Below are 1,153,433 nucleotides of genomic sequence, written 5' to 3'. Positions count from 1 at the left end.
ATCTGAGCAGTCACTGTCACAGCATCCCAGGGTCCACTGATAACTTTATCTTCCTTATTGGGGCTTTTATTGCCAGTCTATTAGCAATAAATAGACTCCTTCAGACCCTGTCCTTATAATCTGTTGCCAAGAATAAATTCTGGTAGGTGGGATTCCAAAAAGCAGAGCTACTCAGGTGGTCATTATGTTAAAAGTGATGTATTAAAGAAATGCTCGCAGGAAGAGAGTGAGGTTTCCACCGTGAGGCAAGAGGGGCAGGGAGTCCCCGAGTCCACCAGCACTGGGATCTTGCTGTGATGCAAAATTCCCTGCAGAAGCAGTTCCAGTTCAGGGGAGGGCAGTGCTCGGGCTGAGGGGGTGGGGAGACTCTGAGCCAACAGTCAAGAGCAGGAGGAAGGTACACTGGTCCAGTGAAGGAGACCTTGGGAGTGCACGGATAGCATCCTCTATGCCGTATTTCCGGACAGAATTTAAAGCAGTGCTTCCAAAACATAATGCCATGTACTAATAATGTACTAATATTGCACTAATACGGTGCTACTTTGGGGCCCTTTTCCTTCCTTGCTTGTTACTTACTTTGCTCTACTAATCAGCCATCCCTCCCCCACCTATAGGATTTTACTGCATTTTACTCTGTATTCCTCCATGTATTCAACTAAATTATAAGCTTCTGTAGAGCAAAGGATTATATCTTATCTATTTTTACTTTTATGAAGTTAAATTACTCATCTGAAAAAAATCTACAGATTCAGACATGAATGTTGCCCCCACCCCAACTTCTCTTTATTTGGCTGGCAGGGGCCTGGCTGAGACCAGACTCTCTGCTATCAGCCCACATCACCAAAAATGAAGCCTTCTATCTATTGTTCTCTACTCACCCAAAAAGAGTTCATGGTCAATGCTTTCATTCTTCAGTAGGCTTTCTGAGAACATAGAATTTTTAAAAATATCAAAAGGATCCCTCGCTAGATTATCACTATTAATTCACTTAAACCTTCACTTGTAAATGTAAATGATTCCTTTATATTTTTAGGAAAACCAAGAGCACATCAGGAATAGCATCAGAAAGAGCAAAGGTCTGTTGTGACAATAGTGAAAGCAGTGCAAGCAGGACCCACCCAGACACACAGCTGAAGACCCGCAGATTTTCAGAGGGTGTTAATAGTTGAAGGTGAGTGATAAAAAGGGGACTCTCTGTAGACACTTATGCTTAAACAGTGATTGCAGACCTCCATCTTTTGAACATGCAGCAACAACAAAGAACCTGTTGTGGAGGATAACACACCAGTTTCGTAGGCCACCGCCATCAAGGCGATACATCTGGATACCGACACCCACCCTCACCCCCGGAAACTTGAACAGACCAGGGAAAGAGGCTGGGGATTGGAGAAAGAAGACAAATCTACCTGTTCATCCTGGCAGTCAAGGGTCTTAATGTTATACTCTGAGAAACGACATCATTTTTCCTCCCAAATTGGAAACAACTCAGTTACATGTATGTGTTATGACTGAAAACAAACCAATCACTTGTTAAATTAGTAAATCTGAGGGAGCGAGAATATAAACTGCTCTGTGAATTTGATCTGTGAAATTCTAGTAACAAAACGTATTAGCTCAAATGTGCACAGGTTAATGCAAAGAAATCCTGCAGTATTTCAGAAGATTATAGCCTAAAACTACCCCACAATTGCTTTCAATAACATGTTAGAAATGTGATTCTCTGTTCTTAAAGTACGTGATCAGACTATTAACACCTATGCATGAAGAAAATTCTTTTCTGAGGAATCACACAGAAATCATCAGTAAAGCGTTCCACATTATGAGATTATATTTTTGTTTTCTTAATACTTAACGGGCTTCAGGTAAAAGTAGTAAAAATATTTCAATAATCCCCACACTTAAATTTAGGGCATACTATATTTCAAATTAGGTTGCATATCAATACCCTCTATAGAAACATTACATCAAAAGGATATGTTAGCTTTGTAACTTACATTTTTATCATCTGTCAAAGTATCCATGTGCATTTCTTCATTCTCAAGTTTCTTTCTCTTTATATCACATCTTCCAAAATCCTTTTGCTTCTCCAAAATTCTGCTCAAATTTCATTTCATTTCCTTGTGAAACTTTCTGTACTTTCACCAACTTACTCTCAAGAGGGATTGACCAGATTTTCTTCACTGTGTTCATTGTGCTTGCATTATTTTTTTATAGCACCTATAACAAGAGTAAATGCTTACAAACACCATTTACTAACCTGGAATCTGTATGAGTTGGTGATCTCCTAGAGAATAGGTGTCCTTTCTTATTCTGTCTTACCAACAATTTGCACAGTACCAAGAACTTTTGTTTTCATGCTCAATAATTATTTTTTGAATGAGTGAATATATGAATAACTTTTTTTCAGAAATTAATAATTAGCTTTTGTGTTAGTACTCAACAATTATTTTTTTGAATGAATGAACATATGAATAACTTTTGTCAGAAATTAATGAAGGAATATCGAAAGTGCTCCCTATTGCTTGATTTCCAGAGTTCAGGTTTGAGTGTTATTCAGAAGAAGCAAAGTCTTGATACTATGGGAGTATACAAGTGCTGTTTTATGTCCTCTTTTTTGTTATCTTGATCTGAAAAGTCCTAAATTTTCTTTAGTGTCTTCTCAGAAAACTCACTTAAACAAAATTTAATTACATACCAACTGAATAACGACCATGACTCCTGATTTCTACTGGAGGAACTAAAGGAATTAAGTAAATATACTGTCTTCCATAGAATTTAAACTGTTTCAGTAGGCTCTTAGCAAAAATTAAGAATGATGGTTCTTCCTGAAGCAGACTCCACCCATGTCAACTTCACCTCCTCCCAAATTTTAACCAAAAATGTTGTTAGGAAAATGACTTTGGGCCAATTAGAAAATTTCAAATGGTAAGCTCTTGTTTCATGTTTACAAACCCTTGAAATAATTGTCAACATTTATGCTCCAAAATTTCACTGATTTCAAGCTTCAGACATCTTGCGTCTAACTTTCCCATTAGCTAGAAGGTCTGCTGTATCTGAACATGACTAGCCAAGGATGTTGTATAGACTTGTCTTTATGAGGCATCATACATATGGTAAGTCAGCTTTTTAGCAACTTGGGAAGCTTATTAGCAGCTAGGGAAGAAAAGCTAGGTTTTCCATAGGGTTGAGCTCTACAGTGGTGCAGTCAGTTGTAGCTGGTAGGGTTTTGTTACTCTGGAACTGTCCGCACACTTAATTCTTCAAATGAGAAAAGTCTCTTCCTAAGTCTGTAATATAAACATTAGATGTCTGGGAAATTGTATTTCTACTTTAAAGGTACAACTTATCATCAAAATCATATTCGTTGTAAATGTTTTCTTCACAATTTACTTGTCATAAATGTCTATTGTGCTGACAAACTGCAGGGAACAGTGCATGTGTATTCTCACGTACCTATGAATTTGTAAAGAGATGCAGTGACAATAAAGGTAAAAAATATTACGACTTGCAAACCTCCAGATGGTGAAATTTGTTTTGTTGTAATTCCACATTCCAAGGTCTGAACTAAATCCAAACTTCAGAAAGAGGAATACATTATCATTTTATCACACTGTGAGCACCTAACTGACTTGGAATTAGCCTACCATCCAAAGATTTATAGAAAACTGTTGCTTTTGTGTGTGTGAAACTGTTGGGAAAGTGAGTTGGGAAAGATAAGTCAGTATGAGATGGATTTTTTTTTTAGATAGGACACCTTTAAAGAGACGGGAAAAAATTTTGGAAATAGAACAGTTTGAATATACACTGCCTTATACAGTTGTGAGAGGTGAGGTAAGGACAAACACAGTACATACTCATACCCCATTTCAAAATCTAATATTTCTTAAAATTGCCATATTATCTCAGGATGTTCAGCCTTTGCCATTATATGAAAGTAGCCATTATGTCAATCATAACATTATAGATTATGATCAGAGCAACCTGTATTTCAGGAGCATTCATTTTTTTCGTGCATGCATCAGTTCATCCAGCATATATTTATTGTTGCTTATTTTCTGCAAGTCACTGTGATAGGGATTTCTCCTTTCCTTTAAAGTCTTCCATTGGGGTTAATATTTTTAGAATCTCTTTTCTCCATTTTTTTACATTTTAGTTGATGGCTACAAATGGTCCATGACAAAGAATAACAAATAAAACATTGTACATACCAAGTATCATCAATCAGCCTTTCAGTTGCTTACTGTTTATTCAAGAATAATACTTGTATGAAATTTTGTTTATCTTAAAGAGGCCTAAGAAAATTATTTTATTCATATCCTCATTAATACACTCAGTTATCAAAATAATGCCTGCCATTTTGATATTTTAGATTTCAGATTTTTAATCCTAAATAAAATTGGGTGAACCATATGGCAAATGTAACACCTCTCACACACATGAATTCTAAATTTTGCTCACATTTAAACATCTTTTCTATCTGATATTGGCATAAAGACAGACAAACAATCGATAAAACAAAATGGAGAGACCAGAAATAGATTCACATCTATGAGTTCATTTGTTATTTATTTACAAAAGTTGAAAGCAGTCCGATGGGGAAATTGAAGTACTTGGGGAAAACAAATCAAAATAGAAACCTGAATAACTCAGTATCCACATGGGGAAAAAAAAAAAAAAACAAAATGAACCTTTATTTACTAAATGAACAAATGCCTTAGGGTATGTTGCTTCTGTATCAAATGGTAACATGAACCACAATATGGTACAAATGGTCCTGATCAAATTCTCTAAAGAATTAGGAACGTTTCAGTTTTATTAGAAAATCAAATTTTCACATATTAACAACAATATCCACTCTATTTATTGTGTACCTCTCGAGTGTCAGGGACCATGTGAGACATTTTGCATTAAGTATCTTATTTTTTTTATAATATTCCATAAGATAGTGTTAGATTAAGAAATTAGGACTCCTAGTAGCTAAATAACTTGCTCATAGTCACACAAGTAAATGACTGAACATGGATTTAATCTTGGTCGCTCTAAAGCAAATCTCAGGACTTTTTTTCACTAAGTAAAATCTACTATATGTAATGTACTTAAATATACCATGTAACACATTAAGTGATATGACATCACAAGTTTTATTAGTTCAAACTTACATCTAAGTTAGCATAAAAGTCATGGGATTAGCTAGGTACCAGCTCTAAAGATACTGTTCCCTATTTATGCCAGACTAAGTCAACACATTTACTAATATCTGAGAAACAAAAACAGTTTCTCAATAGCAGAGATTTCTCCCCCCCCCCAATAATAGAGAAATATTAAACTTACTGGAACAGAAAATATTCCTTCATTTCATGAAAAGTTAAAATAATTCTACAATAAACATGGCTCAGTTTACTCAATTAAGTTAAAAAACTTGAGTCAGTTTTTACTTAATCAGTTCACTATAGTCATTTTAGGGCGTATTCTGTTTGGGGGGAAGATAACAAACACTTCTGGGAAAAAATGGCTACGTCAGTAATGAAATAATTAAATAACATCATAGGGAGAAAAATGGTCAGCTTGGGCTCCCAGAGTCCCCAGAACTAAATAATTGATCTATGAGTTACATACTTAAAGGAAGAGCAGCAGAAAGTAAGCTGAAATAGCAGTCACTGAGTTTGCATGAATCAGAGAAGAGAGGTGTGAGAGGGCACCAGCTGCTGGAAGCTTAGAGACCATAAACACAGAGAAGCAAACATCAAGTTTTGAAAAAGTATCCAAGTTATTTTGTGCTCTAAACCAAAGAAAAACTCAAAATTACAGTCCTGTCTATCACAGATTCTCAACCCTGGCACTGCTAACATTTAGGTCTGGATAGTTTGTCAGGGAGGGCCACCCTGTACATGGTGGGAAGGTACCAGCACCCCTGACCCCTGATCTCCACGCATTAGACGCCGATGGCTCCCTCCTCCACACTGGGACAACTAAAACTGTCTGCAAACGTTGCTGGTGTGCCCCAGGCGGGGGGAAACCATTCCCAATTTAGAACCACTGATCTGATTCGTTGGCTTGCCTTTCTAAAATTCAAATCGTTTGGAACTAAATCTCATACACCTGTTACTAACACTTAAATTTCTCTCTCTCTACCTCTAGTGAGAAGTTGAGTTTTCTTTGCCTGCTGATACTAATGTTGCTGGACGTGAGCATATGTATATGCTAATATTTTATGTTTATCAGATAATGAAACTAACCGATTAACATTACACCCAGCATCGTCAACTCTAGAGCCACATTGTCCATCCTCTCTGCTAACTTAAAATGAATCATTCTCTTACGATCTTTTTTTTATTGAAATGATGATAGAAAATATTTTTTCTTAAAATGAATATTAACATGTTAACCCTACTCCTGAAATTAAAGATGAGACATGCAGCTGAATATATAATAAAATTACTGTCATCTGAGTAAATTTTGCCCTGTGGTACTAAAATTAAAGACTGTAGTCCTGGAGACTGGGTGATGCATTAAAGGAGGGGGTGCCTCTTGCAGTTTATTCCTTAGAGTGGTCAGTCAATACATATTTAACGAGCATCTACTCTGTGTAATGCATTGTTTCTGAGGAAACAAAGAAGGACTGGCTAGCCAAAATCCTTCACGGAGTTTATGTCCTAGTTGCGGGAGCAAAAAATCAGTTAATAAACAAGTACAGAACAATACAATGCTAAGTTGGTAAGTATTTTGTAGGAAATAAAGCAGGGCGAGGACTAGAGAACTTTACGAGGGATGATCAAGGAAATCCTCTCTCCACAGATGACGCTATAAACAGAACTCTGAATAAAATAAGGGGATGAGCTTCATGGAGAATTGAGAGAAGAGAATTCTAAGCAAAGAAGAAATAAAATACAAAATCTGAAGTCAGAATCAACTTGGCTTATTGAAAAATCATCATAAAACTAGTGTGGTGACATGAAGGAAGTAAACCAGAAACTTATAGTAGGAGGATGTAGGTGGGGAGCTCATGCAGAGCGTGAAGGTGAAGTTAAAATTTGGCTTTCACGCTGAGTGGATAAGAAGACACAGCAAGATCTGAACAGAGGGGTACGTGATCTGATCTACATTTATAAACGATCAGTCTGGCTGCTTTAGAAAAGTGTCTGTAGAAGGAAGAGAAATGAAACAATGAGAATTACTAGGAAGACATTGCAGTTGCATAGGCTCGGGGAAATGGGGCCCGTCTGGATAGAGGAACTAGGGCTGATGAGAAATAAACAGATTCATAAAATATTTTGAAGATGGAACCCACAGAGCTCGCTGAAGAACTGAATACACATGCTCTTAAAAGTATTCAAGAACAACCTAAAGGATTTGGGCTTGAATGACAATGTGAAAATTAGTGTCATTTTCTAAAATGGGAATAGCTGGAGAAGGAGCAGATGTGGGTGTGGGTGCAAGAGGGAGATCAATGTCTTTTCAGACACGTCAAGTTTGAGATGACTTTTAAATATGAAACTAGTACCCGTTTTATCTATAGAGCTAATCAGATATGTTTTTTTATCTTCAATTACCTTTTAGTTACTATTTTTATACCTTTTTTCTTGTAATATTAGGGTTATTACATCAGCTTTCTTACTTACCCCCAATTTATTTATTTCTTATCTTCTAACTGTGCCATTGAAAACATATGTCTTTACTGGTGATTTTTTTAACTAAAGCATTATCTATCTAAGCCTGGGCAGCTCAAAAAATAAAGCTTATGAAAAAAGCAAGGCATGAGTAAATTAAATTTCAGCGGTCTGCTTTTCTCAGGCAACTGGTGAACACTGACAAATATTATTTAAAAACACATAGGTTTAATGTTAAAGTTGAACTTTCAAACTTTAAAAATTATTTAATTATAACAGAGGTTATATGTACAACTTGTGGGATCTCTTCTTGGAAGTATATATTTTGACATGCTAAGAATTCAAGATTGTTCCCTGAATGTTTTAAAAAGCAGTAATTCTAACTTTGAGGATATTTGGGTATGTCAGTTCATTGAAAAAGAAAAAAGATCTGTAAAAAATGGCTTCATAGTAAAAGTACCAGCTATAAATTTTAATATTATTAACTGGTATTCCATATTAGTAACTTTTGCTCCTTTAATTGAAAATTGAACCAAAATCAAAAAGCAGATCTATATTTATAAAGTTTGTCTTGAAGTATTTTACAACAGATGGATGTAAAACTCTTTTTGGAGGTCATCCTTTTTAAGATGATGCTTGAGTTGCAAATATCATCTCAGCAAAGAAAGGCAGTATTTTTTTTTAATTATCCATTGATATCATAGGAATAATTATCTGTTTCTCAGAATAATTATCTGAGCAGATGCTGAAGACATGCCAAGTAAAATAATTGAGAGAAGGGAAAAATCAGAATAATGATGTACTCCTGGTTCTACTGGATATAGTGAGAAGTCTGTATTTATAGAAGCTAGTCCATCAGTGGGAAGTCTGAAGGTAGTTTTATGATCCATAAGACTTAGGGAGAGGGGGATGGGAAGAGTACAGAGATTGCAAAAGGAATAGAAAGACATTGCCCTTTGGGTCAATCCCTGTCTTCTACATTGCTCTGGCTTCTTATTAAAGGAACATTACATTAGTTTGAATACACTTATTTCCAGGCCAGTTATTGTCCCATGGAATTCACTTTCATGATCTTGAAATCAAGAAAATAAAAATATAAATGAAACAAAGTTCTTAATAAGTCAGATAAGTGAATTTTATTGCCTGTAAGCAAGAAAGCGAAATTCTATTATTTCATTATGCTAAAAGAAACATTAGTGACTCCTGGGGTTTAGTAAAAGGACATAGCTTGTTTTACCTCTAGGTCATTTGATAATTTTAAATGACCTGCAGAGACTAAAAGTGTTTTATGCTGTTTTCTATCTCTGTGACAGCAGGATTGGGGAAAGATGATTAAGAACAGCCTTAATGTATGAAAACAACCATAAATTAATATAAAAGAGCAATTTATATTCATATATCAAGAAAGAGCTGACAAAAATATTCTGATTTTTGATATTTAAATGTTGTGATTATAACATTTAAAATTATCAAAATTAACTAAATTCACTACCTCCTTAGGTACTTTGTAAATTTTGAATTTGGCCTTTAATATTGGATTCTGAAAACAGTAAACAGCTAAACTGTGGTCAAATAAAACTTGTAAAACTAGAATATTTACTAAATCTTATGTTAAAACACATGAAATGAATGATGAATTTATCAAAAAGTACAATAATAAAGAAAGCCTTTATAAAAACAGGTCCAAAAAATTCAGTACTCTTTATTTTTCTATAATTGAATTTAAATTCTAACTCTAGCCCTTACTTATCCTAGAAGTTGATGTGAACGAAAAATACCGCAAACCATTTCAGTAAACAAAGAATGCTGAAACCATCAAGTCATCAGCGGCTCCCGCCACCCCCTAGTGAAGACAAGCCTGCAGCCCAGCCTCTGCAGCCACTCACAATGGTGCCCTGAGGGGACTCAGAATAAGAAAGGACAAGATACTGGCCCTACATAGCTAAGTGCTTGTCAAAAGAATGAATTCAATGAGCCCAAATGCTTGCTTCCTCCCATACATAGAAAAGCACTAAATTCTTTAACTTGAGATGCCTGGTTTTCTTTAGATAACAAGTAACCTTTCATTGTTCCAACTACCCGGTCTTTGTTGTAAAGCTCCTCCCCTACCTCTTTGGAGCAGTCCCTCAGAGCGATCTGAGAGTCTGTCATCCAGGCTCGAGTCCTCCCGCCAAATAACACATAACTTTCAACATTTAGGCTGTGCATTTATTTCAGTCAACGTTGAAATGTAACATAATTCTGGTCAGGGCAAATTCTGTGAATCTAATTTTTATATACAGAACATTTTTCGTCAAGTTTCAGGATGCTCTTTGGATTTGAGCTAAGCTCTGGAGGGTTAAAAAGCATCTATGGAGCTCTGGTGCTGATGGGGTGGGGGGGGTGGCAAGGCTTCTAATCCTTAATCATCACTATCTATTATTTTTTAACTATATACCATTCTTGGTAGCCCCAGGTGTCGGCTTCTCCCTCCTTGAGTCCACTAAGACACTCATATCCAGCATCTTTTCTCTGGTTTGTCCTGTCTTTGCATGTGTGACTTCTTCACCTAGACAGTGACACTATTCAGTCAGGCCACCTCTTCTTCGGGCATAATTTAGTCCCTGCAGGCTGGACAAGAGAAACTCACATACCCTTTCCCTCGTCTCCAGAGCATTTAGATTCAGCAACTTAAGAACGAGGAGAAGTTTTTCAGATGTCCCGACAAGAATGTCAAGGCTCCTGGAAACTTCCTCATATCCAGTAACTTCCTACTTACCCAACCAACTCAGGTGGAGTGTGAGAGCCTGACAGTAAGTTTGTTTGTTTGTTTGTTTTGGGTTGTAATGCAAATGCCTGGCATTAAGCTTTTGATTTCAAAGATATCCATCTTAAATAAACAAATTGCCAGCTGGGATGACACACCTACCAGCTAAACAACTAGGTAGGAAACAAGGCCCCCGCCTCCCTTTACTCTCCCACCCATGAAGTTCCCCTTTTAGAAATCCCTGGGCAACCTAGATAACCTCACCCTCATCCCGCTCTAATGTTTAAATTCCCAATGAAGAGTGAACCCACGAAACATTAGGTCCCCATCCATGACCCAATAAAGGCAAAACCCAAGGTACATGCTTTCTCTCTCTACTTGCAACCTCATGGTGTGGCTGCAGGCATGCTGTGTACTCTTCAGTACTTGTGAGTAATAAATCTTGGTTTTTCAAGTTCCCTGATGGTTGTTGCAGAGGTAAATCTTGCAATCGTAATAAAACTCACAAGAGCCAGTCTTACTACAACATTGGCTCCATTCAGGGAATTGTGTATGAGCGCTTGGCACAAGTGGTAGGGGCCAGGTGAGTGCCCAGGCATCCCAGCCCGTAGCATCACTATCAATCAGCTGAGACCAACCAACCGGAAACACCAGGCCTCACTAACTGGTCAGGAGCCCCAGAGACCGCGTCGTGCTCCTTCTTGTCTATGTCCTCCCATCTCCAGACAAGTTAAATTGCATTTACTCTGTGACTCTCCATAGTTTCCAAAATCCCCATAAAAATCCCTTGTCACCAGCAAGAGATGGAGCCGTTCTTTCTCCAAACTTTCTCATGCTGAAGTACCTTGCCGATAATGGTTGAACTCGGATTTTAGTCTCAGGATAAATTTCTACCTTTCTGAATGACAGTTCTAGCAGCTTCAGCAAACCCAGTAGGCTGTCGCAGTAGCTTAAAATAACATTTCACTATATATCATGATTTTGTCAGGTAGGAATTCAAACAGAATTTGGTTCACAATTTTTCTACTAAATGTGCCAGGGACTGGCTGAAGTTGCTCATTATCTCTACCTTTTGGGTGGGCTTATGTGGAGAGTTCAGAAAGAATTCACCCAAATGCCAAACACTTTGGTAGGGACAGCTGGAAAGCTGGACTCAGGTGAGCCTCTCCTTCTTCAGGTAGACTCAGGGCCAATCCACATGGTTTTCCCCCTTGGGAAGATGGTGTTCTTACATGGAGGCTATCTTTGTGTCCAATGTGGATTCTTTTTTGACCCGGGAGTTATTTTGAACGGCTTAATTTCCAAATATTTGGGGACTTTAAAATTATATTCTGTTAAATTTGTTATGTCATTTAATTTGGGTTTATTTCTTCTGTGCTCAAGATATTATCTGTAGGATTTTAACATTTTGGAATTTATAAAGGTTTTCTTTATTGTCCAGAATATGGTATATTCATAGTTAAAAGCTGATTAAATATAATCTATATATAGCTAAAAAGATGCATTCTAAAATTGTTTGGTGCAATGTTCTATATGTACTAATTAATTATGCAGTTAATTCTGTGTTACTTATACCAAACTGGGTTAAAATCAGCAACTATATTTGCTTATTTTTTTCCTTTTAGTTCACTTTTTGCATTATATATATTGGATTACATATACTGAATACAGGGGAATACAAAATAAACATTATTATGTATTACTCTTAGGTTGACATTTTTTTCACTATGAAACTTTCTTCTATCTCTCAACATACTTCTTTCCTTAATGTCTTCTTTGTCTGATATTAATATTGCCATATCAAATACCTGTTAAGAACATAGCAATTTAATTCTTACCTCTGTAACTTCTGGCATCAGTCAAGAGAAGCCTTTCTTTAAATAACTGTGTGATATGAAACAGTTATGATTACTATTTAAACATATTTCTATTAGCTTGAGGGAGTCCTACATTAGGTTTAGTAATATCTATTGAATTATCTTCCTGAATGCTAAAGGAAAATACATTATATGATTATATTTAAATTTAGTAGTGATCACACTAATGCAAATCATTGACTCTCTAAAGTGGCTGCCTATTTTGTTTAAGAAGTGAAAGTTCGAGCATTCTATTGGAACAAGTAAAAATTACTGAATTTAAAAAAAAGTGTTTTCTGCTTCGTAAAGCAGCCATTTGAATGTGAGGCAAAACTTTATATACTACTCAGTATTCGATTTTACTTACTTGTTTCTGTTTCTGCTTGAGTTACACCTGGTTAGAGAACAGTTAAGTTCAGAAAAAAAGGAATAAGAAGATAAGGTTAAGTGAAAGGAATCCACTATTTCTTTGCATGTGGTATTCCTGGAGGTAAAATCAGCAGTCTGAAACTACCGGGCAGATTTAAGGTTTGGTTCACCAAACATTGTTTCGGCCCAGATATACGTATGACTCACACAAATCCTAATTTCTTATGTGTTTAAATATCACTGACTTGAAGGAACTTATAAATCCTGTTAAAAGAATTTATAGTCATTTTGAACAATCATATTTTTTGATAAGAAAACAAACACTAAAATTTAAATTACTCTCAAGTATGGATTCATGATTTTCATTTCTCCTTTGAAACTACTTCTTAAAATCTGAAATGTGAGAATTACTGGAACAAATGATCCATTCTATAAATGCTTTCCTGACACAGCCCAATATTTTAAAATGCAACAATTTTGCAGCCACTACCATCACCACCAGATCTCCATGGATGCTTTTTAACCCTCCAGTGTTTAGCTGAGAAGTAAGTAGCAAAAAAATTAGGTCATTTTTGTAATTTGGAATCATGAAAATATATTACCCCCCAGAAAATGGCAAAACCTGAAAAAAAAGTTATTTTACATGTGAACTTTGTCCTCTAACGGAAGAATCTCATCATCAGGGTCATGAACTGCCACGTTGCACAATTCCAGTGGGGAATATTTATATTGCATTTTGTGTTAATTCCCTGAAGTTGTGTAAAATAGAGGCCCTTCTTAGATTTACTGGGGATATGCCTTTTAACAGGATAATTCTCTTTCAACTTTCAGTGTAACACCATGTGCCTGTCATCTATTCATTCTACATACATTTTGTCACAGGCATATTTAATCATCTATTTCATTATTTATACCCATGAATCATGAGACTATATTTATGTGTAAATATCCACATTGGCATAATTCTTTAAGTTTTTGTGAAGTATGGCTTACCACTTATTTGCACTTTACATAAAAACAAGCATAGCAAAACATGTCTATTTAATGAAAGCTATTTGGTCATGATGCTTAAAAATACTAAAAAGACAAGTTAAATGTTTTGTTTATTTGAATATTAAAATCTATGTAAACACATATTATGATTTGTAAAAAATAGCAAATAGAAAAACTGAAATTATGTAAAATGTATAATGTCATCAGCAACAATAATAACTAAAATCTGCGTCTGTTTACATGTCAGGTCATGTGCTAACATTGATACATGCACTATCTCCTTACATCATCATAACAAATGGATAAAATCAATAAACTCAAAAATCTCATTTTTACATGAGGAAACTGAGGCACAAAAGGTTTTACAAAGGTCATATAGCTAGTAATCAATACATTTGGTATTTGCACTTGGAGAGTCAATCTCCAGAACCCGTGTTCTTATTCACTTTGTTGATTAACCAATATAAGTAGGAAATAGTGGAAGCTCAGGAGAGAGAAGGAATACAGGATATAAGGCTAGTAGGCCAACTCATGGGCAAAATAAAGGGACATTATGCCTAGGGAAGAAAAAATGAACTCCTAAATTTGTAATCCAAGAGAGAAAGTCTTGAGAAAAACTTTAAACTTCAGGATATAATTAGTCTAATTTGTTTCACCAGGATTGAGAGTAAAAGATGGTAGCAGTATACGATTATAAGCTGAATTCATAATGTAGCCTAGGTTTTGTAAGCTTGATAGGAACTGTTTAGAAGATTATCATCAACAATTTACAGCCAATTAAACAATAGAAGTAAAATATGATTATTTAATTTTATGTAAGCAGAATTTTAGTTCAGTTTTAAGCTGTAAACCTGATTCACTCTCACTCATTCCATGCATGAAAGAGACAGGGAAATAAAAATTATTAATCAACTGCATTTTCAAAAATATCCATATTTCAGGGAATCACTGAGCAAATCCATACTGTAGAAGCTGATTTAGAAGGTACAAAAAGTAGGTTTGCATCTGCAATCTAAGCCCTAAATGGCTCTGAGGAGGAGCAAGCCTGTGACTGGGGAAGGGACAGGCATACTCTTGAAGGGAGTTTCCTTACTCTGAGAAACAGGCAAATTGGCTCAGAAACCGATAACCAAGTCCCCTTCTGCCTTTGCTGAACTTCTTGGCAATTCTTAAATCCCTCTCCCAGTTGTCCCCAAACACCCAAAAAAGATGCACATGTTCTTTCTTAGTGAATTAATATAAAACATTCTCAGATGAATGCACTGGATTTGCAGCATATTCAAGCAAAGGAACGCTCACTATCCCCTTCTTCAAATGCAACTCAAAGTCTGTGCAATTCTTCAGGCATTCAATCAAATGTATTAGCATTCTGTAGGTAAAGAAATACCCTCTCTCTAGCCTGACCTCTATTTTCAATCAATTTCAAAGCTGTAAATGACTGAGGCTTGAAATAAATGATTAAATATGCCTGTGACAAAATGTATGTGGAATGAATAGATGACAGGCACATGGTGTTGCACTGAAAGCTGAAAGAGAATTATCCAGTTAAGAGGCATATCCCCAGTAAAGAGGTAATAATCTAAGAAGGGCCTCTATTTTACACAACTTCAGGGAGCAACACAAAATGCAATATAAATATTTTCCACTGGAATTGTGCAACGTGGCAGTTCATGACCCTGATGATGAGATTCTTCCGTTAGAGGACAAAGTTCACATGTAAAATAATTTTTTTTTCAGGTTTTGCCATTTTCTGGGGGGTAATATATTTTCATGATTCCAAATTACAAAAATGACCTAATTTTCCCACTACTTACTTTTCAGTGTTAATGATCTCCATTTTCCTCCCTGCCATCTCCATCTTGCCATCTACTCTGCCTAAACAGGTGCTATAAAACTTTCTAATGCCAACTCATCTCAATTCCTCCATAAAACTCCCTGCTAATTCTATACAATGTTAATTTCATTTGATCCTTGTGAACCTCAGAGTTGAGTTTTCACCATGGGACTATTTTGTCACAAGTAATAAATAGATTACCACTCAATATTGATGGTACCTAGAGATTATCATACATCTAGTATGTATTACTCTTGGACTAAGTTATTGGTACATGGATGCTCACTGAATTTCAGCCTGTACTTTTCCCCAACTGTGTCCTTGTGTTGGAGTTAATTATTAAAAGTCAGTTTTCCTACCCCGCATGCCAGATTACAGGTGAGATTAGAGCCCAAAGCTGAACAATAATTAACTTTGCTGAAGCCTCGTGGCTTTGCACAGGTGGTGTGATTTTCCATAATGGTAAGCAGTTCTTGGTAACCTTCCAAATAAAATGCACTCTTCTCTTGATTTATATAGCAGTTACCTACCTGGAAGAATTAGCAAATCTTAACAGCATTCCAAAAATAATTTTTTCACACATAAAAGTGATATGCATCTTTGGCTCAAATAATTAAAATGGATTTTTATTTACATGATACCTAGTCAGAAATCTAAGAGCCACAACAGAGTTTTCATTACATAACACTTACTATGCATTGAAGGATATCGAAATATCCTAGTCCCTATCCAATAAATGGCAATAGTGCCCCTCCTCCACAGTTTCTGTGACAAAGAATAACACTCCATTCAAACTTCAATATTTCTCTATAAACCCCCACTGAGAACCACATCTGTTAGACTGGAAAGAAGGCAAGAGCCAGATGATAGAGAGCTTGTAATATATGTAAAGGACTTGAGGTTTATCTTTAGGATAATAAGAAACTACTGAAAAAATTTAAGCCAGAGAGCAGTAGCATTTATATTTTAGAAAATATAATTGATCTGCTAAGTACAGAATGAATTAGAGGGTGTTTTCATAGCAAACTGAAGACCTTAAGTCGTCTAGGTGACAGACAATGGTAACTTTGACCAGAATGACTTGAAATAAGCTATTTAGAAATTAGATCATTAAAGATTGGTTCTCAGGGGTATGAAAGGAAAGACATAAAGGATAAATGGCAAATATAGAAAAAACTAGAGAAGAATCTAGAGTTGTCTTATATATCTTATTTTCCCCTCATAATTGAAGCTATGTTATCTCTGAAGATATTTCTATTTTTAAAGATTTTTTCTTGATTTTCTAATTTTCCTTGAAGTTAGCTAAGTCACTAGAAAAAAAGATTTCATATACAAGAATTATCTACACACACATTATTAATAAATTTACCACTTAAAAATTCAAAGTTCTCTTTCATTAATATTTGGGTAGATTTAATTTTTTTCCATAGATTCCATATTAATGGACATTAGCAAGGTCATTACTTTGTATCTCCAAGTATTTGACTCTGGATTTTCTCAGAGCCAACCAAATTATAATACTTAACACATTTAACCTTTTTTAATCAAGTATTCATTTTTTCCTTCTCAGATTCATGCTTCACTTTTACACATATATGATATAAAAATTCAGTTTAGAAGAGGTTAGTAATATAAGTGTTTAGATAGGGTAGAGTTCTTATACCAATATATTTCAAACTTTAGTGTACACTGGAATTACCTGGATTGCTTCTTAAGAACTTACATTTCTGGGCCCCACATTCAGAAATTTTTGTATCATATAGTGAAATTATTTATAGGATGAAAGAATTCCACTTAAGCTAGATATTAATGGACATAAATAAATCTTAACTCTAGAAGCAACTTGGCCAATACTAGTGAATGATAAATCTGTCCAAGGCTATTCCCTTCTAAACATTCACCTGTACAGTACATGACCCCTATCTGCCTATCACAAACCCCAGATGAACAAAGTAACCAGAAGAATTCTTATAGGTCACGTTTCCAAAGATCTCAATGATGGGTGATCTTTGGGACACATGGGACCCACCACCATGTCACTCTGGCATTAGCTGACTAGACCATGCATGTGCAGAATCAGAATTTCTGATTCAGTAAGTCTGGAGGAGAGCTCAGGAATATGATTGATTTCTTTATTTGTTCTTTATTTATTAATGAGCAATTTGGTTAATGTAGGTACTATTAAGATTACGCTCTGAGAAACAGTGCTATAGCCAAGGAATATTTTACCATGCTCTACTCTGTCTCTGGTATGTAGAAAAGAATACAGTTAGTTGTTTCCAAGCCTATAAATATACTAATTCTCTTTATTGTGGAGTAGTCTATATTTTTCCAGGAGCAAAAGTCCATAATATTGGGTGAAAAAGTTCCCTACGTGCTAAAAACTACATAAAATAGCGCAAACTATCTCAGTAAAGTACATGATGATAATGTTTCCTGGGGTTGGATTGGTAGGGTTGGTGGCGGTAAGCTATGGGATGCAAACATCTAACTCAGTGATTATCTGCCTTGGCCATGTATAAAAATCACCTGCGTAATTATAAAACATCCCTATACTCAAGTCACACTCCAGACTATTTAAAAATAAGAATATCTGGAGGTGAGGCCAAGGTATTTTAAAAAATCTTCCAGGTAATTTCAGTGTGTAGCCAAGTTTGAGGACCACTCACTGAATGGAGTGGTCAGTGATTATCCAAAACAGAGTTGCAGTCCAGCTGAGAGGTAAAAGAAGCACGCTTTTCATGTATCCTATTGTGATGGTTAATGTTATGTGTTATCTTGGAGGGAATAAAGGATGCCCAGGTAATTGGTAAAACATTTGTAGGTGTGTCTGTGAGATTTTTCTGGAAGAGATTACCATTTGAATCAATAGACTAAGTAAAGAAGATCAACCCTACCAATGCAGGCAGGCATCATTCAATTAGCTGAGGGGCAAAATAGATTCAAACACAGAGAAAGGGTGAATTTGCTTTCCCTGCCTGCGCTGAGCTGTCCATCTTCTGCTCTCAGACATTGGTACTCCTGGTCTCAGGCCTTTGGATTTGGACTGAATTACATCACCGGCTTTCCTGTTTCTTCAGGTTGCAGACGGTAAATTATGAGGCATCTCGGCCTCCACAATCACATAAGCCAACTCTTATAATTAATTAATTAATACCCTATTGCTCTGTTTCTATGGAGAACCCCAACTAATATGCCCATGAATTTTACATGTGGCCTTCTGAACCAAACGCTAGTGGCCTGGACATCATTTCTATGTCACCTTTCTGATAGCAGTAACCACCTAACATAAATTAATTTTCAGAGTAAAAAACCCATTTTGAAGAACCAGCTTTATGACACTTATAAATGATAAACTTCCTTTCAATATTTATCATTGAATCAAGTTAATCACAATCTTCAATGCATACAAGTCTTTCCATTTCTCCCTGAACCATTATAATCCTCTTAAATTTTTCAATTTTATGGTTCAAGCTGGAAAAGAAAAATTTGCATTTCACTTTTGGCCTTATATAGCCCACCATCTCACAACTAAATGAAAGCAAAAATAGTGTAAGTGGGACCATTTGGAACTAACATAAACACATGGAGTTTTTAATTTTGAAACAGCAATTTAAACTACTTTTAAAAAGAGGTCTTTTTACTGGAGAAATGTATTTGTATTTTTAATTAGACATTTTTTTCCTGATTTTTAATGCCATTTTAAATAGCAAAAGCTCATTGTTTCTGGAACTGAGATCACAGAAAAGAACAGGTACAGAAATATTGCCTGTTTTTTTAAAAAAAGAACAATGCCCTTATAATCCCTTATAATTAGTAGTAATATTTCCGAAATGAGCTAATACTGACAGAAGATACACCTGTGACTTCTCACGGCTATGTCTTAGTAGTAGGGCTGTCATTGCAAATTATCACAAACTGGGTGGCTTAAAATAACGAAAATTGATTCACTCACGGTTTTGGAATCCGGAAGTCTGAAATCAAGATGTTGGAAGGGTTGGTTCTTTCTGGAGTCTGAGAGAGAATCCATTTCACACTTCTCTCCTAACTTCTGGCAGCTGTGGAAATCCTTGGCATTTTTTGGTTTGTGGATGCAACACACCAAGTTTTACATCCGTCTTTATTCACATGGCAGCCACTGTGTTTCTGCATGTCTTATCCTTTTCTGCTCTTATAAGGACACCTGATGTTGAAATAGGGCCCACCATAATACAGAATGATCTCATCTTGGGATCCTTAATTACACCTGAAAATACAGTCACTTTCTGAGGTTCCAAGTAGACAAAGATTTTGGGGAGAACTGTTCAACCCTCCAGAGTAATGATATTTTATCTGTTATTCTTTTTCATATGTATGCATTTCACATATAAATAATTAATTAACTCCATCACAGCAAATTATTTCTTCTCCCCAAAATACTGTACTTAAAAAGAGATAGAAACAAATATTATACCCAACTTTAAACAACCTGGGTTATAGTTCCATATTGGTCATGTTCTAACTGTGTGGTTTGGGAAGTTATAAATGAAACTTAATTTGTCATCTGCAAAAAGAGGATGATAACACCTGCCCCATCTCTTGTATAGAATTGTTGGAATCAAATGAAGTGTGAAAATGATATGAATTAGAAGAGTGCAGCCTACAGACATCTTTAATATTTTTTTCTTAAAACGTATAAAATGAAGGTTAACTTTCCAACTTTTGATTTATTCACCATACTCAGAATGCAACTATTTCAATATAATTTTCTTTGAAATGGGGCAAAAACAAATATGTGTGGAAAGCAATGTGATATACATATTTTCAAATGTTTTAAAATGTCTGTTCCATTTCTACATTGAAAGCAACTTTTTAGGGGGTCATTTCATTAAAACTTTCCAGAGATTTCAACATGACTTTATAGATAAAAAATTTCAATAACTTTTCATATAAATTTTGTAATTACAATATTAAACACTATTGACAGAAATAGATTTGAGGACACACAATTGACTCTTGGTATGCATTCGGTTCAACTGCTGGATGCAGATAGGTGTGGCCATATCTGAAAAGTACTTTAGTTACTAGTTTTGAGAATTTGGGGGATTAATCAGTATGATTTATACAGAGAATGGAGAATGTTAGTTAATGAAGCTACTAGGTTAACTGGAAGTTAGCTAAGGGAGAATTTTTTTACTCAATAATTTCTGGTCCAGGAAATATTTTTTTTCTCTTCCCAAACTTCTGAATTCTTTAACAATTTATCATGCTACCAAATATCATTTTTTGCATTTGTTTTGCTCTTTGTGAGCTACTTTTACATTGTCTACTAGATTAAATGCCTCTTAGGAGAGGAATGGTGTCTTGTTCATCTTTATATTTTTTTCAGCTTCTTGAGACATAGTCCTTATGAGACAGGAAGGGGGCAGGGCACAGCCATTCAAGGAATGATACAGCAATTAACATCAAAATGGTCAAAGATTCAACCCCCAGTAGGCCTTGAGGCTCAAGGTGGTGAGAGATTTGACTTCTAGCACATCTTAAGCTTCATTATATGCTAATTGTAATATATTAACATGGTAAATAACATGCCCACAGGCACCATGGCAGTCCTAAGGGTAGCCATGAAAGGTCAAAGAGTGGGAAATGGCCAACTTCCTGGGAATCCCAGCCCCTTCCCCAGGATAGTTATACTGGTCCTTCCACTTACTAGAACATGAAGCCACTGAGCCCATAAAAACTGGCAACACAGTGCCTTGCCTCGCTGGAGACAGCCCACACTGTCTGGAGTGTGTACCTACTTTTACTCTAATCTGAGCACTCAACCCCCACACCTCGTGGCCTCTCTCTTGCCTTTTGGTATATCTCTCTAAATAAATCTATCTTTACTCAACTGTGGTTGCTCCTGAATTCTTTCCTGCGTGAAGCCAAGGACCCACACTTGGCATGGCACATCCCAGGGGCTCAACCAAAGCCTGGGACACGGACCTCCTCACGCCCCACATCCGTTTTTCCTGCATCACTTATACACACTGAGGTTTGTTGAATGAATGAATGCTGCTTTAAATGAAACAGGAATAGTTTCTTATTAAATAAAACCATATCTATGCTTTGTACTTTTCTGTACCTGGAGCTCCCTTTGGAGAAATTAGGAAATAATTTTGATAAAAATAACTATGTGTAATATATAGCCTAATTTGTTTTTTTTTCCCACCAGGAAAATGTGAGGAAATAAAATTCTATCTATATTTTAGAAAACGTAATTCTCGTATTTTTTTTAAAATTACAAATTTATTGTATTTAAATATCACATGTGTCTTAATTCTCTAGAAATTTGATAAATTTCTACTTAATCTAATAAATTAGATTCTATTAAAAAATCTGTATTTATTTCCAAAGAAGATTTGCATTTTTGTTTTTAAATATATATAAATTCATGGAGAGAGGTCCTTATTGTTAATTAATTTCAGTGTAAACACAAAGCAATTGTCATGCTAAAATAACATTCAGGGTCATTATTAAGAACAATGAATCATGGATTTAAATCATGATGGTTGCTCCCAAGCCAAGGAAATAGGAAAATTATAGAAGACTTTGATCTGCCTTCTGAGAGAACTGCTAAAGCTGGGTTTAAATGATCTAACCCCTCTGTTGTAGCTGTCTTATTGACTGCCATATAGTAAGGGTGTTCAATAGATGTTTCTCAGTTGATTGATTGATTGATTTCAACCTTGGGTGGCTTGGATGAAGGCAAGTTGAATTTAAAACTCTCTTCTTGTCTGAATCAAAACCGACAGTATGGGGCATTACAGAAATGCTAGCTGTTTGTTTAAAATTTCTCAAACCTGAAAATATCAGTAAAATTAGAACTATACCATGTGCAAGAAGAGAAAGGAGTGCTTGCGAGCCTAGTACTGTCAATTTATTTCCACTTCAGTGGAAAACAAGGATGCAGCTACACTCAAAGGGTGATGTCATCTTGGTTCAGTTTTTGCATGCCTTTTTCAGAGATAAGCAGTGAGTATTGCTAACAACACAACACCAAATACTAGAAATACTATCTGAGTGTGTGTATAGATGGATGGTAGAGATATAAATACAGATATTTATATATGAATTCTGTATTTCTTAAAAGTATCAGTAGAGCCCACAAAAATATAGATGTACTTTACAAGGGTGGCAGAGAATAATGACATAAATCACTGAATAACAATTTATTTTCTAGTCATTCCATTTTCTATTCTTTATTTCTTCTAAAAGGTTCTGTAATGCTCACATCAGAAACCAGAGATTTCCTTGGTTGTTAACAGTGTGTTCTTCCTTACTCTATGACAATGAATAACCACATACCACACTTCAGAAAACATATATAATATGATATGCCCATCATATATAATGGTGGCCATTGACAATTAAAAAAAAATTTTACTACAAATAACGTACCCCTGTATATATTCCTACATCTATATTACTCCTCACACACCATTTTAGATTGTTTAAAGTTTCTATCATACTGTTCTTACCACTGTGTGCCAGGACTTAATCTAATTTTTTGTTCACCTTTACAAACCTATCACTGAACATACCGCCAAGTAGTTAATAGGCATTCCTTGGCGTGTGGCTGCATCACTTCAATCTCTGCTTCAATATGCACATTTCCTTTTCCTGTGTATGTGTCTAATGGCCCTCTGCTTCTCTCTTATAAAGACACCCGGAATGCCATTCAGGGCTTATCCAGATAATAGAGGATTATCTTCTCCTTGCAGATCCTAATTTATTTACATCTGCAAAGACACATTTGTTAAATAAGCTAATATCCACAGGTTCCAGGGATCTCACTGGCATGTCATGCTCATTTTTTTTTGAGCTGCCTTTTATCTAATTTTGGTAATGGGGTAATACTACCTTCACAAAATGAGCTGGGAAAATTTTCCTTCTCTTCTGTTTTCTAAAAAATATTGTGTTGAATTGGTGTTAATTCTCCTTTAAATATTTGTTCAAATTATCCAGTGAAATTATCTGAGAGATTTCTGGAAGTTTTAAAAATTATTAATATAATTTCAGATTAGATTCTTTTTTTTTTTTTGAGCAATTAATTTAGTCTGTGTCAAATTTATGTGTAAGAGTTTTTCTGTAGTATTTTCTGTAGTATTTTCCTTATTTTATTTCCTTACGATCTTTCAGATACCTTCCAGGTCTATAATGATATCCAATTTCATTCTGGTATTAGAAATTTGTATCTTTGTGTATATGTGTGTATGCGGTCTGGCTAGAGGTCTGCAAACTTTGTTGATCTTTTTGAAAAATAAATCTTTCTTCCATTAATTTTTTTATTGTTTTATGTTTTAAATATCTTTGATTTTTAAAAAGCTTATCTTTGTTATTTCCTTTCCTCTGCCTGTTATAGGTTTCCTTTATTCTTTTTCTAGATGACTGAGGTGGGAGCTTAGATAGTAGATTTAATATGTTTTCCTTTTTTCTAATGTATGTATTTAGTACCATAATTTCCCCTCTTACTAGTGCTTTAGCTGTTTACCACAAATTTTTAATACTGTATTCCATTTTTCACTTACTTCAGTGTATAGTGTTATTTCCCTTGAGATGTGCTCTGTGACCCATAGGTCATTTAGAAATGTGTTACTTTGCTTCCAAGTGTCAGGTGATTTTCTTGTTATTGTGCCATTAATGATTTCTGATGTTATTCCAATGATTTCTAATGCTGTAATGATTTATAATATGGCCTGTGAATACATTATGCATGATTTCAATTATGCTGTTTGTCAAGGATATTTTTATGACCCAAGATATAGTTTACTTTGGCAGATATTCCATGGGCATTTGAAAAGAAGGTATATTCTGCTGTTGTTGGGTGGAGGGTTCTATAAATATCAGTTGAATCTGTTGGTTAATGATGTTATTGAAATCTTCTATGTTATTTCTTATTTAATGGCCACTAGCTTCTGGCAGGGATGAAAATCCGGGATCTCTACTTGATCATCTCTGATACCACTCTGGCAGAGAGGAGGGAAGCGCCTTGTTAAAACTTGGTTAAGAGTGACGGTCTAGCTAACTTACTTGGCTTTTGCTCTATTTTGCTGCAATAGAGCACTTACATTTTAAAAGCTTTCTGTCTCACGGGGCTTCTCCTTTCTTCATCCTCTGGCTAGACAGACCAAGCTTTTACTCAGGCTTGTTTGTTTGTTTTTTGTTTGCACCTATTGGTGTTTTGGGATTGCCATCTTCCTTAACACACTATCTAGGATATGTGACACAGAAAGAAAACCCAGGCAACTCACCGTCATGTCATCCTTTATGTCCTGAGATTCTCAATCAGTCTCCCTTCTTCTCTACACTTTCCAGAGTCCTTTTATGTCTGTCTTATATATAACTGCCATAGTTTTTATTTCTTAGACTTAGCTAGAATACTCTCTTTGGCAAATGAACTAGCAGATCTGATACATGCCAGTTTAAAGATAAAGCTTTTAGAGCAATCAAATGATTTTACCACCACACTTTTCTTTTTACCATGAGAAGGCAATGTCCAAATAAGAGCTATGCTTTCCTGAATTCAGACAGACGGCAACACAGAGCAAGGCTGCAGCCAATCTGTCACTGTCAATGTACTGTGAATGAAAAGGAAACCTTTTTCTTGTTGTAAGCCAGTGGGAGTTTGGGATTGTTTGTTGTTACAGTACAATCTAGCAAAATCTACTAATTATACCCATGTTAAATAGGCATGACTACATTTTTTTCACATTATCTAAAACTCTCTTTATAATAACTCATTCCAGAATTTTGTTGGCATTTTATGCAAAGCTTAAAATATAGACAACCTGAAAAAAAAATTTATACATTGCGGCAAAAACAAGACATTCACTTTCCAGTTTCTAGATTTTTTTGATACCAATCCCATTTTTCAGTATTTCTCAAACACTGACAACAATACTTCTAAATACAATTTATCTCATACAAAAAGGAAAAAGGAGAAAGTGTAAGATAGAATGGCACTATGTTTGGTGATTTTACACCTAAAGATAGAATTAATTTATACTAACAAATTTAAGATTTTGTAGGTGAGTATATACTGACTTTATATTTTCAGAGTCTGATAAAGGAAATGGCTCCCATGGACCTTCAAAATAAAAATAATAAAAATAACTTTTAAGTAAACTTTTCATGTGATATATCTATGTTGTTGCATTGTAAATGAATGTTCTTTATAAGTATAAATACGAAAATAATCTTTGTTATTTCATTTTTAAACAAAAATGTCCACTCCTAAAAAAAAATGAAATAAATATAAATTACACAGAAAGTAAACTTTTAATGGGAATAATAATGTTATAGGACATGGATAAAATTTTGAGACTGCAAATTGTTGACATGACCAAATCAGAGTCATTTTTGCAATCCAACAGATCAACATTTTTATCTTATTTTTAGTTTGACACTTTCTATAAACATTGACTCCCAAAGTTATATAAACAGAAGTAGAATCTGAGTTCCCAAAGATTATCACATAAAATATGTGTGTTTTCAAGAAATACTAGAATTCAAGACCTTGTACATTGAATGTACATTACATCACTTTCTTTGTCTTCAAGTCAATAGAAGCTGTATCTGGCAAGGTCTCCATTCTTGATATAAAGTATAAGAAAAAAAATATTGGTCATAATTGATACAGAAAGGAGCTCACAGAATAAGGATTCTCTCTGACAGAGCCAGCACACAAATAACAGACAACAGACCCGACCTAGTTGCTCTACGATGTCAGCAGGCTCATCGATTTCACACTGAAGGGATGTGTTATTTTTTTTCGTAGCATACTTCAAAATTCTATGGCCAGTTTTAAAGATTTTAGAGTAGATAATAATTTCTTTATAGAGGTATCACTTTAAAACTCATTTTCTGTCCCAAGTCAAATGTGACCATTTTGACCCAGATCAGTCTGAACATTTTAAACCACAGGGGTTTAGCACCCATTCTGCCAAGGAGCAGTGTTAGGAAAATTAATAAATAAAATGCAACGAAACTCAGACAAAACAGAGGAAAAGTATCTCCTCTGGACTCTGCCTTTCATAACCTGGGCCCTGATAGGAAAAGAGAAAGTATCCATAACAAATGAAAGATTTGGGAAAATCATGAGCTAAAGCTGAATAAGAGAAAAATTCCTCCCCCTTCTTAGAGCACTTTGCAATATTGCCTTTTTTTCCATACGGGTGAGCTACGTGAGAAACCACAGAAGTGTGACCAGTGAAACAAAAAGAAAAGTGTTAGCAAACTGCAAACGCAAACCACACCTAGATACCGCCTCACATCTGATGCATTCACACTCACAGCACCTTCATCTGTAATAGCCAAAAACTGGAAAGACTCCGAAGGGCTTTTAACAGGTAAGTGGACAAACTGTTAGGAAACCAAACAATGTAATACTGATCAGTGATAAAAACAGAATAAACTATTGATGCACACAACAAATCTCACAAAATTACGCTGAGGTCAAAGAAGAATATGTACATCCTGTATGATTACGTTTATATTTTACTTTGGAAAATGCAAACTAACTTACAGTTGCAGAAAGCGGAAAAATGATTCCCTGGATACAGAGTCTGAGGCATGGATAGGGACAAGAGAGAGTGATTAGATCAGGTTACAAGGAAACTGTTAGCGTTAATGGATATATTAACTTGAATATGGTGATGGATGAATATATACATAAGTCAAAATTTATCAAATTAAATACTTTATCTAAGTACAGTTTATTGTCTGGCAAAACCACAAGAAAGTTGATTAAAAACCAAGCCAAATAAGAGTCAAGGTCTATGTTGTCAAAAATAGCAAATAGCAAATTCTTCTGAAGGCCTGAACTTTTTATTGCCCCATTTAAATTCTTTCCATCACTTTGGAATCTTGGGTCTGTGCTCACTTTTTAATTGCCCAAAAATGTTCCTTATAATCTCTACTCATATGTGCTTGCAGCACACTTAAATACAATGTGCAAACCAAATTACTGCAAGAACTCTATCATTTTGTCAATATCACAACATAAAACACAAAATGCAAGCAGGTGGAAAAGGTGTTAATGGGTTTTTAGAAAATATATGTATAAAAATAACCTCAATGCTTTATTATTATCAAGATTATAGAAGTACAAGCATTTATACAGCTGTATCAAAACGCAGTATGTTGTTAATTTACATCTTAACAGTATTGAATATGTTTATGCCTTAGTTTAACCAGCCTAGGAGAATTTCCTAACATTGTTTCTTTTGTTCCACATTCATGTACAGAAATGTACATTTAGAATATTATGTTAAAGTTAAAATTTTCACATAAAGCAAACTAAAATGGCAATTTACTGAATGAAACTATAAAGAATATAAGTCACATGACTCTCCTGAACTACATGGCCAGATAGCTGAGAGTTACTAGAACATATTACCAAAAACTTTCCTGGTAATCAGTCTGTGTGATTTTTTTCATGCCAGGTGACCATGATATTTCAGGAACTATAAGCAGCATTTAGCAGTGAATGTTATGATTACTCCTGTAATGACATTTTTCTTGGCATGCAAAAAATAAAGAATCAAAAACTGCCTGTTGAAAGTAAATATAGCTCCCGTAAGCGCTGGTGGATTTGAGTTAAAAACATTTTTCCTGAACATCTTTATTAAGTGCATTAATATCAGAAATATGTTACTCACTATCAGTAGTGCTTATTCTGTGTCAAGCATTGTTCTCAGTGCTATCTAGATATTGATTCTCTCAATCTTCATAAAAACACCACGAGGTAAATAATACGGTTATTCTAATTTTAATAGATGCAAAACTTTTGGTTTGGGAATTGAGGTTGTTATGGATTGAATTGTGCCCCCTGCCCCAGTTCATGTATTAAAGTCCTAACTCCCAATGCCTCAGAACGTGAACTTATTTCGAAATAGGATTGTTGCAGAAGTAATCAGTTAATTTAACATGAGGTCATACTGGAGGAGGGTGGGCCTCTGATCCAATATGACTGGTATTTTTATAAAAGGGGAAATTTGAAGAAACACACACACACAAGGAGAATGCCATGTGAAGATGAAGGCAAAGATCTGGGTGGTAGAGCAAAAGGCAGACGCCAAGGAATGCCAAAGATTGCCAGCAAACCACCAGGAAGTAAGAGAGAGGCATGGAACAGAGTCACCTCCACAGCCCTCGGAACCAACCCTACCAAAACTTTAATCTCACACTATTATTTCCAAAAACTTTAAGACAGTACTTTCTATTGTTTAAACCTTCCAGCTTGTGGTACTTTGTTCTGACAGCTCTAGTCAGCTAAAGGCGGGGATAGGATCCAGATGTCTGGCTCCAGAGTATGCACTATGCTATGTATTCCCAGCAAGTATTAATGGCACCATAACTCCATGTGAGAAAGGAGAAGGTCTTAGTTCTCAGAAGAGGAAAAATCAGGAGGAATCTGTGGAGCCAGGAATGTGCTGTAGTGCCCATGGTAGGAATCCAAGTGTTCTGGATGAAGGACTGGAGGCCTCGTGCCCCTGGAGATGGAGTAGGAAAAGGAGAGGAAGGAGAGCCTGGTGGAAGTAAGGAAGACTGACCTAGGAGAGGTAAAATCGACTTGCAAACTCTTCGCTTGTTTTTCAGATGTGCCTAAGAGTTTGTGCCTGAATCCTGGTGGGAAAAGAAGTCCAAGAAACAGGTGACAAAACAATATTCATTGCAAAACCAAGAGGATGACTAGAATTACAGCAAATTGCCTCTGTCACAGAATAGCTCTCATAAATAACCTCAAGCGTGTCTGGTTTAAAATTTCAAACCAATTGACCTGCAAAAGTCAATGACCTCCTCAAATACCTTTCATCCGGAAAATAACTTGCTCTGAGAAATTGTGTCCAAAAAAGAAAAAGAAAAAGAAAAAGAAAAAAAAAAAAAGAAGACTGTTAACAAGCAGCGTTGCCAAAAAGAAAGCTAAGCCTAATATAACTCTTCCTGTTGTTGTTTTGTTTGTTGTTTGTTTATTTTGGGTAGAGGACCCACTATATTCTTTCTGGAGGTGTTTGGGATTTTTTTCTTTGCAGGATAAACCAATATCTGATCTCAAAGTTTGCAAGCTCAATTCTGATGGGTTCTTGGGTAATGAACCCACTCGGTTTCACAGCATCGAGTTCAGGAACGTTTTTGCACCAGGCAGTGTGACAGTGGGGAGTTTAGGAATGATGGCTAAGGATGTTGTTCATGGACTGTGACGTTGTAGAGCGTTTAACCCCTAGCTGGATTTATGAAGTTCACAGGGCCCGAGTCAGGTGGTCACTGGCATCCCGTCTGAATTAAGATACATGATGGACCACTCCCAGCTCATGTGACTGTCTGCTCCCAGCTCATGCGACTGTCTGCTCCCAGCTCATGCGACTGTCTGCTCCCAGCTCATGTGACTGTCTGCTCCCAGCTCATGCGACTGTCTGCTCCCAGCTCATGTGACTATCTGCTCCCAGCTCATGTGACTATCTGCTCCCAGATCATGTGACTATCTGTCTAATGCTGGATCTGGCAGGAGACACATGCTTCTAAGAGTTCTGTGTAACCTCTACATGCCAAGACTTTATCATTTGAAACTATGCATTTGTTGGTAAAATGTTGGGAGGACATGACGCTCTTCCCTCTCTCGGAGAATGTTACTGCTTTCTGTGCTGAGCATCCTATTGCAAGACAGAATCCTTCCTTCCATACCCTAAGTTAAGTAAAACCTCTCACTTTTCCATCTGACTGGAATACACACAGTTGTCATATATACACTCTTTATCTAGGAATTAGTGAAATTTCACCAGGATTCATCTATCTATCTATCTATCTATCTATCTATCTATCTATCTATCTATCTATCTATTATCTATCTACCTATCTATCCAACTATTTATCTATCTATCTATCCATGTGTCTATCTTCTTTTATCCTGCTTGGTACTCAGTGGAACCACTCAATTTGAGAATGAATATTATTCTCTAGCTACAGGAAAATTTTATTTCTTTGAATATTGCCTCTACTTCTGTTGGAATTACTCTTAGATGGATCTATTCTTTTTGGATCTTTTTGTATATACCCTCTATATTTTAAATTTTTTAGGTATTTTCCATTTCTTTGATTCTTTTACCACGAGAAATTTCCTGGCTTCAATTACCCAGTTCACTAATTAGCTATCCTTTTGGGCCTATTCTATTATTATTCAGTCATTAATTTAGTTGGTTTTTTTTTCTTGGAGTCTTCATTTTTATTTCCAAGATTTCTATTTAGTTAAATTTGTAGGTGACATATTATTTCAGAGGTTATAAATACATTTTCTTATTCCTCTAACTATATTAATTATATTTTAACTTTCTTATTTTAAGTTTATCCTCATAAATGTTTCCTAAGATAGTAGTCCTTCTACTCATTAAATTTGATGCCACTCTTTCACAGTGTTACTTTAAAAAAATTGGTGATTTATAGATTTTGGCTCATCTTTTTTGAGATTCTCTGATGTGGTCCTGTGATTACAACTTTTTAAGTGTCTTGAGATATTCTTATTCTGAGCTTTAGGAATTAAATTAGTTCAAAGTCAAAATAAACACCTATATATGTTCTTCCTGGAATATAAATAGAAATTATTCATGTTATCAACAGTGTTGATTCTATTCTTCACATTTGAAAATCAATTTCTTAGAAAAGTAGCATAAAGCAAATATAGAAGTCATTTACTTATGTTTGTGGAGCTTTGGCAAGATGAATAAAGGAAAATAGCACAGAGTCACACAGAAAGGTTAAGGAACAGGGAGGGTTTATTGGTGAATGTTGAGGTCAGGTTCTCTAGAAGCAGAGCTAGACATAGAAATTCTGATATTTTGAGAGTGTACTCTCAGGAGAATGGGAGAGAAGGAAGCAGACTAGGACACGGAGAGAAAGTTAAGCAAGGATCTGGTCCTCACTGGAGACTAAATTCATCCTGGTGCCATGAGGACCTCCGAAACACAAACTAAACCTCAGTATTGCTCCTAACCTGAGGCAAGGGGGAGGCGACCTTTTGTAACCCCAAATCACTCATTCTTTAGCCTCCTCCTGACGCAGTAGCAGGGAGTGGCCAGTATAACTATCCATCCAGCCAAGGCATTTCTCTGGAGAGGGATCATCTGTGAATTCTTTGCAGCCAATATTCACAACAGGAATGTTCATGAATTTTTTAGGCTAGGTGTTAAATTGTTAGAAGCTCAAAATCAGCCATGATGTGAGACTTTATACAATAGAAATTGGCAAGTACTACAAGTCAGATTTTTTCCCCCAAAGAGCCATTTTACCTGCACCCCACTGATATGGTGGATGAGTAAAATGGCCCTTGCTAGGGATCTGGGTGGTGCATACAAAATGGCCTATAATCTACCCCTAGCACCCCTCAGACCCACCTCTTCCTCTTCCTAGAGTCTGGTGGGTTACATTCTGAGAAATCTTATTAAAGAAAGATCTGTGGGATGAGCTACAAGTGCTACCTCAGGTTTTAGCCCCAAGGCCTAACAGATATTCACGACCTCCCTTCAGCGTACACTCAAGATTTCCTTTCCCTTCTACAGCACTTCAGTGGAGGTGGGTGGCCTGTGTGGTCACCATGCTCCGATGAGGGTGGTTGCTTTACTTGCTCATTTACAGTTAAAATGGGACATAGGAATAATAAGAGATGCTCCAGCAGATTACCTGGGTACCAAACATATTTCTCCACACCCTCATTATATAGCATCAGTCCTTCCTTTTCATGATATACAGGGACCACTGGTAACTTCTTTCTGTGCTCTGTGGTCTGTTGCCACTACTTTCCCAAAGAGTGGAAGCTATATGTTTAATGGAACTCTTACTTGGGTCTCCTGGAAAAACCCAGGACCTTTAGGCCAACAATGCCTAAATTTAGGGGGTCAGGAGGCACAAACTTCACAAGTGAGTCACTGGAAGTGATGGTAAATGGGGCCATTCCTACATCTATTCCTTGTATTCCACTCCTGGGGACACAACACCCAACAATGTGTAATGGCTATTTGTTGAAGATACATGTCACAGCCTGTGGAAGGTCTAGACTGTCCAGGTCCTTTTGGATTACATTGTAATAGGGGGCAAGAGAATTAACATAGCCCTGGGACAAGACCATTGTCAATTCCATACAAATGCAAGTTATTTCTGATACTCCATCCAGATAGGTATTAAAATGACAGCATTTTTCAGAGAAATATTTTCACCACTTACCCAAGAACATGTTAATAAAGATACCGCACATAGCATAGCAAGAACAGTTGGGGCTTCTACTTGGTTAAGTTATGGTAGTCCATTGTCATCTGCCATTTTCATTCTGGTCTTCATCTGAATGGAGAGTTAAATGTAAATAGAAGCAGAACATTAGCACTGAATCTTAAGGGGCTTTCACTTTAGTTTTTCTACTGCAGTGGATCTTACTCTACTGGTCAACCAATTTGTGAGGTTTACAACTGCTAATTATTTCCATTGTAGTTGTACAATTAGGAACCAGGAAGATGACTACTGAATAGGGCCATGGACTCTGGATCCAGGATTCCACTTATAAACAGACCTCTGATGCCCTAGTCAAGCATGGAGAAAATGATGCCCCCTCTCACCAAAGTCAGAGCCCTGGATGCCATTCTGATCTGCTGCCCTCCTTGCTTCTCAAAGACAAATGCTACCATCAGACTTCATCTAATCTGGGATCCTGTTTTTTTCATTATTATTATGGGGACCAGTTTTATAGTAGCATCTCCTACCATCCTATCCTACAAAGAATAACTGCCACTAAGCTTCTCAGTGAGATTCTGTTGCTCCCCTCATCAACACATTTCTTATTGCTTTGGAGAAGTGAGGAACAAAGACAGCTCCTAGGTGTCCCTGTCTCACATAGTAAACCCTGTCTAGCATTGCTACTTTTCCAAATATTTTTATCCCTTCCTCCACATTCTTCCTTCCAAAGCTATTCTGGAATCTGTATCTAATATGACCATCACCTTTTCTAAGCTCATTAGAGCCATCACAGCAGCATATTAGACTCGATTCCTGCAGCCTTCACTAGGGTGGTAAATTGTGTCATAAGAGTGACACATGCTGACACATTTTCTCTTATGAAGCTTATATTCAATCTCCCCTTCATGCTCCACCCTCCATACGTACTCCTAGGCAATCTTCGCTGGTTACGGCTGTTCTCTTCCACTCTTGCATTACCATACTTCAGTACTTCCAAACTATAGGAAGCATGTTGATATTTAACCCTAATCATGGGTCTGCTGGTCAGGAGGGGAAGTGGAGACACATCCTGAGGAGGACAAGCAATGTCTCCTAAGGCATCTGCACTGGAGTCCTTTACATAATATTCAAACAAGTGATGAGGGTAGTATAACCACTTTTCCAATTGGTGAAACAAATATTTCTGGGGAACCAGAGAGTTCAGGAAAATCTGGGAGCTCAGTACTCCCTAGTTCATCCACTCACGTATCTCCTTCTTTGGTTTGAGGGCCGAACTCCTTCCTTAAGAGAGATTGTTTTTGACAGAGGAAACTTCACTGGGCTGATAATTTCAGCCTTTGAAATTCTGACACTCTTGTAATTAGGTCCTGGGCCTGGTCTTTCGCTGTGTCTGCCCACTGACTGCAGGAGGTAAATGTCCTCTTAAGTTCGGCCAAGGAGGCCCTTTGGCCTTCACACTTTGCTTTATGTATTGTTAATAGATTAATAAATTGGAATCTGTCATGCTATATTTTCAATGAATTAATGGGACTTAGTGACAACCATCGCTCTTGGGTTTACTAAATGTGAAAGTTGAGCACTTGAACGGTTACACCATTATAGGGACTATCAGTAACCCACCTATGATGTGACAAGATCCTTACTGCCCTTTGGAGGGACAAGTGATCTCCCTCCAGAATACTTTTCTTTGAGTCTGCTTCCTAGCACCATTCACAATAGAACATTACAACGTTAACTCAGGTTTCCTAGAAGTAGGTGGAGGTAGAAGTTTTTACAAAGTGATTTGTCGAAGACTGTTCAGAAGAGAAAAGCAAAATAGTGCAGGAAAAAAAAAAGCTAACCAAGATTTCGTGTTGTCCCACAGAGAGTTCTAGAGTATAAATTGTGTCACCAAGTTGGTCTGAAGCAAGGGGTCATCTTTTTTTGTAGTCATTTACTGGATGTTGAACCTTAGGGTGGAAATTATTATAAATTATGTATTTTCCTAGGCAAGGAGAAAGATAAGACCATTAGTATCTAAGACCTGCCGAAGTGAGGTGGGTGCACCAGATTGATGAAATGGATCAGGCTTGGATGTTAACGGTATCTATTGCAGTGAGACTTAAAAGTCGAGGTCAGTGAGCAAGCACAGAAGTTTGTCTGGAGAATATGTTGGACTTGCAGTAGATTTATATAAAGGAAAAGAGATGTTTCTTCTTTTTTGCTTTTCTCTTTTATGGGACCAGAGTGAGGAGCGTTTGTACATAGAGAAGAAAAGCTTTTATTTTTGCATCACTTTCTTCTCTGTAAGCATGCCATGGGTGAGGGAGGGTGTTCTTGCACCCATTAAGGACTGTTTTTTTGTTTGCTATAGTCTTGTGGGACTTGTAGCTGCAGGCTCCTTTGGCTTTAAGAGCCATTTGTTTGGGATGCTTGCCCCTCCTGTAGAAATATTGGGAAACTAGAAGTGCAGTTGAAACTCTCCAATCCTTAGGGAGAAGTTGAGAACTGGGTGTTCCCCCTCTACTGTGCGGTGCTGTGCCGGGGATGGGATTTATGGTGAGAGGTTGTCTCAGCCTGTCCTATAGGCATTTGCTCACTAATCTGATGTATAGGAATCTCTCAGCTAGTTTCTGGATTTCTCTCAGAGGCAATTGCTCCAAGTATCGTGGTATGTTTGGTGCATCCATGTGAGGAAGAAAATTCAGGATCTTCCAAGGTCATTATCTCAGTCTCTCCTTCCTCTCTATAATCTTTTGTAATAGATCCTGAGCTTTGCTCGTATTTTTAGGATTTTTATCTATATTCATAAAACACATTAGTCTATTGTTTTCTTGTGAGATCCTTGTCTGGTTTTGGTATTAGCAACTATAGAATATTTATTTTCAGTTGTTTTATTTCCTTTGGAGAATTTCATTTAAATTATATATAAATTTTATTTGTATTCCAGTTCTCTGGTAATATTTATCATTTTATAATATATGTTTCTAAGTATATCATACATTTTAAATTCTGTGTTTGTTAATGACAATCTCTGGATCATCTCAGTGTCTGTTTTTCAGAAAATTTTAAATGAATACCAGACACTTTGCATAAAAACACTGCAGGTACACTGATTGCTACCTTCTTCAGAGAGCATTTTCTTTAACTGCTGATTAGCAGTTATGAGTGAATGAATCCAGGTAGGGATAGCAAATTAGACAGCGACTTTCAGGAAGTGTTTGTAAAGCCTGGCTTATCTGGGAGACAATCCCAGGTATAGAAGCTGTAGTTTGTAGTGTTACAAAAGAAAAGCTTCTCTTGTACCCTTACCTCAGATTTGTATTTCCTTAGCACCTTGAGACTTCTCAGCTTCAAACTTCCTGCCTAGCTACTCAACCTCTCAGTTTATCTTGTGTCAGTAAAGGGCTGAAGATGGAAAGAAGCTCAGGTTTTCAGAAATCTCTGATCTCCATTTCTATCCAGTTTCTTGAGCTCTCAAATCCTGAATCATGGATAAGCCTGAATTCCAATTTTGTCTTCCTTGACTTAACGAGACTGCTACAAGCTCTGATCAGCTTTGACTCTCAATAGCTATTTTCTGCTCAAATTGTCAGCCCTCAACTACATGGCAGTGCCTCAGCAAAAGCCTGGATAATGAAAGCAGAATGTGATGTCACCAAAACTTCAATGAGTTTAGCTTCTTTTGGAATTTTGGCCTTGGTAGGATTTATTTTAAAAGTTCTACATAACATTTTTCATTTGTACTTAGTCAATGGATAGATCACACAGATTTGAAATGGTATTTGTGATGGCTGAAGTAATTAAATATAAAGATTTGAAAGAGAGTAGTTTTGAAAACGTGGTTGAGGTCGTTGGAATGCACAGACAAGGCAGAAATTATATCGTTGAAGATGGAAATATTCTTCTCCCAATTTAACACACCCCAAAAACCAAAGAAGAAATAAATTTTAGTTATTATGTATAAACATAAACATTTCAAAACATATGCAATTTTTAAATTACAATTTCTGAAAACTGAAGGGACAAATAAAGTTGGGAGGTGAGAATCATCGACAAATTATTTTATTTGTTTTAAAATTAAAATACTGTGTACCTTCATGAAATACTAGTTCACCAAACATGAACAACTTTGCTTTTCCTGTGATTAAGATCCTATTCCAAATTGTAGAGGTTTTTCAGGAACCACCAATCTCATGATACTGCATTAAAGTCATCACGTATGCGAAGCCTGATACATTTGACCATGTGAACAGCCGAGGACGACAGAGCTTCCTCCTTGGGAATCTAGAGATCATGCATGTTTTGCAGTCCTCCAGGTGCCTGCCCTCAGTGAAACATTTGACTAAACAAGCAAACAAGCCAGGAAGAAAGACCAAGGTAGGCATATTTTTAGGAGTATTACATTAATCATAACTAATAAAATCGGGGATTTTTTGTTGTAATATGTTGGATGAGTCTTGGTATACTTCTTCCAATAAAACCAAGGGTTTTTCCCCTCAATTCCATGTAACCTCATGATTTTGTCAAATCCACATAACTCTGCATGGGCAATTCTGTTCAATTCTCAGTATAACTCTTCTTCACCTTTATATATTTTCCCCTTAGAATAGGCATTATAAAGGACTGACTACAGAAGGTGGCAAGAAGACAATCTGATTTATTTTTTTTAACTTTCTTAAGACAATGCCAAGTGGAGAGGAGTTACGGAGTCTGATTTGCAGCCCTCCAAAGACAAGCTCAGTCTAAAATCCTGAATGTGGTCTCTTCCTTAAACCAAGTATCTGTGCTCCTCTGACATGAAAACTGAAGAACTTTGGAGCTGCCCTAGAATCAGTATCTTGCTTTAGTTTCCACAACTTCTCAATGATGCCCTGATACTATATCTAGAATAAGACTGTGTCAATTCTTCTCTCTTATTCTCAAGAATCCAATGTAATCCAAGTAATAAATGATAATGGGTTCCATCTCCTAAACATAATCCCCTTATATATCAGGGTAAACATAAGATAGAAGATCACTTTAGGTTTTTGTCCCCTAAGGTATGGCCATCCTTCCCTACTCCTAGGACATTCCTGAGTTAAAACAAGTTCTCAGACTTTAACTCAACAACTCTGGTCTCAGGTCTGTGTCCATATTAACACACATTAATAATATACAGGGAGTATATATGTGTGGGTGGGGAGGGCTATGTGGGAACTCTGTATTTTCTGCTCAATTCTGCTGTAAACCTGAAACTGCTCTAAAAAATAAAGTCTATTAAAAAATAATAATAGAGACTAATTTCATATTTTTCAAAGCTTATTTCATGGAGTGGTTTTCCCACAAAGTGCTAGTGTTTTTACTGCTTTTATCCTTTTTAACAAAGTTAATTTTGTTTTGCTTTTACTGCAGGAATTATCAAAATTTATACTATGACAAAGAATAGAAAGAAATGCATTCCCTCTCCCTTTCCTTGACTAGAACAATTAACCTCCTTGGACACAAAGCTGGCAATGGTTTAATTGTGAAAGAGGTGAGTGAATAGCAGCTACACTAGCACATTGTCTAGTCTTAAATTGTAGCTCTGCTATAAATCCTCGAATTATTTTATAGGGTCTTCCCACAGGAAGGGAAAGAATCATTATTCAGTGTAATTTAAGAGATGCCTCTCATAGCAGAACAAAAAAAGAGAAATTATGACAGCTAAAGTTACTTAAAAAGCTTTAACCAATGTCCACATCATTGCCTACGGAGAGAAACTTTAGATTCTGAAATATCACAACTGTCCCAATACTCAACTTTTTGTTTGAATTTCTATTTCAATAGCCCAAGAAAAATGGAAAAAAATAACTTTTACTGAAGTTAAATTGTCTATATGGAAAAGCATATATGTGAAAAATAGCTGCAAATATGAAATAAATTAAATTCTCATTTGGAATTGCCTAATGTATAAATAAATAAAGAGTTTTCAAAAATTAGCCATAACAAAGACATTCTCCAACATATATATTATAGAACATGATGAGTTACAGTTAATGTTTATTCATGATCAGGTTTTCTTAGACTACACATAGGGAAAATGAGCTTGTTTCTTTTAAGACTATTAACACATAGATACAAATTACTCACTGAAGCCATGGTGGAAATGCATGATTAATGAGACTTGGTTTCAAATGTTTCCATATAATGATTCCTTTAAGTGAATAGAATGTGGATGGTGGGAGTGTTTTGGTCACAGAGGAAATGAAGGAAATAAGAAGAAAACCATGATCAAAATAACAGGCATTTATCATGCTAAGCTGGTAAAGTTTTGATCAAAAACAAAAACAAAAAATGAAGATGAGAATAATTGACTATATTCCACTTTGCCTTGCTGCATGGGTTATTTTAGCCCTTGAGGTCATTTTGTTCATATCTATTAGAGAAAAGAACCTCTGATTCATTACAGATATATTTATCCAAAAGGTGGAGAATGTGACTGCAGATGAGAAAGCCACTATTAGTGGTCAGAGAATGCTAAATAAAGGATGATGAGTTATTTTATTTTCCGAACTTGACAAATATCACATATGCTCTATTTCTTCCTTTAACGTAGAGTGTGGTGAGACCTCCATTGAGTTTCCCCTAAAAAATAACACTTAATATTCTCTACATTACTGAAGTCTAGTGGTAGCCCTTAGGCATTTTCAAAGCTATGAGCTAACAAAATAGAGACAATACATACTGAGTGTCTTGTATGAACTGCAGTAATAAGAGTATAAATACAACCTATGGCTTAGCTTTCCAAGACAGCACTGGCTTTCCCCACATGCCAGCCTGCAACCATCTCTCTGTCAACAGATTCTAATAGAACTTTTAGACACTTATCAATATTCAACTATATTTCCTATTGACTCAAAATTGCACAGTGATTGATGTCAAATTGATTATAATCTTGTTAACATGATGATATTACTCACTAACCAGCATAATCAAATAAAATGTCAGTGTTTGCCTTTTCTCTCTCTCTCTCTTCCTCTACCCCCTTTATTTTTATTGGTTTTTTAAAGTAAGAGTTGATGAGGTTCTGTGTTTCTACATTGACAAGGAAAATGGGGTATTCCAACATACTATTTTAATTTGATAGTTCCTAAAACTAAACTTTTGCCAAGGTATTTGTGAGCTTGGACAATTTAGTACTGTGAAGTAAGTGACAGATTTCCAATGAAAGTATAAATGTGAAGTTCTGTTGTAAAGCAGGGTATAAATCTGGGGATAAAGATAAAACATGTATTAAGTAGTGATAGAAAGCTTCTGTAAGGTGAATGAAGTAAAAAGTATTCTATCTATTCAGAAAATTGGCTTCAAATCCCAACCCTGCTGCTGGATGTGAGTCTTCAGCAAACCACTACCCTCTCTGTTAAGTTTTTCCATTGACAAAAATGAGGATAATGTGTTTGCCTGACTTACTTTCTTAGTGCTCAGAGGAGGAAATAAATGCAAAGCACTCGGTAAATTCTAAAAAGAAATATAAGCTACAAGTTGTTATGAGCTTTGATTAATGTTTTTGATGAATCAGCTATATTGTTTTCTTGAGCAAAAAGGTCTGAGATACATTAAAAAACTGACATGACAAGTGAGATGAATCTACATATTAAGTGCAGAGAATATCTCAATAAATCAAATGATAAATGTGGAATGATGGAATCTGTTCCAGTGTGACAATTTCTTTCAGACAATATATTTTTTAAAGCAATTTATTACTCTAGATACAAAATGCAGTTGAAACTTTTGACTCATCTGCCTAATTGCATAAGCATACCAGGTTCATGAGGGTGATGTAGTCAGTATAAACATTTTTCATTTCATTTTGTTTCATTTAAGGAAAACTCTTAAACTGTGTTATTTTTCTAAATAAATCTGGACAAAATTGTGGAGACAGTGAAAATAAGATTTAGGTTTCATGTCTTTTTTATTAAAAGTGCTTTAGCCACTTAACAGAAATAAGCAAATCTTTAATTTACCTTAAATATCTCTTCTCAAGTGGAGAAAGATGCTTCTAATAAATAAAATTACTTTTCACTATTATTAAATATTTACAAGTTTTAAAAATAAATTAGTATATTTGAACATTTGGCAGTAAATAAAATTTAGATTTTGTCTTATTCTGTTAATATCAACATTCATTTTATTTACTATTATGTCAGCATGTATGAATTACTTCAAAGCATTATAATTCAACTCAGCAAGAGAAAAACAGAGTAAATTCATTCTACATGGATTCTCAGCTTCACAAGCCTCAAACTTCATTCTTAAACTCCTTCCTAGCTTGCATTTTCCTTGCACAGTTAGAGACTTAGGTAGTATCAATGTTTCCTCAAGCTTGTTCACAGCTGAGTTGTCAATGACCAATTTAATTCCAATGATAAAGTACATGTGCTTTACTATTATTGCTTTCAAAGAATAAAAATAAATGTGTGCTCTCAGTGATATTTTGTCTATCCCAAACCTCAGATTGTGGCTCCAGTACACGTCAGTATGCTAGAATATATCAGAGCACACAAATGCAAAAATGGGATATTGATCTTAAAATATAAGGAACTGAATATTCCCACACTTTTTGATTTATGTGAGATATCCAATGTTGCAAACTGCCTATCTATAATCTGTTCAACACACGGAATCCTATGTAGCTAGAAATGTTGAAGCAGGTGCTTGTTCTACTTGATCAAATATTGGAGGCATGACATTGCAGCACATTTAAAACAAAATGTAAGTTCCATGGTGGAGTGGTCATCCCAGTATATGTAGAGATATCAGGTGTGGAAAGAAGTTCATGTTGTGCTTGCTCTAAAATATTCTTCATTCTGTGATCCTGGCTAATTTGTATACAACATTCAGTTATAAGATGAAATATGTCTTCTGCAGAAAGACTTCTTAAAGGATCTCCTATTTTTTTTCTTAATAACATTTATTATAATCCATAATGCTACATTTGTTTTGGTAGGCATTTTTATACCTGTCTTCAATAAATTGTAAGTTTCATCGATTCAGCCTAATATATATACATGTTCATTGTAGTTCATTCAACTTTTGCAAGAGCCACATACATTCTAATTAGACAATAGATATTTCTCAACAAATAAATGCAGACTTTTAGGGCTATATGGAGCATTTGAGAGGTCTTAACTAGCATCTCACGAGCCAGAGCTAACTCTGGCTACCTCAAGATACAGATACTGACGTTAATAAGTCAAGTTGAAGAATACTGTAGAAGATTTCTAATATTAGATGAGATGTCTGTCTTCTTGTGACTGACAAAGGTTGATTCAGGGTGTGAGAATGTGACCAGCGTATCCTTCTGAAAGGCTGACATTTTATTTGACTTAGCAGACAAAACAGAATACGTCCTTCAAATGCACTGAAAAACGGAGCCCAAGAGAATGATGCCATTCTCATTTAGCCTTGTATTCTGCCCTCTTTTTATCCTTGGAAAAGGAATATTTGAGATTGTAAAAGGATAAGAGTGTATGAGTCTTTGCTGAATTCAAAGGGGCATCTTTAGATTTCCAAGAATAGAAGGCTTCAGCAGAACTTCTTAGAGTATTTATTATTTGTCAGTATCCAAAACCAGCAAACTTCTACCAACTGTATCACTTTGACTTTAATGTAACATAAAAGCTGTTCTGCATGACAGATTACATTGCTGCAACCAATATTATAATTAGGATAGAAGGCAGATACGTTAGATTCACATTTAGGAAAGAGCTACAGAAGATTAATTACAATCTATTAAAATTCTAAGTTCATCACCATTTAAATTTTTTTCACTTGATGCCAGAATGGAAAGATTCCAATACATTGGTGAGATGAATGTAGCATGCGCTGATCTACCAAGCTGAACCCATTCAAACTTAAGGACCCAAATATGTTATAAAGCATTATTACTTGAGATCTAAATCTTAAGCAAGACAGAAATCCAAATTAAAATTGCCAAGGATTATGTGTAGACAGAGAATACAATCAAGAAGAATCTATATAAATAATGCTTTGTCTTTAAGTAGTCCAAAATCACAAAATTATATGATTCATGTTGCCTACTATAGTTTAAGTTGGCTTTTTCTGAATTGATTTTAAGTCATTGAAAGGTATACCTACTTTCATGTGTTTAAACATTCATTTTAGATTAGCTTTTATATTAGCTGTCACATGTCACAATTGAGTGTCATCTGAATCTTCTATCTAATTATGCATGCAAATGCAGAGAGTTCAGCAAGAATATTTTTAATAATATGAGTACTTGATGCCACTTTTTGATTTTTATTAGACTAATTAATTGCATACAATACCATTTGTGATGTAAATTCCAATAACAAGCTGTCAATCATTTAAACATAATATGATAATACATTTTGGTTAATTTTATCCAAGACCACAATCTTAGATTTCAGAGCTCCATTTGCCTTTTCTAAACAGCAGATCAGGGCTCTTTCAAAGGTAATCATGAAAGTCTTCTATGTAAAATAAAACATGATCAAAACAAATGGGGTCAAATATTACTTCCCCATCGAGAGAGCTGTTCTGAAATAAAAACTTTAGCTAAACTTCTCAGGTTAGGTTTTGGAAATTCTGATTAGCTTAATCTATGCAAGCAGAGGACAGGAGGCAAATCAAACCTATTCTGCCCTTCTAAGCTAAATGTACTGCATTACAAACAGCAACAACTATGATGCAAGCACTTCATTACTTTCTTACTATTCTTTAATACTCATAGCCTAATTTATCCTGGAGTTATTATAGCTGGATAATCAGCTAATTAGGAATAGTCATTATCATTTTCATAGGCTTTTTGCGGAGTACTATGTCTGAGTGATTTAATATACATTGCTTTATGAGAACACTGTTGAAAGTAACACACAAACAGGGCCATAGGAAGATGAAAGCAAATGTCATTTCATAATCAGGAAAATCATTTTTTTTTTAACTAGAGTCATGAGTCTGAGTAAAGTCACATATGTTAGCATCAAAGGAATAAAAAAGCACCTTTAATCTTCAAAAACATATTATCTGTATTAATGTATAATTTTCTGATTTCCTACATAATCCTCACTACATGTGCTTTTTGTTTTTGTTTTTGTTAGGACCTTTACTTTTATGCTACATTTATCATGGAAATAGTTATTGAAGAAAGAATTCTAAGTTCTAGAAAAATTTAGTTTGAAATCTGGCTTCACTATACAGCAAGAAGGCAACTTTAGGTAAAATACTTAATAACTCTGCACTCAATAATCTCACTTTAAAATGAGGTAAATAGCTTTTCCTCCGTCTCAGCATGGGTGATTTTAAATTTCAAAGAGAAAACGTGGATCTAAAATACACTCTGTAAATGCACTCTATGCACATTATATCATTTGGCTCACACTCCAAAATTCAGGCGAGTACTGTTTTATATACAAACGTATACGCCATTTATCTGTTAGTATGGTTGGTGTTATCTTAGATCCACAAAGAATTTCCTTAAAGCAGACTCTAATGTGAACATTTTGGTGGAAAATTTAGTAAGAATTAGGTGATAGAGAATGAAAATCACATTTGCTTTATAATTTTGATCTGAGATTTCAAATGTATTTTTCTGGCAGGCAAGAATTTTTAAAAATGAAGATGAACATAAACAATCAAACATCGTGATGTGAATTCAAAAAAATAAACATTCTTGAAGGAAATTGTAGGTGCTACTCCAGCGATCATCACAAACGATGAAAGGCAAGCAGCCTTCTTGCTGCTACGGAGAAGGTTTCAGTGGTCTGTACAGAAGATCAAACCACTCGCACATTCCCTTGAGCCAAAGCCTAATCCAGAGCAAAGCCCTAACTCTCTTCATTCTATGGAGGCTGAGAGAGGCGAGAAAGCTGCAGAAGAGAAGCTTGAAGCCAGCAGAGGTTGCTTCATGAGCTTTAAGGACAGAAGGCAACTCCATAAGATAAAAGTGCAGGGTGAAGCAGCAAGTGCTGATCCAGGAGCTGCGGCAAGTTATCCAGAAGATCCAGCTGAGATCATTAAGGAAGGTGGCTACAGACAAAACAGCATTACGCTGAAAGCAAATGCCATCTAGGACATTCACAGTCAGCAAGAAGTCAATGCCTGGCTTCAAAGCTTCAAAGAACAGGCTGACTCTTATTAGGGGCTAACTTAGCTGGTGACTTCAAGTTGAAATCAATGCTCATTTGCCATTCCAAAAATTCCTAGGGCCCTTAAGAATTATGCTAAATTGACTCTGCCTGTGCCTTTATAAGTGGAACAACAAAGTCTGGATGACAGCACATCTGTTTACAACACGGTACACTAAACATTTTAAGCCCATTTTTGAGAACTACTGCTCAGAAACAAAGATTCCTTTTGAAATATCACTACTCATTGACAATGCCCCTGGTCACCCAAGAGCCCTGATGGAGATGTACAATGAGATTAATGTTGTTTACATGCCTGCAAATACAACACCTATTCTGCAGCCTTCAGATTAAGAAATAATTTCTACTCTCAAGTTATATTCTTTAAGGAATAAATTTTGTAAGGCTATAGCTCCCATGGATGATGATTCCTCTGATAAATCTGGGGAAAGTAAATTGAAAACCTTCTGAAGAGATTGGCCATTCTAGATGTCAATACGAACATTCGTGATTTATGGGAAGAGGTCAAAATTTCAACATAAACAGAAGTTTGAAAGAAGTTGATTCCAAGCCACATAGATGACTTTGAGAGGCTCAAGACTTTAGTGGATGAAGTAACTGCAGATAGAATGAAAACAGCAAGAGAACTAGGATTAGAACTGGAGCCTCAAGATGTGACTGAATTGCTACAATCTCATGATCAAACTTCAATGGATGAGGAGTTACTTCTTATGGATGAGCAAAGAAAGTGGTTTCTTTAGATGGAATCTACTCCTGGTGACAATGCTGTGAAGATTGATAAAATGACAACAAATGATTTAGAATATTAAGTAAATTTAGTTGATACAGCAGAGTTTAAGAGGATTGATTCAAATTTGGAAAGAGGATACTGTGGTTAAAATGTTATCAAACAGCTTTAAGTGCTATAGAGAAATCATACACAGAAGAGTCAATTAATGCAGCAAACATCATTGTTGTCTTATTTTAAGATTTCCACAGCCATCCCAACCTTCAGCAATCATCACCCTGATCAGTCAGAACCATCAACATCAAGGCAAAAACCCCTCAGCAAGAAAATTATCACTCGCTGAAGGTTCAGATGATAGTAAGCATTTTTTGGCAATAAAGTACTTATAAATCAAGGTGTGTACATTGTTTTTTAGACATAGTGTTACTAAAAACTTAATACACTACAGTATAGTGTAAATATGACTTTTATAAACATAACTTTTTGGAAACCAAAAAATCTGTGACTAACTTTATTGTGGTATTCACTTTATTGCAGTGCTCTAAAATCGAACCCGCAATATCTCACAGGTATGCCTCTATGGACTTTATTGTGTTGAGGTAATCTCCTTCTATTTACGAGGGGTTTTTAAAAATGTTTTTATCTTGAAAGGGTGATGAATCTTGTCAAATGCTTTTTCTGCATCAGCTGAAATGATCAAATGATTTTTTTCTTCATTCTGTTAATATGGTATATTACATTGATCGATTTTCATATGTTGAAACATCCTTAGGTTTCAGGAACAAAATCCCACTTGGTCATAGTGTATAATCCTTTCAGTATATTAAGTTCAGTTTACTAGTACTTTGCTGAGAAATTTTTCATCAATATTCATCAAAGTTATTGGTCTATAGATTTCTTGCAGTGTCTTTGCCTGGCTTTGTTATCAAGATAATGCTGGCCTCATCAAGTAAGTTAGTGAGTATTCCCTTCTCTTCTATTTTTTTGGATGAGTTTGAGAAAGATTGACATTAATTCTACTTAAATGCTCAGTAGAAATCTCTGTTGAGGCCCTCTGGTCCTGGGCTTCCTTTTTTGGGGAGGATTTTGATTACTGGTTCAATCTTGTTACTAGTTATTGGTCTGTTCAGATTTCCTTTTTCTTCATGATTCAATCTTGGTAGGTTTAGGTTGTGTGTTTCTAGGAATTTACTCATTTCTTCTACATTGTCTAATTTGTTGGCATATAGTTGTTCATAGTATTCTCTTATAATCATTTTTATTTCTGTGGTACTGGTGGAAATCTCCTGTTTTTCACTTCTGCTTTCAGCTATTTGAGTCTGCTCTCCTTTGTTCTCAGATTCAATCTAGCTATGCATTTGTCAATTTTGTTGATTTTTTTTCCATTTTCTGTTCAATGTATCCCTTCTTTAATATTCATTATTTCCTTTCTTCCACCAGCTTTGGGTTCAGATTGCTCTTTTTCTAGTTCCCTAAGGTGAAAAGATAGATTGTTGGTTTGAGATCTTTCTTCTTATTTAGTGTACACAATTACAGGTATAAACTTTCCTCTTAGAACAGTTTTCACTGCATCTCATAAGTTTAGGTATGCTGTATTTTCATTTTCATTTGTCTCAAGATATTTTCTAATTTCTCTTGTTATTTCTTCTTTGACTTATTGGTTGTTTAATAGTGTGTTGTATAATTCCCACACATTTGTAAAATTTCCCAGTTCTCTTTCTGCTATTACTTTCCAGTTTCATTCCATTGTGATTAGAAAAGATACTTTACATAATTTCAATCTTTTAAAATTTATTAAAATTTGTCTTGTGGCCTAATATGTGCTGTACCCTGGAGAATGTTTCATGAGCACTTGAAAATAATTTATATTCTGGTCTTGTTTGGTGGAGTGTTTTTAACATATATGGGTCCAATTGGTCTATACTGTTATTCAAGTCTGCTATGTTCTCATTGATATTCTATGCAAGTGTTCTGTCCGTTATTAAAAAATGCTGAAGTCTCCTCCTATTATTGTTTAGATATCTGTGTCTATGTCTCTTCAATTCTGTCAAAATTTGCTTCACATATTTAGAGGCTCTGATATTTGGTGCATACGCACTTATAATTGTTTTAGCTTCTTGGTGAATTGGCTCCTTATCATAATACAACATTTTTCTTTGTCGCTTGTAATAGTTTTTGACTTAAAGTCTATTTTGTCTGACATTAGTGTAGCTAACCCTGCTATCTTTTACTTTTTTCCATTCTTTAAATTCAGGCTTTGTGTATCCATGGATCTAAGGTGAGCCTGTCATAGATAGCATTTGGTTGTGTCCTGCTTTTGTTTTTGTTTTTGTTTTTGATCCATTCAGCAACTGATGGCTTTTGATTGTGGAATTTAATCATTTACACTTGAGGAACTTACTGATAGGGAAGTACCTGTAATTGCCATTTTTCTAACTGTTGTGTCTTATGGCTTTTCTGTCCCCCATTTCCTTTCTTACTGCTTTCCTTTGTGTTTATTTGACTATTTTTAGTGACTAGCTATGAGTCCTTTCTCATTTCATTTTGTGTATGCTCTATAGATGTTTTCTTTGTGGTTACCATTCCAATTACATAAAGCATTCTAAAGGTATTACATTCTATTCTAAACTAATGACAATTTCAATCACATACAAAATTTCATTCTTTATAGATTCACCCCCTTCTTAGTTATTGATGTCATCAATTACATCTTTACATATTATGTACCCTATGATCCAGCAATCCCATTCCCAGGCATATATGCAGAGGAAATTCTAATTCAAAAAGGTACATGTACCCCAATGTTAATAGCTGCACTACTTACAATACCCAAGACATGGAAGCAACATAAATGCCCATCAATAGATGACTGGATAAAGAAGTTGTGGTATATATTTATAATGGAATACTAGTTGGCCATAAAAAAAGAATAAAATAATGCCATTTGCAGCAACATGGATAGACCTGGAGATCATCATACTAAGTGAAGTAAGACAGAAAGAGAAAGAAAAATACCATATTATATCATTTATATATGGAATCTAAATAAAAGGGACACAAATGAACTTATTTACAAAATAGAGACAAGCTCACATACATAGAAAACAAACTTATGGTTAGCCGTGGGGAAAGGAGATGAGGAAGGATAAATTGGGAGTTTGGGATTTGCAGATATTAACTATTATATATAAAGTAAATAAACTACAATGTCCTACTGTATACCTTGTAATAACATGTAATAAAAAAGAACATGAAAAGGAATATACATATATATATATATATATATATATGTATAACTGAATCACTATGCTGTATATCAGAACTTAACACATTATAAATCAATTATACTTCAATACAAAAATAAATAAATAAACTAATGATAATTTAAATCATATATAAAAACTTGACTTCTTTATACTTTCCCCCCTTTTTAGTTATTGATGTCACAGATTACATCTTTACATATTGTATACCTGTTAACATAGATATCTAGCTATTTTTGTTTTTGTCATTTAAATTCTATACGATAATTAAAAGTCAATTTATACACCAAAATTAGAATAATGCAGGTTACTACCTTTTGTTCATGTATTTACCTTCGGCTGTGTTGTTTTAATCTTTATTTTCTTTTATTTAATGAATGATGTTCCAGTTCCTACAAGGCTGCATTTTCCTATGTATTCTTATAATAAATTCCCTCTCACTGACATACTCTGAGAACACATTTAGTCCTTGAAAATTGAGTCCAATGAATTAAAATCTTTCTCTAGTTTTTCCCCAACTGACTGGCTTAAAAAACAATGAATGGCATAAATACATAAAAGTTTTATTACTATATAACTGTCATACTGAAAATTAAATTTTGTCCTAATTTTAAAACTTAACCCATTAAAAGCATTACAGGCTTTTGAGAAGGAACTGAAACAGAAAACCACTAGTTTAGACATTTAACTGATAGAAACACCAACAAAATAATCAACATTGACACTTAAAATAGTAAACCTTGGGAAGGGAAAATCCTTGAAATACTACAGGTTTGATGCCTGTTTTCTTCTAGATAAATTTTCTGATAACTGTCAAGATTTGAGCCTGGCCGGGGAAAAAAAAGAGCTAAGAAATACTTTAATCTTAGTGACTAATTTTAGAAATAGAAAATAATAATATACTGTAGAAAATTGGGTGGTAGGGGGAGGTAAATCAACAGAAAAAAATTAACTCTATGCAACTACATTTTTATTTGTAAGTATTAATTTCTGTTTTTATAGTCTCTGAAAAAGAAGAATGCCCTTGGAGCACTGCAATTTGCACAAGTTAATTGGATTTTTTCAATACAGTATTCAGAGGACAGTGTCTTGAAAATAAATTTTTTATTCAGAATAGGCATCTTCAAGTGGAAAATTAAAAGTATGTAATTGAGATATAAAACTGTCATGAATAAATACACAAAAACACCCACAAAAAATTTAATCCTTTTTTGTGAATTTCTACTTTAAAGATGAATATATATGAATTTGAGCTGGACTAGTAGAGTATCTACATGTTTGGTCCAAATATCTAAATTTTTTTTAATTTACAAATTTTGTCATTTTCAGTTGATCTAAAATACACTGAATAGGTCCTGAGATAATTTCATGGAAGTGTAAAATAATTGACTTCTGTGTTTTAGACATGTCTGGGGAAGAATTTAACCTTAATGGAACATAACAACTAAAACTAAAGGGAAAGATTGACATTATACCCAGATTATCTAAGTCTACAGAAATCTCACTATAAATAAAAAGACCTAAATAATTTAAAAGGGTGGAAAATTATACATCATGCTAACACTAATTGTTAAAAAATCCTCTAGTGGCTATATTAATATCAGAAAAAATGAGGTTTTAGATGGGAGTATATTATCATAGATAAGGAAATGTATTTTATAATCATGAAAAATAAACATAACAATCCTAAATGTTTATGCATCTCATAACATAGCTTCAAAACACATGAAGCCAAAACTGACAAAACTGCAGGGTAAATAGATCGAGAATATAGTCAGAGATTTCAGTACCCTTTTTTCAATAATTAATAGGACAGAGAGAAATTCAGTAAGGGTATAAAAGAATTAATCTACAATATGAACAGCTTGACCTAATAGACATTTGTAGCACACATCACCTAACAATGGCAGAATACACATTCTTTACTAGTGCAATGAATCATTTTCTAAGATAAATTATCTTCTGTTCTGGGCCATTAAGCACGCCTCCACAAATTGAAAATGATTCAAGTCCTATGAAATATGTTCTCTGACATCAATGGAATTAAATTACAAATCAATAACAATAGTAAATCTGGAAAATTCCTAAATACTTGGAAACTTAAAAAAATCTATATAATCCATGAGTTAAAAAATTACTGAAATAGAATTGAAAATATTTTGATCTGATTGAAAATGAAAGCACAGCATATCAAAATATGGAGTCCGCAACTAAAGTATTATATACAGAAAAACTTATAGCATCAAACACAGGTATTAGAAAAGAAGAAAGATCAGTAATCCAAATCAGTAACCTTAGGGTAATCTTAGAAACTAGAGAAAGAAAAGCAAATAAAGCCCAAAATAATCAGAATGAAGGAAATGAAATGAGCAGAAGTCAATGAAACAGAACATAAATAACTGTAGAGAAAAATCAGTGAAACCAAAATGTGGTTCTTGCAGAATATCAATAAAATTGATAAAACTCTAGCCATACTAATCCCAAAGTGATGTACAAAGACACAAATAACCAATATCAGGAATGAGAGGTTATCACTCCAGATGCTACAGGTATTAAATAGATAATAAAAGAATGTTATGAACTTCTTTATGATAATAAATTTGACAACTGAGATAAAATGGACAAAGTACTTGAAAGATACAAGCTACCAAAGCTTACTCAAGAAGAAATAAATTACCTGACTAGCCCTATGACTATTAAATAAATTGAATTTATTATATCTTCCTACAAAGAAATTCCAGGCTCAGATGGCTTTGTTGCAGAATTTTACCAAACATTTAGAAATAATACCAATTCTAGACAAACTCTTTCATAAAACTGAGGAGGAGGGAAAACATCTCATTTCATTACAAGAAAAGAAAACTACAGGCCAATACTCACTAGCATAGATAGACTATGCTTAAAATTTTGGCAAAGTAAATCCAACAACATATTAAAAAATGTATTATAAGCAAGAGAGACTTTCCAGGATACAAGATTTTTCTAACATTTAAAAATCAATCAATGTAATTAAAGCACTAAAACTAACAGAAGAAATGATAGAAGAAAATATTTGTGATTTTGGATTAAGCAAAGTATCTTAATTATGACACCCAAAGAATGGTCCATAAAACATAATTTGATAAATTGGATTTTATCGAAATTAAGAATAATTTGGCTATTTAAAAGGATAAAAATATAGGGTAATAGATTATCCCTAGGGTAATAGAGGATAAAATGACAAGAGGTAAAATGACAAGAGGTAAAATGACAAGCTACAGACTTGTTGGGAAATCACGTAACTGATAAAGGACTTATACCAAGAAGGTGTAAATCTAAAAATAAGAAAAATCTAAAATATAAGAGTGAGAATCTAAAAATAAGAACAAATAGCCTATTTTTTAAAAGTGAAAATGACTGTGTAAGCAAAAAGCAGCCACCTGATACCCGGGGAGCATGTCTGGTGCTATCGCCCAAACCCTGGGGTTTGCTAGGAGCTTCCTTTCATTTACAGACAGGTGTTGGTGTTTTTTTTTGAACATAAATAATGTCACAGTTATTCAGATAAATACCCTGTGTGACCAGGACAATGGATCAGGACAAAAGCAACTTAAATCCTCAGACACCTCTGAATGTGGTGAGAAACACAAACATTGCTCAAATCACAAAAATGACTAAACTTCTCCCTGTTGCAGCCAATACATGTGACTACTGCTTCTTTACCAGTTACAGATTTAAACTTGTCTCATTCACCCTGAATTATGTATAAAAATTCTTTAGATACCCAGAGACTTGCCCCTACTTGCCCTTATTTTATTTATTATTAAAAAATAATTACATTAGTGCCCATAAAAATTGTGTTGAGAGATAGTTTGTAAACACAAAATCTCCACATTTTCTTTCTAATTTTATGAAAAATTTGAGAAATTATACATATTACTTAGAGTAGGCTAAACATTAAAAAGTTCAAACGCAACAGACAAATTTCCTACTCACAAACAGACAGGACCATTCAAGATGCTCGTGGCTCTGCCAACATCAAATGGGACCTTTGGATGTCTTGTTGGGTGTTTTTATTATGTCAGCTGAAAGAAAAAAAAAAGTGTGGAAGATCACATATAGGAAATGTTTTGCACCATGCCATGGAGTTCTACATGTCACTTCACTCATATCCTACTGGGTAGAATATTGTTTCATACCCATCTTTAACTGCAAGCAAGTCTGAGAAATGAATCATGCTGTTAACCAAAACTTAGAAGAAATGGGTTGTCCTTATCAACTCAGAACACTAGGTATGCTATGGAATTTTTTTTTAAATTTAACTGTAATATATATGCAGAATTGTACATGAAACATAAGTAAGGTTTAAAAATAGAGTTAAAGGGAATATTTATATCATCACCACCCACCCAAGTTAAAAAACAAAAGCAATGTCGTTATGCCTTCTGTTTATTCCTTCTAACTGCAGCATTCTCCCTTCCCACATAGGTAAACATTACATGGACTCCTACAGTAATGTTTCCTTTGTTTATTTTAAACATGGTAATGCCTATGAATATTCTAAGCAATATAGCTTTGCTCAATTTTGAACTTTACATAAACAGCGTCACATATATATTATTTTATGCTTATTTTTCTCTACATTATTTTTATTTTTAGGAGATTCATGCATATTTTAGTGAGCAGTTGTCATTCACTCATCTGCATCTCTGTGTTCCATGTTATATTAAGAATATAGCCAATTTTACTTCATTCTATTGGTCAACTGTGCCTCTGGTTTGGAACAATTCTAAACAAAGTGGCTACAAACTTTTGTACCTGCATTCTGCTGCATGATGAAAAAGTTTCCCTACCCAGGAAGGGAAGCAATGATCCATATGTTATATTTACATTAAACTTTACTAAATAATGCCGGACTAGTCTTCCAAAGTAGTCGTAACACCATATGCTCCCATAATGGTATGAAAATTACTCTTTCGCCACATCCTTGACAGCAGTATCATTAGGTTTTCTTTTTAATATTTGTAGATCTAGTGAATGTATAATTATACCCTGTGTTGTTTCAGTGTGGACTTCCCTGATTATGTGTATGTTTTCCTGATGATCAGTGAAGATGAGTATCATTTGATATGCTTATGGACCATATGGAGTTCCTTTTTATTCAAGTGCTTATAGAAATGTTCTATGATTTTTCCAGTGGATTTTCTTTTTCTCATTAATGTGCAGGAACCCATTATATATTGTGGGATTTTTTGTCAGTGATACATACTGTGAATATTTTCTCATTCAGTGAAGTGATTTTAACTTATCTTTTAATTTTCTTATAGTGTCTTTTGATGAACAGAATTTTTATTTTTAATGCAGTCAAGCTCATTTATTGCTTAATCAGTAGTAATCTTCTGAGCTCTTTTCCATTCCATTTGATGCTACTGAATTACTCCAGATCTATGGTAATTTTTGACAATGAGTACGGCAAGCCCAACCAACATTTTATTTTCTGAAGTTTGCTGGCTTTGTATTAATTCTTAACTGCCAAAGCTCTTACTCTCAGGCAACACTTTTTGGATTCTTCACAGGCACCTATCAGTAATCTTCCCTGCAACATCATCTGGCACAATTATCCGACTGGTTGCCTATGACTCCTCTCACTGTTCCTTCATAGAGCACTATTCCTTGCCCCAGCGGTTCTGAAATTATGGGTAGGGTCCATTCAAGATGATTCATGCTCAAACATCCAAACACTTTCATAATATTTACTCTAGCCCATGAGAAAATATAGCATTTTTTCTGCCAAACTCTTGAAGGTTGAGTCTTCCCTCTTGTTCTATTATCAGGGGAAGTTTTAACCATTTCTGTCCGTTAGACTTTTCTACTGGGGGTCCAGTCTCAGTTGTAGGCTTCTGTTTCCTCTGAATTCCAGAGGACAGACTTCTCAGAGCCATTCTCTTCAAATCCCTCTTGTCCCATTTGTTTGGAGATGAAGGTCAGGTTGAGGAGTGGGAAAAATGGACACACACCTCTAAACTCATAGCATTCCAAACAAACTCCCCCAAGAAATTCTCACTATCAGTCTTTCTTCTTGGTTAGTCTCTCTCCCCTTATGTAACCTGGAGGTGGGTATAGGGCTGCTGATCTCAGAATCAGTTTAGGGACATTCAGATAATAGATTATCTGGGACTTCTCTTTGGAGCCTCCATCCAACATCTCAAGGCACAAAAGGTCATATTTAGCAGTATGTTTCTCTGTAACATTTGAAATATTTAATCAAAACCATTAACATATTACTTCATATATAGTCAAGTAAAACCAGTTAAGTCTATAAGAGATATTAAGACATAATGTTCAAGATAAACATGTTTAATATAAACATGAAAATATCATATCCTCCAATGTGAACCAGTTCATTTGATTTTAATTACAGAAAAAAACAGGTGACACTCTTTGGCTAACTACATAGCCAGCTATCAAGTAATAGGGAGTATGAAACACTTGACAATCAAAATAGCTTTTGTACAAATGATCTAAAATATCTGTTTTGTAGCACAGCTGTATCATCCAGCCAGATTAAAGTAACTGGAAATCTATGTTTTTCTTAGTGTCATCACTTCTTTACCAGCCAGTTTTCCATCATTCTTCAAATAGGATATGACCCTTTTGTAACCCCATAACTCTGAATATCCCTCTGCCCAAAAGTCTTTTTTTATTCCTTATTTACTACATGTTGAATTTAGATCAACCATAAATGTGATGACTTCTATTAACCACGTCTCAACTCGCTAAAGAAGGGTTATCTACCTTACAGCTGATGTCACAGCCTTAAATTCATTATCTGTTATAGCACATTACAGATCATTAATTATAACAATTTGTTTGTTTCCTGTATTAAACATGAATTATATCCTCCCCAGAGCAAAGCTCCTGGAATATAATTAATTCTTTAATAAATATTTGATAAATAAGTGACAGTATCATATCTCCTCTACTTGAAGGTCAGAGTTAGGGAGACTGATACCAGGTTTTCAGTTCAGCGTCAGGCAGCATAGGACACTTACAGAACCTAAATGTGTGTCAAACCAGAGAATACTGAGGAGTTTGTTATAATCTGTGACTTCAGGTGACAAGGAAGGAAAGATACCTGCAGGTTATACCCAGTGATATGGTTTATTAGTAGATAAAGACAAAAATGTAAGGAAACAAAGAAGACATATCAAGAGCCAAACAGTTCTCATGGAGAAGCAAAGCAATAGGCACTGCTATTTTGGATTCAACAGCAATTGCAGTGGATCAGCAGTAATTTCACTAACTCAGCAGTGGCTCTGGTAACCCAACCCATTTGTCAAGTGGACACCTAGTGCTTACTACTCTAGTGACTTCATGACCCAGCTCCTCTTACCTCTGACTTTTCTAAATCTGCTGCTATATATAGACTTCCTCTGCTTCAACTGTTGGGTTTTCTCTAATCTGCTTCTGCATTGCCTGTGTTCTTTTTGTGTACTTAAACTCTAAATTTTTTAAGATTGTATTTTACTGGATTTCTTCTAATAGGTAGAATACTTTATACCGGGTCACCTTCTATGCTACTGGACTTCTTGCACCTTGCCTGTAGATGGTTCTCTACCACATTATCATTGTTAATTCAGTGTTGGTCAATATAGCAAGATCGTGAGACACTAAGAAGGGTAAATAAAGAAATAAAATGCCTATGCCTGCATGTTTCAGAAAGAATTATTGAGCATAGCATACAAACCTCCTGTAATATCCAGTAGCATGAAGACGTACTAAAAACATCAAGAATAAAAATGCAAACGAGTTCCATGGTCAAGTCCAAAGGGAGTGACTGCACTTGTGTACAATCCAAAGCCAGATCTAAAGACCCAAAATAATTTGGAAACAAGGAAGGATCTGAATAGGAGCAAAATAAAGGGTCATCAAAAATTTAATGGGAGGTAGAAAGAGCACACTTTTACTGATGTCCAGGAACAAAAAGCTTGAGCGTATTAGGCACAAGATTTGAGAAAACTGCGTTTATAGTATAATTTCTGAGTGTTGTGTGTACTCATTACATCTGGGATGTCATTGTTGCTTGATCTCACTTAATAGCTCTAGGAAGTGTATGAGTGTGTGTGTGTGTGTGTGTGTACATATATAGGGAAAGTAAGTTCACATTCATATGTCCAATTCAAATGTAATATTATATATTTAAGGTATTTGGTATTATATTTTTCTTTTACTCTTATGTTAAAGACACTAATTCCTACTCAAATAAAGTTGTTTAGTTAATATGTTTTATCATTAATTTATAGAGTAAAGTTTAAGATTTCTTTGTGGCTCTTCTTTTTCTAAAAATACATTCTCCCTAAGATGTACAGAAATCTGCATTCAAAAGTCACATTAATTATCTTATCTGTAATATTATTGTTAATTATCAATTGTTGCATTGCAGATGACCCCTAAATTAATAGCTTAATAAAAAAAATTTACTTTGCCCATAAATCTACTTGTTTCTTTTCCATGCAGTATCAACTGAGGTGACTCAAAGGACAGCTGGGCACTGAATTCTTATCAAGGCCTGATCACTTCATTTCTGGCTATTGATGTTACCTGAGACACTTACAAGTGGTCTCCGCATTTGTTGCTTGGTTTTCTCATGAAAAGTTTTTTTCATGATGGCTCTTACATGCTGAATTTCTTACATGATGGCTCAGGCCTCTATAGTGCACGTCTGGGGACACAGAGAACTAGATGGAGGTTGTGACAATTCTTACGATTTAGCCCCTTCCTCCATATTCTGTTTGTTAGAAGCAAGTGACTAAGACCAGCTCACATTCAAAAGAAAGGTAATTAGACTCTACATTTTGAAGGCAGGAGTTTCAAAAAATTTTCAAAAATTTGTAAAATTTGTAAACTTGTTTTAAGACAGCTATGTTACCAATCTGATAAAGTTAAATTCATTTCTTTCTACTTTTTTTCAATTTTAGGTTTCCTTTCTTTTGTGCCTTTAATTTCAGTTTTTAAATATAGTGCACAAATATCAAAACTTTATATTTACTCAAAAAATCTTTCTCCCATGACTACACCTTACACCATATTTTACACACTTTTCTTTACAGTTTTCATTTTTGCATAAATAAGAAAACATTTATCTATAAAAATTCCCATTTATCTACTTTTCTTATGCAAAAAATTATATTATATATCATATACCTTTTTGAAGAAGTTATTTATTTCAAGACCAGATTAGGGAAAATACAAGGTAAACCTAGGCCACTGTTGTGCCAAAGCAAGGACGGACTTGGGGACTAATGGGAGAGGGTCAAAAGAAATAAGACACAATAGGGAGGAATCTTTAAGAGCCACATATAAGACAATTTGTGCATCAAGTAATAATAATCATATTAGTAATAATTATAAAATAGTACATAAACAAGAATATTTGCATCCATAGTGGTAGTTATAAAAAGAAAAACTAAAAGTTATAAGCCACCATTATAAGCAACTATCATAACTTTTCTTTTTTGTGAAAATTGGTATAGGAAAATAATTAAGGATTTAGTCACCTTCTGAGACAGAAAGCATTGACAGATACATGTGTAAAGGATGGGCAATGGATATTCAGACAGTGCCCAAAGGATGAAAATTTGCACCAATTACAGTGAGGCAACCTGGCTTATGTACCTACTGGTGAAGTGCTAACATCAACTATATAGGCACTCTTGCCAAAAACATTAACCTGAATCTAATCAAAGCTTTAGTTGTAATTCCTTTCAGAAAAAACATATAGCGGATAGAGAAACAAGTGAGATGATTTCACAAGGAAACCATGCGGCTCATCCAGAATGTGGGACGGTCTAGCCTTATCAGTCATATTTTTTCAAAGTAGTCAATGTCATAATTAACAGAAAATTTGGAGAAATAAAACTAAATGAAATGAATAAAATGTGATTGGGTACTGGTTCAAAACAATACTATATACGACAGTTTGACAAGAAAACAATAGGCAGGATATCAGGAAAGTGCTGATTTCTGTGTCTGTGATAGTGAAAGCATGGTTATGTTAAATGGTCTTATTTTGGAAAATGTGTGTTGGAATCTCAGAAGATGAAAGGTTTTGATTTCTGTAACTAATTTTTAAGGGATCATCAAAATAGATGAGAGAGAGAGAGAGAAAGAATGTTAATAGTCGTCAAATAAGGAAGTGATAGGCAGAGAGAAGTGTATTATATCATTCATTCGTTTTCCTGTATGTTTGAAATTTTGCATAATAAAGTTGAAAGAAAAAAAGGACAAAGTTAAGGAAAAAGGACTAAAGATGCTTCCTATGCCAAATTTTATAAAGATTGTTTTCTGTTATTTAAGACATAGTATCAATTTATACATATGGAAAGAAATAAAAAATATAAAGTTATTGTGATTTTATCATGTCTTACTGAGTTTGAATCATTCCATTAGTCTCTGTAAATATTGAACAGTTGTGGTCTGTTCAAGATGTTGCCAGAATTACGGCATTTATGGCTCTACAATTCTCTGAATTCCTTAGATGAGAGGTGCTATGCAATTGAAATGCATTACTGTAATGGTAATCATCATTATTAACCTTGGATGGTACCTTGTGTTTGAAAGTGCTTGGTAACCATTTTTATTAGTCATTATTAACATATTTTTTAGAGTGCACTTCAGACTGATTAATCATATTTCTGACCTGACTATTCAATTTATGTTCAGGATTTGCCTCTATGCTCAGTTACAATTTATTGTTTTAAGCCTTCCATTTACTTTATAGACCCAGAGATTTTCAAAAGTTATCTCTGAGATCAAAGTACTTTCAAGTAATTCCATTTTGTTCTTTAATGGATTTTTGAAGATAGAGTTATTATTTTTACATGAAGCAATGGTCCTTTAGAGGTTATACAATTCTGTTTGTGAAGAAAATTACCAAATTGTATTCGCATTTTATTCATATCTTTCAAATTCCTTGACTTTTTTGCTATCCTTAAGGTGGTAGATCTAGTTTATTCATTTATTCTTAAGTCCTTGATTATTGCTTTTACACAGTCAAAAAATAAAAGATCTTATCTTTGGTGTGAAAGAGTCAGGTGTGATTCCTAAACCCACCATTACCTGACCGTGCTCTGTTAATCAGCCTTGATGGGTCTCAGCTTTCTTATCAATAAAAAAGAGAAAATCTTTGCTTCATAATTTGTTTTGATTATTTAAGGAAGTATCCATTATAAATTACTGTTACACTATCTAACACATGATAAATGCTTAATAATTAGTGCAAAAACAATTTATCATATTTATAGTTTTTTCGTCCAAATTTGTGATACGGTGATCTTTCTACACTGAAAATGTGAGAATATCACTTTTATTAATTAAGATTAATAAATCCCATTTCTTTTTTGTATACTACAGAAGGTCTCTGTGGTCTTATGTGAAACTCATATCCCACCATTTCTGCACGTAGTCACTTGTTTTCAAAGGATTCTGAACTATATGGAACTAAATAATACTGGCAACCCTCTTGAGCAGTCACCCATTTTTCCTAAGCACTAAATATCTTGTAAAAGCTTTACATGCCAGGTGTACAGAACTGACAAAATGTCCCTTGCAAAACCCTATTTATCCAGCAAAGTTTAACTTAAATATCATCCTTCAGCAATGGCTTTCCCTGGTCATTTCTTTCTTCATTGTGCAATTTAACTCCTTTTTAGCCCTTGAATTTCTTTGAATATGTGTCTCTCTTCTCCTTTCCCACTCTCTTCCCTTGACTAGAGCTCCTCAATGACAATATTATGTCAAACTTAATTCACCAAATGAAGAAGCTGTCAATACCTAAGTTTCTCAGAATTTATCTAAAGGGTATAATTTAAATATCATCACTAGTCTCCAATTGTCTCAAAATATCTGTTTCATTATCATGAGATAATGGTGGTTTTTTCTATGTTACCTAGAATTTCTAATAATGACCCTACTAACTAAGATGAGGGTATTTTCTTATTAGGACCATGCTTAAAAATGTTCTACATGGTGTTGAAAGATCTATTTTATTTTTTACTTTTTTTCCAGTCACAAATTAGTTTATCAGATTAGCTAATTGTGACCTTAGAAGATGTAGAGAAATTTTCTCTGTATTTGGAACAAGTTACAGAGCAAATAATTATTTAATTGGGGGTAAAGAACTATAAGAGAAAATACACTGTGTACAGCAAGCTAAAGGACTCCTCAGGGCTGTGGGTCAATGTTTATAAAAAGCTCATGTTTTTATATTACATAGCGAGTTTTCACTATGTACAGCATAGTGATTACAAGCATGGGCTTTGGAGTAAACTAGTCTAGATTAAATTTCCATGTCTAATGTTTACTAGACCTGTAACTTGAGACAATGTAACTAACATATGATTGTCAGTTTTCTCACCTACAATATGTGTGTAAAAAGACATCATTCTTATATAATTGTTGTGAGAGTTAAATAAGATGTGCAAAGTATTCACCACAGAGGCAGGCACATGGTAAGAGTTCAATCATAGTAGGTATAAGTAATAATATAATTATTCTTATCTCCCCATGAAAAATTTATAAAGCAGGTGTGATTCCTTACAGGTAAGGATATCAAATCTCAAGAAATGTTAATGACTTGCCAATAACGTAAAGCTGATATAAATTGAAGAACATACGATTCAAAAGTAAGCTTTCTGGTTCTCTTCACGCCTTACAAAACCTCATGTTGCTTCTAGCTTGTGAAAGTCTGAGGCAAGGGATGAATGATCATTAGTAGGTTCCCAAGGCCAAGCATCTGAGAAGAGAAGAAAGGGAAGAATAACTCTAAAACAAAGTAAATGTTTCCTGGATGTGCCCTTTCTGGTATTATCTAAACACTGATACAACCTAAAAAACACCACTTGTAGGGCAAAATGTGGGAAGACAAAAAAAACATTAAGTTAATTTTTTCTAATAATTTATGTGTCAGTTAAGAAATAACAAAGCTCAAATAATGTATTAATAGAGTAAATTCAAACTGCAGAGGTAGCATCCCTGAAACTGGTCCTATAAATTGAATAAAAAATTTTGAGTTGACATATAATAAAAGATTTTATGAAAAAAAAATTTTAACCAAATTTCCAAACTGTTATAGGAAAAGAGGAAACAATAAGGGAGAATATTCTAAGGAATGTGACTTTTCTTCCACTTTCTTTTTTACCTTGGACCATTACCATTTTCCTTCCAAACATCTATCTTTATTCACATACTGTCATTTTTCACAGTTGCTTCTTAAGTCCTAGCAACACATGTCCTATTCATTTTATTTTCTTAGCTATGAAGACAGGTGATAAAATCCTTTCAGAAATGGCCAGATCACTCTTTTCAAAAAGAACCAATTACAACAGTCACTTTCAATATACTAGCTAAATACATTTATTGATACTACAGTGTAACAAGAATATTTTGTAGGTGTATAGGTTTCCATTTCAGCTGAGAACATTTAGGCATTGTATAATGAGTAGTTTATTAACTTGCAATGTTTCTTATGATGAAAAAGTAGGAAAATTATTATCTCAAATTTTCAAGTTTGGTAATAAAGAGAAGAGAATAAATTACTTGCCCCCAGTCAAAGCATGAATCAGTAGAGAGCCACTCAGATAATCTCAGATACAGTAAGCCTACAAATAGTGAGAAACCTTAGAAGAAAAATACGAATAATTTGGCATAACCCATCACTCTATTAAATTATGCTAATTGACAACAATTACTTTAACATCCTATTTTAAAGCAAATTGCAAAAATTCTGTGCAATTTACTAATTTCCTTTTCCATCTTCTACCTAGGATTTTGTTGAAGAAAGGAAGAATCCTTTTGCTGCATTCAAAAATGTTGCTCTCTTAACTCCATATTTAATATGGCTTTTGTGAATATTTTCTTTGAGTAATCTTAAATTCAAGTCAATCTGATTAACTGGTTAAATTATCATGTCCCAATCACTCTGCTAAATCCTGAGGACAAAAAGTTTAATAAGGCCTGAATCATTCAGTGAGAATTTTACAATCTCCTGGAGAGAAAAAAAATACGTACATAACAGAAATCAAATGTGTTAAGTATCAGAGACATACAAAATGCCCTAGTTTAAACCTCATTGTCTCTCATCTGGAAAACTGCTGGAATGTAGTAACTGTTCTTCCTGCCTCTGGTCTCCTCCCACCCACCAGCTATTTAATTTCTTTTCCACATTACTGCCAGAATGCTCTATATAGGACAAATTTGATTTTGTTACACTAGACGTAAAGACCTTTGTCGGCTCTCCATTATAAGCAGAACACAGCTCGAGCTCCTTAGCAGGATATAGGAGACTTCCCTAACGTGGGTATCCTCTCTTCCCTCACCTCTATCACCTATTACGAAGTTTTTGGTGGTAGATTACAAGCGTCATACTGCCCTATGTCTTTCCAGCTTCCTCTTTCTGGGATGCCTTTTACATACTTAGCCTAACTCACTGTATTTTCACTCTTCCTTTATGATTCAGTTAAGATTTAGTCTTCTAAGAAATCTTGCCAAATTATGGTTCTTCCTTTGCCTTTTTATAACACATGGTGCCAATCTCTATTTTACCACTTTCCATGGTATTTTTGGTTATGTTACAGGCGAAAGTATAAAATCAACCCCTGTGGTGAGAATGATCCTTTCCCACCCCTTCTAGTGTATCTTCCTGCCCTGCAGATTTAGGTATGTTTATGGATTCAGATTAGGTTCTGCCACACTTTAAGTTGCACTTACATGAAATTTGAAGGCAGATGAAACAGAAACCATCTTTATGTTTCTTTTACTATTTTCTCCTGGCAAGCAAGAAGTTATTATGCAGCAATGTTTCAGTGTCCCAGTCTTTATCTTTGAAGGTGTTGCAATATAGCTTTGGTGGAGGCAAAAGCCAGACTTCACATTTCTGTGTCCAGGTACCAGTTCTATGAAACTGAGATGCAGTTGCAGCGAGATTGAAGTGGCTTCCTGATCTCTGGATCCTAACTACAGCTGAGTGTGTCTCAACCCAGGTGTTCCAGAGCCAGTCTCCCCAGCCCCCACCTTTCTGATCTTGGCAGAAAGAACAGCCCCCTGGAAGATCAGCTGTGTACTTCATCAGTAATCATTTCCCAGCCTTAAGCCCATTCCGCCATCTTTCCAATTACTTTATAAGTACCTGATCCCCTATATTTAATTTCTTTTTTGCATAGACTACCTAGAGCTGTTTCTGTTTCCTGTGCTGTGCCCTGACAATTTTTATAAACGAACTGGTTGCAAACAACAACATATCCTCAAGAAAGGGAAATTTGGATTGATTATCTGGCTACATTAAAGTTAGTGAAGATGAGAGTACAACTGAAGAATGGGTGGTGGTGGTCGAAAGAATGTGACAGAGTAAGTCAGTAACTTAAGTTATTTGGAATGAAACACCTACTGAATATAAGGGCTATTGTTTCCTGGAGTGAAGCCTGACTGACACACTCTTCTCAAGGCAAAGACTGTCATTGCCATCTTACAGCTACAGCTCCTAGCACAGAGCCTGGCCCATAGTCTCACACCATGTAAGTGTATGGGACCGAAATGAATGATACATTCTGCCCAAGTTATTGTAGTACCTCCATGGGTGACTTTATGTTAGACTTTGATATTTAGGCATTTCAGTTACATTTCAGACATAAGAGACAGCATGTTCATAGGAATAAAGGCTCTGAAAGACAAAGCATGCTTGGGAAATAGCAAGTAATTCAGTAACTGTATCAGCAGGCCTTTGAAAGACACAGTGACAGATAATGCAAGACAAATTCTGAAGAAATGTTTCTGAAGAAACAAAATTTTGAAGGACTCAGTGTATCACACTAAATCTCTACTATACATAACAATTTTCAATATTTTTCCCAGAAATCTTTCCCAATGTTTTCTAATTAACTTTTATAAATCTCCTGCTCTGTTATTTCCAATCCCATACTGGGAATAAAATTGTAGTAACAATATTAGACCTGTATTGTTCATTTCAGAGTACTATTTTTCACCTCTTGTCATGATATTTCAATAAATATAAACCAAAACAAAATTTTAAATGATCTGTTTAATCTTAAGATATATCTTATTTAGCAATCATTTATAATTTACTTTTTTAGATAAAATACCTGTATCTATTTTTATTTATCCTTTTGAATTATTAAATCAGAAATGACCACTTAATTCTTGACCATGTTCTTTCTTCACATGTACCTTCAACATGACTATTTTAAAACACAGATAGGGAATCAACTTTCACACATTTTACCTTTTACCTTTTAGTCATAACATAAGCATTTCTACAGACTAGAATATTGATCTAAATTTGAATACATTTTCTTTTTACAAATTAAGATGATTATTTTATAAAAAGATGTAAGAGTGAATATTCTTTTTTCCTACAAACAAAAGTGCAACAAAGCAAGTGAAGTGTTCTAAGTTCCTAGTTTTTCCATATGTAAAATAGTAGATGTAGTAGAAAATGGGACAAGTCTTCATCATTACTGCCTCAAACCAATACTACTCAGAGAAGAAATCTATCACTTGGTTTTCTTTGGATAATAAAATTCACTCTTTAGGTACAGGGCTGATGCAATTTTAATGTGCACTCCCTATAGAATTTATTTCACGCCACTTTCCTCAGTCACTCATTCATTTATTCAGTAAATATCTATTGAGTGCCCACCACGCGCTTGGAAATATCAACAGACAAAACAAAGATCCCTGCCCTGGGAGCTATTATCCTAAGATGGGGAGACATAAAATACATAAAATACATAATAAGATAAAATGTTATTAATCTTAATAACCACTGCCTGGGATTAAGTGACAGCTGTGAAAAGTGCCTTAGTTCTTAGAGATTGAAATATGATATCTCCTCAAACTGTAGATACAATTGCCCTTGAATGCTGAACTATAAATTCAACATATAAATGATATTCATAGTAATAAGCAGATGTACAGAAAAAAGCAGGATGGCTCAGAGCTAGCAGGAATCTAATAAACTTTATATCCTATCAACAGCAGACAACCTTATCAGAGACGACATACCAGGTATTGTGTTAACCACTTTACATGCATTTTATTCTTTAAGAAAACATTTTTACAAAAATAAGTAGGTCCAATTACTATACCCTTTCTACAGGAAAGGAAACAAAAACAGAGAAGATTCCCATACTAAAGAGCTTAAGAAGCGCCTTTATGGGGCTAGAAGCCAGATTATCCTGAAGGTACTAGACTTAACTGTGACTAGAACGCAGTAATATATCTATTAAAAAAAAAACAACTACAACTGTACTAATCATAAAGAGACATTGGGAGCTATGGAGGAAGTTTTAAAAGGTGAAGTAACTATTGCAGTGCACATCTAAATGCTTTTTAGGAGAGAGCAAGCCTTAAACAAGGAAGTGAAAGTTCTATTCTCAAAAACATGCTAATGTATGGATGGTGCCTCAGGCTAATTTGATGTGATGAGAAATATTTGATTCATTTAATTAACTCTATTTGTTCTAATTTGCCTATCAATCAAACTTCTGATTATTATTTGGGGTTCCAAGTTTAATACCAAGAAGGAAGGTATTAGCCATGTCAATGTAAGTTTATTATGTACATACGACACTTATGTTTCCTTTGAAATTTGATTCTAGTTTTAGTCATCCATCTCATGACCATGGCTAGAAACTAATATTATTTCATGAACTTTTTGATATGCAAAGCTCTACGCTAAAATCATTTATGCCTAAATATTTTTTGTCACAAGTATTTATTGAATGAATTTAGTCTGTCAATTATTAAAGAGGTAAACTTCTATACTTAAACTTCACAACAACCTTGCAAGTTAAGAACTATTATTATACTCATTTTGCAGATGAGAAAACTGAAGCGTAAAGGAAACAGCTAATAAATCCATGTACATACAGGGTTAGAACTTATACTCAGGTCTGTCTGATGCCAGAGCCAAAATTATCCCTTTTAAAACCGAAGTGTGCTGGCTAATCATTAGCATAATCATGAACATCTGAGAGTAACATTTTATCAAGTTAGCCATTACTTCACTTGAAGTCCTAAGTTTACCTTGCCTGCTGTGAAACTCTCAAATAGTATCACGAAGCACCAAGTCCTCTTCATTAAACACACAGAATATGGAAAACACTTGTGCTCAAGACAAAACATCTAAGATTATCGGCAATATCACTTTCTTCAAGAGTATTGGCTGTCAAGTGAAAACAATGCTTAAAAAAAAAAGAAAAAATAGAAGAGGAATAACTATAAAATAAGTGCTATCACAGATAATTTTATATTACATTTTAAGGAAAACTACTAATGTACAAAGTATGAACAAATTCTTGACATTTCTGTGATACAAATATGAAATAGAGGTACTTGATTACTTTTTTCTTCTCTCACGCCTAAAAACCCATGTTAAAAAAGGAAAGGTTTTTGTTTTCTTTATTTCTTTGAGTTAATGATTATTCCTAAGGAATGGAGTAGACCATTTATTCGAACATCATGAAAGGATGCTGTTTCTCAACTAGTTTATCCCTGAATGTCAATCCAAATCACTCACAGAAAACAGAGAATCTTAATTTCAGTGTTGAAAACTGTGAAAGGTGTGAGGATCATTAAATCTCAGCTCCCGAATCTATTTGTAAAGTACTGATTGAGGGCTCTAAGTCACAACAAGTCCACACTTCTGCTGAAAGAGGAAGAGATTCATGCATGTTTTGAGATGATACCTCTCTTCATAACACCTATTTCTGGCAAAAGACCTCATCCATGATTTCATCTGGCTTGATAAATTAGCATGCCTCAACCTGTAGAATAGACTGAACTATTATTTTAGATCCAAAACATTTTCATAAGCGTTATTTTTAAAACATTTTTAATTGAGGACTTTCCTAAATTTTAATTTAGAGAAACAAGTAATCAGAAATCATTCAAGGAACAATTGGTGATAAAAAGGCTCACAGAAGGTTGTTTTACTGATTTTCTTTACTTTGTAAGTAAATACTTTCAAGAGTCTAATAACATCAGTAACTGAAAAACAAATCTACCTGCCTTTATCGCCCAAACTGAAATATTCAACATTAAAGTTAGCATGATACACTATCATCATCTTAGCATTTGATACAGTTTTGCAGAGCTTCAGTGAGAAGACTCTAGATTCTGGGTCTATTTTCAGAATTATCTATTAGAGTCGCAAACATCTGATATACCTGATAACCTGTCAATAGTAGCTCAATTTTCACAAAATAGAGGTGAAATGTAAGGAAAGAAACCAACTGGTGCTAGGATCATCCAGGTCTCAAACTCTCCAATATAAACAAGATTAAAATATCTTATCATTCTCCAGTATCATCTTTATCATGAATAAGGAACTATCACAATTGTTACAAATATTTATAATTCTACATTTTTACTTTATTACATATACATTTAAATAAATTCTTATTTTTAATTTACTCTGAATAAGGAGTTTATTAAATTGTCCATTTATAATGACAAAGAAAAAACACTCTATACCATATTATAAAACTTTTGTTGAATGTTTCCTTTATTTCTTGCTCTAATTAAAACTTGGGATGTTCCTTCATAATATTGCTATTCCTTGTCCTCATGAGTGGAAGCGATTTTTCCTTCAACCCCATGCATCCCAACATGTGGATGTTTAGTAGTTGTCCTTGTTCTTCAATGCCATTTCCAAAAACTTCATTTTTCCTTTTTTAATACCAGATTTGAATTTATGTCAGTAAACTCTATCATCTACTAACTCTTGTGTTGTTACCTTTCTAGGTCCATTTCCTCCCATATTGATGACTTTAGCACTTGCCTTTAACATCATTTTGGCAAATTCAGTATTCACATGACTGGTCCATCCAACATCGTGATCATTCATAATATTAACCTCACTTCTACCTCCTTCCTCCACTCCATTTCAGCCTCTCATTTCCATGGTCATATTATTGGCATTTCTTTCACCTATAACTCAACGACTTCTAAAAACACTGACTTTAAACAGCCAGTTCTCTGACACCACTTTCTACTTGAACAGGTTACCTACTCTAGAGCTCTCAGTCTCTCAAGCCATTCTTTGATCTCAATTAACCCTACAACATTATGCCTTTTTTGTCTTAGTTTTTTTTTTAATCTTGTTTATATTACATTATCAATCATTATCATCATATGTTCCTAAGTCTGTAACTGTCATACATCTCAGTCTCAGTTACTTATTGGAACTGCACTCTAGTTTTTTACATTCTCAGTACCTGTCAATACTAGTTGAATTTTCACAAAATAGAAGTAAATGTAAGAAAAAAAAAAAAACAGCTGATTGTGAAGCCTGAACTCAAACACTCCAATATCAAACAGAATTAAAGCATTTTATTACTCTACAATTTTATTTCTATTATGGATAAGAAACTATCATAATGGTTAAAAATATACTCTAAGCAGTGGTGTACACACACCGTGCACATAACTGTTCTGACTGGGCTCCCCTTAAATCCATTGTCCCAAAGTTCAAAAGGTCAGTTGATATTAGTATTCTCTCTTTTCTAGTTTTTAAAACCAGTATTTCATAGCTTCTTTCCCATCTTTCTTACCTCTACCCAACTTTTATCCTCAGATGATGATCTTACTTTTGTTGTATCAGAACAAGTTCTCAGTTGTGAAACTTCATAGAAAAAATAAAATTCATCACATAAGAGTTCTCTGATCTTTTTCCCACCACTGACTATTATTAGCATACCCACTCCTGTACCATGGCTTTCCACCTCACTCATAGTAAAAACCAAAGTTGTAGCGACAGCCTTCAAGGACCTGCATGATCAGACCTCACCCTCTGAATCCTTGACATTCCTGCAGCCTGGAATATTTGGATTTTTGTTTGGTTTATATCCTCAAATTAACTATAGTAATGAAAGAGTCCCTGACCCACCTTATATAACAGCAGCTATCCTGAGGCATGTCGTATCCGTCTTACCCTGACTAATTCTTCTGCAAGTACTCAGCACTACTGATAGCTACTTCTTTGTTTAATTTGTCTGTAGTCCCCCACTCTTTTGTTTGTTTAGTGTCATATCCTAGGCCCAGAAAAATGAATGACATACTGTACTGACAACCACTGGATATACTCAGAGTAACCAACAGAGTCCGACCTTCTGAAACTGCATGACTTTAGGGGCACAATTATTGCCAATATCAAAAACCACACACTGAGAAATTCTTGGAAAAGAGGTAGTCAGACATTCTCTCTGTTTCAGTGGTTGCTACAAGAATCTTGCTTCCCTAAACTTCCACAAATCTTCCTCTAAATGTTATCACTTTTTCAAGTAGAAGACCAATAAATAAAGTCTTCAAGTTTGAAGATTTTACTTAAGGATAAATGCTCTTAAACAATAACTGAATGAGCTTTCCTAGGATTTAGATTTATGTTATACATTTATTTCTCCATCAGGTATTAGTTTCAAAAGTGTTCAGAATGAAACTAGAATCAGTAGATATTAAAGAAAAAGAAAAGAAATATTTTAATTTATTGAACTTTAATTAATAAAAAGATTTATCCTTTTATCAGATAGTTCAGTGAGTTTCACTGTGCTTGACATTTAGAACAGCTCCCTGGCAAATCAACAAAACACTTCAGATGAAAAAATTCATCAGTAAAATTAAAAATATTCAGTAAACAAAACGATTTTGTCAAATATCTTGATAGTCTGTTTACTGATTATATTCTGATTCTCAAATGAAAGTTTCTGAAAAGAAAATTTGTTTTGTCAATGACAAACTATTTGACAGAAATTTTTATTTTGAAAAGTAGTTTATCATACCTTTGTTAAAACTTGAATTTAGAATGAGCAGTAAAACTGCTCAAAATAAATTTTGCTTTATATCTTTGTATTAGGTTCCTGTGATTGTTGTTAAAAATCATCACACACTTGGTGACTTAAAATAACAGAAATTTATTCTTTCACAGTTCCAGAGGCCAGAAGTCTGGAATCAGTACCACTAGAACACAATCAAGGTGTAAGTAGGGGCCCCACTCCCTCTAGGAGCTGGAGAGGAAAATCCTTCCCTTGACTCTTCTAGCTTCTGTTAGCTGCCCAGATTCCTTGTGTCTGATGGTCATTCTCTTACGTCGATGTGCAAACCATTGCTCTGCTCCAAAGGCATACATACATAGCCTGTAAGCTTTCCCAATACTACTCTATAAATTACAATTCAGATTTATAATTTTGGGAAAGAGTTTGGGATGTTTTTAACTTTAATGTAAGTTCTGCTGTTATTAATATCCATTTTAATAATGTATAATACTGTTGGCAATTCAATGCCTTTATTTTTGCAAAACAAATATACGTGGTCTTAAGACGTTGTCCTTTGCTTTACAAATACTAGAGTTGTTTTTGTGATAGCCATGAAGACATAATGGTCAAATCTCCTGCTAAGGGGAACACAATTTACTGGTGATCTCAGTTGCTGCTCCTATGGACCCAAAACTGTGTTTGTGCTGATGCCACACTTCCCAGGGCCTGCTCCCAGGCAATGACTGAGCAGCATAGGAGTAATAATGCTGGCCCTTTTCTATCAAACAGGGAACTGATCAACTAATTTGCCTTCTCACTGGTCTGGCTAACCTTTTCTGGGCACTTGTTATAAGCTAAACTGCATTCTCCATAAATTCATAGTTTTGACCCACAGTACCCCAGAACATGACTGTATTTGGACATAGGGCCTTTAAAGAGATAATTAAGGTGGTCCCTTATCCAATATGACTAGTGCCTCTATAAGAAGAGATTATGACAGAGAGACAGAAGAAAGATCATGTGAAGACATTGGAGGAAGACTGCCATATTCAAGTCAAGAAAAGAGGTCTCAGAAGAAATTAATCTTGTTGACAATTTGATCTTGGATTTCCAGCCTTCAGAACTGTGAAGAAAGAAGTTTGTTGTTTAAGACAGTGAGTCTGTAGTACCTTGTTACATCAGCCCTAAAAATCTAGTACAGAACTATACTGCAGTTCAGTAATCTTCCCAATCCTTCTCTTTCTGTCTCCTCTCCCACAAGTCAGACCTGAACCATGTCTGAAATTTCACCCCAACAGCCTCTGCTCTCTCTCACTTTATTCCTCACAGATTTTTCCCCCAATGTATATTTTGCATAAGTTATTGTATTTTGGTTCTGTTCCTCATTGAAACCAAAATAACACAATCTTCTAACTAAAATAGAGTAAAACATTATTTCTAGTTCCTATAACAGAGACATTAACTTTAACTCATCATTATTCAAGTGTTCTTTTTATAACTCCAATGAAATTCTCATCTTTAGTTCTTCTAAATATTTGTGACAAAAATTATTCTTTATAAATCTGATTAAAAATCATTTTCAGTGTATAAACTTATTTTTGAAGCATTATTTCTCTCAAAAGTCTAAAGAAACTAAAAATCTATTTTTACTTATAAACTTGCATTTATTAGCTGGCATTTTATGATAGCTCCTGTGCTAGTCATCTTTTTTAAAATAACTGAATCAAATGACATTGAATAGCAATAAAAGCATATCTATTCAAGAAACAGTTAAGTTGAACACATGCAAATTTTCAAAGCATTAGCTGAGGGAACAAAAGAAAAAGAACTGAATAACCCCCCCTATATATATGTATATGTAAAAAAGCATAATTATCTGCACATCTGTGTCCAGAGAACTGCCTTTCAATAAAAGAGTAACTATACGAATATAAGATTAATAAATAGTGTATCATTAATTAAAATCAAAATACTCCTAAAGTGGTTAACACTTTACTGTTATTATTATTTATAAAAATTACTAGTGATTTTAAATTTTATAATTTCAAGTAGAAGATATTAATTTAACTAACTTTTTTTATTAATTCCTAAAATGACTTCTTAAAAGATATGTACAATTTTATTATACTCCATTACCAGAGGTATTTAGGGAGATGACTTTTTTTTAAAATTCATTTCAGTGAATTTTTCTATCAAATATGATAAAAATGAATGGGCAATGAGAATCTGAAACTATATCTTTACCTAAAAATATTTATTATAAAAAAATTTGATGTGAAGTTTTCAGTGTTGAGTGCTACAAAGGAAATACAGGAGGCACTAAATCAGTGAACTGAGAAAAGGATGGAAGACATTTTATCGCTACAAATCTTTTAATGCTCTGTAAAATATTTGCCAGTATTGTGTTACTAATGGGAAAATTCAACCAGAAAAATCAGTCTTATAAATATTCTATTTTTAAAATATTTATGCTAGAACAAATTAGAAACTTTGGAAAATAACTTTCCAGCTGTAGATATTGTTTAAGATCATGGAATTTTATTCTTTGAATGAGATTATGACCCTATTGGTACACTTTCAGATTCTTATTTTATTGCAAAAGGTGTAGGTACTAAAAGGGAAGTTTAAAGTGAGCGTAACTTATGCCACATTTACATCCAATATTTATCTAACCAGAAGTTTCTCTCTGCCACCAGATCCCCACGCTTACCTGAAACTACAATGACTACCTTCTGTTCCACTAAGATCCAAAAGACAGATGCACCATTTCATCTTTAAATGCTCTTCTATCAGCTGTTTAGGTCCTTTTCCTTCTCACTATTTAATTTTTTCAATTGTTTCCTTTCTGCTCCTGTTTATTGACTCTTTTCTAACATTTTAAAATGTTCAAGTATCTTTCATTAAAAAAAAAAAAATTTCCTAAATCCTCTCCAAAACCAGTTATCTCCTTTTGTCACAAAATTGCAAAAGAGTAGCACCTACCAGGGATCAGCAAAATTTTTTGTAAAGAGCCAGTGTGTAAATACTGTGAACCATTGGTCTCTATTTCAAATACTCTTCTCTGCCATTGTAGCCTGAAGAGTTATAGATGATAGATAACCAAATGAGGGTAGCTGTGTTCCAAGGAAACTGTATTTATGGACACATATTTGAATACAATATAATTTTCACATTTCACAAGATATTTTTTCAATTTTTTTAAGATCAAAATAAATGGCTTTTCTGTATACTGAATTTCTCAAGCCAAAACTCTATGAGCTACTTCTCTCACAACTCTTCCCATTGATCAGTCAGCAAGTTTGTGTCAAGTATTCCTACAAAAGACTTCCCGAACCCATCTATACCTGTCCGAGCCACTATGTACATCCTAGCGCAAATCCTCATTGTCTCTTATTTCCAACTGTTTTCTCTTGCCCCCATAATCCAATCTTCATTTAGCAATTATAGTGCCTTTTTAAAACATAAATTAGGTTACATCATTCTTTGACTTAAAACTGTCCAGTAGATTCTTATCATATTTAGAATAAAATCAGCATTCTCCGCATTGGCTTACAAAGCCCCAGTGATCTGGCTCCTGTTTACCTCTCTGACTTATTACAGCTCATCTTCTACCATCATCTCATTGTTCTCTGCTACCACACTGGTCTTCTTTCTGTTCCTTTATTATGAAAACTTGCTCCCACCTTAAAGTATCTCTGTTAGCTTTTTCCCTCTCCCTTAAATTATTTCTCCTGATCTTCACATTACTAGCTCCAGGTATCAGCTTAAACATCATCTCTGCATTGGGGTTTGTGTGGCCAAAACCCACCAAGCTAATGTAGCTAACCCTACACTACATAGCACCTACGACTACCAGATATGCTTCTTGTTTACACGTTTAGTTGCTTCCCGGCACACAGGCCAGTATCTAATTTGATTTTACAGTTTATCATCCAAACTAGGACAGCTTGGAAATATAAGAGAAAAATATTACTAGTTATGCTAAGAGAACAGGCATGAAACAAGGTGTCCCACGCCAAGAAAGACAACAATCACTGTACAAAGGCCTGACATAAAGTGGTCTGGCAGCAAATGTTTTAAATGAATAATCTCTCCTGCCCATTTTCTTCAAGAAACTACATATTCTGATAAAAATGAACTTAAATTATTCCAATCATGTTATGGGAAATAAGCAAATAGTGTGTTCTTATATTTATAACTGTAAGCTTTGTTATAATACTAATTATTACATTATAAAGAACAATAGAAAGCAAGATTAAAGAAATTCTTCTTAATCACCAACTCTTTGTCTTATAAAAAGGAAGTCGGCTTTGAAATTGAGATTTTTGGCATACAGAAATTAACTTCATTACAAATAGATAATATTTAATAATGTCATTTGTGCCACTTAAGAATAATATACATAAGTTTTAAGTGCTTAATTTAAACATCTACTCTACTAAAGCTCTAATTATCAATAGATATATTTTAGCTATTTTCTTTGATATGCAATTTAAGTGATTTTTAATTTTTCAATAATACAATACACATTGACCATAAAAATTTTTATGTTCTTTGACTGTAGTGATTTTCCTTTTGTCTTCCATCCTCTAGAGATATATTCTGTTTAAAAATTACATAAAAACTTTGGTCGAGAATTAATTTTACAAAATCATTAATACACCTGAGCAAGGCAAAAACTGAGAAAGTAACCTAGAGGGTTTGTTTTATTTTTCATGATCTGTTTCCTGAATAGGACTGCTGCTTCATTGTTAAATAGCTCAAGTTTCCTATACCTCTCAGTCACCTGTAGATTCACACATTTTTGCACTTTACATTTGTTTCACCCTGGTAGTTATTAAAATTTTAAAACCCAGGTGGTAATAGCCAAGCTCTGTAATTCATGAGATGGAGTTCTTTTTCCTCTTTCAAGTAAGACTGTGATTGAAAAAATACAGTATTTTCACAATTATTTTTCATTATTAATTTACAATTATAACGTAAAGTCATAGTTATATAATATGAAGAAATATGGAATAAATTTTAGAAAAATATTTAACAGTATTTCTAAAACAAATTTAAAAAGTCTTTGTTTTCATGCTAATTTTGCCTGAGTTCTTCATAAAGCAGAGCCTAAGGCATGTGCTTTTGTGTCATTATTTTATTAGGGAGTCCCATCCCAGGAAACAGGAGTGAAGGCCCAGGGGAGTAAGACAGTGGGTGAGGGAAGAATATGTTATTTAGTTGGAGGCCCCCGTGACTGACTGTTCCCTCCTGTGGTACCATCACCCGAATCTGTCATATAAACTGAATTGCAGGCATCTTCATTAAGGGCAAGAAAGAGAATAGACTGTATCCACTAGTTTCCAAATATATGCAGTAATTTCTAAATCTTCTTGGTCAAAGGTTTACCCTATGGACATTTAGTTCTTTGCATGCTTGTTATAGCAGCACCAACAGGGAAACCCTAGTTGGCAGGGATAGGCTCTCAGGCAAGATGCTGAGCAACCTCAAGTGTTAGGTTTTGGTTGAAGCACACACTATGCTGGTCATCACCGCCACAATTGAAATGAGAGACAGGTAAAACCAAGAGGAGACATAATTTTTTCTGGACGTTTTAGAATAGTCAACATTTTATCTTGAAAAATATATTTTGAAAATGCTGAGTAACCAAAGTGACTTTATCTGATATAAACTATATTATAAAACTACAAATTAAGAGTATGTTATTGACATGACATAGGAATTGAATAGAAAGCATAGAAACAGATTCAAGTATAAATATAATTTTAATTCACATGATAAAGAAATTTTCAGGTGCAAGCTAAAAATAGATTATTAAATTGATCATGTTTACAAATAGCTAATCATTCTAAGAAGAATTAGTTTAAGCTTTTAATTTACATCAAAATTAATTTTACATAAATGATAGATTTTAAAATAGGGGAAAAAAGAAACACAAAAGTACTACAGAAAAATTAGAGTAAATATTTGTGATACTGTGATTTATAGTAAGAAATATATATTTGATCTCTTCCCCTGTTTATGGCACAGAGCTCCAAAACCCATAGAGTTTTCTAATAAGTAAGAGCAAAACAACTGGTTTCTGTTACACTAAGGAGGTAAGTTTTGGACAACACTGAGGTGTGGTTGCCAGGAAAACCAACCACATAATTAGAGGGTTAGAAATTTCAGTCTCAATCCAGGAATGGGAGAGAGCCTGGAGGTTGAATCAATCACTGATGGTCCATGATTTGATCAATCATGCCTATGTATAGAAGCCTCCATAGAAACTCACAAGGATGGAGTTTGGAGAGCTTCTGGGTAGTGAGCACATGGAGATGTGGCAAAAGTGATTCACTCCAAGAGGACATGGAAGCTCCATGCCCTTTTTTCATATCTCACCTTATACTTCTATCTGTCTGCTCATGAGTTTTATCCTTTTGTAATAAACCAACGATCTGGTGAGTAAACTGGTCTCCTGAGTCCTCTGAGCCACTCTCACAAATTAACCAAACCTAAGGAAGTTTTCGGAATCTCCAGTCTATAGCCTTGATGAGTCAGAAGCCCAGGTTCTGGAGTTTTGATTGGCATCTGAAGTGGGGGTGGGGACAGTCCTGGAGGACTGAATCCTTAACTTGTGTAATTTGATGCTAATTCTGAGTAGGTAGTTTCAGAATTGAGTTGAATTATAGGACACTCGGCTGGTTCAGAGAATTGCTTGTTGGTGGTGTGGGAACATCCCCCTCCACCACCACCATATGTTGGTATTATGATCAGAATCTAATGATATATAATAACATATATATAAAATATATGTATCTATATATAAAAATTTCAGGAGTGAGAAACAAAACATTAATTGAATGACACAAAAAATTGTTTTTCTCTAATTCAAAAAGATACATGCACCCCAATGTTCACAGCAGCACTATTAACAATGGCCAAGACATGGAATCAACCTAAATGTCCATCAACAAATGACTGGATAAAGAAGTTGAAGTATATTTTTACAATGGAATATTACTCAGCCATAAAAAACAATAAAATAATGCCATTTGCAGCAACATGGATGGACCTGGAGATCATCGTTTTAAGTGAAGTAAGCCAGAAAGAGACAGAAAAATACCGTACGATATCACTTGTATGTGGAATCTAAAAAATGACGCAAATGAACTTATTTACAAAACAGAAACAGACTCACAGACATAGAAAACAAACTTATGATTACGAGGAGGAAAGGGGGGAGTGGAGGGATGAATGGGAGTTTAGGGTTTGCAGATACTAACTACTGTACATAAAATAGTTAAGCAACAAGGTCCTACTGTATATAGCACAAGGAATTATAGTCAATATCTTATAATAGCCTCTAATGAAAAAGAATATGAAAAGGAATAAATGTATATGTATATAACTGAATCACCATGCTGTACACCAGAAATTAAGACAACATTGTAAAACACCTAAGGCAAGTTTGACCAGAGCAGTAGAGCCACATGAATAACAGAGAATAAGGGACTTGCAGAGATTTGACTTCACATAGTTGGTAGAGAATCTGTGTAAGGCTGTTGCTTCTGCATCTGGTGAAAATACTAGAGTTGCTAAAAGTCAACTGAACTAGCAGCTGGAAAGAGTAGCTGCTTTTGAAGTAAGGGAGATCAAGGACAAACAGGAATTAATGAAGACAAAGTGAAACTTGCATACTGCTTTCACCATCTTGATGATGCAGGTGACTTGCATAAACTGACGTCCTAAGCTAGAGTAGCACTTTTACCTAGTTCAGGACTTGGAGAAGCTAAAAGAGGGGATCTCAGGAGGGCCAGATGTGCTATGAGTCTAGGTGCTTCCCCACAACACTAAGGGGAACCAGCAGATCAGAGGCAACATGCAACAGCTGTTGCAGTGCATGACATCCAGCACTGACTGTTAGAAAATAAAGGCTGCTGCTTCACTTATGCTTTCCAAATTTCAAGCAAAAGTTTCCCATAGCTAACCTTAACCTGGCACCATTAAGAAAATGTAATTCTGGGAAATATAGTTCTACCTTAACCAAGGTGGCATAGTGCAAAGTCAAGACACTGTGATAAACTGAATCGCTTGTTTAAGATTAGACTGTTAGTTTGCAAAAGAGTCTAGGTTCTAGAGTAGAACCTAGATCCTCTGATTGCCAGTCTAATATTTGGTTAGCATTACAGATATACTCTAACAAGGTTAAGTATTCATTACATACCCCCTAAAATGTAAAACTACACATTCCTAGAATGTTTGAGAATAGGGCACTTTTCCAAATAAAATATATTCAGAAGTTCACAATGGAGAGAATTATTGATAGATACTTTACCTGTCCATTGGATCATTAGAGAAAAAATACTTTGTATCAGATTGTAACTGCTCAACAACATCAATGTATAGAGAAACATACAAGCCAATATTTTCCCAAAGCATCACATTTTACTTTCCTCTGCTTCACCAATGTATGTTTCACCATAAATTAAAAAAAAGCTTTTTTTAATCTAACTCAAGTAAATATAATATGAAAACATGTTCTTTCATGTGAACAATTTTATATTTTATTGACACAGACTTAATTAAAAAATCATTTTGTAAAGTGTATTTTTTTGGAAAATCGTGTTTAATTCAGAAAGCTTAACTCTGGCATTTAATTTTATTTTGCATCACAATTAGAGGGTAACTTTTTTTCATATATATATATATACACACACACATATACACACACACACACATACATACACACACACACATATAAGTACAAAGAATAATAGCCAAAATAAAATTTTAACTATAAATTTGTTCTCAATCTTAATGTTAAAATTATTTGCAAATACAAAAAAATTTCCCAAATCTCATTGGGGAGAATTGACTTTTATTAAACATAATGACAAAACTTTCGTATTCTTTATGAGATTTAAATAGCTGCCAATGTAAATCCGGTACTCAACTGCTGAAAGTATTCACCTTCAAATCTAAATAACAAATAAATCTGAACATTAGTATTCAGATCACTTATCACCAGCAATTAAGTATGCAGATAAATTAATATGGTTCTCAGTAAGATAATGAAACCTCATTATAATATACATTATATATTTTCAGGGAAAGAGAAATCTGTGAATTTCCGTGAATACTTTTTTCTACATCATTTTTAATTTTATTGCTTATTTAAAGACAAGATTATAATTCTTACAACTTTCAGTCTAAATAAACTCTGGTGTAACCGAATGCTTCATTTTTAGGATATGGTTCTTTGGGGGAAATAACTGAGTACTTACTGTATACCTGGTACTAAGATTACCACATTTTGTTATTTAAGTTTTTATCAACCTAATAAAGTATTTTTTTACTATTGTGTTTTATAGATAAAGAAAGTTAAGCACATTAGAAGTTAAATAATTTGCAAAGTATTGGTATGATGCTGTTAAGAAATTGTCAGAATACTGGACAGAAAAGTTGAAGCAGTGCAATGTGAAAGAACTACTATTTCTAGATATACGAGGTCAGGATAAAATAGAGACAATATGTTCATTGAAAAAAAAGAAAATTGTTCCCTAGTATGTAAAAGAAAGCAATCACATCAGAAATACATTCTACTCAGTAATGACAAAGAGACAGATGACCAAATGAATAGTGCAGATGCTTTTATAGGCTTTATAAAGATGGTCTACATGATAACAAGTGATCACAGTATTAGTATTATCAGAATTATTATGATTATGATTATGGACTTGTTTGAAATAATTTTCTTTCTTTTACTTCTTCCAAACTTAGAGCATCAATAAATATACTGTAGGTGTTCAGCTTCCAGTATGGAGTAGTAAGCACTTAAAAACAAGTCATTTGAAACATAAACTAGATATCTAGCAACTGATTCTAAATTTTAACTGGAGAGACAAAATACCCAGAATAGCCAACACAATATTGAAGGACAAGAACAAATTTAGAGGACCAAGGCTTAAAACTGAACAATAATTAAACAAACAACACAATTAAAAAATGGACCAAAGACCTAAACAGATACCTCACCAAAGAAGATGTCCAATTAAAATTGCGATAGATGTTCATAGAACTTTATTCATAATTGCCAAAACTGGAAGCAACCAAGATGTCTTTCATTAGAAGAATGGATAAATAAACTGTGGTACATGCAGACAATGGAATGCTATTCAGCACTAAAAGCAAAGTAACTTAGAGTCAAACTACTGAAACCACACATATAAAGAAAACTTGAAAGAATTCAGAGAGTGAGTTCTTATTTATCAAATAAAGGGGAAAAAATTAACATGACTATAAAATTCTCATAAGAGATCATAGAAGCAAAGAGAGGGAAATAATATCTTTAAGTGCTGAAATAATAAATTTTCAACCTAGAAATTGATATCAAATGCTTCCTCCATTATTAACATCTCCTACTTGGGTGGTACATTTGTTACAGTTGTTGAACCTACATAATCATCCAAAGTCCATAGTTCATATTATGTTTCACTTTTGGTGCTGTACATTCTTTAAGGTTGGATAAATATGTAAGAGCATGTATCCATCATTATGGTATCAAACAGATTATTTTCACTGTTCTAAAAGTCCTCTGTTCTCTGCTTATTCATCTCTACTTCCTCCCACTGACTCTAGCCCCTGGCAACCCCTGATCTTTTCACTGTCCACATAGTTTTATATTTTCTAGAATGTCATATACTTGGAATCATACAGTGTGTAGCCTTTTCAGACTGACTTCTTTCACTTAGTAATATGAATTTAAAATTCCTTTATGTCTTTTTATGGCTTGATAGCTCATTGATATCAACTGGAGATATTCTTCAAGAATAAAGATAAAATATTGGGAATTCGAGGTTTGCAGATACTAAACAACAAGTTTATACTGTATAGCACAGGGAACTATATTCAATATTTTTTAGTAGCTTATGGTGAAAAAGAATATGAAAACGAATATATGTATGTCCCTATTTGACTGAAGTATCGTGCTGTACACCAGAAATTGACACAACATTGTAAACTGACTATACTTCAATAAAAATATATATTAAAAAAAGAATAAAGATAAAATAAAAACAACTTATGAAGAAGGAAAACTAAAAGATTTGTTGGTAACAGAAGTGAACTATAGGAAATGCTAACGGGCGTTTTTCAGTATAAGACATAGTGATACCAAGGGAACCATTTATCTTTAGGAATGAAGAAGAGCATTAAGAATGACAAATATCTGGAAAAGTATATTTTAAAACAATTTTGTGTCCTAAAGGTTTTTAAATAAAAAGAATTGTTCATGTCTAAGGTAAAAATGCCTTATAGGTATAATACATATGACAACTACAACACAAAGGATAGGGAGGAAAATAAACAGAACTTTATAGTTACCAAGTTTCTACATTTTTCATAAAGTGGCACAATATTAACTCAAAATACTGTGAAAAGATAAGGATAAATATTTTAATCTCAGAGTAGTCCCTAGAAGTAATGCAAAAATATACAGCTAAAAAGACAATATATAAATTTAAACAAATTCCACAATATATTTAAGTAATTTAAATACAAAGATGATTGTTCAAGATAAAAGACATTTTTGTAACATAAGGTACATCAGGAAGACATAATATTCATAAATGTACTTATGCCTAATACTGGAGGCTATAAGTACACAAATACATAATGCAAAAAATGAAAAAGAATTGAAGTCAGAAACAATCATCTCCATACATAAACTAGGAGATTTTAGCATCTTGCTTACAGAAATTAATAGAATACCAATGATAAAAATAATAAGTGAAGACAGAGAATATCTGATATATCTCTATCATCTAGACTTAATTGATCTTTTAAAAAGACTACTCTAAAAAAAATAGGACCCTTACTAAACACCATATACAAAAACTAACTTAAAATGGAGCCATGTCTTAAATGTAAGACCTAAAACTATAAAACTGTTAGAAGAAAACATAGGGCAAAATCTTCATGACACTGAATTCTGCAATGTCGTCTTGGATATGATACCAAGGCACAGGCAATAAAAGGAAAATAGGCAATTGAACTTCATGAAAATTTTTTAAAAACACTATCAAGAGACACTATCAAAGGCAGCCCATAGAATGGGAGACATTTTCAAATCACATGTCTGTCAAGGGATTAATACCCAGAATATACAGGGAATTCCTAAAACTCAACAACAAAAACTGAACAACTCAGTTCAAAAATGAGCAAATGATTAGAATACACATTTCTCAAAAAAAAAAAAAAAATTCAAATGGTCAATAAGTACATGAAGAGATGATTAACATCATTAATCATTAGAGAAATGCAAATCAAAACTACTATGAGATATCTCATACTCCCCAGAATGGCTGCTATCAAAAAAACAAATGAACAAACAGAAACAGAAAATAGTAAGTGTAAGAAAGGATGTAAAGGAATTGGAACACTTACACACTCTTGGTGGGAATTTAAAACGGTATAGCCACTGTGAAAATGGTATGGTGGTTCCTCAAAAAAAATAAAAATAGAATTACCAGATGATCCAACAATTTTACTTCTGGGTATATACTCAGAAGAACTGAGAGCAGAATCTCAATGAGATATTTGTATACTCATGTTAATAGCACCATTATTCATAATAGCTAAAATACAGAAGCAACATGAGTGTCCATCAATAGATGAATGGATAAGAAAATATGATATATACATACAATAGAATATTTTCCAGACTTAAAGAGGAAGGAAATTCTGACATGTGCAACCACATGAATGAACCCTAAGGACATTTTGCTAAATGAAATAGGCCAGTCATGAAAAGACAAATAACAGATTCCGCTTGTAGGTGGCAATTAGAATAGTTAAACCATAGAGACAGAAAGTAGAATGGTGGCTGTCAGGGACTGGAGGGAGAGGAGATGGAGAGTTATTGTGTAATGGGTATAAGGTTTCAGTTTTGCAAAGTGAAAAGAGTTCTGAAGATGGATGGTAATGATGGTTGCACAATATGATTTAAGTTAATGTCACTGAACTGTGCATTCAAAATGGTTAAGATAGATAGTAAAATTTATATTATGTGTATTTTACCACAATTTTTAAAAATTGGAAAAATATACTAGGACATTATAATGAACAACTTTATACCAACATATTTAAAAACCTAAATGAAATTTTAAAATTCTTTGAAAAATGCAAGTTTATAAAATTGACACAAAATAAAGTAGAAAATCATATAGTCCTATATCTATTAAGAAATTATTATTTTCCAGAAACTTTCCCATCAAGAAACCTCTAGGTCTAGATTGTTTCACTGGTAAATTCTATCACAAATTCAAAGAATAAATATTACAAAATTTATATTAAATATTTCAAAAATATAAGGCATGGGAATACTTTTTGTAATTTAAGTCAGTATAATATGATACCAAAATTAGACAGCAATGTTACAGAAAAAAATTTTTAATACAGCCCCAAAAGATATAAAATCAGTCTCAACAAGACATAAAAATGATGATGTATCATAACAAAGTAGGACATTTCCTACAATGCAAAGTACTTTAATATCTGAATATCAGTCGATATAATTCTCCACGTCAATAGGAAAAAAGACAAAGATGTTCAGATCATTTTCATAAGTGAAGAGAAAGGCATTTAATAAAATTCAATTGCCAAAATGATAAAAACTCTCAGCAAACTAGGACTAGAAGGAAGTTATTTAACTTAATAGGGGCATATAAAAAAACTTACAGTTGACATCATATTTAACAGTAAAATACTAATCACCTTTCTCTCAAAAAAAAAAAAGCAAGATGTCTGCACTCATGACTTCTACTCAATATTGTACTGAAAAACAAAACTAGAGCAATAAGGCAAGCAAAACATAACTTAAAATGCAAGGTCATATAGATTACAGAGGAAACTTAAAACTGCATTTGTAAATGACATAATTATTGAATGTAAACCCTAAGGAATCAACAAAGCTATTACGAGAATTAATAAGCAATTTTAGCAAAAAAAGGTTGTAAGATAAAACTTTAATATACAAAAATCAATGTAGGTCTATATTAGCAAATATTTAATTAGTAATAATTGAAGTTAAAATATTACATTTATATTAACTTTTAAAATGGAGACAAAAGCATAAAATTCTTGGGCATAAATATAAGAGATGTGCAAGACCACTTCACTGAAAATTCCAGAACAATAATGGGATTGAAATACTCAGTACTGTTAAAAATGTCCATTTTTACTAACTTGATTTCCAGTATCAGGACAATCTCAACTAAAATGTCAATAGATTTTCTATAGAAAATGACATCACTTAAAAATTTATTTGAAAATACAAGTGACCTAGAATGACCAAAGCAATTTTAAAAGAGAATAAAGTTGAAGAAATCACAATACTGAATTTTCAGACTAACTATAAAGCTACAGTAAACAAGTGGATGCCAAGATGGCAGAGTAGAAGGACACTCTTAGCTCACCGTCTCCCACAAATACACTAAGAGAGACAGTCATGGACCTGCCCATTCATTTAGAACACCTGCTGAACTTTGACAGAACATCGCCTAGTTCAAAAGACAAAATTCTTTACAAAATCTGATACCTTTGAAGACCTGTGCCTCTAAGACAAACAAGCAAGGAGCGGAGATCTGGCTCATCACTAAGGTAAACCCAGGAGCTGCATTTTCAGCAGACCTGTGAGCAAACAGCACATGGGCTCAGCACTGGGGACAGTGGTGACACGACAGTGCACCACAACTCAGGTGTGTGACTGCATAATTACTAAGGTGGACCCTGATGTCTGCGGATCTGCGTTGGTAGCTCTGAGGGCAGAGAATCTGGGGGAAACCAGAGAAGAGTACTGACATTCCCATGGTTCCCGTGGCTAAAGTGGGGACAAGGGCAGGGTCACACGAGTACTTGAAGCACTCCAACCCCTCCTACAAAAACCTGCGCTCAGAAACAGGTCTGGAAGCCTCCATTCCAACAAAAGGGAAACAAATCCCGCCCCTGTCAGGGCTGTGACAACCACAGAATAAAAAAGGAGGTCCTGCTCAACAACCAGGCCAGGCTCTGATCACAACACCAGCCACACCCTCAGTTAAAGGGGTAACAGCCAACACATGGAAGAAAGATGAAGCAACCATCCATGCTAAAACAGACCTTGCAACAAAACTATTAGAGGCACACAGGCTACACAGGAATGCATCCTCTTAAAAAAAAAAAAATAGGAGGAAAAAAAAAAGCCCTTCAGGACCACAGAGGAAAATTGATACTCCTTAATCCATAAAGCCAAAGAGATATAAGTAAAATAAAGAAGCAGAGAAACTACTTCCAATTAAAAGAACAAGAGAACTCCCTTGAAAGAATGATCAATGAAATAGACCTCAACAGTCTACTAGATCATGACTTCAAAAAGGGGATGATAAAAGCACTGAAGGAAATAAGAGAGACAATGAATAAAAATGCAGAATACTATAAAAAGGAAAAAGAAACTATAAAGAGGAGCTAATTACAAACAGAAAACTCAGTGGCTGAGATGAGAGCTGAGCTAAAGGCAGTCAAAAGCAGACTGGATAACGCAGAGGGATGAATATGTAACTTAGATGGGATAACAGATATCACCCAATCAGAACAGCATTCAGAAAAGAAATGGAACATTAGTAATACAAAAAAACTGATTATTTATATCTGCATGGATTCATAAAGCACAGATGAATCTTAATAATGATGACTGAAGGAACTCAATCAGAAAAGAAAGAGTACATAATATATAATTTCAATTTTAGGAAATTCCAGAAAATACAACATAGACCTACAGTGACAGAAAGTAAATCAGTGGTTGTCTGGAGCCAGAGATAGAAGAAGGAACAGGCGATGGGCTTGAGAATGTTTTGAGGTTAATGGTAATGTTCTGTTACCTTGTTTGAGGCGGTGGTTTCTCAGATGTATCTAACTGTCAAAAGTCATTAAATGGTTCACTGTAGTGGATGCAACCTACTGTATGTAAATTATATCACAGCAATGTTGATTAAATGTAAAACTGCATACTGTAAAACCTAAAATATTGAGAACACATAGCATTAAGAATATACACAAAGGTGCTTAAAAGCCCCCCACCCCCAATTAACTTAATCTCTTGATGAATGAACAGAATGAAATATTATATTCATTCACTTGGTAAAAGAATTTAAAATGCCCTTATTTGTCTGCTTACCACAAAGGTTTTATGAAACATCGATACAGAAAGCCAAAGACCACCAAAATCCTCTGCCTTACTTTAATGGAAGTTGTTTTTTCCTTTTAATCACAGAAAGTAGAATGATATGATACAATGAAAAAGATTTGTGATTTTTTTTACCAGAGAGGAATTGGCTGAAGATACAAAGAGTAGAAACTGTTGAGCATGTCACTACAGATTCCTCAGAAATGAGTGTTTAAAGCATAGAATCTAACCCCAAAAGGAATGTAGCAAAAAATGTAAATAAATAAAAACTATTTAAAAAACAAACTCTAAAATACAACACAAAAACAGTTTATGTTGCAAGTATAGCCTATATATTTTTATAGTGGGTATAAATTATACAGATTATAAATCTCTGAAACAATAGAATGCTACATTAAAAGCCTTAAAAATATAAAAGTGTAAAATCATATCCCAGTAAGAAATTTGCTCGTTATTCCATTTTTGCAAAAAAGTATTTTTTCTGTCTTCATTTCTATGTTCTTTTCTTTTCTGAGTATCATTTATTACTGATATTTGAAAAAGTCTGCCTTATGAACAGGCTCAACATTAGCAAGAAGCCACTATTGTCTTTTTGCTCTGGAGGTTGGTGATCTATTTTTTGGTTCTAAAACCTGTTACTTTCAAAGCTATTCAATTGTCAAAGAAGTAATTCTTTGTTCCACTCTGGGATAGAATACCCATGTCTGGTCGTGAATCATTGAAAAGATAACAAAAAAACTCTTCACAGGAAATACAGAAAATGATAGGTTTTATCCAGTACAAAAAAAAATGTATAATTGAGAAAGAGTTTAATTTTTGAAATTTTTCAGCATGGTACTGCTAAAATGCAATATACATAGTGAAGAATTATATACTTTTTGTTAAAATATAATTAATAAGTATACTTGGCATTTGTGTTTTATATTTATATATACTTACATACTATATATTATTCTGTTATAGAAATTTATGAAAACTACGCTTTATATGGTATCATAATAACTAAAGAAAAAACTGACATTTTTAATTAATTTATTTTTAACATTTATATATAGATAACATTGTCCTGGTTAACAAAAATTTATATAGGTAATGGAGATCACTGTAGAGCAAATATTATTTTATTCCATAGAAAAAGACTAATTTAACATGGACTACAAAAATAATAAGTTCAGTTTGGAAGATGGAGAAAATTTAAACCACCTGACTCTAGGAGGTTCTCTTATGGAAGACACACCTCCTTAGCAGAACTATGCTCTGCTAGGCCAGAAAAGGAGGAAAGCACTGAGGTTAAGAGTATTAGATTTGAAATAGATGAATGCATCGTTTGCTAGCTAGGAGACCCTGAGAAAGTATTTTTACTTCCTTGAATGTTGGTTTCCTCCTTTATAGGATGGAAATAACTGTAAGTACCCCATGGCATCTGCAAGGATTCAGTATCATCATATATGAAAGCATTTAGCAGAGTGACTGCCAAGTAGTAAATACTCAGTAAATGACGGCTTTAGTTCAAAAATTATTCTTTCTTCAGAATTGAAAATTGGTTCTAATCCACACCTCTCAAAAACTTTTGAAACTCAAAGTGTCAGAAGGAAGACTCTGGAGCAAGACTTTTTACTAATAAATTATGAACAATTAGGTAGCATTGTATAACCTACTGAAAATAAAACAATGTTTTGAAAACAAATATGTATGTTCAAAAGAAGGAGCCCTTTATTTTACATTTGAAAAATTTTTGAATTTTTTCAATAACTTTATTTCAACAGTTAGAAATAAAACCAACTTTTAGTATATATTCTACTTCCTAATCTAGCTGCATGTTCAGAATGTCTTTCTATGAATTATAGCCCAGTTAGTTATATCAGGTATCATAATGGGAAAATTTGGAGACTATAGATAGGCTATACCTCTAAATGGAAGCATACCATTTGTCTCTGCTTTATATAATTTAATGAATGAATAAGCTTCTTGAAAAGATTTCTTTCATTCTAGAAAGTTTATAACTTTTACTGGGTCTAATGGTATCTTTTTATGAATCATATCATCACTTTTTAGCGACAAGCATTTGCCACTAAATAATATACAGTTATAATTTAAAAATGCCTTATCTCACAGCAAAAAAAAATGTGACAATGAATATATGTATGTTCATGCATAATTGAAAAATTGTGCTCTACACCGGAATTTGACACAACATTGTAAAATGATTATAACTCAATAAAAAAAGGTTTAAAAAAATGCATTATTGCTTCCACATTTTCCTAGAAGCAAACAAAAATACTGGAAATATTTTACCCTTCAATAGGAAAGCTTAAATAAATTACATTATATTTATACTACAGTATCCTATCTAGTCATTAAAAAAGATGAAGTAGAACTATACTTATTGACATGGTTTTAACTCCAAGATAAATATTTGGGTGAAAAAAGTATTTTATAGCATATAACATGTATATAGAGAGATCGATTAGATGACAGATAGATAATAGACAAATAGGATAGATAGATGTAAAAATACATTTTTCTCAGATTTTGTGACAATAGATCCAAAAGCATGAATAAGTTCAGTGACAAAGTGTGTACAGTTTTGGGAAAAGAAAGGCAGATTCATATACACCAGAGTTTTTGTGTGTGTGTGTGTGTATTTGTGTTTTGTATCATCCAATGCCACTTGAACGTGTCCATGAATACACAGAGATTACATAAGCCTTAATGGGAAATCAGGATTTACCATTGGAAGTTGTGTGATCATCACACTTTATCTGAAGAATATTTCACTAGCGTTCTATCTCCATTAAAATTGAATTTTTAGTATTCTAAAACACACTATCATCAATTTTTTGAGCTGGTCCTCTAGCTTGAGAAATGAGGTCTAACACAAATCTGTGGAAAGATTGCCACCCAGATCTAGTTCTCTCCTCCATACTGAATCTGATTATTTTGCTTAAAAATGTAAGCAGTATTTTCTTTCTGAAGTGGTTGTTTCTTTGCATCCAAGCTTTGGGACCTATGTGCGTTTTCTAGACCTCATCTTTATTATCATGAAAACATCAAATAAATTCTTCAAATAATTCTAGCATTTGTCTAGAACAAAAAGTCTTAATGATTCTGTATCTTCAGTGGGTGATTGCCTTAAGCCATTTTTTGTCCCTGAAACAAAGTTCTTTACACTCTGAGATATGTTTGTAAACCTTTACCTCATTGTAAATCGTACCATCAAGGTCCCTGGGAAGCTATCTGAATTATTCTTCTCTGTGTCATGGGCAGATTGTGCCAAAGATATTTTTACTGTAGGCTGTGCACTCTACTAGTATTTTCATTGGCCAAAACTGGACTTGCCAGAGTAATACTCATAATTATCTGAGCTCTGATCATATTTTCTTACATCCACTTGTTTCATGTGGAATTCTCAGGCATTTTCAAGCTTGCCTGTGTATAAAAAAAGGACTGAAAAGGAAAGTGTAGCAAGCTTTTCAACTGTTTACTCACTTTCAAAATTGGTCATCTCATCTTTTGAACACATAATGTAAGTAGGATACATACTATTCTGGAGTGAATTGCATCTCCCCCAAAATTCATGTAATTCATGTGTTGAAGTCCTTAACCTCTAACATTCATATAATATGGTAATATTTGGGGAGGGTAATAAAGAGTTACTTTAATCAAAATGACGTTATTAGTATGGACCCTAAATTCAATATGATGTATGTCCTTAAAAGAAGAGGAAATTTGGACACAGACATAGAAGGAAAATGATACGGAGATACAGAGAGAAGATGGCAAAGTGCAAGCCAAGGAGAGAGGCCTAGAAAGACCCTTCCTTCATGGTCCTAAGAAGGAACCAACTCTGTGGACACTTTGACCTTGGACTCCAAGCCATCAGAACTGTGAGATAACAATTTCTGTTGTTTAACAAACAAACTCATAGAAACAGAGAAAAAGAGACCAGATTAGTGGTTATGAGAGGCAGGTGAAGTTTGAGGAAGGAAGAATTGGGTGAAGGCAGTCAAAAGGTACACATTTTTAGTTTTAAGATAAATAAGTACTAGGGATATAACATACAACATGATAAATATAATTAACTCTGCTCTATGTTATATATAAAAGTTGTTAAGAGAGTAAATCCTAAGAGCTTAATTGGGCTTTTTTTGTTCGTTTCTTTAATTTTGTAGCTATATGAGATGACGGATGTTCACTAAGCTTATTGTGATAAACACATCATGATGTATGTAAATACAAATCATTATGCTATATGCTTTAAACTTATACAATGCTGTATGACAATTATACCTCAATAAAACTGGAAGGAAAAAAACAGAATGTTCATCTTAGATGGTTAGACTTACAGAGGAACAAAAGAACCAGACCAGGGCATGGTAAATGTACAAGAAATATAAAAATGGTGATGGATTTTAGCTCAATATCATGCCAGTCTTTTTATTTGTTTACATTTTCTTTTTATGAAATAGGTAGTAACAATATTTAAAATGAAATATGTAATATCTTGTTAGCAACATTAAGGGAAAAAAAGTTATGTAAGCAAAAAGATGAACTAGAGAACCAATGAAAATTTCTTCCAGATCTGATTCTATGCAAATGGAGGGTTAAGATGAAAGCTTACAGAATTTGAGATAATAAAAATAAAATTTCCTTCCATGTGAAAAAGATTTGTTGTTTAATCTACTTACTATGTGGAACTTGTCATGGCAGTCCTAGAAAACTAACACAGATACTATGTATTTTCAGGACAGGAATGCCAGGGAGTGCTGAGATCTGAGTCAACATTTCGGTTTAATTTGCAGGTAGGTTTGCCATGATCTTCTAGAAGTCTTTTGTTCTCCTAGGTATTCTTTAGTGAAAGCTCACTTCAACCATGGACATATCAGTTGAGTAGTAAAGGCTTGCAAAATTAGACCTACTGTTATTCTTTGCAATTTTTTTTCATCTTTACTTCTAGACAACCAGAGTTTTTCCCTTATCCTCCTTCATAAAAAATTCTTTGTGGTATAGGATTTATGCAGCTCCTTAGTCATTTTTGCTGTTCTCAGTCATGTTACAGGAACAAAATAATAGGATTAACAATTGAAGTAGGATTAACATTTGTAGTGAGCTTCTAAGCAGATGAAGTCTAGTTGATTGACTCAATACTTTGAAAATCAGTTTCAACAAGTGGTGAAGAAATTTAATTTAGTGGAGTCAGTGAGCTGTATGACTTAATGGATAACAGCTTGGGTTATAAATGTTGTAGCCCTTGGCAGCCTATGAACAAGATTCAGCATTTACATAGCAATGAGCTTTACAGGAGAATCTTCCCTCATCTGGTTTATTTTGTGAGCAAGAAATTTCCTTAGGACCCAAAGGGAAACTATTTTGGATTTCTCTGTAAGTTGACCATGTCAAAAGGGTAACTGAACTTTCTCTCTGCAAATTTTTGTAGAGTTTTTGAATTTATGTTGCTCAGTATATGTTAGCCTGAGCTCATGAATGTTCTGTGAGACCCACTCTGAACTGATTACTAGATAAATAGTTAATACATTGTATGGAGCCCTGGCAAGGCAGACAGAGATCCTTTAAATGGTTGAACAAGCCTTTGAGGGAAGGATGCCTTTGTCGGGGCCCCACTTGCACTACACTGATATCCTGGTTTTCAAAAGTTGAAATTTTAATTTTAAAAATAAATTATTTCCAGATCAACCATGTGCAGACCAAACAAAATATTTTTTGTAACCTAGAATCATTTATGAGCTGCTAGTTCACACTCTCTGATTTAGAGGAAATGACAGGTTCTGGAAAGGAAATGCTCTGAATGCTGGCTTTGCCACAGAATATAAATGCTTGGCAAAAGTACCTCAGTTCCATCATGTGGTAAAAGAGAAGTATCTGCTCTATCTATGTCTTAAGCTATTCTGGTTTTTTTTTCTTCTTTTGAGACACAGATAATAATTCTGACCGAATGGAGACAAGGTAAATAATCTTGGGGAGGAAGTGCATCAGAGAACAGCTGAGCTGCTAGTCAATATAAGCACGTGAAAAAAGCATGAGTACTGACACCAACACCAACATTGCGAAAACCGCTTTGATTCTTTGGTAAGGTACACATTGTTTTGTTTGTTTAATCTCCTGATTTTCTGGGAATCATAGTTAATGATGGACTAACCATTTTGTACAATGTTATCCTGCTCCCTAACCCATGGGATTGGTTGAGAGACGGATGCAAGACCACACTGAACTGAAGAGTCCCTTCACCAGGATTCTGGAATTGGGAAAGAACACTTCTCTTGCAGTAAATGTCAGGAGCTGTTAAAGGTTAAGCTCTGGCTTTTAGTCTAATAAGGCCAAAGAGACCAATAAGCAAGGGAAGGGAGAAAAATGAGAGGAATATATGAGTTTGGAGGCAAGTACTGGTGAATAGAGGATCCATGTCACCTCGAAGTCTGCCACAATACCTGGACCCAAGCAGATAGGCAACACATATATAATAAATTAATGGATGATACAAATTAGATAATAAATTTAAATTTTCAATTTTTGGTTTATATCAGCACAACCTTTCCCTCCTGCCTTCTCCTAAAAAAAAAAAAAGAAAAGAAAAAAAAAAAAACCCTCCTGTATAGAACCTACTCTATACGTGTTAGATAAAGTTGACACTGACCCTGCACTGCTATCCATAGGGGAAACCACATGATGCAGGCCAAGTTAACGAGATTTCATCTACCTGTAAAGAGTCCTTCTCATTCAGGGATGGTTCAGGATAGTTTCAGAACACAAACTGTGCCAAGCAGAATCGGGATATTCACTGAGATTTGGTATATGGATAGAGAACTAGAAGGATATTGGTATAGAGCTACAAGAATTAACCTTTACCTATATGTAGATCCAGCTTGGGAATTAAGTCAATGTTGTGTGAAGCTGAACAAAATGATGGAGAAAGAAATTTCTTCATTTGAATCTCTGAATGTAGCCATTTCTAAAGCTGGATTTGTTATCTGGCATGAATCGATAGTTTTTTCTCTCAACTTAAACTAGACTGAGTTGGGTTTCTGTTGTACGCAATAAATGAGACCTTATTATACAAAAAAATATTTTAAGAAACATAGAAAAATCTATATAAATGAAGTTTGTTATTTAATAATTACTTTCCTTTGACTCAAAAAAGTCTCTAGGTAAGATTTCCAAAGTATTCAGAATGTTGAAGTATGTTGTAAAATTTTTCATCCATTACTGTCAGGAGAAAAATTCAAGTATTCGAAACATCAGCCCTGTCTCCTCACAGTCACTCCAAACAACATGCATTCTGCATGCAAAAAAGAGGGGACTTGCTATGAAACTGCAATGTCAAAACAAACATTTATCCCACTCTACCAACCAGATTCTTTTATAAAGAGATTCTAGAGCCATCAAGTGAATTCAAATGCCAATTTCTCCAAGACCATTTATTAATTCAACCTATGAGTCAGTGAACGTTTGTTTGTTCAGTATCTATTGCTGTCTGCTGTGCACTGTACGAAGCTCTGAGGATATAAGCAAGAAGAAACTTAAGTCCTGGCTCCAGGGAACTTACAGTAAAATGAGAAAGGTTTACAAGTAAATAAACAATTGCAATACAGTATAATAAGGACTATAACAGGCGTCTACAGAGTTTGCTTCAGAGGAAAGTGTTTCACTATCCTGCAGTGCAGTGTGCGTGTGTGTGTCTGTGTGTGTGTGTGTGTGTGTTAAATAATGAGCCAGTCTTTCCATGTATAATTTGCTCCATAGTTGTACATTAAAGCATTTCTGTAATTTTTATTCATTCTTGATCACTAAATGATAATATTCTCTAAGGACCTAGAAGGCCAAAGATAACCAGAGAACACAAGTTTATAAAACTGTTTATTCACTAAGCTCCTTTTATTGTCTACTTAAGTTAAAAGTAAGTTGATAGGCTGAGATTCAATAGATTATTTTTAGAATTTTAAGAGTAGTAGAACAAAGATTCAAGATTTAAATGTTGAGTGATTATTTCTACTGTAGAAAGTAAGAAATCATAGTTACTATTACTATCAAATACTACAAATTAGTCTTATTTTTAGAAGGAAATTTTTAAATGTCCTTAAAGTCAACATTTTAAGAAATACACATTTTTCAAACACTATTTTATGTTAATATTAAAATAAATAATAAAAAAATATTAAACAACCCATATGGGAATTAAATGGCAATTAGCAAGTGGAGGAGCAAAGGGGATTTGTTGAAGATCAGTGCCTCACCGGAAAGTCTGTGGATTCCCTGATGTAGTGATGTGGCCTGATGGAGTTAACGTCCAAGATTAAGGCCATCAGTGACCACTGTGTCACAGGCAGTTTCTCCTTCTCCCAAGAGAGATGAAAGAGTTCTTTGCACGCAAGCATGAATGACAGCAAGCATCAGTAAGCCTGGCCTGAGGCCAAGAAAAAAGAAATTGTCCCTCCAAGATGAAGTGGCAGGGAAATTTATACCTCAGAACGTGCCACCTATTTGATTTCTTCATCTGGCAACACTGCTTTAGCAAATTATGATGTTGGAATATGTCCTCCTTGCTAATAGAGTATCAGCGTGCAGAATGTTTAAAACCTGCGAATATGCTGTCTGGGGTACATTCTCACTGCACCTGTCAGAATGCTCCATCTGTTTCATGCCACCACAGGCACTGTCCAGGTCCTCTCCGCTCCCCACACACCACTCCCTTCCTGCCCACGCTACAGTGCTTCCCTTCCCTCACACACCTAGTTAACTCCATACGGCTCTGACAATTCCTCCACATTGTCTTTTTCTGACCATGTAGCTTCTCTACTTGCTATCCTAAAACTATCTTTTAAAAACCCCATTCACTTTAGAATAGCCTCATTAAAGAATTTCAGACAATTTTCTAAATGTATTTTTACATTTAGAAATAGGAAGGAACAGGAATATTAGCTCTAAGAAGTAATGCTTAGAGCTCTCCTATTGCATGCTTCACTAGTGCACAGACCCCAAAAGCTATAAACAAAAACATAAATTGTGTATATAACAAAACACTAATATAAAATAACATGAAAACAGGTATTAGCCTATCTCCCAGAAACTATGTAAAGTGGCTGAACTGCCTCTAAATAGAATGATAGAATTATAACCATGAGCAGTTGTCACTGTCTACAGATAAGAAATACAGAGTTCCATTTTTGACTTTGCCATTGGCAGATCATACACAAGTCAATTAACCTCTGGGAAACGTTATTTGGCATTTTTCTCTTTCACAGTGGTGTTTTGAACATTTGGATGAATATTAATTAGTATAGCTTTGTTTAGTAAGTGTCTACAATCCAAAAAAGAGAGAATAGAAAATACAACAATACATGCCCAGGTGTGATAAATATATTACAGTGTCAATAGCTTTTAAAAGCTATTTATTGATTGCAAAGTTTATTTTAGGTGCTGTTACATGGGGTTTTTTTTTTTTTTTGGTTATTTGCTATTAGAGCAATTCTTTCAAAACTAACTGTATTCTTTATTAACATATCACAGTAAATACTAAAACTGTTATGCAGAATTTGAATAAATATAGCAGGAAAATAAATTTTACCTTAAAAGAATAGGCATTGATTTACCCTTATAGTTAAATACATCTATTGATATAAATTGCTTGGCAGGAAACATATGCTGTGTTTAAAACTGATCTTACATTTGGCAATTTAAACAGAGCTACCCTGAACCTTTTTTCTAGGCTAACTTTTATTCTTCAAAGTTGTAAATGGTTTCTTTCAACATGTACATTCAAGATTACTGGATACAAAAGTAAGTCTTCAGAATTTTATTTTCTTCTACACTAGAATATATAGGGGTTGGGGAAAGATGTTTATTTTAAAATATAAAACTTTAATTAAAGGTGATCGTAAAGCTTTATTTAGGGAAAAATGTAGAATGTTATTCAATGTTGCCACCTTCAGGACAAACTTTAAAGTAGCAGTGAAAAGAGTAAGATTAAAGATATTTTTGCCATGATTAAATGTTCAGTATACAATACTGATGCGAAACTATCTGCTTAGACTTTTTAAGGCATCTGAACATATGACTTCTAAATAAAATTATCATACTCAAATAAATACCTTAAAACTTCAACTAGTGTATGCTTATCCAATAGCCATTCACTATAGATATTTACTTAAGAAACATTGGTTGATTATTAACATGTCTTGGGCACCATACTGGGTATTGAGGATACAAAGATGAGTACAATTTATCAAGTACACTCAGCGAGCCCACATTTTTGAAGGGAGAATCAATACATAAACGGAATATTCCAATAGTGTGATAAATGTTCTGATGGAAATAAGCAGACCGTTAACATAAGAACGTGAGCTGAACACCTCACTCCAGAGGATAAGAAAGCAGCAGCGAGGAAGGTGTGATGAAAGAGACAGCTGAGCTCAGTGTGTTATTAAAATAACTTTGGAACAGTTTAGACTTTTCCTTTTGCTTCTTTCTATTAAAATAAAGGAGAAAAAAGGAATACTCAAAAATAGCACAATTATCGTGTCTACTGGTGTGTATGCAAAATGGAAATTACGTTCACTGAAATAAGTTATTTCATAGCTTTTGTAGCTAGTTTCTTACTGTTTAACTTTCCTGTTGGTAGCCTTTAACTAATTTCCAATAGAGTCTTCTTCGTGGAGCAATGCTGGGGGAAAAAATATGTTGTCATTTCTCTGGCTCGTATTCTAGGTCTGGACCATACACAACTGAATTGAAGGTACTGGGTTGACTGACAGAAACTGTCTTTCTCAAATGCTCCACTAACAGCAAAGAAAAATCCTCCTAAAATGCAGGATGGTGTCAGTATTCCTCTCCATCATGAGAGAAAATTTTGTTCTAATAAAAATCACGACAAGATTTCCATTCCTATTATTCCACTTTCCACATAAATGGCCTCTGAGACAGCCCTTATCTTTAATTGTCACTATTGTTATACATATGTATATATAAGATATGTCTATAAAGCAGCAAAATATTATGGCCTATGAGCCAGTCAAATGTGTTCTACCTGAACATTTGCCGCACCTCCATTATCCAAGGAGGATTTTGATCTTGACTGTAATATTTTCTCCAAAGTGTCATTGAAGGATTTTAAAATAAGAATTATTATCATTACCACTACTTGGAATGGAATTATTTCAGTCAGAGAAGTAGAAAGATGAAGCCAAATGTCAGGAACATCTCACTGTGCTTCCCTTTTTTCTAGAATCTTCCATCTTCAAGTCCTCACTGCCTTAGTTGCTCTTGAAGTTGTCACAGTAAAGATTTATTTTTTGTTTTGTTGTGTTCTATGTTGTACCTAGATTTTTCTCTAGATGTTCTAATTGCATTCTAGGCATGATCAAGGGCAGATGCCCCCTTTGTTTGAAACTACATGATAACTTTTCTATTTTGCCCATTATGTTTTCACTCAGTGGCCATTTTGTTACCAAGACCAAGTTTATATTGTTTGATGCAAGGCAGGTCAATAAATCGAGGGACGAGTTGTTGGGGCAAGGAATAGTGACTTTATTCAGACAGCCAGCAGACTGAGAAGATGGTGGACTAGTGTCCCACAGAACCATCTTGCCCAGATTTGGATGTTAGGTTCTTTTATAGAGCAAAAGGGGGTGAAGAGGTAAGATTAAAAAGGCAATATTTCAAACATGAATGAGGACGGTGCCACACAAACCAAGATGTATGTTCATCCATTTATTACAGAATGCCATATCTTTAAGCATCTTATTTGAGATTGGTGTGATTCCTCAGAGAACAATCTTTAAAACTCTTTGCCTACACTCAAGGATAAGGTAAGACAAGCCAGCTGAGTGTCCTTTATATTCACAGTCAGTATGTAAAATATTATGATAGTTAACTTCCCTGTCTGAAAATGTACCCACAACTTCAAGTATGCATCACAGCCCAAACCCCTAGGTTTATATACTACTTGTTGAACTTTAGTTATTAAAATGTCAGATTTCTGTTAGGATGTGTAAAGTGAGAGAATGTAAGGATCTGACTTTTCAAACAGTATTCACCTTAGTCCTCATATGTTAGCCTGTGTTCAATTCATTTCTAGTTCTACGGTATTGGTTGTCTCAGTTTCTGAGGTCTTTGATTATTCTTCAATGTAAATCAAGATGATTTCACTTTTCCTTATTGCTATTATAGGTTGAATTTATTTTGATGCTAGGTCAATTTGTAATAGGGAAGAGCAAATCTGACCCAATATTAGATCTGTTTCTTTTACTTTAACCCTTGTATTCTATTGCTTTTGCTCCCAGTTAAGAATGTTGCCTATAGTTTGAATTATACAGGATAGCCCATTCTCAAGACTCTGACCTTTAAGGGTATAACACTCTTCTATTCATATAGACACACAAAGTTGCAGAACAGAGGATAACATTTGTCTTGTAAATTTATAGGCACATCCTGATCAGACCTAGGTGGACAGCTGCAAAACCAATCCATTATCACATCCCCTGCAGGGTCTGGCCTGCACCAAGAAGTTTGCAACAAACAGCTCTCCCCTACTCCCCTTTTAATATAAAAGAAGCCTGAATTCTAACTCAGGTAAGACGGTTCGTTGGGACGCTAGCCCACCATCTTTTTGGTGAGCTGTCTCTCTGAATAAAGTCGCCATTCCCTTTCCCAACATTTTGTCTCCTGATTTATCAGCCTGCCATGTGGCGAGCAGAAGGAGTTTTGGACTTGGTAACAAATTAACACTCCTCCATCTATACTTTCTAGATTTCAAAACTTTCCCTGTCCCTATACTTCTGTCCTCATTAATTTGTCTTTTTAAAAACAATGTCTTCATTGTTGTTTTAGTGGAGTTTCAGGAGGATGGAAAATTTGATGTGCTCTCAGGTTATGACCTTCATTTAGAAACGTCTTCTTCATTTTTGCTGCTGGATCTGCTTCTCAGGATCTGGATGTGAATCTGAGATGTGGAATAGACAGCAATCTAAGAGACAGGGTAGAGTTCTTTATTAAAATATTCACAACCCTCTGACCTTAAAACATTTCCTTGGATCCATTTGCCCTCCTTTTAGAATGTGTCCTTTCTCAAATATTAATCTGACCTCTTGTTCAAATAGTCCTTTTGTGAGGATACCCCCCAGACTTGTAAGAGCCTAGGATAAACACAGCTTAGGCTAGAGAAGAGAACCCTGCTTATCTTAACAGAGTGCTGCTATACCCACAATCAGATGATTTTCCAACAGAAAATCATTATTTCATCAAATATTTGCTTACAGTTTTCTGTATGGAAAGCACTGCATGGGTCTTCATAATCCACAGTGTTTCTTCATGTATTAACAAGTGAACAAGTTGCCATAAGGCTAGGGATTAATTAGAGACAACTGCATCTAAGCATTAGTGCCAGAGGGACCTCAGGGACTCGGTGGTCCTCAGTCTGCAGGTGAGAAAACGGAAACAGAGTGGTTTGATGACTCAGAGAGCTACACCCTTACTGCGGATTAATGAAGTGTCCTCGGGGATTTCTCGTCCAGTCAACCCAAACTGAGAGTCAATGGAGTAATTTGGGGAATTTCTACATTAAACTAGAAAATCAATTGCCTATGGTATATTAGCTAGCATCTTGAGTAAAATACAGTCCTTATGTTCAAGTGAGATATCAAATCAATTTTGAACCCACTCCAAATGCCTCGGCCCCCAAGCTGCTGCCGTCAGTAATAGCACAACTCCTCCTGTATCAGCCAGAATGCAAATGCCCACTTTAAAACTACTCATCCTTAGTGAAAATGGCAAAATTTTGACAGTTATGCTATACATTTTACATGCACAGAATTTTACTACAATTTTGTCTGATTGAAGATTTAGATAAGACTATTTGTTCTTTTCTCTTGCAATATCTACATCAATAAGTTTCACACTACATAATACTCATCTGTCTTTTAAAGCTCACCTTCTGGTACTTGGTACATTGCTGGATGACCATGGGGTCAAAGATATGCCACCATTCAAAGAGGTGCCACAAACGGTAGCTTCTTCATTAATGTACAGACAAATGCATGTCATCAGGCAGGAAGATTGTGCAGGATACACTGGTGTTGAGTCGTGAATTTGAATTAGATGATCCCTAGCTCACTTCCAGCTTTAAGTTGTAAGTTTCTCAGAGAATGCTATAGTGTAAATCAATATTTTCAAGCCTGGAAAGAACTTAAGGACACATTCTTCACTGATGCTTCATTAAAATGTCCTTACAGATATATTGCTTTAGCACCTACATCTTTTATTTTACATTATGCCGTCAAAATAAATTTATATTATACCTATGTAACCAATTATACACTATATACCTACACAGCATAAGCATACTCAATAGTAATGCAACTTTAAAGTATGTTTTAGCACACACACAAACATTCTACACATCATATCCATACAAGGAAAAACAAGTTCTTTTTTTCTGAAGTTAGGTTAATAAATAAATGTGATGATGTTTGGGGAAATAGAAGTATCGCGGAGAATGTTTTTTTCACTCTAGGCAACACTGGCATAGAATGAAAAGGCTTCCATTTCTTTGTAAGACAAAATCACTAGCTTTAAAGTAAAGACCATTCCACACTGAGAAGTCAATTCCTTGAGTGCACTCCACAAAGTCAAGCCCTCATGGCTGAGGGGTTGGTAGATTCCAAGTCAGCATGACACGAAGCTTAGTGACCTTTAATTCCACAGACACAAAGAACTTTCACCTGGTCTCCTAACTCCATGGGTTTCAGAAATGAATGCTTGAGTGCCCTTCTTTGTGTCTCAGCTGCAACCAGAGCCATTACTGCCCCTAGAATACAGTTTAAGGCTGATTGGAAAGATAGTAAAAATACCCCAGATGTTTCCATTGTGATAGCTAAGAACCAGATGGCAAGTGGCCTTTAAGTTGCTCTTTGCTGCACTGAAAATTTTGAGGTGTTTGCTGTTATAAAACATCTGCAGAAAAAAATAAAGTATTGTATTTCAGTTTGTGGAGCACAAAATAATCAATCAATAAACAGTGAATTAATTAATTCTCAGGCACAAATTGTCAGCCTAGGCTCTCAGCAGGATAGAGTGCTACTTAGGAGATATGGGCAAAATAAAATAGAATTAATATCACAAAGCAGTTAATTCATTAATTGAGTGGTAGTTGCTCAGTGGAAAAATAAAAAAGAAGCAGTTTGAAAGATTTCCAAAAGGAGGAATATCACTAATGAAGCAAGCAGGGGTGAGAAAATACGAGGGCTTTTTGATGGTTAGAAAAGGGAAGAAAAGTAAAGTGAACAGTCACTATGAGTGGCGAGGACTGTAGTTTCTGTGTGTGGAAACAACACAGGATAAAAGCAAAAAGGAACTGTGAAACTGGATCGCCATGAACGTTGCGGCCACACAAAGGAAACTGGACATCTTTAGGCAGATAGTGTGATTTTCAGAGGAAATCAAAGATTGTCCATGAAAATTTAAGACATAATCAGAGCTTTGTTTTAGGAAGGCCATCCTATTACTGGTATACAGAGAGGACTTGACAGGGGAAGAACAGAAACAGGAAGGCATCTAAAGGCCCTTGCAGCCTCCCAGTTCTCCAGGAGCCAGGGCCAAACCCTGAAACGATTTAAACAGGACTGGTTGTTGGTTAACGGCATTGTGAGGAATTTGTGAAAATTGAAATTGAAGATGGCATTGGGATTTAAAATCGTACTAATTTGGAGAAAAAAATAATTAAAAAAGAAAACTCTTATGAACAGCAGTGGAAAACAGTATTACAGTTTCAAGTTCCGGAGTGTAATTTGAGATTGAATTGCAGCTCCAGTACTAATCAACTTTGTGACCTTAAGTAACTTACAGGATATCTCTGTGCCTCAATTTCCCCATTGTAAAACAGGGCTAATCAAGCACCTACCACAAAGGGATGGGTTGAATACAAAATGAGGCTACATATGCAAATAATATTGCCTTGCACATAATAAATATTAGACACTGGTATTAGTAATGTTATAGAATTTCAAACAAAGGGGATTGATTTTATATATATTGACTTCAGAGTAACTTACTAGTATCAAATGGGCAATTAGAATTGTGGCATTGGCACTCTGGAGGGACGTAGACAAGAGATGTAGAAGGGAGTTATTTAAGCCTATAAACATCTGAAACTCAGACTTAACTAGAGAAAAATTATAGGAGTCTCACTTTCTAGTCTCTGAGATCAAACTTGGACCCATTAGGTGAGTCCCTGGTGCCTTGCAATGCCATATAAACTTATGTATCACCAGGCCATAGTAGATTTGGTATCTAATCCAAGCTTCGCCAGAGTTTTAAAACAAAAATTCAAAATTGGTTTGAGATTGGAGAAATCTTTGAAAATTATAGTCGGCTGTACTGGAGCTCAACAACTAATGACAGTCAAATTTACACATTGTCAAAAGAGGAAGAATATTGTTATTTGAGACCTATACAACTGAAAGTTGCATGTTCATTCTCAGCAACTTTTACAAAAGATAATTAAATACAGGATTATTAATCCTATTTTTTTGTAAAAGCTATTACTAGGAGCCTGCATGGGTTTACTAAGAGAATAAATACCAGAAACATAATTTGAGGTTTTTAATGAAGTTGTCCAAGGAATTTTCAAAGACTTCATAAATTTGAATATGTGAAAGGATTCACCAGAATCCACAAAATGTATTCAGTAAGGCTTTAATATAAAGCAGAGGTTACAGCCCAGCAAGAGAAAGAGAATGCAGGCAGCATTAGAGATCTGAGAGACATCCCACCTGCAAGATCCAAAAGGTTCTTATTAACAGATCCCTCCAGATTGAACCTTCAAGATCTGTGCAATGAATCATGACCTCAGGAGATCTCAGTTTATCAGGAGATACATTCCCATGAGAAATTTCTACTCCTCTCTGGTTATACAGTCAAGCAAGATTGGCAAGTACCAAGTGAAAACAATCAGTAAACAAACTGGTCCTGGGAGTTACCAAAGTAGTTTCAGACTTTCAATTCCAACTGTCCCTATCTCAGTTAAGAATTAAAGCCAGACATCCAAGCATCTCCAAGAATAAGGCTAGAGTTTTCCAGTCCAGTACAAATCAACTCTATCCTACACACAGATCAGAGGAGTTCATATATGTGAACGGTTCTAATTTTAATGAGAAAGTTGTTGTGTCATATGAACTGTTATAAATAAGCAAGACAGAGATAAATAGATGACACTATGATTAGGTTAATTTGTAGTTGGAGGGGTGACCTCCCAAATAATGTAATGTAATGTTAGTTTTCATTTATATTTTCCTTAATGTGAATTACAGAGATCATATTTTTATATGCTTAAGCCATGTTTGTGAATTCTCTCCTCTGTGAATTCTCTACATCTTTTGCAAGGCTGGATGAACTGTAAGAGACAGGTGAGTAAAGAGGTAAGCTGATCCAGGCTGTGAGAAGAGCACAAGTGAAGGCAATGTTTGTATGGTGCAAAAATCACAAATAGGTCTATGTTTTTATAGCATGAAGTGGGAAAAAATGTAGTGGTGGGAAACGAGGCTGGAGAGACTGCTAGGCATCATATCAGGACAGCCTTGTGTCCAAGTTATTAATTTGGACCTTGGATTTGTTTGAGATTTTTAATTATAAGAAACTCCTGACATCCTTTTAAAGTAAGTGTCTCAGGATGCTCCCCTCAGGATTTTAATTCTACAGGATTAATGAAGGGACCATGTGCCTAGGGCAAATAGTGATCTATCTGAAATCAATCCGAAACTCAGTTCCATGAGCCATAATACCAGTGTTTGAGGTTTCTTGTTTGTTTGTTTTTAATGAAATACAAAAGTAGAAGAGAAAAGAACAAGGGGTAAGAATAGAGGGAAAGAGACTGGAGGAGAGGAAAGGGGAAAAGAGAGAAAACTGAAAGAGAAGGGAAAATATCAAGATGCATTGCAAAGTACATGACTTGATTTCGTAAGTATGTTTATACATACAGTGAGCAGGTATTCACGTGGGCTGGTGTTCTAGGTGGGGATGAGAAAATGTAAAATGTGATTTTTGCTCTAAGCCATGGTCAGAAAGTTTGAAAATTACTGCCTTAGGCTAGGAGGTACTGTTGAAGGATTTTAAGCAGATGAATGGCATGATCAGATTGAATTTTAGATTTATCTGTTAAAAAGCCTACAGGGCAGAGAGCCTCTCTTTCAACAAATTGGATGCAGACAAGATCTGCAAGCCTCAGTTGAATATATCTAAAGCAAAGTTCTTTTATTTGACATGCAAATGAATGTGCATATTTTAAAAATAGAAAAATAACAAGTATCCATGAGGATCTTTCTTTATGCAACATTTCATTCACTAATTTACTTGAATATGTATCTAGTACCTACATTATTTCAGGCATGTTCGTAGGTGCTAAAAACACAGTAGTAAATGAAACAAAGTCCCTGCCCTTATTGGGCTTATAGTCTAGTCAGAAGTGCCACACAGTAGTAAACTGTGGCAAATTTTGTTTTCCAAAGATGGCAGCAACAATGCCTCCCAGTCCATATTCTCTTCCAACAACGTCACTTGGATATTTCTCCCATCAAGCAGTAGCATCTATGTCCATTCCCCTTGAAAATGGGCATGCTTTTGTGATTATTTTGGTCAATTAAGTATGCTGGGAAATTCTTTCTTGAGGATTTCCAGCACACTGGAAATGATCAGACTGCCCTGAGGCATCCCTGCTGTGAGGAAGTTCAAACTAGCCATGCTGAGGGTTTGTGTAGAGAGGCCATGTGACAACACGGAATAACGAGAGATACCTTGCCAGCCCCAAGATGCTTCCTCCCCACTCTTCCAGCTGCATCCACTATGCTGCTGCAACTGCATGGGAGACCCACAGCCAGAATGCCCCAGTAGAGCCCTTTCTGAAATCCTGAGAATTAATACATTCAAAACCCTTGTTTGAGCCACTAAGGTTTGGGGTGGTTTGTTAGGCAACAATAGATAAAGGGAACACTGACAAAGAAACATTCTGTTAGTCAAATGGTGATTGAGTTTTAAGAAAAAAATATATAAATAAGGGTAGGGATTGGGGACAAGAAGTAGAGGGAAAGTAGCATACTATGTAAGCTGGTCAGAGAAGGTCTTACTGATAAAGTGATGTTCAGTCAGAGGGAAGAAAGGAGAGGAACAGCCCTATGGCAAGGCAGCCCTAGGGAAGGAGTGTAGCAGAGAGGAAGCAGCAGGTATCAAGCCTGAAGTCCAGAAGGCGTGGTAGTCAAGGAACCCTAGAGCAGAGGGACTGAGAGAGTGGGGAGATGAGGTCATAGAGAAGGGAGAGGATGGGGAAGGAGGAAAAGGAGCCTCAATAATGTAGAGTGCTGTAGGCTGCTTTAAGAATTTTTATTTTTACTCTGGGTGAGATGGGGAGGTTTAGAATGGTTTTGAAAAGAGATGTGATTTTTCTTAAAGGATCTTTCTGGAAGTTAGAAGGAGAGTAAGAGCAAATACAAATTAAAAATAAGAGGCTTAATTCTGTCTGTTGGAAATAAAGGAAAATGTGTTCCCCATCCTTTTCTTAGAGCACTTTTCTTAGAAAACTTGTGATTGTAAGTTCGTTCACTGTCTCTTTGAAATGTATGTAAATCTTTTTAAAATCTAAATAAGCCTCCTGCCAGCTTTACAACCCAAGAATGTCTTTCTCAAGAGCCTGGGAACAGTTTCTTTGAAATGTAATCATCACGAAAGACAGAACCCCTATCTTCCAGTTTCTGCAGGAGGGCAGAAGCCTAACTTTGGCAGGTCCCTTGCTCCAAGTTGTTAAACAACTTCTTGCCAGAAAGATATGAGACTTTTTTTTTTTATCCTCTTTGGGTAAAGCCAATTAGCTAACACAAATGGTCACTCTAAGTACCAGGTAAATTTAGGATGCGTGATGTGTGACAGACGATGCTGTCAAGTCCTCTTACTTGAGAGATAGTTGTTGTTTATCTTGGAAATATGTATGTGATGTCTTGTATTTGCTTGGCTGTATAAAAGGGGAAGATTTCATCTGTCTTTGCAGTCTCCTAGTGGATTGCCTGTGATGTACATCAAACTCTAGTTTAATGATTATTCAATAATAAAATCGTTTTCTTTCTCTTCTACCTTGGTAAAGAGATTTCTGGGCAAGAAGGATATTTTGTTTTTAATTATATATCCCAAACAAGGGCAAGGATAGAAAGAAACTAGTTAAGAGATCGGTGTGGTACTCCAGGAGATAAGTAATGGAGGCTGACAGCATGTGCAGCAGTGGGACTGAAACTTGAGTTTCATGACGGCAAGGGTTTGGTAATTTTCGCAACTAACAGTGAAAGTGTCATGTGGCCAAAGTTATTCTCTCTCTTACTCTTTCATTCATTCAACTATAATTTATCGAGTTCTTTGCTATCTGCCAAATATGAAAGCAGACCCTAACAAATTAAAATAAATGATACATTTGCAAGTCTTTTAAATTTTTTTCTGATTATTCGATTTGCACATCTTTTTAATTCTAGCCTCTCAATTAGTATACAAAATGCAGAGCTGTTTTATTCAAATTATATAGATTTTTGGAGTTTTCTTTTATAGGTTATCAAATTAAAAATAAACTTCACTGTTACGAATAGCATATTCAATACTAAAATGTATAGAACCATATATATGACAATAAAAATGACAATGATATTAAAATAAACAAGATCTAAAAATCTATGTATTAAAGTTTCTGTCCCCTCTTAATAGTATCTTTGGTAACATTTTTTTTTTTTGATTTAGAGAGAGAGATGAAAGAGAAAAGAGAAACGAGTGAAATATCTGGCATGATATGATTTTTCCCAAGGTAGGAAAAAAATAGGAATAGTGGTGATTGCCAGTTTAAGTCTCATCTCTTCTGCCTAATCTTTCTGATATGAATCAGGGCGGGGGTACATGTAGTGAAGTTTTATAAGGGATGAGGGGAATCTGTGCCCATTATTTGGAATTCAGAAAAGTCCAGGCTTTATGTAAAAACAGAATTCCATAAAAAATGAATACTAATAAGAGTATTAAATGAACCTAATTTAAACCAATTGCTATTCAAGAACGACCTGAGCATTTTGTTTAGCACAATGATCACTCCAGAGTCTCTGTGAACACAGTTCATGATTGTTGACAAGTTAAACCTCTTGAAACAAGACAATTTGATATTCTCAGAACAGGAAACTGAAAATATACGAGTTCTTTCCCTGACTTCTGGGCCAGCACTGGGGCCAGCTTTTGGCAGGTCTAATTGTGAGTGATTTTTATTTTCCTAACTGGTTTTTATTTTATTTTCTTAGCATGAAATATATTAAGAAATAGGAATTCTGAAGACAAGCAAAAGTCAACATCTACATAGCTAAACTCAAACCTGAAATAATTCAAAAATGCTATTTTGACCTAGGAAAATCCCCCATGGAGAAAATTAGTTTGAGTTCCTAAATTATTTAGAAGGGCTGTCTACACTATTTGATTCCACTCAATGATTGTTCAACTGCCTGGCTTACGGTGATAGAGCTAAAATAATTATTTCAGTTAAGCACAATGCTTTGGAAAATCAGAATATCTAGGTTCTTGATTTCTAGACATGTAAACTTAGGCAAGTGAGGTATCAGTAAGCTAAGTCTCTCCTCCTCTGCAAACTAGAAATAATGATGTTTTCCCCCATGTAACACTTTTGATATGATTCAAATGGGAGGATGCAGTCTTAAGAACCTTGAAAACAGTAACCTGTTCCTAAAAATAAGGCATAATATTACTTCTGTTATTGAAAATTTTGATTTTAAATTATAAAATAAGATTATAAACATATTAAGGTAATTGTTTTTGTTTTTATATGGCTTTTAGGGATGTCATGGTAATCTATAAAATCACTTAAAATGCCACAATAGCCCAAGTAACAAATAACACTTATTGCTTCTAGACAAAAAAACTGGGTAGATGAAGGTCAGTGTTGATAGGAACAAAGCATGAATTAACAAAAAACATCAGATATATCTTTTATATAATTTGATATTTGTGTATATTGCAAAATAATTACCATAATAAATCTAGTTAACATTTGTCACCATACAAAGTTACAGAATTTTTTCTAGCATTGAGAACTTTTAAGATGTACTCTCTTGGCAACTTTCCAATGTGCAATACAGTATTATTAACTATAGTTGCCATACTGTACATTACAGCCCATGACTTGTTTATTTTATAACTAGAAGCTTGTGCCTGTTGACTCCCTTCACCTATTCACCAACTCCTTACTTCTGGCAAACAACCTGTTCTCTGTATCTATGAGTTTGACTCTTTTTTTCTTGTTATTTTGGAAGTGTTTTTATTTGATTTTTAGATTTCACATGGTATTTATCTTTCTCTGTCTGACTTATTCCACTTAGCATTATGTCCTCAAGTTCTAACCATGTTGTCACAAATGGCAAGATTTCATTCATTGTGTATATACATATATATTCACAAGACCAAACTAGAAAGGTCTTGATGAAGCTTATACTGAACACCCTATTTTAAATTGCAGTTATTCCCAAATCACAGAATATAAAATTTTATTGATATATTTAGTTTATCATGTTAGTCAGGAAGCATCAACTGGAATGCCTTCCAAGAGATTAACACATAAATGTTGACCCTTGTTTTTAAAGAATATCAGGACCTCTCTCTTATGGACACCACAGAATATACACACACAAAATATGCAGAGTTCAAGTACTAAAGCAAATAATGTGTTTCCTTCTAAGGAATAATTCCTAGACAGGAAGATCTCAGCAGGAGCAGGACAAAGACAAAGGATTGTTGGAGTTGTGGGACTCTTACAGGATGCTTAACTTCTCTGGATGTATGTTCCTTATACTGAGAATGAAGAGGCCCAGATGCTCTCTAAAAACCATCCCACCTCGAACAATTTATTATCAACACTTTACCTGCTTAAAAAAATAACATTTTTCTTGTACTAAAAACTATACTTTCTCCAGTAGTTCACATTTTGAATTATTATAGTTAAAATACCCGTGTTATAAACCCTTTCCAACTACTGCCTTAACAGTTTCATTTCCTGATGAGTAGACATTGTTCTATATGCTACCCTCAGAGCACAATGATATGAAAAACACAAATCCCTTAACTTAAAAAGAAATCCTCCCCAATCTTGACAAGATTATGGAAATTAACTGGCAACCTTTTTGTTTCGTCATCTCCAATCTAATTATAAAACTATCCAGAAAGAGGCAGTGAAACATGGAGCAGTAAAGAATTCAATAATCTACTGGGAAAAAAAACATAGTTCTGATAGAAGAGATAAGACACTGAAGAAATGTTCAACACTGAACAACAAAAAACACACTAAAATATATCAAATAGATATATTTGTTTAAATGAGAAAACTAGAGAATGCATGCACAGCAGTCCCCCTTATCCAAGATTTCACTTTCCTTGGTTTCCATTACCTGTGGTCAACCACGGTCTGAAAATATTAAATGAAAAATTCCAGAAATAAACAATTTTAAATTGCACCATCCTGTTCCATCAAGACTGGGATGTGAATCATCTCTTTTTTCAGTGTGCCTCACTCATCAGTCACTTGGTAGACACCTCAGTTATCAGATCCACTGTAAATTTACCACAGTACTTGTGTCCAAGTAACTTCTATTTTACTTAGTAATGGCTCCAAAGCACAAGAGTAGAGAATCCATAAAGTGCTTCCTTTAAGTGAAAAGGTGAAAAAGTTCTTAACTTAGTAAGGAAAGAAAAAAATAATATGCTAAGGTTGCTAAGATCTACAGTAAGAATGAGTCTTCTATCTGTGAAATTGTGAAGTACAAAGAAATTTGCACTAGTTTTGCTATTGTACATCAAACTGCAAAAATGGGCACAGTATGTAACAAGTCCTTATGTAGTAAGTCCTTAGTTAAAGTGGAATAGGCATTAAGTTTGTACAACGAGATATTTTGAGAGAGAGCACATTCATATAACTTTTATTACAGACTATTGTCATAAGCTTTCTATTTAATTGTTATTGGTGTTCATCTCTTTCTGTGCTTAATTTATAAATTAAAGTCTGTCATAGGCATGTGTGTGTAGGAAAAATACATGTATACATAAGATTCGGTACTATCCGAGATTCCAGGCATCCACTGTGGGTCTTGGAAAGTGTTTCCCAGGAATAAGGGAAGACTACTGTAACACTTAACATTTAAAAGTGGGTGCTGGAGTCACAGTCTTCAGGAAAAAAAAAAAGTCATTTGGAAAACCTAGAATAGCAACAAGAATCACTACAGAGAAGCAATTTAAAATAAAAACTTGTAATTTGCCTAACTCAGATTGACTGTATCCTTCAGTTAATTACATACTCTTCAAAATGATAAAATAATGATCTCAGAGTGCCCAAATAATTGAGTGCTCTTGAATTACGTGGAATAAGACGATTACATTCTTTATTCTTTTACCCTCTCCTGAAATTGGTGTAATGCTTTTAAAAAGATATTCACTTGACAGTTCTAAACATGTAAGCCCTCCAATAACCCAGAAAGCAAGTATGGAATGCAAAGGAGAGTCCAACAGCCTCACATCAGCTGTGTGCATGCCGAACACTGCTCGTATTGGACCAGTTGTAAAGTGAGAGTTTCATTCAGCTCACAGGCCATTCAGCCCTTTCTTCATTGCTGGTATATTCAGGGAGGTAGCTGATTAACCACAGATTTGTAAAATCATTGCAGCACAGAAAGAATCTCCAGAGATACGTTCCTTAGCATAATGATAAATTTGCTTCAAGTGTGATGCTTCCTGAGGAATATTAACTAGCTTCACCCAAGTTAATAAAATAAATTGATTATCAGCCCAGTATTCTCAATTTATCTTAAATGGCATATCTCTATTTCCATTTGTTATTTCTGTAGTCTATGAATGACCTAAACATATGGTGTGGGAAATAAAAAAAAAAGAGGCACTCTAATCTGAAAGCTGTTATTCAAGTAACTAGCTTTTTAAAAAAATATATTTTCAAAGGTTTTACATTCAACATCCGCGAGCTACCAGTGAGGCCTAAAAAAGGCAAGAGATATTTGACATTTATAAAAAAAATAAAGATATCATTTGTCTTTATAAACTTCATTTTAAAAATAATACTTAATGTGAAAAAAATTACACAGTTTAGAAAAGCCAAGCACCAAATCCACCAAATCACACATTAGTACTTCCCAGGGGTAAGCGATGTTTGCAGATACTAAAACACGTCCTTGTGATGTGGTCCACATTGCTGCTGGTAAAGCACAGACTGTGGTGGAATTCCATAAAACTTGGGGATGGAGATTCACAGATAACAAAAAGGTTCCATAGTATCAGCCTCCATTTATCACTTAATCCATGCCAGTTGATTAAGGAGTGGGATATGGTACAAGATTTTTATATTTTACCAAAAGCAGGTTAGTACAAACTTGAAGTGGTATTGACAAACACTAAAATAATATTGCAAAGAAATTAATTGTGGTGTCAGTTACATGACTGTATATATTCGTCAAAACTTAACTAACTGTACACTTTAAAACGGTAGATTTTATTGTTTGCAAATTATCTCAATGAAGCTGACTTATGAAAAGCAAAGCAAGCTTTCCTAGATTTTTCTACAAACCAGGAAGTCTTATTTGAATAAAAACATTCATAGGAACAAGTCAAAATTGCCTAAAGTATGGGAAAATTTAGAAATCTGTGAAAGTTAAACAATTTCAGAACAGAAAAAAAAAATGTTTTCTTTCTACACTGAACTGCATACCAAAGAATGGGAAGTTGAAGAAAGAAAGAGCATTTAAAAAAAATAATGGGTGATATTTGAGAATCCTATCTAGGCAAATATAGTTCTAAGTTATCAAATATCAGAATGTCCTGAAGCTTTCGTTTCTTATTATATACACAATTTATGTGAAACATGATGGTAAAAGATTGTCAAAAGTCATCAAGAAGAGTGACAGTGTTAATGCTTTGACCTCTGCAATGGCACTAAAGATTTTAATTGGAAACTACAGCTTTCACGTATAAATCTGAATTTAACAACAGTTCAAATTAAATAATTTAGTAAATGTGATGCTTTTTAAAATCAGCATTTCCCAAAAGCAGGTACCCATGCTTTGTTGTAAGGAATCACCAGGTGGTAAAAATGTCAAGCTCCTTCTTTGTGCATCTTTCCTCAACCCAGTAGGTATTCTTAGCACAGTTGTTTTTTTTTCCCAGAGATATTTTATTGTTTTTCTACTTTTCATCAGGGTTGGGTTGCCATGGCAATAAAGTAGGCTATCTTGCTGGATTTCACCTTTGCTGTCTTGCTTCATACAGTTCTCTCTCCTCAGAGCAAACATGGTGGATGCTGCACACATACAGATGTCTGATTTTGTATTTCCTCCTTGAGTGTGCTTGGCAGCTACTCTCCTGAGACAACTGAAGCAGCACTTCACAAACTGGCATTCATCCTTCTCTCTAATGGCCACCATCATATGTTTCACTTGCTTTGTGATCTCTCTTTTAAGAAGGACACAGTTTCTCTTGAAAGATTTCTTTTTCCCATTGAAAACAGAGGACTTTTAACATTTCAATTAACTTGGTTGTCAGATCAGAATGCCCTGTTTAATACATGCCCTTTTTCAAGTTACCCATCATTAAGATGTAAAAGGAAAAAAAAAAAATGTCAAAAGAGCATAGAGGCTTATCACAAATACAGGTATACTGATTTACTCAGTGTACAAACACATTAACTACAGGTATACTGATTTACTCAGCGTACAAACACAGTAACTTTCAGTCTCTTCTTATTTACATGTAGCAATTATCAATTCTTCCAACTAAATGTAAAACATGATTGCTGACAAAGGATGCATTAGTTTTTGAAGTGGGCTTGCCTCCCTAACCAAAAAATAAAAAATTCTTTCCATATTTCCTACCTATTTATCATTTCTCAAGTTCAATTATACTATATTTATTTGCATCTGATAGCCAGTGATGCCCAATAGTATTTCTTCATCAGGTTATTTTGGTTTGGAATTCCACTTAAAGGAAATTTGTTAGTCCTATTATAGTTCAAAATGTAATTTTTATACAACATTCATAATAGAAATTTCTATGCATTTAAGCAAAATTTGCAAGGCTAAAACTTTGACAATATTTCTAAGATCTTGTAATGTTATTTTCCAATTATATTTAATTATGTGACTATAGATGGCTTTGTCTATATAATTTCTACCACATGATTATTATAGGTCTTACTTTAAATGTTTTAGTGTCCTAAAATTGATGACTTACTTTATTTTGGTAGGCTTTTTTCTTTCCCATCCAAGTGCATAGAGTGTTCTTTCCCTATTTTTAGATAAACAATATTGTGTATTGTGGGAATATAGGATTTTTTTTCCTGCTGGCCGTAATTTCCTTATCCTCCTTTGTCTATTTCCTTTGCAGAATCCTTCTATTCATTTCTTCTATTCATGAAGCATCTCTCCATTATTGTACTCATTGTCAGCTCCCGGAAGAGTCTATGAGCCAGGTTGGCCAAAGATACCATCCACCTGGCCCCAGTGATTGTTTCATGGATGAACATATTCCCAAGGATAGCTAGGAAACTCTTAAAGGAATGATCTCTTTCTGCAAAGAGAATTTAGACATAAAGTAGCTAGCGGCCATCTTGCTCACAGCATGAAGTGCTTCTCTGTAGAATAATGCCAAACAGAGATAAACTGAGCCAAAAGAGAAAGACATGAAGGCAGCTTTATGCATATCTGAAACCAGCTTTATACATAAGTATTTCAAGTGTATATCCTAATATTAGCCTTTTTTTATAGTTTGACTCAAACATCAGGTCTGCAGAGGCCTTACCTGCTCACAGTAACTAAAGAAACATCTCTGAGAACACATCAGTTACTATTTCCCTGCATACTTTCATAATAAGCATAACAATCTGAATTTCTCTTGTTTATTTATTTCACTGTTTACAGTCTCTTTGCCCCACAAGAATATAAGCTCCATCATGGCAGAATCTTTGGGTTGTTCACTGTAATATTTCTAGTGTCTAGTGCCATGCCTACCTTTCAGTAAAAATTTGCTGAATAAATTAATAAATTAATGAAGCTAGTTTCAGTTTCTGTCACAAAAGAACCTGACTAATGCATACTCTATTTTTTCAGGTTATAACAATAACATAGAAATCTAGATATTGATAATTCTATTTCTTAACTTTTATTATAGTATCTTTTTTTTCACATTGTCATGACATCTGTCTTATTTTAGGCACTCAAATGGGTTTTCAAAATAGACTGTTCACAGAATTTCTTAATCCTTAATCTGATCCTTTGTTTCAGTCCACACACTGTTACCAGAGCAATAGATTTAGGAGAAAAGGATTAAGTTAAGTGCATATTTTGAGTGTCAAAAGAGATCCTCCAGTATTGTGGTGCTACAGACAAAACTGTCTCTCCCCTAGCTTCCACATATACATAGGAAGGAATTAAGAGGGATTCAAGAGCTCCATGTACTCTAAATAAAGCCTTCCCTCGGACAAATTCCACATGCCCATTGGCAAGAGTGAACAAGAGACCATATGGAACTTTATGAGCCTTTCCAGACTCACCCCCTTTCTTCCAATTCTCATAGCCTCACCTTCACAGTTTTTGAGACCACCATTTCATTTTTAATTTATCCATTTCAGGACAGGCAATACAAGACATTCAGAACTCTTAGTTCATCATGTATTCTCTGGATACTAAACAACATGATGTCTATAATGGGCAGAGGGGCAACTCTGCCATCCCATCTCCATCCCCAAAATTATTTAAATCAATTTCCTGCTTAATTTTTTCTTCTGTATTTTCTCTTTCCCTTTTATGAGCAAGAATATAAAGTTCCATTTCATCTCCTATGAATTTCTGTAATCCTGCCACTACCCTTCTATAACATGCATAGGTATCAGTCTAAAGTTTGGCCAATCATGGTACATAATTCTTCTTTCTGTAAGAGATGGCCATGTGTAGTATCCAGCATAATGATCTCCCACCAGAGATGTCCATTTCCTCATTTCTGGAACCTGCTAATGTTATGTTATGTGGCAGAGGGAATTAAGGTAGCAGATGGAATTAAGCTTGCTAATACACTGATCTAAAGATAGGGAGATTATTCTGGAACACCTATGTGAGTCCAGTGTAATCACAAAGGTCTTTAAACATGGAAGAAGGAAATAGATGTGTCAGAGCGATGCAATATGAGAAGATTCTGACTGGCCATTGCTGGCTTTGAAAAATTAACTAAGGGGTCATGAGCCAAGGAATGCACGCAGCCTCTGGAAGCTGAAAAAGTCAAGAAAACCTATTTTCCCCTAAAGCCTCCAAAAAGGAATGGAGTCTTACTGACATCTTCATTCTAGGCGATCCATTTCAACTTCTGACCTCCAGAATTGAAAGTAATACATTTGTGTTGTTTTAAGTCACAATGTTTAGATAATTTATTAAAGCAGCCATAGGCAACATTTATTAGAGTTCCTATAAAATATTTTTATATTGATAATGGGAGAGAGGATAAATTTTCTTCAGAAAGATCTCAGGATTCAAGAACTTTATAAGCCTGGAGCCACCAGAAGCACCCCCCTCCTCCTTCCACTACATGAAGAGAATGAAGGTAGCAGATGGAATCGAAAATTCTAAGAATCTAATCAATACAAGGGGGCACATCTAGGAGAGCAAACTCTACTGACATCATTTGTATCCTGGACTCTTCAGTTATGTGACTCAGTGTATTCTTTTTTTATCTTAAGCTCTTTTGGGGGGTTAAATTTTTGTCACCTTTAGCAGAAAGAACCTTATTAAACACCATCTTACAGTTCTTTGACTCTGCCTTTACCTCCTGAAAAATGTCTATACATACTTAAACAGGTAGCACAACCGCCATCCCTTTTTAAGCTTTCCTAGACTCTCACAAGTAGAATTTTTGCCACTTCTGTGTCTACGATAAAGCTTTCCTGCTAAACCTGGCATGTCGTATTTGAGTGACAAGGTGAACTAGGATTTTCCTTATGCTTTCCATGTCCTCACCCTTGAGTCAGAAAAGAAGTTTTGAAAATGATTCTTCATCACAAGAAGGTTTTTTAATATATTTCAGAGAAAAGAGAACATAAGTGATACTTTAATGGTACAAGGCCAGAATCATAGTTCATAAGAAATAAAGCCAATGTCACTTTAATCAGAAGATTATGAATTTTTCAGGGAAATAAAATGAGATATTTGAGAAGGAATTCCATCCATGCTTGACTAGATATGATTGATTTTTGACGGACCAGATTAAAAGTAGCTTTGATAGTAAATCAAATAACTTATCTTGTCTTCCTTGCCCCTCCACAAATCTCTTCATCCATGACACCATAGCTTAGAGCCTGTGCATATATACACGTGTGCGCGTGCACGCACACAGACATCTTCCCAGATAAGCCAGTGAACTAAAATAATCCTCTTCTCCTTTCTGGGAAAATGTAAAAAGACGTTGAGGTATTGTTTTACATGAGAGTTTTTATTATATGAGAAAGGGGAAAGTGTAATAAGGGAACAGTGCTAGGAGGGTGGTGATGGAATAGAGACGTCTGCTGGGTGGTCTCCAAAGCAACCTTTTATTGTTATGAGACCTAGGCAGTGATGACACCTGATTTCCTACCACCTCTCATATCCACACTGTATAGCTTTGAAACAATCTTCCAAATCCCAAATTTCCTTAATGAATAATGAAACTTCAAAAATACCAGGAGCATATTAACTTCATAAAATGAGCTAAAAACAATGGTAGATCAGTTCAGTATATTCGTATGGTTAAGCAACAGATCTCCAGAACTTTTTACAAAACTGAAACATTATACCCACTGAACAATTCTCATTTCCCTCTCCCCCCAGCCCCTGGAAAATACCATTCTACTTTATGTTTCAGTAAGTTTGACTACTTTAGATATCTCATATTTAAAAATTTAAAAACGCATAATCTGACTTATATGTGGAATTTAAAACTCAAACTCATAGAAGCAGAGAGTAAACTGGGGGTTTCCACGGGAGGGGGAGAGGGGTTTGGGGGAGATGCTGGTCAAAGGGTACAAAGATTCAGTTATGCAAATTGAATAAGTTCTGGAAATCTAATGTGCAAAATATGACTATAATTAATAATACTAGATTGTATACCTGAAATTTGCTAAGAGTAAATTTTACATCTCCTCATCACACACACACACACATATATACACACAAAGAACAAAATAGCTAATTATGTGAAGTAATGGCTACGTTAATTACCTTGATTGTGATGATTATTTCACAATGTATACACATATCAAATCATCACATTGGACACCTTATATACATACAATTGTATTTTTAATTGTTTATTATGCCTTAATAGAACTGAAAAAAAAAAGAAAGAAAAAAGTAAAACAGAGACCAGCGCTCTCCTTCTCTCCACCATGTAAGGATGCATCCACCTGCAAGCCAGAAGAGAGACTTCACCAAGGAACTGAATCACCTGACACATTAATCTTGGACTTGCAGCCTCCAGAACTTTGAGAAATACATGTCTGCTACTTAAGAAATAAACCAATAAATACAATACTTTAAATACCCAGCAATGTTAGAAGAAGCAGCCCTCTTACTCCTTTTAAAGTCAGCGAGTGTTGGTAGCATTGCCATCACCGTAGGGTGGAGGGCTTCAGGGAGTGTCCCTCCCTAGCTGACTGCACATTAAGGGATGACGGGTACCTAACCTGTTTGTCAAGGAGCAGCTGGAGAGACACTCAGTTCAATGGGCTTTACAACTTTTCTCCATTTCACCCACAAAGAATATTTATAGATAAATCCTAAGAAAAGGAAGAGTCCTAACACCCAGGGACATTGGTTACACCTCTAATTCCCTTAAAGACTAGAGGCTCCTCAAAGACAAAAAAAAAAAAAAAAAAAAAAAAAAAAAAAAAAAAAAAAAAAAAAAAGACCTCTTATTTATCTGAAACCTAAGGAATTAGTACAGAATCTTAGAGTATTTAAAATTATTTATTAAATAAGTGAATAAATAACTCTTTGATCCTTAGTATTCCCTAAAATTTACCAAGCAATTTAACATAATTATTTCATTTGAATCTCCTGTGAGCCTGAAGAGTAGACACAAATTTTAAAGAGTAAAGAGAGAAAGAAAACTCCGAAGATGTTTAAGGATTCATCTTTCATTCGTCAGGTTAGTAAAGAGCATAACCAGGACAAAAACTCCAATTTTTGGACTCCTTGTCATGACCTTCCACTGTGGACAGTCTTGTTTGAAAATCTCATTTGGCAAGTCAACGAAAGATCTTTTCAAGTCTCTACTTACTTGGTATTGAGTCTTGAGGTTTAAAGTATTTTTATTTCTTTTCACCTTTCTAGTAAGCTTATATTTAATGTACAAAAGAAGGTTTTATTCATATATCTAAAAGTAGACTGTGCCTCCATTCTTGTAGTTTCTACTTAGGGGAAATCTGTATATTCTGTAAAATTAATTTAATAAAATTACTAAATCTACATTTCATAAGTATTATTGCAACATTTCTTGTCTAATTATACCTCAGATTGTATTGTTGTTTACTCTGTAAGTATTAAAAGTAATTTTAAATAAATGTATTCTTGTTTTAAGGATACTAGTTCACATTTTGCCCATCATACGTCAAAACCCCTGCTGCACTTTTCTACAAAGACACTGAATTTCATTAGGGAAAGGAGTAATGATTATATTGCTAAAGGTGCCAAAACACTTGTGGATAGAAAATTCACCTTAACAGACAAAAATGTTGATATTATTTCTGAAGAAATAATACACATGCATGAAAATAAACTTAGAAAAACAAATATGATAGTGTCTGAATAAAAATTGGAAGGATTTAGTCAAAAAAAATTAGGTAGTTTCTATAAATGTATCGCTCATCATGCAACACAAATAAATTAACAAGTTCAAAAGGCAAGAAAAATATAAAGATTTTCCAAAATAATAGAGATTGAATCAAAATAATAGGGTTTGCAAATGCTACAACATCCTTACTCATCTGGCACAATGAAATTAGAGAAAAATATTTTATATAAATTTATATGCATGTACGTATTTTCTACATATACTTAATGGAGACACATATATACTTAATGGAGAATAAATCCAAAGTCAACAAGCACAAAATTTAAAGTGCCATTATGGTACAGATTTCGTGAGGAATACCCAAAAGATAGAAAGAAAATATAGGATCATATCCAAAGGGAAGAAAGATAAGGAGGAAAACTTACTCTAAAATAGATGGGAAAGCAGACTGTTGCAAAGGTGAAAGTACCTGAGGTTCTGAGGATGAAACAAAATCAATCAAGCAAGCAGAAAGAAGAGTTTAAACTAAGCATAATTCATATATTAGGAAATATTTAAGGAGATAATTCATCTATAAAAAAGAATTTCCATAGAAGTATTGGTAATTAAAAGTCCATTATTAAATTGGAAACAATAGTCTAAATAGCAGAATGGACATGGTCGAAAAATAAGTAACTGCATTAGAAATCCACCAAGGGCTCCTCTCAGAATACAGGGCTAAATGCAAATGAGAAGGAAAATATTAGAGAGAAGTCAAAAGAAACAAAGATCAGATCCAGAGGTTCCAACATCTCTCAAAAAATAAGCTCCAAAAGGAGAAAAAAATAAATAAATAAAATAGGGTAAATAATAATAAAAAATTTAATTAAAGTAACATTTTCACTACCAAATGAAGAAATGTGTCTTCAATTAAAAAAATGTATGAAACAACTGTGAAATTTCAAGACACTGTGCCCATCTCAAAAAAAAATTATATCTTAATGGTTTACTCTCTAGTACCTCAGAATATGATTATATTTGGAGATAAGTCTTTTAAAGTGATTAAGTTTAAAGGAGGCCCTTAGGATGAGCCCTAATCTTTCAGGACTGGTATCCTTATATTGCAAAGGAAGAGACACCAGGAGTGCATAGGAAAGGTGACCATCTACTAGACAAGGAGAGAGATCTTCAAAGAAACCAAACCTGCTGAGACTTTGATCTTTGACCTCTCGTCTCCAAAAAATGTGAGAAAATGAATTTCCCTTAAGTCACTCAGTCTGTGGTATATTGCCATGGCAGCCCTAACAGACTAATATACCAAAGATGAAAAAATACTAAAAACAACTTGTAAGAAAGCACAAACAACATAACAAAATAATAATATTAACTTAATATCAGATTTCATTTGTACATCATTTCTACCTTTATTATGGTCATTTAAGGATAATTATTATAATTGCATCCAGAGTCATTTCCCACTTCCCACTCTCCTCAATTCTTCTGTATTCAATTCTCTACTCTATAAAGTTATCTTTTGCAAATAAGATCATGTAATGCCCCATGCTCATAACCTCCAATGGCTTTCCATCACATTCAAAATTAAATTTAAAGAATTTATCATTATCTATAATTTATCTTTTATTGCTCTTTCCCTCCCTTTCGTCCTTTATCCTCTCTAGCCTCATTGACCTTCTTTTCATTTTTGGAAAGTTCACTGCTATCTAACACAGTGATTCCCAACCTTGGCTGAGCATTGAAAGCACCTACAGAGCTATTAAAATATTGATGCCTGGGTTCCACTCCCGAGAGCTTTGAATATAATCAGTTAGGTATGAAGCCTGGGTATCAGGATTCTTTTAAAGCTCTCCAAAGAATAATAATGGTCTTCAGTTTGAGAACCACCACTCTAAGGAACGTTCCATGGTTGCCTCTGTTTAGAATCCATTTGCCCACATTGTCACCTTCTCTTCTCTTTCTTTCATTGAAGGAAGGTCAAACATCAGATCAAATGTTCTCTGGTCAAATGTCATCTCAGAGAGCCTTTCTGACCGTCATATGTAAACCACCTCCACCTCACCCCTCCACGCACACCTTTACTCTTTAAACATTTATTCCACTTCTGTTGTCTTTGTAGTACCTATAACCACCTGACCTGATTTATTACCTTCGCTGTAGACTGAAAATACCACAGAGGAATGGACTCTTTTTTTCCCCCATCATATATTCCCAATGACTGGCACATAGTAAAAACTCACTAAATATTTATTGAATGAATAAATCAGTTAATCAAGTGGACCTTCACCGTTCTGAGCAAAATATTTTTAATGTAAATTTCTAAACCAGCTAAACAGTATTAACCTAGGAAGGAGAGAATTATACAGAGAATCAAAAGCACAAAACAAGATGAGTGGATGATGAAGAAACATGCAAATCAGAAGAGAAAGAGGATGAGGAAGAAACATGTTTACAGTAGTAAATGCTTTTGACATAGCATCAGAAGACTTGGATTCATACAATGTTTCTGAGCCTTGGTATCCTCAGTAATAATAGAGATAATGTTACCTTCTATAAGTGTGTTAATTCCCCTTCCTCCATGGTCACATTAGACTGGTGTAGGAAAAATTTCTGGCACTTCAAGAATTATGTAGTGCTGTTTTTAAGTAAATTTAAAATAAGAGCTTTGAATTAGTCTCCTTGGGCTGCCATAACAAAATACCACAGACTGGGTGGTTTAAAGAACAGAGATTCATTTCTCATGGTTCTAGAGACTGGAAGTGAAACATCAGGGTGACAGCAGGGCTGGTTTCTGTTAAGACTTAACCTCCTTGGCTTGTAGAAAGCTGCATTCTCACTGTGTCTTCACATGCCTTTCCTCTGTGCACACATACTCTGGTGTCTTCCTCTTACAAGAACACAGGCCCTATTGGATTAGCACTCCACCTGATTTAATTCTGATTATCTGATTTATGATCTAATTTAATTCTGATTACCTTTTTTAAATATTATTTAATATTTATTTGATTTCATTCACAAATATTCTGCTAAAGTGTCTCTGTTTGCTTTTTGGCTTTGAAGGGTTTTTGTTCTAGTATTTTTTTCCCTCTTTTTTCAGTTTTATTAGGTAGAATTATTACAGTTTGACTGCACATACACATTATATTGCATATAAATATATATATACAGTATACTGCACTTTTTTTAGTTTACATATATGTACTACACATATGTACTAATTATTGTTTCTAAGAACAGATTAGATCTTTAGCTTTTTGAACTTACATAGTTATCAAAGGAATAAAGCCAACTACAAAATAAGAACCAACAGAATGTGGTAATTTAATCATAAAGGACAGTCAGATATGCTTACACATATTCAAGAAATCAATCATCTTAGTTATAAATAGTAAATACTTCATGTCCTTATTATTATTGTTAGATTCCTCATATAAATGATATATATGGCATTTTTCCCTATTTCATAATATTGGGGGTTAGGGCTTCTACAAATGAATTTGAGGGGAGCTCAATCCACTCTATAATAAGCTTTGATTAAAACATAAATTGAAAGCTTAAAAAGTGCCTTTAATTATGAAGCTGAAAAAGTCATAAATGTCAGCTTTAGACTGATATTTAACAGATGTTTTTAAATGCCAAATATTTTCTTGTTCACTAATGCTTGGCTGTGATGAGTAAAGCAATGTGCTAGCCACTTTTGGTAAAAGCTTGGAAACAAAATTGAAAAATTAAATCTATGAAGAAGATTTTCAGAAACTGGAATGTTTCACAAGCAAGTGCAGGTGATAGGAATTAGCAAATGTAAAGCAGAAACTAGTCCCATTGTGTCTGAAAATGCCTGAAAGAAAAGGAAAGATTTTGAAGTTTAGAAAAAGACAAGTTTAATGCCTTTTTCTGATGAACAGGCAAGGACAGCTTTATTGAGTTAGTTATTTTCTTTTTTAATACCAATTGAGAAATTATGACAGATTCTTATTCATGCACATATCATGGTGGGTGACAATCAAAAAAGGCCTTATGAAGAATCATAAATAATTGTGTTTCTATCTATAGAGATGACAAGCCATAATCCTGTGAGTATTTGCACTGAAAAATTTTTGTCTGTCACTTTCTACAAAATTGGAACTAAATTATGTTGATTTGTGTTAGTCAACAGACTAATATAATAGTATTAGTGAAAGAATATATTGATTGCACAAGTTGCATGTTGGTATCTGTAGACTGAATTTTGCCCACTAGAATGTAAACACCAAGAGAACAAGATTATTTGTCTGTTTTTACTTTATTTGTATTTGCTGTATCCATAGAACCTAAATAAGCATCTGACCCATTTAAGGTGGTTAGTGAATCGGTGTTCAGTGGAATATTGATTTAATTCATGCGGTGCACTATCCATAATAAGATTTTATTATTTTGTAAACATCATTCCAAAGGAAATTAGTAGAACAACTAACAGTGGTGGAGTAGGTGATTTGGCACATGTCGTTGAAAGAGAAAGAAATGTCAGGAAAGTGGGGAAAAACAAACGATAAAATCGAAAGAAAAAGGGAAAAATTCGGTAGCAGCAAATAACGAAATGGAGAATTCCTTGTAAAAATTAGTATGTTGTTAAGGTTGTGGGAGGTGAGGTAAAGGTAAGTGTTAGGAAAACAACCTGACGTTGATACAGAGCTCTCCGCAAGATAGCTCTTGTGTCTTGTATTAGTTATTCGGTTATTAGTTTCCACTTTGTAAGGTTTTTTTCTCTGCTCTAAAACAAATAGAAAAATGACATGATTTACATATAGCCATTTTCCTGGAGCTTAATATCTAGAAGAACAGTGGTAAGAAACGACACTTCTTTTGATAGGATTTAATTAAATAACCTAATCAATGCAAACTGGTATTCATTCATCACATTAATAATTTTAAATTTAATGTTACAGACACATGCTGTTATTTTATATTTTATTATCTCAGGTAATAGAAATATCTATCTTATGTTGATATTGCAATTACTATTAGTAATCAAAATGTGCCACACTAAAGATAAATTTCAGACTCACTGAGTGCCTAGCAAACCTGTTTTCTCCATGGTATATCGTGCACCAAGCACTATGTCCCATAATGCTGTCACCCTGCTCAGCTGCCTGTCTGAACTACTAGACAATCCCATGATGCAGTAATCACATCCCCACTGTGGAACCTGCTTGTGGAAAAGCGATTGTCACACATTATATGCTTAATAACTATGTGATCAAGGAATTGATTGACCATTTTGAGAGTTCTGCTTAATGGGCATGCTGTAGTAAGATTGTGAATAGTAAAACCAATTATACCTTTTCTTTGGAGTGTCTCTAGTCACAGAGAATCCATTATGTGGTTGAAATAATCAAAAAAAAAAGTCAGACTATTAGAATATGAAACACAGATGTTATCATCTCTTTAGATGGATGAAAACCTGAGTTGCCGTCAGGTTATTAGGACTACTATTGCAACATGCTAGTGTTCTGCCCTTCTTGCTGTGCAGCTGAGATGAAAGTTTGTCTTACTTTCCTTTGAATCCTTAAATAATTCACTATTTGCTGAGATCATATGAGTGTGCCTCTGGTCTCTATAACTTGAAAGACCCTAATTAGCAATTGAGATGAACAAATATGAATAAAGTGTTTTATTTAGTTTACTTTATTGTTACATATTTTACTTGATACCATTTTAAACTGTGTATGTATGCTCAGGACTTGGATATTTATTGTCATATAAGTATATTTATCTTGAGATTTCTTTGCACTGTAACAAAGTAGCTCTTGTACTCTTACTGGCCAGCTAAGTGTTTGATACTCTTATAACTAATTGTAGAGCAGTGTCCTGATAGGACATGGTAAGATGCTGTAAATACTTTTACATAAATAATATGATAGGTTTCTATTGGTTGACTTCAGATATTGAAATTTACTAAAATGCCATTAAACATAAGATCTACACTTTGGGATTGCTCAATGGATGATTTATTTTATTACAGGATATTTTTGGTAATTCAGTGATTTACCCACCACACACTCCTTGGAGCAGATGCTTCCTAAATTTCACAATATAGTAAGCAGTGTAACAGAGATTGTCTTGAGTAATTTAAGACTATGCTGTTCTTTCAGATTGACTTTTAATTGGCAGTGGCTAATTAAATTAAATTTGTTTAAATTTAGAGATACCAAACCATATCTCCTTAAATAAAACAATAAATTTCAATATAAGAATAAGAGCATATAGTTTTTACTAGAGTAATACTCTAGTAAAATTACTCTAGTAATTACTCTAGTAATAACTAGAGGTAGTTATTATAGGATCCATTTTAGAGTCATGTTAATACATACTTGGAGAACAAAGTCATACCTTGAGTTAATGACAAACTTGGAATTCAAATGCATCTGACTCCAAAGCCTGGTTCTTAATCATTGATACCTACTACTCACCTTAAAGCTTTTTAAAATATTTCAGAGTTTATAAAAAGAAGAACTCTGTATTGTACTGTATGGAAAGAAGAACCCCCTTTAAAAAGTATCCACTTGGGATTTTTTATCTTGCAGTTTCTTAAAGCAGTGATTATCTGCACAGTTGAAACTATTTAGATGTTGTTAGCTTCTAACTAAATTTTTCCAAATGTAATAGATTTAGTTTTATATTCTTCAGAGCATTAGATTAGCTCTTTAAGAATTTTCTCAAAAAAGTCTTGAAATCTAGAAGTTTAAAAATATTTTGATGATATGCCACTTCCTAAAGATTCACAATGCACATATTTTTAAAAATCAAAGGGTCCTATAATAAGAAAATATTTAATTTTGTTTATCCCAGTACTTCCAATTTTATCTGAGTGTTTTTTTAATTTATTTAAACTTTTAGGTAATATTTTCTTAGAGATATAATAACAAATATATGCATTTATTTAAGGATAAAAAGGAAAGGAAAGAAAGCCCTGGGATAGTTTCCTATGTAAAATGTGATTCTCTAAAACCACATAGCTTTACTTGCAGTTGGATACACTGGATAGAAAAAAAAAAAAGATAGATAGACAGACAGACAGACATCCTTTAAAATCTTTTTATTGAAAACTTCAAAAAATTAAAAATAGTAAGAATGAAACACACAAAAAGATCCTACTCAGATTCTCCATAAGAGAAATTTTCATTTATAAAATCTCCTTTAAATTTTAAAAAATAAGTACAGCTACTTATTTTCAAATGGCAATGTATATAAATTTTCTATTAAGGTTTCATGCAATGACTGATGCATGGATATAAAAGTCACCACTCTGCTTTTAAAATCATATTTTCCTTTCTTATCTAAAATGACATGGATGTGAAATGACCATGTGAGTTAAATTACCAAAGACACTATATACCATAAGTGGGAGAGAGTGTTGTTAAACAACCCGTAAGGATATTTTCCTCTGCAGTTTGTTGCCAGCTCCCATACCCCTCACTACTGCATCTCCTTTTCTGCCCTTTCTCAAATCAATTTATTTCTATGCAAATGCTGGCATCTCTGTATGGAGGATATGTGATAAGAAACCAGACCTTTTCTATAGACAGGCTGCTTATTGAGTAATTCATCCATCGTTTACTCAAGCAGAAAATCTATGACTATCATCATTTATTCATTCACAAGGGTGTTTTCCCACCTGAGGCAAGGACACTATTTTAATTTGGCTTTAGAGCTGGTGGGCACATCTCTGCTCTATTATGGTCAGCAGCCCTGCTTTGCACGTAATGTTTCAGGGGCAGTTTCCCTTTAGAGACTTTTAAATATTCTTTAGTCACAGAATGTCATATATCTCCCATGTTCTCTGATTTACCCAATTCAAGCCATCTTTTTGAAGATACACCCTCCTTGGCTGCTGTAACCCATCTTTATTTTGTTAATCTATATCACACCAGCTGGCACTTAAAAGGTTCAACTTTGTCTTATAATCTTCCTGAAACAGATGCTAAACACCCTGAGCATAGATACTACTTCTAATGTGTATTCTGTTCTCAACTGTACAATATTCTCAGCTCATAACAGATATCCATCAAAGATTTTCTGAGTTGAAATTACTGGAGTTACTAAGATGGATAACTACAGTGAGAGGAGAGTTAGTTTAGTGAGAGGAAAGAACCAAAGTAAAATAGTGAAGATCCGTTAAGTTTATGACGTTACATTATCTCATAAATGTATGACTTCAAAGAGTGAGAATTTCTGGTTGTACCTTCTATTAGGAGCCTAGAAAGTTGTTAAATAAGAGGCTCAGATTAATTAGTAAAATACATTGTATTTCAGTCACGTAGTTCTATGCCTTACAAAAAATATCCTTGTTTTTGTTTTTGTTTTGTTTTGCATCTCAAATTATACTAAGGTTAATGCTGCTTTCAAATCAGTTATTTTTGAAAATGCTCACAACCCAACTCTTCATATGTCTAAAAATAGAATTTCAGAGAGTTGTATTATGTGGTTAAGTGTCATATTTAAAAATAGCAATTTAAACAAGATTATACTGTATACCACAGGGAAATATATACAAGAGCTTGTGGTAGCTCATGGTGAAAAAGAATGTGACAATGAATATATGTATGTTCATGTATAACTGAAAAATTGTGCTCTATACTGGAAATTGACACAACATTGTAAACTGACTATAACTCAATAAAATAAAATTTAAAAAATAGCAATTAAAAAATCTTTTCTGTGTACCCTCAAGCTAAGTCTATAGAGATAAATGAATTACTTACAGTTAAATGCGCAAGCACTATTGTTTATTCCCTAGATATTAAGCTAGGCATTGAGTATGAAGAAGTGAACACAGAGATATGGTCCCATCCTTCTGGAGATTATAATTCTGCAGAGAATATGTATAAAATAACCAATCAAAAAAGACTAAGAAGGAAAGCAAAAAAGGAATATATAAAAAGGAATAAGAAAAAATAATAACCAACAACATAATTGCAAACTATAATAAATCCAGTGAAAGGAGTGTAAGGTGCTGAGAGATTAAATAGAGGAAAACTTTTGGATTATGGTTTTTAAAGAGATTTAATTTAGGAGGTGACATTTAAGCTAAGACTTAATGAGAAAGAACCATTATGTGAATGACAGAACATCCCAAGTGGAAGGGAAAAAAAACATGTTAAAGAGAACCTAAGTCACGAAAGGGTTTTTAGTATATCAAGCAAAGGAGAATAATGAACAGGATAAGGCAGAGAAATCGGCAGAGGCCAAATTGTAACAGGATAATTGGCCAGGAGAAGTACAATGGGGAGCGATTAAAGACTTTCAGGCAGGGAAGGAATAATATTAGTTTAAGTTTTAAAAAGAGAACAGGCTCCTACGTGGAAAGTAATAGAAAGGAACAATCATGGAACATACTTTATTTTCTTGAAAGCTTTCTCCACGGAATGGAGAAAGTGCCAGTGACAGCCATAAGCCCATATACTTGAGATTCAGCATCCATAAATCAAATTCAGAGAAGAGTCAATTATCCCCTCCAGTTCTGACTCTGCTCTAGCACCCAACTACAGCCCCCTCAATGTCATATGATTGGCGTAACAGTGGATTAGAACTCTTGATTTTTTCTCCTTCATTTTCTCCTTTCTTGATTTTCATTGTATCACCCTTTACTCAATTCTCTTCATACTTCGGTGTATTTCTGTTCTTTATTCACTGAGTGCCCTTTGCTGACACCTTAAACATTGGTGGTCTTCCACCTCAACCCACTTTTGTATGCTCATTCTTAGTGCCTTTCTCTGAGTATGGATCTATTTTCACAACTTAAATTTTCTCATATTTAATCAATAAATATTCATGGAATACTACCAAGTACCAGGCATTATTCTAGGCACCATGGATACAAATTAACTAAACATTTATTTAAAGCTGTCTATGCTATCATCTATCTATCTATTTATCTATTTCATCTTTTTATCTGCTGATGATTCTTCAATCTAGATCTCTAGTCCAAAATTCTCTCATAAGAGGTTCTGTCCACTGGGCTTCAGGCTCATATGTCTAACTTCCTGTTACATGTGTCTGCCTAAACATCACACAGACACCGCTTAATTCAAAATGCCCAAACAAAAATGCTTTTTCCTTAAACGTGTTCTTCTTCAACACTTTCCTTCTCAGCAGTTGGCACAGCCATCCATTCAGATACCAGGGAGACATTTCTTTCCTCTCTTTCACTTTTCACCCTTCAATCAGTCACCAATATTTTAAATATGAATTCATTTTGAAGTTAATTCAAACCCCCATCACCTATTCCTGGTCTACTGCTATAATTTCCAGACTTGTCTTCCTGATTCCCGTATCCTTTCCTTTAATCAAACTTCCACACCACTGCCAGAGGGCTCCATCTAAAAAGGCAAATCTGATTACCCCACTCCTCCTCATATAACTATTATTTCATTATAATAATTCAAGTAACTTAGTATGACATAGGCTCTCTAACCACCACCTCCCTCTCCTCTCTACCTCTAGTCTCATTTCTTGCTAACTGTCCTCAAGCATTTTATGTTCAACATTTTCTCTTGACATTGCCTGGGCTTGGGATTTTCTTACTTTCCACCACTACTTCTTTATCTGAAGAACAACTTATTGTGCTTTAAGACAGATTCTTCCAAGAAGGCTATTTTTAAACTTTAAACCTGGGTTAGACACATCTCCTCTGTGTTCCTGTTTATTCATTCATTCCTTCATTCACTTATAACAACCTTTGCTTACTTTTCTGTCTGTTTGTACTTGACCCACGCCTATGTATTATTTTTCTTGATAGGACTTATAAGCCATGAGAGGGAAGAAACCACGTCTTATTTATCTTCCTCTCTATAGCAATAATTTAATGCCTTATACAATATATATTTATTGAGTGAATAACTTACATATTTCCTTTCATACTTAAAATATTTCAAACAACCATTCATATACATTCTATATTATAATTGCAGCATGTATTTGAATAGCACCTTTAAATTTATGAAATGTTTTCACTTTTAATCCAAATCGCTCTTTAAGGGAGCATCAATAGGTTTTGATATTCCCATTTTTAATAACAGGGGAAGCTAAAGTTCAGAGAGATTTATTCAACATCAAACAGTTAATGATATAACTATAACTCTGGACATAATTTTTCCAACAGACCACACTGCCTACTCACTGGAGTGGGGACCCAGCCCCCTTGATCCGTTCTTTATGAAACATGCCTCACACATTTCCTAACCTAGGAGAGCCCACCTAGTGAGAGCAGACACCTCTGTTAAGTGAGCCTGACCTTCACCCTTGAACTCCAGACCTGTATTTTTAGCTACTTTCTTAGGATACCTCTCCCTGGATGTGCCACACCACTTCAAAAGCAACATGTCTACATTAAAATGTATCCTTGCTCTGCGCCCACACACTTTGGCTCTCACCCTCTTTGGCTTCCACCCAAACTACTTTGTCCTCCAGATTTTATGATTTCTGTTAATGCTATTTTGTCTTCAGGATTAATGTTACAGCTGTATCTAGCTATTCATCTCTTGAAAATAAGCCTCTTTACTGATAAATTGTCATTATTTATTGAAAACCTGTCAGGCTATCATTCATCCCTTCAGGGCCTTACTGAACAAAGACAGGTTAGAGAATTAAATATGGCATACTGAAAATAGTACTCGCCCCCTTGCATAATTAGATTTAGGCATAAAAATATTTCAGTGACAACCTAAACAGATAAAAAGGTGAAACTATCTAACAATGAAGAAATTATTTCCACTATTTCAATGACTTTTTAAAGTGAAAAGTAAGTTACTATTATCTTTCATCTTGTTTCTATTTCAGTTAATTTTCTTTATAATGAGGAGGGCAATGATGTCATCTGCTTTATTTCTATTTATTCCTGTTTCTGCTCCATGATTATCAGTTATTTAGCTACACTAATGGAACCAGGGCAAAAAAGATGCCCTTTTGGATTTACCAAGTTTTATAGTAGTAAGATCAGCACTTCCTGCATTCTCAAAATTTTCTTGTTACTTTTAATATCTGTTTGAAACCACTTACTAGATTAAAATGTAATTGTTAAAATAAAATTATTTTTTGAAGACCAGAAAGTTTAAAATAAGTCCAAAATACAAATAAAGTCACCTACTCAGTAAACCACATCTAGATATATACTGTTGTTTAAGTAACGCATAAACTATATTAATTGAATTGGTCTCTGGATTAGATTTTAGAAATGAAATCATAAAATTATTTCAGTGGCTAAAATTGAAAGGAGAAAGCTGAAGATTCTAGGGCAGGGTTTCTCATAACCTGGCTTTGACAGACACTGTGATGTATCTATCGCCCAGATCCCATCCAGGGAAGAACGTGTTGCCTTGGCTATTGGGAGAGCTGTCATCAACACGCTTCAGCCATCAGCCCCTTCAGGGCTTTCTTCACTGCATGGTGGTCTACCACCACTGTTTGCAAGGAAGCTCACATACAATCTGACTGACCAACACAGGAGGGCCCAGTGTTGACAGTACTGAAGGGCCATTCTAACTCCTGAGTGTAATTGCTCCCATACGATTGTGATTGACTAAAGCTTGTTGGTTCTGTGTCACAGCTCAGCTGCTCCCTCTGCCCAATCTTGCACCCTTACCTTCACTTTCCTAGGTATTGTTTTCTAACAAATACCGTGAATGCTAAACTGCTGGCTTCCTCAATCCCAACTCAACCTGGAACACAGAGCTTCAGGGAATCTGCGAGTCCTCTCAATTTATATGCACATCTTTAATTTTATGACTTTTCCTGATAGAGGTTTTCCCCTAGGTGGCCTTTGTATCAAAAAGTATAAGTACCATTGTCCTAGTGTGTTGAAGATCATCTGGTTATCAGGAAAAGATGAAATGTGGTTAGTTTTAGCCTTTAAATTAATTCTAACAAATTCTGCACAATGACTAATGCACACCTATCACCCATTCAATATCACATTATGAATGGGCAAAAATGAAACTAAACCAGTAAATGCTTAAAAGGCAAAGAGCACCCTGCTAAGGTAAAAAGAGAAATGATAAACCTTGAAAAAACAGGTAACTATTTTTTGTGGCCAGGAGACTGTTTCAGGCCATCCTTTTCATTTTTATAATTTTTTAAAAGGACAGATAAAAATCACCAAGGTAATGATACCCTCTGAAAAAACATTTTAAAGGATGGTGATGCACTTTTGAAATTGTGTGCATGAGATCTTGCCTAGAGCCCTGCTGAATATTTTTTTGAATTCGTAAAGAAAGTCCCTCAGGATATTTCACAGTGTGAGGATACACAGCCTCCTTTCCTGACAGGTCATTACTGCATATCATGCTGGGATTGAGTACAGGACTGGTGAGTGGCTTCTCTCCCTGCTTCTTCTGTAAATGTATGTGGGATTCGAGCTTTGGAATCTTAAATGTCCATGAGAGCTCAAAAGGTACCTGGTGATTGACTTGCACGACAGGACCTGGCTGACACAAGAATTGCAGTTGAGTTCAGCAGGATGGCAATCCGAGTCCTTGGCAAAAGTCACACTGTATAAGGTTGACCATCATGTGGCCAAGGCTACCTGCTGCAGTTTTTTATGACTCAGTACTAGGTAAGGTTTTTGTGTTTCTCTTTTTAAATTTGGTAATTAAAATCAATTTCTTCAAAAGGAAAAGTTTAACAGCAAAAGAACATATCCACCAAGTTCTGACCAAAGAATGGAAACCCATATAGGGTAAATGAAACCATAAGGAGGCATATGCTGCGTGTCTAATTAGTCCACAGCCTTCTAAGTTGAGATACATCACAGGAGAGATTGTGCTTGGAGCAAAGCTCCCTCCTTCCTTTAACAATGGGATACTTTCCAATCTTTAAAATATTAAAGTCCCAGAAAATGTTATACCACACAATTCATGATTTCATTTTATATAGTTAAGATATCTCTGGGGAAAAAATATATTTTAAAATTCACATTGTTGTAACCTTTCCTCCTATTATGCTCATCATAAGGAAAATTAAAAAAAACACGAAAAAATGTAAAGAAGTGAAATGAAAACCACTTAGAACTTCACTATACAAGAGAACACAACTCAGACTCTACAGAAAATGCATTACTAAACCCTGAGGTAGCCTAAACCCACTAAAAATATAAAATGTCAAAGAAATTTTGAATTGTTGAAAGCTAACAAAAACTTAGGTTAAATAAATTTTCAAGGAAATTAACCACACGTTTCAGTTGCCTCACATTGTTTTTGTCTGAGTAATACCCAGCAAGCACAGGTAAGCAAAGATAGTTGTTTCAGAGAACTGATTTGAACCGAAGTCAAAAGCTATCATAACTGGGTAACGTAAAAGTTGTAAAGGTTTTGGTGTAAACATTCAAATTGAAAATCAAACCCTACTGACATTTTAGTTATATCTGAAGTTTATTAAAATCTTCGTGGAGCATTTTTACATATACGAGTAATATTTCTTGCCGAGTTTTGGCCCCTAATATTGGTCTGGACAGGTGGGAATATGGGGACTTTGAGTATGTGCCGAAAGCCCATAAGCCTTGAAAAATGATATCCAAAACCTCTATGCCTGTGGTTACATGCTTTATTCCTAATATTAAAGGGGTTTTGTGGGATGTTTTGTTTTGTTTTTGCTTTTTACCATCAGGGGTGGTTTTTATTTATAGAAATTAATATTCAGAAGTTTAATATTGAAACAATCAACCAATTAAATTTACAATTATAAAAGCTTAGTTTATGTTTAAGCCTAAAACTCACTTTACATTCCTTTTCAAGCTCAGTTTATTTACAGGATTAGGAAATTCTCAAATAATTTTAAAGGCCTTTCAATAATTCCTCTTCCCACTTACAATCTTCTTTATAAACATTTTAAGGTAAACCACAGTTAAATTTTTTTTATTTTCTTATATTTTTGTTTTCTGGTTACAATTTCCCAACTGCTAAATACTTCTTATAAAGCTAATAAAGTAAATTTATAAACTAAATTCTCTTAAATATCATTTTTAAAAAACTAGTCAGGTGTCAACCACTGCAACCAAAAAAAAAAAAAAAAAAAAAGTATAAGCCTAAAATGGTGGCTTAATTAGGCATCTTAATTTGAAAACATAGGGTTTTATAATAAAATAATATCATTGACCCCAATGATTCTAGTTGTCCAATTCTCTTTAACACTAAAGGAACCAACAGTAAACAGGCACCTATTTTCCACTAAAGAATATTAATGCTATTCATTTTTAATCTCTTAAATGTTTCTCTATTCAATTTTAAATCTTTCTGGCAATGAAAAATGCTTCGCCCTCCTCTCCCATTAAGAAACTATTATATTGTTCCTCACATTTGGAGGGTTAACTTTCCAAACCTATCACGTTTACAAATAAAGTGTATTTTAGCCATGTCCCTGGATTCATCTACATCTACTCCCAGAAGCCTACAGCTCCCACCTGGCTTGATCTCTTCAGTGGAATTTGTGTGTCCTTTATCCCTGGAGGGCTGCTGTGTGGCCCTTGGCCTGTGGGGGCACGGGAGGCTAGAGCAACCCCGCTGGGCAGCACAGTCAGGACTATTTCTGGGCCCAACCCAAACTGAAGAAATGAACTTGAGGGCCCATCAGGGTCTTGCCAGTAGGGGGACATGGAAGCTAGACTGAGTGGTGGAGGCCAGCTCTCAGCTTCCCTCTGCCCTCAGTCAGCCTCTCTAGGGACAGCTCCAGTTCAAGTCCAGCAGGGGGGAAAAACATAAACCACAGCAACTTATCTCTGGAAATGATGAACATACTTGCTTCCCAGGCCAAAAGATATTTCTGTTTGAACAGATGCTGCATTATTGGGACACTGAAATGATATTACGTTCAATTTGAGATGTTTCTTTGTACTCTACTAGGTCTAATGTACAACGTGTTTCCTCACAAACCAGTATTTCCCATTTCTCTGATGTTGATGCTATAGGAAAAGAAATAACAAAAGACGACTATCAGGATAGCTTTGCCCAGAACAGTCCAGGGTAAGTTTCTCTCCTCCTTGAACAGACTACAAATTCAACACAGGTAGTTTCTAGGAGGGAGGTGGACTCAAAGAGGATAATAACATAATTTTTTAAATTAGGATTTGAGATTCTCAGTTTGGGGTGGCTAATTTCTGGGAATTTTTGACCCTGCAATGTGATAAATTACCCTGAGGATTAAATATAGTATTGGTGGCAGCAGCACTGGCAGAAAACATAAAACTATAGTTTTACTGCTTTTGGAAAGTCTCCTATTAATGGTATCTCTTTTTAAAAAATTTTTTTTTAATTTTTTTGTGGGGGAGGTAATTAGGTTTGTTTGTTTGTTTGTTTGTTTGTTTATTTATTTATTTATTTATTTATTTATTTTTGGAGGTACTGAGGATTTAACCCAGGACCTTGTGCATGCTAAGCTTGTGCTCTACCACTGAGCTATACCCTCTTCCCTATTAATAGCTTCTTATTATCATCATCTTCTAATATAGCATCTCATTTACATATTAAACAGAGAAATTGTCCTCACAAATATGCTTCTACTCATTTTTCTTGAAACATGTCTCTTTTGTTTTGTTTTGTTTCATGCATCTATTTTTGATAGAGAACAGACAAATATTTCTCTTCTACCAGAACAAATAGTCCATACTTAACGACAGATAGCAACTCACAATCCATCTCTGGGTAAAGGAGATGATAAAACCCCATGGAATCTGAACTAACTTGGAAAATATATATCCCTTTTAACAAAGGACCCACCATACAGCTGTAGACAACTCTTCTCATGTTGGAATACAAACTTGACACTACCAGAGATTTGGATCTCTATGTAAAATTGCCCAATATAAATTATAAGTTCAAATTTTCAAAAATCATTATTCAAGCTAAAGCAAACACATCAGTGAGATTTATTAGGTCCCAAGCAACTAGTTTGCCATTGAGTGTCTTTTAATTCAATGAGCTACAACCTTTCTAATATGCATTATCTCAATGCCAGAAGGGTCTGTTTGCCTGTTTGCTAGATTCTATTGTAGACATTTCTGTAAGCTGAGATTTCAGTTTTCATGCTTTTCTGCTAAAACTCAAATAAATCTTCTCTCAGCTAACATAATAAATCATTTAAGCTAATATATTCATTATCAGTAATTGGAATATTCTTCCTTCATTCTCTGAATGACTAATTTTAATTTCCCATTCTTCAATGTCCAGATCAAATATGACCTCCTCTGTGAAGGGTTTCTAACATCAACATTAAACATCTTTTTCTCCTTCTCCCACACTCAGAGACTGTATATCACCTCAACTATGGCATATCGCCATAAAATTAACATGCCCTGATCAACCCACTAGTCCAAGGAGGAGTAAAAATACGTGGCGTGGACCTGAGCTCAACCTCAACTTGGATACAAATCAAAGTGAACTTAGGCAAGATGAGCCTATTCCAGCCAATATGCATAAAAGGTCACTGAGAAAAAATTAGTTTACATATCTCAGCAATTTGTTATGTAGCAGTATTATGGCAATAACTAACTAGTACACATTATCATGATGTTTAAGGTATCTTTTGCAAGCATTGTGTTCCTGAATATGGGAACACTATAAGAAAAATCTAATTTTCAGGGAAGAGAAGGGAAACCAAAAATAATTTTCTCTTAATAATTTTACTTGAAAATACTCTTAGAAGAGATAACTGCCCACTTAGAGCAGATATATGAGTAATCCTTGAAGTCCATGAGATTACTACTTATTGATCTGAAAGAAGTATTTGCGATTACAAAAAATCTGACACTCATTACTCACTTTCCAGATTGAACAAACACCTGTAAAAATATGTAATTCCATTCATTCAATACACATTTTTGAGCCCCATACTAAACACTAAATATAAAGTGAAATAAAAAGATCCAGAAACATGTGGTTGTGGGTAAGAAGGAGATCATGGGTTCAGTTAAGGAACATCCATGAATAGACTTCAAGTAAGCTTTGGCTGTCTATATGCGTTTAAATCACAGAATGTGTCTGGGTATCTGTAGTGGTCAAGTAGTAGCTGAAGGCAAAGGTTGTATTTCATCTTCCAGGAGGAATCTACAGAGGAGAGAGGATACAGCTGAGAATAGAACTCCGAATAACACTAATATTTAAATGTAGGGAAAAAAGAATGAACCCATAAATGTGAGCAAGGACTGGCTATAGAAATGGAAGGAAATTTTAGAATAATTAGTGTCATGAAATCCAAAGAAGGAGAAACTGTCAAATAGGAGTCGTCAACAGTGTCAAATATTTAAGAGAGCATGGCTATAACAAGGGAAAACTTTCACTGAAATTAGGAATTCACAAATGATTTCAATTATTGAAATTTCAAGAGAAAGGCAACAAGCCATGTTACAGTGTGTTGAGGGCTGCATGGGCTGTTTAATAGAAAACACTTTCAGTGGAGACAGTTTTTCTGTAAGCTTGACTATGAATGAAACTGGCATTAAAATGCATCCATCTAATTCTTACTTTGCCCTCACTTGTTCATTAATATTTCATTGCATTATCTTTCTAAAAGCGTCTTGATACATACTTAAAATTTTTATTTTCATTTTATATTTTGTTCCTATATTATATTTTTAAAAGAGTATTTTTATATAGACAATAATAGTTTTTTGGAGAAGTTCCTATAATTATCAGAATCACTCCATATTGAATCATATCCAAAGAACCTCATTCAAATTCCTAGGTCTACACTTGGTAAATATAGGTGCTTAGATAAGTCACCTAAATTTTCTAAGCCTCCATTTCATCTCAGATGAAAAACAGGGCTAATATTTTCCACCTCATTGATCTCATATAAGGATTAGACAAAATATAAAAATCTCATAGGGATGAGCACTAAATAGATAATATATGATGACTGCCATTATCACAGTTCTTATTAATATTAATATAGTGCAAAAACATTATGCAACATTTGCTTGCATTCCAGCGTCAGAGAGTGAATGATTTTCTTTGGTAGGAGTAGGAGTGAAATGACAGCCACCTAGGCCAAAAGCACAGCTGATTGTTTTTTCACATACAGAAAAGTAGGAAAATATAATGAGGAAAATAATTCTTTAATTTGGATAAAAACAGAACAAGTGAACATTTAATTTTAATTACTGAGTTATTTAATAGCAATACAAATGGACAGATAATTCTTCCTATTTGTTAAAATTATTTGCTTTATTAATTGAAAATTCTTTAAAAATTTTATTTGATTGTGGCAAGAACATTTAGCAAGAGATCTGTCATCTTAACAAATTTTCAAGTGACAATATAATACTGTTAATTATAGGGACAATGTTGTACAGCAAATACCTAGAACCTGTTTATCTTGTGTAGCTGAGACTTTATGCCTGTTAATTGGCAGCTCTCATCTTCTCATTCCCTTAGCCTATGGCAAGCACCATTCTGCTCTCTGATTCTATGAGTTTAACTATATTAAACCCTTCCTATAAGCAGAATCAGGCAGAATTTGTTATCCTTGCCCCAGCTTATTTCACTTAGCAAAAAATCTCAATATTCATCCATGTTGTTACATATTACAGAATTTCCTTCATTTTTTAGGTCCAGTAATATTCCATTGCATGTATGTATACTCACTTTCTTTATCTATTCATCCATTCATGGACATATAGGTTGTTCTCACATCTTGGCTATTGTGAATAGTGCTTCAGTGAACATTGTTATGCTAAACATTGGCAAGATCCTAATTTTTTTAGGGAGGTTGGTAATACCCAGGAATAAGACTGTTGAATTATATTTTAGTTCTATTTTTAATTTTTTTGTGAATCACCATATTGTTTTTCATAATGGCTACATCATTTTACATTTCCATCAAGAGCATACAAGGGTTTTAATGCCTTCATGTACTCGCCAAAATTTGTCTTTTTTTTTTTTTAATAATAGCCATCCTAACAGATGTGAAGTGATACATCATTGTGGTTTAGATTTGCATTTCCCGTGATGACTAATGACAGTGAATATTTTTTCATATATACCTGTTGGCCACTTGATGTCTTCTTTGGAGAAATGTCTACTTAAATCTTAGGATTTTTTTTTATTGAATTATAGGAGTTGCTTATATATTTCGGAAATTAACTCATTATCCAATACATGGTTTGTGAATGTTTTCTCTCATTCATTGCCTTTTCACTTTGCTGATCGTTCCCTTTGCTGAGCTTTTTAGTTTGATATAGTCTTACTTTCCTACTTTTGCTTTTGTTAACTGTGATTTTGGTGTCACATCCATGAAATAATTTTATTCTTCTTGGTGGTATTGTAAATGGAATTGAATAGAATGGTTTTCCTAGATTCATTTACAGATAGTTCATTTTTTTAATGTATAACATACAACTGCTTTTTGTATGTTCATTGTTTATCCTGCAACTTTACTGAATTAGTTTATTAGTTCTAACTTTTTGTGTGGGGAGTCTTTAGGTTTTTCTATGTACATGAGCATGTTATCTGCAAACAGGGACAATTTTATTTCTTCTTTTCCAGTTTAGATGATTTTTATTTCTTTTTCTTGCCTAATTGTTAGGCTAGGATTTCTGTTACTATGTTGAATAGAAGTGTCAAAAGTGATCATCCTGATCTTAGAGAAAAAGTTTTCAGTTTTTCACCACTGAGTATATTAGCTTTAAGCTTTTCATATATGGCCTTTATTAATAGAGAATTTTGAAGCACATTTAAGTAATACTTAGAACAAAGGAAAAAACTTGAGATTCTCCTAAATTACTCTCTTATTATTAGTTGTAAACAATTTACATACATTTTTTAATCTAAAAAAATGGAATCTGTCATTGTACTGTTTTTTTCCCCCAAAAGCTAACGCTAGATTTTTAAAAACCTAAATAAGAGGCTCCAGTCCTAATTTAACTAGAGATGGAAATGAAAACTGTGCTCTGCAAAAAGGCTTAAATTATAAAGTTACTAACAGGTGAGCAAATATGAGACAAGCAGTTTTCTGGCATTATTCATTTCAATTCAAAACTATATTAAATGTGCTTTCTAAAACCTTTTAAGTAGCATTTTTTGTATTAAGCATTAATGCCTGCATTTGTTTTCTATTGCTGTATAATGAGTTAGCACAAACTTAGCAGTTTAAAACAATACGTATTTAATAACTCACGGTTTCCATGGGTCAGGAGTCAGGTCAGAGCACAGCTTAACTTGATCTTCAGTTCAGGCTGTTACCAAGCTGAAATCCATGTTATTAGCAGGGCTGCAGTCTCATCAGAGGCTCAGTGAGTTTTAATTTTCAACATACCTACAAAGATGAAAAACATATTCTTTTTAATAGTTGTGATTTTTAGGAATTTATAAACATCTTTCATAAATGTTAAATGTTACAATTATTGTTGTTAATGAGAGAGGAACTTAACAAAACTATCATACTCAAAATCACCAGTTTGAATTTTTTCTTTATTTCTTTATTATTTTATTCTTCAATCATTAAAGTAGTTTTGTTACCACTTTATATTCTCACTCTGATTGCCTACTTTACTTTGAAATTATTCAAGGGACAGAGTTTCCACTATTTCTTGGGAAGCTGTTTGGCACTGTAATAGACCTCACACTTAGGAATTTTTTTCTCCTTATTCTGTCTGATTTTCCCTTTGCCCTGTCTCATCTCATTTCATCTCCACTCTTTCCTGCAATATCCCATTGCAGGTTTTTATCTATTTTCAGTGCACTGTCATCTGCTCATCTGCTTTAGTTCTGCAGCTTATCAAACAGTTTTTTCCCACAGAATCACTTTGCTTTGGAAACCATGTGCCAGGTGTATGGTACTAACTTGCAATACTGCCAGATGAATCTTGTTTAATTTTCTTTTTAGCCTTGCTTTAAATTTATAGAACAACACATATGCAAAATGCATTGAGCAGCAGGAATAAAACACCTTTTTTGCAGAGAAAAATGGAAAAGCACATATATAGCCTGTTTTATTTATACATAAACATGGTGCTGCTCTTCTACAGGTGGTTGTCTGCAGGTGATTACCAGCAGGAAGGCACTAGAAGGTAATGGGAATTAATGCACTCAGTACAGCAGGAAACATTTAGCCTTTTAGATATACTTGAGGAAGGACCTCTCAATGATGGACTTGCAAAGTATGATTCCTAACAGCAAAACAACAGTTCATCACCAGTATTGAGTCAATGTCCCAGTTCATGCACCCAAATACTAAAATCTAACATACATAACTCTATTAAAACCATAAAATTCCCTTTATAAACCTCCAAACACTGGGAAGAGTATTCTTTGGAAGAATGAGACTTTTTTTTGTTTTCATCCAAAACCTACTTTACACAGTATTCGCCTTAGAAAATACCTTTATGCATATACATTTGAATAGCTTTTAAACCTTCAACTTAATAGCCATCTGATATAATTCCTTTTTTGTTTAAAACTTGAATATTTTTAAACCTGACAATAATAACAAAAACCAAATTGTATCTTCTTTCTTACAAAGGCAAGAATTTAAATATAATGCCTAATGCCAAAAATCAGGTTAAGAGGTCAAAATAGAAATATATATATATATTTATACATATAGGGTATATATTTTCTACAATGCTTTGTACTAATTTTATATTTAAGAACATTATAACCAATTTGATTAGGGATACATTATAATAAAATGGAATCTAATAAATTTTCATCGAAGAAAATAAATGTTCTCTGTCATGACTTTGGCAGGTTTTTCATGTCTGTTTAAATACGTACAGTAACTCAGATTCCCTTACTTCACAACACTGTTTCCTACAGTGTTGGGTGGTTCTATTTTTATATCTTATAAAAGTTTTCTTTTTATACAGAATAAACCTGCTTTCGTAGACTATTCATTGACCCTCCTTTCACCTTGGAACTCTTTGTTATATATCTGTTTCTTAAAAATTACCTTCCTACAAATGCTTAAAAATTATTTCAACTAAAGACATGTTCATGTTAAATGTCTACAACCATCTTCAGTAATTTCCATTATGCTCTTCTGCACACAATCTGGTTGGCCATTACCCTGTTCATATGAGTAGAGCTTAAAATCATGCACAGTGGCATAGGCTAAGATTACAGTAGACACTCTTTTATGTTTCCTTTGTTCTGTCAACCACAACTTCATTTTATTCTCATTCTATAAAACTCTTAAGGTAGGTCTTTTGATTATGAAATTCATATTTCACATTTTCATACCCTTTGTGCTGAATTTATCTACTTATTGGTTCTATAACTACCAGTGCCAAGGACGACCCCAGGTGCTGGAGGTGTATCGCTGAGCACAGACACTTGGATCACAATGCCCATATTGTCTCTAGAAACAGTCAGACATTAATCAAATAATCACAGCAACAAGTGTATGATTACAAACTGAGATACGTGCTCGAAAGAGAAAACGCAGCTTATTGCCCACGTATATAGTTACTTTCTTCTCTTATTAGATGTGTCCTATACATCCACTTTGGGGATGTTTTTGAATCTGTAATATTTTATCCAACATATTCATTATCCCTCTTAGCTTTGTGTCATCTGAATATTAATAAGCATATTAACATGTCTTTAGGCAAATCATTTACCCAGATTTAGTTAAATAAAAATAATCACTTCATTTGAAAAATAAAATCAGTTTGAAAATCATTTTCCATATCTAGTTAAATAAATATAATCACATTGTCCCAGCTTTCAGCACAAGGCTATGATGAGGATCAAATGAGATATTTTACCTGAAGGCTCTCTGTGAACTATAAAATGGGATACGATATCAGACATCATTATTATTTTTCTGAGTATATACACCAAAAGCCGAAGAGTTTTGTTTGTGTAATTAAAGCTTCCATTAATCCATTCATCAATAAGCATTAGGTACATTTGTCCAACCAGTTAAAATGTATCCACTTTTGTTAGTATTTGGTCCAAGTTTCTCCATTTTGTCTATAAAGATATCGTGGAAGATAGTCAAATGACTTACTGAAATCAAGATATATACTTCCCTGAATTTTCCATTTCATTACTGCATCAGTCATTCAGTTAGTTGGTTGATCAAAGCAAGTAAACATAATTTTGGGCCTCTTCTTTCACATCCTTCTCAGCAGTATCATAACTTGTTCTCAAAGAATCAATGGGAAAAAATTGCCTGCCAGCTTTTTACTTACTGCACTCTTTCCAAATTTCTGTATTTTATCTAATGTTTTTAAATATGTTATGCAAATGGATAGGCACAGTACATTTTTTCTCCTTTTTAGACTCTTTAAATTTTTCCAATTTCAAAGATAACTCTTCTCTTTTCTTTCATTTAATACTGACTGCAGGTGGATTCTTCTTAACGAGCCAGAGGTGTGGAATCACACTGAGAACATATGAGGATTAAACACAGCTTTCAAATAAACTTTCCTCCATCTAGTTTTTCCTCTTGGAAAAGGGGAGTTATAAAAGGTGATTTTATCCATTTGTAATAAAAATTTATTTTTGATACATTCTATAGCACTTATCACAATAATTAACTCAGCAATTAACATTCTTTGCTGATAAGCATCCCTGGAACAGCAATAAATAGGGAGGGAAAACACCTAACATATTTCAGCAAATGTCAAAGCTCTACTTTTCATTGTCTCACTCAAAACTCAGCTGAAACCATTACACTAATTAGAATGTGTGTGCTCTTTTACCTGGCCAGTAACTACTCTATGTGAGTAAACACCAAACCAAAACGTTGTAAACTAACAACCAACTCCAAATTCCATATTTTATCTAAATTAACATTTGTTAAATTTTTATTTTTAGTACGGCTTGTATACACACAATCACACTTACTGCTTCAAGTGTAATTTTATCACTAGTATAAAAATTCATTCACTCATTCTCTTCCAAAATATTTACTGATTGCCTATGATGTTCCAAGTACTATTTTAGGCACTTGGGATATAGAATTCATTAAACAAACTAGCAAGAAAATAAATAAAAATTGCTTCCCTGATAGAGCTTATATTCTATCAGACAGAAAATTATAAATTAACAAAATGAATTAGAAAAAATATTTTAAAATGATAAATTCTATGGAGAAAAATAGAGCAAGTTGAGGAGACAGAGAACGTCTGAAATGGGAAGGGGCAGGTTGTGATTTTACTTGCTGACAGGATAAAAGGTCACCCTTGATCTCATTAAGAAAGTGACATTTTATCAAAACCTTAAGGCAAAAGAGGGAATTAGTCATGGGGGTGCTGGGTGGAGGAAGCAGCTAGAGCAGAGGCCCTAAGGTGGGGACATCTTCGGCATGAGGAGGAAGACAGTGTGACTGGATCCGGTGGGGAAGAGCAATGAAGGTGGGGTTAGAGACTTAAGGGGAGCAAAGTCACGGAAGGCCTTTTAGAACATTGCAAAAACTTTAGCTTTTACTTTGAGGGGCATGCGGAGTCCAGGCAGAGTTATAAGTAAAGGTTGGATTCATTTTCATTTCTATTGCAAAGGATTACTCTGCCTGAAAACAGATTTAAGTTGGCATTTGTAGATACCGGGGCATGATATTACAGGCTACTGCAATTATCCCGATGAGAGATGGTAATGATTTATATTAGGATAAAAGCAGTAGAGGGGGGTAGTCAGAAGTAGTCACAGTCTAAGTGTTTTAAAATAATTCAAACACAGTAAAAAGTAAAAATAATAGTATAATGAGCCTCATATACCCATCACCAATGAAGAATTACCAAGATTTTGTCATCTTTGGAGGGGGAATGCCAAGACGGCGGAGTAGGACACACAGCTCATCTCCTCCAAGAATACACTGAGAATTATATCTAAAGACCCACTGATTCCCACAGAACACCTACTGAGCTTTGGCAGAACATCTCTTACTTTAAAATACAAGGAGATTCTTCACAAAAACTGATAAAAGAGAAAAAAAAGGAAAAAGGAAATTAGCGCAGGACCCGCCCCATGGCGAGGGAGCAGCAAAGAAGGCAAAGTGCTCACTTCATGCTGGAACGCCCTCTTTCCAGCTGGGAGGTCAGCGGGGACAGAAAGGAAGCTTCTGAGGCTCAGAAGGGAAAACAGAAACCTCTTGGCCACAGAACTGAGAGAAGCCAGAACAAAGGTTCCCTGCGATCCCCAGCCCTGGGTGCGAGCCGGCAAGTGCAGGCCAGGACTGGCTTCTGGAGCTCAGTGAGAAGGCTGGGGAGAGGCACGTGGCCAATTGCATAGAGGCAGCCTGGAGTGTGGTACAGGCTGTGGCTGGAGTGTGTGCAGAACAGAACAGCCTGGGACTCCCATATAAAAGCAACACTGCTAGTGTGCATGGGGGTGAGGAGCGCAACGCAGCCACGGCATAGCCACTATATGTATATAATATAGCCACTATATGTGTGTAATATCTTGTAGTAACCTATAATGAAAAAGAATATGAAAACAAACATATGTATGTTCATATATGACCGAAGTATTGTGCTGTGCACCAGAAATTGACACAACATTGTACACTGACTACACTTCAACAAAAAAGAATACCAAAAACCCATACATTTAAAAAATTTTTTAAAAGAACACTTACAGAAAACTTTTAAGGTACATTGCCATAAAAGGGAGCAGAGAAAGGATTGGTGAATGGAAATGTTAAAGGTCAAGGGAGGATTTTAATGTTAGGTTTTATTTTAATCCAAGTTATATATTCATTTAACTCAAATAGTTAAATAATTCTAAAAGCCTTCACAAAAATGTAACTATCCCCTGCATTTATCACCCCCCATTTCTCAACCATCAGAAACCTTAGAATAAACAATTTTAGCTGATACTTTTGATTTCTTCTTGACTTTTGTATCTTTATTTGTCTTCTTTGTTTGCATTAGACCTTCCTTCTCCACTATTTTCCTTTTCTATTTTCCTCATTTCCCTTTTCTTTCCTTTTCTCCCTCTTCCCTAATCCTATTCTTATTTTCCTTTTCTTTAAACTAAGCTCTACCTTACTTTTTCCTTTTCTTTTTCCTCTTCATTCTCTTCATCCTCCTTTCTTTTTTCTTTTTCCTAGAGAGATGGGGAAAGCTCTCTCTTTTTCTGCTTTCCCTCTTTCTCTCAGATATGGCTAGGCTAAAAAAAAGTATTAAAATGTCATATATATTGCACTTTTTTTGTTGTTTGTTGTTGGCAGGGAGAGGTAATTAGGTTTATGCTTTCTTAACGGAGGAACAAGGGATTGAACCAAGGAGCTCGTGCATATTAAGCATGCACTCTACCACTGAGCTATCCCCTCCAATGCCATGTTACACTTCTTGAATAAGGATTTTTAGGCCAGATTCTTATATTTGTGTCAAGCTAGCCAAACAATTATGGTTCTATTTTTAAGGAGGGAAAATAGGTTTTCTGAAAGTCTCATTAACCTATTTTGTTTTGTTTTTTGTGTGTCAGTATTGTTCAATAAAAATAATGAATAAATGATAAATATAGAATGTATTTCTAATTAGTTTAAATATTTAAAGTCTCTGCGAATAGGATGTCTCTTTTACTTAATTGGTATTTCCTTAAGGTCAACTACTCTGCCTTATTCATGTAATACCCGAGCACCTAATACGGTGCCTGGTAGGTAATAGCTGCCCAAAAACTTTCCTATAACTGTATGTATTAGTAATCCTGGTGTGCAGAGCACAATGCTAGTCCATTGGCAAACTCAAGATGTGTCAATTTAAACACAAGAGTGACACGGTATTTCTTTGACTACCTTCCATGTCAAACCTTGGTCTTCAAAGTAAAATTATTTTTAAGAAAAAAAAAGCACCATTAAACTATATGGCAGATGTTGTTCTTGCGCTCTGGTGCATACTTGATGTGGCATTCACATTTATTCAGTAAAATACGTGCCAGATCCTTATGCTACACTCGGGGGCTAGAAGGAGTAGTTACAAAATAGGGTGACAAATGCTACAAGACAGTAGTTGGAAACAAAGAAGAAGCCACTAATTTTCCTGGAGGAGTCTTCATAGGCTTCAGAGAAGTGGTGACTATGAGGCTGGAAGTGTGAGAGGTGAGAGCCATTTCAATGAGCTGTGACACTCAATGCGATCTTCATAGCAAACAGTTACAAGATAGAGTCATAAGTTTTAGTGAAACAAATAATGTATTCCTTAAATATTTCCTACTTCCTTTGAGTGTACAGTAGAAAGAAATATGGACAGCAGGAAACATGCCATCTAGAGACAAGAGCCATTTAAACTGAGCCCACTCAATGTGGGAACATTTAATTCAGAATCTTCACATAATTTCCTTTTATTTAAACCATTATTAAGAAATATCCTCCAACTTATCACATGTGAATTTTAAGCCTCAGTAGTATTAGGTTTGACACAGACAGAGCACTTCTGGAATTATATTAATTTAGGCAGTAGTACCTGTTAGTGAGCATTTGATTGCCCATAATGCGGAAGGATTTACTCATATTACCCTTTTATTGGCAAATATATTGGGTGAAAATCCCCTGATATTGCTGGTAGTTGTGCATTCCAAATTTTATTGGATTTGTAAGCCATTTTCCTCTGTGTTTAAACTTGTGATATCTTTCTATTAATAGAAAAACCCAGGTGTTAACTGCAAAAGAACATTCACTGTTATGCAGGTGTACCCTAGGCTTGTGTCTCCCATGCTCAATTATAACAAGTGCTTTGATTCCTTTTCAATTTTAATGTTTTGTCTTTTCCAAATCGGTAAATAGAAGAGGATGTATAAAATGATTGCATATTATCTAAGCAAAGATAACCCCTTGACCTCCTGAAGACCAAAATGGCTACATAATAATAAAGACCATAGGCAGATTATGAAATTTTCATTGCCCTAGATAGGTCTTCAAAAATAAGGCAATTGGATTAAAATGAATTGGATACTAAATTTCAAGTAAGAATATATATATAGAATAGAATATACATACATAAAATATTAAGGCTAATTCTAGTTCTGGAACCAGCCAAAACCTCATAAAATCTGTTTTGGTAAATCCTATACAGTAGACTTTTACAGCCCACTGCTAATGTGTAACATCTGATATTTCACAATGGTGGTAGAATCTTTATTCAAAATTAAGGGCCCAAAGTTGTCAAAACCTAAAGCTGCTAGCATTTACCATTTAATGATCATGGTATTAGAAATAGAATTTACTTAACCTTTGAAGTGTCCTTGGACACATATAAATTAAGTTCACAGAAATGTCAATCTTTGGACCTCATGAGAAAACACTGTCTTTCAGGGTGAAACAATAACTGCAAAAAGAAAAGATAACACAGCACAGTTACAAATGGTTGCCTCTTAGTCTTTCTAAGAGTCTTTCTATTATATATATATATAATATATATATATGTAAATTAAAATTTTACATTAGGTTTCGAATGACATGTCTTAATAGCTAACGGTGCTGGTGGTAATTTTTTCCCCAGCCTAAATTTATTTCTCTGTTTCACTGCTCTTTCCCTTGGTATTAGAAGACAGAAACCTGGGAATAGGAGGAGTATCTAGCATGGAAAGTGACTTCAGGGATCATTGGGAAAGTAGGAACTTGAAGATTTGAGGCCATGGACTCAGAAAAATAAGCACACAATAAGGAAAGACATGAGATGTAGATACAACCTTACACCTGTGTATATTTTTAAAGTACATTTCTAAACACATATAGCAAAGTTGTTCATATTTCAAGTAGTACGTATGCAATCAATTTTTCCCCGGTTGTATTTAAGGTACAAGAAAACACTACTTTAGATTCTTGTCCTAGTTCTACCACTAGGTATCCCTGTAAGTTCTGACAAGTAATTAAACCTCTCGGACCCTCTGGTTATTTAGGCTCAGTTCAACTTGGTGAATATGGATGGCTCTCATATTAAGTGCCAGTCCTTGTGTTCAATTCTGAGAATCCAAAGATGGAAATTACCTCTAATTGAGTTATTACAATTCCCAATTCTAATCTCACCCCATTCAATAACTTCTAAATTGTCCACACTGCTCCAAAATGATGTCTTTAAAATGGAAATCTCCTGAAAGGTTTTTAAATGCTTCAGTAACACCATGTGGCCCTCATTTTAAAAAATCTTTAATTTCCTAGAAATGTATACCTGACTTTTTATAGTGGGTCCCTCTTTGCCTCTCATATCCATTTTTCACTCGTCACCAAACCTCAGCCATAATAATCCCCATGCTGTCTCAGAAATGCTTTCTCTATTTTCTGTTCTGTTCCTTTTGTAGCATGTGTACCTCTTTCCACCTAAAACAGCATCCTTTTTATCATTTCATCTTATTCCTAATGTCTGCTATTCCTTCTTACTTCAGTACTTAAGTCTTTCTTCCCTCAGACAGAATCCCCCTCTGATCCCGCTGATGTCTTGTGGAATTTATCAAGCAATACTGTAAATCTCTTTATGGATCTGTTCATCAACTACACTAGAGATCCCAGGGTATTGATTAAGAGTATGAATTATTAAATCAGATTGCCTAGGTTCAAATTCAACCTATTACAATACTGTGTGACCTTATTGAGCAAGTTATTTAACCTCCTCCATCTTCAGTTGTTTTATGCGTGAAATAGGAAATGATGATTAGTACCTAGCTCTTGGGAATGTTATGAGGGTTAAAAAACAAACATAAAACCAAACACATAGAAAATGGAAATCAAATCAATGCATGTAAAATGCTGTACCCAGAGTCTGACACATAGATAAGTGCTTAATAAATGTAATTTATCATTTTATTATTGCTAAGGTTGTCTCATCTCTATATCTCTAATACCTTACACATTATCTGATATAACACATTTACTAGTTCATTAATTAAGTGTATATTTACTATGCACCTCTGTGTCAAGTATTGTGTAATTTCAGAACATATAAATATAAAAAGTAAGTATAGTAACGGAATGAAGGAATGAATGAAAGAATGAACAAAGACAAGTTCTACCCCTAACCAAAAAGAGTATTTGTTGTGTAGCAGGGGGAAAACCATGCAAGTGAAGAAATAACAAAGAGTATGTATCAGTTCTTGTTCAGGGCAGGAAGTTAAATCTTTTTAAAGTGTATCAAGCAGAAAGGAATCCTAATTCAGGGAATCTCTATCTTAGAAAATTGTTGAACTGGCTAGGAATGGAAGTCAGGATTAGCTACTGGATTCCTGAATTTAAGGGCACACCAAAGTTGTAATCCAGGGGAAATCAGGCTGCCCCTGCTGTCAGACTACCTCTCATCCACATAATACTGGTGACTAATGGCTGGGAAGTTGAGTGTGGGGCTCCTCAACTGCCTTTATGCACTCCAGCCTCCACGACTTTGTTTGTCTGCCATGAGCAAAAAGAGCAAGAAGACAACTTTCACCTATCTTTCACTCTCCAAATCATATGATAATGCATTTAGTTAGACCCTGTTGGGCAAGTTTGTGAAATGTAGTTTTTCAACTTCCCAACCTTTCCAAGTACATAATGTCTATGTACTTTGTGGGGAAAATATTTTACTTTTAAAAGTCTGTACTTTAGAATCTATTTTTGATATCCTCATTAAAAAAAAAAAAAAAGTCCCACTATTTCGAACTCAGTAACAGTCACTTCAAAGTCTCACAGAGAATAATATTATTCTCGATCTATCCAGTGGTCCAGTGATGGAGTTATACTCTGAGGATTTTATGAAGCACAGAGTAGGAGCATGTAAACCAGGTCAGGATGGAGGGTGTACATTCAGGAGGACTTTCTGAAAGAAGAGCTATGTGGAGAAGAAAGCAAGGGAGCAGTTAGAATTATATGAATGTGGTCTTCCATTTCAGGTGCTCCCATACAAGAAGAGAACTTCCTGCTGAAGTATTTCTTACTTGGAAGTGATGCATTTGTGAAATGCTAGTAACAAAGTATCAATTTAAAAAACTGGTAAGAACAATTTAGTCTATTCTTACCAAGTACTTATGGGAGTTCTGATTGGATTTCTATGTATTGAGGTCCCTGCAAAGAGATGACTGTGTCTGCCACACTGACCACACACTAGACTTTAAGGAATGATTTGGAATTTTATTAATACAGTCTTTCTTAAAATGTGCTCTCTCTTTAAATTATGCTCAGATAAAACCAGAACTAGAAATTAGAACTTGAAGCTACTGAGGTTCTTCAGTTCTTATTACAAAAATCAAAGCAAATTTTCATCATGGGAAAATTATTAATCTTTTTTTTAGATGTAAGAGGCAACTTTGGGCAGATAAACCTGATTGAATTCATTTAATCTTTGTTATATATGTTGCTGTTAAGTTTTATTGGGAAAGGAGACTTCATCATTTAAAAATGTTTGCTTTCATTTGTATTTGACATAATATTATTAATTGACATTCTGTAGTCTCCAAAGAGCCAAGAAATCCAGTTTTAATTTATCATTAACTGTAGATTTGTTGTAGTGGAGCTATGGTCTACTATAGGAAACAGGTAGGTAATTCATTAAAAGCCAGTTTAATATAGAAAGCAACAAAAGAATTTTCAAAATAATAACCTAGCATTTTGTTCTATCTGGTTAATTTTGAGACAATCTTGGCCCTCTCAGCTCCTGAATTTTATTATCTCCTCAGCCACTATGAAAGGTATGAATGTTATTAGAAATATAACTTATATGTTAAAATTCTAATTGATACCATATCTAAATACATTGGGAATTTTTTTCAAATTAGCATTCAAACATTTGATATTTAAACCATTTTTTTTCTTTGAATCAAGATTCTTTTTCACTTCTCTTTGAACTTTAAGATAGGTTGTTTATGTAAGGTGAGAACTGTGTGTGTGTGTGTGTGTGTGTGTGTGTGTGTATAATTTCAAAACTCCAGTAAGTAAATTTTACCTTTAATTATTAATTTAACTTGGTATCAAGAACTCATGAGAGAGTAAGAAAAGGTTTCTCTTAAAACAATTAAATCTGAAAGTTAGGACATCATCTTGGAGAAGTGAGTTTGTACTAGGAGCTTTTTCTTCAAATTTCTCTCTGGTGGCCATTTGGTATATATAGCAATGTTGTACATAAATATTGATAACCATTTATATTTTTATAAATTATATTAATCCTTGGTGTCTTTCTGAGTTATAAAATGTGCAGTTAGGTCACAACTTTCATTATATAGGTTTACAAAATTGTGCAGATATTATTAAAGCTAATGTCTTATTCATTCATATACCATTATGAAGCTTATATATCCTGATATTTATAGATATATAATAAAATAAACCCATACAAATACCATTTTCCAAGGAATTTCCTAAGAATTTAAGTTTATGTTTTCATTCATGTGATGGACTATTACAGTGTCACTCTCCCCACTGAACTGCAATTCTCAGTATTCATGCCTCTGTATAGTCTCTTTTAACCTGAGTTTAACAAAGAGCCTTGATAAGCTTGCACACACTGGAACTTGTTATTTTGGAACATTTTTCTGAGCCCAGCTTCAAACTGTTAATAAGTAAAGACTAGACTAACCTGGAGGGTGAAACCATTTTGTTGTTTTAGCCCCAGCTAAAGTCCCACTTTAATTAAGCCATGTAACTGATACCCTATATGGCACATGAAGCAAAACAATGGATCAACTGATCTCAGTCAACCCACAGAATCATAAGAAATAATAAGTACTTGTTCTTATAATTCAGTAAGTTTTTAATACTGTTTTTTTTAATCACAGCAATACCTAAGTGAAACAGAAATTGGTGATATATAAAAGCAGGATGCTGGTATCATCATACAAACATAAAATATATGGCATTGGCTTTGGGACTAAGTAGCAAAGGCCTCTTTAGAAAAGTTGTGAGAAAATTGTTATTGGAAACTTGACAACAGTGTACCTAATTTATCTATCGATGGAAAATTAATGAGAACAATGACCTTGGGAACTTGTAAGATAAAACATGTACATAATGAACCTCATGATTCTGGGTAAGGAGATTTTCAGACAGGATGTTGAAAGTGTCAAATGGCTTCTTACAGTTGCCTAAGATATAGTTTTATAGGAAACAGATGAATGAAAGCAGGAACTGTTTGGTTTCAATCAGAGCTTAATAAAATGATTTCCAACACAAGAATGGCTGAGTTAGAATATAGAGTTGATTTTCACCCCCAACTCCTCCACTGGATAAAAGGTCATCAAATTAAGAAAAGACCAGAGGTGAAAATAAAATCTAGGGTACTAACAGTAAACTGTAGCTTCAGAGTAAAGATCAAAACAATGCTATGACTGTTAAGACCCTTTGTTAGAATTAAGAAGGATTCAAGGTGTTTCTTCTCAGACCCTCTCAGCTAGACAAAAAATTCCTAAGATTTTAAGAATGTTGCCTTAAAGCACATTAACCTATATTTCAAAATAGAAAGGGATCTGTCTTGAAAATATATGTCTTTGTGACTTTTGTTTAATGGAATGAACTATATTTGCTATGTAGAAGGCCCACAAAATTGTAAAGGGAATTTTAGTGTTGAGAGTATTATCAGCCTACACTAAGAGGGATGGGGACAGTTCAAAACAATTTGGGCCTTCAGCTTTCTACAGCAGGGAATAGGCTGATAAAGTTACTCAGCTACAAGAAGGGTAATTTTTTTTTTTTTTTTTTTTTTTACTAAAAAGCGGGGTAAAGAGCCCAGAGCGTTGAGCCAAGGGTCTTAGGCAGCCACTCCCAAATAGGATAAGTTAGTCTAATCAAGAAATATTCCCTGCCCCTGGAGCAGGGGAACTGGTGGCATGGACCTGCCTGGATTCCAGAATTTCTACGTGCCTCTACCTTCTCTCCTCTTTCCCAGTGGGAGGGTGTAGCATGATTATCTTCTTTCTGTCTCACCATGGAATTTTTATAGTATTATGGGTATAACTTTGTCATGCTTTCTACTTTTTCTATTTTTAAATAAAACTGTTGGCATATGCAGAGTAAGCTGGATTACTAGAGCAAGTGTCTATATGTTCTAGGTCTTAAAAATCATTCAGTTTCAATTATGTAGTTCTGTGTTTTCCAATGCAGTAGCCACAAGCCACATGACACTACTGAATACTTAAAAATGAAATGGTAGCTGGTATGAGTTGAGATGTGCTGTAAGTGTAAAGTAACCATAGGATTTTGAAGACTTAATAGGAAAAAAAATATAAAGTATCTCATAAATAAGTTTTATATTGATTAGATATTAAAATGATATTTCAATATATTGGGTTAAACAAATTATTATTTAAATTAATTTTACTTTTTTCTTTATATATTTTAAATGTGACTACTAAAACATTTGGAATACATATGTAGTTCACATTATATTTCTATTGGACATCCTGATCTGGCTATTTTAAATAAAAGTTTTGTTAGTTGAGAGAGAGAGAACTCCTTAATTATCCATTTTACCCTGTGAATATAAATACAATCTGAAGTATTGCATTTATTTCTAAAGCTAGACATAAAGTCTAATAATTATATATGTTTTAAGCCATACTAAGTCTAAAATAACAAGTGGTCCAACCAAGCTTTTTGTAATTATAATCTCCAGTCTAGCAGACAGTTCCTAGATTTTTACTCTGAATTGCTCCCTCTAATTTCTAACCTATGCCGATATCATTACATAGACACATGACATACACACATACATAGGTATATATATAAATGAAGGGAAAGGGAAAGCTCTTCCTTACACAAGAATGACAGCTAATAAATGTAGAAGAATTAGAAAAATCATAATTGCTAAACTATTATAATGATTATTTAGGTAAGAATGAATCATTAATGAATACTAAAATGATTGGGTAGAATTTTGGTGAGAAGAAACATATTTAAATAGGTATGCAAAGTGACAAAATATTTATTCATTATAAAGGAAAAAACTAGTAATTTTACAATGGAGAATCCCAGCAAAACACCACCTTAGACAAGTGATCGAAGGTAACTTCAGTAATGAAAGGAATCAGCATCATGTTGTTATGATGTAAAGAAAAACACAGAATCACTTTTTTGATATTCCCTCAAAATGCAAAAATTGAATTTAATCATGAGAAAATAGCAGATGACCCCAAACTAGGAACACTGCAAAAGAACTCGCTTGTACTCTTCAAAATCTTCGAAGTCATAAAGGACAAGAGAAGGCTGAGGAACTATTGAAAGAACCCAAGAGACATCTCAACTACATGCAATATGTGATCCTGGACTAGATCATGAATAGGGAGAAAAAACTTTTTTTTTTTCCTATGAAGTATGTTATTGAGATACTTGGTAAAATGTGAATGGAGTGTGCAAATTTACTGCCAGTATTGGATCAGTGTTGATTTTCAGATTTTAATGATTGTACTGTGGTTACATACAATAGTGTCCTAGACTTTTAGGAAGTATTGAAGCATGCAAGAATAATGGGTAAAATGGCAACTTACTCTTAGTTGGTTCAGATGGTTCACACACACGTACACACACACATTTACACAGAGGCATGCATGAATAGAGAGAGAGACGACAGAGAATGGTAAGATAAATGAGGTAAATTGTTACATTTGACATTTTACCTGGGTGAATTCTTTGTTCTATTTTTGCCTCTTATCTGTAAGTCTAAAATAATTTCACAATAAAGTTTTTAAAACATGTAAGTGACATACGAGGTAAACCTTGGGAAATGCTGACAATTCCTTCTCTGAGACAGGAAAGAAGCTACCTTTGGATGGATAGGAAGCATCTGTTGGTATACAAATATTCTGAAAACTGTTAGAACCCGTGATTTACTTTGCTTAAGCTCCTGCAATGCCCTTAGCTCTCTTCTTGTCTGAGCATATGCAAAGGTAGAAAAAAGATGCTCTTAAAATGCTTTTTCCTTGAGCTAAAAAATGAGAGAAAAGTCCTACTGAGTTTTGCTTTTTGATTAGCCTCAATCATTTCAAACAAGAGGAGCCGTTTCCAAGGCAAATAGCGAGCTCCACAGCCATCCTCACTTCCTTAGTGTTGCCACCTGCGTTTTGCAGGGCTTCTCCACACCCTACTTCACATCTTTTGAAAAGGTTTGTGGAGCATGGGATGAATGTGTAAGCACTCTTGGGAGACTGTCTTTTGCTTACTTTCAGATTTTGCAATCCTGAAACTATTTTACCTTTCTAAAATGTCCTTTCATGCAGAGTTTTTATAAACTCTGAACCAAATACCCAGTTATTTTAACTTTAACTTCAAAGCAATCTATCTTTATTATGATTCCATCACCATAAAATAAAATTGCATCTGGAAACAGAAAATAAAGTAATAGGCATAATAAAGTTATCAACATAACCTCACTAAGCTTTTAATTAGTTCCCTGTTATTTTAAACCAATGACAATCTTCTGTGTGCCCCTTTGAGAATAATTCAATGTTTGTTATTAAATGTTTTATTAAAATGCTTCTCAGTTTCCAGTATTAAGACAAAAGAAACTTATGAAAAATTCTTAGACATATATTAAATTCTAATAAAATAACAAAAATGTCCAGAAACAATTCTAAGTTAGATAATACAAAAATCTGGGTCCAAAAAATAGTTCCTAAAAGAGATAATAAAAGTACTGTGTCTGAGGACTGCTTCTGACACTACCTAGCCTTGTGACGCTGAACAAATCTTTGGTCTCTGAGGCTCAACCATAAAATGAAATGAAAAAAGATTTAATATCTTGATTCATTGCCAAATTAATTTGAAGAGTCTTAAACTTCTTGAAAATGCAATGATCTAATTCTAATTTTTATTTTTAAGGCTCCAAATACTTTAAATGATAAATTCCCAATAGATTATACAAGGCCTTTTCCTAAGCTTTGCTCTTCAAGAAACGACTAATTATCAAACAGCATGATTTTAATGACACAAATGGAATTTTATAATATAGTCTACATATAAAATTTAATAGAAAAAAATGCAGATAACTTACAGTTCAGTTCTGGAAGTACAGTATTCCCAGAGACCTATTTACTAAACGAAACTCTGCTACTGTGATGTTCTCTGTATTGCACAGAATACTATAAACATGCAGAAAATGTCCTTCATTTCTAATTCATTTGAATCACCTTTTTCTCACCTTTATTCAACAGGGGAAAACAAAAATCCAAACCTCTTTAGTCATAATGTTATTTCTTAGTAGATGCAAAAATAGTTTTGACATTTTTACCCCATCAAGGACAAGAACAAATGAATGTTACAGAATTAAAAGAGATTGCCCATACTATATTGTTTTTCCTTGAAACTGTAAAGAAATTGGGTTGTATTTTTAAATGTAGGGGTTTCCTATTGTCAGAGTTTTTTTATTATTAAATTTTTGTTGTAAGATAATTATAAATATGTATGTAGTTATGGAAATAATACAGAGGTCTGTGTACTCATTCTCCAATTTTTCCCAAATATAACATCTTGCAAAATTATAATATCACAACCAGAATATTAACCTTAATATAGTCCAGATACAGAACATTTCTTTCACCACCATGATATCTCATGTTGCTTTTTTATAGCTACATTCAATTCCCTCACTCCTTAATCTTTGGCAACCATTACTCTGTTCTTCATTGCATAATTTTGTCATTTCAAGAATGGCTCATAAATAGCTTTTCTCACTTGGCATACTTCTATGGAAGTTTATCCAGTTTGCTGCCTGTATCAATAGTTTATTGCTTCTTATTGCTAAGTGATAGTCCATGGCATGGGTGTATCACAACTCATTCTGATATTCACCAGTTGAAGGAGACTCTGGGTTGTTTCTAGGTTTTGGCTACTAGAAACAAAACTAATATCAACATTTGTGTACAGTTTTTGTGTGAACTTATGTCCCTATTTCTCTAGGATAAATGCCTAGGTGTGCAATTGCTGGATCATATAATAGTTGAATATTTCATTTTATAGTAACTAACAAACTTCTCAAGAATGGCTGTACTATTTAACATTCTCATCAGCACTGTTTGACTGATCCAGTTTTTTGGTATCATCACCAGCATTTGCTGTTGGCAATATTTATTTTTGCCATTTTTATAGGCATGTAGTGATATCTAATTGTGGCTTTAACATGCATTTCCTTAAAGGATAATGATGTTGAGCTCTTCCTGTGCTTATCTGCCCTCTGTATATCCTCTTGGTGAAATTTCTCTGCATGTCTTTTGCCCATTTTCTAATTGGAGCTTATTTGTTTTGTACTTGAGTTTTAAGTGTTTATTCTACACAATAATCCTTTATTGGATATATGGTTTGTAAATATTTTCTCTCATTCTGTAGCTCATCTTTTCATTCTCTTAACAGGGCCTTTCCAGAGCAAAAAATTTAATTCAAATAAAGCCAAATTTATCAAGTTTTGTTTTTATGAATTGTGCTTTTAATGTTATATCTAAAGACTCAATGCCTACCCTAGAGCCTGAAGATTTGCTTCTAATGCTTTTCTAAAAGTTTTATAGTTTTACATTTTATATTTAGGTCCTTGCTTCATATTGAGACAATTTGCTTTTTTTTCCTTCCTTTCTTCTTTCCTTCCTTCATTCCCTCTTTCCTTCCTTCTCTTTCTTTGCCTATGGATGTTTAATTGCTTCGGCACCACTTGCAGAAAAGGTTATCTTTCCTCCATGCAATTACATTTGCACCTTTGCCAAAGATCGGCTGAGCATATTTGTGTGGTATATTTCTGAATTCTCCATTTTGTTACATTGAATAGACTTTAAATGTGCCTCTTTCCACCAATACCATAGAATATTGATTAATGTACTAATAGAAAGTCTTGAAGTCAGATAGATGATTTGTCCCACTTTATTATTCTTTACTGAGGTAGTTTTCAGAAATTCTAATTCCTTTGCCTTTCCATATAAATTTTTGAATGATGTTGAAAATGTACTGCTGGAATTTTAATAAGAATTGCATTAAACAAATATATCAATTTGGAGAAATTGATATGTTTACTATTTTGAGTCTTGCCACTTTTGAATAGTTTGACTGTCTATTTATTTAGGGTTTTTTTTCTGTTTATTTTATTAGCATTGTGTAGTTTTCAGCATACATGTCCTGAATGTGTTTTGTCAGATTCACGTAAGGTTTTTAAACAAACAATTGTAAATGTATTGTATTCTTAAGTTTATTACCCACTTGTTCACTGTTAGCATATGAAAATACAACTGATTTTTGTATGTTTATCTTATTTCCTGTGGCCTTGCTGAACTCATTTCTAGATGCTTTTTTGGTAGGTTTGTTGGAATTTTCTATGTAGACAATCAAGGTCATCTGCAAATAAGGGCAATTTTATTTCTTCCTTTGTGATCTATATGCTTTTTCTTTTCTTGTCTCATTGCAATAGCTAGAACTTTTAGCACAATTTGGATAAGAGTAGTAAAAGTGGGTATCTTTGCCTTGTTTCTGATTTTAAGGGGAAAGTATTCCATGTTTCACCATTAAGTATGTTAGCTATAAACTTCTGTTGATGATTTTTATCAAGTTGAGGATCTTCCCCTTTGTTTATATTTTCTAAGATTTTTTTTCATGAATTGGTGCTGAATTCTGTCAAATGCCTTTTCCTCATTGATTTGTATGTCTATGTGATTTTTCTTCTTTAGCCCACTTAATGTGTTGTATTACAGTGCTTGATTTTTAAATATTGAATCTGTCTTACAATCTTGAAATAAATCCCACTTGGTCATTATAAATAATGATTTTTATGTATTGCTAAATTGTATTTGCTAATACACTGTTAAGGATTTTTGCATATATATTCATGACAGATATAGGTCTGTAGTTCTCCCATTTTTTGTACTCTTTGTGTCTGGTTTTGGTTTCAGGAATATGACCTTCAAAAAATGAATTGGGAAATATTCCCTCATCTTCTATTTTTTGGAAGAGATTGTGTAGAGTCATTGTGAGTTCTTCTTTAAATATTTATTAGAATTCTTCAGTAAAATCATCTGGTCTTGGAGATTTCTTTTCTTGGAAGCTTTATAATTATGAATTAAATTTTCCTAAACAGTTACTGGGCTATTCAAATTATCTGTTTCTTATTTAGTGAGTTGTAAGTTGTGCTTTTCAAAAATAAGTCTGTGTTGTCTACATTGTCAAACTTGTATGTGCAGGTCTGTTTATAGTATATCCTTATCCTTTGGATGCCTGCAGGGTCTGTTCCATTCTCTATGCCATTCCTGATATTAGTAATTTGTGTCTTTTCTCTTTTTTTGTTGTTTAGTGTTGCTATAATTTACCAATTTTATTGATCTTTTCATGGAACTAGCCTTTTAGTTAATTAATTTCTCTGTTGACATTGATTTTTACTTTTATATTTATTATTTCCTTCTTTTTGCTGGCTTTTCTCTTTTCTCTGCTCTTTTCTAAGTTCTTGAGGTAGACACTTAGGTTATTTAATTGAGAATCTTACTTCTCAGCACTGATTTGGCTTTGTCCCATGAATTTTGATACAACCTATTTTTAATTTCATTCATTTCATTGTATCTTTTAATATATTGTATTTTTTCTATATTCTTTCTGATGTTCTATTTGTTCTATCAGCTATTGAGGGGGTACAGTTTACAACTATATTCACACATTTGTCTCTTTCTCCTTCAGTTATTAGTTTCTGCTTCACATATTTTGCAGAACTATTGTTTGATGCATATGCATTTAAAATCACATATCCTGTTGGCTGATTGACATTCTTATTATATAATATTCCTCTCTGTCTCTTGTAACTTTCTTTGCTCTGATGTTTACTTTATTTGATATAAATATAGCCACTCCTACTTTCCCTTAAGTTTGCATGATATATCTTTATCCAATTTTTTTTTACTTTATAAAACACCCTATAAATTTGTATTTGAAACAGGTTTTTTATAGATAAAACAGAGTTGGGTCATGTTTTTTAATCTATTCTGTCAATTTGTGCTCTGCCTATTCATCTCTCACCACCAGTCCCTAGCAACACCTGATCTTTTGATTGTCTCCATAGCTTTGCCCTTTTCAGAATATCATATAGTTGGAATTGTATAGCCTTCTCAGATTGACTTCTTTCACTCAGTAATATGCATTTAAGCTTCCTCTATGTCTTTTTATTGCTTGATATTTCATTTTCCTTTTTGTGCTACATAATATTTAGTGCTACATATGGTACATATGGATGTACCATAGCTTATTTATTCATTTATCTACTGAGGGCACCTTAGTTGCTTAATTTTTGAGTTAATTTTTGTGAATTTTTTATAAAATCTGTGTCTACATTCACTTTTTGTATGCAGATGTCCATTTGTTCCAGCACCATTTGCTGAAGAGACTATATTTGCCCCATTATATTGCCCTTACTCTTTTGTGAGGATTATTTGAGCACATTTATAGGGATCTATTTCTGGGCTCTCCATTCAGTTCCATTGATCTACTTGTCTACTATTTCCCCAATACCACACTCTCTTGAATACTGCAGCTTTATAGTAACTCTTGAACACAGGTAGTGTCAGTGGTCTAACTTTGTTCTTCTCCTTCAATATTACATTGGGGTCTTTTGCCTCTCCATAAACATTATAATCAGTTTGTCAACATCCACAAAATAAGTTGATGGGATTTTGTTTAAGAATGCATTGTATTTATTGATCAAGCTGGGAAGAACTGATAACGTGGTAATATTGTCTTCCTATCCATGATATCCATAATAAATGGGACACCTCTCCATTTATTTAGTTCTATTATTTTACTCATCAGTTTATAGTTTTCTTCCTATAGATCGTGTACATATATTTTAGGGCTTATACCTAAGTATTGCATTTGGAGGAGTTCTAATGAAAATTATACTATGTTTTCAACATCTTATTTCATTTGTTAATTGTTGGTATATAGGAAAGTGACTGACTTTTGTATATGAACGTTATATCCTGCAACCTCGCTATAATTGCTTACTAGTTCCAGGAGTATTTTTGTCAGTTCTTTCAGATTTTCTGCATGGACAGCTATGTCATCTGTGAACAAAAATGGCTACCTCTTCCTTTCAAATCTGTATACCTTTTATTTCCTTCTCTTGTCTTTTTGTATTATGCAGCACTTTCAGAACAATGTTGAAAAGGAGTGAGGAGACATCTTTGCCTTGTTTCTGATTTTTGTGGAAAAGCTTCTAGTTTCCCATCATTAACTATGATATTACTGTAGGTTTTTTCTAGATATTCTTTACCAAGATGAATAAGTTCTCCTTTATCCCTAATGTACTATAAGTTTTTATCATGAATGGGTGTATGATTTTGCCAAATAATGTTTCTGTGTCTGTTGATATGATAATATGATTTTTATTTTTTAGCCTGTTAATGTAATAAAATTATTAATTAATTTTTGATTATTGAAACAGCCTTGGGTGCCAGGGATAAGTCCTATTTGGTCATGGCATATAATTCTTTTTATACATTGTTGGATTTAATTTGCTAATATTTTGTTTAGGACTTTTTCATCTAAGTTCATGAGACATATTGGTCTGTAGTTTTCTATTCTTTAAATTTTTTCAGGTCCATCTTATAACCCAGAATATTGTCTTATAACCCAGGTGAATGTTCCATGAGCTTAAGAAAAATGTGTATACTGCTGTTATTAGATGCTGTTATTAGATGAAGTAGTCTATAGATGCCAAATATACCCAGTTGGTTGGTGGTATTGTTGAGTTCAACTAGGAATTGATTTTCTGCTTGCTGGATGTGTCCATTTATGATAGAGGAGTATTAAAGGTTCCAATTATGATTGTGGAATTCATTTATTTCTCCTCGGAGTTCTATCAATTTTTGCCTCACATAGTTTGAGCATTCTCTTTTTTCACGTTAGTGTGTTTTAGTTGCTGTTTAAGCATTTTTATCATGGCTACTTTAAAATTTTGTCAGATAATATCTCTGTCATTTCATTGTTGACATCTTTTGACATTCCTTTCTTAATTAAGTTTAGATCTTTATCATTTTTGGTATGATGACTGATTTCTTATTGAAATCTGGACATTTTTGTATTATATTATAAAACTCTGGATTTTATTTAAACCTTCTGGTGTAACTGGTTCTCCCTGACAACACTTGGACAGGGGCAGTGGATGTTCTGCATTGTTACTGGCAAGTGGGAGCGTTTGGGTTGAAGCTGGGTGATAATATATACGGGTTTATTATATTACTTTCTCTATTTTTTGTGTATGCTTGGAAATTTCCATACTAAAATTAAGGAGATGATGAGTAATAATATCTACATTGAAGATATATTTTGTTTATACATATTCACTGGACACTCAATGAATAATAAGTAAATAAAATAACATACAATAAAATATCTATGCCCCCAAAAATTTGCATTGGGATTTTAAGGTGGAGTTCTATAAATTTTTAAGTTATGTTGAGAGCATTAAGTCTATATGGTAAACCTGAGACTTCAAAATATGAAATACCAGCAATGAGAAATAAACTTTGATTTTGCACACAAATTCTCTTGTTCTTTAGTTTAATTTACGTTACCATAATTTTTAAGGGTGGGGGATGTTAGTATGACAACACAATTAAGATGTGTTTAATGCAAAATGAAATTGTCTGCTTTTGGTTTCTTCTTGTTAAAGTTTCATATTTTGGCCTGCCACCTTAAGATATATACTTAAAAATTACAAACTATAGTCTTGAATTTTGGATAAACTCACATTATAAGACACTTATTATTTATTTATACTTTCTCCTGCCCTTCCAAAGCAACAAACTTTCTTCAGGCATGCTTAGGGTCTTTGGAAGAGGTAGATACTAGAAACCAGAAGGTATCTTAGTAATCATGTAATCCAAAGATTTCATTTCACAGATAAAATCATTTAGTACCCATAGAGGATGTGTACGTGATTATTTGCACAACATCCTCTCCCCCAGGTTTCCTGGGAACCACATTTCATCCATTCTATCCACATGATTTCTACTGTCATCTTCTTAATTTATTTCATTTAACCCTTGACCACAGTTGATTGTTCCAGATGCTGGTATCTTTGCAAAGATTGTTAGACTTTGATAAGCTCTAAGTCATAAAATTTTTTGCAGCTGTATTTTCTATCATTTAGGGATAAATTTTTCTTGGCAACAAGAGAGAGGGCTGAAACTGAGAGAAACAGAGAGTCACATCAGGACTCAAGTCTCTGACCCCTGCATCCCTGAACCTCTACCCAATGCTTGTTTATACCATTAGATATCTCAACATACTCCAAATACATTTCTTCTTTTGCTTTGGCTAATCTTAGTATACGTCATCGCAGCACTAATTAGTAGTGCTATGAAGGTTAAGTGACTTATCCGAGGCTTCAAAATCAGTTCAAAAGTTGCTTTAGAAGCCCAATAATAGGCACTAATAAATTATTGTCAAAATCGAATAGACTGCAATATATCATGTTTTCTAGAAATTTTTATGCCTTTTAATATATATTTATGACTATTATTTTGCACTGTCTTTAGAAGAAGTGTCTCAAATAAGAAAACAACATGCTATATTTGTAACCTCTTACACAAGTGGGAAGTACTTACAGTGGAAACAATATTACTTATGGGATTTGCTTTAAAATACTGTAGCACAAAAAGTAGGGGGAGGGGGCAGCAAAGTATAAAACAAGATTAGCCAAATAACAATGGTTGCCAATGCTGAGATGTAGATAAGTGGAATTCATTATACTATTTGCCTTTTTTTGTGCATTTTCATTACAAAAATTTTGAGAAAAAGTATTTTATAATATCTGGCATATTATAGGTTCTCATTGAATACTGGCTATCTCTAGCCTCCCATAGCCCAGTTGGTAAAAAAAAAGGAAGAAATGAGAGCAGCCAAGAAAGGTAGGGATCATACCTGCTAACCTGGATACATCTGCTTTCTAAATTATGAGGGATAGAAAGAATTTCAAAGTTCACATATCTTAATACTAGTTTCAAATTCTATCTACTTTTCCCTTATCTTTCAACATTTAACCATTTCACCATTTGACAATTTCTATGATACATTTTTATTGCATTTTATTTCAATTTCACTTTTTGACTCACTCTTATCACCTGTACTTTAGTACAGTTTAAGTTTATGGGTTTTTCTTCTGAGCAAGTTTGTTGTAGCTAAATTTAAAGAAAACTGGGGAAATTCTCATACTGTTTTCATTGGGGGAAAAGATGTACAAATGCATATGCAGTATATTGTTCCTCAGTGCTTTTTTGCTTTAAAAAAAAATGGAAGAAAAACCCCACGTGCTAACAGTAGGTATCAGTCTAGGATACCATATTATACAACGTAAGGACCACCACTGAGAGCAATACTAGAACTCCATTGATTTCTATTTATGTCTACATTCTTTTTCATTCTGTATACATGTTAAATAAACAGGTATTGCTTTTGTAATTAGAAAAAATGTATACAATATTAGGTGAAGATTTCTACAGCGTATTTCTTAAAAACTTGATTCTAATCTGGGTAGCAAAATAATTTTGTTTGGGATAGAAATTCATCCAGACAGAGCTGGGATGAGATGAAACCATTACAGAGAGGACAGAAACCCATTCTTTTCCTCAAGGAGAGAGAAGGTAAAATTCAATGGAAGCCCATAAGAACGAGCACTTACAGCTGAAGAATTCCTCAAATGCCCAGGAGTGACAATAGATAAAAAGCCTGGCCATGCCACCTGTGAGTTTGCCTATTTCCTGTCTTGGGCTACTATTGCTGTCACCTAAAAATCAAACTGAACTTATGAGCATCCTTTCCAAACCTGGCCCTTTTCAAGTAGAGGGGAAAAAAGGAAGCCAATGACAGCACCCATCTTGCTGCACAAGCCAGAAACTGAGGAAACATCTTGGACAGACATCACTGACAGCTCTCTTTTCCTTATCAAATCCTCCACCAAAGCCTACAGATTTTATTTCTTACACATCTATCTTTAAATCTATTGACCTCTCACTATCACCACTTACTGCTATTCGAATCTAGACCACTATCATTCCTTTCCTAGACCACCAAAATAGATGACTACCTGGTCTTCCTGCATCAACTCCAGCCCTCCCCCACTCTGCAAAACTGAAAAGATAATTTTTCAAAACAAATCTGATCTTGTCACCACTTTCTCACCTTAATACTCTTCATTGTTTTCATAATAAAGACCAAAGTTCTTGAAGTATTCCTCAAGGCTCTGTGTAGCCATATATTGAAGTGACAAAGAAAAGAAACAAATAACTTTATATAAAATGACCTAAATTTTACAAAACTCTCTAAAAAATTACACACATATACAGACACACATGTATAAGTACATATACATACATATATAATGAGGAAATTCTGTTTTATGTATCTATATAACAAGCATATAGAAAGATGTGCAAGGCCATTCGTTACTTAGGGTGGGGACAAAGTGAGAAGGTAAATAAAAGGGAAGAGTTGGTTGAAAAGGAAAGGGGGGAAAGAGAGAAAAGAAGAAATAAGAACAAACTATACTTCTTTTATAAAACAACATTTATATATGACCCCACTTCTACAAATTTATGTTTTGATGTTTTGCTGAAGAATGATCACTAAAATCACTAAATCGTTAACAGTGGTGGTTGTTTGTTGATGAAATTTCATTAATTTTTATTGCCTTTTAGATTAGTTTCCTTTTTTACAATTAGCATTTTATGCATATATAATAAGAAAAAGTTATATTATTTTCATTTTCAAAAAATAAAGTATATGGAGTCTGAAATCAGAATATCTAGATTCTTATCCCAGCTCGCGGTGTGGTATTAGACACGTTGCCATATCATAATGAGTACTGAATCTAATTCCTCCAGTTTGCTCTTCAGTAAAATGGAAATAGTAAATAGTATCATCAGCATGGCATCAGTGAGACAACTGCATCATATAATTCATGTATATCTCAGTACTCCATGTTGAACGTGATCAATAAATCTTAACTATTATCATTACTTTTAAATGGGAGATAATTTTGGTTAAGTGAGAAAAGGCCAACAGAAGTGGCTGTGTGTGGTGAGATGCTGGTACCTGCCAGGCAGAAGGTTAGTTAGATATTCAGACTGGTCTTCATGGTTGTATTAGTTTTCTGTTGCTGCATAATAAATTACCGTAAACAGTGGCTTAACACAATACTCATTTATTACCTCAAGTTATATAAGTGAGAAGTCCAACACGTTGAGACTGGACTCCTTGCTCAGCATCTCAAATCAAAGCTAAACTCAAGGTTTCAGTCAGATTTCATGCATATCGGGAGCTCAGGGATCTCTTCCGAGCTTAAGCAGCTGTGGTAGGATTCAGTTTCTTACAGTAATAGGACTGAGGTCCCTGTTCCCTTGCTGGATCAGTAAAGGACCTCTCTAAGCCCCTAGAGGCTTCCCACATTCCTTGCACATGACTCCCTCCATCCTCAAAGCCATGAATAGTAAATCTCCTTCACATCAAAATCTATCTTCAAGAAGAGCTCAGTGCCTTTTAAGGGCTCCCTGATGTATCAGATTTACCTAGGATTCTGGTTCAAACTCTTGATATATCCATCATGGTATAGGCAGACCTCTATCTAAAGATGGATTTTAAAAGTACATTTAATTTTTCTCTTCATGCCTCTTCTATTTCCCTCTGTCTCTTCTGCTTGTTGAATCCTTCTCATCTAGGAAGATTTTTTCCGTATCTCAGGCTTTAACTGCAAACCACCCCCTCAAATCCGGTACCAACCTATGCCCACCTCTGTCATTGCCATTACCATATTGTACTTAGTTGTTTATTAGTTTGTCACTCAAACTTGTCTTGCTTATCTTTGTTTCCTAAGCACATGGCACAGTATTGGGCACATAACAGGTAGCTGAAATACATAAATGGATTGATGTTGGCTTAAACGGGTTAAGCCACTCTTAATAAGCTGAGTACTCTATTACACTGTGTGTCAGTGGTATTTGAAGCCACAGGAGAGAACAGCAACCCAGGGCAGTCTTTCTGACAGTAATAGGGTCAGAACATTGTTTTTGTTTCTAAAGAAACATGGATATATTATGAAGTAAATTATAAGATATATAATGACAATTAAGTTATATTCTTAGAATTCAAGTTTAGTTTTTTCAAACCATATCCCCACTCTCTGTCCACAGAAGCATGTAGAGAAGATGTTTGGAAGCCCTGCTTGAGGAGGACTAGATTGAAACTCTCTGCTTCACTTTATCTGTACTTTCCTGCACTCACCCCTATGAGAGAACTTTAGCTGTGGCACTCAGCCAGCTATCCCCAGGGGCTAGCATTTGAGAAGTTTGAATTCACTAAATCATCATTCTGAAAATAGTATTATCTCCAGTAAGAAGATTGAATAAGAAGATAGAATGTTTATATGCCTAAGACTAAAGTCAGCCCTAAAATATGATGAATTTACCAAATTAATGCCCCTTGGCAAGTCCCCTTGGTGGCCAAAGCCCAAATATTCTGATTCCTCAAACTTCTACATATTTCTTTTATGTTCTATGTTGCATGTTTCTTATATGTTCTATTGTTTAGAGAAAAACAATGCCAGATATCAAAAAGTTTTAGTCAGAAAGTAAAGCCAGATTTCAGGCATTATCTAGTAATAGCACTCAAAATTCACGTTTAATAAGTATCTACTAAAGTTTGCTTAATGCTATGAAAAAGCAATTATCTCTCTATATCCATGATGTATGAAAATTTATTCATTTATTGAGCAAATATTTATGGCAGACCTATTATGTGTTGAGTGCCTGAGACATTGAGGATACAACAGTAAACAAAACAGTAACCCTGCTCCCATGGAGCTGACAGTCTAGTGAGGGAGACAGGCAACAAGTCTTTATCTGCCAAGTCACGGCACTGGGGTTAATGAGGGAGGAGTAGCCAGGCAAGGGGCTCTCTGACAAGGTGACATTAGTGTAGGAATCTGTATCTGGAGAGTTTTGTTTTTTCTTTTGGTCTTATTTTCTTATCTTCTTCCTCCTTCTTACTTCCAAGTAACTAATAATATGAATATTCAGAGGACTGGCTTATTGCAGATTAATTGCAGAATGTACACCTGCAAGACTGGCATCCTGTCCATGCATGCTAGCGTGACCCAATCATATGTGAAATCCAGGGACAAGTACACAAGCTATTTATCTATGGCTAGCAGGTTCATTCAGGGTTTGAGCTGTGTTTTAATTATTCCTTAAGAACATATAATTTGCTGAGCTTAAAAGCTGTTGTGTTATTCTTTGTAAAACTTTTTACTTTGACACTACTTCTAGCTCTCTTGGTAACTTCAGACAACAAGGTTGTTTCTAATATTATTCTTTTCTCTTTATGTTTGTGAAGGTGACTGTTTGCCTTTAGCAAATGTTTATTCTTATTTGTCTTTCTAGCCTGCTTAATGAGCATCGCCTCTCAACTTTTGGCTTCTGCAGCTCAGATACTTATTCTCAGAGTACTGCTTTCATGTAAAAAAAAAAAAAGTCTATAATTACAACTATAGCTATAGAAACCATGACTATATGTACAGTAAAAATAAGCTTAAATGAATATTTCTCACAAGGATTATAAGAGTGTGTGATGGTATTTTACTTGGTTTCAGTTTCAACTTTGTGCATGTGAGATATACTTTGCTAGTAAGTTCTACCAAACTATCTTTTTTTTTTTCAAAATACCAATTCAGAATCTTAAATCTTTTCTCTTTCCTAAAAATAATAGTAATTACTGACTTGATGGACAACAGTTGATTGTCACACCCTAATAATGACATTTATGGAATTGATTACTTTCTTAAGAAGTCAATTAAGAAATGAAGTCAAAAATAGAAATATTCTGGCCAGAAATATGTCTCCCTGCTTATTTTTTCCCTAAGGGCATTAGATTAATATGTCTAATTCAACCAAAGTTAGATGTTTGAGATGGGAACTTCACAAACCTTGATGGGGGGAAAAAAAACTGCAAAAATTACAGCCAATAGGCAACACTAATCATGGATGCTACTCTTTTAAAGTTTATCTGAGATCTAAGCTTCTTAAGGTGGTATGAAGTATTTTCAAAACATTTCAAATATTTCAAAAGATCATCCAAAAAGAAAAAAAAAATAGGTATAGCTTCATATTTGAAACAGCAGTGCCACCTTGTGACAATCTATCTTAGCATAATTCAGCTCCTTATTTCCTTATTCTCAATCAACTCATATTAAGATACGAAGAGAAAAATAATGCACTTTGATTTCTTTGGGACACTTTAAAATCACTTATTAAAAAGGAAATGTTAATTTTCCTTTATTTATTAACCATCAGACTAACAATCGTCAAAATTTTTAAGCAACCACTATATTTAAAGTATTTTCCTAGGCTTTATAAAAATTTATAAAAGAAGTAGTCCTTGCTCACTGTTCTTGAGAAAGACATAATCAAATAGAAAGACTGACAAAACCAGGCTCAAGAAACAAACATTTGGCAAATAAATTAAATAGCAAAGGATGGCACTTTTCAGAGTACTTCAAACCAGGAAGGCATCCTGGAGAAGAGAGAAAATTTCTGTTCCCACAATTCTTTGTTTAGAATGAAACAAATACTGTAAGAGATGCTACTCAGGAAGGAAATTATCTTTACTTTAGCTCATGTTTTTGTTTTGCTCTATATTCCTACTCCATTTTTCCAGAGGTAAAAGATGTAAAATTTTTAATTTAAATTAAAAATGCAAAAAGGACCAATACAGAGAAATTCTTTTTGTGGTGGAGGCTTACACTAATGGGCACTTTAAAAACTTTCTAATGTTTTTCAGTGCTTTTTTTTTTTCCAGATAGGAAAGAGGGAGTTCTTTTAATCTACTGAATAATTAAATTATTATATAATATGATCTATAAGGAACTGGAAACTAGAATGAGTTTTAGTGCATATGGCTTAATCTGAATCAACAATTAGTATTAAATGCCTAGTAGAGGACAAAAGAAGTAACAAGTGCATTTATCGTCCTGGTGTGCAAGTTACTTTGACAAAATTCTAGCTAATAACAAGAGAAACTTCACATTTCCCTGCCCTAAAATCCAACTCCATTACTCTCCTACTGGTGGAGAGAGGCTAGACTGTTAGCTGGACTACAGAGCCCTAATTCTGGAACACTAAAGAGAGAGGGAAAGGAAGCAAGACAAAGAAAACTATGGCTAGCTCTTATCATCCTCACCCCAGTCAACAGCATTGTAATTTAATCCCTTTCTACAATATCTAATTTGGTAACCAAAACAGCAGTCAGCAAGAGTAAAAGTACAGGAAAATTGGTCAAAAAACTTTTTTTCTTCAAATTTTAAGCTTCTTGAAAACTGAGCATCTTTCTGTTTGCTATGAGCCCATGAAGGCTTAACAATAATAAATATTCATTGGATCAAATTTTTTCTTTCATCAATGCTCTTAATTCTATTTCAAAATTTTTGGAGTCCTTTTATTGCATTGGCAATATGAAATTTAGCTATCAACCCTAAAGATAACTGGGTTGTATCCTCTAATTCTTTTATAGCAAATAGAAATTTTTCAAACTTTCAGTTGTCTTATAATTCATGTCTAATTATAATTTTAAAATAATCTAAAAGGACATTTCCCCCACTAAAGACTGCTAAATATAACACCTTTTCTAAATCCACTGATACTTTAACACAGAAAATTAAAGAGTTTTTCAGAAAACACACAGATTTTCACAGAAAAATGTGATTCAGTGGGAATGAGAGAGATTAAAGAAGAAATTCCTCATTACATAGATTGTGAGAAACCAGAAAAATTTTCCCCTATGTTGATGAGCCACTTTCCCTCTTGATAATAAAAGACATTTATGGGGAAGAAGCAGAAAATATATATATATATCAACTGCGAAGACAGTAAGAATGAATATGAAGGGTGAAGAATTAGGGTTGTTTAGAATCATTTCAATTTGGATTTCCCTGTAATTTATTTGGCTGTCTTTTTAATTGGTTTTCACTTATGAAAGCGAAATATTTAATATTTAGCTCTATTTTGTCAATATGAAAATTCACATGTAAAAAGACAATGTATAAAATGCAAAAGATTAAGGCTAAAATAAAATAAAACCAAAGCTTATTTTTAATGTGTTTTAAGGAAAGAATGAGGGAAATATTTACTTAGCAGTTCAAAATTACCAAAGATTTTAGATTTCTATTTCAAAATTTATCCATGAGCAATCAGATTTGTCACATGTAATCTTTATATATATTTTTGAGGGTGAAAATCATACCAAATGTAGCAACAGAAAGTAAGAGAAAAAATCGGACAAAAATAATACAACCATGTTCTTTAGTCTTGAGTATTTTTTCTTGTGTGAGTACTTAAACATAAAATATTTATGGCATCATATATATTACCTATGATTGGGTTACATAATATATCCAATGTAAGATTAAAGTAAATCAACTTAAAATTAATAATTCTGGACATGTTTATAATGCTAAATAACAGTATAAAATAGTATATAATAATGATGATAGCAAAAATAGCTTTTAATTATTAAATAGTTATTTTTCCATGAATAATGGAATGATATGAATTGAAATCAGCTAAGTAAATGATGAGTCTGAGTCTCATATGTGTCTGAATTATATCCATGCTGGAATCTGACTGGTTAAATCAGTGCTGTCTTTACACATTGCTGACAATCTGCTCTGTCACCTAAAGGGATCCTGTTATGAAATAAAATCCAAAGATATCTTATCTTCTGCTTTTTGTTATTTTTGCATGTCAATATAACTTTAACTAGCTAAAAATCGTAAATATTCACTACCAGTTTAACCCCTAGGATACATTAATGAAATTATATTTTAGATGCATGGCTGCATATTAAATACCTTTTAAATTAAAAGTAGTCATTCATAAACTCCCTACATCTTCTGCCAGAAAATGAAAGCCACTTTCTAAGTAATATAGCAAAGATATTGATAAATAACGATTAGTATGTAAATTTTAAAAGTGAGAATTCAGTGGGAAAGCCTGTGAATGTGTGTATATGTTTATACTTATATAAATATAATGTATGTATATGGACTATGTATTTACAAATTAAAGGGAGAAATGGTGAGGGTAAATTATTTAGAGAAAATACTTTTCTTTGGAAGGTAGCAATGACGTGGAGGGAGGCATGACTGACCAAAGGAAGAGAATAAATTGATGTTCTTTGTAACAATCCATATTTTTCAATATGGGCAAAAAGCCTGTGCACCCTTCACTAGATTTACCAATTTTAGGAATTAGGTAACAAATTCTTACTTAAAATTTTAGACATTAAGCAATAATTTTAACCTAAACATTGACTATTGTTTTGTTAGTTGCAATATTAAATAAAACCCTCTGTCAACCATTTTACAGATCCTCATATGAATTGTCCAAATCTTACTCTGTTTTACTTTATATATTTTAAGTATGCTAAGTTCAGTGCTAAAGGTTGAGAAGAGTATCACAAAAGTTGTTAAAATTTCACCTCTTGTTTGCCCACTGCATATCGCACTTCAGATCACCCTTCTTATCCATTCATTTATTCATCTATTTATTCCTTTAATTTGACAAATAATTACAAAGCACTTACGACTTATAAGACAAAGTACCTAGGTTTGAATGGTGCATCTAATTTACTAGGAAGCCAAACCTAAACAACCAATTACACACTAATTATTTACTACTGTAAAGAGAGAAGGGAAGTGGGGATGGGGTGGGAGGGAGAGAACGAAAAAAACAAGTTCTGCAGAGAGAGAAGCAAGTATGAAGATCCTGATCTGGAAAAATGATGTCCTTTTAAAGTAAACAAGTGAAAGCCAATGGGATTGAAACATAAAAATTGACAGTGTGTGTCATGAAATGAAAAATAACCCGGTCAAGATTATAAACAGCTTTATAGTTGTGCTCTGGGTTTGTGTCTTTACCCTAACAGCAAAGGGAAGAGTTTCAAGCCGTGAATGATATGGCAAATTTGCATTTTTGAAACACATTAATCAATCAAGTCTTAATAAAGACAGCAGGCATCCACTACTTAATCATTAGACTGAAAAGTGAACATCAATGTATGGATAGACACCGACTTAAAAGTCTCTACCTGACACTAACTCAAGATAACATTAGTTAGAACTGTGTAACTCCAGGTTGTATGTGCATAGAACTAAAATGAAATGTCTGGCTCCCATTTTCATGTTTTCCACATTTGTAAGAAAAAGATTAGAGGAGAAAGAAATGGCTTTTGGTTTTCCCTGCCCTCCCTCACCCTCGCAGTGAATAGCTGAAAGTCTGGCTCCCCGGGCCTCCCTTGTGATGACAGGAGGCTCTTGTGGCTCTTGGCCTCCAGAGAGTTTCTTCTGGGAAGCTCACACACTTCTGGTGAGCAGCCTCCAGCAAGTCTCTTCTTCATTTCAGGGTGGGTTGGGGACAGGAGGCGTATGTCTGCAGCAACTGCACCATCTCCACAGAGGAATGAACCTCAGCTTTGAGAGAGGGAGTAAACAGGGAGGGGTATCCTTAAATTTGGAGTTTCTTCACTGCCCAAATTTCTCTCTAACTAGGAGAGGCAGCAGCAGCCTTGTGCAGTTGTTAACCCATTACACTCAGAGCTTACTTTTACTCTGTTCAGTAGTTAACCACTTTTTATCTGGTTAACTATTCTTTATGTTAAATTTAACCTGTTGAAATTTCTTGTATAGTTACTGTCTCCTGACTAGAGCCTAAAGGATATGAGCGCAAAACATAACAAAAACAATAAACAGTCATGGTTTGGAAGACATTTAAAAGTTGGAAAATACAGAGGAAAAAAAGCATTAATACTAACAAGTAGAATTGTAGCAGGTTATTTTTAACTTAAAAATTTCTCTTTTCCTGTATATATACACACACACACATATATTATATTAATTATATTATATATTTAATCATCTGTTTCCTGCTTATTATAAAGTTATTTTTCCAAAGTCGTACATTCTTTGAATCTGTGCTTTTTAATGACTGCATAGTGGGTCACTAGAAAGGTAGATTTCAATTTATTTAATCCACTTTCTCTTGTTCTTTGAAATTTAGTCTGCTTTCAAGTCTCTTAACCTTTAAAGTGATACTTTAAGAAATAACATACATATCTTTACAGTTATACTAACTTATGCTTAGATAATTATTTTTCTCTTATCTATTTCAGTTTGGTAAAGGGTGTTTTAATGATTAATGTGCAGTTTTATATGAGAAAAGGAACTTCATACACTCTGATACCTATTTTTAGTATGGGATTACACCAAATATTTTTTGTTAATTTTATAACCTGAGATATCTAAAATATTATAAAATCTGGTGATTCTAGAATAAGAAATGGCATTCATCAAACTAGTGCCTAAGATGTTGCTCTGTAGCTAATGGAGTTGCTTCTGTTACAGCTTTTCAGTAGTTTTTGTTTTGTTTTGTTGATGTTTGAGCTTTGTCTTTGCTTTCATTTTATATCCAATCTCCCCTATGGCTCACCACCTACATCCCATAGTCACCCAGAAATGGGAAGCCAACATCTATCCATTCTGCATCTTCTGCCGCACTCCATGTAGATCTACCTTCCTAGGCTCTTTGTTTCCTTTTAACTTTTTCAAGCTATAATTTCCTTATCTGAAAAACAAGAGTTTGGGGCTAACAAGATGACAGCCAACATATCTTCCTGCTCTAATGGCCTATGATTTTAGATTCTGCCCTCCCACTGCAATCAATTTCTTACCAAAATTAAACATGAAATCATCTAAAATTCAATAGGTAATACTGAAACCTCTAATTGATCTCTCTGCTACTTATAAAAAATATCTGGCTCTGAAATAAAAAATTCAACCCTGAAAACTCAACACTTTCTTTTTAATTGCATTTTATCTGTAACAAATAATTCCTCTAATTTTTCCTTTTTGTGTGTGTGCAGAGGGTTTATTTGAATGTATCAAATGCTCAAATCTAGATTAGCATCCTATATCTAGGCAAGCAACTTCCTTCTACGCTAACCACTAACTTGTCCAGGTAATAGCAAAAAGTAATTTTGAAAGTCATATTTAGTATAATTGGATATATTCACAGTACAGCTATAAATCTCTTAAAGTGGTTATAAACCATGCAAAACTACTTCCTTATAATAGTTTGTTGAGCATTTAAATGGAAATCAGAGAACTCAACCTATCTATTTCAATTCAGCTAGCGATTTTGCAAGGCTTAAAAATCTAAATGCCACAGCACAGTGAAAACACAAACTATCAAAAATGTATACAATTAAATTAAAATCTATAAAAACTACTTTTTTTCAAACACATAATCTCCTTCTAAACATACATTTCTTTTACAAAATGATGTATACTCAATAATGTCCATATTATGCATATAATCTTCAAATTACTTTAATGTTCTGATTCAATTTAAGGTTTAGATTTCTAAACATGGTTATTTAAAATTATTTACCTTCCCCATATGATTCTCAGGAGGTTTCTAGTTGCACCACTCTACAGATACTACCAGGATCACCAGTGGCAAGTAACCAGTTGTCTGTCCAACATTTCTGCCCCTGTATGTTTCCTATGATTCTTTTTCCTTACTTTAGTTCTTTTGTGTTTGTTACACTGAGTCCTAGTTCTGACCTCCATAGCTATTTCTTATCCCCTTTATAACTCCTTTTTCCAATCTCTCACTTTTTTCATTCCCTTTTCTTCTCTTCCTTTCTTCCCATTCCTCTCTTTGCACTCTGTAAGTAAAACTCCACAGAAGGCCTCAACTACCACTTGTGTATGAAAAATCCAAAATACACACACACAGCAAAGATTCTGATGAGGGGTTAATATCCAAAATATATAAGGAACCCTTACAACTCAGTAGCAAAAAATACATATGACCCAATTAAAAAATGGGCAAAGGACCCAAATAGACATTTTTCAAAAAAAAAAAAGACATACAAATGGCCCATTGGTATATGAGAAGGTGTTCAGCATCACTCATCATGAGGGAAATGCAAATCAATCAAAATCATAATGAGATATCACTTCATACCTATTAGAATATCTATCACCAAAAAGACAAGAGATAACAAATATTCACAAGGATGTGGAGAAAAGGGGACCCTTGTACACTATGTTATATGTAAATTGGTACCACCATTATGGAAAACACTATGGAAGTTCCTCAAAAAATTAAAAATAGAACTACCATTTGATTCAGCAATCCCACTTCTGGGTATATATCTGAAAGAAATAAAGTCAGTATCTTGAATTGATATCTGCACTCTTATGTTCATTGCAGCATTACTTCCTATAGCTAAGATACAGAAACAATCTAAGTGTCCCTCAGTGGATGAATGGATAGAGAAAACATGGTATATCTGTATATGATGAAATACTATTACGTTATTAAAAAAGAAATACTGCCATTTGTAATGACATGATTGAAACTGAAGGACATTATACTAACTGAAATAAGCCATGCAAACAGAAAGAAAGAAAGAAAGAAAGAAAGAAAGAAAGAAAGAAAGAAAGAAAGAAAGGGAGGAAGGGAGGAAGGAAGGAAAAGAAACAGAGTAGAATGGTGGTTGCCAGGGCCTGGGGGTGGTGGGGGAAACGATAAAGTGTTGGTTATAGGGTACACACTTTCAGTTATAAAATGAATAAATTCTGGGGCTGTAATGTACAACATGGTGGCTATACTTAAAATTATACTGTATACTTGAAATTTGCTAAGCGTGTAAATCTTAAACATTTTTTACCATACACACACAAGAGTTAACTATATGAGGTAACAGACCTGTTAAATAACTTAATTTTAGTAATTATTCCTTTGTTTAAGGATCAACACATTCTACTCTCTTCCATGTACCCAACGTTTTTCTATTCCTGGCTTAGTTTGAGAATGGTGATTTAATTAAAGATGCAGTGGGGTCTAAAGCCTTAGTTCACATGATCCTGGACAGGCCTCCAAAATGTGGTCCAGATGTCATCTAGGGCTTGCCTGCCCTGTGACAGCTGGATGAGACTTGATAAAATTCCCAACTCCACTTACTTTGGAAATTCAAAACTGTCAAGATTTCTGTTGATGGAAGAAATGAGTTTATGTCCCCATGGTCATCTCACAATGTTTCACTGGCTTTTCTGACTCTTTCCTCTTCAGTCCCTAATTTTATGTCCTTTCCAAGAAAACAAAATCTCCTTCTTTCTAGTACAGACCTAGAGGACCGTATTTACTCTTGAAGTCTTGTCTGAGAATTTCACGTTCTATCTTTTCAAGATATCTTCTTAAAGAGGAGCATTTTATCCACGAGAGAATTCAGGTGCCAGATGCTGGAATAATATAACTTCTAATAACTGTCTTATTACTCAACTTCTATGATTTGGGAATTTATTTCTTAGCTGTAAAGTAGACTCCATGGAAGGCAGGCCCTTTCAAGCACTTTAAATACCATCTTGCCCAGTATCCTAGACATGGAGAGGAAAATGTCTTTCCCAAGATCACACTACTAGTTAGCATCAGAGCCACACTGTAACTAGAGCCTCTGAATTCTTATTCCAGTGTCCTTTCACTCCACACTGCATTGATATTCCAAATAAATGCAATCATCATTTAGGCAACTTGCTGAAAATTTTTTTTCCATTTAATCAATAGTAAAGATTCAAATTATTTAACAAAATTTTAAACTTACATTGTCCTTTGAATATTGAGATTGATAGTAACTACTCATGGACCAGATATTCTTTGTGAGTTTACACTAGGAAAGTGATTATGTACACTTACAATTTATTACTCTTTCAAATTGTAGTTCAAAATGCCACATAGTAATACAATTGTTAAATTAATCAGTGCTGTTAAGTCAGTTTTTATTTACTTACATTTTAATTCACTATAGGCAAATTTAATTTTATAAAATAAAAAAACATACAGATTTTTAAGTAGAGGGAAAACATCAAAGAGATTAAATTAAATTGGCTTGTATCTACTCAATTTGTAAAAATACATTATTTACTTATTCTTTCTCATCAAGATAAGGTTTTATTAAAATAATAACTATTATTTGTTGCACATTCATTGTGACAGTCACTGTGCCCTATATATTACCCCATTTCTGTAACTTCTCTGTAAGTTAGCTGCTATTTACAACTATTAGCTAGGGGCACTAAGATGCAGAAAAATGAAGTGAATTATCCATAGACATACAACAAATTAGCAGGTATTGAATTCAAGCCTAAATCTGTCTCACCCTAAAACCTACACTTCTCCAGGTGTAGAAATTGATTCTTTATTTGTAATCATCAATATTCTTATACTATTCATTTAAATCTATTTGTATGCAGGTTATTTTTCAGAGGTTGCATGTTGGAATCTAATGAGGAACCACATATTTTTTCAGTTACTCACTCATCAATTAATTCAACAAATATTTATTTAAAGCCTGTCTTGTGTCAGATAGCATGTTAGGTGCTAAAGATTTAACGTATGGTTAGATGTAAATAGGCATCAATAATTATAAAGAAATTCCCTCCTTTTAACACTTTATGAGCTTTCCTCAAATTACATATTTAATAAAATACATAACTTAAAATACTCTTAATGCAATAATAAAATTTGAAAACATTTTTCTAAGCTGTCTGAGGTACTTTCCCCCTTGGTATCCTTGCTGGCTCCTCATTTAAACTTTTTTCCTCCAAAATCTCTGGAATAATGAGAATGCAGCCTTGCCTGACCTATAAATGGACTCACCTTCCCAATTATATTGAACATATTTTCTTAGTTTTTTTGACTGTCCCTAACATACTGGTTCATACTTGCACAGTATTCATCTTTAAGCAACAAAATCTAGGACAGGGGTGACAGGAAGACTCACCCTAATTGGCACTATGTCAGCATTTTTCTAGGTGACATGTAATGATGGCCTTGGCTGCAATAGAAGTGTGGGCATATCTGACCTGGCAGCAGGTGAAGCATTCGCATAGCACAGATGATTTCTCTATCAACAGCCAATATTCCCAGCATAAATCTTTTTTTCTCAAAATGAAGGTGCCATTTAAAAAGGTTAAAACATGTATTAAAAAACAGATTTGACTAATAATCTAACAAGGATGAGCTAAATGATATAAACTTGTTCCAAATTCTTTGAATTTGAATATTCAAAATCTAGTAGAACTTCAGGTAATCTGGTGAAAGATAGAAGATCGAGAGCAACAGACACCTTCGTGGACTTTCTTCAATTTGTGCCTAAATTAGGAGATTTCAGAGAAACCCTTGGTTTGGGGACTGGTCTAGGACCGACACCAGGGACTCCATACTGGCCTGTGCACTCCTTCTATTTCAAAGACAAAATCATATAAATTATTACATGAGACATGTGAGGATCATAAAATCCGTATGAGGATAATTCTAACATACCTTGAAATATTAGCATCACCGTTTTACGGTGTATATGGATAGAGAACACTTGTCTTACATCTCTTCCTGGATGGCCCACTATATTCACCCTCACTGCCTCTAACTCTATCATAGGCCACTACTTATGCTCTTGCTTGTCATCTTCCAGAATTCTTTCAAAGAACGATGCTCCTCCCACTCAACTGGTAGGAAAAGGGACTGGCAGTGCGTGTATTCTCTTGCTCTCAATCTTTATCCCCCCCTGTATATGTCAATCATTACTGAAAGTTGGGAGAGATTAGAGTCAAACATAGGAGAAGAGAAATTCAAGACAGTGAGCTTGATTTTCCCCATAGTCCAAAAAAAAAAAAAAAAAAACACAGAACAGGTAGACCCTTAATACAAAATTTCTGCTTGGATCCAGCTCATTCCTATTAAGCCCATCTTCAAATCTACACTTCTCCAGGAGTGCCTATTTCTTCAAAGTGCCATAGTACAGATCTATAACATTCATCAGTAAAATCCAACTCTGCCTGCCACACTGGTCAAGCTGTACAACACATGTTTTCCCTTATCTCCAACGTGAAGTGGGGCACAGATTCCCCAGGGTTTCCCAAAGTCTGTTTTGCAGTGTGGGGAGACTACAGCAGGACTGCCTACGTTTTTAACCTGGGATGGATCACACAATAGGCAAATTAGTTTACGCTTATGACTTCAGAGAAGCTGAAGTAGGAAAAAAAGAAAAAAAAACATTTTGGAAAAAAATTGTATTTATATATTCAAAAAGAAAAACGCTGAAATATAACACAAAACTCAGAACTTTGTTAGAATTTATAGATAATTTGGTATTTCATTTGTTTCTTTAAAAAAATATTATTACAGAGGAATGTGAGTTCAAAATAGTTTCAGTGGTTAGTGATTCTGAAAGGTTGAATCTAGCATTGGCTCTGGCACTCTAATTCAAGTGACTTTTGATATTTAGAAATGGACATGAAATAAAAAATAAGGTTTCTTCTATTTTTTCTAGGTTATATCTGTTAGGAAAATCTGTCTCTATCTCTTTGTCTTTCTTCCTCTCTATCTTGTAGATAGTAAGTACTAACTTCCAAATTTAGAAGATTACAATTTAGCACTATAATACATCCCTCACACATGCACATTTTCTGTTTCCCATCATCCCAATATGGTTTAATTAATTAAATCCAAATTTATTGTTTTCAATATTATGTCTATGTAAACATTTTTCGTTCTGAGCCAAATACTATGACAGCATTTCATGGCTTTTCTTAGACAAGAGATTTTACTTTTCCAAAAGTTAATTTTTTCTCTATTTTTATATGCTTGGCATTCTTTAAATAACTATTTATATCTTCTCTAACTTCCAAAAGCCCTCTAAACAGCTTTTCAATCAAATTATTCATGTGGTCAAACCTTTCAGATAATATATCAACTTTATTTTATTTTTCTGAAGAGGTATTCTCACAAATCCCACTAATGAAGTGATCTCATATTTACTGTTTTATCTCTAGCCTACTGGAACCCTACTGTCCCTGGCCTTTATTGTTATTACATTGAGAATTCTTTTATCCTGTCTTCTGTATTGGATTTTCTCTACTCAGAAACCCTATTTTCCTCTTTCTGGGTTTAATTACTCATTTTTGTGAGAAAAAAAAAAAGTACCTAGGAGTTAGATGTTTTCAGGTTTTTGCATGTGATAAATATCTATTCTCCCCCACAAATCATGGCTGATGGTATGGCTGTCTACAAAATTCTAAGTTGGAAATCATTTTCCTCAGGATTTTAAAGGTATTGCTCTACTGTGCTCAGGCTTTCAAGGTCACCGTTAATAAGTTTTCTTAAATAGCTCACATGAATTTAGCACTTCCTATGTACCAAGTTTTGTATTAGCCTATTTATTCTATAACATTAAGAAAAGTAATATTATCCCTAATGACAGATGAGGAAACCGAGGTCCAAAGAAATTAAGTAGCTTGTCTCAGGTTACTTAGCAAATAAATTGTGTAGTCAAAATCTGAATCCACACTCTATGCATTGTCTTATACTGACACACTGGTGCTAATCTTATTTTGATCCACCATATGCGAACTAGTCATTCTCTTTCTCTGGAAGTTTTTAGCATCACTGTTTCCCACTCCCCCCTTTAATTCTCTGAAATATTACAATATGCATTGCTCTCAATATTTCCATTTTTAATCTATATACTCATATTCTTGAGCTCATAATTGCCTCTTTCCTGTTTTCTTCAAAATCTTTATAATTAGATGTTGAAATTACTGAAATAACCCTCTAATTTTAAAATCTATTCTATTTTATTTTCTGTCTCTTGCCTTTTTCTTCTATTTCCTGGAAGATTTCCTCAATTTTCCATTCCAACTCTTCTATTGAATTTTTATTGCAGTTAGCACATTTTAATTTCAGTAATCCTACTCACATGTATAAATATATTTTCATTACTTTTCTGTGCCCTAAAACATTCTAGAATTTTCTTTATAGAATCAACTCACACTTTTGTTAGGTTATTTCTTAGGTACCTTACAGTTTTGCTGTTATTGTAAATTATATTTTTTTAATTACTGTTTCCAGTTATGTTTGGTGGTTTTTAAGAATGCCATGGATTTTTGTATTGCTGTCTTTTATTTAGCTTTATTTTCTTTGTTTATAATCATTTAGCATTATCCATATGTAGTTTCCTTTTTGATTATTAATCATTTTATTAGTAGTAGATCTCTTAATCCAGCTAAAGCTTTGTGTGGATGTTAGTTAGGATTTGGTGGCCATGTGAGTCGGGACGGCTTCATTTTGTATAAATTGTTCCAGAACACTTTTTCATCAACCCTTCTGTGTCTGCTCTAAAATAAGGTAACTTATTTTCTTTGTAGTACTTTCACCTCTTTCTCAATATCTTTTCAGAATGAGCAGAGAATCTGCATGGCTTATTATAAAGCTTTTTATGTTATAGCATTCTTTGTGGTATTATGAGAGTGTATTTTATTCCCCCAAACTAACACATAGAATTTCATTAACAAATCAGACACCAGTGAATCAGAGATCCTATTCCAGCATCAGCCTTTTATAATAATTTCAAGATGCAATCAATCAAGATGTTCAGACAAAACAGAGAAAGGCATGAGACATCAGCAGCAGCTCCTCAGGTCCCAGTCGTCCTGCATTGGACAGTAGTCACTGGCTCAGAACGATAGACCAGGTTTCTAAATAACGTTGTGGGGTTACCTCACACAACAGGAGCATTTGAGGTATAAAACATTTCCATCTTTTATCTCAGAGAATTGTATAACATAAAATATCCACTATGCTTCATAGATCCCAGGTTCTTTTTATGATAGGCAATGCTCAGCCAGGAACACTCTATAAAGGGCATTTCAGAGATGAAGTTTCTCCCTCCTAGCATGTATCAGTAGTTCCTTTCCCCAGAAATCCACTTGGCAAGGAGCTTAGACCAGGTCACCTACCTTCTGTTCTTTCTCACAGGGCATCTAACAGTCAAGAGGGTGATTAGATTAGATTGAGGTTAATTGCTTTAATTACTTCTTTACACCACTTAAAGGATTCTGTACAACAGTTATCAAGCTGATCATCAAATATATTCCTTGCTACTACTTGAAAATCCTACTAACTTCTGGAAAAAATGGGTTTTCTTTGTGGCCTTCTTGGTCTCACACTATGGAATAGGGTTTGTGTTTATTTCCAAGGCTCACCACATTCTGGTAGCTCACTGTTCAGATAAGATCTTTCAGGTCAGAGACCACCATACTTCTAAGAAGTCTGGCTGTGCACAAAATCTGTCGGTACTATTTCCTCCATAGTTGAGTCCAGATTCCACTCTATTGGAATTTTTATGCTGGTCCTTATAGTTCACTATTTAGGCTGGAAATCTCATAGTTTTATTAGAGATGAAGGGGATTTTGTTTTCCTATAGTTTCTGTTCTTGTTTTTTCTCTTTTCACTGAGGAGGAAGTTGGAGTGGAAATAACTTTACTCTGTAATCTTCAAAAGAAAATGAAATATTTTTAAAGAACTTCTACTTCTATAATTAAATTTTCTGTGATTTGAAGAAATTTCCTAAAATAAGATTTGCTTTAAACTCATGTGTGTCTGATTTTTCTGTGAAAGAATTATTTTTAAAATTTTAGAATTAACAAAGACCCTATAAACATTGAAAATACGCAAAAAGCTTTTGAAAAGCAAATGGTTACATTTTGTAGTAATTGTTTTGGATTTTGAAAGCATATGATTGATATTGAAAAATATAAGAGTAAATAAAGGAAAAACAGAACTAAACTTTAGATTCACTTTCAACTATTTTAAATCAGTATCTATAGCATCAAATGTTATCTGCAGCAAAAAGGAATTTAATTAATTTCATGAATACACTGAAAATATTGTATTCTACTGTATCTTCTTCTTTTTTCAGTTATTTATATTTTGAATTAACAACAGAATCAGATGCAAAATTCTCTGATGATAAAGGGAGTTACTGGCCAGTTCCACTAAATAATAGGTCCTCCAGAGAAAGGCCATACCTTATCTCTTTACCTCTCATACCTAGCATTTTATCTTTCTGGTGGTAGTCACTCCTCAAGTGATGTGCATTTTACTATCAATAATGTGATAAAAATGTTTAAATAATATTATTTTATTATCATTTTTCTAATTAATTAGTATATGTCAATTAAAATATTAGCATTTTTTCATAACCACCATCTCATTTATTTCCAAGGAATCTAAAGATTCTTTTCAATGAGTCAAAAGAAAACAAACTATTCTCTAGTAGAAAGGGAACAGAAAATTTTCAACAAAATAACACTTGTCCAAAAAAAAGATATATCTCAGTCAAATTAAATTACAAAGAGTATTGACATTGATAGAATACAAGTTCCTAAGATAGAATTGTGCAGAATTCCTAAAGTAACATCCAATTCTTATAATATGTAGCACAAAGAAACAGAGATTCCATTTTCCATGTCGTTGCATCTGCCAAAGCAATCTTTTTTAAGCAAAGTCCAACATCCCTCTTCAATTCAGTATGACATTTTATTCTGAGGTTAACAGTTATTAATAATACCTGCAACCATAGAATATCAGCTACATCAAGACAGTAAGTGTAGAAGGTGATTCTCTGATTTCTGTTCCATCACAGGACCCAAATCTGACCAGATGTAAGATCTTTAAACTTAACCAGTCTACACTGCAGTATCTGAGCAAGCCTCTCAATGACAGTGTTGTACCTTAACATTTTTCCTGACTTAGTTTTCTCTCTCACAGGATCTCATATCAACAAAATTTGAGAACTATACATTGTATCATTGAAAGCAATGTCACTGTGAAAGATTTTGGGTTCAAATAAGATAAAGTAATTTATTAAATGCTAATAATGATCACAGTACTGAGGCAAAGCATATTTTAAAATATAAGCATTGATGCATTTACATTGTATTGCTAACCTTATAAATACATTAGGGTAACTAAATGAAACAACAGGTGAATTCTCAGTAGAATTATTTATATGTAGATAGGGTAGGGGACTTGGAGCAAAAAGTCACTTGGTGCCAAAGTGAGTCCAGATAGTCAAAGAAGGAAGCAAATAATAGATCTAATGATTGAAATAATTCTAACACCTCCCTAATTTCTAACAGTGAGTGATGGAACCATTAATTCTGAAGTGTTTCTGCTTGCCTATAGGGTATACCCCATTCTATTTTAGTGTTTAATCTGTAGTGATGTATTTGTTGTTCTAAGAATAAGATGAGATAAATGGAGTTGTCTCTTAGAATTCAGCCTGTAATTTTAATGCCCATAAAAATCCATGAGTGCAGTCAGAAACATTTTGTGGTGGAATTCTCAACATGACCTGAAGCTGTAATAATAAGAATTTAACCAATAAAGAAAGACTGAAAGGGGCAAGGCTTCTCTCTTTCCCAAGGAATCAAGAAATCTTGAAGAAAGAACTCATTAAGAAAGAAAGGCAAAACTTGATCAAAAGGTTAAGAGAAAGGAGTGATTCTGAGTACTGTAATGCCTCTATCTCTCAGATGGTTTTTGATCATGTTCCCATAGATTGATTGCTAAAGGCTGGAGAAGGAAACTATGCACAAAAACTGAAATTCATTGTGATGCATTTGAATTACAAGGTAACACTGATTTAAGACTTAGACAACATATTGTTGCAGGAAAGAGATTCTTCCCAAACAAAACAAGACTTCTTGGCACGTCAGAGCTCTATTGGTGACTTTGACATGGAAATGTAGCTTCCACAGCTAAGCCTCTTCACAAGGAGAATCCACATCAGCAGGGGTGGGGCTCTCGGTCTGTATTAGTCAAAAGTCAGTTTCACGTGGTAGCTTAACTGGCGTCAAAGAAGTCACATTATAAAGGAGGAAAATGTCAGGTGACAAAAGGTTCTGAAGAATGCAGTCATGTACGACATATGGCATCAAGTCTTCCAGAGAGAGAATTTGGCCGCACTTAGGCTAACAGTTTGCTTATTCTTATGCTCGCCCTTAAAACGGTCAACTGACCTGCCTGACCGGTTGCTGCTCAGTTCCAGGCCCACTGTAAAACTAAAGCTATTGATCTTACTGTTTCTACTTTATTCCAGTAATTGAAAGTAATAATCAGCTTGGGCTCTGAGTCCTTCTCCAAGGAGAAGGTCACAGGACTGTAACCTTACAAAATAGCCTGAATTACCAAGAAGACCACACCTTGAGTGCTTACAAGATAAAGAGATCTAACTGCTCGCCTCTATAGAATTGGCCACCTGGAGGCATCATGTCGCCCTTCCATGTCTTCTAATGAGAAAATGATTCTGCTGCTTGTTATCAATGCTTTATTGTTTGAGCTAAGGCTGTATAACCACCCCACTCCATCCCCGAGGTGGGTTCACAGTTTTGAGGGCACTAGCCTGCTGTGAGTCCCCTTTGCCCACCAAAGCAATAAAATTGCCTCTTTTCTTCTAAGCTCCAAGACCTTGTCTCTGGGTTATTTGGCTCGCCAGGGACAGGGCCGATATTTCGGCAACACTTTGAAGACAAGCCGTAAATGCCACTGTAAACAGGTGTAGTCAGAGTCTGAGACATACAATGAAACCTGTGAATCTTGGGACACATTTTCACTGAGACTATGACATATATATAATATGACTGTATTACAAAGGACATACCTTGAGCTGCCACTGATTGAAGAAAATGGATCAGACATGACCTCAACTCACAGCCTGAAGTCAAGCCCAGGTAAACTTTACAACATGAAGTAGAGCTGTCCCAAATAACCTGCAGACTGGGGAGCAAGCAAAAGAAGTATTTGTTGTTTTAAGCTCCTGAATTCTGAGGTTCTTGATTATGCAGCATCAGTTGAAAACTAAATATTAAACTTTTTACCCTACTTGTAAGTCGCATTCCACTTATTTTCAACATAATATATTGTACAAAAGTGGTATTGTTAAAAATAGTAAGAAAATTTTGACATATAACATCATATTTTTGACATAAAACATTTCCTAATACCCATCAAAACAATTTAACTTTTAAATTTATCAAAAACATTTCCCATATAAGGTATTGAAATTAAAAATAAAAAATACAGTGTTCTAAAGATTTCTTCCTGGACTTGTTTAAATGCAACATATCATGCCCCTGGAGATGCTTTCAAGGTGTCTTGGATAAGGAGGGAGAAGGTGAGGCAAGCAGTCCATCCCCCCACCATCCCACTGCAACTCCAAACAGAGAAGCTTCATTACCAGATTTTTACACATTGATAATTCTACGTAAGGTTTCGATTTGAAAAGGGGCAGGGGAAGGGCTTTTTTCTGCTAAGTTTAAAAACTAAGTTTGTAACCTATTTGACCCACAGTCTTCTTACCTAGAAAATTACAAATTTTCCCCTTACTGCTAAAAGAAATTTATTTATATACATTCTAATTAAATCCAAATATAAATAGCTAAAAATAATAATTATGCTAAATGATACATCATAGAGGAAATACTCCTTTTCTCCACAGCATAAATAATCATATTATAAAAAAAAATAAGTGATTTTCCTATCATGCCTTTAACCATACCTTTACTAGAATATGTTCCACGTTAAAAACTGTCAATTTAAAAACTTATAGCTCCTTGGGAAAGGTACTCTTGAGAGAGGAAATGCAACATTCTATTTTTTGCACTCAAAAGCGTCTAAAACTGTGGGATGTATACATTACTGCTAAGTAGAAAATAAACATCCATGCAAATTTTCAGCTGATGTGTAAGTAGCAGTGATTATGATAGATTCTGACATTCAGAGCATTCTTTAACATTAAGTGAAAAATGACACAGCAGGCAGTGACTGTCACTTGGTGATTAGAAGACTACTCAGAGTCTCCTTACATATCCTACCCCCTCATTATGATATTACTACCACAGCAGTCACACCTCTGAGTTGACATTGTCTCCAGGATATTTTTTAAATAATTATTTAAATTTAATTCAGTTAATATAAACTATATTAAACCACTAACATCTACTAAATTTTGAGGTCGTAAGAAGGGATAAATTTGATTTTCTTTGAAGACTCATTTCCCCTTCTCTTTTGGTAGCTTACTCAGAAGCTGACTACACAGGTCTGAGTGAGCTCAACGGAAGAACAGGTAATACTGGAGGCTGGACTCCAGAAGCCATCTTTTCTAACAAAGCCACTTATTTGCTGTTCCCTCCCCACATTTATGTGACATTGTGCGGACAGGGGTCTCTGCTGCTGAAGCATTTTCTGTGGTCACCCAGTCCAGATGTGCTAGCCAAAACATCACTCGCTGTTTAACAGTGAAATCTCTGGAGCATTAAAAATGTTTGTAACATTCCCCAGCAAACCCTCTTTTACATTTACTTTAATGAAATTAGTATCTCCTTTGAATGACAAACATGTTACTTTTTGAGATTAGTTAACAAAAAGAAAGAGGGAGAGACACCTCCAAGCCTGAAAACTAAGAATTTTTCCATATATTAACTTTAAAATTAAACCTCTATAAAACGAAACTGTATTTTACAGAAAATGTCCTCCTACTCAGAACAATTTCTACTTAGATATTAGTCCTTCATATTTTTCCTCCCTTTTGGGCTTTTTTTATTTTTTAATAAATACAAATTTCTTCTTCTTTCATTGATTTGATAACTTTAGAATAAAAGAAAGTACTTTATACCAAATAATGCTTTTCCTTCTCAAATGAAAACTTTTAAACTTTATTCTCATTGAAGGAGAATTTTGCTGGACATAAATCTCTATTTTAATTTTTTAAATGTATCAATATTCATTATGATATGGGAAAATATTTTATAGCTGGACTTTCTTCTACAAAGCCAGTACTGTTACTAAAACCACCAGTTCCTGGCAGATAGGGGGACTTTATGTAATTTTATAGTACCCTCAAGGTGTCCTCCCTGGACTGACAGTTAAGTCAAGGGATAGTTCTATTATTTTCATCCCCAATGATATAAAAATAGTAAGCAGGAAGAACGCTGTCACTCAAAATCAATTATTTCAGCACATGACAATGGAAGCCTGGAGTGAGGACTGACAAATACAGGTTTATGCAAATCTGAAACATTCAAAGATTGGCAGACCTCTGTGCTAGTGGACTACAGTAGAATTTAGTTTCATTTAAACTACACAGCTGGGGGCTGGTGGGAGGAGGTAAGCAAATTGTAAAGGTAATGTACGCTAAAACCTAATAATTTAATTCTTTATTACTATCCCTATAGTAACTAACATATGATTATCTTGCACAGACAGTGATATCCTTTATACCCAGAAATGCCATTTCTGGTATCAGTATATCAAACTTAATAGGAAAGTCTTGACAGGAAATGTATTTTTCTATCGTTAGTCTCATTCAACCTTTCCAACCCGTTTTTCCACTAGTATTCCTTAAGTCTTCTTCGACAGCCTCACTAATCAACTGATCTATTCACCACCACACAGTCTTTTTCATTCCTTTGTGCCTTTGTAATATCTTTTCTTCTTCCTGGAATACTCCTTCCTCTTTCCTCTCCCTTGCAAATCCTCCTTATCTGTATCAAGAACATTCTTTTCCATAAAGCTTTCTCAGACCATTTCAAAACACGCATAATCTCGCTCCTTTGAACTCAAACAACCTAGTATCCATACTTTATTATGCATAATATATTTTTCTCTATTTGTATTAATGTATCATATAGGTATATTTTGCTTTCCCAACTATACTCATACTTAAACATAGGTAACATGTTTCAAAGTACCTAAAAGAGTGCTGTGCATTTAATAAGTATGTGTTGGATTGATTGATATGAGCTTTCATTGTAACATATAGAATTTACATCATCTATAGATCTTATGACCTAGAACTGAACTAGAAATACTAAACTCAAGACAGATTTTTGTCAGATAACTTTTAACTAATGACACACAGACTGAATATGGCAAGATTTCAAATTAGAGTTGAATGTTATTTTCTGCTTCAATTCCAATGTTTTGTGATTTTCTTTCTTCTTCGAGTTAGATTTTAGGAGAATATCAGGTTGCCAGACCTCAGCATTAAGAATAACAAACATCTTTACTGAGGAGATTAAATATGTATTTATCCAGAAATAATGATTAATATATTATATACAATTTATCATAATACATTAGACTAATAATGTAGATATTATTTTCATTTTATAGGTGAAGAAACTGAGGTTCAAGAGTTATTTCAAAAAATGTCCATTAATTGAATGGATTATGAAAATACAATCATTTTATGACAAAAAAGACCTTTAAAAGTATTAAAAAAAAAAAGAGTTGGTTTGTGCAGATTTGCAATTATAGGGAAATAATAGATATCACCTTTTATTCTAGTGTTAGTGGTGCTTTTTGTACCTAAACCCTTTCAACACACCTATTTCTTCCGAAAAACAAGTGGCTCTTAGCCACACTTCTCTTTTTTTCCCCCCAGAGGTTATGTTCAAGGACAAAAAGAGCAAACAGACTGTGTATTTGCCCATCTGTACAATTTCATGTGAAAGACCTTCAGAGGTCTTTTAATATATCACTTTCCCTTCTGTTTGTTTTTTTTTTAATTATTGTTTTTATTGGCGCTCTTAAATTATTCCTTCTAAAATTTATAACTTTCTGCAGCACACTATAATTTGCATCTGATAAATCTATATTTTTTCCTTTATCTCTAGAATTTTTAGGAGACTTTGCAAAGGGAAACAAGAAAAATTGAATTAAATCACTTAATGAAATTAGCCCTGAGTTAAGACTCTGAAATTGTTTCCAGTCACTTTCAAATTGGAAGAAGGAATTTGTTTTGATATATCCATAAGAACTAAACGAGAATGTTCTAAAAATTTTGGTTTAAATAAAGATTTTTTTCTCACCTTTGCAAAAACCATCTTATTTATCTCTTTATACCACAGAAAGCGATCTCATTAGAGATTTGGTCTATTGAACATAAATGTCTTTTTAGAAGCTTTTATCATATGTTGGTCCAGCATCTAGGTGTGCTTTATTTGGAAGGTGAAAAATTAATAATAATTATTATAATCATAATATTGAGACTACTCTGCAAAGGCATGAGCTAATGTCCCAATCATTCTCTGTGATCAGTCATATTCTATAATAATGTTTGTTGGTTCAGTTTTGAGTTACAAATAAAAGTCTAATCATAAATAATGATTTTTCAACACAAATAGTTACCTTCCATGAGAAGAGAAGTAACTCAGTATTCACAGGCAGGATTACTTCTATAGATAAAAAGAAACATCAAAGGAAGAAACTGTTGACAAGTTATTTCATATGAGAAAAGTATTAGAAAGTACTATGAGCAGCATAAAAATATATTTCAAATTTATTATACCTAGACCATGTGGCATCATTTTGCCTGTCTTAAGAAATTTTGGTTGGTATACTAGGGGTATAGCTTACTAAAAAGCTGACTGCTCTTACGGCTTAAAAATCCTCAAAACAGGATGGAGTTTAGCCAAGGTGCTTGACTTCCCCATGATTTTTTTTTTCTAGTTTTATTGAGGAATAACTGACAAATAAACTGTATGCATTTAGACTGTACAATGTGATGATTTGATATACATAAACACTATGAAATGATTTCCAAAATTAAGTTAGTTAACACATCCGTCACCTCACATTGTCAACTATTTTTTTTTTTTTTGTAAGATCTAGTCTAAGCAAATTTTAAGTATACAATACCATATTATTAACTACAGCCACCTCACTGTAATAGATCCTTGGGACTTACTCATCTTAAAACTGAAGTTTTGTACCCTGTGTCTTACATCTATCCATTTCCCCACCCCTCTGGCCCTGACAACTACTATTTCTACTCTCTTGTTTTTATGAGTTCAACTCTTGTTAATTTAGATACCACATATAACTAATACCACACAATATTTGTCTTTCTCTGTCTGGCTTATTTCACCTAGAAAATGACATTCAAGTTTATATATAACATTATCTTTATCCCTTCACTGCTGACAGAAATTTAGGTTGTTTCCATGTTTCGGCTATTGTGAGTAATACTGCAACGAACAGGAGGGTGCAGATATTAATTCAAGATACTGAGTTCATTTCTTTCTAATATATACCCAGGAGTGGGGTTGTTGGGTCCTATGGTAGTTCTACTTTTAATTTTTTGAGGAAACTCCATACTGTTTTCAGTAATAGTTATACTAATTTACAATCCTACCAACAGTATACCTTTTCCACATCGTTGCCAACATTCGTTATCTCTTGTCTTTTTGATGAGAGACGTCCTAACAGGTGCAAGGTGCTATCTTGTGGTTTTGATTTGCATTTCCCTGACGATGAGTGATGCTGAGCGTCATTTCATGTACCTAGGGACCATTTGTATGTCTTCTTTGAAAAATCCATTCAGGTCCTTTGCCCACTTTAAAATCAGGTTATTTGGGGGTTTTTGCTACTGAGTTGTAAGAGTTCCTTATGTATTTTGAACATTAGCCCGTATCAGATACATGGTTTGCAAATATTTTCTCCCATTCCATTGGATGCATCTTTTTTTATTATTATTTTATTGACTGCTTTTTTGTGGTGCAGAAGCTTTTCAGTTTGATGTCATCCCACTTGTTTTTTTTTTTTTTTTTTTTTTGTCTGTGTTTTTGGTATCATATACATGAAATCATTGCTAAGACCAATATCATGAAAATTTTTCCTGTTTTCTTCTAGTTTTGTGGTATCAGGTTCTACATTTAAGTCTTCAAATTCTTTTCAGTGCTGTAAGACAGGGGTCCAGTTTCATTCTTTTGCATGTAGATATCCAGATTTCCCAGCACCATTCTTTATTCAGTTTTATTAGGTAAAATTGATACAATTTTACTGTACACAAACAATATCTTGCATGTAAATACATATATACAATAGAGGGTACATATTTTTTTAAATTTACATATATGTACTGTTCACTGTTTCTAAGAACAGTTTAGAACTTTAGCTTTTTAAATTTATATAATTATCAAAGGAATAAAGTCAATCACAAAATAAGAATCAACAGAATACAGTAATCCAATCATAAAGGACAGTCAAATGTGCTTACATATATGCAAATAATCAGTCATCTAAGTTATACATAATAAATACTTCATTTGTGTTTTCTTTTAGATTCTGCATATAAACAGTATCATATACCATTTTTCTTTCTCTTTTTGGCTTACTTCACTTAGAATGATGATCTCCAGGTCCATCCATGTTGCTGCAAATGGCATTATTTTATTCTTTTTTTAAGGCTGAGTAGTATTCCAACCATTTCTTAAAGAGATTATCCTTTCCCCATTGATTGGTATTGGCATCCTTGTCAAAGATCATTTGATCATATACGTGAGGGTTTATTTCTAGGCTCTTTATTCTGCTCTGTTGGTCCACATGCCTATTTTTATGCCAATATGATAGTATTCTGATTACTATAGTTCTGAAACTCAGTTTGAAATAAGGAAGCATGATGCCTCCAGCTTTGTTTGTCTTTCTCAAGACTGCTTTGGATATTCAAGGTCTTTTATCATTCTGTATGAATTTTAAAATTTTTTATTTCTGTAAAAAATGCCATTGGAATTTGACAGGGATTGTACTGAACTTGTAGATCACCTTGGGTGGTATGGACATCTTAACAATATTAATTTTTCTAATCCAAGAACATAGGACATCTTTCCACTTATTTATGTCTTCTTCAATTTCTATCATCAATGTCTTACAGTTTTCAGTATACAGAATTTTCACCTCTTTGAATTTTTTGTAAGTATTTTATTACTTTTGGTGCTGTTGTAACTGAGATCGTTTTCTTAATTTCTCTGATAGTTTGATGTTGGTGTATTGAAATACAATTGATTTTTTCATGCTGGTCTTGTATCCTGTAAATTTACTGATTTTGTTTATTACTTCTAACAGATTTTTGGTGGAGTTTCCATATATAAGATCATGTCATCTGCAAACAGAGAAAATTTTACTTCTTTCTTTCTAATTTAAATGCTTTTTTATGTCTTTATCTTGCCTAACTATTCTGGCTAGAATTTCCAATACTGTTTTGAATAGAAATGGTGAGAATGAGCATCCTTGTGTTGTTCCTGATTTTGAAGGAAAAACTTTCAGATTTTCACCTTTGAGTCTGATATTATCTGTGGGCTTGACATATATGACTTTTATTATGCTGAGTTATATTCCCTCTATACTTCATTTCTTGAGAGTTTTTATCATTTGTCAAATATAGCCATATCTCATTCCCTTGTTTTGTTGTGCTTTGCAGATACTGCACTTTTTACAAATTGAAGGTCTGTGACAATCCTTCATTCAGCAAGTCTATAGGCGTCATTTTCCCAACAGCATCTACTCACTTTGTGTCTCTGTGTTACATTTTGGTAATTCTTGCAATATTTCAAACTTTCTCATTATATTTGTTATGATGATCTGTGATCAGTGATCTTGATGTTATTACTGTAAAAAGATTATGAATCACTGAAGGCTCAGATGAGAGCTTCTTTTAGCAATAAAGTATTTGTAATTAAAGAATGTACAGTTTTTAAGACATAATGCTATTCCACACTTAACAGACTGCAGTATAGTATAAAGATAACTTTCACACACACTAGGAAACCAAAAAATTTGTGTGACTCACTTTATTGAGATATTAACATCATTATGGTGATCTGAAACTGAACCCACAATATCTCTGAGGTTTGCCTGTACCTTTTTCTGCTTCTTTTGAGCTCCCATGACATTCACGACCTGAGAAGTCAGGGTAATCAGGAATTATAAATTTTGTAAGAATTGGAGAGAGAATGAGAGGAATATCTCTATTCCAAGAACTCATCTTTACTAATAACTTTCTCCTTCTCAAAAATTGATATATTTTCTTTTCTTCTTCTACTATCTCAATTTATTTAAAAAATAATTACTTAGTTCTCAAATAATAATGTGCCAGACTCTGTCCTGAAACTAACGATTCAATAAAGAGCAAAATCGACAGTGTGCCACAGTATTATGGTGAGTGGTAAGAAGGAAAGTACAGAAAGTCATGACAGTAATAGGGAAAGTAACCTAATCCTGGGTAAATGTCCTTGTAGAAGTAGCCTTTGAACTAAGATTTGAATGATGAGTAGCAGTTAATTAAGAAAACAGGTGAGAAAAGAACCTTCCAAGTAGAAAATGCAGAATTCCCTTGAATTGAACTTAAGGAGATAAAAGAAGCTTGATGATTCTGCGTAACTAAAAGATTAGTATGGCTAGAGAAAAAAAGTTAAAGAGGAGAGTTTTGGGAGATGAGGCTTCAGATACAGTCAGGTCTAATAGTCCTACTAAGAATTTTGGCCTTTTATCCTAAGGTAAGTGGTAATCCATTGACAGGATTTCAGAAAGGTGGTGGTGCTGGTGGTGCTGGTGATAGTTTTCTGAGTTGAAAAAAATCACTCTGGATGCATCGTAGAGAATGGAATGATTATAGAAATGGCTAAAGTAGCCACTGATCCTGCAGTCAGCCTCTCCATAATCAACAGAATGTAAAGTTCTATTAGTTAAGTATCCTAATAGTTAAAATTTCAATAGACATCCTTGATGTTTCATTCTCCTGGACAAGCTCTTTAACCTGTATATAAATATGCTCCCTGTACAAATACTACTATCCCATTATATAATCCCTTTCAAATATCTTTTTTGAAGTTTGCAACCTTATGTCCATAATATTCATCTTCCCTTCCCCTGCTGGGGGTACAGATGTATCTTCATCACTATCTGATTATCATAGACCCCCTACTCCCCTGCTAACTACCAGAAAATTCTTAAAGGGCTTCTGTGGGTACAATCTTACATAAAAGAAAGCATGTAATTCTAATATGTTACAAAACTGCTATAAGGTATTCCCAGCCCTTGGCTTGTGATTAGTCTCCCTGTGTCCATCCTGCAATACATTTGTTATACAGTCTGGCTTTACATTGTGAGTCTGTGGTCTTTTCCTCATAATAATATTGGTAAAATAAGATATTTTAGTCATTTTTAAAAAGGATGACTAGGTAATGGCAGTGGAGAGAAAAAAGAACGTAGTCAAGAAATATTTAGAAGGTAAAATAAGAATGTGGTGCTTGATTGGATCTGGGTGATATAAGACAAGGGAGCTTCAAAGATGAGGCCAGATTTCTGGCTTGCAGAACTGAATAACTGGTGATGCCAGTCACTGAGTTATGGGACTGCTTATAAAGAACGGGAGTTAGCCATACTAAAAACAAGGTTAAGAACATTCCCAAAAAAGTAGGGGCAAACATCCAAAGAAGTCTCCAAGATGAAAAATAACATGGCATATTCAAGAAAATGAAAAAGTCCAGCATGGCTGAGGGTATGGGATTGCCAGGGGAAAAAGCAAATTGAGGTTGGAGAGGTAGGTTCATGCCAGATGTAGTTTTGTAGGTTATTACGAAGAGTTGGGATTTTACTCTAAATGAAATTAAAATTTAATATTTTAGGCATGAAAGTTTATAATTTGACTTAAATGCAATGAATATTACTTTGTGGGTTTTTTAATTAAAATCAACTGAGGAAGTAAAACAATACAAATGGTAGAGATGTTGTTTTTGAACACAGGCAAGAGATAATGATGACCTGGATGAAGATGTGGAAGAGGACACAAAAGAAGTGCAAGAAATAAAGAGACATTTTGAAGGTAAAATTAATACATCATGCTAAGGTTCATGCGAGGAGCTCCGGAAAGTTATTGAGAAGGGGAAAAACCAAGCAAGTACTTTGGGTTTCTAAGTAAGTGTTGAAACAGCAGCAGGGAGTATCAAAGGGCTTTTGAGGAAAAAAATTGAAAGTTACATTTTGGATATGTTAAGTATGAGATCTGTGAAATACTGAAGTAGAGATGTCAAGTATCTGTTGGAAATGAGAGGTTGAAGGCCAGGAAAAGATCTGCATTAGAGATACAGGTCTCCATGCCAAAGGATGTGTTTTAAATCCAGGGAAATAATTGCAATCATTTAGAGGTTAAAGAAAGAAGAGGATCAGATCCAAATGAGCTCTTAGGTCAAACAGAAGCAAAGCCAATAGACAAATCTGAAAAAGAGCAATTAGTGAGAGAGAAGGAAAACAAGGAGAGAGTAGAATCACAGAGGCAAAAGGAAGAAAGGAAGCGAGAGTATCTCACCATATTGAATACTGCTGTGAGCAGAGCAAGATGAGGATAAAGAAGTACATTGTACTGGTAACAAATATTTTTGATTATGTTGACAAGAGCAGATTAAACTAAGTGATGATGGAAACTGGACAGTAAGGAGATGAAAAACGAACTGGTGTTGGGGATGTTAAGACTGTGTGATGAAAACTCAGAAGTCTGACAAGAAAGGGAAAAACCGAGGGTCAGGGATTTCTTAGTTAAAAGATTCTAATGTGGTACATGTAATCTGAGGGGCCTAATCTTGCAGAAAAAGAAAGATTGTTAAATCAAAAGAGAAAGGATAATCTAAGAAATAAAGTCCTCAAAAAGGTAAAAATGGAATGGTATTATTAACACAAGTGGAGGGAATGGACTGTGGTAAAGTGAAGTACACTTTGTTAATTCTGACAGGAGGATAGAAGAAAATGATAATGGCAAGGATAGATAGATTTGGAGGTGAAAAGGGAGAGTTTCCAATTATGGCTTCTATTTCCTTATCCCACCATTAAAAAAAAAAAAAAACAAAACTGAGAGTTTTAAGAAGACCTAGATGGGAGCCTTAATAAATTCCACATTTACAGTCAAGGTGAAGGAGAACGAATAGTTAGAGGATCAGGAAGAAAACCTGGAGTATACGGTGTCATGAAAGCCCTATATATAAACATGTATCCATATAAGGGGTTGAGAGATGCAAAGAAAACCATACAACATCATCACATTAAAGACATGGGAAAGAGAAAGAAAAAGAGTATAGAGAAAGTAGAAGATTCCTCAAAGCTCCACATAATTAAGAATTACAGACTGCATAATTTAAGTTTCTTTTACTTTTTAACTTATTTAACCATGAAAGGGCCTTTTATTGTGAAAACCACCCAAATGTTATGACTTTGTATGGGAATCATCATTAAATCAGTTGCCCCTAACTAAATTGTTAGAAACACCCTATGGAAGAAATACAGACATACATTAGAAATATACAGCTCCCAAATGGTGTTAATAGCAACAAACATATTTTTCAACATGCTTCTCTGAGTTCTTGGAAATTTCTTTGAGAAACAAGTTAATGTGAATCTTCTGAAACACAACAAAATGTTGATTATAATTATCTTATAATTATATATGTGATTTTTTATGCTTTTCTGAGTTTTTCAAGTTGATTACTTACTATAGCTTTTACCAAAAATTAATGAACTATAAGAAGCTATATATTACATATATAAAAGAAAAGAAACACATTTTATTTCTCTGGGTATATGTATTTAATTCAAATTTTATAATTTAGATTCAGCATGAATTGCAATAAATGGATCTTCAGCAGAGTTACTAATAGAAAAATAAGCATTGCCATCACTGGAAACCTGGATTTGAATTCCTGTACAACTATTACCAATTTTATCTCCAGAAATAACATCACAATATGTACCAGCAGGAAGACCAGTTTGCAAAGTTAAAGATAATGACCTGTAAAATAAAATTTAAGATTTAACTTGAATTCACCACAATTAAAAGCAAGAATACAGACTTCCTATGAAAAAAGGTTTAACTTGGGCTGTTGATCTCTAAGCAGTCAAGATCTCAGTTAAAAGAAAACTTAAATACAAAGATCTCTCCAGTAGACGTAACTAGTTTTCTCAGGGCCAAAAATATTCTTATAGAAGATTTAGCAGTTTCCCGGTCAATTGTGAAAATTATCCAAAAAATTAAGGTTGAAGAGTATCAAAGAAGATTTGAGTGAACTGCCTCCCTTAGAGAAAAGTACTTCCTGTGGTAAACAAATATTTTAAATTTGTCCTCATTTGAATTTAAATACTTATTATTTCAAAACTTCCAATTTGATTATTTCTTCAAAAATCTTTTTTTTCAAGAGGTTAAAATAAACTTGGGCAGGAGATAAAAATAATCTCTCATTTCTATGAAGAAGTATATGGTTTTAAAATATAAAGCTATCCAACAAGGACCTATTATAAAGCACAGGGAACTATACTCAATATCTTGCAATAACCTATATTGAAAAAGAATCTGAAAAGAATATATATATATACATGTATAACTGAATCACTTTGCTGTACACCTGAAACTAACATATCATTGTAAATCAACTGTACTTCAATAAGAAAGAAAAAAAGAAGGAAGGAAGGAAAAGAAAGGAAAGAAAGGAAAGAAAGAAAGAAAGAAAGAAAGAAAGAAAGAAAGAAAGGAAGAAAGGAAGGAAGGAAGGAAGGAAGAAAGAAAGGAAGAAAGAAAGGAAGAAAGAAAGGAAGAAAGAAAGGAAGAAAGAAAGAAAGAAAGAAAGAAAGAAAGAAAGAAAGGAAGAAAGAAAAATTTAAAGCTATCTCATAAATTTATTTTGTTTCTCCCGTCTACAAAAGTCAGGGATTAAAGGACTTGCCATGGATTCTTGAGCAAGAAATAGATATCCTTGATTTATTTTTTATCAGTAAAATATAATGTAGGCTAAAGTGAGCTAAGCATGAGTAGAAATTGCACTGAGACATTTCAACTGCCTGCAGAGAGGTCTTCTGAGCTATAGTTCATATGTGAGGGATCAATATACTTGGGGCAGAGGATGTAAGTATGACAAATGAAAAGCTAGTAATAAGAAGCCTTAGAACTAAAGCCCAAAAATCTCCTGAGGAGAATCATTGACCATAAAATACATATTCTTTATACATATACTTTAAAAAGTATTATTTTTCACAGAGAGATAGGAAAGTGAAAAAAGAAGACCAAATAACTAGAATACCAGAGTAGGTGAAAAAAAGAGATAAGAAAAAAGGCATTTCGGTCCTGAGGCAGTATTTTTCCATTATTGAAAAAAAAAAAAAAAAAGGCCTGTAAGACATTCTTCTAGGGATTTCACAACCTTTATATTAATTACTCAATGTATTTTATGTGAGGTGTATATGTAAGCATATACATATGCATCATATCTGCACATGATATGCAAGAGTGCACAAAAAATAACACTACTTAGAACAGAAGCCCTTATAAAGAGAGGAGACCAAAAGAGTAAGGATCATCATTTTTCTTCTGGCCCTTTTCTGATCACTATATTTTGTTAATCCACTGACAAAAGGATTTTTCAGATATGAAAAAAGTAAATGAGCAAGAAGAGAAAAGAATAAACCAAGAACATATTAGTATAAAATATTATTTCTAATTGATATCTACTTACGAGTCATCGTTGTTAAAGACAATGAATCCTTTGTTTCCTCTTCCAAAAGCTACTTGGTTGTTACCATTATCCCACCAGTTTGTAAAAGATTGGCCATCAACTACATTACGGAACATGACCATGTTTCTAAAAACAAAATGGCATATGAAATGCTGATAAATACTTCAACAGTTTAAAATAAAATGTTAAGAAAGTTTATTATAAGGGGATATCTCTAAATAAATATTCCTACCTTATTTGACGCCATCGATGTTCACAGACCCAGTCATTGCCACAAGTAGTATCTGCATTAATAGTAACTTCTTTAGTTACTCCATTAACATTTGGTGGCCCAATCCAATCATTAACATCCTTAATTAGCAAAAAATAATTAATTTTAAAAGTTTATATTTTTAACATTATATGTGTACTTCTTCAGTACACCAAACCCAATCTGTCATATTTGTGTCTTTGTGGTGTCTTCATTTAGAATCCAACTTGTTCAGTATTTTTATTGAATTTATCTTCTCCCTAACTTCCTATTCTCTAGGCCATATTTCAAACAAGGGTATGATTTTTTAAACCTCTTATTTCCAAGGAATTGCAATGATTTGTTAGTATCACTATAGGTAGCGTGGTATCATTGAAATGGCAAGAACCGTAGAGTCAGAAATAGCAGGACTAAAACATAGGTTCTATTACTACTAGCTAAGAAAACTTAGTTAATAGACATAACTTCTCTGTCTTATTTTCCTCTTCTGTATAATGGAGATATTGCTTAGTTGCTACAAAAATTAAACAATGTAAATATAAAAAATGCATTACACATGATAATTGCTAAATGTTAGTTTCATTTTTCTTTTTTGAATAAATGTACATCACAATGTTCTTTACTAAACTGAACAAATTTTTAATATTGTGTTTTTCTGATTGGTACTTTCAAAGGTAAACATAGAAAAAACCGATTATGTCTAGGAAGGGTATCAATGTCTCAAAATCATGTTGTATGATGAATAGTGGATAAAACAAACAGTTGTTAGAATGCAGAAGTCCTGGGAAAGTCTTGGAAATGTTACGGGAAAAGAGGAAATGGACATATGCCATGACTCCTTCCATCAGAAGACCAAGTGTTGGAAATTATAAGAAATTGGCTCAGTATAAAGGGACATAGTATAAATGTTAAAGCTATCTATTCTAAGTATTAAAGCTATCTAACAATAGAATGAATTGTTGTACAAAGTAGTGGACTTCTTAATTTGAAAGGAATCTAGGAGAAACTAGATAAATATATATCTGGTGTGCAGTGAAGAGGATTTCCTACTTCAGGTATAAAGTTGCTGTATGATGCCACATTTGAAATCTTCAGTTTAAAATGAAAACTTTCCACTAATATTCCAAATACCTTAATACTCTTATTTCTCAGTTCCTTTTAAAAATTATTACTCAGATTACTGTCTTTACCATACCTCCCACATTTTTCTCATCTTTAGTGTTCCCAGAATAATCTGCAAATGTCTCTTTTTTAATACATATACTTTCCTTCCTGTTATATTTTCCATATTGACCTTGGCTCAACTAGATAATTCCTTTGCACTCCATAAAACCTTTTTTTAAAAAAAGCATTTAACAAATATTTATATTGCTTGTACTATGGGATGACACTGAAGTTTTTTATTAGTGTTAACTTGTAATCCTCATATCAACTCTATGAAGTAGGTACTTAAGAGAAGTACATGTTTTACTCACTGTATCTTTATTTTTAAGTGACGCTTTTTTTGGTGAGGGAGTATGTTTGTCATATATTAAATAGCTTGCATACTCTTTGTCAACAGAGATCATTAATTTTTATTTTTTCATATCTACGGCATTAAGAGTCCTCCACTAGGTTTACACTTAATAAATATTTAATAAAATAGTGAAAGCAACAGCATCATGTGAAATTAAAACAAAATTAACTTCTTTTTATTGACAAAAAACATATTTTGGACAACACCAAAACTTACTTGTCCATTCTCAAAATATCTTGACCAACGGTAGCTTGACATTACTCGTGTAAATCCATAAGGATGAGCGAGCATAAATCCAACTGCCATTTTGTACAGTCTGCAAGTCACAAAATGATATCATTATAGAAGAAAATAATATTTTTAACATCATTAAAAGGTAGGTTTCAAAACGGGGAACTTTGTTTCTTACCTAGGTTCCCAGAATGAAAGAATAGATGCTCCACCAGCTCCATGCCCTCGCTGATTATCATGGTTATCAACAAAGACAAGAGCTCTGTCAGAAGGCATGAAGCCCCAGCCTTCTCCCCAGTTCCTATGTAAAAAAAAATTTTTAAACACATATATTTATTCTTTCACAATAGCTTTACAGTAGCTTAAATGTGTATTTCTTTCAGTATAGCACCCTCTAATGAAATTCTCTCTCTTAATTAAGTGATTATTCTGTACAGCTTTTTAAATATAAACTATATAGTTATATTATCTACAAATATATTCCAAGTATGTATATATGTAGGAATTACTTGAATTACATTTATGTTACAGGATAAGATTTTTGTTATACAAAATTATTTTAGAAGCTTCAGTATATTACAATTTAGATGGACTTCAGAAGGATCAACATCCATATCGTATTCTACAGAATGGAAAACTGGGTTAAAATGAGACTTCAATATAATATTATTATAATACGAACATTCTAATATTTGAAATTAATTAATTGGTTGTCAGATGTAAATTCCACAGGGTGGCCACATTGTAGGGACTTCATAAATGATAAAATCATTTTAATAATAATCTGGCCTTCACAAATTACATGCAAACATGAGTCAAACCTAGCAGAGTCATATAAAACACAGATTAAAATCTCTAGGTTATGTTTTGGGTTTCTTGAAATATTTCCTTGTGACTGACATTCTAAACAATAATGATGATCAGTTGGAGTTTGGGGAACTATAACACTTATTATTAGGAAATGAATCCTTGAAAGTTATCTAAGTAAGAGGGCTTTAAGAAGATAACTCGTGTTGGAGTAATATCACAAATGAATCTATGAAATGATTCAAAGGATAAACCATATTTCACTTACTTTAAATAAGCCATCTTCTCTCCATCCCACTTGCGTATAACCGTGCCTAGTTTTGCACCATACTTAAATTCTGTCACACGGCCATTTTCATAGTACTCACTGCTTTTAATTGGCTCACTACCCAGATCAATTACCTAGTAGAAATGGAGAAGAAAATATCATTTTAAGTATGAACTTTAATAGCTTTATACTATTTATGTTATATAAAATGCCCAAAGTGGTTTTCCTTATATCAAGATTCTTATTTTAATTTGTTAAAATATACGCTACAAAAGCAACATGATGAAGTGACCTATTGTCCTGTGAGAATACTGACCTTAAATGATAAGAATAGCTCAGACTTATACAGCACTTAATACCTGGCTGACAATATTTCTAAGTGCTTGATAAATATTAACTCTTTAATTCTCCAAAGAAAACAAAGACATAATCATTATCATTAACCCTTTTGATAAATTTTGAAAAAATTATTGCTCAGAGAGGTTAATCAATTTGGCTAAATGAGCATAGCTAATAGTGTTATAGCCAAGATTTAAAGTCAGATAGACTGGCTTAAGACAACTATGTTATTATCTGTCTTTTTTAATGGTCTCTGGGGAGATGATAAATCACACAGAGATGTCTGCAGCCTAGATAAATTCTCTGCACTTGCATAAAAAAACCTCTTGTGACAGAATTAGATGCATGGTCTCTGAATAAAAGGAGGTTAAAGAACACTCTATATAAATGATTCAGCCGTTAACCTACAGAAATTGCATTTTTAATAAAATCTGCCATTTATTTTCTGATGAATTAAATTATATTATTTTATACGCGCATATATGTATTGATGTACCTCCTGGTAAATGAAAGGTTTACTTCCTGCAGGGAACCAGTTTGTGTTTAGATTATTCAGTTGATCCAAAATTGCCTTCATGTCTCCAGGCCACATGTGCTTAGAAGCATCAATTCTGAACCCTGCTACACCAATGTCAATGAGCCGGTTTAGATAGTTAGCAATCGTGGAGCGCACATAATCTTTCTCCAGTGCAAGATCAAGAAGACCAACCAGACGACAATCTCTGACCTATTAAGGTAAAAATTTTGTAAGTGATATATAAAACATCATCATTACCTGAGAATCCATTTGATTATTCATTCACTTACTCATTAGTAGGTATTTCTATAGGGACTTCTTTGCATTGTTGTCTGTGGATATTGGCATTCTAGTATGGACATGCCTTTGAAATATTTTCTAATATAAAAATGGAGAATGAACTCTAATCCAAAAAGAAACATGCACCCTAATGTTCAGAGCAGCACTATACACAATAGTCAAGACATGAAAGCAACCTAAATGTCCATTGACAGATGACTGGATAAAGAAGTTGTGCTCTTATTTGTATAATGGAATACTACTCAGATGCAAAAAAGAATAAAATAGTGCCATTTGTAGCAACATGGACAGACCTAGAGATCGTGATTCTAAGTGAAGTAAACCAGAAAGAGAAAGAAAAATACCACATGCTATCACTCATTTGTGGAATCTTAAAAAAAAAAAAAGGATACTAATGAACTCATCTACAAAACAGAAATAGACTCGCAGACATAGTAAACAATCTTATTGGTTACCAGAGGGAAAAGAGATGGGAAGGGGTAAATTTGGGAGTGTGAGATTTGAAAATGCTAGCCACTATGTATAAAAATAGATCTAAAAAACCAAGTTTCTTTGTACAGCATAGGGAACTATATTGAATATCTTGGAATAACCTTTAATGAAAAAGAATATGAAAATAAATATGTGTAGGTATACGCATGACTGGGACATTCTGCTGTATACCAGAAATTGACATGCTGTAACTGACTGTATCTCAATTAAAAAAAAAATGGAGAATGAGAGAAATAAAGTAGATGAGCTTTTTCATTGGGAAAAATTAAATTGGGAAAATGTTTTAAATACTGATTTGAGATTCTTATTTTTAATAATCGGGCTTGGAATCCTATTCTCCTAAGGAATCTAAACTAATAATTAAAATGGAGATCAATAAGCTACATGTGGATAATTAAAGGTGTAGGTAGTTCTTTTCTTTAATTACCTGATAAGGATCATTATAGCTCTCAATGTCTCCACTTCCAGTTGTACATTTACCATCATTAAAATCCCAACCAGAGTATGGGACTGCTGGAAAATCCCTAGTTCCAGGGTTGAAGTAACTGCCACAAGTACTGCTTGTTCCTGCACTCACACCACTTCCACACATATGATTAATTACAGCGTCCACATAAATATGGACCTGAAAGGCAAAATTTTTATTTCAGTTTGAGTTAGAGAGGTAGAAATTCTTGTATTATTGATTAAAGTTTACAGCATGTTAATAACACTCCAAAATATTTGTTATTTTATAACTTATTTTCCTAGAAAAGCAACAGTCAGGTGTGAAAGGAAATTATTGTGAACTGAAGTCCTATATGCATTCTAGCCACTTGGTCAGATATTTACATATATGATAAATTAAGAGATCTGAAAACTACCATAGCTATGAAAAAATGCAAACAGACTTTTTTTCTGGCAGGAAGTAAGAAGCAATTGAGGCAGGAGAGGTTAATGGTTTTTGAAATTCCTATGGGTCATCTTAAGAAATAAGTAGCCAGCCTCTACTAGCTACTTAGGATCAGAAGGAAAAAAAAAAGTAGATATTGTCTCATTATACTCCTCATCAAAGAGAAAATTATTTACCATCAAAGAAACTACAGGAAGAAAGATCCAGGAATTATGGGTGGAGAAACAAGTCATATAAAAGTTACAGCAAATACTGTAACTGGAATTTCCAATTTCTAAGTAGAAAAATGTTCCCCAGAAATGTATACAGTAGCAAGGGTTAAAAGGTGATACTTTGTTTTATAAGTAAGTTCGTGGCCTTAAACTTTTACTTACATCTTCTTTAGTAGATAAATGGCACATATACAAATATTTACACAAGTTGAACATATGGCAACAATTAAATTTTAGTTTATAGCTAAAGCATAAAGTAAAATTTTTAAGTATATGAAAATCATTCTGCTCAAAAGGAACAAGAGGAGAGAGCAATAATTTTTCTATGTAATATTTTTGAAGGAGGCTTTAATTCACTTACACCAACGTTGTTACATCTAGTCACCATGTCTTTGAATTCATTTTCGTTTCCTGATCTTGTACATAAATTGTAGCTAATTGGTTGGTATCTTTCCCACCAAGGTCTAAAAGGGTCAGTAATTACAGCGTTTTCATTGGGTGGGGAGACCTACAAATAAAACAACCTTAATAAGTATCAAATTATGGCTTACTTTATATAATTGAATATTTTTAGAAATGAATCAATAGTCTAAAATTATTTCTGAATCTTTGTATTTGCAGCTACATTTCTTTACAACCATTTGAAAATATTAACATCATCTTGGAAATGCTGGAAAAAAAAGGATTATATTAGAAACAAAACAAAGTTGCCAACAATTTCAAATGTTTTCTTTCTCAGAAAACTGTTTTAGAGTACTTAATTGTGAAGTAAAATGTTGTCCCAGATTCATAGACACAGATTATAATACTGTTTAATCTAAGTACAGCAAAGTCTGCAATTTATACTATGAACAATACCCACCTGAACACCTCCAAAGCCTTTGGGAGCTAAGTATCGCTCACACTCAAGAGCAATATCAACCCAGCGCCACTCAAACAGATGGACAATAGATGTCCGTCCAGATTCAGTATGTGGGGCATACTGAGCCCAGCAGAACCCAATGGCTGAAAGCAACAGAAAGAACTTCATTTTGCTTTGAAGTTGTCAATGCTCTTTCCAGCAACTATTTATATGCCTGTAAGAAGCATATTTTGCAAAGTAAATGTTAACATGAATAAATACTTTTAGAGAACAAATTGTTTATTCATGATCTGAAAAGAACTATCAATAATAATGTTAAACAGCTGAAGAACATCCATAAATCTCCCAGGAATATCATTTAAATAATCTTTTACAACAGTGTTTTCCCTATTGAGGGAATATTAACCTTTTTAAACATCTGGCATTATATATATATAAAGAGTCCTTAATCATGTATTATTTAACTAGGATTAGATGTTATTTCTGAAGTCCTTCACTAACAGAAGGAAAATAAGAATTAGAGCCAACTGAATTCATAGTCAAAATATTGTCTTAACTATCTATTTGCAAATATTTGTAATGCTTCAATTTCAAAAAGAAACAGGATATTTAATTAGTTCTGTTTCCACCCCAATCAAACTTTTTAGTTATTTAAATTTCTGCATTAAGATTTAAGAAACTATTTGGAAACTGAATGACCATGAATTGAGGAAACAGACCTTCCTGCCCCTCTCCATCAAATCATGTGCTGAATGCTTTGGCTATAGCAATAGGGTATGGCTTTTTTCTCCTTATAGCCAAGTATCTCTTATATTTGATAAAACACTAAATTAATGAATCCACATCCATTCTCTTCCTTAATGTATATGAAGTCTTATTAAAGAGAATAATAGTACAGTTGGAAAAAACTTCATTCATTTGGAAGTATTAACTGAGTGTCAGCTTTTTGCTAAGCACATAGATGATATTCAAGATACAATGATGAACAAGACAGCCAAGATTCTTGTTCTTAAGCAGCTTACATTCTAGTGGAAAGGAAAGAAAATATGTGGGAACATAATAATAATACAATTTAAGACAGCAATAAGAACTAGTATAAAAAAACTGTAATAAAAGAGAAAATGACTTCACTATGAGAGTATTTTAGACTGAATAGTCAGGGAAGGAATCTCTGAGGAAGTGATTTTCAGCTAGAATTTGAAAGACTAGAAGGAGCCAGTTATTTGAAGGTCAGAGAAAGAGCAATCTAGACAGACGAAAGTGCAATAGTAAAAGCCCAAGGTAGGAAAAACTTAGAATACTGAAGTGACACTAAAAAAAGTAAATAAAAGTCAGTGCAACTAAACAATGCGTGATAAACGGGAGAATAAAATGAGATGAGGACAGAGAGGTAGGCCAGATCATTAGGACCTTGTAGAAAACATAATGAAAGAGACAGCCATTGATGCTGAAAGATGGGAGCTAAGAGACTCTGATTTATTTTAAAAGAAAATCATTCTTGCTCTGCTGTGAAGAAGCTGGATTATGGGAAGACAAAAGTGAAGTCAAGGAGATCAGTTAGGCTTTTTCAGTGGTCCAGGAAAGAAGTAAGTTGCTTGGACTAGGGCAATGACAAAATACATTTCAGAGGTGGAAGGGCAATAGGTTTATAGATAGATTAGAACTAAAGAATGAGGAAGAGAAAAATTAAAGAAATATGTATTTGATCATACCATTTGTTGAGATAAGGAAAAATGAGTAAGTAATAGCTTTGTGGAGAGGGTACCAAGAGCACTCTGTGAATCCTAATGCTCTCCTTTGGTCCTTCCTCCAATCAACTTTGTGAACAAATTGTCCTATTTTCTTATTCATTCTGAGCTTCTATAACAAGAATACCATAGGCTGGATGGCTTAAACAAAAATATTTATTTTTCATATTTCTGGAGGTTGGGAAGCCCAAGACTGAAATATCAGCAGATCCAGAGTCTGGTGAGAGGCCCCCTCCAAGTTCACAGACAGCCATCTTCTTCTTGTGTCCTTACATGGTATAGAATAGAGGGTTTTAGTCTCTTTCTCTTCTTACAAGGACACTAATCCCATCATGGGGGCTCCACTCTCATGACTTCACCCTAACCTAATCACTTCCCAAAGGCCCCGTAGCCTAATACCATTCCATTGGGAGTTCAGGTTTCAACATTGGAATTTTTTGGTGGGGTGGAACACAAACATGCAGTCCCTAATGCTTACCCATTGCAAAACTAAAATTTCTTCATATTTTACAATCAATTTTATTCCTCTATGACTTTCAGGTGCTTTCCTTCTCTCTATGGTTTCCTTCCATCATTCTTGAATGCCTAGTAACTACTATTCCTTTCAGATGCAATTGAAAAAACATCTTAAGCTTATCTTGACATTTCCAGGCATAGTTAATAACTTCTCTGTATGATAGTTTTACAGGTTTGACAGGTATTTTGCAAGACACTGGTATAGCTTGGGTCATGTCCACATTGATATTTTAAAAATAAACACTATGTCAGAAATTGTGTAATACAGTCTATTCCAATCCTTGCAAAAACTTGGTATACATAAAGGAACTAATGCTCAGAGAGATTGAATAAATTGTCCAAGCTCCTATAATAAATAACAAAGCCAGAATTGTGATAATCGTCCTACCACAAGTTCATATTCTCTGTATTACATCAATGTTTCTCATAAAATTCTGAAATTGTGATATCCAATAAGCAACACTGTTATTGAACACTTGGAATATGATTAGTCTGAACAGAAATATGCTATATGTGCAAAATACACTCCGAAGTTTGAAGTTAGTGTGAAAAAATGTAAATAATTAATGTGTAATTGTTTACATGTTGAAACATTTTGTGATACATTAGGCTAAATAAAGTTTACTATTAACATTAAATTCCCAGTTTCTTTTTACTTCTTTTAATACAGCTACTAAATTTTTTAAAATTATGTATGTCGTTTTCACTTCTATTGAATAGCACTGTTGTGGTACCTTTCTCATGTTAAGTCAGAGAAAGGACACAGCCATGCAGAAATACAAATAACAATAGTAAAATGAAGGGTATGAGCACTATCTTAAGAGAGTGAGAGAGATGTGTTTAAAGTGCTTTAGTATTTCATTAATAGGAAACTCCTTTGTGATTGATGGGAGTAGAGGAAGGTAAAACTGATTAGAAGAATGGGTTTGATTTTAATGAAAAGAGATAAGGTAAAATGGCTTTAAAAACATATCAATTGTAGGAACTAGGCAAGAGAATAGCAAGAAATCAATATAGTTTTGTAGAACATTAAGTTGGATGTTTCAGTCATAGGACTTAAAGTAGGAAAGTTATATTGGGGGTCTCTCAAAGTCAGGGAGATGAAAGCAGACTTTCTTCTGAGAGCTATGAGAAGTTATGGAAAGTTTTTGTTCATTTGTTTTTAAAAAGGAAAGTAACATGATTAGAGCTTTTGGAGTAGAGCAGATGGGTTGGACGGCAAAGAAAACTGAGGTAGAAACAACTGAAAACTTGTGCAGTAGTAAAACAGAGTAGTGATGAAAATGTGAACTAGGATTTTAGCAGTAAAAATTAAAAATTAGGAGAGTGTGGTAAACTGTAAAAGTAAGTGCCACCCAATGAATGACACTCACCAGTATCCATACCTCTGTGGGATCTCTTCCCTCATAGACTATGGAATTGGCTTATAACTTGTTTTGTCCAAAGGGATGTCAGCAAACCAGACATAAACAGAAGTTTGATTAGCATCTGCACAATGGGTCCTGATGTCTTCAAAATCTGAGACCAGTGTGCTGTGATGGTAATGGGGATATAAGACCACAAAGAGAGATCTCATTGTCTTTAGCCATTCCAACATGTGAGTTGATCTAGCACTAACTGTAGTTGAATGACTGTTCCAGAGCTAAACCAGCAGAATGACCTAGTCAACCCACAGATAAATGAGAAATAAGTTACTATTGTTATTCAGCAATAATTAATTGATAAAAAAGAGATGCAATAGATTTGGTAGAGATAATTCTACAGAAAATGGTAGCTAATCAGATGTAGGGAAGTAGAGAAAAATAATCAAAAAGGACTCTCTGATTTAAAGTTTACTGAGTGGAACTATGACAATGCCATTATCACTCATAGTACACTCTAGAGGCGTATTCGGTTTAGGGAAACTGAAGAGCTACTGTGAGATATACTGAGTTTGAGGTTTAAAAAACATTAGATATGAAGAAAGAAGAAGAGAGATTTTGGCAGTTTTCAACAAAGAAATGCTAGTCAAAAATGGCACACAAAATATTTAACAACCGATTTAGCAGACACCAACCAGTCAGAACAGAGGCCATCCATAAACAACTAGTAAGTACAGGCCAATGCACTCGGGCAGGATTATTAGGCCTGGATAGCTGGAGCTTTGAAAGTTGACAAGGAATCAATAGAGATGTTGAATCAAATGTTACAACTCTGGGCAAAGCCCAGTAGTCTACATGAAGGGGTCAGGTAGAAGGGAGAATATAAAGAGTTACCTTCAAAGTGGGAGAGGAGTTTAATTACACAAGAAGGATTTTCAAAAACAAACAGAAAGGAAAATCTGCAAGGAGGAAAAGAGATTAACTGAATGTAGATGAGTATTAGAAAGAGTATGGGAGAGAAGAGTGACTAGATAGTGGATGATATAGGACTGATGGTGATAAAGAGTTGAGAGTTAGAGAAGAAGGGTATCATTTGAACTTCACACATGATTCAAGGTTCCAAATGTTAAAATGTAATGGTTAAGGACATGACCTTAGGAGTTAGACAAGAGAGATTATAGTTTAAATCTCGACCTTGCCATTTATCAGCTGTGTGATTCTGAAAACTAATCTCTCTAAATTTAACTATGAGCTAGAAAAAATAATATGTACCTTATAATAGAGTTGTTATGATGATTAAATGGATTAACACATATAAAATTGCTATCCTAGTGCATGGATAAGTAAAAGCTCAATATATTTGGTTGCTGTAATCCTGTTGTTATTATTGTATTTTTATTTTTATTTCTGGTACTATTCAAACTGCTATACACCCATGTTCTCTTCCCACTTATACTTTTCATCACTTGGGCATTGCCTTTCAATTCCATTCTCCCCAAGTTCTAATAATACTTTCTACATCTCAGAATTATTTTCATATCCCCTAGAGGAATAGATGGTGATAAGAAGGAACCAGCAATGTTTTCCACCTGCAGTTTTCTCCACATTTTCTTTTCTTTTTCTTTCTCACTCTCTCTTTAAACAGCTTAGAGCTTTTGGCAGACTACATGTTGGTTTTGAAATAACTCATCATTGCCTCATCAGTCATCTCTGAACTATTCTTTAAATAGCAAGTGTTTTTCACAAAATATTTAAAATATTACTAAAATAAAGGATAACTTGCAGACACAACTTAGGGGAATTTTACTAGCATCCAAGCATAGGTAGAGACGTGCAAACATATAATAAGTTTCTACAAAGGATCAGCCATCGTCACATGTTTTCTGAGAAACTTTCTATGAAAAAATATGACATAGGAGAGTCATTAAAACAACTAAAGTATATTTATATTTTGTGAAGTAAAATCTGCAAATACATTCTTGACATCTTTGACATCAATAACAAAACCAAAAAATAAGAAAATGAACTAGTTGTTATGTCTACTTCCCATTATAATTTTCCTAAAAAAGTTCTCCTCAGAGAAGCTATTCATAATTACTAATAGTAATATCAGTGTTCTGTTGCCCACACCTCATATTTCCTGGATTGCCCTAAAAAGAGGAAATTTCTTTTTATTTTGAAGTTATAATGGCTACTATAATGTGCCAAATGAGATGTCTTGGGAAGTCCTAAAAATATTAAATAGAATATTTGATAATATCTTAAAATCAAAGCAATACTCCTTAGGCAGTATTTATATTTGAAGTTTCAATAAAATATATCCAATGTTAAGAAGAAAAAAATTCTGTTAACTCAGACTTATCCATAAGATTACTAGTTACTGATATTCTCAAGCATTTTTTCTCAGTCAGTATTATATGAGACATTTATTTTATTTATTGTCCATAATACGAATGGCATTATAGGGGAAAGGCTCTAACATAAATTCAGGATTTCTCTTAACACATCAAATATCATAAATTTAGACATTAAGCTTAAAGTCTGATTAAACCACACGAATGTCATGACATAAATAAAATAAAGGAGTTCTATTAAAATGTTAAACAAAAAGCAGTAGTCAAGAAACTTCTATCTAATTCTATAGCTTCCTTTATACTTATATAAACCTTAGTTACCTATGTACAATGTCCATCTCCCCTATCCAGAGCAACTTCACCTCTCAGGAAGATATTAATATTTTTACCATAGAAATGAATTAGCACTAACAAAGAAGAGACAAGTTATCTACTCTTGTCATTTGTAACTATCAGCCTAGATGTCTTATAGTTAAATATCTTTATAGCATGTAATAAAAATATCATTAAATATTTTAGTGGAAATACCATCCATGTCACATCTATAGTTGCTATTTTATCACTTATATTTATCTCCAAGTGTTTTTATCTTTTATTTTTTCTATTTTCCCAGTTTTCAATATACTAGAGCATTAGGTAGTAATTATTACTGTAGTATTTGGTCAGGTTAGTGGTTTCTCATACTGAAAAAAAGTCATAACTCTTCTAAATTTGACACTGAATCATGCACAATTTTCTCAAAACAGTATCCCACCACCCCTCCAAAAAAAGAGAAAAAAAAGAAAAGAAAGAAAAAGGAAAAGAAAAATGAACTCGAGCTCAGGATAATAAGTCACATGTGAAGATTAGAGAAATGAAAGCAAAGATAATCAAGTTTGCATACCAGATTTCTGAAATGAGAGAAGTATTTTGAGCCAGGGATCAGACGCACTTCAGACACAAATAGTACGTTTTGTACTGCTGGAAACTGAAATCTGAGTTGTCAACAAGCCTAAAATAGATTGTGAAACTCTAAACTATATCAAAGCACATGACAGAAACCACTTATTTCAAGACAGAAAGGGAGGGGGGAACTATGATACTCAAAAACCATTAAAATAACTTACCACATCAACTTCCTTAGTTCAGCAACCTCTCAAATCCACATTTCAGTCTTTTATATCATAAAACAACAAAATCACACAGTTCTGATTTTGCTTTCTCTTCAATCAGAAAAAAAATGCTGAATGTAGCACTTTAGAGACTTCCTATAATAATACTCTTCCTTTCAATTGGTGTTCTTATGACCCAGTTCTAATTCTCCAAATCTAATTTGTACAGAAAGTCTAGTGTGAGCTCTACAATGACACCAGATTGGCTACTATCACTCCTGTTTCCTGAGCAAACTGACTTCCCTCCCTCAGCTCAGTGTGCGGCCCTGCCAGCTTTTCTAATTACACTGTACCTCTTCAGTTGCTTGCTTTCTGTCTTCCTTTCTCATTCTCAGTATCCTCTCCCAGTCTCGACTAGTCTTTCTTTCCTGAAGCATTTATACCAATGAATGGGAAAAAAAAACCTTTGCTAAAATAAACTTAAAGACACAGATTAGAATATGATTGTGTCAAATTAGTTAAATGAGTGTGACTAGAATGTAAATAAAGTCTCTAAACCAAAAATCTAATTTTGAATCCACGGTTTGCCATCTACTATGTGAATCTTAGAGAAAATATTAAAGTCTATAGATTACATTTAGGTCCTCATTTAGAAAGTGGAAATAATAGTGCTATTGATAAATATGATAAAAATTCAAAAAAATAATTAATAATAACTAATAATATTCATTGAGTCTTACTATGAGCCATTTCCATGTATTATCACTTTGACTCCTCCATAAAAATGCAGGATAGAATCATGATCAGACTCAGTCTTAAAATAAGGAAACTAAGGCACTGGGAAATTAAGTAATGTAACTTGTCCATGAACATATTTTAGTAAATGTTCAGACTGAAACTCAAAGCCAAGCAAACTAACTTTGTAGTGAGCTCTTAGCCACTATTCAGTCTTTTTAATCTCCCTCACTGGGTTGTTATAAAAAAATCAAATAAAAAAATTCTATGTGAAGATATTTTAGAACCTGGAAATTTCTGTTTAGCTAATATTAATATGTTCAGAAGACTGTAAAAGTAGTAAGGGCTATGCTCAAATTTCCTGTTTTTCTAATGTTCACTCTAAATGAAACTAATTTTTCTGTTAGCTTTTATTCCTGATCTCATACTCAACCACAGAATGTACCGTTGTTTATAAATATTGGGTATTCCTCCCTGTAGGTGAAATACATACCTCCGTCCTGCTGAATTCAAGAGTGCCCACATCATTGGCTTTGGCAATGAAATGCAAACAGAAGTAATGCTTTACTTTGGGGGCTTCTGTGATTGTCAAACATGTGTCAAAAAGATGTTTCTGTAACAGACTGTGAAGTGACTAATATAAGGAATCCCCTTGTCAATCTAAGACAAACATGAGAAATAAAGTTGGCTATTGTAAGGCAATGAGAATTTTTAGTACTTTGTTACTGCAGCACGATCTATTCTATTCTGATTGATAAATCATTAAGTTTCCTTAAGCTGTTTGATTCATAAAACATTCTTGTAAGAGATTTTCTTCTCTAGGGATGTAAGAAGTCGAGGGAAGAATAAACTATAAGATCAGAGAATATTACCACTGAGAGAGACTATTGGAATAAACTAGTCCAGTGGTTTCCAGATTTTAAGTACTAACTAAAATTTCAAAAAATTTTATAAAAACATATTTTAATACAAAGTCTTGAAATTTAGCTTTATGAAAACCTTACCATTAATACATTGTTCTCTCTCTCTCTCTCTTTTTTTCTGGTCATTGGAAATCACTTATCTAAATCTATTCTTATTTTATTGATGTAGAAAACAAGACCTAAAACAAGACAAGTAGCATTTACATTAGATAACCACTCTAAAAACTAACAAAACTGACATGACATTAGCCTCATGGTGGTATGTATTGTTCCTTTTTTCTCTCTCCTTTGATTTACAACTAATTGGACATCCATAAACAAACAAAAGTCCTCTGCATTTTATACCAGGACATCTAGGAGATTTCTACCCACCTGTGCATTCAAAATAGGTGGATAGGACTTCATAGGGGGACGCAGATCTAAGAGGGTGAATGAGTCGACCCCACTCCCACTTGCTCCAATTAGAAGAAGGGAACCTGAAAGCACACAACTGGGTGGACACTCATAGGAGACAGAGGATGTGGAGGTCCAGCCAGTCTGATGGGAGAACCCAGAATGCCATTGGAGCAGGATGGAGACAAATTTGGGGGCAGAGAAGGAGGAACCTGCTGAGGCAGCCCCACTTCCCATGAGAAAGTAAGAGTAGCTATTCCTCTGTTAGAGGAGAAGGAAAGCAAAAGCGATGAGTGACAGAGTGCCCAAGATGCACATGGGTTGAGCTGGAGGGTCCCCTTTCTCTCTAGTAGTACCTGGAGTTCTGAGGAGGGATGTCCTCCATGACTGGAGGGAGGAAGAGGAAAGAGTGCAGACAAAACTAGCAAAGGACATTGAAGGATCATGTTTCTTGCTATCTGCTTCAACACTATGGGAATCTCCCACTCTAGGAGCCCCCCACCAGGACATGGCATCTCCACAGTCTCAGTTGCTAAGACCATGCTTCCCTCCATTCTGTTGCCAGCTCTTTTTACACACTCCCAAGTGCAGCCTCAAGAGTCAACTTCTATAGGAGAGAAACCCAAAACTTGAGATATCACGCCACCTTCTGGAAAACAAAAGAACATCTTCTAATTGCCAGCCTGTTGAGCAATAACATAGTAAACAAATCCTTAAGTGTTTACTACTTCAAATGAAAAAGCAGAGGCACAAATTGTCAAGCACTATGAAAAACGAAGGAAATATAGTATCACAAAAAGAAAATAATAATTTTCCAGCAACTGAACTCAAAGGGACAGAATATTAAGATCTGATAAAGAATTCAAAGTGGTTATAATGAAGAAATTCAATAACTTACAATGAAACAAAGACAGCAAGGTGATGAACTCAGGAATAAAATTAATGACCAGAAAAGATTCTTTACCAAAGAAATTGAAATTGTTTTATGAACCGAACAGAAATTCTGGAGCTGAATAAAATGAAAAACTCATTAGAGAGCAGAGGTATCAGGAGAGATTATATGGAAGAAAGAATAAGTAATTGGGAAGATAAGAATTTAGAAATGATTCAATTAGAAGAAGGAATTAGACATACAAGTCCACAAAGATAATAGAACACCCTACTATCTCAATGCAAAAAAAAATCATTTCCAAGACACATTATAATGAAACTGTCAAAAAATCAATGATAAAGAAAGAAACCTAAAAGCAGCCAGTAAAAAAAGAAAGTAATCTACAAAGGAACCCCCACTAGGCTATCAGGAGATTTCTCAGCAAAAATCCTGCATGCCAGGACGGAGTGAAATGACATAGTCAAAGTGTTGAAAAATTAAAAACTGCCAGCCAAGAATACTTTATCTGGCTAAGTTATCCCTCATATATAAAGGAGAAATAAAGGTTTTCCCATACAAACAAAAGCTGAAGCAGTTTACCACACTAGACCTGACTTGCAAGAGATTCTAAAAGAGTTCTTCAAGCTGAAATGAACAGATGCTAGTTGGGACAAAAAGAACTGGAAAACTTATGAAAGACACAAAAACAAAACACAACACTCTGGTAAAGGTAATAAATAACAGCAATTAGAAAACTATAGCTATGTTAGAATGATGTCTTAACCACTCAATTATAGTATAAAGATTAAAGGAAAAAAGCATTAAAAATAATGACACCTACTACAATTTGGTAATGATTTCACAGTATAACAATAGGAAAATTGTGACATCAAAAATACAAAAGGAGCAAAAAGCATGAAAACTTTATGTTGAAAAAGAAAATCTGTTATCAGCATAAAAAGGATTATTTTATTCCTATAATGACGTTTCATGTAAACTTCATGGTAACCACAAAGCAAAAATCTGGAATAGAGTCACAAAACATAAAAAGGGGAGACTGAGAAAACCACTGGGGAAAACCCACCAATTTACAAAGGTAGGCAGAAACAGGGAAAAAGAAACAATACAGATAAAAAGTAAACAGAATGAAAAAATAAGATGTCAGTAATAAGTCTTTACGTATCAGTAATCATTCTAAATGTAAATAGATTGAATTCACCAATCAAAAGGCACAGAGTTGGCTGGAAAAAACAAGACTTGACTATACACTATCTACAGGAGACTTATTTTAGGTCAAAAGACATACATAGGCTCAAAGTGAAGGTATGGAAGATATTCCAAGTAAGCGAAAACCAAAAGAGGGGTTAGCCATACTTAGACAAAATAAACTTCAAGCCAAAAATGGTAACAAGAGACAAAAAAGGTTATTATATGATGACAAAGGGGTCTATACATCAAAAAAGATATTGTAAATATACATGCACCCAACATCAGAGCACTAAACTCTATTAAGCAAATACTAAAAGATCTAAAGTGAGAAACAGACAATAATACAATAGTAGAGGACTTCAGTATAATGCTGTTAGCAATGGTCAACCAGACAGAAAATCAACAAGAAACATTGGATTGAACCATGCTTTAGAACAAGTGGATCTAACAGACATATATAAAACATTCCATCCAATAGCAGCAGAGTATACATTTTTCCCCAGTGCACATGGGACAGTCTCCAGGATAGAACATATGATAGGATACAAAATAAATCCCAGAAGACTGAAATCATACCAACTATCTTTTCTGACCACAATGGTTTGAAACTAGAAATCAACAAGAGAAAAGCTGTGAAGTCTACAAATATGTGGACACTAACAACACATCTCTGAACAACCAATAGGCTGGAGAAGAAATCAAAGGGAAACGAAAACTTAACTTAAAACAAATGAAAACATATCCAAACTTAGAGTATGCAGCAAAAGCAGTTCTGAGAGAAAAGTTCATAGTGATAAATGCAGACATTAAGAAGTCAGAAAAATCACAAATAAAAGTATCTAACTTGACATATCAAGAAACTAGACAAAATTACAAATTAAGCACAATGTTAGCAGAAAGAAGGAAATAATAAATATTAGAGAGAAAATAAATGAAATAGAGACCAGAAAAACAATGAAAGTATCACCAAAACTAAGAGCTGGTTCTTCAAAAAGATTTTTTTTAAAAATGGTAAATCTTTGGCTAGATTAACTAAGAAGAGAAGACTCAAATAAAGTTAGAAAGTAAAAAGGAGACATCAAAACTGATACTACAGAAATAAGCTCCTAAGAAACTATTCTAAACAATTAAACACCAACAAATTAGATAACCTAGAGGAAATGGAAATATTTCTAGAAACACACAACCTATCAAGACTGAATCAGGAAGAAACAGAAAATTGAACAGACCAATAACAAGTAAAGGGATTGAATCAGTAATCAAAACCCTCCAAACACAGAAAACACCTAGACCAGACAGTTTCACTGGCAAATTCTACCAAATATTTTCATAAAAATTACCAATCCTTCTTAAACTCTTCCAGGAAACTGAGAAGGGAGTACTTTCAAACTTATTTCATGAGGACAGCACTACCCTGTTACCAAAGCCAGATAAGGACACCACAAGAAAAGAAAATACAGACAAATATTCCTGGTGAATATAGATATAAAAACTCTCAATGAAATACTAGCAAACTGCATTCAAGAACACATTAAAATAATTATACATTGTGATCAAGTGGGATTTACTCCTGGGAAGCAATTATGGTTCAACACACACACATCAATAAATATAATACTTCACATTAATAAAATGAAAGGTCAATATCTCATAATCATCTCAATAGAAGAAAAAAAAGCTTTTGTCAAAATTCAATATCCTTTCATGATAAAAATCCTCCACAGATGGAGCATAGAAGGAAAATATCTCAACATAATAAAGACCATATATAACAAACACACAGCTAACATTATACTCAATGGAGAAAATGGAAAGCTTTTTCTCCAGGATCAGGAACAAGGCAAAGGTGTCTACTCCTATTACTCTTATTCGATATAGAAGACCTAGCTAGGGCAATTAGACAAGACAAAGACATAAAAGGCATTCAAATCCAAGAAGAAGTAAAATTGTAGCTATTTGCAGATAAGAGTTTGTATATTGAAAATCCTAAAGACTCAACCAAAAACACTATTGGAACTAGTCAACAATTTCAGTAAAGTTGCAAGATACAAAATCAACATACAGAAATCAGTTGTACTTCTACACACTAATGGTGAACCAACTCAAAATGTAAGAAAACTACCCCATTCAATATAGCATTGAAAACAACAAAATATTTAGGAATAATTTTTAACCAAGAAAGTGAAAGATTTGTCCAACAAAAACTAGAAGACTTTGCTGAAACAAACTGAAGACACAAACAAATGGAAAAACATCCTGTGTTCATGAGTCAGAAGAATTAATATTGTTAAAATGTCCATACTGCCCAAAGCCATCTACAGATTCAACACATTCCCCATCAAATACCAATGGCATTCTTTACAGAAATAGAAAAAAAAGTCTTAAAATTGGTATGGAACTACAAAATACCCTGAATGGTGAAAGCAATATTGAGGAAAAAGAACAAACCCAGAGATACCACAATTTCTAATTTTAAACTATACCATAAAGCTGTATTAATAGAAACAGTATGGACCCAGCACAAAAATAGACACTTGGAGAAATGGAACAGAACAGAGAGCCCAGAATTAAAGCCCCTGAATATACAGTCATCTAATATTCCATGGGAGAGCAAAGAATACCTAGTGGAGAAAGGACAGTCTCTTCAACAATTGGTGTTGGGATAACTGGGTAAACACATGCAAAACAATAAAATTGTACCCCAGTGTTACACCCTGTAGGAGTTCAATAAAAGACTGCAATATTTCCATCACACCCCAAAATTCCCTTTGCAGTCAATTCATCTACCCAGACTTGGCCCCTTCACAATCACTCATCAGGTAGCTGTGCTATAGTTTTGTATTTATATATTTTTTCAAAAAATGTAATCACATAATATGTGACTTTGAGTCTGGTTTCTTTCACTGAAACATTTAAGATAAATCCATATTGCCCCATGTATCAATCATTAGTATTTTGTGCAGATGTACTACAATATATGAAGAACACGTGGGTTGTTTCCATTTTGGAAGATGATGAATAAAGTCACTATAAATGTTCACATGCAGGATTTTTGTTCAAATTTTTGAATTGTGGCAAACATATATATCAAAATTTACCATCTTAAGTTTTTAAACGTACAGTTCAGTGTTATTAAATATATTCATAGTATTGTACAACCATCACCATGATTGATCTCCATAGCTGTTTTCGTCTTGTAAAACTGAGATTCTGTACCACTTAAACTCCCCATTCCTCCCTCCACTCTGCCCCTGACAACCACTGTTCTTCTTTATTTTATTTATTTATTTATTTTTTTGTTCTTCTTTATGTCTCTATGATTTTGACTACTGCAAGTGCTTCATATAAATCGAATCATATGGTATTTGTCTTTTTGTAACTGGCTTGTTTCATTTAGCATGTTTACCCCACAAGGATTATCTTTGTTGGAGTATTTCCTTCCTTTTTAAGGCTGAATAATATTCTGTTGTTCACATGCACGTGTTGCTTTTCCATTCATCTGACAATGGATACTTGTATGTCTTCCACCTTTTGGCTTTTGGGAATATTGCTGCTATGAACAGGGGTGTACCAATATTGCTTTGAGATCCTGCTTTCAATTCTTTTGGGTATACACCCAGAAGTGGAATTGCTGGATCATATGGTAATTTTATTTAGTTTTTTTTTAAGGAACTATTTTCAATAGCAGCTATACCATTTTAGATTCCTACCAGCAGTGCACAGAGTTCAGTTTCTCCACATCCTTGCCAACACTAATGAGCATGAGGTTGTATCTCATGTAGTTTTGATTTGCATTTACCTTAAAACTAGTGAAATTGAGCATCATTTCATGTGCTTATGGCTATCTGCTTTGGAGAAAATCTGTTTAAATTCTTTGCCCATTTTTTTCAGTTGAGTTGCTGTTTCATTGTTGTTGTTGTTGTTGTTGTTGTTGTTGTTGAGTTTTAGTAGTTCTCCACATACTTTGGCTATTAATCTCTTATCAGATACATGACTTACAAATATTTTCTCCCATTCTGTAGATGAATTTTTCTATTGATAGTATCTCTTGATGTACAAATTTTAAACATTTTCATGAAGTCCTATTTGTCTAATTTTAGTTTTGTTACTGTGCCTTTGGTGTCATATCCAAGAAACCATTGCCAAATAAAATGTAGTGAATTTTTTTTTTATATTTTCTTCTAAGATCTTATTGTTTTAATTCTTAAATTTAGGTCTTTGTCCATTTTGAGGAAAATTTTGTACATAATGTTAGGTAGGTATTCAAATTCATTCTTTTACATGTAGATACCTGGTTTTTCCAGTAACATTTCTTAAAAAGAATCTTTCCTCATTGAATGGTCTTGGTAATCTTGTCAAAAACCATGACCAATATGTAAATGTTCACTTCTGGACTCTATTCTATTTCATTGGTGTATATGTCTGTTTTTATGACATTACCACTGTTTTGATTACTGTAGATTTGTAGTGGGCTTTTAAATCAGGAAGTGTGAGTACTCCAGTTCTGTTCTTCTTTCAGATTCTTTTTGCTATTTGAGGTCCCTTAAGATTCCATATGAATTTTAGAATGAGATTTTTTATTTCTCAGGAAAGTCAATGGGATTTTGATTGGGATTTCATTGAATCTGTAGATCAGTTTCCATAGTACTGACATTTTAGCACCATTAAGTCTTCCAATTTATGAACGTGGGATGTGTTTCATTTGTTTATTTCTTCTTTAATTTCTTTCAGCAATATTTTGTAGTTTTCATTGTACAAGTCTTTCACTTCCTTGGTTGAGTTAATTCCTAAGTATTTTATTATTTTCCATGCTATTCTAAGTGGAATTGTTATCATAATTTCCTTTTCAGGTTGTTCACTATTAGTCTATTGAAATGCAATGCATTTTTGTATATTGATTTTGTATCCTGCTACTTTGCTAAATTTATTAATTATAAAGTTTCCATGTGTGTGTCTGTGGAAAGTCTTTAGAGTTTTCTAAATAAGATCTTATCTACATCTTAATAGAAAAAAACCAAGTAACCTAAATTAAAAATAGGCAAAAGACCTGAAGAGACTTTTTTCCAAAGAAGACATACAAAAGGGCAACAGGTACATGAAGTGCTCAACTTCATTAATCATCCAAAAAATGTAAAGCAAAACTACAATGAGATCACCTCACACCTGTTAGAACTGCTATCACCAAAAACACAAGAGATAAAAAAATGATAGCTAGAATGTGAAGAAAAGAGAATGCTCGAATACCAAATGTGTTTGAAATGTGAACTGGTAGTCACTATGAAGAATAGTATGGAAGTTACTAAAAAAAAAATTTAAATAGATCTACCAGATGGACCACTAATCCCATTTCTGAGTATATATTCAAAGTAAACAAAACCATTATCTAGAAGAGGTTAAAAAAAACCATTATCTAGCAGAGGTGCCTGTACTCCCATGTTCACTGCAGCATTATTCACAATAGCCAAGGTATGAATCTACAGGGTCATCAACAGGTCAGTGGATCAAGAAAACATGATATATGTATATAAGTATATACACACACACACATATATACCCACACTACATATATATTCCATTGTATGTGTATGAACTTGGAGGGCATTAATCAAACAGAAAAAGACCAAATACTGCATGGTATCATTGTATCACTTAAACGTGGAATTAAAAAAAAAAAGTAAATAAGTTGAGCATATATCCAGAGAATAGAACAGTGGTTGCCAGGTGCTGGGTGGTGGGGGAAATAGAGAAATGTTTGTAAAGGGTACAAACTTTCAGTTATAAAATGAATAAGGTCTGAGGATCTAATGTATAACATAGTGACTATAGTTGGTAACAATGTATTGAATAATTGAAATTTTAAGAGTAGTACTTAAATTTTCTCACCAAAAAAAAAAAAGTGGTATGATGGATATGTTAATCAATGGAGAAATTCCTTTAACAGTGAATGCAGATACCAAATGACCATGCTGTACACTTTAAATTATCTTAGAATTTTATTTGTCAATTTTACTTCAATAAAGCTGAAAAAATCGTATCGTTTGTCAACAGAAACAATTTTACTTCTTCCCTTTCAGTTTGAATGATTTTTATATTTTTCTTGCCTGACTGTTCTGGCTAGAACGTCCAGCACTAAGTTGAGCAGAAGTGGTGAAAGTGGGCGTCATTGACTTGTTTCTGATATTAGAGGGGATGCTTTCAGTCTTTCAGTGTGGAGCATGATGTTCACTGTGGGGTTTTGTATATGAATTTTATTATACTGAGGTAGTTTCCTTCTGTTCCTAGTTTGTTGAATATTTTTCTCCCGAAAGGATGCTGAATTTTGTCAGATGCTTTTCTGTATCCATTCTGGATCCATTAGCAGTTTCTGTTCTTCATTCTGTTAGATTTGATAGATTTTCATGTTAAACCATCCTTGCATTTCAGTAATGGATCACTTGTAGTCATAATGTATAATCCTTTTAATATGTTGCTGAATTTGGTTTGCTGGCATTTTGTTGAGATGTTTTAAATCAGTATTCATAAGGGATATTGGTCTGTAGTTTTCTTTTCTTGTAATGTCTTTGGTTTTGATAGCAGTGTAATGTTGGCCTCATAGAATCAGCCCTGAAGTTTTCCTTCCTCTTCAAATTTGTGAAAGTTTAATAAGAATTGGTGTTAAGTCTTCCTTAAGTGTTTTCTAGAAATTAATAGTGAAGCCATCGGGTTCAGGGCTTATCTGTGTTGGGAGATTTCTGATCACTGATTCAGTCTCCCTACTAGTTATAGGTCTATTCAAATTTCTATTCTTTGTAATTTAGTCTTAGTACATTTGTTTCTAGAAATTTGTCCATTTCATCTAGTATTCTAATTTGTTGTAGAGTACTCTCTTATAATTCTTTTTATTTCCATAAAATCTGTAAAGTCCTCGCATCCATTTCTGATCTTTTCAGAAGTCTTTTCTTCTTCATTCATGTAGCTATAGATTCACCAATTTTGTTGGTTTTTTTTTTTTTTTGAGTAATCAACTTTTGTTTTAATTGAATTTCCTCTACTATGTTTAAATTCTCTGTTTCATTTATATCTACTCTAAGCTTTATTATGTCCTTCCTCTGCTAGTTTGGGTTTAGTTTGCTCTTCTTTTTCTAGTTCTTTAAGTTGTAAAGCTAGCTTGTTGATCTGAAATCTTTGTTTTTTAATGTTAGCGACTGTAACTATAAATTCTTCCCTTAGCACCACTTTGATGGATTCCATAGGTTTCGCATGTTGTTTTTGCTTTTATTTCTAAACATTTTCTAATTTCCCATATGATTTCTTCTCTGACTCAATGGCTGTTCAAGAATATGTTATTTAATTTCAACATTGTTGTTAATTTTCCAGTTTTCCTTCTGTTATTGATTTCTAACTTAATCGCATTATAGCTAGAGAAGATGCTTTGTATACCTCTTTTTGAAAAGATCTATTGAAATTTGTGGCCTGACATATGGCATACTCCAGAAAATATTTCACATACACTTGAGATAAATATGTATGTTGTTATTGGTTAGAGTGTTCTACATGTCTGTTAGATCCAGTTGGTTACTGTGTTAAAGTCCTCTATTTCCTTACTTCTGTTTGATTGTACTATCTATTATCATGATTACAGCCCTGGAGTTTCCAAATATTACTGTAGAATTGTCCACGTCTTCCTTCCTTCAACTCTGTCAGTTTTTGCTTCATATATTTTGATGGTCTGTCAGTAGGTGTGCAAATGTTTATAATTGTTACATGATTTTGCTCTATTGAAACTTTTATTAATATACGTCTTTGTCTCTTATAACCTTTTTTGACTTAAAGTCTATTTTGTTTGATATTAGTATAGCCACCCCTGCTCTCTTTTGGTTACTATTTGCATTGACTACCTTTTTCAATACTTTCACTTTCCATCTATTTTGTCTTTGATCAAATGTCTTTTGTAGACAGTAGATGGTTAGATGAAGTATTATAATCCATTCTCCCTATCTTAGTGTTTAGATTGGAGAGCTTAATTCATTTATACTTAATTACTGAAAAGGAGACTGATTTCTGTCATTTTGCTTGTTTTCTATATGCCTTAAAGCTTTTTGTTGTTGTTTTGTTTTTCTTTTATGTTTGGTTCATTTTTTGTAATAAAATATTTAAGTTACTTTCTCATTTCCGTTTGTGTATATTATGTAGCTCTTTTCCTTGTGGTTACCATAGAGTTTACATTTAACATCCTTAATTATAACGTTCTTACTTAAGTTTATATTAATTTCAGTAACATACAAAAACTGCCTTTACAGTTATGTCTCCAGTCCTTTTGGTTTTTAAAGTCCTCAAAATTACATTTTTTTGTGTCCCTAAACATAATTCTAAATGCATTACTCCCTTCAATTATGTAGAAAACACGTGGAGTTACAGACCAGTTAAAATACTACTAGCTTATAGACTAACAGTCGTCTGTTGTTAAATCATGTAGATAACAAGTATAGTAACATACCACTGTTACAATACTAGCTTTTAAAATTGTTCATGTATTTCCCTTTATTGAAATCTGTATTTCTCCATATGGCTTTGAATTATTGTCTAGTTTCCTCTCATTTGACCCTGGAACAGTCCCTTGAGCATTTCTTGTAGGGCAGGTCTAGCGGTGACAAACTGAGCTTTGTTTATTTGGGAATGTCAATTTCTCCTTCACTTTTGAAAAAATGGTTTTCCCAGATACAGGATTCCGGGTTGAATTTGTATATATTAGTCTACTCCCTCTGGCCTTCCAAGTTTCTGATGAGAAATTTACTGATACTCTTATTGAGAAGCCCTTGTATGTGATAGTTCACTCCTGCCTTTTGTAAGTTTTGTATCTTGATGTGGCTCTTTGAGTCTATCTGCTTGGAATTCATTGAACTTCTTGGCTATTAATATTCACAACTTTCATCAGATTCAGGAAGTTTTCAGCCATTATTTCTTCAAATATTCACTTTCTTTCCCTCTCCTCAGTATCCCATGGTGTGTAGGTTGGTTTGCTTGATGGTTTTCCGTAAGATTCTTAGGCTACGTTCACTTTTCTTTAATCTTTTTGTCAGTTCCTCAGACTTGATCATTTCCATTGTCCTATTTTCTTTGTCTTAAGTTCACTGATTCTTTATTCCATATACTCAAATCTTCCTTGGAATCCCTCTAGTGAATTTTTCATTTCAATTACTGTACTTTTCAGCTCCAGAAATTTTTGGTTTCTTTTCAGATTTGCTACCAATCAATATTTACATTTTATCCATACAGTTTTTCTTTCACTTCCTCCACATTTCTCCACATTTTCTGTTAGTTCCTTGAGCATATTTAGAACAGTTATTTTAAAGTTTTTGTGTAGTATGTCTGCCATTAGGTCTTCTTCAAGGATAAATTTGTTTGTTTTTCTGAATTAGTCATATACTTTCCTGTCCCTTTGTATGCTTTGTAATTTTTGTTGTCGTTGAAAAGTGAACATTTGAATTTAACAATATGGTAACTCTGAAATTCAGATTCTCCCCCTTCCACGGAGTTTACCGGTTTTTTTTTTTTTTTTTAATTGTTGTTGGTTTTTTTTTTTTTTTGATTGCTATATGTCATTTCTGTGCCAAGGATCAGCCTCAGTGTGAAATCTAAGGTCTTCTCAGATTTTTGCACCTTTCCCTGGGATTAGCGGTCAATTTCTAATTTTCCCCATATGTGCAGTTGTTTTTCAATGTCCTAGTTTTTAAGCATGTCTAGCTCCCAAAGGGGAAAAAGAAAAATAAAGAGGGAGGGAAAAATGGAGCTACTGCCCTATTATTCCCCTAGAAGTCACTTAATCAGTGGTTTGGAGGGATGGCTTACAAAAATGAGAGGTACAACACCCTTGGCTGCCAACCTCTTTGCACTTCTGTGATAAAAAGCAGCAATTAATGATTAGAGCATAGATCTAGAGCTTATGGTCCTTTTGCCTGTCTCCCCCCCAGCTATGTGTAAGCTGCTCTAGGATACATACATGGCTGCCTGCCACATGGTTGGGGTTGGGTAGCTGCTACTACACTGAGATGAAACAGCCCTAAATCAACTACAATTTACTGTCCAAGACTTCCCCTGGAAGTTGCAAGCCTTTTAGACACCAGAGTTCCAAAACAGTGGTATCAGACAGAATCTGCCAGTGCAACTGTCTACTGGTAGGGAGATGGATTCCTGGTACTTCCTACTCCATCATCTTGCCAGAATTCTCTTATGTATAGATTTTCATGTGGACATAGTTTTTTTGTTGTTGTTGGTCTTGGATAAATACTTATGTGTCATGGGTAGGTCACACATAAGTGTACGTTTTTAACAAAGTTCTCAAAACTGTTTTGCAAAGCAGGTGTACCATTTTGTACTTTCCCTATCGATGAGAGCTGTACTTGCTCCACATTCTTGACAATTTTTGTTATTAGGATTTATCTTAAGCCATTCCAATAGATGTGTGGTGCCATCTTATTGCGGCTGTATTTAGCATTTGTCTAATGGCTGGTGATGTTGAGCAACATTTCATGAGTTTGCCATCTGTAAATCTTTGGTGAAGTGTCTTCAGATTTATTGTTCATTTCTGGGTTTTCTGATTTGTTTTCTCAAGGTTTTAAGTTTTTTATGTATTCTGGATATACTTTTTCAAATATATGCTTTCCAAAAGCTTTTCCCAGTCTGGCTTGCCTTTTCATTTTTATTCGTGTCTTTTGAATGCAGGATTTTTATTTGGTGAAGTCCAATTTATTTTTTTTAATGGATCAAACTTTTGGTTTTGTATATGAGAACTTGTGTAAGTAAGGTAATACATATTTTCCTATAATTTTTATAGTTTTACATTTTACATTTGGATCTATAATTTATTCTGATTAAGTTTTTGTGTGAGAGAAATATTTTGAGGTTCTTTTTTAGGGGAGTAGGGGTATACAGGTGTCCAATTATCCTAGCCTCTTATATTAAATGACTATCCTTTTTCTACTGAATTGCCTTATTTTTGTCCAAAGTTAATTTACCATACATGTGTGGGTCTATTTCTGGATTTTTCTCTTCCAGTGATCTACATATCTATTCTTCTACCAAATACCAAGATATGTTATTCATTCTAGCTTTATAATGTCATAGAATTATGTAATCAAAGTCATATAATTTTGTTTCGTTTTGATTTTCAAAGTTGTGCTGGCTTCACTAGTTCTGTTCCTTTTTCCGTCAACTTGGCAATATTAACAAAATATCCTGTTAGAATTAATTTGAAATAAATCTATTTAGAAAGAGGTGACATAAAAATCATCTTCTGAAACATGCACACAGCATTTCTCTAATTAGGACTTCAGTTTTTATTTGGTGGGTCTTCAGCATACAAATCTAGTACATATTTTGGTAAATTTATACCTAATTATTCAGATCTGTTGCTATTGCAAATGGTAACTGTAGAAAAAAAAATTCAATGTCTAGTTGCTCATTACTAGTGTATAGAAGTACAACTGATTTCTACATACTTACTTTTAATCTTACAACCTTGTTTACCTCACTTAGTTGCAGGAGCCTTTTAGTTCTTTAGGATTTTCTACATAATCACATCATCTCTGAATAGGAAGTTTTATTTCTTAATTTCTAATCTGTATAGCTTTTTTTCTTTTTCACTTTATGCACTGGCTGTCAATTAGATGTTGAATAGGAGCAGCAAGTGTGCATTTCCATGCCTTGTTTTCCCTTTTCTTAGGGGAAAAACATTTGGCCTTTAACCATTAAGTATTAGGATAGCTAGAGGTTTTGCACTCACTTTTAGCTTAAGGAAGCTCTTTTCTATTCCCAGCTTACTGAGTATTAAGAATGGATGTTTAATTTTGTCAAATGCTTTTCTTTCATTTATTATGATCATATGCTTTTTCTTATTTAGTCTGTTGATAAGGTGAACTACATTTATTGATTTAAGTTTCAATAAACCAACATTTCCCAAGATAAACTTCACTTGATCATGATTTATAATTCTTTTTACATATTGCTTGATTCAACTTACTAATATTTTATTGAGAATTTCTGTATCTATATGCATGAGAAATAGCGGTATATAGTTTTCTTATACCTTATTTTACTATACGGACAGACGTCTGAAAGGAATTCATCTTCTTATGATGTTGGGGAGGGTCTTTTTTCTTTGGAATTAGGCAAGAACTTTTTCAACTGTATTGATGTTATCAGGAACTAGTTCTGTTTCCAATGATATTTTCTACTGTTTTCTGTTTACAAGCTCATTGATTTAAGTTTCATTTTATTATTTCCTTGTTCTGCTTGCTCTGTGTTTAATTTATTCTTCTTAGTTTCTAGTTCCTTAAGGTAGAAGGTTAAATCTGTTATTTTTCTTCTTTTCTAGTGTATGCAAATTCTCTTTAAAAACTTCAGCTGGTTGTATACTCCAAATGTTGATTCTGTATTTTCATTCAAGTATTTTCTAATTCCTCTTAAAATTTTGTTTTGATCTATATATAATTTAGAAGTGTGTTCTAGGAACTCAGATATTTTTCAGATTTTTCTCTTACCATTATCTGGTTTAATCCAGCTAAGATCAGAGAATATACACTGCATGATTTGTGAAAGTTTTGAACTTGTAAATGTTTCATGATACAATCACGTGTCTTCCAAATGATTCAGTTATTTAGTTCTTGGGATGGGGTAGGAAGAAAAATCTTCTTTTTATACATAAGGACAGATACACCGTTCAAAAAAATACATAACAGCATATTGTGGTATTAAAATTTCATGAGGAATGATTAGGAAAATAAGTGTCTAAAAATTCTCCTGGTAGGGAAGAAGGCAAATAATGGCTAAGAAACACTGGACTAGAGATGTTTCATTATTTTATTTTTCATTTAAGATGTGGTATATTAGTCATATTATACAGAAAAAAGGGTAGAAAAAAAAAATAACAGACCCAATATCCCAAGACCCAGATTTAACAGACGTCAAGATTTAGCCAAAATAGGGGGGAGGGTATAGCTCAGTGATTCAAGAGTCTTAATCTCTTAACATTGATTTTGAAGGAATCTCATTTGCACAGCAAATACTTTCCAAATCATCTAAAACAGTAACTTGAATGCTACTGCTTTTTGTTTGGTGGTTTACCTAATCTGGATCATGCTGATTCTGTTCATGTTACTAATACAGCAGGAGGCAGTGCCATGACTAGGGTAGGTTGTAGGGTGAGGTGTACACTCTGAAAGTGTACGCCTCCTTAAATTCTACACCCTAGGAGCCTCCTTCGCTTTATAGTTAGTAGTCACAGACTCTGTAAAAGGCATATATGGAAAACCACCACATGGCAATATGAATTTTATATACTGTATACTGCAGTAAAACATTTGCTTTTGGCTACCTAACTTTGTCTTTGATTTCACAATGTTATGCTTTTCCTTTACAGTACAAGCCCATTCTGAACTCTCATTTCATGTGGTTCACGTGAAACTTTACTTCTTGCCTCAGAGGTGACATATTTGACCCACACTTGGCCAGAGCAAGCAGAATCCCTCCAGCAAAAGGAAAAAGGTACCTATTGTTTAAAGTAACTGAAAAATTCAATGACTAGCTATTAGGGCTTTTGCTATGGGATCAAATTACAAGTATTTACTTCTCCATCTCCACAATTATTTTCCTTTTAAACTCATGGATAATGGCAAAAAGCTATCACCAGGATAACTGTCAGGATAATGGTTAATGGCTCCAGGCAGAGCTCTATGGGGGCAGGTGGGGGCATTTCTGTACAAGCCCTAGAAATCCTTCTAACTGTACTTGTCTGGGTCACATGCTCAGTTTATGAAGTAGTCATGGGGTTTGAATGTGCCTTATCCATAAAGAGGTTAATTACTTGACACCAAAGAAACAACTAAACTTGTTAAATAGTCTCATGTTCCCTATGTGTGGCAAGGAAGCATCTGGGTATCTCAGTGATAATCAAGGTGGAAAGATGACTGAAGTTTTACCTAACCTCAGAACTTTTACATCACCTTTGGAATTCGGGTGAGTTGAGAAGCACCACAACCACTACCATGAGAGCTAAAGTTTACTGAAAACTTGACACACTCTCTCTCTCCCTCTATACACACACACACATATACGTATATATATATACATATACGTATATGTGTGTGTGTGTGTGTGTGTGTGTGTATATATACACCAGACTTGTGTTAAGTATTTTATATTTATCTAATTACCTTTATAACTTTCCAGGGAAACTAATAAAAAGGTAGAGAACTTGCCCAAAGTCATAAAGCAATTAAGCTATAGACATAAGATTTTAATTTAGAACCTATACCTACAAAACCACTGTAACACATTATTTCTCAGTAAACTAGCTGAATTTGTCACTGTGGCAGGATGAGGACTGCAGAGCTTTTTTTTTTTTTTTTTTTTTTTTAATTCTTCTTTTGCATACCTGACAGATTTACACACTCTGGGGAATAATTTTATTTAGCTTTTGGCTCACTACTTCTGCCATAATTCTCGACAGTTTCAAAATCCACTTAGATGATCCTTTCAATATCTGAGTTTCCCTATTTCTTGAATTCATCTCTTTCTATGACTTTGCTTTCACTCAATTACCGTGTTCACAATTTAGTCCACTAATTACTCTAATATTATCAATTTCAGTCCCTTACTCTTATTTTAACCTTCCAAATTTCTAGTTTCTACATCTAGTAAACAACTACAACACACATTCAACCATACTGCAATCTCAATGGATCATACCATTTCCTCACTGTGCCTCAACTCCTTCATCTTCCCACTTTGCTCTTTACCAGATTACTTTCCATGTCCCTCCTTTATAATCATGTCCTTGATTATATCACCTTTTTCGTTCTCTTTGTTGTATCTGCCTGGGAAAATTTCAACTTTGGTTAAATTTGACTCTGTGCCTATAAAATGACAGCACCAAGGCTAAATATAACTTGAGAAAAAAACATAAAACCATGTTGACTGGTCTCTCTTAAATTAACAACTGTGGACTTCAAGTAGGCACTTTAAGTACTATCAAACAATTTCTAAGAGTCTATTCATTCTCTCACTTTCCTAAGTATTTATTTTACATCTTTTCTTTCCTCAATCCAATACATTTTTCCCCAACACTTCTTCCCTCTTCAAGTCCTTGTTTCCTACTTCACTGAGAAAATATAAAGCTTTTATATGCTCCTTTTATATAAACCAAATTACAAATATCTAGACCTATATAATCTGTCCTTCTTTTCATTGCTATTAATGAGTTGTTTACACATCTATCTTAAAAACCAACCCTTCTACTTGTACATCACATCTATGGCTCCAGCAATATTCCCCTCTTGCATTGTTTTATTTTGTTTTGTTTTGTTCTCTACTATATTAGTCCAATTAACATATAAACCTGCTATATCTTCAATCTTTATAAAACAAAATAAAAACAAAAACCTTCTTGATATTATATCCCCTTATTTTAATAGCCCATTTCGCTATTCCCTGAGAGACCTCGACTCCTTAACAGTGTTGTCTTCAGAACTCATCTTTCTTGCATCATCAACAGATCTGACATATTTAATCACCCCTTCCAGAGTCTTTCTCCATTTGGTTCTACCTATTCCTAATCATTCTTCTTTAATGTTTTCTTACCACTTGATAGCTAAACATTAGCATGTTTCAGGGTTTATTTCTCGATTCTTCTAATGCCTATCTTTAAAATTTTAATTTACCTTATTTTCACAAAGCTATGAGTAATGGGGAAGAAGCTGTGATTCACAACATCATTTCAAGAAGACCTAAGTGACTCTAAAGTAAAACTGTTATTATATACCCACAGTAGAATGTCGATCAGAACAAATTAAATAAAACATATCAAAGTTTTCCTACTTACATATACCTGAAATTAATTTCACCAAGGAAGCAGAATAATTTCATGTGGGAAACATACCACTGAATGACATTCTGACAGACTGGCAGGCACAAATATTGAAGACTGAGTTAGGGCAAGGATACAAATTTCCTAACCTGCGAAAAATTCCCCACTACTAAAAAAACCAAATTTATCAACAGCAACAAAACAATCATCAAAATTCATAGCCAAACAAAGTCACTCCTAAAATAATTAGAAGAAATAAGATTACTATTAAAAAAAGAAAAGTATGTTAAATAAGTGACCACATCAGTAGTATCCATGTAAGAATGAAAAAAGCAGTATTTGTAATCATAAAAGAAAATTTATATTTAGTGTTATAAAATTACCTTTATAAGAAATTTTATGTAATTATCAAATTATACTTTCCTTGATTTATGAAACATAAAGAAAAATTAAGAACATATTTTTATTGGAAAGAAAATAATTTATTATATATGAGGAAGATGATTAAAATACTTGTGATATGTCTCTAATAAACTGATTTAAATGCATATAGATTTAATTTTTAAATACACTTTAAAAGCTGTTACGCACAGTTCCATAGTCCAGGTAGTCAATTTCGTCTCCTCAAAGTTGGAAAGCACTTGAAAAATATGGAATTCAAAAGGAACCTAAAACACCATAAAAATTCATTAAAAATAATGAATATATAAAACTACATTAATTTTAAAATAACTAAAAGTTAGAACATTTATATTCAGAAAATTAGTGAATCATGTCAGTACAACAAAATTTTAATTGTCTAAATAAACAGCTTATACAGAAACTGGTAACATTAAAAAAAAAAAAAACACTTTGTGCCTGAAGAAAAAAGCAACAACAATTTCAGTATCTATAACTTTTGGTACTCTTAAAGTGACAATAATTATTAATAGAATTCTGCATTGTTTCATAGTATTAATAGCAGGATTTAAAAGAAAGACACATAGAGGCTCCAATGCTTTCCCTATTTATTTTCCTACTTATAAAAGTTGAGACAGTTAGATTGGTATTTTTGGGTTCACCTTACCATTTTAATCTAACAAAGTAACATCCAAACTGATCAGTCCTTATCATCACTATGGGATCTTTTCAAATTAAATTCTTGATACTGATCCCACAGATTCTGATTTATCAGTTCTAGGATGAGAGTCTAAGGAATGTGTAAAAATCCTCCCTCAGTGGTTCTCAACCTGGTTGCAAAACTTTGGGAACCAAAACTTTGGGAGGTTTGAAATACCTAATATCTATATTGAAATCCAGACCAATTAAATCAAGCTCTGGGGGAGAAATCTAGACATCAGAATATTTTTTAGTTTATTATTATTACAATTATTTTTAATCAGTATTTATTTTTTTAAAGTTCCACAGGTCATTCCATTATGCAGCCAAGATTGAGAACCACTGTTCTGGGTGGTTCTAGTTATCAACTAGTCTGGAAACCACTGCTCTTACATACCTACCAGAATTATTTCTTTCCACTTAATGTGCTACCCTGAGTCAACATTATGTCTTCTCCTCTCTGTTACCCTTTTCTTACTCCTTTTGTTTAGAAAAAGAGAGAGGAAAAAATATTTCTACTTACTATCTCAAAAGACATTTCAATAATAAAATCTCAGATGTAAAGTCTGCCATTCTTATTTGGAATTTACATTTAAATCCAGTTATTTAAACTTTCAACATATGTACTTAAAAAAAAAAAAAAAGCCCTTTCCCCAATCAAATTTTACAACACGTTATATAGAACACCTAAACCACATACATCATGAAACAAAGCAAATATGTCACTGAATTAGATTTAGAAAACACATAAATAGAACAAACAAGACTAAAATATGTGTTAAAGCACATGTATACATTCTCCAAGTAAATAAGTTGACTTGATTCACTAACTTTCCCTGGAAAAATTACATAACCTAAAGGACAGCATAGAAAATTCAGCAGCAAATCTAAAAATCACATAAAAATTTGTTTAATCGATGCAGATAATTTTAGAAATATTTTATTTCAATACATTGTAAAAAAGTATTGCTTAAGCTGGATCCATGGGTAGGGGAGAGACAAAACATTTCTAGGAAAATCAAAAAAACACTGCCCCAAAAAAGGATACAACAAGAAAGGATACACTTTGTATGACAGTGTTACAGCAGTATTTACGCAGGAATGCTTCTAAAGAAGAACAGCAGAATGCAGTTTAATTGTTTTTTCCTCACTTTTCAACTTAAATTTACAAATAAATGACTTTTTAAAACACACACTGAAAATTGTTTATTTTCATCTGTTCTTCTAAGGTATTTGTAAGACTTCTGACTACAGCAGTATGATACTGTACAACAAATACACTCAAATATTCAAGGTGCCTCCCAAAAGAAATAAACACTAAGCAAAATTTTCATATAATTTTTTCAGCTTAACCATCAGTAATTTTGGCCCATTTACTTCATGTTCTTTCAGCATACTAGGGCAGAGAGATTAAGAAAAAAATTTAAAAAGGAATATATATACACTCATCTTTCTTAAATCAAACAATGGGACATAAGCTTTTAAGTTTAAAATGCTTAATTCTACCATTTTAATCACTAAATTACTTAAGTATGAATTAAAATTACTTATTTGAAAAACAAAAGACTTTGCTCCTCAAAAAAAGTATGTATTTGTTAAGTGTGTAATTAGTCATTAGCAAGACAAATTCTCAGGTCCCACCAAGGTTAACCAACTTCTCTTGGCTCAGCAGATACTTTCTCAGTGTTAGTATTAAAAAGTCCAGTGTCTTAGAAAGCCTCTAATCACAGGAAAACTGGGATGATTGGTTACCAAGGCCCTACCCAACACAGACGTACTGAAATCAGAAACTCTGGATGGAGGTTGAGAGGAAACTCAGTAATCTGTTTTAGCAAGCCCTCTAAGTGATTATAATACACATTAAAATTTAAGAACTACTCCTTTACTCTAGGAAGAAAACGTAAATAAAGACTAATAAAGACACTTTGCCCTTAAAAAATTCATTCTACAAACTTAACTTTGACATACAAATGGGCTTTGTTCTGTGGTTATAATTGTGAGGTTTAATGGGCATTAACTGCATAGTTATACATACAAAGACAGAGACACAGGGATGGATCCTTTAAAAACGTTGGGAAATATATGAATTACTATTCTATCAGGCTTTTATCCTTCCTTAATTTTATTCCAAGAAAGTTCTGTCCTTTTTTTATTCTATCTCCACACTTACCTTACTAATTTTTAACATTTTCTTTTTCCATCTTTAGAATCTTGTTTTGGTCGAGCAGATCGAGCAAACTGCTAGTATTTAAAAATTAAGGTTTCCTTCACAAACATGAAAGTAATCTTTCCTATATAATTATCAAGAACATCCTAATTCAGGGTAGGAGGACAGTTTTTAATTTAACTTTATATTTGTCTTCCTACTCTTAGTCATTTGTCGAGTATTTGTTGACTGTCTTCTAGCTGTCCATGATCTGGGAAGAAGTAAAAAAATTTATCTTTTCTTTCATAGTCATTTTTTACACCTGGGCCTTTACTCCTTCATTTACAACAAGATTTATAGTTTGATTCTGCATTAACTGCTGAAAGTAGGATGGTTAAATTGCTGCTGGAAGTAGGATCATTAATTAATGATATATTTTGGTAATTAAAGTCTTCAAACACAAATATGAATTATAATATAATAAAATATAAAATAGTAAAACTACAGCAAGTCCTCTCTTTAATGACACCAAATGTACTTCTGGATACTGTAGTATGCCTAGCATGAGTATGCATATACTTTTAAGCTGTATTAAGTAAAATGTTTAGACTTAGCTGAATTTCAATAACCTCATATTTATTTTCCAATAAAAATCTAAATAACGTCATCTGGCTCAACTAAATATATTTATAACTGAGTATTCTCAAGCTAGAATGCCAGTGGTTGAGATTTCTAAAGGATAATATAAAAATTGGTTTCAATTTTACCCTTACTCCTAAAAACTACAGTTTTGGAACACATTAATTTGAAGGATACAACCACCATAGGTTTTCCAAAAAGAACATATCCATTAGCTTCCTTTAATGCTTTTGCTGCTGCTTTTTCATTTGGAAGTCCAATGAAAGCTTGTCCTTTCATGCGACCTTCTTTCATCAAGCGTATATCAAACCTAGAAAGAGGACAAGAAAGAAAAGAATGGTTTTGACTCAAAGAATGTCAAAGAACTTTGATGAAGTGAATGGGAATGTTGAACAATTTAAAATTTTGCTCTTTCAGAATAAAAATGACTTTACTGTCTGATTAGCACATTAATTACTCAGTCTTTCTAAAATTTTATTTTATATTCTGTTCTAAAATTAAGCAGGCAATGTAAGTGTGATGATGACTATAGAGACTAAGCGACTTCAAGGTCACACAGGTCATAGCTGAAGTTAAAGACAAAAACACAAACCAGATTTCTGTATTCCAAGTGTAGTCCTCTATTATTTCCCAGTGTACTCATTTTTGAACATTTCGGGGGAAAAAACTATACTCAAAACTACTTTAAAAAAGACTGTAATTTACAATTAAAGTATTGCCTACCATTTAGACAGTCTATGAAACTAGCAAAAGCATATAAACTTTAAAAGTATGGAAAAATGCAGTAAAATTTTTTTTCCTAAAAACTTCATATGACTATCCCACAGGAAATAATTACTAATCTATCACTCTGATGTGCACAGCTTTCTTAATATAGAATTATTTTTCTTCTCTAATTCTAGTGGCAGGCAATATTAGAAATAGAATGTATGTAATACATATATGTATGTATCTGTACACATGATATATATACATATACACACACGATACTTATATTTACATATCTATGTGATATACATATAAATTTCATATATTTTTAAAATTTTTACTGTTTTCATTATAATCATGATTCAAAGGCAGCAAGAAGAAAAAGGGCCAGTACTTTGCACGGCCAGCAAAAGAAACTTTTGGTATCCTGTTAAGAGATATCTGTTACTAATGAATAAAAAAAGGACAATTATAAGAGATGATGCTCCTTGTGCACGCCTATCTAAAAGGTACATAGTTCAGGTAAGATTTTAAAAATATTAGTTTTACATGAAGATCCAAGCACAATTAACTAGTTAAGAGTCATTTCTGCTTTACCTTCATTCAAAAGTCTCTCTCTGTATCTTTTCTAATTTTCTTTACTTCTAATTTATATGGCCATGATCATACATACTTTGGAGTTAACTAATTAAAAAATTTTAAAGCACGAAATTCTACCTCCAAACATTAGTTTTATAAATCATTTATGAATCATAAACATAACATAATTTGCAAATATAAATGCTACTCACATTATCCGTTGTGTTTCTGATGAAAAGTCAACATATCTTCCAAAAATAAATTTAAGGTCCTAGAATTTCAACAAGGAACAGATTTATAAGGACATTCAGAAAAAAATATGTAAAATAATAAAACCAATTTATAAATTTCAACTTACCTTTTCTTGAACATGTCTAGCTAAATTCTTTACATAAATTCTACAGTTTGGTTCACCAGGTTCATAACTTCTAAAAACCGAAAGTGTTTCCATTTCTTATATAAAAACAAAACAGAACAGGGATTTAAAATTGACAGCTTCAAATTTTTCAAAGAAAAACTATGACATTCAAATATAATTGTTAAATAGACAAAATAAGAATTATGAAAATAATAAAACCATAAAAATTAATGGCAATGTTACTAACAGGATAAAAATAACCATTAAAAATCTAAATGATAATATGAAAGTAAATTTAAAAATTTCAAGCATCTAGAGTAACTAAAATTTATCTAGTAAAATATTTAGAATTAAAACTCTTTAAAGCTTAACTTTAAGATGAGTTAGTTACTTTATAAAAAAGATTGAAGCAAATTAAGATGTTATCAATTATTTGTGTAATTGTTTTACTTAAAGTCAATCTCCCAAACTACCATGCACCAATATATTCAAATGTAAGATGAAGTACTCAAATGTAATAATCAAGTATTTCAGACAAACTGGGCTTCTGAATCTCTATACAGCTACTCTTATTTAGTGTCAATAGTCTGTTCATTACAACTAGGTATTTTAAGCAAAAATGCTAGTTGCAAGTCTATTTCTCATTATTACAGGAAAAATTACATGTTACGTGTCAATCTAAAACCCCTAAATATTTTCCTAAAATATACTAAAACAGGAAAAATCCATGTTTAGAGATGAAATTCATAAACACAGGCTTTTAATCATCAATAATTAGAACTGTTTTTTTAGACAAACAACTGCTTTGCATACATCTCAGACATGGTATTGTGATGGTTGATCAACTATATCCAGAATAAAGAACTCCAGACTGTGGGTCACACTGAGTTAAGATGTCATATAAAAGTTTCAAGAATGAAAACAAAACATCTTTCTAAGCAAATATAGACTGGAAATATCGTAATGAGAGACACTTTCCTCCCTATAAAGAAGTACATCACCAAAAGCAGTTATTAAAAACATTAACTGAAGACATGTTTTGAAGTATGTGCTTTAATTAAAGTAAACAAAAGGAAAGATTTATTTTGCTTCTGAAGGGCCAAAGGCAGAATTCATGAACTTACCTTCTCTAGAAATTCTTCCCTTTTCCAATTCCCTTCTAGAAATACATTCTGATGGCATCTCATCAGAGTCTTCTTTAACCTCCTCTGCAGTGTTCAAATTTGGTTTTGGAAAGATTTTTCCAAATCCTGTACTGGATGCATCAACTTCAGTAGCAGGTACATCTAAGAGTTAATATTGACATGAGCCATTAAAAATTCCTCCCTTCAAAATAGTTTTTGTTTTCTATTTTAAATTTTTAAGGTATCTTTTAGCACTAAAATTCTTTTGGTGTTTTTCTCAATGCTTTGAAACAGAGGTAAGCAAACTTCTATAAAGGTTCAAATAGTATATATTTTAGGCTTTGCCGGCCATATGGTTTCTGTCATGACTATTCAACTCTGCCACTGTAACATGAAGATGAAAAATAGGACATTTCCATTAGGGATACTGAAAAAAAAAAAAAAAGCCATTATACCTCTCCCCACCAAAAAACCTCAGAAAAACAAAAAAAAGCCCCCTCAACCCAAAAATAACTGTGGTCCTGCAAGAAGTAAGGAAAAACAAGTATTTGCACAATGAATTATTCATTCAATTAGGAAAAGTTAAACACATTGTGAATTTTTAATTTTAGATTTAGCAACATAATGGATTTCACTCAGAAAATATGAATTTTAGCTTTAGCAAAAATTAAATTGGCTTGGGGGAGAAGGTTGGGAAGGATGAGATTAAACATTCACTAGAAAAATTCTAGTGTACTACCTGAAAAAAAAAAAAAACAACAACAAAATCCTAAAAAAGCTGTGAAAAATGGTGCAAATAATATGCCACATTTAGGACTGTAAAAGTCTCCTCCTAATGTAAAAAAAAATTGTACAAACAGATCTCTTGTGGCCTAAAGACATCAATAGAAACACTTTTAAAATTGTTTTCACTGTTACTTCAGCATCACTTTACACTGATGCAGAATGGGATGATTGTGCCCCTCTCATAAAGGTCTAATTTCTTGAGTAAATTAAGCTTAAAAAAAGTTTGTGTCAAAGGCTGATTAACCGTAAGAAAAAAAAATACAAAAAGAAAAATATAAAAATTGAAACAAACAAAAAAGGAGCTATCTGAAAGGACAATGCATTCTAACTAACCATCAAAGAGATAGGAATTAAAACCAGTTAGTCACTCAGTATATTTGCAATACTTACTAGAACTCTATCCTATATTCACACAAGTGCTCAAAGATATATGTACAAAAATGTATATTCCAGTATTTTCTGTAATAATAAAAAATGGAAACAACCTCAACTTCTATCAATAGAACATGATTAAATAAAGATTGATATAACTATACTATGGAATATTATGCAGCCATAAAAAGTAACCTATGATATTTAACAAAAAGAAAGGGAAAATAAAATGTTTTTTTGCAAGTATAGAATAAGATCTGGAAGGACTAACTTCATACCAAATTATTAACAATGGTTATCTCTAAATAGTGAGGAATGGAACAGTGGGGTTTGAGGTGTTAACTTCTGAAAATTTTCAATGCTCCTGTTTTGATTACATTTTCTATTAAGTATTATTTCTGCAGTTTAAAAATTAAGAACAAACAAATGCTATTATAATACAATATCATATTAATGTTTAAAATGAGCAAATAGAATATCTGTAATTTCAATACATTATCCTTAAACTTAAGAATAGTATCTTGGCAAATAATCTTCTATGTCCTTTAAACAAACAAAAAAAATTACATAGAATCTACCACTCACAAGATTCACACTGCTTGTCTTCCTAACCAATAATACACTTATATTAATAAAACAAGAGAACATCGCATTTAACAAGCTATGAAAAATTATCAATACAAAAAACTCTTTTTAGTGTAAACAGCAGCAAAAATCAGGCTAAATTTCACCCTAAAGTTCATTACTAGCAAAAGGTAACAGTGACAATCTTAACCATTAAGCAACAATTTTAGTTATATAAAAAAGTTTAAAATGGGTAATAAGGGTAGAGAGGGTATAGCTCAAGTGGTAGAGAACATGTTTAGCATGCATGAGGTCCTGGTTTCAATCCTCAGTGCCTCCTCTAAGAACAAACAAACAAATAAACCTAATTACCTCCGCCACCAAAAAATAAATAAATAAATAAACAAACAAATAAATAAATAAAATGGGTAATAGAATTGCATATTTTAAATACAGTTCACAAACACTAGAATACTGAAACACATATGAAATTTAATTCTAATACAAAAACCTGATTGAGAAGAATTTTCACATAGCATATTAAAGAACTAAAATATGCTTACCACAATTTTGTTCTTCACAATTTTGTTCCTTTTCTAAATCTTTCTTAAATGCAGCTGGCATGTCGGTAGATATATGGAATTCAATTTTTTTATTACCTACAGGTTGTGGTTGATCAAAAACATCCGAAGGTAATAGCACTGGATGCAAACTGCTGTTTATATAAACAATCATAGCATTACTTCCTAATTGCAAAGAAAATTCTGAGTAAAACATTATTTTGTATTTATTTTAAATTTAAAAAGCTGACACTAATAAAGCGCTCACACTACATGCAATGAACAAAGTAACTTACATTTAATACTTCAATAAATCCTAACAAATGTTCTCATATGAGTATTATTAAATTCCTAGTTAGGTAAGAGGTTAACGGATGTTAAGAAACTGCATAAAATCATTCAGTAAATGACAGAGACAGGACTTTAGGACTACTGACTCTAAACTTCAGGATATTGACCAACATGCAAAAAAGTTAATTCTATGTTTAATATAAGCATTTTCTGCACTGTATTCCATATACTATATATTAAAAAGCTATGCTATCCAATGGAGTAGCCACATGTGACTAATAAGCACTTGAAATGTTGCTGTACTTATGCTCTAAGTACAAAATATACACCAGAGTTTAAGAACTTTGTGTGAAAAAAAGAAATGTAAAACATCTCTGCTTTTTATGTTAATTATATGCTGAAATAATACTTTAGATATAATCAATTAAATAAAATATATTATTAAAATTAATTTCATCTTTTAATATGGCTATTGGAAAATTTAGTTCAGTTTCCATTACAGCTGACTCTTGAAATACTCAAGGACTAGGGCCCCCAACCCTGCAGCAGTCAAAATCCCATATGTAACTTTATAGATGACCCTCCACATCCATGGTTCCTCTATATCCAGTTTCATATCCAGGGATTCAACCAACCTCAGATCATGCAGTACTGCAGTATTCACAGAAAAAAATCTGTTTATAAGTGGACTCACACAGTTCAAACCTATGTTGTTCAAGGGTCAACTGCATTAATTTTTAATTGTTCAGTGCTGCTATAGACATTAAAAGCATGGGACTGTGGTGTCAAGACATATATAGGTGGTTAATATGCACATTATTTTAACATGAAATAATAATTTTAAAAACCCAAAATTTAAAGACCTTTCCTTTAAAAATGTAAAAGATTATTTTAACAAACTTCTTTCTTCATTTATGAAGTTACTTACAAACTCAAGGAAAATTTACCTTATAGAAAAGCTGAATGAATTTTAAATTCCAAGTAATGGCAATTTTCACCTGAGTAAGATATTAAAATACACAGAATTCCATGGCAAATAGGCAAGTGCAATTTCTGTCATAATTTCAAGCATCATGTTAATGCAAAATGTCAGATAATCAGTCAAAAACGGGAAAAAAGGACAATATATTTCAAACAAAATGCCCAACAATGAATACTATTTCTTTGGCAATTTCTCTACTATAACACAAAGTTTAAGACAGTTAATTTATATCTAATAAAATTCTTTCATACCCATAGCCCTGACCGTTACCCCAAATCTGCATATTTCCTGGAAAGTATATCATAATATAACACAGTCTGAAAGAAATTCTTAATTTTCAAAAAATGTCACTGGCATTACAATGGTTCCCTCAACACATTCACACATCATAACCTAGTATTTAAAGGCAGATATCCCCACATTCTTCTAGCTTTTCCTTTCATCATTTCTATTCCTATGCAACAGATTTTCTTACCTCTGGAAACTTTCACATTTTTATTCATGCTGGCTATCCCTTCCCTGCCTAATTTTTGCCTCTTATCCTTCAAGCCCAGTTTAAATGTCTCCTCCCACTTAAAGTCTTTCCAGATTTCTTAATTGGCTGTGACCTTTCTTTTTTTACAACCTTTCATTCTTAGCTGTATCTTTTTCTTACGTCATTTTATTATAAATGCTAATGCAACAGAAATCTGTGCATATGGCTTACTTGCCCCTAAGACTATTAACTCACTATTTGAAAAGATGGCATTAAGCTTTGGAAGTATGCTCCAAATCACAGAATATTTAGCAGAGAACTTATCACACATTCAATAAATATCTAAAAGGGGGCTTCTGTGTGCAAGTCATGTGAACTTTTACCTAGTAGGGTACTTTGAAGTAAAAAAATGTTTGATATTAGGTAATGGAGTTAAGAGAAGCTAACAATTTCATATAAACAAATTGGTGATGTCATTATCAAAACTGTAAATGCAGTATAAGAAAGGAATAATGAAAAGAAAGTAAATGAATTTTGTTTTGGATAATATCTTAAATGCCTATAAGATGCTCTTGAGTATGCAAATAGGAAGCTGGAAATGAAGTCTTTAGATCTCAGGAGGTGAAATCTAGAGATGAAGATTTGGAATCCATTAGCTGCAACAGGTGAAACTATAAAAAATCAATGAGATTAACATAGAATTTAAATATAAGAACAGAAGATGACCATAGACAGGAATACATGAAACACAGTATTTGAAAGAAAAAGAAGCAAGTGATAGAGTGAGTAAAGGCACGAAATAAAGAAAATAGGAAGGAAAAGAGGAAGAAAGGCAGTAAGATGAGAAACAAAAAAGAATGATAATTTAAAATTAATCGTGGACAATTTCAAAACCTGTAGTTGTCAACAGTATCAAGTGCTGATCAACTTTGACAGAATTTTGAATACTGTGAATATGGCAAATAAGAAGTCACTGATAAACCAAGTGGACTGATGACATAAAAGCCAGCCTGAAGAATGATGTGAGTTAAGCAGGTAGACAAAATACATACGGAATCCTTATTTTATAATCCAAAATTACCTGTGTGAAGCAGATGATGGTGTATTCAACATATCCTTTATTTTTCTCTTTTTTCTCACATGGCGCTGCTTTATTGTTTTTGGTCTTTTGGGCTGAAGATTTGCTAGTTCCATTAGTTTGGTCATCCTACATTGGAGGAAGAGAAAGTGAAAAAGATTTCTTTACGTAGAAGCATAGCTATTTACCACTGTTTGTATTAAGCTTAAATTTGAATTTAGGCTTATAAATTATAAAATGATTTGTATGGCATAAGTATAATTTCTAAGCCATCAATTAAGATATAATCAATTTGACAAAAGTTTAAGTTATAGATCTCCTTTCTCAACTTTCACCTTAGTTTGAAGGGATTGGGAATTTACTTAATGGCATTTAGTCAATTTTTAAAGACATGTTTTATTATAAAAATTGTTAATTGCCCAAATGACTGAACTTTGATGCCAAAAGTTCACCATTTATACACTAAATATAATTTATGTAACTTTATTGGCCTTTCCTTGACTGATACCCAACAAACATTATAAACATAGTAAAGTTATTTCAATTCATATTCTAATTATTAAAGAAAGCCTGGACTTAAGTACTTTAATTTAAAAACATTTTGTGCATAATTGTTGAAGAGTACCATTATATAAACAAGATAACTTACTTGAGAAATTTTCAAATACTACACTGAAGTAGCTTATTTTCAAATACTACACTGAAGTAGCTTAATCAGTCAAGGTGTGACAATTAATACCTTGTAAACAACTTATCTCCATTATGAATATGAATAATATTTAAAATAGATCTTGTCTAGGCTTTCTGGTATCTTCCACAGGATCAGATACAGTGCTTCCACAGAGCAGAAGTTCAAAAACTCTCTCCAGAGTTATATTTGTGAAATTTGAAAGCAAAACAAACACAGTAAAATGCAGTGAAAAAGGAGAACGTGGTTAAAATAAGTTTCAAACCTTTTTCCTTAAGCAAGGAAAAATGAAAACATATGCTATAAATTTATAGTCTCTTAACAACCGTGGTTAACCACAAATTTCATGAATAAATCGTTATATGAAACATAGGTTTATATTCATAAACAGCTCACCCAAAATATACTAAGCCTCTATAACAGTACAAGGTATATATTAGGTAAGTAATCAATAAACATTTGCCATATAAGTAAGTAGTAGCATGTTTTATACTATTTCCAGAAGATAATAGAGAGGCATGAAACCAGAGATTTGTTCATGCAAAGGCTTTGTTCTGATGACTCAAGATAAATTAACTGAATAATTCCTCACTACACCCCTAAATGGAAACCTAAATAAGCAAAACAAAAGCAAAAAAAAATGTTTTGGATAATCTACAGAAAGTATTTCTTATTACTATCATTATTCTTATAAAGAAAATACAGAAATTAAGTAATTAACTCATTGCAATACTCTACCTTGTTCTTTATTTAGCAACAAGTTACAAAGTTAGTCTATCAAGAACTGCCAGCCTTCCTAAATGTCTCTATTCAAGACAGATGTTCTATTTGCTCCCATTTTTGTAGCTTCAGTCCCACCTATACTTTTATTTTAACTTTCTGCAGAAGGATAACATATATGGAGCCACTACTTGTGGATATTGACTCAGTAAGAGTCAAATTGCTGTCAATTACTTGCATAAATTGCCCAGGTTCTCTGCTTGGGTTTTGACTCATATTGACCACTCCTTCTGAATCTGGCTGTTTGTGTGCATACATGCCTAAGATTTCCATCATTTGCCTATCCAGGTCTTTTAGGCTAGGGGTTGAAAAATTATAGCCAAAGGACCAAATCTAGCCAGCTGCCTGTTGTTTTTTTTTTTTTTTTCCAAGAGCAAGTTTTGTTGGAAACAGCAACACTCATTCATTTAGGTATCATCTATGGCTGCTGTCCCACTACAACAGAACTCTTTGGCCCTATACAGAAAATGTGTAACAATTCCTGTTCTAGGCTATGCTGTGGATTATATACCTGAACATTGTAAGTCTATTGTTCTTTGTGAAAAACATGGTACTAAGTGGACCCTGAAAAAAAGCTGAAACCAGAAGGCAAAATGTCACCTTGTTCTATCTCATCTAGGAATGTGCAAGTCAAGCGACTCAAATTTTTCATCATTTGGCACATGCCCATGTCTGCAGAAGACCATAAAAGCACTGCAATGATTGATTTTGAGGTTACAAATAAATTGTAAGAAGTAGGCAAATCTGCAAATACAAAATCAACAAATACTGAGGATCAACTGTACACTATAATCGTCAATCCAAAAAAGTACTCATAATACAAAAATTTTCCCTTAGGTCTTGATATCTAGTCTCAGGCCTCTATAGCTATTATGTACGCCTTGAGGGGTTGGGGTGCCAGGGAATGGACAAATTCTAAGGACCCAAATTATGAAAAACTATAAGAAAAATTAAGACAAGCAAGAGAATCTCTTTCCTCTATTCTATGTTTCTTAGAATCTAAGCAAATATTATTTGACATTACAAACCTCTGACGGTCTTCATCATCACTGCTTTCATATTCGGATTCTTTACTAGATAATTCCTCATCTTCATCTGGCAAAGGAGGTTCCTCTGGTGGCTGAGGAGATGCAGGTGGAAGAGGTGCATGTAATGGCATATAATCTTCATACTAATTGAAAAAAAACAAAACAAAAATACTTTGGCAATCTACGATGTTTATAGACTAGAAAACCATTTTCATTCAGATACATGATTCTCAAATATCTCTACCTCACGATCTTCTTTTACACATTCAACACAACTTGAATGAACACCTGACTTGGCAGACTGATCACAGTGATCACAAATCTGTTTCTTCTTCCTTGGCACCTAGCTGGACTAAATTTCCACACCTCCCTTGCAGTTAGATTTCAATTAGGTTTTAGCCAATGGAATGTTAGCATAAAAAACTCCCACTCATATAATCCTCTCTTTCTTCTTGATTTGCAAGCTGCATGGTAATGTCCTCACCAACCTGGGAATGCACAAAGTAAAGATAACTTTGGTCTTCTGAATGACCCAGTAGAGGAGAAAATCATTCCGCCCTGCTTTTGGAATGGAACTGGCACGAGCAAGAAATAACTCATATTGTGTTAAGTGACTAAGATTTGAGTTTTGTTAGTAATAGCTAGCATAATCTTAACTAATATCCCTGCAATGTGCCAGGCAATGAGGTGCTGATGTTACAAAAAAAAATTATGAAGCTAATAGTGTACACATTAGAAAAGCGCCAATACACAATATAAAAGCATTTTTTCTATTTAAATGTTAGCCCTCAAAATAATTTCTCATTGCTGTTATCTAAAAAAGTACTAAGAGTACTACAGCAAAACAATAATTAAAATTATTCAAGAGTAGACATAGCCTATGATCTAAATTATTGATAGATTTGCATAGTACATTCTAATTTAAAAAATCAACCTTTCTTGTCTTCTGCAAATGCAGTATTTTAGCAATAAAATCAGAACAATGAAAATTTTAGACAATTCAGTTGTTAAATGTAACTATCTTACAGGATGGCACAATGTTCGTCAAAGGACCAAACAATAACACTAGCAGAAATGATGGCCTCTATTACCAAAAGCATCTCTTTATTGTTCTGGCTTTCCCCACTTTCAGTTCCCCATTTGACTATTATGTTAACTTTACATTTTTTCTTTATTTTCAATACACATTAGAGGTCACTAACACAATGTGTAAAAATTTAGCATCAATAGTCTCACTTCAGGAAGACAAATTTTGAATCTTAAAAATTTAAGAGCTTTCTTACCATGGGAGGCCGTGCAGTAATTGGTCCAAAAGGTGTGGGCAAATTCATTTTATTCATAAGATGAAGCACCTTAATGAAAGCAGTAAAACATTTAAAATCAAACAGAAAAATGATTGAACTCAAAGATGAAAACTTTGCAGTAACACTATTGATTAACTGAGTGCAAAGGAAGGCCCACCTCTTGCCTTTATAATCCCAGGACAGGGCTAAACTGGTATATCTCAGAAAATTAGCCCTCCTAAAATGCTTGATAATTCTACAAACACTATTATTCTCATTATTAAAAATGTTATGTTCTTACAATGTAAAAGTCTACTGAAATGTTATTTTTCCCCTTACTGTGAAATTATGAAACAAAGAGAAATATAATAAAGTAAATAAACAACATCTATATTTTGCACTTCAAAGAAGTATCTTTTATTGTCAGTACTCTCAAGCATTTACTAAGGGTCCACTATGTCTTTTTCTTTAAGAAAGGATAAGGTGTATGCTGACGTAACAATTACCAGAAATTGTATTTCCCAAATTAGCTTATGTTTTAGTATTTTAAAACTTAAATATGTTAATTTGTTTATGCTATAGTTCATAAAAGCTTTTACTTTAATGTAGTAATTATTTCATTACCTTTTGCAATGGACTGAGTGTTTGTGTTCCCTTCCAAAATTCGTATGTTGAATCCTAACCCCCAATATGATGGTATTAGAAGGTGAGGCGTTAGGGAAGTAATAAAGTCACGATGGTAGAACCCCCATGGATGGGATCAGTGTCCCTTATAAAAAGCACAACAGAAAGCTTTCTGACCCGTTTTCAGCTATGGGAGGATAAAAACAGAAAACGGCCATCTACAACCCAGGAGAGGGCCATCACCAGAGCCTAATCATGCTGGCACACCGATCTTCAACTTCCAGTCTCCATACTGTGAGAAATAATTTTCTATTATTTAAAGTCACCCAGTCTATGGCACTTAGTTACAGCAGCCTGAACTAAGACACCTTTAAAATACTGAAATATCATTGTCTGCAACAATTAGTCTGATTAATACTATCATTTTTTAAAGTATGCAAATTAGTATGAAAAACAACATGTCAAGTTATACCAGTATTTACTTTGAGGAACATTTACTTTGATTCTACTTACCTGTACATAGAACTTAGGCACACTTGCCAAAGCATTTACTATGTTTGCTAGGATTGTGCTTGAAGGTGGTGGGTACATATACTTGAGGCATGAATTTAGAGGAAAAGTCAGCCTAAAAAATATTTTAAATGTTTATTATATTTTAATACATTTCATATCAATAACTCATCTTAGGTAATCTAGAAACATACAAATTGCTCAAATGATTCAATAAATCTAAGAGTACTTTGTTCTTAACAGATCCAAATGAGTACATTTAAAAAGAAACTTGCCTTCTGATTACATTATAGAAAAATATGGCATTTCTTATCAGAGCTTATAACTGAACATTTTAAGGAATCAAATTCAGTGACAAACTCTTAAAGCTCAAAATGTTTAATAAATACATTAAAATATTCATCATGCATAATAAAATATCCTTTGAAAATTATCTTATTTGCATAACCTCCCCTGCCACCCTTTACCCAGTACAAAACCAAAAGAACAGTGAAATACAAACAAAAAATGCTCACCCATGGTTGGGTGCAATTCCATTTTCTACAGTTAAACAACCAAGTTCTTTCTTTTCTTTATCATCTTCCACAGGATCATCAGATCTAAGAGATACAGAATCAAAGTTGATTTTATCTTAAGAAACAAAATTATAAATTGCATACAAAATGGACATACTATCTTTTCAAACATGGCATTATGAAAACAGTTCCACAATAAGTAAAACTTTGAATTATTTCTTAAGCAAATGGAAAAAAATATCTATTCCAGATATATATAAGGCATGGCACATTTTCATTTACTCTTCACATCAACCCTACGAAGATGGTATGATAAATCTCACTGAACAAAAAAAAAAAATTGAAGTTCACATGGTATAAAATAGTGGCACACAAATTTCTTTAATGAACATCAATGAGGGCTCGTTAAAAGTCAGGTTGCTGGGGCCTTGCCCTCCTCCCCACTCTCAACTCTAAATCTCTGATGCATACAAGGACTTTGTATTAGTTACCTTCCCTCCACTTAAAGTTGAATGCTTTTCATTCTACTCTCTTACCACTATACATTGATTAATTCTTAATATTAAATCAACAGTTAGGTTCCTAACACATAATTAGGAACAAATAAATATATTGCTTTTATGTACCAGATTCAGCAGAGATGTAATCATTTACTGTTCCAATTATTTACTTGCTAGTCTGAAAACAATCCAAGAGCAATACAACTAACAATTCAAAACAAACAAACAAACAAAAAACACTCTACAATGTCAGGAAAACCTAACTATCTACATACCTTTTCTTTTTTTCAGTGCCTGAAGAGGGACACGGTGAATGAACTCGATCTTGCTCTTTTGCAAATTCAACAACTAAAGTATGACCTAAAAGTTTCAGCTGATGCAGTCTTGTCAATGCCTTCAGCGGGAAGAGCAAGAGTAAAAAGTTTGATAACTGTGCCAAAAATTATTTGCTAGAGACCATATACAAAAAAATTTATACATGTTTTTCGTTGATGCTGTTAACACTCCCTTGGCTATTTCTTACCCAATTCTAATCTCAGGCTTCCAAAGCCTTTATTACTTATTAAGGGATTGCCTTCTATCACTTAGCAAAAATAAGATCTAGTTAAATCCAACTCTGCTTATACCCAGGTAGCTAAAAATGGTCAGAAAAACAAAAATAATGAATTGAACTGGTCTCACTTCAAATTCACGACCACAACCATCAATCTGAGGGTGAAGCCATGGAGTTATATATTACATTCTTAGTTTATATTTTTCTACCAATCTCTAAGACAATATTTTGTACTTTCTCCTCCTTCCTAACATCACAATAGTCCTATACCATTTTTTTAGCCTAGGACATTACTTTCTACTCTGAGAAAACTACAGCAACTAGTAGAAAACTTCGTATTTCCCACTGTAACTCCCCATCTACCAGCATCTGCATCCACATATTCTACCTTCCATCTATTATCACATACTAACTATCCATGTTTTTATTTAAATCTAGTTGTTTAACTTGTATACTAAATCCCAGCCTCTCTTCTATCACCCTCTGGAATTATACAGGGGGTGTTCTTACCTACATTGCTAATTTTCTGTCCTCTAATAGATCATTCACATCAGTATAAACATACACTCGTTTCTCCCACTCTAAATGTATTTTTTCTTCACCTACTGATCCCACTTACCACTGTCCCCCGACCCTCTTAAAGTACTCTTGCAGTAAAATTCCTCAAGAGTTATCTATATTCTCTCTCTCTTTTTTTTTTTTTATTTTTAAACTTTTTTATTTTGGAATTTTTAAGCACACACAAAGAAGAAAGGAGTATAATGAAACCCCAAGCAGCAGTCATCCAGGTTCAGAAACCATCAACGTGTTGCTGTTTATCTACACCCTCTTCTTCTTTCTCTTGTTCTGCTCACAAAAGCCTGATTTAGGGGAGGGAGTTGGTGCCTCTGAACAAGAAGGATCGATTCCCTTCCTTCAACCCTTGGTAAGGGGGGGGGGGGGGAGGCTGTTGCTTTGGCCCTCCTGAGTCTCAAGGAAAAAGGGGAAAAGCTGGTGTTTCGATGTCGTGAATTATGGGAAAGGGGGGAGGGAGGTGCTGGGTAAGATACAGGTCTAGATACAGGTCTAAAATTCCTCTCTTTCCATTCAATCTCAACCTCACTCGAACCAGGCTTATGCTTCAATCAGTCCACTGATACGGCTTGTCATAAACAATTCTGCACTGCCACAGGAATGGTCAACGCTCAGGCTTCATTTTACTGCATTTAACACAACCACTTCCTCCTTGATAGATGTTCTTTATTTGATGTTTAGACACTATAGTTTTCTGCAGTTTTTTTCCTAGCTCATTGATTTCTGCTCTTCAATCACTTTGCTTACACCATCCCACATTCTTAATGCTGGCATATTCCAGAGGTCTATTAGTGCTCCTCTTTATCTAATCCAGCATCCTAAATTTAAATACCATCTCTGTGCTGATGATTTCCCAATTTATAACTTCAGCCCAAACCTCTGTCCTTAAGTCCAAGGACATATATCCAAACTGCTGGATAGCTCCCCTTAGGTGCCTAACAAATATTTTAAAATCAACACTTCAGAAACTGAATCACTAATCTTCTCTCCCCATCCCCCTTCAAATGTTCTCCATCTGGAGCCTTCCCCATTTCAGTTGATAGTAACTCCCTTCTTTCACTTATTCATGTCAAAAATCTTGGAATCATCCTAACACCTCTTTCCCACATTGCATATCCAAGCCATCACGAAATCCTGTTGGCTTCCACCTTCAAATTATATCCAGACTCTCACTACTTACCATCTCCACTGCTACCACCATGGTCCAAGCAACCATCATCTCTGGACTGAATTACCAGTATAACATTTTAACAAATTTCCCTGTTTCTACGCTTCTCTGCCTTCCGTCTATTTAACACAAAGTGATTCTTCTATATGTTACTGCTTCGCTTACAGTACTCCAGTGGCTTCCAATTTTACTCAAGAGTAAAATCTAGGGCCCTTAAAGATAGACATGATATAGACTCTTACTTCTCTGACCTTGAATGCAATCATCTCCCCTCATGTTTTCTGCTTTAGTCACACTGGCTTCTTTGAACATGACAGGCATGCTCCCAAGAGCCTTTGTTCCAGCTACTCTTACTAAAATGTACTTCCCCCAGATATTCCCTTAGCTAACTTCCTTCAACTCCTTCAAACTGTTGCTCCAACATGACCTTAACTACCTTAACTACGGCTTAACCCTTCCAACCCAGCACTCCTGATCTTACTGCTTTCTTTTTTTCCGTGGCATTTATCATTTTCTAAAATATTATACAATTTACTAAGTTTATTATTTTTGGTCTGTCTCCACTTTTGAGAATGTGAGCTCCAATGAGGGCATAAATTTTTCTTTTATTCACTAATATCCCAAGACCTAAAGCAGCACCTAGCACATAGCAGGCACTTAATATTTTTTGAACAATTGGAATTTAGGCCTTATCTGGAACTACAATTTTATTCTACTATCTTTATGCATCTTTATTTGACTCTATTATACAAAACAAGTTTTTAAAAGTTTCAGTAATTTTCAAGTCCCTAAATCAACTCCAGACCTCTTCACTATCAGTGAACCTTTAAACTGTCTGAAATACAACTGAATTACTTCAACATTCTTCCTCTCAAAATGGATGTCACACACTCTCTTCAAAGTTATGGCTTTTAATTTTTAATGTTAACTAATCTCCCTAGCTCTCTCAGCTACTTAAACATTTCTCTCCTTTTGTTCTAAAAATCTGTCAGTTAAGTACATTCTAGCCTAAAAGCCCTATCACTGCTACTACCTTCTAATTCTTCTCTTCAACACAAACATTTCCCAAAGATAACGACTGGTTCCACGTTCTCTCCTCCAAGTTAACCTTGACTCTAAAACAATGTGGTTTTCATTACCATATTTTAACTATAACTTTTTATGCTAGATTTCAAAGAACCTTTTCTGAAAAAAAGCTTCCTATACTTTAAAAATACTTATAAAATGAATGTCTTCTATAATCCTACCCTCAGAGAAAGACATTTATTACTCAATTTGGTGTATAGCTTTGTCACATTTTATTCTATGCATAAACCAGCATACGTAGTATTAGTTTTCCAAAACTCCAGGGCTGCATTATACATAACGTTTTGTATTTTTATTCATGTACTCTATCTTAGTTACATTCCTTATTAATACATATTCATTTAACATCATTCTCCTACAGCTGTAGTCCAGCTTATGAATATATAATTTAAAGTGTCCCTTCCCCTTATTGAGAATTTGGGTCATTTCTATCATTTAACAATAAAAAGTACTTTACTAACAGACTGTGTTCATTCTTCCTCTTGTGTCATCACAGGATCTTATCTTTTTAAAACTCTCCTCTCTTTGCATTCATTAGAATTTATTTTCTGGTTCTACTTTCTTTTTAACTTCTTCCTCCCAGCCTTCTTTGCTGGCTCGTCTTCCTTTGGGCAACCATATCCATGAAGAAACTCCATTTTAAGCCTTGCCTCAGCTCTAGATCCATATTTTAGTTGTTTTTAAAATATTTCCAAATAGCCCACTGACTCCTCAAAGTTAACAGGTGGCATGTGAATTTATTACCTACCTTTGCAAACATCCTCTGAATCTTGCCCTTCATGTCAGCTAATGTAATAACCCAATAACAAGGCACAAAAATCCTCAAGTATTCCCTCTCTCTGAACCACTACATCTCCAGGGATCCAAAGACCTACAAACACAATCTCTACCAAATGTTTATCTACTTCTTCCTTTGTCTTCTTACTGCTTTATTTCGATCCTTTCTCTTGTCTTGGCCATTATAACATTTCTCTTGTCTTGTTTTTCCATTTGGACTTTCTACCGCTAATCGTTGTCCACATCCAATCTATTTCATGAACTCTACTAGGTATCTTTCACAGATCTATCCATATTATTGGTCAGCTCAAATGTATCAAATGTATCAAACAAAATTCAATCCTTCCCTTCCTCCCCTTCCACTCAAATTTCGACTCAACCTATCTTCCAAGTTCTATTCTATTTCAAATCCTATTTCTATTTCAACCCTTAGTTTTTGCTCCACTTAGAACTTTCCAAGCCCCACAGCTTTATTTTGCATTCTCCAAATCTGGAAGGCCTGTTTTCTTTTGAACTAATCATTAAAGGTCTACCTCAAAAGCTATCTTCTTTGCAAATGATTCCCTAGTGTTTTTTTTTATATATATATATATATATATATGGATTCTCCTTTTAAGACTTAAAACATCATGTCTTGCAACAGTTACAGAGATAGTTATAAATCTCTACATCCTTTAGAATTTGCTTTTAATTACAGATGAGATTACAATCCAATTTTAATTTACATTCTAATTAATCTACTAGTCTTATACCCAAATACCTAAACATTGGGTAAAATCTGCCAACTGACAAACCAAATGTAGCCTATGAGGTTAGGTCTGGAAATACAAACCATTTTCCTTTTAAAAGCTATAGCTTAACATTGTTTCATTTTTGAACTAAGATCAGATAATACAAAATTATAGCAACTTTAAGAGAAAAAAAAAAGTCATACCTTTATAGCTGCTTTTTCATTAGGAAAAGTAGCAAAAGCTGTATGTTTCTGAAAAAGAATTAAGGTACAAATTATTTCAAATATAGTTTCAGTTTCTCATAAGGAAGTCTGATACTATACTAGTTGACAGTGATTTGACACATTAATAAAACACATAAAAGGATGGGAAATCGAGATTATTCAACTGATTACTAATTTCAGTACAATGCTTTTGAATCCGTTTTGGATCAGATTCCTCTGAGATGAAAGGTATGTGGAATTCATATAAAGCTGTGGATATACACACACCATGTTTTACATATATTTTAAAATAGTTCGACACTCCATTAAGTTTAAAAACCCCTACTATACACAGACGATCACCCTTAAATCATCCAAAAAGTAAAAAATATCTTCCATTTATAATACATCTAAAGATCTAAGTTTTCCACTATACAGCCAAATGTAAAGTTTAAGAATGTTCACTCACAGAAAATTACTCCTGAAGTGTACATTCCCTTTGTGCGTTTTCCTTATAATGAAGGTTAAGTGAGAGGAGTCTCTTTTTAAATATAAACTGTTAAAATATTTTTAAACTATCAGAAAAGGAACATAAGTCAAAAGTAATTGAATCATTATGCTAAGAAAGAGTTCTTGTCAATTCTTATTCAAGCATTTACAAGTTGCTTGAGTATACTGCGTAACTAATTTTGTCTAATCTCATCCAAGAGGACATCATTAAGTGTACTCAAACTGAACCACACAGAACATCTGCTGGTATACATGACATTTAGATCAAAACTGGTCTTTCTTCTAACTCAGTAACTCGCAACTCTGGCTGCATATTAGAATCACCTGGGGAGACTTAAACCATTTATGTTTTGCTCCGTCACAGACCATCTTGCAGAAACGTAACATCACCATTACTATTTTAAAGGTGAGAAATCCATATAAAGCATCTTCAAGTATAAAAGAAAATAAATTATGTACATTCCTGTGCTAGAAATTTTAGTAGTCTTAAAATATCGTTCCCTAAAAGATTCCGTCGGGAAATTTTTATAGAACATTTTCATCAAAAATCTAGGAGAAAGCCTGCAACTCGTTTACTCAAGTTACTGACTCCTGTAGTTTCTCCTCTATTTTGATGAATGTCTTAACGCGGGCTTATAAATAAACCAAGATTTTAAAATAGTCCTTTGTTACAAATTTCTGAAAGAACTCAAGTCTAACAGAAATACCTCCAAATTTAGAGGTGTTTTGAGAATCTCAGCATGGGTGGAAAAATGGAATATAACTGAGCTTATTTTCCATCCTTCTGCTTTGCCTTTCTCATTTCCGCTTTTCCGCAGCGCGGCGACGAACCAAGGCTGGAACCAATTAAAGCTCGATTTGGGACGCAAGTTATTTTGATAAGAGGGAAGAGGGGGAAGCCCCCACTACACAAGCGCATTTTCCTCACTCTTTTCCGTCTTCTTCCTTCTGTCAGAACTTCCCCTCCCCGGGTCACCAGCCCAGGGCCTTCCCGGGAGGCTTGGGACCGGCGCGCCCTTACCAGTCGCCCCTTGTCGGACAGGACGCGCACCGACTGTGCCCCGAAGTACTTCAGCAAGTCCTCTTTCTCCTCAGCAGTCAGCTCGGCTGGCAGGTGCCTCACTAAGAGGGTTCGGTCGCCCCGCGGTGGAGAAAGCGAAGCAGAGCTCTGGCATCCTCTGGACATGGGCAGCGGCTGCTCCGGGGCCGCCATTTCCCTCAGAGAACCAGGAAAGCCGTCCTGAAAACTGCGATAATCAACAGAAGCTGAGGTAAATGAGTATTTTTCCACTTCGCGCTAAGGATTCTGGAAAACAAAGAAATAACGCGAGAGATGGTCGCCTTCTCGCGAGACCTGCGCACGGAGGGGTGCTGCCTCTTCGGAAACAAGTTCCTCAGGCCGAATGAAGAGGTTCCACAGAGGTGGGAAAGCACAGTGATTCACATTCCAGGTAGTTGCAGAAAGTGTTAAAACCAAAAATTCCCCTGAGGGAAGCGTGAGGATTTAAAAAGTTGTCAGAGAATGTAAGAGGGATTCCGTCGTGCTTAACGATAGAAGTAACCCAAGGGCAGAAGGAATCACTGCTTCGCATGCGCGAGCGGGAAGCGGGTCTGGGCGTGGCGCCTGGGGGTGTGGAGCTGCGTTCGGCGGGTTCCTCATCCAGGCGGGCAGCGAAAGTGCTCGCGTTGGCTGGCGGGGACTCGGTGCGGGAGTACTGGGTGTGTGCACACAGTCCACATAGCGAAGTCTGGGAGAGCAAGTTCTTCCGCTCAGTAGAGTCCAGGTAGCCAGGCGAACCAGTTTAAAGGAACAACACGTTGAGTTAAAAACGTGTTTTGTTTTCTTGAATCTTCGGACGTTCAGCGGCCTGTTACGTTTTGGCCGTGTTTCGTTTCACAGAATTGACGGCTTCTAGGGAGAGACAGGCTGATATACGTCCCCGCAACAACTCTTAAGGGGTACTTTCTGCTCCCTGTTTTACAGTTGAGTACACTGACGGACGTGTGAGGAAGTTTAAGTCACACAGCTGGTAAATGACAGAGCTGGGATTTGACCCTGCTTATGTGACTGTACACTATTCTGCCCCATTTCTGAGTGGAGTGAGGCAGCCTTATTCCATACAGTGAGGGCCTGAGGAGTCTGGATAGAGGTATTATTTCAGGTACAGCTACTACAGTCTACAGGTTTAAGATGCCTCTTACTGCTCTTTTTATTTACTAAAGATATAGCAGTAAACTATATCAAAACTTTGGCTCCCATGGAAAACTGGTTAGAAATCAGGAGAGGGACAGACATTAATAAAAACTAGGAAAACCACAGGTAATTCCCCCCAGCCCCAAAATGTCATGTATGCATTATCAGATCATGAAGGCCCTGTGGGTTAGTTTGGAGTCTTGATTATCTGAAGACCAATTGGAAACTGACAGAATTTTTTAGTAGAGGGGTCTGTGCATATGTGTATATGTACAAAGTGATTAAATTTTAGATGTGAAAATTTCTCTTTGGTTGCGGTGTAGAAAAATGGAGTAGAAGCAGGAAGACCAGTTGAGCTACTGCAGTAGCCCAGGCAAAACACACTGTTAGAAATAGTTTGTTAACAGATATGGAGAGAATGAACAGGAATTGAGATATACTTTGGAAGTAGAACTGATTGCAGTGAAGAAGGGTAATTACTGATAAATTTGGGGGTTTTGGCTTGAGCCCCAAGCTGCCCACCATCTAGTAAATGATAATGTCATTTACTGAGCATGACAGGAGTGACTAAAGTAGCTAAGTTAGGGACTGGGGGAAGGAGGAACATGTTCAGTTTAAGGTACCTATTCTGTATCCATGTTTCAAGTAGGCAGTTGGTTGTGTTAAGTATGGCATTCTGGAGAAACACCAACACTGGATACATATATAGCATCAACACATATAATATTTATATTCAAGGAATGAGAGTGTAGATGGAGAGGAGGGGGACCAGAATTGATCCATGGGGCATGCCAGTGTTGACAAACAGAGAAGGAAGAACAAGACAATCCTTTCTTGGCACTTACATCCTGGTAGTAAAGACAGACTAAAGCATGCAGGAAAGTAAGTAAATGAATTCCTTTTGGAGAGTAAGTATTTTTGGAAAAAAAAAAAAAAAAAGAGCCAATGTAGAGGTATAAACTGACTGAAGAGGGCATGCTACTTTAAGCACTATCCTTTATACTCTTTTTCCTATGTCTCTTATGGTTAGTTAAATGATTAGCATATAGTAAACATATATAAATATTTGTTCAATAAATGAATGCATGAATGGATTAACTTTAATATTACCACTGCCTCCTATGGTCAAGAATTGTTACATGGGTCATCAAGATAAGTTTAATGGTCTTTATTATAATTGAGACATCACAACTCCTAAGTGAGATAGTAACATGACAGAATTTTATCTCTTTACCTAATTGCTTTTAGTTGTACTCAATTAAATCTGCCATATCCTTCCCTTGACAGTAGGTCAGGCAGATTTCATAAAATGTCTTGGTTACTCTCAGTTACTAACAGTCTGAATTGGTTTCCCCTCTTATCAGGCTTGGCCTGAAGGATAGGAGGAAAATGTAATTTGCTTTCATCTCTCCCCTGTCTAAGTGGAAGTGGTTGTGGCTTGTTCTGAGTTGCACCGTTTTCTTGGTATAGCCCTGAAGATCCCAAACTTTCTGAGCTCATGGTGCCCTTATTGTCTCAGTAATTTTCTCACAGCATCCCTAGGTACCATCTTGTTTCCTGTTACCCCTCGATTTTTAGGAGATATCGCTGTCTGAACTAAGCCTCAGTAAGGCTCAACAATTATTCCATGTATTCCTCTACTTTCCCATCTCCCTTGTTAGGTGGAACCAGTGATTCATTCTGGTCAGTGAGGTGTAGTGAAAAGAACATGTGTTAATTCCAGACTATAGTACAGAAGAGTGGATGTGAAAGCTGTGATCATGGAGGCCGCATATTGACATCAAAGAGCTGTAAGGTCACAGCATAGAATACCCAGTCACCGCATCAGTGACAACTGCCCTACGGAAGTGCTTGACTCCCTCCAAATTGCATAAGTAAGAAATCTTTCATTAAATTTTATTATGTAAATGTTCTAACAGATTAGAGTTAATTAATTTTTTAACCATAGCAAGCGGATTCTATCATTATTAAAAATATACTCTGTGATGGTTCATTTTATGTGTCAATTTACTTGGCCACAGGGAACCCAGATTAAACATTATTTCTGTGTTCCTGTCCCTGAGGGTGTTTCTGGATGAGATTAGCATTTGAATTGGTGAATTCAATAAAGTAGATTGCCTTTCCTATGGGGGGTGGGCATCTACTATCCGCTGAGACTGGAATACAATAAAAGGTGGAGAAAGGAAGAATCACTCTTTTTTTTAATCCATCACTAATTATGCTGAGGCATCTCATCTCATCTTCTTCAACTATCAGACTGGGTTCTACACCAACTCCCCTGGTTCTCAGACTTTTGAACTTGGGCTGCATTAAACCATCAGGTTTCCTGGCTATTCAGCTCAAGATAGCAGATCATGGGACTTTTCAGCCTCCATAATCACATGAGCCAATTCCTCATAATAAATATCCTTTTACTTATACATATTTTTATTATATGTGTATATTATATATTTATATTTTATAAAAGTATGTAAATACAAAGAATATATAAATATATTAATATAAATACATTTAAATATTTTTTTATAAATTATCAATATATAATAAATATCCTTTTATTTGTATTTACTCATATAAAGATTATATAGGTAAATTATATATGTAATATTTATTTTACTCTATTTAAAAATTTTTAATTTGTTACACATATTTTATATTACATATAATATATTCTTCAATATGTTTTTTATCACAGCAGCCAGATTCTGTTAAATCCTCAGAACTTTGCAGTGTCTTGTCTTCTCACTTAGACTAAAAGCTAAAGTTCTTCCTTTGATTTTTAAGAGCTTATATAATCTGGATTCTCCAGTGTATTACTTTTCTGACTTCATCTCTTCTCTTCCCGCCTCATTCACACTCTACAATAGACATACTAAACATCTAGCTGTTCTTGAACTTTTCAGACCCATGATTCAGATCTTTGTACTTGCTAAAACTTTCAAAATGCTTTTCCCACAGATATCTGCATTTTAGCTCCCAAATTTCCTACAAGTGCTCAAAATGTTACCTTTCCTCTAAATTTTTCATTGTTAGTCAGCACCATCTCTGCCTCTTCTGTTCTCTCCTCTGTGTTTCAGCAGGAAACTGAAAAACAGATTTTTTCAGTACTTTTGTTGTGTAATAAACCACCCTCAAACTTGCTGTTAGTACAGCCACCAGCAAAGATTTCCCTTTTCCCAAGGCAGACAGAATTCATGTCTTCATCCCATTTGCTTTTATAGTAAAAATCATTATATATAAATTTTATTATAATTAATTGTGTATGTCATTTTCTTATTACTGGTAAGCTACTTGAAGATAGGCATTGCTATATTCATCTCTGTATCCTTCAAGCATTAACATAGTGGCCTTACAAGTAGATTAATAGTCACTGAATGTTAAAACATGTAAATTAATGTTACTCAACAAGAAATTAAAATATACCCTAGTGGCAACTAGGGATTGCATATTCATTGATTTGCTTGATGACTTTAAGAAACTAGGCTAAATATTTCATTGCAGAATTGTCACAGTGGTCAGAGACAAAATGTCAATATTATTCTGTGTTTCTTATTGAGAGATGACTGTATGTGGATCTTATGGATAGTCATTTGTAGATTTACTTCCTGTATAAAATAAAACATTTTACATATTCATGAAATTTTATCTTGGTTGCATTTGAGGGCAAATTTTTGTCACAAGCTTTCAGAAAAATAATTCTTAACATTTATTTGAATAAAATATAAAGACGCCTTTTAACCCAGCAATTTTGTTTTCAGAATCTATGTTAGATAGCTCGGGTTGCCATAGCAAAATACCATAAACTGAATGGGTTACACAAAAACTTATTTTCTCACACGTCTGGAGGCTGAAAGTCCAAGATCAGAGTGTCAGCATTGTCAGGTTCTGGTGAGAACTCTTTTCCTGGCTTGCTTTCTAGCTGTATCTTCACAAGGTAGAGAGAGAGGGAGAGGGAGACAGAGAGTGAGTGTTCTGGTGTAACTCTTATAAGGACATTAATTCCATCATGAGGGCCCCACCTTCATGATCTTATCTAAACCTGATTACCTCCCAAAGGCCCCATCTACAAATACCATCACATTGGGGGTTAGATCATTAGCATATGAAACTTGAGGGAACATAGTTCAGTCCATAGCAGAATCTATCTTATAGAAATAAAAGCATCTGTATGTGACTAATTGGCTCAATGGCTGAGTTTACTTGAATCTCACGGAACTACCAAAAAAAAACCAAAAAAAAAAAACCTTACAGTTTATTGGATTCCCCTTCCCTGAAATATCCCTTAACTTTCCTACTCATTTTTGATTTTTAAAAGCAAACCATTATTTATCATTAAGATTCACTTTCAGTCCAATTAAAATGCTAATCTCACATCTAAGCTTACACCCTTCTCTAAGGAAACCTATAGTGGGGAAGCTGGCTAATCTTTTCTTTCTGTGTTCCTTCTCCTTCTCCTTCTACTCTGGGAAAAGAGGTAGTTCTCCCTTGGCTGTTGATTTCCTCTTTCCTGGCAGATATCCAAATATATGGGGCACTTTGATAGACTGTTAAAGGACCCTGCAAGATCTCGTCCCATACAGTTTCATGATACTGATGATGTACTTTCTAGCTGACAACTTATGATTCCCCTTCTGTCATGGCTTCTAATCACTTGGAGCCATTCATTGAAGCAAATGACCCTCTTGGTTAGACCCTCCCCACATAGAGACCAGCTATCTCCTACAGTGATTTGCTGGCCTGGATGTCAGTTATTTTCCAGGAAGGCTCAGAGCACTTGTGACTTGCTCACAAGCAGCCTGAGCAAGTGGCGGTTTGTCTCCACTCACCTCTAAGCTCTTCTGCTCTCTTCCTCATTCATCCATTCCCAAGATAGGCATGCTTCTGCTTTACAGCCTTCTTCTTTTTTTTTTTTAATTGAAGTATGGTCAGTTATAATGTATCAATTTCTGGTGTCCAGCACAATGTCCCAGTCATGCATGTATATGTGTGTGTGTGTGTGTGTGTGTGTGTATCTTCATTTTTACATCCTTTTTCATTAAAGGGTTATTATAAGATATTGAATATAGTTCCCTGTGCTATACAGAAGAAATTTGTCTTTTTTAAAATCTATTTTTCTATATAGTAGTTAACATTTGCAAATCTCAAACTCCCAAATTTATCCTTTCCCACCCCCTTTCCCTGGTAACCACAAGATTGTTTACTATGTCTGCATGTCTGTTTCTTTTGTAGATGAGTTCATTAGTGTCCTCTTTTTTTTTTTTTCAGATACCACATATGAGTGATATCATATGGTATTTTTCTTTCTCTTTCTGGCTTATTTTATATAGAACAATGATCTCCAGGTCCATCCATGTTGCTGCAAATGACACAACTTCTTTATCCAGTCATCTGTTGATGGACATTTAGGTTGCTTCCATGTCTTGGCTATTGTATATAGTGCTGCTATGAACATTGGGGTGCATGTGTCTTCTCAAATTAGAGTTCCCTCTGGCTATATGCCCAGGAGTGGGATTGCTGAATCATGATATCTTAAATTGAGCTCTAGCAATTTAGGCAAAACTAGCAATTTTTTTTTAGGGGGGAGGTAATTAGGTTTATTTATTTATTTTTAACAGAGGTCCTGGGGATTGAACCTAGGACCTTGTGCATACTAAGCACACACTCTACCATTGAGCTATACCTTCCCCCCCAAAACTAGCATTTTTAAATTGTGCCCTAATAAATAATAATGTTAAAAGCTATATATAGTGGTGTAAAACTGCAAAAAATCTTTTTTGTTAATTAACTCCAGAGGCATACCATTGAAAAACTTTGTTCCCTAAAATCATAGACTATGAGAAAATTTGCTTTTTGAAATCATGTTAGTGAGATGGGAACATCCCCCTATTTCCTGAGTTATGTGGCCACTTTGAGACAGAGAAGTACCCTTGATTTCCTACCCAAGTTCAAAGATTCAGATAGTGTGTTTTCAGATACAAAATTTCACATTCATTTTAACTTTATAGTTTACAAGGAAGCAGGGCTGTAAGCTCACTTCTTAATCCATCCCGGTTTCTAACACAGCTCTACTTTGCTTTCAGCCTATCAAAGCACTGCTCATTTAAATTTTGCTTAAACTCTACCTTGCTCCCAAACCAGTGAGAACACTGGCTCTTCCTTCCTTAGTTTTGGTGAAATGCTCCTTGGTTCTGCTGACATGGAATCTCTTCCTGCAGCATATTAATAAACATAACTTTGTTTGACTGTGGTTGTGTCACAGTTTGGTGGTCTTTGAGCAGATTTATTAATCATTTCCAAACATTTTCTCTGTGTCCAACACTCTCAAGGACATTTCAAAAGACATACACCAATGACATTGACAGATGGAAACCAGCATGTGACTGGGTTGTTATAGGACCCCCGGAAAGCTGTGTAAGAAAGCGTAGAGAAGAGAATAAATGAAAAAATAAATAGAGATTAATTTTTATTTCTCTAATTCTTTGAATCCCTGCAGTATTTGACTCTAATTCATTTTTCTTGATCCTCATTCAAAAGTGACCTTTCCTTTGATTTCCTGTATACTTTGTACCTTCTGTTATGACACTTACAGTTTCTTTTGTATTATAGTTATTTATGAGTTTGATTTGATTTATTGTTAGACTTCACCGTCATTTCTTCATCATTCTTACCTGGAATGTTGCAATAGCTTCTTAATCAGTTTCTTTATTTTCTGCTCTATATACCTCAGTTTCCTCTCCTCACAGTCACTAGTGTGAACTTTTGAAAAAACATAAATTTGATCATGTTACTTCCCTGTTTGAAACTTTTAATTGGTTTCCCATCCCCAATAAAATAAAATATAAAGTTCTTATCATGTCCGCTAAAGCCTTTCTGGGTACTTCTCTAAGTCTATATCCTACTACTATGCTTCTTGCACACTTCCCTTTGGTCATTCTTGCCACGGTGGGGGTTGGGGATGGTGGGTGGAGGCACCAAAGGAAAAACAGAATTCTTCCTAATGGCCTTTGTGTTTGCTCTCACTTTCTCTAGCGCTCTTCTTGCTGATGCTCACATCCCTCACATGTGTTCAGTCTCTTTTCAGATGTCCTTTCCTCAGAGAGGACTTCACGACTGCTCTGGAAATCGCATGGCCTCCCCACCTACCCATCACTAACTGCTTATCCTGCCTTATTAATTTCTTGATATATAACAACCTAGAAATTATATATTATGCTTATATGTGTGTTTGTGTGTGCATATGTGTTTATGATATAAGCTCCATGAGGTTAGAGTGTTGGTCTTGTCTTTGTATTGTTTGCTTTTATATCTGTAGGCCAAAAATAATACCTAGTACACTGTAGGAGGCCAGTAAATATTTTTTGAATGAATGAATATTGTCCAATTGTAAGTTTTTCTTGCTTGCATTTATCACAGTTTCAGCTCATTCAGAGGCAATTAAAAGCACAGATTTGAGAGTGAAATTACCTGCTCTGCTGTGTGACTTAGGGGAAGTTACTTAACCTCTCTGCCTCAGTTTTCTGATCTGTAAATGAAGATAATACCTTTATTATAGACTTCTTATAAGTATTAAATGAATTAATCTGGCATGAGTCAGTGCTATAGAAGTTGCTATATTTGTTGGTTTTTTTTACATTTAATTGGTGATTATTTGAATAATGTCTGTCTTCCTAGCCTTCAGGGACCATATTAATTTTTCAAACTATTATATATCTACTTCCCAGCTTATAATAGGAACTCTATAAATATTTGCTGGGAAAAAAGAAAAGAAGAAAAGTTTACATTTTGAGACAGTGGATGCATGCATGTTTGTATGCAGTGGATGCAGTCCCATATTATGTAGTTACCAGTCATTGTCACTAGATGGCAAGCTTGTCCTAGGCAAGGCAAATGTTGCTGGCCTTAAGTCCTCATAAACTGAAGAATGAGGACTCAAAGTAGGGAGAAATGTCATATATGTGTTTTTTAGGTTGATGTGATGATAGGAAGATGGAAATTTAAGCACAAAATAAAGACTCTGTATATTTTATTCTGCTTCATTCCATTGTGTGCTCTACCCTTCTGATAAGCTATCTTTTGCATAGTGGTATTTCTGTCCTTCCACTGACCCCTTGTTACTAATAATTTGTTTAAGAAGTGTTTAAAAAGATCTCTTATAGTATTCTTTTTTAACAAGAATTTTCAACCTAAAACCCTTTACCTGCTGTTTCTAAAATCTATTATGATTTTGGCTGAGACATAAGTTTCTCTATATCAATACCCTTTTTTTTTCCTTCTTGCACAAGTATTTTGTCTTTTTTTCTGATTATTGGTCACTCAACATTGATATGAAGGATGTGTCTTTTTTTAAGTTATATAAATTTATTATTTTTATTCCAGTTTAATTGAGATATAATTGACATAAGGCATTGTACAAGTTTATAAGTTTAAGATGTACAGCATAATGATATGACTTACATACATCATGAAATGATTACCACAATAAGTTGAACATCCATCATCTCAGATATAAAATAAAATAAAAAGGGGAGAAGACATTTTTTTCTTGTGATGAAAACTCTCAAGAATTTAATCTCTTGAACAGATTTCACATATAATATGCATCAGTGTTATACATTATATTAATAATTACTAATTAATTGTGTTGTACATTACATCCCTAGTACTTATTTTTATAACTGGAAGTTTGTACCTTTTAACTACCTTCATTTAATTCCCCCTCCTCCCACCCTCCATAGTTAACGAAAAATCTGATCTCTTTTTCTATGAGTTTGTCAAAGTATAATTGACCTCCAATATTATGTTATTCCCTGGTGTACAATATAGTGATTCAATATTTCTGTACACTACAGTGATCACCACAATGGGTCTAGTTACTATCTGTCACTATATAAAGCTACTACGTTACTGTTGACTGTATTCCCCACAACGTTGCCTTTTACTCCTGTGACTCATTTATTTTGTAACTAAAATTTTGTGCCTCTTAATTTTCTTCACGTATTTCACTCCATCCCCTTCCCCTCTGGCAACCCCCTATTTGTGTCTGTGACTCTGTTTCTGTTTTGTAATGTTTGGTCATTTGTTTTGTTTTTTAGATTTCATATACACATAAAATTGAATGATGTTTGTCTTTCTCTATCTGACGTATTTCACTTAGCATAATACCCTCAGTCCATCCATATTGTTGCAAATAACTAGATTTCATTCGTTTTTATGGCTAAGTAATATTCTTGTGTGTGTGTGTGTGTGTGTGTATATCACCTCTTCTTTATCCATTCATCTATTGATGGGCACTAGGTTGCTTCCATATTTTGGCTATTGTGAATAATGCTGCAATGAACATAGGGATACACATATCTTTTTGAATTAGTGTTGTTTTCTTTGGGTTAATACCCAGAGGAGGAATTGCTGGATTGTATAGTAGTTCTGTTTTTAATTTGATGAGGAAACTCCATACTGTTTTCCAGAGTGACTGCACCAGTTTGCATTCCCACCAATAGTGCATAAGGGTTTCCTTTTCTCCACGTTCTGACCAACACTTGTTATATGTTGTCCTTTTGATAATAGCCTTTCTGGCTGGTGTGAGGTAGTATCTCATTGTGGTTTTACTTTTCATTTCCGTGATGATTAGTGATGTTGAGAATCTTTTGACACGTCTCTTGTCTATCTCTGTGTCTTCTCAGGTCCTTTGCCCATTTTTAATAGGTTTTTTTTAAATACTGGATTTTTAAGTTTTTGTGTATTTTGGATACTAACCCCTTGTCATATATATTGTTTGCAAATCTCTTCTCCCATTCAATAAGTTGCCTTTTCATTCTGTTGATAGTTTCCTTCACTGTGCAAAAACTTTTTTCTTTGATATAGTCCATTGTTCATTTTTGCTTTTGTTGCCCTTACCTGAGGAGACATATTCAAAAAAATATTGTTAAGACATGTCAAAGGGTGTACTGCCTATGTTTTCTTCTAGGAACTTTACGGTTTCTGGTCTTACATTTAAGTCTTTAATCTGTTTTGAACTTATTTTTGTATATGGTGTGAGAAGGTAGTCCAGTTTGATTCTTTTGTATGTAGTGGTCCAGTTTTGCCAATACCATTTTTGAGTCCTTCTAAATCTCAGTGTACCATCTTGGGAAAAGAGCAAGTTAGGTTCAATGCTACTGTGCCTGTCTAACTTAACCTTTGTTTAGCAAAATTATCAGTAATCATCTGATAGAAGAGAAAGAAAAAAAAATGTTGATGAGCGTACAAATTAGATAATCAACTTCTAAATGATCAAAATTTTGGATTCTGGAAATTAATTTTATAAATATCAATTAATTAAATTGATTAAATGTATACATATGCATATAAATTTAATTTACCAAAACAAATTCAAAATGTGGGCATGTAAAAATGAATAATAATATTTTAAAAGAGTAGTAATAGTTTTAATTATAATAATATTTAGAAAGTATAATTATTTTATTTTTTTAAAAATTGACTACTGAATAAAGTAGATTTAGAAAAATAATTTATTTCTTAATAATCTTTTTCCTTTTGTGGCCTGTTGTGACATGTTATTGGCCAAAAGAAAGAAACTTTGTTAATTTTCCTTCAAATGCTAGAGATTTTTTTTGCTTTCTTCTCTCTGCTTGATAAGAAAGGTAATTATCTATTGCTTAATTCTCTATTTGATTGGAATGGCTTAAAGTGAAAGGATTAAATAAATTAAGTAAATTAATTAAATTAATTAAATAAATTATTTGTTAACATTTTTTCCAAGTTAATACAGACCTTAATACCATATTTCAAGATGAAGTTTTAGTTGATCTCTTTCTTTAAAAGCAACTATAACTTTATCTTGAAATATAGTATTAGATGGATATAAAAATATATGTAACATCAATGTTATAGAGCCTAATAATAATAATATGAACACTCATGAACCTACTGCCTCATTCTCAAACTAAAACATTCTCTAACAATGATCATTCTACATTGGTAAATTTCCCAGTGTAGAATAATACCAAGTGAGGAAGTTACAGCTGAACTATCCAGGTTGGACTGCAGGACTCTTGGTCCTGCCCCTACAGAGTCTCTTCATGTGCTTGAGATCATTGTTTCCTTCTTGCCTTTATGTAGTGTCTTGACTTGATCTATCCCTTATGAGTAACTGTTCGAATAAGGATAGGCAGACACAAAGATATCACATCTTCATGAAATAGTTTTCAGAGCATTGTCTTTATCCAAATTTAGCAAAGATCTCTTTTCATAAAGGAAACAATAAATGTTAATGTGGCTCCTCTTTTTAAACTGTTCATTCCAGAGTAGGATCTTTGCTTTACCTTTTTATAATCAAAAGGTGTGGTAAAGTAATTGTTCTCCACTTCCAGAAAAGAGGAAAGTCTAGCTTAAAGGTTTCTTCTGCTTCTATCTTATCAAGTTTTAAAAAATTTGACTTATTTTTAGATAGATACTTTAGATAGTTTTAGCTAGATGTTTATTAGTTTATTAAGTGAGAGAAAATATCTATTTTTTAAAATCAAAAACAATGTCTTACCCTCTTCTGGATAATTTTTACAGTGTACCTAACTAATAGAAGTCTGGCATTTAGTCAACATTTGCTAAATGAATGATTGTGGTCAGTCGAATTATTCAGTAATACCTCAAATGAAACGAACTGGAAACCTATTATATGTGAAATAAAGCTTAGCCACCCCTCAAGAAATATTTACAAGAAGTCTCTTAACTCTCACATGGGGAAACTTGCTTCCCACTCTGCCATATCTCAGCTATGAGGTTTGAATTGCCTTACCCCTCTCTACTTCAGGGCAAACTCTTTGGCTTGAAGCAATCATGATCTAGCCACTGAGTTTATTTCAGGGGTGAGCAGAGGTACTGGTCCTGTTAAAGTACACTTCAGGACATTTGCTGTGAATGCCAGGGCAGGTCCTCTCTTCAACACTGAACTCAATGATGTGATTATGAGTGGCCTGGAGATAGCAATTAGAGGGGCATGGCCTGTGATCAGGGCCTCCGAAGCGAGTAGATCCCGAAAATTGATCCTGGTACAGTTTTGTTTCTGACCGGATGATAGATCTACCATTACCTTTTTTTTTTTTTTTAATGTTAGCCAGTATCCCTCCATTTTTGTGTCATCCAGTTTTGTTGCATTTCCTGTCACAACCAAAAGAATTCTAACTGGTTGATTTAGTTTATTTATAGGTGATTTCTTTAGTTCTTTATTCAGATACATATCTTTAGTTTATGAACAACTCTAAAAATCTCCATTTTGTGGTTTGCAAACAAATAGTAGAGAAACCAAAATTTGAAGGGGACATATGGGCAGGCCCACTGCAATTACTTAGCCATTCAATCAGTCAGTGCATGTTTATTAAACTTTTCAGACTAAAAGATTCATGAGTGTAATGGGCCATATCATCCTTTTAATGTCTTCATCCCCAATTCCTATAGTAATTTCTTCCACATTGTAACTGCTCAATTAACATCTAATAAATAAATGAGTAAAATAATTTGGTAGGAAAATCTGGATTATGGTTGCCTGAAATATTTGATAATTGAAGAAAAATAGATTAATGTTTAAGATATGAAGCTACAGATAGGCATATGTGGGTAAAGAAAAATTATTATTAGCTTTGTGATCATAAGGAATTACTTCACTTCTCTGAACCTCATCTGTAAGATTGTGATATAAAGCTCAAGAATTTCTGTAAGGATTTAATGAATTAATGTATATAAACTGCGGGTAAGAGCTCAGTGAATGTTAGCTGTTAATTGTCATTGTATTTCAATTTAATAAAACCAGTCTACAAAATTGAGTTCTATGTTATGTTTAACAAAATTAAAAAAAAAAAACTACCAAATTTGGTCCTGAGAATTTAAGATTTTAATTGATGTATCTATATATTTGTCTTATAAATTAGTTCTGTGAAAGTATAGAAAAATGGCATAAAAATTATAACTAAATACTAAATAAATATCATCATTGTTATCATTATGGACCATGGAATCAGTGAGCATTCCCAATGCTGTAGAAATTAGTGTGGTGTAGAGTAATAATACATATTTATTAATGTTCAAACATATACCACAGTGCCTATCACGATATGGACTAAATATATATTTTAATGTATTTATGTATCTTACATATATTTTTTCATATGTTATATGATAGATAGATAGACAGACAAGTATAGATAGATCAGTATTTTTAAGAAATTAGGTTTTTGGTGTTTTTTTTTTAACATGTGTGGTAGATTGAATTATTTGCTTCAGTTCTTACCCCCTCCCTGTAATCATTTGCCCTGCAGCCTCGATTTCTACCCACACACAGAAAAAGGAGTGCACTTCCTTCCCTATCCCTTGATGTTCAGCTAGATTATGTGACTTGCTCTAACTCAGGAGATTTTAGAAGAGGGAACACTATGTGTTTATGCCCTCAGGCTGTCCCTCCAGCTCTTTGCCATCACCATGAGGAGAATATACCCTGCCTAGCTACTGGCTCCTCGAGGAGAATGAAGAACATGTGAAGCAGAATCACCCAGCAAACCCAAAGTCATGTGAGTAAAATTCCTCTGAGAGGTTTTTTTTTGGCAGTTTTAATGTATCAAAAGATAACTGATAGAGATTAATTCCCTTTTTTTTCCCACGAGGCTTTTTAAGACATCTCTTCCAGGAAATCTTCCCAATATTCTTTCCTTTTCACTAGGCTGAAATAGATGCCTTTCCTCATATTTGTGTATTGTCCTCTCTCTGTCACTGAACTTACTACATTATACTATAATTGCTTTTTATTTTGTTGTAATCTTTCACCAAACTAATTTTCTATAAAGCAGGAGATATATCCTATTTTTTTTTAAAAATCTGTGCCTCATGCATAATAATATCCAAGTAAGTATTTAATAAATAAATTAAATTACAGAAATAAGTCTCGTATGCAAAGTAAAATTGCTTTCACTTTGGAATGGTACAAAAACATCTTATGCTAGATTGACTTAGTGGTCCCAGTTTTTACTTCCTTATAGTAGTAATGTATATCCACACCCTTGCCATGTTTCAAGGTGAGCAGGAGGCACTTCATCAGCCCTTAATTTTGGGCTTCAACTTTGACTAGCAAAGCCTGTGAACTGTTAGCAGACACAAGTGAAGGCCTAAAAAAATAATGCAGCAATTGAGTTCACCCTCCTGAGCTTCTGTTATTATCATGTGAAGAATATGTCCCAGGTGGCCCAGTAGTCCCACTGATCCAAGAAAGATATATAGAGTAGACTTGGACCTAACCTATAACCTTGAGCCAAACTGAGTTTGAATCAGCCTACCACCAACCAGCACTCAGATGTGTGAACAAGAATAAAATGATTGTTGTTTTATAACTCAGTTGTGGACTGGTTTCTGTCAAGTACAATTGTGGCAATAGTTGATACTTATCTCTGAGGAGATTTTTTTTCATGTGACTAGTAAACAAGTAACCCTCACAGTTTATTTTATACCAACAGAGAAATTTTCCAGTGCTAACAAATTTTTGAAATCAATCAAAATGAATCTATGACATAAAGCAAATTCTTATTGACAGAGTTATAACACCATAATAATGCTGGTTAATGATTAATTTCATGTGTCAATTTGTCTGGTCTGTGGTGCCCAAATATGTGATCAAACATTATTTTAGATGTTTCTGTGAGGGTTTTTTAGATGAGATTATTATTTAAATTGTTGAACTTTGAGTAAAGCAGTTTACCCTTCATAATGTGGATGGGCCTCATCCAATCAGTTGAAGTCCTGAATAGAATAAAATAGACCTCCCCTGAGTAGGAGGGCATTCTGCAGCAGAAGACCTTCGACTTGAACTGCAGCATTGCCTCTTCCCGGGGTCTCCTGGCTCTCCGTCCATCCTGTAGGTTGTGAACTTGTCAACCTCTAAAATCAGGTAAGCCAATTTCTTAAAAATCTCTTATATGTACACATCCTATTGCTTCTATCTTGGAGAACTCTGGCTATTACAAGGCATAACCAAAATAGTTACTAGATATGAAGTACATTCATTTCCATTTTCTAGGAGAAACTTCTGCTCCACATAAAGGTAAAGTGATAATTGTGATGATGATGATGATTGCAATATAACTATACAAATTATATTATCAGTCACTTTATTTAAAACCTCACAGTGTTATATTGTTCTTGTTACCAACCATCTGTCTTGGCCCCTATATATTATATTTTAAATTATAAAACAAAACTATTGTGTATAGTGAACTTGTTCATCCATAAATCAAATGATTTACCATGACAAGTAAACAGGAATGTTTACACAGTAATCTTTACCTTAGGTTTGGTCTGCAACCAGTGGAAAATGCCCCCTTGTACTAATGAATAGATTCAGTGAAGCTAGCCAAAGCACCTGCCAAAAATACCTTAAAAAGTTCCTTTTACAGAACCCAAAAAATTAAAAGTGTTCAAAATGTTAATTCAAGGTACTAAGGGAACAAGCAAATACCTTGTGTTAACCAGTGTTTGTATGAAGTGGGAATTCAAATTACTGAGGCTTAATTGTATAAAGATATCTGGGACCTAGCAATAATTTTTGAGTGAGGTGTTTGGATAAGGCACTGCTCAAGTAAATAAATACCTTTCTCTCATTTTTTTATTCAATAAAATACTGTTCTAAGTTTTCCTTTTTTGTGGGAGAAGGGATGCTTTTATAATACATCAAGGAAAACAAGAAATGATGATAGTAAAATAATAGTAATAATAAGGTCAAGCTCTTTACCCACTTTTTCTTGTTTAGTACATAGGACAGCTCTGTGAAGTGGATACTCCCATTCATTCCTCAACCTCCATTCATCTTCCAAATTCAAATGAAATGGTTTTTTTTTAATTGTGAACAATCTATTGAATGCCAGATCAAGTGAATTTCTTTTTTCTTTTTATTTGTTTCTCTGTTGCATTTTAGTGTTTCTGAACACTCTTTGTACAGGAAGATGTCTTTATTAATGTTAGAGTGGAAAAAAAAACATTGGCTTACATATATTTGTAATAGGAAAATTAGAGAATACTAATAGAAAGGAGAAAAAAATCAACAGTAATCCTACTATTCAAGGATGATCACCATTATCATTTCACTGTATATACTTACAGAAATTCTTTGATACACACACACAAACAACTTTCTGGCCCTTTCTTCTTTACTGATTTGCTTGAATCACTCTTCCCTGCTCCTCTGCCTACTTCCTCAAACAGTACTTGTCAGTCTCCTTTACTGGTAGCCTCTTTCTCTCTGAACCCCTTAAATGTGTCTGTTTCCCAAGCATCTGACTATGCTCCTCTCACTATTGACACTCTTACTGAAGTATATTATCTAGGCACATGGTTTCTACTTCTAGCTTCCTATCACAGATTCATCACCTTATTTGCAGCCTTCACTAACAATTTGCTCTCTACTTTTCAAGGCTCCACCCTTCACTTAGTCTCCAAGCCAGGGCCCTTCGCTTTAGATTTTTAATACAGCAGACTCCAATTCTCAGTACTTAATTCTGTATCGGTTATTTGCTGCTTAACAGACCATCTGAAAATTTGGTGACTTAAAACATCAAAAGCTTCTGTGGATCAGTAATTGGGCTAGAGTCAGCTGTGATTCTTATGTGGTTGTAGTCATCTGAATGCTCAACTGGGGAAAGATGGTCTGAGTTAGTGTTATTAGCTTTCTGTTACTACTAAAATAAATTACTATAGATTTAGTGGCTTAAAACACACAAATTTATTAGCTCATAGATCTATAGGTCATAAATCTGATTTGGCTCAGCTGGTTTCTCTGCTCTGGATTTCACAAGGAACAAAATCAATGTGTTGGCTGGCTGAATTCTTATGAGAAGACTCTGAGGAGTATCCACTTCCAAGCTCATTCAGGCTGTTGGGGGAATCTAATTCCTTATGGTTGCAGTCCTCATTTCCTGTCAGCTGGGATTGACCTTAACTCCTAGGGGGATTATTTTCTTCTGTATGTCAGAACCAGTATCAGTGTTTTGAATCCTTCTCGTGCTTAAAATCTCCTGGACTTCCCCTTCTGCCAGTCTCTGACTCATTCTTCTGCTTTTATGTGAAGCTTCAACTGGTCATATGAAAGAAAACATGTAAACTCACAATTGAATTTTGTATTCACAGGGACACAGTTGAAACTTGTACTTTTCTGGCAGATATTCCTCTTCCATTTTTCATAAGAAAGAAAGTATATTAAGATGTTCTGCTGTATTTTATTTCATTTATGCTGTCAAATTATTTTGGTTTCAAGGTACAGAAACCAACTTAAACTAGGTCAACTAAAAAGTTGTTTGTTATAAAGCTGCAGATGTCTCAGGATTTCAAAGAATTAAAATGATTAATGCTAGGCTTTATGGAATCTGGATTTGGGATGTCAGAAACTGATACCACTCTGTTATTTTCAAAAGCCCTATGGACTCTAAAATCTGCCCTACCTTTCTGCCTGTTGCTGAGTTACTCCGTTTCTCTTTATCTATTACTACATTCTTACTCATATAATGCCCACTGCAACCACCAGCACAACTCTAAACTGTGACTGCTCAGCATCTCTTCTTATCAGTAATTCTCTTGATTGTCTGTAGCTTTGGGCTAGATGATTATCCATGGTTGGACGTGAGGAGGAGCGTGAGAAGGTCACAGAAGTCTGCCTTTCAAGCGTCTGTGGTCACGGTAGATTCTAGAAAATTAGTATCTAATAAAGGAAATGATAGACATGTCTACTATACTTGTTTAAAATTCAGTTCTGTTTCTTCATTTAGTAACTGCCATGTATGTTTTCTTATATTTAATAAGATCCCTCAAATATTATGTTTACCAAACAAACACTCTTGGATACCATTCAGTTTATTTAAGATAAGCTCATTTAAGAGCTAATCAGAGCCACATTCAATTAGAATACACCATTTAGTAGCATGCTGAGACAGTTAATGGTTTGTGGTTACAGAGTACAATGTGAAAACTTAATGCTGTACTTTTTAGTAGGATAAAATATGAGGTATAGGCAGTTATACTAATTTTTATATTGAACTATTGCCTAGAAGAATTGTTTAATCACTAGTTTCTAGGACAGTAATATTTAACAAGATAAGCATTTAATTAAATTGAGCTTTTTGATACTCTGCTATCAACTGCAAACTCAATTTAATAGGAAAACTTTCTAATGAGTTCTTTTTAACTATCTCATCTAACCCATTTAAACTAGTTTAGGCACTGTTCCCCCAACTTCTTATAAAATGTCAGAGAGTGGAAAAAGAAATAATATTTCTATTTGTACTTGTTAAAAATACAATATATTATCTATCAAAGATTAATTTATGTTTCTTCTACTTTGTCATAAATGTATATGTAATAGCAATATGAGATAAGTTTCTTACATTTATAGTAATTAATCATTTAGATGGACAATAATATGTTCAATGGAAGTACAGAAATTTCAAACAAAGCTAAATTTGTGTTTAGATCACCTAGATCTTTTATATTAACCACTATAAATCAACACTACTAGACCCTATTCAGGGGAAGCATAAAGAAACAGGATAAATACTCCTTTTGTTACCCCAGAAGGTAAAGACCCCTGTTCTTGTCTTACCTGAAAGATAAGATTTACAGACGGGAGATGGAAGGCATTGTATAGTAAAAAGAGTTTAAAAGATTTATTTTAAAAAGGAAAAGTACACCTCCAAGAATGGGAGGCGAGCTAATCTAAGGGAGAAAAAGTGGCAGTTTTTGTCTCCCCTTTTTCTTATATCCTCATTTAAAGGTGGTCTCTTGATTGACTGACTGACTGCTCTTTTCCCTGGAATGCTTAGTCATGTATGGCCTTTTGCACATGTCCTTCTCAAAATAATGTACAGAAAAACCCATGGCTGGGGCTGGGGCCTAAACCTCAATGTTAATTACAATGCAATGAACATTGGGTAGTGTCAGGTTCAGTCCTTTCTGCTACAGCGCAGTTGTGACTGTCGAGTCCTAACTGGTTTCTTGCTGGCACTCATTTAGAAGAAGTAAAGTCCCTTTATGCTGGAGGTGGGCATAATGTCATCTTTTGGACTATCTTCCCTCTCCTCTACCTATCTGCCCAGTGCCCCCACTTATCTAACTACCTAACACTTTCTTTAAAATGTTTTTAATAAGACTTAGGTTATTCTGAGTTAACGGGCAAGAATTTGTATGTGAGAAAAGAATTGAAAATAATAATAATGGACATTTACTGAGCACTTACCGGTGAATCTCTGATGTGTAAAATATACAGAAGAGATTGTACCAGAGATAAAAATAAAGCATCATTAAAAAAAAGTACTAAAAATGAAATTATAGACCAAATTATAGACCAAAGGAGAATATTCCCCTTTAATTTTTTAAAAACAGAGAATGACTTAGTTTATTAAGAAAGATGATTAAAGATTTCAATCTGAGATTTGTCTTAATCAGAATGATCTTTTTGTTCTGTAATCTCTAGCCTCTATTATCTGTAAGTTGTTTAACTCCTTTAAAAAATATTGATATTTGGCTCGCTCTTTGTGCCTTATTCAAAGAACAAACAGTATTAACGTAGAACTTTAAAAATTGGAACAAAAAATATAAAGGTACAGATTTTAAAAGGGTAAATGTCAAGATCTTAATGGTCACTCTCCAAAAAAGTTTAGTTAATTCCTCTTACACTAGAGAGGCAAAGGTCCAGCTGAATTCTAAACCTAAACTTTGCTTAAGTCTTTTCAGCAGCTTTGATAGGAAAAAACAAAGGACTGATGATGAAATCACACTCTTGAAATTTGCAAAATATTCTTGTACCTCTGCTGTAAGTCTAACGTGCTTCACAGATGTAGGCAGAGCTGGGTACAATCTGGTAGTACATTACAGTCCTTCAAAATGTAGGATAATTAACTAAATTGATAAAAAGAATTGTAGGTTGGTTTTGCAGACTAGTTTTTAGACATTGTTTCTCTTGGTAGCCTTGTGCTGGGGGGGGGCTTGCTATCTCAAACTATGAAGTTTGGAGGAAGTTAAAAATGTTCTTGTTGGGTAAGCAAGGAAAGGGAGGATGAGAAAGCTATGGATAGTACAGCTGGTGGCAGTGAGAGTGTGACAGATATGTTTATGTGATTGGATGAGCAGTGTAGTACATTACCACATTTCATCCAAATGAGGATTCATTTTTTTTTCAAATACTAACATATCTAAAATTAGGATGCACCTAACAAGTGCTGTCGACTGAATGTCAGTTGTTGTCAATTAGTTAATGCCTGCACATATGAAAACTTGGCACAGCTATTTATATTTTACCCACCTTATTGAGTTATATGTATTGTTAGAACTACATGTATTACTATACATTAAACAGTGCAACTGAGCAGGACAGATTACCAAGTCAGTTGAAATAGATAAAACAAATTGTAAAGAAGAGAGAGGCTAGAACAACCAAACTCATGCGTTGCCCAAGATATTGTTAAAGTATTGAAACATCAACTTGTTTAAAAACTTCTTGTGATTTTTGAACAGGACTATTTTACTAACATTTTATTCCTGTGATATATGTTAAAAATCTGTCTAAATAAACATAAAATAATGTTTTCAATAAAAATTAGAAGTCAAGTAGCATTTATCGCCATATAATTCGGAATATTTGCTAACACTGTATCATAAAAGATAGTGGGACATCTTCTAATCAATAGCATCTTAAATTAGATAAATATCATAATTTATTCTGATTTCCATGATGTAATAATACAGTCTTTTAAGCACTTTAAAAAGTCTTACGCCAAAGTTTAAGGATACATAATGTTTAAATATTAAAATACCCGTATATTGGTTGATCCCTTTTTCCATCTGGTATTACAAAAGTATTAGGCTAGGCCTCATTGAATCTTTCTCACGCTATTTGTCCAATACAGAGGGAAAGGAAGAGTGACTTCATTATCATAATCATGGCTGACAGTGATTGAATACCTCCAGTTATTGAGCACTAGGCTGAGTGCTCCTTGTGGGCTACCTCACATAATCCTGACAAAGATCTGTACAAGACATCATTTTAGTACACAAATGAGGAAACTGAAGCGGGGAGAAACTAGGCTCAAAGTCACATACTTAGTATGCAGTGGAGCTGGGATTTGAATTCAGGCAATCTGGCCCTAGAGTCTGCTCTTTACCACTGGCCTGTACTAGGAGGTTGTATTACACAGTGATTAAAGCATAGACACAGAAGACGGATTGGTTGGGCTAAAATTTCCACTCTGCCCCAAAAGTCTGTATGACTTTAGAAAAATGATTCAACCTCTTTGTCTCAATTGTCTCTTCTATAAAATGGTGATGAAAATACTAATAATAGTATCTTCCTCATTAGGATGCTTGAAGGATTAAAAAAGTTAATATATATGAAACATTTAGAGCAGTGTCTGACGATTAGCATTATCTAAATGTTAGCTATTATTATACAATCTCCTTATATTATATTATGATTGGCCAGAAGGGGATTATCTGCCCTGAAAGAAATAACCTATGATCACAGAAAAATCAATCAACTACTTTTTTTATTTCTCTGCTGCCTATATTCATTTTTACCAGAATACTGAGTAGGATGGCTCTTTTCCAGTTGTCCTATTCAATTGAACAATTAGGATTAAGGATCAGCATTTGCTTTAATGAGTTCTTCTATAACAACATTAACCCTACTCTTTAAATTGGTGTTCAGTGGGCCTTTTTTTTTTCTCACTGATGTTAGCAAATTCAAATTTAAAGTCATTGTTATATTCCCTTCTTTTGGAATTAGATATGAGTACTCTAAAGTTTGCTATGGTTAAATGCTCTTTTTCCTAAAGATAAGAATACCAAGAAAGTTTAAAAGGACACCTGAAAAATCACAAGAACAGATTATAAAGGTATAGAGATTATTGTTGAAATGTACTTAATGTACTTTTTTCCAAGAATTATGTTATCATAAACCTAATTGATAGAACCTAGTTATTTGTTTTGGCTCTAAAAATTGCTCATGCTTTAAGATTATTAGAAAATCATGTATTTTAACAGAAGATCACACAATGACACAGATCTGGATTTTAATCTTCATTCTGTTATTAGTTGGATGACTTTGAGCAAATTGTTTAACTTTTCTCAGTTTCTCTTAGTAAGCATTGACTAATGTCTATTTTATAGACCAGTTTGAGACTTGAAAGAGTGATTAGTATAAAATATCTAGTACAGAGGCTCAAATACAGTTGTTAACTCTACTGTTCTCTGATTCACTTCACTTTCTTTACTTCCTTTTTCAAAAAGTAAGGCTACTGCTAGGATGTATGGGACACCAGGAAAATATTTATGGTGTATCTCACTGTAGAAATAGGTAAATTGACTTTAAAAACTACAAAATGCAGGGGACTGTAGGAGGCATGGTAATTTATTAGTGAAGATTTAGAATAGTGTCTAGAGAAGAGGCACGTACATATTCAATTATTGCTAATTACTGCAAATAAAGATTCATCGTAGTTTTCAGGCACTATTCCTTAAGTGTTTAAGTCTGGGAACCTTTTTTTTCAGGGTTTAAGTCTGGGAACCTTTTTTTTCAGGGTTTCATCAAGTGATCTTTTTTCTTCTAATAAATTTTTGGCATTGTATGCCCTACAGCTCACAATCATTAACACAGATATATTCCTGGCTCTTGACAAACATCTTGGCACCATAGTCTCTCTAGTGTTTGGCAAACAAATACTACGTATTAGTCCTAATCCCATTTATGGTATGTCACTACAATCAATTTCAGAAGAAAAGAGAACTAAAATAAATATTTCACAAACAAACTGATAATGCAATATATTGAAGAGTGACAGTACGTTATCCAATGCATTTGCTTTTTACTCAGCTCTGTAACTTAGAACAGAGCCGAGTATACACTGTAGTTCTTCAAGTTCTGTTTCACTATCCCCACCTTTGAACCCAACTCAACTGTTAGCTACTTTTTCAAAATTTCACTTTAATTTCTCTCATAACTTTATAATTATAGCCCTTTCTAATTTTTTATTGCTTACTCTAGAGATTACAGTATGCATCCTTAATTTTATCACAGAATATTTCAAGTTAATATTGTATCACTTCAAATAATAATAAATAATCTTATAACAGTAAGTAATCTTTATTATCTTGTTAGATACTTGATGCTAGTCTATCATATTTTCTGTAAATTTTTTTTTCTAGCTGAAAAAGTTGGCTTTAGTGTGAGAGTTTGTCCAAACAACTTAGTCCTAGTGTTAAAACTACTTTGTGCTTCTGGAATAAACTTAACTTGATCACAATGTTTTATTTTTTCAAATACAATGCAGGATTAAGTTTGGATATATTTTACTTAGAATTTTGGAATGCATGTTTATGAATGCTGTGAACCATTCAACTATTTCTTGTACTGTCCATATTATGTTTTCTTATCAAAGTTTTGTCAGTTTCATAAAGGAAAATGTGAGTGCTTACACTTTTCTGTATAGCTAGAATAGAATTTGTAGAAGATTGTAATTATTTGCTTCTTGAATATTTGACATAATTTGCTGGCCTAATTTTCTGAGCTTGAAGTTTTCTTTATTGGAAGATTTACCAAGATCCAATTTCTTTAATACTCATAGGAAATTTTCTGTTTTCGACTTTTTTTTTTTTTTTTTGGTGTCAGATTCAGTCTACTTTTCTTGAAATTTTGTCTATCCCATCTATTTTTAAAGTTATTGACATGAAATTTATTGTTTTATATTTAGTATAATTTTAACAGGAGTATGTGCAGTTATGTCCCCATTTCATTTCTAATGCTGTTAATTCAAGATGTTGTATATGTATACAATGGAATATTACTCAGCCATAAAAAATAATGAAATAATGCCATTTGCAGCAACATGGGTGGACATAGAGATTAGCATACTAAGTAAGTCAGACAGAGAAAAACAAATATATGATATCACTTATATGTGAAATCTAAAAAAAATTATGCAAATGCACTTACAAAACAGAAACAGACTCACAGACAGAAAACAAATTTATTTTATCAGTGGAGAAAGAGGAGGGAGATGGATAAATTGAGAGTTTGGGATTTGCAGATACTAACTACTACTATATATAAAATAGATAAACAACAAGGTCCAACTACATAGCACAGGAAACTATAGTCAAAATCTTGTAATAGCCTATAGTGAAAAAGAATATGAAAACTATATATATATATATATATCTGAATCACTATGCTGTATGCCAGAAATTAACACAACATTGTAAAATGACTATACTTCAATAAAAAAAATAAAACTTTAAAAATAAAAAATAAAAAAATAAAAAATCATGTCCAAAACCACTTCTTTATGCAATTAGGTAAGTGCTGTATAAGTGCTATTTATAGATATCAACAAATATCTTGTTAAAATTAAATCTATGGGTTATAGAAAAGCTTTTGAATTTTATCAGTTAGCTTTTACTTTTTAGCAAGCTTCCTTAAAGTTAGCCACAAAAAGCAACTATTTATTTGCTTATGAGTCTGAGCTGCCCTCACCTGGGCAGTTCTAGTCTGGACCAGACTTGACTAATCTTGGCAAGATTGGCTCATTTGTCTCTCTATGATCAACTGCTGTGTTGGCTGGGACTGGTTTGCTTATGATGGTATTGGCTAGGAAATCTGGGATGACTGGAGCCCCTCTGTTACAGTCTCTCAGTCCTTCGCCAACTAGTCCTGGCTTGTCAGAATTTGAAGAGCAAGAGAAGAAGCTACACAGCTTCTTGAGGCCAGTGCTTAGAACTCAACAGTTCACCAGCACTTCTGGCATTTTCTTCTGGTCAAAATAAGTCGTAATGCATGCCTAAATTCAAGAGGTGGAAAAATACATTCCAATTTTTGATGGGAAGAATGGAGAAGAACTATGGCCATTTTTAAAATCTACCACACAATGAAAAGTGTGTAAAGAACTTAAATCAGCTATTTATCTCTGATGTCCAAACATTGTGAACAAAAATTTAAAAATTCACTCAACACTTAAATGTTTTGTTCACAAATTTTAATAATAGCTGAAAATAAATTATACCCCTTTAAATAAATTTTCCTGAATGTTGGTATCTATAATTCTTCCAGCCTTTATTAGAGGTTATTAATATAGGAAACTTTTTTATTTCTTATTAGTACTCACCAATAGCATGACGAAGAATAGGATATTGGCTGAAATCAGATCTTGAATCATTTTACCTCTATACTTATTGCAAAAATTTAAGTTCTCTTTTGGAATTGATAAGAACATTTGATAAATGGACCTAAGAAATGTTTAATTAAAAAAATGAAGATTTTGCAGAAACAACTGAGTGTTTAACCTCAGTAGAATTTTGCATAAGCCAAGAAATAAATGGAAATCCTTATGAGATTGAATTGAATATGGATGAATCATTCAGACTTTTTTGGCAGAACTGCAAACTTAGTTCAGATTTAGGTAATTGAAAGCTTTCACAACTGTAGCTTCACCATTCTCTATTTATAATCCTTTACCTATTACAAATACCACATTGGGGGCTTAAAAAATAAAGTTTTAAAGAATGACAACCTACAGAAAAATATGATTACTGCTTGAGCATAATGAAAATATTTTATAGAACATTGCATGTTATTCAAAGTGTACGTATTTAGCTTATTTATAATTTTATCAGCATTGTAAAATCCAAGTGTATATTAATTTATAAACCTATTAAAATTAACTTTATAGATAATAAAACTTCAATTTTATGAGCATTAATATTATTCAAAAATAAATTATAGTGCATTATTTTCTACTAGTTATCCAGCTGTTGAAGAATTGAGTAATGTGAGAGATAATATTCAAAATGGCTGTCTCTGTATCTAGGTTGAAAGGAAGTCATTTAGAAAAATATGGGGTAAGATTATAAAAATTGGAGTGGAGAAAAATTTTCAGTTCAAGAAACAAACAAAGGAAGAGATTAAAAGCATAAAATTTTTAGAGACAGTGAAAGGACTATCCTTCAGAGTATACATATGAAAACTGAGTCTTGGACCTATTTAAGATCATAAAACTAGCAAGTGTCATGTATTGACTGAAACTCAAATTTTATAACTTTAACCCCAGTGTTCTTTCTTCAGTGTCAAATTATAGGAGGAGGAAAGTAAATAAGTTTCAGTGATTTTTAGGAATTACTTCTAATAATAAATGTCAAAAATCTCGAAACACTTACAAATCACTATTTTCCCTGAATATCTACATACTTGTTGGCTCTTAATATAAAAGATGAATCAACTTAATCTCTGTCTCTTCCATGTACATAAACGTAAATGCACACACCCACACACAAGCATACCACCTGAAAATGTTAAAAATGATTTTTCTTTTCTCAGCTTTATTGGGGCAAATAGTTTCCCAAGACATATACTTTGAGTTCATTTTGGAACTTTTTTTTTGTTTAATTTCCACATCACCAAATCCTATTGATCCTACTTCCCTAATAATTCAAAATAATTTTTTCTTAATAGCTGTTGTCCTCTTTCAGGTCTCCTAATGACCTCCCAGTCTGCTTTTGCCCTCTCCCTTGTGCCGTCTCCTTAATTCATCTTTATAACCTGGGCCATACATTCTCGCACAGTATCCAAAATTTCAGCTATACTGTACTGTATGTAAGATCTTTCTGTGCTTGCTCATGCCTCCATGCCTTTGCTTATTCCATCCTCTGTGCCTGCAACTCTCTTCCCCACTTCCACTGCTTCATAAAAACTCAGTCATCCTTTGAAACTTGACTCAGATATGCTTTCTTGTGTTCCACAAATGGCTCCTCCAGTGGACAGTAAGTTATCCTCTCATACATCAGGTGTCCTTATAGGACACTAAGGTTAGATCAAACTATATGACAGGCCCTGAAAGCCCCCATGGCTAAAATAAACAGGTAAACAACAAATGCCCTCTGCAGTGCTATGGATTGGGGGAAAAATACTGGTTAGGGAAGGTAGATCGTGGTTCATTATATTTTGAACAAAGTCTATTTTAGACTCTTTCTATCCCCGTTCCATTTCACTCAAATGTGTTGAATCATATAGATGACAGAAAAATCTCAGTATTGTCAAATCATTCAGTGCTCATCAATATCTTTTCTTTTTGGAAACTTCTGTCACTGTGTAAAACTAAATGTTTTACCCCATGGGCTACTACTCCAGAATAATTTTGAAAAATTATCTATAATTGTAAATGGAACTGTTTTCTTAATTTCTGTTTCTGATAATCCATTATTAGTATATGTAAATGCAGTTGATTTTTGTATATTGGCTTTGTGTCCTGCAACTTTACTGAATTCATTTATTAGTACTGACTTTTTTTTGGTAGTGTCTTTAGGGTTTTCTACATTTAATATCATGTCATGTGCAAATAGTGACAGTTTTACTTCTTCCCTTCCAATTTAGATGCTTTGAATTTCTTTTTATTGCCTAATTTCTCTGGCTAGGAATGAATCTACTTTTCTTAACAATTCTTTTTATCTCAGATTTCAGAAACATTATTCTAAGTAATAGTTTATTGTTAAAAAGCCATATCTTATTACTTTCAAGAGATGCTGCCTAGTTTTATTGGGGACTATTTATAGATCATAACCATATTCTTAAATTACAAAGCTCCTCTGCTTGAGAGTAGGCCTACAGAAGGCAGACAGGTAGGTGTCATTCATCCTAGTGGCATGAAATGGTATACAGTCAGAGTGTAGGATATTGACAAGAAAGTGCTTCAAGTGTTGGGCTGTGGACAGGGAAAATAAACAGAAGCCAGTTAAGCTGAGGGCCCAGTGAGGTAGGAAATAGTGGAGGTTGAAAATACAAAATGGTAAATGTAACTTTAGCAATATTAAAACATTTCCCAGTTCATTTGTACAGAATTATCAAATTTGATACTACAAGCAGGAATATTTCTCTTTTATGGACTTAGAGTATAGTGTCATTTAAAATCAATGAACTAATAACGTTAATAAAATAAAAGTATACATATATTCCTAAAAATAAGGAAGTTTCACAACTACTCATTTGCACTATTGGCTAAAAATGAAGTCCACAGTGAATGAGAAAAAAACATAATGTCAATGCTCTAAGGTAAGATAGATTTATTCTTTTATATCAGCTTTCATGTTCACACAAAAAAAATAGCCGTAATATGTCTTCCTCTTAATTTTCTATAACAGAAAGATTGACAGTAACATACATTTTAAGTTTTTCTGCTTCTAAGCTATCAGAGTTTATTTATTTTTCTTAAATAAATCAGCTATTATTGTCAGGTATTATTTTGTCTTTAATTAGAGTCCTAGATATTTATAAGACATGTTGATTTTTGTGGGGTTAAAGATTTAAAATATAAATTGGCATTGAGAGTTAATACATTTTAAATTTAATATTACAATCATACCACTGTTCTTCACTGAATAAACCTTTGACTTCAGAGCTGCTACCTGGGGATGCTATGTTTTTGTTATCGTTGACCTGTAGAGGTCACTGTTAACAGACAAATGAAAAGCCTTTTGGAATTACAGGTTAATATAGTTAAACCTTAAAATCTGTTTGCCCCAAGTCACTAGAGAGACCATGGCACTACCTCAAATTAAGACATGATAGAAATGCAACATAACTTTAAAATCAGGGTATTTTTAGATAATTATAAAATAAAAGTGGATATTACTACTATTGGATATATGGGTTAGCCAAATCATATGATTTAAAACTTCCCATCTATGCAGTTACTTAAATAGAAAAAAAAGGACCCTGCTAAATTGAGTTATAATAATTTCTTATTTATTTTCTCTAATATTTAATATAAGACTATATGGCAGAGACAGATGGAAACCAGACTTTGGATTTGCTAAACATGAGCTGTATCTTAGAAAGCATAAATTTTACCCCATTAAAAAGAACTGAGGCAATAATTCTAATAAAAAGTTATATAAAGTAATTTTTTTAATGTTTATGTAGTTAGATAGTAATCAGGTGGATATATGTGGGGAAAGATAGTAGGACTAGTCAATAGAGAAACCACCCTTACTGTGCAAATGCCAGTAAAACCCCCTTAAAATGAAGGGAATCTGTCATTTTGTGTAAATTCTCTTCTGCTTCCATAAACACAGCCGTAATCAATTAAAGACCCACTTGTGAAGGAGCCATTGTTTGCGGTTCCATTCAGACATTGCTGAGTTGTCTTTTAGACTGCCCATGCGGAAACCCTGGTAAGGTGATGAGAAAGTTCAAAGCACCTAACTTTTCAGTGTGGATTTTGTTATTGAGACTTCTCTGCATCTTTTTATTCCTTTTAAACACTGGAGTATAGTGTATGTGTTGATTGTTGGTTCTAGAAATGAGAGGAGGCTTCAGAACGTAACAACGAAAATGATCTAATGATGTAATTTCGTGACCTTCAGATTGCAATGCCTCATATTTTAGTTCAAGAGGAATCGGTGTTGAAAATACTTGCTAAGAAAATAAGTAATATAGTTTTATCATATAAAAAAGTCTTTTAGCAGAAAGTGAGAGTGCTTTCTCCAACACTAATAAATCATTCATTCATTTTTGTCATGATTGCCATTTTCTTTTTGTTCTCAATCTCTCTCTTATCCTGTTAATTTAAGCTGGAGAGTATTATGGGCACTAAAGTGGTCAATATTCAGTTTTGGGTGCTGGATTTGGGAGACTGGTGGAACTTCACTAAAGAGGTAAATGTAAAATGTTTCAGAGAGAATTTGGCATAAATGATTTAAAGAATTAAGATGATCAAAAATGACTCAGTATGAATTATTTAATGCTACAGATATGTACTATACTAGAGGGAGTAAGCAGATTATCCTTTTCAGACTTAGGAGTACAAGTTACGCAGTAAATGAAAGTAAATCCTCATATAGCAGGTCTAGGGGATAAGAAAGAAATGCCACAAGGTTAGTGTCAGGACCTCACCTTGTCAGAGTGGGAGTCTGACTTTTGGGTCACCTTTGATTCCTTGCTTTCTAGGCAGAAATGGGCCAAATTTCTTACCTGACTGCCTAAGGAATACTCTGACATAGGTCTGGAGGAAATCACATTCAACTATAGTTAGCTGGGCATTTAAGCTAAATGTAAAGGATTTTGGAATGAAAATCAAGGTATGGAGTGATCCAGTAAGAATATGTTTCCTTTCCTAAGACTTCTTTGCTTTTCATATCAAATGAAGAGAACAACTTTCTTCGGGACTACAACTTAATAAAACTGCTGAGTCTGTCACTCTTATACAAGCACATAGGCCCCTCTCTTCCTTGAGTGATATGTCTGGGGAGGTTATAAGGAAGAGCCTCAGTGCCCAGACCAGCCACTCTACAGATGACTCAGGACACCTTCACTAAATCCATTCATTACCCTGGCCCTAGTGGGAGTTACAAGTGAAGCCTGCCAATTAGATGTTGGTAATGTGGACTCAGCTTTAGGGAATTGGGCAAGACTGCCAGAATTCATTTCTGAACTTTAGCAGCCACAAAAGAGTATTTTTCTGTCATCTGTAACTGATTCAAAACCAGGTCTCAAAAGGACAAGCTTCTTTTTGTGCACCATCTTTCCCAAAGTCCAACGACTAATAATGTTACAACATCAGATTTTTCACAAGATCACAGGAAACATCTGACGAAGGAGAGCAAAGGAAAAAATGCTATCTTTTGACTGGATTAGCTTCTGTTTTCTAATTTTAGAACATTCTCTTTGGAAAATTATTATGTGGTCATTTACCACAAATTAATGGTACTTTATTGTTAAATGAGAGATTAAATCTGTGATGTATCAAGAATCATTAAAAAAAGGTTTCCAGAAGTTGTAGATGTTGAGTAAGGCAATTGATGTCAGTTCATATTCAAAACTTCTTGCACTTGCTTTGAAAACATATTTCCAAAACCCTATCCTGAAACTGTATTGGCATCACTACTTCCTTCTCTGCTAATAAACACACATAAAAGTGAATGCTTTGCTTTCAGGTTCACTGACATTATTATTGTTTTCAAATTTTTTTTTTTTTTTTTTAGTTTTGACAATTTAGTCAATTTGAATGCTTGGGGGATCTTTTAAAATTTTTGAGAGGCAGAGGTCAATATTCTTAATAAGGATTCTGTGAACTTAAATACATTACTAGGAGAATAAACACATTTTGGAAAATTTCCAGGTCATTTTGTAGAAAATACCAGAGAGCTCCAAACAGTAGGAACATTAGTCAGTAAAACTCATATAGTTAGTCCCTGTAAAGCCCAACAAGGAAGATTTGACTTCGTACCTCTGTATCAAGGTTTTTGTTCCCTTTTTAGAACTATGCACTCTTTTGGCTTCTAGTCCTAATTTTACTTTAGAAATTATTTTTAACATGCTTCAGACAGGGGCCTTCTGTCCAGGTCTTGAATATAAGTACTGTATCTTTGTTTTGTATTCTTATACAAATATATTTTATTGGGAACCTATTTCAAAATGCTTGTTAAACATATGAGCTTATTCACATGAATGCACTCAAGTGCTGTAAGTGTAGGGGCAGAAGTTGAAACAGAGGAGTCTATGTCTCGTACCCAAGGCTGCAGCTCACTGAGGAAAGAGGTTGCCTTCATCAGCTCGCTGCCTGTGCACATGCTGCACTATGTACATACTTCTTTCTGCTGTCTCACACACACACGCATGCACACACACACGTACACACACACACACACACACACACACACACCCCTATGATTTAAGGGGAAAAAAACCCACGTTAGTCATAAAGCTCAAGAATTGAAAGTAAGAGAGTAAGGCCAGGATAGTAACTGTTCAGAACTTGAATGAATTGCCAGTTTTCACCAAGTAACTGGCTGGCCTTCTCAGGCAGGCTCCAAATTCCTGTTGAAATGAAGACTTTCTTTCCTGGACTAGGCCTGGCATTCCTGGGAAACAATGGCCCTTTTCAAATAGGCTCTGAAATTTCACAGGTGAAGGGAGAGGGGCAGTCATTTGATCCCACCCACAAGAAGCCTGTTAGTATTTTAAAAAGTGAAGACAGAGCCTATCATGGAGATGCAGGCAAAGCTGGCTAGTGGCTAAGAGCTGCAATCTAGACCCACGGTTCTGCAGATCTCTGTGAAATATGAATCAATGTCAGTGCTCTGTCTTTGACTCACATTGCAACTCATTTTCTAGATTTTCTTAATAGCAGACTACAGAACCACCAAAACAGGGTTTTATTTTGTGTCTTGTTATGGAAGAGCAGTATTCAAGGTTTTTTTTTTTTTCAATTAAGAAATAACATTAGAACTATAAAATAAATGATTCAATTGCTGATGTGTGTGTGTGTGTGAGAGAGATTTGGAAGAGATGCAAGGTAAAAATATTCCATAGATATATAAAGATATACATAGGTAATATATCTGCATACATATTTATATAATACTTTTACCTTGCATTCTTTCCAAATGATTTTAAGTTGGATATAATTATATTATAATTCAATAATTTAAAAAATTTAAGATGTACAGATAAGTTTAGAAGTCTTTTATGAAAGTATAGACCATATCCAGTTTGAAGGAACTTTGGCATATTGATTGCCATACTTACATGTACAATTAATATAGATCAGATAGGAAAGAGAGCTGGGTGGAAGCCATTTAAGGACTGCCCAAGAGGATCAACAGGGATTATTGAAGTTACTTCAATAGTTTGAGATTATGTGAGGGAGACCTCCAGGGAAGTTAGAGGCTGAATGGGGAGTGTCCAGCCAGGAGAATGAAACACCGCAGCTATAGGAACCTTTAAAATCCAAGAAAGCATCCCATAAGAGAAGAAGCCTTGACCATATCAAGCACAGAGAATGTAGCACAATCAGTCAAGGAAAAGTCAATTTATTTTCTTACTTTTTCTGTCACTTTGATTCTGGAGGAATCTGAGAAAGCTGCTAACCAATGAATGAGGAGTGAGACACATGAGGAAAAAAGCAAAGGACTGTTCTCATTATGTTGAGGCAGACAACTTGTAGACCTCGGGAAGATGAGAAGTCTTACTTGGAATACCTATTGAAACATTAATCAATAACCTGGATTGTGTATATCAAAATTATTGAATTGACACAATGTTTTAGGACTTAAAGGGTCATAGGACTGCTTATTGCCTGAGAGTAAACTGGAAAGTAATGGGGCCTAGCCAATATTCTACCCAAGGGCAGGAAGAATTACCCACATTGAATAAATTTTAAAGGGGCATTGGAGATAAAACAGAATTATGATTTTAACTTACCTGACAAGTCTTGTGTTCAATATGCTAATTATATATCTTATAAAATATGCACAAAATTCTGTGCAATACAGATAGTGGATAGACTACTCCTATACCTGCATGAGAGAGCAATGTCCTGTCATGTAAAGATCACTGGATGAGGACTTACTGGAGCATTGTTTTATTCTTACCTCTATCTGCTTTTTCTCTGGGTTGCTTAATGTAAGTTTCACAATGTTTCGTAATTTCAACTTCTTCCCAGGTAAGAATGAGTAAAAATATAATAATGCCATGTGAAATGTCTTTTACTTTTTCTTTCAAATGAGATAATTTAGATCAAATGTGATAATGTAATGAATATATTTTGCATGTTAATTATAATACATATGTAGTATTATATTTGTTAAAAATAATAATGGTCACTCTCAGGGAAAATTATGAATTCAAGCTATTTTGTTAAAGAAAAGATTTTCTTTTTTTTAAGTTTTTTTGAGTTTGAAAGTTTGTGTTCATATGTGTTTCAGACATTTTTGAAACACACACAGTACACACATAACTGTATTTAGGATTTGTCATGTTGTAGTTTGTTTATGTTTTTTGATGGCATCTTAAAATGAGACTTTTTTTGTCTCAAGTTTAAATTGTACAAAGATTGAGAACAAAATAGGTTATAAGTACATACAGTATTAGTGAATATGAATGTTTACATACACACAAACGCAGGTATATATATGTATATAATATATGAAATATATACACATATATGTATAATATATATTGATATATAACATACACAATATATATCATATATATGCTCAGCTATATGTGGGTGTATTTGTGTTTGTATGTCTATATACAGCTGGATGTGTACATTGGACTGTGTATAAGCATGTGTATATAGTTAATTCTTACAATAACCCTATGAAATGTATGCCATTATTTTCTGTATTTTATGCATGAAGGAACTGGGACACAGAAAGTTTAAATAACTTGGCTAAGGTCACACTTACGGTGAATGGTAAAGCCAGGAGCTATACCCCCAACAAAATGGCACCAGAATTTGTTAAGTATACGTTCTGTTCCCACCATGTAAAGAGAAGTACAATACAACTCATGTAGGAATTACAAAGCAACTGATTAAAACTCAGCTTTTGAAAGGTCAGCATTTATGTAAGTGAAGATTAGTAATTCAGCCAGAAATTAGGAAATTGAAAAGAATTGCCAGGGTGGTATTAGTCCCCATAAATGGGAGTAGATGGCTTTCCACTTACTTTATGTCGAGTGAGAGGAATATCAAAAAGGACAGAAGTCGAACTTGATAAGTGCCCTCTGCAGCTTGGGACAGAGACATTTACAAGTGTCTGATTCACATCAAAGAAATCTAACAACAAAGTCTGTTTGTAGTAGCTTATGGAAGTATATTAGAGGATACAGATAGGAATTAAGTTTATTCCTACCAAAAGTGAATTAAAGTTACATGTTTCCTCTGCTTCATGTAATAAAGAGCCTGCTGGAGCTGCCTTAGGCTCACTCTGAGGGTCCTATCTGAAAGGCAGTGTCTGCAAGAGAAAAAGATAGACAATAAGGAGAGGTATCATGATTAACCACTGAAAGGAGGTGCACTTGTCCTTGTCAAGGGAACTGTTGGTATAAGACCTCCGTGTTCAGAGATTTCTGAAGAACCCACAAAGCATTCCCATGCAACTAATATCTTAAATATGGACAGAGGAAACCAATACTAAATTACATTGGTACCAGTCACATAATATCTTTCCTGACACGTATTTTTCCTGGAGGAGTCAGAAACCATGGTTAGCACACCCCTTCCACACTACAGATTGTCTCAGTCATACTACTGTTCTTTCAGTTCCTCAAACGTATCAGGTTTATCTTTGCCTAAGGATTTTTGCATTAACCCTCTTTGCCTGGCATGTTCTTTCCTGTGATGGTTGCAAGACTTTTTCACCTTCTAGTCAGTCATTTGAATATTAGATTGTATCGCTTCAGAGAGGCCTTCACATAAGGCCCTGTGGGTCTTATTTAGGAGATGGCTTTTAATCTAAGTGGGAAATGAAGCCAAAGAATAAAATGATTTTATTAAAAAAATTTTTTCAGTCTGTACAATTTATACAGAGACAGCGGGACCCACCCTGGATTTTAGGCAAGAATTACATGGTGGCTTCTTGCTTGTGCCAATATTTCAGCGTAAATGGAGAGAAACAGGCTGACGATGACAGACACATTTCATGAAGTTGACTTGAGTGGTGAAAGTGGTTAAAGCAGAGAAAGTATATCTATCTTCTAGGAATTTATATTTAGACTGAAGAAATAAGATTTTTCAAATTAAAGATAGTATAGGATACTGTCCTAGAAAGTGCTTTAATAATAAACATTTCAAACAGGAGAAAAATAAGGTAATTGCAAATCTTCTGTTTAATTCAGCAAATTCTATTTTTTCAATATTTATTTTATTATGAATACACAAAGTAGATGCTGTTTTATTCTTTTCTATTTATTGATTTTTCTCCTTAAAATATTAACTGGAAAAATACAGTAATTTTTCTTACCTTCCCTTTGATGATCTTCCTTAGGAATTCTTTTAGCCTACAGAGGGGTTTCATTTACTATAATCTTCCTAATACATTGAGGACTCAAAGACTAATGAACATTTTAGAAGTCACTTAATACAGTACCTTTATTTTAAATACAGGTACAGGTAAGGAAAGGAACACAGAGATTTAGTGATTTGCAAGTGCCAGTAAAAAAAAAAGCCATGGCTAGAGTCAAAATCTCCCACTACTGAGACGATTGTCCTTTCATGTGCTGTGTGATATCATATTGCTTCTTTGCAAATATGACAAATTAATTTTCAGGGGAAGAAGGACTATTGTAGATCTGTGTAACCTTAAACACAAAGTTGGACTTACATTGTTTCAATGCCTTGACCTAATAAGTGACAATAAATGTATCTTTTAATGTTATAAAAACAATTTACAGGTGCTCTAAAATGGGTTTGGGCCCTGTTACAAATATTTGGAGGTGAGAGCACAGGTAAAAATATTCACATGTAATTTATACTTGTATATGACTTAGAAGGGCCCTGAACCCCTGTAGACCATCCCTGCCAGTTATTTGTACTGGCTCCTGCTACTGTCCGATTAGACCTGATAATTGTAAAACACTTTTGATAGTTTGGTGCACTTACAAATTACATTCTTAGTCTCTTTGGGTATAGCAATGAGTCTAGAGAAATAGGGTGCTGTTAATAACTGGAGGAGAAATGACTTCAACCTTTCTCTGTGAGTGACAGCATAGTCTTAATGTTGTGATTTTTCCCATTCCATTACTGAGTAGCCTTGGGTCAAATTGTGTTTTGGAAGGACATAGGGAGTAGTTGGTCTCTGGTAATTTGATTAGGTCATCTCGAGTACAACTGGGCCTTTTAGAGAATGAGCACAGAAGTTCAAGAAAGGATTTTCATTGTAGTTTCTGGTTGTTATATAAATGCAGGCTGTGAGTCCCAGCAAGCTTAAGAGGTCTTTGCCTTCAAGTGGGTTATAATCTAAAAAGAGAGATTAGATCCTATGTAGTATTTTAACATGGTACCATAAAGTGAGCGGGGGGAATTGGGTATTTGCAATTATATTTGTAAAGTGGGTCAGTTTGGACATCAGATTTTTTATGCTTAAGAACCAAATAAGATATTTTGAGCATATATATTCCTAAAAGAACAGAGTTGAAATCTTAAGTCTCTTCATTGCATAGTTTTAGGTTTTGTTTTACAGCTTCTGTTCCTGATTAGTAGTTAAGGAAAGAGAAAAATAAGGCTTAGAATCTACCAGGCCCCTTTCATTTGTATGTGTGGAATAGGTTCTTGCTTCACCGAGCTTGTGTTTTTCTTGGCTTGGTAGTATTTTTATTTAAATAAATGTAGAAATTTAAGAAATATAAAATGTGAGGTTCACTATATTCTATGCAGTTCAAGAAAAAAAGAACTTAAATATCTAGCCATACTTATTCCAAATATTAGCTAAAAAGCTAAATAGCTCTTTACATAGTCAAGTCAGTAAAATAATATTGACAAATTATCCTCTTGAGCTTTTATGTATTACGTGTTTTTTAAAAAAGTGAAAAAATATAGAAATTATAAGATTTTAGAGAAATACTTCATTAGTCTCATCGCTAGTAATCCATTCATTATAAATATATTAAAAAACAATGAATAGTTTCATAGTTATTAAAGCAATTCAAAGATGATAAATAGAAATTATTTCTTGAAAAAAGAACTGCATGCTTAATTTATTTCTTAATCTTAAAAAGAGTAAGTAAAAGTTATTAGACTTCATAAAAGTTATGCTTAAATGTGGCACAATTAGCATAATAGACACTATCAATATTTGACATGTAAAATGTTGTGTATATACTCATCAAAGAAAAATTACTGTCTCTGAGTACATATCTTTGATAGTTTCTAAATTTTTTTTTTTTAACCACATGTGTATGGTTTGAGGAGGAGGTCTGATAGAATAGTTTAAACCACAGCACTTGGAACTGGAGGTACTTGAATTTGAGTCTTACATACACCACTTACTAATTGTGTGACTATCAGTAAAAAGGGGGTAATGATGCTACTCTTTTCTGCTATTGTGAATAGTTTATTTTCATTCAAAACATTGTAGTGGTCCCTTTTTTCTCATTCTAGGGAACAATGATGATAGATGGGCTAAAGTGACAATAAATGTCAACTACAACATGTTTACATTTAAACCAACCCTCTTAAATATTATTTTAAAGTGTAATAATAAATACATATTTAGTAACTTTTTAATTTTAGAGTGGTTTTATATTTACAGAATTATTGCAAAGATAGTACCGAGTTCCCATATACCCTACACAATTTCCCCTATTATTAACATCTTATATTAGTTTTGTACATTTACCATAATTAATCAATCAATATTGATGCATTATTTTTATTAACTAAATTACATACTTCATTCAGATTCCTCAGTTTTCCCCTAATGTTCTTTTTCTGATCCAGGATCCTATCTAGGATATCACATTTCATGTAATTGTCATGTTTCCTTAGTCTCCTGTTGGTTGTGACAGTTTCTCAGATTTTCTTTGTTTTTGATGACCTTGACAGTTTGAAGAATATTGGTATTTTGTAGAATGTCCCACAGTTGGAATTCTGATGTTTTTCTCATATTTTCACTGGGATAATGTTTTCTTGGGAGATCCACAGAGGTAGAGCGTCAGTATCATTATGTCATATTAAGGCTACATACTATCGATCGGACTTACCATTGTTGATCATACCTTGATCACCTGGCTTGAGCCAGGTTTTCAGGCTTCTCCACAAAAAAATTACTTTTTTTCCCCCTCCCTTTCTATGTTGTACTCTTTGGAAGGAGTCACTATGAACAGCCCATATTCAAGGAGTGGGGAGTTATATGCCTCCTCCATGAGGGTGGGGTATCTAAAAGAAATTTTTCAATATAGTAATATATATATACAAATTTTTTTGTTTCTTCTCCATTTGTGTTTTTTTAATCATTTGTATAAGCGTGGACTCATGGATTCTATTTTCATTCTGGATTATAATCCAATACTATTTAATATTATTGTTCAAATTGTTCCAGGATTTGGCCATTGAGACCTCTTCATTTGGCTCCTGTATCCTTTTTGTCATGACATACATCATTGTGATGTTTTATTTTTTAAATACTTTCTAACTTTCTGTACTACAAGATTATGTACACTACAAATTACTCCAGGCTCATCTTGTATATTTCCTGTCCCAGTCCTAGAATCATCCATTTCTCTAAGGATCCCAGTTTCCTTTGTTGGAGAATAGTATTAAAACCCAAGATCTAGGCATTAAGAGTGCTCATTGCTGTTGGGGTGTCTAGACCCTCTCAACTGACAGAGTGAAATATATGTTTGTATATATGTTTGGGTGTGTTTATATACGTGTGTGTGTGTGTGATATACATTAATCCATATGTATCTGTATTAATCAAAACGAGTTCATACTGTCTCTAACTCTAATCCATTATTATGTTGATCACTGTAGTCTTCTCTTCTCATTTATCTATAATCTCCCTCTTCATCACTGAGATGGTTGGCTCCCATCATCGGCCATGCACTTACTTAATTGTTCAATTGCAATGTACATGTATTGTGGTTTCAAAATTGTTAATTTGTACCCTATCGGTAACAACTTCATGAAGTAGAAAACAGTGCTTATGTACAATTCTTTTTGCCTTTTAGACTGTCTCCACTCTTCCTAAAATCTTAAGTTAGTACTACTTTCTGTAGCCCCTCCTCAGTAAAGTTTGTTCATACATTCGAAATACCTTAGATTCTTTTGTAACATTCTGCATTCCATCCTGGGATTCCCAGATCCTCTGAATATTTTTTTTTAATTTTGCAAACATTGAAGTTTATTCTTTTTTGCTGCAAAATTCATCCATTTTATGTGTACAAGTCAATGGCTTTGAGTATATTTATATTGTTGTTCAACCATCAGGACTTTTAAGTCTCAAAAATGCAAAATTCCCTTGCATTGTGAGAATATCTGATGTTTTAGCCTGATCTATATATACATGATTTCTACTTAATGAAAAGGGGAACATAGGCATGCTGAACTTTATGTTTTGGAGCCTTATAGGTTACCCAATTTTGATGGACAGTTCAAAGCACATTGTTACTTGTTCCATGTTCAGTCTTGTCCATGTTCTAATAATAAACCAAAAACTGTCTCTTAAAGGGAGAATAGTTATTTGCTAGAGAAGAAGTTTGCTTCAAAGTCTGAGCTATTATTTTTTTAATATGAATTGCCAAAGGCTCCAATTAGCCAGAGACATTTTGTGTATCACTTACTCTGCCTCATCATAAGGGTCCTGTGATAAAGTAATTTTCTCTGCATCTTGAACAGATGGAGAGAACACATTAGATTTGGTATATAACACCTACTAAAAATATACAAATAGCTCATGTAGCTCAATATCAAAACAACAAACAACCCAATCAAAAAATGGGCAAAAGACCTAAATAGATATTTCTTCAGAGAAGACATACAGGTGGCCAACAGGCATATGAAAATATCCTCAACATCACTAATTATTAGAGAAATGCAAATCAAAACCACAATGAGATATCAACTCACACTGAACAGAATGGCGATCATCAAAAAGTCTACAAATAATAAATGATGGAGAATGGTGGAGAAAAGGGAATCCTCCTACACTGCTGGTGGGAATGTAAATTGGTGTAGCCACTATGGAGAACAATATAGAGGAGTTTCCTTAAAAAATGAAAAAGAGAGTTACCATATGATCCAGCAATCCCACTCCTGGGCATATATCAAGAAGAAACTCTAATTCAGAAAGACATGTGCACCCCAATGTTTATAGCAGCACTATTTACAATAGCCAAGACATGGAAGCAACCTAAATGTCCATCAACAGATGAATGAATAAAGAAGACGTGGTATATGTACATAATGGAGTGTTACTCAGCCATAAAAAATAATGAAATAATGCCATTTGCAGCAACATGGAAGGACCTAGAGATTAGCATACTTTCAAATGAAGTAAGTCAGACAGACAAATATCATTATATCACTTATTTGTGGAATCTAAAGAAATGATCCAAAAGAACACATAAATAAAACAGAAACAGACCTTCAGACATGGAAAAGAAACTTATGGTTACCAAAGGGGAAAGGGGGGAGGGATAAATTTGGAATTTGGGATTAGCCGATCAATGCTACTGTATATAAACTAGATAAACAACAAGGACCTGCTGTATAGCATAGGGAACTATATTCAATATCTTATAATAATCTATAATGGAAAAGAATCTGAAAAAGAATACATATATGTATGTATAACTGAATCACTTTGCTGTACACCTGAAACATTGTAAATCAACTATAATTCAATTAAAAATTAAAATTAAACTACCTCCTAAAAAAACCTCCCAAACAACCTGTTATGTGTTTCAACTCTTTAATAATGTTCTAATGTCCTTGGTGCAGAAATCTACCACTCAAAGAGGAGCACTAGATTATTGGGTCAGTTTTGGAAATGATGGTAGGCCCTGAGTTATGGAAAGAAATGATAAATACATAGCAGCATTGGCCAGGATCACAGTGAAGTTAGAATGTAGCTCTATAATTCACCCCAATTTTCACAGCAGCACTATTTACAAAAGCCAAGACATGGAAACAACCGAAATGTCCATCCACAGATAACTTGATAAAGAAGTAATGGTATATGTATACAATGGGATACTACTCAGCAATAAAAAAGAATAAAATAATGTCATTTATAGCAACGTGGATAGACCTGGAGATCATCATTCTAAGTGAAGTAAGCCAGAAAGAGAAAGAAAAATACCATATGATATCACTTATATGTAGAATCTAAGGGAAAAAAAGACACAAATGAACTTTTTTACAAAGCAGAAACAATCTCACTGATACAGAAAACAAACTTATGGTTACCAGGGAGAAAGGGGATGGGAAGGGGTAAATTGTGAGTTCAAGATTTGTAGATATTAACTAATATATATAATAAACAGCAAGTTTCTTCTGTACAGCACAGGGACCTATGTTCAATATCTACTAGTAACCTATAAGGAAAAAGAATATGAAAACAAATATGTGTGTTTATGTATGACTGAAACATGCTGTATACCAGAAATTGACACATGGTAAACTGACTATACTTCAATTTAAAAGAAAATGTAGCTTTCAATGAGGTCGAGTACAGGCAGCTGTCTCTGGGAAGAGGCTACTAGGCATATGTCTCTGGATGGAGGGAAAATATCTTTATTTTAAAAATTGGACTAATTTGATTTTTTTCCAGGGAGTTTCAGCGACTAATACTTAGGATGAGGTTCAAGAGCTTAAGATGGAAGGAACCTAGTCCTTGATTCCTAGGACTGCATGGAATATTAAAGAAGGAAAGGAAAGGAAGGAAAGGAAAGGAAAGGAGAGAAGAGAGGAGAGGAGGGGAGAGGGAAAGGAAAGGAAAGGAAAGGGAAAGGAAAGGAAAGGGAAAAAAAGAAAGAAAGAAAAAGAAAGGAAGGAAGGAAGGAAGGAAGGAAGGAAGGAAGGAAGGAAGGTTTTAAGATGTTCCTATAACATCATAGAAATATTCCTGCAAAAACCTCTCCTTCATGTTAGAGCTTTAATTGTAGATACTATTTTATACCAATTCATTTGATGGCTCTCTATTTATAATTTGTATCCATTTTTTAGGTTAAATTCTGTACTTTATGTTTTTTTCTGATTAAAAACAAGGAGCCACCAAAGTCAACAAATGTTCACTAAGAAAATGAGAAACTCTCTCTAAAGTAGTTTCTGTTGTGGAGAACCAAATGTGGCCATGTAGAAATACACACACACACACACACATGCATAGTAAGTAAATAGGTAATAAAGTCATAATAACGAATAATATGTGATCTATCCGATTTCAGGTAAAGAATTAGACTAGTTTAGCCATACTGAAAATGTCTGGTAATGAAAAAGTTTTGCCAGAGCAAAAATGAGAGAGTAACTACTTTTTCCATCTTGAAAAGCTATTTTTATTCATGTTCTAGTTAAACCAATCCTGTTAAACTGATCCATTATACGCTAACACTTGTGTGCATTTTAAAAGGGGCTTTCTGTTTTGTCTTTGATAATGAGAATTCCAGGAATGTCCCTGAGGGAAGATATATTTGGCAGGTGGGGCCTCTTGGTATTTCTCAGGTCAGATTGTACCACCTACTCATATGGCCAGTCTTGGGTGCCACTGGAATCTAACTGAGGTATTTTTTCCTAGGTGTAACTCTGGAGTTAAGGGGGAAAAGTCACTTAGAGTTGAAGCCTTCTCTGTTAAGATGACTTTTCCCTGATGATCTGAGAGTTTCTGTTTGTTGTCCCTCAAATCACAATACATGTCAACATATTTGGGTGAAGCTGAGGTGAAGGTAAGGTCCACAAATGCAACTCATCCTACATGTTTAGTTGTAGGATGTTGTCATCCTACATGTTTAATTGATCTAATACTTCCATGGGATTTTTTTTCAGTGTGGCTTGTTAAAAATGGTAATAATAATGTGATGATTAGCTTTGTGCGTAAAGTAGGCTGGGCTATGGGGTGCCCAAATAGTTGGTCAAACATTAGTTGCTATATTGGGTGTTATATCTGTGAGGGTAATAATTGAATAAGATTAACCTTTAAATTGGTAGACTTTGAGTAAAGCAGATTACTCTCCCTAATGTGAGTGAGTTTTATTCAATCAATTGAAGGCCTGAATAAGATAAAAACCACCCTCCCCTGAGCAAGAAAGAATTCTATAGCAGGTGGGCTTTGGCCTTCAACTGGAATATTGGCCTTCCTGGGTCTCTAGCCTGCTCACCTACCCTACAAATGTTGGCTTTGCCAGCCTCCATAATCTTGTAAACTAATTCATTATAATAAATTTACTTATACACCACATATAATGTAATAAATTTACATATCACATATAATATAAAATTATTTTTATATATTGCATATTAGAAATTTATCTATATAGATATATAGATGACTCATACTTAAGTATCACTTTGCATTTAACTTGATGATAGTTACTAAAGTGACTTGCTATATAGTGTCTCATTTAATCTCTACAAAATCCCAATAAGAGAGATAAAAAATGTATTATCAATATCCTGTTTTTACAGATAGGGGAAAAAAAAGACTTGGAGAGGTCATCTGAATTGCTCAAAATGCTACAGTCCATAGGCAAAAGAGACTGGATTTGAATTTAGGACTTCAGACTTCTCGTGTAGTTTTGATTCCAGTAGACTAGCTATTTAGCTGGAGACCTGTTACTAACTCCAGTGTTCAGGTTACACTTCATAAGAATTAAATAAGAATGTGAGGATGGGGGTTAGACATCAGTACTTTTTAATGATTCCCAGGTGATTCCAAAGTTAAGAAACCACTAGATTTTTAAATCACGATTTGGCCTGACAATATTTATTCCTGTTCAGAATATGTTTCTAAGGCACCATTAGCATATATTCTTACTGGTTTCTTACCATGAATTTTATTCACAGAAGTCGTGAACATTATCCCTAAACATAGAAGCATAAAATTAAATGTAATTACTAGGTTTTTATCAGTGAAATCTCATATGCCAGAAATATGTGTAAAATAAATAAGCATTTACAAGTCCTATGAGAACACTGATTAAATTCTTAGCTTCCTAATTGTGTCAACCTAGTTATCAAGAAAAATAAAAATGAAAACAAAAAAACAATTCCTGAAAAAGCTTTATCTTTCTAAGACAAAATTCCTGTTTATTTCCTTTGGGAACTGCTTTCAAAGTTAGCTACTTATCTTCTCTTATTATCATCTTTACTCCTTTTCTGTTTTTTTTTTTTTTTCCAAAGGAAATTTTGCTAATAAGATCAGAGAAAAACAAGCAACTTTTGCTATCAGTGGATATGAAAGACGATTATGGATATCAAATACTCCACTCTGTGCTTTTTTGCAAATCAGGGGTCCAGGAATCCAGGTCTTATTTGGCAGGATTTTCTCTCCCCAGTAGGCCAAGAGAATCCAATTCAGAGTACTCCAGAGGTCTGTCCTTATTGGAACCAGAGACCGGTATCATAATTCTTTTGAGGTAGTCCAAGTGGAAAATTCAAACGTCCAGGTTTCCCATCAGGTATAGCTTTATCAACAGCTAACTTCAAAGCTTCTGGCTCTAGTCAAAGGGGTAAGTGTTTTTTTAAAAGACAATTAAAAAAAAAACCCTTCTTAATGGCTCTGGATGGGTAGACCCTCTGAAAGAGCCAGAAATTGGTAACAAGGAAGATAGAATTCTGTGAGAGCAACTAGAGCAAGTTCATATCTTACAAATAGCCAACCAGAGAGTAATCCCTTAGAGCAATAGTTCAACTGAGTCCTTAGTCATTTCTGGTGGGTTCTTTGAGTATCTGGCCCCTGAAATGGCCAAATACATCTTCCTTACTTCTAAAAAGTAAGGAAATAGCAGTGAGAACTCCCAGATGATTTATAAAAAATGCCTCCCTGACATATCGACTACTTTCAATGAGATTTGGGAAGAGGGGGCATTTTTTCCTTTTCTTTTTTTGCTCGAGTAAATTTGGGCAGGTCAGTTTCATTATTTTTAAGTACAACCAGTAACACTTCAGCATTAAGAAAAACACATCAGTTCAGTAGCAGATAACGCTATTTGATATGTGATAACCTACTATACTAGAAAACCTCAGAGAATATGTTAGGATGACCTGTAAGGGTAAGTCTGCTTTTTAGTATGGGTACAACAAAATTCTCTTGAAAATGATCTAAGATGAATTAGTTTTGTACTATATTCTGCTCTAGGGCGAGCAGGGATTATAGAATTGCCAATGGATTCAGAGTCAAAAAACATGTTTTCTTCTTGGCTCTACTACTAACTGACTGTGAACTTTCAATTCTCTGTGTCTCAATTTCCTCATCTTTTTACAAATGGACAAATGGACAAAAAAAATGACTTTCTCTGTCATACTGCCCTAGGTTAATGCAAGGGTCAAATATGAAAGTTCTTTGCCAAAAATAAAGTCTGAGGCATTATTTTTCATGTAATCTTTCTAAGCATGTACTTTAGCCTTTGTGTAAGAATGTAGAAAATCCACCTGTTGCCTTTGCCATGCTTTTTAAACAATGGTGTGCATACTTTAGAAGATGCATTGTGGCATGCTGTAATGCCACAGGATAAGCACAGCAGACTTTTACACAGTGTCAATATCACATGACTATTTGGGCAGAAGTTTGACACTTTGATAAATAATAAATATGTCCTGTATTAACTATGAGCATACAAATTTCTCTTAAATTTTAAAGCTAACAAATGAGACTTCAAAGTATTTTTAACTAGTGGCAGGTAGCTTCAGGTGTACTCCCAGAACCCTGAGGTACATGTATTTATGTTCCTCTTTGCTAATAGGGAGAACAGTGTGAGGAGACCTAGTACTGCATCAAATTTAAACTCTTCCATTTGATATATGAAGCCTTCTGTAGTATTGGGTCCAATCATCTATTGATTTTCATTTCTATTACATCCTATGACTCAGTGTATGTTCCGACTAGTGTTTCTTCTCCAACATGTTACAGAATGACTTCTGAGATGTATTCAGTATTTCTAAACAGTTTGTTCCATAGTATACTTGCATGGTTCCCCTGAATTAAACTCGCTTTTCCTAGGCACCTAGAAAAGGGAAATAGGCCCATTTATTTTTTGCAGTGTGTGTGTGTGTGTGTGTGTGTGTGTGTGTGTGAAAACTAAAAGATTTAAATGACACCCATTGCTCAGATCCTCCATTATTCTTCCCCGTTTTAAGGTCTGGGCATTCTTCCCCTCATGGTGAAAGTTTTCTGTCTCAGACAATTGTAACATGAGTTTTCTCATATCATGGCTTGTCTGTCAGCATCCTCACCTTCCTTATATGTTAAGAAAAAAGGAGTACAAGAGTACAGATAAGTTTCAGGAAAACTTTCTAACTGGATAGACATTCATCTATGTTGTTGCATATATCAGTAGTTCCTTTTTATTGCTGAATAATAATTCCATTATATGGCTATACATTAATTTGTTATTCACCTGTTGATGGACATTTCATTTGACTCCATTGCTGGGCTATTATGAATGAAGCAGCAATGAATATTCATGAAAACAATGTTTGTAGGATAAATGTTTCACTTCTCTTGGGTAAATAACTTGGAGTGGAATTGGTGGTCAAATTGTAAATTTGTGGATAACTTTAAAAGAATCTCCAGTTTTCCAGAATTTGTTTTACCATTTTGCATTCCCACAATGTATGAGAGTTTTAGCTGTTCCACCTACTTCCCAGCACTTAGTGATATCAGTCTTTTTGGTTGGTGTGTAGTGGTACCTTTTTGTGCTTTTAATTTGTATTTCTCTGATGATGCATGGAGCATCTTTTCATGTGTTTATTAACTATTTGCATATGTTCTTTTGTGAAGTATCCATCACATATTATGTCTACATTTAATTGACTTGTTTGCCTAATTAATAATTTGTTTTATATATACAGATCTTCTTTGACTTACAGTGGGGTGACATCCCAATAAACTCATCATAAGTTGAAAACATTCTAAGTTTTCCATTGAAAGGAAAGTCAATTTAATACACCTACTAAACTTCATCGCTTAACCTAGCCTACCTTGAATGTGCTCAGAACCCTTACAATAGTCTACCGTTGGGCAAAATCAGCACAAAGCCTATTTTATAATAAAGCATTGAACATCTCATGTAGTTTATTGACTATTTTACTGAAAGTAGAAAACAGAATGATTGTATCAGTTGTTTACCCTTTTTATTGTGTGACTGCCTGGGAGCTGTGGCTCACTGCTGCTGCCTGGATCACAGAGGCTATCATTCCTACCATATATGTAAGTCTAACTATTATTAAGTCAGGGACTGTCTGTATATAAATCTAAAGAAGAGAGAAATTTGTTCAGTTCCCTTCCCCTCTCTCCACAACCAAAATGGGTCTTCAGCTATTCACTTGGCCAGAGTTTGCTGCCGTTCCCACAGTGCCTTAGGCTTTTGTTCTGTGGAGAAAAAGGATCCAATTAGGACTTTCTATTGTTCCGCAGTGTAGTCTGTTCCCCTTCCTGAGACCTGCACCACAAATGAGACTCTCTGCAATCTAGCCTTGCCCATATGTTTAGGTATGTGAAGAGTACATGAATGGATGCATACTCCCGTTTCTGGCTCTAAGAGGCTCTATACTCTCACCTTATTCTACACTCACATTTCAGCAATTTGTTACAAATTTGTTTAAATTATTCTTGTCCAATTTTGAATGCCAGCTCCATCTCCTTCCTGTGCTCTGCCTTAGGTAAGCAATGCTTGTATCCTGTCTTTCTTTGAAAGTGCTTGTTTTTCTTCATATTTCAGGCTGTTTGATTGCCCTGTAACTGCAATTTTCTGATAAGTTCAGGAAAAGTTATGATTTAATGGATCATCTGGCATTTTCTAGGTGTTAGGTTGGACACATTTGTTTTCCACTTACTACATACTAAGCAGACACTGCAAATTCCAATTCTAATAGCACTTAAAGGATTTTAAATAACCTGATATACTAAATTTGAGAAGTTAACAAATGTAAGAGAATTTGATTAAACCTGTTTATATCAGTATTTAAATGTTTGGGAAATTTTAATTATAGACTCACAGGAAGTTACAAAAGTAGTAAAGAGAATCTTGTGTACTTTTTACCCAGCTTCCTCAGTGCTTATATTCCACCCAACTGCAGTATAATCTCAGAACCAGTAAATTGACATTGGTACAATACTCTTACCTAGACTACAGACTTTATTGAGATTTTACCAGTTTTTACATATACTCATGCATGTCTGTGTGTGTGTAGTCCTATACAATTTTAGTTTATTTATAGTTTCATGTAACTACAACAACAATACAGAAATTTTTCATACCACAAAGCAACTCCCTTGTTATAGCACCCACCTCCACTATCAGTCTTCTGGCAACCACTAATCTGTTTCCTTCTTGAAAATTTGTTGTTTTCAAGACATTACATTTTGCCATTTCAAGAATGTTATGTAAATGAGATAATATAGTATGTAAATTTTTGATATTGTTTCTGTGCATCCTTATTGCCCATCTGTTCTTACATGCCGTCTACTTCATCCATTAGATCAATTAGCATATTGATCATAGTTGCTTGAAATTCATGGTCTGATGATCAACACCCCTGCCATATCTCAGTCTGATTTTGATGCTCTGTTTCTTCCAACTGTGTTTTTTGCCTTTGAGTGTGTCTTGTAATTTTTTTCTTCATAGCTGGACATGATGTGCTGGGTGAAAGGAACTGCTATAAATGAGCTTTTAGTAATTTGGTGGCAAGGTGTTGGGGGGAGGGGAAGCATTTTATAGTCCCATGATTAAGTGTCAGTCTTTTAGTGAGTCTTTGCCTCTAGGCTGTGAACTTTACAAATGCTTTTCAGTCTCCTGATCCTGGATAGGGAGTCTCAAGGATGCTAGAGTTGGATATTTATCTTCCTCCATGTGGATGACTAAAGCTGATTGGTATGATGTATTCCTTCTCCCAAGTCAGTTAGGCTCTGGCTAGTTTCTCCTAAGGGCAGAACTTAAGGACAGAATGCTCTGGCATATTTTAAAGTGGTTCCTTTCCCCCTCCCTCTTTTGGAAGCACAAGAGGATTTTTCCCCAGTATTCACTATGCGAACTTGGTAGAGATCCAGGATAAAACTCACAAAGTATGGAGGATTCCTGATGCCTGGATCCTTCTGGAGCTTTTAACTCTTGGACTTGTCCACATTGAACTTTCAGTTGCAGTTCAGGTTTTCCTACTCATTCCCAGAGAGGCTGCTGCTCCTGTAAGTTCTGATTCTCTCTGTTCACCTCTGGTTCTCTTCAATTTGCAGGGCAGCATTTGTTGTGAGATCTCACTTCTCTTATAAATCTAAGCAGATTTGCTGATTTTTCAACCTGTTCAGCTTTTAACTTGTTAGGAAAGAGCATTAACGTCTAAGTTTCTTACATGCTGGGCTGGAAACCAGAAGTCCTGGTAACTATCCTTTTTCATGTATGAAAGCCTCTTGGCAGTTAAAAATCTAGCAACATTAAAATGGTGGTATCCATGATGATACTATTATGAAGGCAAAATTTTATTTCTTGAGGAAAGAAATATTGATGAAGAATAATAATTGTGAAGAAAAGTAGAATGCAAACAAAACAAAGTAATTCAATTGCAGTTTTAGGGATCATTCACATTTGATTTGTAATTTTACTTTTCTTGGTAGCCTAACATGTATTTTATTTTTAAAATGTAAATATGCTCCAAAACAATGCTATTGAAAAGAGAACTTTGCATTTCTCTTCTGTTCTTCCATATATTTTGTAGGACGCAATATTTAAATCTTAAATGGCTAGTCCATTCTTTTACACTTCCTCTGTTAGCATCTTTTGTAACTCAGAGATATCTAAGGATGAACTTTCTCAACAGGAGGAGGTTAAAATACGTGAATCACTACAAGTTTTTTTTTTTAGTGATAAAATGGAACCTAGAGAATTGAAATTTTATCCAGTGAAGATGAATTCATATTAAATTAAATAATGTGGAACACTCCAGCAATAGTTCTAAAGTTTAATGTTTTCATCCAAATTTGATGAAAGAAATGATATACTATTTCAAAAGAAATGATACACTATTTCATCAAAATATCAGCATTATTAAGTTCAGTTTTGCAGTTTAAGATAAGTTTACGAAGTTAGAAATACTAGTATTATTTTATATAAAGCAGGAGAAAATTGATGCATATTTATCTTTGTTATATTTGGTATTTAAAGACTTACTAAAAATTAGGCCACATTAAAGATATACCTGTAATTAGATGTCTAAAAATTACAGTATTGAAAAGGAGTATAATATTTTAATTAAAGTAGAATTAAGCACTATTATATTAGTAAATATTACAGATTCAAGAAAATAATAGTTTTGAGTTCACTGAAGATAGTATGTCTAATATATTGAGGAGTACTTACTTATTATAAGTAATTTTCTGGATCTCTATAAGCTGCATTGAGTTCAAGAAGTACTACTTCTTGAGTAATTGTATTACTCTTAATTTTAAAATAAATTGAGGTTTAGAAGGCCCCTAAATTGTCAAATGATAAAGTTTCTCTATTGTGTATATAGAAAGGCTATAAAGTATTTAAAGCTGTATATTTTTTCAGGATTGGTATATATGTTATTTACAAAATATGCTTAAAGCTACTTCTCGAATGTCCCTGTTGATTAGAATAAGCAAATGGTATGTATAAATGAACACCTCTACTAATTCCGTGATTTTTCATTTTCTTTCTGAAAAACTTCTAGCAAATATTACAAAATGATTTTACATTTTTCTTTGTGCTTTTATGTTGAGAACATAAGGAAAAAATAAAATTAGCTTGGTCCACCACAACTATCATCCTTGTAAGCAAATGGGAAAAAGAGCACAAAACCTGAGAAGGCATGGTTCAGAGAAGGAGAAGGTTAGGAAAAGGAGAAAACCATAAAAGCATTGCTCTGGAGACTTGTCTGTAACAGCCTGCCTCAGCAGTTCTGATCCTCAGACACTTAACTGCTTCTCTTCATCTGTAAGGAGAACTGCCTTTCTTCTCTCTTGTAGCTTATATTTAAGTCTTACCCTTCCAGAAGTGCAAGGGAGCATTGACCCTGATTGTTCCCTAATAACTAAGAAATGTCCACACTTCTCAAGCAAAGACTGATAAACACTGTTTTCATGTCTGGTTACCTCCTTGACTGGAATGAAGTCAGCTCTGGTAAAATTGCTTTTTCCCCAGCTGCTGTTCAGTGCAGGTGGTAAAGTAATCGATGTTACTGATGATGACTGACTGACTGCTCTCTGGTGTATCTGAGGGATACCCAATACTACCTATTTTTATGTACAGAGGAGATATTCAAGCCCAGAGCTCAACTTGGTCTAATGTCTGCGACCTAGAATATTTTCAATAGACCCTCTTTGGCTAGTAGGGAGAGGGAAAAATGACGGAGTTATTCTCTTGCTATTTGTTACTCACCTGTGCATGTAATAGTGAAGATTTTATTCAACAGGTTATGATAACTTATGGCAAACTAGTAGCAGGAGCAGTCTCTGATTTTTAAATACAAGCTGTCTAAAACTTTTGGTTACTGATCTTATCTTTCTTTCCTTTTCTATTGTTCTTTTATTGACTTAGAGGTAAACAGATAGAGAATAAGGGTGCCCCAACAGTATGCTTTTAACAGAGTAAAATTAATTCTAGGTAGTCTCATTCTAAGTCACTGTAGAATACAATTTTAATAGACTCTATAAGGAAAAAATATTGACATAGACTCCATAAATAGATGCATTTTTATTTCTAATCGTTTACTCCTATACCCTGAAAGAGAGAGAGAGTGAGTATGTTATTGTTCATTGCCATGTGATCTGCAACATCTGTCCCTGAGACAAGGTTGTACTCTTGCATCATGCCCCATTTACAGTGTGGCTTGATCACATGAGTAGTTCTGACGAGTGGTATATGACTGGAATCGATGTGTGACAACTGTTGACCGGAAGTTGTAAGAATTGTGTGTGGTTCCAACGTTGCTCTTCCTCATCTGTCATAGAAACAAGATGGGGCTATTCTTTCAGCTTGGGTTCTGCAGTGAAGACAATATGAAGCATAGCACAGATGAACTCTGAAGGACAAGTAACATGAGCAAGAAATCAACCTGCATTTGGGCCACAAAGATTTGGGGGCTATTACTGCTTAATAACTTCACAAAAATTATTAGCAAAGTTAATATAAACTCAAAATGGACTAAAGCACTGTTATGAACAATTGGGCCTTTCAAGACATATTCAAACTCTAAGGTAAACTTTTTCTTTTCTTCTTTCTTTTCTTTCTTCATCCATGCTTTGTATTTGTGCACATTCACATATAAAAATTTGGTCATCCATAGTAAAAGCAAATATGTTTCTAATAATTTTAGAACTGATCATTTAAAACACTGCACACTCTTAAGCTGAAACAAAAACTTGGAAAAACCACTGCAGTTAACCTCGAAAAATGAAAGAAACCAACTGAAAAAGTGTAGATGGCATCAATTAGATCATTGAAATTACTATGGCAAGCAAAAGAAAAATTTTAATTTCCTTAGTTTGCTAAGTGTTCAGTTTTATTTTACTCTCTCTTTCTCTCTCCCCTGGTCAGTAAAAAGTGAGAGAAACTTTATGAAATCATTATATTTCATTCTTATCACTAATATACACATGGGAATAAGAATAGTAATGCAACTGATCAAAACTAAAACAACCATACTCTCTGTTCCACGTATTAGAGGAAAATTGATCATTATCCCTGAAATTGATTAACTGGTATCTTCTCAATTATGTTTGTTACCAGTGATATTTCATCCTAGTCAAAGAAGGTTAAAAATTCTTTGCTTAACTAGTTCCATGTTTTTTTAATCAATTCTTTCAGTGCTTAGGATGAGTGTGCATTTCCTGGGCATGCTGAGAACACAGGACTGATTGCCAGCCTATTTACTATTGTGGTTGTCCTAGTCTAGACTAGGTCCACTTTTGAAGTCTGCCAAATACAAACTTGATTAAATCTCAATGCTATGCTTCTTCAAAAAAATATTAATAGTGTTTTCTTTCTGGAGTCATATAAAGCAAAAATTTTTAATTCTCTTGGTATTAATTTATATGCTCTAACATTGTTTTTAATCTTATGTATATTCAATGGGTCATGCAGTTTTAGAAACTAAGGTCATAAATAATAATATCTAATCTCATATTTATTCTAGTGAATCAAAAAGAAAGTAAAATGTTTATAAAGAGTTTCTGTCGTGTTTTTCTATGCCACCTTATTACACTTTCCCTAGTATTCAAAAGATGGTAGTCCTAAGTGCTTAAAATAAATTTGTAACAGGAACTTCCTCTCTCCCTCTCTCTCTCTTTCTCTCTCCCTCTCTTTCTCACACTCTCTGTCATTCTCTCTCTCTCTCTCTCTCTCTCACTCACACACACACACACACACACACACACACACACACACACACACACACACCCTGGTATCTTAGGTTTCTTTGCTGCTGTGGAAACTTAAGAGGAAAAAAAATAAAGCATCCTCTTTCTCCATGTCCACCCCATTCCCTAAAAGTCAGAAATCCTCATTATATTTTTAAACGTCTGAGTTTCCACAAGCAACACATTCAAGAGGGAAATGAACAATATTTTTTTTAGGCTGAAATATCCTAGAGAAGTAGGCAATGTAAATGGTTGTCAGTGAGAGTGAAAGATGTGGCTAGTCCAAAATTATGAAGTTGCATGAGGTTCGCAAAAGGGGCTTTGCGTTTCTGCTTTCTGTGAAAACCTGTGTCCAGATGGCATCTATTACCCCACAATGGGAATGGGATTGAAGATTGCTATGTGCTGCCACATGGGGGCCCATGGAGACGACTGAGGAGATAGGAATGGCTGAGTTTGGTTAAACTCAGAGAGAACCAGTGCCTGAAGGGCAGTCAACCTCATGCTCAGTTGCAGCAATGTGATGCTTAAAGGACTGACGGTAAGGTAGAAATAGTGATGGACTGTTTTTCAGCCATCATATAAATTCAGGATTTTTTTTAATATTTCATGGGGAAAAATCCAATATTAGCTGAATTGAATTTACTGCCAGCAAGTTATGTAGAGCTGTGGAGGATATTTGATTTAGATGAATCAACGTGAAATTTCTTAGATTTGAGTATCATGGGGTAAAATTAATGCCAGTTATATGTGGGAACAAACGGGATTATTAAAAAGTTTTGTGCAACATATATTTATGAGGAAGACTAATTATAACATTTAGAATTGGGTCAGCTAATTTTGAGATACTAGGTATTGCCATGTTGGAGAGCTGATGGATAGTGGGCACTCTCATAAAGCCCTGTGGATTGTGAGATAAGATTAAATGTGAAGGGAGTTTACAGAATATTTTAAGAACTGTGAACAGATATGTAGTGATTGGCAGAATGGTCAGTAAGGGAGGGTAAATTAACCTTTCCAAATTAATTTCTTTGTGATTTTCAAGAGACTACAGAGAAATAGTAGGCATAAGAGAGGATATTTAAGTCCTCTATCTCAGACTCTAAATGATCAAAAATAACCATTTCCGTCTGAGAACACACACTAGCCAATGTCTTCAGTGACCTTGAAAAGTGTTTTTCAAATTGCCCTTTGTGGCACATTAGTGAATTATGAAATCAATTTGAAGAATCACAATCATTGTTTAAAACATCAAATGAAGTAAAATAGAATAAAATGCAAATATCTGATTATATCACGTATGGTATTGTTTTGTTTTTATTATATTTATTTTATATACTATAAATACGTATAACTTTATGTAATGGATCACAATGAAAACAGTATTTCTGACTAAAGTTTAGATCAAATGAGTAGGAGACCTCTGTTATATTTTATGGAAACTTCCATATTCTCTAAAGTTGAATATCATTTACACATGGTCTGAAATGTTATGTCTAGAAGCAGGGAAGACTGCTTTTCCACTGAAGAAAATGATAAACTCTCTTAAACTGAGGATTTTTGAAGAGGATAAAAAAAACTGGGTTGATTGAGAAGACAATGGAAAGAATTCACTGCCAGAGGAGTGGAAATTATCTGAGGTCATGAAACACTAACAGTGATGAAATGGGATGAGAGTCTCAGAGTCTGAGGCTATTTGATTCTCAAAAGTGTCCAGTGCTGTGGCTGACTTTCTGAGTAGCTTAGAGCAAGCTTCTGATCAGGTCAGCTTTTTGAATGCCAGCTAGAGGGCTAGTTAAAAGGTTTCTGAATGTTGATTCTGAGGCTAGACAGTCTGGAGACTTGGCCTTGGTTAGAGGAGGCATAGACCCAGGGAATGTGGCTCAGGCCCAGCGTGAACAGCCACAGGGAGGGCCTGCTCTGAGTAAACTCTCCACTGTGAGCTCCACCTGGTAGAAACTGAACTCCTCCCTCCAACCATTTTCAACTTTAAAAGCTCATTAAAGAAGGGAAGGAAGGGGAAGTGAGCAGTGGTTCACTCCAGGAGAGAGGGAAGTCATGCATAAGAAATGATTTTAGTGACCCAGCTTTGTACTCTACCACCTAGGACAGATGGGGACTTAACATCACAACTGAAGACTTGATTGTTTCATCTTTCTTTAAGCCACCTATGGGTGTGCTTCCATAGGGTCCTTGAGATCCCAGTACTTGGGTGTCTGGACATCCCTTTGTTCACCATTTTGAAGTGGCCTGGGCTGTAACACATAATTGAAGAGTACCGTGAATCTGAATCAAGACTCTACTGTGCAACCACAGACAAGAGAAACATTTCAGTTAGTGGCCTAAGATTTCAAGGAAACATAACAGGCATTTACTTTACTTTGCTGGTAGTGAAGATGGACATTTCAGCAGCAGTAGAGAAAACTTCTAGGGCTTAACAGCAGTAGGAAAAACTTCTAGGGCTGAGCTTGAGATGAGTGCAAAGGTGTTTAAGAGCCACCTCTAAGTCAGACTGAAGCCTCAGGACCCTCCAGATAGATGGTAGTTTTCAGAGTTCTAAACTAGCACCAACATGGCCAAAAGGGAATAGTAAATGTGGTAACGGTCATGGAGTATGAACTGGGCACTTTTCCTGGTTTTCTATCACCAGAGAAGCCTAGAAATTTTGTATGATTCCATTGAGCTATTGTGGTGAGGAAACCCCAAAATCACTTACATTGAATTTCTTCCCAGCTAGATAGGTGGAAACACAAAGCAGATTAGATTTGATTTAAAACAATCATAGAATAGGGAAGTTTCTAAGCCCTAGTCTTGTGGTGTCATATCACATACACACACACACAAATACGTATACAAGAAAAAGATACGTTTAAAATAAAAATTTTTGAATGCCCTTAGTTCTGACGTCAAGTATGTTCATACACATTAGGTTCAGTGTAAACTCTACACTGAAAACTGTGTGAGTTCTTGAGTCAGAGAGCTAGGGCTTTAATCTCAGGGCTACTTATTAACTAAGTGATCTTGGACAACTTGCTTACCTTTCTCACACTTAAAAGTTTCAGTTTCTTGTACTTAAAATGGGAATGTCATCGCCAGTCTTTGTTGTTGATTGCTAAATTTCTTAACAAGTTCTTTGGAATATGGCACTTAATAAATGTTAGGTCTTTAAAATTTTCTAGTTGTTAAAACTAGAGCTATTTTCTTATTGACGGTATGCATTTGACTTTTTAAAATTTACTTTTATAAGTATTTTTAATTGCTTTTATGTGATTTTCTCTCCAAATTGCATTTTGCTCCTGACACTTATTAAATTAGTTTTCAACCCATACACCTGTAGACTTATTTCTTTCACCCATTCCCAACCCTGCAAATTCTATGTCCCAAACCTGACCCAGGGCATATCTAGTAGTTTCTCTCCTTCTGATCCCAATTTTGTGTTTCTTTTAAGTATTGAAATTTTGGGACACAGTCTTACTTCTTGCCTCATGATTTGGACTGAGAATCAAGTTTATACCTTATCTACCACTATATACCCCAACTCATTCTTGACACTGAATCCAGGCTGCCTAATTTATGCATTCAGTAAACAAATAATAAATTGCTTGTCTTTTCTATGCCAGGCTCGGTTGACAATCAGTAGGGAGAAAGAAGAATCCCTGATTTCCACTGACCCATCTATAAATCTTACATTTACATGGTATGGTTCTGTTAGCCAAAAATGTTCCCCTTTTACCTGAACCAGTTTGACTTGTGTTTCTTTCACTTGTAACCCTAAATGTTCTGACTAAAATGGACCAATTTCATCATATACTAAATCCCCACATGCACTAGAGTCCTGTCCTTTATCGATATATTCTACTTACTCCATAGATTTATCTATCCACACCCATGTTCAAACTACGTTGTTGTAATTACTAGTTTCATAATATATTTAAATATGTTACTGAAAGAGTTTTACCTCATTACACATTCAAATTGAATTTTTTGGATGTTTTATGTGTTGATTTTCCAAATGAACTTTAAATTTATTTTAAGTTTTAAAACTAAAGCATAAAAAAGAGTAAGAACAGTGAAATATATATGTTGGATTTTTTTGAGATTATATTAATTTTTATGTTAATTTTGAAAGTTAATCTTTGCAATATTGAATTTGACAATACAAGAGAAAGGTATTTCTTTTCATTTATTCAAGTCTTTATAATAAGTGAATTTTAATATTTCTTCCATACAGTTATATTGATTTCTATATTAGTTTATAATTAAATATTAATATTACTTTCTTCTCTTGTACGTAACATGTTTTCTTGTGTTATACTTCCTAACTGGTTATTATTTGTCTAAATAAAGTTTTTTGATTTTTGTGATATTCTGTATTAAAGAATTCTCACTTAAGTTTTGGTTGTTTTCAGTTTCTTTGTTTAAAGACTGTCACTGCAAGAAATAAAAACTTTATTTTACATTGATTGCATCTTTAAAATGATTTAAAACAATAATGGTGATGATTGTATTATTCTTTACTTCAATATAAATCCTTGTAATATTAAACCATTAAGTATAATGTTTCTGCTTTAAAAAAAAATATGGATGTACAGTTTTTAAATGCATTTTTGTATTATTTTATTTGACCTCCTACTACATGAATGATAATTAATAGTTTTTTATATATTTCCTTTAAATTCTTTTAATCTTTATTTATGATTTTTGCATTAAAGATAATGAGGAAGAATGGCCTACAGTTTCATGCTGAATAATAAATAATTTGGAAAATATTTTTCTTTCTCTATGATATAGAATAACTTAATTGCAGAAATTAACTTTCTTAAAATAAACACAGTTAATAAAATTAACTTTCTTAAAATAAAATGAGTGAAACATTATGCTGTACACCAGAAATTGACACAATACTGTAAACTGACTATACTACATTAAAAATAAATTAATTTAAAAAATTAAACATACTTCATGAAGATAGTAGCATAGAGCTTTTCCTCCATTATTTTGGAAAGAAAGTGTTATTCTATATAACATAAACCCTAAGATTCAAATAAATTTCCCAAAATATAACTAAAACATGAAACTATATAAGAGTAACAGACTATTTGGTTAGGATTTAGTATGTCTAAAACACTGATGTCTGATCTCCAAGCATTTGTATGGGTTGTTAATAATTAGTTGCTTTTTATGCAGAGATATCTTTTCTTCCATTTTAATCACTTTTCTAACTTAAATGGCTAAATTCTGTACAATTTTCATCATCATTTTCTCAAAAAATTGTGTACTAATTGTACAGTATTAGACTAAAACTTGGTCATGTTTAAAGCATGGTGGTGGACAAGACACAATGGCAGAGAAAGGGTAGCACTGAGTATGCCACTGTGTTGCTGCTCTCCGCACTACCCATATTGATGTGTGATTCTGACAGTCTGCCAGTTGTATCTGCATTGCAACTTGAGTCTTTTCCTATGCATCATTTTAATAAAATTGCTTCGTACAGTTTTGAGGATGAAATATAAATATTTGCCATGTAATCACTGACCAGAATCTTTCTATTGAGAGATAAGTACATTCTCTGAAATTTGGATTACAAAACCAAGAGGTTTTATACTGGGAAAACATTAAATAGAAAGTTTTTGGAATATTTATTGTTTACTTATGTGTTTACTTATTGACTGATTGTGTGTTACCTTTCCTAAAGAATTCTCATGTCCACTGATTTCTATGTTACAGCAGATGAATTTCAGAATGTTTATTATTGATAATATTAAGACGTTTTATACTATTTCATGTACTGACGAACATAAGATCCTTAACAACCATACATTAATTATAGAATCTTTAATAACTAACAAATTTCAACTTCATATTTAAATGTTATTAAAAATAATTAAATGTTAGGAGTAAAAAGTAATGATAGGATACAGTCTTTACCTTGGAGGTGGTTTTAGTCAAAAGTAACAGAAACCAAGAACAAAATGGAATTTATTGGTACAGTTTGTTAACTCATGGGGTCTAAAGCCTTAGGAAGTGTTGATACCGTGATGGTTCCAGAAACCTTAGCAGCAGAGATACTGAAACTTCCTTTTGGAACCGAAACGTTAACATGACCCATCTCAACAATTTCTCCATCTATCTTTCAGTTCAGAGTTCTCATTTCCTAGAATTTGGACTAACAGTCTCAGTTTCTGCTATTGCTTTGATATCTGATGGCCACTGTGAGTTGGTTATCTGATAGAAGTGTCACCGTCCTGGGCCTATTCCTGTTAAATGACAATAACCATAGTGAAGGGGAGTTTTAGCTGCATTGATATTCTCCAAAGCTATCATGTTACAATTCTAATCTTTCTAGAATCATTTGGTATATCCAATGTTCCTGATATTAAAATGATTTTTAAGATTTATATTTGTTAAATACTTAGAACTACTTTAGCCATAGGCTTTTCATGACAAATATCCTACTTGAGAATTCTTTATATCTTGAGGAGATGAATTAGAATAATGTAAAACCAGCCACTGGAACGTTTTCACAAGAAAATGCCTTTAAAAATATAATATTAGTAACTGTAAGTGAAAAAAATCAAGTCTACATCTAAAAATATCAAAAAAGCTATTTAAGCTGTGTACAAAGCTTTAGTTTGTGTGATTGCATTCTAATACTGTATCATCATCATTAACCAAAATCTTCATTTCCAGGAGTTAAAGAGCATAATTTTCTTAATCAGTTACTGTGTTAGAGACGAAGAAAAACTTAATGACTTGGTAATGGTGGATTTCTCTTACTAACCTAATATACATATATACATACCTTTTGATGAAGCAGGCCAGCAAGGTTTTGGCTCCTTGCTGACCTCAGGTAAGGTGAGTTTCTAGTTAGTATGGCAAATGTCCAAGATAATGACTAATGGAGCAATCTATTGCTGTACATGTTGTCAAACTTAAAATTCAACTGTGATATTTTAATAATATTTTTAATAAAAATTAAATTACTTAATAAAATTTCGTATTTATCCTTATATTCCATAAGCTTGTTCTATTATGATGGTATTTGACTTTGAAACACTGATTCTGGCTGAGTGTTGATTGTAATCCTCAGACATGTAACAGTTCACCAAAAAGCATGCCCAGTATACTTCTATTATAGGTGAACTCTATAAATAGTGGTTCTAGCAGAGAAGCATGATGACTCACCTGCCTTCTGGAAAAGTGGTCGTCTTTGATTGGGAGGAGTCTTCTTTTGCGTAGCTGCAAGATACACAAAAAGAGATTAGTGAGGAAAGAAGAATATGACCAGTTTACATTATCTAATAACTGATCCTGGGGATTTTTTAGGGTGTTTGAGGTAGATGCTAAATTTACTTTACATGTTTTGGATTACAATAGATTTTTTTCCATCTGCATTTAACAGTTGACATTTTGACTCCTGATTAAGACCCAAAATACATGATATGTAATAATTTTTACTGGGGCTAATAAAACCTACAGCATTAAAAATAATGACATTTTAAAAATTACGTAAAATAATATATATAAAGAGCTTAACAGCTTTCAATTACCTTGATTGTGGAAGATTAGCCTATTGTTAACTGAGAACTACCATTTACATCTTAATTACTACTATTGGCAAATTTGATATTTAAAAAATCATTTGATAGTTGTAAAAACATATTATTATTTGTAGTAACTTACTTCTTAAATGGCATCTATTAAAAATTATTTTGAGTAGTTTATCTGTTTATGTTCTTATGGAGCCAATTATCTTAATTTCCAAACAGAAAAGGGGAACAGTGTATGAAACAGTACAGTGCTTTTTAGTTTGGCCTGAGAGTTACAGGGAGCAGCATGGACAATGGAAGTTCACCTATAGTTCTTCACAATTTACTTTCTTTCAGTTTCCTGAGAATTGTAGTAAGTCCCTCCTTTCCAACATATTTTAAGGAGTAAGTCCTGTGGAGTAATCCACTGATTAACAGAATTCAGCTGTTTCTTCTGCAAGAAGTGACTTAGTTACTGAATTATATCTTACATTTATTAAGGTTTGCTTATGACATATTTTTCTATGCCTTTCTCTAAGCTACAAACTACAGTGATTTATCTTTACTTTAAATTTTATTAGCACTATTAATTTATCTATTTAATGATCATTTATGGCACTTATTATGTAAGTCAGGATTGAGTTGAACTGACAGACACAAACTAAATTAAGCAGAAAAAACTATTCTAGAGAAGGATTCTAATTATCTTTACTTGGGTCATATGCCTAATGCTGAACCAACTATTTTGCCAGATGTATGTGATACCATGATGAGTCTTGACTGGGCTATTTGCCAGATTCAGAAAAGAGGTGTTGAGGGAGAGGTTGACGACTTAAAAATGAGAAAAAGGGAGAAAGTCTTATGTAGCCTGGAATGTAATTTCTATGAGGGTAAAACTTTACTTTTTGTTTTTTATTTACTGTTGTATATTCAATTCTTGGTAAAGTACCTGGCTCAAAATAGATACTTAATAAATATATTGTTGAATGAATGAATGAACAGGCAATAATAGTCCCTAACACAGTTCACTACACTTGTGAAGTACTTTGTTATTTTCTATGGGATACCATATTTGCTTTATTTTCAGGTCAGTGATATGCCAACACATTATTAAATATTGTGACTCTGTTTTGCAAATTCTAATTATCATAAATTGAGTTACTTCATAGTTCTTCAGTATATTTGTTTTCCTAACTGCACCGGAATCTCTTGAGAACAAAGTTGATGTCTTTTGGAGTCCTAGTATAATAAGTAAATGTTAATTAAATTGAATCACGTTTAAATATAAAGGTGATGAAAAGGAAACTTTACTAATCAAATAAAGGGCTAATTTGGTGGAATAAGCACTAGGCTTGGTAAAGCTGTATTTTTGTAGGATCTGATATACTCAGTTTTAAATTCGCTACTTTATTGTGTTTGTCGATTTTACCTTGTAAGTTGTTTCTTCTGTAAGATCTAGAGGTATGCTGGTGAGTTTAAATGAAATTGCCAAAATTGCAAAACACTTGAATAAAGCTGTCTTTTTCATAGGTGATATATTTGTTTTTATTATTTAGATGATTACAGCATATAGTTAAAAAATACAAGTGTTCAAACTTTTTATCACATCTGTTCTTTGAGAATGAGCTGTAGACTGTAAGACATATGCTCCTTTTTCTGTATTTCCTCTAACCTTCATTAACCTCAAGCAAATGAGTATTCAGGTAACATTTGACTTCTATTTATGATGGAACCATGAATTAATTACACATGTGGAGATTAAGTTATGAATGAATTTCTTCATTCAACTTTTTTGTGCCTCTGTACTTGCTAATAACACTGTAATAGTCTACATCTTGGAATATTTTTATAGTAGTGAGATATAATGTAACATTAATGCTAATGAACAGTTATAGTGTATGGTACTAGGTGTAATTTTAAATGTTTATTTTTACTTAAACTGCTCTGTTATGTTCTGCTTTGATTACAAATATTTTCCTAATATTATGAATATTTTGTTCTCAAAAAAATTGAACAGCCTGTTTAAATGGAAATCAAAATCTTTGGGAGGGAGGCCTTGGCAAGTCAGTTATTTTACACAAACAGCTGAATCCGTGGGAGGGGACCACACGAAGCCTGCATCCCCTTTTGAACCCTCAGTAGCATCCTCCAGGGAAAGTCACTGACTGCAGATTGTTTAAATGACAGCAGTAGGGTGCACAGTAACACTGTCCTCAAAGGAAGCATCACCTTATCTGACCTAGTCTTGGAGTAAATCAGGCGCCTGCTTCAGCCAGTTGACGATAATGTCTCCAACCATTTCCATTTGTCAGTATTCAGAGCCATTTGAGGACATCTTTTGTTTGTTTATTAGATCATCAGAGGATATATTTTGTTGAAAACTTAATATGAACTTGGTCTTCAGTTGGACCTTAGCTGCTGATAACATATGACTCTAAGGATTTCTGTAGTTCTGGGATGTGTTGGCTCTTGTAGCATGTGTCAGTTACCCCAATGATGAGATTTCACAATGTGCTCTTACCTGCCTGAGCCATTGGGAAGGTGAAAGGCATCTCTTGGCTTTGCAATAAGTATTTGAAGGATTGCCCTGTTCACTTGATCTTTTGTGAGACATCATTTTTATGGGGTTCTGTTGTTGTTGTTGTTGCTGTTGCTGCTGCTGTTCTTGTGGCTTCTTTTTTTTTTTAACATTTTTTATTGATTTATAATCATTTTACAATGTGTCAAATTCCAGTGTTCAGCACAATTTTTCAGTCATTCATGGACATATAGACACTCATTGTCACATTTCTTGTGGCTTCTTAATTTTAAGAAGTGTGAAGTCCCATTTGTGAAGAGAGCTGTTATGCAGCTTGAAACCTAGGCAGCAGTTACTTTGTTCACTTCATGCAAAATGATTCTCTTGGCGAACTGTTCCAAATGTAAAGAGTTATGAAGAACTCTGGGTTGGTTTTGATTATGCAGCATGTTCAGTTGTGATTCTGTCTGTCTCTTCACTGAAAGATCAGTGGTTAAGCATATGCTGTTAGCTGCCAGAGTCAACACTCATATTTTTCTTTCCATTCTGTGAGAAGAACTTCAAATGTTATTATTCATCAAAGCTTTTACTTCAGCCTGTTGGTCTGGACTAAAAACACACATTATTCCATGTCCTATTAAGAATTCCAGCCTGGAAAGGTCAACAGTTAGGTTTATCACAGTGTTTATGGAGGCGCTGATTATTTACTTAGCACTGTAGAGTAACTGAGGTTTTTTTTGAATTCATAAATTAGAATGTATTACTGTTACAGTAATTAGCAATATAAAGTCATTATGATTTATCCATTAGAGCATGTATTTTTCATGGTTTTTTACTCATATGTCTGTATATAAAAGCAAATCGATGTCCTAAAAAAGTCACAATTATACATTAGTTGGTGAGTAGTAGTTTTCATTTCCCACATTTGTTTTCACTTTTGTTTCAGAACATTTGTTTATATCATATTGAAAGCAGCTTGCACTCCAATAAACAAAAGTAATTTCAAAAAGAAAAAAAAAAAGAAAACTTCTGATTGGCTGTTAATCATGAAGTTCCTACAGTGTCTTATTTAGATTTGCAGAAATAAGTAATATGGAAATACATTTTTTGATAACATAAGTCACAATAGAAATATTTAGAAATACCTGCTTTTTAATTTTGATAGGCTAACATACTGTATCTTTTTCTCATTTCCTTTTATTCAGTAATAAATGAATTTAACAAGGATAGAGATACAGAACAATGTACTATCATACTATCCAGAGTTAGCCAACCTGCAGAGTCTGAGGGATAAGACTGTCTTCACTTCAGACACCAACTGAAAGTCAGAAGTTTTCTAGAACCACCTTCAGTTTTGGTAATTTTTTGGAGAAACTCATAGAACTCAATGAAAACTATTTTGTTCATGGTTCCATCCATAGCAGAGAAAGGAAAAAAAAATCAGCCTAAGGGAAAGAGGCATAAGACAGAGTTTGGGTTGGGTGGGGGGGTTCAAACATGGAGCTTTTCTCTCTATATGGAGTTATGAATCACATTATCTCCTCCTGGCCACAGTGTGTGAAGATATGCACATAGTAATGTCAATCAGAGAAGCTCACCTGAGCCTTTAACATCCAAAGTTTTTACTGTGATTTGATCACATACTGTTTGCATGGCTGACCCTTAGTTTCTAGCTTTCTTGGAAGTCAGGCTAATATCTTTGGTCTATAGTTCTTCCAGAGATTGGAATTTCTACTGCATGGCCCAAAGTCTCTATCATAAATCACACTGTTAGACTGTCTCATGGCCAAAGTTCTTAGGCAAACGAAGAGCAGAATATTCCATGAGTCTGGAGATCCTTTCCCAGTAGCTGAAGGCAAAGGACAGAGCTGTCTTTGGATAAGGTTAATTCTTCACTGCACACATAGATACTGTTCTAATTTTCATTTTGGGTATGAAATGAGGCAGGGCAAATGTAAAAAAATATTTAGAGCAAAAGAGCTAGGGAGCTAGGAAATACTAGTGCCTTCTTAATGTCTTGAATTATAGAATTTAAAGTTAAAGTGGATATTAATAATCAACTAATGGTCCAAACTTTTTTATTCATTTAGAGAAATGAATTGGCTAACGTCACAATGTTCATGGAACAGCAGGGTGTAGTATTCAAATCTCTTTCTTTGTGTCTTTATCTAGGCCTAATTATAACTTTATCCCCACTATCATTCTCTTTGGGGGTAATTTTAAACAATCTATGACTGCTCTGGATGATGTTTTTCTTCTAATGGTTCAAGTCACTGAGGAGTGCATTCATAAATGCTTATAGGGGAAATAATTAGTCTTCTCTATGTAACAAAGACTCCAGGCAGCTTGGAAGTAACAACAACAACAAAAGTGAAGAAATAATTAAAAATAAAGATTGTTAGATCAAGGTCATTGGGGTATAGGATGATGTCTTTATATTTCTATGAAATTCTTTAAATAAATTAATGCTCAATGTCATGTTATATCATTGGCTGAAAGAATCTCTAACACTCAAAAGACACCAGCGTTAGGCAAGCTAAGTTAAAGAATACTTAAAAATCAAAAGGCCATCATTAGGAGACCTGAGTTGTAGTCCCTGTTTTATAAGAATAAGTGTATAATTGTAGTCAAGCTACTTCTCTGAATCTAAGTGACATTAGGAAGAAAAATGAGAGGATTTAACTATGAGTGGCTCTTACTTTTCTGGAGTCATAGAGAGACGCCTTTAAGAATTCAACGCAGCTTTGCATCTTCTCCCTAGGAAAATGCACAGAATCACTTATACACACAATTTTCATCCACCCCCAGTGAGTCCAAAATATTTGACCCACATCCTGTAACCTGGTTTAAGAAATTCTAGGATTTGGTAATTTCCAAAGTTATCTTTCAGGATAAAAATTTGTGATTGTTTTATAACGTGTTACCTCAGAATCATATGTAAAATTCAGTTTTTAAAAATCAAATTGATACATACTGCACAAAATATTCAGTGGTTCTCAAACCTACCCAGAAGTATTGATTCAGAAAGACTGGCATGGGACCCAGAAATATGAGTTTTAGTGAACCTGTTCACCAACCCAGAAGCTCTCTGGAGCCTGTCCTTTTGGGTTTTCATAAAGGCTTCAATGTATAGGCATGATTTTGTCACTTGTCACTGATTCAACCTCCAGCCACTCCCCCATACCTGAGCATGAGGGTGAGGCTAAAACTTCCAGCCTTCTAATCTTAGTTGCTTCCCCTGGTCAACCTTATCCTTAGCGTATCTAGGGGCTTTCTGAAAGTCACCTCGTTAACATAACTCAGATGTAGTTTAAAGGGACTTGTTAGGAATAAGAAAAGACACCTTTATGGCTCTGTGCCAGAAACAAGGATGAAGACCAAATATATGCACATTTCTTACTATAAGTCACAGTGTCACAGGTGTTACTTATTAATTTTCTAGAATGGAATATAAGAAATTAACTTTCTTACATTACCCACCTCCATTTTTTATTTCTCCTTCCTCTATTCTCTCCAAGATATGTATTTGGAGTTAAATAACTTTCTAGTTAAGTATTTAAAATTTATATGTTTATGCCTGTGTATATTATTTACTCTTTCACTCAACAGATATTTATTGGATGCTTGTAATGTATCATACCAATTTTTAGATACTGGAGGTAATGAACAAACCAGACAAAAATCCGTGTACATATTGAAGTTACGTTGTAGTGAAGACAGACAATAAAAATGAACATGATAAATGAACAAATTATACAGTAATTTTGCAGAAAGCAAGTGCTAAGAGACAAGAAAAGAACCAGTTAATAGGGATGGAAGGGTTAAGGATGCCCTGTAATTTGAAATGGGGGTGAGCAGATAGACCTTATTGAGAAGGTGACATATGGCAAATACTTCCAGGAAGTTAGGAGTGAGCCATTCAGAGATCTAGGGAGGGAATGAATGTTCGAGACCAAATGAATCAGGCCAAGACTCTCATGTGGAAGCGTGCCTGGTGTGTTAAAGAGACAGTGTTGGTGGAACAGGAAGACTGAAGGGAGGTAGCCGGAGTTAAGTTTAGAGAGTCAACAAAGGGCCATGTTATATTGGGCCTTGTAGGCCATTTTAAGGACTTCAGCATTTACTCTGAGAGAAATGAAGAGCCTAAGAAGACTTTGAAATATGGATTGATATGTTTTGCTTTATGTATTAATCAGGATTGCTCTAGCTCCTCTATTGATAACAGATCATAGTGGGTGGATTGTTTGAAGGCAGGGTGACAAGTTAAGAGGCAATTATAAGAATCTATGCAAGAGATGGTGATGGCTTGGACCAGTGTGGTTGGGATTTTAAGAAATGGTGAAATTATGGATATATTTTGAAGGAGAGTCAAACTTATGACAATTGATCATGTCGTACATACACCCTTATTTTCCTGGACCTTTTGTTTTAATAATTGCTGCTTTTGTATTAGGTCTTTGGTTTTCTATGTGGCTATAAAAAATTCATGAGAAACTCTGTGCCAAGGGTCGGTCCCTGTCCATAATTGAAATACATCAAATATTCTATTTGAGTGTGATGTGACGTATCCCTCCTGTACCTCTCTATCCTCTTGTTCCAGTTTAGATCGGGTGATCTCTAGGCCTGATACACTGCTATCATCCTGATTTTTCCTTCACTACCAGCTTTTGCTTCTCTAACAGGTTGGGATATTTGTTTTATTGGTGCCATGGCTTTATCTTTCTCTATGTCCATCTTTGTCTAGCTGTGTATCTCTTCCAAGAACAAAATGCACTGGAGGTAAATTTTTGAGACTTTACATATCTGAACTTGTTTTCATTATACCCTCATGAGTCTGACTATTTTTGACTAGTTAATCTAGATGTATGAAGGTTAATTTTATGTGTTAACATGGGCCAGCTATGGTTCATCAAACACCAGTCTAGGTGGTGTTGTGAGTTATTTTTTGCATGTAATTAAGATTTAAATCAATAGTTCTCCTCCGTAATGTGGGTGGACCTCATCCAATCAGTTAAAAGCCTTAGAGCAAAGAGTGAGTTTCCCCAGTGATGAAGGAATTCTCAAGACTGCGACATAGAAACCCTGCCTGAGTTTCCAGCTTTCTGTCCTACAGAATTCAGACCCAAGACTGCTCATCAATTCTTACTTGAATTTTTCAGCCTGCCAGCCTGTCCTGTGGAGTTTGGACTTGCCAGCCCCCACAATTGTGTGAGCTAACTCCTTAAAATAAACACAAATTAATCTCTCTCTCTCTCTCTCTCTCTTTCTTTCTCTCTCTCTCTCTCTATATATATACACACACATACACACACACACACACACACACACACATATATATAAACACACACACATAAATATGTATATATATTTCTCCTAAGAAATTATATTTTATTAAATAGTACTCATAATGAAAACTAGTTTCTAAGAGAACCTTTTCCCCAAACTTTCCTTTTTTTAAGAAACATTTTCCTTAGTTCATGGATGCAACATCTATTTTTTCTTGTGGATAATAATTGTAATTGTACTTAAGCTTTATTCTTATACTTTATTGTTGCTATTTCCTCTAGGTCACTTTATTTTCTTACAGTTTTCGTCTCTGGCTTTCCTATTAGATTCTACCTGTCAATATTTACAAATGGAGACTAAGATTCATACTGAACGTGTGTGTGTGTGCTCAGAATCGAACCTAAGACTGGTGAGCTTTACTATAAAATAATTGGGTAGGGACTTATCTCTTTCTTTAGGAATGACTATATGTCAGTATTTGAAAGTGTTTTCCCTTGGGTCAATTTCCCCAAAAGGGAAACTTTTATTGTCTTAGTGTGGCAATGCTGGCCCTAAGAGAAAGGATGCTGTAGGCTCATTGTCCAGTGATAGATTTTCACTAAGTCCTCCTGGTTTTAAGCCCCCAGCCCTCATTACTGCCTATGGTTTAAAGTTTGAATTACCACTTGTTCAGTCTCATCAGAAAATACATTTTCTGAGGGGTTTTCTGGAAGATGAGGGCTTAGCCACAATTATGTCTGTGTGTGTGTGTAAAAGGAGAGTGGTCCTTACCTGTTTAGAGTAGGATAGCTGATTAAGAGTTCTGACTAATTTTTTTATACAGATTTTCTTCCTGTCATTTTTTCATGTTCAGTTAGACCTGAAACGCTGCCTTCAAATCCATCTGGTAATTAAATTTCTGAAACTTTATTCTTCACTCCTCATTATCAGACTGTGCTCCAGTCTCTTTCACACTCCTTGTTCTTATGGGCAGACACTTAGCTTTTGGCTTTCTTGAGTCTGTTTAGATGGTTATTACTCATTTTTATATTTTCCAGTTTAAAAGACATTATCATTATTTGTGTCTTCTGTTTTAAATTCAAATTGTGTGTTTAATCACCATGTTTTATCAACATTTTATATCTTTCCAAAAGACAAAATGACCATCATTAACTCAGCTATCATAGAAAAATAGTTGATTTTGTTAATAGCAATAGCTATTTAACAGCAATGGATGTTAGGTACATATTTATGACTATTGGTTACTATGAACTTTTACTATAAACTTAATGAGGAAATTTATATTGTTATAGTACATAAAAGTTAGCTAATTTGCATTTGATACTTAAAAGGTATTATTGAAATTGAATTAAAACAATGAGTAAAACACAAAACTTCAGGGGGAAAAGGATATTAAATTATAAATATTTTTTAAAGATTAGCTAGGTATTGTCACTCAATAAAACCATATATACAATTAACAAAACCTGCCATAGTAGAAATGAAAAACTTATCTTCTCTCTTTATACTTTTCTTGTAACTTGTACTTTTACTCTTTTGACACTTCTTATTTTCCTGGATTTCTTTATCAGAAATAATGTTTTACTTTCCCAACTTAATAGTGTATATTTTCACTACATTTTAGATCTCAGCTATATGACGATAATTTTGTAAATCCTGAATTCTCTGTGATTTTTACATATTTAAAGTCTGTTTCATTTAAATTGTTAACTTCCTAGGACATACTATTTCTAATTCTATGCTTTCATGAAGTCACATCTCTATCACTGGCATACAAAATCAGCATTCAATTTTAGGAATTAATTATCTAGTATGTATAGGATACATTTAGGAAAGCAAATCCTCTTGTCCATGTATTGTTAATGCTATTTACTGAAACTAGATATAAATAAGTGTAATGCCTTTTTAAATTGTAAGGGATATTTTAAGACAAAGAAATAATTTTAGACTTTGTACCTCAGTGGGCCAGTGTAATAGTCTGAGTGGCCATTCATTTGCTTTTAGAAACATTAAAGCCCTGCAACATTCTGAATACAGGAGGTCTTTTGTAGTCAATTATAGATAGAGTTATGATGAGATTGGTCATTGCAGTGAAGGAACTAGTACCAACAAATACATCAGCTAGGAGTGGATACATATTTTGCCAAATTTAAAACCAAATATAGCCCTAAAATATAATATTCTACCAGTTGAATTTGTTATTGCCAATTCATAGAAAATTCCTCCTTTTAGAGTAGAGTGCTTTGATGTCTGATATGTTCAGTGCTTTAAAACATCACTTTAAATATTAAAACAAAATACTTAATATGTATGATTAAAACATTTTTAATGATCAGGAATGTGTCTAGGTTTCCAAGCTGTTGAAATAACAGCAGTGGATAATAGTCTAGTGTTTTAAATACATAAATACTATCTTTCATTTCATTTATTTATTGACAGAGAAAGATAATATTTATGTATAGTAAAAAGGCAAGTGAATGAAGCTATAATTTTATTTCATTACTGTTAGTACATCACAACTATTTCTGTCTAAATAGATCTTAATAACTATTATTTAAATATATTATAATGCTTGAATAGAACTATAGATTAGTATGAATAATTTATTATTAGTGAATTGCATCTAGCATAATTTAATTGTAATTGAAAATAATTATACAAGATTTTCCAATATTGCTATTATAATTTCATTTACCACATTTAAGAAAGGATATACATTGTTTTCATCTTTATTTATGAAGGATTCCAATTATGTAGTTCCAGAAAGTAATTGCATTTCATCTTGCACTATAGATTTTTTTTCCAAAAATATAACAAACTTTCTCTAAATCAGAGTCAATTAAGGGTTTAATTCAGTAAATTTTAGGATTTTATCAATAAGTTATTGAAGGAAATAAGTACATTTAGCTTTTATTATATGAGAATAAAAAGATTAGATGTATAGTTTTCATACTTAGATTTCTAGTTAGCAGGTAAAAATCTTATAAAGCAGTGCATCTTAGGGTTCTTCAAAGAAACAGGACCCAACAGGATTTATATAGAGATACATATGAGGATATTTGCTATAGGAATTGGTTCCTATGGTCATATAGGTGGCATAATTCAGTTGAAAGACTTAAGCAGGGGCAAGGAGGAAGGAAGCTGGTGGTGTAAGTTCTGGTTCTGAATTCTAAAGCTTGACCACAGGAGTGCCTGACCTATGGGAGCCACTAAAGATGTATGTCCTAGCTCAAGGAGAGAGAGTGAATTTGCTCTTCTTCTGCATTTTTATTTTGTTCAGGTCCTCAGCAGTTTGGATGATAGTCACCTACTTTGGGAAGGGACATGTACTTTACTCAGTTCACCATTTTAAACATTCATTTCTTCCAGAAACACCCTCACAGATGCATCCAGAGATAATGTTTTACCAAATTCCTGAGAATCCCTTAGCTCTGTCAAGTTGGCACATAAAATTAACCATCACAGAGCACAAGTGATTCTGATAAGCACCAACAATGAAAAATCTGTCTTCACATTTTATTTTACTTAGCATTTCACAGTGCATAGTTAGGCTATTACCTTTTAATTTCATATGCAAATAATACGAGCTGCACCTTTATCATTATATTAGGCTTCATAATGAGTTAAAGAAAATACCCACAAGTTTAATTTTTGTATCACTTCCAATCTTATATCTGAATTATTGGCATGAATCAAGTCAGGCTAAGCATGGGATAGGAAATATGATAGTTAACACCAGAGATTAAATAAGCTAAGCCGTAAGGCATTCTAATGTATCAACAGCAGGGCAACAGAGAGACACCAAGTTGGGGCTTGGCATACTAATTTCTCTATAAAACTGATCTTGGTGGGGGCAGCTTAAAGTCCAAGTAAGAGTTCCCAAAGAAAGTGACAACCTGGACTGGTCTTACTACACAAAAGGATCTGAGCCAATATGAGCACAAGGGCAGTAGTTACAGGTAAGTGATAGCATCCCAAAATCAAATCTTTGGCTTTTTAGAGCAGGACTACAATAGCTTGGATCAAGGAGAACAGGGTTCAGTCTCTATGGAGAGAGATTTGCAAAGGTTTGGGTATGATTATAGCGAAATGCTAATTAGAAATAAAAGTACGTAATCTATAGTTAAGATTGTGTGCTCTGGAGTCAGACCAACTTAAGTTTAAATTCCAGCTTTGCTATGTGAATTTAGGCAAATTACTTGACCAGTCTGTACCATAGTTTCTGACTCTAAAATTTGATATCACAATGCTAATTTTAAGAGATTGATGTAAGGATTAAATGAGATACTGTATTTGAAAACATGTCACACTATAGCCTATCATATTATAATCATCTTATTAATGGCATTTAACATTTTTATTAATTGAAAGTCCAAGCATTTTAAGGAGATATACATGGCAAGGTTTAGGGAAGAGTGACAACTAACTCAGATTTGATGCAATATGCATTTATTGATCATCTCATTTATGCTATGCACCATGTTAAAATATAAAATATAAGAAACAAGACTAAGTGGTTCCTGCCTTCAAAGAACTCATTTCCAGGGAGAGACAGACATATTTTTATGAATAAAGATAGTACTGTGAAATGAATGCTAATAGAGCTATGTACAGAATCCCACAGTAGCACTGAGCATGGATCATCCACTTGTGCCTGGGAAGCCCAGGAAGATTTTGTGAGGAAAGATAGTTAATCAGAGGCTTGCAGGAAGAATTCAGTCTGGATTTTCAAGGCCCTAGAGAATGTGTTTTAGAGCACCCAGATGAATTCCAATCCCATGAATGGCTGGTTTTGAGTTTAAAACATTCTACTCACCACAACCAAGTTTAATGTAAATATTGGGCATCTGAACCCCAAATGGATAGTTGGTATATACTGAGGTATTGAGAGGTGATGGAGAAGAGATGGACTATTTAATCGCCCTCATAATACTGTACTTTAAGGGTGCCATTAAGCTCTGCAATCATATTTATCCCAGTTTTTCAATGTGAGGGTTACAGATCTAACTGTCCTGAGTCTGTGGAGACATACCTTTTCATAAATTCGCAAGGGAAGAGAAAATACTGTTTCATGATTAGTATTGGTGCATTGGCTTCTCCATTAAATTATGTTTGCTAAACCTTGGAGTGTATTTAGGGCATGTTTTGAAATTAGTTGAGAAAAAAAGATACAGAATTTGGCATCCATGGGGTTTTACATTTATGTATTTGATTTTTAAGCAAATTTGCCCTAAAATTTTTTATCTCTAGTGAATTTTAATTTAATTAGTACAAACTATGAAGCTAAAGTGTGGTAGTAGTCACCAGTGAGTGAGCCTCGCCAACAACTTAGCATCTTTATTTCAGCAATGCCTCTCTGTTTTCCATTTTCATGAAATGATAAGAAAAAAATAACTCAGGAGTGTGTGAGTGTGTTTGTGTGTGTGTGTGTGTGTGTGTGCGTGTACTATGTGAGGGAAAGAGAAAGAGAAAAAGGAAAAAATTCTTAATTTTAATGTCAAACTTATCAATCTTTTGCTTTAAAGCTACTTTTATCTTCATTTAAGAAATTCTCCCTTACCCTGAGATCATGAAGAGATTTCCCTCTTATTGTTTCTTGAAAGTTTTGTAATTTTGCTTTCTACATTAAGTCATTAACTTCCCTGGAATTGATTTTTTATGTATGGTAGGTATAAAGTCATGATTCAAGAATCTTCTGTTTAATTGGTGGCTATTTGGAGAGGTTGATCCAAGAGAACACTGGGGCCTGTTGCTGTCCTGGAAATCTCTGCCACATAGCCACAGAACCCAGAATCACTCCCATTGGTACCTAGGCCAGAGTGGACAAATCTTACTAGACGACATTAAATTATAGGCAAGACCTGGATAGACATGGGTTGAAGAGTCAGATTCCAGGAACTCCCAGTAAGCATATCCTGGTCTTTTCCTTGCAGTAATGTAGTCTGTAATTTTACAAAGCTGAATTTTCAGGCTGTACTAATGGTGTTATAATAGGCTTTTACTGTATTTTCTTTAGGATTTTTTCATCTGTGCTCATTAATGAGGTTAGCTTATGATTTTTGTTTCCCATACTATTCTTGTCATTTATTGGTATTGAGATTTTTCTATAATGATGATGATAATAATAAACACTACAAAGTACACAAAACACTTATTATGTGTCAGACTTACCTGAAAGCACTTTGTATGCACTAACTTATTTAATCCTCTTAGCCACTTTATGAGATTGGTCGTATTATTATTACCATTTTATAGAGAAGAAGAGTAATGCACACATCAGTTAAGTAACTTGCCCAGACAGGGATAGAAGACAGTAGAGCCTGGAATTTCTTGTGAAAAATTGCAGTTATGCGTTCCTTTTATATTTGTGGGTTACAACTCTCAAGCTCTTCTTTCTTTGTGTGCAGGTTTATTACAGACTCAATGTATATACTGGTCAAAGGACTATTCAGAATTTCTATTTCTTTTTGATCAGTTTTCTAGAAATGACCATTTCAAATATTTTAATAATATTTTTAATTTGTTTTATCTTTTCAATATCTATACCATCTTCAGTTATGTGCCTCCTCTCATTCTTAATGTGTCATTTTACTATCTGTCATTTTCTTAATGAAGTTTTGGTAGATAGCCTATTTGTTATTAATTTTTCCATTGATGCCTGAGTTTTTTGACATGTGCTTATCAGTTTGCAAGTATATTAGATTTTTTGATTGTTAAAAAACAGTGTTTTCTTCAACTACTGGATGTAGGATTCTATATATGTCCACTATGTCAAACTTGTCTATTGTGATTTTTGTACCTTTTTTTATTCTTTTTTTTTCCTGTTGAATATACAAGTAATGGCAAGAGATATATTAAAGTCTCTTAATATGTCATTGGCTTAATCTGTTTCTCCTAATAGTTCTGTCAGGTTTTGTCCTCATATATTTTGTGGATATGTTGTCTGGTATACTCAAGTTTGTGATTTTTGCTTCACCCTGGTAAATTAAAACTTTTATCATGATGGAGTTTTCCTTTATATACATGTAGTGCTTTTTGCTTTGCAGTTAGTTTGTCTGATGTCAATACAGCTGCACCTGCTTCACTTTTATAAGTATGAACTTGGTATATATTTTATCATTTCTTTACTTTCAAACTTTCTGTGACCTTATGTTTTAGATGTAACTTTTCCAAGTTACATTTATATCTAGATTTAGTTTTTTAATACATTGTGATGGATTTTGACTTGACTGTAGCATTTTATCCATTTTACTTTTTCTATAATCATTAATATTTCTTATTTCCATTATTTTGTCCTTTTAATTTTTCCCAATTTTCCTTTCCTTTATTGTCTTTTCTTGATTTTTGTGAATTGATTTATTTTTTATCTTTCCACATTGGTTTCTTGAGTAAATGGCCATAGATTCTCTTTGGGAATGGGTGAGGGCAATCAGAATACACTTGCATAGCATTTATGGATCCTTCTTCATGAGTACCTGAACTCTTCTACATTCATTGGATTCTGGGTCTGAGAAATGGTTCATATTTAGAGATTGAGCAAGGCTGATCATTTTACTAGAGAAGTTTCCACAGGCTCATGCTCTTCCATATTGGTTGCATAAATTAGTCAGTACACTTTTTGGCTCCTCATCTATCTTGTCTCTAGGAATATCTGGTTTCCACTCAGACCTTCCTACTATTCATGAAAAATATGTTAATCTTGCTTCTGACACTAGTCAATATCACCTGGAGTCTTCTTTCAAAATCCTATTATCTCTATTGATCTTAGGATTCCAGATCTATAACAAGCCTGGCTGTACATGACAGCTAGCACTGAGCTTCTCAACAATGGTGATGCCTTCTCACTTTTATCATTTCAGCAAGTGGGCTCTTTTATGGAACATAGATGGCTGGTGAATTTCTGGTCTCATGCATTTTATCCACTCTAGCATGCCCAATTTTCTTGAGCCTTTTGATCTCTTCTTCCACCATCTGCTATGGTAGTTCTAGTGATTCTACATCACTTAGTGTGGGCCACCACTTTTTCCAAGCTTCCAAGAGCCATCTAAGCAGTATGTAAGCATAGTCTCTTAGAGTTCTTGCCCAAGTGTTTTATCCTGCATTTTAAAAAATTCCTCCCATTTTTAAAAGTTATGCTTTATTCAACTTTACATTTTGTCCTTGATCCAGCACACTCAGTATCTTTTACACATACTGATTTGTTCTATTCTTCCCTTAGCAAGCCTAGTACTTCGCCACCTGAGTAACTTGACCAAAAGGCAAAAGGAAAGAGGGGGTACAGATGCTCCTGTAGGTATGTGTTTTGCAAGACAAAGTTTTCTATATCATCTTGAATATGGAAGATACTAGTCTTTAATTAGGATGAATGAGTTACTTTTGCAGGGTGTTTCAGGGGAATCTGAAGATTCAGTGTATCCATTGTGTCAATTCAGAGAGTTCAGTCCAAATCTCAGTGTCCTACATCTCTCTAATTAGGGGCCTGAATTTGGTTTAAAAGACTAACTGGACTTGGACAATGCAAACCTCTCTTGAATTCTGCTACCCTTATATAATTAAGTTCTAGGCCTCATCCATGGCATTTTTCTTCATTCCCATGACAGGAAATTAGAGATTTTTTATATGATGCCAGCAAGACCCTCAATTCACACTTTACCTTCAACTGGTGTTAATACTGCTTAGCTATTTATTGTCTTTCACTAGTGCATCAGTATTGCCCAGACACACTCACCGGATTCTACAGCTTTTGTACCTAGTGCTCCCACTGCACCTCTCAAATGCCCGTAATACTGAAACAGCTGGTGCACCCCTTCATTTGGTATTCCTTCCCAGATCATCATGGGCAAAAATGTTACAAGTGGCACTGATATGGCATAACGGGAGTCATCAGTTGTCGACTTACCACTGTGACAGTGTTCTCATTGCTAGCCAGCCAATGATGATCCATCTATAAGCCTATTTTAGGATCTGCTTCTTAGGATTACTTCTCATATCAGTTGTCTTATTTTTCTTTCCCAGGATACAGGCTCTGAAATGGAGATTGAACATGAGATATTTATTTTGGAGTGTGGTTTGTTATTTACTTCTACATAATTAAAAAAAAACAATGACTTAAGAAAACTGCCATTTTATTATATCTTATAATCATATTTTTTATTACAATCTTATAAGAGCTTAGCTAAGTGATTCTTCTGCTCCATAAGGAGTTGACAAGAGTCACTTAAGGGTATATTCACTTGGCAGCAGAACTTGTCTGCAGATCACTCACATGCCTGATGTCATGGCAGAGAGTGCTACAAGACTATGTCTAGTTGAATTCCTCTCTCTTTCCATATAATCGCAGGACCTCTTAAATTTTCCGGTCCTCTTACATACTAGGCCTACACTGGCAGTGTTCCTTCTATTGTAGTCTGCTGGTTAAAATAGTCATAGGACAGCTCAGCTTCAAGGGGAAGAAATGTCAAAGAACTTGTGGCCACCTTTAGTCTGTCGCAAATACTCTCAGGAACAAGGCACATTAGGGAAAGGAGAAGTAGGATTTGGCAGAGGGAGAAATTAAACTACAATACATTTGCAGCAAAGGCCTCAATTAACCCCATGGGGAGTTCTGGAGCTTGAATGACCATTTGCAGTTGTCCTGAATTATGGCAGGGAGGTCAATTTGTATATGGCTCCCATGGGCTGGTCATTTGATATGGACTGTCCCTGAAGAGGGAAGGCATGTGACTTTGGTTAAGGAAGCTCCCTTTGGCCTAGGACAATTCTCAAAGAGAAATTCAGTTGTGAGCTATTATCAGCCAACACGTTGCCAACTGAGCACCACTGTTATGAAGGGGCCATCTGGGTGGTACATCACAGCATCCATCATGTATGTCAGGAAATAAATTGAAAAGACCAACAACATTGTTATGGCCTAAATATGTGAATTAAAAACAGCAAATATCAATAGCATTGAAAATTAAAATTAAAAAGGAAACAGTTGAGATAAATACAATGTACACATTTTATAAAAAAGATAAAGATGTTAAAGAAGAGGTGATTCAGTAAAGTATAATTAGTGTCTCTGAAGGCAGATCCCAATCAATGAAACAGAAGATGAGTTCTAAAGTATGTATCAAGATGAAATTAAGAAATAGTTCTGAAGATAAAAAGAGCGCATAGTATGCAAGGAAATTTTGTCACAGGCTGCTGAACATAAAAACATATTCTTTTCAAACTTTTGCATTTCAAAAGTAAAAATAAAATTCTTTATTTCCTGTAAATGCGCATTTGAACTTTCTCATTTTCCTCCAATGTATCTTATAAAAACAAGGCAATTTTTTTAAAATCCTGCAATTTTCTTCTATATTAAAACTAGAAAAGAGACATGCCCCATAGATTTTTTAAGTGTAAAGGCTGCTAAAGGCAACTAAGTTTGGCACAAAACTGAATGGACTGTAAGACAGAATGAGACACATGGGGGAAGGGAAGAAGCTAAATCTTCCACGAGCAACAGGCCTCTGGAAAGGCTAACATGAAACAAGAGTTGTGGTATCTGGAGAGGACAAAGCAGAAACTGAAAGAACAAATGAGTCAAAGTGCAAGAAAGAAATGTATAGAATAGAATAATGGATAAGTGGTGATATGTCTTAGAAAATCCAGTAAAAACACACTCTCTGGAGGAAACTACTTTAATAAATTGACAAAGAAAATCTAGTTTATTCCATAGTAAGAAGAATTGGAGCTTGCCCAGCGTTGACACAAAACTACTAGAAGAAATAAAGTGGGAAAGACTTTCCCAAAGTACACTTCACAGAATGAAAAAGAACAGATGGAAGTTCTGACCAAATACTTTATCATGAACTAAAAGGAAAAAAAAAAAAAAAAAAAACCAAACCAAAACTCTTCTATGAAGTAAAATCCCAAAGTGGAAACTCAATGTTTTAGGGAAAATATAGTGAGAAAACAGAAAATAGTGAAATTTCCTTTGGGAACTAAAGAAAACAGTCGGAAGAGCAACAAAAACAATAACAAAAATACCCCACAGAAATGAAGTCAAAATTGACAGCAGCACAAAGCAACATAGTCTTTGGGGATGATACAGAAAGAGATCTAGAGTGTAGGATGAGGAAAATGACCAAAATAAGATAGAAATACAGTGGAGTTAAAAACAATTAAAGGGAATGGTTAGATACACAAGAAAGGCAAAGGAGATCAAATGCACATAATTGGAGTTCCCCAAGAAGAAAGCCAAAATAATGGAATGGAATATAGAAACATATAATTCAAGAAAACATTTCTGAAATAAAAGAAGGCTTGGATGTACATTTTTGAAAAGACATGTCATATGCCAGGGCAACTTGAACCAGAATGGTCAATAATGACATACATTTTGAAGCATTGGTCCTTAAAGAATCTTTTGCAAATATAAAGCAAACTATCAAGTCCCTTAGAAGAGAAAAAAACAAGTCAACCAGATTTCATGTTTTCCTTATCAGTTTTCAGCATCATGAGACAATGGAGCAATATTTTTATGATAGGCAAAGGAAAATGTATATGCCAAAGATTATATGTCCAGCCAATTTCTGCTTCAAGTGAAAATTCAGCAGACAAATTGTTTTGAACACAAGCACTCAGGGATTATTGCTCACAAAAGTCCTTGTTGAAGAAGCTGCTTGCAGGTTCAATCAAACAAGGGGTAACTGGAAAGCAATGGCAAAGTCATGAATTTTGAATGAATTTTGTTTACGGCCAAGACTAAAGGAAATGTGGAGCTGAGGGTGACAAACCAAATACAAACTTTATACACCCTGACAGTGGGAAAGTGTGCACTACTTACACAAAATGAGGCGGGAAAGGGGAAAGAAGGTGAAAAGTAGAGCAGGTCTGTTACCACGTCAGAAATACCTATGAGTCAAAGAATATAATTTCAAATTTATAAAATTAAGTAATAGATGAATAAACATATTGATCACATAAGTGTATACTGGATCATCTGTTGTCGAGCTGGCATCGCTGCTATTTTCTAAGTGTAAAAATTGTTTCCAAGCTTCTTCATTCTATGGGGTTTGAATGAAGAAATTGTAGAGTTGGTCAAAGATAGGAGCTCCTGAAAGGTCAAGAGTACAGAAAGGAAGGAAAAGCCGTTTATTTTGGAAGGCCACGGTGGTCAGACATCAGGATGAAATACAGACATACATGGTAGGACTTAAGCTTATTCTTATCCTCTTCCTACTCTCACTCATGGTGTTTCCTAAACTGCTGGCTTCTGGACTGCTGCTTGGCCAGAGCTCACCACCAGGGCCATGACTATGCTCATGTGGAGGTAGCAGTACCACAGAGGCAGAGCAGTTTCCTTTGGCCTCTACAAACATGCCCTCCACTGACCACACTGCAGACAGGTGTGCATGGCTGCTTGGACTGTCTCACAAATTCAGCCTTTTTCCTTTGTTCCAGAGCTTTAGGCAGTTTGGTGACTGTGTCTCTGATCCTCCAGTTCCCCCTTTCCAGACCTTTACTTCCCTAACTTCTCTTACACTGGCATAAATTATAATTCCTATATTAAACCTCTTACTGACGTAATACTTATAATGGCTCTGGTTTATGACTGATACAAAAAGCACATGATAAGCAAGGTAACTTTTTTCACTAACAAAAATAAACTAGGCAAATATATTTAAAAGAAAAGGTAGGGAGGGGAGAGCCAATGTGGCAGAGTAGAAGGATGCATAGCTCGCCCCCCTCCCACAAATACGCCAAGAATTACATCTACGGACCTATGCATTTACATAAAACACCTACTGAACTTTAGCAGAATATCTCTTAATTCAAAATATAAGAAGATTCCTTACAAAAACCAGTAGGAGGGAAAAAAGAAAGAAAGAAAAAAGAAATTGGTGCATGTCCTGTCCTGCTGGGAGGGAGCAGCAAAGGAGGAAAAGCGCCCTCATACTGGAACCCACCCTCTATAGCAGGGAGGTCAGTGGGGACAAAATGGGAGCTTCTGAGGTTTAGAGGAGAAAACAGTAGCCACTTGGCAGATAGAACTGAGAAAGACTAATACAAAGGGTCCCTGCGATCCCCAGCCCTAGACACCAGCTGGCAGGGTCGGGCTGGCTGCTGGAGCTCAGTGAACAAGCCCAGGGAGAAGGCTGAGGCCACCTGCATAGACACAGCCTCTGGGGGCTGGGATGTGGTGTGGGCTGTGGCTGGGAGTGTGTGCAGAATAGGATAGCCTGGGACCCCCATAAAAAAGCAGCATGGCTGGTGCACATGGAGGGGACGGGTGCAGTGCAGCTGGGCCATAGCTGCTGTCTCCACCACCCAGAGGGCTTGGCACATTCTCCTGAGAAGAGAGGTGGAGCTCAGTTATAGCCATCATGATAGCTGATGTATGGCACCCAGGTGGAGGTGGGGCTGAAATCTGAATTTATACCCAGGGACCCCACAACTTCATAGATGAGACTGAAATTTGTTCGCAGCCCCAGGCAGAGTAGGTGGATTTGCTCTGCTGGCGCCTTTGTGGATCCACACCTCTAAGACGAACGAGCAATGAGCAGAGTTCTGGCACACGGCAGAGGCAGATTTAGCATTTTGGGTGGGCCTGCGTACCGACCCTGGACAGGGGGCTGGGGTCTGTGCTGACTCCGTAGCACACTGCTGGTCCAGGTGCGTGACTGCACACTTGCTACGGCAGGTCCTGGTGCCTGACATTAGCAGATCTGCATTGCTGGCTGTGTGGGCATAGGACCTAGGGCACCAGAGCAGGTTGCTGACATTCCCACAGCTGAGGCAGGGACAAGGGCAGTGTCAAAAAAGAATACTTTGTAAACCTGCAAAACAAATGACAGAACCACAAAGGGCACTTCCCAGTGGACATCTCTAGAGGAGGACTACTGAGAGGCTTTTCTAGCTGAAGCACCCCAAACATGCCTGTCACACACCTCAGCTCAGAAACAGGTCTGGAAGCCCTTATTCCAACAACAGGGGAGCAGACCCGACCCCTGTCAGGGCTTTGACAACCACATAACAAAAAACAGGCCCTGCTCAACAGCCAGGTAGGCTCTGATCACCACAACAGCAATCACACCCCCAGTCAAAGGGCTAAAGACAACACACTTGGAAGAAAGACATGGCAACCATCCATACTTAAAACAGCCCTTGGGACAAAATTATTAGACACACACTTTCTACACAGGAATGCTCTCAGTTTCAAAAAAACCCAAACCAAACCAAACCAAACACCCCTTCAAGATCACAGAAGTTAACTGGTACTCCTAAATCCATACAGCCAGAGAAGTATAAGTAAAATGAAGAAGCAGAGGTACCACTCCCAATTAAAAAACAAGAGCAGTCCCCTGAAAGAACAAACAATGAAATAGACCTCTATAGTCTACCAGATCATGACTTCAGAAAGGGGGTGAGGAAAGCATTGAAAGAAATAAGACAGATGGAATAGAAATGTAACGTACTGTAAAAAGGAAATAGAAACTATAAAGAGAAGCCAATTAAAATCAGAAAACTGTTATCCTGTCTTCTAAGTCACTTATTTGTTCCTCTGCATTATTTAGTCTGCTTTTGAGCTTGGCTCTTATTTCAGCCATTAAGTTTTCTGATTTTAATGACTGAAATAAGGTTTTTGGAGTAGATGATTGAAATGTAGTGGGAGTGAACATTACTAAAATTAAGGTCAATAAACTGAAGGTAAAGGCCACATGCCATAGAGGAAAAGGTCACAGATACTGACATATATCTCTTAATCTGCATGACCTTGGGAAAATTACTTAACTCCTGTGGCTCTCAGTTTCCTAATAAGTATAATTAAAGTGCTGTTATGAGCATTTTTAAAAAGTACATATAAAGAGCCTACCAACAAGCCCAGCATGAAAGAATTCTGTTACTACATTATTCCATTGTTTTATATTATTATCATTTTTACTATTTTTTGTGTTAAATAGGTCATAGGCTTTGGGATTATCAGATTTTGAGTGCAGAGGGGTGAAGTCTGAAAGTTGTCATTGAACATACAGAGTCAATAACAAGAAGAATGATAGAATGAAGATTGCTAGATGGTGTCATTGGATAGCTTGGAGCAAAAGAAACCTGATACTTATGCCCTGGTGAAATCAGAAATAAAATTTTAAATATAACTTTGTAACAAGAGAATTGCAACTTCTCTCTCTGCGTTTGTGCCTGGAAAAGAGTAAGATGAAGTATCATTCTATGAAAGAATTGGAAATCTAATGAAAAATATTTAGAGTAGAATGGAATTCTGGAAAGAAAAAATATAAAGGACTAAGGGAGCAGATGGTTAAGGAGAGAGGAAGATAGAGCAGTATAAACATGAAAAAATGGAAAAAAGAGAAAATCAGAGGGACACATCCTGGATGAGAGCAAGGGTGATAGGCATGGGATGAGAGCATGGTACCAAATCGACACCAAAGTAAAATTATTTACATGTTGGTGCTGACCAATTCTTCTCTTGGTGGTAAAAAGTTGGGGATGCTAGAGACATAATCATGACACATATTAATGGTTGAGACTGATGATATACAATATGTTAGATATTTTTAAATTACTTTAGAAATATTAAGATGGCTAAATTCAAAGAACTAAAAATCACATTTTAAATGTAAATGTGAGTTTCTCAAACCAAAGTTTTATTTAATTACAGTGATCTCAAAAGAAAGATAATTAAAATTGTGTAGAAACTTGTATTTTCGGTAGAGTAACACATTTTTCTGAGATTTAAATTGGCTTGCTAAATTTTCTTATCAACCTTCATTTACATTTAAAGAATATTGGTCATTTCAAAATCTTGGGCATATAAAAGTTGCGTTTTAATTCTAGAATAATATTTGAAAAAGAATAAAAATAATGCAAGCATTGAAATGTGAGCTTTGTCGGTAGTACTTAACACTTTAATTAGAAATGTAACCCAGAGCTGACAGATTTTCTTTGTCAGCCTTGGAACAGCATGTAGGCAGCAGGCTGCATGTGGCTCAAACACATCTGGAGACTTGCCCTTCGCCTGCCTGCTGCAGGGAGTCTTGATGACTGGCAGCTCCCAGGCATCAGAATGAGAATCATAGACCATCTGGATGTGATAGTCACTTACTAAAAGCTCCGCCATTTACATTTTTCTTACAACATCATATTTAAGATACTTATTAGTAACTAGAACATAATTTTTAAGACTTCTGGGATTATATAAATAAACCATAAAAATGATTAAATTGTTCATTTGGAACTTATTTTTTAACTAAGTAGTTAGAGGCTTAAATAAAATAGAATAATAGTGTCATCATACTTTATGGATTTAGTGTGTTAACTTAAAATGTTATTGCAACAATAACTTAATGCTCCTGAAAGAAGTATGCCCTGAAATTTGACAGAGTAGTATTTACATCTTTCAAAATTGAGACCCTTTTTTTTTTTTTTGGTCTCAGGAAGCCAGCAATTGGTTTAGGTTTCATGTAAATTGTCATTTTCTGGGCTTGCAAGAGCCATATCATCTTGTAAACATCACTGTTCTGTACTGTCACAACGGAGAACAAAGAGAATTAGGATCAAACACAAAGTGACTTGATATTTGGCTCAAAAACAGCAACTCCCAAACACAAAACTTTCCTTAGTCCTTTTCAAAAGGTGTAAGACTGGTCAGGACGAAGAGCATTTAGCCAACAAGGGATTGGTTTTTTCCATTTTATAAAGACCCTAGGAATTTTCCCCAGTAACATAATCCATCTCATAAAACTCCACAAACACTGCTGATTATCATGTCAGGAAAAAAAAAAAAAGTACACCCAAAAGAAGGAAAAAAGATCACACTATGGGAAGAAATAATCATTTAGTTCAACATTTCATATATTTTTTCAGTTCATGGCACATCTATGCAACTATCCAGAATTCTCTGAAAAAATTTTGGATTAAGAAAGAAAGAGAAGATTATTCTCTGTTCTTTATTTACCCTTTTTCTAGTCAAACCATTAAAAAAAAAAAAACCACTCATACACAGATATACACCACACCCACCATACAAGTGCCAGCTGTCATGCATCTTTCCTTTCTGTGGCTCACTCTAACTTCACATTCCATGAGTCGGTTCGAAAAATAACAGAGTTCATAATCCCAAAGACTTCAAAAAAGCCCTTGGAATTTTTTTCAAGCATTTTCAAACGCTAATTTCATCAGCAGTGGAAGGTACCATCGTCTCTCACGGAGCTACAGCAATAGCTTCGTAACTTGCCATCCTGCTCCCGTTATTCCACTCCTATAGTTTGAAGCAGCCAGAGTGAGCTTTCAAAAATATGTCAGGTCATATCTCAGAATCCTCAAAGGGACTCTCATCTAACTCAATAAAAGCCCAAATCCTTACATGGCCTGTGGACTTTACAGAGGACCTGCCCTTCTCTCCCACCTCTCCCCTTTCACTTGCCCAGCCCCAGGCACACCGGCATGCTTGATGTTTTATTGAGCATTTAAGACACATCCCCATCTGAGAATATTTGCATTGGCTGCTGCTTCTCTCAGGAACTTGCTTCCCCCAGATGTGGGCATGGCTTCCTCCCTCATATTCTTCAGATCTTTACTCTAATAGCACCTTTTCAATGAACAGTTGTTTGAACACATTATTTAAAATCACAACCTTACTCTGGAATTCCTTATCATTCATAACTTTTCTGCATAGCAAGTGTTACCTTCTAACAGACTTCCAGTTTACTTATTTTATTTACTATCTGCCTCTCCCCACTATAACGAAGGCTTCACCGGGAAAAGTGCTTGCTGTCAGTTCACTGCTGTATCTACAACACCTAGAATAGTACCTGACATACGGATTCTGCCTAATAAATACTTGTAAAAAGTTGGAAAGCAGAGACCCATTTTCAGGATGATAGTTATGGAAGAATTTTTTTCATATGCCAGAAAAAAAATTTAGAGATCTAGTAAGCAATTACTGCTTGTTTACATTTTTATACTTTCTATAAACAAGATGATTTTAATAAGAATCCTAAGATTTAGGTTAGGCATGAAGGTAAGCTTTTATGTATGCTTTAGTCTTAAAAATTAGCATGACAGTTCAATTTTACAGAAAGGGACAAAAATATAATACATGCTTGCAGGCTCAGCATTAAATTGCATCAGTTTCTGAAATTTTTGCTGTATTTGCTCCTCATAATTTGTTAAAAAAATTTACAGATCCAGTTGAAACATCTTGAAATATCTACTGATCCCATTTTTCTCTACCATATCCCTAGATTGACTATTATGCTGAATTTGATATTTGTAATTCCCATGAATTTGTATACATATGCATAAGAGCATATGAATGTTGCTATATACCTTATATAATATTGTTTTGTATTATTTCACACTTTATATATGTGATGCCATAATTCAAGTTGTGTTCAACTTGCTTTTCCTCCCACCGTAATTCTGTTGATAGGATATGTATATGCTAATACTGATAGCTCTACTTAATTAATTTTAATTGCTATGTAGTATTTAATAATATGATTGTGCTAACATGTATTTATTCTTCTGTTGATAAACATTTGGGTTGTCTCTAATTTTTCTTGTTATATACTGTTATAATTCCTTTGTGCACTCATCATTGTGAACATGTATGAGTTTCTCTAATGTTCCTAAAAATGGAATTTTTAAATCAAAGCTTACACACATTTTCAGCTTTCATTAGATACTGCTAAAGTATGCTCCAAAGTCATGATAGTGATGAGTACACGTAAAATCAAGGTTGGACTTCTTTTCTCCAGATCTTTTTTGCTACTTGTCAGACTTAAATTTTTCCAGCTTGACGTGTATGAAATGGTGTCTATCAGTTGCTTTCATTACATGTCCCTGATTAGTCATGTGGTTGAGAATATTTTTTATCGTTGATTGACTGTATAATTTTTCTCTTCTCTTTAACCATTGTCCTCTAGAGTAGTTAGTCTTTTTCTTGTAGGTTTGTAAGTGTTCTTCATAAATTTTGTATATACAATTTTTGAAAGTTTTAGGTAGGGTGACTATCTAAACCAGACCATCTTTAAGAATGCAAGTGTGTACTTTTTTTTTAATTGAAGTATCATTGACTTGAAATGTTGTGTTAGTTTCTGGTGTACAGCAAAGTGATTCAGTTTTATATGTATTTTTTCATATTCTTTTTCATTATGTTTTATTACAGCATATTGTCCCCCATGCTATACAGTAGGACCTTGTTGTTTATCTATTTTATATATAGTAGTTTGTATCTGCTAATACCAAACTCCTAATTTATCCCTCCCCCACCCCATTTTCTCTATGGTCACCATAAGTTTATAAGTTTGTTTTTTATGTCTGTGATTCTGTTTCTGTTTCATAAATACATTAGTTGTGGCATTTTACATTGCACATATAATTGATATGATATGATATTTGTCTTTCTGTCTGATATACTTCACTTAGTATGATAATTTCTAGGTCCATCCATGTTGCTGCAGATGGCATTATTTCATTCTTTTTATGGCTGAGTACTATTCCATTATGTATATATATATATGTACACACACACACATATATATAAACTGAATCACTTTGATGTACATACATATATATGTTTCAGCATATACATATATGTTATATATATATGTACACCATTTGATTGATATATATATATATATGTGATACAAACACACACACACACACACTCCATATCTTCTTTATCCATTAATCTGTTAATGGACATTTAGATTGCTTCCATGTCTTGGCTATTGTAAATAGCACAAATAGTGCTATGAACATTGGAGTGCATGTATCTTTTCAAATTAGAGTTTTCTTTGGATATATGCCCAGGATTGGGGTTGCTGGATCATATGGAAATTCTATTTTTAGTTTTTTTAAGGAAGCTCCATTCTGTTTTCGGTAGTGGCTTCACCAATTTACGTTTCTACCAACCGTGTAAGAGGGTTCCCTTTTCTTCAAACCCTCTCCAGTATTTGTTATTTGTAGACATTTAATGATGGCCATTCTGACTAGTATGAGGGTGATACCTCATTGTAGTTTTGATTTGCACTTCTCTAAAAATGCAAGGGTACATTCTTAATAATTATGTCCAGATAGTAGAACAAAACCAGGATTATCCTGGACAAACTGGTTTGAATGGTTACCTAGTTATAAGCATTGACATCTGTAGCTTTTCTTTTAACTTTGTTGATAGCATATTTCACTAACAGACGATTTTAATTACAAGGTAATCAAATTTGTCCATTTTTAAGCTATCACAAAAAGATAAATACTGTATGATTACACTTTCGTGAGATACCTAGAATAGTCAAATTCATAAAGATGGAAAGTGGAATGGTGGTTGCCAGGGAATAGGAGGAGAGGGAAATACAGAGTTATTGTTTAAAGGGTAAAGAGTTTCCAATTTGCAAGATTAAACATATTCTGGAGATGGATGGTAATGATGGTTGCACAATAATGTGAATGTACACAGAACTGTACACTTAAAATTGATTAAAATAGTAAATTTAATTTCATGTATATTTTATTATAATAAAAATACCCAAAAAATCAATAAATGAGTATAAAGAAAAAATCACTAGTTTTTTAGTAGTTGATTATATTTATTGTATTTTATACATTTTTTAAAGAAGTATCTGAAAGATTTAAAAGATTGTGATGGTTTTTGTTTGTTGGTTTGCTAATTTGTTTTAATGACTGAGGATCTTCATTTTGCCCTCACACTTGCTGATGGTTTAGCTGGTTATAAAATGTTTAATGGATGATATTTTTTCTTGGTATTTTCCTTCAATTCAGCCTAATCACCAGTTCTTTGTGGGAAATATTTTCTCTTTGATAAATATATATTTTCTCTTTACCACAGTCTTATGCAATTTTATTACATTTATTAGTTTATATTAATTAATTTAATGTGCTTAGTAATTAAATTTCACTTCAGTCTGAGAATGTCTCTTTTTTGTAGTGTTGGAAAATATTCTGCCATTGTTTCTCTAAAATAAAATTGTTTCTTTAACAGTTTCTTAATGGAATCCTGTTACATAATTTGAGTCTTCTTAATTGATCCCACACTTCTTCTAGTTGCTCTTTGTTTCTCTATGTTAAAATTTTAGATAAATATTTTAACTTTTCAACTAAATTTGCTCTTAATTATATATTATACATTTTGAGCTTTTTTCAGAGAATAATATTTCATTTCTAATATTTTCAGTTTGTTTTTTTACATATTCATAATTTGTTTTATATCTTCTTGGTTTAAAAAAATTTTAATAGATGTAATTCTTTTATTTATTTCTCTAATCAACATAGACATTCCTTTGAAACTTTCTTCAGAGTGTTCTGTAAAATTATTTTCATCTAGAATGAGTTCATGTTTTGACTGTTAACTTTCTCAGCCACCTTTCTGAACTTTTTTTTTTTTTACATCCAATGGAATTTTTATATTTTGGTTTGTTGATCTGTGAGGGGTGAAAGGTTTTTATTTTACTTTCATTTTGTTTTAACTTTTTTTTTCTTTCCAATAGAAGATTTTTTGGGTTTGTATTTGCTTGTACTGGACCCTTGTGACCTTATTTATGTAATGTTGTTTTGGGTTTTCTGCTATATTTTGATATGAGGGAATCTCAAGATCTAGTCATATAAATAGTGGGTAGTTGATTCAATTCATGGATCATGAGGCTATGCCTTTTTCTTGTCACCAACCTAGATGCAAAGATTCACTTGAAAATATAGACCAAAGCAATGTATCAGCAGCTTTTTTTTAACCCCCAAGTCTCCTTGTATGAATAAGGAATCCCATACTGGTCCTGGCCTCAGGCCACAAGTTTGTATGGAGAATTTTATTTTGTGTGGAGAATTTTAATCTTCAATACCATGTAGTTACCAAACTATTGAGCAACACTGCCTCCTTCCAGTCTTGAAACCCACTGGGCCTATAATTTTCTCCCAGGCCACTACTTTGTATTTCTATATAAGCCCAATGTTCCATTGGATTTAACCCTTTGTGTTTTATTGCTATTGCTATGTGTTTTGAGTAAAAGCAGTATATCTAATCATGAACTTAATATTTTAACCAGAAATATTCATTAAGTTTTATCATTCAAGGGGAAGAGAATAGCTCAGTGATAGAGTGCATACTTAGAATGCATGAGGTTCTGAGTTCAATCTCCAGTACCTCTGTTAAAAATAAATAAATAAATAAATAATCAAATTACCTCCTGCACACCCCAATTTTTTTTAATTATAATTCAAAATGGACATTATACATTATAGAAAGGAATGGAAATGAAGACTGTGACCTTATTTCCCAAGACTAAAACGCTATTATAGTTTAGTTTATGGGCTAAATAAACTTTCAAATGTAGGGATCCATTGAAACCTCTTCTTGAATATGCATTCCATCATTCTAATCATTATAGGTTTTTTGACTGCCCCATCTTCCTCTCCGAAACTTTTAGTTCAATTAGATATTGGAAGTACTGGGAAATAAGAAATAAAGTCAGGTAGGCATATCAGTGGATATTTTTTAAGAAAAGTTATTCCATTTAATTTATTGGAGATGGCTTTTAGTGTTGGGCATCAGACCTTATGTAAATCCACACAGTCAGTTGTGCCATGTTTGTACCAAGGAGAATGAAATATAAATTGATTTTGAACAAAATATTTGGGCATTTCTCAGAGTCATCCCAAAATTTCCATAAAGGGTAGCTCTTAGTAAATCAAATCATGTGACAGTGAGCCAGTCTATTGTTGCCCTAACTGACCCAGTTTTCCTGTGGAGACATTTACCAAATGGGGAAAACAGGTTATACTGCTTGTCAGTTAATATGAAGTTTAGTGAAATAATGTGGAATATAAAATGGTAAACTGCATAGTTTAAATTTAAATGATCATTTGTGAACCTCTAGTAATCAAAATTGTTTTTTGTTTGCTTATTTCTTAGTGAATAAAAGAATATTCTTTGGGACAGAATGACTGTGAAATGTCTGGTATAAAAGATAGATGACATCAGTGCATAAAGGAGATAGAGAAGAGTATGTCTAAGTTGCAGTTTTCTACTGGCCATGCCATAGCTTGCAATGTTATATAATTCTAGTATAACTAACATTTATTTAGTATCTAATATCAGGTAATGTGCTAATGCAGTTCATGTGTTATCTTAATTAATCTTCCAACAATCCAATGATATTTATCTCAATTTTAGAAATGAAAATACTGAGACTTAGGGAGGATGAGTAATTTACCCATGAATGTACACAACTTGTAGATTATAAGCTAATTAAATATTCAGTATTTAATTCAGGTTTGATTGAGCTTAACCATTATTCTAAATTGTGTCACAATAACTTAGTATAATCAGATTAGATAAAAGAACAAATCTGGTTTAAGAATTTTTTTTATTATTCAAGCAATAGGACCATATTAAGAAATAAAACTTGAGAACAGAAAGTTATTTAAAACTGGTGGAAACATGTCAAAAGAACAGAGGAGTCAGCTTGAAGGAGCTCCAACTAACCCAATGTGGGATATTTTGAGCATCAAGAATTACAATTACAGCTAAAAACATAGGAAAAGTGAGGGAAGGAAGGAAAGCTCTTCCGTATAGAGGATGCCACCTAATAAACATTGAAGGAATGATAGAAATAGAATCATCATTCTTAAGCATCACAGCAATAGTTGCTTCAGGTAAGTGTTATCAATGAAAACTAAAATAATTGGGTGAAAGATGTTGGAAACAGAACATTCATATAGGGTCAAAGTGTTACTCCAGAGATTACTTGTTAATTATAAAGAGAAAAGGATTGTTTGCAATGGAGAAATTTGATGCACATTACTTAACCAAATGGTAGAAAGTAATATCACCACTAGTTAGAAAATATGACAGTATGTATATCCTGATATGACATAGGCAAGTACACAATATCAATTAAGAAATATTTTTGCCAAAAATATTCAGTGTGTATATAGTCAAGAAGACAATTCTAGATTAGAAGATAATTTATTAAATTACTTGGCCATATTTTAAAATGATCAATGTCATGAATGACAGAAAGAAGAGGAGAAAGAGGAGGACGAAAAAGAAGAAAAAGGAGAAGAAAAAGAGGTGGCAAGCAGCTCTAGGAGACTAGAGACGTGATAACTTAAATTTAAAGTAATATTTGATTGGATCCCAGATTCAAGTTAAAATGAACATTAACACACTGTTGGGACAATGGGGAAATTTAAATGTGAACAATATATTAGATAGCACTCCTTAATCAATGCTAAAAATCTTGGTCGTGATAATAGCATTATCAGTATGTAGGAAAAATGTTCTCATTATTAACAGATACATGCTGAAATATTTAAGGATGAAGTATCATGATGTTTACTTTTAAATGAATCAAAAAAAGTGCATCTAATTTCTTTATACTAACAATGAATCAACAGGAAAATAAAGTAAAGAAACAATCCCTTTCAAATTGCATCCAAAACAATAAAATACTTAGGAATAAATCTGACCAAGCAGGTGAAAGACTTATACGTGGAGAACTACAAAACACTGATTAAGGAAATTAAAGAAAACTTAAAGAAATGGAAAGATACCCCATGCTCTTGGATTGGAAGAATCAATGTCTTTAAAATAGCCATACTGCCCAAGGCAATCTACAGATTTAATGCCATCCCTATCAAATTACTGAGGACATTTTTTACAGAATTGTAACAAATGATCCTAAGATTTATATGGAATCACAAAAGACCCAGAATTGCCAAAGCAATATTGAAGAAAAAGGATGACGCTGTAGGAATAACCCTTCAGACAATACTACAGAGCTACAGTAATCAAAACAGCATGATATTGACATAAAAAAAGACATATGGATTAATAGAACAGAATAGAGAGCCCAGAAATAAGTCTACAGACCTGTAGTCAATTAATCTTCGACAAAAGAGGCAAGAATATGCAATGGAGACAAGATAATCTTTTCAGCAAGTAGTGTTGGGAAAACTGGATAGCAGCATGTAAATCAATAAGTTAGAACACTCCCTCACACCAAAATAAAAATAAACTCGAAATGGCTTAAAGACTTAAATATAAGACAAGACACAATAAATCTCCTAGAAGAAAACATAGGCAAAACATTCTCTGACATAAATCTTAGTAATGTTCTCCTAGGGCAGTCTACCCTGGCAATGGAAATAAAAGCAAAAATAAACAAATGGGACCTAATTAAACTTACAAGCTTTTAAACAGCAAAGGAAAACATAAGCAAAACAAAACAACCACCTATGGAATTGGAGAAAATATTTGCAAATGATGCGACTGGCAAAGGCTTAATTTCCAGAATATATAAGCAGCTTGTACAACTTAATAACAAAAACAAACAACCCAATCCAAAAATGGGCAGAAGACCTAAACAAGCATTTCTCCAATGAAGATATACAAATAGCCAATATGGAGATTCCTCAAAAAAACTAAAAGTAAACAAACTTACTATATCATCCAGCAATTCCACTTCTGCGTATATATCCAGAGGGAGCTCTAATGTGAAAAGATACATGCACCTCAATGTTCATAGAAGCACTATATACAATAGCCAAGACATGGAACCAACCTAAACGTCTACTGACAGATGACTGGAAAAGAAATTGTGGTATATTTATACAATGGAATACTACTCTGCCATAAAAAGAATAAAATAATGCCATTTGCAACAACATGGATGGACCTGGAGAGTGTCATTCTAAGTAAAGTAAGCCAGAAAGAGAAAGGAAAATACTATATGATATCGCTCATATGGAATCTAAAAAAAAAAAGGGCACCATGAACTCATCTACAAAACAGAAACAGATTAGTAAACAATCTTATGGTTACCAGGGAAAGTGGGTATGAAAGGATAAATTTGGGAGTTTGAGATTTACAAATGTTAGCCACTATATATAAAAATAAATTTTAAAAAATGTCTTTTGTATAGCACAGGGGACTATGTTCAATATCTTGTAATAACCTTTAATGGAAAAAATATGAAAATGAATATATGTATCTATATGCATGACTGAGACATTGTGCTGTACACCAGAAATTGACACATGGTAATTGACTGTACTTCAATTGAAAAACAAAAAAACATGTAAATGTAGCATACTAACATTAGCTAAGTAAATAGTGCTAAATGTGTATGAATATATACATGCACAACTTAAAATAAATAGTCAAGAGAGGTCCCACATACCTTTCACGCATCTTCTTTCAAATGTAACATCTTACGTAACTCTAGTATAACATCAAATATGAAAACCAGGTCATTGGCACTGGTACAATCTACAGACCTTAAAAAAAAAAAAGGTGCATGTGTGTTCCTTGTGCTTTTTTCTTTTTCAATTTTTCTATGAGTTTGAAATTTTGCAAAATAAAAAAGTTTGGGAAAAACAACTTCATTTATCTGTAAGTGATTAATATCATTCATTTATTTGCCTGTGTTGATGATCAAATATAATAATGACTGAGGGTATGTGATGAAAAACTCTACTTAATTTGTGAAAACTCATCTTCACTCAGTGGCTTGATTCTCTTCCAATAATTTTATTTTTCTTCTTCATTTATTTCTTTTTCATTCCTTTTTTTAAAGAAGAAACGTAGAATATTTACTATCTCAAAGCAACATAATTCCAGACTATGTATCACCTTTTCTCTGGTGATTGAAGAAAGTTTCTCTCTACCTCCCTAGTCAAACTTGGCTAACGTAAGGCAATCCTATAACTTTGACATTTAGACTTGGCAAATGCAGAATTCTCTTAAATATATACTTAGAAATTGCAGATGGAAACTTTATGGTTCCCTGGGTTATTCAAAAAGCAGGCCATTTATCACTTAAGGTTTAATTTTTAAAAACCCACAGTAAGCTATAGAAGCAGTCCACTTAGGTAAGCACAAATTTTAATTAGAAAATGTTTGTCTTATGCTACAACCATAATTGCTATCACTGTTGAATGTCTATTATGTGTCAAACACTTTTAGGAACCTTATATATTATCGCTAATCAAAAAATTACTACCCAATGTAGGTATTATTCCCCCACTTTAAAAATGAAGGAACAGATTCAGAGATGTTAAGTGTCTTTCTCAGGGCTCTACAACTTGCTTAGTGTTCAAGTAGGGCTTCAAGCCAGGTCTTTTTTGCTCCAAAGCCCTTTCTCTTTCTACTACTACAGACTGTCTCCTTGATGGGATGTGTCACTTCATATAATATAAAATTATATAGTTGCCAAAAGTAAAAATTATGTACTCAGGTAGGTATACAGATATTCATGGCCTACTATCTGGTGACATCAAGTACATTAAAAAGTGACTATACTGTTTATTTAAAACATCCACTATTGCTTTACTCAAGATAGATGAAAAGACAAATAAGACATGACCCCCATCTTTAATGAAACTTCTAGATAAATGACTTAATTTTTTAAAAGCACAAGGACATCCATAGCAGAGATGGCTTTCTGACCAACACAATTTATTGTTCTCTTTTTATTGTAATTGAATTATCACTGGGAAATGATAGTCCAGCCAAAAATTACATTTCCCTGTCCCCTTTACATTGCTGTGGTTGAATTCTCAGCAATGGAAAGCTAACAAAATTGATATGTTTTACTTTCAGGACATAGTTTTAAAAAAAATCAGTGTTTTTTTTGTTTGTTTTGTTTTTTTTAATTTCCATACTCTTTTTCTCCTACTGAAATGTTAGTGGTAGAGCCACAAAATGGAAGGAGCCTAGGCTCATGAGCCACTGTGTGGAGGAAAGTTACCAAGGATTAGGAACACTTGCCTAAGTCTGTTAATGTGAGAAACATAAACTTCTGTTGTAGGCGTTAAAATTTTAGCATTTATTTGCTACAGCAATTTGTATTGCCTCAAGACTAATAATAATACAGAAATTAGTACCTCAAAGTCAGGATGTTGTAACAAAAACATAAAATACACATGCAACACTGGTTGAACGTTTTGTGTTAAGGGAGAAAACAGATTTTGGAGGCTGAAAATAGGAAGACTCTATCATATGAAATCAAAACGTTCGACAAGTTATTTCCTATTCTATCAAGACAAACTACCTACAGAACCTGTAGCTCTAAGAGAATAAGTTAGAAAAAGTTGGAAAGTTATTATGTATTGATTATTTGCTGCATGTAACAAGGTACTAGAAAAAGAAGTGAGCCCAAGTTATTAGTAACTGTTTTAAAAGAAGGCTAGTCAGTGTCTAGGTCAAGCAATAGGTAAGAAAATTCATCCCAGAAAGCAGGATATTTGTGAAGACTTTGGAGAGGTCCCAAGAAAGGGGGATACCTTAAAATGCCGAACCAGCAAGATTCCATCATTCTTATGAATCACTCAAAGCTGGATGTTTCCTTTTTTTTCCTAAAGATGGCTTTTAAATGCAGATATTTTTACCTTTGTTTCACCACTGTATTTGGGTTGAAGAGCAGGAGACAGATTACTTGTCTTTTTAATTTATAATTTAGTGTGTCATAAGGAATAATATTTGGACCATATGGATAGGAGGAAAGACCTGTGAGTGAGATCTCGGAGTCTGAGCTAGATAAGGTTATTAGACTTAAGGTTATCTCCCTTCAGGAGAAGTGAGTTTGTCCTACGTGTGAGAGAAAGGTGCAGAGAGGCATAATATTGTAAATTATGCCAACTGTTCTCTAAAACGTGTGCCCTCCTTTCCATAGGATAGAGTTGTCATTGGAAAGTATCTATTTATACACCCATGTCAACACTAGAAATTATCATTCTTTTTAATGCTTGTCAGTCTGATTGATTATAACTGATACCTCACTATCTGTTTATAAGCTCTTCTGCTGAATATGAGTTAACTTGTGTATGTAACAGGATATGTTCATTGGCCATTTGTAGTCATTTTCTATGAACTGCCTGGTTATGTAGCATATACCATTTATGTGCTGCTTCTAAGTCATTTTATCTAGTATCTCCTGAGATCTCAGCACTTGTTCTGTCCCAGCTACTACTGAAGTGACCAACTCTTGGGGGCGCGAACTGCTTCATGTGGGCACAACATGACAGTTCCTTACTTCAGGAGATCTGTTTGGAACTCCTGCCTGTACAACCCAGTGATCTTGGGAAGTTAAAGACCCCTGTGGTAAACTTTCACTAATGTGAGACACAGCTGTAAGTAAGCACTAGGAGTGGCTCTACAACACAGAGCCTCAGAGTGGGATTTGGGGACTGGATTACTCACCATCCTGAAGGCAGTAAGAACCCCACTGCAGACAGCAAGTGGAGTGGCCCATAATCCCTGGGATCCCTCACAATTTTTAAGGACATCATCTGTGGTTAATTTGTGAAAGGTAACATTGGAATAAACTATATCTTGAGGACTAGAATAGTGCAGAGGCAATGACTATTATAAAGACTGTAGCTTCTGTTATTAAAAAACTATGAGAGAGAGAGATTATGCTGGAAATAAGGCCTAGCCTCTAACTGTAAGGGTGTCAGAGCTGCAAACAGGTTTAATGTGCAGCTTCAAAAAGCTTCTTATGTAAAAGTCAGCCATTGGTAAGATAAGAGAAAGACCTCAAGTCTGGGATGAAGATATTTGAATGCACAAACCTGAGAATATTGAACGTATGAATTCCTCTGAAACTTCTAGGCCAGCAGAAGGATTCCCCCTTCTGCTTGTCAGAAGAAAACTGCCTTTTCCTTGCCTGGAGAACATGTAATGACCTTACCTGAAAGCAAATATTTGTAAGATGATGCTAATACCTTTCTTGCTTCCAGACTGATAACCAGGGTCAGAGTAGGCTGATAACCAGGGATGGATCTTGGCACAGTTTGAGTCGGAAAGTACAATGTCAGCTCCAGGAGAAATATCCTATGCACCAATTTGAAGGCCCTGGGGGGAGGAGGTGGAAAGGGGTAAATTGGGAGTTAGAGATTTGCAGATACTAACTCATATATATATAATAGATAAACAACAAGCTCCTACTGTATAGCACAGGAAATTATATTCAATATCTTGCAGTAACTTATGGTGAAAAAATGTGAACAATGAATATATATATGTTCGTATATGACTGAAGCATTGTGCTGCACAACAGAAATTGACACAACATTGTAAACTGACTATATTTCAATAAAAATATATATATATATATACAAAAAAATATTTGGTCTGATGAGATTTTCTATTTCTTTATGAGTCATTGTTGGTAGATTGTATGTAAACTTCTAGGAACTTACCCATTTCTTCTAGGTTATCCAATGTGTTAACATATAATTATTCATAGCAGTTTCTTACAATCTTTCATTTTTCTATGATTTTCTTTAGTTAAATTAACTAAGAAAAAAAGAGAGACGACTCAAAGTCAGAATATTTTTTCCTGTTTAATATTTGTTTTTTGCCTACTCTTCAGTTTTTCAGATTTCTTGCCAGGGTATACTCGTAATTCTCAGGCTTAGTAACTGATTTGTTCCTTAATATGCATTTTCTTTCCTTTTATTCTTTTTTTAATTCCATTTAGAGGATGCCACCAATTCATTTTTCTGCATTGCCAGTTTGCTTCTCTTATCTCCGTATGGATGTTAATTTAGCTACCTAATTAAAAATTCATTTTTAATTAGCTATTTAATTTAATTTGTCATTAATTTTGTCAATTCCACTTTTTTTGTTTTTTAGTTTTCATCTTGGGCCAGCAAGCCTTTTTTTTAACATTTTTTATTGATTTATAATCATTTTACAATGTTGTATCAAATTCCAGTGTAGAGCACAATTTTTCAGTTATACATGAACATATATATATTCATTGTCACATTTTTTTCTCCATGGGCTACCATAAGATCTTGTATATATTTCCCTCTGCTGTACAGTATAATCTGTTTATCTATTCTACAATTTTGAAATCCCAGTCTATCCCTTCCCACCCTCCACCCCCTTGGCAACCACAAGTTTGTAGTCTATGTCTATGAGTCTATTTCTGTTTTGTATTTATGCTTTGTTTGTGGGTTTTTTTTTTTTACATTCCACATATGAGCAATCTCATGTGGTATTTTTCTTTCTCTTTCTGGCTTACTTCACTTAGAATGACATTCTCCAGGAGCATCCATTTTGCCACAAATGGCATTATGTTGTCAGTTTTTATGGCTGAGTAGTATTCCATTGTATAAATATATCACCTCTTCTTTATCCAGTCATCTGTTGGTGGACATTTAGTCTGTTTCCATGTCTTGGCTATTGTAAATAGTGCTGCTATGAACATTGGGGTGCAGGTGTCATCCTGAAGTAGGGTTCCTTCTGGATATATGCCCAGGAGTGGGATTCCTGGGTCACATGGTAAGTCTATTCCTAGTCTTTTGAGGACTCTCCATCCTGTTTTCCACAGTGGCTGCACCAAACTGCATTCCCACCAGCAGTGTAGGAGGGTTCCCCTTTCTCCACAGCCTCTCCAGCATTTGTCATTTGTGGATTTTTGAATGACGGCCATTCTGACTGGTGTGAGGTGATATCTCATTGTAGTTTTGATTTGCCTTTCTCTGATAATTAGTGATATTGAGCATGTTTTCATGTGCCTTTTGATCATTTGTATGTCTTCCTTGAAGAATTGCTTGTTTAGGTCTTCTGCTCATTTTTGGATTGGGTTGTTTATTTTTTTCGTATTGAGTCTATGAGCTGCTTATATATTCTGGAGATCAAGCCTTTGTCGGTTTCATTTGCAAAAATTTTCTCCCATTCTGTAGGTTGTCTTCTTGTTTTACTTATGGTTTCCTTTGCTGTGCAGAAGCTTGTAAGTTTCATTAGGTCCCATTTGTTTATTCTTGCTTTTATTTCTTCTAGGAGAAAATTTTTGAGATGTATGTCAGATAATGTTTTGCCTATATTTTCCTGTAGGAGGTTTATTGTATCTTGTCTTATGTTTAAGTTTTTGATCCATCTTGAGTTGATTTTTGTGTATGGTGTAAGGGAGTGTTCTAGCTTCATTGCTTTACGTGCTGCTGTGCAGTTTTCCCAACACCATTTGCTGAAGAGACTGTCTTTATTCCATTGTATAGTCTTGCCTCCTTTGTCGAAGATGAGTTGACCAAAAGTTTGTGGGTTCATTTCTGGGCTCTCTATTCTGTTCCATTGGTCTATATGTCTGTTTTTGTACCAATACCATGCTGTCTTGATGACTGTAGCTCTGTAGAATTGTCTGAAGTCTGGGAGAGTTATTCCTCCAGCCTCTTTCTTTCTCTTCAGTAATACTTTGGCAATTCTAAGTCTTTGATGGTCCCATATAAATTGTATTATGATTTGTTCTAGTTCTGTGAAATATGTCCTGGGTAATTTAATAGGAATTGCATTAAATCTGTAGATTGCCTTGGGCAGTGTGACCATTTAAACAATATTGATTCTTCCAATCCAAGAGCATGGGATATCTTTCCATTTTTTAAAGTCTTCTTTAACTTCATTCATCAATGGTTTATAGTTTTCTGTGTATAATTCTTTCACCTCCTTGGTTAGATTTATTCCTAGATATTTTATTACTTTGGGTGCTATTTTAAAGGGGATTGTTTCTTTACTTTCTTTTTCTGTTGATTCCTCATTAGTGTAAAGAAATGCAACTGAGTTTTAAACGTTAATCTTGTAACCTGCTATGTTGCTGAATTCTTCCATCAGCTCTAGTAGTTTTTGTGTGGACCTTTTAGGATTTTCTATATATAGTAACATGTCAGCATATAGTGACACTTTTACCTCTTCTTTTCCAAATTGGATCCCTTTTATTTCTCTATGTCAATTCCACTTTTATCCTTTGTCTAAATTAATTTTCCCTATGGATTCCAGTATTTCTTTCATAGAGGTCTATCCTTTTCATATTTTTCAATGGACTGAATAAGTATTTTCTAGAATAATTATTTCCTTTAGGTTATAATTTTTAGAAATATGCACTTATTTAGAATGTTTAGGATAATGTTCTTTTTCCATTATGCTACCAAAACTTTTACAAGCCTTGCTTTCTTCTTTATTTTAATTCAGATTTTTATACAGTTGTCCAGAAAAATAAGCCCCATTATTTGTTTAATGTAAGTATGACCTTAGTCTCTCCTACCATGTCTTTGTACTAGAGTTCCTTGCTTATCATATAACTTCAGATAGAATAGCAGTTCTTCATATACATGTTGTATATAAAAAATACAATTGATACAGATTTTTTTCTGACACTAGGACTTTTCCCCCAGCCCTATTCATGTGAGTAAATGGCAGTTGCTTGAGCTGACAATCTGGGAGTTGTCACTGATTCTTTCCTTTACCTCACACTCAATCTACTTTCCTTTTCATTCATTCTGCCAGAGCTTCCTTGGCTTTCTTTCTGTATCTTGACCTGGCTAAGGCTCATGCTGTTCCTTAGAACCTTAGGGATGGAATACAAATGTCGTGCCACAAAATATTTTAAGAAATGTAGTTATATCACAAACACAGAAAAATCTGAAAGACAAGATTTGAGAAAATAGGTCACATCTTTATTATTTAACATCCATTAAATTACATAGTCACACACAAGGGAAAGTAATTAGCAGGCCGATTTACTGTTATCATGTACAGTAATTTCCAAACCAATGGAGGGATAAAACTATGAAAGCATATGGTATGTATATTATAAAGTAACCTGTTCCATTCTTTTGAGTTGCTGTTACTGCTTTTGACACAGCTACAGGAAATAAAAAGGCTACTGGAATGCAGACCAGGAAAAAGTATTCCCACAAGGCTTTGCAAAATGAAATTTGGAATCCTTGAGTGGAAACATATTTCTAAAAAATAAGCTTTCTGTTCTGTATAGCTAAGATAATTCTGTTAAAAATGAAATACATTTTTTGTGTTTGATCACATTTTTGTGTTATTTAAAAAATATGTTAGAGAAAAAGAATATTTGCACAGAAATTATAACATAGTACTTGAAGTTCAATGAGGAAAAACATTATTTTAACAACATAGTGTAGTTGGCCCTTGAGATTAAACTGTTCAATTATATTACACTTCTCATTAAAAAAAAGGCAAAAAAATTCTGGTTATTTTGGTTATCTATTCCTGTGTTGACACACTACCCCAAAACGTAATGGCTTAAAACAATAACTCTTTTATTTGTGCAAGATTCTGTGAGTTAGGAATTTAGACACAGCATTGCAGAGGAAATGTGTCTCTGTCCCAAGTGATATCTGCAGGAGTTAGAAGATCTATTTGGCTTCTCTAGTCCCATTTCTTAATGTCAGCTAGAAAAGCTTAAAAATTTGGGGGTGGCTGGAACAGGTCAAATGAGGGTTAAATGTCAAGGATTTCTGTACTGGTTGTCATCTAAGTTTCTTGGTTCATCTCCGTGTAATTTCAAGGCCTCTTCCTTTCCACATGACCTTTCTGTGATCTCCATTAGCTCTCCAATAGAGTAGCTAAACTTCCATGGCAGCTCAGGGTCAATGCAAAAGCAAAAGCTGTAATACCTAAATCTAGGTGTGAAACTGCCACAGCCTCACTTTCACTGCATTATGTTGGTTAAAACAATGGAAAAGTTATAGGGTCCAGACTTAAAGGTAGGGGTAATACACAAGGATGTGAATCCCAGAAGTATATTTTTGGAGGACCATCAAAGGAATAGTCTAACAAAATTCACCCTCTCACTCCTAATAGCTCACAGTCAACATATAACCAAAATATACTCTCTTGAGATGCCCGGAGACTCATCCAATTATGGCATCAGTCTCAGTCTTATGGCCAAGATCTTGTCTTCTAAAGCAGGTCCAGGTGTGAATGAAAGGTCTTTGGCATAGCTTTTCTCACTCTGAAGACCTGTGAATTAAAGAGACAGGTTATCTGTCCTCCATACTCCCAATCGAGAATGAGGAATTTGTGATAGTAAATTGCAATATTCACTTCCATTTGAAAAGGTGATTAATTATAGTTAAAATTTTAAGTAGAATTAAGACTCTAGTGGATGCTAAAGATGCTCCTTTGAGATCCTTTTTACCAAGCTAGAGCCTGCATCTTTAACCTGCTATGTGTGTTGACCTACAGCTATCCAACAACATTCGACTGGCATCTCTGGGTGGTACAATGTGTATCAGAATCAGTAGGACTGTGGTCATGTGTTTTTGGGGAATTTGTGCTCCCTGTCCCTTCAAATATAGGCTTTAGGATTTTAGGCTCAGTTTCTATAAAAGGGACGATTTTATCAGGGGACATAGTAAGAGTACCACTGCACTTAAAATTATGGCTTTCACCAGTGACCTTGGGCTCCTGATGCCAGTAGAATAAAAGAAACAAAGGAATCATTACTGTCAGGGGTAATTGAAACTGATCATCATGAGAGAAAGAAGTAAGACTTCTGCAAATATGGGGGCAAAGAGAAGTACAGTTGACACTCAGATAATCAATTTGGCAACTATTCCCTATTTTAATTATTAATAGATGAATACAGGAATCAAGATCTAATAAGGGCATGGTAACCAAGGCCTAAGACCACTTAGAAAGGAGGAAGGATCTATGTCACTGTAATAGGTGCTATTATTGTCTTTCCTAGATCCTGTTTTTCTCATTTTCCCCTTCTTCTATGAGAATCCCATTCTCAGGCTCTATTTTTAAGATAAATAAAGCAAGAGACAGGCAAGTCTTGGTTTAGGCCCAGTTTTACCCATTATTAATTGGATAAGTTTGTATACTTCACTGGATTTCCCTAAGCCTGTTTTCTCCTTAATTTTAGAAGTAATTTTCTCACAGAGTTTTTGTGAAGATTAAGTAAATTAATTAAAATAATTTTGCTAACAAAATGGTGCAGTTGGAAAAATGGCAGACAGAATAGATACTCAAATATGTTACCTAATATTATCATTCCTTTTTTATTTTCCCCTGGCATATGTTGGGCCATGCCTCCTTTCGGGGTTACACATCAGACATTAATGTCACATAGAATTGTTTCTATAAGGAAACATACAGGAGCTGATTTTCTTTCTATACCCAACCAAAATACTAATTGACAAATGGAAGCTATATGAGTGTATTTATTCTTGAGAAATATAATTATACTGTTGTTATAGATATATGCATCTGTTTCTTTCAACAGACTGTAAGCTTTCTTTGTGTAAGATCATATATTACTGACCACTTTAGCTCTAATGTGTTTGTTTGAAGTAGAATGCTTCACATATGTCATATTTGGTATTTGTACTTTGATTTTCATGTATGTCTTTTAAGATATATATTTTGATATGATTGGGGATTCTATAGATTATCTTGCTTATTGAATTATCTGATTACTTTTACATTATTTTATCCAAAGTTTAGCTATCTGAGCTTGAATTGATCTATCTGATTGATATCTATGTCAAAGAAGACTCATACTTTTAAATCTCAACTATTTCATTATTCTTGTTGACATGTAATGATTTGACATGTGTCCTTTATGAAAAATTACTTCTTAGTAGGTAACTTTTGGGCATAAAGGGCAGTTTTGTAAATCACTCTGAAATCAAGTGAAATATTAAAAACAGAAATATTTAGCTAAATAATGGAAACATGACATAACTATATTCAGCTCATACCTACCACAAGGCAGAATTTGGGTGAACGCTTATAGCAATTAATTTAGCCTCTACTCACACATTCCAGTTTACCAAAATATTGTTTAAAAGAAATAGATAAATCTTGCAGTTACAGTATGCTGAATGAATCACAAGCTGTTAAAACTACCTACTAGAAATATAGTAGTTTATATAGAGTGGTCAGTTTTTCCCAGTGTTTAAGCCAGTTCTTGGGAGAGTCATTAGATTCTTTTGGAAGCTGTAGTAGACTTAATATTAAATCATCACTTTACTGCAGCAAATGGTATTTACTGTGGCAATTTAAAAAAATTACATCAAAAGGATCTTGTCTCATTTACTTGTAAAGAAGTAACACATAAACCAGAAGAAATTGCTTAATGATTAATATGTATTGATTAAATATAATACACAGTGTTACATACACAGTATGTTACATACACAGTATGTAACACTGTGTATTTGCTTATAATTCATTTGGTGAATAAATATACATGAATACAATTAATGTATTTGCTTATAATTCATTTGGTGAATAAATATAAGCAAATGTATGGTATTTGCTTATAATTCATTTGGTGAATAAATATACATGAATACAATTAAAATTTTATGTATTATAAAATAAATATATATTCTGCAATTTGAAGATAATGGAATTTTAAAAATAAACTTGGGTGAATTGTTATAAAACAATTGGAATTCTACAAATGTATAATAAAAAGATAAATAATAAAAAATGTGAAAAGTAAATAAATAGGTAATATAGAGTATAATAAAAGGGCAACAGACAAAAAGATGTTTTAATTGTTAGGGAAATGCAAATTAGAATAAAATAACACAACATTTTTGCATATTGATTTTGTAAAAATTAAAAGGATGAATTATTTTTATGACTAGACAATATTTAGAAAAGTATTTTCATACATTGCTGATGTGAATATGAATTGCTTTACTTTGGGTGAAAGTAAACGTAGTATCTACTAAAATTAAAATTTTTGGGCTTCCTCTCCCAACTGATACAATAATTAGTACAGGACTAGACCCTCAATGTAGACTATAAACTGAACAATATATATTAAGCAACAATTTATAGACATTGTGAAACAGATCTAATACTTTGATCCATTAAGAAGAAAAACACACAAGCTATGCAGATGTGATTCTATCTAGAAATAGTTTTTTAGACCATGATACACAAAAGTGAAGCCCATGTAAACCACAGAGGTCTTGCTGGAGCAGAGGTTGTACTTCAGAGCTTCTGAGCAGTTGGAATTTGTGGGGTAAAAAGAAGAGATCTTCAAAGAGATGAACCTTAAGAAATCTGCTGCATAAGTGTTTGCTGAATACTAAAACAGGCATTGTGATGACAGAGATGTTGAAATTAACAGACATGGAGTTTAAAACAGCTATGAAAATTATGCTTAAGGATTTAAAGGAAAGGTGCACATGAGTGAAAAGATGAGAAGTATCAGTAAAGAAATATAATCTACAGAAGAAAAAGAAGGAAATTCTGGAACTGAAAATGTAACAATATCTGAAATACAAAAACCATGAATGGGTTAAAAACATGTTGGATTCTGAAAAAAAAAAAAAAAAAGACAAAACAGTGACTTTAAAAATAAGTAAATCCTCAATGACCTGGGACAATATCAGGCAGTCTAAGTCATATGTAATTGGAGTTCCAGAAGAAGAGATAGAAATTATCTAGAGTAGGTATCAATTACTTACAACAAAAAATCTTTTTTGAAAAACTGATGGTATTGTATCCACATTCTAGAAAAACAGAAGGATAAACTATCTCTTAGTTGTGTGGAAAACAAAATATTTAATGAAACAATTTCACTTTTGTATGTACTAAGAACTCTAATCAAACAAAATACTTGTGGTTTCAAAATACTCTGTCCATTTTTATGTCTTGTACCATTTCACACTTTTCCTTTGTTTTCTCAGAGAAACTTACTTGTGCTTCAAGACACAGTTCTAAATATTGAGCACAAATAGTATTTGGCAAATAAATGTTTTGATCAATTGCATTATTGAGATAAAATTGTTAAAAATGTGATCATAATTGTCCATAAAGATCAATAATTGGCATCTGTATAGATGAAACATTTGCAGGTGGTTATTAACACAGGATCTTTGGGAGGTTTAAAAAAAAGTGGCTGTAGTGGGATAGGGAAAGACATGGGCCCACTGGATGTAATTAACTCTAAATTTTTAAACCTAGCATAGCTGGATTATTCATTTGCTTTGCTAAGGGTTGATTACTCACTTGGTCAGAATGGGTAAAGAAAAACAGAAAATGATAAATAAAATTAAGTTAAATTTAGGAAAAATCCCTAGCCTAAAGCTTTCATTTCCTTTTAAAAAATAAATAATTTAAGCCCACTCATGAAACACCTACATATATTTAAATAAGAGCGCCTTTTTAATGTGACTTCAGGTCTTAAAATCATTTAATAACACATACTGACTTTATCCAGCCTTTTATAAAAAAAAACTGTTAGAACTTGTGGCATTATTGTACTATTGCAGATGGCATTCCTCCCTATTCTGCAAAAATTCCAAAATATTGACAACAAATGAATTTTTACAAGAAAGAAAACCTGACCCAGTTTTTAGAGTCTCAAAACCATATATTCAAATGAATGAATTATGAATTCAGCTGTCAGTTCAACTCTCTCAATTGCTGCTTTTAGTTTGTCTGGGAGTGTGCTAACTGTGGTGTTTATTTTCACATGAAGGGCAAGCTAAATATTCAAACTACTATCATTTCCCAGAAAAAAATGAATATGAAATGGTGAATAATGAATAAGAGTCTAAATGCAGTAAACCTTAGGACAGAAACATTTACTCTCCACAAATAAAGACGATAAATGTGGTAGAGTATGTATATATGGAACAACAGTTCTTTCAAAGTTTTCACAGGTCCCTCTCTCTACTTCCATGAATAGTTCCATTCATTTCAGTGTGACCTGCTTGTGTGTGTGCGTGTGTGTGTGAGTTCTGGAGAGCTGGGTTGCTCTACCCAAGTCCAGCTGCATGTAGCAAATGTTTGGAGATGTCTAAATTTGTATAATTCCGTTCAGTACTTTGTAATGAAATAATTCAGCCCAATGTGTGAAAACAGGAATAAAGGGAGAAAAAAAAGAGCAAATAAATTATGATAGAATTTCTATTCAAAGTAAAATATAAAGTGGCAAGTTAGAGACATATTAAGATTAGTGTTTTATTCTCATTCTAATGGAAAATGTGAAGTATCATAATTTAACACTTCAGACAAGAAAGGTCTGTTGGAAAGTGAACAGATAAACCAGAGATTTCTCAGCTCAGATGTTCTATCATGAAACTAAAATTCTTGTTCGAGGAACCTGATTTGTTTCTTTTTACAATGGATGCATTAGACATCATATTAAGTTTTCAAATTATATGATTATATAAAAGAGCATATTAATGAAGTTCAACAAAAAATAGATTAGATAAATTGTGTGGTTTTGTATAAATATTTTTAGCTATTTGAAATTTTATTTTGTTAGAATTACATGACAAAAATAATGTTAAAAACTAAAATCTATAAGCAAGAATTTTCTTTTAATTAAGTATCAGAATTTTGAAGCTTAAATGACAGAACTAAGGGTCAAGTCCCCAATGTTCTAGTCATAACAGCTACTTATTAATGTGGTTGTCTTCGATGAGGCATTTCTCATAGTTAGAACTAAACTTATTTGTAAATTGAAGTTATTGGCCCATATTACTTAAAAATCTTTTCTTCTTTGCTATTTTATGTACCATGATTTATTTCTAATCATTGTAAGATAAATATTCAAAAATTGTTAGAATTTATACTTTCACAAGGTCAAAGTTTCAAATATTTAATTCATTTAAATTATGTGTACAGTATTTTAACCAGATTTTTTTCCACAAAATCTGAGAGATGATTCTGTTCTTCCAGATGTCCCAAATTATTTGATGGAGGTCCTGTTTCATGCTTATCTTAGATGCTAGTTTGAGGAGACAGAAACTCAAAGTTGAAAGGATAAGGCAAATTAGGAAATGTATATAGCATTGAAATTGATGCTCTAAAAGATATTCTCTTTGATATTTATACACATCATAATTGTGTCAGTATGGCTAGATATGTAGATGCCAAATTTTATAGGGAATAACTAGTATAAAACTGTTAGAACTCATTGTAAAGGTAGAGAAACTAGGGTCAGAGTGGATACTTTCAATTTTTTTTGTATTTAAACCCACAGTAAGAAATATTTTACATTATGATATAGTTTACATATTTTGTATGTGTATTTATGTTTGTGTGTATGTATGTCTCCCTCTCTATATTTGAAGTAGCTTTTTTCAATAATTCTAATATGCACTTTTTAAAAACATATTTTAACAGCCCTGAAATCAGGATATCCTTTGCAGGATAGGTCATGCAGCAATTGTGACATTGTTATCATTGCCAAATAATGAGTATCAAAGCTTGCCAATTGTGTATCAGTGGTTGGAGAAGCATCCTAGAGATAATAATGGAGGGTCCTTTACATAATGTTACATCAACAGTGGTCTTAAAAGCATAGAAGATGTGCGTGTTGGAAAATAGAGACATCCATTACTCTCAGTTAAAAACTAATTCAAAATATTAGGAGTTTGCAATCAAATGCAGTAAATCTTAGAACATTAAGACAATACAATCAATGTTTCAATGTGGCTGTCTAATAAGATAGTCAGTAGCCACATGTGACTATTGAACTCTTGAAATGTGGCTAACATGAATTAAGGTGTGCTGTAAGTGTAAAATATGAACTAGATTTCAAAACTGTATTATTTTCAAAACTAGTATTTTAACATAGCATTAGATTAAAAATGTAAAATATTTCATTAATCTTAAAACAATTTCATATTGAAATGATAATGTATTTGCATTACATACAATATATATTAAATTAATTCCAGTTGCGTTTAATTGTTTCAATGTGGCTACTATAATTTTTAAAATTATATAGCTGGCATTACATTGCTTTGTATGGTGCTGGCTTAGATGTCTGGATCACAACAGTCAAAGGGACTCATGAACTATATGTGCTTTTCAATGTCTGGTCCTTCCCTGAGTTAACAACTATAGGTGAGACTTTGCTTTTTGTGGGGAAAAGAACAGGAAAAATATAGATTAATTATCTCTAAATAATTATTCCCTCCTACCGTTCACATGTTGGTAGGTATCCAAGGTTAATGTGACAGTTGCTACACAAAGAGCAGGCCTATGCAGAGAGGTGGCATGAAGATAGAATGAGCCCGGAATCTTGGAGGGCAGTGCTCACTTATATTCGAAAGATGATACTGGAAATTAATGATAAATTTGAGTAGGCAAATAAACAAATAGTAGGGAAATGGATAAATTAAATTGGATAGGCTGTTTGGGTGCTGAGATCTATTTAGTCCCGTCTTACTCAATTGTTTAGAAGTAGTTTCCCAAATTAGTACTTAAAGAAGTATTGAAAACACTGGAATTTGACACAACATTGTAAAATGATTATAAATCAATAAAAAATGTTAAAAAAAGTATTGATAAATGAGAAATTCCTGCAAAATAATTTTTTTTCCATATGGGGCTAAAGTATTAAATTTTAGAACATATTTCAGAATATAGAAGGAAATAGACTCCAGAAAAAAAGTGATAGATAATTCCTTCAGAGGAAGAGTACACTGAATGTTTCAGGAAAATAGTACCTTCAAAAATGATGCCCTACAATTATTCCTGAAGGTTTGTATATCTTAATATATGTCTAGCCAATGGCAAGAAACTCAAATTGTACAGAACAGACCCATAGTTAAGATAAATGAACTTAAAGGGACTTCGTTGCTAATTTTTTGTTTGTCGTAATCATGGAAAGTAATGAAACTATGTAGAAAGCACCAACAGAGTTTAGGAGAAACAGCTCTACCAGTTTCCTGCTCTCTTCTGCTAAATCAGTAGCCTGTTCCATGAAAATTTAAATATTATGTCTAATTTTAATAATTATTTAAATTATTGTGACACTATTTTTTCTAGTGTTCCTGGAAGTTCCTAAAAACAAATTAAATTAGTGGAATTGTTGCATTCATGAGTGGAATCATTTACACCACACTGTCTTTCTCTATTTTACATCTATTCCATTAAAGTCTCCTTCACAGAAAGTGCAAAGCCTTCTCTCTTCCTTTCCACTGAAATAGCAAAGTCTTCTTCTCTCCTTAGACGTGTTGACTTCTCTAATCAGATAAATATGTAACACATCCAGAGGAGAAGAGAGTACTTGGCCAAAATGAAAAACTGTTCAAATATTAATTTCATGTGTAATGAGCATTGGCATACCTTTTGCTATCTTTAATTCCCTTGGCAAGTTATTTAAATATTTCCTCTAAAAAGAAAGCATTTGGCTTTATGATTCTATTAAATGTAAAATTACATGCACACTCCAGAAAAAGAAATGTACTTTCAAAAGTTCAGCAAGTCTAAAAAATAATAGAAACACTTTGATATTTCCTGCAGTGTACGTACATTCCATTTATTAGAATGATGATAAAATCAAAGCACAGTAATTATTTCCTGAAATAAAGCATACTTTTAAAATATGAAAAGCCACATAACTTATGATAGAATCTAGAATTTACATATCACCTATAATTTTTATTATTTAATAAAATATTGTTCCTCATATTTGCCTTTTGCAAGACAGAATTCTCATCTTATATATGAAAAGCTAGAAACTAGATAAGAGCTCATCCCAAATTATACAGTGGCTTATGGCAAAATCAGGAATATAATATACTACTCTACTTTTGTGTTGAGATTTTTCAGGATACATTACAAAATGATACTTTGTCTTCCTGTAACTTCCAAAATAACACTCAATAAAATAAGTAATCAGCTTTAATTAAATAATCATTTAATGGAATGTGATAAGCTAGTTGCTGGATAACTAACACTCTGAGCATAAAAAAATCTATGACTATTAGAAAATATGGAATCTGCAAAAGATAGCCTCTTAACAGTGACATAAATCTATCCTAATAAAATTGTAGCCTGTCAGGATGAGGTTGTAAATGGACATCTGAGCTTCTGAAAATGAAATGAGTCATTTGTTAATTTTATGAACTGTTTAAAATTCTAGGGCCATTTCCAAAATATTTGAGTATCAAATTATGAAAAAAGGTTTAATTTCAAGCAAGATAAGCAATATAAAATTATTTTTACAGCTAACTATGAATTCCTTTTTAAAAATTCACTAAGGCCATTTATATAACTGTTGATTAAGGCAATGCCAAGGCTCTTCTCAAAGATCTCGGTTTCTCAAAATGTACAGTGATGAGTAATCTCTTCAACTCCCATTTTATTTTTCCCAATCTATTATGGGCCAGTTTTTCCACAAAAGAAAACGAAAAAAGCAATTCTAGTTTTTCTCTGATCAGAATTAGAATTAGACGCTGCGTTAGGAAACCTGCAATATGTCTTAGTTCATTTCTGTGTCACAGCAAAGCTCTGCAACTTAAAGGAGAAAAAGTAGGTCAAGGAGATTAGCACACTTTCTGGTGCATAGTCACATGCTTCATAAACACTTATTTCTTTCCTTGTTACTTCATTCAATATCCTAAAATTAATAAGAATTTACTATACCAAGTAGTATGTTAGGCTTTAAGAATCGAAGATGATATGGCATAAACTCTAATATATCAAAGATCTTTTTCTTTCTTCAATTATATTCTCAAAGGCCAGAAAAGTACCTGGTGTATGGTAGGAGCTCAATAGTAATGCATTAAATGAATAACGGAAGGAATAAATAAATGTATATAGGAGATATGGAAGAACCTTTGCAATAAGGCTACCATATTAAATGAGATGATCTGCTTAAAATGCTTGGAAGAGTGCCTGCAACATAGTATAAACACTTTATAATTGCTAACAATTATGATTATTCTTACTTTTATTCTCCTAGATGAATGATCCTTCTTCACATTTTCCTCTGAGTACCTTCTATCTACTGATAGCTTCAGTTTACTCACAGTTTCTTTCCTGGCCTGTCATAACCCCGCTTGCCTCCTAAACCCTGTGTGCATCCTTGCAGCCCTCCTGAGTGTTTTATGTTTATCCATTTATATTTTCCAATTCAAATTCCTGAAGCAAGTCTATTACCAGCGAGGCTTTTTGGCCAAACCTCTCTATTCCAGGCCATCTCAAGACTGGTGCCCATCCTTACCTAACCAACAAAATTCAGGAGTTGTGTGAGTGGTGTGATACAGAGTATTCTGCCTCTATTCTTGGTTGTGATTTCCTCTGTGTCAGTTACAGTCTTATGGCAGGCGTGTGGCAGCAGAAATATTCCCAGAAAACTCTGAGTTTATATGATCCTCATAGCCTGGAAGAACTCACAGCTAACAGTACTAGTGAAAGAAAGCCTTTTTTTTTCCCTCATACTTCCAGTTGAAATCTCAGGGAGAGTTTGACTGAATAGCCGTGAGTCACTGACCATTCCTGAATCAATGAGTAATTGAGACTTGGGTAGGCGAGGGGGTGGAGTACCCTGATTAGAAAGACCTGGATCTTGTACTCAGTGCTTGAGTCAGCAGATTGGATCGACTTGAATCACATAGACTGAGTTGGAGTAAGAGCTGTCCTTCAGAGAGCAACTGGCAAGATTAATACTTGACCTAGTAAATTTCATGTAGAAAAACATAGTCTTTTTAGAGAAACTTTGTTTGTCACACTTTAAAACATAATCTTACTGATGCTTGGTTTACTGGTCTTTGATATAGTTTACAAAATAATTCCTCAATTATTTATCATACCAAACAACCTTCCTGAGGTAATTTAAATTCAACAAACTTTCAGCAAAAATCTCCTAAATGACCGCAACTCTAATACTTACGGTGTGAAGGATACAAAAGTGAGTAGCGTATGAGCCCAGACTTCAAGTAGTATACAAAGAGGAATGTAGAATAATAAGATAAATTTAATACAGTGTGATGAATCCAGTTATGGAGGTTCATTTATATTTGGGGAGAGGGCAGTGCCATGCAGTACACAGAACAGATACAGAGACAGATCTAGAGAGGTCTGTAGGTGGGGGCATTGAAATGAGGTCCAAGGGCTCAAGAAAAAATAATTCCTGTGATCTAAGGACGTAAACAGGACCCAGTGATGCATCCTGTACAAAAGAAACTGTACTTTATTTATATACATCATTAGACTATTTTTAAAGGCTTTTCACAGGGCAGTATAACTTCTTTAATTCACTTGAACTGAAAACCAATTATGATGTTTAAGGAAATTAACTTCTTAGGGTTTGTTAGAAAATCTTGAAAGTTTTATCATATTAAAAATGATATATATCAGTTATAGACTATTAGACTCTTCAGTGTTAACATGAACTTGCGGTGTGATAAAAGAGGGATAAAAATGCGACATACAGGGAGAGTGTTCAAGGCGGTGGCACAGGAAGATCCTGAACTCACCTCCAGTGGACACAACAAATTCACAAATGCATACAGAATAATTCCCTTGTAAAGGCACCTGAATGCTGGATGAACAGAGCCCCACAACAGAGGGTAAAAGGACAGCATTAAGACAAGTAAGAGAGGCAGAGATATGGTCTTGCCAAGGAGGAAAAACACACCCTAGCCACAGTCATCCACAATCAGGAGAGATCACAAAAGTATGAATCTTTTCCCTGAAGAGCAAGGAATTTGAGCTCCACGTCAGGTATTTCAATCTCCAGATCTGCAAGGGGGAGGCAAGACTCCAGAACACCTGTTTTTGAAAACCAATGGGGGATATATCTAGGAAAACTATGGAATTACAGGGAATAGAAAACTCGTTCTTCAACGGCCCATGTACAAACTCACTGCACCCAAAAACAAACACAAAAAACCAGACTGAAAAATGCATGGATCTAGAGAGTGTTGTTTCGGAGGGGAGAGGGAGGAGAGTGTATTGAGCAGTTTGACTAGAGTGGGAAATTGTTTTAGGTAAGCAGACAGGTGAGTCTCCTCTCAGGATATTGAATTTGGATTTATTCTCTGGATATTGGGGAATAATTGAAGGAAGGACTCTACAACTATATAAATTGCAGATTTCAGAGGATTAATTTATTGGTGTTGTATAGAATGCACTGAAGAGAAGGAAAACTTGAGGTAGGAAGACTCCTTAAAATAGTAAATAAATCCTGAAGGGATGTGAAAGGAGGAATCTCCCAGGGACTTCAGTAGTCAGCTGGAAGTTAAGGGAGATGAGAATAAAGTCATGGAAGACCCCAAATTCCAGAAACTAGTTCCTTGAGAAATCATGCTATGATTAGTTAAAAATAAAGAACAAAAAGGCTTTGAGATGCTGTGCCTTTGACCTCTGTTTGAAAAGTTTTTTTTAAGCCACACACTGAGCAGCTTCCATAGTATGCTTTATATATTTACAGACTACTGCACACTGTTGTGACAATTCACTTTGAAGTTACTCTCAGTGGTATATGGGTTGATGAAAGAAAGTCCTGTAATCTTTCTGAGCAGGTCTGGGATATGGAAAAGCAGAAAGGAATCATGGGGACTAGGCCTGACCAGGCCTTCAAAAGATCTTTTCTCTCCCTGTTAAAAAGTGTTCATTCTTAGTTACCACCCTCTTAGAAAAAACTGTGACCCTCCGGAGTTTTATTTGGAACAACATGAATGGTTTTACTTTCAATAGTCACAAGGCAAATGACAGGTTATATTTAATTTTTTATATATCTTTATTTACATAGACTCTAGTGATATCCCTGCTTGCTGTATAATTTGATTTATTTTGGGACCTCAGAAAGAATCCATTGAAGTTGCACATGGCAACTGCCTACTTGGGCAGCAGAACATGTAGCACAGAACAGAATAGTAAATAAAATTCAGTTAAAAAAATCACAGAGTACTTTAAAAGTGAATTGTGAGCCTTTTTATAAAAGTACACTTTATCCCAAAACAAAAATATTAGCTGAAGAATAAGCAAGTCAGTGTTGGAGCATATGTTACCCTTAGTTTGCATAAAAGAACTACAAAACATGCAGTGGATGTCTCAGTCTTCTCAAAACGTGCAACTTAAATTTCTTAGGTCTGATGATGGATACAGAAACATATGAACATGAGTTGAATCTTACAGATTATTTTAAAATATAACCTTAGAACTTAGAAATAGAATATGGCCTTTTGTTTTGCTTTGTTAACTCGATATTTTAAATAATAATGTTTTCTTCTAATGTTAGTTCTGTGGCATAAAATGTATTACATAGAACAGACCTGAGTTCACGTTCTGGTTCTACCACCTACACATCATGTCTAAGCCACAGGTTGCTCATCTAGAATGCTCCTCTGAAGAATGAAGATAATGATAGCAGTGAGGATGCCTATTTAATACAGCAGTCAAAGCTGGGGTTCTGCGTCCTGAATTCTGATCCTGATACTACACTTTAGCTGTGAGACCATAGAGAAGTTACTTAACCTGTCTGTGCTACAGTTTCTTCAACTGTAGAGTGAAAGTGATAATTAGTACCTACTTCATAGAGTTGTGAAGCTTAATGCCTGAGTGGGTGTAAAAAGCTCCTAGATGAGGGTTTAGGAAATAGTAAGCGCTGTGTGTGTTACTATTATTCCTATCTGTGGCTGTTTCTGTGAGTTATGTAATAAATGTAAATGCCATAAGCAGTGCCTGGAATATTCTAAGTACCTAAAAATGAATAGTTTTAAAAAATAAAAGTAAATGTATCTAATAATTTATTAAGGAAAAATTGTTGTCATTACTAATTAAAACAAATCATCAATTATTTTACTTTAAACGACTTATATTATTTCCATAGACAATATTCTTCAGTTTTAATAATGACTGAAGACTGCTCTGTATTGTTTTCCTAAAGAGAGGCTAATAAAAAGTGAACCTATACCTAATGATATATGATAAAATTCATGACATCTCCATGACTATTTTGTGCTTTTACAAGCAGTTTTAAAAGAGGAGTATTTTCTTCCAGAGCTGTGATTGAAAAGAAATTTCAGATAAAATATCCAAATGAAAACAATTAAATCCTCGGTTTTATTTTATCTTTCTTAACCAGGTTACATGTAGTAGTAATATAAGTAATTTAAACCAATGATAATAATAAAAATGACAGCAATGTAGTAATATTTCTTTAAAAATAGAGAATCAAATTTCAATTTAATTCAACACAACCATGAAGTGAATAATACGTATTTAAGTGCTTTGTTAGTTAATACAGGGATGCAAAATAAGTTACACAGCCTCAAGATTTAAGCAGCTTAGAATGAGATGAATATACAAAAGAATATGAGGTGAGATAAAGTAAATTCAGTAAAAGAGTTCAGAGGGCATCACAGGAGGAAGAGGTTCCATATGGTTGAGGATGGGAGGAAAAAATTAAACAGCATGAGACAAGATTTGCAGGATTGCTAGAATTTGGACAGATGGAGATGGAGAGGAATGATTTTATGGTAGAGATTGAGGGCATCTTTGGGTAGAGCAAATAATCTAATGTGCTTGGATAATATGGTAGATTTTCTTTGAAGCTGTGGTAGATAAGGTTGGAAACATAAATTGAAACCGTTTTAAAGTCTAATAGCAAGATAGAGCATTTATTGTCAGTTTGGTAGATATTTTCTTTTTCCTTCTTATACTTTAAAACTCTTTAGAACCCTAACTATGATCCCCACAAGCTTTGAAATTGCTCCTTCACTCTTTTAATTAAATTTTTATTTTAATTAAAATAATATACTTGAATAGTTAAATAAGTCAAATTGCAGCTAAAGGCTTATAATGAAAATAGTAGTCTCTGCTCGATCCACAGCCCAACCCCAAATCCCTCTCGACAAAAACTTTTAAGTTATTGAGACTAGACTTTCTGATTTTATATATATGTATGCTGTAATTACATATTATATTGCTATTTTTAAGTTAATTTAAAAATTTTTGACTTTATCTACAGATTTCTTATTGTGAAGATGAGTATTTAGCTGTCCAGCACATGCTGATAAACTGCCCCAGGCACTCGTTTCCATTTCTCTCCCCCATCCCACCTTCTCTTTCCTCATCTCTCTCTCTCTTACATCCACACTTGCATTCATTTCCTCTCCACTATCCTCTTAATATAATTTATTAAATTTTTTGTTTAAGAAAGTATTCAGTATTTACATGCTTATGAATATGTAAATATTATTTAAGCTGAACCACTTAGTGAACCACAGTGACATTTCTTTCTCTGAATAGCTTTTGTTTTTCCTAGAATTTGAAATTGCTTCATTATCGCATTTGCTTAGGTTTCAATGTAGTAACTACTCATTTTCCTCCAACTCTGAGAGAATCATAAAACATCAACAAATGGTCAAACACACTAAATAATCAGTGCATCTATCTATGTTATCTACCTATATTTCTTTCCTGCTGCCTGCCTATCTGTCTGTCTATCTGTCTGTCTGCCTGCTTATCTATCTATCTATCTACCTACCTACCTACCTACCTACCTACCTACCTATCTATTTTTCTTTAGTCTGCAATGTCAATGCTCCTAGAGACCCTAACCCTCCTTATTCTGCACAGATTGATTGCTCTCTAAAACTGTGCCCTCATGTCCTGGGATTTCCCTTCATCATCTTCTGGGAATCCTATCCATTCGTCACCTGTGATAAAATTGTTTCTTGATTAGTTTACTGCTATTGCCTGCTTTTTCATTCTATTTGCCCTTTCATTAAAATCAACCTTTTATTCCTATAAAAGGAATTTTAGTGGGCTTTTGTAAGGAAGAGAGATTAAACTCCTGGGTTCTATTCACCATGTTTAACTGAAAGCCTCTCAATTATAACAGGTGATCTTCTAGTTCACAGAGAAAAGAGATGATATTTGATTTAAACTTTATCAACTAATTGCTTTCATGTCTTAAGACTTATTTGTATTAGCACCAAGCCTTCTCTTTTTCCTTCAAAGTTGAGAAATGTCTAATTCCCATTTTGATCCCCTGCCTTCCCAGATCTAGCTACTACCCTAGTGTCCTTCCTTCACAGTGACACTTACTGAAAATTTGCCACCTTTGCTGGCTCTGTCTCCACAACTCATTCCACAATTCATGTTAATCAAGTTTTCAGCCCTGCCACTTCCCTGAAGTGGTTTGTATTTGAGGTTACTCATAGCCCCAAATGACACGTTTTAAAACATTTTGTTTTCTTTTTTCCATCCGTGATGTTTTTGATACATTTAAAACTTTTTGTCTCCCCCTTTAAAGGACTCTCTCCTTGTGTTGCCTCAGCAGCACTCTCACCTTTTATCCTATGGGCAGTTCTACATGGAGATCGTACATTTTCATCAGAAGTTTGTTTAATGTCATTAAATTAAACAAAGCAAAATGGACTGTTTGTTTATTTAGTTAGTAAGTTAGGTGGTTAGTTAGTGAATTTAAGAGTATCAACAAAAGCCTTATGCATTCATCTCCTCCATAGATGACCAAAGCCCATGGCAAAACTGCCCCCCAGACAACTCCATCATTGACAAAGTTTGCTTTCTAGGCTCTCCTATTCATTGATTCTTTGACTACAAATGCTCTTCTGAGGAATTCGTTTTTTTCTTCAAATATGTCAATAAGGCTTTAGATAAGTTAGTAGACTTTCTTTATGTGGGTCAACCATTCTGTTTAAAGTGAACCTGCTTACTTCTGCTCTTAGGAACTCTAGGATGATTTTAACATTTAACTTTCACAAGACAGTCTTATTCCCCTTGTTCTGCAGGTCTTGGGAGGGATGTCTCAACACCATCTCGTTGTGCAATCACACTAAATATTTATCTGGCTGCGCAGAAACTTTTATTTTGTCTTTTGTCCTTCCCTCCCTACTTCCTTCACTTTTTCTTTCCTTCCTTGCTTCTCTCCTCCTGAATTCAATGTGCTAGGTCCTGTGGTAGGAGCTAGGTTTTGCATTTCCCTTTTGCAAATTTTGACCAGAATGATAAATAAGGAAATATTGGGAATAGTTTGTACTTGACTTCTATTATCTAGATCATGAATCTCATTTGTGAGCCCCCAACAAATTTCTAGGTCATGTTATTGCTTTAAAAAAGTACTCAAAATGTCACCTTTGATGCCTTAACTGGTAGATCTCATATAAACTGCTAGAAATAGCTTTTGCCCTGGGAGGGTCTTAAGAGCTTTGACATTTTGAAGTGAGCTGAATTCTGGACTCTTAACCTTTGCTGTATGATAAACTGGTGTCAGCGAGTTCAAATAAACTACTCAAATGGGATGGCATATTCCCAATAAGTTCCAAAAGTAGCTAAACCCTTGAAGGACTTTGATTCAGTCACCCGTCATGTAATCAAACCCAGCAGCTCCAAAATTTCTATAGCATAGGAAATGTTTTTGTTGTTGATATTTTTGTTTTGTTATTATTGTTTTTGTTGTTTAATGAAAGACTTTCTTTGGATGGTGAGAAAACAGAAGGGCCATTGCCCCAATGCCCATTTTTCTCCAAAGCCTAAGTCAGAAAAGACTGACCATATTCTGTTGTCACATTCACTTGTGGTGGATGAAACTTGTGATGGATTTGACTGCATTTTTTACAACAATACGTTTTAATTCTACTTCTAGAGGACATATGTACATCAAATTAAGGGTATCTCATGGTATTTACTTTCATCAAAGAAATCTCTTGGCATTTATGATTCTTTATTACCCTTCTGCATATTTGCATTGAGTTTAGTGCAGGTTTTACAGAGGTTACTTGAAAATTGCCCTCACATTTTTTTCATAACTAAAAATCATTTCTCTCTTCTATATAACCTTCAGGCATTTTACATGATTCACCATATTTTTCCATGCAAAAAGTGGGGCTTGCCTCTTATAATTATTCTGCTTCTTAGGCTGGAGATTTGTACATTAAATTGTTAGTTACTAAGTATTAAGTCTGGAACAAGATATGACACTTCAGATATAGCAAAGGTAAATTATGGCATACAGCACTATTATAAGGTATGCTACTATTTTTGTAGTAACTTTATCCACTCCATAACCACAAATAAGTATTTGTCTAGTGTGTGTGTCGTTTTAAGGAAATTATGTTGCAGCTTGTAATTACTTGCACTGACATCCATCTGCTCAAACTTAGACCTTGCACTGCTTCAAATGCACTTGAGGCAAGGGGAGGAGGGGAGTGAGTGCCTGGTGTGTTTTCTTTGAGCTGATTAAAGCCATGATGTTTACTTGGGTTCTTTAAGAACAAATTTGCTTTACTGTGAGATCAATGAGTCTAGTTGTGTTTCCTTGAAAAGTGAAGTACGTATGATGTGGCAGTTTAGAGAGAGAAAAGAGGAAAATGTCAGCAAGCTCTTGGGGTTCCCTCAGAGATGCTTCCATGTGTACAATGACTATTAACTCTGTGTATCACACACACACACACACACACACACACACACACACACACACACACACACACCCCGTTTGTAAAGTAGAATTAATTGCCTGAACTGTTAGGAAGGCTTTTTCTTACCATTTATTTTTTCGCATTATACTGCAATTTCTTAGTACATTAACAGAATTTACAATAACACTATTAGAAACTCTTATCTTTTTGTACACATTCCTTATTTTTGCCCTATGTACTCTGCATGTATTTCTCCTTTTCTGTCACTAGCTCTTTCACTGAACCATACCCTCTGATTGTTTCTCTGCTTTGAATGCCTATAAATTTGTCCCTAATGTTCAAAACCCCAATTATCTCTCATAATCAAGTATTATCTACTTGTAAAATATTATCTCATGGCCCACTGAAAATGAATCTTTCTCTTCTCTTTGCTTCCAAACATTTTGTTGAGTTTCTTTATGTGTCACAGTTGGTCATACATAATGATTAAATGTCTCCTTGCCTTTCTTTCCATTTAGGCTGTAAAATCTGTAAACCCCTTCCCATGAAGAATCATACTTTATCTATATATATGGAATGCACATAGCTGCAGGTGCCCACCACCAAGTACTCATGTTTATTAATTTACAAACTCAATCCTGTCATCCCTGTGAGAATGCTTCTTCTTGGTTCTCTGCTAATAGAAATTTTCTGTCTTCAGAAATCAACTCTTCCTTGTCATCATTTCTGGTGACCCAACTCTCAGTAATGTCTCTTCTTCCTAATTGGAAAGTTCTTTGGAGGATCAAAGGAGCTAATATACAAGGAGAGTGTCTGACACAGAATCAGCACTAAATGAGTTTCATGTATAGAAACTCATAATGTCTGTAATGCACAGAAAGGTGATGTACTCAGGGGTACCTTGTGGGTAAGAGGCAAAGCGGAATGGAGACTTGGGGCCTCTAACTCTTTGTCAGTTTCTGGCAGAGTTCTCTAAATTGCTGAATCTGTCCCACCATCCCTATAACCCTGGATGCCTGGCTAAGGAAATATACATAAGGGACCATCTGGAAAATGGACCGTTTATTATTAACTAGAGCTTAGTTATTCTCTTTGAGGAAAAAAAAACTGGCTTTCTATCTTAAGTTCTAGATTAAAATTAGATAAATAGGTTTCTTGGTCCTTTACATTGATCCCCTTATTCCCACGTGTCTTTTAAAAGCAGAGACACATCCTGTAAGAATTAGACTAGCTTAAGACATCTCTTACTGAAACTGTCATGTGGGGAGGTGTAGAATGTTATTTTCACTTAATTTTCCTATTATTTGCTAGGAAAATCTTGCCTATTATTTGCCAGGAAAATATTACAAGTGTTTGCAATATTATAATTATTTACCAGCCAAATAATACAAATATTACCTCTGTTTCTTATCCCAATAATGTGTGGGAGGCACTGATATCCCTTTTTAACTGATGAGAGAAAAGAAGCTCATAGAGTGTAAATGACTTGCCCAAAGGTACTCAATAAAAGAAGCTTAGTAGAATATTGAAAATCCCTGGCCTTGAATAACATGAATTCAAATTCTGGGTTTTTTCAGTTATCAATTATGTGATCATGCTAAATTTTCTTTAGTTTCTTTGTGTGTAAGTGGAACGATAATATTATACACTATATATTGTTGCAATAAAGACTTAAGACTTTATAAAATTTTTTACAAATCAGATTTAAATGAGAAGTAAGAAAATGTAGTTCCAGGTCTATGCTTTAGCTTCTACAGGCATTATGCAAAATCTATTCAATTCATTCAAAAATATTTATTGAGCAACTGTTCTAGGTTCTTGGAAGAAATCAGTCAAAAAAAAAAATACAAGCAAGGGTTCTTGCTCATGCTGAGCTTACGTTAGAGGGAGCAGAGACAGTCAGTAAACAGAATAAACAGGTAGATCATACAGCATTTTTAAAGAAGGCGACAGATGCAGTGGAAAAATAAAGTATAGGGAAAGGTGGGTTGAAAATATCCAGAAGTGCAATTTTAAGTGGATGATCAGGGTGGAGGTTACCAAATAATCACAACTGTAAAATGATCTGAAGAAGATGAGGGAGAGTCAGAGCTTTCCAGGAAGAGAAGCCTTGCAAAAATCTCCTAAGATGAGTTACTGCCTGATATGTTTGAGCAACAGCAAAGTGGCCACTGTGGTCAGGGGCAGAGTAAAGAGCAGGTGATGTCAAAGTAGAGCAGTGTTAGCCCTTGTGAGGACTTTGATTTTTACTATGCAAAGAGTGAAATTATCTGTTGTGCTTTAAAAGGAAAATTCTGGCTACTACATTGAGAACAGGCCATAAGGGAATGATGGCAGAAGCAAAATGACCAGTTAGGAGATGACTGCAGTAACACATATGAAAGATGTGGTGGCTCAGACCACAGTGGGAGCAAAAGTGGTGATTAATGATCAAAATCTGGAGATCATTTGAATAATTTTCTTTCAAATTAGTTGTGGATATGAAAGAAAGAATGAATTTGAAAAATCTAATAAATCTATCTGATTGCAAGTAAATACTTAAGAAAGAAAATTTAACTAATTAATTAAAAGAATACCAGCAGTTTATAAAAATAATAGAACAGATCAGTTCCTGGTAAGGACAAGAACCAGTCATTTTAGTGAAAAATGTAGACTTTAGTTTTACTTTTTAAAGCAAATATCAAATCAAGTGTACCATATGTACTTAGGATATATCAGTTAATCAAGCATGCATCTTCTTGCTCTTGATTCCTGGGTTTCATTCTCTGGAATTCTAATAAAGTCAGGGCACAAGTGAACATCGCAGACTTTGGAAATGCCAAAACTCCAAAGACAGAATATGCTATTACCCTTCCAGTAGTAATTTGTGGGTTTATGAAAGAATACATGTCAAAGTAGGACTTGCTTATGGATTCAGAGGGAGGTTACAATATAAAATAAATGTAATGATATAGTTTAGCACATGCACATGCCCACAGAATATGACATGTACTTAGATGAGAAAAAATTAGAAAAAAACTCAACATATATTCATCTTTAAAAAATGGGCAAATAGATATTTTTTTGCCCATAAAAGATAAGATTTTAGAGTTCCAGAATCAATTTCTTTCTTTCTTTCTTTCTTTCTTTCTTTCTTTCTTTCTTTCTTTCTTTCTTTCTTTCTTTCTTTCTTTCTTTCTTTCTTTCTTTCTTTCTTTCTTTCTTTCTTTCTTTCTTTCTTTCTTTCTTTCTTTCTTTCTTTCTTTCTTTCTTTCTTTCTTTCTTTCTTTCTTTCTTTCTTTCTTTCTTTCTTTCTTTCTTTCTTTCCTTCCTTCCTTCCTTCCTTCCTTCCTTCCTTCCTTCCTTCCTTCCTTCCTTCCTTCTTTCCCTCTTTCTCTCTTTTCTGTCTTTCTCCCTGATTTGCTTCTAAGGTAAGGTATTCCATTTTTATATATTGCTTTTATAGAACAATTGTCATGGCTTTTTAAATTGTCAGACAAGAATAGTCTTTACCCAACTTGTTTAAGGCCAAAGGATATTTGTTGTCTCATGTACTGAAAATGTAGGAGAGTGGAATTAAGGGCTCAGAGGATACCATCAAGAACCAGGCTTACTCCATTCATGGCTTGCCTTCATTCTCACCAGCTACACCATGCTAACTGCTGGAAAACCAGTGGAAAAAAAACACTTATTTCTCTCCCAACTGCTACAGCAAAAATCTCATTTTGTAATATTGCCTTCAAGTGGGTCATTTGTGCCCCTGAATTAATCACCGAGTCCAGGGAAACGCAGTGTTTTCATTTCTAAGATTGGTGCCCCATTCTGTATCTGGAGAAGGAGTCAGTTGAGAATGAAGGTGGCAGTTTGCCAAAGAAAAATGTATATCCTGTTACCAGGTAAATTGCAGATGATGGCAGAACAACAGATCCCCAGTCAGGAATAGTTAATGTGTTGAAAATGGAACATACATAATTCCTTCTCCGGAAATTTCAACAAATTTACTCCTCTTTGTGATTTTCTCATTCTGGTTGTAGTATGTATCACTGTTCTCCCAGAGCCATAACCTCAAAATAGTTTTTACATATCCCTTTCTCTTGGCTCAGTCATCAAGTTCTGTGAATTTATCTTTCATAATGTCTTTTGCATCTGCACTTATCTTTCCATTTTCACTGCCACCATTCAAATTTGGGTTATTATTAATTCTTGCCTAGATAGTTGCTTTGGCCTCCTAATTGATCTTCCAGTCATCAATTTCCCGATTCTTTACTTATATACACCAATTTTATTTCATTTTGTGTTTTACGTGTTTCTATAAATACTATTTTGTTGTTGTTGTTCCTCAGTGCTGTAGCATAAAAATCACTAACCCTCTCACAATTTTTTGTTTAGCAACCAGGAATTTTATTTTAAACTGTTTTCTGCTTATTAATTGTTAAGCTTATTTGTGAGTAAAAGTTACCCAAAATTGAGTTGAATTCAGCTCAGACTCTTTAAGCTTTCCCACAACTCTAAAATTTCCCAAGCTCTAAAATTCTGTCAGTAAAGAAACATTATCCTATTGAAATTTTGGAACCATAGAGTATTTTTTTATTAAGAAAAAACAATATGGTACAAAAATTGTTTTAGAAAAATTAGTCTGACTGAATTTCAGTTGAAGGAAACACTGGACGCCGAAAAGCAAATTGGAAGGCCGTGGTATAAGCATGATGGAATAAGGTCCGGAGCAAAGGGAATGGGGCATGGAAGTAAAAAAAAAAAAAAAGGTAGTTTGAAAGGACAACTTTATATTTACCTCTCAGTTTAACTATTAGGCTCTTAAGGGTTTGAATTGTATCTTCATCTTTCTCCCTGGATTGACTGAACAACCAGTAGCCAGTCATAGCAAATCTTCACTTTAAAGCCTTATGAATGTTATTGAACAAAGTTTTGTAACTGATGATGATATGTGGGAGAAGTTTCAGTCTGAGTAATTAGGAGACGTATAGAAATTAAGAGTCCAAGACATTTACTCTTTCTTTCCTTTTTTTCTTTTCTTTTTTCTATTCTTTTCTCTTCCCTTTCCTTCTCCCTTAATGTCTCCCTCCTTCTTTCTACCTTCCTCCCTTCCTCCCTCCCCCCTTCCTTCCTTTTTTTCTTTTTCTTTCTTTCTTTCTTCATCTCTTTCTCTTCTTTTATTTACTTTTGAGAAGAAAAGGATTATTTATATGGCTTACTGGACTTCTGTTTGTTTGTTTGTTTTCATAAAAGACACTATGCCCGCTTATCAGTTGATGCCCTGGTGATTTTTCTGTTAAGAAAATATGCCTAACACCTTTTATAAAAGTAATGGCTAGGGGACTAGCTGCTCCTTCCTGTTCCCACGTTAAAGATGCACCTGTCTTAAAAAGAAAGTTGGATACTACCAAGATTTATGCTTCTCAGTTTGTCAGGGAAAGTAAACTTAGGTTTTATATATAAAATCTAGGATGGAAGGCCCTAGGTCTTGTTTGATTCTTAATTCACTTTCTCATACTTACTAGGAATAAAAAGACACATTCTAGATGAACAAGTATAAAAGACTATTCAACATTCTGTGTGAGTGGCATGCAATGCTTACTAACAAAGATTTATAACTTGTAAAGCACTTTTGCTGATATTATTATATTTAATACTGGAAATAATTTTGGGAAACAAGTATTTTGAACCACATTTTATTAATGAAGAAACTAAAGCCCAGATGACATAAGCATTGTATTTTTGCTTTGTTCAGTTTACCTTGTTTTTCCTAGGACCTGACTTTTTTTACTTTTGTTTGGGGATTTAGCCTTTGCTCTCTATCATATTGTCCAAATCAGAGCTGCCATAATCTTCATAATCTCATCTAGCTGGCTACTAGGATCTCTCTAAGATGGTTGCATGTGCCATGCTGGACAAATATAATACCTCGTTCTCCAGCCCCAGTAATTCTAGGACCAGTATATATCAAACCTGGCCAACTAGGGTCCTTCCTTCCCTGGAATTTAAAGTTAGAACTATGGGAAAAGGAGGGTGAGATTGTGTGGGGTGAAGTCAAGAGTTAACAGAGGTATGCCACCTACTGTATGAAAGAGGGTGAATCCGGCACACAAAGAAAAGTAGAGAGAGGAAGGAGTTCTGATTAATATCTGAGCTCCGGTTCCTCTGGGTTAATGAGGCAAAATTCTATCCTTAGCCAATGCAGTGGTTTAACTATATGAACTGATAAATTCCTCTTTATTTGGCTGATCTGGTTCATGTTGGCTTTGTGTCTTAATCAGAAGAGAACTAATACAACTGAGAATATAAATACAATGTCTAATATTACTTAATTAGTGACAAGTGCTGGAATAGATCCCAGTCTTCTGATAGCCCAAAGCGTATTTTTAAATACTTGACAGTGATTACTTGTATGAGGTAGACACAGTCAATACTCCACGCATATCCCCTTGAATCCCTTTGCTGCTTTCATGTGCACAGGCTCCCACCAGCCAGCATCAGTATGTCTATTTTGGAGGACTCTCCTCAGGTTGTGAGAACCAGCTCAGCCTATGCTGCCTGAAAACCACAAATGCCTGGGAATTACCATCCCCTGGGAGTGGCCCTTAAAAGGACTGACAAGTAGTAGGTCTTAATTCTCCATCTTCTGGTAACACAGCTGTAAGATGTGACTGATTTATGTTGCTTCTGGAGTTTGCTTGAAATATTGAGTCAAAAATACCTTCCACAGGACTCTCTCAATATTGCACCTTAGCATAGCGTCCTTGCATTTTCATTTCTCTAGCAGGTTTTTGTTTTTGTTTTCGTTTTTTGACCCCTCCCCCCATGCAATCCCCTCAGAGTAGCATTCTAGGGAACCCAAACCTGAGACAATGGACTATCTAAACTAAACTTAAGGCCAATCAGGGGTTCAAGGATTAAGAATGAGAGGTCTCAGGTCAAGAACCTAGGTGAGAAATATCAGAGGGAGGTGGAAGAGAACTGTTTGGGAGAAGGACATGAAAAAGCAAGTGCTAAGATAAACATGACAGTTCTGTTATTTCTCACCTGGAAATGAGAATTAATCAGAAAATAACCTAAAAGTGTGGTTCAGCTATATTTCCAGTGAACGGAAAGTGTACACTTTCTTTACATGGGCCAAACATTACAAAGCAGTATTTTACACTGATGTGTATTTTGGCTTACAATTAAGGTTATAATTTATTCTTCTTGGTTTATTTCCCAGTATTCACAGCAATGTCCAGCCTACCTGACTGAGGAGTATTGTTGGCCAGAATCTTAGGAAGAAATCTTTACTAAAACTGTTGTAAAAAAGAAAAAAAAGTTACAGTGCTTTCCAAAAGTTCAGGATTAAAATTACCAAACAGCTGATTTGTTGATTCTCTAAGAAGTGTTCAGTCTCTTCACCCCCAAACAAATACAGATGGAAGCTTTTTCTGCATTCCTCAGCCAACACCTACCCTAGTTGTCCACTGAAGCCTCATTCAAGTGGAGAGAATAAAAATATGGATACTCACTGATGTACAGGTTACCAGAATTCTGAGATCTAAACCAGAATTATGGGGTTAAGGAAAGTCGCTATTGATTCAATTATTTAGGTATCTCAGTGATCCATTTTGTTTTCAAAATATTTCTAAAGCCCTGGTCCAAATTTTCTAATGCATCTTCAAAATTTGTTAGAAAGAGACATATTTGTTCATCACTGTTTAATTATAAATGTATATTTCATTTTCTCCAAGTCACATATTTTATAGAGCAGATCTAAGCCATTCAGATGTCTTAAACATAAAAATTTCATGAACATGAGCTTCTGCTTCCTCCGTGTTTCCTCCATTTACTGTCATACTGAGTGTGTGCATGGCGTGTTGTGCCTTTGTGTGTATGTGTCTATGTAGTACTAGTTCTTACTGCTCTCTTTGTAGTGTTACTATGCCTCTAGTTCTAATACATAGATGTGCCTCTCTGTCCTCAGTTCCTAGAGCAGTACTCTACTCAAAAGAGTATTCATGACAGTAATAAAAAAAAAAACCCTCAAAAATAATAGTTTTGTAAACTTTTTTTTCTTTTAGACTGTGAGCTAATTAGCGGCAGAAACCATGACTTATTTATCTTTGTATTCCTTGGGTAGAACGTGGGCATATAGAAGATGCTCAGCAAATATTTGTGTAATGAATGAATAAACAGCTTATGTGTAGAAAGTTTTAAATAGTTAGACTTTCCCCTCACAACCCGTAACACTCTCAGGAGAAAAGAAAGTTGGGTCAGGACAGTGGGTTCTAAGACATCGGCTTCTCAATGTTGGACTTGTCTCCTCCCTGAGGATATTACCAATATATCTTAGAGGGAAGCACACAGAGAAAAAAATGTGTGGCTTTATTTTTCTTCTTCTGTCTGTGGAGCAGATTGTGTCCTGTAAAAGATGTGGCACAGTAACTTTTCAAGATGTGACCTACTCCATTTTTATTCCTTTTCATAAAATTTTGGTAATTAAAAGATCATTGCTATTAGTTATATTTCATGTTGTAAAAGATTAATTTCTGATAGAAAGGTACTATGTAAATTGATACGCAACTAAACACAGTAAGTTATAAAGTTAAACTGCAACTAAGCAATTGTGCAAGTTTAAAGAAAGCAGTCAGCTAAGTGTTAAACAGAATTTCTAATTTCCATTCCAGTGTTCTTTTCAGTAAACTATGTTCTATTTGGTTCAAGTTTCTTGGATTAGCTGTAGCAAAATATAAGACAATATTCTGCTCTATGCCAATTTCCATATTAAATCTGGAAGGAATTATGATGTATAAATTTCAGATTTTTATCCAGGTCTCAAAAAAATTGTTTTAGTACTGCTATTGTTGCTCCTAATGTAGCAATAGCAGTACTAAAAGACATGCAGGAAAAGTAACTTTAATACGTACAGTAGTACTAATATTCATTAGTTAAATGAAGGAGTGATTATTATGATTATGCAACGTATTCTGATGAAATAATACCACAAGTTTTATTATATGAAAAGTTTTTTTAGATTAGGAAGGACATTCTTTGCATAAGATTACTAATTCAGACAAATGAAAGCCTATTCTACATTAAGTCATTGAGAAAAAGAATAGAAATCTTTACTGGGTTTCTCTTCTTTAAAACAAAGTTAATTTAACAAAGAATCATACAGTTTTTAAAATCTAACATCTAACACACTGTGTTGAGAGATTGCTCATCCCTTATCCCATCACATCCTTAGTGCACACTCTTTGCTTTGTATACTAATATATTCTCAGCTCTTTACATGTTATCTGGCACATAACAGAAGCTCCATGTTGAATGAATTAAACTTAATATATCACTTTGTTATACCTATTATTGCATTATATGTAACCATACAATGTAACTACGGGATCTGTGTTAAATACCACAGCCTAGGTTATGACTTCAACAAATAAATGCAAAACCTGGGCACACATAATATACTCTTTTTCCATTTGTGTTGATCACTGAATCATCTAACAAAAATCAACTTGGCCCTCTCTATGTGTGCAGCTCTATTCTAGGTGTTGGATGGGCAGTCTAGTGGGTGTTAACGCGGATGGGCAGTCTAGTGGGTGTTAACGCTAGAGAACAAGCCAACCTGTTTTAATTTATCACTGTCCTTATAAAATATCATTTATTATTAAAATGGTGTTTACTGAAGATAATTTTAAATTATTTAACTATATTAAAGAGAAATATCTGAAGTTTCTCAGAAGCTAGGAGCAAATTATAAAGTCAATTCCAAAATGCATCTTAGAAAATTCTATTTCTTTCATACAAAGCTAATATATTTAGAATACAAATACAAAGTGCTTTGATTAGTGTAGAAACAATATCATAAATAAGAAAACTTCAACCCCGTAAAAGATATTACTTGCCGTTTTGTGGATCTTGAAGGTGACCTGAAACTGCACATTCTTATGCAAATATTAGTTCTTCTTCTCCTTACAGATTTAGAGAATGTTTGTCCGTCTGGGTGGGAATACAGCTTATTTAGTTAATTCTTGTGCACCATGAATCAAGGAGCCTTAGAGAGAGCTTAAACAGATTTCAGAATGCTTTACCAATTTTTAGAGCTTCAGACTTTTCCAAAACTCTCCATATTATCAGTGAATGTGTGGAAAATTATGTGGGGTTTATTTTAATTTTAAGACATTTTCTCTCCCCAGTAGAAAAAATGGTGCCAGTTAAAGGCTTTTTCCCCAGAAGGGATTGTTAGATGTTTAATGAAAGTAGGTATAGTGCGTATACTTTTTAAATCATAATGCCAAGCACCCACCCCTAAGCCTCTTATACGCCACCAACCCTACCTCTAGTAATCACTGAAATAACTATACTTAAGCACTCATTAAATTTTCACTTTGTTCTTCTTCACTTCTGTTTCTACTTGAAAAAGAAAGTTCCTCATTATTACTATCCCTCTAAACTTCAGTATAGGCCTTAGGTCTAAGTTTTCCAGAACATGCACAAGTGCACATTTGGATAATTTTCCTATCTGTGATCATTCTGTGGTGCAAGAGTCATATTGCTTCAACTCTTTTTTTTCCAGACTACTACCATTAGTTCACTGCTTTCTTTTTGTTACTCACCTCCTTGGTCCAATTAGGGGAACTTTATGCCAAGATCAAGATATTTTTCTACTTTGATAAATTTTTATTACTTCAGATTTATGTGAGCATGACATTCATTTGCACTCTCTTGAGTGTTCCCTTTAGATCAAAGTGTGGTAACAGGGAAGAGGACCCTGTTTCTTGGGGTTGACAAGCACAGGATGAACTAAAAATATGCTTGTTTTATTGTCGTTATTCATCACACAAAAGTGACAATGATAAAAATTACATGCAGTATAACATAATGCATTTAAACAGGTTTTAAGACATTTTTCTAGAAAAGAAAAAGTCTAAAAAATATTAATTATATAGAATCTAAATAATCTAGAAAAAATCTATAAAATATTAATTATATAGAATCTAAATAATAGAATCTGGAAGCCCTTAACATTGAATTTAGGGATACAGGAGGGTAGAAACAGGCAGGTTCAAATTCTATTCTAGTCACTTGCTAGCCCTTCAGTATTAGTGCAGTGGCCCTCATGTTAACTGGACATCAACTTCACCTCTTCCCTTTTTCCTGGCAAAGTGCCTAACTTTATTTTGGTCTTTTATCTCTCTTCCACTCTCTTCCCTCATGTTTGGATTGGGCCCCATCCCTGACTCAGAGTTGAAGAAGCAAACTTGGCCAAAGTTAACTATTGTATCCATTGCTTCAGATCCCAAAGCTTGAGACATGATCAGGGCAAGTAAAGAGCAGTGAGTCTTCTCTGGGAATTACTAGAGCAGTGGTGGTGATCTGTCACCAGGCTTTACTCGGCAGATCCCAGGCTAAGCGCTGTAACAGCTACCTCATTATCACCTACAGCCTGAAACTGAAGTCCACTTAGAGAAACTATTGCTGAGAAAAGGTGTGACAGTGAGTCCTGATAACATTGTTTATGCCCTATGTTCACCTGTGCAAGTGATAGGCATTATTTCTAGAATTTTCAGTTATATAAACAAATTGCTTTTTCGCTTATGCCATTTGGGGTTTTTATGCTTGTACAAAATAATTTTCACTGGCTCAGATTTTGATATTAGAATGTGGTAATGTTAGAAATGAGAATTTCTCAAAGTTTGAAAGTGGAGAAGCAGAAAAATGTATCCAGTGATGAGGTGCCCTGTATACTAGGCCAGGAGACTGTCAATTCTTATTCTTGGTAGTTAAACAGCTAGTTAGAATGTTGCCTGTTGGATCACAGAATTTAGAGAATGAGCCTATTAAGGCTGCAGAATAAGAAATTCGTTAGAAAAAAATTAGAATGCTGGAATAGGTTGGTTAAATTTTTCACTTTGTAAGGACCTATAAGAAACCAAAAAACTTAGCTAAAACTGGCCTCTATGGAACCAGAGAAAAAAAGAAAACAAAAGTTTTTCTACAAAAGCCGATTTTGCTTAGGGCTTGCTATGTATGATGTTTGAGAAACTAGAAATCTTAGGACTTGCATGATGGAAAAACTGCTCAAACTAACAATCAGAGACAAGGTGGCAGGTAATAATCAAGAACCTCATGTTTTGTACTTCCTGCATCACAAGGGGACAATTGCTTCTGCAGAGCTGCGGCAGAAAAGAGATGATTATATAGGGTTTTGTCTACCCAGGCTTTCAAAGTATGCATTGAGCTAGAAAAGAGAAGATATAAATTCTGGAACTAAGGTAGCATCGTGCTTCTCAATAAAGCCAGAGACTGAAGTTGACCTGGAGAGGCTTTTAGTTTTATCCATTTTAGTTATGTGGGGCTTTTTATAATTTGAAGTATCCTTAGCTGTTAAGTTTAGTCTTACAGATCCTTGTTTTCCTGTATGCAAAATAGGAATGACGGTATGATTTCCAGATGATTTTAAGGATTAAGTTAGACTGCACAAGTGGAGGTATCAAGCACAGAGCCTGGTACATAGCTAAGACTTGATATGGGCAACAAATATTATTAGGATAGGTAGTTCAAAGCTCCAGATAAGAAAGTTTAGAAAATTTAGATACTTTAAAGTGTAATAATTTCTATAGTGAATATTAAACTTGTGGAGTTCATTATTCCAAGAGATGGTACTGATGGTAAATACTTTTGAAAAAAATAACAGACCCCTAATGAGTTATTAATGAATCTAAGGTGGAACATATAATTCTGAGCTAGAATCACTGTTTTATTGCATTATAAATATTTGTTTATATTTGTCTCTCAGCTAGACTATCCTTGCATCGTTTATGTTTAACATGCTGGTTGGATCATAGTAGGCTACTAATTTATGTTTTTTGATTTTATTTATATATGAGTTATCTAATTAATGAAAATCCTCTTCTCTTGCAACAATAGAATCATATTTGGATCATAAATCTGATCAAAGAAAATTTTGTTCAATGTAAATGCCCACTTAAAATACTCAATAAATTTGTATATAAAAGATGGTCTTAATTCTTGATTTATGCTGGCAAAATTTTATCATATGTTCGTGTTGCCTGTCTGCCTTCCAAGGCTCTTTTATATTGACTCTCCTCGTACTGCTTCCCCAGTCCGTTGAATTATTTATAGTGTCCCCAGCCTTGGGCCCAGGGCAACTAACTATACTAAGCAGAATTACAAATTTTTGGTGAAGGTACTTGATAAATAAGAACAGGGCTAAACCATAGAAGCAAAAATGGAAGTAATTATAAAAGGAATAAAAAAATTAAATTGAAAGAAGGCCAAACATATTCATTAAACTTAGTGGGTTGAATTTAATTTCAGAATGAAAAGTTAGGAATATATTAGAAAACAGGGCAATATAATTTACTATATAGTATAGCTAGATTGTTTACATATTCCATACTTTCCTGAAAGTACCAACTTTATTATTTTTCAATATAGCATACAAAAATGCAATTTAATTTTCCTGTTTTTGTGAGATGTCTTATAAAAATCAGTATACCCAGAAAATTTCTTTATTGGACTATATATTTCAATTTTGCATTAAAAATTGGCATATACGCATAGTGTATTCAAAAATTTTTATGCTTTAGGAATTGTCTTGGTTCAGAGGATATAAAGCCATTGCCTCAAGAAGCTTACACCCAATAAGCAAAAATGATAAGAAATTAGATAATGATAATGCAAAATATGAAGTGTTATGATGGTAAGGACAGGGAGAACAGGCATGTAAACTAAGGGAAAAAGTTAGAAGGGTTTAGAGAGTCTTCTAAGCTGAGTCTTGAAAGAGAAGTTAGCTAGGTCTTGTGGAGTAGGGGTTGGAATTGAAATCCGGGAAATCATTGTCTACAAAGAAGCTGCAATTTGTGAAGGACCATAGTTGAAATATAGAACACTGGAGAATGGTAGATAATTTAGCATAATTGGAACCACATTAGGAGAATGATAAGCTGGAGATACTGGCAGTGGCCAAATTATGAAGAGCCTCATATACCAGGTAAGGTTTGATCTTAATTTTAAGGTAGCCAGTATCCATTGAGTGACTCTTGCAGATGGATGGATATGTGATCCACTTTGCCTTTTAAAAGAATTCCTCTGGGGATGGGAGAACATGTTTAAAAGAGGCAAGATGATAAGCAGGAGATAAATTAAGCAAGGGGTAATAATCCAACCAAGATATCACACTTGCCCAAACAAAATTAATGGCATTAGGATAGAAAGAAATGGATGAACTAAAACATTAAGAACATGGAATCTTCACAATTTTGTGTCCAACTGAATGTTGGTAGTGAAGTACAAATTTTTAATCTCAGGAAATGACTATATGCAGTTATCACCACTGAGGCAGGAACCATAAAGAGAGATCGAAGTGTAAGATGAGTTTTATTTTTACATATGTTAAATTTGAAGAGCCTTTGGGACATTTAAGTAGAAATGTCAGGTAAGCAACTGGTTTCACTGGAAAGATTGAGATTATCTTATTCTCCTTTTTAGGGGCTGGTTTAGGGAAGAATAACCAAGTTTTTATCAACTATATGCGATGATAAATGTGCTGAAGCCTTTTATGAAAGAGTCCCTTCCTTGATAAAAAGAAAGAAATTCCTGTGAAGTCTTGTACCTTCTTTTCTGTCTGAACATTGATTTATAGGGACCTGACACTTGGAACTGCAGAAAGGTTCTTTTGACCATGAGGAAAAAATAAGGAAAAATCACTAAGAAGTAGAACCGGAGCCCTGACATTACCAAGCTACTGGGTTTACCAATTCTAGAACCATCCAACTATGGACTTATTCTAGATAAGATAATAAAAACACTTATTATTTGAGCAGCTTTTCTTTTTTTGTTATTTGCAACTGAAAGATTTCTAACCTGAGGATGGAAAAGTGACTTGAAGATTATTCAGTGCAGCGAGTATAGGCAACTTTTTAAAAAGCTGAATTATGATTAAGAGGGGGGAGATGTATTTAAGATGGAGATGGAGATTTGGCATCAAGGAAGAGTTTTTTCTTTTTAATGAGGGAGATTTAAGATTATCTAAATACTAACATTACCAGGGTAATTACAATTGGGAGAGAAATTTAAGGCAAGAGAGTACAATGTATAGAGTTGATTGAATAGGAGAAGGCTTTGGAGAAAGGAGACCTCTTTCTGATAGCAGGCAAAGTGGCAGGTGAACAAATGTAGTTTAACTGGCAGATAAACTTCATTGCTTTTATTCCGTTTTCTTCACAACTCTTTATTTATTGCTTTTATTTTTTTCAGCAACCAGAACAAAGTTTTATGTTTTTGGCTCATTACTAATTGAGATTACCAAGGAGTTTTCTGTTTCACTCATCAGAAGAGCACTCCCTCCAGGTAAAAAAAAAAAAAAGTGTATGATGAATATGTAAATACTCAGATGAGGGAGCGCCTGTGTGTTTAGAATGAGACAGGCTGCAGCTGGTTGTGTCAGTAAATTGTCAAAATCAGATTTCTTGTGACCAGCTGGCTTATTGAAGCACATACTGTTCTGGAGAACCCAGAAGTTAAATTGGTACCAGCTGAGGAGATACATATTGCACTGAAGGCCAAACTAAATAAAAAAGATATAAGAAAAGGACAAATTCTGAGTAGAAGAGGAAAAAAAGTAGCATACCAAAGAGTTATTTGATAGTTGTTTTTAAAGATACAACTGAAGAGGTTTGCATTTGTAGCCTCAAAGCCCAAAAAGCATTCTCTCATTACACTCTAGGGAGGAATGGAAGCATTTCAACTGGCTACAGTAGGAACATACCAAGAAACCTCAGTCTGTTATGTACACGATTTCCATAAACTGACATTCTGCACTTAGCCCTTTCTTCACTGGATGGTACCAAGAAATGAAATCCAAGATCCATCACTGTAATTAACTTGAGTATACAATAGCTGTATTGCCTCCCCCAAAGTTACGACTGATGTTAAACTGTTACTGAATACTGAAAAGTTAGAATTGATTCTTAAAATGGAACAACAGCAGATTGAAGGTATGCTTTTTTATTTAGAAATACATCTCTTCTATAAGATTCTGTACATAGAAATCCATGCCTTTAACATTGTTTCCAGATGTACTTTTGGCAAACTTTTAATTTTTTTATTTAGCTAGACCTATTTCTTAAACCATGTGAATGATTATAAGCCACAGAACAGAACCATTTTTGAGGCTGAAGGTTGAAATAGGAGATCCTAGTGATTACATATTTAAGTAATTTCTTGTTCCAGAATGATATGAGTGCTAGAATAATAATGACCCCACCCTAGCTTAATTTCTTTACATACATGCCAAAAAAACTCAAGAATAAAATCAATCTTCCCCTGATTTATGTGTTCTGAAAGCAATGAGAAACAGTTAATCAAATTGTACATCTTTCAAAAAGTGATTAACCAGGTAGAGAGGAAATGACAAGTGTTCAAAAAAAATCTTATTTAGCATTTGAACCAAAGCTGTAAATTATTTTCAAATTATTTTCAGTGTACATTTCAATGCTACAGTGAACAAAGAAGAATTTTATTTGTTCAGCTGGGAGATGTTCCTTTTGGCATGATACCAAATTTACAAAAGCAATGAGAGAAAGTGAAAACATTTTGAACATTTTGAGTGTAAGAAAGTAATATAAAACATGATACAGAGTGTTTTTCACAAGAAATTAAATATTTATTTTCTATATTTTTATGTTCCTGAGAATGCTATTCAAAGTTGCCAATTAGCTAAATATTTGAAAAGTGTTTGACTTTGTTACAAGTGAGACACTAGTTGAGGTACTGGTACTTATATTAGTAATGTAATTGTAAATGCCTTTCCTACCACGTCTATCCTTTTTTCCCTTCCCTTTGTAATTCTATTTTTTTAACCTAAGTTACTGTAATTTTAAATAAATTGTCATTAATAAATCAGTGACACCAGGCTGCAAAATAAATAAGCGAATAAAAACTTGTGAGACACATGTTGGCATTAAAATAAAACAAAAAAAAGTTTTAAGAAAGTTTTAAAATTACTTCTTTATATATTTATTTTATGAAAGTTATAGATATTAGTGAAAAATTGCAAAATGCAGAATAAAATAGGGAAAAAATAAAGCAATATTTTTCATCATCTTATTACCCAAAGATAACCAATAGTAATGTAACTTTTTACAGCCTTTAATTTTTTGACTGATCTTTAAAAAATTAAAATGTTTGGCATAATACTTTATATATAACTTATATCATGGCATTTCTGTAAAAGTTATACAAAAGTATATTATATAATTATCCCCCTTATATTGGCTATGTAATAGTCTGCTTAGTGAACATTTAGAATGATTATAATCTTTTCACTATCGTAATATTGATGTTTTATAGTGATGGTACATTATTTATAATAGTTTCCTCAAATTAAACAAATATTTATTGAACAGCTATTGTATGCTAAGCAAAAAGTGGTAAGACATAGTCTTTACCTTGACAGGATCATAAAAAGGTAAAGAAGACTACATCTTCATCGAAGATTTTTCTAGGCTTCTGTGATCCTGGGCTAAGGCATTAATGATGCCCAAAGGCACAAATTCCTATACCGTAAGAGCCACCTTTATAGAGAAGCTTGTACCAGGACAGAGGCCCACATCTTGTAGTTCACCTGTTACAGGACAAATTTTACCCTTGTGCCAAACCCTACTTTTTCTTTGATATGAGAATAAGTTGGGTCAGTGTGAAATAGGAGAAGGCTCATGTATTCACAATGGGCAGTATTCAGTCAAACCTTTTGAGGAGATCCTTCAAAAAGAAAGCTATGCTGGAGAAGTGAGGTTGAACTTCTACACATTTACTCCATAGCTCTGGATGCCAATGATGATCCTGTTAGACTATCTACTTTGAGGGATTTTCTTAATTGTAACATCTGCTAGTAAAATATTAGCTCCATGAGAGCAAGAATCTCTGTACAGAAGCTTGAACAATTCCTTGCACAAAGGTTTTTGGTAAATACATGTTGACTCTATGGAAAAATATCAGTCCTTATTCCAATAAGCCTTTCCACACTTTCAACCTCTGGGCTTTTGACTTATATCTCTCTTAATGTTGCCTAGAGGGCATCTACTGTAAATGGCCTAAATATAATAATGTTGTAAACTTAGGGCTTTATATAAGTAAAGGGACATAAAATAGGTAAAAGTGTCACTTACACTATTCTCTTCCCTCATTACCCCAAATTTAAGAAATTATGTAGGATTTTACTTTTTTTTTTCCTCCAAATTTCCCCAGAATAGCAGGGCATCCAAATGAATGATGATACCAGGTGTTCTGCCTACTTACCTGGAAGGCTGACACCTTTGCCCAGAGGCTGTCCTTTTCTTTCCTGAGTGCCTTTCCATGCTGCTATTGAAAGGACGCCAACTCCTAGTGAGGATTTAGGCTGTTAAGGAAGTAGATTATCAGTTAAAAGGGGGGTAGGTAAATAGAACTTTTACCTGAAGGATAATTCTGAAGTTCACTTCCAGAATTCTGTCATGTAGTTAAAGGCGTGTATTTAGGGTCTAGATTTACTGGAGACTTGAAGTTTTGGGTTCTAGTTTCTTTAATGCTTGGGGTTGTTCACCTCCAAAGGTTGAGATGGACAAGGACACATTTTACATATTACTATTTATTCAGTCTTTGTGTTGGGATATAAATATCTTTTTTTTTTAACATTTTTTATTGATTTATAATCATTTTACAATGTGTCAAATTCCAGTGTTCAGCACAATTTTTCAGTCATTCATGGACATATACACACTCATTGTCACATTTTTTTCTCTGTGAGTTATCATAACATTTTGTGTATATTTCCCTGTGCTATACAGCGTAATCTTGTTTATCTATTCTACAATTTTGAAATCCCAGGCTATCCCTTCCCACCCTCCACCCCCCGGTAACCACAAGTCTGTATTCTCTGTCTGTGAGTCTATTTCTGTCCTGTATTTACGCTTTGTTTTTGTTTGTTTGTTTTTGTTTTTGTTTTTTAGATTCCACATATGAGCGATCTCATATGGTATTTTTCTTTCTCTTTCTGGCTTACTTCACTTAGAATGACATTCTCCAGGAGCATCCATGTTGCTGCAAATGGCATTATGTTGTCGGTTTTTATGGCTGAGTAGTATTCCATTGTATAAATATACCACCTCTTCTTTATCCAGTCACCTGTTGATGGACATTTAGGCTGTTTCCATGTTTTGGCTATTGTAAATAGTGCTGCTATGAACATTGGGGTGCAGGTGTCATCCTGAAGTAGATTTCCTTCTGGATACAAGCCCAGGAGTGGGATTCCTGGGTCATATGGTAAGTCTATTCCTAGTCTTTTGAGGACTCTCCATCCTGTTTTCCACAGTGGCTGCACCAAACTGCATTCCCACCAGCAGTGTAGGAGGGTTCCCCTTTCTCCACAGCCTCTCCAGCATTTGTCATTTGTGGATTTTTGAATGACGGCCATTCTGACTGGTGTGAGGTGATATCTCATTGTAGTTTTGATTTGCCTTTCTCTGATAATTAGTGATATTGAGCATGTTTTCATGTGCCTTTTGATCATTTGTATGTCTTCCTTGGAGAATTGCTTATTTAGGTCTTCTGCCCATTTTTGGATTGGGTTGTTTATTTTTTTCTTATTGAGTCATATGAGCTGCTTATATATTCTGGAGATCAAGCCTTTGTCGGTTTCACTTGCAAAAATTTTCTCCCATTCCGTAGGTTTTCTTCTTGTTTTACTTCTGGTTGGGATATAAATATCTTATTCTTGTCACATGAGTCAATTAAACTGAAATGTAATTTATTTAGTAGATATGTCTCATTGGTGTTATTAAATGGTGCTGGCAAGTCTTATCAGCTCTATAGTATCAGAAACCTCTAGTTTCACTATCCAGGGTATAATACAGTTAGAATCAAATGGTCTTCACCAATGCAGCTTATACTCAAGTGATTCTCTGAAGAGACCACGTTTCTCATATTTCTGCATTTTCATTAATCTATATACCCTTCCCCACCTTTTCAAAACTGATAAAATATCTTTTTGTCTTGTATGACTCCACTAAGTGACACATCTTTGGAAAATCCTTGTGCTAAAAGACATCTCTATCAAAACATTTATCTATTATTGTCATAAGTAGTGTCTGCTGCCTAATTAGAACACAGGTTCCTGGAAAAGAAATTCCAATAGAAGATTGGTGACTAAAAATAGTCTGCAAGTTTAAAACTTCATGTTTTAAATATGTATTGATATATTAACTAGTCTAGACTTCAATTTGATCATATGTTAAAAAAAGTAGACTTTAACTTCAATATCTTATGTATGTATATGATGGATCATTGGTCAAGACAAGTCAACCATTAATCTGATACAGCAGGAGTCATGCCACCAGTTAATCTCTGAAAAACCTTTACTTTATGTTATGTTTGGAATAGGAAAAGGAAAAAGAAATTATTTTTGTTGATTATATTTGTAAAGGATTGCTTCTTATTGTATTCTGCTTAGCCTTACTTTTTGGTTTTAGGGGTTTTTTTTACCCGAATTTCTTAATTTTTATCCAAACATGATCAGATATTTCCATTTACTGTCATTAGTTAGCCCACGTCTCCTACTCTTTGAATAGATATCTAATTACATTATTTAATACTTGGAAAAATGTGAATGTGGTTATTGTTCTCAGAGTTCTACTTTCCTTCCTTGATTCCAGGCAAATCTTTTCCAATTTCTCAAAGACAGTTGTGTGGCTCTAAGAACTTATCTCTAGGGGATTTTGTTTGGCCTGTTGCTTTACTCTAAATATTTCCGGAAACTCATCTTCCTGACATGACCTTAAGTTCTACAAGTCTGAACCATAAAGAAAGCAAATGCAGCAAAAAGCAACTGTATTTGCACAAGAACATTGAATTGTTTAAGATGCTAACCTATTAGGGCATCTGTAAATGCCACAGCAGTTGGTAATGCTTAATTAAAGCATAAATAGTAAATAGAAGTATTGAGATTTATTTCTTAATTGAGGAAATTAGTAACTTAATAATCATTGAATAAAATTCATGAAGAACAGCTTAATTATATTTTCTTCAGCAATAAAACAGAATAGCTTATTTAAATTTTAAAATCCCATTGAGATTTCAGCAGGGAGCCTATGAAACTGACGATTGTATTACCCTTTGTATAAGAGAAATTCATTCAAAGCAATTTTGCCAAGATGGGTTGATAGTGTTACTAATGGATAAAATTAATTTTAAAAAGTTAGAATATAGGTAATATTGAATAAGTGTTCTATTGTGAAAAAAATCATATCCCCTTTTAATTCTTTTATTTAAAGAATTAAATAACAAAAAAAGGCAACTTTGAAAATGTTAAGGACACTAAAATTATCTTTCTAGGCTTTTATCTTCAATATTGTGTATCCATAGTTCTAAGGAAAGTTTTAAAATTATTTTTTAATTAAGTCATAGTTGGTCCGAAGGACTTTAAGTAGCACAACCTTTTCCTGATTCCTAGAATGTTTTTCATCTTGTTATGCCTTAGACATTTATTCTTTAAGAGTTACCTTGAAACATACTGCCTCTAAAAATGCTTTTTTGACTTCTTCAGGAATAATTAAATACAATCTTAATTTCTAAATTTAATCAAGCCAAAAATGTCCTAAGCTAAGGATTTATAGGAACAGTCTCATGTGAAAGGTGGAACAAAGATGGAAATGAAGTAAGAACATTCAGTATTATTTTTCAATATGCTAGAATCTTTTAACACTTATTTGCTTTTTGAGTATGGCCAAGTCAGTTAATCTCTCTGAATTTCTATTTCTTCATCTTGATTTAGAAAAAGATAATTGTAATTACTCCCTGGAGTTCTTTTGATGATTAAATGAGTTAATGCCATCTCTTGACCAGAAAAAAAGGGATGGGACTAACTCACTTAATCATTTGATCTGATCTGAAGTTGATAAAATGTATGGTCTGTACTCTTACCCGGGGTGGAGTCCCATAAGTCCCTCCCTCGTGACTATTAACTCGGCCTTTCCGGGGGGCACTCTGAACCAGCTGCATTCTCAGTTTGGTGCTCAGCAGTCTCTAATACGAGGTTGTTGCATCCCTGCCTGGGTCCGCTGTGGGCCAACTGCTTCTCAACTCTCAGATATCTCTGTGTTTCACAGTGTGGGTCAGAATTGCTCCCATGTCACACAATCACTGGGGAACTAGGGTTTAGAAGGTTTCCTTTCTCACCCCTACAAAAAAAATGTCTAATTTTCCATTATAAACACAATTTAAAAAAGTTAAGATTGACTGGACGTGTAGCCAAAATAGATTAGGTAAAAATCACTAGACTTAGCTTATTGAATCTACATTTAGTGTAGCATCCCTTTTAGGATTAATTACTTTAGTAGTTATTATATTTTCCAAAACATGACTTAAAATACTAATAATTTTGAGAGATGTAACAATAAAATACTCTCCTTGTCACTTTTCTCCGTAACTGAGATACTAAGAAACTTGGTGACATTAGACATCTTTTAAATGCTAGTGACTTTAATAAGACATATTAATTTTAGCAATATTTCTTATTTATTGAACATTAGAATGCAATATTCAATATTTATTATTCAGTGAACAGTAGATATCACTGTCTTGTCCAACACTTACACAGTGTAATAAACTGAATGTTTTTGTCCCTCTAAAATTCATATTTTGAAGTCCTAATCTGCAGTGTGACAAAATTTGGATATAGGGCCTTTATGGAAGTAACTAAATTTAAAGGTGGGGCCCTGATCCAGTAGGATTACTGTCCTTTTAAGAAAAGATACCAGATACCAGAGAGAAAGTTCTTTCTCTCTCTCTTTCTGTCTCTCTCTCTCACACCCACACACACACACACACACACACAGAAAAGGGCATGTGAGGAAGCAGCAAGAAGGCAGCTGTCTGCAAGTCAGGAAAAAAGTTCTCATCAGAAACTGGATTGGTCAGCACCATGATCTTGGATTTCTAGCCTCCAAAACTGTGATATGAAATAAATTTCTGTTGGCACCCAGTCTGTGGTATGTTGTTATGGCAGTCTGAGTAGACTGAGACACATACTAATGACAATTTATTGTAAAATTAATAGTGTTACTGATTATAAGTTATACCCTATTGTTTACAATATTTTATTAGTCATACTGTAGAAAACTGAAAATAAGCAAAAAGAGTTTTTAAAATAATAAGCACATATTCTGGATTCCTATGTGCTAAATACTATCATGGAAACAATATTTGGCTTCTAGTAGTTTTTCCCATAAAGAAAGTTGCAGTTTTGTTAGGCACAAAAGATATATAGAAGATAAAATCACAGAGAACTAAAATTATAACACTTAGAAAATTTAGATGTAGGTGATCTGCCATAGCTATATATAAATCCTTTTCTGTATTTTTATCCTCTGGTTCAAAGTTTTTCCTTTCTATTCTGTATCACCAAATATTTCCAGGCTAACAAATACCTTACAATTGTGTGGTTTTTATTTGCTGAACTGTCATTAAGGAAAGCAATGTGATTAAACAGTGGAAGGAGGTTGTGAAGATTTAACATGTGAGGTTTTTGCATTTTAATTGAACTGACTGGAGGAAATAATGTTGATTTAAATGGAAGGCATTTATATTGGCAGAATTTCAGCATTGTGGCCAATCATTTATGGTCAATAAATAGCTTCTGCCCACCCCTCATATGTGTAAGTGCTAATCTGATGGTGTATACAAATGGACAGATTCATCACCTTAATCACAAACTTTGACATGTTTGAGAAAAAAATCCAAGTGGTCTAGGAGAGGCGGGAACTTTGCATTATTCACTGTCATATTCCCATGTCTAGAACACTCTCTGATACATACTAGGCACTTAGTAAATACTTATTTATTGATTAAGTTACAAATGCATGTCCCCTTCCCCTTCTTCCCCCACTTCCCTCCACACACTGAATGAGAAAGCTGAACTCTGGGCTCTCTAAGTATATGGGTCTTCTCAAGAAGCAAGCTCTTCTTTCCAGGCCTTGTTTGGGGAGAGGACAGACTGGCTCAGACTCTGTGAAAGGAAGGATGACGTGGTTAGAGCTTTCCTATCCATTTCTTCCTTTCTGCTCCTTTTGTGGTAGTCCAGAAATACCTCAAAACCCTATTCTCCTTAAATCTGTTCCTCTCCCTGTAAGTCAGGAAAATCTCTCCCTTTGTTTAGAAACCAATTCTCAAGTCTGAGCTGGGAGCAGATGCTGCAACCAACTTCTGTGATGCACATGACATAGGGAAAGAGATTGTCCCATTTGTTTTATAAACAATCCTTCAGTTAATTACCCTAAATACATGACCCAACACTCCTTTTATTGATCCCCGCCAGCTCTGTTCATGGCTCTCTGGGTCTCCAGCAAGGAGGTACTCCCGTATAGCCTTCTGGCAATTCTTTGAGAAATAATAATTAAATAAGATGAATAATCCTATGGTAATTGTTTCAATATAGATTTCTTAGCATATTAAAGATCTTTGATGGGGAGGAGGAAAAAGGTATGCCCAGTCTATCATCTTGGTCTTAAAATAATATTTCAGTCAGGAGACTTTTAAGAACTTATGTTTTTACATAATTTCTCCCTTGAATATTCAGAAATTTTTTCAGAGTACTAAATTAATAGAATTATTCAGGTTTCTTTACTTCCTGTATTAGCTTTCCAAATTCTTCCTGTATTAGGTTAACAAGACACAGATTGCAAGAAAAATTCAAGTTAACCTCTAAAAAGAAATTGTAACTTTTATAAACAAGCAAACAAAAAGTAGGATGAGGGAACTAAGCCCAAGAAGAATGAAAGAAAACAGTACTCAAACTCTTAATCCTCACAGGTCCCCCTCTCCCTCAAAATTCAAAAACCCAATACACACATTTCAGAGGCACAGAGACCTCCTACAGCTCTTTATAGGCCCTCTACACAAAGCCTAGGAACTTCTCTGCAGGCAAAGATACAATCAAATTTATGAGCCATGCTAGGTAGCCAGGGGAGGGAAAAATGCATTTTGTCTCATCCATCCCAGGTTGAAATATATTGTTTTTCTTTCTTTGATGATCTAATCAATCCTGTAAATCTAACAGTTCAACACTAAGTTCAGTGGACTCAATTATTCAGGTTGCCTTTCTCCTTCTTCTCCTTCTCCTTCTTCTTCTTCTTTTCTTTTCTTTTCTTTTTTTTTTTTTTTTTTTTGGTAAAGCTTTTCTGTCTCTATTGTACTGCTGTAGTCATTGAGGAAGTCGGAGTAGGGAGTGTAGTAGATATGGAGCCAACAACACACTTCAAATTCCAGTAATTGCCCTGGACAAAGAAATACCCACATACTAGGGTCTTCCTTTGGAGAAAGGGACAGTAGAAAATGTGCCACTTTTCAGATCCACTCCCACACTGACCCACTCTCCCAGGGTTGGACAATTAAGGGCCTGACCCTTGTGGGTGGGCGATGAGGAATGTGGCATTTACTTAATTTTTGGGCTTCTGCTCAAATGTAGTGTTGTTTAGTCAGTATGTTCTATGATAGGCTCTCTTTTAAAAGTCTCTTTCTGCCTTATATTTTTTCCCCTCTGGGAGAAAATAAAGCTGAAAAAACAACAGAATTTAAGATGTCAGAAACTAACAGCTGTGAAGTCAGCCACACAAGTCTTACAGGAATGAGCAACAAAATATCTGTTTTCAGGTTTCTTTTGTTAGTTCAATACTACTTTCATCATTAAAAAGAAAAAAAAGATTAAAGATACTATAGAGAATTAAAGATCATTAAAATTAGCATATTTATCTTGATCACATCACTAGAACTTAAGAGTCTTCAACCCCAAAATCAAATCAGTCATAAGCTAGACCTAATAGATTAGAAATAAACATTGGGTAGTAAAATTTGATTAATCATATAGCAAAATATGAGGAAAATAGTTTAGTTGGCTCCTATATTGAAATTTTTTAAGCTTAGAACCAAATGACCAAATCATTCAGATACATTCCAAATTGCAGTTTTTGGAGTTGGAAAGAGCTTGTTTGATTCTGAAGTTGATCACTTACTGAGTTGGGGTCATCTATGGGTATTAATTTTCCCATTTAAAAAAATGCAATTATAAAACTTACATCAGTGTGTATTATCAGAATTAAATGAGATAATATATGTACATCATGCAACAGTAGCTAAAGTACCTATTTTACAGTGACAAAGGTCACACATGAGTTCAAAAGATCTGGGTTTCAGTATCAGCTGAGCCACTTACTAACTTCGAGTCTTTTCAAGTTTATTTACCCTGACTTTTAATATTTTTTGCTTCATAAAATTAAAGCTAAGGCTGTAATTATTATTATGAAGATTAATTAATGAAGTTCATTCATTCATTTAAACAATTGTTATTTGGGATAAAACAGTGGACCCAAAAGACACCTGTCCACATTTAACTGAGATTCTAGTAGTTTTACTAAAATTTTACATACAGCAGTAATTTATTTAACATAAATGAAGATCAGTTCTATCCAAAGATAGAATTATAGCTCTAGTTTACTCTCCAACAGAGTATTATTAAGGAGGAGGGAAGGAATCACTGAAAGGATCCCCTTTCTAGTTCCAAGGCTCATCTTTAGCTAAAAAGCAGATTTACACATTTTGTGAAAGATTTTTTAAAGAAGCAATGGGAAGAGACAAAATAAATTATATAATTAAGAAAAAAAAGACATAGAAGAAATTGAACTCTTTTGCACTAATTTTGGTAGTTTTAGCATGCCCACTGCTTTCAAAAGAGATTAATTCTAGAAAGTATGACTCCAAGCCCCAAAAGGATTAATTCTTTTCATTTAATTTAGTGTTGTGCAGCAGGTTGGAGAAGTTTGTTTAAGATACTGTTTCCTTATTATTCCCCTTCTCCAAGTCTGGTTGCAGAATCTGAGATTACTATAGAAAAAAGTATGTAATTAGTCATGTTCTAACTACTTCTTTTGGTTCACTGATACATATGAAATGTTTGCAGCTGTTGTCTTCTTACAAGCAAATGAACTCACCTTGACAGTAGATGTAATTATTCAAATATGCATACTAATTAACAAAACAAATAAAAACTCCAAGGATTACAGTTGACTGAAGTTTGTTTTTTATGTTTACAATCACAATTTTAGAAATAACTGGCTTGCCAAGTTACTTTTATTTCTCATCTCATATTGAGAGTTCCATATGCATACCTTTTACATTCAGAAGAAATCCAAATTATTTTAAATTGGCTGCTGCTTTGTAGGTTGTTGAATGCGCTATTTATTAGCAAAACCACAGTATAAACAAGCCTAAAGAAAAGTATGAAAAATTCTATGGGACTTTAACCAAGGAAGTTTTATCAGGAGAAGAGGGGTGGACACATATTTTAAGATTACATGTAGTTACAATGGGTAGCAAGAAAATGGGGAAAAGGGATCTTAAAACTTACAGAAATTATTATACTATTTTTACTTTTTCCCTAGGTAAATCATTGATCTGGAAATAAAGTGTATTACCTGTGAATGGCAGGGTGAGCTTTTTTAGCAGGGGGATTTATTTATTTATTTATTTTTGGTTTCCCATCTTTTCAGGGCTGCTGTGATAGGTACAACTAGTATTTCATACATATTAATTCTGACAGCAAGGTTTTTTTTCTCTCTTTGAATGTACAAAAACTGTCACTCTGTATTTAGCCTCATGTTATATATTTTATAAAAAGAATTTACTTTCCCTAAGCTTAATTTCAATCACTGTAGTTCAGTGGGGTTGATTAATTTCTCAGGGGTTAATTTCTTGTTTCTGTATTTAAAAATCTACCTTTATGCTTAGGTTCATTCCCTAGGCATTCAAACAGCTAAAGAAGTTCCTAAGAAATGTCAGACACACATGCATACACACACACACACACACACACACACACTTTGATGCCTTATACTTCTCTCTACAGCGGTATTTTTTTAATGTAAAAAAAAATTTATTTTGATTTTATATTTGAAACTTAACACATCTTCAGTTTTCTGAGCCAACAGGAATGCTCTAATACTATATTCTACAAGTGGATATTGACATAGATTTTAGCTAAAATATATCAACAGCAGAATTCCCACTGTTCCTTAGAGAGGTTGAAATTTTTTATTTTTAGCATTTAGTATATTTAAATTCTTCTGATACCTGGATTTTGGTGATTTTCCCCCAAGTCTTCTTGAGATATACTTGATATGTAACATTATATTAGTTTTAGGTGGACAACATAATGATTTGATATATGTATATATTGCCAAATGATTACCACAGTAAGTTTAGTTAACACCCATACCCTCACATAGTTACAATTTTTTCTTGTGATAATAACTTTTAAGATCTACTCTCTTAGCAAATTCCAAATATACAATACAGTATTATTAACTGTAGTCACCTTGCTGTACATTATATGCCCAGAACTTGTTTGTATCTTTTGACCGCATTCACCCATTTTGTCCACCCTGCCACCCCCACCTCTGGCAGCCACCAATATGTAGCTGTAAAGTCTGGTTTTTTTTTTTTTTTTTTTTTTTTTTTTTAGATTCTACATGTAAATGAGATCATACAGGATTTGTCTTTCTCTGTCTGACTTATTTCATTTAGCATAATGCCTTCAAGGTCCATCCATGTCATTGCAAATGGCAGGATTTCCCTCATTTTTATGGCTGATTTTTTTTCTCTGATATATATTGATATCAACCATATTTTCTTTATCCATTTATCCATTGATGGACACTTGGTTTGATTCCATGTTTTGGCTGTTGTAAATAATCCTGTAAGGAGCATGAAGGTGCAGATATCTTTTTGAGATAGTAGTTCCATTTCCTTTGGATATATACCTAGAAATGGGATTACTGGATCATATTCAATTTTATTTTCAATTTTTTGAGGAACCCCCTCCCCATACTGTGTTACATAGTGACTGCACCAATTTACATTCCCACCCACAGTGCACAGGGTTTCCCTTTTCTTCACAACCTAACCAACATTTGTCATTTGTGGTCTTTCTGACAAGTGTAAGGGATAATCAATTTACACTGTTGTGTTAATTTCTGTTACTTATACATATATATGTATTTATAAATATATATGTATTCCTTTTTCATATTCTTTTTCATTATAGGCCATTACAAGGTACTCACAGCCATACTTTTAAAAAAAATGTAATTTACATTCTCTTTACACATCCTGATTTTCTACTCCTCCCCTGACTGAAGATAATTGGCTTCCCTTTCTATCACGGGAGTAAAATTGCTGTCATCAAAGGACTGACTGTATTGTTGCTAAAACCAATGGATCCTTTGCTTCCTTATTCTTATTCACTTTATAGCAGTATTTAATAACATAATCGTTTCTTTCTTAAATCATTTTTTTCTGCTTCAGTAAGCTTATCTGATGTATTTCCTACCTCTGCTGTTACTGTCTTTTAAGTTTCCTTTGTTTAAGTTTAAGTTTCCTTTAAGTTTCCTTTGAGTTTGTTTTAAGCATCTAAGAGTTACATCTTCAGCATCCTTCTCCATCTTCTCTGCATAGTCCCTGGATGATTGGATCAGTTTACATGGTTTAAAAAATCATCTGATATGTAGAATCTAAAAAAAGAAAAAAAAAAAACCAAATGACACAAATGAACTTATTTATAAAACAGAAACAGACTCACAGGCATAAAAACAAATTTATGGTTATCTGGGGGGAAGAGAGGTTGGAGAGGGATAAATTGGGAGTTTGGGATTAGAGATAAAACTACTATATATAATATAGATAAATAAACAACAAGGTCCTACAGATAGCACAGGGAACTATTTTCAATACCTTGTAATATATATATACAACAGAATCACTATGTTGTACCCCAAGAATAAACATGGCATTGTAAATTGACTGTACTTCAATAAAAAAAATTCTGATCTCATGCTGCCTCTGTATCCATGCTCACCCAGATGCATATATCCAAATACCTTTTGGACATTTCTGCTTGAATGTCTCACAGGCACCTCAGCTTAATGTGCTCCAAACTGAACTTTTCATCTTCTCCTCTCTCCTCCATTTACCAAATGACTCTTCTATGTTCCTTATGTCAGCAAATAGTAACATCTGGCATTTCCAAAGCCAGAAACAAGGACATAATTTTGATTGCTCATTTTCTTTCATCCTCAAATCTAAACAATTAGCAAGTCCTGCCATTCTTGAATGTATTTTGGGGCACATATCTGTGGGGCAGATAAAGCAGGAGTCCCTGTGGTTAGTAAGTCTCAAATTTAGAATCTGTAAGAATTGCCTGGATCAATTGTTAAAAATACAGATCTCTGCAACCCATTCTCAGAGATTCTAAGCTAACAGGTTTGTGGTAGGGCCTGGTAATATTCCCTACAGCAAAGGCTTTTGGTAGCTCTGGTGGAGGAGGCATCTGTTTCACACCTTTAAGAAACTTTTGTTTTGTGATTTGGGCCTAAACCACCTTGGGCTTTTCATAAGCTTTTTATAATTTTTAATCTTGGAACAATGATATGTCATCCTCTTTTTTAAAAAAAATAGTATAAATATGAAAGTGAAAAATACAAACAATTATTTAATTTCTATAAGTTAAATAATTTATAAATGCCTTTATAAATATTAACTTATATGATTATATTTTTAATGTTCCTTTTACTTGAAATCAGGTTAGTTTTTGAACCCACTCTGCTTTTGTACCTTGAGGCCTTCCTATAATGGAACCTTTTTTTTTTTCGTTGTAAAGCTACTGTCAGAATGGGAGGGCCATGTAAAATAGAATGGGATTTTGGTAAGCTAAAAAAATGTAGCTAGTGTCTGTATCTGTCATTTTATTCCCACAGGGTATTGTACTACTTATAGGGAATTTCAGTTGAAATATGTCATTTAGGTAAATTCAGACATCTTATTCATAAAAAAGAGTTATGTCAACTCTGGTTTTCTAGTATTACAATATAAACTTGTATTTGTTTAAACTTTGACCCAATATTGCACTTTAATCTATTATGAATTATGATTATAGATTCTTATTCTCCTTCAAAATAGGGAAAAGTGATAAAGTAGAAAGCACACATTTGAAAACATAAGCTTCATTTCTGGCTTCACCCCTCATGTGACTTTGTTAAGTTCTTTCTCCTTCTCCCAGACTCCTTTACTTATCTTTGATATGCCAAACATTTACTGAACCCTTTCCTACCACCAAGAACTGTGGATTTAAAGAAGAAACCACAGAGACCCCTTGCTCTGCCTTGCTTTCCTCTCAGGGTTTACATGAAGATCAAATGAAAGAGCTCCAAAAACTCTAGTCCCACATCAATACAAAATTTTATTTTTATTTGCTGTGATTGCATTGATTAAATACACAAAAGTGGTTTTCTTAAAAGTTGGTTTTGTAAACATCCTAAAGAAGATCATACAATGAACAAATGTGCTGTAGATAATTATTTTCTAAGCTTTCTAAATTTCCTTATAATAGAAACCCTCTCTGACACTGGTCTACCTGTTCATCTTTGTTAAAAGTGGTGCTTAAAACTAAATTTTCCTCAAGTTCAAAGTAGAATCTTTTATCCTGCCAATGTATCTAGTTCTCTTCTGAGAATATGTCATTGTTAATGACTGCTTTATTCTCATTAAAATCTCCTGCTAATTTCCGTTCAATTTTACAATGATTTTTTCATTCAGTACTCATTAGCCACTATGTTTCTTATCATTATATCAAAACAACTGAATGAGTAATTTTAAAGTCTATTCACACTATTCAGGTGTGTGTATGTATGTATTTGAGCAGATTTATGCTTTTAAGAAATAGCTTCCATATAGAAAATTACTTTTTCAAATATGTAAATGTAATCAAGTGTTCCTCTACTCACATAACACTAGGTATCTGCTACCTCTTGCCTCTTGTACTGAAATTGCCCTTATCATGGAATAAGGGCATGCCTCTGCTGATGGAATATCTACAACAGAGTATTCTGTTGGCCTATGTGGCCATGCCCTGAACCGGGCTATGATAAATCTAATCTTAGCTGTTTGAAATGGGAAAGGCCACATGACACGATAAAACCAAATCTGTGCACTAGTACATCTGGATACGTGATTCCAAGTCAGTAGTCAGGCAAAAACTCTTGTGATCACTCAACCTAGGGAATTCAAAATGGAGACCTACGGTGGTGTGGGGGAAGATTCATCAAGTTGATCATGAAAGCAGAATGGAAACATTTTTTAAAAAATCAGAAGGAGGGAGAGAGAAGTTGTGTCACCAAAATGGCAGAATATCACAACAGTTACAAAACCGGCTCCTGCTTTGAAGATTTCAAGAGGTTGTAAGACTGTCATGAATCCTACTTTCCTTTTAGGGGGACCTGACTATACTACAGTTACTTTTCTCAAAAGGCATAATTGTTGAGCTTCCCCTGGGCTAAGGGAAGCCTCAACTCATGGCTGAAATATGTGTTTTCTTATTTCAACATTTATCTTTATAGTAGAACTCAATTATTTGAGTTATCTGAAGGGTTTCAGTTTTCCTTGCTGACATAGATTCCCAGCTCTAATGAGGGAAGAGTGGGGTCAGTTTTTAGTGTATGATTTATCATCCTGCAATTGATTATTGGATACTAAGAATCCTCTGATACTTTTCTTAGACTCCTTCCTCAAGACCATCCTCCAGCTACTGGCAGTAATAGCTGTGACCACATACAGCTTAGTGCCTCAAGAGGAATTGTCCTCAGCTGTAAGGAGCTGCCTTGCGAAAGGTGACTAAGAGCAGCGTGACCAATGACTGGCTGATGAAGGGACACAAAGGCACAGCCACCTTGCCTCAAGCTGGGACAACTTTAAAGGCCCATCTCAGCTTTAGAGCTCCCTATTGGACTGGCTGAGGCCTGAGAAGCAACTGGATTGCAGTTTAGCTTCTACCTCTGCCCAGTCCCCAGTCACCACTAATTTGTATGTGAATATCCTCATAGAACACCTCAGGAAGCCTCCTACATGAAATTCTCTGTTGCACTATAGGGAACTCAAGCCAATACAGAGAAAACTCAGGTGTTGCAGTTTATGACAACATAAACTAAACGAATTTTCTTCCTTGAGTTTTAGAAGAGATTGTCTGGAAGAGCTTAAGAGCACAACCAAGAATAATTTCATCAGGTTTATGAAAACTCATATTCCAATACAATAAGTATGGCAAGGTGGAAGTGATACTGTCTTCACAATATCCAAGGTAGAGATTTACTTTAGACTTTCCCAGATGGAGCTGGCTGGGACTGCAAGTAATTGATAAGTACCAAATCTGGGGAGAGGTTTAATCTTTAAGCCATTTAAAGTCAGGACTGTATATAATTCGTAGGTACAACAGGAAATGTGTATTTTCTATTTTTATTATAAAAGTAGAAACACACATCCCGGAAGGATGTCCATGACTTATTGGTAAGTGAGAGCAACAAGTGGCATGTATGTGTATAATATAATTTTTATAAATAGAACTGGTACCAGAATCCTTCAGATGTGTATTTGTATATATTTGAGGGTGAAGAAGGGTTATACAACAGGTATTAGCATTAACTGTTATAGGGTGACGCTACTAAAGGGAAAGTTTAGCAGGTGTGTGAATATAGTGGGCTTTAGAAAAACCATTATTCTTCCATATTATTCTAGTGGGTTGTTTTTTGTTTTGTTTTTTTTTTTTTTTTTGCTTGAGGTTAAGAGATATGAGGTTTGTAATTCTGGAAGACGCACTTAAGACTTAAAGTGAAACAGAACAATGTCTTTAATTTAAAAACCAGACTACAGAAAGCTATTCTAAATAAAAATTTCGTTTGTTGTAATGTGATACCAGCTAATGTTTTTATTACTGAAAGGATGACTCCAAAACTGCCATGGAATCTACTGTAAACAAATACAATGGCTTCAAAGAACCATGGTAAGAATAAACAAGATTGAATTATAATTGATGACAGAATTTTTTGAATTTTCTTTCCTCACAAATGCCTATATTACCAATGACTAAAAAGCTCTTTATTTTTCTTATTTCTTTGCTCAAAGTTGGTTTAAAGAAGTAGCATAGATAGAGCACGTCGTGTTTAAAAACCCTCAAAATTCCCCGTAAACTTTCAAGAGAAAATTCAAGCTCGTTAAAATGGAATGTAGATCTCATATATCCTTTCTGCTCTCTCTCTAATTTCATCTTCCCCATCTCTCCTGTAATGTGCTTTACTTCAGTCTTCAGGTTGTGGCAGGTCTTCAAAGTCATCTGCCTCTGTGTCTTCATACATTTTGCTTCCTCGTGCTGGAACGTCTCCCCATCAAGTTCCACTTTCCCAGATTTATTCCTCTTTCACTGTTAAATCAAGGTATCTTCTCTAGGTAGTATTTTTGTGCCTCCAAGCATTACCCTGGATTAGGTGCTTTCCCAGCACATCCCCAAATATCTTAGGATTTTCTTTCTCATGGCATTCATCCCGGAGAATTCATATTTTTAGCTTTATTGAAGTTTAATTGACATACAATAAACAGCACATTTTAAAGTGTATAATTTAATGAGCTTTGACATATAGATACAGCCATGAAACCATCACTACAAATCAAGATAATGAACTTTTTCCATCAACCACAAAAATTTCTTCATGTCTCTTTGTATTTCCTCCTATCCCTCTCCACCCTCCCTGTGCATCCCCAGGCTACCACTGATGTGTTTTCTGTCATGATAGATTAGTTTGGATTGTCTAGAATTTTATATAAATGGAATCATACAATATGTATTCTTTTATTTTTGGATTTTTACACGTATTATAATTTTTAAAGATTTGTCAATGTTGCATGTAGTAATAGTTCATTCATTTTTATTTCTGAGTAGTATTCCATTGTACAGTCATACCATAATTTGTTTAATCCATTCAACTGTTGATAGACATTTGTGTTGTTTTCAGTTTTGGGCTATTACTAATAAAGCTGCTATGCACATTTATATACGAGTCTTTCTGTGAACATATGCTTTTATTTCTTCTAAGTAAAATATCTAGGAGTATGTATTAGTTTCTGGGACTGCTGTAACAAAGTACCACAACTGGGTGGCTTAAAACAACAGAACTTGATTCTTCCAGTTTTGGAGGCTAGAACGTCAAAATCAAGGTGTTGGCAGAGTCATTCTCCCTCCAAAGGCCATACAGAAAACTCCTTTTTTGCCTTTTCTACATTCTGGCATTTCTTGGAATTCCTTGACATTTTTGATATTCCTTGGTTGTTATGTGGATCACTTCATTCTCTGCCTGTGTCTTCATATGGCCTTCTCTCCTGTGTATTTGTGTCTCTGTCCAAATTTTCCTCTTCTTAAATGAACACCAGTCATATTAGATTTAAGCCCACTTTAATCAAATATGATCTCCTCTTAACTAGATTATATCTGCAAAGACACTGTTTCCAAACACAGTCACATTTACAGGTTTTGAGTGGATGTGAGTTTGTGGGGCCACTACTCAGTCTAGTACAGGGCCTGCCATTTTTTTGAACAAGATAAATCTTTTACTGCACAGATGTGTTTTGCAAATAGATTCTCCTAGGAAGGGCTTGCCTTTTCATTTTCATACCAGTGTCTTTTGAAGAACAAAAATTTCAATTTTGGTAAAATCCAACTTAGTGATTTATTTCTTTTATAGTTTGCCCTTTTTGTGTTGTGTTTAAGAAATATATGTCAAACTCAAGGTCACTGAGATTTTTTACTATGAGTTCTTCTGGAAGCTTTCTGGATTTAGATCTATGAAGCATTTCAAGTTAGTTTTTGTATACAGTGTGAGGTTAGAATAGAGGCTTGTTTTTGCTTATTGTGTATATAGTTATTCAGTTGTCCTAGCACCATTTGTTGAAAATATTTTGCTTTTCTCATCAGTTGTCTTTGCCATTTTATCAAAAATAAGTTGAGTATATATGTGTAGGTCTAATTCTAGACTCCATTCTGTTCTATGACAAAACAACACTGCCTTGATTATTCTAATTTTATAATGAGCCTTAAAATTAGATAGTAAATCTTCCAACTTTGTTCTTTATAAAAGTTGTTTTGTTAACTCTAAGCCCTTTGCAACTCTATAAAATGTTAGAATTTACTTTTAAATTCTTACAAAAATATTTGCTGGGATTTTGATTGAGACTGCATTAAATCTAGAGAACAATTAGGGAAGAACTGGTATCTTAATAATACTGAATCTACCAAAATAGGAATACAGTATGTCACTCAATAGGTGTTTATTTTCTTAACAATTTTTTTTTTAGTTTTCACTATATAGACACTGCATATATTTTGTCAGATTTATCCCTATTTCATATTTTAATCTTATTTTATATGGCATTATTTTAAAATTACTTTGAATGGGTTTTGGTAGTATATAGAAAAAACAATTGATTAGCCTATATTGATCTGGTATTATTCAACATAAGCTCATTTGTTAGCTTTAGTAGATTTTTTTATAGCTCCCACAGGATTTTTTACATTGATGGTAATGTTGTTTATAAATACTAACAATTTTTCATCCTTCTTTACATTTTCAGTGCCTCGCGCCTCCAACACACACACCTTTTATCTTGCTTTATTGCACTGGTTAGATGTGTAATGTCAAATGGAAGTAAGAGACGAGATATCCGTACTTTGTTACTGACCTTAGGGAAAAAGTTGCTGGTCTTTTACCATTGTGTGATATTAGCTGCAGGTTTTTTGCAGGTGCCCTTACTCAGGCCCCTCCACAGATTTATGGACCTCTCTCTCTGTGCATCTCCTCTTTTTGGTATCCTGCCCCATGGTATCTGGCTGCCTTGGCTTCCCCAGGTCACCACTTCCTTCTTTTCCAGTCATGGAGATTAAACAATGTCTACGTATGTTTCTCCCCATGCTCCAGCCTGGAAACTCTCTAAACTCTCTAAACTCACTTCTTTTGTTTCACCTCTCTCAGGGATTATTTTCTTGTGCTGTCTGATTTCCAATAAATGAAACCTATTATTTCATGTATTTTGTTTGGTGTTTTAATTGTTTTAAGCAGAAGGGCAAATTCCATACTTGTTTCTTAATCTTGACCTGAGTTCTAGTACCATCTAAATTACAAATAAACTTATCTTTTATTAAATTGTATGATCCTTAATGACAGGTGCGACTTTCATGTTTTAATCTTCAGCATCTGGCACAATTCACTGCATACAGTAAGTGTCACTTAATGTTTGCTTAAGGAAGAAGTACATGATAGTTGCACAAATGCATTATCTTGGTCTGTCTGCTTATGCCAGTACAATGATGATGCTGAGAATATATCTATGAGTAGGTATCCAGTCTCTAAGTACTCTAACATGTTTTAAAATTTTGATTGTTAATTCCAACCACCACTAGAGTGTATCAAGTCTAGCCAGCACAGGTATTTCAGTACTCTTAGGTGTTTCTGTATTAGTGTATCTATCTCAGTAAATGCTGCCTATTAATGTGAACCAAGGCATATTAATAGTCGAAACTGGGGAATCTTTATTATGTTGGCAACTTTTATATTCATGAGGACTTTCACATAAAATAACAAAGCCAATCAGAATGAGGTAAACTTACCAATAAAAAATTCCTGAAAGGGGAATATCAAGAAGTCCATGTAATCTAATAGCCCTGAGGTTTCTTAAAATATAAATGCTCAGGAAAAAATTCATGTTCTTTCTAGGTATTTATATATATTTTTTTCAGTGCAGTGTGTTTTTTCAAATAATTATTGGATACTTATAAAAAGTCATAAATAAAATAACAGAGGTTAAGGATCAATAGATATAGTTTCACTATTGTAGTTTTTACAACTCCCATATAAGAAAGGATTAATAATGTCATGAATATATGTAGTTATTTATAAATTATCGTACTTATGTTAAGAAAGTTTGAACAGAAAAAATAATTTAGAAATTGAACACTTACAACAGATTTAAGTTACTTGAAAATATTAATATATGAAAATTTAGTTCTAAGTCTTTTAAAAATATTTTAAAATATTTTCTTCACTCTTTTTAACACAACATCAACAATGAAGTATTATTCAGGGGTTAGGAGCCTAAACATAATGAAGATATTTAATAGAGTTATCTAAATCACTTTTAAAAACTATAATAAATTTTGAAAAAAAATTAGTATCATTTTCAAGTAATAATAGAAATGCTTCAGAATAAATACTAAGAGAATTTTACTCTATTTGCTGTATGTTTTGGATGTACCTATAGATTATTTGGTATAAGGAATTTGGTATTTGGTTAATCAGGAATTTTTTTAATTCCACTTAACATTTTTTAACTCTAAGTTTCATAGTAGATAAGTATAAAATTGTAGAATAGATAAACAAGATTACACTGTATATCACAGGGAAATATACACAAAATGTTATGATAACTCACAGAGAAAAAAATGTGACAATGAGTGTGTATATGTCCATGAATGACTGAAAAATTGTGCTGAACACTGGAATTTGACACATTGTAAAATGATTATAAATCAATAAAAAATGTTAAAAAAATAAATATATCTTTATTTAAGAGAAATCTTATATCTAAGATGAAAACACTTTGTTCTCTTGAAAATTTCAGCCTGTCTTGTTCTCAATAAGTTTTTTTTTCTTTAAAATATACACACCACCATTCTACTCCCTGTTTCCATGAGTTAGACTATTTTAGATACCTCATATAGGGGAAAAGGGTAAATGAGAAATTGGTGTTTAGCAGGTGTATAGTTCCAGTTGTGCAAGATGAACATGTTCTAGAGATCTGCTCTATAACATTGTGCCTGTAGTTAACAATACTGTTTTATGCACTTAAAAATTTGTTAAAAGGGTAGATGTCATGTTAAGTTGTTAAGTGTTTTATCACAATAAAAAATTAAAATGAATAAATAAATTAATCATTTAATTAAAATAAAATATAAGTATTATGTTTAATATCCAAAATATATGTTATATACCCAGTAGGTACTTACACTATTGGACTGTTCAATAAATGACTGCCAGCTGATTAACTAAGGGTACATCTTTTATAATTTTATTTGTTAAATGAAAGTTCTCTGGAAAAGACCTTCCCTGATTACCTTCAGACTGGAATTTATTACTGTAACTTTGGCTTCCAGTGTGTACTGAGTTGAATACCTCCAATTCGTGTCCACCTGGAATCCAGAATGTGACCCTATTTAGAAATAGGGTCTTTGCAGATGCTCTTAGGTTAAAATTAGGGCACACCCTAGTAAGATGTGCCTTAGTACAATGGTCAGTGTCTTTTTAAGAAAAAGGGAATTTGGATCCTGAGATACTCAGAGAGGAGAATGCCATGTGAAGATGGACACAGAGGTTGGAGTGATAAGTTTACAAGCCAAGGAATGGCAAGAAACAGCAGGAAGTGCCAGCAAATATGAGAAGCAAAGAGTGGGGAATGGAACAGATTCTCCCTCAAAGCCTCAAGAGTTAATTTTAGACTTCTAGCTCCCAGAACTGTGAGAAAATACCTTTCTGGTGTTTCAAGCCATCCAGTTTGTGATACTATGTTTCAGAAGGCCTAGGAAACTAATGCAAGATGTTAGAGATTCAAGTTGTTAGCTTTATTTCCTGCCTTTTGGTTTTTCTATTAAATAATTCTCACTCTCCAACCCACAAACTGTGTGAATCAAGCTAATAGGAGTGAGTTTCTATTGCTTGGCCAAAAAAGCTTTAATCAAGGAAAGTTGATGTACAAACTAGAAAAATCCATTTGCAGCTGCTTTTGACAGAATGTAACTGTGGCCTGAAGTTAAATGGATACCTCATGTGTACATGAACATATTAGTCCAGAAACACTGAACACACTGCATATGTGTATCAGTCAGAGTCCATTCAGCAAACAGAAAAACAAAGACATCATTCAAAGTTTTAAAAATAGAGGGAATTCAATGGAGGGTATTGATTACATGGTTAATGGAATAGGCTGAGAAGCCAATCAGGGAAAAGTGAGGGAACCCAGAGATTAGGAGCAGTGGGAATGTGCTTTTACCTACAGTCTTTGGGACAAAAGGAGAAGGCAGAGTTACTATAGCCCAGACTAAGTCCCCAGGCAGAATCTGGCATCTCAACAGGGCTGTCCAAGGATGCTGGAACTGCAGAAGATAAGCAGCTCCTCTTGGAAATGCTAATAAAAAGTGAAGATGGTCAGCCTTTTGTGCCTTAACCCAGCTAGAAGTCCAGTGACAAAAGGAGCCTGGGAAATGGACCCTGTTAAGGGTCTGCCTCTGCCTTATAGAGCTGAGCAGGGGAGCTAAAAGGAATGGAGATAGAGGCAGGCAGATATTTCACATCCATTACTTTCTATTTATCTCTTCTATTATCACCCAAGTCAGTCTCTAATTATCACTCATCTTGTATGTTATAAACTTCTAGCAAGTTTTTATGACTCTAGTTGGAGCCTCCTTTTAGCCATTGTGGATGTAGTAAGGTCATTTGTTTATCCAGCTGAAGGAGAAATTTCCTTATATGCTAGAGGATAAAGGCTAAATTTATTAAACTGATGATTTAGGTCCCAAATCAAGCTCAAAATATCTTTTAAATTGTCTCTCATTATTTGTCTTGTTGATTGTTGTGCTCTGGCTAGATATTGCTAGAATGGTGGTATTGGAGAGGGAGGAAGAAAAAATTCCATGCAAAATTGCTGAATGATTATAATTAGTTTAAAAATTGCATAATAGACTGTTAGTCCTTTAGGTCACAAGAATCAATGAGGACTGGAGCAGTCTCTGATTATCTACACCTTAGTTTAAATTCTGCCTTTATTTAGCATTATATCCCAGCACTTAGATCAGTGCATGGTAATAGCTGATAATAAATGCTGAAGGAATGAGATCGTGAATGACAGGCCAGTTATCTAAGGTCTAAAGTCTTTGGTGAGACGTATTATTAGCCAGATATCAAATTTATTTTTATGTTTAATTCTCTAGTTTATTATTCAGCGTCAATAAAGATTGTTTTCCAAAATTGCATAGATAATAATGGAAATTTAAAATATATAGTATATCTTAAAGATACAGTTGCAGTTACATGTATGCAGATAGATAAGCTGAAAAAAGAAAAATATATATATATTTTCTATTACAGAGCAGATAATCAACAAACCTGTTGTGAATGCATGAATTATCAATCATCAACCAAGGAATTGTCTATTGTATAGTAGTCATATAGTCATCTTTCCTTTATAGTAGGTTTCTTTTGGTATCAGTTATTGAAAGTTAGTTATTTCCAGTTTTCTAAAGAACTATTTGTAGCTATATTTTTATCTATATCTCTCTCAAGTGGGCATGGGGCATTAAATTTTTTTTCAGCTTAGGGGGTGATATATAAAAGTTAGTAACAATGTGCTCTGTTCAAAGGTATGCGTTATCACCTTTGAAACAGACTTCCCTCTCCCCTTTAGTTATGTAGAAAGATATGAGGAAATTACATATCTATACTTTTCTGAAAGGAGCATATTGGAATACTTGGGCATGTTGAGAGCCATGCTGGTACTATGTGGATTTAGGTAGTAACCCTATGACAAGAGTATTTGAAGCCAAAATTTTACCAAAGAGCCAAGGAGACTTTCAATTATAAGGGAAGTGGAACTGTATGCTTTCTCCTTGAGATTAAGAATTGAAATAGCTTAAATTCCAGGGTGGTATTGTTGCTGAAACATAGCTTCCATACCTCACTTACCAACTTGAGACTCCAGGACAGAGATTTTTGGATGAAGCAGAAAAGGCAACTTTATTTCTTTGCCAGGCAAAGAAGGTCACAGTGGGCTAATGCCTCTAAAACTGTAAGCCTACTGATGGCAGGGGTTTTATAGTAAAAATTCAAGAGGTGGAGCTAGTTTCCATAGAGATCATATACAGGGTAACAAATTGTTGCAAAGTTGTTCTTGGTTTTGCAGATGCAGTTGTCCCCTTCCCTCTGCTGGATGTGAAGTTCACTTCTGGTTTTGGGACTTTCTTAATATTCTTGTACCTAGAACAAAGGATGCACAGGAAGGGGCTCCATGAGAAAGAGTTCTAGAGAAAAACTTGTGCAGTTTTAAGTCAGGCTGATAAATGTTTTTACCCTTTTAAGCAAGCTGAGGCCTGGGACCTCCTGCTGTAGGCTGAAGCCTACAGCTGGAACAACAGGATACAAGGAAACCACAAGGGGTCAAGAGGAGGGCACTGGAGTCAAGAGGAGGACACTGGGGTCAGGAGCAGAGTACTGGGGGCAAGCAGGGCATGGAGCATGATCCCTGTATGCAGTACCAGCACCACAAGGGGGTTGGGCGGACCACGCAAGCCTCCCTCCTTTCCAGCCTAACCCTGATCAGAAAGAACATGAGAAAAACCCTTTAAACCATTATACAGTTAAGCAGTTACAAACACCACTGCAGATATCAGATGGTCACTGATAACAATAGGGTCCTGCTCAGTTACAGTATCATTTGAAGTTTTCTGTAAGGGAAGTTCCTATGTGCAAAAGACAATCTTCAGTATGGAAGAAAGATTCTGGACTGGTGACTTGCAGTTGACATTGACTTAAGGAAGGCTGGATTTGAGCACAGTGTATAGTTTATGCTGGATCTACTCAGACCTACAATTATGGATGTACTTGGGGAAAAAGAAAGCTAGCAAACTGAAAAATCTGTTTTTAAGAGATGTCATAGTAAACTGATCTCTGACAAAGATCAAAGTCAATACAATGCAGCAAAGACAATCTTTTCCACAAGTGGTGCTAGAACAACTGGACGTCCACATGTAAAAAAGTGAATCTAGACACAGACCTTACACACTTCACAAAAATTAACTCAAAATAGATCATAGACCTAAATGTAAAATGCAAAACTGTAAAACTCCTGGAGGATAATCATGAAGAAAACCTAGATGACCATGGATATGGCAGTGATTTTATAAAATACCAAAGGCATGATCTATGAAAAAAATAATTAATGAAATGGATTTCATTAAAATTAAAAACGTCTGCAAAAGACGATACGAAGAGTATGAGAAGACAAACCAAATGCTAAGAGAAAATATTTGCATAGAGAAAAATATTTGCTAAGAGAAAAATCTGATAAAGGATTGTTGTCCAAAATATACAAAGAACACTTAAAAATCAATGGTAAGAAAACAAACAAACAAAAAATAGACCCAAACCTTAACAGACTCCATTCCAAAGAAGATATACAGATGGCAAATAGGCATATGCAAAAATGTTCCATATTATGCGCCATCAGAGAAATGCAAATTAAAACAATGAACTGCCACTATGTATTTATTAGAATGGTCAAATCCAGAACACTGACAATGCCAAATGCTGATGAGGCTATTTGAGCAACTGGAACTCTCATTTGTTGCTGCTGGAACGGCAAATGGTACAGCCCCTTTGGAAGATAATTTAGCAGTTTATTGTAGAACTAAACACACTCTTACCAAATGATCCAGCGATCACACTCCTTTGTATTTACTCAAAGGAGTTGAAAATTTATGTCCATACAAAAATCTGCATTTGGATGTTTATAGCAGCTTTACATTATACATTTATCTAAACCCAAACAATGTGCAATACCAAGCATGAACCCTAAGGCAAACTTTGGGTGATAATGATGTGTCAGTGTAGGTTCATCAAATATAAGGATTGTACCACTGTGATGAGTGATGTTGCTAATAGGAGACGCTATGATTGTTGGGTAGTGGACAGAGGATATATGATAAATCTCTGTAATTTCTACTAAATTTTACTGCAAGCCTAAATTGCTCTAAAAAGAAATCCTAAAAAATTTTTTTAAAAACTGTCATAGTTAATGCTAAATATAATTATTTTTACTGTAGGATGTATCTCCTTAATAAACCTAACACTGGGAGGAATCCTTCCCCAAAGAATGAGCAGTTGCTTTGAAAAAGCCCTCACCTCGGAGCCAAATTGACTTCTGGGCTTCTTTCATTTCTGCCTGACACAGAGCTTCAGCGCTGTGGCAACTCGTATTGCTTATGGCCTTGCACCAGATAGTTGAACTGCTCTGAACTATAGCCAGGAGAGCAATTTGGTACTGGAAAACTTTTAACCACAAAGAGAGGGTATTGAGAAGGCTAAGCCTTACATAAATTTAGCTTAATTAAGGACACCTGAGTTCCCAGTCCTAGCCATGTTTGCCAGACCAGCGGAAAGGAGAAAGAATTCAAGGCTAGCAAGTCCGGGGTCCTTAGAAATAGTTTGGAATATTGGGGAAAAGCTGGATTTCCTGCTACAGTGGGGAGATAAGAATCCAGAGTTGTCATAATGTGAAAAATATTTTAATTATAACATTATTCTGTACTCAAAACAAGAAAACTAATACCCATATTTCAAATATGTGTATTGAATTTCTGATTTTTTTTTTCGGTTTAAGCCCCATACCCTCTAATTTTAAAGATACTTCCTCTAACAGTCCTTACTTGATAACTTGGCATCAAAATTATTTCTTTTTACGTCAATGTATATGTTAGTGAATATTTTAGTTTAATTTAAACAGAAACAACAAAAATTGACCAAATAAATAATTCTGGAGTGGACCCTTTTTATGTTACACACATTTATCATTATCATTATTATTATATGAGCTTTTGAAAAGCTGAATCCAGATAAACAAGCCAAAAATTCAAACTATTATGGAAAAAGCACACACACACAAAACAAGACCTCTTAGGCATCAAGAGGTTTGGGCTAGCTCTGCCGCTAACTAGCTGGGTGGGACCTTGGACAGATCACCTAGGTTCATTTCATTGGACCTTTGATTTTTCTTTTTTAACATAAGGAAATTGTACTAGATGATTTCCAAAGACTTTTTTTTGCACCTCTCAAACTCTAAACTTTATTGTATATGCATCTGTTAAATATTTTATACACAGAGCAGTATTCCATTTTACAAAAGCCTGCTCAAGCAGCTTTGCCACATCTACCAGGAATTAAAGCAATCGGGCAGTAATAACTTGTATTTCATTCAGAACAAAAGAATGTTAAAAACAATTGCACAATCTTAATCGATTAAGACACAGATTGCAAAATTTTTGACAACTTAATAATATAAAACATCCTGATTTTACTATCTTTTCCTTTATGAGAAAGAATAGATTGTTCATACACCATTAAAAATAAGTGCTTCTTTGCAAACTTTTTAAGAAATTCTTTTTTTTTTTCCACTCATCAGCAGGATATGGCTATCAAGTGAAAAGATGAAGTAAATCATGGCTTAAACACAAAAATGGATCATTTTTCAGCAAATACATACATTTCCCTTTTTAATACTAGTCTGATGAAATTCCTCTGACTTTTTACACGTTAATTTTCCTGCCTCAGAAAACTTTATCAGTTATTTAATTCTTTCCAATCATAAATCTTTACCTCTAAATTTTATATCATAAAAGTGTATTCAATAAATGTTCCCTACTTCCTAATTACTTCATAAATATACATATTGCAGATTGTACCATCATAAAATACCATCATCACAGGTAGGCTGTTAAAGTAGATCATTCCCAGTAGTTATCCTTAACTTTATAGAACCTTTTCTACTCGTAGCGTGTACCACAAGCCATCAGCCTTAGTATCATCTGGGAGCTGATTAAAAATGCAGACTCTTAGCCCATCGCAGATCAAGGCTGAATCATAAACATATTCAAGTTTGAGAAGTGTTGCTCAGAAGGAGATACTGATGGTTCCAATCTGAGGACCATGCTTTAAGTAGCTAACAAGGAGAGAGCCTTGGGAAGACCCTGTGTCTGTTTGTTTATCCCATTTATATTTTTCCTGGGGTAGTATTGAGATGGTGGTTAATACTCATCACTTTTCTTCTAAAAGAGCTGACAAAGCTGAAGTGTGAAAGCTGACACTTATGAGAGGGCTAAGTTATAGAGATTTTCATGTTGACTTCAGAGGAAAATGTTTTCAGGGTTAGTATACATCACCTAGACATACATTAAATATACTGTCATTTCATTTTGAAAGTAAAATTATAATTAACTGTTCACATCTGAAGTAAAAATTGTTCATTCTATGGAATTTCAAAAGGCTTTAATTATAAATCAATTGTTTCAAAGTATTTTATGCTTGGACACCAATCATTAAAGATTCATAGAGATTGCATGACTACATCTAAGGGGCAGATGTTGGCTCAAAATGTGCTGAATACAAACCTTACAGAGTATAATATATAATTTTCCTACATCTATTTTCACTTCTGGTTGCCTCCCTCTTCCAAAGATATTTGTGCTTTGGATAGAAAATCCTGTGATGTCATTTGAGGGAAAATTACGGTGTGAGTTTTGTTTGTAACAATGTAGTGGTCAGAAGAACCCACTCCACCTTGGCACTAGATTACAGTTCAGAAAATGTTCATGTTCATTTGCAATGTGTCCAGGGGACAGTGAAAGAGAGAGATTTGATGTTGGAAAGAGTTCATACAAATCAAAGTGAATGTTTCCTAAAATAAAATACAATATGATATGATATGAAGATATAGCATCATGTAATACAATATAATCAGGCTGTTACAGGAAAAGGCTGAATCTAAAAGATAAAATCAAGAAAATAAAGTAGTAAATAGAGAGTAAATGGGGGAGGTGAAGTTACAAAACAATAGTAGACAAGGCTCATTCACCTAATGAAGAAATGGGCAGTGCTTGCCTGTCTGCTTAACACGCAAGTGCTGCACTGATGCTGCAAAAAAGGGAAGAAAGTAATGGTTTGTAGAACGTCATAAAATGCTAACTGAATTGCAGGAGTTGTAAAGTAGGGTCAGTGTAAGGAAAATTATATAAACATTATAATGTAAATTATAAATCAGTTTCAAAAGTTTGAAATGGAGAAAAGAGAAAAAGAAAGAGTGAAAATGTAGAGATTAAAGAATATTAACAGGAGAAGGAAAAGAATAGGAGATTAAAGGGTATAGAGAAACTATTGAGATGAAGAAGAGACATGTAGACGAGTGGCCAGTATTTACTAGTAATGGAGGAAACATAGGGATAGGGGAACCTGAAATTTGCAGGGAGAGGTAGAAGGATTGTGAACAGAATCCTTTAAAACTGAGGTGCCCACTTCAGGCCTGTTCTGATCAGTCCAGACAATACAAGTTAATAACAATAAAATACTAATATTTATATATTGCTTATACAACTAAGCACTGTTCTAAGCACTTTACATATATTAACTCACTCACTGATCACACAAATATTATGGATGAGGAAACTAAGGCAGAGAATGGTTAAATACTGAATGTAAACACTTAAAATATTATATGGTCAGATATTGAGCTGGTCCAGAGTTACACAGCTAGTGGCAGATCTATAGTTTAACTCAAAATGTCCAAATCCTGAATATTTGTTATTAACCCTTATGCTATTAACGATCCTAGGGTGTAAAAGTCATCTCCCTTCTAAATAGTATGTTTCTATAATGAAACTTAGAATGTTTTTCTTTTTTATGAAAGAGTTTGATTCTCACCACAAACTGTTAGCTAGTTCTGAAAAGCAGTGCGAGAAAGCTGAAAGGCCTGGGTTTTTTAATAAAGCAGACCAAGATTTAAATCCTGCTCCAACACTTACTACGTTTCATACCTTTGGTAAATTATTTAATCTTTATTCACCTTTCTGTCTCATTTGTAAATATTTGTCTCCAATGTTTGTTGTGAGATCAATAAGATTAAAATTATGGCACCATGTTTGACGTAGGGTAGACACTCAAAAATGGTAATTTTTACTAATATTTCTGAAATTATTGTTATTCTTACTGTTATTCTCAAATACTGTTAACTAACTGTTGTTAGTCAGAATCCTACATTTTCCTACTAAAATATGAACTCCTTAAGAGCATGAAATCTGAGGTGTCTCCAGCCTAATGCAGTGTCTGGCACAGAATAGCTATTCAGTAAGTACATAAATGGATGACTGCTAAAAAATAAATAAATAAGAACACCACTGCTACTGACAGTACATTGATTTAGTATTTTCAGAGAAATGAATTTTATATTTTTACTCATTTTAAATGGCTTTAGATCATAGATTTCAAAATGAAGGGTAACTTGGGAATTAAAATTTTCTAACTTTCAATGCAAAGAAATTTTTTTTCCTATGATTTTTTTAAAAGTAGAAAGTGCTAAAGCAGTGATTTCACTGTAATGGAAATTCCGTGTATTACAGCACTTGTATCTTGGCTCTATATTTACAATTGACTCTCCCCACCCCACCCCAAATTTAGTGTAAAATAAAATGGAATTTCCAGACAGAACTTAGTATTTTACTGCTTGATGTATAGCAAGGAAACTTTCTCCTCTTTGCATTCATGGGTAATTATGTAGTATTGCTTCAAAATATGTCTGCATTTGAGTTTCTATTTTTATATTTTCTTTTAAGCTGTTTGTAGATGAAGTCACTTAGTATGGTGCTTTATTTCTTTTCTCGTGGCACAGTCAGCATAAAAACTTTACAATCTGATAAAAGGGGAAAGTATGCAATCAATGGATCTAATGAGCTTCTGAAAAATAAGAGTTTGAATATATTATCAAGTCAGAGCTTTCACGTAATGAAAGAACAGAGTAATTTGTTCATGAGAGTCAAATCTAAGAAAGTCTCTACCCCTTTCCCTACTAATCTGAATTTCTCTTTTATTTGTAAGTAGCCCATTAATGAATTCACTGGAGAGTCTATGATTTGATGCCTACTATTTTCAGGACACTGCCCTGGTGGCAGTGAATTCCTAGGCGCACATTTTTCCTTTAGAACCTCTCCTTCAGGCAGCCGAAGGTCCAGCTGCCTGGAGATGGGATCCTCAGAGGGCCTTGTAGGCAACAAGTAGTAACTTTGGATTTCATCCTGTTTCTGTCATAAGTAATTGTGTCACTTTGGACAAGGTTACTTATTCTCATTCATTTATTCAATACATATTTAACGGTCTTTTTCTATTTTCCTGTCACTGTTCTGGGTTCTAGGGATAGAGGAGTGAGCACAGTAGATGAAGAATGTGCCTTTACTCAGTAACTTACATTTCAGCGGGACTGCCTTATAGTCACTGGGTCTGTTTCCCTCTCTCTAAATGTATTAAACTATGGATCTCTTAAGGTGTGGTGAGAAGTGAACTGGATAACCGATATGAGGCCCTAGAATAGTTAATGCATGATGGAACATGAATGCTCAAAGAAATGTTAGTTTGCATCCCACTGAATTCTATTCCTATGGAACACACACAATATTTAGGTAAGATAAGTTAAAAATCAATGAAAAGCTCCTCCAGTCAAAATGTTTTGAATTTGTTGCATCATAATAAATATTTCGAGACTTTAAACATTGTAGATAATATGAAAAGTAATGCCAAAGTATTGTTGAAAGGATTAAAATTGTAATGTTATGAACATTTTTTGAATATTGTTAATGTCAAAAATATTTTAAATTTAAATACTTTGGGTGCATAACATAGTATTAAGATTCTGTCAGAAGCTTCAAAGTGGTTTCCTTGAGGCAGTGATAGTCAGAATGGTATTCAAATATTCTATTGTGAATTAGGCATTTTCTTGAATTTAAAAATCCTTGAACAGTATAATTATAAGTTTGCAGCTCTAAATTTAATTAAAAATGTTAAATAAACTTTTTTGTTAATGTAATTTTAGATTTATATAAAGATGGCAAAGATAGTACATGGAGTTCCCATATACCCCATCCCCAATTTCTTCTATAATTTACATGTTACTTTATTGTGGTCCATATGTCACAATTAATGGATCAATATTTATGCATTATTATTTACTGAAGTCCACACTTACTGATATTTCCTAACGTCATGTTTCTGTTCCAGGATCTCATTAGGATGTCACATCACATATAGTTGTTATGTCTTCTTAGGCTCCTCTTGGCTGTGAAAGTTTCTCAGACTTTCCTCATATTTTATGACTTTGACAGCTTTGAGGAGTCACATATTTGTAGAATGTTAATCAGGATTTATTTGATTTTTATCTCCTGAGACTGGAGTTAAGGGCTTCTGGGGAGGAAGACTACAGAGAGTGAGCATCATTCTCATCCTATCATATCAAGTTATTGACTGACACCAATGCTAATGTTAAGCTTGTCATCTTGCTGAGATAGCATTTGCCAAGTTTCTTCACTATAAACTTCTTTTATACTCTTCTTCCATACAGTGCTCTTTGGAAAGAAGTCAGTGTGCATAGCTCCCATTTAAAGGTGAGAGCTATACTCTACCTTCTCAAGGACAGAATATTTACGTAAAATATTTGAAATTCTTCTGAAGGGGAGATTTATCTATTTCCTCTTATTTGTTTGTTTTATTCCTCATATCAGTATGGATTCATAGATACTTATTTTATACTTTGAGTTATAATCCAAAACTATTTCATTTATTTTGTCCTTCAGATTATTCAAATTATTCCAGTTTTGGCCATCTGGCTCTTTTTTTTTTTTTTTTTTTTTTGGCTCATATGCTATTTTTGTCATCCCCCATTATTATTGTTGTTGTTTTACTTTTTGCACTACAGAATGCTCCAGTTTCACTTTGTTCTCAGCCCTGGAATCAGCCATTTTCTCAAGAAGTCCAGATTCTTTTTTTGTAAACTATGGGCCATTTCCTGGGTTGTAACTTCCTTACTGAGGTGGTTCCCATCAGCTGAGGGCAATTTTCTGGAGACATAGGGCAACCGTGAGCTTCTAGCAGCTAACCCACTAAGGGGACCTGGCCAGGGCACCATAGTGCCCTCTACAAGTCACAACAAATAGAAAGATTAGATAAGGATTACCTAGCTGCAGAACTATAACATTGTATTAATTATTAGAATTATACTGAATATGGATCAGCCAGATTAAAGATCACCATTAGCAGAGAGACTTGTGGAGCAATATGTTTGTTACAGAACAATATAAAAATATTAGAATTTAAAGAAACTCTCAAATGATGAGAATTCACAGATTGAGACTAGCTCCCAATCACATAGAACCTCAAAATTATAGCTGATATGAATACCAGAAGAAAGAGGAATTTTGACAATTACAAGTAACAGTAATCCATTCATGGAAAAATTATTCATTGGAGTACATATTTTTGTGCCAAGCATTATTCTAGACAACACAGTGAAGGAAACCAAATCTCTTCTCTCTTGAAGCTTACATTCTAGTGAGAAGAGACAGAAGATAAACAAATGAGACATACTACAGTTCAGTGGGTAATAAGTGCTAAAAGAAAAATAAAGCGCTGCATGAAAATAGAGATTGATAGTGTAAAAAAGATGTTTTGGATTGGATGATAAGAAAATAATTTCCTCAAAGTTTAAGAGAACAAGCTATTCAAGGATTAGTAGAGTGTTCTAGACAAAGGACTCAGCTTGTGCAAAGGCACTAAAATGAGAATGTGCTTTGTGTATGAAGGAAGAGCAAGGATGTCAGCGTAAGGAGAGGTCCATGAGGAGAGGGAATGTGGTTGAGTGAATGAAATCTGTGAAGGAAAGTGTAATTCATATAGATCAGGGGTTGCAGCCCAAATTTGACCCACCAGCTCTTTCTATACAACTTATGAACAATTATAAATGGTTATTACAATTTTATTCTAATTACAATGTTTGGAATAAAATATTAAAAATAAAACAAAGCTTATGACGCTTGGATATTGTATGAAATTCAAATTTTAGTGTCCATAAAGTTTTGTTGGAACACTGTCACACTCTGGTTTTTGAATTATTTGACTGTTTTCATGCTTTAATGGCAAGGTTGGGTAGCTGCTACAGAAAATGTTTAATGTCTAGGCTTTTACAGAAAAAGTTTGCCAACTCCTGATGTAGAACTTTATAGACAATGGTAAGAATTTTAGCTTTTATACTGAGTAGAGATGGGAAACTGCATCAGCTTTTAGAAAACAGAATTTACTTGATTTGACTTGTTTTCAAATATCGAATAAGCTAATGGAATCAATAATTTTCAGATGTGATATTGTTATGTATAATAAGTAATACATATTTTATCTTCGTCCCATTTCTGGCACAGAACTCCTAAAATTCTTGGAATTTCCTAAGTGATGAGAAAAACAAAGATATCTTTTGTCATGTTAATGTAAAAATGAAGTAATAAGCCCCAAATCGAGTCATTTGCCCACAGTGCAACAAAGCAAGACTTAATTGTGGTTTCAACCTCTCCCACTAATTGACTTTTAAAACAGTCAATCTGAAATTTTTTGATCAACATTAGTGAGGTAATCTGTAAGATAAAGACCTCTACTGTTCCATTCCCCCTCCAAGATGGCCTGGACTGAACCAATCCTTCCTTTTTTTTTTTTTTTAAGCTAGTACCTTCATCACCACCCTCCTTCTCCCTTCCATTTTGTACAACCCCTCAGAGAGCCTTTCTATTGACCAGTTGGAATGCTGCCTGATTCATGAATCACCTAATAATTAGATCTCCAAATTTACTCAGCTGAATTTTGTTTTTTAATATTAATGAAGTGACTTTTGGACTGCACCTAAGGGTGGGAGCTGGTTGCCAGGAGAACCAACCATGAATAAAAGATTTGAACTTTCAACCTCATCCTGTGATTTCCTGGGAGGGGAGAGGGGCTGGAGGTTGAATCCATAGCCATTGGCCAATGATTTAATCAACCATGCCTATGTAACACAGCCTTCATAATACCCAAAAGAATGGGGTTTGGTGAGCTTCTGGGTTGGTGATCATGTGGAGGTTCAGGGAGAGTGGTACTCGACAGAGCATGGAAGCTCCGCACCCTTTTCCCATACCTTGTCCTATGCATCTCTTCCATCTGGCTGCTCCTGAATTATACCCTTTTGTAAGAAACCAGTAATCTAGTAAGGAAAATGTGTCAGTGGGTTCCGTGAGCCTCTCTGGCAAATTAATTGAGTATCTGGAGGGAGTCAGCAGAACCTCCGATTTATAACCTGTTGGTGAGGAACACCAACAAAGGTGGCAACTTGGACTTGCTATCCTCTGAAGTCGGGAAGGAGACAGTCTTATAGGACCGAGCCCTTAACCTGTGGGATCTGATATTATCTCTGGGTAGACAGTGTCAGAATTGAGTTGAGCTGTAGGACAGCTGGTGTCCAAGAATTGCTTGGTGGTATGGGCAAACCACCGACCCCCGCCCACAACACATCAGAATTGGTAACCAGAAAAATGGCAGGTGAGACTTTTTTCCCACAAACGGCTTTGCATTATTTAGGATCTGGTGTTTCAGAATTGTCCCTCTTAGTTCCATATTTCCTGTTTCTATATATCTCTATAAGTATGTCTCTACATAAGTTGCTATAAACTTTAAGATGTGTAAAATATTAATACAAAAAATTCCTTAAAGAAACCTAAATAAAATAATGCAATTATTGTGCTGTGATTGGGAAAAAATATGAACCGTGAGATCTATAATTTATAGAATTATAAATTATAATAGACTATTATAGAACTTATTCTATAATAAATAATAGAATTATTTATAGAATTAATAGAATTATATCCTCTAGTTTTGAGATTATGGCATATGCAGGGTCTTTGCAGGGGCTTCTAAAGAGGCTGTGGAAGGACTTAGATTTGGGAACAATGGAGACAGAATAATTAGACATTGCTAAACTGAGAAATGAAGGTAGGGTCCAAGCATTCATTTTTACACCTGGAGACAACAGGGAGGGGACCCTCCAGGAAAGCAGAAAATATGACTTTAGAATCCAGGCAAACAATCCTCGATCCGTCCTCAGCTTGCCAACCAAAATAGATTTTATTTTATGTGCTGCTTTTTGCTGGACTCAACATGAAAAGGTTTGTGCTATAAAATAAACATTTTCTATGTCACAGCCCTTCCAAGCTTTCAGCACCAGACAGCTCAGTTGGCCTAGGCACTTCAGTTCCTTCTCCATTATGCCTTAAGACTGAGATTTGTGTAAAAACTTGAGGCTTTGATTGAGAGGCTACAGAAAAAGTAGAATTGAGGTCACTGGATATAAAGAAATTTTGCTGCAATTAAGCTCTTTCAAAATGTGCCTTTAGGTGTCCCTCTGAGACATTTTTCTCAGGTCTCTTTCTGAGATATTTTACTGTTTACTTCTCTCAACCCACATCAGATTTTCTCATTCTTAATATATACCTTAAAATGTACCTTAAGGACTGGTGGAAAGAGATCTTAAGACATGTTAGAATTTAAGAGTTTATTAAATATAAAAAAATAACAAACTTGGATAATAGCTATAATTGATTTCTTGTCCATAGGTAAGAGATCCCTGTACTATTTACATATATCAAATAGAACCAATGTTCAGATGGAATTCATCTGACTTTTCAAGTTCTACCTTCAGTAGTAAAATAGGAAGTCAATTAAAATGAATACTACACAATAATTCTGAGTACATGTTGATACAGGCACTTGTAAGCACTCTGAAGAGGTAGTCATAATTTTGAAATACAAATTCTGAGCTTGATGCCTGCACTAAATTACACTAATCAGAGGTAGGAAAATCTATACATAAGACACAGTACTCTAAGGATTCAAATGGCTTTTGTTGTTGGGGAAAGAGGACGGGTTTCATTTCAGTTTGAAGAAATCAAATGGCAGTAAAATGCTGCAAGGCCAGAAGCCATAGAGGAAATAAAACATAAAATAGGTAAGAGGATCGTAAGAAAACTTCAGGATAAGAATAAATGAAGTTCAGAAAATTTTGAAGGTATTTCTGTAGAAACTTCTGAGAAATTTGATATTTGATTTGAAAGTTGTTTAAATAGACCTTTTACTTTGGAATGCGGACTTAAGTGGAGCCTGAATACTTTTAAAAGGCTGTGGTGGGTGCTGTTTTGATTACATGTGCTCTGCTATATTCATTTTATCTGGAGGCTAATGAGCTTAATTTAAGTGTGGATTCTGAAAAGAATGAAAACTTTTAATCTTGTTTTCCAACCTTATAATCCCAAGTATTATGCATTATGAGTTTTTGAAAGATGTATTCCAAGTGATTTCATGCAGCTTAGAAAACAGATGGATAGATAGACATAGATGATAGATATTTTACTGGCTGTTTCCTAAAACTTTATACAACGAGGATGCCAATGAATCTGAGAGAGAAAGTAGTAGTGAAAATTATAGGGTGTACAATTTGATGAATAGTTTTTGTGATAGTTTTTTTGTAAGACTAATATTAAATGGGTCATTAGGTTGTAACCAAGGCAAATCTTATTTGCTTGATTTATATAGTTCCTTTTTGCATATTGTAGAACCAAAAAAATATTAGTTTTGTAGGAAAATCCAATAGTCTATGAGCTGAAAGGAGTCAAAATTTTTTTTTCCAATTTTAACGGGTTGACTATATCTATGTGTATGTATGACTGAAACATTATGCTGTACACCAGAAATTGACACAACATTGTAAACTCACTATACTGCAATTAAAAAAAAAAAGATATTGCAGAATCCTATAGATAAATAACCAACTATCAAAGTCCATACCAAGTAAGCCCTGTGGTAGAGTCAAGAGAAGTGGGAGGAGATAGGTTCCAGTCCATTTTTCCTGTGACGCCTTCAGCAAACCACTTCTTTTTGTAGTTCTCTATCTATTCATCTACAAATGGACTGGATACTCTCCAAACGTTTTCTAGTTCTAGTTCTAAAATTAAACCATCCCATTCAAAGCTTTATTTTCAATTGGAAATGAAAATGTTCTATGGAATGTTGGACAGTCTAAAAAGGCCATGAACTAAGACCAGCCTTATTTTAAATTAATAACTGTAAATGTAGATAGCTTTAAAAAGGAATGAAGCACTGATAACACACAACAGTATATATGAATGAACCTTGAAAATACATTAAGTCAAAGAAGCCAATCACAAATGACCACATAGTGTATGATTTCATTTATAGGAAATACCTAGAATTGTCAGACCTATCTAGACATAAATTTTATTGCCAGTTGCCTTAAGCTGGGGCAGGAGGATGGTAGTGTCTCGTAATCAGTATTAGGTTTCTTTGGAGGGGCAGGTGATGAAAGTGTTCTAAAATTAGATTGTGTTGATGGTTGCACAAGTCTGTAAATATACTGAAAACTATCAAATTGCCCATTTTACATGGGTGAATTGTAAGGCATGTGAAATATTATCTTAATAAAGTTTTTAAAAACATACACCTACTCAGAATTAGCCTTGTAAGATAAGTTCAACATAATAATTGTAAGCACCATGAATGCAGGGATTTGTGTCTCTTTTGCTTACTGCTGAAGTCTCATATCTAAAAACTGTGCACAAGTTATACACTCAACAAATAGTTGTTGACTGAAGTCTTGCTTTAAATTAAGAACAGAAAAACAGATATCTTCGTGCCTCAAGTCATTTTCAGACTTGTATTTTTACTAATCTTTTCTTCTCCATCTGTTGACGCTGCAGAAGAAATGATCTTTATTCCCAGTCTTGTTACACCAGAGCTTTTTGTTTCCTATAGACAGCAGTCCAAACCTATGGCTGTAATTGGCATCCAAGGAAGGAGATGTGCTATTTGAAAGAAGGCAGGGCCCTAAGGCATCAGAAGCAATTCTGAACTAGGTGGTTAATGAGGGTGTGCACAGCCCCTGGTGTGGGGAGCCTGACTGGAATAGTGCCTTAGAGGCTTATGCTCAGTCTGGACAGCAAGCTGTGCATGTGTATTTCCTCTTTTTAATTCTATTTTTCTGTTTTACCAAATATGAGTATACTTGCTTCCTCCCTGAGGCTTATGCCTCTAGTTCCAGCCTGAGGGTTTTCTCGCCTTGATTTACCAGGTGTGAGAGGTGGACAAGGTCCACCTTGTCTCAGAAAAACTTAATCCTATAGATAGTCTTTTAAGAAATTCTTTCATCAAAAAATTCCTTTCCTCAAAAAATGTCTTTCCTATTATTGCAGATGCTAATTTGCTAGCTAGTTTTGGTTACTTTAGTTGGACAGACAGCCTTTATTTAGTATTTTTCTTGATTCTCTTTTGGTTTGTTTTATCTTTTGTTTTCTTTTATGTTTACTTTTATAGATAATGCTACCTGGGATTTCCAAATACAGTGCCCTGTTTGGCTCAGTATGGATCTTACTGCTCTTCTTGTCCCAGAAGGCTTCTCAATTCCAATAAAGTGGATTCCTTGCTAATTTCTATTTTTCCTACACATAATTAGCATGACTATCCAAAGTGACTCAAACATATAGCTAACCAATTATTATTATTTTTTAGCAATAATCAAGATCTGGGTTTGTTCAGCAATTAGGTATAGCTAATTTATGGATCTAGCCTGATATTTAGCAAAATTTTGAAAATAGATTCAGAAAATAAAAAGCTATATTAGTAAAAGAACAATGATGAATTAATCAATTAATGTCTCAACAATCCTGAGTTTAACACTGCTAGCGTTGGAACACTATAGAATAATTGAAGTTTAAAGCTATTAAAATAACTAGGTAAATATTGGATATTGCTTTTTACAAGGAAAATAGAAGTTATGATTTGACATATATTTTTGCAATACAAGAATGCATTTTGTTTAGTTAAGACAGTATTAATAAAATAAAATATTAGTAATTTTTCTTCCGTAAATGGATATTGTTAAATTATATGTGAATGAAGAAATACATAAGATAGTTTAGAGAAAAAATAAATGTATACTACCTAATCTATTAAAGAGTGATAAATATAGACCCATGCATCATGTAGTATATATGAATTTTTTAGGCCAGTTTCTTCAAATCTATTCTGGTTGATTGTTTTATGGGACCATTTAAAATATCTCAAGGCATTCAGTGCATTAGAATTTTTTTTCTTTACTTTAATCTTTCACCCTAAATTATATACTCTTCTAAAAGGGAAGCAAGTTTTTTTGATTTCTATTAAATACAATGAAAATCTTTTCCAAATATAGATTTTTTTTTTCCATGTAAACCCAAGTGAATAAGAAATCTGCTAGTGAGATCTACTATTCTAACTATGGAGTACAATTTCAATGGCTAACTTGATGACAACAGAAACTTATAAAGAAATTTCTGAGATGCTTTTTCTCTGATTACTTTTCATGATTTTTTTTTAAGTCTGGTTGAAGACATTTCATGTGTTTATGCATCATATCCTGTGTTCTATTGCCCCAATTGCAGTTTGGTGGCATAATTTGCACTGTCATCAAAGTATTGAGCCATCAATGACTAGATCTAATGCTTTTGGTTAACTACATCACAATGATCACATTGACTGAAAATTTAAAACATAACCCTGCTTGTTTAAATATTCTGGTAGGAGTTGAATATGTTATAGCAGAAAAGAAAATCAGCATGTTCAGGCAGTGACTAATGACAGTGAAATAACAGGGAAATACTAGCTTTACATATCAAAAGTGAAGAAATACCATGTTTTAAGGTAACTTCTAAACATCAGAATTTAAATGCCCAAGTGGAAAGTCTAATCTTCACTGTATGGGGATGTGGTAAAGTGAAATGTGTATCAGTTTTAGGTTAAGAGAAACCTGAGTTTGAATTCTGACACTGCTACATTTCGGTTTAGTTTTTTGACTATAAGATAAAAATCTAAATATCCACCTAATTTTATTGAGAAAACTCTGCAAACGAATATATATAAGACAATGTAATGTATGTTCTAGACACGCTATGTCAGGCATCATTCTATAGATGTTTATTGTGTTTGTTTGATGCAACCAGATCTATAAACCACTGTTATTAAGAGCAAAAGTAAGCCCTATAGGTTATTGATTCCTAAACCTATTCTCCTAAATCTTAAATACCTTCATACATCTAATACATTCTTTTGTATTTTAAATGAGTAGAATAAATAATTCTACATTTCTGAATTTGAGAGTTCCCTTATCTTTTTTGTAATACTAAAATATTTATTCAGCACTTGGATACCTGGTGAAATTGCCATTGATTTTGTAACAGATTCTCCACTAAGAAGACTATCACCATTCAGAAGCCATTTTCAACTACCTCTGTATGTTGGCTAGGATTTCAGGTGAAATATGAATCTTCACAGACTCATAATCAGCAGAGTACTTTCTGAACCGAAGAGTGAAATGCAAGTTTTAGTTTATCCCACTTGCAAATGACTGAAATTTGAAAATTGTCAGAATACTGCATATAACTAACGCACATTCCCCAGTTTAATGATAAATTTTCCACATGATCAAAGAGATACAACATACAATAGAAAGGGCCTCAGTGTCTTTGAACCTTAGCTTTCAGGAGGAGGGAGAAGGGAATGAAGGCAAGGATGGAGAACTGCTCTGCTGAAGAAGTTTCCATAAAGAATACTTGTCCTGTCATTTCACAAGTTTATGGAAAAGGAAACTGTGCTGTAGAAATTAATTATTAATAAAATTGATCTCTTATGTACCAAAATAAATCTGTGATGTGGCCTACATTGGTTCCCCTGAACAGTTGTTTTAAGCTAGTTCCATGTAGCATCCTAGGTGAGGACAGGATAGAGGGGAAAGGAGGCAAAATCATCGCCTCTCCTCGGAGTACTGGAAGAATACTCTATCTGCCATTGTTTGTAAACAGCACATGGGTGACATGTCTGTGAATGTCAAAACTGCCTTTGATGTATAGCCACATAACTTAACATACCAAATATCTAGAAGAAAATAATATGTCACTATTAGTTGAAATAAATTTGAGTTAAAAAATCACTCACACCATTTAGTAGGTAGGAAATGCACTTATGTAACAAACATGTATTATTTTTCAAACCCAGATATTCTTGTGTATTGTGTAGGACTATAAGCAGTGTGGCCCATGGACTGGCAGCAGCATCTGGAAGTTTCTTAAAAACACAGAATCTTGAGTTCCAAACAGAGAAACTGAATTGGATCTAGGACTTAATATGATCCTCAGTGTACTGTTTGCTTGTTAAAATTCAAGCAGTACTAAGATAGAGACTCTCCAAGCTACTGTGAGTGTAAGACTCTGGACTGTGGTCGTCAATAGCATCCATCCAATCCAGACTGTAATGAACCTGAAGTGGTCCACTCACTATTTTATTTATTTAGATTCCCTTCCCTGTTGAGATATTACACAAAAACTACAAAGTAGATAAGTTCTAATTGCACAGCTCAGAAAATATCTATATTTACTCAGTAAATATCTATATATATCCTCCACATTTGCTTTAACTTCTACGCTTTTTCTACTCTTGCATCCTCTATAGCTAGGGGTGGAAATCAGGTAGTCTTGAAGATGGCTGCTTTCTCTAGAACTTTGGATTTCAACTCCACTTGGACCTCTAGTATTGCATTTGCCTTCATCTTTATTCAGTTTAATCCTCTATTTTCTCAACAGATGTTTCAAAATTTTGTCACTATCCTCAGGACTTTTCCTGTATATTTTCTTTCTTCCTTTTAGTGGATGACCTTTTCCCTCTCTGCAGCAAGAAAAAAGAGGCAATCTGGTGAGAACTTTCTTACCTCCCTCTTGGCCCTTTGCACTCCCCAAATTTAGAAACAATATCCGTATCCACCTTTTTTTTTTAATCACTTCCCTCCTTGTGTCTATACTTGTGCCTCATCCTGTTCTGTCTTCTTGGTGATGAGTGTTTTGGCTTCATCAATTTATTCCCTCCCCCCTGCCTTTAACTACTATATTGATTTGTTCTGCTCAATATTTACATGTATATTATCGAGCTCCCCAATTAGAAAGAAAACACAGAAGTTTCCCTTGAGTCTGTGTCACCCTCTAGCTTCTACACAACTTTTCTCATTCATTTCATTGTCAAACTTCTTGAGCCTCTTGACTCATCTCATTGTTCCCACTTCTGCATCTGTTATTTGTTCTTCTTCAGCTGTAAGTACACTTTTCTCTACTTCTCCATTGAAACAATTCTTGCCGACATCATCAGTGACCTTTGTCAAATCCAGTAGATACCATTTTTGCCTCATCACTTAATTTTTAACTGAAATTTTCTAAAAATAACTCTTGGCAAGAGTTGCAATTTGCTTCTCATATCTCAAAATTAACTATGCTTTCACCATCTGTGAAAAATATGGTGAGTACATTTTATATTCTATAAATGTTAGTGCATATCATATTGGTGTTATTGCATTTGTATATAATTCTTTTCATCTTTAGTATATAGTAATCTCTCAAAATAATGTTTTCCAAACAGTAGTTCTTTTATGCCCTAACTCCATCAGTATGGCTTCGTTCATTAATTTTTAACTTATGAAGATAGTGAAATGATTACATGTGAATGAATACACTAACACTATGGGACAGAATTATATGTACACAGCTATTCAGAAAACAGTTGCATAATTATGAATGTCCTATACATAGTAAGGTTCTGATACAGACTTCTCATTTTCCATCTTCCCATCTAAGAAAAATCTTTTGTTATATATGGCAATGAAATTGCCTCTCTTCCTGTATTGCTTGAATTTTTCTTCAGATTCTCTTCTATGTTTCCCATACATCCTTATAGCAATTCATAATGATGAAAAGATCTATTTTCTATAATGATAAAACAATCTAGATATGTGTGTACCTAATTATAGCTTCACTATATATGAAAAATAAAACTAAAAGGAGAAATAGAGAAATCTACAATTGAGGTTAGAGATTTTAAAACATCTTTCTATAAGTCAAGTAGGCACAAAATAAATAAAGACATTGAATATTTCAATTGTTTCCATACACTGAAGATTACATATTCTTTTTGAGTATAAATGGGATATATACATGTAGTAAATTTGATGACATTCTGTACCATGAAGTAAGTAGCAATACATATCAATGCACTAAAATCATAGAGTACATTCTTTATCAATTAAGCTATGATTAATTAAGCTAAGACTAATACATTTTGTAAACCCCCAACAAGACAAAGACCTACATAGTCAATACAATGAATTAAAAAGTGGTAACACTGCAGATTTTATTGACATTACATAGATAGTAAGATATTACAAATGTCTTTAAACTATTAATTTTGAAAATTATGTGAAGTTGACAAATATCTAGAAATTATAAGATTTATCATAACTGACATGAAAAAAATAGAATATCAAATCCACTAAAGCAATAGAATCCTTAATTTAAAAGCTTCCTAACAAAAAACTCCAAGCCACTGGTGAAATATTTCAAACACTGAATAATATATAAATATAATTTACCCAAAATATCCTAGGAAGTAAGATGAAGAAGAAAAATAAACACTGTCCAATTTATTTAACTAAGTCAAATTACCTTGGTATCAAAAGTTGAAATATTACAAAGATGGATAATTCATCTCTCTCATAAACACAGATATAAAAAGCCAAATCAAAATGTTAGCAAACTAAATCCAGCACTATATAAAAGGGTAATAATACATTACAAAAAAATGTGCAGTTTTTTCTAATAAAGCAATGTTTGGTTTAACACTGGAAAAAATCAGTTTACTACATTAATGAGTAAGCAAACATATTTGATTCCCTTAATAGAAGCAGAAAAATCATTTGAAGTAATTCAATACTTATTTCATAATAAAAGCTTTTAGCAATCTAGTAATTAGAAGGATTTTGGAGTTCTTAGTTTAAAAAAGGGCATAGACAGGGAAGAAGAAATTTTTCTCTACCCTTCTAGGTTCTTCTGACTGACATAAGACAGATTAAAAGAAGACAAATGAAACAGTTTAATACTATGTGTACTTGGGAGAAACCCAGAGAAACTGAGTAACTTGTTAAAATGGCTGAAGCCCTCATCTTCAGCTAAGGATAAAAGAGGATGTTGGAGATAGTGATTTGTGGCTTCAGAGTGAATGAAGACAATTGATATGGAGATGGAAAAGTAAATGTTTGGTAAATAAATGTTTGCTGGGCCATGCAGAAACACAAAGAGGAATTTTAACAAACAGACTTGCCTAGGTTCCTCCTTGTCTGAACACCTAATTCATACTTCATACTATAGTTATCTATGATGATAGCTTCCTTCCTGGAACAGGTCCTCTATTTACATTCTTTTAGGTAGCTAGGGGGAAGGTCAAAGTTTCTTCTTGAGTCTTTGGACCTTGATTGATTTTAGCTTGAAGTAATCTCAATGCCAAAGAGGCATTTTGGGGTTGGCAAGGTTTGCTCCCCAAAAGTGTGCAAAAATGCTACCTAAATATCATATTCAGTGTTTAGATGATGAATCATATCTCCAAAATCAAGAACTAGATAAGAATACTGGTCACCACCACTTTTATTCAACTTTGTATTGAAGATTCTAACTAGTGCAATTAGACAAGAAAAATCGAAGTGTAAGAATAGGAAAAATTTAAGCTTCTATTTTTTGTTTTGAGCAGATAACCTGATTGTATTTATAGAAAGTTCAAAAAAAATCTATGCATAAACTATTAGAATTAATGTCTGAATTTTAGAAGATCACTAAATTACAGAACTATAGATAAAATCAATTGTATTTCTCTACATTAAGAGCAACCATTTAGAAAACATTTAAAATGAGAAATACAAGGAAATAATTCTAACAAAAGATGTGAGACTTTTATACAAAAAATTATATAACACTATTGAGATAAATTTAAAAGACCTAAATTAATCAAAATTTAACATGCTAATTATTGGAAGACTCAGTATTATAAAGATATGTATTCTACCAAAATTGTTCTACAGATTCAAAGCAATCCCCATTAAAATTCCTACAGGTGGTTTTGTCAATAAATGAAAAGCTGATTCTAAAGTGTATATACAAATACAAAGACAATCTAATAGAAAACATTGGAGTATTTATGGTGATGAAGAAAAGATTTATTATAGCATTCCAAAAATTAGGACATTATGGTATTGGTACAAATATAGAGCAGAACAAAAAGGGCATTAAAAATATTTGATTGAAGATAAAAACAGCACTGAAGAGCAGTATAGACATGTTGGTTTTATTCAAAAAATGGTCCTGAATCAACAGGATGTACATATGGAATAAAATGGATATTCACTTCTCCATTATGGTCTACAAGAAATCAATTGGTAGATTGTAAGAGAATGTCTTCAAAATTTCAGGGGTAGCTAAGATTTCTTAAATATGAACACAAAAAAACTCTAAGCTTAAAAGCTATGTCAAACAATTTACTAAAACAAAATTTAAAATTTTGTTAGTTAAAATCAAGCCACAAAGCAGAAATTTTACATAGTACATACAATAACAGAGAATGTGTATCCAATGTACTTAAAGAGATCCCCCAAATCAATAAAAAAATACTGATAGCCCAATGAAAAATAGGCAAAACAAATGAATAAGCACTTTATAAATGATGCTATACAAAACTCTAATAAACATATTAAGGGTGCTCAACCTCATCAGAGAAATGCAAATTATAATCACAATGAGACACTACTACTCATCAGAATGGCTAAAATGATAAAGACTGACAAATCCAAATGTTGATGAAGATGTGGTGTGCCTAGGATATCACAGACTGCTTGGGGTGTAGATTGGTACAGCCATTTTGGAAAGCTTTTGCATTAAGACACCATATGACCCAACAATTCCATTCATAGGCAAATATCCACAATAAATTGTTACATATGTTCACCAAAAGATTAGTACCAAAAATGATTTCTCAAAAAAAGAATGAAACATGCATTTATTGTTTCTGAATCACAATCCATATCCAAATACCTTATTAGACTTTACATTTGCTTCAATTTGAAAAATCACACAGGAGGAAAAAAAGTCTTATTGAGTGTAGCAAATACAGAAGACTTTAGCTAGGCATCAAATGTCGTTAAAAATCAGAAAGTGCATATTGGCAACTATAGTTCCCCCTTGCCTAATAATTTTCATTCCCACCTCTGAATGCTATTAAACAAGCCTAGTTCTAGACCTTTAATAATGTTCACCAACTAGCACCACACGTGCCAAAAAGACATGCTAATGGCTCTTTAAATACAAGCCTATTTAAGGTACTATTTAATAGACTAGTCAAATTGATTTCTCGGCAGTTCCCAGAGTGTTATGACCAAGGCTATGCCTGTGAAAACAGTCTGTGTTGTAACCTCTCAGAGGAACACATCCTTTACCCGGGCCTCAAATTATTCCCACAAAGATTCAAGGAATGTGAGCTCCCAACTAAAAAATAATCACAAAACCTTCTGCACAAGGAACTTGGCCTTGTAGAAATTGCTACCATAGCCATGTGAGAGAGAGAGAGAGCGATTAAGAGAGGAAGATACACAGTCCAAATTCAAGCCTAAATTGGGTGGTTTGTGGAGCTGGATCACATGACTGTACCCTGGCTGAGAAAGCCAGAATGTTCAGTTTTTCTGAGGAGAGATGATCTTTGACTCCCACCAAGGCTTATAAGGTAAATAATTACTAAAATATTATAAAAGTCTAATAAAAATGTGACATCCCTCCTGAATCTCAGTTCTGCCTCTGATTTACTGCTTTATCATATGCATGGGCCCTGACAAATTATTGCCAAGCCTCCTTTCAATACATGGATTAATTTAACACTTGTCCATAAAGATCTTGGAACTGTGGCACACTCTTATTTCACCTCTTTTGGTCTCTCTGTCTCTCTTTGTTAAAAAATCTTCTCTTGTACACCGTTTACCCAGTGGGTATGAGAATGAGGCATATTTTATTCTATTGATTAGTAACTGTGTAATTTTGAATAGTTCACTTGCCTTGATTCTTATATATTCGATTGGCTGTCATGTAATCAATGAAAATAAATCTGAAGAAAATGAGCTGGCTAAATTTAACTCACACAAAATAAAACCAACCACAAGAACTTTTTAAGCTATGTACATAAGGAAATTTTCATCTTTCATAGTAAAAAATTAGAAATTGTTTTTAAGTGTTAATTTAAAATACTCAGAATATATTAATTCAGTGTGTCTACAGCGAATATGCTGTATCTGTATAAGTTCGAAATTAAAACGCTATGAAGGATGTGAACTAAAACTGCAGTGTATCCAATGCAAGTGTCTTTGTCAATAGACCATTCATAGATGACTTTAAGTTTCAGTTAGTGTCACATTAGCCCTGTAAATTTCCTGTGAAATTCAGGCTGATTTGGAGTTTTTTATTTATTTTTTTTATTTTGTTTTGTTTTGTTTTCTAGTAAATAACTTGAGCTTTGCCAGGCTCGGTTTAAAGAATCAGATTGCAGGAGTCCATAATATTGTTGAGGTGACCTTCGGAACGTTTTGTGTTCTGCATTTGATCGAATGTATCAGCAATATAAAATCACTCCCGTGACAACTTGCTTCCTTATTACTTCAAAACACCACAAACACCCATAGTTTCTACATAATTTCTGTCTTCATATGGAAAAAAATGCATAGAAAGTTCTTAAAATATCAGAAGCCACAAATTATACTGCTCCCAAACGAGATGCCACACCCATATTAACAGAGCTTTTATCTGCTATCTCTGACCTCCTCTTTCTGCACCCTTTTAGCTGTCATAAGTGCTTCAAATGGCATAATTTGACAACAGCCTTTTATATTGAATAAGGAAAATAATTACAATTATACACAATGAACTTGTGAATTAATTTCTTCTACTGTCATTAACTACATGGAAAATATTCAATCAATTTTGGTAAACACAAGCAAATCCAAATTGTGTCTTGTGTTTTTCTTTAAATTAGGCTATAGTTCTCAATTTTAACTAGCTTTTCATAAGAAATTTATTCAGATGGCATTTCAGTCTATTTTGGCATATTGTTAATACCAGATTTGCTTATATTGAATTCAAGATTAACAACATTCCTGAAAGTACAGAAGAAATTTTCATTCATATGCTATTGTTTTAAGAGCAACAGATGTTTCAAAATTTCAGAACTTGCAGTCCAGCTAATTACTTAACTACTTCCTCATTCAAAAATTCATTTAGTAGTAGGTTTAATATTTTAGACCAACAAATAATGCTGAAAAGACATCATATGATATCATCTGTAAAAATATAATTGCTGTTATCTGATTATACCTGGCAAAAATTAGAGAGCCTTCCACTTTTTTACCCATTCTGAGAACAGAGTTAATCTTCTTATTATGACAAAGTAAAGAGAAGAAAACAAGATTCATGGGTTTTCAAGGCTCATCTTTTATTTAATCTGTCAAAACACCTCTTAGTTGGAATAGGATTCAAGTAGTAACTATTGAAAAAAGCATTGCATCGGGATGGAGAAACCATGCTATTCTGCTGCTCCTTTGGCTAAGGATTATTTTTTGATCCAGTTGGAGACTCTGGAGAGTGAGCTATGGTAGACTCATTAAGGAAGATTATAGCAATCCAACTTGGAAAATGGGATAGAGCTTTATTGCCAACTGGAGATGAAAGATATTTCTAGTTCTTATAGCAATCAAAGTTCAGAAACAGTAAAACAAATAAAAAATGTAGAACTGGTATACCATTTTACCACTGGAAACTAGTAGATAAAGTTTCCTTTTACTGGAGAAGCTGCATTTTCTTGATAGTTTAGCAAATGATTTTCCCTAACAATTGTTAACACATCATTGTAGCCCAGGAAAATCTTGATCCAGCTGAAGTCCATCCATATTTCTACACCTTCTTGGCCTGTGTCATAGTAGGGACTTCCATCACCAAAATGGCATTTATTCAGCTTTAACTAAACTGCATTCTCTGTTATCTTAAACAATCCACCCTGGGCATTGTTTTTATGTTTATTATAGAACCTTTTTTTTCAAGTTTCCGTGTAATTATTTGCTTTCTTGTTTTATCCGAATTCTTTGTGCCAACATACTTCCCTCAGTATATAAACTTCTTGATTATGAAGTGATCCTATTCTTATCTTTTTAAAAAATCACTGAACATGTTGCTTTTACATAGCAAATACTCAGTAAAAGTGTTTAAATATATAACTATATAAAAGAATATATAGACACATGCATGAATAAATGAATAGGTCAGTCTATTCAAATACGTTCTGTTTGTGCTAAGAGAGATTCAAAGAGACTGCTAACATGGATATCAATATGTTTGCCATGGTAGCATTTGATTACTACTTAAATGTATTTATTCTTAGTACATTTGGTTTAAATAAAATTATTAACATGAATTTTCCAGGAGAGTCACTGTTTAGGATCCTCACATAAGTTACCAGAAAAAATAAATTTAAATGCTGTCATAAGATTTCATAAGTTAACATTGGTACAGGACTTTAAAAAGTGCCTGACACATAGCAAGTACTAGGCAAGAGCTTATTAAATAAACAGATCACTGAGGGATCTCTGCTCACTGAATAAATAGTTGACATACACTCTTTGACATACACATATAATCAAGAATGATAAAAGAAAGACACAAACACAGCACTTGACACAGAGCAGATTCCCTATCATGCAAAAATAACAAACACACTTTTACTTCATGTGCAATAAATGCAGGTTGAACTGAATTATTTTGCAAAATTCATTTTTTTTAAATTGTGGTATAGTTGATGTATAATATTGTATGTTTTAGGTATACAACATAGTGATTCATAATTTTTAAAGGTTATACTCCATTTATAGTTATTATCAAATATTGGCTATATTCCCTGTGCTGTACAATATATCCTTGTAGCTTATTTATTCTTTCTATATAGTAGTTTGTACCTCTTAATCCCTTACCCCTATCTTGTCCCTCCTTCTTTCCTTCTCCTCATTGGTAACCAATAGTTTGTTCTCTATATCTGTGAGTCTATTCCCTTTTTTGTTACATTCATTAGTTCATTTTATTTTTTAGATTCCACATATGATTGATATCATACTGAACTAATTTTGCAAAATTAGTTTTGACAGGTCAAAATCTAGACCTGAAGCTTTTGCATTGATCTGTACTTTTATTTCCTTATCGGACCTATTTTTTTCTCCTCATGGCAGCTATGCATTATAGTGGTTGTTCAGTAAATGTTCAGAGGAAGTAACAATCAGATCCTCCACTTATATATATTCTTTATTTATTTATTAAAGTATAGTCGATATATGATGTTGAGTTAGTCTCTGGTGAACAGCATAGTGATTCAGTTATACACACATATTGATATATTCTTTTTCAGTATAGGTTACCACAAGATACTGGATATAGCTTCCTATGCTGTACAGTAGGACCTTGTTTATCTATTTTATATATAGTTGTTAGTATCTTCAAATCACAAACTCCCAATTTATACCCCCTCCCTTCCTCCCCTAGTAATCATAAGGTTGTTTTATGTCTGTGACTCTGTTTTGTAAATAAGTTCATTTGTGTCATTTTTTAGATTCCACATATAAGTGATATCATATGGTATTTGTCTTTTTCTTTCTGGCTCACTTCATTTAGTATGATAATTTCTGGGTTCTTCTATGCTGCTACAAATGGCATTATTTCATTCTTTTTATGGCTGAGTAGTATTCCATTATGTATATATACCAAAGAATTACTTATCTTTTGATGTCTCTCAACTTCCTATCCAACTTTATGTACCTCTTTACTTCTTCACCTTCTAGAATTTCTCCTGCATCCGAGTAGGTAATTCCTGACCCTTAATAAGCCACATAGTTTATTTTTGCTTCCCTGTTCATTTTTTATCTTTGTTGCCAGACTCAGTGTTCATCCATTAGAAGAGTTAATTAAGCATGTTGCCTTACCCTGTGCTGAGATCCTGAGGACACTTAGAATTACATGGGGCAGGAAAGCAAGCAGAATGAGATGCCCATCAAGAACAGATTGCACTCAAGGATAATTGCAAAGGATCAGTAAAGAAGAAGTGCTGTTATGGTCAATTTGGGAAAGTAACTGTAGGCTACAAAAAAGAAACAAATGAGATGTAAGGAGCAAGATAGATCATGGAGGAACATGTCAGGAAATGTAAGACAGAATGAGGGAAGGAGGTTTATTAATTTTGCATATAACAAAATTGGCTTTGCTAGAGTTGAAAAGGATGCTTCAAACTGCATTAAAGCTACAAAGTTAGTGTAGACTCTTCTCAAATACACAGTATGTCCAGAAAGTGAAAGGCATTTATTAAAAACAAAAAGTTGTTCAATATCCTTTATTTGCCATATTTTGAATATGTGTACACAAATGAATAAAAAGGAGCCCTTAAAATTTTTATGCTCTAGCCAGGAAGTCAGATATACAATAAAAATAATTATATAAACATGGGGCACACAGCATGGGTAATTAAACATATTCTGAGAACTTGATCAATAAGGATTTACCTGGGAGAGTGATATTTAGGATGAAACCTAACTATGCTCTTTATCCCATAGCTCCCCATAGCTCCCCATAGCTCCTTGGCAATATATTAATCTCTAATTAGATTTTTGTTGCATTTCCTGTAGCACAATGAAAAATGCTTCTCACTCACCCTAAGGTTTCTTTTTCCTCACTCTGTTCTTGTGACACAGCTCTCCCGCGACAGTTGTGGGTGAAGGAGATCCTCCAGTATAGGCCTCCTAAGTGTTCTTTATAATTTGATCACAACACTTGGCTATCTTCTTCTGTTTCTCCTTATAGCCCCCAGCTTCAAAAGGATTTGAGCTCTTCTTTTTCAGTCCATTGTCAAACTTTCTACGTAAGTCTCATTCTTACCTACATTAATCAGGACCCAGTTCTATCAATTATTTACTCTTTCTGTCTCTACCAGTTACAATCTTCCTTTCATTGATTGCTTCCCCTGTACCATTCACTGTGCTTAGATCATTCCTGTTAAGTCTGATTATTTTCAATATCCTTTCTTTCATGGACTAACTTTTGAGGAAGGTAATCCAATTCATTGCTTTTGTTTGTTCACCATCAACCTATGCAGTGAATGGCTTGATGTCTGGCATTTGCTTCCATCTATATATTAGACCTTCTTCAGAAGACAACCAGTGATCTACTTAATGATTACCAATCCCCATCCAGATATCTGTTCTCAGTCTTAGTCCTTGATCTGCAAGCAGCATCTGTTCCTCTTAGTTGGCCCCTTTTAAAACTCATTTTCTTGTGACTTGCAGGCTCCTAGGTTTTTTTTCCCTATCTCGTTGTCTACTCGATATTCATCTATTTCACTGGCTCAGAAGACCTTTAAGAGAGGCAGGCTATAACTATTTACATGGCTCAGTCTGATTGGGAGTTAGCCTGAGTGTATTTATTTATTTGATAAATACTTTTTATATAGTGCTTAACGTGCACCTGGCCATACTCCAAACATTAATACATTTAATCTTCACAATAACCCTATGAGGATTAAAAAATAGGCAGACTGAGGCACAGAGGGTTTAAGTGACTTGCTCAAAGTCCTACAGATAGTGCTTTGACTGGCATTCTGGCCTGGAGTCTATGAGCTTTAAAATAATGCTGCCTTTGGCATTGCTGCACACTAACACAAACATGCCCTTGCTGGGAAGTTTCCCTAACCAAATATATTCTACTACATCCCAGACCAGCTCTGAGAATCTATGTCTTCCCACTTGTCCTGTATGTGGACTTGCTCTAAAGGAGCTTTGAATCATGGACCACCAAGGAGTCACTGGATACAATTCAGAGAGTACATGAATTTGATGATAAGAAAGGACATCTAACTAACTCAAAACATAAATTTAGCATTTCCATGAAAAATTAATGTAGTTGCAAAGCATAGTGGTTATTAGCAGTACCGTGATTTTGACACCGCTGGAAAACATGGACAGTTTCTATCACATTACCGTTTTTCAGATTTCCTTAAATATTGTTTGGAGTTATCCTTATATTTAAATTATGGAGTTATTAGACCCTCTACTAAATCTAATATATTAATACATTATCCATTAATAAACACAACTTATATTGATTAATTATTAAAAATATTTTGATAGCTCTATTTCAAACTAAGTTCGTGTTTATATTAATTCATTTATTTTATTTTATGTTTGTAAAGCCATTATTCTAAAAAGGGGTCCACAAGCTTCACTAGAAAAGCCAAAGGGCTCCAAGGCACAAATAAATTGAAAACCTCTGCTCCAACCCCCTCTGTATAGATCTTCTCTGTCCTTTTTACCCAGTAGAATTGCACCTATAATGATGACATTCAGATACATTTCTGGAGTTCTACCCTTTCCTAAACCCAGAATCATAATTTCAGCATTCTGCCTGACTTTACCTGATTATGCTACCAATATCTCAAACTCAAATAAGAGAATCCTTCATCTACCCTCACTAATCTTCTCTTTCGAGTGCCTATTTCGAGTGTTCTCTTTCACAGAATCTGACTAGAATCTACATACTTCCTGCTGTTTAGACTAAAAACCTTGCAAGCACTCTTGATTCTTTACTGTTCATTTTCAATTAAGTTTTGTTGTTTTTTCTTCCATTGTCTTCCCAATATTTTATGTGTTTGTTCCTTTGTTTTGATTTCAGTTATTCCTACTCTCATGTTGTTTCACTTGGACAATGGTAATCATCTCTCCCTGCTTTCTATTTTCCTCTTCAATTCTGGTCACACCAGTTTCAAGACAGTACGTAGAGTCTCATAGAAATAAAGGCTATCTATACATCTCTTTATAGACATATATTTTTTCTTTTAAAAAATTGCAACATAAGACTTAAAAATGCATTCATGTATTAAAAGAAAATAAAAATCTGTACAATCCTACCTTCAGAGATATTTTAATCAAGTATTTTAAAGGAATTAATATGTATGTTTATTTATATTATATTTATAATAGCCTACAATTTTTAGTAAAGGCACTATATATTGAATGGCTTCTTGGGTCATTAACTTAGTGTTTAATTACAATAGAATATATAATAATGCATAATCATTACTCTATTTTTTTCATTTAGCTTCCAGTTAGTGCTATTACAAATAGTCATGTTTGGACATTATTTAAAATTGTCTTCGCATGATCCCTGCCTGTGGAAATTCAGCTCAAATGTCACTGTCTCTCTTCTCTTGCTCCCCTCCACATATCCCAACTACATATTAAACCTTTTAAGACTATGTCATGCCTTATTTGGGTTAGTGTCTCCATGCATAGTGGGTGGCACAAGGAACATTAAGTTTCTCGAGCAAAGGTCAGAAATCTGTCAGGGTCCACTGGACATCTTATTTTTTGAATTCTCACACACAGTAAATGACATTAGTAAGAAATGCCTGAGAAAAAGTGAAAGGCAAAGCTGGTGTTCTCCGTTGAAGTAGTTACACTCAAAGTTAATGTATTTATGATGCCATAGCAGAAAAAAAAAAAAAAAAGAAAACTTCAAAGTAGCCTCAACCTAGTGAGAATAACAGGGTTACATAAGAGAAATGATAAAATATGTTTCTTGTTGCCATCATCCAAGATGTTTGATATTTATAACACATGCATACACACACACACACACACACACACACACACAGAAATTAATAAATAACTTCACAGAGAATTTCTTGAAAAGGTATTAATCTGGTAGTAATTCCTTCCCTGCTAAACAATCAAGAACATTAAATTCTTACCTAAAGCTCCAGAAAGAGAGCAAGAAAGACAGATGCTGGGGAGATGTAAAAACACGGGATGTTTAGGAAGAACAGAGAACAATAATATCAGCATTCTGCAGAGAGTGCAAATGAGAAGTAAGAGAATCTCTTCTGGTTTTTATATTTCCAACATCTGTATAGTTATAAGTTCACAGAATTATCATAGAATTTATTTTTTAAAAATCTGAAAAAGACTTGCTTAAATACCTTTCAACTGCAGTCAAAGAAACTGAGAAATACATTTAACTGTTCAATTGTATAGAGTTTATTTCATAATTCACTTTCTTTCTAGAGAAATCCAAAGCAAAGAATCCTTTTAGATGTTCTTATAGATAGGAGCATCAAAAATCACTTAAAGTTCTGGTATTCATTCAGTGTAAGTAGAAATGATAAGCAGTACCAAATGCTGCTTTATTAAAGTTTATCCCTGTTTGGGTGTGTTGCACATTTACAGTTGTATTAGGAAGTGTATTCCACCATGTTCTTAATGCTAATTTCTGCTGACACTCCTCTGCATAAATATGGATGAGAATAATGCCACTTAAATATAATATTCCTTGATATTTTCACTCCCTGTAAATGATTATATTTAGTTTTAAAAGCCTCTGAAATTATTGCATTACGATTTAATAAAACATGACCGGATTGAAAAAAAAGAAATAGTTGAACGTGGCCAGATATTTCCTTGAAAGTGCTAAGGCCTGAATGAGAAAATCTCAACTTCAAAGACAATTAGTAGATGCTAGATTAAAGAATGAATGTAGGCTTGGATTGAAATCTTTGAGGTCCCGAGGAGGGAGAATTCAGAAGACATATGAAACACGCAGTGTGTAAGGGTAATGGGGGAAGGGCAAAGTGACAGCACTGCACTGCAAGTGGAGTGTAATTGAGACAAAACATCAGAGAGAAATGCTCAGCAAGTCCAATTCCTAAAAGACAGCTGTGCCTTTCCTAAGACTCTGGTAAAACATTTAGTTTGTACCAACTAATAAAAGAGATTTTCACTGTACAGTTTCTAGTATATGTCTTGGTTTTTCGGTGTTTTGTTGTTGTTTGTTTTGTTTTAGTTTTTTGTTCATTGCATTGCTGTGCCAACAGACGGGCCTCTTATAACAGCGTATATCAATAGTCTTCATTGATTCACACTGATTACTATTTGTATCCAGGATGATGTATTAATTTAAATAATTCTCAGTGTATCAGTAAAGTCAGTTATTATACAAACAGTACAGAATTTTCTATGATATGTAACATACATATACATGTATATATAGCAGGACCTCTCTTGGGCCTATGAAGTGCAAGAGAAACACAAAATCATGGTCACTTTAGGTATACTTAGTGGAGACACAGAGCCTATCAGGCACATCGCTTCCTCCCTCACATACCTTCAGCCTCAGGAGACACCTGCCAATGCCACCTTCCTGATGAAGGTGATGGGGAGAAAGGGTGTTAACATTCTTGAAAACACCAGAAGACCATCTTCATTTTTCTCCATATAAAATGATGTTTTTTCCAAGGTTTTGCTGACTGAGAATGATTTTTAAATGATTGGTATAATCAATAAACTATACCAACAACCAGTAGGGACATAAAGGCCAAATTCTAATATTGATAGATAATTATTTATAAATCTAATTTATAATATTTGTATGAATTTCTAAGAACATATATTAACCTGTTTCATTAATGTTAAAATCTGTTTCATCGAATCTGCTAAAAACTATATTAAAAATTCTTAGAATTCTTACCATGAGAAATGTTAGCATGTTTTATCTATCTTGTGTTTGTTTAACACAAAGCCTAATATCTCTAAAATAATTTTGTTTGCTTTGAATCTGTTACAGGGACAGACTTAGACAAAATCTGCTTCAATAAAACTTGCATTTAAACCTTGATAAACAACACACTGATTTCTCAGGAGTTTAATATTAGAGATGGGCAATTGTTAATTGTATGTATAATGAAATAGGATAATAAATGAAAAGGTTAATGTTTTAGTAATATCTATTCAGAACTCCCAGAGTAGCAAACATTATGCTGGGTACAACTAGTTAGAGTTTATTAGCTTTAGTTTATTCTTCATGGGTCCTTTTGTTAAAAAAATTACAAATATATAAACCATAGAAGAAAAAGGAGACACAGTGAGACAAATATGACTGGTTTCTGATTAGATGGAATTTCTCCTTGACCTGAGAGATACAGACAGGAAAGAAGTCACGTAGAGAAAGCAAAAAGGGAAGATTGAGATCATGAAAGAAAAACTTTCAATTCACTATTTTGCTTGGATCCAGACTTAAAGAACCTTCATGCTGAAATCCTTCAGTGTGTGTTGGGGAGAGTATAGCCTTTGCTGTATCTTTTCTGGTGATAGAAATTCAAAAAGTTCTGAACTGCTGGTCTAATGTTCACCCCAATTCAAACTAAAATTAGGAAACAGAAATACCTAACAATAGATATTATAGCATTTTGTTATTCTTATGAATGATTTTCCAAAAACCCGAGTTTTCATTTCAGCTAAGCAAAACAAATGATTCCAATGTGATTCTCTGTTTAGTCTACTGCTCATCTTTGGGGCAAGCATTTGAAGAATATATACCAATTATTAGCTGAAAAACTATTGTATGCCAGACAATTTAGAAACTGCATAAAAATATGATGGAACTCATTCTAGTTACTGTAACTAACATAACAATAACACAAAAAGAAATAAAATTTTGCTATAATACTTCCAAAAAGAAAATTAATGGTTGCAAATCACCCATTTTCTACATTCTGTATTTGCCATTCTCCTTTCAAAGAATCAGGAATAATAAATACGCCACCATCATCTTGACTCACATGGCCTTCAGTACAATTGCCACAGTGAATTTGTGCCAAAACTATCAACTTCTCTGATACTATAATATTGAGGGCAGAGCACAGAGGCAAGTTCACCACCATAAGTCTGTAGCTAGATCATCTCTAGGTCTTCACCTGCAAAATGGCAATGTGAGGGAAGTTTTTTCTCAGGTTCTGCTTATGAGAACCCATCTGTTTTCATCACTCCTTTCAAGCCCATCCACAAGAGTGCAGATTCTCTAAAATGGCCTCTTGATTTCCAAAGTCACTCCTACTCTTTAGTGATCGTTCCAGGCCCACCTTTCCTAATGTAACTATCCTACAAAACTAACTGATTCCCACACCACAGAACATCCATTTTTGCTTTTTTATATATAACAGGAAGATTAACTAAAATTAATGTAGATTGCACTTTCTAATCTGGCTTTTAACACACTTCCTTTAACCTTCCATCTGGCCTTTGTTCTCTACCTGTCTCCCTATCATTAATGGATAATCATGGATATTATCAATGGTATTTTTATTGTTTTTAATAATTTAGAGTTTAGAGTTGTAGTACTTGGGCCATCAAAAATTATAAATGACATTAATAACTTAATAGCTTGATAACTTAACAGATTTTGAGCACTGACTGTATTTCAGGTCATACAGGTAGTAAATGTTATAAACCCAGACCATGTGGCTCCAGAGTTCTGCTTTAATTCTACCAAATTTGAAAACTACTCATCATGAATAAACTCTGTTCTGTTTCCAATTTCTCATCCTGCTATATTGTAATTGATGAGATGCCTTCAATAATCTCATAATATAGTCTCTTCCCTGAAACCGTCTTTCCTTTCTGCTCTACTTCCAGTAATGACAACACCACTCATTCGTTCACTCAGCCAAGGGAAGCAAATTGTGTTTCAGTTCAACACTGTTCCTGTTCAGCGTAAAACAGTCAGTGACAACTTCATAGTCATCTTTAACTTCTTCTCCCATCCTCCCACTTGCAAGTTTTATCAATTCTTGTTTGGAAGTCATGAAAGTCAAAAATTAATCAGATGGTTATAATCTAACAATGGAAAATAACAAGTGTTGATAAGGATATGGAGAAATGGAATCCTCGTGTATTGTTGGTCAGAATATAACATGGTACAGCCCCTTTAGAAAAAAGAAATTGGCAGTTCTTTGAAAAATTAAATGTAGAGTTTGCATATAACCCAGGACTTCTACTCCTAGCTATATATCCAACACAACTGAAACATATGCCCAAACAAAAACTTGTACATGGGTATTCATAGGAGCATTGTTCATTAATAGACCCAAAGTAGAAACAACCCAAATACCCACCAACTAATGAATGGATAAACAAATGCTGTGTCTCCACACAATATACTATTACTCAGCCATACAAAGGAAAGAAGTAATGATGCATTATGCCAAGTGAAAGAAGCCAGACACAGAAGTCTGCATAATATATGATTCTATTTGCATGACATATTCAGAATAGGCAAATTCATAGAGACAGAAGTAGATTAGTGGTTGCCAGAAGTTAGGGGTGGGGGAGATGGGGAATGACAGCTCATGGGTATGAGGTTTCTTTTTAGTGATGACAATATTCTGAAATTAAATAATGGTGATGGTTGTACAATCTTCTGAATATATTAAAACCACTAAATTGTACACTTTAAAATGGTAAATTTTATGGCATGTGAAAAATTAACCAGAGGAAATATATGACAAAATGAAATTTTACTTTTTCTTTGTGATTTTCAATAGACTAAAGTAACATTTATTTAAATTATTGAGGGAAATAACTCATTATGTTTTTAAAAACTGCTTTTGCTAAGTAATCCAATATTATTTGATTTAGGTATCACCATCTATGTACTAATTAGCTTTAAAATAGTTTTATAAATTATTCTATTTAGTCTATTGACTGATAATTGGCATTAATGTAAAAAGCAACTGTTAAAAATGGACTAATTAAAATCTCAGAAACATGATGATAAAGTCAACATATAGTCTATAAAGCTACATTTAGATAAAATATATTAATTTTTCAATTAGTTATCATTTTCACATAGTAAATATCTAAAGGATAACTTTTTTTATTATACTATAATTATGTTAACTTTGGAGAAAATTCACAGTCATTAATTATCTCTGCCATTATCTTGTCTTACTTGCAGTAAAAGAATGAAGTCATTTTATAAAATTATGTTGATTTTTGTAATGGCCTTGGAAAACCATAGGTTTTGTTTCCAAAAACTTAGCCAAAATGTCTAAGAAGTATAAGCTTGCTGCTGAGTAATCATTTAAAAGAAAGCTCAGCTATTGAAAAATTAAAGGATCACCTGACTTAGAGAGGTATCTTTAAAGTTCTTTGGTGTTTATTATTTCATTATTTATTTAAATAATTACAAAACTTAGTATGATGCCGAACAGATTTAATGGGTGGGTAAAGTGGATATTTTAAGTTTAATGTAAGGGTCCTATTAACAAAAATCTGAAGAATAGTATTCAATGGTGTGACTTTGCTTTAGTTTTTACACGTGGGCTTTTTCTTAGACCTAACAGCTAACTTTTGTGGTTCCAGAAATATCCTGCCAAGTCTCATGGTATAGGCAGAAACAAAGGCTAGTCAGAGAAGAAAGCTTTCTTTTGGGTTTTCATACGGTGCTTACTTTGTGCCTAGCCAAGGTAAGCAGAAACGTGTTTCAGTTCAACTCAGTGTGTTCAGCCTAAACTGGCTGTGCCGCTCTGGCCCCTGTATTTGTGGTCGGCCGGCTCCCCAGCTGCAGCCGGGCCTACTCTCCTAGCTAATAATAGGAGTCGGGTCAACTCTAAATTTTGCTGCATGTAATAGAATCAGCTTTGGCTTACTCAGGGAATTATTTTTAAATAATTTCCCTTTCAAACCAGCTGTAATGAGGCTTTAGTGTCAACTAACATTGAAGGTGTACACCCTGGAGATGTCTGTACTCAGGGTTCTTCCCTAGACCACAGTGAAGGCATTGATAAGAGGGGCACTTCAGAGCTGCTTTGTCTTCTCAGAGGGAAAGGCAGGAAAATTCAAGGATGCCAAATATATATATAAACAAACAGATCTGTTGAAGCTAAATCTGTGCTGCTCTCTTCCTAAAAAAAAAAGTTCCCCTTTCTGAAAAAAAAATATAAATATATTTTAAAAATATATGCGTATACGTGTATATACATGTTCCACTTCTCTTCATTCACCTATCTGTATAGCAAATCACTCACGCAGTTCCTAAATCAACAAGATAATCTTTACGGGACATCAGTAGAAAGTCCTTAGCAGAAAGTACTATCAGTCCTGAATGACCGTCTGGCCCCCATTTTCTGTGAGACTGGTGCAACAGCCTTTTTTAAAAATAAGTAATGGGGAATGCATGTGACCATCTCAATGACAAAATTTCAGGCATGAGATCCTCTTTCCAAAGAAATTCAGTCTTTCCAGACATTGAAGTGTTTCAAAGCTGGGGAGAAATCGTGGTTGTCTCTTCTGGTAACTGCAGGGAGGGAACGAGGAAGATTTTACCAGCTGCCTGGTGCCTTGGCGCCTGTGGCTGTTCCTTGCTTGAGTCTAAATCTAATAGTTCTAAGGCAAGAGAGTCACTTTTTTGTGTCTGTTCTAAGCTTTGGTAAAATGTTTATGGAAATAAAATCAACAGGAAAGACTACAGACAGTAACTAAGTTTTGTCTCTTTTAAATAATATTTATTTGAAACAATGATATCAGATCCTATCTGGTAGAGAAAAGAGAACTGAGCTTGAAGTTTAAAAATAATTTTTTCAGTCTCAGTCATGCTGTTTACAATTGAGTTATGCGGTCACTTCTCTGAGATTCAGAGTCTTCATATAAAATAGGAACAATAATATGTAACTTGGTATGAATAATAAATAGGATAATTGGATTAAATAATTTAAAATTTTATCTGAATATAAGTGTATCATTATCCTTTGATCCTCTTCCCTGCCTTAAATCTTCCAGACTCATTTCCTTCTACATGTTTATCTTGTAAAACTTTTTCCACAAATAGTGAAAGATGAAACCCAAATTCCATGCACAGTTATAGTAACTGCATGAACTATAAATTTTGGACTTTACTGGTCTCTTTTTAAAAAATGAACTTTTAACATTTTTTACATGTGAATCTTATTATATGTTTCCTCTTAACTCTATGTAAGTTATTAAGGTCTGAATTAAAGCAATGCTATTCAGAATAATTTAAGTTAATGTCAGAAGGATGTTAATATATGGTACCATTTTTAAAATTTCTGATGGCTTAGAATTTTATAATTCTTGATAGCTTGGAATTATTTTAGTTTGTTTTATAAAATAATGATTTCTTCATGTTATGATTTTTGTTGAAATTTCTAAAACTAGCCTAGTGTCTTTCACTGAGCAAGTGTTAAACAAAATTTATTAAATGAATATTGATTTTTTTTCATACTCAGCTTGTTCCAAAATATATAAAGCATTTTATAGAAAGACACAAAATATATAAGAACTGTTTAAACTATAATGGTCTAGTGAGAAAGAAGAAGAAACATTGAAATAATAAATGAATAAATGAATTACAGTGAATTTACAATTGTCTTGAAAGCTTTAGGGATTTGTTTAACATGAGAATTACATTTCAACCTATTAAGATATGTTAAAACACAACATAAGGTACTCAATTGCTATGCAAGCTTCAGCTACACAAGTGACAGTCAATTGCTATGGAAGCCTCATTAACACTGAGTAACTTACTGATAGTAAGGCAGAGGCCAAATCCAAATCAAATTTGAAGAAGTTCCTGTCTTTCCCAGAGCAATCTGAAATTATTTCATTAACTATCTACAGAAGCAAATAAAGTGGAGCAGGTCTCTAATTTAAACTGTATAGATCAACAATTTGATCCTCAGAGTGTTCTTGCCTGCTTTTATGTGGAACTTTGCTGTCTTACTTATAGAGTTTAATAGCAAGAAAATAAAATCATTTTAACTTTTCTGTTACATTCTTCATCTGGCAAGGACTGCAGATGCTTTATCTGGGAGCTGAGTATATCATTAATATAAATTATGTTTAGGCCTATGTTTACATACTTATTACATATATAGAATGTCAAATGTCAGTCCAAAATTATTTAATGATCACCCCGAGTATTCCAGGACTCTTCTAGGTGCTCTGAGGGGTACAGCAGTGAATGACTATTACACTCCCCTGAAGAATTATTTGCAAAGAGAAAATTAAATATTACATAGTAGAATACTTTTGTTCGTGTACCATCTTTTTCATAACTAACTTAATTTCTCACCATAGTCAGCTATAGAATATGTACGTTGTTTATTGCTTGATTGTTTTCTCTCATATTAGTTGAGACTTTGTTAGTGTTTCTCATATTTTTAACATCCTGAAAGTCTAGCTCCATCATTTCAAGTTCAAACTCCTAAGGTCAGTCTCCATTTTACTAAACTACTATTGCACTGACATGTCTGAATCCTTTCTAGACTGTTTCGTGGTTATAAAAATATAGTGACCACACAGTGTGCTTTGGTATTTTTCGTGTGTATGTGGTGGTCCATGTCACTTTAGAAAAACAAACTTTCTATGTCATTGTATTATTTTGAGATGTCATACAATCATTCCATATTTTTATTCCATGACAACATAATTATAGGATTTCTTAATATAAACTTTATTTTAATTTAAATAAATGACCTTACTTATCATAAAGAAAAACTGAAAATAGGTAAGATATAATTTAAAATATAATTAGAGTATAATTTGAAATATTTTATAATAAAAATATTTAGAAGCCATTTAAAAGATATTTACAATATTCAAATATTTATTAAAACTTCTTAAATGTGGGAATTACCAATAATATAAATATCAATGTAAAAAGCAGGACATGTAACTAAAAGTAGTTGTATAACAGAATAAAATGAACCAAAATATGAATGATGTATATTATGTATAATTTTGCCCTCACTCTTCTTGATATTTTCTAAATTTTCTATAAGCATATATTAATATTAATGCATTAATCAAAATTATTTGCATAATAAATAATAATTCAAAGATAAAACTATTTAAAATAGATACTTTTATAATGAATGGCACTTTTAAATAGGAAAGGGTCCTTTTTAGAAGCCAATCTATACCTACTAATTTTGACTTTAAATATCAGTTGATCTCATATGAATACTCATTATTCAACAGATATTTATTAAGTTCCTACAATGTGAGAGGCACTATTCTAGGTATTAAAGATACACCAGTAAGCAAAACAAATTAAAAATATCTGCCCTCATAGAACTTATGTTTTAGAAAGAAAAAAGGAACAAAAAACAACTTTAAAATATGTAATGCTGTGGAGAAAAGAGTGATAGAGATGACTAGTGTGAGGGAAAATCTTGAAAATTTAACTAGGATACTCAGGGAAAGACTCGACCAAAAGGTAACAAAGGTCTAGGACTCAAAGTAAATGAGAGTGCAGCCTTTGCAGATGTATGGAGGAAGTTTTCCAAGAGGGAACAATAACACAAATCCTGCGGCTGGACCATTTCTAGTGTGTTGACCAGCATATTGGTCAATTGTGGCTAGAACAGAAGTGACAGAAGCAGATGAAGTAAGAGATGTAACAAGAAACAGATAAATTAGGGCGACATGTACTTGAATTTTCACCGTTAATTATAAGTGGGGTCATTGGAAGGTTTAGACAAGTGATATGATCTGGCTGACTTGTAAAAAAATCACCCTAGCTGTTCCATTGAAGATAGACTGAACTTTAACAGACTTCACAGACAATAAAGGAAACTGGAGATAGTATATCTGACTGAATGCCCATATTGCTCAGCAACATGTCTCCATTCTGGTAGTTCAAGATCATCAACATCTCCCAGCACTGTGTGATCTCTTGTATCATCTCTCAATTCGTAGTCCCATGTCAGGTCTCTGCTCAGCACAATCTTCACCCTGAGCACAGGCAAACCTGCCCTGGATCACACATCCATGGTGAATCCCAATGCAGACTTCTGGGGCCATTGTTCCACTGACTTCTTTTCTCTCTGATACTTTGCTCTGAAAATCAGTCCAAAATGACACATCTAATTTGTGACAGAGTTTTCCTAAAATGAGGGTTAATGGTCCTTTTTTACTTTATCATTGGCTTACTACTTCTGCTTCTGGCATCTGTGAGATTAGTATATAATTCAGTGTATAAATAGAAAATGATTCATACTTCCAAATTTATAAGACATTTTTAGTAATGAATTCATAAAAGATGCTATTATAGTTATTTCTGGTTATCAAGAAGACAGTTGGCACAGGATAACCTACTACTCCTTCTATAGTCTTCACTAATATCATTGCTATGAATATGGTTTTCATCTTTTATTTACTGCTTTTGTTACTAAAATAGTCACAAGATCTTTAATTTCTATATAATTTTCATTATTATAAAAAGCTGCAATCAATGAAATCTACCCTCTACAGTAGGTTTTAAGTATATTGATCCTATAATAACTTTGAAAACCTTATTAATTTTATAGACATTTTTATTTCATTGAAATGACATTAAAAATGACAGTAAGATAGTAATTTGACAAATAGCTAATTTTTGAGACTAAAAGTCAGTATTTGCTTTTTGATTTTTATTAATAGTTTATACTATCAAAAACAACCATGTAGTAAAATTGTTGACACAGTACAGTTCAATTGGAGTCAGAGCTCATCAGTTATATCAAATTATGAAAGATTTGAAAGTCTGGATCTAGGTTAGTTTTGGCGAATAATAGTTATTCATTTAAGAACAATCAAAGTAAACAGAAAATATTTTATTGTATATTTTTATCTTCTTTGTGCTGCTCTATAACCATATCTGTGTATAATAAAGAGTTATAATACACCCATATACAATTTTAAATAGTATATCATACTATTTTATATGGGCAACATTTTAAATTAAGAAGTTGTTTTATAACATTTTATTGCATTTTTCTCTTTACTCTGACCCTAAATTTCTGTAAAATATTTTGATAATAATATTTTATTAATATGTAGGAAATTAATATTTGAAAACACTAATAGATTCCTATTAAGATTGAACTTAAAATTGTTTAAATGTAATTTGTCCTCTACAACAAGCCTGCTAACATAAATAGGTTGAAGTTTGGGAGTATTATGACCCATAGCTGAATTCAGGTCAATTTCATTCTATTTGCTATCCATAGAGCAATCATTAATTCACCCCGAACTCTATTAAACAATCTTGAAGAGACTTATTTTTTTCCAAAAATGCACCTATACATTAAGCACCTTCTCTATGTCAAGTATTGTTCCAGATATCAGTGGTACATGAGTGAAAAGACCCAAATCTCTGCCCTCGTTGAGGTTCTGTTCCATCTGGAAGTAAAGACAACAGATTTTTTTTTCATTATATATGGGTTATTTTTGCTCAGAAATAGTCTCCAGAACTCAATTTAAATTTTATTTTTCCAATTTTGTTTTCTAATGTCTCAAAATGTAATTTCCTAACAATTTCCTTGAATATTTTTCTATAAAATTAATGTTCTCAATGTCATGGTTTTCTCTCCTAATATTTGAACTAACAGACTAATTTTTTTTCTTTTCCTTTTCTCAGTCTGAAGAAAATAATTATTTTTTACCTTCATGTTTACTACTCTTTTAAAACTCTAAGAGATTAATTATACCCATTCCCCCACAGCATTTTTTGGAGCCCATTCTGGTTTTTAATCTTTCCTTATAAATCCATCAACCTCAAGTGGTTAATCATTTTTATTACTTTTTCTTTGAACTCTATCCAGTTTTTCTACATACTTCTAATAATAATGACCTTAGAAATGAGTCCCATAATCCAGGTGTGAGCTCAGCATAGTCTTGCAGACAGAACCTGTCATTTCCATACTTTATGACATAAATTTTCAGCCAAAGGAAGAAGATTCCTTCATTTCTAGTCCATCTTCACATTTTGGAGCTCTGCATGGTTTTGAACTGGGCCTTTTTTCTCTTCTCATTCATGGTTATCTCTCTGCAACATTGTCTTCTCCTATGACTTCAAACATATGATGACCCCTTCCAAATATGCATCTTCATCAAAGACCTCTTCCTGTATCTTATATAACAAAAGAAAAAAATAAAAATGGAAGAAAAAAAGCAGGTGAAAAAATTCGTGAAAGTTTTTGAGTTCTGACTATGTTCCGAACCCCTTTATAGACAATTTATATGTATTAAATCAATCTCAAAACAACTATGATGAAGGTACTGTTATTTTTATTTTATAGAATAAGGAATTGACACATGGCTGAGTAATACTGTCTGAACTGGTTTCTCCACACACGTTCATATGCTTATTAAAATGAATTTATCTTTTAAAAATACAAATTGTTATTTTCTTGCCTATAATAATTCAATGATTTCCTGTTGCTTTAGGCCGAACTCTAAAATTCTTAGCATGAAGGTCCCTGTGAGCACCATGAGATGGAGACTTCTTGTCTCTGGTTTATTCCTATTTCCCCAGAGCGTAGAATAATATCTGGCAGTCTGAACATTCTACCCGTTCCTGATTCTTTTTTCTCCTCTTATGAATTTCTGTCCCCTTGGCCTTTAAGCTCTAGCCACGTTCTTCTTTCAGTTCTTCAGGCAAAGCAATTTTTCCAGGTTCAGAGTCTCTGACAAGCTCTGCTCTTCTAGACCGTTCTTAATTCCCATTATTATTTGTTAAGTCAGAATCATTCTTCAGCACTGTTTGTCACTTTTTTTAGGGAACCCCAGTGGTGTGTGGGGCCTTCCTGTACCAGGTTGCAGAAGTTGATCATGTTCATTTCTTCTGAACTCCATGTTCAGTGACATCACATTAGTGTCTTAAATTGTCCATAGTGGGTATATTTATAGTATAGAAACAGGCAAACGCTGCACTTCAAGACTCACTCCCTTCACATTGCCAAGAGCCTGCTGTTAACCACCTGCCAGCACATCACGGAAGGGGTTTTGCCCAGTTCCCCTGACCACAAATGATCATTTCTTATTCATTTAACACAACTGTAATTATATAATTATTCTAGAATCTAAAGTATCATTGAAACACCCTCAATTAGAGGATATGAATTGTGTCTTTCTGTTTATCGCCATGTCCCTAGGAACTAGAAGAGTATCTGGCACTAAGTAATATTTGTCAAACATAAAAATGAATTACTGCCTTATCATAAAAATTTCTATACTAACTCAGACTTTAAGAATTGCAGAATGGTTGGTGTATTTGTTATCTATTGCTGCATATCAAATAGCCACCCACTTAGCTGCTTAAAACAACACACATTTATTATCTCAAAATTTCTGTGAGTCAGTAGTCCCGGCACAGCTTCGCTGGGTCCTCTGCTTGGGATTTCACAGAGTTTCACTGGGAAGCTTCACGGGAAGAACTGACTTCCAAGCTAATTCAGGTGACTTCTATAATTCGTTTCCTATGGATGTATATCCAACCCCAGCTTTTTCCTGGTGGTTGGCTGAAACACTTCCTCAGCAACTGGAGGCCTCCTGCAGTTTCTGGAGACCACCTATGGTTCGTTGCAACATGAGCATTCCCATCATGGTCCCTTACTTCATCAGGGAAGCAGGGAGAGTCTCTGGATGTCTGCCATCAGGACAGAGTCATATATATTGTACTGTAATTACAGAAGCGACATCCCATTAGCTTTGCTGATTCAGCTGGTTAGAAGCAGCCCCATGTTCCGCCCACATGAAAGGGAACGGAATCAAACAAAAGTGTGAACACCAGATCATGGACCGGGATGGTAGGGGAGGATATTTATTATCTACTCTACCTGCCACAGTGGGAGAGAATAATAAAGAGCTTATTAATTTAGGAAGTATTAAAAAGCTCATTATGATTTGCACCTAATTACATAATAAATGGCTATAAAATTAGAAGTGAACATGTAAAAATGTCATAAATACCAATTATAGCAGAGCTGCATTCAGGACTACTTGATTACCAGTTCTTTTAAAAACGAGCACATCATTAGTTTGATTTGGTTTCTGTTCAATGATAGAAATATATACTTCTAGAAATTTGGCTTAAATCTGTTTTTTTTATTATAAAAGACAATGCATTACTTTTTTAAATAGGATTACTATTAGATTTAAAGACCCAATATTACAACCTTAGTTTTAGTTTGTGAGGCCCTTCTTCATATAGGATTGCTAGTCACTAAAAGCTATCAATTGTAGAAATGTTTTATCCCTACGTTATCTTCCTGATCTTAATTGCACTGGTCTGTGAGAAATCATATGAGAATCTGAATGTAAGAATTTTTACAGATGTTTGTCTTGTTCATTTTAATCTGTAAATGATGAGGTCAGTTTTTAGTCAAAGCTCTGTCCCCTGTGCTTGACCCACATTAGGTGCTCAGAGTGTTTTTTACGTGACTGTTGAAATGTATGTAAACCCTCGTTCCTTTGCTCCATCCTCAACCCTTCAACCTTGTCTGTCTCAAACAAAGATGATGCAAATACTTTAAAAATCAAAAGAAAAAAAAGCAAAATGATGTGGAAAACAATACACTTTCTTGTCATGATTAGACTTGACTAAACATTTCTCTTATATGTTTACTTTAAAATGACTAAAATAATATCCACTCTTCCTTACAGTAGAGATCTCAATAAATTGATTGTCTATTAAAAATGTAGTATAGGATACCCTTATGATATTATTCTAAATTCACTTTTGACCTATTTTAGTAATTTAATTTCTAGACAGAAATAGTATAAAAATGCTCATTCTGCTCTACTTCACCTATGCCAAAAAAAATTTGCACTTTATCAAAAATGGCAAGGACTCTTTAAAAGCAGTGAATTGTTTTGCAGTCAATACTGATCTAAACAACAAAGGGAGAAAAGCATAATTCCTGCAGTTCACATCAGTAAAGCAAAAACAGTTTGTAAGAAGAAATGAGAAACTTGTACATAATATGTCTTAAATCTCTCTGCCAGCCTCTGTTAACATCTGCCACGACTACTAGGTATTCATGAAATTTTCATTTACTTGAGTAAGTTGATAACCATGACGTAATGAGTCTATCAACGGATAATGCTGTGACAGTCAGAAGGAAGAAAGAGCCTCTCCTTCCCAAGCTCAATTGTTGTGTTTGGCTTTCCATGGTTGAATTAGCAGGCAAGATGTCTCATTTGTGATTTTCCTCCAGCTGAACTTCGTAACTTGTGATACGACTATGAAGAAAGACATTCTTTAGAAGGTGCCCCAAAGGGCTATATTTAAACTACAATCATTCTGCATTTCAGACAAGGAGTAGGTACTGGATATTGTGGTAAGTGCCAGGGTATCACAAGTGGATAAAGTACAAGGTCTTCTCTAGAGGAACTTCCTTGCGGTGGGTGAGAGAGATAAATCACTTCTGTTAGGGGGACAGACTTATTTCTGCATGAGTGGCTGTTGCTTCTCAAAGAATCAGTAATTTCTGTAAGACAGTTATTTCAGTCCAAATCTCCACAGAAAACAGAATTAAATTCTTACCAAATCTGCACTCAAGGCTATTTGCCAGTCTATGAAAAGGTAGTGTTATTGAGGGATAATTAATAGAACAGCTTTTCCAGGGACTGTCACATCATCCAAATGTTCACCTGTACCATTCTGTTAAATGTGGCTGCCCTGTTCAGTTTCACAGGTGAAATTCAATATTTGGGTTAATGACATAGTTTTCTTTCTCTATCTTAGAAAACCCACTATATTCATGTGGTGCTTTTAGATTTTTGTATAAACATTGAGTGAGTCACTTTGATTAAAAAAAAGATCACTGGCCATTTTGTCCACTAGTCTGTGCCTTTCTTTCCTTTCTTTCTCCTTTTCCCCTCTTTCCTTCTCATTCTTGATCCCTTCCACCAAAATGCAGTTTTCTACCATGTTAGTAGGAACTTCCCCAATTCTGAACCTTGCTCTGTAACTACTGAAACCCCCTTTCAAAAACTGTAATAGAAGAGTTCTGTTTAGCAAGTCATTTGAAAAATGTCAGCAACAACCCTTTGCCCTGTCTCCTTGGCATTCTGAAAGTTGCCAGTCTACCTCCCTGTGGTTCCCTACCTAGACCACAGTTTCAAGAACTGAACTGTGGACCCTTGTTCAATGTCCCCTGCTGAAAATCAGAGTAAACAGTTTGGATCAAAATGGGCTTTCTGAACTCACATTTTAGCATGTTGAGCCACCACTATGGAATGTTTGGGATTCTATTAATACAGCTTTATGGCTTTAAAAGAAAGTATTCTTTCAGTACTGAAAAGGTAGCTGCTTTATTTTCAAGTGGCAAAAATGGCAGAAAAAATTTGATCTGGGATATAGCTCATTGGAGTATCATAATTTTGTCTTAAATAAGTAAAGGGTTATTTTACAAGCTGTAATTTGAAAATATATATACTTAGGTCAAAAATTATAGGCTGGTAAATGTGAAATACTAAGGTATATTGGAGAGTACATATTTGGATGCATATGAAATCTAAACTATCTAATGATTCTTGACATTAATTGTTCAGTGCTTTCTAAAAGCTCAAAGAACAAAAACAACATTTTATGATGATCCTCACAATTTCATAGTCATTATAGTTAAAAATAACAATTGTATTCTACTTCTGTAGCGCTACCTAAAATTCTGTCGCTAAAAATATTTCAGTAATACGTTTCAGCAATGAAGAGAAGTGTCCCTACCTTGCATCTAATATGGCTTTCCTGGTATCCACTGCTGGAAGCTGTAGTACGCCTAAAAGACTCTCAAGGCATTTTATTTGTATAGCATTTATTACAGTTAATATATACTTTGGGTTATTTTCATGCTAATCTTATCTCCCTTGCTAGATTCTTAAATGACAATATTACGGCTCATCTGCCCTCAGACTCTTATAGCGTCTATCACAGTGCCTCACTTCCAGTTCTCACTTACTAAGTAAATGCCGGGCCTGAATCCAAGGATTACCCAAGAGTTTAGGCAAGTCATTGACAGAGATGAGACTAGAATCCAACTCTCCACTACCTCCCTCTTTCGCTGCAGAGAGCCGCTGGCCCCACACTCTCGAGCTGATATATATCCTCAAAGGTCTAAAACTAGAAATAGAGGAAAGACAAATCAGGAAAATGCTCTAATATTATTACAGGATAAATATCCCAGTAGTATGCACAATATTCAGGTTTCTGCCACCCCAAAAGGGAAAATTTTAAGGCATGGAACAAAAATCCTTGAAAATTCATTTTTAGAATATGTTAACAGTGGTCTATTTAAGAATAAATGCAGATGGCTAATGATGAATAATCTTGGCTATATGTGAGATATACACATATACTATTTTTAGAATAATGTATTGATAGGTTGTTTTATTTGCTAATATATAATTCAGTTAAAATGGTGCAAATATCTAAAAATTATTCCAAATATAATTTCTCAATTATTCAAATCATGTGGACATTATTTCATAGAATAATAATACTATAATTAAAACACAATATGGGTTATTTTGTAAAGAACTAGATATACATTAATACATCGATGTGACATATCCACTGAATTTTCACACTCTCCTCTTTCATAGTTGGAGAAAGGGACATAGAAGGGTTCTTACTGGCTCTGCCTTCATCTCTGCATTTTCTCCTGTGCTTTTTTGCAGTGGCCTTCACTGACTCCTCTTCTTCTACCAGCCATTAAATGTTAGATTTATTAGTTTTATTTAGAGGTTTATCTTTGCCTTTTCTAAAATGAAAGAAATTTCTATATTAGTGATGTAAATTGTAATTGTCCGTTTTATTGACTCTCTGCACTGGTCTGTGAATTCTTTGATGGAAGACACAATGGCTTATTCACTTTGGTTTTATGGTCCATAGGAATTTATATTATAGGAATTATAGGAATTTAATTATAGGAATTAGCTTTAATTATAGGAATAAGCAAATTCACAGAGTTTAAAACCAGACTTCAGCCTGCCAATGTGCCACTGCGCCAATGCGCCAACATAGGGCTTTTGAGACCAGTTATCAGTAAGGTCAATAATCTGACTTATCCTTGGTCTAGTGAGAACTGGGAGATTAATGGGGGAGACCTAAAGCCTATATGATTTATTTTAGTATGGTCAGTAGTTTGAATTGGGATTGAATCATAACTTTAAGGATATGTGAAATGGGAGAAAAGACAGAATTTGGAGTAAAAATCCTGAATTCTCATGCTAGATCTTCACGTATCTGACTGTGTAATCTTGGACATGTTACCCAATCTCCCTGAATCTCAAGAACAGAGGTGATCTGGGACAGTCTTACTTTTTCTTACCTTAAAAACCTAATTTTAGTCAGACCAGCCTCTGTGGCTGAACAAATGAGGCAGCACGTCGTTTGAAGTGTAGAATGATTCATTAGGCTAAACATTTTGCATTAAACCTTCCTGTTTCTCTGACCTGGAATAACAGAAGCCTCGGTGTCCCAAATCTGCTGCATCTCCCTGTATGTTACTATGTTGAGTGTTCTTGCATACGTTTCATTTGAGAAACATCACTCGAGCATATATTTGTCCCTATGTTAAAGAGCATGAAAGTACAGAAATGCCATTAATCGTATGCTTCCTTAGAGCTAATTGTTCTTTGCAACAGTGGAAGAAGTGGCTTTAGATAAGGGCTTCTTTTTTTACACTGAGGCTCACTTGTTTTGTTTTAATCATTTATTCTTGCCTTTGCTACTGTTTGGAATTTTTCACATATGCTTCTGAATAAGCTTCTTTGATTTATTATTACCACAGCATTTAGTTTTTTTATTTGACCTTTTTTTCCCTGGAAAACAGACAGGGATCTGTGAAAAGTATCTCTTTTGGTGCTCCACCCAAATCATGAGGGTGGCCAATGGAATCAATCTGCCACCTGAAACTTCCACCATATTGAAAGCATGTGAAAGCCATTCTTCTGTCAATGCCTATCACTTCTGCCTGCAGGGTTACTGGTAGGAGACATTCCAACTAGGCTGTTCAGTTAGGAATGTGAGTTAGTCTGGGCAGGAATTGTAAATCTAGGGGTGCTTTGCTGTTATTAACCACAGCATGTACATCCTGTTTCAGTCTCCTTATTTGAACAAGCGTGTGTGTTCACTCACTCTAATTTCCTATTTCCTTCCCAACCAAACTAAAGTGGCTGACACCAGAGACTGACAGCTGGAAAAGGACAGAGGAAGTTGAACCACATTTCCTTCTGTATCACTTACTTTCGGTGTGTTGGGTCTTAGATCGCACACTGAACTTGTTTGTGCTTGGGTACCTTTAATACAAGACCCTTCAAGTCCAGTCTTCTTCTAATACAGCCTTTCTTATAAATTAAATGAACTTCTAAATTCAGGATTCACACCCATTGCCTATTACTTTAAAATAACCCAAGTTTATCATTCCTGCCCAGACTAAGTCACATTCCTGGCTGCAATGGCCTAGTTGGAATGTCTAGCCTCAGAAATTCACATTTTCTACAGTTATTTCTATCTCATACGTTTAACCCACAAACTGAATGCAGTTAAAAACAGCAGCAAGTCTGTTTCAAATTAAGCGATGCACTTAGAGTATTAACAAAGACCATACAAAAATGCAGAGGCAGAATAAAGACTTAGAAATACAAAAAAATCAGAATCAGGAAAACACTGTAAATGTCCAAGTACCATTAATACAAATTTTGCAGAAATTAGTAAATCTCCAGAGATTTTTTTAAGCTCACTCAAAAATGAGTTTAAACTCAAGGTTTAACATTTAATTTATGAAAAGTATTCTGAAATAGTAAATATCAAGAAGGTTTTCTCAGGATTTCTAAGGAGCCGATTTGTAAAGTGCCTAGTGGAGCATGTGAAATGTATTTATATGAGTAGGTGTAGGCATTACTATAAAAGACATAACTATTTTATTCTACAGAGTGCAAAGTTAAAGTAAAATATTGCAAAGAAAAGGCAGGGCAATAGGAAGTTCAGGAATCCAATAAAATAATTCCTTGTGACATAGCATGCCAGTGAATTTAACAACAAATTAAACAACTAAACTTGATACGAACTGCTATTCTTTCTTGGGAAAAACACCAGGGAGCTTTCCATGAATAAGAAGCAATGAATCAAGACCAAAGGAAACTGACCACACCTGTCTTGGTTATGAGAGGAATGGGAGCAGGAATCAGACACTGAACTACCTCAAGCACACTGATGGAAATACCACCAGTGACTTCCCATAACCTTGCAACCGCCTGCAGGTGATTCCCTGTACCAGAGAAACTGGGGCTGGCAAGCCTCAGCAAGCCTCCTGTGTGCACCCACGTTGCTCTAGGAACCGAGCCCAAGGGACATGCATTTGTGTAATGGAATGTGGGCTTTCTCTCTCCTTGTCTGTGGCTTCTTTGTGTATGTGTTGGCTACCACTGCTCTTAAGTGGCTTATGAGAAATGCAAAACCATTAAAAATATACAAATAAGTCACATTTTTGTCTGAACCAATGCAATAAATTTCTAGTCCGAAGAATACTTTTGGCTCTTTGGAAATAATTTAGAGGCCTCTGCTGTTCATACAGGACTTCTACATTTAGCTTCTAAACTTTTACTTTTTTTTTTTTTAACCTTTTAAATCTTTTGTCTCACCATTTATTTTCTTCATCATAGATCATTGTTGAATCCAGATGTTTTGTATAGATGACTTAATGAGTAGTTAAATGAAGCTGACAGGTAACCAAATCAGCAGAGGTTCACTGCCTTCTATGTGTAAAGCTCTATTGTGGGAATTTCTTCAGACTAAAAATAGATAAGTCTGTTTTTTCACTCAAAAGCAGATGATCTAGTAATTTGAAGAAATGGTAGTATGCTTTATGAAGTTATTAATTCATGTATTATTGATAACAACATATACACACGTTGCCTTAAAGGATAAAGTGACATTTTTAAGAATACATACAGTAGAGTTAATCATCGGTTTCTCAAAACAAATCCTGGATATGTTTCTAGTCTCTAAACTTGAACAGAATTATTTTTATGAACACTAGCACAGTTGGCTACATTCACTGATTAAATGCATTCTATTCTAAAAATATTGTTTAAATTGAGAAGTTAACAATTGCATATTAAAGTGCATGCCTGCAGACTAGAAAAGAGAAAATCATACTTACACATTGTGTTGGGTAACTGTGTGGAAATTATAATGCCAAATTGACCACACAAGAATAAACATTTGATTTCAGTACACATTGCAGTTGTCTCTTTTGCTAAGGATCTTCACGAAATTACAATTAATGTTTATTTTTACATTTTCTCTTCATTTGTACTAAGAGGTAGTCAGTAAATATTTATATAAGAACATGAAAACAATCAAACAAAAAATTTAAATTAAAAAAAAAATACCAGGCCCATACTTTAAGTCCACAATGAGAGCCTTAGAAAATTGTTGCAGTAAACTTATATTGAAGTCAGTTTTTCTGTACCTTATATAATATCTGCCTACACAAATACTTCATAGAATTGTTCCTTCTCCCTTATAAATCCTAACAGTATACTTCAGCTGTTAGCTCAAGAGGAATGTGGTAAATGCATAAGATGACAACACGAGAAAGCATTGATTCTGCTGCTGTCTCAAAGACCGGGAAAGATTTGATCAAAGAAGAAAAGTTTACAATAAATGTGATATAGTCACTGGTGGTAGTCATAAACTTGGGAATATGCTTTTTTAATTTGGATGTGAAGAGTACTTTATGTTTACATATGACTTAGTAATGAGTTAAACTGATATAAAGAGCAAAAAATCTGACTATGTCACTAATTCTGATTGTTTTGTGCTGACTGAGCACAAATGGATGGATGGGTGACTAGAAGGAATGGGTGACTTTACACATGATTCCTCTTATTCTAGAAGGCTTGATGATATCTTACCATTCATTCATGGAGTTGTTCATTCCAATTTATTTATCCATAAATATCCATGCATTTATCATGTAAAGCATGTATGTGTTCAGTTCCCTCAAATTACTCAGAAACTAGAGGAAGGAAATAGACTTGTTAAACGAATACAGTATGACTGGCTACATGTTATAATGCTGCAAGTAGGGCTGAGTAGGAGAGCGCAGGGAATTCTTCATGGAGAAGGTTGCTTTGAGCTGCATCTTGAAGGATGTCTAGGAATTATCCTGACTGGGAAGAGAATTTTACATAAAGAGAAGAACATAAGCCAGCATCTCTTAAGATGTTTTCTGAGAATTAGATGTTAGATTTTTAAAAAACGATATCCACTGGGTAAACAAAGGCACCAAAAATTTCTTTACTGCATCACTCTCAGAAACTTTAGCAAGAGTTTCTTAAATTTTCTGGATTAATAGTATACTTTAGGTCACTTAATAAAAATACAGATTTCACAAACTCACTGGCAGTCCATTCAGGCTGTTATAACAAAATGCAATAGGCTGAGTAACTTATAAACACAAATTTTTTCCCCACAATTCTAGTGGCCACAAGTGCAAGATCAAGGTGACAGCATGATTGGGTTCTAGTGAAAAACTGTCTTTCAGGCTGCAGACTTACTGTGTCTTCACATGGTGGAAGGGGCTTGGGGTCACAGTCATCTTTCACAAAGGCATTAACCTCATTCATGAGGGCTTTGCCCTTGGGACCCAAGCCCTTCCTAAAACCATACCTCCTAATACCATCACAGTGGGCATTAGGATTTCAACATGTGAATTTGGGGGAGACACATTCAGACCACAGTGCTTAGCTCAGATACATAATGCAGAACCTTCCTTTAAATAGGCCTGGTAATCCATGCTTTTGTTAAAAAAGAATCCCAGCTGATTGTTAAAATCTTCAGGCTTTACTGCTGTTTAAGCAGTTGTGCAGTCAGGATCTTCATAAGAAGAATGTGGTATATACTACTTTTCAAACTCACTTGTACTGTAACTTTTATACGAGGAAATTCTTATTCGCATGTTGTGAAATAATTGTGCTCCTCGGAGCATGTTTGAAAATATCAGCAAAATGTAAAGGCATGGCAAGCTGAAAAGCTATGACTTACTCTGTGGCTCCTTAGAAGATCTGTGGTTCTGAAACAGAACTATGGGACGTGATGCTGAGGAATTGTAGGAACTAGCCGATGCAGTCATGCTAAGGTTTTTGTACTTTATCTTATAAGTAATAAGGAATCCAGAATGATTTTTGAAGCCAGTAAAATTAGGTTTGAAAAGGTGAATGAGTGACTTTGTACATGCTTCATCTTAATTACTTAACTGATTATGAAGTTATACCTAATGCAAGACAACAATGAATCAAATAGAAATTAATAAATAACAAGGAATGATCTATAAGTCTTTTACAGAGATTATTTTTACATATATAAAACCTCATCAGGACATGAAGCAACATGAACATTTAGGAAAATTTTAGGGACTCCATATAACTGTTAAGGAAAAGGAGGAAGTAATTTATTTTTTTGTCCCCTCAGGCTCCATGGGGCACTTTCAGGTGAACCACAGTCCTGGAACAAACCTGTCAGGTTCTTTAATTCTAGACAATCCTGAGCTGTCCTTCCTTGGGATGTATGTAGAGTAGGACTGAGGCGATGCTGAGCTGGTTTTGCTTGGATGTCACTAAAATGCGTGATTCAAGAGGCAATATTCAAAAGTAAAACCAAAATCAAAACTAAAATCTGACTAGCATATCCAAGTTGTTTATCAATCTCAAAGCAAAGAAAGAGAAAATTTGTATATATAAGGATCCTGGGTAGAAACAAGAAAATCAGGTAGGGAGGAGGAGGTTTTGAGCCAAATGGAGCCTAAAGATTCTTTTGTTCTGTATAAATGCGGCTACCTCTGCTTTTCACAGAGCATGTGTGACCTTGAAAAATTCAATGATTGAAAATGAACATCAGTGATTGTCCAACAAAACTCAGCAAATCAGCTATTGCTAACATGGGTTCTAAAGCACCCCAAGATTAACTTATTCTATATCACCCCAAGATTAATTTATTTAGTGCTCACAAAGTGCTCAGGAGCTGAAAATAATGCAACACATGGACCGACTCTCTATTTTCATAAGACATTTTAGGGGTGTCAGAATCCAAAAAACACAATCACAACAAAATTAATTTGAATTCATGTAATAAGCATATGACTTAAAATCATATGGGAAAAGATAAAAAGATGGTGGTAAACCTACTAAATTATTGCAGCAGTTTGTAACTCAGAAGAGCCTGAGGTTATTCAAGCCAGACTCAAATGCTTCTCTTTCTCTGAGGTTTTTCCAGATTATGCAAATTTAGTCCCCTTTGGATAGTTCTTTAGATGTAAGCATCCATTCAGACAGTGAGTGTGGTCTCATTTAATGGACCCATTATCTCTGGTTTTGCTCCGTCCTGGGTTCTCTGCCTTTATTACAGAGTTCATTTTGGAAACTTGTCTTCAAAGCAGTTGGTAGATCTGATTTCTGTCCAACATACCAAACACTCTTCATAGGAGCTTATAGTGTTTAAAACTAAAATTTTTGGAAGTGTAGTAGATCACGTGGATACTCTCTGCCCTAAACTCCTACTGCCTTTGTCTGGACCACACAGTTGAGCAGTTGGTTAGCTACTTATTAGCCACTCTATAAATACTTGTTGACTCATCAGCTATGTGTGAGGTTTCATGGTTTGCTAATTGTTTGCCCTCTATAAGTCATATTTCCCCAAATGGAATGTAAACAATGTGATATTCAAAGCAGCATTGTTCTTTCTATTCATGTATTATCCCTTAGTTTTTTCCTTCTAAAATATTCAGAAAGGGAGGGAAAAAAAGGTCATCTTTTCTCTTTCATCATGATTTTTCTACACAACCTGCAAAGAGTTACTGAGTTACTTTTAGTAGCCTTCATGACAGCCAAGTTGTGATTTCAGGAAATGAAGCTAATTCCAGCTTACATGTGTAGCACATTTTTATACCTCTTTACAAGAACAAAGAAGGTTTGAAAAAAGAAAGAATGGTAGTGATGAAATAAACACAGGGAAGATTTAGAGGAGTTCAGTGAGGACCATATCAATCAGAAAAAAGTATACGATGCACGCTTGAGGTAGAGAAAGAGAGAGGAACGACTTTGCAATAAATTCTGGTTGAAATGACCAGGTAACTGCAAAACAGCTTTGTATGCATGAGATGGGATCTTTTATACTTGCTTGCAGTTAATCATTGCTCAAATTGGTAGCAGAACCAACAGAATTGGTGGTTGAACTCAAGTATTCTATCATTCAGCCTGGTGCATACTTATGATTTGCTTTTGGTACATGAGAATTGCCTTCAGTCATGTTGAACTTTACTAAGATAATACAGTTAGTTGTGGTTGGCAGTAAAACTGGGTATGTGGCTCTCTGACAGATTTCAACCTTTTGAAGCATAACCTCCCAAGAAGCAGTAGACCAAAAACCATCCTAATGTTTTTCTATATTTTACTATGATAGGAACACTACCAAGAGATTTTTGATTATAATAAACTTATTTTAGAACATTCACACATATTTGTAAAATTATAATATCCCCACTCCCCAAAATAGATACTTTTGAATACTGAATGTATTAAAAACAAAGAAATTTAGGAGTAAGTGTAGAATGGAAGACAGGCCCTGCTTTTTGATGCTCTCTAAAGCAAAATACATCTCAAAACATTCAAAAAATTAAAATATAAGTATGAATCTTTTAAAATATTGAATGAATCCAGTGTAATATTTTTTAATCCTTAAAATGGTGGTGACAATTTAGTGTAAATCTTCCTACTTCTTCTTATTCTCTGCCTACTTGTAGACTTTGACTTTTCTTCTACTTTCTTTTTTGGAGGAGTTATTCTAATTATATGGTAGCAATATTAACTCATAAGTTAAAAAAAGAAAAGAAAATGTATTCCTCCTCTTGAAGTAGGAAAGTACTATAAAATAGTAGTCAAAGCTTTTTTTTTCCTTCTGCCAATATCCACTCCATCATGTTTTCCCCTTATTGGCTTAATAGAGCTAATACTAACATTTGTATAGTGCATCCTAGCGTACCATTTCAGCTTTTTCTCAAGCACTGCCTCATTTAGTCCCCACAATAACCCTTTGGGGGTGGCTATTATCATCTCCATGCTGCAGACAGGGAAACTAGGATTCAAAGAGGCTCAGCAACTTGTAAATAGTTTTCAGAATTCATTGGATTCATTTTACAACCATTATGAATGAGGATTTTGTTGACAATTTAATGACATGGGAAAATTCTCATGAAAAAAATTCAAAAAGAAAACCCAGCAGGCCATAACCTATAGTAAATAAATCCAATTTTCTCCTTTCTGCACTTCAAATTTTCCATAAAAAGCATGCACTAATTTTCATAATATGATTAGGTCTGTGATAATTTTTATTGTCTAGCAAAAACAGCATTAACCCCATACTATGTTCAGTTCCACTACCAATTTTCTTATAGAAAAATCATTAGTGCCATAGCTTTATAACTGTAAACCGATATTTTGGAAAGAATGAACTCGGGTTTGAACATGAACAAGTTTATTTATTAATCAATGTTTTGTTCTCCTTAATTATTTTTTTCCCAAATCATCAAATTAGGTGTCTATCAGTGGAAGTGTACAAACTAGACAGTATTCATTACCTTTAGGAAATCTTTCATTTTTCCATACTCCTGGGGAGTAAGTATGCAGGACTCAAAATAGCTAAGATTTATTGAATAATCTTTGTGGTGGGTATTTTTTAAAATGCTGTAGTAGAACAAGCCAATTAAATCTGACACCATCTCTATGAAGTTGGTCTTATTTATTATACACTTTTATAGCTCAGGAAACTGAGACTTGGAGATGTAATATGAATTATCCATGTTCATGGCCAGTGAGGCAGAGATACAACTCAAACCCAGATATTTCTTTATCCAAAGCCTCTGTCCTCAAGCTACTAATCCTGCTCTCCTTAAACTGAAAAATATATGAGCGGCCTTAATCCCTGTGACCTGAACCTCAGCTAGTAATCTTAATTTATTAGCTCTACTTGTTAACCTCCTTCATTATTTGTTTTAAATTTTAGAATCACATTTAGTTTTTGGTTTTGTTGTTTATTAGCTGGCTATTTGTTATTATAGAGATAAATATAAATTCACTTACTTTTGCTGGCTTCCATTAACTAGTCATTTGGAGAGCAGTAGGAAGAACTAAGGAGTAAACAAACAAAAAATTTGCTCAGGGATGAATTCACAACCCTCTGGGCTTTAGTAAATTTTGAAATGTTAAGAGTTATTGAATTTGTACAGCCCAGTTAAAATCATACTGTGGACTTTATAAAAAAGATTTCAGACAAAAAAATTTTTTTAATCATCAAATACCAATCACAGATGGTTTTCCTTTTTATATCATGGAAGTAGAACTTTCTGAAGATGCTTTCCACTTGAGATGTTGAGTTAGTGATAGGTTGCCTTGACATTTATCCAAACCATATTTGAAAAACTGAATTATTGTCTTATCTTTGTGGCAATAAATGCTGAATGTGTTAAACTCTCTGGAAGGTCATAGGTTTAAGACTGTAATATATCAAGATAAAAAAATGCCATATGTCATGTGGCAACTGAAATGCAGCCAAGGGGAAGAACCCTATAGGAGGAGGAGCATTTTCTTAATCACTGTGACTTTTTTGGTTGTTTTCCATGTAAAAACACATTTCATGACTTTATTTTATTCCCTCTTTTAGTGAATTATGAATCATTCCCTTCACATGATAATATATTCTGTTCTCCACTTTAAATTTGGTAGAACATGTGATAAGAATTATTTCAGAACTGACAAAGTTTTTCTAAATATTTCACTTATTTCTTTTATTTGCCTTGGAGAGGCTGGCCGTCATCGCTCCTGTTGCTCCTTCATGATGCATTCACTCAAGCAGAATAACATAAGTTGCTCAGTTTTATGTTTTACATGAATTGTTTTACTTATTGTGTAAAATAGTTATGCTACGTCCTGTGACTTTGGGATCCCAATCTGCAAATTCAGATGTACCAGGCTTTAAAGTTTCTCAGCTAGGAGCTTTCTTTGGTTACACAGTAATTTACCCCAAGTTCCATTAAAGATTATGCTTTTTAACTCATTTATAAATTTTTGAAAGGTAAACCTTACAAATCAAATCTAAATAATGTGTAACTATAGAAATACTCATAAATAATTGCAAATAATTCATTGTAGATATATTACTGGGATTTTTTTAATAGAAATTGCATTAAACTGTAGATTAATTTGGAGTGCATCAACATCCTTACTATGTTCAGTTTTCCAAATCATTAAAATGATTGTTTCTTCATTTATTTATATTTTCTTTGTTTCCTTTTATGTGCTTTGTAATTTTCAGTATACAAATACTGTACATGTTTCGTTAAATTTATATTTATGTATGTTGGTTTTTGAGTGAGTGGCATTGTTTTTCATTTTGGTTTCCACATTTTTATTGCTAATATATAGAAGTGCAGTTGATTGGTAGAGTCCTGGAATTTTCTATGTAGATTACAGTGTCATCTGCAAATAGAGAAAGTTTTATATCTTCCTTTCCTATTTATATGCCTTTTCTTTCAGCAATATGTCTAGGAGTTCCAGTGCTATGTCGAATGAGTGGTGAGAACTGACATCTTTGCCTTATTCTCATTTTATAAGGAATACAGTCAGTCTTCATTATTAAGCATAATGTTAGGTGTAGATTATTGTTTTCTTTTTTAAAACTTATTTTTGAATTATTGATTATTACATTACTGTAAGCAAGTTTACATCTGTTTTATAATAAGCAAAGGCTAAGAATTTTTGTTCCCAGATCTCACATGTCAGGATAATAAACACACACCTGCCTCCTGACAAAACTTGAGTTTCATCCCCTTCCTGATACTTGGTGGTGCCTTAGTTTCAAGTGAGATACAATAAAGTAGAAGGGTTAAGAGTGTTGACCTCAGAGTCAATAGGCCTGTGTTTATCTCACAAATCATATCACCCAGCTTTATCTCTCAAGAGGGATTAAGAACTGGCTTCTGATCCTATAAAGTTTGTGACAGCTAACCTTGCCAGAGTAATATTGTATGACAAGAGTTGGAATGTAGTATGTTTGATCCAAGTTGGGTCAATTATCCAAGCCTGAAGGGTAGGAGAATGGAAAAAATAACTCTTCCCTGTGAAAAAGAAAGTCTATGTTGAAATTCTTCTAGTAGCATGAATGAAAATCACCTAGGCCTTAAAAAAACTTCCAAGTACTATACATATATTTATTGCCTATATATATGTATAGAATTTGCAATTTCTTAAAATTCTTTGGATTTATAATTTTATTGAAGAATTAGTAGATATGTTTTTTAATATTCTTAAATTTACATATATTCAACCTGAGTTTACAGAGGTATGTATGCTTTAGGTAAGTGGTAAGCAAACCTTCACATTTAGATAAGTATCAAATACGGTTGTGGTTGTAAAATGCCTTGGGAAGATATATTAATTTCTCCTTTTTGGGGTAGTTTTAGGGTGTAGTTTTAAAAGTCTAAGGTTCAAACTCCCCATTATAAGATAAACAAGTTCTGAGGATGTAATGTAGAGCATGGTGACCATAATTAATAAAATAAATAAATAATCATTAGCCAACCAATTGCTTGTGTGATGAAATTTGATAACTTAGAATTGGGCTATAATACCTGGTTTATGATAACACAAACCTGTATTCTAAATACCGTACAGATAATATGTAATTATCATTTTTGTATTATGAATCTCTCATCTATCTGGAGGTCAGGATTGGAACATGGGGGTAGGTAAATAGCTCAGTGGTAGAGTGCATGCTAAGCATGTACGAGGTCCTGGGTTCAATTCCCAGTACCTCTGTTTAAAAAAAAAGTCATGGGGGAAAAAAAAAAGATTGGAACACAAAATCTTTTTTCAAGACTTTTTTCATACATAGTTATAAAGATTTTCTTTCTTACCTTGATCTCTTTCAAGACTCTTACTTTCTGATATAAACCTACTTTTTTTTGTTTATGATAAATATATATTGAATACAAATGGAATTAAACTGTAAAAAGTTGTGCAGATGTTTGGAAATGTAGCAGTAAATTTTCTTCACTCATTATAGGAATTTTAATGTTATACACACTATTCTGTGTGGAATGATCTAGAAAACACCAACTTTTAGAAATCAGAACATGTTTGTGGCCATTCTATCTCTTCCACCAACAGGGTGAAAAGATATGGAGGAGACCATTCCCTAACCCTCACTAGCAAATAACTGCATGCTCTTGGGGAAAAAATTAATTTTCTGTATCTAGTTACCTCAAAATCTTTTAAAAGGTAGAACCATAAAATTTATTGTTTGAGTCTCTTCATTTGAATTATTAATTAAAATATTGCTTTATGAAAAAATTTTTCCTTCCATGTTTAATAAATTTAGAAAAGATCCAGAAAGTATCTGGAAACATAAATCCTCTGATTTTCAGACTAAACTTCTAGTTTTCATATTAACTAGATAATTGTGATGATGATAATGCTACTTTAAATATTTCAAAGTGAAAAAGGATATCCCTTGTATATTTTTAAAATATATTCACCAGAGAAACTTAGCATTAGATGGACTATAAAGTAAGTATAAAGAAATACTGCTCATAGATGATGTCATTTTATGCTTTCTTCCTAATATCAATACTGCATGCTCAGTAACAGCCCTTAAAGAAGAATGCTTCCAGGTATCTACCATGGTGTTTATTAAACACTATGCTAGAAACTTTATGCAGATTATTAGTAAATTCTCAACAGACCTGTGGTAATCTTTCATGCTTCATCTAGCACTTAGGGTTTTTGCTTTGCAGGCATGTGGTAGGAATGCTCTTTTAAACTCCAGCAGAATTGGGTAGGACCATATACTGAGTGCTAACCAATTCACTGTGAGTGGAGGTGACATATGTCACTTCTGGACTGAATTATTTTATTTGCTTCAGCTAATCATAACTTTTGAGATAGTGGTTTTTCTATCATGCTGTATCACAGAGCAGATGTGATGGAGAGTAGATATGATGAAGTCTGTCAATTCATGACAGATATATAGCCTGAATAAGACAGCAACTTTTTTTTTATAAGCTACTCAGGTTTGCTGGGGTTTTGTTACTGTAGCCTAACCTAAACTAGTATTAACTATCCTGTTTTACAGATTAAAATAAATTACACTGCTAGTAAGAGGGAGAATTAAGATACAAACTCAAGTCCATTTCCAAAGTGCATGCTTTTCTGTACAGCCTACACTGTCAGTGGGGCATCCCATATCCCTTTGTGCCAGCATTTGGATTTTCAGTCACTCGGTTTTGCAGCCCTTGTTGAGTATCTCAGGTGTTCTTGTATTGCTGTAGAACCCTAAGGTCGTTTCTCTGAGAATGCATTAAAATATATTATTTGTTTAAGGTTTAAATTCATTCTGCTGCTGTTACGATTTTGCATGAGGAGGGAACTGGGAATTACGTAAAACAACATTTCATGGTCTTGATGTTGCATAACTCCCAGCTGCTGACCATATGAAGCAGCCACGTAAACAACTGCAAACACACAGTAGAGGGTTTTATTAAAAATAGATGAGCTCTGAGACGGACAAAACACTGCTACAAATTCTTAAACTTTTTGATTTGATTTAAAGTATATAATAAAGCTCGGCATAAAGAGCTTAGTTATAATGTACAGTTCCATCCTTTTTTGTTTAAAATAATATTTTCATTAATAGAAAAATGCTTCATTGTTCTTTTAATCTATTTTCTATTAAAATTCAGAAATTTCTGGTAAAAGTAAACATTCCGTATGCTACATGAGTCAACTTAGTTTATGCAGAGTCTTTATTCATTTTCATATAAATACTACACTAAATAACGGATTATTGGATAGTGCTTGGAATGAATGGTGACCCAATTTTCATGGTATGTACAATATTTTTTAAGAATTAAAATTGGATTTTACCTCCATAGCTCTGACACAAATCAAGTGACCATTAAAATTATCTGATATTTTAGTTTTGCATTATAACTATAACTACAGATTTTAATGATGTAGTATGTTTTTGCTATAAGCAAAATTCTTGATTTTACTTGCTTGAGTGCCAATAGGAGGTAACTAAGGACACCTTAATCCAAAATCTAGAATCAAGGGACCCAATTAATATGTCAAATATTCCAGGAAGTAAAAAATCCAAATAAACAAACAAAAAAACAAAAAAAAAGTTGCATCCAACCTTCATTAAAGAAAAAATAATTATTCTAAAGATAAGTGCTTTAAAAATGATGTGTTCTGAAACATGACCAAAAAGCATGGTCTAGAGCATAATTTGGATTTCAAAAAATTCTACTGACTTTGAAAAAATCTTTTATCCCCTTTGGGGATTCCTCCTTCCTTAAAAATTTCATAATATCCTTCCAGTATTATTATACCTAACATAAATACCCTTGGAGAACTGAAAAGAGCTATAATTATACATGTTACATTTTTTAAAACATTAAGAGAAAAAGGAAAGTTATAACTGAGGAGGCATCAACTGCAAACTACATAACCAACAATGAATTAATATTGAGAACATATAAATGAATAATTTTCATGAAAAATCAATATGATAAAGTACAAGCAACTCCTAAAAATAAGAAAATATGAACACTATTTACATGCAAGAAAAACATGTACCTAAAAGATACATGCATAGAATTTCAAATTAAACCACAACTGACATTATCTTATACTTAATAGTGTGAGGAAACATGGACAATGGAAAGACCAGCTAATATTAAGTATTCATACACATGTGAATAACAGGAATTCATGTATATCGTTGGTGGAGTGTAACCCAGTACCCTCACTCTGAGAAAGAATTTGGCATGATTATAAAGTTGAACATGCACATGTCTTACAATCCAACAATTTCTGTTCTAGAAAAATACCATGAAATCTTGTAGCATTAGGGTCCAGAAGACACGTACAAGAATATTTACAGAATTGTTTATACTACCAAAACATTGGAAACAACACGAAATATCTATCAACCTGAGAATGGATAAATAAATGCACATTATGATACAAAACAGCAGTGAAAAAAATAAAAATCTATATAATCAATAGAGTTGCAGCTTATAAACATAAAATGTAGTGTAAGAAAAATGTTACAGCAGAATACATTCTGGTATGAATAAAATAAAGTTCACAATCTCAGCTCTATATTGTTATGGAACTCCTTTATGTTCTAAAAGTATAAGAAAAATCATGTCACTAGAGCTAAATCTGTACAAAGTATCAAAAAAGTATAGCCTTATACTCTGGCATTTTCTTTTACACCGAACCCTGACAGACCTCTCGCTAATGTTAATTTTCAATGACAGTTTTAGTTGTATAATACAGGGTCATAAACTTCTAAGTATATTGTTAATTTAAAAAAATTCATCATTGTGCATTTTCTACATCTAAATCAATCAGTGTTTTTTATTTAGTTTAAAGGAATGACTTATCCTATGTTTCTATTACAGGCCCTTGAACTCTCTAGTGGAGATTTTATTTGTTCCAATTTTGTGTTTGTTTTACAGCAAAGGGTTTTACATCTGATCTCTCACCTATCCCACTTACCTATCTCTGAAATGACATAATGCTCACAAAGAGAAAGTGTGTAGTATGACCACATTCAGGTAATAGTATGTCGTGGATTCTGATGCTTTCCTGGACTGATCTTTTCTCACCTCAGTTATTCAGCTCCTCCTAATTGGTCTCTGCTTCTTCTGCCCTTCCTGCCCTTCAGGGTGTTCTCAACACAGAGGTCAGAGTAACTAGGTGAACACAGAAATCAGATTATTCAGATTATGCCACTTCCCCACTTAAAATCCTCCAGTGACCTCTGGCTGTAGCCAGATGCTTACAAGGTCCTTGGAGACCCGATGTCATTTGGCCCCTGTTCTCTCTCTGTCGTCTGCTCTCTTCCTTGCTCATTCCTTTCTAGTCGCACTGCCTCCGCTCTGTTCTGCCGGACATGCTCCCTCAGCAGGCCCTGTATACAAACTGTTTCCTCTGCTCAAATTCTCTTCCTGGAGAAGTCTACAAGGCTTGCTGCCTCACATCCTTTGGGCACTTCCTCACTTCCTCAGCAAGGCCTTCACTGACAAATCGATTAAACATTTCAACTTCTTATTATCTATGTGTGTATATATGTGTAAAATTTTTAAAATTTACTTATTCCTTTTTTTTTTTTTGCCTTTCCTCTTGACTACTAGAATGTAAGTGGTATAAAGGCAAGAACTTCTCTTATTTGCCCCCATTTCCTTCCCCTTCTTTTTTTTCGGTGTCAGCAATGCTGATGTTGGTGCCACACACGTAGTAGCTCTCATATGGAATGAATTATTCCTGAAATTTCTAGTATTAGGATTGAAACATTAACTTTATAAAACGCGTTGTAAAAAGGGGGAAATATATATTAAGAGGGGAACTTATAAAACATTTAAACCTCCTTGATGCTTGTGATTCCAGGAGAAAGGCCCTGTGAGAATAGTGGCGGTACATCAAAGACACCCAATAAATGTGAACTGAATGAGGGATTTTGGCACACAGGAGAAGTGAATGTCTATGGGAAAAGGGAAAGTTCTAGAATAAAGTATAAACAACCTCACACTCCAAGAAAGGGCACTGCATAGGATATTATAAAAATTTTCACTTAGCCTAACAGTTTCATTCATAATTTAGGTATATGTAAGAGTTTTATGCACAATTCAAGCTTCTTTATCTTTTTCATTCTCAAAATAGAATTTTTTTCTTCACTGCAAGATGAATTAATTTGTAAATGGCAACATTTTTTGTCTGCTATTATTGCTTCAAGTAGAATTCTGATCAATACAAGGAAATCAAAAGTGTAATTTTTGTAAACCTCATGCACATATTGCTTTTGTTTCCTGCAACTTTGAAAAAGACTAACCAAAGGGAAGCTTAAAAAAAAAACCACACAAACAAAAAAGAAAAAGAATAAATACTTTAATTGCCAAATTTGACCACATACTGGTCAAATATTATTTTCTCGTGTATACTAAGCATATGTAGACTGTAACCTCTCTTGAGAGCAGAAATATTGCTTATTTTGTTCATTGGTTCTCTTGGTAAATTTTTGTTGCAATAAATGCTGCATAACTAACAAACCTCAGGGGCATTTATAAAAAAATTTATTTTTTATTCAGATAATGTGAGGGCTGTGGGTCATCCAAGGTTCTGCCGGATCCTGCTGGGTTCTGCTGAGCTGTATGTAGCTTCTCAGGCCAGGCTGAGGAGCGACAGGGAAGGTGTAACCATTCTCTGGGATGTGCTTATCAGAGAAGGCAGAGCAAGTGGCCATGGCCAAGACATTTAGCAAAGCTTTTAAAGCTTCTGCTTGGATGAGGCACATAATGAACTCACTCACTATGCTTTGCCAGAATAAGTCACATGGATAACACTAACAATGGAATGAGGAATTAAACAACACCTACAGAGATTCATGCTAAGTCTGAGCATGGACAGTTCTCTTACACAGGAGGAGTGGATAACTGGGAACAATAAAACAGTCTACCACAATGATACAGCCCAAGTAAATAAAACAATCTCTGTTGCATAAATATATGCTGAATATGTATTTTTAAGATTTAACTATTGGTTTTTTTTAGATTTCACACCTGAAACTTAGATAATAATAGTAAATAAATAATTTAACAATTGATTAAGATTAGGAAATATACACATTATATATGTATAAGTATATGTTTTTGAATTAGGAAAATCAAAGACCACTGATCTACTCTAGGGGTCTACAAACTTGAGTCTACACAGACCTGAGGATACGTGAAAGCTTTTCAGTGAGTGTGATGGGCATCAGCATCACTAAAGGAGTAGATATTCAAATCCTCAACTTCCATGTTATTCTTTCCTAATATTGTCCTTCCTAAGAAATCATTTCTAGTCTGCCATCTCTCCTATCTTAGTTCCCGTTTACAATTGCCCTTCTACCACATTACAAAAGAAGGCCTATTCCTTTCCCATGGAGAATCTTTTCAGCCCAGGGTCCAAAAGTCTCCAGGGCATCAAACAAAGGAATGTGTTTCTCAGTAGAAGCACGGCAAAGAGGGCTTCATGGGGTCTGTGTGCAATTTTATCCCTGTGACCCACTCCAGGCAAGGTTCCTTGTTGTTACTCACTTTCTCCCTTAGCTAACTATCGTAGGGCTGAAATCCAAGGTGAGGAGGGTTACACTTGAATGTATGTTATTATTATTATGTTAAAAATAAAGTCTGATTCTCTTTGACAGAAAATAAAATTGGTTTGGTTAATTGATTTGACAATGAGACTGACTTTGTCAACTGGATTATATGGTGACATTGCCCATAAATCGAATGAGCTTAATCTGTTCCTCTGAGTTTATAATAAAATACAATTAAAGCACTAAAGTTTATAATATATAATATTCAGGAGAACATATCCTCCACTAGTCATAGTCATTTTTATATGAAATTAAAATTAACAACAGGGTACATTAATATTTCAAAATTTTTTTACATGGTATACAAGCAAAAGTGATTCAACTGTACTGTGGAGACAGGACGAAAATGAGTTTCCAGTGTAGTATGAAGACATTGAAGACCTGTTTTGTCTAATTGACACTTACACATGAGGCTAGCCTTACATGTTACTTGCAAAAAGCTAAGGATTCCTAATGAACTTCTAAAATCTCCACACATGAAACCAAATATGGGGTTTTGTGATTGATACCTTTGAAGGTTTTATTTTGATGAGCTGGTATAAGAGCAGGTCTCCCAGCTACTGTGAAATAAGCACAGGAACTGCAACATCACAATAAGGATCTAAATGATATAATGGTTATTCTTTTGCACCTAAATTATGTAGTCTCTGTATTCACACATGGTAAACCACAATTGAGGAGCTGGAAGGGTTTGTTATGAGGGTGTAAAATAAATCATCCCAGGGCTGTAATGATTGAATTGCTGGGCTCAGCACGATCTACTTCAGTTATCAGAGTGAGGGTGAGGGCGCGGTCAAACAATCAACCTCCTGAAAATTAAATATATAGGAAAGAATGACTGGCTGTAAAGCAGTCTAAACTGTATACATTATAAAGTTGATTGGCTTAGACTGCAAGAACTGTGTTTTTAGCCACATAACAGTTCTTTTGTTGCAGAAGTTGTATTTTACATCCATCACCTGCCAGTGAAATATTGAGCTCCCCAACTAAACTTTAAAATGCATTCATTATTTCTTTTTTTTTCATTTTTTATTGATTTATAATCATTTTACAATGTTGTGTCAATTTCCAGTGTAGAGCACAATTTTTCAGTTATACATGAACATATATATATTCATTGTCACATTTTTTTCTCTGTGGGCTACCATAAGATCTTGTATGTATTTCCCTGTGCTATACAGTATAATATTGTTTATCTATTCTACATTTTGAAATCCCATTATCTGATTCTGGTGACATTCTAGTCACACAATGGCAGTAGATACATGATTCTAAATATCTACAAACAAAGGAAAGCTCTTGATCAACAATGCATGCTGCCAGATATCCAGTTACATTCCACATATTTGTTGTAAAAAGTGAAGGTAATTGATATCTCATGTTATTTTAGTATCACTTGGACACAGAGACAGTAAAGTTATAAAAAACTTATCACAAAAGACCGTCATATAATTTTGATTTAAGTAGTTGGAAGGAAAGGACTTGAGAACCATATTTGTGGTCAAAGCCGGGAAGTAAAGGCCCTCTTCCAGTGCTGCTGTGAGCCGCTTTCATCTGGCCTGGTTTTACTTCACTTAGTATGACGGTCTCCAGGTCCATCCATGTTGCGACAAATGGCATTATTTTATTCTTTTTTATTAGTATTATATAAAGGAGTAGTAACCAATTTATATATATAAACATATTAAATATATATATCATATACACATACCACAATTTCTTTATCTAATCATCTGTGAATGAAAATTTATTTAAGTTGCTTCCACATCTTGGCTATTGTAAATAGTGCTGCTATGAACATTGGGGTGCTTATATCTTTTTGAATTAGAGTTTCCTCCAGATATATGCCCAAGACTGGGATTGCTGGATCATATGATAAGTTTACTTTTAGTTTTTCAAGGAATCTTCATACTGTTCTCCATAATGGCTGCACCAGGCTACATTCCCACCAACCATGTAGGAGCGTCTCCACACCCTCTCCAGCGTTTATTGTTTTGGGACGTTTTAATGATGGCCATTCTGACTGGTGTGAAGTGATACCTAATTGTAGTTTTGATTTGCATTTCTCTGATAATTAGTGATATTGAGCATCTTTTCACGTGCCTATTGGCCATTTGTATGTTGTCACTGGAGAAATGTTTGTTTAGGTGTTCTGCCCAGTTTTGGATTGGGTTGTTTGTTTTTCTGTTACTGAGTTGTATGAGTTATTTGTATATTCTGGAAATTAAGCCCTTGTCAGTTGCATCGTTTGCAAATATTTTCTCCCATTCTTAGGTTGTCTTTTGGTTTTGTTTAGAGTTTCCTTTGCTGTGCAAAAGCTTATAAGTTTAATTAGGTTCCATTTGTTTATTTTTGCTTTTACTTCTATTGCCTTGGTAGACTGCCCTAGGGGAACATTGCTAAGATTTATGTCAGAGAATGTTTTGCCTAGCAAAATTGACTTATCATCTGAACTGCATCACATACAATCTATATTGACTCCTTTTTAGAAAATATCCATCTTTGCATTCCTTGTATTTATACTAGTGTTCCTGTTCCCTATGATTAAATATTCTCCCCAGCTCTATTTATATTCACCTCAAAAGGCTTAGGGTTAATTCCCATGTTCACAGAAAGCTTTTTTTTTTTTTAATCTTCTCCAATCTACACTGAACACTTATTTATCTGAACCTTTCATTGAGGTACTCTATGGATTGAATGTTTGTGTCCCCACAAATCATATGTTGAAACTTCTCACTGTGATGGAGATGACTCTTTTGGGAGGTGATTAGGTCATGAGAGTGGAGCCCTCATAACAGGATTAGTGCTCTTAGAAAAAGAGACACAGGAGACCTTGCTTCCTTGCTCTCTTTCTGCCACAATAGGGATACTAAAAGAGAGCCATCTATAAACCAGGAAGAGAGCTCTCACCAAAAATCAAATGGATTGACACCTTAATCTTGGACTTTTCAGCCTCCAGAACTGTGATAAATAAATGTTTATTGTTTAAGCCACTCAGTCTGTGATTATTTGTCATTGCAGCTCAAGCTGACTAACATAGGTACAAATATTATTATTTTAAAATTAGATATACATACTCCCCAAATTGTGCCTAAGCACTATGGAGGTAGAAATCATTCCTTTTAACCCATTTATCTCCTTCACAGAATTTAACACTATGCTACGCATTTCAAAGATGTTTAATTGATTTGTTGAATTGTCTTTAATAAGTATTTGAGTTAGTAGCTTTCTAAATTTTACACATCAGAGAAGTCCTTTTGAAATTGTGTTCTTCATTTCTTTTTTTAACTTATAGCTATTGATAATTTACTAGATGACCAACACCAAATACTGATGTTATGCCAGTAAAAAATATAAATACCTTGATCTCATGATACTTACATACTAATGGCCATGGATAGATATAATATTTTCAATCATTTGCACAGTGCTTTTCCTATAAGAAAAAAAAATTGAAGATCTCAGTGAAAAATTTCCTATTAAAGTTTTTGATTTGGCCCTAATTTACTCTTAAATAATCTGTGGTTTCTATTTACCTTTTATTATTCTTTTGAGTTTTGAGTACTATATGGTGTTGACCATGGGAAACTCCAAAATGAGGAAAATTTGGATTTTAGTATTGTTTACTACATTTTCGTGTTCTTTGTCCTCATCGCCTCTTAAGGCATTTTCCAGGGGGAGAACTGCACCAAGAAATAGAAGTATTACAGTTTGGGGGTTAGGGCCTGTTGGATTTGAATCTAGAGTCTGACACTTATTAATTGCATAATTTGATAGTCAAATGCTCAGAGCCTCAGTTTCCATATCTGTAAAACAGAGTTGGGAGCTGAGACAATGGCTGAGGAGAGACCAGCAGAATATCTATCACTTCTCTGCTCCTCCCCACCTGCTACTGCTCCAGGACTCCCTCGAGTGCTCGGAGAGGCTACAAGAGAGTGGTACAATGTGTGGTTCCAAGATAGGCTTGAATTTTTAATGATTTTTTTTTTGATAGCTGAACTTCTTTTTCTAGCACTCTGTTAAGAGCTTGAACCAAAAACAACAGAGAAAAGAATATTCAGATGAATGTGCTTTTCTAGATCTTCTGGGAAATATTATGTATCTCTTCTCTTTTTCACCCACCACACAACCTCACTGAGTCCTACTAAGTAAGTATCTCAGGAAAAGATGACAATATATTAACAAAAAGTGAAAGTCTCCTTCTGAAAGTGAGGTTTTCCAGACCAACTCATTGACTTTGTGGCAAAGAGTACCATCACACGTCCGGGGCTTTGTTTGCCTCAAGTCAATTCCTGTGGTTCCCATAGCTGGAAGGAAATCAGAAGAAGAGGGAAAGACAGATGTTGGTCAAGGCTAACCATTAGTCAGCAACAGCAGTTTCACATGTTTGAAATCACATTGTGGCTTTTTCAGTTTGATTCTTATTGTCTGTTTGGCCTGAACACTTGCCACTCCTGTTGTGAAGCTAAGGATCATAAAGACTGGTGTTCCTTAATGTCACATTGCTTTAGTACCTCACTGCTACAACTAATGCCAGTCTCTCAAAAGGTGGAGCATATTTTATTGGTACTTAGGAGTTTACAGTTCAAGGATCCAGTGATGATTTTAAAGAAGATCATTCTTTGCGTTTCACTTGCTCTAAAGGAAGGTAAAGCTTATTCTCCTGAAAAATGTGTGGGTAAATTTAACAGCCATGCCACTGAAAGCCAGCTATGTCTAACATGAAAGTGATAGATAATCCACGGCCCCTCGATCCCTTTTACCGGGATGTTTCCCTTCTCCAAAGCATTAACTCACATAGCATGTGTATCCTTGAAGCTGGAATCACATGGGCAGTTCATATCTAAGCTTTGCTCCCCATTTGCTGTGTGGCCTTGAGCACATCCTCATGCCTTGCTGAGCCTCATTTTCTGATATGTAATTGACAATTGCCAAGAATTGTGAAGGGGCTGATATTTTGCCCTAAGTTTAAGCTAATACATTCACATGCCTCATTTTCATGGATGCTGGCAGAAGACATAAAACTACAGGGTCTGAGGAAATGGACAGTTTATTACTCACAGCAATGACAGCTGACAGATAATCACTTTCCTGTGCCCTTTCCCCAAGCCTCAACTCTCACAAGGCAACACAATGAGGGCTTTTGAAATTCCAGAGGTGGAAGGGACGTTTATATTAACGTTTACTTAATCATCCATTATTTTTTTTTAAAAAAACAGTGTTTCATGCTCACTTTCAGTTTTTGCTTTTTTCACTGAATATAGAGATTGTCTAGGTAGATCTATTTTTCTGGGTTTAGTCAGGGAATTGGCCTGTCTCTTCAGACAGGGGCAAGACTCAGAGGGTCTAAGTATTTCTTATTTCTTATGAACAACATCCTTTCTTCCGTTGTACCTGGTACCTCTGAGCCCTCAGCCTTAATGGATTCTGTGGCATGAAAGCCTGACTTATTGGCTTCTTGCCTGAGACCTAGCTTTTGGTTTTTATTTCCTCCGGTTTTCTAAATCAAGCACCACTTTCCATCTATTTTCTGGCTTCTAGAATTTTATTAAATGACATGTTTGTGTTAAATGTATTCCCTTTTTCTTTGTCCATGTAGATTTACACCTATTTTGTTCCCTCACTCTCATTTAAATCAAATTTAAGTAGGAGGCGCAGCTTAATGAAAAATTCCTACAAGCATGATTTTAGATGTCTTTGTTCTGAGGTATTGCAAACGTTTTTATACTCTTTTGAGTCCCAAGTTATTAGTTTCTATAAACAAACCTAACATAAATAAATGGTTCTATGGCATTTAATTATTTTTCCTTAACTTTTTTTTTCTCCCCGAAATAAAAAACTTACTTATTTTGCTGTGGAGACTTATGACACAAACAATTTTTCTGGATTCTTAAAAGGATAATAATTATTTCATCTTCAAGGTGAAGTTAATATCATATGATCTTGTGTAAAATTCTTGTCCTGACTCTTCTTCCAACTGGCTGCATCTTCTGTTTGATTTAATTTCTCTGATGTATAAGAAATCTCAGTGCTTTTGTAAAGATGCAGTGTGACATTATACATATTAAAATGGCTTAAATACAGCAAGATATTATGTAAATGTAAAAGGTTAAAGGAAAATAGTCTACATAATTTAAACTTTTAAAAACAGTGGTATTTTTTCCAAATCATCATTTTGGTTGATTTCTTTGTATCCTCTCCAATTCCCTGATATTCTTCTTAGAATATAGAGTTCCATCCTCAGTGTAGTACCTTCAGATGAGACTTCACCAATGCCAACTACACTGCTCTCTGTTTTTATTCATTCCATTTACATGTTGCATTCCAGTATTTTGTCAGCTTTTGAAGTGTATGTGGAATTCCATTTTAACCAATATCATTGTAATGCCAGTTCTCCAAAAGGGAATATTTCCAGGTTCCAAAACACATGAAAAGAGAGTATGACAGTTCAAATACTATTTTACTGACTTGGATACAGCAATCTGTATTAAATGAAAGATTCTGTTTACAAGCCATATTCAGAAATCCCTGTCTAACTAATGACATTTTAAATGTAGAACTTGTCCTTTATTCTTTTCTTTTTGAAGTATAGTCAGTTTGCAATGTTGTGTCAATTTCTGGTGTACAGCATAATTTTTCAGTCATACATATACAAACATATATATGTTTTCATGTGCTTTATCATAGTAAGTTACATGATAATGAATATCCCTGTGTTCTACAGTAGAAACTTGTTGATCTATTTTATATATAGTAGTTAGTATCTGCAAATCTCAAACTCCCAATTTATCCCTTCCCACCTTCTTTCCCCCTGGTAACCATAACTTTGTTTTCTATGTCAGTGAGACTGTTTCTGAGTTGTAAATAAGTCCATTTGTGTCTTTTTGTTTTTTTTTTTTTTTTTTAGATTCCATATATGAGTGATATCATATGGTACATTTCTCTCTTTCTGGCTTACTTCACTTAGAATGATAATCTCCAGTTACACCTATGTTGCTGAAAATGGTTTTATTTTCATCTTTTATACGGCAGAGTTATCAGTTATCAGTCAATGATCATTTAGGTTGTTTCCATGTCTTGGCTATTGTAAATAGTGTTTCTATGAACATTGAGGTGCATATATCTTTTTGAATTAGAGTTTCCTACAGATATATGCCCAGGAGTAGGATTGCTGGATCATATAGTAAGTCTGTTTTTGGTTTTTCAAGGACTCTCCATACTGTTTTCCATAATGACTATACCAAATTACATCTCACCACAGTGTAGGAAGGTTCCCTTATCTCCACACCCTCTCCAGCATTTATCATTTGTGGATTTTTAAATGATGGCCATTGTGACTGATGTGAAGTGATACCTCCTTGCAGTTTTGATTTGCATTTCTCTGATAATTAGCGATATTGAACTTTTTTTTTTCATGTGCCTGGCCATTTGTATATCTTCATTGGAAAAGTGCTTGTTGAGGTGTTATGCCCATTTTTGGATTGGGTTGTTTGTTTATTTCTTTTTAAGATGTGTGAGCTGTTTATATGTTCTGGAAATTAAGCCATTATCAGTCTCATCTTTTGCAAATATTTTCTCCTATTCCATAGGTAGTCTTTTTGTTTTGCTTATGATTTCCTTTGCTGTTCAAAAGCTTATAAGTTTAATTAGGTTCCATTTGTTTATTTTTGCCTTTATTTCTATTGCCTGGGTAGACTGCCCTAGGAGGACATTGCTAAGATTTAGGTCAGAGAATGTTTTGCCTTTGTTTTCTCCTAGAAAGTTTATAGTGCCTTGTCTTATGTTTAAGTCTTTAAGCCATTTTGAGTTTATTTTTATTTATAGTGTGAGGGAGTGTTCTAAATTCATTGGTTTACATGCAGCTGTCCAGTTTTCCCAGCACCAGTTGCTGAATAGACTGTCTTTTCTCCATTGTGTGTTCTTGGCTCCTTTATTGAAGATTAATTGACCTTAAGTCTGTGGGTTTATTTCTGGGCTCTCTATTCTGTTCTGATGATCCATATGTCTGTTTTTGTACCAATATCACACTGTTTTAATTACTGTAGCTCTGTAGTATTATCTGAAGTCTGGGAGGGTTATTCCTCTAGCTTCACTCTTTTTCTTCAGTGTTGCTTTGGTAATTCTGTGTCTTTTGTGATTCCATATAAGTTTTAGGATTACTTGTTCTAGTTCTGTGAAAAATGTCATGGGTAATTTGATAGGGATCACATTAAATCTATAGATTGCTTTGGGTAGTATGGCCATTTAAAAAATATTAATTCTTCCAATCCAAGAGCATGGGATAGCTTTCCATTTCTTTAGGTCATCTTTAATTTCCTTAATCAATGTTTTGTAATTCTCCACATATAAGCCTTTCACCATCTTGGTCAGATTTATTCCTAAGTATTTTATTTTTTTGGATGCAATTTTTAAAAGGATTGTTTCTTTATTTTCCTTTTCTGATATTTCATTGTTAGTGTGAAGAAATAAAACTGATTTCTGTATATTAATCTTGTATCCTGCTACTTTGCTGAATTATTTTATCTGCTGTAGTAGTTACTGTGTGGAGCCTTTAGGATTTTCTATATATAGTATCATCTTGTCCACATATAATGCTGATTTTACCTTGTCTCTTCCATTCGCATCCCTTTTAAAATTTTTCTTGTATGAATTGTATGGCTAGGACTTCCAGTGCTATGTTGAATAGAAGTGGTGAGGGTGGACATCTTTGTCTTTTCCAGATTTCAGCAGAGAGGCTTTCAACTTGTCACTGTTGTGTATTATGTTGGCTGTGGGTTTGTCATAATTAGCTTTTCTCATGGTGAGATATGTTCCCTCTATACACACTTTGGTTAAAGTTTTTATCATAAATGGGTGTTGAATTTTATCAAATGCTCTTTCTGCATCTATTGAGATGATCATGTGATTTTTGTCCTTTCTTTTGTGGACGTGTTGTATCACATTGATTGATTTGCATTTGTTGACCCATATTTGTGTCACTGGGATGAATCCAACTTGATCATAGTGTATGATCGTTTTTATGTGTTGTTGGATTCTGTTTCCTAATATTTTGTTGAGAATTTTTGCATCTATGTTTATCAATGATATTGGCCTGTAATTTTCTTTTTTGGTAGTGCCTTTGTCTGGTTTTGGTATCAGTGTGATGGTGGCTTCATAGAATGAGTTTGGGAGTATTCCCTCCTCTTCAGTCTTTTGGAAGAGTTTGAGAAGGGCTGATATGAGCTCTTCTTTGTACATTTGGTAGAATTTCCCAGTGAAGCCATTTGATTTTTGTTTGCAGGGAGTTATTTTATTGCTGATTCTAGCCATCAGCCTGTTCAAATGATCTATTTCTTCTTGATTCAGTCTTGGTGGTCTGTATGTTTCCAGAAACTTGTCCATTTCTTCTAGGTTGTCCAATTTGTTGCCATTTTTCTTGTATGTCATAGTACTGTCTTATTATTATTTTTTTTTTGTATTTCTGTAGTGTTGGTTGTAATTTCTTCATTTTACTTTCTTATTTTGTTATATTTGTGTCCTCTCTCTTTTCTTCTTCGTGATAGTGGCCAGAGGTTTGTCAATTTTGTTTACACTTTCAAAAAGCCAGCTCTTGGTATGATTGCTTTTTTTCTACTTTTTTTTAAATCTCTATTTTATTTATTTCCTCCCTAATCTTCATTAATTCTTTCCTTCTTCTGACTTTAGGTTTGGTTTGCTCTTTTTTCTCTTTTAGGTGGTAGGTTAGTTTTTTTATTTGAGATTGTTCTTATTTTTTGAGGAAGGACTTTATCACTATGAACTCCCCACTTAGGATTGCTTTTGCTGCATCCATAGATTTTGTGTGGTTGTGTCTTCCTTGTCATTTTCTCAAGGTGTTTTCCAGTTTCTTCTTTGCTTTCATCATTGACCCATTGATTTTTTTAGTAGCAGGTTGTTTAGTCTCTGTGCAGTCATTTTTTTTCTCTCTCTCTCTCTTTGTTTTTCCTGTGGTTGATTTCTAGTTTCATGCCATTGTGGTCACAAAAGATGCTTGAAATAATTTCCATCCTCTTAAATTTGTTGAGGCTTCTTTTGTGCCTGAGTATGTGGTCTATCCTAGAGAATGTTCCATGCTCATTTAAAAAGAATGTATATTCTGTTTGGGGGAGATGTAATGTCTTAAAAATATCAACAAAGTTTAACTATTCTGTTGTGTCAATTAGCATCTTCGTTGCCTTATTGGTTTTATTTCTGGAAGATCTGTCCAATGATGTTAGTGGGGTGTAAAAGTCTCCTACTATTATTATTTTTCCATCAATTTCTCCCTTTATGTCTGTTAGTTTTTGTTTTATATATTTAGATGCTCCTATATTGGGTGCATATATGTTAACAAGTGTAATATCCTCATCTTGAATTGCTCCCTTTATCATTCTATAGTGTTCTTTCGTACCTTTCTTTGATATTTGTTTTAGAGTCTTTTTTGTCCGATATGAGGATAGGTACTACCACTTTCTTATCATTTTTATTTGCATAAAATATCTTTTCCAATCCTCTCACTTTCAATCTATGTGTGTTCTTCACCCTAAAGTGGATCTCTTGTCAGCAGCGTATTGTAGGCTCTTGTTTTATTTTCCAGTCTGCCACTCTATGTCTTTCGATTGGAGTATTTAGTCCATTGACATTTATGGTACTCATTGATACATGCATATTTATTGCCATTTTAAACTTAGTTTTCCCATAGATTTGGTATTTATTCTTTGTTCCTTTCTTTCTTTTTTTTCTGTTTTTTGGGTTTTTTTTTGTGATTTGATTTTTTTTTTTTTTGTATTAGCTTGGTTTATCTTTGGTTTTTGTGATTCTATTGTATGCTTTTGAGACTATTGTATGCTTTTGTTTTGTGGTTACCCCATTTTTTAAGTATGTTAACTCATTACTATATCTTTTTGCTTTGGACTGGTAATCATATAGGCTAACACATTCTAAGAAGAATGAAAAGAGAATCTACATTTTCTTGCTTCCCTCTCCCACCTTTTATGATTTTAATGTCCTCTTTTACATCTTCATATTTATTCTCTTGCAGCTCATTGTAGTTATTGCATTTCCAGTTATGGTTTTCTCTTTTCTATAGCTTTCTGCTTCTTTTCTATTTAGAGTAGACCTTTTAATATTTATTTTAGGACAGTTTAGTATTGCTGAATTCTTTTAGATTTTACTTGTCTGTCAAATTCTTTATCTCTCCTTCTATTCTAAGGGATAGTCTTGCTGGGTAGAATATCTTAGGTTGCAAATTATTCTCATTCAAGACTTTCAATGATATCTTGCCCTTCTGGCTAGCAGTGTTTGTGTAGAGAAATCAGCTGAAAGCCTTATGGGGGTTCCCTTGTAACTAAATCTTTTGTTTTTGTTTTGTTTTGTTTTGCAGCCTTTAGAATAGTTTTTTTTTAATCTTTACTTTTGGCCACCTAAATTATAATATGTCTTGGTGTAGGTCTATTTGGGTTCTTCTTGTTAGGGATCTGCTCTGCTTCTTTTACTTGAATATCTGTTTCCTTCTTTAGGTTTGGGTATTTTTCAGTCATGATTTCTTCAAATACGTTTTCAATTCCCTTTTCTCTTTCTTCTCCTTCTGGAACCCCTATTATGTGTCCCTCAGGTTCCGCACCTGCAGAGCCCAGTGCAGATCCGCCGATGTCAGGCACTAGGACATGCTGTAGTGTGTGTGCAGTCACACACCTGGATCTGTGTGCCACAGGATCAGCCCAGATCCCAGCCCAGGGTTTGTGTATGGTATGCAGGCCCACTGTTAATGCTAAATCCACCCCTGCCATGCGCCAGAACTCTGCTTGATTGTCTCAGAGGTGTGGGTCCCCAAAGGCACCAGCAGAGAAAATCCACCACCACTGCCTGGAGCTAGAATCAAATCTGAACCCTAACCGCAAAGTTGTGGGACCCCTGGGTATGGATTCAGGTTTCAGCCCTGCCAGCTATTGTGCCCCTCCAGAGCAAGCCGAGAAGGTGGCTGTGTCTGAATCCCACCCCTCTTCTCCAGAGAAAATGTGCCAGCAATGGTGCAGAGCAATGCCCTCTAGGCTAGTGGAGAAGGCTGCTGTGGCCAGGCTGCGTTGTGCCCCTCCTCTCATGCACACCCGTAGTGGTACTCCCTATGGAGTGATCAAGGCTGATTTGCACTCTCTCCCAGCCTCAACCTGCACTGCATTCCAGCTGCCTGAGGCTGCCTCTATGCAGTCAGCCCCAGTCCTCTCCCCGGGCTCCTCTGCAGAAGGCTCAGCTCCAACAGCCCGGCCTGGCCTGCCCCCACTGGGTCAAGTCTCAGGGTAGGGATCACAGGGACCCTCTGCTGGTTCTCTCAGTTCTGTCTGCCAAGCGGCTGCTGCTCTCTCCTCCAAGCGTCTGAAGGTCACTTTCTGCCCCTGCTGACTTCCCCACTGGAGAAGGGGCTTCCCAGGGTCAGAGTGCTTTTCCTTCTTTTCCGCTCCCTCCCCAGGGGACAGGTCCCACACCAACTTCTTTTTTCTTCTTTATTCTTACCATTTTTTGTGAGGATTCTTTTTGCATTTCCAAAGTAAGAACTATTCTGCCAAAGCTCAGTAGCTATTCTGTGTGAATTGTTCCACACAGTCAAGTTCTACTCACTTGACTGACCTTCCCTCTTAATCATAGTCTAATCAGTAAATACCCATATACTTTCCCTCAGCCTCAGCTAGTGATTGTTCTAATCTTTAGGTCAGGAAAAAAGCTTCACTTTGATAGTTTATCAAAGGAAAGACAACCACCCAGTGAGGATCATTAGCCTGAGGGGCTCTGCAGGACCAACCCCTCAGCTGGTTTCCCTGGTAACCAGGAGGCCTTGTCCTGCCTGAAATCAGCAGGACTCCCGTGGGCGCTGCTCCAGGGCCTTGCTTCAGACTTGTAAGCTCCCCCCCGTGCTGTCTCGGTCGCTGACTCCGGGCTCTTTCTTGGGTCTTGAGGTTGGGCAAGTACAGGGCTTGCAAACCTGCAGGATGCAGTTCAACAACCGCAGGGTAGGATCTTTTGGATTGCTGACAAATTACAATATTCCTTGTTTTGATAATGATTCCAAAGTTTTTTATTTTTGTCATTTAACATTATTTCTGACATCTTTGGAGTTACAGAAGAAAACAGTGTAGATAATTGTTCCCAGAAGTAGCTTCTTTTAGAGGTCCTGACTAAATCTTTCAGAGCTGTTTGTTGTCCTGGACAGTCTTCTAACAATACAGTTCCCAACATCTAATGTACTCAGAGCATGGAACACCTACAGTTCATTCCAAGAGTCGTTACACCAAGCCTAGACCGATTAGTTCAGACAACCCTTTACTTTGGGGAAAGCAGAAGATGAAGCTGCCTATCCCAATTATTAAATCTATTCTCAATCCCCTTTCTCTTGTCGCCAATTGATGCAACCAGTGTTCCAGGTTCTTGTCCCGTCCCAGAAAGAATTCAGAGACAAGACTTAGAGGTTAAAAAGGTAAAGTGAGGATTTATTAAAGGATGGATAGTACACTCTCAGGGGAGAGCAGGCAGGCTCAGGTGAGCAGCTGCCCTGAGTTTCTTTGGCAAGTTAGTTACATAGGGTGTAAAAATGAATGGGCGGAATATTCATTGGGGAGGGAAGGGTTTGGGGTCATATTCCCTGATTATCATCATCCCAACTCCACCTTCCCAAAGGGAGGAGGGATTTTTGTCCTTATTTAGTCTGGATCGGAAGTGTCATGGTGTCGGTGCATGATGGGTACTTCTGATCTGCAAGGCTAATTTTATTGAAATGAGGGCATAATGAGTAAAAGGTTACATTAGGACACTGAAATTCCTGCCTTTTCTGACCTTTCTTTGTTGGTCTCCAGGCCAAAAGGTGTGACACCTTATCAGCCCAAAGATTCCAGCTTTCCTTTCTCTGCCCAGGGATCCCTGCTGCTCACATGATGTGTGGTTTCCTGCATTTGGCTTGTGCCCCTCCTTTCTGCCCAATTCCTGCCATTTGGTCTGTGTCCCCCTTTCTCTGCTCATATCTAGCTGTCTTCCTGCTCTAACACTGATCAATGTTCAAATAAATAACAGGTACCAAAAATAACAACAATAAAACAAATCAATAATTTTAAGAAACTAGAAAAATATTAATCTAGACTTGTGGAGGATAAATAAAGCCCATTTCTCCAACTGTACGTGTCGTAATTTTGGGAAAATTGTATAATCAAATTGCACTTAAAAACAGGACACTATGTAGGGTATATCAAATATGGTGCTTTCAGTACTTCCAAAGAGTAGGCATTTATTTGCCTTACACTTCTGTAACAAGAAATGGTAAGAGAATTCATTCTCCCATACCCACTCTTACAAAGGCAGTAATTCTAAAGATTGCACACTTGCATGTCCCTAAGAATAAGAGCCTTATTAAAGTGTTCCCTCTAGGTGCTTCGCTTGCCTTACCTTAATCCTGATCCCGCCTAAATGACATCATCCAGTACTAGCTTGAGCAGCTTATAAATGTTATCTGAGTGAATGAATACAGACAGAAATATTCCAATTTGACACAGATGTGAAATTATTCTTGAGTATAGGATCTCATTGTGTTTTATGATGAATGTCAATATGAATAAGCCTTTTAAAGATTGTATTAAAAAGCAATAGAGTGATTTCTGCTTCCAACCAAGATAGTGTAATAAAGATTCTATTTACCCTCCCACCTGAAACAATTAAAAACTAGAAAAATGAAAAAGCAAAAGTTTTCAAGACTTAGAACACTAGACAACAAAAGATAGTGGCCTTTGAGAAATGGAAGGCAAATAAGACATGGATTATGATTGCCTTTATCATTGCTTGGAGACTGTTTGTAAGCAGTCTTACAGAAGAGGAAAGCCAGGTGGAACAAGGAGGACTCACTACATGGAGGAGAAACAGTTGAGACCAAGGAGACTAATACACCAGAGTTCACAGGACATTCAGCAAAAAAGTGCTTGTTCCCACAAGTTGGAGTGGGAAACTCATATCCATGGAGTATTGGATGAGTTATTCAAGTATGTCTCATCTTGGTGGTGGCACAGTGACCAACCACCTAGGTTGTGAAAAGAGGATTCTATCAGGGTCTCACAGTAAAGACTTGAGAACTAACCCCTGGTGTCCCTAACAGGAGAAAGGGAAAATTAAGCGTTGCCAAACACAGTCACTGCCTCCTCCAAAACAAAGCCCTGTTATCAAGGGGAAGAGACTTCAGCAGAGGTCTTATTTAGAAATAGCATCTTTGTAGATGTAATCAAGTTAAGATGAAATCATACCGAATTAGGGTAGAGCCTAATGAATTAAATGGTGTCCATATAAGACAAGAGAAATTTAGGCGCACAGTCAGTCACACATAGAGGGAAGATTATCATATGGAGACAGAGGAGCATACAAGGAGAATGTCATGTGACACCAGAGACTGAGATTTGAGTGATGTATTTGCAAACCAAGGAAAACAAAGACTTGCCAGCAACTACCAGATGCTACGAAAAGGTAAGAAAGGACTGTTTCCTAGAGCCTTCGGAGACGGCATGACCCTGTGTCACACTGATTTTAGGATTCTGGGCTCTAGAACTGTGATAGAATAAATTTATTTTGTTTAAAGCCACCCTTTGTGGTACTTTGTCATGGCAGATGTAAAAACTACTACGTTAGTCAACCTGCTTTAGAACAACCACTAGATTTTTCTTCAAAGAAATACAAATGGTAAAATAAGACAGGAGATACAATGGCATCATAAAAAACTCAGTTAAAACGAGAGAAAGCAAAAATGTGTGGCAGTAAAGAGAGAGAGAAGAAAAGATCTAACAGAATAGATAGAAAACAGTTATAAGTAAAGTTACAAAGATGATACATATTAATTCGTCTATATAAATGATAACTTTAAATGTGAATGTTTTAAACATATTAATTAAAAACAGATTGTCAAAATGGTTTAAAAAAGAACAAAGTTTCTTGTCTACAAGAAACCCACTTTAAATATGCAGACGGTGATAGGTTTAATGTAAAGATATGGAGAGAGATATACCATGAGAACTCTAATTAATGAAAGCTGGAAGAGCTACATTAATTTTAGAGAAAGCAGACCTCAGACCAAGAAAAACCATCACAGATAAAGAGAGGAGTTATACAATGATGGGTTAATTCCCCCAGAAAACATACCAACCCTAAATGTGTATGTACCAAACAACAAAACGTTTTTAAAAAATGAGGAACACCTGATAAAATTGAAAGAAAGGATTGTGACAGTTGGCGACGTCAATGCTCCTCTGTCATAACTGTTGGGCCAGGCAGGCAGAAAATCAGGGAGAATGACTTTAACAGCGCTAATGAGATCAACATGATCTAACTGACATTTATGAAATAAAATCACTAGGCCAAGATGGTTTCACTGGTGAGTTCAAACAAATTTTTTTTTTAAAAAACAATAATACTAATTTTCCACAATATCTTCCAGAAAAATAGAAGCTATGGGATACTTCCTGACTAATTTTATGAGGGTAACAACCCTAATACCAAAACCAAATAAAGACATTACAAGAAAAGAAGACTACAGACCACTGTCCCTCAGGAAGATAAAAGCAAAAATCCTTAACAAAATATCCATTTAATCCATAAATAAATAAAAAAGGTAACAACTCCTGACCAGTGGGGTCATTCCAGGAATGCAAGGCTGATCCAATAACTGTACCTCAATCAATATAATCTATTATATTAACAAAGTGAAAAAAGTAGTAATTAATAAAATTCAACACCCATTCATATAAAAAGCAAAACTCTCAAAAAACAAGGAACTGAAGGGAGCATCCCTAACCTAATAATGGGTATGTTAAAAAAAACCTGCAGCTAAAATGATGTTTTTTCATGACAGACTCAATATTTTTTCTCCAAAAATCAAGCACAAAGCAACATATCTGATCCTACCTTTCCTATCCAACGTCATATAGGTCATTTCAGCTAGTGCTAGAATAAAACAAGACAAGGAAACAAAAGACATGCGGATTGTAAAGAAAGAAATAAAACTGCTGTCTTTATACACAGATGAGATAATTGCCTTTATAGAAAAATATACAAAAATAATCCTGTAATTAATAGTGGAAGTCATTTAAGATCACAGGATACAAACAAGGTCAAGGTACAAAAGACAATTTTTCTGTATACCAGCAAGAAAAAAATTTTACTTTGAAATTAAAGTAAGCAATTCCATTTACTATAGCACCTCCTCCCCACCAAAAAGTACTTCTCTAACAAAATAAACTGCATATTGAAAGCTACAAAACTCATACTAAAAAAAAAAAAAAACAAAGATCTAAATAAACACAAAGATATCTTAGGTTCATAAATTAGAAAAATCAATATTGTTTGGATGCCAGTTCTTCCTAAATTTAGGGTCCTGTTATGCCCTAATAGAATGTTCTACAATAGATTTTGAAAACAACTTGGTACTAAAAAGTAGAGTTTTATTTTAATTCTGTGAAAGCAGCATTTCATGTCTTGAGTTGCCGTTATCTTTATTTTGTCTCTTGCTCCTTTTTAGAATGTTGAGGATCTCGAGATCGAAGTAGCATTACCCCTTTGTTATTCTGCACTGCAGCCTTGTGAATATGGCTGTGCTAGGGGTATCAATATCAACGAACGTGTTTTTCAATTTGAGAAGAGTTGAGAAGGGTTACCCTCATTAGTTTTTCTTTTTCCACAAATAAGCTCATTTTGTAAATGTCTCTTGATTTAATGCTAAAGTCATTTTGAGTTTAGGTTAAAACAATTCCAGCTGCCTCCTAACCAAGTCTCTGCTGACTCTAAATCCAAACATATTAGGAGCCAACATTTCTTTTTAAGAATTTTATTATCTATAAAATCACTGTAATGCTTCTTGAAATACTACCCTGCTTTAAAATGCCATTTGATTTTAAAATATAATTTGTAAGATGTGTGGGATCCTCCTAAATACATGTTCCAAACAAAATTTACCAGGAATGATGACAATCTTACTTAAGAAAATATTGCCCTTAGGCAGGTTGCTTTCTACTAAAGGCTGGACAGAAATTGATTCTCCAGAAGAAAATGGGTTATCTTGTCGCTGGGTTAAGCACTCTTTGGATTTCCTGAAGGGCTCTTGGGATGACTGGTTTTAACTCCTATCAGAAAAGGAAAGCACTGAAGTTTTGCCCTCGCTGTCCTTTACTAATGAAGGAATTATGAACAATACCTCAATATAGGACTATTTTTTCTATTTTTAAGTCAATTTATTTATTTTTTCTGGATTACTCTGGGTTGCAGATGAGTCTTAATTTCAAGGTTTGTTGAGAACCACCTGTAGGACTCTTTGAAAGGAAGCAAGAGTGGAAAAAGTAATAATATGCTTTCCCTGTTTAATTTGTTTTCCTAGTATAAATGGCCATTTCCACCTGTGGTTGTTTCTCTGGGTTAGTGCCCAACACAGAGCAGTTACATAGAAAGTGTTCAATATTATTTATACACATATACATGTTTGTATTGTGTGTTTATATATGTGTGTGTGTGTATGTGTATATATATATCATATCAAATATATATGTGATATATATTATATATAGCTAGCTAGCTAGGTATATAAAAGAAGGAAAACTGTGTGCACATAGAAATTGAAAATCCCAGGATAAAATATTAGAAGTCATCTTAAGGCATAATGATAACTAATGACAAGAAGACTGTTTTTCTAATAGAAAGAAATGGAAAAGATGGCAGATAAAATCTGTTAGACTGAATTTGTAGAAGGTTAAAAAAAAAGGCTATATTTTATTCACATGGCAACATATACAAATTATAAGGGGAACCATACTTAAGAAAAAGACAAACAATTGAGACAAAAAGTTACTCATGAAATTAACTTCACCCAATCTACCTGATATCCAACTGGGGCAGATCATAACAAATCAAAGAATGATATTTAAAATTACATGGTTGTGATGAAGAATGCCTAAGTTAATAATAAGGGAAAATTATGATTTAAATGTACATTTAAAATACTTTGCACTACTAGAACTTTCACACACTTCCATTGGAAGTGTAAATTGGTGAAATTACTATAGTTGCTGAGTCCAAACTCGTTCTGCTCGTTGCATGACAGGCCAGTAATTGGGAGACAAGGTGTTGGGGCAAGGAATAGCGACATTATTTGGAAAGCTGGCAGACCCAGAGGACAGCAGACTAATGTCTCGGAGAACCATCCTGCTCTAGTCAGAATACAGGCTCCTTTTATACAAAAAAATAAGGAAGGGTGAGGGAAAATAAGGGAGGGTGAGGGAAAATAAGGGAGGGGGTGTGGTTGATTGTTGTAATCTTGCTGCAGGCATTCTTTGTTCTCGCAGCCATCCCGTGGGCCAGGTCATGGTGTCCCTGTAAACCTCCAACAAAACAAAGGTTATTCTCTACCACACTATGGGATTATACATTATCTACTAAACTGAACATATATGTACCCTGTAACCCAGCAGTTTTACTCTTGAATATCTACTCAACAGAACTTTTAATTACGATCACTGGATTATATGAACTTGTAGATAGCAGCTAAAAATGGAAACAACCTAAGTCTTTGTCAGCGGTAGAATGGATAAATTATGACAGATTCATAATAGAATACTATATCTAACAATAGAATGAACAAACTATAATTATATGCAATAACAATGGTGAATCTCACAAATACATTATTGAGTGAAAGAAGATACAAATTAATATACGCTTTATAATTCCATTTCTATAAAGTTAAAAAAATGGGTGAAACTAATTTATGTTGGAATCAGAATAGTGGTTTACTCGAGAGAGGGTAATGATCAGAAGGGTCAACAGAGGGCAGTCTCACAAGGGAACAATCAGTTTCCCTAATGTAATTTTTTAATCTGAGTTTTGGTAACATGGAAAACTCACTTCGTAAAAATTCTTGGAGCTACGTTTTTTGATTTGTATTATACATAGACTATATTTTAATTTTTTAAAAATTACAAAAAAAATTTTACTGCTTTTAAATCTACCAATATCATTTGGTAAATGTAAAAATTGTAAAATTTCTAAATGTTTTTATTGGCATTTTGCCACTAAGAAAATGAAGATGATTGTCAAATTATTCACATTTCCTGTTTTAGCTTTACTCCAACAATTACTAGTATACACAAGAAAATAAATGGGAGAATTATTCAGAATACTAACTTAGGTTACACATTTATTGATAGTAAAAACTTAGAGGAAGAAAACGGGAACTGATTTAACACAACTGTAGATTTAGTTTGATTTTCCCTTCCTGTTATGTAAAACACAAAAACACATGAAATTTTCTTTAAATGTTCTCTCCATGTGAAGACTGGGGGCTCATTTGTTTAAAAAATATATTGGTGTTTATTCCTCAAACCTGATTAGAAAAAAAACAATGAATCTGTTTAGCATTACAATTATCAAAAAGAGAAATAGAGTATTATTCTTTAAGTACATTATTTCAAATCACACTAAAATTACTTACATTAGAGTAATGTATTAAAGTAACAGCCCCTTAATATCATATTATATTAATTTTAGAATCTTTGGTCTTAAGCATCCTGTCTGCCTCCAAAATGTTTCTGCAGTTTGTGCATTTCTCCTATTCCATTGCTACCACCTTAGTTCAACATTCTATAGTCTCTCATCTAGATTTTTACAATAGCCTCCTAACAGTTTTCCTGATTTCTGCCCTTCGCCTGCTTCCAGTCTATTCCCAACAAAGTAGCCAGAGTTGCGACTAGATGGAAGGGGGCAGGGCACAGCCACTCAAGGAATGACAGCAGTTTAACACCAGAGTGGTGGAAGATTCACTAAAATGGTGGAAGATTCACCTCCTAGTTGGCCTTGAGGATTAAGAGGTTTGACTTCTAGTAGACCTTGAGCTTCCTTATATGTTCATTGTAACAGCGTGATCAAATAACATGCCCGCAGGCACCGTGACAGTAAAGGGCCAAAGAATGGGCGGTGGCCCAATTCCTGGTAATCTCAGCCCCTTGCCCAGGGCAACTGGAATGGTCCCACCTGTAGGTGTGTGCAGCAACTGAGACCACAAAACTGGACACCACCACGCCTAGTGGCCCTTTTTTCGCTCCCTCCGCTTTGGAGATGGCTTGCACTCTGTCTATGGAGTGTGTATCTACTTTTACTTTAACCTGAGCACCCAAGCACCCAAGTGCATCAGAGTGATTTTTGTTAAAATATAGTGATGTCACTGCCCTGTTCAGAATTCTCTATGACATTCCATCTTGCTCATAATAAAAGTCAGAGTACTTGTAGCCCTCAGGATCTCTTGGTTCTCCCAACACCAGCCACACTGGTTGGTTCCCTTGCTATTTCTCTCACCTGCAATACACATTCTTGCCTCCAAGGCTTTGCACCTGCTGCCCTCCCATTATCTGCATGCTCCCTCACTTCCTCCCTGTTTTAAATACACTTTCTCAATGAGGCTTCCCCTTACCATGCCATCTGAAATTTCATAAACATACCTCATTTCTTAATCTCCTTTCCAGATTAATTTTTCCTCTCAGACTTTCATTATTTAATATAATACATATCTTACTTACCTCGTTTATTTTCTGTCTCCTCTCCTAAAAAGAAAACTCCAGATAGGAAGGAGTTTTTGTCAGTTTTCTTTACAACCATATCACCAGTGATGAAGTCTTAGCCCTTAGTAGATACTGAATGAAATTTAGAGAACCCTTAAAAAATACCTCAGAGTATTTTGTTAAATATAAACACTTTTGGCCATTTTTAACTTTTGAAAAATTATACCCAGGAATTCCAACTACTCAATGTAAGAAAAAAATAAAAAGAGAGCACTTCAGGAAAATATTAGATCTTGGGCCATGAAGATAGATTTCTAGCATGAGATAGGCCACCAAAATTAAAGTTACAGACTTCCAGTTTCCATTTGTAAAGGGCTTGGAAGTCCATCCTTACAAGTAAGAAATTGAACAAACCGAAAAAATGAAAAACTCTTCTTAGACTCATCAGAGAAGTGAGGTCACATAGCAAACTGCTAGGCCCCAAACTGGAGAGCCAGGCAGGCAGGTACAGGGAATCACAACTTACTGGAGCAGAAATCCACAAGTGGAAACCCCAGCAGGAATCAGTACCAAGATAGGAAAACCTAAACCGTAACTGATGAATTGCTGGAGGCTCAGAGTGGAAAATTCTAAGAGTCAAAAACTCCAGGAGGACGCAGTTATAAAACCCACACCTTGTGATTTTTAGCTCCAGGCATTCTACCAAGTTCTCATGGTGAATACTGGAGAGAAACCTACTCATCCTTCTGGCAGGGGGAGGGAAAAGGAGCCCTGCCGATCCTTTTGCTATTCTTAATAAAGGCTTCCCTGAGGAGAATCTGTTTTACCAGAGCCTAATCTGTCAGGGTTTTAGCAGAGCCCAACTGGCCCCCAACCTGGGGGAAGAACAGTGTGTTAGATTAGTTATCCATTTGGATTTTTATAATCACTCCAGGACAATAGCAGAGGTTAAAGTGAAGGAGAAAAAATCCTAAAGCAAGGACAAAATCTTTGATAAGCGGGGTATGTAGAAGCCAAACAATGAGGAAGGGCAGAGCACCAAGTAGCTAGAATGTCAAAGCCCTCAAATATGCATGAGTTTTTTGTTTGTTTCGTTTTGTTTATTTATTTTTTTTTATTGAAGTACAGTCAGTTACAATGTGTCAGTTTCTGGTGTACAGCACAATGTCCCAGTCATGCATATAGATACATATATTCGTTTTCATATTCTTTTTCATTAAACATAATTACAAGATATTTAACATAGTTCCCTGTGCTATACCAAAGAAACTTTTTCAAAATCTTTTTTTATATATAGTGGCTAATATTTGTAAATCTCAGACTCCCAAATGTGCATGAGTCTTTATACAGTGATGGAGAATTAATGATTTCTAAGCAGTGACTGAGAAACAAAGAGAAAGTAAACCTCACCTCCTGGCTGTAACATGAGTGAAAAAGTCTGAGACTCGATTTCAGTCAGGCAAAGAGAGGTGTATATTCTGTGAAGAGTTTGAGAATGAAGGAGAGCTCCTTTATCAAGAGAATAGAGTTCATGAGTGCTCAATGTGGAGACTATGAAGGAGAGAAACTTCTGAAAGTCATGCAAAGACGTGTATTATGTTCACAGAAGATCGTGAGTACAGATACAATTTAAGGAGAGAATACAGGAATAGGAAGTGCAGTCAAACTACCTGAAGCATTTTAAAAGAAGCAGCCTCAATGGCCCTTGGTGTATGGGGCTGTCAGTGGCAAGGTCTCTAAAGGTCTCAGGGAAGACAAATACTCACTTTTTAAAAGACTCCTTTATATCTATGATTGATCTTGTGACCATAAGAAATAAACATGTGTCAGTTTAGGGTGTTTTGGGGAAGCTTTTTTTTTTTTTTTTGTCTTGATAAAACAGACCATGCTGAGTTCCAGCAGCCTTTTTGTGGCCATGAGGAAAAGATCTTGACATCGTTTACTGAACTCTTGATCTAACGTCAATAGACATATACCTTCAGAATTCTTACTATGTGATTAAAAACAAAATAAACAAACAAAGTACCTTTCTTTAAGTGGTTGTAGTTTGGTTTTCTATTACTTGCAACCTGAGGCAATTCTGTCTGATATAACTTCCATGCTCTTTTCAGGAAGAATTAATTGTCTTTATACTTTTCCATTACATGTAATTTCTTTTCACATCTGTCCTGTAATAGTTGTTCAATGTATTGTTATTTGTCTTCCTCCCACATAGACCAGACATCCTTTGAAGGCAGAGATGCCATTATATTTATGTTTGTGTTCTAAACCTGTCTCACAGTGTCTGCTACATGGTAAGAAGTCAATAGTTATGTGGAAAAATGGATGAAAAGTGAATATATGAAGACCTATAATTTTATCTGCTCTAGAATCACTTCTGGGAATTGTCTTTGCTGTCATACATACATGGCCACTGTGAAAATCATTCTGCTAAGTAAAATAATCTTGAGCCCAGGACACAACTGATTTAGAAATGAGATGTTCCATATTCCTGCGCCAATCACAATCTTTCCCTGGGCATTTAGAATACAGAATTGAGAGAAAAGAACATGTGGATGAACACTTTCCAGTAATTTCCTCTGTGGCCTCACCTAACCAGAGGAGATTCCTATTTCTCACAACCAAATGCATTTTAGTGATTAGGACAAGAGATACAGATTGGATATGGAGGATGGGCACAATTTCAATATCTGTTGGATATTAGATTTGATAGGTACAAGAGAACATTATGAGGACAAACCTGAAATAAAACTTTTTAAGGGTTATATCACAAGAGATGGGGTCAGGAGACAAGTTTAAAGTACAGTCTCAGTTCACATTGTGTAGGGAATTGAATGCAAGTCTCTATTTAACATTACTTCTTGGGAGTTCAGAGCACTCACAACACCCAGTTCTTAGATGGGCAAACCCCTATATGACTATATAAGCAACCATCACAAAACCACAGAGTCTGCCAGGGATTAAGCCAGAAATAGAACTCAAAAAATTGAGCTACAAATCCCACTCTCTAACCACTAGCACCACTCCCTTCCTACAGTACATTTAGTGTGAAATAGTTTTTTGGTTTCTTTTCATGCTTGCAGTCAGCTGAAGTAGGGTGGAAAAAAATTAAAAACAGGCCATGCACTAAAAATGCATTTTTCTTTCCATTTAGGGACCTTGAAATTAAAATAAATAAATAATTTAAGAAATTTCTTGGACATTAAAAACCCAAAATGTAATTTTCTACTATAAACTTCTTTTATACTGGTACTCTTAAAAAATAAGTGTAAAATTTTTTCATCTGTACATGAAATTAGACTATTTTTCATCTCCTTGAGAAATGGCATCTTTGAGAGAGGGACTGTTAATAAGGAGCTATTTTCTTTAGATTCTCTGGCCAGGCAAACCTTAGCAAAGCAAGATTATCAAAAAGATGACACTGACTTTTACATTTTGAGTTCTATCAGACTGGTAATTTATTTTTTATTTTTCCAGAGTAAAGGTAAATTAGAATCTTTACAAGCAGAGAATTCAAAGGTAAAGGCAGTGAAGTGTCTAGAGGTTCAGTAATTCATGAAAGAGCCTCTTTTTTCCCCTTTCATTTCCTGTTTTTGAACTCCTTCCACTAGCACCATTCAAGCAAAGAGTATTACTGTGCTTCAGCACAAATGGCTAAAAGTGACATCAATTATTCTATTTATTTACTTTTTGTTTGTTTGGGCAGTCTGCCTTCAGACAGTGGGACTTGGCGAGCTGCAATGCCTTGCAGATGTCCTAACTTTAATTTTTTTCTGACAGAGATGATAGCTTTAATGGCACTCATTAAAATTAGACAGGAGATTTGACCCCTGGAATACTAATTGAAAATATTTGCTGGACTCAAGGCTAAGCATTCAAAGTAAAATTCTCTATGGTGATATATTTATCATATTTTGAATTTTACATGGAAAACAAGTGATTAAATACATATTTTAAAATTTCAAAAAGATACCAACATATCAACAAAATTCATTTTGATGCTTAAAAAGATATGTTCTTCATTGCATATTAATGATTTTATTCTTAAAATGTGTATCACGTTTCTATAAATATGTTTATGCTAATACTAAATAGGATCAAGAATTTTGTTAAAAGAAAATTGTAATGAATTCACTTTTGAAAAATAATGAAGTTATTTCAAGTTAATTATTTTCATGTCAAAAGGACTTAGTATAGAACAACAACAACAACAAAAAAAACCTTTTGATTAAAGAATAAAGGGTATGAAATTTAGATTTAACAATCATAAATAGTAATATTCAGTAAATACTAAACTTGAAAAAGGTCGTTCTAGGGTATGGCCCTTGATTTCCCAGAGTTCATGCCTAGAGTAATTTACTTTGGTGTTTGGAACCCCACATTCTTTTCTTCACCTCAGACCAGCTGAGCTCTCAAACCTTTGAATTCCTCTTTCATAATTTCAGCTCTTCATGGTGCTTTGAGATGCGTATTTTCCAGAAATAGAGTATTAGTCACAAAGAAAGGAGTCAGTTTGGTTTCACGATCAAATTTTTTCCCCCATATTTAGGGTGTCCCATAATAACTGATTTTTGAAGCAATGGAACTGGATTTCTAAATTCACTTCATCCTGGGTGGAATTTTCCATATCCCTTTACCTGCTTAGATTATATAGTTTTTGGTAACAACTTGTACATTAATTTTTAAGTCTTACCCATTCATAAGGATACATTTAATTTTCAGATTAAATACTTTTTACATTGCAGTTTACAATTTTATAACATTTTCCTCAATAACTTATTTTGACAAGCATTTTCTGGAAACAGTAAAATTAATTTGCCAAGCAGGATATCAAGAAACTGTGAACTTGTTAACGGCACACACTTATTTTTCCCACTCTTTTTATCTATAGAAGGTAATTCATAGTGTATAGTAGTCTGCAATAAAAATCGCTGAATGCATGAATAAATGATACATTTTTTAAAAGTTCCTTATTTTTAAAAAATAAGCATCTTAAAGAATGTAGCATTCGACCATCACTGCCCTGATTGCTATTGACATCATAAAAGGATTAAAATTTTCACAGAACATAAAATTTCACCAAGAAAATCCATATATCAACAAAATTAACTTCGGTGTTGGAAAAGTCTATGATGTTTTAAAAGGCTTCTCATTGCATATTATTTCACAGAATATCAGATCTAAAATGAATACTGAAGATTTTAAAAATTCAGTCAACTTATTTTTATAAATGAGGGACTGAAGATAAATTAGTTAATGGTGTTGCCTGAATTTACTTATATATTAGTGAACTTGGTTTAGAATCCAACTCTCTTTAAAACCATGTTAATGTACTTTCTAGAATGAGAATAATTATTCCCTTTTATACAATCTAGCAGAGCAAATATAAAATTATTTCAGAAACACACATATTTATAAGAAAAATAGTTAAATTCCTCTTACTTAAATTGTAATTTCCCAGTGACTGTATGAGAACAAAAACTTTAAAGAAATCTAGTTACTTTTAGTTAAATCATATTTTCCCAATGTCTATAAAGCAATATTTCTTAATCTTTTCAGTCCAAGACACACCTATGAACTTGCCAAGGCAAATATGAGAGAGAGGGCACCTTTATTCCTTAATCTCACTAAAAGATAATTATGATATTGGGTGCTTCAGCAAAAAATGTATTATATATGCTTGAGTACATAGCGTGTCTCTCCTACCGGTATCCTACAGAGTTTACAGCTTGTTTTCCATTTCACCATCAAATATTAGCAAAAGGGATGGGAAAAATTTAACGTCAAGGTTACCTTAAGATTTTCCTTAAAATTAGGAAGTACTGACATCAGTTATTAGCCTAGAGATGTATTCTGTCCAAAAGGAAAAAAATGACCTCAAGTTACACCATAAGAATACAGTAAATTGTTTAAAATATATTCATGCAAAGAAGTAGTATTTTTCTGGAAAATATGATTAAAATTCTCCAGATTTGCTAGTATTATTCAAGAAATTGTACCTCTTTTAGTCTGACTCTACAGGGAAAGACTTGACTTTGAATGAATCCTTTGAATATCTTGTGAACACAATTTTATTCTGCTTTGTCCCTGAAGGACTGGATGGGATTTAATCATTCCAGGTATTAATTGTCTTTTTTTTTCCAGGTATTAATTTCTTAATAAAATTTTAAGCATTTCAGCTAAAATGTATTATTTATTTAATATATAATTGTCTATGTGTTTTAAAATCAGTATTTTAAAGGTTGTGTGGTAGAGTTTAGCCATAGGCAGAGTTTTTTCACATGCACTCATATTGTTAGCTCCTCGTTTAAGTTGCAAATAGTATGTTCTGCCACAAAGTAGCTAATAAAAGTTGCTGATTTTTTTTTTTTTAGATTATAGAATTTTGGAGATACATAATGATCTTGTTTTATTATATTTGAAACTTAACATAATCATGATAATGATTTGATAATCCAAATTTCTCAAGTCTTCCAGTAGTGACCTTATATTTAAATATTCAAAAACAAGAACAAGAACTACCATCTTCCTTGCAGGTACAGTGGAAAGGCAAGATCATCCTCCAGTATCTTTGGAATGGAAAGTGGTGGAGCATGGGTGGGGCACTTCCTTCATCTAGTCATTCCAGTCTTAACCTCTTTTCTGAAGATTCCTGTATTCTCAGTCCTATGACTTTTCCTCCTATCTAGCTTCTTTTCTCACACCCAATACTACTTGTTTGCCTGCTATGATCAGCAATTTTCTATAGAATTCTGGGATTTGAGAGTCAAAGGTGTGTAACAGATATCCTTGTCATTTTAAAGTTAAGGAACCATTCACTGCCTGCCATTATGTTGCTAAGGTCTCCACACTTCCTTCTTTCTGATGTCAACCTCAGCCCCAATTCTATACCCAGGAGACAGTCATGGAGGACCTCCTACCTCATCTCTGTGTATTTATTAAGGAGACCAAATTAACTCTATGTCTGACCTCCTTTGATCTAAATTACGTCCAGGGGGCCTTGCCTTTCAAAACTAAACTTGATCTTTATTGTTTTTCCTTAAGAAAGTACATGTAACTTTATCAACAAAACCATAAAATCAACCCAAATTTTCCTTATTAGATCATAAATATGATTAATTGACTGGTAAGTAGAAAGTTTTGGAGAGTTTTTAATAGGTAACAACTACGCATTTGAGCTGATGGGAAATTTTTAAAAAATAAACATTAAAAGTAACTGAAATTATAACTTAGGTTTATTGAAAGAACCTGTAGTTCATTAATTTATATTCTTTCCATACTATATTCAAACAATTTTAGTGATGTATTTGTTAAACCAGTGCTTAACAAACATTTCGTATTTTTGATGTATTCTAGTGCTTCACAACTTTTATGTAAAATTTCTTCTAAATTGAAATCTCTTGTCTTATATTTGAAAATGGAGACCAGTTGATCACCAACATTGATAAAATTTTTCCAAAAACCACTTAATCCTTTAGAAGGCTGTATTTTACTTTGTAAATTAGAAAAAGTGGGTTTCTGGTAACATTGTTTTTTAATCACACAGGCTAAATACTTATCATTTAACCAATTACTTTCTTATCTGTATTTATAGAATATTTACCTTGTTTATGGATACTCATGAATTCTGTTTAGGATGATCTGTTATATATATTTGCTTATATTATTACCTGTAGGTAGAAATTAGAATGCTATAATATAGACTATGAACATTATTGATTTAAACACTAACAAGTATTCTACTATGTTATAAAGCTAGAATGGAAATTCCCCAAGGACTAGAAAATTTTGCTTTTTGCTTTTTGCTCACTGATGTATCTTAAGCTTCTAGAATAGTGCCTGCTACACGTATAATGTTGCCTTTATATACTATAAAGTTTCATGAACTTTATAAAAAATGCTTGTGAATCAAGAGAAAGAGCCTATGTCTCAGAGAAATCTGGTCTTTAGATGCAAAGAATTTTCAGGAAGAATTTCCAAATTCAAAATCTAGATGATAAGTATGCAAATACCAGTGTTTATCAAAGTTACTTCTAACCAAAGATTTTAAAATGAAAACAATGGTGAGTTACTTTCTTTTCTACCCTCAATATGGTAAAGAGTCTTAATAGAAGCATGGCCTTAGTCACCTTTGCTGTGGGTATAATGAACTGGGTTCTCTCTTACACAGTTGGTGGTAATTTCCCTTTTTTCACATCTGGAGGACTCTTTGGTAATAGTATAACACAAGATTGTATAATGATCTTGCTTTTTGACCTAGGACTTTCAGGTTTAGAAGTATATTTTTGATAATATTTTATAAAACTGAAAAAAAGAAATAACCATTATTCAATAATATATGAGTTAAATAAAACCTGACACATTGGCATAATGGAATAATGTACAGTAATTAAAAGGCCATTGAAGAAAAATATGCCATGTCGTGAGAAAATATTATTTTGATAAGTTAAAAATGTTATAACAGTATGTGCAACATATTTCAAAATATAACTAAAAATAAGTTATAGCTTGATATATAAACATGAGAAGAAAAGTTAATAGTATACAGAGTGGGGAGTTATGAGTATTGTTGTTCCCCCCAAAACTGAACATTAGTGGTAGTTAGTGAAAAAAACCTAAGGTCCTCAGGTTAATGGAGCACATTGTTAACGTTTATGGAGATAATGAATGTTTTTATTTTAAATTGCATTTAAAATATTCACATTTGTTTGAGTAAATGGTAGAATAAAAGAAAACCTTTTATTTGGATTCTAATCTATGGAAAAGAAGAATTTTGCTAAACTCAAATTTGTTTGTGCTAAATGATCTTGACCAAAGTTTACTCATTTCCTTGAAATCCTCCAAATCCCTTTCTAGAGAAAATAGCTCACGTGACATTTCATAGCTGAATTACCCAGAGGGTGTTTCCCATCCCCCGCCATCTTTAAAGTGACAGGCTAATCTAATCACAGCTACTTAGTAAGTAACAATCATCTGAAAATCCTAAATTAGTTTTATAATTCTGAAGATTCTCATATATACAGAGAGTTAATGATCACTTCTATGATGCATAGCACTTAGTAATTTTATATTTTTGACTTCTGTGCAGTCCTGTAATTAGGGAGCATTTATTCTAGTGGGGGGACATGAACATAGATATAGATATACATATTACATACACATATTAAGTAAATTATATACATATTATATTATTTGACTTATATATATTACATTTTATACACACACACACACACACACACACTCATACACAGCTGTTATAGTTGAATGCTAATGTGAATGCATGGAAAACATAAATAGATATTGGAGTCCACTCCAGCAGGAAGGTCTCCTGAGTACCATGGATTCTGTTCTATTCTAAAAATCTCTGGAGGAGCTTGTCAAAAATTTGGAATGACAGCATCTTGCTATCCCAGTGGAAAGGTCATTTTCATTTCTAAGAAATGCAGCACAAATTGTTCTTTTTTCATATGCTACAATATTTAGTATTATCACACCTAAGGAGTTCCTGTGGACAGATTTAAAAAACTTTTTGCTGAGATTAATCAAAATGTAGAAGTCATCTTTGAGAAAGCTGAATCATTTGTATAATTTCTTTTTTTTTAATTGAAGTAAAGTCAAGTACAATGTGTCAATCTCTGGTGTACAGCACAATGTCCCAGTCATGCATATACATACATATATTCATTTTCATATTTTTTTCCATTAAAAGTTATTACAAGATATTGAACATAGTTTCCTGTGCTATATGAAATAAACTTATTTTTAATCTTTTTTTATATATAGTGGCTAACATTTGTAAATCTCAGACTCTCAAATTTATCCCTTCCCATTCCCTTTCCCCAGTACCCATAAGATTGTTTACTAAGTCTGCAAGTCTGTTTCTGTTTTGTAGATGAGTTCATAGTGTCCCCCCCTTTTTTTTTTTTGATTCCACATAGTGATATCATATGGTGTTTTTCTTTCTCTTTCTGGCTTACTTCACTTAGAATGATGATCTCTAGGTCCATCCATCTTGCTACAAATGGCATTATTTTGTTCTTTTTTATGGCAGAGTAGTATTCCATTGTATAAATATATCACAACTTCTTTATTCAGTCATCTGTCTATGGACATTTAGGTTGGTTCTATGTCTTGGCTATTGTATATAGTGCTGCTATTAACACTGGGGTGCATGTATCTTTTCGCATTAGAGTTCCCTCTGGATATATACCCAGAAGTGGGATTGTATAATTTTTAAATATTAATCTGTTGTGAAACAACCTGGTCTTTTAAATCTGTATTTTTCAGGATGAGAAACCCATCTGCTTATTATTAATCTGTGTGTCTATGTGTGTGTCTAAGAGAAAGAGAAAAGGAGAATTGATTTCATTGATGTTTTTCTAATATATACTCAGGTATAATAACATTTTTGCTCTGCACATGTAAGCTAAATATATCCTTTCTGTATGAGCTTTTTTTTAAGATTAAATATTCCTTTTTAAAAAATTAAGTTGAATTTCATTATGGAAATATATACAGATGAGGTAGGTGTGAAGTAATGAAATATAATATCCTAAAAACAATAGAACTTATAAATACAAATTTATAAACTAAATGTTATTGTCTTTATAACATATTATCAGTTACATTGATATTATGCATTTAAATAAAATTTTTACTCTCCTGAACCTCAGTGTTCAGCTAGGCATACAATCTGAATAATCTTATTAAATATTTTCCAGAAGCCCTTTCTCTATTCATTCAAAATTCTCCTCTCACCTCTCACTATGTATTACTTTTGAATACATAAATTGGTTGTAATATTTGTGGATTTATTATACCAAAAATCTGTTTTCTCTATAGTGTAAAACTATAACTTCAACTCAATGAACTCACTCTGACAATTGATAAAGTTGTTTCTCTTCTGGGGAAATAAACTTGGGATCAAGTATTATTCTGTGTACCAGAAACATCCCCCAATTTGTGAGAAAATACAATAATTGACTATCAAATTATAATATATTTATACAGTATATAAAGCCCTAAGGGAAAATGTATTATTTTCCTTGTGTTCTCAAATTTTATCTTTATTTAGTTCATTATTAGAATATTTCACATGCTTTTTACATTTTTCTAAGTTTTGTTTTAAATTGAAAAATCTAGGCTTCTTTTTGCATGAGAGAGATACAAATTTGTGTGCATTTTTTCCCCAAGATGTGGTATTTTCTGCTTGCATCGCAAATATGCCTTCACTTATTATCACTATTATTTGTCTGACCTGCTGGTGATTCTGCTATCTTCCAGATAAGAATAAGCTGTGGATTTCATATCATTAGAAAACCTAAGATACTAGCTGAAAAACCATTAGAATTCATAAAGCAATTCTGTATTGGTGAAGGTTAACTTGTGTTAACCAATACTAATCAGAAAATAACAATAGGGAGGAAATCCCATTCACGTGACAACTGTTCCTACCACTCCTGCACTAATTCAGACTCTTAGGACTCATTCTTCCTCTGTTCCTACCCCCCTGACACCACCACCAAGAGTGCTACTCCTACTAGTACTCTCACTGTTAGACAATGACAATAATAAACCAAGGTGTGTGCATATTGATAAATGGGAAAAGATGCTATTAAGAAAACAAAGCAGTACCTGAAAGCCAGGAAAAATAAAACTTCAACATATACCGTATTCTTAGATTTTTAGAAAATGAATTTTGCAAAATAAATTCATACATGATAAATTAATTTAGACTTACCACAATTTCAAACTTGAACAAAATGATCCTGAAGCATATCTGGAAGAATAAAAGAGTGATTTTAATTTAAAACATGTGATGGAGACTTATTTCACATGCTATTACAAGGGAGTGTTTTTTCATTCATTCATGGGATAGTTAATGAGGTCCTTAGTCAGTGATGGGCATTCATGACACAGCAGCACACAGGGAAAGGGAGAACTTCATGAAGCTTTCAATCTGATTGACAATATCGAAAATAGACAAATAAACATATAAATGGACAAAAATGACTGATTATGACCATTTCTATGAAGTAGATTGTAAGATCCAGAATAGCTAGAATGACCAGGAAATGTCTTTTTGAGGAAGGAGAGATTGATTAAGCAGAGACCCCAAGATGAAAATCAGCTAGCCCTTTGCACAGGTAAGGGAACAATATTCCTAGTTCAAGCTGCAGGAACTCAGACAAGTCCTTTAATCTCTGTCCCGTTCTTCATCTGACAAACAGGGATACTATAGTATCTACCTTATAGAAATGTTAAGAAAGTGAGTTATTCTGTGTCAAGTACATAAAACAGTGCTGGAAACACAGTAAGTATTCAATGAATGTTGGAGGCTTTTGATAATACCTGAAATTTCACTAAAAATGGATACAGATAAACAGAAAATCTAGCCAAACAAGAAAAAAAAAAAAAAGAACATTCACATTTTACATACAATTAACTGTCATTAGCAATCCAGAAAGAAACGGGAGTCATTTGATTTTATTACACCCATTTAAAACCATTCTATTTAAAATAATATGAAAGAGTAGACTTGCAGAACTGGAAACCAATCACTTAAATTTCAAATGTTGTCAGAATGATTGAATGTGTTTATCTTAAAATCTTGGAGTAACTTGTATTTTTTAACCAAATTTAATGCTTATAAAGACATAGTGGAAACCAAGGAAATCCAGTTATTGGGACATGTAGGCAGAAAGCAAGAAATGCGGCTTCCATCATGAACCTTCCTGCTCAGTTTCCCTGCCTGCTACCTTGCAGCTTGCTGAGGCTTTCATTTTCTTATAAGTAGAACACAAGGAAAAGAACATTTAGAAACTTGTAGCATTTCTCAGTATGAAACAATTTTGCAGACCTCAAATCTGAATCTGCATCTGAGTTATCCAAAAATGTTTTTTTGGTTCTCCAAAAAGAATTATGATTTATACATTTGGGGAAACTATAATAGGCTTATGTTTTCATGGGAGTTGGACAAATAAAGGCCAGCATGTTACCAGGAATGCCAGTGTCACTGGAGATCTGATTTTGACGTTTTTGCCTTTGAATTTCTAAAATAACGATAATGACAGGGACATAATAGTAATGATGATGATGATGATGATGATGATGATTATACATTTCCTCTTCTGGTACACCTGAGAAATCAAAAACACCAAAAGGAAAAGACATACAACCTCTATATCATTTGGGATTTCCAAGACTCTAAGGATCCTGAATGAGGCCTCACTGAGTACCCTGTGAAAATCACATGCCCTTTGCAATATTTCTGCCAATTCCGGAGGGTTGCCACTCTCGTGATCTAACACCAAGAAAAGAGCTCCTTCTTCCCAGTGGCATCCTATATCCCAGTGTTGCAGCTGAAGTGTGAACAACACGCTATCCCAATTCCTAGCAATTCTTAAGGTCCATCTCAGTTCCAGCTTTCTTTGGATTGCAGTTTAAAACTCTATCAGGCCAGTCTTAACTTCCTTCACTATTCCATATGTGTTTATCTCAAAGACTGTCTTCAATAAATATTGTACAAGCAAATCTCTGTTTAAATCTGTTTTCTGGAAGCATTGCTTATGACGGCTGATGTCAGAAGAGGTTCAAGGTGGCAGGAACTATAATGGGATATTGGAATTGGATCATTTGGCAATGAGAACCCCATTACTGGTGGTAGATAAAGCGTGATTAACCCCTGGCATCATGTAAATGTGCAATTGTTAAAACTTTTACTTGTGATAAACTGGGATGGGATACTGATGGAAGTGAAGATACTAGCAGATGCAGTATCTCAGGGATATCAGAAATTCAAGGGAAACAGGAGCTATGAAATTGGATGGCTGGAGGTAATTGATATATCAGAGAAGTAAAAGGAAATTTTAAGTTTGAGATGGTTAGTCACCAACTTAAATCTACGTACAAAAGCCAGAAAGCCACTTTGGTAGTCAATAAAGTATTTTCATTTTTTTGCAAGTGTATTGCAGAAAAAAAGAGCATTAGGCCCAGTACATAATTATAGCAAAGCTTGGAGGAAGTTGAATAGTCAATCTGGGAAAGTCTGGTAGACCAGCCAGAGCTCTGATTGGAGAAATGTGAGGTATTGCAACATAAGATGGCCACTTCTGACTCCAAGTTTCAGAAAATTTTGAATCCTCAGATTCCTCTGAACTGTTTGGACATGTGGAATTATCTCATTCTATTATGTTCTACTCCAGAGTACTCCTTTCTTAAAAATGATGCAGAGGTCTCCTTTTTCAAGCAAACATGCACACTGCTGCCCACCACAACATGACTTTTATGACCTAGTCATAAAGGCCTGGTCCTGCTTAAACAGGAAAGAGATGATACCCTCTTTGAAGTGGCTGCAAGACCTTGTACAATCAGGAGCTCCCGCAGTGGAAGGGGTACAATGTAATCAACTTTTTACCAAATGGCTCGTTCATTTTCTTGAAATATAATTTTGTATTGGAGGCTCAGCATTAACCATGCTTTTGACTGGATATCACCAGTGACAGTAATTACATCTGTCTTTTCTTTTCTTTTTTCTTTCTTTTTTTATGGAATAAGGGAGGGCCAGGTTTTATCGTCTTCAGGCCCTAGGGCCATCCAGCTCTTGGCCATTCCCCACAGCCCTGCTGTTCACTCTGGCAGTGGCCAGTGGGCTTCATCCAAACTTTCTGCTGTGGCTGCTCCGTCATCCTCAGGCACCAGTTCCAAGTCCAGCTCCAGCTGGCCCATGTTAGTGGGAGCCCACACTTTTGGAAACTATGCAAGGCCTCCATTTCTGTCATCGTATTGTTCCCTGTGCCAGCACTGGGGTAGCCAATTATAAATGTTTGCTTTTGCCAACTGGTCAAGTCATTTTGTCTAATTAATTTGGTGTTCCTTTCATTGTAGATGCTCTCTTGTCCACAATAGCTACAAAGATCTTTAAACGTCATTTCTATCCCAGTAGCTCTACATTCTTCAACTGGGACTTTCCATAAAGCTCACACAGCATCTTTTCTTTTTTTTTTTTTTTTTGGCCTCTACTGATATTCTAAAATCATCAGGACATCTGAGTATTTATGCTGTTAGCTGCATAGCCTAGATCTACCTAAGATGCCTTTCCTAATCTGGGCCTTATCCAAAACTAGCAGTCTTTTGTATCACCCAGTAAATAGACCAGAACAGCATTCATAAGTGTGAAATATGCTGCCTCTAAAACTTTAAGAGGTCTACCAAATGTTATCCTTTCTTTTTAATGGTGGAAGGTGTAAGATATATATAGATATCTATACACATAGATATAGAGATATTTTTTTACTTCAGCTGACATGTCTAGACATGAAACTGCCATTGTATATCTTCTTTGAAGAAATGTTCGTTCAAGTCAATTTTTTGCCATTGAGTTTTAGAGGTTATATATATATTTAACTCCTTATCAGATCTATAGCTTGAATATATTCCTTCTATTCTGTAGGCCCTTGTGGTTCATAATATGATTGCAAGACACCCTCAGCAATAACCATGAGGAAATTTGGGGGGAAATGATTTGTTATTTACAAGTTCTAGAAATTACATGCCATCTGGGGCTTGTGTGTGAGGTCACAGGTAGAGAGGGAGAGAGAGAGAGTGTAAGTCTGGGGTTCTGCTTTTATTTGTGGTCAATGGCAGGGACCTAGTGTTTCATAGGCTCAATATTGGTGAATTTAAAATGTTAAGATGGGGAATATTAAAATGCAACAAGAGAAAAAAGAAAAGCAGCCCAAATAGTCAGTTATCTAAACCAACCACGATCTTTTTAAAAAAAAAATTGCAGCTTGGCTTTTTATGTAGTTGTATGGTTAACAATGAGTTTATTCAAATTAGCCATCATGAATTGGATGCCTCTTCAAAATAGATGCCTCTGCAATCAAAGCTCAAGTCAGGCACTTGCGTTACAAGAAAGAAAACTCAATTCTCAGGGCTCACACAATTCCCTTGTTTCCTTTGCTGTAAATAAGTTTGTTTGTTTGTTTTTGTTTTTGTTTTTGTTTTTTTAGTTTAACATAGTCCTATTTGTCTTTTTTTTTTTTTTTTTTTGCTTTTGATGCCTGTACTTTTGGTGTTACAGCCATTAAATCAGTGCTAAAATCAATATCATGAAGTTTTCCTTATGTTTTCTTCTAGGAGTTTTATATTTTCATGTTTTACATTTATATCTTTAATCTATGTTGAATTGATTTTTATGTTGGTGAAAGATAGTGGTCCTATTTCATCCTTTTGCATGGGGATATCCAGTTCCCCAACAACATTTTTCTAAAAGATGATCCTTGATTTACATGCCGCTGTCCAGTTTTCTCAACACCATTTGCCGAAGAGACTGTCTTTATTCTATTGTATATTCTTGCCACCTTTGTCGAAGATTAGTTGACCAAAAGATTGTGGGTTCATTTCTGGGCTCTCTATTCTGTTCCACTGGTCTATTTGTCTGTTTTTGTACCAATACCATGTTGTCTTGCTTACTGTAGCTCTATAGTATTGTCTGAAGTCTGGGAGAGTTATTCCTCCAGCCTCTTTCTTTCTCTTCAGTGATGCTTTGGCAATTCTAGGTCTTCTGTGGTTCCACATAAAGTTTATTATGATTTGTTCTAGTTCTGTGAAATATGTCCTGGGTAATTTAATAGGGACTGCATTAAATCTGTGATTGCCTTGGGCAGTGTGACCATTTTAACAATATTGATTCTTCCACTCCAAGAGCATGGGCTATCTTTCCAGTTTTTTAAAATCTTCTGTAATTTCCTTCATCAATGGTTTGTAGTTTTCCGTGTATAATTCTTTCACCTCCTTGGTTAGATTTATTCCTAGGTATTTTATTACTTTGGGTGCTATTTTAAAGGGGATTGTTTCTTTACTTTCTTTTTCTGTTGATTCAACATTAGTGTAAAGAAATGCAACTGATTTTTGAACGTTAATCTTGTAACCTGCTACATTGCTGAATTCTTCGATCAGCTCTAGTAGTTTTTGTGTGGACCTTTTAGGGTTTTCTATATATAGTAACATGTCATCAGCATATAATGACACTTTTACCTCTTCTTTTCCAATTTGGATCCCTTTTATTTCTCTCTCTTGCCTGATTGCTGTGGCTAGGACTTCCAAGACTATGTTGAATAGGAGTGGTGATAGTGGGCAGCCTTGTCTTGTCCCAGATTTTAGTGGGAAGCTTTTGAGTTTTTTACCATTGAACACTATGCTGGCTGTAGGTTTGTCATTTACAGCTTTTATTATGTTGAGATATGTTCCCTCTATATCCACTTTGGTGAGAGTTTTTATCATAAATCGGTGTTGAATTTTATCAAAAGCTTTTTCTGCATCTATTGAGATTATCATGTGGTTTTTGTCCTTTCTCATATTGATGTGATGTGTTACATTGATTGATTTGTGTATGTTGAACCACCCTTGTGTCCCTGGGATGAACCCTACTTTGTCATGATGTATAATCTTTTTTATGTGCTGTTGGATTCTATTTGCTAATATTTTAGTGAGGATTTTTGCATCTATGTTCATCAGTGATATTGGCTTATAATTCTCTTTTTTGGTAGTATCTTTGCCTGGTTTTGGTATCAGGGTGATGGTGGCTTCATAGAATGAGTTTGGGAGTATTCTCTCCTTTTCAATCTTCTGGAAGAGTTTGAGAAGTACTGGTATGAGTTCTTCTTTCTATGTTTGAAGCTGGAACACTCCCTTACACCATACACAAAAATAAACTCAAAATGGATCAAAGACATAAGCATAAGACAAGATACAATAAACCTCCTAGAGGAAATATAGGCAAAACATTATCTGACATACATCTCAGAAATGTTCTCCTAGGACAGTCTACCCAAGCAATAGAAATAAAAGCAAGAATAAACAGATGGGACCAAGTGAAACTTACAAGCTTCTGCACAGCAAAGGAAACCATAAGTAAAACAAAAAGACAACCTACGGAATGGGAGAAAATTTTTGCAAATGAAACCGACAAAGGCTTGATCTCCAGAATATATAAGCAGCTCATACAACTTAATAAGAAAAAAACAAACGACCCAATCCAAAAATGGGCAGAAGACCTAAACAAGCAATTCTCCAAGGAAGACATACAAATGATCAATAGGCACATGAAAAAATGCTCAATATCACTAATTATCAGAGACATGCAAATCAAAACTACAATGAGGTGTCACCTCACACCAGTCACAATGACCATCATTCAGAAATCCACAAATGACAAATGCTGGAGAGGCTGTGGAGAAAAGGGAGCCCTCCTTCACTGCTGGTGGGAATGCAGTTTGGTACAGCCACTGTGGAAAACAGTACGGAGATTCCTCAAAAGACTAGGAATAGACTTACCACATGACCCAGGAATCCCGCCCCTGGGCATATATCCAGAAGGAACCCTACTTCAAAATGACACCTGCACCCCAGTGTTCATAGCAGCACTATCTACAATAGCCATGACATGGAGACAACCTAAATGTCCATCAACAGATGACTGGATAAAGAAGAAGTGGTATATTTATACAATGGAATACTACTCAGCCATAAAAACTGACAACATAACGCCATTTGCAGCAACATGGATGCTCCTGGAGAATGTCATTCTAAGTGAAGTAAGCCAGAAAGAGAAAGAAAAATACCATATGAGATCATTCATATGTGGAATCTAAAAAATAAAAATCAGTACAAAACAGAAATGGATTCATAGACATAGAATACAAACTTGTGGTTGCCAAGGGAGCGGAGGGTGGGAAGGGACAGACTGGGATTTCAAAATTGTAGAATAGATAAACAAGATTATACTGTATAGAACAGGGAAATATATACAAGATCTTATGGTAGCTCACAGAGAAAAAAAAATGTGACAATGAATATATATATGTTCATGTATAACTGAAAAATTGTGCTCTACACTGGAATTTGACACAACATTGTAAAATGATTATAACTCAATAAAAAATGTTTAAAAAAATGTTGAATAAGGGGAGGGTATAGCTCAAGTGGCAGAGCACATGCACGAGGTCCTGGGTTCAATTCCCAGTGCCTCCTTTAAAAATAAATCTAATTACCTCCCCCACTACCAAAATAAAATAAATACAACAGTAAATAAACAAAATATAAAAAACAAAAAGCCCCAGAAAAACAAAAAGATGATGCTTTTCCCGTTGTATATTCTTTGCACTCTGGTGCAAAATTTTCCATACATGCATAGGTTCATTGTTGGGCCTTCTATTCTGTGCCACTGGTCTATATATTTGTCGTTATGCCAGTACCATACTGTTTTAATTATATACTGAGATTTGTTGTATATTTTGAAATCAGGAAGTGTATTACCTCTGATTTTGTTCAAGATCACTTTGGCCATTCTGGGTCTTTTGCTGTTGCATATGAATTTTAGGTCTATTTTTTTGTATTTCTGTTAAAGTGCCATTGGAATTTGGATGCAAATATCATTAAATCTAAAGATTGCTTTGGGTAGTATGGATATTTTAACAATCATGAATGTGGATATCTTTCCATTACTTGTGTCTTTAATTTCTTTCATTGGTGTGTTGTAGTTTTCAGTGTACAAGTATTTCGTCTTCTTGGTTAAGTTTTTACAAGTCTTTAATTGTATTTGATGCTATTATAAAGGGGGTTGTTTTCTCAATTTCCTCTTATAGTTCATTGTTAGTGTACAGAAACACAACTGACTTTATATGTTGATTTTTGTTTTGCAATTTTACTGAATTAGTTCCTTAGTTCTAGTGGACTTTTTGTGACGTTTTCAGGGTTTTCTATTTATAAGATCATGTTGTCTCCAAATAGAGACAACTTGCTTCTTCCTTTCCAATTTGGATGCCCTTTTTCTTTTACTTACCAAATTGCTCTGGCTGTGACTACCAGTATTATGCTGATAGAGTGGGCATCCTTGTCTTGTTCTTGATCTTAGAAGAAAAAAATTTAGGTTTTCACTGTTGAGTAAGATGTTAGCTGTGGGCTTGTCCTATATGACCTTTTTTATGTTGAAGCATGTTCCCTCTATCTTCAGTATTTTGAGAGTTTTTATCATAAATGAATGTTGAATTTTGTCAAATGCCTTTTCTACATCTATTGAGATGATTATAGGATTTATACCCTTCATTCTGTTAATGTGGTGTATCACATATATCACATTTATCCATTTGCATATGTTGAACCACCCCTTCATCCTAGGGATAAATTCCACATGACCCATGGTGTATGATCCTTTTAATGTGCTGTTGAATTTGGCTTGCTGGAATTTTGTTGAGAACTTTTGCATTTATGTTCCTCAAGGATATTGGCTTCTAATTTTCTTTTCTTGCAGTGTCACTGTCTGGCTTTATATCACAGTAAGGCTGCTCTTGCAAAATGAGTATGAAAGTGTTCCCTTCTCTTTAATATTATGGTGTTAATTCTTATTTAAATGTTTGGTAGAATTCTCCAGTGAAGCTATCTGGTCCTGAGAGTTTCTTTTTTGGGAGGTTTTTGATTACTGATTCAATCTCCTTATTTTTTTTAAGTTTTTTTTTTTGATGTATATTCAGTTTACAATGTTGTATTAATTTCTGGTGTACAGCATGTTTCAGTCATACATGTATGTACATATATTCCTTTTTATATTCTTTTTCATTATAGGTTACTATGAGATATTGAATATAGTTCCCTGTGTTATATAGAAGAAACTTAGTGTTTATCTATTTTGTGTATAGTAGTTAGTATCTGCAAATCTCCAACTCCTAATTTATCTCTTCCCACCTGTTCTCTATCACAATGTTATTGTGGTTGAAAAAGATATTTGATATGATTTTCATCTTCTTAACTATTTTAATACTTACTCTGTGACCTGACATGTGGTCTGTCCTGGAAAATGTTCTGTGTGTACTCAAGGAGAATGTGTATTATGCTGTTTGGGAGTGGGATGATCTACATATGTGTTAAGTCCATTTGGTCAATCACATTGCTCAAGTCTGCGTTTCCTTATTGATTTTTTTTCTGGATAGTCTATATGTTGTTAAGTGTGGAATATTGAAGTCTCCTTCAGTAATATATACAATAACTCTATTATAATATAATATAATAATATATTAATAGTAATGTATTATAAATAATACAGTAATAATACTATTATTTCATTGCTGATTATTTCTTTTTTCAGTTCTGTTAATATTTGTTTTATATATTTAGGTGCTCTGATGTTGGGTATGTGTGTATCTACTGTAAATTTTTCCTTTGTGATTACCATGTAAAGGGGTACTAGATCCAACTCCAGTGTATCTATAGGAGGGAGGCATTCCACACATCCACAACAAGTCTCTGACATCAGTGGAAGATTCTACAATTCAGCTCAATCCTAACACCATCTACCCAGAAATTGCATCAAATGCCACAGATTAAGGACTCAGTCCTACAAGACTGCCTCTTCCCCCATACCAACTGAGATGTTAGTCACAAGTCCAGGTTATCAACTATACTTTTGATGACAGGCTATAGATTGAAGGTTCCGATGACCTCCTCTTTGGGTTTAATTAATTTGCTAGAGGGGCTCACAGAACTCACAGAAACATTTTGCTTAGTTGATTACTGGTTAGTTAGAAAATAAAATAGCTCAGGAACAGCAATGGAGGAGATGCATAAGGTATAGAGAAAGAGCATGGAGCTTCCATGCCCTACCCCATGTGCCACTCTCCCAGGTCCTCCACATGTTCACCAACCTGGAAGCTCTCCAAACTTTGTCCTTTTGGTTTTTAATGGAAGTGTCATTACATAGACATGGTTAATTAAATCATGACCATTGGTGATTGAACTCAACCTTCAGCTTCTCTCCCTCTTCCAGGGTTGGGAATGGAAAGTTCCAACCCTGGAATCACTTGATTCAGTCTACTGGCAACCAGACTCCATCATTAGGTGAGTTCCAAAAGTCATCTCATGAACAATAACAAAAGACACCTTTATGATGCTTATCCCTTAGGAAATTCCAAGGGATTCAGGAGCTCTGTGCCAGAAATGGGGATGAAGACCAAATATATATATATATTTTTTTATTATAAACCACAGTATTACACATGGAAATTACATAAATTATCTTTTATTTAAAACAATCTTTTTCAAGCCAATAGAGACTTTACTTGCATACAAAACTCCACACTTTCCCTTCCCAAACATATTTTATATAATTGATGTCACTACATATTTTTATGTCTATCCATTAACTAGCTGTTATAGTTATTCTTAATCATTTCCTCTTTTAACTTTTATACTAGGGTTAAAAGTCATTTAAGTGACACCATTAAAACATTAGAGCATTATGAATTAATTTTATACTTGCCTTTACAAGTGAGTTTATTCTTTTATATGTTTTCATGTTAATAATTAGTGTCTTTTTGTTTTAACTTGAAGAACTCCCCTTAGCATTTCACGTCAGGCAGGTCTAGTGGTGATGAATTCCCTCATTCCCTTGGAATGTCTTTATCTATTTTTCATTTCTGAAGAACAACTTTTTCAGGTATAGTCACTTTGGTTGGCAGTTTTTCTTTTAGCACTATGAATATATCATTCTGTTTTATCCTGTACTCCAAGGTTTGTGCTGAGTAATCTGCTGATAGGCTTGTGGGTGGGCTTCCTTGTATATAATAAGTCACTTTTCTCTTGCTGGTTGAAAATTCCTTTTCTTTGATTTTTGAAAACTTGGTTTAAAGTGTTTCAAGTAGACCTCTTTAATTTTAGTATTTTTGAGCTTTATGAATCTGGATGTTTATTTCTTTTCCCAGATTTGGTAAGTTTTCATCTATTATTTCTTTTAATAGACTTTCCTTTTCTCTTTTTCTTCTTGGAATGCTATAATGTGATATTAATTCTCTTGATTTATCCCATAAATACCTTAGGTTTTTTTTTTTTTTAATTCTTTTTAATTATATTTTCCTTTTTCTCCTCTATCTAGATAATTTCAAATGACCTGTCTTCACGCTTGCTGATTCTTTTTTCTGCTTGGTCCAGTCTGTTATTGAACTCCTGTAGTAAAATTTTCAGTTTAATTATATTTTTTGGCTACAATATTTCTGTTTGGTTCTTTATTATAATTTCTGTCTCTTTGTTAATATTCTCATTTTGTTCATGTGTCATTTTCCTGATTTTATTTAATTATTTATGGTATTCTCTTATAACTCACTTGGCTACTTTTAGGTGACTAATTTGAATTGTTTATCATGTAATTTATAAATCTCCATTTATCTGAGGTCAATTATTAGATTTTGGGGGGGTTCAGTAACTAGACTTTTTTTTTTCTTTTGACTATGGCATATTTTCTTGATTCTTTATGTTCCTTGTAGAGTAGCAATGGTGCTTGTTCATTTGAAGAAATAGCACCTTTCCCTAAACTCAGAGCAGTGCCAGTTGTAGGAGAACACCTGTTTCCTTTCTTTGTTGCTAGCTGTCCCATGTGTCCAGGTTTTTCCAGTCCTTCAGCACTCACTATGAGGTGAGATCTAAACCAGTCCCTCAAGGAGCACACTGAAAGGCTGGGACAAGGCTCAATTTTCTTTCTCCCTCCCTCACAAAGGAAAAGCCTCAATTCTGCAGCTTTTCTCAGTCTCACAGGGCAGTGTTTGCTGTATAGGGAAATCTACCTCTTTTTTTGTTCATAATTGTCCCTGGCTTCTAGGCTCTGCTGGTTTTTCAGTGCTTAGTATGAGGAGAGATAGAAATCAGTCCTGCAGAGGAGCATACCACAAGGCCAGGAGGTCAGGCACCCAGGCACATACTCCACATTCACTTTCTCCCTGAGGGAGAGGTCACAGGTTAAAGCTATCTTCTTGACATTAAGCTAACTGATTCAGGGGCAGGGGTGATTAATGCAGAGTGAATTTGCTCTTCTCACACATACTAGTGCTACTTTTTAGTAGCCTTATGCTCTTTTGGAGTGGCTGCAACTTCTTATTAACTGTTTTCTAGATTTCACCTAAAGGTGTTTTGGTCTAAATATGATGCTTATATCAGTATTTCTATGGAAGAATGAGGATAGGTCTTATGATTCTGCCTTCTTGCTGATGTGTCCTTTCTATTGCATTGATATTTGGGCTCTCTAAAATATAGAATATTAATGATATTATCAGTGAGAGATATATGATAGAAATGGTTTCATAATTTTTAAAAATTTTGCCTTTGCAAGTTGTTATAAAAATTAAAAATATGGTCTACATTTAATTTATCTTGATATCTCATTTCCATTGCTGTAAGTGGAAAGAGTCTACTCTCAGTAATAAATACTGATATTCACCCTTTAATCCTATCCATGACTTAGGTAAATGATTTTCTTCAACTCAGCAATATTTGTGCAAATTTCAGGGAGTGTTCTGTGTCTGTATTTTTTCAATGGCTTTAAATTCACTGAAAATCTTTCTTTGAAATGTTTCCAACTTCAATGAGTTCAGATATGAAACTTTTCTAGGTAAGACAGGTGACTTTTGGCATTGATTGCATAGTGACAGTAACGTTTCCATATATATGTTTCAAAACATTCTCTCCATAGCACAATTTTCCAGTCAAAGGCACTGCTTTCTTAGTCATTGCTAAAATATTATCTTTACCTTGAAGGGATATTTCATTATGCAAAATTGATTAAATTATTTACTAGGTTGAACAATACTGACAGCTGTTTATCAAGAAAAAAGTTTAGTAAAAATTTAGAAGATTTTTTTATGAGGTAATAGTCAAAAGATGTATAATTTTAATTGTGTTCACTACAGTATTAAATACTTTGCCAACAGATATTTTCATGGTAACTCCCCAATGCATTATGAAGTATTATATATAATAAATCAACTATATTTTTCTGTGTGTTCTAATAAAACTTTATAAAATAGGTAACCTATTTTTTTCTTGTCATTCCATGAATCAAAACATTTGCTTTGCACACATTCCAAGCAAAAGAGAGGAATAGATGGCATATTCCACATTCCACTGTATTTTTAAAAAAATTTTTAACATTTTTTATTGAGTTATAGTCATTTTACTATGTTGTGTCAAATTCCAGTGTAGAGCACAATTTTTCAGTTATACATGAACATACATACATTCATTGTCACATTCTCTTTCGCTGTGAGCCGCCACAAGGTGCTGTATGTATTTCCCTGTGCTACCCAGTGCAATCTTGTTTATCTATTTTACATTTTGAAATCCCAGTCCCTTCCCACCCCTCATCCCCCTGGCAACCACAAGTTTGTATTCTATGTCTATGAGTCTGTTTCTGTTTTGTATTTATGGTTTTTTTTTTTTTAAGATTCCACATATGAGCGATCTCATATGGTATTTTTCTATTGTATTTTTAGTTCTTTTTCAAAATGAAATTATCCACATTGATGACATCTTTGTGCCTTTTTAGCTACAACTGCTTTACTGCAATGGTTTGTCTATGAATAACTTTAGGAATGAAAATTTCATATAGTAATATCATTGAACATAGCTTCAAAATCATTTTTTCTTTATTGCTTTCAAAGTGGGCATGCCAAAATGATTATACGTACATTGCTGTTCCAAGAAACACTATTTTTTTAAGAAGAAACTATTTTTATTAAGGATTCTTTTAAATCATCTCCAGTACATCTTTCTTTACTGAACACACACACACAAATAAACTTTTCTGTTTCATTATTGAGACAGATTCTACCAAAATCATAATCTGAGAAATGTTAGAAACAGCTATACTTTCCTTCAACAGAAAACCCTTGGTGCTATGATACTCGTTTGAATTTTTTTTCCTCCAAATCTTTGGCAATATTTTCTGTTTCTCCTAAAGTACTTGCTGTTAAATAAATACATGGTTTTTGTGCCATATTATTTTGTTTGTATAATTTGAGCCATTTTTACAATAGCAATAAGGAATAAAATTATCCAGTGTTTTGAAATTGTTTTAAACATTGATGAAATTTTCATACATGGAATTAACTACTTTAAACTAAACAAGCCAGTGGCATTTAGTACAATCAAAGCATTGTGCACCACCTCTTCCATATAGCTCCAAACTATTTTCCTCACCCCAAAGTAGATCTCATACTCATTAAGCCGTTATTCCTCATTCTTCTTTTTCCTCAACCCATGGCAACTACAAATATGCTTTCTGTCTCTATGAATTTAACTATTCTAGATATTTCATATAATTGAGTCATACAACATGAGACTTCTTATGTCAGTTTCTTTCACTTGGCATAATATTTTTAAGATTCATCCACATTGCAATCTATATCAGTATTTTATTTCTTTTTATATGGCTGAATAGAATTCCATTATATATATATCTATCTATCACAGTTTGTTTATCCATTCTTTCATAGGCAGTTGGGTTGTTTCCACTGTATGGCTTTTGTGAATAGTGCTGGTATGAACACACATGTACATGTATTTATTGTAACACCTGTTTCAATTCTTTTAGATATATAGTTAAGCTTGGAATTGTGAGGTCATGTGGGAATTCTGTATTTAACTTTTTGAGAAACCACCAAACTATTTTCCATAGCAGCTAAAAAAGTTAACATTTCCATCAGCAAAGTATGAAGGTTGGTTCCAGTTAACTCCACCTTGTCACCAACACTTGTTTTCATTATTTTATTATCATACTCATTTTAGTGGTTGGGAAGGGACATCTTATTGTACTTTTGATTTGCATTTCCCTTGACTGATGATGTTAAGCAGTTTTTTTTTTTTTTAGCATTTTTATTGATTTATAATCATTTTACAATGTTGTGTCAAATTCCAGTGTAGAGCAAAATTTTCAGTTATACATGAACATATATATATATTCATTGTCACTTTTTTTCTCCGTGAGCTACCATAAGATCTTGTATATATTTCCCTGTTCTATACAGTATAATCTTGTTTATCTATTCTACAATTTTGAAATCCCAGTCTATCTCTTCCCACCCCCCACCCCCTTGGCAACCACAAGTTTGTATTCTATGTCTGTGAGTCTATTTCTGTTTTGTATTTATGCCTTGTTTGTTTGTTTGTTTGTTTAGATTCCACGTATGAGCAATCTCATATGGTATTTTTCTTTCTTTTTCTGGCTTACTTCACTTAGAATGACATTCTCCAGGAGCATCCATGTTGCTGCAAATGGCGTTATGTTGTCGGTTTTTATGGCTGAATAGTATTCCATTGTATAAATATACCACTTCTTCTTTATCCAGTCATCTGTTGATGGACATTTAGGCTGTTTCCATGTCTTGGCTATTGTAGATAGTGCTGCTATGAACACTGGGGTGCAGGTGTCATTTTGAAGTAGGGTTCCTTCTGGATATATGCCCAGGGGCGGGATTCCTGGGTCATGTGGTAAGTCTATTCCTAGTCTTTTGAGGAATCTCCGTACTGTTTTCCACAGTGGCTGTACCAAACTGCATTCCCACCAGCAGTGAAGGAGGTCTCCCTTTTCTCCACAGCCTCTCCAGCATTTGTCATTTGTGGATTTCTGAATGATGGTCATTGTGACTGGTGTGAGGTGATACCTCATTGTAGTTTTGATTTGCATGTCTCTGATAATTAGTGATACTGAGCATTTTTTCATGTGCCTATTGATCATTTGTATGTCTTCCTTGGAGAATTGCTTGTTTAGGTCTTCTGCCCATTTTTGGTTTGGGTTGTTTATTTTTTTCTTATTAAGTTGTATGAGCTGCTTATATATTCTGGAGATCAAGCTTTTGTTGGTTTTATTTGCAAAGATTTTCTCCCATTCCGTAGGTTGTCTTTTTGTTTTACTTATGGTTTCCTTTGCTGTGCAGAAGCTTGTAAGTTTCATTAGGTCCCATTTGTTTATTCTTGCTTTTATTTCTATTGCTTGGGTAGACTGTCCTAGGAGAACATTTTTGAGATGTATGTCAGATAATGTTTTGCCTATATTTTCCTCTAGGAGGTTTATTGTATCTTGTCTTATGTTTAAGTCTTTGATCCATTTTGAGTTTATTTTTGTATATGGTGTAAGGGAATGTGATGTTAAGCAGTTTTTATTTGTTTCTTGGCCATTTGCATATATTTTTGAGAGGAATATCAACTAAAGTCTTTTGTCTATTTTTAAATTGGGTTGTTTTTATTTGTTCTTGAGGTGTAAGAGTTTTTTGTATATTCTATACCAGACCTTTGTCAGATACATTATTTTCAGATATTTTCTTTCAGTGTGTAGATTGTCTTTTTACTTTATTTATAAAGTGTCTTTTGAGGTACATTTTCATGGAGTCTAATTTATTTATTTTTCTTTTTGTTGCACATGCTTTTGGTGTCACTTCTAAAAATCCATTAGCAAAATTGTAAAGATGCCCCCCATGTTCTCATCTAAGAGCTTTATAACGTTAGCTTTCATATTTAGTCAATCCATTTTGAGTTAATGTTTGTATATGATGTGAGAAAGGGTGCAACTTCATTTTTTGTAGGTGGATATCTGTTGTTCCAGCACCGTTTATTAAAAACTATTCTCCCCCTTTGAAGGGTCTTGGAGGACTTGTTAAAATCAATTTGTCATAAACGTATGGGTTTATTTCTGGACTTAAATTTTATTCTATTTGTCAATATGTCTACACTTTTTGCCAGTAACACATTGTCTTGATTACTGTAGCTCTGCAGTAAGTCTTGAACTTAGAGAACTGTGAGAAATAAATGTTTGTTGTTTGTCACTCATTCTGTGGTGATTTTCTACAGCACTCATAACTGAATAAGATAGTGTCATTTCACTTTCAACCTATTTATGTCTTTGGATCTAAAGTTAGTGTTTTGTAGGCAGCATACTATTGAATCTTTTTTAAAAAATTCATTCTGTCAATTTCTATGTTTTGAAAGGTGAGTTTAAGCATTTACATTTAAAGTACTGATAAGAGCTTACTTCTGCCATTTGCTATCTGTTTTCAGTAATTCGTATACATTTTTGTTCCTTATTTTCGTTATTGCTGCCTTTTCTGTTTAATGTATTTTTTAATTATACCATTTTGATTCTATTTTTATTCCCTTTTATGTTTTTTAAGATATACTGTTAGGGTTATCATGGGGATTACAATTAACTATAAAACAGTGAAATAATACCAACTTAGCTTCAATAGCATACAAGAATTCTGTTCCTATACACCTGTGTTCCATCCTCCCTTATGTTTTTGTCACAAATTGCATCCTTATACATTGTGTGCCCATTAACATTGCATAAGTTTGCTGGTATTGCCATAAAAAAAGTACTCCAGACCAGTCTGCTTAACATACAAATTTTTTATTTGTGTACAACAGTAGAAGCTGGAAGTCCAAGATCAAGGTATCAGCAAGTTCAGTTTGTTTTTTCCGAGGAGTCTCTTTTTGCCTTCCAGATAGCTGCCTTTTCACTGTGTCCTCATGTGGCCTTTCTCTGTGTGTGGTCACCACTGGCACTCTTCCTCTTCTGCTAAGGACACCATTCTCATTGAATTAGAGACCTATTTTTATAACTTTATTTAACCTTAATTACTTTTTTAAAGACCCTATATCTGAATGCAGATTAAAGCTTGTGCATATAAATTTGGAAAGAATAAAATTCAGTCCATAATCATAGATTTACAATTATTATTGTATGCATTTTAAGTTATGTAAAAAACAAAAACAATAGTTGCAGGCTGAAACTACAACCATGCTGGATTTTATATTTTCCTATGTAGTTACCATTATCAAAGTTCTTTATTTCTTCATATAGTCCTGAGTTACCATCTAGTGTCTTCTTATTTTGGTTTAAAGGATTCCCGTCAACATTTTGTGAAAAACAGGTCTACTAGCAATAAATGCCCTCAACTTTTGTTTATTAGGGAGTGGTCTTCATTTCTACTTCATCTTTGAAAAATAATTTTGCTACAGAATTCTTGGTTGAAAGTTTTTTCTATCAGTACTTTAAAAAAATTAATCCCACTGTTATCTGGCCTCTGTGGTTTCAGGAGAGAAATGTGCTGTTGATCTTACTAAGGATTCCTTGTACATGATGATCCACTTGTCTGTTGCTGCTTTTAATATTTTCTGTCTGCAGCTTTCAGCAGTTTTATTATATGACTCAGTGTGGATCTGTCTGCATACTTCTTGGCATTTGTTGAACTTCTTGAATGAGCAGACTTACGCATTTTATCAAATTTGGGGAGTTTTGTTGTTTTAGTTTGTTTGTTTTTTTGTTTTGTTTGCTTTTCTTCTGTTTTTAAATTTGGGTAGTTCTGAGCCATTATTTCTTCAAATATTCTTCTAACCTTTTTCTCTCGCTTTCCCTTCTGGAATTTTTATTATGAGTTGTTGATACACTTGATGGTATCCCAAAGGCTCTGTTCATTTTTCTTTCTTTGTTTTTTGTTTTTTGTTTTTTCTTCTGTTCCTCAGACTAAATAATTTCAAACCTATCTCCAAGTTCATTGATTCTTTCCTCTGTTAATGAAATCCTCTGGAGAGATTTTCACTTCAGTTATTGTGCTTTTCAGCTCTAGAATTTCTGTTTTGTTCTTTTTAAAAATTTCTCTCTTTATTGATATTCACTGCTTGTTCATCATCATTCTCCTGATTTCTTTAAACCCTTTTTCTATGGTTTCCTTTCATTCTTTGAGTATATTTAAGACAGTTGATTCATGTATTAAAATTGATTTAAAATCTTTTTCTAGGAAGTCCAATGTCTGTGCTTGTTCAGGGACAGTTTCTGTTTATTTCTTCTCTGACTGAGACACACATTTTGACTTCTTCTCATGCTTAATAATTTTTGTTGAAAACTGGAAATTTTGTATATTATGACATGGCAACTCTGTACATCAGATCTTTACCCCTTGTAGGGATTTGTTTACTGAAGAATTTAGCTATTTGTTTAGTGCTTTTCCAGACTGTTTTTAAAAGTCTGCAACTTTTTTCATGTGTGGTCTCTGAAGTCTCTGTTTCTTTAGCTCGTGTTTGAACAGATGTTTCTTAGAAAGACACAGAGAGAGAGAGAGAAAGAGAAGAAGGAGGTGGAGGAGGAGGAGAAAAAGAAGAATGGGGAGAGGGAGGAGATGGAGGAGAACAAGGAGGAGGAGGAGATGAAGAAGAGGAAGAAGAGCAGTCCTTTTTGCTTCTGTGTTTGCTACTTTTTGAGTTCTCAGCCAGGCCATTTAAAACTCTGCCTTAGCCTTCATTTCCTGGAGATCAGCCAGAAGTGAAAGATAAGAATCTTCTTAGGTTTTTAGTAAGGATGTGTCTTGCCCTGAGTATTTCCTGTGGCTTTCTAATTTTCCCATACACAAGGATGCTTTCGAATACTTTAAAAAACAAAATAAAAAAAAATTATTTCCCCAGTTTTTCCTCCTGGGCTTTGGAAACTCTGTTGAATCAAGCTTAATCTTTTGCCCCAGGAAGTTGCACATTGTTCTTTAGCCGTACAGTGTGGTTCAGGAATGTCTACCACTTTTCTGACCATTGTGATTTCTGAGTAAGGCAAAATAAAGACAAGTATCTTGTATCAGTCTTTCAGTTAGCTCTGCTCTGCTTCTCCTCCCTGGCACCAGGGTCACATATTGGAAATGTGAGCTGTGGTCTGTGAGACTGCTACTGAGCCAGCAAGGTGGGTGGGGCAAAAACAAAATAAAAATGCCACAAATCTTTCCTACCATTTTTACATTGCCTTTTTATTAATTCAGTGTTTTTCTAAATTACTGTAAATATTTTTTCTAGAGTTTTAACAAAGCTGATTCTGACCCTTTTTGCTTGATTTTTCTGTATTACTGTAGAAAGACAGTTGCTTGAATCTACCAGCTGTCATTTTTGCTGACATCATCTGATCCTTCTATGAATTTTTGTCTTTAACTATTAAATTTGAAATGTCAAATGCAGTTTTTAAATTTAAGATTTATTGAACTTTTGAAAATTGCATAATTCATATGAAGTTACACATCCCTGACAAAACTGGAGCTTTCTCTCCCAATTATAGAGGAGTTAATTAACCATGTCTTGATAACTGAAATAACTTAAGCTTGTCATTAGTGAGGGTTACCATTTAAAAGCAGTAAATACAGGCTTCATTTGGTTTGCTTGATACATATCTTTAGGGTATTTTGCGTAAGAACCAAGAGATGACTAGTTTATATTGCTAACTGATAAATACAATGACTGACATTTGCTATAGACAGAAGGTTGTATTCCCTGCCAGAATTCATGTATTAAAACCTAATTCCCAATGTGATTGTATTTGGAGGTGGGTCTTTTGTGAGGTGATTATGTCATGAAGGTGGAACATTCATGAATGCAGTTAGTGCCCTTATAAAAGAGGTCTCCAAGAGCTACTTTGCCCCTTTTGACATGTAAGGTTACAGTGAAAAGACAGCCACTACGTATGAACAAGAAGGTGGGTCTCCATCAGATACTGAATCTGCTGGCCCCTTGATCTTAGACTTCTCAGCCTCCTGAGAAACAAATTTCTGTTGTTTATAAGCCACTGATTACATGGTATTTTTGTTATAACAGCCCAAACAGACTAAACAGAAATTTTCTTTTGAAATTGTCTTAATTCCTTATCAATAAAACCAAAGTAGATTATTGCTGTCCTACTTGAAGTTATGTACAAATCCTTGCCTCTTATATTTGTAAATAAAAAGTGTCCTTGTCCCTAAGCTTGGCCTGTTGTTACTTCTTTTGTTAGTGATAAAAAACAGATATATGTATATACATATATATGTATGTGTGTGTATATTATATACATACATATACATACAATGTATATAATATGTACACACACATATCTCATTACCTAACATGTTGCTTTTGAGAACAGAAGATCAGTTTGTAACAAATTTGACAATACAGTAAAATTTTCTCTGGATTCTACTGTCATTATGATTTAATTATATATGGAGGAGTAATAATTTAGTGATGCTAATATTTGTTATACAAATACTTGTTTCTCTACATGTACTCTTTAATTCATTTTTATATCATCTAACAAATATTGTTTGTATTAGTAGTCTTTTTAAAACAAATATTTCAGATAGTATAGAGAAAGGAATACTATTAAATCTCTCTGAAAGAGCTTCCAGAAGAGTTGAGTAATCCATTTTTAAATGAAACCAATAGTACTGAAAAAAAATGGTGTATTATCCAGGTTTCTCTAGAGAAAAAAAAAACTAACAAAATTGATGCATATAAAATATTTATTATGAGGAATTGGCACATGTGATTATAGTCTGAGAAGTCCCATGATCTGCCTTCTCCAAGGTGGAGACCCAAGCGGTATAATTCAGTTGTAATCCAAAGGTCTGATAACCAGGGAAGTCAATAGTGTAAATCCCAGCCCAAAGGCAAGAGAAGATGAAATGAGATAAGATGAGATGTTGTCATCAAATATGAGATACATACCTCTATACATATATAACTATGAGCTAAGCAGGGTATGTAAGAAAATGTATCCTAGAGCAGCACTTCTTGAAACATTTTCTTAGACAGCTCTCTCTCTCCTCAATACTTCTCAGTTATAAAGACTGGTAATAGTCTCTTTTCTTTCCTGTTTCCACATGTGCTCCACATCTCTTCCTTCCAGTAGTGCCCTGGCATTCTCTCTTAGGATAAGTAATTTTCTCCTATGCTGATTGTTTTTCTTGCAGAAATGCTCAACTTTTTATCCCATCCTAGGCCTTGAGATTCTGAGGAATAAAATTCTCTGGCAAGACAAAATTTTAGGAAAAATTGCCAGTAATAGATCTGAAATGTAAATGGTCTCAAAGATGTCCACAAGCTATGAGGATATAAGGCAGGATAGGCATTCCCTGGACAATCCCCAAGGGATATTGCTAAAGACCTTTAAGGTGAAGTGAAAACTGAGCTAGCTTTTTAGTAAATAGCAATGACTATATTTTCTATTCTGTTATCAGACTAAATAAGCCACTGTACGTTTGTTTAGAATACTATAATAGTCATCACCAATTATGTTTACATTTCCTTAAGTTATTTATCTGACCTAGCAAGGGGTGTGTATATATGTGTGTATATGTATTTATGTGTGTATTTAAAACATTTTCTGATCATTATTTTAAGTTATAATCTCAAATAAAGATCTATTTAAGACAGTATTAAATAATATAGAATTTGTAAAAAGAAAATCACTTTCTGTAAGAAGTAACAATTTACTTCCAGAGTATGATGCCTGATTTCCTAGGCAATTAATTGACTCAGTAATAGATTTTCCTTTCTTTACTCTAACATGAGTAAGGTTCTAAGATTTAGGCCAATGTCCCATTCAAATATTTGTGAAATCACTATCCTTATTAATGACATATTTTTGAGGATAACTCATAGAATTATTTTTGCTGTTATATATTCATAATATAATATGAATGTTTATATATAAAGTCAAAAAAATTTGTAACCCAGTGATTTGAAATCCTTATATAAATTCCTTGACATTTTCATTTTTCCACTCTTACCCATTCATCAAAATTTACTCACATATCCTGCTTCAGAATCACTGGGTAGAAACAACATGGAAGACAGTGGAGGCTACAGGAAAAAGAGCTGGGTGGTTGTCAATATTGACGTCCGTGGGATTTTTGACACAAATCATGCAGGATCCTTATTATCATGAGACAGTGGAGATGAGGAGGAAATCTGAACTAGATGAGACCTGTATGAGAAGAACTGATCCTTCTAAAGTTTTGAATCCTGATTTAGTTAAATATTCCAATAAACTGTGCCTCATGGAATATGTCAGCTTTGTCTTGATTGTCCAGACCTCAAAGGTCCAGTTTCATGGCTGGTGCTGGTGTTGAATCTTCCTTCCAGGTTCATCAGCTCCATGGTATTAGTAGTTTCCAGGGGGTCCAGTCCCAGCTTGGGTCTTAGGAATATAGTGACTCATATCTAAAGTTCCAATATTTTAAAATAATGGACAAAATCACATAAACAGACTCTTGTGTGTTTTAAAGCAGAATTAAAATGCACAATTAAGGTTAAGTACCAACAAAAGCATTCAAAGCTCAATGAGAAGAGGAATCCAAGATGTGGAAGATACAGTATAGGATGAGGATTTCTGCCCACAAGGTGTTTATAGTCTAGAAGGAAATATTTATCTAAGGCTTGATATAATTTTATCTACCACAAAGTTTTAAAGTTTTGTATTAACAATTCTTGAATAGTACTTACAACTTTTAAGATGTTCCATATATTTACAAAATATTGATGTAATTATGATTATATTTCTTCTCTAACATATTGAATGTCTTTCTTCTTTTTCTTCTTGGGAAGTGTGAATCACTGAGGTTCACTTCACTAGTGTTTTCCATTTGCAAAAACATATAAACTTATAAAATAATTTTATATTTCCAGCAGAGAGTTATATCTGAGGGTTGGCATCGGAATAAAAATAACTCATCTTCATTTACCTTTAAAAATAGGCTTTTTATTTCTTAGAAATGTTTTCAAAGATGTAACTCTTTAATTATATTTATAGATTTTTTTAAAGCTATAGTGCCTGACATTACCTTTCCTTATTTTAATATTTGTATTACTGGGGATCTCATTCATTTTAATAGTTAATCTACAAAGAAATAATGTGCTTACTATAAAATATAAAAAATGCTCTAAAAACACTTTACTTATAAGGAAAAAACTGATAATGAGAGCAGAAGTTGGGAATAAAATGTTTTTCACATATTCTGTTTCTGTATCCCTAGTTAGAACTTTGAGTACCCTTATCCTCATCCTTAAAATGAAACTATTAAAATTGCTACATTCCTGCTTCATGAAGATGCTATAAAAACTAACAACAACAAAAAACCATTAAATATTTTAAATAAGAAAGTTTGCATTTTAGTGAGAAGGGTATTTTGCTTTCAAAAGAATACCTTCATAGTAAATATTGCTTGTTTTGCAACTATTTAAATCCATATGTGATTTTTCAGCCTTACAGATTAGATTGGGAAAACTTTTGAAATTAGATCTATTGTTTGTCCGGCATTTGAATGTGCAATAATTTGACCATACCAGTACTGGCAGAAAATACAATATTGGGAGGGTTATTAAACACTGAGAATCTGCAAAACAAATTAAGTCAGAGTTATTCATCACAGATGTTTTAAAAATCAGATCTATTTCAATATTTAACCATATTCACCAGCCTTAAATCTTATATTTGGCATTTGTTTTGGCATCAAAAGAATGTATAAGAATGTCATAAAAATAACAGAAATATTGTTTTTAATTCAGAAATCTGTTTGTGTGAGTCTTTAGATTTCTGAAGCACATGCATTTGATTTCAGAATTAAATAAGCTGGTACAAATGGTGGAGGCACAAAACAGATTGCACATGGTTGTCTGGAAAAAATATTCATTTTAAGTCAAAAATATTGACAAATGCCATTGGGATGGATGAATCTATGAAGGCATGACTGAGGTGAATAAGAGGATTCATTTATTTTAGAAAGTGCACTGATATATGTGGTCATTTTTAAATTATTTATATTAGGAAATAATGTGTCAAAGGAAAACTATTTGCATATTCTCATTTTACCTGTGAAATTAAATATAAAAATTAATAACATTGTTATGAGTAAATTTTTAAAAGTAAATAATCCCTATAAAGAAGGTGAGAAAAAAGAAGCTAAAATCCGTACTTTTAGCAAACTTATTTTATTGAGAACAGCCAGTGTGAATCAAGGCCATTACTACTCAAATGATGATTGGGATGCCATCACAGTGAAACATCACTGGGATATATTTTGGGTGTGGTACTTCCCTTGGCCATGGCACGTGGTTCACTAAAATGTTTAAATTCCCATCTTCTACCAATAGAGATGTTGATGCTGTCCTATACCACTTTGTAAAAAGCTTGTTATAATTTTGCTGACACACAGGAGTTTAGTAAACGCCAAGCCCATTCAATTATGAAGAAAAAAGATATAGAGAGTAAAAATATCTCGACAAAGATCCAAGAATATTTAAAATTTTACTTTGAATCATTCTGTTCTCTGTTCCTCCCATCTGTCTTTGGGCATTTATGAGAAAGAACTATGGTAGTTTCCTGTGAGTATGGCTAACTAAAGGACATTTTTAAGAGAGATGTACATGAATATACAAGGCCATATTCCTTGCTTGTTTGGGGTTCATTTAGATTTGATTTTACTTTAAGTTCTTTTAAACAGGATAGGTCTGTCATCTCTGAGTTGGCTCCCTCAACACTCTAACAGACCAAACTTTTCATCTGAAGATTCTGTTTTATCATGAAAATTGTGCTAAATTTGGATTCCTCTGAAGTTCTGTATGTTATTTCACAGTAAAGGTGAAGAAAAATACCCAGTCGTCACTGTGGGGGTACTTGTGAGCTAGGCTGACTGTGGAAATAAACGTCTCTAGCCCTTCCCCACCCCCACTTTCTATAATACAATGGCCCATCTGTGAGTTAAGAGGGACTAACTCCATTTTTAAGCAGAGACTAATTTTTAACCACTCATGTATTAGAAAAACTGTAAAATAAATGTCAAAGTGTTTAGTCATTTATTTCTTAAAATAATTGACCTAACGTTCAGAAAAGGGCAAGAAAGACAAAACCATTAGGCACAGTGAGAGAGGGATTACATTCAACAGCAATTTTCTTTTAAACATTTTAAGTATTTCCTATGTGTGAAAGAGTTTCCCACTCCTGTAATAATTTCTCATTCAATAACCCAAATGTGATGCATTCGTTTTAGTTATACCACAGTGTTTGGAGAAAATGTCTCTTTCTCTCTATAAATATCATCTCTCTCTCTCTATTTCTCTCCCTCTCTCTCATGGATGCCAAATGATTTCAAAGGTGATGCATCTTTTCAAAAATCTACTCCTTGCACCTAATGCTACTTGTAGTAACTTAAGTCTTATTACAGAGTTCTCTCTACCTCTAATACTCTATTACCGTTGGTATTAAGGACATTCACTTTTGGACAAGGTTCTGATTCCATAGTCCCTCATTCCTAAGAATGTTTGACAATATTAAGGGACATTTATGATTTATACAATGTTTAATAAAGCTCTATGAACACTGTAGATTGTCTAGAACCTTTAAGTTCCCCTAATCCGACCTCCTAATCAATTATCAAATTATTATCTGAGTTTCTTAGACAAGCTAATGTGGACAAATGGTCAATCTAACATACTGCTACAAAGGATGTGACTATTTTTTTTCTCAACTGTTTTCATCTTGTTTTTGAATGACTTGCAATCAAAACAAATTCTACAAAAGCTGAACATATATCTTTAAACTTTGCTTTTTAATATGACAAGGTAGGAAATGTCATATAGCTAACTGCACTTCAAATAAAAGACCTATGTCAGGAAAACTGTCATACTCTACTACATTCTGAATCTGCATATAAACAGTCAGCAAGGATTGGCTGAAAGGTGGCATAGAAAACCATGTCCCTGGAATTCATCTCCTGTGAAGCTGAAGATAGTGAGATGGGTCTCTTCCAGCTTCTCTCTGCGCCCTTTGTTATTTGGCATGATCCTTCCTCGCACTGAATTCACCTCCTGCAAAAACGGGCAGGTTCCTAGGAGGCTCTAGATCCGGCAGCTAGCTACAGGTGAGAGGAGTTGGGCATAATTAACTATTCCTTACTGTGAATCCACTATATTTCCTTCCAGAGTATTAATTCAGACCTAGGTTATGCCTCTCTGGGCAGTGGCCAGAGGAATTCAGACCACAGCGTACAGGGAGCGTAAGGTAGTAATAACTCTATTCACTCAAGCCACTTTGCCTGAAAGGACCCTTTCATCGCAGTGAGGAGGCCTGACTTGTGACCAGAAGGTGGGGCTTGCTAGACTGACTGCATCATTTCTCACCTCCCAGAACAGTATCAGGCCATGGAATTCTCTATAAATCAGGAAAGCTATTGAGAAACAATTTGGAACATCATTTCTACATGTTGCTCCAGGCACTGTAACTCTCTAGCTATTGAGTTGATTTAGGATTTTGGTAGCTTCACAAATAATGTGTTTCTAAACTTTGTATTAATTTCCCTGTTTTACATTTAAGAGAAGACCTAGAGAATAAGTTTAAAAATATACAAAGAATTGGACCGAAAAATCAGGTTTCAAAAAAATTTGAAACTGAAAACTCACACAGATTTTTCAGTTTGTGAAGATGAAGGGTAATGAAGATGGTAAATTTAGGTATATTTTCACCTTCAGGTTCTTAATTTTTAATTTTACATTCACATTCAAACACTGTATAATAGTCAATTGTTTTATTGAATTACATTAATAATTTGAAGTTATGATCTGAAAAACTACTTGGTGATATTTCAGCAGATATTTCTCTGCTGATATAAGGCATCCCAAACATTTTGCCAGCAATGATACTAATATAAAGGTTTTTGGTTTTTTTACCTATTATCTAAGAGGTAAATTTCTTGAGGTGGGAATGGTTCTTTGGCACAGAGAGTGACAGTAATGTTGAAAGTATTTTTTAGTTGCTTTCCTCATTTTATATACCACATATATTTGTCCTTAAACAATTCCATCTTGGGCCTCAGTATAGTCTCTGAACACCTTCCTTCCAACTCTTAAACCACACTGCTAGAATATCTGACTAATCTCATGGGTCATAAGGCATATTTTGATAACTAAAAGAAAACTCGGTTCCTAAAAATTAGTGAGCATATGCCCCCTCAAAAACTTAGCTGAGAACCCTTTAGCCTTGAAATATCTTAAATACTCAACATAGGTCCTGGTCAAAGCTTCCAGTCTTTGCCAACAGGAAAATGTATTCAGTCACTCAACACATCTCTACTGAATGCCTAATGTATGCTGGCACCTTGTTGGGCACTGTTCCATAAAAATTTTAAGAAACATCTTAAGAAACATTAAGGAACAAAAAGGAGTCGATAGGAGGGAACAATTTAAACATGGGGGAAAAAATGACCAGGGAATCTATATTCCAGGTTTAAGTGGATTACTTTGAGGAGGGGTAGGTAGAAGGAATTTAGAAACCTGCCCCTTCTCATTATTTTCACTGTGGAATGACCATATTTTCAGCTCCTGAGGCCCATTTTGAGTTGCTGAGGGCCTAGACGCTTGGAGATCTCTGCTAGTTGCTTTCCTGGTCTTTCTCCTCCCCCTCTGCCCCCTCATCCGGGTTCAGGACGGAATCAGCTGGAAAATTAAATTACTCACCCCCTCAACGTCAGCTCCCATACATTTCTCTCTCCTCCTGCCTCAGAGTACAGTTCAGTTCTTAAAGAGACGAGCCTCTGAATGAAGCTAGTGCAGAATTTAAACATTCAAGAGAGAAACCTGTCAATTTCAGGTCTCGCAGGAGAGCTTCCCTATAAGATCATGGGTTTTGACCTCTTGGGTCCCTCCATCTCACTTTCATCCTTTTCTTCTAATTCTCGGTTTAAAAAATTAATAAAAAAATACTTTTCGGAGCAGGTAGAGCAGTTGAGTCCGCTGGTTCCACGTCTGCTATAAGAAGCACATTTTTGCACAAGGATAAGGTTACCTACGGCTGGCAGCCCAGAACTCCAGCGGTGTGGCGGAACAGACGCGGGCTCCTCCCCTCCCCCGCCGACGAACGAGAGGCTAACAGACGGGTGCAAGTAGACAAGTAGCTGTTTTTATTGAATACAGAAGCTCCTTGAAAACTCTGTGGGCTCCGGGGCTCTCCTGCAATTCCTTTCATTCCCAAAGTGCTGGAGCCAAGCACGCGTCCCCCGTAACTCCCTCCCATTTCTTCTCGGGGATTTGGGTTGGAGAGGAGGGAGGAGAGGACTGGGGAGGTAGGGGTGGTTGGTGGGCTGGGCTTGCCGGGAGACCTGATTCTTGGGCAAAGGAGAGGGGGGCGGGCTCCGGGCCGCCCGCGAGGCGTGTGATTGGGTCTGACCCTCAGCCGGCTTGTCAGTTTCGCCCCGGGTAAGGGGGGCGCGCGAGGGGAATGGGCGGGGGAGGGGGCTGCCCAGAGCCTCTCGTCCGGCCCACTGACGGCATGAAGCCTTTAGGGGCACGCAGTCCTCTCAGATTTTTGGTTGAAGCCCCTCATCTGCCGTCAGTCTGAAGGCAGGGCCCCGCAGAGGACGGATCTGAGGGTCCCGGCCGGCGGGGCCAACCGAGAGGGAGAGGAGGGGGCGACAGACAGGAAGGAAGCAAACCATCAAATTCAAAGAAAAAGCCCTTTGACTTTTTCCTCCCTCTCCCTCCCCAATGGCTGTGTAGCAAACATCCCCGACGATACCTTGGAAGGGACGACGTTGGTCTGCAGCCGCAATTTCGTGGGTTGAGTTCACGGTTGTGAGTGCGGGGCTCGGAGATGGAGCGGTGGTCCTCTAGGTGGAAAACGAAACGGTGGCTGTGGGATTTCACCATTACAACAATCGCATTGACTTTCCTCTTCCAGGCTAGAGAAGTCAGAGGAGGTAAGAAAAATTGGTTTGGGGGAGGTGGGAGATTGCCGTCGGTCTTTCTCAGTCTGTGCCCCTCCCCCTCTTTATCCTTCCTTCCCCCACCCCATTCCCCTCCCCCCCCAAAAAAACCCAATTCTGTTAAATAAAATCCAGATTGTAGCTGCCATCAGGTTGGAAGTGAAGACTGGAGAGAGATGGATGTAGGCGGGACAGTAATGGGAGAAGAGGTAGCAGGAAAAAAGATCTGTCAGGCACAGAGACTGCTGAAATGCCCTTCACCATTTTCCAGGGGCTTTGAAAAGAGGAAAAATATTACCTTGAACACAGGGGCAGTTGTACAAAGCTTTTGTTTGAGGAACGGTCCTTAGACTGCCCTTTGAACACATCTTCTGGTTTCTTCAGATTCAGAGTCTAATGGAAGTGCTTTTTTAAAGGTGAGCTGAGGAGAAAATATAGAGGAGGGGTATAAAATGAACCTTGATAAAGTTCTTTGTCTGGAATAAAGTGAGAAACAAGTTGTTTTACTTTTAGGGATATGAAGGAAAGTAGAGAGGAGGAATGAATCTTGAAGACTGAGAACACTGTGTGTGTGTGTGTGTGTGTGTGTGTGTGTGTGTGTGATTTTGAAGAGATTTTAAATGTGAAAAAATGGCAGATTATAAGAAACGAATGAAGATAGGAAAAACTCTTTACCCTGAATTTCAGCCCCTTCCTCCTCTCTATGACCCACCCCACCCCCCAACTTCTTCTTGCAGGTTGGACGTGCAGTTCTCTTGGAGAATGATGAAACTCGCCAAGCAAATGGGGTGGGGGCGGAGGAATAAGGATTGGAGCGAAGGGGAGGGGGCGTGGGGTGGGATGGGAGGAGAGAGGTAAGGAAAAGTTTCTACGTGGCACCACCAAATATTCAATGACCAGACCTGCTCGGAAGACTGCAGCCCTGTCAGTACCCGAGGAGGGAGAGCGACTTCACTCCACCCCTCCGCCTCTTCCCTCCCCTTCCCCCGCCCTTTCCCGCAAAGGCATCTGGCTGGAGCGGTCCGTTAGGTGCTGTAGACACGGCTGGCGGGAGAACGCTTTTGGAGTTAAGGGAGTCCAAACAGCTTAGGGTAGAAAAGCATGCTTTGTCAGGAGTGCACAGAGAAGTGGGGGATAGGAAGGAGAGTGGTGCGGATTGGCAGAGGCAGAAAGAAATTGTCAACCCCAAATGCGCAGGCTTTAGCAGAAACCTGAGTCTGGCCTGGTAGGTGCCGAGATCTGAGTTCTCCCTAATGGGAGTTAGCGCTCCCGGAGGCCGAACTCTGCGAAACCACGTCTGTATTTCTTTCCCACACTTAGTGATGTTCACCTTCCTGAGTAGCAGGCAGTGGTGGATTATTTCTTTGTGACTTTTCCTGGTGAATATAGTCAGGGCCGCATTAGAACTATGTTTGAATTTTGAAATACGTTATGCTACTTACCGGGGTTCATTTATTTCTACGTTTTAAAGGATAAATAGTAGAGTCTTTGAAAGTGGAATCCATCAAAAGTTGGCATTTTACCTTTGGTACCTGGTCACCAGCTGGATTGGTCTCTTCTGTCAGCAGCTCTGCCCTCTGCTGGTTTTATTTATTATTTGGAATTCAAGCATCTGCCTAAGTAAAGGAGGCCTTTAAAATTCTTACAACTGCAGTGATGCTGGAGGACACTTGATTAGGGAAGTACAGATATGCTGTTTCTCTGTCAGCTTTTTCAGCTATTTGTTCAAATATGTGGGAAAAAATATCATCATGGCAGCTATTTTTGAAAAAAATGTAGAAACTAATACTTTCTTCAGTGAAGACAGATGAAGCGTAATTTCAAGAGACACTCGAATCATAGGTATTCAGGGATTATTTCGCTGAAGCTACCTGTTTCATTTCCACACTGGACCTTCCTTCAAGCTCTAAGGATATCAGAAAGATCAAATTTTTACAGCTGTAATGCATAATTTTCTCTTTAAATCTAGCTGCATAGTTTTAACACACTTAAAAAAGAAAATATCTCAGTTCCAGACCAAATAAATGTTGGACAAAGAGCCTTCCGTATTATTATAAAGCCTTCTAATGTGAGAGATAGCAAAGTTTAAGGGCCATGCGTTGTTCCTGTTTGTCATTTTTGGCGAAATGTCTTGAATGTTATGTGACTGTTGGATATTCATATTAGTAAGATTTGATATTTGTTTCACCAAGTTGCTAGGTGCTTATTGCCTAGCTGGAAGCTACATATTTACTTAAACCTACTCTTGCAGGCATTCTTGCAACTTGATAAACTTCAAAAAGGAAATAGTATATTGATGCTTAAAAAGGAAACCCTAGCCTAAAACATCACACAGGATGTGTGGAAAACTAAGCTAAGTGTCTGGCCTTTAGATTTGTAATTGAAGTAACAATGAGTAAGTTTCTAAATGAAGTATTATATACTAGCATTATACTGTAATTCATTGATTTCACTGAGATGTAGTGGTGTGATTTGGTTGCTAACCCAAAAGATAATTTAAAACAGCCTGTTTTCACCTAGCATTTATAATTTCTTGGACTAAAAACACTAAAACCTTAAGAAGTTCTGGGTTCATAATAAATTAGACTCTAAAAATGTGTAGTTAGGATCCAGAAGCTTCTAACCTTGCAGAGAAAAGTTGCTGGAGTAATGCATTAAAAGAAAATTTATTAATTCACAGAGTCATATTATTTTACTTTGCAAATCCAAACTCTGTCACTTGATAATCTTTAGCATACTTATTCAAAATTTTTAGTGTTTAATATGATTTAGTATAAAAGAGTAAGCATTATTTTTATAATGTATTCATCTGCATTAACTTCAATTTCATGTTTCATATATTTGCTTATGGTTAATATAAATGTTTTATCTCAAGAATTTATAGATTCCACTTTCAATTAGTTCATTATTTATTAAAGATAGAACCTGATACTTACCTGGAATTTATAGACTATAGTCCGTGATTGTGTTATGATAGATGGTTTTAAGCGGTTTTAAAAGGATGTAAGCGAAATTGAGTACAAAGATAAAATAATATCTAATTGAATAATTTTTCACTAATTAAAATGGTGTTCAACCTTTGGTGGCTAAGCCAATACTGTGCCTTGCAAAAAAGTTTATTGATTTTATGAGGAACTTTTAAAGTTTGTCAGCAATTGGTAGTGAGCCCTGCTGGAGTGTTTTGAGTGCCTGGGATCAGCAGGTGAAATGGTGCTGGCTTCCAGAGTATGTGCTAATCCAACTTTGCAAAGAGATCAAGTTTGGCCCTGTGGTTTCTTAATCAGAAATCAGTTAAAGGATCAGATATGCTTCTGATAACAAATGTAGTGTCTTCTACAGTTATTAATATTGTCTTTCTCTTTGTTTTTTTAAATCGAAATTGACAAAGTCTGTAACAGAGAAACAAAAAAAATAGACATCTTATGAGATGCATCTTCCTGCATGTTTTATGCAGATAGCCTCGGTTTAGGTGGCACATATATATTCAGTTAGTTATAGACACTTTCACAAAATTATCTATTAGTTTTGAAACCAAGTTTATTAATATCTTAATGTGACAGATCACTTTATAATTAATACTTAACTAGAATCGACTTTATAAAAGCAACTCTCTGCAAGGTATTCCTAGAGTTTTAAAAAAAATTATGAAGTTGCAAAACGAGATAGTATGTATGATTGTTTATGATTTATTTAATTAATTTTTAGGTTCTGTGTTTGCCTCAATTTGTGACTAAAATTGAAGGAGCACATTATTCAAGTTAAGTTATCCCTGAAATATAGCAAGGCTAACATGAACCCCTTTCCAGATTTGCATGTAGGATTCTGGCAAAAGAAAATTTAAGTAGTCACCTTTCTTTTCTAAAAATTTACTTCTTTTCTGAGGCAGATCCTCTTTGCTCTTGTTGATTTATTGAAACACTACCCTATGTAATGATAATGAATAGACTCAAATCAAGTTTGATTGAGACTGTATAATAAAAAGCTTTTTTCAAAGGAAGAAAAGATGTTCAGATTTTTTTGAGAGAATGCTAGAGACAGAAATTCTTATGAAAAATGCTTCTCTAAACTACCTTCTCACTTTACTAACAAGGAAACTGAGGCATAGAAAATCCTCTTTCTCAAAAAAATGTAAAACTATTCTTACAACATTCAAGATTTTTTTAAATGATTAGAGAAAAGATCTGCAATAGTGATAAAAATATCTTAAATCATAGTAATCTGAGACTTTATAGGATAAAGAATTATTATTTAAGTGTATATATATTAGTGGAATATGGAATGACCAAATGCTACTTACATGTACGTTCCAAAGTTTATAGATTAGTGAGAAGATAGATTAAGTGAAAATGACTGATTTAAAGAGAAATGAATAGGCAATTATAGACTGCATTTAAAAACTCCTCAATTTCCTAAGTTTAGAGATAGGTAATTTTTGATAACTTGTAATTGTTATTATACCTAGTTCATAATTCTATAAGGTTATCTGTATCAGAATAGAAAGCACAATAGTTCTTAAATTTTTTTTGTATACATTTGTTGCTGAATTAAGAATATCATTTTTCATTCTCTCTAAAGTCATTACTGGAGGACCAGGCACAACTGAATTTTCAAGAACCTAAGAAAGTTATGTATTTATTTCAAATAAGGCAAATAATGTCAAATTTCTATGCATTTCCAATTGACTTTAGGTTGATTGGGTGATATATAACATGTATAACTCTTTGGTTTTTATTAATAAGTCAGATCATGAATGGATTTTTACTCAATATGAGTTGTTTGTTTAACAGTAATTATTTTCCAAACAAGTGGTCGATTTGGGGGGAAAAAATAAGAGAGCATGTAGTAGTGTAAATCATATTAAATTTTTTCTTTTGGATTGTCAAAGCATCTGAAATTATATAAACACCTGTTACTTCAGGAATAAATGGACAGTTAATTTATAGGGAAGTAGTCACCGTGGGCTACCGTGATGTGCTGTGCTGGCCACAACTATGTGGTATGGTATATGGTAGAGCTAGTACTTCTACCAAATGAAGTTATTTTCTGTCTTTTGGGAAATGTAGTACATGTCCTTAGGGTTTTGAAGAAGATACTGTGGAAATTAATACCTATACTCGTGATTGACAATTTATATAAATATAGGGTTTTATACATATTGAACCATCACCAGCATTTTATATTTTATAATGGTGATAGTTAGGTGCTTAAAAGCCAGAATCTTACTGTATCCTAAGTACTTTTCTTTCTTGTCTACCTTTGGAGAAATAATTAAGCGCAGTTGGTGTAACCATTAGGAATTCAAGGCAACTACAGTGTGGAGGCTAAGAGCTGATCTGCATTTCTGCTTTTACTCCTCCACTTCCCTTATTTAATACTGGGGAAATATGACCTGAGCTGGGAGAGGAAACCACACTTTTTTTTGACCATTGAAGTTTTGTTCCTTAGCAGAGAAGAAAGAGTACACACAGATGTTCTAAAATGTTGCAGTGCTCCCTAAATTCTCTCACTACAGAGTCCAGTTTAAATGCACTTTTAGTGTACTATAATGACGTCCCTATTCTAATTTCTTTTGCGATTTAATTCAGAACCTAAAGGTTTTGTTTTTCCTTTTAACTGCCTTCTACATTATGATGTGTCTAATATATTTATTTCTCCTTTCAAAACCCTAATATGATCTTATTTTTACGGATGTGTCTTTTTTTTTCTACTTCCAGTTGTGTCAGAACTCAATGTGAATGATACTAGCTGGTAGAGAAGATGAAAGTCAATTTTACAGTGATTTAGCGAGTAGTATCTATTTATCAGTTGCAGTCTTTGGCCTACTACTGACTTGGCTAGTGGTTCTTTAGACATTGGCTGATCACCAGACCTACTGTTATCTGGTAAAATAAACTCTTTGCTTGCTGCGCATGGAATTAGAGACAGTGCTATTAATTTAGGAGAAAGAACTCAGAGAAAAGAAAGGTTATCATATTTCAGAGTAAGAGACCAGCTTAAATACGACTTGACAATTGAGAACTAAAACAAACCTGTGTAAAAGTGCTTTAGCACAATCAACTTTTGCAATCCCCTCAAACCTTCTTTTTTTTTTTCCTTAAAAAGCATTTCTTTCTTATTTTAACCAAATTTAATTGCTCTTGAATGGCCCTGTACTGTACAGGCCAATGAAGGTCCCTATTCATAGAACTTGGGCGCACAGAGTGTCAGTGGAAGCTTCCTTCCTCTGTCTGACTGGTAGACTGACATCCGGGCTTAAAGGAGTGAACCTTGGACTGTAGGAGGTGGCTGGCTTTCCTTCCCTACTCAGATTTTCACAAACAGCTTCCCAAAGGGACGACTGCCAGAAAAAGCAATCATTGCAATTCCTGACAAAACTAGTAAGAAGCTCTAGCGAACTTTCATACTTTGTGCTTAGATCACTCTTCAGAGAAAGAGCTGTAAATATTAGAGTGGTATTTCCCCTTCTCTCTTTAGACCAAGAGAGGCGCACAGCCTACTGCCTTCTGTCACTCTTCTTTTTGAACCCTGATGAGTCTTCAAATACTTCACTGGTTTTGAGGACAGATGCGTTATCCAAATGGTCCATCATAGTGTAGAGCTTCCTTCAGGATGTGTCCCTCTGTGTGTCCAGGTCATGATCAGCCTTTTCCCACCTGCTACAGCCCCACTCCCATTCATCCTGCACTTCAGGCACGTTAAACCTCTTGCCTGTATTCTCCCCTATCTTTAAACGCACTGTTCTCTTTCCCTGGAATATCTGTTCCCCTCTCATCCATCTAGCAAATGCCTTCTCATATTTCAAGATTTAGTTCAAGCTTCATCTCTCCAGGCAGATGTAATAATAAGCTGTAACACTGAGCGCATGCTTATTACGTACCAGGCCCTGTTGTAAGCACTTTTCATATAGCATCTCATTTCATTCTGACAATTGCCCTGGAAGTAAACTAATACTAAAATTTCCATTTTACCCATGAGGAAAGTGAAAAACAGAGAAGTTCATTATCTTGATTAAGGTCATACAGCTACTATGAGATGGACCCAGGATTGGAACCCAGAGAGCCCTTGCTCTTGATCACTTGTCCATGTTTACTATATAGTGTATTCTTAATGCTTCTGCACAGCCTCCCTGACTTTGTTTATGACTATGGTGCCCTGGGGCCTAACATTAATGCACAAATCATGTAGCTGCACCACAGCAAATATGTAAATTGTGTGAATAACTTGAATGTCACCAAGGAGAAATATAAAGAAACTCTGGTGAAAGGTGATGTTACAATTCAGGTAGCTCTTCAGTTTGCATTAAAGTTCAGTGGTTGCGGACCTGACATGCTTTCCATTTTAGGGACAAACCTAAGCCCTAATGATGATGGAAAACTCAAAGGGGAGTGGATTCTCTAGTGGAAGCTAGAAAATGTTATTTTATTTCCTTTGACTAATTTAAGGAGAAGTTGACTGTTGTATCTGTTAGTGTTCAAGGCTCAGATTAGGGTTGGCCTGGTTTCATTAAAGAACAAGGACACTTACAAATTGCTGCCTGTTCTAATCAGAATCCATTATAAAGAACAACAGGTCTATTCCGCTTTATGGGACTGATGTATGGGAGTATGTTTATTACTTTTCAATATAAAAATGTCAGACCTGATTATCTAAAAGCTGTTTGGAATGTAATCAATGGGGAAAATGTATCTGAAAGACACGTGGTTCAAACCCCGCCCCCAACACACACAAAGTATAATTATTTTTTAAAATTCTGATTCATATGTTAGCCTTCCTTTAGGAGTAGCTGGGGAATAATTACTGTGATTTAGTTTTCTTTCTTTCCCTAGTGTCTACCAAGATGCCAGAATGCACAGTATATGATATAGTCACGGCTTAGATTATTAATTATTTTACCTTGCTCAACAGATTGAAACAAAGTCAAAATCTAGTTAACTGGGAGTTGAGTGAAGTGACCTTCTCACATCTTGTTGTTTGCAGTAATTAGAGCCTCCCTCCCTTTTCTTCTACTCATTCTCTGAAAGTAAATGAATTGCTACTTCTTTCTAGCTGTCTTCATCTGCAAAATAGTTTTGCACAGTCTCTCCAAGATATCTTTATTTATCTGAAGCAATTGATTGACCATATTACCTCTAAAACTGTAGTTGGCTTTAACATAGTAATCAGAAAGAGAAAAACAATATATGAAGTCATATTTTTGCTTTGACAGTAACATAAATCATCATTTCACTTGTCTACTGGTGAACAAGAAAGTTAAATCCAAGAATGATATCAATATGTAAAAGCATTAATTGGGATAATTCCTGTCATATATTCATTTCTGAACCTTTTATTTCAATTTTATGTGCTATTAAGGATTGTCTGATTTTGCTTCATAACTATTAGAAAGAGTAGCCTGTCTATATTTATTACTTTATGTTTATTTTAGTAAACTAATTCTTCAGGTTAGAAAGTAATTTACATATTACCCATATAATTATTATATTATGAAATACCATCTTCGAAAGGCAAGGAGTCTGTAAAATTTCAAGCGCTTACTAAGATTAATATATAGTAGTTGTAGAATTTTTTGGATGAAAATTTTGTATTTTTTATATTCTGTTCCTATCTGTTGTATATTTTAGTTCCACTGAAATCATTAGGATAAACATTTTTATCTGCTTTATTTAGTGTGCCCTAAGCACAAAGAACAGAGCCTGTCGCATAGTAAGCATTTGGTAAATTTTTGTTAAATGAGGATAAGGTGTTGATTGCAGCTCAGATAATTCTGATGTACAACCAAAGGTTTATGAACCTTCCATAATAGGAAATAATGTATACAGAAATTAGGATATGCCTGAATTGTGTAACAGGGCACTGGAAGTCAAGTGAAAAGTTATTTATCTGCTAGGTGCATATCATTTGATAAATACCTCATTGCCAAACAGCTCTGGCTCTGCAAAAACTGATTTAAGTAGATCAAATGATTATGATTTTGATGTTGATGATGCTTTTTTAAAAAATCCTCCTCTCCATAGCGTATAACAAATGCCAATAGGTATTGCTCTTCTCAACATTAAAGTCAAATGATTGTATTGAAAATATAATTTTAGTTTTATAATAAACGTATTTTAATAACTTTGACCATGCGTTTCCAATATCACAGTCTCACCTAGTGTTTGTTCTTCCTTTGCCATTCTCAAAGTCGTGACATCATTTCTGTTTTTGACTTTCAGTTCATATAGGCTTTTTATGATATGAGAAAGTTCAGGATTGAGGTTGTTCAATAACTGTGAAAATTAAATGACTCTTTCCTATGTGCAGTCATTGTATTAGGTGCCAGGACTACAAAGATGGTATGCCATCTAGTCTCATGGAGTATGTATGTTACCAGGAGAGTGCTGGATTAGGGGACAAGACATAACACAAGACAATATGGGTGTGTTTTTCTCTGTAGAATGGAATCATGTGACTAATTGAAAAGTGCAGGAAGGCTGCTAAGTTGGCAGGGTCAGTGCATACTTTGATATCTATCCCTACTAGGTGGTTCCAATTGCTTGCAACCATTGGCTTCTCTGACAAATAACCAGGAATTAGGGCCATGCTGCTTTTTCTGGAATAGTCATCCTGTTGTAGAGTCACCTGGGGTTCTCAATGATACTTAGTACAGTTAAGTCACACTTGATATGAAGCTATGACCATCATAGAGTTGAAAAATATGAGTGAATAATCTTCCTAGTTTAGAAAGGAGTATGTTCAACACATTTATAAAATCTATTATAAGAAAAAGTAGCCTAACATTTTTAAACCTTAACACATGATTGTTCTTGTTGCTAACCAAATTATAGCATGTTTTAGAACATAAAGTGTACATAGTGATTTTTTTTGTTTCTGAGGGTTAATAGTTGGACCAAGATCTCTATTTTGATTATTTGAGAGAACAAAATATTTATTGCAAGCATTTTTAAATCATAATGATTTACTCCAGGGAAACTTCCATCCAATAGAGTTTTAAAATAACCATAAACTTACTTAAATTAATTATAATTTAAAATAGCATTAATAGGCTATCAACTCCCACAGTTTCATTTTTATCCCAGACCTTGCCCCTGAACTTCAGATTCATATATTCAAAGGCCTCTTCAGCTATTTCCAATGGCATTTACTAAGTCAAAATTAGCATGCTCAAAACTGAATTGCAGAACCCCCTTCCTGAAATCTGTTCCTCTCAGTCTTCCCCATCTCAGTTAATGGCAACACAATTAGTCACGATGTTTGAGCTCAAAAGCTTGGAGTCAGCTTTGACTCGTTTTCTCTCATACTCCACATCCACTTATCAGCAACCTCTGTCTGCTCTGTGTTTAGAATATGTCCAGAATCTGACAAAGTACTTCATCTCTCAGTCCAAGATGACAAAAAAACCCAAAATTTTACACTAGAGCAATCCTTCTTCTCTGCTCCCTGATTCCGCTCCAGTGCCCCTAGGGTCTGTTCTCAACATAGCCAGCCACAGTTGTCTGAAAAAGTAGTTGGTTCATGTTACTTCTCTCTCCTTAACTTCCAGTGGTTTTCCGTCTCACTTGGAATAAAATCCAAACTCCTTGAAGATCCCACAGGACCTATACAATCAGCCTTCAGCATGACCTCACCGTTACTTCTCTGACCTCATCTTTTATACCCCTAGTATTTCCTTTGCTGGAGACATATTTGTCTCCTTACATTTCCTCCATTATCTTGGGCCAACTCCTATCTTAGGTTCTTTGCACTTGCTATTCCTTTTGCTTACAATGCCATTCTGTAAAAATATCAGGGTAGAGGAACATCTTATGGCTTTCTAGAATTTGCTCAAACATCATCTTCTTATCGAGGCTTTTCCTGTCTTTCTTGTTTTATATTGAAATCCATGCCTCCTCAACCCTTCCTATACTCATTCAATGCTTTGTTTTCCTCCTTGCTACTACTCAAATACTTGTCATTTATGAAAGGTAATAACATTTAAAATAAAGGTTGAGGTTTTACTTTAAGGCTTTGTATAAAATATAGAATCAAATCATTTTAGAGTACAAATATTGCCTTAAATAATTTGGGCAGCTTCTAGGTCATACTTCTCCAAATAATTCCCATGGCCTTTCATTTCATTTTACATATTTACATATAGACAATATGAGGGCCAAATTCCACATAGTAAAATATTGTACTTTTTTGATAGCCACCGAGCACATTGATCCAGTTGTTTTAAGAGATTATAGTTGGGGGGGAGGGTATAGCTCAGTGGTAGAATGCATGCTTAGCATGCATTGAAGTCCTGGGATCAATCCCCAGTACCTCTATTAAAATAAATAAATAAACAAAGAAAGAAAGAAACCTAATTACCTCTCCCACCAAAAATTAAAAATAAAAATAAATTAAAATTAATTAAAAAAAAAGGAGTTATAGTCATATAGAAATAGTAACGGGAGTTTGTACTTTGTTTCACTGGTTTACTAGAACAATGAGGTAAGACTTGTAGTTACTTAGAAAGTAGAGGGGAGATGTTCCCAGCTGTAGCCCTAGAAAGCAATTACAATTTAGATTTCATCAGGAAGATGTAAACACATGTTGATATTAAAAGCAAACTTTTAATTGTTCCTAATTAACACTAAATCTGGGATCCTGTGTTTTACAGATTTCTCTTAACCACTAGGTAGGTCAGAATTAGAGTAACTCGTGAACAGTGACTGGTCACGAATACAATTGATTTTGATGGAAGTCATATTTTTCCATTAGAATACAATTGATTTTGATGAGTCGTATTTTTCCATTAGTTCCACTTCAGAATGTTTTACTATTTATTTTTTTCCTTGACCTTTCCAATTTTGAGTTTCACTGTGTAATTGATTTTTTTTTCCCAAAAAACTGGTATTTTCACAGAGTTATAAGGAAGTACATTTACATTTGATCATTGAGTTTTTATTTTCTGAAATGGTAGTACCAACAGGTTTGTTAAGTGTTTGGTTTCATAAAATTAACTATAAAACTCCTAAAACTCCAGGCTCCTGTTTTATATTGTCTTTGTCCATGTTATTCTCAATTTGATGCTGTTCTTTGTTTGAATATCAAATACCCATTTTTTTCCCAAGAAGCATAAGATATTTCTTCTCAAAAACTTGAGTCTTGAGGTGCTTACATTTATTTTATTCATTTTTTTTCCTGTAGGGAAATATATTCTTTAAAAATAGGCTTAAAATGGCAAAACATTTAAGTTTAATGTAGAACTCCTTGGGGGAAAATAAACTAAACACTTTCCATGCCCAGGACTATTTAATCTAAACTGTTTGACTATAATCTTAAACTTGCAATTTACTAATGTATTCAAGCAGTTCATTTCTCTTGTTTTGTACTTTTTTGTCTACAATGATTAGGTTATAGAATGCAGACAAAAAAATCTGGTAATTTAAGCCAAATAGAGTTGTGTTGGAACATAGGTCACTTATGTGATTTAATTGCCATTATTTATGCCACATAGGCATTTAAAGATGAACTTCCACACCTCTTTAAATATGGGAAAATTTAAGTTGATCTGTTTTATTTTGTAATACTTCATGTTGGTTTATAATACAAGGTTGGTATGTGGCATATGTGTGTCTGAAATAAATGCAGGAATAGCATCAGAGAAAAGACACTGAAATATTAGTTTTTTAAAAAATCTTTTAACAAACAGCAAATCAGGGTTAATTTAGTTATACTAATATCTATGCAATGTGAAGACACAATTGTTGAAAGTGAAAAATATTAATGATATCAATGTATTAATGTCAAGTGGTGCTACAGGGTGGTAATGGAGCAGTGAACACAAAAATATAGATTTGAGATTCACTTGTTGCTTAAGCTAAGTCCCAGGAAGCCTCCTGGGGTTACGTGTCCCTAGGATAACATAAGGACATGCTGGAGAGATTGCTAAGCATCATGTGATTTTCATGGATGATATCTAATGAACCTTTAGGGACAGAAAACTGTTCAGTCTTCTACTGACTATCTATAGATTTCCCAAGGTAGTCAGAGGAAATGGATAACAGAAATCAGGTGAATTACAGCTCCAGGGAGACACTGGTGCTGCTCACTGGAACTATTAGAGATGTTTAAAAAGGTAAAAATGTTGAGAAAATAGTGCTTTTAAGTATTATTTTCATTGAGTGCTTACTATGTCTTAAACATGATCCTCATAAATTAAAATGCCTTATTTCATTGTCAAAATTTGGCTATATTGAAGAAACTAAAAGTCTCAGAGGGGTAAGTAGCTTACCCAAAGTTATACAGATAATAAATGCTGACCGTGGGTTAGAAGATGAGCTGTTCCCACGGCAGACATTGAGTTATTAATTGTTGTCTATTCACTTGTCATATCCTACATTTTAGACTCTTTATTAAGGGCTCTTACAGTTTTGAAATATAGCAGATCATTGATAGCAGTTAAATTGTAACAGATAATCACTTCTCTCTTATTTTTCCTTTTGCCAGTCCTTCATCTCACTACCACGGGAATACAGGAGCACTCCTTTTTTTTTTTTTTTTTTTTTAATACTTATCTAGGGCAACAATGCATGCATTTCATGACTGGTTGGGAGATGTTTTATAACTTTCTGTGTTTCATTTTTATTTCTCTCTTTAATGATGTACTTCATATATGGCCTGGGATGTGAAGTACTGGTGAGGATAAGTGACTGTCAAGTAGTGGGGAAAGCATCTCACATACTTTAGAAAAGTCACCTCAGACCTATGTTCTTGCCATCCCTGATACGAATGGAAACCACTTGTCAAGCTCTTCAATGTGCTGTTTATAAAGGCGACATCCCCGGTCCTCTTCTTTTTATGGATGAGAAAGAAGCTTCAACTCTGAGACAGGATGTAGCCACCCATTTACTCATTTATTCACTCATTCATGAAACATCTCTGTTGATTATTTAGTTTGTGTCAGCTGCGGTGGTATTTATGCATACCACAGTGAGCATCAATACTGCCAATGTTTCCTGTCAGAGAGTTTACAGTCTATCAGGGGAAGCAGACATTAACCAATAAATTACAAGCTTGGCAAAGAGGGAGAGAGAGAGAAAGAAATTAGGTGGCATGAGTATGTAACAGAGAAACCACGACCACAATTTAGACCTACACTGTGCCTGAGATCACACAGCCTAGAATGAAAATGAGATAACTAAGCAAGCAAACAAAATAGAGTGTGGAGTTTTCCAAGAGGAATATAGGGCATTTGGGATCATATGAGAGGGTCGCATAACCCAGCATGGGGGGGTTAAGTAATGATTTCCTGAAGAACATCATGCCTACGCTGGTATCAAAAGGTTGATTAGTTCTGAGTCCACCGGGTTTCAACCCTAATTACCCATTAAACTCATCTGGGAAACTTAAAACATATGAATGCCTGGGCCCCACCCCAGTCATTCAAGTTATTTAGCATGAGAGAACTACTGCATTAGTTCTAGAGTAGGACCCAGACAGCTATATGTTTGAAAAGCTCTCCAGGAGATTCTGATGACAGTTACGATTGAAAAAAATCAAGTCAACTATCCATAGCCAATTAGGGAAGGATTGAAAAAAATCTCCAACAAAGGAAGTACACTACATTTTAGAAACTGAAAGTTTATTTCAGCTGGAACAGAAAATTCGGGCTTTGGAGAACAGATAGGAGTTAGTGTAGATGTCTTACTTGGAGTTTGTGGCTGTGACTATTCATGGAGGAGACGTGATTTTTCTCAAGGTCTTCAGCAGCCGTGATGCGTCAGGGAGAATTTGGACATATAAATTCATTCAATGTTGATGTCTCATCAGGACATGACTAGTTCCATTTTCTTGAACTCTGTGCTGTCTTGGACCTATGCTGTCATATCTGATATTTCTGTCACCTTCCTCCTCATTGATGAACCTATCCTTCAAGACTCAGCTTAAAAGGACCACGTGGTAGATATTTTAGCCTTTGTGGGACGTATGATCTCTGTCAGCTACCAAGCTCTGTCATTATAGTGCAAAAGCATCAATGTATAAATGAATGAGTGTAGAGCTATATTCCAACATAAACCTTTCATGTAATTTTCATGTGTCATAAAATATTATGCTTCTTTTAATTTTTTTAATGAAGTAAAAATGTAAAAACATTCTAATCCCATGTACCATACAAAAATAGGCATCAAGGAGGTCTTAACCCATAAGCACAATTTTCCTAGTCACTCTTCTAAGACATTGTTATACATATCAACTCAGCTCTCACAAAAACTCCTTTAGGTATACATTTTATTTTTCTTGTTTTACAGATGTGGAAACTGAGGCACAAAGCAGTAAATGTGTCCAAATCACACAGATGCTAAGTGCTAGATGTGGGATTCAGACCAGTCTGGCTCTCCAACACTTTGCATTGCTGCTCTATACTACTTACCGGTTATGGGAGTATGTGAAGAAGTTTAAAGGAGGAATGAATTAGAGACTAAACAGTCAAAGCATTGTGTGACATTAGAGCAGTAGCCCAAGCAGACACCATAGGCACCAAGGAGAAAAGCTTAGAGACCTGGGATAGACTGATCAGTGAGTTAGTGGAGGTGTTCAAGAGCTCAACAGAACACAATAGGAAAGACAGATTAGGCCCTCTCAAATGTTTGTTTCAAGACAAGAGAGCCCTGTGGACTTCAGAGGAAGTTGCTTCTATATGTTTCACATTATTGTCTTTCACAGTTAACCAATATTTTATATAGTCTGTGTGTGTGTGTGTGTGTGTGTGTGTGTGTGTGTGTGTGTGTACTTGTTCTCCTTTAGTTTTGGAAAAAGTCAAGTGTAGGCAAATAATTAAAACTAAGTGTGAAAAGTACTATGATAGAGGGGAGTGTATCTAACCCAGCTTTGGGTGATGGGAAATGCTTTCAGGAAGAAATTGCACGTTGGTTATATTTTACTTACTCCTCAGCAAAGGATTTATCAAAGCTCAGAGACAGGAGAAAGAACATGGTGGGCAGTCTGGGAAGTCTGAGTCCAGTATGGTTGGAACACTGAGTGAGGAAGGAATTAAGGGGTCATGAGACAAAGGATGGAGAAGCGGTAGTGGTGGGGAATTGGGAGAATAAGTGGGTGTATCCAGATCATCAGGATTTGTTATGCAAGGTGTATGCATACAATCTGGAAGTTAATGGGTTTCCCTGAAGGAGTTTAAGCAAAGTGACTTGAGGCATGGAGTTTTGGAAGCTCCCCCAAGCGGGTGGTATGCAGATTGATGAGAAAAGGCATTGAAACCAGTTAAATGGCTATTGTAGTAAAGCACTGGGTCTGCTATCCTATTCTCCCATTTAGTAAACAAAAAAGTGTACAATAAAAGGCAGGAAAATATTATTGAACAAAATATTGTGCTGATTGAATACATCTGAAATGTTAATCATGGTCTGTGCCATTAGTATTGGCACCATAGAAACAAAATATTAAGGACATTTAATATTGATTTGAATATGGAGATTTTACTTTTTTAGACACATCGAGTTAATTTACAATAAATTATTGCTTTTAATCTTTAAACAGTTGAAGTTCAGTTAATAACATATGAGGAATAGTTTCTCCTTGTGTGTGAGTGTATATAAAATCGTAGAACCCATATAATGAGAATTGGTTAAACGTTATAATTATGAGATCAAATAACAGGCAGATTTCAAAGTGGCTTAATTCATGATTTAGTTTACTTGAAAGGAAAAAAACTTTGAGTTGATTAACTGAGTTTTACGTTTTTGTAACTTTATATGACTTCTGGGAAAAAAAAACTATTTGAAATCTTTATTACCTATCCCTATTAAATTATTTTTGGTAGAGTGAATTATTGCTTCATATCATGTGTCTCTACACAGAACTTAGTTTAGGCTTTAAAAATAGAGTTCTCAAGTCCTGTAGAGGGAGTGTGTTTTTATCACATTACTTTCAAAGGAGAAACTAACAAATGTAACAAAGCCTGTGCTCTTGGAAAAGATCATCCTGTTAAAGGGTAGTTTGGAGAGAAGGAAAGTTGTGGTTCATTTTATGTATTATTTACTGATATGTAGTTGGGACCCTGACCATGGGGCTGCATCCTTTTCTTCACAGAATTACGGGTTTCATAGCTGTGTTCATGTAGATCCTGGAGGCTTTACCCTTTCCCAATGTAGTTTTGCTAATGGCTTCAGAGCAAGAAGATAAGATAAAATAAGCAGATTAGATGCTGTGCTTCTAGAAACAGTCTCCTTCAGAGTAATTTATACCCTGAAGCATGGATTGAGTTTAATTTAAAGCAAATATAAACATGAGGAATCAATGAACTGACTCAAGATAATATAGTGTATTTATGTTTTAAGTTTCTTTTTGCACTATTTTTATTTATGGGCTGTAGCAATGAGGATGACCAAGTGGAATGAGCCAGATTCAATGGTTGCACAGACTTCAGGAGTGCTTCATTTGCTTTCTGGTTCTCAGTTCCTTTATCTGCACAGTGGGGACAAGAACACGTGGCCTGCAAGATCTGTGAGGGTTAACGCTGTGAAGAACTTAGCCTAGTGACCGTCAAGTATTAGGTCTCTGGGCACCGCAGCTAATATAGTTATTATTTTCTTAGTTTTATGACAAGAGAAAAGAAGAATGTGAGAATATTCAGGTATCTGACTGGCCTGAAAAATTGGCCATTGCAAGCAGTACTACTGCAAAAAGTATTCTTGAATATTGTTGTTATTCTTTTAAATATTCCAAGGCTAAATTAAAGAGTATCATACTTGATAGGGTTAATGATCCCTTCAAAATGTCTGATTTCCATAAAGAAATGGATTTTTGACTTTTAATAATCTAGATATGTACTCTTCTGGATATGTTGATTTTCATTCAGTAGCTTGATAAAATAGGTAAACAGTTGCTATTATTAAAAGAAAACATTTGTTATAAGGTAAAAAATTATATAAAGCTTCATTCACATATGTTTGTAATTTAATAATTAATTTAAGAAATGACCAGATGCACATTACTCACACATTCATTCATTCATTTGTACATTCTATAGCTAACTCTAGTTATTATAAAAAAGTGTTAATTGAAACTGTTAATTTTCAAAGAATACCACTCTGTTGCAGGTCACTCCCTACTCTGTGGAGTGTGATAAATTGTGGTGATGGTATTTCCTGATTCTACAGTCAGTTCCATTTTCATTCTCATTAACTCCTCCGAGTGACAGTGGATTTATAAAACTCAACATGTTTTGAGATTTGATGACAATTCTGTATTTTTTTAACCAACAACTGAAATTTTCAAATCAATAACATTGGTCTTATTTTCTGCCAGAAGTGACGTCTTTTCCTTCTGCACAAAAGAGTACTGTGTGAGTCTCTATAAAACCCTAGACACTGCCTCTTAAACAGTCGTTGGGGCACATGTATTGTGCCTCCTTAATTAAAATCTAAATACTTGCAGTAGGGACTGTGTCTCAGACATGCTTAGTGATACATTGGCCAACACAAGGCCTTCTCTGAATACTTTTATTTTTGAATAAAGATAGAAAGCCAATAAAATAAAAGTATTTTGAGTAATATGGATTCTAAAATCTGGTTTTCTAACAATGCTTACACCACATGTTCATGTTTTGACTTGCCTAGTGAATTAAGTACATAATTAGTTGTGGGCCAGGGAATTTCAGGGTCTAAAAAGAAATCATTTGTTTTTCTATATGTGGTTTGTTTCACGTAGCATAATGTTTTGAAGGTTCCCCCATGTTGTAGCATGTATCAGAACTTCATTCCTTTTTTGGCTTTTTTTGTGTGACTGTACTGCATTTTGCTCACATATTGATTGAAACTTCGATTGTTTTCACCTTTTTAACTGTTGTGAATAACGTTGCAAAGAACATTTGCATACAGGTATCTGTTTTAAGTCCTGACATTCAATTCATTTGAATATATACCTAGCAGTGGAATTGCTTGGTAATATGGTACTTCTATGTTTAGCATTTTGAGGAATATTATATGACTCCACTTACATGAAATTTCTAGAATAGGCAACTTCATAGAGATGGAGAGTAGAGGACCAGTTGCCAGAGCCTGGGCAGAAGCAGGGAATAGGGAGTTAATGCTGAATGATTAACAGTTTCTATTTGGGATAATGAAAAAGTTTTGGATACAGATAGTGCTAATGGTTGCACACCATTGTGAAGGTAGTTATGCTACTAAACTGTACATTTTTAAATGGTTAAAATGTCAAATCTTATGTTGTATATATTTTTCCACAATTTAAAAAATGAATAGCATAAGTGTAATATACCAAAACCAATAAATTCTACAGGTTAAATGAGTGAATTGCATGGTATGTGAATTATATTCCAATAAAGCAGTTTGAAACATTGAGTTTATCCAAAAGGATTATACTTACAAAAGGGAGGTTTAAGGTTCCAAAATTATTTTATGTTGACCACTTCATGGTAGCAGGAGGTCACTGGAAATGGACTGGATTTGGGAAATTTCTGCTTCTGCCAATGAACAATCCTGCGCTAGACACCTTACAGCTACATAAAAGGGGAAAAAAAGAATTACTTGTCTCCAGGGGACTTCCAATCTAAATCATAAAGCATGAAGCAATGTCCGTGAGGTTACTCTGGCAAATTTAGACGGTTAAAAATCAACAAATTATACATAGACACATATATTCATGCACACTTAACACAGGTGCACACAGATACTCAGATATATACATTCTCACAAAATGTATACATATATTCATATATACTTTGTAAATAACTAACATGGGAAAGCACTCAAAATAAGTGGAGTATATTTTGCTACCTATTCTTTTAGACATCTTTTATCTCTGGGTATGCAGTATGGCTTAGTAACTGCACATTTTTCAATATTTGTATATAGCATTCATTATGGGTTTGAATCTTCAAAATCACCTTTGTTTAGATTATGAATAGTTGTATAGAGATTCTATTAGAAATTAATGGAATATATGTGGAATATATACAGATGCTGGCTTTCTCAATATCTGTTTTGCTTTTCTGTAATTTGATTTCTGATTTGAGATATTTAGTGTTTGAGAATATTATGGTTTATATTTTACATGCTGCGCCAATCCTCAACTTTCCCAACCCAAATGTTAGGGAAGCATGGCACGTGATAAATAGATTCGAGCTACAAACTATTTCCTCTGTTAAAAAATACTTATTTTAATATTAGCTCATTTGTTCAATTTGTTTTCTTATTTTTTAACTTACTTTTCAGCTGCTCCAGTCGATGTACTAAAGGCTCTAGATTTTCACAATTCTCCAGAGGGAATATCAAAAACAACGGGCTTTTGCACAAACAGAAAGAATTCAGAAGGTTCAGATACTGCTTACAGAGTTTCAAAGCAAGCACAACTCAGTGCCCCAACAAAACAGTTATTCTCAGGTACGTTCTCTTCATTGCTATGCCTGCTACTGCCTTGCTAATTATCATTATTTATTTTTATCATGCTGTATAATGTACTGTTATGGGGAGATTTTTCATAATGTCTTGAAAAATACTCGGTGAATATTTTCTTTCTGCCTATGAAAGCACTAATTGACCTAATAGCACTAATTGTCTGGAAATCATGAAAATGTAGGGAAAGGGAGTTGAATAGTGAAATGACAATTTCTGGGTATCACATTTTCTAAGCAGGTAATTTGTTACGAGTGCTTGTGGGCTATTGGATACACGTCATTTATTTTTTCTTATGGCTTTACTAAGTTGAGTGTCCTTGTTCTAATTTAACAGAAGAAGAAATTGAGTTTCACTGAGACTTTCTGACTTGTCCAGATTACAGGGGGCTAGTATTTTTAATGCAGGTCTTATCTGTTGCCAAGGTCAATATTGTCTGTAATATAAAGTATTCCTTTTTTGTGGTTTGGGATCTTTTAAGAAGCAATGTATCATTTAAATTCTTCATATTATCCTCTACTGTCCCCACTGAAAGAAATTCGAATTCCCTATTTTCATATAAAATTACTTTGTAACAATAGAAAAATTACGAATCAAGGGACTAAAAATATTGCAAAACAAGATAGCATATTTTTCAGGGAAGAGCATTTAAAAGTATTTTTGAAAACACATTTATTTTGATAAATCATTGATTCTTCCAAAATATTTCTAATTTTGCAATAATTTGTGGTGGACAAAAGTAACCAAACTACAAATATAAAGACAGTTAATGAATAATTTTTCTGACTTCAAAAATAAAATTAAAATAGTTATTAAATCCATGAAGTATTTTTCAAGTCAAATATGAAACTTTTGAATAGTAAAAATTAAGTTGCTTTTATATTTATTCGTATTCCAATGCAGACACAGGAAAAGGGTGGGAATTTTCAAGAGAGAAAAATAGATTAATGGAAAGCTTTAGCAATATTCAAGAAGTTAGTTTATATATTTTTTTTATATTTGGCTTGTCATCTCAGGATCTGTTTATCTGCCTTTCTAGTGTGGTACTTATTTTGATTAATTTGACTATTTCTTTTGTTTTATTCATGAAAAAAGAATACAACATATGCCTCTAGAATCTCCTTCCATGTTGCTTAACAGAATATATCAACATTTATTCTCAGCCTGCTCACAACATTGTCTTAGGCGTACGATTCTAATAGTGAGTAGTTCAGACAGAGGAGCTATCTATGGTAGAGACGTCATTTTTACCCCATGCAAATGATTATAGGCTTACCTTCCTAGAGGGCAGAGCTTTCTGCCAAAATAATGCAAAGGGCATTTAACAAAAATTACCAGTGACACATTCACCATTAAAAAATTTGAACAGTGAATATGTGAATAGTATTTTTTATTTTAAAAAAAGTAAGAAAATATCTTTGAAAAATTATTTGAATACTTTTTCTTCCATTATGAAAAGACACAACAGCACCTTCTTTTCTAATGAGTAACATAAGGAGTAGTATTGGAAACTTCAACACTGGGGTAGGGGCAAGGGATTTTAGGTTGTCACTGTAATATTCTGTAGAATTAAGGGCTATGTCCTCCAAAGTCCCAATCTGAGACCTTGAATTTAAATATCTGAGAACTCTGTGCATGTGAACTGGATAGAAGCTGTGATTTGCAAATTCCATCTGGCCTTTTTAGAAACCTGCTGTAGGACAGATACTGTGCAAAGAACTTTGTGCATATTAATCTTTATCTTCCTAACCACCTGGATTGTGGAATATTTAAACTCAGTTTATGGGTTGGGAGTTAGAAAGGTGAAGTATTTAAATATAATCATAAACCCTGTGAATGATATGAAGCTGAGATAGTTTTTTTTTTTAAGACTTGAAGCTTTTCCGACTATGCAAAATGACCTTCACTCTTCATTTTTAAAATCCTACCAACCACTAAGCTACATAAGAAAGAGATTTTATTTAAAGGGCAACATATTTCACATGGAAATACATTGACCACAAGTTAAAAAATTAAAATCAAATAATAAAGTTATTGTGCTTTTGTATATCAAATATATCAAGTGTGTTCATGGACGCAATATCTATTGATGTTAAAGCCCATTTTGAGAATCATTATTGAATCTGATATATTCCGTGAATTGTGATTATTATTATATGTATATGATTTACGTATACACTTTTATTAAAGGTAATAATAGCATTTTTTTCTTTAACAGCAGTCATTTACCAGAGAGGATGCTTTATTCTTAGTTTGTATTTATACATTTCAAAACATAAATTATTTAAGATGAAAAATTCCACATTTTATCTGTGTCATATATACTGATGATTACTATTTTAGATAAAATTTCACATCTTAAGTTGTTTCATTTCTGTTGTTGAACTTATTTCATAGTGAATTCTCTCTGATAAATTTAGTGGGTTATGAACAACTTTGAATAGCATCTTCTAGGGAGGAGACTAAAGGAGGCGCCTAGATTACATTGTGAACATTCTGGCCTCGTCATGATTTTTTAGACAACTAAATTTTTTTTAAAGGTCAGCTTAAGCATTATAATTAAAAGCTTATTGCTGAATTTAAAATTGGGGAATACTTCCATAATTGAAAGATTTTACTCACTAGTGTAGTTAGAGGTTGACAATTCTCAGAAGCTGTACTGTATAAATTGGATGATTAATTAAAATTTGTTACAATTTCTTTAGTCTTATATGAGTACATTATTGCCCAAAACTTTCTAAATGTCTCTATGTAAACATTGTTTCATAATGCTTTTGCAAAAATGAAAAAAATGTTTTCCCTAGCTCATGTTGTTTTCACATCATTTTTTTCAATGTATGAGATATTTGAATAGTTGAGGTACATTTAAGGAAAGAAGTCTTAGGATTCTCAACATTCTGAGCTACTCATTTGAATAACAAATTTATTTGCTATGAAACTTCCTCAATAATAGGCTGAATTACCTAGATTTTTATTTGTAGTATAAGCAGGTAAAATGTGTTCTGTTAATTGATGTGTTTATTAACTCTCCATTTTATTTACATGGTTATTTTTCTTCTATTGATTTTCCTAAATATAAAATTTTAAACTATACAAATCAAATCAAACAAAACTCTCCCTCTCTTTATATTACATATACATATATTTCTTGCCATGAGAGCAAGGCTTTTATGACCTATTTGTGATATAGTGAAGTTATATTGATAAACTATTTTAAAAATTAAAATTGAGAATTTTAAGGAAACTTTTTTTTTAGTTTGGAGATAATTATCTAGATCTAGATAGATTAGAATCAAATAGTTAAAATTAATTGACTGCTTTCTTTGTGACACATTCTTATTTAATTTCAACATTTTAAATAATTTCCACTTCATAAGACATCTTTCCATGACATTATTTTAAGTGGTTGCAAAAGATATATAGACATTTTGTATTCTATTTAATCAGTCCTAACCACTGCAGGTCATTTTAACATTTTATGCTGAAAAGTAGTGTTCTGATAAATTGACTTAACATAATATATTTACATAGAAGCATCTTTCTTACCCCTATAAATTCTTAGACATGGAATTTCTGGTCTTCCGTAGTCTTTTGAATTTTATTCCATGGCAGTCATACTCATAACATTTTTATTATTTTATACTACTATATATAATAGAATTTGGAATGAATGGACTGAATATGGAAGCTCTTGGTGTTGGCCCAGATATCATTGATTACACATGCACATATATGCCAGTTTTGCATATAGAAAACTTTTTAATTTAAACAGTCTTGTTCTTCAAATAATAATACCTGCTTTACTTATGCCTCAAGGTAGTAAGAGGATTTAATAATATATATATGTAAAACTACTTTTGAAAAATAAACTTCACAATTTTACATGCAGTGTTTTTATAAAAATGTATGTAATAGTCATTGCTTAACTATCTGAGAGATATTTATGGCAATCATTTGATATATTGATTTAATGAATGTTTACTAACCACTTATGTAGATCAGGCCCCATGCTGGATATTTAAGATAGGATGGTGAGAGGGAAAAAAAAAAAGAAAAAAATATACCTTCTTGAATTTAGAATCAAATCAACCAGTATCTAAATCTCTAATGATTTAAGTAAGCTTTCTTCATTGTGTGATAGGAATAACTGGTCAGAAACTCTTTAGCTTTTGAAGAGGCGACTTTTATGTATTGGGTCCTTGCAAAGCCTCTTGAAAGAGAAGATGGATGGCCACAGATTAGACAGGGGCAGAAAATGCAAATCTTACACCAAAAGTGCTACTTAAGTGTTTCAAAAGTGCTTACTACGTGTTTGATATTGAACTCATTAGGCAGTTAGAAATGAGCACCAGGCAAGGGGAGAGGAAAGGGAAGAGAGCAATCCAGAAAATTATGGTACACCTGCGCCCAGGATAAAGGGCTTTGAAGAGTTCTACTTTCTCTAAATGAGTGCCGACAAAGAAGCCGGTTAGAAGCGGCCGCTGTGGCTGCGCAAAGAGAAGGACCCAACTTAACATAACCCAGTGCTCATTATAATTTAATTAGCATTGCGGTTTGGGCCCCTCCCATGGGTTTTTCTGTGTGCATCATGGGTAAGAGCATGCGCAAAGGAGATGGGCGCGTCTAAGCACTCAAGGGACACGAGCTGTCAGAGAACGCCCCTAAGCCAGGATAGAGGACAGGAGAAACAAAGGAGTGAGGCCTTTGTTTCTTCTCTTGGGTTGGCCCACCTTCAATTCTCGAAGGTGCACTCTACTAACTTTTTCTCTGCTAATAAGATCTTCTGTTTACCACAACGCTTTCAGTCTTCTGTTCGCATTCTTTCTGTCAGGTAAGGCAAAGAACCGAGGCCTTTTTCCCCTCCTCGCGGTAACAAACTGGCACCACGATCTTGTTTCCTAACTTTGAATTCAGTTTTACATAATCATTGTGCTTTGAATGAGTGGTAGTAAAGTTTGAATACAGCTTCAACAATTATTGCAAACAAAGCGTAACAGAGTCCCCTCCCCATTGGTTTTTAAATTTGTATTTTTATTACCGTTTGAACTTTGGTGACTTATTGAGGCCACTTAGTAAGCTCACAAATAATAAGATGGTCCAGGAATAGTTCGGAAATTTGGAATTTCTGACTCTTTGGCCTTCTCTTCTCAGGAGGAACTTTTCCAGAAGATTTTTCAATACTATTTACAATAAAACCCAAAAAAGGAATTCAGTCTTTCCTTTTGTCTATATATAATGAGCATGGTATTCAGCAGCTCGGTGTTGAGGTTGGGAGATCACCGGTTTTCCTGTTTGAAGACCATACCGGGAAACCTGCCCCAGAAGACTATCCCCTCTTCAGAACTGTTAACATTGCTGATGGGAAGTAAGTAGCAAAAATCTAATGTTTCAGCTGTTGAAAGCAATTCTTTCATTTGATCATTCAACAAATTTTCATAAAGTGTGATGCAGATTTTCTAGGGAATGGTGATATAGAAATAAACAGAACAATAAATTACCTAATCTTACATAGTTTATAATCTGGATAGACAAATAATGAACAATTAAAAAATTACTGATAAATAGTATATCAGATGGTGATCAGTGAGCAAGAGAAACACAGCAGTGAAGGAGATAAGGGATGGTGGTTGGGACGTGCGGTTTTGAGGAGTGAGATCAGGGATAATCCCACTAAGAAGGTGACATGTGAAGGAGGTGGAGTGCATATCATGCTGCCAATTAAAAGCACACTGGTCCAGGGGTAGGAAAAGCAAATACACAGCCTCTGATTCCCAGTGTGGCTGATTTGGTCTAAGCAACCCCAGGGATGCCACTGTGGCAGGGGCAGAGTGGGTTGATGTGGAAGGAGAAGCAGTAGGAGGCCACATGGTATAACACATTGTAGGTGATTGTAAGCACTTTGGATTTTATTCCAAGTGAAACGGGAATTCACTGTAGACTTTTTGGGCAGAGGAATGGCCTGATTTGACGTACCTTTAGCAATCACTTTAATATTGACAGTCATAGGAAGCTTTACATGTTGACACTCAGCGTACGCTATGCTCTGTTCTGAATGCTTTATGCATAGTTAACTCATTTAATTTTTCACAACTCTTTGAAGAAAATAATGTTAATAAACCCACTTTACAGATAAGGGAAGTGAGGCACTGGGAATTTAAGTAACAGATATTTGAAGAGTGGCAGTTAACTCAGGTAGTCAGACTCTTCAGTAACAACCATGCTCTTCTTAAAATCATGCTGAATTCTGAATTCTGTGTTGTGAACACTGTCTATCACTTAAAGCAGCTAAATAGAAATAAATATTTATTAAATTTACTAGGTGTTTTATTGCTGAATTCAGGCTTCAAAAATAGCTTTAACTGAAATATATTTGGTTATAGGCATAAAAAAGAAATAGCTATTCAGATGGAAAAAAATATTCTCACTCAGTATATCATTGTCAGGACCATGGAGAAAACTTCGTCCCAGTGCCAGGAAAACCGAGGCTTGCACGAGTCATTTACATCATTATCCTTAATAATTAATATGAAAAGTGATGATAGTTCTACGATCGAAACTAAATCAGGATTAGGAACGTAGGGTGTATTGTTTTAGCCGGAGCAATCCTCTTTGGTATTGTTGCATTGAGCAAAGGCCTGTTGGAAGTAAGGGAGCGAGCATGTGGGGCTGTGGAGGAGGAGCATTCCTGGCAGAGTGAAGAACACGTGCAGGAACCAGGAGGAGGCAGCCGTGTGGCTGGAGTGCAGGAGTCCGAAAGCAGAAAGTTGGACGCGAGGTCAGAGAGGGCCAGGGCGAGGCAGAGTAAGGACTTCAGCTCTTACTGGGAGTATTAGATTAGTTTTCAGCAGGGCAGGGACTTGATCTGACATACAATTTAAAATGGTCACTGGTTGCATCAGAGTGGAAGTGAAGACCTATTAGGGGTCTAGGTGAGCAACATGGGGGCTAGGACAAAGTTGAGAGACACTGAATTCTGTATGTATTTCGAATATAAAGATAGACAGATTTTCTGATGGTATGAATGTATAGTGTGAGAGAAGGAGAATAAATCAGAATGACTCCAAAACTAAGGGTTAATTTAGGATTTTGAATATTGTATGTGACACCATGATTATGACATGTCATTATTATCAGAGCTTAACTTAATTCAACTAAAATATCGTTTCGAGTCCTAATCCGCTTTCAACAATTGAAATCATTTTTATTTTCTGTTAATGAAAAGCACATATCTACAATAGTGGAGGAGATGGTTTAATTTAAGACACAGGCTTCTGGCAGAAACATGTGTAAATTTTACTCTCACAGTATTAAGTGCCTCCTAATATAAATCTTTGACAATTCAAACAAAGCAGATGCCTATGCTAGTTGAAAGTGCTGTGGAAAGACCAAAGATTAAGTGTATGTGGAAATATACTTGGTCCTCGTCAGTGTCCATGCCAAGTCACATGAAACAGACAATTTAGAAAGGCTGCTGCACTTTTTGCGTACTTTATTTTATGGATCTATTCCTAGACACTTCTGGAATATTAATTTAGCACTTTTCATTTGGGAAAAAAAAAAAAAAACAAGAGTGGCTTGCAAAATCCAAGTGAGCTTCACTTAGCTGTTTATGTTAGCACCAGATACTGCTAATAAACCCCACCATTTTACAGTATGATTAGGGTATGTATGTTTCCAGAGGACTGGCCATGTCTCCCCCCAAGCCTGTCATCACTGCCCTGAATTAGCTGGAGTAGTAGCTTCAGAGTGAATTGAGACTCTCACTCCATACATGCATTGACTATGCTTGCTTTCAGTGTCCCCACTTCCTGCCAACCCTGCAAAGAAGGAGAGATATTGTGTCTCAGTCTTGGATCCTGCCCACAGCAGTGATCTACAACGGTCTTGAAATTAAAGTGGAAAAAGAAAACGAAAGCACTTGAAAGAAATGTGAATAAAGACAGAGAAGCACATTGTGTAATTAGAACATTCAATTGCTCCAGATGGAGCATTCATTCAATTAGTAGACGTACCCTTTTACAGTCAATCTCAGGGGATCACTTCAACAGAATTTTCTTTAAGTAGAATTCCACTTTGGGAGAGAGCATTTACGTACATAGAAACTATTACTTACCCCATATCCCACCCCTGATCTCTATATCAAATACCCTCATCAGGACATGGTGAGATTAAGCTTTTGTTACAACACAGTGAAGCAAAGGTTGGGCACTTCCTTATCAGCACAGACAGCCAAGACTGCTGTGCATCTTACACTGCTGTGTCCTTTTGAGCTCCTAGCACTATTCTGGGTAAATAGGAAGTAGTCACCTGTTTTACTGATTGAGCTATAAATGAGCCTACATTTTGTACAATTTCAGCTCACTTGTATAATTTAAAATGCATTGTACTTTAATGTGCATAGTGGTTTGGCAACAACATCTTTGAAATTTACACAAGAATTATTTGGCTTTTTCAGGTGGCATCGGGTAGCAATCAGCGTGGAGAAGAAAACTGTGACAATGATTGTTGATTGTAAGAAGAAAACCACAAAACCCCTCGACAGAAGTGAGAGAGCAATCGTTGACACCAATGGAATCACGGTTTTTGGAACAAGGATTTTGGATGAAGAAGTTTTTGAGGTAAAATAAATCAGACTTTAAGCTGAATATCACTAAATCAGATGAAATGAGTTAGTAACAGCAATAACAATCAATATATGCCATGAAGCAAAGTTACAAACTCTAAAGAGTGACCTACTTTCTTCCTCTGTGGTGTAGTGGTGATGTTTTCTATTGTTCAGGAAGAGAATCAGTGGACAATGGTGACTGTAACGCCTGGGAAACGTTTCCAGAGATGGGTTGATTTAAACGCAGGCATGCTGTTCTCCTGGGAAGGGAGTTGGCATTCCTCTTAGTACTTTCTGTTATTTCCTTTGGAGTAAAGAACATTATCTTCACTCCTCTCAGAGATTAATTTATTAAAATGGACAAGTGAGATATGTTGCCTTTCTCTGTTTTTTGTGAATGTTTCCAAGGTAAGATAGAGACCATACTGCCAAAGGTGAACTGTAAGTTTTTAAAATCACTTTTTTAATAATGTGAAGGTCATGGTGAAAAGTTTCTTTTCAACTATAATTCACCAATTATGATAATCACATTATTTCTTCTAATCCTTCAATCGTGGGACCTGGTAACTCTTGCTTTAACTTTCATTTAGTCAATTATAAACGGAACAAACAGAACTGGGTCCTGACCCCATAAAGGGATGCACTCCTGAGATATTATTCATTACTCTAATTACTTTTGTATAGTTTCTGAGTAATTTATTTTTTAAAGTATAACAAAGTAAAGCTGTGTAATATATTATGGATTAATAGACAAGTTCTACATGGGAGATTTGTTGTATTTTATTGATATGTGTATGTATACACACACATACACACACAGCATGTATTTTTTTTAAAAAACACAACATAAATTCAGAGTGTCAGTAGAATATTACGTCCCTGTACTTAGTTATATACATAATCTATGGCATAATTTTAAATAGAATTAAAGCTTGTGACATTTTCAGATTATTTGGAATTTTATTTGTTTCTGAATTTCTGCACTAGTATGTGCCCAAGCCTTTGACTTCAAACAAAATGTTTAACACGTTATATCATACAAAATTAAATTAAAAACTGATTGATTCAGGCAATATATAATAATATGCTGTCAGGTCTTCTAGTATCATGTATTGATTGAACACAAATGATACATGAATATTTATTTATTAGATAAATGATAATCATGAACAAATTAATTTCTAAGCTTACAAAATTCTATTTTAAAATTAAACATCAGTTTCACAGGCTAAATTTATTTTTATAACCCAACAACACCTTATATTCATAGAACATAAATGAGTAATATGGAAGAGCTAAATCCGTAGATAGTTTCATTTCAGAAGTTCGTTTAATTTATTGCTGTACATATTTGCAGAGCCTTAAACAATGGAAATTAAGAGTAGATTTTGTTCACCATAAATGAATAGGACATATAAAGAGGAAATTAGGATGGAAATATGCAAATTAATATTTATTAATTCTCAAAATTTACTAGCCTTAAAAGATAGTGTTTGACATATGTACATGTTAATTAGATTTCTTTTCCATACAGTTTCATAGTACTGAGACTTCTACTTTTACCTGAACATAATTCTAGGTGAATGTCATTTAGTTTTTCTTTTTGACTCCTTATCCCCCAACACACACACACGAGACTATCCTCCACTTTCCTTGCCATATACTATGCTCATGCTCACTGAGGTCCAGTTTAGAGCTTTTGATGTGTAGTTACAGACTATCACAGTAAGTTCTTTTTTCAACATAAATAACTGAACCTGATGCTACATATTAAAAAATGTGCATGCAGTAAATGCCTCTGTGTTTTATAGGCGCATTATAGTATCAACAACTAGAACACATAAAAATGATTTCCTTAAAATATTTCCATATGTTTTCAACCACTGCTGATCAAAATACCTCTAGCCAAGAGGCTTCTGGTAAATTACCAAAGAAGAGGTACTAGAAGCAAAGATTATTATTACTTTCTTTGATTAATTCTTGACTTTCTAATAACATAAATCATATTCTAAATCTTGAAGTAATTCCAGCTGTTTATTTGGAAAAACTGTTAAGCCATTAGAAAAATAATCTTCAAAGGCTCGTTAGTGAAACCTTTAGTGAGTATGACAGTGAGTAGCAAAAATAAGTTTATTAAGCTGCTTTGCATGAAACCCTCTGGAACTTTAAATAGAACATTTATTTAATATGAATTGCAATCTGAAGACTTTTAAGAATTCTGCCTTAAATAGATAAAAGCAAAACTGAAAATGTTTTTAAAAGAATCACAAGATTAGTTTATACGAAAATGCCAAAATTAGTATGTAGGAACATAATTCAGATTATATAATTTCAGCATAGCAGAATGAATACAAGAATTGGTTCTGGAATGAGAAAAGTTTGATTTTGAATTGCAGTACCTAGCTTAATCAGGTTTCTGTGTGTAATTAATTTTTGTAAGTTTTAATTTCTCAGTCTTCAAATGGGAATAGTAATCTTAAGTATTTATTAAAAATGAGCATATGTATGTGAAGTGCTTAAAATACTAGTATTAATTTTATTTATATACGTGGTTATATGTTAATTTAATTATGCACTGATATGTAGTTTTCTTAATTATTATTATAACTTGTATTCTTTTTTATCATCTTACAACTTTGACATTTTAAATATTATACATTATGGTATTAGTGAGCAACAGTGACCCATGTATCAGTCAAAAGTTCTAAGTGGTCTTTATGTCTTGTAAATGAAGCGCTTCTTCCTGGACTACTGCTTGTTTACAAGGTACCTTGTGGGAATTAGATAAATTCGCCTTCTCTAGACAGAGAGGGAAGCACATAGGTATGGACCTTAGTGAGTGGAACATGGTCTGAGCAGATGAACACTTTCATGCAGGCACAAAATATCCAGTCAACCCTAATCAACAGCCTTGGTTTCTTCTGGCTTAATGATACAGTTCAAAAATATCAAGAAAATCTAAAATAGAAGAAAAACTACACCACCTTAGTAGTTTGTTACTTCTGGAATCCTTTAAACAGGAAGTTTGTTGTTTGTTGTTTTTGTTTTTGTTTTTGTTTTTTTATCTAAATATCAAGTTGTAGCCATTATAACTCAAGTTTTCAAAGCACTATTTTTCAATCTTTTTTCCCTTTTTTACTAAATCAAAACATGGTATTACAAAAGTCTTTTATACTTTTAACAGTTGTCTGTCTTTAGGCAGATTATTTCTTTCTTTGAAAGGAATAAGAGGAATGTGATGACAATTGAGTGGAAAATCTCATTTATGAAATTTTTCATTTTTTTCAAACTTCTCAGAAAGGACTTTTACATGAAATACTCTTCGAAGAAATCAATGTATAATAATTTATAAAAGCTATACTATTTCAGTAGTTCTATAACGCCTGAAAACTTACCTTAAAGTACATCTCAAATATTTCGTTAAGGATTTGATTACCAGTTTGTGACGTCCCTTTATCTTTTTTACTGCATATATTTTCCAAAGTGCATACTTTGAAGAAATTGTGTGCTAGTAGACATAGTCTCCCTAGATAACAGCTTTCCCATTTATTCACCTTTTCCAGTTTAGATGCATTTAGGTCAGAATCCTAGAGATTTTTATTTATTGAGATATAATCAAAGTACAATAAACTATAAGAATGTACAATTTAAATGTGCACCATTTAATCAGTTCTGACATGCATATAGACTTCTGAAGCCATCATCATAATCAAGAAAATAAACATTGCCATCACACCCAAAAGTTTCCTTCCACACTTTTATGAGCCATCTCTTCTACTCTAAACCTAGGCAATCACTAATTTGCTTTTTTATCATTATAGCTTATTTATTTTTTCAAGAATGTTTATAAATGAATGCACTCTCTTTAGGTTGGCTTTTTTTTTTTTTTGCTCAGTATACCATTTTTGAGACTTACACGTGTCTTCATATGTACCATTATTTTGCTTTTTCCCTTTTTTTGTAACCAGTATTCCAAATATGATAAAGCCACAATTTTTTCATCCACTTCTGCTTTTAGTGGGCATTTGGATTGTTTCTAGATTTTGGTTACTGCATATAAAGCTGTTGTGAACATCCATGTATAGATTTGGTGTGGGTGTTTATTTTTATTTGTCTTAGTTAACTACCTAGGAGTGGAATGCTTGGGTTATTTGGTAGGTGCATGTTTAACTTAAAGAGGAAAAAAAAACTGAACTGTCAAATTGTATTCCAAAGTGATATTAATCATTTCACATTCCCTCCAGCAGTGAATGAGAGTTCCACTTGTCCTGCATCCTTGCCAGTATATGGTCAGCCTTTTACATTTTAGCCATTCTAAGTGGTTGTGTAGTAGTATTTCATTGTGGTTTTAACTTGCTTTGCCTCATGACTGATGATGACAAGCATATTTTCAGGTGCTTATCAGCCATTTATTCATCTTCCTTTGTGAGGTGTCTTTTGCCCATTTAAAAAATGGCTGCTATATTCTGGTTACAGAATTGTAGGGGTTCTTATATATTGTGCATATACTTTGATAGATATAAGCAGATAATTTTTCCAGCATGTGACTTGCCTTTTTATTTTCTAGATAATGTATTCCAAAGTGTGAATACTTTTCATTTTGATCAAGTTTCATTTATTGATTTTGTTAATGTTTTATACTTTTGTGTTCTAAGAAACCCTTACCTATATAAAAATCACATGATCTCTTGCTATTAGAAGTGTTGAAATTTTAGATTTTACACAATAGGTCACGCCCCATTTTGAGTTAATATTTGGGTATGGCATGAGATAAAGGTCAACAATTGTTTTTTTTATAAGGCTATCCTGTTCATCCAGCATACTTTACTAAAAAGACTTTCCTTTATTCATTGTATTGTCTTGGCTTCTATGCCAGAAATCAGTTGACTACATATAATTAGATCTGTTACTAAACTTTCTACTATCCTATTCCATTGATTTATTTATCTATCTTTTCACTAATACCAAATCATTTTGATCACTGTAATTTTATAGGAAATTTGAAAGTCAGGTAGGATAACTGCTTCTACTTTTATTCCTTGTAAACATTGCTTTATTTATGTTATTTGCACTCTGTATAAGTTTTAGAGTAAGCTTGGGAATTTCAAAAATAAAATGGAGGTTTTAATTGGGATTGCATTTAAGCAGTAGACCAAAATGAAGAGAATTGATATTTTAACAAACATTGAGTTTTCCACTTTCTGAATGTGGTATAACTCTTCATTAATTTTGGTCTTCTTTAATTCCTCTCACAATGTTTCCTAGTTTTCAGTGTAGACATCATGGATATCTTTTATTCATTTTGTGCCTAGGTGATTTTTTTTTTTTTATGCTACAGTAAATGAAACTGCTTTTAATGTCATCTGTCAGTATTTTGTTGCCATATAAAAATACAATAGATTTTTAAATATTAATTTTGTATCTTCCAAACTTGTTAAATTTATTTATTAGTTGAGGTTTTTTTTTAATGCAAATGATCATACAATCTGTAAATAGGGACCTTTCACTATTTTCTATTTTTTTATACCTTTTATTTTAATTTTTTTATGGCAATGTATAGGACCTCCATCAAAATGTTTAACAGAAGTGGTGAAACAGGAATTCTTGTCTTTTTGTTTTTCTGATCTCAGGTAGAAAAATACTCAGTCTTCAGCCATTAACTATGATGTTGGCTGCTGTAACTGTTCAATATAAATTTATCAGTTTGAGAAATTTCACTACTAGTCTTAGTTCTCTAAAAGTTTTCATTATGAACATGTATTGAATTTTGTCAAATGCTTTTTATATACCTATTAAAATGATAATTTTCTTTTCTGTTAGCAGGTTGAATTTTATCAATTGATTTTCAGATGTTTAAAACCAACCTTTCATTTCTTAGATGGACTCCAATTGTACATGATGTATTATTCTTTTTATTTACTGTTGGACTTGATTTGCTAAAGAATCTTTAGGATTTTGAGCCTTTATTAATGAGAGATATTGGTCTATGATTCTCTATATTTGTAATTTCTTTGTCAAGTTTTGGTATTAGGATAATACTGGCCTCAAAATGATTTGGACAGTGATCTCATCTATTTTCTGAAAAATTTTTTGTATGATTGATTGATTTATTTATTTTTTTGGTATATATATTTGTTTAAGTATAGTTAGTTTACAATGTTGTGTCAATTTCTGGTGTACAGCACAATGTTTCAGTCATACATGAACATACATGCATTCATTTTCATATTCTTTTTCACCATAAGTTACTACAAGATATTGAATATAGTTCCCTGCACTGTACAGTATGAACTTGTTTATCGGATTTTGTGAGAATCTTCCTGGCATTTCAAAGCAAGAGACACTCTGCCAGATTTTAGTAGATGTTCTGTGCAATTCAGTGGGTTTGTAGATGTAATTCTTGGTGTATTTGTGAGAGAGGGTGAGCTGAGTCTCTCCACTCCACCATCTTGACTCCGTCCCCAATACTATTTCTTTCTTGAATGCTACATAGAATTCACCAGTGAAAATGCCAGGTGCCAGAGTTTTCTTTTCAGAAAGGTTTTAAACATACTTAATTTCATTCATAGATATAGGTTAATTAATTTTTATATTTCTCTTAAATACAAATCTAGGTAAATTTTACATTTTAAGAACTTTTTCTAGTTCAACTAAATTGTTGAATTTGTTGGTGTAAAGTTGTTTGTAGTATTTTCTTGCTTACTTTTTAATGTCTATAAGATTACTGGTGATAATCACTTTTAATTCCTGATAATAATGATTTGTATTCTCTTTTTTTTTCATAGATCAAGCAGTTTAAGTAGGCCTTTGAAAATTTTGTTGGTATTTTTAAACAAATCATATTTGGCTCTGTTTATTATTTCTCTTAACTGACCTCTTTTCTATTCCATTATTATTTTCTTTCTATCCTAAATTTGAAAGAGGAAAATCACTTTTCTAGTTTCTCAAAAAGGAAAGTCATTGTTTGCAGATCCACTATTTGCTAGTAGAAACAATTAAAAAATTATACATTTCCCTATAAACACTGTTTTAGTTGTAACCCATAAAATTGTTATGTAATTTTTTAAAGTAGTTTCTAATTTCCGTCTTTATTTCATCTTTGACCCGTGAATTATGGAAAGGTGTGTTGTTTGTTGTCTCAATACTTGCATTTTTCTTAGATTGCTTATCATTATTGGTGTCTAATTTATTTTTTTGAAAGTAAACTTGACTTTATCTCATTGCATTCAGATTTATTGACAATCGTTTTATGGACCAGCATGTACTCAGTATATCTTGGTAAATGTAGCACATTCCCTTAAAAAAAGTGTGTTGTGAAATTGTTGGGTCAAGTGTTTTACATAATAGATGTTTCAAAGTCTCTTTTTGAGAGTTTTCACATTTGGGTTATCTTGGAGTTGGCATTTGTTTATTGCCTTAAAAATTTTGTTCATATAGTTTATTTTTTAGAACTATTTTAGGTTTACAGCACAATCGAGTTTCCATATACCCTTGTGCATACACACACACACACACACACGCACACACAGCTTCCCCCACTATCAGTTTCCCCACCACAGTGGCACATTTGCAGTGGGTGAACCGACTCTGACACATCATTATCAGCCAAAACCCATAGTTTACATTAGGGTTTTGTACATTCTATAGGTTTTGGCAAATGTATAATAACATGTGTTCACCAATACATGTACACAGCAGTATCTTAAGAAATAGTTTCATGCCCTAAAAATTCTCTGTGCTCTACCTATTCATTGCCCTCCTATTCATTGGTCTCCCCTAAACTCTAGCAAACAGTGATGTTCTCACTGTCTCCTTAGTTTTGCCTTTTCCGGGATGTCGTACAGTTGAAGTCATACAGTTTTTAGTATTTTCAGGTTGACTTCTTTCACTTAGTAATATACGTTTACATTTTTTCCATGTCTTTCATGGCTTGATAGCTTATTTCTTTTTAGTGCTGAATATTCTATTGTCTGAATGTGTCACAGTTTATCTATCCATTCATCTACTGAAGGACCTATTGATTGCTTTCCAAGTTTTGGTAACTATGAATTAAGCAGCTCTAAAAAACTGTGTGCAGGTTTTTGTGTGAACATGTTTTCACCCCTTTTCAACCCCTAGCATAATTGCTGGATCATCTGGTAAGAGTATGCTTACTCGTGTAAGAAATGCCAAACTGTCTCCCAAAGGGACTGTACTAACATACATTATCACCAGTAATGAATGAAAATTCTTGTTGCTTCACAGTTCTGTCACTGTTTGTATGTTGGCCATTCTAATAGCTGTGTGGTAGTATCTCCTTTTAGTTTTCATTTCCCTGATGACATATTGAACATCTTTTCATATGCTTATCTCCCATCTGTATGTCTTCTTTGGTGAGGTGTCTGTTAAGGTCTTTTGCCCATTTTTAAATCAAGTTATTGTTCAGTTTTAACTGTTCTTTGTATATTTTAGATAACAGCCCTTTCTCAGATGTGTCTTTTGTAGATACTTTCTCCCAGTTTGGCTTGTATTCTCATTCCCTTGACATGGTCTTTCATGGAGCAGAAGTTTTCCATTTTAATGAAGTCTGAGGTATCAGTTATTTCTTTCATACATCATGTCCCTCCTGTGGTATCTAAAAAGTCATCACCATACCCAAGGTCATCTAAGCTTTCTCCTATGTTATCTTCTAGGATTTTTGTCATTTTGCATTTTACATTTTACATTTAAAGCAATATAATTTGGTTGTATCTTGGTTAATTTTTGTGAAGAGTGTAAGTTTTGTGTTTAAATTCACTTTTTGGTATTTGGATTTCTGGTTCTTCTAGTACCATTTGTTGAAAATATTGTCTCTTTTCCATTGTGTTGTCTTTGCTCTTTTGTCAAAGTTGATTATATTTACACAGGTCTATTTCAGGGCTCTCTATACTGTTCCACTGATCTATTTGTCTTTTCTGTCACAAATACTACATTGTCTTTATTAATGTAGCTTTATAGTAAGCCTATAGTAAGCTGACAGGCAGTGTCAGCTCCCCAACTTTGTTTTATTCATTCAGTATTGAGTTGGGTATTCTGGGTCATTTGCCTCCTGTGATAACCTCTGGGAACACCTTGACGATATCCACAAAATCATTTTCTGGGATTTTAACTGGGAGAGTTGAGTGTATAAATCAAGGTCAGACAACCTGACATCTTGGCAATATTAAGTCTTTCTATCTATGAAAATGGAAATTTTCTCAATTATTTAGTTCTTATCTGATATTTCCTCAGTTGCTGTAGTTTTTCTCATATAGACCTTGTTCATATTTTGTTAGATTTAACCTAAGTATGTCATTTTTTATGTGCTAATACAAATGGTTTTGTGTTTTTAATTTCAAAATCACTGTTCATTGCTGGTATATAGGAAAACAATTGGCTTTTGTGTATTAGCCTTGTGTCTTGCAGCCTTGCTATAATCACTGATTACTTTCAGGAGTTTTTTTTTTTTTTTTGTCCATTCTTTCGGATTTTCTATGTAAACAATTATCATCTGTGAACAAAAAGAGTTTTATTTCTTCCTTCAATATCTGTCTCTTTTATTTCAGTTTCTTGTCTTATTGCATTATCTAGGACATCTAGTACAATGCTGAAAATCAGAGCTGAGAAGGGACATCTTTGCCTTGTTCTTGATCTTAGTGGGAAAGCTGTAAGTCTCACCAGTAATTATGTTAGCTGTAGGTTTTTTGTAGGAGTTCTTTCTCAAGTTGGAGAAGTTTCACTCTATTTCTAGTTTGCTGAGAGTTTTTATAGTGAGTGGATATTGGATTTTGTGATATACTTTTTCTACTTTTATTCGTATGATCATGTGATTTTTCTTTTTTAGACTGTTGATGTGATAAATTATATTGATTTTCAAATATTAAAACAAGCTTACATGCCTGGGATAAATTATGCTTAGTCATGGTGTATAGTTTTTAAAAATATATTGTTGGATTTGTTTTGCTAATATATTGCTGAGGATTTTTGCATGTGTTCCCAAGGGATATTGGTCTGTAGTTTTCTTGTAATGTCATTGTCTGGTTTTGGTATTTGGAAAATTTGGCCTTATAGAATGAGTTAAGAAGTTTTCCCTTTGCTTCTGTTTTCTGAAAGAGAATGTAGAAGTTTAGCATAATTTCTTCCATAAATATTTAGTAGAATTCACCAGTGAATCATTCTGGACCTGGTACTTTCTGTTTTTGAACGTTATTTATTATTGATTCAATTTCTTTAATAGATATAGGCCTAATAAGATTATCTATTTCTTATGTGAGTTTTTGCAGATTGACTCTTTCAAGAAATTAGTTCATTTCATCCAGTTTATCAAATTTGTAAGCACAGAGTTGTTCATAATATTCCTTTATTATCCTTTTAATATCTGTGGGATCTGTAATGATGACCTGTCTTTCACTTATATTTGTTATTTGTGTCTTTTGTCTTTCTTAATTAGCCTGGTTGAGTGCTTATTGATTTTATTGATTTTTTTAAAGGACCAGTTTTTGATTTTATTTTATATATATATATAAATTTCACTAATTTTCAATTTCAGTTTCACTAATTTCTGCTCTAAATTTTAGTATTTTTTTTCTTCTGCTCACTTTAGAATTAATTTACTCTTCTTTTGTCTAGTTTTCTAAGGTAGAAGCTTAAATGATTGTTTAAATTTTTCTTCTATTCTAGTATTTGCATTCAATGCTATAAATTTCTCGATGAGAACTGCTTTTGCTGCATCTTACACATTTTGATATGTTGTGTTTTTATTTTCATTTAGCTCAAAAATATTAAAAAAAATTTTCCTTGAGATAGCACCATTGACTCATATTTTACTTAGAAATGTGTAGTTTATTCTCCAAGTTTTTTGAAACTTTTCAGACATCTTTCTGTTATTGATTTCTAGTTTAATTCCACTGTGTTCTAAGAGCAGATGTTGTGTCATTCTATTCCTTTAAATTTGTTAAGATGTATTTTATGGCCCAAGAAGTGGTCTCTTTTTGTGAATATTCCAGGTGAGAACATTCTTGAGAAGAATGCATAAGTTGCTGTTTTTTTGGTTAAAGTTGTGTATAGATGTCAATTATATCTACTTGATTGATAGTGCTGTTGCGTTCAACTATGTCCTTACTAATTTTCTGCAACTAGATATGTCAACTTCTGGTAGAAGAGTGTTAAGCCTTCCAAATATAATATGGGATTACTTTATTTCTTTTTGCAGTTGTATCAGTTTTTGCCTCATATATGTTGATATTTTGTTGCTAGGCACATAAACATCAAAGGCTATTATTTCTTCTTGAGCTGTTGACTCTACCATCAGTATGTAGTATCTCTCTTTAGCCCTGATAACTTGCCTTGCTCTAAGGCCTACTGTGTCTGAAATTAATATAGCTACTCTTGCTTTCTTTTAATTTGTGATAGTATGGTATATCTTTTCCATCCCTATACTTTTAATCTACATGTGTCTTTATATTGAAAGTAGGTTTACTGTAAACAAAATATAGTTGGGCATTATTTTTTGATCCTCTCTGACAATCTCCTTTGGTTTGTATGTTTGGATCTCGATATTTAAAATAATTATTGATATAGTTAAATTTGTATCTACCATATTTGCTACTGTTTTGTATTTGCTGCTGTTATTTTTTTTTTATCATATTTGTCTTCTACAATGTTCTGCCTTTTTTGGTTTAAATTGAGCATTTTATATGACACCCTTTTCACTATTTTCTTAGCATATCAATTACACTTCCTTTATTACTTATTTATTTTAGTGGTTACTGTACAATTTGTAATATACATTTACAACAAATCCAAGTCCACTTTCAGGTAACACTGTACTATTGTACAGTTAGTGGAAGTACCTTATAATAATACAATATTCCTAATTCCACCCTCCTGTCTCCCTGTGTACTTTAAATTACCTTTAGTTTTCTTATAATACCAAATACAGTGCAAGTGTTTGTAAATAATTTTAAGTACAATGAAAATGTTATGTAAATAGTTGCCGCCATGCAGCAAACTCAATTTTGTTTTTTTGGAACTTTCTGGAATTATTTTTTCTGAATGTTCTTGATCTACGATTAGTTGAATTCATGGATGTGGAACCCATGGATATAGAGTACCAACTCTGTGTGTGTTTGTGTGTGTGTGTGTGTGTGTGTGTGTGTGTGTATTATTATTATTTTGAAGAAACTATTATCAGTTAAATCAATTAAGAATAAGAAAAATAAAAATTTCTATTTTACCTTTACTTATACTTCGATTCTCTTTTTTTCATTATCTGGTTTCTCTGAACAACATCATTTTTCTTCTCGCTGAAGAACTTCTTTTTAAATTGCTTGCAGTATAGGTCTATTGCCAGCAAATTCCTTGAGTATTTGTTTTTCTGAGAAAGACTTTATTGTTCTTTCACTTTTGAAGGATAATTCTGCAGGGTACAGAATTCTAGGTTGTTTTCTTTTTTTTCCCTCTTTCAACACTTCAAATATTTCACTAAATTTTCCTCTTACTTGTGTGGTTTCTGAAGAGGAGTCAGATGTATTAGTCTTTGTGCCTCTACAGGTAAGGTACTTTTTTCCTCTTATTCTTTCAAAAATTTTTTTATCATTGATTTTCTAAAGTTTGAATATGATGTGTCTAGATGTAGTTCCCTTTTGACATTTATGCAGCTCCTGGTTCTCTGAACTTCCTGAATCTTTGGTTTGGTGTCTGACATTAATTTGAACAAATCCTCAATCATTATTGCTTCAAATATTGCTCTGTTGCTTTCTCTCTTCCTTTTTTTCCCCTGGTATCTCCGTTACGTGTTTATCTTTTGTAGTTGACTCACAGTTCTTGGATATTCTGTTCTGTTTTGTTTTTGTTTTCAATTTTTTTCTTTTTGCTTTTGAGTTTTGGAAGTTTTTATTGTCATATCCTCAAAATGAGAGTTTCTTTTCTGAGCCATGGCCAGTCAGCTAATAAGCTCATAAAAAGCATTCTTGATTTCTGTTAACAGTGTTTTTGATCTCTACCTTTTTTTTTTTGATTCTATGAAATTCCATTTCTCTGCTTACATTATCCATTTGTTCTTGTAGATTGTCAATATTTTTCATTAACATTTTTAGACCATTAATAATAGTTTTTAAAAAATTTCTAGTCTGATAATGCCAACATCTTACCACGTCTGATTCTGATGCTTGTTCTGTATCTTGAGACTTCATTGTTAGCCTTTTTATATGTCTTCTAACTTTTTGTTGGAAGACAGATATTATATTCTGGGAAAAAGATGCAGGGGAAGAGGAACATTCCATAGTCCTATGATTAGGTCTCAGACTTTTGGTTAGCCTGTGCCCCAGGTTGTGAAGTTCATTAGTGCTTTTCAGTTTTCTTCCCCCTGTAGGTGGGACAGGATGGCTGAAGGTGGGTGGAGGTGTACTTTTTCTTTTCCCACATGGAAGGCCACAGTGGCTGGAGTTGGGTATTTCCCTTTCTCCAGTTAGGTTAGGCTCAAATAAAACTCCAGCACGTTAGGATCTGGGAAAATTGTTTCTCCTGAAGGCAGGTCATGTTACACAGAATGCCCTAGTGTATTTCAAAATTACTCCCTTTTCCCTTCTGGAAGCATGAGGGGAGTTTTCTCTGCTATTCCCTGTGAAGCCTGGTAGAGCTTCTGGTGGTGCAATCAGAAGATGAGGGCCTCCTTTATGACTGGTTCTCCCTGGAGTTTTCAATTCTCAGAATATTGCTTTTTATGTTTCTGTGTGTGTGTGTGTGTGTGTGTGTGTGTGTGTGTGTGTGTTCAAGAGCTATTCTGAGACTGGTAATGATAGTTTTAATCTCAGTTCCATTGTCTCAGTTGTTACTAAATTGTCTTGAGCCCATTTCACATGCTTAATTCTGGAGATAATTTGATATTTTTGTGGTTTATACATGAAATAAGGTGATGTCCTATTTCCATGTCTTTGCTTTCATTTTCCCTCCGTGTCTACTAACTTTCATTTTTTCCCTTATTCCTTTGTCCAGAAACACAGGGTTTCTTTCAAACTTCCAGCCATGGCACTGTTGCAGTGCTCAACAGCTGGCTTCCACTGTAGGGACAAAACCTTGGGGCAAAACACACACACAAATACACAGGTAACTTATCACATGTGGGTTTACTTCTCCAAGGTTTCACCCTCCTTCACAATCTAACTGCTTTTCCGAGTTCTTAACTAGTTGCTCATTGAATTTTGTTTGTAGTTATCACCAGCATGAACATTGGGCTGTAATGGGTTTACACTGTCAGAAGAGTACTGAAATTCCCAAGATATATACATTTAAAAGTGTTAATTCATTATTATGAAAATTTATATTGCTGTAAAGGCTTAGCATGGTACTTGGCTATAGTATCATCTTCAAAATCCCTAAAATTGGTAAAATTCTAGTATCACAAAATTTATCTCTAAAACCTTCTTTCCCTGGCTTCTTTGTGGACCTTATTTAATTAAGAAACAAAAAAGCCAGCTATCACTATATTTAAAAATTATTACTATGTGTTTTCAATCTAGATTCTAAACAGAAAACTGTAATAAGTAATTATTTATTTAAATATTTTTTCTTTATGAATATTTAAGATCTTCCACAAAATATAAACTTTAAAAATGGAAAAGTGGAAGTGAGTGAACACAGATAATAAAGTCATTTCCATTGTTTCACTGGGGAAATGAAAGATGGAGACAAAGGTATCATTCAGTTTAATAAGTAAAGAAATGGTTAAATGAAAACATGTTATGATGATGATTGTTGAGCCTCTTTAAATAAAGCTTTTGCCTTTTTTAACCATCTGCATAGTAGTTAGCAGTATTGCCTCAGAAGTCAGACAGCCCTGCTTTGACTTTTGGATTTGGAACTTAATCAGATTGAAGATCATAGGCAGAATATTCAACCTCTCTATGCCTTTTTTTCTCATCTGTAAAATGGGGTTGTTGTGATAGTTACCTCATAGAGTCATTTAAAGATTCAATGAGTTAACATTTATTAAGTATTTATATCTGTGTCTTGCAGTACTGAGTGTTTTATGAATCTGTGTATGAAAAATCAACTTTCTTCTGTTGATTATTTCTGAAATTAGGTTAAAACAACAGCTATGTCTAACATAGGAGCCACATTTGGCTTTGTAAAAGACTCTAAATTTCATTAATTTTAAAGAAGGCTTTTAATAATTGAAAGAAGAAATAAAATGTTATTCTGGAATGGAGTTTTATTACTCTGTCAAAGTAGCATAAGGTCAGCAAAACAGAAAAATAAGAAAGCTTTGAATTTACTATGATTATTTAGTTCTTGTCCTGTAAACCTTTAGTTAAGATATGCATTTGGAAATGTAGCTGTGGTTCTTTTTGTAATTGTTGAAACGTTGTTTGGATTCAGTTTAGTGATTCATGTTTTATATAATGTAGTAAGACATCAAACTTATTTATTTTCTAAATTTCAAGAAATAACATACAGTTTTAACAGAAGTAACAGATGTGTATACCAAACATGAGGTACAAATTTGGTAGAGTTGATGTTCAGACACGGTTCAAGTACACATTGATTGTAACAAACACATGTTCAATGCAAATTAGAGTTAAAATCCCAAGGTACACCTCATGCCCATGTAATATTAGGGGTCAGCAACAACACTGCTTTCAAGACTCACTGATCAAACTTCTCTAATATATGGAATAATGATACATATATGTAGTTATTTCTAAAAAGGGGATCTTGTAGCTTTTATGCAGGAATAATCCAATGTAACTTCATGATAACATCTTGTAATAGTAGTTTTATAAAACATAATTTTTTTCTTGCAGTAACAAATTTAGAAGTTGTCAGATTTCATCTAGACTTGGTGTTAATAATCAATTATTTACAAAGTTGTGATGGCAAATACGATTTTTCCCTTTGGACTTTTTTGCTTTGGGGAGATATTTAAGTTTTCCTGTGGATCACATGTATGAGTGGATCAAGATATAATATTAGTTTAATCCTTTTTTGAGAGTTAGTCTTAGCCAAGTCTGGAAGGAGCATCTCCTTTTGCCTTCTGGGTGTGTAATTACATTCCTTACACCAAGTTGGTCTGACAAATGTGGTAAGGGACAACACGCAGAAACACACCACATTATTTATGACCAAGCTTCAGCGATGCTGTAGGACATCTCCTCAGTTCTCCTTCTAGACATCACTGTGCTTTATTACGTAACAGCCGTGTGGTATCCTGTTGCCGTTCAGACAGTGATCAGATCTGCACCTTTTTAGTGTGACATGCAGGTAACAGGCTTTATCTGCATATTACACTAAACTTACACTAAACTAAACTGATAGTTTAGTATAATTTCATATTTAGTAGAATTTATAGTTGGAATTGTTTCAAGAAACTCAATATAGCATTTGAGGTGGATTCAGACTTCAGAACTCTATAAAAAATCCAAAGTAGCACTTATAGAGACTATTGCTTGTTCTCTAATGTAAGCGTTGCCTGTCTTGGTCTAGTTGTCTACTTTTTAATTAGCGCCTCACTAGGTTATCTGCTGCCAACAGTGCACAGTAAAGTGTCACACATTTTGTTGTCCCTTTTATAGATTTTTATCTGTGATTACTTGTCTTCTTTTTTCCTTTTAAGGTTTATTATTAGTTTGTGGCATTTTATTAACATCTCAAAAAATAAGCCATCTTATATGGCATTCTTGTTATCATCGCCTATTACTATGTTGTTTTATAATTATCTATTAATGAAGGGCTCTCTCTAGGCTATAAATTTATTGAGAGAGGATTTAAATCCTACCAGTTTAGGTATTCCAGCAGCAGCATCAAACACAAAGTTTGCACAGTGTTTACAGCCAGTGAAGGTTACTGAATACATGAGTGAGTGCTGTCCCTGGAAGTGGTGAAGGCTTTGTTACAAGTGTCTGGGAGGAGAAGGAGTAGGGAGAGTTGTAGGTTAGGATATGTCCTTTAAAATTTAGGTGTTTATTAAGTAACTGACTATTCTCTGTTGCAGCAGAATAAACATTATATGAAAAACATTGTGCTTAAGTAATCGATACAGAGGTACAAATAAACAGTTGTAGTAAGATATGATTGTGTCCATAATAAAGATATAGAAATGTTCAAGGGAGAAAATAACAGCTGTATCCAAAATGATGAAGACATAAAAGGATATTTAAAGATGAGGGCACATGTGAAAAAGATGAAAGTTTGGAATGAGCTCAGCAGATCTGAGAATGCAATATGCTTTGGGGGTGTTTGGGAGATGACCTGTTGGATGTGTTAGGACCTGTTTGTGGACTGCATTTTACACCATGCTGAGCAGTTTGAACTTTAAACCATAGATCATGAGAAGTTTCTTTAAGGAGAGGAATTTAACATGGAGATTTGTTTTTTTTTTTTAAATTCTTTTTGTGGCAGTAAAGGAGTTAGTCTAGAATTGGAAGAACTTGATGGAAAAAAAAAATCCCAAAACTGTTACGTTGAGACTATAAGTTCAAATAAAAAGTTACTTAGAGTAGAGACAAGGCCATGACAGAAGAAACAGGGAGGAGGGTCTTGCTTCAGGATGCTAATGTGGGGTAGAATTGACAGTCTTGGGGGGACTGATTGGGCATGTGGGGTTAAGGGAGAGAGGGGCTTAATACTTTCAGCTTTATACAGTGTGGTCAATAGTCAATGTTTCCTTCTTACAGACATGAACTGTTTGGAATTTTAGCTAAATTCAAGTCTTTAATTCTCTTTTTGGTGATTTATGAACTGTGTGCTTTTTGTGATGTTTTAAAAGGCCATAGGGATTATCCTGGACAAAACAGTCTTATTTCATCATCTTTCTATATAATTCCTGAGCTTTATAGTAAGCACAGAGTTAATGTGAAACTACCATTAGCTCAGAGAAGTCAAATAAGAATGTAATAAATTATTTAAATTGTTCTCTATACATTTTTTAAGAATTAGTTTTTTTAAGGCATGATCTAGCTCATTTCTGTTTACAATATGAAGTTTTATATATAGTTCTTAGAAGAGTGGCAGGTATACAGTAAGTGCCAGTTAAGTATTAATCTATTTTTGTAACTAGCGTTATTTATTTCTTGGATAATTACAAAAGCCTTTTAATTGACCTGTCTGCTTCTGTCTGCTCATCCATTAGTCTGTTCTCTCAAGTCTAGACTAGCAAGGCTTTTCCTGTCAAATAGCAACTGGCTGAAAGAATGAATGAGTCAGTAAAGAATGTCACTTTGTTTATGACTGTCCAGTGACTTTTCATATCATTTAGTGTACAAATTAATGTTCTTTCAGTATCCTGTAGGCTCCTAAGTGATCTAACCTCTGCCCCTTTTCTCTGACCTCATTAGTGGCTCCTCTCCCTCTTGCTCTCTCTGGTCCACAAGGCATCCCTCTTTTTTTTAAACTGATGTATAGTTGATTCACAATGTTGTGATAGTTTCAAGTGTACAGCAAAGTGATTCAGTTATACATATGTGTGTATGTGTGTGTGTGTGTATTTTTCAGATTCTTTTCCATTATAGTTATGGATATTAAATATAGTTCTCTGTCCTTGTTTATCTGTGTTGTTTATAGTAGTGTATATCTGTTAATCCCAAACTCCTAATTTGTCCCTCCCCCAAGGCATCCCTTTTTGAACACAGCAGTCATGCTTCAGCCTTGGGGCCTGAGCATCCACTAGTGCTTCTGCCGGGGAGGCTCTCTCCTAATTATCTTTATGAATTTCTTGCTTCCTTAGTTCCTCGGTTATCTCTGTCTCAACATCCCTTTATCAGAAAAACTTTTTACGATCACACTTTGTAATATAGCATCCTCCCTTCTAAAACATCTCTTGTCTGCTTTATATTCTTTACAGCTCCTATTACTTTCTGATGCTTCTTTTTACTTATTTTCTCTTTCCTTCTCTAGAATGTAAGCTTCAAGAGAGCAGAGGCTTTGTGCTGTATCCACAGTGTCTGGAACAGTGCCTGAAACATAATTTTTTAAAAATGAATGAAAAAAGTATAGTTTTCTAACAGTTATTAATTCAATTGGCAAACAAGGAAGCAGGAGGCAAGATGTTACCTTTTTTCTAATCACTTTTTCTTTCCTTTTGTTTCATAAATTTTTGTGGCGTAGAGCACATTGATAGTTATCTTTTTTAGTAAGAATGTTTGTTAGAAAGTATAAGATAAATATGTCCATTTTGTGGTAGTGTTTTCTACAACTAAGTATTTCTTGTAATACTTGGTAAATAGTTGTTGAATTAGTAGTACATTCAAGTAACATAGGGACACTATTCATTTTCTTAAAACTGATTTCTTAAGCTGATTTGGGGACACAGTGAAATAGAAGGACTGTGTGGGTAGCAGTTCTGTCTGTGATTATGTGGTTTTCCTCATTCTTTTCTTTGAATTATAGTCCAGATGCAATCTGATGCATTTTTCAATTAAACTAAAATTCTGAGCATTTTGGCAGCTTTCCTTTTCCACACAAAATAATTGAGAAAGAATCAGTAACTGTACAGAATGTTTAAAAAACAAAAAACTGTGATGAGAGTTAATGCCTTGGGAAATCCAGAAGTCTGAGTAGACAGGAAGCTTAATCTTCCGATAATGGTAGTTATTTTTGGAGAATTTTGTACCATGTTTAAGATTTAACGTCAGTCTTGTTCCTGGATACACAATCAAAAGCCCTGCCAAGATCCATGATACTTTTCAACAAAGCTCTAATATCAAATGTGAACATAAGTTTTAGTGTCCAGGGAATATGTTATGGAAATACTATATAATTTTGTTAAGCTATTGCTTTTACAGTGGCACACGCTGGAAACTCCTTAGCTAAGTGTATTTTTCTTATTCTTCTACTATATTTTTTCCTGATGGGCTTTACTTATAGAATAATGACTTTAAGTCTCCTGAAACTCAACTTTTTTTTGGAATTTATTTATGGAACAATTACAAATGGATTCTCCAGCAGCATTTCTTAAATTTTACTGTGTCTATAGACAAGTCTAGAAGTTTGCAGCTCAAAAGTGTGTTCTCTTTCAATTGACCTCAGGTATAATAATTATACCATACATTTGTGTACATGTTACACTTTAAAAATTGCTTAAGCAGGTACTAATTTTTAAAGAATCTCTTGGAAATACAAGAGAAAAATAGTGTTCTTAATTTATAGTTGTTGAAATCAAGTCTTGTAATGGTGAATAAGTTAATTGCCTGGGTACCTATTTATCCAACAAACATCTATTACATACCCACTACATGCAGGCTTGTGCCAGGAACTGTGGAGACTTTGAAGAACAAAACAGACAGGTCCTTGCACATGAAGTTTACATTCCAGTGAGTTTAACTGAACAATATAGATTGGTTTCTTAAGCAGAGAAGCCCAGACTATAAATTGCATGTCATCTGGTAGAGACAGTGTACTCTCCTGGAAAGTGATACATACCGATTATTTGAATCCTTAAACTTAGTATATACATGAAAGGAATCTTCTTTAGGATCTTCAAATATGTGGTCTTCAACGTCTCATAGTCCTTGAAAATTCTAAGTGGGTTCTAGCAGGAAAATGAATTTCTACTCAGGTGATTTCAGGGGTGTGGACAAGGAGGCAAAGTTACCCCATGAGGAGCATTACCTTTCCAAGGGTTAAAGGGGCAAAGAGCAGAAACAGCGGGACAGTGAAAGCTGGAGCCCTGCAGAAGTGCTTTCTGACAGTGGCAGTAGCTGTCAGGGTACCAGACGGCTGTGACAGATAGGAAAGTGTGGGAAGAAACTACCCAGTCTCCTCTCTTCCCACCATCCAAACTCCTGGTGGACATTTCTGTTGTCTGTACTGCAAACCGACCTGCAGGACAGTCTGATGATGTGGGCTCGGGGGTCAGGTTCGTTAGGCACAGGGTAAGAGAGGGCTGTGTGAATGATCAGGATTCAGGGAGCCATCAAAGAATACCAAGTAGCTTTATACTTAAAGGAAAAACTAGACACTTGCTCATTCATTATCTCCTTTATGCTAGGCCCTTCTAGATCATTCCTTTGATTTCCCAGATGAGAGTTGTCTCATCCTTCCACCTCTGCCGCCCCAATTTACTTTTTTTCTCGTAATTGGAATACAGTAAGTACTAAAGAAATATGTTTCTTATGTATTACATCTGTGTATAGTTAATCTTCCTTACTAGGTTATAAGCCACCTGAGAACAGGATCTGGGTCTGATTTCCCCCTTTATCCCTCTTCTGCTGATGTAGTGTCAGCGTGTTACTTTGCCTGAATAAATATTTGTTGATTGAAAAAAATAGATGACTGGTAAACAGCCAGGGAAATGGATTCTGAGAGTAATCTGGCTGTCAAGTTTTTGTGTAAGTTACAATGAAACGTTATAAGAGAAATACAGTTATTATCTGACTGAGTACCTGTGCCTATTTATAAAACTATGCATTACTTATGCTAATATATCAAAAAGAAAATATTTTGTTTGGGGAAAAATTGTAGCTTGTCATAAAATTGTAAGGCATGCAGTGCTTCCTGAAATTAGGAATGCTGTGTAACAGGTTTTTTTTTCCTTCAACAAGAATTACAGTTCTTTCCAGATACTCCCATTTCAATAGGGAATTCTGGCTTTCAACTTTGAGGGCATGACCCCCATCTTTCAGTGTTCGGTAGACATATGTACACATTGACTATATTCTGTAGTGAGCAAAGAAGTTTTCACATTGACACACAAAAATTTTTTTTTTAATTAGAAAAGAGTAAAAGGTGTCTCAATTACTTTATAATATATATGCATATTTTTAAATCCTCTTAGGCTTCTATATTTCATAAAATGGCTAATTTTGATTTAATAAAACTTTAATTCACTAAAGAAATGTATCATTTATTATAGTAGAGGAATGCAACAGAGTAGAAATAACAGGTTTTTTAAAATGTTATTTCTGGGACCCATTCTTTCTGGGATAGTCTATAGAACTAGCATAATAAGAGTATAAAAATGCCGCTATCAATGATTTCTTTTCATCCACTGAAAGATATTTTCTCTGGACTTAAAGACAGACAATAAAAAAGAAGTGGTAAATTGATACGTAAAAGAAGTGATATTCAAATATCTGGTTGATTTGCTTGAGTTAAAGGAGTAAATGTGCCAGTTAAAGTGTTGAACTCTTTATGAAATGATGAAAAGTCTATCATTTCTTCCATATTCGAAACATGATAATTAATTTAAAAATAAATTAAAAATTTACTGCCAAATCAAGGGCCATGCAATATAAAGTAAATGTCAAATTCTGTTGTTAACTTGGTGTGACAGGCAGTGAAAACCATACCTGCTTGCAAAGGCCATGTTTCACCTTTATGTTGATATCACTTATATTAATTTGTTCTTTGAGCTTGTGTTAAAATAGAAGTTAAGAATATTAAATGATTCATAATGTTTCCTTTCATACAAATAATATTTTTTCTTACATTAATTTTTAAATGGTTTCCATTTCATTTTAAAATCCTCTTTTTGGATTTTAAATGTTATCTTCAATTATATTGTTTTGAACAATAGATTTTGTAAAAAGTTATCAGATGAAAGAAAAAATATCAGATGACTTTATTTTGGGAGGGGGGTCAAATTCTGGTGATACCTATTTTGCATGTTCATTATTTAGTGAAAATTTCAAATGAAAAATCCTTTTGTAAACTGAGAATCATCTCAGTATTTTTTAAGATTTGTAATTTAAATTTTTGCCTGTGTTTTCTTAAACCAAGAAAGAGACAAGTGTGTTGTTTTGCTTTTAATTTGTATTACTATAAACAGATAAAATGAAATACAGAATACAAAAAATAATATCATTCTGATTTTACATATATAAATATATATTTCTCATATGATAGAACATTTTTCTGTTCTTTTTTCTTTTCATGTATGGAGTAGGATTAGAATATAATTTCATTAAGATGGAGTTAATGATACAACCAGGAGTTGTTTTAACTTTTTACTAGCATAATGAAAATGAATTTTAAAAATCATATAAATGAATATTTAAACTCAGTATGAACTCTAGCACAATTTAATTTGATAAAGTTCTTTAAATCCCTGGTAAGTTTACTTAAAATCTTGCTCCCTTCAAATTCTCTGTTTTTACTTGGAGTCAAATACTTTTATTTTTATTATTCTTACTATTACCTCCAGGGCTTGAGGGATATTTACACATGATAATTCTGTCAGATGTCTTATAACCTATGATTACCCTGATTTCTACTTACTTGCCAAATTAAATCAGCTAGTATTTCCACAACATCTACTTCATGAAAGTCCCTGGACGTAGAAATTAGCCCTGTTACAAACAAACAAAAATACTTATTTTGAAGTGCTCTTCTTTATTCTGTAATAAAAATAAAGGGCTCTTCTGTATTCTGTAATTGCAAGATATAAATAAAAATAAAACTAGTGTTAATCAGTCTGTATTCGTTTTCTAGGACTGCCATAACAAAATACCACATCTGTGCCTTAAACAACAGAAATGAATTTTTTCACACTACTGGATGCTAGAAATCTGAGGTCACGATAGCCTGGAGGGTTGATTTCTTCTGAGGCCTTTCACCTTGGCTTTCGTGTGGCCGTCTTCTCCCTGAGTCTTCACATGCTCTTCCCTTGGTGGTGTCTGTGTCCCAGTCTCCTCTTCTTTTAAAAAGACCAGTCAGATTGGCTTAGGGCCCACCATAATGACTTCATTTAACCTTAATTCTCCCTTTCTAGGTCCTATCTCCAAATACAGTCAGATTCTGGGCCTAGAACTTAAACCTATGAATTTTGGGGACACAATTCAGCCTATGACACTAAGCCTAGATAAATCTGTTTTGTCTTTTATTAGCAGTGAAAAAATGGGTATAAGCTGCTATAGAACAAGGTGTGGGCTCTCAGGCCACAGGGATAATTTTTGCTGCTGCTTATTGATGCTTATACCTTGGTCTGGCTTCAGTGGTATCACCTGACAGTCCGCACATAGAGGGGTGCAATTCAAAAGTGAATGAAGGCAAGTTTCTTAAAAGAAAAATTGGAAACAATCATTAATTACCATTTCACTTCATAGACTTAAGGGGTTGATTCCCCGTTTTTTTTTTTTTTTTTCTTTTATTATGTTTCTCAACTGAGTAAATGGCTTTGCCATCCTCCCCTTATTCATGCCAGAAACTACGGAACTACCTTCAACCCCTGTCTAATGCACTTCCTCCCTCTCTCCTTGCCATTCCCATCTCATTCCATCATCTGCATCCAGTCAGTTCCCAAATCTTGCGGATTTTTTTTCTAATAAACCCTGTGTATCCTTTACTCCATTCCTGCTTTTGCTGAATTAGTTTCTCAATGTTTAATTGCAATAGATTACCAACTAATCCCCATGCTTCCAAACTGGCTGCTTTCAAATCGTCAGCTTCTATGTTATCTTAGTGATTCTGTTAAAATATAACATTGATCAATTTACTCCATGGTTCAAATTCCTTGAATGACACTCTGTAACTTTCAGAATTCAGTTCACACACAGGGCTTTTCTTAAATCAGTTCCTTGCTTAGTTTTTTTCTTCTATCTTTATCTCCTTCCACTCTCAACCCTCACTGCTGGTTATCACCATATAGATCCTTCCCTTCAACCATACGGCGTTGTATGTACTTTTTCAGGTTTGTCAATTTCATGCATCCAAAGTTTTGTTAAAGATGACTTTTCTGTTTAATGCTATTTCCCTCTCCAGCTTCTTTATTAAGCTAACTCCTATTTGCTTACCACATATAATCAAGATTTTTTCCAAAAAGCATTTTATAAAAGCATTCATTCCCATTGAGATATCTGCATGTTGAAAATGGAGATAAAAATGTGCTATGGGGAATTTGGAGGCTAGATGATTTATAGAATACTGTTTCAGCTGTGTGATTTACTCCAGGTTTAGGGAAGATGAAACTTCTAGTTCTAGAAATTTGAAATTCCATTAGAGACACAATCAATAAATACATGGAGTCTTCTTTTTCACATATTACCAGAAGTAAATTATGCTCTTTGAATGTAACTAACATCCAAGTTTTAACATTAAAAGTTTAAATCTTCCAAAGTTCAGAGCGGAATTAAAAGCCTTATGGTTTCGTAGAGTTACTAATTGCTAGGTTGACATTAGAGAGACTATTTAGAAATAAACTGTTGAAAAACCAACTGTTCATTTAAACAATTATAGTGTTCTGTGGGCACAGCCTCTGCTTCAGCTGTTTTGGTTGTATCTGAGTTTCCTCTGCCATTCTTGGGATCAAATTATGTTTCAAGCACACAATCCATTCACAGGTTACAATGATCGATCACATGGACTTGAACATGAAAGCCGATCAAAGCCTTGTCTTTCATGGCTCATTCTCAGGAATCAGCTGCTGTACTGTACAACTAAGTGGATGTTCAGGCTGGTGACTGACTTCAACCAAGCATTGGTTGACTTCACATAGGATGAGGAGTTGAATCTGGAAACTCAGACACTTAACATTGACGCATTGACATGTGACCTTAGACACTAGACCCATTTCTTGTGCCATACTTTTTCGATAAATGTTATTTCTTATACATGCAGAAGAGCTAAATGTGTATTAATCTTTCTATTTCATAGGTCATAATGTAATTACATTCATAGCACAGAAAATGAACTCGCTAGGCGTTTGAGAGAGTTACTATGTATATGTATATACAAACAAAAATAAAGAAACAAAATTTGTTAGAATACGTGTATTATATTTAGTTTTGAAAGAAGGATATATTATTACTTATAGAATTGGTCTTGATGAAAATGTGGCAGGATCCTTTTGCAATGCATGTGATGTTCAGAAGAACCTTACCTTTATAGATAGTTTCAATTTTTTCAATTTTTCAATTCAGTTTTCTTACATTTGTTTTGCCTTCCTCCTCCAGACTCCTCTTGTCCATAGGCAAATACTAGAGAACAGACCTAGTTGGCACAGCTGTAGATAGTAAGGTAATTGCATTAGCTCTACTTTAATTTTGGCTGTTTATAAATCATTAGTGGAGGAGGATGTCTTTTTCATACGTTGGGTACTGCAGGTGCCAATTTTACTTGGTAACTTCACCTTTTTCCAGCTGTGGAAATTTTTATGACTATTGAATCTAAATATTTATAGTTCATTCAACCTGTCAAAATGCTTTTGTTTATCTACAGAGGGCCTCATAACATGTCATATGATTATCATAAAACACAGTAAAATGCCTTCTGGGGAAAATCGTGCTGTAGGTTTTTAACTGAATTTCCAAGTTTCTTTCCAGTAGTATATTTTATGGCTGAATATCAAACACCTGAGAGAAGAATTTATAGTGGAAAGGTTGGCAGGATTCCATTTAATGAAGTGAAGTGCCTTAACTAGAATAGTAAATACTCAGGAAACCAGTATTCTTCTAAAAATATATAGTATTAAATATGACGGGCAACTTTTTTGTGTGTTTCAGCCAAAGCTTCATTGGGTTTATGATATTCCCTATAAATTAAGTATGGAATTCTAGGATTTTTAATTCTGGAGAAGACCTTAGATATGATCTCTAAATGCATTCATTTTACAAATGATGATGAATTAGGGTAAGTGACTTGCATAATTCTAAATAATTAATGGCAAAGCTGGGATTCAAGAATCAGGATTTTTAACTGAAACTCTCAGTGATACCAGTATGCAAGATGTACTCAGTAATGTCTTTTTTAAAACAGCAGGATGAAGAATGTGTATTCAGATTTCTCTTTGTTAATAGTTACTGTTCATTTATAATAATTCAGTTGTGGCTACTCAGTGTTCTAAACTCATCAGGTAGTGTTTGAGAAATGTTGTCAATAAATTTTAAGAATTTATATTCATTTCCTGTGAGCATGTTTAAAAATTAGTAGGCTTAAGGGAACTATTAGAGTCTATCCCAGCTATTTACCAAAAAAGAATCTTGAAAAAAATCTCAGAAAAAGCTAATTTGATTGTACTGCTTCATAACATAAAAATAAGTAATTTTGAGTTTGGGAACACCAATAATACTATGACTATTATAAACCATATAGTTTATGAATGAATATTTGCTGATTCTGCTTTATATCATGTTTTACTACGAAATAAAGTAGGTGTTTCCTTATTTGGGTGTTATCTGAATATATTAGCGTGGGACATGCACTTTTAAAGCACCTTTTGAATGAATGATTGGACGAAATGACTAAATAGCTGGAAGAAATATAGCCAAATCTGATAGTGGAGAAATTTCTGAATTCAACAAAATTTATCTCAAGGATTACTAAACATTATAATATTTCACATCACTGAAATTTTTATTGGTAGATGTGTGTTTTTGACATTTTATTTGTGGTCCTTTTCCTGTTATTAATGAGAAGTTCTAGATACAAATCTTTAGCAAGTAGTTGGCAGCGTTCATTTAAATGTTAGGATATTGAGCAAACAAGGGTCAGACAAAAACACTAAGAAAATGTTTGGAAATAAGATATCTGTAAAAGGCCCTGAAAAGCTTCAGTTTATTCTTGGGGATCGAGGAGACCTGTGTGCATATCCAGAAAAGACATCTTAAATGTCACTGACATTGAGGATCTACACAGCAAGAAATGAGAGCTGAGGCAGAGTTGTAAACTGTTGGAATATTGAAGGCATGCTCACACACAAATACACACACAAAGGCTGTTGGCAAACAGAGAGATATTCACTGGTTCAAGGTATTTAAAGAAGTCTCTGTCCAATCATTTGCTCATCACTAAGCTAACCGAGCAGAGACCTTAGTGAATGCAGGCAACAAATAACACTGATGTATAATTACTTCAAAAGGTCACTAAACAAACAAGCAGCAGAAACAGCTATAAACAAAAATAACAGTAGGGGTGGGGAATGGTATCTAATTTCCAGAAGTGACATTTAAAATGTGCAACTTTCAACAAAAACTTACGAGGCAGGCAAAATATGAAGAAATTGTGTCCTATGCAGAGGAAAAAAAATCTATGGAAACTGTCCTTGAAGAAATGCAGACATTGGACTTCGAATCAGCAGTTATGAATATGTTTTAAAAAAACTAAAGGAAACCATGATTTAAGAGCTAAATGAAAGTATGAGAATGATGCCTCATCAAATAGAGACTATAAATAGAGGTAGAATTTCTAAAACAAGAACCAAATAGAAGTTCTGAAATTGAAAATCAATTGAGATTACTCAGCATGAAGGAAAGAAGGGATAAACTTGAAAAACAGTTTGCAGAGCATCAAAGAGCTGTGGGATGCTGTCAAGCATAGCAACACAGGCATAGTAACAGGACTCCCAGAAAGAGTAGAGAGAAAGAAAATAGAAAGTATATTCACAGAAATAAATACCAAAATCATTCCAAATATAATGAAACACATTAATCTATATATCTGAGAATTTCCACAAACTGCAAATAAGATAAACTTGTAGAAATCCACACCTGAAGTATTATAATCAGTCAAAAGACAAATGGAGAATCTTCAAAGCAAAGAGAGCAAAGTGATTCATACTATAAAAGAGATTCACACTAAGATTAACAGCCAATTTCTTGTCAGATACCATGGAGGACAGAAAGCACTAGGGTGACATATTCAAAGTCCTGGAATAAAAAGATGGTCAGCCCCAAATTCTATATCCTGCAATATTGTCCTTAAAAAACAAAGGAGAAATTAAGACATTCCCAGATATATCAGAAATAAATAATGGTTCATAAGTAGACCTGCCCTACCAGAAAAAAAAAAAAAAGTTTTTTTAGATTGAAATGAAGGGACATTGGACAGTAATTCAAATCCATATAGAGAAACAGAAAACACTGGTAAAAGTATTAACAATAAGTAAATATAAAAACTGCAATTTTTTTTGTTGTTTTACCAATTTCCTTCTCTTATCTGTTTTAAAATACAATTGCATAAAGCAAAATTTATAAAAGTGTGTTGATGGCTTGTATTGTATAAAGATACAATTTGTATACCAGTAATATTACAAAGCAGGGGGAGAGGAATAGTTATTTAGAAATAAAATTTTGTATAGTGCTTATATTAAGTTGATATTAATCTGAAAAGTGTTGTTATAAGTTAAGATGATAATTGTAATCTTCAGGGTAACTCACTAAAAATAACCCTATAAAATATAGTAAAAGAAATTAAAGAATTATACTTATTCAGTAGTAAATATCTAACACAAAAGAAGACAGTAAAGGAGATACACTGTAACAAAAAAAGGCATAAGACATGTAAAAAATATATAGCAAAATAGCTAAGTGGAGACAACTCAAATCTCCAGTAACTGATGAGTAGATAAACAAGATGTAGTATGTCCAATGGATTACTATTTGAAAAAAGGAATGAAATATTGATATATGTTGAAACACCAGTGAGCTTTGAAAACATAATAAATGAAAGAAGCTTGTTGCAGAAAGCCTCATGACATATGATTCCATTTGTATAAAATGTCCAGTGACCAGGGGCTGAGGAAAAGGAGAGACAAGGAATGACTGTCAATGGTTATGGTGTTTCTTTTAGGGGTGGTGACAATTTTCTGAAATTAGATATTGGTGATAGATGGACAACTCTGGTGAAAAAACTAAAAGAACATTGAATTGCACTTTAAAGGAATAAATTCTATATGTAGGTTTTACCTCAGTAAAGCAGTAGGAATGGAAATATAGATTAATGATCCATTAGAATAAATGCTGATTTTAAGAGTAAGAATATACAGTTCTTTTTAGGCAGAAGAAAGCAATGCAAATAAAAATAACTACGACACCACAGAGAGTAACCAGTGTGTTTAATAAAGGATTACCAGCTAGAATTAAATAATTTACACACTTTCCTTGGCACTTTTCACAAGAGTTTGCTTTTACCTTTTCAAGTTATAAATTTTATTGTCCATTGTATTTTAATTTTAAATCTTAACTACTAGATTGCACTCTCCAAAGGACAGGGTTTACATTAAATGTGTTTCCACTTCCACTGGAACTATGTTCCGTGTCTTTTGTATAATACTTTCTCAATCCACATTTGTTGATGAATAAATGAGTGTTGTGGTATAAAAGTTCTGTGAATTCTTTCCTAGTAGTCAGTATTAGAGACTTTTAAATTTTTTGTCAGGCACTAAATAGCTTCTGTTAATCAAGTCAGAAAAGCTGAAATAATTTTGAAATTAATTCCAAATGGAATCAGGAATTCTGTAAATCAAACTCATGTACTCAAACTTACAGGGACTTGAGTCACCAAGTCAAGTGAATATTACTTCAAACATTCTTCTGGGCCTGAGTATAATTCTGAATTTGTATGGTCATGACCTATAGGTTCATATCAAACTAATTTCATGTCAAGTTAGACCCATGTGGAAATATTCAGGTGATTTCAAGAGCAAAATATTTGACTTTTCTCATTGACACGGTTTCCAGAACCTCCTGAAACTAAAACTCTTTAGATAGTCCCATTAGTAATTATTTCTAATATTTATTTTTATTAAAATTATTCTGAATCCTAAATAAATGATTTTTAAAATGTGCTTAAGTAGTCCATTTTTTGAATACAGAATGCCAAACTCGTGCTTTTTAATTTATAATTTGGATTTCTCTGATTTCTGCATTTCTCATTCATATTTGTAAGTAGGAATTTTTTTGATATTGATATCTCTAACAAAACTTAATAGTTGGATCTATGTTTTCATTTAAAAATTCTCATATAAATGTTCCTAAAAAAGAGTTCAACTGAATTTAACTGAACTCTTTAGTTATTTAATATTGGAAGTACATTACTCTTTTATATATTTACAGTTTTAAAATTTTACTTAATTTTTTATCAATTATTACTTATGTTTCATTTGTCTTATTTCATACAGAGTACTGTGAATGCAGTAAAATCAAGTTTTAACAAACATGCATAAGTATATGTTCTCTGAACATACCGTAGGTTCTCTGAATCACAACATAACAGAATAACAGCAATATTAAGATCTGATTTGTAAAACAGGGTGGGTTTCTCTCTCAATCCTATAGGACTGTTTTCAACATGGACACATAAGTGTTTTTTCCTCTCAGGTATTTAAAAATAAACTAAATTGTCAAAAAACAAAAACAAAAACAAAACCTAAACTGTCTTGGATAGATCTTGCCTGCATTTGAGTATGCTGACAACATCCATGCTTGTTCCTTGGCAGGGGGACATCCAGCAGTTGCTGATCACGGGGGACCCCAAAGCAGCGTATGACTACTGCGAGCATTACAGCCCGGACTGTGACAACTCCGCGCCCAGGGCCGCTCAGGCCCAGGAACCGCAGGTGGATGAGGTGAGGACCGGAAGGTCAGGCAGGTTTTCTCATTTCAATGCGAAGCACGTGGGCTTGCGGTTTTGAAGCTTATCTTTATTTATTAACTTTTAAACTACTTTGTATTTAATAGTTTTTTAATATTTCTAAGAAGAGGTGATCTGAAGAAGATTTGGGTTTTTTTTTAACCTCTTAAGTATTTTGTTACTTAATTGCTTAAAAATAGAGATATCTCACTTATATACTGTGTATCAGAGCATATTTTATTTTTGGGGAGATGAGAAAAAAAGACAATTTCAAAAATATATATTTCTATCGTTAGCATTTCAATAATTAAAACAGCCTCAAGACAGGGATAACTGTCTTCTGGTGTACCTGTCACATCCCCAGACCTTTGGCAACTCATGCAGATGAGAAAGGAGCGTTAGTAGTATCTTAAAGTTTGCAGGCTGCATTGAATATTTAGAGGGAATTTGTTTCTATTTTTTTAATAAGGCTATGCTACATTGAGATGTATATTTTCTTTTTCTTGCACAAAATGTGATACAATGAAATGAAATGAAATTAAAAGCAGTATGAACTGTTTGTGGTAACTAAAACTGTTTTATGTACTTTGATTAATATTATGTTACTTAATTTGAAATTTAGGTGTGAAACCATTCTTCCAGGCTATTTTTGCAGGAAAATTCGCCATCATGAAATTTGACTCTATTGTCTCTCTGACCAAAAATACATCTAAGTTAACATAGCCTTAGCAATTTTGTCAGACTTGACTACAACAAAGAACAAAAAAAATACAGTACGGTGTACCTTTTATGCAGATTTTTAGGTAAAATTCTTTAATACGGATTTTTATGGAAATTAAAAAGCAAACACTGGAAGGAATTGAGTCTTTGGTTGGCAGCAAAACTATATTTTTATTTAGTTTCTCAAGAAGAAAAGTTTTAAAACATCCAGACTGTCCATATGTTTCCAAATAACTCAAATAGCCTTCTTCTTGACTTATAATATATTAGGTGCCATCTTTTGAGTTTTACTATTTAGAATAGTTTTAGATCTTACCTTTCAATTTTAATTTACTGTTATTTCTGCATGTGAATTCAATTTGGATTTTACCTTTTACGTGCTTGAAATATAATTTTTGACATCACTTTTCTTTTTCAGGTATAATAGTGAATTCTGTTCACTGATCTTTTCCATGACCTAATATTAATTTTTTTAAACATGATAAAGCCTTAAGAAGCTTGTAGGAAGGCAAATCTGAGAGAAAAAACAAATTACTTGGATATTTATGTTTGCTTGTTTCACAGTTCTCAAGTGCTTCAGTCTTTTTATTTCTTCATGATTTATTAAAACAGTCTGTGAATTTCAAGAGGATAGATAAACTACTGATCAGGTTTAGTATTTTTATATCTTAGAGATTTTGTGATGATTCAATTAAAATCGATAACATTTAGTATACATGTTCAAGTCTGATGAACTGTATTTTGCTCTTGTTTTAAGAAAGACAAGTCTTGTTCTTTTTAGCAACAGATATGGCTCTGATTTGGGGAAGAATGAAGGTATGCTTTCTTATTATATCACCTTGGGATGTTTTATTCCCATGTTTTAATGCTATTATGTCAGGTAAGCTGAGTTATTGTAAAGCAAAATAGTATTTTTATACCATTTTATTCTTAAATTCATTTACAAGTAAACTTTACCTTTTTGATTTTAGTTGTTGATTCATAAATTTAACATTCTGCTGATAAAACTTGTTTCGACTACAAGCATTTGATGAGGGAAACAGCACGCTGCTATAGTAAACACTGCCTGAAAATCTGGTCCAGTGATGCGATAATAGTTTTCTTACAGTTTCTATATTGAATGTGTCACAGTGAAAAATTTTTTGAAGAAGCAGCTCTCACTTTTTCTCCAATTCTAAATTATACTGCTACTTCAATACTAAGATAACCATTCTATACTAGTTAAAAAAAAATGTGGTTAACACAATTAGTAAGCTGTCCTTATATTACTTTTGAACTATAGCCATTAAAATGTCATTGTATTACAAAAATACATTTTAATAATTGTTCTGCCTTTACAAAATTGGAATGCAATGTTACCAGTGAATAATGATCATAAAGTACAATCTAGAGCATCAAATATACCTGTTGTACTTTATATTGCTTAATTTTCTGTTAATAAACTTGTGACAATTGCATATTTATTATTCTAACCTGGATTAACAAAATATGTCAATTGCTTTTATAAATTAACTCAAATGTACTTTCTTCAACCTGTGATTTTTTTTGTGTAGTTCATATCCTTTAAGTAACATTTTAATTTATTCTTAAAATTCAGTTTTTTATGTGTTTGGCACATTGCATAATCATCATACAATGAAATATATTGTGAAGATAGACTTAAATTATAGCAATAGTATCAGACTATAATTTGACTTGTACCTACATGATACCATTTATATAACACAGTAACTAATATTAAAATTATGGTGGTTTTGGGATTTTCTTATCAAGTTAAGTTATCTTCCTATCTGATAAGAAACTAGATGTTAAATCTACATACGATTCTTTCTTAATGTATTACACAGACTATAATGCCCTATATATAGTAGGCAATGGACCTTTTTTTTTTTTTTTTAAATAAAGGATGGAAAAGGAAAAAGAAGCCAAGGAAAAACAATATTTATAAAGAAATTTATTACCTTAATCTTGTTGCACTCAGTAGTTTATATATATTCTGGTTCTCATAAATGAACAGGTATTTACTGATTCTACTATTTTCTTAACAAACTGAATAAGAACAGACTTAATGCCATTCTAGAAGAAGGCCCTTTCTCCTAACACACAAATTCATGTTCGGCAACTCACAGATTCTAGTGGGAATCATTCCGTCCCTGCACGTCTTTTTTTGTGTATATTCATCTGATTGATTACAACCAGTTCTCTCTTTTTGACATGTCTTGGAGGCACCCCCAAATTCCATACTAAGAAGGGAGAATCATCTCTAAAAACAGTTTGTAAAGCTTCACGTAGACCAGCATGGCCCTCAGTACACCAATACCCACCAAAAGTGGGGTGTTGTTTAGATAAAGAAATGAGAACAGAAAGAGTGATTCTTTTCACTGACTCCTGAGTGGCTCTAAGAAAAAGATGTGCTTTAGTGCCTAAGGAGGTGAGTGTGTTATGCCTTCATCGTTCCACAACCATACCTAGTCTGCTTGATCTCCATTTGAAAAATGTTTAAATCAAGGAGAGAATTATAGAGGTTAGAAGAGGTTTCCTTCTATAAGGAAAAACATGATATAAATTTAGTAATGGTAGTTGGCTGCTTTTTGTTGTGGTTTTACTTCAGAGTAGCAGCTAGTATTTATACAAGTCCAATATTTCTTATTCCAACATGGGTGGCCATAACCACAGAAATAGTATTCATTAGGCAATATTCAGTTTCCATAAGTATGTTTTAATATGTATATAAATTCAGTATTTAGTTGTTTTATGTACTTAATGATGCTATTCATTAATACTTGTATTAACTTTCCTAGAAATAATTGGCATCAAATCTTGCTTGTAGAGGTATGAAGAAACAAAAATGTTGGAAGTGTTATATAAATGCATTCTTCTATTTTACCAAATTCCACTCAAATTCTAATTAGAACGAAGCTTTGTTAAAGCCCTTCAAATGTATATTCAATGATAATAAAACTATTACTGGATAGATAAAATTATGAACCTGTTTCAGTTAATTCAACCAGGTTGAACTTTTGACAATCATAAAGAACACTAAAGGCATGTGCATATATTTCAATATGAAATTCATTTAATTAAGGGCCAGGTGTACAATATTGCCAGGAGATCAGTTTTGGACATGTCTCATTACATGTCTCTGTGAAATTTATGCTCAATTGCATTGCTTTATCTAAAAGAACTTATTAGAAGGCACAGTGATCACAATTCCCTAAAAGACGTGATAGAGTTATTTTTCTGGCAGATTAAAAGGAATTTTCTGGCAATTTGAATTGCCAAGGGAGGCCTCATTGGGATATAATTGGAATTTTACCAAATATAATACTTAGGGAATTGCAAATAGGTTGCTTTTAGCATATATGTACATATATGTATATATAACATTATATATTAATAAATATAAATAATAAGATATCTGTGTTTTACTCTTTTTTTGATAGAAGAAAAGCTGTATTTTTAAACATTGAAATAATGTATTAATTATAAACAGATCTAATTTTGAATCTTTTAATGCTTCACAAGTATTCTGTACTTATTTTGATCTTAAGTAAGTCTATAGCAAATTCATTATTTCTGAATAAATTTTAGATTGTAGCTTTCCACTGGTTCCAGTATTCCAAATAGAATGTAGACTCACTTCATATTCCTTCTGTTTCCCTTCCTTCTTCCTTTTCCATCTCACAATAGATGAAAATTCTTTCCTACTTGGGAAGACTATTCTCCCTACTTTTGTTTTTAATATGTAGTTTAATGGAAAAAAAAAAACCAATTGAAATTGCTGTAAAATTTTTATAAAGGAGGCTAGTGTAGCAATTTTTACAAATCAGAATTAACATGAATATTTAAAAACTATGTCCAAAGTATGTAATTGCTATGTTTGAATTAATATTCGACAATTAAAAATTTGAATTAATATTCTAAACTTTTAGTTTCCTCACACTCCTAACCACTGGGCTGCTCTTAGAAAACCTGCTTTGTCACTATGTTATTATACTCTGTGTAAGACAGTATAATACTTCTTGTAATACAAAGTAACATTGGAATAACAGTATTCCCTTGTCTCTTAACTATTACTCTTGGTAGTAAAAGTTAAGAACGGCAATTTCCACTTTGTTAATCGTATTACCTGCAGCTAACAAGATTGCCTGATATTTTTTCCTTTGCGATGTAGTATGCACCTGAGGATATAATGGAATATGACTATGAGTATGGGGAAGCAGAGTATAAGGAGGCTGAGAGTGTAACAGAGACACCCACTGTAACTGAGGAGACAATAACCCAAACCGAGGTAAAAGCACAGTAGCACCCTTGTGCACGGTGTCCTGCTGTTTGTCATCCTTGGTTCCTTATGTCCTCTCTTCCTCAAACTTACCATGAACCTTTCATTCATCTGATTTCTGTGACCTGATAACTGTGATTTTTATTTGGCAGTAGCGGTCCTGAGAGAATGGCGCTCGTTTTGCTCTGCTTATCCTTTCTTTCATCCATGCTCTTTATTTCTCTTTTCACTTTATTTATGTTTTTCCATTCCATCTTTCACCACATTTTACAGAAAAAGAAATTCAATTCCAAAAGGAAGATGAAGACAATGGCCACTAACTCAAAGGAAAAGTTCAAAAAGTTTACACCCCCTAAATCTGAAAAATTTGCATCCAAGAAGAAGAAAAGTTATCAAGCAGCGGCAAAAGCCAAGCTAGGGGTAAAGGTAGCAAAGAAAAAGCAATCAAGATCTCTCCTAGATAAGCTGGAAGATCTCTGATGATGAGTCATTGTCCCAACCCAACTAGATAAATTATCATTTGGCTAATACGATACCCCAGTTAAATCATGATTTCCAGAGGTTTGGGATTACCTTACATTTTTACTAACTGCTCTTCTTTTGAATTTACCGTTAGGCAAATATTGTTGATGATTTTCAAGAATACAATTATGGAACAGTGGAAAGTTACCAGACAGAAGCTCCTAGGCGTGTATCTGGACCAAATGAGGTAATGCTCATAGACAGCATTAAATCGGTGACCAAATTTTTAAAATGTGTAATATTTCTTCATATATCTTACTCTGGAAGAATCTATAACCTGTGAAAAATTTGTTGTTTTTATTGTTTTACTGAGGTAAGAGAAACAAGAGCATTGGCTCACTATTATTAAAAACAATGACTTAAAATTAATGTCAATTCAGGTTTTGCATGACCCTTTGCTACATGCAAATGCTAAACTGATCAAACTGAATTGACTACTGTCATTTTCTTGATTGCTCTTTGGACTGAGCAGGCTTCTCAGCATGTTGTGATGAAGGGTCTTCACAACATGATCCTTCTCTGAGGAGGAGAATCCTCTAAAGTGAAAATTGTATCATCAAATGATACAATTAGAATTCACTCCATCTGACCAATAATCATGCATTTTTATGACACAAACATTTTGAGAAAATATAGTCTTAGTGGATTTTAATGGCTATTTACATTTTCAACCTTAATTATGGTTATAATAATATATCTTAACCTCGTCCAGTCCTTTTAATGAAATTGTTAAAGTACATACACGTACAAATAGAATAGTCTTCCTGAATTTCGTATTATGCATACATTCTGATCATGAAGAAAATAAGTATACAATTCAGTTTAACTTTGTTAAATTCCCGTCACACCTAGTATTAGGAATACCTGAGTCATTTTCTTATTAGAAAATTTATATAATATGTGTCTCAATGAGGCAAATAAACTCAGTGGGACTTTGCATGCAAACACATCATTTAGAATAACAACATTTTAGGATAAGAACAGATTTTGTTTCATCTAGTCCAAATTAGTTGTCTTCCAAAAATGGATACCTTGATTCAAGATGTTTATTTATCTACTCTAATTCTTACAGCTTTTTAGTTCAGAGCTATGAATATAGTAATATTCTGATTCTGGATAATATGCACTCCTTATAGATAAGATATCTTCATTGTCTAAGAATACAAATTTATTATGGTTATTGGACATTTTATTTCAGTTAATAATTGCTCAATTAATCATTTAACCACATTTTTCATTCACATAATTTTATAAAATACTTATTTATTCAATATTATTCTATCATCTGGATTCACTATGTCATAGCAAACAAGTTATTTAAAAATAAAACTCAAAAAGTAGCAAGATAAATTATTTAATTTGAACCTCATCAAAATCATAATATGGCCAAAAATTCATAAATATTATTCAGATTCATGTTATTAATGAGGAATTATTAATGAAAAAATATACTTGGTTTATTTTTCTATATCTCTGAGATAGTATTTTTGATATAATTTTTACCTGTGAGTAAATATTTTCTACTCTTTATGAGACTGTACAGCAATCTGTTCTATTGTCTTAAATTCTAAGAACTATAATTTATATTTTATTTGCTTTAAAGAACTCTTTGGTAATATAATAACTAGATACTCTACATAAATATTGTAATGATAAACCTAAATATTGGCATTATTATATATTTTTTGGATTAGTTAAACTTACATGGCTTTTCTGGTAGCAATTGTATTCCATTATGTTCTGTGAGATTTGAAAATTAAACAAGCTTTAAATTTATATAACTTTATCACTCATATCTTAAATTATAAAGTAAATATCAAATTTCATAGCAAGCTTTTTTCCAACAAACAAGCAAATACACATGTTGAATCTATGTGAATATTTGCAGTTTATTGGGAAAAGTGCTTTGAAAGCAATATTTCCTTGTGCACACCAGAGTAGAGAAATATTTCTTTCAATGAAACTGAAAAGCCATCCTTTCCCAGTTTTCAGACTTGCTTGAGTAGCATTCATACAATTTCCTGTCACATTCCATCAAGTTGAAATTGCAAACACTTACCTTGCTTTACTAACAGTAAACTTCATGTTCTCCAATTCCTTGCGCCTTAAATTAATAGCCAAATCCAGTTGAAGAAGTATTTACTGAAGAATATCTAACTGGAGAGGATTATGATTCCCAGAGGAAAAATTCCGAGGATACGTTATATGAAAACAAAGAAATAGACGGCAGGGACTCTGATCTTCTGGTAGATGGAGATTTAGGCGAATATGACTTTTATGAATATAAAGACTATGAAGATAAACCAACAAGCCCCACTAATGAAGAATTTGGTCCAGGTGTTCCAGCAGAAACAGATATTACAGAAACAAGCGTAAGTCAGTGTTACGCTCTGTGTCATTGTATGTCGTATTTCTGGAGTGTTTTCATGGTCATCTTGATGTCATTTCAGGTTTAAAATATAGTTGTGTTCTTATATAAATTATGAATATTTTTTGCTACTAGGACACCTTCATAGATTCTTCCTCCAGGGCATCTTCAGCATTTGTATCTCAGGCCACACCAGTGGAGTCTTAATTTGAAAGAATAATCCTTAATAGTATTGTATCCAAATTTTCTTGTCATTGATAAGATTAAAATTTAGTCATTGTTATTCTGGGTACTGAGACTGTTTTCTGATTTTTAGACTATTTTATTTATTTTTATTTTCTGGTCATGCTCAGTAATGCACTGTATTAATTACTATTATTATCATTCTTATTACTATTATTTTACCTGTTGACCCCCTTCACCCATTTCTTCTCCCCACCTCTAATTTATTAAATTTAATTTGAAGACATTTTTTGCTTAATGCTTTGGGATAATAAGTGAGGCCTACGGATGTCTTTATCTTTCTGTAATACGTCTTTAAGAAGCAATTGTTCAATCTCATTCAAGATTTAGTATTAATGTTCATTATGCTTTCCTTTGTATATTTTCAGTATTTAAGCCTTTAATAAGTTTCTATTTTAAAAAGCACATTTTAATAGGTTGTTTTAAGTGCACTTATTTGAATATATTACCTTTAAAAAAATACTTAAATGGCCTTATTTACTTAAAGACAGGCTGCTTGAATTTTTCACTCAACAGATAAATGGCCATGGTGCATATGGAGAAAAAGGGCAGAAAGGAGAACCAGCAGTTGTTGAACCTGTAAGTAACTTGTGTGAATACATTCATTGTAAAAGTTGGCACAATTGTTTAATTTATATTATGAGCTATCACCACTATAAATTATTATGTATGCTTACATATTACTATTGAAAATTCTAACATTCAGCTGTTCGTAATTAGTAAGTTAAATCACAAATAAGTAAGTTAATAAGGCCATTTCTGGCTAGTAGAATTTCGACAAACCAAAAAATGTAGAGATAAAGAATTTTGAAATTTGAAAGTAGCTGAAAATGTTTTAGTCTAATTCTTTCATTTTACAACTAAGGAACCTAAGATCTAAAGGTTTTAAGTAACTTTTGTGAGGTTCAGATGTTTGGTGGTTGAGACATGACCAGACTTTAGCTCTTCTGCTTTCCAGTCCAGTGATTTTCCCTCTAACTGCTATGATTTGACATTATTAGAAATATATTATTTGACATAGTACTTATTTTTTTCATATCCAAATAATATCGTGTAATAATATGAGTATGTTCTTTTTAAAATTCACTTTCTTTTCTTCCATTGGTATAAATCTCCCATTTGTTCCAAAAGTGATTTTTTAAATTTTTATTAATGTTATCACTACTCAAGATATTGATGAGAAGCAAATTCTTAGTAGAAATCAATTTTACTATTGTTTTCCATAATCAGCAACTTGGGAAAAATACTGCATAGAACTAAAGAAGTATGTTTAACTGTTTGCCTCAAGGTCATGAAAATCATTTCAGAAACTTCAAAGATACAAGAATTTTTTAAAAGGAGGGGAAGATAAAGATTAAAAAGATACATCTATAAGGACATTTGTTTACTGTATTACTTCATAATCTGAGAAAGCATGCCAAATAAATATATTTTTCAAAATTAATTTGCCCTTGTTGTGAAAATTTAAAACCAAATTTTTGAATGACAGAACAATTTTCAGCATTAGAAACATAAACTTTCCAGAATTGGGTTCTTATCCTGAAGTAGTATTCTATTCTCTTATCTGTTTAAGAACTTATCTCATATTTATGCCCAATTCTTTAACCTGGACTGTCTCTCCTTTTCCTGAATTAAGGTACTCAGGTGTCACTTACTTCCATTCTTCCATTCTTCCATTCACACAGCAAGTATTTACTAAGTTCTTGCTTTGTGCCAGTCATTATTCTGGGTGCTAGAGAAAACTTGGTTAAATGTCTCTGCTTTGCCGTTTGGGGGAGCACTTGGCATATTCTCCTTGTCATCTTATCTGAATAGTTACTTCCTGGCTAGCTAGTTCACAGATTTTCTGAGGACAGGGATTATGTCTTCTATCATTTTGAATTTCCTCTCTTCCCTATGCAAAAATGTTTGTAATTGGTTTTATAGGTAGGAACAGAGAATTCACCTTTTAAAATGCAATGATGTGATACTTTCTGAGTGTCACTGAGACAAGAGGTTAGGGGTTACCTTTGCCTAGCAATGACTCTCTGTCTTTTTTAAACTGTAGGGCATGCTTATTGAAGGACCACCAGGGCCAGCAGGACCTGCGGTATGTAAATATTTTAAGATTATTTTTGTCTTGATTTTTTTTTATAATCAGATATAAGGTTTCTATTACATTATTAAATTTATATATTTTAGACTGAGTATTGAATTATAGAGGCGAATACTTGGTTAGAGGACCTGGTGGTCTTGAAACACTTTCTGATTTGGCTATCCAAATGAAATTCTTTTCAGAGCTGTTAAATTAAATTTTGTTTTCAGTATTTTTGTTGCTTAAATATCTCTGACTCTTCTAACCTCATCTGAAACTTTGTACCTGAGAGCTAGAAGAATTTTTAAAAAGCCATCCTTATTTTTTTAGATGTATAGATATATCTCAATGTATGGAGTTGAGAATTCTAAGTAGACTATAACTGCCTTATGTCAACTCCTGAATGGAGTGATTATCAGCTTCCATTGTCGTTTCCTAGAAAAGCTGATGTTACTCATCAGCGTCTTTATTCTCAGATAGTTGTACTGATCTGACTTTGAAAGAAATCCTCTGTCTTTTGTGGAATTAATTAAATTCTTGTTATCTGAAACAAACATGTTATGCTGGTGCCTTTAAATACTTTTACCCATAGAGAAATGTAATGATTGCTACATTTCAACTTTGCAGTCACATTTTTGTGGTGTAATTGAATGAGCGTATCATTTCTTCAGTAAGAACTGGGAACCAGCTTTCACCCCAGGGACTGTACGCTGACATGTTCTGCTTTCCTGTTCTTCCTTGGAATGTCTGCCTCCATCCCGAGAGCAGCATCGCAGAGGAAGAGCGGAGCTAGCTTCAAAGTAGTCCCTATATGTTGTCTTTTTATTGGGAGATAAATAGGGCAACTGTTTGAGAGAAAAGTGTTTATTTATGAAATATAAATGAGTTCATCTTTGATTTTACTAGGATGAATTTACCTGAATGCTAATGAAATCAGGATTCTGACTCAAATCATGGTTTATTTCTCTGTAGGGTCTTATGGGTCCTCCAGGTCTACAAGGCCCCAGTGGACCCCCGGGTGACCCTGGCGAGAGGGTAAGTGAAGGGACTCATAACAAAAGAGTGCAAAATAGATGAAAAGAATTAAACTATATTCTGCAAGTTTAACATATTATCCTTCTCACTTGAATAACACATGAATTCAGTGTTGTGCAAAATTTTAACTTTTCTAAGTATAATTTAAAAAGTGAGCATAAAGAATGTGCATTAGTAAGAAAACTTTTATTTCTAATCAATTCCATTTTGATATGAACCTGATACATTAGATTCAATTCTTCAGTTTGAATTCAGACATATTTTCCAGGAACTCCCATGGGTATTTAGTTGGATGCTGGTAGAATGAGTTAATAAGCCTGCATCCCAATATGAAGATCAAGTCATGGGTCACATGGTGAAATAGACCATTTGTGTTGTCTTTCAAAAACTCTTCTTATAAAATCCCATTCTCTCTTTCTCCTCCTTCCTTGAGTAGCCAATAACTTTGTGCATTATTTGAATTATGAAAAACTAGTGCCATGAAATATAGTCCTCCCTAGGTATACTTACTCAAAAGAGATTAAACAAGAAGTAGAAGACAAATGCGAAGTAGATAATGTAAACTTCTGTTATTAAAAGTTATTCTGTTTCTAATTAATTTAATGATTTTGTTTACTTATTAATTTGATGATTTCATTTACTTCCCTAGGGTCCCCCAGGACGTCCTGGTTTACCAGGGGCTGACGGACTACCTGGTCCTCCTGGTACCATGTTAATGTTACCGGTATGGTTTTTTTTAATTGCTATAAAGATGACTTGGTATTTTGTCATCTTATTGTTGAAAAATATTGTTGAACCATATTACAGATCAATCAGAAAACCATGGTATGAGGTAGAGATACTTGAAGTCAAGCATAATTCAGAAATTATGGTACATTTTACTGAATTTTATTGAAACAAAATTCTGGTAAATATTAATCTCTGCAGTAGAACTAAGCCTTCAATATTTCATTATATTTTTGATGACAAATCTTAAAAGATTTTCTTAATATTTTAAATTATGTACTTTAATCATAGTCATATGATTTTATACATTTCATGTGTTATTTAACTTAAAATATCTATAGTATTCACTACTATGTAGACAATAGTTGATACTTTTTAAATAACATATCTATAGCATCATTATTCATTGCTCAAATATTATTTGCTTTACCTTAAGATTGCTTCTTAAAGTTGTCCAAGATCTTTGGGGAGAAACTGAGTTTATCTATTTAAATGTAATGAAATTTCAAGTAATAATAATATAGAGTGGGAAATTTACTCATGCTGCATTTTGAGTTAAAATTAAAAAGTTTTAGAATTTTATGGGAGGAAACATTAAGGATCAGTTTCCTAGGATAATTACCTAAGAAAAGGTAAACAAAATGAAACTATCTCAAGGAAGATTTCCTCTGTGTTCATAGAGATTCCAAAAATTTTGCATAACAAAATAGCAGTTGGCCTGTAACCACTACTAAACTTAGTGCATGTAGAAGTTTTACAAATGAGTGAATAGAATGGGTGTCATCTGTGCAGGTGGGAAAATGGATAATGGCTTATTCCAGAGTTTTCAAGAATTATGGAATTTGAACCTAGTCTCTTCAAGTGGTAGAGCATGGTCTAGAGAATGTCCATAATGGACAGAGAAAATTAAAAAAATGAAATCTAAGTATCACGATGCATGATGAAGTTACCTTGGACTTTTGTAAAATTCTGCCATTTTAAGTAAGCAGTTTTTACTCTAGTAATTAAGGCACCTATTTGACCAAGTCTGATTTTGAGCTTCTGGATGTTACTATCTTTTCTTAGTTTCGTTATGGTGGCGATGGTTCCAAAGGACCAACCATCTCTGCTCAGGAGGCTCAGGCCCAGGCCATTCTTCAGCAGGCTCGGGTAAGAAAGGGTAAAGATGGGTTCCCGTAACCTGCTTCTGTGTCACATTGTGTGAGTGTACGCGCGCGTGCGCGCGCATGTGTGTGTGTGTGTCTGGAGGATGCTCCTGTTAAGAACAAAATAGTTCTGAATAGTATATTGAACTTAGATGGAGAAAGTGCTAAGATAATATCTATTTTCCAGTAGGAATATTTTCTTTAATTGAATGTTAAAGTTAAAAGACTGGCCCTTGCAGTATTGCTGTATGTAATTCTGGCAAAAACACACAAACCATGATGTACAAATTTTCTCATTTTTTTCCCAAGAAGTATTCGTGGATTTATATGTAGCACTCTTTATCTTTTACATCCAGTTTTCCCTGCTAAAGCATATGTCTATGATCAATGAATAAAGTAAAAGGATAAAGTTTAAAATAAGTTTTTCTACCTAATCTTCTAGATTAGTCATGATATCCCAAATAATCCAGAAAATTAAATTTCTTAGGCATTCTTATATAGGAAAGCAAAGTTCAAATATGTATTCTAAGCGCTAATCATTAAATCTATAATTTTTTTCTACCAGATCCATTCAGTTTGTAATTCTTTGTCAGTTGAAAACTTCCACTGTCTACCTACTTATTAAACATATAATTATGTTTTTTTATATTAACTCCATTGTGATTAAGATAAGGAAACCAAAATAATGGACCAGGAGAGAGTTGAAAATCATATAATACTTTTATTCATAGAATGGCCTTTTTTTTTAAGGAAAAAGGAAATAAAGGACTTACAGGTGGTATGGATATGGGTACCCGCTTTCTAAGTGATATAAATCATTTGGGTGATAACGTTTTATTTATTATCATAAGTTTATGATTGCATAAATTATCTGAAAATGTTAGTCTATTAATTTGAAAAGATACCAATGTTTGGTTACATCATGTATAAAGACAATGAAAAATTTAAATATTTGTTTATTAGACCTTGGGATAATAGAAATTTAAAAATCTTTAAATCAGTTTACTAATGATGCCTACTTTGAACAAATTTTAGGTAACTATTCGAGCTTAAATATTTTATGAGGCCATTGAATTCCTAATTTTATTAGTCCTTTTAACCTACTTGGACATAGGTAGCAAGCATTATAATTCCAATTTTTCAGATATTTAATCTCAAGGATTAAGAAGTATATTGTCAAAAATCTCATGGTGAGTCAGTAGTGAAATTTTGGAGATTCTATCGTTTTCATCTCATGCACTTTTCTAATATGATTTTACGTATTATTTCTGTTACAATATTATTTTTGGTATCTGTTGTGATGATCTAAGTATTCATCTTTTGGAATCACTAATATTCAAAAATAGCACACCAAACTAATTTAACATCTGTCAAATATTTATTCTTTGCACTCTACTTGTTCCAGCTTTTCAAGTATGCTAATTTCACATTTCTAATATTCAGTGTCAATAGTGCATGTAATCAGTCTATCATGCCTAGGATTCTACAAAATAAGTGTATTTTTCTATAAAGCATTAAATTTGAGATTTATTAAAAGAAATGTATTATCCTAACACTTTCTGATCAATTTTGCTTTTTGTTATCTGGCTTGAATTGTCATAGTTTTTCCCAGAATATTGCTAGAAAATTTTTATTTAAAGCACCTCAAATTGTTCACATCTGAAATTATTTTCAATGAGAACTGCACCCACCTATTTAAGAGACGTCTATACATTATTCTGAGTGCACTTTAGAGTAGAAAAATTGTCATACATGAAGTTTCTTATTGTAAAATCTATTTTAACTTTTATCATTGACTAAATCATAATGTATAGGCTACAAGAGTGTGTGTAAGTTACAACAGTTTAAAAAATGTCTGATACTTATTAGGTCATTTGTCATTCTAGAAACTTGTGATTCTTCAGTAATCAGGCACTCTTTCTAGTATGCAGCTATTATACCTGTGTTGATCGTCTGTTACTTGAGGGTAACATGTGCAAATGAATATTGTGGTTTAATGTGCTCATCCAGGAGGACATTCATCTGAATTTGCTGTATTTTATTTTCTAGATTGCTCTGAGAGGTCCACCTGGCCCAATGGGTCTAACTGGAAGACCGGGTCCTGTGGTAGGTTACCTAATAACATAATGTATGCTTAAATTCCCGTAGTAGTAGTTTCTTGTGCAACTTTGGTCAGGCATTGTCCATATCTCTCGCTGGTGAAAGTAAGGGACATAATACCTACTTATGCTTGATTTTATTTCCATTGCAAAACTATTAACTTTTCAAACTATAAATATAATTTATTTACATAATAGTTACAGTTACTAAAGTTCAGTTTTACAGTAAATTCTTGAAACTTAATTTTATGCTAAGCAGAATTTCTACTAAAAAAGAAAAAATATTTGAGGCCACTGAAAATTATTCCATAATCTTAGGAGACTTGGCTTAAACTGTAAGCTGCCTCCAGTATTCCATGGTGCTTCAGAGATTAGAGCAATTATTTTGTCTTTTAGAGACTTTTGGAAAATAATTGTTTTATTTTTCCTTACTAGCTTGCTGATCAGCTATTATATTCTATATATTTTTAAACATTTCAGGTATTTTGAAACTTACCAAATGATGAGCAATGTAGCAGTTCACAAAAACACAGATTCTTATGAAGTCATATTTTTTTCCTAAGAGAAAAGAGCACTGTAGGATTCCAACTTGAGTTCTCATTGATTTTTAGAATTAAAAAAATAATTTCTATTTTAATTATGTGTTTTTGATATAAAATGCTGTACTGAGATTTCATGTGATCTTATATGCTCAACATGCTTTATTAAAATAATGGTATTTACAGAAATTATTACTCTGAACATTAAAATTTTACCTTTCATTTACTTAGTAGACACAGCAAAACTATTTTATTCAAGCTTGAATCAAGTAAATAGTCTTCTAATTATTTAATCTGTTTTACTGATCTTATTAGGATGATAAGTAGCTTTCTTCAAGTTTATTCGAGTTTTTATGTACTTTTACATAAATTGATAGTTTTCTTAATTCAATCTTGAAGTTTTATGATATTTTATATATTTTGAAGGGCTTTACACTCAATCATATGAGCTCATGTGGCATGTGTTCTGGCAGTATGTTCCACAGAATTAAATTATGCATGTTTCTAAATGCCTTATTACGTATTTTCTTTGTAGTTTTACTGTTCTGCCTCTCAAAACATAAGCAGGAACACGGAAGATTTCATGCCATTTAACAAAGGAAGAAATAGAGTTAATATTTAATTGCTTGTTAGTAATAACAAAGTTACATGACTGAGGAAAGTCAACAGTATGCTAGTGCTTTGTAAATTTGCTGGCAGAAGAATTACCTGTATATTTTATTAAAAGTGAAAGTTCCTGGGGCCTTCAACTGAAGACTCTGCTGATGCAGAGTCGGGATTGGAACTGGCAAATTATATTTTTAATCAGTGCAGCAGACTGATTCTTATGGTCAAGCATGTTTGGGAAACACTGCCTATTGCTTAATTTAAAAATGTCGGTCTAGGGTCTCTAAAGTGGTATTTTCCAAAGGAATTTCCTTACTTATCATCCTGACAGACTCAAGACTAGTGGATCTGTAGAGGGTAAGTGCAGTGATGAGCAGAACCAAAGAAAGCATGTTACATTAAGCGGTTCCTGTTTTCACCAGTCATTAAGGGTCAGACAACCATAGCATGTTGGCAATGAGAAATCATTAACAACCATGTACAGATTCTCAATCCAAGATGAATTGATTTTACTGCTTAAGTCTTTTTTATAGAAAGTTTTAGCTTCCTAAAAATATTAATGGTAGATATTGACAAAAAAATCCATATTGTTTACACCATTTTCTCTTCTATTATCCTTTGCTCCAGAACATCAAATTATTACAGACCTTCAAAAATCTTAATTCTAAATTCCAAAAGTATTTTATGTATCAAGGTTTAAAAGAGAAACAATATTTTAAGACATAAATATGTGCATTGTTCCAATGAAAAACTCTTTTATTCAATTATTTTTTCCATTTGTTTTTATAAATGAAAGGAGATCTATATTATAAAATATGCAGGAAACATAGAAACTATTCTTTTCCCTATTCTGTTACTGTCAATTATTGCATGACGGTTTTTAGAATAAGTGTTTGGGCAAAGTAATTATAATCTGTTGAGTAGATAGTGTTTATATACAGAAGATATAATATAGTAAATTAATTAAAAATAAATTGACTTTTAATTGCATTCAGTTCTGTGATTTATAATCTGATTTAATGTAGAACCCCAGTTTCTCTCTTGAAGAAATTTAGTTGTAAGAATTCTTAATGAGAAGCTTGAGAGTCATCGTTCTTATAATTTTCAAGATTGGAATATTCGTGTCACTTGCTTGCCATGTTTTTGGGGAGTTGTATTAATAGTTATTTTACTTTGGAGCCACCAGGAGGCTCTAGATATCTAGCATTTTCAGACAGCATAATTTTAATCTTTTTGTACTTTGATTCAATGCACTGTTTAATTGAATCTGTATTGATTTAAATAAATTAGAAACTTCTGAAACACACAAAGTATCCTTCTTCAGCATGAAGTAACTATTATCACCATGTTCAATTTTAATGTTCTAAAGCTTTTTAGGAGAGTGAATGGCCTAGTATTTATTTTTAAGACTCACAACACTTTTATAACGTAATTTTATATTTTTTCCAGCTAATGTTCCAGGTTTTTGTTGCACTTTTTGAGTTATATAAATGTTTGTAAGAGATGTTTGTCATAAGGACTTCTCCTGAGGAAAAAGACCAATCTAGGAAAAAATGCTTTGACATTATTTCAGGACAATGATAATGACAACATCAGCATCTGTTCTTGACATTTTATTGCTATAGAATTCAGTGTCTGAGAAACTTCTGAGTATAAAAGCATGAACATTTTGCCAAGTTGTATAAATGGATTCAGTGTGTACCCAATTCCATAAAAATGTGTTTCCTCAGTACTCCACCCCAGTGTAATGATAAATAATGCCTGTGTATCATCGTAAGTGCTCTGATGGCACACACATTAAAGAACATTTCAAAGTGGTTTCACGAAATTGGCTTTTTTGTAGTTATCAGCAAAATATTAACTTTTAAATATAGCTCACATACTGGAACACAATCAGAGTCTGAGATGAGATGTAAAAGGACTTGAAAAATTTTTGTATTAATTAATAAAATCATACTATTTGATGAAATGTAATTTGAATAATGTTTACTTGAAGTGAAAAGTGGTTAGGGAATGATAAAATTAAATCATTATATGTTTACTTTTTCTCTACAGGGGGGGCCTGGTTCCTCTGGGGCCAAAGGTGAGGCTGGTGATCCAGGTCCTCAGGTAAAAATTAATTTATTTCACTTCTTTTATTTTTGATTTTATTTTATCTCTTATGGGAATTGAAGTATCTGCCATCTGTTTTATGAGTAAAGAAATTACATTATGTTTAAGCTCTTTAATTGAAAAACCTCTAATGGCCAGTTGGCTGCCAATCACTTGATTAATTTAAACATTATTAAAAGAAGATAATAAGCTAGGATGGGAACATCTTGATAGTAATAGGTCTTCAGAATGTTAAATTGGCTTGAGATTGTACAGAGCAGCATGTTGTATATTTTATATTGTTATACAATTGCATAGCTACAATTACAACTATACCTACAGTGGCCCTGCCCCAAGCCTAGGATGTTTTCTATGGAAAGTAAATCTAGCAAACCTCAGAAAGGATATTTAATATACCTCAAAGAAGCTAACTTTCAACCTTCTGTAGAGCTAAGGAAATTAAGAGAAATTGAGGACATCTGAGCTGAAATTTTTAAAAAGATACTAGATTATATTTACATGGTGCCCAATTAAAAGTATTAGTTTTCCTTTGATGGGTAATAAGTAGATAGAGACATCCACTATAAGCACATTATGAAATACACTCATTTTAGAAAACAGAAAAGCAAACTGTGATTATTTTTAAAATACACTCATTTTTAATGAAAATGCTTCTGATATATTCAAAGCATATACATTCAGATTGGGCTGTAGGATCTCTCAAGTGTCCATTCAACTTTTTTTTAAATTAGTTTTATTTTAACAATATTATAATGTAAAATTGAATTTGAACACCTTTCTGTATTCTTCATAACCACCACCACAGTCATCAGGGTAGAGAGCAGTTCTAAAACCCTGAATAATTTCTTGGTACAACTTTAGAGTCATATTTTCCTCCTACCCTAATACCTGACAACCACTGATCTGTTTTTCATCATTAAGTTTTATGTTTTCAAGAATACCTGGTAAATGGAATCATACATTATGTAATCTTTTGAGACTGGCTTCTTTCTCACCATAATGCCTTTGGGATTCATTGTAGTTGATGAGTGAATCAACAGTTTATTCCTTTTGGTGGCTGAGTAGTATTCCCTTACATGGGTGTGTAAAGATAACGATGTATTGATACTTAAAAAGTTAGGGAGTTTAATCATTTGCAAAGCTTGTAAACTTTTGGATCAAACTCACCTCTTTACAAAGTAGACGTCTGAAAACATGCTGCAGTACTCTTCATGGACTTTGCAGTTTTCTTTAACTCCTCAAATCCAAAGAGATGCAATATCAAATGAACAGTCATTTTCATTAAAAACTAACAAGACTTGTCCTGTTCTTATTGTCTTTTGCCTTCCAGCTGAGGTATAGGATAAAGTTTTCCTTGCTACAAAATTTTTTAAAAGCTATATTACTTTAGCCTTTAATCATTAGACGACCTTAATTTCATATTTCCATAATCAACATTTCACAACAATCATAGGAATTATTTGTAATTTCAAATGCGTCTTCCAGTTTCTACCACACTCATTATATACATACTTTTTAACTTAAAAAAGGGTATAGTGAATTAAATAGATCATATAATCTTTATACTGGAACTACATTTGATCTATTATTAGCTGTGTAATTTTATTTTAAAAAACATGTATATCAATTCACACGTTATATTAAATATTGATGTAACACTGTATTCTACTGCCTCAAGAGAGAAAGATACTGAGAATCTTTAAACGTTAACCTGATACAGCATGGTTCTAGTCAGTAATGTGCATTAGGGGTTGCCAAGTCATCCTCCAGCATTTTGTAGACGATTGAAAGAAACATGTACAGGCACAATGCTATAAATTGTATTAGTATGATGCAAAAAAGACAGATTTAGTCCAAAACCGCTATAGTCAGCAATTTAATGGGAGATTCAACTACGGAAAAGGAGACAATTATAATCCAATATGATACCTGTTATAAAAGAAAAAATATCTTAGGAGAGAATCTCCAAAAAATAAAGGGAAAGATGAAGACAAAGCGGTTGGAAAGAGAAGAGGAATGAAATGGATGTTTAAGAGTGTTTTCAGTCAAACGCCAAGGTTTCGAGAATTAAATGAGTAATGGAGGAGTTTTTTTAAAGTTTAACATATCACTTTGTATTCATTTTGTTTAAATGTAATCACATGCCTATATAAACTTCATAAAATAATAATGACCTTTTTGGCAAGATGCCATTTAGAAAAATTGATTCTCTTGTCTTCCGCTTTGTCTGGATTTTTACATAAGAAATCATTTTCTGGTGCTGAAATGATCAAGGTTAAGCTAAGAAGATATAAATTTCTAAAACCATTTCTCTTAATGTGATTGAATTCATTGATTAATAATTCTATAAAATGAGTTAATTATGATGTTTTCATACAGGGCCCTCGTGGTGTCCAAGGTCCTCCAGGTCCAACAGGAAAACCTGGAAAAAGGGTATGGTTGGTGTTAGTTGTGTATTTTGAGGGCATCTGAAATTGTCAATTATTTTACTTTCTTTTACTTTGTGTGAGTTGAAATCCCTTTCGCTTAGTCATATTCTTGGTATTATCAGGGTCGTCCAGGTGCTGATGGAGGACGAGGAATGCCCGGAGAACCCGGGGCGAAGGTCAGGAGCTCATCTCATACGTTTATATATTCAGATCTCATATCTCAGTTCACCTCTGAAAATTTCATATTTTAAAATAAAGTTTCCTGATAGGAAAGAAAATTTCACATTGAAATTACAGTATGGAGTTAGCCTGGGAGTGTGGTGAAGATGATGATGATGATGATGATGATGATGATGATGATGATGATGATGATGAGGATGATGTTTATTTTGCAGGGGGATCGAGGATTTGATGGACTTCCAGGTCTGCCAGGTGACAAGGGTCATAGGGTAAGATATACGATTCTGTCCCTTTTTTATTTTATTATTAGGGATAATGTGGGAATACTATGAAATATTTCAAATCAATACACTTTAAGAAACAAGAAGAAAATTTAAGTATTTGTGAACTCATTTAAATTATTACATCTACTTGAAGAAAGAAATGTAGAATTACATATGTGACATCCCATGTAAGTTCTTTAATTTCTTTTAGATGTTAAAATACTCATTTTATGCAAACATAAGTTAGAGGTAGAATCATTATGTACATGTATATCATATTTATCATATTTATAGAAGAACAAGTGTAGAGATTTAATTTTGCCTATGATTTTTTTGATAATTACCTCAATTTCCTTCTTAGATTTTGTCTGTGGAAATATATGCAAAAGAGGACACCTGTAGGCAGTTTGCCATTAATGTAACAATATACTGTGTACTGTATTTTATTATACTAATTAGATTGTTCTAGTAGACAGAGACACCACAGGCTATTTCTTTGTGATAATATGAATTTTCAGTTCAATGCAAGAGTTTATAACTGGCTAAAGTTAAACAAAACACGATGCTGGACAGCAACCCAGTCAATATTTTTAGTGGGAAGTTGAGCAAAGAAGTGGTCTTTCAAAAAAAAGATCAGCTTTGGATCTTCACATTTTTCTTCTGCAGAAATTGAGAATGAAGGTAGGACAACTTTTAGAAAAATTGAAGAATATGAAAAAAAAAAAGAAAAAAAAGAGAACCCTATGGATATTTAATAAGAAATTTAGTACATGCCTACCACATGTCAAGAGAAATATATAATTTTGTTTCTATTAAATCCAAATTTTCTTTAGTCTTTTAAAGTTCTTCTGATGTAATATGAATTATTTTAGAAGCATAAAATTTTTTAATTAAATAAAAATCATCAAAGTATATCCATGTTTAGGACAATCTTCAGCAAAATGCTTTTCTAAATGGTTTAGTTTCTAATAATTAAATGTCTGAAAATTATTTGGGGTATTTTATTTAAACCTTTTTTAGGTTGAGAGAACATTTTCCCTAGCATAATAATATGTAAAGTCGGTTAATGTAAAATTGATTCATCTCTGAAGTTTTCTGAGAAGGGAGAATAAAGCATAAGTTTTTTCTGCTAAATGTTCTGTTATATTTGGTAGGATAACTGTAGGATAGACTTCTAAATATACTGCTTTATTTCATATTGTAATTATATTTGGATTTATTTAATAGGGTGAACGAGGTCCCCAAGGTCCTCCCGGTCCTCCTGGTGAAGATGGAATGAGGGTATATTAAATTTTATTTCCTTTAAGAAATATTTAAACTTAAAACTTAGAACAAAATTGTGTTGAAATGTTACACTGTCTGATTGTATCACTGTCCCGTTCATTTTGTCAACGACAGGGAGAAGATGGAGAAATAGGACCAAGGGGTCTTCCAGGTGAAGCTGTAAGCAAGTTTCTTTATTTTTTATATAATATCCTGTTTTGGAGGAATAATAATTGGTGTTACATATACAAAATCAATAATAAACTCAGGTGACTATTGCAATCTTACCTATGCTAACCAGGTAGTTGTTACGTTAAAAAAAAAAAAAAAGGAACCTAAAAAGTGACACCTAGGGCTCTTTTTTTGTTATTGAGAAAGTCTTAGACAATTAAGAGAAAAAAATGTGGGCAATAACATCTTGTCGGTCAAAAAACCTTACCTAGTTTTTGTTGCTGTTTTTTTTTGTTTTATTTCAATTCTTTATACCATCAGTAGTTCCAGAATCTATTTGTGTGTTTAGGATAATTTAATCTTATTACCAGTAGAAACAAAAAAATGAGATGCTTAGTATATACCAGATATAACTATAAGATGTGCTAGATTTTATCATTTTTTCCACTGAATTTTACAGCTGAGGAAACTAAATTGGGAAAGTTTACCCAAAGCTAGTTAATCAAAGAACCAAACTAGAAGCAGGCTTCCTAATTTTAGTCCTGGCTTGCGACATTATAGAGCCTGTCAACTCAAAGGCATAGTGGCTTAAGTGAATATGAGAGACAGTAAATCATTGTACTGACTTTTCTGAAGAAGGAACAGATGGAGGAGGGGGATGAAGAAGAGAAGTCGACTGTTTAAATAATAATAATTTTAAAAATCAAAAAAGTGGTTTCTCTAATCTGTTTATATAGTTATCTAGCTGTTTGTTTCTTTTTCTCAGTAAAATATTCTCTCAGGATGGAATCTACCTAAATGTGAAATAAATGAGAATCAGGACTCTTTTATTTGTGTAGTCTATCTGATTGAATAAGAGTATTTATAATAAGATTCAGTGTTGCCATTCTAATTGGGAAATGACACAGAAGTGACTTATTTAAAGCATTAAAATATCTCCTATTTTTAAAATTTTCCGAGTGATTCATATGTAAATTTATAGAATCAAAGATACAGTTTCTGGTTAAAGACTCACTTATTCATTTTGACCTTTGGGTCAGTATAAGTGCTAAGTATTTGTGTCATATGAAGATAGTATTTTAAACAAAACTTTTAGTGTTTTAAAAGAAGATGAACAAATATTTTTAATCTAAACATTACATTAAAATTTCTTTAAAGAAAGAGGTGTGTTTTGAAGGCATTTCTTATGAGACTGTGTTTTTCTTTTCCTCCTAGGGTCCACGAGGTTTGCTGGGACCAAGGGGAACTCCAGGACCTATAGGGCAGCCTGTATGTATTGCTGAAAACAGTCAAGATTTTCTAGGGAAGGCTGTTGCCAGACTTTTCAAAGCTGAGAGGCTGTGAGCTTTCAGTAGACAGCCAAGTGTTTACCGCTCTGTTCTAGGACTGAATGATGCTGCCTGTCGGTTAACTGATTCCCCACTCCACCTGCTTCTTTCCTTTTAGTTTATCTGTTTTACTGTTTCATGTGAAATTCCCCACACACAGTGGAAAATGCAGCTAGCTCGTCTCCATGGACATGGAGTGGGGAATATAGATTTGCTTTTTTCCTCATTTTCGTTAAATTCTAAAATGATTTTTAGTCACCCTAGGCTAATGGTTGTCACACTATTAAGATCTGCCTTATTAATTTTCTGTTACAGCATCTAAACTTGTAAACACCTATGCGTATTTTTTTCTTCACTAAAGGGTATTGCAGGTGTGGATGGCCCCCCAGGACCAAAAGGGAACATGGTATGTAGAAAATGTCCATAAGGTAACTCATTTCTGCAATCTAAGTACCTACAAACCACCTTTGTTGCTAAATCTAAAATTAACATTTCTCACAATGTTTTGCCAAATGCATTAGCTTCTGCTAGCATTAATATTTTGCAAAATTTTCCAAATTTTCTATACAGAAACCTGATTTGGGGACTGTTTTTCAATTGAGAAGAAAAAAATCCATTATGTAAAATAGTTCTATTAAAGACGCTTTATATTTTCCTATGGCAGGGTCCCCAAGGGGAGCCTGGACCACCAGGTCAGCAGGGGAATCCAGGACCTCAAGTAAGTCTAAGCCGTCACAGCTTTTTTGAGATTATGGGGTAAGGCGATATCTTTTTACAAGAAAATTGACAGCCTCAAAACTTTCTATGTGGGGCTAACTGTTTACACTGTGAATGTAGGAAAATTATTCTTTTTTTTTTTAATTAAAAAAAAATTTGAGCAAATTTGCAGGGGCCTCTTTCTTCCTAGAGAGAACTGAGTTATTCAGTGTTCGTGGAATGCCAGGACGAATAGCCACACCTGCAGGAGGGTTCTGAATAGGATCATATGACATTCCTGTTGCCAAAAGAGCAGCTTGTGTAAAACTGACAGTGTTCCAAAACTTTCTGGGGAATGGGGTGTGGGGGAATATATTTGAGTCTCATAACTCATTTCATGTAAAATAGAGGGCTAATTATTTACTATTTTAAGAGTATATTCATATGATGTGATTCCTTACATTTGAAATATATTCTTTCAAAATAGGGTCTTCCTGGTCCACAAGGTCCTATTGGTCCTCCTGGGGAAAAAGTAAGTTACTCTGTTGTTCCAGTAATGTCTCATATACAGGCTTGGGTTGGCAGCCTTAGGCAGGTATAAGACCTGCCATTTTTGATAAGATATCTAGATGGCTCAGCATATAAAGAATTAACCTGGAGTTAAATCATGAAAGTAAAGTGTGAGCAGAAGTCATTCATACATCTCTGAACTGTCAATGATAAGATTTCACAGTTTCCATTTGTAGAGTTTCCAAATGTGATGGTCTCAGCTCTATTCATTTCAGAAATGTACTGGTATGAGTGACTGTTTTCTCTTTATTTTGGTTCTCCTTTAATTTCTCATTATTTAAAAAATGTAATTAGGCTTACTTGTGACAAAGGGCTCCTAGCAAGATCTAATTAAGGGAAATTGTGATGTTATCATTGCCACCATTTCTCATGTATAAATGGCAAATGATGTTCTTGTTAATAACTCAATGTCTGGATCAAAGCAAGAATACATCTTTAATTAAAGAGATGTCTTTTTTTCCTATCTTCTCTGACAGATTCCCTAAGAAATATTTCCTGTCCCCTACAGTTACAGAACAGTGTTAGCTAGTTCTTTCTCGTATACTTCTTATCTTATTTTTGTTGATTTCTATGAATATATGATTTTTTTAAAATTAGCTTTATTGGGGTTAATTTTATACCATACAGATTCACTCATTTTAAGTGTATAAGTCAATGGTTTTTAGTCAGTGTCCAGAATTTTGCCACAATCACATTTTTAGAATATATGTCCCACCCCAGAAGGAAACCTTGTGTTAATTTGTCCTCCCATCCCACCCACAGACCTTGGCAGCTGTTGGTTCCTTTCTATCTTTATAGATTTTTCTTTTCTGAACGTCTCATATGAATAAGACATATGAATGAGTTGAATATGTGAATTTAATCATATGAGTGACTATACCATGTGACATTTGTGTCTGGCTTCTTTTATTTGGCATAATGTTTTTGAGGTTTATTCATGTTGTGGAATATATCAGTACTTTGCTCCTTTTTATTGCCAAATAGTATTCCTTTGATTGAATATACCACATTTTGTTTACTTAGTCAGCAGTTGAGGGACATGTGAGTTATGTACACTTTTCAGCTATTATGAATAGTACTGCTATGAAGATTTGCAAGAAGGTATTTGTGTAGATATGTTTTCATCTATTTTTGGTAGATACTTAGAATTGCTGGATTATACACAAATTTATATTTAACATTTAAAGAAGTTTCTAAACTATTTTTCAAAGTAGTTGTACCAAATTTCCTTCCTATCTGCAATTTATGAAGATTCTAGTTTCTCCAGATTCTCACAAATATGTGTTCTTGTTTCTTTTTTTTTGCTTATGGTCTTTCTCGTTGGTATGAAATAGTATCTTACTGTGGCATTAATTTGAATTTTCCTAATCACTAGTGATGTTGAGCACCTTTTAAATGCTTAGTGGCCTTTTCTACATATTCTTTGGTAAATTATATTTTCAAATCCTTTGGTAATATTCTAATTGAGTTACTTATTAATATGTAAGAATTTGTGTATAAGGGGCCTTTAAAATAATTTTTCCTTGCGTGTTTTCTATATGATTAAATGAACCTATTACATTTTCTACGATAATTTTATCACCTACACACTAAATTCCTAAGACGAATTTGCGGTTAAGGAAAGTTAGTATTTCTGGATTCCCTTTGCTGAGCCACAGGTGAAACACAGGCTCTGATTCACTACACGTCTTGCGGTAGAAAGAGTGCTGTCTTAAGCACAAGCTACTTCTTTCTCTGCTTTGAACATATCCCACTCTTGAGTCCAAAGTCAGTTTCCTTCCATCAAAAGGAGAAAGGAACTCCAGAACATAAGGGAAATGTGTTTTATTTATGTTGCATCTGTGGTATACATTTTATTTTAGCTTTATATTATGTTTTTTTATGGTATACTGTGTCCTGTTCATTCTGGCCTAAGATCATTGCCTCTCAAAACTTGGTGAATGGTGTTTTCAGTTGGATTGTGGTATAATCCCACAATTAAATATAATTAAAGTAATGTCATATATTTTTAATTCCCAATAACTTTTATATTTTTGTCCAAAGTTATTGTAGCCTGTGCTTTTATTATATTTGTGATAAAATATTTTATAAAGTTTGAGTTAATTAACTAAAATGGTTGACCGTTATATTGCTTTGCTGACATGTTGATAACCAAATATACTGATTATGTCCTGTGATTTAATTTATGATTTCAGAATTTACATCACTCATATATTAATTGCTTTACAGAAAACAAATGGTGCTGTATAACTCTATGAGCTAAATAAGAAATAGCAAGACACAAGATAAATATTAGTTAAAGGCAAGAACTTTGAAGACGTGGCTTCAGATCTGGGTCATTTATACTGCAACTCTGTCACATATTATATTAACATTGATTATTTCATGGAATTGCTTGAGACTTAAAATGGGTGCTATATATGTAAATGTATATAATATGTGTTATATATTGCTTAATATAGTGCATAGAAACATGGTAAATTTTAACTATTTCATTAAAATCTAAAAAGTATGACATTTATTCATTTAACTTTATTTCCCTTCCTGTAGGGAAGCAAAAAGCAGTTAGGAAAGCAGACAAAACATTGTGCTGTCCTGGAGCTTCCATTCTAATACAGATGGATTGATTTTAACTTCATTAAAAAGTCATCTTATTGTACAAGAGTTTTGGTATTTCTAATCTATCCTTAAATATATAGCAACAATAAAAAATCCATATAGTATATTACACAGAAGGGCATTATCATAGAAATATCACACCTGCTGAAAAGAATAATTAGTGGAATAGTTCTGCATTTGTACTCTACGTTTTGTTTTGAAGAAATAACACTGTTTTTTTTCTGAGAGCAAGAGTAATTTAAGTATAAGACAAAATACTGCCATAAAAAACAGGGATTTATAATAGTTACCTCATAATGTTAGATTACTTGACTGAATATGATTTGGCAGAGTGGCAAAGGGAATTGAACTTTTAAATCCTGTAAATGAGATGCAATTAAACTCTGTTATAAAGTCTAAGTTGTTCAATTTAACAGTTATCTTTAATTTCTTGTGTTGTTCCATAGTGATTTAAGCGAGGCTTTCTTGTTAAACTCTGTGCTCTTCATACACATGAATACAGCACTTTCCGTAAAGACTGAGAATGGAAAAATCCTCCTACGTCCCGCATCTAGACTTGCTGATAAATTCTTGCCCTTTTAATTGTTGCTAATAACTTGACCAGTAAGCAATAATGTCTTGGGCTCTGGGGAGTTGATAAAGTTAGCTATTCTCAGCAGAAAGCCAATTTGTTCCCTTTGAAGGGTCTACTTCTTGCAATAGTCATTTTTACCATGTTCCAACCTTAGCAATGGTCAGATCAAATGACTTTTGAAATCCTCTGCGGTTAAACAGAGATTAATCTGTTGAATAAATACTATATTATTATTTGTTAGTTGCATGTTAGATTATGCCCTTTTTACATCAAAGTAGTATTTTTTAATGTCCTGTAACTGTCAATCTATAACATATTTCTTAATATATTTAATAATCACTGAGGTTTCATCAGTGTTACTGTGTAATTATTTGAATGGCACTTATTAATATCATTGATGGAAATATCCAATATTTGCTTTATCACTGATATAAATCAATGTACTTCTGACCTATATTGTTTCCCTTTTTTATTCTATAAGCTTCAGTTCATTGTAGTATGCAAAAACTAACTTGTTCATTAAAAAAGGCACATTTAGGACTACTACACAGGATGAAAACTAGCATGTTTTTGACATAGTAAATTTGGTTTTCATTTATCTTTACTTACCATTTCTTCTACATAATATGTTAAAAAGAGTTTAGAGGTTTGTTGCTTATGGATAAAAGCCAGTGACTCAAGTTACGAATTTCAATAGCAGTATATTCCTATAAACAAAGTCGGACATTTCATTGTTTTCAGTTTTTAAACTAAAATATTCTTTCTCTCTATTTGTTTAGGGACCACAAGGAAAACCAGGGCTTGCAGGACTTCCTGGTGCTGACGGGCCTCCCGTAAGTCGTAGTTACCTTGTCACTAACATTTCTACATATTATATTCAAAAACGGATTTTTATATGTGCTTTAGAAGTGATTTTATGAATTCAGCAATGAAAGCAAATTGAGCCAGTAATTAAACATTAATCTCTCTAAATGCCATTTCATCATGTCACGTCCATAGTGCAGAATCTCTGAGAAGTTCCCAGGGGTCTTTGGACAACTCAAGGCCAGAATCTCTTATTTTCCTACCACTCACTTTTTTCTTAGCATGCTCTACTTTTTCCATTGCTATACCTTGTGTTACACCCTTTTCTTTTCATAGAAAACACTTTTCCATTCTCTCTTCCTTTGCAAAGTACATGTTTGTGAGAGTTCAGGTGTAATTTCTCACCATTCATAAGTTTCCTCAGACATCGTCTGCTTCAGGAATTTTTTTTTTACTTTTCTAGAAATATAGCAATTTATTTTATCTTATCACATAGTAATAAATAATGTAGTTATGTAATAATCTCCACAGTTGTTGTTTTGAGACATTTGTTATTTATGCTTCTATTTCTCTCCAAACTCAGAGCTAGGGTACACAGATCTTCATTCTGCCGCTACTTGTCTTTATTGAGTATAATTGTTACGGAGCTGTACATTTTTATTTACTGACTCTCAATACTTGATTATTGACATCATTAGTATTTATGATGTTGCTGTGTTTTAAAATGTCCCATCCACATATCTCAGTTGTTTTTGAAGATACGCATGTGATTATTTGATCAATATGCAAAATAAAAGTTAGATTGAAACACCTTTATGTAAGATTCTGAGACTGGGTTGAATTGCTAAAATGTTTTATGTGTTTTTCCCAAGCTCTCTCAAAAATGTTATGCAGTTGATGAAACTTACATCTATCCCATATAAGCTTATTATGTTTCCTTCCAAATGCCACAGTTTCCAGTGTTATTTAAAGCCATATATACTAATGCAGAATGTTCAATACATTTTGAAACATAAAGAGTAAAACCTTAACAGATTGAAAAAAAGGAATACTTTCATAGTATAAACTACCATTAATTTTGTATCTCACCAGTATATACTTTTGGTAAATATAGGGTCACCCTGGAAAAGAAGGCCAGTCTGGAGAAAAGGGTTCTCTGGTATGTTACAAACTATCCATTTAAATGTTCTGTCACACTATATTTTAGAGAAAATGCCTTACTTTGTTAATTTCTCTGATTTTATATATATATATATATACATACACATATATACACATATATATGTATGTATATGTATACATAAATTTCTCTGATTTATATAAATATATATGTGATCATTTAAGGATATGAATATTAGAAAATAAGTTTCTGAAAATAGTTATTGTCTGTAATATGTCTTTATTTTCAAAAGGAATTTTGCTAACATTTAGATGGAAATCATGTTTTCCTTTAGGTAGACTAGTGAAATGAAGCCAGATGTGGAAAATATATAATTTTGATCATGTTCTTGATGATGTGAATGCTACAAATTTATACCAGTTTTTGGTTAGAAATCTATAATTGTTCATTGTAGACACTGAGAACAGTTTATTTCATATTTAGAAAATTAGTTGCTAATTATATATTACTTATATTATTTCACATATTCATAATATTTATCTTATTTTCAGCATGAACATGTGATATAATAAGTTTGAAGTAGGTAGGGCTTATTATATGATCTGTTAATCATATCTGACTTTAGAAACAAATGATAAACTACCCAAGAAATTTTTACCAAAAGTAGAAAAATATCATATTCTTAGAGTTGTTTTGGTAAAATTATGGTATGTGAATGAGTGGCATATTCATTGTTTTATGTGTTTAAATGGCAATGGGTCTTTTTCAGGGTCCTCCTGGCCCACAGGGGCCTATTGGCTACCCTGGTCCCCGAGGAGTAAAGGTAAATGTTATTTGATTTTTTCCCACATTATTTAATTTAATTGTAAAATATTGTAGTCATTTAATCCTTCTAATTTATTCCATAGGGAGCAGATGGTGTCAGAGGTCTCAAGGGCTCTAAAGGTGAAAAGGTAAAAAACAATTTATTTAGGTGATTTTAATTGCTATGTATCTATTTTATAAAAATTTAAATTTATTCAACAGATATTCCATTTCCCAAATATACTGAGTGACTACTTATATACCAGATAACACAAGTCTAATTTTGTACTCTGTATCCTGGAAACTTTAAAAATATATATGTTCTTACATCCTGGGGTGAAGACTGAATTATAAAACAGAAGCAAAGATATGTCATAAACAAAATCAGTCCTTCATCCCTTTTTTTTCTTACATATGTTTAACTTTTGTAAATTATAGTCTTGGCCTTATGCATGGAATTGTTATAGGGGTTGTAGAATATCCAGTTATAAGCCTGTTGGAGGAGTTATAAGCCTTTTTTCTCCACTGAAATTCTCAATTTTCATAAATTGAAATGAAATGCAAAATATGAAAGTTAGAAGTACCATGAATTAATTAGGGGAGAGGGAGGTCTTCATAAGTGATACTGCATGCAAAGGAAAAGTATTAATGAGGAGGAAATAAAGATTGTTCCTTAGACCTAAAGCAATGTAACCCAATTAACCAAGTGATATACGTGAATTCTTCTTTTACACTTTTTCCAAAATTTATTTCCTTTTATAAAGTATTAATTCAGACCTGATCATTTTAGGACTTGAAAACTTAGTAACTTGGAAGTGCCATTTGTTTTTTTTTTTTTTTAAAGTCACTTCTTGTAAGGATATACTTAATAACTTAAGTCATCTAATTAAATTTTTTAATGGTTAATGTATTGAAAAACACAGTTTTGACAGAAAAAGCATCTAATCTATTATGTTCACTGTTTAAAAACAATTTTCCCTGAAAAAAATCCAGAAAAACTGTTACTGATTTTAGACATAGAATTCCGTATTTTTTAAACTAAACTTGGCAACTGTGTAATTACTTTTCTCTCTAGGGAGAAGGTAACGGAGACACTAGTCAATAGGAAGTTAAGTGGTCATTTTCAACTTTAAAGCCCCTGCTATTGCCCGACTGCATTCATGCAGAGAGAATCCTAGCTCCACAAGGCTATTTTATGGTCAGAATGTTGAAAATATCATGATTTTGTCTTAAAGGAAACTTTTAGACCTGGTAGAATTCTTAGATGTAGGTAGAATACCAGGCTGGATTCCTTTCCCAGGTCTCAGTCTCATGTATCCATAACAATCTGACATTTTCTGGACCCTCACATACCTTACTAACATACCAAACTGACACTAAGGCATGGCCGAGTCCAAATGTCATTAGGTAAATGTTTATTAAATATCACGATTACTGAGGGTCAAAATGCACTAGGCACTGGAGATCTAGAGGTTAATTAGGTATGATTCTTGTTTCTTACCATTTAGTAGAAAGAAAGAGACCTTTGATTTACTAAGTAGAGAATGTTTTGTTACAGTAATAAATGTTCAGTGAGCACACAGGACAAGGCAGTTAATTTTAAGGGGGGGAATTATTGAGGTTATGGAAAATTTCATAGCAGAATCACGAACTAAGTCCTGAAAGAAGAGTAACGTGTCATCACATAGACAGAGAAGGTGAAGGATTTGCAGATCTGTGTGTCTGTATAGGTGGTTCACCGATGCAAGAATTAGAAATAGAAATACAGGTAATTCAGTTTTTCAAAAATTCAGTCCCAGGGTGTTGGGTGTGAGTAGAGGGGAGATTTAAGACCAAAGATAAGACTACAGAGGTGAACAAGGGCTAGATCGTGTTGGGAAGGGGAGGGTAAGTGGCAGCTTATATTTAACTTGGAATCATCAAGGTATTTTACAGTAAAAATTGATGTGATCAGTTTTGTATTTTGTAGAGGTCATTTTGGCAGCAGGATATGGAAGTGTAGGTGCCAGTCTTCCTAGCTCTGTTCTCATTCTCGGCCTGACATGTCTTTTTCTGAAACTCTGCAAGTCATATCCCTTCTCCAACTACTAGTTAAGATACCAACTGCCTCCTCACATCCTCTCCAGTCCACTCCTTTCTTCGCCAGGACCACCACCAGCACCAGCACAGCACATCATCATCATGTTTTTCTACTGTAAACACTCATCCTACTCCATCTGTACTAAAATTAATGCAAATGTTTTAACTTCAATATTGGTAAAATGTATTGGTAAAACAAAAACTTCAAAGTACTCCAAGGTTCTCAGAAGAGAGTAATTGCTCAATTAATGCTATTGAATACATGAATAAGTATTCCTTAGGAATTTAAATTTTTTCTTGAAATTAAGAGATAGTAATGAAGCTTACTTGTTAAAAGCCTAGACATAAATATTTCCATAGTCAAAATTTCTTCTCTCTTTGCTAAAGGCTGCCCAGTTTGCAGCATCATTGGTTTGTGCACATGATGTGACAATAAGTAATCTCTAATTATGAAAGAAAATAGTAATTTGCTTATTCTTCACCTGAAGAGAGGTTGTAATATAGAGAGCAAGTTGAGCCAGAAGACATTTATTTAAAGCACAGGAGACAAAATGCATGGCATAAAATTATTAGTTATATATTGTAAATTAAGGATAAAGACCTCTGACCTGGTATTCCAGAGTTCTTTCAATCCAAAGTTAAAATAATTAAATTTTTACTTTTTCTTTGTTCAAATAATAAAGGCTACATGTTGTTATAAGAGAATGGTTATTTCCCCCATATGAAGGGGAAGATTTAATGGACACATCTGTGAAAAAGTTTTCCAGTAACTTAAAGGCATTAATTATGGGAAAATAGAAGGATACTGGAGATAAAGGGTTAAAATAGGGAAGAGGAGGTTTCACAACTAAGATTCACATTTCTCAGAACAATTTTCCTTACTTATCAGTATTCATATTTAGATAGCCATATTTTACTTTCATCCAAACCACTGATTAACACTTGTTTTATTACTTATTTTAGGGTGAAGATGGATTCCCAGGATTCAAAGGTGACATGGGTCTCAAAGGTGACAGAGTAAGTAAAAAGAAAATTTGCACTACTACAAACATTTATGTATGTGCGTGTATTTATTCCTAAGTTAAATAATTGCGAACATAGGATAAATAAAATGTATTATCTAAGATATTTTTCAGTTCTACTTTTATATGAAGAATAGGTGTTTTAATTTTTGTGGAGATAAAATGGTATCATCTGTCAGATATTATATTAAATCTCTCTGTGTCCTATAACATGTATACATAGACATAGTTTTATATATACATTATTCTTAGCATATTATATGTTATATATATGGTGTTATTGTTTATAGATATTTTCTAAAATGATCAAATTGATTAATATAATTAATTCAATAGATTTGTGCTAAATGTTATCCATATATAGTGAGCTATGCTGTCTGGAAAGTAAATCTGCAAGTTTCATGAGTTTTCATTATTTAATTATCTTGAATTTTTGAGTGTAAAAATGGTACACTGTTTTTCTGTTAATGAGTATCTCAAAAACAAAATTGTGTCACCTAAAGTTAATTAAATGTTTTATTAGGAAGATTTACTTTATAACTAGCATAATAGTCTCTAATAAATTTAAGCAAAAAACTCTGTATAGAATATTGATTTTTCTAAAATGTATGTGCGGGTGATAATTTACACTTTGCAGCTCCTAATACCTGAAATGTGAAAATCAGGTCTAAAATGGAGACATTTTAGTTGTTTTCCAATGTTGCTATCATTTGGCAGGAAAAATTCTTTTTCCTACTACCCTGCTAGGTTCTCAGGCTGTAATCCTGTAAAGTTAAACTGCACAAGGCAGATTACTAAGAGAAAAGCAAACATAAATTTGCTAGCCTGCATAACACGATTGCACATGGGAGGTCAGGGATGAGTAACCAGATGAGTGGTTAGAACTTGGGCTTCTATAGCTTCTTAGCAAAGAAACAATAAATTTTGAGCAGTGACAAGACAAAGGAAGGGGACTTTGAGTTTCTAGTGCTGTAAATTGTGGGAAGGCAGATATACAGGAAACTAATGGTAGAAAAGGCTAGTGGTGAAGTTCGTTGTGTGAATGGTTCTGGTGCCTGCTTCTGACTCCGGAATGGTGAGGGTCTAGTTGTCTCTAGTGATTAATTCTGGTCATTTCTGGTAGATAGGGGAGGAAAGATACCTTTGCAAATTTATGTCCTGTTTTTAAGTGAGTAAATGGTGGGTAAAGAATTTTTTTTGTGTACCTGCTTCTTCTCAATAGCTTTCAGCTCAAAATAATCCTTATGCTAAAGGGGCATATTTTGGGGTGGCATATTCTGCCACCCTGTACTAGCTCATCTTGATTCTTTTTTTTCCCTCTCTCTGTCTTTCTGCAACACAATGTATTAAAATTAATGTGATACATGGTAGCATTGAGCTTCTCTAGGTTTTCAAATGTGAAACTATATTCAGTTATTTATTTATTAATGAAAACATTGATGAAGTCAAACACTTTCAAGCTGCTTTATCATATATAATACATGAGTAAACAAACCAAGAGTTGAAGAATATAACTTTTTGATCGACTATAATCTCTGCAATTCAATCTCCAAAATACTTTAACTACAAGAATGTTCTCTCTGTGTTTCAGGGAGAAGTTGGTCAAGTGGGTCCAAGAGGAGAAGATGGCCCTGAAGGCCCCAAAGGTCGAGCTGGCCCAACTGGAGACCCTGGTCCTTCTGGTCAAGCAGGAGAGAAGGTTAGTGAACAATGTTAAATTCATAGGTCCTCTTGCACATGATGCTTCGTTGTCACTTTGGGGTATTTTTAATCACTCATGACATAAATCTAAAGGATTTTATTAAATTTTAAGCACATCCATATATTACTTAGAAGTATAATCCTGAGATGGGCACATTTATTCTCTTTCACTCTTCCTTCTTTTCTAGCCTATTCTGCTCCCCATCAGGCACTCTTAAAACTCTTCTATATTGGAGGCTGAGAATTTGACTGTGATTAATGAAGGATGAAAGAATAAATCAAAGGTGGTCTACCTATCATTTTAGAACAAGCAGAATCGTCCTTGGCCTTCAGATGAAAATGTCCATTTTCTATTCTTTTCACATAAACATACATTTTTTTTTATAGAGTAAGTGTTTTAAAAAATACTGATGCTCAGGCTGAGCTAAACGAGCTTTTCATTTTAATCTGGAGTTAACCCAGGCATCCCTATGTTTGAAAACATCCCCAGATAATATTAATATTCATTGCTTTAAGAGTCACTGGGATGTAGGCATTATGTCAAAAAATATTGCAACCATTACATTTATATTTAGATGTAATGTTAGGCAGCATTAAAAATGTGCCTTCATAAGATGTTTAGTGATACTGTAAACATCTTATGATGAATCTGAAGTTAAATTAAGAAGAAACTAGAAATATCTATGACAAGTGTTATCTGATTATGTACACCAAAGGAAAATATATATAATAGATGTCTTTTGGTGATATAAATCAAATGATTTCCTTTTGTAATATATGATTATTCTCCAGTTTTTTGAAACTGAGCATGCCATTTTTCTATAAAATATGGAAATTCCATTCTACTTAAGAAAACTGTCATCTCTGCCCCTCACCATCCTGTCCCAGAAGGAAAATATGTAAAGATTATATAGGAATTGTGACCAGACAAATAAAAAATCATTTCCTTGTGTCATTATGAATCATCTAAAGTAGATGCAGTTCTTCTGCAGTTTCACACTCCCAGTTGCCGTTTGTGCACTGATGAATATGTCCTTGTGTTTAGGCAACAGAAGGAAAAAATGATGTTGGGGAACAAGGGCTTACAAGGCCTATGACCCTCGCACTTGAAGTGCTCACTTGCTAATGGTTTAGGCTACTCTAGAACCTTCCTCTTTTCAGTGCTACTCTATTCCATGTAAATAATCCCACAAACTATTCTGGGGCCTCAGGACTTTACCCTGCAATTCATCTTTAACATTTCATTATTATTTTCCCTTTTATTGAAGTTGCCTATCCATGCTGAAAATACAAATTTTCTGTCTGGATTTATTTTCAAATGACTCTAAAATGAATGAGTTCATATTCTAATGTAGTAATTAACATAGACCACAAAAGTTTTGTGATCATAATTAGAGAATTTCATTAACTTTGAAATCAGTGGCATAAAACAAGCTATGATCACTTAATGTATCCACGACATCATTGTAAGTATGCTTCTTAAGGCTTGTTTGAATATTTTCCATCTGAAGACTGCTTACCTATGCCATATTGATCTTGAATCAGACTACTCTTTAGTTCAATCTTCAATGAAAGGTCATAAACTATATTCCTAATTTCTTGCCTTGCTTCATCCAGTAAAATATTTATTTTTGTTCAGAAAGTCCTTCTCATCTTTTAATGTGAAATATAGTAATTTGGGCTTATTTTTGTTTTTATTATTTTGTTTAAATATATGTGGGAAATAATGATACTGTCTGCTTGCTAATGTTTTAAGACTTTGATAAATAATATTTTATGTATGAAGTGTGCTTTCCTAAGATCTTAAGGAAAATGAGCAACAGTAAAATTTCACAAATATATTTTATTCAATTCACTTAATAATTGTCTCTCTACTTGTGTTTTTAAGTTAATGCTTTGTTCAGCATTTTAATGTTAATGTAGCATTTTAAACTTATTGGTATTTGTTACACATCTTGGACTTCATTGTATTTTACCATTTGCACTGGAACAAAATAGTTGTACATTAAAGTTCCCACTTGTAGAAATTAACACTCCATAAAAATTATTATCATTTAACTATATCTCTCAACATTTAGTGCATTTATCAACCCAGATTTATTCAAATACTTGAATAAAAGAAGAAACTTTGCTCAAAAATTTGGTTCAAATTTCTTTGTATAGTTATTTAAACTTTACTTACTCAGTGAAAAAAAGTTAAATAACTTATGATTGCTTGCTTTGTATTTCCAATGAAGAATGAAATTATTTTATCAAAAAGATTAACGTTAGTTGGAATGATAAGATCTAGATGTACTTCTAACTACATCACTAACTTTATATAGTATTTAATATTGATAAAACTTATGTGTTTGTAGTCATATTCCTTAATTCACCAAGAGTCCTAGAATTCTCTTTACTCAGGGTTCTATGTCCCCGAAGAAGCCTCTGTCACTTAGACAACAGAGGTTAAGTTAGCAAGCATTAATTTTAGCATTAGCAACATTTTTTCCTATTCAAATTAATAAATATAAAGAAAATAAAAATACAGTAAAAACTTGCAAATCTTCCTTTCAAGTGTGCCAATATGTGTTTTTAAATTCTAGAAAAATGACAAATTATTATTTAAACTGAATTCGACTTAGAATTTGTTATTATTATTGTTTTTAACTTTAGGGGAAACTTGGTGTGCCAGGATTACCAGGATATCCAGGAAGACAAGGTCCAAAGGTAAAACTATTAGCTTGATTGTTATATTTATTAATCATGTATGGTTTTCTTTCAGTTTGTAACACAGAGATGAAGAGTCCTTAAAATATGATTTCACAAGAGGAAGTGAGAGAGTGTACGGGCACCTGGAGTGTAGGGAGTTCAGAGAGCTGAGGTGATTATGCATTAGAGCATTTTAGAGACTGGGTCACGAAAGGAAGGCACAGTCAGCCACTTCCTCATGACTGCAATAAGGTCTGTTCCAGGACAGCAGATAGGATACCTAGAAGTTATAGGTAAACGACAGGTGGTGGATAATAGCTCCTGATTTCATTTCTAGTTCTCTAAGGGTTGGAATTACCACTTGATTTTTTTTTAAAATAAAGAATCATACTTCTTTCATCCTCTTTATTTCCCCTCATTTCTACAGAATTTGTTTCCCATGCTATAACAGATCACCACAAACTTGGTGACTTAAAAAAATGGAAATTTACTCTTACAGTTCTGGAGACTAGAGCAAATGGATGATCTCATTTCAAGATCCTTAACTTAATTACATCTACAAAGGCCCCCTTCCTCCAAATAAAGTAACATTTACAGATTCCAGCATTTGAATATTAGATATATCTTTTGGGGGGCACCACTTAGCCCACTACACTCAATTACACTCAATACACTCAAATTCTATTTTTGACTATTTGAAATATATTTTAAGCAAAAAGGAAGATGTTTTAGAAATATCTGTTTACCTTGGTATAGTAATTTTCCTCAAGCTAGTGATGAAACTTTAAGGCTGCATTTGATGTATTGACTAGTTACATTAAGTGGTTAAATGTTTTAATATATAAATTTTGGTTATTAATATTAAGGTAGTTATATGCACATGGGATTATCTATCAATCTACCTATTATCTATCAACCTATCTCTTTATCATTTATCTAACCCTGCTTAATGCAGTCAGACTCAACAAGTTTAGTAGGTAAGGATAAATTCTAGTTTTATAATAATCCCCAAACATATATTTATTAGGAAGTGTCACAGCTAATCAATGGGAGACAAAAATATTCTTTCTCCTGACCAATGAGAACTGCATGCACTTGTGACTTGTCATCGTGTGATAACAACATTTTAAAGTTGCCACGTGGTTTTGTCCCAAAATTTTTCATTGAATATCTAGAATATATATTCCCTTGTATGGTAGGAGGTACTCGGGTCCTTCTAAAATAAGATTCATTTCAGCTATGATTTAAAATTAGTACAAACATCGTTTACATGTTTCTTTAGAACACTGATTAGTAATTTTCATCTTTTAAATATTGTCTCTAATACACTGCTTTGTCACCTAGTTATCTTCCTTTCAAATGTCACTCATTTTCACAGGATTTTGAGTAAAATAAGATATTCACTGCATACCCAACACCTTAAACTATTCTTAGATTACTTGCTAAATTTTTTTTATCTGATTACTACATTGAACTGCAATAGTGGTGTTTTGATTTAAAAACAGAAGACTGCTTTTACATGTTACTTGAATGAGTACAATTTTCTTTTATGACTTTGACATTCTTATCTTTTTCTGTTTTTCCTAAGTCATTTCTCTGGCATTCATTGAGTTATTTTTATTAACAAAATGGACTAGAATGACTTAAAAGGAATGTTTCTTCTTAGAGGAATCAAATCTTTTATTTTTACCCTCTAACCTAAATGTCTGAAATGTTGTTCTTTATCTTTTTATATTACTTTTCTTTGTAACTTTTTTCTATGATCAAAACCATTTACGTTTCTCTGTTCTACAACAAAAAATGATGGGTACATCAAAGATAGCTTCACATTTTTTTCCTATGTGGAAACCAATGAATTTTGAATAGTTTTTGTCTTTATTGTACTAGAAGTGAAATTCAGCTGTTATCCTTTCAAGCAATTTAAGGACTATAATTAGGCAATATAATGTATCCAATATCTTGCTAGCAATATAAGCCATAATGGGTGTTTGGAAGATGCACTGCCTTACGCACTATAAAATGATAGCTATTTCAGAAAGTAAAATCTATTCTAAGTTAGGATTCTTTTATATTTAAAATAGCATTTAAGATAATTTTGAAAGTTTCATACATATTGACTGAGCCAATTTTGCCATTAACCTTTGACTTTTTGGCCTTTTGTTTGCTAACTGTTTTTTCCATTTAAAAGCAGATAATGCCTTTTCGTGGAAATTACATGTTTTACTGACTTCTCCTTATGTGAGAAAAGAATATGCCCATTTAGTACAAACTGTTTAGTAGGTGGTAGACATTTTTGTCTGTTTCCCATAAATTTCTTACAGCAGAAACTATGTAAGAAAATAAATTTATTAAACATAAAATTAATGCCTATGAGCAATTTGCTTGAGTGGAGTCTTTGTAAATGTGTTTCTGTTCTGCTCAAGACAGATGAATATTTGTCCCCAAATTAAATTTGATAGAGCTGAATTATATCCATATTGGATTATATTCACTTCCCAAACTCCTAGAGTCGTCACATAGTAATTTCCTCCCAGATGAGACTATCTGATTCTCTGTGGAGAAAGAGGAAAGGCTTTGAGAGCCCTTCAAAGACACATAATTTGAAGACATTTTTTCCCCCTTATGTGAGTGTTATATGTCCTAACAATTGTCCTTAGGGTGATCACATAGTGGTCTCTACAGGCAGGAATTAGAATATATTGCTGAATGGGTCATAAAAAGCTTAGCAGTGTATGCTGAGTTTTGTCCATCAATTCCCGTAAGGTTTCACATACAATTTCCTGACTTGTGGTAGAAATACAAATTGATAGCATCCATCCTGTACGCATCACCTGGAGAAATTGTGTACAATGCAGTTTCCTGGACCCTATTGCTAGAGAATCTGTCTCAGTATGTCTGCAGTGAGATTTGACAGTCCTTATTTTTAGCAATCGCTCCAGATTATTCTGATATGGAGGAGCTATTTATCACTTAGAGAAACATTACTTTAGGGATAGCTCAAACCAAATGAGTGGATAAAAAATGTAAGGCATATATTCAAGTCAAAGAAGACACTGTTACTCTTCCTCAGTGCACGGGGAAGTGTTTAAAATTGGCATGTCACTATTCTTCGCTAGACATTGTACGCTTTATTGCGTATAATCCATACACTGGTACGAATAGGAAAAGTGAGTATTTGGAAGCCCCCCACCCTACCCTTCCCAGGGTCTCATAGTAAATTGAGGAGCAAGGATTGAACTCTAATCTGCTCTATTTCATGATACAATGACAAGGCAAACCAATCACAGTCATATTCAAAGGAATCTCAGCAGATGAAAATCTAGATTATATATATATATATATATATATATATAATATATATATACAAGGTAAAATGGGGGAATTAAATTATATTAGTAAAATAGAGCTGTTTGTGGATTAAAATACACAATGCTTCTACTGTGCTTATTACATCTTTAAATAACCATTATTTACTGTTATTTATCATTATCATTTTTATACCTTGCCTTCCTTTATTCCAATTTCCTACAAATTTCAAAGTACCTGTAAGATGCAATTGATTGCTATCACTTTGCAGAAGAAAAAACTATGCTCAAAAGGGAAAAGTAATGTACCCAACTTACTTAGGTGAATGCATGACAAACATAAGTCTTGAATTTATGTTTTTGGAATTCCAAAAATGGATTTTAATGCTGGAGTATCCAATTCAGACTTTCAACTAGATCTAACCACATTCAAACATCAAACAGAAAAGGTGGATGAAGGTTTTTAGTGTTTACAATTTGATCCAGTTCTAAAGGTATAAAAATACTCAACTAAAAAGTGGTAAGTATAAGAACACAATACTGTTAATTCAGGAAAGATATTTTATGAAAGTCCTATTTTAGTACTTGATTATTCATGCTTGTGAAAAATAAAATTTTTCTTCAGAGTTGAAGCAAGTATGTAGAATTGTAAGTCAAAAATTTATTTTATATGAAATGCCCCTTAACTGCTGTTTTTTAATATGAGAAATGATAATATTTGATTAATTAATTTACTTAAAGTTAAAAACTAAAATATTTTATCAATTCATGCTTTCAATGCTTCCAGGATTTCAGCTGTTATTGTAAGTTCATTTCTAAATACATAAATGGAGGTTGTATCTTAAAATTATATTTTTGATTTGAATGCTACTAGCTCCTGAGAATCACTGTTTCAAAAGACTCAGCTTGTGGCTAACAATATTAGTTACTACATTCATGGCTTGTTATTATTTCTTCTGTAGGGTTCCACTGGATTTCCTGGGTTTCCAGGTGCCAATGGAGAGAAAGGTGCACGGGTATGGTATATGAGTATGCTGTTCCGGATTATCTAATATAATTCTTGCATGAGTACCTGTCTCTCAGCACCAGACACAATTTACTGTGATCTACCTCATACTGAAACTGTTTGAACTGTCCTTGGCAGGGCGTTGCTGGCAAACCAGGCCCTCGGGGTCAGCGAGGTCCAACGGTAGGTTCCTTGATTTAAAATAATGAGTTTCATTTTTCATTTTGGGTTTAACTTTTCAAAATAATGTTCCTCAAAAATAAAAACTGATACCGTGCCTTTGGATCTGCTTGAAACTAGATCAGTTTCCTCTTTGCTCTCATGTGCAGGGTCCTCGAGGTTCGAGAGGTGCGAGGGGTCCAACTGGGAAACCCGGTCCCAAGGTATCATCAGCATTTGTTCCATTTGGGCTCTGCTGTAAGGGCCTCTTCCAGAGGACGGATGTTACCAGAAGAAGGAATCAAAACTGATTTTTCTTTTCTGTTTTGTTGTTGTTGTTGTTCCTGCCAGGGCACTTCAGGTGGTGATGGTCCTCCTGGCCCTCCTGGTGAAAGAGTGAGTATGATGCAGTCACATCATATAAATGTTAGTATTTTGCAAGTGTTCAAATTTCCGGGAAAAGTTACACGTGTCTGCAAATACATGGACACAGTCATCCACAAAATCTAGTCAGAGTTTAAAATTTGTATTCCTTAATTTACTTCTCTTAGAAAAGCTTTGTTATGTGCTGTTAATTCTGTTATAAAAATGAGCGAAATAATGTGTATAATTGGCCTATGATGTCAACTCTTAACTCAACACCAAAATATTTTTTTCTTTTAAATGTGCATATAACACCCATTACCTTCTCCGCCACACCTCTTGCTTCCCATACTGATGCTCACTTTGTCTGAGTGCTGACAGCAGCACTGTCTGTGCTGGTAAAATGCAAGCTACTAGTAGCCATTAAGTCACAATCGATATACATTCAAATCAAGATAAAACATCTATTCCAGTAAATAGAAAAACTATTTAGTAAATTGATTTTCAATTGATACAAAGTAAAGCTAAATACACATGAGTAAGCATGCCCTTTATTATATTTTTTTTGGCAAAATATAGCATTTTTGTAGCCAGATTTTTTTTGAACACTATCCTCTTGAAAGAATTTTAAATATTAATTCAGTATTATTGTCAAAGAAATTAGTCTCATTTCTCAATAGTCTATAATTTTTAATATTATGTAGATATATTAATATATTTTTGTATATTATTTTTTGAAGTTTATAATAGATATTTCACAACAAGAAAAGCAGAAATACTCTGATGTATAACTTAAAACTGAGAATAGGTCTTTTTTTGGAATAAACTTTCTATTTGTGACAGAAATGTCAGTAGATAAGACAAAAGAATAAATATTTAATTACAGTTGTTTCAAGGCTTTGGTTCAAATTTAATTAAATTAAACTTTCTACTAAATGTTTCTCACTCTTGATGAGCTATTCCCAAGTTAAGTTCATCCCGTACATTTTGACTATGTAAATAATACATACATTTGAATAGTTTATGGCCAAAGTCATTTTAATAAGAGGATACAGCTAAATCAATTAAAATGACTGAATCATTAAACGGAGTAGAACCGTTTAACAAATTGTAGCACAAATAGGAGAGCTGTCTGTAACACACCCTATTCTGTCTTTACATATTTTGCGTATGCATTCCAAAATTTCATAATCAACTATAAATCTTTGCAAATTTATTTTAGAACAGAACAGTATAACCCCAGAGCATGATAACTTTACTGAATGTTTGTAAAAATACTTTGAGAGTAAGAAAAGTATGTTTTGAGACTCTCAAATTAAAGGTTGATTTTAAAGATTGTTTAAGTAAGCTTGAAACCATTTTCAATAAACATTTTTACGTTTTAAAGATGCAAAACATATTTCTTGTGTTCTGTGTAGTGGATGAGACATTTTCTCCCTAATATATTCACATTTTCTGCAAAGAATTTTAAGTATCATGAACTATTTATTATGTCTCAGGCACACAGTTGAAGAACAATAAAAGTAATATCACAAAAATATTTTCTTCAAAATATGTGATTTGGGAAGTTCAGGGAGAGAATTTTGTTGTACCATTGGTTTAGAAATGGCAATGCTCATTTCAACGAACTCTTATTAACAATATATTCATGTGTATATATATATAGTATATATGTATAAATAATACATATTATGTATATATATGTGTGTAAACAGTCATCAGAATACTCTGCAGGTTAAATATGATCCCTTATATTCAGGATTTGCAAAACATGAATGCCTGCTATTAAAGACTTAATGCAGCTTTTAGTTGGGTCTAAGATGATCGGATTTAGCAAAACCAAAATGAAACAAAAACAAAGAACTAAGACACCCAAGGCACCTCAATAAATTGAATTTTACACAAACAGTGAATATTTTGTGGCATAGGTATGTCTCTTGTAATACTTGGGACATATTAAAATTATTTGTTATTTATCTAAAATTGAAATTTTAGTAAACATTCAGTATTTTATCTGGCAACACTAATTGAGTTCCAACACTATCTTTACACTGAGTTTTTACATAATTTCTGCCTTACCTAGAAACTTTTTTGATTAATACAAGGAGAATGTGTCAACACATTTTTGTGCAGTTTATACAGAAAGACCCACTCTTCTTTCTTTTCTCTGAAGGAATGATTTTTGAAAATTTATCTTTCTTAAACAAGTTTAAATTCAAAATCATATTTTATTTGAAAAGCAGTAAAAATTTAGAAAGCAAAGAAATGACATTTTCAGAAATTATGATACAGAGCCTGCTACATAACCTTAAAGGAATACCATTTTTAAATTTTGAATTTAAAATTATCTTTATTTATAATTTTCTTTTTATGCTAGATATTTAAGAATGATAGTTTTATACTTTAATGAGAATACCAAAGTTTCTAAGTTCCAACCACCCAGTGTTTTTGGTAATTGCATGAGATATCTGTTTTTTTAATGACATACCTAACCTTGAAGTTTCTTTTTGATTATAAGATAAGATGCTGGTAATAGCAAAAATTTGTGCTGATTTCTGCACTTGCATTGGATTAAGAATGGTAATGAAATTTCCTGTGGGAAGGCTAAATTGGTAAATTGAAAAGAGTAAATTATATTAAAGATCAACTTTAGTAAACTTTATTTTTTATTTAAGTATAAATAAAGCCTACTGTAATTCTGTTATTTAAGAAATTTTATTTGTATTATTTTCCATTTTCTATACAGTCCTTTTAGAAATATAATTATCATGTTCCAGTCATATAAAGAATTATCTTTTATCTTTTTGCTGCCACCAATATAGTCATTGTAATAGGGTTGACTTTATGCATTTTAAAAATATGTAAATGTGAGTGTTGAACAATATGGTTGGTTAAGCATCGAGTCAAAAGCAATATTATAAATGTATATTTGGATTGAATGTTAATGAGAATATTATATAAAAAGTTCTTTTTATCTTATCTACAAAGGAGTTTGTACATAAGTAAAATGAAATAGTGACATCCTTAAAAGTAAATATATTTTAAATACAGAGGTTAGTTACAGGTTATCCTCTATGGTCTTTTGAGATAGCAACATTTTTTTTTCTGTTAGTTTTGTATCACTAGAGCCAGAACATTTATAGGGTGAATTTTAAAAATAGTTATTCTTTTTGGTGGCGCTGTGGAATTGAAATAGCCTCCTTTTATGGATGTTTCTAGCCAATGTTAAAAATAGATGATCTATGGGACTTCCTTGATACATCTATGTTCTATTCACTTTTAATATGAATTCTAAATATTTACAGTGTTCTTGAGCTAAGACCATTGATGGGATGTGCAGTTTTGAGTACTGAATAGTGTGAAAAATCATCGTTTTGCTTTTAGATTAATGTAGGTTATCTTGTTGTGTTGCCATAGTTCTGCCATTATGGTAAAGGAGCTGTATTCGATTTTGCTTTTTATCTATAGAAATAAACTAAAAAGTATAAAGATGTGTCTGTTAAAGCATATTCTTAAATTTCCCCATTGCTTTTTCCTTTTCAGGGGCCTCAAGGACCCCAGGGTCCAGTTGGATTCCCTGGACCAAAAGGTCCTCCTGTGAGTGTCATAGTTTTTTCTTTCTCTTTCTTCATTGGCCAATTTTTCAAATTTTCCAGAGTAATAGCTTAGATATTTAAAAAATTTTAGATATAAATATTGATAAAAATTTCTATAAAAATAAAATTACGCTTAATAACACCAAAGGATATAGATATTTTAAACTTACGGAGTTTATAAATGCATCTGAATATGACATATATACCTTATTTAATAAATAAATATTATTTATATATGTCTAGTTAAATATTCTGTTTAAATATTCTTTCAAAGTATATGAAAACTAGAACAACATTAGTATCATTTTCTCAAGTACCCTTCTACTCAATTAAAAATCATTACTGAATTTCATATATTTGGTGTATCAATTTCTCTTTTACCTTCCGTCATCGAATGTATCCTTCTTCAAAAAGTCACTTCCTAAACACCCTATGACGTTTTGATACTACTTCTATCACATCAAGATCTATTTATTTGTATTTAGTATTTTTGTCTCTAATGTATTCTTCTTAGGAAAGGTAATGATAACCCTTCCTGAATCATATTCCTGTTATAAAATTTGTTTAGACCAACACTTTTTTGAATATCTTCATCAAACATTTTGACAAAATTAATTGATATCTTTAATTTTTACACAGATATTCATGGGAATATAAGATGTGCTCAGTGCTCAGTTGCTTTTCTCTCTCTTTTTTAATTTTTGGCAACTTATTCAGTTTATTTATAAGAGCTAGGATCAGCTTACCTACTGTCTTAGTCTGTTCTGGCTGCTATAACAAAACAAAAACAAAAACAAAACACACACACTGTAGCAAATAAACAACAGAGTTCATTTCTTACAGTTCTGAAGCCTGGAAGTCAGATATCAGGGTGCCAGAATGGTGGGGGAGGGCCCTCCTTTGGGTAATGGACTTTTCATTGTATCCTCACCTGGCAGAAAGGGGTCTCTGGAGCGTCTTTTATAAGTGACTAGTTCCATTCATGAATGTTCCATCTTTGTGATTTAAGCATCTCCCAGAGGCTCCACCTACAAATAACATCACCTTTGAGGGTTAGGATTTTAACATTTGAATTTCGAGGGACACAGACATTCAAACCATAGCCCACAGCCCCCACTAATCTAAGGAAATTGTTCTTACAGTGTAGTCCCTGGACCAGAGCATCAGCAGCACATGGGATTTTTCAGAAATGCAACATCTTGTCTTCACCTCTCTTACCTAATTGAAACTATAGGAGTGGGGCCCAGTCTGTGTTTTAACAAAATCTCTCTGTAGTTCTGATGCCTGCTGATGTTTGTGAAGCCCTGTTCCAGTCTAGAGTGGACAATGCTATTCAAACTTCAATGTGCACGTGAATCACGTCAGTATCTTGTTAAAAATGTAGATTTTGATTCAGTAGGTCTGGGATGGGTCTTGAGACATGACATTACTGGCAAATGTCCAGATGATGGCAGTGCTGCTGGTCAATGGGCCATACTTCAAACAGCAAAGTTCAAAAGCATTTTGGCTGAGAATAAGACCAACATAGTTTGAATATGATCTACTCTGTAGGAAACAAATTATAGCTAAAATTTTCAGTGAATGATTTAAGAGCCAATTTTTTTTCAATGTAATAATACAAATAACTAGTTTCCAGTAAATAATTACTGGCAGTTTTACTCACATCATAGATATTTTCATTTAGAGACACATTGATATAGATTTTTGGCTGAATATTTTAAACTGATTTTTGAGCTGAAACTTTTTGACAAAACCACAACAACATACATCTTGTATGAGAAAGTTATGGAAGACTTTTTGTATATGCCAATATTTCAAAAACTGTTCCTCCCAATTTTCTAATTTCTATTAATTATATATATAATATAAATAATTATAGTTAACCAAATATAGTCCAATAACAATCTTGCATAAAGGAACATTTCAGAAAACTCTGAATTAAGATGCTAAAAATTTAAATAAATTCTATATGTGATTACATTATATTTTTAAACAGTTTGAAAGTCATTTACAAATAAATGTTCTCCAGTATTTTGATTGAGTTTGACTAACCTCCTCTCTCTGATTACTTTCAAATGTGACTTTAGCACATGTATTTTAAAAATGAATTATTTACTGTGAAATACTAACTTAAATATTGAGATAATCTCTTTTTGCAATATTTTTTGACATTGTTTAAAATGTTAGTTTATCACGAACAGTCTTGCTTTATTATTACACACATGTCAAGAAAGTTTGTTCTCTATATTATAGTTCTATAAAAGTATTAATACAAATAGCTAGTATTAAATAAAAGATAATACAGATACTACTTGCATATAATATTGTTTACCCACTATTTTAGTTTTACACCAAATGTAATATTAATTCATGCAAAGCTGCACGTAAACAAAGAAGTGAAAATCTTGTTGCAAAAATGTGCACATAAGATTCTTTCAAAAGTATTTTGAAGCCATGTGGATAGATCATTGTTTAGCAACATAAAATCCAGTGTTATTTATCGCTTCAGCATTATCGTACCAATCATATTTGTACAAATTGTTTAGTAGTTTCCCTTATGTAATATAAATTTATTGTCAAAGACAGCCATTTTTCCTCAGACTTTTTCAGTCTGTTCTCGCATGTATCTTTCAACAAGCTTTGAGACATTGATCATGCATGTATTTTGTCTCTAAGGAATATTAGAAGTATAATAAATACCTACACTTGAGAAGCATGCAGTCTGCTTGGAGACACATGACACTGTTAAGGAACATCGCTTTCACTCCTAAACAAAATGATTTTTATACTCTGTTGCTCTGACAAGTGAAACATGAGAGCATGAAATAAAAGCACCTATCATTTCTCTGGTATGCAGTGGTAGAACATATAGGAAAGCAATGTCTTAATTTCTTTCATGTTTAGAAGGAAAGATTCAGGTAGAGGGATAGAACCAAGCTCCTCTTCCTGCAGATTAATCAATTCATTTTCAATGTAATCAGAAAATATATTTCATATATATGTGAAAATAAATGACAAAATATATATACATTCACAAGACACATTGATTATGGATTGAGCACTTGGAATGTTCATGTTTAAAGTCTGTTACTCTCATGCCAATGTCAGCATATATTTACCCTATTTTAAAAAAATTAGGTGATTAAGATTTGTAACATGACTACTATAAGATACATTCTAGTTAGAGAAAAGTCAAAACTCAGTGCTACTGTGAAGTGAAAAACATCTTAACATTTATTTATGTGTCTTTTCACAGTTTGCTGTATGTGCACACCCCCATTCACATAAATTTGTTGTCCCTGCTTTTCACCAGCGACATCAAAGGACAGTCGCTTTTGATCAATGACATTATTATTTTTAAATTAATGACATGAAATTATTTGGTAATTAATATGTTTATTTTATTAGTAGTGTAGAGCCATTAAAATTACTTAGGTTTAATCAATTAATATTAAGGATCTATATTTAAATCAAGAAAAATGTTGATGCTATGAATTCTTTATATGGTCTATTAACACTGTTCCCGCAATAAATCAAAGAAAGCCATTAAAAATCATGTTTCATTAAACCCCAGGTGACATTATTTAGATCTAAGTTCACTGTTTTAAAGAGTTATAATATTTTACAAAGAAAGCCTTTCTCCTGAAATGTTGTACTCAACCTAGAAACAGTCTTACTTCAGCGAAAGAAAGCTGTGAAAATGATCCTATTTTGAAACAAAGACTTTTTTGAAACTCAATGTACAAAGAATTGATGTTTGAAAATAGATTTATGTAAATAATGTATTTATTTAAATAAGTAGGTTTATTTAACTAATCAACATACTGTGAGAGGTACACCTGCCATCATTAAAAATGTTGTTATTAAAGTGATCATTTCTCTTTGTTTATCCAGAAGAATGAGAGTATCTCTGCCTATACCTATTACACGTTTTGAAATTTGAACTTGATGCTTAATGGTTTCAAGTTGGATGAATAATCTATAATGCCGCCTAAACAAGCAGTCTACTTCTACTAAATATCTAAAACAGGAACCTCACAGAGTTGTTTACTTTAAGTACTTGTTTAACAGTTTCATTTATTTCTTCAGTCATGACAGAGACAGCATCCTTTATAGAAAGTGGTAACGTAGTAGAGTTGCTCTCAGTGCTCAGTAAACATTATGCTTCCAAGAAAACCTATGGGGAAAAACTGGTCCTGATGACTTCTAAAATTGGCCATTGCACCTTGTTTCCTTTACGTGAAGCAACTGAGAAGTAAAATGCCATTGTTAGTAAGAGTTGTGTTTCTTTCACATTCTTTTCAGCTAGAAGCTGAGACCACCACTAGAGGACACTGTCTATCTCTGTTATCCTAGTCTTGATGCGTAGGAAATTGAATTAGAAACAGATCACCCAAAAGAGGGAGAAATATTCATTTGTCAAGTACTGAAGCACCAACATTTTTACAAAAATAAAAATACAAACCTATATGAATATGCTTTTTTAAAAGATAGATGCTAATAAAATATTTAAATGTAGAAAACTGAGATTGCAGTTGTACAATTTTCTCTTGGTCTCAGGTATAGCTATAGAGTTATATGAAAGAGATAAATACATATACGACCATATATAAAATCAATATAATTCAAGGAATATTTATGACATTTGATGTTTAATATTTGTGATTTCAGGGACCACCTGGGAAGGATGGCCTGCCGGGACACCCTGGGCAACGTGGGGAGACTGTAAGTGACCCCATTCTTCTAAATCAAATTTCCCATCTCTAGCACCTCATCATGTCACAGAAAGCTCCTTTATTATTAACAGGTCAATTACCAGGTTAAAGACAATGGAGAAATTTCACTTAACCTTTTTAAAAATATTTTTTAAATACATAAAGAGACCCATGTTTGTATCTAAACACCTAAATGAATATACTTGAGGACAGGGATGTTACTTGATTTTATTTTCCTTGTTTTCAATAACAGCACGTTAGGGATGAGCTGATGGAAAGACCTCATTATCTTTTGGATACCTCCACAAGTTTGTCAGCCTTGACCCTTTCACTGAAGTCTTTCTTACAGATATATTCCACCCTTCACCCTTCCACTTCTAAAGGAGACACAATACAATAAGCCATGTGGTTAACACATTCTTCTATCCAGAATTAAGGGATGAAATATTTACTGATATTGGAACCATAAAGCTATAATTGGTCTGGAACTATGTCAAATCCATCCTCTCCTCTCAAGTAGAAAAATGTAAATGGGAAAAATGTAATAATTTTATTTTAAAATTATAAGGCATAGAACATTAAATAAATTGAATAATATGTATCACAGTGATTTGGGCGGAGGGGAAACTGGAAGCTCAGCTGTGGTTTAAGAGTCCTAGTGGTTTTGTTTATTTGTTCTGCCACTGTTACAAGCCTGTGTGTCTGGCTATTGCCGTGGGATGGTGGTCTCATCAGAAATCATTATGGATTAGCATGTTTCCTTGGAATCGATTCTTGGTTCCTACCATTGATTGATTTTATCCAGATTTCTTAAGGAAACCGAAACACAGGCTACCTTTGACTATGTGGTTAAAAATTATTTTAAGGTATTCTGCCAGCATGAACACATAGTTGGAGTTCCGTTGAAAAGCACAATAAAAATCTGAAAAACATGATGATTTTCTGCATAGGAGAAACAGTGTCAGCAGCAGCCAATTCCTGTTTTGTTCACCAAGTGACAATTCTTACTGTAATAGCTTCTCAGCTTCAGTCAGATTGTAAACTTCAAAGTCTTGGGTTACAGAAGCGGAATCAAAAATGATTTAGTGAGACCAAAGAGTAAACTTGTTTGGGTTTCCTCTTGGGGATGACATCTGCATGAAGAGCATAAAATAAACTCTCTTAAGGGATAATGCTCATGCAAATTTGCAAATATATTCTCATTCAAATCTTGCAGTCAATCATTTTTAACTAAGTCGTGGTGGAGCTTCTTGGGAATAACTCTAGAATATTTACAGTGTCTTTTGAGGAAGGAGTACCTAGAGATTTATCATTATAAAATCCCTTTTGTCTTCAATTTAATCAAGAGTTTCTGCTTCTATCCAAAGTAACCATGTTATATATAACATTTAAAGTTAAAGTGGAAAAATAGCATATTAGCTAATGATCCTCGGATGGATATTCTAGTCTAGTAGTTTCTTATAAACAAAGACTAGAATTATTTCTGGAAAATTCTATTCCTAATTTCAAGTCCACTTTTAAGAGCAATAGCGAATCACCAGGATTCACGGCCAGGAACCTTTCTTTCTTACCTAATTCTGTGCTGACTGGGGTTTTAAAGATTGCCTTGTACAAGAGTCAGAATCTAGGGCTGCTGTATTTTGATATATATGTCTTAACTTATTTTAAAGAAGAAATTATTTTGTTATATTTGAGGTTTGTCCCCAGACAGAAATCCTTGAATCAAAGTTTCAATCTGATGTCTTACAATTTAAAGCTTTTTAAGGCCACTAGGAATAATTAGAGATAGCCTTTATTGTGCTGAAACAGCCCACATTTATTGCAGAAACAGTGTTAAATTGTGCATTGATCCTAAAATTAACTCAGTCCCTTACAGGTGATCAGAATAGGTGTTACGTTTCTATTACCCATGTATCAAATTAATTTCTGTTTCCAGGAATTTTGGAAAACATAGTTTAACTTGTTATCCTAATATTAAATGGCAAGTATTGCCTTAATCTGACAATATTGAACAAGCACACTCAATTCTGTTTGTCTTGGGAGGGTAATTAGGTTTTTATTTACTTATTTATTTATGGCGGTACTAGGGATTGAACCCAGGACCTCGTGCATGATAAGCATGCACTCTGCCGCTGAGCTCTACTCCTCTTCTCAATTCTGAACTATAAAAATTTTCTTGTACATAGTTTGTTTGCAAGATCTCTAGTGTCAGATTTATTAGATACTTGCAAACACTCTGATTGTTTTGAATGAGTAGACATATGGCAGTGCTGTTTTCCAGTGCCTCCCAAATCTGTCATCCACTCCGATATGCTAGCACCCTCTTAGAGTATATGAGTACAAGGTTGCAAATTTTCCACAGAATTTCCTTGGGTAAGTATTTATTTTTAATCAATTGATCTTCATAATTAATTATTACCATTATCATTTTTGTGTGCTATTCTTGCTCTCACAGTTACTAGGAAAAACACTTTATAAGACTAATTTTTTTTTAAGTTCTGAATTGTGTTTACATCTTCATGTCAAACTCTGTGATTAGAACTTGGGCAAAAGATAATCCAGACAGAGGAACAGGCCATACAAACACGTGGTTCAGGGAAAGTTGAGAAAATCAGCATGGCTAGAATTTAGCACATCTCTTCAAAGCAAAGAGGTAACTGGAGCATCAGACTGGGCCCAGACTGTACAGACTTGGTCACGGGTATTTCATGATACATGCTTAGCAACGAGTTGAACAGATTTGCCTTCATGAGATGACGACAGGTGGGCAAGTGAGTGAACGTGACTTGAAAAACTGCAGTGGTCGAGGAAAGCGGTGAGTACAGCTTGAATCAAACATGTCTGCTAGACAAGAGAGGAGAAGCTGGACTTGAGAGGGTTTCTGAGATGACCTGATAGGGTTAAATGACTGAGCCTGAGGACTGAAGGAAAGCCTGAGATCTGCAGTCGCTGCTTAAAAAGGGAGAGAACAGAGGGGGAGAATCAAAGGAGAGGATTCATTTAGTGAGAACAATCTCGAGAATGTTAAGTCGAGGAGGCATGAAATACAATTGGAAATGTCAAGTAGGCACTTACTGGCGGAGTTTCAGAACTCAGCAGAGGTTAGACATTGAGAAATAGCTGGTTGCAGAGAAGTTGATCAGCTTATAGGTAGCAGTTGTCATGGAACTTCTTGAGATCATCTAAGGAGTAGTTAGGGTGTAGGACTAAATGCTGTAAACAAATGGTAAGTAACAGCAAGCTGTTAGCTCTCAGTAGAAAAGAAAAAAAATATTGTGTATATAATATAAATGTATATATGTGTTTATATGTGTGTATATGCAAACTTGCAAACCAGTAAGTTCCTGAGAAGTTAAAATTAAGCAGTCAAGCTACTATTCCCTTTATAAATTACTAAATAAATTCTATGAGATATTTCCCTTGAACTGATTTATTTTGCTATGGTGAGTAATAGCTCAGGTGAAAACCTGATGGTCTTAAGAATTCATTCTTTTATTTAAAAAAATAGGAGAAATCTGATTTCTTTCCCTGTAGCATCAATTAAAATAATTACAAATATAGAATTTTTTCCTACGTTTAAGTTTTGTTTTTGTAAATAATTTAATCATAATTATCAGGAAGGTTGTGGTTCACACGTGGGGCCAGTTTCTCCCTTTGCTTTCTAACTTTCTTATTTCCAGTTTGATGTTATAATGAATAACTGTTTTGCAAATACCATTTGCTTTAGTTCAGTTATTTGGCAAGTTTTTCTCTCAGTATTTTGAGTCTATTTCTCCAACTATTAAGTGTAAATTAACTCACATGAGAAATAAACTTGCGATCATAGTATGGTCATGCAGAATGAATAACCCACGAGTCTCGAGACACACAGTTACCAGAATATATGCCCAAAGTCCTTGTTAGTGAATGCATGCACTCACATCTACTGGAGTTTATTTTAATGACCACATTATATGCAAGGTACATTTGTAAGTATATTCTTTTGGGTTTTAGGGAAGAACACTGATAAAATGCTGAAATGATTACAAATCATGCAAAGTATTCTTTTTATAAATTTATTTTTGTATCTTGCTCATTTTGGAATGCAGGAAAGAGAAACGCATTAATATCACAGACTGTAGAGTTATCTCTGTATAAAGAACCCATGGACTGTTTCCAAAAAATCTAAATCATCATTTATTTCATCTGTAAATGTTTGTAGGTTAAACTTTCTACGTTGTCTGACATAGTGAAAGAGGACTAAGAACATATTTTTGCTCCAGCGTCATCCCACTTTCTTATTTCCTTTTTTAAGCTTGTTGAAAGTAATTGTAGGACTACAGTGTGAAATAGTGAAGATGATAAATTTTAAAGAGAACTAGAATGTAATAATTCGTAAACATATAAAAATAAGCACTTTTAATCAAAAGATGGCTTTCTTTTAATGTGGATTATTCAACTATCTGAGAGAATTTTAATTTATATTTTGTGTCCTGTGTAGATTTTTTATGGATTACATTTTTTTTCCCCTTAGGGATTTCAAGGCAAGACTGGCCCTCCTGGTCCAGGAGGTGTTGTTGGACCACAGGTACATTCCATTACATTATTTCCCTAACAAGATTTATTGTTTACTGTTTATGTTTTCACCTTTTACTTGTGTCAAATTTGCTTATTTTATTATTATTGAAAATGATGTATTTTTATACTTCAGATAGCATTTAAATATATGCAACTTGCCTACATCAAATGAACTCTAGCAAATCATTAACTAAAGCAATTTTTCAATTGCCTAAATGAATAAAAGAAAAGAATAAAATAAGCAATGAAAATAAGTCAGAATGCTTACAACAAAGTTAACACAAAAGCCTGATCATGGCATCACCCGCTAAAAACACCAGAATAATTTTTAAATAGATTGGCCGTCATGGTTTTCGGGGATTTCAAATTTTAAAAGATGACTTCAGTGTTGAGTATAAGTTAGATTTAGAGGAGGGGACAGAGAAGATGGCGGAGTAGAAAGACGCTCGCAGGTCACCCTCTCCCACAAATACACCAAGACCCACATCTACAGACCCACTCAGCCAACCAGAGCACCTGTGGAACTCTGACAGAACATCGCCCTCTTCAAAAGATAAAGACGCCAAAAATCTGGTAGGAGAAAAGGAAAAAAGAAAGAACAAAAGGCAAAGCAGCGTGGGACGGGTCCCGCGGGGAGGGAGCAGCAAAGGAGGACTGGCGCTCGCTCTCTGGGTCTCCCCTCTCCAACTGAGAGGCCAGCGGGACGGAGGGGGAGCCTCCGAGCCTCGGATCTGTACAGAGCAGCCCTTGACTGACAGAACTAAGCTAAACGGGCACAGAGCGTCCCCCCCCCCCACACCCAGCCTGAGACGCGGGCCAGCAGCGGCGGGCAGGGCCAGGCTGCACAAGCCGGGCGGAGGACGGGGGCGGCTGCACGGAGGCAGCCCCGGGGGAACGCAAGGGGCTGCGCACCGTGGCTGTGGGTGCACAGGGCAGAACAACCTGGGCCCTCCATAAAACAGCAAGATTGATGTGCTCTCAGGGGAAGGGTGCACACCCCCATCTCTGAAAACCCGCGGAAAGTTTTCGGGGGAAGAGAGGCGGGGCTCAGGCACAGCCGCCATATCCTCCGCGCTGAGCACCCAGGCGAGGGCGGGGGCGGGGGCGAAACCTGCATTCCCACGGAAGGGCTTAGCAGCCTCAAAGGCCAGACTGAGACTGGCCTGCAGCCCGAGGCAGATAGGATCCTTCCATCCTGGTCCCTCAGAGAACTTGCTCCACAAAGACAAACAAGGAGCTGGGTTTTGGCTGGGAGCAGGGACAGGGCTGTCCCTCGGTCTTCCCCGAGCCCACCCGCGGAGCGCCGACCAGGGCGGAGCTCGCAGCCGCACAGAGCAGCGGAGCTACCGGCGGCGCAGGTAGAGCGAGAGCGGCCCCCGCCTTTCGGGCAGGAACACAGTCCCTGACCGAGGTGCTGGGAGGGGACACAACCCGCCCTCCTACCCGGCCAGTCTGCAACATCTGCCTGCGGCATCCGGAGGGGCAGCGACCCGCCCGCCCACAGCAGAGAGCTGCACCTGACCCAGTGTTAGGAGGAGGCGCAATCTGCTTGCCGACAGGTGCTGGGAGCAGCACAGAAGAGGGCGCCAATGGAGGGCCTCTGAAAACAGCAAGCTGAGCTTCCAAAACAGGACGAAGACAGAAAGACTTCACATTAAAAGCACACAGACTCCAGGAGAACACCGACAACCCCCCCCCTTTTTTTTTTAAATCTGTTTTTACCTGTTCTATTTTCTATTACTCTCTTAATCTTTACTTCTTAATTCATTTCTATTTCTCTTGGGTTTTGATGTCCTGCTATTGATTAGACACAGGTTTCAAATACATCTATTCATCTCCCCCCCCTTTTTTGTAAAGGTTTCAAAAGGACGTCTCAACCCGATTAATACTCTGCTTCAACTCACTCTTCTATTATTCATTATACACTGTTTTCAAACCCTCTTTCTCCCTTCTTTTAAAATTCTTTCTCTCTCTCTCTTATTTTTTTTCTTTTTTTCCTAAGTTCTATTCCTAAATAGGCATCAGATAGATAAAATCCTTAAGGACCAAAATAAACAACTGATACTCCATAAACCACAGTGCCAGAGAGGTATGAGCAAGATGAAGAAGCAGAAAAACCTTTCCCAATTAAAAGAACAAGAGAAATCCCCTGAAAGAAAGATCAACGAAATAGACATCGATAGCCTACTGGATCAAGATTTCAAAAAAGGAGTGATCAAATTGCTGAAGGAATTAAAAGAGATAGTGTTTAGAGATATAAAATATGTCAAAAATGAAATTGAAGCTATAAAGAAGAGCCAAGTAGAATGGGTAAACTCATTGACAGAGATGAGGAATGATCTAATAGCTGTGCAAAGCCGACTAGATATTGCGGAGGAACGAATTAGTGATCTAGAAGACAGGGCAATAGAAAGCACCCATTCAGAAGAACTACAAGATAAGCAAATAAAAAATAATGAAAATAGCATAAGGGACCTATGGGATAACATAAAGCGTCCCAATCTTCGCATAATAGGGGTCCCAGAAGGAGAAGAAAGATCAAAGGGGATTGAAAAGGTTTTTGAAGAAATCATGACTGAAAACTTCCCAAACTTAAAGAAGGAATCAGATATCCAAGTACAGGAAGCTCAGAGGGTCCCAAACAGGAAGAACCCAAATAGACCCACACCAAGACATATCATAATCAAGATGGCCAGAGTCAAGGATAAAGAAAGGATTCTAAAGGCAGCAAAAGAAAAGCAAAGAGTAAGTTACAAGGGAACCCCCATAAGGCTCTCAGCTGATTTCTCTACACAAACACTACAGGCCAGAAGGGAGTGGCAAGATATATTCAAAGCCTTGAATGAAAAAAAAGATGCAGCCTAGGATCCTTTATCCAGCAAGGCTATCCTTGAGGATAGAAGGAGAAATAAAGAGTTTCACAGACAAAAAAAAAGCTGCAGGAGTTTAGCAACACTAAACCCATGCTAAAAGAAATATTGAAAGGGCTATTCTAAATAGAAAAGCAGCAGGATGCTACAGAAATGAGAAACTCACAACTAGAAAGGTGATAACTCATGAATTACAAATAAAGTAAACATGAAATTATAAAAGAAGACATACAAATCACGGAGAGTGGGAGAGGGAGGCAGGGAAATATAGAATATCTTTTTCTTTCTTTTTTAAATTTTTTTAACAGTAGGATGGGTTTGAGATCATGTTACTATCAGTTTAATAAAAACAGTTATAGTAATGGGTTAATAGATTTACAAAAAAGGGTAACCACAAGCCAAAAATTTACAAAGGAGTCACAAAAATTAAATAAAATCCATGAAAATACAAAGGAAAATTACCAAACCACAAAAGGAAGAAGAAAAGAACAAAGAGGGTATACCAATTCAACTGCAAAGATAAGTTCAAAATGGCAATAAACACACATCTATCATTAATTACTATAAATGTTAATGGACTAAATGCTCCAGTCAAAAGACACAGAGTGGCAGACTGGATAATAAAATAAGAACCTTCAATATGCTACATACAAGAGACCCACTTTAGGGAGAGGGACACATATAGATTGAGAGTGAAAGGATGGAAAAGGATATTCCATGCAAATGGAAAAGCCAAAAAAGCAGGTGTTGCAGTACTGATTTCAGACAAAATAGACTTTAAAACAAAGGCCATAAAGAAAGATAAAGAAGGACATTTTATAATGATTAAAGGAGTGATACAAGATGAGGATATTACACTCGTTAATATATATGCACCCAATATAGGAGCACCTAAGTACATACAAGAATTACTAACAGAGATAAAGGGGGATATTGATGGGAATACAATCATAGTTGGAGATTTTAACACTGCATTAACATCACTAGACAGATCTTCCAGACAGAAAATAAACAAGGCAACAGAGAAATTAAATACTACAATAGAAAAACTTGATTTGGTGGATATTTTCAGAGCATTACACCCCCCAAAAATAGGATATACATTCTTTTCAAGTGCACATGGAACATTTTCCAGGATCGATCATGTACTTGGGCACAAAAGAAACCTCAACAATTTTAAGAAGATAGAAATTATCTCAAGCATCTTTACTGACCACAATGCCATGAAACTGGAAATCAACAACAGAGAAACAAAGGAGAAAAAAAGGAAAGCATGGAGATTAAACAATATATTATTGAAAAAACAATGGATCAATGAGGAAATCAAAGCTGAAATTAAAAAATACATTGAGACAAATGATAATGAAAGCACAACCACTCAAATCCTATGGGACACAGCAAAGGGAGTGCTAAGAGGGAAGTTTATAGCGATACAGGCCTTCCTCAAAAAAGAAGAACAATCTCAAATAAACAATTTAACCCACCACCTGAATGAATTAGAAAAAGAAGAACAAAAAGCCCCAAAAAGCAGCAGAAGGAAGGAAATAATAAAGATCAGAGGGGAATTAAATACAATAGAGATTAACAAGACCATAGAAAAAATCAACCAAACCAAAAGCTGGTTTTTTGAAAAAGTAAATAAAATCGACAAACCTCTGGCCAAACTCACAAAGAAGAAAAAAGAGAGAGCACAAGTTAGCAAAATAAGAAAGGAAAATGGAGAAATTACAACAAACAAAATAGAAATACAGAATATCATACGAGAATATTATGAAAAACTATATGGAACCAAACTGGATAACCTAGAGGAGATGGACAAGTTTCTGGAAACATGCTGTCCACCAAAACTGAATCAAGAAGAATCTGAACACTTGAACAATCCGATCACTAGAAAGGAAATAGAAATAGCAATTAAAAACCTCCCTACAAATAAAAGTCCAGGACCGGACGGCTTCACTGGGGAATTCTACCAAACATACAAAGAAGAACTCATACCAGTCCTTCTTAAACTCTTCCAGATGATTGAAAAGGAGGGAATACTCCCAAACTCATTCTATGAAGCCACCATCACCCTGATACCAAAACCAGGCAAAGACACTACAAAAAAAGAGAATTATAGGCCAATATCACTGATGAACATAGACGCCAAAATCCTCACCAAAATTTTAGCAAATAGAATTCAACAACACATAAAAAAGATTATACATCATGACCAAGTGGAGTTCATCCCAGGGACACAAGGCTGGTTCAACATACGCAAATCAATCAGTGTAATACATCACATCAACAAGAGAAAGGACAAAAACCACATGATCATCTCAATCGATGCAGAAAAAGCATTTGATAAAATTCAACACCCATTTATGATAAAAACTCTCGCCAAAGTGGGTATAGAGGGAACATATCTCAACATAATAAAAGCTATATATAACAAACCTACAGCCAGCATAGTACTCAACGGTGAAAAACTCAAAAGCTTCCCAGTAAAATCTGGGACAAGACAAGGATGCCCACTATCACCACTCCTATTCAACATAGTCCTGGAAGTCCTAGCCACAGCAGTCAGGCAAGAGAAAGAAATAAAGGGGATCCAAATTGGAAAAGAAGAGGTAAAAGTGTCATTATATGCTGATGACATGTTACTATATATAGAAAACCCTAAAAGGTCCACACAAAAGCTACTAGAGCTGATTGAAGAATTCAGCAAGGTAGAAGGTTACAAAATTAACGTTCAAAAATCAGTTGCATTTCTTTACACTAACGATAAATCAACAGAAGAAGAAAGTAAAGAAACAATCCCCTTTAAAATAGCACCCAAAGTAATAAAATATCTGGGAATAAATCTAACCAAGGAGGTGAAAGAATTATACACAGAAAACTATAAACCATTGATGAAGGAAATTAAAGAAGACTTTAAAAAATGGAAAGATATTCCATGCTCTTGGATTGGAAAAATCAATATTGTTAAAATGGTCACACTGCCCAAGGCAATCTACAGATTTAATGCAATCCCTATCCAATTACCCAGGACATATTTCACAGAACTAGAAAAAATCATAATAAAATTCATATGGAACCATCAAAGACCTAGAATTGCCAAAGCATTACTGAAGAGAAAGAAAGAGGCTGGAGGAATAACTCTCCCAGACTTCAGACAATACTATAGAGCTACAGTCATCAAGACAGCATGGTATTGGTACAAAAACAGACATATAGACCAATGGAACAGAATAGAGAGCCCAGAAATGAACCCACAAACTTTTGGTCAACTCATCTTTGACAAAGGAGGCAAGAATATACATTGGAATAAAGACAGTCTCTTCAGCAAATTGTATTGGGAAAACTGGACAGCAGCATGTAAAACAATGAAGCTAGAACACTCCCTTACACCATATACAAAAATCAACTCAAAATGGATTAAAGACTTAAACATAAGACAAGATACAATAAACCTCCTAGAGGAAAACATAGGAAAAACATTATCTGACATACATCTCAAAAATTTTCTCCTAGAAGAAATAAAAGCAAGAATAAACAAATGGGACCTAATGAAACTTACAATCTTCTGCACAGCAAAGGAAACCAGAAGTAAAACAAGAAGAAAACCTACGGAATGGGAGAAAATTTTTGCAAGTGAAACCGACAAAGGCTTGATCTCCAGAATATATAAGCAGCTCATACAACTCAATAAGAAGAAAATAAACAACCCAATCCAAAAATGGGCAGAAGACCTAAACAAGCAATTCTCCAAGGAAGACATACAAATGATCAAAAAGCACATGAAAAAATGCTCAATATCACTAATTATCAGAGAAATGCAAATCAAAACTACAATGAGGTATCACCTCCCACCAGTCAGAATGGCCATCATTCAAAAATCCACAAGTGACAAATGCTGGAGAGGCTGTGGAGAAAGGGGAACCCTCCTACACTGCTGGTGGGAATGCAGTTTGGTGCAACCACTATGGAAAACAGTGTGGCGATTCCTCAAAAGACTAGGAATAGATTTACCATATGACCCAGGAATCCCACTCCTGGGCTTGTATCCAGAAGGAAATCTGCTTCAGGATGACACCTGCACCCCAATGTTCATAGCAGCACTATTTACAATAGCCAAAACAAGGAAACAGCCTAAATGTCCATCAACAGGTGACTGGATAAAGAAGAGGTGGTATATTTATACAAGGGAATACTACTCAGCCATAAAAACCGACAACATAATGCCATTTGCAGCAACATGGATGCTCCTGGAGAATGTCATTCTAAGTGAAGTAAGCCAGAAAGAGAAAGAAAAATACCATATGAGATCGCTCATATGTGGAATCTAAAAAACAAAAACAAAAACAAACAAACAAAAACAAAGCATAAATACAGGACAGAAATAGACTCACAGACAGAGAATACAGACTTGTGGTTACCGGGGGGTGGAGGGTGGGAAGGGATAGCCTGGGATTTCAAAATTGTAGAATAGATAAACAAGATTACACTGTATAGCACAGGGAAATATACACAAAATGTTATGATAACTCACAGAGAAAAAAATGTGACAATGAGTGTGTATATGTCCATGAATGACTGAAAAATTGTGCTGAACACTGGAATTTGACACGTTGTAAAATGATTATAAATCAATAAAAAATGTTAAAAAAAATAAATTAGATTTAGAGGTACAATATATTAGAAATATAATATAAAAGCCTTTAACACAATTTTCTTCTAAAATTTTAATGTCTGTAATATATTGCATGTTTTTTAAAATTTTTGTCTTCATAACAATGATTCCCATCAGTGATAAAATACTAGTTTGTAATCTTTGAGTATATCGAAATAATGGCAGAGACAAGTAGCTTTTTCAACAGAGGTGGCAGAAAGAATCTCAAAAATTGATGCAGTATCCTGAAGTACAGCTCTAAACAGTTATAGAAAATAATTCCTGGGGGTAGAAAACAGTGTTTATACTCTGGCATAGTGTATTGAATGGACAAGACACGTTTGGTTTACTCAGCTGGAATTGTACCACTGCTAATAACAGATTATAGCAAAAGTTGAATTAAGTGTTTTAATTATTTAATTGATTGACATACTCTTTTCTTGGCTTATAACTAGTTCTTAATACTTCATAACTCAAACTCAAACACAAACACGCACAGAAACAAAAACTGCATCTTCTTTCTAGAAATACATGTGATAAAAGCAAAAAACAGAGAATTTTTGAATTGGTTGATTTCTTTAATTTCAGAGATCAATCCTGAACCAAGAGAATTGCTGTTTGCTACTTTATAAAGAAAACACATGCACGTGGTACTCATTTTGCGTACTTTTGTGTATGCGTGTGCCAAATCTTCCTTTTAACTGCTTATTGGTTTTATTAAAAAAAAATTCCCTCCCTAAATACTTTTAATTCTTTTTATTCAAAATAACTTCACAACAATTTTCTGTGAAAAAAATTAACTTACAATTTCTTATTAAATCCCTATTAGATTACTCATCTATGAGCAGAAATAGAATTAGAGTCCCATCTTGAATGTAAACATCTTGGGACTTAATTGAATGTTTCAGGACCTCACACTTTTTGAAAATTTCTCTCTGCCTAATGCAGACATCTGGTTTCTGAGATCTGTGTTCTTTTTTTGTCTCCCTACTTTAAGGCATGAAAATAGCAGGTATTTTATTGAGTATGCATCTTCATTGGATTATTTTTCTTTATCAGTCCTTTTAAGAAAGTAAATTCTACAGCCTGTTCCAAATGTAACCATATTTTTATGTTAGGACAAAGGAAGTGATTTAATAGAAGCAGTATTGATTGCACTACTGGATATTCACTGTTTTTTTTTTGTTTTTTTTTTTGGACAGGCATGTGAATCACTGCTAATTTTTGTCTCAGTGGTGATAGCCATTAAATTAGGATCAATTTTTACCTTCCTTTCTGTTGAAATTCTGATCAGATATTTAAGGAAAAATTCCTTTCGAGAGGAAATGTTTGTGCATTAATGATATGTTGGGGACATTCAGCAATACATAATAAAAGGAATTTAAACCTAGAACTGTACACTCAAATTTGGGGCAGATGCGTTCTTTATCCAAGACCAAAAGGTAAGAATCTTTGGCACTTTTAGAAAAATAGCAGAAAATAATATTCCATAAGCAGCTTCAGTAACACATTCCACTGTTTAACAACCTTTGGAAATTTGGAAAATTTCCCTTTATATATCTCTAACTTAAATCCTTCATTTTGCTTATTCTAAGTGGAAATAGAGAGCAACTGGTCACCATTCTCTATTTACACTTGAAAGCCTATTAAACTAGCACCACAAAACAGCACTACTCAGGGGACACATAGATGACCTGACATTTTTCACACTGGCATTTGCAGCAATTTAGGCAGTGGGCTATTTGTTATGGCTTTCGGCTAGGAGGAACTGCCAACCCCAACTCATGGTCTTTGGGATCCTCCTGCCACATTATTTAGATTCTGTCAAATGAATATAGATTAACAATAGGGATGTCTCCAGTCATGGAAATTCCGAGGAGAATCATTTTGATTGTTTGGGTTCCAGGGAACCTGGGCTTATTATCAAGCAGTGATTCACTGAGTAGCTACCAGCGGGGTACCAACGCCTCTTTTACTCCTAAACTCATTTGACACCTTACGTAAAAAAGAAGGAATCGGATGAATTTGTAGGTAAAAAACAGTTTTAACAATACTTGGACTGTCCTCACTCTGAAACAATTCTGCCATTAAACAAAGAAAACAGCTCTTTGAATTTATCTATATATTTCCCTTGTGTGCTCTGATTTTAACCAAGATTATGCATAATCCATTCAGACTCCCACCAGATATACTGCTTCCACCGCTTTATGTGAAATGTTTTGTAGAACATCGTGAAAATAATGGAAAATGATAAACTTCTGTGAAAGGGTTTTGGTTCTTTGTTATCGTTGCCAAAAATAAAAGAGCAAGCTAATGAAGTTTGTTTATCCCATTTAGGGACCAACTGGTGAGACTGGCCCAATAGGCGAACGTGGACATCCTGGCCCTCCGGGCCCTCCCGGCGAGCAAGGTCTTCCTGGTGCTGCAGGAAAAGAAGGGGCAAAGGTGCAGTCTATCAAGGACTTTTCTTGGCTGGAAACATCCATTTATTTTTCACTGCAGCTTCTCATTACTTGTCCATAGATTCTCTAAATGTTGGCATAGTATTTAAATGAATGTTAGATATGTCAGTGAAATACTCAGTTTATTGTACTTCAAGGCATGACTGAACAATGATACAGGAACAGTTAGCTCCACTGACCATAAAACCATCCATTTATACACAATCTTAAATTTAGATAGTAGTTAGTTCATTTTAGTGTATAGGACATTTTACACAATGCTCTCATCATTAAATCATATTCAGGCTTTCCTCGCAGTAGGTTAGAGGTGGTCACAATTTGGTTTGTGGAAACATGTAGAAATTACTCTCTTTGATGGGTATATATTATATTCTTCAGGGTGACCCAGGTCCTCAAGGCGTCTCAGGGAAAGATGGACCAGCAGGACTACGCGGTTTCCCAGGTGAAAGAGGACTTCCTGGAGCTCAGGTATAATTAGCATGTTAACAAAGCATGTGAATAAAAGTGCTTATTAGAAGCAATAATTTAAGGTCTTAACTAAATAAAGATTCACGAGTAATTATGGGGAAATGTGTAAGCATCTGCATTGATTATCATAATACATATAGCAATATACATTTGTGTCTGGAAACAATTCCTGACATCCTCATTTTATCAGTCGTACGTCTCCTATTTATATGCAACTCACATTGATGCGTTCTCTTTGCTTTTCGCGTTTCCCAGGGTGCACCTGGACTGAAAGGAGGAGAAGGTCCCCAGGGCCCACCAGGTCCAGTTGTAAGTATGATTATAATAAATAGCCGTGCTATCCGTGGTTGTGAATTACAGCTCTTCTTTCATTACTCGCATGCTGTGATCCCACAGTGTGTGGGAGAGAAAATAAACACATGTCAATCAAGTCAGTCAATGCCTGGTTTCTACTAATTGCAGGCTCTAATGAGTGCAGAAACAGAAGAGTTTATATGATTGAAAATATTTACTTCACCACTGCTGTCAGGAGGTAAAAAGGAGCTATCTTATTCTTACGGTACTTGAGGAAATAAATCATAATTTGTCTGATTCTTGGTACTTGATGAGACTTGAATTTTATACTTATTTAAAAAATCCCAGGAGTGTGAAAGGCATATATCCACTTTGTTTATTATCCAGATTGCTTTATTTAGTCAAAGTAATGATTGGTAAATGAGTAAATATCAGATTTTTACCTCATCTTTTCTTTTCTTGAGGTACATATCAATCCCTTAAAAAGCAATAGAATACAGCCTTCATTTTTTTCCCATAAATCTGCCTTTGTTCTTATCTGTTCTCTGTAAAGTTAACAATAACAGCCAGACTGCCAATTTCAGTGGTCTTGTCTCTTCCTCCATTTTATTTCACCGAAATAAAAAGTTGGCCATTTTTCCCTTCTGGGATGGCCCGCTCCCAGTTCTCGGGAGTGTACTATCTTTCACTACATTTTTTTTTTTTTTACTTCACTAATAAAATCATGTTTATATCAAATCTTAAAAAAATAAAATAAAAAGCTGAATGTTGCCGTAAATAGTTTCTCAATTCCTTACGTATCATGCTGAAGTCATATTAGTTCTGCCTCCAGAATATTTCTTCAATTTGTCCCCTTTTCTTCCCTTCCACTCCCATCACCTTTGTTCAGACTCTTTCCTTTCTCTCCTTGTTTACTAGTGCCTTAACTTATCCCCTTGGCTTCATTTCTTATCCTCCTCTGTTAGTTTTGCCCACTGACTCTAGAATGATAGCTTTAATATAAATCCTTACCTGTGCCATTGTTCTGCTTATACATATAGATATGCCTCATGGTCCCATGCTGCCTTTGCAAACCAACCCCTTATTATAACCAACAGTTACCTTCAAAATTCGATGCCAATTGCAATAGTCTATTTTATTTTTCTTAAAGCCTCCGTTTTAATTCTGTCTAGCCTAATGCATTTAACTTCTTCCTTCTCAAGCCACCATGAGCTTTTATACTTTGCAGAGAAAATACACTTTTCTTCTTCTTCCAGAAAACCCCATTTTTCCCTTCTCTATCTGGAAAAAAAAATCCTACTCATCTGTAGAGATCAAGCTTAAATGTTAAATCTCTAAAGTCACCTTTGGACAACTTGCCTCCATTTTATCTATTAGTGAAATTTCTTCACCCTTTGTGCTCTCTGTTATGATGTTTATTTTAGAAATTGCATTGGAGTGTAACTGATTGTCTCTCTCATTAGACTGTGTGTTCCTTGTATTATTATTTTGGTTACCTTCATAGTATAATCCTGTCAATGTAATCATTTCATTTCTATCTGAATTATCGTATATATTGGAGTATCCTAATATTGGAGTAAAGTAGACATAGCATAAATACGACTGAGAACACAGCAATATAGCCTTTGGCATGTTGATTAACATATTTAATCTGTAGATCATATAAATGTCACTCATATTACAATGACTACATTTGGTATGGGTATTTGGTAAAGATTTTTTTAAAGAAAAATAAAATATTTCAGTAATGACATTTGACTTTCCCTATTCATAAAATTCATAAAACTATGTAGAAATTTTAAGATAGTCTCATTGTGGTGGTAGCGCTAGCAGGAACAATAGTTGAATAAGACACAAGTGCTTATTTAAGCATAGATAAAATCTATAATGCAATCTATTTAACCAGACCTTCAGGTTCTAAAATGATTTTATTTTAGGTATGGGGATGGATTTTTTTAAGATCATTGGTTATTATATCTGTGAAACCTGATTCATGACTATAAGGATTAAATTGTTGAAAGTTATTTTTTAGGGTCCAGGCAAACAATGCTATCCCATGTCTTTGGACAGTTGAAATCAATGTATTATAGGGTGCATGTATTTCTAAGAGATATACTTTAACAGATAATTAAACAGCAATCAACAATTATCCAGTTACATGTAGAAGAACATATTAAATATGATTTAAAAAATCTGATATTTATTTAGTTAGCTTTAGCAACTGTTTATTTGACAATTACCACTTATTTCCCTGTATACAATTAAACTCAGAAGACAAACCTTTAAGAAATAAGGTAAACAATTTTGAAAAGAAACACACCAAGACTACATAGCATTATAAGACAGTCAGTGCTTAATGCCTAATGACATTAAATGACATTAAACAACAAATGTTAATTATGCAAGGGCAGGGGAAAAGAAGAGAAATCAGCAGAAGGGTCATGCAAGAGGTGTATGACCTTGAACTTGACTTCAAAGAGTATAGAAGATTACATAATCATTTAAGATCAAGAGATTGAAATTAAGAAACAGACAAGGTGTTTAAGGAGTATCTGGTTTTACCAAAGTGGAGCACCTTGGGAGAAGGTCTAAAATGTGATGAATTCTTTCTAGGATCCAGGTACTCTGTTGTGTATTTACATAATGTAATGCTAGAGTGGAAACATAATATGCTGTATGATTCCTTAAGTTCTAAAATGACAAGTTGAGGTAATTTGAAGATTTTAAGTTTTGGGAACAAATAGAGTAAAAAATTAAAAGTTTTTTGGAGTAAATAAATTTAATAAAGTTTTAAGGGAAAATTATCATTAGTGTGCAATACATAAGAGGTGGGAGAGACTGAAGGAGCATAAAAGCTCAGTGATCAATGTCATAATACGAGAGTGAGCCACTGATAGGGCAGTGGGGAGCCAAAGACCAGTGCAGAAGGAGCAAACACGAGGCGGGTAGGCTAGTAGGATCTTTTACTAAGACTGGATATGGGGAGGGAGGAAAGATGAAAACTGAATGATGACTTCAAGCTTGTGTCCTTGTGGGAATGACAATTTAGCAGTGCCGTCCGTGCCTGCTCAGTTTTACCTGGTCGTCAGGAACAACAACAAACACAAAACATTCAAACAGGAAAACTCCAAACCTCTTAGAAGTCACAAAACTTTTATTGACGTATAGTATGTTAACATACATTCTTTCTATTCCTAATCTATTCAGTTGGAAACATAGATGAGGCTCTTTGTATCATGTTGCTATGATATCTATAGAAGCGGAACGGGTTTATTGAACTCTGATAGGTCTAGCTGTGATGTCATTGGCTTGTATTTAGAGGATCTATAATGTGTAGAGTTGTATCAACCAAAAGGATCTGAAGGATCTGCCTGAGGATATGGGAAATTTTTATGAAGTGCCTTTATTATGAATATCCTCAAAAGAAATCTCTGACTAATCATAGCATTAGAATTACTTGTTATTTCTTGAGCAGTTAGCTGGGGTTCTTTAAAACTGATATGAATTATAAAAATTATATTTCTTTCTTTGCTGTGGCTTACAGAAATCTTGGAGTTAAATTTGGGACACAATAGAGAAGATAACTCCTTGATTTATGACTGTTTCTGTGAATTTTTGCGTTCAACTCTATTCAAAAAGTACATGTGATGTACTTGAATGTTAACTATTATATATTATTATAGTTACTTTCTTTAAATGTTGGACAAAATCCGTTACATTGACTTCATAACACTTCAGTGCATCCTGACCTGCCTTGAAAAAAATTATTTTTTGCCAATCAAAGGTTAATTGCTTATTTATTTTCCTTATTTCACATTTATGATTTATAGTGTCTTTTATTTATGTCTTCCCTGTAAGCTGCTGTAAGTCTTTTCTTACGGAAAACTCTAAGTATCTGAATGTGCCAGACAATCTATTAAGCTGAATTTATAGAGATTCATTAAATGGACATTCCTGAATCGAGCTTATGGTTTAGTGAGGAAGAAGGATATGAAATAGATAAAATAACATAGTAAATAATGAGTAATATATTAAGAGATACAATGAAGAAGGCAAGGTGAAAACAATGATTTTTTCCTTAAAGGAATTCTGTTGAAGTTAGAGCTATAAATAAACATCAGTTTTATCTATGAAAAGCAAGTTTTTTTATATGCTAGATTTAGTCTTGAAGTGTTCATTGCTGTTTTAGCCCTCTTAGCAAAGAACCAGTATTTCAGTGTCATAGTTCTCCAAAGGTTTTGCTACTAGGAGTGAATGTATCTTGAGAAACATTTTTTAATGCTCCCACTCTAGACAAACAAAATTATCCCAACAGGATACTGTGACTTTGGACTTCTAAAGTCTGGCAAAAACCAAATGCTTACTGTATGCGTGATGCTGTACCGGAGAGCTGGTAATGGATGCCCATCAAAGCAGGGCATGCTTTCTGATCTCGGGAGTTTGCTCACTAAGTGGATGTCTTGATGCACAGACACAGGGCAGAGGGAAGCAAGGGACTAACAGCAAGAGAGGAAGGCAGTGCAGCATTTTCTCTTCTGTTGAACACAAATTGAGGAAACATTTTATATTTATGTCAACACACCACGTGTACAAATACACTACGGAAACATTTCTCAGAGCGTACCTACTACCTATATTTTTATAAAACAAAAACAAGCAAAATCCACCCCTGAAATAGTCTCTCTCCTGTATATTTTTCTGATATGGAATGCCCTCATTGCCAACAGTTATTTCTCTAAAAATGAGATGAAACGAAATACAATAGTGGGCTAGTGAATGCCCTCTGACCTTACAGCCACCTTTCCTTTGTCCCCATGGAGGAGTGTGACTTAATATGGAGAATGTAGATGAGAGGGGGCCAGATACACAGCTGCTAAAGGGTGAATGTCCGAGCTTTCACAACTGTGCAATATATCAGTCTTTATCCTTTTCCTATGACTCTTATGTCATAATTGTCCCCTGATGAATTGGACTCTCTCTTTCTCTTTATGTGCTATAATTTCTTCCTGTTGTTGTCTCTTCCTTAGGATTTTGTGCACCCTTTCTATCATAATTTCTATTTCTTCTAATCTTTTTCTGCATCCTATTCCAGAGAACCTTCTTTTCACTGGCTTTTACTTAATCCTCAAACAAGGGACAAGATTTTAGAAGGATTACAACTACTGACTAATTGGGTATGTGCTTTTTTTTTTTTTTTTTTTTTTTTGAGTCAAAGCACACTTTCCCTCTTGAGACTCAGATAGATCTCAGGGGGCTGTTATGACATCCAGTCAAGATGAGCAAAGTATAGAGGTGGTGTTGAGGATCAGTGACCAAAGACCGCGATATTGTAGGACTTTGACTTAATCATTCAGAATTTATTCTTTAAATTCTGGTAATACTTGATATTTTATCTGAATTTTTAGCTTAAAAATCTGAGATAAAATATATGTAATCCAGAGACTGGGAATTTCCTCATACTAGTTTTGCCGTGAAGGTCAACTTTTATTTTAAAAACTTGGCTTCTTTCTTTCTTTCTTTCTTTCTTTCTTTCTTTCTTTCTTTCTTTCTTTCTTTCTTTCTTTTTTTCTTTTTTCTTATATAACTTTGGTTCATAAGAACTTGTGTTTATGTTTCTGTTCTTCTCTCTGGTGGGCTGCCTTTTAGCTGAATGCTGATGAGATGATTTCACTGTTTATTTCTTTCCTTTCCTTTCCAAATGCTCCTCAGAATATGAAACACCTAATGAAAGTAACAGAAAATATGTATCAGGTGTTCTCCTGTGTATGAAGAATTAGAGAAATAACCACTGTTCTCACTGCTCCAAGAAAATAAACTGATGAATACAGACTTGTGGTTACCAGGGGGGTGGAAAAAAAAAAAAAAAAAAGAAAAGAAACTGATGCTGTTGACTTGTTTCATTACCATTGCAAGGTTTAGGGGAAAGGGGTACAGAAGAGGATAAAGCCAACATAAACATAAAAAAAAAGGTAACTAATTAGAGAATTGTAAATTCCTCCCTTTAAAAAAGAAAAAGTAAATCTCAACCCTTCAGCTGAAAACAAGTGACCTGTAGTAGTTAATGTTTAGTATTAAAATAACAGAATTCTTTATGATATTACAGTTATAATTCATGCAATTCCAAACATATCTTTGGAAAGCTTAATTTGCCATGTGTCCTTTGCTATCTAAATCATAAATTGGGGAAATATTTCATAGCTTTTAGCTTTTTTTTTGTGCGTTCTTTCTAGTTAAGCATTTTTGATGGGTAAAAAATTTATCATTACTATAGACAGATGAGTATACAAATAGTTTAAATGTTTTGTGGAAAAAGCTCTACTCTTCTTTTAATGGTATGACCTTAGATACACCATATATGCTTCTGGATCTTAGTTTTCTATAAAATTTCAATTCTGCAGTCATTTGAGATTGCATATCTACTTTTGAAATATATAGCTGTTCATGTACAGTTTTCTAACATCTGTCACATTCATACTTTATGACATTGTTTGAAGAACTTTAGATGTATGGACACATTAATATCAGAAAAAAAAAGTCTGACAAATTATTTCTATCCCCGTTTTATTGACAAGAAAACTGAGCCAAATAGAAGTTAATCAGTTTGCTCAAGGTGAGAAAGCTAGTGGTTCCAGTTCTGGAAATGAAAATGTCGCACATACAGTTGACACATTTACTTAGGGCTTGTGATGTTCTGGTAACTACTTGAAGTATGGAGATCAATTTTAGAAATAAGCAAAAACCTTACTGTTGTGAGTTTTTCATTATCTGTTTAACCTATGTTTAAACCCAAGCGTATTCATCTTAGATGTAATTGTTCATTTATCTGACATTTATAACACCCTCTGTTCTTCACTATAATGAGCTATAGGGCAATGAAGTAATTGTTATTAAGTGTCTACCCTTTATAGAAAAAAATGTATTTGCAGTGTGACTTTCTCAAGGGCTGATACCTACCATAATACATTCTGTGTTCTCAGTCAGTGTCACAAGAAAGTAGAGTCTCACTAAATTTTTGTTGAATGGTGAATGGCTTCTCTTTTTAGTACTGGGTTCAAACTTTCACTTTTTTTAAATGGAATTTCTTCAGTGATTCAGTTGGGATTACAGGATTGATAAGGCTCATTCTTTTCAAAGTTGGCCTGGGGTATTTAAGTAGCATTTGTAAGTTTGTAATATCATTTGCTTAATCAGTAGGTTATCATCAGAGATTTTCACTTTCCATTTTTAGATGTATAAAATAAACTCACTGCAGAGCATGCTGTTATTAAAAATATGTAGACTTATAGAATGCTTGAAATACCTATTGGAAAAGGAAATTGCAGTTGTACTTTAGGGCACAAATACATACTGAAAAAGTCTCTTCTTGTTTTCATCCACTGTTTCATAGTTAATGAGCTATGACAAGATCATGAGCACTATTTTAGCTACAGGGAAGGAATGAGTTTTCACTGTTAATTTAATTTTTTGTTGTTTTTTGGGGGGGGAGGGAGGTAATTCAGTTTGCTTGTTTGTTGTTTGTTTACTATTTTAGAGGAGGTACCAGGGATTGAACCCAGGAACTCCTGCATGATAAACATGTGCTCTAGTGCTTCAGCTATACCCTCCCCCACCCTATTGTTAATTTTAATGCAGGTTTCACAACCAAGATGGCAGTCTAAAATTTAATCTTATGAATGCCCTGGTGGAGTAATTAAAGTAGTTAAGCTTTGTAATTAAAAAATGATATATAATATCTTCAAACTATGCACATTGTCATTGATTCAAATCTGCATTCTTTCTCTGCTTGATATACATGAAAACACTTATTTGATTATTCTTAAATATCAAGTATACTTCACTACAAAATTAATAAGCATTCTTTATAAAAGCTATGAGTTATTTCCATGTAATAGTGTATCTAGTTAAGATAATATGTATTTCTTTTAATTTTATACCACATCCTCTCTGAAAAGTATGCACTCAATTGATATTCTCCTGAAAATTTGGGAAATTTCTGTTGACTACATGAGTACATTTAGGTATTAAATTTTTTAACATATCCTTCATGTTCACATAATTTATTAAAAGACCAGAGAACATAACTAACTGTATTATTATGTCCTTAAGCTTATTACTATTATTTATAATTATGTAATATATACAGTAAATATTTTATGCATTGGAAATATTCATAATGAAATCATGGAGATATTTACAGGACAAAATTCAGTACCAACTGCTACATTTATTCCCTCAGAAAAGAATGGTGGAAAACCTAGAGTACAATGATAGACTGTGTAAGGAATATTTAGAAGGATGTCTCATGCTTTAAGTTCTCAGAATAATACAACTTTGGGGAGAGAAGTTTGTTATCCTGGGCCTAAAAAATGGCTGGAATTTACCAGTACAGGAAAAGACCAAAGACTGTCCAAGGTGGAAGATAAGTGTGACTGAACACTCAGAGGTATATATAAGCTTCAGAGGTATATATATATATATATATATATATATATATAAGGATTTTTTCCGAGAAGATCAAGGATAAATATATTCTCAAAAAATGCATTAACCCAAACTGTTTAGGGTTCTGCATATAAGAAAGAAATCTTTAACTTTTAAAATCAGAGATGGAACCTAATAAAAAAGTCCCATAGTGTCACATGTACTAAATGGTTAGTTCTCAAAACTAAAAATAATTATTTGTTTAAAATTTAAAATAAACTAGTCAACAACGATGACAAAGGGCAAAGATTCTAATGAATTGTAGAGCAAATTATACGAAAGTCATAGAGTGACTTTTTGACAAAGGAGATGAGCATTGCTATCAATTCTTTAGTTTTTTCATTTTAGAAAGTTGAATCAACATGAGCTTGTTCTGGGAACATTGGTCTTAAATGACTTTATTTCTTCTACTTATCAAAATTTGGCATAGTACGTGTAAATTATAGTGGTACAAACAATCAGGGAATTTTTTTCTTCATCATTTATAAAGTACTCAGCTTTCAGGAAGAAACTGTGTGTGAATCAAGACACATCAGCTGGACCCTGGGTCTTATGGCCTTTACCTGAAAAGTAAGCAAGTCGTACAGAAGTTAAGTTATATTGCGTATGTAAAGTACTTAGCACAAAAATTGTTTAGTAGGCTCAGTCATTGGAAAATAATAAATTATCTTACTATATGCTTCTGCTTTCTAGTGAATCTCCCCTTTTTATCATTCTCATCTGATAGCTGTCAACCTTAACCTGGTTTAATATGGTCTCTTTCTCAGGTAGTCTTTGAAAAGTTGGGGTTTAAATTTAAAACAGGATTAAAGAGAAAGATTTCATGGCCTGACAAATCAAAATTGCAACTCTTTTTGGATAGTCAATTACAAATAAAGTATCTCAGCACTTAAATTGGATGCTTAGTTTAGATTTGATAACCCTAACAGGTAGTCATCCTTTTATAAGATTTTGCAAGTAAAATGTTAAAACAAAAATGTAATACAGTCACCTTGTTTGTATGCACGTTGATCCCAATAAATCAGATTTTCAGATAGAGATTTATCATTAGGGATGATAATGTTAACCTATTAAAACAGAATCACCCGCATCACACTATATATTGCCTTCTGTTTATACTTTTACCAAAAAAGAGTGCTTTCATCTCTGAACATTTTTTCTTTCTTATTTGTAATTCAAGGCACACCTTTGCGTTCCTTTCAACTTCAGGGTTCTTGCTCTTGTTCATCTCCTTTTCCTCCTTCTCTCTGTCCTGTTCTCTCTCTCACAATCTCTCCATGCATCCCTCCCTCTCCCCCTCCCCCTCCTCCTCATCCTCCAGCCTTTCCTCCAGACTTAACGACTTAATGTTTCTCTAATAAGTAGAGACAAATCTTTGCTCTCCTTTCACTTTTCAGGCTGCACTTCTTGAATGTAAAACATGTAGAAGACTCTCTTATTTTTATCTTGTGCACTGACCTCTGGAATCACTCATCTAAAGTCCGCCACCTGGTTAACTGTCGTACCACTTGTGGTTGATTCTTTTTCATGTATTTTAATATTACTAAAGTAAAAAATAAATTTTGACAGAGGATACATGTTTATTCTCTAAAAAAAATACTAACTGAAATTTTCCTTTGTCATCATTTCTTTATTATATGAATTATGTGATTGGTAAAGGTAATTTTCACACAACTCTTGATTAATTATTATCCATATGAACCACAATTCCTGAGTTTGTTTTTAAAATATATACTCACTATAGCTCAAAAATGCTACCTTTTGTTTATATCAAATTCAAATTTTATGATTTCTTTAACCATATTTTTGGTAAAGTCTCTTCAAATTATTTCTATTTCCTAAGTTTAAGGTACTCTATAATTAAAACAACTATAGCAGTGTTTCAGTTAGTCCTAAGACAAACAAAATAAGAGACACAATCACTTTTTATAGTGTTACTCTTAAGTTAGTCCCAATAATCTAAAATCTATGTCCTCTCCATTCATTTTAATTACTTTAATATTCAGATACCTTGCAAAATAAAAATGTACTCTATGTAGCTTGTGAATTTAGCCAGAACAATAATGTCAAGAAATTAAATAGTAGGTATTCTTGTAATCCTTTCTAATCAATGAATAGTTCGATAAAATCAAACAGGTACTAAATTTAAAGAAATTCCACTTAAGTGGCCCCTGGGAGCCACTGATATCTTCATCAGGGAGAAGCAATGAGCAGCTTTGTGGGGACAGCACAGGGAGGAGTCCAAGCTCAGAGTTTCTCTTGACTAGTTCCCTGATTATGGGAACCACAGGTTCCTTATCCTTAAAACCGCCACACTACAACTGTACCATCAATTCCATGGAAGGTTTGTGAGAATAAAATGACAAAATAAATGTGAAACTGACTTGTAAATTGTAAAGCAGTACATCAGTGCCAATTGTTGTCATTATCATTGTTCTTATGTCCATAGGTATTTAGTTTTCTAGTTAATAAAAATATAAATTAGAACCAAGTCAATAATTCATATTTCTGTAATAAAATTATTTTAATTACATAAGAAGGATAATATCAGAAAATGAAGGCTAAACTATAATATTTTTAGCTTTTATAAATCATTTCTTTGAGTTTTAAAATGATGATGTTTTTATCTAGACTTCTCAATTATTAGGGAAAACTGCTAATGGTCATATTTTCTAACATTTCACATTTAGTTCAATCATGAAAGAAAATGATAAATTATAACTTGGCCACCCATCTATGAATCCAATCCAAAGACAATATTCTTGTCATTGTTCATTAAATTAAGTTGGAACTAGTAAATAGGTTATACTTGAGCTTTATGTGACTTAGCAAATGTATGTTTGCATTTCTTTTATTCCTGCTTTAAATAGTGTTTTCTTGAATTGTTGATAGGCGTAATTAATATGAAAGCAGTATCTGCACTGTTTTTTTTTAATTTTACATATTAGGCATTTTTAAAAGCAAATTAGTTGAAAATCAATGGCATCTATTTTGAAACTCAGTTGGACATACCTCATCAAATGTGAATTATCTAGTCAGTGTTCATAATATAACGCAGTGGTCCCTACAGGACTCCAAGAAAAATTTAAGGTCTTTCTGGGACAAAGTCCAAACTCTGGGATGGGGATTGTTGAACTTTATTATGTAAGAAATTATTTTTGTACTTCCATGCAATGACAATTTCTGAGCTCATTTTTTGGGACTTTGTGATTCAGCAAGTTTGAGGTGAAGTCCAGAAATCACTTTGAAAAATTCTAGTCTAGGAAGTGTATTCTGTCTATCCATAATAATACAGGGAGAAAATTGTATAGGAAAGCATTTATCGGATTTACGTCTTATATATCATTGTAAACACTTTTGAATACTTAAATGAAAAGGATAACATCTATAAAATATTGAAGATATATAATTTTGAAATATTTTCGTCTTATCAATATTTTCTAACTTTAGTATCTGTGCTTAATATTGGGGCTAGAATTTGATTTTTTAGATAGTGAATACTGTTTCTCTCTGCGATCTTAAAATTGTCTGAAAGTTACTTTTACATTATTTACTATACTATAAGATTCCACTACTACGAAAGTGATTCATAAGCCAGTGTCACTTTTTTCATCATTAATAACAAAATACCGTCTCCCCTGTACTAGGGCTCACCAGGAGAACGTGGATCAGCAGGAACAGCTGGCCCAATCGGTCTACCAGGGCGGCCAGGACCTCAGGGTCCTCCTGGTCCAGCTGGAGAGAAAGGTGCTCCTGTAAGTAATTTCAAGGAGGAAATATATTATACTGCCACCTGCGCAAGTTATTGCTTTTTATTGAAGGATATTAGCTCTTCATACTCTACTGCATTCTCTCCACATATGTGCCTGGCATATAAACACACTTCTTTTTATATTTATAATACAGAAAATTTCAAATTCAATTAAATGAGATGACATTTTCCTGCGCTTTATGAAACCCTAATACCTGTGAGGGAGTTGGATATTATTAATGTAAAAGGCTTCTGATATTGCTTTTAAAACTTAAAATTGGAGTTTTGATTAAAACTATGCTTTGCTGCTTTATATTAGAAAAGTGTGCACCTTTCACTCCTCTTGTAATACAACTTCATTTCCAATCCCTTTCATAGTCTGTAAGTGAAACCCATAGGACATGACTGCCCTTCTCATGTAATTTGAGTTTTGATCTACAGAAAATGAGATGGAAAACATCTGGCCAATTATTTTATCTTATATTTGTTGTTTAAAAGCTTATGTTTAAATAATCAAGAATCTACTCATTAGGTTTAAGTTTCATCATCATGATTTCTTCCCTAATTTTGTTTCTGCTTTTGATTAATCATATTAATTTTCTAAAATAATAAAGCCCTCTCTCATCCTCCATGGTTAAAACACCAACTCACTCAGTAAATGTATATAAAAATTGCTGACCATAGTATGCAAAAGTATGAGTTCAATAATTTTGTGTATATGTAAGTCTTGACATGTATAATCTAGTCAAAGCCTATAATCTTCAAAGTACCTTTTTATCACTAAAGCCTTAGTTCTAGCAAATTGAGTCAGATTTGGCAAGTTACTTTCCTTATCCATTGACATTATTGTTGGTGATAGTTTTAAAGTATTTCCAAATTCAAATGATTGATTCTATAGTATATTACCTTTTGGAACATTTAGAATATTAAAATAGAGCCATGTTACCTGTGGATAGAATTTTTAGGTGACAGAAAAAACACTTTTAATTACTGACAATTTTTAAAGCAATGTATTTCCAGTTTAGTAAATTTGTTGAAAATTTAGACATTATTTTCTGAGATGCTAATAGACAACTATGAAAAAAATTGTTCTTTGTCTCCCTCTTACAATTTCTGTAATTTCCAAGCAACCTCAGAAGCTAAAGATTTGTCCATAAAACTTTATAGTAAACTGTGTACTAGGCAAGGATAAAAAAGACATAGATTCAGGCCCTTTAATACAAATGCATTTAAAATTTCAGCGCACCCGTATCTTGGCACAACACAATGAACAGAGAAAAGGGATATACATTGCTTTTGATACAAATTAAGAATATATTAATTAGAGAAGTCAAGAATTCCACAAAGATAATATATTGAATGCTGAGTTTTAAAGTGGTTAAAGCCTCGATTTTATGACAAAGAAGTAAAATATTGAAACAGAGACAAGAATATGGAAAAGTACTGAAAATGATAATAAATTAATTTGGTGAGACAAAGGAGAAATTATTGACAGAAGCCCTCATAAAAGCTGAGAGTTGGGCCTGGGTTTTGTTGGTGACTGATGACACTGTGACCAAAGAAGGAAGGAAAGGAGGAAAACTTTGACCATTTGGTCTCTCTCATTTATTCCCACCACGAACAAAAACTCCGAGATGGTCATTCTATTGTTCTTTTATTCAGCAAATAGTTATTGAGAACAACTAAATGCTGGACACTGTATTAAGTAGTATTTTTGAAGGAAGGATCCATTTAGGGATGGTGGGATAAAATAGTTACAAAACTATTGGATGAAAGTACCCGTAGACCTCCATGCAATGGGAATGTTGGCTAAGATGTTAAGTGAAGCCTTTTACCTCTTCCTAAAACCAAATATAAATTATGGATCTTAACTCCTCTGATCAACTTGTGTTATAAATTGTCATATAACTATCAGCATGTGAAGGCTTGCACAAAGAGAGAGACAAGACGCGGATCTGTGAAAAGCATGTCCTTGGTCCACTTACCTACCAACCAACCTCCTTGGAAGGGAGAAAACGGAAAACAAGAGCCGTGAATATCCACATGACTTACGGCAATAACTATAACCTAACCTGTATTCCCAAATTAATCAATCTGATAAGAAACTCTGGGGGGTGGGGGTGCTGGAAAGCAGGTAAGGAAAAGAAAGCTAAAACTTCTCTAACTAACTGCACTGATAGAAATATTTTGACGGAAAGAATAATTCTTGGAAAAAAACTATTGATTGTATTAGGGAGGTACTGGATTCTTGGACTACAGATAGGAAGCTATGTTGATAATGTATTTATTTGAGAGACAACTGTAGAAATGGGGAGAAATGCAAGATCCAAAACACAATGAAGGCAATATATTAAGCATAAATGGATTAGTCAATAGTAGGTGTAGATACGAGAAAAAATTATTTACAGTTTCAAGAATGTGTGAAGATAGTTGAAGAGGGAATGATACGTGTCAGGATTGCAAATCTGGGTGTTATTTAGAATAAGAGTGTTGTAGGAACTGTACTATTGAATCCCCATTTGATGTAACATTGAGGGAAGAGAATAAACATTTGAACTCACCCTTCAGAGAAAATCATAATGGTGGGAGTGAATAATTATTGTCATCATCACCATCATCATATGTGTAAACTAGAGTTGTCATTAAAAAGATTAGCTAATAATTAGAAAATAAATGCATAAATTGGCTTTTGAATAAGGAGGGATGGATTCTCTGAACTATAATAAAAGCTGAGGGCATGGGTAGGGCTAAATATAAGAGCTTACCAAGTCAAGCTTAAGACACGGGGATGAGTAGCTGCTTTTTTTCAATTTTTAAGGTAAGATTCAGCTATTAATAGTAATGAAGGGGTAGAAGTGATGAAATAAAGACTGCTTAAGGCAGGATGGATGACTTTCCGGGAGCCCTGTAGGTTGTGGGCCAGGAGACAATGGAAGAAGAGTCTGTCATCTTGCAGGTTGGAATGAAGAGTCTAAATTTAGAGTGGGGTAGGTCAGCTGAAGGGCTTTTCCTGACTCCACACAGACCAAGGGCAGAAGAAATAAATGGCAGGTGATTCGTGGCTAGAGATTGCGTATACTGTAATGAAGGCAGATAAGAATTATTCTGTCTTACTTACAGGTAACACTCATATAAAAGAACTGGTTTTTGGCGTTCAGGCTCTCAAGGAAACCTAAGTTAAGGAGAACTATCTGAATCAGCTGATGTCTTCTAAATAGTGAAGTTCACAGCACATTTTATGAGTGTAAATAAGTTTGAGACATTGTAATATTTAATTTGAAAGAAATAAAAACTCTCCAGCGTGACATCAAGGGTGTGTGTTAAATGGTAGTTATGGTGTAATTCTGAAAAATAAGCTTTTATGAAACCCAATAAAGTAACAAATCAAAGCTAACAAGTTAACTTCGTTTTAGAGGTATTTTGTTATTTTTATTGTCATTAAGTAATTAACTAACTCAGCAAATATCCCTTAAATGGCTGCTCTGGGCCACAGGCCAGGGAGTTACAGTGGGATAAAAAAGCAGACACCGTTTCTGCCCTTACACAGTTTATTGTCTGATGGGGCGTTAGATGATAAGCAAGGAACCACTGAGCACATGTATGATTACAGGCTCTGGTCAATGATACAAAGAAGCTGGTGCATGTCAGCTTGTAACAGAGGGACCTAAGCTGGAATCAGAGCCTTTCCTTGGACAGGACGTTGATGATGGAACATGAAAGATAAGGAGGAATTAACTAGGTGAAGGGTCCTCCTGGGGGCATTCCAAGCCAAATGAACAACATGCACTCAGGCCAAGTGTCAGGAAGGGCACGGGATTGCGTTTAACTTGAAAAAAGATCAAGAGGGGTTGAAACACAGAGAGCAAAGACAAGAGGAGACTAGACGCTGCTCTGCAGGCAGTAGGAGCCAGGTAATGGCAGGCCACAGAACAGCTTGGTCTTTATCTTAGGAAGTGTCAACAAGTAAATTGACTGAAGAATGATGGTAAGATGGTCTGATTGTCTCTCTGGTCACAGCAGAGGGAATAGTTTGGAGGTAAGAACAGATGTGAGAAAGGAAGGAGGTTATTTCAGTAGTTCAGAGGAAGACCAGTAGTATTTTGGGAAGATGATAATGGTAGAGATAAAGGGAAGTAAATATATTCAAGAGATAAAACTTAGTCATCGTAAAGGGACAGGAGGTGGTGAGGGAAGCGGGGTGGGGAGCAGGGGGAAGCCAGGGTGGGAGCTAATGACCTGGATCCCCAGCTTGTCCAGCAGGAGAAGAGAGAGAACCACTGAGTGCAATCAGGCACATACCTTGTGATGAAATCTTGACATTTAGGAAATTATTTATTTAAGCTATGAAAGGTGTTTTTTTTTTTATTTTTGCCATCTTCATTGTCAGGGCACTACTTTTTAAACTACACAATATAGGTAAATTTTAAAACAGGAAGATAATGCCGTTGGCAAAAATAAACAACAGAAAAAGCTAACAGCCTTGTCATTTTGAATCAGTGGAAGCAGCAATGAACTAAAATATCAAAATCTAGAAAAAAAATCAAAATATCTGTTAAAAATAGAAAAAGCCTACACATAAAGCAGACTATAAATTTGGGCATATGAGGCAATACAGTTTATATTTTGGGGACCTAATAGCCACTGTCCAGCTATTTCAGTGGCACCACAGAAGGATAAAGGCTCAGTGACTTTTCACAAACATCAAGCATTTAATTTATCAATACATAATACTTGATTCAAAATGTGTGTTTGAAAGAGAAATTCTAAGTTGAGTCATAATTTTTTGTGTGGATCATAACTTGAGATTCATAAATTGCTAACAACAATAGTATTCTTTTTCATGAAAGAATGTAGGAATCTTTGTGTTATCATTTGCTACTGGAAAATATATTTAGGGGGAACATTAAAGCAATTTCCTTGTCAAATATGGAAGCCAGAGTATTGCTGCTATAACTGCACTTAAAAATTGTAACAAGTAGCTCATTTATAGGTTTCCTACAGCAAAGTGACGATCTGCTGGATTTTCAATGCAGGGAGAAAAAGGTCCCCAAGGCCCCGCAGGGAGAGATGGAACACAAGGCCCCGTGGGTCTCCCGGGGCCCGCTGGCCCTGCTGGCTCCCCTGGAGAAGATGGAGACAAGGTGAGGATTCTTCATTCATGTTAGTTACTATGAAAAATAACATTTTTTTCTTAAGAATCCTAGATTTAATCTTTCAAAGATTAGATGTCAGATCTAAGGATAACATTTTCAAAGTTTCATACATCTTCCTTGTGTTCAAAAGTTTTATTTTAGAGGTTGAGAATTAGTATCTATCCCATGAAATAATAAGTGGGATGTAAATAAGAAAAGGGACTATTAAGAACAACGGTGGTGAGAAAAAAATAGCAGATGCCAAAATTGCTTCTCTATTTTTAAATGTATCTATTTTTAAATGTATATGTTTCTGAAATAAATGCAAAATTAATCAATTACTCATATACATTTAGCCCACATGTCTTCGATATTGCAGAGTAAGACAGGAATGACCTGTATACATATTTGATGATCCTGTACCTCTCTATTTTTTTACTAACACATAAGTAAAATTCTGAGCTCTTGATTTTGAATGTGTAGCTGTGTTAAATGTTTGTACTTAATATATTTTCTAATATTATTGTGAAATGATATAGTGAAATTTTTTAACCAGTGCTCTGATAATGCACATTTCAGCAGTTAGAAAACTAGGAGAAAAATAAAGTACTTTTTTGATTAATATGTAATTAAATTTTTATATATACCAGTGTATTTCCATTATCAGTTTATACTGGTGATATTTCAGACAGAATTGATTTTGTGAATTAAAAATCCAGCTACAACATTCCTCAAAGTTCACCTGCGTTTTGTTTGTCTCTGTACTAATCAATACTAGAGAGCAATATTAGTCAATAGAAAATGAGTAGCAAGCTTTTCTCATTTCAACAGTGACATTAAATGTTAGCACGTGATTACATTGAAGTAAAACTTAATAAGACGATGGTGATGACAATGCAGTGGCAGGTGTGTCATACTAGAGATAAACTTTAACTCAAATCTTTCAAATACAGGGTGAAATTGGTGAACCAGGACAAAAAGGCAGCAAGGGGGACAAAGGAGAAAATGTGAGTTACCTACTTCTTCCTGAGGGGACATTTTTCATTTAACTCCTTTTACTACTAACCATAGGTATTCTTCTATAGTACTACTTACTCACCTATCCAAAGATAATGATATCAATACTACATTACATCTGTGGTAACTATTCAGTGTGAGATTCAGTCAGTTCTAATAAAACTTCTATTCAAAACGATGAGTTAGGAAATGCAATAATTTCAACCCTAAAAGATGCAGAATGAGACTAAAACACCAGCAATTTTACCCTCCATCCGTTTTGCATCATCATTTCAAATATCATATGGTTTAAAGACAAATAATGTCTTAGTGTTGTTATGAAAAGAATTTTGAACTAACCTGAAAGGGTCTCAGTTACCCCAGTGGTCCCTGAACCACCCTTCCAGAACCATTGCTTTAAGCACTCTTCCAACGTGCGGCAGTTTTAAGAAAAAGAGCAACACCGTCCAGTGACTCTTTACTGTCTGGATCTTTTATAGTTCCTGATCAGGTATTTGTGTAAAAAAAAAAAGGACAGGTGAGAAGAAATATTTATGCATGTATACCTAATATATAATGCTGTGCTCACATGTGTTTACATATGAAGAAAATTCTGAGTTTTCATATATTAGTACACTCCGTCTGTATGGAATCCCCCACATCCTGTTTTTCATTTAGAGGATAGCATATAAATGAATTTTTCATGTGCTCTTCCCAACCCATATTAAAGGAATCTGGTATTTTGAACATTTTCAAATGTGAAGCTTTGACATGATTTATATTAGCGTAGAAATCAATTTGTAAATAGCCACATTACAGATGAGTATGCTTTCAATAACTGCCAATTTAAAATTGATTGCAGGGATGCAAGTCTGAGTCTCAGGGAGTAAAATAAATAATGGCTGACTGCACTGAATGGAAAAAAGAAATTTTTTTTTCCAAAGAAGTATAGAGATGCTTAATAGATTTTGATCAACCAAATGTTCTGCACTATATAGTTGAGGCTTTTCTGGCTTCAGTTCCAAAATTACTGATTTTTATCTCACCGCAGGGTCCTCCCGGTCCCCCAGGTCTTCAAGGTCCAGTTGGTGCCCCTGGAATTGCTGTAAGTATTCCTCAATGTTCAGCACATCTAAATCCTTACTCTTCTTTGATTAAATTTATGAACTGTCACATAACCAGTTAATTTCATGTGGTAATAAGTTGGTTTGTGTGCTTAATACTGAATCAAGTTTAAATTATCTAACAGAACTAACCAAGCTGATCTTTGACTTCATTTGAAAATAGATAATAATCAGTTGAGAAGTCCTTAATTTGTAGGAAATTCTGAACATAATTTTTCCCTTATTAGATAAGCTTTTTACTTCACTTGGTATACATGAAAAAAATCAGTCATATTCCAGAATCAAAAAAATGTAAGCAAAACACCCAGGACCTACTTTATAGCACAGGAAACCATATTCATATCTTGTAATAATATATAATGGAAAAGAATCTGAAAAAGAATCTATATATATATAAAACTGAATCACTTTGCTGTATGCCTGAAACTAACACAACATTGTAAATCAACTATACTTCAATAAAAAAGAAAAAAATGTAAGCAAAACAAACAATGGTATATTTGTAGCAGATAATGGCAGTTTAACCTACTCACTTGGTTACTTATAAATAGACCAGCTTTGATTAAATTGGAAATGGCTGTTTTTTTTTTATGATGTCTTGTGTCAGAATCATGATTTTTCCAGTTTGTGATTATTTTCATTGCTCTTCTTAGGGAGGTGATGGTGAGCCAGGTCCCAGAGGTCAGCAGGGAATGTTTGGACAGAAAGGTGATGAGGGTGCCAGAGGCTTCCCAGGACCTCCTGGTCCCATAGGTCTGCAGGTAAGACATTCCCTGAATTGTGCACTCTGTCATTCCCACATCCTTGTCACATCAGGTTTTCTGGTGGATGTAAAACAAAACAGCATTCCTTTTTTCTACGTAGGAACTTGGGTACAGTGTTTAAGCATAATGACTGTTTTACTTAAACGTATATCTGAACTTTAAATGTTTTTTATCAGTTATTATGCATCAGCCTTGGTTTCTGTTTGGAGAGTTTATTTAGCCCCATCTTAGGTATAATACCACCTTTCTTCATTCCCACTGTATTTGAAAAATAAAACTACAATCTTCTTTAAGTGTGATAATTAAAAGTAAGATGTTAAAAGGGTTCTTTCATATTTCTCATAGCAGGAAAATTAGTACTGGTACTCCAGATGGCTAGCAAAAATTAAAAGCCTTTTGAGAAATAGCAAACTGTCAGTCAAAACTACCAACAGAAACTGCCAACAGCATATGTTAAACAATAGTAGGTAAAATAAACAAATTAACAGTAAATTGGTCATTTAAAATTACTTATTAAATTCAATATTATAATTTATATTTTATGAAACACATTCAGGAGAGAAAATAATAAAATTGTAAAACATTGAAAGCTAAGAAATTTTCTTTCAGAAAAATCTTGCAATTGGATTCTTAGATAAACCATTGCATAATAGTCATCTCCTGTTCTGAGTGATTTTTCCACCCTTCCATGTGGTGTGAACTCCTTCCTAGAAACTTTGAAAATATCTGGCTTTATTCTTCCACTTGCTTATTTGATACCTACTTAGTGATCCTCTAAAAAATTATAAGTTTTTGTTTTAAACGATCTTTGAGTGCCATATGATACTGGTCATGCCATACTGGCAATTTTAGAAATGGTTAAATTAAATCATCTAGTTCATTCTACTTAAAATTTTGTGAAGTTGTAGAGAAGTAAATAGAAGTTGAATTTATATAAATTTAATTTTGACCTTTATTTTCATAAGTAAAGTCATAGAATAGTGGTTTTTAACATTAAATAGCTTATGTACATATTTGTACAAATTATATTATAAAAATATAATTATAGTATCATAACAATTATTGTTACAACACTCAATGGATGTCTACCAGAGAACATATAATTTTCCACTTTTATTTTAATGTCAAAATAATTATTTTTCAATTTGGAAAATGTAAAAACTTCATTTTCATTTTTGTGTTTAACTCTTTTATACGTATTAGACAATAACAAATAAGCAATCATGAGTACTACATGTCAATATGTATGAGAAGCACACATATTTCAAAACAACAGGCATTAAAATTACATTGCCAATGGATATATTACCACTCATTTGCTGGTTTTTAGTTTAATTGGCTACTCTGAATTCTATAATGTTGTAATTTAGAAATCTAGTTCTCATGATTTAAAAAAAGATGCCTTATAGCTTATATTTACAAAATATTAAATTTAAATAGTCTCCATTTCCACAGAGTAAGAAATGTGCTCTTTGATGAAGGTGATTCAAGGAATCAGTTCACTAAAAATTGGTTATATTTTCCCACAGCTGTATCTCTTTAAATCAGGAATCTGAAAAGATGCTAATGTAATTAACATGTTCACAATCACATCTGCATCCTTTAATTGAACCTTCATGGCAGAATAGATGTTAGCAATTATAATAGACATAAATAATAATAATCTAATACATCTCGTTAAAGGACTTGATGTTTCAATTTGATGTTACTATTTGTCTGCATAGGAAAGAGACATATAGAATGAGAGTTCTTGGCCTGAATTCATTTTTTTTCATTTCATCACTTAAGTGGTAAATAATTTTAAATTGACAGACCTTAAAACAGAGTCTCTCCGTGCATAAATTACTCCCTAGGAGAAAGCTAGGACATAGAAAACTGACTAACAGTGGCGTGCTGCTTACGTTTAATTCCTGTGTCAAGAGGATTTGACTCATTAAGTTTCTATTAATTTTAATAATAAGAATATTCTGTTTTAATTTGAACTATAGTAAAACTTCATCAAAAATAAATAAGTATTTCAATGTTTTCCTATTGGGAGGTTTCTATTGGACTAATATTAGGAATAACTATATGCATAAATCAAAGGATGGCAATGCAGAACTGGGCTTGTTACAGAAATAAAACACAACTATGGACGAATATTTATGTACCATTCAATTTGGAAATCCCCAAGCAGATGTACTCAGTATTGAAAGTGGAGGAAACCTGGACAAAAGATAAGGAATGTGATTGTTAATTTATTTAGTGTCTATAAGAACTTAATAATACTTAAGTTCTAAAGCATACTGTTAAAGGAAATGAACTTGAAATATTTATTTCATCTGTGTTAAATCTACTTGCCTGTTTAAGAATTTAAGTTCATGTGCTGCATCAATGAATTAGAATCTCTTAGATTTTGGATCTTGGAGTCTAAAAGTTTAGCAATTCCTTTCAGATAATTTTTAGGCAGGCTAAAATCTGATACACTGCCTGGCTATTTCCTCCCAGCAACTTCTCTAGTAATTCTAGAAATTAGCATCAGATGATGATAACTATTTGGAAATTACACATGACAGGCTATTTTCCTGGACATCTAACTGCCATATGGGAAAAAAATAAATGAAATTCTGGTATATGTTGTCCATCATAAATCAGTAATAAATAATCCTTATAAAGATGAATAGATGGAACTTTTTTAAATTTCACAAATATACTCAGTAAAGTTCGCTCTCCCCAAACTGAGAATCATATGAAATTGGTAAAAACAAAACAATTTAGTGGGTTATTACCAGCATTTAAAAAATGAAATACAACAGGATAAGTTAAAACAGAATAAAAATATCAAAGTTCATCATTTACCTGTTAAAGGTAAGTATTACCTTCTGAAACTCATGGTTCAGCTATTTTGCATGTGCATGTTTACTAGGTAAGATGTAAAATATATTTATCACTATGGGTCTTGGTCAAATAATTTGCAGCCACAATGTTTAGGGCCAACTCAATAATTTTACTAAAATACCAGTAGAAATGTAGCACTTTTGTATTGTGTATTTTTTATTTCTTATATAGATATCTGAAATACTATTACACAAACATTAAAATATGTATAAAATGTATGATTTATATAGGTAATAACACTAAAAATATTTTAAAATTAAAACAATCCATAATTCGACCATATTAAAACCTATTACCAATTTATTATTTCTGTCCAATAATCATACCTATTTTAATACATTTTTTACAGTTAAATTTATAGTATGAACATTCATTTCTGTTTGTATTTTATTATTTATCATATATACTATTCATATTTAAAGTATTAGTATCATAATTGTAGTTATTATATTCCATTAGTTTATATAACCAAATTTATGTTTTCTGATTAAACATCTGGAATAATGCAGGATTTTGACTATCATAGCTAGTGTTACAAGAAGCATTTTATTGCATGTAGCTTTTCCTGTTGATTTTTCTTAGAATTCATTTATTCATCATTAGTTCAACATTTTATTAAAATCCCAGTTTTTACTTGGCCTTCTGTTAGTTGTTTAAGGTAAAAAATTGGCATGAACAAGTGGTATAATTGCGGTTTTAAGTGTGCAATTCAATCAAGTATATATAAAGTATTGTGATATAAAAGAGGAAATATAAGCAGCTCTGCACAGGGAAACTAGTCAGGAAGATCAAGAGGAAGTAAAATAATTTTTCCATGAAGGCATAACCAAGGAAAATGTAAGTGCAGCTACTCTGAGTTTATTTGGTAGCACAGAACTTCTAAAACAATTACACTGCAGATGAATAGAAAGGAAATGGATTTGAGAGAATAAAGGAAGTTAAGGTATCGGGTCTCATGACCTTATGGGTTTTTAACATTCAGAAGTGGAATTCACAGCTCAAGAATTCAGGAGATATTTGTAACCCTGGACATATATTGGATGGAATATTTATTTTTGAAAGAGTTTTTGTCAAACTGTACCTAACTGTAAAGTCCTCACCTGGATAAGGTGTTCTAAAATAACTTTGGACAAGATTTTTCAGAAAAAGTTTTACAATGGTAGTTCTACTTACTACTCATAAAATATGAAGCAGTGATTAGGCATTTATAAATTCCAAAACCGAATTATGCACTTAGTTCTTGCAACTGAAATCAACCAGTAGTATTATACAAAGAATAAAATTTATTTGTGAATGTAGATGTGAGATTCCCTAATCTGTAGTCAATATTTGCATTATAAGTATTTTGATAAATGACAGTCTGTGAATCCTAATTTCCATGTTTTTATTTAACTTTGTATTTAATTTTTAGTTTTACATTAGAAATTGGCCATTTAAAAAATATATATATAAATGACTTTTATTGTTCTTTTGTTACATTTTCTTTAGGGTCTGCCAGGCCCACCTGGTGAAAAAGGTGAAAATGGGGATGTTGGCCCCATGGTAAGTTTTCTGTCTTTTGGAATTGCTGTATATTGTAAATTTCCACACTACTGATATCTTTCTTAAGGTTTATCAATATGAACAATGTAGTCCTAAAGGCTATGACTTTTCAGATTGAAGCCTCCCTGTTCCTGACCCAGACCTGCATCTGCAACTATTGGAATCTCTCTCACCATCTCAAATATTTCTCTATCTTTTCTCTTTCTCACTTTAGAATAGTGTTATGTTTATATACATGGCATTATTTGGTTGATATATTGTTATTTATTTTTATTGCGTGTACATTGTTGAGGTGTATATAAACCGCCACACTTCAGTTACTTATTAGTCTTTAGCTCTGGAATTGGACATGAAACAGGTAAACATTAAATAATAGTTACCCAGGATCTGGCTAATTAGCGAATGTTAACACAGTAATAAAAATTAATTGTACTTTGAAACAAATTCTTAATTTAATAAGGAATTCTGTCTTAATCAGAATGCTATGACATAAAAATTTGCATTTATTGATTCCCCTTTCTGCTCCAAGTTTAAGTCTAATATTTCAACTGAAAATCTGAAATACATGTGTTTGTTGATTAAGCACTACTTTGAACAGGAAACAGTTAATCAAGGTCATTGAAATCCATAATGAAATATAATAAATAAATTTCCTAATTGTTCTTTCCCTTCAGTAAACATTGCTTCCAACTTTTGCTTCCTTCAGAATACATATTTTGATATTTTTATACTTGCATGTTAGATTTTATTTTCTGCAAATAAGCAATTATTCTTATCATTACAATAAACTTAAAAATAGGGAACATAATGATTATTGCTGATTCAGATAACTCATAAATACCCCAACAGCATCAGTTACATAGCAAGTACCTCTCTAAATATGATTGCTGTGGTTCCCTGAGTCATTCATTGAATTAATGTTTCTCCCTGACGTGTGATAATAGCAAATAGTAGAGAAGCTTGTTAATCGTGATACTAGAATAATTTTTAAAAAGTCCATAATGCCCTGGGATTCACTACAGACTCATTTAATCACAACCTTGAGGTGAAAGAGATTCTGGTTATCAGTGTTTTATAAAAAGTGCCCCAAGATAATTTTAGTTCATAACCAAGAGAGAGAACCTTTGTTTTAGGAAGACAACTAAATAGTTAATCTTATTCCAATTCTAGCATGTGTAACATGAGAACTCACATAAAAAACCAAAAATACAAAAATAAAAAATGTAGATTTAATGAATCCTAAATCTACTCAAGCACCACTTCTTTTTCCAACTTTATATTTCTTTTATACGCTAGCATTCTAGCGTGTTCTGGCATAAAATATTTCTAGTTGTATTATGAATTCATTGTACCAAAGAGTAACAATAGACTTTTCTGATTTTTAATTAAATTGTTCTTCCTGCAGCTCCAGTTGTAAAGAATCACTTGCTAACATGATGTTGTATCCATCAAGAATAACTTATAACCCTGATTTGCTTCACTGACTGATTTTATAGGCTGAAACATTCTTTTAGTTTTTTCAAGCACAAAATGAAAGTATCATAAATGCACTTGAATTTGGTCTTCATAAACCTTAATATCATCTCTTACAGGGTCCACCTGGTCCTCCAGGCCCAAGAGGCCCTCAAGGTCCCAACGGAGCTGATGTAAGACTGTGAAATATGTTAATTATTTTGAAGTTATATAGATTTTATTCAGTGGCAGGTGGTGTGTAAGATACAGTGGAGATAATTACACCACTGTTAAACATTTAAGTGAGCAAGAGCTCAAGGATCATTTACTCAGTCCATTTTATTTTACAGGAAAAGAAGCAGGCTTTGTAGGGGGCTAGTCCCCACAAATACAATATTGGTACAAAGTTTACATTCAGTATATGTTTATTGCTGAGGAGGAATTATTAGCTACAAGAACCGCATTGCTCAGTTCAACATATTGTCTTGCGTATAATAGCTGTTCAATGTTACTGAATTGTTTCAAATTTAACCTTTATCTTTTACAATTGCTTGAGAAGATGGTTTATAATTGGCTTTGATTGTACTAGCCTAGGTCTGTACTCCAAACATCCCTTATTTATGCATGTTATCTAAAAGCTTTGCATTTTGTATTTTCTTTCTATGTCAGAGAAATATGTGTATGATAATACGTGCATCTCTTACCATATAAAAATGTTTCCTCTCAATTATATAAAGATGATCTCCCCTAAACTTAATTGTTGACTCACTGTTCCAATATTACAGGATTTGAAATGTAGTGCCATATTTATCTTATCATTAACAAATTTAAAGTTTTTCATGTTCTCTTTCCATTTGATGTTCCCTTTTCACAATGAACAAGTCATTTATTCTTGTCTTTATCTTACCCTATCATTCCTGCTTTTAATTCCGGCAGGCCAGAACTGGGTAAAATAGACCAGAAACAGATATACTGAAAATGCTTTAGGTTTTAATTCTCCCTAAGTAATTTAAAGGCTAAGAGATGGTTTATACTGGTTTTTTTGCATGGATTACATAGTATTTAACCAGAGTCATATTTTGATCCACTAAAAAGTATCTACAAAATCGTTTTCTAAATCTGATCTGTTAATAGGCAGAGAGATCGAACTTATGTTCCAAGTTTCAACTGACATGAATGGAGTTAGAAAGTCTCCTGCCTTATATCCAGAATTCTGGTGAATTTGAAAATCAATTTCTTATAATTAAATTATTTGCTATCCAGTATATTTGACAACTCAATATAAGTTCATCATTTGTCCCATCTTTCAAATGACCTGAAATATTCTTGCATGTGTTTTTCTCTCTTTGAGAACAACTGGTATATATTTATGAATTTATATTTTTTATAAGAGCAAAGATAATTACATTCCTTTTCCTCCACTACAGGGACCACAAGGACCTCCAGGATCCATTGGTTCAGTTGGTGGTGTTGGAGAAAAGGTAAGGAATGCAGTGATAGTTTGAAACAGCAAGACTTTGATAATGTTAGCTAGTACTTTAAGTGCTTCTAATATTTTACACACAGTCGTATGAATCACAGCTCATCTGCTCTAATAGTCAAATAATTAAATGTAAGATGATTTTGAGGTATCACATTTTTGATTGCCATATATTGTGCTGAGTGGTGTCCATGGATTATTTCCTTTAATCAACCCAACCACCTCATGATGATGGTATTATTATTATTATTATCCACATTTTTAGGCTGAGTGAGTTGAATCTTAGAGAATTTCAGTAATTTCACCAAAGTTCTATCATTAGAAAGTGACTAAATCAGGATCCATTTCACCCAGGTATGTTTGACTAGGCTGTCCCTAGTAACATGTATTACAGACAATAGAAGAGATCAGATGACTTAAAGGGAAGAAAAGACTCCTTCACATTCCAAAAGAATTAATCATTCATTTTGTCATATTTGGAGTTACATTTTCATTGCCAAAATTGTGACCTGTCTTTGGCACTTTTCAGAATAGCTGGCATGTGCCATAATATCTGGGCTTAGAATAGCTTCCTTTTTTCATGAATGTGATTTTATTTAAAACACCTGCTCTTCCTTTTTATGAAAATGTCAGATGGTTCTCTGATTAATTATTTATGCATTCATTTTCTTTTCTTAAGAGAATTTTCAAGAAAATTAACATTGATATTTGCTTTATTTAAAAAATAAATTACTTGCCCATTTTGAGGAATAAAAATTAAATTTCATACCATATAATATTATGCAGTGAAAAAAAATGTAGAAATATCCTGAGTTTGCTTCAGTTTAATTAATAAATGTAAGTGCAGATTTATCCTAATCTTAAGAATGATTGTGTTGTTTAGTCCGAAAATTTTTTGACATATCATATCTTGTATTTACTCATCTTAGTCAAAGGATTTAGCCCTCAGAAAAGGAAATGCAGTAGGTTTAGAATATACTATTTGATGTTTGTTTCTTCTCAACATCCACATTCTAGTATTTTGATTATAATTAATTTTATAGGATTAACTAGTTTCTTAATTACTAAATTATAAATATTTGAAAGTTAGTATCCAATTCTTACTGCTTAAACAGTCCAGTTTTTTTTTTTATTGACCAGCTCTTTGTTTATATTCTTAAATTTAAAATTTGGTTTTGAAAATGCAGAAAAGTTGAGCGTGGTATTGAAAGAACCTGCTTGTTGAGTTCAGCTGTCATAGGAAGAATAGCAGAAGAGAGGACTGGTCTCTGATGGTATCACATGTAGATGGAAGAAGGTAGCCACACCTTTCATGTTGCTTTTGCATCAGCCCCTTTTGACTCGAGTGCTGACCAGATAGTTGTGAGAACTAGTCTGTTTTGCCCACGTAGCAAATTCTAAAACCATTTAATAGCCTTTCAGCTTATCTTGCTTGTTTCCTGAAGCTTTGGGGTGCAGTTGGAACAGGTTTAAGTACTTCTGTTGCTTCTTTTATGGTTTTATTTTCTGTGTTGCGCTTGAAGATAAACATGGATGCCAGACGTTTGGAGTTTTGGGAAACTCCCATTCCATACTGTTCCCATTTGTTTAAAGCGTAGCTGATGATACCTTGTCAATTTGAATCTTAATGGAATGATTCAATCAATCAAGATGGTGTTTGACTTCTGACAATTAGAACATACCTGATTCTAAATTTTTATACTAAAAAATAGAGTTTTATTTTTCTCTAAAAAATTTTTATGTGACTGCAGGATAGAAATAAAACTCTAATTTTTTCTTCAGAATCTGGGGTAATATACTTTGATGTGGATCATAGATTTCTGACATCAGCTCTGATTCTGTTTGAATATATCCCCATTTCTATTTTGGAAAATTTATTCCTAGTCACTAATTCAATGATAAAAAGAGAAAAAAAGCTAAAATGCTTTAGTCATGATGTACTTTGCTTAGATATGTGCTTTCCATTTTATATATACATACATATTTATATATATATATTTGCTATTGATGGATTTTGTACATCAATACTTTCCTCAAAGCAAGGAAATATATTAGGCCTTAACCTAAGAATGTGTATTTTATGATTTTAGGCATACACAGTAATTTGCCATCCAATGTAAAGGAAGCTTTGATCTTAACAAGTATGTTATAGAATGGGATAAAATGGTTGCATGATAAGTAACGATAAATTTATGATCTAGCACATCCTTCATATGCCAATGCTCTTCATAGACTATATATTATTGTAGATCAATTATTATTATTTAGAATAAGTATGCTATAGTCTTTGATACTAGAAATAAAGATTTAATTCATATAATGCAGTCTTGCTGCAGTGTTTTATTTCTTTACTCTTGATTTTGTCCCATCTCCTTTCAAAAGATTTAAAATAGGACCTTTTAAGGTAATATTAATTAGAAGTAATTGCCATTTATATTGTGCACATGTATCTCTAATATACAAAATGGTAATTATCATACGTATTTTGGGCAAATGAATATTAACAAATTACTCTCCAAAGGAGGAGACTGTAGTAAAAATTTGTCTTCACATTTTGACAATTATTTAATCCTATCTCTTCACCTATTATATTGTATCCCTCATTTAAAAAAAGACATAATTTTTTCAGAATCTAGTTTAACTTTATAGTAAACAGAGATTAAAGGGGAATAACAAAATACACGGAACAAAAAAATAAAAAACCCCACAAAATATGCAGTTATTTCTCCTCTAGTTCCAACTTCTGTGATATCACCGTGGGTTAATGTGGTACATAAAAAATGTTTTGTACATAGTCAATAAGTTTCCTGTATTTCCTTTTTCCTAACTTTATTGTGAAGTATAATTCAGAAACAAAATTGTGTATTTCTAAGATGTACAATTGATGTTTCAATGCATGTATACATTGTGAAATAATCCCCACTCAAGCCAATTAACTTACTTATCAACTCACATAGTTTTTTTTTTTTTTTTTTTGGATTGTGTGATGGAGAACACTTAAGATCTACCCTGTTAGCAAATTTCAAGCACACAATACAATATTGTTAACTATAGTCACACTGCTGTATATTAGATCTCCAGAACTTATCCATCTTGAGTATCTGAAATTTTGTACCTTTTGACCAACATCTACCCACGGCCCCCATTCTCCAATTCTTGGTGACCACCATTCTACTCTCTGCTTGTATGAGTTTGGCTATTTTAAATTCCACATCTAAGTGAGGTTATGCAGTATACTATATCTATTTCAAAGAATCAAATATGGACATTTTATAGTTGATTTGAATGGCAAACTGCTTAAGTTTTTTTTTCAAAGATGTCAATAATGGTTCATAAAAATATCACTTACATCCATCATACTGAGATTCATTGCTTTGAAAATAATGTAAATGCAGTATTTTACTTGTAAAGTTTATTCAAGGTAATTGAAAATATTTGCTACTCACCTTGAGAGAGAAAATAATTTACATACAACAGTAATACTAATAAATTCCTAGAAAGTACTTGTTGTCATCCATCATTATACAGATAATTCAAAAAGTTAAAATATGTGCATATTCTCAAAGAGTAAAAACTGATATACACAAAATAGTCTCTCCCCTGGAATTATGTTTATATTTAATATAATACATTTCAAATCAATTTATGAGCAAAAGATTTGTGCCAGAAATATTGGAAATAGTTGAGCTAAAAATTAAATGAAATTCAGGTCTCACGTGTTAAAAAATTTAGAACAATTTTCACTTTAGCGTTTCCAGTACTGCTGATTTTGTGCAGAAACATGGTGCATGAATGTACTATCTGTCTTCACTTGGATGATTACTTGAATGGACTATGTTTGTATGCATTTCTAAGTGTGAACAGTTAGTAACAGACTTTCGTAACTAAAACCTGCTAGTCTAGGAGGTTCATTTATTAGTCCACTGAGTCAGAAAATAGCCATCCATATGTACATAGGGAGACCATAAAGGCCACCATAATCATAATACATGTATATCCTCAAAAGGAGCAGTTTTTATTAGTATCTAAGTACCTTTATGTATCTTATAAGTAGTCTTTTTGTATTTATTTATAGCTTTACTTTAGACCTCATTAGGCCTCTACTAAATATATTTTATAGAATTATCAAAATACTATCAAATTATTTGCTTATTATAATCAAGACAAGTTCATATTTTAGTAAAAAATTATATTATTTAACCCATAAACGTAATTATAATATAAATATTGATGCAACACAAATATACAATTTTTAGGAAACATGCAAATGTCTGTTTTGTGTGGTTTGGTGGTAACTTGGGTTAATGCTCCAGCTGTTAACTAAACTGATGAGAACTGTAGCATCTAGCTTATCCAGTTCTGTCTCCTCACCTGAGAAATAAAAGTATTAACGTCAGTAATAGGAAAAGTTCCTTCTTTTTATCAGAGTCGTCCACTGCCTTTTAAACAATATCATGAGTTAAGGGCTAGTTTAAAATGTCATGGTCGTCATTGAAGGCATTTTTAGAAACGTAAGACATCATTTCTGTGTTCTGATACTCATGTGATCTCTTCTTTATAGGGTGAACCTGGGGACGCGGGGAACCCAGGGCCTCCTGGAGAAGCAGGCCCAGGCGTAAGTGCTATCTTATTGTCAATGTAGTGCGTTATGGTTCAGATATTTTGGAGTATTTTAGACATGTAACTTAACTCCTAGCTGTGAGTCAGTTACTTGCTTTCCTTTTCCATTTCGTTAAGAATCATCACAACCGCAGAGCCTTTTTAGTTAATAATTTTGCCTATCCTCTGCGTATTTTGATTCACATAGAAATTGAAATAAGTCACATTGAGTAAGTTAGAACAGTGAAACTCTGAGCTGTTTATTGCATATATATATTTTTGGTGGACTGTCCACACAGGAAACAAACCAACCCTGCTATATCAAATAGACATTAATGAATTGTATTAGAACTGTATTGTTCTTAGATTGGTTTATACCAGGAGTGAATTTGACTCCCAGGAAACATTTGGCAATGTCTGGAGACATTTTTGGTTGTCACACTTGGAGAAATGGTAGTTGCTGGTTTCTAAGTAGGAGAGATCTGGGGGCTGTTAAACATCCTGCTATGCACAGAACAGCCTCCCACAGCTGGGAACTGTCCAACCTCTTATGCCAAGGTTGAGAAACTCTGATTTAAAGCTTGTAAGATAATCTTTCCCTTTCTTACATTGTGTAGGGTCCCAAAGGAGAAAGAGGAGAGAAAGGAGAAGCTGGTCCGCCTGGAGCTGCAGGACCTCCTGGTGCTAAGGGACCACCAGGTGACGATGGGCCTAAGGGTAACCCGGTGAGTGACCTTGGTCCTCTTTCAAGTGGCATCTCTGTCAAAGCCACTTTGGAGCTTTTCAAAATAAGATTAAAAATCATGAGACTATGGCCTACAGCTAGCGAAGCTGACTTTTCATTGTTTCCCATATTCATAAGCATTATCAATTTATTTCATTTTTTTAAAATTCTTCTAGCCAGATAAGGGAAATATTCTCATATGGGTAAACCATGGCTTTCACTTCTTACACATCAGAATATCATGATTTTATAAAAAATTTTTAAATTTGTTTTCTTTCCTTTAAAAACATGATTTTAGGGTCCTGTTGGTTTTCCTGGAGATCCTGGTCCTCCCGGGGAACCCGGCCCTGCAGTAAGTATCGTGGAAAAACAAAGCAGTTATTCTGCTGGGGATGTTCCCAGTGCCTCCATTGCTAATAACTAAAGTCTTAACTACTTAAGTGGATCCTCAAAAATAAAAAGAAAAGGATAATGTAAATTGTAGTCACAACTGCCACAATAATATCCAAGTACTTGGAGACGATTCGACCTGTGCTGCATGATTATTATTATCTCTTCATTGGGTTGGTTTTCCAGATTTTATTGTGTTGTGCATACTAATTATCTAATTATCTGAGTAGCAGCATTACTATTATTTCAAAGTTGCAGGATTTTTACTTTTATCTCAGTATCTTCTCTAAAATGTAAATCCTATCTCAGAGTACACCATATTTATTCATAGTGAAAGGATGCACTGGCCTTGTATACTAATTATATCCTCTGCTTTTCTTATATTAAGAACATACTACATTTTAGATTTGATGTGGTAGCAGTTTCACAAATTTTATGAAAAGAGTGAGAAATACCATAATCCTTGAAAAAACAACTCAAAGAATATACTACTACTTTTCTTTGTCTATCTGTTAATAACTTATCTCAAGGACTAAGATAGTACACCCCATCTTTTTTCTGATAAAAGTAAATTAATAGTGAGAAATATCTGGTTCATTTTCTATTGTCCATTACAGGGTCAGGATGGCGTTGGTGGTGACAAGGGTGAAGACGGAGATCCTGGTCAGCCGGTAAGTAAGCACACTATTTTGGTATCAAGACATTTTAATAAGACTCAAAATGTTGTAAAGAAATTATCAGAAATCATCAGACTTTCAAAAGCATGACTATGTGTGCACACACTTTTCAGAATGAATTATCAGTTACATCTGAATTCCAGTTTAGAGTCCGTCTTACATGGGATGTTTCTTATTTGATGTGATTTAAGGAATATAAGCAAAGTCTTCATAATAACCTGTAGTCATGCCATACTAGTGATTTTGTCATAGTGTGTCAAATTTAGCCATCTTGCCATTTGTGTTAAATAAAAAATCATTTTAAAAACATAAGTAAGACTTAAATGAAGAAAATCAGGTTATCAGGATATCATTAGCATGAATTACTTCACTCACCTAAATGAACTCAGCATCTTATTGGACTTTTTTTTTTTTTTTTTTCAATTTTTAACTTGGGAAATACAATAGGAGGCTTTGGCCACATGTGGTTATTTAGGGAGGAAGTGAAGGAGGGCACTAACTTAAGTAGGAGCCAAACACAAACTGTACTGTTAACGTAACTTTGTCTCTAGAGCCGTACCCACTGGACATTTGCAGTAGGTAAGACTTGTGGGTCATGTCCCCGCATGTTGTGTATTCCTTGGCATAAAAATGCTAGTATTGCACAAGAAGAAATTTAGAGGTAATAGATGTATGGTCTCCCAAAATTACGTGATATGAGTAGAATTATTAACCATATGATTCTATTAATTAGTATATCTATTAGATGCTTCTCAGAGTCAAATTAGCATTTAAAAAAAGACAGTCTGGATTAGAGCGAATTCGATTCACTTTTTTCCAGCAATGAAGAAGTTTTCCATAAGAATTGACCAGGTCTAATTATAGCCATTTGGAGGAAGTTTAGGTATCTGAAATTGGGCTGAGATTTTCCAGGAAAGATAGATGTGGAGAAATCAACAAAGAAGGTAGGCTTTAGTCCAGATTTTGAAAAGTGCTGTGGGCCATAGAATAATAATACCCAATTGCTTAAAAACTATTTTCCATATTTTATAGGGTCCTCCTGGCCCATCTGGTGAGGCTGGCCCACCAGGTCCTCCTGGAAAAAGAGTAAGTTTCTTAAATTCTTTATTTGAAACATCTACTCATTATCCATTGTGTGTATAAATTTATATAATATATGTAAGCTGTAGGCAACACATCATAATGGTGCTGAAGAATATTAAGTCCTAGAGATTCATTCCTTATATTTGTCAAAATACTTATTAAAATAGAACACACTTTGACAGATTTAACCAGATTAAACAGATTTAATGAAAAATAGTTTTCCACTTCTTTGTGCTTAGATCTCCGCCACCGTACAAATATTGTAGGCTCTTCTAAAAGACTCTGATGGTACCCTGAACTTCAGCTCATGATGTGCTACAGGGAGGCCAGTTGTCCAAAGTCCGGTGCTTGTTGAAAATGTAAAAACCTGAATGCAGTATCAATAGAATGAGCTGAGGAATCAGCATATAATGTTAGATCTCTTTATACTATCCAGCTACTCTGATTTGGAAACAATGGCAGGATTTTAACAAAGAATTACGGTAAAACATAAATAAAAAGATCTTGTTCAAAATATTGGCTACCGTGGACCCTAGAAGATTTACTTTACTGCCTTTTTCCTACGATTGTACTGTTTTTATAACAAAACAATCCAGTTGACCTGCCTCTCACAGCTCTTGTATCAGTATACAGTGTTCTCCTGTATTTCCTTTAGTCTATTTTCCAACCTATCTATGAACAAAATAAGTGATAAACATCAAAATGTATTCTGTAGGCTCATTTCCCCCTCAGCACGCCAAAGGCACAGGGCAACCGGGGCCACTGTTGTTTTCTAGTGGCATCTTCATCTAATGGGATTTTCACACTGCACGTCCTCATATACACAGAGTGTGAACAGGTTTTACTTCTGTCTCTCAGGATAAAAATTTGAGTTAACATTTACAAGCGAACATTTCTTTTTGACAGAAATCAACTTATTTTAGAGTAAATATTTTCTCCGAATACCATTTTCTTTTCATTGACCAAGTACCTTTTTTACCTTTCTCCTCTTTCGCATTCTCATTATTATTCTTACTGTAATTATTTTGTTCTTTGTTTTTTTTTCTTTAGCAGCACTAAAGTATAGTCTTGGTTAAAAAAAAAAAGTATTCCAAAACAAGCTTTGGAATGCATACGTCTGTTATTCTGAGAAAATAATTACAAAGTGTGACATGGTTCTCAAGATCTGTTGTCCATCTTTGCCTGCAGTTTGAATGTCCTTAACACTCTCCAGGTGAATGTGTATATATGTTCTAGTATTCCAGTCCTTTCAGAAGAATAATTATGTAAAATGTCTTTGAAAGTGGGTTGAGAAAGTATGAAATCATTTTTTTCTTTCTCTCAAATGATGGAAGGCTATTTAATGTAGTGGTTAATCAGGCAATGAAGTCATACTACCTGGCTTTTAACCCAGCTCTACCATTTATTACCTGTGCTACATTGGGCAAGTGACTTATCCTGTTTCTCAGGGAGGGCCTACTACCTGGGGTTTAAGATAACTCATATAATACAAAAATAATAATATATGTTCACAAAATAATCTTAGCAAACATGCTAACATGTCCTTAGTTATGAAATAGTTACTGAATATTTATAAGCAAAAAAGACCATCTTGTATAAGTATAAAATATTATTCTTTTGATACAGAGGGAAATAAACCTTCCTTTAAGTGCAGTAACTACTGGAAAAAGAGGGACTACTTAAAAATCTATTTTGAATACTTTGTTAATATATATTAAAAGCTTCTCAGCTCATTCCATTATCCAAAGCAAACTCTCAGTGAGTGCTATCCAGTGCAGTTTTATTTTAAAATATGTCAAACAAATTATTTATAATCTTTGATAAATTGAACTAAGTACCATTTGCTATTTGGGATGTATTTTAATATGGTGACAGAGTAATGGAATGAATTAGTTTCTTTAGCTAGACAATGGTGGATTATGTGACTTACTCACTTTGAAAACAACTGAATGATTTTGAAATTTTAAAAAAGTAAATAAATAAAAAATATACTAGAGAGTATGAATGGAAACTTTTTTTTATAAAGAGAGGGCACTTAGATGTGAACCACTATATCACATGCCTCTTTTGGATTAATATATGACTTAAAACTTATATGCAAATCTATGACAAAACTATCAAAAAGGTATTATCTTAAATCTATTAAGCTATATGTGAAAGAGTATTTCAGCACAATAGTTAATATTGACACTGTTGACACTATTATAAACATTTAAAATATTTCCATTCATATAAACTAATTTTTAAACCTTGTAATACAATGCAACAAACTTTTCATTTTTATTATAGCAGAGAGTTTTAAAAATATTTGTACTGAATACTTTGGAATGCATAATGATCAACAGTTACACCTTTTTTTTTTTTTATGAGTGAGGAAAACATTTATTCCATCTCCAAAATTAGTCTAACAGAATCCGAGGCTGCTGTGCGTCCTCCCCCAAGGCTTTGTAATACATTCAGGACCCTCTAGGGGCCGTGGGGTGCGCCCCACACCTGACAACAGGATATTTGCATAAAGCTGGGTGTTCCGGTCAGGCAAAGCTCCTCCCTGCAGCCAAGGGCTGGGGGCTGGGACAGGGAAGTGCGGCCCGAGCCCCCTGCGGCGGGCACCGGCCCTGCCCCTCAGCTGTCAGGAAGGTGGCTCAGAGGCACTGGCACTGGGTCGTGACCCCAGAATCAAGAGCAAGCTGACACTACAGCAGTGACCACGGGGCTGCAGGCTTCCAGAGCAGGCACGGGGCTGGGGGCACAGACGGCAGAAAGGAACCTGAGTGAGGAGGAAAGGAGCCCCAGCCCAGCGCCGGCAGCAGAACAGGGGGAAGGTCCCACCTGGTCTTTGGCAGAGAACGGCCGTGAGGCCTGGGCCTGGGCCTGGGCCCGGCGCCTTTGGGCGGGGGAGAAGCTAAGGCACTCGTCAACCAGCGTGTTAAGCACTTCGAGCTACTCTGGGCGGGGCTGGGGATCATTAAAAGCAATGACAGAACACGTCTAACTGAAAACCCTTTCCTAAAAATTGCCCTTGAAGAGCCCTTGGGGCACAGGCAGGTCAGGCCGAGAGGCTCTGGGCGGCCGGGGCTGGTGAGACAGGAGCTCCGACAGGCCGAACGAAAGGGGCCCGCAGCTCCGGGGTCAAGCCTCCGGGGAGGAGTCCGGGAGGAGGGGAGGCCCCCCAGCCTCCCTCCCTGCTCTCCTTATCAGCCCCAGCTGCAGCTCAGTACGCGGGAGGTGGCTGGAAGCCCTCGGCGGTCTCGGCGTTCTGGGTGAAGGGTGGCTGCTGGTAGCTGTCCCGAGGCCCGCCGGGGTCCGGAGTAGGGTCCACGTAGTTCTGGATGGAGTCGTCCACTCCGGCCTTGTAGCGCTGGTAGGCCAGGGAGGCCAGCACGCCCCAGGAGAAGATGGAGAAGAAGCTGAAGGTGATGGCCGCCCGGGCCGAGTCGGCTCCCACCCGCACATCTTCCAGCTTGGTGGCAGCCCACTGGTTGGTAAGGAAGCAGAAGCCAACGAACCACAGGAAGGTCCAGAGAGCTGAGAAGAGCAGGTCGCCGATGACCAGGAGCTTGCGGTCAGTGGCGTTGCTGATATGGGGGAAGCAGACGTCGACCACGGAGAAGCAGGCGGAGGCCAGGAAGGCCAGCACCCCAACAGCGCTGCCGTAGCGGCAGGCATCCTCGTTGCGGTTGAACACGCAGTACTGCTGTTGGGACTCGTGGGTGTTGCTGTAGCCCTCACCGAAGATGCAGGAGAACACGATCAAGGCGAAGACCAGGCACACGGCGCGGACCGCCACCTGCGGCTGCGTCAGGAAGCGCCGCAGGTCGAAGGAGCCGCCCGCCTTGGCCGCGCCGTAGTCGCCGCCGCCGCCGCCCCCGAGCACAGCCGAGGAGCCAGCCGGCCGCCCCGCCCCTGGCCCGGCCCCTCCCCCAACAAGTATACTTCTAATGAGTAACCAAAGCAAACTTCTAGAAAGACCACCATTCAATTCTAGAATTAAGAAAATGGTATAGAAAAGTCAGCACATTTACAAATATTTAGATTATATTCTGCAGAAAACGAGCCAGTGTTTGATAGTGGGAGGCCCATGTATTTGTATTCTCATTCATTCACACCTGGATTAGACCTCTACATTTGCTGCTTAAATGAGGTAACATATAAGAATATTAACCATTGATTTTTTATTTCTCACTCTTTATAATGAGAATAAGGTTATATATTTTTCACAGATTAGAAATAATTATATATTATATGGTATATAGTATACACTATATACTATAATATATAGTATTTTTATAATATATAACATATTAAAGGTGTATTAACAAGAATGTAGTATACACTCAACAAATTTTAGTTATCTGTTGCTTTAGGAGCATAAAGAATAGCCAGTGATTTTTTTCAATTCAAAAGTTATGATTACATGATATTAGTAAATTGCAAGTTTAATTGGTAAGTTTCTTTTTTAAATTTAAATATCAGAAAATTAGAGAGCAACAAGTCATATTACTCTCTTCCTGTCAGTATTTCTAACTACACAAACTGTCTTGATAAACTCTCTTGACTAAAAGGAATTTAAAAACCTTGAAAAAATAAAAATATGTTTAAATGCATCAATAAGATGGGTAGAAAATAAGAAATTAAGATACTGTGTCAGTAAAGTTATAACTGAACCTCTCTATAGTTATACAGGCAAATGGTCTTAGTGGAGAGAGCTTAGAAAAGGCTCAAAAATATATGGAAACTTCATTTGTGTCCAATTAGACACTGCAGATTATTGGATAAAAGATAGAATATTGAATAAATGGTGCTGGGGCAGTTGAAAATCTATATAATAGTAAAATTGGACTTTACATTTTTCCATTCACAAAAAAAATAATTCTACTTGAATTAGAATCTTAAATGTAAAAAGAAAACTTTGGAATACTTCAGCAAAAATTGTTGGAGAATAAATTTTTAACCCTTAGTTATAAATTCTGTTCACACATTCTGATCAGAATGGAAAATACTGATGTACCAAATATATTACACTGAAAAATTTCTGTTTATCTAAAAATATTGAAAAGACATTGAAAAGATCCAATTAGGAGAAAATACTTTTAACATATATAAAACTTACAGAGAAGACTTTTCCAGAGTCTCTAAGTATATCCTACAAATTAAGAAGGAAAAACATCAAACAATCTGTAGGGAAAAAAAATCAGCAAAAGACATGAAAAGATATTTGACATAAATGTTCCACAAACACATGAAAAGATGTGTAGAAGTTAGGGAAATGTGTGCTAAAAATTACATTGAGATACTACTCACGTCTATCAATTGACAAAAATTTAAGTCTGACAAACCAAATGTTGGAAATAATGTTTTCAAAAAAAATAATGGGGATTATTATATACAGCTAGTATATGAGTTAATTGGTAAAACTGCTTTAGGAAAATTGTTCAATGTTACCTAGTAGAATTTAACAATGAACTTTTCCTATTTTGCAGTTCCATTTCTAGGTACATACTCTGGATGGCATCTTACACAAGAGACACATGTAGAAAAATTAAGTGCATTGAGATATATTCATAAACTGAAATATTATATGGCAGTGAAAACAAATATATTGCAGATATGTGAATCAACAAAGATGGATCACAAATACCTGATGTTAAGAAGAAAGTACATATAATGTTGAGCTGGAGAAGGCATATAATTCCACTTATATAACATGCAGAAAATTAAAAACATGGTTAGCATTCAAACATAAGTGCTAAAAATGAGTTTAAAAATTAAGGCAATCATTAATCAAAATTTAGAATGGTAATTTCTCTAGGAGAAAGAGGATTGCAATACTTGCAAGTGACATGTAGGAAGTTATACATTTGTATGTTGAGAGACTTAAGACATTAAAGTTCTTAACTGATTCATTCCCTGTATCATCTTTTTCTTTCATATTACTAGAAAATTCTTTTGTGAGGTTCTCCCTTTTCGACTTTTGATGAGATAATCTCATCAAAAATTTATAGATGTTCTAGCCTCCCATTTTAAAAAACGGTTTTTACAAATACGATAAGCTATTTTTATTCCACTCTAGTCACTTTATAAGCAAAATTAGGAGACTTTGTAACCATGAATTATTAATGACAAATCTTACAAAGCTATTTACATCCATTTTGATTTAGCAGAAACATCAACCTTAGGTCAGCCCAATTGAGCAACATTATGCAGGTTTTCCTCTTTTGAAATGTGGCATCGTTAAATTTAGCCTGAAAATGATATTTAACACAATGTGTTGTGTTCTGTATCAGGATTGGATAAACTGGCAGGTTTAATTGGCTTTCTCCGTTTTACACAATAATCGTTTTTCTTTATCAGAGTAAAATGTATTTTTAATGGTATAAAAGATTACTCTAGTGTCAACAGTCTTATTACTAAAACTATAATTTGCTCTGATTTAACACTAGCATATAATGTTTCCGTTCTTTTGAATTACAACCAACCAAACTAGTCAATTTAATCAAGGGCTCCAACTTAACCTAAAGAAAAAAAAAAAAAGTAGCTTAGCTGAAGAAATAGAAATACAAATTATTTACTTAGGTCTTTCTCAGCCTATACACTGACACTCTTCACAACTTACTATCAGCACAAAGTAGTCCCAAATGCTGTTACGGTAGAATCAAACAGACCTAGTTTTTTAAATCCTTGTTTTGATACCTAGAAATATGACTTAGGATAAGTTAATTTCTTTGAGTCTCAGTTTTTTCATTTATGAAGTGGGCATAATAACTAATTTTCCATGCTACAGTAAGGACTAAATTAGTAAAATGTATATCTAAACCCCCAGGTCTAATATCTGGATTTATCAAGAGTTCAGACAATGAATGCTCTTCTTAAGGAGTAAATACAGGTTTTGAATTATGGCATCATTTATAAATGAAATGATCACATTAAACAAAATATATAGATAAAATAAAGATTATGACATCTAATTTCTGAATTATATACGTTGAAATGAAAGTTTATTAGCAATAAATTCATAGTAACTTCATAATTTCATTTTGAAGTACAGAATACTGTGATTCTGTTGAGTGATACATATTTATATTATTTAGTTTTTGGTGTAAATTCACATAAAATCATGTAACATGAACTGTAAAGGAATTTGCTATGAGAACTATTGCAAAAACCAGAGTATTGAATTCATGATGACTGCATATAATTTTAATAAAATGGACTTGCCAAGCAACAGAGATTTAGAACTAGTTTCAGAAATAATAATGTGATTAAAATGAGTTATTTGAAAAAGAAGTACTTGGAAACTTAAATGTACTGCACATCTATGAGGTCAGTCTGTTTATGCACTGGATGAACACAGAGCACCTGAGCCCAAAGGGGTATGGTGCAGAGTGAATTTTGTAAGTTGTAACTGATGAGGAGAATTGTGTCTTCACCAGCCTTTACATTCAGCCAGCAGACAGTAATGTCTTTGATGCAGGAATCAATTTACTATCACCCTTTTGGAAATAGCAAAAACATATTCCTGTACAACAATTATAATATCTGATCTACACACTTATGATTTAATTGAATACATAATTACCTTATCATTTATGTCCCTTTAGTTCTTCTAGAAAATATAATCTTAAGTAAGCTTTGTACATGTGTTATGGAAATTAATATTTCTCTTATCTTTTGTTTCCCTACATTGGAGACAACAGAAAAGTAGACCAATACAAATTTTGCTGTAACATCTCATAGCAGAAGTAGCAATGACTAGCAATGTGTTGGAAAGTGTTGTCACTTTTTTCCTTGAGTGAATCTTTCAAATAAACGATAATAAACCTCCCTAACAGAATATTGATCAGAATGTTGTGAGTGGCAGTGATACTGAGGAATAACAATCTAACAGTTATTGAACCAGTAGAAAAATTAAGTCATCATTTGTAGCACATGTACATTGTCTCACACATTTTAATACTTGAGAATAAATGTATATTTCCTTAAGGCACTAGAAGATTGTGCAGTTTGTATCAATCAGTCATGGAATTTTAATAAGTGAATTTATCATTATAGCTGTTTAAAACCAAAAGCTAGATCCATGCCCTTTTACTGAAAAAAAAATCTGGAGATGACTAAAATAATTTAAATATTGTAACCTGAAAATGCATGTATTAAATGGAATCTTAAGGAGTCCATCTCACGTTGCCAAAGAAAACTTTATAATAAAAAAATTAAAGCAATGATTGATATTACTAATTGATAGAAATACAGAGGAAGCTTTAACCTACCATATATACCATATAATACATAGGTAATATACAATAAATATATATTATAATATATAACATATATATGTGTGTATTTGTGTGTGTGTGTGTGTGTGTGTGTGTGTATATGTATCTGTTATTTCCATCCCTGTGCCTTTATTCATGAATGTGAATGGTCAGATGATAAAGTGTTAGAGGGAAACATCCCTCCCATACCTGTGCACACTATGATTAAGAGATTAGGTTCTTAGGAAAGCCTTCCCCACTGCCAAACTAGATCAGTGTACCTACTCTGCATGCCTACTTCACCTTTGCGTGTTTTACAGTGTACTATATTTGTTTATTTTATTGTCTACCTTCATAACTAAACTTTGTGAATCCCTTAGAATTTCTTTTTTCTTTTTTTTTTTTGTTGTCCATGCACAGGATATTGCTGGCACATAAGGAAGACTTAAAAATTTGAAATATGTATGGAAGAGTGGATAAATTGTGAAATAATACTGTAATGTGTAAATAGTGGAAAGAGGATTATACTGTGTATTTTGTATAAAGTATATTTCTCATAGCAAGGAAAATCTCATGTAACAGTGATTACTGATAGAAACTCAGCCAGGGTCTGTTTTATTGTATCATGTTTTATGAGGCATTGTCCAATCAGAATACTTATTATTTCATGGTAGTACAGCAAGTAATTCACTACATTAAGTCTTGCTGCTCTGTTTATGCAGATACATGAGAAAGAAATGACTAAAACAAGAATTTGTTCATAAGCATGAATAGTTTTTTTCAAAGGAAACTTCCTATTCTCTTGGAAAAAGTGTGTTATCTGTTTTTCATCCTAGTTTTTCTTCAAAAAAAAAAAAAAACTATGCCATCTGGAAAAAATATCAGGAATAAATGAAAATGGAAATATGAGATAAAAAACAGAGTAAAACCATTTAATGTGGATTTCTACCATGATAGACATCAGGCATTCTTTCAAAGAGGAAAGTAATCCTTTCGATTTGAAGAAACTTTTTACTCGAATCAGTTTTGTAGCTGTGTTGTAGTTTACTTGTGTTTAAATTCTCTAGGCTTTTCAAATTCAAATTTTCTTTTCTCCCAAACAGTATTTATTTTTGTTACATTTTTAGACAGTTGATGACTTGCTTTTTTTAAGCCAGATATTTATAAATCTTCTAAACGATGAAGTTCAAGTGTGTAAATGCAGTCTTGAGGTTAATGCCCCATACCTTTATATCACGAAAAACCTTCATACAATCAGGAAATGCCCATTAGTCAGCTGAATCTCAGAATTTCTGTTCTCCAAATAATAGTCATTATGGCTGTTTTATCCATTTTGAATAGGTTATATTTTAAACATTACAACAAAATGTTTTTAATTGAAGTACAACTGACTTACAATATATTAGTTTCAATGTATAACATAGTGATTGGATATTTTTATACATTATGAAATAATCATGACAATAAGTGTCATTACCATCTGTAAACCAAAATGTTTAAAGTGTTAAACCAACACTGTAAGAAATATTTGAAACTTATGCTTCTATATAGAAATCCTCTTGCATAAACAGTATGAAATTCAAAAGATAACACTTAATTTTTAATGCCTGTGTTGTTGTTAACAAATTGCTACTACTTCAAGCGTCTGCTTACAGAATTTATACATTTCTTATCTTTGGGTCGAAGCACAATGAATGTCTAATAATAAATGAAGTTAACGGTGATGATGTTGAAAAAATAATTACTAATGATATATTAACTTTCTCTCTGAGAGATAAATGAGGCCGCAGAACTCTCTAAGTTTCATAAAGTGCTTGATACTCATTTTAAATGTGGATTTAAAAGACCGTATGAAAAGACTAGCATGACTCACCATTAGAATATTAATATAGCATCTGAAAAAGTCAACCTCCTGCCTCACCTTATTTTCCCCATTTGATACCATCTCTGCTACACTCCCTAGCCTCCAATCTCAATCTCATTTAATGATTTTGAGCACAGTTTATAACAAAAACTGAAGTAAACAAATGGGAAACAAAGAGTATAGGGGAAAATTAAATACAACTTTTTTAGGGATTATTGTTTCTTTTGTAAACTCTGTATTATGTCTGAACATATGCAGAAAGTTTCAGCACAGTTAAGATTCATATAGAATCTTCGTGTTTACTGAGTATTAATACAAATCAATTAGTAAGTGGAAATGAAAAAATATTTTATAAGATAAATATCAATTTTATGTCTTAGAGTGAATCTATTATGAATATATATATTGTGCTGCCCAAGATAATAAAGGCCAAAAGCACTCTTATTTTAGTGGGCTATCAAACCAAGTGTCCTGTTTGCATTGATTTGAAAGGTTTCTGTGAAATACTATAAGTGAAAATATCAAAGACCCAATGTAATGAGTAGGAACAAAATTTAGATATAGTGGGAATTTTTAGTATATTTCTAGTTTGAAAAATCGTTGTCCTTGATACCTTGAATATTATATGTTATATAATGTAAATGATTCTTTTCTACATGTTTGTTATAAGTTTTAGAAATTTCAAGTTTTGTATTTCACAGATGACTTATGTAAATGTAAGAAGGAAATCTGAACGCCAAATTTCAGGATTCGATTATATATTACAAGATCATATTCTGCAATATATTTTTAACCAACTTTCAATTTTCTGATTAAAACAAGTAGTTTCAAATATGGAGTTTATATTTTTCAGGGATTATAAACAGCATGCATAGAAAAAGTGATTTGTTGACATGGTGTCTGCAATTATATTTTGAAAGTCAGTTTTGTTTAACCTGATTCTTAGGTTGCCAGCATTGTGAAAAGTTTTGGTAAAATACTTTAATAGAATTTATATAAAATAACAATATAGAATCATTTTAGTAATAATAACAATAACTAATATTTGCACAGTTTTTTCATGTCTCAGGCACTTGTTTACATTTACAAGTATCAACTAATTAAATTCTCCTAACGACGCTGGGAGACAGCTACTATTATAATCCATATTTTGCAGAGAAGTAAACTGAATCACTCATAGGGTGTATAACTTGCCAAAGATCACAAAGCTAGTTGGTGGCAGAGCCAGGATTTAAAGACAGGAAGTCTGAGTCCAGGCTTTATGATCTTAAGCACCAGATTCCGTACCTGTATTTGATACAGCTATACTGGAAAGTTCACAAAATACCTTGTTCATGTGTTATATCATTTAAATTTAATGACAATTCTATAGCAAGAGAATTCTTATTAATAATATTTTATGGATGAAAGAACTGAAGTTCAAAAATACAATTTGTTAAAAGTCACACAGCTAATAAAAAAGAAATAATTAGGTAAATAGGTATCTCACAAAGATAGAAAACTATATATAAATATATGGAGTAGTATTATGAAAAGTTTTAAATATATGTAATAATTAGCATTTCTCCATAGCAATCCATGCAGCAGGACAAAAGTTATGCAAATTCCAGAGTAACTTCTCAAGCTTTTGAATGGCATATGGAGTATGAATATTTTTTCTGCTTTTTCTCCAATACTAGGTTTTAAAAAGTGATGCTATATTTTATGCCATTTCTTCATGTAAATTACATAGTTCTGAGAATGAAAATACAGTATCTGTTGATCAACAAGATTGTTAATTTCGTTGTGTTCTAGTTTGAACATGATCTTATGAGAATGTGTAATGCATGTTTCTTCTGAGATTAAGAAAGGAGCCAGTCTTAAAACAGATATAATGATGGAAGTGAATTCAAAACCTTCAATTCATTCCTAATTATACAACATAATAAATGATATCTGAGTATTTATCACACTAAGGGTGATGAAGTAATCAGCATTTCTTTCAAAATTGAATCTTTATTGTCTCCTTACATTAAATATGATGTGATGATCTATATTCCACTCAATCTGTGCTTCATTTATCCTTAAGATTCTAGCTAAAAGTTTGTACATAAAACGGGTTTTGATTTTCCTTACTGTGTTTTAAACTAAATAGCTATAGAAAGCCACACTTTATTAGGCTCTGTTACAAATTAAACTAGAGTATTTGTAAATAAGTCCTCAGTTACATTACTTTTATATGTGATACATATTTTAAATGCAGTTTTATGTTTATAGGGTCCTCCTGGCGCTGCAGGTGCAGAGGGAAGACAAGGTGAAAAAGGCGCTAAGGTAAAATATACTTTGTAGGTGTTATGCTTGAAAAACTCATTGTTCATTGAGCGACATCTATTCCAGTACTTTTAATAAAATGATAAAATATCTTCTTTCTTCATTATGAGTGTGTTCACGTATTTTATTTTCTAACAGGGAGAAGCAGGAGCTGAAGGTCCTGCAGGAAAAACTGGCCCAGTTGGTCCTCAGGGACCTGCTGGAAAGCCTGGCCCAGAGGGTCTTCGGGGCATCCCTGGCCCTGTGGTAAGCATCTGTGCTGAAATATGTCATTTTGAAAAGAACATCTTATTTCTAAAAAAAAAAAAAAAAAAAAAAAAAACCGAATGAAAATGTTTATGTCAGCATTATTTTATAAATTACCGTGTGGATGTTTCATGAGAATTCAGTAAATATTATGTAATAATTAAAGACAGGGATTTTTTAAATATATAAGTATGTCATTTATTTAATAAGTTCACAGTGGAATTCTAACTTATAATGCTAGACTAGAAAACCAAACCCTGAGATCTCAAAGACGTAAAAATTCTGTACATGCTTCCATCAATCCATATATGTGTGTGTATGTATGTGCATGTAGACATAAACACAGAAAGTAAAAAAAACTGAAAAAAAATTCCTTATAGTATTTGTAGATGTTCTCTATGTGATGGAATGCTTTCTTTCTTTTTTGTATTACCAAAATTAAACAACAGGGGAAAAAAATCTGCTTTTGTTAATTTAAAAAATCAATCATATTTCTTTTTCCACAGGGAGAGCAAGGTCTCCCTGGAGCTGCAGGCCAAGATGGGCCACCTGGTCCTATGGTGAGTAGCACCTTATGTGTCATTTCGAATTCCAGAAATGAAATTACTCATAAGCTAGAATTCATGAAATTTTTTCTTGTAAATTGGTTATATGTAGGATAATATTCAAGGAACTGAAATTACTCAGATCTAAAAAGAGGAAAATAATACTAACTGGTAAGTTATTTGGAAAATATGCCCTTGATCAGAAAATCGTTCCTTTCTTATGGACATTGGATGTAACAAAAATTTCCACTCTGAATAAAATGCCACTAATGGCCCAGCCAGTTCTTTTCCAAATGTGGATAGTTCCCCCAAATGCATGCAATTACACTTAGTTTCCTGGCACTTCATTTAAAAGAATAGCGTTGGCACAGACATCCAGTGATTATTTCACCACATAAATTGTTCTCTTCGTGAGTCATACGGGCTGAAAGATAAAACATTAACCCCCATGAGTGAAGAGAGGTGTAATTATTACAACACTGAAGCTTGGTTACTATCATAAACGTTATATGCAAACAACACACTTGGGAAATGGAGTACAGCATTCAGTTGACCAGCCTATGGTTCATACATGGAGTTTATTGTAGGAGCCAAGGCTATCCTTGCTATAAAATTTGGGCAGAAAGTGAGAATCTAAGCCTCGCCTTTAAAATCGTTGCTTGCTAAGTGACAGATTCTGTTTTATGGTAGAGATACCTGAACTTCATTGTCCCATAATAATGACAATATAAAGGGATTAATTAAAACAGGAAGCAATATATAGCGCCCTTTGCAAGTGTAATGTCTGTTGGTTTAAATAGAGTCCTAAGTAAAGAAATTTAAATCTTATAAAACTGCCTCTTACCATGAATATATCAGTTACCTCAGAAATGTGTACGTGCTCAGAAAGCCATCAAAACTGAGATTTGTGATCTTAATTATTCTGGAGAATTTGGCCATTCCTTTTAGTAAAGATGTTACAAAAATTTTCTCTAACATTTCAGATATTTCCTAAAAGTTACAGAGATTTTTTTTACGTTTCACTGAAAAGTTAAAGATCACTTATTTTAATAACTGGACAGAGGTTACCAAATTTTGAAATTATCAAATCTGATCATGAACCCATTGGCATAGGAACAGGGGCTTGGCTGAAGCAGGATCCGCTGCTCCACATCTGCACCACTATTCAGGGAATATTCTAAATAATATGCTAAACCCCTAACGGTGCAGAGTCAAGAGCCCAGGAAAAAAATGCTTCACCTTAATATCACCCTAAAATTTGCCAAAGGTTTTTCTTATTATTTCACATTTTCCAATAAGTATTCTGACCTTTCTCCAGATGAAATAAAAAAACATGCTGGAGATTTCCTCCAGCTAATATTAAAAATAAAACCATCAGACGTACCACCTGACTCTGGCTTGGAAAAGTTTATATTTATGAATCTTAGGTAAATGTGGGTTTACAGAGCAAGGAGCTGAACAACTCACACCCTTCTGGGCAGTGAAATGAAGAGCATCAGAATCAAGCAGCCTGAATGCCATTCCTTTCTCTGACTGCTCATTTTATCAGAGAGTACTTAGAATGTGAATATACGGTAGCATTTTCATAGCATCAAATAGTTTGACTGTGATATCTAATTTTAACGAAAATGCTACTTGGTCTTCATGAGATGAGGATGGGTGGAGAAATCATCTTCAGGTTGTCTTTTATAGCAGTTCAATGAGCTTTTCAACTCAGCTAAGAAATACTTATTTTAGTAGGCAATTTTAGATTAGACTCAGAAGTGGTATATCGTGATTACTGGTTAAGATCATCGACTCTCAACCCAAGTGCCCTGGTTTAAAAACGAGCACTACTGCTTGCTTGGTGGATGACTTTTAGGAAAGTTACTCAGTTTTTTTTAAGCTTTAGATTTCTTGTCTATGAAATGAGAATATGCATAGTATCTGTCTTACAGGGTATTATGACATTAAAATGAATTAAATGGGGATATTAATATCTTTTACCCTATGGGATTCTTATGTTAATTAAATGAGTTATTTGTTAAAAAAAAAACTTAGACCATTTGCTATTTAAGCAACAGTTTATTAACTTTATGTTAACCTTTGGATTGGAAATTCTTTGGTCTAGAGTGAGACAAACATCTGTTCAAGCTCTTACCGTGATATTTTGTATTTGACCACTCTATATGATCAGCTATACTAGAGTTTAAATACTGTACAGTTTTTATTTTTTACCTTAAAATTTAAATATTTCTCATGGTAAAAATTAAACTTTTACATATGCATGAATGTTATATATAGATAAATATTCAGAATCATCATGTGGAACTAAGAATAGATAAGTAGCACATGTGAAGGAAAAGAGGACGCTAAGGACAAGGATGAGACGGTATAAAGAATGTTTTGGCTGATTTTTTTTAACCTGTTTTTTTTTTTTTAGTAAATAGTCAACAAAAATCAAATGGGAATAAAATTGAGTGTTTAGGAGAGAATCATAATCATTCTACATTCTCTCCCCTGCTGCTTAGTCAAAATTTACATGATGTAATCATTTTAAACTAATTATTTTATCTTTTGAAGGCATGATTAGTATCTATTTTAGTTTAAGCTTTTATTTTGTTTTGTTTCATAATCTTTCATTTTAAGAACCTACTTGTTTCAGTATAGCTGAAAAATTGGTCAATAATTATCTTTGGACATGCTTACCTTACTATTATCACACATTAATTCTTTTCACATACTGATAAATAAAATATTTGATAACGTCATTTTAAAAAATAGTAAGTGCCTGAATAAATGGTAGGATGCGTTACTGAATTATATTTTTATTTTTTTAAATGCTACATTTAAATGATCTGTAAACAGGTTTGAGATGCATAACATCCTGTAATGACTAAGCAGGTTGACTGATTAAACAATGATTAAACAACAAAGCATTTGCTTTCCACCAAATTAAGCATCAGTTCACAATATTACATTTTAAATAAAATGTAGGATCTGTAGTTTCTTTAACTTCAGGGCTCTAAAATTTTGAGATGCATATCCAAGCAAATATTCTGCACAACATAATACCACAGGGGAAATATTTGGTTGTGTATTCTAGGCACTTAAAAATGTATCACCCCTGTTTTCCTTTTCCCTTTATTACTTATGAATTATGTATTTCTCTAGGGTTTTTCAATTTACAGTATCCTAAAGAGGAAACAGAAAATATGTGTACCTGAAATAACATTTTTATATGCAGAGCTGATATTTTTGATATGTTCCAGGTTCAGAGGGTTATTTATAACTGCTATCAACATCATAACTTCACCAATTTCTATTTCCAACTGGTGAAAATGATAAGAAACTGATTTTGCTTGGCAAATTCCTCCTTAGATATAGTTCATAATTTTATAAGAGATTAATACCTTAGAGGAATTAAAGCTCATTTCCTCTAACTCCTTCATGAATAATATTTATAGAAATGATTTAAAATGCATCATAAACACAAATAATGTCTAGTATGTTTCTCATTAAACTTGAGCAATTAGCATCCCTAGTATTTCTTCTGTTTTGCTGCTTTAGAATCACTATTAGAATGGGATGAGAAAGCTAATTGGTAACTATCTGTACCATGTCAAAAACAAATTATAATAATTAACATTTACATGACATTTCACTATATGCAGTGCTTTTGTAGGCCTGGTTTTTCTTTCATTATGACAATTCTCTGACACAGTTATTGTTAGAATACTTTTTAAAATAAAACTCTGAGATAAGAAAGCATAGACCCTAGATTGCCCAGCTAATGAGTGGTAGACCTGAGATGCTGAATGAAGCAGTGATTGGAATATTGATGCCCCAAAGGCCACATCCCTATTAGTTCTCCCACTTGCAGCAAAATTTCTGTAGAATATATTGTGTGCCTACAAGAGTTTGAATGTAAAAATGAGAAAACAGAGATAGAAGAAAAATCTGGCCTCTTTAAATAGTTTTGTATTTTCAATCTAAAGAATGTATTTACTTTTAACTTACATACGTTAATTTTAACCAATATTTTTAAATGGTTTCTGTCACTGGTACAAGTATATGGTTGTTTCATGGAATCACATTTTTATTAGGGCTGTTTTTTAATGCTTTTTTACGCCATCTTGTTCGAATATGTAGAAATTTTGGCATCTATCCTGATGGTCATAAGACCTCAAAAAATTATTTTATTATTTCCATTACTCATTTTATTATTCCTCTAAAAGTGTGCTTTTAGGCAACATTATTTTCCCAACAAATAATTCACCAGGCCTTTCTGATGAGATCAGAGAAAAGTAGATGCAAAATATATTTCCTTAATTTTAAAACTGTTGAACTAGCAGACTAAATGCATAGTGTTTTTATTTTACCATAGATGATATCCTTAATGCATCTCTGGTTTGCATATTTATTTAGTAGATTTGGGACCTAATGCCACAGAACCACGTTCCCCAAACCTTAATGGGTAACAAACCTATGAAACAGATTGCTGGTCTCTAACTCCAGAATTTCAGATTCGGTTGGTGTGGATAAAACCTAGGAATTTGCTTTTCTAATATGTTCACAAATGAGGCTAACACTGCTGGTCTGAGGATCACACTTTGAGATCCACTAAGATAGAGTATTTGTCAAGAGATTTAACAAAGTGGCATGGTTGCTTATTTTTACACAAAAAAGAATCTAAAGTGAATTGACATAAATTTACATCTGAGGATTAATACTTTTCATATTAGAAGATTATCAAGCACATTCACATTTAAAATTGTACCTAATTTCTGTGAAAATAATTTTATCTATTGTTAATAGAATGATGTAGGGAAATTGTTCACTTTTATATCAATACTTACAGAATGTCAAATGCATTCCTAATTAAAACAAATATAAATATTTCTAATAAAAGTCCAAAATACTATTGTTACATAGGACTGACTTGTAGCAGTATTCTTTCTCTCCTCTGATGTTCAGAATTTCAGTTTGTGTAGCTGGCTTGAGAAACTAAGGGATGGAAAGGGCTCATCTATTCAACCTCACAGTATCCCCTTGGGACAGGAATATAATCCTAGGTTTACAGATGAGAACCCTGAAGCTCTCTTTAGCTAGCTAATTTAAATTGCTAATTAGAGAGGCTGGCTTCTATCCCAAATCTGTTCTATTCTGAACCCATGTTTTTATATTACATCATGCTGCTGGGATTAGATCCATGGCATCAAAAATGATGAACTGGGACTTAATGTACTCTTTCACAGTGAGGACTCAAATTATCTAGGTAGGGGGGCAAAATTAGTCATGGTAGCCTTGTAGAAGATACTATGGTAAAAACTAATCATAAGTTTGGTTAAAGTTAAAACAATTTGATTTCTAAGTGGCATATTAAAATCATTATTGAAATTATAATTCAAATAACTCAATTAAATCTACATAACTCAAACTCATAGAGAAAACTCGTTTTTTCCCTTTGTTTCTTCACGTGGTACTTGTTGTAGGCAGTAGTGACTCACGTGTTGTAGGTATTCTGGCCCTGATTCCATCAATCACATACTTAACAAACCACCAGTCAGTTACATTTCTTCTAACAGAATCTGTTCAACTTGTTGTAATTTCAGAACAAGGATCTTATTTTGTGTTGCCTTCAGTTTGGAGTACACTAATTTTTATATAAAGGAGTTTGTTAAAAAGTTATCAATATGAATATTTTCATGACTAGAAGTCAGGACTAGGAGTTAGTTGCTAAAGTCATGCCATAATTTTCACTAAAATATAATTCAGCATAAATGGATAAATCCATTGTCCTTGGACTATAAGAAGGGTTAAGTTATTAAAATAGAGGTCCGATAATATGAGAAAAGTAAATTATCTTATTATTACATTTACAAATCATTTAGATAAGAGATTCAACTCAGGAATTATAGCTAAAAATACTATCTTTGGAGTTTACATAGGAAAAATGATTAAAAATGGTCAGTTGACTGTCAAAAGGTTATTGAAGTTTTTATCTTTAAATTTTACTGGAAATATAGTAACCTTTAAATGTGAGTTTAGCACTAAAGTATTTGATTAAATGAATGTGTAATTTGGAAACCTCTTCCTCTAAAATTAGTGTAATTAAAAATGCATCATTTCTTCTCAACTAAAAAATCAAATAGACCATGTCCTATTTCTAATTTCATATTTATTCAATCAAACTTATCAATATTATATTTTATTATTATGGTTAAATATCAAACCATTCAGTTTGATTATTTAAAATCCTGAAAAATAAACACTGATTTTTAATAATTATTTTGAACTCTGTCATATTATCAAAACCAGCTTTCCCTATGGATAATATTATGATTCTCTAATCTGTACTTACTCCATGTATGTTTATTATTTCTCATTATTTAGGGACCTCCTGGCTTACCTGGTCTCAAAGGTGACCCTGGCTCCAAGGGTGAGAAGGTAAGAATTAAAGAATGTGTTATTACTTGATACAACATTGTAAAATGATTATAAATCAATAAAAAAATGTTAAAAAAAGAGAGAGAAAACAAAGAATGTGTTATTATAATTTTGATATCCTAATAGCAGAGACAATAATTTTGCAAATTAAAATTACTCAAAAGGAAATTTCAAAGGATACCTTTGTCATTCTAATCAAGAAAAAAGCTGTCCATCTCTAGCTTACAAGATGAATCTAGAAAAGAGAAAATATCCAAAGTAGTAATGAAAAGTGTACCAGAATTCAGTGTTCTGTTTCTCAATGTTCCTTTGTGGGAACCATATGGAGAAAACATATGGTTATACTAAAATAACTATTCAGAAAATAAACAGAATAACAAAATGCCCATTTTTTAGAGTTTTTCAAAATGAAAATAAAAAGTTTAAATGAGACTTATCTTTTGGATAATGATTTGAAGGATATGCATTCTCTATTGCATCAAATAGTTAAAGAAAATAAACCTTTTTTAGAACAACATTAATATTTTTAACTATTTTTAAGTCTCAAAGTGTTTCTTAGATACTACAAATACCTGAAGAATAGAAATCATTTCACATAAAATAAGATGCTTATGAAAATAATGAATTTTCAGTTGTTTGTTTCACCAATATTACTTATAGTCTGTATTGGTCTTTTAGTTGAAGGAATTCTCTTTAAGTGGAACTCTAAATGTGGTATTTCTAGAAAGCATTTGTTTGACCATATTCCCAACCCTTAATAAAGGTCTCACTTAATGTAAGCAGGATGATCCTGTTAGGTGAGGGGAAGAGGTTCTTAATCCTGTATTTCATTTAGAAAGGGTTAAAATGTTATCTAATTTAAATTATTTTGACTATAATTTAACATATGGTTGTAATTTATATATTGTTAACATTTATTTGCCTCCCAAAGGGACATCCTGGTTTAATTGGCCTGATTGGTCCTCCAGGAGAGCAAGGTGAAAAGGGTGACAGGGGACTCCCTGGAACTCAAGGATCTGCAGGAGCAAAAGGGGACGGAGTGAGTAAAGACAAAAATCATTTTCCTTACTCCCTTCCAATCATATACCCACACACCTGCACGTATTCCTTTAAACATGACCAAGGAAGTGATTAATCTTAAGTCAATGACGTTTTCAAAAAGAAATTTATTTATCCTTAGAGTAAATAAATTAAAAATATGACTTAAGTTAAAGATCATAAAAATTATAGTCCAATGGCTAATTACATAACATTTATTGAATCCCCAACACATGCAAATGATGACTCCGAAGGCTGCAGAAATGTAAAGATGTATACGTAGAGAGGGAGACATTGCAGCAAAATGGAAAAGCAAAAACAGATTCTTTCAAAACTTATTTCTTAGATTCAAAATGGAAATTTTAGGCTATGCTCATGTATTTTTGTTTTGGCTAAACTGCAGTCTGCATTGTTTTGCAAAATGTGAAAATGGAATAGCTGAGAAAAACGCTTTAATTTGGATAATTCTCTCCGTAGGGAATTCCAGGTCCTGCTGGTCCCATAGGTCCACCTGGTCCCCCAGGCTTACCAGTAAGTATGAGACAAAAGAATTTTATAAAGTAAACTTATAAATATACCGAAGAGACACAGATGCTCCAGTTTTGTCTGTACTTTTGCCTCTGCACTTTCCAGGGTCCTCAAGGTCCAAAGGGTACCAAAGGCTCAACTGTAAGTACCTTTCTCTTTGGCATTTAAATTTTTCAGCAAAGCCGACCCAAATGCCTTGTTCTCTATTTATCTTGTTCCTTATTCTTTCTAACAGGGACCTGCTGGCCAGAAGGGTGACAGTGGTCTTCCAGGACCTCCAGGGCCTCCGGTAAGTGCATGGTAATAAGAGTGATATTCTGGCAATTGGCATCCTAAGACTGCCAGCAATTTCTCTGAATTCATAAGGATGAAGAAGCACATTCTGTCAAAGTGCTGATTTTCTAGGAAATAGCAACTACCTTAACTAAGTACTCAGGTCTCCATGCCAAGACCGGTCTTTTAATTGGTTTCACTCTTTGAATATAAAGAAACCTTAACTATATATTGTAACAATCTTGTTTTATTAGTTTTTCAAGAAAATCATATACTTTTATGTTACATTTTCATGAAAGCAACTGTTTGTTTGCCACAAAGATACCTTAAAACCTAGGAATAAAAACAAAACTTCAGATATTTGGCATTTTTTTCCTACTGCATATAATAATAATAAAAACAATAATAATAGCTGCCATTTGTTGACACTGACGTTTTCCAGACTTCACCCAACTGTTGTGTTAGATCCACGTGAAAAAATTTGAGTCTTCCTTCTTGAACTTGTTTTGAAGCCATATGTGGATTAGTTTGCTAGGACTGCAGTAACAAAGTACCACGAACTAGGTGCTCAAACAGCACAAATGTACTGTGCAACAGTTCTAGGGGCCAGAAGTCCTAGATCAAAGTGTCAGCAGCATTGGTTCCTTCGGAAGGGTGCAGGGGAAGGTCTGAGACCCCTCACCTTGGCTTCTAGAAGGCTGTCTTCTTTTGTCTCTTCACAATGTCGTCTATGTGTGTCTCTGTGCCCAAATTTCCCCTTTTTAGAAGGGTACCAGTCATATTGGAATAGGATCCACTCCAGTGCCCTCATATGCATTTGCTTTATTAATTATAGCTACAGCTACTCCACTGCTAAATAAGGTCTTTCTCTGAGTTCCTAGGGCTTAGGACTTCTGTGTAGGAATTTTTGTGTAACTTAATTCATCACAATATGAATTAACTATTTGGTGTAGTTCTACTCTTACACGTATGTACAGTCAAGTCTGGTTGCACTTTTTTTACGTTTGTTAATTGATATATTTAAGTTAAAAGTTGAATGTTTCATCATATAAAAACTATTATCAAGTACAATAGACAACTCATTATATTGCACAAGAAACGTAAACTGTTGTTTTAATCTTCAGAGACTAAAATCTTGTTGCAGAGATAGGGCAAGTAAATGAGGAAGAATTAATAAGGAAAGTAGCATACATGCCATATGTCCACACAAATCTGTGCTGTTACTTGTATAGAAAAAGGTCCAGAAATCATCTGATTTCTGTGCCTACCTCAATATCTCTACTAGATTATTTTTTTAAAAACTTACAAAGTTTATATATAAAGATATATATATCAAAAAGATATATATGTTATACATACACATTAGCAATTAGAGAAAACATTGAAAATAGGAAAAACATTGAAAAGTTGAACAAACCATAATTTCTTATAACAATAACATAATCAGCAGTAACTAATATCTGCAGAATGTTGTACCTTAGGACACAATTACATGCCCGTCATCTCTTTCACAGGGTCCGCCTGGTGAAGTCATTCAGCCTTTACCAATCTTGTCACCCAAAAAAACGAGAAGACATGCAGAAGGCATGCAGGCAGATGCAGGAGATAATATTCTGGATTACACTGATGGAATGGAGGAAATATTTGGTTCCCTCAATTCCTTGAAACAAGACATTGAGCATATGAAGTTTCCAATGGGCACGCAGACCAACCCAGCCCGAACTTGCAAAGACCTGCAGCTCAGCCATCCTGACTTCCCAGATGGTATGTTAATAGTACATGGACAAGCGAGTGTACTGAGCCTCTCAGTGACCGAGGTGCATTGTCAGCTCATTAATTCTACTTAAATGTTTAATATAGTCTGTAAATAAAACCAAAGCAAACGATTATAATTCAAGATCTACTTTGGAAAATCTTTGTCTTGTTAAATAAGGTTTCCTTAAATATAACAAAGTCATTTTGGAATGATTAAGATAACACAAATGCATTTTGCCTTGTAGTAAGTTTGGTTTTAAGTGTTCACATAGATGTTACCGTATAATAATTTATATCCTATGTCCTAACTTACTTTAAAATTAATATGATTAAGTAGCATAACTGAATCACATGTGACCTATCAGTTTAGCAATGATTTAGTAAATATAATATTTTAAAATATATTTTTATTGAAGTATAGTCAGTTGACAATGTTGTATCAATTTCTGGTGTACAGCACAATACTTCAGTCACATAGGAACATGCATATATTCATTTTCATATTCTTTCAACTGTAAGTTACTACAAGATCAATAGAACATTTAAGAATTACGGTTGTTTGAGGCAAACGTTTATTTCATTGATCCACGAATAACCAAAACAACTGTGAACGATTTACTTGTAATAATAATCAGGAAAGTTTATTATATGAATTATTTGACAAAACCTTCACATACCCATTCTCAGAAGGAACCAGTTCCAAGTATCCGAAGTTAATTGACTAACTCACACAACACTAAACTAACAAGAGGCTAGATGTGCATGTGATTTTAAATCTCCCACTTTATGTGGAAATAATTTGCTACTCTTCTTACTCGTGGGACAATATTATTTTGCACTTTTGATAATATAATGACTGTTACAACTGAGATCTTTCTAAAGAACTCAGTACAGTTAGAGAAGTTTCATGCAATTCAGGAACAAGAATGTCATAAAATCATATCTCAGTCAAGCACAGCCTGTTAAAATGAAAACGCAGGTAATTAGTAAAGGTTCTTTACAAATCAATATCAAAGGTCTTCAAACTTGTAATATATTTATTTGAAAAAGATACATTTAGTTTCGTATTAATTGAGTAATTTATAAGGAGAATGACCCAGACTTCTGATCTAGCTGACTAAGGTAAATCATACACACGTAGCTGCAGATTACATGTGAAAGATGGCAGCATGTGCCGACAGCACAAAACAACGTGTCATTAATTAGATAGAACCTGAGCAGTCAAGAAAAAAAATGTGTAAATTTTGGAGATGGAAAGCTTGTTGTAGACTGTAGTTCCCTGTGGTTTCCATATATTAAGTAGCTCTATTATTTCTTGATTGTGTTAATTAATTACAATTAAATATTTATTCATTTAGCAGTGCCAGGCACTGTTCTTCAGGCAGAGATGCACAGATAAACCGAAAGAATGATGCTCTCGATCTACTATTGTCTAATGATGGAGACAGATAAACCATAAGTATCAGTAATAGCGCACTATGACAGATACAGGTTTCCCCTGCTCTCGGAAATTAGAGAGTTCCTGTGAAACCTGCAAGCCAAACTGGCATAAAGCACAGAAGCAATTACTCTAGGATACATCTTGCTAAAGGATGCACAAAATAAATCGAGATAAACCACAGATGCTCACGGACACAGTTCAGAGCTATGGGGCTTGATGCGGAGATGCTGGGTGTAGCTCCGGGGAAGGAGCTTGGCGGTGACGCTCTCACTGCTCCGGGTTCACGCTGCCTCTGTAACTGCTTGTTGCCAAACACATGCTGAATGCTCTTTTCACTTTACACCTTGTTTTGTAAAAGCAAAAATCCACTTCCAATTTCTTTCTGTTAGAGAAAACAGATACTAATGTAGGTCTTTCATAAAAGCCAACTGGAATAAAGTGAGCTTTCAAAAAGAAGGGGAATACCTGTATTCTGAAAAAGAAAAAAAAACCTGGGTATTTAGATAATTAGGGAGTGATTTCATTTTGGATAAATAGGATGTCACTATTTGAGGAAGTGTCATTTGAGCTGAAACCTTAAAGAGATAGCCAGTCATGCAAAGAATCAAAAATGTATTCCAGGCAGAGGATATGGGATATTTGCAAAGCTTTAAAGAAGACAAGATCTTGGTGTCTTAAAGGAACTGAAAGAAGATCTCTGTGGCTGCAATAATGAGCAAAATGAAAAATGGCTTGAAGTGATTTGAAAGGAAGCAAGATGGAATCAAAGGAGGCTGGTTAAGAAGCTGTCAGACTAGTCTAAGCAAGAGATAATGGTGGCCTGATTTAGGGATGTGTCAGTAGAAATAGGAAGTGAATCAATTACAAATGAATTGAACAAGGTATTCATAGTAGTCATGGTATTCATCCTGAATTTATTGAATAAAGGTATCTAAGTAATTAAGTGTATGTTACTTGAAATAATATTTAATAACTGCTAACTGAATAAGACAAGATCAAAAATGCTTACCATATAATTCTAAATTCTAAATGAAAGATCAAAGACTGAGTGGTTGTTCTGGATGGTAAAATCTTGGATGATTTTTATTTTCGTGTATATTTTTGCCTGAGAATTTCGGTTTGTTCCAGATGTGAATGTAATGGTGTAATCAGGGAAAGTCCAAATGTTTTTTATTCGACAATTCATTTCAAAAAGCAAACTGGCATTGGATTTTCAGGAATTCCATTACTAAGCTAAGCAGTTGGAGCTTTTAAATCATTCAAAGTTCATAATCAATGGATTGACATAATTCAAATGAGTATTTGAGATGAAGTGGCAGCATGAAAAATGGTAGGAGAAAAGCAAAGTCATCATCACATGTTTATCAATTCTGCCTCCTGATAGTTCTTATTAACAAAAACCCCATTGTCAGTTATTTAAGGAATAACTTTATGTCAGTCCCACTACTTAGTATCTTTACTCACTTAACACTAAATTAACAGGCATGGTCATTCACATGGTAATACTTGTTCCATACCATTTAGATAATAGAATTAATAGCAAACTGTGTTTCAATATATAAAATAGACCTTCTTCTTAGGATCCCATTCAAAGGGAGAGGACATTTACTACAAAAAGTTTTTACTGTAAAATAAAGCAGAAGTATGACCCTGAGGCTAAGTAGAGGTGATCACTTCCATCCTACAGATTAACAAATCAAGAAGAATATTATTACATGAATAGATTACTTAAGTAGTAAATGATACATATAAGATTTAGAGTTGAGGATGTCTGATTCCAGTGTACTTGCAATTCATTACACATGGATAAATAGAATGCTGATATTTGAGGAGATGGGATTTAATCTGAAACTTAAACATAATAGACATGCTAAGAATAAAAAAAAAGGATGTTCCAGGCAGAGTGTATGGGGCCTTTAGCAAAGCTTTGAGCAGACAAGACAAAGGGTCGCTCTTTAACTAGTCAAACATACACCTCAATTTGACCAAAGACATAAAAGGGATTCATGTGGGAATAGATCAATGAATATTCATTTTTTTCTTATTTCTCTAATAAAACTTGGTATATAATATACTCAGTTCTTGATATAAATGTATTTGTATGTGACATGTTTTTTTCCTACTTCCAGGTGAATATTGGATTGATCCTAACCAGGGTTGCTCAGGAGATTCCTTCAAAGTTTACTGTAATTTCACGTCTGGTGGTGAGACTTGCATTTATCCAGACAAAAAATCGGAGGGAGTAAGTACCAATCTGTTTTGGTGGTGACTCTTGACAGTTCTTGCCGTGTTTTTGCAATATTGAACTAAACAGGAAAATTACTGTCATATTTTCATTTATCTGCTTTTCTTACAGGGTAATTAGAGCATTTCATTTGCAGAAACATGAATAGACACCAAAGTGACACACACAGTTAATAAATACTTCTCTTCTTATTTTTCACCCAGATGTATTCTTTATGCACCTGCTTACTCTCTAAAATTCTGTGGCTTTCCATGACACAGCGCAGTTGATTCTCAGATTTTAGTGCATACATAATATTTTTCATTCCAAGTACCACGTGGTAGAACTCACAGCTGTATAGTATGCTCAGAAACACACTTTTATAAAGTATGAATCTTTCACATCAAATAAAAGTATCTCTGCACTTGTGTACTTCTTAAAAGTTTAGTCTCTTCAAACACATTTCTTGATTCTCTCCTAGCGGTCTCAGTATTTTTGAGTTCTGTCTTTAAGGCCACAGGCAAATGATTAATATAAGACTTTTCACCAGCATAATTATAGTCTCCAAACATTTGATAGATGGGAAATTTTGACTTTATTTCTATCCTCTTAATAAATCACATTCTTCTTAGTAAGCAGTGTGGGCACAGAAATTCCTTACAACAAGACAAATAGCTGAAAGTGTGACTAATCTCTTTAGGAGAGACGTTGTTAAGTTTGTAAGTAAAGGATCCGTCTTAGGGGCAGGAGACAAAGCAACATCTGTTTCCTAACACGCTTGGTAGGTAGTGAAGCATAAGAAAGCTCCCCCAGCCCACCAGGAAGTGTGGGAAAATGGAAACACCTCCCCTTACAGGATTACGCAAATTCCCTCTAGTGAGGCCTCATATACCTTTATACTTTGCTGATCTCTGCAAAGCAAAACAGTAAATGAAGATCTGTAGAGGATTCTAAACATTATCCCAGCAGGGGATGATCAGGCTTGCAGCAATGATTTTTCCAAGCATCCTGCTGTTAGTTACTGGCTGGATACTTCAGGATGCCTCCCTTGGCTATGAAATACTGATGGTATGAGCCTTAATGGCAGATGCCAGCTGGCATTGTAAGTGTTTCCTTTGCAAGGGGATACCTAAGAGTTCCACCCATATCCCCTACAGCCGACCCTTAGTATGCCCTTACCAGGTTATTTTCCCCATTTCTTTTTGAGCAATTAAAGAAAACAGGAAGAAAATGACTCAGTCTTTCCTAAATGGGGATTCATAAGATCTATCTCAAATTTTGCTCTTTACCTCATTGTGTATAATCCAGGGTAGGCCATTTTGAAAACCATTTAGCATCTTAGTCTTACTGAAAATTATTGATACATACACAATACTGTTCATAATTTTAACCCATTTTAAAATTTTCCTGTACCTTTGCAACAGGTGAGACTTTCATCATGGCCAAAGGAGAAACCAGGAAGCTGGTTTAGTGAATTTAAGAGAGGAAAACTGGTATGTTATCACCTCAACATGCAATGGTTTATGTTGAACCTTGTAAATGAAGCTCAAATTATGTATCTCCAGACTCTTAACTGTGAAAATCTAAATTACACTAAGCAGGATTTCATGTGTTCCCCAGTTTGCTCCATCTAAATCTGTTAGACCACTTTGGGATTTTAGAAAGAAGTCTAAAACTTTTGTATCAAAAAACATAGAATTATATTAAATTTACTAAAATAATAAGATCAAATAAAATATGCATTTCACTGAGTACCTGAGATAGCTTTCATAAAACAGATTATATTAGAAAATCAGGTACAGACAATATAGTACCTCTTTAGTACCGCTGACTCTATTTCATTTCCTTTATGCTTGAAACCTAATTTGTTCTTTGTTTTCAAATTCAATAAGAACTTTCAGAATGTGAAATGTTGTTTTCCAATTGTTACATCTGGAGATAAAGTGAACTGACTGACCTGACCTTCTATTTGTATCACAGCACAAGTCCGCTTAGGTATTTCCTTACAATTACCACTTTGTGGTTAATAATTTTCTAGAGATATTTTAAGACTAGATGCCAAAACAAAATTTGTACTTAAAGGCTATTCAAAAGTGTATTTGTGTTTAAAATATTAATTAGAATGTATTCAAATTAAAGTTTCTCATCATCCAGATAATTATTCAATAGTTTAATGTTCTTTTAAAAAGCTGTTATTTTCCATTGATGACTATTTATACAGTTATTCCATAAGAACCTCCACATATTAATTAACAACTTTTAGTGAAGTTCTCCACTGGACATAACTCTCTAGTTTAGTCTTCCAGTTACTTGTTAAACACCCATGTTACATCTTTATCTGTGTATGAGTTAAAATACATACACAGATAGAACTCTGTGTGTGGTTTTATTTTTGCTGTTTTGTTTTCCTTAGAGTGAATTTCCCGAGTTTTTTTTTTCCTCCAGCCTCTCAAAGATCCTCCTCATCTGTGCTGTTAATCAGTAAGAATTAAGTAAAACCAACAATAAGGCAGAAAGTCACAGACAACTGCCTTTATACTGACAATCTATAATCCGGGTGAATTTCTTGCTTAATTTTTTTTTAAATCTAGGTTTATATGTTTCAGCTGACCCCAGATACTTCAGTTATACCAATAAAATAATTTATGAATTTGACCAAAAAAAGACAGTTTTTAATAACTTGCTATTAAGACTATTTTCCTGCTCTAAATACAAAATAAGTATTTCCAGATGACAAATATTCCTTTTCATGTCTCAGGCATTATGCTTGGCACTGGTGATACAAAGATGAATATATATAAATATATCGTCCAGGAACAAACAGGCAGGTCTGTGCTGAAGATTAGAAGACCAAAAATGCCTTGTAAGACTGTGGCCCCAAGATGAAAAATGCAGGAACCTGTTGAAAAATGTGAACCAAGTAGATATACTCACAAAATCGGTGAAGTCAAACAACATGAAAATAGTTAAATGTTACATTGCACTGATATTCCTCAATTTTCATTTTCACTATTTTACCACTCTATTATTTGAAAAGATGCATCAATATAATGAAAGATTTCCTGGAAACAAAAGCATTTTTTGTAATATTTACTGACTGATTAGGAACCAGAAGTATAAAGTGATTTTTTTTCCAAGGTAAGTATCGCTGATAGTAACTCAGGTGGAAATACAATCCTTATTTCATAAAATCCTGTCTCTGGATCTTCTGACCCTCAACGCCCACTTTCTTTCATTAAGTGAAAATAGGTTTGCTGACTCATCCACATGCTTCTGGGATCGCAGTTCACTTGTGACAGTGATTTTACTCTTTTATAGCACAAAGGAGGAAATGAGTCTTAATGTGTCTCTTTTCCTCCTATTCCCAGCTTTCATATTTAGATGTTGAAGGCAATTCCATTAATATGGTGCAAATGACATTCCTGAAACTGCTGACCGCCTCTGCGCGGCAAAATTTCACCTACAACTGTCATCAGTCAGTAGCCTGGTATGACGTGTCCTCAGGGAGCTATGACAAAGCCCTTCGGTTCCTGGGATCAAATGACGAGGAAATGTCCTACGACAACAGCCCTTACATCAGAGCCCTGTCTGACGGCTGTGCGGTGAGTGTGATCTCTGCGCGCCTTCTTTCGGTGCTGAGCGGCAGGCGTAACCATCCCAGCTTGGTCCTAAGTCAGATTTCTCTCACACAGTGGACGTCAGTTGTTATGAAGACTTGATGCTTAATTCCAACCTGTTAAAGTATAGTATGTTAGAAACCACTAACACACACACACACACACACACAAACTCTGAACCATACTATAGACACATTTTTAAAGCCCTAACAGAAGGTAATCTTGAATCATATGTTATTTTTATGGAATTATTCCTGATACTTGAATTCTATTACAGCTAGTTATTCTTGAAATGAAAAAAAAAAAAATTCAAGAGCCTGTTTCATTTGCCTCCTTTTAGTCCATGACTCTAAAATGACAAAGGAACCACCACTATACCATTTATACCATAAATAATTCTTACTCCTGTGTGTGTTTTGTTTTTTGGTTTTTTGTTTTAATGAGGGGCTTGCTGATTGGTACCATGTTATGCCAGTTTAGGCAGCTACTGTCAGTTTGTTATTTTATCCTCTGAACTGTCTCACACATGTAGGAATTAGGTAATAGAAAATGACCAAAAGAGCATCCTAACAAGCTCATTGTTTTAGCTGACGCCTGAAGGGAAGTCGCAGTTGCAGACAAACAGAGTAGAGCACACAGAGATCAAAGAGAACGTATTAAAAGGAGCGAGTGTTTTGGATTTCCCAATAGTAATGTGTTGATATTCACAGAATTGACACCTAGCAGCAGAAATGCTTTGACTTTGGCCTTCTTGCATTATAATTTCTATACTATATTCAAATTTTTCTTTAAAAACTTGACTATGTTTTTATATATATATATATTAATTATGATTATAATGGTAAGGATAAATTATTTATGTAGGGGTATGCTCCAGTACCAACATCGGTTTTCATATTGAAATGTATTTATCAGTTCACTGAGAGCCTTTGCAATTGTGCAGTGTGGGTAGTTACGGCTAACTGTTGAATGCAGTTGACATTCAAGGTTTAAAGATACATATGACATCAGTGATGACCAGAAGAGTTCATTACCACACAGAGAACACAATTTTTTTTCCACTCTCCTCTGTCTTACCTTCTTACCTCCATTCAGAGGCTTAAGAAAAAAATAACATATATGTTAAAAATATGAAATGACTTTATGACTTATTATTTCTGCTTAACTTTACAGTCAAGAAAAGGCTATGGAAATACTGTGATTGAAATCAACACACCGAAAATTGATCAAGTGCCTATCGTTGATGTGATGATCAATGACTTTGGTGACCAGAGTCAGAAGTTTGGATTTGAAGTTGGTCCTGTTTGTTTCCTTGGCTAAGATTAGGACAAAGAATATATGAAATCAACAGAAAATACACCTTGGTGCCACCAATCCATTTTATGCCACATGCAAGTTTTGAATAAGGATGGTATAGAAAACAACTTGCTACGTATACATTTACCAATTAAGAAATACCGATGCCCTTGAGGGGGCAGAATCACATGACAAAAGCTTTGGAAATCATAAAATTATGAGATAGTGTGGCTGAGATGGAAACAGGCCTTATTCTTGACTCCCAATTTTCGTCTCTCCTCCTCCTATTTGGATTTCTTTGGTGCTGTAGAAAAAAAAAAAAGAGAAAAATATATATTCATAAAAGATATGGTGCTCACTCCCATCCATCATGGATGTGCTAAAACAGTGTGTTTAATAAATTGTAATTATTTTATGTACAGTTCTATACTGTTATCTATGTGTCCATTTCCAAAACTTGCACGTGTCTCTGAATTCCATCTGCCTCTAATTTTATGACAATTGCAGAACTATGATGGCAATAAATATATGTATTATGAAAAAATAAAGTTGTAATTTCTGATGACTCATTCCCTTTCTTTGACGAATAATAAAATGCCTTTGTATATATTGATGTTGAAGAGTTCAATTATTTGATGTCGCCAACAAATTTCTTAGAGGGCAAAAACCTGGAAGACTTTTGGAAGCACACTCCAATCAGTTCTTCTCTGCTGACCGTAACTTTGCTGAATTTCAGCCAAAAGCATCATGCATTTTGATGCTTTATTCAATGCTATACCTCACCTTTTTCTTTTCAGAGTCCAGGATTTCACAGGATACTTGTATATATGCAAAATAAACAAGCTTATATTTTTTGGACAGGAAATGTGTATGAGAAGCTAACTTAACAAATTCATGTCTCCATCAAGCAATTAATCAGATGTACAATTTTTTTACTACCTTATCTCATCTCATTGTTTTCAGTGTGCTTCAGCCATTCAGATTACTATTAAAAGGTGGAAACTAAGCAATTATTTATGAATTTGTTTAATGTTATATTTTTAATCAGTCAACTTCTTGAATCTGATTCTAAGTTGCGTATTATAATAGTCTCCAAATACTATTTTACCTGCACCTGCCCAACAAGTATCATTTCTTTTCTTTCAAGACAATACACATTATCTGACCTACCTAACTGCTAAATAACATGTGGGTGAACTGTTACTAACAGTGCTTGTTTTAAAAGTCATACTTACTAAAAACAATCAAAACTTTTTTTTTTCCACTAAGGCATTTTCTTTCAGGTAGCTTGAAATAGCAGTAAAATTTAAAAATTAAAAATTGAACTTTGTAACTATTTAAATAATATATGTAAGACTTGAAAATAAATGTTTTATTATTTCTTATATGAAGTGTTAAATTAATTGATACCAGATTTCACTGGAACATTTTCAACTGATAATTTATCACAAAAGACCATACCTGTAATATTGAAATTAAAACGTGAACATTTGTCATTCAGAAGTTCTTTTATTTTTGAAATCAAGTTTGTAAATGTCCTTTCAAGAAGGGAGATATGAATCGTATAAATAAACTCAAGTCTTGTCTACCTGGATTGGTCATTCTCTTTCTTAAATAGGTTTTAAATTACTCTCTGTTGTGGAAAAGGCTTTCAATTCTGTTTCTTGACCATCCAGATTAGAATAGTTTTACACTTCTGGAAAAGAATATTGCTCTTTAGAGATTAGTTGTTTAAATTCTCCACATGTCTAAAATAAAAACACCGCATGGTAATACTCTAATAAAATAAAGATTGGTTATATATAAAATTTCCAAAAATTTTTAATAATTAAGCATTTTACAAAGCCTCAAACATACGTTCATAGTTTCAGCATTAGAAAACTTTTCAGAGCTATTTGAAATAGTCTGTAAATCCTACCTAAAGTAATACTGTTTATCAAGAGGAATTCCATACATCAGACAATTAATGAATGCATAGCAATGAGGGACTATTTCGCATATTGACCTGCTTTGGGAAGCTGCATTATTTGTCCATTTAAACAAAATGGCTTCAAATTTGGCACTCAGTAGAATTAATGAATAAACTAAAACACCTACCCTTTCATATTCCTTTCATGTATGGATATGGTCTTCTGCGTAGTATCGAATTTTTTTCCTCTCTCTTATAATTGATTTAATCTGGACAAAAGGAAGCTCAATGCAATGGGAGAAGCATATTATCTGACATTCTATTCCTGGCCCAGCGTGTGTAAGTCATTCACATGTAAACTGGAGAACGATATGGACCTTGTAGGCAAGGGTAGGTCCTGGGCCAGATGCACATAAAATTTGGTATAATTCCCTTTAAGAAAAATAATACACAATTACAAATAAGAAATACAAAAGATACTGTTTAGAATGAGTAAATATGTTACAACAAATTGTTAATTTTAAAAAATGGACCCATACTTAAAGTATCAGACCATCTGAAGAAATAACAATGTTTTTGTTAATTCTCTGAAGTAACACTTTTCTCCTATGTATTTGGTCTTAGATGGTGCCTATGAAAGAGAATTATGAAGTTTAAGCTTTATTCGTTTCAAGTAAATAGTCCTCTGTGTGCTGGATAACCACCAAATACACGAGTGAATTAAGGGCCTAGCACACTGATGCACACCAAGAGCTAAATAAATCGTTGTTCCTGCTCCAGATTTCCGACTTTGGCTGTCATCACCATAGCATTAGTTCCTTTCTAAAATGTAGCTAATAATGTGTGCCACCTACTCTGCAGACCTTTATAAAGATTTCATTTTTAAAAAGTAAAACATTACAACCCATTGCATCATAGAGGTCTAAATCAGCGAACAGACTCACGTAAAAAACAGGCTTTACAACGGTTCACAAAGGATATGAAAAAAGAGCAACAGTGTATACCAGGTGAATATCCAAGAACCCGAAAGTCATCACACAGAGCTTCTCAGGACCCCTTTACCAGGATGTATATTGCTCTCGAGAAGGATGGGTTTAGTACGTTTTAGGGTCTCTCAAATTTTATATTTTGCTATTCTCATGTCTCTGTGGTGGTCATATAACTAGTAATTCTTCACCGCAGCTGCAGCCCAGATATCCAGAGATTGCAGAATCATTCACAGTTTGAAATCTTTCAGAATATATCCTGCTAAAAGCATTGCAAGTTCAGTTATCAGGACACAGTCAACCCCCGCAGGATCCTCATTTATCTTCTATCTAGTAAGTACATTGCTCAGTGTTTATAAGGAGATTGGTCAGGGGCAAAACAGAAGGAGAGAAGTTACAGACACAGTGTTAACTCCTTCCTTCCAAAAATACAAATTGAAATAATTTCAGAAATGTTTCATGTCACAGTAACTAGAACTTATTTTGTAATAACTTTATAATGACATTTCTCCCTATAATATTGTCTACATGAAGCTGCTGTACACAAATACACTGGTTTCTATTTTTAAACTACCTTTACATGTCTGCAGAGAAATACAGTAGGCCTTCTTTCCATTATGGAAATAATCGCCTTTTGTCAAAACTATGTCCCAGTAGCAAATCTTATATCACTGACAACTTGGGGCAAAAGTAAGCTAATGCGTCTACCAGCCTACTCCCCATCACATTAGCGTCTCTGGTATAAATCAAATGTTTGCCTGCTTTTTTTTGGCTCACTGAGGAAAATGAGTATTTCTAAGGCATAAAGAAACCTTGCCCTGCAATGACATGCATCTGTGTGCTCAGCCCTGTGTGAGATGGCCAGATGGAATTAAACAGAACCAATAAGTCCTCTAAGAAAGGAAGTGATTTGCAGATCCCTCAGCTCAACATGGTGGAAAGTTCTGTGTAACCAATTACTTAATAACACGGGTTTTGGCATCTTGTCCATTTCAGGAGAATAAAATTACTGAGTAAAAATTGCTATCATAGCTACCTATTTATAAGGTAAAATATATTTTAAGAACACTAAGAGGGAAGGGTGTAGCTCAAAGTGTAGAGCATGTGCTTAGCGTGTACAAGGTCCTGGGTTCAATCCCCAGCACCTCCTCTAAAATAAAAAGTAAATAAATGTAATTACTGCCTTCCCCCCACCAAAAAAAAAAAAAAAAAAAACCTAAAAAAATTTTTAAAGAGAACACCAAATTATATTTTTATGTAAGTTTCCTTCATTACAGAGAAACAGAATTCACTTCCTAGTTAATATTATTACCTAGTTATTTCTTCATAGTTGTAGAGATTTTTACATCAATCCTGAGAGAAGAGCGGAAAAAGAGAGACAATGATAATAAGAACATTAGAGAACTGCTAAAGGCATTAACTAATTAAAAGTGGAAAGTGACATGACAAGGTAAATAAAGTTTTTATTTTAGATATTTGGTGAAATAGTTGAAAGCCTCATTAGAAGTTTCTTGTCTCCTGTGTGGGAGACCCTCCCTCACCATTGGTGCCTCCCTGTCCCTCCACCTTCCTGCCCTCCTCAAAGGGAGGCAGGAGAGGAAAGGGGGCAGCTGCAATGGGGGCAAAATTTTGAAGTAAATATTTTCTAAAGGTGGAAGCAAGTTGTGCTGAGACACTGAACCACGGACATCACTGCCAGAAAACTTGATGATCATTTAGTTATTAGTTAACCAATGGCCAAGGATATGATTTAGCTCCATGAGGAGGACAGGCTTCCAACAAAAAAAATAAAATAAAATAAGTTCAACTTTACAGAATAATGATGTCAGAAAGTGTCTGCACTACATCCTTATTCACAGATTAAGAGAAGAGATAAAACCATCACTTCTTAAAAAAAAAAATTTATTATCAAGGTTCTGACTATACAGGTATTTGGAGAACGAAAAGAACAATTGATGTTGGTTTGTGAGTTTGCTTCATGAAGAAGATGGCAGGTCTGCAAATATCTGGAGTTTGGATGGAAGTGTATGGAGGAGAGGCAACAGAGCACTTTAAGGAGGAGACCCAGGGGAGAATTCCAGAGGCACAGGTGGGTGTGGCACCTGAAGAGGAGGAGGGGTCTGATTAAGCCCCAGCCATGAGAGGGCGGTGGCCAGGTGTAAGGCCAAGGCCTGTGTTTACGGCTGGGCTGTAACGGCTTAAACATCACGCACAAGAGTCAGGATATGATGCAGTAAATGATTAAAAATGAATGTTGGCTCCTGAGCAAGACAGTCACAACGACAGTCCTGCTTAGAATGACGGTTTGGGCAGTTTTGGCAGAACCCACCTAGTAGGCATTCTATGCTGGATGGATCTATGAGATGAGTCAGACAATGGGGACTAAGTGTCATGAGATTGTTTCTGAATTTAAGTGAGTGGTAACACAGATCTGGATTACAGAAATTATACCTGCATGATTTAAGAGGGAGGGACAGGTCTAAAATAATTTGAAAGAAGAAATGACTAAATTTTACATTTAAAATATTTCAGAGACTTTTACTGGATACATCTACAAATGAGTTACAGTTGCCTAACCTTCAAGAGCATATATCATAAAATAATCGAAAGGGAACCTTGTCTCTACGAAAATCTGAAGAGCCAACAGGTCTTCGTAAAATGTAGGACACCTTGCCAACTGTATCAACTGGCTTTGCATCTCCCATTGTATCTCATATATTACTGTTGGGATTACATATGAAAATAATTTTTGATTGTTTAAACGATATGTGCTTAAAACTTTATGGACAAGCACCTGTCTCCTATCTAAATAAAAGTTCATGTACATTATCAGCCATACACTTATAGAAAGAAAAATTAACTGCCAAAACTTAGTTATTATCATTTTGTCTGCTGACGCTGAAACTTTCATAAGTAAAAATTGGGACACAAGGAATAAGTAAATAGATGGGAAGTCTTGGAAATAATTATTTATCATTAATATGAAAAATTAGCTGCCTATAAAAAGATCAGAGCATTGTAGGCACTCAATATATATTTAAATAAACAAATAAGCAAATGGAGAAACCACATTTAGATATCCTTTATTGTCTGCCCATCAAACTTTCTATAGATGGATTGTAAACACTGCTTGTACTTTTTTATCCACCATTCAACCCAGTACAGTTGAATTCATCCCTAGGCTATATTGAAACTTTTCAGTATCACAAATAATGGAACATTCATCAAATTCAATGTGCATTTTCTCAGAGATGACAACTCATTGTGTCAAAACCTGCTTCCTTGCCCGTGCTTCTAATCTCAGCTAACGACACCCCTATCCACAAAGTCACCTGGGCCAAAGACATTCAGAATCATGAACTGCTTACTGTTCTTTCAAATCAGTTCTCAGTTTATGTCAATTCTCCTTCCTAAATATGTTTCACACCTGTTGTTTCCCCGTCTACATTACCACTGTTTAAGTTTGGGTAGTTACAATATTTCATCACAATATTTTAATGACTTTCTATATAATTTCCTACTTCCAGACACCTTTATTCCCAAATCTAGCTGCCTTACTGAAAAAAGAACTAAAGGACTTCTTTATGAGAAACGCAAATGCAAAAGGATTTCTCCTGTTGCACGAAAATGGGGTGAGAGAGGAAGGTCCTATCCCAGGTCCCAGGTGAGTCCCTGGGGACGCACCCCATCAAGTGAGGGTCCTTGGCTTCGTGAAGGAAAGAATTCAAGAGCGAGCCACAGTGAAGTGAAAGCGAGTTTATTCAGGGAGACGCACATTCCGTAGACAGCATGCAGGCTGTCTCAGAAGGCAAGAGCGAGAGCACCCCTAGTAGGTGCACATTTCATAGACAGAATGCAGCCCGTCTCACTCAGAAGGGAGCGCAGCCGCGAGCTGTGGGGTGGCTAGTCTTTGTGAGCCAGGTAGTTTCATATGCTAACAAGTTAGGAGGGGTTATTCCAGCTGCTTTAGGGAAGGGGCAGGGATTCCCAGGAACTGGGCCATCACCCGCTTTCGCTTTCGGGGCTTTTATGGCCAGCCTTGCAACTGGCTGAGGTGCCTGAGGGAGTGCCATTCACCGCGCTAATATATTACAGTGAGCACATAATGAAGTACAAGGTCAACTGGAGTCAAATGCTCTGCTATTTTGGGCCTCAAGCTCTCCTGGGAGGTGAATTTTCCACCATCTTGGTTCTAACCAGCGCGTGTCCTGTCCTCAATTGCTGCGTCGTGCTTTTAATGGTTGTGCCCTACGCCCCCTCTCCTGTCTCACTCCCATACGTAAAACTGCTCAGTGGTGTCCCATCACCTACAACAGTGTCTTTTTTGTTGTTGTTTGTTTCACTGCATACGAAAAGCATGTTCACAACCTCTCCCTCTCTCTTGCTTCCTCTTATTCACAGACACCTTACACAAAACTGAAATAACATTGTGCAAACTCACATGCATTGTGATGCACCCTGATACGTAATATTCCATTCTATGCTATTGTATTTCATTTTAGAAAATATTAGGTGTATCATATCCATTAAACTGAGAAATTATTTATGCTTGAAATAACTAGCCAACAAAATAAAGGTCAAAAATCTTAAATTGTTGAGTAAGACCCTTTGAGACGCTTTCCTGACTATTTTTCTACACTGAGCCTTGGATAAGATTTCATTAAAGAGCAACGTTCTGCAAGACCTGAGGGCAGGGAGACCAAGATGGCTGAGTTCTGTCCACAGTGGTTTGCTCTGTTCCCACAGGTCTAAGTGCACCGCGACTTGGCATTGCAATACGGGTTAAGTTTTATGTACCAAGATTTTACTTAAAACCATGCTGTTGCAATACTCTATCCAACATCAATTTAAACAATGGAAACAATCTAAAGGAATACAGTTAGAAAATTGGTTTTTAAAAGAGGCATAGTATATTTGTTGAATGAATGATAAAGTTGGTAAAATCAGTGTTAGATTTAATGACATGGGATGTTGTTTCTAACAAGTTTCTAAATGAAAAAAATCTTGAAGTCTAGAAAACATCAACTTATAAGGTGATTTTTCATGTTTTTGTGATAAATGTAACTCCAGCTCTTGTGTGTGTGTGTATGTGTGTGTTTTAATAATCACATACCATTGGGAACAAGCTTTACAAATTTGCCCATCCATCATCAGCAAAAGGCATGGAAGTTAGTCATTTTCATATAAAATTTTCATTTGTAGCAAAGAAGAAGAGATAAATTATAAAATAAACACCACAATGTTAAGAACAGATCTTCAAGCTAATTCTAGTAACTTCATTCAAACAAAGCGTGTGCAGCCAGCTCAGTGATGGGTTAATTTTGTGTCCTGGTGTCCACTGCTAACTGTGTAAGGCTTCTCAGCAAGAACACTTCACAATGACGCAAATCTGTGTGAAAGTTATATGCATTGTCATCTGAAGCATTAGGACTCCTAATGGCTCCAGATTGTTGTATTTAAACAACACATCTATTAAACAAAAGAAAAGCTGACACATTGATGTAGATCTTTGGAGAATCACAAGAACGAAAGAACCAAAGACAGGCAAAGAAGACACCACTTCTACTTTGTCTGTTCCTCTTCACTCACTAAGTTTTAGCTAAATTTAACCTTTCTTGTTTCTATTTTTATTTTTTATTTCAGTTTTATTGAACTATAATAGACATGCAGCACTGTATAAGTTTAAGGTGAACAGCATAATGATTTGACTCACATACATCATGAAATGATGACCACATAAGTTTACTGGGCATCCATCATCTCATATAGATACAAAATTAACAGAAAAAATTTTCCTTGTGATAAGAACCCTTAAGATTAATTATCTTAACAACTTTCGTATATACTATACCGCAGTGTTAACTATATGTATCAGGTTGTATAGTACCACCTTAGTACTTATTTATCTTATAACTGGAAGTTTATGCCTTTTGACCACCTTCATCCAGTTTCCTCTCTCCCCACCCTCCACCTCGGGTAACCACAAATCTGATCTGTTTTCTGTGAGTCTCTTTGTTAGTTAGTTTGTTTGTTAAATACAATTATCCTACAACACTATGTTAGTTCCTGATGCACAATATAGTGTGATTCAACACTTCTTTACAGTTCAGAAGGATCACCATGGTAAGTCTAGTTACCATCTGTCAGCTTTCGAAGATATTACAGCATTATTGAATATATTCCTCCTGCTGTACATTTCGTCTCCATGACTCATTTATTTTGTAACTGGAAGCCTGTACCTCTTAATTTCCCTCCCCTATTTAACTCAGCATCATTTCCCTCATCAGAGGGAATCAGTCTTTCCCTCATCAGAAGGAAGATCTTTCTGACAACCACCTGTTTGTTCTCTGTTTTAATGGATGATTTGTCTGAGAGGAGCTCTTTATGAGCAAGACATCATTTTCTAAGAAAATTTGATGAAAGAAAGTCACATTATACACATAAACATAGACCTAAGTAAAATAAAATTACCTAACTACTTGATGAGAGAGATGTTTTAAAATAACCAAAGACTGCCATTCTTCGATCCTTGACAAATCTATATTCATGAACATTAAACTATTCAAATATTCAAAATTTCATCTTCACTTCTTGTTATCCTTGACAATTGAAGAAAAAAAGTAATCCATGTTTTCACTGCTATTATATAGGTGGATGTGCTCCTAACACTTGTTTGAGAAGTTCCTTCTCTCTTAGGATGGCACATTCTTTAAAAAAGTTATAGGAAGGATTTAGTTTGGGTTAGAAGACAAGTATAAGGAAGCACTGGGAAGCTGGCAGAAAGCGAAGGAGCTGGGCAGTAAAATGTTTAATCTAGTTTTATCCTTTGACATACTCGGGGACTGGAGCATGTGGAAGTCTTATTAAATGATCTCTTAACTCTTGCCATAACAAAAAGCCAGCTGCTTTCCCTGACAGTGGGGTATCTTTGGTGTTTATATTTTAAACAAATCATCCCAAGCAAAGACTTTTTGTTTTTGTGAAATATTTTACTGTGGCCACATATTCTATAGAATGTGGTTAAACTTCCCATTCTTGGAACTCCAGAATGACTAGTTATATTTTGATAAACTAAGGAAAGAAATGGCTTAAGGAAAGTTCTCATTTGAGCCATAAAAAAATCATTTGAGAAAGGTCTCTAAAGGAAATGGCAAAAGTTTATAATAGTATGCAAAAGGAAAAATAGAATTCCTAAATTCCTCCCCTACCATTTTGTTTTTAATCCACAAGATTTTCCATTTTTCTCAAAAAGCTCTTCATGACTCCCTTACTGTATAACTCAATTACTAGCATCCTAGTTGAAGCCCTTCTTGGATCAGTTTCCTATCATTCCTGATTGTAGTCGTCCACCTCTACTTACCACCTACGTACACAAACACTCCAACCCATACAACCATTGCTGCCTGGTTCCTCTTTCTTTAATTAATCAAATGTCACCATTTGAGTTTTCCACTGCAATAATACTGCCTAACAGACAACCGCAAAACTTCATGGTTTAAATATTACGCTTTTATTATCACTGTGGCTAAATGGGAGGCCTTTCTAGCATCCAGCGAGGCTGGTCTTGCTTGGGCTCACTCACGTGTCTGCAGGCTGTGGGCAAAAGAATGATCTGCTGGGGACAAGAATGACCCTGCCTACGGTGGATTTCCATCACATGGTTTCTTATCCTCTTGCAGATGGTGCCAGGCTTCCTCAAATGGTGAGCAAAAGCAAGAGATTGAGACATAGATACAGGCGGGGGTGGGAGTGGGGCGGAGAGAAGGTGTACACAACCATTAATTTGAGGTCAGGGTCAAAACTGCTGTGGTGTTAATCAGGCGACATCCTATTGGCCAAAGTAAGTCACAGACCAGCAGATTCACTGGGAAAAAAAGAAAAATCTCCACCTCCCAGTGGGAGGAGCTGCAAAGTCACATCACAACCCACACAGATGTGGGGAGGCGTAGAAAATTGTGAAGACGCCTGCATTCTCCCACCCTCACTGTCAATCGTGTGCTCAAAAGCTTTCAAGGATTACCTATTTCATATTCTGAGCAAATGTCTACTCTGCTCCCAATATTTCAAACCCAAAAACTACTTCCAACCAGCCTAACATTCAATTTAAAAAAAAATTTTTTTGTATTCCTACAGTTTAAACTCATGCTCTACGCAACTTTGCGCTGGATGCATAGTTCTCTGTATCACATACTGCTCTTTAACGAGTGTTAGTTTGCTCTAACCAACGAGAGTGTAAAATATAAATCCCCTAGAGTCTAAACGTTAGTTCTGATCATATATAAGATATAGTATGGGTTGAATTGTGTCCTCCAAAATTCCATATGTTGGACTGCCAAATTTGAATCCACCACAATATAATCTTATTTGGAGACAAGGTATTTACAGAGATAATCAAGTTAAAATAAAGCTATCTGGGTGCATCCCAATCTAATAACACTGATGCCCCCTTGAAAAAGAGAGATTTGAACACAGAGACAAACAAATATAGACGAAAGACAAAGTGAAGAGACACAGAGAAAAGACAGCCACCTACAGGCCAGTGAGAAAGGCCGGGAACAGATCTTTTCCTGATCACAAGGAACCCCAGTCCCACTTTGCACTTCTATCCTCCAGACTGTGAGACAATCAATTCCTGTTACTGAACCACTCAGTTTGCGGCACTCTGTTAGACAGCCTCAGCAAACTAATATTAAGTATTAAACAAATACTTATTTTTTCTTTAATTGAATGGATGAGAGATTCATGAGTACAAACTAATAAGTCTATGTTCTTCGACAAGAGAATTTTAACTGAATTGCTAGAAACTTAAGATCCTAGATCACACACTTACGATATATAAAGCAAGCTTCTAGGGTTTCCCGATATGAAACTACTGATCCGTAAAGAAATAAAATTCTCTACCGTGTATTTTAGATCTGAGAAGAAGAAACACACTTGGAGGGAAGCAGCAAAGATGACCAACAAGTCCTGCACGTAGTGGGTAAAGTGGGCTGGTCTGCCCTGTGCAACTATAAAATAGTGTCGGCGAATGGGAGCTCGATAATAAACTGCATGAAATTGAGAAGCAAGTATGCACGAGAGTGTATCGCAGCGTAATCAATTCAGCTGAGACATTCATTGTTTACTTGTTTTCCTGGGGATCCAGTGGTGAATGAGACAGACCAACCCCCCTCACCTTTGAGATTTTAAAGGTTGGTGTATTTTTAAAAATGGAAAATTGCTAATAACAGTAATAATAGCAAGTAATTAATTTTGCGATAGGCAAAATCAAGGAAGCTGAGGGAGTCTACGGCAGGGGTTCCAACCTTGATGAGGAACAGGAAGGTAACTGAGTGAATGTTTAGAATGAGACCCAGAACACTATAGAAATTTTCTACCTTAATAACAGTGGAAGAGACAAAGCATGTTTTTTTTTTCAGCTTTATTTATTTATTTTTATTTTTTTAACATTTTTTATTGATTTATAATCATGTTACAATATTGTGTCAAATTCCAGTGTAGAGCACAATTTTTCAGTTATACATGAACATATATATATTCATTGTCACATTTTTTTCTCTGTGCATTACCATAAGATCTTGTATATATTTCCCTGTGCTATACAGTATAATCTTGTTTATCTATTCTACAATTTTGAAATCCCAGTCTATCCCTTCCCACCCCCAGCCCCCTTGGCAACCACAAGTTTGTATTCTATGTCTATGAGTCTATTTCTGTTTTGTATTTATGCTTAGTTTTTTTTTTTAGATTCCACATATGAGCGATCTCATATGGTATTTTTCTTTCTCTTTCTGGCTTATTTCACTTAGAATGACATTCTCCAGGAGCATCCATGTTGCTGCAAATGACAAAGCATGTTAAGTAAAGATAACGATTATATCAAGAATCTGGGCTAAAAAAAATCTTGGCAGTCAGAAACACTGAGTATTATTCTTTTTCTTTTAGAATGTGGCTTAAAAGATTTTTTATTTTTCTGCTTTCTTTCACCACATCAACCTGTTCTCTGGTGTCGTTCTGAAACTTTCTGTGAAACAGTCTTCAGCTCCCGCAGGCTGCTGCCCGACCTGGCCTGATACACGAGAAACAAGGAATTAAACAGCGTGCTGCAGAGACTTGCTTAAGCTTCCGCGGTGAAGAGCAACCCAGGTCTGACCACCAAAATTGAAAACCCAAAGCAGTACATCCGGGATAGAACGATACCAGAAATAGAAACCAGCAAAATCATCAAGAGGACGATGTAAAGCACCTGCTGACGATCCATCTCGCCGCTCAGGGCAGGCGAAAGGAGCAAATTCAATGTTGTTCGATGAAGTAAGTGAAGTACTGAGGAAAATGAAATCCCGGTGCCTAAGATAACATGGTGTTAGTGTCTGCAGATTCTGCCTGACAGAGGCCCTCCGCTGCTGCAGGGCTGGCCGCTGAGCGGTGCACCAGCCTGCGGCATCATGAACTGCTCAGTTTAGACAGACTCACCCCCAGGACTGCGTTGTCTGGGCAGTTATCCTGTGTTCTGTTCTTAGGGGGAGGCTTGCTCAACTGCCACCAGTCAGCTGGGCGGTGGTTCTCTGAGCCAGGGGGAGCTGTTTCCCAGACGGAGTTGAAAAAAGACACAAGACATGATTCCACCACAAGCAAGCCTTAAATTGGCCTGATACCCAAAGCTGTCAAGAGGATATCAACGTAAGCCACCTGCAGAACCATTTGCATAATAAGCCCTGGCACTCCAGAGAGAAATCATTAAAGATACTGAGGTAGAAATCCTCCACTGGGGACCGAAGGCCAAATGGAGCTCTTGTATCTAGGCTCTGTGGCCTGAAGAATGCTGGCTCGCATACATCATCTTTAAATCTTTTAAATTGGTTGCTAATCTTTAAAAACTCGAATTTCTGGCTTCTCTTGAAAATTTGGAGGATCTAACAAAAGGTGAGTGAGTGCCCACTACATCTTTTCACCGGGAGCGTGCGTTCTGTCATTTGCTGAGCCCCCAGCACTCCCCTCCTCTTCTGTTTATATCTCACATGCTTCATGTGGGTTGGCCCTTCTAGGTGTTTAAATCCTAAACCCAGGATTAAGATCTTGAACAAGAAGAGGCAAAGGAAGATGGAGATGAGGAAATAATCCTAATTATTGATCAGAGAGGGAATTCATTGTCCAGAAAAAAACAAGGGACCAAAAGAGTTATATTAATAAATTCAGAGATAATAGGGAAGATCTTCCAGATATCAAGGAAGGAGGGTCAGATCTCATGAGAGATAAGAGACGAAGCAAGGAGAGAAAACAGGTATATTATGGGATGGTTTACACTTTTTTAATCAGAATAGTGAAGGCCACTTTGAAAAATGCAAAGTAAAAAGTTTTTCTGTCTGTGTTAGTTTGTTCCAGCTGCCATAACAAAGTACCCTAGACTTTGAGGCTTAAACAACTAAAATTTATTTTTTCGAAGTCCTGGAGGCAAGATGCCACCATGGTTGGTTTCTGGTGAGAGACTTTCTGCCTTGCAACCTTCTCACTGTGCCCTCATGTGGTAAAGAGAGAAAAAGAACAAGCTTTCTGGGGTCTCTTCTTATAAAGGCACCAGTCCAATCACAAAGGTCCTAGTTTCATGACCTCAACTCTCCTTATTTACCTCCAAAAGACCCCATCTCCAAATACGTGTTGGTGATTAGAACTTCAACATATGAATTTAGAGCAGAGGAACAAATATTCAGTCCATTACAATCTCCAACAAAGATACCCTGTACAAAGCTACCCTTTCCAGCCTGATCCCTTGTGATGCTGGCATCGTAATGAAAACGGCAGTAACAGGGCTCTCCAGAGAAATAGAACCAGTGGGAAGAGAACCAGGAGAACCAATGCTGTAAGTTCTTGTCCCAAAAGTTTGAGAATCAGAAGTTTGGATGGTGTAAGTCTTAGTCCAAGGCCAGGAGAAGATTGATGTTTCAGCTCATGCAAAGCAAAAGTCAGCAGAGGGAAAGAGTTCTTTTTCCTCCACTTTTTGTTCTATGAAGTCCCACAAAAGATTGAATGATGTCCACCCATATTGGGGAGGACAATTTGCTTTATTCTGTCTAGCACCAGTTCAAATACTAATCTCTCCCAGAAACATCCTCACAGACACACCCAGAAATAGTGCTTAAACAGATAGCTGGGCACCTGTAATCTGATCAAGTTAACACACAAAATTAACCATCACAAAAACACATGTAGTGAATGAAGTGACTGGTAAATTGAGATAAGATCCTCCCTGGTTTAGTTAGCTGTACATTAAACATTTAAGGAAGACTTTGGGAAGAGTCTGTGCCTGAGACAATGAGCAACATCTTGAAGGGAAAAACGTGACTTTCCTGCACGAAGGTTAACCTGAGTCTGTACTTCATAGGGTTTTGAGATTCTGCTAAAAGGTTGTTACTCCTTCAGATTCAGATAGAGTCAGTATAAAATTAAAAAAAAGAAAGTTACTGCTGTTTATAAAGCAACCTCAGAATTCTGGAACTCTGGGTTCCTGTGTAAGAATTAGGAGCAACCTAGATACAAGTGCTTGGACTACTCTCTCCGTCCAAAGGGCTGACCTCTCTAAGGAGAAAAGAGCCAGGCAGCAGCATGATACATAAACTGAGCTTCCCTGGAACCATAGAAGGATGCTGTACTGTCTGGCACTGAGCAGTCTGCACCAGATGAGAACTGTGCTTTACACAGCTATCTGTGCTTAAGGTCCGAAAGATGTGTTGCACTCGGTTCACTATATTTTTATTTTATTTTACGTTTTTATGTCTTCAGTTAAAATTTGTTTAGGAAGTTAAACAGCAAAGTCATCTAAAACTCCTCTTAAAACACAGAGTGATTTGTGCTGCTGGGAAGACAGAGTAGATTTAATTTCTTCTACTGCTCCCACTAAGTACAACTGAAAAACCCTGTACATGTTATACAAATCGAATATAAGGAGATTCTGAAAGGTCAAAAGAAGAAAGCAGATCATCTAGGGGGTGGCCAGCTTATTACAGGGATGGTAGTGAGAATTCAGGCTCCCCTCCCCATAATCTCCACAAAACGGTGACCTCATTACTGCGGGGCGATGGTGAAAGTCTTCACTTTCAACTCGACCTCTTCTGATACCACCCCAGTGGAGCGTAGAGAGAGATGGTTGCCTCTTGACTGTCAGTTGGGAATGGAAATTCAGGCTTCCCATGATTTTCCATTGACAACACAAGGGAAGTAAAGGAGGTGGTGAAGGGAAGGGCTCATTACCAACCAGTAGAGACAGAAGTTCCAGGTGCCTACTTGGCCTTTTCTGACATCAGTCTAGTGGGAATATTAGGGAGCCTTGTTACAGCCTCATAAGGATGAAATTTCATGTTCCTTACTTAGTTTTTCCTGGTGTTAATGAAATATAGGACCACAAGGTTTTAGTTACAGTAGAGCAGTTATTATCTCAAAGTTTTCTACTTTGCTAGATTTCCCCTTTTATAGTCCTTTGGGTAGAGAAAGCAGGGTTTTCTTGTGTGTGTGTGTGGGGGGGGTTGTTTAAAGTCTACATCTGTTAAATTCCAACTTCAAGTCTGCTATACCTGAGACTAAAAGAAAACCTAGTTGTACTGAGTTGAATATTAGCCCATTTAAATCCATTTCAATGTAGAACCTCAATGTAGAATATTCCCTTATTTGGTAATAGGTCTTTGTAGATATAATCAAGTCAAGATGAGTTCAGACTGGATTAAGATGGACTTTAATCCAATATGACTCGTGTCCTACAAGAAGAGGAGAGCACACACAGATACAGGGAGACACAGATTAGAAAGGAAGGAGCAAAACTGGCCATCTTTACAGGTAAAGTAATTACCTGTGTAGAAATTCCAAAAGAATCTCCAAAAATAAAAGCCCTAGAACTAATAAATGAGTTCAGTAAAGTTGAAAGACACAAGACTAACATACGGAAATCAACAATACTCCTGTATACTAGCAGTGAATACTGGAATTAAAAATAAAATACCATTTAACATTGCTTTAAAAAATGAAATTCTTAGATGTGTAATTCTAACAAAACATGTACAGGATTTGTAAGCCCAAATTACAAAACACTGATGAAATAAATCAAAGAAAATCTAAACAAATGGAGAGACATACTGTGTTTTGAATTGAAGCATTAGTGTAGCAAACTTGCCAAACGTCTCTAAACTGATACATAGGTTTAATTCAACTCCTGTCAGAATGCAACAAGACACGTTGCAGTTATGCACAAGACAATTCTAAAATTTATATTGAAAATCAAAGCAACTAGAATAGTTACAACAATTTTTAAAAAGAAGAATAAAGTAGAAGAATTGGTCTATCTGGTTATAAGGCTTACTGTGTAGCCATAGCAATCAACACTCCATGGTATTGGCAAAAGAACAAATAAATAGATCAATGGAAAAGAATAGAGAACCCAGAAATAGACACAAATATGTCCAAATGATTTTTGACAGAACTGCAAAAGTAATTCAGTGGAAGATAGAGTCTTTTCAACATATAATGACAAAGCCATTGGAAATTCATAAGCAAAAAATGAATCTCACATCTTAAACAAAAGTAACTCAAGAAGGATTGTGGACTAAATTATACATTATACAACTATTAGGAAAAAAGAGATAGAAGGAAATTTTGAGATCTAGGGCTAATGAGTTCTTAGAGATGACACCAAAGCAGCACAAACCATAGCAAAGGAAAAATTAAATAACTGAGCTTGAAAAGGATTGCATACCTTTGTTCTGTGAAGGGGATGAAAAGACAAGACACAGAGTGGGAGAAAAAATATTCCAAGCCATATGTTTAACAAGGACTAGTGTCTAGAATACATAAAGTGCTCTCAAAACTCAACAAAAATAAACAGTCCAATTAGAAAATTGGCAAAAGAAAGGAAAAGACAACTCACCAGGGAGGATATAAAACTGAAAGTGTGCACTTGAAAATATGTTCAAACATCATTAGCCATTGGTGAAATGTAAATTAAAACCACAATGAGAGCCCTACACATCTACTGAAATGACAAAAAACGTGACAACACCAAATGCTGTCAAGGATTCAGATTAGCTGGATGACTCATGCATTGCTGATGTGAATGAAAAAAATGTTACATTCTGGAAAAGTTAGACAGCTTCTTAAAAAATAATAATAAGCATTCCACTACCACACAATCCAGCAACTGCACTCAGCATTTACATCAGAGAAATTAAGACCAATGTCACACAAAAACCTGTCAGTAAATGTTTATAGCAGCTTTTTCCATAGCATGCAAAAACTGGAAACAACCCAGATTTCCAGTGGGTGAAGGTCCATCCACATGGTGAAACACTGTTCAACCATAAAAGAAACAAACTATGGATATACACAACAAAGCATTATGCTGAGTGGAAAAAAGCTAACCCAAAGGTCACATACTGTACAGTTGTGTTTATGTAGTAGCTTTGAAATGACAAAATTACAGAAATGGAAAACAAATTGGTAATTGCCAGGGGGTAAAGTAGGGAGTGGGTACGTATGTGGGGGAAGTGGATGTAGGTATGAAAGTTCATCACGAGGGATCCTTGTGATGAGGGAAATATTCTGTATCTAGTTTGCTTCAATGTCAATATACCGATTGTGATATTGTACCATATTTTTACAAGACCTTACCATTGACAAAAACTCTGAAAGTATACACCGGTTTTCACTGTATTATTTCTTATTACGGCACGTGAATTTACAGTGATCTCAGAATAAAGTTAAATTCAGATTTGAAATATGCCATATAAAACAGAATAATACAAAAAATTGGATACCTATGGACCCACATCCAGATTAAATACATGTGATCACTTCATAAAATAGAAAAATATAAAGCTATAGGCAACTGCAAAATGCATGTCCCCTCCACCCATTCCACACCCTTCCTGAGTTGATCATCTGTCCCATGCTTGTACGTATACATTTACCTACAAATAAAGGCAACTACAAACCATATATAATATTGTTTATTTGATCAGCTTCGAGGAGGTGCAACACACATACAATAAAATACTTGTTTTAAATAAGAAGTTTGATGAGCAAATAAGCCCATGTAACCACCAACCCAATCAAGGCATGAAACCCATCTATCATCCCCCAAAATTCTTTCACCACCTTTACAGCCCATCCCCTCCAGTCCTGGCCCCACAGAAACATGTGTAATATTTTTAAGTATTGTGACTATTTACATACATTTACCGTACAATATATTGGTATATGTTTTTGTAACTCACTTTAAAAACTCCCTTCTTCCATATCAGCTGTTGCTCAATCTCTCTCTCTCTTTTTTTCCCCTTCTCATTTTCTAATTCAAAATTTCTGTGTACTTTTGAATTCCTGCAGAGCTCAGTGACATTGGAAGGAGAAACTCCCCTCACCCTGGAGAAATTTTAATGAAGGCGTTTTCATTAAAGGTACAGAAATACGTATCTCCAGGAAAGAAGAAACAGCTCACAAATTGAGGTACCAGGACAGAGGGCCCTTCTGCAAGATTTTGTTTAAAGGCCTGAAGCTTGATGCCTGAGATGAAAGGTTTTAGACAGCATTTTATCAAGTTTATGGTCAAAATATTGGAATATTTAGAATAGACCAAGGAGTCCCATTTGCACCATCCACCACTGAGGCGTCTGTGCCCAGGCCGTCCTGGCAGTGGGCAGGAAAGTGAAGCAGCTAGTGTACTTAGAGTGAAATGTGTGGTAAGCCCACGGGGAATTCTCTGAGGGTAGGAAGAAGGGAGGCCTCCTCTTGCTCAGTCATTAATCGGCAAAATGACTGTGAATTTTATGGGGGTTACAGAGACTGGGAGCAGATGCCCTACGTCACCACAACCAAGTCCGTAATTCAGGCATTAGATGAGAGATACATTAGTAAAGAGGGTACAAATCTTAAAGTAAACCTCTCTGGCACGTGACCTGGGTCCTGCTTACAATACTCAATTGAGAAATTCACTGCGGTTAGAGAGACAAAGGGAATGGAAGGGAAATCATGAAAATAAACGTCACTTCTTCAAGTAGTTCCACCTTGAAGATAAAAGAAATCACTGGAAAAGAGTAGATCCCTAGGGCCAGACCAACGGGAAGCAGGTAAATAACAAACATTTCCAGCGTAAGAGGGTTTGCCATTGCAAATGGTTTTGTCTTCAATATACTCCCATAAGAAAGTGGCCAAGGGAAAGACTGGCCTTAAGTTTTAAAAGTGAAAACTCTTCTAAAATAGCCTGGCTAAATCCATTTCTTTGCAGACCAAGCCTTGGACTTCTTGTTTGTGAACATTCAGTGTGATCAAATGGGTCAAAATTTGGGTTTAGAAATTTCAGAGTGTACTAAGTTGGAATACAACCTTCCTACTGGTACAATTAGAAGCAAACACGTATTTTTAATTCATCCTGGATATGACCCATTCAAGAGGTACTGATGGAATATTAGAAAAGTGTGGCAGAGGGAATCCTAAGGTGGCTTCATGAGCCCCATTTTCTGCTGTTAAGCCTGTATATATTCTCACCCCCTTGAGTGTGGGCAGGGCGTCTGCTTTGCTTGTAGAAAGGAGAATACAGCAAAAGTGATGAGATATCATGCCATTGGTTAGGTTACTTCATATGACAAAAGTGCCATCTCCCATATTTACATTATGTTACATGAAATTCCATCTTAGCAGATTGGTGAACAAGAAATTCTCCTGCTGGGCTTAAGGAGCAAACAGTTATTTGTCAGCTGTCTATGAAGAGGGCCACATGGCATTAAATGCTGTGGCCTCAGGGGACTGAAGGTAGACTCCAGCCAACAGCCAATAAGAAGCTGGACTTTCAGTCACACAGTCACGTGGAAATAAATTCTTCCAACCGATGAGTTTGGAAGTCCATTCTTCCTCCCATCAGGCCTCCAGGAGAGAATGCAGTCTACCTGCCACCATGATGGCAGCATGTAGGGCCTTGAGCAGAACACCCAGTCGAGCTGTGCCTACACTCTTGACCCCCTGAAATTATCAGACAGTGACTGTGCATAGTTTTACCCTGTTGTTTGTATTTGATTACTATGCAGCAGTATTTCTAGGATCAGCCATAAGTGCTGAGAATTCAGAATGGTATCAGTCTAGAAAAATTTAAATTAAAGTATTATTATAAAATGGATTATTTTAATCAGTTTCCTTTTTTGGCATAAAATTGATTAGTGAAAGTTGTTTTTTGTGGACTGGGTAGAGACTGGTTGGAGAGGAGTAAGAGAGTGTATTCACATGTCAATATAATCTGAAAAGTAATTATCAAGTAGTTCTTCCTCGAAGCCAAACGTTTTGAAATATTTTCATTAGACTCTTTATCAAGAGACCACAATGTCTGAGACTTCTGAACTGCTAATAGGTCTTGACAGACTGCCTTCCACTTTTTCTAACAGAAGGATATTTTTGCAGAGTTACCATTGAAATTGGCTCTATTTTCTGTTTGAGAAACTATATGTATTTAAATGTTTTAGTAAAAGATGATGGAGATATATTACACAACTGAGAAAATTGTAGGATATAAAAATGAGTAGATAAAAACAATTTTGGTAGATAAGGTTGTTTTCTGATAACTTTAATCTTTTATGAGTGAATATAAGTTTTTATCTATATGGTAGCCATTCAATTACAATAAATGCAAAATTGAAGGTACCAACCGGTTATATTTTACTTTATTTGAATATTTTAAAATTTACAGTAAATCCTGCTTTGGCTATAATTTTATGAACTTTCTGTGTTTGGTTTTTGTGAAAATGCAATAATGTGATTTATAGGAAAAATATATATTTGATTATTCAGATGACCAAAATATATTTCTAATGCATATTTGAAAGTTGTTCAAATATTTGGTCTTTGTCCTGACTCAGCTTCTCAAACACTTGGAATTTCTTTAGTATTGATAAAGGTATCTCTTTTTATGTTAACGAGGTGACTTTTAGAAATTACCTAAGGAAGGGGGCCAGGGAACCAACCATATGATCAGAGGGTTGGAACTATCAGTCCCACCTTTGACCTCCATCCAGGGAAGGGAGAGGGCCTGAAGGTTGAGAACTTGTCAATGGCAGTGATTCAGTCAACCATGCCTCTAAAATAAAGCCTCCATAGAAACCCAGCATTGGATTCAGAGAGGCTCCAGGTTGGTGAGCATGAGCAGATGCCGGAGAGCAGCAGGCCTGGAAAGGCCGTGGGAGCTCTGCGCCCTCTCCTGTACCTTGCGCTATCCATCTCTTCTGTCTGTCTGTCTGTTCCTGGGTTACATCCTTTTAAAAGAAACCAGGAATCTAATGAGTATGTAGAATAGGTTTTCCTGAGTTCTGTGAACCACTCTAGCAAATTATTAAATCCGAGGAGGGGGTGGTTGGGACCTCTGATTTAGAGCCAATTGGTTGGAAGTACAGGTAACAACCTGGTGGGGTATGGTCTTGTGGACTGAGCCTTCAGGCCGTGGAATCTCATGCTATTTCCAGGTAAACAGTGTCAGAATTGAGCTGACCTATAAGAAACCCAGCTGGTGACAAAGCATTGCTTGTTGGAGATGTGGCAAACCTCCTTACTCCCCCCACCACACACACACTGTGGAACTGGGTCCAGGAACCTAATTTAGAAAACTATCTCTAAGACCTACTAAAAATATGGGGAGAATACCTGAGAGTTAACTGCTTGTGGAATTGTAACATATAAATTGTAACATATATGTGCTAAACTTGATTGGGTTTTTATAACATACCGCTCTGTTCTTAAGGAACAGGGCCATATGTAGTGTAACTCATATAAGAGCTGTTTCATATAACCTTTCTGAGTGAATTTTAAATTATAATACGTGACATTTTTGATGGTTCTGAATATTATTTCTTCTCCTTTCTGATATTTTTGATGGATTAAGAGGAATGTACACAGGAACATCACTGTTAACAATAAAACAGCTAGTAACAAGGCAATATACAATAGCCCTAGTTTAAGGGGAAAAAAAAGAATGTAATGTGGAAAATAGAAATGAATTAAAAGAGTGCAGTTCAAATAGAGGAAGGCGGAGGAGAATTTTAAATACCATTTCAGAGTTTACTAAGCACTGGGGACTCTGTGACACTGGATTCTCTGATTGGTAGGGAAGAGGCATTTTGGTGGGAGGAAGGGTACAGCTTCTTTTCCTTTTCCTTTTGAGCTGTGAGGGTGTCTTCTTGTTCTGCAGACTCTGGAGTCAGAGGACAGATGGGATAGGGTTTGAAAAAAGGGAAAATAAATTGTAGATTTCAAAATCTTGAAGGGCAAAATTCAAAAATTACTCTTTGACAATATCTAGCCACCTGAGGATATTAAAATGATTGACCAAATGGTGGGTCATAAACGTACGTAGGAAAGCAGACTAAAACAAGGCCTAATAACCAACGTGAAGACTTAGATTGATCATGATTTGTGGCTTAATGAAAGCAAAAACTTTTCTTTGTCCCTACTGAGATGACATAGTTAGAAAAGGAAAATTCTCTCACTGGAGCTGGAAAAGCAGTAGGTTGAGTTCAGTATCTAGGGAGTAATGGAAAAGGATGGGCAGCAGGAGGGCAGGCGAGTGAGGGGAAGGATCTGAAAAGAGCAAGAGTAACCACTGTGGCCCCAAACCTGAGTCTGCAGCAAGAGGCGTTTCCAAATCTGAAGGGCAAGGCTTCAGCAGGGCTAGAGAAGAAGCCATCCAGATGGGGCCGGAAGCTGTGGTGCGGCCACTTGGGAGGCTGTCCTCCTGGGGCGCTCCAGCCAGTCCACTCACATTCCCAAGTAAATGCTGATGAGATGAGGTTGCTGCCTGTCAATAAGTGGCAGCTGGTGGAGATGCAGTTTCCGTGACAAGCTGGAAAGAAGAAGTGACCCAAACCAAAAAACCCAAATGGGAATGATGAACTATGAAGAGAAGCAAAAGATGCATATTCTTGCACGCGGTTTATCTACGCTGGGCTATTTACAGTCTCCTGATACATTATTTCAGAAATAAATGCATTATACATCATTGTAAGAAGTCTTGCTTGCTTACTTTATTATACAGTCTCATCCTGCCTCACATTGGTATTTCCGTCCTTACTGTCGTACTGTTTTGCTTGTATCTCCGCTGCATTGCAAAGACTTTGTTGTTGTTGTTGTTGTTTTGGACACAGTATATGTTATCTACTTTTTTGCATCCACAGTACCCAGCACTTGTTCTGTGCCCAGTATGCTCATTGATAACCTGAATAAACAAATGGCTAGATCGTTCAATCTACTAAGACATTAACCTCTGAAAACTAGAAAGTCAACATGTAATGAATGCTCACTTGTAAAGCAGGATTTATAAATTTGCTATGGTATAAAATACGATGTATTTTTTATTTCTGCTTTATTTGAACCATAAAGGGAACTATAAATTGTCAAATATAACCTCTTTTGATCTCTCAACTTCAAATCAAGTTTTCTGTAGACTATGATTCCAACTTCATGACTAACATATTTTACTGACAGATTATTTTGTTCAAGTAGGAGCGGTGAGAAAACAAATTTTCTTTGTTTTAATAGTTCATTCATTTACTTATAAAAGCAATTCGTACTTGGTTTTACAATATTAACATACATTATTATTAACATAGGTTTAACAATGTTGCACTGACTCTTCAGAATGTAACAGTCTCCCATTCACATAGATTATAGTTTAGTGATTTAAGTCACTGATCCCCAAATCTAATATGATTATGTGACAGTTCAGCTTGAAACGTGCTGTGATCTCATTACATACAGAAGAAATCAATACAGGCTTCTTAGCATGGACTGCATGGTCTTTCATAACCTCATTCCAACTGATTTCAAGCCTGATCTCCTGGAACTCCACTCATTAACCTGTGTGGTTGCCACCCTGAACTTCCCACCATTCTCTCTACACACGTCAGACTCTCCAAAAGAGGAATCCACCTGCTTCTTTCCATATCCACTCCTATTTCCCCAGTTCAAGGTCCATCCAGTTCTACCTGGACTTCTGCAGCAGTTTCCAACTAGTCTACCCATATGATTTTTAAATTAGTTTTCCAGGGTGTATCCAAGGTAAATATGTTAAAACAAAATTCTGAAAGTTACTTATAATACATTAAGGAATAGACATCATTCACCAGATAAGAACTAAACAAGATCTAGACATGATATGGTCTGCCCTGTCTCTCCAGTCTCTCCCAGTTTCACCTTTACATTCATTTTCTGTGCTCAGCTATACTGCTTCCATTCCTCCTTTTTCATTTATTTGAAAACATCAGTCTTCCCCATAACACTACCACGATGTTTCCTTCACCAGGAATTCTCTTCTGTGGTACCCCTTTTCACTTCAGTGGACTCTAACTCATTTTTCAAGTATCAGTTTAAAAATTATGGCTTTGGGCTTCCCATTTCTTTTTGGAGTGGAGAGAGATGGAAAGAGTGCCACTCTCACCTTCATACAACAAAAACAAAAAAAGCAGCAAATTGCAAGTTCATGAATTTCTGGAACCACAAAACGGAGCTCATGGCTCAACCAACTAATCCAAAACTCAAGACGAGACTAGAGTCTGGAGGAAAAGAAAGGACAGGAGCACCTCTTCCCCTGGGATGACAGAGCCAGGCACTGACAAGAAGCACACAGCTGGAGTTGCTAACAAATTGGCGTCAGATTGTGTATTCGTGTGAGTTTTGAGGCCTGGGCGCTGCATGTATACGGGGAGTTCACACACACTTGTTGCTTTTCCTACATGGACCACGTAAGATGGTCCCAGAGAGATCAGTGAAAGTTGAGAGGAGAGGTCGGTCACCGTGCAGGGTTGGGGGAGGGAAACGGCAACTGTGCAGGAGGACCACGGGCCCCGTTTTGATACATCTTCCCTACCTGCCTGGCAGAACTTCCTGCAACAGAGAAGCAGTGAATGCTGTAGCCCGTAGGGCATTAATGAAGGCTGCTGAAGGAACCGAGGGGGCAGCATAGGAACACAGGCTTGTCCAGAGCCACCGCTGAATTAGGAGGGCGAATTAGACTCATCATACTGAAAAATAGTGACTGACACGTGAGCCCTTCTCCTGGAAGAGGATCAGGATAGAACAAGACTGGAGAGGAACGCTCTCTCAGGCACACTGTGAAGAGAAGCCCTAAAGCTGAGGAGGAAGCAGAGGTGATAACACCATATAAAAAACGAGCTCCCAACCTGAACACAATTTATCACCAAAGGAATTAGATGAGCAGGGCGCACCGAGGGTAACAATAGCAGCAAAACCACCCCAGCCAAGGCCATGCCTGTCTGGAGAGCCCCAAACTCACACAGTGAAGGTCCAGCAGAAGAAAAAGCATGCCGATTTTCAGGCCAAAAAAAAAAAGTCATTTACCTCAGTAACTACTCTTACATAAGATGTCTGGTTTCTTTTTTAAAAAAGCATTAAAAGGTTTTGAAAAAGCAAGAAATAAACAGTGCACTCCAAGAGACAAAATAATCAATAGAACAGACACAGATGTTAGAGATCTCTGAGGAGAATGTTAAAATCAGTGTAATTAACATGAAGAAGTCTCTAATGGAAGAGGTGGGCATTGTACAAGATCAGACGGGTAATTTCAGCAGAAAAGTAAAATATATTAGAAAGAAAAAAATGCTAGAAACAAGCAAATTAAAAAACAGTAACAAGATAAGGAATGCCTTCAACATACTTATGCCCAATACAGCCAGTTAGACATGCTCCATGTGATCAACAAAAAAAGAAAAAGAAAAAAAAATTCAGTGACCTTGAAGATAGGTCAAAAGCAAAAAAGTATGAGGGAACAGAACAGAAAATCCAAGGGCCATTGGACAATATTACCTGGTCTAATAAATGTATTCTTGGAATCCCAGAAAGAGAGGAGAAAGTAATGGGGAGGAGAAATATTTGAAGATGTAACAGCCACAAGTTTTCTAAAATTTTAAACAGATACCACACACAAACACACACACACACACACCACCCTGGGCCTATCATATTCAAATTCTAGAAAATGAGAAAAACTTGAAGGCAGCCAGAGAAAAAGGACACATTATATAAAAAGACCAATGATAAGAATTACAGCACACTTCTTATCTGAAATCATACAAACACAATCAATTGTCATATCTGAAGTGCAACAAGAAAAAAAACTGTCTGCATAAAATTCTATACCCTAAAATATCTTCCAAAGCAAAGGAGAAATAGCTCCTTTAATATACATATACAAAGATAATTTTTGTCTGGTCAACCTGCACCACAAGGGGTATTAAGAAAAGCTCTTCAGGCAGAAAGACTATGAAACCAGACAGAAACTTGGACATACTAAAAAGAAGGATGAATCCTGGATCTGAAATAAATAAGAGAAAGCATAAAATTCAGGTTTTTCCTTACTTTTATTTTTATTCGTATTTTTTAAAATACAGTTCTTTTTTATTGTATTTTATTGGGGGTGGGTGATTAGGTCTATTTATGTATTTATTCTTAGAGGAGGTCCTGAGGACTGAGCCCAGGACCTCGTGGATGCTAAGCATGTGCTCTACCACTGAGCATTACCCTCCCCCCTTTTCCTTACTTTTAATATCTCTAATAGACAGCTCTATTGAAAGCAAAAATAGTGATATACTGTATGTTTAAAGGATAGCTAGGTAAAATGTATGATGTAATAGCACCGAAGATTGGAGGGAAGAACTGGTATATTAAATTGTAAGCATCTTAGGCTACACATTAACGAATACAGCGCTGTATGTAAGTAGACAGCATTAATGTAGCATAATATATAATGCAGAATACCTAAGGGTTTACACCCTATGAACAACCACTTGTTTTTCAAAAGTTATAAATGATGCCATAGTAGAGACAAGTTAGGACTGTAAAACATGCTCAATTAACTTTGGAGAAGACATTAATTCTCTGGTGTATACACTTATTTGCTTTGTACTCTTATTTCAGTTTATAGGAACACATTTTTTGAGTGATTTGTTAGCTGAATACCTTTTCTCAGAAACTGCAAGCTCCATGGGAGCTGGGACCACATATGTTTCTGCATCAGATTGCATCCCAACAGCCTAGCATGGATAATAGGCTCAATAAATATTTACTGAATAAATGAATAAAATTAACTTGCCTTTGCAAACAATTTTTTCTGTCTTCAATGCCCTTCGTTCATTTCTCTACCTGGAAGAGTTTCCAGTCTTTCAAGTCATGAGCCACCACCTCCTCTTGTTCCCTTAATTCCCCATTTGTATAATATCCTTATTTAGTGCTTAATTTCTGTCAGCTCTTAACAAGGCATTGGGGGAGGTGTTGTCCAATTATAAACAAAATTTAGTTCCTGCTTTAAAGGAGTGCAGTTTAGTTTATTGACATGATAATTAGGCAACCAATGTTTGCAATGCAATGAGAATAGTGTGAATATGGTTAAGGAAGGGCTTTTGGTGACATCCAGAATGTGAGAGGATACAGAAAATTACTGTGAAAAGCTACATTATACCACTTTTCTAATTATTGAGCAATCACAAGCAGGGATTCCACTTGTTACAAGTGTATCATTTGATCATTTTATTTCCCTGATTTTTTTTTTTTTTAGGAACAGAAATTACCTAGTTTAAGAAAAATTGATTAAACTACATTTGTATAATTAAGTATGTAATAATTTTTTCATGTGCTTATTTGGTATGTTTAGTAAAATTTATAATTACAGGGTACACCGTAGAAGCAGCCGAGATCTGGTGTAGTTACACATTAACTCTAATAATTATGTTGAAATTAGCTATAAAAAGAGTCACAGAGGTGCTAGACTCGTCCTTGAAATCATAAACTAAAGATTTAAGCATATATATGGGAAAATTTTTGCTGTCGTGCAATATATAATAGTTTATAACTTGATATTCCCTTTAATGTTGGTGGCCCCTTGGAGAGGAGAACTTCTTCATTTGGCCTTATTCCCAGTTTCTAAAGTATATGAGCCGTGATATACAGACCTGTTAGCTTGCTCCTGCATCCTAGTTTCCAGGTGTAGACAGGACTGGAAATGCCCTTTGAGTGAGGAAGTTTAAGACCTAAGGGTGACTCTTAGGGAAATACAAAACAAAACATGCTCCTTATTTCTGATCTTCAGTGTTTTCCTTGCACAACATGGGGACTTCAATTGCTCCCCACCATGCTCCAAAATTTCAACTCTACTATCCTGTCACCTAACATCTTCTCTTCACACACTCCTATTAATAAGTATATATCTATATTTACCTAGATGTATTTATTTTATAAAAGAAATGCATGCAAATTATAAAGGATTCTAACAAATATAAAATTATTGTCACCTTGGTGAATTTAAATTTTTGTCATTTTCAAGTAATTCACTTTATCTCTAGAATGCTCTCAGTCTAAATTTTTTTTAAAAAACTTGAGACAAATGAAAATCAAAATACAGCATGACAAAACTTATGAGATGCAGCAAAAGCAGTTCCAAATGGGAAATTTACAGTGATAAACACATACCTTAAGAAAATAGAAAGATCTCAAATAAACAACCTAATTTTACACCTCAAGGAATTGGAAAAGGAGAAACAAATTAAGCCCAAATTAGTAGAAGAATAGAAATAACAAAATCAATGCAGAAAAAAAATAGAGACTAGAAAGCCAACAGAAAAGGTCAATAAACCTAAGAGCTGTTTTTTTGAAAAGACATCCAAATTAGAGAAAACTTCAGATTTACTCGGAAAAAAAAGACTAAAAAAATTAGAAATGAAAGAGGATACATGACAACTGAAACCACACAAATACAAAGGATTATAAGAGACTATGATGAACAATTATACACCACAAATTGGACAACCTGAAAGAAATAGATATATTCCAAGACACATGCAACCTACAAGAATGGAGTCATAAAGAATTAGAAAATCTGAACAGACCAATTACTAGTAAAGAGACCAAATCAGTAATCAAAAGCCTCCCAACAAACAAAAGTACAGGAACAGATGATTTCACTGATAAATTCTACCAAACATTTAAAAAGAACTAATGCCAAACCTTCCCAAACTCTTCCAAAAGTTAGCAGAGAAAAGAACATTTCCAAATTCATTTTACAAGACCAGCAGTACCCTGATACCAAAACCAGACAAGGACATGACAAGAAAAGAAAAATATAGGCCAATATCTCTGAAGAACATAGATGCAAAAAATCCTCAACAAGATATTAGCAAACCAAAGTCAACAGTACACTATTGTAGAACTGAAATTTACTAAGAGAGTAGAACTGAAATGTTCAACCCTCTCCTTGGAGTCAATATCCTGGAATGGCTCACAGAACTCAGGAAAACACTTATTTACAGTTGTTGGTTTATTATAAAGGATATAATAAAGGATGCTGATGAACAAACAGACGAAGAGATCCATAGGGTGAGGTTCAGGAGGGCTCTGAGCTCAAGAGCTTCCGTCCTTGTGGAGTTGGGGGGCTCTCCCCGCCTGGCGTGTGGGCGTGTTCTCCAACGTGGAAGCTGTCAGAACCCCATACCTGGGGGAATTTTATGGAGGCTTCATCAGATCATAGGAAGGATGGATAATTAACTTGGTTTCCAGCCCTTCTTAAGTCTCCAGAAAACAAAAGCGGGGCTGAACGTTTCAAGCTTTCCAATCACGGCTTGATCTTACTGGTGACCAGTCCTCACCCAGGAGCCCACCAAGTGTTGCCTCATTAAAACAAAAGGCATTCCTATCACTCAGGAATTCCAAGGGACTTAGGAACTCTGTGTCAGATGCCATCACTCAGGAAATTACAAAGGTCTTAGGAGCTCCGTGTCAGGAATCAGGGGCTGAGATCTATATATATATCTGATTATTTCACACTCAGTGAAAGCAAAATTCAGTTCTTTAAAATGATGATTAAAATTCAGCAATTGCTAAGAATGGAATGGATGTTGCGTAAGCTGTCAAATAATATATACAATACAATTTATTCTTGTACTGGAATTCCTCAGCAGAGCAGCAAGGAAAATTAAAGCAATAACTGATTGAATGAACAATGGGTAAACAATGCTATGTAACCTATAAATTTCATTATTTCAAGTGACATAATTTTATACTTAGATAATCAAGTGAATCCATAATTAATTATTGTAACAGGTTACTGCATCATTAAAAATAATATATAAAAATAATGTATTTCATATAGTGGCAACAATTAAAAATAAAATATAAACCATTCTGTTTAGAAATAATGTAACAACAATAAATGTAACAACAGAAGTGGAAAGTATCTATGGAAAATATACAGTTTTGTTGAGAATTAAATTAAGCCTAAACAAATTGAAAGCTATAACATTGATGAATCATGCCATAAATTTTAAAGAACTATTAATATTTTAAAATATCTCAATTCTCAATAAACTAATCTATAATTTAATTTATCTAAATAAAAGATTTTTTAGTGTAGCCACCTTCATTAGTGATCTCAGCTAGATCTTCTGAATAGCTTACTGCAGCTTTTACATTAGCCTGTGCTGTTTGACCTTGTACTTTCCTTTTTATGGAGACGGCTTCTTTCCTTAAACTTCATCCTCTACTTGTTTCGGATTTTCCTTCTGCATCTTTAGATTCTTTACCCTATTGATATAATTTATTGTTATTTTAAATTAATGAAGTAAATAATACTTTAAATTGATAATATACAAAACTATGTAACAAAAAATTAAAGGATATATGGAGTTGATCAGATTCTAGTATCTCTCCCATTTATTCAGAGGAAGATTCAATAGAGTCTGTAAATGTTCCTGTTCTTAAAAAAAAAATTTCTAGTAAATAGTGCACAATACCAGATCTGACAAAGCAAGCAGTAAGAGTAGTAGGTACACTTTGCTTTATTGCTCTCTAGTTTTCTGTATTCTTGAAATTTATCATAATAATAATATTTAAAAATTAAGATGTTGGAAACAATAAGGCTAGAGAAATATGCTATTACAATTCTACCATCTCCAAATTCTGATCAAAGTAACTATGTACCTGAGTCCAAGTGTGTCAGCAGGTAAAATTATAATTAATATTCCTAACTGTTCTTCACAACTCTTTAGCAGAGTCTGCTTACTTTAACAGCTGTATTTGTAATGCAGTCTGTGCCTTGACAGATGACTAACAGAAGTAAATCAGCAAAATGATTCTCCCTCTTCTTCCATCCCCAGCCTCCAGGCAATCACAGAAACTATGAACATCTGCTTGAATGCTGATTGCCACGTTCACTGATTCAGTGCACCCAAATAAGCAACAATTAGTCTGTTCAGCTTGTGTCAAAAGATCCGTCAAGTTAATTCAAATTAAGGCAGGATAAATTGAATCCGGTCGGCATCGTGCATATTTGTATGCGAAGTTTAAACAAGCATCAACTGTGCTATATTATCTTTTGTTTACAAGCAAAACAAGAATATATTGTTACGTAATTTCAGAAATAGCTATTTCTTTGGATGGAAATATTTTCTGATGGATTTGAGTGGACTTCCATATTGCATTAGATTGAAATAGTGTCATTTTTCTGGGACTTATTTATCTTATTTCCATTAATTAGCTTCTAGGTACAAAAATGGATTTCAAAGCTGGAGATGCATGGATTTCCATAAATTATGCTTCCAAAGGTGAGCCCTTTTTAGATAGAAACCTGACATTCATTTCTTACATTTTAAACATTCCACAAAATATTAATTAATGTCTTTAAGTGGTCAGGTGACAAATTCCCATCTCATTTATTGGTAAGCAATCTGTGATATCAAATACCTCTGTACTTGAGTGCAGAGAGAATCGAAACATTCTGAGAATTGGCGGCAACTCTTGGTAATCCGAGGGGCTCTTCGCAGAAGACTAATTGCATGGCATTAATCATAATCTATCCCATTGTCCAGCTGTCACAACTGGACAGTGCCCCACATTCTGTTTCTATTGATGTTTGGTTGGAGTCATGCAAACGGTCACCAAAGGGCTGTACCCGACTGACCTTCCAAGGAGGAGCACCATCTTGCTGCTATATTTCTGATACACCCAGATGAAACCTTTGGGGAAAAATAGAAAATTGCTTTACCAAGCTCTTAAATGTTTACTTTGAATGACTCATATTCTCCCACTTCTGACACTTCACAGGTGAGAGAGGAAGAAGGAGGCTCTTAGAATGTGTGATTCTGACTGAAGCTAGAAATAGAACTAAGAAAAAAGGGGGAAAAGGAGATCACATTTTTTTAGGAAATAACAAACAATACGCCCTAGGATTTAGCAGAGAAGAAGTTCAAAATGACAATTAGCAAACACTTACCAGGATGCCTGCAGGTCTAGGCGTTGGTGAATATTTGTAGGCAATTAGAGCAGGACAGACTCTAACAGGTCTCCATTCGGGTAAAAAAGAAATAATTCAGTCTTATATGGGCCAGGGAGTTAGAAACACTTCCTATCATCGAATGTGAATTTCAGATAAATACTGGGCTGGCAAATAGCATTGCCTGACATGATGATATACATACGTTTTAATACGAATTCAGTGGCTAGAATTGGCATCGCAGAAGGAAAAAAGAATAAGACATAATGCATAACATATTTCGCAAATAGTTAAATTATATTGACAGTGACTTGCTGTTAAAAGCTGATAATGGTGGGAGCCTTAGGACTATTTCCCACAGCTATACCCTGGAATGCTTTTTTTTTTTTTTTTTTTTTTTTTGCCTTTAAAGAGGCTTGATGAAGCAGGTAAGATGTCTGGTCTTAGTGAGATAGAGCAAGAGCTTCTTTCGTACAGAGTTCTCTAGTGCTAACTCCATGGGTGTGTGTGCATGTGCACGTGTACGCACACACTTCATATATATAAAGGCTTAAACAGAGAAATATCGAAATCCAGTTAGATTGAGCTGTATTGAATATCCAGTTTCAGAATGAAAGTTTTGCAGTTGTTATCTGTTTTCAAGCCACACGTGGTCCTTTATTTACCCATCTTCGATATTTAAAAAGTTGTAGGGAGTCATGTTTGGCTTGAACTCCACCCATGAAGGTGCTGTTATGTCTTCTAGATGAGAAATATATAATCCAATCATCTGCATTAGAAATAATGTAAATTTGAGCGACACGAGTGTTTGATAGTTATTAGGAAGAGCAGACACAGATCTAGTCAATTTGTGGTCAGATTTACTCAGATACTACAAAGACGTGACAAAGTTGAGAGAAGTTACCAACTATTCTATCTTGAATTACTCGCTTCATTTCTGAGATCAAGAAAACAGCATGCACAACATAAAGTCCCCATACCAAATTACCAGCCCCACCCGATGGGGGAGATGGCTGTGTTCCCTGGTACTCCCAGTGTTCCTGCTGAGAGCTGAGCCTGTTCATCAGGGATTACTCGAAACAATTCCCTGGAGTATACTTATTCTGACATTTCCATCACATTCATCCTTTGTGCCTTCGAAATATTTCAGAGCTTTGGAGATACCTGGACTAAGGCCAAGAAATTAGCCAGGAAGAAGAGAAATGATATAACCTGTTTCCTATTTTGTATGTTGTGTTCAAATGTGCAGACTTTGACAGCCAGAGTGACAGAAGCTCTTAAATGAGCCAGCAGTCCCATGGAAGGAGAAAGAAAATAGAACTGAGAGTTATAAGTTTGGGCCATCTGAACTTAGATGCAAACGGAATCATTCTGAAATAGCTTGTTTCCAAGAACTTAGCAGAAATACTAAGATTAATAAAATCTCACATCTGTAAACCAGGTTGGCCTTTTTCTTTCCTTCAGTTCTTCCAGGAACCCAGAGGGCATGACTATATATAAGAGAAATTAAGAGAAAAGTATTTTTATCTTAGTTGGGCATTCTCAAGTGACCCATGTGGGTATTTAACCTCTTCCAAACCTCTTCCTCCTCCTTGAGTCATCTTTGTGTCAGATCTTGTGGGTATCTTTATTTCTGTATTTATTTAATTCTTATGTTGAATCTAAAAATGATAATTCTATTTTTCTCTATTATCATAGTCCTTTATAATTTGCCCAATCTTTCAGTCTTCTGATCCTTTCAAATGTGTTATGTCATCAAAGATATTTGCTACCTTCTGTCAGAAGCTACTGTGATAGCCACACCTTTATTCTTGTCATCAAAGTTTTAAAAATTTGAACAGTTCTATGTTAAATTCAGAGTTTTCTGTCACAGAACTGGAACCTTCCTCTAAACTTAGACTCAGTTTAGATTAAAAAAAAAAAAAACTGCCCTAGGAAAGAAGACAGTACAATTCCATTTTTAATAAGCTACAGATACGTATTGGTGGTCTGTGAATATATTTCTTTATCTTGTCCACAAGTTTACCCTGAGAATGATCATCAAATAACTGAAATAAGGAAAATTTCACTGTGGGAAACATCTGCCATGCGGCCCACGAAACATCACTGGCCCCACTCACTGACAATCGCCTTTACGCGTGCCATCAGGAACCACTCCACTCAGGTCTTTTCCCAAACATGTTCTAATCCTGTCAAGGAAACATGGTCCCAGAGATACTAATTCCACTCTCCCAGGAATGTTATTTACTTAAAGGACTTTTTGAATGAATTTCAACTTATAAAAATAACATTAAAAATGCGGGGATTTTCTTTACTAAGATTTGCCAGGGGAATTACATTTGTTTTATCACTCGTTCTCCATCTCTTAGTAGGTATTGGCTTTTTCTAAAACATTTCAGCATAAGCAGGAAACACATGTATCTCTCGATACTTTAGTGTATTTCTTGAAAAATAAGGACATTGTCTTACATAACCACAGTGAAATTATAAAAATCAGGCAGTTAACAATGATATATTGCTATTATGTAATCTACAGGCTTTATTAAAATGTCACCAATTATTCCAGGATCACATTAACTGTCTCATCTCTTTAGTTTCCTTTAATCTGAAATAACTCCTCTACATGACCTTGTGTTTCATAACTTTATACTTTGGAAGAATTCCAAGCAGCTGTTTTATAGACTGCCCCACAAGTTGGGTTTATCTAATGTCTCTTTATAGTTATAGTCAAGTTAGGCATATTTGTCAGGGATAACACAGGCATGGTGCAGTTTTCTTTCTAGTATGTCACGTCGGGAGGCACGCGTGTTGGCATGTTGCATCACTGGTAATTTTAGATGTGATCACTTTGTTAACTTGGTGTCTGCCCTTTGTCCCCAGTGTAAAATTACTACTTTTCCATTTATCAGTAAGTATCTTATGGGAAGATGCTTTGAAACTATTCAAATATTCCATTTTCATCATACCTTTCACCATCCCCACTACTTTTAGCATCCATTGGTGATTCTTGTCTAACAATTAATTACTGCTTTAGTGGTTTCCAAATTACAGTATCTATTTCCATTATGCTTTTTACAGTGTAAACTCATACATACTTATTTTAGTCTATGGATTATAATATGGCACTGTAATTATTTTGTTTTTCAAATTCCCCAGATTTACCAGTGGGATCCTCTGCAAGCTGACTTCTGTGTCCTTTCTTCTTTTTCCTTTGATTGAAAATGGTTGAGATATATATATAAGTAAGTATATATATATATATATATATATATATATATATATATATATATGTATGTGTGTGTGTATATGTGTATATATATATATATGTTCATACTGTTACCTCTAATTCATATTCAACCAAAAAATATTTATTCTGGCCTTTTCTTCTTTTCCTTACTTGTAACTCAGTTTTCTAACATTGAGAACACTGGCTCTCATATCCACAAATTGTTTATTTTCTTAATCCTAGAGCCTACAAAAATCAGTTTCAGAACTTTTTAGCCCATTTCCAAAAGAGCTGTACATAATGCAGGCTAGATCCAGTTAACCAACTTTTAGAAGCTACATTCTGAAAAACTATTTCAAAAACTTGTGTAAAATTTAGTCCCATTCATCTTCCTCAACAAGATACCCTCACTTCAGAATTTTTTTGAGGTATAACTGAAACACATTTATTATTAGTGTCAGGTGTACAACATAATAATTCAGTATTTGTATATATTACAAAATGATCAACACAATAAGTATAGTTAATTTCTGTCGCCATAGATAGTTTCAGAGGTTTTTTTTAGAACTTTTAAATAGTATTATCTGACTTCCTGATTTAAAAAAAAATTATAACATTTTCTGTGTCTTAGCTGTGTGACTGCACCTTGTTTTTTACCTTTACTGAAATTTGGTTAATCTCCTAAACTTATCCTTCCCTAAGAAACATTGACTGTTAATCAGTTTCTTCATGGTTTGAAGAACAAATGAAATGAAATGTGTAAGAGTATGTATCAGTAAACAAGTCATTTTGAAAATGAACTTTGAAAAATAAGTCTGCAAAAGTAATTCTCCATATCTTCCCAGGACATAATGCCATCTCTCCAGCAATACTTACCCCCCCCTTTTTTTTTTTTTGAAGTCCAGCTATTTATTTATCTATTTATTTAACATTTTTTTATTGATTTATAATAATTTTACAATGTTGTGTCAAATTCCAGTGTAGAGCACAATTTTTCAATTATACATGAATATATATATATATTCATTGTAACATTTTTTTCTCTGTGAGCTACCATAAAATCTTGTATATATTTCCCTGTGATATACAGTATAATCTTGTTTATCCAGCAATACTCTTTTAAAAGTTACTGCCATTAGTCATTATAATAGTGTCTAATATTACATATTTCCAAAATACTTGATGTATATTATAAATTACTCTATCTTTGAGTTGATAGTTTTAGTCATAGCAAAGGTCACTACCAAAGAAAGCAATGTATCAATACTTTTACTTCTAACATTTTCCTTTCTCCTTAGAGTTATGTTATATTTCAGATCTTTTGTTAACGTGTTAATTTCCACAGCAACTTCTTATTACTCCTGTCTACAGATACGAGCTAAGTGGTAGCCAGATGCTTTACTCTTAATTCCCTACTGTGTTAATTGACAGGGCCATTGCTTTTAGCTATTGCTTTTTGCTATAGATCTACAAAATAAATTTTGGGGAAAAAAACTAATGTAAACCAAGGTCATGCTTTTTATCTTTTGTACTTTTTTATTGGAGGGTTGAATTACTCTTGTTTCAAGTAGTGAAACTGATGAATGTGATCATAAAAATTCTACTTTGATTTAATGAAGTTATTGAAATATCAGACTAGCCTGAAAACATTTGTGTGAACTAGTCACCATCGGACTACTATGTTTTTAGAGTAATTTTGATAAATCTAATTTGATTTAAAAGTACTTATAAACCAAATGTGAATTACATGTATTGTTTTTACTGACCATATGCTACAGGAAATATTAAACTAAATTAGTACCAAGAGATAAAATTATGTTTTACAGGCCTGAGTGTCCTTTAGGGATATTGGGTGCAGTCAGCCTTTAAGAATGTCATCTTAACCGAAATGATGATAATATGGTACCTCAAGCAGACTTTAAGATGAGTCAGTCCATTCTACCTCGGCTGGATTGTGGAGAGATTATCTAAGCTTTCTCTCATTTCAGTTTGAAGCATTAGGGTAGTCTTTTGTTTTGCAGGTTATTTAGACATTGCATCTACTGCAAGTGATCCGTCTTCATTTGAAGCTGCACTCAGGTGCCTTCAGCGCTCATTGCTGTTACCAAGATCGTGGGCTCCTTTCATCTACTGTCCAAAGAGATCAACGAGACTCAGCACCGAAGACAGAGACAACACACATAAACAGCAAAGGAGTTTTCATGAAAATGAAAAATGAAAATAAAGGCTAAAACTTTAATCTAGATGAACTTTCAGATGAAAACCAGTTGTAACATTTTATATAGAACATTTCAGAAGCCTAGCCACACAAGACTGAGCATGAAAAAATCTGTAACTTTTAAATTTTGCTACTTCTTTATCTGTAGTAGTGGTTTTTCACCAAAAGGTCTGACATTAAAAAATCAAGAAAATTGAGTGTGATCTTGGTCCAGACAGTTGGGCTCACTTAAACTGATATTGTCTACTGAGTTTGATGTTTATAAGATATTATATGATAGGCTGACTTTATTACCAGATCATTAAAAAGAAAAGAAAAAAGCTGAGATAGAGTAATTTGACAAACATAGTATTTCTGGTGGCCTCAGAGCTCATTTTAGCACTTTGAGTCTTACTCATTTATACTAGCTTTGACCTTCAATCTAAAATTTTGAATGTTTATGAGTCTTTCTCTTCCTAATATAATACAAAACTGACTCTGTACTTTATCCTCAATGAAATATATTACTGTGCTCTGTGAAATAAAATTATTTTCACCTTCTGATCATGGTGATGATAAATTTGCTGATTCTATTAAATTGCAAATTCTGGAGCAGACATACAGGATGGGGTGACGAGCAACTCTATTGATAATTTTGAAAATTAGAAATATCTGAGATTAAGAAAAAGCATGAATTTCTCTCCACCACATCATCCCATAAGCATATTTCGTTTGTGAAAGCTGTTTTACTCACCTTGTTACACATCTGTCATTCATTGTTCCTAAGCACACCACTGCTCCTTACAATCCACTTCACAATTTGAGTTTGATTCTTGGGGAAAGCAACTTATTGACAATTTATTTTTCTCTTATTGTCTATAGGCATCTTAAAACAAATAACTTACGAATTCATTCTTCTCTAATTCTATGTATGCACTTCAAAATAATTTCTGACTTAAATAAGAAGGATAAAGTCCTCGGAGACAATGAATGACCTGGTGAAAGTGTTACCCTACCTCCGCTTTTTGTGGCTGCTGGAGTGTCAAACAAGTCCTGAAAACGTGTTATGCCGCAAAGTCCAAAGCAGCAAGTTCCGGCATTGGAGTACTTTCTTGTCAGACTTTCATCTTTGGGGAGTATTTCCCAGTTGTTTCTGAAATGACTTCCTCTGAGGATAGCGTTGAAATGTTGTGTGCATGGCTGCTTGTCGAAGCCAAGAAATGGTGCAGAGCGGCTCACATGAGGTCTTCTAATTGTTCTTGTACTAGCACCGGAGGAATTCTCACAGATGGGTTTATCATAACACTTTGTTAGCATTTTTGTAGAACAACTGCCTTTTCATCTGAAGGAAACCCTAGAGGAAAATACAACACTCAGGAATAGAGTCTGAATATTAATTAATCGATGCTCTAAGTAGGAAGTTTTCTTTCTTGGTATGCTAAATATACATAGTTAATTTTGTTTATAAAGTTGAGTTTCAATTTTCTCAAGCTATACACAGAAGTCATAGTTTCCAGATTTATAATGAATTTTTTCTTTTCTATTTAATTCTTTCATTTTAGAATCTTTCACTTTGATATCTATTATTCTATACATGATTAATTTAGGATTTTTCGCACATTTGCTATTGTCATTAATATTTATAATAAGTATCATTGGGTGAGTATTGATTAATTGTAGATATTTCAATGACAGGCTTACAAGTTCCTGCAGGGTACATTTTAAATTAGAACATGTTCTATTGACTAGAATTTTGGTTTGCTTGTTTGTCTCTTTGTTGACTGGAAGTGTGGTGATTTTTTTTTTTTTTAGCAGTGAATATTCTTGTTTGATTAGTTACAGAAACTAATATTAAAGTTACTAAGGTCCTAAAAGAATAGTGTTGAATACAGGCTACTTTTATACTTTCTTCAACAACATTGGCACATTCGTTGTTACAATTCACATCAAAAAGGAAATACAGGGATAGTGTTATTTTGGTTGGGTACATATTTTTTGAAAAGCAATATTTCAAATTTCAAGTTGATCCCCCTGAGACAATTATCCACCATCTAGTTTTGCCTGTTATTTATTGAATTCTGTCTTTTAAGCTTATTTTATTTGTGTGTGTGTGTGTGTGTGTGTATGTGATCGTAGTGAGAATAGTTTAAATTTAAATTTGCAGGACTCCTTTATTCTGTCTTTGCTTTCCTAAGGTCTACTAAAATTATCTTTCTCCTGTCCTTCATGTTGAGATGTTAATAAATGAGCCATCCTTTATTTTATGTAAAAAGTGAACACAGTAATCTATCTGGTATCTTTCTTTTCGAATCTATTGTTCTCTCTTAATGAGAAATATGATTAATTCACTAGCACATTTTCGAATAATCTTTATCATTAACCCTATTAATTTTAAAATGCTGTCAATTAACATTTATTCATGCTAATCGTCTGCTTTTTATGTTTGATTTATGGAAGGCATTATTTTATTATTTTTGTTTGGCAGCGCAACTACGTAATTAACAACTTTTTAAAAAGTGATAAATTTTCTCATATTGAAGGAGGAATAATAAAATGGCCGTACTTAGGCTAAAAAATTCTTGGCTTTATGCTTACTGCTTGCTTTTAGAACAATCAGCAAACCTGACTGGCCGGTTGGTTACTGCTCACAGCTCCAGGCCCATCATTAAAACTAAAGCTATTGACCTTACTATTTCTACTATATTCTGGTAATCAAAATTTATAATCATGCTTGGTCCCTGAGTCATTCTCCAGGGAGAAGGTCACAGGACTGTAACCTTACAAAATAGCCTGAATTACCAAGAGGACCACGCCTTGGGAGCTTAAAAGATAAAGAGATGGAAAGAGTGACAACCACTAGCCTCTGGTCACCTGGAGACACCATGATGCCACTCTGAGTCTTATGACGAAGATGATTCTGTTGATTGTTATCTATATTTTATTGTTTGAGCTATGGCTGAATAATCACCCCACCCCATCCCCAAGATGGGCCCACAGTTCTGAAGGCACTCGCCTGCTGTGGGTCCCCTTTCCCCAGCAAAGTAATAAAGCTGCCTCTTTTCTTCTAAGCTCCAAGACCTGGTCTTTGAGTTATTTGGCTCATCAGTTGGCCAGGCGGGGGAGCGATATTTCGGCAACAATACCATAGTCTCTATTTGTGATATTTACCTTTCTTGTGTTCTAGACACACAGAAAGGAGTTTAAAATAAAATAAGAAATGAATTATTTTGAAAAATATCAGTGCTTTAATTATGTTCAGAATCTACAATAATTCATCTTGGTCAACGTGGAAATTATCTGAAATTAAAGCCCGCTGTCCCCAATACAACAGTAGAAATGCAATGAACCAGCGATTACCAGCTATAATGTTACGGTGATTAGGCTATTGTTACCTTTTAAAACATAATCCGAATGGCTTCATTCCAGTGCAACATGCTTGATTTAAGGGAGTTTCTCCCATGTGGAGGAGTAAGAGCATTTCGTAGTGTGGTATCAGAGACCAAACCTTCATTCAAAGGCTGGCCAGAGTGGTGGACGAAATAGCAACCAGGGGGCACTGCAGCATTATGAAACTATCTTGAAGAAAATGACAAGAATCTGCTCTGAGTTTTCTTCAGAGTTTAAATATGATTTTTAGCTTCTTGTGATATAATTTTGAATGACCTTGGAAGAAAGGTTCTGTTAGGAGGTTGTTCTTAAAAATTAAGTCAGACTTTCCTCACTTGTCCCATTTTAAAACATGATTTTTTACTTTAAAGACTTACATATATTTTAAAAGGGTGGTATTTTTCTTAATATTAAAGAGCTGATTCCCAAGAACCTTAGGGAATTGTCAAGTGAGGTTAGAATTATAATTTTCTGTTCCATTTTATTTATTTTTAGAAACATGTATTTCTATTAGAGAAAAACCTGAGATTTAAATTTAAACTTCTTTTTTTTTTTATATGTGGTATTTTGGACATTTCATATTTCCAACTCAATTTAAATGACATTATTGTGTTCAATTTTACAGAAGAAAATTCAATACATTTTACTTCAGTAGTACCTATTGAAAGACATTGAATATAGACCGAAGCAATCTTCTTTCTCAATATAAAATCAATAAGGGAGGTTTTTCTTCACAATATTTTCCTAGGAAAAATATAAATCACAATTTCCAGGGGGTAAATTGGTCAATGCTATTTGTTAATTTTAGACTTCATTAAATTATCAAGTTTTTGTGTCTGTGTGTATATAGTAATAATCATATTATTTTAATATCTTGCACGAAGAAAAAGTGCTCTGAGCCAATAGAGTTGCTGTGGATTTCATTAGGTAATAAGAAATGAAGGATCTGATTCTGTGAATCTGTTTGCCTGGACAGATAATTATGGACCTTCAACTACCTCAGTAGGAAATACTAAGGTAACTATTCTCCTCTGCCTTTGACCTGTGAACAAAGCCTGTAGATCACTGATCAGCCAGAGCTCAATCAACCTACCACTTCCTCTCTGATACTCACCTTCACTTTACTAGAAACACGTAAAGCAGTCTTAGCAGCCACAGTGCACATCCCGGCCTCCTTAGGCATCATTCACATACAAGATCTATGGTGTGTGTACATATTACTGCGGGAATCTCATTCCCATAATGCTCCATATTCCGTATTACTTCCGTCCTTTAGGAGAGACAAGGGATCATGTCTAACGAGCATATTAATGTTGTTACACCTTGCCACATCAGTATTACAATTTGTATAATGTAGCTAAGAACACCCAATCTCTCCCTTTCGTCAGCTTAAGACCTCTAAAAATCTCTTCAGTTAGAAAACATGATTTCCATTTGATAGACATAATACAAATATGTATTATACCAATGTATAGTATACTGGTATAATATATATTTATCTGACATTATTGCCACTAGATCCACCCAGATCCCTTTCTTGCTTCTGTAAGCAACTCCCCCTGGAAAAGAAGGAAACTTCTGTGTGTTTCCTTCCGAGGCTGGAGCATGTACCTTTCTTCAGAGGAAAACTCGTACTGCAGAGAGTGGAGACTCTTTGTGAGTTTGGGAGTTTATGTCCCTCTGGATGGCCCTTAATCAGTAACTGACTGGTGAGTGAATCTGAAAGTCCAACTCTTGCTTTGGGCAAGTCAAGCAACGTGGTGCACCACGGGATCAAGGTGAAGCTGGGGTTTTTGTCTGAAATCTCACAATCTCACAGTTGTTTGACTTGTTCTCTTTTTATTTTTGTTTTGTTTTGGGTTTTTGCTTGTGTGTTTGTTTTTTGGCTTTTCTAACCTCTTAACCAATCTCTTATGTTAAATCACTGGCACACATATCCTTTCTCGGGATATCTGCTTCTGGGGAGTCTGACCTAAGGCAAGCAGATTTTCTATGGCTATTCACAATTTAAATCAGAGAGAAAGATGTTTTTATACAGATAACCCACAGAGAGTGTGTATGTGAGTTTTCTTGCATAGAAAATAGACGAGGAGGGAATGTTTTATACTTTTGGTTTGGGAAACATGGTGGACTGGAATAATTCAGAAACTTCTGCCCTGAGTGTGGAAATATGGGATAAAACGTAACTAAAAAGAATTGAATATATAGTTGTACGTGAAAGAACAAAGAGAAAATGTCCAAGCATCAGAAGTGTGCAAGCTGAAGCCCACGAGTGACAGGCAGCAAACACTGAGTCCCTTCCATCAGCTCCTATTAATTTCATATGAAAACACACAACTTTAGAAGTTTCCATCATGGAAAGTTGAGTATGAATTTATACTACCAGTATAGTCCAAGAATCATCCAGGAGTTTATAAAATGTATAAAGAAATAATAGTAGGTGTATTTAGGAAACTAGAAATAAAAGGGAAATGATTAACCTGATAAAGACTATTGTTGCAATTCGTGTTTCCTTAGGAAGCCAACTCTGGGACAGAGATCAGCATATAGTTGGTTTCTTGGGGGGGACTCCTGGAATCAACTCTTGTAGAAGGGAGGGAAAAGGGACCAGGATAAAGCTGAGGGAAAAGATGGGTTGTGATGCAGCCTTAAAGGAAGCTTCAGCTGATGATACGGGGGAGCGCTGAAGCTGGGAATCCCTCTTCAAAGTTGTCCTGACGTGGGTAAGCAAGCAAGCATCTACACCTGTGACCATGTAATTTGGTGTAGGATATCCCAGGAAAAATTACTTTGGGCCGGGGGGCTTTTCTTTAGCCAAGATAATTCAGATAGGAGTTTAACAGCTTAGAACTGCCTGCCAGCAGCTCTCCACACCACTGAAGAAATGAGCCCTTCATTCCTAAATGGACATCTAAACAGGGAATGATAGGTCGGCCCAGATTTCTGTTGGAAACTCAAAGGAATTCAAGGGAAATGATGAAAATTGAGAAGTATTTCTTTCAAATTAAAGTACAAGTCAAAATTTGTCACGATAACCCCTTTTATTAGTATTATCCTGAAGGCACCATTCATACAAGAATAAGAAATATGAATCATAAGAATCAGAAATACAGAAGAAAAATTGACATTACTCTGGTGACAGGATCAACTGCTTCCCTCCACCTTCTCATCACGCATTTAAGCTCTGACCCTCTCCAGTCTTCTTTCTTCTAACACAATGTATCCCCAGTAGCTTGAATGGTCGAGGGTCCAATAGATTCTCGTTGAACCTTGTCCTACCAGACTTTCCTGGTGTGTTTAACACTGAGGGCTACTCCCTTCTGGGAAGATTCTGTCCTTTTGCCTTGGGTGACCCTGTTCTTGTTCTCTCCTGCCCGTGCTGGTTTTTTTCTACAGGCATCTCTCAGCAGCAGGTCTCCATGACACCCACTGCTCTTCCAACGGCACAGCCTGCCTGGACAGCCACATCCATTCTCATCTATATGCTAATAACTCTCAGATCTCCATGGCAGTCTTTGTCCTCACTCAAGACTTTAGACCTGCTTCATCAATTGCCTCCCCATCTCCTTCAGGGTCCTGTAGTCCCCTCAAATTCAGAATGTATAAAACTAAACTCATCACTTTTCTTCCTCAAGCCTATTTCTTCTGTATTGCAAATTAATCACTGAAATCTAAATCCGAACCAAACCATGAGAGAAGCTATCCACTTAACCACGTATACCTCAATGTATTCATAACTTTTTCATATTGAGGACATTATATTTAGCATAAGAGCTCTATTTGGATCCATTTGAAATCTAACCCTAAGCTCACATATAAAGCTCATATATAAAGAAGTTAATAAATGACCCGTCTACTGCCTTACAAATTCAAATGAGATAATGTATGCTTTGTATGAATAGCTTTTAAAAGTTTTGATAATTGACATTTCCCAGTGAATTTTGTATGAGATATAAATAAAGGAGATTTTTTTTTACTTCACATGTTTTGTAATAAAGATAGATTTATGCTATTGAAACATCACATGTAGTTGGAAATTTTTGAATCAAAGATTACACAAATTATTGTTCAAGTTTCTTAAAAATCTCAACTGACTTCCTTACCCCCATAATTAACTACATTTTCTTGTGTATATAATCATTGAAACTGAATTAAGGTATTTATTGGTAGCTATTAACTCTATAAAGACACATTTATTTTTTCTAATAAATATCTCAAATATTAAGTATTACTGGAGGCAATCAGTTCAGTTCTCCTGAGCAGCACTCTCAGAACTGTATCAACAGTAGATTCCATACACACTGTATTAACAGTGGCTTATATGTATACAGCTTTACCCTCTTAAAAAAATTCTGAATGTAAGCATCTTCTGGCTGATGTGGCTACTCAAGGAAGTCGTCAGATTCCTAGGACCAGGAAGTCATCAGATATCCTCAGAATAAACTCATAGTCTTAGATGGCTGCAAGAACTTCAGAATTGCATTAACCAGTTCTCATGAACATACACAACACTCACATATGTGAGTTAGTAGAGATCCCTAACTGCAAGGAAATCTGGAAAATGTAGTCTCTAGGTTGAGTATTTTGCTTCCTCCACGAAACTATTTTTCGAGACAAAAAGAGAAAAAGCATAATGAGTGGCAGCTAGTATTCTAACATTTGACTGAGCAATTACATTATTTAGTCTCATTTCAACTGAGCTATACATTTCAATTTCCTCTGTAGCAAACTGTTTAACATCACCTGTGAATTTTGTCAGACCGTTACATTTAGCCAGAAGTAGTATATGGGAATGGAAATAATCTGACAGTCTTAAAAGACCTCAAAATTTAATTTATGCACTTTCTAGCAGATAATTCACAGATAATGTAATACATAGCATTCAGCTAAAAGTCATGTTACTCAGAAGAAATCCAAAAAATATTAGTAGTTTGATGCAAAAGCTTCAAAAACAGTTCTAAGCTACAAAAACATTTTAACAATGCCAGGTTATGAATGGCATACCAAACTATCCTCACATCAAGAGAAGTAAGGTAGGTGCTCAGACCAGAATTCTCATTTTTGTTCTTTTTATTTTTGTTTTATGTTTTTACCAGATTTAACCAAAACTATATGATTGATCCAGCAATTGTACTTTGGGGTATTTATTCATGGAAGAAGAAAATACTAACTCAAAAAGCTACCTGCACCCTCAGTGTTCATTCCAGCATTATTTACAACATCCAGGATACAGCAACTACCTAAGTGCACACTGATGGATGAATGGATAAAGAAATTATGGTGTATTATTCATATTTATTAAAACAAACATTTCACTTGCTGACACCATACCACCCCAAGTCTTCCAAATCAAGTTCAGTTTCAAAGTTTTTCATAGACATTAAAATACTGTCTTTGAATTAAAATTCTCCGGAAGATCTGCTTTAATGTGTAAAATTAAGGTCTGAATGAACAATTTTCTCCTTCTTTTATTATAACAAATTCTGTTTTGATCTATGACTCCACTAAATATAATTTGTGTAACTGAATGGCTCCAGAAATATTAATCAATTTCCTGGCTTTTAATTATACTTTAAAAACAGCATCTCGAAATATTCCATCTAGGCAACTTTTAGGTTTCCTTAGAGAAAAGCAGCTTTGAGGAAAACACTCCTGGAATTTTAAGTAAAGAAAAACAATTACAAACATGAGGAGAAATAATTGTTTAAAAAGTACATCTTGGTTAAGGTACTTGGACAGAATTTTTAAAGATTTTTTTTAAGACTTTGTTTTTTACAATAGTTTTAGATTTACAACAAAATTTGGAGGAAAGTACAGAGACTTGTCATTGAGCCCCTGTTTCCACACATGCATAACCTTCTTGACTATTAACATTACTCACCAGAGTGGTATTGGTTTTTTTGTTTTGTTTTGTTTTGTTTTTTTGTTTTGTTTTGTTTTTGTTTTTGTTTTTTCCAAGGATGAACCTATATTTACACATTGCAATCACCCAAAGTCCATAGTTTACCTTACGGTTCACTCTTAGCTTTGTATATTCCTCGGTTTGAATAAATGTATAATGACATATATCCATCATTATAATATCACATAGAGAATTTTCATGGCCCTAAAAATCTTCTGTGATCCACCTGTTCATCCCCCATTTCTACCTTTTTCCACAAATGACTTTTTTTTATTGTCTCTGTTGTTTTCCCCTTTTTCAGATATTATATAGTTGGAGCACAGAGTATGCAGCCTTGTCAGGTTGGCTTCTTTTACTAAGTAATATGTATTTATGCTCCCTCTATATTTTTTTTCATGGCCTGATAGCTCATTTCATTTTAGCACTGATTAATATTCCACTGTCTGGATCTACCTTAGTGTATTTATCTGTTTACCCACTGGAGGACGCCTTGGTTGTTTCCAGGATTTGGCAATGATGAATAAAGCTGCTGTGAACATTTATGTGCAAGTTTTTGTGTGGACCTAAGTATTCAGTTATTTTGGCTAAATATCTAAGACTATTTGCTGGATTGGATGGTAAGAGTATGTTTAGTTTTCTAAGAAATTGCAAAACTGTCTTGCAGAGGGGCCATACCAGTTTGCATTCCCACAGGAGTTGTATGAGAATTCCTGTTGGTCCACATCCTTGTGAGCCTTTGGTGTTGTCAGTGTTCCAGATTTTGGCCATTCTAATAGGTGTGTAGTTGCATCTCATTGTCTTAATTTGCATTTCCCTGATGACATATGAGATAGAGCATCTCTTCACATTTTGTTTGCCCTCTGTATGACTCCTTTGGTGAGGTGTCTGTTAAGGTCTTTGGTCCATTTATTAATTAGGTTTGTTTTCTTATTAAGTTTTAAGAATTTTCTTGTAAATTTTGGATAACTGTCCTTTGTCAGATGTGTATTTTATGAATATTTTCTCCCAGTCTGTGGCCTGTCTTCTAATTCTCTTCATACTGTCTTTGGCAAAGCAGAAGTACTTAATTTTAATGAAGTCCAAAGATTTCTTTTGGATAAAAGTGTTTAAAATACCTAAATTAACAGAATCAAAAATGTAATAAAATTGTGTGAATCAATCTAAAATGTCCTGCCATTTTTTGAGAAACTTTATTAATGTAATTAATGCATTATGATACTTAAATTCTGAAATTAGATGAATACATTTATTTGTAGATATCTGGTGATTGCCAAAATTATCTATATTGTATGATTATGATATTAACTAAGATCTACAGAATAAAAGTTTAAAAATCAGCTTGGCCATTAGAAAAAGACAATGTGCTTCCAAGCCAAAGAACTTTGATTGCCTATGGTCTTTAATCTCCCTAAATTATAATGAAAACTTCTGCTCTGATTTCTTTCTTTATAAAACTGTTCCTGATTTAAAATTCACTTTCCATTCAACAGTCCACCATGGTGTTGCATCTGATGACCATATCAGTTGATGATAATTTTGCCTCATTTTTTTTATGCAGTTCCTTATTTTTCACCTCTATCATTCACTTTGGACTACCTGACAGTGTTAATCATGAATATTTTGATGTTACTTATTGCTATGATTGATAATATTCATATTTACTTGCTTATTCTGATTCTCAGTGAAAATTGTTATTTTGCAAATTATTCTTTTCATTTTTATCTACCCCTAGCCTTTGTTTATCTAACTAAACTTATCTATGTCTGTCTCATTGTTTGCCCAAGATCATTGTTCAGTGCTTCAATGAGCCTGTCTTTCATGCTTTGAGAAGTTTTATTCAACACATGATGTTTCGCTTTCTATTTCACACTGTCTAGTCATATTTAATACTTTGTTGCTGGTTCTAAAACTTTGTAGACTGGAATCTGTTAAGTAAAATAAATAAGGCGTTCTGTTTGCTTATTAACTGAGTGGGTCTTAGAGAACATTTCAAATCTTCATAGTTTCAAAGATACCGGTTGCCTAACACAAGGCTGGTTTTCATCACATAAGAAAGACGAAAAATCATCCCATCATGTGAAAACTTCTTAGGAAAGGAGCTCAACAAGATAAAGTGGCCTCTCTGTTTTTTCACATCCCCAGGAAAACATGGTTTTCTAAGTTCCCTGAGCTCCAGTTAATAAACATGCTAAATAATGATGTTTGCTGTCCCTTGGCATCACTGCCTTTACAGAAAAGGAAAGCTGTAACTTCACATTTGCTGGGTGGCTCATATCAGTCAGGTGTATGAGAAAGATTTCTTCGATTACAACTTCAAAACCAAATATATTCGCTTTTCCAGGCATATAAATCCTATATTTTTTCATTTTATTTGAATTTTCAATTAAAATATTAATACTAATTATAAAAATAGAATTGCCAATAATTGTCTATATAACTTTTCAGGTAGAAACTAGATTAGATAAATATAATGGTAAGAAATATCCATTATAGAAATAATTCTTTTAAAAAGTATCAAAAGTATTATGGAACACCTTGTTTCTTTGAATGTTATTTTTCTAAATTAAAAGAAGTTCTAATTTTATTCATGTCTATACAAAGAGACATATTGCCAAAGTTGAGAAGGAAATTAGTGCATAATTGAATTTTTATTCTCCAGGTTTCTATCAAGGTTATCATCCACATTTACCACATTTTGAAACCAAATAGAAATTACAACTCTCAGAATGAATGAAAGTGAAATAACTTTATTATCTTGTTTATGACAATTCTTATAGAAGTAGTATATACTGAAATGCCCTGAGTATAAATGCTTCACATCATCATGATGACAAATACTTTGACTGGTTATCATGATGATGGTAATAAAGACAGTAACAAAGATAACATTTTCTCTCTTTATGTGTCCAGAAACAGCGGCGATATTCAATGAAGGTTCATTTTGACAATATGATCTACCTTCTGTACAAAGCCTTCGACCTATCATTTATAAAGAAGCTTAAAAGTATCCTTTTGCTAAGTATTGAATATCACTAGTTCAAACAAGATATATAATGTTTATTTCTTTATCTTCAGGTTGCTTTCCCACAACAAAGAATTGATAAAAAAAAAATCCCAAAGTATTAACTCACAAGATTTGTCATATCAGACTATCTTAAACTCAAGTCAGATACCAGCTACCCAGGTCTGGGTTTACTGATGATACTGAAAATTTTTAAAGGAATAGATTAGATTCTTCCCTAAAACAATTCTATCTGTTGGATGTACTTCAGTTTATAAGGTGACAAAATCTTTATCTATTTGAATTGAATGCAAGAAGCCTAGATAATCTTTCTTCTACAAGCATTTTTAGTTCAGTATTTAATTTCTGTAACACAAAGTATCACTCTGCTGTATGCCCACTTTTCAGCTTCTCCATGACTTACAAAGACGTTTATTTCTTGCTGCTCTTCTTGTTCTTCAATTTGAACAAATTCTGGATCAGCTATAACGATACCAGCCATCTTTCCATGACCATACTGGCCATTTCTTACTATTTTTTTAGTATATTTTCAGTAGTATTTTGAAAATTTAATTGCAGGACAAAATGCAATTTCTTAATTCCCCTTACTAAGATGATGAGTTTTTCAGGGAGAGTCTATGAATATTTTAATTGAAAACCCTTTTCTTTGGAAGTTAAAATAACTTTAGCCTAATAGCATCATTTCTTTAAACACATTACTCATCAGCGCAAAAATGCAACAGTAGCCCTGAGCCTGCATTACAAATTATATATTTAATGTGCCTTTAATCATTCACAATGGATTCTCTGATTAACTAACATTGCTAAATACTTGGCATTGCACATGTACATCATTAACAAGATGAAAAAAGGAAGCTTAATTTCACTTTATAGGTACATTGACTGTTGCCAAGCATCTCTGCCAATCAACCTTGACCTAAAGTTAGAACTCTTGTTAGTTGTCATGAGATAAAAAGGACATCCAAATTTCAAAGAAGTGAATTTAGATGAATCTAGGTTAAAACAACGTTGATTGATGTACCTTGTACCCTAAAATTAATTTTGATCATAGGTGAAGACATTTTTTCCTTGATATTGAATGTTCTGGTTAATAAATCAACATGCTGACTATATTCTCTATCACGTGTTTTGGTTTTATTTAGTTTTGTGTTCGTCACTGTACTATACTCAAAACATAACAAAATGACGTTTTAAGTCTTAGAATTCAACAAATATTGAGTACATTCAATTTAATTTCTTTCCCTGTTCCTTTTGGCTGTATCCCGGCCCATTCTTTTGGAGTTGATAATGTTACCAGAATAGAGTAGTCAGAGTTGGCCTCATGGTTCATTTACCCATGATGTATTTATTCTACAAATATTTATAGAACATTCAATATGTTTCAGGCACTGAGATGGATGTGGGAGACACAGGAATGAAATGACATTATTTCTGCTCTCTGCAGTTTAAATTCCCCTAGAGAATTAGCCTTTTAAATATACAAAATGCATTGTCTTATTTCCAATTCCAAGAGTCTTCTATGGCTCAAGGAGCAGGATCCTGTTCCGGTTAGCCAGAAAATAAAAGTATCAACTGTAACGGTAAAGCTTAGCATGTGAGCTCATGACTTTGGCACAGTGAGGGAGACTTTTCCAGTTTGTGAAAGCAGAATGAATCTATTACCTTTTAGGTTCTGGATTCCATAAATGATGAAAAAAATGCTATGAAGCCGATGGATACTCATATGCAATTTATGAACCAAGAAATATCAATTAAGGAATTTAGTAGTCAATACTAAATGGGTCTAAAAACTAGAAAAAGTAATTGACCAATGTAATACAAATAATTATATTTGATAAAATAGCAGCCTAAGTGTGTAAAATGACTACAGAAACTGTAAAAGCTGAAACATAATTACTGTTTTACTATATAAATTAATTCCTTTCTTATTATAGATTGTCTGCAGTAGTCCTCCATCCCAGTGATGAGGTGATGTTCCTGTACATTCTAGGTTCTCCATAAAGATTTGCTGACTGACTAAGGAATCATTCTCGGTCATTTTATTTCTGTATTCCTATTTCATACTTTTTTCCGTATAACCCAAATGTAGTCCGAATGTTCAGGATTACATCCTATAATCTTCCTATAATGGTGGTGACTTGGAAACTGGATTCTACTCCTGAGGAAGTATATAATTTAAAATAACTTAAAATACAAATTGTAGAGCAGACAGAACCTCACCTCTGCATCAATTATCACACAGGTGTTAGTGTCTCATACCTGTTCTCTTATTTCCCGTGCCTGAGTGTTCCTCATTTGGGAATTGCTTCATCCCGTTCTGCCTCTCCGACATTCACCTACTCACTTTGGTGACTGTACCCTCCTACTTAATGACCGTTTGTATAACTGAAATCCATTGCATAGTTTAACTCTGTTTTCAATCACTTACTCAGAAGCCAAAAAGCCCTCCTCTCTAATTTTGCGTCTAAGCACCTTCGTGTTTCTAGCCTGACTCAGCAGTCCTCTGCTAACTGATGCCATCCAGGGCCACGAGGCTCACGGAATCCCTAGAGTGATTTCACAACCTCTAACCACATCAAATTCAAATTGCAGACTTTTTTATGGACACATCGTAAAATAAGTTTAGTTTACTTTTTTTTCAAAAATATACATATTTATCTATAGTTTAACAAATATCATGGGGAAAGAAGAAGCATGTTTAAAATTCATGGTAAAATAGAAATATTTGTCCACTTCCGGTGACAGGGTCCTGGGAAGGTGCGGCAGGTGCCATGTCCAACTGGGAGGATGGCAAGAAGCAGCCCCTGAAGCAGCCCAAGAAGCAGGCCAAGGAGATGAACGACATAAGGCAAAAAAAAAAAAAAAAAAAAAGGTTTTTAGGTCCTCGAGTTTCTTCTCCTCCTCTTTCTGTTTCTGCTGGAATGCCTTATGTCGTCCATCCCCCACCACAGGTGGAATTAAGAAATCTGGCAAAAAGTAAGCTGTTCCTTGTGCCTGAGGCAATGATGATCCTTAATTCACTCCTGTTTGAATGTCCAGATTCCCTATCATAGCATCTGCTGCCACCCATAGACGAAATATTCATTTTCCTGATACATATATGTGTTTTGAACAATATGCAAAATGTGGATTGCATACTACTTGTGTTTCGAGAATAATTTACATATTCAAACGTGCCTTAAGAGTTCTTGCTGAACATTCATCAACACTGTTCTGATTTCAATGAAGTGTTTCTCAGGCTTTCACGGATATCTGCGTAAAATAGAAAAAGTCAAGTAATCTTCTTTATGTTCCATATCACATTGCTCTATCCTACCAAGAGCACTATGAAAATGTATGTGATGTCTTTGTGTGAAGCTGTGATGTGCTTTACTCAACGATATGGATGTGAGAAATTTTACGTTGCTTAAAGGAGAGAAACAAATGGCTGATTTTTTTGTCTCAAAGATCTAGGGGAATAACGTATGATCATCCTCGTTGAACATGGTAGATGACTTTCAAATACCACAGTATTTTCTTCATGGCCATTGTCAAAAGTGTCTTTTGTGTTATAAAATTCTTGCTTTGAAGAACGCAGTGTGCCCGAGTCAGTTGGTAAGCAAAGAAGTCCAGCTGGTATTTCTGATTTACCATCTAAACAACTGACAAATGTTGAGGACAAAAGCGCTCAATTTTTTAATATCTGGGTCTGTGATATTTTTATTAAATAAGTATTTTGTTTACAGAAACACAAGTAAGATCTTCTTGTGTCTGAGGGGACTTGAATCCAGGAGGTTTATCTTTCATATAACTTTTCATTAATAACCAAGCCACAATGTAGTTTCTATTGGTTCACTTTTTCTGTATGACATACCATCCCCAAAACTTTGTAGCATAAAATATCCTTTTATTTGCCTCATGATTCTGCAAGTCAGAAATTTGGGCTGGATTCAGATGGCGAGTCCTTCTGCTAAATTTGCCTTGACTCACGTGCCCCGGTGAGCTGATAGGTTGGCTGGGGCTGGTGGTTCTGGGGCACCTACATCAGAGCAACTCAGTTCTTTTGTGCCCCCTCATACCTCAGCAGGCTTGTCTGAATATTTTCATATGGTGCCCAGCGGGTTCCAGGAGCTTCGAAAGAGGAAAAGCCCTAGTCACAAATGTTTTTTAAGCATCTCATACTTAATAACATCTCATTGTTCAAAGCAAGCCACATGGCCAATGCCAAGGGTATGTGTGGGAGGCCCCACAAAGTTACTCAGTGAGGGAATGTGGGCACAAGAGGAGAAGAATTTGGGGGCGGTTTTGCATTTTACCACATTCTACATGAAGAGTGCTTACTTTGGAAGTCAACTAAAACATTAGGTCAGCTATAGCTTGCCTTTTTTTTTTTTTTCTAGGTAAGTCATTAATTAAAATCTGGATCTGATAGGTCTCACTTAGCCCGGAGGACTGTGCCTGGATGCACTGTCAACTGTATGGCACTAGGCAGGTTAACTACCTGTTTAGCACATCAGTTTCCAGTGCATAAATGGGCCTGTACATAAATAAATAGCCTCTGTGGGCCCCTGAAGTTCTGATATTTTTGATTCCATAAAATATCTCAAGTACTTCCCGTAAGCAAAAACCATTTCATATGAAATGAAGACACTACAAAGAAATGTAAAATGTGGGTATTGATATGAAAAAATGGCAACCTAACCTTAGTTATAATTGTTACGTATTAGAAAGCTCTGTTATATGTATATTTTCATTTAATACTCGTGGAAGTCCTGCCAACTAGTACTCATTTGCATTTTTGATATTGGGAAAGAAAAACACATAAGAATAAGTAATATGCTTGAAATCACATAGCCGTTAAGTAATCTTGGCTAAGATGTGGGCTCACCATTTTTAATCATTATATTTTCTCTGAGCTCATTGAATAAAACAAAATGCATCAAAGACAGGGTAAGTGCAATTGCACAGCATTTAATGAGTTTCAGAGCACAGACAAGGGAGTGTGAGGCAGGAAAGTCTTTATGTGTAACTTTAGCTGTGAGAACTTAGGTGACTTGTCCTTTGTAGGAATAATAAGAGAACATATTTGACTTTGGCAAGAATTTGGTTTTAGGAAATGGTGCATTTTTATGTAGGAAGATAGCCTGAGTGAATATTGTATTTGATTTTGAATTTTAGCTTGAGTTCTTTGAACTTATTTTTGTCCGAGAGACAGTGGGGATACGTAAAGTGCTTTTCAATAGGGAAGTTATATCATAAAATGTTTTGATTAATTTGGCATAACTATCTTTGAGGCCAGGAAATTAGTTAGAAAGTCATTAAACATTTGGGGAAAGCATTTCTCAAAGTGTGATTCACAGAACACTGGTTCTTAAGAGGTTCTAAGATTTATGATGAGAAAATGTTGCTGTGTTAAAGTAAGACTGGGAATTTTGAATTAAACAAGCCAAAGAAGTTTCTTTATTGGAAGACATCTCTGCTAATGAGCATTTTAAATCTCTGCTGTGGAGTAAAGCTTGTGACATTTCTGAAATATATTTGATTGCAGAAAGTCCTCTTCCTTTGAAGAGGCTCTCAAAGTGCCAGTGTTCTCGGAGTGCTTTCGACAATGATGGTTTGACTGTAAGTGATGGACAACGGTAGCTCATGTCAGAACCAGACAAGCCTAGCCCTCCCTGGTGTTAAACAATCACCTTGCAAGGAGTGGATATCCAAGGCCCATTCAAATGTATGCATATATTTTATCTTGGCTTTGAAGATGGATTATGATGAAGATAAAAATGGAAAAAAAATTGTATGGAATCATGAACAAAATTTTTGTACTCTAATATGATTGTGAAACAAGGAGGCCACAGGAGCCCTACCAAGTGTATTGGTCTCATACTAAGACCTGAAAATACAATGTGTTTGAGATCCTTCTTCCTGCCAGTCAGTATTTGAGAATCCCTCAGATGCTCAAACCTGAAGTGATGAGGTGAGATAATAGTATAAGAGAATTCATCATGGTTCTAACTTTAAATCATGGAAAAAGAAATGGTAAATACGGAATTTTACAAGCTGTCACATCAATTTGCCATTCTCCGTCTTTATAAACCCTCTTCAGCCTTAAAAAAAGCAAATATTATTTAGAAGGAAGAATTCTCTGCCCTGTTGCATAATATGAGAATCTGAGGATAAAATAACAATTGTATTGTCTTATAACTGGAAATAAAGTAACCTTAAAAAATTAACTGGTTGAATAAGTCAAGTAAGTTAGTATCTAGATATTTACCATGAGTAATTTATCATAAGCATCATGACTTTAAGGCAAGGTCAGTTTATTTTTGTCCCATGGAAAACACCCCAGGAATAAATATCACGGGATTTAATATCAACAGAGGAAAATGTGATAATTCAGGTATCTTTTGTGATAAACCAGTCAGAAGTGCCCTTGGAATTATGATCTGGTCAGTCTTTCAGCCCTCTAATCTTGCCTAAAATTGTATTTTAAATAACTTCCTGCAATTTGCTGTGATCTAACAAACTCAGGCATTGACATATCCAAGAATGATTTCTTTCCTTTTCCATGGATCTCATTAATAGCAACAAACAAGTTGTCATAAAAGATTTTCTTGCTGTCTTTCGCTGCATCTAATGTAGAGACATATGCACTAATCAGTGTCATAGTCTGAACTCCCTCCAGCCTCAATTTTAATGTCTTAAGCCTGAGGCTGACCATATGGCTCAAAAATAAGTCTTTTCACCATCTAAAAGGTCACAGTCTATCTTTAGTTACATTTTAAAAACTGCTTTGAGCCTATGATCTAAGTACCTGGGTGACTTTCAGAAATGATCCATCTTTGCTGAGAGAGAATGTGACTTGTTTATTGAGGAACAAAACAAAGCAAGCCAATGTATCCAAATACACTTCAATAGGTTGGAAAAATACATTGCAGAAGTGATGGAATCTTGTAATTTGTGGTTATGATTATAACTGCTTTCACAAGTAATGAGGAAGAATCAAAACTATTAGATAGCTCACATTTATCACCAACAATCAATTAGGAAAAACTAATGCAACCTATGTGTTTAAAACTCAGTTTCTGGATTGGAACTACTACGACTGTGGATTGCCTAGAATTTTATGATTATACTCACATTTTGATGTCAAATTCTTGGCATATTAGAAAACAGAAACATTCGTTTCTTGTATTCTGAGCACTGTTTATGTAACCAAAGAATCACTGAAATTAATAAAAGGGGCAGCCTATTCTCAGTCTCAATTTTGCCTCAAGGATTTAAGAACATGAAAGGAAATAAAACATTTTTCTAAAAATCAATACATTCAAGGTCTAAACCAGGAAGTCTAGATTAACACTTCACTAAATGCCCAACTTGTGTTCGGGACCTGAGGGCCTTTTGCCTGCTATTTCAGAAACTGCCAATCTTTGAGTCATCCTGGACTGAAGGAGGCAGCAATCAGAGGACACAATATCTCAAATCTGTAGATTGGTATAATTGACACAAACTTAACCCTGGATGCCTACAAATCTGCAGTTTACCTCCTACTGCCTTTTGCCCCCATTACTTTCTTGATTCTCTGACTTACACTCAGTTCTCCTACATCCACATCCAGGGTAGAAATTCTGATCATCTGTCTGGTTCTTGACACTCTCATCCCAACTTGAGCTGATTCTCAGACACCTGAGACTGTTTCAGTAAAATCTAAATTTAAGTTACCTCTCTGAATGCTGACTTTTCTCCCCATCCCTGCTCACACTTCTTGGTTGCCTTGCTTTTCTGTTGGTCAGTTGCTATATTCCTACCAGGCAGACTGGCCAAGTCTGCAAACCAGACAGACCAAACCCCGAAACAAAGATGCCTTTAAGAATACATTTTAGGAATATATTCTTAATACTCTGAATACATGAATGTATTTTTTTTAAATAAATATGCTTTCACAGGTAGATATAAGGGTGTTCTTTCTCATGGGATGAGAATGAGATTAATAGACTGTCATCATCTCTATTTATTTAAAGCAAATCAGGTCAAGATCTATGTGCCCCTTCACAGAAGCAGGCCACTGGAGTGGGTAGAGAGAGTCTGCTCTGTCTGCAAAAACTCTGCTGAAAGATTTCTTAGTTGAAAACTCATCCTTATTTTTTTGTCATTGTTGTTTAAATAATAAATTAAAGGAAGTAGCTATCCATCAGAATTCCAAATGAGTTAGTAGACCTTGGTGACTGGACGCCCTAATTAAATCAACAACCCAGCTTTACATTTATCTTCTCACTCATTCGACATGCACATGCGCACACACCCACACACACACACACCCACCCACACACACATACACACTGCAAAAAATAAAAAAAACAACTTTGATGTGCCCATCAAAGTGTAGTCTAGTTTATACATGGAAAACAACTTTAGATGTTGTTTTATAAATAAATACTTTTATTAAAGTATTGTGTACTTACAGAAAGTCATAGAAATTATTAAAAGTTTGATGAATTATTACAAAATTAAGACATCTGTTCATTTGCATCCAGAACAATAAATAAAATATTTAAATATCCCCAGAAGACTTGCCTATGATCTCACCTAACCACATCCTCCCTTTCCCCAAAGGTAACCCCACCCTAATCCTTAATACAGTGGATTGATTTTACCTGTTTTTGATAAATATTGCCAGACTTCTCAGTAACAATTATATTAGCTTATCCTTCAGCCAGAAGTATCTGAATCATCCCCTTTCCTACACTGGGTATTCATTCTTTTCAGAATGCGATGTGAAACCGATATCTCATTTTAATTTTCATTTCACAATAGGCTTTTTAATTGGAATAAAAGATAGATATACCGCTATCATTTCCAGATCTATTAATTTTAAAATTTGGTTTATGAAAGAGATAAATCTGTAAAACAGGAGATAGAACAGCTTATTGCTTTAACTTAAAGGGGGTGATGGCCTCCATATAAAAAAGCTCTAAGCATTAAATACTTTCAATATGGTTCCAAATCAAAATTTTCTCTTGTTTCATAAATGATTATAGAATTTGTGAGCTACATAAGTGAAATTTCTTTCTATTTGTCCTTAACTAATCTGCAAATAGAATCATAAAATTGCATTTAATGTACAGATTATGTCCACTTTTAAGTCCAAAAACATTTGAGGTAAACTACTACTTGTCATAGAGGACTTTTAAGATTTTGAACATTTCGTATAAAAGTTCTAAAATACCTATGAGTGACATACTCTTCTTTACAATTCTGTTAATAATAAGTTGTTTATATCATTCACAATCTTCATTCTTGTCCATGTACCATGAAATGCTTCCATTTAGTCTTTTTTAGATTAGCATTTATTTCTCAGCTCCCTGGTCACTTTTGTCATTATTTCACAGATGATTTCACAACAGAAATGCTGACTACACAAATTCACCTGACCTCTACCTGAACTACAAACAATATCCCTGCATTATTCTACATTCTATGTTAAATATAAATCTCTAAGTACAATTTTAATTCTTCAATCAAGATTTAGAAGGATAAAGTTGGTAATTTATAACTCGTTCTGATATATAAGAACATTATAGTTTTCTAAGCTACCAAAAATGTTAGAGACGGTCCCCAGGTGCTCACATCACAGTGATGTAAAATATACTGTTAAGCCTTGCCTTTTATTGCAGGAGACTAAACAGGAAGAGGTTGATTTTACTACTCTTGATTAAATTGAGATTTTTAAAAAGTGAAAGGCAGCTGTCAGTTGCTACGTGGTGAAATGCGTTATGAGTGAAACCATTATTATTTTTAGGTACTCAATTCAAAGAATTTTTCCTTCTATGAGATGTAAAGCCTTGACTATATGATCATGTTTTGTAGTGGATTCACTTTCTGAAAGCAAACCGATAAAAGCTTATGAAATAAAATACATATTTTTCCTCACAAAGATGAAGTGAAAATCATTATGGTGAATAATCATTTACTAGCTGTTGATTGTGGCCATCTAGACTGGAATTTTCTCTAATCACATTTTTGGTTTCCTCCTGAAATCTATTCTTCAGGACGGAAGAACCTGTCTACCAACCACTTAATGTATAAAGTTTTGAACCTTATAAGAATAAAATACTAACTGGTCTCTAGGCATGTTTGAGAATTTATTACACACAGACATACAGAGCACTGCTCTTGGGCTTTTGGCCACAGTCCAGTAAGATCTCCATATGATTCACAAACTTTTGAGACAATTTCTTGGTTTCCTGGATATATGAATAACATGTAGTCATTTTTAACCCTGCAGTGTCAGCCAATGTATTTTACACTATTGCCAGAGAAGCCATTGGCAGGCTGATTTTCTAAGATTTGAGTTTGGTTATGTGACTAAAGACTTTAAAGTTAAATTTCTACTAAAGAATAAGTTTCCCAGAAATGAATTAGTACTATGCCAGTGTTTATTTTTATTAACTGAGTCTCTAGGCATTATGCTTTAGGTTTTGGGCCAAAACACCATGTACTATTTAACTTCTAGATACACTTTCGGTTAGTCTTATTCATCTCAGCTATTTTTTATTAATAATCAGATAAATGTATTAGGTACATAATGAATATATACATTAACGTGATTGGATTTTTTCCTTACTATTTGGAATATAGAGTTGTCCCATTTTTGTCTTCTCAATATTTAGGACCCCCTATTATCAATCTCAGCAAGAGACACAAATTGAGCACACCAGTTTACACTTCCACCAGCAGCTGCTCCATATCATTGGTAGCACTTGCTACAGCATGGTGATAGAAAACAATAAAACAATCTGTTGTTTTGCCAGAAACTGGTTTATTCTGGAACATCAAAAAATTGCAATTTGGGACATGCAATCCATGGTGAACCACAGGCCAGTCTAGAGAAGAAAGGAGACGAAAGTTTCTTCTGTTGAGGAGAAGGGGCCGCTGGGGAGGAGCTGTTATAAACAAAGAGTTCGTTGGAGTCTTGGGATTGGAAGTGCAGTGGTTTTCTGTTGGCTGAGTTGTGACAGTCTCTCATTGGCTAGGCTGTTGCCAGGTGAGGAGAAATTCTTCATTCCTCCTGCTAGGGTAGTAAAGCAGTACCCTTCTTGTTGGGGATGCAGAGTATGTCTCTTCCTGCTGAGTCTACAACTGACTACGAATGGTAAGTCATTAGAGCTCCTCCTTCTTGCTTCCGGACTCCTTTTTAAATGAGGGTTTTGTATTAATTTTCAGAAGTGTCTCTAACTTAACATGAGTTAGTGAGCTTTTTTTTTTGTCACTCTTCGTTTCTATTTTTCATTTTGTTAACAATTAATGAGATTGAGCAACATTTGGTACTCTTTTTGGCCTTAATTTGGATCCTCCACTGTCGAATTGTTTGTTTGTATTTTCTTATTGATGTATAGGTATACCTAATGCAAGCTTTTTTTTTTCAAACAAGATATATACGGTGAAGATATCTTCTTGCAGTCAGTGACTCACTTTTTCTCTCTCTTAAGGCTGTCTTTTAATGGATAGACTTTTACAGATTTTGTGCTAATTTATTAATGTATTTTTTATTGTGTTCATTACGTGATATTGAAGAAATATCTGCATATATATGAAGCTATGTTCCTGAATTTTTATGGAAGCTCTATGCTACATTTAGGTCTATGAACTACTGGAAATTTTTTTTGTGTAGTGTGAGGTAGTTATCAAAACAGACTTTTTCTCCATATGTATATACCCCTTGATCCAGTATTATTTGTCAAAAAGACCATCATTTACCAAATGTTTGGCACTTACATCTATTTTGTGGTCAGGTGGCCATAAATGTGTAGGATTTTTTTCTTGATTCTCAACACTGTACAAGTAGTCTATCTACCCTTGAATGACTTCCATACTGTTTTAATTGTTGTAGCTTTATGATAATTATTCATGCTTTGAAGTACAAGTCCTTCAGTGTTGTTCTTCAAAGTCTTCAGAATTTTCTGAACTTTTAAAAAGTCCTATTTTCTTATAAATTCTAGAATCATTTTTCATCCCCACTACCTCATTCCCACACACACAGGAAAAACAAAAACCAACTCAAATTCCTGGTATTTTGACGGAGATTACATTGAATCTAAAGATCGGTTTGAAAAGAATTAGCGAGTTAATAATTTTAAACCACTCAAAATATTAGTCAGGGCTTCCTTAATTTCTTTTTTGGCACACATTTTATTATATATATAATTCATAAGAATTTGGTCTTTTTATGATGACTTTACAAGTAAAATTTTTAGACTCCTGTTTCTTGAGGTATAATTTGTAAACAGAAAAATTCACCTGTTTTATGCATACACTTTGATGAGTTTGGGCAAATGTATAGAGCTTTGACACTACATTGTAAAATTATTATAAATCAATAAAAAATGTTAAAAAAAAAAAAAAAAAGAATGTCCTGTAAGTGAACTCATCCAGTATGTAGCCTATTGTGCCTGGCTTCTTCCTCTGAGCATGATATGTGTATCTGCAAACTGTTCCTTTTCATTGATAAATAGTATTCTACTGTATGAAAATACAGCAATTTATATATCCATTCGTCAGTTAGTGAACATTTGAGTTTCTTGCGGTTTTGGCTTTTATGTATAAAGTTTCTATAAACATTCATGTGGACAAATACTTTCTTTTTCTCTTGGTAACCAGGATGTATGGTGAGTATATGTTTAAGTAACTTCCAGGAAGTTTTTCTGAAGTGGCTGTCCCATTGTGCACTGACAGCTGCAGTTGAGTATGTGGGTTGCTCTTCTTCCTTGCCAGCATTTTGTAGTCTTCTATTATTTGTGGGGCTGTTTTAAATTTTTAATCATTTTTATAAACGTGTTGTATATCTGGCTGTGATTTTAATTTGTTTTTACCTAAAGACTAATGATGTTGAACACCTTTGGTTTGTGTTTATTTGCCATCCATATCTCTTCTTTGATAAGGTTTCTTTGCAACTCTATTGTCCTCTCCTTTTTTATTGGGTTGTTTTTCTCCTTATTTTGACACTGAGAATGTTCTTTACATACATAGTTCACTGCTTGGTTAACAGAGTGCAGGGTGCGTTTTAGCCTCCACTCACCCCATTAATCAGGTGCAACTGTGCAGTGAAGAACTCGCAAAATGAATGCAGCAGCCAAAGGCTATTTTTAGTAACCCTACCAAGTTTATAATGCTGTAATTTCCACTTTAATATGCTTTGTTCTGAAATGCATACAGGAAGAATTTTTTGTTTTTATTTTCATTTTAGTTGCTCTTGAAGAGATGGGGTTTTACAAATGGGAGAGGATTTGATGATAGGAAAGAAAACATGGTTGGTACCAGGAGCAAAGAAGGAAGAATAAGAAAGCAAATTTGCAAAGAACTTTTGGGTTTTCAAAAGTGATGGGTTAGTAGATTTGGGCCAAATATAGCTACAACTCTAAGGGACTGTGGCATTGGAATTGTTCCCCTTTTCATCATGACAATATTCACATGTCATATAAATCCATTCCACATGAGACATGTTAATACTCTGCTGGGAATCAAATATTCAATTTAATGACCTTAGTGATTTTAAACTAAAATATGCTGCTTTACATATATTGTGCCATTTTTACATAAGTATAAAATCACTTCAAAATTACAAGTCCTCTTAATATTAATTATTTAAATATATCTCAGAAAATCACTCTCCCCTTTTAAGTTTTTACTACAGTTTAGCCCAGCAGAAATTTTAAAATAAATTCTTATTGCTCATTTTCTTTGACTTTATAACTAAGTCAAGTAAGATTTTTTTTGTATGTCACCTAACTTGGGGTCCTTGCTAAAAATGTTTTTTTTCTTTCCTTTTTTTTTTTTTTTTTTGCTTTAGGACTCATTAGCTATTTCAGAAAAATAAAACTTGGGGAAGCATCTCATGGAAGTATTAAAATCATGATGTATGAGATATTGAGTTCATATCAAGCTCATAACAAATTGAATATTTTATTTCTGTATGTACTCAGATACTACATGCTATCTTTAATAACATAACACGAAAAATAAAGTTTTTATTAAAATATAAGGAGGTACTCACGTATTCTGAGTAATCTACTAACCCCACCCTACCTTTTGACCTAGAGTTGATATGTATACTGAATTTCAATTAAACTTGAATATCAGATAATCACATTTTAAAAAAACATGCCTGTTTATGAAATGCTGGGACATACAAGTAATAAAGCTCTACTCAGCGCCAGGTTCTGGGCTACAGGCTGCTCCTTAAGTATCACAGGCACATTTATTTACCTTAAGGCCTTATCACTTTCTATTTCCTATGCATTGAATATTCTTTACCAGAATCCTCTCTCAAATCCTCGTTCTTACTTTCTTCCAAGCTCTGCTCCGTCATATTCTCAGTGTGAGATCTGTTCGGACCACACTATTTAAAATTGCAACCCCACCTTTTTATCCTGCTCTACCTCTTCTGTTTTTCCATAGTGCTTATCAAAAATCTTTACACATGTATAATTATTTATTTTACTTATTGTTTATTAACTACCTTTCCCAGCTGTAACATAAGATCCATGGAAGCAGGGATTCATCTGCTGTGTCCATGGTTATGTCCCAAGCACTCACAACAGGGCCTGGTACATACTATATACTCAGAAACATTTATTGAGGGAATGGGTGGGTGCATGGATGCACGAATAATGATCTAAACATTTAAAGAAAAAATGTTGGCCTTTTGGTGGGAGATATGTAGATTTGCACAACGCATAGCAAAATTAATGTTACTAAGCTATTGAAGTAAAATCAAGAATATTTCCATGTGTATTTACTTGAGTTATTCTTATTATTGAGCTTGGATCATAACTCAGCTTATTTTCCACAGTTGCTTTTTTAATTAGTACAAAAATATATTGACAAAGCGTATTTCCCATTTTAGTGATTACACATATATGTACAAATTTTGTAATGACCTGGGAACATTCTCTAAGATACGTGCTATTGAATTGCTGCTCACTATTTAATATGATGGTCTCTCAAACACCAACACCACTTAGTAAGCAACTTACAATATGCCACTTTGCCTTTATGCACCATCTTACATCCCTTTTATTGAAACTGTGAGGGTTTTGAGAATCTTGATTACATTTCATAGTGTTTTCTCACATGAGAAATACATGTATTATAAGTACTAGTGTTAGGGATGTTTTTGCTGCTTCTGATAAAAATGGCATTAAAAATCCATGACAATTTTAAATCATATAAGTAAACATAGTCTGTTTTGCACTATTTGCAAACACTGTAATGTGGAATTTGGACTCAACCTCTCTGACCCTGATTTTATAATTCTTTTTTAATATTCTTATCTTCTCTTGATTTTTCATTTATTTTTAAAATACAGCAGATGTAAATGCTTGCTTTTAAGCTATTTAAAGTGTTTTCTGGAAAAAAGAAGGATGTGACTAAATGAACAAATGAACTAAACAGAGTATCATTTCATCTAACATTTTTTCTAGTGGCTACCTGCACACTTGATTGTGTGCAAAATCATCACTGGCGGGCCCGTTCTGACATGGCTTACTCCCCAGTGTTGCCCCACAGTTTCACTCAGGAATGTTGTGTAAACCCATGCAATGTAACTATTACCATGGATCAGTGTACGTAATTCTAAAATGGCTAGCAAATTTGAGAAATCCACAAGTGGGGATACGAGGTGCATAATTTATATAACTTCAAACCCGTTGCCGGCTATGTAGCTGCCATAATTTTAGCTCAACACTGTGGGTGAGTTAAACCTACATTCAATAGTCCTAGTGCCTTGAGAGCCACGGCTCCTCAGCCAGTTTCAATTCCACCCAATCTTACACTGTTGGGTGGATATTTACTTATTCAAAAAATAGCTACTTTTAGCTACTATTAAATGCATCTCTAAATGCCATTTTAGACAAGAATTGATCAAATCTTTAGTTCTCCACTTTTATTTTTCACTGGTATTTGATGTTTCCCCTACAGATAATGTCTTATTTTTTTATTCACTTTCCTTTTGTTTGCTAGAACTGGTGAAATTGAACATCTTTAAACTAGTGATGTTAAGGATTTTGTAAGATAGATTTTCACCCTGAGATTTTAACTATATGACTTACATTAAAAGATACTTTCCTCTATTTTTAATAAATAAATTTGTGACCCTAAATCATAAATCATACTTATGAGGCTTAATTTACAAAGCCATCATCATTTTTCCTTAACTTTTAAATTCAGAACAGGGTCTGAAACATTATAGCTTAACACATATTTATTAAGGGTTTGTGTGTACTAAACTCGGAATAATGAGTTTATAATAAATGTTTCCAAAACCCAAACTTAAAAACATTTCAGACCACAGACAAAATTGTTAATTTTCCACTCAATACACTGTAAAATAATAATTATGAAGTTTTATTCTGAGTTATCTCCACTCAGTTTTCTCTCACTGCCTACCACATTGAAAATCAAATAAGTCATTGGATATCACATCACTATATGTGAACTGAATAAGCAGCAAGGAGCTACTGTATAGCACAGGGAACTTTATTCAGTTTCTTGTAATGAGCCGTAATGGAAAAGAAACTGAAACTATATATATGTGTATGTACATGTATAAGTGAATAGCTTTGCTGTGCGCCTGAAACTAACATTGTAAATAGACTACACTTCAATAAAACATAATAATGATAATCATTTTTTTAAAAAGAAGCCACTAGGTTATTTAGAGATGTTTACCGGTGAATTGGATTACCACTTGGCCAAGACCCCTCTCATGCTCTATGAAAGGCAATTGATTTATGGCGTAGTTCGAAATGTGTACCTTGAAGTCCATTTGACGTAGTAATTTAGAACACACCTGTGCCCTAAACCCAGCTTTCATTGTTTCCATACATCTAGCATTGTTGTTTTACGTTTCTCTTCACCTCTCAATGCAAAGGTGAAAACCACCCTGAAACCCTTAGGCAATTCATTGGTTCCTCTTCAGTGCATTAATAATGTTGAGAATGTACTTGTATTTCAGTAATTATGATGCTCTATTTTTATTATATTTTTATTGAAAACTAATGGGATACAGAGCACTTCTGCAAGTCGGCTACATAAGGACAAAGAAGACAAAGGCCCAGATCACTGAGATAGCGGCAGCGACTTAAAATTCTTTTTATGTTTATTTACATCATTAAACTCTGAGTCTATTGTGGCCAGATATCATGGCTTACTCATTTTATACTAGTAGCATTCACAGGCTGCTAGACACTATAGAAGATAATCAGTAAATAAAGACATGGATATTTGGTTGGTGAACTAAAGAAAAGGGAGGTAGCTGAAATCATCTCACTGAAGTTAGCATAACCATAGACAGCCGAATACCAGGCCCACCGCACAGGCACCCGTGGTACTGCACAGATTAGCTCAAGGTCTTCACAGTCACCCTATAAGGAGAAATCTAAGCTGTAGCGTCTAAGTGTGAAATATCTGTCAACTCTCACATTTTAAAATAAAAAGGTACTTCCTTCTCTATAGGATTTGATGTGAAATTGATGCTTGTTACTTTTACTTCTACTGCCACTGAACAGGGTTGTGCAACTCTCAGTGGCACCGGTACCGTCAGTTAAATAGAAACAGTGCCACACAAAACTGGTGCAGTCGTCAAAACAAGATCTCCATTTCTGGGAGGGACAGGAGGGCATGGAGCGGAATCCCAGAAAAGAGTTACGGTTGGCTGCTTTGAGGTTTTTTGGGGGTGTGGAGGGGAGTGGTTTTTAATTGGGATCTGATTTTTTTTTTCTCCAAATCAATTCAGAAAATAAGAGCAATAAAATAGCCAACATATATTTTCCTTTGACTGTGGGAGCAGCTCTTTAGTTTTAAATTTGTCAAAGTTATTTTCAGTGGCTTTTATTCAAAGCGTGACCTATTGTATCCTTTACTGAAAGAGACAAAGAGACGAACAGTGAATGAGTGAATCTGATAATGTCAAAAAACTAAGTGATAGATTGTTTACGTCTTCATGGCATTTCATGGAGATTTTATGCAGTGCATTTTACAACAGTTTGTGTTTTCAACATAAGCATGATAAACACAGTATATTTATTTATGTTTTGAGATTGAAATAGAAAGAAAAGTATCCTTTCCAAGGGCATTTTATCACTGGGAAGGAGTTCTTTTCATTCATTTATCCAGACTGAATAAGTGAAAGTGCAAATCTGCTGCATTTAGAAATCATTTATCCCAAGGAAAAATTGGAAAATTGGAAAAATCTGTTAAACCTAATTTTTCTCAGGTAAGTGAAATAAAAAGAATGAAAACCTTCTCATTGCTATAGAATTAAGTAAGGTATTTGAGGCACATAGCATACGTGGCCAATAAATAAGCTAGTTATCCAATTAATCCACCTATAATAAGATAGGAAAGAAACATCATTTTATTGTTCTGATAAAACTAAAGCTTAGAGTATATCTAAACTAACTGAATTGGACTGTTTTGACTTATTTATTCTGAGTATTCACAATAATTCAGCCGTTAATTGTGACACACTTAACGTCAAAACTATAAAGGTAATTCTCATCTATGGACAGAGTAAACTACTTGACATGTGGGTTAAAAACTTTTTTTTTTATAATTACACCTCACCAATTGGTGTCACTATGGGTGAGTTTAGTGAAAATTCAAATTATTTAATATTTAATCACATAAGTAATATTAAGAAGTGGTATCAAGAGGTCTACAAATTGATAATTTTCCAGAAATAAAAGGAATTAATTAGTTGAGATTGTTTAAAGTACAAAGTATTTTTAATTAGGAGGCATTAAGTATTCAACACCAATAGAGATGTGTAAGTATGAAAATATTGCGCTGTTATGATACAACATACCCGCACTGTGCTCAGTGGAATTTAATTTTATCTTTAATGTCAGTGAAATAAGAAAGATAATGGGCTTTCTTACACTCTGTAATCTTCATCCTCTTGGATAAACATACCATTGGATGGAACACATGGTTTATCAAATTCCTTCTGCCTTTGGGTCTAAAAAAATCAGTGATGGGCACGCACTTATAGGGTGTGTGTGTGTGTGTGTGAGAGAGAGAGAGAGAGCCAGAAACAGAGACAGAGACAGAGACAGAGCTGGTTGCATTATTTGTTGGAATTTACCTTAACTGCTAGTTGTCTTTAAAAGAGACTTTTTTTTTCCTTTTTATAGTCTCTACACCAAAACTATGGTGTTCTGCAGATCTATATGCCTTTGCCTTGATCAATACAGTGGATACTTTCTAAAATCTCATCAAAACGCACAAACTCTTTTTAAAAGAAGCTGTCTTGTTCGGCCTCCGTTGAGTTTTACTCCTCCAGGCCAGCCACGTCTGCATATCTCTGTCCAGCAGCAGCCATCTCTTTCAAGGAAGATAGACACATCAAAGCCCCAAAGCCCCAAGATAATCAGGAGAAAGGTGATTATGAGGTCTCTGAATACCCTTAACTCACTTCCCTAACAAAACTCTACTGTTAGCATCCCTGGAGTCTTACCCAACTTGAAAATTATACCTTCCCGAGGAAGAAAATGATAGTGACTACTGAGTTTATCAGTGTGGTGTTTTTAAAAAATCTCAGAATACTTATTAACAATTTTTCATATATGTGAAAGGAAAAAATCTAGAATAAAAGCAAATGGAAATACCTCCAATATTCTACTTAGTCTTGTTTGGAAACTGGAAAAGCTGTAGTGTTATGCTTGAAAATGATGGTGGACTAATTTGAAGGTTATGATATATTTTTATTGATTTATATTTATAATTAATTATTAAAGTTTTCCTCCCAACTGGAAGTTATTATATAATTGTACTTCTGTCAAATCATGTTCTAATTATTTGCTTGTATTGATTTATAATTCCCAACATAGATTTTTCTTTCTGATTTTCAGCTGTTGTACATTATTGAAGCCTGAATGAAATTCTTGACCATTTTATGGTTCTAAGTGATACAAGTACAGAATTTATAATTGATGGAGATGCACATATTAAAATATAATAGAGAGTTTGATGCATGTGAAAATCCCTGTGTAATGAATGAAAATGTTTATCAGTTGGATGATGTAATTTATTACCACAACATCATTCTTCAACATACCGAACGGGAAACCTTGCACAAAGTGCCATCTCTCAGCAACTCTTGACCTTGGTCAACTTTCTGCCTCTCCATTTCCCTCTTGTTTTTTTTCCTTCAGAGGCAACGGTTAACACCTTGACCCTGGAGTCTTACTAACTTGGCTTTAGAATCAAGCATTGCCACTTTACTGCTAGGTACCTGTTGATAAATATTTTTAGCTTCATTAAGCTTCATTTTTCTCTCATAAGTAAGATAAGAATGACAGTCTCCCCAGTGCTATGAGTATTAAGTTGGGTTTTTGAGGCACATAATGTAGCATCTGGTCCCCATTATGTGGTCAACAAATGAGCTGGTCATCCAGTTAATCAAAGAATTTTATATTCTCCTCCCTGTTATTTCTTGAATCTGATTCTTTGCCTCTGTCTCTATTAAACTAAATTACTTCAGGCCCTTACTTGCAATCCTGTATACTCCTCTAGTCTGCAGACTAGTCTCCTTTTCTCTGACCTTAACTTTTCCGAAGCATCTTCCCAAAGAGTATCTCTCACTTTATCACCTTCCTATTTTGCATGCTTCTCTACCTTCTACTGCCATCGTCTTCACCTCCCTTCAAGATATTTATGTTTACTTATTTATAAATTACATACAGAACTACTATGTTGCAGAAATTATAAAATATACACAAATAGAAAATAAGATGGGATAAATACAATTAGAAAACAGTATTTTTCTTTAGACATTCTGATTGATTATCTTACACAGTCTGTAGAGGGGACACACTCAAACTTGGAGGCTAATGATAAGCTTGCTAGTGATTCAGTGCTTCTAAGCAAGCGTTTATAAGTTTCAACATATTTTGTCTTTCACCACCTTTCCCTTAAATGTTAAGCTCCAAATTATAGACTAATTCATTACTCACATCCTGCTGTTTCTAGTCTGGGTGACTTTCCCAATTACTCTCCTGGAGCACCTTCCTTGAACTACATGAGAGATCTCCATCCATCCTTCAGTAACCTCTCACTCCTGCCACTTGCAGACTGCATTATTCCTTCTTCAGTATTTTTTTTCAATATTATGCATAGTCCTGGGTTGTAAGTTTTTATATTGTTTTTAATCATTTGGTTACTTCTTTGGTGCACTGTTCAGATCAAATTTCTAAAAGACAAGGACTGTTATTTTTTCTTTGTATTCCCTGATAATAACAATTTAACAGATGTTTATGGACAAATCATTCAATATATATGTGTTGAGATAAACTGAACTATTTGTGAGGGTTCAAAATTCTTTGTATGCTGTATACTGGGCTATAGTTCAACTCCTACTCACCTTTTGATCCTCAGATCAGGTATTGCCTCTGTAACATCGCCTTTGATTTTTCAAGGCAGAATGGATTTTCCATTCTTTGAACTGTTCCTTTACCTGTCACTTACGGGTATTAATACTTAACTCCCTCGATTGGAATTTTGTTTTACATGTCTGATTTTCCCCATCAGAAAACTTGGCTTTATTCAGGGCAAAGGCAATGTATCTAGTTTCAGCTTGTTAAAATCATTCATTATTGATTGAATCAATAGACAATCAAAGGAATAAATGGGAAAATTATCAAATGACAAATGAATAACTCAAGAGTCACTGTTTTAAATGGTCACCTTTCTCTATTCTGAATCTTAAGAGTGTTTGAAATGTTCTACAGAACATACTTAGAGAAGGAAAATATTTTGTTTCTCCATTAGGACCCAAATTCTTCAACCCTGGTATTATAATATCTGTACATACCAAACTTTCAACATTTATTTTAGTAATAAATGAACAGAAATCAGAAGCATGTATCTAAGCTGAAAAATTGGGCTAAAGCAATAAATAAAATTATGCTAAACTTTTTCTGTCCTTATATTTGCTCCAGATAAAATCATCATAATCACTAACATTGCCATCCTGATTATTACTAATATAATATTATTATTCACTTAATTTAAATATATTTGTTGTGAATGCATACAACCCATTGCCCATTATAATTTAAAAACATATACAAAGATGAAGTTAATCTATAACCAAATGAGAGATATATTACAACATAATGCTTTTGCTCTTTTTTTTTCTTGAGTAGCTATAAATATGGGCACAGTGGCTAAATGCCATGTTTCTTAACACGCCACTGGCCATGTCTCATATAATATTATTGTTCCTGGTGGGCCCTTTAAACTTAATTAAAACATGCAGTTTTTGTACAACTTAGAGAATAAATCTGATATGCTATAACTCAAATGTAAGTGCTCTCCTGGTGGACATCAATAATTGGTGACGCAGAGAGAAAGGTCTTTTTTTGTTTTTTTTTTTTCCAAATGGCACATAGTGAAGGACGGATAAGCAATTTAAAAACCATGTTTTACTAAATGCAGCTGCCTCGTGGTTTTATCTTCAGCATATAAGCACTCTTCGTTGATATTCTAATGTGAAGTATTAGCCTATATATCGGGCTTCGGTCTTAAGATGCATCAAGCTTTAATTCAGTTTTTCTGAACATTGTGTAATTAACCATCTATCACTGATTAATAAATCATTAATTGAGTGAGCTCAAAATAGTATGATTGACTTAATAGGTGAACAACTTTGGACAAGTTACCGCACTTCTTAACTTTGCTTATCTGTACAAGGGGATAATGACAAAACCTTTGTTGTGAGGATTAAGTGATAGATTGATTTTAAAAAGGACACATTTATTCATCGCTACATATTGACAACATTGGATTCAATTCATCATGCTCCTCTTGCATCAAGTAGTGAGTGGAACAGAATGTAATTTTAGGTTGCTTACATCAGATAAAGGTTTCACTGTATTTGCCCACTAATGAGTGTCACAGAACTTGAATCCCAGGCCCTGATTAATAGCTTCTGAAGATTGCAATTAACAGAGACAAACCTGTGATGGATGAGTCTACATTCATTTTCCTCTAGATTCATTTATTGTTAAATGCTTGAGCCCCCTCCGGGGGCTTCATTATTTAGGGTGATATGTGAGATTTGTTAAACGGAGTCCTCTTTCCTCAAGGAGGAAGATCAGAGAGGCCAGAGAGGAAAGGCATTATGTTCAGGCTTTTAGTTTCAGCAGCAGGAAGGAGCAGAAGTTGAAACAGAAGGCAGGAAGGCAGAGGAGAGAGTGACCGAGTACTGGAGCAGAAAGTTTGACGGGCTGTGGACTGCAGCCAAATTTGGTAGATAACTTGCACATTTTTCTTGAACACCAGTAAAAACAATCACTGAATTTATAGATATTGATCGTGAATACGTCTAGGGGTGTTTGGTAATTTGATTACCGTACAAAATACAGTTACACGTCTCTGGTCAGAGGGAGGACATACAGCCCCATTTAATCTCCTGATGGGGGACAAGTCCCTCCTCAAAGGAGGGAGGTTGCCAGAGTAATCAGGAAGGATGCCTGGCAGGCAAAACAACCAATGACAGTCCATGATTTATTTTCCCACTACTCAGTCGTGCATGTGTTAGTGCCCACTCATTTTATCTGTTATCAGTGAAGTAGTGCTATGGTCTGAATGTTTGTGTTCCCTCCAAATTCATACCTTTAAATCTTAGCTCTCAAAGGTGATGGTATTAGCAGATGAGGCCTTCGGAGGTGCCAAGGTCATGAAGGGTGGAACCCTCATGAGTAGGATTAGTGCTTTATAAAAGATGCTCCAGAGAAACCCCTAGCCCCTTCCACCATGTGAGGGTACAAGAACACTGTGACCCAGGAGAGAAATTTCACCTGACCACACTCACTTCCTGATCTTGGATTTCCAGCCTCCAGAACTCCAAAAACAAATACTTTTTTTTTTTTTGTAAGCTACTTAGTCTGGTATTTTGTTACAGCAGCCCAAAGGACCAACACAGATCATTTCTCATCAAGTCTCCTAAAGATGGATCCCTCCACTAGCAGGCTTCATTCCATCTCCTCCTACCTTTGTAAGTCCTTTTCAGGAAAGATCAAGGAATTGTATAAACGTGCCGAGAACTTTAGGAAAACAAGTGATAAAAGTGTCACTCTCTGTGAAATCATGCTTTCCTGGTTTTCATCATGATTCTTGGATTGTTCCTTAAAGTCCTTCACAGTTTTTTATTATCCAAGATGTTCTACATTCAGTCTAGCATCTCATTACAGTATATCATCAATTCAGCAACTCCCACAGTTCTCCATACATTAGTACACTGACCTCTCTCTGAGAGTCAAACCTATGTATTCTGCCATCTACCGAATATTTCTATGAATTATTTTCCACGAATCTTAAGTTGTGTCAAAATGCAGTGGTTAATCTTCAACAATACTTTAAACTGCTTTTTCCTCTTTGTTTCGAAGTGCAGCAATTGGCAAAAACAAACACTCATTTGCCCAAACTAGGGACCAGAGAGTCATTTTCAAGCTTTTCCTCTCTTTCCTAACTAATCCATCACAAATCCCAGTGATTCCGCCAGAAAGTATATCTTGATTCCGTCCATTTCTCTCCGTCACTACTGTCACTAAACTCTCACATGCTGCCATCATCTCATACGTGTTCACTCTGTGGCGTGAACTGGTCTTCCATCTTTCACTCTTGCTTCCATCCAATTCATTCTTCACCTAAGTAGCAACAATGAATCTAAAACATAAATTGGAACATGCCAGTTTTTCTGTTCAAAATCTCTAAATGAATTATCGTTTTCAAGAAAAAAAAAAGGAATTCAAAACGTTATATAGCCATCAGGATTTTCATGGACTGACACTGCCTATTTCCCAGCTTCATTGAATGCTCCCACATACCCCCACTCAACAGTGTTCATTTTTACCTCCTCATTCTCAAGGACATTTTCCGAGGCCCCAGTGAAAATGAGACCCACCGTCATTTCCTCATCCAATATCTGTTACTTTTGTTTATAGTAAAATCAGTTTGTTACTATATATCTATATAATTGTTTGATTCACTTGAGTAGTCTTTTAATGTGTAATATATATAGTTTCTACTATACTGACATTTTCTTAAGGTGGCATTTAGTTTGGTTCTATATTGCAACTTAGTGGACATTAATAAATATTTATTGAATGAGTAAGTAAATAAAACTTAAATTTCAAAGGCAAAACTGAACAATACTATTCAACCTCATACCTTGTTTTTCTTTATCTTGAAACTTTGGATATTTCTCCTTGGTTCTAGTAATCCTCTTGTCTTTTCTTCCTTATTAAATGCCTCCTCTAATGCATCATTCTTGAATTACAGGATGTTTTAATAACTATATATACATCATTCTTCATTTCTGAGTTTGAGATGTATCCATATTTGCTTTAAGCATCAAACTCTATATATTGCAACAAACTTTGTCAGCTGATTTCTACAGAGATTTGTTACCTCCTATTTATTCTGTAAATAGGAGTTTATGAGTTTACTTACTAATGTCACCTTTCTAATTTTAGTAATTTGTTTCGACTAATTCAGGATATTATGGGAACGAATATATTTGAAAGTCTTTATGGATTGGTGTTTAATTTCAAAATCACTTTCCTCACCGTGGAGTAAAACATGGATATTACACAATACCTCCAAATTAAAGCAGATACGGAGGAGAATAGAAATTGAGGATGACTTAACTACTTCGGGCTTATTATTATGTAACATGAACCTTGAAAATAATACTTTTAAAATGGCTTCTCAATGATCATCTTTTGTTGATTATCTGTTCTGTGTCCTTTTATGTCTGTATCTGATCTTTATGACACATACTTGCTAGTTAGGCTTCAATATGGCTTTGGTCTGAAATTTAATATGCTATTGGGTGCATAAACTGTTGAAACATGACATAAACCCCACATTGAAGGTCCTATAGTTACTTATCTAGGGAGACTTGTTCTCTGATAAATTTCCAAACATTTACTCTTGTGTTATCTCAACCTTTTACCTTTACACCTTGATGTGTTTCTATTACCATAAGAACAAATACATATTGATATTTTTAACTCAGAACTATCATTATGACAATGACAAATTCTAAAGCAGTTGTATTTTCAAATTATCTAAATGATTTTAAATATCATGCAATATTTTATAATTACATGATATAAACAGAAGTTTTCACAGATAAGGACCAATGATTATTTATTCTTCAGTTCCAAGCTCCTGGCTTAGTGGCTGTCAAAGAGGACATGTTGAATACATGTTGATTGAATATATGAAGAAGCCAATTTTAAACAGTTAATTCAGAGAAATTTCCTTATTTCCGCAAAATCATTTTCAGTTTCACGTACATTTCTGACAATGAAAATTATCGCATTCTGCTGTCTTGTTGAGTGTAACCCACCCTTAGTTATCACTCAAGTGCTGTTTCTTATATAACTTCTGATAAGATACCTACTATAATATCAAATTGCTCAAGAAATGACTTCAGTTTAGTTTCCCAAAGTAAATGCATTGGCAGATTATTTCCCTTGTTCTCTTTTTCATTTCAGCTATTTATCCAAAGTGCATCCAGTCCAAACTAGTATTTTGGACTCATAGGTTGAATAAAATCCGTGTGTTTTTTACACTTAATGTTTATACTGGCAAGCTCTCTCTGGAACATGGCATCCATTAAAAAAATATTTCCCAAGTTAACAATTTGGTTTAAAAAATGTTTAATTTTGCCAGTTAGAAAACTTTTGGTGGTGTAAGGTCTGTTGAACGCCTGAAAGCTCTAGTGAAAGATGTGGTTTACATTAAAAAGGAAATTTGCCTGTATGTACATGATAACCTTGCTCGCTCTGTGTCATAACTATAAGCTCTGCTGAAAGGAACACTTCTTTTCAATCTCCTGCTCCTCCTTCCCAATGGAGAGAACTCAATTAATGTAACACCATTGGTCTCTCTTTTCCCTTAGTCACCCCCCACTTTATGCGTTGACTGATTTATCCAACAGGAGAATTTGAAGAGAATAGGGGGAGAAGCTGGCCTCCATTCCATCCCTTTTTCACTTGAGAGCAAATGTGTTCATTTATTCCAGAGAAAAGTAAATTGCAGAGAAAGGAGGCTGCACATGTGTGTCCAATTTCCCTTCATGTCATTGGCTGGCTCCTGACCATATGTATGAGGACAAGCTCCCAATAAACCACAGACCACAGATCTGGGAGGCTAACAGAGCTCAATATCCATTTTTAGAACCATTTTGGATTGGGGAGGCAGAGGTTAGAGCTCAGATCTAGCCAAGTTGGATGGATTTTAGTAAATACACTGGACTTCAAGTTGAAATTTCATAATAGTTATGCATTCATTTAAAGAGTATTGACTGGACCATCAAAAAAAGAACTATGCAAACCTGAAATGGACCACAGCCTAAAGCCAAGCCTCCTCAGGAAAAGGTGATCTGCCAGCATCCTGTCTGAGTGCCAGCATTGAAATTAAATATTTCAGGAAGGTTGTAATATCATCCAGCATCTGCCTTGGTTGATCCATAATTTCTGAAACCCATTGAAATTTACAAAGCAGGTTTAAAAATATGAATAAATGACCCAAAACAAGAGAAAACAGTTGAAACTTGAAAAAGAAGTGAGAGACAAATCAAACAACCCAATTAAAAAATGGACAGAAGACCTAAATAGACATTTCTCCAAGAAGACATGCAGATGGCCAATAGGCACATGAAAAGATGTTCAGCATTGCTAATTGTTAGAGAAATGCAAATCAAAACCACAATGAGGTATTACATCAGTCAGAATGGCTATCATCAAAAAGTCTACAAATAAGTGCTAGAGAGGGTGTGGAAAAAAGGGTACACTGTTGGTGGAAATGTAAATTGATGCAACCACTATGGAGAACAGTATGGAGGTTCCTTTAAAAACTAAAAATAGAGTTACCATATGATCCAGCAATTCCATTCCTGGGCTCATATCCAGAGAAAACTGTAATTCAAAAAGACACATGCACCCTAAAGTTCAGAGCAGCAATATTTACAATAACCAAGACATAGAAGCGACCTAAATGTCCTTCAGCAGATGAGGATAAAGAAGATGTGGTATACACAAGCAATGGAATATTACTTAGCCATAAAAAGAACGAAATATTGCCATTTGCAGCAACATGAATGGACCTAGAGATTATCATACTAAGTGAAGTAAGTCAGACAAAGACCAATATTATATGCTATCACTTATGTATGGAAACTAAAAATAATACAAATGAATCTATATACAAAACACAAGCAGACTCACAGACATAGAAAACAAACTTATGGTTACCAAAGAGGAAAGGGAGTTGGGGTGGAAATCAGGAATATGGGATTAACAGACATAAACTACTATACATAAAATAGATAAGCAACAAGGATTTGCTGTATAGCACAAGGAAATATATTTGATGTCTTGTAATAACCTTTAATGGAAAATAATCTAAAAAAAATATAGATATAACTGAATCACTTTTCTGTACACTAACACAATATTGTAAATCAACTATACTTGAATTAAAAAAATTAATGAGAGACAACTAGAATGATTTGAGGCATTAATGTGGTAAAATTAACAGAGCTTCTGGTGCCTGTGAATGTATAAGGGAGTAGTTGATTTGGAAACAAGATTGCAAGACTGGAAGAAAAAAGAAAGAACAGGTTTGATTCAAAGGGGAATAAAATAATTTCAGACACAAAGTTTGAAGTATTTGTGAGGCATCCAGTTAAATATACTTCTGAGGTTCTATGAGTCTGAAGTTCAGGGATATATTCCAGGAGGGGTTAACGGTATCCCCTGCTTTTTAAGTTAGCTTTAATCCACTTCACATTTATAAAAGACCTACATTAGTACCTGTTTATGCTAACCAAAATACATCCAAAAAGAATTTTTGCTTTTATGAAAAATGGCAAAAAGCAAAAATAACATTCAGCATTCATTTTGCATCAAGCAGTATGGGCAGTCCACACCCCCAGTAGTCAGAGGGGCACCACCAAGCTCTTTCCCTGGGAGCTGCACTCACCATCTCGGCATCCAGCCCCCAGAGTTTTGAGTCTGTAAGTATCTGTACTTTATCACTATTTTTTTGTGCATCTTCATAGCAAGAAGTACACTAAGATAATTGTTTCTTTGCTTTATGCCATTTTGACTTGATAAGTTTTCATAGGAACACTCTACTTTCAGATAGCAGGGGAAAACTGTATATAATTTTGGAATAGCCAAAATGTAAATAGTGGTGAAAATTTCATGACCAGATAAAGAGGCCAAGATACAAATTATTAAGCGTGGTAGGGGACTTGAGGAGGAGACTAGTAATAGTGTGGCAAAGGCTGAAAAGGAGGAAATTAGAAAAGGAAACATAGGACATATTGGCAGAGGGACAAAGAGGAAAGAGTAATGACATCACAGAATCTACACTATTGCACAGACGCAGGAAGCTTGATCAGATGTATCCAAATCCATTGCAGGCTATTAATTATATAATCCTACAGTAATGCACAACCATGGACATTCCCTCACATCTCCATGGTTTTATTTCTGAACTCAATTCAGAATTTAGAGAGGATATATTATTTTTAAAATAAGCCCTCCTGAACCTTGGGTAAGAATCTTTTGATCTGCCCTAAATAATACTTGGGGAAAAAACCTTAAATAACCCAAAGACATTTCATCTCTCATATAAAGTCTGTTATTTGAAAACAGACTCATAGGATGAATACCGACAGGAATCATTTGCTTGAGGTGTGTTTTTTTTCTTGTCATATAATTTTGAAATTTCTTTTACCATACACTAGAGAGCTTTAGAGACATGTTAGAAATGTTTTGTGCAAATGAGTCTTTTAAGAAGAAGAATTTACATGTGTCTAAGATTTATTTCTAGCACAGTTAACTATTAACGCATTTGGATATACACCCTTGAATTCCTAACGTGAGTTTATAGCACGTGGTGAACTTTATACTCAGCTTTGTTCTGTTTTGGCAAATGCTTCACAGAAGTGTTTTCATGGCTTATATTTCCCTCTCAAAATCAAGTTATAATGGTAAAAATGTTAGTCTTGGAGTCAAGAAACCTGGGATCAAATTTGCACTGGGTCACTCTGTCACTATCTGTATCGTTGCAGACAAACTGCTTCCAGTGGTGAGCTCTCTAAAGTGTGTGTAACACAATGATCTATATACACCATGTCCTTTGGAAAATGAATAGACTTGTTTCAAGAATTACAGTGCATCGAGCCTGTTACACTATTGAAATATGTGCTATGTTGTTTAAATATGCATCAAGAGGAACACCTTCTCAAGCCACGTAATAGTAATAGGCAGGAAACCCCATATATTCCGTTGGTTGACAGTCTTAGGCATTTCAAATGGAGAATTGTGTCTATTATTCATAAAATTAATGCAAAATGTAGACTTGCCACAGTTCTAGTGAACTTTTTATTCCAAACCCTCCATATTGTATCATGATCTACAAAGGTAAATATGATATATTTTATTATTTTGTAGGCTTGGCTTTGCCTGTTACTAAATATGTATGAATATACATTATTGTTCATATTCTCAAAGAATTTATTTTACAAGTGTACTAGCTTATTTATGAAGATTTGCGAGTGCCAAAGATCTAAGGGCACCTTGGTCACAAGATAGAACATGAGATGATGACTATTACTTTTAGGTGTATTATGGTTATGAGAAATACATGCTGCTAATTTGTCACTTCTAATGAATAGCTTTTTGTACACTGCAGATGTAGTTGACTTACTGAACAATAAATCTCAAGAAAATCTTATAAAAGTGAATTTTCTTTGTCGAACAAGTATGGGGCTTGCTACTTCTCTAAGATTTTTGCTAAGCATACCTGCTATTCTGATGAAAAATAAGGCACTATACACAATTCTTTGGGGTATTAGAATCACGGAGAGAGGCAAAGTATATGGAAATGAATATCTGAATTATTAAAGGTCCAGTAATAGTTTCTGTACTTTGCCACGTCTATTCCTGCTTTTAGTCATAATGATAGATTCTTGGCTACTATCCTAAATGTCAATAATCATTGTTATTTGCTTAAAACATTCACTTGAGAATTGAACTAAATGTCTTCTTTTCTAAAAGTGAAGATTTATGGCGGTGTCAACATATTTAAAATGTTCTCTGTATTTGTTTTTGTTTAGCGTTCTTCCATAGAAATCCTATTGTCTTAGTATACAAATTAATAGTCACATTAAAGTATGTGACCCAGGATAAAAAAAAGCCTATGAAAAATTGGAAAACTTTACAACAAACACATCAGTGCTTATCAGGGGAATGAAAATGTGGGAGGAGGTTTTCACTATAAAATTGATGATAGTCCTTAAATCTGGTTGCAATAAAGCAAGTTTGGCTCTTCTAAGATATTGTATCAAATCCAATCCATAGTAGCAAAACATTCAAGTTAACGACATAGAAGTTCTGTGAAACTAATTTTTGTAATAGGCATAGTACGTGTCAGTCTCTTCTTTGTCAGTATTATGAAGGATGCAAAAAAAATGCTGTATAAAAATATCAGGTCCAATATTTTCAAAATCTTGGAAATTCATTCAACCTCATGATTCTATTTATCAATACACATCTTGGAAAGAGATATTGAAAAACTGAAACCAATCCTTTTGATATATGTTGACAAAAGATGTGCAGTTGATCATGGAGCACTTTCTAGAGGGAAATAAAGTGGAAGCTTAACGATCAACCGAGAGAAGAATGGGCTCACTGGCAGCTGGGAAGTTATTCAACTGGACAGCTTTTCATGGATAAACAGATGAGAATGCTTAGTGAATCTTTTCAAGTAGGCAGCTCAATATCCATCAATCTATAAAAAAGAGTTACAAAAAGAAAACCTGTAATAAAAGGGAATAAGCCATAACAGAGGAGGAAACACTTCCCAGTTCAAACTTAGGGGTCCAGCATTACTTTAACACTAAAATCTGGATATTGTTAAAAGTAAAAGAAAACTGCAGCCCAATAGCCCTTATGACCATAGTCCAAAACTCTTTGACAAAATATTAGCAAGTTAATTACAGACATATATAAAAAGGACACTACTTCATAAGCATGTGCTGTGTATCTGAGGAATCTGAAGTTGATTCAGTGTTCAAAAACCAATTAATGTAATTCACCATATTTACAGACTAAAAGGAAATCAATGATTATCTCAATACAAGCAGAAAAAACATTTGCCAAAAAGTTAACTGTAAAAGATTTTTTAAAAATGTATTAAACTAAGCACAGAAGGGAACTTCTTCAAACTGAAAAAGTGAATCTTGGGAATTGGCATCTGATATTATTCTCCATGGTTTAAGACAATCCTTTCTTCCTAAAAACAAGAACATTTCAAGAATATACGTGCTTATCACTTCTGTTCAACTTTTATGGAACAGGTGTCATATGGCAGCGTAAAAAGGCAAAAACATAGGTTATAAGACACTATTACACTAGACAGTGTAATATGGCAAAGGAAAAAACACAATAAATGGCATGGAGAATGAAAAGGGAGAAAATACATGAATTGTCTGTAGAGAAACAAAAAAACTAATCAAAAAGTCACTAGAATGAATATGTGAGCTTAGCTAGGTTGCAGAATAAAAGATCAATATACTAAAATTAAATGTATTGTTATATGCTAGCAATGAGAAACCAGAAACTTAAAATAGAGTATCATTTACAATAGTATCAAAAACATAAGATCTTAAAGATAAATCTAACAAAATATGTGCAATACGTATGTGCTAAAATTATGATATTAATGAGAGAAATTAAAGATGTCTTAAATAAACGGATAGATGCACTGTGTCCACGGATTGGAAGACTTAGTATTCTTAAGATATCAACTCTCCTCAAATTGATCTGAACATATAAAAATAAAAATCTTGGCAACTTTTTGTTATAGATTCAAGCTGATTCAAAAATTTATAAAGAAAAGCAAAAGAACTAGAACAGCCATAACAATTTTGGAAAAGAAGAACACATTTGGAGAACTAACACTACTGATCTCAAGGCTCAAAGCTCAACTAATCTAGTGTGGTTTGGTGTAAGGATTAACAGTGGAAATGAAATGGAGAGTTGATAAGTAGAATCATCCATTGTGCACATTGTGGTACAATCCACACAATGACATATTCATACAATAAAATACTATTCAGCAACTTAAAGCTACTGAAATACTAGTGCATGCGACAGCAAGAATGAATATTAATGGTATTTGTGCTAAACTGATCAAAACCCAGGCAGGAGGAGTCCATACTGTGTGTTTCCATTTATATATAAGTGATTGATTTTCAACTAAGTTGTGAAGGTAGTTCAATGGAAAAATAATAGTATTTTCAACAAATGGTGCTGGAAAAAATAGGTATGTTGTGCAAAACAACGAAACACAACTCAATATATACCTTGCACCATAGGCAAACATGCAAATAGTAACTTGAATGACACCCTAAATGTAAAAATTTATAACTATAAAACTTTTCAGAGAAAACAGGGAGAAGTCATTGTGACTTTGAGTTAGGCATACATTTTTCATATAGGAAACAATGTATCAAAAAAGAAAAAGCTGATCATTTGGGTTTCATTAGAATAATAAAATGTCTGTTCTTCAAAATTTCCTCTAAAGAAAATTAACAAGCAAGCTACAGACTGGGAAAAATATTTGCAAACCATATATCTGATAAGGTTCTTGCAACCAAAATATATAAAGAATCTTGAAATTCAATAATAAAAAGACAAAGAGGCTATTATTAAAGTGGAAAAATATTTGCACAGACACATAAAGAATAAATACAAAAAGTAAATATGCACTTTAAAAGATATTTAGCATTATTAGTTATAAAGATAATGCACACCAGACCCACAGTGGGATACCATCACAGACCTACTAGGATGGCTTAAATTAAAACAACAACAACAGCAAACAAAAACAGGCAACTGAAACTGGATCTCCTGTAGGTTGTAATATAAAAATGGTACTGCTACTTTGGAAAAAAATTTGCAGTTTCTTATAAAGTTAAATGTTCACTTGAACTCTTGCAAATCAACATATCCCACTCCAAGAATTTATGCAAGTGAAATGAAAATATATATCCACACCTGTTCATGAATATTTATAGAAATTTTGTTTATAATAACTCAAAACTAGAAATTCAGATGTCTATCAAACAGCAAACAGATAACCAGACTGAAATATCCAACAGTGAAATACTATTCAGCAATAAAATTATTGAATTACTGATTCATGCAACAGTATAGATGAATATCAATAGCATTATGTTATGTGATTGAACCTAGACAGAAAAAGCACATACTGCTTGTTTCCATTTCTATAAGATTCTAGAAAGGGTAAAACTATAGGAATAGAAATCAGATCAGTGATTTACAGGGCTGAGAATGGGGAAAAAGTAACAAAGAATATTTTTAGGCAAATGAACTATTTTATCTTGATTGTATTAATGAGTTCTTAACTATATGCATTTGTCAAAACTTATTTAGTTGTACATCTAAATATGATGCATTTTAAGTTATATAAATTATTCCTTAATAACATTTGACCTAGGAAAAAATAATTATTTTTAAATATTTACAAAAAGATTAATTGGGTCCCATTTGTTTATTTTTGCTTTTATTTTTATTGCCTGGGTAGACTGCCCTAGGAGAACGTTGCTAAAATTTATGTCAGATAATGTTTTGCCTACGTTTTCTTCTAAAAGGTTTATAGTGTCTTGACTTACGTTTAAGTCTTTAAGTGATTTTGAGTTTATTTTTGTGTAAGGTGTGGAGTGTTCTAACTTCATTGATTTACATGCAGCTGTTTTCCCAACACCATTTGCTGAAGGGACTGGCTTTACTCCATTTGTATATTCTTGCCTCCTTTGTCAAAGACTAATTGACCAAAAGCCTGTGGGTTTGTTTCTGGGCTCTCTCTTCTGTTCCATTGACCCGTATGTCTGTTTTTGTACCAATACCAAATGTCTGTTTTGATGACTGTAGCTCTGTAGTATTGTCTGAAGTCTGGGAGGGTTGGAAAATTTATGCCTCCAGCTTTGATCTTTTTCTTCAGTATGGCTTTGGCAATTCTGGGTCTTTTGTGATTCCATATAAATTTGAGGATTATTTGTTCTAATTTTGTGAAAAAATGTCCTCGGTAATTTGATAGGGATTGCATGAAATCTGTAGATTGCTTTGGGTAGTATGGCCATTTTAACAATATTAATTCTCCCAATCCAAGAACATGGGATATCTTTCCATTTCTTTAAGTCATCTTTAATTTCCTTAGTCAATGTTTTGTAGTTCTCCGTGTATAAGTCTTTCACTTCCTCGGTCAGATTTATTCCTAAGTAATTTACTTTTTTGGATGCGATTTTAAAGGGGATTATTTCTTTATTTTCCTTTTCTGATATTTCATTGTTAGTGTAAAGAAATGCAACTGATTTCAGGACCTAATTAAACTTATATGCTTTTGCACAGCAAAGGAAACCATAAGTAAAACAAAAAGACAGCTTTCGGAATGGGAGAAATATTTGCAAATGATCCAACTGACAAGGGCTTTATTTTCAGAATATATAAATAACTCATATAACTTAATAACAAAAAAACAAACAACCCAATCCAAAAACGGGCAGAAGACCTAAACAAGCATTTCTCCAATGGAGACATACAAATGGCCAATAGGCACATAAAAAAATGCTCAATATTGCTAACAGAGAAACGCTAAGCAAAACTACAATGAAGTATCACCTCACACGAGTCAGAATGGCCATCATTCAAAAGTTCACAAGTGATAAATGCTGGAGAGGGTGTGGAGAAAAAGGAACCCTCCTAGACAGTTGGTAGGAATGTAGTTTGGTGCAGCTGGTATGGAAAACAGTATGGAGATTCCTTCAAAAACTAAAAATAGACTTACCATATGATCCAGCAATCCCACTCCTGGACATATATATCCAAAGGAAACTTTAATTCAAAAAGATACATGCACCCCAATGTTCACAGAAACACTGTTTATAGTAGCCAAGACACAGAAACAACCTAAATGTCCATTGAAAGATGACTGGATAAAGAAGTCGTGGTATATTTTATACAATGGAATACTACTTAGTGATTAAAAAAAAGAATAAAATAATGCCATTTGCAGCAACATGGATGGACCTAGAGATTGTCATTCTAAGTGAAGTAAGCCAGAAAGAGAAATAAAAATATCATATGATATCACTTATATGTGGACTCTAAAAAAAGACAAATGAGCTTATTTACAAAACAGAAACAGACTCACAGACATAGAAAACAAACTTATGGTCACCAGGAGGGAGGGGATGGGAAGGGATACATTGGGAGTGTGAGATTTGCAGACACTAACTACTATATATAAAATGGATAAACAACAAGTTTATACTGTTTAGCTAGGGAACTATATTCAATATCTTGTAGTAACCAATAATAAAAAAAGAATATGAAAAGGAATATATGTATGTACATGTATGACTGAACTCTTATGCTGTACACCAGAAATTGACTCAATATTGTAAACTGACTATAAAAAATAACTTTAAAATGTTTACAAAAAGGAAATAGAGCAACTCCATATATTGATAGGAGAAACTTTGTAGGATGGTATAATGAGTATTTTTAGTACTACATGGTCCATTCATATCTTCATCTGTTACAGAATTCTTGTCTGTAGTCTTCTTCTGTAAGCTCTCTAGGTACCTTGTTTTCTGTGAACACAGAGTCCTCTAAGACTGTGTTTGTAATGTGGAGGGAAGGGGGTTGGGAGTGGTAAACCTTATGCCACTGTTGTGTCTCCCACCTTGAGTTTACGAAGCTTGACAATTAAGGAACCTTTATATTCATCCTGCTTAGATCCTGCCTTTTCCTAAGAACTATAATGCTTGTTTTTAATCACCAAACACAGAGGCTGTGAATGGGGAGCCGAGGAGGAACCTGTTGTCGCACCTCTTGGTAATCCCTGTTCCAGCTTATCGTTAGTGCCCCCTGCTGGTTTTTAGCAGGAAGTCCCGCCCTTTTTTTTTCTCCTTTCAGTGGTGACTGGGAAGACAACAATCCACCAATGGCAGGGCAAGAAAGAAATATGAAAATGAATATACAATTCTCCCTCAAATTATACTAATCTTTCTATGGCATCTCCTGCATTTTACTGTGGGAGGGAACTAGCAGTTACTTCACCACTTTTTCAAGAAAAGAAACTGTATGAGCACTCAAATGGAAAAAACACAGTTAAAATTGACTCTAGACAGTCAGCTCTTAACATAACAAACTAGATGAAGCATTGTGTACTGATGTGACAAGGTAGATTTTCTCTAATAAATTCACTCACCTATCTTAAGTATTTAATATATCTCATATTCTTTCTGTTACATCAGAATATTTCAGAAGAATTTAATTGAAGTGAATAGGATTGAAACAAAAAAATCAAATATATTGCAAAGATACTGTTCATAAAATTTTGTTGCTGGTTTTGTATATCCACAGCGAAGTTTAGAATTCAAGTCTAAGCACATATATTCTTAAGTCTAGAGTCCTTTACTATATGAGTTATTAATTAGCTAATTGAAATAGCTTCTTAACATCAACTTGATTTCTCTTAGATTGGATCTCTTAGCCAAGCAATTGTTGTCATTCCCTAGACTACTGTCTGGTTTGAAAATACACTTTTGTACTACCACAACCACATTCTTTTAGTTGGCTTTAAGAATATAAAATACCATTCTCAATAGTTTAATAAATTCCAACACTTTTTTTCTTTTTAAGGATTTCAAATATTACAATGACCTTTGCTAAAATAACTTAACCTTTCTGCTGTACAGTGTATCTAAATGAGTTCATACCAACTTTCTTATATCAATAAGTCTTCCTTGTCTCAATCTTTTAACATTGAAATTATACTCTAAATAACCTTAACTTTATACCTCATTATTATTAATAGAAGAATGCAGCACATTGAAATACATTTTTCTTTTACCAGTGAAATGTTTTGAGATTTAATTTTTCAAGACTCAAGGGCATCATTTGGAAATTGGCTTCTTTCACAAACCTAATTGTGAATATTATTCCTTCTTTTCCAGTTTGCAGTATAGCAAGTTTTTTTCCCATGCCTGTGATTGTAATCACATAACATTTTGATTTCAGCATCAAAAGTAGGTCTACATATTTCCTACAGATTGCAGACCATGATTAAATTAGTCCTATAGGCTTAAATGATCCCAGGTTTTATTTTAGCAAATGTGTTGGGGAGAGAGCCTGCAGGAAAAGGTGAAGTCCATGGGGACAGGGCCCTCCCAGATGCCTAAGGAGGGGGCAGGTTCCCTCTCCTCTCCCCTCTTCCCTCCCAATCTAGAGGGATTTGGGGAGAGACATACGCAGGGGAGAGGGCTGGTCCCCAGTCTGCAGGAGCGGTGCTTGGGATAAAGGACCGTGGAGAATAAGGGACCAGACCAGGGATGAGTAGCTAAAAGGGTGACTAATGTTTAGAATGAGAGAAATAGACAATCAGGAAACAGTTAAAAATTTAAAACTTGTGCAATAATATTAGCAATTTTTACTTTTTGAAGTTGCAATAAATTCTCCACTAACATAGTTGACTCTCTAATGCCATGCCTGATGGTTAAAACTTCATTATCAGTACTCTTATAAGAAACGCTTAGGGAAATTATAAAATAAATGTAGTTCTAATGAAATTTAATTCTAATCCAATAATTTAAATATAACAGAAAACAATAAGTGTGCATTCATGATTCCTGGGGCAGAGATATGAAGTTAGTTGAATTATTTTGGTGTTTCCCAAGGACAAGTTTCTGTTTGGACTGGCAGGGTGCAAGACATTTAGGTCAGAAGAAACTAACCTTCTCCAGCAATTCCAAGGTCAAGATTCTAAACATGTCTCCCAGTCCGGCTCTTGACTCAGCTTCTAGACGGGTAGGGACATCCCTTAGATCTAACATATTGAGCCACTCTTACAGGATTAAATCGGAGCCAGCAAATTAAGACTCTAAAATGGATCTGAATTTTTTTTAACAAAATAAAGTCTTTTTATTTTAGGCTATTATTTATTTGTTCAAATAAGAAAACAGAAGGGAAATCCTATGACCTTGAGAATGTCAATACCATTGAGATTCAGCATCCTTCTTTTAAAATGGAGATTATAAAATGCTGTATTTATGACATGCAAGTCAAAATTAGACTGCAAACTACTTGTGCAAGCTCTGGGCTTCAGTGGACTCTGGAACTGAATTGCCTGAATTTAAAGTCAGGTTTTTACCTTTTAATCATCAAGTGAATTTGCGGAAATTAGTTCATCTTTCTGTGCTTCAATTTCCTTATGTAGTAATTTTAAGCTTATTTCTGGTTAAAAAAAAACATAAGAAATATTCCACTGATAAGTTTATAGAATTTTAGAGATTACGTCTGATTCATTTATATAATTGTCACGTCTCTTATTGTTTTTTACACATAATGGAGTTAATAAAATTTCAAACTAAAAATTAAAATGAAATCTTCAATAGATGTTCTCTAAAATTTGAAATAATTCAGTGTAATTTTATAAGTCTTCCTTTAGAGGAATACAATTGAATTTTTTTAATAACTCAAAAGAAGTCAATAGTGTACAATTGACCAAACTGCATATAGCTTATTATTAAAATCCTTCTAGTTTTTACAGGCTGGACTGAAGTTAGAATAATATTGAGACATACACTCTTATTTAAATTTGTACACAAATGTGTTTATATAAAATATGTATGATGTACAAATATAATTGTTTACTTAACCCTCACAAAAATTCCTCAAGTCAATTTTACTTTATTGATAAGGCTACTTGAGCCCTTCAGATGTTAAATAATTTCCCCAACATTTCACAGCTGGTTAGTGAAAGACACAGAATTTAAAATCAGCAGCAAAACATCTGCTGGAACATATTTGTGTTAATATTGTACTCCTCTGCCTCTTGCATAATTTACACAATGTGGACTCTGAAACCTTTGAAAACTGGAATCGGTTTTGACTAAAGTAAATTCTGAAAGGGAGGAAAAGAGTAATCTTATTCAAAGAGATCAAGTTTGTAATAAGTTGGTATGGGAGAGTCAGAATGCAGACTCTGTGTTCTTCCTTCTCAATCTTCACACTGTATTTACCTCAACTATAAAATGGAGATATTACTAGGACTTTCCTCATAAAGTAATGCTAAACCTGTAAGAGAAAAGACGCGTATATATTCGTATATACGTGCGTACATATATGTACATTTACGTGTGTGTATATATTGTAACACTGCCTGCTGCCACATAATAAAGTCAGTAAATGTTGCTACTGAATTGTGTTTATAATTTTTATGATAGTCTGGTTTACACATTGACTGTGTTATTAAAATAGCTTTTTAAATTCAGAAACTAATCTGAAAGGGGCCATTTTTATGTAGAAATTCAGTTAATATTGGTCTGAAGTATGTGTCATAACCTACAATGGAAGCTGTTTTCGCAATGCGTGTTTTGCAAAGGACAAAATACCTTTAAGCCACAACCATGTGGCAATTAAGAGCATCAGTAACAGCAATAGAGCTATTTAAAGAAAAATGGCTGCATTTCAGAGCCCCAAAAAAGGCCCCCAAAGAGGCTGTGAAATGTACAGGAAACTCCAGAGAATCATGCTTCTATGAGGCATACTGGAACAAAAAGAACAAGGGTAATTTTGTTTTAGTACTTTTAAGGCACACAAAAAACGAAGTGGTGGGGAAAGGGGACCTGGGTGAAAGCAATTACGGAGTTGTCAAACAGATCCAAGAGCGGCTGAGGTGGTGGAGGTGGCTGGAAATGCAGAGCAAGACCAAATTGTAGGGCTGCGGTGGAACATGGGTATTTGTGAAAGCAGGAGCTAACACAAAGGTAGCTGAATGGAACCAGAGTCTGAAATGACTCCGTTCTCACTCAAGACAGGAGTACTAGCTACTGTAGTGGTACCAGCTTGAAGGGCTTCATACCCACTTTGATCAAGAAGTGAGATTTGCAGATGCTAACTAATATATATAAAATAGAAAAACAACAAGTTCATGCTGTATTGCACAGGGAACTATATTCAATATCTTGTAGTAACTTATGGTGAAAAAGAATACGAAAACGAGTATGTATATGTTCATGTATGACTTAAGCATTGCACTGTACACCAGAAATTGACACAACATTGTAAATTGACTATACTTCAATAAATATATATACCAAAAAAAAAAAAAGTGACATTTCCCTGAGTCAGAACTGGTAAGAAATAAGGATAGGTGGCAAGACAGTGACTTAGAAAAGGAAGTCAACATCAACTATAAACCATGTGGAAAAGAGTATAAATTGGAAAAGGAGTTCTCCAATCACTAATCAGGAATAGGATGTTAAGTATAATCACATACAATTTACGGAATGACCTCAGCAGGTAATCCAGAATCAGGGCTATGAGGGATAAACTTCCAGTTGTAGTGATTAGGGTGACCAGATAGCCCAGTTTGCCTAGCACTTTGATGATTTTAGTGCAGAAAACCCCATGTCCGGGAAAACCAGGAAGGCTGGTCACTCTGAACATTGGTGACTAAAAGACAATGCAGAAAAATAAATGGTAGCTTAAAAGATAAGGCATGACTTGGCCAAAACCAGAGAACAGTGCACAGTGGTGGCAGTGACAGAAGTTTTTCTTCTATAAAAGGAGGGATGGCAGAATGTTATCTCATTCATAGGTCTAGTGGTTGTGTTGTCTGGAATTAGATCACTCCTTTTAGTAAGAAGAGTGTCAAAAAGATTTTGTAGACGTATTTTAACAGTCACAGGACTCTTTTGCTCACTACATTTCAGAGATACATCAGTGCTTTTCTGTGTATAAGTACTCTGAGCCTTTTTTATTGCTGGGTAGTATTCTAGCATCTAGATATGTCACAATCTGTTTATCCATTCATTTGTTAATGAAAGTCCTAATTGTTTCCAGTTTGAGGTGTTTATGAATAGTGCTGCTCTAAACACTTATGCAAAGGCATTGTATGACATGTTTTTATTTCCCTTAGGGAAATATAATAATGTATACAGTCAATGTCTCTTGAATCACATAGAAAATTTTAATCTTAGAAGGGACTGCCAAATTATTTTCCCAAACAATTTTGCCATTTTACATTCCTATCAGTTTCAGTTGCCTCACATCTTCATCAATATTTGGTACTGTGGATGTGTAACAGTACCTCACTGAGGTTTTAATTTCATTTTTCTGCAAACTTATGCTGTTGAGCATCTTTTTATGTCTTTATCAGCCATCTTCTTTTATCAAATGTCTGTTCAAATATTTTGTCCATTTTTTTAATGAATGATTTATCTTATCATGAAGTTTTAATATGTGTTTACATATTTTGGGTACAAGCTGTCAAATATAAACACTGAAAAATGTTTTCTCCAAATCTATGGATTGCTTATTCATTTTTATTGATGCCTTTGAATATCAGAAGTTTTTAATAATTGATATGTAATTCATTATTTAAGAAAAATGTGTTTAGCTCTGGTCTGAGAAATCTTTGTTTAAACCAATCTGGCAATTATTTTCTCGTTCAGTTTTCTTAGTTGACATGTAGTTTGAGCTTTTCATGTAAGTCTACCATCTGTTTCAAAAGGATTTTTGTGCATGGGGGGAGGTATGTTTGGAGGTTTATTTTTCTCCTCTGGATATATCAAGTTTTTTCATCATTTCAGGAAACTTTAATCATTTTGTGTAGAATTTCTCTGGCACTGCCAAATACACACAACACACAGACACACAGACACACACACACATCATTTTTCTGACTGTCTAGTTTACTTTAACGGTTTGTACATTGGCTTATACATCTACTCTTACACCAGTACCACACTATACAGATTATGGTAGCTCTAAATTAAGTCTTTAATTAATACTAAAAATTACTTTGACTGTTCTACATCCTTTACATTTCCATATGAATTTTAAATCAAATATGTTTCCAGCTAAAAAAAAAAAAAAAAACCCAAAATCCATGGGGTTTTGATTGGATTAGTATTGAACGTCTAAATCAGTCTAGAGAGAACAGAGATAATGACACTCAAGTGAGTAGTGCTGCATTGTCCATTTTCAAGTACCTGGGGATTTTTCCTGGGGATATCTTATTGTTATTGCCTGAAAATTTAATTCCATTTTGGTTATAAAATATACTCCGTATGATGCCAATCCTTTTAAACTCCTGGAGACTTGTTTTATGGCCCATCTTCATGAATATTCCATGTTCACTTGAAAAGGATGTATATCCTGTCATTGCTGGTTGTAGTGTTATATAAATGTCAATTAGGTTAAGTTGGTTTGAGTGTGATGTTCATTTCTTCTATATCTGTATTGATTTTCTGTCTACCTGTGTTTTCAATGTCTGAGGAAAAAAAATGTTAAAATCTCAAACCATAATTGTGAATGTTTCCATTTATCTTTTTAGTCCTGTCATTTTTTTTTGTTTCATGCATTTTTGAAACATAGTTGTTAGGTACATAAACATAAATGTTTGAAATGGTTATGGACTCTTGATAAATTCTTGTTATCATTAAGAAATATCCTTCTTAATTTCTAGTGATGTTTCTTGTTCTGCTATCTATTCTGTTTAATATTAATAAAGACACTATAGCTTACTTATTGTTAGTATTTACATATACATCTTTTCCAGTTTTTTACTCTGAACTGATCTGTGTGTTTTTATTTAAAGGACATATCTTGTAGGCAGCATTTTGTTGTGCTTTATTCTTTTATCCATTCTGATAATCTCAGTCTTTTATTTAGATTAACCATGCATATTTAATGCAATTATTAATATATCTGAATTTACACCTACAGTGATGTGGCATTTACTAGTCATTATGAATTTTTCTCTTGACAGACGCCAATCCTAAATTTTAGGTTATCCTCACATTTAAATAATTTTCATTACTCCACAGTGTCATGATCTGTCCAGTGCTAGGACTGATTACTCATTTATGTTTGCCAGGAAGCATCCTCAACTTCCAACTATTCACAGTGTTTTCTACCGCTGCTTCCTCACTATCTTTTTGCCTTGGAAATTTCTACTTAATTTACAAGATTCATCTTTTAGGAAATTTCCTATAAGAAGTATATTAAGATCTGCCAAGTCTGATTTTGGCCCTCCATGTTTCTGTGGTGTGCTGTATTTCTGTTTCTTTCACTAGCACTTATCACATTTTCCTTGCTTTTCTTTGTTTCTTTCTTTCTTTTTTTTTTTAGTATTAGTCTGTTCAGGTTTCCATAATAGATAGATGACCACTGACTAGGTGGCTTAAATAATAGAAATCTATTTTCTCACAGTTTTGGAAGCTAGAAGTCCGAGATTAAGATGCTGACAGGGTGGGTTTCTGGTGTGACCTCTCCTCCTGGCTTGCAGACCACTACTTTCTCTTTGCCCTGAGATGGTATTTCTTCTGTGCATATACATTTCTGGTATCTCTTCCTCGTTTTATAAGGGCATCAGTCATACTGGTTTGGGGCCCACTCTTTTGAACTCACTTAATCTTAATTACCTCCTTAAAGACCCTGTCTCTAAATATAGTCACATTGAGGATTAGAGCAGCAACAGATGAATTTGTAGGGGTGACAAGATTCAATCCATACCAAGTGTGGATACTTGTCTGTATCATGCGCTAAACTATAATCCCTAAGAAGACAAGGAATATGTTTATCACCAATTCATACCATGGCTTAGCAAGACACAATACAAATCTTTAATTAATGTATCAAGTTTCATTGGAGTATGAAACTTGATAAAGAATTATAGCTATTAACCTGATAAGGGTCAGTTCTGAGACGTTTCCTGAATAGGTTCTCCTAGCTAAATTTTAGCAGTCCATCAAGCCATCTCCTTGGTAAATTTCAGTATGGGGAAATAGCGACAGTGATTGCAAGAAAGCATTCTGTTCAACTGTGATCACTGTTAGAGATTTTTTTAAATGTAAAGGCAATGATAGAGAGAAACAAAACAAGAATTGTCAATAACTAAAGCAGAGGCACTCGGGAGGGGCTGTTTTCTGCAGTGGCGCTCATGCCGGAATGCGACTGGAGTGAGAGCTCTGAAACGACAGCCCCAGCTGCCACGATAACCACGTGATAGGACTGGGACAGGAATCAGAGGAGGCAGTGATAGTGGAACAGGAATACTAGTCACCCAGTAGGTATACACACGGAGCAGCGGTTCGTGGTGTGGGATCAGGGTAGAGAGTGGCTGTGGTGATTGACTCAATGGGCAGCACAGGAGACAAATGGTCAAGTGAGTACTACTCCACTGTGACCACTGGAAATCCTCCTGTGCTCCTAATGGCTATAATGGGTCACTATTAAAATACTGGCAAATGGAGCCTACTTTGGAATCCGAAGCAGAGATGACAATACGGAAGGTAGACAGCAGTGGTGAAAAAGTGGAGAAAAGAGTTTCAATAGTAAGAAAGGTAAGGCTCAGAGGTATCAAGCAGAAGAGGTTGGTAGTAATCTTGGGACACTTCCTTTTTTGATGCTTTTAGGGTATTGGGTCAGAGGACACAGGACACCTTCCATTTATTCCTCTAGGTTCATTCTTCACCCTTCCCCTCTGTCCTCTTGATCCCCAAAGCCTTATCTATATGATTAAAAGAATCCATTGACCACTACTCATTGTTTGAATGAGATGCCCAGGAAAAAATATGAAGGCAAGAGAAGAGGATGTTGGAGTAGTTTAATTTTCTTGTTCTTTACTTCTGGGGTTTCTTCTGGGCTTCTGACTGAATTATTCATCCGAAATTGTTTTGTTTTGTTTTGTTTTGTTCTGTTTTGTTTTGTTTTGTTTTGTTTCATTTTCCTTTAGAAGCCCTTCTCTACATGAAGTCCTGTTTTTAGGTTCTGGTAACCTCGACCTTCCATTACCTCTTCTGGCTTGAGGATAACTTTCCTCTTGAGTGGCCCTTTTCCTCTCCTTGCTAGAGCTCACGCTGCACTCTCTCTCACTTTTACTATAAATAACAGAAATAATCTCTTCTTTAAACTGTCTTCAGATTATCCATTTTGTATGTATTAATTATTTTCTGCTGTGATCCTGATGGATATAGAGAGGGGCAATGATGTTATTGTACCAGGAGGCCAACACATTTCAATTCACTGCAGGTTAAGTAAAGCTTACTGAGAAATAGGGACATTTGGGTCGCTGAGGATGGTCTTGGACTCAAAAGGAGACAAATGAAACTGTCTAAAAGAGAAGGGCCAGGTAAATGTGGGTCCCAGAATACTTGACTTCCCAATGGCTCGCATAATACAGAGATCGTTGATCTTAGGTTTATGGACTTAATCAATGATGCTTTTGCTTCAAATCATTTTACAACTGGAATCCTAGTATATCAAATTGTATCGTCTCTTCTGGAACAGGACCGGGGACTAGAAGCACTGAATGAGTAGGTTAAGCTTGCTCAGAATGATGATAATAGTTTATTAAGTCACATCTGTTTTCTTCTGTACCCTTACATTAATTATATTTCTAAAGATACAGGTAAGACTAACAGTAACTTCAGAAGTAGCAGTGGCCTTGCTTTTTTCCTTGCTTTTAATAATAATCCTCATTTCTAGTTAAATATGCAAAATTATGTCCCCTTGCCAGTAACTTACTATTTCATTTCATTGATTCAGGTCTCATTTTATTTTCCACCTAATCAACATTCTAAAAAAGCAAAGCAAACTAAGAACTCGGTGTCTGTGGTTGGCTTATCAACTGTGCTGTTTTATTCGTTATTTGCTGTTTCTTACTTTCACCAATAAATAAGAACTACCCTTGTTTTTTTCCCACCACACAATTTGAAATAGCTTTTCCCAAATTCTACATTGTAGGACAAATACACAAACTTTGTAATTGACTATATTTTCATCACACAAGGACAAATAAAGAGACCATGATCCCTAAAAACTTTAATATGACATTATAGGTGACAAATTGGTTGATAAACATTAGATCATACTAAATTCTAAGAATGTACATATGCAAATAAAATAAACAATATCTTACAGCAATGACTATGACATCTATAGCCATCTGAGAAGGGTCTATGATCTGCTCCAGAATGGTAGAGAGGAGCAGTGCTAAGGAGATGAAACGATCAACAGCTACCAACATGCTGATAAGGACAACCTCACATGAAGGTTCTTCATAGAAGCTGATATTCCCACTGTTAGAGTTTCTCCTTTGCCACAACACATTATTTATAAAGGACACCAATACACACAAACTAGGACAATTAATGTAATTGTACATCAGCACGAATAAACTAGAAACTGGAAGCGAGAGTTGTGGTTGAGAATTATCAAAACAACAACAATGAAACAAGATGAAAAAGAAAGAAAAAAAGAAAAAGAAAGCTTAAAGGAGTTATTCCAGAAAATACAGCCCCAAACTGCCATTTTTACTATGTTTTAGTGCTGGTTTTGATAGTGCTGACAAATTCAAGTGCTGTACTGCTCATTTCAATCAAGTGACATTTTATGTAGGAAGAACGCAGTGTCATATATTTATGCCCATCTGGTTCTTTCATCCATACTATTTTTAAAAATGCATTTATCCCCCACACTCCTTTGTTTTCTGGTGGTCTTGATCTCCATCATTCTACAGAAAAAATGAGTTTATTGTCTCAAGAATTTCAGACCATAATGTGATTTAAAAAATGTTCTTTATTCATAGAACATTCAATAATTTACTTTTGCAGAGGTTTTTAGATAAATTCTAATAAATGAGGGTCTTAGAATAATGACTGTTGTAACAGGGTATCTATTTCAATGTTTTGTCATTTAGCCACACCAGGCGGATGTCATCATTCCATTAAAGGCTGTAGTTTAGGTGTTACTGACAGGAAGAAGCTAGTTGAGCTCACTATCTTGTTTATTTAAAAACCTTTTGTTCCGTTTTCAAGTCTAGTGCTCTTTTCATTTCCTCAAGGATACTAAACGTGTGAAAAGAAATAGGTAGAAATATCACTGTCAACTATTTTATTGAGGATTATAATTGAAAAGTCACAGCCTTTATACAAGCTCCTGTAAGAGACGTCTTACTGAAAACAAGATGAGGCAGTGGCAGCTAATAATAACAATAGCAATTAATATTAATAATAACAACAACAATAATGGTTAATATTTTAAAATATTTAATATGCCCCCAAATTTGCACAGATTACTTCCTCTAATTCCTATGTTACCCAGGAAACAGAATTCAAACTCTGGTTGTTTTACCTGATTGTTTTCAGTCACTAGGCTGTACTTCGGGGACCAGATATTGTTGGCCATTCCTTCCAAGAGTGAATCTTACATCACATCTCTGAACTGACTTTTCTTCATCTATCTGTCCTTCAAGATTTTGGATTTTCATTTTCTTTTGCCTTCATCTTGTTAGTTAACACCCCTCTGTGTCTCCAAATTTCATTTAGTACCCAAGTTTTTGCACTCAGAATTCTGTCTCCTAGATAATCCTTCTAGCTGCAAATCTTTCACTGAAACCCTGTATGCTCCAGACTGGATGACACAGTCTAAACACCTTCAAAGCTGAAAATTCAGCTCAGTGGGCTCATCTGAAGGAGCTTCTGCTCCAACAGATCTGTAACTGTCCTGGCGCCAACCAGCAAGCTGTGTGTCCACAGCCCAGCAGACAGTGTGATACAGTTTCTACCGATGCAACCATTTACATGCTGAGAGCTTCAAAAATAGATTTTATTTTTACTTTTCTCATTATAATGCGAGCTCATGGTATGTATCTATACTTAGATAAACAGAAAGACTAATAAATACACATATATACCCATACATTTCTCAGATATAGGTATTTCTCAAGAAATACATTTTATGAAAAATACAGCTCAACTTAAAAATAAACATTGTTTTCAATGAATGATATTTGTCATTCTAAAACTAATAAATGGATTTTTTTTAAATGATGATAAATAAATTTTCAGAATCATACCAGGTAATGTGCAAAGGAAAACACCAGAATCTGAGTCAGACACTGTGGAAACATAGCAGGCAATCCGGTATTCATTATAAAATAAACCCTAAATAAATGCTATTTCTCCTCAATATAAACTTCTACATACATTCTGCTTCCATCTGATTATTGACATATCAATTCCCTTGCTAAAAGGAATGACAATATACACATTTTATTAGCACTATTGATTGCATATTTTTATGGGTGTCCTGGTTCAGTGAATTCAATTATTCCAGTTGGGTTATGGACCCCAAAGGAGAGGGTAAATCTGGATGAATTATTTAAAGTTTCACGAGGTGGCAATAATATAAAAAGCTATTCTGGTCCAGTCACACTTATTGTCAGTCCTTTCTTAAATTCACTTATTTAAAATGATTTATAATAATTTCTAAGGGCCACATTAACATTATAAATTTGTAGCTTTGCTACCCAGGCAGTGTATGACATTGGGCAAGTCTCTTCATATTTTATTCTTAGATTTCAAAAGTAAATGATCACTAGTTTCAGTTCTTTTGGCCATAAAACAACAAACACCCACTGGTCTATCACTTATTTTGTTGTCATTTGATTACTTATCTGCTCATTTCAATAAAGCACACCCAATGCTATTAAAATGCCTCTATTCTTTTCACATAAAAGACAGAAAAAATTCCTTCTACTGATTAAAGCTCATTGTTTTACATCTGCGAATCACTGCCCCCATCTCCTCCAGGACCTTGTTACTTCATCCGTTCACCTTCGTTTTAATTTACATCTCTAGTGTCTTCATGAACTGTAACTTCTTTTATACATTTTGCCATCTATTTTATAACTTTTGGGATATAAACAAAAGAGATAGTCCCTTTCCTCCTCCTGATAGTACTCACATTCTTGCTGGAAATACAATTAAGTGATGTTCAAATTTATCAACAGAACTTAAGTAAATAAAAGCCTTATCTTCCCAGCCAACTTTCAAGAGTATAGGTGATTATTATCTTTGTTGCTTCCTATAGAAAACACTTTTAAAAATGTTTTCCAGTATTTTCATAATCAGTATGCATAAGTCAAATAGTGAAACATGATTCTAATATTAATTACAAATATATATGAAAATGAACATATGTATGTATATGTATGACTGAATCACTATGCTGTATGCCAGAAATTGACAGAACATTGTAAACTGACTATACTTCAAAAAAATTTTTTTTTCCAATCCTTCAAGATCCATTTCATGAACAGTTTCTTCAAGCTCACAAATTGATAGAGATTTTTCTTCTTTTAATTCTTTAAAAGTTGATAGTATTTTCTTTGAAGGTTCATATGATATGATATGCATATATATGCATAATGTATAACCCCAAGAGTTTAGGTAGGACATCATAATGTAATTTCGTAGCTGTGATCTGAATACTATCATCTTGATATACGATGATAAGAGTAGGTTTCAAACCATAAAAAAATGGTTATTAAGTTAAAAATTTTTTAAATATTTTATTTGTGACTGATTTAGCCCTTTAAAATATATTTTATTTTGTGCATGTAAGTTCACAAATATATATTTTTCTAAATATAAATGTATATGTATATATATACACACATATACATATGTGCTACACAAACTGATAACAGCAGTTGATGACACTGGTTTTCTGCCATTTTCTGACTCCTGAGTATTATGGTGGCTTCTAACTTTTCTTCAGTGTCAAATTTATCCCACACTATCACACTAAATATATTTTGCTCCACTAGATTTTTTTTTTTCCAAAATACTGTTTTCAACCTGTTATTTTCCCCTCAATAAATAGTTTCTTACTGCATAGTCTGAAGTTAAAATTCTTCAGGCTTGCATTCAAAGCTCTTACTAATCTTACTTACTGCTGCCCCTCATTCTAAGCATATTTCCTATTATTCTCCCAACATAGATTTTCTAACACAATGCAATGGGTTTTGCTTATAATATAATTTATATGTCATTCTTGCCACCACCTGTGCAGATTTTATATGTAGTACTCAAATATATCTCTTTTTCTCTAGTCATTCTTTACACATTCATATTTGTGTAAGTTCATCATGCAATGGATATTAAATGAAAAGTAGTGGAAACTCAGAGAAAAGGTATGTTAAACCTCCATGGGAACGTAGAAAAGGCAGGGAGAATTTGTTAGAACTGAAGAATCTTGGGCCATCCTGAGGTATTCTAATATAATAGTTCTAGGATGAGGACAAGAAATTCTCATAAGATACCTAGAAAAAGATTCCTCTTTTATTAACGAGGCAATAGATGGCGGCATGCCTTGGACATAACTGTCTTGAGTGCATCTTGTAATGGGGATCATATGAAGAGTTTTACGTAAAACCTAGATCAGGTCTGTTTTAGCAATCTCTGATGACATTTTTGCTAGGAATAGGATGATAAATTGGGAGCAGGTTGTAGTTAAAAAGGGTCTAACAAAGACTGTTCATGACATCAGTTTGTTAACTATTCAGAGAAGTTTACAAAGTTCTTAAAATCTGAAAAAAATGTGCCTGAAATCTTTGCTGTTCTCTTTAATATTTTAGAATGTCACCCTGTATCTTCCAGAGGATTATAGCAGCATGTTTTAGAATGGCTTTCAAGAAGGGACAAAGCCTAATGACTAACTGGCAAATCTCCAATAGATTTTAGATAAAAATTTCTAATTACATCTCTAGTATAAGCATAATTTATTACAGATTTTTCCAGTACTTCCTACAGATTTCTTCTGTCCTTGAAAATGCTGTCTGGATTGTAAATTAATTCAGTAATTTTCAAGTCAAGCCAAACCAATCCATCCATTGTCACAGACACCCAAGTTTTTCTATTTTGTATTCCTCTATGCAAATCATATTTGCAATCCATATATTGGTTTCACTCTTCTCTCTCTCTTAAAATGGTACTTACATGCGGCAAAAGGATATCTGGAAACATGTTGGAAAACTAGCAATGCTAGTCCATCCAATGACATCTCTCAACTCTACTTTTTACACTGTCTCTACTATAGCAATCAAATGGCTACCACCCCACAGTGAGGAAAAAGTCACATGGGTATTATTTTTAATTTCTCTATAATGTCAAAAACATGTAATGCCTTGTAGGTCTCTACTTAAGGAGATGGTTAAATAATTTTGCAATAAGAAAAACAACGTGGCCATATGGATAATGCTAACTTGTATCATGCTTTAAAACTTTAAAAAATTTATATTATATTATATTATATTATATTATATTATATTATATTAACATTATATTATTTTACTGGGTTTGCACATCGATCTTGCCAATATTTTTTAATCCAGCTTTTAAATTAAAGTTACAGACCCAGAGGTTCAGGGTCACAAACCTAGACGCATATGACTAGTGGCAGGTAAAGAAGCTCAGCTCACTACCCAGCTACATGGTAACACCTGGCCTAGCTTGCTTGCATGTATATTCAGGAATAGGGTCAGCTCAGGGAGAAGACCCATAAGAGAGTAAGGTCCCTCTTCCCTACCATTGCAGGAGGCGCATTATCTACCTACCTCTTGGAAATAAGGCACCATGTAAATTAATGCAGCCACACGGTCGTTTATTCCTGAGTTTCAGAGCTTGCTGTTCATTGATATGCCCTGGATGGCAGAAAAATCTGCCTTTTATCCTCCTAGGTTCTGTGGCTGGGCTTAAGAATTAAACTGATATAAGATAGATTTACAGGAGAAAAGCATACAAATTTTATTTAATATTTTTACATACACACAAGAGTCTTCAAGAGGAAGATGAATACTTGAAGAGGCCACTAGGCTAAAAACCTTACGTATCTTTTTAAACAAAGAATGATAAATTGTGCGAGGTGTGACAATACCAAGGGTCTTGGACTGGGGATAGTAAATCTGGGGACAGAGACCAGGAAATACATGAGGGAAACAAATGGAAGGTAAAGGTTATTTTAGTCAGTTTGTTTGTACAGGTGCATTTCGGTGTCAACTCCCAGGCCGGTGATAAGAACGTTTCTTCTCTTCCTACTAAAGGGAAGCCACCTGTTTCATGGGAAATTTTATAACATGCTTTTAGGGAGAAAGGGGAAGTCAGAAAGCACCCTCCTGTATCTGCTATTTTTCAAGTGCCCTCAGCTGAAAATAACCAGTATGCCAAAGTGGTGTATTTTGGCGTGGCATGTTTTGAACCCTTTCCCACCACTTTGTACGTCAAATTTGCTTTATTCTTTTTTTTTTTTTTTTTTTTTGCTCTTTTTTATACTCTGTTTAAAATGAAAGTAAAATCAGATTACATACACAACTTAATCAGCTTGTAGTCTTTCATTTCACTGTTTTATTGCCTGTATGATACACATTCATAAATAGATACCACCTTCACATTTTTCTTATGTAAATAATTATAAGATATTTCTTCCATAAAAGATTGTATTACATTTTTTTCAAGTTCACAATTTCAAATACTTACAAGCTTGTTGAAATTTGATTTTGTAGAGGACAGCTATTATAATTGTTTTAACTGCTAATTATCTAAAGGTGAGTTTTGAGAGAGAAACAAAGGCTAGAATATAAATCTTTGTCAAGCTTGCTTAGTAGATTGAACTTCATCCTATAAACCCTGGAGATAATTGAATAGTTTTAATAAAAAGAGCAGGATAAAACACGATCATGTTAGTGATTGATCCAATTGGACTTGATTTCTATGCCATGATTTGGGTAACAACAAACACTGATTTGGAAAGGGCCATGAATGGAACGCCAAAAAGGAAACATTCACATTCGCTGGTTTTAGAGATAAGGATAATTTCATCTGAGACAATGGACAGTGTGAGTGCAGAGGGAAGGACAGCTTCCTGAGATGTCATACAACATGTATGGAATATTGGAAATGAAGGTTTGAGGAAGAATGCACAGTCCAGCACAGCACACAGTTTGAGGTTTGTTTGTGCTGATGACTGTATGTTGAGTTGGGAATGCCAGTAAAATGCCTAATGGAAATATCCAGTAGGGAGATGGATAAGGAGCTGGTTGAAGCTCAGAGATCAGGACTAGGATTATGGAAAGACCAATCATCACCACATGGATTCTAGCTCTTACTGAGGTCAAGAGATTGCTATTTGCTGTCAGAGCAAATCTGAGCAATAAAAATTATATATTATGAGCATGCCTACAAATTATCATTTGTTTTAAGTAATTCAGTTACTTTAATCATAACTGTAAACCCAAAGTACAAAAACAACAAAAGTATCTACTTATAAATAAAATTTGATCAGCCAAGTTATCCATTGAGTCGATAATTTTGTTTTACAAAGTAGGTGTGTTTGGTGCTTCTGGACTTGTATGGTTATTTCATGCTGTGGTATTTATTTATAGATCCATGTATTTGCTTCATTTATTAATACTGTAATTACAAATCTCTTTTTAAAGAACGTGGGCATGGTTTTACATTTTTTTTAGGCTTGAAGGGTGTAGGTACAAGTTTAATCAGTTTGTATCAGGCTCGACTCAAACTCATCTTTTCAACAATAATTACTTCTCCTTGACCAAAGTCATGCTCCTCATCATTCTCTAATCTCTTAGCCTAGAATGAGTTTCCTTCAACAACATTATGCAGTTACTCCTACTTAATAGGGCACAATCAGGCGTTCCCTAACAATTTTCAATACTTCAACTGGATGGGAGGCAGCTCGCTCTCTGTCAATGACTCTTTCTCTTCTTCGTGGGGCAGAGCTGTTGCTTGGCAGTGGCTTCCCTGGCTGTGACTACATTTCCCACCCACCTGTGTTTCTTGGTGGGGCCAGTGGTCAATGGGCAGAAGTGATGATTACCACTTCCAGGCTTAATAAACTTTCAAATCTGTCATTCACTTACTTTATCTTACCCATCTGTGGGCTGGATATTGATCCCAAGGGTGAGCTTTGAAGCCACAGATTGAATACGGCTGAGCTTCCATCAGCCTGAGTCATGAATGGCTGCACAGAGCACAGCTCCCCATCATTCCCATCGACTTTACCTGAGTGAGAAATAAATTTCCATTTTCTTTAACTACTGAGATTTCATTGTTGATTTGCCACAGCAGCTATCTAGTGTTACCTTAAATTAAATAATGCAACAGGGAATTCTGAAATACAGGCTGTAGATAGCTGAGTCCCTTAAACCAAGTCTAGTGTTGAACAAGTCCTTGGAGCCAGACACTAAGAAAACTCCAGTTTAACTTTGCAAATCATGTTTCTTTAGTGTCAGAGTCCACAGACTCCTTTAAAGAAATATGGAAAGAGAAGGAAAGTAGAATTGTTGGGCGCCTACCCATGTAGTTAGTTCTTAAAAGGTCATCTCACATATTTCTCATAGAAATTCTGAAATGTTCCTATGTGAATAAAACAAAATAAAAGCCATTTTAAAGATAAAGAAATGGAAGTTCAGGGAGATTAAGTGATTTGCTGAAGGTCACAGAGCTTTGTCAAATTTGGGAGTTTATACCCAGAATTATAAAACTCATGCATATTCTTCCAACGACACCACCCTATTTTCCATCAGACAGAACTCTGAACATTTCTGTTTCTCTGGGCAACTCTACTGCTTCTTAAAGAGACAAACAAAATTAATTTCAGAAATTCACTCGTCAACAAATAGAAGCTCTGAGCAAACGTTTCAGTGTAGAAATGACTATTCAGGGAGACTATAACCCACAAGGATACCCATATATAGCAGTGTCATTTGTTTGAAAGATGTGTGTTTCAATAAGATGTAGTCATGCCTGCAATTTTTTTATTATGTATATTCATTGGCTACAACTTTCAAAGGATTAGGAAAGATCCATCCCATTTGTAAGACTGTACATGCACATATCAATAAAAGAAAGACTCCCTGAAGGTAATATAAACTCAGTGAAGATTGAAAAACCCTCTCAGAAATACAGATAGAGTCATACAGGGTCACCTACATTGTCAGGGAGAATATAAATTTATTTGAATGCACTGAATCTGAGAACACTTATAAAATAAATGGTAGAAATATAAATTTCAGGCCAAATAGCAGTTGTATCACAGAAATAGATAATCTAGACCTGCTTTCTGTTGTAAGCCTTCCGTGGCTTTATATCGGTTGAGAATAATTGGAAAGTGGCCTTACTTGAGGATACTTAATGAGGCACATTTTACTCCGTAACCAAAGTAGACATAAAGCCTCAAAAGTTCACGTACCTTCAACTCAGCTATTCAATAACCATACTGGTACAAACTAGAAGAGGGGAGAAGGGGATCAGGATGGGATGAGGATGAGGACAAAGAGGACAAGGGAAAAGACAGGACCGAGACAATGCAGGCACACCTCGGAGATTTTGTGGGTTCAGTTTCAGACCACTGCAATAAAGTGACTATCACAATAAGGAAAGTCATACGAATTTTTTGGTTCCCCAGTGCATCTAAAAGTTATGTTTACACTACATTGTGCTCCATTAAATGTACAATAGCATTATGTCAAAAAAAAAAAAAAAAAAAAAAAAAAGAAACCAGTGTACATTCCTTAGATTACTTTACAGCTAAAAACTAACCACCATCTGAGTCTTCAGTAAATTGTAGCAGTAACATCAAAGATGACTGATTACAGATCACCGTAACAATTATAAGTAATGAAAACATTTGAAAAATTGTATGAATTACCAAAATGTGGCACAGAGACACGAAATGACCCAATGCTGTTGGGAAAGAAATGGTGCCAGTAGACCTGCTCAGTGCAGGGCTGTCACAATACTTCAATTTGTGAAAAATACAATATCTGGGAAACACAATAATGGAAAGGACAATGAAATGAGTATGCCTGTATATTCTTAAAAAGAAGTCTTTAGGACAACCACCCTTCTACATTCAAAGTCACGCTCTTCTATCACCAAATCTCTTGTACATCACCCATATTAGACAAAATTCCCTAAGTCCTAACTTCCAGTTTAATTTTCTGGTTTCCAAATCTACAGCACATTAGAAGTAAATTAGAGGGCTGACTGAAGCTGCAATAGGTGGGTGCACTGATGTCCAGGAGACACGCCAGTGCAACAGAAAGAGAAAAAGAAAAAATATATAAAAACAACATTTGCAAGTCCAAAACTGGAGCTATTTGGTGCCATTAAAGGAAGGCATAAGCACATTTTATATGCCTAAGAGCATTACTGTATTATGAAATACAATCATTACTGTTTTTTACTGATGAAATTTAGTCTTCAAGGAAAGTTAAAATGTTTGTGTTCATGTGAGAAAAAGTTGGGAATATATATATATATTAATACACATAAAAGGTCTATATCCATTCAGTCATTTACCCAACCAATATGTATTTAGCACCTGGTATTATAGAAACTGTCCTAAATGTTGGGATTCTGATGTCATAAGACACATAAACTCTGCTCTCAAATTTATTAGGGTTTGGATAATGGGAGGCAGAAAATTACATTTCTGTTTTACAGACACTATGATCATGTTGCATATACAGCGGGGAAATCAGTATCCTGTGGCATTTTCGTGTAAATTAGAAAAAGACACCTCTTCTTCCTTGAACACAATGGAGCACCACGGAGCACAGCTTGATGAGGGATTACAGGCTGCATTTCAGTCCCTCTCTACCATGTGCCCTTGTGTTGGGGTAACTGCTCTAACATATGTGACGACAAGATACAGGACACGATAAGAGCATTTAATACAGTCTGGAAGAAATAGAAGAGGTTTTGACAGTTGATAACAATTGACGGAAAGAAGAATCAAGAATGAGAATGATCACAGTACAGGGAAAAAAGTGCTGTGATCAATGTATGTATGGAGGGTATGTGCATTAGGGAACACCTATCCCATACTGGGTAGGTTTCACTGTGAGACATCTGTGCTAAGCCGAGAAACAATTAACATATAGTCAAATAAATAAGAGATCAGAGCACATTCTAAAGAGAAAAAAAATTTTTTTCTCTTTAATATCTGGTAATTTAAAGAGTAATATAACCAGTTTTTAAAATACTCCAGTTTTCCATAATCCTTGTAGTCCTTGTAAATATTACAAATATTACTAACCATACAAAAATATACTAAAATATATGCCAAAGGCTGAGTATTATTAATACAGCAATATTTAACTCTAAACGTAATTGGAAATAAGAAAATCTAGTTTTATATTTGAGGGGCTCAACTGATCTTTTAGAGCCAGAAGAAAGGCTGATTCTGTGTGTTATCTGCTTTCATTCCTTTTTTATTTTGAAATATTTAAGGAACTCTTGCCAAAGCAAAAATTGTACTTGATAAAGTTAAGATGGCAAGGAAGACTTTATCCAAGGCTATTGCAATAGAAGAGAGTGACCAGAATACTGTCTGAACTCAACTCCATTGAAATAAAAGGAGGTGGAGGGCAGTTAAAAGTTAGGATAAGGAATTGAAAAATTACTGGGGTACATTGCTGAGGGAGGATAATCTATGGCACATGTGGAGCACATGGAGTTATTTCTGAATTTGTAGATTTTTTTCTCAGTGATTAAACCATCTGCATTTGCTAATTGGCAGCTATGGGAGTTAGGATCCTACCTTCCCACAGAGACTAGGAGATACAGGAATTCTCTTCTTTGGTGTTCACATTTCGAAGGGATGGCTCCTAGGTTCCTGAAGAAAACATTTCCTGTGGGATTTCACTCTATACACTCATGCAACTGAAGTGAGAAGTTGGGAAAACTACCTAAGTAATTCAAATTTTAGGTGTTCAGATCACTCCGTTCAAAGTGTCAACGTACTTGGAAGAATTGCCCTGATTCCTTAATTTATAATTATAATCTACCTTTGATGAGCATTGTTGCATAATAAATATTTCTCTCCAGACCCAAGTGCTTTACAATTATAAGACATGAATGATTGTTTGCAAGAGTGAGCCCTTCAGGCCATAGATAACCCACTGTAATCTCAGTCACAAGGAGATACCAGACAAATGTTTCTGCATCAGTAGGAGTCAGGGATCATTTGAAAACTCAGGCAAGCAAGGAAAGGCATATTTCCTTCTAGAGGAACACAGAGACATAATTAGATATTTGCATGCGACGTTTTAACTCTCAAGTGTGCTTTTCAGCTAACTATTTAAAATTACTAAACTGCTATTCCATCATGGATTAAAAATAAATACAAGTATACACAGTTCATACATTAAAGAAATTGTTCTTTGGAATAAACAGACAAATATGAAAAAAGTGTGTAATTCACAGACATGAAAATATCACAAAATTAAATTTCACATAGCAAAATCTGACATTACTTTCCCTTATCCAGAGGCCTTGCTTGTCATCATGAAGTCATTTGAGAAACAAAACAAGCAAACAACAAAAATGTCTGGTTTATCTATTGATTATAAAATGTTTGGCCTAATATGGATCGGTGGTTCTCTAAGTGTTTTGAGGTTTTAGATTGCTCGTGTGTGTGTGTGTGTGTGTGTGTGTGTGTGTGTGTGTGTGTTAACGAACCCTCTCCATCAATATGTATATATACATATGTATATAGGTAAGACACAATTTTGTACACATTTTGCAACATTCTTTGTCAATTTCAATTGAGACTAGGCTAATAACTGTCGACTGAAATAAATGTGCAGCCTAAAAGTTGAGGGTTATGTTTTATTTGGCAGGAGGACTGGAGCTGAGATGACAGCCTCTCAGGTCACTGTGAGGGACTGCTCCGAAGAGGTAGGGGAGGAGCTAGGATATACAGGAGCTTTACAACAAAGACCAGGTAGTTGGAACAATAAAAGATTACTTGTCAGCTAAAGAAAAATAGGCATCTCAAGTTAAAGAATTTAGTGCTTTTCTATGTACAGGAGGGAACAAACATTTGGGCTCATTGAATTCATTCCTTTGACAAGCACCTAGCTATCTAGGGGCAGTACTCTGTCCCTTCTTATTCTGAGTCCCCTCAGAGTGCACCACTGTGAGTGGCCGCCAGGCCGGGCTGCAGGCTCGTCTTCACTGAGGAGTGGGGTCAGCCACTGATGACTTGATGGTTTCAGCATTCTTTGTTTGCAAGTATGGTTTGCAGTATTTTTCGTTCACATAACCATTGAACTGACCTGGATAAAACACTGACGTTCTCTGAGGCTTAGTTCCATTTTCTTTAACAGTTGTACTAAGTTAACAAGGGCTAATTTGGAATGCAGGGAAAAAACTCACTTTCTTTTAGTGCTTTAATAATGACTTCCTTGTGATCTTCACTCTTTAAAAATAACATTCTAATCAATACAAGGTTAAAAGAGGATTGTTTTCAATTCCACTCTTTCAGTCTGAGCCACAATTATGACATTTTCAGCTCTGCCCTGGGAGATATAAAGTTGAAAATGTCCAGTCTTTGTCTTCAAAGGACTTATAATTTAATACTAGAATCAACTAGGTGAATAAATATATTATTGGATAAAATGAAATTGAATAAGAAATATAAGTATAGGGAATCATAAAAGAATGAGAGAATATGCAAATAATAACGAAGGTGGTAGAAACATTGTTATTAAATGTATTTTACGAAGGTGATAGAAACATTGTTATTAAATGTATTTACATATAGTAGAATGGAAAGACAGGTTAAGGAATGGCATGGAATACAGAACACAAAATTTATAATGAATTAGTGTATATCTAAGACTTAAAAAAAACCTGTGAGAGTCCACAGCAAAATGCTCAGAGTGGTTATCTCTGCATGATATTAAAGAAAAAAAAAAAAAAAACTATTCTGACACTGGTTGAAGTGGGAAGAAAGATTTTATCCAGGACAGTTGTGATAGGGAAATGTCGAGAGTTTGCAGTAGGAGAGAGAAATAAAGCTCAACTCTAAATACAACAAAAACCGGGACGATTCACAGCCAAGGAGGAGGCTGGGGAGGCGGGTGGGTCAGTGAATGGGAAGTTACTAAGAGGAGGCATCAAGGGGAAGGAATAGTCTCCTTAAACCGACCTAACAGGATTCCTGTTGAAGGCAGTCAGGGTGATCGGGTACCAAAGATGAGAAGATTTTCTCTAATCTGATTTAGCAGGATTTTTGCTAAAACCAGGACAGACACAGAAACCCAAGGTCAAGGCCTAGTCAAGAAAAGGGCTCAGAAGAGCTTGAGCAAAGTTTGGTAAAGACAGAGTCTTTCCCATTATCGAGTGCTAGGAGCAGTGGGCATGGTTAACTGCAGAGGAGCCTGAGGGGTATCTGCTCTGTATCCTGATGCTGGTGGTGCTCACACAGCTACATAGGATGGTACATTAAAATGGGTGTATTTTACTTCATCTGACTTATAGGCTTCAATAAAAAATACAAAACCAAAAATATTATATGTACAAAATGTAGGATAAACAATTTAGTGCCCCACTGTATCTCTCTCACACGCACACCCACCCCGAGGACTGCTTTGCAGCTGAGCAGGCAGGTGACCTATTTGAGATTTGGGACAGCAGAGCTATACAGAGTAGTTAGAAGGAAAACAAAGACAGATTTTGGCTCAGTTAAAGAAATACTGATAATAAAATATCACAAGAGAATACAACTAGTGAGCTGATGATAATTTATCATAAATATTACAGGAGGGGATTTGAAAATGCAGTTGAGATTTGTGCTGTATAATCTTATCTCCTCCACATCCCAGTTTCTGTAATTCTACGATTGTAAGACCTTTCTGTCAAAGTAAAGGATAGATGCCGCTGCTGGCTTATGAATCCCTCTGCAGGGGAAATCAGAGAGGCAATCACAGAACAGAGGACACAGAATAAAAATAAGTTTGGAGCACTCCACCAGACCTTCCCAGTTCCACTGGACTGAAAATACTACGCAAACTTGGAGAGAAGAAAAGGGAAATATGGGTCAAGCACCTGCGTGTCCTCTCTCCTAGAAGGAGGGTGCAGGAGTAGCACCTTTCTTCATTTTGAAGATTTTTGGCTTTTGTCTGTTTCTTTTTGTTTTCCTTGTTTTGTTTTGTTTTGTTTTATCAAATTCTGATTCTTAATCTCATTTTCTTCTTTATATCTTACTTGCATATTTTCAGAATAATTATCTAAGTGTACCAGGGATGTTACTATTAAACTAATTTTAAGGGTAAGAAATCTGAGACAGAACAATTCTGTGATTTTACTGGGGGCCACACAGAAGGCTGTTGAGATGATTTTACCTCAGAAAGTCTTCTGAGACGTTCCTTAATTGTTAAAAAGTTAACACATCGATCGTTTTGTGAAGCTTCTTGAATAGATTCACTTTACCCTCACTTTTGTATTAGTTTGAATTAGGTCCAGATTTATACTGTCAGGAGAAAAAGCTTTTCTTCTACTATCTTGGGTTCAGTGACTGAGGGTGTAGTAGAGAATAACCTTTGTTTTTTTGGAGGTTTTCAGGGACACCATGACCTGGCCCACGGGGACAGCTGGGAGAACAAAGACTGCCTGCAGCAAGATTACAACAATCAACCACACCTCCTCCCTTATTTTCCCTCACCCTCCCTTATTTTTTTGTATAAAAGGAGCCTGCATTCCAACTGGAGCAGGATGGTTCTCTGACACGTTAGTCTGCCCTCCTCTTGGTCTGCCGACTTTCCGAATAAAGTCTCTATTCCTTGCCCCAACACCGCGTCTCCAGATTTACTGGCCTGTCATGCGGCGAGCAGAACGAGTTTTGACTTGGCAACAAATTAAATTAATAAAAGACAGATTGAGAGATTAAAAGACAGAATTTTGAACAATATGAACATGGATGTGAGCACATGGAAAAGAAGTGATACTCAAATTGTGAAGGAAAAGCTGGGCTGGTCTAACAAGATAACTCACAGGTCTAGGAATGTGAAGGAGAGGCTGGGCTGGGCTAACAAGTCTAAGTATTGGAATACTGATCTGAGTTCTGCTGGACTAACTTGTAAATCTAAGTTAATTAGTGTTGGTTTGCTGTTTATGTGTTTTTGCTCGCCAGCTGGATTTTCAAAGATACATATCTGGCTTTGGAATGTTGGTTTGCTGCCTCCCCACCTCCACTTTTGTGATGATAATGCTGCTAAAGCTGTTCCATGCCTATTGGCCGAATACCCCAAGCTTGTACTTTACCCTATAAAACCTCATGTGCACATCTTGAAGGTGCTCAGAGCTTCCGAGCAGAAGCCCCTCTGAGCCCGCCGGCGTAATACATCTGAATACTCCAACCCTCTGAGTGGTGCTTGTTTCTTGACTGGCCTGTCGTTTACGTAACAAAATAAGCAGTTAGACTTGGTGGTTTATTCACCTTTTTAACAAAGGAAAGAGTTTGGGCTTTAAGGGATGATAAATTGTGGGAGACTAACTAGAAAAAGTATGGGAGAACTGACAGAAGCTAAGCAGCATTTCAGTAAGGGCTGTTTATGCAAACTCATCTCGGTACCAACTCCACAGCTGAGATGACAAGTCACTCTTTTCTCTGGTACAGGATTTCCTCACAGGGAAATTTAGGGCTAGCTTTTGGGCAGATAAGGGAAGACAGAGAATTCTTCCTGCATCTGTTGATTCTCAACTGCATTCAAATAAAATAATACTTATGCCAGAGTGGCATATTTTGGGATGGCATGTACTGAACTCTGTCCATATAATGTCAAACAATGTAAAACACAATACAGTGGTTTAAATATGTAAAACTTTATTATACAGTTACTTTAGGAATTTTGAAGTGCTTCACAGTGATCAGAGACCCGTGTCCCTTCCACATGTCCGCTCTTAGCACTGACTTTCAAGCTCAAGTTCACTCCGTGGTCCATCATGGCTGTCAGAGCACAGGTCAGATGCATTACAGGCTTCAGCAAGAAGGGAGAGAGGGCAAAAGACATTCCAGCTGGCTGTATGCCTTGAAGGAGCATGCCTTTGAAGTTCCATCCTACAGTGTCCATTTACATATACAAGGGAAGTTAATCATGCGGTTATGCACAGATAGATGCAAGGACATGAGGAAAATAGCCTTTTAGCTGGATGTAACACTACTCTGAATAAATACGGGGATCCGTTTCTAAAAAGGAAAGAAACAAAGATTAGCAACTCTGCTGCATAATTTCTATTTGCTCTTCCCATCTACTTCCCATCACTGTCTGCTTTGTTTTCTCCCTGGAGGCTGACTTACACAAACTGCATCATCAGAACACTCTTACCCTCCGGCTGCCAATTAGATTTAGTCAATGGGAGGAACAAGAAGATTGAAGAACAGAAGTAATAAGTGGTCTGAAACAAGTGCTATTTGTGCTCCATGCTCCTTTCCTGCCAGCCTGCAGTTCTTTGGCAGCTGCATTCAACTTCTTAAGACCATAGCTCCTACAAGGACACCTTTCCAATAGTTACAGCCGCCTTTGGACCTAAAAGCAGGAATACTTCTCTGCTTTGTCAGTCTTGAAGTACTCCACCATCCTTATCTCTGTTCACACATTCATGTATTAGTGTCCTCGGGCTGCAGTCAAAGAACCATAGTCTGAGTGGCTCAACACAACGGAAGTCTATTTTCTCACAATTCTGAAGGCCAGAAGTCTGACATCGAGTTGTTGGCGGGGTTGCTTTATTCTGATGTCTCTCTTCTAGGTTTGTAGATGGTCCTCTTCCTCTCGCTGTATCTTCACATCTTCCATCTTCTTCCTTCTCTACTCATTTGTGTCTAAATTCTCTTCTAATAAGGACACCAGCCATATTGGATTTGGGTCAACTCTATTGAACTCACTTTTACTTACTACCTCTTTAAAAACTCTACTGCCAAATGTAGACACATTCTGAGGTACAAGGGGGTTAGGGCTTCAACACAGGATTTTCAGAGTGAGAGGAGGGACACACTAACAGCCCATGACAAGTCACTTCCAGAACGTTTCTTCAGTGACTCCTGTGAGTGTTCCTTCTGCCCTAACTGGGAGGCTGGCTAACTTTTCTGACTTAGTCTCCACAGTATCTATAGTGGTGTTTCTCAAACTTTCATGTGCATGCAAATTACTTAGGGATCCTCATAAAAATGCATTCTGAGTCAGTGGGGAATTCATTTATTTGTATGAATTTTTGTTTCTTTAATGGGAGTGATCTTTTCTATACTTTGGTCTAAGTTCAGAGTCCATCTCTTTGCTGTCCCACATCTTCCAGATGATGGCATTAGAATGCACCCCGGCCGGAGTTGCACACCTCTGTATTATTATTATTTTTAATTTCCCAGCTGCTTCCCTGAATAATCACTTCACTCATCTGGCCCTATCTTACCTTGGATTCATTGAGACTAATTGTTTTTTAAATTTTTCTGAGTTCCCTCTAAACATCTTGACATAAGGATTCAGACATCTGTAATAGAACAGTGTGGCCTAACTTATTGGAAGTGTGGGTTCTGGTCATCAGTACAGTTCAGGATAACAAAGATAATACTTAGTTATCAGTGTGTCTCCAGAGTAATGTTTTAATGAACTTTCACTGCAATTCTTCAAAGCAGTTTGAACTAAAATGCATTCTAAGTGGCAACATTATAAAATCTTTATAAATTAAATATATTGGCATTTTCTGGGCTCTTCTTTTATCCTAGCTCAAGAGCATAAAAATAAAATTAGTTTAATTTGGACTGCAGGATTACTCTAAGTCTGTCCTCTGGGAGTTAGGCATTACTGGTTTTCTCAGGAAGTTAACTTTTCAAAAAATCCTAATTAATAATGTAGAAGAGGGATATTGCTGCCAGGATTACATGTATACACATAATGGCAGGTCCTTTATAACCATTTCCTTTATAAAATTAATAAATATGAAAAGATGTTAATTGAATAAATGGATGAATAAATAAGTGACTGACTGGTGGAATAAATGAGCATAATACACTTACATGGCTGCTAAAAATAAAGGTGAAAAAAAACTGATGAAAACATACAGTTGCATTGTCAAGGGTACCAAGAACTTTCCCGGGGAGTTTATATTTGATAGTGTACGAAAGGAAGTCATTAAAGTTTTAGGTTTTAGGCACTTACTCCCCGAGGGGTGCCTCTTTTCCAGGTCACACCAGTGTGTACGAAAACATGAGCTGAAAAATAGTAAAAAAACAAAACAAAACAGGGTAAATCCAGCCTCAGCTACAGCAGCAGGATGCAGGAGCAGGACCCCTTGTAGTCTTTAGTTGCAGGCAGCTCGTGTGGCTGTGCTCGATCTGAGAGCCTGCACTCCAGTGCTCACCAACCCTCTTCACAATGTGATCACTGCAGACTCCTGATAGCAGCTCCTGCCACTTGTCGCAAGCTGGATACATTCCACATTGTCTTGACATCATCTCAAATTTTTACTGTCACTATCATGAAGGGAAGGAGTAGCACTGTGACCAGGCAACTCAGAGCTGCCTTAGGCTCTGAGTGAATGAAAGTTCTTACGATGTAAGAAACACAAGACTAAAAAATAAATAAAATAAAATAAAGCCGGAGGTAAGATCACTATACAAATGTACACTGTCACATTCTTCACACTAGCCAGAGGTTAAGTCACAAATCACATCATCGAAAAGAATGAAACAAAATTAGCTATATTAATCAGATTGTATTCAGCCATGAAACTCACTATTTATTCGACATAGGAATTACTTTCAGGCTCTGAAAACTACTGAGAAAAATCTACCCCCCCGCCCAGGCATTCCCCAGAATACAGTACACATACGTGGGGAGTAGCATTTTTGTCTGTCCCACAGAATGTATTCTATGAATATGTATTGGTTTACATAATTGATTTGCTAAAATATTTAGAGTAGACGTAACAACATTATTTGTCACAGTTCCTCTGTGTAGTCTAAACAGATGTTGTCATAGTTCTGAATTAACTTTTAAAGGTTGACAGGTAGGTTATCCAGAGAGACAGAGACATAATACAAATCAAGAGACAATATGAGATCAATACAATGGAACAAGGCATGCTGATCCAAACTGAGTTAACATAATACTGCCAAGCCTTAGCACAGGCCAAGGTAAAAAGGCTTCGGAAACTGAACAGCAATCCTGGGTAATTCTTATGAGAGAGAGTTTGGCAACAGAAACCATAGTTTCATGCGTATAGATAAAACTACAGACAAAATAAAACTTATTAGCTTTGCATATTTATTTAGTAATGATAATAAATGTCTATGTATTGTTTACTGCATCCTAGGCACTTTTTAAAGATTTTATTTATTAACTCATTTAAACTCTTCCTTCCCAAATACAAACCAGAGCGATAAACACAAACAATTCCCAGTTTATGGCCAAATTGAGGGACGGAACAGTGACTTGCTAGAGGTCAGCTACTAATGAATGACTGACCTAGTATTTGGAACCAGGGACTATAACTTTGGGCTCTCTTTCCTAATCACATCACCACTTCACTTCATAAGAAAATTTTGTGTTTGGATATCCCTAATGTTTGTTGATATCAAATTTATTCTCATGCAACTGCAATTATTACAATTAATAGCCAGTCTCTTTCCTTAGAAGTAGTGGAAACAGCTAGTAAGTTAATTATATCCATGCTTCCTTTTCCAATTGTTCTTAGCAGTAAGCAAAAATCTCCTTCGTTACACCATCCATCATTGATTTCCCTTAAAATATCCAATCATTCTAACATGCATTAGTTAATTTTTAAAATGTAGTTTTCATAATAACTGTCAAAGTGGCATCATTCAATTCCACTTTTATGATACAATGAGCTATAAGAAAATTTCAAAAAAAGGGATTAATTTCATTTATTTGTATGAATTTTTGTTTCTTTAATGGGAGTTATCTTTTCTATACTTTTGTCTAAATTCAGAGTCCATCCTTTCATGATTAAATAATCCTATCAACGTGATGAATAGTATTTATTTGACCTGTGATCATTTTGACTTCTATAACACTGCTATCCTGTAAATTTATATGGGTTATTTTTAAACTTCTTATTTTTCTCCAAAAACTCTACACTCTTTAGGGAAAAACTGTGCATTTTATCAAAATTTATCTACCACAGTGCTATTCATGGAACTGGAAATCAAAATAGTTTTAAATAAAGTAGTATCATGGTTTGAAAATACTCAAACCATGTGACAAGCACAGATTCCTTTATTACATTACTTGAGTTTTCAATTTACTTACCACTCATGATATTTCCCTTGAATATTCTCATCTCATATTCATCCTGCTGTCTCCTTTCTCTCTTGTTTTGTGTTAATACTGGGAGCAGGTCAGTGGGCTCCAAGTAAAAATCATCCTCATGTGGAAATATTTACAGAATGCTGAATGCCCCACCAGAGGTAGTGTATTTGTATATAGGTGTAGGAATGACTGAAATTCATACTTTACCTACCATTCATGCCGTGGGTATGTTATTTAAAAGCAAATTCATTCATTAGAAAAGTAGCACACATTAAATCATTTTCAACTATTAGTGCTGCCTTATGAATGGTGATACGTAATTAGCAGGCCAGTAACCTAATGAGAACTTTGAAAATATTAACGTATTAGTGGTGACATTTAGCGGTGTGAAATCAGCAGGACAAAGTGCAGGGTAGCAGATCTTTCCAAATGTAGAGGATTTAGGCTTCAGTAACAGAGGGTGGGAAACTGAGGGCGAATATGAGGTTTCCGTTTGCCTTGGATTAGTCTCTGGTCCGCATTAGAACCACCAGGGGAACTTTTAAACAGTACAGAGGTGTGCCCTCTTCTGGACCAGATGCTGACTGAATCCACCTCAAGTGAGCCAAGCCAGCTGATGTGTTAAAGTCTTTACCTGTAGGTTGCAATGTGCAGCCAGACCTGGGAATTCCTCCCTTAGTGGGAGATTTACTATTAGGGGGCAAAGAGGTTTAAATAAAATATCTTTGCTGACTACAATTTACATATAGGATCTGCCCTAGGTGGGGAAGGTCACGACTATATTTTTCCCTCAAAATATCTTGTGCTTTTTTTTTTCTACTTGGTTAGGACAAAACAGTCATTGTGTGATTTAAGACTAGCATATGATATGCTCCAGTAGTTAAAACCGGTAAATTTGGTAAGTTCTATACAGGTTAAATAATTATTTTTTAAAAGTCATAATTTATAACTTGTATATAGTCATTCTACTAATAACAATCACATTCTTAATAACTGAATAATAATGAATGTGCAATTTATTATCTTTAATGAGTATTTATACACATTACGTTAGATTAGATAGGGTATTGTATTCATTTAGATAAAAAATAATAAATGTTTTAAGAAGTATGCTTAGAATTCTGTATTATGTAGAATTTTATGTTTTTAAAAAAATTTATATAAAAGACAAAGTACATCAAAGGCAGCATATTAAAAAAGCAATCTAGAGTTATCAAAATAAATTAATATGACTAATTCCATTCTGCCACAAGTAACAAAGAATGCAATATGACATATATGTCATTAAGTCTGGATTTGAAAATATATGGTGTGTGTATACGTGGCTTGAAAATTAGAAACAGAAAGCTCAGCATGTCATAAATTCTCATTACAACCACATGTATAAACAGATACTGGAAAACAGGCTGGAAATAAGGAATGTGTGAAAAGTAAAGATAACAGAGCTCACTATTCATCTGTTCCTCATCTGTATCTTATTTCCTGGCATCCTTTATAGGTAGAACATTAATGAATTCTAGAATCAATTTATCAAGATAATTTGGCCATAAAGAGTGCTTATTTATCTTAGAGGCTCAGCTTTCCAAATAAGTTTTTGACTCATGTAAACATTAGCAGCATTTCAGCACAAGGAAGAATTCCATAGCCTAGACATGTGGTTTTTTTTGAACTCTTAAGTCGCAGGGGAAATGTGCCCATCACTTTTATTTCATCACAAAGAACAGTATCAGAACTACTCCTTGAGGTCTAATCTTAAGGAAGCTTTCACAGAGTGGATCTTGTTTAGAAGGTATAGAATTAATTTAATATGTTTTCTACTAATTCTCCTCCATTTTTCTTTGAAATTTACATGAACTTAGCTACATGAATTTCAAAGATTCAAAGCCAGTACTTTTTAATATAAATGTAATGTGAGCTACATGCAGACTTTTAAATTTTCCTGTAGTCGAATTAAAATAAGCTAAAAGAAACAAGTAAAATTACTTTCAATAATATATTTATTTTAACTATTTAGCCAAAATATTATCATTTTGATAGATAATCAATATAAAATTGTTAATGATAGATTTTACATTCTACTTTTCATACAAGGTCTACAAAATCCAGTGTACATTTACACTTAAAGCACATTGTAAATCATATCAGCCAATTTCAAGAACTCAACAGTCGCATGTATCTAGTAGCTTCCATATTGTTCATACTGTTCCAATCCCTTTAGTGGGTCACAGTGTACTGACATGGAACATCATAAGAATGAGTTTGCAAATCTTACTTAGATTTGTTACTTAGACCACAATAATTTTGTCCTATTTTCTTCAGAGCATTTGATTAAAATTCTTTTATGTGAGGCCCTTTAGATTGATATAACTCTTGTTATCTTTAAATACCTACACATAGATTGCTTAATAAAAAAATAAAAATATAGATAGATGAATATATTAGGTAAGTAGCCATTGGCTATTTATCGACCAACAGATGATTTAAAATGTACATTTACAAATAACACATAAGCTGACTTTCAACTTAATTCATAAAATGCCTGGAACAGTAACGTGGGATATATGCACTTTAGTGATGACTACGGTGACCAATTATAATTTTGTTAAAAATGAATTAATATGTTCTCAAGTAGGAGATACGGCATCCTCAGAGAACACAGAGAGGCTATCCTACTGCCCTTATCACTCCTCCCTGACTCTCCAGTGATATGTAAGTATCTCCTGGTGACCTAGACAAACTGCAGAAGGGATGAACTGAAATCATGGAATTAAGACTATTTCCTGGAACCGTTACATTCTGATTCTCTCTCTTCCATAGTATGTAGTTAGGGTCAATACAGTTCAACATCAAGTCAAATACTGTTGTATATTGTAACCACTTTAAAGTGTAGTGGTTACAGCATTAATAAGAACATCTCTCATTTTCATGTTTTCCCTCACCTGTGAAATGCTGTTCACACCTAATGTCTTCCATGGCCTGTATCTGCAGGATATAGAGCAACTATATTCCTATAGTATAATTTTCTCCTATGTGTATTTCATTATATCCTGTTTCCCCCATTGTTTGCATGGAGAAATGAATCATTGATGAAATGGTGAAACTTCCTCACAGAAGGACAAAGTAATTTACAGTTCAGCCATAGGCCTACAGAATAAAAACATATATCCTAGATAAAAGATATAACCAAGGGTGATGCAGTAATAATCATTTAAAAATGTTTTGTTCTAGTATTTATGGAGCAACTATAAGCATATTTTGTCAAAAGCCAATTTGGTGAGATCCCAGAAGCAGTGCAATTTTTGTAGGCAAACCTTGGAGAAAAATGACTCATTTTTAAAAGATAATTCGTCATATTAAATTCAAAGATGGAAAACCATTCTTTCACTATGTGAATTCTTGCACTCTAAAATATTTCTGCTAATATCACTTTATAAAGATATAAAATTCTATGTTCACTCATTACTTAAGAAAACTTTCAGAATTTTGTTTCTTTTATTTGTAATAGTAATTATACTATTAAAACACATGTCAATATTTTCAAATTACAATGAGAAAGTATATTTCTATTAATCTGATTGATAATAAATGTTACTAGCATTTTTAACTCTAAATTGTAGTTCTAGCCAGTGTAATACTTCTTGAATGTAGATTTATAGTTCTCCTACTAAATGCCAAGTGATGTGCTTAGAATTATGATACAATAAATAGGAGAATACAGTTTATGCCCTTAGGAGGTTAAGAGAAAAATACATGCAAAGATTATTTTAATATAATTCATGACAACAACTACCATTTTTGAGCCCTTACTATCTGATAGATACTATCCTTGCTGGTTACATACATTATCTTATTTAATCCTAAAAATAACCTTTTATATAGACACTATCTTTTATTACATTGGAGGAAACTGGGCAATGGGCAAGTATGTGACAGAGCTATTACTTGAACTCAGATTTGTTTGATCTTGAAGTTCATGTTTTTAATAGCTATAGCGGAAATAATCTCTACTTTTGAAACTGTCTAAGTGTGAAAACCATTATACAGGCAATATATGTTATATCCTCTAAGAATGCCATGAAGTAGATAGTTAAGTTTGCCCCCTCTTTTAGGAAATGCTTCACTGATGTTTAAAATGAGCTGAATTTTAAATAATACTTAGGTATTTCCTGGAAGGAAGGAGACTGGACTTTATCCTTAAGATTTATCCTTAAAGACACAGAAGCTTGTTTAGATTGAGAATTTATCCTTAAAAACACAGATTTGTTTTTATCCATAAAGACACAGAAGCTTGTTTAGGATTGAGAATTATTCCATTACAGCTAAAGGGTGTGGTGTACAAGAACACAACTCTTATGGTGATAATGGATGGACCAGAACAGTGAGCGAAAAAGCCACTGCTATCACTCAGATGGGAAGAAATTACTCTACTGGAGACTAAGTCAGTGCTGGTGGGAATGGAGAGAAAGACAACATGTGAAAGAAGAGCAAGAAGAGGTGTGTGGATGATAAAACAAGTTCAGTACTGGACACGTTGGTTGTGACACTGCTTCAACCAATTCCAGTGGTGATGTATAGGAGACTGCTGGAAACAGAGATCTGCAGAGCCGAGGGAAATGAAACTTGGGGATCTGATTTGAAAGTCTTCAGTATGTAGGACTGATTGAAGTGGCTCAGAGACATAATGGAGAGTGACACAAGATACCTAAATTATTATTTACAAGTTTATAACTAAGTTATTAAAAAAAAAAACACTACATTTTTGGTTTGTTTGTTTTAACTTCAAGGGCTGATAGCACAAAGATGCTTGACAAAATAATGAGGAGATTCACACTCTAAAAATAGTCCTGAATCTAGAAATTTAAGGTAGAGAAGGAAAAAAAAATAATCATTAGCACTTTATTCAATATAAAATAAGTGTATAAATATTACCAATTTATAAAATAAGGTTTATGTAAATAGTACTACTTTATGGACTATCCAAAATAAGTTTTAAGTGATGAAATTCTCAATTGTTCATACTCAAATTTTAAGAAATACCCTCATTATGTAAATAACACAACCTTTAATCTGTTTAAGAAACAAAATGTTCTCAGCACCCTGTCCCTTTGCGTTTTTATGAAGGCTTCATTACATAGTCATCATTAATTAAATCATTAGCCATCGGTGATTGGTTCAACCTCCATCCCTCTCTGGGTGGGGAGGGTACTGAAAGTTTCAAAGATTCCAACCCAGTGCTTTTTAATATAAATGTAGTGTGAGCTACAAGCAGACTTGTAAATTTTCTTGTAGTTGAATTAAAATAAGCTAAAAGAAACAAGTAAAATTACTTTCAACCAACTAAATTTGAAAATCTAATTGGCTTTATTCAGTGATTCATGAGTCAGGAAGCATCCTGTCTAGTGGCTGGAAGGGCCCTCGAGAGGCTGTGCAAAAGGACATTTTCACAGAAGGGTAGGGGAAGGGAGCTATTAGCAAAAGAAAGGATTATTTTTGGACCAGGACATCTTTTTTTGCAGGGGGCAAGGCTGGGTGGGGTGGGCGAGGTTGAGGGGAATGGCAAGGGTTTTATCATGCACATTGCCTCACCTTAAATTTCCCCAAAATGGCTGATTAATATTACCATTTCTGGGCAAGGTTATCATATTAATATTAATATGAGTACCTGGGCAAGGCTCTGATGTTAATATTATCATTCTGGGAAAAACTGCAATTAGGTTAGATATTAAATCTGGGTTTGGGATCCTGGGCTATAGCACAACTGACGCCATTTTGGGCCTGCGGTTTTTCTCTTTAACAGTCTGCTATACAAAACAAAGCAATAACAATGTGGCCTTCCAAACAATTTTTCTACAGTGACAGACAACACAGGTCTCTCTCATCCTGCTTTTCCACTAGTAAATTATCATTGGGCATTTCCTGAACATGTGATCGTACAACACAAAATACTTGCCTTAAGTCTAATAATGTACATAATCCCACCAGTTACTAGTTTCTACAAAGTTTGTTTTTTTTTTTTTAATGTTTTTATTTTCCCTAAGGTCAACTCTTTTTTCCTGGAGTTTGTGTAGGAACATGGGTTATCGTAAGATGAGGAAAAAGTTTAAAATTAGTTACCATATCTACTCATTCCAAAATCTGCTGTAACTATAAGCATTTTACTAAAGGTCTATTGCTACACTTTTGTGACTTAATGGAAAGGTGATTTACCATCCACAATACCATATATAATTAAAATGAAAAATTATAATATTGTAATTTATAAGAAATATATTTTTGATCTTCTACCCCATCTGGACTCAGAGTTCCTAAAACCCTTGGAATTTCCTGTTATAAGAGCTATAAAGGGGTTTTTGTTATGTTAATATGGAGAGTTTTGGGAAGCCCTTAGGTAACCTAAGGAGGGGGACTGGTTGCCAGGGAAAACACTCTCTTGATTGCAAGGTTGAAACTTTCAGTACCCTCCCTACCCAGAGGCGGGGATGGAGGTTAAATCAATCACCACTGCTAATGATTTAATTAATGATGACTAAGTAAGGAAGCCTCCATAAAAATGCAAAGGGACAGGGTGCTGCGAACTTCCAGGTTGGTGGACACGCAGAAATGCTGGAAGAGTGGTGCTCCTGGAGGGGCTCTGGAAGCTCTGTGTCCTTTCCCCAAACCTTGCCCTGTGCATCTTCCATGTGTCTGCTCCTGAGTTATATCCTTTTATAATAAACTGGCAATCTACTGATAAAAAGATTCTCTGAGTTCTGTGAGCAGATCTAGCAAATTAATCAAACGCAAGGAGGGGGTCTTGGGAAACTCTGATTTATAGCCAGTCAGGAAGAAGCAGAGACAATGACCTGAGCTTGTGACTGGCATCTGAAGTCGAGGGGAGAGGGGTGGTCTTGTAGGACTGAACCCTTAACCTGTGTAATGTGATGCCATCTGTGGGTACTTAGCGTTGACTTGAAACAGATAGACCACCAGATACTTCTTCAGTGGAGATGGGTTTATTTGGGATCAGCAGAGAATTAGAGTTCAGGGTCTGCAACCATGATGAGCCATATGCAAGTCCCCCACATGACAAGGGAAGAACATTTTTTACAGAGGGGAAAAGAAAACTGGGAGGGCTCTACTAAACAAAGAGCTCATGGCTTTTCATTGGCTGAGTCCTTGTTAGGAAAGAAGGAAACTTTCTTCTTCCTGCTGGGCTCTGCTGTTGTCACAGGGTGTGAGAGCTCCCCCTGATGGTCTCCTGACTATTGAATTAAGGTTTTTGTTTGTTTCACATTTTCCTCTCCTGACCAAGATCTTTCTCTGAAAACATTGTTAATCGAGAGTCAAGTTTTCTAGTTTTAGAGAATTTTTGTCTCTCAGTGTCAGGAAAGGCCTTTCCTGGGTGTAGTATCTCATGTCAGAGGGAAAGTGCACAGATTGGACACTATTAAGGTCACATTTGAGTAACACAGAGGGGCAGAAGGGAGAATTCTCAAGTACTTTTTATCTAAAGCCTGTATGTTATCAAGATCGTAGACATTGGAGATGATGTGAAGTATTATATCATCATCGAAGGTTTACAGCAAATTTCCAACAGGCCTGGTTGGTTATCTCGGGAAAGCTGTCTCATCCTGTGTTATCCGCTTCAGTTCTGGGAAAGCTTCACTTTCAGTCCACCAGATGGTACGCAGGTATAGTCAGGGTTCAACACTCTCTTTAGGTGTGTCCTGCGAATCCAGGAGTCTGATCCTTGAAGATTGGCTGCACAGGGCTGGTTAGTGGTACTTGATAGGGGCCTTTTCAGTGAGAGTGAAGGGAGTCCTCTTGGAGGTGTCTTTTCCAATAGATAAAATACCCAGTTTGCAAGGTGTGATGCTTAAGCTCTTCATCTCCTGAAGGCTCACTGTGAAAAGACTGCTCTACCAAAACATGGATTTTTTAATAGAAGCAATTAGGCTTTTGCAATATTGGGCTATCTCTCTCTCTGTCTCTTTTTTTAAATCAGTTGTGGGTCAAAATGAGTAGGAGCCAAGAGCATTGAGCGTCCTGTAACCATCTCAAAGGGTGAGAATTTATGGGTTCCAGAAGGGATGGGTCAGGTATGCAGAATCACCAAGGGCAATGCTTTTGGCCGAGATACTTGGAGGGCCTCCACAAATTTTGGCAACTGAATCTTAATGATGCTGTTAGTGTATTCAACTAAGCCAGAGGATTGAGGGTGGTAGTCATGGTGAAAGTGTTATAAAATCAGCCAAATAGTTTAGACTTGTCAAAGCGCCCAGCCAGTAAGATGGGCTTCTCAGCCACTACTAAGTTCCAGAGGAGTTGCGCAGGGAGGGGTAATCTTTTCCATCAGGACTTCAGCCACAGAAGAGGTGGTAAGTAGCCTGTCTGCACGGGAAGGCTTCAGGCCAGGTGAAAACATACTGAGCGTGATGAAGACGTATTTATACGCATTAGGAAGACATTATGAAACCCATTTTCCAGACCTGGAATGGCCCATCAGGCAGCTTAAAGTATCTGGGAGCAGTACAAACAGGCTTCCCTGGGTTGTACTTTGGATAAGTGAGGTGGGCACATTTTGCAGACTTGTGAATGTTCTTCCACCAATATTGATTCAAGAAGGCTATCTTTTTGTCAGTAGACCAATGGTTTAATCCCTGTCCAGTGCTGAGGAGTGGCGATTTTTAGAGTATCAGGTGGGACTGGGCTGTTACATGGTCCAAACCAGAGCTTCTCTTTTCTCAAACCATAAAATTTTCCTTTTTCTTTCCAATCTTAGTTTTCCTTTTCTGAGGCCAATTGTTGGGTCTCTCTGTAGTAGAGAATAACCTTTGTTCTGTTGGAGGTTTTCAGGGACACCATGACCTGGCCCACGGGGACAGCTGGGAGAACAAAGACTGCCTGCAGCAAGATTACAACAATCAACCACACCCCCTCCCTTATTTTCCCTCACCCTCCCTTATTTTTTTGTATAAAAGGAGCCTGCATTCCGACTGGAGCAGGATGGTTCTCTGACACATTAGTCTGCCCTCCTCTTGGTCTGCCGACTTTCCGAATAAAGTCGCTATTCCTTGCCCCAACGCCTCGTCTCCTGATTTATTGTCCTGTCATGCGGTGAGCAGAACGAGTTTAGACTCGGCAACATCTCTAGCTAGTTTTTCTAAGTTATAATTTGGGGAATTGTCCCTTTAGACCATGAAAGAGGTTTGGCTGCTGTTGGTCCCTTTAAGGGCAGCATTCCTTGCAGAATTATCAGCAAGGTGATTTCTCTTTGCTTCTAGAGTCAAGTTCAGACTGACTCAGAATCTTAATAAGAACTAAAGTGGTATGTAAGAGTATTGCCTTCAATAATTCCTGAACATAGGGACCATTTTTAATTTTATTTCCACTAAAAGTAAAAAAGTCAAGTTGCTTCCACAACATCCTAAAATCATAAGCTACCCCAAAAGCATATCTACTATCAGTATAAATATTTGTAGCTTTGTCCTTAGCTCAGGTACAAGCCCACGGAAGAGCAGAATCTCTAGGGAACTTTATATCATCCAGATCAGCCTTTAGGATTTATGAGCAATAAGGACTCTCAGTATCACCCTGAGGCATTACAGTCCAGGTGAACTGTTTTTCTTCCCAAGTGAAGGTAAAAGGTATTGGCTAGCTTCATCAAATAATACCAAAGAATGAACGGCATAAATCAATTACAGTGAAGAATTTACTTTCAATGGGAATGGATGTTAGTAACATATGAGGATTAGAACAATAGGGAGTCACGGGATAGCAAGTGTGAAAGAAAAATACTGCAAACTGTATCAGTAAACAAAGAATGCTGAAGCCACCAAGTCATCAGTGGCTGCTGCCACCCCCCAGTGATGACAAGCCTGCAGCCCAGCCTCTGTAGCCACTCACAGTGGTGCACTCTGAGGGCACTAAGAATAATAAAGATACGGGCCCTAGAAAGCTAGATGCTTGTCAAAGGAATGAATTCAATGAGCCCAAATGTTTGCTCCCTCCCATACATACAAAAGCACTTAATTCTTTAACTTGAGTTGTCTGTTTTTCTTTAGATAACAAGTAACCTTTTATTGTTCCAACTATCTGGTCTTTACTTAAAGCTCCTATATATCCTAGCTCCTCCCCTACGTCTTTGGAGCAGTCCCTCAGAGTGATCTGAGAGTCTGTCATCTTGGCTGGAGTCCTCCCGCCAAATAAAACAACTCTCAACTTTTAGGCTGCGCATTTATTTCAGTTGACACAAGGTTGCTTATTATTCAGAGATCCTAGACAAACCCTCACCCTTGGTCCTTAGGTTTTCTCACTGGTAAAATGGGAATGCCACAGGAGCTAGTACAAGGGATGGGACCCTGAGCTTTGTAATCTTCTATCATCAACTTTATGCCTTGAAGGCTTTCTTTACTTATAGAATATTGATTAATTCTTGGAAGATGTTTTGAAAGGCCTATTCAAATTTTGATGGTAGGTGTGCTATGAATTTTGCCAACATCAGTTGGAGATTTTGTCCTTAAGGAAAAGTGGTAGCTGATTATATTGGGGCAAATTATCAGTGTTTCCAGAATCAGCTCTAGTACCATCAGAGCTGATCAAAAGATGTCAAAGGTTTCCTTTAGGAATCTTCAGCTGCTGGAACTGAAGACTAAGAACTTTGGCAGTCTTCCCTGGAGGCAGCTCATCAGGAGTATGAGAGAGCTGGTTTGCCAGATTAACTAAATCTGGAGTGGACACAGTTTCCCATTCCATGCTGATCCTTTTGACTAGAAAGGAAAGGTCCCGAATCAGCCCATTAATAAACATAAAGTTAAAATCTACTTGGGTGGAATCAACAACTAAAAGAAAAGCAGAATTGTCTTTAAAAATATTCTGAAGTTGGTTTATTAGTCATGGATAGGTTCATCAGATTGTTGTGTACGAGCTTGAATTTTGTTTCAATCAACAGACTCTGGAAAAGCCCTAGGAATTGCTGGATGAAGTTGCCTGGCGATTACCCAAGACTGACCATATAAGTTAGTGGGCTGGTTGTAATTCTAGAAAATGGTCAGGACTTTCCCAATTGGCACTTTTCATCCAATGCTGGGCCAGGCCTTCACCAAGCATATTAACTACAAGTCCGAGAATCCAGGTTAAGTTTGATTGATTATATTAAATTCCTCAGCAAACCTGTGAGGATCTTTGGTTACTTCGGGAAAATTTTTGACTATGGCTCATAGTTCAGCATTAGTCCAGGGAGTGGAAGGTATTAAGGATTTAGCCTCTGGATTCTCTTAATTTTAAAGGGGTAGGTTCTGATAGGTTTAGAGGGAAAGGACATGGGAAGAGTTTCAGAGAAATGGGAAAGTTTAGTGAGAAAATGTCTGGGGGATTTGAGTGTACAGTGGAGGCGCAGTCAGCAGAGAAGGGAGGGAAGGAGATGGGGTCAGAGGCAGAATCTGGCCTTGAGGAGCCCAGGGACAGAGACAAGATGGCACAGGAGGCTGAGCCGGAGACAAAAAGCCACGGCAGAAGAGCCTGAGGCTTCAGAGCCGTTTTATCTATCTTTAATCACGTGTTTGCCCCAGTTCATCTTAAAATCTTATTTTACAAAGGGGTGATTTAGACTCCTGATAACACTCGTTAGCCTCAAAATACCAATGGATATAAGCATTCTACTCACTTCTGGAGATTTTTGAGCTATCATAGTCCAATTCAGTTTTAAGAAAATTAAATTTGGAGGCTTCAAGTGTTCCCCATAATGGCTACTGATACTCTAAACTGTGTTGGTCAAGTCAGTCTTTCTAGTCAAAAACGCCCAAGACGAAGGCCATGGTTTTAAACACAAAATCGATTGGAGTCCCTGTAAGGGTAGGGGGCACCCTCAAAAAAGATAACTGGGATCCGTTTTCTAGAGATTTTTCCTCTAGAGTAAAGGGAAACTTTAAAACTGCTTAAATAATTTATAGCACCGATGGCTCAATTCAAATGGTTTGCAAGCCAATCCCAGCCAGTCTTAAAGAGGCTGCTTGGTCCCAGAGGAAGCAGGCCAGAGGTTTTTCTTTTTAGCCAGCTTTTTAGCCAGAAGACAGCTGCCACTGTTTTAGAGAAACAATCCCACTCCTGAAAGGATGGGTTGAAGACTAGCCAGTTTCTGTGAAACACTTGGATCTCAAATCAGTCACAAGTGCCCAATGAGTACTTGTGTATAGAACAAGGCCTTCATCAGAAAGACAAAACCTTTAAAAAGGTCCCAAATAAAGCCTGGAGAGTGTCAAATGGAAAGGGATGGTGAGCTCAGATCCAGAAGAAAGACATACGTTCATACTCCAGCATCAGCGAGAAAAGCTGTGTGTGACCAAGGGCTGGACACATGGATAGCTCCCCTGTTTGCTCACCAGAACTGGAGCCACCAGGATTGTTCTCTGGTCCCTGTATGGGCCACCAAAATGTTGGTTTGAAATCAATAGACTGCCAGATATTTCTCCAGCAAAGATGGGTTTATTTGGAATCAGCAGAGAATTGTAATGTGCAAGTCCCTTCATGGCCAGAGAAAGAATAGTTTTATAGAGGAGAAAAGGACATTGGGAGGGCTGTAGTAAACAAAGAAAAATCCATGGCTTTTCATTGGTTGAGTCCTTTCCAGGAGAGAAGAGGGTTCTTTCTTCTTCCTCCTTGAGAACTTCCCTTTTCTGGTCTCCCAACTCTACTTAATTGAGGTTTTCAATAGTGTAGAATTCAGTTGAATTGTAGGGCACCCAGCTGCTGTCCTAAAAATTGCTTTCTGGGGTGGGGAAACCATCCCCTCCACTCCCTGGGCACATGGGAATTGATGCCAGAACCTATTTAAATGTCCTCCTGCATTTTAATATATTTCGCAGAAATTCTTCTTAAATGTAATAATTATGCATCTGAATATGTATCTAATGGAAATTGAGCAATCAGAAATCACAGTTTCATAAACTACATATAAATAGAAAATTTAAAGTAGATCTAAAGATATGAGACGGTTTGGGTGGGAAGTAACATACTCATAATGAGCAGTTCTATGATTTACCCCATTTGTACTTAATTACGTTGACTTTGACTCATTACAACTGACATTCTAAATATTTTAGCACACATGGAAATTCTGATGCTTATGCTTTTTCTTGGCTTCTTGTACATTTTATAAGTATGAAATAAAATTTAAGAAATAAGACTGCAAAAGCAATGGCAGTATGTTAATAAATTTCTTCCTAATACATTTTCAAAATGAAGAAACAAATACTTCCAATCTTGAAAACATTATTTTAAAACAAAATTTCAGTATTAATTGTATGCTAAAATTAATACGACTTGAATGTCATTGAATATTTTTCATAAAGAATTTAAAATCAAATAGTAAATACTCAATTTTTTTTGTTGAAAATCACATGCAAATACACAAAGTTTTGAATAACAAGCTATACTTTTAGATATTTATTTCTTGCTACTTGAGTTTGTGAGTATATTTTGGGCACAAATGGCAGGATTTAATGTAAATTGCCTTATTTTAAAGGAATGCACAAATTCATCACAAAATGTGAGAAACATCCCACTGTATAATGATTTGCTTCATGCTTCTTTCCCTGGGTACTTCTGCCTATCTCCTCCAAGGAATTTCAGTTATTTTGCAGTTGAGCCCTTCATATTTGAGCCCTTCCCAAGAGTCTAAATGTATTAAAAACAAACTGAAACAAAAGAAAAAGAAAAAGAAAAGTAAAAAAGTGTCCAGGAGCTATTTGTTATGAGGATACTGTGACATCAGTAACTACTACTTCTGGAATAATGGAGAAAGATCAAGAATTCTTAAAAAGTATACCATATGAGATCGCTCATATGTGGAATCTAAAAAACAAAAACAAAAACAAACAAACAAACAAAAACAAAGCATAAATACAGGACAGAAATAGACTCACAGACAGAGAAAACAGACTTGTGGTTGCCAGGGGGGTGGAAGGTGGGAAGGGATAGACTGGGATTTCAAAATTGTAGAATAGATAAACAAGATTACACTGTATAGCACAGGGAAATATACACAAAACGTTATGAAAACTCACAGAGAAAAAAATGTGACAATGAGTGTGTATATGTCCATAAATGACTGAAAAATTGTGCTGAACACTGGAATTTGACACAACATTGTAAAATGATTATAAATCAATAAAAAATGTTAAAAAAAAAAAGAATTCTTAAGAAGAATCTTTATTAATGGATCCTTTTAGTAAACTTCTCTCCTTCCCCTTGCAAGATAAACTATCCCCAAGGATGCCTTCAAAAGTGCTGCAGCATCCAGCTCAAGTCTCCAAGCAAATCAAGCTGAGTTTATGATATCTCGCAATTGTGCAGGTCAGGAATTTGGACATAATTTAGCTAGGTGGTTTTTCTACTCATTCGGCTTGACCTGAGGTCACTTGGTGGAATTCTACATTTAGTTGGGCTGATCTGGAGGGTCTGAAACAGGTTCAATGACATGTCTGAAGCCTTGGTGGTAATATCAGGAAGTCTCGGCTCAGTTGGAATTGTTGAATGGTATGCTTTCTCATGACCTATTCAGCTTGGTGGTCTCAGGGTATTTGGAATTGTTATATGTCAGTCCATAACTCCCAAAGGGAGGTTCCAAAAGATAAAAGTGGTCCTAGAAACTGGTACAACATTGCTTCTGTCATGACCTACTGGCCAAAGGAGAGTCCACTCAAGTTCAAAATGAGTGCCAAACAATTTTATGAACATTTTTAATCAGCCACACCACTCACATAGAAAAGATAAGACGTCAGTAACACATTTAAAAGAATCTTCACTATTGTAAATAGGAAAATGATGGCTACAGGTCTTTGAAGATTTGAGAAGTGAAAAGATAGATTACCTGCAGAAGGTAATGTTTGATGAAGCTCTTAAGGTTTCCTTTGGAGCTAGATAAGTCCAGGTTGGCACCCTGGTGTTGGGGAAGAAGAGATTCTCTTGACCCTTCTAGGTTTTTCTGGCTGGTCTAAGAATTAAATTGACATGAAACAGATTAATAAGAGAAAAATGAAACAAAAATTTAATAACATGTGCACATGGGAGAGACCCAGGACTGAGTAACTTGCCAAAATGGCAAATATCCTCACTTTAAATATTATCTTTAACTAAAGACAAAAGAGAATATTGGAGGCTAGTGGTCTGGGACCTCAAAGGGGAAGAAGGAATTGATATGGAGATGGAAAAACAAATGTTTGGTAAACAAACCTTTGTGGGGAGCCATGCAGAGAGGATGGGACACAGAGAGGAATTGTAATAAACAGTCTTCACTAGTTTCCTCCTTGTCAATCACACTGAATTCATACAATAGTTGTCTATGGTGATGACTGCCTTCCTTGAACAGGCCTTTTATCTACTTTCTTCAGGCAGTTAGGGGGAAGGTCAAAGGTTCTTCCTGATTATTTTCAGCTCAAAATAATCCACATGCCAAAGAGACATTTTGGGGTGACAAATTTTGCTCCCCTATAATGGCTCTGCCATTTTCTAGTTCTTTGAATTAGAAAAGTTACTTAACATTTCACTCAATCTTCTCATCTGTAAAATGATGATGGTAAAACCTATTTACAAGATTAAGTATTAGTTCTAGTAATTTGTGTTGAGACATAGCATAGTACTTTGAACACAGTAAGCATTCAATGTCTTGCACAGTTATTTTAATTGAACTTTTGGTTGGTAGTAAAGCTCCAGGCAAATCAAGGCAGAAGCGTAGCAATGAGAAGAACGCACCATGAAGGACAACAAATCTTGTTTTATCTTTTAATTGATTTGATAACGCCAACAATCAAATATACCGTTCTACTTGACGGTAAACAGTATCCTTGATTATGTCATTTGGTGTGAAATTCTATATGATTAATAAGTTTAAGAACTAGTAATATGAAATTTTGAGAATGTTAAAAATTTAATTATAAAAACTACTGTTTGATGATGAAATAATACTTTAAATTAATTTGAATAAAGATAAAGCATAAGACTTACTTGTAAAGGTGGAACTATTTTGAAGGTATCATTTTCTTTTTCTTTTTAATCGAAGTATAGTCAGTTTACAATTTCTGGTATTCTTTTTCATATTCTTTTTCACTATAGGTTACTATAAGATATTAAATATAATTTCCTGTGCTATACAAAGAAACTTATTGTTTAAAGATATTATTTTCTATGAGGCAGTTCCTGAAGGAAAATCTAAGCCTTCCCTTAATACCAAGACCAAAAATCTTTAGGAATTTTCCTGGATGTATACATAGCATTCTTTAAATAATACATGAAAAAAAAAACTGATCAATATAATTCTTTTAGGCATTAAGACTCCAGTGATAAAGTTTTTCAGAAGTTTTGAAACTGCTTTCCCAACTTAATTTACATAGAAACATTTTTAAATTCCACTTAACCCTAACCTAATGTTAATTCATTCCCTCAAGAGTAAACGGTGCAGCCCAAAGTAATTGTTATGAGAAACCACTTACTCTGATTAAACTCTCTTGAATGTTTTCATAGAAATCTACTTTATCGGAAAACAATATTCCAAGAAATGGCCTAAATGTTCCTTCAGCTAATGCCACTTGAATGCTGTTGGTCCTAAAGGAAAAACTTAAAGAGATATAAAAAGTTAATTAGATATGGTACATGCAAATGATTATGATTACTTAATTAGCAGTATTCCTTAAATTGGCACAATATGTAACTGAATATGTCGCTTAATGGCTTTGTTATTAATCAATTCTTAATGTAAACAGTTTGAAGCTCTTGTTTGGTAATGTTCATTATAAATAGTCCCTGTGGGAATCACAACTTTATTTCATTAAAACTCCTGCCTGCTGCTAATTGCTGCTAGGAAAACATGCACAAATTAATTGTGTTTTAGGAGCCAATGATGTAAATTTATAAGCTTCTGCATTGATTACGGGACTGCTATATTGTAGATCATTCTTTTCCATGGTGATAGATAGCATACAGTAGCTGGCAACACTGACCTGTTTTAAATCAATAACACTTGGTGAGTAAGTCTTGCTATTACAAAGACTAAAAAAAATTGTTTGAAAAGTCTATGTTTATCATGCCAGCTGGGACAAAATATGAGCTTAGGTTATGGGCAATTAATTTGTAAGTTTCAATGGCTTTTCTTGTGCAAAACAATTATTAGGCTTTAGCAAGGATGACTGATGCACCTTAACTTGGTTAGTATTTTTTAAAGAGATACTGAAATTAAAAAAAAAAAATTCACAAATAAATGTAGTCCTGCCTGTTGACAATTCCTCCCTCATGTTTTATGGGTACAAATGGCCTGTCCAGCATGTACCACAAGAGATGAATTTAAAACCCCAGATATTAAGATGCTGGACTGAAGAGTACATACCACACTGGCTTTCAAGTGCAGATTGATACCAATGAGAGGAAACCTGTTTATATTCTTAGTGGACTGCTGATGTCTTAGCTTGTGGTTTCCACAATATTTCAGAAAATATCACCAGCTGTCAACAGGGGAAATGAACAGTATCCATATAGGCAGATATACCTTCATACTTTGATGAAATAATATTTGTTTAATATATTTTTATTGACTTTGGATGGTACTATTTCTATAACTTTTTTACTATTATTTTTCCAATTATTCAAAAATAAAGTAAAATTATACCTTTTCCAAAACCTTTGCCTTGTACAAATCCTCACAATGTTTTTGTGAAATTGGCACAATACATTACCTGAAATCTATACTAAATATATTCTTACAATGTATGAAAAGCCAAAGCACACAAAAATTAGATTCATAGATGTCATATCTTAGTTAAACAGGGGAGGTGAGCAAATCCTTGACTGTCAAACATATTGTATAAATGTTTTACTGAAGTCAGATGTGAAATAAAACACAACTGATTTTGTCTATGCATAAAAAATATCAATTCAGATAGAAACAATAGTCATTTTGATCATTTAAAATTAATATGCTTAATTTTTGTGGTTCAATAGGTATATGGTTCCAAAAATGGAAAGCATAGGAAAATTATACTGTGAATAGTATTCCTCTATCTCTCACCTTCCCAGTTTTTTTCTTTCCATCTGACTAGGACAAGGATACTAGACACACTGTAATATGACTGACTTTCATGCCTGCCAGTAAATGTTTTCCAGTTCTGATGCAGCATGAGGGCTTCCTGATTTTCTCTGAGTCTTTTATAGTCGTACCAAAACTTATATAAGCAGTGCCTTATTGATGAATTTTAATGTCTTATATTGTGTTATTATGATTAATGTTAATAACAATCTTGTACATATTATTTTGCATGTATATGAATATATTTCTAAGAAAAAGTCCCCAACTTAGAATTTCTGCTTCAAAAGGTATTTACATTTTTATTTCTGGTAGATATTTTCAAACTGTTACAAAAGTAGTGTACGAATTACACTCCTACTAACAAGGTATGGGATTATCTACTTGTCCATCTATTTCCCCAAAGTGTTTTCTAACTGGGATTTATAAAAATCTGGTAAACAGTGTCATCTCTGGATAGTTGAAATATACCTTTTTCTAATTGTAAGTGATAATGAACAATTTTAAAACGTTTAAAATCCAATTCTATTCCCACTCCACTCCCAACCACACACACCTTTTTTTCTTTCTTTTTGTGAACTATCCATTCACTTCCTTTACCCATTTTTTACTTTCCTTGTTGGATTTTTTTTACGATTTCTAGCAGGACTTCATAATTAAAAAGATTAGTCCTTTTAACATGGGTTGCAAATATTTTTCCCATTCGTATATTTTCCTTATGTTTGTTTTGCTATTCTGAAAGCCTTATCTCCTCATCCTCATCTTTGAACGTTTACTTTCTTAAGCAAACCAAGCTTTGATCTGTTTTATGGACACTAATTCCCCTGTAGAATTTTCAAATTGTGGTGAATATTTTTCTCCTGTAGCCATGAACCTTGAAGCAAGCTCGGAGTCGTTCTTGCTTCAAATTTCCACTTCCAAACTGTTCCTCCTCCCTCCTCTGCAAATACTCCCAGCTCTGACCCTTTGTTGGTAAGTGACACAGCTACCGTTGTTTTTTTCTCTTCTTTTCAGTCATCTACACACACATACAGGTCGTCTCTCTCACTTACTCAAACACTTAACTCCTGTCTTCCGATCATATTCTCCACCACGCCTCCTGTCTTAATTCCTGGTGGTTTCTGTATCCAGAGTGAGGATCATGCCAACACCCTGGCCTCTATTTCCTTGAACTTCTTTCCTTCTTCTTGTGCTTATTCTCATCTTCACATCGACCTCAGCCAGCTGCCCACTGAATATGTCCCACTACCAATATCTCGAACCCCTCCATGCACTCAGTTTCAATTACCCTGCTCTCTGAACACCACGTCCTTTCTCATTAAGCTAATCTCTTCTGGCACAAAATTCTGACAATCATTCAACCCCTCAGGGACTGCCAGCCCATTAATCCCACCAGCATTTCCTGCTCCTTCTGTCTCTTCAGATACGTAACTCCCTCTTTATCAAGATAAACTCCACAGGAAATCACGAACTTTATAATCACTCCCTTGCATGTACCTTCAAATCCTTTGCATCTCTCTCACTTTCTTGTGGCTCCAACCTGGTAAAATCTTGTCATTCCTTTATCTTTATCTTTATCTGCTCCAGTGTGGTCTTCTTGAGATCCTTTGAGCTAAAGACTTCTCCCAGATATATCGTTATAAAGGCTGCTCCTCTTCCTTCTGTGAGATTTGAGAAAACTATCATTTCCTTAAGGCTACTCTTCCCACTTTTTAAATACTGCTCTGCTCCTCCCTCCCCCTTGGGTTTCCTATTCTCCTTGTCTTCCTGTTCTGCTGTATTTTCCTCTGTAACAGTTATACCTTCTAATAGACTATTCTTTTTGAAATTTGATTAAACTACTGTTCTCTCTTCCCTCTCAGATACAGGATAGAGTGTGAGCTCTAATCACTTCTCAGCCTTTTGGCTAAGATCAAGTGAGTGTGAGCTCTAGCTACCACTGTCTGTCATGTGTTTGTTTGTTTCACTGAGGTATTCTCAGTTCCCAGAACAATGTTTGGTTCATAGGAGCATCTTGTATTAATAAATATAAAACCATATATTCAATAAATGAATGAACAGATGAAAATTGCCTCCAATAACCGGCGTTTGTAGCACAGACAGTCCTGACCTGGGCACAGATGTGTCTTTCCCCTTCTAGGTTATTTTTGAGAATTTTCAAGTGTTTTCCCAAAGCTGAAATAACTCCTAACTGGATGCATCAGTACTAAAACTGATATATATATATTCTTTCCATTGCACTATCTAGCCTCAGAGCAAATTTATCTTCATTTGATGTTTAACTGTGAAAATATCTGTCCTCCAGAATTTGTGCTATATTGTGCTTCTGTTAAAATGTTATTACCACAGACACATTTATTATAAATATAGTTGAGAGACCAAATAAGAAAAAACTTGTGACTCCAGATCTCAAATTTTCTATAATAGAGGATGGATAATGATACAAAAGGATTAATTCATTCCCAGGCTACTTTCATAAAAGAAAGACAATTTTGTGAAATAAAATTTATGTCCGTTCTTTTCTAGGTAAGATGATTTGCTATAATTGCCCTATTGGAATTTTATTATGCTCTTGGAAGCAAAGGAAATTTGTTTTTAAATTAAAAAGAGTACTGTTTGTCTGTCTTCTATAGCAAGGCACTTTGCTGCAGCCATTTACTTTGTTACACAATGTTCGACACAGTACAAACCATTTTTACAGATATCGTATCTACATTATACAAGGCTCTGTATTCCAGGAAGCTTAAGCTCTTAAGCCTATGAATGTAGATTTCTGCTCCACACAGTTACATATTATGAAGCATAGTTAAGGGTGATCACATAGTTGGTAGCGGTTGGATTTATGTTTAACATAATTTCATGTTCATTTTGTAAATTTCTCTTCACATTACTAATTAAGACATGTCAGTGGCTATCCCTCAGTATTAAATCAGTAAGAAGTGTTCAGCTACATTGTTAGAAACTCAAAATATTCAATTGTGCTAACCTAGGTGATTCAGGTAGTACTGTATTTATTTTTTCCTGTAACTCTTAAAAAATGGAATGTGTAGAAAACCACATACATTTCCAAAACCTCTGGAGATTTTCATCTTCCTGGTAGCATTTCCTCCTGCACAAATTGAAAATGGTATTTAATTTTAAAATGTCAAGTAAAGACCCTAAAATAACATCCTGTCAATGATAAAGGTGGAAAAGCTGGTAATATTTTCTCCAGTATTATTTTGCCACTTGGCTAATGAATGTAACTAGGATGACTAATTACTTTCTAGGATGTAGGTAAATTATTAACAAGCTGTTTTCTTTCTTTCCCAAAAATGTATCAGTTCAAGTCACCAGTTTAAGACATCAATTGCAGGATAATTAAGTAAGTGGTAGTTGAAGTAAATAGACCTTTTTTTTAAATTTTATTTTGAAAAATAAGTAAATCAGATTTAGGATCATCATTGGGCTTCAGGAACCATGTTAGTTTTGATAATCTCAGACTAATCAGACAGGCATCAGTCTGAGATAACTGAAGAACTGACTACAGGTGTAGATATTATACTATATATTTCTTTTGATATTTAGTAGTAAGCACCCATTTCTACTACTGGTAAGTCCCTAAGAAGTTGTCAATAATCTGTGTTTTAAAATATTATCATATTCATATTCAAATACATATACTAAATATTTGAATCTTGGACATTTTAGAATTCACTTTGAACTTGGTGTTTTCAATTATTTATTTTTAAAAATTATATGCCATTCTCATGGGAAAGAATAATTAGACACCAATTTGAGCCAGCTCTAGCAAGTAGTTTATTGTCCCATTATAGTGTGCAGCCATGTGCAGCTCTGACTTTTGGGTTAGAGCTCCCAGAGAACACCTGATAATTGAATTTGTGCTTATGAAATTGAAGTTTGAAAAATTTAGTGCTATTAGACTGATTTTTTTAAAAGAGTACATGTAGATATATTAGAGTCCCATTTGGAACCAAACACATTAAGAAATAGTTCTAGTGCTAAAACTTACTGTTCTTGGGTATGAAGCTTCTGGTTTTGAAAAATCTAAATTATTGTCTTGACATATGTAAAATTTTTACAAGTACAATATGTATATGTGTGCCAATTTTCTTAAAAATACAAAAATCTTTGTGTTGTTTCACCTTGCTAAGAAAAAAAAAAAAAAGGAAAGGGAAAAGAAAGGAAACCCATAGCTAAATGTCTGCAAAATAAAGTCAAGGAACATCTTTATAATTTGGACCTTTGTAGATAAGTAAGAAATGGATTCTAGATTACCTTCAGAGTAACATAACTTCAAGAATAAGGATTTAGGAGACAAACTACCCAATTATTAAGCCCTGCTCAAACACTTACTAGCTACACAATTTGGATAATTTTCTCTGTGCTATGTGTGTCCTTCTTCTATACAATAAGACTAATAAAAGTATCTTCTTGTATATTTTAATAAATATTAATGAAAAAATATGAAAAATGCTTAAGACACTTCCAGGCAAATAATGAACATCTTATAATTATTTGCTTTCCTAACTCTCTTTTGCTACATGGTTTGAAGCCACAAATTCTACGCTAGATTTCCATACATAATTGTTTCATATTACATTAGAGACAAAGGAAAATCTGTGAGATTCTTTAAAATCAACAACAAGTCAATGATGTATCCTACCATTGCTTCTGTTCAACATGGTACAATAGGTACTACCCCACAGAGTAAGAAAAATTTTTAAAAATTAAAATGTATAAGAATTAGAAAGAAAGAAACTGTGTAGTTATTCACAGGTGATATGAATTTAAAGTCAGTATTGCATACTCAATTCCATTTATATCTACCAGCATAAACAGCTAGAAATTTAAACATATTTAAAAAAATCATTTACAATGAATAACAAAAGATGAGGTAAGCAGGAAAAAAACTAACTTGTTTTCAAGACCTATATGTACACATTAGAAAGAGTCTTGACATTTATGAAAAACTAAATGTTCATGGGTGTGAAGATAAAATATTGATGAGATGTCAGTTCTCTTCAAGTGTAGTATAGGATAAAGCCATTTTTTTTCTTTAAAAATTTTTTTTGGGGGTAATTAGGTTTGTTTGTTTGTTTGTTTGTTTGTTTATTTTAATGGCGATACTGGAGATTGAACCCAGGAGCTCATGTATGCTAAGCATATCCCTCCCCTGAATGAAGCCATTTTCAATCAAAATCCCAAAGAATTTTGTGAAGAGTGTTTCAGTTGGATTTTAATGATTAGTTATTGTAGAAAAGGCTTCAAAAATAGCCAACGCATTCCTGAAGGGGAAAGATTACATAGTGGTATTACTAAAATATTCAATTTATTTAAAAGTTTCACTAATCAGGAAAAAGGATTACAGGTCGTTTGCTGTTGCATGTGAAGAATGGGGGTAGGAGTGCACATGCACTTTCTTACCCTGGGACTCCATCCAGCTCTCACAGGGTTCGGCACGACACTGGTGCACTCTACTAATGCCATTATGTTGATTGGACTTGGTGAACAGAGAGTGGCAGGTACGTTAGATGCCTATAAGTGTGCCAAAGAGTGGATTTGTCTGAAGTTTTTAGAGGTCTCTGGTCTGGGGCATGTAGCATAAATAAAGTGGCTATGAATTGCATCCCTATCATTAAGACAGTTCTTGATGAGTTTCTTTAGATTTTGAAGGCAACATACACCAAACTAGGGGATACTGTTTCAACCTGCCAACCATGTGACTAAGAAGTCTGACAGTTTCAAGTCACAGAGAAAAAGAGAACTTTGTAGCAGGGTCAGGTTGCAGTACAAGATGCCTTTTGTTTGTGCTTTATGTCCCAGGAAACCAGTGGTGTTGGAGACACCACAGTTGTGTAAGGATGCTGTATGGAATCTCAATAGCAGATTCTCAGAAAGGTTATGAAGAAAAGCAGTGCCGTTTGTGACACAAAACAAAACAACAAAACAAAATTATTCTCGATCATAGAAAAAACTCCTGGCATGCTCTGGGTTTCTGACCATGGGATCTGCATTTTCCATTTGGAGTTGGGTATCATCAGAGCCACTGAACATAATCCCACGAGGACAAATAAGCAAGCCATTGTACAGGGGAAATGATGTGGTGAGAACTGAACTTGATCAGATCCAGAAGGCATGAGTAAAATTACATGATTATGTGGCCCAGACACTCATAATACTTATCCATATTACACTGACATCCCTCTTCCAAGTCCCGCCTATGGCTTAATGGGGCTTTTCTATACCTGGACAGCTTCCAAGATTGATTAGCACAACATGCTGATACGAGCTGAAAAGAGACTGCTGCCAAGCACCAAGCAGGAGGGGCCCTAACAGACAGCGGTAAAAGGAAGTCCTCCCAGCACAGCTGTGAAGAATATGCTTGCTATTAAATTCATACAGGTTGACTGAAACATTACGCTGTTCATCAGAAATGGACACATTGTAAACTGGCTATACTTCAATAAATTCATATGGATGGAGAAATGGTCTGGAGTATGGCTAATGTTGAATGACTTGAATGGATTTTCAGGGGCCTGGAAAAGAGGTGAAAGAATGGAGGCAAGGAAACCTGAGGAAGAAACATCTGGAGTGTTCTATAGGAGCTGCACAATTTATACCCATCAACCTGCATCTATTGCGGAGAAAGCACTCAACAACCATGTGGAAAGAATGAGCCATTCTCTTTCCTTGATCACAACAGTAATGACATGATGGGCCTATGAAAGGGGTGGCCGTGGAGCTGAATGTATGCCTGAAACTCCCTTAGCTGATTCCCTGCCTGGTGATAGTAACACAACAATTGCAGCAACCACGTTACAAAGCCAAGAACAAAGGCTCAGAATCCCTGGGGAGACAGGTGTTAGTCACTTGACAAGGAGATTAGCCTTGAATAACCAAAGTGCTGCAAAGCAGAAATGACATCTAGAATGAGTGCTCGGGGAGGGAAATGAGGGGCACCAGTGGTGTCTTCAAGACCAGTGTCTGTAGCATGGAGCATAGTTTTTACTTTTGATTTTTTTTTTCACAAGCTCTCTTGTGTCTTTAAAAAAATGTTCTTTGCCACCACCTGTGACAGATTGAGCTTTATGGAAGGTGTGAGTAAATCTGAATAATGCAAGTGGGCTGCACTGGATGTTTCTTGCGCACTGTTGGAGATTCTCTTGCCTTATTTCCTATTTCAGTCACTGTTGTGACAAAGTGTGACCGGTTTCGCTCAGATGCAATCTGCTAGTGCTCTGCTAATATTCCTGCAGGTATGTTTGGCTTCCTCCTACCGTAGGGCTTGTCTGTGGGCGGCCTTGGGGACCATTTTGGCATCCTTCGTGTGCAGCTCAGGAGGACTGGGTAATCTCTACAGGGCAACCTTTGACCAATAACTAATGGAAGCCAAGAGTTAAATGCTTCCTTTTTCCTTCCTATGGCCAGAGAGACTTTAGATGCTTTTAATAAAGCTTCTCAGGAGCTGCTGGAAGATGAAACAACCAGTTATGTATGGGTGACAAACTCAGTAACTTGTCCTTCTATTTTTGCTATTTTTTTTGCTTCATTCCCTCTGTCCTTCATTCCAACTCTCTGAGATCATATTCTCAAATAAACTTCTTGTATATAAGCCTTGTCCTGAGGCTCCACCTTTACAGACAAGGCAACAATTTAGTAACATTCGCCAGCCACTAGAGAGAGGAAAAAAAAAGCAATTAATTTTTCTAGTTTCTTGAGCTTACGTTTTATATGGTGCTTCACAAAATCATTTATTAACCAAACCTATGTATGTGTGTAAATATGTAAGTTACACATACGTGTGTGTAGATGTGAGTGTGTGTACACACATACACATACACACACACAGAGGCTTTGTTACATCCACTGATTAGAACAATTTTGAAAATGAAAGAGGGAGAGTGTGTGTTCTCAGAAGCTTAATAGAGATCTGATCCAATACATGAAACTGTAATTCAGGAATAGGAAAATGAGAGTTGCAGACATTTTTTTGAAGTTTTTTGTTTAAGGATATTATGGTTATATTCCTTTAGATGTGGAGTTCACCTGTAGTCTGCAGACTATTTTAAAAACTAATTTCAAAAATATTAGCATGTATTTGCGGTAGATCTAGTCTACCACATTTGGTCCAACTTCAAGTCAGATATATTCTTAGCATTGCTTTTTTTCTTCTTTATTATGTCTTGGTTACTTGTTCATTATATTGAGACACATTTAAGGTCCAGAGATTAATCTTATAAGTGGGTTACCACTAAAGATGATTGTTAAAGTTTTGTGGTTATTACCATTTTATTATATTAAAAATAATTTTATTATTAAGGAATTTGAATTTTGAGCTTATGTATCTTTCGTATTTTCTAAATGCCCTACTCTTTGTGAGGCCATATATCCAAGAAGCATCATTGTCCAAAATTTAAAAACAAAACCAAATGTAGAAAGGGACAAAAAAAAAAAAAATCACTCAGTAGCCAAAAATAATATTGTAACATGCAAACAGACCTAATATATTTTACGATATGAGAGTTAAAATGATTACATATTCATTCTGAAGTGATAAGTAAATGTAAATATACATTTTTATTCATAAATTGCACAAGAAAAATAAACATGCTTCTAAAGCATAACTTTGTAATGTCCAATTTGACAGTCTAATACACGAGAAAATGGAAAGGAATCTCACTTATTCAGTATCATGGGAGATTTATAAATTTCACATGATTTTTCCAGATAACATAATTTATTCCTTTTAAGTGTGAAATAATCTTAATATAGACATTTTAAGTATTATTTGAAATGTAACCCTCATATTTCAACATTTATTAAAGAAAGTATGTTAAACATAGTTTAAGCTTTTCCATTTTTTTTCTTTGACACATCTATTTTTGTCATCACCTTCATTCTCATCACCACCATTTAATTGAGACCCTTAATGACTAAGGGCAACATCAGGTATAATTTTCCTTGTTCATTTCTCTGTGTTCACCCTCATTAATATTCCCCATCCTCAAAGCTGTACAGCATATGCAGCACATTAATTTTTGTATTTAACTCAGTGATATTTTGTATTGCTTATAGTATTTTATACACATCAATTTTGACTCTTCACTATACAACTACATCTGAAACTCCCTAAGAGCGAAGGTAGTAACTGCTATTTTGTGTCAGTAATCTATTTTTAAATCCTAGGAAAATACTGAACATGTACCTTCTGAAGAAGATAACTATTATTGTTTAAATTCAGTTACAGTTATTTGAAAAATGATATACTAGTTTTGTATGAGTAGTTTCAAACTTTTTAAAGCCACAAAACCCTTTGATAGAATGAAACTTACCTTAAACAAGAAAAACATAAGCAGAACTATTACAGTTGAATGGATTGAGATTAGCAGAGCCAGAGCCACACACATTTTCCTTGCTTCCAACTGAATGACCCTTGATGCACATGAGTTTTCAAATGTCTTTTCTATAATATTTAGTCATATTAACTTCTGGTGTTCACTGATCCATTATTTCATAATACAAAAATGTCAAAAATATAAGAACATTTCCCTATGATTAGTATTTTAATAATTTACAACTTATAACATATCAGCCCTGTGTTTCAATTATGTTTAAAGATGTGCTTTGAGTAGTTGGATGTCAGAAGTAACACCATCATCCCTTCAGCAGATGTCTATTAATTACCTCCAGTGTTGTCTATAGGCACTGGGGCTAAAATAGTAAAAAGAACAAAGCTTGTAGCGTCCCCGTTCTCAGGCATCTTAAATTTTAATGGGAGAAACAAACACACACGCAGAATGTCAAGTGTAGCTAAGGACTAGGAAGGAAAAAATGAAGTGAGGTAAAACTGAGAAGGACCAAGACGACGGAGGGGCCGCTACACTAGGCAGTGTGGTTAAATGCAGCTCCTCTGTGAAGGCCGGTCTGAGCAGAAACCTGAAGGCGGTGAGGTGACGCGCACTGCTCACTTCCCAAGCTGCTTTCTTTCTTTGTTGTTGACCAGCACTGTCTATGTTATAGGTTTAGGGGAAGCCATTTTATTATAGTCCGAACTTGATTCTTTTAAGATTCTCCTCAGTTCCAGTCTGATCTCTGAGTTCAAGTGGAAAAATACTCAGGACTCATGAGTATCCACTTATCTTGTTTTAGAAAAATAAGACAAAGCTGTTTGTGTCTAAAGCACCATGGTTCTTACAGAGAAGTGACTGTATGATTGAAATTTAGCATATTTAGGTATCTGTTCATAGAACTGCAAAATTGAATAATAAAATAATATTAACTCTGTGTGATGAGTACACATTACACTTCTTTTCTTTTTTTATTAGAGTAAGAACTTAAACATTTATACAAAAACTACATGTAAATCCTCTCAACGTGCCATAATGACTCGTTGTCATTGTAGGATGCAGCTTTGAGTAAATTGAGCATTAAGAGTTTGAAGTCTGGCTCAAACATAAGAACAGCAGCTTCCACTTATAAATAATGATCCTCTAAACAACTCAAAGCTTTTCATGGCTCCTTCTCATTAATCCACACAACTTTAAGGAGAAGTTCAGAGATGGCCACCACTGTCTTTCCTTGGGGACTGAAAGCAAGGGGCAGTCAGATTAAGAAGCATTGCCCCGGGTCAGTCAACCGCACAGCAGAGCTGAGACCAGAACTGATCCTCCTGACTTTTTCCAAGGAGCTCGTTTCAACATCTTGCTTCACTGGAAGAAGAGTGTGCTTTTTGTCATTACCCGAGGCAGAAAGGTAAAAATAAAAAATTGCCTCTGTCAAAATCTTACCACCTTTAGAAAGGTTAGCTTTCTCACGGTTCACAAACTAGGCTTCTGTTTTGTTTTGTTTTTATATAGGAACCCAGAAACCGTCATAAAGCTTTGGGAAACCATTGAACTTGATTCTTGTTTTTATCGCTAATATATCAACGCCAGTGTTTTCAGAGTATACATGGCATTACACTGGACATGGTTTATAAAAAAAAATTGCTAATCCAGTCTGTAAAGTGGCCATTAGTTTAATTTAACAAAGGTTGTAGAGACCGACTTAGTAGGTGGTGGATAACTATCATGAGTGATAATGATATTTATAAAAGATTCTGTTCCTTATTCTACTTAGAAGGAGCTTCGAGCACAGTCAGGGTAGTAACTACATCCACACAGCGCATTATTAATGCCGTAATAATATTATATAAAAGTATGGTGCTACTTCGGTAGGGTGAAAATCACTCATCAATAGCTTTAACAAAGGCTTTAAGAAATACTCATTGAAACTTGGATTTTGGTAGGCAGATGTAAGGGACAGTAGAGACAAGAGAAAAGGCATCTTGTGTGGTTACTCCACAGGCTGGGGCTGAACTCTAACAACCTGTGCTGTGAGCAGGATGTCTAGGTGGCGACCGCCATGCCTGGAGGTGTCTCTTCTCCGGCTCTGGCCTGCTAACCAGCTCTGCCTGCTGCCTTCTGGAGCACACGCACTTTGAACCTCTGCGTGTTGGCTGCAGCGCACCTTGAGCTGTGTTGTGACCTGCTGGCAAGCCTGCACTTTGAGCTGCGCTCCCTTGTGCTGCTCTGTGCCGCTTCTGCCAAACCTACCACACCTCTGGTACAGAGTTCGCTGGCCAAAGTCAGACATTTCACTCACTGCTGTCTAGAAACAGGAGTATAAGCTTGGGACCCTTCTTAAAGCGGCCCTGGGTTGCTTGTCTCTCCACCTGTGCTCACATGTGTCCCCATGTTGAGCTGTGTGTCTCAGCTCCAGCACAGGGAACAACTGACGCCAGGCTCGGGAGAATGACCTTTATCTTGTGCCCATGGGTTATACGTCTCACCCAGGCATCGGGTTCCTGTCCTGCAGAGCACGTGGGAGAAAGAATGGCCACTATGCGATACACGGGCGTATCAGGAGGTAAAGGAAAAGTGGTTGCCATGAGGTGTGAGAGCCATGCTCCCGCGAGCCCACGTTTCACTCGGAGTCGACTTCACATCTCTGCCGCCTATGCCGCCGCTGCCAAAACACAACACGTAGTTTACAGCATTCTTGCGATTTTTTCAGAAATACACATATTCGAAGGATAACTGGAACATGTTAGTGGATACAAATGTGGATTGGGAGATAAGATTACTACTAATAATGTCAGGGACAGAAGGAGACATTACCGTCAATGGTGAACAGTGCGCCAGGCAACAGAAAACTAGTATAAAATCATCAACGGTCCTTGAAAGAGCCTTTGTTTGGAGTCAAGAGTGTAAGCGAACACATTAAAATTAAATTTCAGCATATCAGTTTTATAAAGCAGATTAGGTTACGGTGATTTAGCAGAGCACAGGAAAGCAAGAAAATGTGTCACACTTATACCAAAATAAGGATGGTGAATTACGTTACTAGTGTATGCAACTTTCATTTTAACACTCTTTGCCAAAATCAACTTTATTCCCTTTTAAAAAACAACAGAAACTAGACTTAGGGTTTAAGATATTACTAGGGAACAGGGAACCGTTGAAATTTCTGAGCAGAGTTGGGTTTTAGAAACAGTCATTTCATTGTGTCACAGTATTATTACAAGCTGTCTATTCAATCAATCAACTCATTTTTAATTAGATTTAAAAATAATTGTACACTAAAATTGAGAGTCACTGTTTTAGGTCACTTGATACAATAGTTACACAGAGTGTCCATCATGTGCGAGAATTAAAATTCAGGCTGTGCTACTCACTACACTGTGTGACCTCAGGAGAGTTCTCTCTCTGCGCTCAGGTTTGATAATCGTTAAGGCGGGGATAGCAACTGGACCTACGTCACGGTTCTGTGGTGAGAATTCATTCAGTTAATATATTTAAAGTATTTAAAACAGTAAACACTGATATAGAGGTTGTCATTTTAAAAATATTTATAGCAGTTTATATTCAACAAATATTTACTGAGTGCTAAGATGCCAGGTACTTTAATTTAATGCCGGGTGAATAAACTGATGAAGCAAACAGACTGGCCTTGTGTATTGTGGGGGCCCATGATTGGGTTAATACATTGTAACAGACCCCAGCCACTTGTGACCTTTAAGAGGAACAGATGTGCTTTGCTAGCAGGTGCCTGTGCACCTGCACTCCTGTCTCCTTGTAAAAAGCAGAGACAATGCCTTGCTTGCATTGTTGAGGGCTGCTTCCGCAATGGAAAAGCCATTGTGTGTCTCTTGCTATAAAAGCAGGACATGGCTTGTTTATCATAAGCATAGGTCCATAGTTCAGGGTTTACTCTGCTCATTGCAAAGCGATGATCACGCCCTCAGCTACAAACGCTGGGCATGCTTTCTGCTGTTTAGATAGTCTGTAATCCCCAAGACAAGAAACTGGAGGTCTGGTGGTCTGTCTTGTAATTAGCTTCTTATATCTGAAGAATGTATCTCATTCCTCTCTCCCCATGACTACCCTGAGGATAAATTAAGCCTTTGTACTCATCGTGGAATTTATGATCTCTACCTGCTCCTGTTTTTCCTTAAGCTCCTGCATCCCATGACGCAATTACTTGTGATCTCTTCTCTGATTGTGCACAATCAGTGTTTAAGACGCTGAGGAGCTGGTCTCCAACTCCCTGTCGCTCTCTTGACTTTCCACAGAGTCTTGAGTCATGCATTCCATCTCGGTGGGACTTCTGCTGGACAAAACCCACAGTGTACTGTGATACAATTGTTGTATTTAGGGTGTTTGACGAAACAGAGGAGGATTTTGAAATAAAGGTTCGCATAGATTTTGCTGATAAGTGGAGCTCCTTTCTCTCTGGGAGGAGTGCCCAGTAGTGCCTGGGTAGGAGACAAGGACCCAGTTTGCTCTAGGAAACTTACAATATCTTCTTTCTGCCCCCTGGCAGCTGAAGCCCCAGACTATGGCTGAGGGGCTCCCTGTCAGATGACTTAAATAGAAAAATTATTTATAAAATGAATAAAGATATCTGAAGATATCTTATAAGACCCTTAATCACTTAATTATCACTTAATCATTTAGAAAAAAATGTTATCATTTTTCATTTCACAAGTTGGTGATTTTATAGAGAATATATTTTTTGCTTCTGCATAGTTAGGGCTTTACGAGTAAATTTTATTGGAATTTGGGTTAATAGACAAGCCTTGGAAATTAAAAGATGACTCAACAGGTTTTGAACAGTCTGGAGAGATTTACCTACATTAAGGTATATGTTTGCATTCAAAGGGAGATACAACCAGGTACCAAGGAGATATTACAGGATGTGTAAACCCAGAGACACTTGTCTTATCTTCCCCTTGTGGACATTCATTTACATTTCAATGGGTAAGAACCCAGGAGTCTTCCCTCCTCTTTGAAAGGAGAAATTTGTTTATATGAGGCAGTTACTCCCCTCTCTCAGGACAGGAGAAGTGCAACATAGATGAGCTGTCAAATGCATATTTTGAGTTTCCTCTCTTCTGATGCAGATCCATTTGTATGCACAGAGCTGCCTATATGGCTTTCATTGGATAAACCGAGAAGGGAGGATTAGGGCAAGAGGAACAGATGTAGTTATTGTAGGAAATAATTTTCTCTGATCAAGAAACTTCATGTTTGCTTTTAGGAAAATATGAATATACCTATTAAAATGTACCAATTCCCTAACATTTGTTGCTTTTTTGGGAATCCTTCAGTATAAGTAGGTGCTCCCAATTTGGAATTAAGTAGAGATGGAATTTTTGTTTAGAAAGACACCATGTAAAAAAATCTTAAAACTCCCTATCTAGATAAACTTACAGTACTCCAAACCACCATAATACATTCTTCATATTAAATGGCGCTTAACTTATTTTCCTTAATATTGTGATCATTTCTATATTCTTAGTAGTCCCAATTAAAATCATAAACTAATTGAAGACAAGGATTGTATCATTTTATTTTACATTTATATGCATAATGCACATTGTTTACCACAGTAAATGTTCCTATACAGCCATACCATCCAAAATAATTGTGGGTTCATTCCAGACCACTGCAATAAAGCGAATATTGAAATAAAGCAAGTCACACACATTTTTTTTGGCTTCCCAGAGAATATAAAAGTTATGTTTATACTTTACTGTAGTCTATTAAGTGTATAATAGCATTATGTCTAAAGAAACAATATGCATACCTTAATTTAAATACTTTTTTGTTAAAAAATACTAACCATTATCTGTGCCTTTAGCAAGTTGTCATCTTTTTGTGATGGCAGGTTTTTCCTCTATGTTAATGGCTGCTAACTGATTGGGGTGGCGGTTGCTGAAGGATGGGGTGGCTGTAGCCAATTTTTTAAAATAAGGCAACAGTGAAGTCTGCCATGATTAATTCTTCTGTGCCTTTCATGAACACTTTCTCTGTAGCATGCAAGGCTGTTTGATAGCATTTTACCCACAACAGACCTTCTTTCAAAATTGAAGTCAATCCTCTCAAACCCTGCCACTGCTTTTTTAACCAGATTCTACAATATTCTAAATCCTTTGCTGTCATTTCAACAACCTTCACAGCATCTTCACTAGGAGATCCCATCTCAGGAAACCAATTTCTTTGCTCATCCATAAGAAGCAACTGCTCATCTATTCAAGTTTTATCATGAGATGGCAGCAATTCAGTCACATCTGCAGGCTCCACTTCTAATTCTAGTTCTGTTACTATTGATTTCTGTCACATTTGCAGATCCTGCCTCCACTGAAGCCTTGAACTCTTCAAAGTCATTCATGTGGTTGGAATCAGCTTCTTCCAAACTCTTATTAATGTTGATATTTTGACCTCCTCCAAGAAATCATGAATGCTCTCAATGACATCTAGAATGGTGACTCTTTTCCAGAAGGTTTCAATTTACTTTGCCCAAGCCATCAAAGAATCACTATCTATGGCAGCTATAGCTTTAAAAAATGTATTTCTTCAATAATAAGGTTTGAAGGTCAAAATTACTCCTTGATCCATGGACTGCTGAACGGATGCTGTGTTAGCAGGCGTGAAAACAACATTAATCTTGTACATCTCCATCAGAGCGGAGTGACCAGGTGCATTGTCAATGAGCAGTCATATTTTGGAAGGAATCTTTTTTTTCTTTCTGAGCAGTAGGTCTCAACAATGGGCTTAAAATATCCAGTAAACCATGTTGCAAACAGAAAGTGCTGTCATCCAGGCTTCGTTGTTCCACTTATAGAGCCAGACAGAGTACATTTAGCATAATTTTTAAGGGCCCTAGGAGTTTTGGATGGTAAATGAGCACTGGCTTCAACTAGAGGTCACCAGCTTTATTAGCCCTCTGATAAGCAAGTCAGTCTATCCTTTGAAGCTTTGAAGCCAGGCATTGACTTCTCTTTACCTACAAAAGTTCTTGATCACATCTTCTTCCAATATCAGGCTGTTTCATCTACATTGAAAATCTGTTGTTTAGTGTAGCCGCCTTTATTAATGATCTCAGCTAGATCTTCTGGGTAACGTGCTGCAGCTTTTACATCAGCCCTTGCTGTTGACCTTGCCCGTTCATGTTGTGGAGACGCCTTCTTTCCTTAAACATCACGAACTAACCTCTGCTGGCGTCAACCTTTTTTCCTGCAGCTCCCTCACCTCTCCCAGCCTTCATAGAACTGAAGAGCGTTAGGGTCTTGCTGCAGATCAGGGTTCGACTTAAGGGAGGGTTGCGGCTGGTTTGATCTTCTGTCAAGACTGCTGAAACTTTCTCCATATCATCAGTAATGGTTGTTTTGCTTTCTTATCATTCATGTGTTCATTAGAGCAGCACTTTTAATTTCCTTTGAGAACTTTTTCTTTGCATTTACAATTTGGCTTTTGGCACAAGAAGCCTAGCTTTCAGTCCATCTTGGCTTTCAACATGCCTGCCTCACTAAGCTTGATCATTTCTATCTTTAGCTTTAAAGTGAGAGTCTGGAGACTCTTCCTCTCACTTGAACACTCAGAAGTCATTGTAGGTTTATTAATTGGCCTAATTTCAATATTGTTGGGTCTCAGGGCATAGGGAGGCCTGAGGAGAGGCAGAGAGATGGAGGAACACCTGGTCGGTGGAGCAGTCAGAGCACATACAACATATACTGATTAAGTTTGCCATCTTATATGGGCACAGTTCATGGCACCCCAAAACAAGTACAATATAACATCGACGATCACTGATCACAGGTCAACATAACAGGTATAATAATAATGAAAAAGCTTGAAATTTTGTGAGAATTATCAAAATGTGACACAGAGACACAAATGGAAGAAATACTTTTGGAGAAATGGCATTAATAGATTTGCTCAAAGCAAGGTTGCCACAAATTTCCAACTTTTACCAAATGCAGTTACTACAAAGCACAATAATGTGAAGTACAATAAAATAAAGTATGCCTATAATCTAAATTAAATGGGCCAGCTTAGATATGGTTTGAAAACCTATACCTGTAGTTCTAATGTCAGTGAAGAAGTCTCACCTCACCCTTCTCCATCCAAGTCTCTGATATTTCTATATTATTTATATGAATCTATCCAAACTCTTCATTTGCAAATGTTTAGTAGACAATTCTACTTCATGTGTAGATGAACAGAAGTTGGATTTGTTAAATACATTTACTATTTGTAGAAAGGTCATCGCTAAAAAAGACTAAATTATTACATTAGTCATATGTATTATTCCATGAATATTTAGGACTTTTGAGAAGCAGCTTTATTGTGTCTTTCCCAAAAGATAAATAAATTCATCTTATAAAGGAACAGTTTTCTACAGAACATAAAAGAGGAACTTTTTTTTTTCCTTCTGAGAATCTTGTTTTTATGCTTTCCATAACACTCGAGTGGAAGAGATGTAGGTGTAAGCATTGTAAGAAGTTGTTCCTTTTGGTGTATAATTTCCTCAGGTGGCATTTTTTCCCTGATGACTTCCCCCAGAGCAATTCTATCTTTGTAAAATTGAATCTAGATATTGGCTGCTCCATTGGACTCTTGTGATAACATCAAAGAAATCTTGTTACTCAGTCTGTCTAAAATTTGCTGGAATTGCATCTCGTGCATTATGTGGTTAAATGAAAGTAATTTCAATTAGGGGACAATTTAGCTTCCTTCAGCTTATGGTTAAATGGCATAAGCTGTGAAAATGGAGGTGAGTTAATGGCCCAATGTAAATATCAACGGTTGGCATAAGAGCCAGTGATTTCTTTTCTATCCTTCAAATTATTTTAGAAATATTATCTCTTTTATATTTATTATATATTTTAGAAAAACTATCTCTTTGTTTCTTTGATTGGAAAAGAAAAAATACCCAAATTTCTTACAGGACCAACTGGGAACTCAGATTGCTGATAACATATATTTTCCAACTCAAATTAAATATATCTTTACTGGCAATACTAATTATTTACATACTGAGAAAATGTTTTAAACTTTGATACAATCTCGGGATTCCAAGTCTCTTCAGAAAAGAATAAATAGACATGAAATCTATCTACATTCTTTCTGTGTAGGTTTTTTATCTATAGAGTATTTTATGACTATATATACTTTTACTGGAAGGTAAAAATCTTTAAAAATTTTTTAAAACATTGGAAAGAAATGATTCCTAAATTTAAATAAATATCAGTATCCTGTACATGTCAGACACTAAACTTAACTTGTAATGGATAGAAAATGATAACAAAGAAATGTCTAGTATGGCAGAGTCTAATAAACGTTACAGGAAAAAACTGAGCAAGGAAGGATGGAGTAGGTTGCTTGTGGGAAAGGGTATCATCTTAGATAGTCTGGACAGGAAAGGCCTCACTGACAAGGTTACACTTTAGAAGAAACTGAAACAGACTAAGGAAATAGAAAATTCTGGAGAACAGCCAGTGAAAAGGCTCTGATGAGTGAATATGGTTGATTTGCTCAAGAATTAAAACAAGGGAGTCGGTGTGGCTACAATGGACCAGGAAAGGGATCAGGTGGGATCAGGTCCGAGATATAGCCAAGAGCCTGATTACATAGAATGTGTTGGTCATGTTAAGCACTTAGGATTTTCCTTGTGTGAGACTGGGGTCCATTGGAGGGTTTTTGATCTGAGGGAGAATATTTTTATTACATTTTAAAATGGCTCATGGAGAAAAAACCATAAAGGAGTAAGTATGGAAGAAGGACCCCTCCATGGAAGAGATGATAGTGGTTTGGACAAGATGGTAGCAGTGAGGTGATGAGACATGGTTAGACTTGGGTTTATTTTAAAAGAAGACAATCACACTGCTGAAAGGTTAGATATGGGGTTTGAAAGGAAGAATTGTGCTTTAAATTACATAGATATAGAAAAATATAAGAGGTAAAGATTTGGGGAAAATAAGTCATTCATTTTGGGGATGTGTTCAATTTGAGGAGATTTAGACTCCTCAAAGGAGATGTAACGTAAGTGGCTGGAGAGACAAGTATAAACTTCAAGTGAGAGATCAGAAAAAGATAAAGTTTGGTGGTAGAATATTTACAGATAATACATAAACCTCATGAGTTAAAGTGAGATCATTTGGGGAGTAAAAATAGAAGTGAAAGAGAGGAGGACTAGAACAGAGCCCTGGGTCTCTCCTATATTTAGATACCAGAAAACTGGTAAGTGACCAGCTAAGAAGCTTGAGAAGAAGGACTGAATGATACAGGAGGAGAAACAAGACAAAAAAGTGTCCAGAGCTCAAATAAAGAACAGCTTTCAAGGGGGAGTCATTATTTCTGTCAAATGCTTCTAAAACCAAATAAGAAAAAGATGACACTTGATCATAATTTTCAACAATGAGTAGAACATTGAAGGAGGCATCCTTCCATGTGTCTAGATATGAAGTTAATTGCATATTTTGTAGCTTTGGCACAATTTCATTGTAATAATATCTGGAGCATCAGCTCATAGGCAAATTTTAGGTAATTAAATCCTGGAATAAACATAAGTAATACTATGTCTTGCTCATAAGTAGCAGTGCAACCCAGCAAATACTAGATTAGATAAATGTTGTATCAAATTGGGGGAAGAAACTAGAGAAAAGTGCATTGTTCTACAGAATAAAATAAGAAAAATTTACTTTCAGAAAATATTTATTACTGGATTTGTCTTTTGTGTTTAATCTACATATGTGGAGAGAGAGGCAGGTGACACAGAAAAGAGGGGGAAAGGAAGATTATGGAGATATAGAGGATGCCAGGAGAAAGTTGCAGACTGAGTGAATATATTCTTTTAAACCAAATATGCTTAATACTCAATTTTATTTTTGTAATTTATAAACCCCTTCACCAAACCAAACTGTAAAATCGACTGTGTGTATTTTGGTTTTCTTTGAATTAAAGGAATGGAGCTGAGTTGCAAATTTCTATCAATTTCTGGACATAGAAAAATTTGTAAAGAGGAGAAACTGGTACAGAGCAGAGGGTAAGAATTCAGTGAGAAAGGACTAGTGCCAGATATGATCATGTCGCTAAAAACAGCATCACAGGAATTTCATACATAAAGGGAAAATCATGGTCATCAGACTGACCATAAATATGACACGGAACTTCAAAGCAAACTTACCTCAATGCTTTAAAGAGCTTGTAACCCAAGCTGTCACTTGGATAATACAAGAGGTTAATAAAAACAGATGTACCTTTTAAAGAGGAAATCAATATACCACTTTCATTAACAGGCATTTCTTGGTTAATTATTAACTTTCTCTAAAGAGTCAATTATTTTAAAAAATGTATGAATAGTGATGTGAGATAGAAGAGGGGAAAAATCATGTAAGCACATCTTAAATAGGTCACCATTATTTATGATAGAATTAAGCCCAATAGCACAGAGACATAGTTAGGGTCAAGATGTAAAAGAATAAATAATGAAAGTCATTTCTGTTAAGACTAACAGTCCCTATTAGTGGCATTCCAATATCTTTAGATTTGCAAATATACTTGAAAAACTTCTAGACTTTTTCCGCATAGCTCTGGGAATGAAGGCCTTGTAAGTCCTAGAGGTTTGGCAGGTTTGTTTCTTAGAGGTTTGGAATCATTAATTTGTAAGAATTTGGTGTCTATTTAAAACACACGCACTTCTTCCTGCTTCCAGTTCCAACATTTCAGGGATGTCAATGGTTACTCACAACAAAGTTTTCAATTACATGCTTATTGTAACCTGTTACTACTTCATTTTTCTGTATCTAAAAGTTTCCTGTGATATTCCTGGTATCGGTAGATTTTAAAAGTGTTTGTCTCTTCCTGACTGTTTACACAGCCACCAGGATTCTTTTCATCCTGTCTGGCTTCAGTGGCTCTAAATTCCCTACAAGAGGCAAGGTATGCAATTCTACAAGTAAAGTGACTCCATAAATATCTGCTTAATGATTGGTAATTTGTATGCAGGACATTAATTTTTAATAAACTTTCAGAATAGTTTTAGAAGTAAAGAAAAACTACAGAGATTCCCATGTACTTGGAAGTCAGTTTCCTCTACTGTTGGCATCTTCCATTAGTATGGTACATTTGATACAGTTAATGACCGATATTGATGTATTATTATTAAAGTCCACACTTCACTCAAATTTCTTTAGTCTTTTCCTCCTAATGCCCTTCTTCTATTCCAGGATCTCATTCAAGATACCACATTAATTTTAGTTGTAATGCCCCTTTGGACTCCACTTGGCTGAGGACAGTTTCTTAGACTTTCCTTGATTTTGATAACCTTGACAGTTTTAAAGAGGACAGATTGGCTGTCTTTTGGAATGCCATCAGCTGAGATTTGTCTGATGCTTTTCCTCCTGGTAAGACTGGAGTTTTGTGTTTCTGGCAGGAAGACCCCAGAGGTGAAGTGCCATTTTCATCACATCATCTCAAGGTTACATTCTATCAATACGACTTAGTGCTACTGATTTTGATTTTGATCGCTTGGCGGAGATAGTGTGTCTCAAGGTTTCTTCACTGTGAAGTCAGTCTTTTCCCACTTTCTGTGTTTTGCTCTTTGGAAGGAAGTCACAATGTGCAGCCCCCACTTAAGGAGTGGAGAGTTACACTCTACTGCTTTGAGGGCGGAACAGCTACAGAAATTATTTGGAATTCTTCACAGAGTATTTGTCTATCCTCCTCCATTTATTTGTTGATTCAATTTTTTTTGTATCAGTATTGAGTCATTGATATTTATTTTACATTTTGGGTTATGTTATTCAATATCATTTAATTTATTGCTCAAATTGTTGTAGTTTTGGCCATTGGGAGCTCTCTGCGTGGGCTCCTGGGTCCCTTTTACATACCCCAATCAATGTTCTGTGCTGTTTGTTTCATTTTGTTTTGTTTTGGAGCACTTCCTTACTTTCTTTTTCTAAAAAGAACCTCCAGGCTCATCTTGTGTATTTGCTGCACCAGGTCCTGGAAACACCCATTTCTCCACAGAACCCTAGTTCCTCTCATTGGATAATGGTGTCGGAAATCAAGGTCTAGGCCCAACTGTGCTTGTTGCTACTGGGGTGTCATTGCTTGTAGGTCATCTCAGCTGACAGAATTAGCAAATACATGTGTATGCTAACCCCTGTATAGGCCCACATCTATAAGTATTTCTATATACAAACGCCTGTATCTATATTAGCTAAACATTAGTTCATACTAATGTCTCCAACTCTAATTCATCACGATAGAGATCATTGCAGATTTTTCTCCTTGCTTGTCTGCAACCTTGTATGCCAAACGTGAGAAACCTGGTTCCCACCATCTGCCATCCCTTTACTTACTGGTCAGTTTCCAGTCTACAATTACACCAGTCCTATAATCGTTAATCCCAAACAGTCGCTTCACCAACTAGTGCTTATCTACGGTTCCTTTTGCCTTTAATCTTACAGATCCCAGCAGTTCCCAAAGTTAATTAGGTAAACACATTTCCTCTCACCCCCTTCAGTGAAGTGGTTTTATACATTTGTAATAAAGTTAGGTTGTTTTGTCACATTCTACATTCCATCCTGAGACCCACTGACCTAACTGATTATTTGTTTTATTTGCATGTTATGATTCTCTCTTAGTGCTGTACAGTTTCTGTGAGTTTTGGTGAATGCTTAACGTCATGTATCAACAAGTACAGTATAGTGATATAGAATTACTTTGCCAAACTAAAACGTTTTCTGTGCTTCCCTTAATCAGCTCTTTGCCTGTCCGTGAATTCCTGGCAGATCACTGGTCTTTTCACCATTATTATAGATGTGCTTCTTCCAGAATGTCATATATTTAAAATAACATATCATGTAGCTCCTTCAGACTGCCTTCTTTCACTTAGCAGTGTACATTTAAGATTCATGTATGTCCTTTCATGGCTTGATAATTACTTTCTTTTCATTGCTAATTAATATTGCATTGTACAGTTGTACCATAACTGATTTATCCATTCAACTCTTGAAGCACACTTCTGGGTTGCTTGAAGTATTTAGTAATTATAAATGAAGCTGCTATAAATATTCAGGTTTTTGTGTAGATATAACTTTTCAGATAAATTGAGTAAATACTTAGGGTATTTGGTATGGCTATGCTTAGCTTTGTAAGAGACTATTAATTTGTGTTCCAAAATAGTTGTACATTATGTATTCACGCTAGCAATGAATGAGAGTTCCTTTTGCTCCCTCTCCTCACCAACAATTAGTATTGCCAATCAGAAAATAATTATTTTAGCCATTCTTATACATGTGTGGTTGCATTTCATTGTTGTTTGAATTTATATACAACTTTTAACTGAGCCTATTCACAGTCCCCTTTTTTTTGTCAGCCAGCAGTTAATTTACCATTTTATTACTTTTCCTTATTTTAGCTAGTTTCATTGTTAAACTCTACTTCTTAAGAAGACCAAACTTTTACCTCCTATTAATGGTGAAAACACAATTGTACATATAAAGCCCTATCAGCGACACTGAAGTATATTGAAATCCATTATACATGCAAAGGAAGCAGTTGCAGCAGGATGAGTTGTGCATTATAGATTTATTACAAATGAAAATACAAACAAAGCTCTGAGGTATTAATACATTATATGTTCTATTAAGATTGACTAATCTCGATTGGATGTCATCCAAATCACAAATTAAGTCCAAATTTTTGATGCCTCTTTGTGTCCCTTTTGATTAATTTACATCATCAAGGCAGCGTCCGGTGGGAGAAAAATAATGCAAATTGTGGCTGTCTGTTTTGGCATTATTTGGAAAGAAAATAAATGGAAAAATGAACAAATGATGTAAGTAATACTTGGCATTGCTTGCAACAGAGCTTTCAGAAAAGGTGCTTTCAGCTGTTGCCAAACGTTATCTGTATGATACGCCTTGAATGAGAAATTTTGCATGAAGCTCAGATGACTTGGCTGCGAACGCTTTATATAGGTATTTCGCACATCTCTTTGCTTAGTTAATAGAATTATATCATGTGGGAGATTAGAACTGATGTAATCTCCTTATTTTACAGATAAGAAAACTGAAGCTCTGAAAGACTTTGCTGCTCTTTAAAAATCACATAAAGATCTAACAGATACGGAGTGAGAAGCTCAGTCTCTTGACTCTACTCTGTTTTTTTCCCCCTAATGGAAATAATACAAAGGAGTTGGCAAAACAAAGGCAGAATATACAATTTAAAGTAGGGAGAAGGATTGACTCTGGAAGATGGCCCAGGAAATTGGATGCTCAGGGAGATTTATGGTCTAGACTCAAGGATCTCTGACCTCCATTTGTTTGTTTAATTAATCAACATTTCTGGTTATTTGACCAAGCAAAATTAGTCATAAACACTGGGTTCTCATTTCAGTTCTGATGGAAATAGTGACTGTTCTGCATCTGGTCTAATTTTTTTCCATCTTGGTTTTATCTATTGAGAATGCATCACCAGTCATAGCTGCTACCAATGATACATCCTTGTGTTAACTGTCGCTCCGTTCCTGCTTTACTTCACTAACCTGCGTTCTCATCCCTGGGATCACAGTCACAAATAAATTACTCACACATAAGCCCTTGCCTCAGGCTCTGCTATTAGGGGACACAAGCTAAGGCAAACAATAAAATAATACATATACACATATTTTTAAATGCACAATTTTTAGTCCTGCTATCCAGTAGTAAAACTTGGGTTTTTTTAAACCTCTTTTTTATGACTATCTCCATATTTCTAATAATATTCTTGTAATTTTTTTTCTTTAATTGGTCCATTTAACAGAAACAAAAATTTGGTTCACTTGTATGATCAACCCCAATTTCTCTTTCTCATCTTCTTAAAATACCAACTTCACTCCTTTTAGCTAAATCAGAAATCACCATTCTCAGTTTTAGAATAATGTAAATACTCCAAAATTATATTCATATTTTCTTTCTTAAAACAGTTGTTTTATCCCTGCATGTTCTACCTGTTCTATAATTTCACTTCTTCTCTAATGTCCTTCTTTTTCTGAAGATCAACATAGGATTCTCGGGACGCCTGCTGTCATTTAGATGGATGCTTATGTGAAGTAAAGGCTCTTCTTTACTCTATTTCAGGGACACTCCCCTCACACCTCATGCTTTTGGAAGCAGGGACTCCACTGGATTCCTAAGGAAGAGTACCTGAGAAGTAAATTTTTTAATCCTTCCATGTCAAAAATGTGTGTTTAAAACTAAGTTTATCATTATTTCCTATTTATGAGTAGTTTGGGTTATAAGATTCTAGGTTAAAATATTTTCTCTTGGAGTCATAGCTAATATGATTTGATACTTGCTAGAGCATTAATATAATGTTACTTTTCAGTATACAATCTATATTCAAATGTCCCCTAATACTTCAATGTGGGAATTTTTTTTTTTTTTCGGTTGGGGGGAGGTGGGAGGGATCCCAGGTTCCTTGGTTTCTTTTGCCCTAGAACAGTTTTCAGGTTCTTTTCCTTGGAAGATGATTTTTGAAGGTGAACTGTCAGTTGCGTTACAGACTGTCTCTCAATTTGTATATGTAACACTTTTTCCATAATTAAATTGAGACTAAACAGTTTTGACAGCTGATACTGAATCTCTCTTAATGCATCACAATAGGAAGCACAAGTTGTCAGTTTATCTTATTGGTAAATTTGAGTTTCATTATTTAAAGTATATACAAGTATTTCAGATAACCACATATATTGCAAGTAAATATATTTATCAAATAGGTATATATTTATATATATTTTGTATACATTTCTATAAAAGCTTTTTAAAATTTTCTGAGTTTTTTCTATTTTTTAATAGCGTCCTGTTCTTGTTATATGATTATTATATCTTCTTACATCTCTCAGTGTGCAAACCTTTTTATCTTGTTATGCTCTACGATGTCTATTTCCTCTGAAACTATTTTTTCTGTTTTTTTATTCTGATGTCTCACCTCGTCTCGCCTATCCTCTCTTTCTCCTCTCTCCTTTTCTTTTTTTTTGCACTGGAGATTTTTTTCATATGTCCGGGAATCTTTGCTTGTCCATTCAAATTTAAGAGCAAGAGTATATTACCTAAAAAAAAAAAAACACTTATTGGAAAGTTCTTAAGGATATCTTTATTGGTTCAACTTAGCTCTTGGTGTTCATCATCTGAAGCAGAGGAGACACTTTATTAATCTGTAGGCATTCTTTAAAGTTTTAAAACTTTTAAAAATCTCCTTTTCTCCACCCTTCCGAATCATCATATCTGCTATGTTCAGTTTTAAGAGTATCCTGTTCAATTCTCCTGGGAATAAATTTCCCATTTCCTGTCTTAGAGGCATACATGTGGCTGATGTCATTTTTGAGAGCAGAGATGTTCTGGTTTGATGGTTACAATCTTTCAAATGACTCTCCTGTTTTGAGCCCTGTACTTGACATATGCCTTTGTCAACTCATTAAATACTTTTCTCAGCCAAATCAGTTACCAGTTGTCAACCTACTTTGCAAAAAATTTGTGGAAATCTGTAGTCAAATAATGAAACTTAACACTTTCGTTTGTACTTAACAACTTTATTACATTTTTTTAGGGTTTTTTTTTTTTTTTGGTGTGGGGAGGGCAGTAATTAGGTTTATTTATTCTTTTACTTGTTTTTTTAGAGGAGGTACTGAGGATTGAACCCAGGACCCTGTGCATGCTAAGCACACACTCTATTACTTTGAGCTACACCTTTCTCCTGTTTTTCTTTCCTATAATAATTTTAGTTGGATCCTCAGTATCAGAAAAAAATAAATATGTAAGCTTCCATCTTCAGCTAGAACTTTCTGCTCTTTTTTATTAAACACCAACATAGTACTTTAGTTGTACTAAAGAAGAATATGCATTATTTCAGATCATCATACATGTTGCAAATGATCAAATATCTATTTATCAAATATGCACATATATACATATATATATTTCTCTGATCTTTTTTCTTATTTTCTGATTTTGGGTACTTCAGCTGTGTATAAACATCACAAGTCTGGTAAATCGGTACTGTGTTGTACCTGTTTTATAGATGTGATAACTGAGGATCACTGATATTAGTAGAGAGTCAAATACTGCATACTGATTGTTTTCAGTTTGCTTTTCCCTCCCCAAACCTTTCTCTACCTTTTGTACCCTGCTTTGTGCCTCAAGAATATGACTCCTGTGGAATGCATCACCATTACCAGTTTCCTTTCATTGCGTTTCCTCAATGGAAGCCACTGGTAGGTTAGAGTACCAGAGGAAAGAACGTTTTATGTGTTTTTCCTCTTCCTTCCTGACTGAGACTTTGGAAGGGGCTGCATCTCTCCACGGCTACAGTTGCTACCAGTTGGACATTCCTCCAATTCCTCCTTCTCCAGCTCCTCTTCCTCATCTGTTCCAGTTCCCAAGGAAATTAATAGCTTACTGCTAACACAAGGATGCTTCAACGTCCCTTGCTGTCCTCCTTAACTTTGCCTGTACTCTACACGTAATCTCTTTCCTAACTTCCCTTTATTTGAAACATCTGAGTTGAATTTTGTTTGATTGAAGTTTAACTCTTAACAAGGTAGAGTTATGACATATGCTGTGTTTTTTTTTTCTCCAGAATCCATGATACTTATACACAGAGCTATATGGCTATACTCTACACTATAGGCATACAGAGTTCATTAAAGACTGTTATTCATACGTCAAGGAATTGAAGATGTGTATTTGGGCACAAAAAATCATAATATATTCAGTAAAAAATGTAGAATGTATCTTCACTGAACATCCTAGGCTCAAATAGCAAAATAATACCAAATAAATATACAAAGCAACAGGAAACAAAACACCATACTGTGTGCACTGATTAGAGGATCTGGTATTAAGCATTGGTAGATGTGCATAATGAGAAGACCTAGAAAGAACAAGGTAGAAATGATTTCTCTGCTAAGCCAAAATTTCCATCTTATACCTTCCTGCTCCATCTCCAGTCATGGCTATTTGTGAAGGAACAAAATAGAATAGTTTATGTTGAGAAACTGCTGTTCTAATCACATGCAAATTTGGATTTCTCTCTCCTTCTTCACTTCTCTCAAAAATCCCATGAGGAACTTATATATAGGGCAGGCCATTCTAAAACTACTAGTATTTAGAACAGAGTCGCCCCTGCGCCCTCCCCCGGTCAGTCCTCACCCTCCTTAGTACACTTGATATAATCATGTTCTCCATCTGGGTAAAACCATAAGGCCTGTTTTTAATAAAGAGACACTATTAAGTTCAGACTAAATTAGTCTCTGTGGAATATTTAATTCCTCAATAGGAGTAAAAAGAAAAGGCATCCAATACAGGTGCCAGGCTCAGGCCCTGCCTTCTAAGAGCTCCTAGTTTAATTACAAAATATCCCCGTCATGCATTTTTATATTTTACTGAAATTATTTCAGCCTCAACTTGTTTTGCTCTGTTCAGCCCAGAGTAGTACAAAAATCTATCGTCATTCTCCCAACCTGCAGCTCTTAATCTTTCTATTTTATTCTCACACTGAAAGGGAATTTGCTGCGTTAGCAGGCATACTGCAAAGCTTTCAACTTCCGAGCCAGTTCTGACTTACTGGGAATGGTTTAAACTCACACTGCTAACTTGAGCAGTCTGAGTTTGGGTGGGAAGGTGTGCTAATACTGATTGCCAAAGCCTGTCAGTAGTACCCTGGTGGAGAGTGACAGCATTCTAACTGCATGCTTTCCATTCTTACCCAAGGGTCTGGCCATGGTGCAGTTCTGCCTTATGGAGGTGGGACAGCATAATGGTAAACAACACAGATTTGGAGCCAGTCTTCGTGTTGCTTTGCAACTGTAAGAGTTCCTGGGCAAGAAATTCAAAACTGGCCCTAGTATGTGGAGGGCAAGGAGAGACCCAAGACAGAGGCAGACCAATCCTGTTCGGCAGGTGGCAGGTTTAACAAACAAGGGAATTTACACACAAGGCTTGTCTTGGGTGGCACAATGCAAGTAGATCTTCATATGCCCATCAAAACCTTAAAAGTTTACATAGAGCCCTTAGTAGTGTTCAGTCATGGATACGATCCAGATGGCTCAACAGTATCTCACTCTTTCACGGCTGCATCATTGAAAGAGCTCTGGCTATGAGAACCATGGGTAGATCGTACATTCCAAGGACAAGGGAGAGGGTAAGGGGCCTCCGACTGCCCAGGTCCAGCTCACATCAACTGGAGGTCACGTCCTCTCAAGGACCTCCTCCAGTGCTTCCTGAGTCCAAAGTCTGGCTCCATCACTTGCTAGGTCTGTTGACTTCAGGCCAATTACTCAATATCTCTGCCTCATATTCCTCATCTTAAAAATGCCAATAATACTAGTATCAATTCGAGGAGGTTGTTATAAGGATTAAATTAGCTAATATTTATAAAGTGCTTAGAACATAGTAAGTGCTTCATAAGTGTTGCTGTTATTGCCATTCAGATGGTTGTCTGCAGTTTTCTGTCTTTCTTGTTGAAATTATCAGGAATGACTTGTTTTTCCCCAAAATCATTACTCAGCAGAGCCTTGCTTATTTTCTAAGACTCATCTTCAGCGCTGACTTCCCTGATCAGACAGTCACAATCAAACATCTATTCTTTGGGTATCAGGAAGAGTTTATTTGCAGTTCCATTCAAAGTAGTTATTACATTCTCTTCTGTACTTTTGCAGTATTGCTTATTCAGAGTATTTCCTCCTCCCTTGTCCCTTCAGTCTCACGATCATGTCTTTTTCTTAACAACAACAACAACAACAAAATTGTGTTACTTACTACCTTGTCTGTGGCATGACATCACTGCTCTTATTTTTTATTGTTAAGTCATAATCATATCAACATAAAGGCGACAGTCAGGACTATGTTTCAAAGAGATCTGTGTGTCTCTTACAATTTTATGCAAAATTATGTGTGTATAATCATACGTGTATTTTTCTGCTCAGAAAGAGCATATATCCATATGAATCTCAAATGTCATGTGTGCCCAGGTAAAGAATTGCTAATCTTCACACTGAGTGAAATCAAAATGCTGCTGTGCATGGCTTCTGTTCAATATCTCTCTTGTCTTTCCCTCTAATATACATATATATATATATATACACACACACACACACATATATATATACACACACACACACAATATATATGTATATATATACATGCCATTTTAACTGAACTGACTTAATTAAACTGATTTTGAAATTAATTCAAAGGAAGAAATGGAACTTCATCTTATTAATAAGTTGAGAACAAAGATGAAAGAGACAGATATTTCAAAGAAAATAGAGAAATAAAGAATACTTTGCTAAAGGAATAATTATATTGTGGTGGAGTGCTCAGCTAAATCGAAGCTGTGTGTATGACTTAAGAAAATTTGACTTAACTTATGTATCAAAGAAACAAAGACCTGAGTGTTTACAAGCAGAGATGAATAGATACTGTCAAATAGTCAGAAAGTGTGAAATGTTGTTAAGTAAAAGTTTTCAGGAAGAGACTGAAAGAAATGGATTACAGTAAAGCAAGCACCAGATACTACATTTAAAATAAATAAACTATTTTGAATTAGATATATATTTACTGGAATAAATACAATACCCAACAGAAAGAAGTTAGTGACCGAAGAATTTGAAGAAGAAAAAAATGGATGAAAACAAAACGAGGGAGAATAAATGAGGTGAATGCCATTCAACCACAAACGGATGTGCTGAGAACATTGTTCCAAAGCACTGCATCATTCAACAGTAACAGCCTAAGTCAGAAATTCCCAGTTTCTGTTTTTGCTATATGTAGGCTTTCTGACATAGTGATTTCTTTTGAGATTTCACTTTTCTTCTCACATGAAAGTCTGTCAAGCTCCTAGTGGCCTATCGAGGTGGAAGGAGCAGCCGAAGGCTCAGCTAGTTGTAGTTAATTGTTTTTTTTAGCAGGAAAGTAGAAAGCCAATATTCCAGACATCGTGCCAAGGATCAGGTATCATTCTCAGACCTTCATACACATTATCTCATGGCACCCTCAAAGGATTTTTCTGAGTCACAGTATCTATACCTTTCAGTGGCTACATATTTTGTCTTGATATATAATTTTCATGTAAGTTTTCTCATAAAACAACTCCAAACACTCCAAACCATTGCAATATATACTTGCACACTTTGTAACCCTCCAGTACCTATATACGTACGTGTATATAGTTAATTAAACATAGCTTATGGGTAATAGTCCAGCAAAGTACTGTCACATATTCTCTATTAAGTACACACATGACAAAAATATGTATTAAAAAGAACAAATCTGTACTCTTCCAAACATTCAATTTTAAGAAAAAGATATGAAACTTAATAAACCCAGGGAAAAGCCACCAAATAATTTTACATAAATATCTAATTTCAGGAAGTTTGAAAAGAAATTTTTTTCTGATTTTATAGATGAATAATTTAATATTAGAAGAGTTTAAATGGCTTTTCCTAGATGCTTCAGCCAGAATTTCAATGTAAGAACAGAATCTATGATTACCTTTTCCTGCAGATTCTCTATTTTCTTGGTATTCTTTCTATTTGGCATATGGGGCGTGTTTGGGATAGAGAAGACTTTAACACACAGATGTTAACTGATTTACTGAAGGATGCCTTTGGTATTTCTCCTTCATTGATATTATTTTTCTATTAACAGATATGAGAAAATCTATAATATTATTTGAAAAGAAATGTATAATAAAGTTTTATTGAAGCACTTGATCAGGTGATGGGTTATAAAGCAAGCTTTTGATCTCAGGTCATATGTTTTGGATTCAGATACACACTAGAAATTCATTTAGGCTTCAAAAAGTTACCACTTGGTTTATTTTTATTGCCCAAGTAATAACATATTTCATATAGAAAATAACCAGAACATATATATTAATTGATAAAAATTATTTTTGTTCTAACACAAAGAAAACAGATATTTACAAATTGAAATCTAATCAGTGAGATTAAGTCAAGCCTTTGGTTTGGGAACTTTGTTTTTTACCCCAAGTAATATTTTATCCTGTGTCAAAAATGCATTTGTATCATATTTTTTAATGCTGTTACTCTATTATATTGATCAAGAGGACTGTAATTTGTTTAACCAGTTCTTCTCATTAATTTAGGTTAAAATTATTTGTTGTCATAAAAATATTCTGTAATACACATGAATCATAAACATTTCAGCCCCAAATCCATAAGGTAAATGTAATCATAAGGCAACATCAGACAGACCCAAACTAAAGAATCTATAAAATAACTATAAAATAACTGATCTGAATTCTTCAGAAATGTCCATATAAGCAAAGGTAAGGATAAGTTTAGGAAAGATCCCATAATTCAGGAAATTAAAGATATATGATAACTAATTCCAATGCATGATTTTAGATTGCATTCTGGAGTGAGAAGAAATAGCTATAAAAGGCATTATTGGAATGTGTATTAGTTCTCCATTGCTACATAACAAATAAGCCCCAAATCTGGCAGCTTAAAAGAGTGAAATGAACATTTATTATCTCACCATTTCTCTGGGTCAAGAATTTGAGAGAAATTTAGGCTAGGTAGTTACCATTCAAGAGCTCTCATGACCTTGTAGTTGCTACTTAGTTGTAATTGTTTCTAGATCTTCTAAGCAGAGGGATCTAGAATATACGTACATATACTAACTAGACACATGTACCTGTAATTGTTTCTGTATCTATCCATCTATATGTTTACATTAAGCTAAACATGAGTACATACTGATGTCTAACTCTAATTCAGTTCCAAAATTATTAGGTCAATCTACCCCCTTCAATGCAAATATATTATATATTTATAATGCGGTTGGATTCATCTGACACAGTTTGCATGCCATCTTGGCTTCCCTCAACATCCTGGTTTGATTTTTTTTTTTAATTTTGCATATATTTAAGTTTACTCTGTGTGATGAGCCTGTTCCATTGGTTTTGACCACCCCAGTATCATACAAAAGAAATCTAGCACCTTAAAATTTCCCCAGTACATTTCTACTGTAGTGAAGCACTCCACCCCTTGCCAACTCCTTGCAAACCCTGACCTCTTTTCTACTCTTAGAGCTTTGCCTTTTCTGGAATGTCACTTGAATGAAATCATGTAGCCTTTCGAGTCTGGTTCTTTCACTTAGCAGAATCACTTTGAGATTCATACATGAAGTTTCACAGGTCAATAGCTTTGTTCCTTTGTGTCACAGAGTAGTATTCCACTCTATGGATGGATCACAGTTTATCCATCCCCCCAGCTGGAGAGTATTTGAATTGTTTCTAGATTTTGGCAATTACAAGTAGGTTACTATAAACATTCCTGTACCGGTTTGTGTGTGAACATAAGTATGCAATTCACTTGAATGAACTCCTAGGAATACTTTTGTTGGGCCATAGGGTAAGTCTATGTTTAATTTATAACAAATTCCCAAACTGTCTTTCAGTTTGTCAGTGGTACCACTGACATTCCCACCAGTAATGAATGAGTTTCTGTTGTTCCACATCATTGGTAGCATTTGTTATTGTCAGTGTTTTTTTTGACATTTTTAGAAGTTGTATAGTGGAATCTCACTGCAGCTTTAATTTGCTTTTCCCTAATGACAAATGATGTTAAGCATCATTTCTTGAGTTGATTTGCCATCTATATATCTCCCTTGGGGAAGTGTCTATTCAGATCTGTAATTTATTTTAATTTTTTAAAATCTGTTTTCTTACTGTTGAGTTTTATAAGATGATTATATATTTTCTATATAAGTTTTTAAATCAGTTATGTTATTTGCAAATATTTCCTCTGAGTCTATGTTTTTTTTTTCAAAGAGTAAAACACTTTAATTTTGACAAAGGCTAGTTTATCATTTTTTCTCTTTCATAGATTGTGGTTTCAGTTTGTAGCTAAAAAATCACCAAACCCAATGTTATGTATATGCTCTTCTATATTTTCTTCTTTAAGTTTTACATTGTTATGTTTTACATTTAAATCTATGATTCATTCTGAATTAGTTTTGTCCAAGATATGAGTTATGTTTTTCTGTTTTTTTTTTTTTTAACATACGCTTGTCCAGTGATCCAGCACCATTTGTGAAAAGGCAATCCTTTCTCAATTGATTTACTAAAGGTATATTGTTAATTATTGTAACGGAGATCTGGAAGCAGAAAAAAATCTGAGATTTGATGATCTCCATATTAGTTTCCTAGGGTTTCCATAGCCAATTACCATAAACTGAATTTCTTAAAGCAACAGAAATTTATTATCAGAGTTGTCCAGGTTAGAATCCAAAATCAGTATGTAGGTAGGATTGGTTCCTTCTAGACTCTGAGAAAGACTTTGTCCCACGCCGCTCTCCTGACTTCTGGTGGCTGCCAGTAATCCTTGGCATTCCTTGTCTTACTGATGCATCACTCCGGTCTCTGCTCTGTCTTCACGTTGCCTTCTCCTCTCTGTGATCTCCCCTTTTCTTCTCTTATAGGGATCCTTGTGGTTAAACTTAGGACTCAATCTCTTTTTTTGAGTGAGTTAACATTTATTAAAAATTACTGACTGTAACATACAACATTTTCAAGGTCTAGAAGTTTGTTTATTCCTAATGGGTGGGCTGAGTAAGCCAGAGGGCACTCTGGGAGCTGGAGCAGGTGGTGGGAGTTGCCTGTGAATAACAGGATTTAAGGGGTTGAGGAGGAAAGGAACAGAATGGAAACTGACATGCTGCAGACAGCTGTCTCAGAACACGCTGGTGATGCCTGGAACTCTCCCTGGCTTGAGGCTGCAGCGATCGGATGTGTGTTCATAAGGCTCTCAAACCCGCTCTGATCAGCAGGAGCACAGAAGCACCTTCATTTGTTCTTCCCAACTTCTGGAAGCGGGAGGCAAGCCCCTGCACTGTCTCTTATCAGCCCAGAGCCTCAGTTGGAGGCCATCTCCAGAATCGGGCGGGTCCCTGTTCTCAGTGCAAGCTGGGACTTTCTACGGCAGGGTTCTTTCAACTAGGGCTCAATCTAATGTGAGGTGACATCATTTTGAGATTCTTAGCTTTTGAGATTCTTAACTTAATCTGTACAAAATGAGTATTTTGAATATCAAAGGAAAATATTCTGTATTTTATGACCACAAGTTAAAATGAATTGGATTTATAAAGACATTTATTTAAAAAGAAAATGATCAATATTTTGGAAAGATGACAGAGCAATGGGTAGGTTTTATGATATTCCAAATTTATACACAGAATCAGACAGAGTAAGTATAATAAAAATTTAAAAAAATCACTGACAACACAAAGTAAGTGACAGGTAATTTCATGAACTCCAAAATAATGAGCAAGTAAAGAAACCACCCTCCTTTAACCGACTATGAAGACTCAAACCTGTGTCAAGCAAAGACAACAGGGTTTCTTATGGTTTTAAGAATGAGAGAAACCTCCAACTTCCCAAAAAGAACTCACTGGAAAGTGCAGTAAGGCTCATCTGATAATAACAAATAAAATTGAGAGTGAGTATTAATCCAGCTGGAGAAGAACAAAAAGCACGTGGTTGGAGCAAATGTCACTGGAGCAGGATGAACCCTACGAATCTTCTGTCATGCTGCTTTATTCTCCACGTTAGACCGTCTTCTCTTTACCCGTGGTCATCAGATTTCAAGCAATGTATAAGGACATCACAGGCAAACATAATCCACAAAATTCTTTACTCAAAAAATTTTGCAACTGTGTAGACTTACCCAGAATTAATGAATCCCATTTCAGGCATGAACACAGGGTGAAAACCTAATCTTAATTGCACCAGGAAGAGCTTCAAGACACAATCAAGTTCAGCAAGTAGAACAACTCTGTACATCACAACCATAAAATGTCTGGCTAATGATACAGCCCAATTTCTGCTCCCAGTTCATTCCTGGATCTCTTACAACGCACAGGTGACTCTTTGTTTTCTCATCCCACTTATCTTTCCAAAAATTAGCTTCTAATAGCCTCTCACAAGCAGCTTAGCTCTCAATCTATTAAACTATCTAAACTTCTCTCTGCTCTTTTAGCAGGCACTTAATTAATTCTTAGAAAATCCTTAAATGGTCCTGGGCATGGTCATAAGGCAAGAGGAAGAGTCCAGTGGAGAACGTATATTGCATATGTTAACATAAAGAAGAATTATAAATGGAGCATAATCCTAGATGCTAGAGGAGACAGTGTCTGACTTTTCTAATAAGAAGGCAAGAATGAATTAAAGATTCGGTTGTAAGGTTGCTAGAAGCAGAGAAGTGTTGAGGAATGGAAAGGAATGGACTAAAGGGTACTTAAAAGAAATGTGGAATAGAATTGAGGGTGCAGTGGAAGCTAAGTAATGTAAATGTTTAGGAAAAAGGTTAGAAAAATCACCATGCTCAATTAAAAGCAAGATTATTCCCTGATAATTTTTATAGTTATTTCTCAAATGGTTTTGTATTTAAGGGAAAATGATTTTGGTCCTTTAAATCAAGAGAGTTTTATTTCTCCAGAATAGCCACTATGAATAAGACCTCCTTATCCTAGGTACCAAATAGGTTTCTAGAAAGACTGACAGAAAAGAAAAGAAGGAACAAAACCTCTGCAGAGCTTTTATGGTGGACCATCAACTATAGCAGCAAAGACAAATTTTGAGGCAGGTTGTCACCAATGTGAGTTACTTCACAATTTATGGAAACGCATATAGAGGAAAACGTTAACAAAGTAATAAATGCGATGATTCACCTATGAAGCTGTAAAGGGGAACAACTAGCAAATGTTTCTGTAGACATGTAGGAAGGATGTGGAGCATAGTTCTTTACTCCGTTGGTGTAGGCTGTGCATAGTGACTTCCTTCCAAAGAGTACCGCATGAAGAGAGGGACAAAAAAGAGTAACTTTACATTAGAGAACCCTGAAAAACACTACCTCAGTCAGGTGGCCAAGGTGAGCATCAGGAGTGACAAGCAATATTAATACTATGCGGCCTTGAAAGGATGTGATGAGGACACTGTACCCTGGTCTTCCTCCCCAGGACTCCAGTATAATCATGAGGAAAACACAAAACAAAAATTAAGGGGCATTTGACAAAATACTCCTCAAAACTGCCAAGGTCATAAAAAGCAAAGGAATGGTGTCCTGAATGAGATCCTGGAACAGAAAAAGAGCATTGAGTAAAAACTAAGGAAATCTGAATAAAGTATGAACTTCAGTTAATAATAATGTGTTAATTTTGGTTCATTAACTGTGACAAATGTGCCATAGGATTGTAGGATGTTAATAGGAAAATCTGGGTGGGAGTATACAAGAACTCTGTATTATCTGCTTAATTTTCCTATAAATCCAAACTGTTCTAAAAGAAAAAAAATACTAAAAAAAGGCAAATGTGGATTGCTTGTGCTTTCTCACATTATTTCTGAGTTTTCAATTCTTGATTTAAATAAGTTCTGGAGGTTCTTTAAGAGCAGTTTTGGAGTTTTATTTTTTTAGAGCAGTTTTAGGTTCACAGCAAAACTGAGATGATTTCCCATATACTCCATGCCCCTACTCATGCATGGCCTACCCCATTATCGATACCCCACCAGAGTGGGATTCTTGCTACGATCGATGAACCTACATCAACACACCATTATCATCCAAAGTCTACAGTTTACTTTAGAATTCACTGTTGGGTTTGAACAAATTTATGCTGACCTGTGTCCACCATTACAGTATCATACAGGGTAGCTTCATAGCCCTACATTTCTGATTTTTTAAAACTAAAATTATATTGAAAGTAATACTCATTGTTTTCAAAGTAATGCCTGTATACTATTAAAAGATAAATGGCATGCAAGATTTACAAGACTCTGTTCAACTTGACTTTCAACATGGACAAGCATGTCAAGGGATCTGTCAGTTCCCCATCCCCTTGGAGACTCCCTTCATAGCATCTCTATTCTCCACCGATCTGGACATACTGTTCTCTAGGCTGCTGCATGGCTCTCACTCTGGAATCTTTCTTCAGTATTATTCTGGGATGCCTTCTGACTTCTGTCCTTTGTTGAATTATGTTTCCCCAATTCTATGTCTTCTTTGTTGGCCTGCTCCATTCTTTTTCTTCTGGGATCCATGTTCCAATATATTTCCAGGAAAGAATTACATGGGAGGTGAACTTTGGGAGACTGCATCTGTGAAACTGCCTCTGTTTTACCCTTGTTCTTATTGGTAATTACTCTTTTCTCACAATATTAAGAGATGGAGGTTTTATTCTCTGGAGAAATGGAGCCAGCGAGGTTTTGGATTTTCAACAGCAGGTCTGTTGAAGAGTGGGGGTAATGAAAGAAATTTTACATTCTCAAAAATGGGACTTCAAGCACTTGTCCCTCATGAGCTCCAAGAATGCCAGATGGGATTCTGCAACCAAACTGGCTTTCTTCTCAGCATCTCCATCTGCATGTGATTAGCTTTTAGTTCCCTTTCTACATTTTGCCTTTGTTGTGCTTTGTGCCCTGCAACTTTATGCCATTTTGAAAAGTTCTCTTAATCTCAATGAGATTTCAGGAGACATGTTCAAAAACTCAAATTTAAATTAGACAGTTTTATATTTTAAGCCAACAGAAGTCAAACATAAAGGCTTACATCATAGGTGTAACATTTATTTATCTTACACTAGACATAAATATAAAGGAAAGTGAAAAACAGAAACGGAGCTTTAGAAAAAAATCATGGGGAATACACTGAAAAAGAGCAGGCGGTCCTAAATCAAACACTCTTGTCCTATTTTTTCTACTGTAATCCCTTTCAGAATATTCTTCTCTCTGTCTATTCTGCGCCCCACCCCCCATTTTTAGTTCTCCTTCATCCAGTGTTTCTTTAATTTTAATAAACTGACGTTTCTGAGCCTACGAGAGAATGTTCCAGGTGTCTCACAGAATCACCTCTGTGATAAACACTGAACTTCTTCTTGCAGGGGCATAGAATTTACTGCAATTTACTAGGGAAAGAAGACCACTGTAATAAAACAAACATACACTACATAACAAAATTAAAATCTTACTTCTGCTTTCTGATATTTTACACAAAACCTTCAAAAGATTTTTATGACTGTCCATGTTCCTAGACTCTCCAGGCATATGAATTCTCACTTCTCTGCCCTCAGGCACTTGAAGAGAGCATTGTGAGAAACTGCCAGAGAAGCTAAAATGGTTGTTAGAAGAGGGTCTTCCCAGGAGTCGCAAAATCTTTCATTGCAAATAATAACCTCCGAGAAAAATCACTTTCCTTAAAACGTTAAAGTTTATGTCATTTATTTCATTGCCAATATGAATTCAACAAATACTTATGAAGAATACCCTGAAGCAGGTCAAGTTCTAAACATTGCTGAGTAAAGAAAACGTTGAAAAAATTTGCTACTATATTCAAGCTTACATTCCAGTGAAAACAGCCACCATATTTTGAGCGATTATTGTAGACTTTACACATACTCTATCATTTAACTCATTCAATAACCCAATGCGTTAAAGCTTTCCACATGTATCTTCAACATCAATGTCTTTATATCAGCAAAGATATACTGTAAGTAGTCTAACACAATTTTATAAAATAATTTATTCAACAAATAACCCTTTGAGAAACTACTGTGTGACAAAACATCTGAACAGCAACAAATCCTGTCTTCAATCAGATTCCATTCTAGGTGTAAAAACTGACAAATTACAGGATAAATAGATAAAATATATAGTATGATAGATGCAGATGCTTCAGACATGGTTAGAAAGGAGATGGGGAAATTGGAGATGGAGGTTCTACTTAGCTGGTTGAGTAAGGCCTCGGTGAGAATGGAATATTAGTAAAGACCTGGAATGGTGGGAATAAGACATTTATAGACCTGTGGAAAGAAGGATGTGGACAAAGGCTTAGCAAATGCAAATACTCTGAGGCAGGGACATGCTTCATGTGTTCTTAGAGTGGGAAGACGGTCAGTGTAGTTGTAACAAAGTGAATTAATGAGAGGCTAGTATGCATTTAAGTAAGAAATACAATAGGGTGTCTTGCTTTCCTAGGGCTACTGTAAGAAGTACCACAAACTTAGTGGCTTAAAGCAACAAAAATGTATAGTCTCATAGTTCTGGAAGCTAGAAGTCCTTCCCTGGAGCTTTCCTTGTCTCTTAGTATCTTCTGGTCTTTGCCAGCCACTTTGGGCATTCTTTGGTTTATGGCATCATAACTCCAATCTCTGCCTCCATCTTCATGTGTCTTCCCTCTGTGTGTGTTTTATCTTCTTCTAGGGACACCAGTGATGGGTAGGGCCCACCATTGTCCAGTATGACCTGTTCTTAACTGCTTATATCTGCAAAGACCCTATCTCCAAGTAAGGTCACATTCACAGGTACATGGGTAACTTGAACATATTTTCTGGAGAGAAGCAATTCAATCCACAATAGTCACATTCCACGCTTCCATGTGGGCATGACTTTTAGGGAGATAATATTCAACCCACAACAGTTCACTGTCTGAGCTCCAATAATTTACATCCATTATATGTGAAAAATGCATTCATCTCATCCCAAAACTTCTAAAAGTCTTAGCCTATTTCAGCATCAAACATCAAGTCCAAATCTAAAGGTCAACTCAAAAGAGTCTCAAATCTCATCATCTAAATCAAGTATGGGTGAGATCCTGGGTATGGTCCATCCTGGGGCAAAATTCTACTCCATCCACACACTTGTGAAATCAAAAAACACATATCTTCTTTCAAATACAGTGGCAGAGCACACATAGGTTAGACATTCCCATTCTAAAAGGAAGAAAATGGAAGGAATTTTAAAGAGGTACTAGTCTAAAGCAGATTTGCAATTAATCAGGGCAATTCCATGAGGTTTCAAGGCTTGAGAGTAACCCTCTGTGCTCAGTGATCTGTTCTTTCTACCCTCCAGGGAAACAACCCCGACCTTTCTGGCCTCTGTCTTTATAGCTTTCCTCTTAGATTCATTCTTCCTTCATTTCTTCCTCTCTGTCTGTCCCTCTCAGTCCAGGCTGTCGGTGTTTTTGCAGGTAAATAGAAACCTTAAAAACAAACAAACAAACAAAAAACCACCAAAACCTGTTGATCTTCCATGAATATTAAGGTAACACATGATTCAACATGAAGATTTTCCACTGGTCCTGCTGGGTAACCCCATCTCTCTTCCTGGCTTCTACTGAGATGGTTGATTAGATCCATGAGTCACTCATCCAGTCTCTACCAAAAGGTTGCCCAACCATACTCTTGGCTCTGTCTCCAGAGCATGCCAGCTGGACAAGTTGAGAATTTTCCAAATTATCATGTGCTGGTTTATTTTTGCTTGGCAGTTCTTTCCTAAATTTATCTCCTTTTTCTCATATTTTCCTATAAACAGCAAGAAGGAACCAGATTTCATCTTGGATATTTGCTTGGATAGCTCCTTAGCTAAACGTCCAAGTTTATTGTTTGTCAGTTCTATTTTCCACTCAATGGTAGAACATAATTCAACCAAGTTTTCTATGACTGTATAACAATGATCACTTTTCTTCCAGAATCCAATAACACGTTCTTCATTTTAATTTGAGACTTAACCAGAAATACCCTTAATGCCCATTTTTCTACTAATAATATCTTCAAGGCAGATAGGCTTTCTCTAGTACATGCTTTGAAACTCCTCCAGCTTCTAATCAGTATCCAGTTCCAAAGCCAATTCCACATTTTTAGGTATTTGTTACAACCACACTCCACCTGCAGGTACTAACATCTGTATTAGCATCCTGTTGGAGGTGAGGTAATCAAGAGGACCTGACTGCCAGCTGACCCATAAGTTGGACCTTGGTAACTGGAGGCACCTCACCCTCTCCCCTTTTTCGGATTGAACATTCTGCTCACCATTCTCACGGCTGAAGCACTGTCCAGAGCAATGTCCAAGGACATAGCCTTGAAAGAGTAAGGGGTTATTGAGACCATCTGGACAGCATACATGACTAAGCCCACTTATACAAACTTTTACAAGTCTTTGGGTGGAAGCAGTGGGTGGGTGCAGAGCTCTGTCGCCCTGTGCCCACCCAGCACAATATTCATGTGAAGTTCCCCACCTACCAGTCTGGAGTGGTTTGCCTCTGTCTTAAATCTCTCCTTGCCCTCTGTGTACAGGGGCTTTAGCGGGAAAGAGGCATCTATGGGGGAAATCCTAAGCTGGTCATTGACTGGTACGGGGGCAGAGGTAGCCCATGTGTTTGTCAGATGCTTACGGAGCACTACGTGAGTATGGATACACCCTGAAAACATCAGCTGGTCTGATGCACTTGTCTGAGGAACTTCACATAGTGCACTGGGGCAAAGAAAAAAAATGGCTGTCCCTGTGGGCTGGTTTCTACTGAGGGCAGGTCACTGGCCATCCATACCCACCCAACTAGAGGTTGAAGCTCTGGTTAGAAAGTTGGAAGAGCTGTGGTTAGAAAAGAACATACGGTTGTCCAAAAAAAAAAAAAAAGAAAAGAAAAGAACATACGGTTGTCCACTACTCCGCTAGCTTCAGGGCTGGCAGACAAGGCGGGAGAGCAGGATAATAAGTTGGAGAACATAGTGTGTCATTCTGCAAAGCTAGGAGGGCACTAGCTGCCGTGAATTAAGGTCTGAGTGCGTGTGACAAAGCCTGGTGAGGAGCTGGGAGGTAGAATCCATGGGGAAGTGGAAGTTGTTGCAGTAATTGACAGTGAAATGAACAGTGTGCTCCATGCCGTATGACTGCTAATACATAAGAAAATTTTAAATAGTAATTACCCTAGACTTATGATTATAGAAAAATAAACCTCAAAACTTCCAGGAGAAAACTTGCAGTCATTCTCTTAAGTTATAAAACTTATCATATCCTTCAAATGTAAACACTGCCTATGATTGCCTGAGACCGAAAGAAAAGAAAAAAAGAAAGAAGCTTTTTAAAATACAGACTGCTATAGAAGCTCCCTTGCCCCAAATCTAGCCCCCAGCCTGCATAACATCATGAAGGTCTGAAGTTCTGGAATGAAAGATATGGGTTCTCTGTTTGTGTCTGTATGTTTATGCCTGTCAATGGATATATGTTATGTATATGTGATGCTTTTCTACCTCTGGAGGGTATTATCAAAATTAATTTGTAAAAGAGCTCTATTTTATTGGCTTAAAGAAAAAGAATCAATAGTGTACTTATGTAAAACTAAAACTTAAGTTTCTTTCATCTGCTATGACAAAGTTTTCTAGGACCATCATCTATTCTTGATAAGAATGTGAAAGGTTTTTTTCTTTACCTTTAAATAATCTTTCCAGAAAACAAAGATTTGTGTTTTATCAAAATAATTTCCTGTGTTTCAGGTTGTCTTTATCAGGTCTTTGATTACTTAAAGAAACTGAGTCTTCTTTATTAAAAGAGTAAGTTTTTTTTTTAATAACTATATAACTTTCTGTATTTGTCTTTGAAGTTTTTAATTGCCACTTGGTTAAATAGACAGTTAAGTATTATTTCACAGTGACCTCTAATCCTACTTAATCAAGCATTTTAAATCTTTTGATATTTTTGACAAACTTCTCCCAGATCAAATTTTAAATGAATGCTTGTTGACCTTGAATGAACTTTGGGATTTTCCAGGACCTCTGGGACACCTCAAAAGATATGTTTTCTCTTCTAATAAAAGAGAAATATTAAACTAACTAGGCTTATTTGATATTTTAAAGTACATGGGATGCATTGTCAAATAAGAAGTGATGCTAAATTTTCTTTAGGGTATATTTGTATGAAATTCCTAAAAATCTGATAGTCCTAATATAATGTTATCAGTCATAATTTTAAAATGTATGTCACAGAAATAACTGAACTTTCCTATCAGCTGCATTATAATGAACTCTCATCAGATCTTTAACCACGGCCATTTTCAAGTCTTTTGTCAATTACTGACAGTTACTTTTTTACTCTGATGCTTTTGCAAAAGCGGTCTTGCAAAAGTGCTTCATCTTCAAGGAGATTCATGGAAAAAGACTGACAAACATAGGTTTCTGATAACTCAGATCAATTCACTGTCTCATGGGAGTGGCAGTGATGGAAATTTCAAGTGCTTCTCCAAGGCTACCTGCACAGCCTCCCAATATGTCATGTGATGGTAGCCAGAGACATGCCTCCTTCCCCACATCAGTACAATGGGCCCATGACATTGATGATATAATGTTGACATGTGAAGACTTGCTTCACATAAGGACACTCTGCAGGCTTTCCTGGAACCTCTGCAAGGGAGAGCGTGGGAAGTGAATGCACAGAAGATTCACAGCCCAGGCCCTGCCAAAAAGTTTTGGAAGTTGCTGGGTTGTGTAACATGCAAATTGTGATTGATAAGATACAAGACTATCCAACCTCTAAGAAGGGATTTTGCAGGGTTGGGGATTCCAGAGGACCTTTATCCCTCACCTGGCACAGTACCTCTGTCCCTTACACCACCTGGTAAAGCAAGGGCATGTGTGTGACTGGGGATCAGAGCAGCAAGTCCCTTCGAGAAGACAAAAATACTAGTGAAGCAAAAAAAAAGCTTTTGTACCTCCCAAGCAGGGCTGCCCTTTGAGTTAAGCTAGACATGTCTGTAAAGGTATGAGTTGGGCATTATAACAGAGACAACAGAAGGAGAGAGCGCCCCTAGGTTTTGCTTCCATCACTAGAGGGGGCAGACACCTGACGTACCCCCACAGAGCAGCAGCTCCTGGCAGCGTACACAGTGCTGCTCCAGGCAGAGCCTCTCACAAAGAAGCAGATACCGTGGTAAGAACTTCCCTTCCTATCAAGTGCTCGGTTGAGAATATGTTCCATCAACCCACTTCTACCAGGACTCCATCTTCCCCTTTGATTAAGGGGCACACTTATTGCAGCGGAGGAGCACCCATTCTGCCAGCCCACTTTGCCCTGTGGCAACTCCTGTGGCCTGTAAGAAGGGAATGGGAGAAATCTGCACTGATGCCGGCTAACACGAACAAACTGCAGCAGTCAGTGGGCTACACTCAGAGTGGCTTGACTGCTGACCACTCGTGAGCCCTGGCTGCTAACCCTCTGCACTGACAGCTGGGTCATTCTAAAAGGGACTAATCATATGGCTTTGACAATGGGAAGCCGATGGATGGGTGATCATGAATAAACCCTTGTAGGGTCAAGATATGTTGAAAAACATTTGGGTTTGCCTGCAAGAGCCTGCGGCAGCCCTCCCTGTTTCCCCCGTGCTGGCTCATGTGGTGCTGGCAGTTAGGAAGCTGATGCCTTAGTCCAGGTACAAACCCTAATAACTGGCCCTTCTGTGGATCCAGCAGATTGGATGCCGCACCTGAGTGGGATGGCATATCGCCAAGGATGCCAGATTGTCCTTGAAATACAGTGACTTTGTTAATGTGGCAACAGCATGCCCTATGTATTCTAAACAACACCCAAGGCAACTGTCAAAGGAGTATGGGGCCACTGACCAGAGCTCCAACCAGACTGACAAACCAGTGATTTTGGCTCCTTCCCTCCAAGTAAGGGTTCTAAACATACCTTGGTTTGTGTGGACACTGCATCTGGGTGTTGTGCTGGCACTAGGGGATTAGAGAATCTGAGCATTATGTACAAATACGCTCACAGCTAGGCAGTGAGTGGGGGCCAGTTACAACGATCTTGACATACAACATTGAGAGAATAACATGATGTTGAATGGAGGTTCCATCTTCCCTGTAATTCACATGCAGCAAGGTAACTGGAAAGGGAAAATGGACTGTTAAAGGAGCACATTAAACTCCTAACAGGTAAAACCACCTTGGCCAGGTAGACTAAAGTACTGTCCTAGGCTGTGACACATTTGAATGATCAACTTGTAGGGCCTATTACCTCATATGCTGTATCAGGGACCCCTGCTGAGACACCCAAAGCCGCAAAGCTATGAAAGTCATGGGAAACAGCTCTTGCCCGACTCTCACTGTGGGTCAATGTGCTGCTGAGAACACCAATCCCCACCTAGCCTGGGAAAGGAATTATCTACTGGAATTTGCAATGAGACATCCCACTGGGGTGGGTGAGTCATTTTGCACCCATGGATGAAGGGGAACTACCCAGTCTCCACTGAGATCCCTCTGTCCTGCTACAAGCTGAATCTGTTGAAACGTACTATACCTGGGATGGAACATACACCATCGAGAGAGGAGAAAGTGAGTTCCTCATGTGGCACATCCTGTCCCCAGTCCATATCCTCGTGTCTGACAATGCAGCTTCCCCTGCCGACGTGTATGGTATACACGACCAAGTCAAGTTCCTGAAGCTGCCATCCTTCCTCCCTGTCCTCAAGGCCAGATGGACACGTTCTGTTTTCCACTGGTATGATCACTTGGCTGCTGCCTTTGTCCGCTCCGCTGGTCTGGAGGATGCTACAGCACACACAGAAGCCCTTACTAAATTCACCCAGTAAGCCTTAAAGGATAGCCAACAGAGCCTGTCCTTACTGAACACTGAAATGTCTCTAATGAGGAAAGCTGTTCTCCAAAATAGGATGGCTTTGGACATTATGACTGCCGCACAAGGGATGCCCCTATCCCACTTTCTATCCAGAATACTGTGTGCTCATACCTGATGTGCCGGCTAAAGTATCATCTTTGTTAAATCGCATGAGGACACAAGGCCCTGAGTGATAGGACCCCTAGCCTAGGGGACTTAATAAATCTATGGTTTGAATCATGGGGCACTTGGTGGAAAAAAATAGTTACTTATTTTGGGAGTCGTTATCCTAATCTATGTTTTCTCTTGCATGTGCCTATACAGGTGTGTGGTGTCTGCATTCAGGACAGCCAGATAGCCAGCAAACGAGCCACTTCCATGTGAGTAAACCTCTTGCTAACAGCTCAGGGCACAGTGAGGAAGAGGGGGGGCATGTGAGATTGTAAAAGCTGATTGTGAGGGCTGGAGTGTTGGAGGAGGTGACCGAGAGGATGTGATCACTGGTTGACCTTCAAGCTGAAAGCAGGCAATTAGAGACTCCTTACCAGCTCCCCTGTCCTTGGAATGCAAGTGCTGCCCACTGGTCCCACAGCCACAGCCATGACAAGGCTGTAGCCTTGAGAGAGCACTCCATTTCCAAGTAAGGTCGCGTTCCCAGGCCTCTCTGATTAGGACTTCCACACATCTTTTGTGGGTCACACAGTTGAACTCAACCATATGCTGCCATATGTATCAGTTCCACCTGTACCGTATATTTGTAATGCTGTGCTCTACAAAACAGTGAAAGTCTCTGATTTCCTGTAGCTGGCAGTATAAGATAGCCTATAGACACAAAACAAATACACCACTCAGAGCATATCGTGTATGCCCAAATGCAAGGTAAGTTTTATTTTTTTTCTTCCAGAAAGATGATTTAATGAAGCCACTCAAAGATAATATTGTTTAAAACACTATCTGGCTTTATAAAATTATCTTTGGGAAGATGTTGCAAGATTCTGAATATGAGCCATTGAGTTAAGAGCAGGGCCATTTTCTGAATGAGGGAGGATAGGAGAGAGGAAGGTTTGGGCCAAAATATCAGGAGACAGGTTGGACAAGTTAAATTTGAGATACCTACTAGGCATTGCTATTGAGTGGGTAGCTATGTAAAGGAGAACTGAGTTCAGAGTGAAGGTCCAGGCTGGAGGTATAAAGATGGAGTCCTCAACACATAGCTACTATGTACTAACACGAGAGTGATGTTGTGATACAGTGAGAATTAATCATTTGGTCTTTATCCCCAGTTCCTGGCACCAAACTGCTAAAACCCTTGGGATTTCCTGGGTGATAGTGGTAAGAGGGGTGTTTTCCTGTTATTTATAGTAAGTCCCTTTCAACCATCGTTGAATGCACGTTAATGAGGTGACTCAGAGAATAGGGGCTGGTTGCCAGAGGAACAACCGATCATGTGACTAAGGGGTTGGAAATTTTATCCTCACCCAGTGTCCTCTGGGGAGAGGAGAGGGGCTGAACATTGACTTAATCAGCAACGCCTAATAATTCAATCAACCATGCCTACATAATTAAGCTTCTGTAAAACTCCTAAACAATGAGTTTTGAAGAATTTCTGTGTTGGTGAACACATGGGGGTGCCTGGGAGGGTGACGCAGGCAGCAGGGGCATGGAAGCTCCGTGTCCCTTCCCTATACCTTGGGCTACGTACCTCTTCATTTGGTTGTTTATCTACATCTTTTATTATATCCTTTATCATAAACCAGTAAATGTAAGTAAATGCTACCCTGAGTTCTGTGAGCTGTTTTAGAAAATTATCAAGAGGTTACAGGACCCCTCAATTTATAATTGGTTGCTCAGAAGTATAGGAAACACAGACTTGCAACTGACATCTAAAATGGGGCAATCCTTTCCATAGAGTAGTATGGAAAGAGCCTTCATGGTCTTTATAACTCCCTGATCTAGAAGCTGAATTGGAGACGTTGTGTTTGGGGGCAAGTAGACCACTTTCAGCGTTTAGCTTTTGAGGTTCTGGATGGCCAGGTGCATCATCCAATATCAAAAGAACTTTAAAAATAGACCTACCATATGATCCAGCAATCCCACTTCTGGGTATATATCTGGAGAGAACGTTAATGTGAAAAGATACATGCACCCCAATGTTCATAGCAGCACTATATGCAATAGCCAAGACATGGAAGCAACCTAAATGTCTATAGACAGATGCCTGGATAAAGAAGTTGTGGTATATTTATGCAATGGAATACTACTTTGCCATAAAAAAGAATAAAATAATGCCATTTGCAGCAACATGGATGGACCTAGAGATCGTCATTCTAAGTGAAGTAAGCCAGAAAGAGAAAGAAAAATACCATATGATATCACTCATGTGGAATCTAAAAAAAAAAAAAGGACACTATGAACTCATCTACAAAACAGAAACAGACTCACAGGCATAGGAAACAATCTTATGGTTACTGGGGAAAGGGGGTGGGAAGGGTTTATTTGGGAGTTGGAGATTTACAAATGTTAGCCACTATATACAAAAATAGATATTAAAAAGTTTCTTCTGTACAGCACAGGGAACTATGCTCAATATCTTGTAATAACCTTTAATGAAAAAAAGTATGAAAATGAATATATGTATATGCATGACAGGGACACTGTGCTGCACACCAGAAACTGACACTTTGTAACTGACTGTACGTCAACTTAAAAAAAAAAAAACTTTAAAAGACAGTCCCTTCCTGGCAAGGTACTTCCTGACTTCAGGGACAAAGCATTTATGGGACCAATCCAGAAGAATGGTTCTCATTGTCCGGGGCTTCCTGCTGTACAGCCAAAAGACTGGCAGCTGATTTTATCTTTTCTCTTCGAGGGTCTGGGGTTAGCAGCTTTATAGATAAGCACAGTCCTAATTGTAAACCTGACTGCATTTGCACAAAATAGTAGAGTGTGCCTATCCCTTCCTACCATAAATCCTGGTGTGTGCTTCTCTTCCTTGCTGATAAATATTGTGTGTGTGTGTGTGTGTGTGTGGTATTTTTTTCTAGAATAGGGCACTTTTATCTGCAGTAACAACCTGTCCAGGTAGATATCTTTTCTCCGCAATAATTTTTTTAATGGTGTCTGAGAACTCACCTGGTGCCTCGTGGTCAGCAGACTGCTCTTCTTGTTTCTTGACTTTTTTTTTTTTTAAGCCAAATCTCTCAAATTATCAAACCATCCTTTGCTGGCATTAAATTCTGCAGCTTGAGATACTTAACCTTCCTTTTGCTTTAAGTGGTCATAGAATGACTTCATTTTTTTCTCGAATTATATCAAGGCCTATGGGTATGCCTTTCTTATAGTAATCCTGCACCCACATAGAAACAGCATTTTCAGTACAAGATACAAAGTTATTTCTCAAAAAAGGAAAGGTTTTTGCACCTACACCTTCTGACATAGCTGCAGAGACAGCTTTTCAAGTTTCCTTTTCTCTTTTTACAATGGTTCTTAGGCTGGATTCATTTCTTGGAAGTGGTGGGTAACGGCAGCTGCAGACCTCAATCTCCAGTACATACCAAACAATTCAGTTTTTCTTGTTACATCTTGACTGGTCTCTGCTTCTTGGGAGCACGTCCAACATCACTACATTACTTTGTCTAGGTATTATTCAAAGTTTATGGTATTGCACTAAACACAATGAAAAATACACAAGAACTGTGGGAGATCACTTTTTACTGTGATACGCAATTTACTGAAGAGACAAAATCCTCACAAGGAGATGATTAGTGTCACACAGCGTTTTAAGTAAATACTTGCAACACTTGAGCTGACTGCAGTGGCACCAGGAGGTGGCTACAAAATTATGACAACAGCACAGTGTGTACCACAGTTAATTTTATGCAGTTATGTTTGATACTGTGTGTTTACGTTTGTTTGCATTTCTCTTGACTGAGAACGGCACCATGTGTGATCTATAAGTATGTGTGTAATTTTGATAAATTTTAACTTTTCATAATAGATGTGTGTATATCTTATGGTAGCAAATAATAAAATAGACAATATCTACATGTATTTTATGCATTCAAGACACACCTAAATTTTTCTTTTTCTTTCTTTTAAAAAAATATTTCTAGGCTGTGTGGTTTTTCTGCAAGTTTTTTCAAATTGTTACAAATCCTCCCCCTCTAAATTTCCAATATATTTATTGAAAAAAAATCCACATGTAAGTGGACCCATGCAGTTCACACCCACGTTGCCCAAGGGTCAACTGTATTTTGTTAAATAAGCTTTTTCATTCAAAATATTATTTTGATAGACAATAGGGATGGGGTGCTCTAAATCTCTTACTCTTAGTTATAGCCTTTAAAAAATGAATCATAAAATACTGCTGACACTTCTAATCTTATCTAAAAAGTCCATGACAAGATATTCTGGATCATTCAAGTATACAGGGATACATCATTGTAAAAAAAATTGCTGAAACATGAAGTTCATTACATCAAGTATCTCATTTGGAGCTCCTTCAGGGTGGTGCGCGATTGAACATTATCAGCAAGACCTGAAGATGACATGTTCATAATGAACACTGTTTGATTGTATATATACACCCTGTGTGTGGTAATATAGCAATATTTCAATTCAGTCAATAAAAATATGTATCTCTTTTATTTGGCTTGAAAATGTTACCACAGCTTAAGCTTTTGAAATGATACAGAAATATTGCCACTGGAAAAAGCAATAGTATGATATGACAAGATGATTTTTTGTTTATATTTTATATTTGGTTCATGTAATTTATAAACACAAAATTAAGGGTCAAGCATGCATATCAGACCACGTTAGAAATCAAAGTTCTACCACTTGAATCAAAAAACTACAGGCTTAGCATCTAATGACAAATATTTCTTAAATGCTTCAAATTATGGCTGTAGCACAGTAAGAAGAATCATTTTATCTACCTTAATAATGGAACTGAATGACCTAGTAAATAAAATATTCTACCTAATTGATATGGGGAGAATTGTGTTGCCCCCAAATTCTTCTGTTGAAGCCTTAACTCCCAGTACAAGAGAATGTGACTGTATTTGAAGAGAGGGTCTTTACAGAGATAATTGAGTTAAAAATGAGGACTTTGGCGTGGGGCCGAATCCAATTCAATCCAGTCTAATAGGAGGAGGTCAGGACACATGGAAAGACATTAGGGATGTGCAGGCAGAGAGGAAAGATCACATGAAGATACAGAGAGCAAGTGGCCATCTGCAAGTCAAGGAGAGACCTCAGAGTAAAATCTTGAACATCTAGCATCCAGAACTGTGAGGAATAAATTTCTGTTTTTTAAGCCAATGAGTCTGTGGCATTTTGTGATGGCAGCCTAGGCAAAGTAATACACTAATAAAGACTTTCTGAATATTTACAAGTTCTCAAGAATTACAAAGTAAGAAAAAATGCCTAACACTAAAACCATACCAAATATAATTCAATTTGTAATGGTTCAGAATAAATTTTAGACATTGAAAAATCTGAAGTTATTATTATCAAGATGAATGACTACTGTATCTCAGAAGTAAATGCCATCCGAGAACATTCCCCTGACAATATAAAATACAACAGATTTTAGATTTTTTACTTTATTTTAAAATACTGAGTCTGAAAAAAAGCAATTAAAATAATTGCCTTGCCATGAACAATTTAGCAGTAAAATCTAATGATAAATGCCATTTACTTTTAAATAAGAAAAATGTAGTATAAATTGTTTAAAATTTTAATAAGCTATATTAACTAAAATATTTTACTTTTCCTTATTACATATTTTATTTTTAGGTAAAGAAATTTATATTTGATAGCATCATAGAAGGCATACTATGTGATTATTACTTTCCTAATTTCACCTGTGGATGATAGCAGAGACTGTATAAATGCAAATTTTAATTTTATATTTTCATTAACTTTGTATAAAACATTGTGTGCAATCACTGAAATATTAAAAAACTATTAAAGCTTGTCCTCTCCTTCTCACTCTCATTTTCTTTCTCTCTCTCAGTACTTCCTTGGGAAGTGTCTCAAGAAATTACTTATTTTGTTTTAAGAGTAATTTTTTGTTACATTTTCTAAAAATTTTTAAAGTAAAACTTACTTTTTTTAAGGATCTTATTTGTTTGTTTTTTGTATTTGCCCAAGTCGATTTTATTGTTTTATCTTGCCTGTGAATACCTTATATAATATTTTTCTAAAAAAATAAGTATTTACATTGCTGACTTTCCTTTTCAATGTAATTGTCTAGGTTCTCAGCTCTGTGCATGGTTACTATAGTAAGACCTCATTGAATTAAAGACTTGTTCAAAGAGAAAAGAAAGAATGGATTTTAATAAGGTAAATACCAATGTTTATGACACTGTGCTATGTTTTGACTAACTTTTACTGAACATTTATAAAATGCATATAGAACAGTGTTTCATACATAACCATACAGATGTGTACAGAGGATGGGTAAACTAGAATGGGGCAGAAGTGACAGAGGCAGGGGCTCTGGCCAATGCCTTGTGTGATCACATCATAAACAAAAATACCATAAAAATCAAATAAAAATGAGTTATCTCTCACTAATCACAAGCCAACATTAGTTATCATTTGTATGTAAAATACATCTGCATATATAAGTATACTATATTCACATGTGCATTTATACAAATTATATACATATATACAATTTCTAGATAAATGCCCAGTTTTCAAACCACAGTTTGTTAGAGAAGAATTGAAAAAATGGTTACCCAGAAAAAAACATCTCGTAAAGGCACAGAAGTTGCATGTGGTTCACACTATGGCTATTCTTTTCTTCAGCTTCATAGAGAAAGGTAATGTCAGAGACAGATGTTGCAGTCTTAATTTGCGGTGATTATCAGAATCAGAGAGACAATGAGCCAACTTAATAAGCCACCTTTAAAAAGTATTCTTGTATAAATTTGAGAATGTAAAGGCCAATTTGCTGAAAAGAAAATGTAACGGTTAAACAAATGAAAGGAAGCGCACAATGAGTGGGTGTATGCTGAATCCCAGACGAACAAATTATACTGTTCACCTAAGGAGACTTTTTGTTTTTAATTAACCAAGCTAAGGGTGGTTATACTCACCAAGTAAAGTCTATTTGGTTAGATCTGAAGATAAAATTCTTTCTCTTTCTGTCTAGTTGATTCCAATTCACTGGTATAAGCCCTGGGGCAGAATAACATTTACAATAATCAGGCATTACAGTTAAGGGTGGGAAGGGCTGTGCTAAAAAGTGCAGGGGGAATTTATGTCTTCTCTCCTTTTATTGCATCTAGACCTTCACATGTGTCAATAACTCTTGTATATTGATTTCTATGTAAGTTGCAAATGAATTGAATGGAAAATATGCAAGAAGTGACCATGCTGTGTATCATTTCCTCATTTCCTATTTGTGTTGCTATGATTTATCTCCTTTTGGATTAGTCTTTTCATTATCTCAAATTTAATCTAGTCCAACCAAAAAATTAGATATGACCTAGTAACATAGGTCTGAAAGGGAGTACTAAATTTAATGCCAGTCTAAACTCATCATTATTCAACTAATGGAGTCAGAGATATGAAATAATCAGCTAGAGTCATCAGAAGGTACACACACATTTTCTCACTTCTAATCCAGTGCTTTTTCTCAGGAAAAATATTCTCAACTTTTCATCCCTCAAAGAATGTAAGATTTTGTAACTTACTTAGCAGCTGAGTAAAAAATGACATGTGAATTGTCACATGCCATTCACCGAAAGACACTATATTTTTCATAATACTGATGAAGGAAATGATCATACAGAATCATACTTAAGTAGACTAGTAGATAAATTTATTCCAAAAATGAAAACCGGGTCTCAAATCCATAACATTATTTCACAAAGACATAGTATAGTTTTCACCCAATTATTTTTATTATGGTAATGCATACACATAGCATAAGATTTACCATCTTATCTATTTTTAAACACACAATTTAATGGTATTAAATACATTCATATTGTTCTGCAATCTTGACCACCATCCATCTCCAGAAATCTTCTATCTTGCAGAACTGAAAATCTATACCCATGAAACAGTAACTGCTCATTCTGCCCTTCCCCAGCCCCTCGGCAATCACCATTCTATTTTCTGTCTCAAAGTTGGCTATCTAGGTTTCTCATATAAGTGGAATGACAGAGCCTTGTCTTTTTTTAAGGTGCTCATTTCACTAGGCCTAATATCCTCAAGGCCCATCTATGTTGTAGCATGTGTTAAAATTTCCTTCCTTTTTAGTGCAGAATAATATTCTACTGTATGTATATGCCATATTTCACTTATCTACTTATCTGTTTATGGGCCCTGGGGTTGCTTCCACTTTTTAGATATTATGAATAATGCTGCTATTAACATGAGCGTATAAATTTCTCTTTAAGATTCTGCTTTCAATTCTTTTGGGTATATACCCAGAAGTAGAATTGCTGGATCACATGGTAATTCTATTTTTAGTTTTTTGAAGAACCACCATATTGCTTTCCAAGGTGGCTACATCATTTTACATTCCCACTGACAGTACACGAGGGTTCCAATTTTTCCACATCCTCACCAATACTTGTCATTTTCTATTTTTTTAATAGTTGTCATCCTAAAGAGTGTGAGGTGACATCTCATTGTGATTTTGATTTGTGTCTCCCTAATGATTAGTGGTATTAAACATCTATTCATATGCTTATTGAACATTTGTATATCTTTGGAGAAATGTCTATTCAAGTCCATTGCACATTTTTATATAAAGCTATTTGGTTTTTGTTGTTGTGTTTTAGGAGTTTCTATATATTCTGGATATTAATCACTTATTAGATATATAATTTGCAAATATTTTCTCCCATTCTGTGAGTTGTTTTTTTTTAATCCCATTGACAGTGTCTTTAGAGGCAGAAAAGTTTTTAATTTTCATGAAGTCCAATTTATCTATTTTGTCTTTTGTTGCTTGTGCTTTTGGTGTCATATCTGAGAAACCACTGCTCATTCCAACGTTGTGAAGCTTTTACCTTAAATTTTCTTCTATGAGCTTTATAGTTTTAGTTCTTACATTTAGGTCTTGCATCCATTTTGAGTTACCTTTTGTATATTGTTTTATGTAACTGTCTAAATTCATTCTTTACTTTGTGCATATCCTGTTTTTCCAGCATCATTTGTTGAAAATGCTGTTCTTTCCTCCCTGAATGGTTTGGCACACTTGTTGAAAATAATTTGACTATAGTATATTCTCTTGAGATAGCTTAAATTTGATCATAGAATAAGAGGGTCTGTATATTGTTCAACTTTAATATAAAGAGCTTTTCTTTCTTGATAATGCTTAATGGATTTTTAAAAATTTGATCACTGAAAGTGATTAAATAATACATTTTAGTCTCTGGTTACAGCCATTTTATAAGCCAATGTAAACTATTTTTATACTTAAGAAGTTCATTTCTCTTCTTTTTCACATATTTTTCTATATTTGAGCATAGGTAGTACAAGAATTTATTTCACTAGACACATACACACAAAATATAAAACTCTTTAAACACCATGTATTCATCCATTTATTCACTCTTTATGTATTGATATATTCAAGAATCTATTATTAATGACCTTGTAAATGACAAAGCATTGTTAGGGGTTCTGAGATTGCAGTGGTAAAGAGACCAAGTCTTGGTTCTTCAAGTCACTCTACATAAATATAGGTAAACAGCCTACAGTGTCATAGGAATTACTATTAAGAGACACAAGAAGAGTGTAGGAAACATCCTTTGAATGTATCAGGGAAGTACTGGGATATGACGTTAGCTGTATGCAGTATATTTGGATGATACACACCTAATACATATATACTATAATGTATATATATAGGTATTGTAATATATGATACAATTATATATGCACTAATGTATTATATACGCCCTATATGTGCATAAATATTTGAGATATGTAATAAATAATCCTCTATATTAAAAAGACTTCTAATATTTATATAAGAACAGGAAAGGCACATATGAACCTATCGCACTGTAATGAACATCCACCAAGTTGCCTACAATAATTCATGAAATTAGTTTTAAAAACTCTATTAGCTAGAAATCAGTCTCCTTCCTACAAGAAAGTAGTAGGCCTCACATTTGAATTCTTTACACTACAGATTATTGTCCTCCTTATAAGAGTAAAAAAAGCCCTGCACTAAAAAAATCCCTCTAGCATTCCTATTAAAGATAAATCTTCCTTTGGAATTACATCAGAGGGAACTGAATCTAAACAAGGCTGTCCATGTCTGGCAAAACACCTGCACTACACCCTTAATAGATACCTTTTGCTGAAGCTATCATCTTAGAAACTTTAAAAGCAGTGGCAAAAAAAGCAAAGCTTTGTGAACTATAGTCCATTAGATGAACTGCTGAAACAGGAACTTTAGTCTCTCAGGGTCTGATTCATACCAAAATATAGGTGTTGGTTTCTTCCAGCAAATTAAGCTGCCTCCTTTTTCCCTCAACCATCTAGATAGTCCATTTTCAGACTTCCTTAGGTGAAGTAGAGCAAACCTCATGGCGTGATCACTATTTCCGCCTCTAAGGCTCCTCAATCATAAATGGCTATTCTGTTCCAATGCCTTTCTGAAGACAGAGCTAAGTGAATCTTGTCAGTGTGATGTGATGTGCGATCACCTTACTGAGGATGCCCTGGAGGTCACTGGATGGTGTGAATGGAGATAACCCGGTTTACTCTGCCACTTTGCCTTTCAGGGGCTTTCAGTTTTAGTAGAGAGGAAATTTAGGAGAAATTTCGGCCTGAAGTCAATGAAGGCTCTGCATTTTCTCAGCAGTGAGAATAGCCAGAAAGGAAAGATCATAATGACACTATTTAGCTTTGTTTCAATTCTGCTTAACGGACTCCCATTAGAAAATTTGCCTTATTTTACCATTTAACAAACATACCCTAAGGAAAGACTCAAAATAGATGATTACCTTTTGCATTTATTATTATTAAAGGATTTAAATTTGAAATGATGCAGTAGAGTAAAACTTTTTAATAAGATTTCCAGACATTAATAAGTGAATGCTTCCAAAAGCTACTGAATTAAGCTTACTCTTCAAAAATTACTGAGTTTCAGCAGATGCTCAAATGGGGCCATATACAAAAGTACAGCTTATGATGACGTATGAGGAAATCAAGTAGATACAAAATGTACTCTGCTTAACAATATTTTTCATTACAAGTGGCCAACATGTCCAAATGACAACCTCCAACTATCTCTCCTCCCCCAATCAGTTCCTTCTTTCCTTTCTCCTGCCTTTCCTCTCTCTTTTCCTTTCCAATTTTCTCCATCTCTCCCCTTTTCTTTCCATTTCAAACATTATTGAGAAGGAACTGGGTGCCCAGCAGGCCGCTTAGCTGGAAAATGTAAACAAAGTTTCTACCATCCCAGAGACTTAGAGCACTGTGATACTTGAAGCACATTCCCCTGTCCTTAAAAATCAAAGAAAACATTATTTTTTAAAGACACGAATGCTACTCTTTACTCTCCAAAAATGCCTAATAGGACTTGACAAATGCTACTCTTATTAACATTTGCATGCAAGTAATGACAGGTTGTACCGAAAACCAGAGAGGAGTCATTATGTTAGTGAATGAAACCTACAATTATAGTTTGATTATAAAAATGAAATTATTGTCTTGCTTAAATAGCACATTTTAATCATTTGGAATGAAATGACATGGAATGATATGGAAATCGGTATGTGAAAACCTTGATTGGAGCTCTGACTTCCCTTCTTTCCCAGGGAATGGCATCCATCTATCATTGCAAAACTCAAAATTTTAAGTAATACTAAATTATTGAAATCCCCCAAATTTCAAGTACTGAGTCAAATTAGTTCCTAAAATTTAGTTTGTAAAATGCCTCCCTAATCATTCTTTGCATCAGTCCCTGGGAGACCGTCAACTTCTCTCCCCTGGGATTATTGTCAACACTCTTTAGTGGGCCCCCTCCTCTCTGTTCTCTTCTTTAGTCAGCCCATCCTCCATACTGCCAGCGTTTTATTTCTAAAGCAAAGATGAAATGATATAGCAACTCAGCTTAAAAATGCCCAACAGCTTTTGAATATCTGGATCTAGCCTAAATTTCTTATTATGAGAGCTTAGACCCTTTAGAGTCTCATCCCAGCTACATTTACCACCTGACTGTATATATCCATTAAACACAGCCAAAATAAGTGTTCTAAAGCATCACACTCTTTGATGCCATTATGCCTTTGGATATTTCTAGGTCCTTTTTTTTTTTTTTTTTTTTGGAATGGCTTTCTTCTACATTTTCTCCTAAAGAAGACTAGATGATACCATGCTTTGAGATGCAGTCCAAATAGTCAACCCTATTGTGAAGGCTTTGTCACTTCAGCCCCCTTCTTTTCACCACCCCATAGAGAGCACTATGGCTTTGTATTACAAGTATCTGTTTCTACGTATGTGTTCAACAAAAGAAATTTAGCTACGCCAAGTCACTGCACTCTTACTCTCCACACAACATTTTTTAAAGTCTCGCATTTCTTAACTCAAAATCCACCAATTAAAAAACAAAATGCTGTAGTCCCAGGAGGAATATGGTAGCAGTGTATTTTATTGGAAGCAGTGTTATTTATCATTAATAAATAATTCATGAACTAAATAACCAATTAATTTAGGATCCAGACTCAATGGGCATTGAATTCTTATAGTGGAAATGCAATCACTAGATAATAATAACAAAAAAATAATAGTTTTCCATCTAGTTACAAATATGTTTTGAAAAAAGGAGGATACCTTATATAGGCTATTTTGAAAACTGTCTTAGTTGAGAATAAAAATCTTGAAAAGCTGAATCCTTTATCGTGTTTTTTTTTTTTTTTAAAAACACATCTCATTTATTTTAAGAACTAGAATTTTCTCCTATCTTGGTACTTTAGTTACTCAAGCTATATTGTCTCTGATTTATTTTCCTTTAAGTCCAGTCAAGGAGTGGAAATAGCACAGATCCTAGGAGAGCTGTGGGGACACCGAGAGAAGGCTGAGAGGAAGGAAGGAAACGTGGAGCATGAAGGGAGATCATGAATTTAGATCAATGCTAATATGATGCTCCCCTTGGCTCCTCTTTGCTGCTCCTGACGAAAACTGCCCTGGGTCTGGAAACTAAAGAGAGAGAACCCTATTGGAGAGCAGAGAACATGAGGAAGTATTTTATAGAAATATCCAAAACTTTTTTACTTAACAAAATACTTCTTGGTATGAGGATTTGATGGTTTTCTTTCTTTCTTTCTTTCTTTCTTTCTTTCTTTCTTTCTTTCTTTCTTTCTTTCTTTCTTTCTTTCTTTCTTTCTTTCTTTCTTTCTTTCTTTCTTTCTTTCTAAATAAAACTAGGAGGAATGAGTTAAAATGTTTTCATAGTGTTTGGTTGAAATATGTATCTAATCAATCCTTAGATATTCACTATCATAATAAATTTGTTCAGCTAAGTGAACAAAAAGTACCGTCAATACACCCAAATTTAAAATGTAGAAAACTTCAAAGATTATGTAGTAAGAACTGATGCCTGTTTCACAGATCTGATAATATTGCCAGAAAGGAGTTTAGACATAAATCAAGCGCTACTTCTTCACTTTACACAGAAGATACTAGGAAACTGAGTTCTGGAACGAATGCACACATCCTTAAAGTCACACCGTTAACTACTTGTGGAGCCAGCACTTGGGTCTAGATCCCATTCATTCTCTCTTGCCTTCTCCCACCTTGCTCTCTTTCATTAGGTAAGTGAGGAGTTATTCTCCCTTAACCTCTTGCAATACATGTCCCCCAACCCTTTCCCTCTTTCCTCCAAGACCTGTCTAGGATTTGGTTCCTTGACCAACTGGCTTTCCTTCCAATCTTCATGAAAGTCAGTTACACTTCTGTAGGACCTTCCTCTAATGCCTTATAAATAAATTTACCAGCAAGTTTACACTCTAGAACATGAAGACTGATGACTTAAATCACACATACAGATTTTAGAAGCAATTTAGGCAGTTTTAATATTTGTAGGCAAGTTGCAAGTATTTCCTTTCAAGTAGAAATAGCTCCATATTTTCAAACCTATTGATTATTCGACAGTTTTTTTTAAAATCATTATTGCTTTCGGTTTGAAAAATACAACTTATGACCTTTTGTCTGCAATAAGAGAGGGAAGAGAAATAAGGACCTTGGTTGACAAAGACTGATCATGAATTCTCAATTAGTCTCTCTCCAAAGGGTGGTTGCATATTTAGTTAGGCTTTTATAAGTTATGAAAATACTGAAAAGGTTCAGTTTCAAAACACATCATCTCTATATGTACAGATTAATACACCAATGATCCTTCCAGATCATACTGGGCCCTTACTTGAAACTCTTCTGTAAAAACTAAAAAATCATCCTTCGTAGAACAAATTTAAACTTAATTTAAATATCTGTTAGAATTAGTGACATTTTATTTCAGAAAACCAAAAATTATATGTATACATCAACTTAAATATTAACTGAAGTATATAAACAGAATTCACATTTATAATCTGACAGATACATACATTTAGAGTGTCATTAAACGTGCAATTCAAATGTTGACCTTCAGGGATAATTTACCTAATACTTATAAAAACAGGGTTAAAAAGTACTTCCATTCATTTTTGTTTTAATTTCAGATATGGAGAAACACGACTCAGTGTGTTACACATTATTAAATACTCACTGACTGGCTGGGAACCAAATGCTGGTGCCCACGTGAAAACACTGCTTGCAGAGACAACACGTTTATTTAAACTAAAGCAAACGCGAGCATTTGAACGCAAAACATTCAATAACAGCACTTAATTCAAGAGAAGGGATTGTAAATCTTCGAAGATTATATACAAAATAACCATTGAGAATATATGTACAGTGTTTAAATGGCAGATTAACTTTCAGTTTCTCAGGAAAAATATTCTCAACTTTTCATCCCTCAAAGAATGTAAGATTTTGTAACTTACTTAGCAGTTGAGTAAAAAATAACATGTGAATTGTGGATAAAATAATATTTTGATGGTGAACTTTGATTAAATGTTTATAGAACTGCAATGTATGGTACCACCTACTTACAAGGTTAGCATTAATATTGCCCTTCAATAGTTTGATGTCTTGTCCATATCTCAGCCCTCGGGAATGAATGAATATTTATTCCTAAAGTAATTGATGCCAATGTATTTATTTGAATTATCTTTTCTAGGGAATTTCATACTTTCAGAATCTATGACAGGGTGCATTAGAAATAGATTTTGAAGAATAAATCAATTAGCTTTACATTTTAAAACATTTCCTCTACTTTACCAATATTGTTGTTAGAAACTGATTTTTAAAAAATATTTTAACCCACAGGCACCATGACCATACATAGCAATGTGCCTGGAGTAACCCTATCACAGAGCTTCTTTACCACCAGCATATCTTCTAGCTTACCTTTTGTTCCAGCTTTATAACTTATTATTATCAGTGGTAGTAGTAGTAATAGCAGAAGTAGTAAAATAAAACAAAAAGAGTTTTTGTTTGTTTGTTTGTTTTTTGCTGTTGCTGTTTTCTGGGATCAGAAGAGTTTAATAAGGTGGCGTCAAGTCAAGTGTTGGGTCGGGGCAGCAGCCACCTGCTTGGGAGGACCAGCCTCAAAGTATTGATCCAGCATGGCCTCCCCCTCCCCCTCTTCATGGTCACATGTCTGGAACCACCAGCCATTTGCTGCCCCGAATCATGGCTGAAAGCACTCAGCCAGACTGCAGGTGGGATAGACATAGGACTGGTTTATTGAAAGCCACCCCTCTGCCCACTTCACAAACCACACCCAAGGATGGCTGCCATGACCATGTCTGCCTGCTATTCACAAATGAGCCTGTCACCCCCGGGAGCCTCTGAGATTTTAATTGGTGTTTTCAGCTTTCACCATGGTCTCGTCTATTGGTCTGTGTGACAAATGTGCAGAAAATATAATTCTCAATTTAACATGTGGTTGAATGGCAATCAATACACCTTTTGTCTTTTCTCCATCCTTTCCAACTTCAAGGTAACTTCCACCATCCTTTCGAGGATAGCATGAAGGCCATCAATGACGTTTCCTGGGACTCAAGTAGGGATGGCGAACTCCCCCAGGACTCTAGTACGAGAGAGAGTATTTAGTGTTACTGCTCTCACCAGCTTCTTCGTATATTAATTGATTATACTTCAATATGCTTTGACCCATAAGATTCACTGAGCTGCCAGGCCACTAGTCAGCAGAGCTGTGAGAAATAATAGCACCTGCAAGTGAAACTTGTGGTGGAAGAAGCAGCTAAGCTGTCTTGCCATATACATAGCACACAGAGAACTACCTGAGTATTCATTCTACACGTGGCATCGTGTGAAACTCCTGGATCGTAGCAACGGCTCAGTATTTTCCCCTAAACCTATTTTCCCTAAATCTTCACACCTTAGTTTACAGATTATCCAGATTATCAAATTCCAAAATAGTGTCACTTAACAGATGTTTATCATAATTCACTTTGTGCCAGGCACAAAAATGACTAAAAATGGCCCCTGTCCTTAAGGAGCTACAATCTAATGGGAGATTCCAATCCCTAAAAATAATTATACTATAACGCATTAAAAGTTAACATGGAAATAGACCAATGTGATATGTGAAACCTGATAAAGGAAGCTGTGCTTTACAGTGGAATTTGACACAACATTGTAAAATGATTATAAACCAATAAAAAAGGTTAAAAAATAAATAAAGCATTGTAACGTATTTAAAAAAAAGAAAGCTGATAAAGGGCATATAATCTAACTTCATGTTTCAAGGAAGGCATTCTGGATGAAACAACAAGGAGTTTAAAGACTGTAACATTCAGCTAGTGAATGCTGGAAGGAAAATAAGTTTAAAGGAACTAGCATAAGGTATAAATAGCTTGTTATATTGCAGGCTATGTGGTATTACTGGGAAACAAAGCAAGCATCAAACAATAATGGGCAATGGAGTTAAAGAAAAAAATAAGAAGGCAAATTATAAGTAGCCTTCACTTCACAGCAAAGGAATTAGATTTTTATCACTGTATACAATGTATTTATTTTAGCACACTGTCACCTATTGGTCAAAACAAGTCCCAGTGACAGACAAACCATGGCACTGCGGGTGCAAAGAGGGCTGCAAAGATTCGTGGCCATGATGGAAATCAACCACAAAGAGTGAGTGACATGAACAGAGTCACATTTTAGTTTGTGTTTGATAGCCTCAGGTGCATATTAGAATAATTAATGGCATCTCATTCCTTGCTACTGAATCAGACTCTCTAAAGACAGAATCAAGGAATACGTATTTTTTTAAAAAAAAAGTTATCCAAACATATCTGAAGTGTAGTCTTGGTTGAGAAATGCTGTCTTCAAAAGATTACTCTGATGCCAATATCAGGAGAATGCATTTGAGTCAAGTGTTTTTATTTTATTTCTTGTACCTAAAAAAATCACCTCCTCTTAGGTCAAGCAAGAGAACACACTGGCCACATATTGAGGTATCTTATGTAACCCAGGATGATCTGAAAAGCTAAGCCCTGGGAAGAGCATAAATTGTGACATTGGTGAAGAACTCAACTCTGAGGGTTAATGGTTATGACTTTCTAATAAACTGTCATTAAAATGATTCAGGCACTAAGTCTCTACTTTCAACATTCAAAATGCTGGGAAAAGAGAATCTGATAGGCCAGCTTTGTCTCGTGTCCACTGTTGGACCAATCACAGGCAGGGCTGTTAAGCAAAAGCATGACTCCTTAGAGTCCAGCCGTGCCAGTGAGGAAGGTAGTTTTCAGAATAAAAATATCTATTCTAGCAACCCTGTCCCCTGTACTATGGTTCAAAGAATGGGACTGGGAGATATTTTAGGAGACTACTGCAATGATTCAGTTCTAAGATAATAAAGAACTAACCTGTGATATGATGAGGAGGTATGCAGTCTGAAAGCCAAATGTAACTGTTCATAATATTGAAGTTTTTAAGCTATTCTGGCATGGAATCATAATGTAGTAAGTCAACCAACTGATATAAAATCAGCTTTATGGATTGGAGTCCTTATTAAATATATAATATAGTAGTGTATTGATCTCATACATTCCAAGAATGGGATATTTAGAAAATAGAAAAAGAGTTCAACAAAACAGGAAGTGTTATCATCCCAAGGTAATTTTATAGTTCATTTTTTCAGTTCTGTAACTGATTACATAGTAGGTACATATTTGTATTTAATAAATATCAAATGAGTGAGTAAAATGGTATTGTACATTTAAATATAAAATATAACCAAATAAGTATAAACTTTCTTTCAATGCTGAGTTGTATTACGTTAAGTAGCCTTCTGAGGGAGGTAGGAAGTCTGAAATGATTTAGATTTAGGAAAATAGTTTGCAAGATATATACATATCTGCTAACATACAATAAAAGTGTTTTGAATTGTAGTGGATATTGTAGTAGAATGAGACCTCAAGAACATTGTTAACTGTGAATATATTTTAAAGCATTGAAATTGCAGTTTAATAATCCCCCATAGGTCCATATGGAGGCACTAAATTATGAAATTCCTTAGAAAGGTTGCAAAGCTTAAGACAAGAAGATTTTACTTTGACAATTTTTGTATTTGCATATTTGGTGGCCATACATGAGTAGGGGGAAAAAAAAAAGCAGTCACTTTTGGTATTTGAGAACTGTCCAGAACAAAATAAAAGAAGTCCATAAAAAGAAAAGGGAGAACTGTATCGCCTTGATGTACTGACTTTCATTTTGAAAGATCACATAGCTTTTTGCAGATTTAACAACCTGACATACAGAGATCACTTCAACCTCTGCTGAAATACAATCAGCCTAGGGGTGAAACTCACCTGTTATTAAGCTGCCTCTGGCAGCACTACAAAATAGTTTAGTACAGAAAATAAAAGAGAAGGTCAAACCTCATTAAAACTTCTAGGAGAAGTTACTACAGGACTAGCGAATCTTGGGGAAGAATTTGTTCCCACCAAAGTTAAACTGCATTATTTGAGAGAGGAGATGGTATTAAAAAAAAAATCACCCCATTCTCTTCAGTAAAAGGAAGGCGATATATAGGAATCAGACCACTAATATACAAACATCCATACCTTGGGTTAATGCAACTGGACCTCCCTCCTTCTCACTGCAAATGTTAGCTATCTGGAGTGAAAGTTGATAAAAGGGACTATACTACCAGAAATGAAAGAAATTACACAAAAATAACTTTGCTATTGTTGGAACATGAATTAAAAAGAGTTTATGGTCACCAGATTCAACCACAAGTCAGAAGGCAGTAGTCAGATGGCTTTACATGATACAAATCTCAATGTAACATAGAAGCTCCATTAGAAATGCTCACTAAAATACTTTTTTTGTTTCTTTAAATCTTACTTGTCAGACTGAATAGGACTACAGCGCCATGCAAGGGACAAAAAAAAAAAAAAAAGGTAAACACTACTAATTGATTAAGAGGAGGTAAGAATGACACTTCTCCAATTTCCTGGTTCGTGTGCTTCATCACAGGATTTTTTTTCTAACATCCAAAAATTCAGAAATTATCTGTGAAGAGAATGCTCTTGAGTGGTTATTTTGCTGATGCAAATATTGCGTATGAAACTTAGCTGAGAGAAAACTATCCTTTTTCAGAAATACAAATGTGTGCACCTAAAAATTACAATAATCCACAAGAAGAGAGAAAACAGAGACACACTAGTTGGGGGTAACTGATGGCTACATTGCTTAGAAGTGGTCGGACTGAACATTCAGATCACCTCACTTGAAGGCAGACTGAGTGAGATGCTCTAATGAGGAGTTCAAGATGGCTGCTCGCCACGAAATCAGTCGACTGGTCTTTGTCAAAGTCTGTCACTCACCTCATTAGGCTAGTGACCGACCGATGGAGCCAAGACTCTCAATTTGGTTTCCTACGGACTTCTGACCCATTGGAGGGCTAACAGTGAAGAACACTAACTGATTTGATGGTAATACACTTCACACTAGGAACGATTAACTGTGGAGGAGTTTGAAGGCCCAAGTCTTTGGTTTTTCTTTATATACAAAAAATGTAAAATAAAAAGAAACTAAAAAATAAAACACATCAAATTATTCAATCAAATATTTTCTGGAAAAATTCCCAGTGAGATGTTTTTAGGTTTTTTGCAAGCCATCTGTTTTCTGATCAGAATTTAGCTACTGATATCCTGATGGACTTAAAAATAGTTTTCTTCTTGGATGTACACCCAGTAGAATTGCTGGGTCATATGGTAGTTCTATTTTTAGTTTTTTTTGAGAAAACTCCATACTGTTTTTTACATTGGCTACAGCAATTTACATTCCCACCAACAGTGTATGAGGGTTCCCTTCTCTCCACATCCTCGCCCACATTTGTGTTCTTTTTGATGACAGCGAGTCTGACAGGTGTGAGGTAATAATTCGAAAAGATACATGCACCCAATGTTCACAGCAGCATTATTTAAAATTGCCAAGATATTGAAACAACGTAAGTGTCCATCAACAAACAGATAAAGAAGATGCAGTATATATATACGTATATATATATATATATATAAATATATATACGTATATATATGTAATCTTTCACTTGACATTATCCTTTTTATATTTATTCATACTGTTGACTATAGTTCTAGATTGCTCCTTCTCTTGCTCTAAGATGTGTGATAAAATGGGTAAGTCCTAATTTATTTTCTATTCTGAAGACGATGGAGTTTTGATTGTTGAAAGTTTTGGGCTATTACAAAAATGCTCCCACACTTGTCTGTCCATGTTTCATACTATTTCAGTGGTGTTCCGTATATAAGAGTGGAATTTCTGGGAAATAGGACACAATTACATTCCACTTTAGCAGAAACTAACCAAGCATTTCCCAAACTGGTTGTACCATTTTACACTTCTATCAACAGTGCCTGAGACTTATATTTGTGCCATATCCTTGGCAATTACTATAATACATTTTTTTTTAAAAAGCGAACTAAAAATTACACTGGATAAAAAGTGAATAGCAAAAAGATATATCAAACAAACAAAATAAATAGCAAAAGTTTGTATTTTATAATGAAATAAAAAGCATGCTATTCCAACAATTACACTGTTTATGATCTCGATGTTCATATCCATACTCATATTCATTTTCAGTTTTCTCATGGCTACTGAAATTTTGGAGATCACTAATGATATTTATATCAAATTGTGCCATTTATTCTTCTATCTCATGTCCTTGGGTTTTGATCAACTTTCTAAAAGATGTCTTTTTCTTCCAAATCACATATTGATTTTTCTACTACTTTGTCAACTTACATACATACATACATACATATATATGTCAATGATATATATATATATATATAATTTTTAGAAGCTATTTATTATATAACTTATTATTCCCAAATGGTATTTCATTCTTATTTCATAGATGCAATACATGCTTATTTCTCCAGGATATTACAGTATTTATCTATTTACCTTAGTTTTCTACATTGTCTTGCTTTTTCAGATTCATATTTATACTGGTTTTGTGCTTAGATTAGATCTAAGGAACCACTTCTCCAAATTAAAAGGGGCAGGGTGGTGAGAGGCAAAGGGAAATGGATTTTCAGGAAAACTTAAGAGAGAATTGCCAAATTCAGTTTGGATATTTGGAACAATACAGCTTCTATTGGCAAATTTATTGAAGCAATTAAAATATTAGCAATAAAATAGTAGCAATTAATATACAAACACATATAAATCACATGGGTAATGTTTCCATAATGGCAACCTGTGAATGTTGTCCGTTAAGTTTGTTTATAGAACAATGTTGCTTCTCTTTTTCTTCCCCCAAGTTGTGTAGATACATTTCATCCCATGGATCTTCTCCTTACTTCCCTTGAAATAGTTTTAAAGCATAATGCTCTTGATCAAAATCAAAATCTAAATTCAAAATCATTTGTGCACTCAGGAGATTGAGTAAATACTTTCATGTGGCCAGCCTGCCATATTGCACCAAAAGTCTAACATTGCATTTTAATTATTCATTCCCAGTTCCTTTCTTGGCTAGTAGACTGAGTTCTGAAAAAAAACAAATCTAATTTATCTTCATATGAACAGTGACTACTCAATGGCTGTGACTTTATTAAATTTTGATTATTATTTAATGTGCTGTGTACTAACCCTTTTTCAATCATTCACACATTTGAAATGTGTGGCTTCTTCAACTTCAGTTTCGTATCTTGCGTAGCCTCTTATCTGTGATTCATTAAAAACCTATCACTATTATTCTTTATGTAACCTCATGAACAGTTAAAAAAAATTCTCTTGAGCCAAATTTCCTCCTGTTTAGAGGAAATATTTTTATAATAGTCAATGTGTTACAAAAAAAATCATAAAGTAATAGTTTAATATAGAAGTAACAGATTACCTTTCAAATATGTTCAACAAATTTGTGAAATAATTTTATAACAATAAATTGAATTCTTTTACAATGATCTATTACTTCATGTACTTGATATGACTTTAGAGATCTTCCCCCAAACATTCTTCTAATTTTAAGATTTATGTAACCTTTACTGAACAAACTTTTTTTTTTACATACTCAGTCAGAAATTATTTGGTTACAGACTGGTATTGATAATATGGATAGTATTGTAAAGTGATTTCTATACTGATAAAGTAGATACATTTTAATTTGGGGTTTCATCATATAAATATACTTGATTACCATGCAGTCATTTGACTCAAACTCTAGCAAATATGAGTCTGTATCAGAAAACAATTAAAATAACTTTGAGTAGTGGACAATCTGACCCAACATTTACCAGATATGAATAAAAAGTAAGGACTTTCCAGAAGGCAATTCATAGCCCTAATTATCATTTTGACATGAGACATTAATGTCCAGACCATGAGGTTTTATTAGTTTGAAAGGCTGACTTTTCATCTAAGCATGATTAGTAACAGGCCAGACGTAATCCAAAGATCATATTTCATATTGGCAAGCAAAGCCATCAGATGAGAGTCCTGAGAGTCTTACCAATTTGATGCCAATGTAAATGACACAGTGTAAACTCTATTTCATTCCGTGTGCTAGAATCCATTAAGTTCAAGTGGGCAATAAGAACCTACTTTCAAAGTCATCTATCCCTGTGAATAATGACCATAAAAGACTCACTCTCTTTTTTTTCTAAAATAAATGTATCAAAAGGCAATAAGCAAGGTGTTATTCAGGAATAATAAATGTTTTCTTCTTGAGAGAAAAAGGAATCTATGAATTCTACCAGATCCACATTATATAATATTTTTGCTGCAAGAAAAAAAACTTAGCTGCAAATGTGTCCAAGGTATTAGCTCAATTATATAACTTGTAGCATGTTTGAAACAGAAATTCTACAAGTGATACAAAATATTTTTCTAAGAAAATATGTAGTAAGCTTAACTTATCACTGACTGTATAAAATACAATAAATATGTATTTATGGACTAATATTTCAAGTAATTCAGACTGCAACTTGATTTTTGGTGGTAGTTCACATTTCTGCAAACATAAAAATACTGAATACATTAAAAATGATAACATTTATCATTTACTAAATTAGGTTTTTAAATAAAAATGGAAAATTAAGTCAAGGATGTGATGAAGTGGCATACTCAGTCACTATTGGCCGGAGTGTGTATTTTTTTCAGACTTTTGCATTCTTTTATTTCTATATTCATTCCTGCCTATTTGCCACACACGGAGAAAATTCAAACTGACAGAATTTGTGCTAATCAAGGGTTAACATTTTATTTAGAGAGGTATAAAAGGAAAAAGACAGGAAATTGTAAGTAAATAAATATCCCCCACCCTAATTTTTGATCATGATAAATGATCCCAAATAAAGTAAAACAGAGTGATGTGAAAAAAAAGCGTGTGTGTCTGTGTGTGTGCGCAACACATGTATGTGAAGGGGAACTGAGTGGAGAAAACTTCAAGCTGGATGGTCAGAGGAAACATGTTTGCGATATTCTTTTGAGTTAGTCATTTAAAGATTTGGACACAGGATGCTCCATGTTGAAGAGAAAGTAAGATTAAGGCCCTATGAGAGGAAAGAATGGGGTATGTTCAAGAAAGAAAATAGAAACAAAAACAAAACCAAAAATCCAAATTCTCCAATACGACTGCAGCACAGTAAACACATGGGAGGAAGGGTGATACCAGATGAAGCTGAAACAGTGTGTCCAGGCAGTCTGGAAGCTCTGACTTACTGCTCAAATAGCAAGTGATGGTGCCCTCCCCTTCGTAATCTGTTTCAAGTATCACACTTTCTAACTACATTCCAATCTTCCCAGGTTTTTGTCTCTTAAAGCCCGAATCCAACAGTCCCATGACTCAACTGGAATATAAAATTCATTGATCCTCCGTATTTTCATTCTCTCGGACCATTCTTGGCTCACTGTCTTCCTCACCCAGCTAAAGCTCCGTGATTAATCTTTCATTGCGGTTACCTCCTTGTATGTAACATCAAACTCCTTGTCTCTCGCTTTTGATCAAAACCCAAATCTTAGTTCATAGCTCTCTCTCTGCCTAGACTATGCATGCTGTCTTTAACTAAAGAACAATATGCTACTATACTAACTAGTTTCACTCTAAACATGTAACAGTGAACCTAAGAGGGCCCTAATGGCTTCAGATAATCACGCGGCTTCCATTATATTGACCTTCTCAGTGTTCAAGATTCCATTTCACACTTTATACCCTGGCCCCAAACCTCCAAAACTTCATCTCACAGCTTTCTTTCATGCTGATGATATTACTGTTGTCTAACTGAAAAATAGAAGGAGACGAATGGTTGGGAAAACGGGAGTTGGCAGTTCCATGGGTATATTCCTCCACAGAAATGGTGGGAAAAAAAAATCAAGCATATGCTTAATGGAGAAAAAGACAATTTAAAAATGGCAGGAAAGCTCTGTGGCATTTTCTCACGCATTTTCTCCACCTCCTTCCAATATCAGTACTGGTGTTGAAGAAGGCAGCCTGTGTCCCCAGGATAGGACCCCGGTCCCTGTTCTGGAGGGGGAGGAGCAGACCTTTTTGCAAATAGGTGTGTGTGTGTCTGGTCTATGCTGTCTGTGGTCTACCTAACATACTGATACAGGGGCTTATCTTTATTTCACCTAGGTCAGAACTCATTCATGGCAGAAATACAAAGGATCTTCCTTGAAAATACTGTAAGGTAGATAAAAAACAAAACAAAACAAAACACCTAGTAACTAGGGACAAAGGATTGCGGTTTAGGTACGCAACAACAGAACACTGAGAGTCTGGGAGGAAAGGCTTGGGAGAGAGTTTCTTTGGGAGATTAGGGCATTGCAGAGTAGCCATGATTAGTGTACACAGAGGAATTTAGAAAGTCACACAGATGCCCAGAACAGGACACATGCCCAGAAAAGCTCTAAGAATACCCTAAGCTTTCGCCTCTGGCTGACCTCTAGGCTCAGTGTAAGCAGAAGGCTAAGGCAAAGTTGTAGACAGTGAAGCTTCCTGTTCTCCACAGTCACAAATCATCATAACCTTGAATTTGGCAGTGGATTTCTAGAAATGACACCAAAAGCATTAGCAGTAAAAAAAAAAAAAAAAAAAAAAAAAAATGGCTTCACCAAGATTAAAAACTGTGCATCAAAGGCCATTAACAAGAAAGTTCAATGACAACCTACAGAACGGGAGAAAATATTTGTGATTCATATATCTGGTAAGAATTCAGCATTCAGGACATGCAAAGAACTCTAGAACTCAAAAACAAAAAGACAAACAATAAAATTTAAAAGCTGGCAAAGAACTTGAATAGACATTTCTCCAAAGAAAATACATAAATGGTCAACAGATACATCAAAAGATGCTCAGTATCATTAGTTATTAGGGAAATGCAAATCAAAGCCACAGTGAGACACTACTTCACACACACGAATATGGCTATAACAAAAAAAAACTGATAATAAAAGCCGGCAAGCGTATGGAGAAATTGGGACTCTTGTACATTGCTGGTAGGGAAGTAAAATGATTCAGCTCCTGTGGAAGATAATTTGGTGGGTCTTTAAAAACTTAAATATAAAATTATTATATGACTAAGCATTTCTGTTCCATATATACTCAAAAGAGTTGAAAACAAGTATGCAAACAAATGTACGTACACCCATGTTCATAGGAGCACTTTTCAGAATAGACAAAAGGTAGACACAGTGCAAAAATCCACCAACGGATGGATAAACAAATTGAGGCACACATATACAATCAAATATTATTCATCCATAAAAGAGAATCAAGTACTGATCGCTGCTACAACATGGATGAACCTGAAAAATATTATGCTAAGTCAAAAAAGCCAGAAACCAATGGTTACATATCATATACATCCATTTATATGAAGTATACAGAATAGACATACCGAGAGCGACAGAACACAGAATGTTAGTTTCGAGGGACTGAGGGGAGTAGGGAAAGGGAAGCAATTGCTTAATGGGTTTGGTGTTTCCTTTCAGAGTAATGAAAATGTTCTGGAACTAGATAAAGGTGGTGGCTGCACAAAATTGTGAATACACTACAATGTTATTGGACTGATCACTTTAAAATGGTTAAGCTTATGTTATACGTTATATTTCACCTAAAAAAATAGTAGGAATCAGAAGAAAATCTCTAAAAGCTCCATTCACTACATCAGCTCACCTACCAGCACTTGTATCTCCCTATATTCACCTCCGTCAGCAAAGATGAACTGTCCTTGCATTTGTCAAAGACCAGGCTGTCTCCTTGGGCACCAGGTGCCTTGTTGTTTATTTAAAGTCAATCCATCTAGTGATTTTCAGCGTATTCTCCTGGATCATCATTTTTCTCTCTTTACCGGAGGGTCCTATCTATCAGAATACAGGAAGACGGTATTTCTCCTACTCACAAGTTTTATAAAAAAAGAAAAGAAACAAAAAGCCTTTGACTCACATTTTCCAATAGCACCCACTCCACTCCTTCACAGTAAAGCCTCTACTAATAAAAAACAAAAAAGAAAGAAAAAATGTATCATATTCACTGTCTCCAATTCTTTTTCTTACATATGCTCTTAAACTCTCTGTAACTGGGCTTTAACCTCTACCATTGCAATATAACCATGACCATCACTGTTACCAGTGACATCCGTGTTTCTAAAACCTGTGCTCATTTCTCAGGTCCCAAGTTACCAAACCTCTCGACAGTGTTTGATAAAGTTGATTATGGTCTCCTCTTCCTACACTTGGTTTTCAAAAGAAGGAGACTGTCTTCTTTCCCTCGCCACTTTCTTTTTTTTCAGTATTCTCCACCATGTAACCCCATCTCCTAATGTGAGCGGGCTACTGGTCTCAGGCCCTGGACATCTCTTCCCCATCTGTGCTACTTCTTTGGGAGAATTCTGCCCATCTTATCCACGCTGAAGACTCACATTTTAATCTGAAGCCTTGAACTTCCTCCTCCTCTCTCGATTGATATGTTCATCTGCATATATAAATATATGTGTGAATACTTAATGGGCAACTCATATTAATTGAAGATCTGATCTTTTCCCCCAAATTTGCTCCTTTTCTACACTTCCCTGATTTAATGAAGGCAATTCCATCTTCTCAGTTACTTGGGACAAAATCCTAGGGTGATCTTTGATGCGTCTCGTTCTCTCATACTTGATTTTTAATGTCAATAAATTCTACTGGCTATATTTTCAAAATATATGCAGAATTTAATTAGTTCTCCCCACTGCCCCTGCTTCCCATCCAGCTTAAACTAAAATAATTTCTCGCTGGGCTCATGCTGATAGCTTCCAGCCTGGCCTTGCTGCTCTCACCCTTGTCTTACTGTGCTCTGTTTCAATACAATCTCCAAGTTCCCGCTACTTTAGTGACCTCTATTCTGCTTCTTCACAATTCTTTTTCTATCATTTCTCTGGGACTCATTCTATCTCTCTCTTCAAAGCTCTTTTCAAAAGTAGCCTTCTCAGTTATGCCTTCTCTTACTACGTCATTTATTTATTTATCGAAGTACAGTCAGTTTACAATGTGGTGTCAATTTCTGGAGTACAGTATAATGTTTCAGTCATACATTTACATACATATATTCATTTTCATATTCTTTTTCATTATAGGTTATTATAAGATATTGAATATAGTTCCCTGTGCTGTACTGTATAAACTTGTTGTTTACTTTATATTTAGGAGTTTGTCTACCATATTCAAAACTCGACCTCCTTTCCTTATCTCTGTCCTCTTTCCCTGCTTTCATTTTCTCTATGGCATTTTCTAATCCATGATATAATTTATTTGTGTATTTTTGTAGGGCCCAGAGGTTTAGCTCCACGTGGGGAGTAACGTTTTCTGTTTTTCACTGGTGTATCTCAAGTGCCTAGAAGAGTGTCTAGCATGTGGCAGGTGCTAGAAAATATTTGTAGAAGGAATGATAAATCATTATGAGAAACTACTTGCTTTGTAGTGTAAAGAAATGTGTAATAACTTACACCTTGTCAATTTGACATGGACAAGAGAGTGAAAGGAAAATTACTGTGTTGGCCTTGAGTATCTTTTTCTCAAGGCACTATAATGCACTGTTTCCTTTTTTTCTTTTTACCTCACAGCATTTTCCATGGCAAATGTGTATTATCATTATCATTGTAACAGTAAAAAAGATAAATAAGTGATAGTTCATTTATGTACTTACTGGGCAATGTGCAGGTACCTATAAATATCAAATGGTCTATATAAAATAATGCATTAAAATAATTATTATTACTCTTACTCATTTATTCCATGTTATATTTTTAACGATCCAGAGGCCAAGTAGTAAGACGTACGTTAGATTTAGAAGACTAACAAATATAAAATCATCAATGTGATGTTGAAGTGAGTATAATAATGAAAAACATTAATCCAGCATTAAAATTTACTCATGATACATATGACTTAGAGGGGCAATACATTAAAATAAAAATTTTAAAACACCATGGTTCATTTTTTGTGTTGCACTATATCCTGTAGTAAGGTTTTGTGCTAAAAAAAATGTTCAGTAATAAGATGGGAATAAAATGATGAAATCACTTACATTCATAGGTGAATAAGAGATTAATAAAACTGCTTTCTTTGGAAGATGAGAATTTCTAGTCCACTGATTATCTGTAGTTCAAATCTGTCTAAATGTGTTGATTTCTCATTCATTCACACATCCATACAGCAAAGATTCCTGAGCTCTTATTAACAAGCACTATGCTAGGCACTGTAGATGAAAACAAGTTAATAAATCACTGTGTTTGCTTCAAGGAGCTTTTAGGCAAGAGGCAAATGAGTAAATGAATACACCATTGAATGCAAAGTAGTGGGGCCTCTGATAGAAGAGTTTGCAAATTTCTGCAATGTGAGTTTGGAGACAGGTCCCTAAGCAAATCAGGTCCAGGAGCTGCTTCCTACTGGAGACTGAAGCGCCTCCCCTCCTACGCACGGTGTACTCTAGAGCAGAGCACGTGCTCATCACCAAGTTGTGGCGGTTTCGTGTTGTCGTCCATAGCACAGATATTTATGACACTAGACTGTAGATGGAAGTGTAAGAAAACTGGCCGAATTTTTCCCATCCCGGGGGTATTCCTGAAAGTATCTTTTCCGTAAAATTCTATCATCAGCTTTTTATCTTATATATGGATTATGAAATATAGAAAGCTCTAGGCAACTTAAAATTGTCACTATCTGTGTTATCAAGTAATACGGAATAAAAACACTTAAAATATCCTAACTTTAAAAACATCCACCTCTGTAATGTATCTAGAATTTTTTGAGGGGTGTGTGCCATTTCCAGATTTTATTTAGGTTATATCTCCAGTATCCACGAAGTTAATCTTACAGAAAGGTTGAAAAAACAAACAAACAGAAAATTTTTGGAAATTGATCTGAAAGGAAGAACAAAATAATTAGAACAGAAATAAACAAGTCCTAAAGGAAATAACTCTAATAATACTTAATTTTGGAAGTGTAATTTTCCCTAACGTAATCTGATTTCGTGAACTGTTCCATATTTTTCTGCCACACTTTGGTACCACACATATAAGCAGAAATTTCCCTCGCTATGGCTGTGTGCACACAGGATATTCTACAAACATTTCTGTTAGTCAGAAGTTTTCTTCCCTGAAAGTTTTTAGATTTGAAAATTCTAATTTCTGTATTAAGCTGTTTCAAAATATATTCGAATTTCTTTAAAAGGGCCAAACACCTTCCATTTAAAGAAACTGTAGCTTTTATTTTGCATAATCAAGTCTTTACAAGAAAAAAAAATATCACTTCTTCAGGTAGTTCAACAGTGTATACTGATCTAGAAATATTATAGAATCATCAAGATACCCATTTGAAGGTGGTTTAAATACCAGTTTTTACAGAACTGTCAGTTTATGTATTACTTGGTGATATATGTGATTATTTACAGTTTTTCATTTGTGTGCATACCTGAGTGCTGACAGATAGAGCATTTCCAAAGATTTAGATTGCTTCCTCTCAGATATAGGCTCTCTGCCTTAAAATAAACACAGAAGGATGGCCAGGAAAACACATCGGAAGGAATCTGCCATTGCTGTGAGCCCGGACTTGTCTGAGAATTGCACCGCAATGAGTATCTGTAAAGAGACTGTAATATCCCATGAGGAGGGAAGCTGGGAATTAGAAACGGTTATCAGTGATGTGCTGCTGATGTATGATGTCTCCTTTGGAATTAGGTAGAACTTGGTATTAAGTGATAGAAAAGTGAAAACATAAATAAACTGAAAGACTAGCTTTAAATATCTATTACTGGAACTTGGGTAATTAATGCAAAAATGGCAGCATCATCAGAAAATGTATTTCATAGTAGCTTTTCTTTCTTTAAAAATATAAAACATCGTGTCAAAAAAAACTTGCCTATATGCAATCACTTGCTTATTCAAATTTGTCCCGATGCCGTATATACTACTGTAGGCCGGACAGGCAGACCAGCAAAAAAGAAGTCAATACAGAAGGCCTGCAACCCAAGAGGGAAGATACAGTCAAGCAACGTATCACAGCACAGGATGGAAGTAAAGAAAACGACCAACAGATTTTAGAGGAATTTCCTTGTGTGAGTCTTTCATAGCTCCTTGTATGAGCTTCAGGTTAAAAGCCACCTCCTTAACCTCTCCTCCCTTCCTATGTACTGAACTACATCTTTGCTTAATTACTGAATTTGGCAATGCATTATGTATTATTTTACAAACTTGTAGTTTTAGAAAAAAATAAATTGCATATTATGCAATGCTAGGAAGTTCCTCACATGCAAAACGATCTCTTATCATTTCAGCATTCCTAAACATAAATATTCCCCCCCCCCTTTTTTTTTTCAGAAGTCTATTCTCATAATAAACTTAACCTGCTCACAAGCCTAAATCCACACAGTACTTCTGGATCTGATTCCATTTATTTTGCAGAACTCAGTGTAGACATTGCATCTTCTGCGAGGTCTGCGCTCACTCCTCAAGATGGGTTTAATTCCCGCCTATGCTCACATAACATCCCGTATTTGTCCATTTAATAACCTTTACTCTTCATCACAGTTCCTTATTTGTCTGTCTGTGAAATACCAGTAGATAGGCAGAAACTGTTTTCTGTTCATTAAAGAATATTGTGTGTAGCACCATCCCTGGCACATAATTAGTGCTCAAAAAATAACTGTTGAATAAGAAGACTTTTCAAATTGTTTGTAAGGACATGTGTACAATATACACAGACACCTGACTATTCAAGTATTTGCATATACAATATTATATAATATGGTTTATATGTATATTAAAATAATGAAACCCTCATGTTCAGGGATGCAGTGTGAATGAAAGAGATATACTCAAGCTTTTCAATACAACAAAATCTGTGGCATTGTGAGATGGTTTTAATATAGGGGCTTATTCTTTTTACAAGTTTAGGGAACTAAAAATTTATTTAAAATATTTTACACGACAGTTTAGTAGCAGAAAAAATTATTTTGAAACTACACGACTTCTCTACAGGTTATATATGTATATAGTTTTTATCTGAGCCACTTAATGTACATCAGAAAAACAGCAACATGGGAGCAGGTGAGAAAAAACACCAGTAACAGAAGGATCCACCATGTGCTGGTGCCGGGCCATTTGGATTTTCCAGATGAATTAGGAGGGGCGTGATGGAAGGGCACAAGTTGAACATAAATAAAGGAAACAGTCTTTATAAACGTTTCACTAATGCCTTAGAGCTCTTACTAATAAGAAATTTCTGAAAAAGAGAAAGTCACAATTTTGACTTGGAGTGGATTTTAAAATCAGAAAGATACTGAATTATTAATGTGCAAACTGGCCTTTTTCATTTTCTTTCCTAATCCAAGAAATCTTCAGGGTAGCTGTTGGAAGGATATTTTTTTCCCATCTCCTGCTTTAGGCATTTATAAATACACTTGCAAACACTATCTTAAGATACAGCACAATCAAATGATCAAGGTCACTTAGGAGACTAAATTAAACTTCTAATACACATTCACTGTTGTTATTTCAGAACATTTTTGATGAGGCTGTGGAAATGCTTGCTTTGAATGTCATTCCTGCTTGCTCTCTAATGGTTTGTCAGCCAGTTTATTGCACACCAGATTTCAGAGACTTACAGAATGAAATGAAGCCATCTTCCTCAAAGTGATTTCTCTTCATACTATATTAATTCTTTAAGATAGTGCACCCAAGATTTATGTTAAATTATAGTGTAATTAGTTAAGCTCTTGGGTTACACAGTCACTTGAAATAAAACCCCAGCCTGACTGTTCCATTTACAGGAGGGAAGGCTCTGGCAGGGATTACGCCAAAGCGCAGCTTGTTGACAGCCCATGCAAATTAGGAAGACATAGTTTGGTTTAAATGTCTGTAAAAGCAGGACTCAACATCTGTGGGAATAATTTTCAAAACTGCTGTGGCATAGAAATCATTGCAAGTGGTTATGTAGTTACAAATAGAAGCCTGGCAGTAGTCCAGAAATAAAAATTTTCTTTTTTCTCTTTCCAGGTAAGAAAGTAGTTCACATCATTTTCTGGTTTGGAATTAGACACTAATGATAGATTCATTATTAATTATAAAATCCAAATTAAAAAATAAATTCTGGGTTTTACTTTCCTTGCCTTCTATTCCATATCCTCCTGGGAATCGTTACACAGAGTGATAAAATAGGAAAGCAGCAAGGTTACAGGATATAATGAAAGACAAAATGACTATGTAATCTACAACTGAGTTTAACTGAAGATTGCTGTAAGATAAGTCTTCCTAATTGTAAAATGTTATCCTTTCAAAAATGAGATTCTCTTTAACTGAACCAGTTTTCCAAATAAATAGAACAAAACTTTTTTTTTTTTTTTTTGGAATATGTTCTAAGGTGAAAACATTAAATGTGCTCAAGTAATAAATATAATATTTCATCAAATGAATCACAGTTACAGACAAGAACTAATGGGATTCTTCTTTGCCTATTCTATTTAAAAAATAAATTTGTTGAACCTGACTGAAACCACGCCATTGATTGCGTGGCCAAGTTCTCCATTCTATTTCTTGCCATTTTTTCTTATTTTAATGGACTATTTACATATTATAAAATAAGTATTTTTATAATGTTAAAAACTAATGAACACTAATGTGTACATTAGTATACATTACATACCACTCATTTTAAGAGTTTGAGTATTATCTACACTCTTGAAAACCCTACTTTTCTTCTTTGTATCACTGTCTATTCCAATCATATGGAGCCACTATCCTGAAATTTCACTTAATTTCTCTGTAAGTTTGTCTCATATGTATTATCCACTTCCAAACCACATGTTGTTTAATTTTCCACAGTCTTGGATATTTTATAAATTGTAACATATGAATACATTCTTCTGCTATTCGATTTTGCTCTGCAATATTACAATGTTTACATCAATATTGATGACTCATTCATTTTCATCGTTGTATAATATGACAACTGTATACATGTGCTACAGTTTATTTATTCATCATTTAGATTGTTTGCAACTTTTGCTTTCTTGTAATAACAAATAAATCCAAAATATAAAAAGCATCAAAACTCATCCTAGAAACATATTCTATGTTCTTTTCCCATCATTCCTTTAAACTTTATTCAGAGTGAGCAACTTCCCAGCCCTCTGCCCTCCCTTCCCTGAATTAATCCTCCTAGGAAAATGACTTTTCAATCCACTTTTGAGCGCTCACTTGAATTTGTAGATACAGGCTTCCATCAGTAAGCATGGCAGTAGTCAAAAATTTTAATCAAATTCTGACTTGAGTTAATGTTAAATCATCTCCCATTCCTCAGCTTGGAAACAGGAAACTTTTGAGAAAAAAATACTTCCCTCTTTCAATTCTCAACTTAATTGGGAAAGACTACTGTAACGGGGGAGGGGGACTATTAAGGTAGAGAGAATATTCCAACCCTAAGATCTATAAGTGTTCCAAAGGATTGGGCAGAAATGACTTTCATAGGAGCACAGGGCTCAGAGAGAAAGTTCAACAATGTCATAGGAATCACTCAGCAGCCAGTCCCTTAAAGGACTTTCCACAGTCCAAATCCAATGACTAAATGACAAGGGAATATAAAGGCTTGGTCCCCTCATTCCAACTGGGACAACTCTGAAGAATCATCCTAACTTCAGAACTCCCGTGGTCAGCTGAGGCCACCACTGGAGCTGAATCTGAGTTCAGCATCACCATGTGTCTTATCTCACTTGCTACCCTTTCAGTAATACAGATGTTTATCCCTCCCTTCCTTCCCCATAGGTGTTGATCCACCGAGTACCCCCTAATAAATTTTCTACACACTAATCCCTGTCACAGAATTTGCCTGCTGGGGAATTCAACTCAGGGCAGTGTGAAAATATGCTGTTCTCCTCAAGTCAAGTAAGTATGTGTAACAATTACACTCAAACCATTTTAAAATTTCTATTTTATAATATATTTGCATGTATTTTGATAAATAGGTTTCTTACTAAATTTGAGTCTCTAAGAATATGAATTATGATTTTCTTATATATTTTCTTATTCATAATATTCAGAGAACAATAATAGAGACATTAACAATTCAGATCAGGAGGTCATAAACAAGTCACCAGTTGTCCCATTGATTCAAACTTGCTATAATCTAAAGCAAAAGTCTCTAGAAAGAAAATAATCACCTTTTAACACTGAATTTGCATTAGATAAATTTTCAACAACATACCTGAGAATTAGATTTTAGAATTTTAAGTATAGAGAAAGTAAGTTTTCAGTTACATTCAGTTTTCCAAAGGAGCTGTAGAGGAGAAAACTGTTTTCCCCTCTACGCTTCTAGGTTCTTCTGGCTTGTCTAAGAATTAAATCGACATGAGACAGACGAACAGGAGAAAATCCAACAGAGTTCCATAGCACGTCCACACGGGAGAGACCCAGGAAAACTGTGTAACTTGCCAAAATGGCTTTCAGTATCATCTTCAGGTAAAGACAAAAGAGGATGTTGACGGCAGGGGCTTGGGACGTCAAAGGGGCAATTGACATGGAGATGGAAAAGCGGACGTTTAGTAAATAAATGTTTGCTGGGCCATGCACAGACAATAGTACACAGAGTGGAATTTTAACAACAGACTCTGCTAGGTTCCTCCCTGAATACACGCCTAGTTCACTCTGCACTCCTATGATGATAGCTCGCTTCCTGGAACACGTACGTCCTCTATCCACATTTTTAAAATTATATAAAATATTTACTTTAGCTGTTAACTAATATTATCTCAGTCAGCACATCAAAATTTTGTCAAAGGGCCCTCCTGTCCTTTAAAAAACAATTTTTTTTTTACTGAAGTGTAGTTGATTGACAGTGTTAGTTTTAGGTGTACAGCAAAGTGATTCACTTCTACATATACATACATACATACAATAATTTTCTTTCCAGATTCTTTTCTATCTACATTTTTAGGCAGAGGGGAGGTCAGAGGCTCTTTCTGAGTCTTTTGAGCTTCGATTGTTTTCAGCTTGAAAAAATCCACATGCCTAAGACACATTTTGGGGTGGCAAATTTTATTTCCCTACAGAACTCAGAATTAATATTTCTGATTTCCACAACATGTTTAAGAAAATCTGTACCTTTTTGTTTTTTATTTGTTATATTACTTCTGTTCAAAATAGAATTAATTTGCTTCAAGTTGACAGTTAAGCTAATAGCTCAGCACCTTTATCAGTTCTCTGAGAATTCTCTGGGTTATCATTCGAAATAGTGTCTGTTAATTTGATAGCACTTTCTGAACAGATAGTATCTTTCTGATAGTACCTCTAATTTCCTTTCATTTGAAAATTAGTAAATGATGAAAGTGTTGTGAAACTTATAATACTATAAAATACACGATTATTTTTGACTCTAATCAGATTAATTTGATAATTTATAGAATACTGTCTCATGATGTGCCTTTTAGTAACAGCTCTCTGAGATGTTCTACCAAATCAGGCAAATAATGATTCATATGTCATTTTAAAATTTGAATTATTCAGTGTCTTCTTGACAGACTTCAGAATTCAAGAATATATATATATATATATATCCGAATAAAACAAATGGAAATAGTAGTAATAGCTGCTATTTACTGAGTGCCTGGCTGATGTCTGGTAGTGTTTTTTGAAAATGATTCAATCCAATGCATTTTACACTCTTCTATATTACAAAGGAATCAAGGGTTATCTAGCTAAAAATCCAAGAACAAAGGCATTTTTTAATCTCTTTCGAAATCCACTGAAAATAACAAAAAGAATGAAAGGCAGAAATGAAACAAAATGAAAGTAAAAATACACAAAAAATTTAATCTTTAATGAAACAAGAGAAGAACTAAAAGCTGAAGACAGAAATTAATCAATACTATCTAAAAAACAAAGCAAAATCTGGACCCAAAAGAGAGAAAATTGAATGGCTTTGTATCTGTATATAAATTTATTTCTACATCCATATCTGTGTCTGTATCCATATGTATCTAATCTACTTACGTGCATTCGGTTTTCCCTTTTGGGGAAAACAGATAGATACAGAGACAGAATTAATAGATAGATACAGATACAGATCAGATGTCACCTCAGAAGAATCAGACTTCTACGTAAGTAGTGTCAGTGCTGCTTGTTTAATTTCAGTAGTCCTAAAGGAACCACATCTTAATTAGCAATGTCCAGGGAGTGGGACCAGGTCTGGAAAGGTGTTAAATCACTTGAAAGATTCACTTGTAGGGGGTGAAAAAGCAGGAAATGGAGCTGTGTCTGGGGTCCCCAAGATCATCCTCAGGCTTGATCATTTTCTAGAAGGACTTGCAGGACTCAAGAAAGCTGTCATTCTCACAGTTTATTATAGCAGAGGAATACAGATCAAAATAGCAAAGGAGAAGAACACATGGCGTAAAGCTCAGGAGAAACCGGGCTCAAGGTTCCCCTGGCTGTTGAATTGCAAGAGGACATGCTTACTTCTCGTAGTGATGATGTGTGACAATGCTTGCGAAATACTGTCAACCAGGAAAGTTGGTCACATGAATTGTACTGTTAGGATAGATTTATCTGGGCACTGCCCAGGACCTGAGGCATACACAAACGCGCCACCAGGAAGAATGTTCCAAGGGTTCAGAGGCTATCTCCCAGGAGTGAGCCACGAGCCAGTCCTAAAGGCAGACTTCTCCTGGGAATGTACCGGACTTGAGGAACCCCGACCTTCTGAGTTAACCCTTTCCTGCCAGGTCCACACCCCTGACCCCTGGCCTAGCCTCTCACCGAGGAATGATCATATTTTGCTTGGTGTGTAATTGCGTTTAGCACTTATACAACAGACATAGCAGGAGTATCTGCGTGAATATGCCCCATACTGGGAGGAGCCAGTGTGAGGCACAGGTAGATTTAAAGAGAGAATTACTGCATCCTTGAAAGGCAGTGTATACATTTCATATTTTCATACTAATTTGACTACTCATTTCGTCACTTGATCTAGTGCTATTTTCACCTTGTGATACATTTGACAGAACCATTTAAATAGAGTTTAGCCGACGGCTAGCTCAATCCAGTTTTTCCTCAGGTCATTCATTTTCGATGGGTAATATATCCTGAGAGGCTTTGACTCGATCTCCTAATACATTTGATCACAGAATCAGTATTACCATTAGACTTATTTATATAAGGTATTTGAACCTTACCAACCGTGCCAGTGTTACACCATAATGCATTACTGTCACGACACAACTTAGATTCATTAGAGAACAAATTAGTAAGAATCGCAGAGATATTTGCTGTGCCTTCCCACAGAAATGGCCTTTGTCCATATACCATAAAATCTTATGGACGGGAGTCATTACAATTGATCATGATTAGGTTATTTCTAGGTTCCAGGTAAGCTGAAGATGAAGCCAATCACTTTGTCTTAATTCATGAGCTTGTATCGAGACTAGTTTTCATTGTGTGTTGCGACGTAGCAGGGCCCATCTCCTTCCTACAAGAGGACATGGGTGTTGCTCAAAGTAGTTCCTGTCTCTGTTAACTGTTCTATAGAATAGATCTTACTCTGATTTATTCTCCAGGCAACAACAATCATAGTGCATCAGTGTGAATTATAAGCATCCCCAGAGAACTTCCGCAAGTTTGGAAGTTCCTAAGATTCCCATAACATGCCCTTTGATCCTCAGCAGCTAGGATGGAGAGCCATTGCCCTGTGGCTTCCTGTATTAAAATAACCAAGTGGTCCTACAGGACCAGAGTTTGTGCCCTTTCCCAAAGCTGCATCCTTGCATTATCCATCACTATTTGTTCAGTCAGCCTGATCCACTTTACTAAAGTCCCATCATCTTTCCAGGACAGCTCCCATCTCTTGCTTGCCTCATAAAAGACAGTTTACTCTAATCTGCTAATTCACTGTAATTCTGCTGGTAGACCTTCTCCCTCTAAATGTTGCTCCTCATTAAAAGCAAATTCAGCACGTCGCGTGGTCCCTAGACCGGCATCCATCTCCCCTGAAGCCATTTTCTGTCTTGTGGGATAATGTTTAATCCATGATACACATTGTGGCCTTTGTGCACGAGTGGCCTGAATGCAGATAAAATACATGTTTTGTACCAAAAAATACTGGGTCTCCCATACCAGAGTTAGATGAACTGCAACCACACCTAAATGTAATTAAGTATGAGCAGCCACAGTACCTCCCATAGCTTCCTGCATCCCAGGGTAGGGATGTTCCCCAGGGGAATTCAGATCGACTGAATGGCCTGTGACTGCTGCTGCTTTGTTCCCATGAGAAACCCATTGTCTTTATTTATTTTTTTCTAATCTTTTAAAAAGCTTTTTATCCACAAAAGCAAGGACAGGATGAACCTGTACAAGCACACTGTGGCATGTGGGGGATGTCACTACTATATTTCATCCTTTATAACCAGGGATCTTTCCAAGCATTTGATCATCAAGGTTTATGGTTACACAGTAATCAGTCTGCTGGGAGCTGTATACACTGCACGGTCAACCAGACCGGTGGAGGCTAGTTCCTAGAAACTCCTTCCTAAATTGTATCTTTTGTAACAAATATGACAAGAAACAAAAGACACTAGCATGTTACCAGTTTCACCCAGTTATACTTGGTCCAGTTCATCATAACATCGTATGACGTCTCCCAGACCAAAGCCACTCTGGTTTGTGCGCTTCCGCTGGACCTTGTCAGTTTCCAAACACATGGGTGTTGACGGCAAACATATGTCTTTACCGTTTTAAGCATGTGGTATAACTGTGTTGAGACAATGTCATTCTCTTTCTTTGAGCCTCTCATAAAATATCAGTGCAACAATAATTTCCTTTGTTGCGTGACCCACTTATTCCTTCCTATACTCTTAGATGTTATTTCTCCTTCTTACCGTATGTTCTTGATTTTAACCCCAAGTTCCCCACAGGTTCAGAGACTGCTGGTTCAGATTGCTGGCAGCAATACCAGTCCAGCAGGTGCTTCCCACTCAGTCCATCCCCACTCATACAGGAAACAGTTACGTAGGTACACAACTAGGGGGCTATCTCCAACACTAGGCAAAATTGCTCCATTCACTACTCACTGTCAACGCTAATTTTGCCAGAGGGGTAATAGAGTCTTAGTAATTCTGGCATAAAAGATTAAAGGAATACTCACCTTTGCTTAGATATCATCTCTGTTCTGGCACCCACAGGCCTGGTCCCAGGATCACTGCATCAAATTAAAAATAAAAAAGAAAATTGAGGTAATGTGGGCAAGAACTGTACAGTTATACCAACATCCTCCCTTACTCCCTCCCTCTGAATTACTCAGGGTTCTTCTGAAAAACAGAACTGATAGGTTCTGGGTACAGACATGACACAATTTTAAGTTTAATTGCATTATTTATATTTTCTCTATTAGTTTCTTAAGTTTAGACAAGACAGTAAAAAATAATAAATTAAGTTTTGATTTATTGTATTTGTCAATTCTGTGATGTAAATACTCGTACCATGGCCCGTTTCAAGCCATTGACCTGATGTCATTGAAATGGAGCTTGGAAGAGGCAAATGGAACCACAATCCTTGTACGGTATTTCCATGCAAACATAATAGACATAAATAACTTCAAGATGACAGAAATAGTAAAGTGGAGTGAAATAATTTTAGGTGTTTCTCTTTGCTTTTATAGAATTTTAACAGAATTCACCTAACTGTAAGCTCATAGTTTAATTTTTAATGATATCTGTGCTTAAAAGCTGGCATACATCATCCCTAAAAATCCGAACATCTGCTCTTACTAGTCGCCTCTAGAACAGCGCTGCTTTTAGTTTTTCTCTTTCACCCCTTTCCCGAGCACTGCAGACGCTCATACTGCCGATCTCTTTAATATTTTTCTTTTTGCTGTTGTTGTTGTTGTTGTCGGGGCCATTTGTCACAAGGAACTTTGATTTTCAAATTCTTATGGTTTCCTCAGATTGATTCCTTTTTTATCACGTGTTCTTAATCTGCTTTTTGTAGATTTCAATTTTTACAGTAAAAAAATGTAAAATATGGTAAATATGGCATTTTATTTACAGCATAGGCAGACTTTACCGTATACCCCTTTGTACTTTAAAAAGTTTAAACATATGAAGTCATTTAAAATAAACTAAATTTAGATAAACATGTATTTCACTGTCTCACTTTTACAACCATCTGTGTCTGTAACTCTCTCTGAATCTTCTTGTTTGATAAGTATTTATTAAGTGCCTATTATTGCCAAGTCCTATTAGAAGGGATTAGGATTAAACATGAACAAAATTTTTAACACTCTTTGTCCTCAAGGTGAGACAAACAATAAACAAAACGTCAGGAAAATACATAGCGTGCCTGGTCGTGATAATTGCTATGGCGAGAAATAAAATACAGGAATAGGGCAGGAAATCGATTCTCATTATTTGCAGATTCTGTATTTGCAAATTTGCTTACTTGCTACAACTTATTTCTAATTCCCAAATCAATGCTCACAATGATTTCAAAGTCATTCACAGGCATGTACTGAGCGGCAAAAAACTGGAGCCGCACAACACAGACATTCCCCGTGGAAGTCAAGTAAGGCAGTGTCCTGCCTTCTTCTTTCAGCTCTCATACTAGTGAACGAGTGTCCTTTCATGGTTTATTTAGTGTCGTGTTTTTCACGTGTTTGTGTCTTGTGATTTCACTGTTTACAATGGTCCCCAAATGTGGTGCTGAAGTGCGGTAGGATGTTCCCAAGCGCGAGAAGGCTGTGAAGCAACTTACGGAGAAAATGAGTGTCCGATTAGCTTCATTGCGGCCTGAGTTATAGAGCTATCGATTATTAGTTCGGTGTTAATGAAGCGATAACACATCTTAAATGAAGTGTCTTTAGACAGAAGCACACATAAAACAAATTATCTATTTATCAATTGATGAATATGTTGTCACAAGAGATCAGCTTTTTTAGGCTTACTAAATGAATCCTCTAGAAGAACACACTTCTGAACAAGTTCAGGCAAGACAATGCCCTAAAATAAGCACATGCAAAACTTCACTGTCATGTTCCTTATGCGTGTTTTAGTTATCGATTGCCAGGGAACAAAGAACTCAAAAACTCAGTGGCTTAAAACAGGGCTGATTTCTTAATTCTCATTATGCTGGTGGTTGATCAGGCACAGCCGGGCAATTCTTCTACTCCACGAGTCCTAGCTGGGGTCACTTACGCAGACATCGAGATGGAGCTCAGTAAGGGCCGGGGCATCCAAGATGCCTTCTCTTCCCCAAGCATCTCTCTCCACATAGTCTCCCGCACTTAGTAACTCAATCTGTACTTCCTTGTAGCACGGCGACTGGCTTCCAGAGAGTTTTCAAGAGGGTAAACCTCCATGTGTGTTTACATCAAATGCTGCTTTCATGCTAATGAAAGCACTTGCTAAAGTCTCACAAGTCGAACAACCGTCTTGGCCAAGCCCAGGATCAGTGTGGAAGAGGACTGTCCAGAGGAGTGGATACCACTGGGCATTGTTCTTGGGGGCCACAGTGTAAATCTTCACTGTGTATGTATTTGTACGTGTATGTGTGTGTGTTAAAAAAATTCCCAAATATATATTAGAGTAATTAATTAAAATATATGTACTTATCACTTAATTCTCTCTGAAACTTATATCCACTAAAAATTATATTATTGTTTTTTCCTGTCTCAGTTTGATAGCTAAGGTTCTAATTTGGTCAGGAGGCGGGGAGAGGTTGAAAGACCTTTAAGCTGACTCCTTATTAATTCTAAGTTGGGGGAAATATCTACCCTCTCTGTGCCTCTATTTCATAATTATTTAAATAGATTTTTGTGATAATTAATTAATTAGCTAAGGATACTGTAGATGATTATTCAGACTGTGTACTGCAAAGAGGCAGGCACAATTCTCATAGTATGGGTTTGTACTGTTAGAATATTATTCTACCTTAATACAAAATCATCTCTAGACATAAGCAATTTGCAAATTAATAACAAGACCTTTTTAGCAGATGGGAATAAACTGTCTTGTGTTGATAAAATTAATATATTGAAACAATTTTCTGAAACAGGAAAGTGGTATTATTTTAAGATCATTGAAAAAATGAACTTAATAATCAAAATTCTGATATTTGATTAATCAACATCTAAAATAAAATAAACAAGGAGCTACTTTTCTAGGTGTGCAGATCACTGAGTATATTAGTATACTGAATTATTTTGTCACATCATACTTGCAATTTATTTTGTTTCAATATTTGTTTACCAAAATAATATGAGCTACTTCCTATTTTAAATGTGCCAGAACTTTATATAACGCAAAAGAAAATAGTGACTAACAGACATTCACCATGAATAATTAAAATAAATAGAAACTGAGATTTCCATGCTATTATCTGCTAATTATACCACATCAATTGTTAAATTTTTGCTGAATTTGGTAATTGAATGCATTCTTTTTTTAGTTTAAAGGCTTATTACATATTAAGTTGAAATGTTACAAATTGTAATATAATGTGCTGTTTTATGTATTTCTTCCAAGTGTTAGAAAAGCTTTGTTTAAAAAGATTACCAGTATCAGAAAGGAGAAAATGGGAAAATAGTAGAGAAAAATAAGAAGAGAAAATATTTGGTTGTGGCATATTTTTTTTTGAGAAAATGAAAGCCCCAGAAAAAAAAAAAAACATAAATAAAGAAAATGCTCCAGTTCTGTTTGTTTCAGCAGCATAAAGCACTCTGGGAGCAGAATATAAATTTCACATTACAGGGTTTCCCAAGCGATGATCCTTCTGCCCTAAATTATTGCAGATGTCTCCAATGAGTTAGCTCCTCAAATTTTTACCCTTTAAATTTCAGTCATATAGCTCCCAACTGAACTCTAAAATTAAAGCCAGGTAAAAACACTAGGCAAGAGGATGAGTCATATATTACTCAGAATTATTTATAACTTTTGATGATTTTTATGTATTTTCGAACTCAGTATAGCTTATTCGTTATCTTAATATTATCTATAGAAGGGACAAAAGAATTTCACACTACCCTCCCCACCCCTTTCCCCATATACAGAAATAGGTTTCTGTGTGATCCATCCTATTGGTTTTCCAGATGTGCCCAGACATGAATACCATAGACAGACATAACCTATAAGCTATCCTCTTTAAATAAGTCAAAAATCGCATTGTTTTTCACATGGAAGACAATGGAGTTTCTCCATGTCTCTCTTTCTCGTATTTACAAAGAGAAAAATTGAGAGAAAAATACTCTCATAGTTTCTAAAATAAAACATCGCATTTATTTAAATAATTTTTAACCCAAAATTCAATTAGAGAAAGAGAAGGGGAAAGCCTCCTTACTTCAAGGGCAAGTGCAAGAATCTTACATTCTACTACTCCCGTGGTCACTTGTGAACCATAGGGTTTTACTGAAAACATCAGACTTAAGGAACATTTGCAGACTGACCAACACTAAAACGCTCCATCCTAAGAGATAAGCCTATCCGTGTTCTACGACGTTAGGCATAAGGAACACTAGGACACAGCATGGCATAGCAAAGCATAAATATTTAGTTTCTGCAAATAATATTTATCAGAGTAAAAAAGTACCATAACATTTTTAGAAAACATAAATTCCATTGTTTACCAAATATTTCCAAATATAGAGACTAGTGGTTTTTCAGTTCTAATACCCTCCATTTTTAGTTATGATAAAATTAATTTTCACGTCTCTATTTCTAAAAACACTGATGTATACTCCTCAAAATAAATCCTTATTCATTTATTTTAAATCATATTTTCTAAAATTATATAATTAGTTTATGAAATTGAAATAATACATTCTTCAGATACTGAAAGGTATAGAAAATTAATTCCATACTTTCCAAAATGCAATCTAATATTTAATATACAGGAATAAAGTTATTCTGGAAAGAAGTGGTACATCAAATTCTGTTGCTTATCTGACAATAACAAAATCATCTCAATCCATTATTTTCTGGGATTGACATGCAAGCTAGTCAAAACTTTACACTCACGGTTTCCAAGTTCATAGCCATTTTATACCACATGACCCATGAGCAACTTAACAATGTCATTGCTAGAGTATATTAAAAACGGAGAATTAACATTTGCATATGAGGAAGTTATTTATATCATGTAGGGTATATTTAAAAGGACTTATGATTATTAAGCATTAATATTTGTATCAATTATTCAGAGCTTTTTGCCCAGATGAAATCAAGTACCTGAATGTATCTAAATATTAAGACTAAACATTCAGGTAATTGTATACATTTTTTGAATTTAATGTCAAAGGTTTTGGTTGTGTTCAAAATAATTTCCTTAAAATTTTCTGTAAAACAGTTTTCTAAAACATTATTTTTCAAGTGAGATTTGATTTTTGTGTGTGTGTTTACGTCAGTTATTGTGGAGGTAACTGACCTTTTTTTTTTTTTAGCTACTATCTGAACTCTTGTACTCTGTTTGAGGAATTACCCACCTTAAGAATCTTGGTGGAAGGTAAAGCCATTATTCTAGAACCTAAGATCCACAGATACTCATTTTCCCTCCCTCATCTGCAGCAGGACAAATGTACATAACCTAGGATCCACCCAGCCAAGACTTTGCGTCAGGAATTTGGGGTGCAGTGAACCAAGGGAAATGACACTGGCTCCGACAAGAAGGAAGTCTAGCTCCTGGATGGCTCTGCTGCTGCACGTGGCTTTGATCTGGGCACCGGTACCAGTGGCAGCACCCGCTGTTGAGAACTTGGTATGTGAAGGCTGTAAGAACATGCTAGCCCCAAATATGCTGATTGGACAGAAGGATTATTCTGAGCTGAAGGCAACAATTCCTTCCTGCTTTTGCTGTACTCTATCAAATTGCATGCTATTTTATTGGATGTATTTATTTATATGACTTCTTCATTATTGGACCACAAGACCTTAGAAAGGAGGCATTGTCTGATGCATCTTTGCAATTTTGATGCTTAGCATAGGGTAGGTATGCAGTAAGTTAATATAAATGTGTTTTCAGCCTGGAGTCTATTCTAATGCAGAAGAAAATGATTCCTGGCTTTTTACTTACTGTGAGGCATGAACGGGTTGAAGAAAATGAGATTTATCTAAAAACTAAGCTCCAGTCACCAGAGTATGTATTGAATTTGCACCAAACAACTTAGTTGTCTCTCCAGGCCCCAGGTTTTTGCATGACAGCAAGAAAAACGAGCTCTAGAGACATATTAAACAGTCTGTATGCAATTCAGACACCAGGATATACCCTAGGATACAGTCCAAGGTTGGGTACACGGATTGTCCCTACCTGATCAGAGAAGACTGTATGACAACTCGTTGTCAGTGCTACCAATGTTACTAACTAAGCTGGGGGAACACTGATACAAATGCAGGGCTCTGGTGCCAAAGCCCATGCCTTATCTGTAGCAACAAAGTTGCAGTGTTGCCAGGGTTTTCTGCACCCATAGGTATCAGCAAAAAATTTCATTATAGGAATCCAGAGTTGTGACAGAAGAAAAAAGGATAATAAAGTCACCTTGTGGCAACCTAGAGCTGCAGGTAAGAGATGTATTAAAGAGCTGTGCTAATGAGCGCACACGTAGCATTTATTTGTATTTACGTTCATATTATACCAAGAAGAAAGGACTTAATTCCCTAGTTTCATCATGCTCTTGTGCTTTAATTTCTCTGGCACAGCTGCCAATGGAATAGCCCGATTACGACCTCTTTGTGAGTTTTTTGGTTACCCAGTGAGACATTCCGGCTACCGCTTAGGGCCCTGCCCGCTGCCTGCTTCCGTGCAGCCGCACCGACTTTCATGAAGTCTCCATCTCAGCCGCAGTACAAACTCCTCTTCCAAGCTCTTACTTCTGCCTGTATTCACTTCTCCGTGGGCTGATTTCTGCATTCACTATTTCTGTATATCTTAGAGTTCTCTTTTACCTTTCGGTAGTTTATCACATGTACTGGTTTACAATTTTTTATAATAATTTTTTTCACTTCAAATTACTGGTGTGATTTCTCTTTCCTAACTGGACCCTGACTACTAACACATACACATTTTTTTTCATTTTAAGACTGGTAAAGTTTATAAAGTACTACACACACACACACACACACACATATGTGTGTAGTACTTTATGTATACATGAAAAAAATTATTGCTATCATGGACATTATCCTTTAGGATGACTCTAAGTTAGACTTCAATTTAAGTTGCTATAATGAAAATACTAATAACATTGGTAGAGGAAGTATGTAAATATGACAGATTCATAAAGGTTGCTTTGAAATAACTAAACTTTAGAAAACCCTGGACTCTATCTATCCATATTTTATAAGAATGTCAGGCAAACTTCTATTCACTTAAAATTAATTCTCAGCTTGCCAATAAATCAATTTCTAAAAAGGAAAAGCTTACTATATAAAAGCCAACTAAATTTTTACTGGAAAATTACATTCAAAATATCACGGATACTATTATTAACTGACAGTTGTAAACTCTCGTCATGGACTGAATAGAGTTATGGGCTGAGTGTTATGGGGTGAGTGTGAGAAAATAGATTTCTGCTGTTTAAGCTACCCCAGTCTATGGTATTTTGTTATATGGCAGCCCCAGCAGATTAGACAATTGTTTATAATATGCTTCCTCATAAATACTTTTTTTTATAACTGTTTTACAATGATCTTGAGAAATTGTCAAGTTAGCATACTACGTAGGAAGAAACTGAAGCTCCTATAAATATAAACCTACGTGTATAATAGGAAAAGGTTTACCTTCTTGTCCCACTGGGAAGAGAAACAGGAGATTTCCTAAAGCAAAAAGATTTGGCAGTAGTGGCAAGTTTATGGAGGGCAAGTTTTGAATAAAAATGGCTCTCAATAAGAGCAAGATGTTAATTCATTCTTTCATGTTTAAAAGTGTATTTTCAAGTTCATTGGTAGCTGAGCAATGGTTATGAGTAAATCTGGGGAATTTAGGGCCAGAGCAGGAGGTTACCTCATTGCCCCAGAGCCATGGGAGCTGAGACCATGCATTCCAATTTTTGGTTTGGGCAGTATATTAAAAAACAAGAATAAAAAGATACCAAGAAAGAGAAAATATGGGTATTTCAATACTATTAACTAAAAAAAAAACTTCTAAAACTGTATTTAAATCTGTTTACTTGATGATTTTGGCATCATATCCTTAGATTGCACCTAACATTTTTTTAATCATTATTTACTAAATCTGTTTTTGTGACTTTGTTAAATTGACATTTGTTAAGTCCAGCCCTAGGGTGTTAGATGGTGAGCCCTGGTTCAACAACAGACCACAAAGGAGAGAAATAGACAAGTTTATTATGCAGCGGCCCAAGAAGCGTTGCAGCAGGCCCTGGCCATCCTCGAGGGGCAAACAGGTAGGTCAAGACAGGGTGCAGGCAGAGAGCACGGCAGGGCCTGGGCCACATGTCTTTACCTTGGTCCATGGGTAGCGTGCTTTGAGGTTCCTGGGCTAAGACAGGTAGATGGAGTCAAACCAAAAGAGTAGGGTTTGGTGAGCTTCATGGGGTATTCCCTAAGGGGAAGGCCCTGGGAGGTCGAGGAGTGTGCTTATCCCAAGGGCATGGTTGGGGTGTCATTGACTTGTGACTCTGTGACTGTTACCTAGTTATGGCAGGAGCTATTGTCAGCTCTAGGCCCCTTCAAGCCCCTTAGCCACATGAAGTGGATGCCAAGGCAGCAATATTATGGAGAAGGTCAGCTACACTCGCAATATGTGTGTTTGCATATTATACCAGATATTGCATTTGACAACAATACTGTAAAAGCATTATACCTGGAATATAAAAATAATAGAAAGAGGACTTAAATATCATCCTGATAGAAATTGGTGATAGACCAAAACAGGGGCTAAAACAGTTCTGTAAATTAACAACAGGAAAGAAAACGAAAAGGTGGTAACTTCATAAGATTAAATGCTATTTTGTGAATTACTCGTACAAGAATCATACTTTAAAAATCATCTTGGTGGATATAAATTTTGTATTAAAACTTTAAAAATGTAATATTGGTAGCTAGATAAATCTTAAACCAAAAATTGGAAATAGAACCAACTTAGCTTTTGAAAATGATGTAAACTGAGTAGTATGTAATGTTTTTCAGCTCGTTTTTCATTAAGTCTATAGCAAATACCATAATATATTAATTGGTATTTTGGAGAGTAAAGGTCTTGGAATTCTAAACACTCCTAAAAAGGCAAATATGACAAAGAAATTGTTATATGGAAGAAGTTAAACTGTTGATAGAAAAGGAAGTCTACATGTGCCTCCAAAGAGTTCATCTGAAAACAAAGTGAGAAGAGGCAGGTATCTTGTTCTAGAAAAATATGAGGCAGGCGAATCTGTTCTGTCAAGCTAGCGACCCATATACAGGACTCTCAGGACTCTGCTACACAGGTAAGCAGCAGGACACCTGCAGTCCTTCTAAGCCGCCCTTCATCTGAGAACATCGAGCCTCAGAGCTGCTGAAGAGTCCAGGCCTTGTCTTGCTGTCTGCTTCCACCTTCCTAGGCTTGTTCTCCGCAAGGCAGCAACTCAGGCTCTTTCCATACATTCTACCATTAAACTCAGCAACACAATCCTATCACACAGGGGCTATTATTCTCCCATTCTTACAGAGACGGAAACCAGGGCTTCAGTTACTCAACCAAGGTCACAAAGAAAGTAAATGGCAAAAATGGAACTCAGAACTAACTCCAAACCCACTCCCTGTCTTTTATAAATGAGTACCTGAGGATATGCCAGTAAATCTCCACAGGGCCCCAAACCAAAACAAACCCAAAAAACAACAGTACCAGTATTTGCTCTGTTTAAAGATCTGGGAGACTGTTTCAGATGTTCCTATGAGTCAAATTTAGCTTTAAACTGGGTCAGCCCGAGTAAAATGGTTAAATAAAGGGAGGTCTGTGTTTTCTTTTAAGTCTCTAGCTTCTTGTTTACTTCTCTCTCCTGTCCATTAGTAATACCTGCTTTATCCCTAAGCAACTTGCCCTGGGGTTTAGCTCTTATCCTCTTCTTGCTCAACCAAATTCTCAACTCAAGAACTAAAAATCAATGTCAGACAATACAAGTGGTTGGTATAAGCTTACAGTCTTAACTTTGCAAGACATATTTACACTTAAAAGCTTTAAAACCGTAAGACAATTAATGAATTTGTAGCAGAATCACTCATTAAGTTTTGGATAAAAATGCTGTCTCAGGATGGGCAATAGCAATCCCCTTAGAGAGATCAGAACAGATGCCATTCAATATAGCAGTCAGTTTTTTGCTTAAATTAAAACAAACAATTAAAACTGGGTTATCTCTTTGGGTACTTCCATGCTCTGATGGAAGTATGTCAGCCAGTCTGAAGGTATTTCAAATTCAAAATACGTAACTAACTCAAAAATTGATGTGAAATAACACTGCCAAAATAATTACTAAACTGAGTATCCCAGGAAGATATTAATTGGTTTTCTTCATATTTATGTCCGTGAAAGAATCCAATTTTAGCATAACATCTGTCTGGAATACAGAATAGTTTTTCTATTAACAATATAACCCTGCCAGATTTACATAAAGGAGCGTAGCAGAGAAAAAAAAATCTCACGAGTCAAGTAGACAGTTTTAAATACGAAAGGAAAACAAAACTTTGCGTGTTCAATATCCTCTACATTATACTGTCAATCCTAAAGATGTCAGAGGTCAAAATTACAAGCATGGATGATGCAAAACAACATGCCAGTGTGATAATACATACAAGTTCAAGTGGCCATGAGTAATGCAAAGGAAACTTTAGTACCTGAATCAAAACAATAATGAGATTCGACCACTAAACATGACACTGAAAAGACAGTATAAGAATAAATGAATGTTATTTTTAATTTAAAAAGCCACTCTGTATAAATACGTTACATTAATTTTCTTGCCGTGAAGGATTAACTAAGTGGTATGTCTTAAAACGGATGATTTAGAGACATAGAAATATAGGAGTTATTTGTTGCTTGCAATTCTCAATCAATTCTCAGGTTGTATCCAGGAAGGTAGATAATTCCTCCAGCACAATTCCCACTAACTGGACTGGATGGACTCCTCCTGTATTTCAGTGGCGTCTTGAGTGGCGCTGTGAGAAGCAGGGCCAAAGAAGTGTTACTTCTTGGCTAGTTTTATCTTGTCTAGATCGACTCCATATTATTCCAGCAGACCGGCACGCTACTGCCCACAGGAGCTGATTCTATAGCTCTGACCTGCAAAATCTTATTTAAACAACTCACCTGAGACTTCATTTGATAAGAAATTAAAATGTTCCAGTGTCCTTATGGACTGGATATTTACACTGTCTTTTATTTCACAAATTAACGCCAGGCGCCCAAAATGATACTTGTGACTTTCTTAAATGTCAAACAGCAGCATTAAGCAGAGTAGCCAATGTCAGGCCTCCCGACAGTTCTCCTGGTGACATATTAATGAGGCGGTTGGCCCTGCTAATTTCTAGTTTTCTGAAATCATGTACAGACTATTTCACTGTCTGAGCATTCATGCCGATGCCTGCAGAGAGAAGACTGTTAGGAATACTGCTATCTGCTCTCTAACTAGTAATTAAATCTCTCTTAAAAAATGAATAGTGCATTTTTAATAGTTTCTCCAGAGGTTTCGCGCACAACATATGTTCTTTTAAGTAAGAGCCCATCTTTCATCAGCACCTAAATTCACACCAAGGCTCAGTGGCTTTCTTCAGTTGGACGCCTGCACGTTACACCATCCATCATCCTGGCACAGCAATGGCAGCGGAACAGAGGCATTAGCCTGTCACAGTGTGATTCAGGAGGGGATGTCGTTTTCAAAGGCACTTCAGCTTGGTTACCAGATCAGAGCTAGAAAGTGTGTGGGGTATGCAGAGGTGTGTATACAGATATGTGTCCACCTGGGCCTCAAAATTCATACTGACAAAAAAATCTCAGACTGTCTGAAAAGCAGCTTGGAGGAGAGATGACTGTTTAAGTAACTTCAGGTCTTACTGACAAAGCTCATTCCTTGTTCTGTATTCCACCCTTCTCTTAGCATATTTCTATGCACATGGGAGCCCTGTGCTAATTTCTACGGTTTATATGCAGACAAGAAAAATGATCTCATAGGCAAGCGATAATAGTTCTACAAAGGCAGCCGAAGGTGTGCACACAACGTGGGAAATTTTCCCTGGGACATGCAACAACAATGCGTATTGCTGTTTCACCTCGGATCACAGGACATTTCTGTTTGGTTAACAGGAAAAGGGTGTCAAGTGAATCCAGTTTTGATGTACTTGTTAACTAGCACACGTTTTAATAGAGAGTTCTGAGAATGATTATTCTCTGAGTCCTAGAAGTTGATCCATGAAGCAACTTTTGGTTTTAGTTAGAATCCTGGCCCTAGTACTTCTTAACTGTGTGACTTGGACAATTTCACTTATGATCTCTGTGTTTGTTTCCCCACTTTAAATCTCCTAGAGGAGAACATAGGCAAAAGATTCCCTGATATAAATCGTAGCAATGTTCTTCTAGGGCAGTCTACCAAGGCAAAGAAATAAAAGCAAAAATAAACATACGGTACCTAATCAAACTTATAAGTTCTTGCACAGCAAAGGAAACAAAGACAACTTATGGAATGGGGGAAAATATTTGCAAATGATGTGACTGACAAGGGCTTAATTTCCAGAATATACAAACAGTTGATGCAACTCAATAACAAAAAACAAACAACCCAATCAAGAACTGGGCAGAAGCCCTAAACAAGCATTTCTCCAATGAAGACACACAAATGGCCAATAGGAACATGAAAAGATGTTCAATATTGCTAATTATCAGAGAAATGCAAAGCAAAACTACAATGAAGTATCACCTTGCACTGGTCAGAATGTCATCATTAAAAAAGTCCACAAACAATAAATGCTGGAGAGGGTGTGGAGAAAAGGGAACCCCCCCATGCTGCTGGGAGGAATGTAGTTTGGTGCAGCCATTATGGAAAATAGTATGAAGATTCCTCAAAAGACTAAAACTAGACTTACCATATGATCAAGCAATCCCACTCCTGGGCATATATCCAGAGGGAACCTTAATTTAAAAAGACACATGCACTCCAATGTTCATAGCAGCACTATTTACAATAGCCAAGACAGAAATAACCTAAATGTCCATCGGCAGATGACTGGATAAAGAAGTTGTGGTATATTTATACAATAGAATACTACTTTGCCATAAAAAAGAAATCCTTGTATCATTTGAATTACTTTAAACATATTGTGACTTGCTTTACAGCCCAGAATATGATCTACCTTGGCATATAATTCATGTATATTTGATAAGAATGTGTATTCTGGGAATGTTGGTTGTAGTGCCAGGTTGAGCCAACTGGTAGAGTTTTCAAAAAACCATGTACTTAGTAACTTTCTGTCTACTTGTTTTATCAGTTATTGACAGGGGTTATTGAAGTCTTCAACTATAATTGTCAATTTATATCTTTCTTCTCGCAGTTTGTGTAGCTTTTTGTCTTCCCCAGTCTTCCAGATCCATCTCTAGCACTTTCTCTCTTCTTGCAGCATTTCATGATTCTTCATTAGTTGTCCCCTGAGTTATTTCCTAGGTTTATACTTACAACAAGGGAGAACCAGGTCTATGCTGTCTTTTTGACTGTAATTCAGACTCAACTTCTAGGGTTAGTCCAGGTTAAGCAGATCACAAAAGCACATCTCTTACAGCATGGAAGTTGATGGATGACTATTTCCATTGCTTCTTACAGTAATGGTGCAGACAATGTATTTCAAGAGTCAGATACACACGAGGAAGTAAAAAAAGGAATGGAAACAGGTATTTGTCCAAACAGAATGGTATGCGGTGGAAATGTACATCAGAAAGGTGATTTACCTCACGGTGGTCCTTGTGATATAATCTTGGAACCACCCCCTTCCCCCACCCAACCTCACTCCATGAAAGAGGCATTCTATCTAGACAGACTTCTTGGATTTAGTACAGTTTTCTCAAATCTTGAAAGAACAATATACAAATCAGAGTTAGGACACATATATTTTAAAGTACAAACTATTTGTTGCATGAAGAGTTTGCATAATCCTCAGTGAGGTGGAAAAGTAAAACAAAACTTGTATTTTTTTGGCTTTTATATCGATTTGGTTAGTTTTCTAGAAAACTGACAGAGAGTTATTCTCTTTGCCAAAACAAAGCTAATTGTGTACCCTCAGAATGTTAATATCTTCAAACATTGACATTTTCTGCCCCTTTTTCCTGGGAACACTAGTTTGAACTCTAAGAAACTCCAGCCCAAATTACCATTAACTGCTGGTCATAACAAAGGCTTTGCTATTTGATAAGTGACCACACACACACTATTCTCAGGCATTCTTAATTTATTCACTTTTACCTAAACATAGAACTTTTGCTCCCACTGTTTGTTTGGGTGTCAGAAGCAACAGAATGTTTTGTAACTTCAAATAAATTAGTAAAACAAAATAAAAAATCAAAGTAGATAATCCATGATCTTAAACCAATGGAAAGCTGTGACTTAAAATCAATACTGCAAAATTGTCTAAGTAGAAGTAATGGCTGTAGGAATATCAGAAAGTAGTCCTGAGCTGTTGAAGGCCAGGTGCAGATGTAAATTAAGAAAAATCAGAACATTGTTCTTTTCCTGCCAGGGCTTCCGTGTGAAGTAGGCTGAGTTTAAATTAACTAAATAACTAGATGATGAACTGCCTTCTTCTTTGGAATCTTTCCAAGTACACTCTCAAGTACTTCTTATTTCAAACATAGTACGTTGTGTGGCAAGACATCTATTCAAAGCTGGCGTCAGAGAAAATGTGTGAATAAATATGCTAATTCATTAGCCACCCACCCTATTCTTGATGTGAAGGTGGGCATTTGCTTCAGTGAGCAAGGTTTCTTGAACACATAATTTCCCGAATTAAAGTGAACAGCAGGAGGAAAAATCAGGAACATTCTTATGTTTCCACTTGGTAGTTTTAAGTTGGGAAGTTTTTCTTTCATTTCAAGAGTTGTCACAGCTCACATGGAACAATGAACGAGGCATCATTATAAGTGGCCACTGTTATTACATAGAAATACGCTGAAAAGCTCGTTTGAGTGGTATAACGCGTCCAGGGTTTTGCTGGGATAGTTAATGTGGTCCTGCGTTCGCTGTGAGTAGCCCATCAGCTCTATATCATGCGATGCTGCATGGTTCATGTAAGCCACAGTTTCACATTGAAAAGGAGGAAAGGAGACATTGTCACCCATAGCTCTGTGTGTGTGTGTGTGTGTGTGTGTGTGTGTGTGTACTATAGTCTTCTTTTAAAAATAGACACAAGGTATGTTACATATAATTATATTATTCATATCTGTGGAAGACAGACCCTAAAGTGATCTACAATGATTTCTGACTTTGTGTAACTGCTTCTCTTTGTATGTGGGCTGGACCTTCGATTTGCTCCCAACCTTAGGATTTGGCAAAGATGATAGAATGACACCTCTATGATTATATTATCCATCTTCCTGGCCAACTCACATTTTCTTTTTTTATCCTCTGCTGACTTGAAAGAAGCGTGCTATCATGAAGTAAGTGGCTGCCATGCTTAGATTCCCAGGTGGCAAGAAACTGCAAGCAGGCGCCAGGCCCTGAGGGTGACCTTCACAACGAAACTAACAACCTCAGTCCTGCAACTTCAAGGAAATGAAATCTGTCAACAACCAAGGGAGCTTGGAAACACCTTTCCTCAGTTGAGCCTCTATAGTCCCAGATGACAACTGGGTTGCTACAGGTCTCCATCATTTGCTTATTTTATGTTTCTCTATTACCTGAACTTGTTAACCGTGATTATTTAAAAGTTATAGGATAAATCTCATATTTCGATTGCTTATAGTCTTTTTTACTGACTGTTCTCTTAGATCTTATGTCATATGATCTTGTATCTTGGAATGTGCACTAACTTTTTTTAAAATGTAAAATATTGTTTATAAAACAAAATATTGCAGAGAATTCAGATAACGTTATCCCCTTCCGGATAAAGTTGGACATTTTTTTCTAGTAGGCAGAGAGAGACGGGACTTGATTACTTTAATCCAAATTGGAACTGAGTCAATCCTCAGTTAGAATATTAGTAAATTCATTCTACCGTCTGTTAAGTTCTGCTCCTCGGATGTGGTTGTCCCAGGAATCCTCCTGTGAGGACTTCAACATCAATCATCGCTTCTTCAGCCTTCTGAGAACTCAGTGAAATGCTTTCTGCTACATTTCAGGCGCCTGCTCCGTTTAGCTTCAAATTAGAAAACACACTGATGGTAAAAACAGGCATAGATTTGAAGTCTCTCAAACATCCAATGTTGTATGTCCAGCTCCTCCTAGAGAACATTAAAAGCTCTGCTGGTTTCTCTGTCAGTCGGAAATGACCTTAGTTCGGATAATTTCTGGATTGGGGAATCCTGATTTCTCAGCGTCCTGCTCTGCGCCAGAAATGGAAAAAAATGCCAGGGAAAAGGTGCTACAAGGAGGCAGCTTATTTCTTCATTTTCTTTCCTCTCCAGAATCTTAGTCCATCTATTCTTTATGTTTTAGAATCTCTCTGATGCCTTTAAACAGATAAAAAGTGTTTTCCTGTCTTTTTCTAGTTATTTTCAGTGGATGCATTGGTTTGCCGCAAGCTACTCCAATCTGCCTAGAAGCAAAAGCCCTTCCACATTTATTTTCATTTCTTAACATATATAGATGGAGAAAGAGAGCGAGAGATTGATTTCTCCCTGCAAACATGAACCAAGATAATTTTCTTTAATGTTTTTGCGCCGGTACTTAAAATGATTTTTACTTGCAAATTCTTTAAATAAATTTATGACCTGCTTGTAAATCATTTTCCAGACACAGGTATATTTTCAACTTTGTTTAGTTCCATTTATATTCCTGAGAAAAATTTACACAGCATTTCATCCTATAGATGTTTCATACTTTCTTACTAGCTTTCTTAAGATATATTTTGTTGTTGGCTCTCATTTTTCTTCTTGTTTTTTCTTGTGATTTGTATATTTTATATTCTTTTTTATTCTACTAGTTTGTGTGTGTGTGTGTGTGTGTGTGTGTGTATTTGAAAGTAAATGTTTCTTCCAGTATGTAGAATTAAATAATAATATAAAATAGTTTATATTACTTCTTTGTCCCTAATTCTATACACATTTGTTTGGAAAACCCTGTGATTTTAGATGCAGATGATCATAGTCAATTTGTTTTTTAAAATTATGTATTTGCATTAAATAAACTATATCCGAACATTTGCATTAATTTTTATCACACTACAAAAATAATTTAAATATTAACTCTTAAGTTTTACTGGTTTTAAAGTTCACATCATTTCTCTTGTACTTCAGATTCCTCATTCCTGAGTTCTTTATGTGACTTATTTCTCAAAATGCTGGAATACTTACTTGACATATTTATTTATCAGAAATGTAATGCTTTCTAGCCTTTTGTGTCAATTCTTTTCACAAGTGTGTATTAGCCTGGTTGCATATATAATATTTATCACAGTATTTTTCTAGAGGCAAGAACACTGCTTTCGATATATGGTTCTCAAGTACTGCCTAACCACTACCCACCATCCCGATTCCTGGCACACTTGAAGGAGATATTTACCCTGCATTAACAGCAGTGATACACAGAAGCAATGTTTCTCTCCTGTTAAATTTCTACATAAAAGGGAATGCATTAGACATCATGGGAAAGCTGAGATTAGTAAAATTTCCCAGAAGCTTCATTTATGTTTCCCTTTGATGTCTGAAGAAGGGAGAAGTAACTGTCATGGGTTATTTACTCTCATATTTTTGTTTCCAACGTGCCAGGGGAACATTATGTTTGGTTGTGAAGGAGGGAGTTGCATATTAGTTTCTGTTTGATCATTATAGGAGCTTCTCTTCCATTCTGAAAATTAAAAACTATAATATATCTGTACTTTGTAAAATCTTGGTTGCTAATGTGTGGTACTTTTGGAACTTTCTTTAGGTAAGGAAAATTTTATATTATAGTTTCAAAAAAATAATTGCTTCTTTTATGCTTTTACATTTTCTTATTATTTGATTATTTTTAAAATATAGATGATTTTTTCTGTCTCTCTTCACATATTTTATCCCTTTTCATATCTTTTTAATCTCCATGCTTTTCACTAAACATTTCTTTAACACATTTTATAAATTATGCTTTCTTCCGTATGATATTTGCCTGATTCATTTCACGTTACTTATCAGAATAGATCTCTTAAAGATTACATGATCTTTCTTTAAAAAAGGCCATGGGCCAAGTTTGGACTCTTTAGTGCCACATTCTGTCCCCTCCGGTGATGCTGTGTAAGTGCAGTGCAGAGGGAACGGGATGGTGTCAGCAGGGAGCTGCAGAGTGTGCGAGCCACATGCAGGTGCTGATGGTTATCTGTTTTACCGTCCATCAAATGTCTTCTTTTCACCACTGGTCACATCCACTGTTTCTCCGAGCTTGTGATTTTGGTAGTGGCAGTGTGGGAGGGTGGTTCTGCCTGCGGGAATCTCATCTTCTCAATTCCTAGGCAAATTTTCCTTTAGCAAGTAATTTTGGTCAGTACTTCACACTAAGTTCCGTTTGACATGCACAAGAATGTCCTAAGGTTTCTGGCATATTTTGTCACCCCTCGAGTTTTCACTCTAGATTCAGCTTGAAGTGATTGGAGTTAAATATGTAAGTTTAAATAGAAATCATAAAATCTAATCATATACCTTGAAAATAACTACATATTAACAAAGTGCTCCTATATATGTTAGAATTTTTGACTGTTTCTTTGTATTTTGCTTAGATTTGATGTTGAAATACATTATCAGCATCTCCTAGTAATATAAAGAGGAAAGGCCATGTCCTTTCCACTTACATTTATGAAAAGGTAGAAAATAAAGGCAAGGCTTTCAAAGAAGTAAAGAAAAAATACAGTGGTCTTTCTGACAAGGATGGTTGCTATAAAGATTACTCAGTCTAGAAGTTTAATTGATTAATTAATTCCACCAATATTTACTGCATGCACTGTATATGGAGCTCAGTAATAAAGGGCTAAAAATACAGAGATAAACGTGATCAACTCTGGCACAGTTATTCAACATGTATAATACTGTTCATTGCCATTTAACTGATTCTTTCATGTATTTTAAGACTTTAAGATTTTGGCATCATAAAATTATAATTATACTAAAACAGTCTGTTGAATGTTTTTCATTATCTTAACAGCTTCATTTTTTTTCGGAAACAAGATGATTTATTTTTAATACTAACCAGTTAACACTCCAGTGGCCTTCTATGTGACTTTTACCATGAACATTACTTGCCACACTAAAGGCAATGAGACTTTTTCAGATGAAATCGATATTTTTACCTTCTCCTTTCCCAGCAGAATAGGATGATCTTTTCCCCCAAGAATATCTGTCTTTATTGGAGTTTCAGGTGTCAAATAATTAGAGCAAACTAATTTTTTATAAAATGCCTTCAATGTTTATCAGCTCCTGAGAGATACTCAGGAAGAAAAATTTGCCTGTTTCAACGTAGAATTAAGAGAGATTGAGATGTTCACCTGCAGAATCAGAGGAATCTCTCTAATGTAATGAATGCCTGTTTAATGTGGAACTTTACATAGTGCCATTAAAAAGAGGCAATATGATTGATTAGATCAGACAACTCCACATTTCACTAGTGTACCATTTTATGGAGTAGTGGGCATATGAATGAATGTTGAATGAAAGCAATTAACGTCATTGGTAAATATATTCTAGCTGGAAAGCTACATTTATAAAGCACTATATGGAAAGTTATTTATGTGATAAGATTTGAAATAAAAGGCTTTTTTAATGGAAAACAAAATGGAACATTGAAAATTGTTGGGAATTTGAAGAGATTTACAGATACTAACTAATATATATATAAAATAGATAAATAGCATGTTCATACTGTATAGCACAAGGAACTATATTCAATATCTTACTGTAAGATATGGTGAAAAGAACATGAAAATGAATATATGTATGTTCATGTATGACTGAAGCATTATGCTGTACACTAGAAATTGATACAACATTGTAAACTGACTATACTTCAATAAATATATATATATGTATGTGTGTATGTGTGTGTATATATATATATATAAAATATACATATATTTATATATATATATAAATATATTATATTTATATAAATTAACAACAACAACAACAGCAAAGAAGTGAATACACCAAACGTCTGGCAAATAATTTGGAAAAAATTTCAGATTTATGAAAGTTGTTTGAAAGGCATCTCTCACATTTGTATCATGAAAAATCACACGTAGATCCTGAAATATTTCACTACATTTACTTCAATTTTAACTTCCACGGGCATTAGAGAGGATTCTGAGCCAAGAGCCAGTCAATGACAAATGGATCAATAAAACATTCACTGGAGAAATTCAGTCGAAAGCCCTATCTCCCACCCTATTAAAACCTGCAAAATAAGATATTCCAGTAAGTGCATTCAACAGTCCCTCTCAAAAATATTTCTGCATACTGCTTTCAGTCCTTACAAAAAGCTATGAAAAACAGCAATTTTAAATAACGATACCACCACTACGATGCTTCCCTTCATAGCAATGTTGGTCTTTACTGTGTCTAATAATGTCATGGGATCAGCATTGTGATGATCCCAAAATAAATCACAAGATTAAACATTTGCCTAGGACTTCTAGATTATTCCATCATGTTACATATAGTATCTTCTCTAACCAATCACCCAAATGACCACAAATCTTTAAAGGACAAAATTATTATAAAATAAACAGAAGAAAATTATCTCAAGTCCTTTCCTTATTTCCTTCATTTATGGAAAAATATACATTTATGGAATGTATACTCCATTCTAGGCTCTGTTACTAGTACTACGAATTCATTAATAATAATTAAAAAAATTAAAAAGTCACTGTCCCCGTGGAACTCACAGGAGGAGCCAGAAAAATAAACAAGAAAACAAGTAACATATGTAGTATTACAAATGCTGGTAAGTGGTGAGAAGAAAAGGAATAAATCAGGGAAGAAATGTGTATAAGGTTGAAAGGTTAACTGGGCAAGAAAAGTTTGTTTAAAAAGTAAAATTTGAATGAATACTGAATATAAAGTCATTCCCACAAGCCGAGCATGTTCAATGAACATGAGAGTGTGGGTCTGGCTACAGAGGGTGAGACACAGCAGAGGAAATGAGATGAGAGAAATAAGAGAATGAGGGAGAAATTATAGGAATCTTACAGAGTATTGTAAATACTTTGGCTTTTACTCTGAGCAAAAGAGGAAACTATTACTAGCAGATTTTGAGCAATGAGTGACATGATTTGACATATATTCAATACTCTCCCTGTTGAGGGTTATTTTTACTTTGGGTTTATGAGACCATCCATTTATACAGTTAAATTTCCAGATACTCATGGGAGAGCCCACATTCTTGATGCCAATTATGTATCTCAAATTTATATAACCCGCCCAGTTTCTAGAATTTACATGTCTTAGCTGTATGACCAACAGTATTACAGAATTTCTACAAAGAACAAAAGATAAAGTTTAAAGAATGTATTCTACAAAAATAAGTTAATCAGATTTTTAAATGCTGCAGAGCAAAAGTTAACTAGAAAGTTAGAAAAGCCATCAATTCTAGACATGTTTAAATGCAACAGAAAAAACTTGAGAAATCAAGCTAACATTTATAAATATATCCTTAATATTTTAAGCAAGCTGCCAATAATTTCTATTAACTTTTGTTTCATTTTTACTTTTATAGTTAGTGCTTTTTGTGCACTAAGAAATCTTTTCCTGCCCCAAGATGATAAATATCCATCCTATGCCTCTTTCCTATAACTTTTATAGTTTTAGTTTTCTTTTAAGTCTATGTCATATTTCAAGGTATGTGTGTGTGTGTGATTGTGTGTGTTGTGAGGTAAGGTTCCAATTTATTTATTTTTTCCATGAATATATACAGTTGTTTCAGCTCCATTTGTTGAAAATCTATTCATTTCCCATTAAATTACTTCGGTATTTTTGTTGAGAAACAATTAGCCATATATATGTTCATTCATTTATGAACTTGCTATTCTGTTCCACTGAACTATTTATCTACTCTTATGACAATAGTACAATACCTTGATTATTGAAGGTATATAGTATGTCTTAAAAATCAGTTAGTTGAATCTCTAACTTTTTCCTTATTTTTTTCTTTATAGTTTATTTAGTATTTTTGCAATTCTGTATAAATTTTAGAATAAACTTGCCACGTAAGTTTTTGGAAAGTATAGTAGTTTATGAGTCATTTGGGTAGGATTGGAGGATCTGTATTTGGCATAAGTAAGAGATGTTTTGTTGGGTTGTGTGATAGTAATCAAGGAGGTGAGGGGAACAGGTGACTTTGAAGAGGAATGAAGGACATGTTATTCATACATCTGTGAGAACATGTAATATATTCTTGTGTTTTAGATATGTTTATAGTTTTTGTTGTTTGTTTTTCTTGGATTTACTTCTAGGTATTCGATGTTGTTTGATATATTGTGCATGTATCTTAACACATAAGGCATATTCTAAATCTTTTTGTTATAAACATAAACTGATATAAACTGATATGAATAAATTGGTTTTAATCAACCTTCTAGCTAGCCAGCTAATTTCACTTACAAATTCTAATAAGTTAACTATAGAAACATTTCAATATACAAAGTCATAGATCTGTAATTAATTAAAATTTCCTCTTTCCCAATATTTATTTATTAATCTATTTTCTTATTAATTGCACCAGCCATTTTTACCAAAACAATGTGGAAAAAAAAATGTGATGGCATAGACCTTTGTCTTTTTCTGATCTGAAGAGGAAAGCAGGTTATTTGGTGAATTATAGTGATTATTATTGTTGTTGTTTTATCTTTTTGATCTGTTTTTAATATACATGAAATTCAGAGAATATTTTCTATTTTAAATATATTAGAGGATTTTTCAACAATTAGTGTTAATTAGTTCTGAATAGAATAATCATATTCTGAATCTACTGAGATGATTAAATGAGGCTTGTGTTCAGGAAAGCCAGGTAGCTGTACTCTTAAAGGGCACACACTAAATCACATGATTCAAGTCCCAGTGTAGAAGCAGTAGTTAAGAGCCTGGGTTAGACCCACTTGCTTATCTTGAGAGCCTCCCAGAGAGTCAGGAGATAACTGGAACTCTCCCGAGGATGGAGATGCTGGTGGCAGGCATTTTTGAGAGCTTATTCTACTCAATAATATCAGCACAAGAAAAGTAACTAGATATGTACAAGGGAACTCCCATTAGACTATCAGCTGACTTTTCAGCAGGAACTTTGCAGACCAGAAGGGAGTGGCACAATATATTCAAAGCTATGCAAGGAAAACACCCATAAGCAAGAATATTCAGTGTGGCAAGGTTATCATTCAGATTCAAAGAAGAGCTAAACAGTTTCACAGACAAGCAAAAGCTAAAATAGTTCAGCACCACTAAATTGTCTTTACAAGAAATATAAAAGGGACTTCTCTCAGCAGAAAGAAAAGGACACAACCAGAAATATGAAAATCATAAAAGAAAAATTCTCACTGGTAAAGTCAAACATATAGTAATGGTAGCAGATCAACCACTTATAAAGCTAGTAGGAAGGTTAAAGGCAAAAGTACTAAAAGGATCTAGATCTACAGTAAGTACTTAAGGGACACAGGGATACACAAACAAAAAAGATGTAAAGTGATGTCCAAAACATTAAATATGGTGGGAGGGAGTCAAAATATAAGGTTTTTGGAATGTGTTTGAGAGAGATCATCACCTTAAAGCAATCACATATATACGTACATAGGTTATTATACATGAACCTCATGGTGGTGACAAATCAAAAGCCTGTAACAGATACGCACACGCACAACGAGAAAGAAATCCAAATGTCACACTAAAGGTAGTCATCAAGTCACAAGGAAGAGGGCAGCAGAAGAAGAACGGAACAAAAAATGAACTACAAAAACAAACCAACAAACAGAAACACCAAAATGAAAACAGACTCAGATGCAGAGAACAAACGCGTGGTTGTCAGAGGAAAATGGGGTGGGGGTACTAAATAGGGGAGGGTAGTTAAGACGTACAAACTTTCAGTTGTAAAATAAATAAGCTATGGAGATGTAATAAATGGCATAAGGAATATGTTCAATAATATTGTAGTAACTTTGTATGGGGACAGAGAGCTATTAGACTTATCATGGTGAGCATTTTATAACGTATGCCAATGTCAAGTCACTATGTAGGACACCTGAAAGTAACATCATATTGTACATCAGCTGTATTTCTAAATAAATAAACAAATAAAATAACATAAATTCCTTATAGTGAAGAAATAATGTACTCATTTTGGAAGATTAAATTTTCACTTTCTATTAGCTAATATTTTTGCATTTCCTTCAATATTAATTAGTTAGAGAAGATTAATTTTGTCATGATTTGTTGAAGTACTTGAAAAAAATGTTTATTAGGTGATTTTGAAAGAAATACACTCATTTTCATGCTGATTACCACTAATTTATTCAAATGAATTGTGGAAATTAAATATGCCTCTGTGTTGCTTCATCATAGCTGTAAGCAAATCTACTGAAAACACTTATATTAATTAGTTATTTGGGTTTTTTTTGTCATTTCCCTATGGCCTTTAAAGATTTGATATTTAAAAAAATACAATGTCGAACACATATATAAATGTATCATACTAAAGAATTTTCTATTTCTTTGACACTGGCAAAGCAATATTAACGGTAATTAGCAATTTGGCTATGTTATGCTAACTAGACTTCCAACATGGTTTCATATTGTTATAGTTATGGTAGCATGTTTAAATAACTAATACAATTCGTATATAGATTAATTCATTGGAATATTTATTTTCCAAATACGTATTACAGATACTCTTTCAAACCATAGGTCCTATACTACTGTCCAAATGATTGGACTTACTTTTTAATAAACCCCAGCTCAAGGATCCTTTGTAAAGCTCCTTTGTACCAGGCGCTGCCAAAGTTCTGGGAGTACAGCTGTGAAAACAGAGTGTCTCCAAAATATTGAGGGTAGACAGATAATAAACAAGTAAACACAGGAAGTAAATTTTAGATGGAAATAAAAGCCATGGACAGAACAACAGGGTGATCTAGTAAAAAGCAGCATGGGATGGGAAGAGGTTACTTCAGACGGACAGTCAAGAAAGGTCTTTCTGAAAAGACAACACTGAACAGAGAATAAAATAACAGAAAGAAACTATCCATTAAAGAATCTGGGGTTCATAGAGGAGGACACTGTGAAGCATGGTGTGCAAAGGAAGGGAGACAGGAGGTGACGGTGGGGAGCTGGCCAGGAGATGCACAAGTTTTTACTCAACTATAAGCGATCTGATATGATAGACATACCATGTAGCTGTCAGGGTTCATCAGACTGGAGTCACTGGCGTAAGTCAGTGTAAGGCCACAGGGCTGGCTGAGCTTCTCAAGGGACACTATACAAATAGAGCTGAAAAAAGGGTCAGATATTACTCTTTAATTTGAGATATTATCTTAAGAGCTGTAGAGGCACAACAAATGCCAAGCAGTGTCTGAAATTAATCAAATTGCCATTGACCTAATATTGGTGATCCTGTTTCTTGCATAATAATAATAATTGCTAAAATATAGTGAATGATTATCATGTGCCTAGCACTGTTTTAAGTGTTTTGTTTGAACTAAGCCAAGTTCTGTGGTATGTTCTAAAATTAGCTGCATTTCAAGGATGGAGCAAACCACGCTAGAGAGGATAAATACCTCTCAAATATGCTCAGCTATTAAGTGGTAGAACCAGAACTAGAATCCAGGCAGTTCGACACCAGAGCTCACTATCTTATTCTACTTCAAAAGTCATTGTTTGCTTAGTACATATGGTGGGCTTACCCTTCCAGGGGCCTAGCATTAAATTTCCTGGAGACACGAGGATTTTTGGTGAGTTGGTTAAAAATCTGGCCCTAATTTTCTACCTATATCCACGTCTGTTGAAATGTGACTCTGTAGCTTAGCTCTTCATATCAAGAGCCTATTTACCCTTCTCAAACTGTGAGACACCCGTGACTTTGGCCAGTAAAACAAAAACAGAATGTTGCTCTTGATATGAGGTCAATGGCAATTTGATTAATTTCAGATCCTACTGAGAATCCATTCTGCCCTCAGGCTCTTAATACAGAACTGCAAATTAAGGAAAGATAGTCTTTATATCTGTGGTTGGTGCTGTCAGGAGTGACAAGGCAACAGACAAGACCTCAGGAGTCCTCGCATTTCTGCGCTCTCTTTCAGGATTTTGTCACTATTAGACAACAAACTTGTACTAGGCAGCTGGAGGATGAGAAAACAGATGGAAGCAAACCCAACTGTCCAAGCCAAGGTCATTCTAAATCAACCCAAAGACATAGAAAACATAGGAAAAAAAATAACCATAAAATACATAGTATTTTACTATATTACCAACATTGGGGAAAAAAAATCATATGATCACCTCAGAGGCAAAAATCTTCTTGATAAAACCTTTTAGCAGGTCTATGGAAAGAGAACTTTCTTAATCTTATTAAGTGTACCAAAAAGAACTAAATACTTTATCACTAAATTTTTTAAGCTTGACAAGAATAAATAAATAAGATAAATAAAAAAATAGGACAAGAATGATTTCTCTTCACCAATTCTTCCACATTTAGATAGAAGCCTTACCAATGCAATAAGGCACCAAAATGAATAAAAGTCATACGAACTGAACAAAAATACATAAAACTGCCATTATTTGCAGATGACATTATTGTATGTGTTGAAAAATCTAAAAGTCCCCAAAAGAGAAATTATAAGGATAAATAGGTGAGTATGGGAAGAATACTGGTAAGGACCCTCGCAGGGAAGAGTGTGCAGACTCAAATATGGTGACTGAAAAGTTTAATGAAGAGACTCTCTCAGTGGCTGCAGGCAATTTTAACAGAAACTAACAAGCTATGGTGAAGCCTGCAGTAAGGGGCAAGAGTAGGAAGTCTGATCTAAAGGGGGCAAAAATGGGCGATAGTGCCCGTGTTTGAGCACTGTCGCTGTAGGGTCAGGACACTACACATGACCTGTTTCCTTAAGTAAAGGGGTGCAGCTACTTTTAAACCATCGCCTGGCAGGGGAAGAGCCTGAAAGATAAATTCCCATGCCTGTGTCTCCCTCTGCTCTCCTTTCTCCTGATAGTGCCTCCCATAGGTGAGCTCCCCAAAAAGGCAAGGGGGTTAGGAAATCAGTAGATGCAATCCATAAACTTCAGACTCCAGAAGCAAAGAACTGAGATGTAAATTAGATCTGAAAGGGCAGGATTTGTTTGAGAACATGCAACAACAACAAAACACTTCCATTTTCTGTAAAAGGTCAATATAAAAAAATTGTTCTATTTCTATATCCCAATAGTAGGTTAAAAAGTGTTCCCCCAAAATTTATGTCCGCCTAGAAACTGAAAGTGTCACTTTATTTGGAAAGATCTTTGCAGGTGCAATAAGTTAAAGATTTTGAGATAATATCATACTAGATTCGTGGCAAGCCCTAAATCCAGTAACTGGCCTCCTATGAAGAGGGAAGGACACAGAGACACAGGGAAGAAGGCCGTGTGAAGGCAGATGAGAGACTGAAGCTATACTTCAACAAGCCGAAGAATGCCAGGAGCTACCAGACACTGGAAAAGACAAGGAAAGGACTATCTCCAGAGCCTCCCATTAGCCTTGCCAATATTTTGATTTTGTTCTTCTGATCTCCAGAATTCTGAGAATAAATTGCTTTTGTTTAAAGCAACCCAGTTTATGGTAATTTGGTATGGCATCCTTGGGAAATTAATACATCTACCAAGAATTATAATTGAAGTTGAAAATGGAGAACTAAATTTAAAAAATTGAATACCCAGTTAGACCACTACACAGAAAGCTATAAAGCTGAATTTAGGATTAAAATGAAAAGTTAAGTATATGGAGGAACAGCCAGTGAAAAATGGACTGAAAGTTTAAACTATTATAAAGATGTCAATTCCCCTCAAATTCATCTCTGTGTTAAGTATATTACCAAGCAAAATCTCAATAGATATTTTTGCTGAACTTGACAAGCTCTTTACAAAGCTTGCAAGAAAATGCAAATGATTGAGAATAGCTGAGGTGCTCTTGAAAAAAAAATAGAACAAAGTAGGAGCAATTTCTCTACTGAATATCAATAATTATAAGACTGCTAATTAAGTCATGTGATACTAATATAGATTAAGTACAGAGAAGAATAAATAAATAGACCAATGGAAAAGAATTGAGGGCCTAAAATAGATTTATGCACAAATGGATTCTTGATTTATGATCAATGCAGCCATGTACAACAGGGCCTTGAGACAATAAGTATTTCAGTCAGCTGTGCTGGCTACATTGACATCCTTTGGGGCAAAAAAAAAAAAGAAAACCAACATTTGCAAAATCAATTCCAGTTTGATTGGATCTTTAAGTGAGAAAGGTAAAACAGTATCTCTTTTGGGAGATGGTATCAGATAATAACAACACTATCTTGGGCTAGGGAAAGAGTTCTTAAATAAGGCATAATGCACTAAATATGAAGATACAGCTTGATAAATTAAACTATATTAAAATTAAGAACTTTTGGCAATCAAAATATGCCTGGCTATTTTGTCCAATATGACAACCGATAGCTGCATATGGCTATTAAATTTTAATTTAGTTAAATATAAATAAAATTACATACTCAGTTCTTCACTTTCACTAGCCATATTTCAAGCACTCATTAGTACAAATAGCCAATGGCTATTGTATACGAGAGTGTAGAGAGCATTTGTATCTGTGCAAAAATGCTTCTGCACAGCTGCTCTAGAGTGAGATAACGCCAGACACAGAATTGAGGAAGATCTTTACATAAATGTCAAAGATCTTGTATCCAGAATATATAAAAACTTCTATAAATCAACAAATAAGACAACATAATAATGAACAACAGAACAGCTGTAAACCTGGAAAATATCCTGCATATGGAGAGGAGTAAGTGACAAAAAGAGCTATAGAAAATGAAATCAGAGAGATAACCAGTGGAAAAATAATGACAGGGCATTACATTCTCAGTGTGCTGGGAAAACACACCGAGAGGATTCTAACCTGCTAAGTGGCATGGAGAGTTTTCACTTCAGAGGATCATTCTGGCTGCTGTGTAGAAAACAAGCTGCAGGTTATAAAAGTGGGAACCCAGAGATGAGTGAGGATATAATACTCATGCTAGAGACGACAGGGGTCTGGACTAGAAGGGGACATATGAAGTTAGAATTGATTAGGATTGGGATACAGTTTGAGAATAGTCCTGATTCTATTTGTTGTTTGATTTAAGTATATGTGTGAATATTCTGGTTTAACTAACCTATAAAATACAGAAGAATTAATGATTTGAAAGGTGTGACTCTATGAATCTAAATTCTGCCTTGAGCTTACTTTGGGATATAGAATCAATTTTTCCGGAAGACATTTGGATAAACAAGCCTGAAAATTAGCAGAGGACCACACCTAGAGAGAGCGACTTAGGAGCCGTCTTACTTTTGGCTTAACGTGCAGATGTGTGGAGAGAATAACCAGAACATAAGTCAGGACAATGGAACATCTTAATTTTTATGTCATAATAGAGGAGAAAAGCAAGTCACTACTGATACTAAAACAGAACTTTTTGAGAAGTGAGAGAAGATGGAGAATAAAAGGCATCATAACAGAGACACTCCATAACTAAGACTGGGTTTGACAGTTGAGAGATGGGCTGGTCTGGGTTAGAAATGCTTTAGTATAGGGGTTGGAGGAGAAACTGAATTGGGTGGTAGAGCTGGATTGGGGAGTGGATTGGAAATTTTAAAAACTGAGATTGAAAAATGTAAAATAATGAAAACGAAGAACTTGAGATGATTGTATATACATGTATATGATCTATGATGTGTAGTCATTATGTATAGTATTAGGGCTAACCTATATTTTGGACATAATATCAGAAAGCTGTACCAATGTTTGGAAGAATAGTTTTGTTATGTGGATAAAATAAAGTAGAAAAGGTCCCACTTACTTCAGCAGAAATATTAGTAATAACGTATTTTTACATAAAAAATTGTAATTTAAGTATATTTCAACACAGTGGACCATATGGACCTTCACAATAATCTTGCAGGATAGGAGTCCATGATACTGATAATAGAAATGAAAATCAGAGAAGTGAAGAGACTTGCCCAAGAATCCAGGCTCTCTGATTCATTAAGTGAAATCCTATGGTAATTGACCATCCAATTTATCTCATGTCATAGAATGAGAAGAGTATGGACTTAGAATTAATGGAACAAATAGCCTATAATTCAGATAATGATGCAATTATGGAGAACTACATTCTTCTATTTAGTTATTTCCGGGCCAATACTTACTCCTTTCTTGGATAAAAATCACAGAACTCAAATGAATTACAAGGGACTGTCACTTTAGGTATCAATTTAGGTGTCTCCCAGTTTAAGAACTATGAGAACTTCCACGAACAAAGTTCTGTATATAAAATAGATTGGGTTTAAAATGGGATCTGAAAGAAGCATTAAGGAGTTCAACTTGGGATAAAAACAAGAAACTCTGTTTAAATAATTGTTTACAAAAACAGGTTGCAAGCCAAGAGAGGCCACAGACCATGGTTAGAAGACCCCACTGTTATGGAATAACTTCACATCTGTGAAGGTGGAAAAAAACATTCCAATCAGTTAATGTAGATTAAAGAACAAGAGGGGAAAAAAATCACAACAATAGAAAAGGAGAAGCAAATAACATTATTTAGGGCACTTAGGATTTCTTTCAAAGTGTTTTTTCCCCTGGGAAAAACAAAATGAAGCACTGCAGAATCCATCGACAATTTTTTGTTTTTACTTTTTAATTTTGATTTAAAAAAGTGATGTGACATAGTACATTGGAACGGACATTTGATACTAAATTAAAATATCTAGTTTTAAAATATGATTTCTGTCGACTAACATCAGAGTAAATGTTGGAAAATCACCTTATTTATTTGTTTGTTTGTTTTTCTTCTACTCTGCTAAATACAGAGCAGTGGTGATTTTCAAATGAGACAATACATATATTTCGTATCATATAACATTTTTTATGAAAGAAATTACATTCATAAAATTGTTCCAAAGCCATTTTTAGCATTATATTTAGTTTGACTATTTTGGAAACAATAATGTCAACTGAAAATTAATGGGTAATTTAAAAAAGTAATTGATATTAATTGATGTAAAGGTATAATATATAAAGTTAAAAAAGAGTTGGATTGGGCCTGAGAATATTTCTGTGCATCTTGTGCAAAATGAATCAAAAGAACTTTAACCTAATGAAACCATTGGTATTTGTCCCAGACAGAACCTTTGCTTGTTCCTTTCCTAAGCTGAGAAAAAGGAATGCCAGAGAAAAGTAGGGCAGTGCTATACAAAACAGTTTTTTCTTTTTCTTTCTTTCTAATTTCAGTAGCTATGACTTCATATAGGTTAAAAAAAAAACTACTGTAATTACTATTCTATAAAATCAGAATGTTCAGATATTTGATAATAAACTATTAAAATAAGTTTTAATCATTAGAATTTTATAGAGATAATCCAAATGCTTAAAGGTTACTTGTTAAAGCTGTGTGACATTAAAAAGAAGAAAACTTGTTTATCTATCATAAATGGGTGTTGAACTGTATAGCACAGGGAAATATATCCAATATCTTGTAGTAGGCCATGGTGAAAAAGAATATGAAAATGAATATATGTACATTCAGCTATGGCTGAAGAGTTGTGCTGTGCACTAGAAATTGACAAAACACTGTAAACGGACTATACCTCAATAAAAAAAAAATAAAAAAAGAAGAAAACTATTAATTACAATAATTAAAGCAGGAAATTGACAGAAAACAGTGAGGTATAATGTGCTTATCGCTGTTTTATTTAAGATATACTTTAGATGATCTATTAATGATAATTTGATCAAGAGGAATAAAATTTCATGATCACAAATCTGAGTTAATTTGAGTAGAGAAATAGCCACGTTGAAATTGTTTAGTTGATGAGAACAAAGCTTCTATAAACACAATACAAAGAGGAGGAAGTATTCAGGTTCCCAGCTCAGTCTCCCAAGCTTACTAGTCACATGTTTAATTACAGAATTCATACATTTTCCCAAAGCCAACCAGTTACAATCCCTCTTTGCTGAAACACTATTATTCCAGAAGTTCTTAAACTTTCTCTGTCCATGCTGCCCTTACGGTCTCAAATTTTTCATGACATATGTAGGCAAAAGGAAATACTCAGTCATTCTGCTTATTTAACAGTTAAGTTAAATTTTTTTAAGTGTTTATATCCTAAAATGCAGTAGTTATTTGAAAAATAAATGTGCATGAATTGAAAAAAATTATTTCATTCTTAAAATATTCACTAACTTATTGATGGGATGTGTGTGTCTATTTGGTACTATATTACTTCTCAACCCTTGAACTAGATTGGATGTCACCACCCTCATTTCCTTCTCCAAATTGATTTTTTGGGGGCAACGGCTACTTAAAATATATTTTTATATTACTTTTATATTATTATTTTATATTTTATTATTATTTTATACTTTTTATATTAAGACTTCATCTTTTAGAGCAGTTTTAGATTCACAGCAAACTTTAGATTCACGAGCGAAAGACACAGAGATTTCCTATATATTTCCTGACCCAACACAAGCATGGCTTCCCCATTAATAACATTCTCCATCACAAGCTTTGTTTTAACTGATGAACCTATGTTGACACGTCACGATCACCCGAAGTCCATTTTCTTCTTTACATTAGGGTTCACTCTTGGTATTGTATATTCTATGGATTTCGACAAATGTATAATGACATATATCCACCATGATGTTATCACACAGATAATTTTCACTCATCTAAAAATCCTATGTGTTCCACCTTGTCATTCCCTCTCTCCTCCCACAGCCCCTGGTAACTACTAAACCTTTTATTGTCTTCATATTTTACCTCATCCAAAATTTCACATAGTTAAAATCATACAATATATAGCCTTTTAAAATTGCCTTCTTTCACTTAGTAATATGCATTTATGTTTCATCCATGTCTCTTCATGACCTGATAGTTCATTTCTTTTTAGTGCTGAATAATATTCCATTATCTGGATGTACCAACCAAGGACATCTTGGAATAAAACTCTTGTAGACAGCCATTCGCAGGTTTCTGTGTTGACAGAAATTTTTAACTCCTTTGGGTAAATACCAAGGAGCATGACTGCCGTATCACATGATAAGTGTAAGTTTAACTTTGTAAGAAACCACCAAAATGTGGCATTTATCCTACCAGCAATGAATGCAAATTCCTGTTGCTCCTGTTGTTCCTTGGCCAGCATTTGGTGGTGTTGTCAGTGCCTAGCTTTTTGCTATTCTAATAGGTGTGTAGTGGTATTTCATTGTTGTTTTAATTTTCATTTCCCTGATGATTATGACGTGGAGCATCTTTCCATGTGCTTATTTGCCATCTGTATATCTTGTTTGGTGAGGAGTCTGGTCTTTGGACTGTTTTTAGTCAGATTGTTGTCTTATTGCTGAGTTTAAAGGCTTCTTTGTGTATTTTGGATAACAATTCTTTATCAGATGTGTCTTTCAGAAAGTAGAAGGTATTGTCTTTCACAGAGTAGAAGTTTTTAAATTTAATAAAGTCCAGCCTATCAATTCCTTCTTTAATGGATCTTGCCATTGGTGTTATACAGAGAAAGTGATCACCACATCCAGGGTTACTAGGTTTTCTCCTACTTATCTTCTAGGACCGTTAGAGTTTTGAGTTTTACATTTACAACTGTGATCACTTTTGAGCTAAATTTTGTGACGGGTGTAAGGTCTGTGCCTAGATGGGTTATTGCTTCTGATTGTCAAAATAACGCTAGAAACCTAGCTTTATGCTACCATTCAAATTAATGTAGCACAATATAATGCTGAAACTGTTAACTTCCTCAAGCTAGTATTTTACATTGTTTAACAGATGTTTAGTATTGCTGAATTTCTTTTGAAAATTTAAAATGTCCTACAGCATCCCTGTGAGCTCAGTGTGGTGTCCTGCAGTGCCTCAGGACATAGTTTGGGAACTAGGGGTATTTGCCATTGATAGGAAAATCAAGGGATGTAAATGTATGAAAAATAAATCTACAAATTTTATTAAAAGCAAAGGGGTTATGTAGCAGAAGATATTTGTAGTACATAGCACAAATATAGGAATATATCTGGAATATATAAAGAAATTCTACAAAGCAATAATGAAAGAGAAATAATCCAACAGAAAAAAATGAGTAAATATCTTAAATATTTTGCAAAACATATTGTGAAAGGATTTTATAACAGAAATATATGAAAATGCAATTGATCAATAGCAATCAAATAAATGCAAAATAAAACTATAATAGATACTGTAACATACTTGCTGTTATGAGTTGGCAACCCATTAAAATCATCAACAATTTATATTTTTCCAAAGCACAGAGCAATGGATTTTTTATATACTGCTGGCAGGAGTGTAACTAGTACATTGACTTCGGAAACAAGCTTCATTAAGTTAGAATTCACATATCCTTTCAAAGATGATTCCACTCCGAGTACCCACTCTAGACAGATGCATGCTCAATTACCCTAGGATACACATGTTGGTCATACTGAGAAAAACTGGAAACAACCTAAATCTCTATCAGTAATAAAGAATTAAACTGCATATTCATGAAGTGGCATACAACACAGCAAGACTATGGATAAACTATATTTAAATCTTAAAAAAAATAATGTCAAGTGAAAGTCAGACACAAAACATATACTGTGTGATGCCATGTATATAAATTTCAACGGGGCAAAACTAAACTATACTCCTTGAAATGAATGAGTGGAGGCTAAACACAACAAAACAAGGTATTGATTGCCACAGGGCTGAGAGCAGTGGTATTTTATAAGGAGTAAGATGTTGTGAGGAAGAGACAATTGGGAACAATTTCTGATATTCTAACTATGTTATATATTTTGACCTGGAAGATAGTTACACAATATTCACTTTGTAATAACTTAATTGCATGTTTTGATTTATACCCTTTTCTATGGATGTATTATGTATCTCAGTTTGAGAAATGAATGGTTAAAAACCCAGGAAATACCAACTCAAAATGATAATTGCCTTTGAGAGCTGATCAAAATGGCATTCTGTATATCTCTGCTGTTTTATATTTTTCAAGAATTAGGCTAAAAGTTTAAATGGCAAAAATTAGCATTTGTAATTTTGGATGAAAAGACATGAGTGTTAGTTGTATTTTCTACATTTCTACTCTGTTTCTTTCCAAGAAGTATCCACAATAAACAACAAAAAAATCAAAACAGGCCACGTTATAACAACAATGTACACTTACTCTTCAATACCGTCTGTGGTGGTCCCAACTGTACAGTATAAAGATATTTTTACAGGTTGTTTTTACGAGTTTTGCAAGTTGTAGAGTCACATGAGACAAAAGCCAGAAAGTTTTCTGTGGATCAATAGATCGAATAACTATCTAGAGTGGAATGCATAATAAAAAAGGGATGAATGGCAGGTCTAATTGGTAAAAATAGAATGGATTTGGGAAGACCTCTGAATTACATTGCGAAGATCAAGTTGCTTCACCAATACAGAAAAATTAGAAGAAAAACCTGATTTTATTTAGAATTTGTTTGCTAGGCTACAGACAGGGAAGATCTATATTTTGTGAGTGAATATAAGATGTAAATATCATAAGTATTTGTAACCCAATAGAACAATTATAATCATTTGTGATTACCTACACTTTGTCTTAATCATATAATTTTGACTAAGAGGTGCTAAAATGATTAAAAACTGAAATATATTTTTAAAACAATTACTGGAAGGAAAAATTGATTTTACTCTATTCTAAGACACAACAAAAACATCTGTATTTAAAAATATTAAAAAATTTTTTTCTTAAAAATGCATCCATATACCTAAAGCAAAGTTTTAAAATACTTTATATATTGATAATATAAATAATTAAAAAAAATACAATCCGTTTTGACTTATGTTATAATCTATCTTAACACATTTTCTGTAGGCTTCCTGCAAAAGTGGACATGCTTAGAGTAATGTCTTTCCATTCAACCCTATTGTTTCTGGCAGTAGGTTGCACAAGATTGGGGTTAGAAGACCATACGGACTAGAAAAAAAAAAAATGCAAAGCTACTGAAAGCCTAGGGGTAATTTTTTTGGTTTGTTTTTGCAAATTTAAAATAAATCACTCCTTTTTATCAATGAGAGGTTTGGCTTCCTCACACCCTCCACCACCACCCTCCCCTACACCCCCCAGCTGGGTGCCTTGCACAGTGCACAGTATGCCAAACCACACTTGATCACGTCAAAGATGAGAGATTCCAGGTTCAAGATCCATTTTAATATGATACTTTTTAAGCCACTGTTAATTTGACAAGTTATGTTAAATATTATATATACATATAAAATACATATAAATGAAGTTGTTCACTTAAAAATACACAAACAAAAAACTTCAGGCTATTTAATTTAGTAAATGTTTAACTATGTCTTTTAATGTGAAATGCTGTTTTCAACAATTTCTGTTTAGACCAATAAATCAGACTGTTCTACTTCCATCTCTCTCTTTCAATGAGTTTAGTATCATGACTATGTTGTAGTGGAATTTATTTTGCTAAGGTTTCCCTTGAATGTCATGAATTCTGTTGTTTGTGGTCTAAGACAGATTTGTCAAGAATGCTGAATATTTTTGCGTACAGTGAAATAATGTACATGTTAGAGCCTGTGTGTCCTATATGAAAGCAATATTGCTTCAAAGTCCTGTTGCAAACTTTTATTTCCTACTTTAAAAGTAAAAAAAAAAAAAAAAAGTTTATAGCACCACAAACAGTATGTAAGAAATACTTTCAATGACATGACTACGTAAATACTGGTCCCCCAAAATATATCATTAGAGAAATGCTACCAGTTTATAAACAAATACACAACCCATCAGCTATAAGGCCAACACTGGTCAGCAGAATTTTAATCAGAAATGGCTCAAATCCTAAAACATAGGTATGAAAAAATTATATGAATCGGGAGCTGTGAAACAGAGGAAAATTTTCCTTTCATTGACTTCTTTACACTATTCCATCCATAATTACTTGTCCCTGGCTTCTTGGAAGGAAGCCAAATGTAGGAATGACTGGCTCATTAGGACTGTTTCTATAAGCAATAACAAATACCTGTTATTATTAATTACAAAAACAAGGGGAAAACAAGAAAGTGGTTTTATATTTCTATTTTTGATGCCAGGTTATTAAGGTAGGAAACATTATTACGGTAGGAAAGGTATGAAAACAATGTAATTAAATTTTAGACTATGAACAGAAAACTTCATCATGTCAGATCATTGGTTACTCTCTAAGGTACTAATTTTCAAAATAGTCTATAACATAGCATAAAGTGCTTGCATGTTAATTTTTGCACTCTTGTTTGTAAATATTCTCCAGTGTTCCTTACAGTGATGGTGTTTTTCAATCTTTTTGACTGAGAAACAACAAGAAAAAATACATTTTACATCATGATGCAGCATGTATGTATGCGTGTGTATGCATTTGAATAAACAGAAGTTCATACACATACAATGACCTTAGTAGGTTAAATAAGCTTGTATATAATCTGGTTTATGCATTTTATCTGTTTTATAATTTTCATTAATGATACAATTTTATTATTTCTCATTAAGGAGAATTAAATCATAAGATCCCAAATCTCCTCAAATTAATGTTACTGGCTTTATTAACAGTTTGAAAAACATTCCCTTTGAGTACCTAAATCTGTGATGTTCAGTTTAATGCTTCAGAGCACATGCCTTACATAGCAAGGCACATGGAATAGACACTAATAAATAAATGAATGGGTGATGTTTAAAATTTCTCAGTCGCAATTACAGTGTAGCCCTACCTTTCCGAGACAACATCTCAGAACTTGATTGGAATTTTTGGAGTTTTCCAAACTCCCTAGGATTCATTTACACTCACTCTCTTGGGTTACTTTTGCAGGGAGTTGCTGCAGTTAAGTGTTCATTCTACGACTTTAATTTAAAAAAAAAAGAGTAAGTCTTGAAGCTGTGAGAGTCACAACTGTGTCTTAATATCAGCTCTGCCATGTATTATTTGTTAATTTCTGAGACTGCTGTCTTATTTACAAATCTATACTAATAATTAATACCTAAGTTTGTTATGCAGATTAAATTTTATGATGAACACCAAACAGTAAATCTGAAGACGAGTCAATAAATGCTAAATGATGTTAATGCTGCTTCTGCCTCGCAAGATGCAGCATGTCTTCTGCAAACAATTTTGTCTATGGTCTGCTGTGTTTCTTACTTTACCACATCTTTTTATTTTTGTCTCATAAATTTAACCAATTTAGCCAACTGCCATGCTCCCATTGATTTGAATCACGTTTTTAATGAAAATAATTTCTCTGTGAAATATGATAATAATTTTTATCAAATCAAAAAACATTAGTATAATGCTGATTAAAACAGTGATTGATTAGATAGAATTTTCCAAAAAGCTACCCATGGATGGCTTTATTAGACATACATAAAATAAGTTGTCTTTGGTGGGAATACCAAAAGGGATCATAGGATCAGTATGTTACACCCATTCAGCAAATATTTCCCATACTTCAAAAAACAGAAACTCCGTATCTGTCCATTTTTCATAAACCAAAAAAAAATGTATTTAGTAAACATAAAGAAACAAGGATATTTCATTAACACTTGCTCAGATACAGACTAGACATGATGCTACTGCATCCTTCAAGTCCTGACATTATGTTCTCATTTTTAAATTCTGCACTTGGGAGATGGCAACCTTCTGCTTCTGATTATGACAGAGCTGCATGTGTCAGATCAATCAGCCCAACGTGAATAATTAGAAACGTTGAAACAGAATTAAGAATTAAAAAAAATGTATTTAAAGGCAGTAGAGAGTGACCAGGACAATCAGGCCTTGAGGTGCCAAAAATCACAAAGAGTAAGAAACTGCACCGGAAGAAGTCTGGACTTTTATGCTGCCTCTTCCGTTGGAGGCACTGGCTGATTCCTTGTTCCGGCTTCTTACACACGTGGTAGTTATTTTGAGATGATCTGTTTTGCTGCTCGTGGTTGTCACTTACTTTTTATTGCTTACTAGCTTTCTGTTGTCTAGATAATACTAGTTTATCCAGTCACCTGTTGATGGACATCTAGTCTTTTTTTCCAGTATTTGGCTATTATATTTAAACATTTGGGGAAAATCTTTTTTTTAAGGATTTTTTCCATTTTATCTAGGTTGTTGAATTATGGACATAAAGTTGTTCACAATAGTAGCAGACAGACTTTAGGATGGCATCCGTAATTCCTACCTCCTGGTGTTCCTGCCCTGTATCATCCCCCTTCTTTGCTGTGTGGGCAAAACCTGTGACTTGCTTCTAGCCAATACAACGAGGCAAAGTTGAAAGGACCGTGCAGATGCAGGGCACCCCTCACAGGTCTGAGGCAGGTAACTTCCTTTAGGCAGGAGGATGGGGCGACTGCCTCATTTGTTTCCCATCCCCCAGGAATCACTAACTTGCTTAATGTCCATTGTCATGAAAACCATTTTTCTCCCCATGTTTTGCATGAGTTTGTTTTTTTTTTCTTATGGAAGGCTAAATTTGGTTCCTCTTAATCCATCTTGGTCAGAGGCAAAAGTCTCCTTAAATGTTTTTAAATAGAAAATTCTGAGAGAATAGTGTCTGCCTCTGAATCTTTCTTACAGAATTTTTACTATCGTTTGTTGAAGTAAATCCGTAAAATAATGCTGTGCCATACTATAAACATTTATAATTATGTAATAAGTTGTTCTTATTTTCATATTAGCTAATTAAATATTTAAACTTTGATTAACCAATAATGAACATATAGGATAGTAAAACTTTTTTTTTCCATTTCTACGTCCTTTATCAGTCTGCCTCCTTTATTTACTTATTTTCTCAACTACTTCTATTTTAATATCCTCTTAAATTTTATAATATGTATTGGATGCCTCTACTTTCTGCCTCCTCTCCTCTGCTGAAACTGAATCAGTACATAGGGGCCACAGAGAAAAGATTTCTTACTGAACATTCTACATCTCGAGGACTGAAGACACAACCAAACTTAGTGACTGCTTTGTGAACATTACTCACTGGTTTTGGACTCTGAAAATAAACAAACAAAAAACCTCTAGTGCAATTCTATAGACAGAGACCAAATTTTCTCTAAAAAACCAGACACCTGGTAGAACAAATCTCCTAGAATACTTTTTTTATTACCTCCACTCTTAAAGATAGAAGACCATTGTGGGATTGTGGCTGTGGTACTCGGCACAGGAGGACACAATGCCACAAATATTGTATGCGCTCTTAGCACTGTAGTTTATTATAGCTGTAGTAAATTGGTAAAAATAATTTAATGTTGAAGAAATTGTATAAGCCTTAGTAATTAAGCTCCAACTATATTATTAAGTTTATGTTCACTTATAGCTATAAAATAACCATTCTATAATTATTATTTAATTTTATTCCAGAGAGACCTAAGTTTTTCCGTTAGCTATCATTTACCAAATCAATTAAGAAATTATAGTTAATTACCTCCTGGAATAGTTAGTTAACAAACTAATTCATGGTGTCCTCCACGTCTCTTAGGTGCTGTTCATTTTTTCTCCATTCTTTTTACTTTCTGCTCCACAGACTAGGTAATTACAATTGCTCTGTCCTCAAATGCTCATATATTATATTGTCTGTTTCAAATCTGCTATTGAACTGCTGTAGTGAATTTTTCATTTGTTATATGGTACTTCTTAGCTCCAGAATGTCTGGGTTTTTTTATAATCATAATTTTATAATTTCTCTGTTTTTTATATCTCTGTTGATAGTCTCTGTTTGTCATCCATGGTTCTCTTGGTTTCCTTTAGCTCTTTGTCTATGGTTTCCATCAGCGCTTTGAGCAAATTTAACATAGTTGATTTTAAAGTCTTTGCCTAGTAAGTCCAAAGTCTGCACTTCCTTAAAAACAGTTTCTGTTAATTTATGTGAATGTGTTATACTTTCTTGTTTCTTTGCATACTTCTGACTTCTTTGTTGAAAACTTGCTGTTTTGAATAGTATAATGTGGTAACTTGGGAAATAAGATTATTCCCCACCTCACAGTTTTCTTGTATTGCTTTCTATGCTTGTAGATGTTTGTTTAGTGGCTTTTTGAAAGTATTTCTGCACAGTCTGTGTTCTTTGTCATGTTTGATCTCTCAAGCCTCTTCTAATCAGTGTTTGACAGAATTTCCTTGAAAGCCAGGCGCCTTCTCCCACTCACTAATAAACAAAGGATAAGAAAAAAACTAAAAAAAGAAAGGGTGGAAAATCTCTCATAGTCTTTGCAAATTTGCTTCGCTGGGGACATTCCTTCAATTCTTAGCGAGGCTGTTTACAATCCTGCCTTACCTTCACGTCTCCGTGCATGGAGCCTAGAGATCAGCCAGAGATGAAAACGGGGTCTTCACGTGTCTCTTCTAAGCATGTGGATGCCCTGGGCATGAATGTGACTTTCTACAGTCCCCGGAATGCACCGGTACTTTGGCATGCCCTAATTTCCCAAGAAGACTCTCCCTAGCTTTTCCTCCCAGGCTTTCAATGCTCTGTAACTTGTTTGAACTTTATTTTGCCCTAGGCGGCTGCAAGCTGTTCTTTGCTTTACAATGTTTTTGAGAAATGCTTGTTACTTTTCCACCCTGAATGAGTTCTGAGTTAGGCAAAATGAAGACAAATGCCTTGCCTGAATTGTTCAGGTGCATACAAACACAATTCTTTGATAATAAAATCTGCTCTGCTCCCTACAGATACAGGAAACTGCTTCCCAGCTGGGGAATCTGGGCTACCGTTTTCCACACTATTGCAAAACAGGGAGGCTGGTGGAGCAATGGCAAGTAAAAATACCATAATGCTTTCCAATTCTTTTTAGGTTACTTTGCTTGATTCGTATTTGTTTGGCTGCTGTAAACCTTTGACTGTTTTCCAGAGTCTTACAAGGTTTATTCCAATTGTTTTTGCTTGTTGTCTAGGCTTCCATGGAGAGATGGGTCGTAGCTGCCACCTACTTGCTATTTTCAATGAAGTCACGCAAAGCACTTATTTTTAAAATTACACCCTATGCAGGACCCTGATATATTAAAATGCTGCTTCTTTAAACTGGAGCAATTTAGAATGTGACACAACAATCCTCCTACACAGCCTCACCCTTCTAAGATTTGTCCTTCGAAGTGTTTCTTTAAAAATCTAGGTATTTTTGATAAACTGCTTGACAATCAGTGATATAAATCCATTTTACAAATAAGAAAATTGAGATCCCAAGGCGTGAAGTAACAGCTTTTAACACCGCAGTAGGAAAAGACAAACCTGAGATCCAACTCTAGGTATTTTGGCCTCTTCTCTGTTGCTCTTTCCACCATGCTTTTCTCTCACCTTCCCTTCAACCCACCCTTTAACCAAGAATTAGGACGCTAATGAATTTACATGAAATTTTGAAATTAAGCATATGCATGAAAGAGAAAAAATGGATAAGATCAGTGAAATATTATTAAGGGAATTCAAAAAAGTAACGGATCAATAAAATACTAAGCAAGGTGATAAGAATTAAGGTGGAGCAGTTCCAGAATAAAAACTAAAGTTTGGTTAGCAATATTGGACTGATGTTTTACATCCATGCTCTGCAACTTTTTATCTAGTGTACTTCCTACTGCCAAACTTATACTAATATTGAAACCTGAGTTTGTCTTAAAAGGCTGAAATAATGAATAGTTTTCCTGAAAAGGCTGAAATAATGAAATTTTAGTGGCATACGAATTCCACAGCTTGTTTTTCTGTAATAGTCAAAAAGGTTCTAGTCCTTCCTCCAGTTAACGACAGAGATATCCAGTTGTCCATTTGGACTCAGGGGGTTCCCGTGCCAATAATTCTGCTCCCAACCACACACACACATACACACACACACTCAAATGCACACAAACATCATTAGCACTTTTAAGCTGAATTATACCTTTCTCGAGGAACTTCAACTTAATGCATTGAAATTTTCCAAGCCCACAGTTATCTTAGCTTCCTCTGAACTTAGTTATATTTTTAATTTTTGTGTCATTTATAATATTCTGTGTAGTCTATATAAGGCTCTTCCTCCATTATTTTACTTAATTAACTTGACCGTATGAGGTATTTTATAGATTACTTGTTGCTATGCCACTGTTGTTGTTTGGATGCTGATCTTCTTCCAGATTCATGTAGCAAACTGATCACTAAATTATGCAAAAGTAAAAAACTAAAAAAAAAAAAAAAAATTAAAAAACCTAAAATCACAATTTTAAAAGTGTAATTAAAATAGATGATATATGCTTATATATTGCTTTACATATTTTCCTATAGTATTAGTTATAAAAATGGCACGGATGAAAGTACATACACAAGACATGTTTTCATATACACATTTGATTGTATTGCTATAGTTTTTTTTTTAAAGGCAAACTTGGTTTTTTTGCCCATATCTTTATATACAGGCACTGAATTGGTACATCATCTTATAAATCTCATTGCAGATAATAATTTAAGATACAAATACAAATATGAGTTTTAAATTACTATAGGAAATTTTTAAGTGATTTTGACATTTATTCCAAAAGCAATGGACTTCTCTTCAATATGCCAAATAATCTTTATCATCTCTTCTAACTTTTCTGCTTTGTAATCATTTCTCATAATAACTTAGCTCTCCACAAGTAACAGGACGTTATAAAGACTGTCTAAATACATGTAAATGTGGAAGATATTCATATTTCAATTCATTGTGAGATTGTAATTGTGCATTTTTCTAGGGATTCCATTGTCTGCCTGAAACCAGAAGTCCGTCAAAATAGCTTTGAAACTGCTATTCAATATTCATTCACTGGAAGTGGTATAATGAGAACACCACATAATGAAATGTGCAGAAGGAACCAAATGTTCTATAATGCAGGAAGAAAAATGAGTCTTAAAAGATATGCACTAAGTAAATAGGATTATAAATTTACAAAGATTTCTTTTAGCATTTTGTATTGCAGTGTCTCATACCGCTATTTCAACTAGAAACAATTTACAAAGTGCTAATTTTTATGGAATGTGAAAAAAGCAGGTGTTCTCTATGAATACTGGTCTTTACTGCTTTTATATTAACTATAGAAACAAAGCCCAGCTGCATTTACACTCATTTTTTATATTATATTTATTAAAAAATAATTTTAACATTTGCATAATATAGATTACTAGCACTTACATGATAATGAGGACCTTTTATTGCTTTGGCATTTGGAATTTGTCCTTAGAAATAAAAAGGCTTTTTTTTTTTTTTAAAGTATGTAGGCATCTATTGCCAATGCAACATGGAAATTAGGTATTTTTTTTAAGAGAATACCACCCTAAACTCAATTACATTTTAGAAAAGAATATTGAGTTGTATCAATTGGCTTAATGGATTAATTCTTTCATTTATACTTCTTTTAATTGGCAGGGGGAGTTAATTAGGTTTTATTTTAAGAGGAGGCACTGGGGATTGAACCCAGGACCTCAAGCATGCTAAGCATGCACTCTACCACTTGAGCTATACCCTCCCCCCTAGTTTATATTTCTTTTGATATACTAGTGAGTCAAAACATTTGGCTTCAAGAGTGAAATGTCTGGCCACTTGTGAGCAGCCTCTTTTACTCTGATGAAAGCCTTTCAGCTTGCTGTTGTGCAACATAATTCAGTCGGTTGCTCTAATTGGGATTCAAATTTTCAATACTTTGTAATAAAAACAGATAGGACAATTTACAACTAAAAGTTTATTTGACAGTGATTTAAACTTCTGATGTATTTTAAAAAGCAATTAACACAAACAAAGCATTTGGCTACCACTAAAGCCAGATTCCTAAGTCATTCAGGTATGATGTTTTCAGAGCACAGCTTCTGCTTTGGTAATTATTAATTTAATGATGGGAATGTAAGAAGCCCCCAAAGTTCCTGATATTCATAAATATTAGAAGCTCTCATAGTATATTGAAGCATCTTTTTCAATGTGCTTAAACTTCCTTTCCTATTTTAGTATATATGCTGCCGAAGCGAGCACAAAATTCCTTTCTTATTAAAACCTCGATCGTTGCTAAGTTTTCATGCCTTCAGGTAGATAAAATATATAGCTTTTAAAGAAGTATTACAGGCACAAAACAGGTCTTTTGTAATATGCAATGTAATATATTTGTCTGTGATACAGGTAAAGATGATAGTCTGGCCACATATTGTTTGTCATTTCACTTCTGGAGACATTTGGTTTACAGAATATATGATAATAATAGAGATGCATAGCAGCATTATAAATCTTAGGGAAAATTTTGAAATATAAGAATATAATTTACTCTGGTTAATAATAACTAATAATCTTAACTGTCAATTTAAAACCCTGATGACCATAATTTATCATTCCATTATATTTCATACTTATAAGTTAAATGAAGACATTAATCTTTATGTCCAATCAGAGAAGAATGGGGTAAAATAAAGATAGTCTTAGCTTAAAAATAGATCCATATTCAATCTCTTTCTTTGAAAATCTCTTACAGTGTTTAACATAAGCAAGTAATTAATTTCTATGAACCTCAGATTCATTACTTCTAAGATGAGGATAATAACAACTAACAAGTGATTGTTATGAAGTTTAAAGGACATATTTAGAAATTGTTTTGTTCATAGGCAAGGAATAAATGAAAATCATTGAAAGATTTTAGTTTTACTTGCTATGAATGATACATTGATTCAACTATCACTTTCAAATACCAATATTTCAAAGTGTTCTGGAAATTCTAAATATAATATAGCTTTGTTTAGTGATTATTTACCAGGTATCCAGTGCTGTGTTAAAATAATTCTTACAGCAAACAGATCAAGTAGCTTTCGTTAATTGCATATAATAAACAAATTTAGCAAAGATTAGAGGGTTTAATTCAGTTGCTGAAATTCCCAGGGCAATAGAGTGGTAGAGCCAAGACTTAAGCTAAAAATAAAATTAAGGTTTTAAGAACCACACTACACAGGATCCCAACAATTTTCTCTTATGTTCGGGCAGAAAACAGGGTATCTTTATCTACAACATTTAGTTGGAAAAAAAAAAGTCTTGTAAACAAAATTATTTACCTCTCGTTAACATGAAAAATAAGAAGGAAATTTAAAAATCCAGTTAGAAATCATAAAATATAGATGTCCAATAATTCCAGAACCATATGCTAAAATAGATAATCCCTTTAAAACTGAAATTCTTTAGACATTTCTGTCAAATATCAACCAAATACCAATTGTGGGCCTGATTGCAGACTATTCTGTCTCATTAATCTCTATGCCTACCTTTACAGCAATACCACACTATGTTGATTACTTAAGCTTTATATTAAAGCTTGAAATCAGATATTGTGAGTCCTCCAAATGTGTTCTTTTTGACAATTGTTTTGGCTATTCTAGGCCCCTTATTCTTTATACACATTTTTAGGATCAGCTTATCAATTTCTACCAAAAAATCCTGCTAGGATTTTGATTGATATTGTACAATATCCCCAGATAAATTTGGGGAGAATTGATATCTTGACAACTTTGAAACTTCTGATCTATGGACACAGTGCATTTTTTTTCAATTTTTTAGATTTCGTTTGATTTCAGTCATTCATGTTTGTACTATTTGGCAAAAAAATATTATACATATTTTATTATATTTCTGCATAAATATTTCAAGTTTTTCATTAATATTACACACCAGATGTTTATTTCAATTTTCACTTTTTCATTGCTAGGATATTAGCAGTCTATTGATTTGGGGTATACCAATCTCATACTATGATCAGTTGAACTACTTACTAGTTCTAGTAGTATTTTTCTATATTCTTTGGCATTTTCTAAGTAGACAGTCCTGTTTGCTTATTAATGAATAGTCGTGTCTTCCTTTTCCACATGTAAGCGTTTAATTTCTTTATTATATTGCACTGGTTAAGCTTTTTAGTATACTGGTGAATAGAAATAGTGAAAGTAGGTTTCATTGACTTGTTCCCAAAATTACAGGGGAAGAGTTAAGTTTTTACTGATAAATATAATATGAACTATAGTTTTTTCTGTACACACTCTTTATCAGAATGAGAATATTCTTTTCAAATCCTACTGTGCTGAGAGTTTTCTGGAAGACTGAGTGTTGTTTTTAAAACATATTTATGCATTTATGGCATTGAGATGACTGCTTCGTTTTGTTATATTTATTTGGTTCAACCTGTTATTATGGTGACGTATTGATTGATTTTTTCCAAATGTTAATCAAACTTTTTATTTCTAGGATAAATCCTACTTGGTCAGTGATACTGTGATATAATACGACATACATATTTTGGTCTTTGTCCATGGTTCCTGGGACATAGCTCCTAAAACCCTTGCAATTTCCTGAGTGATACGAGGTGCAGAGACAACTTTTACTCTGTCTTTCAGTGTTTGTTCCTGGCTCCTGAAAGAGTTCCAGAGCAATAAAATTGAAATGGGTAACTTTTTTAATTCATAAGAAGCCCCTTTCAATCACACCTAAGTTTGTGTTAATGAAGTGATTTTTTGGAAAGCCCCGAGATATGAACAGGATGGGAGCTGTTTGCCTGGGGAGTCAGTCATTAGAGGGTTGGAATGTTGAACTCCATCCCCTGATTTCTGGGATTGAATTAATCCCTAGTGGCCAGTGACGTAATCAATCATGCCTATACACGTAGCATCCATAAAAATCCCTAAACTACAGGGTTTGGGAAACTTCTGGGTTGTGAACACATGTTGGTGCTAGGACAGTGGTGCGCCTGAAAAAGGCGTGTGCCCTTCCATATGTTTTTGACTTACACCTCTTTTCCATCTGGCTGCTCCTGTATTGTGTCCTTTTATAATTAAGTGGTAATCTGTCTACTGTTTTCTTGAGTTCTGTGAGCCACTCTGGCAAATTTTAAACCTGAGGAGGGGGTCATGGGAATCTCCAATTCATATCAAGATGGTCAGAAGCACAGGTGACAACTCGGACTTGTGATTGGTAGCTGAAGTGAAAGGGGGCAGTCCTGTGGGCCTAAACCCTTAACCTGTGTTGGGGCTCAAGGCAGGCTACACCAAAATATGCCATAATGGCATATTGATTATTGTGAATTAACATTACTTAAGATGTAGAAAGAACACTCTGCCCCTCCTCTCTGTTTCCTGAAGCCAGGAAATAAAACCTCAAATGTGAAAGGTGCACTCCATGCATCTGGAGGTATAAAGACACCCTTTATCACCAAAGATAGGGAATTCAGGGAGGCCTGTATAAACAAACCTTGCTACTGCTTTAATTTACCACTCCAAGCCAAAACTGTTTTGATTCTCCACCAAATCAAACACCCCAAACCTAAATTTCTTTGTCCTGTCAATTCCTTACAAGCTTATTATTTCTTTGTCTGCCTGCTTTGGCCACTTCCTGGGTCCCATTTCTAAAAGACCTTTGTGCATGTGAATTAAAATTTGTTTATTTTTCTCCTGTTAATCTGTTTTGTGTCAATGTTATTATTGGTCCAGCCACAAGAACTCAAGAGGGCCACAGGGGGGAATTTTCCCCTGCCCTCCTGACAGCTGTGACATAGGATGCTATTACCAGGTAGACGGTGTCAATATAGTTAAATTGTAGGACACCCAGTTGGTGTCAGAGAATTGCTTGGTGTATCAGAAAATCTATACATCTTGTCAGAAGTGCAGTGGTGAGAGCAGTGGTAGTGAAGAGGAAGACAAGAGCTTTTTTTTTCTTTCATTCATAGTGTGTTTTTCATTTTTTGATAAATTCAGTTTACCGCAGCTCTGCTAAAGGTTTTTGCATTTATATTCCTGAGAGGCACGGATATTAGTCTTCTTTTCGCAATGACATTATCTAATCTGGATTTGGGGGGTTATGCCAGCCTCATAAAATGAACTGGGACGTATTCCTTCTACTTTTCTTTTCTGAAAGAATGGCTGTAGGTTTAGTACTATTTCTTTCTTAAATGTCGGGCAGAATTTTACTGTGATGTGTCTGTTTTTGGATTTTCCCAGGTGGAAAATTTTTAACTATGAATTTAATATCTTGAGTAAATACTAGGCTGTTCCAGTCATTTCCATCTTCATAAGTGAGCTCCAGTACTCAATATTTATAGGATCTGTTGTTATTGCTCCTCATCTATTTCTCACATTGCTAATTTATGTCATTATTTTTCTCTTGATAAATCTTGTTACGAGTTCATCAATTTTTTTATTATCATTCCAAGACCCAGAATTATGTTTCATTCATTTTCTCTTTTGCTCTTTGTTTTTCTGTTCTCAATTTTATTGCTTTCGAATCTTATCTTTATTATTTCCTTCCCTGTACCTGCCTAGGAAATATCCTCCTATACCACTAGTGATATTTGTTGCTCTAAAATCCATTTTGTATGATGTTGAAATAGCCACATTAGTTTTTTTGATTAATGTTTATAAGATGTGACTTTCTTGATCCTTTTATGCTCAAATGGTCTGTGACTTTACAATAAACAATTATAATTAATTTACCACCAGGTATCATAACACTTTTTCTCCCTTGTGTTCTATTTTTATGTCACTATCTGTATTATAGTCCTTCCCACTGATTTTTAGCCTCTTTTTTTGGTCACAATTTTTCTTAGATATATGGACATTTTTTTGTTTGGCAACCAGTCTGTATTGTGTCAAACTGTCTGTATCTCTATTGCCTTATCGTAATTTTTGGTATCAGAAGAAAATAATTGACATTATAACACTGAGTCTTCTCACCCAGAAGACAATGTAGTTTCACAAACATTTATGGATCTGACCTTTATTTTATATTATTGAATTTTTTTTTCTATAAAGTCTAATTTTAAGTTTGTTTTTAGTTAGTTCATAATTTTTGTGCCATTATAAATTCTATCCTTTTCATTTATATAGTTTATTTATTTGCTACTCTTTTAAAATTTGTTATTGGCTGTAGTATATTAATTCTGTATTTTGAAAACTCATTAAAATTTCTTATAATTTCACAGAACTTATCCATAATGTTTCTTGGTTTTTTCTATATAAAGATGGTGATGGTTTATTTAATTCAGTTTCATTTACTACGCATTTCAGTTTCTTCTTTTCTTAAGCACTGTCTACAACTTCTTATATTATAATGTTAAGTAGAGATGCTGTTAGTGGACATCTTTTTTGTTCTGGCATTAAAGTGTATTCATTGATTAATATTTCATGGTCTTTTTAGTAGATATATTTTACCCAGTTAAGAACGCTTCCATTGTTATCCTAGTTAAAATGATTTTTTTCCCTATTTTGAAGGGTTGTTGTGTTTTATTTAATTCTCTTTTTGTATCTATCAATATAATGTAGGTTTATTTTTTCTAATTTATCTGTGCCAGTAAGTAGATTTTCCAATGTGAAGCCATACTTGAGTACTGAGATAAATTCTGTCATGAAATAAACCTTTTTGTTAATTTTGTTTGATTATTATTGTTATTATTATTTAGACATCCAGCATCGAAGTTAATGGTGAGATTAGCCTTTAATTTTTCTTTTCTTCACAATCTCTATGACATAATTTTGCTGTTATAGTCTAACATTAATCTATATCTTTTTATACTCTTGGTTTACAGTAGGAAGAACACATTTTATTTATCCCTGATGATAAAATCTCATTTTCTTTATTTTTGTTTTCAAGAGTTCTAATTGTCCCCAAATTAATCACAATCATTATTTTAGTCTTATACAAGCAGTTCTGATTTGAACTTCTTACATGTTTATCAGTTTATTTGCCCAATCTTTAGTTCTGGGAAGTAAGCTACTATGATTGACAAATTTTACAAAGACTCGCATGATTTTGGATGAGAAGTGAAAGCAGCTGCCCCCTCAAATAGGGCATATGTTCTAGAAGAATGAATAAGGAGGACTGAGTGAGCCAAATCATTGTTATTCCTTCCAAATGCACAAGTTAGCTTCATTAACAATTGGACAGCACAAGCTCGAAATTGGGCTGTGATAAATTTACCATCAATCTGTGTTCATGTTAACTTCATCTCTACTCAGTGTTTTCCTCTGTGTGACTACATGCCATTTCTTTTAGAATATAAGTTGTCCTGAAATTTTCTCTCCTTTTACCTATTATAAATTAATAATCCCCCCAAAACAACATCAATAAAAAAGAAAAAAAAAGTAAAGACTGATTCATAGCATTTGCCAAAGGCAGAGAGAAACTTAGAGTCATAAAATAGTGAGATAGAAGGAAATTTTGCTTGTTTAATGAATATTTTTCTGTTAGTTTATCTACCTGTCACTTCTCTGTCAAGCTAAACCATTGGGTAGTTCTACCTACATAAAAGTATGCATAGCATCCTGGGTATCTTCTTCTAGAGAATTATTTTTTCTTAAATGATTATAAGAAATTAATATAGAGATGGTGAACAGTAAACACAAAAGCAGATGTTTAAAAGCCTTGCAACTCACTCCAAATCCTAATCTGACTTCTCACCTTAAGGAGAGCAAAAGAAACAGAAGGGCAAGAGCATTCAGTCATTTTGCTGGTTTTTAACTTTTTCAAATTTTACTTCAGAACATGTTTCATTTCCAAATGACTGTTGAATTTGAAAAAAAAGAATTTTTCTTTTTCAATTTTTATTTCAAGAATTATTAAAATATATTAAGTGATGCAAATTTACATAGTATAGCTTAAATAACCATTTACTCATAATGCAAAATCACTACTCTAGGACACTAGCTCAGTCTTGTTCATAATTCCTGTGTCTAAAGATGATCTCTCTTCCCCTTTACCTAATGTACAATGGTAAACTGTATGTCTGGCATTAGCCTCCTAATCTCCATGGTGTTTGGCTCAAAATTATTGTTTAAGCTTGTTTTTTAGATCCCTCTCTCAGATGCTAACTTCTGTTAATCTTGTTGTATATTAAAGAATTGTTCTGATCCTTTTTCTGAGTTCCTAACAGATAACCTTTAACCCTTTGGAATTTTCTGGGTGATAGGAGAATGCTGTTTAGGTTGGGCTCTTCCACCACATCTGGGTTTATGCTAAAGAGACTGTTCAGGGATAGAGGCTGATCATACAAGAAAGACCAACCATTTGTGAGCCAGATGATATCAACCCAAACTCCTCCAGAGAGAGGAGGAGGGCTGGAGACTGAGTTTAGTCACATGGCCAATGATTCAACCAGTCATAACAAAAAAATAAAATAAAACTCTAACAAAATCTCTGGACACTGAAGTTTGGGTGAACTACCTGGTTAGTGATACAGCAATGTGCTGGGAACGTGACTCATCCTGATTCCACAAGGAGAGGGTTTGGAGCACTCAGTTTCCAGACCCTCCCAGCCCTTGCCTGCGTGTCTCTTCATTTGGGTGGTTCTGATCTGTATCTTAAAATATGCCTGTAATCATGACCGTAGCATGAATTACTCTAGCAAATTATCAAACTTGGAGGGGTTGTGGGAACTCTTGAATTTGTAGATGGTTTGTCAGAAATGTGAGTAGCTTGGGGAGCCTGAAACTTGTGACTGGCATCTGAAGTGGGTTGTGGAGTCAGCACTAAATCCAAGTGGTTAGTATCAAAATTGTATTGCAGGACTGTAGTCTGTTAGGCATTTTACAATTATTACATTTTTCTTAAAAGATACGTTACTTAGTCTACATTCCACATATATGTGTAAGTCTTGTTTTTCACCCACAAATTGTTACTTATGATAATTTAATGGAAAAAAAGTATTTAAGGCATGAGAAATGTTTGGCATTGAATACACATTCAATGAATGAGGGGCATTTTTATTTTTGTAAGTGATTAGCAAAAAATTAGGGCTTTTGAGATATCAATCCCACTGCCTTTGTAAACATGGAAGATTGACAGTATTGACAACAGCATAGCAGATTATTTCACTCACCTATTTGCAAAAGGTTGAGCTGATCTGAATTTAGAGCTTTGAATTCATTGGAATTTTATACGCTAATTACTTGCATGCATTATAAATTTAAATAAGATATTATGTAAGTGAATAAAACAGGGCATGTCTTAGTTTGGTAGAGCTGATGAAACTGAAATATATATTAGTTTCAATAGAACTTTGAGTGCAGGAAAAGAATGAAGAAAACAGAAAATCACCACCATTAACACATATAGCACTGATTGCCATGAGGCAGATCTGATGGTTGCTAAAATCAGTGTGCAGAAATTTAAGCAGGAGCAGAATGCTTGCATGTTCTCAAAGATCTCTCCCATGAAACATATCCCTAGATGTAAAGTGAGACTGGAGATTAGATCCTAGAATAGAGGCTGGGAGAAACACTGGTGAAGTTTAAGTAAATTCTGTTATTTACTTAATATATTATACCAAAGTTAAACTCCTGGTTTTCATCATTGTTTTATGATTACTTAAGATAGTAACATGAGGGGAAGACAGTCAAGAGGCATGCAAGACCTTTACATCACGTTTGCAACATTGTGTAATCGTAAAATTATCTCAACTAAAAGTGTAACTTATTACCGGTTGCCAAGGTCTTGCGCTGGGGGAAGAGGATTGGCTCCAAAGGGAACAAAGGAATTTTTTGGGGTGATGAGACTGTTTATACCAATTGGGATATGATTACAAGACTATATATATAGAGATTTTAAAGTCCATCACACTATACAATTATTTAGGTTGAATTTTTGTATGTAAGCTATAAAAATAAAAAACATATTAGTTTGCTAGTATATTATGGATTAAAATATAATATTAGAAGATTTTTTAATGCTACTAGAATAAATTTGCAGTTTGTAATAATTTATTCTGTTTCTAGATTGTTTAACTTGTTGAAATGCTAATTTCATCTATTAAATATAACAATTCTTTTATAAATCTAAGCTAATATATTACAGGTTAATTAAATATGGATTCAGAAAAAATATCAACAAAGGCCCTATTTTTTCACATTCTGTGCCAGGAGATAGTCTAAGACTCACAAATTAACTTTATTTAGTTCTAATATAGTAATAACAAAAATAGCTTTCATTTATGGCATTCTCACTAGGGACTGTACCTAACCAGTTGATATGGAATATTTTCTTTAAATGTCAGAACAATTATCAGAGATAGATATTATCATTGTTTCTAATTTAGAGATTAGCAAACTGAAGTTTACAGAAATTGAGTAAATTCACTCAACTGGTATGTGCTGGAGCCTAGATACAAACCAGCGTCTAAGATTTTACTCCTAAGTAATATTATAATGGTCAAACTATAGGTTTTCTTTTGTACTGCAGTTTAAAATATGTGATCATCTTTGGTTGTTTCTATCAAATTTGCTTACACGGTAGTCCTATCCCCACACAGCACAATACTTCAAAGGATTTTGCAAAAGAATATGATCCAAAATCTTTTTTTTTCTTTTAAGTATCCATTAAATCTAAAACTACAACTGAAGTGAGAGGCAATCAATTAAAATTCAATTTATCTTGTTTTCTAGCAAACTAATCACAAAACCATAACTGGCTTATTAAACCCATTACCACTTGATTAGAAATTAACATTGGGGATTAAGGGAGACCTCAGGATGTAAGCAGCATGTTCAAACAGCCACAAGATTTGAACTTCTTTTTTTCTTTCTTATTATCCTGGCTTCATAATGTCTGACCACATATATAACACTTGTATTTCAGTCTTTATGTAAAGAAATATATTTAACTAACACTGGAGAAAGAAATTCATGAGGGAAAAAAAATTTGCAGCTAAAATCACAACTTTTCAGGGTTTCAAAACCAAGACTTGCTAAAGACTTGTTAAAAAAAATTAGCCAAACTCATGATGTTACCAAATTCAAGTTTACCTAATGACCTCTTTTATCTTTCCCATTTAGCAAAAATTTTTTCCATCCCTTTTGTTGAATACATTTAGGCATTTTTAGTGCTGCTTTATTTCACATTCATTGAATGTTAGAAATCTTTAATACTAGTGTAAAGCTAGCCTTTCCAAATAACTTAAGATAATAATGGGCAAATATGCAAATACATACTAATTCAGTACTTAAAAGTGAATAAGATCCATAAGCTATATTAGATTAAATAAGCTTTCAGGTATTGATACTCTTCACTTAAGGAGTATGAGGTAAACTAGTGCAATTAGACCCATTTCTAAATATTATTCAAGGCATGCTTTTACTCAAGCATTATTTTGTTGTTATGCAAATGAGCAATGCTCAATAATGCATTTTATTATATTATAGAGTTATATTATTTTGAACAATGTATGCTTTTCAACTCTGCATGCATATATGAAAATAATGTCTTATTACAGTGTAATAAGTATAGTATGTTAGTTAAGAATTTGAGTTCTAGCTACTTTTATCCTCAATTATGATTTATTTTTCTATTTTTCAGCTAAGATTTCACAGTTCAGATCTATAATCACTCACATGAAAATACCTTGGCCCCATTATCCCTTTGTCTGCCACAGTCATCTAACAAAATTTCAAATCAAGTTATAAGCGATTATCTGCCTTTTTCATGCTTACACTTAATGCAGCTGATTGAGACTGAAGCAAATCTCTTAACTGATGGATGGACCTGTCTTGTGCTTCAAGGTGAAAATAGACAATCAAATATTCCTGCTGGGATGAAAACTAACCTGTTCACTATACTCTAGGTCTAGTCCCCTTTTATTTTCTCTAGGACGCTGGTTAAACATGTATCTCTGCTTTTCTGTGTATCCAATACCATGTTTCGCCTTTTCCATTTAGCAAAACTTTCTACATCCCTTTTGTTAAATTCAACAGTCACTTCTGATTTCCCTGTTTCGTTGTCTCTCAAGAACATCTAATTTGTTTGTTCAAGCTTTTTTAAAGCCTTTTGTTGACTTTTTTCAAAACTTTTCTTCCAATATTTGTCATAGTGCAGTAATATAGCTTGTAAAAAATATGTTCATTGGTTTCCTTTTTTTAAAAAATCCAGCTTGACAATATTTCCCTTTCACTGATGTGCTTAATCTATTTATATTTAATGTGATTTCTGATAGATTAAGTTTAAATTGAGGATCTTAAACCTTTTTTTTTCTATTTCATCTATTCTTTGACTTTTTTATATTGAAGTATAGTAGATTTATAATGTTGTGCTAGTTTCTGGTATACAGCAACAAAGTTAAGTTTATCCACACACACATATGTATATATACACACACACATACATATATACACACACACACACTCTTTCTCATAATAGTTTTTTACAGGATATTGACTATAATTCCTTGTGCTATATAGTAGGACCTTGTTTATTTTATATATAGTAGTTTTTTCCTGTGCTAATCCCAAACTCCTAATTTATACCTCACCACCCCATTTCCCCAGTTCCTTGACCTTTTATTCTTTCTTTTTTGATTTCTTTGAATTGTTCAACATTTTTATTATTTTAATTTCTCTTTTATTATAATTTTATTTATATGATTTTTATTTTAGTGATACCTATAGGCTTACTACAGTCTGTCTCAATTTGACCACTTACTAACCAATGTTGGAAACTACTACGTGATCCAACTTAAATAATTCCCCCACCCCTTACACTATTGGTGTCATGAATTATACTGATACATAGTAATAAACCTTACGTGACATTATTGACTTTTAGGTGACTTAAGTCAGTATTTACTCATTTACTTATTATTACTCTAATTCTTACCTCAATTAAGGATTTTCATCCCATAATTGAAAAAAATGAAAAAAAGCACAGTAACACATCTACTCTGAATCTTAGAATTCAAACCCAATTTTCTGGATACAGAGGAATCTAATAAATCCCTGTTTGAAAATGTTCTTGTTCTTGGAATTTGCTTTAAGCAGGCACAGTGAGATACGCAGAGGTGGAAATCACTCTTGAAGGAAGAAGTTTGTGCTCACAGTTCCCCAGAGACAGAAGGCCCGGCTCACCACACCACATGCATGAGGTTGGTCATAATTCAGGGGAAGCAGGGGAAAATGTGGACCAGTACCTTTACTGTAGTTTCCTTGGAAGGAATGGGCAAGTCAGAATTAGCAGGCTAAGCAGCTTTAGGACTGGCTAGTTTAAGTAATTCCAGCAGGCTCTGGAATGTAGAGCCTGCCCTGAGTTTTCTGGTGCTTGTGCCTGGGTGATTAGGACAGGGAATACTGGCAGGGGGTACAGAACTCTCTGAGAACCTGACAAAGTGGATGGTTATGGGGTATGGTCTTTGGACTGCTTGGTTTGCATAAAAAGGCACACTTAGGGGAGTAGTTTACTAGCTCTGGAAGGGGCAGTTTCTCCTGGGTCAGCAAGATTCCAAGAAGTCAAAGATAAAATACAGAAAACAAACCAAAAAACCCCAATACATTGTCTTTCAATGCAGGTCTCAAAATGAGATACAGATGAGGGAGGTTCTTGTATACAAGAAAAGCCTCCCACTGCTCACTTGGTTGAGAGACCCGCTCATTCCCTTGCATTCCTTGCAGAATCCTTCCTTGCTCTGGTCGTCACCAAATAAGGCATCGTTCTGTATTTCCCCGTGTCCTGGCAGAAACTGTATCCCTAGGTGTGGGGGAAGTTGCCTCCAGCACAGGAAGAGGTCCACTAGGCAGTGTTCTTCCTTCCTCACAGTAAGAGGTGTGTGTTAAGAAGCAGTAATTTGTCTTTTACTTCGGACTGGGATTTACTGGCACACTCCTGACAACTGAGCCTCGGAAAACATTACTGAAGCGGGAAGTCTTTGCATCTCGTGGGCGTTATCGCCCGCCCTCTGGTATGCACCTTGCTTAACCACGACCTCCCGCATACTAGGAGTCCTTGCTTGCCCTCCTGGGTCACCATGGCTTTTCATTAATATGACGGATTAATGTGATGTTCTGCAGAATGACTAGATGGTTCAGGTCTCTGTGTACACTATTTTGGTAGAAGGTGGGAGACAGTGGGCACACAAGAGGAGGGTGAACTCAGCAGGCTTTGTTAATTGACACTAGCAATGATCCGGTATCTGCCAGGGCGGAAATTAAAGCCACTATTTAGTTGACCTAGTCTACAGTCATTCTCTAAGATCTATTCAGTTCCTATGGGGACCAAACTAGTGAATTAAATAAAATGGATATATAAGAATGATAGGGGTTATCCCCTTGCATTCTTAGATCTCTATGGGGAGCCTGATCTCTGCAGCTCCCCTGGAATAAAACACTATTCTGGATTTACCATCCTGGCCAGGTGTGGAGCGTTGGTAGTTTCGGATGCTTAAATGTGAGGAGGATGATAAAACTATAGGCCAAGGACCCTATGTAGGGGGATTCCAACAGCAAATTATGTCTCTCAGACAACCAGGGGTCTCTCCTACTGTCAATAAAGTTTAAGTGCACAGAACTAGGGTAGAGAACAAACTGAGTCTGTTAAAAATGGCTCCGGTGACTTCAGGGAAAGAGGTTAAGACCTTTGTCTGGTTCCCGCCCCATCAACCCAAACATCCTGTCCTCATGCTTCCGCATAAAGAATAATTTTTTAAAAAGCACTGTTTAACAGTATTAAATCACATGTCTTTCCTGGTCTTTTTTTCATATAGCATTAAAGCAAGAGGCTCAACAATCTCTCTCATCTGGAGAAGGTGTATTTTCTCTTTTTCTTTGTTCTCTCACAGTTGGGTGCTCAAGTCAAATATCCAAATATCTTCCAGCTCTGTGCTTAGTTAAATTTCCCTTGATGTTGTCAAATGTATATTACGAATATTCTTCCTCAAACCACAGAGTTAAGACCTTGATTAGTATTGTGAAGTTTTACATAGAGCACTGTGTATTACTTATATTGGTTTAAAAAGAATTAGATCTATCTGCTAAGGTATAATGCATGGTACAAATGGTTGTATTAATCATGTATTGGGGTTTTTATATATTTGATTCAATTAAATGCAGTATAAGATCTTGTAACGGTTAAGATTTTTTTGTTTTTTTCCCCAAAGATATTTAAGGCAAATTTAAATAACTTAAAACAAGAAATAACTTACTGACATTCAATAGTGAAAGCACAGGCGTAAGATCATCATTAGACACAACTTTCCCTGGTAGTTCAAACGATATAACAAGGGCCACGCATCTCTCCATCTTCTACCTCTGCTTTCTCCAGGGTCGGCTTACTCTTCAAAATACATATGGTATCTCCTTGTGCCCCCAGCACATATACATACCATACCCAAACTACATGGTGACTTCCAAATGTTCCCTCATTGTCTAAAAATTGTTGCAGCCCTCAAATCTTCACAGCACGATACTGCAAGTAAGAGACTCAGATGCTTTTTCACAGAAATTGGAACAGATGTCACCTGGCTTGTCTTTGAATTTGAATAGCTTGCTTCCCCTTCCTGGAACAGTTTGTTACAGCTAGGGAAATGGGATGCACTGAATCGACTGAGGCAGGAAAGGACTATTAGAACTAACGTTGCGGTAAATCCCACACAAAATTGAACACATTTATCAATTTATTTTATTACTTTTTTGAAAACACTCTAATCAAGGTTACCAAGTACTGCTACCTAGCCAAGTTATAGTGAATTTATAGTCCTCGTCTTATTTGAATATTCAGCCTAATTGTCAGACTTTATTACGCCTTTATTGTAAAATACTTGTTTATGAATTTTCAAGACAAAACACTCTCCTAGTTTTCTTCCTATTACATTAGATGCTTCTTATCATGCTCAGTGAATGTTTCTTTGTTCCTCCACAAAAAGAAGGCACGGTCACAGCTTCTGTACATTTTCCTAACTGTTTGGAGAGCTTTAAGGCTACATCTGTGATCCTCCCTGCATCCCAGTTATGCTGCTTATTCTATAAGTGGCTTCATGTCCTCCCATGGCTTGAAATACTATCTCAGCACTAATGAATCACAGGTGTATGTAACCATCCCTGACCTCACTCTTGAATTGTAAATTGGTATATCCAACCAATGTTGTGACAGATTCACTTGGGAGATAACTATATTTCAAACTCAATATAACAAAATTTTAACTCTGTGTTTTTGCCACCTAAAACCTGCTCTTATTCCTGTATTACTGCTATCAGTAAGTGATACCAACATTCACCCATTTGCTCAAAGGCAGAACCCCACATCTAACTAATTTGCAAGTCCTCTTGACTATACAATCAAAATACACACCAAATCCACTACAAGTCACTGCTTGTCCAGAACCTACTCTAGTCAAGGTCATCATCTCTACTTGGTAATGTCAACTGATCACTTCCTGAACAACTTCTGGAGTGTATTCTAAAGCAGCATCCCGAATAACCATCTTAGAGCATATGTCAGATTATGTCACTTTTCTGTTCGAAATCGTCCAGTGGCTTTCCAGTCACATTTAGAATAAATCCCAAATAATTACTATGTGTACAAGTAACTGCATGATCAGTATGCTTTTTAAGTATTATCTCTTATTCTCTGTGCCTTAATCATACTGACTTTCTTGCCATTTTGAGAAATTTCCCCATTTACTCCCACCATAAGGCTTTGTAGTTGCTGTTTCTTTTTTTTTGGAAAATGTGTGCACCCCCCAGACACCTATATGATTTACTCCTTTATGACATTCAATTTCTACACCACCTCAGAAAAGACTTCCTTTAGAGCTCTAAATAATATATTGTTTTATTATTCTTTATCACATCTATCACGGCCTGTCATTATAGCGATATTGTTCCTTTGTTTATAAACCCATTGAGTAAAACCCAGGACATAAGGGAAGGAACGCTCCTCCTTTTGTGTAATTCTTTATCCTCAGCACTTAGAGATATGTTTTCCAGAAGCACCAAATAAATATTTGTTGATTTGTCAATTGAATATATGGTATTTATTACTATATTCCAGGTTAATTTAAATGTTATTTTAATCAATTTTTACAGTAACCTGTAGATAGGATATCTATCTAGCTCATATATTTGGAATATTGTTGGAGCGTAGATAACTTATTCCCTGCATCACTGCTGAATAAAGTAGATGTTATTATTTTCGTCACAGACAGATACACCACTACAGTCATCCGAAAGGAAAGAGGGGAGGTGGTTATACTTCCTGACCTCCACGTAAAAGTATAAGGCATAGAAACCATAAGAAGTTGGTATAATCATATATAGCTAATAAAAAATTAAAACTATGATTTAATGGTAAATCTCTGTAATGAATGGCTCTGCTTCTTCTCATTCCATGCTTCTTTGTCACTGAACCACCTTTATTACAGCACATCGTCTCCTTTTAAATGGTCTTTGTAACATCCATTAAAATAAAACATCAGTTTTGAGGAAGTATGCATTCCACGCCCCCACTTCTTAATATTTGGAAGGAATTTGTGGCGGCTCTCCTGCACGTCCATCACTCCCATTAAGGCAGCTTATCTGGAAGCTGTCAGTTTTGTCTGGCTATTTCAAGAATACCGTTACAATTATATTCTTTATCAATTTATGAGGAAACAGTAACTCCTTCACTAATATTCTGTTTGTTTTATGCTTGTTTCTGATTTGAAAGGGTTGGGATGTACAATATAAATTGAGGTGTGCATTATATTAAAGTTCTTCTTAGGCTGACTACTCAAGAATTTCATTAGTGGAAAATACAGTTGTAAATTTCCTTAATTAGAATATCTGGGGATATGAATTTTTAACACAACAGGCCTATTTAATAGAAAGTTCTTATGATCTTCATCACAGGTCACACACAGTCCAACCAGGTAAACTGTATAGCTACACAGTGATTTTATTGTGAATATGCTTGCGTGAGAGAGAAAGGTGAGGGTGGAGGGTAACTGATGAAGAGAGATCAGATTTCCCGTGTAGTGGAAGTAATTCACTGAAAAGACTAAACAGTCGAATAGTGTAAGTTTACTACAATAAATGTATGTTAGAGTTCAAAATATTTTGTAATTTCTTTTACTCAATGAAAATTTATGTATGCTGCTAAATTTCCAAATATTTGAGCATTTGTTGGTCATCTTACTTTTTAGATTTCTAACTAAATTCTACTGTGATAAGAGAATATACTCTGTATTATCTCAGTATTTAAGAATTGATTTAGACTGTTTTAAGGTGAAGATTATAGTCTGTCTTTATGGATAAACCATGAGAACTTGAAAAGCATGTGTACTCTGCCACTTTTGAGGCAGTGTTTCGTAAATACCAATTCAGTCAAGGTAGTTCATAGTGTTCTTAAGATCTCTTGGATGATTTTTCATCCACTTTTATTAACTGCTGAAGAAGGTGTTAAAATCTCCAACCATGTCTGCAGTGTTGTCTTATTTCTTCTTTTTAATTTTGTCAATTATTGCTTTAGAATTTTGAAGTTCTGTTTTTCTGTATCTGTTTTTTCACTCATCCTGTTTCTGTCTATTTTTGCTTTGAGTATATTTAGACCTCTATTTTAATTTTTCTGTTGGTATTATAATTTTTGTCCTAGGGATTAAAATTGCTATCTTTAGCTTTTCACAGTCAACTTACAGGAAATAAAGTAATACTTCACGTAAAATACAAACATCTAGTAAATATACAGTCCCATATACTCATTCATCCTTCATGTTATAATTACATGTATTAAATCTCAATATATCACATACCTCATAAGACAATGTCATGGTTTTAGTTTTAAACTGTTTTATGAATGAACTAAGAGGCCAACAATATAACCATTTATCCAAGTACTTAATACAAATACTATTTCTAGTGCTTTTTAATTTTCTTCAGAAGATCTGTTTTTCCATTTGCTGTAATTTCCCTTTAGCCTGAAGAAGTTCCTTTGGAAATCTTTTTAGCATAAGTCTTCTGGCTACAAATTTTCCTACTCTCCTTTTTCTAAAAATGTTATCTTTCATCTTGAATTATATTTTTGCTGGAAAAAGAATTCTGAGTTAAGCATTTCTTCTTCTTCTTGTCTGTGAGTGAGAGAGAGCTCATTTTAAAAATGATAGAAACTCTCTTCCAGCTTCCTTAGTACATGATGAGAGGCCAGTCTTTGGTCAGATCCTTATTCTTTGGTGTGTAATGTGTCATTTTTCTTTTTCTGCTTCCAGGATTTTTTCTTTATCTTCAATTTGATTCTGACGTGCCTCAGCACAGGTGTCTTTGTGTTTATTCTGCTTGGTGTTCATTTATCAGCTCTTATTTGAAATTCCCATTTTAATCAAATCTTGAATGTTTTGGTCACTATTTCTTTGATTCTCTCTCTCTCTCCTGATAGTGATTATAGGCATATTAGATCATTCAATATTATTTAACAGGTTCTCAGGGCTCTGTTCACTGTTTTAAGCACCCATCTCTCTAACTACACAGAATAATTTCTCTTCATCTGACTTCAAGTTCATTTACTCTTTCCTCTGTTATGTGCATTGGCTGTTAAGTCTTGAGTGTACACTGAAGAGTGGAATTGCTGGGTTATGCAGTAACTCTATGTTTAGTATTTTGAGGAATTAACAAACTGTTTTCCAAAGTGGCTACACTGCCTTACATTCCCATTAGCAATGTGTGAAGGTTCGAATTTTTCCATATCTTTACCATCACTTGTTAACGTCTTGATTTTTGCCATCTAAGTAAGTGTGAGATGGCATCACATTGTGGTTTTGATTTGCATTGTGCACCTGGATCCCAGAGGTAGGCAGCCTAGATTCAATTTCAGCTCTGCCACTTAAAGAATGTACAACCTTGACCAAGTCATCAGCCTCTCAGGACCTCAGACTCCTCATATGTGAATGGAAATAACAACAACTATATTCTCATAAAGCTGCTGCAGTTATTTTAAGCCACAGTGAATTTTCACAACTGAACATACCCTTGTGACCAGCACCTTGATCATAAAACAGAACATTTCCTAGCTCCAGACGTTCTCCTTGTGTTCCTTTCCTGTTACTATGTTCCAAAGTAACCATCATCCTTATGTCTAATAGTACAGATTAGCTTCGTCTATTTTGTAGCTCAGGTCAGTGGAATTATGCAAGAGGTACTGTTTTGTATCTGTCATCTTTGCCTTAACATTATGTTCTGAGATTTATCTGTTCAATGTAACTGTGACTATTTCATGAAAAAAAAAACTTTAGAAGATGGAGAGTTTGGGAGTAAGGGGTGGGGAGTTCAGAATCAAGAATGTGTCAGTATCAGCCTGACATCTTAAGTAGCAGGTATGAGAGTTAAGAATGTAGACACTGAAGATTAGACATGAGGAATTTTTGATAGGTACTATAATGGGATTTTGGAGGTAAGAACAAGAAAAAAAGGTATTACAAAGTTTTTCTCTCAGAAAAATAAAGCCTAAATTAGATGTCAATAACCTTGTAATTTTGAGTCATTATCAGTTGCCATCACCAGATCATCCTTCATGGTAAATAGTAATAATTATAAAAGAACTAAAACTACTGGCTGATTTGAAAAATGCTGCTATATGTTCACATGTGTAGTTCAGTTGTACCTGACCAGGGCGTAAACTATATTTCATAGTGCTGTTAAAGCTGATCTGCTCAGTCACTGATAAAGATGCCTTGAACAGGGAAATTAATTAGCATATAAAGAAACTCTCACCATTATTATCTGGAGTTTGCTAAAATATCTTCTCTATAGTGCAAATCTCTCTTCCATTCTGCACATGAATAAACATAAATACTAGCGTTAGTCTTTGCTGAGAAATTAAAGTGGCTACAACTATAAAGAGCTGAGGCCAGTTTAGGAAAAGACAGAAACACTCATTTAGAACCTTCGCTTTTATCCGCGATACAGGAAACTGTCCGGTTTTTACGGTGTGTAGAAGAACGGTCTTTTACACAGATGAATTTTCTGGTGGTGTTGTTAGGTGCCAGGAAATATTACAAGTAAAGGATAAAATTTTATGATAATATATAAAGTTAATTCAATCGCATTCTTTGCACAGGCATTTATAAAGCACATGTTCTAAGCTCTGAATTTGGCACTAGAGATACAAAGGTGAAAGGCAGATACTGAGAGCCTGCAATTTCATGGGAATATAAGTAAAGGTAAATGATTACATACCGTCTTAAGTGGTGAGATAGAGGTGTGCATATGAATTGCAGGAGTGGTACCTAATCTTGACTAAGAATAGGTGATCAGTCTTCAAGGACACTTGCGAGAGGTGGGGAGATCTGGAAGAGAAGAGACATGAGAGAGGGAGGTCAGAACGTTTCAGTCAGGCAGGGTCCTATGTTTCAGTATAGCTGCTCCACAAAGCATGAGCAAGGAGTAGTGAGAAAAAGGCTGAAGGGATCATAGTCATGGGCTGGTCATAATCAGCTCATGGGGTGCTCTATGCCATGGCAAGAAATTGGTCTACTTTTTCTGAAGGCATTGAGGACCCCTGGAAAGATCTTTAGAGGAAAGTGTTGTAATTAGTGTTGTGAGTAGAAATATCAATCAGTACAGTGTATGGAAAACAGATTAACAGAGAGCCAAGTTAAAATGAGAAAGAGAAATTTATAGCTTATTTCAGTAGACCATGTAAAGTATTTGAAGGCCTAGTCCACTCCAGTGGCAAGAGAGTCAGAACCCAGACAGGAATAAGGAGGTTAAGGAGGTCATTTCAACTGAACTATATTATGTTGAAAAACAAAGGTTCAACTGAATAAATCTGAAGATCAAGTTGACTTTATTAGGTGAGCCATAAGCCAGGCAGCGTCCCATCTAACAACTAGAAGGCCTGAGAGGTTGCACAAAACGGAAAGTTCTTACAGGCAGAAGGGTGGGAGAAGGGAGCTATTAGCAAAAGAAAAGAAAGGATTACTTTTAAGCCAGGACATCAACTTTTTTGGGGTGAAGGGAATGGGACAGGCAAGGGATTCATCATGCGGATTGCCTCCTCTTCCTTTGGGGTGGAGAGGGCCCATGCGGCAGACAACCTCACTGGTGCTGACCGAAAATTCCAGACTGGTTGATTAAGATTACATTCCTGGTGAAGGTTGAAACTGCAGTAAGGTTAGATATTAAGTTCAGGTTTTATATCATGGGCATTAGCACAAGGATGCCATTTGGGGCCTGTAATTTTTCTCCTTCACAATTACCAGTGAGAATTGAAGTATAGCATGAAGGGCAAGTGAGTCCATGGAAATCTAAGAATTATTGTTTAGAGAACTGGTAACGGTACATTTATAATAAATAGATATATAAATCCAAATGTCCCCTTTCTTTCTTCCCTAAAACCATTATTAAGAGAGAACATTTGTTGAAAGCTTGCTATGTAAGGCACCATTCTAAGTGTTATACACAGGCTAAATACTTAATCCTCCCAACAACATTACTAATGAGGAATTGCTTTAATTTAAATTTAGAGAAAGAAAATTGACACAGATAAGTTAAGTAACTTGTCTAATCGTACACAGCAGTGAATGGCAAAGCTTGGATCTAAACTCAGACAGTTCAGACCTTGAGCCATTCTCATCCACAGAAGTATACTCCAGGAGATACAATTTTTGATAAATAGGTTCAATGTACTTCAGGGAAAATTTTGAGTAGAAAAAAAATGATACTTGTGCCATCAGCATACAGGTGGTAATTCAAACCACAGATCATCCAAGAGGATTTTAGAGTGAAAAGTAAAAAGGGCCGAAGATGGTTAACCTGGAAAGAAGCTCGAGAAAAGCCCGATAAGAAAGTGTCAGAAAGACCAAAAGAAGAGTAAGTCAAGAAGTTAAGTACATTAATGCCAGAGCTGAGTAAGACAAGATAGTTTCCAGTAATGGAAAGAAATGAATGGCTTTTGCAATGACAGTTTCAACAAAGAGGTGAAGGAAAAACAACAACAAAATGTATAATGGCTTAGGCTGCAAATGGAGAAGTAGCATTTGGAGAAAACTGAAGTTCTTTTTTGAAGTGTGGTGGGATTGGAAAGAAGCAAAATAGAAAAGTTTTTAAAAGAATATGTAAACATTTAGCATGGAACTTAACATGACAGGCAGGGAGAATGACATTGCAAGAATATTCTGAAAGGAAAGAGAGAGGCATTGAAGATGTAAAAAGAGAAGGAAACAATGATTGATCAAAGTTTCAGAGGAGATGAGAACAAATACAAACCAGAATAATGTAGTGGTATTTATCTTTAATGTCGTAGCAGAAATCAAGTCTCCCACTGAAACTGGAAAGGGTAAGATAAGAACAATTTGGTCACAGGTGAGACTAATGAGAAAAACGGTAGATGAGGGAGCTAGAAAATGTCAGCAAAGCTCTGATTGGAGCTGTTTTAGGAATGAGAGAAGAGGCTAACCAGGGACACATACAAAGAACTCCAACTGGGAACAAGATCTTGTTGAGCCTAAAGGCCATATATGTGAAGGAAGCAAACTGCTAATTTGGATGATTGCCACCTAATATTGGATGAATAACCCACATGCAGAAACTGAGCATGTAAATTTATCGATTGTTTACCTACAGTGTATTTACTGGATTGACGAAAGAAAAAGGGGGAAATGGTGATGGTATTAGGTAGTGAATGGAATAAACGACAGATCATAAGAACTAAACTTATGCACAAGAGACTGGATATACTGATAAAGCAGGAGGAAAAAGTGGCTGCAAACAGTGAGAATAAATTTGAAAGATAAAGCATGTGGTCAAGATTGGATGATAATGATAATGAGGATGTAGTGATGGAAATTAGTGGTACAAGAAAACTAGAGATAAAGAGCTACAATATGAAAACAGAAAAAAAAATGATTGTATAATGTTTACACATGGGCCATTCATATATATGGTGAAGTCATGTGAGGGGAGGCTAGAGGAGATTCTAATCATCAAGGTTTAAAGGGGATAAACTGGAAGCTTGGTAGATGAAGAAGGTGAAGAGTGATACTGGATAGGCTGGCCAGATACCAGGAGCCTTTAAAGATGGAAGACATTTGCATAGGATAAGAGCAGTAGTAGAAAGCTATGGGAAAATCAATCCCCACTGATTATTCCAGAGTTAAGGAGAGTATGGTACAGTGAACACTTCAGAAGAATGCAGGAACAGACTAATCTTAGGGGAAATTTAGATCCTAGTTAAAGACAAGAGATTGTTGGAGAATGTTACTGAGGATGTGTGGGGGTTGTTGCCCATGGAATGGAGATTCTGCAGAGAATTTGGGAAGTGATACAAGGAGGGGTTTGGATGACCCCAGGAAAAGACAGGGAACACTGAAACACATGGAAGTTAGACCAAGCTGGAGGTCAGTTACCCCAGATTTGACTTCTACTTTGGACAGCTGCCATCAAACTAACTAGATGCAGACATCCAATACATGGTGGGATTTATTAGTCTAAATTGCTCAGTGGATACTAATAATTCTTTTGAAGTGCCAGCAGACCTGGTGTTTTCAGATAACCGGCACAACACACACTCTGAAAACTTCACTGAGGACAGCAAAAGAAATGTTAAGTAATAGTTACAATCCTTCCAAAGAAGATCCTGGCCCTTTGGGCAAGGTTAGCTATTTGTTTAGTAGTTCATCTGAATGAGAACAGCTGCTTCAGGGCTGCAGTGGAATATCAGTTTCTCTGTAGGGAGTTAGCCAGAACTAGGTTTGATTCCACTGTAAATGGGGTCTAATCATTCCATTATGAAGACCAGCAGACTCTAATAGAGACATCAGTCCTGTAGTCTTTCCTTACATGGCCTTAAGTTTCTGGAAAAGCTACTGAGAGTCAGACAAATCACTTTTTACACAAAAGCAATGGGATGGGATTTGGTTAAGAGAAAATTTGTTGAAAACTCTGACTTAGGAATGAATGCCCAACTTTTTCTAGAAATGGCTAAAAGTATCATATTTAATTAGGCAACTATAAACAACATACCTATGGGATGTAAAACAGAAAATAGTCTATGGTTTACTATATTGGAAATAATAAAGGCTTTGGAGTAAAGCAAACCTGTATTAATAAATCTGGAGTAATAACATTATTCTGAGAAAGGTGCCTATCAGTTTGCTTGAAATATAAAGGACTCAGTGTGTTTTAAATACCCTCTAACATTAGATTGCAAAATAACCAATAATATATAGCTTGATCTAACATGTTACGCTATATTACAATGCACCTACAAAATTTATATGACTTTTTTTTATAGTTTCTGATTTTTTATGTGTGTGATAAATTTAAGTTTTGAAGAATCACTTTCATTCTTAGCTTGTTCTTTAGAAGGACTTTTTCAGGAAGAGTTTGACAAAGTTTTTTGATGACATTTTTTGAGCAACTGATGAATTAGAGAATCTTATATTTTTCACTCTCTTAAAAAATAATTTGTAAATAATTATATATTCACAGGAAGATGTAAAAGGAGGTTCTGTATAACTTTCATCCATGTTTCTCCAATGGTTACATCTTACATAATTATAGTACAGTATCAAAACCAAGAAATTGACATAGGTATGAAGGGTATATATAGTTCTATGCCATTTTATCATATGTCTACATTCATGTAACCACCACAGCAATCAAGATACACAACCATTGCATCAGCACAAGGATCACCTTGTGTTACCTCTTTACTTGTCAAATCTCCACCCTTACTATTCTCAATTCCTGGGAACCACTGATATGTTTTTCATCTCTATATTGTTATCATTTTGAGAATATCATATCAATGGAATTAGACAGTTTGTGACTTTTTGAGATTGGCTTTTTTGCTCAGCATAATCCCCTTGAGATCCATCCAAGTTACTGCATATACCAATAATTCATGAATTTTTATTGCTGAATAGTATTCCATGGTATAAATGTACCACTATTTGTTAAACCATTCATCTACTGAGGGACACTTCGGTTGTTTCCAGTTTCTGGCCATTACAAATAAAGCTGCTATAAACAATTGTCTACAGATTTTTGTGTGGGCGCAAGTTTCCATTTTCTGGATAAAAACCCAAGAGTGCAATCAGTGGGTTGTAAGGCAAGTACATGTTTCATACATATTTATACACTTTTAAGAAACTGGCAAACTATTTTCTAGAGTGGTTGTATCATTTTACATCCTCACAAGCAATGTATAAGAAATCCAGTTTTCCTGCATCCTTGCTAGCATTTGATTTTATAGCTATTTTATTTTTATTTTTAGCCATTCTGATGGATGTATAGTAATATTGCTTCACAGTTTTAACTTGCATTTCCCTGACGGCTAATGCTGTTTAACATCTTTCATCTGCTTATTTCCCATCCGCACCACTTTGGTGAAATGTTTCTTCATGCCCTTTGACCACTTTGCAATTGTATTGTTTGTTTCTACTTTCTCTTCTTGAGTTTTGGATGCTCTTTATAGATTCTAGATATGAGTCTTTCGTCAGATATGGAGTTGACAGATATTTCTCTGAGTCTCTAGCCTGTTTTGATTTTTTATTCTTTCAATAAACTCTTTTGCAGAGGAAAATACTTTAATTCTGATGAGGTCATATTTACCAATATTCTTTTTTAAAAAATATAATTGTGGATTTAGTGCAATTCACTTTCTGTTTTTCATTATACATTTTTATTTAATGAATTGATAACAAGGTCTTCATTGTTTAATACAGGTCAATTTCCATAAAACTTGTTAAGCAATGTAAAAGTACAGTTGTCCCTCAGTATTGGGGGTTGGTTTTAGGACCCACCACAGATATTCAAATCTGAGGATGCTCAAGTCCCATAGTTGACCATCTCTGTCTTTGGAGTCCCCATCCACAAATTCAACCAACTGTGGATTATAAGCATGGTACAAGATCTGTGGTTGGCTGAATCTGAGGATGTGGAATCACAGATAATGGAGCACTAACTGTATACTAATTCTTTCAAGTTCAAAATGCCATACTACTGCTAATAATAACAATAAAGATAATAGCTCATATTTTTGATCATCAACCATTTGGTAGCCAGTGATTTAGAATAACCCATGCGGTATTACATTTGATATTTGCAGGAATTCTGCAGATTATGTACTATTATTTACTCCCAATATCAGTAAACAATATAGACAGTTAAGGTAAATTAAATAAATATTTTACTCACAATGCTAAGCGTCAGATCTAGCTTTGACCTGACTTGTGTATACATAGTCTATGACAAAGTATAGCTCTACCTACTGCCCTGTTGCTTTTGTATTTTATTTGCTTTCCTAAACACCCTGAAATATTCTTCTGTTTTATAACAACACAGAATCTCAGAAATTTTTGTCCTACAAATTTATCTGATCCCACTGGTGTAGTTATTCAAAACAAATAAATTTTAAGAAGAAATAATTCAATACTGAGAAAGTTATGACTGGATTGGAATTCATTTTTCTTTGAAGAAATAAATAAATTGAGATGGCACACAGCTGAATAGAAAGATGATAGAAAGAATCACGTGAACTAAAAACATTTAGTTCCCTTCCTATTATGTTAAGGCTAGACTTTTGTTTAACATTGTTTCAGAAATGCTTTCTAAACTATTTTTTTTAATGAGTGGAATAAATTATCAAAAAGAGTAATCTTAATAACTAGTAGCATAATTAATTTGTATTTTTTTCTTCAATAAACTTTCAACAGAGTTCATTCTATTTGATTTGTTGTGAGTTTTCACACAAAAAGGAAAATTTTAAAACTACTATATATAATTCTTATCTGTTTATTTTTCTAGCTGACTAGTTCAACAAAACAGAAAACAACAAAATCCTAATAACAGAAGAATAAAAAGAAGTAAAGGATGTGAAACAAATTATCCTTCTCATGACATAATTTTCTTAAAACTGGATGCAAATAATAAAATGACTGAGTATTTCTTTCTTTTTAATGCCTACATAAGTCTACTACAGATTTTATTGCACATTAATTAACCAATTATATGTTAATTGTACATTAGAATTTTTTTTACAGCTTTTCTTCTACTCCCTGGACTTCCTACCATCCAGTCATCTAGAACAAAATTCAGGGTCCTGAGTGAGTTCTGCAACACTGAGGAGGCTCAGTTGAATGCCAAGTTGAATGCCTTTGGCATGAATCCATGTCTGATTTGTGACTACACTTGACAAGGTAAAAGGAAACCTTTATATATACTTTATTACTTTCTCTTAAAGCCCTGACAATAACTGAAGCTTAGATCTAAGTAGCCATTAAACTTTCCTTGGATCTCCTCCTGGGAAATGTTCAACTGGTAAAGATCAATGCCAAAGATATACTTTTCATTTTCTCAAATTTTGTCTTGGTATGCTTTTCAATGTGATTTTTCACTACCACCTCTTCCTAAGCTGCCCTCTAATGATTGGTCATTTCTCATGTAGTCTGTAGTTGCCCATCTTTATTAAAAAATTTACCACGATACATTTTTATTCATTTGGGATACTCTAAAATGTTCTCTTTGCACTTTTACATTTATTGAAAACCTACTACACTAAGTAATTTACTTCAAAAACAAACACACTTTTATGGAACTCCTAAGGCATGGGATTTAATCTCCACAATGACATAGAAAGGTGACTACAATTCTTGTCATTTTATAGACTAGGAAGCTACAGCTCTAAGAGACAAGTACCTTCCCATAAGGAAGCAAGGGCAGCATGGAATTTCAGCTTGGATCTGTCTGACTCAAAGCCCAATATCTTTTCACTCCACCATGTTGCTTGGATTACATAAATCACTTTTGATTAGGTGAACCACAGAATAATACTTGTGGTATTGTGGCCTCCCAATGACTTCCTCCTTCTTAAGTGGGCTGGACTTCATGATTCTTTAAAAAAAAACAAAACAGAATAGGGAAGAAGTGGCAGGCTGCAGCTTCTAATGCTAGGTCATAAAAGGGACTGCGGCTTTTGTTTTGGACGTTTGCTCTCACTTTCTTTTGAATTACATGCTTCTGGAAGAAACCAGCTGCATATCATGAGGCAGCTCAACGAAGATACAAAAGTAAACTTGGAAGGGGGATATTTTGAGAATTGCCAACAGACAAGTGAGCTCAGAAGAAATCCTCCTAGTCAAGCCTCAAATTGACTGTGGTGATAGCTAGTATCTTGATTGAGGCCTCTTGAGAGACCCCGAGTCAGCACCATCCAGCTAAACTGCTCCCAGATTCCTCATTTAAATTGTGAGATAATAAATGTGCTATTTTCAGTTTCTAAGTTTGAGATAATTTATTATGTGGTAATAAATATTATACTTGACTCAAAAATACATGTTGAAAAAAATGAATGAATGAATGGATGAATGAATGAATACTGGGGCTTTGAGTATTGTATCTATATCTAATTCTGACATCTATTACAACAAGAAAAAGAAGTAATTCATCATAGAGAGTTGCAAATAATCAGGAAATAGTATTATCTAATCTTTATGATTTCATTGTCTACAAATATAACAAAAGCAATTGCCCAGGGAATAGGATTAGGTTTAAAAACAAGGAAAGGTTTTAAACAGAAATGATTTTAAATAGGTTTCTCAGGGAAGGGTTTCAAACTCAGACAGCCTCTCATCTTACCAGGGTGGTTTAAGCCTGATGCCTGAGGGCTGAATAAGATGAGGTGCCTCTCATCCTTTGATATTATGATAATTAGCACTTACTGAACCCCCATGGGGTGTATGTCCCATCCTAGGTGCTACTTGAAAGCTAGTTTAGACATGATCCTTTTGATTTGATACAGAAAAGGCTCCATACGTATTAATTTAAAAAAATCTTTCCAACTCATTTAATTTGTGACCTCTTCGCTTTTCTGAAATTATAGCAAAGATTGTCTGTACAACTCATTTGGCAATCACTCATGTACTGGCTTGTGACATTTCTTGAATTGTTGTTTTATTGATATTTAATTCTTCATGTAAGGAAACCTTCCTGACTCATTATTTCTTAATATGCATCTCTGCATTTTTAACCATGCCAAGTCATACAGTCAGATTTGCAGGCAGTGAATTCTAAATATTTGACATGACCATACAAATTACTACCTTGCTATCACACTTTGGCCATGGTGGGTGTGCAATATACTTTTGAAGCCCAGAGTCCCTTTTGTACTCCCAACTATTCTTTCTGTTGAACCTACCTACAGATTCCTAGGTCACTCCTCATTCCTGAAAGATTGTGAATCATGGTTCATTGTCTTGAATCTCAATGATTTTAATATCCATCATGTTGGGGAAATATAATGAAAAATAAAATCTTTTCCCAATGTAGGAAACCTCTTTACAAAAGTAGTAGAAAGAGAAAACAGTTTTACTGTTCAGTAAATACTAAGCAAGAATGCGATGTGCATCGCAGGCAGTCTGCTAAAGAAATTGCAAGGACAGAAAGACATTTCACTCTTTAAACAGACAAACATGTACAACACGTTTAAAAAACAAACAATAACTAGTTCTCAAGTAAGAGGACTAGACAGCACTATTTTTCACACATAGTTCATCTCAAATTCACCCGGCAATTTGAGTGACTATCTGTGCTAGTGAATTGACTTTATCCACAGGAAAAACAAACTTCGATCTTTATGACAGGAGATGTGTTTATAACATGGAGCAAGACATCCATTAAAGTTAGGCTGCTACCCTCCCACAGATGTTTACATTTCAAAGAAGTGGCTCCTAGGTCTCTGAGAAAGGCATTCTGGAGTCATAAAACTGGCAAGAGGCTTGTACAGTTTCTAAAAAGATTTATATATAATTCAAAGAGACAGAGAAAGAACTTACAATTGTTAGTTGTCTAAAGTAAATGCTTTAAGACAAAGGAGAAGGGAGAAATTCCTCTCTTTTTTTCAACAGGGAGATTTAAGCCTCTTGTTTTTCATTTTTATTTGCATGTGTGGTGCAGATAATCTTTCCAATACCTAGGATTCTCTCAGTATGTCCAACTACCTCAGCTATCTTCTCCTGGAGTTACAGCTTAGATCTCATACCTACCTAACTGTAAACCCTACGTAACCTCAATATCAAGCATTCCTTTCACCAACAACCACACTCCACTTTCCAACCCACTCCCTCAGAATACTCCAATTGCAAAGCTTCTTTGTGTCCACCTGGAACTACAATCCATTGATTTTATACACATTTCACCATCCTCCATCCCCATTATGCCTCCCACTTTCCTGATTATCAAGCTTTGATTCCATCCATGGCTTTTCATTAAAACCATTCCAATGCACATATCCTCACCTCTTTGATTCTCCCTCCTCTGTAAAGACAGAGGTCAGCACTGCAGAAGTCCAACTTTCTGTTCTCCTCCTCACATGTACCCAAGGCAGTTGAATGTGGCAGGAGAGAAACATATAACCATGCTGGCTGGTCTCACTTTAACTTTACGACCATCAACCTCAAAGGAACTTTGATTCTGCTTAGCAATTCTACCATGTGTGTCTAATCCAGTCAATCTTCTTTTCTAGGCAAGCATTTCATCTTTTCTTTTCTCTCCTTCAACCATTTCCTCACTTTCAGTTTTTTCCCTGTTTCACTAAGGAAATGGAAATGATCATCAGAAAACTGCCATATGTTCAAAAATTGATTAAGCAACCTGTATCTGTACACATGTATCAAGGTTCTTTTGAGGTTGATGGTCATGAAGTTAAAGTGAGATCGGCCAACCTGGTTGTGTAGTCTTCTCCTGCCACATCCAATATGTATTCCTCTGGTTGTGTTAAAGAGCTCTCAATAATCCTTATCTGCCCAATAAGTCCATCTCCTCTTGCCTATTCAATAACATCAGCTCAGTAACTTCTTCCTCTCTTTTTTATATTTCTGTTAGCATTTAAACTTGTTATAATAAATCCCTATCTTAAAAATTAAAGCAATATACCAAAAAAAAAAACCCAAAAAACACTACACAACTCTAAGCCACATTCTCTTGAGCTACTCTCCTATTTTTTGATGTCCAGCAAGTTAAATATTTTTGAGTTATATAGTTTTATTTTCTCCTGTTCCTCTTGTCTTTTTCTTCCCCAAATAAGTCCCCAATGTTTTTTCTTCCCCCTATTCTAAAAAGTAGTTGTCAGGGTTATTAATAACCTCACTTGGCAAAATCTCCCTGTTAGGAATACAGTCTCCAGAATGATCTCCTGTGTTGATTAAAATCTATCAATGTCTTGCCATCCCATTCAAAATAGAAGCAAAAGACTTCACAATGACCTGCAAGGTCCTGCATAATAGAATTTGTCTCTGATTCCTCACTCACATACACATGGACCAGAATCCTGCCATTTATGTCCTCTGCCTTCACCCTCTCACTCCCCTCACTCCAGCCATGGTGACTTTTTAAAAAATTTTTTAAATTTTCTCACACATTGATTAAGTTCCTGTACCAGGACTTCTACATTTGCTATCTTTTCTGCCTAGAATATTCTGCTACATATTTATATTATTCATTACCATATTTCCTTAAGACCTCTGCTTAAATTTGATCTTAACATCTTCTTGAATATTCTAAACAAAAACGACGATCTCCCAATCCCCCTCGCTGGTACTCCTACTCCCCTTTATTCGGAGCTATTACCACCGTATACACTTCCTTATGTGTCTCCTGCTGCCAGCCACCCACATTAGAACCAAACTACTACGGTGCAGAGATGTTGCTTTTTAAATTTCCTGTTCTGTCATCCTAAAAACACTTTCTGGCACAGAGTGTGTATTCAACAATTGTTTGATGAACTAGTTGATGATAAACCATTCATGATAATACATTGTACTCTACATTATATTTAATTATTTTTCTTCCCCAACAAATAGTACACAAGTGTTATTTTTAGGAACCTCTAGACTTCTTCACATTAATAGAGAAGTATTTGTTTATCAACTATACACTTAGAATATAGAAATTTATTGAAGGCAGCCATTACCGTATATTTTTCATTATGTCTCAGATTACCTGTCTCTAGATTTTTACTTAAAATATGCTCAACAGAATATAGTAATTGTGGTTTTAATTGCCTAGTTAGTTTCTTTCCTTAATTTAGTGAGAGTATACCTATAAAATTAGCAGATCATTCCTTAAATCATTTTTCTATATTTCTCACAAGTCAAGTACTATAATGGCTCTATTAAGATATTTTTGTGCTGATTAATATCTTCCCTAAGAGATATAACTCTTTCCTCTTCAAAATTATACCTCCCATTATTTTTCAACATACTTACTGGAATCTAGTCAAGTTACTTTCCTCTATGTTCATGTGCTACGCCTGCCAACTCCACTGCTCTGCATATTCCCACAGCTCCAGAATTCATCTTTCCTTACACTAGCTCATGTTTCTCAGCATCTTTCAAGGGGTAGGCTATCTTCAAATGTTTCTGTGGTTACACCAGTCTACAGCCATCCTACTCTTCTTTACACACTAATTACTCTTAGTATGCCTGCAGCAATAAGTCTTCTCTTTGCTTTATTCTCTAATTATCAAATTATATGTATAAATATTGACTCTTCAAATGAAGCATCACCACGATGTTCTTTTCCACTGGACTTAGTATCATGCTAAAACATTGTTAAGAGCTTAATAATTTGACTAAGTTATCATGAAAATGCTCTAGCTGAATTATAATAATTGGTTAAATGTTAATTCAAAATGAATCTTATTCCATTAGCATATAAAATAATTTTAATTAAGACTTTTTATGATTCAAAATTTTAGCTAAAGGAACAAACGGGGAAAAAAATGGGAATTAAATTTCCCCTTTTTCCACATTAATCCAGATACTCCCTGTAGGAGAGCTGGCAAAATTGTCATCACATTTACTTGATAATTCAACCCTTTATGTAAGCAAAAGATTAGATATTTGAAAAAAACAGTTAAGTAAGGATTACTGGATTTTTGGTTTTACAGGGAATACTAAAGGATTTCCCCATCTTTCCTCATGGAGGAAAGGAAGAATGGCCCTTCCCAAATCTACTTGGTGAGAGACTGAAGGAACTTATTAAATGGAGAGACAAGTATTTTTTCCAAAATCTCGTAGGCCCAGTAGGACATGGTAAGATAATTTGCAGGAGCTTAATATTGAATTCTGGAACTTGGGGATAAACACACAACCGGTGTGTTCTTGCCTGGAGGATTCTCAACTTGAGACATAATATGGAATTTCTACAGATGGCCAGTCATGGATGAAGGATATTGGATAAAGCATGCACCCCTACTTTTTAGAATGGCAAGGAGAGGTGACTTCCCCACAGCCAGACAGACACAGCAGGCATTACCTAGGGTTGGGTCCTAGAGAGAGGAAGGCAGTCAAGGTTACAGAGAATTACAGAAAGTTAGATAAAAAGCACTGCATACACACATCGGGGGCTTGTGTAGTTTGGAAGTCTTCACTGGGACTTATGAAAGACCACTAGCTAAACCTCATGAGAAAGACACATTTAGGTGAATACTATAAAAAGAGTATTGGAAGTCAGCTATTGATATCCGAGAGACAGCTTCATAAGGCAAGGAACTAAGAAAACATTATTTTGAGCAAGTAGTTTTCATTTACTGAACCTGTTTTGATCATTTTAACTTATCTACAAATTTGACTAGTGCATAGTAGTTTTTATCACAGCATGAAAGCAGTTAGAGCAAATGTTTTATTTTCATGTTAGAAAAGGCTGATGCAAGACTAACATGCACAAGACGTTAAGAGAATATTCTGTAAGTATTAGAAAGTAGAAACATGATTTTTTTATAATATATAAAACTCAAATAATACTGATATACTTTTATATATTTGTATTTTTTAATTTCTAAGAGGAGAAGATACATACTAAGCTCAAAAGGGAGAAAAAACACAAAAAACTGATTGCCAACATAACACCTCTTCCAGTAATAATACCATTTTATGGTAAATAAAGTAATCCTAAAGTAATAACATAAAGCGGTTTTATAATAAAATATAATAAAACATAAACAGCTGATGGTATCTAAACTGAATCATAAATGATCTTTAATTTAATAGTTGGCTTGCTACTCTCTCAGTATAAATTGCCTATGTGGGTTTGATTAAAGTTTGGTTAATTTCAGAGGGTATTTCTTGGCATTGATCTAAACTGGGGTAGACTCTAACCAAGATTTTATCAAGAGTGGGGAAAAGCAAGTTCAAGTGAGAAAATGCATAGAAGCAATCTATTTTCCTAATGATTACATACTGACTCACAAGAAAACCAGTCTTCAGGAAGTGACCCTTTCACCTTGACAATGAGCAGTGAATTCCAGCATTTATATTCTTACCTATTCTTTCTTTTCTTCTTCCTTTCCGTTTTCACTTTGATAATTTCACTTTATTTGCTGAAAATAAAATTTGCAGGCCCAGGGAAACCAAAGCATAACACTTTCTGTTGGCTGCCATTGTTTCCAGACTGATTAAATCTGTAGCTGACTGCTTCAGGATGAGTTTCATTACCACCTTTAAGCAATTAATTGATTTCTCTTCTTTCACAGCACAAAGAAGATTTCCCTTCTTGTCACACCCTCCCACTAAAGAGGCAACGCACCCCTCAGAGATGTTTTGCTGGCAGGGCGCTGCATTGTCTCCTGACTTTTCCCAGTCACATACCATATATTAGAATGAGGATCACACTTGCTCATGAAATACTTCGATCTACAATGATCCTGGCTCCTGTATATGCTAGAAATTCAGCCAGATACTGTGCTGATATTCCTGTCATGGTCTGTCATTGCTTTGTTCAACATCAGATCAAAGGCTGCTGAAGTACCTAAATTAGGTTAGCTATTGTGTCTTCTGCCATCACCAGTATCAATTGGCTCCAAGCACAGTTATTTTGGAGTGTAGTGATTTTTTAAAATTTATAATTTTTTGTATGTATGTATATATATATATATATATATATATATATATACACACACACATATACATATATACAAGTATGTATAATTGAAGTATAGTCAGTTTACAATGTTGTGTCAATTTCTGGTGTACAGCACAATGCTTCAGTCATTTATGAACATACATATATTCGTTTTTATGTTCTTTTTCACCGTAAGTTACTACAAGATATTGACTAGTGTTCCCTGTGTTCCCTGTGCTATACAGTATAAAATTGTTTATCTATTTTACATATAGTAGTTAGTATCTGCAAATCTCGTACTCCCAATTTATCCCTTCCCACCCTCTTTCCCCTACAGTAAACATAAGTTTATTTTTCTATGTCTGTGAGTCTGTTTCTGTTTTGTAAATAAGTTTTTATTTGTCTTATTTTTTCAGATTTCATATATAAGTGATATCATATGGTATTTTTCTTTCTCTTTCTGGCTTACTTCACTTAGTATAGTGATTTAAATCTCTCTCTCTCTCATCTTTCATTACAATTTATAACTGCAAAGATTCTATACATTATATAGGTCATTTATATCTTCCTATGTGGTCTCCACTGAGACTCAAACATAGAGTTTTCTGTAGGAAAAGTTTACATACTGACTTGACCCTATATTTTCATCAGGGATGTGGGCACAGACCTCATGCTCAATTCCGTGTTATAATTTTTTTTTATCTGAACTAAGCAACATGCATCACTTCAAGCTGAAAATAAACTGCTAGCTGATTTTTTGAAAGGATTTAAAATGCCCCAATTTTTTTTTTCAAAGAAGTTTATCTCTGCCTGGATGAAAAAATATATACATATGACGGCATGCAAGGATGGCTGCACAAGACTGAATGGGTCAATAGCAGAATGGTCACATTGAACTGGAAAATGATTCTGGCAAGTTTCCATCAATACTGACTCAATCAGGCAGACCTTGGAAGTCTCTGGACAAGCACACTGATGTCAGAAAATGCTTAGCTGTTTCAAAAAGCATGGGAGGGACTCTTTATGATGTTTTTTTCCCTACTCATGCTTACTATTCAGTTTCTGTAATGAAAATTTGCTTATATGTTTATAGACTGAGATTTATTTCTCTCAAAAGCACCAGGAAGCAAAAGCTTATAACTTGGAAAATAGATGAGGAACTTGAAGCCTGTGGTTTAATTCTGAATGCAGCCTCTTAGAGGGATTAGTGAGTGGGAGGACATGAAATAGGCCATGGGGAGGGCAATTAGGACCATTATTCCCAAGCACACAAGCTCTAGAAGCATGATTAAAGTAGATAATTGTTAGAGAAGATGGACAGAACGGCACTGCTACCTTTCTCAGCAGGCAAGAACCACCAGGCCCCAGCAGCAAGCAAGGAGCAGAAGAGTTAAGTGGCCTGGCCTTTGATCTTTCTGAATTAGTGCCTCGGTGCTGCCCTGGTTTACACAGTTCACACTCACCTGTCTTGCTCTCCTAGACTCTAGAAAAGATGCAATTTTTCAAATTCTTGAGCATGGGGTCTGAAGGAGAGGAGGACAGGAAACCACATCCTGTCCACTTCTGCATCCCAGTGCTTACTACAAAGAAGATACTCAGCAAATGGCTCACAGAATAAAAAGAACTCTTGACAGCTGATTTGCAGTACACCAACACCCTCAGTAAGGCTCAGTTACCCTGTCACGTGCACTAAGAATACTAACGGTCATATTTTATGGGTCATTTTCAAGAACTAAAAGGGATAGTGCATATCAGCACATTTAAATTTTAAAGCTTAAAAGATACACAAAGGGTTATATATTTGAAAGATGTCTTCAGGTAGTGAATATTTTGAAAAATTAATATTGATTTTTAAAAATGTTGTTGGGTCAAATGGACTCAAAATTGTTTGAAGTTTAATATTTGCTTAGTTGTTTTATTTTCACCAAGCTTACCAGATGAAGAAAATACTTATAAGAAACTTTAACTGAAATTCATCAAGGACTCTTATTTTATAACTGAATGTTTAATAATTTTGTATTATTTATTATTAAAATTATTAAAATTAAAAAATTAAAAATTTTAAAATTTTAAATTATTAAAATCTACATCTTCATCATATAGCTTTTTTTCCACGCAAAGAGAGTCAATTACTAGGATCACTGAACACTGACTTCTTAACAACTGTAAGATACCTCCCAATGGTGAGTCAGGGTATCAATCATTTACCATGTACCAATGAAGAAAAACTTCGAAATGTGACAAACAATAGACAGATTTAAGGAATTAAGTCTGGTCAATCTTGTGAGATCTTCCTACCAATATCTGAAATTTGGATATGAAATTAATGATCACAGCTAATTTCTCAAAATCCATCTTAAGTTCTATATCCTTGAGATTTAATTGGGAACAAGGGATGCAAAGCAGAACACTTGCCATTAGTGACATACCAGCATGCATGTTCTTTGAAAGATTCTCCTTCCTCTCAAACTTAGGAGAATACTTTTCTTGCCTAAATGTGGGTGGGGTAAAAAGAGTAAAATGGCAGTAGCTTAAACTTGCTCATAATTATCCTTTCAAACATATTGTCTATGTCATGGCTCCTTTTCTTCTTATTCAAGAATGTAGGCTCTCTTGAGTCAAAGCTTAGTGGTGTGAGGGGCAATCTTTTTTTTCTTTTTCTGCTTTCTGCTAATAAATCCCCTGTCTATGAGGAGAGATGTCAAACAGCCTAGTTACTTCATGAATAGAAAGAAGGCCAACGTAAATACAAAATATTGGAAAAAACAGTATTTCTAAAATATTATCTATCTATACCTAAAACTGAAACTGGGGGAAAAAAAATCAGGTAAAGTTTCATTCTCAAGAAATGTTTACTGAATTCAATTAAAACATACATGGTATACATTTAGAATAAAATCTATTTTTAAAGCTCCTTCCTGGTTGATATCACAATGTGATGATATGCTCTCTCTTCTAAATTTATTAAATAAGAGTGAATATAATGGTTCCTACAACAAGTATGGATTTTGTTCACCAAATAATAAAGTCAGCAAAGAACTCATAAATTTCTGAGTATAAATTTATATGCTGACGGTTACTATTGTCGAATATTTTTCCTTTATGGAAGATTTAGTTCTACTTCTCTACTTAATGAGCATTAAGTATTTCAGGCATGAGAACGTGGAAAGTTCTTTCTCCAAACCCTTGTATATTCTGAATGTCATTTGTTCACAATTATTCCCTTGAGTGAAAAATAAAAACACAAATATGCAGAGATCAAAACACAAAGAATTTTTTGCATTAATTATATTACAAAATGTGAGCTACCTCAGAGCAAATTATACATATTTTCTGACTTTCATTTAGACTTTAAAGTTATTTTCAAAATCACCAATGTATCCATATGAAAAATGCTGAATGTACATATTTGTGCCTTGCAGCAAATTTATCATCTCTTCTTGGAATGCTTGCCTCACTTCATGTATTTAGTTTCCCAGGGCTGCTGTAACAAAGTGCCACAAACTGGGCGGCTTAGAAGAGCAGAAATTATTGTCTCAGAGTTCTGGAGGCTGCAAGTTCAAAACTGAGTAGTCGGCAGGGTTCGAATTTATCTCACAACTCTCTCTGGCTTGTAGAGGAAAACTTCTCCCTGTGTCTCTTTACATTGTCTTCCCTTTTGAGTGCCTGCTTCTGTGTTCAAATTTCTCCCTTTTGTACAGACACCAGTAACACTGGATTATGGCTTATCCTAATGACCTCATTTTAACTAGCTTTATCTTCAGTTACTTTCTTCCAAATAAAGTCACATTCTGAGGCACTGGGGGTTAAGACATCAAGAAACAAATTTTTAGGGGCACACATTTCACCCCATAACTCACATACAGCTTTTGGGAGGAGGACTCAGTTCCTCACTGTTGTTGGCAGGAGGCCTTCATTCCTTCCCACATGGGTCTCTCCAAAGAGCTGGTTAACAACTCATCAAAACTTTGCAACATTTTGAAAATTTACAACTACAAGATCTTTCTTAGAATAATATCATGCTATCCTGATCAAATGACTAAATACCCCATGCAATGTTTCTAGAATTTATAAACTATTTTTATGAGATTGATTTAATGTCAGTGGCATTATTAGGCACTATACTATTTACATATAATAGCAAAAGTATGAGAAATAATTGAAATTATTTAAGCACGATGATTAGTATCACCCAGATCCAATGATATATCTAAAATAAGAAAGATTTTAGAATTACTAAATATGGAAGAAAAGGAAGAAAAAAAGATTTAATAAATTCAAGAATATCAGGTAATAAAGAATGCATCACATTAAAAAAAGTTTTTCCTAATCTTAATTTTTCTCAACATAAAAATAATCATTTTAGAAGAGCAAAAGCAGATTCCTTGAGATTTTCTCAAAATGGTAACTAGGTGGTCTCAGTATTTTGCTTTTAATTAAAAATTCCCATGATCAGTTTTAAGATAGAGCAGAATATCATGCCAAGTAACACTGTAGATTTGATAAAGTTAAGAATATTCAGCATAATTGTCAGATATAAATGAATTACTTGTAAATCCTCACTCTTAAGGGAAAATTCCAACTGCTAGCTTCTTTAAACATAACGAGGTTAAATGTAGACACCCCTCACAGCTCTACCACCACAGAGCCAAATGCCTCTGTACCTCTAAGATTGAAAGCTGGGAACACAGGACAGTTTAAGGGCTTAGTAAAAAGATATTATGGGAGTATGTACTTATGCCTCTATTTTCTGTTTCATTATGCATTTTGCAATGATAAGCTTTAACTTGATATTCTCCTCCAAGAAACAGAAACATTTGCAAACAGAAAGAAGTCAGTATTTATAACCATAAAGCACTGAATTAAAATTTAAATATAATCTAAAATGTACAAAAGCAATTTTAAAATGCAAAGTATTAATATCCATTTATCAAACCTTGTTTGATATCATATCAAACTGAACTGAAACAAATCAAGTACCCAACAAATTACTTAAAAAAATTTGCCAATAAAATATAGCAGTATACTTATAAAGCATTTAAATGCAAGTATTGACATTATGAGTTGCAAAAAGGAAAATCTTATTAAAAAATTTAATGTCAGAATGAAATGTAATCAATATTTTTAGCTTACAATAGTGAAAAATGGTAAAAAAATGGCAAATAAACAATATTAAACATACATATGATCTTCTAATGTTACCTAATAATTTTCTGATATTAATACAGTTGATATTACCTCATCTTCTCAAAAGAATTGAACTTTCTGTAAAGATTAATGCAGCATTCACTTCACTGCACATTAATGTGGAAGACATTATTACTTTGAGCTCCAGGAATTCCCAGTGGCAAAGGACATTAAATCATAATATCCACACGCTGTCTTTTTAGTGTTCCTGACATGATAGCCTCACAGTTCCTTAAATTGAGCAGTGACATTATGATGTGACTTTGTGCCCCAAATTTAATTGAAATAGCAGCACATTTGTATTTGAAGGAAAATGTATCATAAACATGATATCAAAATTATTGCATTTTTATTATTTTTAATATTTCATTACAAGATTTCCATGGGAACGCTGTTTCATTTTGAAACTCATGAAGAAACTCACTGAACTTCACATTTCGTATTTTCTGTAACCTTAATATCCTTCAGCCTCTTTTGTTTATCCTTACCTTATAGTATTTGCTAACAATTTATATGCTAATCTGTTCTTAAGTAAAAAGAAGTTTAATATTTATTGGTTAGTCTCACTTAGACTCAATTCTTAAAAGTTCATCGGATGTATATGAGTAAAAATGTTTATTATTTTGTACACACCTATATATTCTATTTTTTTATTTTTATTTTTTAGCTGTTTTATGTATCTCTGCTCCATTCTTTTTTTTTTTTTTTTTAATCATTAAACTATAGTCAGTTACAATATGTCAGTTTCTGGTGTACAGCATAATGTCCCAGTCATGAATATATATACATATATTTGTTTTCATATTCTTTTTCATTAAAGGTTATTACAAGATATTGACTATAGCTATACATATATACACCTTATATATTTTAAATCAAAGTATCTCAAAGTGATAGCTCATCATAACCTCTGGCTCTACTTTAACTGATAAAACTACTCAACAAGCCACGGAAATATTTTCTCTCTAATGATCCTAGATGTTTACTCTCCTAAATCTGTACGTGTTGGTTTGTGTTTTCTTTTTCTCTTTTTCAGTTTTCTGTAACATCTCGACAGCTTAAGAATGGAAAACAAGCGGTAGGGGTGAAGATTCAGAGAAGGGTTTGAAACTTGCCCTGCCGCAGGGAAAAGCCTTGATTCACCATACGTTTAGAGGTTGGAGTGAACTTTCGAAAGCAGGAAACTTTAGGATATGATTTTAAGTTTATAATTAGTTATCCTATTTCTTTAGGTTTTAGCTTTCTGGTTTATAATAAGAAAGCTCATAATGACCCTTACCTAGAAATAGGTACCCTATTCAATGGTACCAAAGGTGTAGGAAAAAAATGCGAAAAAAAAAAATTAAATGAATCCAAAAGACTATGGATATTCTATCTAGGTACTCCTATGGTTTAAATCAGTCTTTCATTGTTTTTGAAATATTTTACAACTCTGTAAACGTAGAAACTGATGATAAAGCAAATTCTTGTTCTCCATAGAGATTAATTTTATCAGTAAAACTTACTTGATTGTTGCTCTAGAGATAAACTCATTTTGCATTTATTTATAAATTTATTTCTTCTTGCCTTATTTGCCTATATATGTGTACATTACTTTTAATTTTCCTTTGAACCAGATCTTACCAGTTTTACTGGTCTTTTTTTTTTTTAATTACTTTAAGTAAAACCTTTGACATGTATTTATTTTTAAAAATTTATTGCATATATTTTCTGGAAATCCTCCACCAAGATGCCCAAAAAATTCACTTGATAGGAACAGGTAAATGTGTTGTCAGAGAAGGGTTTCTCAGCTAAGCCCAGGTATATATTTTCTTGGTTCTCGGGGTGAAATCTAAGTGATGAAAGAACTTTAACTTTGATATTTCTCTAGTTTTTGTTTGTTTTCTTTTTTCCCCCTCTCTGCTGAGATTGTGTTTTCCATTAGATTTTGGTTTGCTTACACAGCTAATGTTTATACCCCATGGTGGCAACAATTGGGAATTTGGTTTTATGGTCTAACCATTTAATGATCAACAACTGATGTACTGATGGTCCCCAACTTAACTATGATTTAATTTATGATTTTTTAATCTTATGATTATGTTAAATAATATGCATTAAGTAAAAACCATAGTTCAGATTTTGAATTTTGGTCTTTTCCTGGGCTACCGATACGCAGTAGGTACTCTCTCCTGATGTTGGGGCGGTGAGCCGCAGCTCCCAGGCAGACACTCAAACACAAGGGTAAACGACGGATACACTGACAACCATTCTATACCCAGACAACCATTCTGATGTTCACTTTCAGTACAGTACTCAATAAATTACATGAGACATTCAATACTTTACTATATAATAGTCTTTGTGTTAGGAACGTCTGCCCAACTGGAGGCTAATGTAAGCGTTTTGAGGACATTTAAGGTGGGCTAGACTCAGCTATGATGTTTGGTCAGTCAGGTATATTAAATGCATTTTCAATTTATTGAAATTTTCAACTTATGATGGGTTAACTGGGATAGAATGTCATCAGAAGTTCAGAAGTTCATCTACAATGGAGTATAGAAATTTATGAGCTATTGGGTGAGAACCAAAAGAGAAATCTGGATGGTTAGTCTGCTTGTTGTTTGTATGTTTGATTAATTTGAGGTCAGACCAATAAAGAATTTCATGCATACCGTGAAGGAAAATAGCTTTTTGATAACTGGATTCATGAATTTTTGTCTTCTTGTGTTTCTTGAATTGCAGAATAGACCTAGGCATCAATAGGTCTATGTGTCCATAAACCACTAGGGCCTTCACTCTTGTAGATGAATGTGAAATATTTTCCCATCTCTAAATAGTATTAATAATTTATATTGAAAAGATTTCTCAAATTAAAGGAAAGCAGTTTTGATTGGTTTATAGGAATAGTGCTTATGTCAACTGAATATTGCTAAAATTTCCAGAAAATAAGAAATATTAAATATCTTATACTTTAAATGTACCAAGCTAATAAAAAAAATTCTTAAAGAAGCAAACTGAGAAACATTTCAAGAATCCATTTCAAGTCCAATTTAAAAAAGTCCACTCCTTATGAAAATTTCATGACAAAAGTCAATTTTGTGTGCATAGTAATTGTTCAGTACTCTATATTTCTTTTTTTTTAAGGTTTTGTTTTTGGTTTTGTTTATTTGTTTTTGTTTAGGGGGTGGAGGTAATTAGATTTATTTGTTTGTTTGTTTGTTTATTTATTTATTTATTTATTTATTTATTTATTTATTTAATGGAGGTACTGGGGATTGAACCCAGGACCTTGTGCATGCTAGGCATGCACTCTACCACTGAGCTGTACCCTCCCGCCAATACTCTATACTTCAAAAGAAAATTCTGACATAACCTAATATGGCTAATTAGCACTCTTCTTGAATATATGTAAATAATCAAATGAAACCTACTGAGAGGAGACATTTTGAAATAAAGAATGTTTGAGAATATTAAGATCAAAGGGTATAAGGGTGGACACTGTAGGAAAAATTGTGAAAGACTTTGAAAGAAATAAAAAAAGATTATGGGTTTCCTGTCTAGCACACTCTTTCAGGTCATCTAAGTCTCTCCTTATCTTTGAGCTATTTTAAATGTAAATGCAGAACATTGATAATAATACAAACTATTCTGATTTATACAAATGCAATTAATTATGTCCCACCAAATAAAATTGGATTTTGTCTGTGGATACACCTGTTTTATATCTATGTTAAATTCCTTCCAACATTTTCTGAATTGTCTGCCTATATATGGTTCTTTGAATTTACTTTTGAACCTGTTGTAACATCTTTCTGGTTTACACATTAATTACTAAATTAAATTAAACATTTGGAATGCATTTATTTTGTATTTGTATAAAAGCTAAGAGTCATTAGTTTTCCTTTTAAAAATACTTATCCTCAGAGAAGGTTTTATATTCTTGTTGGCTTCCCTGTTTTCCATGTGTTTTGTTGGAAAACAATAAAGAGACTGAATTTTGTATCTAGGTCTGTAGGTAAAGGAACAACATATACGAGTGAAGAAGCAGAGAAAACCACAAGAAACATACTATCTCAGAAACTGACAATAATTTTAGGGACACACTTGGATTACCTGGGCTGCCAGATTAGGGAACTAAGATGAATGTTTCTAGATTTCAGAGGCTTATGTGGCTCAAAATAACATTGTTAGCATAGTTCTCACTATTTTATTATTATCACTATGGCTATTACAATTATTGCAATTATTATTATTAAAAATTAAGCAGAGCATTGACAAATGACAGGACACATATGTAATCCCAGCTGCAAGTTAAACATTGCATTCCTGTTTAAAGCACCTTTACTGAACCCTTTAATTTTAGATTTCTACCAACCTTAAAACATCCTACAATGCAACCTGAAGTTGTCAACTTTAATTTATAAATATCTAAGCTAGGTAAATACAAATAAGTAATAGCTGATTTATTTTAATATCTAGTTACAGAAATATTTAACTGACATAGACAGTATCACTTTAATATGAAATATTTCATCAGAACAAGAGGATTTAAAATTTTACTAGAAGATAAATATAGATAAACCATGGCTTTGATGAAAACAACGTGTAGAACCATCAAAAAAAGGAAAAGCAAATCTTGGGAAAAAATCAGCATCATTAGTGAATGTCAGATAGTATGCAATATAGTAACCTTAAGGGCTAATAAACTTCATACTCTGCAGAATTTAAAAATATAGGATTAAAATGGCAAAAGCTCTATTTCTGTGAAAAATACCATTGTAATTTTAGTAAGTATAAAGATTGCATTGAATCTACAGATTGCTTTGGGTAGTATAAACAGTTTAATATTAAGTCTTTCAATACATGAGCAGGGAATACTTTCTATAATTTATATCTTCCTTAATATCCTTCATTAGTGTTGTGTAGTTTTCAGAGTGCAGATTTTTCACTTCCTAGGTTACAGTTATTCGTAGGTAGTTTACTTTTTTTTTTGATGTAATTGTAAATGGGATGGTTTTCTTAAATTCTTTCTAATAGTTTGTTATCAATGTATAGAAACACAACAGATTTTTGTACACTGATTTTGTATCCTGCAAGTTAACTGAATTTGTCTCTTAGTTTAAAAGCTTTTTTTTTTTTTTTTGACGGAGTCTTTAGAGTTTTCTATTTATAATATTATGCCATCTGTAAATAGCGATAGTTTTACTTCTTTTCTAATTTGGATGCCTTTTCTTTTTTTCACGTATTGCTCTGGCTAGGACTTCCAATGCTGTGTTGAATAAAAGTGATGATAGTTGGCATCTGTGTCTTTTTCCTGATCTTAGAGGAAAAGTTTTCAGTTTTTCAGCATTGAGTATTGTGTTAGTTATGGATTTGTCATTTTGGCCTTTATTATGCTGAGGTATGTTTCCTTTATACCCATTTTGTTGAGAGTTTTTATCATAAATAGATGTTGAACTTTGTCAAAAGTTTTTCCTGCATCTATTGAGATGATCATGGGTTTTTTTCTACATTTTGTAAATGCGGTGTATCATATTGATTTATTTGTGGATGTTGAAACAACCTTGCATCTCTGGAATAAATCCTACTTGACCATGATATACATTCCTGAGATTTGCAGAGAACTATAAAAGATCCAGAATAGTCAAAGCAATCTTGAAAAAGAAGCACAAAGCTGGAGGCATCACATTCCCTGATTTTAAGCTGTATTAAAGAGCTATAATAATGAAAACAGTATGGTATTTGCAAAAAAATAGACACAAAGATCAGTGGGGAAAAAATAAAAAGCCCAGAAATAAATCCAAGTCTGTATGTTCAATTAATTTACAACAAAGAAACCAAGAATATACAATGGAGAAAGGACAGTCTCTTCAATAAGTGGTGTTGGAAAGATTGGATAGTCACATGTAAAAGAATGAAACTGGATCAGCATCTTATATCGTACATTCAGGGCTTATAAGCCATCTGTAATTTGAATGTAGATTTTATTATTTATTATTTTTACTAAAATTTTTACAAATGAAGAAACTAAGGTGAAATTATGTAACTTCTTCAAGTTTTCCCAGGTAATTAGAGACTGAGCAGGTAGTTTATCTGAGTAAACTGAATCTACTCATTTAATGAATTTTATTGACAAACACCATGCATTTGCAAGGTAAGCATTAAGAACATTGCTGCCGAATAAGAAAAACATGTAGCCTAATATGTATGTAGTTAGAGGCACCAGATGACAGACACTATATTTTCCAATTGAGCCCTCTTCTCCCCTGTGACCATGATAAAACACACACACACACACACACACTGCTACTCCCTCTCTGACCTTGGATACAGTAGAAAAAGCATAATGGCCTGTATAGTATTACTGTAATATTACTGCATGGATAGTATTAATGTACAAAAATGTTGAGTGCCAAAATGTAGTAGAGATTTTCCAATCATCCATTGATTTTACAAATGTAGACAAAGACATTGATTCCAAACAGAAAGAAATTTTTTTGTCAGTAACGTATCTATTTTGAATACATAGTAAAAACCAAACCCATCCGCATCTACAGGGATGTCTACATTAACGTGCCTTTAATATTCCACTGCTTTCATCAGATTAACTTACTATTCCTGGAAACTCTTGCTGAGAAAGATAAAAGCTCATTCTAGGAATTTTCTGAAAAATTCATCAACTGCAGAACACATCAAAGGACAAAAGTCTTCAAACCCCTAAATTTAAAATCTTATATTTTATTGTAATCCTAATCCATTCCTTATCAAGGCCTATGTTGAAAGACCCTCCTTAACCAAGCTTTAAAACCTCATAAACATGACCTTGACCTCCCCTCTCCAAACTGCTACTAAGACTGTCAAGGTGGTGCTTACTGTAACCAGGATAAGGCTAAGCTCAGCTTTCATTTATGAGCAGGTTGCTTTGGTAGTATTTGGGGAAACCAGAATTTAACAATAGTGAAGAGGTATAAAGCAAACTAACAAACTGACTTCGCTGATGAGAAATTGGTGATTCATTCTTTACTGAGAATAACTGTCCTCTGGAAAGGAGGTAACAGGCTGATAATCTCAAAAGAATGGACAGACCCTCTGGAGTTCCTCCTGAAGATGCACTGAGGTTAAGAGGAATTTAAATCCGGTAAAATGCCCTGACTGTTATCATATTTTCTGTTCCACCTAGTTTTTCTATAAAACATCAAGACCTCAACCCCAAGATGGGCTCACAGTCTTTGAGGCATTAGCCTGTATGACTTGCTTTGCCTGGCAAGGCAACAAAGCCGCTCTTTTCTTGGCTCCCCAAACTCTGCCTCTGAGTTTGACTTTGCTTTCTGCAGTACAGAGGCCACTAACAACAGGTGTTGTGGGACACAACGGGGCAGCCCGTATGGGGACATGGTGACAATGACATGGTGAGATGGTCAAAGAATTTACCAGAGATAAAGTAAAGGGATAGAAAAGGAGTTCATTAGGTTACTCTGCCTTAGACAAGAGTGGGAGGTGCCTGTGTGAGTACTGGGGCAAAGAACAAGGGAAAAGTTCAATAGTTACGCTGCTATAGACAACAGTGGGCCACACAAATGTGAGGTGCCACCGAGGGCTGGTTATTGGGGTCTTTTATAAGGTAGGGTCACAAGGTGCCTAATCAGCTTGTGCACAAGTCTCTGGTTGGTTGTTGATGAAGTTTAGGGTCCGTGAAGGAAGGTGGGGCTGATGACTCTGATAAGGTGGGCTGAAACAAGCCAGCCTGAGCTATTGTGAGATGAGGCATTCCCTAGGGCTATTAGTTTGTTAGGGCAAACACGCCCAGTAAAGAATGTACTTTATCTGTTGAGGGATCACAGGCAGGCATCTGAGAGCCCAGAAATGGGGGTCGTTGGACTTTGAAGGACATCAGTTGGCCCAACAATAGGCTTATTAAATCCACTGAAAAATAGTCAGATCTGTATATCACTTCTTGGTTTTACATTATACCTGGAATATATGATCCCTGTGATTAATTTCTCTTGGAAAAATCATGGTAAGACATACTTGCAAAAAGACTACTCCATGGGTAACACACAGCAATAGCTGTCTGAGGAAAACCACCCTCTAGTGATAAAAGCACATTCAATTAATATGAAAAAAATCAAAGACATTTGGTTATAATCATCCCTTTTGTTTCAGGTGAATGAACCACAAGTCTTTTTGTAACGTATCTCTAAATCTTTAGTTTTTAAAATTTGTTCTTTATTTTTTTCTCTATCTTTTTTTCTTTTTTTTTAAAGAGAGAGAACAATCTATGTAGACAAGAGCAAATATCAGGAAATCCTTTATTGCAATGCACTAAAAAGGGGGCAGAAATGGAAAGGTGGCTACTGCAGAACAGCTGAGAAGATGGAGCAAAAGAGTATTAAAGAATCAAGCACAAAAGCTGAAAGGAGGGTATGAAAGTAACCTTTGGGAGTATGAGAGTCCTGGAATCAAGGGCCAACACTCCACTAGCACAGGACTCGAGCAAGTAAAGACTAATAAATATTAGAATTGGACAGCTCTCTGCAGGGGACCCAAAATAGGAACAGGAAGCAGAGTCCTGGGTTCGGTACTGACTTTGCCCCTCTGTAGATGGACTCTAAGCCATCACTTTGAGCTGTATTTGTCATTTGACGGATTTCAATAAAATCATGCCTCAAAAAATGCTTTAAAATGTAAATAATTTACCTGTTACTTGCTACCTCTCAATATTTTCATGTTTATAAGTACAAAATATGAAGAATGGCTATCTATTTCAAAGTTGGCCTATAACATTTTTTCACTTTTTAATTTATATTAGAAATATGTAACTGCTAATTTTATTTCTACTCAAGTGGTATTAAAATATGAGTCACATTATTCTGTTTATGCAAAGATGCAATGTATCTTCACCACCTCAGATTTTGCATCTTATTTTTTTCTTTAAAAAACTGCTTTATTTTTTACAACCAGTTCCATGGTTGATCTAATGTATAACTAATAATTCTTTCACTTTGAAAAATATATGACTCATAATATGGAACAATTTGGGGAAAGAAAAATTATTTTTACATGACACTAACAACAGAAAAAGACTTAAAAGAGGTTTTATGGCATATGAGATTTCTGGAGTTTCTCTAGTTTTATTAGTAGATGTATATAGTTTCTTTATCGTGTTGAATTATTTCTCAAATATTATTGTGCTGCTGAGGCAAAATATAGATATAAACATCTAGAGTAATACATACTTAGTTTCTGCTAAATTAAGTGAAATTACTCAGTGATAAAATATCACCACGCACAAAGATAAATTGTTTTGTATGTGTCACATGTAAATGTTAAAGCAGCTAGTCTTCTGAATTTAGCTATACATATTAAAAAAAAGTATGCGGATGTCCACTTAAGAGTTTTTAAAACATTTACATAGTCTCTTATCTACAACCCAGAAGATTTTTTAATTGATTTAAGTGCTTTTTGCCTAATTCAGATTGGAATATTCATAGGCCAATGAATACTAAAAATTCAACATTTAAGGCACTTTCAAAATGGAAAAGGCAATCATTTTTTTTCTTGACAACACTAATGAATTCTACCCTAGTCCACAGTGGTACCAGGAGAGCCAAAAGCCTTTAAATCATCCTTCAAACCTCTTTTTAAATGTTTTTCAAACCATTTACAATTGAATGAGTCATGTGGCCATTTAAATTTCAGCACATTAATATCTTCCCAAGCTGGCCTATTTTTAAAAAATATTTCCACAGACACTTTGCTAAATTTAAATTTAGTTCCTCATTATCTCTTTTATGTACCATTGCTATAATCTTGTGAAGATCTTCCTTCGTCAAAACTTACTACCTCCAATATATTCTCTACACCACTGCCAGGCAGGTTTTTTTTTTTTCAGTGATCATCACATCATTTTGCTTCCCTAATTAAAACCAATTAGGGACTATTTCTCAAAGAATAAAGCACAACATTACATACACGAGGGTCCTGACTCAACTGGACCCCGCTTCCCTCTCTCCTGTCTTCTTTTACACAGGGAGCTGTCGATACCACCACTGTGCTCTGTGTGCATTTATGGCGGGGATTACAAGATTCTACAGTACTTATTAATTCCATGATTGTGGACTCTTCTAGAATATAGTCACATTTGCATAACACTGGAATAGGGTCTACTAAGAGATAGTCAATAAAAGTTTTATTAATCAAATACATTAATTAAAGTATTTTCTGGGACATTTTTCATTCACTCTGGGAAGCTGTTCCAATTCTGTTGTTATTAAACTGGTGCAAAACTCATGATCAAAGCTGAAGTGGCAGACTGATCAAGGGCCAAACCTCTACCTTCAAGTTGCTGGAACTAACACTTTTCTGAACCTCAGAGCAGCAGGTTGCTATGGGACTATTTGTTGGAAAAGAAAGTAAGAAGAGACTTGAAATTTCTTTAAATCCAGTCAGTGCAGGTAGTTTTTAAATGAGTGATGATAGAAATCAATTTACTATGGTATTTATATTCCATTAGATATCTTCAAAAGTTGTTATCACTCATTTTAATGTCTTATAACAAAAACAGAGTGTGTTATTTTGTGTTATTCTTAATTTAAATATAACAAAATAGTTGATCAATTTAAAATATGCAAGAAGATATGAAGATTTCAACTTCCTTTAAAAGAGCAATAGCAAAACTTTGGAGACTACTGTCATAGACCATATGAACTAATAAAGATCTTTGAACAGATGTTCATGGAAAGGATTAAGTTGAATTGATGATACACATAAAACACTAAACTGAATTGGTGATCAAATTAGGTTATCTCCTCTAAGCAAATCGCTGAAAATCAGGTTCAAAATATAAGTATTGTTCAAAATGTAAAATTAATGTTTAAAACTTGAAAAGATACTGTTATTAATTATAAGTAAGAATCTATATGTTGATTTAAACATTAGCTGACATTTCTGATGCAAAGGAAAGGATACAGATAGGTTTTTTTAAGACTCCTATGTAATATCTCTGCCATTTGTACACATTTGAGCACAAATGTATATTTTTATTAGCATTAAATTATTAAGATGACTAGAGAAAATACATGCAAAACACCTTATACTGCATTTGGTAAATGGTACATACTGTTTTATTACCTACTTACCACTAATCAGAACAGTGCTCTATGACAATTATGTAGGCAAGTTCAGTTATAAAATATTTCCCCTCTAAATCTGAGTTTTAAATACAACTACATAATCATTTATTCTTTTTATGCAGTTTGATAATTACATTAAACAAGTTAATTCACAGTGTATTTGGGTTTGTTTTATTATTTTCATAGGAGAATATCAAGATGCTTGTAAGCATATTAAACTATTCCTAACTTTATGACTATCTTCTTAAAATGAGGAAGCCTTTCAAATTTTATTTGAAGACTCATTGATTCATCACATTTTAAAGAGAGGGAGAAGCTTATTCTACATTTACCTAAAGCTTAGGCAGGTATTAAAAAAAACTAGGCATTTCATAAATTTTACTATTAAAATTGATAGAAAACCTGCAGTACAAATTCTACTCCAATTTCCAGAGGCCATGTTCTCACCAATGGGAAATTATTGGGCAGAAAAATTACATGAAATATTATGTCCAGTAGAAATTCCTGCAGGGCAAGTGAATGAGTTATATAAATGGCCTCTTTATTCAGAGGCTTTCTATTTTTAAACTATTCCTTGGTTACACCTCAGGCCCTTCTGAAAACCCTAGGAACTACTTCAGTATGTCACTGAATAGCACTTGAGAGTCCCCTGAAAACACATTTACTATCAAAGACATTCCATTTTCACAAAATTAGAAATGCTAAATATTCTTTTGATATTTATCCTGTCCAACATTGGGTCCTTCTGAGTTACCTCCAAATAAACTCTGCCTGACCAATACAAAGCAAACCAAAATCTGGAAGAAAGCAAAAACAAACTATCAAAATTAAATTGAACTAAAAAGGTATATGTGTGTATACATATAAGTGGAGAAACTCTGATGAATTTTGCTTCACATTGTGGTACGCACTTTAGATTATAGTAGCCACCATATTGGAAAATGTTCTGTATGCTTAAACAGTCTTGGACAAGAAAATGAATTATATGTTCACAATGCAAACTTATAAAGCAACTAGAAAAAAACAAACTTGGTTTGATGGCATTAAAAGACAGCTGAATGAAAGACTTTTCACCAGTTTCTTGAACGTTTTTGCCAGCATACACAAAACTGCAGTTCAAATGTGCTAAATCTGGTTGTTAATCACTCATCAGGAAGGAGAGAAATATTTAAGAGTATAGTTAAAGTAAAATATCCATTTCAAGAACAAAGTAATTTAGTATTCCATCAGCCTGAAATAAAATTAACACTCTGAGATTATTATTTTTAAAATCTATAATGCTAAATCTCTATAGGTGACAGGCATTTCTGATCTCGATTGACAATAATGTGTTTGGTCTAATGTCTCCTAGGTTAATCAACTGAAAATATTATTTTAGGAAAAAATGCATATTATTTTTTAGCAATATAATTGGAATCTAACAGGATACAAATTTTATTCTCATCAAACTAAGTATTTTTCATGACATTATAAAATACAAAAAGAGAACAATACTCTGTTCTGAAAAACAATACTTAAAATCTTATTATTCACTCTCAAATTTTATAAACCATTGTATACTTACAATATATTTAAATAGGATCTTAGAAAATTCAGTATTGCTTATTGTTTAACTGTTTACATTTCTAACCTCTGACCCCAACTAAAATTTTTTTACAGACTGCCTTTAAAACAAAACAGTGACTTTTTTGATGGGTTCTGGGCTAAAATTCTTTACTTCACAGAGTGATAAACATTGTTTGTTTTTTCTGAAGGAAAGAGACAAAAATAAATTTTAAAAATAAAAGTATCAGACTTCTGAATTCTCTGTCAAATTTTAAAATGTCAACTGATATAGAAAGAAAAAAAAAAAAAAAGAAATCCAGTATGAGTTTTGAAACCCTGTTTGTTTCAAATTGAAAGATCTATTTTAAACTTGAAACTCATTGCATCCTTCACTGTGACCTGTCTGTGACTAACACACTTGCCAGGGTTATTATTTTCACCAGAGACAGACATTCAGAATGAACCACTGGGCTCATTAGAACACACAAAGCAGGGAGTATCTTTCAACAATTCATAGCAACAAATTACTAAGACCCCAGAATACCTGCTGTCTACAAATGTGAGTGAAATTCAGAGTGATCAGAAGGCATGAAATAATCAGAGCTAAGCCATGGTTTAACAGATGCTGGACTAGCAGAAGTCAGGTAACTGTCAAGAGGGAAAACAGTGAGCTACTAATTTTTCCCCCTGTCAAAGTGAAAATGAAAAGAATTGTTAGAGTGAAATAAAGAAACATGTGGGCAAAACAGAATAAGAAAATATCATCAATGATGTGTGTGTCTGTGTGTGTGTGTGTCTGTGTGTTTGTGTGTGTGAATGAGAGAGAGAAGGAGGAAACAGAGCTAGAGAGAGAGACAGACAGACAGAGAGAAAAGAAGAGAAAACGGGTGAGATCTTAAAAAAAACCTCGAACACTTGTGATATAAACTTCCATGAGCATACACTTGGAGTAGTGGGGCACTTACCTTCATTCCCTTTTTTTAGGTTTTTTCTTTCTTTTGAAAATGGAAAGCTCTTAGTATCAGAACAAAATCATGTGATGATACCACCACATTTCCCCCGTAACCCACTCAGGAGATATTTCATTATTTTATTCGCAATAAAATGTGTGTGTATGTGTATTTCCCTGAAGGAGAGAAACTAGGGTTTTTTTCAGAAGTCATCATTTCTTTTAGTACATTATGTTACGCTACTCAAAAGAACAGGACACTTGTCTATCACCAAACCAAATTCACAGGGAATTTGGAGGCTAACCAGTGTGTCATCTGTAAGAGTTCTCTGAGGTCACTCAAAAAAAAAAAAAAAAATGATGTAACCATAATCATGATCAAAAGCCAAACCTGTCAGGACAAGATGTAATAACATGCCACTAAGTAGCTTTTTAAACTCTTTAACAACAATAAACAATTTAACAGTGATTTAGTTGATTAAATTTAACCTTAACCTATGAGAGATAATTTTCACCAAAAATGTATGTGTTAGGTGGTATTTTAGTATCTTTAATCAGTGTTTTTGGGGGGGTAATATCTTTTATAGGAAAGCATAATGTGCTTATGATGAGAAGGTGAGGGTTGCAATCATAATTCTGCTGCTGACCATTCCCACATATTTTTAGAATAATCTTTATTCCACATTGTAAGCCACTTTCTCTTAAATAAAATAATTGGAATGCTTCATCTTTTAGTTGCTTTTGATTTCAGATAATGTGGTATAAAATCAATCACTAGCAAAGGTATTAGTAAAACTTGCTGAAATAACCATGATGCATCACGATATAGCTGAGTGACTTTAGGTGTATTACTGAACTTCATCAATGATTAATTTCCTCCTCCAAAATGCAGTGTTGGGACCATGATACTAATGTTTCACTCCACTCCACTCCAAAACACATGAAAAATCTAAAATCATCCTGTCATTAACAACGTTTACTGAGGCCAGATTTTTCAACCACATTTGACGAAGAGAGGACAATCAGAATGGGGAGATGGAAGGTGGTCATGTGATTTATGTACTTATTCATATTCATTCATTCATTTGCTGAGGTATAATTTACAGGCAATAAAATGTATCATTCTTAGGCGTTCAGTTACATGACTTCTGACAACTATAGACATCTATGTAACAAACACACAAATTAAAATACAGAACATTTTGATCATCTCATAAAGTTTGCCTATGAATCCTTTCTAATCACTCTCCTTACCACATTGGCAACCGTCTTCTGACTCCTATGACTATGGACTCGTTTTTGTTACTCAGGAACTTAACAGAATACTCACTTACATTTCATTTTAAGTTCAGCTTCTTTCTCTCAGAAAATATGTATATGAATCAACCATGTTATTCATTCTATATAGTTTGTTTTTATTGTCTACAGTATTCCATTATACGAATATGCCACAATTTGCCCAGTATTTTCCCTTTTGATGGATATTCAAATAGTTTATAGATTGAGAATATTACGAACAAAGTTGCTCTAAACTATCACATACAAGTCTTTGTGTGAATGTAAAGCTTTGCTCTTTCCTTTCAGATCATTGTGCATTTTATTGATCTGTCTTGCTGCACTGCAGTGGTCTAGACTTCCAGCACACTAATGAATAGAAATGCAAGAGTGTGCATCCCAGCCTTTTTCTGATCTTTGTGAAAGAGTGGCAACGCCTCACTAGTAAGTGTGACTCAGTGTCTCACTAGTAAGTGTCCGTAGTGCACTTTACCAGAATGAAGAAATCCCAGGCAATCTGTGATTTAGTGACTTTTGAAATGAAGGTTTGCTAAATTGTATCAAAGTTTTACTTGATTTATTGAGAATAAATATGAGAAATATTTGTAGTTTCTTCTTTTCTCCATTGATCTGATCAATTACTTTGATTTATTTGTTAGTGTCAAGTCAAACTTGTATTCCTGGAAAAAATTCAACTTGTTCATAACATATTATCCTTTCTAGATATTGCAGAATTTTCTTTACTATTTATTTAATTATTTGGGGGGGGGTAGGTTTGTTTGTTTGTTTGTTTATTTGTTTGTTTTTTATTTAACAGAAGTACTGGGGATCGAGCCCATGACCTTGTGCATGCTAAGCATGCATTCTGCCACTGAGCTATACCCTCCCCACTGTATAATTCTCTTTAAAATGATTTATTTAATAATTTTTTCCTATCTATGTTCATGGGTGGCTATGGCCCGTAATACTTCTTGGAAATATTTTGTTTAATTTTGGCATTTGGCTTATGATGTCCCTATAAAATGAGTAGAGATCTGTAGATTCTGTCTCTCTTGTGTGATATAATTTAAAAGTATTATTTCTTCTCTATATTTTAACACAATTTTACAAGCTGAATTATTAATGTGGTTTGAATTATGTCCCCACAAAATTAATAAGTTGAAGTCCTAAACTGTGACTTCAGAATGTGACCTTACTTGGACATAGGTACCCTGCAGATGTAATTAGTTGATCTAAGATGAAATCACACTGGAGTAGGGTGGGCCTTTAATTCAATATGACTGGCAGCCTTATAAGAAGAAGGAGACATTTGGACAAAGACACACACAAATAAACACACATACACACACACAAACACACACACACACACACAAACACACACACACGAGTGGTAATACCATTTGAAGGTAAAAGCAGAGATAGAGGTGATGATTCTACTAGCCGGGAAACATCAAACATTGCAAGCAAATGACCAGAAGCTACGTGAGGAGCATGGGAGCACCTTCCTTCACAGCTCTCAGAAGAAACCAACCCTGCTGACCACTTGACCTTGGATCTCTAGTCTTGAGAACTGAGAGACAAAAAATTTCTTTGTTTAAGCCACCGAATTTGTGGTACTTTGTTATGGCAGCCCTAGGAAGCCAAGACACCACAGTATATATCTAACCTTATCTCATACTCTCCTCCGTATCATTTACTTTGTTTTGATCACTGGCCTCTTTGCTTCTCAAAGAATTCGTTAAGCCTCTATCCACACCATTTTTTCCATAGATACACAGCTCACATAGCTCACCATTCCAGGTCTTTTTTACTCAAAATCTCATTCTTGGTGAAGTATTACCTAACCGCCCAAATATCACCTCCATCTCTAATATCTTTATCATTAATCTATCAGTTTAAACGTCTTGGGCTAAAATAGTAGTACCTTATATTTAATTCCATTTATAGAAATTTCTAGGAAATTCAAACTGATGCATAGAAACAGAAAAGACGTCAGTGGTTACCTGGAGAGGGAGAAAACCTGGAGAGTTGGGAGAGTCAGTATATTAAACAGTTATGAGGCAGGTTTTGAGAGTGATGTGATATGTTCATTATCATGGCTATGGTGATGATTTCACCAGTGTTTGCAAATGTCAAAATTTATTGGATTTTATACCTTAACCACATGCAGTTTATTGTATGTCTGGTATGTCTCAAAAACACATTTTTAAATTGTAGCAGAAAGATTGATAAAGGAGAAGGAACTATTGGGCTCAGCTGACCATTGATAGTTTGTGAGGCACCATGGTTTCTGAAAAAAGTATTGAGATGGAAATCAGAAGGAAAGTATCAAAGAGAATTTGGAAGATGATGCTAAAATTTTCAAATGCTAAAAAAAAAGACTGTCTCTCCAACTCCAACCTCATCTCATTTTTCATTCAACAGTCATAATACATTTATATATGTGAATTTTTTAATCTGCTCAGTAATAAAGAGAAGAAACTTATTTGCACTTCAGGCTTATCTTTCCATACAAAATATAACATTTTTGAAAATTAAAGAAAAAAGGAACTGGAAAAATTTAGAGCTTTTAAAAATGCAATTTTAGGAAATGCAATTCATAATGATCATCAATAGGTTGCAAATGTCATGTGGTACAAACAGGTTTCTGTGCATGTGCCAAGGACTCAAACATGGGACTCTTTATAAATCATTTCCTTTCAAAAATATATTTAAAAGGACTGGGCTGCAAATTGCTGAGAGAAATATTAAACAAAAGGGGAAAAAGTGCTATACAGTATAGTAATGTCTATAAACTTGGAAAACTCAGTATTTCTAAGCTTGATTACATACTCTGAATTGCATGCTTTTAAAGAATTTAGAGCATATAATTAAATTGTTAAAATTTACTAGGCAAAATGATCTTGTTGATTACTGCTTCATTTTAAGTTCACAGTATCATTTTCAAGGAGAACTGAGAGTTTAAAAATAGATTTACACTCATTTTTTTTTATCATATATGTAGTTGAAAGGTTATATTCCATTTCAAATTGCCAAGAGGACCTTCCATATGCATTTTTACCAAAGTACAGTTGTATCTCTTTGGAATTATTAGGCCCTGACAGCTATACATAAAGTTGAAATAATGGGATTTGGCATGTGAGAGCTCCTTAATCTTCTTTCATCACTATAGCTATAATAATTGAAAATGTCAAGTTAAAATGATTGCTAGCTGCAGACATCTGTCACTTATAATCATAAAAATTTCGCAGTGATTACTAAATGTATGCATCATTTCCAAGCCTATTATAGAAAGCATAATTATTTGCAAAAGCTTAGAAAAGTGTGTATCATTTTCTAGTGATTATATAAATAATAAAATACAACAATAATTTACACAGGGAACGTAAAATGCTCCTCAACAGAGTTGAAAATAAATGGTACCACTTATCGATGTTCAAGATGATGTTACAGCATTTGAATAATTTGGGGAACTGGATAATAAAATGAATCACAATTCTATGAGAACTGGAAGCGGGAATCTTCTCATTTTTCCTGATCTCCAGGCACATGAATAAGAAGACAAAACAAAACTTTGACTTATAAAAATTCTTGAAACCCAGTGAGGCCTTGTGAAATATTTAACTTAATTTTATAATTGTTTCCAGTTACTTTCTTTTTCTGGTGCTGTGGCACATCATAACTTTTTGAAATTTTATGTTCTTATTTTCTGATTGGTAGTGTTAAAATTGTGATTTCTGTTATATTATTTGAGTTTTTATATGCAGCAAATTTTTAAAGTTTTAAAATAACTCAGTTTGTCTATAGATAGCTTTTTGGTTTCTATGTGGACTATTATATTATATGAGACTAATAGTTTTATTTACTTCTAGCTTTAAAGCTTGTATTATTGTCTTCTTTTATTGTGCTAATATAGCTATTCAGCACTAATTTAATTAGAAAAAGGTGATAGTGGTCATTCTTATTTTTATTTATTTATTTCTAACATAAAGAGAATATAGAAAAAGAGAATATTGGTTTCTTGAATATAGCATAGTGTTGGCTCTTTATTTATCCAATCTAATCATTTCTGTTTTCTACTGTGTATTTAGACAATTTATATTTAAAGTAATTTTTATAGGTCAGATTAAAATCTATCAACTTCATAATTATATGCTACTTGGTCCATCTCTCCTGTGTTTTTCTCTGTCTTATTCTGCCATATTTGGGGGTCTATTGAGTATTTTTATTAATGCATTTTACTATCCTTATTTGTCTATATTTTCATTATTTTATTGACATATTAACTTACCTTCCATAAACTTTACTCTTTTGAAATAAAAAATTCAGTGCTTTTTTAGTTAATCAAAAAGTAGTGGAACCAACATCACTATCTAACCCAGAACACTTTTATCCACCTGAAAGGAATCCCCACATCCATGAGCAGCCACTACCCATTTGGATACACATGCAGCCCTGAACATCCAAGGGTCCTTCTAGATTCCTAGGAAAATGTTAAAGACATTAAAACTTCCCTAGGGAAAGCTCGTTTCTCAGCTTTTAACTTTAATTAACTTCTTGTTTACCCCAACTGTTTTCACCATGCCAGGTAGTTGCAATGGTAAACAATTACCACTGATTATTTTCAATAACCACCTCAGAGAAAAAGCTTTTTTATAATTAAGTGAGCTTGGTCAAATAAAAACAAACTCTTGAGAATGGGAGTTTCTAGTAAACTGACAGATAGGTCAGATCATGACCATTCTGGGGGATGTGGCTTTTGTGGGGCTCCCAATCCACTTTCCCCTCCAGTGGCTGCTATATGGCTGTTTTTTATGGCTCACATGATGGTGAGACTGTTGATTTCAAAGCTGATGAAGATCTGGCAAGAGAGGAATTGGAACTAGACAAGTTGAAACACCATAGGACTCCTTACTCTTGAGAAGATTGAGTCATTCTTCTTGAGCAAATGTTTCTTAGATTATTGTAAGAATTGGTTAATTTCCAAATTTTTGAAACAGCTAATTTTGACCTTTTTTTTTTTTTACAGGATTCTTACTGCTTTTACAGAGGATTAAATTCTCAGAAGTCATTATTCCACCATTCCATCTGACATCAGATCTATTACTTTCATCTCTACCTTTTAGAAAAAGGTTTAATATTTGGCCTATGGTTTACATCTGTAACTAATCAGAACTTAAAATAAAATGAAAATATATCTCTCCACAGATAGCATAAAGCCTTAGGACACGATAGTCACAATTCCTCCCTCCCATTCTTTGTGCTATTGCTGTCATATTTTTACATTTGTATATGCAATAAACACACATTAAATTGCCACTACTCTTCATTTCATTGTGTTCTACAGAACTTTAAAAAAGTGAATTTTTGAAGTTGCCTTTGTTTATCCCATCAGTGAGATGAATAAGTGCTTTCAACTCTGTGCATGGATCCATGTCTCGCTCTGATATCAACATCCCTTCTGCTGGAAGAAGTTTCTTTAGTAGATCTTGTAGGTCAGGTCTGCCTATATAATTAATTCTCTCATTTATTCTTTGTTTCAGAAGAACTTTATCTCTCCATAATTAAAAAAAAATATATTCTTTCTAGGTACAGGCACACCTTGGAGATACTGTGAGCTCAGTTCCAGATCACCACAATGAAATGAACATAGCAATAAAATAAGTCACAGGAATTTTTTGGTTCCCCAGTGCATATAAAAGTTTGTACAAACTATACTGTGGTCTGTTAAGTGTGTTCTCTTCCACCAGTTGCAATAGGATTTCACCAGTGTACTAGGACTGACAGTGTTTGTTGCCCTTTTCTTAGTAACTTATGGCTTTTGATCCATGAGAGAGGTTGATACGAAGGATCAGGCAAGCCTTTCCCAAGTTTTTCCTATGGTGACTGCTGTTCCCCTCCCTGGGGCTTGACCATGGGTAATGCTATCTCAGGACTCTTGCTTTTCCTAATCTTTTTTTTTTTGTGTGTGTGTGAACACAGGAAGAGATTTGTGAGTAGGTTTTGTCTGTTGCTCCAGGTACTCTGTATTCACTCAATAGCCTACACTCAAATCTTAAGAAATTCGTTAAAAATTTTAGCTGAACTTTTTGCTCTGCCCAGCAGTATCTGCTCTACGTAAGAAAGTGTTGGCTTCCTATCTTTTTTGGAAGCATCTGTCTTTCTTCAAATCTTAGAAGAGTTAGTGACCTCAGTTTCTCTGATGAGTTTAAGAAAAGTTCTGGATTAAAGATTGTTTTTGTTTGTTTGTTTGTTTTTAATGGAGAGGGGGTGATGCCTCTTCCATCTCATCCTAACATTCTAAATAGAAGACGAAAGTGACTATCTATTGAGGATTAAGTCATTTTCAACATCTTGTCCTTTTCATGGTATCCTGCTCCTTGTTCATATTTTCAATTACCTCTTTTATTACCTTAACATATATCAAATATAATTCATTTATAACCTCAGATAATTTTGATGTTTTCTCTTTATTATTTGGAGTCCAACATTGCTATTTATTAGACTATTACTTCAGTCTTGATAATTTCATTTGTGTGGAGGGGGTAAGTGTCTCAGATCATCACCATTGCCTGTGAGAACTAGGGTGGAGCTCAGTGAGAAGGGGGTCTATGAGAATAAAATGATTACAGGAGACTTTCTATGTGTTTCTTGTTCATAAACACCTCATCTGTGCATGCACTGAGAAATACCCCAGGTACTCAAAAACAGACAAACAAACAAAAAAACCAAACGGATAAAACAATTTAACCAATCCAGTGAGGACTAGAAAGAGCACAAAACCAAATGCCTCTCACTTAAAGTCATAAGCTTCTTATAAAATTTATTTGAAGCCAGAAAAAATAAAGAAAGAAAGTATAGGGATAAATCAAGAAAGACCATTTACCCAAAGAAACTGAATAAACTGGAAAAAGTTATGAGGTCTTTTAGGGAACAAAGTTACATTCCTCCTACCTATACACATAGGACTCATAAGTAAATTGATTTCAGATACAGAAAAATGAAGACTATTTCTATACATTCAATTTATAATTGCAATTTAAGTTGGGTATTCTAAAACTTGATTCAAATTGATAGCATGAACTGTCAATCTTAATTTTTCTTTATCATCTATTCAATTTCAAGAATATTCTTTGTAAAACTATACTTATAAGGAAACCATCTCTCTATTATTGGCTTATTTTTATTAATAATGTGATATTTAGTATTAATATCAATAATGTTATTATTTAAGTCTTTGAATCCTTATTCTTGTTATTTTCTCTTTACAATATCCCCTGGAACCAATCCAATTGGTCTCTCTTTTTCTTCTGGTTCAGAAAAAGAAACCTTGGTAATAATTGCAACATTTTCACTTTTTAATAATAATTATACCTTTCATAACGTCTTTAGTATATACAAGAGTTGTATTCTAGCTGCAAGATGATTAATTTTTCCTGAAGTTTATAATTTGTTATTTTCTAAAAACACCATTGAGGCAATAAAGCATATACTTTCTTTATTACAGATACATAATGTGATTTTTTCTTGCAGATTCCAACTGTTTCTCTATTAATAAATCCCTAAGCAATCTTATATTAAAGATTTATTGCTTGATTGTCATCTAGCTGCAGAGTATAATTTTATAATTAACATTACTGCCTTCTCTGACTTCATATACTTAGAAAGGCAATTCTTTGTCTGAACTTTGCTCTTTTAATAGAGGTGCAAGAAAATTTCTCTTTTCATTTTAACAATTCAGTGTTTGTTGCTTTTATATTTTTGTTTGAATGCCATCTTTAGTTGAAGGAATACATTTTTACAAGTAGAAAAATACTGTTGTTGTCTCTATGCCAATTTTTATTGTAGATAGTTTTTAAAAATTGCTTTCCATATTAAGAGTTTAAGGAAATAAATTAAGCTGAAGGGGTAATGACATAATTGAAAATTCTTACCTAAGTAAACATTAGTAACATAAGATTTGGGTAGGTTCCCATGTCTTTACCTGCACCTTTTTATACACCCTCAAAGTTTCTTTTCCAGAATTACACACTGTAATTTGAAGAAATACTTTCCATCCTACTTTTCTGAGTAGTTTTACTTCTGCTTTGTGTTTATTGTGCTTTAAAATATAATATTGCCTAAATGCAAGAGTTTGCTGTAAGTATATTATGTCTCTCTTTGTTACTTCATTTTTAGCTATGCCTTATTTAAATAAAACATTATAGAAGAACCACAGAGGTCAGAGTCTGCCTTGAGACACGTTTTCTACCATTGGTTGTACATTGAAATCATCTAGGGAGCATTGAAAATAATACTGATTATGGCATCTCCTCCTCCCTACTCAGTCTCTTTTAATTAGTTTGAGGTATGACTTGAAAATTGGAATTGTTAAAAGTTCGCCAGGTATTCTAATGTATGTATAACCAAGGTTGAGACCCACTGGCTTAGAGTAACACGATTTTTGGAGGCAATCTTCCTAATAATTGCCAGGAATTGAAATAACATCAAGGGTATGAAATTTTGTCTAATTTGTGTTTTCTGTAACTCTTGGTATTTTTCAATGAGCTTATATCATTTTTTTTAAAGAGAGGGGAAATTACAAAAAAAGTTTAAAGGTTATAAGCTAGGGGTCGACAAGCTCTTCACATAAGGGTTGGATATTAAATATTTTAGGCTTTGCAAGCCATGTGGTCTCTGTTACAGTTATTAAACTCTGCTCTTATATCCCGAGAGGAGCCATAGACAGTGCATAAATGAATGTGTGGCAATACAACTTTATTTAAAGATATATGCAGTTGGCCAGACTTGAACTGTAGGCTGCCAAACCATATTCTAAATTATTATTAATCTTCTGAAAAAAAAAATTCAACAGATAACTTGAGGATTGCTTCATTGCCTACTTCATTATTAGTCTCTTGTGAGGGCCGCTAAGTTTTTATTTCAGAAAGCAAATTATTATACATATAACTAATTAATTCATATTCCTATGAATTTGGGTATTCCTTTGCTTCTACTGGCTTTAAAATAACACCAAAAGTTGTCAACTGAAGGAAATAAAATTATCTTTCTGTCTAATCTGTCCATTCTATATATCATAATTTAATTAGGCATGATAAAAATGAAATCATCTTACCCCAAATTCCCAGGTTTAAGAAACAAAAGGCATATAAATGTCATATTATACTCAGGAGAAAACAAAAACAGATCACACTCTATTATAATCAGCAATTCCCTACATTAAAATAATTCTTCTACATTGTATTTTTTCTTTTCTTATGTTTAACTGAATTTTTCACTTGAATTGAAATATATTTTAACTACTGAAGTGTTTTTGAAATAGTTAAATCCATATAGAATTTTTCCCCCAAATCAACTAATTATCAATACATCTACACCTCCATCTTAAATTCCTTCCTTTAATAGATATACTGAAAATTTCTTACAGCTAAATTTCCTTTTAAGAACCAAACAGAATTTCAGGATTTGCTGTCATCGACCTGAAATTAAGAAATGTACTTTGAAAGTAGTAATATAATTTAAATATATATTAACAATGCATATTTATCATGTATAAATGTTATTTATGAATCATATATATTATTGAGGACATGTTAAATATGTATCCACGTGTGTATAATCTTTCTACCTATTGATCTATTTATCTATATGTATTTAATTATATGCATATATAAAAAGAAACACTTCTTTAAGAAATTTAAGAGATTCTAAGTTTTAGTCAGAAATCACTTATAGTTTTGTATTACAAGTCATGAAAACATCAAATTATTTTATCTGATATCTACTTTGATGTCTAATAGCCATTCTAGCTTTCTTTTCATTAATGTTTGCAAGATGTATCTTTTTGTATCACTCATGTTTCCTTTTACTGTCTTTATATTTAAAAAGTTTCTCATTGGCAGTGTATACTTGAGTTTTTTCTTCTCATCCAATCTGTTAATTCATCTTTAACTATACTGTTTTGGCTATTTACAACTAATAGAATTGATAAGTTTACATTTAAATCTACCATGTTAATATTTATTTAGTATTTTCTTCTTTGTTCTTCCCCCACATTGTTTCTGCCTTCTTTTGTACTATTTACATTTTTTTTTAGTGATTCAATGGTTTTTCTGCCTTTCTGATGATATGAAATATAATTACAATAATTTTTAATGTCCTTGCCTACTAATTCTAGTGTCTGTGACATTTGGGGTTTTGTTTATGTTACATTATTTTATGCTAATTATGGATCATATTTTCCTGTTTCTTTGGATTCTCTTCCACTCCACTATGATCCAGAAAAGGCATTAAACTGGGAAATCATAAAACACACTTTTCTTGTTTCCCATATCTCAGGAATAACTGTCTTTTGTTGCTTGGTTTTTAATATTTTGAAAACTACTGTTTTACCCATCTCATGGGTCAGCAAGCTATGACCAATAGGCCAAATTTGTCAATTCTCATTCATCTTCACATCGTCTATGACTGATTTTGAGATAAAATAAATGAGTTGTGTAATTTCAACAGAAACTTCATCTCTCACAAAGTTGAAAATAGAAAATATTTTCCAAGTCTTGATTGATTATTTTGCTTCTTTGTTTTCAGGAGGGAGGATAAATCTAGACCCTGCTACTATACCTTGGCCATAAGCAGAATTAAGTTTATTCTTTATCAATACCTCCTTTGGTTCTCTTAATTCATAATACAGATTCATGTCAATCCCTGCATTATTAGCAAGAAAAAAGTAAAATGCACGTGTATTTTCACGTCTACAGACACCCAATAAAAACTCAGGAGCCCACATTATAGCATTTCTCGTCTTATTTTACTCAATCTCAAATATTTTCCTGTCTGGAAAAATTCTTAATATCTAAGATATTAGACAATGTTGTTATTTTACAGTACTTAAACTTCTGAGTTTTATTCAATTGAAATTTGATTCCTGAATTTTTTTAAAAGTGAGGGCTGTGTTAACTACTAGACTCTTTTTAAAAGTTTAAACTAATGCAACATGATATGTTCAATTTTTTCTTATTTTAGCATAACATATTAATAGCAATTTTATGCATTACTGATTCATTAAACTTTTTTCTTGAAATCTTTTTCTCCATAAATAAATGAGAACAAGTCCAATAAGGTCTGTCCTGCCATTAAGAAGCTCTCATATCTGAAAAACAATATTACCATTAATTGCTTTTCTGGTCTGGTTGAATATGAATACTAAATTTCTAATACTTCCCCACAATGTTCCATGGGCGCTTTGCTTGGAATGACTAAGTACTGCTATTTTTAATTACCTTTCTTTACTTGCCTCCCTAATTTCTTCCTTGCTATGAAACCTTAGAGCAGTCCATCTTATTTGTTAACAAATAAGCACATGCTCTAGGTATACGCTGTCATTGAAATAACCTGTTACACTGGATGCAGTTTTTGACTATCGAACATTAGAGAATCCCAGGAGTTTTTTCTTTCCTACTAAACAGCTTTCCAAAAATATAATTATGATGTACTTAAGAGTCTAATTATTGTAGTTCTTTTAAAATAGCCTGTGCTGTAACTTCAATTCCACTAAACCCTGAAATGAATGTGCACGAGTCATGGATACCTGCTTATACCAAGAAATATGAGGCTGATGGACTCAGCTCAACCTCAAAGCAGTAAAATAACAAATTAGTTTCTGGTAGCACCTGCTGATGAGGCATAGAGGCATCACTGACTCACTGAGATAGACAGGTAATGCTGATGTAGTAGTCCAAAAATTTTATTTAGAAAATCAGTATTTGACTGCCCACCTATGATGACTTTACAGACGTGTGGAAATGTGTGTGGTTGCCAGTGCTGAGTCATAGAAATGATCACCATAATTTGGTGATTAGGGCCAAGAATGCAAAATAACTTGGAACAAGTGGGAAACTCCTGCACAGAAAATCGTCCCTTGTAAGAAGACACCAATGCTCATGTGGGAATCACTGATACCAATAATGAGTAAGTAGTTAATATACCAATGGGTCATCAGATTTCCATGATCACATGTCCACATTTCTTTGAAAACACAAAGTGCTATTGTATTTTTATGTGTGAAATAATTGAAAGATGGCAAATTGCCATTATGCTGTTTTTTTTTTTTTCCTGAGTTTTGTATGGTCATGTCTATTAGAGAGGTACACTAATTTCTCACTTCCTGAATTTCTATAAAGAGACATATTTTAAAAAAATATGGCAGGAGCTCTTCCACATTCTCTATTAGGAAGGAGAAGTGATACATTTAATTAGTATGTTTAGGAGAAGGAACTGAGCAAGTGCCTTCATTTTTCTTAAATTTTACAACCTACCTGTCAAAGGGATGAGTGCTGGCATACTTCATCTGTGGTAAACTTAGATATTATTATCCTTCAGGCAGGGCTGGTAGCTTTGGTTTACATTCAATAGTGGGGTTTGGAGTGGGAAGCTCTTGGTCAGAGGTTATAGCCACATTTTATAGTTTGACTTTTGCAGGAAAATCACTGATATTCATGCAACAAATATGACTGAAATTCTAGCAAAACATACAAAAATGACTCATTTGTGGAGCTTACTTTCTACTCAAGGGGGCAGGGTAATAAACTAAATAAGTGAATTATAAAAGGCTAATAGGAGGTGAAGGGAGCTAGCAAGGAAAATAAGACATGGAAGAGGAATACGTACATCAGTAAAGCAGCTGTACTTGCGGACGGCATGGCCAGTGAAGGTCTTATTAAGAACGTGACATTTGAAAGGCAGACAAAGGCAATACCATACGATGTCACTTATATGTGGGAGCTAAAAAACAAAACAAACAAAACAAAACAGAAAGAGACTCACAGATACAGAGAGCAAACTGATGGTTTCCCAAGGCAGGGGTAGGGGGTTGGATGGGCCAAATAGGGGAAGGGGAATAAGAGGTACAAACTTCTAGTTATAAAATAAATAAGTCCTGGGGATGTCGTGTACAGCATAAGGGATACAGTCAATAATATTATAATAATTTTGTACAGCGACAGACGGTAACTAGACTCATCATGGTGATCATTTCATGATGCATAACAATATCAAATCACTATGCTATGCACCTGAAACTAATAAAATACTGTAAGTCAATTATATTTCAATAAAAAAAGAATGTGACATTTTGAGCAAAAACTAGAAAATGTTGTGGGAGCAAGCTCTTTGTGTATCTGGTGGGGGAGCTTTCTAGGCAGAAGTAGTAACAGGTAGAGAAGCTCTAAGGCAGGATCCTAGCTGGAATCGCAGAGTAACAACAGGGAGGGTGGTCAGTGTGGCTGGAGTGAAGTGTACAAAGGGGATAAGAAGGATAAAAAGTCAGCGAGGAAACCGGGGTATCAGATGATGTAGATCTAGGTAGATGATTTTAAGAGCAGTGGCTTTCACTTGGAATGAGATGGAGCTCAGTGATGGAGTCACTGAGCAGAGTGACAAGATCTGATTCTGTGTTTTAAAAGGACTACTCTGACTGCTCAATTGAGAATAGACCACAGAGGTGTACAAGTGGGAGCACAAAAACCAGTTTAAAAGACTACTGAATGAATACAGCTCAGAGATGCGGATGTTTTCATCACCAGACTAAAGCTCCTTACAGTGATGGTACCACATGAGTGTATTCCAATGGACTGTACCAGCATATCTTTTTAAAAAAATTGTGCTTTGCTTAATTGTGTTTCAAAGATAAGGTATTTTCTACAGATGGAAGGATTGTGGGAACCCTGCACTGGGCAAGCCTATTGGCACCATTTTTTCCGCCACAATGTTTGCTCACTTTATGTATCACATTTTGGTAATTCTCACAATATTTCAAACTTTTTCATTATGATTATATTTGTTATAGTGATCTGTGATCTTTGGTGTTACTGCTAAGACTTGCTGAAGGCCCAGATGATATAATTTTTTATCAATAATTTTAAAGTAGCTAAGTATGTTGTTTTCTTAGACATAATACTATTGCACAATTAATAAGCTACAGCAGAGTATAAACATCACTTTTATATGCTCTGGGAAACCTAAAATTCATGAGTTGCTTTATTGCAATATTTGCCTTATCACAGTGGTCTGGATCCATACCCACAGTATCCATGATGTATGCCTATATTTAGGATGTAAGAAACAAGTTTTAACGATGTTTCCAACTCTGTCTGTCTATCTCTGTCTATCTATCATCTGTCATTTATCTATCTTTTTATTTAATTATTTTCCTACTTGCTTTTCCTGAACTAGAAGATTGAAACAGTCATTAGTTAAGGTGGGAAAGAGCACTGGTGTTGGGGAGGGGAGATAATCATGATGCAGTGCAGGCAGTGCGCCCTGGGTTTTAGGGAGAGACACGGGTTGGGGACATAAATGTGGAGCTATCAGTGCATAAAATTTTATTCATTAGGACATGAGACTGGATGTGATCCCAGAGACTGTGTGTGGAATATGGAGATACAAGGACTAAGCCCTTGGACATACCTATGTTAAAAGGTGTGAGGAATAAGGAAAAGTCTCAAAGGTGACTGAGAAGAGTGGCCAGTGAGATAGGAGGAAATCAGGAGAATGTGGGGCTTCAGATCTAGGTGAAAAAAAATTGATTCTGAAATCAAGAGAGGAAAAGAGATAAAATTCACTTTTTCCTCATCCCCTAAACCCTCAACATTACACACTGAACTACATCTGGGATTCTATATGCCATTTATGTACCAGAATCATTGTGGCAGAAAGTTGAGAATGATGAAACAAAAATTAGGGGAGAAAAGTATTAAAGGTATATTAAAGCATATGAAGATTTAAGTAAAAATGCCCATTAACAAAAATAATAAACAGAGCACCAAGCCTGGTTTTCCTTGGTCACTTTTTCTAACACAGATGATCTCACACAGAGAGGATACTACCACTTTGATCACACAATTTTCCACATAACTGAAGGTATACATCACATTTTCAAATGAACTGACATGAAAGGGGCCTATGGATACATAAATAACTGACCCAGTTAATAATTTATTCATCCCCATATTCATCCAGCTAATGTTAATCATTTGTTTTCTGTGCCCAAATAAAAATTTTACGGAAGCAAACGGAATTGAGCAGAGACAGTGGTACAAGGTATGGCGTAAGTGACAATGCGACCTTTAGGCTATAATTTAAAGAGCGATGAAGAATTTCCAGGTGAAAAGTCCAGCCAGCAGCCACAGTAGGTAATGGTGGAGCATGCTGGCACAGGAAAAGCCCACAGAAACAACTGTGAAAGTGTCTGGAGTGTCAAGGGAAAAAATATAATCATCAACAGCACAAAGGTTAAGGCAAAGTGGAAAGGACGTTAGAAGATGGAAGTGCAAACTGTGGACAGATCTTGAAAGGTCTTTTTTGTCAAGCTAAGGATTTGGGATTTCATCCTGTAAGATATAGACATATTGCTAAGCAGAGATATGACATGATCAGTTTCGTTCTTTATAAAGATAACGTCAATGGCTGTACAGAGTCAATTCATTTGATTGGAAACAAATATCAATCAAGCTGGCTTTCTGGCATCATGGAGACAGCATAACTGGCTGATTGACTGAGTACTTCACATTTTCAGCTTGTTGTTTTGACATGTGTATACATAACCTCAAAATAAAAATGTTGTTTTTCGCATGGCTGATTTAGTCCATAATTCTTTATGGCAGCTATCTTTAAGAGTTAGTTGTGTCCCAAAATTACAAGTACCCACTTTATTTATATATATGACATTTTGTTGAAAACAAGAATTGTGAAGTGTGTACAAAAATTGTACAGTTAAAACTTGTAGAAAATATAATCACATGCTGTGTTAAGTAGTGGAAATAAAGAAGGGTAAAATAATAATTTTAGGCTGCCTTTTATGTCATCATTTGCTGTGATCTTGAACTTTCCGCCTAGTAGTAAATTACTATTCACTAATTTTTATCCATAAAATGCTATGCATTTTTAACTGATCCATATTATCTTGCATTATTTATAACAAGAAGTCTAATTTGAGAAGAAGTATGTTGAGTATCAGGAGTAAGAAAAAGTATTACAAAAGAGAGCTGTATCAACTAGCATAGATATAAGTTTGATGCTAATTTCTGTTCTTCTCAATAACGGAAGTCAAGTTCTCAATATTTCAACTGAAGAAAACAAGAGATATGTCCCATGTCACCAGATTAGCAAACTGCAAACGGTAGAAACGAGAGAAGCTTTATAGAAAGAGTAACAGATTGGATGAGATGTTTCACGGCTCCCTGCTGACCCTTTCCTTCTCATATTCATTTACATGCTAATAAGCAAAATTACCTGACATTTCTCCAGTAAGGTATCAACAAACAAACAAAAACGTTGAAATCAAAATTATTCTAGTGTACAATTTTTCTATTTCAAACAGTTTTGGCCTCTAAAAATTTGAAGCAAACCTCCACCAGATCATGTGAACTTAAATGTGGTACAAGTCACTAAACAAACAAAATGCAGAGCTATAGTGGAAGTGAAGCACATGCATGCTAGTGAAGCAAGCAATAAATGCTCACTGCAAGCATACAGGCCTTAATAATCCTAAATGTGTTTAAGACATGGATAACTAAGGGGACCTCAAATATTTGATATGCGCTTTGCTTCTTATTACTAGCCATAGTCCCTTAACCCTATACACCACCTCCACTAACAGACTTTAAAATTAGGTGGTCAGATAGTCTAGTTTATGCCTACTATCTTGGCATAATAATTAATAGCATTCTGCTGATCAAAAATGTCCCAGTTTGCATCATAAATTATATGATCACCTATTCATAATGTGTGAAACATTCTCCAACACTTCTTTTTGGACATCCACTGGCCTTTACCTTTTCCTTAGGGCACTGTACATCCTCTTGTCTTGGACAGTCAGCACTGAGATCCTTCAGTTTCAGTTATATGTGTGATTCAGGTAGTAGCTCTCTTCTTACTTGGATGGGAGCATGTTGGCTGGTGAAGAGGCCATCCATAAATTTAAAATATATCCTTGGCAACAACATATATGATGAAATACCAGAATCCATCTGTGGATTGTACAGTCCTAATTGACAGGTGTTGTAACTCATAAAATGTTCACAGTACACACAAATGATAAGAGCACCAGATGGGACTTGCCCAACAAGAAACTCCAAAAGCTTTTCCCTTCTGTCTCTCTAGAAAATTACCAAAACATTTTTATTGTAGAATGTTATTTGTTATGATGATGGAAAGTATGTGAATTGGAAAGAAATTTTTAAAAAAAATAGCCCATTTAAACCTCCCAGAATTTTTAATCCATGCATCTGAACTTACAACACCATATCTTCTAAACTCATGATATTGGCATGTATGTTTTAAATTTTTATCATAATATATATACATGCAAAACATAAACTCAGTATATGAGCATGTTACATATATCTGTAAACAAATATTAATGCTTGCAATAAAGGCACTTTCACCATAGCTTTTTTCATTCATCAGTCTACCACCCAGAATTAATGGTTTTTAACATTTTATGTCTCCATATCATACACTTATTCTTCAGAGTTAAATGTTAAACATTATCTACTGCCTCTGTCTTATCATAGATGATAAAGCTCTTACAGTATATCTGATTTTATTCTCTAACATGCTCAAAACACTCATATCACTAGTTAGTTAAAGCAATAAACATTATTTTCAAATTTTTGATTATTTTCATTATCGTTTCAAATTGTGTACTGCAGTTTTTCATAACTTCATATAGCATCTAAAATTTATATTTTTAATATTTATCTTCAATGTGTTCTTTAGTAAAAAAATCCTTCCATAACTTTTGTATCAGCCATAACTGGGACTGTCTGGGCATGATAATTTTGTTTGTTTTTAATATTAGTAAATAGACTTTATTTTTTAGAGAAGCATTAGGTTCACAGCAAAACTAAGTGGAAAATATAGTTACCACATACCCTCTCCTCTACATAGGCATTGCCTCTCCCACTAGCAACGCCCCTCACCAGAGTGGTCCATTTGCTACAAACCATGAGCCTATGTTGACATTTATCACCTAAAGTCCGTAATTTATATTATGGTGCACTCTTGGTATTGTACATTCTATGGGTTTTGACAAACGTATAATGACATGCATCCACCATTATATTATCACGCAGAGTAGTTTAACTGCCTTAAACATCCTCTGTACCCTGCCTATTCATCCTACTCTCCCCGTTAGCACCTAAAAAAATTCATCTTTTTTTTCTTACCATCTCAGTAGTTTTGTTTTTTTCCAGAAGGTCATACAGTTGGATTTACGTGGCATGTAGTCTTTTCAGGTTGTATTCTTTCATTTAGTAACATGCATTTAAGGTTCCTCCATGTCTTTTCATAGGCTTGATAGCTCATTTTGTCTTAGTGCTGAATAACATTCCATTGTCTGGCAGTCCACAGTTTGTGTATCTATTCACCTACTGAAGGATTTTCAGTTGCTTCCAAGTTTTGGCAATAATGAATAAAACTGTTATAAATATTCAAGTGCAGGGTATTCAACTCACTTGGGCAGACATAAGTGTTTAACTTATTTAGGAAAATGGCAAGGAGTGCAGTTGATAGACCATACAGTAAAAGTATGTTTAATTTTGTAAGAAACCTCCAAACTGTCTTCTAAAGTGGCTGTACCATTTTGCAATCCCACCAGCAATGAATGAGAGTTCCTGTTGTTCTACACCATTGCCACCATTTGCTGTTGTCAGTGTTTCAGATTTTGGTCATTCTAACAGGTGTGCAGTGGTATCACATTTTTGTTCTAATTTGAAATTCCTCAGTGGAAGGTGATCTTGAGCATTTTTTCACTTGCTTATTTGTCATCTATAGATATCTTCTTTGGTGAGATGGTGACTAAATACTTCCTGACAGTTTCTGTCTTTTAATTATTTTATTTAGACAGTTAACATTTGAAGAGGTATTATTGGATAACACCTGCCATGTTTGTAATTACTTTCTATTCGTTGCCATCTTCTTTGTTTCTTTTGTTTTCTTTTTTTGTTTGTTTCTTTTTCTTCCCCCCTTTTTTTCTGCCTTCTCTGATTTTAATTCAGCATTTTATGATTCCAATTCTTTCCTCTCTTTGCATATTAACATACTTTTTGGGTGAAATTTGGTTGGCTTACAGTTTGAAATAAACATTTATAATGAATCTAGGTCTACATTCAAATGACATTATATCATCTCATGGATACTAAAGGAGCCATAAAATAAAATAGTCCCATTTCCTCCCTTCCATCCTTCATAAAATTGCTGACACTAATCTCTCTTATCTATATGTTACACTTGCACTAAACATTGTTAGATTTATTATTCTGAACAGATATTTACTTATTACGTCAAATAAGAATAAGAACTAAAATATTTTATTTTACATTCATTTATTTCTTCTCCCAGGCTTTTCCTTTCTTTATGTAAGTCTAAGTTTTTTAATCTACGTTATTTTCTTTCTCCATGAAGAAACTGATTTCGTCATTTGTTTCAATAAGGTCGGCATCATTTTCTTTCTCCTTAAAGAGCTTCTTTTACTGTTCCTTTCTGGGTAGACAGGCTGGGCAAGAGTTTTCTCATTTTTTTTTTCTTTTTTTTCAGCCTGAAAAAGCATTCTTCTAAATAAAATTGGAATGCATTTCAGTTACATGGAATTGAATGTTTGTATTTCTTATTTTTAAATACTTTAAATTTTCTTTCCACTCTCTTCTTGCCTCCATGATTTCCGACAAGTCTGCTTTCGCTCCTATGCTTTTTCCTTTGTAAGTAAGGTGATTTTTTTCCCCTGTTTTGGCTTCTTTCAGGATTTTCTCTTTGTCTTCGGTTTTTTATAGTTTGACTATATTAGGCCTTAGTTGTAGACATTTGGTATATATTTTGCTTGGTGTTCTCTGAGCTCCTTAGGTCTCTGTTTAGGTTTCTGTCATTAATTTTGTAAGTTTTTAGCCATTATCACTTCAAATACATCTTTTATCTTTCTTCTCTTTTTGGTACTCCAATTATACATGAATTACTCTTTTGAAACTTCCCACTCCTCTTGGATATTCTGCTCCTTTAGATAAAAAACACCCCTTTTTTTCTTTGCATTTTAGTTTTGCAAGACATTATAACATATTTTCAAGCTCACTAATTCTTCCCTGTTTTGTCCAGTCTACTAATGAACCCATCAGAGAAATTTATTTCTGTTACAGTGTTTTTGATTCCTAGAATTTCCTTTTCTTCTTTCTTAGAATGTCCATCCCTCTGCTTATCTTACTCATCTTTTCTTGAATGTTGCCTACTTTTTCCACTGAAAACCTTAACATATTCACCATAGCTATTTTAAATATCCTGTGTGATAATTCCAAAATCTGTATTATATCTGAGTCCAGTTCTGATGCTTACAGTGAGTTTTCTTCATTTTCTTCTTGCTTTTTAGCAAGACTTGTAATTTTTTCAGAAAGTGGATGTAATATATCAGGTAACAGAAGCTAACGTAAATCGGCCTTTAGTGTGAGGTTTACGCTAATTCAGCCGACATCTGGGCTGTGTTTAATGTTTGCCACAGCTGCTGTTTCAGGGGCTGCATTTTCTTCTAGTCGCCTTGTTTCGTCTTGTTTGTTGTCTTTAGGTTTCCTAAGGGCTCCTTAAATAGAAGCTGAGCCTTAGGCTCATTCAGTTCTCATCCATTGCTATTATAGTGAAGTCTTGTTAACGTCATGGTCAGAAGCGCGGTGGGAAAGCAACGTATAATCTGATGATTAAATTTCAGCGTTTCAGTTGGTCTGTGTTTCTGGGTTGTTACTTTCACAAGAGTTTCTTCTACTTTAATTTTTTGTTTCCATAACCTTAGAAGATACAAGAAGGCTGTAGGGGGCTGGAGCTGGGAAAAATGCACTTTCCCTCAGATGAGATAATCTGGAAATACCCTTTTCCCTGGAAAATTGGCTTTTATTATGAAGAATATATTTCAAAATGGTTCATTTTCCCCTCCCCTGCCAGAGACATGAGGTGATTTGGCTTTTCACAGTGAGAACCCTGTAAGGTTCCTGGAGGTAAAACCCACAAAGTGAGACCCTCCCTTAGTCTGTGGCCTCAAGGAGATTCTCAGTTTCACTCTAGACAAAACACAGTCTCTGTGACTTTGTCAGTGTTACCATTTAGGTGCTCCTACTGGGTGATGGCTCCAGCAGCTTCTGCTCCAGCTAAAATGACCTCAACTCTGGTCACTTTTTTTCAACAACCTTTTTTCTTGTTGCAAGATGGTCACGATGAGTTCAAGACCTTTACGTGTCAGAGCTGTTGTTCACTTCCTCTAGATTTTTTGAATGACTTTGGTACTTATTCTAGGAAAACACTTGTACAAGTTGCACTCCAGGCCCTACTGACCAATGTATCTCCAGGTAAGTTGTACTCTGAGCACAAACGTCTCTTTATATAATGATAGATCCTGACCTAGGACCATTAGGCTGCTAGAGTCTTTTTGCTCTTGTTTTCCTCATGTATTATTAGTGGGGGTTGTATCCATTGGGAAAGCTTGGGTTTATAGAAAGTAAATATGAGTCTTTTTTCATATTTAAAATTGGCTACTTTTTTATTCTTAAATATTTTGTTAGCAAATCGATGCTTCTTTAATAAACTAAATAAACTTTGATTAAATATTTATTAATTATTTTAATATACAATGTTGCCTTTGAAAAACATATTTTCCAGATATAGATTATATATTTTATAATTTTTATATTATACATAATGTATGAATATGTATTCATATTTTGAATTTGAAGAAACACTTGATGTTAAATTACTGATATAAAAGTGAAATTATGAAAAGAATCTTCAGCTTAACAATGTATTTTTCATTTGTTTATCTCTTGGTTTTGTGTTATCGAAGCTATATTGAAGTCATCTTCCCATGTTTATTACAACTCAGACAGTTGCTATGGCAAATAATTTAATGTCACAAATTTCAACAGAAAATTAGAAATTCTATTACTACTAGCAAAACCTTTTGTCCTATACACAAAGACCTCAGTTATTAATTCTGTCAACACTGATACATTCTGTCATCTCAAAAAAGTTATTAAAGTTGAATTGCCCTCATAAAACAATCAAAGAGATGAATACTTATCATAGAAAGAAAGTCATGATTAAATACAAATTGTTTTAAAAGTTAATAATCATAGTGAACAATGCTGCCATACAAAACCAGGGAAGAGATTTATGCTGATATTTTGGATTTAGTAATAGATAATCTTTACGTGTTTGGAAACAGGTTATATGTCATGGAAATCAATTAACTACAGTGCATTGAATTTAGATAAGCCTTCTAAGTGAAAAATATCTCTCAAATAGTCAATCAAGATTCAATTTAAACTTAATTCCACCACAATTTTCATTTTCTTTGTAAGAGAACTTCGTATTATGAGAGATGAGAGAAAGTGGAAGTATTGTTCATTATTTGTATTTGTCCTTCATAAAACAAAGTAAACCTTTAGTTATCATATTCTGATTGGGAGGAGTTTATTTTTCCTATTTTTTGAATCTTTTATTCCAGGTTACAAAATTTTGAAATGCATTCATGTATGTTCCAAACTTAAATAGCAGAATTATTCACTGCACATTTCACTCAGGCAACAATTATTTATCAATTGCCTCCTATGTCCCAGGCAGTCCTCTAGGCAATGAGCAATTAAAACTGAATTAGAGAAATTCATTGAGCTTTACTAAATACAGAAAATAGAAACTTTTTCTAAAGTCCTCATTGAATAATTTTTTTTAAACATTTTTTATTGATTTATAATCATTTTACAATGTTGTGTCAAGTTCTAGTGTTCACAATTTTTCAGTCATACATGGACATATACACACTCATTATCACATTTTTTCCTCTGTGATTCCCTGTGCTGTACAGTATAATCTTGTTTATCTATTCTACAATTTTGAAATCCCAGTCTATCCTTTCCCACCCTCCGCCCCCCCCTCACTGAATAAATTTTAAATTATTATGTAACTAGTCCAAAAAGTTCAGCATATTTCAGAAATTAGAAACTGCATAGGATATACTATCATATCACAATACAAGAGTGCTAGATATTAATACAAACATTTGAACAAATCCTACTATCCCTTAACCATGAATATTAGAATCACTTGGTAAAAAAACCCCCACCACCCTAAGTGTCTACTGAGTCAATGAAGAAATAAAAACTATCATATCAAACAACTTATTAAATAATTGCATTGAGGAAGCCATGTAAGACAACCTGCAGGCAAACTTATTTTCTGCACTACATGGCAATCAATAAATATAAATGCTATCTTTAAAAAAAGGACAGAGAAGAAATAAGAGAGAATCAAATAGCATAAAGGATTAAGAATAAATTCAACTTAATTTGAATTAAGAATACACAAAAGCCAGTAGGCAATAAGTGAGAAACAAGATTGCTTAAAAGCATTACCAGGCAAATTAGAAATCAGAAAAACAATAGTATTGCTATCACATAGTTACCTGACAAAAAACAATGAACCTTAAAAAGTCCTTGGGCATCTAATAAAAATCTGAAGAAAAGAAGGAAATAAAGACATTTTGTAAAGTATTTAAAATTGTGTAGGTAAATGCCTGTGTATTTGTGTATAGTATATGTAGTGTGTGTTTGAAGAAATGGGTCCCAATTTTTAGTGGAATCATGTTTGTCTTATTTTTCTGAAAAAAGTAGTTAAAAATCTGTCAGCAATATATTTAGAAATACTACTGTTTTTGAATTAGAAATATAATTTATAAGAATGTATCCAAAAAGGCACAAATGTGGTAATTGGTTTTTAAGCAAAGATGCTTATAGCATCATTTTATAGCAAATATTACTATAATTAATATAGCATATATATGCAAAGTGGGTACAATATCTATTAATAATAAACTTTATATTAAGAACACTGTTCAGTAGTCCAATTTTATCATAAATTGTACACAGAAAATAATTTATCATACATTCCAATTTTATGTAATAAAAGTGAAAATATATTAAAAGTTTATTAGCAATGTTTGAGAGGTTATTTTGTAAATGAAAATCTGTAGCTGCAATTATTATGTTTATATCCAAAGATATGGAATCAAGATATCTGTCAGGATTACAAGGTGAGCTTTAAATGGTGTGATCAACACATCATTTAGTGGAATCTGACACATCTTAGGAGCTATTATTCTCTTACAACCAACTTCTGCATATTCCAACTAATATATTTACTTAGATATTAGGTTTATAACTCAAGTTCAACATGTCAATAATAGAAATATTCCCACAAGAACATACACTTTTGTTTGCAAGAAATTATACAGAAGTTGGTATATGCTGTTTTTTATTTATGTCCATTAATGGAATAAAGGCTTGAAGTTCTAATACCAAATATTTATTTAAATGTTTGAATATAAATTGCTATGCAAAAAACAAAGTCTAGATAATAGCTTATGCCTAAAATTTTCCTTTAAAATATAAAAAGTATTTTCCTCCAGTCTGGCTTTATTAATTAATGTGTCTGCATTAAAGTCATATTGGGAGGCATTTAATCCTTTGCAAAGTTGTTATTTTGAGTTGCTCAATCACTCTTTTCATTAAAAAATCTTTTAAAATGAATTAATAATAATAATCTAATAATAACAACTTACTCAAGTATACATTTTAACACTTATAAATTTGCATACTCCAAAAATATGATGACCATCACAGTATTACTTACTATAGATACTTAATGAGATTTTAATTTTAAAGTGTAAAGAATATTTCAAAAATACTAGTTATCCATGTATACCATTAAACACACACACACATACACCATACCACACACACACATACAAATACAAAAGCATGTAAATCTGTTTAGTTCTTTTAAGAATTTTTAACCTGATGCAGGAGGGAAATATTACAACTAAAGACCCTGAATTTAAACTTAAATGAACATTCTATGGGGAGATACCTGGTAGAACTTTGAAAACAGGTTGGGAGGTTGTGGGATGAAGCCAAATTTAGATTCCAACCTACTTTAAATGTTTGTAATAGATAGCCATGGAATTTATTCTGTTATGCTATTAAAATTAAATACTAACAATATATATTTTAACATAATGGAATTATCCAAAGTACTTTAATCACCATGTTTCATCATGTGGAACAAAAAGTATTTCAATTTAGTTTGTTTTACTAAGTTAATGTCCATGTAAAATAAACATTGTAAAATCTCTGACTTGTTTAAAAGCAGGTATAAATGTCACTTATAATGCTTTTAAAAATAAAAGAATTATTTAAATAAGACAGATTGGAATAGCTGATAAATTTATAACTTAGAAATAGTAGCCCAGGTCATTCTGTTTATCACTCAGAAAAAATAAACCACATTAAATATAAAAAATGCTCTAGACTTATATTATAAAAGTTTTACAAAGTAAGTTCCCACAATCTTTAATTATTATTCTCTAGGCAATTTAAATATCTTTTGAGTACATTACACCAACTTTTATATTGGTGTAAAATACCTTGCTGCCAAGTAAGGAGTTCACTTGGCATTGTCAAGCATCTTAACTCTACTTACTGTCAATATATGAAGTAACTGCTTTCTAGATGCATAATCCCTAGTAATATAAATCTTTTCTGCTTGAAAGATATTAAAATAAGCTAAGGAAGTTGTGGAATATATACCATATTATAAAAATGCTGAAGTACTTAAAATGACAAGGAAATGAATTGTGTAAATCTTCTAACCTCAAATTTAATGCAAAAAAGAACATTTTTACTCAACTTGAACATGGCATTGAAATGTGAGAAATTATCATCACTCCATTTGTATTTATGAGTATAAAATAATTTTAGTATCATTACAAAACACTTCAGTGGATGTATAGAGTAGTTCTACAAAGCCTGAAATTAAATATAAAAAATAAAGTTTATACTGACATGCTAAAGTCATTTTTTTCTATTTGATATTCAATTCTACTTAATCTAAAAATATTATAGCTCAATTACTTTCACAAATATATGAATTGTCTATACATTTTTATGAATTTTGACAACTATATCTTCTATTTCACTGGTAGGATACAATTTGTTTAGATGTGATTATAAATTATATATGCATTACTTTTGATATCAAGTACATTTCTGCTCTACAGATTTCACAACTTAGTAGAAATAGTGCTTTTAATTACAATGTTGCATTACCCAAAATTTGATATTTTAGGACCACATCAATAAATATTTATCCTCAAGGGGGCAATTTAAAATTGTGCTGTATGAAAATCCCCAAGTTATCTTTTCCCATGGACACAACAAAATATACAGCTATGCAAAATATGATGTAAGAAACATGAAATGTGGGTAGGTAGTAAAAATGTAATGTTTTATGAAATGTTTGACCTTAAGCAACTAACAAGTTAAAACAGGCTTTATATATAGATTGCTATATGTGAACCTCATGGTAACTACAAGCCAAAACCTACAATAGATTCACAAAAAGAGAAAGTAATCTAACTATATCATCAAATAAAATCATCAAATCACAAAGAAAGAGAACAAAAGAATACAGGAAGAGAGAGTAACTGAAAAAACCACCAGAAAACAATTAATAAAATGGCAATAAGCACATCCTATCAATAATTACTTTAAATGGACTAAATTCTCCAGTCAAAACATGTAGGGCTGCTGAATGGATTAAAAAAATCTATATACTGCCTATAAGACACTCATTTCAGATCTAAAGATATGCCAGGCTAAAAGCAAAGGGATAAAAAAAGAAATTCCATGCAAATGGAAATAAAAACAAAACTAAGGTAACAATACTTATATAAGATAAACTAGATTTTAAAACAAAGACTGTAACAAACAGCAAAGAAAGGCATCACGCAACCATAAAGGGGTCAATTCAACAAGTGGATATAATATTTGTAAGTATTTATGGATCCAAAAGAGGAACATCTAAATATGTAAAGTATATATCAATAGACATAAAAGGAGACATTTATAGCAATAAAATAATAATTCAGAACTGAGTACCCTACTTATATCAATGGGTAGGTCATTTAGTCAAAAAAAACAAAAACAAAAATAAAAACATTAGCCTTAAATGACACAATGAAGCAAACTGACTTAAAAGATACATACAGAACATTCTATTCACAAACTACAGAATATGCATTCTTTTTAAGTACACTTGGAATATTCTCTAGGATAGACCACATGTTAGACCAAAAAACAAGTCTCATAAATTTAAGAAAATTATATTATACATCTTTTCTGACTACAATGGTAGCAAACTAGAACTCAAATCACGAGCAGAAAACTGGACAAACCAAAAACATATGGAGATTAAACAACATGCTACTGAACAATCAATGTTATCAACAAATGAATCAAAGAGAAAATTAAAAAAAATACCTTGCGATGAGCAAAAATGGAAACACAACTTTACGAAATCTATGGAACACAGCAAAAGCAATTCTAAGAAAAAAGTTTACAGTGATACAGGCATAACTGAAAAAATAAGAAAAATCCAAAACAATCTAACTTTACACCAAAAGGAACTAGAAAAAGAACAAACAAAACTCAAAATTAGTAGGAGGAAGGAAATACTAAAGCTCAGAGTAGAAATAAATAAGACTAAAAAAACAGAAAGCAATAGAAAAGATTAAAGAAACAAGAACTAGTTCTTTGAAAAGATTAAAAAAAAAAACCAAACTCTTTAGCCAGACTCATCCAAAATAAACAAGAAAGGGCCTAAATAAATAAAATCAGAATTGAAAGAGAAAAAGTTACAACTGACACCACAGAAATACAAAGGATAATGAAAGACTATTTTGAACAATTATACACCAACAAATGGGACAACCTAAAAGAAATGGATAAATGCCTGAAGAAATAAGATTGTAAATGAACAAATTATCAGCAACAAAATTGAATCATTAATTGAAAAACTCCTAACGAACAAAAGTCCAGGACCAGAGGAAGTCAGGTGGCTTCACAGGTGAACTATACCAAGCATTTATGAAAGAGTTAATGCCATCTTTTCTCAAATTATTCTAAAACATTGAAAAGGAAGTAATGTTTCTAAACTCACATTACAAGGCCAGAATTACCCTGATATCAAAACCAAAGATACCACAAAAGAAAAAATTACAAGCTAATATTCCTGATGACACATTGATACAAAAATCTTCAACAAAATATTAGCAAGTAGAACAATACATTAAACAATACATTAAAAGGATCATACATCAGGATCAAGTGGGGTTTATTCCAGAGTTGCAAAGGTGGTTCCATATCTGCAAATCAATAAACGTGAAACAACGGTATCAAATAAATAAAGGAAAAAAGATTGTATGATCATCTTAACAGATGCAAAAAAGGCTTTTGGCAACATTCAACATTCATTTACGTAAAAACTTCAAACAAAATGGGTATAGAGGGAATGTACCTGAAGATAATAAAAGTCATGTAGACAGCCATCAAACAGCTAACTTCATACTTAACTAACATCATACTCAATAGTAAAAATAACATTTAACATCATACTCAGTGGTAAAAAGCTGAAAGCTTTTCCTCTAAAATCAGGTGCAAGACACAAATGTCCATTCTTAACATTTTTATTCAACATAATGTGGGAAGTCCTACCCATAGCAATTAGGCAAGAAAAATAAATAAAAGACATTCAAATTGGAAAGGAAGAATTAAAATGGTCACTATTTGTAGATGACATTATACTATATATAGAAAACTCTAAAGACGCTATCAAAAAAAACTATTAGAACTAATAAATTAATTTATTAAAGTTGCAGGATACAAAATTCATTACAGAAATAATTTGCATTCCTATACAATAATAATAAGCTATTAAAAAAGAAATGATGAAAACAATTCCATTTATAATTGCATCAAAAATAAGCAAATACCCAGGGATAAATTTAACCAAGGAGATAAAAAGCCTGTATTCTGCAAACTATAAGGTATTGATTTAAGAAATTGAAGACAACACAAATAAATAGAAAGATACACTGTGTTCATGGATTAGAAGAATTAATATTGTTAAAATGTCTATACTACACAAAGCTACCTACACATTCAATGCAATCCCTAGCAAAATACCAATGACATTTTTCACAGAACTAGAACAAATAATTTTTAAATTTTTATGGAAACACAAGAAGATCCTGAATAGCCAAAATGATATTGAGAAAGAAAAACAAAGCAGGAGGTTTCACACACTGATTTCAAACTGTACCACTAAGCTTTGTACTCAAAACAGTATGGTACTGGCACTAAAACAGACACATAGATCAATGCAACAGACTAGAGTCCCCAGAAATAAACTCATGCATATATGGTCAATTAGTCTATGACAAACAGGCAAGAATATAAAATGGAGAAAAGGCAGCCTCTTCAATTAATGGTGCTGAGAAAAGTGGACAGATACATGCAAAAGGATGAAACTGAGCCACTATCTTAGATCATGTACAAAAAAAAAATTCAAAATGCATTAAAAACTTGAATATAAGATCTGAAATCATAAAACTTCAAGAAGAAAAATTAGGCAGTAAGCTCTTTGATATGACTATTAGTGATTTTTTTTGGTCTGTCTCCACAGGTAAGAGCAACAAAAGCAAAAATAAATAAATACAAGTACATTAAACTTAAAAACATCTGCACAGCAAAGGAAACCATCAATAAAATGAAAATGCAACCTATTGAATGGGAGAAGATACTTGCAAACCATATACCTGCTAAGGTGTTTATATCCAAAATATATAAAGAATTGATACAACTTAATATATTTAAAAAGAAACAACCCAATTGAAAAAGATCAGGAGACCTGAAGAGGCATTTTTTTCCCAAAGAAGACCTAACAGATGGCCAAAAGGTATATGAAAAGATGCGCAACATCAGTAATCATCAGGGAAATGCAAATCAAAACCAAGATCAGATATCAGCTCATTCCCATCAGAATGCTGGTTATCAAAAAGACAATAACAAGTGTTGATGGGGATGTGGAAAAAAGGGAACCCTCACACACTCTTAGTAAGATTATAAACTGGTGCATTCACTATAAAAATATTATGGAGGTTTCTCAAAAAAATTAAAAAAAATAGAATTACCATATGATCCAGCAATTCTACTTCTGGGTATTTATCTATAGAAAATGAAAACACTAATTTTAAAAGATGTATGACCACTATGTTCACTGCAGCATTATTTACAATAATCAAGATATAGAAACAATCTAAATGTCCAACAATTGTTGAATGGATAAAAAAGTTGTCACTTATACATACAATGGAATATTACTTAGACATAAAAAAAGAATGAAATCTTGTCATCTGCAACAATGTGGATGGGCCCAGAGGATATAATGCTAAGTGAAATAAGTCAGACAGAGAAAGACAATTACCATATTATTTCAATTACATGTGTAATCTAAAAAACAAAACAAATGAACAAACAAAACAAAACAGAAACAGACTCAAAGATACAGAAAACAAATCAGTGGTTGCCAGAAAGGAGGAGTGATAAGAGGGTGGGGCAAGTGAAATAGGTGAAGGGAATTAAAAGGTATAAGCTATTAATTATAAAGAAAATAATTTATGGGAGTGTAATGTTTAGCATAGAGAATATAGTCAATAATATTGTAATAACTCTTATGGTGAGAGGTGGTAGCTAGACTTATTGTGGTGACTTATTGTGTGATTTTGAAATGTATATACATTCAATATTATTGACTCACTGTAATGTACAACTGCAATATGACATTGTATGCCAATTATACTTCAATTTAAAGGGGGGGGGGCAGCAGCACAATCAATTGCCTAATTGTGTGAACAAAATTGAAAAAAAAAAAGTTTCAGAGAAGGACAGATTAATTTGACAGAATCCTGACATCTGTGTCTCTGGTGTATAAAGATGATTCTTTGTAATGTAGTGAACAGTGCCCTTGACAACATCTATACATTGAGAAAAGCTTGAAAGGAAAATAGTTCCCCTTAAAGTACAATAACCAAAGCACAGTTGGGTAAAAGAAATTCTATTTGGGGGCAGAATAATGCAATCCAAGCCCACAGCTGTCTGGTAGGAGGAACTGATGAACTGCATATCCACCCCTTAGGCAACATCCTAGGATGGGTCCCATCCCTGGATTGTTCAAGGGCCATTTCCCCTCAATGGGAGGAACTCTAAGGCAGTATCTAAAGATAGATCCAAGGTTTTCCTCAGAAAGGAATTCAGAATTTCATTACAATAAAGAGGTGTTTATAGCCAAGGTGTTTTTTAGCTTATTAAACCAGACAATCCCACAGTCTAGTCCAGGTTCAAAGACTGGTCGTGATGAAGACTTGGTTCAAGGTTACACTGTGCCTTACTACTAGACTAGTAAAGCAAGCACTGCAAAGGATACATAGCAGCCAAGAATACAGCTGAGTGGACAGATGCACTCCTCTTCAGTTGTTCACTAAGACGTAACTGAAGGTTTACACCATGGAAGGAAGTATGGCTACCCTGGTGGAAAAACTATATGAAGAGAGAAATATATGGGGCAGCTGCCAGGTATTACAGCCATTCCAGCAGAAGATTCAGATAAGTCAGGGGAGGCATCTTGCAGTTATCTGAGTAACACCAGGCGAGACAAGCAGAACTGCTGAGTTGAGCCCAGTCCAGATTGCAGAGTATAATAAACCAATAGTTGTTGGTTTCAGCCACTAAGTTTTTGGCTAGTTTGTCAAATAGCATTAGATTACATTAGATTACTAAAAGAGCTCCACCCTTAGAAAAAAATTAAAAACACACCGCATCCAAATGCCCACTAAGACTACCCCATCTCCACATCCAAAAAAGCAATAAAATACCTAACATTAAGCTTTAAAAAATTTATCAAGTTAGTCCATGTCTTCTGTTATCATAAACAACTTTTCCCTACCTGTTGTGGCAGTTTTCCTATTTTGCTGGATGGCCTCATGGAGCACTTCGGCAAACATCCATTTACCAGATGGTCATTCTGGCATCACCAAATCTTGACCACTTGGTTCTTACATCCTGATTGTTATTTTCTTTTCTTTCAGTATAGTTGGCCAAGTTTTGTTTATCTATGATGGAGTTCTCATGAACATCTTTATGGATTTATCTTTCTACTCTGCAAGAGGACTTAGGTAAGATTAAATCAAAGGGGCCTGTTTAGCATAATAATCTGCTAAATCATTTCCCTTAACATTTATACAATCTCTTCTGTGGTCTTGTAGCTTCATAAGAGCAATGTCTTGGATAGTCACTTGAGTTGATTTAGCTTCTCATAAGAGATTCACTCTACAGAAGAATATGAAATATTTATTAATGGCATTACCATTTTCATTCTTAATATAAACCCAGCAATTAACACTTGTAAAGCAGGATTTGGTGCTAAGTGTCTAAAAGATTTATTTTAAGCATGGATATTTCTTAAACTATAAAGCCATGATTATGAGGTTTTCCTTGACGGGTAGGAATAGTGACCTGTTGCACTGAAAGTGTTTCATCAATAGATGGCAATATGAAAGGAGAAAGTAACAAATGTTTATAATTATTTAATTATCCACTTGAAAAACCATATGTGTTTTTACTTACACTAGAGATTGGACTATATGTGTTAATTTTAGAGTCAATGGAAATTCTAGTATGAGTTTGGAAGATAGTCTGACTAATTTTAGGAAAATTTCATGCAACATGATTTCCAATTTCCTGAGAAAAACCATGAAAAAGGAGGCTGTTCATTCAGGAGGCCAGAAAAGGAGTAGAGGGAATAGAAAAAGTATAACTGGCTGGTAAAAGCAAAGCTGAGTCAAGAAAGGTATATCCAAAACAATGGTGTGCTTCCGACAGCTTCAAACAAGAATTTGCAGTAAGCATTTTGTTTTGAGGACTCACCGTTCCCACTTAAAAGTTGATTATTAATATTTGAACACTCTTATTGAATTTCTAGTTTTCCTCTAAATGTATTAATTTATTCATTTTAACTTACCCAGAGTTCCTCATATGGCTAATGTTAGGATAAGTTTATATCTAGAGTTATTTCCCAAAACAAGTTTAGAATTATAGTGAGACTTCACACAAGAAGTGTGAGGTCTTCCAGGAGGAGGTAGCAGTTTTTAAACAGACAGACCCATGACAAACAGGAAAAAGGTACCAAAAGGTCTCAAGTCAGTCAAAAGTATGTGTTTAAAGTGGTGTCTTGGGGTCCCTGACCACTCAGAAAACAGGAAGGGGCTCTAGGTTCATTGGCTGGACCATTCTTGACCCTCAAACCTGAACAAAACAAAGTGAATTTATCTAATGAATTAAATAGGCAAGGTGTTTTCACCAAGGTTCAAAGCAAAGTTTGACCAATCTTTTTTTACTGTCATTCATCAGTCCAAAAAGATATGCATTATGAGTCTTCAGCCCCGCTTACATTGACCAGGAAGCTTTTGAGGTCTATGTCTTCATTCATGCTCTGTGAAGACCCTCCTTTAACATTAACCAGGTATAAGAAAATCCAAGATGAAATAAAAAACCTTTCAGATAAGGTGGTGTACAAACAGATGAATCAAACAAAAGCAAAAGTAGCAACAGAAAAATAATTAAATTAAAGGTAAAGATATTTACAAATGGTTCGCCTCAGTTGCATAATTCTTCCTTCAGAGCAAGCAAGAATATAGTTTGCCTTACAGAAAGTCCACATATTCACTCTTTTTGAGTTGTCATTTATTTTACATAAATTGACCCTGGGGAGCAGCTGCAGAAGTGACTGTCACCTACTATCCCTGTTTAATTTCAGTGCAATGAGCATCAGTATATTCTACATTATTTATCTTTCTATTTCAACATTCCCTACTTTACAACCTTATGATATTCAACAGGGCTGCAAGACATTCCCACAGTTATCCATGCCCCTAATCCTGCTGTTCCATGGGGAAAAAAAAAAAAAAGAATGAATGAATGAATAAAAAATCATGAATAAATAAATAATCACTGTTCGGTTCCTTTAAGGTTACGCTGCCTATTTTCTACAACTATTATTTGCCATCCAAAATCTGCAGAGATAGATTTAAACTTTATCCCTCTCTCAGTTTGGCCCAATTTTCAATTTATTTGCAGTATCTTTTTAAATTATCCAAGTGACTGGGGATCATGACTGTCTCCTAACTTGATTAAAAATTTTTATTCTTGTCAATTGTTTCATTCTTTCTGTCACATTTTTGATAGTTTCAGAGAAAATAATTGTAGAAAAAAACATATTACTTTATCGTCTTAATGGAAAATTCTCTACATTTTTATTTACTAACTGTAAAAAATAAAATTTATTTATCCTTGTACAAATTGTGGTATAAAGCCACAGTTCATTTCATGCACTTATACTAGCTAAAAACTACTCAAAACACATTTTTTTCTTATAGTGTTGATTTTTCACTTAATTTACAAAACAGTATTTTATCTAAAGTATTTAACATAGACAGTATACATTTAGAAACATAAAATAAACATATAAGATAGGATCTACTTTCACTGTCTTTTGAGGCTTTCCACAATATACTCTTTTGTAGATTATATAATGCCACTCACTTTATGTTACAAAAATGCTTAAAAGATATTATCAGGAAGTTTTCTTATGGTATAAATTGTATTGTTTCAAAGGAAAGTCCATTGGAAACGTTAAGAATAAAACTAAATATGAATCAAAAGATTTAAAATGTATCTCAATCAAGTTTTAAAGGGAATAAAAATATGCTGTGCGTCATTTTAAGACACTTAGAGTAATCTACTTATTTTGTAAATTGCAGTGGACCACATGCATAAGAATGAAAAGCAAGAGCTTGTAATGTCAAAAAATTGGCATTAACTGGAGCCATGCTGTAAAGAATGCGTGATATATAACATTCAAAACATAGTTAAGAGAATATAATTAGAAAGAATATTTTTTAGAAACTACTTTTATATATGAAAGTTGAAACCCCCCAATCACAAAACAATCAGTGGTGATTTTACTATCTTACAGAAGAAAAGGTTTTACGTCATTGAGAAAAATCTTGAAATGTGCTTGCCGGGGGGAAGACAGTTCACTGCAGAACTGTGATCCATCTATGAGAAAAACAGGGCCATCTTTGAAGGCAGCAGTAGAGAAGTGTTGGTAGTGGAAAGCAAAATTATAATAACTCATATATGTAATTATACAAATTAGAGGGCAATATATGAGATGAAATCAAGGAAATGTGGAAAGAATATTCTAGAGAATTTGATATGGAGCAAACAGAATACTAAACAATTTTAAAGGATGTCATAAAATATCAATCAGAAAACAACCCTTGCTGGGGGAGGATATAGCTCAAGTGGTAGAGTGCATGCCTAGCATGCACAAGTCCTGGGTTCAATCCCTAGTACTTCCTCTAGAAAGAAATAAACGTAATTACCTCCCTCCTCAAAAAAAAAAGAAAAAACAAAAAAGAAAAAAAATGAAAACAATCCTTTGTCTTTAGGTAGAACATAATTGTGTTAATTAAAGCACCTTATGAAACCAATAATAATTGTAGTTAGGTACAGGTAATACAAACATTTGCAATATGTTTTTTTCAAGTCAAAAGTTAAATAATAATATAAAAGCAAAAAACTGAAATATATGGAAAAAGGCAGTGACTTACAGAATATTAGATGCTGAGGCTAGAATTTCTCTTAAAGGTGAAATTTAATACAATTCATATCCATATCCTACATTACTAGGTATCTGTATAGATACACGTATAAGATGTCTGAGGTCATTATTATATTTTATTTACATGTTAGACAAATACCTAGAATCTGTGGTGACACCTAGGAAACTAATGGTCATACAGAAAGAAAACAAAGTTTGAGTGAGAGGTGCTCAGCAAACCTGGCCAAGCACCTGGTAAATGAGGATGAGTTCCAGAGTATGGGGTTCAAGTGGCAGGTAATAGACAGCAGGAAAGTAAGTCCTTTAGAAGCAAATCCATTTATTAGAAAGGGAGGTTTGCATACTGTGATCCTGATTGTAAAAGACTGTGACCTTCAGGTCAAGCCCTTGGTCTTTAAAAATGAGGACAGACTAAATGATCAGAACAAATCTTTAAATATTCTTTCTTTTACAGCAGTAAAACAACTGAGAAATAGAGGGATGAAGTGAGTGGCAAACTTTAAATACACTAAACGTTTATTTTAGAGTGTCAGAGAGCTGATTTTAACACTTTTATCTATGACTGTTCATATGAATAGAAAAGTTATAATTTATGTCAAATAGTTATTGATTTTTAGTGTCTCCAGAAAAAAATAATATTTTAGTATTTCAAGGTCTGATAATTTAAGATTGGTCAGAAAAGTGAATTTCAGAATGAGAAACCAAAGAAAAAGTAAAATTAGATAAGCTGAGGAAATTAGAAAGATTTGCTATTATGTTATTATTTTATTTTATTATGTAATAAAAGTGTCTAATTAAAGGGTTTAAGATCAATATTGCACCAAAAGTGTCCAGGTACATGTTCCAACATTTTTAATTAAATACTCAGTTAAGTTTTGACCTTAAAGCAGTAGTTACATTAAAAATGTATTCACTTTAAGATTATAAAATAGCATATTGATTTTTTTAACAAAAAGTTATATAATTAATTCCAACTAATTGCAATTGGTGACATCAAATTGGCCATTCCAATTTTACCTGCAATTCTGAGGGTTACTTTACTATATTACAGTTGTCCTTTTGTATTATCCTAGTCTTTTAAAATACTTTCATAAATAGCTTATACAGAGAGTGTCAGTGTCAGAATATTAAAATTTTATGTTTCATCCCTAAAACTTTCTTCTTCATTTTATTCTGAAGCTATTTTAAAATATATTATTATAAATTATCACAGACTTCTTGCTGCAGATATGTGATGGTTGTTACATATCATATCTGTTTAGCCATCCTTCTGTTGTGTGTTCATAACTCCATAGAGTTTAATTAAACTTTTTTTTGCATCCATAAGACAAATCTATAAACCATATAGGAACATTTTCTCACACAAATTTTCTAAATTATCAATTACAGCTGAAAATATCATAAAATAATTTATTGAATAATTCAGCAAACACATAAGAACTTAAATGTAGTCATTTGCATTCACTATTCTGTTTCTCTAGGATTAGAAGGCAATTCTAATTACATAATTAATTAAGTCACATTGAAAACTGCAGAAATATGCCCATGCTAACAATCTGAGAACTTCTACCTGTATGTGACCTGTTTTGAAATTCTATATACTTACTCCTCTTGTATTCAGTTAATGTTTTTTTTTCTTTTTCCTTGTTTTGCCTATCCGAAGTCTCAAATAGTTTCAAGAGTCTGGTCAAGATATTATTTCACAGTGTCTTAATTTGAGGTTTTTTTTCTAAGAGTATTTTTAATTTTATATTAAATGGAAAAGGCTCACATAGTTATGTATATTCTTTTACTTGCTGTACCTAAATGTGATAATTATTATCATACTTTGTAGTGTTTTCCATTAATATGTGTTTCCTTTTATGCACTTACATCATTTTAGAGATCACAAAAAAACCAGCCATTTCTATTCTAAGCTTACATTCAACATGCTTCTGAGGAAACACACAGGAGCCAACTAAAAACTGAAAAACTGTTTTTGAAGCCATGAATGAGAGCTTCATGTGCTGTCTTGATGTGATATGCAACTTTCTTTGTCAGAGTTTGTACAATTTGGAATTATCCCCTCTTTAGTAGTCATTTACAGTACATACTAGATTCTTAAATATGTGATATACACAAGTGCCTTTGAACTAGATACTCTGTTTCATCAGAATTCCTCTTCATCATTGTGGCCTCCTACATACACTGATCTCCAGTCATAAACATTTTTGAAACGAAATCCTTTAAAAAATGATTTTTTTCAAAAAAGTTAATTTTAATTTTAGACTGTAAATCAAAGAAAATAAATAGGAAGAGTTTCATTTTTGAGGCAGTATTAGTGGTTAAAGGAAATAAATACGATTTTTCAATCAGTTTAGTGCAATCTTAAATTCCAACCAATTTGAATTTTCTCCTAGTTTAAGTGTGATACCTTCTTTTAACCTACAGCAAAATCATCCAGCATTATTGGCAATAACTGGCTATTTGACTATCAATGCCATATGTTGTGGAAATACTACAAATAAACGTGGAGCTCAGAATAGGCTATCTACCATCATCATGATTCCTGTTGCTAGCAGTGCTCCGAGGAGACATGCAGCCCCATAAAACCCCCAGCTCATATCAAGCAGTGCTAATAAGAGTGGAGTAAAGGATACTTGGCGGTCCTAACTTGTTCTAATTTCCTTTACTTCTGGCACCAAGTAAAGCTTAGTTACGGATTACACAGAGCAAGAGGCAAAGGAAAAGATGAACTCTCACATGGTATTTGGTAATGAACTTTGGTTCCTTCGAGTGCAGTTTTCTCTTCTATCCTTAGTTGGGCACAGCATGGTTTTCAGATGATCATTTTATACAACAAATAAACAATTCTCCAATGAAAGCCTAAAGTGACGACCCTCCCAAGCTAAGCAGCACAGTGTAATTGGAGAGCGGGGTGCATTAGAGAGCACTGCCACAAGACAGGATTGAAAATTTACTCTCAAGTTTATCTTCACATAAAAAACACCGTAACAATGTCTTTCTCACACATATTTAAACAGGGCTAGCACTGCACTCTCCTCCTTTATCAACAACAAAAATCTTATTTTTAATCCTTGATTCTTAACCTGCCTCATTACCTCGATTATTAAGCCTTCAATTTAAGGTCCAAGGAATAGGGCACCACAGGGTGGTAGATTCAGAAAATAATGTGTGTGTTTGTGTGTGTGTGTGTGTGTGTGTGTGTGTGTACATATGTACAGATTGAAAGAGAAAAAATAAAGAGGGAAAGAGAAAACAAAAAGAAGTACGGCAAAATTTTAACTTTGGGGAAATGTGGTTGAAGGTAACACAGAATTCTTTGTACTACTCTAGCAACACTTCTCTGTCTCTACTGTATCAAAATAAAAAGTTAAAAGAAGAAAGCAAACATCTCAGTTTCTAAAATTCTAGACTTTGCTGAGCTGTCATTCAGGAAGACAAAAACAGACAAATTTTTGTGAAACTTAAAAAATATGAGAAATCTAAGCTCTATACAAGGAGAATATGTAAACCCATTTAGATAGATTTTTCTTCCAGAGTTTACTCTACAGGGCACAATGGAAATAAGTATATGAATACCAGGATCTTCTCCTTTGCACAAAATATTTGCTAATCGTTGTTCCTTAATTCCATGAAGAATACCTTTAGGAGGCAGAATGCTATTCAAATGCTCTGATCTATGAAATTCAGTAAGTAGTACTATAAATCTCTGACTCTGTAATGAAGAATAGAAAATGGATTCTTTTATTTTTCTCCTGGAGAACAAAATATATTCCTTTCTGTCTATCATTTCCTTGCAATGCAAGCTTTGTAATTAGATTCATGTAATAGTAGGTATGGGAAATATATGTAACAAAGAAGTGAACATCAATTTACATTCCTACTGTATTATTGACAATATATCCATGTATAATTTATGGATAAGTGACTGGGCAATGTAACCCATATACTCTCTTGCTTGATTATATTTCAGCTGGATTTTTTTTTCATTCTTGGTATAATACATAAACTTGTCATATAGTAGAACATCAGCGATCCTGCTGATAACAGAAAATCTAACAGATTAGAAATGGATCCTCTAAGTCCTTGTATCTTTACAAGCATCCCAATAAAACCATGTAATTCTTTATCAAACTTGACTATTCCATCATACAAACAAAAGTTTATGCTATTTATTTTTCCATTTACTCATTTGACAAACATTTGAGTGTCTCCTACGTGCTAATGATTCTTCTAGTCATCATGTTAGGTAGTTAGGTAAGTGGGGGCACTGGGCAGCTAAAGTGGAGGAGAGGGAGGATGGTCTGGAAGATGGTGATATGCCTGCCTTCAGCATAAAGGGCTTTACCTCCTCTAAATGAGTGCCAGCAAGAAACCAGTTAGAACCCCATGGCCGCAATTGCGTGGTACTGACAAGGACCTAACTGGACGTGACCCGATGCTTGTTGTAATAAAATTAGCATTGCAGTTCAGGACCCCTCCCCACAACCAAGGATTTTTCTATGTGCATTATGGGTAAGGACATGCACAAAAGGGACAGACATGAGTAAACAGTCCAAGGGCAAGAGCCATCAATCAATCAAGAGACCACCTCCACGCGAGTATAAGAGAAGGGGCAAACAAAGACCACTGCTGTCTGCCCTTGGATCAGCTCGCCTCCCATTCTGGGACGTGTACTTTCCCTTTGCTGATAAAACCTTTAAAATCCTCTGCTCCACAACACTTCTGTCTCCTGTCTGAATTCTCTTTGGGGTAAGACAAGAACTGAGGTCTTTTCCCTTCCCCTTTTGGGGTAACAATCAGGAACTTGGTAATTCATAAAACAGAAAAAATAAAATAAAATTCCTGCCTTTTCCTAAGCTTACATTTAAATAGAGGGAAATAATAATATATAGATAACTAAATACAATATAGTGTATGTAAAATGATTAGTGTGACAGATTAAAAAATAAAGCTGCAAAGGGGAAAGAATATATCCCTACATGTATATCCATATCTATATCTATATCAATATATCACAAGGACAGGCTGCTATTTTAAATTGAGTGGGTAGGGAAGTCCTTTTTGATAAAGTGGTAGTTCAGTATCAGTGAAGGAGTAATCCTTGCAGATAATTTGGAGAGACCTTGCCAGTGCAAAGGCCTCAACACACATAGGGATAGTTTGGTCCTGTCAGGGAACAAAGAGGGTGTAAGAGGAGGGAGAGAAGAGAAGATTGCTGAGCTCTCAGAGGTATGGAGGGGCAAGATCATGTAGTGATTTTAAGAACTTTGGTTTTAACTCAATGGAAAAGGAAGCCATTGGAAAGTTTTGAGCAAAGAAGTGACCTACTCGGCCTGTTGAGTATAATTCATTTTGGACATGGATGGAAGAGAGAAGACAATTTGAGAGGCTATGATTATAATGCAGGAGCCAGACAGCAGTGGACTGGATCAGCCAAATGCCTACCAGCTATTGAAGACAACGTTAGTAACATAAGCTCTGTTCAGGTTTCTCCATCTAGAAAATTAATGAATTAGATCTGATGATCTCTTAAGTTGTTTCAACCCTTAATACCACCCCATTAGCCTTTGAGTGCCCTAGAATGGAAGTTACAGCCAATTAGAGTGGAAAATAAGTTCAATAAGACAAGCAAAATATTATCATGCATATCGAGATGCCCACACTACTCCTCTTTCAACATTTGTATTTGTATTTGCCGAGCAGCAGCGGAACTGACTGTGTATTTGTCACAGTCAACAGAAGACAGATGGCACATGCAAATTAGGATAATTTGAAGAGGATTATAAATAAGGAGGTGGGGATAGGGTGGAGGGTCCACAATGGAAAGTGCAGGAATCACAGCCAGAAGCCACGGAGCAAACACCATCTGCAGAATCAAAAGAATGAGGAGGAGGCTTACTGGAATTGTAAGTGAAAAAGAATCCTGTAGAACGGCCTCATTAAAAGGAAGAATGACCCATTATGGAGAGAACTACAAGCCTAGGATTACTTCTCAAGGATAGAACTATCCTCAGGCAGGAAACATGCACTCACTCTTCCCTTACTGTATTTTTCTCCCTCTAATTTCCAGTGTCTGAAAGGAGATGAGAGCCACAGGCCTCCAGAAACTAAGATAATCTATATGGGTTACCGCCCAAGGATAGAGAACCGGGGAGAGAAACGTAAAGAAGAGCCCAGGAGGACCAACCGGAAATCACCTGGCACACAAGGCAATGGTAATTGCTTTTGTTTGTTTATTCATTATTCTTGCAGTTATTACACATTTTTAATCATTAAAAAAAAGACTATTGAATATATCCAGTGTGCCAGTACTGGTGACAGATACTGGGCTTATGATGACAATGTGAAGGGAGGAGAGGTTTTCTAATAATATAAAAGGTGCAAAACCCCAAACTTGATTCTAGCCCATCCATCCCGTGTCTCACAGTCAGTTGCACACGGTAGAGATAAACAAGAAATTGTATACAATAGAGAGCTAGTCTAGTTTTAATCTCATTATATTCTTCCAATGGAGAGGAGTTTGGACCCTTCTGGAAATCTTATCTGAATGTAAAAGAAGCACCAACCGAGATTTAGAACAGTTAGGTATGAGGAATCCTGGATGGGAATCCGTATCTTGGAAGCAGGTGGCTACACCTGCGCGTGACCACAGAGAGGCAGGGTACCACCAGTCATCGAGGAAGTAGTCATCCTGGGCCCAGTTCTGAGTATCACACCCAGGCTACTCAAACCCCCAAGCTAATGGCTATCTTCACTGATGTAGATACAATTTAATGATACAACCAAAATAATTTAAAAACAGAAATCAGATCACATCACTCCTCACTCACACTTACCCCAGTGGCTTGGCAGATCACTGAGAATCAAAACTAAATTCCTTAATAGTATCTATGAGAATCTTAAAAAATTGGGCCTCTTCTCCTCGCTCTGTCTCCACCCTCATCTCTACCTGTGCCCCACACCCCGTGTGCTCTGCTTCAGCCATATGGCCTTTTTGCTGGGCCTCGAACATGCCGGGCTTGCTCCCAACCTACGGCCTTTGCACTGTCCGTTATTTCTGCCTGGAGTATTTTTTCAAAAGCAAAGCAAATTCCAAAACATCCTCATATTTCAGCTCATGTCTCTTTATCAGTGATGCCTTCTCTCACCATCTGATGTAAAACAGGAACTTCCCACTCCAATCCATTCCCACTAAGATTATCACTAATTTCTCAGCTTTAATTTTCTCTATAACATTTACCACTATTAGTGCATTTATTTATATCTTATTTATTTATATTTATTTATTATTTCTAAGTTTCTTATTTATTTTGTTTTAAAAAGAACACAACTAAACTATCATTGCCACAAGGGCAGAGATTTTTGTCTATTTTTCTCCTAGATTTATTCCCAGAGATTAAAACCTACATACACCAATATATGGTAGATACCTAATGCAATTTGTGGAATAAATGGATAAGGAATACTTTGAAGTTTGGGGTAGTAAACTGAAAAATACGCATGACCAAGTAATAATTTTACAAGTTACTAAAATTTCAGTTTAAAAGTTAGAAGCAGGTGAGGAGGTTCTTAGAAGTGGCTAGCTATAGAAATGATTTCCTACATCACAGCCAATAATACCAGAATAAAGTCTCCTACAAAGTAAACGAATGAAACTCACAGAGACTGCGCGGTAAACGACGGCAGCTTTCCTGCTTGATAAAGAAAGGCTACTTAATTGCCTTCTGAGCAGATATTCAGAGAAATATGAAGAAAAATTCAGCACAAAGTATTATTAAAAACAATGTATGTTTCATAGAAATAAGCAGATAACGAACACAATGCCGAGGAAATCTTCGGTAATAATAATGGAAGAATAGGTTGCATCACTTTTTAACAGTTACTAGATTATGGATAACAAAATACGTGTTTTGATTTCCTTTCCCAGTTTATCAAAGTATCCAAGACATTTACATGTTTCATTACTAAAAATAATTAAAAAGAGAAAATACAATAAGAACCACGTAGAGTGAGCTTTTTACCAGATTACTTTATTCTATTGAAAGTTCAAGCATTGTTCTCCAATATATTGTTCCATGATGAAATCCTTTTTACAACTCAGTGAGATGAATAACGCAAGAATTCCTGCTCTTCTTTTGCAAAGTCATAAAGTAGCTTAAAATAAAGATCTATTTACTTAATCACAGATGCACTTCTAGTAAGTGTAAAATTGAGACTTGAATTTAGGTCTCCTGTTTTTTAATCCAAGATTTGTTCATCAAGATTCTAATATACGCATATAGACAATGTATCCTAACAGAGACTGAACAAATATTCGTATGTGATACATGCACAGTGTGGGTAAAGGCCACAATTTCTTTGGTTATCTATATAGAGAATCCCATTTAGCAAAATGCAAAGTAGTTAATAGATCTTGATTTGTATCCATAGCTCATCAGAGCACAGAAAAAATATAAATATTATCCAGTACTTAATTTTTCAACGACATAGAATTCACTGAGTACCCAGGAGGAAAACAGAAACTCTAATATTAGAGATGATAATAGTCAAGAAAGTGAAAAGGGAACAGTCTCTAACATATGTTTACTTTCAGAAAAGCAGAGATCAAAACCATCCTTAGAAACGCACTGTATTTCTTTCTAGGCAGCATTTACAAGGGTATGTCCACTGTTAACATCATTCAAGCTAAAAAAATTTGTGCATGTTACTAAAAATAAGCTACAATTCAAGCGTGTGAGTGTGTGTGTGTGTGTGGGGGGGGGTGTTTGTAGCAAGGGTCAGCAAACTACTGCCCTTGGACCAAATTCAGCCTCCTGTCTGATTTTGTAAATAAAGTTTTATTGAAATGCAGCCAACCCACTTATTTATATACTTTCTAGGGCTGTTTTTATGCTGCAATGGCTGAACTGAGAAGTTGGAACAGAAGACGTATGGCCCTTATTCTAACATTATTAGAATGTTAAATTCTAAACATTTACTATCTGAAGCTTTACAGAAAAAAGTTCGCTGAATTCTGATGTATGGTGTTTGATATATATCTAGATCTAGAGCTGGACATAGATATAAAGAAGCAAGTCAAATAGCTACTGTGGCTTTGCAGGTGATATTTGGAAGATTATGAATATAAAGGAGGTATAATGATGTTTGGAACACAGTATATTGTGAAATATAATTACACTTTGCTCTGGTGTGGTCTCCACTGAGGGCTTGCTTTTGTATACATTCACTGGCAGAGATTTACCTGCAGAATTTGAATTATCTACAGAGTGCTGAATTATCTGATGTTTGAGTGTCACCTTATATTTAACTGGCCTTGATGATGACCTTGACATCAGGTTTAGAGAATGATTCTAGTGTACAATCAAGTAGTTGAAACTTCTGCTTTAGTGTATGTGTTACTTTAGAGACAATTAAAATATAGGATTAAATTCACTTTATTGACGAATTTTGTGCTTACACCATATTGAAGTAATAAGGTTATCTATCCTCTTGGATGTTACTGCATCATATGACATTTTTTAAAGTCAATTTCCTTCAAATAATAAGAAAGAGTTATGCAATGAAGTAATTTTAAATATACCATTTTCATATGGAAATTCTCAGCCTCAGTTATTGAAACATTATAAAGTAGTCAGATGCTTGTACCTGAAACAGAAATCACTTTCAGAATCTCTGTGAGTACAGCAATAACAAAAGAAGGCTGATTCAGTTGTGTTGTATTAGCTTCTTAAATACTGTGAGCAGGGCTGTAGACAGGAATGTAATTTCCTGAAATATTAAACAACATAAAGTAAAGCTTTTAAGAATACACATCAGATGCATTCTTGGAAAATCTGATGCATATTAAAACCTTTTAAAAAATATTGTGTGCTTACATACTAAACAGAATTAGATTATAGATTCAGATAATTTCAAAAGGGTTTTTCACTGTATACCTAAAGATTATCCTTATTGGCATCCATGTTAGAGGACGGTCCTTGTGTAGGACTGCCCTCAGCAGTGTAGGGGACCTCCTGTAAGCAGCATTCCCTAGTAATTGGGACAAACAAAATCAAAATCATATCAAGACTGCAACAGAGAACTAAACCTGACTCCATATTGGATCTACACCTGAAAGAATGTTGCCTACAGCCAGATATATACATAAGAGCCCTCTCTCAATGCTCTGCTTCCCAGGCTTGTCCTTTAAAGGTATAACACTTTTTCATTCATACATAGATAAAAAGTTGCAGAACAGAGAATAACATTTGCCTTGTTGGAGGTTTACAGGAAGATCATGGCCCGACCCACACTGACAGCTGCAAGAACAAAGGATTCCACTCCAAGAAGTTCCCAACAACCAATCACACTCCCTCCCCTTTTTAGTATAAAAGGAGCCTGAATTCTGATTTGAGTAAGATGGTTCCCCAGGACTTTAGTCCCGCATCTTCTTGGTCTGTTGGCTTTCCAAATAAAGCTTTTATTCCTTTCCCCAGGTCTCCTAATTTATTGGCCTGTGGTTGTGAGCAGAATGAGTTTGGACTTGGTAACATTTGATCTTACCGCTTTGTCCATGTCCCTTTCCTTGCCTCTTGTAATTACTTGCCTCTTTGCCTAGTGTAATTGTGGTCTCCCTTTGTAATCATTCCCTTTCATGTACTTTGAATTCCCCACGTCCTCTCTTGCTTCGTCCCACTCTCTAGGCAAAAACCCAACTACATTTAATTCCAACTCTGCACTTGTCACACATTAGCACCTGTAAAACTAATTACGACTGGAAGATGACAGAGCTACACACTTTGGTCAGTAATAGAACAGCATTTGCTTTGTCCATGTGTTCTCTTACACTTCAGAATGACTATTTCCTAACTTTTCTCTCTCCTCAAATTTTTAAATATTCTTGCAGTAATCACTCTCCCTTGATGATCTTACTTCCTAGGTTACGGACAAAACAGAAGTAAACTTAAGAGAATTCCTATTACCTCCTATCACTAAATTTATCCATCCACCTACATCTTGCTATGTCTTTTTCCCTATGAATAAGAATAAATCGTTCGAGCTCCCAGCAAAGTCCAACCCTTCACTTTTTCACTAGATTCTATCCCCCACTATCCTGAATGAACTTTCCCTTCTCTGAGTCATTCCCATAAGTCTACAAACATGCTGTAATGTCCCCCATATTCACTAAGACAATGGCAGTAGCTTAGTCTGACTATTCACACATTTACTCTTAGAAAACAGAAAACAACAAACAATTACCACCACAACAAACCCCACAAACTTTAGATTAGAAGAAGGACCCCTAGGAAATAGACTCCAAGGCAGAGATTACCAGGCAGGAGTTTTACTGGAGATTTCTCTCAAGATTAACACTAGTAAGGAGTTGACATTAGGACTGGGCAGAGGGAGACGTTGAAATGTAATGCAGTTGCAACAGAAGCCTAGATGGAGGTCACATGTCTGGAGCTAGGATGTCCCTTCACAATTGTTTCAAAGTAAGGCAAGACGTTTCATACCGCCATGTTGCTGAGTCAGTGGATGCCGTTGCCCTAGGGAAGAGGCAAAACCCTCAGTGAGCCAAGCCCTTTAGCCGAGGGTGATTCTTGGAGAGCAACTCAGTGTCACCTAGAAGAATGGCCCTCGGTTCTAATGGGATATGAGTGGCACCATCACAACAAAGTTTACATTCTATTTTCAGGAAAATTAGGACACAGAAAATTTGCAAACACCAAATTGTATGTAAATCCCGCCTAAATTAGAACTAAACAGGAAGCCCATGTGGTGATCCTCTTCCACGTCCCTAAACAATCTGAAATTTATCCACCTGTTACCATGTCCTCCATTAATTCCAGTGCCCAAGTAATTATTTGAACAATCATCTGAAATACAGCAATAACCTCCTGACTGATCTCTGCACTCCCACCCTTCCCCCATTTCACTTGTCCTTACTACAGAAAATGGATCTTATTAAAATATAAATTAGTTTTTGTCACCTCCCTATTCAAAACATCCTATCTCATTCAGACTGAAAGATAAAGTCCTCACATGGGCCTTCATGGCCCCCTGCAAGATATAGCCCTGCAATATCATTACATGACCCCTCATTACCAGATTATCCTCCTTGCCACTGAATCCTGCCAAACTTACTGTTCCAGAACATTCCAGACAGCTTTTTGCTTTAGAGCATTTTCAGTTGCTCTGTCCTCTCTCTGGTATGTCTTCCTCCATATAACAGCATGACTCACTCTCACATCTCCTTCTCATCTTTTTTCCAGTCACCTTCTCAGTGAATCCTTCTCTAATGACTCTATTTTAAATTTATCAAACTCTGAAGCAACTTAACACTAAATAGTTTACATAAGTTTTAAAATTTTTGTATTGCCTTCTTCCTCCAACTAGAATGGTAGCAAGATATAATTCATAATTACTTTCTTACTGCCACAGTAGACATTTGATCCAAAAATTTAAAATTTGCCTCTACCATCAAAACAGGTCTTGAATCTTTTCCCCATACCCACTGTTATCACTCTGGTCCAAGTCACTCCATCACCTTTTGCCTGGAATGCTGTATTCTCCTCCCAAATGCCCTTGGAATTTCCATTCCCCATCCTCACCTCACACATACACTTACGTTTCTTCCCCACAGAGAAGGCAGGGTGATATTTTTAAAATATGAGCAAGACTGTATCATTTCCCTGCGAAATGCTATCATACTTAGAAACAAAACTTAAATTCCTTAGCATGTCCTACAAGGCTCTGTCTACTCTTCTAACATCATCCTCATCACTCTTTCTTCACTCATTTCACTAGAATATAAAACGTGTAAGGAAGATAAGTGACTTTTTGCCTCTTTCGTTTACAGTGGTATCACTGATTTTTTAAAAGCCATCTGGCACATGGCAGGAGCTTAATGGATATTTGTTGAATCCAGTTCTCATTTCACTTATGTGGCACACTATATTTTCCAAAACTGGTTTCAACAATACTTCCCATTCTACTCTCTGTTCTCTCAAGATGACCTGACATTCCTCCTAACAGAAGGTGAAATTTGTTTCCTTGCCTTGGAATCTGGATAGAACTGTGCCTAGAGCAGAAGTGATGCTGTGTGACCTCCAAAGACAGGCCATTAAGAGCAATACAACTTTTTCCTGCTAGTCTTGAGATGTTCATTCTTAGAATCCAACCATCGTACCGCAAAGAAGCATACATGTTGAGAAACAGACATAATGATCCACAATCCCACTTGAGTTCCCTGAACACGTAAATCATTTTGAAAATAGATACTCTAGTCCTAAGTTCTCCACCTCTAGTAATTCCTCATGAAGCAAAGATGAATCACCCTCACCAAATGCTGTCCAAATTGCAGATTTATGAACAAAATAAGTGTCTTTTTTTTAAAGCCACTAAAATTTGGGAACATTCGGAACGTTGCACAGTGATTAGAACATTTGGGTACATTCTACTCTCAATACCTTCCCGCCCTCTATCAGGTCTTTTCACTTGTAGTTTCCTCTGCCTACAACTTCACTCAGAATCCACTTGTCTCATGCCTTCACTTTCTTCAGGTCTCTGCTCAGATGTTACGCCCTCATTCACGCAGCGATCGGGTATACTGCCATATACAGAGAAGTCCAAAATAGCTGGGTGCTGTGATTTGTTCAACAGTTCAGAGCTCTTATGCGTGAGCTCTCTCTCTTTTTTTTTCCACATACATATAAGGAAGGAAAGGAAAGGACAAAATTTCCCATGTTGACTGAATCAGCTATTATTAAATTATTATTCAGAAGTTCCATACAATGAATTCCATTTTCATCTCATTGGTCAAAATCTATCATAAGGCCACCTATAACTATAATAGATGATTATATATTTTTTAAAAGTGTAAAATATCATATTAGTAACATTAATTGCATGTTAAATAATGTATTTTGGATATATTGAGTTAAAGTCTATTATTAAAATCATTTTCACCTGGTTTTAATGTAGTTACCTATAAACTTTAAATTACATATATTGTTCACATTATATTTGTGTTAGACCTTATAGTTCTAAGTGGATGAACCATGAGAATATACAGTTCTAATATTGAGGGTCAGCACAGTATAACAGAAAATCAAGAATTTTGGAATCAGACAGACCACTATTAGGTTTGAATCCTGAATTTGTTCGTTATTAACCATTTAGACTTGGATTAATACATTTTCCCTAAGGTTTAGATTCTATATATGTAAATTAAGAATATCAATATTAGGACTTTAAAATTGTCAGGAATAATCAATTATTTAAAAGATATTCCCAGGACAGTGTCTGGAACATAATAGATGCTCCAAAAAAATGCTAACAGTTATAGGCATCTTTTAATAAAGTGTGTTTTTTACAACACTAAATTTTGTAAGTATCACAATATTTATTTTGTTCAGGACTATTATGTTGGCAAAGCAATATGGCAAAATTTAACAAAATTTGGCTTAGGACGACCTCTTGAAATAATGGAGAAGATGCATGACAAGAATCTGATATGAAATTAAAAGGGATTATAGTGATTAAAAATCAAGTATTATAGGAAATAGTACAAAAAATGAAAATGTCACTTCAAGTGCTTTGGAGAGATAAAGAAAATATCATATTAGATGAATCTTGAAGGATAATATCAACAGTTGAAGAGTTAAGGATTATAATATTATCTACAGTTTATCACTATTTATTATCATCTTTACTTGCATTATTTCAACTGATCTTTACAACCTCTTACAAAATAATCACTATGAGCTCCTTAAAAAAGTTAAATTAAAAAAATTGAAAATTAAAATGACTTGTTTAAGGTCACCATGGCATAGTGGCTCAGTAGATGGAATTCCAAAGCAGGTGTAACACGTTGAGATTTGGGACATGTGTAGAAACAATAAGCACCTAGGCCTAACATTATCTTTGATTGAAGGAAAGAACGTATTTGATGTTGAGACAGAAAGGCATGTTGTAATTGAAATAATAGCACAAATGTCATGTTCAGAGGTTGGATCTTCATCCGTTAAGTAATGGATCATCGTTAGTGGGTTTCAGAGAAGTGTCATGAATATTTAAAACATATTCAAAATAGAAGATAATTGGTTTGGGAAGGCCTGATGTTTGTAGGAGAAAACCAGCAGTAATTTTCAACTGGGGGCAATTTTGCCACTGTCCCCCAGTGGACACCTGGCAATGTCTGAGGACATGTTTAGTTGCCACAATTGGAAATGGGATGCTACTGGCAACTAGAGAACAAGGGCCAGAGATGCTGCAAAATATGCTACAGTACATAGTACATAGGACATGATCCCCACAAAAAATATTTATCTCACTAAAAATGTTATTAGTACTAAAGTGGAGGAAAAACCTGTGCTATGAAATTGATATCCCCGAGTTTGTGCTCATTACTTCTGAAACACTGCAGAATTACATTTTTTGCTTTCTTACAAAAGACTGCACAAAAATAAAGTACAAGAACTGTTTTTTTTTTTTAATTTCAATATCCCCAGTACCTTGCATAGCTCCTACCTCATAGTAAATAATTAATGGATGACTGCTGATGCGAACTGAATTAAAGTAATGAGATCCTAAACTAGGACAGTAGAACCAGGAATTGCGAAAAGAGAACAGATATGAAAAGCAGTGCAAAGTTAGAATCAATATGATTTGGCAGTTGATAAGAATGATAAAGGAGTGTTTAACATCAAAAAGATTTTGGCACAAGTAAGCAGATGAGGAATAAACACACTTTTGAAAATGTTTTGAGTTAAAGGGAGAATACCATACTAGGTTCGTCAACACACAGGAACAAACACAAGTCACAATTATGTAAGAGTTTTAAGAGTGATCTGCCACAGTTATGTTGCACGAAGATTTGGTAAGGTATAAAATTGTCTAGGGACATCATATAGAATAAAAAAGAACACTGGCTGAAGATAAACCCCTGAGAATACCTTTACTGTACTTATGTGTGGTTGATGGAGGAGTGGGAAAAATAATCTTAAGAATATTAGTTAGAAAAATAGAAGGAAAATAAGAGTTCTATTAATATAAAGCAGCAGAAAAAGCAAGTATGATTTTTAATAATCCAGAAAATATAATTACGTTAAGCAATTAAACCTTAATCCCATAAAAAATTTTGTGCATGAATATTACTAAGGATTTGTTTTAATATCAATCCACCTTATCATTTAGTTTTATGTAAAAGTGTCACAGTCTAGGCTTGACTTTAAAACTGATCAGAATCATGATGCTGAACTGGCTAGACTTCCTCCTGAAACTTCAACCTATAGAATTGAATCTGTCAGGGAGGGTTGATTTATTTCCTTCTCAGTTTTATTCAGTTTATTTTCTTTTGCTATCACAGTAACAAATACATTGGGAAATTCTGACCTACATTAATTCATATATTAAAAAATCAAATTTTCTTTCCTTTTGGAAGGATAAGCAGACCATCCCTATTATCTTTTAAAACATTCAATTGAAGCAAACATACATAAAGTACACATGCCATGTGTATATAAACCAGTGACTTAAGTGAATATTCCTCATAACACACTGATAGAGAAATAGAACATAATTAGAATTTCAGAAGCCCTTCTGTCTTTTTTTTCCCAGTCACTATCCTGCCATATGTAAACTTCTCTTAACTTCTAACACTAAATATTTGTTTGCCTATTTTGAGATTTGTGTAAATAGAATCACACAATGTGATCTCTGATGTGTCTGACTTAGCTTACTATTGTGTTTGAGATTCACTCAGTGTGTGTCTCCAGTTTTAGGATAGGTACATTTCTGTATATTTATTTGGTCAACCCAAGTGTGTATTTCTACTGGATATATAACCAGGAGTGGATTTGATGTGTCGTAGGGCATACATCTTGCACATAGATACTGCCAGAGTTTTCCAGAAAGGTCAGAATGAATGTTCACCAGCTGTATATTACAGCACTGGTCGCTTCACATCCTTATCCCAGATTTGTTTGTTTTGTCTTTTTCATTCTAACCACTCTGGTGACTGTGCAGTGGTCTCCTATTGTGCTTTTCATTCTTATTTCTCTCTTAAATAGTGAGGTTGAACATATTTTCAAAGATTTACTGGGCATTTTGGTGTTTCTTTTGTACAATGTATGCTTTATGTATTTTTCTATTTTTTATTGATATAATAAACTAATAATTATTCGTAGTTACTTACATATTCTGGATACAAGAAAATTGATATATGTGTATTACAAATGCTTTCCCTATACTCTGTATACTCTGTAGCTAGCTTTTTCACTCTTTTAATTATGTCTTTTAATGGAAATAGATGGGCACAGATTCTTAATTTTGCTGTGCTCCAATTTATGTTTTTCCTTTATGTGGTTCTATTTTTTTATGTGTGCCTGAGAAAGAGAAGAGAGACAGAGATTTAGGAATCTTTGCCTGCTCCAAGTATTCAAAGGTGAAGAAACTGCCCTATACTTTCTTCTAAAAGCTTTATTGGTTTATCTTTTACATTTAGGTCTGGAATGTTTCTGAAACTGGCTATTGTGTATTGTGAACTGGATTTTGAGGAATTTTCAATATTTTGACATCCAGTCAACCTAGAGCTTTTCGTTAAAAAGACCATTTTTACCCAAAATAGTGTAGCATCACTTTTTTTTATAAGTTAGGTGATCATATACTTGTGGATCTTTTCCTGGACTCTCTAGTCTGTTTTATTTTCAGTTTATCTGTCCCTGAAGTATTATTAAGTATCCCAATTTCTATAACTGTTTATCTATTGTTATAGATAGACATCTGGACTATACATTTTTTAGTCTCCTTCTTCAAGATCGCCTTAGCTTTCCTTGATTATTTGCACTTCATGTGATTTTTATAATAAGATTTGATGTACACACAACTATTGGGATTTTTAATGATTCTGTGTTATAATACAGATTGATTGGGGGGAAACTGACATGTTTATACTATGATTTATTCAAATCAATTTTAAGTCTTCTTCAACATATCTATAACTATATATGTACACATGTATACACACGTGCATATGCACATTTATAAATTAGTTTCCAGTAACAAAGTCTTGCATATCTTCCATTATATTTAATTATAGAAGCTTGAATTTTTATATTATAGCAGACTTTTAAAATATTTTTGCTTATGTATAGAAATATAATTGATCATTTCGTATTGATCTTATATCCAGCAAGACTTCCAAATTTAATTACTAACCCTAATTGTCAGATCATTCCTATGATTAATTTTAAGAGCTCTTCCTTTTCTTACACAGATGACAAAACTGATACTACATAGGGACTTCACATTGAAAATGAGCTGAAGAGTATTGATCTGGACACATTTTATTCTACATTTTAATTTCACTCCATCATCCACTTCTCCCAATTGGTTAAGTAGAAGAGGTGGATGGAGAAGCGTTCCTGCTCTGGACTAGAAATTTGTTATTGAAATAGGTGACCATAAGCTAATGCTTGTAGATTTCTAAGTGATCCTTCTATACTAATGTTGCGAAAAAAATAAATGTTTTCTATTTAGTTAACTAACTTTTTCTCTGAATACCTCTTTAATCTTGACTTTTCTCCTACTTATCCATGCAATAAATAATTAACTACATAACTACCATGTGCCTTGTATCTGGGACATTTAAGCTATATTTAGGCAACTCTTGTATTCTACCTTTACCAATATCACTATCAGACTAACTTTTCTATTTTTAAAATATCCTCTTCAAATTTTCCTCTCCTTCTTTATCTGGATTTTTACTAGGCTGTGATGATTTATTTATTCAACAGATTCTAAGAACATCATGTGCTAGACCTTGAGCTGATCTCATTAGAGTTATCTGCCCTGTGCCAAGGGAGACATCGGAATCTGTCTCTCAAAAGAAAAGTGTTCACCCAAGTTAATCTCTAACTCAATGTATTTTCAGTGCATAGAGAACTGCCCTTTACCATGGATGGAGTCTTAGTAAGCCTTTGATACTGAGGGGAAATTGGGTTATCCCTTCATGTATTGGAGCTGGGTCTACAGTCCTCCTTGGTGAAAGGTCTGAGGAAGTATTTTTGAGGGGGAGGACTTTACTGTGATTCTGCCTACTTCACTTTGAAAACGACATTAATTCTCTAATTTTCTACTCTGCTAGAAAGTAAAATGTTGGACAAACTTACATTCATAGTTCTTTCTTATCATTGCAGGTAGAACCCAAGAGGTTTTAAATAAAAAATCTCTAAGAATATTTAGAGAAAACAGTTGTCACAGTAAACCAGGATAAGAATATGAAATATTTGGATGGTCTGAATAGTTTACCTGGCTATACGTATAGGACATAAAATATTAACATACCCAGAGACATTATGTAGACAAGGGGATAGAATGACAGATTATATTATTATTATTATTTAATTATTAATAATAATAATAATAATAAGAGTAGCAGTAGCAGCAGTCATAGCAGTTGTAATTCTATTTGTATAGTAGAGTTCTGTATATTAGTTAACAGCATACAGTTTATTTTAATCCTTCAAATATCCTTGGGATATAATCAAGCAATTTAATATATAGAAAAACTGGAGCCCAGGAAGGATTCTATAAAGTGTAGTGCTTCATCAGCTGTTATCTATGTTCTACCATCATAAAAGTGTTGTTTATTACAGGGCGATCTACCATCTATTATGTCTGCTATAATCTATTGTTTATGATCGCTATTGCAGCCAGTGCTTTAGTCCTGAGACAAGGGGTAAGGATTGGTGCAAGTCTGATAGCATACAATGAGCAAATTAAGACTAATCTTTAGGACTGGTTGAAAGAAATAACTCATTAGATTGCAATATTGCTTTTTTTCAAGGAAAAGAAAATGCTTGATGAGTGTTTTAAACTCCATGAAACAGAGTAGAAGCAAAGGGATAAAGAAGATACATGGAAGCAGACATAAGATCATTTAACATTAATGATATTCATTAGCTCAGCAGTAAGTGATGAGTTTCTTCCTGCATCTAGCATAGCAGTACATACTGGAAATATGGAGACCAGGTTCTTTTCTGAAGAGGTAACACCTGAGGCAAATCTATTCTGTCTGTTGCAGGAGATGAATACTTTAAAAGCAAATTATGTAATATAGTGTGAAAGTCAAAGTAACAAAAATAAAAATATATTACAAGAAGGGCACATGTCCAGTTGGTCCAATGGTATCTATAGTAGGCTGAACAACGACCCCTGAAGACATCATGTTCTAATCCCTAAAATCTATAAATGTTACTTTGTAAGTAAAAGGGTTTTTCAGATGTGATTAAATTAATGATCTTGGGATAGGGGTATTATCCTGGATTACAGTCCCTAAATGCAATCATAAATACTCTTATAGCAGCAGAAAGAGATTACACAAAGAAGAGAAAACAATGTGACCATGAAGGCAGAGATTAAAGTGATGAGGCCACAAGCCAAAGAATGCAGGAAATTGTCAGAAGCTGGAAGAGACAAGGAACAACGTCTCTGCTGGAGCCTCCTGAGGGAGCATGGCTCTGTTCATGTCTTGATTGGCACTGTGAAATCGAGTTTGATTCTCTGGCCTCCAGAACTGTGAGACGTTACATTTCTGTTGTTTTAAACCGTTAAGTTTGTGGTAATTTGTTACAGTAGCCACAGAAAAATAATACTATATACACCAAAAACAACAAGAAAGGCCAATTTCAAACAAAAATCCATCTAAACAACTTCAAGGAGGAACAGTTGTTCCTGGCTTTGATACACATATTTCCTTTTTGAGTTTTCAAGTCAGTTTTGGATATGGAGTTTTCAGATTCCTTCTGGACACTCAGACTTGCACAATACAGAGAAAATATCCACCTGTATTTCTTCTTATTTCCATCTTGTTGCATATTTGGTGTAAGGGCTGAGAAATACTTCTTGGAAGAGATGGGATTTAAAGAAAGAATTCAAGTAAAATGAAAAGAAAAGACACTCTAGGCAAGTGTCTTTACATGAGCAAAAGAACAGAGAAGAGTCTGTTCAGTGTGTCTCATTGGTGGATTTGGTTGAAGAGATAAAGCAATATTTAAATACCCTTAAGTGTTCATTTAAAATTAGGCATATACCTAAATGGTGGTAGTGGATAAAATTAAGTTAGGCAACAATGAGGAATCTGGATGACATTTCTTTGTAATGAAAGTGAAAGTAGACCAGGGATTTAAAGTTGATGATTTCAGTGCAGTTCAGATGACTAACTTTGGCTCTGGTTCTGTTTCATGGAGTTTAAAACACCCATCAAACATTTTATTTTTCTTGAAAAGTAATATTGCGGTTTGCATGCCAACTGTGGGCATGCAGTCTACAGGTGTTGCTCTGCCCAGTAACGCCTTAGGAGTTTTGAAGTTCTGAATGTTGGAGGGTTTTTTTTTCTGCCAGGTGAATGTCTTTTGCAGAATTCTAGTCCTGACAGCTAACCTCAACAAAACACCGACAGAAGTTATTATAAATAAACTATATACACTTCACCCTTCAGGTGGGATGTCTCTCAGGTGAGAGTTTATACTGATTCCCAGAATCTCCAGCAGGTTCAAGCTGTGGTTTCCTTCACTGACAATCACTGTTTAATCACAGCACTTCCTGGCTGACTAGCTTCCTCTCTCTTTTCCTGGTTCTCTGACCCATGATCCCTAGGGTTCCCTCCAAACAGCCTACTTGCTCTCTAATCCTTGTCTCAAGAACTGAATCAGGGAAGGCCAAATTAACACAACATTTTTTTCAAAATTCATTTTTCCATGACATTGTCCCAACAATTAATTTTCACATAGTAAGCGTTTTGTGTAATATTGTGTTAACTGCAGTGCTTCCAGATAAAAGACATTTGATCCATTCAACTCTGAATTTTTGATAAACAATAGATGATACTAAAAGATTATTCCTTGTTAATCTGAAATTAAAATTTAACTAAATGCCTTGTATTTTTATTTGCTAAATCTGGCAACCCTAGGGAAGGGGTATGTTGTTGCCAAATTTGGAAAAGACTTGAAGGTCAGGAAAAGGAGAATTCTAACCTGAAGGTTTTCATGTAAAGATTCATTAAAAATTGAGATTTTTTAAACTACAGTTTCTAATGTGTCATCATAATGTGCAGGTTAGTCTACTTTGACACTGAGTACAACTTGCAATAAATTTGATAGTTTCTCCTACAGTATCTTTTATAGACCAAAAATGTGTTCTCAAATTTTTATTATTCAATTATTTTAATAGCCTATTTCTGATGTGTTAAAAGAATACATGATGGTCCTGGACCTTGAAAGGTTTTGTGTGGTTTTATTTCCTGTCTCAGATAAGTTCGTAAGCATAGAGGCAGAATCACCAGCCTTTTTTGTTTTTAATGTAATGTCTCTTTCTCTTCCACACTCCATATGGTTCTCCTCTCCTTTTGTTCTTCTCACTGGCAAGTTTAAAATTACATAGTATTTAACAGAACCAGCCATTTTCTCTCTGAAAATTAGTTTTATTTATTTGCTCCATCCAATACATGTTGTTGTACATTAGTTTCACTGCTATTTTTACCTGGATCCATTCCAGAGTAAAAGTGAAGTTTCCAATGGCTTTGGAAGCAATATTTTAAAGCTTGAAGTTAATTTTAAGAACCATTAAACCCATTAAAGTAAAATATTTCAAGCATTTACCTTTGATATTCTCTACCTTCTCCACTCATCATTTGCATTTTTTTTTCTTTCCGTAAAGCAGTGAAAGTACTTGGTAATTTACCTGTGGGATTATTTTAGATACTCCCATGTTCACTAGTGTCTTCCTTCCCTAAATTTTCATATCACTTAAGGATCATAATGTAATCTTGCATTATATACAACCTTCTTTTGCATGGATTTATGCACCTGATTTAATACTTTCAAACAAACTAAATGCTTAAGAGAAAAGGGCATGGGTTTGCTTTATCTCATCTTTCTCTGACCAAACATTTCCTCCTCTGTGACACAGTTTTTAATTCATACACTGACAACAGCATGTCACACTCCTACTTTTTGATTACTTGCCTGCATCCCCAGCACTGCCAAATCTCCTTGTTTTCTTCAGGAAGGTAAGGACTGTTTACTGGTTTAGTGAATGCATAAACAAATACATTCGTGCAATCATGAAAATATCTCCAATTATTAGTCATGAACTTTAGAAATATTTTTTTGTAATATATACAACTGTTTTTACATGATGGTAGTTCATTTTTCTGTTGTGAAAACTTCTTACTATAGTTCTGTTAGCTGCCCATGTAAAATAAGGACATTGTCATCTGATTTATCTCCTGATCAAGCAAACTTCTCCCGTCTTTTGCATCACAACACAGGAAATTTGAGCTGTCTTTCTAGTTCTAAGATTCTATTTCCTTATTTCTCCACAACTTTTAATAGCTTCAAATCCCTTGTCTCACTTTCCACATTTCTTCATTTAAAAGAATCTCTTAGCTCAGATAACATTCGTGCCCCGTAAGATCTCAGCATAAACCAAAATAGATCCTCATGAATATCCAGATTCCTCTTTAGAGAATGATGTTTTTTTCCCTATGTTTATTCCTATGTAATTCTCCAATGGAGGGATGATTTGCATGGAAATGAGGATGCTAGTAAACTCTCCACCCTACACATTGGCACAAAGTAACAGCTGTAATGTGCAAAGTTTGTCTGCATGTGGAAAGTTCTTTAACACATTTTCTTAACAGAATGGTCTATACTAACTAACCATGTTAAAGAGGTTATGTCTGATATGTTACAGATGAGTAACCCAATTCTCATTAGGAAGGAGATGGCAGTGCTTTTAACCTGCGGGCAGCTTCCTGGTCTTGATCACAAGATTTTGTGCTTTAGGACACACAAATGCTCTTTAGTGGACCCAGATTTTGTGTGCAAATCCAATGCTATTTATCGGCAGAGTTAGTAAATGATCAATAAGGTGCAATTTGAAGATCATTTGAAAATATCTTGCTCTGTAATAATTCCATTTTTAATGTTTGAGTTAATAGAAAGGTACCTAACGTTTATTGAAGGCACTGAGACAAAAATTACACATTTAACACTAAAAGTACATAAGGTAGGTGATATTACCTCCATTTACAGAAAATTGAAGGTCAGAGTAGTTAAATACTAATAAATCACATATCTTAGGAAAATGAGACTCAGTGAAATTCAATAATTTGTCCAGGTAGCCAGAGATAACATTCAGACCCAAGGCCTTCAGACAACAGCACGTGATATGAGTCTTAGCTTGTTCTTCTGTTTATTTGTTTGATTGTTTCATTCATTCTTTCTAAAATAATTACAATTTTAAGGTATAATGAAATATATGAGTCTATAGCACCTCTATAACTTTAGATTTATCTTGAGTTGTGCTTTGTGATATTTTAATTTGTTTATTGATTTTTAAATATCTGCTATTTTAACTTGATTTGCTACAAAGTTGCAGGTATTTGGATCTTTGTTATTGTTATTTTTGATGCCTAACCATTTACAATTAATTTTGAATATATGGAGTTTGTGTTGAAGATATAATCTGTAAAACTGTGGTCTTTCTGATTTATTGGAGTTTCTTCAAAATTTTGTGCATGAGAAATCAATATGAATTTATATGGAATTTATATGTGTATATGTAATAGATTAGGAGTAAGATGTGTAATGCATTAACTATATGTCTCTATTAAAGAACAGTCTTTTGTTTTTAAAGATGATTAACCCAAAGAAAAAAGGAGGACTTTATGTGTAGGAAAATTTTGTTACTAATTTTTTATATGTTTATTTTTTGTTTTCTTGACAGATTATTCTTTTAAACCAATAAACTTCTATCAATTTCACATCAATACATTAATTGTATTTCTAACATTTTTTTTCTAATATATTCAAGACTACTTTTTAAACAATGTGTCATGAATATTATGGCTTTTCATTATAAATGTTTTACCCCTTTATAATCATTTGAATGTCAATTTTTCTCATATTAATACTACTACTCCTTTATTTAACTTTTGTCAGTTAAATATTTTTTAGCTTTTACTTTCAATATGCATTGCATAATTTTGTTTATGGGAATATTTTTTGCAATTAGTATCACCCTAAAATAGGTAAGTATGTTTTAAATTCTGTCAGGGAGACTTTTTTACATTCAAATGAGAATTAATGATAAAGCTAGATATTTTCTATATAATTATTCAAAAATACTGAGTAGCATTAAGAAAAAATATTTATTTTCTTTGCATCAAACCTATTTGTTTAAACAGATTAAAACTTATTTATTTTGAATCTTTCTGCACCAAACAATATGCTCACACAATACAATTAAATGTATATTCATGTAGTTTTATTTTGTTTTATTTTTTAGCAAGGTGAAACATTTACACTTTGCTCTAGAATATTCTTTTATTTTTTATTAAATAGTATATCAATGCTGTTCATTTGTAGCAGTACATATAGTCCACTCCATATTTTTAGTAACTATAAAATATTCTATAATATGGGCATACTTTAGTCCCTCAAAAACTAATATATACTGTAATGCTATAATAAGTATTTTTGCACAATTATGATGCTTTTATTTTCATCAGTTGTATTTCTAAAACATGAGCTTGATTAATAAAAATGTATATGAAATTCTGTTTTTAAATAATACCACCAGATTGCCTGTTTTTTTCCAAAATAGCATTCTGCAGTTTGCAATCCAGTCTGCTGTACGCCCATTAAAACACTTTCTAAAGTCTTGTACGTTTTCAGTCATTTTTAAATTTCTCTAATATAGAAGGAAGCTATTATTTTAACTTACATCCTTAATTACTAGTTTGGCTGAATACCTACTTACATGTTAGGTCACATTTTTAACACTTTTTTCTTTGGGTTAATCATCTTAAAAAAAAAAAAGGATTGTTTTTAGTAGAGACATATACTTAATGCATTACACATCTTTCTCCTAATCTATCATGTATACACATATTTTAATTTTTTTAACTAAATCAACCAAAATTTTCTTTTCAAGTGCCTGTGTTTTCTATATTTTCCTTATACTGGCATATTTAACAAATTTTTACATACTCATAACTAATGTTTGATTTCTTGATTTTTGTCTCTGTCATGTTGTTTAAAGATTATTCTTTGTTTGCTTGTCTGCACTTTAATTCCTGGACCCCATCCTCAATAAAACTTAGTTACAATTCTTTTCAGAACTGAATCAAGTTAGTCACTTTACTTCAGCCCCACTAGTGATCATGATATTATTATTTGTAATATTATTACATCACAATAATTATACATGGTAACATTTAAGAAAACAATAAATATAACTTACATTTTAGAAATTAAATTGTTTAAATAATTTCCTGTACTTCTCTGTTGTTGCAAATGTAGATCTGGGGCTGATATATGTTATCAAACATCTTTTACATAAGACAAACAGGAGTCAGTTTAAAAATATAGTCCTATCAAGTACAATGTATTTTTATATTAAATATGCTTGAATATATGGCAACTGCCACCTGAGAAATTGCTGGAAAAAACTTTAAATAAGGCATTAAACAGCGTAATTGGAAATAGCTAGGAAAATTATAACATATTTTCTTGAAGATAACAGAACCACAAGTAAAGACAAATCTACATTTTCCTCAGGAGAAGATCCCAGTGATATTTTTCACCATTTTGAATACAGAGTTTTAACAACGTATAGACTATTGATAAATGTCTACTTGGAATGTTTATTTACTAGTTTAGATAATTTGTTGGAGAAATACAGCATCTTAAATTTGGTCATACATGATATTTAGTAATCTGAACTCTTTTAACAACTCATTATAGCCACAATTTCCTTATGCATTTTCCTTTTTTAAAAATTGAAGTACAGTTAATTTACAATGTTGTGTTAGTTTCTATTGTATAGCATAGTGATTCATCATACAGATACATTCTTCTTCATATTCTTTTCCATTCTAGGTTATGACAAACTATTGAACATAGTTCCCTATGCTATCAGTAGGACCTTATTGTTTATCTGTCCTGTGTAGAGTAATTTGTATCTGCTAATCCCAAACTCATAATTTATCCTCCCTTCCACTTCCCCTTTGGTAACCACAAGTTTGTAAATCACTTCATTTGTGTCATTTTTTAAAATTCCTTATATAAGTGATATCTTATATTTATCTTTCTCTGTCTGACTTCACTTAGTATAATATTCTCTAGGTCCATACATGCATAATCAATCAATTTTCCTCTTCCTGTTAAAGCACACCCATGCCGCAATCATTAAACATGTTGGTATCACTCCCAACCTAATAACAAGAACATTTCTTGACCTCACATTCTCTTTGGTTACCTCTTACTCTCCAGTCCCATTTACAGCAAAACTTCCTACAATATTTGTCTATCAACATGGTACACAGAACGATGTTTTTAAAATGCAAATTACATCATGTCACTCTTCCAGTGGTTTCTCAGCTCACTAAAGAGTAAAAGCTGAAGCACTTACAATGACCTAAAAGGTTCTACATCCTCAGTCTCCAATCGCCACTCCGACCTTACATCCTACGTCTCCACCCCTACAGAGTTCACAATGACCACACTGGCCTCACTCTGCTCCTTGTGTGTGCCCGGCCCTCTCCCACTCCAGGTCCCCCATGTATACAGCACCAGCCATGTACAAGGCTCACTCCTCACATCTCAGACACAATTTTCAAGTGTCAGGGAAAGATGTCCTCCCAGCCTATTCAAAATTGCAACTCCCATAATATTCTGTGTACCCTTTGTCTCATTTATTTTTCTCCATAAAATCTAGCACCTTCTAATATATTTTATTTATTTCTGGATGCATGTATGTATAAAAGTATTATGTATGTATGTATGTAGTTAGTTGATTAGTTAGTTATTTTTCTGCCTTCTTCCAAAATAGTGCAAAATTCAAAAGACAAGTTTTTTTTTTTTTTTTTTTTTTTTTTTTTTGTTGTTGTTCACTGTTGTCATTTCAACACTGAGGCATAATCTGGGACAAGTAATGTACTCAATGAATTTTAATTCAATGAGTGAATTAATGAATAACTAGAAATAATCTGCCAGACACAGGCGCTTAGCTCCCCACCCATTGGCTGCTTATATATTTTCATAAAGTAGCTACTAGAACAGCACATCTACCCTGGGGCTTCCTGGTGTTGTGGCCAAAGTCCATTTGCTACAGGTGTGAAGTTACAGGAATCCAGGTAGCATGGCAGAAGCTCAAACTTCAGCATGCCCATCAGTAACTGCAGGAAATGCAGCCTTAGACAAAGAGTTAGGGGAAGAAGCGTCCTGGCATCTCCTGTCCCGGAGGCTTCTCACCTCCCACTAGCGCTTCCATGGGCAGCCCTGGCTAGAAACAGCTGAAACAAGAGCCTGGGAAATGCAGCTTGCAGGAATTAATAGAGCCCTTGACATAGACCTTGCATTACTAGGTAGACAAGGCAAGTGTGAAAATTGGATCTGAAGATAAAACTGTCCGGGGCCAGAACACCATTGTCCTAAGAGAGTTTAGAAGTGAATTGCAGAAGGCAGCTAGAAAGCTATTCTCAGGTTACTACCTTGCCAGGAAATTTATAATGGACTTAAATTCTTACCCATGAATAAAATATATTCAATAGGAGGAAGATTACCTCAAGAATAGAGGGCTGAAATAACATATTTGAAGATAGAAGTCCCTTGTAATTAGGATCAGATGTGAAATTTGACCTCTATATGGCACTCATAGTAAAATTTACGTTACCCCACACTAGTTCTAAGTGACCCAAGGAAATCTATTTGGACCTTGCAGCATTTCTTCTTGAAAGGAAAACTGTAGTGTTTTGAATTCAGTTGAGCCCTTGAACTATTACACCTCACATACTGTTAAACGAGAGTAATCCCCAAATTGCAGTCAAACTCCAAAACTCCCCCTGTCCCCTAGAGTTCCTTCCATCTAGAAATGACTAATGCATAAAGATTCTTTGGGGTGATTCAGAATGGATTATAGAAATTTTAACGATTAATATTCATGAACAAAAACAAACAATCACTCTTAAAATTCAACCAGTTGTTGTAAGGCATCATCACAGAAGTGCTGATGGGGAAACTGGCACCCACGACCACGGTCATTTATAACTGATTTATATTTCTATCTCCTAGGGATCACCTTAGTCTTCTTTCTGTTAGGAATGTTAGATGGCTGGATAAACAGATATAAAAGGAAGACACTTTTTTGATTCTCATTTACTTTTCATCAACAGAAATTTATACTCAGAGAGGAAAATGAAAAGTATGCTGGAGTATGTTTGGGTGTGTTATGTGCTCCTGGAATATAAAAAGATAGTAAAAACCGATCAGAGATGCTGCGGTGGGAAGCCAATAAACTGCAGCACGCTAGACAACCGAACTGCCCTGTGAGGCTGCGGGATGCACTCAGTGCACTGTGATAGCCAAGAAGCCTAATCCCGTTTCTGCATTTTCATTTGTACAGTGACTGTTTATTCTCCTCTTGACTATATGCTATTGAAAAAAAGAACCTGTGTCAAATACACACATTTCTTTGTTTTCCATAACATGTTATTTGCAATTATTTTACATGTGATTCCTCACTAGACACGCCCGAATCTCAAATGGAACACTTCACAGAATGAGATCTTAAATTTGAAACAGTGCTCTGTTCAGGTTAATTGACAGCCGCTTCTAAAATTCATGATTTTTTAGTTTTCTCTATAAGGCAGTATATCTATCAGAGATACACACAAGGATTATATACACATGGGACATGATTAAAATGCTATTTATTCTGGGGAAAAAGCTGGAAACAAATGGCCAACAAAGGGGACAACAGGATGGTCAAATAAACCACAGCTCAAATGTACAAAGAATACTATGCTCTTTCATGGACCATCCCTTCTCCTGGGCCCCTGTTTTCATCCTGGGGAATGGTTGCTGGAATAATTCTCTTAATCTCTTCTCCTAACCCTCGTACACACCTCCCTGAGTGGTCAGTTTTGAAAAGAACATGTTCAGTCAAACTTTTCCATCTTTTCTTTGCAAAGCAAGCCTGTCTTCTGAGTGCTTAAGTTCACAGTTCCTTCATGTCATAAACTCATAGGAGCCAGACAGACTTCTGCAGGATCCAGGGGTTAGTACAACCCTCAATTCAGGGTGAAATGCTAAATTTACTTGGTTACCTACCTAGAGCCAGTTTCTCCTATCACGTTATCAGGAATAGAGATAATATTTGATTGCCATCTGCCTACCTTACCCATTTGATCACCTTTCAATTGGTTCTGTCTTTAGAAAGAAAGAGTGGGACTTTTTTTCTTTTTTTTGAATTTTAAACCTTTCAGTCCCTGTGCATCATCAATGAGGAACATTGAGAAGTAGACAAAAGCTGCAATTTAGATACCAAAATCTATCACAAAGATTCTGATTTCTGTTATACATACAGCTTTAGATGTTTATCTTTTTTTGTTTTGTTTTGGTTTGGTTTGGTTTTAGCTTAACAAAACACAGATACACAAAATGACACAAAATATATGTGTAGCTGAATTAATTACTACAAGATCAACACCCTCGTCACCACACCACACAGGTCTTGCCCTGGGCTGGTCAATAGAACTTCACTGGCCACCTTGGAAGTCCTCCAAATGCCCCATCCTTGATTAATCAAAGACCCTTGCCACCCACCAAAATAACTACCATCTTTTATAATATTATTTCCATGAATTTCTTTACATTTATATTGCTCAAATATGCATCCTTGGGCATTAATAATATAGTCTTCCTTATCATCTTAACTTAGTATGTCTGAACTCTTTTATTCGCCTTCAGATTCTCCTTCATTACTTTCTTTTTTATATAGTTTCTCTGTTTATAACCTGAGAATTGTGACCCATAGAACTGGCCACCATCTGGATTTTGTTGATTGTATCCTCATCATGCAGTTCAGCACGTCCCTGTGTCCTCTGAATTAACTCCATACTGGCAGCTAGATCCAGATATTCAAGCAGAGATACAAAGTATTTGTTTTTCTCTCCTTTGAAGTGTGAACAGTTCAATGGTGCTGCTCAATACCTACATCGATCAATTTGTCAGAGTTGTAAAACAGTAAAATGCTATTATTTTGTTTATTAGCCAGAATAATTTTATAAGAAGATGCTTCTCTGTATCTACAATTTGGTCACTTAGTGGTAAAGCCTGTATGGGAAAGGCGAGATAAACACTTTATCCTTCCCTTTTACTTATCCAGTTGTCTAGATAATGAATTAGTTCTTTACTGTCTTTCTATCCCAAATTCATGGATTTAATCATATTGAATATGTTAACTCCACTGCAATTTTTATTCTTACTGAAGTTCAAAATATCCCTCCTACCTTTGGCCAGTGGTAGTGTCTTCAGATTGGTTTCAAAAAGATATTTTAGCATGACTTTAGTGGTCTTTGAGCTTCCTTGCTATCTGATACAGCAAGATTAATATTGCTTTTTATAGATTCTACCTACTAGCCCATTTCTCCAAGAAGCAGTGGTTTTTCTTGATGAGAAAGTATACATAGAGATCAAAATGTAGGCACTTGGGGTTGTTTTATTTAATCAGCTGATCAATTATATCAAACTGGTTTGATCATTGTTTCCAGGCCTTTTACTGTATAGAGCTGGGAAAGATCTGAGTTCAAAGTGACAATTCCAATTCAATACAATTTTTAAATTTAATTTCTCCTGTATTAAATTTCGATTTTTTTTCTCCCACACCAAGAATCCTGGTTATTAAGAACACAGGGGATGACAGAATAAAAATATTCCATAATTCCTCATTTGCTTTACCCCAAATTGCACATATAATAATTTCAGGATAGCAATATTAATAGTATCAATACCAATTATTATTCTGAAACCAGTTATGAATTATTTTTTATAAGATTATCTCATTTGTATGTTTATTTTATACCTATAATGTAAGATCATAGGGCCATTATCTAGTATAATTCATCTGAACCTTCATCCCTGTCTTGCTTCCTTTTGGTTCGACTCCCACAGTATCTATTCAGTGTAAGGCTCTGCCATGGTAGTTACCTCTGGCCAGTCAATCATGAGAATTGTCTTTAAATCACACAGGCGTGGGCCCCCTGCATTCACCAGCTCTTTAATTAGACCAGTGCCCTCCTAGTTCCAATAGCCACCCTCAACTTGACAGCGGCACTTTTCTGTGTAAACGTTTAGGCTCATTTGGGGTTCTCCTGCCAAACTGTGAATTTCCTTGGAGAGATCTACAAGAGTGATGTGTACTTCTCTCCTCTGCATAGAGGAAAAGAGGGGAGTCCTGCTCGTTCCAGCTAAACAAAAAAAGCTAGAGGGACTGCAGAAAAATCACTTGGAGGCCTTGACATGTATACCCGGGGCTACTGCGGAATCATGGACATATGGCTGTTTCCGAGTCATGGGAAAATCTCAAAAGAGAGAAATTGTCTGTAGCACTTAGGGATCACTGTGAAGGGGCAGAACCACATTGAGAAGATCCTTCTGTCCTTGAAAGGTCTTCAGTTTTCCTTTCCCCATGCCTCACCCTAGATGGCCCAACCACAGCATCAAGAAAGTATGGGAGGATGTGGAAAGAAGAAAAACCACAATAGAGATGCGCCCTTTTATACTGAAGATTCTCAGCCAGAGTCGGGCCCAAGCTGTGAGAGGGTAGAAGGTTTTTTGAAAGGACTAAGAAAGGAAAATTGGGTCCGTCTGGATTCTCAGCACCTAAAATCTAAGACTATTAACTAGAAGAGCAACTAGGAAAATATTCAACTCATTACTTTGATAAAATTTCATATTAATCTTACACTTTGCCTGTAGAAAACTTTGGGGATTTTACCTATATATAATCAAATCCTTTGCAAGCAGTAATAGTTTGTTTTCTCCCTTTCCAGTCCTTGTATGCTTTCATTTCCCTTTCTTCTTCTTCTTTTTTTTTTTTTTTTTTTTTTTTACATTTTTATTGAGTAATAGTCATTTTACAATGTTGTCAAATTCTAGTGTGGAGCACAATTTTTTAGTTATATGTGAACATATATATATTCATTGTTATATTTCTTTTTCGCTATGAGCTACCACAAGATCTTGCATAATTTCCCTGTGCTATACAGTATAATCTTGTTTATCTATTCTGCATTTTAAAATCCCAGTCTGTCCCTTCCCACCCCCCACCCTCTTGGCAACCACAAGTTTGTATTCTATGTCTATGAGTCTGTTTCTGTTTTGTATTTTTTCTTAGATTCCTCATATGAGTGATCTCATATGGTATTTTTCTTTCTCTTTCTGGCTTACTTCACTTAGAATGACATTCTCCAGGAGCATCCATGTTGCTGCAAATGGCGTTATGTTGTCGGTTTTTGTGGCTGAATAGTATTCCATCATATAAATATACCACTTCTTCTTTATTCAGTCATCTGTTGATGGACATTTAGGCTGCTTCCATGTCTTGGCTATTGTAAATAGTGCTGCTATGAACATTGGGGTGCAGGTGTCATTTTGAAGTAGGGTTCCTTCTGGATATATGCCCAGGAGCGGGATTCCTGGGTCCTATGGGAAGTCTATTCCTAGTCTTTTGAGGAATCTCCATACAGTTTTCCACAATGGCTTTCCTTGCTTCTCTCTCCCACTCTTAATAATTTAGATGTCTTCTTTTACAATTTTGTGTTTATTCTTTTTGTAATTCATGACAGTTATCTCCTTTCCAGTTATGAGGTTCTCATTTTTGTAGCATCCTGCTGCTTTTCTATTTAGAGTAGACCTGTCAGTATTTCTTTTAGCATGGGTTTAGTGTTGCTAAACTCTTTCAGTTTTTGCTTGTCAGTGAAGTTCTTTCTCTCTCCTTCTATTCTAAAGGATAGCCTTGCTGGATAGAGTATCCTAGTCTGCATCTTGTTTTCATTCAGGACTTTGAATATATCTTGCCACTCCCTTCTGGCCTGTAGTGTTTGTGTAGAGAAATCAGCTGAGAGCCTTATGGGGGTTCCCTTGTAACCCACTCTTTGTTTTTCTCTTGCTGCCTTTAGGATCATTTCTTTATCCTTGACTCTGGCCATCTTGATTAGGATATGTCTTGGTGTAGGTCTGTTTGGGTTCTTCCTGTTTGGGAACTTCTGAGCCTCCTGTACTTGGATATCTGATTCCTTCTTTAGGTTTGGGAAGTTTTCAGTCATGATTTCTTCAAATACCTTTTCAATCCCTTTTGTTCTTTCCCTTCTGGAACTCCTATTATGCGTAGATTGGCACACTTTATGATATCCCACAGGTCCCTTATATTGTTTTCATTGTTTTTTATTTGTTTTTCTCTCAGCTGTTCTGATTGGGTGCTTTCTGTTGTCCTGTCTTCTAGGTCACTTACTCGTTCCTCTACATTATGTAGCCTGCTTTGTATGGACTTTAGGTCCAGCTCTCATCTCAGCAAATGAGTTTAACTAATTCTACTTGGTTCTTCTTTATAGCTTCTATTTCATTTTTGACATATTTTATATCTCTAAACACTATCTCTTTTAGTTCCTTCAGGACTTTGATCACTCCTTTTTTTGAAATCTTGATCTAGTAGGCCATCGGTGTCTATTTCCTTGATCATGTTTTCAGGGGATTTCTCTTGATCTTTTAATTGGGAGTGGTTCCTCTGCTTCTTCATATTGCTCACATCTCTCTGGCACTGTGGCCCCCTCCCAGCACCGTGGTCAGGTGCTGTGTTACTGCCAGGAAGGCAGGTGGCCGCCCGCCCTCTCCCGGCACCAGTCGCTCGGCTGCTCTGTGCAGCTGCCCGCTGTGCTTCGGGTTGGCGCTCCGAAGGTGGGCTCAGAGAAGACCGTGGAACGGCCCCGCCCCTGCTCCGTGCCAAATCTCAGCTCCTTGTTTCTCTTGGCAGCGTTAGTTCTCTGAGGTGCCAGGACAGAAAGATCCTATCTGCTTGGGCTGTGAACAAGTCTCAATCCTGCCCAGGAGGTTGCGGAGCCCCCTAGTGAGGATTCAGGGCCCGGCCCCGCCCCCGCCCGGGCACTGCGCACAGGAGGAGGTGGCGGCTGTGGCTGCGCCCCACCTCTTTTCTCACGAGAAGCGCCAGTAATGGCAGCGTGGGTCTGAGGAGACAAAGGCTACGGCACCCCTCCCCCCAGGGCACACCAACCGCATTGCTTTGCTTTTTTCGCAATTTATAGGGAACCTAGGTGGTTCTGCTCCGTATCCCCTCCCAGCCACAGTGGGCAGCCCCCTGCAGTCCCCCGGGGCGGCCTCAGCGCAGCCGCCCGCGTCCTCCACCTGGCTCAGGTGGCCTGCCCTGGCCCCAGCTGCCTGCTCGTGTCTCGGGCTGGGTGTCACAGGGACCCTTTGTGCACGTTTAACTCAGTTCTATCAGTCAAGGGGTGCTCGGGGCAGATCTAAGCTTCGGAGGCTCCCCCTCCATCCCGCTGGCCTCTCTGTTGGAGAGGGGAGACCCAGCGGACGAGCGCCAGTCCTCCTTTGCCGCTCCCTCCCCGCGGGACCAGTCCCGCACTGTTTTGCCTTTTCTTCTTTTTTCCTTTTTTCCTACCAGATTTTTGGCATCTTTATCTTTCTAAGAGGGCGATGTTCTGTCACAGTTCCACAGGTGCTCTGGTTGGCTGAGTGGGTCCGCAGATGCGAGTTTTGATTTATTTGTGGGAGAGGGTGAGCTACAAGCATCCTTCTGCTCCGCCATCTTGCTTCTCTCTCCTGCATTTCCCTTTCTTGCCTTACTCTGCTAGCCAAAGTCCTCCACATCAGTGATTGACAGAAGTGGTGTTAACTGTCATTCTTACAAGTTTTCTGGTGTCAGGGAAAGCTTTTCAGTAATTTTCCCAGAATGGATGACATTTTCTTAAGGTTTTTTTAAATAAATGATTTATACTGAATTGAGGAAGTTACTTTATAATCCTTCTTTTTTATCAAAGATAGTTGATGGTTTTTATCAAAAATGTATATTACATTTGATCTGATTTTTTTCTATTGATATAGTCATGCATAAATATATATAAAATTAGATAAGTATAGATATAGATTTATATATTCTATGTTTATAATTATCAATCAGTAACTTCATTTCTTCTAAAGTCCTTTTTGGGTTCTAGAAAGAAGGTTATGTTAGACTTATACAGTGACTTGCAGCGTGCTTCTAATCTCTGTAAGAATCTGTTCACTTTTGCAATTATCGTTTTTTTTTTTTTTTTACTGTGTGTGAAACTTACCAATAAGGTCATTATGGGTCCAGAGTTTTTCTTGTGAGAAGAATTTTGATTATTTTTTTCTATTTTTATGTTGATAGTTAATTCAAGTTTTCTGGTTGTTTTTAATTTGTGAATGGCTTCCTATCTTATTTATTTCTAAGAAAATGTTGACTTTATTTATATTTCATGCATAAGGTTATTTACAGCAAATTTTACTGTAAATATGCATTTACTATATCCTACAACTTTTTACATATAGTATGATTGGTACTCAGCTCAAAATATTTTCTAAAATGTATGTTTTTTTATTAACCAATTGATTAGCAGGTAACTGAAGAAATATCTAGCTTAATTTTCAAATATATAAGATTTTCTACTTATGTATTTTATGTTGATTTCTAGCTGATAGCATTTTAAACAAAGAACATTCTCAAACTGATTTAAATTCTTTGTTATCAGTTGAGATCTGATGCATGAACAATTTATGATCAGTTTTTGTAACTGTTTTACAAACTCAGCAATACTATATAATCTATGGTTTATTAGTTTCAGTTTATTAATCACATTTTCAAATCTTATATATTGTTACTGATTATGTGTCTGTTTGTTCTATCAATTGTTGAGTGGGGTTATTGAAAAAACTAAAAATAGAACTACCATATCAGCAATCCCACTCTTGGACATACATACTGAAAAGATGAAAACTAATTTGAAAAGATACAGACATCCCAATGTTCATAGAAGCACTATTTACAATAGCCAAGACATGAAAACAACCTAGTGCCCATTAGCAGACAGCCAGTTTAAGAAGGTATGGTGTATATATATACCCTGAAATAAATAATAAATATAGAAATAATTTCATGAGGGTTTGGTTGATAGAAAATTATAAGAATATAAAATGTCTCTGTACTAAAATTATTATTAGAATTCACCATAGAAGAGATGAAGATGTTTTCTTTTTCTTGTATTTATCTAAAGACATCATTAAATTAAAGAATAATTTGTTGAGCAGTCACAATATCCAAAGTAGGATCTAAGAATATAATGGTGCCTACACACATGACGATTACATCTTACTGGGAAAGTCTGATGTTTGATGATAAACCAAAAACTGTTCTAGAACAAACAAATAAGTTAATTGCATATGGAATTCTCATTATAAGGCTCTTTATATTTAATGTTTTCAGCTATGTTACAAGAGTGTATGAAGGGAAACAGAAATACACTTGAGAAGACTTTCTAAATCAACCCTTTCATCTGTCAATATGCAAGAAAATCCCTTTAAGGTCTATTGCCAAGAACTTTATTCCACAGGGAGTACAGCAGAGTTTAATTTCTTAGCAAGACCATTCACAAGCTTAATAAATCTTTAGAATCCCAGTCTCAGTAATCAGAATCATGCTCTAATATATCAATATCACATCACGGGAAAATGAAATTTTACTCCTTTTTACCTTGATGTCTAACTGTTCCTGCGGTTGACTATTTCAGAACTTTCCTTTTTCTTAAAGTTTATTTCACAGCTTTTTTATTTGTGGATTTTGGTGACCATGTTAGGTTTATATTTTAACACAAATGTCTTTGAAAGGCATATGAAGATTGTTAAGAATGATTCAGTATATGATGATCAATTTTTATTCACATTTTATTAATATTGAAAACCAAACTTCAATCTTATGACCTACGTTGGACTAACTTTAATTTAACCCAAGAAAAAACAGTCCATGTTCACAACGTGTGATGTGTGACACTGACTGCTGTAATATACACAAAACCATATTCATCTGGTAAAAAAAAAAAACTTTATAAACGTATATATTAATAGAAAAAAATACAAGTCTATAAATTTTCTCCTGAAAATAGCTTCTAATTTTTGAGAAACTTTGAAGATCTCCATGTGCATAACTGCAGCAAGCATTTGGTACTTTTATGTGTTACTATTACCATGTTAGTAATTTCTTTGAAAAAAATTTCTGAACTGATTGTCAGTAGTCTTTTAACATAGGAATAAATTATAGTGTTTGGCATTGATTTGCAGATCATTGTTCATGGCAAATCACTGTCAAGCGTAATGGACTTTGTAGACAGCCATAAAAAGCAAGGCTTCCTCTCATCATGGGTTCAGAACATAGTATCGTCCAACAATACAGACCTCGTTGTGGAGATAAGTGATATATCCTTCATGAGATCTCCCATAGTGCTCTCTTCACATGTGGTGATTTCTGACTGGTGTAGTAGGATTCTGATTTGTGGAGCCATTAGCACCTTTTCCCTAAGGACAGCACATTCCCATTCCTTGAAGTTAAGTGAGTGCCTGAGGTTTAGATTTTGGTAGTATAGATATGAGAAAAACAAAAAAATTTGTCTGTGAAAACATTATTATATGAGTTTTAAAAACATGCTTCTTTTTCTTTTTGTGGAAATTCTATTCCTTCTCACCATTAAAAAAAAAATTGATATATACAAGAACTCCAGAATTTCACTTCTGAAATTAAACAGAAACTCAGATTTCTAAAATTTGGGTTGTAAATTACCAAACATAATAGCTTCCTCCTAACTCAGCTCAAAATAAATCATAGCCTAGTAAAAATGTCAATATTGACTATGTTAACCTTTATCTGATTATTTGATGAATAAAAGTAGTCTCCCTTGACATTGCAGTAAGTAGATTTTTCTTAAAGTTTGTTTAGGAAAAATACAAAGTTAAAGAGATATTGGCAGCATTACTTTGTAATATTAGAATCAAATCATTTTATAATAACTTGCAATATAACTGATTTTCATATAGTATTTAAAAACTCAAACACTCATGATTTAAAGTAAATCAAACCTATAATTCAAAGAAACTTCTCACCTCTAAAGATTCAAACAAACAATAATATTAACAAACCTAAGTTAGGTAATATATTATCCTCTTCATTATCTGATTGCCTAAAGTGAATTTTCTCTTTTCCTAAAGTTGTAGAACGTTCTGAGTGGAAAAAGAAACACAGAACTATAAACATTATTTGGCTTAAATATTAAAACGACTAATAGTAAGGAGTTCAACAATGTAAAGCATTCTTAGTTTATAATACAAGATATTTACCACTTTTATTCTCACAATCTGGCAAAGCTGTCATTATTCATCACATTGAGATTACTGTGACTAATATTTCCATAGCTTTCTCAAAGTTACTAGCTAGAAAGGAGTGACTTTTAAAATATTTTAGGCTTCTTTGGCCAATCCATTAGAATATATCTCTGCCCTGTCGCTCACCGAAGGTTAAACATCCTCTAGTGGTGGTCGACACTAATGGAAAGGGCACATCTTAACCCACGCTTTGCCATCCCCTCTCAACTGCAATAGTCAGTGTAGTGTCATCTGCTTTGTCAAGAGAACTTCCACTTCTATGAACTCCTTATTCTCATGCTCTTCATTTATAGTAATTCAAGTTCCTTTCGCCTACTTCCAGTTTTAGAAACTACAGTTTCAAGTCCTGGATAGAGTCTAAAGGATGCCTAGCCCGCTAAGCTGGCTAAAGCAGAATTCCTGTCACCCCTAACAGTTACTGTTATCTCTATTCAAAACATTTCCTACTATCACAAATACAAGTTTTACATTGTATGACTCCTTACCCCACCAATATCTAAAGGAGTTAGGGATCTCAAAAACAAAAACCAAAAGTAAAACAAAACTCCGGGACAGTAGTTGAAGACCAGTATGAAGATTTCCACAGAAAATGTCACTTGTTTCTAGTTTCAAATACATCCTTAAAAATCCTAAAAAACAGGAATAGGAAGGCTCTTACTTGGATTGGTCAGCCCTTTTGCCCTAGACTCCAGCTAGCCTACTAGAAGAACTGGCTTAACTAGCATTTTCCTATGACAATCTCACAATCCAGGTATCAATAACCTTTGCCTATGTTGTTTAAATTTAGAACAGAGTTATAAGTTACAAATGCTCAGGACCAAACTTGAATTGTGGTTTGGAAACCATAAGGCTCCAGCATTACCACAGAAGGGAGAATCCTGCATGAGTTCTAGTTTGGATAAAAAAAAAAGTCTAAGTATATCTTGGAAAGATTACTCCAGGAAAAAATCAGTCACCTACCTAGTGGCCTGTAATATACCACACCCTTTCACAGCAGTGGAGTGAATACAGAAGCATGCCTCTAGGCTGCACAGTGGATTGTCTGTATCTTAACCTAGTGATCTCTAGCATCTCGCCGGTTTTGAGGCTTTAGTGTCATCCTAAGGAATAGGCATATCTAGATTATTTTAGGTAACCGCCGGTGGAGAAATATTTTCAGTGAAACCTGTATTAAATTGATAAGACCTCTAAGCAGTTCCAGAATTCAACCACCAGTTCGAAAGTTCCCCAGGGTGCAAATTAACACAAGCCCCCAAATGCCTCTGTGGTCGTATATTCCAACCTCAAATATCAATATTAACCTTTTTAATACAGTCCTTGGCATTTTCTTTCATAATCTGAGATGAGGTGAATTTAAAAAATTAGAAATGTACAAATTCACTCCAATATGAAAAATTAATTTGAGAGTAAGGTAGGAGAGAAGCTTGTAATATTCATATCTGATTGAGGGGAGCACTGATAGTATGATAAGAAATCACTACAAATATAATGAAATGGCCATTCGAAAGATACCAATATATTGCTTTTCAGTGTAACTTTCTAAAAATCACTTTCTATTCTAGTATGCATCAATTTCATTATATTGCGTGGCATGTTAAATCACTTACACATATTAAACATATTAAACATCAATTTCTAGAATACCTACTCTCAATTGCCACACTTCACATAGAGGCAGATAAGCTGTTAAAATTCACTGAGCATGACTTTATAATTAACAATATTTACAACTGATTTTGAAAGCTATGGAGAACACCTAAAGTTGCTATAACAGTATTATAAGTTTTCATGTTCACTACTTACAGAAAACTGTGCATTATTCTGAAATCAAATAGAATGAACAGCAAGCTGCAAGTCATTCATAATGCAGAGAGAAATGGGATTGGCATGCACTATGGAAGACACACCTGTTAAGATACACATGGACAATACTAATTAATCTGATGAATTACACTTGCTAAAGACAAATGTTCTTTGTTAAGTTTAAGCTAAAACAATCTCTTAAGGACAAGAGAGAAATAACTTCACATTTAGATTCATCATGAAAAAGATTAATTCAATCTTTCAATCTAAGAGAGCTTAAAATGTCTGTTACACTTTTACATCATTAAATGCAGAATGAAAAACAATTGAACTAGATGGCTGCAGAATCATATATGTAATAAGTGGATCTTCTGGATTCCTGATGTAGGCACCAGAAGAAACAGGGTAAACTGATATGTGCTGTGAAAGACAGATCCAAGGTATTAACTGTTGGCAGCAGTGACATCACTTTTAATCACATTCTATTAGCTGTATCTTAGTTGCACAGCTATTTCTAAATGCAGAGGATCTGGGAAATGTAGTTACCTGGGTGCCCAGGAGGAAGAAAAGGTAGGTTTAGTGGAGAGCTAGATCATCTATCCCACAGGTACCTAACTTTTATGGGTTTTAGTGTCTTCACCCTCTAACAGAGATAATAACTCTTCTATATACTGCTCAAATAAAAGTTCAGAGGAAATGTATGTTAAAGGCCTTGCCTATTTGCTTCACAAAATACAGAGTAAATGTAAAATCTTAAACCCCCTTCTGTGCACAGGAGGTAGACAAGATGTTTCAGTCAATGTGCACAATGTAAGCTGAAGCACTTAATGAATACCACATTCTGTTAGCTCTGAGCCACCGAAATTAAGAAGGAGTTAAGCATGGTGAAATAAAAGGCAGGCAGAGAAAGTAAGCTACTGAAACAACGAGATCCCCTGGAGATACCAAGTTGCTGAGGTGTAAGCTTGATTTCTAGAAAACCAGAGGAGAACTGTAGGAAACAGAGTCAATGTGGCAAGTGTCATGGCAACCTAGCTGAACCGTAAGGGCAAGAAGTCATACCCACCAGGCTCCCATTTGCCCTGTTTCAGAATGTGACTTAAAAGACTACACATAAACAGGTACTTAGAGTTCTCCAGACCTTCATTAATTAAAATGAAGTATCAGATGATCATTGAATTATCGATCAAATCAAATTTATACACAATCAGTAGAGAGAATTTGGTTTTTGACTAGGAAACTGTGTTTATATTTTTTAGATACTGAATTAGCTGAAGAAACTGTTTAATTAAGGGTACTGTCTTATCTCGTTTCTGTGGTGAGGGGGTGGGTGAAGGGACAATTAACCCCAGTTGGCAGTATTCTGTCTGCTTCTTTTGAGACTGTCAGATCAGCAGTTGCTGAATGGAGATTGTGAAGGATGGGTAACAGAAAACAATGAACAAAGGAAGTCTCTCTGAAAGGGATAGAATGCAGAAAGAGGCTGCCAATTCTCAGAGTCAAAATTGAGACCAACTGAAATGGGAGAAAGTAAAAGAAAGCCTCAAGAAGACTTTAGGAAAACCTTGACACAGGCTTTCAATGTAGCTCCTAGATTTGCACACTGAAATGGAGAATGGAGGAGAGTGAAGCCACAGAAGACACCACCAGGAGAGGGTTCCATTTCCCCAAACTCCAGGGAGAACAAAGGTAGTTTGGGGTAGTTCTGATTACCAGAAAGCTCTAAAACTCAAAGATTTCCACAGGGAGGTGGAATCTCAAATTGGCAGCTCCATGCTGGATTCAGCTTTCAGACACATTTTGTTTGGCTCAGAGTATTTTAATTTGGGAATATTTCACATAACAATACAGATCTGTGGCGTATCTTGAAAAACAGGATATCTGACAAGAGTCACTCTGCATTTCTCCACAAGATCACTTAATTATAGACAACAACAGCTGAACTATCTAGACACAGACTAAGGTTTCATGTTTAATTACATTTCTTATCCCTTCCTATATTACATCAGATATGGTTTAGTCATTACCCAGTGCCCCTGGAAGCACTTAAATTTGTGACCTCTGCTATTAAAACTCCTATAAGCTTGGCAATAGACCAACCACTGGGGCTCAATACACTACTTCAAAAATTGCATACTTCTTTGAGTCGTGCATCACAGCATGTAGGAGTAGACTGAAACCACCATGGACCAGAACAGCAGATCCAATCAGACAGCCTCCGCTTCTTAGATACCATGATTTTTCATGGCTGAACACATGATCAAAGCAAAGCATATCACCATTATTTTTCAGGGTTTGTCATAAGCGTTAGGATGGATCAAACTGCTTTTCTTCAAATTATCATTAAGTTCTAAAGGTGATACATTCTTGGACCATTCTGAGAATAAAACGAAATAGAACCAGAAGATCCCAAGAAATGCCAGGTTAATCCCTTGAATTGAACCATTCTTGACTAATGTGAACCAATAAATTTTGTTTTGTTTTTGTTTTGTTTATTTGTTTATAAGTGGTGTTAGTTGAGTTTCTCTCACCTGCAATAAAAATAATCAAAATAATTCCTGTATAATTTCAGCATCAAGTGTGATGAAATTCCAGATGGATGGGGTTCAGACTGCATGTAAGAATCCTTCAATCTCATCCAAAAAATGCCTCTGGCTATTAGAGAGCAGGTATCTAAAGATATCGTTTCAGACGTGGGACAACCAAGCTCCTGACGGATTATGTCCAATGCCTTAAATAATCTTAATTGACTTGCTAGTATATGGTAATGGGGAATATGACTTCTTAGTTGTGGTTGGGAAAGTGGAAAAGTTGAGCTTTTCATCCTCACTGAGTTTGCTTGACG

General features: G+C 34.5%; 3 protein-coding genes, 1 long non-coding RNA gene and 2 pseudogenes across 15 annotated transcripts in view; 2 read left to right on the top strand and 4 right to left on the bottom strand.

The window, feature by feature from the left end:
- Window positions 1–56,615, bottom strand: part of LOC105068857 (uncharacterized) — a 149,124-nt gene extending 92,509 nt beyond the window's left edge. The window contains exons 1-6 of the long non-coding RNA XR_012509157.1: window positions 56,488–56,615; window positions 52,737–52,825; window positions 32,641–32,754; window positions 19,361–19,651; window positions 1,995–2,217; window positions 1,407–1,508 (exon numbers count right to left, since the gene is read on the bottom strand). This is a non-coding gene — a long non-coding RNA (uncharacterized LOC105068857). The remainder of the gene's footprint in view (window positions 1–1,406; window positions 1,509–1,994; window positions 2,218–19,360; window positions 19,652–32,640; window positions 32,755–52,736; window positions 52,826–56,487) is intronic.
- Window positions 56,616–199,792: 143,177 nt separating this feature from the next.
- Window positions 199,793–237,020, bottom strand: LOC105065368 (pancreatic alpha-amylase). 4 transcript variants are annotated; one of them, XM_074370068.1, is made up of 12 exons: window positions 236,960–237,020; window positions 236,052–236,128; window positions 208,419–208,632; window positions 207,918–208,064; window positions 206,880–207,077; window positions 205,640–205,870; window positions 204,805–204,938; window positions 203,908–204,030; window positions 203,715–203,814; window positions 201,965–202,083; window positions 201,733–201,858; window positions 199,793–200,018 (listed from the first exon to the last, which is right to left on the bottom strand). In XM_074370068.1, exons 3-12 carry the CDS (start codon window positions 208,584–208,586, stop codon window positions 199,829–199,831), a joined length of 1,536 nt encoding a protein of 511 aa, XP_074226169.1. In that variant the 5' UTR covers window positions 208,587–208,632; window positions 236,052–236,128; window positions 236,960–237,020; the 3' UTR covers window positions 199,793–199,828. The 4 variants fall into 4 exon arrangements, with proteins under 4 accessions (XP_074226169.1, XP_010948770.1, XP_074226168.1 ...); XM_010950468.3 differs by lacking the exons at window positions 236,052–236,128; window positions 236,960–237,020 and adding an exon at window positions 215,281–215,422; XM_074370067.1 differs by lacking the exons at window positions 236,052–236,128; window positions 236,960–237,020 and adding an exon at window positions 212,068–212,205.
- Window positions 236,048–260,307, bottom strand: RNPC3 (RNA binding region (RNP1, RRM) containing 3). Of its 4 annotated transcripts, none has more exons than XM_010950464.3 (15): window positions 259,771–260,306; window positions 258,240–258,287; window positions 253,424–253,542; window positions 252,649–252,732; window positions 252,137–252,248; window positions 251,000–251,068; window positions 249,717–249,859; window positions 247,224–247,349; window positions 244,398–244,549; window positions 242,113–242,274; window positions 240,989–241,083; window positions 240,843–240,901; window positions 239,521–239,653; window positions 238,729–238,799; window positions 236,048–236,128 (listed from the first exon to the last, which is right to left on the bottom strand). In XM_010950464.3, exons 1-14 carry the CDS (start codon window positions 259,960–259,962, stop codon window positions 238,740–238,742), a joined length of 1,554 nt encoding a protein of 517 aa, XP_010948766.2. In that variant the 5' UTR covers window positions 259,963–260,306; the 3' UTR covers window positions 236,048–236,128; window positions 238,729–238,739. The 4 variants fall into 4 exon arrangements, with proteins under 4 accessions (XP_010948766.2, XP_074226166.1, XP_074226165.1 ...); XM_074370065.1 differs by lacking the exon at window positions 236,048–236,128 and adding an exon at window positions 237,483–237,665 and having other exon boundaries at window positions 238,729–238,796; window positions 259,771–260,307; XM_074370064.1 differs by lacking the exon at window positions 236,048–236,128 and adding an exon at window positions 237,483–237,665 and having other exon boundaries at window positions 244,398–244,546; window positions 259,771–260,307.
- COL11A1 (collagen type XI alpha 1 chain) lies at window positions 260,071–751,452 on the top strand. 6 transcript variants are annotated; one of them, XM_074370058.1, is made up of 71 exons: window positions 260,086–260,200; window positions 262,667–262,817; window positions 274,383–274,499; window positions 554,482–554,656; window positions 555,262–555,461; window positions 575,687–575,854; window positions 581,018–581,231; window positions 584,322–584,484; window positions 615,613–615,741; window positions 620,641–620,757; window positions 621,365–621,457; window positions 623,388–623,642; window positions 624,398–624,460; window positions 625,929–625,970; window positions 626,928–626,990; window positions 627,640–627,714; window positions 628,782–628,865; window positions 630,911–630,967; window positions 634,161–634,214; window positions 636,597–636,650; window positions 636,769–636,822; window positions 637,042–637,095; window positions 638,317–638,370; window positions 638,488–638,532; window positions 639,739–639,792; window positions 640,213–640,257; window positions 640,516–640,569; window positions 641,035–641,079; window positions 645,090–645,143; window positions 646,229–646,273; window positions 647,004–647,057; window positions 647,143–647,187; window positions 650,081–650,134; window positions 651,731–651,838; window positions 654,496–654,549; window positions 658,799–658,852; window positions 658,981–659,025; window positions 659,172–659,225; window positions 659,353–659,397; window positions 662,908–662,961; window positions 667,632–667,685; window positions 672,189–672,242; window positions 682,091–682,198; window positions 682,594–682,683; window positions 682,939–682,992; window positions 695,106–695,213; window positions 700,243–700,350; window positions 701,295–701,348; window positions 702,389–702,442; window positions 703,115–703,222; window positions 707,591–707,644; window positions 709,237–709,290; window positions 710,524–710,577; window positions 715,138–715,191; window positions 715,793–715,900; window positions 716,198–716,251; window positions 716,907–716,960; window positions 717,999–718,052; window positions 730,419–730,472; window positions 730,611–730,718; window positions 731,225–731,278; window positions 737,639–737,692; window positions 738,624–738,731; window positions 739,208–739,261; window positions 739,364–739,399; window positions 739,494–739,547; window positions 741,046–741,295; window positions 744,857–744,969; window positions 746,376–746,444; window positions 748,320–748,553; window positions 749,742–751,452. In XM_074370058.1, the coding sequence occupies exons 5-71, from the start codon at window positions 555,356–555,358 to the stop codon at window positions 749,886–749,888; spliced, it is 5,421 nt and encodes a 1,806-aa protein (XP_074226159.1). In that variant the 5' UTR covers window positions 260,086–260,200; window positions 262,667–262,817; window positions 274,383–274,499; window positions 554,482–554,656; window positions 555,262–555,355; the 3' UTR covers window positions 749,889–751,452. The 6 variants fall into 6 exon arrangements, with proteins under 6 accessions (XP_074226161.1, XP_074226159.1, XP_074226158.1 ...); XM_074370057.1 differs by having other exon boundaries at window positions 554,482–554,764; XM_074370060.1 differs by lacking the exon at window positions 262,667–262,817 and having other exon boundaries at window positions 260,071–260,200; window positions 554,482–554,764.
- On the top strand, window positions 562,647–563,451 carry LOC105065374 (superoxide dismutase [Mn], mitochondrial pseudogene; annotated as a pseudogene).
- On the bottom strand, window positions 718,067–722,055 carry LOC105065373 (synaptogyrin-2 pseudogene; annotated as a pseudogene).
- Window positions 751,453–1,153,433: the final 401,981 nt, after the last annotated feature.

The sequence above is a fragment of the Camelus bactrianus genome, chromosome 9 (assembly GCF_048773025.1).
Source record: "Camelus bactrianus isolate YW-2024 breed Bactrian camel chromosome 9, ASM4877302v1, whole genome shotgun sequence".
Lineage (NCBI taxonomy): Eukaryota > Metazoa > Chordata > Mammalia > Artiodactyla > Camelidae > Camelus > Camelus bactrianus.
Note: the sequence above shows the minus strand (reverse complement) of the source record. Positions and strands in the feature narration are given on the sequence as shown.

What these genes read in the sequence shown, in the direction of transcription:
- RNPC3 (XM_010950464.3), bottom strand. Translation starts at nt 259,962, where the DNA reads ATGGCGGCCCCGGAGCAGCCGCTGCCCATGTCCAGAGGATGCCAGAGC. An exon ending in ATGAAAAAGCAGCTATAAAG is followed by an intron (nt 253,543 to 258,239) that starts GTATGACTTTTT and finishes TTCCCGCTGAAG; the next exon opens with GCATTGACAAGACTGCATCA. An exon ending in CTAGACATGTTCAAGAAAAG is followed by an intron (nt 240,902 to 240,988) that starts GTAAGTTGAAAT and finishes TTGAAATTCTAG; the next exon opens with GACCTTAAATTTATTTTTGG.
- COL11A1 (XM_074370062.1), top strand. Translation starts at nt 555,356, where the DNA reads ATGGAGCGGTGGTCCTCTAGGTGGAAAACGAAACGGTGGCTGTGGGAT. An exon ending in AAGGTGAAAAAGGCGCTAAG is followed by an intron (nt 730,473 to 730,610) that starts GTAAAATATACT and finishes ATTTTCTAACAG; the next exon opens with GGAGAAGCAGGAGCTGAAGG. An exon ending in CTGGTCCCCCAGGCTTACCA is followed by an intron (nt 739,262 to 739,363) that starts GTAAGTATGAGA and finishes TGCACTTTCCAG; the next exon opens with GGTCCTCAAGGTCCAAAGGG.
- LOC105065368 (XM_074370068.1), bottom strand. Translation starts at nt 208,586, where the DNA reads ATGAAGTTCTTTCTGTTGCTTTCAGCCATTGGGTTCTGCTGGGCTCAG. An exon ending in CTAGATGTAACAACGTTGGT is followed by an intron (nt 207,078 to 207,917) that starts GTAAGTGAATTA and finishes TTTGCCTTTCAG; the next exon opens with GTCCATATTTATGTGGACGC. An exon ending in GCTATAATGATCCTTATCAG is followed by an intron (nt 205,871 to 206,879) that starts GTAATTAAAGAA and finishes TTACCTTAATAG; the next exon opens with GTCAGAGATTGTCGTCTGGT.